This window comes from Triturus cristatus, chromosome 9, assembly GCF_964204655.1.
Source record: "Triturus cristatus chromosome 9, aTriCri1.1, whole genome shotgun sequence".
In the NCBI taxonomy this organism is placed as follows: domain Eukaryota; kingdom Metazoa; phylum Chordata; class Amphibia; order Caudata; family Salamandridae; genus Triturus; species Triturus cristatus.
Genome location: NC_140592.1, coordinates 1,049,615,935 through 1,050,769,367, shown reverse-complemented (window position 1 = coordinate 1,050,769,367; position 1,153,433 = coordinate 1,049,615,935). Strand labels below are relative to the sequence as shown.

At 45.2% G+C, this 1,153,433-nt stretch overlaps 4 protein-coding genes across 7 annotated transcripts; 2 read left to right on the top strand and 2 right to left on the bottom strand.

Moving 5' to 3' along the window:
• Positions 1-86,073: 86,073 nt before the first annotated feature.
• VPS18 (VPS18 core subunit of CORVET and HOPS complexes) lies at positions 86,074-175,248 on the bottom strand. Its single transcript, XM_085626918.1, has 5 exons — positions 174,999-175,248; positions 154,834-154,975; positions 144,132-144,223; positions 116,386-118,256; positions 86,074-88,285 (listed from the first exon to the last, which is right to left on the bottom strand). The coding sequence occupies exons 1-5, from the start codon at positions 175,087-175,089 to the stop codon at positions 87,557-87,559; spliced, it is 2,925 nt and encodes a 974-aa protein (XP_085483044.1). The 5' UTR covers positions 175,090-175,248; the 3' UTR covers positions 86,074-87,556.
• A 99,433-nt stretch (positions 175,249-274,681) lies between these two features.
• Positions 274,682-856,789, top strand: PLEKHG3 (pleckstrin homology and RhoGEF domain containing G3). Its single transcript, XM_085626917.1, has 19 exons — positions 274,682-274,840; positions 465,858-466,191; positions 683,462-683,943; positions 720,397-720,497; positions 729,437-729,506; positions 737,817-737,863; positions 745,655-745,805; positions 757,091-757,222; positions 765,505-765,687; positions 768,730-768,822; positions 776,108-776,194; positions 779,696-779,729; positions 783,570-783,665; positions 785,032-785,070; positions 796,027-796,037; positions 796,781-797,110; positions 802,714-802,824; positions 829,851-831,393; positions 855,732-856,789. The coding sequence occupies exons 1-19, from the start codon at positions 274,802-274,804 to the stop codon at positions 856,700-856,702; spliced, it is 4,854 nt and encodes a 1,617-aa protein (XP_085483043.1). The 5' UTR covers positions 274,682-274,801; the 3' UTR covers positions 856,703-856,789.
• Positions 856,790-933,357: 76,568 nt separating this feature from the next.
• Positions 933,358-1,039,851, top strand: LOC146799343 (neuroglobin-1-like). The gene is made up of 5 exons (XM_085628069.1): positions 933,358-933,591; positions 978,759-978,866; positions 980,763-980,883; positions 993,187-993,267; positions 1,038,598-1,039,851. The coding sequence occupies exons 1-5, from the start codon at positions 933,416-933,418 to the stop codon at positions 1,038,700-1,038,702; spliced, it is 591 nt and encodes a 196-aa protein (XP_085484195.1). The 5' UTR covers positions 933,358-933,415; the 3' UTR covers positions 1,038,703-1,039,851.
• Positions 1,039,852-1,048,267: 8,416 nt separating this feature from the next.
• Positions 1,048,268-1,073,735, bottom strand: SRP14 (signal recognition particle 14). 4 transcript variants are annotated; one of them, XM_085626913.1, is made up of 5 exons: positions 1,073,623-1,073,735; positions 1,052,274-1,052,346; positions 1,050,820-1,050,932; positions 1,049,805-1,049,837; positions 1,048,268-1,049,168 (listed from the first exon to the last, which is right to left on the bottom strand). In XM_085626913.1, the coding sequence occupies exons 1-5, from the start codon at positions 1,073,674-1,073,676 to the stop codon at positions 1,049,079-1,049,081; spliced, it is 363 nt and encodes a 120-aa protein (XP_085483039.1). In that variant the 5' UTR covers positions 1,073,677-1,073,735; the 3' UTR covers positions 1,048,268-1,049,078. The 4 variants fall into 4 exon arrangements, with proteins under 4 accessions (XP_085483039.1, XP_085483040.1, XP_085483041.1 ...); XM_085626914.1 differs by lacking the exon at positions 1,073,623-1,073,735 and adding an exon at positions 1,065,162-1,065,311; XM_085626915.1 differs by lacking the exon at positions 1,049,805-1,049,837 and having other exon boundaries at positions 1,073,623-1,073,691.
• Between the last annotated feature and the right edge of the window lie 79,698 nt (positions 1,073,736-1,153,433).

The window sequence follows — 1,153,433 nt, the reverse complement described above, 5'->3', positions numbered from 1 at the left end:
GCATTTGTAGTCTGCCAAAATATTTGCCACATTTGTGGGGAAAAAGAAAAATTAGGGATATTTAAAAAATCTGCAGAATCAAAGGGTGAAAAAATCCAGTTCTTTTAATAGGGAAAAAATTAAAACCGCTGCTTTCATTTTTACTCAATGGAACCGATTCAAAATATGTCAATGTGCATGACCTTATGAAGTGCATGAAGATAATATTGGCTAATTCAGCAGGCCAAAAGAACTAAAGGGCATATCAGCAAGGGCCGGCGATAATTATTGCTAAGCGCACTTAGCGCTAGGATAATTATCGCCGGCTATCGCTGCTTTCTATCGCGGAGATAGCGTGCTATCAGCAACGCTTATCTCCAAAGCGATAGAAATGCAAGCGTTAGCTGGAAAACAGTGTGATTATCGCTGGAAATCCAGCGATAATCGCACTGTGACCGGCGATACCTTGCTGATAGGGCAGGGTGGTCTTAGCCAGGTAATCCACCTCCCATTGGATTACATGGCTAAGCCAGAACTAAAGCAGGCGTAAGGAAAGTAGCGATAACCATGGTTAGCGCTACTTTTCTTATCGCTATGCTTGTTAGCGATTCCCTTGATAATTGGAGAAATGTCGGTTAGCGACATTTCTCCAGTTATTTCAGGAAGGAACGCCCACTTTGCATCTTATTAGAGATGCAAAGCTGGGCGTTCAGAAAACAAGCGCTTAGGCAAGGATTCACGCTATAGCGTGACCTTGCTGATATAGCGATAAAATTATCGCCGCTTTTTGTCCGAAAACGGCCGCAAAAGCAGAGATAATTTTTTATCGCCACCTTGTAGATATGCCCCTCAATGCGTCATCCACAGGCTGTTGACAGAAAGTTTTGGCCCTATCACATTAGCTCACACAGTCATAGGATTAATTGAGGTTCTTGGAGGCAGAATACCTTTTTCGAAATGATGCTCAGCATGTATGAGGAAGAGGCAGTCCTATGTCCGATGAAGGATGTCACAGTAAAACAGGAGTGTCTGGATGTTCACAAGAGTCTACAACAGATATGGAACGTCCTTTGGAGATGGGGACAAGTATCGGAAGCATACTTATAGATGATATATTTAGTGTCCTACATAGGGGCTGTCACTAATTCGCAGAAACAGCAATGCTCTTTCAAAGAAATACTATAATGCATAACAGGTTTGAGTTCTTGAAACCAGCAGCTGTGATGAACTGTATAAACTGTGTAATTTGCAACTTCAAGGTCCACAATGCAAGGGTGGCTTGTTGGTGTGCAAGCTCAGGTCAATTTTAGGAGCCTCATTTACAAGCCCATTGCACCGCCGGTGTGTCACTTTCTTTGACGCAGGGGCAGCGCAATGAGCTTGCCCATATTTACAAGCCCACATAAATTCACCCTGAGTGACTTTTGATGGCCTTGTAAATATGAGCCCCTTTTACTCATTACTCTGCGTGAACGAGGCTTTCTATGCGTGTTGCTGTGTGTGTTCCCACGCAACATTCATGGAACCTTACACATTCCCAGATTTACAACGTTTGGTAGAGCTGGGAATGCATCAGGAAAGGCACAACGAAGAGAAATACTTTTATTTCTCCTTGTTATTTCCTCTCTCTATGTGTGCTTCATTCTGCAACATAAAAAAAGGAAAATGACATCAATTATTATTTTTGTGCAGGAAGGTGTCCCTTCCTGCACAAAAACAATCATTCCTGCAACGCAGGCACCTTTGCAACATGACGCAAGGGTGTCTGCATTGGCACACAGCTGCCGTTTGTGCGCCGGCACAGGCGAGAAGCTCAGGAATGCGCCGTATCTTATAGATACGGCGCATTTCTGCCCTTTAATTTTGATGCACAGCAGCGTAGCTGGAAGGCTTGTTGCGCTGCTGTGCGTCAAAAGATAGTAAATTAGGCCCTTGGTGTTTAGGGGTAGAGATATTACCATGAGGTGCACATAGTTAACTCAACGAGTAATTTTGAAGGACTTTTGTGGTCCTGAAGAAGTGAGGATTTCCTGGTCATTTTCCTATGTGGTGACTGTCATTTACCATTCCCATGGAGATGCGTTATTTGTAAATCTCTTTCATATGGATCTAATCTCCATTTAGTGTTAGTAATTTGGTCATAGGTGTTGTAAGTGAAAGGGTGTCGGCAGTTTAAATGGGATCCCGAGACCCAGCCTCACAGGGTACCCATGTGATATCATGGCTAAGATGCTCGGGGTGGTTGATCAGGTTCTCTCACAGGGAACTATGGGAGTGTGTGTCTGGAGCTGAGGGAAGATTGATGACCGGACTGCATTTTTGTCATGTAGTCCCCTGAGATGTCTTTTAACTAGAGACCAAGAGACAGGGTACCTGTATAAATTGGAGCCCTTCTTGGGGATAGCCAGGGAGGGGTCCGAAGCTCCTGGAGTCAGTTCCATCCCAGGTAAACAACCCACTTGGGATAATGACTCACAACTGGTGAGAGGAGAAGTATTGTTGTCAATAAAAGTGCCAGGCACCACCAATTTAGATATTTATCTGTAGCACAGTCTTCTAGGAGCACCAGGAAACAACTGAACATGCAGTGCTCCGGGCACTCAAACATCAACATTCAACAACATTCTACAGAGCCTTTGACACTGAGTCTAAATGCATATGAGTAAAGCATGACATGACAATAATGTAACTGTAACATCTCGACTATTCTTAAACCCACAAAAATGATACCAAACTAATAAAGAGACAGGAGGTATACAATACAGACACATAAAATATAAGTAAAGCAAGCTCTAATGGTACCCGAAAATAGGCAAGAATTCAAATACAAAGACATATTGAACCCTATCCCAATTAGTTGCATTCCAGATTACTCATTAATAAAACTTCCGGGCTTCCTGTACACAATAGAAATCTTGTGTCTCTAAATGTCCAGGTTTACTGAACTTTTTCCTCTTCACAACTCTGGTTGGAGCATCCCATCCACCATTTTTTACTTTGACTTTTCTTTCCATTCTCCATCACTCCTTTCCCAGACTCTTAACAGCCTTGCCGCTCACTTCTTCCAGTCTTGCAGGGGCTTAAACTTGGTATTTCCCTTGGCACCAGCCACTAGTTTCTTTATGCAAACCAAATCTCCCTCTTTATGCTTTCCTGCATTCATTTAGGCATGGTGTTTAGTATCATAGCATTTTCTCGCCTATTTCTGGCATCTCTCAACTTTAGGGCAAATTTTGTTACCCTTCGTTTTTAGGTCTCGCCTAGCGTTAGCAGTGCGCATGTGCTGCACTCGCCATACGAGGGCCTTTTGGAATCAATACAGATTCCAAAGGGTGCACGCGGAGGGACAGAAGATGTGCATGCGCAAAGTTTCTGCGTGCTTGGGGATTACACGTGACATCAGATCATGTAAGTGACTGCGTGATTGGCTAGCTGGGGATTACACGTGACATCAGATCATGTAAGTTACTGCGCGATTGGCTAGAGCTCCTCTGTAGACATTTGTGGTGTTTTGTGGTGTTCTGTATCTTCAAGCACGAGCCTTGACAGTCACTCAAGGTCCATGCACTTCCTATTTCTCAATGGCAGAGCTACAGCTGGAGGCTGATTGCCGCTCATGTAAAGCGCTCCAATACCTTCGGGTCGAGTTTGCGCTATATAAAACGGAAGAAAAATAACTGCCTTGCATGCATTAACTACAACTCTCAATGAGTGCACGCAGTTTTGAGACGCTTTCTTGCCCTTTCGGTAACACTAGGACATACACGCCAACATTTTAAAACTAGGAAGAGGGACATTTTGGAAAAAAAATCGAGACCGATAAATAAATCATTTGTGTTCCTCTCTCCTGGACATCATCCGGGGACTACATTACATATCCCTGTATTGAAATCCACGTGATCTCTTCATGTCTCCAGTGCGGCTTCTGCTTATCCACAGGTGTGCTTTCCTTAGTTTGAACTTATTTGGAAGGTGACTACACCCGCCCATTTAATGAGCATTGAGCCTAAGAGGAAAGAAAATACCAAGCGCATGGCTGCTGACGCAAACCTCACCAGTCATGTATGGACTGAGCAATACCTCGCTGCCCTCGGTCCACTTCACCCCAGTATACAGATATTGCTCGGAATCTAAAATGGATTTCAAAACTTTGCCCTATGAAAAGTCACTTCCTAGGCAATCATCAACATCAAAGACAATTGCTGAATATGTGTCTCTAGTCAATATAACTCCAGTTGACAACAACAGGTAAGTTTCAAAATGTAAAAAATATTAATCTTTTATTTAGTTATTTGCTCATTACATGCGAAAAAATATTAATACACAGTATTATTCTATACATATATGCAATAAAATCATCACAATCAAAAAAGAAGTAGACAATTCTGTGGCAAGACTGTTTAGGACCTGCTAAACACATATGTGTTCAAAACTTTGCCACCATGGTCAATTGTGTGTTCGAAAATGGCAGTATGGTTGGCACTACGATAATTTATTAAATTGTTTCTAAGGCCATTTCTAATTATAGTAAATAACATGAGTTGTTGCTATTTTCGTTTTTAAAGGCACTCACAGTATCGACTTGCAAAGGATAAACGGCTATGTTACAGTGGTGCAATCTTTTCACTACAGGAGACTCAAGTCTCCCTCAACTAGACCCGTGTTTGTTGATTAACAATATCCCTCATTTTGACAGGAAGTCTCGCTGGCGCTAAATCGACCAATGCCGAAATTTCTCTCAATGCCAGAATCTTCCCCAAACCTCAATGAATTAATACTACTGAAACTTGGAGATTTCTCAGGAAAAGTGTTGATAAAAGTTACAACTGTTATTGCTGGCGTGACGTCACCCTGAAATTAGTGGTCTACGCAATGGTGGTAGTTGGCACGGTCACCACGATTGTGAATATTTTGTAACAATAGAACTGGGTTTGTGATCTTCACAAATCAACGCCATTAAACACCTTAAAACAGCGTGGGACAGCAGCAACAATGCGATTTCCAAAGAGTGATGCTCTCAGCCACATGCCCAGTTCTCCTCACTGCATAAAAGCGCGCCTGGGGCGGGATGGAGCAGTGCAGTCTCCCTCACCTAGTGGCCTTGAGAAGGCCGGCTGCACGGAAATAATTCATGGAGGGCGGTGAGGCCAATAACTTAGCTCCTGGGCTCCGGGGTGGGCGGCCTGGCAGGACAGGTCTGAAGTGTAGACCATAAGCTGTGGAGTGCATGCACCATATGCCTCGAATATTTCAAAATACATTCACTGCCAGTGCCGACTCCAAACGTTTCGCTGGGCCTGGTGCGTACTTGCAGCGCTGCTGTTATAAGTTGCAGAGACTCTCCGGCTCCAGATCCACGTGACCAGAGACTGAGGCCAGTCCTCCGGCCCTGGGCCCACAGCAGGAGCTAATGTCTATAAAGGAAAATAAGGGCAAGTGCATGCATGCTGAGCCAAGCCCCATGCCGTGGTTCCTCATAATTGCCAGAGTGATGTGCCAGCAGCACAGTAAATCACAGCAAGTCGGCGGGGTTGGGTCCATTGTAGGATCATACCACAGCCGCCCCCCCACCGTGCGAGTGGTGAGATGAGCTGCTATTTGCCTAGCTGCACTGTGCAAGTCTTTAAAAAAAAAACTCACGTTGCGGACCTTCACATAAACAAGCATTGGCATAGCCAATAGGTCTCGCTTTTGGGACCTTATAAGTATTTAGTTATGCAGCACAATTTTCTTGGTGCAACAACATCACTATTGCATGGTTAAACACTTATAAGGTCCCAAAGGCGAGACCTATTGGCTATGCCAATGCTTGTTGGATGTATAGTCCTTTGAAGCCACGTCCTCATCACGTAAGATATAAGAGTACATAAAAGTGCATTACAAAAGTACTGCTTTACATAATCCAAAATGTCTTTGGGAGAATTCCTGGGTGGCCAGATTCACTAAGATTCTGTGTCGAAGCTGTGTCACTTTTTTAGTGCAGCCCCGTCGCAAAATCCATTTGGCCACTTACTAAGCCATGTGAAGTAAATTGTGGGACTTTGCGTGGTTTAGTAAATCCAAACTAGTGTAACACAGTGCATAGCGCTGCCTTGAATGGGTAGGCGTTATATGGGTGGAGCATGGGTGTTCCCGTTCACCCACCCATGTATTTTGACGCAAACCCAGACTTACAAAGATTTGTAAACCTGGGTTTGTGCCAAAATGATGCACCTACCCGAAAGAGGTGTAACGAGGAGAAATATCTTTATTTCTCCCAGGGCACGAGTCGGGGGGTACACGCGTGTAGACGGCGTCCACCCACTATTTTCACAGGGTGAACGCTGTCATTCCACCCAAGAGTTTGGGCCCCGATGACTAAAGTGCTGAACTCGTCCCGGTGTAACTTCCAAACACAGGGACACTTTCAGCAGCGCCTGCACGTTGTCTGCTTTCCCTCTGCAACAATGTGCAGGCAGGTACAGGGCTTTCTTATTTCAGACACCTGCTGGGCCCATAACAAAGGCCAAATTTGAGGGGTCATCAGGACTTCTTTTGTTCTTGAGTCTCTTGGCTGGGAGCAGTCAGGAGCCTCACCCCTGATGCAAATGAAGCAGAGGGGAGACAAAGGCCCACACCTTGTTAGCACTTCACACACACTTAAGAGAGGCAGTTTTTCACTTGGTTTAGTCCCTGTTTAGGAGATATGCATGCACTGTAAGAATGTCAGATGTGTTGGTCTTTCCCAATATTTACACAAAGCAAATTGCATTTATATAGAGCTTACTTCCCCTGAGAAGGCATTGAAATAACTTTATTTTCTTGTATAGCCCTACTCATACCAATGCAAGGTGTCAGAGCGCTTTACATCAACAATGTTACAACCGGCCTCGTGGCATGGCCATCCCTAACCCCTAGCCACACACCCTGACCCGTGCACCACATTCAGCCCCCGAGTACACGGCCTAGCCGGCCCTTCCCGCCAGAACCCACACACACCCGATCCGGACTTCCCCGTCCGTGCCCTCCATCTTCCCAGCACCAAAGCGTGCCCACTTCATGCACCTACGATGGCCGCCCGGGTCCAGCGCGACCCAGGCCTAGAGGCGCCGCCCCGGCTGGAGGACATCGCACTCCCATGGAGTGAGAGAGGGAGGAGCAGTTTCCATCGCACCTCTGACCTCCCCTGGGGAGACGGGTTTCGATCGGCCCTCCGGCCTCCCTGAGGGCTGGCTCCACGCCTGCTGTGTGTCTGGGACTCCTCCCGACACGGCCCTGAAAGGATCAAAGGACGACATGGCAGGAAACCCCAACAAGCGACCCCCAGGTGCTAAGACCCCTGCCCAAGCAGACTCCGGACATCAAAGAGGAGTTGACCTATAACAAGGGGTGCTCTGGGACTATCTGGCAGATTCAATTCTGGAACGACGAGAGCCCTGCTGACGGGGTCGCGGCTCCCGTGCAACTTTGGAACACCTGAGCCCTGCTGAGTGACTCGCGGCTCCCCTGAAGATCGTAAGACCTCCGACCTTGTGCTTGAGCCCTGCTGAGTGACTCGCGGCTCCCCTGAAGATCGTAAGACCTCCGACCTTGTGCTTGAGCCCTGCTGAGTGACTCGCGGCTCCCCTGAAGATCGTAAGACCTCCGACCTTGTGCTTGAGCCCTGCTGAGTGACTCGCGGCTTCCCTGAAGAACGTAAGACCTCCGACCTTGTGCTTGAGCCCTGCTGAGTGACTCGCGGCTCCCCTGAAGATCGTAAGACCTCCGACCTGGTGCTTGAGCCCTGCTGAGTGACTCGCGGCTCCTAAAGACTCTCTCGGTCCGGCTGGACCCCAACGACCACAGCGTACCCCCCAGCTCGAGGATTGTGAGCTGTGCGCCGGGTACGTCCCTGCATTAATCCGGATCCCCAAAGACTGTCCCGCTACCCCCTATCCCTACCGAGACTCTTTGAGCCCGTGCTCTATTTGTACATATCCACCGTGTTGATCATAAAGATCCTACGAGGCTGATTATATAAAGATCTGTTCACGAGAACATACAGTGTGGCGTCCCTTTGTCGTGTGGGGCAGTGTGTACGATCCTAGATACGAGACTCTTCCCCTGAGGAGTCTCCCGCCAGTGCCCGGCTACGATACCCCGAGGGTAGGTCTCAGGGTGGTCAGGTACCCTCCCTGTCTCCCCTGAGGTCGCCTTCTAACATTGGTGGCAAGCGACGGGATTCGGGCCCATAATCTAGAGATCGTACCATAAACGGCTGACGCACTTCCAGGCAAAGACGGCAGAAGAAAACGCCATGAGTATCGCAGAAGCCGACGCGAGTACTGTGTTCCAGGCGGAACAACTGGAAGAGTACACGCACAAAGAACTGAAGCAATTCTGCAAAGAACTAAAAATCGCTACCACTGGTCTCAACACCAAAGAAGATATGCAGAAGGCACTGAAAGCTTGGGTGGAATCCGGAGCCCCCCGCCCAGAAGGAGCGGTGGAGCTCCACGACGAAGCTGGACTCTCCCAAAGAGAAAGCAGCAGCAACCAGGTACGAAGCTTTGTACCAGACGGGGGTCTATTCCCGGAAGAACTCGCAGACAGAGAGAGAAGTCGTAATCACGAACTCGAACTGGCCAAACTGAAAATCGAGGGCGAGTTGAAATTAGCTGAGAAGAAGCTAGCAGTGGAACAGATGCGAGTACAAGGAGAGCTAGAAGAGTAGAAGCTCCAACGGGAGCACGAAGGAAGAAGACTTCAACTAGAGCACGAACGCAGCTTGAAAGAAATCGAGCTCAAAGCAAGGAGCGAAGAAGCTCAACCCCCGGGGAACCGAGAGACGGCCCCCCCGGTGGAACAGAAGGTCCACATCCCCAAAGATGTGGTCAAAGAATATTACAAAAACGATGACATCCAACAATGGTTCAGGGCCTACGAGGTCGCCATGACCTCCCACCGAGTCCCGCAGAAGGATTGGGGGGCCGGGTTGTGGGGCTGATTTTTGAGCGAGGGGAGAGACACCCTACCCGACCTACCATCCTCCATGCAGACCTCCTACAGCCACATGAAGGAGGCCCTCCTCACAAGGTACGGCCTCACCCCGGAGATGTACCGCCAGCAGTTCCGGGACTGCACGAAGATCCCTGGCACCACGTGGGTGGAGTATGTAAACTTTTTCAGCCGTGCATTCGACGGGTGGATTAAGGGCAGCAAAGTAACTACCCTGGACGAACTAACCGACCTCATGCTATGGGAACACCTGGCCGCGAACTGCTTTGTGGAACTACGCCAGCATCTGCTCGACAGCAAGCTCACGGATCCGAGGAAGCTGGCTGTCGAGGCGGATCGCTGGACCAACACCCGGGTCTCCCGGGGCCCTGTAGGAGAATACCCCCGAGCCAGTCAGGGACCACCCCGCCAGAGAGGGGGGGGGGAACCAGGGAGGGCAGAAAGAGTCCCAGTCCGGCCCTCCGAAAAGCCAACCTCAGCACTTCCCGGCACCCCCACCAGCTGTATCCGGTCCACCCGTGAGACGGGGGCACCGGGTGACCATCACTTGTTTCCATTGCCAGAAGCTGGGGCATTACGCCAATGACCCCGAATGCCCCATGGCCCTGCGCATCCCCACTACAGCCCCCCCAGCCAGACAGATAGCCAATGTAGCCCTAGGGGAGGAGATTGAGGAGACCGTAGAGTGGGAACCCGCCGCCATGGCCTTAGTATCCTTAGGAGACAGAGAAATGGTCCCTGGGAGCCTCCTGCCCTCCAACACGAAGAAATACGGGCAGCTAGTGACGATCAATGGCCAACAGGTAGAGGCCCTTCATGACACCGGGGCGAGCATCACCGGTGTCCTCAGCCACTTAGTCCACGAAGACCAGGTCCTCCCCAATATATTTTGCCCTGTAATTGCAGCTGACAACACTGAGAGCCTCTGTAAGGTAGCCCTGGTGCCTTTTGAATGGGGAGGAGTGGTCGGTAAATTGAAAGCAGCCGTAAGAACCTCCCAGCCGGTCGACTGTCTCCTGGGGAACGACCTGGAAAGTTCCCCCTGGAAGCAAGTCGAGCGCAAGACCCACTTAGGGATGATGGGTCTCCCCGAGTGGGTGTGCGCCACCACCCGATCTATGGCGGCCCGACTGCCCCCCCTTGGGGAAGTCGAGGACGCACCTGCCCACGAGGACAGGAGTGTCCCAGCCGAGGTCCCCCACATCTCCCCACGAGGAGAATCTGTCGCCAGCGACGAACCCCCACCTTCTGACCCCGCGCAGATCGCAGAGTTAGGCGATCTGCCCGAGTTGGCCCAGTGGCGCCACGAGGGGGGCCCCTCCCGAGAGGAGTTCTGCCTGGAGCAAGCTACCTGTCCTTCCCTGGTCGGACCCCGGCAGCAAGCAGAGGCCCAAGCCGCGGGCGACCAATCCGGAACACACCGGTTATATTGGGAAAATTACCTGTTGTACAGCGAGCAGAAGTCGGTGGAGCTAGGATCAGCCCGGGTGCTGGTGGTGCCCCTACGCTTCCGAGACTTCCTCCTGGGCTTGGCCCACGATGTCCCCCTCGCAGGCCACTTGGGCCAAGACAAAACCTACAGTCGCCTAGTGACTCACTTTTACTGGCCTAAAATGAAAGCAGATGTAGAAGCCCACTGCAAGTCCTGTTCCACGTGCCAGGCTAGTGGGAAAAGTGGAGGTAGGCGCAAGGCTCCCCTCCAACCCTTCCCTGTCGTCAGTACCCCTTTTGAACGGGTCGGGATCGACATCGTGGGGCCCCTGGACCCCCCCACCTCACAAGGTCACCGCTTTATCCTCGTCCTAGTGGACCATGCCACCCGATACCCTGAGGCCATTCCCCTACGCACCGTCACAGCCCCCGTGGTGGGCCGGGCGTTGATGGGGATCTTTTCCCGTGTGGGTTTTCCCCGCGAGGTCGTGAGCGATCGCGGAACGAACTTTATCTCCAAATACATGACGTCCCTGTGGCAACAATGTGGAGTGTCCTATAAGTTCACCACCCCGTACCATCCCCAAGGAAATGGCCTGGTAGAGCGGTTTAACTGGACTCTGAAGGGGATGATCGCGGGCCTGGAAGAGCCCCTCCGGCGTAAGTGGGACGTCCTGCTCCCCTGCCTTCTGTTCACCTACCGGGAAGTTCCCCAGAAATCCTTGGGGTTCAGCCCGTTTGAGTTACTCTACAGGCATCCCGTCCGGGGGCCCCTCAGCCTGGTCAAGGAAGGGTGGCAGGCGGCACCCCGAGACCCCCCCCCCGAGATGTGTTTCGATACGTTCTGACCCTCCGAAACCAAACTAGGAAGTTTCGAGAACTGGCCAAGGCCAACCTGGAGGCGAGCCAGGAAGAAATGAGGCGCTGGTACGACCAGAATGCCACTCCGGTCGAGTGCCAGCCGGGCCAGCAGGTATGGGTCATGGCCCCAGTGAAACCTTGCGCCCTCCAGGATAAATGGACCGGGCCCTTCAAAATCATTGAGCGGAAGAGCCAGGTCACGTACTTAGTGGACGTCCAGTCACCTCGGGACCCCCTTCGGGTCCTTCACGTGAACCGCCTCAAGCCTCACTTCGTGCGGACGGAGCTGAGTCTACTGCTGGCCACCGATGACGGGGCAGAAGAGGCGTCCGATCCCCTCCCTGACCTCCTGTGTACCCAGGAGAAGGATGGCTCCGTGGAAGGAGTGAACCTTTCTCCATCCCTCACTTCCCAGCAACGCGAGGACTGCCGCCAGCTCTTAGGGCAGTTCCCCGACCTATTCTCTCTTGTCCCCCAAGTCAACGACTGGTGTGTCCATGACGTGGACACCAGAGACAGCCCACCGGTAAAGCACCGAGCCTACCGAGTCCCTGATCGAGTCCGGTCCTGCATTCAGGCCGAGGTCTCGAAGATGTTGACCTTGGGGGTGATCGAACCCTCAGACAGCCCCTGGGCCAGCCCCATGGTACTGGTCCCGAAAGCAGCCACCCCCGGTGTCGCCCCAGAACTCCGATTCTGCGTGGACTACCGGGGACTCAATGAAGTCACCCGAGCCGACGCTCACCCCATTCCCCGAGCAGACGAGCTCATCGACCGCCTCGGGTCTGCTCATTTCCTCAGCACATTCGATCTAACCTGCGGATACTGGCAAATTGCGCTCACAGAAGGAGCCAAGGAGCGGTCCGCCTTCTCCACCCCGGATGGGCACTATCGCTTCCGCGTGATGCCCTTCGGGATGAAAAATGCCCCGGCCACCTTCCAGCGACTGGTAAATAGAGTCCTGGCCGGGCTGGAAAAGTTCAGCGCCGCATATCTAGACGATATCGCGGTTTTCAGTTCCGAATGGAGTGAACACCTCCAGCACCTCCGGAGGGTGCTAACGGCCCTGCGCCAGGCAGGCCTCACAGTAAAAGCCAGCAAGTGTCAGATTGGGCAAGGGTCGGTGGCCTACCTGGGGCACCGGGTCGGAAGCGGGCAGGTCGCCCCTCTGCAGCCTAAGATCGACGCCATCCTAGCCTGGGAACCACCCACTACCCAAGCGGAGGTCCGAGCCTTTCTGGGCCTCAACGGCTACTACCGGAGGTTCATCCGGGGGTACGGCAGCCTTGTCGGTCCCCTCACGGAACTCACGTCCAAGAAACAGCCCAAGAAAGTGCAGTGGACCTCTGCCCACCAGGAGGCGTTCGATGCCCTGAAAGCGGCCATGTTGTACTGCCCCCGTGCTCCAGGCCCCCGAGTACTCCAAGGAGTTTGTGGTACAAACTGATGCCTCCGAGCATGGCATTGGGGCAGTCCTGTCACAGGTGAATGACCAAGGCCTAGACCAGCCCGTAGCCTTCCTCAGCCGAAGGCTGTTACCCAGAGAACAGAGATGGAGCACCATTGAGCGCGAGGCGTTCGCCGCAGTCTGGGCCCTCAAGAAATTACGACCCTATCTGTTCGGCACCCATTTCAAAGTCCAAACCGACCATCGCCCCTTGCGATGGCTCATGCAGATGCGAGGAGAAAACCCCAAACTACTGCGGTGGTCAATGTCCCTCCAGGGGATGGATTTCACCGTAGAGCATCGCCCTGGTACGGACAACGCCAAAGCTGACGGCCTCTCCCGGTTCTTCCGCCTCAGCGGAGAGAACCCCCAAGAGGATGGGTAGTTCTCTCCGGCTTTCAGCTGGGGGGGGACGCGAGTTAGAACCGGCCTCGTGGCATGGCCATCCCTAACCCCTAGCCACACACCCTGACCCGTGCACCTCATTCAGCCCCCGAGTACACGGCCTAGCCGGCCCTTCCCGCCAGAACCCACACACACCCGATCCGGACTTCCCCGTCCGTGCCCTCCATCTTCCCAGCACCACAGGGCCACGTGCCCACTTCATGCACCTACGATGGCCGCCCGGCTCCAGCGCAACCCAGCCCTAGAGGCGCCGCCCCGGCTGGAGGACATCGCACTCCCAAGGAGTGAGAGAGGGAGGAGCAGTTCCCATCGCACCTCTGACCTCCCCTGGGGAGACGGGTTTCGATCGGCCCTCCGGCCTCCCTGAGGGCTGGCTCCACGCCTGCTGTGTGTCTGGGACTCCTCCCGACCCGGCCCTGAAAGGATCAAAGGACGACATGGCAGGAAAGCCCAACAAGCGACCCCCAGGTGCTAAGACCCCTGCCCACGCAGACTCCGGACATCAAAGAGGAGTTGACCTATAACAAGGGGTGCTCTGGGACTATCTGGCAGATTCGATTCTGGAACGATGAGAGCCCTGCTGACGGGGTCGCGGCTCCCGTGCAACTTTGGAAAACCTGAGCCCTGCTGAGTGACTCGCGGCTCCCCTGAAGATCGTAAGACCTCCGACCTTGTGCTTGAGCCCTGCTGAGTGACTTGCGGCTCCCCTGAAGATCGTAAGACCTCCGACCTTGTGCTTGAGCCCTGCTGAGTGACTCGCTGCTCCCCTGAAGATCGTAAGACCTCCGACCTTGTGCTTGAGCCCTGCTGAGTGACTCGCGGCTCCCCTGAAGATCGTAAGACCTCCGACCTTGTGCATGAGCCCTGCTGAGTGACTTGCGACTCCCCTGAAGATCGTAAGACCTCCGACCTGGTGCTTGAGCCCTGCTGAGTGACTCGCGGCTCCTAAAGACTCTCTCGGTCCGGCTGGACCCCAACGACCACAGCGTACCCCCCAGCTCGAGGATTGTGAGCTGTGCGCCGGGTACGTCCATGCATTAATCCGGATCCCCAAAGACTGTCCCGCTACCCCCTATCCCTACCGAGACTCTTTGAGCCCGTGCACTATTTGTACATATCCACCGTGTTGATCATAAAGATCCTACGAAGCTGATTATATAAAGATCTGTTCACAAGAACATACAGTGTGGCGTCCCTTTGTCGTGTGGTGCAGTGTGTACGATCCTAGATACGAGACTCTTCCCCTGAGGAGTCTCCCGCCAGTGCCCGGCTATGATACCCCGAGGGTAGGTCTCAGGGTGGTCAGGTACCCTCCCTGTCTCCCCTGAGGTCGCCTTCTAACAAACAACACGTGCATATTACATGTACAATAAATGATATATGTTTGTAAATTAATGTACAGGATGTGTTACATTAAACTGGGGGATTGCAAGGTGTAGAAGTCTTATATCATCTTCCGAAGCTCACTGTGCTATTATCCTCGCAATGCGCTCAAACGTATACATGATAGGACCTGCTAAACACATATGTGTGGGCTATAGGTCTGATGTCAATTCTTGTGATGCCATTTCCTGTAAAGTCATGGCTTGTGATCCCACTTTATATGATGTCAATTCCCGTGATGCCATGTGTAATGTCATGCGCTGTGATGTCGTGCGCCATGATGTCGCGTGCCGTGATGTCGCACGACGTGATGTCAGTTACATACTGCCTAACTAGGTTAGTCACCCCACTTCTTTTTTAGGACTTGTGCCCCGATTTTTCCTCAATACTTCCTCTTTCTATGCATGATGCATTCTGCAGGACACATAGAAAGAGGTAAGTATCTCTTGGGATTGTTTTTGTGCAGGAAGGGATGACTTCCTGCTCAAAAACAATCCTGCCAGTAACGCAGGCAGCCTTACAGTATGGCACAAGGGTGAGTGCGTTGGCACTAGGCAGCACACAGTGCATCAGCACTAGGACAGAGCATAAGTGCGCCCTTTCCTAGTAGATATGGTGCATTTCTACTCTCTTTCTTTCACACAACGCACCGCAGCAAGTTGCCTTGTGTGAAATACGATGTTTGATGGACTCCTTGAATAGTGTTTGCCACAATTTGTATAACTCCTCATTGCTGATCGAGGGCCTGGCATTTGAGACCACAACAGGTAGGTATTTCTTCCCCGGGAGGACGCTTCCCAACAGCAAATGGTTTCTAATGAATGGACACGTCCTAGGATGTCCGCTTGGCACGTGAGCGCGGGAAGCAGGAGCGCTCTGGTTTCACCGGGCCCAGAGACGCCCATTTGTCGGCACCGGCGCTGACACACAATCCGAAGCGCCGCTGCCACGCCGCCAGGAAACTAACATACCTCCACTGCTGTCCACTAAAACATTCACGAGGACCGTGTTTCAGTCCCAAGTTCAGTTTCTGGGAGTTGCGCCCCTCCCCCTCGCTCCGCGCTTCCCATATGAAACATTAATGCCCTGGTGGAACCCGATCCGGACACCGTGCTCTCTCTGGGGCTGTCGGGAGGGGGAGGATATTCATCGTTTAGCAGAAACACGCGACTGGCTGTCAGTGAGTGAGGGAAAACCTCTTGCGGCATGTAGTCAGCAAGACCGTTCACAAAATCTGATTTTACGCTTCTAAAACGATTTACTCACCTGTCCATTTCCGCCTGAGTAAATCACCTCAGAAGTGCGGAGTGGGCGTTGCAGGGCAAGAATTCTCCATAGCTTTGAGAACACCAACAGACTTGTTTGTGGGAATTCACAACACTTTTCTCAGCTCTTCCCACCCTATAAATGGTGGATTTTTTTAGTCCTGTAAAAGGCAGGAGTAAATCGATTTTAAGTATGGGAATGGAAGTCCCCAAACCGTTGGTAGTTTTTCTCGTAAAGCATATATAGTTACAAATTTCAAGTGCACTTATGTGAGACATTTTGAGTGAGAGTAAGTGGAAAGTCACTGGCGTTTTCTAGGACTGTTCATAAAAATGTGTGACTCGAGCACCTGGACACGTTTGTGAATTGCAAAACATTGTAAATAAACCGCAAACATACAAGTACATTTGCGATTTTTAAAAAAGAATTGGGTCTCAATTCTCAGATTTTCAGACTAAGTCTGTGCCATTGTTAAGGCTGATTGAAGACATTCTCAAGTCACTATCAAGGGCGTGCCAGGAAGGGTTATTCTAAATTAGATGACTTTCCACATCGTTGCAAAATTTTGTTTTCACAAACCTTTGCAATACTTTTCCCACACTCGCCTAAACTTACATGTAGATGACCACGTATAAGGGATGCGCTTAGCGTGGAAAAGTGGAGGGAAGGAAAAACCTTTCATGGAAAACTGTTTCTACAAAAATGAAACAGGACGAAACCAAAGTTTTAAAAAAAACATTTCTATAATTACCTAATTGCAGATTCTCCCCATGTGGTTTCTGTGACAAAGGTGTAAGTTTCAAAACCGATAGGTAACTTAAACTTGTGCGAACGGGTGCTGTCAATAAGGTACACAGTGAGCCTTAATGCCCAAGCGTGACCTACACAGCTGGAAATGTGTGATTTTTCTTTGAATCAGACCCCAAACAACCACGAGGTTTAGCACCATTGGCTGACACTTTTCAGGTCTTGCTTCAAACAGCTTTTGTTTTCTAGTGGTCAGGCCTATTGTTTCCTATACACAGAATGAGTTTGGGTCAGCCCCTTATGACTGGATGTCTTTGGTATCTATTCAAATTGCCTCCTCTTGATTGGATGGCTATCCTCCCTAGTGAGAGTTTGTTGGTCTGGGAGCATTCCCGTCTCACTGTTTTCTGATTGGTTGGCTTGTATCCTTAAACTGCTGATTTTTCTTGCATTCAGGGAATTACCTCTTTCTTTTAAGCTCTATGGAAATGCATGTGTTATTTTTATCTCTCCCCAAGTTCTGAATCCAACCCTTCTCTTTGCTCTTGCCCCCCCTCACTTTTGTAATGCTTCTCCACTCATCCTTGATAGCGATCTTTGTGTGCATTGGTAATGTTTTAAAAATGCATTTAAAGATGGTGTGAGAAGTTGGCCTGATATGTGATGTCACTAGTTCTAGTGTACACCTTGTATCAGTCCAAACAACCCTTATGGTGATTGGTTGTAAAGTCAACCTTATAGACCAGCTATCCTAGTGGTAGCATGGACAAGAGCAGTCTTAGGCTAAACTCTGTATGGCACGTGAAGCCAGCTGTTATACCATTTGCAACCCCTTGAATACCAAATGAAAGGACACCACAACAGATATATTATAAAAATAGAATGTATTTATTCTAGTCAAAACACCCTCAGCACTCTTTATGAGATTCGAGGTAAGTACAACACAGTCTTGTTTAAGCATACATAAGTCACACAGGTAAGTAATACAGTTAGGCCCTAGGGGCCACGCAAACCATATACTAAGTAAGTGGTATAAGAACCACTGTCACGAACACAGGATAGGCCTAGGCCTAGGGAATCGCTGGGGCTACACTATCCTATCAGTTGCTAGGCAGTGGGAGGCCCACGGGATTCATGTGCAGAGTGGAAACACTCACGCGTAATGCGTTAAAGTCGATAGAACTAGTAGTATTTAGAAATTAAGAGTTTTAGGACACTTCGGAAGGAACTAGGAGTTAGAGACTTGGAAACTAGACACTTGGATAGTCAATACCCTTGTGAGCACCAGAGTACTCAAGTTACCTAGTCCACGGGCTGCGGGTGCATAGGTGTGAACTTGCGTCGGGTTTCGTCGTCGACTCCTATGGATGCCTGAAGAAAGTTGCTGACAGGCAGTCAGTGTAGAGTGTCCGGTGGATTCCAAGGATGGAATCAGGAAGGAAGATACCTGCAAGCAGAGGGGACAGAGTCTAGGTCACCAGCCAGGAGCCGCGAAGGAACCAGGAAGGAACCAGGCGATGTCGTGAAGATGCAGGTGAAGAGGTGAAGCTTGTCGCAGCAGCCACGGGTACCAGGAGGCGTCGAGAATGACCAGAACCAGGAGGCGAGCTGTCCCACGAAGGCTCTTGCTGTCGGCGGCATCGATGTCGAGTTAGGACCCAAAAAGCCTTGGCAAGCGTAACCCACGCAGGATGGAGGACTTGCTTCTGTCGCAGACCAGGAAGGTCTGGGGTGCTTCCCTTTCACAGGGGAGCGGGTGCCAGTCTGGAGGAGCCGGACCAGCAAGGCAAAATTGAAGGTTCGTCGTCACAGAGGTCACTAGCCAACGGGCTAGCAACCGGACAACACGTCGAGCAACTCAGGTGCAGAAGGGCCCCACACAGAACACGTGAAGTGTAGGGAGCTGATCTTCTTTGCAGATGGTGCTCGGGATTGGGGCTTCTCAATTCCCCAAGCACAGCCTCAAGGAAGCCTCAGAAGTTGCGCTAGTCAGTTACTAGCCACTTTTCCCAAGTCGCCAGTCCCACCTCCCTCGTTGCCTCCACGGGTCTCAGCTTTGTTGTAGATGTGGATCTGGTTCAGCGGTGTCTGGAAGTCACGGCGCTGGTCAGTCTCTGCAGTCGTCCCTCGTAGGATCAGTCGCAAAGCAAGCAGCGGTTGCTGGATGGTGCCTGGTTGCCCAGGGTGGTCACTCCTTGGCCACAAGGGAGATTCTTCAGTCTTCTTCCGTAGTAGAATGTCGAAGGTCCAGAGTTTCTGTTCAAGATGCAGGTTCAGGATAATCTAAAGTCCTAGGGACTCAGCTCTCACTCTTATACTAATCTGGGGGGCTGGATTACCTGCTAGGTCCCTCCTATGGGTGGGACCGGGGAGGGGGGTGGTTACACCCCCTTCCCTTTGTCCAGTTTCGTGCCAGGACTGGGGCTGGAGTGCCCCAGCACCGGTTTGAACTGGACTATGCATGGGACACCTTGTGTGCCCCAGGCAGTGTCTCGTTTCATTCATCCCTCCCTGCCCCAATACACTAAGGCCTGTCTAGGGTGGTGCTAGCACCTCCCAAGGCAGGAAACCTATTGTCCAAGCCTCCCTCGCTGGAAGGTCTCCCAGCAGCAGGAGGTCAGACTCGTGTCTGTGGCAGCAGCGTCCATTTTGTGACGCTGGGGCTCTGGTTAACTTTAACCGGGTAGTAGGTCTTCAACATGTCTTCTCCCTCTAGAAGGGAGGAAACTATCCTCACCGCCAGAAATGGTGTGGGGGTAGTATTCCAAAGTGTGAGACACCTTACACGACATGTTTTGATAAAGCCAAACCATAGTTACCATAACCGCGAGGATTATAAGGCACTTTAAGAGTATATGGTAGGCGATATCATAGAACAGCTATAAGGACATGGTTCCAAAAGCTGCAGACAGGCTCAGCTCATGCTAGAGCACCATCTCACATGTTACCAAGCACTCTGCCTTCAGGATTGTTAAGGCCTGCCATAGGAGTGACTGGTGGGTTACCCATGTGTCTATATATAAGGTAGGTATAGGAATACTACACCTAAGCAAGGGGTGATTACACAACCTTGCCCCAGCTGAGTGATCAGCCAGTTGTGTCATAATGGAAGGCCAGCCAGGGGTGGCATAATACATGCTGCAGCCCCTGGTAGGCCTAGGGTAAACCTATGCCCTGGGTACCTAAGGTACACTGTACAGGGTCCAAAAAGGTGATCCTTACCAATTGGGTTATGCATCTAAAGTGCATAGTGAATTTAGAGAGAGAACAGCTGGGCTGTGGGTCTGATTAGCAGGCCCACAGCCACATCTAAGTCGAAAACCAGTGAAGCAAAAGCAAAAAGTGGGGGTGAACATAGAAAGCAGACCCTACTCTCCTACAGATGGCTACTGCAGATGTGTGTGCATCTACGGTGGCAAAGTAACACGAATAATTGGAAAAGCCCACAGGTTTCACTGACAAGACCTATTGGCTTTACCAATGTGTTTTATATTTTATGCATTGAATAGTTTTGTATGTTGTGTGCCATTTTGTCTATAAAACTCCTCACTAGTTCACATTTGCCCAAAAATTAGATGTTTTTTTTTTTTGGTGCATATTTTATATAGCGCGAACTTGACCTGAAGGTATTGGAGCGCTTTACATGAGCACCGGTTACGTTACACATTCAGGCACGGGGAGATTAAGTGATTTGCCCAGAATCACAGGATGTGGACGCGGCCCCGAGGCTTGAAACCTGGTTTCCAGCACCAAAGTTGTCAATCTAGCCGACGGACCATATCATCTCCCCAGATTACTTCCCTACAAGCCGGTCTGCCTCCGTACCTACATACCTGATGCTCGGTCGCCCCACACTGCTCACCTGCTTACACTGAGGCATATCTCCCTTAGATTCCGGTCGCTTCAGTGCTCCTGCACCACCTACTCCCGAGTCAAGAGCCTCCTGTAGTAGGCTAGCACCATGATGGTCGTGCAGGCTTCCTCTCTGAAGTGGTATTGTTGGCAGTGCATTAGGTGGTCAGCAGGGCCATCCCACCCGCAATTGGCTTGTCTGCCTGCACCCTGCGTATCCTTGACTGGTGTCAACATCCCTTACTTTGCTGGAGATGACCCATGTTTGGTTGCTCCAAAGGTAGAACACAAGTGCTTCCGTGGTGTATACTTACCCAAAAATATGTGTGTGGATATAGAACACTTAAGGGACGTCTGACAACACTTGTCATCTGATAAAGAAAGTAAATCCAGTGGCCTTGTTAGCTGTTCCCCTGTGGGGGCGCATACTAACCATTCATCTCCCCATAACTGAGGTCCTTCATGTTGCCATGTACTGTATTGTTCCATCGCAACCAGGTTCCTTCACAGTCCTATTTGTTGCATGTGGTTCCCCAGCGCTGGCATTCTTCTCGTTACCATCTGGTTTGTGCTGTTTACTTATCACTGGGATCCTTCACATGCCCATTAGGTGGGTGCTGTCCCCCATCATCAGAGTCCTTCACATTTGCACCCGGTTTGTGCTGTTCCCTAATTACTGGGGTTCTTAGAGCTGCCATTCGGTGTGTGCTACTTTCCCATCACTGGTGTTATTCACATTTACATTCTGTGTGTGCTGTTCCCCATCACCAGGGTCCTCCACATTCTGCCCAGTGTGTACTGTTCCCTCACCACTGGGGTTCTTAAAGCTCCCCTTCAGTGTATGCTATTTTCCCCTAATTGGGGTCCTTCTCATTCCCATTTGGTGTGTTCTTTTTCCCCCGCCACTGGGGTCTTTCAAGTTCACATTTGGCGTGTGCTGTTTCCGCATCCGCAGAGGCCTTCACCACAGTCCTATTCTCTGCTGTTCCACCCTCATCGGGGCTCTTCACAGTCCCATTCGGTGTGTGCTGCTCCCCCATCACTGGGGCCCTTCACCTTCCCATTCGGTGTGTGCTGTTCCCCCATCACCGGGGCCCTTCACCTTCCCATTCTGTGTGTGCTGCATGCTTTCCCATCACTGGGGCCCTCCGCCTTCCCATTCGGTGTGTGCTGTTCCCCCATCACCAGGGCCTCCACCTTCCCATTCGGTGTGTGCTGTTCCCCCTTCACCGGGGCCTCCACCTTCCTATTTGGTGGGTGCTGTTTCCGCAGAGGCCTTCACCACAGTCCTATTCTCTGCTGCTCCCCATTCACCGGGGCCTCCACCTTCCCATTCGGTGTGTGCTGTTCCCCATCACCGGGGCCTCAACCTTCCCATTTGGTGTGTGCAGTGCCCGTATCACTGGGCCCCTTCACCAGCCCATTCGGTGTGTGCTGTGCATCCATCACCGGGGCCCTTCCCCTTCGGTGTGTGCTGTTCCCCCATCACCGGGGCCCTTCACCTTCCCATTCTGTGTGTGCTGCATGCTTCCCCATCACTGGGGCCCTCAGCCTTCCCATTCTGTGTGTGCTGTTCCCCCACCACCGGGGCCTCCACCTTCCCATTCGGTGTGTGCTGTTCCCCCTTCACTGGGGCCTCCACCTTCCCATTTGGTGTGTGCTGTTACCCCATCACTGGGGCCTCCACCTTCCCATTTGGTGTGTGCTGTTCCCCCATCACCAGGGCCTCCACCTTCCCATTCGGTGTGTGCTGTTCCCCCTTCACCGGGGCCTCCACCTTCCCATTTGGTGAGTGCTGTTTCCGCAGAGGCCTTCACCACAGTCCTATTCTCTGCTGCTCCCCATTCACCGGGGCCTCCACCTTCCCATTCGGTGTGTGCTGTTCCCCATCACCGGGGCCTCAACCTTCCCATTCGGTGTGTGCAGTGCCCGTATCACTGGGCCTCTTCACCAGCCCATTCGGTGTGTGCTGTGCCTCCATCACCGGTGCCCTTCCCCTTCGGTGTGTGCTGTTCCCCCATCACCGGGGCACTTCACCTTCCCATTCTGGGTGTGCTGCGTGCTTCCCCATCACTGGGGCCCTCCGCCTTCCCATTCTGTGTGTGCTGTTCCCCCATCACCGGGGCCTCCACCTTCCCATTCGGTGTGTGCTGTTCCCCCTTCACTGGGGCCTCCACCTTCCCATTTGGTGTGTGCTGTTACCTCATCACTGGGGCCTCCACCTTCCCATTTGGTGTGTGCTGTTTCCGCATCCGCAGAGGCCTTCACCACAGTCCTATTCTCTGCTGCTCCCCATTCACCGGGACCTCCACCTTCCCATTCGGTGTGTGCTGTTCCCCCTTCACTGGGGCCTCCACCTTCCCATTTGGTGTGTTCTGTTACCCCATCACTGGGGCCTCCACCTTCCCATTTGGTGTGTGCTGTTTCCGCATCCGCAGAGGCCTTCACCACAGTCCTATTCTCTGCTGCTCCCCATTCACCGGGGCCTCCACCTTCCCATTCGGTGTGTGCTGTTCCCCCTTCACTGGGGCCTCCACCTTCCCCTTTGGTGTGTGCTGTTTCCGCATCCGCAGAGGCCTTCACCACAGTCCTATTCTCTGCTGCTCCCCATTCACCGGGGCCTCCACCTTCCCATTCGGTGTGTGCTGTTCCCCCTTCACTGGGGCCTCCACCTTCCCATTTGGTGTGTGCTGTTTCCGCATCCACAGAGGCCTTCACCACAGTCCTATTCTCTGCTGCTCCCCATTCACCGGGGCCTCCACCTTCCCATTCGGTGTGTGATGTTCCCCCTTCACTGGGGCCTCCACCTTCCCATTTGGTGTGTGCTGTTTCCGCATCCGCAGAGGCCTTCACCACAGTCCTATTCTCTGCTGCTCCCCATTCACCGGGGCCTCCACCTTCCCATTCGGTGTGTGTTGTTCCCCCATCACCGGGGCCTATTCTGTGTGTGCTGTTCCCCCATCACCAGGGCCCTTCACCTTCCCATTCGGTGTGGGCTCTGCCCTCATCACCGGGGCCCTTCACGGTCCCATTCACTATGTGCTGTTGCATAACATGTGCAATACATTGTGACCGAGTGCAAGGGAGACATCATCCCATCGGAGATCCCAGCGCGCTCTGAAAGGCGGAGGAAACTGCATCCAGGTTAAGGGCATCGCTGCTTCCCTGTCCCTAGTGCAGGCCCCGCAGGCTCCAGTAATTCAGCCTGGAGACGAGAACACCACTGGGCATTTCTGACTTTTGACTTCACAATATACAACCCAGCGAACACTTACAGCCCCCCTCCCCCACCCAAGAAGAACCTTGAAAAATATTTATTGCCCCATATTTCAGCCATCTTTGCACCTGACATTTTCAGCTGATTTTCTTTTCCGTGTCTTATTTAAAATGATATTCCTCCTGTACTACAACTGTAAAAAAAAATCTGTTTTGTTAAGAAGGGATATCTCTGAAAGGACACTGGGCTTTACCGTGCCTGATGTCTGTGCCTCTCTGTCGCAGACTTCAACCTTCTAAAAAGAAACAAGAAATAAAACGGGACTGCTCATTCAGAGCACTGCCGAGGAGGTACAAAGGGAAGCCTTGGCCAATCCGGGTGAGGTGCACGTGCACCCAAGGCCCTGTGGAACCCGCCGGGGACATTGCCCATCATGCACTGCGTGCATCAGAGCACTGAGGAAAGGCCTCACGGTAGCTGAAACCGCGCATGGTGCCAAACACCGGTAACAGCAGGTCTGAGTGTTCGTTGTCAGGACAAGTCATGAGCCCCTTGCTAGCAGAAGAAGGAGGATCCTTGTACAGGGGGGTGGAGGTGGGAGTTTGAAGGGGGGGGGGCGCATTACGTTGCTCAAGGGTTGCTGCTAAGAAACAGCTTCTGCTGTACTCTGCTGAGGTTAAAACTGCGGTAAATGAGGGAGGAGTAACGCCAAGCAGGCCTCACGTGTCTGGATTAATACAATAACCTGGTTGACAGGCATGCGCTGAGATTGTGAAGAAGGGGGGGGGGGGGGGTTGTATTTCTTGATTTCCTGGAAAAGCCCTCCTCCCGGCCCTCCCTGCTGCTGTTTTCCAACTATTGACGACCACTCAGTGTCACTGCATTTGTTTCAGTCTGTGCCACAAAGAAGGCAACTCCTGAATACAGCCCTTTCTGCTGTGTTGAAAAAGATATTTTCCAAGAGGGCCCTGCAGAGTGTTATATTATATTTTATATTTATTCCAGTTTTTATGCAGCGCCCAGAGGAAGTCTGAGCCTGAATACATAGTTACTGAATACATAGTTACTAGCCAGCTCTGCAAATTCAGCCACTAGGCTAGCGATTTTGTAGTGCCTTTGACACCAACAAATTTAACTCTCAGGCTTCCTACCAGTTCACATAATCTGGGCAGGATGCAGTACTTCCAGTCCCGAGGCACAGTGAATCCTACTACCAAGTCCCAGGACAGCCATAGGAGCTGCCTGAAGCAGAAGAAGACCTGCAGCCAATCACAGAAGTGCATATCTGTACGTTTTTATAAGCATCTACCAGGTTTAAAACAAGCACTGGCAAAGCCAATAGGCCTTGCATTGGAAATGGTGGTGCAATGGCTCATTTATGCTCTATTGCCACAAAGTTAAAAAGGAAAAAAAGAAAATATGCCATCATTTAAATTTAGCTTCTGTGTGCTTGCCACAAAAATTTTACATTTAGAAGACTTGATCACATAAACTTTAAAAAGGAGTGTAGGCAGTGTTTAATTTGAAAATATATATAAATATATATAAATAAAATACGTGCTGGGGCCTAAAGTTTTGCTAAAAAGACCTCAGCTTGCACATTTCAAGGCCAGCATACCAAGGCTGTGTAGCCTTGATTCCATCTCATGCACTTTAATCCACCACCAGACACTCTCTGCCTCCTTATCTCACTCCTGTAGGGTCTTATTCATCCCTGCTTTCTTCCTTTGCCACAGTTTATCCATCTTTCTGCTCCACCTTCTTTTCCCCTTTTGTGCTTTTCTCCCTCTTAATCTGGATCAAAGTTTGTTGAGGAAAACTCAGGGGCATTTAACAAGGGGTTACCGCTTTTTTGGACATTCTGATGGCAATAACCCCTTCACCTTACTTACAAAGCGGCGTTAAGCCACTTAACGTGGCTTAACGCCGCCTTGTAAATAATGCTTCTATTCGTGCACCAATTAGAGTGAAAGGGTCAGGTAATGGGTGTTGCAGTTGGCATTTCCCCGCAACACCCATTGCTTTTTTACGCTGCCCCCTATTTAATAGGCTGACGTAAATATGAGGCAGTAGCAAATTTAAGACCAGGGAAAACCTGGTCTTAAATTGGCACAATGAGGAGAAATGATTAAAGAGCAAATCGCCAATAGTGTTTGTTCATGTGCAGGAAGGTGTCCCTTTATGCACACAGTGACGTGTTGCAACTTCTATATGTGCTGCATTTTGATGCACACATAGAAGCTACAAATCGCCATTAGTGATTGTTTATGTGCAGGAGGGGACACCTTCCTGCACATGAAGAATCATTCCCTACAACGCAGGCACCCTTGCACTATGGTGCAAGGGTGCCTACGTTGGCGCTAGGTAGCTAGATTTAGGGCCAGTGCTAGGGAAATCGTAGGGGTGTGCCGTATTATTCTAAATACGGCACATCCCTGTGTTTTCAGAATGTGGGAGCGCAGTGTTAGCCAAATGTGGTGTAACACTGCGCTTCACCATTCTGTTGTAAATATGCCCCTGGGTGGCAATCGCCAAAAATTAATGCTGGTGGAACCCACCTGCAGCCACTGTTTCAAATTATGCACCAATTGCAGGTAAAATCGCTAGCTACTATTTAAAGCTAACATAAAAATGTATAAAAATATAAAGCACGCTTTGGACTGGCTTTACAACTGAAGACAAAGGAACTATTTTGGCAAATGTGAACAACGTGCACAGATTTGTGCAGTCCATCAAGGTGAGGGTAGCCAGTGGGTAAAGTGAGGGGACCCACTGCCCCATACAGTGGGCCTACTGTGAGTGACACTTTAATAGACTAATGAAGTCTGCTGAGTAAAAGTCCTTCCATGTATGTATATTATGTATGAATTCTTTAGGGAAAACAATAGTCTGGGAGACAGATAGGACCAAAGGATACGGTTGCAACAGTATTCAGAGTTTGTGATTTACCATGTGTGTTCCAGGGATGGAGAGGCATGGAGGAGCCATGTGTAGAGTGGAGGACAGGTGGACCATCACTGGTAAGTTGGTGTGCAGCCATCACTAGGGTAACACTAATCCACATAGCCAGATATTGGTTGACTCTGTAGTGTAAGTACATTCAGGTGTTTGAGAAGTGGTCACATCTTTGGCAATGGCTTGTTGGGAAGAAGACCACTTTAATGAGGGGAGACATGCTTCAAATGAGGATGAAAAAATCTTGGTCTCTTGGTCATTTTCTCAGTGAAGTCACGCTCTCAGTGCACCTCCTGCGAAGCCCGGCCCTAGCGCTTTGTCAGAGTTGGAGTAGGCTAGGCCATGAATCTCTTTACTGCCCATTCACCTGCCCTCACAGATGCTTTAGATCATTTTAATAAATATTTATAAACCTGTTGTTTTTAGGGGGCATTTTGCCCAAGGAGAACCACGGAGACACCCGTAGCAAGGCATGCTCGGTTGTTCAGTTTAAGAATCCCAGTGCTGCAGGCTGCAGTACTGGTCACCAGTACTATAAGAAGGTAGCAGGAGCACAAACTGCTATTTTTGTTTTAGATTTGAGGTTCAGTTAATGGTCCCTGGGATCAAATTAGCAAGGCAGGGGCAGCGGTCTGTAATGGAAGCAGACAGGATAATGAAGTGGGGGAATGTGAGACAGGAGGCAAAAAGGAGCAGCGGGGAAGAGATGATGGGCACAATGGAGAGAAACAAGAGGATGCGGACAGAGTCATAGGGGAGGCGGACAATGGAGAATGCAGAGGAAGACATGGGTAAAAGGAGATTGCATGAAGATGAGGGTCACAATGGATTTAGAGGAAGAGAAGATTGGGGATAAGAGTCCAGATAGATGATGGTGAGACGAGTGGAGGATGGAGACAAAGTATAGGTCATAGTGGAGAGAGCAGAGGGAAGGAGAGAATTGAAGAATGCGCAAGAGAGACAAAGTTAGGTGTTGGGTGAGGGTCATTATGGAGGGAAGGGGGGATGAGTAGGGTTACAATGGATGGACAGAGAAGGAGGATGAGGGAAAGGAGTATCAGGATGGGGCGAAAGTAACAAGGGGAGAGTGTGGGAGCGGGCACGAGGATGGGGAGAGGTGATTGATAACAGAGGGGAGGATGAGGAAGGGGATGAGGATGGAGGTTGGAGAGAGAAGGAACAAACATGTAATTCTTTGTAAGTGTTTGCAGCCCGTTGTAAATGTTGAACTGGTCTAGTATCAGGACCATTATCCTATCCAGTGGCAGACACAAAGGACCAACTTATCAGTCACAACTCTTTTTAGGTCTGTTGTTTAAAAAACTAGTGGGGCTTACCAAAAACCTACAGTAGGCTTAGATCCTGCCCACTGATTATCATTGGTTGGCTTTATTGTAACTCTCATTTGCTTGCTTTTTATTTGATTGCTTGTCTTCCTTTTTGTGTGTTTGTCCCTCCCCTTGAACAATGCCTCTTAACCATCTTTTTGATTGGTTGACTTGTATAATTCCAGTGTTGACTTTTAGGGAACTACTTTTTTATTTTTTGTTAAGTTTTCCATGAGAGTGCATGTGGTTTCCAGCTGTCTCCCTAGTGAGTTTCTCCCCTGCCAAATCCTTACCCCATGTTCCACAGTGCTCTCTCCCTGCTCTTTGCCTTGTGTGCTTATCTCATCACCAAATGTCACCCGCATTCCATGGCTCTCTCCCTTGTGTGATGTTTTTCCTCTTTTCACCACCCACATTTATTATTCATTTGACCCATGCGATTCCCCATTTCTTCAACCCCTCCCAAACACTCACTGTTGCTTCTCACACCTTCTCCTCCATTGCGCCAAACATTTTTATAATTTGTTTGGAAGAACCCAGCAGCCATTTGCCGAGGGCCTGCTCCACAATACAGGAAGGGTTTTCACACTGAAAAAAAATTATGTTTATACTTACCAACTCAAGTGGTGTCTGCCATTTTAGAAACGTAAACAACAAAAAAACGGGGAAAATGACGCATGCGCCATCATGCTCGAATTGGCATGGGATTTTGAAAGAAATGTCATACTCTTTCTTTTTTTATTTCCTGATTTTTTTGTTTTTCTAGCACCGGCCAGAGTAATTGTTGTCAGAAATGTGTCACTTATCAGACACTTTATCCTACAGTATGGTCGCACTTCTTCAGGAGGGTCAGCCCCCTCCTGAGTGATATGTACTTGGCTTCCTGTAATGATATCACAAGGCTGGGAGTTATGTCATGTAATTTCCTGTGTCCTCGTGATTAAACTAACTTCCTATTTAGAATACTACCTCTTTTGGGTCACAGAGCACCTGTCCTCCCGCCACCTTCCCTCCAACTCTCGCTCATTTCAAATGGAGACTCTGGCTCCTGTTCAAAACCCAGACATGTTCTGGTTATTATGCACGAGGCAAGGGGCTTTAAATAGCGGATCATTCAGATTCATTTCAATAGAGCGATAGGAATCTGCCTTTTGATCACCTCGTCGTTAATAAAAGCAGGAGCATCCGCCGCGTTCACTGGAGGAGCTCTCGCGCCCCCTGCCGACCCCCAGGCACTTGGCACCACTACAGACCGCCATTACAGGAGGCAGGGAAGCAGGGAAGCGGCATCCAAATTCGAAGAATGTTTGAAAGGTACCCAGATACCGAACACCTGCCATGAATATTGTATCTCTCTTTTGAGCAGGGGAAACATGATCCTGCTGAGATCAGCTTTGGAAAAGTGGAGGGGGAGAGAGAGGCAGCGCGAGCGCGGGCTTCTATTCGCCGTGACTCAGCCAACAAATAAGATTGTTTTCGTATGCTCTGCTGCCACCTGCTGGCTGTTTGTAGACACGATTGTTCGTTTTCTGTAGGGTTCAGATGTTTTTTGACAGGCTTGTTGTTTTAAGTACTTTGGGGCAGATTTACAAGCCCCTTGCGCCACTTTTGCGTCACTTTTAACATGAAAAAGGTGACACAAAAGTGGCGCAAGGGTCTTGTAAATCTGCCTTTGCATCCACAGATACGCATCGGTGAGCCTTCAGTAACTCCCATAATAGCACACGGATAAGGTTCCCTGCTGCTTAATTGGCACCTCCATTACCAGATACGGATTGATATAGAATAGTTTGAAGGCGCCCGAAAGAAATGTAGAATGCATTTCTAAAATTGAATACTGCATTTCACTAATGATGTTTCCAAATTATTGGTTTTTGTGTCATAACGGTGCATTTCCCTGTCTATCGTCATCATGCATAGCTCCCTAGTTTTCTGTTTGCTTATGTGTGACATTTGCATTTTGTCAGTGTGTTTATGTGTGACATTTCTGTGCACTGTATTTGACACTTTACTACGAATAGAATAAAGGATGAGGCCCTTGTAATGGTATACATTTCATAGAGGACTCCCTTTTTCTGCGATTTAGTGGTCTGAATAATCCTAAAAGCAGCTGTGAGTAGCGTGTATCTGTGTAAAAGAGAGGAAAGGACCTGAGGTCACTGATCTGTGTACCCTCTGGGTAGCATGATGAGAATACCTGGGGCCTCATTTATGAGAAGTGACGCATCGCTGCGTGAAAGCTGCAATGCGTCACTTCTCAGTGCACCCTCCTTGCAACATGATGGATGCGTCATATTTACAGTATGACGCATCATGTCGCAAGGAGCTACAGATACGTCAGTATTTCTGACGTATCTGTAGGCGCAAAAGTGACGCATTGCTGGAGTGTGTCACACAAGTGACGCAACTCCAGCAATGTGTCCTTTCACATGGGGCAAGCCTCATGTGAAAGGGCCTGCGTCAGTCTTATGCCTGCTGTGAGGAAGGCATAAGATATTGACGCATTTGCACCCTAGAAGTGGCGCAGTGAAATCTCGTAGATTTCACTGCATCACTTCTACGATGCTTACTTCCGTGGGAACGCCCACCCTGCATACATTATACCTGATGCAGGTATAATATAGCGCAGGGGTTTACAAAGTGACGCATCTACCTAGATGCGTCACTTTGTAAATATGGTGCAACATGGCGCCACCGGCGGCGCAAAAGTGACGCAAGGACTCATAAATGAGCCACCTAATTTGGAAGATGTCAACCTCACCTTCGTCATTCCCCAAAAATTGCCATGTGCATTGATTTGAAGGGGAATACATTTCAAACCAATTCCACTTTACCCTCCCTCAAGACAACGAAGGTTGAGAGGCGTGTAACTTGGACTATTCTACCAATGAAACTTTAAGGTTTAGAAATCGTCCTTCCTGTTGTTCTTGTGGAGCCAAATTGGTTTCATTGATTGATGTTAGCTCCTCCAATACACTTCCAGTCGATAACCACGACCAGTGGCGTAAATTGGTTGACTACAGCACCAGAGCAAACAAGTATCGAAGAGTGTGTCAGATCCACTGATAGCGATGCGGATGGTTAATTTCTAAAATGTAGGGAGCTAGAAATTACCCCAGTAACAATTAGAATTTTCCCCAGTCCAGCCCATGCCCCTGAAGTTCATGGTCCAGTGTGAAGTATCGGCAGTGTCCTGGCATTTCTGAAAGTTGCGGTGCTCTGGGAGTAAGTATAAGCAGTGCTATGTGTCTTTGTGTGTTGTAAAGCTTAACTGTGTCTGTGTTGATGACGCTTTGTTTCCTGCATTGTGGTGTTCACTTTGAGCACAAAAAAGCTGCGAAGCTGGATAGCAGAATTAATGTGCCTCTTTATGTATATCAATTGATTGTGTAAATGCACATGCGCTTGATGCTAAGAAGTTGCAGATGTTATCAGACTTGTCACAGTCCAAGATCCCGGGATAGATAAGTATATTGTGGTTTAACTTGTCTGTTAAGGTTTGCGGGGTTGGTCCGTAAGGTACCATCAGCCACACAATTAAGATAGGTAACTATTCAACTACTGTTGTGAGAGCATACTAATACCAATCGGTGTTGGTTTTGTGTAGAGGGGGAACTACATTAGTCGGCGTGACTTCCCCCTGGTTGATATTACACTTGTGGTGGCTGGTCTGGGTGGGTATGAGAAACTGGGGTGCTTTCGGTGCAGAAGTGGGTAGAGAGAGCAGGAGAACCTGCAGGGAATGCAAGAAAACTCCCCCTCAATGTTGTGGTGAGGTGCAGCGCGGCAAGCGGTGACCAGGGTTGAGAGTGCTTAAAGTGGTAGCGGTGGGTAGGGGAGGACCAGAGTTTCTGGTGCAGACAGCAGTCTAGGTGCAGACAGGAACAGATAGGCTTGCCTTCGGTGTATCAGCGGTGCAGCTGCCAAGAAGTGGGTCCTGGGAGGGGAAGGAGAGCAAAGGGCCGGTCTGGTAGTAGCGGGCGAGGGGGAAAGAGGGAGTGCGGGAAGAGCAAGGGACCAGTAAGGTGTCCGCGTGGAAGCTGGGGGATAAAAGGCAGAAAAAGAGCAGCAATAGGCCCTAGTTGGGGAAGAGGCACAGAGGGAGCAAAAAGAGCCAAAAAGCAGTGGGAAAGAGAGTGGGAGAGAGACAGAGAGAGAGAGAGAGAGAGAGAGAGAGAGAGAGAGAAAACCAAGGAGGAGGAGCGAGGTGTGAGCCTCTACAAATAGGAGCATGGTACAAAAGGGTCTTGCTTGGTCAGAGGATCAGGCACAAGTAAGTCCTGGGGGGATAGGAAAAATAGCTGCTTAATTGGGTCCAGATGGTCCCCTACATTTTTCCAGTCCACTCTTGAACCACTAATCCCACACATACACAACATACGTCCTTCATTAATGTCTGAGGCATGAAGAAGGGAATCACAGTTATTGGGACTATGCAAACCAATAGCAGTAGGCTCAGTGGGCAGTTTTCCCATAAGGATACAGGCAAAAAGGATTGCACCCCACAATAATAATGTTTCTGCAGCCACCCCTGATCACTGCATAGTCTGAGTTGAAACGGCAACACCCAATCTCTCTCAACAAGGTAGTAGTTAATATTTGGAAATCCACCTTACATTGGAGCAGAGCCCTGCTATCAACAAAACCCAAAAATAATGTCATGGAGCTCCTCCAGTGGGCTTTTATGATTGTCAAGTCAACTAGATGCAAACTACAGACAAAAACATATTTCCAAACAAGGCAGACATCTTTTGGACCAATGCAGGGTCTGCCTGGGCCCTTTAAGAGAAGAGCTACTCTTAGGCCCAGCGTTGCCAGCACAATGCCAGTGCCCAGGGCAGTCACAGGGTTTTGGACCTTTGGTCAAAACGGACTCCTCCACATTATCGGATACGCAGGACGCTGGACTGTTGACACCGCCCCCGGAGAACTCTGCCTCCGTCGTGTACGCAGGGGCCTCTGCCTGAGCCCACCCCGGCTGGACCTTCATTCACGCTGGGACGGCTACGCAATTTTTCGTGTCCCTCAAAGACAGCAGATCTGGTCTTTTGGCTGAATACTGATATGACCACAGAAAAGTCTCCGCTACTATGAACCCTCCCCTACTCGGATTCTCTACTGCAAGACTAAGTGCCTCAGATCTGTATTGATCTTGATCCTTTGGCTCTGGACTTTTCTCATTTTGAAGCCATCTTTATCGATATCTGACTGGTAGTCTGCTCTACCTCCGGCGTGCAGAGTATTATTCTAGTGCTCTATTTTGCAGGATTCTTATTGTTATCGGAGCTGCCACTCATTGGAAGTGTATACCGTATACCCAGGCTACATCTATAAATATTCCCTTTTCTGCCTGGGTCTCCCCACTCCAGTGCTCTTTTTTTAGATATTTTAGCCTTCAGTGCCCTGAGGAAGGTGATGGCTACCTGCTAGCCCAGCGACGAAACGCGCGTCGGCACCGTGCAAGCCAGAAACCATTGGGTGATAAACCACAGATTGCACCAATTTGATGCACCATCGCCCTCTATCTTCCATCTTCTTTGGGTTTCTGTCTTTTAGATTATTGGCTTGTTTTTGTACATGTTGTGCTTTAGTTGATTTTGTTGTGAGAATGCTTGAGTATGAATGATAAGATTGGTTGAAGTTAATGTATATGTTTTTGCCTTTTAGGTTTTGTGACTGTGTAGAGCCCATCTGTGGGGGCAGACACTTCTATCTAATTATTCATTTATGTATGTTAACTGTATATATCACTATGTATTTTGTCTTCTCATGTGCTACCCATTATATTATTGAATTAAAATATTTTCATGTAATATTCTGTTTGTGTTTATAATTTTTGCCATGCATTTGTTTCTCCCCGGAATTTAGTCTATCCTCCTGTTTGTATCTATTGGAGACGTTAATCCGCTCCATTATTATACTGAGGCAGGTGACACCTTCCTCCCTTGTCTTAGAGGGTGGACTTTTTCTAAAAATAGGGTGGTAACAGGAGAGTGCCAATGACTGGCAGTGATAGAAAGCACTGCCTGTCCTGCACATGTCTCCTCCTCCCACCCTTATTTTTACAAGTTGGGAATCTGAACTAGTGAGGAAATGTGCTGTGAACTGCTTCAGGAAGGGCCCCTGAACCAGCAATTGGCACAAGGGATCCATTGGTCACGCTTTGCTCTAATGACCTACGCCTGGCACCTCCACCGAAGGACCAATTTATGGAGACAAATGACAATCTGCTGTGGTCATGGCTTCCAATCGACCATCCTTGAGTAGCTGATCCACGCGGTGACTGTGGCACGAAAAGGGCGATTAACCCGCGCATTACACAGCGCTTCTAAGGCAAAGGGGGCTCATTGTAAACTTTTTTTGTTTGTTGCTGCTCTTAGCTCTCAATGTCCCATGCCCCACACGGAAGATCTTTTTTAAACTTTTAACTTCACTCACCAACTTGGGGGATGCTAACCCTAGCACAATGCCCTTTACCTATTTTATTATTGGGCTCTCATCTTCTCGCTTATGTCAACTAGACATGAGTACGCATGTAACGATGACCCTTTTATCTTCGTAATTCTTCTATTTGGAAAGCAGTCGATATTTATTCATTGTTTATTTTTCGTACATTAATTGTTATGGTTTTTAGTAACTAATACAATAAAATATAAATATATATAAACAGTGCTGTGAATCTGGGGCTAAGCTTTCCCTGGACCACAAGCTATTTCATTCATAGTCCCTCCCCTTCTCCAACAAACTGATGCCCATTTAAAGGAGGGGCTTTGTGTGCCTTCCATTCACTCACATGCAGTCTGTGTGTAAGCAGCGGCATCATGCTTGAACTGGGGTCAGTCCAGCAGCGTTGTTACTGTCCCAGTGGCAGCTGTATGTGGGGCTCCGCCTGCCATTGATGGGCATACCTCACTGACGATCAGGGTTGGCAGTGAGTAACACCTAGAAGGAGCCAGGGCACTGCCAGTGAGTAATCAAACTTCTCCAGTCATGCTGCCACTCATGTGAGGTCCAGTATGAGCACTGGGGACAAGCGCACGTTCATTTCACTTTCTGGTGAGCCACCCTAGCAATGAGTCATCCAGGGCCACTTATTTCTTCAGGGATATGGGGCACAGCTGTAACCAACGTCTGTGCCACCTTCATTGCCATCACAACAAAATCACCTGCTGGCCCGGCTGCACATACTGTCTCTCTTTTTTGTTCACTTACTACCAGCATGTTCACCAGACAGCCTGAGTGGGCAAACCCCCTCCTTGGTAGGATCACCCTAGTGCAAAACCTTGGCGCGACTGAGGAGGCATTTGAGAACTCTTACACTGATCACGTGCATATTTGCAGCAGGTGTGGTTACATGTTTTTATCGTGATTGTTCAAAGCAATAGTAAGATTTAGTGACCGAGAAATTATTCACACCCCGTCAGACAGCAAATATTTCACACAAGTACTGGTTTGCCTGAGGAAGAGCGCTACATGTTAACATGAACTCATACATTCTCACTCGCACGTGCCATTTTCGCTTTGATGAAACGCCCGTCCCTGCAGCGGTGAAGAATTTTTTTTGGAGCATCATTTAAGCACTTAGCTGTAACCTTAGAGCCCTCGTGCAGCTTCCTGGTTTCTAGGCAACCGCGGTCTAGTTCAAACAGTCCTCATTGTCGACAGTTAAAAGGACAGCACACACCCTGCCCGCCGCCCCTTCTGCTTCGCGAGACACGCGCACGCAGCTTGTTTACATTTTGAAACCCCTGGCCAAGCGCGAGACCTTTGTCTTGTTTGTAGATTTACAGCTGGGCTGATGGGCATTTTATGCAAAGAATATTGAAGGCTTTGGGAAGCAACAAATACACAAGAGAGGAAAATGCAAGTGGCATGCAGCGCTCAGGTGTTGGCTTTCCACAGCACTCCTGTCTGGAATGAATGATGCGGGAACCAAGGAAAGCATGTCAGGGGCAGGTTTCTGCAAGCATGGGCAGACGAAAGAATAGTGTAGCAAACAAAGGCCCTGTAGATATTGTAGTATCCGGCTGGATACAGTCTAGTGTTCCATTGTGCCTGTAACCCACACTGAACACCCACCCACCACAGGCGTCACCAGTCAGGTGACCCTGACAATAAAAGGGGCCGAGCGCACGTGCTCGTGGCCAGTTTACCGCACCAGTAATCCTGTGTCCTGTGTCGCTCCTTTTCCTTCATGCGGGCCTGAGGGCCCAATCACCACATTGGCGACGAGGGGGCTGTGCCCTGGCGAGCAGCAGCCCAGCGAATATGAAGGGGGGGGAGAGAGCTGCCTGCGTGGAGACCCCCCCCCAGCAGGCGAGAACAGCGCCCGATAGCCCGCCGGGCGTGTGAAGAGCCCCGGGCGTGAGCGGTGACCGGGAGCCTACCCCGCACCGCCGCGAAGACCTGCGGGCGTGCAAGCCACCCCAGAGTGAAGAGAGGACGTCGGGTGCCCACCCCGACCCCGTCGCGCTGGCCGTTGTGACCCCCGGCGTGGAAGTACCGTGGGAGAAAGGCGGACCAACCGGAGCCCACCCGTGTTGGCCGCGACATAGTGACCCCGATGGAAGGAAGCCGAGCGGGAGCCTACCCCGCGCCGGAAGAGCCTGGTCCGGCGAACCTGGGGATGCAAGGCCCGGGGAGGGCGAAGGTAACGGCATGGAAGGCAGGACGGCCAAGATGTCGACGCCGCTGTAGAAGAGGCCCGAGTCGTCATCGGGCAGACGGTGAGCCCAGAGTGAGGCCAGCAGGCGCAGCTAAGTGGACTTACGAGGGAGGCTGGAGAGTGGAGCAACTACGCACTCCCCCACTACTGAGCAAGAGGCCTCCGGCGCCAGCTACAACCCCTACCCCCCCCCCCGCCCCCCCCCCAGAGAAGTGAACTGCGTGCGGATTCTGCGGTAGGGGTGAATCCGTGAGAGAACAAAGGCGAAAGCGGCGGATTGGAGGCGGCAAACGGGAAGTGCCTCATGGAGTCCTTCGGCGAGATCCGGCAGCCTGTGTGTGTGCCCTCAGAAGCGGCCGTGTGAGGGGCTGCGTGGGAACATGAGAAGGTCCTCCAGCGAGATACGGGCAAGGAGGCAGCCTCTGTGTCAGTGCCCGCCCGCCGGACGAATATGCGCGCGACTGGCAGGCCCGTGAGACCCGACCGCGCCCGCCTGCGAAGTCCCGATGCAGCCCGGAGATAACAGAGACACCACACCGGTAGCAGTTTCAGTCCCCGCGCAGCCCGTGAGCTTGATGCGAGGGGCGGAGCACTAAAGGTAACTGCACAGCAAGGACACTCAGCCCCCCCCACCCCCATGAGTAAAGTAAAGGCAGCATAGCCCACCATCCCCGCCCCGACAGCGGATGAACTGAGGAGCTGCTGCGGGCGGGCGGGAGGGAAAAGGGAGTCAGCGGGTGTCCAGCGCGCATTGAAGCGCAAATTTAAAATTAGCGGGAAGGTCGCAAGAGACCCGTGCAGCAGCAAAGGAGAGAGAGCTGCCAGGCCCATGCGCACAGTGCCCCATGTATGATGCCAAAGGCTCTGCAAGTCTAGTAAACAAAACCACCTACCGTGGTTTCAGTGCCTGGCAACAGGAGAGCGTCCACAGCAGAGGCACGCAGTGAATGGGCACCAAGAAAGGAGGTAGTGGAAGCTCTGGGTGAGGCCGGCAGCGTGGAGCAGTAGAGCTGCAGGACCCAAGTCGGAAAAAAAAGAAACTGCAGCGCCATCTAGTGGCCATTCAAGGTACTGCGCCCCCTGGAACAATCAAGGTGCGAATGCATGGAGCAGTGAGTGCAACAGCACCGGGACACAAGGAAGAGCACTGAGGCATACTACTTGATCGGCATTGAGGAGCAGGATCAGGCTGCGCAAGTGGAGCACAGCGAAAGGAAGGAAAGGTGCCACGGGGAATGCACAGCAGCGAGGGGAAAAGCTGCAACACAGGAGAGCAGAGTGGAGTAGGCACGACCGCCCACACCCGAGTGGAAAACGCTGACAAGTGCGCACACCAGAGGCCCTCCAGGAAAAGAACCTGCTGACAAGGTTGCGTGGAGTGCGGTGACGCCTACTGGCCAGGGGTAGTCGCCGCAAGAGTGAAGACACCAGAGTGCACCAGCCTTGGGTGGCAAGGTTGAAGAGACTCGTCAAAGCAGCAAGTCCCAAGAGGATCAGAAGGAAGTGCGCTGCAAGTGCGTCCACGGAAGCAACTGACGAGCGCAGTCAGAAGTGCGCTGAAGCACTGACACAGCGAGAGAATGAAAGGAGTGGGTGCACGACCACCAGAAGCCGACCGGCCGATGGTCGCAAGTAGGAAGAAGCCGACCAGCAAGATGGTCGCAAGGAGGAAGAAGCCGACCAGCAAGATGGTCGCAAGGAGGAGGAAGCCGACCACCCAGAGGGTGGCACGGAAGATGCCGACGACCCAGATGGTCGCACGGAAGAAGCCGACCACCCAGATGGTCGCAAGGAGGAAGCCGACCACCCAGATGGTCGCACAGAAGAAGCCGACCACCCAGATGGTCGCAAGGAGGACGACGCTGACCACCAGTTGGTCGCAAGGAGGATACAGGCCTACAAGAGGTCGGAGAGCACACTGACCTGCCAAGGGTCAGAGCCGGAGAGAAGAGAGGGGACATCAATGAAGAGGACCCCATGAAAGGTCCGCAAAGAGGACCAGGAGGAGAAGGACAAGAGGTCCAGCAACATCAACATCACTCGAAATCAGAAGCAACTACGAGACAGAAGGTCGCGACGACCGGTCCAGTCACAGAGTGAAAGGAAGACAGTGTCCTAGTGGCGGGACAAGACCAGAGGGAAACGCGTAGAGTGCACGCTACACGAAGAAGCCTGGTAAGGACGAGCAAGGAGGCAGGAAGACTGGATCACGCCGCAAAGAAAGGAAAAGGAAGACAGATCCTGAGTGGCATGACGCCACGACAGAGGAAGAGAAGAGGAAAGGAGAAGCGCAAAGAGGTGTGCGTGACAGATCAACACAACACACACCGAAAAGGGAGTACCCGAGGAGGGAAGTGAGAAGGTGCATGGACAGCCGGACTCAGTACCTGGGAACAACATCAGCACCACTGGGAGTATATGTCGATGCGCAAACCCGAAGGTCACCCGGGGACGACAGAGGCGAGCAGGCCGGTCCGTTGGTAACAACCACCTCTGGGACGTCACGGAAACAGGACCGTGGACATCCAAGGGGCAGAGGCCTCAGGGACACCGGTGGCAGCGGATCCCCAAGACGAGAGATGGACTGTTGAAGCTGGCTCTGGGGATCCTGGGAGAACAAAGGCAGAGCGCGAAGGACCAAGTGCCAACAGCACCCTTTCAGGCGGAACTTCGGACACGGAAAGAGGACCCGTAGTGACTCCCCCAACGCGAGGGGAGCGACAAGGCGGCGGTCCACCGGTCCAGTGGAAACCTGGCAACAAAGGGCCTCCGGGTCATCTAGTGAGAGGGGACACCCACGAGAGAGGGATATCCGTGAGAGGGATATCCTGCAACGGTGAGTCCGGGAAGAAGACAACTACTCAACTACTAGTCGGAGGAAACACCTCTACCAGGGCGCACAGCGGAAAATTGAATAACAATGGTCCACCATCATTCCACCCCCCACTTCCACCGACGGCGGTACAAGAAAGAGACTGTGAGGCGCACTTCCACGATGTAAGTCCAAAAGAACACATCTGTAGAGCACTCAGACATCGCGCCAAGGAAGCAGAGTGGTCCCGGCTGTCAGAACACCCTCGCCGGCAGTTGACCATCAGCAAAAAGACTACGTGGAAGTCCTGATCACCAATTTATGGTTTATTTGTAACTTGTGTTTACTCCCACAGGTTCGGACTTTTCATTTGGTTGAACTTTCATTAAAGTTTGGGAGGGATGTAGTATCCGGCTGGATACAGTCTAGTGTTCCATTGTGCCTGTAACCCACACTGAACACCCACCCACCACAGGCGTCACCAGTCAGGTGACCCTGACAATAAAAGGGGCCGAGCGCACGTGCTCGTGGCCAGTTTACCGCACCAGTAATCCTGTGTCCTGTGTCGCTCCTTTACCTGCATGCGGGCCTGAGGGCCCAATCACCACAGATATATTCATGCATTGTCCTGTGCATTTGCCCAGCCATGTTGGACGAGCGCAAACCAAGTCTCCGGACTGAGTGGAATAGGCTGGGAGTTCGAACCTGTCTGCAGAGCATGATAGCTGCACTTAACCCAGAAAACACGGACCTACACATCCGATTGACGAAATGTATCCACCTCACATATAAAAGGTTTAGGCCCTTAGGTGGCCCCCCTGCTGGTCTGCTCAAATGAACTATTACCTGCTACTTGTAATCTCCAGCACTTTTTTACAGCAGTTAGAAGTAATTAGATTCAGGGCCGGCTTAACACTCGTGACGCCGTTTTGCGACAATGTTTGTTGGTGCCCCCCTAATGACCACCTCTGCCATGGATTCCCTCACCACCGCCCTTTAACAGTGTCCCTCAAGAACAGTGCCCCTCAAGAACAGTGCCCCTCAAGAACAGTGCCCCTCAAGAACAGTGCTCCTCAAGAACAGTGCCCCTCAAGAACAGTGCCCCTCAAGAACAGTGCCCCTCAAGTCTCCAGACCCACTGTCTCTCGGATTCATTGAGTTTTATAGCATCACCCATACCAGTGCAAGGTGTCAGAGCACTTTACATCACACACACATGAAGTAAACACTCGAGTAACTTCAGTAGTTAAAAGGGTTTATTGATAACAACGACATAGTAATCAGTCCGTCTTAACCGGAGCCCAGAGATAAGTGCCTGTCCTGGAATCCCAAAGGTACTGGGGTTCCATGACAGAGCAGCATTCCAGATGCACATCACCACACTTCTCCCTTTTTCCAAATAATAAACAAATTAGATAAAGAACCAATAAAGAACATAAAACTAGAAAACATTTAGAGATAAAGCAAAGCAATACAATGATAAACATCAACAGTGCAAACTTGAAGTACAATATACTTTCCTTCCCCCTTAAAGGAGAGAGAAAAACTAATCACAAATACAATCTTGCCACTTGCTCAGTATAAACTTAGTGCGAACACTCCTTCTTAAAGTTCTATGTGAATCTCCCTCATCAACCTGTTTGAATGGTTGATTGTAAGTATTTGAAGTGTTTTGCTCTTTGACATCCTTAAAAGCACTGGGATCAAGTGCCAGGCGAGAAATATTCCACCAATTGCCATCAGAAAGTTTAGCAGCATTTTTCCTGAGTTCTGAAATTTGTAAGGGATCCTTGAATTTTGAAAAGCCTCTCCCAACAAGACGTAGATTTTTTACACAAACCCAGTCACCTATTTTCAATCTGTTAATTTTTCTGTTGTCAATATTTACTCTTTGTGCACTAGAAAAATCTTGAGTTAGATTTTGCTATACTCCATGATTCATTCACATTCAGATATTTGTTAAAACTTTTGGTCATCCAAAAAGGGCATAAGTCAGTTGTTGCTTTTCTGCCTCGCATAAGTTCAAATGGAGTTTTAGTTGTAACACTGTGAGGAGTTGTTCTATAGCTCCAAATCAATCCCTTTAATGCCATTTCAACATTCATGTTACATCTCAATGTAGATTGAATACATTCAACTAAAATTCTGTTGAAACGTTCTATTTTACCATTACTTTGGGGATTGCATAATGGTATTTTAATATGTTTGATGTTACACTTTTCTAAAAAAACAACTTAATTTCGAGAGAAGTAAATTGAACACCATTATCAGTTAATATTTCACCTGGAATACCTTCTCTTGCAAACACATCTTGAAAGAAGTTAATTACATTTTTTGTGGTAGGTTCCATTACACCTCTAACCTCTACCCATCTAGACATCGCCCTGTGTGCTTGTGTGTGTTTGCAGTTGTATGGCTGTGCCTTCCTGATTAATGCTAGCTGCCTGTCGTCCGGTGGTTTAATGCCACACCTCCTCCCTCGTGTAATAAAATATTTGTACGGTTCCTCATAATGTCATGTTTTCACAATTATGCATAAGATTGTCAACTCTAATAATATTAACAATGTAAACATTGCAGTAATGCATCAAACACATCATTGATAGCATGCTACGGGCAGCCTTGGCTCCCTGAAGTCCACAGTATCCACAGGGAGATTCTGTATCAGAAATGAGGCACGGACTTCGGGGTTACTTGGATCATCCCCCCCCAACATACATTACAGAACAGCAGTGGACAATGCTTACCTCACGTTTTACCATCAAAATTACATCCACACACTAAATACAAAAAATGTTTTTGCTCAGTCAATGACTTCTGCAGTCCACAGCACTGGCTGTTTGCCCTTCCACATCCCCGTCAGTGAAAAACTTAGGCAGACTCACGGACTCTGTCCTGTCACACTACAACCCCATGTTCGCAAGGTAGAGGGAACTGCTTTTGTCAACCACACGCTAATGAGTTGGCAGAAATGCTTCTCTGTCCTTGCATAGGACATAAGGAACAGTCACTCTCTGTACATCAGCTCTATCCTAATTCACTAGCCCTTCTAGTTGTTTCTTAAAATAAAAATTAGTGTTCAAACCAACTACCATCTCAGTATTCTGTATGTATGCGGACTGGAGCTGACATTTTACAACTACCGGTATGATTTGTTCAGGCATCTCCAAAACAAGGCTTTGCATCCAACAGACTCGATCCACTGAAACCCCCACACGGCCCACACATTAGCCTCTGCTTAGTACAATTGACTCTTTTTGTTAGGCTAAACATCAAACTGCATACAGGAGACACATTTACTTACAACCGCAATGGAGCGCACACCGCTAGCTCCTCCTCCGGGTCGCCCCATGAGAAGCTGGTGCATGAAGTTCTTAAGTGGCTCACCCCAGTGGGTGCACGTAAGTACTTGTTGATAATCTCTAGACCCGATACATGTCCCGGGTTTTAAAATATCGCCCGAGACATGGCTCGGGTTTCGGGATAACTTCCCTCCTCAGTAGAGAAATAGTTAGGGGTGGAAGAGAGGGCCGCCAAGCAACCGTCAAGGGCCTCAGTGCCCACACAGGCACGCAGGTGCATCGTCCAGGAGCTCGTCAGCTCAAAGCTCGAGGGAGCCATTTTTATAAACAACCGCAATGGAGCGCACACCGCTAGCTCCTCCTCCGGGTCGGCCCACACATTAGCCTCTGCTTAGTACAATTCACTCTTTTTGTTAGGCTAAACATCAAACTGCATACAGGAGACACATTTACTCTCTAAATACATTAAACAGTGTAAAGTAACTATAAAGACCACACGGATATTACAGAACTGTCATATATAATGGTTAAAAGCAAACTTCAGTAGGAGAATTACTCCCATTCCCCAACTACAACAAGCATTGGCATAGCCAATAGGTCTCACCTTTGGGACCTTATAAGTGTTTAGTTATCCAGCACAATATCCTTGGTGCAACAACATCAAGTGTTGCATGGCTAAACACTTATAAGGTCCCAAAGGTGAGACCTATTGGCTATGCCAATGCTTGTTTCCAAAGTTTCTAAAACATCATTTAGAACAAGATCATGCTCACTTACACTAACAGCAAATATTAAAATGTCATCTTGAAAAATTGCAACATGTTCTTTACCAATGAACATGTCCGTCATAAGTCTTTGAAAAACTGCTGCAGCAGAAGCAATGCCAAATGGCATACGACAAAATTGAAAAACTCCATCAGGAGTTACAAACGCAGTCAAATGACGAGAGCTTTCATCCAGTTCGACTTGATGATAAGCCGCTCTTAAATCTAATTTACTAAACCAACTGGCTTGACCAACTTTAGTTATATGGTCTTCAATCCTAGGTAGGGGGTAGTTGTCTACACACATGCGCAGCTCTCCATTCCTTTTCTTCGCTAAAACTATGGGAGATTACCACAAAGTCCCATCTGTTTTCTCAATAATACCTTGTGAACACATATCATTAAGCATTGCAGAAAGATCTCCTCTTACACTAAATGGAATGTTCCGCAATTTATGTTTGACTGGAGGGACATCATGTTTGACTTTGATACGATAAATGAAATCTGAAATCTTGTCCAATTGGTCTTGAAAAACTTTACTGAATTTTTCAACCCAGATGTTTTTATTGTTGCTCACTGATCCTAATCTTTTCTTTTCAAAAGAGATGGGTTGTTCTAAACCTGGTCTGATTGTGATACCAAATTCAGCCTGATGGATTAGAACTAAAACATGAATTCCTTTTTTTGCAACGTAAACTTTCCCATGAATTGATTCATCTAAGATCTTAATGTCAGCCCAAAAGAAACCAATGAGGTCTACTCTGCTCCCTTCAAATGCTACTGTAAGAATTTCTGGAGGAAGTAAAGCTTTGTCATACCAGTACTTCACAAAAACATCATAAGAGATGATGGTTATGCGTGCACCAGTGTCAACTAAGAGTTGAATAGCATGACCTTCAATAGAAACATTAAGATTTGGATCAACTACTAAGTCTTCATCATTTGAGTTAACACACCTTACGCCTAGAAGTAATTCTTTACTTTCTTCAAAATTTTCTTCATCAAAATTACTACCAAAATCATTTAGAACACAGCGGACATTTGTAGGTTTGCCCGCTGTGCAAATTTTCAAAAAATGGCCTATTTTCCCACATTTTTTACATTGTTGACCCAATGCTGGACAATATCTGAATGAGGAAACATGTGAAGGTGATCCACAGCTATAACAATATACTTTATGGAATTGTTGAGGAGAAAAATTGGATCTATTGAATGTTTTTGGTTTAACATTGCCTCCAAAATTTTTAGTTTGTTAATTACCGCACCAGAAATTGTGGACTTAGCTAAATATTCTTCAAGTAATTTTGCGCCAATAGAGGAACCTTCAGTACTTTTAGCTATATCTATAGCTTTATCTAACGTCGGGTTTTTACATGCAAGTAACCTTTCTTGTATTTTCTTAGAAAAGCATCTAGCTACCAATTGGTCACATATTAATTCTGCAGTGAAGTTATCAAATTCACACTTTGAGGCTAACATTTTTAACGCAGCAACATAAGTGTCTATACTTTCTTTAGGTTGTAGTGTTCTCGTAAAAAATTTGTATCTATGTACAACCATATTCTTAGTTTTCGAGAAATATTTATCTAGTTGAGCAATCGCAGTCTCAAATTCATCAAGATCTTCATCTTCTGCAGGAACATGTTCAGGTAGATGATCATAAACGTTCTGTCCTTCTACGCCCAAATGATAGTAAATGAGACTTTTACGTCTTTCAGGTCTGACTTTTTGTGCGTCAATTGCTCCTAGATACGCTCGAAAAGATCTTAACCATAAATTCCACTCTAAATGTGGTTCTCCAGGATCTTGTAGAAATGGTGCTGGTGCTTGGACATTCTGCATGTTGGTTTAGATGTAAAAACAAAACAAAAGCAAAAACAAAAAAATAAGCGTGCAAATCGCTGTAACTTGCACTTTTCCGAGTAGGCTTCTTGATAAAGCGTGCAAATCGCTGTGATGTGCACTTTGTAATGAAAATATTACTTTGTTAAGTATAAAGAAAGCTTTTAAAACATAAGACACTGGAAACTGCTTTCTTTTGTTGTGTAAATAGTGACTTGAAAAGCGTGCAAATTGCTGTTGTAAAACAACTTTTATAATTCTTCTTTTTTTAAAAAAACCTTCTTTTGTTGCCACTCTCTATTTTTTTTTTTTTTAAATAATGACTCGCAAAGCGTGCAAGTCGCTGTTGTAAAATATCCTTTGAATCCTTGTTTTTTTTATAGGAAAAATCTAGAAAGTCTACTTTCAATGGTAAAATAGGGTGTTGTTGTGAAGTTTAACATAGAAGTCCTCTTTCTATGTTATTGACTTGAGGATCTCCCAGAATGCAGTGCGTTACAAGAGGGGATCGTCAACTAAAACGGAAGCATTGCAGACCACCAGCTGATCAGGTGAAATCAAACAGAGCGCTATTTCAATTCAGCTACAGCGCAGCGAGCCAAAGTGTGTTACACGTCTTCCTCATGAAACGACATGACGCGTTTCACCGGCTTCTGCATTAGTTTCTGTCTCGCGTAGTGTCGCTTCACTGGCCTCTGCCTCGCGCAGCCTCGCCTCATCAGCTTCTGCCTCGCGCAGCAGGACTCATCTCGAACAATCTTATCTCGCGCCACAGAACTTGTGTCTGCAATTTGGCGCAAACCAGGCCTTTTTGTAAATAAGTTTGTTCAGATCGGCAACAGCAACAAATAAATAAAATAAGATTTCACCTCAAGGCGTACTTCTAGACTACTTGACAACAGCAGCACGGATTTAAAACATCACCGATTCTTTGGCCCCTGTTTTCACGCCTCCGTCACTTCCTGGATGGTCAATTTTAATTTTCTTTTCTTTCTTGTCCTCAGATAATGAGAAAATGCTTCTTAGGGTTCTCTTCTCGTCACCAAATTACTGAAGTAAACACTCGAGTAACTTCAGTAGTTAAAAGGGTTTATTGATAACAACAACATAGTAATCAGTCCGTCTTAACAGGGGCCCAGAGATAACTGCCTGTCCTGGAATCCCAAAGGTACTGGGGTTCCATGACAGAGCAGCATTCCAGATACACATCACCACAACACATTGCACAGAGACAATCATAGGTGTGTAAATCAGTGTATAGGAAATGTTACATCAGGCAGGACTACAAGGTGTAGTGTAGGATTAACATGTCATCGATACTGGTAGGCAATATAGTTGAAGAGTCCTTATTCTGGAAAAGCACAAATTCAGAATTTAAAATGTAACACCATTGTTAGGGGTTCTCTTCAATAACAAGAATTGTTTTCTACCCAAATGAACCCTTTTGGCAAGATTATGATAATGAAAGACTGGGCAAAAACACATATAGCTCTAACATATGCCTTGCAGTTTACACACAGCTCTTTGATGACAGTTAATAGCTCAATGTTATATATTAGGATTTTGACTTATAAACAACAAGTAACAAAAGGAGCTCTCTTACAGAAGCAGTAACCCACTGACCTATTTACATTACAGGAACTTTGTTATCTGCATGGTACACGTTCTTAGTAGCAGGCATTTTAACCCTCTGCGCTACCTTTGGATGAGTCAAAACTTCCACTAGACAAACCTCTTTCTCTTTCCAGGAAGATGATTAATCACAGCAGTTATCTTGACATTTTAATTGATGCCTGAAAATTGATGGAGGCCAGGACACAGCAGCAGGTGCTTTGTAAATGATAATATACTTGCAAAAATTATGCCCCTATCCCAAGTCAGTGCCCAGTGCGATGGTACTGATCGCACCGCCCTAGAGCCGGCCCTGAATAGATTGCTGCTAGTACTGGAAATCTGATAAATAATATTGTATCCATGTATTTATATACTTTTAAGTGGGCTTTATACCATTTAAGACATCTGCTTTTATAAAAACAGATTGTTTTTTTTTATTGCATTGCATATTGTAAAGGTTTTAACTAACCATACACAATAAAGATTATTATCATATTCATTTAGAGACCTACAACTTTTCTACCTTACTAAATATTCTTTGACAAATTACAATGTTATTGTGAAAAGAACGATACTAGAACTGTTGTTACCTTTATGTCAGTGAGAAATTGAAGGAGATAATGTGCCTTTTTGGATGCTTGTTTCAAACCATTTAACCTGAAATATGTATATTTTTTTAATGAATTTTTATCTTATTAAATGTGTAGGATGTGCAATCATTACAACAGTTGCAAGTGCTGAGAAGGAAAATTACTCACCAACATTAGCAGTAATGTATAGAATTATAAATGGGTGATAGTAATTAATGGGGTAGTTTTTCACTGGGAGTTCTCTATGACGTCACTCAGAACCCAGAAGTGAAAAATAGCCCTTAATTCGCAGCTTCCCATCTGTGATTGGATGCTATGTATGTGTCCCACCCCGTACACTATCATTAGCTGGTTTTAATAATCATGGCATATTAGGGTTGCCCTTGTTATGTAATGGTTTTAAACATACAAGCGATCTTGAGTAAATAAAAATCTTATTTAGAACTATGTACGTGGTTTCTGAGAGGTGCTTTACCTTTTTCAGTCGGTTGTTACTTTGAACTAAAAACAGTCTTTGATTTTGCTTTCTTTTGGTTTCCTGTTTGCTACACAGCATTGAACTCTGCTGCCAGACCCATCACGGGATCCAGAAAATGTGACTGTATTACTCCAGTGCTTAAACAGTTTAATTGGCTCCAGGTGGAAGCAAAAATCCAGACGAAGATAGCCTGCATGACACACAAGACCCTGCACCATAATACTCAAGTCTACCTGGTGAAGAAATACAAACATTCAGGTGGTAGTCGCTCCTTAAGAAGCGCCAACTCCCTACTGTTGAAACCTCAGAAGATCAACAAAAAGAAAGCATGCAACCGCTCATTCTCAGGTCTAGCCCCAAGAATTTGGAATGCACTGCCTCCTGTAATCAGGTCTAACCCCTCGACTTTCTCCATTAAAAAACAAGTAAAAATGCATCTGCTGCAAACATTCCTTTAAGAGTAGCCCTGAAGCCACTCAGCTTTATTACTTAAACAAGCTGACTGAGATTTTATATTGTATATATTTTGATGATTGCCTTTCCCTTTTGCATTTCCCGCTTGTATGTATAATTTACCTGTTGTTTGTACAGTGCTCTGATGCACTGACGGGTCATGTTCGCGCTATATAAAACTCCAAAATAAACTTTGTTACGTTACTACAGTGAACAATAAGTTTTGAAAAGTCTGTTTCTTGATAGTGGACAGCTATGGGATCCATACATAACATATCGTTTTACAGATCCCTTGCTACAACAGATGTGCTGTTGTACAACTGCAGGGCTGTGTCCCCCTGTGTTGTGAGAAGCATCCATTAGGAGATTGCAACAAGGGCGGTGTTTCTGCCGACCTTGAGCCAGCCACTGTTAGTGTGCCCAGTCGAAAGCCTGAGTATTGTTTTTCTGTGTTCAAGAAAGGACGAGGTCTCTCTCTGTGAGTAGGCCCAGTGCTTAAATAGGTGTCAGGGCTTTCGTCAGGAGGCTACTGAAGCTTGCACCACACATTGCCAGTGCTACCAAGAATAATAACACAACTATGAACCTACTATTCCAGGCCTCCAAAGCTATAAGAATCAGCTGGGCAGCAGGTAATAGTAATTTTGAGTGAAAAGTGAATTAATAATTAACTGTTGTTGTGCTCATCTCTAAATTAGACAGACACAGCCACCTTGTGGCAGACTGTCACAAGCGACGCTGTTGACAAATAAGTGCCGGTGGCGAGCACTGGAAACCACGGGCTCAAATAAAGCACTGGGTAGGCCAATGCTGAGCTCTGCCTTTGAGGAGATGATTGGAGGAGTTCTGAGTGCTCTAGAGATGTTCAGAGATCCGGTCAGTTAGTGAAGAAAAGTGATGTGCTCGTAAGCGACTAAAGGACAGATTTCCCGGGGCCATTCCAGCAATGTTAAACTTAACAAGGTTGAAATCCCGATTTGGGCAGGAACAGGATTACAAGCTTTGCAGGAAACTCAACGGTTCACTATGGAAAGCTTGGTGAAAGTGACTATCAAAATGCAGGAGTTCATGGCGGAGCCCATAACGGTGGCTGAGGTTCGAGGGGCGATCAAGGTGCTTCGTGGCTCCTCCGCCCCAGGCCTCGATGGCTTCTCCGGGGATTTTTACAAGGCCTTCGCTGATTTACTGGCGCCGCAGCTTATCGAAGTATATGCGGAGGCACTGGAGCGTGGATCCCTTCCGTCGACCCTTAGCGAAGCGGTAATAGTTCTGCTCCCAAAACCAAACAAGGACCCGACGTTGTGTGGGTCATATAGGCCTCTCTCCCTCTTGAACTTCGATTACAAGATCCTGGCCAAAATAGTGGCCAACAGACTTTCCCAATTGATGGAATTCATTATATCACCCGCACAATCGGGCTTCGTCCCGGGTCGCTCTACGTCTTTGAATCTGCGGACGCTGTTCACGGTTCTACAAAGAATTAATCCGGCCACACCTGCCGCGGCGATCCTCCTAGACACGGAGAAGGCCTTTGACTCCCTAGAATGGCCTGTCTTTCTTTCTGTCATGCAACGCATGGGCATGCCGGAGAACTTCCTCGCCCCCGCGCGGCTTTTGTATAGCCGCCCCACGGCCCGCCTGCGTATCAATGGTACGCTGTCCCGCCCTTTCTCTTTAACGCGAGGTACGCGACAGGGCTGTCCGCTTTCACCGCTACTGTTCATTCTGGCCATGGACCCCTTAATCCGGCATTTCCAGGAGCGGCATCTCCACAGGGGTCTCCAGTTTCGGACGGGTCCCTTATTGGCTTCCCTCTACGCGGACGACACTATACTGTATGTCAGGGAGCCACAGGTCAACCTTGCTCCCCTGATACGGGAGATCCTTCGCTTCGGTGCCCACTCGGGATTGGGCATCAACTGGCACAAGTCCATCATTTTCCCATTTACTAGCGGCACCTCCCCATGGCAGTGTGAATTCCCGTTGGAGTGGTGCTCCGACTCGGTACGTTACCTGGGCATACAGATACATCTGAGCACGGACGAAATCATCCGCCTCAATTATGGCCGCGCGATTGCCGGGCTGGAGACACAGGTGGAGGGGTGGCTGCGGCTCCCGCTCTCCATGTCGGCCAGAATTGCCATCATAAAAATGATCGTACTCCCCAAATTTTTGTATCTTTTTAATAATATCCCTGTTCCTCTCACTCGGGCATTTTTCTCCACCCTACGGTCCCACTTGATTAGGCTGGTTTGGGGCGGGAAGCACCCCCGGATCCGCTGGAGGACTCTTACGCTCCCCCATGACAGAGGCGGCTTCGGCGTGCCGGATATGTATTTATACTACCTGGTCGCTCAGTGTGCGCACGCCTACGCCTGGTACCATCCTGACGCACGGATCCCGTTTCTTCGACCGGAGGCGGATTTCGTTTTCCCGGGTCGCTTATCGGCGGTGTTACCTAAGGGGGTTCCCCGGAGCCCAGTGGATATCCAAACGGTGTCCACCACCAGCTGGGCCTGGAGTCGCCTTTCTCGCTATTTAGCCCGGCCTCTCCTGTATTCCTCTTCTCTCCCACTTCCTAACCCAGGATTGTTGCCAGGCACGGAAGAGCTGCTTGTGCAGCGTACTTTAACTAAGTTTAACCTTACTAATATCGGAGATTTATACCCTGGAGGACACATATTCTCGTTGTCGGAGGAGGCGCGCTTCAGCGAGGCCACTTTCATGGACAAGTTTCTCCTACGCCGGCTTTATTGCGCGGCGCGGTCGGAAATGGCGGGATTCCCACTCGAACCTGAGTCCTTTGAACCCCTCACCCTCCTCATTGATAAAGATTCAGGAGCGCATATGGTTTCTAAACTTTATAAGTCATGCGCAGCTCTGGTTCCATGTGCGGATGACCGATTGCGTGCGGCTTGGGGGACAGACTTGGGTAGGCCTATTACGGACGAACAATGGACCGCTTGTTGCAAAGTCACTAACACTATATCACTCAATAGTCGACACAAGCTCCTCCATTACAAATTCCTTCGCCGCTGTTACATGACCCCTGATAGACTCCATGCCATCGATCCCTTGCGGCCCCACACATGCTGGAAATGCTCTGCAACACACGCTGATTTTGCACACATGTCATGGACATGCCCCAGACTGCAATCATACTGGACGCAGGTACACGAGATCCTGGGCGCTATGTTGGGGCTTACGTTGGTCCCCACACCTGAGGTTGCATTGGTGGGCTACACGGTGAAATTCCCTAAGACGGTTCGGAGACTTGCCTCTCTAGGCCTACTACTCGCCAAACGGGAGGTTGCAAAGCGCTGGGGAGATAGGACGGCCCCCACAGCTGGGATGTGGCTCACTTCCATGGCTTTCTGCAGCACAAATAGCGAGATCTACTCCAGCCTCCTCCCCACAGTTGCGCGACCCAAGGATATCTGGGGACCGTATAAGATGTATATCGCTACCCTGCAGAACGCTTCCCCACCGCACTCCAGTTCCGGTATAGTGCCTACGGGAGTGGGGTAGTCGGTATGGCACCAGAGTTATGCTTATGGGGTGATTGTGACATGGATATGATGTTGTGGTCCTACTTATTGTCAGTCCTGAGCTGCGGTTCCCTACGAGCGTGGCCTCGCTGGGGGGTGTGGGTCGATAATAAGGGTGCCCATGCTGACTGAATGATGGGTCCTTGGCGTGAGATTATCATTTTTGAGTTCGGGCGGATGGGAGCGTTGGGTTGGTGGCTGGGGGTTTACGATCTGATGTCTTGCTTATGAGCTGTTACTTATATATGGGGCGAGAGTGTTGTAGTGTATCTCTTCAATGGTTATTTATTGAGCACACAGCCGATGTCTTTGTAGTGTTTTGTTTTTCAAAACTAAATAAAGCTTTAAAAAAAAAAAAAAAAAGTGACTATCAAAAAATGTCAAAATGAAGGACAAAATCATTGGACAAACACCTATTCCCACAGTTATGACTCGTTCCTGTGCACACTTGATGTTAGTAATCACTAGATGAGTAACCGGTATCTGTACTACCTGTTCAGAGGTTTCACGGATTGTTGTGGTTCCACATCCCCAGGAAACATTGATGAAAGCACTGGTCCTACCATGCCTCAGAAGACACACAGTCAGGGCCACTGGGAATTTTGGAATTGTGTGGCAGTGGCGATTTTTGCATAGTTATACATTTTCCCCATTTGCCACATAATCTATTATCTGCTGCAGAATCTGCAGATTTTAACAAAAAATGAGTTTCTAGCTCGAATGGTTCAAAAGCTACTAAGAACGTAGCAACGCAAATTGCTGTGCAGGGCAAGGCCCTTTGCAAAGGTTGACAGGTCACCTTTCTGAAGCTTATTTCTGTGTTTAGGTGTTAAACTGGTACTAGTGAGTTGCTACCAATGCCCATACAGTGTTAAAAAGTTTTAAAATGGCAAAATAATGAAGAAATAGGATCCCAAAATGTGCAGCATAATGGCGCATAATTTTGCCAACCCTGCCACATAATTTAGGCCTCCCCTGCCGCATAATTCCAGTGGCTCTCCTCGCAGTTGTGGTAAGAGGCTATGTCTCTGTGGGCCGTCCACCCAAATAACAGTTGTGACCTGGAATCATCTTCAAATGGAAGTGATTAGCTGACAGCTGTTCTTCTCTATTATCTGATCAGCACTCTTCCACCAAGCCCTCACCATTTTTGGCTGGCAAATATTGACACAAAAAGGCATATTTATCAAGGTTTTGCATCACCCGTGCGCCACACAAGAGGGTGCAAGGGCGATGCAAAACCTGAGTGAGATTGATCAAGCCATACAAGACCACTTTGCATGACACTGCATGGCTTGATAAATCGAGAGTACCTCAAGCAGCGCAAATTCCTGCCTTGAATGACTCTGTGTCAGGGAAGCGTTCCATGGGTGGATCATTAATGTTCCCACACATCTTACAATTGATTTGGTGCATTCCCACATTCACTATCAGTGGTAGACCTGGGATTGCATCAAAATGCAACACCTCCCCAGGTGAGGCATAACGAGGAGAAATATGTTTATTTCTCCTCTTTTTTCCTCTTTCTACATGTGCCACATTCTGCAGCACACATAGAAAATGGAAAATGCCTCTCAGGTTTGTTTTTGTGCAGGAAGGTTTCCTTTCCTGCACAAAAATAATCCTGCCTGCAATACAGGCACCCTTGCAACATAATGCCAGGGTGCCGGCATTGCTACTAAGCAGCCAAAAGTGCGCCAGCGCTAGGAAAGGACAGGAATGCACTGTATAATGTTAAATATGCCAAATTCCTGCCTGTCATACAGCGCAGTGCAGCAAGGTGACTTGCTGTGTTGTGCTGCATGAAATATTGATAAATATGCCCCAAGGCCTTTAGTAGACTGTACAGCTCCCGCCGGTGCTGCTGCTCATCAGACTGCTGCAGCCCCATCATGAATTTCCGAGCCTGTCTAACAAAGGGCTCTCTGTACACCCAAAAGAATTCATAGTAAGTACCCATACATTGACATTTCATGGAAACTTATGGTGTCAGTGCGCTTTATAAATGTTGCTTAAGATAAGATAAGATGGAGAATCCATTTTGATTGGTGCGCCTGGGTACCTACACGAGTACCAAATTAGAAGCTTCTTGAAAATAAGCTCTTCGTCTGGAGCCAGTGAGAAGCTGAATGAAATCACGAAAAAGGCTTCCCTCTACACTGGAATGTCATGCTTGCAGGTGGCAGTGGGACCAGCTGTGTGCACTGCAGGTTTCATTTTTATTTGATCCCAAAATCTCCATCAGTGTCTGGATTCATTCAGCCCAGGCTGACAGACGGTCTCCTTGAGAACAGGCTCCTCGCATATAAGGAGAGTGGACAACAGATAGCAGGGCAGAAACACAGAGGCATTGATGGGGAGGGTACAGAGACATGCCGCAGGTCAGTGAAGTAGAAAAAGCGCACATCCCCCTCAACCGAGGCACACAATGTAACAGGGGTATAAGTACTTAGCACAAAGTGCTGCGAAAATAATAACTTGCTAAACAAAAACTTGTAGGCAGAACTGGAAAGCTACAATTACATCAAACAGTCAGTAAACCTAGTTGGATTTTTTTTTTCTCGGTTAGAGCAGCAGTGTGATTTCCCTCTTGATCGTGGCTCAGACAAAGGCACATAAAGTACATCCCAGATGGACAAGCAGTTCATCCGATCCATGCTCCATATTTGCTCATTTTCTACACTTACCACATTCTTGGTAGAACCAGAACATTTTATGCATTTACACACAAACATACATTTTTTTTGTAATAATGATCCCTTATAGTCGGGGATGAGGGCACAACAAACCCGCGCCCTGGCAAAACACTTCAGATGAATGGATTTATGGGGCCAGACCGCGACATAGAACCAGGTGGATAAGAAGCTCCGAGAGACAGGAAAGAACATCAATATTGATGGGAGGAGGATATCAAGTTTTGAAGGACTTAAGGATTATCACATAAATGAAATTGGAGCCCTGATGACGTCCGCGTGGGGACGAAACGCGCAGGCTGATGTTTTGATTTTGTATTAATTGTTGGATTGAAAGTGGTTTTGAACAAATAACTAATGTGAAAAGAAAAAGAAGAAAATTAACAAGAATAAATATAGAACGTTTCCACAACACAAGCTTGCCTTAGGATTTGGTTCTTCACGAATACAATAATTGATTTATTATTATATTTGGTACTTTGATGCTCCTTTCCAAATGTTGGAATATATATATTTTTAAATACACAATGTCATCAACTTTCCAACCCATTTCAATCACGCTCTGGAACCTTTCACATCTTGAGCACCAAACCTAACCATGCCTGCGACATTTTGGTACTGGCATTCTTCCCCTGAAGAGAAACAAATTTCAAAGTTTTAAGTAAAAATAGTGACTAAATGCACAAAGCACCACTCATGGTCATCTGGTTGTGCTAGACTGGGGGAAAGTCACAATTTAAGGCTGACCGCGATGGTGCAGAGCCATATACAGGGACCATATTAGCTCCACTGCAAAGTTCTTAAGTCCAGCACAAAGAGTTCCAGCCGCGTTGGAGATGGCCACAAGAGGCTTTCAGTGCGAAGGGCAGGCTGATCGTCGTGGATGGTCGTTGCTGTAGAGTCAAGATCAGGTTGTCGCTGGAGCTTTGGTCGCCGTGGGCTATCGTTGCTGTAGCGCGCAGAGTAGGTTTCACTGAAGCTTCGCGTTCGTGGACATCGCAGGCAGCAATGTCCGTGTGAATGGGCCTGATTACAGTTGCAGCAACATCAAACTTTAGGATTTTCAGCTTTTCGTCTTGGAGGAACTTCAACTGATGGCATCACTCTTGTGGTCCTAAGTTCAAGGGAGCAGGTCCAGTTTTCCTTCCTCAGTAGGCAGTAGCAGCAAAGCAGTCCTTCTAACAGCAGGGCAAAAATTCTTCTGAACCTTCCATTGGTCCAGGAGTGATCTGATTTGGGGTCTGAGAGTGCCGCATTTCATCCCCTGTGCCAGCCTGCCAGTGGGGGATGCCCCCTTTGCCTCCAAACTGTCTAGGGGGAAAATAGCAAGGGCAGGCCTGGTGTCAGGATCCTTTGTGTGAGCTGGAGGAAAAGCCCTTTGAAGTGTAATTGGGGCTGGGTACAGCCCTGCCCCCAGCCATCCTGCCACCCTGTCCACTCCTAAGGCACTTTGTCCCCATGTTTGGAAGGCATCAACAACCCACCTCAGGAGAGACATCCACAGTCATGTGACCCTGAATTCTGGCATAAAGGTACTGTTGGCGCGGGGACAACAATGTCAACTTTCTAAAAGTGGCATTTTTAAAATCCAACTTGACCATTAAAGAGGATTTACAATTCATTTGAGTGCAAACAACATATCTCTATCTACTCCCTATCTGAAGTTGGCACATATTAAATGTAATAAGGTAACGTAGTTTCCTTACAACAGTGAAAAACGACTTTAAGAGTTTTTTCACTGCCAGGAAACATAAAACTTAAGTACATATGGCCTACTCTTTAAATGCAATGCACCATGCTTTATGAGCTTTTAGGGTCCACCTTAAGGGTGACTTATAGGTATTAAAAAGGAATTATTAGACCTCGCAAAAGGGTTATTTTGCCAGGTCAAATGGCAGTTTGAAACTCCCATTACACAGGCTAAAGTGGCAGGCCTGAAACATGTTTTACAGTACTTCGTTTGTAGTTTGCATTGTACGTGCTGCTGACCACTAGTAGCATTTAATTTATAGGCCCTGAGCAATGATAGTGCCATTTACTAGGGATTTACAAGAAAATTAAAAGAGGCAAATGCATGTAATCCAATTTTATTAAGTTTGAAGAAGAGCGAGCACAAGCACTCTCCCATTGGTTGGCAGGCATGACGTGCACAGAGTCCTAATGTAACATAAACTGGTCCAGCAACAGAAAGCAAAAAAAAATGTAGATTGACCCAGCAAAAAAGGGCCAATGCTCTCGAAACCTTCATGTACATCTGCACTCTTGTTCAGGACTCTCATCCTGACTTCTGCACTTGCACCGCCAGGTGGTGCATCAGTTCTAACAATCAATTTATTTGCACCCGCATGAAACACCTATACACATTAAAGGTTCATGCTTCCATGCAGGCTCCTTACACATGTGCTGCTTTATGGTTCGGCTGGCACATTCTGGAATTCCCGACACTAGTTGCAAGTGATACATGTTTTATTGCAGTTAGTAGTGGTGTTACGGATGTAATTCTTTGTCCCAAATGGAATTGAAAAGCCACCATACAATCATGGCTGTCAGTCCATTTTCCCTATGGGACCAGGAATCCATCATGACTGGTTCACAGCATCTCCCTTACTGTTAGGTGTTTCCTGCTTTGGCCTATAGAAACTATAGTTGCGTTTTTGCTCCATGTGTTACAAATCCTACAACCTTCTTTCCAGTATCCGCTCCTGCATTTTAGTTTTGCAGTCCATTCTCCAACTAGCGTCATCATGGCTACTGCCAGCTTGCTGTCTCCTGCTCCACTTCTCGTCTTGTACCTGCAAGCACTCTGGCATTTCAGGTAAGCCAACACAGGCATATTGTCTGACATGCATAAGCTGATTTTGGGTCCCTCTAGAAACAGTGGAAACCTGATGGGATTACCCTTTCCTAAAGATAGTAAATTATTGACCCTTATGTCTAAACCTTGACAAGAATACATCCCAACATACCAGTCAGGACCGTTCCACGGGAAAGCGCATTGACTGGAAGGAAAAACCATGCGGTTTATGGCCCAGATGCCCTCGAAGTCTAGGAGACTCTAATAAATAAATAAATGGAGAGGTGAGGAGGGCACAGGGGAGGTAGGGGCGTTCACTAGTGCCCAGTCACTAAGCTTAAGAGAGAATAGCTCCCCACTGAGTAGGTGTGACCCTAAAATACCATAATGGAAGAACTCTATTGACTGGCAAACACCAGCCAGTAAAAATCTCTGAGCTGGCCAGAAGTAAAAAAAAAAATAAGGAAATTTAAAGAATTCAAAAGAAGTGCTTCAGTCATTATCAGTTGTCGCCATATAGTAATGCACACCAGAAATCAGGGGACATCCACAAAGAAATAGAGGCAACTCAGAAGAAGACTTGGTCAAAGTTGCAACACAATGTGTACTAAAGTAAGTGCAATCCACTGCCTCATTATTTTACTCCTTTGACTCCCCAGTCTTTTACAAGTACCCTCCTGAAACTCAGTCTCCATTTTGGAGGTCATCACTTCTGGGAGTGCCACGTGTATGGAATGAAGCAAGTACTTGTCTGTAATCATGGAAAATGTCTGCGGGATTCCAGTACTGACTGCTCTGCAATAGTTTATTCGGTGACCTTCTGCAGGAGTACCCCTGGCTGCCTTGGTGGATAATTACAAGAAATAAGTATTCAACGCGGAGACGTGCTTAGCTCCTTCCCGGGGCAAACAGGGGAATGAAAAGAGCCAGCAAATAGGAAATTGAGACAATAAAGGCACTCCAATTCTTATAGCAGAAGGGAACTCCAAATTACCTGTAACTCCATAACATTCTATAAATCCCATCAGACACACCCCTTAGACCAGAAAGGACGAAAAGCATAAAGGGTTCCTTGCTGGTTACTTACAGCAACAATGTCAAAGATGAGCCATCATCTTTGGCATTGTTGCATTATATATATATTTATATCCATCTTTTCACAATATTTGTAAATTCTCGGTGAAAATTGGAAGTCAACAAAATAGCATCAGATGCAATTCAAGGCCAATATACCTATCATGGTCAAAAACTGCTGGCAGTAAGGTCGCTCAAGGAAATCATTTTTGACTACTGTGAAACGAATGTCACATTGGTTTGATGGAACAGAAGTGTTTATGGCCCGCGTTAGACTCACCTGTGTATCTGCAGAGCAGGGAAATGGACACTACCTCGCATAGGCCTACTTCTCACCCCTTACACTAGCTGTCCCCCTCCTTCTGTCCCGTCTCCTCCCCGTGCCCACATATGTCCCTGCTGGGGTTTGCCCAATGTCTAGCGCTTCATTGCTAACCAGGTAGAGTCACACTTTAGAAATACCAAAACATATAGACATACAGATCCAGTTTAACAAAGGTTCCTCATTTCCAAACAAAGGATGCTTTCAAATGATGAAAAATGAGTCAAGTATTCTGACAGGAATCAATCTTTACCATCTCTGCCTGATTCGGCACCCTGGTGGCACTCCATTATTTCATCTGCTACCCTATCAGAGGTCCATTCGAGGGTCAGGCAGGGTGATTTGTTAATGCATTTGCCTCTGAGTTTTATTTTTAGCCGCATTACTGTCATACTACATTTACACAGCCTTGCCACTCCTTATTTGGTAATGTTGTTAACCAGCACCACCTGCCCTAATTGTGTGCTGGGTCTCATTTTTGAGCTTATGGTTTGTTTTCTGTTTTTTCCTCTACAAGCACCAAGTTGGCATGTACAAGCTTATTTGCTGTAATACTAGCTTATTTGGTGTAATAGTAGCTTCTTTGGTGTAATACTAGCTTCTTTGCTGTAATACTAGCTTATTTGGTGGAATACTAGCTTCTTTGCTGTAATACTAGCTTATTTGGTGTAACACTAGCTTCTTTGGTGTAATACTAGCCTATTTGCTGTAATGCTAGCTTATTTGGTGTAATACTAGCTTCTTTGCTGTAATACTAGCTTCTTTGGTGTAATACTAGCTTCTTTGGTGTAATACTAGCTTCTTTGCTGTAATACTAGCTTCTTTGGTGTAATACTAGCTTCTTTGCTGTAATACTAGCTTATTTGGTGGAATACTAGCTTCTTTGGTGTAATACTAGCTTCTTTGGTGTACTACTAGCTTCTTTGCTGTAATACTAGCTTATTTGGTGTAATACTAGCTTCTTTGCTGTAATACTAGCATCTTTGCTGTAATACTAGCATCTTTGCTGTAATACTAGCTTCTTTGGTGTAATACCAGCTTATTTACTGTAATACTAGCTTCTTTGCTGTAATACTAGCTTATTTGGTGTAATACCAGCTTCTTTGGTGTAATACCTTCCTGTGGATCCATTACTCTGGTGTCTGTGGTATTCCTTGGGTTCCTGCCATAGTGCCTGGGTGGACCCATGGACTGACCACTCGTGTGTCTATGGTATGACTCGGGGCCTCTTTGTCACTGCTCCAAAGAGGACTCCATATACCCAGTATGGTGATGCACCCTGGTGTCTGTGGTGTTCTTTTGGTTCCAGCCCTGTGCCGCAAGCAGTCCCACATCCCCAGATTCAAGTGGTGACTTGGACTTCTAGGGCTCACCACTGCCTGCCTTGAACAACCCAAGGCCTGCTCTCAAGAAGATATGCTTAGTAAAGTATCTATGGAAAGCTTGTCTGTCGGTCCAGATATGGTCTTCTTGACCTTGCTCCTTTCTTTATTCCCCTTTGCCCGTGCCAAGCCCTTTGGTTTGATTGGGTGGTTCAAACCCCGCCAACCAATCGTCTGCCCTCTTCTTCCTGGACGCCAGGCTCTTTTTGTGGGCATTTTGTGTTGCTCCGTGGGGGCCTGCCCTCAGAAGCCGTTCTTCCTGGGCCTCAAATGGATCAGACTCCGCCTTCCTGGCCCATGCCAGCCACCACGCAAAAACGCTCTCTAAAGGAACCACGCACATTAAAATAAGTAGTCTCTTTTTCACTCACCCGAAAGCACTTTCAGCCTTTTCTAGTGTTAGAACAGGGAGAGCCGAGCCAAGGGTCTGCCCGGCTCTTAGAGTCAGCGCACGAGCCGAGCCCTTACAATTTTTGCTATGTAAATCACACAGCAAAATATCACATAAAATATGACAAAGTTTCTTCAAAAGTCAAAAAGTGTATTCCTTTAACATTTGGAAGTTTTGACATTAATACGTCACATTATTGCACTATACTGAGAAACACTTATTAAAACCATGAGTGAACTAAGAGGCAAGAGAGTTGGGCATGTGGCCCAGATTATCACAGACCAACATCATATTCTATTAAAGCAAACACAATAGGTTTTTGTTCACCTGGTATTCTAAACTCACATATTTGAAAGTGCTTTCATGCGAAATAATGAAGAATAAGGGATTTTGGTGAAATAAAATATTTGTCTAATATCATACAATTTTGTAAAAATCAGCCACAGTTGCCAAAGATTAGTGCTAAACTGTAGCTCATTATTCACGCGCTAATTTACTAATGCAACGCTCTGGAGTCAATCGTGTTCTCCTGCTCACGCTCACAGTAGTGCAGTCATGTCATTGTATCATAAAAGCACACAGTATTCACCACTGCTAAGCAAATCTATCCAAGTTAGAAGCCTGATCAGGTGGCGCACCGTGCTCCCCTTAGCATTAGGCGAATGTTTTGTCATTTACCTGACTCTATTCTGATATTAGATCGAGGCATCTTTTCCTTCTATAGCAAATCTGACTTGAAGGCATAATTGGCGTTTTGTGGAATAAAAGCAGTGACTCTTAATTTTATTTTTATTTTGAAGGTTTTATATAGCGCGGACCAGAACCTTGCGGGTATCAGAGCGCTTTACACCATATACAGGAAAAAGGGGAAATAGACAGATGCGACATAGGCACATACATACGCAAATAATATTGCTTAGAATAGGTCAAACAAACGGTAACTGTTCCAACATAGCACATTTCTACCATCCTCCATCAAAAACATCAGGTGAATTTTGAAAGGTGAATCGATTTGACTTCCTTTTTAAAGGATTCCGCGTGAGGGTTCTGTCTTGCAGTTCAACAGACTTCTCCCCAGTAGTTTAGCCTTTCAGAGCCACTGGCATGTTTCTTTACAGGCCATTCTATGCCCGCATATGTGTGTCAAACATTTGTATATCCTTTTTAGGTCGCGACTGCATGGAGCGGGCATGCGCTGTTTCTATGGCCACGATCTTTTGCATTGAAAATAAATCTCTCTAAAAAGGGGCTTATTACCCGCCCATTACTTACAGTTCGTTGACATTATTATCACTCTTCTTTGCTCCATCTTCTCATTCGGCAGCGCTGTGATGCCATCACTTCCTGATCTTTGTGTGGAGCATCAACCAAGTGCAGATTTACTTAACAAGTGCAGATTTATTTAACTTAATCAGTGTCCGTCGGTTGTGATTAAGGTATTATTTATTCTTTTCTTGGCATTTTTAAATAGAGCAAACTTGACCCCCACCGGAAGGTTGGGGCACTTTACATGAGCACCAATTACTTAAGGCATGTTCACATTCATGTTTTTAAATCCGGGGTAAAAAGTGAATTGAACAGAATCGCAGGATGTTGAGGAGACGCTGAGACTTTTCAAAAAGTACGTTTGAATTTAAATTATTTCTTTTGATTAACCACTCCAAGATTAGCCTCCACTACATTGGCAAAGTCAATTGGTCTTGGCTATGCAAGTGCTATTGGCTTTGAGGAAATGTTTTCGCCATGCTGTACACCAGCATGGCTGCTGTTGAGCATGGCTAAAAGTTAGTGGGGTACAGGAGAGTTGCATGGAGTGGACCGTCGTAAAGTGGAGAAGAGTAAAGTGGAGAAGAGTGGAGTGTTACAGAGTGGCGTGTAGTGGTGTAGTGTGTTGGGAAGTGTTGTGGAGGGAGTAGAGTGTCGAAGAGTGGAAGGGTGTAGAGTGGAGTAGAGTTCAGTGGCTTAGAGTGGAATAAAGTGTCAGAGTGGAGTAGAGTGTCGCGGAGAGGAATAGTGTGTCGTGGAGTGGCGTAGAGCAGAATGGAGTGGCATAGAGGGAGTTGCGTAGAGTGGAGTAGAACAGAGTAGATTGTCATAGAGTGGACTGGCGGGAAGTGGAGTAGTGTAGGATAGTGGAATGGCATAGAGTGGAGTAGAGTGTTGTAGAGTCGAGTGACGTAGAGAAGAGTGGCGTGGCGTAGAGTGGCAGAGTGACGTAAAGTGAAGTAGTGTGTCATAGAACAGTGGAGCAAAGTAGCATGCAGTGGCATAGAGGAAGTTGCGTAGAGCATTGTATAATGGAGCAGTGTTGTAGAGTGGCACAGAGTGGAGTAGAGTGTGGTGGTAGAGGGTGTCATAGACTGGAGTCGGTTTATTGGAGTAGAGCGTCATAGAGTCGAGTGTCATAGAGTTTCCTACTGTGAAGACACTTAAAGTACAGTGGTGCAGAGTAGATTGGCGTAGAGTGCATTGGTGTTGAATAAAGTGGTGTAAAGTGCATTGGCATAGAGTGCAGTGACGTAGAGGGATGCAGAGTAGAGTGCAATGGTGTAGGGTGCATGGGCATAGAGTAGATTGTGTCAGAGTAGAGTGAAGTGGCATAGAGTAGAGTGGTGTAAAGTGCAGTGGTGCAGAACAGATTAGAGTGGCGTGGACTGTTGCAGGGTGTAGTGGCATAGAGTATATTGACGTAGAGTGCAGTTGAGTGGCATAAAGTTGAGTGGTGCAGAGTAGAGTGCAGTGGGATTGAGTGCAGTGGTGTAGAACGTTGCAGAGGAGAGTGGTGTAGAGAATAGTGTTGTGGAGTAAAGTGGTGCAGAGTAAAGTGGTGCAGAGTAGAGTGCTGCAGAGAGCAGTGGCATAGAGCACAGTGATGCAGAGTAGAATAGAATGGCGTAGATTGGAGTGACATAGCATGCAGTGGTAAGGAGTAGAGTGGCATTGAATTCAGTCGTGAGAATGCAGAGTAGAGGGTCGTAGAGTAGAGTGCAGAGGTGTAGCGTAGAGTGGTGCAGAGTTGAGTGGTGCAGAGTGAAGTGGTGCAAAGTGCAGCAGCATAGAGTAGAATACAGTGGCATAGAGTGCAGTGCAGTGATGTAGATCACAATGGTGATCTCAGGGAACTTAAGTGGCTTTCTGTCGAAATGCGGATTAGCTTCAGAACAGCCTGCCTCACACATAAAGCAGTACACACCGGCAAACCCGAATATCTGGCAAAAAAACTCAAAAAAGCCGGTCAGGCTAGGAATCTCAGAAGCTCAAACTCCCTTCTACTCATCCCACCAAAAACTCGAAAACAAAAAACTTCAGATCGGTCCTTCGCCGGTAGCACTCCAAACATTTGTAACTCTATTCCCCCCCACATCAGAACCATTCCCTCCTTTGTAAAATTCAAAAGCCAACTCAAAATCTTGTTCCTCAACCGTTCCCTAGGGAGTGAATAGGATCAATCGGAGCAGCTAGCTGACACCGCGCACTGCTCCAACGCCAAGGCTCCGAAGGACTCCAAAGACTAAGTCTGTCCTGCACTGTTATTGTGTCACTCTTCTGTTTTGTGTTGTTGTGAATCTATGCAATGTTTCCTGCTGTAAAGCGCTCCGATACCCTAGGGTCAGGCCAGCGCTATATAAAACTTCTTAAATAAAATAAAATAAATAAATGGTGTAGAGTGGCGTAGCATGCAGTGACGTAATGTGTATCTGTGTAGAGTGCAGTGGTGCACATTCCAGAGTAGAGTATAGTGTGTAGAGTGCAGTTGTGCAGAGTAGTTGGCGTATAGTGCATTGGTTTGGAGAAAAGTGGTGTTGAGTGCATTGGTGTAGAGTGTAATGGTATAAAGTAGAGTGACATAGAGCACAGTGACGTAGACTAGAGTGGTACATAGTAGAGTGGCGTAGAGTGGTGCAGCGTAAAGTACAGTGGCCAAGAGTAGAGTGGGATAGAGAGCACTGACAGAGTAGAGTGGAGTGGAAAGGCATAGAATTAAGTGGCATAGAGTGCAGTGTCAGAGAGCAGTGATACACAGTATATTAGAGTGGCGCAGAGTGCTGAGGCATGGAGTGCATTGGCATAGTGTAGTTGAGCGGTGTAGAGCACAGTGATGCAGAGTAGAGTGCAGTGGCAGAATGCAGTGGTGTAGAGTGGTGCAGAGTAGAACGGCATAGAGTTCAGTGGTTGAGAACACAGTGTTGCAGAGTAAAATGTTTTAAAGTGTACTTTTGCAGAGTACAGTGGCGTACAGAGGTACAGAGTAAACAGAAGTAGAATGCAATGGTGTGGAGTAGAGTGGCGTAGAGTGCAGTTGAAAAGAGTGTTGCAGAGTAGAGTATAACAGCTTAGAGTGCAGTGGAGCAGAGTAGATTGGCATAGAGTGCACTGCTGTTGAGTGTATTGGCATTGAGTAAAGTGGTGTAGAGTGCATTGGCGCTGAGTGCTAGTGGCATAAAGTGCAGAGGCACAGAGTAGCTTGCAGTGGCGTAGAATGGAGTGGTGTAGAGTGGAATGGCACATAGTGAAAAAGATTGTTTCAGAATAGAGTGCAGTGGCATAGAGTGCAGAGGTGCAGAGTAGATTAGAGTGCTTAGAGTGGATTGGGGTAGAGTGCAGTAGCGTACAGTGGAGTGAAGCAGAGTAAAGTGGCATAGAGTATAGTGGCGTACAGTGCATTGGTGTAGAGTGCAGTACTGGGGCGTAGAGTAGAGTGGTACATAGAGTGCAGTGGCATAGAGTTCAGTTGTGGAGAGTGCAGTGTTGCAGAGTAGAGTGGCATAGAGGGAAGTAGAGTGGAGTGATGCAGAGTGTAGTGGCTTAGAGTGGTTCAGAGTAGAGTGCAGTGGAATAGAATTCAGTGGCATGGAGTTCAGTGACAGAGTGTAATGTTTCAGAGTAGAGTGGCATGCAGTTCAGTGACAGGGTGCAGTGTGACGAGTAGACTGTCATAGATTGCAGTGGTGTACAGTAGATTGGCATAGAGTGCATTAGAGTGGAGTGCAGTTGTGTATAGTGGTGCAGATTAGAGTGGCATAGAGAGCAGAGGCAGTGCACAGTGGCACAAAGTAGAATACAGTGGCATAGAGTGCAGTGACAGAGTACAATGGCATAAAGTGCAGTGGCATATAGTGCAGTGGCGTAAAGTTTTGCAGAGTATAGTGGCGTGGAGTTGTGCAGAGTGGAGTAGTGCAGAGTGGAGTGGCGCAGATTGGAGTGGCGCGGAGTGCAGCAGAGCTGAGTAGATTGTTTCAGAGTAGAGTGGAGAGGTGCACGGTAAAGTATAGTGGCACAGAGTTGAGAGGCACAGAGTGCAGAGTAGATTAGAGCGGTGTATAGTGTATTGTCAGAGTGCAGTGGCGTAGAGTGAAGTGGTACAGAGTAGAGTGCATTGGTGTAGAGTGCAGTGACGTAGTGTTGCAGAGTAGAGTGGCATAGAGTGGAGTGGAATGGCGTAGAGTGGAGTGGTGTAGAGTGGAGTGGCCCAGAGTGCAGTGGTGCATAGTAAAGTAGTATGGAGTAAAGTGCATTGGCATAGAGTGGTGTAGAGAAGGGAGGCGTAGAGTGAAATGGAGTAGTGCAGACTATACTGCAGTGATGCAGTGTGGAGTGGCGAAGAGTGGAGTGGTGTAGTGTGGAGTAGTGCAGAGTAGACTTCAGTGAGGTTGAGTAGTGCAGAGTAAAGTGGAGTTTGGAAAGGTGAACTATGCATGGTGTGGTAACCTACTGCCATTACAGACAACCCATCTTCAATTGAAATGACCATTACATTTGCACTAACGTACAGTTTTACTGATAAAAGTATACAGCGCATAACGATAACGTGTGAAAATGTCATCACCTAGTGTATTGATTTGTTTTGATCGTATACAAATATTTGTTTCCACCACACTTCAGAATAACCATAAAAATACTTAATTTGTGCTTTTCTAATTCTGAAATATATGCACAGTTCACTTACAAACATTTAAATGTTGTTGTGCCATAGAATTTTTTTTTTACAGCCTTTTTCTAGTACACCCCAGTAGCCAGCGTTATTGTCACTCAGTTAGAGAAATTAAAGTAAACACCAAGCTACCTGGAAACAGAGCCTGATATTTGACCTTTGTCTTTGAATGTGCAGCAAACGTGACAAGATAAGAACAAGATTTAAAGGCCTGTTTGCAGAATTCCAGTACTGGTGGAAAAATACAGTAAATAGGATTTGTGATAGAGTGGCGCGACCGCCACTCTATCACAAGGATGATGTCATCAGTGATGTCATGAGTGATGCCACTGACCATGTCATGAGTGATGTAATATGTGACGTCATGAGCAGTGGATTGCGGGCGCGCGAGTTCTAGTTATCTGAACTAACTATAACGGGGGAATTTCATTGTTTTTTTACGAGTGAAATGTCCAGCTAACTATAACATGTGTGAAACCTATGGTGTTTTAAGTGAATTTGCAAGGTTTTTTAAAAGCTAATTCCTAACTATAACGTGTGTGAAACCTATGGTTTTTTAAGTGAATATATATATAAATATAAATAAAGGGATTTCCTGTGTTTCCCCTCGATTTTTCTCACCAGGATTCCCGAGGGGCACAGAAAGGCAGCACAGCACTCACAACAACAGCAAGTCGTAGTCACAAAACGTTCTTTATTTCATTTTTCTGTTATTTCTCCATTATTTATCTTTTCCAAAAGTGCAGAGTGCATTACAGACAAACAAACGACCTATATAGCTATATATACACTCACGCACACATACTGGAATGAACCCAGCACCAAGTCACACATGTGTCTTCATGGGGTCAGATAAACCTAGCACCGGCCTTAACCAGTCTACGAAACCAATGCTGGTGGCATGCCAGCGCTGTAGTTAACAATTAAAAGCATACTCTCTTCGGCATTAGAAGAGATGATTCTAGCATCCATAATGTCTTGTTTCATAATATTTTAATATATAAGTAGGGTGACCAGGCATCCAGGATATGCCCGGACAGTCCCGGCAGATTTCTGTAAAAGTGGCTCATGTCCCGTTTTTTTGAGAGGGTAAACTGAAAACAGTGGGAGGCACTTTTACAGGTGTTCCAAAGGAGGGTTAGTAAGCAGCTGTTATGAGTAAGCAATTTAATTTACAGGTATGATGCTGGTTTAAAAATTACATTTTATTAATTTTCTTAGTGCCGCTCCTGTGTTTCTATGGTGATGAAGGCTGTCATTCTTTGACACTTTATTGATGTCAATGTGTAGTCCTTCCTCTATTTTTGTGAAATGTCCCGATTTTTGATTCACACGATTTGGTCACCCTATACATAAGACGTGTCCCTATAGTTTACAATATATCTTTGAGTGTTTAAAAAGGATGCACCTTTAACCATGAAGCTCATCTTTTACAATGCAGTTTTCAAAATACCTGCTTAGTGGATAAAATTAACTCTTCCAATCTTTGCCCCATTGGTTGTCAGTCAGTCGAGGATGATGAGCACCTACTGCTTTTCTGTAGTGTATACACTAAACAGTGTATCCGCTGGATTACCCCTCTGTGCCTCCTCCTTGGGCTCGACGACAGGCATCGTGCCTTGAGAATATGTAGGGCAGATACTAGGCGTTGTGTTGTTTATTCGGCCACCATTTACCAAAACTTCATATGCTATCTCAGGATAAGCGGTATCACTTCCCCAACGCACCACGCACTTTAAGTAAAATTTGGATTATGTCTCCTTTCATGTGATTTGAAGTAATTATTTTAGCACCTGAACAGTTGCTAGATTATAGGGTTTGACAAAGAGGCCATACTAAATTTATTCCTAGTTGGAAGCAGAAAATTCCTTTTAATGAATTGAAATGTTACAATCTACTATGTTTTTAAACCTATGCTACAATGTGTACCGAAATAAGGTTTAATGGCGAGGATGATAGTGTACTTTCTTTCATTAAAATACATTTGTATTTAAGGAGGAGCAGTGCCCTCCAGTGGTTTTCCACTGAAGTGCAGTCACAGCAGATCTGGTAGTTTTGTGGAAAGATATTAATTAACGGGGACTGAAGAATTCTCTTCACCATTTTCCGACAGTAGTTTATATAGATTGTGCAACGTGTCCAGGGATGGCTAATGCGACACTTACTTTTTTCTAACACTGTGGCACAGGCGTACTCGCCGTCGCCACTACATGGACCATAGTTCCTTGGGGCAACTTGCTGGTAGACGAGCAGAGTGCGGCCAATTGGATTTGTAGTAGTTTATATAGACTCGTGAGTAGGAGTGCTGTTAGCTAAACACCTCCCACCTCCCCCTAAAAAAACAAGAATTTGGTGCAGGTAACCAGGGTTCGAACCTCGAGGTCGCGTCCACATCCTGTGATTCTGGGCAAATCACTTAATCTTCCCGTGCCTGAATATGTAATGTAAATAAGGTGCTCATGTACAGCGCTCCAACCTTCGGGTCGAGTTCGCACTATATAAAAGATGAAAAAAAAATGAATATTTTAATTCATAGCAGAATTTCTTTTATGGGTCCCGCTTTTTAGTTCGAGCCTAGACACCGCATGCGCTGTCGCAAGACCTGTAGTAAACAAAATATGGAGGGTCATTTCTCCTGCCGCTTGCCATTGGTTAATTCTGGTATTGCTCTTCTTATGTGGCTGATTGTTGGCTGGCGATCTGTCATGTCATTTCCGTTTTCTGCCGAGGCAGCACCGATTAAGTACAGTGCCCGCATTCATAATTACAACTTGCACCCTGCGCTTTAAGTTTAGCTCGGTATTATTTCTTTCGGAGCAGTTTTAACGAGCACTGCTCATGCTACATTATGCCGCCTCCCAGACCGCAATGCTACCCCCTGCCCCCCCCCCGCCCCCGGTTTTTAATTGTTGCAGCTGCAACACGCGATACTCTCCTTCGTTAAGTATGGCTGCCGTGCGCTTCATTTGTTGTGCACCACACGGCTGCCAACCTCCATATTTTAATTAGTGGACTTGTTGTTATTTCTTTAGGTTATTTTTTAGGACCAGTTTTTACGAGCACTGCTCATGCTGGGTTATGTTATGCCGCCTCACAGACTGCATTTCACCCACTGCCATCTGTGCCGCGCCATGTTGGAGGCTCTCGCACTTTGCCGCTGACCCCACAGGGGACCACTAGAGCGGTCGGCGCCCTAGTGTCGCCTGGGCACCGGTCACCCCTCCCCGATCCCCCTTCCTGGGGGCAGGGACTCCGGCCGGTGTCCCCCTCCTCTTTCCTGCCCGGAAGTGACACGAGGGGCGTCACTTCCGGGGCTCCTTGTGCGTGGGGGGAGACTATATAGCCATCCCCCACCATGCTGGCGACCTCTTGTTCGCCTCGCACGCCACATGACTGCTGCGTGCCTCACGGTCGTCCTCCGGCAGCCGCTGCGGACCACTCCTCCGAACCTTGGAGGTCGTGCGGACGGCGAGTGGAGTTAATGGAGGTGAGCTCAACACCCCTAATCATCACTCCCCCCGTTTCACCATACAGCCATGGGCAGAGGGGGGCCCGCCATTTTTGCGCGTCCCAGGACGTGGTCCCGCTGGGGGCGGCTTCAGTCGGCACTTGGGACGGGGGGGGGGGGGGTTTCAACTCCCAGACGCATTCCGCGGCGGCATTCCCTGCGGCCTTGTTCGGTCTCCCGTCCCTGCGGGCTGCGCCACCATGCTGGCCTCGGCCCAGGTAGATCTCTGTCCATCGAGGCTTCCAGATAGCACCATGGTACAGCACTCGACACCAATGCAGTCCAAAGACAAACAGTTATGTTTGCGCTTGTCTTCGATTGACAGAGTTCTCCTTGAAGGTCTGCTGGGGTGATTCTTTCAAAATACAGAGGCCCGCCGGGTGTGCCCGCGGTCTGGGCCGCGTTGGGGGATGGTGAAAGCAGCAGGGGGGGGTTCTAGATCCGCAGTCGCCAGCTCCTTGTGAGGGGATGGAGCGGTGGTTGACCGCATGCCACGCATGTAGCAGGCCCTTCAACGGGCCTACCACTGGGCACCGAACCCCCCCCCCCCTTCCCCCACTGGTACTGGACTTGCTCGCATGTGCTTCCGATCGCCTTTCCCTCGCTCCTGGCTCTTCCCTGGTGGCTGGGAGGTCATCGCCTTGCTGTGGCACTGAAGCGGTGCACGCGTTGTGCGGCAGTGTTGCACCCTCCCACTGCGCGGACTTCAGGACACATGGGGGCGCGGTGTCCGCTTGGCCCCGTCCCCATCACCTCGGGTGAAGTCCTGTGAGGGTTGTGTTTGGGTGCCCTTGGCCGCGCTGACCCGGTGCCCGATTGTGCATTGTAATGTGCTCATGCACGTAGCGCGCCAATACCGTTGGTGGCTCGGCAAATCAATTATCTCCCGTGCATGGTGCTAAGTAATGCAGTGGGCCGGATAAGTGTGCAGGTTCAGTACCTGCAATCATTGTGTTAGATAAATGTGCAGTTAATGCCAAGCTTTTAGGGCTGTTTCAGGCCCTGCGCCTAGGACGTGCATTGCAGTGACTGCCAACACTGGGGATCCGAGGCGTGTGTGGCCAAAACAGTTGAGTGCGATCGATCGAATCGAAAGCTGTTTTTAAATCCACGAACACAACGTACAGATGACCTCTGCCCACAGTCACTTCCTTCCATATGAGCATAAGAAATATGAAGTCTTAATCAATTGTGTTGGTGGATGCCCTAAAGCCTGCCTGTAGATCTGACAGGACATTGTTGTCCTCTATCCAATTTTGGATCCTATTCAGGACGATTTTACAGAAAAGCTTTTGGGAGACATTAATAAGGCTGATTGGCCTGTAGTTTTCAGGAGAACATTTGTCCCCTTTTTTGTAAATGGGGATGATTTTGGCGCCTCGCCAGGACGCCGGTATCTCTCCTCCACTCAAAATGGTATTAAAAATCACTTGTAGTAGGGGTCCCCATATTTCCGGCTCAGCCCTATACAGGTCTCCCAGAAGCTTGTCCAGTCCCGGGGCTTTCCCTTGCTGTAGTGACTTAATTGCTGTTATCGTTTCCTCTAGAGTAATGGCAGTCTCCTCCATTGATGACGGGTTTACCAATCTATGTTGTAAACCTAGATCAGAGGCCTCACCCTGTCCTGCATATAAGTGTTCGAAGTACTCTTCCCACACGTGGGCCTGTATGTGGAAATCGTTTGCTGCTTCTAATCTAGGTGACCCCTTTGACAGAAGATGCCAGAACAGTTGGCTACTCTTTTGTCTTGATGCCTCCACAAGCATTCTCCAATTTTCAGATTCCCATTCTCTTTTGGCCTTGTTTTGGGCAACTTTATAGAGCTTTCTACAATCACTAATGTCTGAATGGAGTCTTAACTTCACTGCTGTGAAAAGATCATCCCTTGCTGATTTACAAGCCTCGTTGAACCATGGTGCGGTTCTATGAGCTGGTTGGGCTTTACTACACTGTCTATAAAAGAAGGGTCTAAGTGTGGCATTTAGTTGTAAGAATATCGCCAGAATGTCATCTTTACTATTATCACTGTTGGATTATCACTGTTGGTCAAGCTAGGAAAGACCTGCTCTACTTCTGAGTATATTTTTGTCAGAGCGGTTTGATCGGCGAGTATCATTGGCCATTTGACCCTTTTATCATTATTACTGGTAATAACTGAGGTGCTCTTGTACTGTGACTGGCCTTGGAGTAGTGATAAGCCAGACAGTGTAAGTGCCAAAGCGCTATGGTCACTGTCTTCCCGGTTTAAAATGACCATGTCATTGACGTTTGCCCATAGTTGGAGATCAACAAGGATATAATCGATTCTACTTTTTCTGTCACCCCTCTTAAAGGTGTGACATGCTTCTTTATCAGAGCGTGTCCTGCCATTGCAGGCACGTACCCCATAGCCAATAGTAAATGAAAGAATCTGTTCTCCAACCCTGGTACGCTTCTTGACTGGCGAAATCTGGAGCTTAGCAATCCCTCCAACTTCATCTCCTTCTGCTAGTAAGTCATGTATATAGTCAACAGGTTCGTATGTTGTATTAAAATCACCTGTCCCTATCAGTCGATGGTTCCCCTTGAGGGTGTCAAGGTAATTAGTGAGTGTGGTTATAGTCCCGGAAAGCTTATGTGCACTACTAAAGCGGTTATATATATTAAATAACCTGATTTGAGTGTTCCCTTTCAGCGAGCACAGTTCGAGCCCAAGTATTTCGTCTGAACAGATGTTTAACATCTTAATTTTACACGCCAGTGTTTTTTACCCATATCAGAAGGCCGCCAGCAGGGCGACCAACTGTTGACTGCTTAGCTTGGATACTATATGTGGTAAACCCTACCCTGTGCACTTGCACTACAGCCCATGTCTCCTGCAGTAGGCATATGTGGAAATCATCTACTAGATTAATTAACTTAGTTTTTATACCTGCCACATTCCATGATAGGATTTTCATGTCTTTGGGATTAAAAGAGAGTGCCTGTACGTGAACCCTGTTAATTTGTTCCATGGAATCAGTTTGTTGCTGATGAGGTCGATTCTTTCTATTTGGGTCCCTTAGTGGAACAGCATTATTACAAGAATAGACTGGGATTGCCTCTAACTCTGTGGCATGTGGCTCCTCAGGAGTTATTGGTGATGTAAGCAATGCTACTAATGGTCAATCTTGGGAATCTATATCCGACAATGCTTGATATTTATTGATAAGTTCCAAAAAGGGGGCCTCCATATGTGTGGCAGTCATCTGTGTGGTGGGCCTGCTAACTGGGATACCCACTCCTCTATAATCAAGATGTAATCTGTAAAAGAACCCAAGAGGTAGAATTTTAATTCCCAGGCCCAGCTTCTGGCTTGCTGATTGTGTCCCCCTACCACCCAGATGTGCTGCCATAGATGGGGATCTGGAGTTTAAGTAAGACTTGTAAGAATTTCGACGTTGTTGGTGTATGTTAGTGCAAATAATCTCTGTGCCTCCCCCCTCCCATTTCTCATATATGAGGTCCTGTTTTGATCGATAAGATTTTTTTTTGTTGAATGTTGTATGAAACATAAAAACATTTGTCTGCAAAATGTCTAATGTATTCTCACAAATCACACACATTAAAAATCAATGTAAGGAAAACGGTATTTAAAACCATCTGTTTAAACTTTATTCAAGGCATCAGGGAAAGACTCTCTGCAGAACAGAGCTGGCTCAATCAGGGGCCGCCTGAAAGGCTGAGGCCCTGGGCCAGAGCCTACTTTGCCCATGCCTTAAACGCTTGGCTACAATATGCCGACGTGCATTTTGGCGTTGCGTTTTTATAGCGCACAGCACTGCTATGAACTGGGTGGTGTCGATGCACATTGAAGCCCCATCACCACTATATTTCATTGTTATAGTTTAGAGTTTGCATCATACTCCTTAAAGCATTACAGCCAATCGTATTTCAGTTATTACCAGTACCATGGGTGTTGCAGGTTGGCTGTTTGCTAATACCCCAACACAAAGTAATCACTGGTTGCTTCAAGGTGTTCCCAATATAGTTCTAGAATAGGAAGAAACAAATGTACAATTAATTTTGATAAAATATTCATCAGAGGGTGTTTTAGGTATCTCTGCATGACGCTTAAGGTAGCTCTGAAACGCCCTTCTTAGACCGAAGGGGTCACGAGCTGGAAGTGTTATACCAATTCTACAATAAAATAAAATGCAAACAATGAATACTAATTGTAGGACCCGCACACACCGGACGGTTATGGTGTTCTCCATCACTCGCGGGGTACTGGGGCCCCGGAAGCCCTTTGTTCTTGCTACGGTGTAGCTATCAATAGCGCAGCAGGTGCAAGAGCACTGAGGCACAGGGGACTTGGGGGACATCTGCATCCCACTCATAACTGTCTTGTTTTTACCAAACCAGATGACAGGGGGACGTGTTCCTTGCTTGAATTAGGGCCCTTGGCACCATTGCGGGAAATAGAGCTTTCTAATTGAATCGCACGTTTTATAGCGCATTTGGCTCCCCGTTTCACTCCGAGGTGCGTAATCGACTGCCTGGAAAAAGCTTGAGAGAGTGAAGCTTTGTGGGAATATATACACTGTGCAAAGTACTCTCAGCCCAGGACCGTTTTCCGAGTACATGCAAGAAACTCTCTAGAGGGAGGCAGTGCTCTAAACTTCTATTGGCAGCACTGTGACCTGTATGTACACATGTGTCAGTTGAGCACGACGCCCAAAGTGGCCCAAACTCTCACAAAATGCTTTCTGTCATATATTCTGGGTTTGAGAAATGTAACACTATCAGAATTAGCAGAGAAAATTATTTTGTACGTACCTCGCGACTTTATGCTTGCAGTAGCCTCAAAGCCATCCATCGACTTCTGGGGAGGCAGTCCAAGACGGGAGACAGAAGAAGCATTTGCAATGCAAAAGGTCGCGCATGTACGAGAGTTTAAGCTATTAAACTAAAACAAAAATAAAAGGCACTGTTATTTGCAATGTCAGTAGCTCAAACTCGCGTACATGCGAGACCTATTGCATTGCAAATGCTTGTTTTTATAAACATTCTTGCATCGCCGCTTACTAGTCGATAATTTGAAATGACATCATGACAGCTTCCCACATCCCAATACATAAATAAAAGTGGTTCGAGTCAATGACTAATTCATAGACTGCAATTTAATAATTCTCAGGGTATGCTAGCAGGCATGGCTAGCAGGACGTGTCTTGCAGTAGTACTCCCTGATTGGCGGGTGGCAGTGCGGCTTCCAGGTGCACGTTTCCTAGATCTGCGGGTCATTCTTGCTCCAAGGTGACTTTATTCAGTCCTTCAGAATGAAGCTCTAGTCTAAGACCCCAACACTCCCTCTACATCAGAGATAGGTATAGGGCGAGCCATGGTCTCTCTCTGCTGCCAGAGACACTTCTCTGTACGTAATGGATAGAGGCTTCAGATGCTTACTTATTTTTTATACTGATTCCAAACAGAGAAGGTTTGATTTTTAAGTCGGATGCAGCCAAAGACCTCATGTCTTGAACAAAAGCGGGTCTTTGGGTGAGACCGCTTCAGCTATTGGTTGCAATGGGCCAGCATTATACAACCACTTCATCAATGAAGTGTCCTTCACATTTTCATCAGTGCACAGCAGCAGTAGACGGGTTTACAGAAATTATGTTATTTCCAAAGTTTATCGGTCCTCTTTTAAGCTCCGATTTGGTATTTTAAATGAATTGCTTGACATCCTTTTTCATAGATAGTGCATTGGCTTCGTTGTTATATGCCCTTGTGGCCCTAATTTTGTCTTCCATTTGAACCCGGCACTGTTTCTCAATTCCTTTGGTTGTAAAAACTATGAATGTGTCCTCCCCCTTCTCGCCCCCCCCCCCCCAATTCAAACAGGAATTAACAAGGAGAAATATAGTTCTCCAGCTCAGGGATACACACTGTTTTGGCACAAACCCATGTTTAGAATTCTTTTTAAATATAGGTTTGCGTCCCAATCCATGGATGGGTGCACTGGACTGCACATGAACCACCTATTGATTGCCTCCCTGACGCAACGCAACGCAAGGATGTGCAACTTTTTATTTCCAAACTCACGCAGTTCAACTTTGTGTGCCTTTGAAAATCCCTAAATGGATTTTGTAACAGGGCCGAGCCAATAAAGTAACACAACCCAATACAAAACCTTAGTTAAATCTGGGCCTAAATGATTGGGATGCTGGAGCTTGAAGATGCATGGCAAAATATGCATCCACTTGAAGCTGGATTTACGTTTGTTCTGCATTGCACCATTGGTAACTTTGTACTGATTTTTCTTTGTTTACAAAGCAATTTATAACCAAGGGAAATAAAATATTGCTAGCCCCGCAGATTATACCGTTTTCTTATTGTTTTCTTTGATGGCTTTTGTGTTTAGAAACATATCTGGGGTAGAGGAGATTAAGTGCTAAATCTGTGCTTGTAAATTACTCAATAACCAATATTTCATGTTGGGGTTTTCATTAAGGATTGCCTTATTTTTCTTGGACAATGTAGGGTCAGCTGTATCTAACACAGAGATTAATCTCCCGGTTTGGATTGTGAAACGATACAGTTCAGAAAACTTGGATGCAAAGGGTGATGGAGTTGATAGTTAAGCTAGAAAGGGAACACTAGACATTAAATTCTGCAGATGCAAAGAAAGGTTTAAACAACAAAAAACATGCCTGTGAAATGAAACAGACAATAGGAATCCTCGGTCTTTTGAGGTGGAACATAGGCTAAATTCTTCTAAACTTTGTAGGGGTGTGGCGTGTATGAAAACCAATGCAAATATTTGTGAGGCAATATGATTTTCCTATGAGGGAACTATGATTACTTATTCAGGTGTAACTGCATAAGAATGCATTGAGGTCAGGGCAACCCGTTTGGTGCTACCTGTTGTGAAACCTTTTGCACTGCCCTGATAATTTACGGACAGGTAGTGTAGATGGATGCTTCCTTTACTAGGATACCTATGAATATTGGTGAGCCAAAATAATCTTCAGAAAGAACAAGTTACTTACCTTTGGTAACGCTTTTTCTGGTGGATACAGTATCTGCCTGTGGATTCCTCACCTTGTGAATATCCCGTGCCAGCATTCCACGGAATTGTTTTACCAGCTCTCTACGCTGATGTGGACGTCATAATACTTCGGCTCCGCTCGCGACTCCGTATGACGTCACTGGAGCCATAAGAGAGCCACGTCGGCGTGATGACGTCAGTTCCACCCATTTTTTCCGTGCCTCTGAGGCGAACAGGTGTACCGGCAACAGATTCAAAGTATACACAGTATACAAAATTCGAACAAATATACATAGTACATACAAAAGGAAAGCTAAAGAACATAAGCATTTCCTATAAGTGTACCAGATAGAAAGACGTTACAATGTATAACAACCAAGACATCCTTCAAGGTATACAAAGGTGGACAACGGGGAGGCGGGTGGGCCAGTGAGGAATCCACAGGCAGATACTGTATCCACCAGAAAAAGCGTTACCGAAGGTAAGTAACTTGGTCTTCTGATGGATACATCTGCCAGTGGATTCCTCACCTTGTGAATAGATTCCAACAGCAGTCCCACTCTTGGAGGAGGGTGTCCACCTTCCTATACCAAAAAGTCCTGCAAGACAGAGCGCGCAAAGTAGCCCTCCCTCATCTCAGAGTCTAAGCAATAATGCTTTGCGAAAGTATGGAGGGAGGCCCAAGTCGCGGCTTTACAAATGTCTGCCACCGGAACACCCCTGGCTAAAGCAGAGGTAGACGATTTGGCCCTAGTTGAATGAGCCCTAATACCCTCAGGAGGAACCTTACCAGCAAGGGCATAGCAGATCTTGATGGCTAGGATGATCCATCTGGACACAGTGCGCTTGTGCACAGCTTTGCCTTTAGATTGTCCAATATAGCCCACAAAGAGCAGATCGTCCAAACGAAAGTCCTCCGTCCTGTCCAATAAAAGTTCACAGCTCTTTTAGGGTCCAATCGGTGCAATCTTTCCTCCTCCTTGGAAGGATGAGGAGGTGGATAAAACACAGGGAGAGTAACGGACTGCCCCAGATGAAAGGGAGTAACTACCTTAGGTAGGAAAGCAGCCCTGGTCCTAAGAACCATCCTTTCCGCATGCAAGGATAAAAACTGGGGTTTTGAACTAAGAGCCTGAAGCTCACTCACCCTCCTTGCCGAGGTTATGGCTACAAGAAAGACAGTTTTAAAAGACAACAGCCTCAAAGGACAGCTATGAAGGGGCTCAAAAGGGGACCCCATCAAAAAAGTTAAGACAAGATTAAGGTCCCACTGTGGCATTACAAAGGGAGTAGGTGGAAATCTGTTAGTAAGACATTTGATAAATCTTAACACAATCTGAGACTTAAATAAAGATGGCTGATCTGGAAGACACAGAAAAGCCGATAAAGCTGATAAATAGCCCTTGACCGTGGCCACAGCACAGCCCTGCTAAGCCCAGGAAAGAGCAAACTGAAGCAAATTGGAAAGATGGGCTTTTAAAGGGTCAATGGATCTCTCTCCACACCATTTTACAAACTTAGACCATCTGTAGGAGTATATGGACTTGGTGGAGTGTCTCCTGGCCGATAAAATAACATCCACCACATCAGGCGGGAGAGAGAAGGAACTCAGGTTGCCCCGTTCAATCTCCAGGCATGAAGGTGCAGGCTCTGGAGGTGGGGTGTAGAACCTGCCCCTCAGACTGCGAGAGGAGGTCTGCCCTGAGAGGGAGAGGGAGCGGAGGGTGCGACGAAAGGTTAAGTAGATCTGTGTACCACACCCTTCTTGGCCAATTCGGGGCGACAAATATAACTTGGGCCCGGTCTTGGCGAATCTTCCTCAGAACCCGAGGAATCAAGGGTATGGGAGGAAACGCGTAAAGGAGATGTGAGCTCCAACTCAACTGAAACGCGTCCCCCAACGCCCCCTGCAACGGAAACTGGAGACTGCAGAATGAAGGGCAATGCGCGTTCTCGCGAGTGGCAAACAGGTCTATCCGAGGAGTCCCCCACATCTGGAAGACGTGACGAACCATCTCCGGATGAAGCCTCCACTTGTGGTCGGCGGAGAACTGTCGACAGACTGTCCACACGTACGTTCAACACCCCAGCCAGATGATTCTCCATCAAGCAAATCCGATGATCCTGAGCCCAGGACCAAAGCCGTAACGCCTCTCTGCAGAGACAGTACGATCCTACTCCTCCCTGCTTGTTGACATACCACATCGCGGTAGTGTTGTCTGTGAGGACTTGAACCGACTGACCGCGAAGGGAAGGGAGAAAGGCCTTGAGTGCCAAACGTATCACCCGTAATTCCAGAAGATTGATATTAGACAATCTTTCCTCTGGAGACCAAAGACCTTTGATCTCCAGATCCCCCAGATGAGCACCCCACCCTAGGGTGGAGGCATCCGTTATCACTGTGGCCACCAATGGAGGAAGATGACACAGCTTTCCTTGAGACAGATTGCCCTCCACGCTCCACCAAGACAGATCCGCAACAGCTTCTCTGGAGATCCTGATCGACTCCCTGAGATCTCCGTTGTGCTGATACCACTGCCTGCAGAGGCACCACTAGAGTGCCCTCATGTGCCAGCGTGCATGGTTGACCAACAGAATGCAGGAGGCGAACAGACCGAGCAGGCGAAGGACCTTCAGAACTGGAACCACTCCATTGTGGAATAAAGGAATCATCTCCTGAATGTCGAGATTTCTTTGAGGAGGAGGAAATGCTCGACACACAGTAGTGTCCAGTACCGCCCCTATGAACAGGTTGCGTTGAGAGGGCACCAGGTGAGATTTGGGCACATTGATCGAAAAACCCAAGTCGAATAACAGTTGAGATGTTACATGCAGATGATGTTGCACCATCTCTGGGGACTCTGCTTTCAGAAGCCAGTCGTCCAGGTAGGGGAAAGACCGGAATCCCCGACAACCTGAGATGAGCAGCCACCACTGCCATCACCTTTGTGAAGACTCGAGGTGCAGTAGTAAGACCAAACGGGAGGACCGCAAACTGGTAGTGTTGCGACCCAACCGTAAAACGGAGATACTTCCTGTGCGACTTCAGGATTGGGATGTGGAAATATGCATCCTGCAAGTCGATCGACACCATCCAGTCTCCTTGGTGCAACGCCTGAAGAACCTGTGCAAGGGTCAGCATCTTGAATTTCTCCTGTTTCAGGTAGAAATGTAAGACTCTGAGGTCCAGGATAGGACGCAATCTGCCGTCTTTTTTGGGAATCAGGAAATACCAGGAGTAGCATCCCTGACCCCTTTCCTGCTCCGGAACCACCTTTATCGCACCTTTTTGAAGCAATACAAGAACCTCCTTCTGCAGAAGCAGATGGTCCTCTGAGCAAAAACCTTGGCAAGGAGGGTAAGGGGGAGGAAACTCCAGAAAGGGAAGGGCGTACCCATTCTCTACGAGGTTTAAAATCCAAAAGGTCCGTCGTGACCGATTTCCAACCTTGCAGAATGTGCGACACCCGACCCCCCACAGGTCTCACATGATCTAGGATGGGGAATCTAGGGCTGTTTCCCTGGAGCTTCATTGGGAGCAGAGGAGGCAGAAGAGGAGGATGGATTGCGACCAGAACCTCTCCGGCACCTTTGTCTTCCTCTATATGACCTGTAGAGAGGATTCTGCTGCTGCTGTTGTTGAGGCTGACGGAAGGAACGAAATGAAGACCTCCCAAATCCTCTATACTTTCTGAAGCCAAATCCCTTAGCCGGCGTTTGCAAACCCAAAGACTTCGCAGTAACCCTGCTATCGTTAAATCTCTGTAAGGCGGAATCGGCTTTTCCCCCATCAAAAGGCAAGTCAACTAACGTGGCATGAACATCAGCAGAAAAGCCGCACGAACGAAGCCAAGCTTGCCTTCTAGTGGCTATCGAAGACCCCATAATTCTAGCCACAGAATCAGCCGTGTCTAGGCCCGACTGAATAACCTGCCTGGTGGCAGCTTGAGTGTCCGTAACAACCTCCATAAAAGAGGCCTTCTCCTCTTCAGGCATCTTAGGGGCTAACAGCTTCACCGAGTCCATCAGAGCATGAACGTAGCGCCCCAATAAACAAGTGGCATTAGTCGACTTAAGATCCATGCTTCCCGATGAAAAGACCTTTTTGGCTGATTGTTAGATCTTTTTAGAATCCCTATCAGCTGGTGCTTGAGGAAATGCGCCTGAAGATTGATTCGAGCAGGAAGTTTGCACTACAAGGCTCTCTGGTGAATGGTGAGAAGAAAGGAAGCTCGGGTCCCCCGGAGCCACCCTATACCTCCTTGCCACTTGTCTGGAGATTGCAGGTGAAGAAAGTGGCTTGTGCCAAACGACCATAACAGGCTCTAAAATAGCCTCATTTAAGTGCAACAAGGGCTCAACAATTGAAGATGGTGAATGAAGGACTTCAGTTAAAAGGTTTGGCTTATACTCTGCAGAGGGCAACTATAAGTCCAACAACTCTGCAGCCTTTCTGATAACTGAATGATAAGGAGCCAACTCTTGTGGAGGAGAAGATCTAGCAGAAGAATGCTCCCATTCTGGTGTAGTATCAAGTCCACTAGCATCCTGAATGCCTTCAAACTCATCAGTTGAATCACCAACCTCACCTTCCTCCACTTCCTCCCTATAACGTTCCTCCTCCATAATCCTTTGGGCCTCTCCGAGAACGAATCAGAGGACTCGGTGGCGCCGTACGCGGAGTCAGCGGCACTGAACGTGGAGTCGGCGGCGCCGGAGGAGTCAGCGGCGCCAGGCGCGTTGCAGATGGAGTCGGCGTCGAGGGAGGCTCCGAAGAAGGCAAACGATCCAGTCGAGGCCGGGAGGATGGATCTCCAGACGGCGCCGGGAACTGCCATGAAGGAGCGATTGGCAAGAAGGGCAAAAAAGGTGCTTGAGCATAATGCTGCGGCACTCCCAAAGTATACGCCATTGGACCCACGGGACCAGAAGGTGCGCCGGATGGGAAGGCAGCCCTTTGGAAAACCCCATACATAGCATTGAGGAAATGCGTTCGATCCGCACCCGGAGTCGGGAATTGCGGGTATGGGTTCGACCCTGGATCCGGTCGAGGAGTTGCAGGAGCCGGAGCCAAAGTATCCTGCACTGGAGTCGCAGGTTTAGCAGGCACTGGAGAAAGATCTTCCACCTGATCCGGCTCGGCGTCGGAAGCTGGAGACTCCACTGGCGCCGGTGACTGCGCCAGTCGACCTTGGCGAAGGTGTCTTCTCTGGAGACACACGAGGAGAAGAAGAAATAACTTCCTTGTTTCGACGCCGAGGCAACGGCGACCTCGAAGCCTTACTCTTCGACGATCGGCGCCCAGAGCTATGCTTCCTCTTCTTTCTATGTGACTTCGAAGAGTGCAAAGTCGACGACTCCGGCCTCGACTTCTCCTTCTTCCTACCTCTTCTTTCTCGCCTTGGCCATGAAGAGTTTCGCTTCCCTCTCCTTCAGGGCCTTGATCTTTCTGCAGCAGGAGCAGTCATTCACATCATGGTCTGAAGAAAGGCACCACAAACAATCTTCGTGGGGGTCAGTAATGGACATGTGGCCCCCACATTCCCTACAAGGTTTAAAACCTGACTTTCTCGTTGAAGACATAGTAAATCCAGAAACAGTAACCCACTGCAAGACAACAAAGTAGCAGGAGAGTGCTGGAAAACCGTTGCGCGTCGACGGCGCGGAAAAAAGGGAACTGACGTCATCACTCCGACGTGGCTCTCTTATGGCTCTGGTGACGTCATATGGAGTCGCGAGCGGAGCCGATGTATTATGACATCCACGTCGGCGTAGAGAGCTGGGGAAAAAATTCTGTGGAATGCTGGCGCAGGGGATATTCACAAGGTGAGGAATCAACTGGCAGATGTATCCATCAGAAATATGTGTGGTGTCAATGTGGATTTCCTATAAGAAAAGAGTGATTACTTACTTAGAAATAAATGCTTACGGCTCTATTGAAGTCAGGGCGATCCATATGGTGCCATAAATTATGATTGGCTCAGACAATTTACATACAGGTATTGTAAAGTGGTACTCCACTTCTTAAGATGAATAGGAATTTTGAGGGTGGCAAAGTTGCCCCATGTTTTGGTGGAAAGGTTGCATTTGTCAGCCTAAATCCTAATAGACCGAATAGTGGTGTGTGTGTGAAAAACAACATTTATAGTATGGCATGGGGTCAGCTGAATTATTTAAGGTTGTATTTTATATAAAATGTTGCCTGTAAATAAAATGCTGGCCGAATAAGATTCTAACTTCCTACAGCAAATAAGATGCTGGCAGAATAAGAGGCTAACTTCAGCCTACAAATAAGATGCTGGCCGAATAAGAAGCTAACTTCAGCCTCATCACTGACAAGTTCTCTTTATTTTCCGACAGTAGTTTATGCTGGCTTATGAGTGAGTGGGAGTGCTGTGAGATAAATCCACCCACCCCCCCAAAAACCCAGCAATATTCTTAGATTTTTTTGCAGGGTCACAATTAATATTTGAATTCATAGCAGGATTCCTTTTCTGGGTCCTGTTTTTGTAGAAACATTCTTGCATCGCCATATATTAGTTGATAATTTGAAATAACATCATGACAGTTTCCGACATCCCAATAAACAAAGAAAAGTGGTTTGAGTCATTGACAAAATCAAAATAAATTGTCATTTAATAATCCTCAGGGTGTGCTAGCGTGCAATCTGCCATTAGTACGTGTCTTGCAGTACTCCCCGATTGGCGGCGGTGTGACTTCCAGATGCACGTTTCTCACATCTGCTAGTCAAACTTGCTGTACTGCTCAAAGGTGACTTTATTCAGTCCATAAAAATTAATCTCTAGTCTAAGACCCCCCCACGTTACCTCTACATCAGAGATAGGTGTTGGGCGAGCCACGGTCCTTCTGTGCTGCCAGAGACCCTTCTCTATATGTAATCGATAGATGCTTCAGATGCTTACTTATGTTTTTTATACTGTTTCCAAACAGACTAGGTTTCATTTTTAGGTCGGATGCAGCCAAATACATCATGTCTTGAACAAAAGAGGGTCTTTGGGTGAGACCACTTTGGCCACTGGTTGCAATGGGTCAGCATTATACGACCATTGCACCAACGCAGTGTCCTTCACATTTACATCAGTGCACAGCAGTAGTGGACGGGTTTACAGAAATGTATGTTATAACTGAAGGTCATCGTTCCTCTTTTAAGCTCTGATTTGGTATTTTAAATTAATTGCTTGATGTCCTCTTTCAATAGATCATGCATTGGCTACTTTGTCATAGAGGTGAGTATCCTCCACCTCTGTGATGTTTTACATATCTCTTATTTTCCAATCATATCCTGCCCTGGTGGCCATGTTCTTGTCTTACATTTGACCCCTACACGGTTTGTCAATTTCCTTTGTCCAAAGTAATCTCTGCTGTAGGTGAGTATGTGTTTTGGATATTTGTTTCTGTTGTTGAAAGACAATACCTGGAGAGCTGGATGCAAATATACAGCCTTCAAAAGAATCGCAAATAATCCTTTCCCTTAAGTTATAAAGTGTAGAATATTTTTCTCTGCAAGAAACGTAGTCAAAATCCAGAATATGTGCTCCTCCTTTAGCACCGATTCCCTTAGACTGTTTGGTGGCTTACAGGAACTACAGGACTACCGTGAGATGGGACGGCCTTCACTTGTTTCATCAGAGTTGACCAAGAACTCCCAGAATGACTATGGATTGCGTCACCTTGCACCACTTTGGCCAGTCCTATTGTTAGTGAAGCAGGTGGGGGATGCTGAATGAAGATGGGGTTCACTGTCCTATCTGCCTAGGGATTGCACATCCTGCTATCCGGATTTTGTGTCCACCAACTTCATGGATCCCCTTTGAACAGGATAATTGACTTCTAAGTTTTGTCTCACAAGTGGCCTAATGAAAAAGGAGTGAAAATATTAATGTAATTAATCTTTTTGTAGGTTTGATGGGATTTTACAATCAGAGATCGGTGATACTTAAAACAGCTTGCCAGTCAGTATGGATGCCCATTCTACCCCAAAAATGCATATTTGTGGGGATTACCCACTCATGTGTGGAGCTAGAGTTCATCTTTGCATGCTCCCACGTCGTTCTACTGGTTGTGCATTTGTGACTTTAGGCACTTTCTGTCTCATCACCACTGCAAACACTTCTTCATCAAAACACAGAGATTAGTGATTTTTCAGGGTGTACCCCCTGAGTATTGAAACGATACAGATGGGACACAATAAAGAGGACAGAGTTCCAGAAATAAAATAGACAAGGCTTGATTTTCTCTACCTAACTCTACTTATATGTACCTCTGTGGTACATATATCTTCAAGGTACATAGATATGGAGTTAGGAATAGTAAATAAATATTTCCCTATATGCACTTATCTTTCAATATTTTGTTCTTCGAAATTCTGTCCTTCAGATTTTTGTACCACGATATTGTAGTGACGATATTCAGTTGTTTCGAGGGCCCGTTTGCAACTCATGCTTTGAAGCAATCAGATCTGTCGATAATGTCCTATTCAATCCATGCTTTCGCCATTCCCAGGGTGGGTGCACTCAAAGCAAATGAACTATACCAAGGGCTGGAAATTATCAATATCGTACAGGACTTGTTTTGGATAAATTGCAAGACCAATGCTTGCGTCGAAAATAATTCCCCAAATTTGCTGCACATCCTCAATTGGGAAATATTCTAAAAGAGATTTGCACACCAGTTAGGCGAATACTGAGGGAAATGAGGCTTTCTAGACAGCTGTCCAAGCTCTGCCACCCTGACTGCCTCAGCCCCAAAGACCCAATATTAGCACCAGTGAGGCAGCAAACTCGAGGTCATAAGGTACTGATTTAGAGGAGGTTGGACAGGATTGAAGATTACTCCAGGTCAAGAAAAATATGTTCTTACATTTCAATGTGTTACGGTTATGCCAATTAAAAAGTGCTGCCTTCCCACGTGACAGGATGATTTCCATCTGCCTGGATTCATACAACCAATCAATGCAGAAGCCTGTAGGGATTTCACACATATCTACCTACACATGTTTGTGACATCTTCAAAAGAACAATTCACACAATATATTTTATAGCACTAATGATATTAATATTCGTTTTTATTTAAAAAGAAAGTTGAGGAATATTTTCCAGTTTCCTTTTTCTTCTCAAAATCCCTCCTACAACATGACCTTTTCATGGCCGGATGTTTAGGAATGCCAACTTGCCTAGTTAATCAGTGCGAGGGTTCAAAATGCAGCAGCCCATCTTGTTTCACATACCAGTTGTTATGATTACGTCACCTAAAAGCTACCCGCTTGTATTGACATCCCCAGGCATTCCACATAATGTTTAAAGCTTTGTGTATTTTCCACAAATGAATTCACAACAAATGGCATACTTCTGTCTCACAAGACGTCAATACCAGGTCTCTTCTCGTTGAACTCTTTTCAGGGAGCTTCCGCTTATCCCTCAGTTTACTAGTCAAGAAGGCAATGAGAGATTCTTCAGTGCTCAGGTCAATCCTAAATCTCCCCGCAACTGTTACTTTGCAAGAATAAGAACCCTTCTACTTCTTTGGAAACCATTTTAGAATGAGATGTCCCTCTTGAGATGTCAGTTGGAGCAGTCCATTGCATCCTTTCACAGCAAGGTTTTTATTAGTAAAGCCCAACAAAAGGAGGCTAAGTGTTATGCCTAGTTAATATACAGAGCACGTCCTTTTTCACACTGATGTTTCTTTTTACAAAATCACAGCAAAAGTATGTGAAGTACTGGTGCAAGTACAGATGTACACAGATTATGTGGCATGTACCATATTAGAATCACATAAGCATAATAAAGTGGATGGAAAAAAAGAATATGTCAAAGAGTAATGTTCTCATTGCAGTGGCCTCTTAATGCACACCATCGCTCGTGATGAATATTTAGCTTCTCCTGTATTTTCAGGAGTGATGCAATAGTGGCTTTTCCTAGGCACTTTTAAGATTTTGATGTTTTTTTACAATAATGGGGATTCCACTCACCTGAAGCATATTTTGTGAATGCATGCATGCTTGCTGCTGTTTCTTTTACTAAATCTGAATTTTCTTTCTATTCGCCAATATAACATTTAAGAAAATGAGAATTATAAGAGCATGGTATCGTCAATCAGAAAATGTTATCTGTGTTGACGTTCAGGTTTAGTCTACTTCATCCATTGCTGCATTGCGGCAAACTACTTTTTGGCAAGAGTACCCAGTGTGGCCTCATTTATAAGGCTTAGAACTAAGAAAAATACACCTCAGTTCACGGTTGGTGAATTAAAGATCACACACTTTATCGTAATTTAGGATGTGCTCTCATTTATTTGACCTTGAGGAACTTGATGCAGAAAAGCAGATACTGAGAGACTTTATAGGACGGTTTTAAATATTTTAAACTGCATTGTAAGTGAGGGATCATTATGAATCCCAGTGCTGTATACTGCCACCCATCTTATCTGAATAAGAGTGGATACCTAGGACATTTTAATAATCCAGGGAAGCCATCAGTTTTCTAGTGTGATGGTCCATGACCTAGCTGGGCAAGCCTAAAACCAGCTTTGCATCTCTTCATCATATTTCTGTGGATCAATAAAAGGTTTGTCAATAGTCCGAATCATTAACTCTCCACAGTAGACGCATTCAGCTGCCACAATGTCATCCATATCTGCCTTAATTTGTTCACGAGTTTGCTGACCCTTTCCAAGACTGATAGTATCTTCCTCCTTGGGTTGGTGGCGACTTTTGACAGGCGGATTAGAGGTTAACAGCTTCTTTTGAAGATCTTCCAGTTTGACCTGCTTGTACGTGGGCAAGTTGGGAAGGACAGACTGCAGTAAGCAGTCATAATGGAACATATGACCACAGAGAAACAGATAGAAGGTGCGGTTGAGCAGGGGGAAATCACAAGCAGAGCACTTCTCTTGGGGCTCCACTGAGCCATATTTGTTTCTCATCTCCTGAATGTCCTCCCGGATCCTTTTTGCACTAAGAGTGGCTTCTTCCATTTCAGTTTTAAGCTCTTCAATATGCTTGTTGTAGGCATCCAATGAACTACATATGGCTTCCTTGAAGTGATCAATGGTGACAAAGTCTGGAAAAAAAGGCAGGATATCTTCAATCTTTAAGAGACTGCAACTGGACAGGCAGACCATGGCTTTCTTCACATCCTTCTCTTCCTGAACCACATGCCGCGCAATTTTCAACCAGAGCTTCTTCTTTAACTCTTCGTCTTCTTCAGGCAAATCTGCACAGGACTTTGCCAGATCAACGTCGACCTAAAATATAAGAGGAGTATGGAGAGTTTTCAATGACAATCAGAAAAAGGTACATATGCATGCACTCTCAAAGTCATTCAACACTGTAGACTATAATATACTACTCCAGAGATTCTAATCCATGGCCAACACATCACGCAAAGTCACTAGATAGTTTAACTAATTCCTTTAGGAGTGCTTTTAATGAATAAGGATGAAAGACCTCACCTTTACACTACACACAGGGCTCCCCGCCATTTCCACCCAATAAAACCTCTAATGGACTTGCTCCATATGCAGCATCTCCAATCCAGTGCTATGATATGCAATTATATGTCAGTCATGGGCCTTCCCAACTAATCAGAAGCCATAAGCAAAGGACCTTAAAGCAATGAGATATAGATGGGGGGGAAACAGGTTTAAACCAAGCAGCTTGAAACAGAAATCCTGGTCCTAGACAAAGCCCACCACCTTGTCACCACCATGTGCAAATCCCTTACCTTCTGAGACATTTCCAACAAAACCAAAGTATGATTTGGTAAAAATACAGAATGCCTTTAGGTGGACTCTAGGGAAGGAGCAAGTGCTTCAAACCAAAATTACACACATTTAGGTGTGACCATAGGTTAAGCACATAAAAGGTTGAGCACCATAATAGAACAATAAAAACACACATAGTTACTAAGAGACTATGTAGATTTAACTATCTATCTGGTGGTCATTGTTTAGACCATATTATAAAAGGTTAACCAACAAAAGATATTTCCAATTGTATTATATGGGGCCGGAGAATTCTTTTGGGAATAAAACTTACATTGTGAAAGAATTAGAAGTAACTTTTTTAAACAGTTTTAACTATGCTCATCTTGGTCTCAGTCTAAGCAATTTGAGTTGAACTTGGAATATGGTCTTTAAATCTAGAAGCGGAAATATTGAAGATGAAAGTTATTTTGAAGATGGCTAACCTAGATGTCAGTTACTACAATGTGCTGTAGAGGCTTGTGGCGTTATGGAAAAGATAGTATAAGGCTATCTACGCTCAGTTGATAGATTTATTTGCCAAAATTCGAGAATAAAATTAAATGTAACATTTATGTATGTATGTATATAATAGGGGCAGTCCCTGTATCAAGACGGAGAGGCAACAGAGAGAAAAGCCTATGCCAACTAGAATCACACTTCATTTTGGCCTTAGATACTAAGATGCCTAACGGCTTGAACACAAGTGAGGACCTACACAATTTCCACTAGGGCCTTTTGTTCAGTAGTCTGGACATGCATTCCCTGTTAACATTGGTCTGAGTCCCTTACTGTCGTCATCTTTATATCTGTCATGATGAATGTAGTTTTTTTGCCACATGTAGTATGGCCTTGTTTCCATTCCGTCACAGTAAAGTATAGATATTGTCCCGATTTGCACTAGTTGTTTGAGTACTTAGTCGTATTGGCACTGGCCGATGATTTGTAGATATCTATATATCAGCACTCAATATTAATTGATCTATGTCCTATGTTTGCTCAAGCACTTGCACTTTATAAGCACTCATTTCCAGGTTTCAAATTACGCTTCCGGCAGCCTCATTAGTTATACAATTTTACTATCATGGTGACTAGTTTTTAGAACTCTCTTTGCACATTATTATTATTTGTACTATTTTATATTTTAGCACTGCACTTTATTGACAAAGACTGTTTATAAACAAGGTATAAGACTATCAGCGGCTGTGATGTTGCAGTCAGGTCTAGGCATCTGTTACCTTAGGGTGACAGCAGTACAACAGAACTATTCACATAATACCAATTTCAATGAGGCCTCATTTTCTATGTATTATAAGTGGCATTAGCACCTTTATAAGCAATGATATTGCATTGAGAATTAGTCTAAAGAAAATGTCGTGATGGTATTAAGGTTAACAATTAATGTACTATGCCTATTTTAGACCTGAATTGTTAATATGTAAATAACTATTATTTATTTTATGTAGAAGCAGCAGCTTGCCAACTTTCTATTACCTTTGTATATATCATATCTCCGTAAAATGCATGATGCAGAGAATTCCAGTTACGTTGTAGCCAGATCTGTTCACAGTCTGTCGTTTATATTTATTAACAATGCCTCAAGTTTCTAACACCTATAGGGCATGTTCACTATTTATCAGTCAAATGTCAGCAGCATGTCATGTGATCAAGGCCACGTTCCAGCGGTCGAAATGCGTCATGGCAGGCATTAGCCTGATGAAAACTGAGGTTTATGGAATAGATGAAAGCACTTTGAAAGAGCAATTTTGAATCTCTGCGTGTTACGGTCTTTACCTGGATGGTCCCATCGAGAAAGGAGGTGGGCCAGGATTGTAACATAAATATATATATATTTTGTTGGTGATCAAGCCTGCAGGTCAGGAGATACGCGTTCAACCGGCTGACTGACAATAAATGAAATTTAGCCAGCACACGGCGTCGTCATCCCTGGTTTCTCAAGGCATTTGTAAATATATATACATACACACATACATATATATACATACACATACATATATATACATACACGTATATACATACACGTATATACATGCACATATATACATATACATACACGTATATACATACACATATATACATACATGTATATACATACACACATATACATACACATATATACATACACATACATGTATATACATACACATATATACATACATGTATATACATACCTGTATATACATACACATATATACATACATGTATATACATACACATACATGTATATACATACACGTATATACATACACATATATACATACACATACATATACATACACATACATATATATACATACACATACATATATATACACATACACATACACATACACATATAACCTACTGGCAGTCGCCAGTAGGAAGTTATAGTTAGGACCTATTTTCCATAGGAAATCCGCAACATTCTATTTGGAATAACGTTGGCGTCGATTGATGAATCTTCGCGAAATTTTCCAAACTTTTGGCCAGGTCCAGTCCGCTCCTATCCTGAAAATTTCACGGTGATTCGTCAAGCGGGAGCCGAGAAAAAAGGGGGGTCCCAAAACATGTTTTCCCCATGCATTTTCCCATAGGACCTGTTGACGCAGCTACAGCCGGAAGTGCTGAACGGAATTGCACCAAATTTGGCAAAGAGGTAGTCCTCAGTTCAGACTCGTGCCTTTTGCTTAAATGGTGTAAATCCGTTCAGTAGTTCCTGAGAAAATCAAAAGTAAAATCACATATATCTGGGCGGAGCCTAACCACACATCTCATCGTGAGATCCGATAGGCTGTCAGCACTTCATCCAAGAAGTGTTGGCAGCCATCTTGGGACCAATATACATGATAGCACCTCATTAAAAAGCATTGCAGTTAATAGAAGGTTTTAAGACTTTAGTTACATTATAAATCATTTGTTGATGGTACTATACTCATTTTAGGAATTGTGGTGTGTTCTAAGGTGATTTTACCATGTGAAAAAGCCTTCTGCTGTGATATCATGAATCATGTTTGAGAGAAAACTATTTTCTCATGCTTTTCCCACAGAGGTTTGGAAGGTGATCTATAAGCTAAACTGAGAGCATATTTTCTGTAAATTCACATTAACTTTCTCAGTCATGTGAGAATGAAGTCTGACATTCTCAGTAAAACATGTACATCCAACAAGGGCAGAGACTGTCAGTTGATTCCTTTGTGTTCTATTGCAGCTTCCCAGAGTGTTCTAAAGAACAACTAGAGCGCTAACAGACCTACTTATGACAAACGTATAGCACACCTGAAGCCATCTTGGTTGGAATAAAGTGGTAACTCTTAAAACATTTAATTTAAAAAGGAACAAAATTAGGGGGTTCATTTTGCCATAGAAAGTATGATTAGTGCTGCAGAAAGAAAAATTAGGGCACATTTTGAGTGACTTCTCAAATCCTCTTCTATTTCATTAAAAAACTCTGACATGCAGACTGAAACATGCACTTTCAATACCAGCAGCAGACTTCCCTGGTGAGCAGTAGCTTTACTACAGTGATCTAATAAGCAACTAGAGTGCTAACATTCTGAATTCATGGCAAATTTCTGACACATCTGAATGCCTTCTTGATGGAATCAAAGTAAAAAACTGAAAGTATTTCCTACTGAGGAGACTGTAGTAAATGAGGAAATTAGGAAACTTCATAACAAATAAGTCTCCCAAAATGGCCACCAGAGACAAAAGAGCCCAAATATCACCCAGATGTAGCCCAAGTATAGCCCAATGACTAAATGTCCCAGAGTGTTCTTAAGAACAACTAGAGCGCTTACTGTCTTACTTATGACAAAAGTATGGCACACCTGAAGCCATCTTGATTGGAATAAACTGGTAACACTTAAAACATTTAATTTAAAAAGGAACACAATGAGGGGGTTCATTTTGCCATAGAAATTATGATTAGTGCTGAAGAAAGAAAAATTAGGGCACATTTTGAGTGACTTCTCAAATCCTCTTCTATTTCATAAAAAAATTCTGATATGCAGACTGAAACATGCACTTTTAATACCAGCAGCAGACTTCCGTGGTGAGCAGTAGCTTTACTACAGTGATCTAATGAGCAACTAGAGTGCTAACATTCAGAATTTATGGCAAATGTGTGACATATCTGAATACCTTCTTGATGGAATCAAAGTAAAAAACTGAAAGCATTTCCTACTGAGGAGACTGCAGTAAATGAGGAAATTAGGAAACTTCATAACAAATACATCTCCCAAGATGGCCACCAGAGACAACCCAAATGCAGCACAAATATCACCCAGATGTAGCCCACATGTAGCCCAATGACAGAAGTGTGCAAAACACTTATTTTTTGTATATTTGCAGTCTTATATAGTGCAGACTTGTCAGGTATTGGAGTGCTTTACATGAGCATTGGTTACATCACACAAGATCAAATTCATTTTGGTTGTAGACATGGGGAGATTAAGTGATTTGACCAGAATCACAGAATGTTGAGCTGAAGCCGAAACTCCAACCTGGTTCCCCAGTTGCAAAGTCTGCAGCTCTGGAAGTAACACCACATCCTCTCCCCTAGGTGCAACATTTAATCAAGTGGTCTACTGGATAAAAAAACAAAGATTACAAATAATTTAAAAGTTCTTTGTCGCTATTTGAAAACTCAGAAAATATGTCCTCATTTTAGTTTTTTAGAGCACTAACCATAATTTTGATGCAAATAAGACCCTCTCATATATGTAATTTCTGAAGGAAATACTCTAGGTATTACAGTTTTGATTACATCAAGATGATGTCAGGCGTTCCACACTTTTGTAATAAATATAGAATGTTAGCAATCTAGTTGTTCATTGGGATACTGTTGAGAGGTAGAGGCCAGGGGCACGGACTCTGAAAATTGAAGGCAGGTAGGAGAGTGCAGACGCAACAATTTGACCACACTGGGCAGGCAGGAAGGGCAGTGGCAGCACAACAGACTATGGAGGGCAGTGGAAAGGGGGGCAGGGGCAACATACCAACAATACAGGACTGGCAAGAGAGGCTGTGGCAATATAATAGACCATTGTGGGCAGAAGGAAGAGGCAGTGGTAGTACAACCATACATGCCAACAGACCCGTTTCAGCAAGGAAACGTCCAATGTTTTTAAGCTCAAATGGGCTTTATTTGATCTGTCTCCTGTCTACAATCTCCTCTTTTTCAATGTAACTCAAAGGGGGAAATCAATACCCCAGTTTTTTTTCAAAATCTCCCTCTTACCAAGTTCAAAATGTTCGCAAGTATGGTACATTGGATCATGGTAGGCAGGAGGAATTGGGGTAGGGACATGGACTCGGATAACAGAGGACAGGAGGGACATGGAGAGGTGCACCAAACTGACCCTACAGGGCAGGCATCAGGGTTTGCAGCAGCACAATACACCACACAGCATGCGGGACGGGAGTGCAGCACAACAATCCATAGAAAGCAATAGGGAGGGGACAGGGGCATGCACATGGACAACAGAGAACAGAGGGGAAAGAGGCAATGGTAGCTAGCTGACCATAATGGACAGACAGGAGAGAAAGCTGCAGCGTAACAGACCATAAAGGGCAGGAGGGATGGATCAGGGGCATTAAAATGGAATAGACAAGCCAGGAGGGAGGGAATAGGGGTCTGCACATGGAAACAGAGGGCTGGGGGCAAGGGGGCAGGGCAGGAGCAGCAAGATGACCATGGAGGTCAGGCAGGATGGGCACTAGAAACAAAACACACCATGGAGAGCAACAATGAGACTATGGTGGCATACACACAGACCATGGAGGGAAGGTGGGAGGGGGTCAGGGGCAGCTAGCTGACCACACAAGGAAGGTGGGAGGGGCCATGGCAGCACAGAAGACCATTCATGGCAAGCGGGAGGGTTAGTGGCAGCACAATGGCTATGATGGGCAAGAAGGAGGGTGCAGGGGCATGCACAAAGGACCATGGAGGATAGAAGGGAGGGTCAGGACCTGGGCACAGACAAGAGAGTTCAGGGGAAGGGGCCTCACAACAGACCGCGCGGGGCAGGCAGGAAGAGCAGTTGCAGCACAACAGACCAGGGAGGGCAGAAGGGTGTGGCAGTAAAATGGACCATGGAGGACAGGCGGAAGGGTATAAGGGCATGGCATGTGGACAGGCAGGGTGGAAGTGGCAGGGACAGGTTACAGTCATCTGACAATGCTAGGCAGGTGGGAGGGGAGTGGCAGCTCAACAGAACCCTCAGAGTAGATAGGAGTGGCAGGTCCATGGAACATGGTGGGCAAAAAGGATGGAGCAGGGGCATGCACAAAGACATCGGAGGGCAGGGGGAAGGAGAATAGGGGCAGCAAGCTAAGCACAGAGGCTAAGCAGGAGGTCAATGATGGGCCATAGAATTGGGCAATGGAGGGCAGGAGGAGTGGACTGGTACATCATGCTAACTGGAGGGCAGTGGCAGCACATCAGACCATGCATGGCAGGAGGGAGGAGGCTAGTCCATGGATTCAGACAACAGAGGATAGGGAGGAGGTGGATGGGGCAGCAAGCTAACTGTTCAGAGAAGGTGGGTATTAGGAACTTTATTGTTTTTAAAATGTGTGTCTGTGCGAACTACTTAAAATATGAACAAGTATGCAACATAATCTCACTTTTATTCAGGAAGAAGAGGACGTTTCTGACTGTGACTCCGGGCTCACTTGGCAGAAACACCCCCTGACCCTCCACACCCCATCGCAAAATTTAATGCCAGTAAAAAGGGTAGGTGGACGCAGTGTTATATAGACCATAGTCCTGAGAGCACGATTGAAAATGAAAACTAGACATAGTACATGGTATAAACTATGCACCAAAAAGTGTGATATAAGATGAACCGGGGCGTGAAATATAATATGCAATACATTGTGCGCAATGACAGATTCATTGGAGAGCGCGAGATAGCACAGGCACTAGCACGTGCTATGCGATATGCGCCTTGGAGTGTAATATGTACAGGGCAGTGTTGTGTAACCGAACTAGTCTCTAAAGTTGTAATATAAAATATGTGCTGGGGAGTGTAACGTTGCATATGCACTGTGACAAAGATATGGATCCCAGATTGTAATATGTATGGCATAGCGCTGTGCGTTATAACATAGGCATCGAGGAAGGCACGTTAGATGGGGCAATATAACTCGTGCGAAGGCAAGTGTGGCATGACATATTCACGGGGTGGTGTTACAGTGCACATGGGCTAGAGAGTGTCATAGCATACGCACTAGCTGGTGGAATACAACACAGAGGTGTGAGGTTTGAGGCACTCGGCGGGCACTGGTGGGTGTAACACAGCATTGGGCTCAGCCAGGAGCACGCTGTGACTCTCAAGTGAGGGTAGTCTCCTTTCCAGAGAGTAAAATAAAAAGTATTACACATCCGGCGGTGGATGTGTGTTTTATTAACCGTGAGGGGGGTTTCTTGCATAGTTTGGTCGAATTTTTGTCGAATCCCCTTTGAATGGCTTGATGTGCGTGTATATTAAATGTGCCCGTCAATAGCTACCCATGTTTGTATAAATAAACGACAAGGGTGTCTACTTGGAGAGTACCCACCGGCGGGGGCGCCGGGATTAGGCACGGTAGGGCGTCAGACGCGTCAGAGATTCACTAGTGGTGTAAATACAATCCATGTGAATTCATTCTATGCATAGTCGCCTTTTAATGAATATCACACAAATCGCCATGGTGATAGGTACATACGGTTTGTCCAGCATGTCCTAGGTGTTTCTATAAATATATTTTTTAAACAAATAATAAAAAACAAAGGCCGGTCCCGGGGGATGGGGTCCCCGGGGCCATAAGTGGCCTGAGGAGGGGGGCAACGCAGCCCCCTCCTAAAGAATAAAAAAAAAAAAAAAAAAAAGGCCATGACCCGGGGGGTTGGGGTCCCCGGGGCCGAATAAGGCCTTGGGAGAGCCAAATTAATTTTTTTCAACAAAAAAAATTAGGGTGCAGGCCCTGGGGGATGGGGTCACCAGGGCCAGTAAATTAGAAAAAGGGGGGCCACACAGCCCTCCTTCTTAAAAAAATAAAATAAATAAAAGACAGGCATCGCGCTGGAGGCCACGCCCCCTCCTTGCAGCACTCTGCAAACGCGCCCCCTGGCCAGTTGTAAGTTGGGGAATTAATTCCCCATCAATACTGAGGGTTCCTGAGGGCCAACAGGTATCTCCAGTATGCGCCAGGGAGCTGCGTTGCAGACAGGCGTTCTGAGGCCACGCCCCTTTTTACACCTCTATGCAACGCAGCTCTGTGGTGCTTACTGGAGGTACCTAGTGGGCTACTTTGACCCTAGGACCCTTAGGATTCGAGGGGACTTAATCTCTCAACTTAGAACGGCCTCAGGGCGCGTTTACACAGTGGTGAAGGGAGGGGACGGGGCCTGAGGTGACGTGTGCAAACACGCCCTGTGGCGCGTTTTAAGTTGGGGAAATAATTCCCTTTCAATCCTGAGGGACCCTGGGGGCCAACTAGCCCACCAGGTGCTTCCAGTAAGCGCCACTGCTCTGCGTTGCAGAGAGGTGGTGGAGGCCGTGCCCCTTTTTACACCTCTCTGCAATGGCGCTTACTGGACGTACCTAGTGGGCTTTTTTGCCCCTAGGGATCCTCAGGATTCAAGGGGACTTAATCTCCCAACTTAAAAAACAGCCACAGGGAGTGTTTACACAGTGGTGAAGGGAGGGGACAGGGCCTGAGTTAACGTGTGCAAACAAGCCCTGTGGCGCGTTTTAAGTTGGGGAAATAATTCCCCTTCAATCCTGAGGGACCCTGAGGGCCAATTAGCCCACCAGGTGATTCCAGTAAGCGCCACTGCGCTGCGTTGCAGAGAGGTGGTCTAGGCCATGCCCCTTTTTACATCTCTCTGCAACGCAGCTCTGTGGCGCTTACTGGAGGTACCTAGTGGTCTAGTTGGACCCTAGGGACCCTCAGGATTCAAGGGGACTTATCTCCCAACTTAAAACGGCCACAGGGCGTGTTTACACAGTGGGGAAGTGAGGGGACGGGGCCTGAGGTGACGTGTGCAAACACGCCCTGTGGCACGTTTTAAGAGGTAGTTTTAATCCCCTGCCCTATTATATACTAGGGGCTTACAGAGGAGGTCATGCTGATCACAGGGGGACCCCAACGCATAGTGTTCCCTAGTGTATGTAAGTGTTTTCACTGTATTCTGAGTGTCTTTTAACATAGCACTGGCTCTAGGACTGGTTAGTCAGACTCAGTTACCACCAGTATCCGTCTGAAAAAGTTGAGGGTACAGGATGATTTTGCAACAAGGCTTCTTTCTGTTCTTCTGTTTGTTCTTTCTGCACGTTATCCTTCTTCCTGCACTTTTCTTCGTCTTTGAGGACTTCTGTTGATTCTTTCTGCATTTCTTTTTTTTTTCTTTCTGTCCGTTTTTTCTTCTTTCTTCACATGTCCTATCTCTGTAGGCATAGTTAGAAATTAGCATTTAAAAAACCTTAGAAATTCACTGAAAAAACCATAGGTTTCAGGGGCGTTATAGTTAGCTGGTCTTTTCACTCGTACAAAACCATTGAAATTCCCCCGTTATAGTTAGTTCAGCTAACTATAACTCGCGCGCCCGCAATGCACTGCTGATGACATCTCAAATAACATCACTGATGACATCACTGATGACATCCATTGAATGTGTGTTTTTTTTTTTAAATTACATATGTTTTATATATGTATATCTCAAGGTCGATGGAAGAATAAATGGGTATATAAGTGTCTAAATGGATGATTTGAACCAAAGCTGTTATGGCACCAAGCAAGAGAAAGAATTCATTGCAACCCTCCCCAGAAGAGCTCGCTTGTCTCTTCCATCTAAGCATCTAACCACTTTCATTCTTCCATCCCACCACTGATATCCACAATTAAAATCATTCTTTCATCCATCGGTCAATCTTTCCCCATTCTGTCGGTCCATCCATATCCAAACCTATTCAACCACCTCCAAACCTATTCATCAAATCCATTCATCCATCTAGACATCCATCCATCCTATCCTCCCTTTCACTCATCTATCCATCCTTTCACCCAGCCACCCACTCTTCCACCTGCCCATCTATCCATCTACCCTTGAACTCGTCTATCTATGCTTTCACTCATCCACCTCTCCATTCATCCATCCGCTCATCCTTTCACTCCATTTATCCACCCTTACATCCAACCTTTCACTCAGCCATTCATCCATCCACTCAACCCTCCATCCACCTATCCATCAATCCACTCATCCATCCATCCTCCTTACATCCATCCTTTTACTCATTAATCTTGCCATCTCTCCATCCACCCTTTCAGTCACCTATCCATCCACCTTTTCCTTCACAAACCCATCCTTTCACTAACCCACCACCCCTTTCACATAAATGATGAGTCTTTTTCTGCTAAACTGCAGACACAAGAGGCTCACCAAGAACGCCACTCCTGCTGTAGCTGCTAAAGTGGAGGGGTCACAACGCCCCTGTGATATGAAGAATGTATGTGGTAATAATCACTTGTGCGCTTGTCAAATTTGAAAAAGAAAAACAGCTGGCATGTTTCAGATTATCGTTGAACCTATCCACCAGCTATTCATTAAAGTATTTCCTTAATGTGGGTAGGTTAGTTAATCCTGGAGGTAAATTCTAAAACTGACTAGGCCAACGGTTCTTAATCCTAGAGGTAAATTCTAAAACTGACTAGGCCAGCAGTTCTTAACCTGGGGTCCGGGGACCCTTTGGAGTCCGCATAACTACTTGAGGTTCCGCAACTGCTTAGAAAATAACATTCTTAACAGATTAATTAAGTGTTTATAAATGAAGCAAAATGTAAAAGCTGATGGGACATCAACCTGAATTCACCAGTGCGAGCAGTAGTCACAGCAACCTTCAATAAAATCAAATTAATTACAAAAACCCTCTGTTTCAGCACCCTCCACACCACCCCAAAGTAGGGGGCTATGGTGAAATCTGAAGGTACAGAAGCCCTTAAAAAAAGCCTGGAATATTAAGGAATGAAGTGGGAGCAGCCTACCTTAGAAACCAAGTAAAAGACTGAACGCTTAATAATTAAAATGTTCTGCCTCACATACAAACAAATCAAAGGCATACCACACAATTACCTGCAAGAACAAAACTGTGCTACACACCTACTGAAGAGTGACTTCTGGTCTCCCCAAATAGAAGCAGAGGGGAGTCGATGCTGCTCAATGAAAGCACTTAGGGCCATATGTAGATAGCTAAATACCGGTCGGTAACGGCCGAAAATCGGTAATTTTCCCGTTACTGACCGGTATTTAGCCCTTTCCAATGTAGGAGGCAGGTTTTAAGGATTCGGTAATTTACCGATTCGGTATTTTAAGAAATCGGTAAAATACAGATTCGGTAAATTACCGAATCCTCAAATCCTATGTAGGGAGCACTCAAGTGAGTGCTTTTTTGTTTCAAGGATTTGTTATTTACCACCAACTACAGGTTGGTGGTAAATACTGAATACCTGTTAAAAAGCACTTTTGTGCTTTTCTAGAAATGCCATGTGGCAGACATACATGCCCTTAGGGCATGTATGTGCGCCACATGTGCACACATGCACGATTCAGGGGTGCAACAGGGTGTCAATGTGACACCCTGCCACCCTTGAATCTGCTCCCCTATTACCGAATCGGTATTTACCGAATCGGTATTTACCGAATCGGTAATAGTCAATGGCTTCCCATTCATTCCTATGGGCCTCCAGGCCCATAGGAATGAATAGGAAGGTATTCCTTATTACCGATTCGGTTAATACCGAATCAGTAATACCGAATATTACCGAATCAGTAAAATTTACCGATTTTTTACCTACATTATAATTTCCGATTCATATATACCAAATCGGTAAAATTCGGTATTTAAGAATAGGTAAATATAAATTACCTACATATGGCCCTTAGTCACAAGAACAAACTACCTGGTCTAACTCAGTGAATGCAGACGCCCTTGCACCCTCTCCCCTCTTCCTCCTCAAATCCATCCATTTCCTTCTACCTTCCTGTTCAGCCAACAACTTTGGGACACAATCAGCTTATCCAAGATCATTCCCACGAAAAACAAAGAACAGGAATCATGGAACCCATCCACCTACACTGCATAATTATGCTTTGCATTTTATGTTGTCTGACTTGCCTCACAAACGCCTCATGGAATTAGTCCACTTAATGATGACCGCCCAGCCAGGGCACCATAAGGACAGGATCCTGATCAGTATAACAAGCCTGGCTGATCCAGATGCTGGTCTTGGATCTTTCACTGGATAATTTAAGTGCAACTAAAACCAACCAGTTCCGCACTATTCAAATGTAACCTCTCTCGCTATGTATACGGTTTTCATGAACGTGGAAAAGCTCATCAGGTTTGCTGTGTGAACAATACAAACAAAATAAATAAATATGGCTGGTGCACAATTAGCTTGTAAAGTGTTACCTTTCAACAATCTTTTGAATGACATGAATAGAATGCACAAAGTGTTTTGAAAAAACCTAAGAATGACAACAAATTATTCACAGCAGTTCCGCAGTGGTAGGAGCTAAACTGAGAGAACAACGGCATAAAATATTTTGTGAATACACAATACTGAGAGCGCTATATCATTTTGAGAGTGCATTGGATTCTGGCCTGTCTGGCCCACAGCAGATGTCAACTATGCAGATTGCCAAATCAGAAAGCTTTCTTACACTTGAGTAGAAAGTAAAGATTCACTATACTGTTGTGTTTCATTGAAACAAAGTGAAAAGTTATTTTAAGGACAGCACTTGAATTTTGCTAAGACTTCCAGCAAATGTGAATAAAGTTAGGAAGGCCACCTTCCACATCAAGAATTCGTGATCGCTGTATTTATTACATAAGCTCAAAGGCTGACTGCATTAGCTTTGATAAAACAACATTAAGCAGGAAAAAGAAATCTGGAATTTTTGATGGGGGAAAATTCCCCTTTCAAGCCTTCTAGAGAATTCTGAATCACCAGTGCTTTTCAAAATGGGATCTTAGTTAGATTTCTGTAGCCCGTCACTGCTGACAAGTGAACTCCAACGGAAGACTATAGGAGGAATGCCCTAGCCAAATGAAGCAAATAGGGATGTCCGTGGCACGATTATAGATCATATCTATGCGCAGCACAACAGAGGGTCTACTCTACTTGAGTAAAGCATCCTGGTGGAAAGCTGCGGTCTCATTTAATAAATTAGAATATGGTGCACATGTAAGTATGAAGGGGGTAGAATCCCACCTCTGCTCCACAATATTAGATCAATTACATTCGTCAATGGCATCTCCAATCAGACTTCAGGCTTAGCAAGGCATACATGGGTATGTTTCTGGCCCAGATTTGGAGTTAAGAGGATCCCTGTCAAATCTATCCCCATGAACTTCCTCAGTCACCTAAATTAAAACTATGGGTTGAAAAGCATGCAATAATGTACCAGATGATCAACAGTTCAGAGCAAAAGTAGACTTGGATTCGTAGATACATACAATCACATTTTGAATTTTCTTCAATGGCAAACAGATCATTGTCTTACATTCATGTTCAAATTATCTTGAATCCTACCTAGGTGCAATTTCAATCCTTATTCTCCTGAAAGTTGACCTATTACAGCATCGCCCCACTGATTGTGAGCTACAGAAGTGAGACACATCTACAGGTGGATTCGGAGATGAATAATGTATGTCCACAGCTGCTGGATGCCTCTGGAGAGAATCAAGCCTCGTCCTTCCTTAACTGATGACACAAAATATGGTAGTCACGATGTCCTACCAACACTGACTTTCCCGAAACACTGACAGTGGCAACTGTTGGACTAACCGGATCACCATCAGAATACTATTCCTCAATGCAATGAGTGGTAGAGTCGTTCTGGGGGAGCTTCTCATCTTGTCATAGAAGCATCTACCCCTAGCGTGGTAGAAGCTGCAAACAATATCCAGGTATTACAATCAACTTTTTGGTCCACAAAGCAGGAAACTGGGCTGCCTGATGTGAGATTAAGATTCTGTGCCCCCAGTTGCACAAATGTTAGATTAAGATTCTGTCCCCCCAGTTGCACAAGGTCAGTGCCCAGTGCATTTGCTATGGGAGAATCACGTGGATGGGCTTTTTTTGAATCAAGCAGAGTTATTATCAGAGAGGCTGTATTCAGGAAATTATCTAACTTTTTCCATAGATTGAAACAATTGCATCTGAAGTATGTCCACGATTACTCCCACAAACATGACTTTGTTCTGAGGTACCACTGGAGACTTTTTCCAGTTCAGATTGTGAAGCATATATGTTGCCATCCGAAGGAATGCCCACAGAAGAGGACTTTTCTAGTACCATGTCTGGGTAGAAAATAATGTGAAGACCTTGGCATCTTAAACAGGCTCTTTCTGCCAGTCTGTCTCAATTAATCCTCCCTCGCTCCCAAGCACACAAGCTTCAATTTGGTCCTCAATTCCAGCTAGTTACAAACTCGCACTTCTCAGATTTATTGGTTTCTATTTCTCCCTCCTCTCCTTTGGATGTCTGTCCCATTTCCCAACTTAAACAGTCATCACTACAGTTTCTCCCTTCGTGACAGAGGTCTGTAACTCATCACTGTCTACAGGTGTGGTTCGTTAGTTATGGAATTCTTTCTTGGTCACAACCCTTTTAAAAAAGCCCACCGTCATGGATTGAGCGGCTTTGGCCAACTTTAGTCCAATCACGATACTTTCCCTCTATGCCAAGCTCGCAGAGACTCTAGTTAACAAGCAAACTATTTGCTCACTTGGAACGTAATCATGCCTTACAAAGAATCCAATCAGGGCTTCGGAACAAATAATCTATGGAAACAGTGCTTGCAAAAGCAGTGCAAGGTTTCAGGGACAGCCTGGGTATGGTGGGAGTGGGTGCAGTGATTTCGATACATCTATCAGCAGCTTTTGAAACCATTTCTGACTCCACCCAACCATTTCTGAATCCACCCAATTCAGACTCAATGCAAGAGCCCTAGGGAGAACAGTACTTACCTGGTTTTGCTCTTTCCTTTCAGAAATAATTCAAACTGCTGCTCTAGGCAAATTCAGATCCACCGCTAACTGGAGTCCCTCAGGTATCAGTTCTCAGCCCTGCAAGTTTTAATCTTTGTTTTGCTGAATCGTTCAGCATTACATTTTAGTTGTATGCCGACGATACATAAATGATCATCAGGCTAGATTCCGACCCAGAGAAAACAACTACCAACTTTAAGAATTGCTGGCAGGAGGTGGCAGCCCCCAGGGTGGTAACCTCCCTAGTCTCAACATGGAGAACAGTGAAATTGTAGACTTTGCATCCCGCACTGAATTGTTTCACATTCGGCGGCATACATCTTTAGGCACTTTGCCTACCCACTCACTTCAGGTTCTTAAGCTTGGCACGAGTGGCTCAGAGTTGTCATTAAGGGATTATATAGACATCACAAGAAGGATAGGCTTCAACCTTTTAAGGATTATCAGGAAGATTCTTCCCTTCACTCCGGCATCCTCCAGTAAACACGCTGCCCAATCCCTCATCCTTTATAGGATTGACTAATGCAATTTATGTGGGTCTTACCAAATACCTAGTGCACAAACTTCAACTGTTGCAGAATGCTGCAGCCACATTGGTCCTAGGCCACAAAAAGTTAATGCCCCCAATGACATGGCCAGGTTTCAGTCTAAATAAGATGCAAATGCAAGGCTTTATGTATCTGCCATAAAACTCTTTATATTGAGACTCATTCCTCCTACATGACAATGATGTTCATATGGTATCAACCTGCAAGAGACCTTCGTTCCCATTACGCTTGGAAGGCCATTGTACCGAATTTTAGGAAGGTCACAATGGGCAGATGTTACTTGTCTGTGATTACTAAGAAGCTGTGAAATGCACTTCCTTTAGCATTACGCAAAAAGAATGCTTTCATTAACTTCAGAAAGAAACATAAGATCTACCTTTTTGTAAATAACATTTATTTTTCTCACTTCCCAGGTGAGGATTGGCAGGTGCCTCCTATTTTCCATAGTCTATTCAGTCCACTCCTGCGCCAGGACACTTCATCCCTCGAAATAGCTGGTAACGCTCAGCCCTTATAAGTACTTTACAAATTCTAAATCACATCAAATCAGGTTTCTACCCATCCTAAGCAATGTGTGAAAACTCATGGACATGATCCTGAACTGAAATCTTGGCTGGTAATTATGTTGGGTGGAGACTCGGCTTAGGTTTTAAATGTGCCGGCAGATATGCAGGTAATTGTAAGTTAACCAACATCTGTTCGACTTGTCATTATTGCGGGCACTAGTTGCACATTTCTAAATGTGTTTATCAGAAGTGTACAGCTGCTCGATTTTTCATTAATTGGGGGATATTCTACACAGTTTTTAAACATGCAGGCAGTTGTGCGGGTCATTGTCAGCTGGTTCATACGGGAGGAGAACCAGTACTGATTGTGTGAGACGATTGGCTAATTGTAATAGCTACATGTGCACTGCCCTATTTGACTTAAATTTGCGAGATCTTGTATGCACGTCTGGGTGTGGAGCAGCTGGAATGACATCTCTGTTTTTTATTGAGACACACGGTGACGGTGTGGAAACTGGGGGTCAATCCTCGTCATTATTATACTCTTTTCACAGATGCAGGCACTAGCAACGGTTGTGCTTCTTTGAACAGGGAGGCGAAAGCAAACAGGTTATACGCCCCTGTGACTGGTTGGGAGCTGGTATGTGGGCCCAAGGCCCCGACTAGGTAATACACCTGAGGTTAGAGTCATGGAATGTTTCCATGATGATTTGTGAATATACATAGGAGGTTTTAACTGTGGACATCCCGCTGAACTAACCAAGCTTTATGTTGTCTTTTTGTGTCCGTCAGTCCTTTTTATTGTTGTGTGTCCAGGGAGGTGATTTTTGACCTCTATAGCCCTAATGAATTTGCCACAAATTAATTGGCAATGAAACATGTTGGCCGTCATCAATAAGGTATACAACATGCTGTGATTTTAGGCCGTCATCAATAAGGTATACAACATGCTGTGTTTTTAAACAGTGGGATAGACTCCTAATTAAAATAAAAGTACAATTGTGAGTCTAACCCCTTCTTTGTCTTTGTTGGTACATCCTTTGTTCTTGTTTGCACAGTACACATCCTTTTTGTTGTGTTTGTCTCTCTTTGCACTGTACACATCACTCTTTTTCTTATGAGAAAGTCATCGCTGATGAAATAATCGTGGGCAAGCTGGTGAGAACCAACCAATAGCTCCTCTGGTGGTGCGCACTTTCTCTTTATTTACACATTTTTTCACCTACCTTTTCTAATAATGAGGGTGTGTGTAGAGTGAGTAAAGTTGTTAAACTAATCTATGGACTGACCTTTCACTTTCTTGTTTCCATCTTTTCTGTTGCTTTGAAATTTTAAGTATTGGTAGCACACTGGATGGGGTTATACCATATGATTTAATGGGTACTGGAGGTTTTTGATAAAATATTCTTTCCTCCACTCAGTCCAGACTACATGAAAATTATGCTACGCGGTGCCAGTTCTTGCTTGTTGAAATGGTAATTATCGAACCCAGCATAAAAGAAGTAAGAATGTTAGCATTTTGCCCAACAGTAGGTCGTGACCATGGAATCGCCTTAAATGACAAAGGGAGAATTCACCTAAAAGAACTATCTCCAAATTATTATTTTCAATTAAATGAGTTTAAACACATTGGATCTAAATTGGGTCATCGTATATTTTTGTCTATTCTGTATTAACAAGAGTAAAGTCTTTCTCTTGCTCTAATAAACTTACATGCTTCATAAAAACGTATACGTTGTACCCTCTGTTATGATCAACCTTATGGGTCTGACTACACCAGTGCACTAGAGTGCAGCAAGAGTCCACACGTGCTGTTTGAACCATGGGACACTTCCATATTACAGCAAGGGCTGCAGATTCTAGCACAGTCTCCTCTATAATAACAATTATGTGGGAGCAAAATGTCATGGGGACGTCCCCATGCAAATGGGGGAGCTCCATTGTCCTTGCGTCCATGATATATTATTTTATCCATAGAGCATACGAATATCACTGTAGTTTCTTGGTACTAAAAGAACAAAAGGAAACTACAGAGAGTCAACAGGCAAGAGAATTAACAAAATAAGAAACTCTCAATGCTTAGAGGAAAACTAAATGGGATTCGAATGGTCAGATTCGCAGAGAAAAGGTGTTCCAGAATATGGGCATGAGGCAATGAAAGAAATGGCTGCCAAGAAGTGCTCTTTTCACATGGGGCAGGAGATGTGATGAGCGTAAGGAGTGGTCAGGGTATAAGACACAAGATTTCACCAGAGTGTTACAATAAATCTCATGAGGAAGACAGATGAGACAAATGAAGGGGACACCGAGATATGGTTGATTTTAAGCAGCTTGCAGGTAGTCCACATGGTCAAGTTCAGGACAGGCTGTAGCTTATTAAGCAAACAGGGAGAAAGACCCAAGGATCGACTGGTGCTGTAATTCAGCCAGGAAAGAATCAAGGCTGACACTACGATGGGGTGTTTGTCAACTGACACAACAGAGAGGATCATCCGGGGATTGTGCAGGGTGAAATAGAAGAATACAACAGCTTTATTATGTACTTTTAAAGAGTACTCTTCATCAGTGGTGAGCACTAGCACCCTGGTATTTTGCCTGTAGAAGGAGACCACAGTTCAGAAGGCCATAAATAGGACATTGGGGCAAAGACGTTTTTAGGAGTCTCTGTACGAGTGTGCCACTTCAGAGGTGGCCCACAGCCAGAGCGCTCCGCTCAAAGGTGCCTTTTGGGAGGAGGCACCCAGGATTCAAGGGACCCTTCCCAAACCTGTGGGCCCACCTACACTGAAAGACCACCACTCCATCTCTTATTGCTGTGCACTCTCCAGTGCAGGCAAACAGTAATAACTGCGATGCAGAGGGCACTTGTTTGGTTGGCTCACAACCCTGCTCTGTCCTGAAACCATTCGATGTAGATGCTCTCTGAAGCAGACTGTGTGCCTCAAATGACACCAGACACTGCATGCTCCTTTGATAAGATGCTCCAATCAAGGCAGCTTTACTGATGTCTGACACATTTGAGGCAGTATCAAAAAGTCCGTTATTAGCACTTGTTTTTCTGAAATTATTTCTTTGAGTCTGGAAAGTAAAAGTTGTACTCTGCCTCTCACTGGTGTGATATGCGTGCGTGGGGAATAGAAGGATCAGCGGAGGAGGTCACTGATTTGGATGAAGAGTTTAGCAAAATTAGGGCTTGCCACATAATTGTCTAATCTCTTTGCTAAACGTTTCGTGTATAGAACTGTTTTCTACCACCTGATTCATGAATCATATGGAGTGTCAAGGTTTCAACATCCCAAAAGCATGGTTTGCACGTTTAAAATCTGAAATTCCCTAACTGGGTTTTGTTATAAAAAGTAATTCAATGGCATTATCTTATAAGATGCAGAGTCCTTTGTAGGGTACTCCACTTTCCCAATGAGGATTCACAATCATTCCTGCATACAAGTAAAGGATTCCATATAACCTTGCAGGGAAGGTTACAGTCAATATGAAAGTATATATATTTCTTGGGGGGTGTGGCCAAGCCGGCAACTAAAATAGCCACCTGGCTCTGAAGCTCCGGGAGCGATCCGGCTTCACTGCGTATTCCCGAGACAAACGCCGACATGAAGCCCTGAAACGCGATGCATCGGGAGGCTGAAAGTGTCCCGATCCTGCCGACTGCACAGCGGTATTGAGAGAGGCCCCAGAACTTTGATAATGCGCCTTGAATGACCCAGGGTGCGGCCCAGCGTAAGGTGAGCTGCGCGGCTGGAGGGCTGCAGGCGACTGTGACCCGTGGCGTAAAGGACCGGAAGTAGCAGCTGGAACCCGAACAAGCTAACATCAGAGATGGGGTGCGACTGCGACCCCCTTCCTTCTGACCCGGTGGTCCGCTGCTCGCAGCTGCATCCTGAAGCCGGCTCGCTCCTATCCTGCAGCGGGACCGGGCGAGGACGGAGGCCACTAGCAGGGCGCGTCTCTGCCCGCGGCGCTGCCAGCGATACGAGACGGAGAGTGAGGAGCCCTCTGACAGTAGCGTCATCTGCTTGATCCAGGCGCCGGCGTTGGGGACAGAGTTTACCCCCCGCGGCCACTAAAGCGGAAGGTACATTACAGCACCCCCCCGTTCCCCTCCTCTAAATCCAGACCTTCAACAGACAACATAAGCGGCCATTGCCTACACTTGGGGACCGCTCTGTGGACAGAGTACGTTTCCAATAGGGCCAGCCATTGAAGAAGGAGCCTAGCTGACGCTCGCTCCATACTAATGGGGAAGATGATGGGATCGATCCCACTGCCGCCGCACCAGACCGACCGGACGCGCGCTCTGATACAACCGGGCCTCTGCCCTTCCACGTAGCCTGTTACTCAGCAAGGGCCGGGGAGTGTGGTTAAGATCAAGGCCGCAATTGACTCTGCAAGATCAGCTGAAGCTACACATTCGGTGTCTGCGCTACTCTGCTGCGGCATGGGCCGCAAAGACCCAAAGCAGAAAACACTTACCTTCGAACGACTGGCAGACACAACTCCATAACAAGGCCCCACCATGGCGGACTCTGCGCCGGGTGCGGAGCGTGCAGATGGCCCTGCAGAGGCATCGGCCCCTTTACTCCAGGAGATGAGAGCTGGCTTCAAAGCATTGGACAGTCGGTTTGACCTCCTTGATAAAATATTTCCAGCCTGGAGTCAAAGATACAGGTACATGATAGGAGGCTTGATGTGGCGGAGGCCCGTATAGCGTACATTGAGGATGGAACTGCGCAATCTGTTAAACGTCTGGAGCATGTCGAGCGCATTCTTAAAGAAGTGGCCATCAAAAATGAAGATCTCGAAGCGCGGAGTCGACGCAACAACCTGCAAATTTTCTGTGTTTCGGAGACGACCGCCACAGGCCGCATGGACATTTTTGTTGAGACTTTGTTAACTGATCTGTTTTTAAAAGGAATCGTTCACTCCTGGCTTTGTGGTCAAGAGAGCACACAGGTCCCTGGGACCCCGGCCGAATCCTGGTCCCCCCCCCCCCATACCCATAGTGGCGCACATTATGAACTTCCGGGACCGTGATGCCGCACTAAGAATGGCTAGGGAGCGGGGTGACAGAATGGCAAGGCTCGAAGCTGTCATTTTACCCAGACTTCACGGCAATGGTGCAGGATGCACAACGCAAATTTAATGAAGTCGAGGCTACTCTGAGAAACCTGGGACTGAGGTATGGCATACTATATCCTACCAGACTGAAGGTCGATGTGGATGGCAGAGCTCGCATCTTCGACAATACAACTGAGGCGCAGGAGTTATGCCGTGCCTATAAATAGAATAACAATCAACACACTAGGACAGGTATAGGGCCTTCTCCTCCACACAGCGGCTCCGACGCCAATGCCGACCTTTTTTCCAGTTCGGGCACTGGATGACTTGCCTTCATGTCACACGTTAAGTTGTATAAATGCAATATTGGGAATACGTTTTATATTTTGTATTGCTGTTACAGATAGCTGGTTGCTTGCCTGGGCGTTGCCGCCCCCCCCATGGTGTATCTATTGAGCTTGGTTTAGTTCACTTTGGGGTACTGCTTTTTGGGTTTGACATGCCAGCGCAAAGTTACTTGGTACTTCACGTTCAGTATTTCTTGTGGGATGGGCTTACCCCAAGTGGGGTTTGGCTCGGTGGGGGGAGGGGATGACTATATCTGCACAATATGTTTATTGCTATATGCGAAGATGTTCGCTGCCGATATCTCCTGTTTATTGTCGCCATATCATTGTGATGTAAATGTTGCATTGATCAGATGGCCAGGTTTGGTAATGTAGAAGGTCCTTCAGACCTCTCGCTACTGTCCTGGAATGTGCGGGGTCTTAACGACACGCGCAAGCGGAGGCAGGCAAGCCATTATCCAACGCGGCACAATGTGAACATTGCTTACTTGCAATAAACGCATCTTCCCAAAACACTCAGCGCGCTTCGGAGCCAGTTGGGGTGCACATCGATATTTTTCCAATTATAATAATTATGCTAGGGGAACAGCCCTTTTGATTCATAAAAGGGTCCCATTTAGTTTTGGTTCCATCCTCCGGGACGGAGAGGGTAGGTACCTCATTGTATCGGGGTCCTTGATGGGCAGAAATGTTGCACTGGTATGTATCTATGCCCCGAACACTGACACTCTGGACTTCTTTCACGCTCTACATACTCAAATTGACAGGTTAGAACCGCAGGTTTTGCTTCTGGGTGGGGATTTTAATTTACTACTCAATCCCGTGGTAGTTAGCACCTCCATGGCTCCAGACACTAAGCCACGTGCTCGCCACGCCCTTACTGAGCTCTGCGACCAGTTCTCGTTGCTAGACGTCTAGTGGAAACGCAACCCTACTCTCACAGAATACACACATTACTCAGGCCAACACAACACCTGGACTAGGATAGATTACTGGCTACTCTCCCCTGAGGCTTCAGGTTGGTGCACCTCAATTGAGACGCTCCCCAGGACTTACTCGGATCATTCTCGGGTCGTGTTACACCTAAAAGTTCCCCGCCCGAGGGCTTTGAACGACAATGGTGCTTTCCTGGTCACGCCCTCCATGACAAAGTGTTCAAGGCTGAGATACGCGAGGCCATCAAGGACTACTTTTCCATTAATACTGGCTCCGTTAACCCAAGGGCAGTCCTGTGGGAAGGTTTTAAAGCAGTGATCAGGGGCGCATGCATTGCTAAACATGCTGGAGTCTTCAAGGACCTCCGCAACACACTATCGCTCCTGGAGCGCGAAATTGCGGCGCTAGACGGTACTTCTACACATTCCATCTCTCCCACATCCGAGGTCCAACGCTTGGCCCTTTTGACAGAATACAGGGAAACAGTTGACAGGGAAATATTATATTTGGGCAAATACCAGACTGCTAGAAGATATGGCGAGGGCGAAAGACCTAGCAGAGTACTGGCCCAGATGCTGAGGCTGTCTTATCACAAGGCATACATCATTGAATTACGCACATCCGACAACCGCACGCACACCGCCACAACAGACATTTGAGTTTCTGGACTATTTCTCGACTCTGTACGCTACTAAGTTAGGAAGCTCTCATGAGGAACGGGAAGAATATCTAGACGAGATAGCACTTGTCTTTCTCGAAAAATATATGCAAGACTTCCTTGCAGAGCCCATTTCTGTTGCTGACGTGATTGGTGCTATAGATTCTCTTCGTGCTGCCTCGGCCACTGGGTTAGATGGGTTCACGGGAGATTTCTACAAGGAATACAAGGACCTGCTTGCACCGCAACTCATTGAGGTTTATGCTGAGGCCTTAGAATCACAAGTACTTCCCCCCCACACTCAGGGAGGCTGTTATCATTCTACTCCCGAAACCTGGTAAAGACCCCACACAATGCGGATCATATAGGCCTCTTTCCCTCCTAAATTTAGATTATAAAATATTAGCCAAAGTCATCTCTACCCGTCTGTCTCACCTAATGGAATTTATTATATCCCCTACCTGATTTAATCTCAGAACACTCTTCGCAGTAATACATAGGATCAACCCGGCAGTCCCCGCAGCGGCAATCCTCTTGGACACAGAGAAAGCCAGCGATTCATTAGAATGGCCCTTCTTCCTTTCTGTCATGCGCCGTATGGGCATGCCCATGAGATTCATTGCTACAACTGTCTTACTATATAACAAACCTATGGCGAGACTTCGCCTAGATGGGACACTTTCCCGGCCCTTTCAGCTCTCCTGTGGGACTCGCCAGGGTTGCCCCCTTTCAACTCTATTGTTTATCCTGGCCATGGATCCCTTGATACGCCATTTTCAGGAAAGACACCTGCAGAGAGGTCTGCAATTCAACACGGGCCCCCTCCTGGTTTCGCTTTATGCGGACGACACAATCCTTTACGTTAGACACCCCCAAGTTAATCTAGACCCATTGCTCAGGGAAATTCTTAGATTCGGTCGCTTCTCAGGCTTAGATATCAATTGGCATAAATCAGTTATTTTTCCTTTAACATCAAGCACGCAGCTGTGGGAGTGAGAGTTCCCACTGGAGTGGTGCACAGACTCTGTTAAATATTTAGGATTGCATATACACTTGGACATCGCCCAGGTAATACATCTAAACTACGGGCGAGCTTTAGACGCACTAGAAACACAAATAGACAAGTGGCTGAGATTGCCCTTATCGCTTGCTGGCCGAGTTTCAATACTGAAGATGGTAGTACTTCCCAAATTTCTATATCTTTTTAACAATATACCAATTCCCCTAACCAATAGTTTTTTTTAGGACACTTTGCACGCTTACGACCCACCTGGTATGGGGTGGAAAACAGGCACCAGTCCGGTGGTCAAGCCTCACATTGCCTTATGATAGAGGTGTCCCAGATCTGCAGTTGTATTATGTGGTGGCCCAATGTTGCTTCGCTCACTCCTGGTTTCATCTGGACGCCAGGATACCATATTTGCGGCCGGAAGCTGATTTTGTTCTCCCTGGGCGTCTCTCGACTGTCATCCCCATGGGCGTTCCCAGAGACCCCCGTGACACACAAACCGTTTCTACCACAAGCTGGGCATGGACCAAACTGTGCAGGCTTACAGGTATCACTACATTATATTCCGCTGCATTACCCCTCCCCAACCCTCGCTGGATCACAATCACAGGCGAGCGTTTGGTACAGTGCACCTGACTACATTTGAAATTAAACGGACGGGAGATTTATACCCTGGGGTTCACATCTTTACACTATTGGAGGACGCCCACTTTCATTCGGACAGCATCATGGACAGGTTTGTCCTTGGCCGCATTAGATCCACACTATGCTCTGCCTTGCCTACCTTCCCTAGTGAGCCGGACTCGTTCCCTCCTCTCACAACAGTAATAGAAAACACCAATTGCATCTATTTAATTTCCAAACTGTACAAAGCTTGTGCTGCTTTAAAACATGTAAAAGACGACAAAATCCGCAGTGACTGGGAGGCTGACTTGGGGCATCTCTGACGAGCAATGGGCCAAATGCTGTGCAGTCACACAAGAAGTTTCGTTAAATAGCAGACAATCTCCTACATTTTAAATTTTTACGCCGCATATATTTCACCCCTGTTATGGCACACAGAAGTGACCCGGCCAAACCACACAACTGTCGTAAATGCTCTGCACCTCATGCCGTCTTCCCACATCTTACCTGACCATGTCCTAAACTACAGCCCTACTGGGAACGCAAACACCACACGTTATGGCAAATGATCAACCTTCCCCTGATACCCACTCCGGAAGTGGCCCTATTGGGATACACAGTTAATTTCCCCAAGAAGATCAGATAGTTTGCATCCCTAGGACTGCTCCTAGCGAAAAGGGAGGAGGCTATCCTCTGGGGATCGGCACCTACTGTTCAGAATTGGCTAAACAGCCTGGCATATTGTAATGTGAACAGCGAGAACTATGCTAGTATAATGCCCAGCACATCTCGACCTAAGGACATATGGGGTCCATATCGCTCATATGTGGAGAGCCTACGCCAGACATCGAACTTTCAACTAGAGAGGGGCATTGTGCTGACGGGAGTGGGGTAATTCACACTTTCCAAACCCTCTGCAATAGTAGAATTATAAATTGATTAACATTACTTGAGTATGAGTAAATGCAAGTACCAGAAAGACAACATGATGGGATAGATGGGCGGATGGGTGGGAAACGGAGAGTACCTCACATATGGATAATGTTATATTGAAGCTCCTTCTGTCACCTAACCTGGGATATCAGAATCTGACGTACTCTATTTAACATGTAAATGTGAAATGCGACAGTATATGACACTCTATAAGCAAACAGATATGCATATATGTATCTTGTATGTTTCAAATGCTCTGAAAATAAAGTTTAAAAAAAAAAAAGTATATACATTTCTGGAAAGGGATACTTATCCTTTTTGTAAAACAGGCCGAGGACAAGAACCGTAATCATTTCTTTGTGCGTTTGATTGATAGTTTTATGGAGGAAAGTTCATAGCTTCCCAAGTCTCACTTAGGTATCGATATTAGTACTTAATTGTGTTACCCATTGCCCAGTATCCATTATTTATTTCTGGTAACACAAACTAACCTAGAAAAACAATATATTTAGTAAGTCATTCAATGAGAGTGTCCCAAGAAGTGTACTATTGTTTCTTTATGGTGGGTTCATAGTGATCCCAGTGTTCAATGTCTGTACCTGACCCCCAGCAGGGCATGACTGGTATACCTCATTACACACACAGGATCACCATTATGGCAGAGGCAGACCGGGGGTAGCTTCAGGTTCTACTTCAGACTGATGAACCTCTCAAGAGGCAGTTTCTGAGGAAACTGTTCCCTCGGGCCGAAACTATTCAGCAACAATGAAAACCCCTCAGAAAACAACTGCCAATGGTGCAAGTGAACTTCTAATCATAGAATCTCTAGACAAAAGATGGTGCCAATACTTGTTTCAGCACTAAAGTAACTCCTTTCTTTCCTTTTTAATAATAGACAATTCTTTTTAAAAACTTCAGTTTTAAGTGTGTCAATGATAATTGGTGAAAAGAAGCAGAGACCTTAGGAAAGTCCCTCAGTTTCTTTGTGGTGGCTTGATAGTCCTTCAAGTATTCAACATATGTTATCTTACCCCAAGCAGAGAATAACTGTAATTCCTTATAAATGTAGAGAGCCATCACCATGACACAAATTGGGCCCACCTTATGGTCTCACTCAAAGCATCAATCTAAATGGAGGCAGCATGCACAGTCTTTTCCTTCTGAGAAAAACCTTCTCTTGGGACACAAACCATTCAGCGTCAAAGAAACAGCCCCTATAAAAAAAAACAGCTGCCAATCGCACAAATTAACAACTTCTCAGTTCTGACACTGGTGGCTAAATATGGCACTAAAGCTTCTGTCAGTACTGATGTAAAGAAATACATTTTAAAAAAACAGCATTGGTTGAAAGAATGGGAAAACGTGGAGGCAATTACAGCATGTTTGCCAACAGGAGTGGAGACCACACTAAGAGTGAGGGATAAGCCCCATCTAAATTTCTTCTTTGGGAAAGAAACCTTTCTAGATGTAATTAAAGATCTAGATGAACAGTACTTAATTTGTAAAGAAATAAGTGCCAGGGCCCTTTTGAAGAGACCACAGAAGCTTGCACCACCAATTGCACTACTAATGACAATTCAGACTTTTTCTAAAGCTATTTTTGTAAATATGGATGGCAGGTATTAGTCATTTTTAAAGTATATAGAATAATTAAACAACTGTTGTTCCGTTCATCACAAATGTAGACAAACAGCACCACCATGTGGATGGCTGTCATAAGACCCGGTGTTGACAATTAAGTGCCGGTGACGAGCACCGGAAACCACCGGCTCAAATTAAGCACTGTAGATGAACTGGCTTGGGAGAGGGTTTTGGGCTAAAAGCTAGGGTTTTTACCGTTCTGAGCATATTTCTAACAGAAGACCGATGTAAATATCATTTAAATCATTACCAACTTGAACATGCTGCATTCATACACTTACAAACTTACTTGCAAGGCTAAATCCACTGCTTCCTCATACAGTTCCATCACCCTGTAAACATGGACACAGGCGTGGTGATGACCGTGTTCTGCACAAAGTCGAAGTGCATATTTTAAGTCATAGTGAATCCGGTTGGGGTTTGTTCCAGCATTTAGAAGATACGGCAGCAAAGAATCTGGCTGGTACTGAGCATAGAGAGACAGCAGATAGTTATGAATAGCTTGCTCAGTTTCTTCTAGTTTATATACACAAAACTCCATGTACCGGATAGCTTCTTTAATTTGTTGGGAGCTGCCACTCTGGCTATAGTTCACAAGGGCCGGAATGAGGTTCCTTGCATCCAGTTTCTTGCCCATACCAATCCAGGCATCTACCACTTTCTTGGGAATGTGTTGCATTAATACTGGAGAAAACTTGTAAAAAAGGGCTTTGTCCCTGTGTTTGGACAGAACATTAAGTGCTTCTTCATAGTTGTCATGTTGGCAGTGGTGGGACACAACTCTGTCATAGTCTTGCATGAGCACAGCAAAGTATACCATGTGCTCGGTGTCTCCATGACTGGCAAGGAGATCATGGATGGAGGCACGGTTGTTAAAGAGACATTCTTTATTTTTGGAACTGCTCAAGAAAAAACGGAATTCGTCTCGTGTTTCAAGGTACAATGGCCGTTTTATGGCATCACCTTCTAGTAAACCCAAGCGGTTCAAGTAAAGTTCAGTTAACCACGTCGTCAGTAGGGTGGCCTGTATCATCTCCGTCTGTTTCAAGCTTCCCAACTTTTTCCGCAAAAATTCCATTAGAGCCTCTTCTTGCTTGGCTTCAATGAACTTGAGGGCTATCTCTTCAAAGTAATTCTGAGTTAGTGCATAACATTTGGCACTCTCCAGATACCTCTTGCTCTGAAAGCAATGTTCAGCCTCTTTAGCAAGTACAATGTCAAGGCAGTCTGGCTTGTCCTTGCAGTATTCTTTCGCCAAATCAAACTTTCCCATGTCCATGTACATCTTCCACACATCCCTAGATTCACGCTGTACATGGTAGCGGAATACCGCCTTCTCAGTGTGGATCCAAATTTGTCCGATAGTGGGATCCTTTACCATGCGTTTCAGAGAGCCAAATTTCTCCAGGAAGAAATCCTGAAAGACAACCTGACCATTCAGAATACAAACTGCCTTCACTCTGTCCGGTAAAAGTAACAGGAAATGGAACTGGGTAAGCACAATGGAGATAGGCTTGTTAACATGCAAGTCAATGTCAGTAGGGTATTCCCATACCTGAAAATTGGTCAACACAGAGTCAGGCCGACCGTGGTCTACTTTACCGTACAACACTCCATTCCCCATCATCCACGCAAATGAGCTAGGAAATGACTGCATTTTTGATGTGTAAAAGGCTATTTCACTGTAGCCAAGATTTGCTGGAAACTCCTGAAAACCTGGCATAGGATCTTTTTGTGTACTGAACAAGGAGCTGAAACTTTGCTGCTCTGTTCCATCAGCTAATTTACCAACAAACTGGAAGAGTCGCTTACGAGTGGTGGCAATAATGAAGCACTTTCCTTCGCTACTACGTTCTATATCTATACAACAGACCGGAGCAGGCCCTCCTTCCTCAGTAAGTGTATAAACCAAACGGAAGTACTGGTCTGGATTTGTGCTGAAAAGGCCACCTTCACTGGTCGAAATTTCAGCTTCGTAGACCTGGCCCTGAATCGTGCCCACTAGAATGGGGCCAGTGTTGGTTTCGGTTCCAAGAAACTTGTTCCACCCCACGCTTTCTATCAAATGTCCTCTCCAGCGCGAGAGAGTTCGAACTTTCTGTCCATTTCGGTTCAGATATAGGCATTCACTGCTGTTTAATGAAATCAGTAGATGAGAACCTGTAGAAACAAACATTTAAAGGTGAAACCAATACCTGCGACACATGTATCTATCTCGCAAACATTTTTACTAGTCATCATCATCAGTAACATATCCATAAAATAGCAATAAATAAATGAGTAATGCAATCCAAAATTCTGATTTCATTCATTCAACTTCCAATGGATTAAGTCATATCAAAACTTAATTTCACAATTTAAAACAAACAAATACAATTCACAAATAATCAATTGTGGTTATTCCGCACACTTTATTACAAAAAAGCCACCAAAAGGGTCCCAGTATTGGAAAAGTCCAAGCCAAAAACAATCTATGAGCAATGGTTTCTAGTGACCCGACTCAACTGTCTAAGACAGGGCCACATATATTTTGGCTTAAATAACCCTAAAATACAGTGTTAGCAAGGAAATGACAGCACTACCCAAATAAATACATTAAAACAGAACAACGATTTTGCATCTTCCTTTAATGTATGCATTTATTCACAGTGTAACTAACTGAAAGCCAAAAGGAAAAGCTGGAGGCCTTATCCTTACGCAACGTAATCACTTTATACTTAACGTATGCAACAGGACAAAAGAAAAGTGCAAAAGTCTGAATTGTTCTGGGGTAATATTTTGCTGCCTAACTGGCTTCCACTTGTGGATGCTTGTCTATCAATAGTTTCTAAACAAGCCCTAACCCACATAATTTTCCATACCAACCACAGATAAGGTATCTCTTATGGGAACATATTCGTTTTTCACTCACACTAGTAATGGAGATTTCAAATTAGCCTAGACAAGCAGATACATTCTAATTCAAGCTAGTAAAAAATATCACCCCCAACCCACTTCCGATTCTAGCCATTTACTCCAGAAGCATTACGTGATTTCTCATATTTACCAAGATGAACCAGACGCGTAAACGATTTTGCGCAATGAAGACATGATAAAAATAATTTTCAAAAGCAAAATCGAATACCTTATTTACAGAGTCATGAAAGGTGGTATTTTTCATGCAAATTGTATTTGCTCACAGGAAAATTATGTATGGTGTTATTTATGTGCAAACACTAGGCAGTTTTCAATAATATGAAGTTAGGTTCTAAATATGGAAACAATTTTACAGAACACTTACACTGAAAAAGGTCACAGCATAAGTATCTTTGTGGTTGCAAGGAGGGAGGGAGGGAGGAACAGCTCCCAAAAACATCTGTCATGAGATAAAAATGTGTTCGCCTCTGGAAACAAGCATTGGCATAGCCAATAGGTCTCGCATTTGGGACATTGTAAGTGTTTAGCCATGCAACAGTTGATGTTGCACCAAGGATATTGTGCTGCATAACTAAATACTTATAAGGTCCCAAATGCGAGACCTATTGGCTATGCCAATGCTTGTTTTTTTTTACCAACCATAGAGCACTACGAAGAAAAACTAGGCGAGGGCCCAGCATCTCCCAAGCACTACTATGCGGTTGTATAAGTGTCATGTGTCTTCATACCAAAAAAAACAGATACAAAATAAGTATTGGCGAAACGAAAACGTCAACTTTTCGTTGCGGTTCATAGGATTGTAGTGAGGCCTAGGTGTGCTGTGGGGTTGGAGGCATTGTTTTGAAGTCATGATATATGTATTCTATGCACTGTCAATATGATGTGGGATTCAAAGCCTTCTTTTGAGTTCGCACTTTAGTGCGTGGTTCAAGGACTTGCTGAAAAAATTGGTTCAATGCGCTGGCAGTAACATCTATTTTTTTGTTTTCGAGTCCAGGAGTTAATGTGCGATTCATAGCATCATTTCAAAGCGTTGGTTTAATGTGAGGTTGTTTTGAGGTATTGTTTCAGAATGTTGCCTAGAAGGCGTCGCTTTGGAATTCTCATTTAAAATGGTTTACAAGTCATGATACGTGACAGTCTGGCCGCTTAACAAGATGGCTCTGTTTGCCATTTCTCATAGGTGTTCAACAATTACAGACGTTTTTCTCCCTTAATATATACACACTGCCATATTCAGCTTCTACTTCGAATGTGGCTTCAAAATCAATCGACAAAAGGTTGCATGGCTACTAGAAGTGATTACGTGTGGATTATATATTTTTTCCACGTTTTTGAGTAGGCAGTATTTTTCGTTTGGTTTTTGCCAAAATGATTTAACACCGTGACTTTGAGGATGTTTTCTGAATTCTGAGGAGCATGGAGCGCAGTGGGTTGTGCCATTAATTGAGCCGCTAAGTCTCACTCTTCAGCAATGACATTCAATGGTCTGAGGGTTCAAACCCTGAAACAAGGCGGGAGGACTTCAGACCCGGACACCGATGGAGTTTTTGTGTGTTTCATCCACGGTAACAGCAGGAAAATGAAGGTCGTGTACGTGAAACGTAGTAAAAGTGTCAGGCTTGTGAAAAGAGGGAGAGAAGCCCCCTCCATGCCCGCCTTGGCGGACAGGTGCCTGGAAACAGCGCAGCCAAAGCTGGAAACTGAGGGTGTGATGAATAGACCTAGGCTTGGCGCAGCTTATTTACAGGCAGTGCCGATATTAACATAATTTCTCACGTGAGCCTAAGGGAGAGGGAGGCCCATGACTGTCGAGACCCGCTTCACCCCTTTCTCGCGCCCTCGGCAGTGAACCAAGCGCTAATGACATTTCTACTCATTACTTAGGATCCCCATTAACTTCTTATGCCCGGTTTTGAGCAAACCACAAGTAAAATTAATTCCAGTGGGAGGTGGGGCACGAAATTGACATCCTCCATAATATGGGCTCGCGATAAGGACTTGAATGAGGCAGGAACTTGTGTTAAAGTTTAAGTGCAGGAGTCATCCCCTCCGGGCCCCCTCAGATGTCTTGCTGTCAACAAAGAAAAATGATTTTCTTCGAATTAGCACCACTTTCTAAATTAATATGCAAGAAGCAGATGCTCACAATTTGTTCCCCTCCGAGAGGAAGACGGGGAGAAGGTGATTAATGCTGACAGAGTCTGGGTTCGCTCGCCTTACAAGCAGCTCCGCGAGTGCACCTCTAGTCCGGCCTGCATCAGACAATGTCCCTCCCCTGCGTTTGCCTCACGTAGGGACACGATGAGGGGGGCGGGGCTGTAGGTGAGAGCAGGGGGTGTGTGGAGCTCCCCATGCTGCGCCACTGGCCTGCATATATGTCCCCTCGCCCCCGCACACATGTTTCATTTACCACGTTTCTCTCCGTCCGCCGCTCTCCGAGCCCCTAAGAGAGAATTTCTTTTTAGCATTCCGTACTTTGAGTTGAGATTTTGTGTAAAATCTATTAACGTCTCCGGGACCTTTCGGGATTAGAGACTCTCGGTTTACATGAAAGGCCAGTTAGCCTCAGCATCTCCGACGTCGGACATGAAAGTCGCACTAAATCTTCCCAAAAAACAGGGACGCACGTTTAAGAATCCAGTGGGTAATGTGGGTCGTGGGAGGAAACCAGAGAGGTTCGGAGCTTATCTCGGATGGGATCACAGCCTGGACACGAGCAGGCAGTTGGAGTCAGACCAGATACACTATTAGAAGAAACAAGGCGAGGAGGGAGAAGAGGGGGGCCATGCCCCCAACTGGAGCTTACATTTGTTGGCAGGGTCTCACACGTCAGTCAGGGAGGGGTAAACAACAGATGGCACACTGCAGGCAATTAAGTGCCAGGAAGCGGAGGAATACTGTAGTTAGGCGCCGCTGCCTCAGGACTACAAGGAAGTTACCATAGGAGCAACAGCCAACAGAAAGCAAGAAAACAACAGCAATGCCAGATTTAAACCAATCGCGAGGGGCAGGAAAAATTACACCAACTTGAAGCCAACATACACATTACTTTAAGTCTCGCTGAGACAGCGCATGCAGCGCATGCGCTGCCAAACGCGAGACCTAAAAAGGAAGCTAGCAGTGTGACCTTTTACAGGTGGTATACAGAGATGCTATAATACCAGACAGTCTAGATTCCGACATGAGCCTGATCCTGTAGAACTAGGTCATCTGCAAAGAAAAGGGCAGAGGTATTTGCACGTTGTCCAACTCCCCAGTAAAATAGGCCAGGGAAAGACTGGATACAAATGTATTGAAATGATCCTTTAACAAAGGCATAGAAAAAAAGAGATTTGTGGCAATGGTGACCTAAACATGCATGTAGAGTAAAGGTACATGAAAGTGGAACAAGTCAGGTTTTAAGAGCTGAGACGCACCATATACATGCAGCGGCCTACATGCCTTCTCATTTCATTCCACAAAGTAACTGTGCCTTTCATGGTATGGGGAGCGAATCCAAGCACAACAGTCTCAACTGTTACAGCATTCCAGGTGGCCTATAGTCTTGTAGAAACACCACCACATCCACAATACATCTATGAGATATTCTTTCAACACATCTTGTTTGGCGCAAACATACTCCTGCCACCCCTTACTCATCTATGTGATTTTTATGCAACTTTTGGCCATAGAGGAATCAACATTACAATTTTGTGCCATACTACACCATTTTGGGTTTCCGTACCAACCCCAGGCCTGAATAAAACGGGTGCAAGCACGTAGCTGTATTTTAATCTCCAAAGAGAATATAACCTTCCTTTCATCTTCTGCACGTCACACAAAGCAGATATTGATTTGATTCAGCTCACTGCAATCATCACCCTTTCTGCTCGCCAGAGCACTCTTCGGTTTGTCCAGCGTCAGCAAGTATGCTGCTCCCTTCATTTCCCCACCTTTTCAGACTCTCCCAATGTGCATAGGTAAACAGTGCATTCTGGGTAATATGAAACTGGGAGAAAAGATTCAATGGCAGATGCGGTTAGAAAGCGTTGTTCCTGACTGTTTCAGATGGTTGCCGAAGACATGCGTTTCCAGAATTGTCCTGAAGGAAAAGAAGGAGTGTTTAGTGGCATGGACAGGGAGTCCAAAAGATCAATTTCTTAACCAGTGAAGACGTTTTGGATAATGGAGTTTTCAATACAATGTATCTTTGCTCTTCAGGCCTTGTAGCCCCCCCAGAGATGGAAGATGTTTGGACAGGTATGTTCAGTGTCGTAGGTACAGGACTTTGTATACCAGACAACCAAGTTTGAACTTAATCCCAGCCTAGAAGGCAGTATAGGGCTTTCAATACTGCCAAAAATATGATAAAATTGTATTCGTCGAATAAGAGACAAGCAGTGGCATGGAGAAAGGGCCGGTTTGTGAAGAGCTATGACTTTCGGATACTGACCTGAATGGTATTACCTGGGTTGATCAGGAATCAAGAGGTACTAAATTTTCTTCACTGACTGGGGTGGAGTAGGGCTATTTTGCTAGTGTCACATGCTAATGATGTGTTATCAATGGTAAATTCCAACCAAGAACCTCAGTGAGGAAGATACCCAGGGGGTGAAGCCATCGAGATTAAGTTTAGTCGGAAGAGTAGGATCATTTTATTTTTTGATTTCAGAAGTTATTTACTTTAGTGATAATGGCTCTCCGCTCGACTTAGCACACTTTATCTTGAGTGTGAGAAGTAAGACGATTCTTTAGTAGGGTTGTACTGGGATAGAAAATAGGCCCAGGCACCAAAATAAAAGTGCCTCCCTTTATTGAATTACATAGCTAAAAAAAAGTGGCCCTTGTTTGTAAATTGGGGTCGTTTTGAACTTGTACAGAAACGCTGTACAAGTGTTTTGTGAGGTATGGAAGATATCATGGATTTGAGCATTCTCTGTAACATTTGTTTAATGTCAGGGAAACAACACTAAAAATCGGCCTAGCAGACCAAAAAACATGACCCACAAATAGCCCAAAAAACAAATAAATAAAATAAAAAAAGATCTGCCAACACAGTCAGACCGGCCCCTTAAGCACTACCTGATTGGCCGAAAGGCCAGTCCGACTCTGTTCTTTAGACATTTCTCAGCACTGATAAAGTTATGTATCAAAATAAAAACTTTGGACTTCCTTATATTGGCAATCAGGACATGGCTTTATATGCAGGAGAAATGTATTGCTCTGAGCAAAAATTAGGGACTCCCCTTACTGAGAGTGCTGTAATACTTAAAGTTTAGCTACGTGCCTCTTCCTTGTTCCTACAATTTCGTTCTAACTGCAATCCAAATTAGTGCAATCTTAAATCCCATTGCACTTTTTGTTTATTCCAGAATGGTCTGGCTCCAAATAACTTTTTTAGAAGGCATTTGGTAGAAGCAACTAGTGTAGCTGTTTTACTGGATATCAACGTCACAAGTAAAACACAAATGTTTTTACTGTGTTTTTGACCACAATGACCACGTTGCCCTACCGAAGGCTTTGCTACGAGTCATAAAGGTATTTCAGAATGTGATCAGTTCTAACCAATAAGACTTTTTGGGGGGGTCTTAGGCTTTGCCTATTATCACACATTCACTGCAGTACTTTACTAAGATTGTTATTAATTATATTAATCATTAATAACATTTTGGGAGGTGTGTGGTCTAGTCTTTTTGGGCCCACAACTATAAAGAGACACGCTGGCGTGGGTGCGCAGCGTGAAAGATAATATATGCTGCATTGTTAGATGTATGTTGCACGGGGAGCTGCTAACGAATTGCGTTTTTGCACTTATCATTTGAAAATCATTTTTAAAAATCAGAGGTTTTTAAAATTGTAATTCCTGTTTTATTAGTGTGCCACTTATCACCAGACTTCAAGTTTGCCCTGAATTTAGCTAGCGGTGTCCGTTCTGTTAGAGCGGACCCGCCATTTTGGGAAGTGTGCGGTCTAGTCTTTTTGGGCCCACAACTATAAAGGGACAGGCTGGCGTGGGCGCGCCGTAGCCGCGCCAAAGGCAAGCCCGTCTGCGCCCGTCCGCGCACCGAATGTGCACTGCGCCAGCCAGGCTGCCCGTTTGAGACCGCAGCTGGTAAATGATGGAGTCTGCGGTCTCAGCTACACAGGTATTGAACTGTGTAAGATAGGTGCATTGGGAAAGGGGAGGGGGAAATTTAAACTTGAGGAGATTGCGGGCCCCATCTCAGATTTCGTAAAACAAGATCACCTCTTATGTGGGCTACTAAATGTAAGATCTCTGCCTAAGCCTTGTGTGGAGATTCAGCTGATGCTGGAATCCCACAAACTGAATGTCCTATTCATGACAGAAACATGGACACATTTAGAAAGTGATTTAGAATTGGGATTGGCATGCCCGCCGGGGTATAAAGTTTGTCATAAACCCAGAACGAGTGGGAGGGGAGGAGGAGTAGGTGTGATCTTCAAAGAATTATGGAATTTGGTTACAATAGATATTGACGTGATAGAGGGACTTGAAATGCTTGGATTTACTATAAAAGATTCCAATGGTCATGTAATGACTGGGATTGTTTGTTATAGACCTCCAGGGGCTATTAGTGTGCAGCAACAGCAGTCACTGATTGAGACTATCAGCAATATAGCGTCTACACACGCCAGGTTGGTGATTGTGGGTGATTTCAATCTTTGGTTAAATGGATTACTAGAATCTGATTATTGTAATTTACTTCAGTCATGTGAAGGTTTCAACCTACATCAGTGGGTCTCTGAACCAACACATAAGGGAGGACATACCCTTGATTTAATTTTATCAGAGGAACACATATTAGGACTCTTGGATATTTCGCATGTGGTCTGGTCCGACCATTACTTGATTAAATTCCAGGCATACAACCTGAAGTGTAATAGTCAAGTAACCAGAGAAACAAAAAACTATGTCAGTAGGGATTGGAAGTCCCTTCTAAGAAAGGGTTGTATCCCTCCGGTGTTTGATCTGGATGGCTGATTTTTGACGGACAGACATGTGGAGGAGAACTATGCGCCTCTATGTGCACAGATCACATCCACATTGGACCGGGCTGCTCCACTACAAAAATCATAGGAGAGTGGGTAGACCTTCTGCCCCATGGTTTAACGATAGATTAAAAGATTTGAAACTTGAATGTAAGCAGGCAGAGAGGAAATGGAGAAGGATGTATGGAGATAAGGATAAGTTTGCATGGAAAACAGCAATTATTAGCTATAAAAAAAAGAAATAAATAGTGCAAAAGCTGAGTACTTCTCCAATTCTATTTTAAATGCTCCCAATAATACCAGAAGCATTTTTTACATAGTGAATAATTTGATCAGCCCTGACTGTGCCAAGAATCAGATAACTCCTACCCAAGACCTCTGCGATGACCTTGCGATGTTTTTCAATGATAAAATTAAAACTATCATTGACGGCCTCGGTAGGGATACTTTGCAAGAGGAGGGAGAAGGCCCAGAGTTAAATGATCAGATGAGTAGGGATTCTACCGGCATAAGGAAAGAACAAAAGGCTGGAGGAGAAGAGATAGAGAGCACGAACACCCTAGTGGATTTTGAGATGCCTACTGTGGAGGAATTTGGTAATGTGGCTTTAGGTATCTCCTCTGGATCACCGTTGGACCCTTTGCTACATAAAATTTGGAAGGAGTTGGGAGCAGACTTGTTCCCTATACTCCGCCTCATTTGCAATCAATCTCTTCGTAGTAGAGTAGTACCGACTAGCTGGAAACAGGCACTGGTGACACCTCTTTTAAAAAAGGTAACTCTGGACCCAGCCTGTCCTAAAAACTATAGGCCGATCTCCCTCCTGCCTTATCCAGCAAAAATCGTAGAAGGATAGTCAGTAGATCATTACCAAAATATTTGGAAACGGATAGGATCTTAGAAGATGTGCAATTTGGGTTTCGCCCCGCCCATGGCACAGAGACGCCCTGGTGACAGTAATGGATGAGCTTCGTATGCGGGCAGATAGAGATCAAGCGGTGGTTCTTATCCTGCTTGACCTCTCTGCCGCATTCGACACGGTCAACCATGCCATTCTTCTGACGAGATTGAGGGAGGTGGAAATAGGAGGCATCGCCTTGAAGTGGTTTCAATCTTTCCTCTCAGCTAGGAGTCTTATTTAACATATATATGAAACCTCTGATCGCTGTCATAAGGGCGCATAATATTAATGTCGTAAATTAGAAGGCCGACACTCAATTGATCCTCTCTTTAGAGGGAGAACTGTCTGCATCTCTTGAAGTGTTTCATGAGTGCATGCGAGATACAGCTCACTGACTAAAGGAAAATTTTTTGCAATTTAATGCCAATAAAACCGAGGTTCTCTACTGCCTAGCAGGGAAGGCACCACCCATGCTTCCCTCAAACTTTTGGCCATTAGCCACGGCACGCCCACCGATGCCTGTCGATAAGGTTCGGAATTTGGGGATCATGTTTAATAATAAGCTGACGCTCGAATCACAGGTTAATAAAACCGCGGGGAGCTGTTTTGCTATTATTAGAGTCCTTTGCAAAATTCTCCCGCTCTTGCCAATTCATGCTCGAGCATTGGTAGTTAGTTCAAAGCACCATCTTAAGTCATTTAGATTATTGTAATGCCTTGTTGTTGGACTCTCCGAGATATCTAATAGATAGGCTCCAGAGGATTCAAGCAATTGCAGCTAAACTGGCTTTGGGGAAGTCAAGACGGTTCTCTACCTCCTCGGCCTTGGAAGAACTGCATTGGCTCCCGATATTGCAGAGACTCCAGTTTAAATCCCTCTGCATAGTCTTTAAGGCCCTGCATGGGAAGTCTTCGCTCCTCGTCAGCCAGACTGGTTAAGGTGCCAAGATTAAAAAAAATAAAATCAGGAGGTAGAGCTTTTAGTATCTCTGCCGCCCGATTATGGAATAAGCTCCCGCTGGAAGTGAGACAACTGGTGGATCTCCTTCCATTTAGGAAGAGACTAAAAACCTGGCTCTTCCCTAGTGCATAATATGGCTATTCTGACATCTCTCCGGAACAATAGTCTCTCTGTGCACTGATATGTTAGCGCCAGGATGCCTTACAGGTGATAGTGCACTTTATAAATGCTAAAAAAATTAAAATTAAAAATTATTCTGATCAGTTTTAACATATTTTTTAAAACTGAAGATGAATAGCAAATTAGATTTATAAAATGCCAATGCTAAAAAGGAAAAAGTAGTAACTACGTGATTTGCCTAGTTAGATCAAAAACAAGCCTCACCACCCAGTTAACAGAATCATACAAGTACTTCATGAAATTCTTTTTTGTAAATATATTTTTTCAAGATCAACTACTGATTAGCAATACAGTACATCAGCAGTGGTCTTTACATAGCAGGTAAGGTTTTAATCTCTTACTTCGCAGGCAAGTGAATTTTTAAGAGTTTTTACTTAACAGTATAAATGTGTGTATGTATCGTTAACAAGGCAGCGTCTGGCAGTTGCAACGCGTTATTTCATTTTTAAAATAAAATATCATCTGTGGAATTCACAGGAGTGCCGACATCATTCTCGAGTGACAACTTGTGCATTCAGGATATACCTATAGATATATATAAACACACATTGCAAACACAGTCATTCAGGCCCATCGCGAGGAAATAAATTGAAATTTTACAGATGTCATCAGTGTTTGGATTGACTTTAACCCTAATGCTTTGCACAAAAAACCAAGGAATATACAACATCGACTACAGTTTAATAAAAGGATCTATACTGTGGCAACATGAATATTTATCATGTATTTGACCAACTAAAATGGTGTCAAATTTTATTTGCACCAGCACTTTATTCACTATTAACTGAGCACTATTAATTTCAATTCATACACATACTAGCAATACCCAGTGAACTTGCACATATTTTATGTACTGAGCCACGATTGGATTTTAGCAATTCCATGGGACACAGAATAAGTGGTCAGAACAACAGGCACAATACAAAATTTTGGGAAATCAGCCGATAAGTGAATACATTGATTTGTGCATACATGATTTTATTTTATTTATTTATTTATTTTTTTGAAACCGTTTATTACAAAGTTCAAAGAATATACAAAGATGGGCCTACAACCTTCAGGCCGGCCGCTAACAAACAAGAGGAGCATATGATACACACAGTAGAACGCAGGCAGCGGCAAAGGGAAACATACAGGAGTTAGCCGCGTTGATGGTCACACCATACGGACCCCACATGACGGTTTCTTTTAAACATAAATAACAACAAACAAAATCCAACCACAAGGCAACCCACGATCGAAAACAGCAGCATGTGCTCCCCTAGAAGGGGGACCCTACCAAACCATAGGAGTATCAAGGGGGGGGGGGGGGGGGGAGAAGGTCAGAACAGGGACTGGGTGGACTCAGTGCCCGGTACCGGAGAGCTAAACCGGCTAAGGGGACGGGGCAGGCGATGGATCGGGCAATAACGGCGGGGCGCAGATTCCACCACGGTAGGCGTTCCAGGGGCCCCACACTTTCACCCATGTCCCAGGCTTACCTCTCGCTACATACACCACCTTTTCCCGAAACATGCACCAGTCCATATTTTCCTTCCAGGCCGAAACAATCGGGGGCCTCTGGGAACCCCACAGTTGAGCAATATCGCACTTGGCCACCATATATCCCAGAGTCACCCACCACGTCTGTGGCGCCGAATAGTCGGTTGGTTCCCACACGTTCAACAGGCATCTCCTCGCTTCGGGCAGCAGCGGCACACGCGTAACCACCCGCAGGACCTCATGCACACCACGCCAGAATCGCTCCACCTCTGGGCATTCCCACAAAATATGAAGAAAGGTCCCCAAAGAACCACACCCACGCTTACACAGCCCGTCCACAGCATAGCCCATTCGCAATAGCCTTGGCCCCGTTATGTAGACCCTATGGAGTATCTTGAGCTGGACGAAGCGAAGGCGGGCCGGTATGGCCACCTCTTTCGGGGAGGCCACCGCAGAGACCCAGTCCTCGTCGTCCAGCTCCAATCCATCGGCAACCCAAGCCTCGCGAAGATCAAGCAGCAATCCCACGCGGTCATTGATCAGTTTTTTATAGATTAACGAGATCGTGCTTTCCGGAACATGTCCATCCAGCACTATCTTCTAGAGGGGAGTACTCCGGGATGGAGGCAACGTCCGGGAAGGCGGAGCATAGTGCGTGACGGATCTGCATATACCGAAAGTACTCCCTGTCTTGCAACTGGAATTCCGTCTGCAGCATCCCGAACGTTTTGAATCCCCCCCTCGTCCAGAGATCCCCCACCCTACTAATGCCTATCATGTCCCACTTCTCGAAGCCCTTCGAGGTCCACAGGGAGCCCAACTGCTCAGATACGTACAGTGGTGACGCCCGGGTCAAACGATCCTTCCACCCCATCGCTACATTAGCCGCGTGCCACACTCTTACCATGACACGCGTGGGGCCCGCAAGACGTGCGTCGAGCGAGCTGGAGTAGAGCGCTCGATTATAGTCACCACCCGGCAGTAGCATCTTATCCATTTCAAAGGCCGGGTTTAGGGCGGGCCCGTATAGGCCGCGATTAATCGCAGCCAGCTGGGAGGCCCAATAATACCGTTTAATATCCGGGAGGGCAATCCCCCCGTCATACCACGGGAGCGTCAGCTTCGCCAGGGCGATACGCGGTCTCCCGTCCCAGAACAGGCGGCGTTGCAAGCTCTCCACCTCGCGGAAGTAGCGCGCCGGGACGAGGTCCATTGTATTCTGCAGAGCGTACAGGAAACGCGGCAGCGACATCTTAAACAATGCCGCCCGGCCAAGCGGCGAGAGCGGCAAACGCCGCCAACGCATGACATCCTCCTTCAGGCGCTGGAGGGGGGGCAGCAGGTTTCGATCATACCGGGCCTCCGCGTCCAGGGTGATGAAGATACCCAGGTACCTAAACCCCTGCGGGGCGATCTGGATAGGACAGCCCCGCGGAAGGATAGGAGCCTCCCCAGAGAGAACATACACGCACGATTTAGCCCAGTTGATGACAAGGCCGGAGTTACGACCAAATGAGTGCAATACATCAACCAGTACTATCAGTGATTTACGTGGGGAAGCCAGGTACAGGAGAATATCGTCAGCATATAGAGACACGCGGTCCTCATACTCGGGGGTCCAGCGGAGACCACGAATAGAAGGTTCCCACCGCAGCCACTCCGCCAGGGGCTCCAAGGCAAGCGCAAAAAGAAGCGGCGATAACTGGCAGCCCTGCCGCGTGCCCCTGCCCAACTCAAACGGAGCCGACACTCTACCGTTCACAACCACCTGCGCCAGTGGGCCAGAGTACAACAATTTAACCCAGCTGATAAACCCTGGGCCAAACCCAAATTTCGCGAGCGTCGCCCAAATATATGGCCATTCAAGTGTGTCAAACGCCATAGTGGCGTCCAAGGATGCCAAGATGGCCAGCTCCCGTATGAACGGGACACGTGCGAGCACCCCATGCAAACGCCGCAGGTTAAGCGCTGTGTTACGATGGGGAATAAAGCCAGACTGGTCCTGGTGGACCAAGTCACACACCACGCCGACCAGCCGATTGGCCAGAACCTTGGCGAGAATTTTGGGCTCCGCATTCAATAACGAAATGGGTCGATAGGATGTGACCCGGTCCCGTGGCCTCCCCTCCTTGTGGATAACCACGATGGTAGCCAGACGCTGGTCTAGCGGGAGGGAACCCACCGAGTGGGCCGCAAGGAACATAGCACGGAGATGCGGCGCCAGCGTATCCGGTCGCAGCTTATACAACTCGATGGGAAGACCATTAGGACCCATGGCCTTGCCGGAAGCGACCGAGCGTATGGCGAGGGCAATTTCTTCGGAGGTTGGAGCGGCGTCCAACAACACTCTGTCCTCCTCAGAAAGGGAAGGCAGCGCGATATCTCTGAGCAGGGCATGGGAATCCTCTTCAGAGCGGGAAGACACTGGGGAATATACCCCACGGAAATAGTCCGCGAAGCAGGAGACAATTTCCTCCGGTTCAGTGACACACACACCATTCGTTTTCTCAATCAACGGGACAACACGACTCGCTCTCTCTTTTTTATCCAGCCACGCAATCAATTTACCAGCCTTATCACCCACATCATACAGTCTCCCCTGTTGCTCTCTACTGAGGCCCCTGGCCGCCTCCGTGACGAGGGCCTTATAGGCCGCTTGCTTGAGTTGGAGAACATGTAATTTATCCTCCGTCACACCACGTTCTAGATCCCCCTCCAGCTCGGTTATCTCAGCTTCAACACGGGTCACCTCCTCCCGCTCGCGCCTCCGGGAGTGGGAAATAAGGGACAGGGCTTCTCCTCGGAGTACTGTCTTGAATGCCTCCCACAGTGAGACCGCCAAAGACACAGACCCCACATTCTCGTCAAAATAGCGCTTAAGGGATTTAATCAGCTCTGCGCGAATGGTGGGGTCACGCAGGTACCAGGGATTGATCGGGGCCACTCTACCCTCTCCCCTCGGCAAAACATCAAAGTGCAACAAGAGCGGAGAATGGTCCGAAATACCCCGTGCCAAATGGCGCACTTCTCCCACCCTCCCTACATAAGCCGCTGGGACCAGGACATAATCTAGCCGTGAGAGACTACCATGGGCCCCTGAATGGAAGGTGTACTGTAGCTGCGTGGGATGTTTTAGACGCCAACAATCCACCAGCCCCAGGGTATACAAGAGGCCAGATAACCACTCTTGGGCCCGGGGGAGATCCCTAGGGGGGTGACGATCCACAGTTCCGGAAACTACAGCATTAAAATCCCCCCCACCACTAGAATCCCCTCCGGAAGGCCAAGGAGGAGGTGCCCCAGGTCCGCAAAGGTGGTCGTCTGCAGCCCCGGTGGGACATATACTGACACAAAAACGATCACTTTGCCCTCCAGTCTGCCCACCAAAACCGTGAAACGTCCCCTATCGTCATGGCGCACCTCATCAATCGCCAACGGGAGCGAGTTTTTAACCATAATGCCCACACCCCTTGAACCGGACGTGAAGCCCGCATGGGCCACAAGGCAGTAGCCCCGTCGATTCATAGCGCAAAAGGAGTTGCCAATGAGGTGCGTCTCCTGCAGAAAAACTATATCGGGCGAAGTTCGCTTCAAGAACTGCAGGACCACACCTCGTTTTATCCTGTCCCCCAGTCCATTAACATTCCAGGACAACAAACTCAGTCCCCTACCCCCCATCATAAACAGACGTCATCACTCGTCTCCCAGAGAGCACTGTAGAGATAACACAAAGATACGTTTGCCTTGTGGTGGAAACGAACAACACCCCACCCCAACCCACCCATTCCAACAAAACACCCCCCACCCTGCACCCCTGCATGAGCCCGGACAGCCCCCCCAACTTGCAGTGTGCCTGTCGCACCTATAAAAGAAACTAGCTAGACCCCCTAGAGGAGGAAAGAGTACCCCTTCTAGACCCCACACAACCTCCATGGGAGGGGAATGTACAAAGACAGACGCTTGATCGAAAGTAGCATCGTATTCGTCCAGAGTGAGGCCCAATATTGACCCCTCAGTCCCGATCCAGTGGGCCGCCTCCTCCCGCCGCCCCCCCCCCCCCCCCCGCCATCTCGATCCCCAGACAGAGTGTCCAGCCAGTCCCCGGCCGCTTCGGGACGATCAAAAAAGTGCGTGCGACCATCCACCTCCACTCGCAGCTTGGCCGGGAAGAGCATGGCGTACTTTAAGTTCAGGTCCCGGAGTCGGCGTTTAACGCCGAGGAAGCTCAGTCTTTGCTTCTGGACCGCCTGGGTGAAATCAGGGTAAAAGTTCACCTCCATATTGTCCAACTTAACCGGCCCATGTAGTCTGGAAGCTTGCAGGATAGCGTCTCTGTCCCGAAAGTTAAAAATCCGGGCAATGAGAGGTCGCGGAGGGGCTCCGACCTTCGGCCTTCCCCCGGGAACCCTGTGGGCCCTCTCCACAGCAAAAAATGTACTCAGGCCCCGAGGCTGAAGATGGGTAGCAATCAGGTCCTCCACAAATAGATCCGCCGCCGCTTCCTCCCGTCCCTCGGGCACTCCGATGATGCGGACGTTATTCCTCCGGGCCCGACTCTCGGAATCCTCGAGGCGCCGATCCATAAGTGCGCTCGCCTGACTTAGCTGGCGTACCTCCAGTTGTAGTGCCGCCACCTCAGTCGTAAGGCCCGATGCGGTGTGGGCCAAAGAGTCAACTCGATCGTTGGTCTTGGAAAGATCGGCCCTCACCAGGACAACGTCTACAAGGACCGCATCGATCTTCTGTGCCAGGGTGTCGAACCGCTGGCCCACCGAGGCCTTCATCTCGGAAATGGCGCCCATGACGTCGTGGAGAGTCAGATCCGTGGGCAAGTCCGGGGCATCAGAAGGACCCTCAGGGGACTTGTGCGGTCCGCCGGGACATCCCCTCTGGAGGGTATAGCGGTCCATGCTGTTGGCCGGATGGACGGTGCCACGTCGGGTCGACTTGGTCTTTGACCGATCCCCATCCTGTTTCGTGGCCATCGCCGCTGGTCCCACAATCGAACCAGCAACGTCGTAGAGGGCAGGCAATCAGGGCCACGAGCTCCGGGGGGGCCACCCCAGATCGGCGGGGTGGGCCACAGCAGGCAGGCAGGCCGGGTCCCCCAGCGAGGCCACACCAACACAAAAGGCTCCGCGATCTCACTTGCGGAAACGGCGAGAAAGCGAAAGCGAAAGTGCGGGGTACGCGACTCGCCAGGCCCGGCCCGGCCCGCCGTTGTTGTTCACTTTGCCACTGGGTCACCCCCCAACGCAAATCCGGGGTTCGGCGAGAAGAAGGCCGCAAACCTCAATCGGTGCTCACTCCGGCACCCGAGGTCCAATTCGAGAACGGAAAACGGGTTCCACCTTAGCTCAGGCTCACCAACACAGTCCCCTCAATCGAGGCAGGATGAATTCAGGATAAATGTAGGAGGTTGCGGAGGTCCTCGGGAGCCTCGCACCTACGCGGCCATCTTGGTTGCGCGCTAGGCTCCTCCTCCTGCATACATGATTTTATCTGTTTGTTCATGGCAATTCAACAATGCAATGTTGGACATTCCGCGTGAAATGACAATGATGCAAATTATTTAAGTAATTTTGCTATGTCTATTGCTGTATGTCACCACGTAATGTTTTGCACGGAGCACTGTCACTTTAAAAGTGAAAATATCACTGACTTCCGTGTCATGTGATCAAGGCTCAACCCGAGACTAAACGAGTCAGGACAGAGTTAGGCAATGGTGACCCGCCTGATAAAAGAAGATGATGTCATCAAGGAGAGGAAGAAATATAAGTTCCATCGCGATAAGATGGATTATGAACGGGGGCAGATTTTTACATTTGCCAAAAAATACGAGGCTATACGTACGTCCAAAAGTAAAACCGCAGTTCTCTCCAAGGCTGGCACAGCGCACGGACGTGCCACAGGGTCGAACTCAACGTTATCTGACCTCAGTTCCACGGTGGATAGTGGTTCTGAAAACGAAGTCAGTGTCACAGAAAAGGACAGTTCAGACAAAGATCCACACATTAGTGGATCTTTGTATGAACGGTCATCCGTGCCGTACTAGACACCTTGCGAGCCAATGCTGACAAAGGCATCCATCAGGCCCTCATTCTCTTGGATCTGTCGGCTGCGTTCGACACGGTGGACCATCATATCTTATTGTCCCGTGTCGAACAAGCAGGTATACAAGGCCCTGCTTATAACTGGATCAAATCATTCCTTGAAGATAGAACGCAGGCAGTTCGTCTCGGCTCTTTCACCGCTCCCAGGATGGTTTCCTCCTGCGGGGTCCCCCAGGGCTCGTCCCTCTCCCCTCTCTTATTTAATCTCTATCTCAGACCCCTCATTGGCTCCTTAAAACACATGAAGGTTACGACCTTCAATTACGCAGATGATCTTCAACTTATTTTCACACTGGACGGACCGAACTCAGCCTCTGATTTTCAAGCTATCATGCTCCACATTCAGCGCCGGATGAACTTTAACCATCTTAAACTCAATCCCGGTAAGACTGAATTAGTCTTACCGGGAACAAGCGCGATCATGTGGGGCCCCCATTTCTGGCCTACCGACCTCGGACCACCCCCCACTCCCTCCCCTTCAGTAAAAAGCCTTGGAGTTACACTGAATTCTGATCTTTCGCTTAGAGGACAGGTGGGGACCGTAGTCTCCTCATGCGTCTTCCAGCTGAGGAAAATTAGGAAAATTGCTCACTTACTCACTCCCTCGGCCCTTATTCAGGCAGTTATAGCCCTCGTATTGTCACGCCTCGACTTCTCCAACTCCATTTACCTTGGCCTGCCTATGTTCCTGCTCAAACGTCTTCAAATAGTACAGAACCAGGCAGCTAGACTAATATTTAAGCAACCTAAATGGCATTCTTCCAGCCCCCTACTGGCTAAACTACACTGGCTCCCAATCGCACAACGTGCAGCTTTTAAGACCGGCTGTCTACTCTTTAAAGCTCTGCACAGTAGGAGCCCCAAATTCCTCAGCAGTATGTTTGTGAAATACATCCCACGTCGCAATTTACGGTCTGGCAACCTCATGCTGCTTGCTACCCCGACCATCAAACTCAAACGCCAGGGGGGGGCGCTGGTTTTCGTACCTTACACCTGGCTTCTGGAACTCGCTGCCCCTGGACATCAGAGCGCAGGAAAATTTGATGGGTTTTAGAAAGACCCTCAAAACATTGCGGTTTGCGTTCTCATACAACTAGCCCGCTCGCCGCGTCACTTTGCAACAATTAGCGCCATGAAACCTTCTGGTGACCGTGCGCTCTATAAATTTCTTTTAACATAACCTAACATAACATAACATTAGATGAAGAATTATCTTTTTTATATTACGATCGACGCCAAACACTCCGCCCCAGAAAACCGAGACACAACGAAGAACATACGACAACTACAGGAGGCGACAAAGGAGGAAGGCAAACAGAAAACAATACAAGAGCAAAGAAACAAAGAGGAGGATGTTGGCAGAACAAGAGCACTGCCACAGATGAAACAGACAAAACCATCATGAATCTGGCAAATATCGACCTAAATATTGAAGAGAAATGCATTTTGAGCCTGGGACTATCGTTCTGCCCTAATGTCTGAACACTAGACTAGACATATACAATGCTGTGAGAAAACTCAAACTAAAGAAATTTCATAAACTTTCAAACAAAAACAAAACACGTGCAAGCATATCAGCGGAAAGCCCAATATTGAGAGAGACCATGGGCAATTTGACTCAATCAGATCTGCCACTCATGGACGTATTGCAAGAATTGTGGATGCAACCGCAAGATAAAATGGAGTCAACTAATTGCCCGGTGGATGATAACATAGTAAACATACCAACATCCTCAGGTACCACAAACAAACACACAGTAAAGTTCAGACCCAAATCTACGTTTAATCCAGTGACTATGAGGAACTCCATTGATGTCTTTCCCGAAGCTGTGACAGAACAGATTAAGCAGTTGAATTTTAAAGTACAAGGCAAGAACAACAAATATCGATGGCAGGATCGTAAATATGAGGAACTGATTAAGAAACTCAAAGATCATAACGCTATTGTGATACGTAATTCCGACAAAGGTGGCAATATCGTGGTTTGGAGTAAAACAGATTACACCAAGGAGGCATATGCACAGTTAAACGATAGGACTTGCTAAGTAAGAATGAGTAGTGTGAACCTCAAGACTGTTTACACACAATTTTACCATATGTTACATACTTGGAAAGGAAAGGGATTAATTACAAGACAGGAATTCAAATTTTTGAAAAATGACAATCCTGTCATACCAACTATTTACTTCATGCCAAAAACTCACAAAAATCCAATCAAGCCCCCTGGTCGACCAATCACCTCGGCCCGCAACAGCCTCCTTGAACATACTTCCCAGTATGTGGATTACTTTCTCCAAACACACGTAAAATCTTTACCATCATATGTACGGGACACAAGCGACCTCCTGAGAAAACTCAAAGAAATAGTATGGAAAAGCTCATATCAGATGGTGGCCCTAAACGTAACATCTTTGTACACTAGCATCAGGCATGAAGATGATGTCAAAGCCTTGGAACATTACCTGAACAAAGACCGCGAACATTCTGAGGATCATAAAAGAATGCTTATTGATATGGTGATGTTTTGCCTCCACAATAATGTGTTCATGTTCAATAACATTCTATACCAGCAAATCAGGGGAGTGGCTATGGGGGCCAGCTTCTCCCCAAATTACGCCTGCCTCCATATGGGGTGGTGGGAGGAGCTGGTCCGGAATACCACACACGCATTGGATGTTAACAACAGGATAGTATTGTGGCTACGATACATAGACGATGTATTTGTTGTGCGGGACGGTACAGCAGAATCAGTTTTGCAATTTGTGTAAGACATCAATGAAAATGAGATTAATTTGCATTTCACAGTAACCATACGCAGCAGTACTGTAACATTTCTAGACACACAGGTGTACATTGTAGATAACAGAATCGATACCAAGCTATACAGAAAACCAACGTCGGGGAACTCTACTTTTCACGCCAGCAGCGCACATCTGCGGCATCTCGTCAACAGTATTCCTTATGGCGAGATGTTGCGACTGAGGCGGCTGCATAGCAGACATGAGGATCTCCGGACAGCACAGGCTGAAAGCAGTAGCAGGTTCCAGGAAAGAGGCTATTCTCATAAGATCAATGAGTCAGCTATTACCAAGTTGATGGCTAAATCTAGGGAAGAGCTACTGCAGGACAGGGTTGATGACAGACAGACTGTTACAGGACAGGACAAGACAATGGAACCAATAGGGCCAACAGTGAGGATTTTAGGCTTATCTTGCAATATAGCAATCAGCATAACCAGCTACAGGCCATTATACAAAATAATTGCCCACTGGTCCTAAGCGATCCAACAATTGGACTGGATTTGCCACAAAGAGTGGCTTTTACATATAGCCGATGTCCGTCCATGAAGGACCAGCTTGTAGCAACAAGTACTGAAACCATAGAAACATCTAGCTGGATCCAAAAGCATAAAGGATTTTACCGGTGCAAAACATGCAAGGCATGTCAGCACGGAGTAAATACAACTACCTATAAAACACAGTTTAGTGATAGGGTTCATTCTATAAACAAACTTTTAACCTGTAAAACTGATCACGCAGTATATGTCCTTTCCTGTCCTTGCAACTTGCTATATGTTGGCAGTACCAAATTGGCTGTACATAAGCGTGTACTCCAACATCTCAGGGCGATAAGCAACCAATGTAACACCTATCCGGTAGCCCGCCACTTCAGGGACAGCCACCTCTCCAATAGCAAAGAATTAAAATACTTTGTAATTGATACAGTACCACCCAGTAGACGGGGCGGGAATAGAGAAGGTGCCCTAAGAAGATTAGAAACCCGTTACATTATAGAATTAGACACGAAGCAACCGAACTGGCTCAACATGTCGGAAGATCTGTACACCTGTCTGTAATATAGCACACACAACATCTCCAAGTACCAGTGAAGATAACTGCAGTATACACTGCTTAGGTCAAGAATCACAGAAAATCAATTCTTAAAATCAAATGGTTCACTCAATGGTGTCTTAACCCAGTGTTTTACTTATTTGTGGTTTTATTCTGCGTTCATAATAGAATGACCTGCACATTAATCTAGAGAATTTTATATGGAGAATACCTATGAATTAGCACAATGCAACATTTTTTGATGTGTTTATAAACAACAAATGTATTTTTATGGATTTTAATCATTTTAGAATCGATGCATTATGCGTATACCATCGAATGAATTATTTTAATCTTTGTATCATCCAAATGTAATTTTATAAATAGATATTTAATGACATTATGAATATATTTATATTTATTATTTATCAGTTGCTATATGGATGCAATTCATAGTGGAGCATTTACCTCATGAATAATTTTGATGCATGTCAGGTCACAATAAGATCGAACACAATCTGCAATCATTATAAAACAAAACCAGGGGTAAAAAACTGGCAACGCAGAAACGGACATGCCGTATTGGGTGAACTTTAGATAGCACATAGTATTTCTTTTCAGATATGAGGACCATTATGGGCTATTTCGAACGAGAGGTCAATAAGAGGCTCACATTTAGGTATTTTTCCGTGACCTACATCACAAACACAGTCATTCAGGCCCATCGCGAGGAAGTAACAAATTGAAATTTTACAGATGTTATCAGCGTTTGGATTGAATTTAACCCTAATGCTTTGCACAAAAAAATCAAGGAATACATAACATCGACTACAGTTTAATATTTATCAAGTATTTGACCAACTAAAATGGGGGAAAAAAATTTTTTGCACCAGCACTTTATTCACTATTAACTGAGCACTATTAATTTCAATTCATACACATACTAGCAATACCCAGTGAACTTGCACATATTTTATGTACTGAGCCACGATTGGATTTTAGCAATTCCATGGGACACAGAATAAGTGGTCAGAACAACATGCACAATACAAAATTTTGGGAAATCAGCCGATAAGTGAATACATTGATTTGTGCATACATGATTTTATCTGTTTGTTCATGGCAATTCAACAATGCAATGTTGGACATTCCGCGTGAAATGACAATGATGCTAATTATTTAAGTAATTTTGCTATGTCTATTGCTGTATATCACCACGTGATGTTTTGCACGGAGCACTGTTACTTTAAAAATGAAAAAAAAAATCACTTAATTCCGTGTCATGTGATCAAGGCTCACCCCGAGCAGAAACGCGTCAGAACCGAGTAAGGCAATACAAATATTGCAGCACGACACCGTGGTCCGTCTCCGTCTTTGCAAGCAAGCTGAGGAACGACGGAGTGTGTGGAGATATATATATATATATAAATATTTTAAAAATATTTAATATATGGCTTTCGTGTTTGTAAGGGGTTATAATAATTTTTCGGTTTCAGGCATGAGTAGTGTATTGGCTAGTAAGGAGGTTAAAGGATTCAGAGATGGGAATAGTGTAGTGGTAGTATGTTTTGTTAGGGTTCGGAGATGATAATGAGTAGGGGTGGTTGGAGATTTTTAGGGTTCAGTGATGATGAGTGTGGAAGATATTGGATTGTTGGTTAACTGGGGTGTGAGCCCTGGTCAAGCAGCAAACACAATCCTTGTCAGGGTAATGCACAAGCAAACCCCAAATTAACCTGTGCTCAACCCCCTGGTAGCTTGGCACAGAGCAGTCAGGTTTAACTTACAGGCAATGTGTAAAGTATTTCTGTAACACTTCAAACAGTGAAAACACACCACAAAAGGAGCTTACAACAGTATTAGAAACGTAGAGTGAAATTTAATGAATAAAACAAGATGAAAATGGCAATAATCCAACCAGTAGAATCGGAGTTATGAGTTTTTAAAGTTTTCAGAGAAAATAGCACCAAAAAGTACAAAACTGTGGATATCTGGTCATGCTACACAAATACAAAGTCACAAGTTCAGGCCGACCACGATGGAACACAGGCCAGCTACAAGCACCCAGTTAGGCACGCTGGACAAAGTACCTTTGTCCAGCGAGCGTTGCGAGGATCTGCGAAGATGCGTATCGCAGCCGAAGCGTGGGGTCGGCTATGAGATGCAGCATGGCTGCAATGCGTGGTCCTGCGGTGTCGTCAAGGATCCCGTCAATGACGTCTTGCTATGCAAAGTTCGGAGCCAAGGATGTGGCATGCAGTTGGGGTGATGTGTCAGTTCCAAAGAGCTGTGAGGCTTTGGAGTCCAGTAAGGTAGAAACAATTGTTCACAAGGAGCTAATTTTAAGGAAAAGTTTATCATTTATAGCAAATATATGAATTATTGCAACAAACTCTCTCATGAGCACAAGGAGGGAGCGATACCTCCTGGAAGGTTAAATTAATTTCAACTTATTTATTTTCTGTGACGTGTATTAATGAAGTAGCCCACGAATGTATCAGTTCGCTCTCACTTCAGTCGGAGTGAGTGACTTATTTTTTTTTTTTTTAAACTATTCGTTGTCGAGGATGCCATCAATGGGAGACGCGAGGGGCATAGTTTAAAATGCACAGTCGGGGTGATGCGTTGGTTCGGAGGACTGCAGCAGCGATGCAGGTCTTTGCGACGGGCACAAACCACATAGTGGTGGAGATGCGTCAATGGTGCTCGGGGAGGCAGCACGCAGCAGAGGAGATGTGTCTGTTCCGCTGAATCCAACTTCCAAGGGGCATGGTGGACTCACAGATGGCAGAATTCAGGTGCAAGATTGTTGGAAGCCCGTTATATCCCAGAGCCTCAGATCAGGAGGCTAGCCAACTAGCACTTGGTGTCACTCTGGGTTCAAGACATGAAGTTTCAGTCCTTCTCACCCAGACAAAAGGGCAACAGGTGAGCAGGCAACAGGTCAGCAAAGCAAAGAAGGAGTCCAGCAGAGTGGCAGTCCTTCAGCAGCACAGCAGTCCTTCCTGGCACAGTATCCACAGGTCCAAAAGTGTACTAAAGAACTGGTGCCTGTGGTCCTTCTTATATACCCTGGTGCCCTGGTTCTGGAAGGTGGGAGAAGCTTCTAGACAGTGCCTTTGAAGGGCATGGAATTCCCTACGGCCTTTGCCCTGGCTCCAAGCTGGCTGAGGTGACAATGCAGGGTTGTTAGGTCCTTGTGTGAAGGCAGAGCACAGCCTATTCAAGTGTAAGTGGGGCTGTGCCCAGCTCCTCCCTCACATCTTGCCAGTGATGGTCCACCTAAGCTCCCTATTATGTGGACTATTATGTGTATTACTAGGAGGAATAAACAAAGCGCCCAACTGTCACCCACACCCAGTCATGTGACACAGAGACAGGCTTTAGGCATCGAACAGCTAAGGCAAGAAAATGGCAACTTTCTATAAGTGCCATTTTAAGAACTGCTATTTAAAAATCAGATTTCAACATAAATTAGGATTTTAAATTAGGATTCCAGAGACACCAAACATGAAGTGGTGATCTCTTTCCATTTAGAAATGACACTTGTAAAATGTAATAACGCAACTCCAATGTTATTCTATGGGAGAGATAGGCCTTACAGTAGTGAAAAACGAATTTAAGAGTTTTTAACTACCAGGACATGTAAAGCTTAAAAGTATATGTCCAACTTTTTAAATACATAGCACTCTGCCCTCAGGGCTGTCCAGGACATACCCTAGGGGTGACTTGTATGTATTAAAAAAGAAGGCTTAGGCTTGGCAAAAGGTTTATTTTACCATGTTTTAGGGAGAAAGCACAAGCACTTTAGCAATGGCTAGCAGTGGTAAAGTTCTCAGAGTCCTGTGGCCAGCAAAAACAAATTCAGCAAAAAGTGGCGGGTAAAAGGTTTGGGTGTGATCCTGCAGAAAGGGCCAGGTCCAACAGAGTTTTAGGATCAGTAAGGGATTTCTAGGCTACAGGTATGGGTAGTAACAAGAAGTAACGAAGATTTTAGGGTTCAGGAATGGGAGATGGACAGGAATAGTAAGAAGTTTTTAGTGTTCAGGGATGGGCACCGTTTAGGGGTAGTAAGGACTTTGTAGGGTTCGGGATGGGTTGTGTATGCAGGTAGTAAGGAGAATTAGGGATCGGAATTGGAATGGGCAGTGTTTAATGGTAGTAAGGCGTTCAGGGCTGAGTAATCCACAGGGGTAGTAAGAGTTTTCTAGGATTCAGGGATGGGTAGTATTTTGGAGTAGTAAGTCGTTTTTAGTGCTTGTGGATGGGCAAACTAAATTATTTTACTTAATATAAATTAATTTGAATTGAATAGGAATTAAAATAAATGTAAATTCATTCAAATTACATTTAAGGAGAAATATTATTTTATTCTAAAAAGGTAACACTTAAATAATTGTAAACAAATCAATTACTTTAAAGAAATAAAACCTGCATAAGTATGTGTGCCTGCAGGGGCTAGAAATAATATTTACTAACTTATCTGCGGAGTAGCGGTACTACCCATGGAATGGAATGTAAAGTTACTTCTGATGTACTTAGTCTGATGTAACAAAATATAAAGTATCTACTGATATTCTTCAGTAAGCTACTTCACAATGAAAAATAAAGCAAATGCATGATTAATTTTTCTTCTGTACATTGCTTGCTAAATCATACCTGTAGGGTCTAGGAACATCTTGTAAACCTTTGCATCATCTTTACGTCCCAATTCCACATGATTGGGCTGATCTGCCTTCACCAAGTCAATCCTGCATGGAAAAAAAATGAGCTGCATCAGAGAACCAAAACCTTCAGGTATCTCCTTGTTATCGTACAGCATCCTTAATGTTTGTTAACACTTAGCTGAAAAGTCCTTTCATTTACTGAATTTATTTTTACAGTAGAACAGTATCATTGCCTAAGAGGCATACATATTTTGCAAAATTACAAACATTCACAAGAACACTGTTACAATAGAAAGAATAACCGCCTACTTACCTACTGTAGCACCACTATGTGATAAAAGCATATGAAACCATAATAACCCAGCCTAAGCCATCAGCTACCTTAGTCTCAGGCCGAATATTGTCTCCCATAAAGAGGAAAAAGGCATTAGTTCAATACTAAATGCAGGGTTGATAGTACCTTGGCACACCCTAAAGCATTTCTCATGGCACACAACCATCACCTGTGTCTTATGCTGAGTGTGCATTAGAGACCCAATGCATGCTTGCTGTTCTAAAAATGAAACATCTGACAAAAAGAGACAAAGGTTCAACCCAAAAGATTGATATATTTGTATTGCACCAAAATACCCAACACTGACAGATAAGGCAAATCATTCCAGTAACCTATAGGAAATGAAACATCATGGTACCCACCATACGAAAGATTAGTAAACTTAATTTAAAAAGCATAGAACGTATATTGGGCAAAGGATAAACAAGGTCACAAAGGTATCTTGTCCAAAGTGGAAGTAGCGAAAGACACACAATTGATGGACGGAATGCAGAACAATTCAAAACATTCACCCCCAGTCAATAGATCTGGGTTAAAGTGGAATTAGTGGGAAGTTACATTCTTAGCAAATGTAAAAAGCAAATGTTTTGCAAGTGAATCAAGGGGGTTTAAGACATGCAGTGATAAGCACCAACACTGCAAAAGGCCTGTTTGGGAGCCATGGCAGCTCATCAGATAATAGGCCTCTCAATTGTTACATGAAAAATGGCTAAATGGCTCCCACTCTGAATGTGTCAGGATCAGGCGTTCAGGCTGGGTGTTTAGAGCAGCAGATCAATGCCTGCCCCTGCCCCTTGTATCCTCTTGTGCCCCAAAGTACCTACTCAAAATTCATCCCTGCGCACTGCTTTATGACCCCATCCCTCCAAAGTATATGTGCTCCCCCTTTCAACATCATGAAATTGGCATACCCCTGATTGGCATATTTCACTTAACTGTAAGTCCCCAGTGTATGGCACCACCGTGTATCCAGGGTCTAGAAGTTAGATTTCACACAAGGACTGGAGCCCTCATTGTGCTATTAATCACAGTGGTATTGTAAACATGACACCAGGCCTGTCTGGTAGTTCAGATTTAAACTGCAAATCCGACCTGTCAAACTAAACCTTTTTTGACAGGCCTAAACCCTCCATTTAAATATTGAAAAGTTACTCCTAAGTTGGCCTTACGGTCCATTATGGCAGGACTCATGGTAAGTAGGACATGTAAAGGTCTAATGTTAAAAATGCCCTCACAGTGAAAAAGCCCTCAAAGGAATATCACTGTGGAAGGGTTAGCTATTCCATAGGACGCATTGGGATACAATATTAAATGTTATATTGCGATTTCCACTTAGGACAAACCGCACATTTGTTTGCCTTTTTGAAATATTAATTTCAGCCCAATTCACTGGATAAGTCCGTTTCGTAACAAATATTTTGGAAAGCTGACATTTAAAAAGTTACTTTTGCCCGGCCCGAAGTCCCTTGAGGTAAATATGCATTTTTGTTCTTTCTGCCTACCAGTAATTAGCATTTCAATCTGTGTGAATGAGGTGTGAAGTTGCTGCCAGGATTGAGACAAAACAAGCATTTGCAATGCAATCAGTCTTGCATTTGTGAAAGGGCTATTGGTGTTGTAAATGACAACGTTTTAGACTTAAGTCGTCCAATGTTACCTTTCTTTCTCAAATTAACACATTTAATATATGAAACAGTGCTCCACATAATGCAGTGTGAGTACAATTAACAGGTGAATGGAGACAGGTGTGTAGTCACGACGAGTTCCTGTAACGATTTCCAAAGAAGCAGGGATCCTTGGAGACAGAGCACCAGTGCTGTGACGGTGGCCTCTGGCCGCAAATTCAAAGAAGTCCTGCTGCCATTGACAACAAGCACCAGGTCGCCACCTGACAAGAACAACTCTTTCGGCGCCTGTCAGGGGCGCAGCCGCCCAGCCACCAGCCAAGTGCATGCAAACTACTGGCCAGGCACGGTCCGGCTACCAACAGGGCCGGACTGGCCGTAGCGGGCGCCGGGCAATCCCCCGGTGTGCCGCACGGGTGGGGGCCGGTTTTGGCCCCTGGGGGCCGTTTTTGTTACAGGGCCGTTTTTGCAGCATAGCTGCAAAATCGTCCCTGTAACAAAATCGGCCTTAAACCAGCCCTGGCAAAGAGCTCGGCGGCACCCCCAATCCCCGTGGGGGTCCGGCCGAGCACTTTGCCAGGGCCGGTTTTGGTTCCCAGTCCGGCCCTGGCTACCAACAACATAAAGCTTGGTAAAAGTATGCCACCGACAAAGATATTAAGCATTAAAGATAGCTCAGTGGGTGACTACATAAAGATATGCATGAAATATGTTAAGTCAGTTATTATGCCAGCTTGGCACGTGGAACAAAAACAAAAGATTAACTGTGTGAATGAAATGCATTCACAAGAGAGCGAAAAAAGGGTGCTAACGATGAAAGAGATGAGGTGAAAGATGTGCAAATGGATGAGATGCAGAGAGAAAAAAGTCATACATGTTTAACATAGAGTGAACATTTCCCCAGGTCTCTGTAGTGATTATTTCACAGTCTCACAATTGAAACAGTTTTAATATTAATTATTAAGAACCAAAATCATTGTTGTTACTCATTTAACTTAAATAGCGAACAACTATTGACAAAGAAATCACAGATATATAGTTTGTGTGTTTAAGGCATGTTCTTAATTACACAGGCCAAATCCCTTTTAGAAGCCCCCTCCACGTTTTTCATCTCACTTAAAGCGTTGCCAGTTGTCTTTCTCTTACTTACCGATGCATTTGGGTGCTAAACTCATTGCACATACAGAGTTAATGTGTACAAATGTGTGTGCCTTGTACATTTAAAAAAAAGAAGGTTTTCACACCCAAGCATCCCATTAACAGAATCCTGGATGTGTTTTATTTGACTGGATATATAAATTGCCTAGCTATTGCAGGGCCTTGTTTTAGGCCTCCTTCGGATGGAAGCAGTTGTGTGTGTGTGTGTTCGCATTTGTAACATACAAAGAGCGCCCTGTGCACTGCTTATCCAAAATGCCTCTTTTTCATTGCAGGATACATGAGGAGGAGGCACGTGACTCGTTTATCCTGGTTTTGGAAATCACGGTTTGACCCCGTGTTCCAGTTCCAGACGAGGGGGTCGAGATATTTGAACTGTTTTGTGAAGTTTGCCACAAGGCCTGCTCTGCAGTTGTGACATTTTAGCTCATAAATACGTTCCTCGGGCTGTAGAGAGGGTTTAGGATGCGAGGAGCCCTCCTTGATTATTGCTAACTTGTAAAGCGGCATGTGCACCTTTTTGCTACTTCACGGCGCTTTACAAAAAATCTGGACCTCTAGGTTTACACACACCACAAAATAATAGTACCCACACTTACAAAAAGCCTAGAAAAGGCTCGTAACAGAAATAAACCAAATTGCCCATGTTGTCCCCCCCTCGCCATTATTTAACGCCAGAGTAGCTATCTGTGGAGTGTTTCCAGTAAGGTGACCAACTAGCATAGGTGCAAATTCAGGACGGTGAGTGTAAAAAATTCAGGACAAAGGGTCACATTTCAGGACAAAAATTCAGAACAGGAGGTCAAAATTCAGGACAAAACTTCTGGACAAAAGGTAAGTTTTACAGACACATCAGAGGAAGTCGCTCAATAGTATACAAGTAAGAAAATAGACAACCACTTAAGTACAAAATCGTGCACGCATGTTTGGTGACAGAAATGGTCGGGAAGATCTGCTCAGATAGACATTGTGAGATGTAAGGTGGCACTCATAGGATGCAGCTAATTGGGACCTGCAGTGCTGAACAAGAGTACAGTCCTCCGAGTGACAAGCTTCAGGTTTCAGATCGCTTCAAGTATTCCATTTCTGTTCAGCTGGTAAGGGTTGGTATAGGGGCTGGTATAGTACTGAGTGATGGATAAGACCCATAGTGGAGAGGTCTTGTATGAGGGTAAGAGCATTAAGCAGGAAAAGGGAGTGATTAACCAGACTGCATGAGCTATAATTGGCTGCACACTGCCTAGTGTTATGGTATTATTGTGGGTCTGAGCGGTTAGATAGGAGTTGACATTACTATATCATGCCCGGCTAGCCACATATCCGCCCTCCTTATTTTAGCTATATATTGAAAATAGTATACTGATTGGACCGTTTCATTTCTGTGAGCTTTAAACTACAGATACTCATTGATGCACAGAAGTGTGCTACAGAGTCAGACTAGAAACTGTATACGCTGTTGAGGAATTATGTAGGGCAGAAGGAGGCACTGTCTTTTACATACAGAACATTTTCTATTGAAATGGAAGCAAAATGCAATCATGCAGTTTTACTGATAAATCTATATACCGCACAAATACTAATGTGTGGAAATGTGGTTTCAGCAAGTATGTATCATTTGAACATCACCATGTACAGTGTCTTGATTGTTTTGATCCTATTAAAACTCCGTTTCCAGCACACTTCTGAATTACAAACAAGTGGCCCATTTGTGGTTTCTTGACTGCTGGTATGTTTTGAAACATTTGCACAGTTTTTTTGCAGATATTTAAAAGTTGTATGTTACAAACAAATGGACAGCTTACAGCCTTTGTTTTCGTACGCCCAAGAAAATTTCGGAACATGGTGCATTCTACAACACATTTGTCATTATATATCTATTGTATTAGCTTCTACAGCATAGTAAATAATTACTTTACTGTGCACTAGGATACAACCGTCTTTGATGGGGTCTTCAATGATTCCCCCACTGTCACCAACAGTGCCTCTCATCTCTCCACAGCCCCTCTCTCATCTGTATTTCATTTGTTTTATAGCCCTTCTCGTACCAGTATAAGGAGGTCAGAGCACTTCACATCATATACAGAGACAATGAATCATACGTGTGTAAATCAACGTATATGAAATGTTACTTAAGATAATGGGGGCTACAAGGTGTAATCATTCTTTCATCCAGCATTCAGCCTTTCACCATTCATTCTGTCCTTCCCTCTGTGTGCCCATCCAGATCCAAACATATTCAACCATTTGCAAACCTTTCCATCATGTATCCATCCATCCATCCATCATTTCACTCATCCATCCACTGTCCATCCATCCATCCTTCGACCCGATCCATCTGTACACTCATCCATCCACTCTTCCATCCAGCCATTCACTCATCCATCCAGCCATTTACCCTTTTACCCATCCAGCCATCCTTTCACTTACTCATCCATCCACCCAGTCACTCATCCTACCACCCATTCACCATTTCAGTCATCCATCCATCCTCTCCTTCTCTCCATCCCCCTTTCATTCAGCCATCCATCCTTACATCCACCCACCCATCCATCTACTCATCCACTCATGAATCCATCCATTGACCCAATCACGCATCTATCCTTTCACTCATCCATACATCCATTCTCTCATCCATTCACTCTTTCACTCCTTCACTCATCTATCCATCCTTTTGTCCATCTCCCCTACCTTTCACTCATCCATCCTTATATCCACCCTTTCACTCATCCATCCATTCACCCAATCCATCCATCATTTCACTCATCCATCCACCCATTCACTCGCCGATCATCCACCCTTTCACTCATCCATCCACCCTTTTACCCATCCATCTACCCTTCCACCCCTACAGCCATCTATTAACCATTTCTTTGATTCATCCTTCTACTTACTCATCCATCCATCCTCATTGTCCATCCATTCACCCCTTCATTAATCCATTCATCCTTTCACTAATCCATCCAGCCATACACCCATCCCTTCACTTACTTATTCACCCACCTTTTCACATTAATTATGAGCTGAGCCTTTGTCTGCAGAGTTGCAGATAGAAGAGGCCCATCAAGAATTTCACCCTTGCTGTTGTTCCCAAAGCAAGGGGTGGGGCGGTGCTCCTGCACATAGGCAATCTGAAAACTTGGAAGTCATGAGTCATGCATGATGCACAGTGCCAGGGCGTGAGGTGACTGTGACATGGTGTTGTTTCCAGGGCTTTAAGTTGGATGAAAAAACTGTGAGGTCTCTCCAAAGGTGGTGTTCAATGTAATTAAGGGCGTGGCTTACAACCCATAAGCTAAACATCTGTGCTTAGCAGTGTGCCGCCCAACTGGTATTTTGCTTCTTCTTTCATTGCATACAGATATATAATACAAAAAGTAACGCTACACCTACAACAAGCCATGCGTTATCAATGGTTACTAGTTGCAGAAAATAAAAAAGCAGCAACCATGGCTTAGTTGAATATAATTTTGAAAATTAATCAGTTCTAAAATGATGAGACTGTGAAAGAACTATAACCCCTTCTTTTTAACTTGTTTCACCGCCTTCTTTTCATGAACTGGATTCTCACGTAGCAGCATGGACGTTTTTGTAAATTTCTTCCCTTTGACAGAATGCCCTGCCCTAGACAGAGGCAGGAGAAGGCCACCACATGCAGTAACAGCTGAGACTGGTCCATTGTCATTCTGTATGTGACAATCAGCCAGCAGACAGAATGACAATGGGCGGGTGTGGCTGCTCTTGTGCTCAGAGGATGAGTGCGAGGCGGCCCCAGGGGAACAGTGCTGCTCCTTTCAAACTGCTAAATTACGGACAAAAGGCATCCGTAAAAGGGATCATCACGGACAACGGACGTGAGATGCAACTCACGGACGGTCTGTGAAATTTACGGACGGTTCGTCACAATAGTTTCCAGAACGTGATAGTAAGGAGATGCTGTGTAGGAATTAATCATTAATTCAGACCCCGTAATATCGGTTTTACACTTGAACATGTTCTTGTGATCTGCCGTCTTTGAGGCACTCACAAACAGACCGAACACCTACATTAGGTGCATGCTATGCAGCCTGCTAGTGCCTAGAGACGGCTCCGTTTAAGATGGTGCACTATGGAAGTGTTCAAAAGTATGGGACTGAGGAAAGCCTTCACACTTTTTTTGATGAGCACTATTCAATCTTTACACCTTGCCCTTCTAAATTTCTCATAGGTTTACACAGCGTCCGTTTAATAACTGTGTCAGTGTGTGACGTCACCTCCCACCCCCAGCTGTGCACAGGTGTGCAGACACAGTTCAGGGCAAGAGGCCTGCGTTAAAATCTTTATTTAAATACACACCTTTTCAAAAAGCTACCTTTTGTTGTAGTTTAAAGCATTTAATGTTGTTATTCCTTCATGTTTAAAGTCTTCCATTTGATGTGCTGCTGCTTCTGTCTGATCGTGTCAAGTAAGGAGAGGCAACGTAGATGCCGGTGTCCTGGAGGAGGTGGGCTTTGGGTCATAGAAGACACACACATAGCCAGTCACGGAAGAAGGGGACAATACGTACTAACGGGGCTTTGCCACAAAGGGGTTTCTCGGGTGCTTGAGGAATTTCAGGGATCTACAACCTGAGAGCATCTCCTCTTACAACAGTTATTTTAATAAACAGAATTGGTATGCGTATATATTTCCGTACATTAATTAAAAAGAAACTAACTGAAACTGTCAGGGTTTGAACCTGGCACGTGTTGATTATATGCGTAGTTAACCAACCGTGTGAGCCATCCTAAGCTTAAATCTAAGGCAGCCGTAAAGAAGGACAGCACGCACACGTTTGGTTGGGGGGGGGGGGGGGGGTGTTGGGGGGGGGGGGGTGGGGGTGTTCAGGAAGGTGGACCAGCGTGAGGCCTGTGCCGCAAGTAAACGGGAGCCGAGAGAGCCTCCCGGAGGAAAGAAAGCTGCAACTGCCTCCTCAAGGGGCTGAGATGAAAAAGGATTCCAGTACACAACTAAAAGAGTGCCAGAACACAAAGCGAAAAAACTTTTTGTGAAAGGATACCAGTAATAGGTCAATACTTCAGGGGAGGAGCAAGACTCGAGAGGGTGGGACATAGAAGGCAACTACACCACTGAGAAGCAAACTTTTGCGAGTGATGCTCTCCTTAACCAATCAGCAGTGAGGGGCAGAATGAAAGCCCACATACTGAATACAGCAGGTCTTCCATACGAATGTATGACGGTATTCTGTATGCGTTCAGGACGCATGCATTCAGAACACCGTCCTTTGAGCGAACGCGTCTTTAGGGCGCATTTGTTCAGCACGTAAGTCATTTTAATAACTTGCCTTACGGGTGCGCTGGATGTTGGAATAGTTTAATTTACTAATCCAACTCCAGTCTGCGCAACAGTAGGGAAGGTGTTGGATTTTAAATCCAACAACATTTAAAACGATTTGCGTGCTGAACGAATGCGTGCTAATGCCTCATTGGTTCTATTGCCAGCGCTGTGCTGGCACAGCGTGATTCCGGCTTCATTCAAAAGGACATTTCCCCTTACAGATAGTGCATGTGCTGCCTAGGCTCGACCAAATGACTTGGGTGTAGAAAAGAGTTGTTGTGCCCTTGACAGGACGGCCTGTGGGCTGGGCCCAAGTACTTTATTAACTTCAAAGAGACCTACCCTATCACTAGTAGATGTCACTAACACCCAGGCCTGTACCCTTCTATTGTCCCCCTAGCTGTGGAAATGTGTAATATTTTACTTAGCATAAGCGACAGCCATTTTGGCTGTGGTGTCCATTTAGTTTCCTTCATAATTCTCCCGTCCTCTGCTGCTCGTCTTTTCACTCTGCTTGTGTTATCTATTTTAGTTGACTTTCTGACTCAGCTAAAGCAATGTACGTGCTGAGGGTTTGTAGCTGCCAGTGCATCTGGTCTCAGATGTTAACTGTCGACCATTTACTACTGCCATAAGCATTCCTGTTCCCCCTCCCACTTTGCTGACCACGTAGTAATTCATCTGCCCTTCTTTGCTGATAACCATTTCAAAAACTTGTTCTTCCGATTTCTGTTCACATGCTTACATTGCAGAAAAACGGTATAAAAGGGACATGTTTTGTGAATTCAGTGTACAACCTCCTGCAGCACTTGAGAGTGTTGTGTGGATGTGGTCCCACTCATGAGTGATTAATAAACTTGTTATTTATTCCAACTCCAGTGCCGATCTTTATTTTGTTGGTCTCTGGACCCAAGGACAAGAGGGTGACCCTGCACCAGTGTGCCCACTTTTAGGCACATTTCCACACAGCCAGACTGGATTCCATCATGGTGAGGTCCTTATTGACATCACGGCGTCAGATCCTGCTGGCGAATTAAGATCTGCTTCACAGGTCTTATGGGTTTTTTTCATATGACATTTGGGGAGTACTTAAATGGAGGGAAACAGAATGCCAAAACAAATTGTTTCCATCCACTGTCTGGCTGCTGAAAGCTCGCAGCTGTTCTACCAAACTTCTGTCTCAGTTTGTTGAGAGTACATGGGGTGCCTAAAACTGGATCTTAGTGTTAGATGTGGAAGGACACTAAGATTACCATAGTCAGTCAGTCAGTCTCTCTCTCTCTATCTCTCTATCTCTCTATCTCTCTCTCTCTCTCTCTCTCTCTTCTCCCCCCCCCCCCAGGCCTCAGAGCCCAGGTTTAGTGAGGCTTAAAACTTCGGCCACTCTTAAAATGTCCAAAGTGGGTAAGGTTAGCCCTGGAAACCTTACCCTCATTGGTCAGGGCTTCTCCAGGGGTCAATCCCACCTACAAGCTTAATGCCAAGCAAATAGGTGGCATTTTCAGGCACCCACTTCACAACACTCCTGGAAGATCTGAACCTGCTGTCTGAGGTCGGAAAAAAGCCTAGAAGACTGGATCTGCTCTCCCTCTTGTACCCAGGACAAACTCATAGCTACTAGTGGGATGAGCTCAGATTAATTTATTGACTTTGAGGATTCACCCTGACAAGGATTGAAGTTATTACCTGAGGTGGGTACCTAACACCCTCAACTAATACCCTAATTTCATACACCCACACATTGTGAATCTAAAACTGGGACAGAATCTGGTACGCCTCGAAAGAATCGGTCCATTCATTTGCAGCTATGCACTGTAAGATACACTTTAAAAAGATTCTAATGATAGAGTTGATTCTGGATTTGTGTGCATAAATGCAGGGTCAAAATTTGGCATCCTCCTTTGTACAAAGAACAGGCTGGTCGCAAAGCAAGGATATACTATAACTGGATTCTACTTTGACCGGACCTTGGTACATGTGCATCCCTATGCATGAAACAAGAGAATAATATCCATGCAATAGCTTTCAATCTTGTTAAGGACACACCCCTTATACCTTTAGTAACTCTGATGTGTTAGTGTGCCCCCCCACCAAATTACCTACATTTTCAAAATTACTAAATTTGCTATGGCTTAAACGCTCATTTATCTGGACCATATGGCAATCCTATCATAGTTTACTGCAGGCCCTACAAGGCTCTCGAATTGGATCAACTAGGATTTATGCCACGATGGAACTGGTGAATTGAAATGAGGATCAGTTACCTGAGAAGGGAATCTCTGCCAAGGCTCATACAAAGCTGGTTACTGCAGACAATAAGGCTGTTGATGCTCTCGGGTGGTGTAAAATCAATCCTCTGCTTATTAAAAATGGGAGTTTCCTTTTCTAATCGTGCATTCACAAAACCTGGTACAGATACAAGAAAATAAAAATTAGACTGTAATGGTCAATAACAAAACATAAGGTTTAAAACTGGAACAATGTGGTGCATACTACATAATAAATATTATACATATTGACATGGTTGTTGTCTCCACACTGTAATGATTTCCTTACCGGTGTAGCACTTCTATACCTGTGGTTCTTATGGCCCTTGCAAACACAGCATGTGTAATTAGTGTCATTTTAAGACCGACACTGTAAAATGTTCAAACCTATATGTATTAACAGCAGTCAAGTAGTATCATTGACAAATGATTGCCATCCACTAGCTTCACTGGTCTCTCAACAGAAGCCGCAATGTTCTTGGGCAGCCTAGCGTGGAGGACATTCCCAGTGTAGGATGCCTGGATTCCAGAAGTATCTAAATGTTTTGTTCCACAAAAAGATGTACTGTCCCTTTGATGGAAGATAGTTTCCTGAGGGAGGGAATGGCCTTGGTGGCTCCAAGTCCAAAATGGTGCAATATAATTGAATCCTTTTGGAGGAAATCAGAGAGAAATTTGGTAGTTTACAGAGAATGTAAAACTGTAAAAGATTTAAGACAGCATGCAAAAGTAATGGGAGACACTCCTACAAGACATTCATCTAGGTAGAGGTAGCTGCTAACCTTCAGCGGTCACAGAAAGATCATTACCACAGCCAGAATTTTGGTGCACGAGTTGAATGACTGCCTCCAAGGGAAATAGCAGCGTTTTGGTTCTCGTTTCCCTAGGTGAATATGAAGAACATTATGCAGGCCTGTTGGAAGGCGATACAGAAGGGCAGATCCTGCATTTCCACAGTTCATAGCAAGTCACAGGTTGGAATGGCTGTCAGAGTTAACAATCAGCTTGCAGTAAGGGGGTGTGGAATGCAGCCAGCTTTCAGCACATGGACCACAAGTCCCCTGTGACGGACGTCTCTCCTCTCCTCAGAACTGTAAGTCACACTGCAGGGTGCAAGTTTACAAAGGACAACTCCATCATACCCAGAGATGTGTAGCTCAGGCATTAATGAACGATACTGAAAGAAATGCTTGGGGCAAATATAAAACAACTGAAATGACACGGAGGACAGATTAAAGAGGAGGCTACTAGCACACCAGGTTCACCACACATACCCCAACTATGGCTCGGTACCAAGATCAGGAACCACCCAACTGAGCCAAGAGTGCAGCGCCTTAAGGGGTTCATAAGCAGCGCACATCTCAAACTCTGAGGGGGCTCATATAAGCAATTGTCAGGGGGTCTCATTCAAGGCAATACAACAAGAAAGACGGATTGCAAATTAAAATACTAGCAACTGCCCACAACATTATTATTAAACGCCACTAAATTGGGAGGGGTGAACCAGGCCCAGATGTGATGACATATGATTCTTTTAGGTTTCCGGTGGCAAATTGCGATGCCTCTGGAGCCGAAATTGATTCATCAGATTTTGCTCATTTTGTGACATTAGGTTGTTTTTATCTGAAACTAAAATTCAATAAACGTGTTTAATAAAAACCTGAATCCACTTTCTGTGCCTTGAAAAGGGCACACATATTGCCAGCAAAGCCACCGCCACCAGGGGCACCTACATGACCTATAGTGGCTGGTTTATAAAGACAAGACATTATCTGTAAAAAATAAAACAGAGAACAAGTCGCTATACAATGAACAATAGCAGCGCCATGCTTCTTCCAGACTACACGGCACTGGTGCAACAAACAGTTCATGGCATCAATTCTAGAAGCGAAGCGCTGACTCCAGGAAATGAACGTGAAATAAACACTACTCTTCAGCGCCAAACTGAATGAGATGATAAACAACAAAACAAACATTTTCACTGAGCCTCAAGAGGCATGGGACTGAGAAGAAATGTTTGAGCCTGGCAAGAGAAGCCAGCATTTGACCAATCAACAATGAAGATACCCTATTAGACTCAAACTGGAGACCACGACTCAGGAAAACATCACAGCGGGAAATGGAATGTGCAATGGCAGGTGCGACAACCGTAAGGTTGGAGCACCTCTCTATAGAGGACTCGAATAGAGACATAACAACAGAACGTGAAAGAGCACCCCCAAAGGGACCCCGAAGTTCGGCAGACGTTCTGATCTAAAACTGCCAACACGAGTAAGCTCTAATGCTACCCCCTTGTGGACAGCAAATGGGAACAATGCTATGCCACAGACCCTCACTGATGCTTGGGCGTGGCAGGCAGGGACAGTGAATCGAAGCATGAACTTGCCACTCCTGCAAAATACTTCACACCTGAATAGCTTATGTAAGTGCAAATTAACAGAATCCTTACAGTTTAAAAAGGATTGGAGACAGCTGTCGTCCGAACCTGCGGTGAGGATGTTGGGAAAATAAATGTACAGTTGAGAGGGCTCCTGAAGATTGGGGAAAGAGGGGCATTTTCATAGTTTAGAGAGCACAGTTAATTTGGAGGTCGAAGTAAAAGAGACCTTCCTGCTCTCATGAGGGAGGAGGAAATGGCAGGACAGCGTGGTCATACACCCAACAGCATTTAATGAACACCCTGGCTCAATATAGAGCAATGAACAATGCTACTAAAAAGTGTAAAATATTGCAGGAAGATACAAAATAGTTTTCCTCTAGGAGATGCACCTTACGTAGGAGGAAGTGAGAGCATTAGAGAAGCGTTGGAGAGGCCAATGCACAATGGGGCATTCTTTGCTTAGGTCAGGGGTGTCCTTATGTGGATAACAAGGGTTCCATTTCAGGTGACTAAATCTGTAGCTGAAACAGACATTCATTACGAGATACTAACTGGAAGATAAGACAGTCAAAATCTAGTTCAAGTTAATGTTTATGCCGCTACTTTTGAACCTCACAAAAGTGGTGCATTACCCCACCGTGACCGGAGGCGACTGTGTATTAGATAGAGCACACACTTCCTTCCTGAACTCTGCAATAGTGAGGAATATCTGGTGATAAAAGAAAGAGCGACACACTGGGGATGATAAATACATTGATAGCACCTAACCCCAATGTAAAAGACTATTCATATTACGGCCAATGAATGATTTACGTGTCCTATTAGATAAGATATTATGTGCCACCCAGACCCACACTGCAGTTATCCACATGGAGTGCTTATGTAAAACAATCTTGGACAATAATACCCTCTTGCTGATAAGTGGGGAAGTTGGAAGGCAGTGATATTCCCAACTGGCAACTAGAAACCGCAGCTTTAGAGGACCCAGCATTTTAAGAATTACTGAGAGAAACGGCAGAACAATACTGGAGAGTGAATGAGGGTACACAGTCAAATATATTTTTGAGTGGGAGGATTTTCAGTAGTAAGACGCATTGTATTTAAATCGTAAGCGGGGTGAGACGGGACTTAACTAGATAACTGGACACACAGGAAAGTAAACTGCTGAATCTTGACAGGATATCCACAGACCCCTTGATAAAAAGTTCATTAATTACAAGTATTCAGATGATAGATGAGGAAGTGGTACAGCCAGAGGAAGAGGTCACCAGGCATTCACTGACTCTGCTCTCTATAATTCACAAAGCATTACATTAATAAATAAGAAAATCCAAATTCGTAGCATTACCACGTGAGTAAAGGACATTAAAATGCCAGTCAAAGGGGCAGCAAAAGATAATACACATGACGCTAATGGCCTTCCTCTAGAATTTTACTCTATATACGTCAACTTATTAGGGCAACAATCAGTGGATATGTGTAATTCAAAAGCACAAGAGCAATGCCTCCCTCCTGTGACTCGTGAGGTTTTAGTAATATCCCTACTGAAACCAGTGCAAGAACCAACTGTAACGGCATCTTGATTAGCCATTATCGATGCTCAATACAGACTACAAAATCCTGAGTGAGGTCCTGACTAATAGATTGCTCCCTCAAGTGGCGCAACTGGTCCACGCCGATCAAGACGACACACATTCTTGTACATCAGGGGGGGTGATACAGACTTTAGATAAGTCCTATGAACTGTGACAACAGATACAGAAAAAGCACCTTGAGCTGCAGATACCTATTCATGATCTCCGAATTAAAGAGCTATTGATGAATCCTATGATTCAGTTATTGCTGCTGTTTTTTAAAAAGCAACGACGTTCCGCTGGGTGCTAGTCTGCTCTGCAACAAAGGTAAATAAACACTACTCAAAAGAGAATAACAAATACTTATAAAGATGAAGTAGTTAAAAAACAAACTAAATAGGTTTTGCCTAGCGGATCGAAATTTAGACAAAATACAAAATTATATACCAAAACTTAAAAAAGTAAAAGTTATATAAAAGACTTCTAAATTGTCAGAATTGGTAAATTACTATCATCCACTACAAACAACTTGACATATTATTGCAATATACATACTCAAAAGCCCTTTCACTGGCACAGATAAACCCCAAAAGTATAGTTCAGCATGACTTCCCAATCACAGAATAGGAAATTACCAACGCTATTAGCTATTTCCCCCAATCATAAAACTACGGGCCAATGGCTTTCTTGTCTCATTTTAGAATAAATATAGGAGGTTACACGTCTAGACAACAGAAAAAAGAAGATTTTTGGTTTACAGAACAAACTAACTAAAAGAATGCTAGAATCCACCCTCACTTAGATTTCTAAAGCTTGCGAGAATCTAAAGCATTCCACGTGATGCAAACCATTACACATTTGAATCGGAATGTGTATATTCTACTAAATCCTCAGCTAATGAAATGTTTTCCCTAGATACTGTGCAGGGATTTCGAATTATATAAAATATCTACTTGTCCAAGGAACAGGACGCTTCATAAATCTGCTTGTGCTGTAAAACAAAATCGACTTGTCCCATTTTGTGCAATGCAATGAGGTGACAAATTATGATAATGTTCTCCTCATAGCAGGGCCATGATGATTGCATAGCGGATTACGCCATCAATCACATATAATGCTAAAGTTGGATTCAAGCAAGGCTTTGAATTTGCCTACTTTCCTAAGATCAACATACATAGGCTGAAAGTGTTCAGGAAGACGTTGTTCGATGGTTGGAATTCCCTGTGAGTCAGTGCACATACACAAACTTACATTTTCACCAACTCCTTTCCTATCTGTCCCACACTGGAAAAGAAGTACAACTTGTTTTCAAGGAGGGGAGTAAGGAAAGTGTCTTTGCAATAATTCAGCAGATTATCACATGACTAAATATCGGGATGTATATTTGTTTATACCAGAATGAAATTCAAAAATGTTTCTAAGGAGTACGGTCTTATACTTACAATTACAGGGACTTTCACCCATCCCTCTTTATCCATTGTTCATTTGTTGGCTCATTCACATTTTTCCTCTTCTCTCACTACAGCATGGGGCAATAGGACAGCCCACTTCAGCCATCGGATAACTTTACTGTGAGTGACAGCATACTGCTCTTTCACAAGGAGCATATCCTCATTCAAAGTAATCACTTTCTTTTTTTTATTTGAACTCTTTTTATTGAAAAACATAAGCTTCGTACGTCATATGGTGAAGAGAGGTTTGACGGTCTTTGGAAATGCACATAGCTTTACCTCGCTCTACAACGGATTCAGTGATTTCCAGCATTTCAGAAGTGGCGCTTGTATGGCCCAAAAATGTGCAGCATGCACACACTTGTCGCTCAGAACCCCCACTCCCCAGTAACTCTCCCTCACCATCCATTCGCTCTCACCCCCTGTACTTACTCCATGCCCCCAACACTTTCTCCCACTTTTCAAGACAGCCTCTTGCTTTGTATAACACTTGTTCGGCTGTCTAGCACCAATCCAGGTCTGCCTCCCACTCCGCCATCCCTGGAGAGGGGGAGATGGTAGGGGGGGGGGGGGGGGGGGGGGGGGGGGGGGGTTTGCAGCACTCCACGCTGCCAACTTTAGCCAGACGTCCATGTGCCTTGGCCAAGTCTCTTCCCATTTAATCCCCAGGAGCAACCACTTAGCGTCAAGGGGAACCTCCAAAGCCGCGACCCGGGTCATTTTTGCTGTCACTTCAGCCCAATAGCTCCGTATGTGTGGGCACTCCCAGAGGACGTGGAAAAACATACCCTCACTCACACAACTCCTCCTGCATAGCGGAGTCTCTGCCTTGCCGATTTTGTGAAGTAGTGTTTGTGAGTAGTAGGACCTTTGCAGTATTTTGAGGTAGACCAATCTGAATCGTACTTGAATGGCTCTCTATCGCGGGCTCTGGAGGGCCTTTGCCCAATCCTCATCCTTAAGCTCTCCCAGGTCTCCCACCCACACTAACCTCACAGGGCCCAGCAGATCGGGGGAATGTTGGCTAGTTTCTTATATATCACTGACACCCCTTTCTCCTTCAATACCTCTGTGATTATTCGTTCTTCCAGAAGGAAAGACTCGGGTATCTGCTCACCCTCCCGCAGGTGACAGCGAAGGCCTGGCCCAAGGTGTAGGTATCAAAAGCGCTCGGAGTCTGCCAGGGCATATTCCCGGCAGAGCTCCTCGAATCCAAAGATGGCCTAGTCCTTCCAGACGTCTCCTAGATGTTCTATGCCTATGAACTCCCACTTTGAGAAACATTTTAGTCCACTCAACTCGGACAGTAAGTGACTATGCCAAAGTGGCGTCAGCCTGGTAAACTGCCAATTCCAGCCCAGAAACCCTGGGGCCTCCCTCCAGACTCTGATCACTGTCTAGGTGTGTTGCGGTATGACCTTGTCACTCACCACACCATACAGGAGGCCCTTGTATCCCACATGGCCCGTAGTCTCCCTGTCCACTCAGGTCCCCATGGCCCGTGAAGACCCATTCATTGATCACCAGGAGTTGTGAGTCCCAATAGTATTCAAGATATCCGGAATTGCCAGTCGCCCATCATAGACTCCCCCCTTTGGAGTTTGTTCAGTGCTATTCTCATGGCTCCCCCAGTCATAGTAACCAACGGACCTCTCAATCTAAAAACATCCGGAGGGATACTGTAAGCGGTATTCTGCATGACATAAAGGAATCGCGGCAGGCTCATCATTTTGTACAGGACCGCTCTTCCCATCAATGTCAGAGGCAGGCTATCCCAAAGTGTCACGCTCTCCTTGAGCCTCTCCAACTAGGAAGATAGATATCGCCCCCAATAATGAGTATATCACAGACTTGGAACAATTAATGGTGTAGCCCGAGTGGTCTCAAAAGATGGGAAACACCTGCATGATTCTGTCTATTGAGAAGTGGGGGCACGTGACGTAGAGGAGAACGTCATCAGCATAGAGGGAAATCCACTCCTCCCACCCCCTTGGGCACCCTGATGCCTCATATCAAGAGATCCTGGTGGATCCATTCCACCAATTGCTCAAGCGCCAGGGCAATCATGGGGGAAAGCGGGCAGCCCAGTCGAGTGCCACTCCGCAGCTCAAAGCTACAGGACGTTGCGACGTACACATGCACCCTGGCCATGGGCACTCAGTAAAGTAGTCTAATCCAGATGCAGAACTTCAGCCCGAAGTCCAGCCTCTCCAGCATCACAAACATATAGTTCCATTTAACTGAGTCAAACGCCATTCTGGCAACTAGGGCCAAAGTAATTACTTTCAGTATAAGGAACCATGTATGGTTTGAGACTAAGAAAATCTTAATAATCAATATTTATAGAGCCCGACAGCTACCTCAAACAGAGGTGCCTGGCGCTATTGCGGGCTTCTTTCTTCTTACTTTTCCAAATGTGTTTTTGGTTATATTGGGGAGGGTCTAGCATCTCCGGCTAAAATAAAGTTTTACAAACCCACGACAAAACAAATATTGCCAAACCTAAATAGAGAACAGCACACAGTAGTCCTATTTGCTACACCAATGTTTACTTTCATGTTGTACATAATTGTTTTACACTGATTCTCCATGGCTCATCTTTTTTTTTTTTAAATATTGCCATGAATAAAACAGGCTTATTAATGATTAAGCAATAGAAAAGGATTTGTGTTAATGAACAATATATAAAAGGAGAGAGAGAGAGAGAGAGAGAGAGAGAGAGAGAGAGAGAGAGAGAGAGAGAGAGAGAGAGAGAGAGAGAGAGAGAGAGAGAGAGAGAGAGAGAGAGAGAGAGAAGGATTTGTGTTAATGAACAATATATAAAAGGGAGAGAGAGAGAGAGAGAGAGAGAGAGAGAGAGAGAGAGAGAGAGAGAGAGAGAGAGAGAGAGAGAGAGAGAGAGAGAGAGAGAGAGAGATATATATATATATATATATATATACATACACACACACACACAGACAATGCTCTCATAAATCCATGTTCTACTATGAACAGGCAGCTAAAGAGGTTGGGCCTACTTATCCAGTAAGTAAAGTAAACATAAAAACTTGTTGTCCTTGACACTAAACAATATGCCCTGGGTGTTGAGATGTAGCAATTACATACACCTACTCTGCTTAAATGGAAAGCTTGAGGGTGATACATTCTTCTGCCACTCATTGTCGCCCTTTCTGTAGACGGTGGCTGAAATAATATATACAATATATTTTGTCTAGTCCCCTATGTCGTTTTGTGATAGAGATCATGTAGCATTGGTGTAAAAGTAAATAGCATTGTGTGATGACAAAATCAGAATTCCATCAGAGTTTGTTGGGTTCCTGGCAGAGAGCAGTATTTTACTTCCCCGTATCTATATTCAAGGAATACAATCTCTTGAACAATCACACAGGCATGGGGATTGTTACATTTTAATAAAAACTTAAAACAAAAAGACCCAAATCGTTATACTAGGGATCAGGAAAAAACAGCCTTATGTGTGAATGGCATAATCAGTGTGATGAAAAAATCAAAGAAAACATCACCATTTATTATAGGAGAAATTTGAGCTATTTGAGAATGAGACAGTCTTTAAAAGTTGTACATCAAATCAGGTTTCTTAGTTAACTCAAAGTAATATAGTTCCAAGTGCTTCAGTAAAATATGGAATATTATCAATTCACCAGTAGAATGTCACTGAGGGCCATATGTATGTAGCCCAATACCGGTCGGTAACGGCCGATTTTCGGTAAATATACCGTTACCGACCGGTATTTAGGCTTTTGATATGTAGGGGGATCATTTCTGTATTCGGTAATTTACCGAATCGGTAAATACCGAATACAGAAATGAGATGTAGGGGGAGTGTGTGGTGGGTGTGGGGATTAGTTATTTACCACCAACTGAAAGTTGGTGGTAAATGACGAATGACTCAGTTAATGCATTTTTTGGCCCTTAGATGTGTGCAATGTGGCAGACACACATGCCCTCAGGGCATGTATGTGTGCCACATGTGCACACATGCAGGAATCAGGGGTGCAACAGGGTGTCAATGTGACACCCTGCCACCCTTGATTGAGCTCCCCCCATTACCGATTCGGTATTTACCGATTCGGTAATGGTAACTGGCTTCCCATTGATTCCTATGGGCCTCCTGGCCCATAGGAATCAATGAGATACAGGTTACCATTACCGAATCGGTAAATACCGATTCTAAAATACCGACACTTACCGATTCGGTATTTTTTTACCTACATTACATTTACCGATTCATAAATACCGAATCGGTAAAATTCGGTATTTAAGAATCGGTAAATGTAATTTACCTACATAAGGCCCATAATGTCAAAGGTGCAAAATGTTGCTTGGCGGCCAACGTTGCATCTCTGGGCAAAGAAAATAGGCCCCATGTGATTTTCATTAAGGTTGGAATTGCAAGTAGGTAACTACTATAACAAATAACTGAGAGACAAATGAGTGCATGAAACCTAATCATCAAGACCAAAGAATGGAATAATAATGTAATCTACCACTATCAGATAAAATGAAGCATTGGCAAACCCAATCTACTCACAGATGGCCATTGCAGATGCTAGTGCGTCCACAGCAGCCATCTTTGAATGGATTTTCAAAGAGGAATAGAAAATGCATTTAAAGATGGCCACCACAGATGCAAACACTTTTGCTGTACAATATTTCATAGGTTCTTAAACAATAACAAAATCCAATAAAAGATGCAAGCTGTGCATGAATCCACAAGGGCAAATATGGACAGCCATCTTGTACTTGCAACATTTGAAAAGATAAATTAAAAAACGAGTAAACCTTAGAAGAAATAGGAAGCGATTGAACTTCAACTGTATCATTTGCTTATGCAATTTTGATTAATTTACTAGTGCAATTTTGTAACTGGACATTATTTTACTGTAGGAAAGTAACTGAAATGTATCAGCCGTTATCCTTTTTAGTAATGTTTTAAAGAACGTTTAAAGTGTTAGTAACTGTTGAAGCGGAGAGGACTGTAGTTTTATCTGTTCAGTGTGCTTTGACAAAGAGAGGAACTGTTAAAAGAACTGATAGGGTGCTAGCTTTATGAGCTAGTTTTGCATTATTGTAAAGTGCATTGTGAGTGTTTGCAAAGTGCCATTCTTGGCGCCTTTTAGTTTGTCATATGATGTGAGAATGTTAGTGTTGTAGTGCAATACATTAAGATAAAAGAAACGTAATAAGTATGCATAAGTTGTGTTAGTATACTCACAGGATTTAGTAATGTCAAGGCTACAGTTATTACCATTGTAAATTTACTGACTTTTTCAATTTCATCCAATTCAATATTAGCAAAACCTCCTAATCTTTTGTTTAAATCTGTCATCCCAGGGCACGCGTAAAATATGCACAGCGGAGGAGAACATACGTCTAGTAGATTGGTGTCTTAGGTAGAGTAAGATAAGTAGGGTAGTTTGGTATGGTAGGTAAGGATTGGTGGGTAAGACAGGTGTAATGTAGGACTTGCTTGAAGTAGTTAAAAAGCCATGGAATATTAATAATAATATTATTCACATATTAAAGTGTAAATCTGCTCGAACTAAAAAAATTACAGAACAAACTAAAACCTGTAGGTTTACACTGCTCCTTCATTACTGCAATGATGGACATGATAATAAAACACTGCATTTTTAATGAAAATGTAGTGAAAATAAACAATAGAAAGAACCTCTTTTGGTTTGTACTTTTGCAGTGCGATTCATTATTCAAAACTGCAGCATTCTTGAAATTAAGAAAGCATGTGTGTGCACACGTATTTACTTTGTTAACAAAAAAAGCTGCCAACTGAGTAACATCTTAACTTAAAGAAACACACAAGGTCATTTAGTGAATAGCACTGTGGTTTTATGATAGGCTAAGGCATCCAAACAGCATCATTTGCTTAGCAAACAAAACATAAATCAGTAATTAACATATGGTGTGCCATATATCAAAGAACACACACAAGTTCCAACTTACTTGCAATAATAAATCATGACATGACAGAAGTTAGAAGGGTGCTGAACCAATACCCACTCTTCTCTATATATTATTTCTTATTGCACTTTTATGAAGAAATTATAAATTGAGGTGTTCCACATGGCTTAAGTCATATGTACCCAAACCTCAAAACAAGACTAAATACATGTTTACAAAGATCTCAGAATCTTTCAAGGCATAGTGTAGGCTTACAAGACTGTAAGCAGACTAGTTCAGATAGCTCTTGTAAATAATTTTTCATGCTTGCAATGGACAGCAGGTACGGAAGCCAAACTTTGTTATGTTCCGAAAGAAGGGAAAAGCATACCCTTGTTTCTTTTTACATTATCCACAGAAATAAATTGTGGTAGATTATTACAGAGTGTCACTAAACGGAGTGACTACTTTTTAAGAGCACAGGGTATTATGGAAAAGTCAGGCAGGCCAGTGGCACGAAATTGAGCATTTTAAGAACTTTAAGACAATGCTCAAGATGGCTCCACCATGAGGAAAACACAAAAATCTGGCGGTAGCAGGCAAGTGGAGACAGGTGAGAGTATATGATGATAAAAGCATAAGGGCTTACAGGGGTTATTGTAGCTTAATTTACCGTGTCTGTATAGTACTTTGCTTTGGTTGATGCAATGAGCCATCTGTGTGATGCGTGGAGTGTCTCCAGTACCATGTCATTGGAAGTTTAATTTTCCTTTCATTTTCTGTTCTGTGACTGGAGCGTTTATGTTCAGAGAAGTCTTTAGAGTACCAGAGTACTAAAAGTTCTAACTTTCACTTAAGTTCTAAATGGCGTGTGAATATTCACATCGTTTTTCAAACAGTGTTGAAATAATTTAGTAGGGTGCTTGTGTTGCATTGGACGCAGTGTTAGAAGTGGGGGGGAACGGAAGGGCACGGCGTGCCCCTACTTTTAAAAATTATGCTAGTCCGTTCCCCTACTTCTTGATTTTAAAAAAGCGTCCCGGGACTGCCCTAATTCAGGCCCGGTTCTAGTAAGGGCTTGAAGGCAGGCGCAAAACGCCATGGGGCTCAAAGTGCTTCAAAACCCGGGCGCGCACACAGACAGTTTCAGAGATTATCGCAGCCGTACCAGAGTACTTCACAGGTCTTTAAAAGACCATTTACATGTTAACGAGGCTTTGTTTCTTTTTTCACCCCTTCATCTCCACCAGGGGCATGGCGAAAGGCGACAAATCCTTTCTTTGGCCGCGGTAACCTTTGCCTACTGTCCTGCTGCGTGGATATTCTTTTTCTCTGCAGCGCAGGAGAAAAGAAGTTTGTTTATTTTGATTCGCCTTTCCCAACCCCTGCAGCTGCTTATCACTTCAGGCTGCGACACTAAGATTGACTAATGGAGTAGGTAGGAGAATGTGTCACTATTTGTTTTTCTTTTTAAATTCTGCACAGGCGCAGCAGGACATGTACTTTGTGTGTGCTTCATTTAATCCGTTTTTATCATTACCATGGCTGATGCAGGACAACAATAGGACAATAAAAAAATGCCCAGATAACGCTGGGTATTAATGATCCTGCTGGAGAGCAATCATTTCTCTGTTAGTAGTTAAGTGCAGATGAACTGTATTTTATGTGGGTAGCTCAGTGGGTTACTGTCATTGTGACAGAGATCCTTGTGTTGCTTGCAGTTCAGAAGTTACAATCCTAACATAGGACAGTGACCAATGAACTGTCACCAAAGAGCTGTATGCAAACCTGAATGATATAGTTAGAACTTCGCGTTTTTTGTTTTGTGATATAGTTAGAACTTCCCCAGTCTTTCATTATTCTAATGTTGCTAAAATTAGTATCTTTGGGCAGATATACATTTTTATCAGTAAAGCCAACCCCTAACCACTGGAGTACTCTTTAAATCCTGAGTTTGTGCTTCTCCAGACCAAACCCTCTTAAATATACTGCCCACCAGTATGGATGACATGTGATTCATACACCTTGTAATCCTCATTGGCTTCTGTGACATTCCCTGTAGGCTGATTTACATACTTGTATGATTCGTTGTCTCTGTATAATGTGTGCGTGGTGTAAAGTACTGACACACACTACACTGATATGAGTAGCGCTACACAACAAATGAAATGCATATGAGAGAGGGGCTACATAAAGATGAGGGGCACTGTTGGAGGGTGGCAGTGAGGGAATCCGAGGAGGAGGTAGTGGGAGTGGCTATGGAGCGATGAGGGGCACTGTTGGAGGGTGGCAGTGAGGGAATCCGAGGAGGAGGTCATGAGGGGAAGGGGCTATGGGGGGATGAGGAGCACTTGTGGTGTATGGCAGTGATTATTGGTGTGGCGCCAAAAAAGACTTTCGCATCAGCGCTAAAGCCGGCCTTGTCATGGCCTTTCTGTTTTTGTTTATTTAATTAGCAGTCGGGTCATAAGGGCTACTGTGGAACATACTTTAAAGTGTGTGCTAATTATATTTACTGCTATATTCAATGTTTTAAGTTTGAAGGTGATTTTACTAATGTTTTTACCGGGATAAATGAAAGTGGAGCCCGATGGTGCCTGATATGGGGCTGGGGCCTAAGGTCAGCTGTGAGATAAGGTGCACTGGAGAGGAGTAGTGGATAATCAAGCCTGTAAGGGAGTGCGTTGCGGAGTCTGGGGTCAGGTGGAGGTAGCAATGAAGAGGGATCCTCCATGAAGGCTCGAACAGAGGGAACACAAGTAGTGTCACTTGCCTGATACTACCACCTCAGAAACCTCCTCTTCCCATCAAAGGAAAATTACATAGAAAAAACAGTTGTTGAGAGTGATAATATTTAGAAAGAGATTTGGAAAAGAGTGCGATTTACTGGGCCTTGTAAGACTAAGAAGAGATAAAGGAGGGCCCGGAGGATTTGCAGTCTGGGTGTTGCTACTCCCAAGATAATTTTGGAAAAAAAACTATAGGGTCAAATACTGCATTTTATTTTCAACACCCCATTTTTACACAAATTCTCTCCAAAGCCATTACTGTGCCAAGACAACATCCCCAGGAGTTGACCACATTTTTTTTCAAGATGCACAATCTGTTCCTCCCATAAGTAAATATTTACCTCCACTTTGCCAAGGCCTGTGTTTTGTCCTGCTTGCTCACATGTTATCTCACTCAGGCTCACTACCCCCATTATTCATTCTCATTCACTTTCCCTTTTACTCAAAATTGCTCACTTGCACTCACTCTTCAACATTCGGTATCACATTCTCACTCACTCAGTCTCACCACTTTTTCCTACTCTGATTACCTCATTCTAACTTACAGTTTCACTTACTCTACGTGACTCCTTCTCACTCACTTTCTCTCACTTTCATCGACATACACTCTTTCACTCATGCTCAGTTACATTCAGGCACTCAATCATTCACACCCACATTTACTTACTCACACTCATTCTTCTTTGCAGGACACTTTAATACATATGTGCTATACTATGTTTGAGCAGCTAGCTGGCTGACATGAATAAGAATTATTTATTTATCTCACTTGTAAAGCGCACTCTCACCTAGCAGGCATCCTGGCGCTGACAATCAAGAGTGCACAATTTGTGGACAAGAAGGAGCCCTTGTGGGTTTCCGTGAGTCAGATCAGATTCTCTTTAAGAGTTCCTTTGTCTCTGAGCCCTGCTTAACACATGTGTACAGGAGGAGCCCTATATTCATGTCCAAAGTGTTTGAGACAAAAAATACTCATTGATTTCTGAACGAGAGTAAAAGCGTTAAGGTAACATGTCGTTCCTGCTTATATTTTGCATGCTTTACATAATCCTGCATTCCCTATGAGTATCTGCTTTTCCCAGAATGTTGTTACTTTTTTTCAGGCACTGCATAATTTGAAATGAGTCACATCCAGGTGCTTATAATGGGGCAGAATTGGGTTGTAGGTGAAGACAGTGCGAGTTTCACTCAGTGGGGCAGAAGGGTGTTCGGTGGGGATAGGATGTGGCATTATGGCCAGAGCTACCAAATTTGGAACTGGGGAACCTGGTTCAGCCTTCATGCCTTGTCCATCAGACTACTCCTGAGGGAGCACCCATGATAGACTTTAGAAGGCCCCACTAGACCTTAGAAGCCCTGGTCTCTTAGCACCAGCAGGTGAACCCTACCGATGGCCAGTTGGGTAAACTTGAAGCCCTGTCCACCACAATTCATACCGAAGTTCACCAACAGTCTTGCGGGCAGGTCTACAAAGCAGCACACCCTAGAGCAGCAGTGGCTTTGTCACACAGTAGTTTTCCTGCAATAATAAAAGTCTCCCACACAACCCCCACGGTTTTTGACGCATTCATAGATTGACAAAGACTTGTAATCCTGGGAATGCGGCAAAATCTTGCGCTACCCCAGAGGAGGCATAACTAGGAGAAATATCTTTATTTCTCCTTGCTTTTTCCTCTTTCAAACTGTGCTTTATTCTGCAGCCCACATAGAAAGATGAAAAAGCCTCTCAGGATTGTTTTTGTACAGGAAGGTGCCCCTTCCTGCACAAAAACAATCCTGCATGCAAAGGAGGCACCCTTGCACCCTTGCACCATGGGGCAAGTGTGCCTGCGTTGAAGCTAGGCTGTCGAAATGGCGCCAGTGCAGGGGGAAAAGACCGGAATGCACCATATTGGATAAATACGGCACATTCCCGCCCTTTCCCTGTGACGCAGGGCAGCGCAGCAAAGTAACTTGCTGTGCTGCCCTGCGCCACCATTCCCATAAACATGTCCCTAAGCTCACAAATAGTAAATTGACCACACTAATTATCTGTGTAAGAGCATGTATTGATAAACACAATGAGCCACTGACCTTTTTCTTGGATCTTGTTGAGTTGCCAAGCACAGCAGCAGATCTAATCTTAGATGCCTTACTTGCATGCTTAGAGAGACACGGTTTTACTGATGAGTATTTAAAAAGTCATTTGGTTCAGCTTGTAACAGATGGTGCTTCCAATATGATAGGTAGGAAATCTGGTGTGGCAACTCTTCTGAAACTGAAATATCCACAGTTGAGTGTATGGCACTGTGCTAACCACAAGCTGGAGCTTGCTGTGGGTGATGTTTGTAAAGAAGTCGCAGGCATTAATCAGCTCAAATTTTTTTTTTATAAACTATATACCATCTACCATGCCTCTCCGAAAAATCAGAGAGAGCTTGGGGAATGTGCTCTGGAGGTAGAAGTAAGACTTCTGGCAATTGGAAAGGTGCTAGATGTACGTTGGGTGTCCTCAAGTGAAAGATCTGTGAGAGCTGTTTGGAATAACTACAAAGGACTTATTAAACATTTCATGGAATCTTCCGAAGACTCAACGAGGAGTGACATTGAGCAGAGGAAATATGCTGGTTTAAACCGTTTATTAACCTCCCTGGTGTTTGTTGAAAATATGGGCATTTTATATGATGCTCTCACAGAATTGGGTGACCTATCCAGAAGGCTTCAGCGGCGTGATATGACCATATATGAGGCCGATCGTTCAATACAGATGCAGATTTTAGTGTTTGAATCAATGGCTGATGCACCTGGGCCCTTTGTTTGCTACAACTGCATTAGATGCTGCTGAACGGATGCAGTTTGCTGGTGTAGGACTGCAACAGAACAAAGGCTGTGTTAGCATCAATAGGGCACAGTTCTCTAGGAGCTTAGCAAATAACCTACGAAAAAGGATGACAATGTCTAATGCATCAAATGTTTCTAGATGCACAACCACAAACAATGATGAAATCGAATACAAAGAGTTAGTACATAGAATGAAACTCCTACAACCAGTTTATTGGCCAGATCCAGTAGACATCTTATACGGTGAGGGAGAATTACAAAACCTTTGTAGCAGGTTGCATGTATTTGAGACCAGGCAGTACATCCTTGGTTTCAGAGAGTACAAACAAAATAAAAATTGCATCTCTGAAAGCCTGAAACCATTAATGCACATTATAAACACCTTTTGTACCTCAACTGCTGAATGTGAACGGGGCTTTAGTGTAATGAATGATGTGCTCACACCACTGCGGAACAGAATATCAATCAATCGTCTGTCTTCTACAATGTTTATAAATATCGTGGGGCCACCTGTCATAGAATTTAAACCTGAATTTTATGTTCAGAAATGGTTAGAAAAAGGGAGGAGAAGTACAGATGAATGAAACTGCATGGCTCGGAGACAAATGGCTTATGATTCCACTTATAAGCGTATTTGGAATATTCTGTGATTGGAAACATGTCCCACATTGTAAATGAATTAAATATAAACAACTTATATATTAAACCTCAAATAAACATGTTTATTGATTCTTTGAATTAAATAACGTTATAAGCTGTAACTGGTCAGTGAAATGCCAAACGTTCAAAAATTGGTATGTTTTGCTATTTCTAGCCACACCTCCGACTCCGCCCACTAATCCAAACCTTGGGTTAGTCCCGCCCCCTGAGTCTCCGCCCACAGTTCCCCTACTTTTTTTTCCCCACTTCGACCACTGATTGGACGTGGAGTTTGCAGGGCGAGAAAGGAGTTCCAGCATTAGATTATTTAAAGGATCCTAAGGTTAGGTCTGCTCTTTTGGGTTCACCTTGGACGCTCAGCGGGGAAACAGGAATGGTGAAGTGAGTGGTCTGTGAATGGGTATTGGTGGTTTACATTGGATTGTTGAGAAGACTAAGTTGAGGATTTAGCATTTGGAGCGTGTTGGTTGAGTGATGTGCTGGACCTGGTAAAGGCCGTTTCTTTTTTTTCGGGGGGGGGGGTAGCTTTTGTTGTGAGGGAGGATGAAGAGATCCAAGAGGGTGGTGCAGGGGTGTTCGATGGATGAAGGGGTGACAAGATCCAAGAATTCATCAATAAAGTCTTTGTTCTGCCAGGGAGGTCTGTATATTAAATGAAAGGTGGCAGTGTGAGTTGCAGAGAGAGGGAAGCGGCATTCCAGGAGCACCATCGATCAAATGTCACTGGTTTGCCTACGGTGCAGGACCAAGAGAACTTGTAGCTGACAACTAAGCCTCCTCCCTTCTTATGTGCACGGTTAACATGATGGAAGCTTTAGTGTGTGGAAAGAAACATTTTTAGGGTGTGCAAGGATATGGGACTAAGCCATGTTAATGTAAAGAAGAGGGTGTCAAGCTTGTAATAGGTGATGATGTATGCAATGTCTTGTGCATGGAATACTGCAGAGAAAGCGTTAATGAGCATGAATGGGAAAGAATTCTGTATTTTGAGGGTGTGTGGTAGTCAGTGGGATGTGCAGGAGGATGGGTCTATGTTTAACTAGAACAATATGAGAGTGCTTGTATTGTGTAGGGCGCAAGACTGATTTGCATATGGCTGGGTCCAAACTGGAATGGCATGGTGAGCAAAAAAACGATTGATTTAAGCCCAGATCTCTGTACTGAGGTGAACGTTGGTCCCGTGCTCTCCATGCCACTGGAATCAAGCTATCCTGGCTGAAGAGGGGTGAAACCCCGAAACTGGTCCTAGGATGCTTGTTTCCAGTCCAGGGAGGACCTGGCTTGGCAGTTCGGGCTGAACTGTTCCCATGAGGCACAGGGTCAAGACTGGTTTGCATATGGCTGGGTTCAAACTGGAATGGCATGGTGAGAAAAAATACGATGGATTTAGGCCCAGATCTCTGTACTGGGGTGAATGTATGACATTGTTCTGCATTCTGTCCATCAACTGTTGTTTTTGCATGTATTGTCTAGGGCTTCATGAGACTGTGGGGTTTAGCAGTATAGGATGCTGGGTCAAGCACATGATTATATTTTACCTTGCAGGTTTCAGTAGAACAAGGGCTCTGGTCCAAAGGTCTGTGTAGCGCCAACAAGTCCAAACAGGCAATGCCCTTGTTGGGTCCACCCATACCAGCACTGCCTTGTCTGTGTCTGCCCTTTGCTGGACGCATGACATTAACTATTAACGAAAGTCAACTCTAAAATACCATGATAATCCAGAAGTCATCCGTTTTTGAGCTCCTACATTTGGCCCAAAAAAAATTAAAATCTACTAGTGACATAGGTAGATTTTCCTTATCAAACATTGTTGCAAGCTGAGCGAAGTGGGACTAATACTAAGGCTAGATATCCAGATGCCACATACAAAGTAACTCACTAACCACAACACTACCTCGACACAGACTTTATCTCCGTGAATGCACATGCTGCAAACCTAGGTATCCAGAATGAATGCAGGTCTAGCACAAAGCACATATTCAAGCCTAGAACCCAACAATAATAAACCTACAGCTGAGAGAGGATACACAGCTGGGAAAGAGTATCGTTGTGGTGAAGTGCTGTCCAAGTAACCAGCCTCTACACAAATGTTTTCATCTAATGGAGTCCTCTTTGGAGGGTCACGTGACAATCACCTTTTGGTGAATGTCCGTTGCCTTAAGGAGTTTATGCTTCAGTAGTTGAACCGGGGGCATAAAAGTGCAATCCTCGCAGGCGTAGATCCTTTTAGATGCACTGTGATGCACACTTGCATGGAAAGAGGCAACTCATCCTACTTGAGGCATCTGCAGAGTGCAGACACGCCTACCCAAAGCATCGTCCGCGGCCCTGTCCCGGAGAAGAGATGTTCGTGACAGGACTGGAAGTGAGCGGTGTAATAAAACAGCAACTTTCTTAGGCCCAGTGGAGTAGTAAGCCTGCCATTGACTCTACAGGCAATGTCAAAAGGCCAGAATACCTTAGTAAAATAATGGCGGTGCAGTGGCCCCTCACGCATCTTGGTCCCGGTGACACTGCACCGGCTGCAGTACTGATAGCTACGTTACTACGCAACCCCACCTAAACTTACCAGACAGGGGGACCCCAATGCTTCCGCGGCCCTGGCTCTGAGTGAGCGGCCGGGACAGTGAATCCTCATATTCGTCTAGGATGGATGCCATGCTGAGTCCGCCACAGGGCACCACCGCTGTCCTGCCTCACTCTCCCCGCGCTGCAGCCTTAACCCTAGCCCGTTAACGCTCCAAAGCAATAGCCCAGCAGCAGCACAAGCTACACCGCACCCGGAAGAAGATCGTGGCTCAGCTGACAGCCACGTGACCGCCTGCACTGACACGCATGGACATAGACAGCGGACTAGATGTGGACTTTGATTGCCGCCCTAATATACTTCAAGTGCGCCAAGTGTGGTTTTGAAATTGACAGCATGCTCCTGTTAAGTTGTTTAAAATTTCTATTAAAACGATGTGTCTGCCTTTTTAAGCAATTTACGTTTTTTAGACAGCTTTTTGCGTCTTGACTCACGGTCGCACATGCAACAAAATTAACTTTTTGTACAGTGCCTCCTTCGAAAAGATTCGGAAGCCAATAATAACTGCAACTCTGTAGCATACATGACAAATTTGGTAAACAGGCAGAGGGATGTTTTGAAAAAAAGACACGGGCGAATGCAGAGAAACTACTTACTAGTAATCTTCATTACTTTTAGTCTTACTTATCCTCTATCCAGTCATTGGGGGTGTTGGTTGGATATGAATTTTCCTTAAATAAATGAAAGCATAAGAGGCCTTTGGCAAAACAGCAACAAGTAGGTTTAATCAAACGCTGCGTCCGGGAGAGCCTGGACAGAATGCGTCTGTTTAAAATCTCTCGATGTATAAAGTTTGGGACGTCAATTTATACAGTTCGTGAGGTACAATAAAACACTTTGCTATATTCCAAAAAAGCATTATAGTTGTAAATCAAAACACCCGGGCATCTGATAAGGACACAGATATCTCTCGATCTCGGAGAGAGCTAGTGTGGTCCAGTGTGTATGTGTCGTGAGGTACATGAATCCCTCTATGCCTAAATATTCAACTTTGTGCGATGTGTGTATGGCACTAAATTTGTTTCATTCTTGGTGTGAGAATGATGCTCTTTTTTTGGGGGGGGCAATCTTATTCGTTTTTTAAATCCACCAAGTAAAGAACAATTACAGCCCCATCTCACCTCCCAATTATAACCAACCATTTAACAAATCACATCCAAAAACCATATGCTCCCCACCTCCTCCATATCTTATCATGCTTGAGTGGACTGCCTGGTGCATATAAATAAGACTTTTTGAGTTGAGCGCACCAGTCCACTCCCGCCCTCCATTCCGCCAGGCACTAGGCGCTGGAGGAGTTCCAACTCCGGGCAATGTTTCTGTTAGCAACCAATGTGGCAACACCCACAAGTGTACGGTCAGCCAAGGAGCTGCCAACCTCATCAACCATGCCCAGCAGGACCACCCTGGGGGTTAGCCGATGACCCCCCTCCAAGACCTTCGAAAGTTTGCCTCGTATTCGCTACCAATATGCAGAGATAACTGCGCAGGCCCAGGCTAAGTGGTACAAATCAGCTGGAGCTGCTGAACAGCTGAAGTGCGGAGGTTGGGGATCCTGCCAGCATGGTGTAATCATATCAGGGTGAGGTATGTCATGTGCTGGTAATTTAATTGAATTAGCCGGAGGCATATGGAGCTAGCCAATGTGCGCGGAGCTAACCATGCCTCCCTCCAATCCGCCTCATCGAGCTCACCAACCCAGCACTCCCGATAGAGTCGGAGTCTATCAAAACCATGTGGGGCATAGTGATGCTCTTTTCTGTACATTACTGTCTGCTAAGCTGGTGGTGCTGTTATGCTTGGTGTCCTTTAAGAGGGTGTTAGGTATCAGGACTCTGGACATTTCTGAGATGTGTTTTTCTCCAATACGTGTTCATTTTTACATTACAAGGCGTACAAAGAAAGCTTCTACCTTTGTGAAGTTTCCAAGTTTCCCAGCTCAAAGTTAGATGTGGTTAGATGTTTTAAGCAATATATGAATGTCACTAAAGAGATGAGGACCACAGCCGTACAGTTGTTCTTATATTTGCATAGACCCTTTGCTCCAGTAACGTCAACTACATTCAGTAAATGGGTTAAAGAAGTAATGGCATTGTCAGAGGTGGACACAACTCATTTTGGTGCTCATTCATCTAGGGGAGCTAGGGCCTTTATAGCATTCTGGGCTGGGGATAGATTAGAGAACATCCTTAATTCTGTAGATTGGTCAAGGTGATCAACCTTTTGTGCAGTGGTTCCCAAACTTTTTGGAAGCAGGCGTGTCACTTTTTAGAACAACAAACTTTCGCGACCCACCTCACTTTAATGGACATGAGAAGGGGTGATTTTTTTAATGTAGCTAAAACATCTAGTCGTAGCACATTGTCATTTGCACACAGCATTTTTTCCATTGATATAGTCACTAACTTTGCACAGACACACAGTTTTAGTAATTATGCTATATAGCACACGGCACTCAAATGAAAATGTGTGGAAATGGGGTGTCTGTGAATATTTATCATTTTTGCATCACCAATTAACATGCCTTTATTTGTTATAATCTGTTTAAAATCTCTATCTGCACACTTTAGAATTACAAAAAAAAATGTGTTTTGCTTTTCTAACAGCTGAATGCACATAGTTCATTCACTGGTAGTTATATTTTGTGTGTTGCAAAAAACTACATCCTAAGAATGTCACATAATTCACTTTAAAAACTCATCTCACTTTGAAGTCAGAGAAAGAAAAGTTAACACCAATCCCATGTTAAAAGAAAAGGTAGCATCCTGTCAGAAGACATAGCCTGTCATTTGATCTCTGCAGTTGAAGCACTGAAAATGTGACAAGATAAACACAGAATTTAAAGATATCTTTATTTATCACTTGTACTTTACCGACCCACTAAAAATGGTCTATGGACCCACTAATAGGTTGCGACCCACAGTTTGAGAAAAACTGCTGTAGAGCATGCAGAAATGACAGCAGTTAATATGCTTTGAGCATACATAATATGAGTGTTGTTTTGTAATAAAATTCAAACTTGAATGGGCATCTGTTAGAAGGTGGTGCAGACACTATGGGCCGCCCGGATTTTTTGCTTTTTGAGCACCTAATTGTTGAGCTTTTACTGTGGGGTAGCCTCATAAGTTGGCACTCACCTACAGTGAACTCAGGATGTAAGAGACTGCATGGGGATTTTACTGGTGTGCCCCTGGCTTGACCAGGCCACTGCGCAGCAGCTGGAGTAAGGGACACCGGGCTGGTTACATGCAGACACATGTGTACATGCGTGTGCACACGTGTACGGGCTGCGCAGGGGAGATTCCTAGCGTGCGCAGTCCAGAAGCAGCTACAAAGTGAATGGTGTGGCAGGACTTATGCAGTATTGGGTGGTGACATGGAATAGGCTTTATACACTGGAAAGAAACATGCCAGGGAAAGTCAGTGTGTCTTACTGTTTTTTTACTTCATCATTCCCCTATGGGAATGTGGAGCCATGGGCTAGATTAACTTCCATTAGGCCTACAGATTCCAGACACGCGCTTAAGTCCACAGTAGAGGATGTGAAAATAAGTATTCTGCAGGGTCCAAAGTCATATTTGTACTGCTTTTGGGTCATCCAGAACTGTCATATTTCTCTGAGCCAGCCATGGTCAGACCCAGGCTGAGGGCTGACCTCAGCTGGAAGGATTGATAACCTTTCTTCCACAAACGAGGGCCTCCTCTCCATGGAGAGAAGATGGGTGGGGCTAAAGGCTCATCCATTAGCAGTTGTCACTGGGTGCCAGGCACCAGGCTGCACCAAGGAGGGAAGGCAGCGTGGGGGAAGTGGCTTTTTCAGAAACATGTGGCCAGAGACCCTGGACGACGCCATTTTGAACAAGCCCAGAGGCTGGACAAGAAGGAGGGAGCAGGGGCAGGGAAGTGATGTGTCGCTGTTTGATAAGACCAACAGAGACTTCCTGCCAGCCCCCTACTCAACTTTTAAAAAGTGCTTGCAGAGGAAGAGACTCTCTCTCTGGGGTGTGGTATGTTGAGGCTGAAGGTGCTGGAGCCTGGCGCAATGGGCAGTTGGAAGGAGAGACCCGCTGACTGCCCCCTGGACCCTAACAGCACCAGAAGAAGAGTCCAGGTCCGGGGCGCAGGAGCAGTAGCCTCTGCGCAGGGAGAAGAGAGGCCAAGGAGGAGAGCCAGGCGAAAGGCTGGCGCAGGGAGCCAGTGAAGCCAGCTCCCTGCTGAATCCACCCTCTCAGAGACCCTGAGGGCGGAGGAGGAGAGACCCCCTGACTGCCCCCAGGACCCTAACAGCACCAGAAGAAGAGCCCAGGTCCAGTGCGCAGGAGCAGTGGCCTCGCGCAGGGAGAAGAGAGGCCAAGGAGGAGAACCAGGCGAAAGGCTGGTGCAGGGAGCCAGTGAAGACAGCTCCCTGCTGAATTCACCCTCTCAGAGACCCAGAGGGTGGAGGAGAGACCCCCTGACTGCCCCCAGGACACTAACAGCACCAGAAGAAGAGCCCAGGACCGGTGCGCAGGAGCAATAGCCTCTGCGCAGGGAGAAGAGAGGCCAAGGAGGAGAGCCAGGCGAAAGGCTGGTGCAGGGAGCCAGTGAAGACAGCTCCCTGCTGAATCCACCCCCTCAGAGACCCCGAGGGTGGAGGAGAGTGTTCCCAGTGGCTGGGGCTGGTAAAGAGGAGCATGAAGCGCCCCATAATGCCTTGCCAGGCATTTGGAAATCTGCCGTTTTGGTGCTTTGTGGGCCCCAGAGGAGGGGGGTCACCCTCACTTGTGAAAAGGTGCTGGGGGGAGCTGCTGGAGAAGCGCAGTCTTCCCCCCCCCAGCACGAAGAAAAGTCCCACCCACAGTGTCATGGGGACCTAAAGGAACCTACCCATCAAGGGCTCAGCTAGCATTTAAATACCTTCTAGGCTGGAACTTTTGTTCTACAGCTGAGGGTGTGTGGAGAAGTGCATCATGGAGTGAAGGGCTGAGTTGGGGATGTGTGGAGAAGTGCATCCCCTGGAGATGAAGTGGTGTAATTGCACCGAAATGCATTTACCAATGGTTATTTCTTTTTAGTTGGACTGAAAGTCATATGTGTAAAGTGAAGTACACGTGTAAGGTGATGTTAAGCTAAATGGACTTATGTTGCTGGACCTTCCTGCTAGGGGGTCTGGCTGTATTTACGTAATCCCATGCTTTTACCTGTGATTCCTTTTAAAGTGAAGAGGCGCACTGCAGGAGAAGTGTAGTTGCCAGGAGTACTTCTTTTGAAGGGACTGTAAGTCACATGTGTAAGGAGATATCATAAGCCAAGTGGGGTTATGTTGCCAGACAGTCCTGCTAGGGTGTCTGGCTGTATATGCGTACCCCTGTGATTTCATCTGTGATGCCTTTAGGGGCTGTAATTGCAATGCATTCAAATGATCAACCAAGGTGATGAGTACTGTCATTCTAAAGTGTGCGTAAACATGGATTCTTGCTGCTGCGCTTAGGTGAAGACCCCAGACTGCTAGCCCTTAAGATACAGAGGTGCATACTTTATGGTCAGTAGGAGATGCTCAGTCAGGGTCATGTGTCACCAAGGCAGGTTTACCTCTTTTTTATGCTTGTTGAGGTAATGGGGTGGGTCGCCACTGGGATGGTGCCAGTGCGCAGGGCCCTCGCTCCAGGTTATGTTCAACTATCTGCATTCGGGGCAAGTTGATGTGCATACATGGGAGTGGTGGTACTAGACCCCACCCCCCCTGCGGGAGGGGTGGAGATGTTATGCAATGTCACAAAGTAATTCCAACAGCTTATATATATTTGTAAATTGGTGCATAGTATTGAGTAGTGTGGGTGTTTAATAAATGTACTCTTACATTTATAAAGCATAGTACAGACTGGACAATCAATTATTGAGTGTTATTTTTGTGCACCTGCAAATGGCGATTACTAGCCCACACCACCTCCCTTGAGTAAGCCTCAGACTGCTCTGCAACGCTACCCTCTGAGAGTCAGGCGCTACAATTGGGTGTTTGGTTCCCAGTGCAGCACAAATATAGTCATGTTATTTGTGCAGGCCTCACAGATGCTGCCTCGTTTTCCAACAGCATCTCAGATGAAGACTAGACAAAGACAGGAGGACCTGTTATAGCTACCTCTGGGATTTTTTCTGTTGTTTCTGATGTTGCAGTTTATATACAGATTTGAATTGTATGTGTGCGTCAAGAAAATAGTTGATATTCATAGAGCCTGCCATTTTTATACTGTGGACTTAATTGTTGCATTATTGTCATAAGGATGGGTCTCTTAACTTAGTGGACTAATGTGGCTACTGTAGGGGCCTGTGTTTTACCACATGGTCACAGATTCAAATCCCAGTGGGTCAACTCAGGCTTTCATCTTCGGAGATTGATAGAATGAGTTGCATAACAATAAATATCTGTTATTCAGCACCAAGATACCCTCCTGGGTGGGCATGCACTTTACAAATGCACATGTTATGTTATTTCCTGTTTAGGGAAACAGGATTATAGGAATTGTAGTTCTTTAAACTGCTCTGTAAATAAAGAATCAAAAAGGATACTGCTTAATACTCTTCTCCTTGTCGTAAGAAAATAAGCGGTGGGCGGAGAACTCCGCTCAGCCAGCGGAGTGTGCAGAGGTTTGCCTACTCCGCACTCTGCTGAGAATGCGGAGTAAAGGGCAAAACTCTGACTCCGCAGCGGAACGGAGTTAGCCAGCCCCCGCTGAATTAGCTCCCCGTCTCCATCCCCTGTAATAAATAATACTTGCAAGGTTATTTAAAAGAAATAAATTCACTCACCTGTATTACGGCGTCCCCGGGCTGCCCTCGGCGTGCATCTTGTGAGAACTGCACATGCGCGTGCGCGCGGGCTCGCATGCGCATTTCTCACAAGACGTCTTGTGAGAACTGCACATGCTGGCGCACGCATGCGCAGTCCTCGCAAAATGTACGCCGAGGAGGAGGTGGGCAGCCCGGGGATGTCGCAATACAGGTAAGTGAATTTATTTATTTTAAATAACCTTGTAAGTATTTTTTATTAGGGGAGGTGGAGGCTGGTGGCGGAGCGGAGTTCCACTGAGTTTTTCCCAACTCCATGGACCTCCGCGTAGTTGCACCCCGCCAGCTCCACCCTGGGTTAAATAAAATCAGGACTCTCCTTCGCAACTGGCTAGGAGAATCTGCAAATACATGCAAGACTCATGGAGAAATGTACAGTTAAAAAAGGTGAGACATGCCATAAAAGTTCTTTTTATTCTTCCACTTTATCACTTAGCGAACAATTTCCTAAGCTTATGTTTGTCAATTGAGGTGAAGAGAGCATGCCCTAAGTGACTTTTTGTCACTGGTGCCACTTATAGCCGGTCACAAAGAAAGAGGTGGATGGTGGTAAAAGAGGATTATTCTTAAAACAATTTGAGATTTAATGTTGATGGCGGACAAAGGCGGCGCAATTGTCGTCATGAATAAAGTCGTGTATCATGAAGAATGCATCCGACTGCTATCAGATGCTAACAGCTATGAAGACTACCGCACCGATCCTACCCCAAGTCTTGTGAACAGAATCAAGAGCATGGAGGATGAGGGCCTGATGAAAGATTGGATAACTAAACATGAGGCTGAGTTTCTGGTGGGTGACAATCCACGCACCCCCAGATGTTATACTTTGCCCAAGATTCATAAAAATAGGATGCCCCCACCAGGAAGACCAATTGTGTCGGGCATTGGCTCAGTTCTCGAACCTTTATCGCAATTTTGCGTTTAGTTCCTCAGACCAATTGTACAGATATATGCCTCTTAACTGAGAGACACAAAAGATGTCCTTTGTCTCGTCAGAGAGCTCGATATCAACCCAGCTGAAGATCTTTTCATTATCATGGACATAGAGGCATTATACACCAGCTTACCGCAGAGACGCACCCTAACCGTGGGGGAGCAAATTCTTCTAAAAAGAGACTGGAAGTTCATGGCACCAAGACATTTCATCATGGAGTGCGCAGAGTTGGCTCACACCGAAAAGTTCTTCGAATATGAAGATACACTATATCATCAGATCAGAGGCACTTCCATGGGGAGCACTTTTGCTCTCAGCATGGCGTGCCTCTATGTACACTAATTTGAAGTGGACTTCATCTTCCACCAAGATAATCCCTTAGCGGGACAATTGAAAATCTGGCGGCGATACATAGAGGATGTCATTATCGTCTGGCATGGAAACCAAGAGGGAGCAGAGGACTTAGTGAGATGGGTCAATACAAGAGATGAACACCTGAAATTCACACACTTGATCAACAAAGAACAGGCAATTTTTCCGGACCTTGTAATAAACATGACAACAGACGGGATCCAAACTAAAGTTCACAGCAAGAGCACAGACAAAAACAGCTTACTGCTTGAGAGTTTTCACCCCAGGTCGTTACGACAAAATTTATAGGTAGGTCAATTCCTCATGATCCGGAGGAATCGCTCCAGTACGGAAACCTATGAGGAACAGGCTGAAACATTGGAGAAAAAAACTGCTTAAACGACACTACCCCAAAAAGATGATCCGGAAAGCAGGAAAAAGAGCCAGAAATAATAACCCGGAGGCTCTACTTGAGGACCAGGAAAAGAAAGCGAACGAGAGAGTAGTATGTGTCACCACGTACACTCCAATATCGAACAAAGTACAAAATATTGTATAACAACACTGGCATATCCTGAATGGGGCAAAAAAAGGAGGTGCCCCCTCTTTTAGCTTTCAAACGAAACAGAAGCATACTTGATGCACTGGTCCACACAAAAGCACCTCTTCCAAAGACTCTGGACCAAATCACACTGTGGAGCCATCAAAGACCAGTTGGACACTACCCATGTGGAGGTTGTGTGGCATGTTCCCTCACCAGTATGACGAAAGAGGTTGTCATAAAAACCAACAAACCATGGATACTTAAAGACTTCAACAGCGAAAATGTTTTTTTATTTATTGACGTGCCCCTGTAATTTAACCCCTCCCCTGCTCATGACGGAACCACTCCGTCATGAGCCACGGTCGCCGTGTGCTCATGACGGAGTGGTTCCGTCATGCCGCGGCCGTTGGCGGTCGATCCTCCCACGCTGCGCTGATTCCCCGCCTGTGCGGGCGATTAGCACAGTGGGCGGAGTCATGACGGAACCACTCCGTCATGAGCACAGCTTAACCGTGGCTCATGACGGAGTGGCTCCGTCATGAGCACAGCGCCACCGCGCTGCCCCCAAACCCCCCCCAGCGCTGCGGCGGAATTCCCGTCGCAGCGAAGGGGTTAATGTACGTGGGCATGACAACAAGAAAGATCAAGGCCGGCATCAACGAACACAGAAGCACGATCAGATGCAAGAAGACAAACACGAAGTTGACTAGGCACTACTTGGTAGTAATCAAAGGGAATGGATCACTTGTAGCTGGCACCAGGGTTCGGGTAGTTGTTTCCGATATTTGGTAAAAAACCCTCATTCACGTAAAGCAGTTTGTGGGCGGTATATCTTGGTTCTCCGCCTTGATATTAGATACGTGACAGCATCATCATAGGGTTTTTCCCATGCTTCCTCCGTCCTGGAGGGAACCACTGGGTGTTCCAGTAGTGATCAGGGAAAAAAATACAAAAAAGTGAGAAGTGCTCAAGTGTGGTGACTAATTATGTTAAAAAATTCCTCAAGCTACCTATAATCAATTTTTATTCCGTTAGGTGCAGGGAAAAAATAAAAGAACAGCTAGTTGCAGGAAGGACGTATAATGAATCCGCTGCAGTTGTGGTCTGAGTGGTCGGTCCCTGGTGCCAGCTACAAGTGATCCATTCCCTTTGATTACTACTGATTAGCTGGAAGCCGAATGGATCGCAGCTTCTTCTATTTCCCCATTTTTGATTGAAATATAGGCACTACTTGGAACACAACCACAAAGACACAGATTTGAAGTGGGTAGTGATAGAGATAATCAAAAAACAGGCCCAGATATCCAGAAGTTCCTCCACATCAGAGAACAACGTTGGGTATATCGCCTACGCACATGGGACACGGGACTGAATGACGAGATACCTTGGCTCCAGATGGGGAGGTCATTCCACCAGTGAAAAATGATAATAATTTGTTTCCCCCCCCCCCCCCCCCCCCGTTGCCCTGATCACTTCCACCGCAGGAATGGGGTCAACTGGAAATCTGACACAATGGAGTCATAAGAGTGCGTAGAAAAACCTGCACAATCCTTGAGTTTCATTCGATTTATATATTTTTTTTTACTTTTAAGCGGAGTGATATCTCTGCACCCACGCACTCCCTTAATTGTAATCTTACAAAAATACCTAGGTATCATTACGATAGACCCCCGATTTTCCAATCAAATGACCAAAACCATACAAAAACTCCCACATGTCAATATTGTACACGTGAGTAAGATGACATGGGCGGTACACGCACATGTAAACACAATGCTAGCATGCCCCATACTGTATGCAAGTGCACCGCCCAGGCAGAGTTATTCGAGGCCCGGTGTCACATTATTATAATTTTTTTGAGCAACTTCAATTAAGTTTATTTTGCAGCATCGCGGTGGACCAGCAAGCATGCTCCACACTAGACGCGGCCGCAACTCCCGGTGTGTACTGTCTATGAGCCATGCGTGCATTCACTGCTTTTCTTTGAACCCTGCGTGTAACTTTATTAAACAGCATCACCGGGGACAAACCAAGTACGCCCCACGTTATACGCGGCGTCTTTGCTTTGTTTTCAACTTCATTCATCCGCATCAACTTAGGGCATTCACAAGCGCTTAGTCTATTTCCCATTTAGAAACAGCTGACACGGAAGTCAGGCGTATTGCTATTTTTAACTGAGGCATCCACACTGCGCCAGAAGCACCCGGAACATCACGGCCCTAATTAAGATCCTTCCATTATAGAATTGGCTGACGCGGGGGTCAGGCACATGGCTTAGGTTTGTAACAAGGGCATCCTGCGGACAACGGATAACTCGCAACCACAGGTGTTCAGTCTCAGCACATACCGTCACGTTCCCTGACTCAGCTGACACGTAAGTCAGGCGAGTTGCCAGTAATTATTAGGGCATTCTCACGACACCAGAACCCTTTTTCAATTACGAGCACACGTGAAGTGCATTTCACCACTTCTACCATTTCAGGCACTATATAAGCTGGACCTCTGTGCTGTTCATTTAACTCAAGGGAGGAAGAGCAGACACACCTAGGTGCAAGGCGAGAGACACACCATGATATAGAAAGAGAGTGAATGGTTGTCTGAATGTGCATTCCCGTCTCCATCAACAAGAAGGAGTTTCTTTGAAGGACGCTGACTTATTTTTTGCTTATATTTCTTCTCCAGCGTTTGACTACAGGGGTCTCTCCTCCACTCTCCTTCCATGGGGCGTGTAGCAAACAACCATAGGGTAAGAATGTGGGTTTGTTCTCACATTGTTTTTTAAAAAAATTTGTGTGTTCACAGTTGCAGTGACACGTGTTACACACAAATAGCTACTATGTATTACAATTTTGAATGTGGGGCAACTTCTCGCTCATGACCAAATATGTTGATGGCAATCCTTTTCTTTCTCTTTCACATTCGTTTACAGGTTTATTGAAAATCTTCTTCGGTAGAGTGTGACACAGGTCAACCTACCAAGTGGTAACTTCTCACCGAAATTTTGGTAAGAACGGAGCCCTACTATTTTTCTTTGTCCTGATGAATACTGGGGACCCTTTGGGCCAAGTAGGCAGAAACATATTGACAAAATTAGCCACTATGGTAAGGGGGTAATAATCCACCCCCATTTTCACCGTTCTTGTACTTTTAATACCATATAGTTGCCTTTCTGAATAAATGTAATTCGGCAATTATACTGGTTTTTAAAACTTCACTCACTTTCACGAGCCCAGACTTAGTTTTAGAAGTGCCTCCCTGTCTCCAGATGAAAGCCCAGTCTCTATCAAACCAAGTTTTTAGAGAGTGAGGACTGCCGATGATGAAGCATGACACCTGGTGGTGTGTGAGGACAGTCCTTAACTTTTTGTGAAATGCCAGCAGCTTTACTTAGGATTCAGTAAAGCTTTGGTCAGAAAACTCGGGAGCAGCTTCTTTTGTGTGTTCATTATCACACAGTTCCCTGAGCACTGCCCCATCAGGAGATTATGCCCAAGACCTAGCTGATGTGTGTATATTTAAGGTTAACAGATGACTTCAAGTTAATTGGGAAACTTCATTTCCAGTTCTGGATTTTCATCCAGCAAATCAATATATTCTAGAACTTATAGTTGTGTTTCGCTTTAATTAGTCTAACACACCCGAAAACAGCCAATTGTAAAGGACTGGTAAAAGTTTCGCACTAGTCCCTATGGGAAACATCCATTACATCGCGGTCTTCACACCGCAATACCTTTACAACGTGGGCATTACAACGCAAGTCATTACAATGACTTGCGCTGGATGGCGCTGTAAGCTAAGGAATAGTGTGATTTACTATTCCAACACTTCCAACACCTTCTCTACTGTAACGTAGGCTGGAGTTGGAATAGTAAATCATACTATTCCTAAGTGCAGCGCCCTCCAGCGCAAGTCGTTGTAACGACTTGCGTTGGAATGCCTGCATTGTAAAGGTATTTCAGTGTGAAGACTGTGATGTAACATCACATATTCGTCCCTATATATGCTTAGACTGTAAAATAGATTGTGATTGAGCAAGCTGAGTAAATTATTGAATTGCCCATATTTCAGAAATTATATTGTCATGATCCTGCACCGCAGAAAAGAAAGCATCCTTCTTATCATATTAACATCATATGGTACTAAAATACAAACTTACAAATTTCTAGATATAAAGCATGTGACGTTTTTCTCTACTCATTTGGGAGTGGAAGCAAATGTGGCAAATCTAGAGGCCACATGGATCTTCTAATGTTTAATTTTTGAAACCAGACAAGGGCCATCCAGGTGTTAAATGCTGACTCCTTAAAATGTGCATGCAATTGTGTGTCTGCGTGTGTGGGAGAGAGCGTAGCCTCATGCTTTTGCTGTCATTCCTTTTCAGTGCAGTATTTAGGAGGCAGTCTTTGGGAGTGCTTCTCTCAAGATAAAGGAAAGTGGGGCTTCAGAGTGGGTATCATGTGTATAGAGCACAGGTCTGCTGCAGAGGATGCATGATGAGGACATGGCGAGGAATGATGGTAAAAGACACATGGGTCCCGTGCTCTCCATGTCACTGGAGTCAAGCTATCCTGGCGATGGATTTAGGCCCAGATCTCTGTACTGGGGTGAATGTATGACATTGTTCTGCATTCTGTCCATCAATTGTTCTATTTGCATTTTTCACCCCGAGTGGGACCGGTATGCCCAGACGTGGGTCCCGTGCTCTCCATGTCACTGGAGTCAAGCTATCCTGGCTGATGAGGGCTGAAAGCCCGAAACCGGTCCTAGGATGATTGTTTCCAGTCCAGGGTGGACCTGGCCTGGCAGTTCGGGCTGGACTGTTCCCATTGGGCACAGGGTCAAGACTGATTTGCATATGGCTGGGTCCAAACTGGAATGGCATGGTGAGCAAAAAAACAATGGATTTAGGCCCAGATCTCTGTACTGGGGTGAATGTATGACATTGTTCTGCATTCTGTCCATCAACTGTTCTTTTTGCATTTGTCCCCCTGAGTGGGACGGTTATGCCCAGACGTGGGTCCCGTGCTCTCCATATCACTGGAGTCAAGCTATCCTGGCTGATGAGGGCTGAAAGCCCGAAACCGGTCCTAGGATGCTTGTTTCCAGTCCAGGGTGGACCTGGCCTGGCAGTTCGGGCTGGACTGTTCCCATTGGGCACAGGGTCAAGACTGATTTGTATATGGCTGGGTCCAAACTGGAATGGCATGGTGAGCAAAAAAACGATGGATTTAGGCCCAGATCTCTGTACTGGGGTGAATGTATGACATTGTTCTGTATTCTGTCAATCAATTGTTCTTTTTGCAGAGGAATGATGGTGGCAAGGAGCATAATGAGATGGGAGGTGAGGAGGCATTTTCTTGTGGCACAACCCAGACTCTCTTCCAGCCGGTCATCAGAAGGGGATGGCACCATAAGGAAGTGGGTATATGGAGAAAAGAAAAGGTGTAGAGAGGACAGGTGGCAGAGCAAAATATATACAGAGTAATATGCCATGATGTGTTGATGGGGGCACAGTGCCTCCTCAAGAAGCAAGCAAACTGCAGTTGCTATAGCAAGACATGCCAATGAAAGAGTTTGTGGTAGCAGAGTCCAGGAGCTTGTAGAGGGTAGAGCACACCTCGCACAAGGCAAAGTAGCAGAGTTTGCTGCAGCCCAAGATGTATTTATTTATGCGATTTTATATAGGGCATACATTACCCAGAGGTGTCTGAGTGCTTTACAATAGTACAAAGTACATTAGATCAGACATTACAGGTAACATGGTAGAGGTGACAAGACTTATAACTACAAAATATAGATTCACTAAAAATTACACATTGCAAACTAACGTTGGAGACATATTACTTGTGCAACGCCATATAACTACTACAGTTACGCAGAGTGATGATTATATATTTAAAAGATATAGATTCACTAAATATTAGACATTGAAAACTAAAGTTGAAGCGATTAGGGTTTAGAAAAAAACTTTTTCCACCTTTGAAGCCCTTGGAAAGAACGAACTAGTTCTCCAGTGAGAAACATGAAATAGTCAGAGAATTATTGGTAGCAGTGACTTTGGAAGAGAAGGGTTTTAGGGTCCTTTTTGCTGATGCGGAAAGATCCACAAAGTGGCATCAAAATGTAACTCTACTTAGAAGCAGCTGCAGCGATTCATGAAACGTGTATCTCAAAACAGTCAGAGCAGGAGGTGAGAACCCTTAAAAGACAGCATGTGTTAAACAAGGGGAAAGGGAAGCAGAAGTCGAAGGACTAAAGTAGTGGGATTTTGAAATCAAGCTGAAGGAAAGGAGGCACTATTTCTGGCAGAAAGGGGGTTGGAGGCTCAGACAGAGGAGAATGTCTAGTACTTAAAGGCCCAAGCATTACTTAGTGAGGTCAAACAATAGGATGTGGGAGTTTGGTGTTTCCATGGCACATCATCACACCTAGAGACTATAGATTGATTTGGTGCAAACCAAAAATGTCTGGCGAAGGTAGGCAAAGAGCAGAGAGAAAAGGGAATGCTAAGAAACATAAGCGAACATGAGTGATATCATGGGTATGAAGGTTCTCCTTCCTAGGACACCTTGATCATTGAGATAGCCCCCACTCCCTCACCATAGAGAGCGTGATAAAAAGTGAGATTGGGCTGGTGGAGTGCCAGGACAGTGCTTAGGAAAGGAATCAGAGCCTTGTGAACGAGAGCAGACGAGTGGGGTAGAGGGATGAGCACATTGTGACAGCAGGAGAAGGAAGTACAGGATGGAACCATGGTAACAGAGAGTGAGAGGAAAGAGTAGAAGGATGAGCACTTTTTATTAGAACGGATGGGGGTACCATGGACGTCATTTTGGGGGTCACCAGGGGTTGCAGTTGTGACCCCCTAGCTTGCCGCTTGCAAGCCCTGGCACTGCATTTGCGACCCCGGGACCCAGAGGGGGCAAACTCAGTGCCAGAAACACAGGAGCACCTCCTCCATTCCTTATAGACATCAGTTGGGGCTCCAATCTCTATGGTTTTTGCCATTTTTTTTTTACTACACTAACAGTAAATAACAGTATATTATTCACTATTAGTGTAATAAAAAAATGGAATACAATTAGCTAGAATATACCCCTCCCTGGCAGCTGCGGTACATAAAAAATGCTTTTAAATGTATGTGTGCAGGTGAGAGTGTGTTTAAATGGAAGAGGGTGTATGAATGTGTGATTGTGTGTTAGTGTCTAAGCATCTGTGTGAATGTGTAGGTCGAATGGGCTGGGATTTTACTTCCGCTACCCCTGGCCTTTTGGTGAATTGACATTCATGGGGAGTACAGGGATGGATGCATTTTGACAGAGCGCGGCAGCAACAAGCAGAGGTGTGAGCACCACACCAGAGCAACATAGGGGAGTAGAGGTGTGACTGCATAGCATGGAGAAAGAAGAAGGGAGGAGAAGGATGGGGTGAAGGTGAAGCAGCTGAAGGGATTGCAGGTATGGGTGAGGGTAAAAGAGAGCAGAAGAAGTACGGTGAGGAACACAGGGTGACAGCAGCTGAAGGGATAGGAGGGATGGGCACTCGGTGAAAGCAGAAGGGAGAAAAGGGATGGGTGCACAGTGGGGTGGGCGGAATTTGCAAAATCCACTTTCGCAAATTATCGCGAAAATGTTTAAAATTATCGCAAACAAGCGGAAATATCGCGAAGATGCGGAAGTTTTTTTCCAGCATGTTCGCGAGATTTTCTGCATGGTTGCGGGTCGCCAACTTACCCATGTGGTTGCTCGCGGGCGCGGCCATCTTGTTTTGAGTTGTCTCGCGGTGCATGATCGCGAGAAGAAAGACGTGATCGCGCGACGCATGACGTCACTGCGGGCGCGAACTGTCGCGAGACAGCGCAAATGGCTAAAAACAATACAACATCTCATGGAGAACGCGACCGGATCAAGAAAACTTGTGGCGAACGCAGGGATTCAGGTAAGGCGATCGCGCGCGCGCGTGCGAGAATGTATTATTTTACAGCGCGAGCAAGAAACAAATTATCGCCAAGCTGCGGAAAGCGGAAATTTTGACATTTTCGCGCTCTCCGCGGAACGCGGAAATGTCAAATTATCGCAATTTCCGCGAACGGAACGAAATTTTCGCCCAGGCCTAGTGCACAGTGAGAGGATAGCGGAAGGAGGCACAGCAATGAGCATGTGCAGCATGAGGAGCAGCAGGAGGGAGTACAAGGATGAGCACATGGTGAGAGCAGCCGAAAAAGGAAGACGAGGAATGAGCATATGGTGACAGTCACAGCGAAAGGAGGGTGACAACCCTCACAACAATGTCAATGGCGCGGTTTGGTGAATGATGACATGCCTACAAGCAAGCTACTGCCTGTGCAGTGGAGTGCTTGCTGCAAGCCCGGCAGGGATCTTCTGCAGACTGACTAGCCCTCACACTCTCACTGCCTGAGTGTGGCCCACACTGATTCAGGAAGATCATAGCTGGCCCACAGACATAAATTGGAATGCAACAGGTACTGGAGCACCAGGCAGGCCACTGACTGGTCAAAGGTCACACAACTTCACTTCCTGTGACATCATCCTTTATCATATGAGATGTGATGTAATTTCTGCTACCCGTAGCATTATGGTGAATTGACTTCCATGGTTCCTCACTGGCTTCAGCTTTAGTTGGACCTTGCCTTGCTGCAGAATTTTTGCTTTCAGAAAAAAGTTATAAGGTAAAAACTTTGGCCGGGCAAGCTGCCTCGTGTCTCCGGCTTTGACACCATAGTGGACAGCCTAATATCACACCTCGGTCCAGGTCAACAACAAACTGGTACTTCTGTTTGGGGCTTTTTCTCTTTCTAAGCTCTTTTGACCTCAAAACTTTAGAAAGTCAAAATGTTTGTTCCCTTTATCCAGTTTTAATGATCTTGTTGCCTTTATGCCTATTACATTTTTCGTCTGAATTGTTTTGGGAATTTTATGTGGTTGTGTTCTTTACTGTGAAATTATTGATACTGCTTTAATTTAGCATGCAGTTTTCTGGTGATAGCCAGCTGCTTGTGCCAAGACTACTAGCAATTGAGCAGAGATTTTTTAGTAACGGTGCTCTAACCTAACCAGAGGGTGTTTACTAAGTTGGTACTAGTCAACCTCTCCCAAATTTATAAACCAGTTTATGATAGTGGCCATAGTGCAAATTCAGGATAAACGATAAATGAGCAGCTTTTTAGCTAAGGACTGGTAATCAAGATCAAGATGTGGTAATCAATTTAACTTTAATTCATCATCATAACAAAAGTAGTTCAGATTTTGTCAATGTAAGTGTGGAATACATTCTGAAATTATTTGCATACTTTTTTTCATTTCTTTAAAAACTAAATATTTGCTCAGTTTTATGTTTTTGGGGAGGAAAATGTCTAAAGGGAATCACAAGTTGACCCACATAAGGTTTTCCACCATCCTCTGTTTTGTAGATTTATTCCCCATTTATAAATGCAAGACTACAAGTACCAGAGGGCAAAGAAGTAAAATCAGAGCTAAATGATGAATACTAACATGACACAACAACTAAAGGTAGGCGGGTCACTTAAACCTCTAGTTAAGTTCGGGGTCAGCTCAATGTCCTCTTGGAACCACAAGCACAAATCAAGCCAACCTTTCATGTGGCATCTGCTTGCCAGCCTCGCTCTACACTTGTGCACAAAGTGAAAAACAAGCATTAACATTTGAGGTAAAAAGTGGAGACAAATATATACCCATTTAGTGGCTGATTTGTACAAAGTGAAACCAGAAAAATTGGGATTAATCCTGGCTTCGTTGCTTAACCAAACTCTGTGATTTTACGCAAATATTTTGTTTCACCTATCCCCTTTATAGATTGAGCCTAGGTAGCGCATGAGCTGTCTCTTCGAGACATGCTGTATTCACCCTGTAAGCTTACAGCCTGCCCATTGGCTTTTTATTCCTTACTTGGACTGTCCGTCAAAAAGGCGTGCTTGCTAGTGTTTAATCTTTCTTCTTTGTCCCTCCTTGTGCTCATGTGTTTCCTTTCTTGGAGCAGGGACTAACTATTGGTATTGTTCCACTGTAGTCCTTATCTGTATATTTAGTGCACTATTTTTTGGGTTAGTTCCCTGCTCCTGTTCCAAACACCGCTTGTTTTGGATTCTTTCTTGTTCGTGTTCTGAACTCTGCTTTTACTGTATCTGCCTGTCGACTGAATTATTTCCTTACAGATGCTATTGTTTAGTTTTATTACCTTCCTGCTTGTTTTCTGAGTTGTGCTCCGTATTTTGTACTAAGGTCGTCACGATTCCTCTTTAAGCCTGGCGGCCGCGTGCCCTTCTTTTCTTCTGCATGGCACCCTCTTGTTTTAGAACTCCTACCAGTGCTTTGCAACGCTCCTGCCAACCTCTGTGGTCTTGCTGCCTCTTCCCAGGTCCACCTACTTGCTTGTATTTAAATGCAACACTAGCGAACGTTGTGCTCCTGGCATAGCATGCATCTGCTTTGTGTCCTCATTTTATTTTATTTTAATTCTGAGAGAGCATTCGATCAGCGCAGTTCACACTTTATGGACGCTGCACTTTATCTTTCAGCATGGCAGCAGTGTGCCTTTCTTTTCTTCTACATGGTGTCTACTTGTTTGAGAACTCCTACCAGTGCTGGAAATGAGAGTGTGGTTAATGGTAGACCAAGTCCTTCTGAAAGGTGGTTTAGCAGCTTTTAGGAGATAACATTTGGCGACGTTAGCTTGCATGTTTTTCACTGCAGTCTGTTTCCTTGGTTTCCCGCCAAGGATTGTTGTGTGCTTCTGTGAAAACCCTACCCTATTGCTCTCTCGTAACCCCTCCCACTTCATATTCCTCCTCTTTTTTCGTATTTCTCCTTTTTTTCCCCTCCTGTTTTTCCCCTCTCCGCATTCGCCCTTTTTCTCTCTACCATTTTTTTAAATGTACATTGGTAAAGCATAAAGTAGGTATCGGAGCTCTTTACATGAACACCAGTTGCATTACACAAGGTCATTAATTTTGTACACACAGGGAGATGAAGTACTTATTTATGTTTGGTTAGGTGGGCGACTGTGCTTTAATTTCTTACTCTGCATACGCATCTTCTAAAAAAATGATATTAGTCCAGCTGAGTTTATCATTGATGCTGCCGTCGCCATGCTGGCTGTGTTACAGGGAAGGGCATTGATTGTTCATTACACATGTTCAAAGTTTTTGATATTTGCTTGTTCTCCTCTTTGTGTTGCTGCACATTAGCGTGCCACCCGTTCAATATTAGGGAAACCCATCTATTTTAGGTAATCTGCCCCAATCCCTGTGCGCTGGCATATCTCCTTTCATTCCAGGATGCCTGACGAACGACCTTTTGCTTAATTAAGGTCATAGTACTTGGCCCAAATAGCCTTCCAGTCGAACTATAATTGCCTCACATCCAAAAATAACAACACCATTACAAAACGTGTTAGCAGAGGCGGTAGAAGAGGGCCGATTGCCTGTGGATCAGCGAGCGGCCACCATTACAGTCATACACAAGGCGGGTAAGCCACCGGACAAATGCAATTCATGCAGACCAATCTCGTTGCTCAATGTGGAGGCAAAAGTTCTGGCCAAAGTTTTGGCCGAGTGATATGTGCCCATCATAACAACTATCGTCCACGTAGATCAATCCAGATTTATGCCACTTAGAAGCACTCGTCCCAACCTACAAAGGTTGTATGGTGTGCTCAATTTGACCAAAGACCCAGCCTCGCACCAGACAGCGCTGATAGTGCTGGACGCCTCAATGGCCTTTGACTGCATAGAGTGGCTATACTTGTTTGCGGTACTCACTAAATTGGGTTTCGGTCTCAACTTCTGCAGCTGGGTGAAGCTGCTATACCGCGGCCCATTGGCTCGAATTCGAGTTAACGGAGTGTTGTCTAGACAGTTGACATGGATTGGGTGGAAAACACCCTGTTATGTGTCAAGCAAAAGTACTACATAGGAAGGAACAAAGTAGGACCTCTTTTAGCCCGCTGCCTCCGCTCGCAGGCTGTCTACCAGAGAGTAGAAGAGTTGGGAAGGTCCAACGACACCCTGATCCATCAAAAAGAGCTGGGTGCTTGGGAGTTAGAATTGTTCTATAGTGATTTGTACTCTGCAGAGACTTGATGCTGGTTGCATTGTGATGTACCTGGAGTCGAACCTTTGGCCCGGTTCCACACCACAGATGGCAATAGTTGGGATATGGACCTAACCCCCAATGAGGCCCTTATGGCAATACAGCACACCCAGACAGGTAAAGTGCCCGGTCATGAAGGGTTTCACTGCAGATGTTTATAAGGCTTTTGGGACCCTCTTGGGCTCCCATCTTAGCAAGGCATTATAATGCCTTTAGTTCCACATGCTCCCTAACACCTACAATGCAACTGGCCACGATTACAGTTATCCCCAAGCTGGGGAAAGATCCAAGGCGCTGCTCCTCGTACCACTCTATATATTTGCTGAATATAGACGCCAAGATATTTACAGGCATCTTGGCAAATAGATTAGCTCCTGTATGCAAGGCATGGTGGACTCGGATCAGACAGGGTCTATACCTGAAAGAAATTACGGAGATAACACTAAGGGACTCTATCACCTCCTAGATAAGACACAGTGCTCCCGCAATCCGGCTCTTCTCCTTACTATAGACACAGAGAAGGCATTCGATCGAGTCCATTGGCCATACCTTCAAGCGGTACTGGCATGTTTTGGTCTTGACCCACGATTTTGCTAGTGGATCCAGATTAGCTATGCCTCCCCCAAGGCAATGGTGACAGTTTATGGAATCCTATCCCAACCCTTTCCTATCGCAAGGGGTACTCGTCAGGGCTTAACCCTGTCACCTCTTTTGTTTACCCTATTTATGGAGCCTTTCGCTGACTGGATCCGTGGTAACCCATGGATCTCCGGTGTTATCATGGGGGGCAGGTACCATAAAATAGCGCTTTACGTGGCTGACTTTTGTTTACCTTAACAAAACTGTACGGAGGTATGACGTTACAACGCATACATTTACAACGCATGCAGTTACAACGCAATTTTTACATCGCAACATCCACTACAACGCATTACATTACATCGCATGATACTACAACGCATTTTAAAAAACTACCTTTACAACGCATTCCATTACATCGCATACTACCTTTACAACGCATACCATTACAACGCATACTGTTACATTGCATTTACGGTAAGTATTGGATAGTATAGGGGTAAAAATTACTATTCTTACTCCAGGGGGTGCAACAGTAGGGTAAGTGTTGGATAGTATAGGGGTAAAAATTACTATTCTAACTCCAGGGGTTGCAACAGTAGGGTAAGTGTTGGATAAAATAGGGGTAAAAATTACTATTCTAACACCAGGGGGTGCAAAAGTAGGGTAAGTGTTGGATAGTATAGGGGTAAAAATTACTATTCTAACTCCAGGGGGTGCAACAGTAGGGTAAGTGTTGGATAGTATAGGGGTAAAAATTACTATTCTAACTCCAGGAGGTGCAACAGTAGGGTAAGTGTTGGATAGTATAGGGGTAAAAATTACTATTCTAACTCCAGGGGGTGCAACAGTATGGTAAGTGTTGGATAGTGTAGGGGTTAAAAATTACTATTCTAACTCCAATGGTATGCATTGTAATGGTATGCGTTGGGATGTATGACGTTACAACGCATACCATTACAACACATGCCTTTACAATGCATTTTTTGCAACGCAAATACATTTACAACGCATGTTGTTACAACGAATACTGTTACAACGCGAAATAGAGTTAATAAATGAGAAGTACTTTTACAACGAACACAATTATAACGCATACCTTTACAACGCTGAAAAATATATATATATTTTTTTTTTTGTAAAATAAAACCTGGCACGGGATGCAGGGAAATTAGGGGGTTTTGGGTGGGGAAGTGTTTTAAAAAGTAGAGAAAAACTGTACGTTAATGTAATGAAATACATATCATTGTAAATAATTAATACTCGAGTATTAAAATTAATACACGAGTATTAAAATTAATACTCGGGTATTTTAAAAATGGTCAATTATTTCACATTTGTAAAATTTTTACACAAACAATGAATTAATAAATATAATTAACTTTCAATATATAATTAATTCACCAAATAATTATTCGGATATCCAAACATTTTACATACACATAGCCGCAATTTTAAACATTGTAGCTCCAACAATTGTCCTACAACACTTTCCATGAAAATAATACCACAATACTACTTTCAAAATGGATGCCAAAACGGAACTAAAAAGTGAAAACTACACATCTTAAGATGCTTTTTTAAATTATAAGTTTCCACACTAATTAAAACAATTTTTTTAAATATACCAACGCTGTGTTTCTAAAAATTAACAATGACAATGACTAAAACTTATAAATACGAGCAAGACACCATTTTAAATTCAGTTGATTATCAACTCCGAGAAAGACCAGACGCCTGAAGCTGACCCTCTGACCTCTTCACCCAGAGAAGACCGGAATCCTTTTCTGAACCATTATTTGTCGACATACAAGTAAGTTTCTAAAACAAATAACATTACTATTTCTTTTTTACATTTATCATGTTAAACATTGCATACGCTGCACCTAATAAGTTTCTGTTTGCATTTTTGTTTAACAAAAATCATATCAATCTATTACTATAGTAATTGATTTATATCTCAATAAACATATACAGTCAATATTTTTTACTGACTAAGATCTAAAGAAAATTATTTATTTAATAAAATAATTAATAAATAAATAATGAGATTAATTATTTTTCAACAATCCTACAATTATTTTTTTCTTGAACAGAACTTTTGTCACATGTGACGAAAAAGATTCATGTATAAAAAAAATCGTTTTTCAAAATAAACTACACTCATCATCGAGAATAATTAACAGGTATTTTAATTAAAAAACTTATACCCCATTTTAAATTTGCAGGTTGCAAAAACTTGTTTGAACACATATATATTTATTGTTTCCACACAGAAATTCAATAAGGGAAAAAATAAATAATACCATCTTTGAAAATTGAAACGTCGAGTTATAAATAAGGTAAATATTTTTAACGTAAAAGAATAGCATTATTTTGTTTCTTCATTAATTCTAAAAACTGTGTGAAAGTGTAAGATAGTGTAGTACTTAAGCAAAATGAGGTCATTCCTTGAAAGTGCATCATTGGCGAAAATGTAGGATGGTATTGGGGAAAAAATTATTTTTTATAATCCAGAATGGTACAGGATTTCGAAACTGTGGAATAGTGTGGGGGTAACAATTAATAATCTAAATCAAGGTAGGTGCAGCAGTAGTGAAAGTGTTGGATAGTGTAGGGATAAAAATTACTAAATTAACTCCAGAAAGGTGTAGCACTAGGGAAATAAGTGCGAAGTATAGGAGTAATAATTACTTTTTTAACTCCACAATGGGTCAGCTGTGGTTAAATTGTGGGTTGGTGTACAGATAACATTTACTATTGTAAATCCAGGAACCTGCAACAGTAGGGAAAGTGTGTGATAGTATAAGGGTTAAAAATTACTATTCTAACTCCGTGTAGGTGCAGCAGTAGGGAAAGTGTTGGATAGTGTAGGGGTAACAATTACTATTCTAACTCCAGGAAGGTGCAGCAGTAGGGAAAGTGTGGGATGGTGTATGGGTAATAATTACTATTTTAACTCATGATAGGTGCAGTGGCAGTGAAAGTGTAGTATAGTATGTAGATAGACAAAAATAATATGTCACTTATACACAGTATTTTTAACATTTTTCTATTTTCTAAAACAGTATTATAATTTGTCATTACCAATTTTTTTTTTTCTCCAGATACTGACATAAATCAGATCTAGATCTCAGAAAAACTCGAATCCAACAACACCGGACAACCAAAAAATCAAGCTATAAAACTAGAAACCAGACCAGAAGCAAGGCCAAGAAAAAAGCACCAAAAGCAAAAGGTATTTTAAATCAACAATCCTTATTTAAAAATAAATTAATAAGCAAAACTTGTTAGCAAATATTCATGTAATATGCAACAATACAGAAAGTGTGGGATAGTGTAGAGGTAACAATTACAATTCTAACTCCAGGTAGGTGCAGCAGCAGGGAAAGTGTTGGATAGTGTAGAGGTAACAATTACTATTCTAAGTCCAGGTAGGTGCAGCAGTAGGGAAAGTGTTGGATAGTGTAGGGGTAACAATTACCATTCTAACTCCAGGAAGGTGCAGCAGTAGGGAAAGTGTTGCATAGTGTAGGGGTAACAATTACTATTCTAACTCCAGGTAGGTGCAGCAGTAGGGAAAGTATGTGATAGTGTAGGGGTAACAATTACTATTCTAACTCCGTGTAGGTGCAGCAGTAGGGAAAGTGTTGGATAGTGTAGGGGTAACAATTACTATTCTAACTCCAGGTAGGTGCATCAGTGGGGAAAGTGTGGGATGGTGTATGGCTAACAATTACTATTATAACTCATGGTAGATGTAGTGGCAGTGAAAGTGTAGTAGAGTATATAGATAGACAAACATAAAATGTCACTTATACACAGTATTGTTTACATTTTTCTATTTTCTAAAACGGTATTAAAATTTTTCATTATCTACAAAAAAAAATTTCCAGATACTGACATAAATCAGATCAACATCTCCGAAAAACTCGAAACCAACAAGACCAGACAACCAAAAAAACAAGCTAGAATACTAGAAACCGGGCCAGAAGCAAGGCCAAGAAAAAAGCACCAAAAGCAAAAGGTATTTTAAATCAACAATCCTTATTTATAAATAAATTAATAAGCAAAACTTGTTAGATAATATTCATGTAATATGCAAAAATACAGAAAGTGTAGGATGGTGTAGGGGTAACAATTACTATTCTAACTCCATGTAGGTGCAGTAGTAGGGAAAGTGTGGGATAGTGTACAGGTAACAATTACTATTCTAACTCCAGGTAGGTGCAGCAGTAGGGAAAGTGTTGGATAGTGTAGGGGTAAAAATTACTATTCTAAATCTAGGAAGGTGCAGCAGTAGGGAAAGTGTTGGATAGTGTAGGGGTAACAATTACCATTCTAACTCCAGGAAGGTGCAGCAGTAGGGAAAGTGTTGCATAGTGTAGGGGTAACAATTACTATTCTAACTCCAGGTAGGTGCAGCAGTAGGGAAAGTATGTGATAGTGTAGGGGTAACAATTACTATTCTAACTCCGTGTAGGTGCAGCAGTAGGGAAAGTGTTGGATAGTGTAGGGGTAACAATTACTATTCTAACTCCAGGTAGGTGCATCAGTAGGGAAAGTGTGGGATGGTGTATGGCTAACAATTACTATTATAACTCATGGTAGATGTAGTGGCAGTGAAAGTGTAGTAGAGTATATAGATAGACAAACATAAAATGTCACTTATACACAGTATTGTTTACATTTTTCTATTTTCTAAAACGGTATTAAAATTTTTCATTATCTACAATTTTTTTTTTCCAGATACTGACATAAATCAGATCAACATCTCCGAAAAACTCGAAACCAACAAGACCAGACAACCAAAAAAACAAGCTAGAATACTAGAAACCAGGCCAGAAGCAAGGCCAAGAAAAAAGCACCAAAAGCAAAAGGTATTTTAAATCAACAATCCTTATTTATAATTAAATTAATAAGCAAAACTTGTTAGATAATATTCATGTAATATGCAAAAATACAGAAAGTGTAGGATGGTGTAGGGGTAACAATTACTATTCTAACTCCATGTAGGTGCAGTAGTAGGGAAAGTGTGGGATAGTGTACAGGTAACAATTACTATTCTAACTCCAGGTAGGTGCAGCAGTAGGGAAAGTGTTGGATAGTGTAGGGGTAAAAATTACTATTCTAACTCCAGGAAGGTGCAGCAGTAGGGAAAGTGTTGGATAGTGTAGGGGTAACAATTACTATTCTAACTCCAGGTAGGTGTAGCTGTAGTGAAAGTGTTGGCTAGTGTAGGGGTAACAATTACTATTCTAACTCCAGGTAGGTGCATCAGTAGGGAAAGTGTGTGATAGTGTAGGGGTAAAAATTACTATTCTAACTCCAGGAAGGTGCAGCAGTAGGGAAAGTGTTGGATTGTGTAGGGGTAACATTTACTATTCTAACTCCATGAAGGTGCAGCAGTAGGGAAAGTGTAGGATGGTGTAGGGGTAACAATTACTATTCTAACTCCAGGAAGGTGCAGCAGTAGGGAAAGTGTGGGATGGTGTATGGGTAACAATTACTATTATAACTCATGGTAGATGTAGTGGCAGTGAAAGTGTAGTAGAGTATATAGATACACAATCATAAAATGTCACTTCTACACAGTATTGTTTACATTTTTCTATTTTCTAAAACGGTATTAAAATTTTTCTTTATCTACAATATTTTTTTTTCCAGTTACTGACATAAATCAGATCAACATCTCCGAAAAACTCGAAACCAACAAGACCAGACAACCCAAAAAACAAGCTATAATACTAGAAACCAGACCAGAAGCAAGGCCAAGAAAAAAGCACCAATAGCAAAAGATATTTTAAATCAACAATCTATATTTAAAAAAATAATAATAAGCAAAACTTGTTAGCAAATATTCATGTAATATGCAACAATACAGAAAGTGTGGGATAGTGTAGAGGTAACAATTACTATTCTAACTCCAGGTAGGTGCAGCAGTAGGGAAAGTGTTGGATAGTGTAGGGGTAACAATTACTATTCTAAATCCAGGTAGGTGCATCAGTAGGGAAAGTGTGTGATAGTGTAGGGGTAACAATTAATATTCTAACTCCAGGTAGGTGCAGCAGCAGGAAAAGTGTAGGATGGTGTAGGGGTAACAATTACTATTCTAACTCCAGGAAGGTGTAGCAGTGGGGAAAGTGTTGGATAGTGTAGGGGTAACAATTACTATTCTAACTCCAGGTAGGTGCAGCAGCAGGAAAAGTGTAGGATTGTGTAGGGGTAACAATTACTATTCTAACTCCAGGAAGGTGTAGCAGTAGGGAAAGTGTAGGATAGTGTAGGGGTAACAATTACTATTCTAACTCCAGGTAGGTGCAGCAGTAGGGAAAGTGTTGGATAGTGTAGGGGTAACAATTACTATTCTAACTCTAGGTAGGTGCGGCAGCAAGGAAAGTGTAGGATGGTGTAGGGGTAACAATTACTATTCTAACTCCAGGAAGGTGTAGCAGTAGGGAAAGTGTTGGATAGTGTAGGGGTAACAATTACTATTCTAACTCCAGGAAGGTGCAGCAGTAGGGAAAGTGTTGGATAGTGTAGGGGTAACAATTACTATTCTAACTCCGTGTAGGTGCAGCAGTAGGGAAAGTGTAGGATGGTGTAGGGGTAACAATTACTATTCTAACTCCAGGTAGGTGCATTAGTATAGAAAGTGTTGGTTAGTGTAGAGATAAAAATGACTAATCTAAATCCAGAAAGGTTCTGCAGTAGGGAAAGTGTGGGATGGTGTAGGGTTAACAATTACTATTCTAACTCCTGCTAGGTGCAGTAGTAGAGAAAATGTGGCATAGTGTTAAGAATGACAATTACTAATGTTACTCCTGCAAGATAAATCAATTGCAAAAGTGGGGAATAGTGTAGGTGTATGAATTATTAATCTTGCTCTAAGCTAGTTGAACAGTAGAGAAAGTGGAGGATAGTGTAAAGGCAGGACTTTCTATTCTAACTCCAGGAAAGTGTGTTAGTAATTAAATAGTATAATATCTTTATTTATTTGATTTCATGTAAATCCACATAGTAATAAAAAAACATTTTTTCTTCACAGATAATGTCTACTCAAGAAACTGCATGCTACATTAAATCCAGAAAAGGAAACAAATTACTGAAACATGCTGGATACATATATTGTAAAGAAAGGATAAGTTTTCCTAGAAATCATTGGAGGTGTGTGCAATACTACTCAATCCATTGCAGCGGCAGAGCGGTTACACATGATAATATCATTATTAAAACAACAGAACATAACCACTCTGCCTCTGCAATGGAGATTGATGTTAGAGAAACATTAAACGAAATGAAAGAAATTGCAAGCACCTCCAATGATTCTACTGGATCCATTTTAAGAGAGGTTGCACAGCATGTCCCCAGTCATGTTGCTAGTAATATGCCTATAATTCCTAATTTGAGACGAATTATTCAAAGACAAAAGCAGGCAAGTAACACACAAACCACAACACCTCATACCTTTTCTGACATAGTTATACCACATGAACTAACAATCTCTTTTGCACATGAACACTTCCTTCTCCATGATAACGAAAACCCTCAAAAACGTATTCTTATTTTTAGCACACCACGTAACCTTGTTAAATTAGAAAATAGTGAAATTTGGATGATGGATGGGACGTTACTACCTTTACAACGCATACCATTACAACGCATACTGTTACATTGCATTTACGGTAAGTATTGGATAGTATAGGGGTAAAAATTACTATTCTTACTCCAGGGGGTGCAACAGTAGGGTAAGTGTTGGATAGTATAGGGGTAAAAATTACTATTCTAACTCCAGGGGTTGCAACAGTAGGGTAAGTGTTGGATAAAATAGGGGTAAAAATTACTATTCTAACACCAGGGGGTGCAAAAGTAGGGTAAGTGTTGGATAGTATAGGGGTAAAAATTACTATTCTAACTCCATGGGGTGCAACAGTAGGGTAAGTGTTGGATAGTATAGGGGTAAAAATTACTATTCTAACTCCAGGAGGTGCAACAGTAGGGTAAGTGTTGGATAGTATAGGGGTAAAAATTACTATTCTAACTCCAGGGGGTGCAACAGTAGGGTAAGTGTTGGATAGTGTAGGGGTTAAAAATTACTATTCTAACTCCAATGGTATGCATTGTAATGGTATGCGTTGGGATGTATGACGTTACAACGCATACCATTACAACGCATGCCTTTACAATGCATTTTTTGCAACGCAAATACATTTACAACGCATGTTGTTACAACGAATACTGTCACAACGCGAAATAGAGTTAATAAATGAGAAGTACTTTTACAACGAACACAATTATAACGCATACCTTTACAACGCTGAAAAATATATATATATATATTTTTTTTGTAAAATAAAACCTGGCACGGGATGCAGGGAAATTAGGGGGTTTTGGGTGGGGAAGTGTTTTAAAAAGTAGAGAAAAACTGTACGTTAATGTAATGAAATACATATCATTGTAAATAATTAATACTCGAGTATTAAAATTAATACTCGGGTATTAAAATTAATACTCGGGTATTTTAAAAATGGTCAATTATTTCACATTTGTAAAATTTTTACACAAACAATGAATTAATAAATATAATTCACTTTCAATATATAACTAATTCACCAAATAATTATTCGGATATCCAAACATTTTACATACACATAGCTGCAATTTTAAACATTGTAGCTCCAACAATTGTCCTACAACACTTTCCATGAAAATAATACCACAATACTACTTTCAAAATGGATGCCAAAACGGAACTAAAAAGTGAAAACTACACATCTTAAGATGCTTTTTTAAATTATAAGTTTCCACACTAATTAAAACAATTTTTTTAAATATAACCAACGCTGTGTTTCTAAAAATTAACAATGACAATGACTAAAACTTATAAATACGAGCAAGACACCATTTTAAATTCAGTTGATTATCAACTCCGAGAAAGACCAGACGCCTGAAGCTGACCCTCTGACCTCTTCACCCAGAGAAGACCGGAATCCTTTTCTGAACCATTATTTGTCGACATACAAGTAAGTTTCTAAAACAAATAACATTACTATTTCTTTTTTACATTTATCATGTTAAACATTGCATACGCTGCACCTAATAAGTTTCTGTTTGCATTTTTGTTTAACAAAAATCATATCAATCTATTACTATAGTAATTGATTTATATCTCAATAAACATATACAGTCAATATTTTTTACTGACTAAGATCTAAAGAAAATTATTTATTTAATAAAATAATTAATAAATAAATAATGAGATTAATTATTTTTCAACAATCCTACAATTTTTTTTTTCTCGAACAGAACTTTTGTCACATGTGACGAAAAAGATTCATGTATAAAAAAAATCGTTTTTCAAAATAAGCTACACTCATCATCGAGAATAATTAACAGGTATTTTAATTAAAAAACTTATACCCCATTTTAAATTTGCAGGTTGCAAAAACTTGTTTGAACACATATATATTTATTGTTTCCACACAGAAATTCAATAAGGGAAAAAATAAATAATACCATCTTTGAAAATTGAAACGTCGAGTTATAAATAAGGTAAATATTTTTAACGTAAAAGAATAGCATTATTTTGTTTCTTCATTAATTCTAAAAACTGTGTGAAAGTGTAAGATAGTGTAGTACTTAAGCAAAATGAGGTCATTCCTTGAAAGTGCATCATTGGCGAAAATGTAGGATGGTATTGGGGAAAAAATAATTTTTTATAATCCAGAATGGTACAGGATTTCGAAACTGTGGAATAGTGTAGGGGTAACAATGAATAATATAAATCAAGGTAGGTGCAGCAGTAGTGAAAGTGTTGGATAGTGTAGGGATAAAAATTACTAAATTAACTCCAGAAAGGTGTAGCACTAGGGAAATAAGTGGGAAGTATAGGAGTAATAATTACTTTTTTAACTCCACAATGGGTCAGCTGTGGTTAAATTGTGGGTTGGTGTACAGATAACATTTACTATTGTAAATCCAGGAACCTGCAACAGTAGGAAAAGTGTGTGATAGTATAAGGGTTAAAAATTACTATTCTAACTCCGTGTAGGTGCAGCAGTAGGGAAAGTGTTGGATAGTGTAGGGGTAACAATTACTATTCTAACTCCAGGAAGGTGCAGCAGTAGGGAAAGTGTGGGATGGTGTATGGGTAATAATTACTATTTTAACTCATGATAGGTGCAGTGGTAGTGAAAGTGTAGTATAGTATGTAGATAGACAAAAATAATATGTCACTTATACACAGTATTTTTAACATTTTTCTATTTTCTAAAACAGTATTATAATTTGTCATTACCAATTTTTTTTTTTCTCCAGATACTGACATAAATCAGATCTAGATCTCAGAAAAACTCGAATCCAACAACACCGGACAACCAAAAAATCAAGCTATAAAACTAGAAACCAGACCAGAAGCAAGGCCAAGAAAAAAGCACCAAAAGCAAAAGGTATTTTAAATCAACAATCCTTATTTAAAAATAAATTAATAAGCAAAACTTGTTAGCAAATATTCATGTAATATGCAACAATACAGAAAGTGTGGGATAGTGTAGAGGTAACAATTACAATTCTAACTCCAGGTAGGTGCAGCAGCAGGGAAAGTGTTGGATAGTGTAGAGGTAACAATTACTATTCTAAATCCAGGTAGGTGCATCAGTAGGGAAAGTGTGTGATAGTGTAGGGGTAACAATTAATATTCTAACTCCAGGAAGGTGCAGCAGTGGGGAAAGTGTTGGATAGTGTAGGGGTAACAATTACTATTCTAACTCCAGGTAGGTGCAGCAGCAGGAAAAGTGTAGGATGGTGTAGGGGTAACAATTACTATTCTAACTCCAGGAAGGTGTAGCAGTAGGGAAAGTGTTGGATAGTGTAGGGGTAACAATTACTATTCTAACTCCAGGTAGGTGCGTCAGTAGGGAAAGTGTGGGATGGTGTATGGCTAACAATTACTATTATAACTCATGGTAGATGTAGTGGCAGTGAAAGTGTAGTAGAGTATATAGATAGACAAACATAAAATGTCACTTATACACAGTATTGTTTACATTTTTCTATTTTCTAAAACGGTATTAAGATTTTTCATTATCTACAATTTTTTTTTTCCAGATACTGACATAAATCAGATCAACATCTCCGAAAAACTCGAAACCAACAAGACCAGACAACCAAAAAAACAAGCTAGAATACTAGAAACCAGGCCAGAATCAAGGCCAAGAAAAAAGCACCAAAAGCAAAAGGTATTTTAAATCAACAATCCTTATTTATAAATAAATTAATAAGCAAAACTTGTTAGATAATATTCATGTAATATGCAAAAATACAGAAAGAGTAGGATGGTGTAGGGGTAACAATTACTATTCTAACTCCATGTAGGTGCAGTAGTAGGGAAAGTGTGGGATAGTGTACAGGTAACAATTACTATTCTAACTCCAGGTAGGTGCAGCAGTAGGGAAAGTGTTGGATAGTGTAGGGGTAAAAATTACTATTCTAAATCCAGGTAGGTGCATCAGTAGGGAAAGTGTGTGATAGTGTAGGGGTAACAATTACTATTCTAACTCCAGGTAGGTGTAGCTGTAGTGAAAGTGTTGGCTAGTGTAGGGGTAACAATTACTATTCTAACTCCAGGTAGGTGCATCAGTAGGGAAAGTGTGTGATAGTGTAGGGGTAAAAATTACTATTCTAACTCCAGGAAGGTGCAGCAGTAGGGAAAGTGTTGGATAGTGTAGGGGTAACATTTACTATTCTAACTCCATGAAGGTGCAGCAGTAGGGAAAGTGTAGGATGGTGTAGGGGTAACAATTACTATTCTAACTCCAGGAAGGTGCAGCAGTAGGGAAAGTGTGGGATGGTGTATGGGTAACAATTACTATTATAACTCATGGTAGATGTAGTGGCAGTGAAAGTGTAGTAGAGTATATAAATACACAATCATAAAATGTCACTTCTACACAGTATTGTTTACATTTTTCTATTTTCTAAAACGGTATTAAAATTATTCTTTATCTACAATATTTTTTTTTCCAGATACTGACATAAATCAGATCAACATCTCCGAAAAACTCGAAACCAACAAGACCAGACAACCCAAAAAACAAGCTATAATACTAGAAACCAGACCAGAAGCAAGGCCAAGAAAAAAGCACCAATAGCAAAAGGTATTTTAAATCAACAATCTATATTTAAAAAAATAATAATAAGCAAAACTTGTTAGCAAATATTCATGTAATATGCAACAATACAGAAAGTGTGGGATAGTGTAGAGGTAACAATTACTATTCTAACTCCAGGTAGGTGCAGCAGCAGGGAAAGTGTTGGATAGTGTAGAGGTAACAATTACTATTCTAAGTCCAGGTAGGTGGAGCAGTAGGGAAAGTGTTGGATAGTGTAGGGGTAACAATTACCATCCTAACTCCAGGAAGGTGCAGCAGTAGGGAAAGTGTTGCATAGTGTAGGGGTAACAATTACTATTCTAACTCCAGGTAGGTGCAGCAGTAGGGAAAGTATGTGATAGTGTAGGGGTAACAATTACTATTCTAACTCCGTGTAGGTGCAGCAGTAGGGAAAGTGTTGGATAGTGTAGGGGTAACAATTACTATTCTAACTCCAGGTAGGTGCATCAGTAGGGAAAGTGTGGGATGGTGTATGGCTAACAATTACTATTATAACTCATGGTAGATGTAGTGGCAGTGAAAGTGTAGTAGAGTATATAGATAGACAAACATAAAATGTCACTTATACACAGTATTGTTTACATTTTTCTATTTTCTAAAACGGTATTAAAAATTTTCATTATCTACAATTTTTGTTTTCCAGATACTGACATAAATCAGATCAACATCTCCGAAAAACTCGAAACCAACAAGACCAGACAACCAAAACAACAAGCTAGAATACTAGAAACCAGGCCAGAAGCAAGGCCAAGAAAAAAGCACCAAAAGCAAAAGGTATTTTAAATCAACAATCCTTATTTATAAATAAATTAATAAGCAAAACTTGTTAGATAATATTCATGTAATATGCAAAAATACAGAAAGTGTAGGATGGTGTAGGGGTAACAATTACTATTCTAACTCCATGTAGGTGCAGTAGTAGGGAAAGTGTGGGATAGTGTACAGGTAACAATTACTATTCTAACTCCAGGTAGGTGCAGCAGTAGGGAAAGTGTTGGATAGTGTAGGGGTAAAAATTACTATTCTAACTCCAGGAAGGTGCAGCAGTAGGGAAAGTGTTGGATAGTGTAGGGGTAACAATTACTATTCTAACTCCAGGTAGGTGTAGCTGTAGTGAAAGTGTTGGCTAGTGTAGGGGTAACAATTACTATTCTAACTCCAGGTAGGTGCATCAGTAGGGAAAGTGTGTGATAGTGTAGGGGTAAAAATTACTATTCTAACTCCAGGAAGGTGCAGCAGTAGGGAAAGTGTTGGATAGTGTAGGGGTAACATTTACTATTCTAACTCCATGAAGGTGCAGCAGTAGGGAAAGTGTAGGATGGTGTAGGGGTAACAATTACTATTCTAACTCCAGGAAGGTGCAGCAGTAGGGAAAGTGTGGGATGGTGTATGGGTAACAATTACTATTATAACTCATGGTAGATGTAGTGGCAGTGAAAGTGTAGTAGAGTATATAGATACACAATCATAAAATGTCACTTCTACACAGTATTGTTTACATTTTTCTATTTTCTAAAACGGTATTAAAATTTTTCTTTATCTACAATATTTTTTTTTCCAGATACTGACATAAATCAGATCAACATCTCCGAAAAACTCGAAACCAACAAGACCAGACAACCCAAAAAACAAGCTATAATACTAGAAACCAGACCAGAAGCAAGGCCAAGAAAAAAGCACCAATAGCAAAAGGTATTTTAAATCAACAATCTATATTTAAAAAAAAAATAATAAGCAAAACTTGTTAGCAAATATTCATGTAATATGCAACAATACAGAAAGTGTGGGATAGTGTAGGGGTAACAATTAATATTCTAACTCCAGGAAGGTGCAGCAGTGGGGAAAGTGTTGGATAGTGTAGGGGTAACAATTACTATTCTAACTCCAGGTAGGTGCAGCAGCAGGAAAAGTGTAGGATGGTGTAGGGGTAACAATTACTATTCTAACTCCACGAAGGTGTAGCAGTAGGGAAAGTGTAGGATAGTGTAGGGGTAACAATTACTATTCTAACTCCAGGTAGGTGCAGCAGTAGGGAAAGTGTTGGATAGTGTAGGGGTAACAATTACTATTCTAACTCTAGGTAGGTGCAGCAGCAAGGAAAGTGTAGGATGGTGTAGGGGTAACAATTACTATTCTAACTCCAGGAAGGTGTAGCAGTAGGGAAAGTGTTGGATAGTGTAGGGGTAACAATTACTATTCTAACTCCAGGAAGTTGCAGCAGTAGGGAAAGTGTTGGATAGTGTAGGGGTAACAATTACTATTCTAACTCCGTGTAGGTGCAGCAGTAGGGAAAGTGTAGGATGGTGTAGGGGTAACAATTACTATTCTAACTCCAGGTAGGTGCATTAGTATAGAAAGTGTTGGTTAGTGTAGAGATAAAAATGACTAATCTAAATCCAGAAAGGTTCTGCAGTAGGGAAAGTGTAGGATGGTGTAGGGTTAACAATTACTATTCTAACTCCTGCTAGGTGCAGTAGTAGAGAAAATGTGGCATAGTGTTAAGAATGACAATTACTAATGTTACTCCTGCAAGATAAATCAATTGCAAAAGTGGGGAATAGTGTAGGTGTATGAATTATTAATCTTGCTCTAAGCTAGTTGAACAGTAGAGAAAGTGGAGGATAGTGCAAAGGCAGGACTTTCTATTCTAACTCCAGGAAAGTGTGTTAGTAATTAAATAGCATAATATCTTTATTTATTTGATTTCATGTAAATCCACATAGTAATAAAAAAACATTTTTTCTTCACAGATAATGTCTACTCAAGAAACTGCATGCTACATTAAATCCAGAAAAGGAAACAAATTACTGAAACATGCTGGATACATATATTGTAAAGAAAGGATAAGTTTTCCTAGAAATCATTGGAGGTGTGTGCAATACTACTCAACCCATTGCAGCGGCAGAGCGGTTACACATGATAATATCATTATTAAAACAACAGAACATAACCACTCTGCCTCTGCAATGGAGATTGATGTTAGAGAAACATTAAACGAAATGAAAGAAATTGCAAGCACCTCCAATGATTCTACTGGATCCATTTTAAGAGAGGTTGCACAGCATGTCCCCAGTCATGTTGCTAGTAATATGCCTATAATTCCTAATTTGAGACGAATTATTCAAAGACAAAAGCAGGCAAGTAACACACAAACCACAACACCTCATACCTTTTCTGACATAGTTATACCACATGAACTAACAATCTCTTTTGCACATGAACACTTCCTTCTCCATGATAACGAAAACCCTCAAAAACGTATTCTTATTTTTAGCACACCACGTAACCTTGTTAAATTAGAAAATAGTGAAATTTGGATGATGGATGGGACGTTACTACCTTTACAACGCATAGCATTACAACGCATACTGTTACATTGCATTTGCGGTAAGTATTGGATAGTATAGGGGTAAAAATTACTATTCTTACTCCAGGGGGTGCAACAGTAGGGTAAGTGTTGGATAGTATAGGGGTAAAAATTACTATTCTAACTCCAGGGGTTGCAACAGTAGGGTAAGTGTTGGATAAAATAGGGGTAAAAATTACTATTCTAACACCAGGGGGTGCAAAAGTAGGGTAAGTGTTGGATAGTATAGGGGTAAAAATTACTATTCTAACTCCAGGGGGTGCAACAGTAGGGTAAGTGTTGGATAGTATAGGGGTAAAAATTACTATTCTAACTCCAGGAGGTGCAACAGTAGGGTAAGTGTTGGATAGTATAGGGGTAAAAATTACTATTCTAACTCCAGGGGGTGCAACAGTAGGGTAAGTGTTGGATAGTGTAGGGGTTAAAAATTACTATTCTAACTCCAATGGTATGCATTGTAATGGTATGCGTTGGGATGTATGACGTTACAACGCATACCATTACAACGCATGCCTTTACAATGCATTTTTTGCAACGCAAATACATTTACAACGCATGTTGTTACAACGAATACTGTTACAACGCGAAATAGAGTTAATAAATGAGAAGTACTTTTACAACGAACACAATTATAACGCATACCTTTACAACGCTGAAAAATATATATATATTTGTTTTTTTTTGTAAAATAAAACCTGGCACGGGATGCAGGGAAATTAGGGGGTTTTGGGTGGGGAAGTGTTTTAAAAAGTAGAGAAAAACTGTACGTTAATGTAATGAAATACATATCATTGTAAATAATTAATACTCGAGTATTAAAATTAATATTTGGGTATTTTAAAAATGGTCAATTATTTCACATTTGTAAAATTTTTACACAAACAATGAATTAATAAATATAATTAACTTTCAATATATAACTAATTCACCAAATAATTATTCGGATATCCAAACATTTTACATACACATAGCCGCAATTTTAAACATTGTAGCTCCAACAATTGTCCTACAACACTTTCCATGAAAATAATACCACAATACTACTTTCAAAATGGATGCCAAAACGGAACTAAAAAGTGAAAACTACACATCTTAAGATGCTTTTTTAAATTATAAGTTTCCACACTAATTGAAACAATTTTTTAAAATATAACCAACGCTGTGTTTCTAAAAATTAACAATGACAATGACTAAAACTTATAAATACGAGCAAGACACCATTTTAAATTCAGTTGATTATCAACTCCGAGAAAGACCAGACGCCTGAAGCTGACCCTCTGACCTCTTCACCCAGAGAAGACCGGAATCCTTTTCTGAACCATTATTTGTCGACATACAAGTAAGTTTCTAAAACAAATAACATTACTATTTCTTTTTTACATTTATCATGTTAAACATTGCATACGCTGCACCTAATAAGTTTCTGTTTGCATTTTTGTTTAACAAAAATCATATCAATCTATTACTATAGTAATTGATTTATATCTCAATAAACATATACAGTCAAAATGTTTTACTGACTAAGATCTAAAGAAAATTATTTATTTAATAAAATAATTAATAAATAAATAATGAGATTAATTATTTTTCAACAATCCTACAAATTTTTTTGTCTCGAACAGAACTTTTGTCACATGTGACGAAAAAGATTCATGTATAAAAAAAATCGTTTTTCAAAATAAGCTACACTCATCATCGAGAATAATTAACAGGTATTTTAATTAAAAAACTTATACCCCATTTTAAATTTGCAGGTTGCAAAAACTTGTTTGAACACATATATATTTATTGTTTCCACACAGAAATTCAATAAGGGAAAAAATAAATAATACCATCTTTGAAAATTGAAACGTCGAGTTATAAATAAGGTAAATATTTTTAACGTAAAAGAATAGCATTATTTTGTTTCTTCATTAATTCTAAAAACTGTGTGAAAGTGTAAGATAGTGTAGTACTTAAGCAAAATGAGGTCATTCCTTGAAAGTGCATCATTGGCGAAAATGTAGGATGGTATTGGGGAAAAAATAATTTTTTATAATCCAGAATGGTACAGGATTTCGAAACTGTGGAATAGTGTAGGGGTAACAATTAATAATCTAAATCAAGGTAGGTGCAGCAGTAGTGAAAGTGTTGGATAGTGTAGGGATAAAAATTACTAAATTAACTCCAGAAAGGTGTAGCACTAGGGAAATAAGTGGGAAGTATAGGAGTAATAATTACTTTTTTAACTCCACAATGGGTCAGCTGTGGTTAAATTGTGGGTTGGTGTACAGATAACATTTACTATTGTAAATCCAGGAACCTGCAACAGTAGGGAAAGTGTGTGATAGTATAAGGGTTAAAAATTACTATTCTAACTCCGTGTAGGTGCAGCAGTAGGGAAAGTGTTGGATAGTGTAGGGGTAACAATTACTATTCTAACTCCAGGAAGGTGCAGCAGTAGGGAAAGTGTGGGATGGTGTATGGGTAATAATTACTATTTTAACTCATGATAGGTGCAGTGGCAGTGAAAGTGTAGTATAGTATGTAGATAGACAAAAATAATATGTCACTTATACACAGTATTTTTAACATTTTTCTATTTTCTAAAACAGTATTATAATTTGTCATTACCAATTTTTTTTTTTCTCCAGATACTGACATAAATCAGATCTAGATCTCAGAAAAACTCGAATCCAACAACACCGGACAACCAAAAAATCAAGCTATAAAACTAGAATCCAGACCAAAAGCAAGGCCAAGAAAAAAGCACCAAAAGCAAAAGGTATTTTAAATCAACAATCCTTATTTAAAAATAAATTATTAAGCAAAACTTGTTAGCAAATATTCATGTAATATGCAACAATACAGAAAGTGTGGGATAGTGTAGAGGTAACAATTACAATTCTAACTCCAGGTAGGTGCAGCAGCAGGGAAAGTGTTGGATAGTGTAGAGGTAACAATTACTATTCTAAATCCAGGTAGGTGCATCAGTAGGGAAAGTGTGTGATAGTGTAGGGGTAACAATTAATATTCTAACTCCAGGAAGGTGCAGCAGTGGGGAAAGTGTTGGATAGTGTAGGGGTAACAATTACTATTCTAACTCCAGGTAGGTGCAGCAGCAGGAAAAGTGTAGGATGGTGTAGGGGTAACAATTACTATTCTAACTCCAGAAAGGTGTAGCAGTAGGGAAAGTGTTGGATAGTGTTGGGGTAACAATTACTATTCTAACTCCAGGTAGGTGCATCAGTAGGGAAAGTGTGGGATGGTGTATGGCTAACAATTACTATTATAACTCATGGTAGATGTAGTGGCAGTGAAAGTGTAGTAGAGTATATAGATAGACAAACATAAAATGTCACTTATACACAGTATTGTTTACATTTTTCTATTTTCTAAAACGGTATTAAAATTTTTCATTATCTACTATTTTTTTTTTCCAGATACTGACATAAATCAGATCAACATCTCCGAAAAACTCGAAACCAACAAGACCAGACAACCAAAAAAACAAGCTAGAATACTAGAAACCAGGCCAGAAGCAAGGCCAAGAAAAAAGCACCAAAAGCAAAAGGTATTTTAAATCAACAATCCTTATTTATAAATAAATTAATAAGCAAAACTTGTTAGATAATATTCATGTAATATGCAAAAATACAGAAAGTGTAGGATGGTGTAGGGGTAACAATTACTATTCTAACTCCATGTAGGTGCAGTAGTAGGGAAAGTGTGGGATAGTGTACAGGTAACAATTACTATTCTAACTCCAGGTAGGTGCAGCAGTAGGGAAAGTGTTGGATAGTGTAGGGGTAAAAATTACTATTCTAACTCCAGGAAGGTGCAGCAGTAGGGAAAGTGTTGGATAGTGTAGGGGTAACAATTACTATTCTAACTCCAGGTAGGTGTAGCTGTAGTGAAAGTGTTGGCTAGTGTAGGGGTAACAATTACTATTCTAACTCCAGGTAGGTGCATCAGTAGGGAAAGTGTGTGATAGTGTAGGGGTAAAAATTACTATTCTAACTCCAGGAAGGTGCAGCAGTAGGGAAAGTGTTGGATAGTGTAGGGGTAACATTTACTATTCTAACTCCATGAAGGTGCAGCAGTAGGGAAAGTGTAGGATGGTGTAGGGGTAATAATTGCTATTCTAACTCCAGGAAGGTGCAGCAGTAGGGAAAGTGTGGGATGGTGTATGGGTAACAATTACTATTATAACTCATGGTAGATGTAGTGGCAGTGAAAGTGTAGTAGAGTATATAGATACACAATCATAAAATGTCACTTCTACACAGTATTGTTTACATTTTTCTATTTTCTAAAACGGTATTAAAATTTTTCTTTATCTACAATATTTTTTTTTCCAGATACTGACATAAATCAGATCAACATCTCCGAAAAACTCGAAACCAACAAGACCAGACAACCCAAAAAACAAGCTATAATACTAGAAACCAGACCAGAAGCAAGGCCAAGAAAAAAGCACCAATAGCAAAAGGTATTTTAAATCAACAATCTATATTTAAAAAAATAATAATAAGCAAAACTTGTTAGCAAATATTCATGTAATATGCAACAATACAGAAAGTGTGGGATAGTGTAGAGGTAACAATTACTATTCTAACTCCAGGTAGGTGCAGCAGTAGGGAAAGTGTTGGATAGTGTAGGGGTAACAATTACTATTCTAAATCCAGGTAGGTGCATCAGTAGGGAAAGTGTGTGATAGTGTAGGGGTAACAATTAATATTCTAACTCCAGGAAGGTGCAGCAGTGGGGAAAGTGTTGGATAGTGTAGGGGTAACAATTACTATTCTAACTCCAGGTAGGTGCAGCAGCAGGAAAAGTGTAGGATGGTGTAGGGGTAACAATTACTATTCTAACTCCAGGAAGGTGTAGCAGTAGGGAAAGTGTAGGATAGTGTAGGGGTAACAATTACTATTCTAACTCCAGGTAGGTGCAGCAGTAGGGAAAGTGTTGGATAGTGTAGGGGTAACAATTACTATTCTAACTCTAGGTAGGTGCGGCAGCAAGGAAAGTGTAGGATGGTGTAGGGGTAACAATTACTATTCTAACTCCAGGAAGGTGTAGCAGTAGGGAAAGTGTTGGATAGTGTAGGGGTAACAATTACTATTCTAACTCCAGGAAGGTGCAGCAGTCGGGAAAGTGTTGGATAGTGTAGGGGTAACAATTACTATTCTAACTCCGTGTAGGTGCAGCAGTTGGGAAAGTGTAGGATGGTGTAGGGGTAACAATTACTATTCTAACTCCAGGTAGGTGCATTAGTATAGAAAGTGTTGGTTAGTGTAGAGATAAAAATGACTAATCTAAATCCAGAAAGGTTCTGCAGTAGGGAAAGTGTAGGATGGTGTAGGGTTAACAATTACTATTCTAACTCCTGCTAGGTGCAGTAGTAGAGAAAATGTGGCATAGTGTTAAGAATGACAATTACTAATGTTACTCCTGCAAGATAAATCAATTGCAAAAGTGGGGAATAGTGTAGGTGTATGAATTATTAATCTTGCTCTAAGCTAGTTGAACAGTAGAGAAAGTGGAGGATAGTGTAAAGGCAGGACTTTCTATTCTAACTCCAGGAAAGTGTGTTAGTAATTAAATAGTATAATATCTTTATTTATTTGATTTCATGTAAATCCACATAGTAATAAAAAAACATTTTTTCTTCACAGATAATGTCTACTCAAGAAACTGCATGCTACATTAAATCCAGAAAAGGAAACAAATTACTGAAACATGCTGGATACATATATTGTAAAGAAAGGATAAGTTTTCCTAGAAATCATTGGAGGTGTGTGCAATACTACTCAACCCATTGCAGCGGCAGAGCGGTTACACATGATAATATCATTATTAAAACAACAGAACATAACCACTCTGCCTCTGCAATGGAGATTGATGTTAGAGAAACATTAAACGAAATGAAAGAAATTGCAAGCACCTCCAATGATTCTACTGGATCCATTTTAAGAGAGGTTGCACAGCATGTCCCCAGTCATGTTGCTAGTAATATGCCTATAATTCCTAATTTGAGACGAATTATTCAAAGACAAAAGCAGGCAAGTAACACACAAACCACAACACCTCATACCTTTTCTGACATAGTTATACCACATGAACTAACAATCTCTTTTGCACATGAACACTTCCTTCTCCATGATAACGAAAACCCTCAAAAACGTATTCTTATTTTTAGCACACCACGTAACCTTGTTAAATTAGAAAATAGTGAAATTTGGATGATGGATGGGACGTTTAAAAGTACACCCCATCCTTTCACTCAAATTTACACTATACACGCAAAAATTAACCATAATGTGATCCCCTTAGTATATAGTTTGCTACCTGATAAGACTTCTGCAACTTACTCTGAACTTTTATCAGTTAATAAAAATTCTACATCCAAAAGTCCTAGGAAAATAATTGTGGATTTTGAATTGAGCATGATCAATGTGATCAGTAAAACGTACAGGGATACCCTAATTCAGGGGTGTTTTTTCCATTTTTCCCAGGCATTCTGGCGTAAGTTACAAAAAACATCCCTAGTTGCAGAATACTCAAGAGATAGCAAACTTCAATTTGAATTAAAAAAATTAACAGCTCTTTGTTTTGTTCCTCCCGAAAGTGTAGATGAGTACTACACTGCCATTACAGAATCAGAATATTACAATGTAAATGAAGAGAAATTGGCACCCATCCTAAATTATTTTGAAGACACATGGATTGGGCACCTAAGCAGATCGGGTCGCAGGAGGAAGCCACGTTTCCATGTGGAGTGCTGGAACTGTTACACGAGCTGTTTAGAGGGAGAAGCTAAAACAAATAATGCCATTGAGGGATGGCATAACTCCTTCAACCAAACAATTGGCAAACCACATCCTAATTTCTACTCTTTCTTGGAAACTTTGAAGAAGGAGCAAAGTTTCCAAGAAATGAGACTTTCACAAACATTAACTGGTAGTCTAAACCCACGAGTTTCTCAAAAAACAAAGGAAATGTCTGAAAGACTATTGGGTATTATACAACAGTTTTCGTTGTGTGTGGCTCTAGACTACCTTGAAAATGTTTCTAACATTCTAAACTTCTAATTAACTTTTCTACCTTACTTTCCTGCTTTGCATTAAATTTATTCAAACACTAATTACAATTGGCAATACAATTTTTGTTAAACATTTTTCCAAATTATTAGTCGGGTCAAGCTACCTTTTGTTATTTATTTTTTTCTTCTTCTTTCTCCTCAACAATAAATGCACTTTTTCCAAAAACCCAATATCAAAATTAAATCATACTCAAAATTCGAAAAAACCTATTCACTTTTTTCAAAATGTGACAATCCATTCCAAAGTTGCATTTAGTACCACCTTCCAAATCATAGTGTCACTATATCCACCTTTTTTGAAATTGTAAAGCAACGCAATGAATAATTTTTTTTTTCTTTCAAAAAAACTTTCGAAAATATACTAAACAAATTATCTTTACCTTTTTCCTTTTTTTTCTTTCCTTATTATTTTTTTTCTCCGTCCCAAAAGACAAAATTTCCTTTTTAATTAATCTTTGATTTTTTTTTTAACAAAATATCCAAAAACTTTCTATTAAACATGATTTTTCAAAAATTATTTAATGTTTACAACTAATAATTGTAAACAAAACATTTGACTTTCACTTTCAGAGACCCGACATAGGCATACGCTAATAACATGATCGGCGACATGCTTTTTTTACATGTTTAACAAAACATTCAAACACAGCAACCTCTCCTTATCCTTTCTTTACAATATGGTGCCGATTCCGATCCTGGAGAAACCGGGTACGAACCGTCGGACGGAGCATATTCTCCGTCCGACGCGTACCCGGTTGTAACAAAATACAAACATGGAAGTACGATTCGCACGGAAATACAATTTCCGTACGATTCGTACAAAACACCCACCGACGAAAATATACATACAAATGTGATTCGTGAAAGCGCCAACGTGACGTCGGGACGCATGCAGCCTGCGTTTCACGAACCAGGAAGTACGATTCATACCGATGTCATCCCGCACGGAGAATATTTTCCGGCACCCAAAAGCTGCCGGGAAATCAGGACGACGCGAACAAGGAGTACCTGCACGCGACGGACAGACATGGACCCGAACCTACGTGTCATCCCGGCCCTCATAGCAGTCAACCTCCTCTACAGGTTCCGACGCAGACGCTGCAGAAGGTCAGAACAACAAAGGGGGGGGGGGGCAGGAGCAGGGGCAGGCCACTAAACCCCCACCCAAGTCACACAGCACACATGCCCTGGACATACCTGACCCCCAGGCCCTGGTCACTACGAGGGGGTGGGGGCGTGTCCAGCAAAGCCAGCGTCCGCCACAACGACGCGAACCGGCAACACAACAATACAGGTACGTCCCGTACACACGCCTTAAGAGCGTGGGTACGAGTCGTACCACGCCCACACCTACGTCACCCCAACAATGGCGGGACGGCTCATACCCACGTGGCAAAGGCCTGGGTACGGGCCGCACAAGCATTCCACAGCGTGGGTACAGATATGTACGGACCGTACCACACCCCCATGTATGGAGCGTACCCCCCACCCCAACAGTGCACGTACGGACCGTACCCCCACCCGCGTATGTATGGAGCGTACCCCCACCCCAACAGTGTATGTACGGACCGTACCCCCACCTGCGTATGCATGGAGCGTACCCCCACCCCAACAGTGTACGTATGGACCGTAACACCACCCCCCGTATGTATGGAGCGTACCCCCCACCCCAACAGTGTACGTACGGACCGTAACACCACCCCCGTATGTATGGAGCATACCCCCCACCCCAACAGTGTACGTACGGACCGTAACACCACCCCCGTATGTATGGAGCATACCCCCCACCCCAACAGTGTACGTACGGACCGTAACACCACCCCCGTATGTATGGAGCGTACCCCCCACCCCAACAGTGCACGTACGGACCGTAACACCACCCCCGTATGGATGAAGCGTACCCCCCACCCCAACAGTGTACGTACGGACCGTACCCCCACCCGCGTATGCATGGAGCGTAGCCCCCACCCCAACAGTGTACGTACGGACCGTAACACCACCCCCGTATGGATGAAGCGTACCCCCCACCCCAACAGTGTACGTACGGACCGTACCCCCACCCGCGTATGCATGGAGCGTACCCCCACCCCAACAGTGTACGTACGGAACGTAACACCACCCCCGTATGTATGGAGCGAACCCACACCCGTGTATGTTCGAAGCGTACATATCCTGATATAGGAGGGTTGGGTGCAGAGTCCTCCCAGTAGTGCCCAGGCACAGGAGGGTTGGGTGCAGAGTCCTCCCAGCAGTGCCCAGACACAGGAGGGGTGGGTGCCTAACACTCCCAGCAGTGCCCAGACGCAGGAGGTGTGGGTGCAGAGTCCTCCCAGCAGTGCCCAGACACAGGAGGGTTGGGTGCCTAACACTCCCAGCAGTGCCCAGACACAGGAGGGGTGGGTGCAGAGTCCTCCCAGCAGTGCCCAGACACAGGAGGGTTGGGTGCAGAGTCCTCCCAGCAGTGCCCAGACACAGGAGGGGGGGTGCCTAACACTCCCAGCAGTGCCCAGACGCAGGAGGGGTGGGTGCAGAGTCCTCCCAGCAGTGCCCAGACACAGGAGGGTTGGGTGCCTAACACTCCCAGCAGTGCCCAGACACAGGAGGGGTGGGTGCAGAGTCCTCCCAGCAGTGCACAGACACAGGAGGGGTGGGTGCAGAGTCCTCCCAGCAGTGCCCAGACACTGGAGGGTTGGGTGCAGAGTCCTCCCAGCAGTGCACAGGCACAGGAGGGGTGGGTGCAGAGTCCTCCCAGCAGTGCCCAGACGCAGGAGGGGTGGGTGCAGAGTCCTCCCAGCAGTGCCCAGACATAGGAGGGGTGGGTGCCTATCACTCCCAGCAGTGATCAGACACAGGAGTGGTGGGTGCAGAGTCCTCCCAGCAGTGCCCAGACACAGAAGGGGTGGGTGCAGAGTCCTCCCAGCAGTGCCCAGACACAGGAGGGGTGGGTGCAGAGTCCTCCCAGCAGTGCCCAGACACAGGAGGGTTGGGTGCAGTGTCCTCCCAGCAGTGCCCAGACACAGGAGGGGTGGGTGCCTAACACTCCCAGCAGTGCCCAGAGGCAGGAGGGGTGGGTGCAGAGTCCTCCCAGCAGTGCCCAGACACAGGAAGGGTGGGTGCCTAACACTCCCAGCAGTGCCCAGACGCAGGAGGGGTGGGTGCAGAGTCCTCCCAGCAGTGCCCAGACACAGGAGGGGTGGCTGCCTATCACTCCCAGCAGTGCCCAGATGCAGGAGGGGTGGATGCAGAGTCCTCCCAGCAGTGCCCAGACACAGGAGGGGTGGGTGCAGAGTCCTCCCAGCAGTGCCCAGACACAGGAGGGGTGGGTGCCTATCACTCCGAGCAGTGCCCAGACACAGGAGGGGTGGGTGCAGAGTCCTCCCAGCAGTGCACAGACACAGGAGGGTTGGGTGCAGAGTCCTCCCAGCAGTGCCCAGACACAGGAGGGTTGGGTGCAGAGTCCTCCCAGCAGTGCCCAGACACAGGAGGGGTGGGTGCCTAACACTCCCAGCAGTGCCCAGACGCAGGAGGGGTGGGTGCAGAGTCCTCCCAGCAGTGCCCAGACACAGGAGGGTTGGGTGCAGAGTCCTCCCAGCAGTGCACAGACACAGGAGGGGTGGGTGCAGAGTCCTCCCAGCAGTGCCCAGACGCAGGAGGGGTGGGTGCAGAGTCCTCCCAGCAGTGCCCAGACACAGGAGGGGTGGGTGCCTAACACTCCCAGCAGTGCCCCTGGAAAGAAAAGGGTGGAGTACCCACAGACCCAATGCCCACAAATGTCAGTCAGGTGCACAAAGACCCTGCAGTACATGTACCACATGTGTGCGAGGCTGGGAGTACACACATGCATAGCGCCTAAAAGAAAACATGTCCACATGAAGTCATGTCAACAGTCTACATACAGAAGTACAGTGACCACCAAGGATGCCACGAATGACGCAGGTGGAGACATCGCTCAGCATGCATGGCCAAAGTTTAACGAGTCCGTCACACACCCAGCCAATGTAGACACAGCTCAGCACCACATATTGGAATGACCCTGCAGGGAAGATGTCAGGTCACACAGAGGAAGGAACACACCTTGGGACGATGTCACCATGCAGTAACTGCTTACATGAACAAAGTTATGTAGCCAACAGCTTGTGATGGCACACAGATACCAGGGTCCACCCTATGACCAGCACAAGACAACATTTCCCACACACCCAACACATTATCACCACCCAAAATCATGGAGCAGGTCCACCAACAGCAATACCAGATAAACAGTAGTGTACTATTTACAAAAAATAAATTGCTTTATTCAGCAGGATGTAAGTGATAATACTTGTAAATGTCAATATATACAAGGCCCATAGGGCAGTCCATGACTCCAATCCGGATGGGGGACACAGTGGGACACGTGTCCCCTAGCTTGCCTGCGCAGTCAGACTCCTTAGTCTTCCACTGGGGGGGGGGCATCATGTGGTGGGGAAGGACCAGGCACCGCAGGGACAGGAGGGCCAAGGGTAGGCGTAGTGGGTGCAGGGATGGAGGACTCCACCACAGGGGGTGGGGCAGCGCCAAAGGTGGAGGTCAGGATGGCGCTGCACACCTTAGCAAGGTCCCCCAGCATCTCCCCTGCACCCGAAGGAACCACAGGCCCCAAGGAGGGGGGGGGGTCTGAGGGATGGGTCGCAGCGCCACTGGGGGAGGGTGTGGACAGGGAGGGGGACTCAACTCCCCTGCCGGTGTCCTGCCTCCACCGCTTGTGGGGTGGTGCCACACTGGGGCTGATGGACAGACTGGGCAGGACTGACCCTGTATCCGACTCTTGGCCAGGAGAGCTGAGGGGAGGGGATTTGGAGGGAGTGGATTTTGTGGAATGCGGACTCCCACTCTAGCTGCGTGTCTTACGTTTGCCCCCCGACCCAGTGGGTGTGCCTACTTCACCCTGTGTGTGCGTGCCAGGAGGTGTGCGTTTGACCTTCCCTGCTGGTGTGGTGCCTGTGTCTGTTGTGGTGGGTGCATGCTGACGTCTGGGTGTACGTGGGACAGGCATGGGAGTGGGAAGTGTGGATGGGGCAGGGGTAGGGGTTTGGACGAAGCGCTGCAGGAGACCCACTGCTGCAGTCAGTGTCGAGTCAATGGACCTCAGCAAGTTGCGTTGGTCAGCCTGCGATGATAAAATGCCCTCCAAGTATGCCTCCATGTTGTTTAGCACTCGGCTGTGGCCATGGAGGACATTAAGCATCACAGCCTGACCAACCTGCAACTGCCGCTGGATGTCCACAGACTCGGCATTGGCGGCAGCAGTGGAGACAGGGGCAGGGGGTGCGGTGCCTGGCAGGAAGGGGACATGTGGTGACCGAGCACGCTGGGAAGGGACACGAGCAAGTGGGAGGCGGGTGATGGCACTGGAGGGGGCGGGGAGAGATGTTGTGCCGCTGTCAGCTGGTGGAGCAGCCTCCGCCCACTCGGAGAGCTCAGCCTCGGACCCGTCAGCTTCATATTCTGTGGTGGCACCGGACAGGTCCTCCGCCTCACTCCCCTCCGCCTCAGTTCCACTCGATGTGCCAGCCAAGATGTCACTGCTGGCACTGGTGCTCGGTCCCTCCGCACGGTCTGTGCTGATGTCTCCATCCGTGTCCCCCGACGATGCTGTGGACAAGGTGAAGAGACAGGAATTAATCATACACCTGTATACATATGTCACATGAGTCCAATCTACATAGGTTACAGTGCATAGCCTGAAAAGAAAGATGAGTAACATCTACAATACAAGGTACATATGTAGGCCCTGCAACACACAGTTGGTCCACCCACCATGCCACTGAGAAACTATGGAGAGCATGACACAATTGCAAATTACATGAAATGGATTTTGACAGAGGAGCCAGGCTCTGGGGACAATCCAGCCCTGCATCTGCACCACACAGCATTGCCGAAAATAGGGATGAGCAGGGACCTTCTCCATGAACTTGAGGCACATGCTGCATAGGTAATACTGAAAAACATGCCCACCATGACTGGGTCACTGCACCTTGAGTGTATGTCCAGACAAACATCACACACTGGCTAGACCTAGCAAGGAGATTTCATGTTTTGACATGTAGGCCTTGCCCGCACCAACCACCCCCTACATGAGACAAGTTGTTGAGACACAGGAAGCACTTACATCCCTTAGTCTGGGTGAAATACACAGGGGCTGCAAAAAATCAAGATTGGACACAAGATACCCCAGGTGCGCATGTCCAAATATATCATGTACACATGGGCATCATCAGATGATTGTAACAAGACACACAGGCACTGGCCACCGTGAGTATGAACAAGGAAAATCAGGTCAGGCTGTACAGTGGACACTTGTAGTACATGTTATGACAATATACATGGTGCCAGGGGACAATGCCACAGAGCACAACCTATGCTGTAGACACTGAGAGTGTCCACATTTTGTGATGACACACATGACACCTAGGAAAAAATGCCCCAGGGGACAGTAGTGGCCACACAACTCCATGGTCCTGAATGGGAATGACTGCAACACACGCCACCATCCCTGCACTATGCGTATCGCACACTCATGCACATCATGTCACAGGCCACAACATAGGACATGCGTGCTGTAAGGCATTACACTTGAGAGACATACTCCCATGTCTGGACTCAGCATCAGTGCCAACTGACATGGAACCCACAAGTACTGAACTGGACAGGGCACAGGAAAGGTCCCAAAACCTGTTACACACCACCCCCACACATGATGCTACAGGCATTGGTCACGTGGATGAACTGCCAGCCTAGATAACCTTGTGAAAGAGTTACTACACACAGACCAGGGAACACATGGCAAGGAGGGGAAGGGAGGCAGGAGAGCACCGCTATACTGTGGGTAACAGGATCTGCACAGCAAATTTAAACCCTGGCAGTGTATCCATGCAACTGCGCACTTACAAATGCTGGTGACACACAACAAACACACATGTACCTACCCCTTCCTGCTGCTGCTTCTCCCGTAAGCGCCTGTCCAGGTCTGGAAAGACCACCGCCAGCACACGCTTGTGGATGTGGGTCAGAGGGCAGCGCCCACGGTTCTTATGGGTCTCAGGTGAGTCCCCCAGCAGGACCCGTGCGATCCTCCGCGTCCAGCACCGGATATCATGCCAGCGTTTTCTCACCTGGGCCAGGCGCCGCTTGCGACCCTCCGTCCTCCTCACGGCACTGACGGCGTTCATCCAGATCTGCTTCTTGGCAGAGGCGCCTACCTGTGAGGATGAACAAGTGACACTACATCAATACACCTGGCACATGTCACAGAGACACATATTAGAACATTTTTGCTGGTTACAACAAGGCATAGTATGCAGCCAAATCATAGCACCTTTGTCATAGGGACATTATCCTCTAGGGAAGGGCAAAAGCACTACGTGCCATTGTAAGTACACAGGTGGAATGAGGGCAACGACACAATCAATGATCCAGGCTCACACTGTGCATTAGAAGCTACACCAGGATTATGTGCAGCACCTCAAAGCAGTCACATGCCACAGGCCACTGACGCTACCTCAGCAGAGTACACAGACACACACAGGCACAGGACATTCACCTGCCATTGGCAACTGCAGCTACGCACCTCACTCTGCACATGTGCCACTAGACTGGGTGGGGTAACAGGTGTGGGGATGGCTCATCACGGCAGACATACATCACTGTTCCCTGCTCACAGCAGATGGCCAGGGTATACCCATCCCTCATGCAGCTGGGGTGCTACACTCCACATATCCACCCACCCACATGACAGGGGACTTACACACACACCGATGTCCAGGGTACAAACACATCATGTGGCACAGCTGCACGACACAAACACACATCTGTGGGTACAGTCACCTGTCACACTGGGGTGACCACAGAATCACATGAGGACTGTAGAAACAACATTCCCAGGAGGATTAGAGAGGCAGATTGTGGCATTCACCATGCAGTGATTGTCACTGTGAACACAATGCAAGTGAGGACAGCAGACATGCACCACAGCATGTTCTGGCTGGGAGACATCAGGCATTCCCCCCCCTGGGACCCACTCTACAGTACAATGCATGTGTGTCACACCTGGACACAATGCCAGGAGTGACAGTCACAAAAAAGGGACACAGTCTGTGCTAGTGCACTCAGCACTCACCTGATACCCTGGCCGGCCATACAGCATGGGGTACTGTGGGAGGATGACATCCAGCAATGCCAGATTCTCCTCCAGGGTGAAAGGCTGGGCCCTCTCCACAGACCTTGACATGGTTCCAGGGAATCACGAGCAGCAGCAGTGTAGTTGAATCCAAAGATGTGCAGGCAAGTGCTCTCTCATGGGACCTGGCTGCCTTATATCTGCCTAGCTGGCCTGTTTCATGGACAGGAGTACAGAGTGATTGGTCACTCACATTTGCATCCTATGTTTCCTCCAATCCCTTTAAACCTACTCCAGTGAGGGTGTTAGAATTTTTTTTACAATTCAGCATGATGTCATTACAACAACAACTTTGCAACAAAGTAGATTCTTCCAAACCGATTTTTGCAGCCCACCTGATTAAAAAAATTCAAACTTTAAACTCGGTCTCCATGGCAACCAGCATGCATCTCTGGCTTTATACTTGTCCCTCATGTGTCCCCTATGTAATTTGGATATTCACACACAGGTACGGTGCGTTCCGGGGCCCTAGGGCACCCCAAATGCATAGCAACGGGCCGTACACGCGTGTGTACGGCCCGTATCACTATGGGTACGCATACGCGAGCAAACCCATAGTGATACGGGCCGTACACACGCGTGTACGCTCACTATCACTATGGGTGTGCTCGCGTCTGCGTACCCATAGTGATACGGGTCGTACACAGGCGTGTACGCTCACTATCACTATGGGTGTGCTCGCGTCTGCGTACCCATAGTGATACGGGCCGTACACACGCGTGTACGCTCACTATCACTATGGGTGTGCTCACGTCTGCGTACCCATAGTGATACGGGCCGTACACACACGTGTACGCTCACTATCACTATGGGTAGGCCTACTGCAGCACCCCCATAGTGATAGTGAACGTACACACGCCCTCAGAGCGAATGTACGGTGTCTTTCACAAATAACAGTGGTGACAGGCAGCACACAGACAGGAATGGAGCTGACATACTTGTCCATGGATGGACATCAAGGCATTGTCTCTGCAGTACTACATGTGTGGGGCACAGGTGTGAAAGGCTGTGATGTGGCACATTACTCCTGAGTTGTGAAGGCAATAGATGTATGATGAGATGTGTACTGATGTAATGTGTGAAGGTGCACTATGTGCCAGACATGCCCTTCACTCCTTTGACATGTGTGCATGTCGTACAGAACACTTGAGATAAGCGTCACTGGCATGGCACAGTCAACAACACACGCAAGTGTCCCCTGATGCCCGCTACAGGGGTTACCACACCTGACATGTGTCTACCCACGTTGCACGATGTGACTATGTCATGTATGTGTGGTGTGTTCCCATTAGCTTGCTGTTGGTGTTCCCTCAAATGCATCAGCAGTTGCTGCAACCAACATGTGTCTGTGTGTAGATGGCCATGGCACACTGTTACGCACACCAGGGCACATGTGGTATCGGATGTAAGGTGTGTATGTATGCATGGGACACGGAGTAGCGTAACAAGGACCTGTCTGCATACTCTCTATGTATGTGTGATCAATCATGACATGTACACCTTCATGGCAAGGTGTGTGGGCTGTCCTAGTGTTATGTCATGTGACCTGTGGCTCTAGTGTCCCGCTACCTGTCTCTGCAATCAACATCCTACATCAGCTGATAAGTTGATGTATGTCACTCCTGTATTGCGTCTGGCTGTTCACTTACACTGGGACACAGCTAGTCCCATGCCATGGGATGTGGAGCTTCACAATCCCCGTGTGTGGCTGGGTCTTGGTAGGAGTGTCACCTGGCAGCCATACGTGTCCAGGGCATGTCGCACATACCTGACTCCATATGTAGCATATGTGTATTGACAGATTAACATGTGCTCAGTACATAGAAATTGTTGTTGTGGTGCACTCACTCTTCCTTGTCACTTCCAAATTACTGCAGAGCGCCGCCTCTTCCCCGACCAATTCCGGACTTGGCTGACATGCGGGAGAATGACTGTATATGCTGCTACCGCTTCCCCCAAACGTTGATTGAGGAGTTGACGGCAAGGCTGGCACCACACCTGCAACCGCTACACAGGTATCCTACGGCACTGACACCCAAGCAGAAGGTAATGGCAGCCCTACATTTTTTTGCCACGGGTACCTTTCAAAATACCATAGCTCATGTTGGTGGCATGTCCAAGACCATGTTCAGCCGTGTGATGCATGATTTCTTGGAGGCCATGTTGCTTCACCTGGATGAGTTCATTAACTTCCCAACTCCTGAACAGTTGACAGGTGTCAAGCGTGGATTCTATGCCCTGGGAGGGATGCCCCATGTCATTGGGTCCATAGATGGGACACATGTGGCTTTGGTACCACCACATGCACAGGAGGTAGCCTTCCGTAATCGCAAGCACTACCACTCCATCAATGCCCTTGTGGTGTGTCTGTCCAACATGGTGATTTCACATGTCTGTGCTCGTTTTCCAGGATCAGCACATGATGCCTACATCATGAGGCGTAGCAGGGTGCCTGAAATGATGACGCAGCTGCGCAACGAACGAGCATGTGTTGTTGGTGGGTACACTCTGTCTGACCTGTATTTTGCGTAGACTTCCTGCCCAACTGCTTCTCCTGTCCTACTTTTGTCCATGTGTTTTCCATGTAGGGGACGCTGGCTATCCCAACATGCCATGGCTGATCACACCTCTCCGCAACCTCAGCACGCCGGCCCAGCTCCGCTACAACACCGCCCATGGCCGGACAAGGCGAGTGATAGAGAGGACATTTGGCCTCCTGAAGAGCCGATTCAGGTGCCTACACAAGACCGGCGGCGCCCTCCCATATGCCCCGGTGAAGGTCTGCAAAATCTTCATGGTCTGATGCATGCTGCACAACATGGCAGTTGAGAAAGCTGTGCCACTCATCCTGGATCAAGATGATCAGGACCATCCACCCGTGGAGGACGAAGGGCTTGGCAATGGGGCTAGTGATGTGGAGGATGTGGAGCCGCAAGAGGACATCCGGAGTCGGCTCATATGCGACTTCTTTGCCTAGTGGTGAGTACCAGTGTCTGAGTGTGCACGCATTGGTCCCTGTGTGGCATGTGTTGCTATGTGTGTGTCCATCTGCATGTATGCCACGTGAGTCAGAGGTGTGTGTGGATGTGTCTCTCGAGTGATGGTGCCAGTGATGGGTGTCTTTCCACAGTCATAAATGTGACCTAGCATGTTGTCATCCTTATATGTGTCGAGTACATGCACATGCAAGTGGATGGGCTTTTTGTGGCTGACTTCTTGTGTGTCTCTCATCCCCAGGTACTTGCGCATGCCGTCTGCTGGTTGCATTGTTGTGGCACTGCTATTCCTCATGGACACGTCATCGTGTGCTGACTCAGCGTTACACGCACGGACAAGTTTGGAAGTCTACTTAGGGTAAGGGATGCATCAGGGGTGTATTGGGTGTGGCAGTTGTTTACGATGTGTGCACACTGCCCCTGTCGATGTTTGGTTCCTCTGCAGACATGTCGCATCACCATGGGACACATGACATGTAGGTGGATTCACCTGAATAGATGGTCAGACTTGTTGACAGTCATCTGTAATGGGATAGTGAATTGTGATGAAGGCATCAATGTGTGGACACTGCCCTCGGACACATACGGTTTGCATTGGCTTGACATGGTGTGGGACTTCCACATCAGAGGATCAATGGTGTATGGCAGCCTCTCCGTGAGCAGCAGGGGGTATTTAGCTGTTACCCAACACTTGTGTGCCAGTTCCATGGATATCAAGCATTTGTGTTGCAGAAGGGGGGTGCCATGTTGGACCCACATGTTACTCCACATGACCTGTGTATGTGTACTCCGAGTTGCCTCTGCATTCCGTAATACATGACTAATAAAGGTGTCCCTATGCCTCCAAGGTGCCTCTTCTCAGTCAATGCTGGTGTGTTGCCACGGTGCATACGGCATGTCTGGCATGGTTCTCAGTGATAGTGGCTATGTGTCTATGTGTAGAGTAGCAAGATGCAAGCTGTTTGTCTGGGATTAGACTCGGTATTGTGCATGATGTCCATGACTGTGTGGGTATTGTGACATGTGCCATCCCCATGCATCCAACGTTGGCCAGGCCACCATTCTCAGCATCCACCTGACTCAAGCTTGCAGGACATGGTTCTGCCACCTGTCTACACATGCCTGGGTGCCCCCCAGGACACTCCACATGATCCCTGACCTCTGACCATGACTGTTGCTGTCCTCAATATGTCTGTCGGCACGGTTGTGCGGCCACCCCCTGAGCTGGTCGGGACCATCACGGGTGTGTATGGTGCTCCATGTCTGTCTTGGCTAATACATTGTGACCCATGTGTGTCCTGTGCCAGACTCAGGCCCCAGGGTATGGATGGTTGAAGGGTTCCATGATGGAATATCGTTAACATAAATATCGTCAGAAATAAATATCGTCACTAAAATATCGCTTACATTAATATCGTCATCCTATACTTAAACAAGGATTCACACAAATATCGATTTTTTTTTATCGACAACCCTAATATCGTTCACACTAATATCGACAACATAAATATCGACTACTACATGATCGACTTTATTTTAAATAACATGACCTTAGACATATATATCGACTACACTAACATCGACGACCTATCTGCTTATAGAAATATACAAAAAATATCGTCTTTTTATTACCAACTCGATATGCACTATTCTTTTATTTTACACACTTTTTTAAACTATTTTACTTTACAAAACTATTCACACATATAATTATTTAACGGTTTTCTAATTCAAAATAACGTCCTCGACCAATGATTTTGAAATTTCACTAATTGAACCAATCAAAAGCTACCATTAATTAACTCACTAATATAAAAACAATTATACACTTAACGTAATTTACCATTTTTGGGCCAAACTTGGAGAAAAATGGTTACCTTGCTGAGAGAAGAAAATACAAACCTACGACTACAACTACAAAACGTCATACTACACTTGAAGTAAGTAAAATCCCATTGCTTTTTTCATTCGAACTTAGCATAAAGTAGATAAACTCCCTAAATTAAAAAGTGTTCTTCTTTAGAGTGAAAAAAGAACATGTTGAACTTATCAACAACGACCAGAAACTTACATGTAAAAACATTTATTAACTACCTTATCCATGTCTACTTAGATAGCTGACTAAAATTATTTAAACTTGCTAAGTAAATGTACAATTTACTTCATATATTAACAACTACTATCATCCAAATACTATAAGTAACACAATGATTAGAAAAAAAAAATGAATGCTGCGCTAGGTTGCTGTCCAGTAGCACAGGCGCAAAGGAGGATAGTTCAGTTAATCCATGAATGTATAGGCAGCATACGTGGCAACTGCTTCCAACAAAAAATCGTTTGCAGGGCCACTAAAAGTCTCAGCCATCCAATTAATTAAAGAAAAGGAACATACGTGTTCTTCAACCATCGGAGCCTCTAGCACAATCAGAGGGCAACCGGAATGTTCCTCTAAATAGCTCATAGCCAAGAAGTCGTAGGCAGCCGTTGATATGTCCCAATTACCCAGGATACCATGCGCCGCACCACAAGCCATAATCCGGACACCAGAACAGGCCAACTCGTGAGACACTAAGGGCCTCATCAGTCGATCGAAATCCGGCACCGGAGACACCGTGTTGGTCAAGCACAAATCCAGAGGCCATTCAAAGGGACAATCCAGGCAGTGAAATACAGGTTGCACGCAGGTGAAGTAGGAATACCTGAAGGATAATCCATATGCCAGGCTTAAAGTCGCCAATGGCAGAGTACCATAAAAGTCAAGCATCCTATCACGAAGAAGATGCAGACGGGACAGGTGCTCGTGTGGCACAGAAACAGCAGCCATTCCGTAGTATGAAAAGTAAAAGCAGCACACCTGCCACCAGCGCCAGAAGCAGCGGAACACCTCCAAAGATGCTCGAGAAAATCGAATGAAAAAATGCCGGAATCACACCAAAAATAGTTTGGAAAGAGGTCACGAGGCCTGAGCCTACAAGTTTAAAAAAATGAGCCAGGCCGGTCGTGGACGAGGCATTGAAAATAGTTAGGATCAAAGCTCTGAAATGTAGGGGGAGGTCAGTATTCAAAACCGCCTGTACCTCAGTGCGCGTATTAGCAACGTGAAGGACAAATGTTTCACGAGAGGAAGTCAATGACACCTCTTTTTGGGACAATACAGCTCTTATTCTGCTCAACTTGTTGAACTCTGCTTTCAAGGTTGGAATCGAAGGCCAGATGGAAACATCCACCCGCCCGTGCGGGGGTGATAAGAGAACATTATTGCAGCAGACAACCCTCTCCGATACAGTTACTATATATGGAATTCCCACTAACATCCCGCAGCAAGCTTCATTATTCAAAATTAAATAACTACTGTTTGCAAGCAGCGTCAAAGAAGGCGTAATCACAGGCACTGGGACACCTCGTAGGACGCAGGCCAAAATCGGGGCTTGTACATTGCATGCACCATGTAATTGAATGTGCCTACATACCAAGGAATGATCTGGTGTCGTGGTACATTCCTCACCCTTCAGATAAACCTCAGTTCCGTCCCTAGTACATCTATACGTAAAGGGGAGGGACCAAACCTCATGTATGAAAGCGGTGCCCAGCTGTTCATATCTACCCAGAGCATAATGTTTCATACAAGACGTAAACTTAAGAAGTGCGAAAGGTAGAGTTATCAACCCGTATATAAGCCACGTGACTGAATTGATTTCCGCCACAGAGAAAGGTAACGGTTCTAATTTTTCTTTTTTTTTTTTTTTTTTTTTTAAAAACCTTTATTGACATTTCAACCAAAGACAAGTATGGGCCTACAACCCCCGGGGCCGGCCGCTAAGCAGTCAGAGTAACAGAAAGCAAATTTTAGTCACAGGCCGCACCTCGGGGAGCAGATTCTCCATGCTAGTATACTCTTGGCCACTGAACAGCCCAAGTAGGAGACCAGGATACAAAAGGTTTTCATTTTATAATGAGGAGTGGAAGGATCAGGTGCCAAACAATTTCCCAGCAACGAAAAATGGCAGGCAGAATAGTAAACGTCAACAATAAACAGCAATCTATCAGGTCAATGGCGCTGAAACAGGAAGTTCAGGATGTGGAGGAATATCACGGCCATTTGCGCCTGCAGTCCCCTGCCCTAAGACCCAGAAAATACCACGGAAATTGAGGCACTCATGAAAAAGCAGTGATTGACAGCGAAGGAGACCCACCGTGCTGATCCCAGAAAAGAAAGACAAAGAAGAATAAGAGAAGAAAAAGGAGGCCATGGAAAAATTAAAAGACTAAAGAATCCCCTCCCCCAACCCCCCACCCTGCACCTCTGCAGATGAGTACGGCCCCCCCCCCCAGCAGTGTGCCTGTCGCCCCGGAACCAGACCCGAAATATAGAAGAAACAGAGAAAAAGGAGTAAGAAAGGAAACCCCACCAGACGGGGGGGTAGAGAGAGTATTAATAAACTGGAGGAGGGCCTTCAAAACATGCCCCCGGCTTCTCCCTCCCGCACAATATGTTTTCCCCCAAAGCAAACAGTAAATACACAAAATCGACTATGTCAAAGAAAAATGGGGAGCATTATGCACCTATTACACTATTAGTTATGCCGTGAGAGCACGCAACCCCTGTGCCCGCCCGCCTATTAGATGACAACCTCTGAAGGATCAACCTTATCCTTGGCCACTCTTTGCGAATCTACCCATGCATACCCATCGACCCAGCGCCATGTCCAATGTTACAAGGAAGAGGAGCGTCCAAAAACGACCAGGAAGCGACACACACATGTAGGGCGGACGTCTCTGAGTACCAACACAGTCAGCATTTTGGAGGATCATCTTTCCCAGTACTGCCCCAGGATCTGCACTGCACACAAGGTCCAGGAAGGCGGAATCAGCCAGAGCAGGCGACCGTTGCTTGAGTATTGCCTGGGTCGCCGGAAGCTGCGCGTGGGACAAAGCCTCCACCCCCCGCTCAAATCCAAAACCTCCGGAACAGACCAGACCCACAGCCAGCCGATCACACGTTGGCACATTGTCCGGAGTTTCCAGCTTTTCCCTATTCACAGGGGCGGCCACGACACTGTCCTCCTGTGTGAAGTGTAATAAGTCCCTGTGTACCTGGGGACAGGCAGATCGCAACTGTTCCGACGCTGACGCCATACCATCAAGCTTTCTCCCCAATACCCAGGCGCCGTGAACCAAGGTGGAATGAAGGGCACCGAGAGCTTCGAGAAGGTCACCGTACCCCAGCACAGCTCCCGGCGCTCGCTCCGCCACGCTCCTCGTAGTCACACACTCCCAATCTTGCTGAGACCCAGCGTACAGGATGATAGACTCCATCCTATCAAGATGGCCGCCGGGTAGGTCCACCCCAGATTGGGACCGGGACTCAGGCACAAGCGCCTCAAGTTCCATGTCACTGGAAACAGGGTTCCGGGGGCAGGCAAAAATATGTATCCTGTGTGTGGTCACGGGTAACAGTCATCCCCACCACGGACCAGCGCCCGCGAAAATCCGGGCGCAGCCCGCGAAAGTCGGGACGAGTTACGAGCAGCGTCCGGGCAGCTCACCGGCGAAGGCTCAGGCAATTGCCGGAGAATCCCGGAATTGCCACCTCGGGCATGCACTCGTTCCGCTACGCTTAGTGGTAGGAATGACCACGGCGAAATTCAGGCCAATATTCGCACCGCTCCGGTACTCCGACTCCACCCAGTCACCAAAGGCCGCTGCTGGTGAACTGCCGCCCGGCCATGTTGTCCACCCGAGGTCCCGGTTCCAGGGTTGCACAGGCCGCAAACTTCAAATGAAAATTTCTCCGGCGGTACCACCGCCAGAAACTTCAGAATCACACGATCGGTTGCCGCTCTCAGTCACCAACACGGGCATATAGCGCAGGCTAAGGATCTCATGCAGGATATCTGTGCGGGATGTGGAGGTTCACGGAGCCGGGAGCCTACGCTGCCGTCCCGATCGCCATCTTGGCTCCTCCCCCCGGTTCTAATTTTTCAATATGTAATAATGAATATGTAGCATCTTTCATGGACATAAATAGCTGCTTATCAGTAATGTTAAAAGGAATGAATAACGATGTAGTGCTCAAATAGTCCCAAGGGACCCTCCCTGCCTTTAACGTCTGCAATGTCCATGCAAACTGCATAACAGAACGCAACTGGTTTTGACCATTATATAACACAGACATATCATCATGCACAATATCAACAACTGACGAAACAATATTATCTAATGTATAAATTCTGGAAGAGAGAGTGCTAATGCTGTTATCTATAACGGCTAAAACCTTTTCCATGTTTGCTTGGTCAATATCTCTCAATCTTGAAGCCGCCTCAATTTGCGAAAATTTCCACACTTCGTTGTAAATAGCATACGCCCACCTTTTGGTTCTGCCACCCACAGGACCTTTAACAAAATAATTCAAATCTATTTTGTCATGTACCTTCGATAAATGAACTTTGACAGACGCTAAGGTGGAATGTCGCAGCCAGGATTGACATAACTTTCCCACAGAATATGTAGTTACAGTATGTGACGACTCAAACCGAGGGTCTACGCGTTCCAGAGGACTAAATACCCTTTTGATCAAAAATAAATTGTAAACTCAGGGAAAGTTCTGGATAGTAAACCATAATAAATTACTATTCTAACTCCAATCCAACATAAGTCAGGGAAAGTGCTGGATAGTAAACCATAATAAATTACTATTCTAACTCCAAACATAACATAACTCAGGGAAAGTGCTGGATAGTAAACCATAATAAATTACTAATCTAACTCCAATCCAACATAAGTCAGGGAAAGTTCTGGATAGTAAACCATAATAAATTACTATTCTAACTCCAATCCAACATAAGTCAGGGAAAGTGCTGGATAGTAAACCATAATAAATTACTATTCTAACTCCAAACATAACATAAGTCAGGGAAAGTGCTGGATAGTAAACCATAATAAATTACTATTCTAACTCCAATCCAACATAAGTCAGGGAAAGTGCTGGATAGTAAACCATAATAAATTACTATTCTAACTCCAATCCAACATAAGTCAGGGAAAGTGCTGGATAGTAAACCATAATAAATTACTATTCTATCTCCAAACATAACATAACTCAGGGAAAGTGCTGGATAGTAAACCATAACAAATTACTATTCTAACTCCAATCCAACATAAGTCAGGGAAAGTGCTGGATAGTAAACCATAATAAATTACTATTCTAACTCCAAACATAACATAAGTCAGGGAAAGTGCTGGATAGTAAACCATAACATAAGTCAGGGAAAGTGCTGGATAGTAAACCATAACAAATTACTATTCTAACTCCAATCCAACATAAGTCAGGGAAAGTGCTGGATAGTAAACCATAATAAATTACTATTCTAACTCCAATCCAACATAAGTCAGGGAAAGTGCTGGATAGTAAACCATAATAAATTACTATTCTAACTCAAATCCAACAGAAGTCAGGGAAAGTGCTGGATAGTAAACCATAATAAATTACTATTCTAACTCCAATCCAACATAAGTCAGGGAAAGTGCTGGATAGTAAACCATAATAAATTACTATTCTAACTCCAAACATAACATAACTCAGGGAAAGTGCTGGATAGGAAACTATAATAAATTACTATTCTAACTCCAATCCAACATAAGTCAGGAAATGTGCAGGTTAGTAAACAAAATAAATTTTTCTATCTAAATTATTTTTTAGACCCTATTCCCCTATAATACCAAAATAACGCTTCTTCAATATTAATTTAATATTTTTTATTAATATTAAAAAATAAATTTCGTGTAAAAATTTTAATTTCGATGTTAAATTTTGATTTCATGATACATTTCTAATTTATTAATATTTTATACAATTTTTAAAGACTACATTTTTAAATTACTACCCACCCTAATCCCCTATAATACCAAAAAACCCGCTCCTAAATTTTTTATTTGAAATTTTTAAATTTAATTACAAATTTAAATTCGTAAACAATTAGAAATTTAAAATTAAATTTTAAATTTCTTAATTATTTTCTAATTTGTTTATATTTTATAATAATTTACTATTCTAACTCCAATCCAACATAAGTCAGGAAATGTGCAGGTTAGTAAACAATATAAATTTTTCTATCTAAATTATTTTTTAGACCCTATTCCCCTATAATACCAAAATAACGCTTCTTCAATATTAATGTAATAATTTTTATTAATATTAAAAAATAAATTTCGTGTAAAATTTACATTTTGAGGTTAAAATTTGATTTCATTATAAATTTCTAATTTATTAATATTTTATACAATTTTTAACTACATTTTTAAATTACTACCCACCCTAATCCCCTATAATACCAAAAACCCGCTCCTAAAATTTTTATTTGAAATTATAAAATTTAATTACAAATTTAATTTCGTGAAGAATTCGAAATTTCAAATTAAAATTTGGATTTCTTAAATATTTTCTAATTTGTTTATATTTTATAAATTTTTTAAAAACCAAATTTTAAATTGCTACCCACCCTTATCCCCTATAATACCAATAACCCGCTACTAAAATTTTAACAATTCTTTTGTAGAAAATATTTTTTAACACATATTATTACTAGTAGGAGTTTTGTAAGTTTTTTAAAAACATAATACATATTTTTTTATAAATTTTATAACAACTTATATTTTTCTGTCGATATTATATGAAATGACATTTTGTTCAACTATATTCTGTTCATCGATATTTTTTTATGACAATATTTTTGTCATTCTCACAAAACGATATTTGTTAAAAAGATATTTTCTATTACGATATTTTTCACAGTCGATATTCTTACCACGATATTAATGCTAGTCGATATTTTCCCGTCGATATTCTATCTTTATACCGGTTGAAGTCATATGAGAACTCGGGCATGGTTAGACTTTACAAGACACATGTAATGTAATAATGCAAAATGTAGGCATCATCTCTTGATTGTGACAGTTTTTATTTGTGTAGGGGTACGTGTTGTGGGGGGGGGAATGACAAGAGGGGCTTTCCGGGTGTGTGGAATCCAAAGTTCACTGGGGGAGTTGGTATCCTTGCCATTGGAAATCATCAGAGTCCATGCCACAGTCTTTGTCAACATTGGTCAGACAGTGACCAGCAAGTCCATGTGGCAGAGAATGTCATTTGCTGATGTGCTGCTGTTGGGCCAGTAGGCCAGGTGCCAGGCCAGGTGTCCTGGGAGATGGTGCTGTTGCGCTGACCCTCACGGTCTTTTCCGTGGACGACCCACCCTCCTGCGGGAACCCTCAGAAGCAGGCCGTGACGATGTTTGGGATGCTCCATCGGATGTATCCTCCTCCTCCTGATCCCTCCCTGTGGGTGGTGATGTTCTTCGCCTGGTGGCACAGGGAGGGTTGCCCATGTTGTCGGCTATCCGACGGAGTGAACGGTTTATTCCCGTGAACAACGTCACGAGCTCAGCCTGTCTGTCCTCCATCCGTCCTTGGTGTCGCTGTAGACAGGCATGTTGCTCCGCATGTTGCTGGGCCTGCTGGGTCTTGATCTCCTCGAGGGTCCCCTTCATCTCGTTGAGGGTGGACACAACCTGGCTCATGCCCGTGGTGTCCTGCCGGTATGTGTTCAGGATGTTTCTCACATGGGAATATACCGGCTCCGCAGCCAACTGGTCAGGCTCGCGCCTCCGCCGTCCTCCACTCCCACCACCCCTGCCCACTTGCGCCTGGCCTGCCCTTGTGGGCACATCGGGTCTCCGGGACCCCTGAGGGGTGGCATTTGCGTTGTCGCCCGCCTCCTCCTGGGTGCCCGGTACACCGTGTCCCTCCTGGTCGGCCTGGCTGCGTTGTGGTGGTGGGGCAGGGATCCTGGGTGTCTCCTGGGATGTGGCAGGAGTGGGGGTGGTGGTTGGCCCAGTTGTACCTGACGCAGGTGCTGCAGGTGGTAGGACACCAGAGGGGCCAGATTGGTCGGGGTCGTCCACAGAGTGGTGAGAGTCGTCGCTGCCGGTGGGATCGTCATCCCGCAGAGCCAGATCCTGTGAGTCTTCCCCCCCAGTGTTGGGGGGTGATCCACGACGTTGACCTGTGTGTGAGAGAGACACAATGTTATTTTTGTTCCATGCAACATCCATGTTTCATTCCTTTCAAAGTCTGGGTATTTGGATATGTCTTGCATTCCACTCACAGTGCACTTGTGCATGGGTATGTCCCTTGGCCACAGCTTTTGAGACTTTACCTATGTGTGACACAGTCTTACTTGCTGCATCAATTGTGACTGCAGTCAGCAGTGGAGTGAGCAGGTCTGGCGAGCCATGCATTGGCGCCTTCCGTGTTGCACTGTACGTGGGCAAATGGAGTTGTTCCACACACTTATATGAAGCAGGTAGCTGGCGTTGTGCTTGTGCACAGGTTGACACATGGCCCAGTGTTTTGCCATGGAGGAGAGAGGGGGATTCAGGCACTGGCCACCCTTGTCTACATGCACGCAGTCCACCTGCTGACGGGCAGACATTCCCACGCCACCCAGGGGTGAATTGGTCTCCCTGTGTCTCCCTTTCTCCCTCCCTCTCTGTCCCCCTCTCCCTCCCTCCCTGTGTCAGCCTCCTCCCTCTGTCCGTCTCCCTGTGTCTCCCTCCCTCTCTGTCCCCCTCTCCCTCCCTCCCTGTGTCAGCCTCCTCCCTCTGTCCGTTTCCCTGTGTCTAACTCCCTCTCTGTCCCCCTCTCCCTCCCTCCCTGTGTCAGCCTCCTCCCTCTGTCCGTCTCCCTGTGTCTCCCTCCCTCTCTGTCCCCCTCTCCCTCCCTCCCTGTGTCACCCTCCTCCCTCTGTCCGTCTCGCTGTGTCTCCCTCCCTCTCTTTCTCCCTCTCCCTCCCTCTGTCTGTCACCCTCTGTCACCTCAGCCCAGCTTCCTAGGCACACAGAGTTTGCAGATCTTTGAATGGCCCTTGGCTTGTTCATGTGAGTTTGTTTCTGATCTCCAGGCACCCATTGGGTGTAGTGTCTGTGTCTGCGCTGCTGCTGTGGTGGTGTGTGCTGCCACTCTTTCACAGTGTTGGCTGTTCATTAGCTGCTGTCATGTGCAAAAAGTGCCTTCACCCCCATGTCTTCATGCAGGCGTCCGCCATTTGCAGGCAAGTCTTTCCTGTGTGGGGACACACTGTTTGTCTGGCTGTGACCTAGGCCCTATGGGCTGAGGGCATAGTTGTCTGCTTCTGAGTTGCACTATGTGATTTTGAGGCCCACACTCCCGCCATCCGGGTTAACGTGTCTTGTGTTGGTGTTTCCTGTGGCCTGTGACTTGGCATTGTCTAGCTGGGTGATGGGGCATGGTGGCGCTAGTGGCATGTGCGTGTTTATGGAGTGTGGTTGAGTCATGCGATGGCTTTGGGGTGGTTGCGTGCATGATTGTGAGTTTGGTTGTGGATGACGTTCCCCCCATGTGATGTGAGTTGTTTGTGTACTCACCATGCTCTCGGAGTCCTTCTACTCCCTCCACTCCCACCACCGGCAGCGTGGCCATCACCTTCTCCTCCCAGGGATGGTATTGTACGCGTCTGCGGGGCGGCCCTCCTCCAGTGGTGTTGGCCTGGGTGTGTTCCTCGCTTATTTTGGCTCGGACCCTCCTCCGCAGATCGTACCACCTGGCTTGGCATTCATGCCTGGTCCTTCTGGTGGACCCAACAGCATTCACAGCATCGACTATCGTCTGCCACATGGCTGATTTTTCGGAAATGCTGGTCTGTCTGACCAATGTTCCAAAGAAGTGTGGCTCGACTCTGATGATTTCGTCGACAAGGACCTCCAACTCTCGGCTAGTGAACTTTGGATTCTTGTTAGTGGGCATGGTGAGGGGTGTGGGTGTGGATGGTTGTGGGGGGTGTGGGTGTGGATGGTTGTGGGTGTGTGGGTGTGGTTGTGCAGGTGTGTGTGTGAATGTGATGAGGGGGTGTTTGTGAAGGTGGTTGTGTGAAGGTGTGCAGGTGTAAGGTGTAGTGGAGGTTGTAGTATGGTGCAGTTGTTTCTCTGTGTGGTCTGGCAGCAGTGGGTCTGTTGCAAAGGATCATGGTTTGTGTGTGTTGGGCCTTTTTATTGGTCCATTGGTGGGTGTGGCTGTGTTTGAACTTTGGGTGGGTGTGTTATAAGGAGTGGTTATGTTTTGGGCCTCTGTTTGGGAGTTTGGCAGTAGCAGGTCAGTGAATCGGTTGTATTTGTGCTTGTTGGACATGTTTTGTGGCTTTGTGCGACTCAAATGTAGTCTTCTTGTGTTGTTTTGCTTTGTCCTGGTTGTGTACGTGTGTTTTTAGCGTCTGTACGGTACGTACATCGGCCATTTTGTTGTACAGTGCTGTCCTTGTCTCTGGCTTGGTACAACTCGTACATGCGCCATGTTGGGTGAGGGTGCTGGTGTTGGGGCCTGGGGTGCGTTCCGAACTTAGACTGGTGGGGTGGAGGTACGCTCCATACATACGCAGGTGAGGGTACGGTGCGTACATCCACTGTTGGGGTGGGGGTACGCTCCATACATACACGGGTGGGGGTACGGTGCGTACATCCACTGTTGGGGTGGGGGTACGCTCCATACATACGCGGGTGGGGGTACGGTGTGTACATCCACTGTTGGGGTGGGGGTACGCTCCATACATATGCGGGTGGGAGTACGGTGCGTCCATACACTGTTGGGGTGGGGGTAATCACCATACATTCGCGGGTGAGGGTACGGTGCGTACATCCACTGTTGGGGTGGGGGTACGCTCCATACATACGCGGGTGAGGGTACGGTGCGTCCATACACTGTTGGGGTGGGGGTACGCTCCATACATTCGCGGGTGAGGGTACGGTGCGTACATCCACTGTTGGGGTGGGGGTACGCTCCATACATACGCGGGTGGGGGTACGGTGCGTCCATACACTGTTGGGGTGGGGGTACGCTCCATACATAGGCGGGTGAGGGTACGGTGCGTACATCCACTGTTGGGGTGGGGGTACGCTCCATACATACGTGGGTGGGGGTACGGTGCGTCCATACACTGTTGGGGTGGGGGTACGCTCCATACATAGGCGGGTGAGAGTACGGTGCGTACATCCACTGTTGGGGTGGGGGTACGCTCCATACATACGCGGGTGGGGGTTCGGCGCATACATTCGAGGGCTGGGGGGGTTTGGCGCGTACATACGGGGGCTGGGGGGGGTGGTTCGGCGCGTACATACGGGGGCTGGGGGGGGTGGTTCGGCGCGTACATACGGGGGCTGGGGGGGTGGTTCGGCGCGTACATACGGGGGCTGGGGGGGTGGTTCGGCGCACACATACGGGGGTTGGGGGGGTGTTCGGCGCGTATGTGGGCACATGTCTCCATGGTTGCTATGGGAGTTCGGTGCGGACGCAATTTTCCATACGGTTGTAACTTCGGACGCACGGGGCGGATCGTACTTGCGCGGTCGGACTTCACTTTTCACAGATGTACGGTAAATCGTCCGGGGACGTGTCGGACACATTTTCCGACCCGAGGACGTGTGGGGAAATAATCCCAATGCGATTCGTATGGACTTTTTCCCATGCGAATCGTACTTGGCAGTTTGTACGGCACTTGTACGATTCGTATGGTAATAAGACCGGATACGAGTCGTACGGGGATAATTTTTACCGGATCAGAATCGGCACCTATATGTTTCCTTTTTTAATCTAAGATGTATAAATAAAGTTAAAATTGTTTCCTACCTGGACGTAGATCAGCTTCCAGCTGCTTCCTCCATCGATGCTCTTCAAAATGGCGGCTTCGGTTTACGTTTACGTCCTTACGTCATTGAAAGCTGCAAAGATGAATAACGGACTATTTTTTCATATTATTTAGACAAATATTTACTAACTTTAAATTAATAAAATGTTACTTTTTAAATATATGTAAAATATTCGTAAATTTCTAAAATAATAATGTATATATATATTTTTTTTAAATAAACAATCGAAACCAGAAACAATGTCTTCTTTATTTCTATTATTGTATTTATTTTACATATACTTATTTCTTATATCTTTTTACTTCTAAAATACCGTAATTTCATCCTTACCTCTACACTAATTTAATTTGCTTTCCAAACTTCCCCTTTTTTCTTTTTTCACACCTTGCTTTCCAGTTCCGCGGGACATCCAGCTTGAGCTATTGAAATAAATGATGGACAATTTTACCCATACAAATCAATACAAAACCGTGGGAATTTTTTTTTTAGTATTAGTTTTAATTTAATTTCCTACTAATTAAATCTTGTAAAAATAAATATATATTTTTTACATTTTAAAGAACATTTTAAAATGATATTTAGAATTTTTTTATTTTTTTTATTTTTTTAAAAAAGGAAAGTATTTTAAAGATATCTTAACACTATGGTGCGGATCACAATCCGGTAAAAAATTCCCCCGTGCGACTCGTATCGGGTCTTTTTACCGTACGAATCGTACAAGTGCCGTACGAACTGGCAATCACGATTCGCATGGTAAAAAGTCCATACGAACCGCACTGGGAATCATTCCCCACACGTCCTCGGGTCGGAAAATGTGTCCGACACGTCCTCGGACGATTTACCTTACAAACGTGAAAAGCCAAGTCCGACCGAGGAATCACGATCCATCCCGTGCGTCCGAGCGTACAACCGTATGGAAAAAACACCGTCCGCACCGAACACCCATAGCAACCATGGAGACATGTGCCCGCATACGCGCCCAACACTCCCCCCAGCCCCCGTACGTCCGACAAGTACCCCCCGTGTATGTATACCCCCACCCGTCTAGGTACACCCCAGTACGTTCCAGTCGAACCCCCACCCCAGTACGTGTCATACCCCGTCAATGTACACCCCCCCACCCCTGTACGTGTCGTACCCCCGTGTACCCCCACCCCAGTACGTTCCAGTCGTACCCCCATCCCTGGACGTGTCGTACCCCCCGTGTACCTACACCCAAGTACGTTCCAGTCGTACCCCCACCCCAGGACGTGTCGTACCACCGTCAATGTACACCCCCCCACCCCCGTACGTGTCGTACCACCGTCTATGTACACCCCAGTACATTCCAGTCGTACCCCCACCCCAGTACGTGTCATACCCCCCGTGTACCTACACCCCAGTACGTTCCAGTCGTACCCCCACCCCAGTACGTGTCGTACCACCGTCAATGTACACCCCCCACCCCTGTACGTGTCGTACCCCCCGTGTACCTACACCCCAGTACGTTCCAGTCGTACCCCCACCCCAGTACGTGTCGTACCACCGTCAATGTACACCCCCCCACCCCTGTACGTGTCGTACCCCCGTGTACCCCCACCCCAGTACGTTCCAGTCGTACCCCCACCCCAGGACGTGTCATACCCCCGTCAATGTACACCCCCCCACCCCTGTACGTGTCGTACCCCCGTGTACCCCCACCCCAGTACGTTCCAGTCGTACCCCCACCCCTGGACGTGTCGTACCCCCCGTGTACCTACACCCAAGTACGTTCCAGTCGTACCCCCACCCCAGGACGTGTCGTACCACCGTCAATGTACACCCCCCCACCCCTGTACGTGTCGTACCACCGTCTATGTACACCCCAGTACATTCCAGTCGTACCCCCACCCCAGTACGTGTCATACCCCCCGTGTACCTACACCCCAGTACGTTCCAGTCGTACCCCCACCCCAGTACGTGTCGTACCCCCCGTGTACCTACACCCCAGTACGTTCCAGTCGTACCCCCACCCCAGTACGTGTCGTACCACCGTCAATGTACACCCCCCCACCCCAGTACGTGTCGTACCACCGTCAATGTACACCCCCCCACCCCAGTACGTGTCGTACCCCCCGTGTACCTACACCCAAGTACGTTCGAGTCGTACCCCCACCCCAGGACGTGTCGTACCCCCCCGTGTACCTACACCCAAGTACGTTCCAGTCGTACCCCCACCCCTGGACGTGTCGTACCCCCCGTGTACCTACACCCAAGTACGTTCGAGTCGTACCCCCACCCCAGGACGTGTCGTACCCCCCGTGTACCTACACCCCAGTACGTTCCAGTCGTACCCCCACCCCAGTACGTGTCGTACCACCGTCAATGTACACCCCCCACCCCTGTACGTGTCGTACCCCCCGTGTACCTACACCCCAGTACGTTCCAGTCGTACCCCCACCCCAGTACGTGTCGTACCACCGTCAATGTACACCCCCCACCCCTGTACGTGTCGTACCCCCCGTGTACCTACACCCCAGTACGTTCCAGTCGTACCCCCACCCCTGGACGTGTCGTACCCCCCGTGTACCGACACCCCAGTACGTTCCAGTCGTACCCCCACCCCAGTACGTGTCGTACCACCGTCAATGTACACCCCCCACCCCTGTACGTGTCATACCCCCCGTGTACCTACACCCCAGTACGTTCCAGTCGTACCCCCACCCCAGTACGTGTCGTACCACCGTCAATGTACACCCCCCACCCCTGCACGTGTCGTACCCCCCGTGTACCTACACCCCAGTATGTTCCAGTCGTACCCCCACCCCAGTACGTGTCGTACCACCGTCAATGTACACCCCCCACCCCTGTACGTGTCGTACCCCCCGTGTACCTACACCCAAGTACGTTCCAGTCGTACCCCCACCCCAGTACGTTCCTGGCGCACCCCCAACACAACCTCCTAAGTACGGAGCGCACCCCATGCCCCAACATCACAACCGCATGTACGAGTCTTACAAAGCCACACACAAGGACAAAATCGTACAACCAAATGGCCCATGTACACACCGTACACACGCTCAAAACGCACGTACACAACCAGGACAAAATAAAACAACACAAGAATACACCAGTCGAAAGGCACACAGCCACTAAACATGGCCAACGACCACTTAAATAACACAATCACTGACCTGCAACTGCCAAAAACAAACAGAGGCCCAATACACCACCACTCCTTATAACACACCCACCCAAAATTCAAAAACTGCCACACCCACCCATGGACCAATAAAAAGGGCCCACACACACAAACCATGAGCCTTTCCAACAGACTCACTGCTGCCAGACACCACAGAACCAGACTACAAGCTACACCACACCTTACACTTGCACACCTTCAAACGACCACCCTCACAAACACCCTCTCATCACATTCACACACACACACAACCATCCACACCCCCCCCCAACATCCACACCCCCCCCCACACCCACACCATCCCCACCCACACCCCTCACCATGCCCACTACCAAGAATCCAAAGTTCAGTCACCGAGAGTTGGAGGTCCTTGTTGATCAAATCCTCAGAGTCGAGCCACAGATCTTTGGAACATTGGTCAGAAGCACCAGCCAGGCAGCCAAAACAGCCATGTGGCAGACCATCGTCGATGCTGTGAATGCTGTTGCGGACACCAGGAGGACCAAGCAGGATTGCCAGAACAGGTGGTACGATCTGCGGAGGAGGGTCAGAGCCAAGAGGCAGGAGGAACACGACCAGGCCAACGCCACCGGAGGAGGGCCCTCCCGCAGAGCCGTACAGTACCATCCCTGGGAGGAGAGGGTGATGGCCATACTGCCGGTGGAGGCAGTTGAAGGAGTAGAAGGACTCCGAGACCCGGGTGAGTACACAAACAACGCACCTCACATGGGGGGAACTGCAACCACAACCAAAATCAATAACAGGCACGCAACCACCACAAGCCATCGCATTACTCAACCACACTCCATGAGCAGGCACATGCCACTGCTGCCACCATGCCCCATGCACCCAGCTGGACAATGTCAAGTCACAGGCCACAGAAGACAACAACACATGACACGGTAACCCGGATGGCGGGAGGCTGGGCACCAAGAATCACATAGTGCGACTCCAAAGCAGACAACAATGCCCTCTGCCCATATGGCCTAGGTCACAGCCAGACAAACACTGTGTCCCAACACAGGAATGACTTGCCAGCAAATGGCGGACGCCTTGCATCAACAGATGGGGGTGAAGGCACTGTTTTGCACATGCCAGCAGCTAATGAACAGCCAACAGTGTGAAAGAGTGGCAGCACACACCACCACAGCAGCAGCGCACAGACACACAGCAGACAAAATGGGTGCCTCAAGATCAGAAACAAACTCACATCAACAGGCCAAGGGCCACTCAAAGATCTGCTAACAGTGTGTGCCCAGGAAGCTGGGCCAAGGTGACAGAGGGTGACACACGGAGGGAGGGAGAGGGGGACACAGAGGGAGGGAGAGGGGGACAGAGAGGGAGGGAGACGGACAGAGGGAGGAGGCTGACACACGGAGGGAGGGAGAGGGGGACACAGAGGGTGGGAGAGGGGGACAGGGAGGGAGGGAGAGGGGGACTGAGAGGGAGTGAGACGGACAGAGGGAGGAGGCTGACACACGGAGGGAGGGAGAGGGGGACACAGAGGGTGGGAGAGGGGGACAGAGAGGGAGGGAGAGGGGGACTGAGAGGGAGGGAGACGGACAGAGGGAGGAGGCTGACACACGGAGGGAGGGAGAGGGGGACACAGAGGGAGGGAGAGGGGGACAGAGAGGGAGGGAGAGGGGGACAGAGAGGGAGGGAGAGGGGGACAGAGAGGGAGGGAGACGGACAGAGGGAGGAGGCTGACACACGGAGGGAGGGAGAGGGGGACAGAGAGGGAGGGAGAGGGGGACAGAGAAGGAGGGAGACACAGGGAGAGCAAATCAGTCCTTTGGTGTGTGGGAATGTCTGCTCGTCAGCAGGTGGACTGCGTGCATGTAGACAAGGGTGCCCAGTGCCAGAACCCCCCCTCTTCATCATGGCAAAACGCAGGGCCATGTTACAACCTGTACACGAGCACAAGGACAGCCACCTGCATCATATGAGTGTGTGGATCCACTCCATGTGCACATGTACAGTGCTACAAGGAAGGCGCAAACGCATAGCTCGGCACACATGCACACTCCACTGCTGACTGCAGTCACACTTGACGCAGCAAGTAAGACTGTGCCACACATAGTTAAAGGGGCCAAATTGGTGCCCAAGGGACACACACATGCACAAGTGCACTGTGAGTGGAATGCAAGACAGATCCTAATTCCAAGAGGAAATGTGCCAACTTTGTAACGGATGAAACATGGATGTTGCATGGATCAAAATTAACATTGTCTCTCTCACACACAGGTCAACGTCGTGCTGCACCCCCCAACACTGGGGGGGAACACTCACAGGACCCGGATCTGCAGGAGACCGATCCCACCGGCAGCGACCACTCTCACCACTCTGCGGACGACCCCGACCGACCTGGCCCCTCTGGTGTCCAACCACCTGCAGCACCTGCGTCAGGTACAACCGTGCCAACCACCACCCCCACTCCTGCCACATCCCAGGAGACACCCAGGATCCCTGCCCCAACACCACAATGCAGCCAGGCTCGCCAGGAGGGACACGGTGTCCCGGGCACCCAGGAGGAGGCAGGCGACAATGCCAATGCCACCCCTCAGGGGTCCCGGAGACCCCATGTGCCCACAAGTGCAGGCCAGACGCAAGTGGGCAGGGGTGGTGGGAGTGGAGAGCGGCGGAGGCGCGAGCCTGACCAGTTGGCTGGGGATCCGGTATTTTCCCATGTCCGTAACATCCTGGACTCATACCGGCAGGACACCACGGGCATGGCCCAGGTTGTGTCCGTCCTCGAGGGGATCAAGGTCCAGCAGGCCCAGCAACATGCGGAGCTAATAGCCTGTCTACAGCTACACCAACGGAGGATGGAGGACAGACAGGCTCAGCAAGTGACGGCGTCCCAGGGGATTCACGCTGAACTCCGTCGGATGGCCGACACCATGGCCGACCCTCCCTGTGCCAGAAGGCGGAGAACATCACCACCCACAGGGAGGGATCATGAGGAGGAGGAGGAAACATCCGACGGAGCATCCCAGACGTCGTCACGGCCTGCTGCTGAGGTTCCCCGCAGGAAGCCGGGTCGTCCACGGAAAGGACCGTGAGGGTGGCTGCTACATCACCATCTCCCAGGACACCTGGCCTGGCACCTGGCCCACTGGAGCAACAGCATCACAGCATCAAGAGACATTCTCTGCCACATGGCCCTGCTGGTCACTGGCTGACCAATGTTGACAAAGACTGTGGCATGGACTCTGAGGATTTCCAATGGCAAGGACACCAACTCCCCTACTGAACTTTGGATTCCCTAATCCCGGAAAGGCCCTCACTTGGCCCCCCCCCCCCCAATAATAAATCACACTATTAAGAGTAGATGCCTGCTGGTAGCATTATTACCTAACATGTGTCTTGTACAGTTTAAACATGCCTGAGTCATCTGTTCACTTCAACCATCCACACCCTGGGGCCTGAGTCTGGCACAGGACACATGGGTCACAGTTTTCTAGGCAAGACAGACATGGAGCACCATACACACCCGTGATGGTCAGAACCAGCTGAGGGGGTGGCCGAACAACCGTGCTGACAGACACATTGAGTACAGCAACAGTCATGCGCAGAGGTCAGGGATCCTGGCCCGTGTCCTGGGGGGCACCCAGGTACGTGTAGACAGGTGGCAGAACCATGTCCTGCAAGCTTGAGTCCGGTGGATGCAGAGAATGGGGTCATGGACAACGTTGGATGCATGGGGATGGCACATGTCACAATACCCACACAGTCATGGACATCATGCCCATTACACAGTCTCAGCACACACACACAGCTTGCATCTTGCCACTCGACACATTGACACATAGCCACAATCAGGGAATACCATGCCAGACATGCAGGATGCACCGTGCCAACACACCAGCATTGACTGAGAAGAGGCACCTTGGAGGCATAGGGACACCTTTAATAGTCATGTGTTTGGGATTGCAGAGGCAACTTGAAGTACACATGAACACATCATGTGGAGTAACATGTGGCTCCAACACTGGCACCCCCCTTCTGCAGCACAAATGCGTGATAGCCATGGAACTGGCACACAAGTGTCGGATAATAGCTAAATACCCACAGCTGCTCACGGAGAGCCTGCCATACACCATACATCCGCTGATGTGGAAGTCCCACGCCATGTCAAGACAATGTTAACCGTATGTGTCCGAGGGCAGTGTCACACACATTGATGCCTTCATCACAATCCACCATCCCATCACTGATGACTGACAACCAGGCAGCCCATCTATTCAGGTGTACCCAGCTGCATGTCGTGTCCCATGGGGATGCCACATGTCTGCAGAGGACCCAAACCCCGACCGGGGCAGTGTGCACACATCGTGAACAACTGCCACACCCAATACACCCCAGATGCATCCCTTACCCCATGGAGACTTCCAAACGTGTCCGTGCCTGTAACGCTGAGTCAGCCCACGATGCCATGTCCATGAGGAATAGCAGTGCCACAACAATGCAACCAGCAAACGGCATGCGCAGGTACCTGGGGAAGAGAGACACACAAGAAGTCAGCCACAAGAAGCACAGCCACTTGCATGTGCATTTACTCGACACATGTATGTATGACAACATGCTAGGTCACAATTATGCCTGGGGAAATACTACCATCACTGCCACCATCACTCCAGTGACACACCCACACACACCTCTGACCCACGTGCCATACATGCAGGTGGAGACACACATCACAACGCATGCCACACGGGGACCAATGCGTGCACACTCAGACCCTGGTACTCACCACTAAGCAAAGAAGTCGCGTATGAGCCGAGTCCGGATGTCCTCTTGCGGCTCCACATCCTCCACATCACTAGCCCCATTGCCAAGCCCTTCGTCCTCCACGGGTGGATGGTCCTCGTCATCTTGATCCAGGATGAGGGGCACAGCTCTTTCAACTGCCATGTTGTGCAGCATGCAGCAGACCATGAAGATCTTGCAGACCTTCGCCGGGGCATATGGGAGTGCGCCGCCGGTCTTGTGGAGGCACCGGAATCGGCTCTTCAGCATGCCAAACGTCCTCTCTATCACTCGCCTTGTCCGGCCATGGGCGGTGTTGTAGCGGAGCTGGGCCGGCGTGATGGGGTTGCGGAGAGGTGTCAGCAGCCAAGGCATGTTGGGATAGCCAGCGTCCCCTAAATGGAAAGCACATGGATATCGTTAGAACTGGCGAAGCGGTAGTGCTGCTCGGCCAAACAGAATACAGGACAGACAGACTGTACCCACCAACAACACATGCACGTTCGTTGCGCAGCTGCATCATCATATCAGGCATCCCGCTACGCCTCATGATGTAGGCATCGTGTGCTGATCCTGGAAAACGAGCACAGACATGTGAAATCACCATGTTGGACAGACACACCACAAGGGCATTGATGGAGTGGTAGTGCTTCCGATTGCGGTACGCCACCTCCCGTGCGTGTGGTGGTACCAAACCTACATGTGTCCCATCTATGGACCCAATGACATGGGGCATCCCTCCCAGGGCATAGAAACCACGCTTGACCTCAGTCATCTGTTCAGGGGTTGGGAACTTGATGAAGTCATCCAGGTGAATCAACATGGCCTCCAAGAAATCATGCAGCACACCGCTGAACATGCTCTGGGACATGCCACCAACATGAGCTATGGTATATTGGAAGGTACCCGTGGCAAGGAAATGTAGGGCAGCCATTACCTTCAGCTGGGGTGTCAGTGCCGTAGGATACCTGTGCTGCGGTTGCAGGTGTGGTGCCAGTCTCGCCGTCAGCTCCAGAATCAACGGTTGGGTGAAGCGGTAGAGCCGGATCCTGTCATTCTCCTGCATGGTGGCCAAGTCTGGAATTCTTCGGGCAACAGGAGGCGCTCTGCAGTAATTTGGAAGTGACAAGGAAGAGTGAGTGCACTACGAGAACAACTCATGTCTACTGAGCACATGTAAATCTGCCAATACACACATGCCACATAGGGAGTCAGGCATGTGCCACATGCCCAGGACACGTATGGATGCAAGGTGACACTCCTTCCAAGACCCAGCTACACACGGTGATTGAGAACCTCCCCATGCCACGCCATGGGAATAGCTGTGTCCCAGTGCAAGTGCACTGCCCGACGCAAGACAGGAGTGACATACACCCACACATCAGCAGAAGTGTGATGCTGATTGCAGAGACTGGCAGCGGAACACTTGAGCCACAGGTCACATGACATTACACTAGTCCAGCCCACACACCTTGCCATGAAGGTGCACATGTCATGACTCCCCACACATTCCTTGTGAGTTTGCTGACATGGCCTTGTCACGCTACTCCGTGTCCCTTGCATACATGTGCACCTCACATCCGGTAACACATGTGGCATGGTGTTGGGAACAGTGTGCAATGACAATCTACACACAGCCACATGTTGGTTGCTGCAACGGCTGCAGCTTTTGAGGGTGCAACAACATCAACCCGATGTAAATCCCGGACACATATATGGCATAGTCACATTGTGCACTGTGGGTAGTGATGAGTCATGTGTCATGACCCCTGTACCGGGCATCATGGGACACTTCCGTGTGTTGGTGTCCGTGCCATGCCAGTGACGCTCACCCCAAGTGCGCAGTCCCACATGCACACATGTCAAAGGAGTCAAGGGCATGCCTGGCACACATTGCACCCTCACACAGTACACATGTACACATCTCATCATACATCTGGTGCCTTCTCCACTCAGGAGGCATGTTCCACATCACAGCCTGTGACACCTGTGCCCAACACATGTGGTAATGCACAGACGATGCCTTGGTGTCCATTCATGGACAAGTATGTCCATCCATGGACAAGTATGTCCGCCCTATTCCGACATGTGTGTCGCCTATCACCACAGTGATGTGTAAAATCCGCCGTACTGCTGCTGAGAGGGCCTGTGCATGTTCCCAAATCACTGTGGGAGTGCTGCCGTATGTGTACCCATCGTGATGGCGAGCGTAGATGCGAGTGTACGGTCCGTACCACTACGGGTACGCATACGCGTGCAGACCCATAGTGATAGTGAGCGTAGATGCGAGTGTACGGTCCGTACCACTATGGGTCTGCACGCGTATGCGTACCCGTAGTGGTACGGACCGTACACTCGCATCTACGCTCACTATCACTATGGGTCTGCACGCGTATGCGTACCCGTAGTGGTACGGACCGTACACTCGCATCTACGCTCACTATCACTATGGGTCTGCACGCGTATGCGTACCCGTAGTGGTACGGACCGTACACTCGCATCTACGCTCACTATCACTATGGGTCTGCACGCGTATGCGTACCCGTAGTGATAGTGAGCGTAGATGCGAGTGTTCGGTCCGTACCACTACGAGTACGCATACGCGTGCAGACCAAAAGTGATGGAGAGCGTAGGCATGCATGTACGGGCCGTTGCCATGCATTTGGGGTGCCCTAGGGCCCCCACACGCACCGTACCTGTGTGTGATGCTCCAAATTACATGGGGGACAAGTATTAAGGCCTACATGCATGCTGGTTGTCATGGAGACCAAGTTCAAAATTGGAAATTGTTCTGGAAGGTGCACAGCAGAAGTCAGTTGGGATTTGTCTACTTTGTTGCAATGTGTTTGTGGGGCTGACATCATGCAGGAGAATGAAACCGATAGAGAACCCACAGACTGCTAGGTTTGAAGGGATTGGTGGAAACATAGGATGCAAATGTGAGTGACCAATCTCTCTGTACTCCTGTGCATGAGACTGGGCAGAAGGGCACATATAAGGCAGCCAGGTCCCATGAGGGAGCACTTGCCTGCACATCTTTGCATTCGTCGACCCAGCTGCTGCTACTGATTCCCTGGAACCATGTCAAGGGCTGTGGAGAGGACACAGCCATTCACCCTGGAGGAGAACATGGCTCTGCTGGATGTGATCCTCCCACAGTACTCCATGCTGTATGGGCGACCAGGTTATCAGGTGAGTGCATAGGCCACTGCCACAGACTGTCCCTATGTGGTGACTGTGACTTCTGCCATTGCGTCCAGGTGTAACACACATGCCATGTACTGTCGGGGGGGTCCCAGGGGGGGGGGTGCCTGATGTCTCCCAGCAGTGCCCTGAGACAGGAGGGGTGGGGGCCTATCACTCACAGCAGTGCCCTGAGACAGGAGGGGTGTGTGCAGAGTCCTCCCAGCAGTGCCCTGAGACAGGAGGGGTGGGTGCAGAGTCCTCCCAGCAGTGCCCTGAGACAGGAGGGGTGGGTGCAGAGTCCTCCCAGCAGTGCCCTGAGACAGGAGGGGTGGGTGCAGAGTCCTCCCAGCAGTGCCCTGAGACAGGAGGGGTGGGTGTGGAGTCCTCACAGCAGTGCCCTGAGCCAGGAGGGGTGGGTGTGATGCACAGTGTGAGCCTAGATCATTGATTGTGACATTGCCATCATTCCACCTGTGTACCCACTGTGGCACGTACTGCTTTTTCCCTCACCAGGGGATGATGTCCCTATGACAAAGGTGCAATGCGTTGGCTGCATGACATGCCTTGTTGTTACCAGCTAATTTGTACCCATATGTCTCTCTGTGACATGTGGCTGGTGTATTGATGTGGTGTCACTTGTTCCTCCTCACAGGTAGGCGCCACTGCCAAGGAGCAGATCTGGCTGACCGCCGTCAGTGCCGTGAGGGGTGTGGATGGTCGGAGGCGGCGCCTGGCCCAGGTGAGGAAACGCTGGCAGGATATCCGGTGCTGGACGCGGAGGATTGCACGGCTCCTGCTGGGGGACTCACCTGAGAGCCACAAGAACCGCGGCCGCCGCCGTCTGAGCCACCTCCACAGGCGTGTGCTGCCGGTGGTCTTTCCAGACCTGGAGAGGCGCTTACAGGCGATGCAGCAGCCGGAAGGGGGTAGGTACATGTGTGTTTGTTGTGTGTCACCGGCATTTGTAAGGGCACAGTAGCATGAATCCACTGGCAGGGTTTAAAGGTGCTGTGCAGATCCTGTTTGGCCCAGTATAGCGCTGTGCCCCTGCCACTCTTCCCCTCCTTGCAATGTGTTCCCTGGTCTGTGTGTAGTCACTCCTTCCCAGGGTAATGTAGGCTGGCGCTTTGTCCACGGGAACAATGTCTGTAGCATCATGTGTGGGGGTGGTGTGTAACAGGTTGTGGGACCTTGCCTGTGCACTGTCAAGTTCACTGCATGTGGGTTCCATGTCAGTTGGCACTGATGCTGACTCCAGACATGGGAGTTGGTCTCTCATGTGTCATGCCTTACAGCGCGCATGTCCTATGTAGTGGCCTGTGACATGATGTGCATGACTGTGCGATACACATAGTGCAGGGATGGTGACGTGTGTTGCTGTCATTACCATTCAGTAGCATGTAGTTGCGTGCCCACTACTGTCCCCTGGGGCACCTTTTCCTCAGTGGTGTATGTGTCATCATGAACGTGGCCACTGTCAGTGTCTACAGCGTAAGTTGTGCTCTGTGCCATTGTCCCCTGTCACCATGTATATAGACGTGCTAATTTGTACAGGTGTCCACTGTGCAGCCTGACCTGATTGTCCTTCTTCATACTCACAGTTGCCAGTGCCTGTGTGTCTTGTTATACTCATCTGAGGATGGGCACTGGTACCTCATTATTTGTACAGGCGCACCTTGGCTGTTTGGCGTCCAATCTTGCTTTTTGCCTGCACCTGTGTGTATCACCCAGACCATGAGATGTTGGTGCCACCTGTGTCTCCACAATTTGCCTCGTGTAGGGTCTTGTTGGGGCGGGCAATGCCTATGTGTTAAATCATGATTACCACTTGCTGGGTCTGGGCAGTGTGTGATGTGCCTGGACACACACGCAATGTGCAGTGACCGAGTCATGTTGTGCATGTTTTCAGCATTACCTATGCAGCATGTGTCTCAAGTTCATGGATATGGTCCCTGGTCATCGGTATTTTCGCAAACGCTGTGTGGTGCAGATGCAGTGCTGGATTGTCCCCAGGACCTGGGTGCTATGTCAGACTCCTTTTCCTGTGTTTAGCTATTGTCTCATGCTCTCCATGGTATTTCAGTGGCATGGTGGCTCAACCAACTGTGTGTTGCATGCCCTACATCGGTACCCTGTTCAGTAGATGTTAGGGATCTTCCTTTTCAGGCCATGCAATGTTACCTATGTAGATTGGACTCATGTGACAGATGTGTACAGGTGTCTGAATAATTTCTGTCTCTCCACCCTGCCCACAGCATCGTCGGGGGACACAGAGGGAGACATGGACACAGACCAGGCGGAGGGACCGAGCACCAGTGCCAGCCGTGACATCGGGGCTGGCACATCGAGTGGGACAGAGGCGGAGGAGAGTGTGGCCGAGGACCTGTCGACTGGCACATCAGACTACGAAGCTGACAGGTCCGGGGACGATGTCTCCGAGTGGGCGGAGGCTGCACCAGCAGCTGACAGCGGAACAACACCTCGCACCGCCCCCTCAGTTTCCACCAGCCGCCTCCCACTTGCTCGTGTCCCTTCCCAGCGTGCCCGGTCACAGCATGTCTCCTTCCTGCCAGGCACCGCGCCCCCTGCCCCTGTCTCCACTGCTGCCGCCAATGCAGAGTCTGTGGACATCCAGCGGCAACTGCAGGTTGGTCAGGCTGCGATCCTTAATGTCCTCCATGCCCACGGCAAAACCCTCACCAACATCGAGGCTTTCTTGGAGGGCATTCATTCATCGCAGGCTGACCAACGCAACTTGCTGAGGTCCATCGACTCCACACTGACTGCAGCAGTGGGTCTCCTGCAGCGCGACCTCCCCCCACCTACCCCTGCCCCATCCACACTTCCCACTCCCATGCCTGTCACACGTACACCCAGACGTCGGCATGCACCCACATCAACGGACACGGGCACCACACCAGCAGGGAAGGTCCACCGCACTCCTCCTGACACGCACACACAGGGTAAGGTAGGCACACCCACTGGGTCGGGGGGCAAACATGTGACACGCAGCCATAGTGGGAGTCCGCATTCCACCCAGTCCACTCCCTCCAAATCCCCTCCCCTCAGCTCTCCTGGCCACATCTCCCCCAAGGACTCCTTCATGGCCGCTCTGTCCCTGAGCCCCACAGTTACACCACCACGCAAGCGGTCACGGAGGTCCCCGGTCAGGGTGGTTGAGTCTCCCCCCCTGTCTCCACCCTCCCCCGGTGGCGCTGCGACCCATCCCTCTGACCCCCCCCCCTCCTTGGGGCCTGAGGTCCCTTCGGGTGCAGGGGACTCCCTGGATGACCTTGCAAAGGTGTGTAGTGCCATCCTGGCCTCCGCCTTTGGCACTGACCCACCCCCTGTGGTGGACTCCTCCATCCCTGCACCCACAACGCCGCCCCTTTGCCCTGATGTCCCTGCGGTGCCTATTGCTCCCCCCCCCCCTGATGCCCTCACCAGTGTGGAAGACGATGCCATTTGACTGTGCAGGCAAGGTAGGGGACACGCATCCCACTGTGTCCCCCATCCAGCTGAGAATCATTGACTGCCCTATGGGCTTTGTGAAGATTGAACTGCCTGCGATCCACGGACATTGTGCTCCTGCAGAATAAAGCTTAATTTTGTTTTCATTATCACACTACTGCTATGCTGGTATTGGTGTTGGTGGGGCTGCTACATGGTTTTGGGTGGTGTGTAAGGGTTTGGGTGTGTGGGATATGTAGTAGTGTACTGCTCATTGGTGGGACCCTGTGATCTGTGTGCCATCACAAGGTGTTGGCTAACTTTCTTTGTTCATGTAGGCAGTTACTGCATGGTGCACTTGTCCCAGGGTGTATTCCTTCCTCTGTGTACCCAGCTTTCTTCCCTGCAGGGTGTTCCCAATGTTTAGCGCAGAGCTGTGTCTACATGAGCTGTGTGTGTGACGGAGCCCTTCTACTTTGGCCATGCATGCAGGGCCATGTCTCCACCTGCGACAATCGTGGCATCCTTGGTGATCACTGTACTTGTGTGTGGAGTCTGTTGACATGAGTTCATGGGGACATGTTCCCTTGTAGCCAGTATGCATGTGGATAATTCTGGCCTCACACACATGTGTTACACCCCTCCAGTCTCAGGGCACTGCTGGGAGGACTCTGCACCCACCCCTCCTGTCTCAGGGCACTGCTGGGAGGACTCCACACCCACCCCTCCTGTGTCTGGGCACTGCTGGGAGGACTCTGCACCCACCCCTCCTGTGTCAGGGCACTGCTGGGAGGACTCTGCACCCACCCCTCCTGTGTCAGGGCACTGCTGGGAGGACTCTGCACCCACCCCTCCTGTGTCAGGGCACTGCTGGGAGGACTCTGCACCCACCCCTCCTGTGTCAGGGCACTGCTGGGAGGACTCTGCACCCACCCCTCCTGTGTCAGGGCACTGCTGGGAGGACTCCACACCCACCCCTCCTGTCTCAGGGCACTGCTGGGAGGACTCCACACCCACCCCTCCTGTGTCTGGGCACTGCTGGGAGGACTCTGCACCCACCCCTCCTGTGTCAGGGCACTGCTGGGAGGACTCTGCACCCACCCCTCCTGTCTCAGGGCACTGCTGGGAGGACTCCACACCCACCCCTCCTGTGTCTGGGCACTGCTGGGAGGACTCTGCACCCACCCCTCCTGTGTCAGGGCACTGCTGGGAGGACTCTGCACCCACCCCTCCTGTCTCAGGGCACTGCTGGGAGGACTCCACACCCACCCCTCCTGTGTCTGGGCACTGCTGGGAGGACTCTGCACCCACCCCTCCTGTGTCAGGGCACTGCTGGGAGGACTCTGCACCCACCCCTCCTGTGTCAGGGCACTGCTGGGAGGACTCTGCACCCACCCCTCCTGTGTCAGGGCACTGCTGGGAGGACTCTGCACCCACCCCTCCTGTGTCAGGGCACTGCTGGGAGGACTCCACACCCACCCCTCCTGTCTCAGGGCACTGCTGGGAGGACTCCACACCCACCCCTCCTGTGTCAGGGCACTGCTGGGAGGACTCTGCACACACCCCTCCTGTCTCTGGGCACTGCTGGGAGGACTCTGCACACACCCCTCCTGTCTCTGGGCACTGCTGGGAGTGATGGGCACCCACCCCTCCTGTCTCAGGGCACTGCTGGGAGGACTCTGCACCCACCCCTCCTGTCTCAGGGCACTGCTGGGAGGACTCTGCACACACCCCTCCTGTCTCTGGGCACTGCTGGGAGTGATGGGCACCCACCCCTCCTGTCTCAGGGCACTGCTGGGAGGACTCCACACCCACCACTCCTGTCTCAGGGCACTGCTGGGTGGACTCTGCACACACACCTCCGATTTCTGGATATGTGCGCTTGGCACATACACGGTGGGGTTACGCACACTGCATTAGAGGTGAGGGTACGAGTCTACTGACACTGGTGTGGTGGGGGTACGCTCCGTACGTCCGCGGGTGTGGGTACGGGTCGTACTTACACTGTTGGGCAGGGGGGTACGCTCCTTGCATTCGTGGGTGGGGGTTCGAGTCGTACTTACACTGTTGGCATGGGGGGTACGCTCCATGCATACGCGGGTGGGGGTACGGGTCGTACTTACACTGTTGGGCAGGGGGGTACGCTCCTTGCATTCGCGGGTGGGGGTACGGGTCGTACTTACACTGTTGGGCTGGGGGTACGCTCCGTACGTCCGCGGGTGGGGGTACGGGTCGTACTTACACTGTTGGGCTGGGGGTACGCTCCGTACGTCCGCGGGTGGGGGTACGGATCGTACTTACACTGTTGGGCTGGGGGTACGCTCCGTACGTCCGCGGGTGGGGGTACGGGTCGTACTTACTCTGTTGGGCTGGGGGTACGCTCCGTACGTCCGCGGGTGGGGGTACGGGTCGTACTTACACTGTTGGGCTGGGGGTACGCTCCGTACGTCCGCGGGTGGGGGTACGGGTCATACTTACACTGTTGGGCTGGGGGTACGCTCCGTACGTCCGCGGGTGGGGGTACGGGTCGTACTTACACTGTTGGGCTGGGGGTACACTCCGTACGTCCGCGGGTGGGGGTACGGGTCGTACTTACACTGTTGGGCTGGGGGTACGCTCCGTACGTCCGCGGGTGGGGGTACGGGTCGTACTTACACTGTTGGGCTGGGGGTACGCTCCGTACGTCCGCGGGTGTGGGTACGGGTCGTACTTACACTGTTGGGCAGGGGGGTACGCTCCTTGCATTCGCGGGTGGGGGTACGGGTCGTACTTACACTGTTGGGGTGGGGGGTACGCTCCTTGCATTCGTGGGTGGGGGTACGGGTCGTACTTACACTGTTGGGCTGGGGGTACGCTCCTTGCATTCGTGGGTGGGGGTTCGAGTCGTACTTACACTGTTGGCATGGGGGTACGCTCCATGCATTCGTGGGTGGGGGTACGGGTCGTACTTACACTGTTGGGCAGGGGGGTACGCTCCTTGCATACGCGGGTGGGGGTACGGGTCGTACTTTCACTGTTGGGGTGGGGGGTACGCTCCTTGCATACGGGGTGGGGGTAGGGTCCGTACATATCCGTCCCCACGCTATGTGATGTTTGTGCGGCCCGTACCCAGGCCTTTGCCACGTGGGTGCGATCCGTCCCGCCATTGTTGGGGTGACGTGTGTGGGCGTGGTCCGACTCGTACCCACGCTCTTCAGGCGTGGGTACGGGACGTACCTGTCTGGTTGTGTTGCCGGTTCGCGTGGTGACGGACTTCCGTTGTGGCGGTCGCTGGATTATCAGGACACGCCCCCACCCCCTCGTGGTGACCAGGGCATGGGAGTCAGGTATGTCCAGGCCATGTGTAGTGTGTCACTCATGTGGTTGTTTTGTGGCCTGCCCTGGTAGTGCCACCCCCACCCCACCCCACTTTCCCCCCTCCCTTAGTTATTCTGACCTTCTGCGGCATCTGCGTCGTAACCTGTAGAGGAGGTGGACTGCTATGAGGGCAGGGATGACTCGTAGGTTCGGGTCCATGTCTGTCCGTCACGTACTGGTCCTCCTTGTTCGCGTCGTCGTCTGTCCGTCGCGTACTGGTGGTCCTTGTTCGCGTCGTCCTGATTTCCCGGCAGTTTTTGGCTGCCGCAAAATATTCACCGTGCGGGGTGACGTCGGTGCGAATCGTGATTCCTGGGTCGTGAATGGCTGGCTGCGTGCGTCCCGACGTCAGGTCGGCGCTTTCCCGGATCGCATTGGTAGGTGTTTTTTGTTCGGTCGGTCTTTTTTACGATTCGTACGGTAATGGTGTACCCGTGCGAATCGTAATTCCATGTTTGTATATTTTGACGACCGGGTACGCGTCGGACGGAGAATATGCTCCGTCCGACGGTTCGTACCCGGTTTTTTCCGGATTGTGATCGGCACCTATATCTTTTTATTGCAAATTTGAAAATTAATCTTAATTAGATATTTCAACATGTAAAATATTGAGTATGCAAATTAATTTAATTATTAAAAGTTAAGTCTTCTTTATCAATACTAGAGTATTTTTTGAACTAAACAATGTTTTAAATAATTAAATACATTGAACACAGTATATTTTAAAATATATATACTATAGTGTTACTAGAGTATTAATTTGCAAATTGAGTAATTTTTATAGTAATCAATGTTATAAATAATTAAATAAATTGTACACAGTATATTTTAAAGTATATATACTATTATATTACTAGAGTATTAATATGCAAATTTTTAAATAAAGCAAAATAATTTATTTAAAAATACTAAAGTATTCTTTATCAATACTAAAGTATTTTTTGTTGTTAACTATTTTTTAAATAATTAAATACATTGTACACAATATATTTTAAAGTATATATACTAGAGTATTACTAGGGTATTAATTTGCAAATTGAGTAAATTATTAAATACATTGTACACTGTATATTTTAAAGTATATATACTAGAGTATTACTCGAGTATTAATTTGCAAATTTTTTGTATTTTAGATTCAGCAAATTCATTTAATTATTAATTTTACATTTCACTAATATTTTATAATAAATAATATTAATTGAAAATTAAATAAAAAATAATTAAAAACATAATACTTTCGTTGTAAAGGTATTTGCGTTATAAAGGTACTTACGTTGTAAAAGGATGCGTTGTAAAAGCATGCGTTGTAAAAGAACATGCGTTGTAAAAGTTTCGTTGTAAAGTTAGTGCGTTGTAAAAGTTGTGTTGTAAAGGTTGTTTACCTATGCGTTGTAATGCCTGCATTGTAGTGACATGCGATGTAGTGTCTGCGTTGTAATGGTATGCGTTGTAATGGTATGCGTTGTAATGTCATGCGTTGTAAAGGATGTTCCGTTGTAATGCCTGCGTTGTAAGTGTAGTGCGATGTAATAGTTGCGCTGTAAAGGTTGTTTCCCAACCGTACACATCTCTGACTGCAGTCATGGGGTAACTTGAGATTTTTGAAGGAGTTTCCGGATTTAAAACAAACCTTCAATAATCATCGCTACTCAATCTCAACATCCCTGAGGTGGAGAGGGCGTCTCTGAAAACTGGCTTTCATTTCACTTGGGCCAAGCAGGGGGTGGAATACTTAGGGCCAAGCTACAATGGCGGAATGTAACTGCCGCATTGGTGAGGAAGGCACATTCGGGCTTGTCTAAATGGAAGGGATATGGTTTCTCGTGGTTGGGTTGCTTGGCAGCGGTAAAGATGACACTCTTATCAAAGGTACTGTATGTCATGCAGACACTGCCGCTCCAGCCCCCTACGCAGACATTGGATGAATTGCAGAATCTTATTTGGGAGTTCCTTTGGGACGGGAGAAAGGCAAGGATGGCAAAGTCACAGGCATCTTTGCCCCAAGTGGCAGGGGTCTGGGAGTCTAGCCTAGTGAGCTATAACCAAGCTGTACAACAGCAGTACATGGTGGAGGGGCCTTGGCCCCAAACTGAAAAACATTGTTACTTTATTTATCAAACAGTGGCGGACGTGCATATTTGGAAGGTCTAGTGGTTGACAAGGGTACATCGACCCCCAGGGCTATATATTTCTTTGATACTCCATGCCACTATGGGACAAAGTACACCATTGGGGAATCCGTATTTTCCCCCGCACTGCAGGGTTCCTCATACAATGAGTGGCAGGAGGCCAACTGCAAAAGAGTGGGAGATCTTTTTGACGTTGAGGGTCTTATGGACTTTTCTCAGCTACAGGCGGCTTATGGCCTCTCATCCTTGTTTTTTTTAAAATACATAACATTGTACCACTGGGTATTCCAACCCTTTATTCACCCACATGCCAGTAGACCCCTCACACCATTCAAGAAGTGGCTCATTACACGACCCTTTGACAAACGCTTGCTGTCGGATATATACGCTTTCCTTGTCACACTACAGAAGTTACCTAAACACCAGCACAACACAGATGAGAGGAGGTGTGCAAACTCCCTTTTTACAGATAGAGAATGGCGGGACATACTACATCGGGCTTGCGCCTCCGCGTGCAGCACTTCTAGTAAGGCAATGTTCCTTAAGATTGCACATTGCTAGTATTACATCCTGGCAAGAGTCTCACGCTGGAAAGTGGGTGGGGACGGCGCATGCTGGCGGCAATAAGGACAGACAGGCATACTAACTAATATTCTATGGGAGTGTCCTAAAATCAACTCCTTTTGGACGGAAGTACTGGATGCTGCAGATGCGATATATGAGGCAGCAATTTCCCGTTTCCTCGCTATATCCTACGTGGGCTCCTAATCCCATTGACAAATTCCTTTATGTTCTCTAGGAGTCTAGCTATAACCTTAGTGCTGGGGGCTGCTAAACAGCTTTTACTGGTGCAATATGGATCAGAAACAATCTACTTCTGTCTGTTGTCTTCTGTGCTACATTTCTATTTTATTGTACATATCTATGAAATGTATCAGTATATGTTTTTATATGCCAATCTTTGCTACATAGGGTTAATGTATTGAATGTTTGTTTTGTTTTAAAACATGAATTTTGTCTTTGTTGTTAATGCAATTGTCCTGTTTCGGTCTCATGTTCAATTTTGATTCTGATGTTACTAAACCAATACATAACTATTAGTACTTGAAAATGTATGCCGTCTAAGATAAAATCACAAATATAAAAAAAAGTATGTATATTTTGATTAATAAAACTGTGAATTACAAATCTATTTCTGTGGTACATGGTGGTTGTTTTGCATTTATTGTGGAGATATTCCCCATATTATAATTAAGGTTTGAGAAGAGGTCTATGTTCATTTTTTATTTTTTTCAGAAACAATCTCGAACTTCAAGTTGTGGCTCCGGAAACTGTGGGATCTACTGGGACTGAAAAGCTGACGGCAATGGCGACACAAATACTGCCAACCTTCGACAAGATGTGGACACCTCTTATTCATTACTTCTTAGACGAATTCTGAGAACTGACGCGCCCCACATATCTTCAGATCTTATGCTTTGATCGAGATCCTGCTTCGTAGGGTGTTGAAGACTATACGAGATCTAGCTCGGTTCCCTCAAGCACACTATTGGGATCGTACTCATCTCAACAGTCGCCACCACTCCTCCTTTTCCTTTTTCTCTCCTTCCTCTTATCTTCTATTGTCACCCTCTATCTTCTTTACTCTCCCAGTTATTCTGTGCTACCCCGCCAGTCAACAGACGTGGGTGGGATGTGTTGTATTTGTTGATTATATTCAAATAAAGGAGATCTTAAACCTCAAAGTATTTTCCATTTATAAGTGCTGTATGAAGTATGCACAGATAAGGGCTAAAAATACCGACTTTTGGCGCTTTTTGTAGAGGCCGGGACATCAAAATACCAGGGGTGCCAGTAGAAATACGGTCAGCTGGCGACCCTAATCTCGAGATTTTGTTTGTTGCCGGATTAGAAAATTATGTATTTCTTCCACCCTCCATCCCTGATTGATGCCATAATAGCAGTAGTTTAACTTATATCTGAAACCCTACTCGCAAACATCAATAACATGCTAAGTTACTCCAAGTGTCTGGGCATACATGCTGCATTTAGAAAAACTCACACCGCTCATGCTCACTCTGCACTCTGCACTCTGCACTCACAGTGATCACTGTGCACTCACACTGCTCACCATGCACTCATGCTGTCACACTACACTCACACTGTTCATCCTCCTCTTACCCTGCGCTCACATGAGCACACTGGTCACCCGCTACTCACGCCACTCGCCATTAACTCATGCCGTTCTCCCTCCATTTAGCCTGCGGTCACATGAGCACAATGCTCACCCTGCACTCTCAACGATCACACTGCACTCACACCACTCACCATGTACTCACACTGTTCACCCTGCAGTCACATGAGCACACTGCTCACCCTGAACGTATGTGACACTTCACTCACTCACTCTCACTGCTCACCCTGCAATGTCGCTCAAACAAGCACATCACTCACCATGCATTCATTCCTCCCACTCTTCACTTTCTTCCAAACCCAAACTCATATGGTCACATCACTCACCCTGCAGTCACTTCTCTCACCCTATTCTCACAGTGGCACATCGCTTACTGTGCACTCACATAAGCACTCCCAAAGCTAACCCTTCACTCTCATGGCCCACAACTCACCCTGCATTCACACTACGCAAACAAGCACATCACTCACCCTGGAGTCACACCACTAACCATACACTCCCCCCTCTCAACCTGCACTCACACGGATACTCCTCTCAGCCTGCACTCATACAGGCACTTTGCTCACCCTGCCTGCACACAGGCACAATAGTCTGCCGGAACTCATTGGAACACACTGCTCACCCTGAACTAACTCCTCTCACCATGCACTTACCAGTCACTCTAACAGCTCATCCTGCACTGTTGCCGCTCACCTGCAACTCACACACAGGCACACCACTTACCCTGCTACTACAATGCTCACAACACCCTGCACCCACTCCTCTCACTCTGCACACACTCCTCTCACCTGACACTCACATGGGCCCTCCTCTCATATTGCATTCATGCACCTCACTCAACACTCTCATCGGCACAGTTTTCAGCCTACACTCGCAACACTCACAATGCACTCTCTAACACTATTTACCATCACCCAGCAGAAGACAAGAGATACCAGGGTGCAGCAGGTGGAGCGGCACCAGGGTCCAGAGGTCTGAGGGGGCTACTAAAACTTGATTATCGCTGTAATTCACAGTTTAAACAGGGGACCCATTTTGTTTCTTGCACTGGGACTCATGACACACTGGCCACTGACAGGAGCCACAGATGAAGTCTCTTGGAGGTGAAGCTTTTTACGTTTGTGTTTTGAGTTTAGTATTATAACCGAACACTGTAACTTGCCCATATCTCACAGATATTCATTGCCTTGGGATGACTGGGGCCCTCTGAAGGGTTGAGGTGCCCCCTAGATGGTTGGGCCCCCCACTGCACCGAAAGTCTTCAGAGGCCTGGGTACACCCCTGAGCATTCTATTCTAAACTAAAGCCATTGTAGAAATATTCAGAATTAAGGTGATCTGGGATACAGCTTTCAAATGTAAATTATAAAAAGGAAAATTGGAGTTATGCAGATCATTTATGCATTTTCAATGGTCACCATTTGTACATAATTGTATATTTGGGGTGGTTGCTTGAATCTAGAAGAAGGGGCCTGCTCCTGCTTAGGGGCAAAGGGTTTGATCTCCTTCATTAAGTGGCAACCAACTCTTGTGAAAGAGGCAAACACCTTAAAGTTGATGTAGGCTGACATGCGAGCCAGTTGCAAGCCTGTTGCTTGTGTTGATGAGTTGCTTCGGTTCTGCTCCACAATATCAGACTACAGGAGGTAGCCCATAAACCCTATAGAGACCAGTTTAAACATATGTAACATACATACAACAATGTTTCTGAGGGTAATAGTTAGTGGTCAATTTTTTGTAGCACAATAAATTGCTAGGATAGTAGCACAATAAATTGCTAGGAGCAGAAGGGGAAAACGGAGACAAATATTTCAATGTGACAACATAAATTGTGTTTTTGATAACTACATATATTTGTTATAAATAACTTCATATATTTGAACACTTATGAGAACAGCACTGTGTTACATTAAATGGCATGTCACCTGTGAGATACTGTGCACAAGTGCTAGTGAAATAGTGAACGACGCAAGTGACACATGATTAAGTATGTACAGCGACAAGAAGGGGAGCAATAAAAAAGCAGCTGGTGATGAAATTTACATTGTAGAGATACCCAAACAGTGAATGTTAATATATACAAGGGAATTCAAGATGGGTATCCTCGAAGAAATAGCGCCATAATTTTCGCGGTAAAAATCAACGGCGTTTTGGCCTGTTGATATGTTTAGGCCATCATCAGGACCAGGTTACTCTTATTTTTATGACAGTGGCATGGGTCGAGACAAGAAGTCCCACACGTAGACATGCTTGGTCCCTTAATGGGTCTGGCCAAGTCCGGATGCATCCATATGTCTGGTGGAGTCAGACGAGGCTACGTTGGGAGGTCTCTGGAAGGGAGTCCAGAGAAGGTCCAAGAGGTACTGCGAGGATAAGCAGTAAGGAAGATGCTGCTGGGAACAGTCATTTGAATCAGTCACGCAGTCAGGGGAGGTAAATCCGCAATGTGTCAAGCCGGCATAAGTCTGGCACGAACCAAACTTATGGATGTGTCCTGACTCGGCCAAAATTAACTGTAACACAGTGCAGTTCTACTCCACAGTCAGCATCTCTGCAAAGTGTTTTTTGTAGCTGCACTAATACACTAAATAAGAGATTAACCCAGAGAGAGCTACCATGAATCAGATGGCTGTGCGCTACTCTGCCCGCAACCAGCTTTCATTCTCTCTGGGATGACAGATGGCATCTTGTTGAAGGGCCTCATCTTGAAATTATGATTAAATCTCATGGTATAGGAGCGCCTTGGAGGTAGACAGCTGTTACTCTGGGTTGACTCACTTCTTTTGGACTCACAGTGTTTGATCTTGAGGATTTTCTTCTGCATATCTTCACTTTTGAGTCTCTGCTTTGTAGATTTCTGTTATATTAACCTACACTTGCTTATCTTCCTTAGTCCTCTTTCTTACTCAGTTGTCAGAGATGGTGGAACTGTGGTTTTAACAGTTCCACGTGATATGACATCCACAAACTCCTGTGCAAAGGACATGAGGATTGCAGCCTGAAGAGATGGTGATTTCAATCCCGATTCCAGCAGTTCTGTATAGGCGGCATTCCATTTAGGAAGCTTTATGGAGGTAAGAGAAGCATTCACCTGTGTGTGTAGGATGACAACTTCCCTCCATGCTAACACGGACATTGTTTCCAGTCATACACTTCAGACTCACAAATCATTCGTATTCCGTGTTTGTCTAATTAATTTGATAGAAACAAAGACTACAATACAGAACATGCTTACATCCCTTTATCACTACCCAATCCTTAATCCTAAAAGGTACCTTTGCTCGATTTACCAAAACTCAACCCTCTACATACTCTGTATATACACAGAATCTACCATTTGTATGGGGGTGCCTGTTTAGAAGTAGATATGTTGTAATCTAAGGCCTGTAGGCTACCTCCAGAAGGACCAGAAATTGGGCCCGCGGTGGCTCAGCCAAAGGCAACCCTTGCCCCATCCAGATGAAAGTTCCTGGAGCTGGGAATGGACATTTGTAAACAAATGAATGGCTGAATGATTAATTAATTAAATAAGGTAATTTTTTAAGTGTTTTTACATTGTGGAAAAATTGGTCTCTCTTATTTAGTTTATCGTTTATAAAAACGAACTATGATAGGGTGGCCAGACAGCCCAGATTTCCCTGGACTGTCCCGGTTTAAAGAAGTCTGTCCCGGTTTAAAGAAGTCTGTCCCGGTTTCCCGACACTTTTAACAATTTTAAATACATGTCCCAGTTTTTAGAACAAAGTGGAGTGAGTATTGGAATTCCCTCACATCTCACACTTCCACATGCCACCACTGTAGTGTGAAATAGAGTTAAAAAACCCTGTCGCAGCTCTGCATCAGCCTCCTTCAAGCAGCACAGCAAGAGCTCAGCTGGACTCTCAGTTCTTGCTCCCAGAAGAGGGGAGGAGGGTATTGGGGGCTGGTGTTTTAAAATCAGTGGCACACACTGTTTGTGTGTGTTTATATATTATATATCTAAAACATATAAAACGTATAGATAGGAGTAAAGGACTAAAAGTGCATATGTGTGTGTAAATATATATATATATATACACAGAAAATCCTGCGATTACTGCAGAAAGGACGAGCCACTCCAGTTTGGATTTGTGAATATTGCGGGTTTCTTTGGCAGACAAACAACGCGTTTCGATCTCAGCCGAGATCTTGGTCACATGACCTGAGGTGAGTTCCACATATATTTAAAGGTACAATGCGAAGGAACGAAGCAGCGTGCACGGTTAACATAAAAGAAATACTTTTACATATCATTGAGTGTTGTTCAGATGAAAGTGTCAATAAAGTTCACGACACATATTATTATTTATACAATTGTTGTACTTAATTTCTAAATGTATTATACAAATTAAGAAGATGATTTGGGGATGATTAACCTGCACAAGAAGGGAATCAATGTGTAGTACATTATCCCAGTTCAGTGAGTGCAGTAAAGGTGTAAGTGTCTATAGGTTGCTGGGTGCCATATGACTGAAGGAATGATGGTGAAATAAGGGGTATAGTACCCTGTGATCAGTCTAATTCAGATGTTTTTCTATTTTGATTAAGGATCTGATATATAATTGAAGTGATGTCACTTATGATATTGATCAGGTGAAGAGATTGTAACGCTCATAATAAAAAAAGGGGGTGATGCTGTAGAGACGACAGTTCATGTGAACTTGCTGAATCTCATGTGCTCTTAACCATAAATCAGTGGCTATTCTTCTCTTGTATTGCATTACCAATCTGTCAAAATAAAAATTTCACATCATTAGAATTTGGTCAGTTTATAGTATATTACCTATATATATATCAATTCCATCAATGTAAGTCACAAGGCAGTTCAATATGTAACACTTAGACATTCATGTATGTTTCCTGTGTTATATCCTAACATTGTACTTTTGTAACATATATCACATCCAATGTAATAAGTATCCATAAAAAGAAGGGAACTAAACAACACACACCTTAACAAAATTGGTGAGAGAGGTGAAATAAAATGTATTATTCAACCTTGAATAATAAAATCTGGGAACTCATTAATTGGTGGCAGGAAGCGTTTAAAAGTTTATAAATGTACATATGTGTGTTTGTGTGTATATATTATCTACTGGCGGTCGCCAGTAGATAGTTATAGTTAGGACCCTGTTTCCATAGGAAATCCGCAACATTCTATTTGGAATAACTTTGGCGCCGGTCGACGAATCCTCGCGAAATTTTCAAAATAGGTGGGGCGCTACGCTCCGCTCCTACCCTGAAAGTCTCGGGGGGATTCGTCAAGCGGGGGCTGAGAAAAAAGGGGGGTCCCAAAACGCGTTTTTCCCATGCATTTTTCCATAGGACCTTTAGACACAGCTACAGCCCGAACGGCTGAACAGAGTTACTTGAAATTTGGCAGAGAGGTAGTCCTCAGGTCAAGGAAGTGCCTTTTGTAGGTTTGGTGTAAATCTGTTCAGTAGATCCTGAGAAAATAGCATTTAAATCAATATATATATCTGAGCCAGCTTACGGTGCGCTTACCGTGCGCTTACGGTAAGCTTACCGTACGCGTACGGTGCCGTGCGCGAGCGCGATTCTGATTGGCTGTTAGATCTAAGTAAACATTCGAATCGGTCGAAACCAGGAAGCGGCGGCCGCCATTTTCTCTCTCGCACTCTGAGTGAGGCAGCAAAAACAAAGGCAAAAAACATCTAAAGGGGCAATGTATTCAGTTCCTAACCACCTAGCATTGATGATGGTGTCCCCAAAGAACCCCCAAGGCCAAAAATTCAATTTTTATTTTTTTTTTAAATCGCCGATTACGCTTACCGTACGCGTACGGTAAAAATTAATAAAAAAAAAAAAACTATCCACACTATCCCCACCCCACAAATGAAAATATAAATGATTACCTTTCACAACGAAGCGCATAATATGTCCTCCATGTGCGCACGGTGCGCGAAGCGCATCGTGCGTACATGGCCCATCCCGCGTAACGTGGGCACGCGGTGCGCGCAGCGCACCGCGTGACCACCGTGCGTGCACGGCACTAACTGCGTAAAGTGGGCGCGCGGTGCGCAAAGCGCACCGCGTGCTCACTGTGTGCGCACGGTGCGCGAAGCGCACCATGCGCGCACGGAACGAACTGCGTTAACTGGGCGCGCACGCCACGAATGGCGTAAAGTAACTTAGCATTTAAAAAAACGTACAAATTCACTGAAAAAACCATAGGTTTCACACACGTTATAGTTAGGAATTAGCATTTAAAAAACCTTGCAAATTCACTGAAAAAACCATAGGTTTCACACATGTTATAGTTAGCGGAAATTTTAATCATAAAAAACCATTGAAATTCCCCCGTTATAGTTAGTGCAGGCAACTATAACTCACGCAACCGCAATCCTCTGCTGATGCTAATACTGTATTTAGACACTTATTTGCCCATGTCTTCTTTCATTAAATTTTAGCTATACATATATTACAAATATTTTTTTTTCATAAAGACACATATGTCATCAGCAGAGGATTGCGGTTGCGTGAGTTATAGTTGCCTGCAGTAACTATAACGGGGGAATTTCAATGGTTTTTTATGATTAAAATTTCCGCTAACTATAACATGTGTGAAACCTATGGTTTTTTCAGTGAATATATATATATATATATATATATATATACATATATATATATATATATATATATATATATATATATATATATATATATATATATAATCTACTGGCGGTCGCCAGTAGATAGTTATAGTTAGGACTGTGTTTCCATAGGAAATCTCAAAATTCTATTTTGAATAACTTTGGCGCCGGTTGACAAATCCTCGCGAAATTTTCAAAACTAATGGGGCGCTCTGTTCCGCTCCTACCCTGAAAGTCTCGGGGTGATACGTCAAGCGGGGGCTGAGAAAAAGGGGGGTCCCAAAACACGTTTTCCCCATGCATTTTTCCATAGGACCTTTAGTCCGAGCTACAGCCCGAACGGCTGAACAGAATTACTTGTTATTTGGCAGAGAGGTAGTCCGCAGGTCAAGGATGTGCCTTTTGTAGGTCTGGTGCAAATCTGTTCAGTAGTTCCTGTGAAAATAGCATTTAAAGCAATATATATATCTGTAAGCGCGCTCCGTGCGCTTACGGTAAGCTTACCGTACGCGTACGGTGCCGTGTGCGAGCTCAAATCTGATTGGTTGTCACATGACTGTAAACATTCAAATCGGACGAAATCAGGAAGTGTCGGCCGCCATTTTGTGTGTTTCACACAGAAAAAAAAAGGGAGATAACGTGAAAAGGGGGCAAGGAAGAGAGTTACAGACCCCCTAACATTTGAAAGGGGGTCAAAGAAGGACAAAAAAGTACGAAAAATACATTTATTAATATTTTAAAAAAATCGCGGAGTGCGCGTACGGTAAGCTTACCGTACGCGTACGGCAGAAAAAAAAAATAAAAAAAGAAATAAAATTCAGATTTAAGTGTTTAGATATTAGGGGGCTCTAAAAAGAGCCGTTGTGTTTATGAAGTGATTTTTTAGTGGTACCTACAAGTAAGTACCGATGCAGAGTCTAAGGTTCAAGAGGAAGACTCTGTGAAAACCAAAAAAAAAAAAATAACTCGCGCGACCGCCACTCTATCACAAGGATGATGTAATCAGTGATGTCATGAGTGATGCCACTGACCATGTCATGAGTGATGTAATATGTGACGTCATGTGCAGTGGATTGTGGGCGCGCGAGTTATAGTTATCTGAACTAACTATAACGGGGGAATTTCATTGTTTTTTTACGAGTGAAATATCCACCTAACTATAACATGTGTGAAACCTATGCTTTTTTAAGTGAATATATATATATATATATATAATGTGTGTATATATATTTTTTTTCTTGGGACCCCCCTTTTTTCTCGGCCCCTGCTTGACGAATCACCCCAAAACTTTCAAGATAGGAGCGGACCGGCGCGCCTCACGAGTTTTGAAAAATTCGCTAAGATTCGTCAATCGGCGCCAAAGTTATTGGGAATAGAATGTTGCGAATTTCCTATGGAAAATAGGTCCTAACTATAACTATCTACTGGCGACCGCCAGTAGATAATATATATATATGTGTGTGTATATATATGTATATGCACTGCTTTAAATGGGCCGGTACTGTCCGGTACGGAGTACCGGCACTTTTTTATTTTGAGGGGGAGAGTACCGGCACTTCTCAAGAGAAATGGTATACTTTTAATTGGAGAGTACCGGCACTTCGCAGAAACAAGCAGGTACTCTGGTACAGAGTACCTGCACTTCTATTTTCCCATTTCAAGCACTGTGTATATGCACACTTTTAGTCCTACTTCTATGTTTGGGCTCCTAAATGCTGTTTTGAAAAAATAAGTATAATACTTAAATAGCACAAAAATAAATATTCTGTTGGGAGAGGAGCAGTCACAAGTCCTGTCCTGTGTAGTGATGTGTATGTCGTGCAGTTTGCCTGAGTCAGAGACTGCCTATCTTAGAGTCTGAGCTCGAGATTGGCCAGGGACCGCCTTATCTTCCCCCGGTCTGTGTTTGAAACGAGGGCGGTCCGTGCGCGCTGGAAGAAGACCTCGGGCGTGGTTTACTGTTATCTGCAGAGGGGACGCTGGGATCCTGTGTGTGGCATTTACCAGGCAAGAGGACCCCCTAAATGCTGGAGCCAGCGGGGGCCAGAAAGCTTTACCGACCGGTGAGTGCCCTGCTCTGCGGTTACTTCTTCATTTCGGACAGAATGCAATGTGAACGCGCAACGGCAACGTCAGTTAGAGCCTAGAGGCAGTACCAGCCGCTTCAGCTGCTACATCATCAAGGGCAGGCATGCAGCCTGGAGGTGAAAGAATGCACACGAGGGACTCCTTGCACTGCTGTCTGTTAACTTTCTTAACACTACACCCCTGGTCTGTCGCTCTTTGTCAGCAGTAACTCTGCGATGGTGGTTAGTGGATTCTCCCAGGTTAACCAGGACCACAAATCCCAGAATGCACTGTCAGAAAAACTGGGCTGGGCGAGCTTTTTGCGTAAGAAACTGGCAAACTTGAGAGCTCTGCTTCATCGTGTACTCCTATTGAAATTACTTCATCTAAATGGTTATGATAGAAGGTGAACAAGGAGGTAATTTTATTTTAATTAAAGTGAGGATCGATCTCGGGGGGAGGGGGGGGGGGGTTGGAAGGGAGTTCTCCAGTCCTGGATGCCCACCACTTGCACCCGATCTCTCTGACGTGTGATAACCTCATACATCTAGTTAACCTATCACTCCAGTTTAGCGTGTCCCCATGCATCCAGTGGTGGGCGTGCGATCCTCAGCCCTGTTAGTGCAATTGCTTTAAAGGAAGCACAACTGGCACTACAAGTCCCAGAATAACCCGATTTGTTAAATAAACCCCAGGACTAAGGGCGAGAAGGACTGGCGCTCCTGCTGGCATGTACTGCCTTTAACGACGGGCATGTGTGTCTTGCATCTGGTGCTCAGCCCTGTGCCACTGAAAAAGCGCTTCGACGCCTTATCAGGGATAGTAACCGGCACCGCTATATACATACATTTGCAGTGCTGTTTTCCCGGTAGTCATTGTTATTCAGGGTACTTTCATTGTGTATTGCGGTTAGGGTCCTGCTTGTCTAGCCACCTTCGGTTTCACCCTCTGCCCCTTGTTTCCACCAGTGTTATTGCATCTGTATGTCAGACACTTGCAGTCAGACACCCAGGAGGGCTGATCTGTTGCCCTAATGCACCTTGTTTCACCCGGTGTCATTTCACCTTTATGCCAGACACTTTCAGGCAGACACCTACGAGATTTAATCTGTTGCACCAATGACACTTTTTTTTCATCCAGGATCATTTAATCTGTGTGGCAGACACTTGCAGGCAGACACCCAGGTGAGCTGATCAGTTGCTCTAGTGCCCCTTGTGTCATTGCATCTGTATGTCAGACACTTGCAGTCAGACACCCAGGAGAGCTGATCTATTGCCCCTTGTTTAATCCAGTGTAATTGCACAGGTAGGTCAGACACTTGCAGTCAGACACCCAAGACTGCTGATCTGTTGCTCTAGTGCTCCTTGTTTTCTCCAGTATCATTGCACCTGTAGGTGAGACACTGGCATTCAGACATTGAGGAGAGCTTCTCTGTTGCCCTAATGCCCCTTGTTTCATCCGGTGTCATTGCACCTGGATGTCAGATACCCAGGAGAGCTGATCTGTTGCTCTAATGCCCCTTGTGTCATTGCATCTGTATGTCAGACACTTGCAGTCAGACACCCAGGAGAGCTGATCTGTTGCTCTAGTGCCCCTTGTTTCATCCGCTGTTATTGCACCTGTATGTCGGACGCTTGCAGTCAGACACCGTCGAGAGCTGATCTGTTGCTCTAATGCCCCTTGTGTCAGTGCATCTGTATGTCAGACACTTGCAGTCAGACACCCAGGAGAGCTGATCTATTGCCCCTTGTTTCATCCAGTGTAATTGCACAGGTAGGTGAGACACTTGCTGTCAGACACCCAGGACTGCTGATCTGTTGCTCTAGTGCTCCTTGCTTTCTCCAGTATCATTGCACCTGTAGGTGAGACACTGGCATTCAGACATTGAGGAGAGCTGATCTGTTGCCCTAATGCCCCTTGTTTCATCCGGTGTCATTGCACCTGAATGTCAGACACCCAGGAGAGCTGATCTGTTGCTCTAGTGCCCCTTGTTTCATCCGCTGTTATTGCACCTGTATGTCAGACACTTGCAGTCAGACACCCTCGATAGATGATCTGTTGCCATAATGCCCCTTGTTTCATCCAGGATCATTGCATCTGCATGTCAGACACTTGCAGTCAGACACCCAGGAGAGCAGTTCTGTTTCTCTAGTGCCCCTTGCTTCATCCCGTGTCGTTGCATCTGTATGCAGACGCCTGGAGAGAGACACCCCCTCCCCCCCCCCCCCCCACACGAGCTGATCCGTTCATTCCCTCCGGTTTGCACATCTTTTGCATTGGTATGGTACTGCTTGCCCCTTGTGACTCTACTGCGTGTCTGTCATTTGCATTCAGAGAGCTTCCGATGTGCCCAATGTCCCTTGAGTTTCCATTGCATGCATCCGGTGTCTCCTATTGTATCCATGTCCGTACAATGTGCCCCAGTGTCCATAACGCATGCCCTCCATGTTCATCGGGTACCCTCTACCTTTTTACCACTTTTATTCCGTGTTCTTCATGCGCACCCATGCATTTTATCCACTGCCATCACTTGCATCCATTACCCCAAGTGTCCATCACGTGCACCCAATATCTTTTCCAGGCCCCTTGTTTCAAGGGGTCCAGGCAAGGTTACATCTTTACATTCAGTGTCCTTAATTTGTAACTCGAGTTCCCACGCCTTGCAGCCACTGCCCATCACTTGCACCAGCCCCCCCTGTGACTTGTTTAGTTGCATTCAGGGCCTGAAGAAATATGACCACATCACTCCTATCCTAATGGAACTTCATTGGTCACCTTGTTGGCCGGCACCATCTTAAAAACAAGCTGCATCATTTACAAAGCCGTGAGGACCAGATGAAACACGGCAGCAGGACTTCTTCACCAATTCACCCAGGATCTGGAACAAATTTCCCGTGTCCATCAGGACGGCCCCAATGCTGTACCAATTTAGGAAAGAGTTGAAGACGCACCTCTTTAAAGAAAATTACATCCAGGGGCGGCTCCTCCATTAGGGCGGAGGAGCGTCGCCTCACTGCTTTCTCGCAGTGCGAGAAGCAGAAACATAAAATGGTAAAACTATCATTTTATGTTTTTGCTTCTCGCACTGCGAGAAAGCAGAAGGGTTTGGCTGGGGGCGAGCGGGTCTGATCTAGGGCAGGGGAGGAGTGGCTTGCCCACTGCTGAGGGCGCTGACTGTTTGGTCGGCCCTCTGGGGCCGACCAAACCAGTCATGCCTTTTCTCCATGTAGGCGCCTAGATGGAGAAACTGGCGTCCCCATAGGCAACTGGCTGGTAAGCGTCCCAGCCAATCACAATGCTACCAATGCAGCATTGTGATTGGCTTTGGGGAGGCAGGCTGCCTGCTTATTGTTCATGCTGGAGTCAGGAGAGCAGGAAAACGCGGGACCCAGCGAAAGGCAGGTTTTAAAAATGTATTAACCCCCCCAGCCCTACCCGCGATTAATGCTGCCCGCAACTGATTACATCATAATGCACTAACCATCCACAAGCCATGTATTCCTCCCATTGTTTTCTAACTTTATGCTAGTCTTTGACACTGTACAGCACTCTGCTGCCTTCTTACTATGATCACACTTCACAAAATAATATAAAAACATATGTAAATTTGATCATCCACATAGGAAGGTTTGGTTACTACCTGTTTTAAAGCGATGGGAATTAAGACAATGTCGCCCGGCGATGCTACGTCTACAAATGTTAGACTCTGAATTGATCTGTTATCATGTCCTCAACTTTCTAAGATGTATTGTGAAACATAGGAATAACGTGTAAACTGGAGTTTGATCTGAGTCTATGTTGACGAAACGAAACTATGTAATTCCATGGTTTAAAGCTATATGACATGATATTCGATTAGTTTTAACCAACACTTTTTAAGATTAGTGTGGTTTTTTTTTCTCTTTTTCTTTTTCTTTTATTTTGTATTGTATTGTCGAAACAATTGTTCTTTTATGGTTTTTAAAATTGCAAAAAACCGAATAAAGAAGATATTATTATTATATGTATATGTTTGAAACGAGGGCAGTCTATTCGCGCTGGAAGATATATATACACACCACTGTAATCATGCCTGCTATTTTGGGTGTGTGTCTCAAAAGACTATTCAAAAATCGTTTGATATAAATATAGCGCCATCGACCACTTGGTTTTAACTGTGTATTAATTATATTTACATATACATTGATTATTTACATATACATTGATTATTGGTGTATCATCAAATATTTTTTTGATATGAGAAACAACCAGTAGATAACATGATTGTTCCAGTTATTTGTTGAAACTCTTTGGATTACCAACTCAATTCTTTACTGTTGAAGGTATCCTTGTATTTGCACAATGTGTTTTCTATGTCTATTGTGAGAGGCAAGCAATGTAATTAACTTCACCCTATCACTATTTAAGTTTGAAGTTGACCCTGGCGTGTCATGTGAAACGCGTAATGCTGGGCACTTGCCACATTATTACTTTTTGATGCTACAATTTTGAATAAAGCACTTTATTGAATTGCATGCTGTGGTCCGTACCTGATTGCTGTCGCAGAGGAGTTGGTATGGTCAGGATCGTGATATATATATTTTGACTAAGCCTGCTGCGCAGGCGAAACGCGTCTCTCTTTTTATGCGGGGTCGTGGGAGACCTGAATAACAATAAAGAAGCCTTATCCATGCATACCTCGAGGACGTGCCTCTTCTTCGTTGGAGCAGGATTGTTTTCTTTGCTATATATATTCCACAGCAGGATCCCAGGGGTACCACCATCCAAAGAAAGGTGCAACACCAGGAAACAGACTCCAAAGGCAAAGTTGAGAGTTAAATGATTCAAACTCTCAAATTATTCAAGCATCAAGTGTCCAAATGACGCGTTTCGGCCGCCAGACATGCGACCTTGATCACATAGCGCTGTACTGGTGATATATATTTATTCTCTATCCAGTGTCTCACGAGGGCCTCCTGCTTGGATGTATTGCCCCACTCTGTGTCTTGTACTTGCATCAAGTGCTGTGCCATGTTCAATCACATCCTTTGCATTCAGTGACCTTCATGTGTGCCTCTCACTTGAACTTGATGCCCTTTCTGAGTTCCCATCACTATGCATCCTGGGCCAAGTGCTTCTCACATGCATCAAGTATGCCCCTGGGGCGGTATTATACATACAACGTATTTTCCTTGATTGCACTGGGGACATCTTTTAAAAGGTGCGCCCAGCGCAATCAAGGGAATTGCGCCGTATTGGAGCAAAGGTGCTGTTCCCAGGGCAGGGACAGCGCATTCATGTGAAAAACGGAGTGGCTGCTTTGAAGCCGCTTCGTGTTTCCACTTTTAAAGGGGATTAGAAATCCTCTTGCAGGCTGGTGCAGTTAGTGATCGCACCTGCTGGCAAGGGGATTTCTGGGGGGTCAATGGGTCCTCCTTTCCCCCGCTGGAGGGCTATAATCAGGGGGCGCACTTGCAGTGTGCCACCTTCTAGGTGACGCACTGTCAGCACACCTCCTGAGAACTTCTTTGCCTCTGTGCTCGCGTCTTTAATACGGCACGGGCACAGAGGCAAAGGGATTCCCTCAATTGCATGGGGCCACACCCCAATGCAAATGAGGGAACACCCTCTTGAGGAAGCACTGGCGCATTATGTGTGCCAGAGCTTTCAGTATTAAAGGTTGGGACGCATAAGCATCTGCGGCCCCTTCTCAAATACCAAAGTGTCCCAGGGGCGCGCAAAGCAGGCCCAAACGCCCATTGCGCCCCCACGGCACTTCTATAATACGGCCCCTGGTTGGTATGTTTGGGCCACTGGTAGGACTGGCTATGGTGAAAGAGGGCATGATGAGTCTGCCTGTGAGTGGTTGGTTTTACCTATCCGGTCCCTGGTTAGTGTGTTGGGTGCACACTGGTTGTGTCTATGGTTACTGGGCTGGGTTCATGTTGCTAAGAAGCAATTGTAATAGTATTTATATATCACTTGCTACCCTGACGAGACACTGAATCGCTTTTCGGCGAGTAGCACACTACTTCGGAACCCAAAGTGTATTAGTACAGGGAAATATAAGTTTTTAAATGGAGCAGTGAACATGTGAGTCTGTTAGTTGGATTGAATAGGATAATGGTGGGATAGAGGAGGGAAAAGTCTAAAAGGTGTTATTTGGGAGATCATAGTAGTAAAATGATTGATTGATAGGGAATTTATAATGCGCTACTTTGCCCGAAGGCTTCAAGGCGCAACTGATGGAAAGCAAACAGCCAGATCCAAGATAAGGAGAGGAAGAAGCATTAAGGGTAAGCTTCAGACAAAAGCAAAGTTTTAAGGCCTCTGCGAAACAGAGTAAGAGATTCCTGATTCCTGAGATCAAGGAGAAGCTCGTTCCAGAGTCTGGGGGCAAGAGCGAAGAAGGCCCTGCCTTCCCACCTTGCTTTCGCAACGCGTGGGACGGTTAGCAACTTCTGACTGGCGGATCGCAGGGCCCTACCTGGGGTGTAGTACGACAGCAGAGACCTAATGCCCTCGGCCCCTGCGTCATGAAGAGCCCGGTGGATGATAATCGGGGTTTTAAATTTTATTTTGGCATGCACCGGGAGCCAATGAAGATGTTTCCTGATCGCAGTTCCTGAGGAGCGTCTAGGGGCATTAACGACAAACCTTGCTGCCGCGTTCTGGACCACTTGCAGCCGATGAACCAGTTCATTGCTCATCCCAAGATAAAGGGCGTTGCAGTAGTCCAAGCGCGAAGATAGGAGGGCAACCGAGACTTGTTTCCGGGCGTCAGGGGTGAGGTAATGGGTGAGCTTTCTCAGCACCCTTAGGACCCCACAGCAGGTGGAAACGGTCCTATTCACTTGCTTATCAAAGGCAAGTGAGATGTCAAATAGGACTCCCAGATTTCGGGCAACAGGGGATGGCTGGGGGCATACTCACAGAGTCGATGGCCACCAATTGGCTGACCAAACCTCCTTGTTTCCCCCGAAAACAAGGATCTCATTCAACTTTAGGAAGTTTGACGTCATCCAACGTGCCACGGCCCCCATACAGTTCCTAAAGTTTAGGGCCGTGGACCCAACAGATTGTGACAGGAAGACCATGATTTGGGTGTCATCGGCGTACGAGAGTACTTTCAGTCCAAAGGACCTGACAAGCCTAGCGAGTGGGGCCACATAAACGTTGAAAAGTGTAGGGCTCAAAGAAGAGCCCTGAGGGACCCCGCACTGCAAAGGCTTGGCGGTGGAGAGGAAGTCACCCAATTTAACCCTTTGCTCCCTGTTGTTAAGAAAGGAGGTAAGGAGACTAAGAGCCAGACCCTCCACCCCCATCTCACTGAGACAGGAGGCCAAGATAGTGGGGGACAGGGTGTCAAACGCGGCTGTAAGGTCGAGCAGGATCAGAAGGGTGGTCTGACCCCTGTCGACCTTAGCGCGGATAGTATTGACCACCACTGTAAGAGCTGACTCAGTACTATGCGCCTTTCTGAAACCGTGCTGAGATGGATCAAGCAGGCAGGTTTTATCAAGAAAGGCGCTGAGATGGAAATTCAGATGAGCCTCCAACATCTTGGCCGGGGCAGGGAGAAGGGAGATGGGACGGAAGTTCTTTAAAGTCCCAGGGTCCAAAGTGGCCTTTTTTGAGAGGGGCTTTACAATAGCTGTTTTCCAGGAGGCTGGAAAAGCACCACTGGATATAGCCCTGTTCATAACTGCCAACAGGGGGGGGATTAGAGTTGCCCTACAGTTTTTTAAGACTTTGAGCGGACAGGGGTCAAGAGGAGAGCCTGACCTAAGAGAATCCAAGAGTTTATCGAGGTCCTTGGCCGTGAGAAGGGGGAAACTGGGGTAGGTTTCGATAGGGAGAGTATTATTCCCCGAATCAGGAGAGAAGGCCCGAGTCAGATTGTCCGTCTGGAGGGCTGTGTAAATGTCTAAAATTTTGGTGTGGAAAAAGAAAGAAATCTGATCACAGAGATTTGTGAGGGGACTATGGGGTCTGGGTGATGGACAAGGGATAAGGTGTCTACAATTTTAAACAGGTCTCCAGGGGAAGTAAGAGAGGAAGTGAGGTTAGAGAAATTAGATTGCTTTTCAACCAGCACCGCCGCTTTATAGCTCTTAAGGAGATTTCTATGCTTAGTCCGACCTTCCGCATCGGGCTGTGCTCTCCAGAGCCTTTCTTGCCTCCTACATGCCTGCCTCTGAACTCTGAGAGAGTCGGAGTACCAGGGCGCTGAGGGGCGTTTCCTGGCATTATATAGAGATTTGAGGGGGGCAAGGGTGTCCACTGCCTTTGCGATAGTGCTCGCAAGCTCCCGTGCCGAAGAGTCGATATCCTGAGAGGGAAGAGACTTGAAATTGGCAATGAGGGGACCCAGGCTTGGGATGGGTCAGAGAGTGGAGGTAGAGGATTAATTTAAAGCTGTTTAGGAAGAGACATAGAGTTGTGCTTTGGAGAGAGTTGAAGGCTTTTAAAAAAAAAATCTAAAGTATAAGTAAAGTAATGTATAGATACATAAAAAGGTGTATATGGAAAATAATAAAGAGATACAAAATTGTGTTTTTATAAAGCCCCATATGTACATGTATGGATAAATATTTAAAAACTCAAGACATTCAAGTGTTGATGCACATCATAAAACTAATTTTATTTTGTTGTTATGTTTTATGCTTGATTTTCTATTTTAAAAAAAAAATCTGTTTATTTGTATTTTATACTTTTCCACATTTCAAAAGTGAAGCACTTATAGATACATTTGTTATGATCATATTTGCACATTGTGATAACATAAGAGACCCATATGCATATAATCAAAAAACATATATATGTATGTGTGTGTGTGTGTGTGTGTGTATATATATATATATATATATATATGTGTGTTATCTACTGGCGGTCGCCAGTAGGTAGTTATAGTTACAACCTAGTTTCCATAGGAAAAACATTTTTGATTTGCTAATAACTTTGCCGTCGTATGATGAATCTTTGCAAAATTCTCAAAAAAAAGTCTATCCAGGTCAGCTCCTATCCTGAAAGTTTGGGGGTGATTTGTCAAACGGAGGCTGAGAAAAAAGGGGGGTCCCAAAATGCATTTTCCCCACGTTAATTTCCATAGGAAATTTTGCGACGAGCTACAGCCCGAACTGCTGAACGGAATTACCCCAAATTTGACAGAAAGGTAGAGCTTGGTTCAGAAAGCAACCTTTTTTTGAATGGTGTAAATCCGTTCAGTAGTTTTTGAGAAATTCAAAAGATAAGAGTCAAAAAATAAATTTCCCATAGGAAACTTTGTGCAAGACTACAGCCGAAACTATTGAACGGAATTACCCAACTTTGGCTAAAAGGTAGTCCTTGGATCAGAAAGCAACCTTTTTTTTAAATGGGGTGAATCCATTCAGTAGTTGCTGAGAAATTCGAAAAATAAAAGTTTTGATATCTGGGTGGAGCCTAAGTACTGTGCACGAGCTTCACTGTGATTGGCTGTCAACACTCCAAACCAGGAAGTGTTGGCAGTCATCTGGTGGCTCGGTAGAAGTGAGTCACCAGAAAACAGAGAAACAAAGGTAAAAAAAAACAAGAGAAGGGGGCAGGGTAGAAACAAACTGACCCCCTAGACCTGCTCAGGGGGTCCCAGAAGGACCCCCAGGGCCAAAAAAAAGATTTATTTTTTATTTTATTTCGGTGCGTTTGCACAGTGCTGCAGGGAGGGGGCGGGGCCTCACATAGCAAGTGTGCAAATGCATCCCCTGGCACATTGTAAATTGGGGGATTAAGTCCCCTTGAGTCCTGAGGGTCCCTGGAGGCCAACTAGCCCACCAGATACCTCCAGGGAGCTGCGTTGCAGAGAGGTGGTCCAAGGCCACGCCCCCTTTTTACACCACTCTGCAACACAGCTCTGTGGCGCTTACTGAAGGTAACTGGTGGGCTAGTTGGCCCCCAGGGACCCTCAGGACTCAAGGGGACTTAATCCCCCAATTTACAACGTACCAGGTGGTGCATTTGCACAGTGGTGCAGGAAGGGGCGTGGCCTGATGTGACAAGTGTGCAAATGCGCCCTGTGGCGCGTTTTAAGTTGGGGGATTAAGTCCCCTTCAATCCTGAGGGTCCCTGGTGGTGAACTAGGCCTCCAGGTACTTCCAGTATGCGCCAGGGAGCTGCGTTGCAGAGACGTATTGAGAGGCCACGTCCCTTTTTACACCTTTTCTGCAACGCAGCTCTGTGGTGCTTACTGGAGGTACCTGGTGGGCTAGTTGGCCCCCAGGGACCATCAGGACTCAAGGGGATTTAATCCCCTAACTTAAAACGCGCCAGGCCAGCCAGCACCATGTACTTATCCAATCACTCCACCAAAACCCAAGAACTTATAAATTCACCATGCACTCTCCTTGCACTACTCTAATCTTCCAGTTAGTACCCATGTACTCATGGAATGACCCAGGCACTAACGCATGCACTGCTACAATCCCCTGTGCACTACCCATGCAGACCTCTAACCACCTACACAGTAGTGAGTCACTCCTCCAATTATCCAGGTTGTACCCATGCACTCCAGAAATCCCTCTGTCACTACCCATGCACTCCTCAAATCAGCCATCCAGCATCATTAGCATTTAAAAAATCATTAGCATTTAAAAAACCGTTATAGTTAGTTGGATATTTCACTCGTACAAAACCATAGAAATTCCTCCGTTATAGTTAGTTCAGCTAACTATAACTCGCGCCCCCGCAATGCACTGCTGATGACGTCACATATTACATCATTCATGACCTGGTCCGTGACATCACTGATGACATCATCCAGTGACTGTGTGTTTCTATAAAGTTTAAATATGTATTATATATACAGGCTTTTGGCCTGCTTGAGGTGCAGAGTGGTCTTTTCCTTCTAGCTCTACCCAGGAGTTGCCCGGATTGTGTTCCCTTTCTTTGATGGGGGCTGGGAATTGACCTGATCACGGGTGGCTTTCGCTGGTTATTTTTGTATCAAGTGTTTTTAGTTTCAAGATATGCCACAGCCAAAATAATTAATATCCTAATCTGCATGCTGTTTCTCATTGGTCAATGATGTTGGTAGCTAATATCAATCTATACAAGATGTTCTACAATAGACATTGACACAAGATGCAAGGGGTGTCTAATATGTCCCATGTCAAATGTATGCACTCCGGTTACACCTTCAAATTGAAGTTGTAAAAATGATGCTGACATTTTTCAGGCACATTACTGATATAATGAAACCTGCTTCTGCCACTTGATGGCAAACTGTGATTTTGTCTTCCTATGTATGTAAATCGTACCAGAGTGTGACCACCTATGAGAAAGTATACTGGCCTTGGCTTCTCAGAGGAAGATCTGACCAGTGGCTCTTTGGTTGTATGGTGAAGCAGTGATGCTGGCTGTCTCTTTCGACGACTGCCTCTTCCTCTCCGCCTCAGACTATTAGGGAGTCTGTGCCTCATCTGAGGCAGTTGAAGAACATGGGCATGGATGTTTAACAAATAGAACAGTAAGCACTATCCGACAGCGCCTCGAGACCCTCACAGGTGAAGCAGCCGCACTCTACAAATGCTGATTGATTGATTGAAGAACCCAGTGAAAACTGCAAAACAGATTGGATATGATACTGTGGCTTTCCGGGTGTTTGAGATGTGCATGATCGGTTTGTTGAAAGGGCCCTGCTTAGATATTTCAGAAGCCATTCGTGTACAGAGTGAGTACTAAACTAAGACACCTATGCTCATCTAGCAACAATAGCGTAGTAGGGTTTTTAGACTGGACTGCACACTTTCATATCCTGTCCATCAATAACTTGATATAAAACCAAGTTTGCATTAACAGTTCCTTAGTTGCAAGTCTGTTTCTGCAACACTTGTCTGCTCTCTCAAGACTCTCCCTGGATGTAGGCATCCCCTCTGAATATCACAGAGAACACATTGAAGGGCCTCGCTTGGAGGATGCGTGGCATGCTGAAGAGAAAAATGGTGACTTTTGGGGGAGACCACTCACATTCAAGGAACATGTTTCCATCGCTGAAAGGCATACATTTTTAGCACCAGTACATTTTCTTCAGCCATTCCCCTGGACCTTTAATTCCAACAGCCAGTGAGTGTTACCAACCGAAAGACAAACCGTCAAGCGCACTTTTGGGTATTAAAAGTGACTTGGATGACACCATGTCAGCGCACAACACACCCATGCAACACCCCTAACATACAGGAAGGGGGTGTGGTTGAGGCCTCCTCAGTCATTGGCTGGTTTGGGGGAGTCTTATTCAGACTTTGGCTTAAGGGTCTGTCTGTCATATTTTCGATCCGCCCAGTGACGATAACATCTTTCCTGTGCAGATGTTGTATGATCGGTCACAAGGACATGATAGGGTAGTGCAGGGCACAGGTACAGTGTGGCAGCATTCATTGTTCGTCTTTGATAAGCACTGCTGGAAGATTCCCTTAGAGTGGCTGTCATCTTCCTGTCCTGTTAATTGCTGTAGCCTCCAGCCCAGCACCACCACTTCCTGAGTGTTCAGAGCATGGTGGTTTAGCTCCTCTGCTTTAATTTACAAAAGCTTCTGTGCTGCTTTGCAAGAAAAGGAGACAGCAGGACAGCGCCATATTTACAAAGGCAGGCTGCTGGTTTTCGGTCTCGCTGCCCTCGCTTACTTTAGGCTGTCTTGTGCAAAAAGGGCAAGGGTGTCTGTGTAATGTCTATCTTCGTGTTTTGGTGGGTTTTTTTGGGGGGTTTTTTTTTGTTTTTTTTTACAATTCCAGTACAAAATATTCTGCTTAGACAGCCTAAAGCTTTTATAACTTTGCACGTGCGCTATATATTACGGCGCACGTGCAAAGTTTGAGATAAGAGAACTTTTCTCAAACATTACACCCGCCATGAGGCAGGTGTCCTTCTTTTTGCACAATGCCCGGTATACCTTTCTTTAGTGGATAGGGCTTTGCGACAAGTACCATGGGTATTTGCAAAGGACTGCCTATGAACCACCCATGGGATGCTCCTTGATGCCAAGTAGCATAAAGTGCTACTTTGCATAACTTTAGTGCTACTTTTCAGTGCAAATCAAGATGTGTACTGAGAAGTAAATCCCATTTCAAGACTGTGTGACGCTTTGGGTCACTATTTTGTGACCGTGCACTGCTGCAAACTCTTAATAAATCTGCCATGGAGGGTTTTTGGAAGGCGCGCTGCTCTAATCCTTGAAATATGCATGGACTGTTTTGCCTTCGGGTTTTAACAATTCCTTTGCACAGTATATGTTGTTACCTTAAAGTGCTGGTGATTTGAAGCCTGGAGACCCGTCCACTGCCTCGTTGAACACTAGCAAGACCATAGAACCTTTGTTAAGTTACATTGCAGTTATAGCAGAAATTATCTTCTATCTTTTTTCTGACCTGCTTTTGTTGGTTTTAGGACTCTGGGCACTTTACCATTGCTAACCAGTGCTAAAGTGCATATTCTCGCTGTCTAAATTTTAGTGGTGATCGGTTTATCCATGATTAGCATATTTGATTTACTAGCAAGTCCCTAGTAAAGTGCACCATGTGTGCCCAGGACCTGTAAATCCAATGCTACTAGTGGGCCTGAAGGACTGAGTGTGCCACCCACATTAGTAGCCCTGCAAACATGTCTCAGGCCTGTCACTGCAGTGTCTGTGTGAGCTGTTTTAAACTGCCATTTCGACCTGGCAAGTGCAACCACTTGCAAGGCCCAAACCTTCCCTTCTGCTACATGTAAGTCACCCCTAAGGTAGGCCCTAGGCAGCCCCAAGGGCAGGGGGCAGTGTATTTAAAAGGTAGGATATATACTGGTATATTTTACAGTCCTATTAGTGAAATACTGTTAATGTATGTTTCACTATTGTAGGGACTATTTATCCCCTAGGGTAACGTGGAGATTGACTTGAAATATCTTTTAAGTGTAATTTCCCATTGGGAAATGATAGAGATTTGGAGTTTGGGGTCTCTGAAATCACAATTTAAAAGTGCATCTTTTGGTGAAGTTTTTTAAATTGTGTGTTTCAAAAGGCCATTTTTAGAAGGTGGGCATTTTCTTCCTTAAACATTTTGTGCTTCTGCCTGTTTGTACTGTAGAATCCACATATGCGTCAGGATTACAGTTGTGCATTCACTCCAGACAGTCACACAAAGGGAGCTGAGGTGTGCCTTGCATATCCTGATGGGCCATCACCAGGCTGATGTGCCTTCCTGAGCTACAGTGTTGGGAGGAGTTATCACTGATACCTGAATAGGGCTGTGCCTTTCCTCACACAAAGCTTTCTACACCCTTCCCCCCCCCCCCCCCCCGTAGTGTGTCTGGAGCCAGGATAGGGAAAGGCAGGGTCTTGTCGACTACCAAGACTTTTAAGTTTGCCTACTTCAGAGGAAGAAAGGGGTATAAGTATTGGACCTCTGACTCTCTCTCAAATCAGAACACTTCTGGACTGATGACGTTCTACCATGAAAAAAAGCTGAATGCTGTTGGAGATACTGTCACTCTGCCTGTTGCTTTGTTATGCTGGCCTGCTGCTTGCTGCTTCTGTTCTGGAAGTGAAAGGACTGGACTTAGCTTTCTGTATCCTGTTTCCAAGGTTGTCCAAGGGCTTGTGTGTGCTTGCCTCCTGTTAAAAAGTTTCAGGGCCATCAAAGACTTCACCTACCAGTGCCTGGGCTCTTCTGCTGAGAGTTCTGACTTGTCAAGTGGTGCCAAATCCAGTTTCTAGGCCCTTGGAAGAAGAATCTGGTGAACTGAAGGAGATTCCTAGCGTCTGTTTTTATTGACGCATCGCTACAAACTTCGACACATCACCGCTGCCTGCCTATAGATTTCTATGGACTGATGAATTTACATTTGAAAAGTGATACCTTTACTTGTGTATGGTGGATTTTTGTCATTTTGGTGTTGTTTTATTCAGATAAATATTGGCTATTTTTCTAAACTTGCGTGGTTTCATTTGGTAGTATTTTCACTGTTACTGTGTGTGTATGCACAAATGCTTTTCACATTGCCTCTGAGATAAGCCTGACTGATCATGTCAAGATACCAAGGAGGTGAGCAGGGGTTATTTTAGGTGTGTAGTTCTCTTACCCTGACTAGAGTGGTGGGTTCTGCCTGGCTTGGGTGCATACCCTAGCCAACCAGAAACCCCATTTCTAACGGGTTAGTATTAACTCACGGAGTCGTTTTGACTCAAAGAGCTATAATACAGCAAAATACAACGTATTAATACTTAAGCACATAAACAACAAACCAGTAATTCATCATAAGTTTGTCAGAATGTCTTGAGGAGCAGGTATGAGCATAGAAACTATCGTCCTTGCGATAGGGTGTGATTAGTGGTCCCATAGAGGTTTTTTCTTTGTTCGGTATACAGCACCTTAGTGTAAAGGAGCTGGGCAATTGTTGGTAGATGGAGGAACGTGCTTAGATTAGGAAGAGGTCTTCATATATGGCTCGGTTTCTACTTAACTCAGTTATTCCAGAAGTAGCTCTTGAATTCGGAACCGTTGAGTTGTTTGGCTGGGATGCATTCTTCTGCACATTTGTATCTCACTTCAGCCCTCAAAATGCCCTTCCTATCCTCAAATAATATTTTACGATTCTACTTTACATACAGATTACTACTGCAGCTGGGCAGATGTAAAGCACTGTACTTAACAGTTCTTACAATTGAATTGTACTTGATGTACCATTCTTGGAAGGATAAAATGTTGAAATGGAAGGATAAAATGTTGAAATGGCCCTGTCAGGATTCCAGTGTGTGGCCTGCCAAGTTGAGAAGATGTGTGCAGTGCTGCTGTTGTGCTGTGCCTGTTTTGAGGGAAGCTTTTACTTCTTCTGCCTGCTGGGTACACAATTATCTTTACCAGCACTTTATTTATTTTATAATGCAAGGGAAACTTTCACTCCCACTACCGAGTAGTGTGCTACTTGCCAAAAAAAGTACTTCTGTGCCTCGTCAGGGGTCATAAGCATTAAAAAAATACATTTACATTACAATTGCTACCCTAGCAGAAACTGTTCTTTGTGCGAACAAGCAACTTTGCTGATGCCTCAGTGTGCAGGGTCTCTCAAGGGACATCTAGCCAGGGGTGGAGTAGAAGCCTGGGGTTCTTGAGGCTTTTCAGCCCGTCCCCTACCTGGTTACCAATTTTTAGGGCTGGCTTGGAGACCACTTCAGCTGTTTGGCCAGACTATTGTCTTTCCAAAAAAAATCATACATAATGTACTTGGAGATGGATTTTTGGTCAGCGTTGAAGTTGTGTTTTACGTTTTGCTTCCACGCACCACAGCAAACCTCATGGGGCAAAGGGTCCTCCCACTTTACCTATTGGCTCCTTCACTTTGAGAGACTGCACTAAGTATCTGCACAATTGTTGTCTTCCCGTAAAAATAGTTCCTTTCTCTTCAGTGGGGAAACATCTGGTTCAAAGTGTGTTTTATTTAATTTATGTTTTATATTAACTTTAAATACCGGATGTTTATCTTGCCTGCACATTGGGTGCCCAGTTAAACGACTACGTATTTCCCATCGCCTTTTTAAAGTTAATTAAGTGACTTTTGACCCCCTGCAATTTGAGGGCTTGGTTAGGTGATATTTTCTTCTTGTCTCTTTCAAAAATTATAATCATACACAGCATGGCACAACTGAAAGGACTGTTCCATAAAATAACACTAGTAAAACTGCCACACCCATGATTTAAGAAAACAAAAAACAAGTTGTTTATTGCAAACTCTTGGCATAAAGATCCTCCGTTGCTCACTCCCCCTTTGCCCATGCTTCGTTGCTCCCCCACCCCGTGCAGTCCTTAGAATTCTTTTTTTCAAACCTATTTTGACTGGACTGGCAGCTCCTATTTGTTGCAAAGATGTTTTGCGCAAGCGAAATAAAATAAAATCGGTGACTAAAATGACCTACTGAGTGGGGTGGCTGCATGACGCATACACGTTATTCTATTTTAATTTATTTTGCCAATGCTGTGCAGCAGCCACAAAAAAGCATTGACAAAGCCAATTGGTCACAAAGGCGAGACCTATTGACTTTGCCAATGCTTATTTAGTATTGCTGAGAGTTCCTGGATTGTGCCCCTTGATCTCCATATTGATCCCCCTTTATTTCCTACTCCCCGTGGTGCAGTGTTGGATTTTATGGTGAAAGGCATGTGCAGGCCCGAGGGCTTGGAGGGAGTTTACAAGACCTGAATGCAACATGCTTCCTCTGTCCTCTATGCCTAGGAGCATTTCTAACCAATGAGTACCTGGGTGACTTCCCATAGTGAACATGTCCTACCTTTACTGCTGAGCCGGGTCCAGATAGTTTTTTTTATTGAGAAGTTTTGTATAGAGCTATGTGTCTCCTTCCAGCCACTTGGAGCACTACATGAGATTGAGAAAGAGGGTGGGGGGGGGGGAGTTAGAATGCAAGCAGTGGACGGGGGGTCCCCGGACCAGTATTCCTCAGCCCCTACCCCCACACGTGAGGAAGTAGCAGTTCAGTGTTCAAGCCTTTTCTGGAAAGGTTTAGGGTGTGCTCCCCTTTCTAGACCGAGCAGGGTGAGGGCAATCTTTTGTTTGCCTTTGGAGGTGGATGGGGGTGTCTCTACAGCCTCTCACAATAAAGAGATTGTTTGTGGTTAGAGACCCCCCCAGCAGGTTAGAGACTCGATAGCACATCACCATGGTAAGGTCTGCAATAACTGGCTTGTTTTTTTAGCACAGGGTTTGTTTTTCAATTTGAAAGGCGGAATTGCAGACACAAACACCGATACCACTAGCAAACTTTACATCAACTCATGAACTATTTTCAAACGATCTACTCTCCAAAATTATTTTAAAAAGGTCAATCCCGCCCACATAACCTAACTAGTACTCCTGCAGGGTGTATTTGTTCTTCACCCTTTTAAAGAGTTGCGTTGTGTGCGAGGTATCTCTTCCCACGACAAACGCACAAATAAGCAAACTCACAGACCAACAACTTGTTGACTGCTCCCTAGTCCATCATTGTATGTACTGGCAGTGGCATTGCAGGAGATTTTCAGTGGCCAACTGGCCCAGCATGTAGTCACAGCCAACGCGAGAAGTCAGACCCCAGAATCCGGGCGGTTGACATTGGATCCAGGCTGGGTTGGTGTTAGTTTGGGAGGAGGGGAGGGGGTCATTCATGCCCCCCCCCCACCTTTGTTATTTTTTGGGTGCAGTCGTTGAGGAATTAACCACCCACCCAGCATGCACCGATGAACCACCCACCCAGCATGCACCGATGAACGAAGCAAGACCAACTGGCTGCTCTACAGCGTGGCAAGCGGAGTTACTGGGCGAGCCTAACGCAAAAAAGCTAATAATGCTGCAAAAAGTTGTGGATGGGGCCACAAAGTAGGATATCATCAGGCCATAGGGGGCCATTAGAAGAACGTGATGGCGACCATGTCATCCGCAAGGGCCACTTCGTATCCTGACCGCTGGGGGTTAATCTTAATTTGCGGCGTGGTGGCACGAGTGCAGCAACTCAAAAATGTATGGGCACAGCCGAAATACAAAGGCACCAGATGGCACATGCTACTATACTGCAATACCCTGTGGTGCTATATTGGTTCCAGGATGGACGTCCGCCGTTCCTCCTAAACAGTGCTGAACACTTGGATCACATGGAAGTTAACCCTCTGTGTACTACATGAAGTAAAGTGTGAATCAACTTGCAACAGTTTTTCCCAACAAATAGCGTATGGTCTGTTTTGTGAGATGCAAACGTTGTTTGTCATATAAGTAAGAATGACAAATGACGGTGGTGGGCGAGGATCCAATGGACTTTACGGACAGCTGCGAGCTCAGAGGCCCATGCCAAGGGTTGAGATACTTGGGAGTGTATATTACCACCAAAGAAGCCTGGGCATAGGTGCTGGATATACCGCCCCAAATAGATATGCTGGCAGTAGATTTTAATTTCTGGGAGACTCTCCACCTTTCTCTCTTGGGTAGGTCAGCGATTTTCAAAATGATGACGCTACTGCGTTTAATATACCAGCTTCAGGACTTCCCTTTTCCCCTTCTAGAGTCTGTATTCTCACGCATAGATTCATTACTGTGGGGCCATGGGGGGCCCCGATTGCCCTAGCCTAGTGCTGTAAATCGACCCATGATGGTGGCATACCCACTCTGGACATGCGAGCATATTACAGGGTGGCTCAGCTGACTGTTCTAAGTGACTGCTGGTTCCAAGGATTGGTGTTGGGGGGGGGGGGGGGGGGGGTGCAGATGTGCCTCCATTTACTGTATGGCGGTGTGGTCACTCGGGGGGGGGCGGCTTCCCCCAGCTACTAGAGTGGTCCTTGCAGCCTGGAAGGATGCTGAGGTGACCATGGGATGGAGGGGATGGATTATCCGGGGAACTCCGCTTTGGGCCAGCACTGCCCTCCACCAGTTAGTTGGACTGCAGGGGTTTCGACGTTGGGAACTTAGCAGTATTTCCCACCTACGGGATGTTCTCACAGGGAACTCATTGAAAACATTTGCCGACCTGCAGGAAGAGTTTACATTCCATAAGACTCAGTTTTACAGATCCCTTCAGCTCCGCCATGCTCTCATACCATACTTGCCCCCCCAGGTGGAGATTCCAGAGTTTACTCCTCTGAAGGGTAAAATACTACTGACCCACATTCCTGATCACAAGATCTCCGCCATGCATCGATCCCTAAACAATGATACCCCAGACACCTTTGGGTCCCTTCAGAAGACATGGGCCTGTGGCCCATGGAATATGGCGACTGCAGGGAGGCGCCAGCCTCTTCCAGACTGGGAGCCAATGCTTCCCAGTACCTCCTCATTCAGGTTTGGTACCCACATAGAGTGCACTGTACAAGGGAGAAGCTCTGGAAGAAGCAGCTGATTGCGTCCGCGGCATGCCTGCACTGCCGGGTGGACCAGGGGGACTTTTTACACACACTCTGGAGTTGCCCTATGCTGATGCACTTTTGGGGGGTCTTTTTTGACTGCTTATATGGGGGTATTGGAGCGGGCTTTGCCACAGGCTCCATGGTGTGCCTTGCTCCACATATCCGAGGACATTGATGGGAGCAGATCTCTACGGGCCTGGCTGTGGCTGGGCCTGGTAATGGCTAAGCGGGATATCGCGCAGGGCTGGAGAGATGCTGCTGCTCCTTCGCTGGAGTGGTGGAAGGGGGAATTGGACCACTGACTAGGGTTCGAACACCCTATTTATATAGCATGGGGTTGTCCTCTGAAGTCTTATAAAACCTCGTTGGCTTATCATGGAGCCATTCCCCGAGCCACTGGCGATCAGAACCCACAGCATGGATGCACTTTTTGGGGGAGGAGAGGGGAGGCTCGTACGGATGGGGGTCACTATCTACGGTGGTTCACTCATGATGTGGAGTTCTTAGTGGATGTTCTTCTAGTATTTTTGGTTCGGCCATCCAACGTTACTGATGTAAAGGTTGTATGGCCTGGTACTCCCCCCCCCCCCCCCCCCCCCAAGTCCCCGCTTTAACTTTTGGTACCCACAGCCAGCCCTTGTCCAGATGAGGTCTCCCTCCCTCCCTTATGGCAAGTATTGAGACCACAACAATTTTTGAATTTTTGGATTAGGGGGGAGTAACCACCCCCGGCCGTATTTATTGCAAAAATAAAAAACATTATTTATTAACCTTGTGTACAATTACGCAGAAAGGCCAAATACATTGTTAGACAGATTATGTCACATGGCTATCCTTAACTCTAATACACACGACACTCCTACCGTAAATCTAACAATGCATATATTCACTTTCTGCATGTCCCCTCTAGAGCCTACGGCAAAGTCAATGACTGGCAGCCTCCAGATACAGGCAAATTACGCAAAATTATTTCGCCGGAGTTGGCTTGCGCAGGGGGTACAGCTTATCGGACGGATACTTTCCCCCGGGCCCCCCCTGCGCCCTGTGCCTTAAACTCCATGACGGGGGCTGCAGAAATTCCCGGGTGCTGCGCCTGTGGGGAGAGCAGAACAAGAGACTGTTCTGCTCCCCACACCCCCTTTTAAAAAGGGGGGGGGGGCGCTGTATGCCCGCGTGAACCGGAAGCATTAAAGTGCTTCCGGTTCACGCCCTACCGAAATGCCCCCTATTGGACGCCTAATGGGGGAGGTGGGAGTGCTCCCACCTACCCCTTTTCCGCGGGGACCGGTCCGACCGCCATAAGGGCGGCGTGCGCTAGTTAGCGCTCGGCCTTGCTCATCCTCATTGGTAGCAGGGCTCTGCCTGTCGACTTCTATGGGCCGCATGTGTATCTATGTCATTTCTGTTGTTGGTAGCCGGATACTGATGTACGGTTTTGTTTGTTTACAAAAAAATCTAATAAAGTCGGGGGTGTGGAGGGGCTGGAGGAAGAATGACAAAGGGGCTAGGGGTGCAAACACTGCGTGAATTGACTTGGATTACATTAACAGGGCATCTAGGGGCCTTCAGACCGCCCACGGATCACTCCCGGTGGCCTGCAGTGATTGATCGCTCCTCACCTTTCACGCACCCTGTATTCTTGGACGCATTCCTTCGACTAGCAGCACAAAAGCCGGATCCCTCCACTGTGTTGTGACAACCAGGCACAAGCTGCTTGTGTAGTGTGGTCGTCGTTCCACAGAGGAGGACGTTTGTTTCTTGTTTGAAGGATCCGTATGCCTCCACATTCCATACATGGCCGACCCTCTTCTGCATGCCAACAAAATAACACCAGCCCGACACGCGCAGGGTAAATACTGTGCAGGGCTTCTTATTTAAACAGATGAGACCAAAACCAACCCCCAATCCCTACCCCTGCGCTGTAGGATAGTGGGCTGGGCAGTGGCGTAGCGAAAGTTTAAGCCCCCCCCCCCCCCCTGCAATGTACACGGAGGGGCCCCCACTCCGGATTTATTCTGGAGCGCTCAGGACTGAGTACTTTGCTGAGGGGGCCCCTTGCAGCGTGCCCCCCCCGCACTGCGGGGTATGCGGGGGCCTGTGTTACGCCCCTGGGGCTGGGGGCTCCTTCATTGCATCTGTAGCTTGTATTGCCATGATTGTGTCTCAAAGCCTGCCTGTACTTACTGTAGTGCGAAACATAAAGCCCAAGGCACCCATCTGCTTGTGATGCAGACTGCCAGCCAGCATTAATTTAGCCAAACATAGAGCACTATCCCATTGGCTCACGGGAGTAGTGAGGGAAACCAGCTGTACTTGGACAATAACGCCCATTTTCGATGGTCATGTAATGTAACCGTGCTGCGGCAGCCTCCGGTGGCTTCCAGAACTTTCCCAGGGCACACAAGGTAACAACCCGGGCATTATTCTTTAAGATCAACATTGCATCAAACCCCAGGTTGAGCATAATGTGTCCAAGAACATTAATCTTTTACCAGTGGGAAGGTTATCCACTTCATTCCTTCATGTGGTAGCGGGTTCGAGTGTCCCCTTTAGAATGGACTAATCCAACTCTGTGATTGTGGGCCAGAAAACAGCTGATTCGTAAGCTACAAGTAGCACCGAGTGATGAATATGGAGTGGTTTTCACTCTAAGGAAGTGGCATCAAATTGACGCAAAACGAAGATATCACTGACACAGACTGTAAGTCTCTCTTTAATGTGAAAACCCGTTTCTCATCCTGCCTAGTTTCATCCGATAGAAACCTGATGTATCCATGGCAGCAGGTTAGGCAACTGACGTCATAGCTAGCAGGCTACTTTGCATCCCAACTTCTCAATTAGCTGGAATAGGGTTAAAAGTGTTTTTGAAATAAGTGTTTTTCCTGTAGTATTTTTAGTTGCGTAATGCCCCCGAGCCTTATCTTTGTAAATGCATTTCTGCTTTGATGGCGTATCGCTTTAATTGACTATTCAGCCCTGTTGTAGGCAAGAGGTTGTTCAGTATTGAAAAGGTTGTGCATTCACTCTGCACAGAGCCATCATTTTGTTTTTTCTTGATTGTCTTCAGCTCAGTTGCTGGCTGTGGCCCATCAATGCTGCGCTCTCTGCCCTAATGCTGCTATATCATGAACACTGTCACTCTTCAGGCCTTCTTAAAGCCCTTTGTTTTCTCTTTAGTAGTATTTTGCTAAGTGCATGGCTTGAGGTATTCAGCAAGGGAACATGCTTCCTTCAGACGCTGGGGTACAGGACTGGACTGACCCTAGAGCTTAAACCTGAAGTACCTCCCTGATCACCGCCCACATCTGAGGATACTAGCCTTATAGCCGCTGTGACACCCGGTGCAGCTCTCGTCAAGCGTTGTTTACTGACCTAGTTGTGTCCCATCCTTGAAATGGAGTTGTGTTAAAGGCTGTACCAAACGCTGAAATCCTCACCAGTCCAGGGCAGTGCTTTTTAGGTCTCGCCTGACCCAGCGCATGTGCTGGTCTAGCGAGACTTATTGAGAGGGCTCCAAAAAGTGCTACCAGGCCAGCCTAGAGCTACAGTGCATGTGCGCGGCCGGGCGTGCCATGCTTTACCGGGATTTCTTTCCCTTTCGCGGACGCTTTTGATGTTTGATCGCGATCACTTTCGTGGCCACACGGCCGCTTGGCATAGCCAATAGGTCTTGCTTTTGGGACCTTATAAGTATTTAGTTATGCAACTGTTGCGTGGCTAAACACTTATAAGGTCACAAAGGCGAGACCTATTGGCTATGCCAATGCTTGTTATGTTTAGCAGACCATGAAATGCAAATTGTGCGAGAAAACTCCATTCATCAGTCTTCCACAACCATGAAAAAACGCACCAGATTTTGATGGTTAATGTGGTGGGGTGTGAAGGGCGGAAATTCAACAAACAATGCAAAATCCCACCCAAATAGAACGTATTTGCAAAAAAAGGTGCAATTTGTTCTAAGACCAAATGTTTAAATATGTATTTGTTTAGCTGACGAATTTTGTCTTTTGGCAACGTGTTTCCAATACCAATAGTTAAGGCCTTAACAGTTTAACTAGACTTGCAATAAGGAAAAAATATCTTTTGTGGCTTGGCATTAGGTCACATAACCATGGATTTAAAACTCCACATTCCTGTCTTAGGCTGACTTCAGTACAAAGAAAATGGACAGGATTTCACCTACTTGCTTACATCTGCCATCCATCGTCTCGTTGTTTCTAGTGGGCAGTATTCCCCTCCTTGAGGGGGGTGGACCTTACCTTACGTGCTCCTCTTGCAGAAGACATACGTTTCTCTTTTCAAAGCTCAGGAGAACTTCTTTCAGGACCCTTTGTCCCACCATGAACATTATACAACAATAATTTTAGACTAAAACCCAAGTCTCTGAATTGACACTCAAAAGCTCTTAAACGCGCTCTCCAACTGAGCATCGAACTGTGGGTGCTGCTTCTCATGTGATTTGGGCCCTCTGAGGGAAGGACCACCACAGCAGATATCATTATTGATTCTGTAAATCTATCAGTCCTCTGCCCCGCTACATAAATGTGTAGTTTAGGAGCCAAAACACAAGCAAAATCCCTACAGTTCCCTTCACCAGCTGCCTGTTCCAGATCCCATTCCTATCTAGTGCTTTGATTGCCCTGGACCATCTGTAGGCTGCAATTCAATGTGGACTTCAGAACTCTCCTACAGATCTGGATTTTGGATCAATATACCCAAGAACTTGTTGCATTTGACTAGTGCACTATTTGTGCCAATGCGGGGTAGCCATTTGTAAAGGACTGTCACATTTCTGGTTCTGGCAGTGAGTAAGTCTAGATTGTTTCCCTTTGACTAGATGGAGGGCCAATGATTGGGCCTATATAGAGAAGAAGGGGACGAAGGTGAAGATCACCAAGGGTGAAGAAAGATTGACAGTCCATCGGAAAAGCATGTGAAAATAGTGAAAGAAAAGTATATTTGACAAATACCTAGCTTAAGAGACTGCCCAAAAAGGCTGAAAATTTGGGTGCCTCATAATTGCTGTATTATCTGCAAAATGTCGTTTTTGAGTTACTGCAAAAAGGCCAAGAGAGAAGTTTGGGAACGAAGATATAGTGGGATTTTGTTGCTGGTCATTGTCGCAATGCACGAGAACGATGGCCTCTGTACTTTCAAGACTGGACAATTGAATTAACTATGGCCATCTTTGAAAAGATTTCCTCCTCCTGGACTCAACCACTTTCAGCCTCTCTCCATTGAGGGCTTCACCTTCAGTTTCAATTTATTAACTCTGGATCACCTCTGGACCTGTTCTGTCCAACCCACCTGGAAAAGTTGCATTTATAGTTGTACAGACATTCTGTAAAAACCTTAATGTATTCCTGGCCGTAGCAGCTGTACCTATGTTTTTTTTTAAAGATTAAACTTCATGCTTTATTAGGAAAAGTGACTATTGTGAATCCTACAGGGTTGTGTATGCCATGTTTTTTTGTCTCTAGAGTCAATGAGGTTTTGGGGTGCAGCATCTACTTTTAGGGGAAGACTTTATGATTGGCATTATACAGATTGGCATCTCAATCGCTGCTACTCACTAACCAGCACTGGCAAAGCCAATTGGTCTCACCTATGCAAGAGCTATTGGCTTTGACAATATGTTTTAGCAATGTTGTACACCAGAGTGACTGCTGTTCAGCATGGCTTAAAGTTAGTGAGGTAAAGGAGAGTGGGATGGAGTGGAGTGTCGTAAAGTGGAGTGGAGTGGAGTGTTATGGAGTGGCATAATGTGGTGTGGAGTATAGTATAGTAGAGTTGAGTGGTGAGGAGTGAAGTGGGGTGTCATGAAGTAACGTACAGTGTTGTGGAGTTTTGTGGAGGCAGAAGAGTGTAATAGAATGGAAGGGCCATAGAGTTGAGTGGCGCAGAGTGGAGTACAGTGTCAGAGTTGAGTAGAGTGTCATAGGGTGAAGTGGCATAGGCTGTCGTGGAGCTCTGTAGGGTGGAGTGGCATAGAGGGTTTTGAGTGGAGTGCAGTTTTGCAGAGTACAGTGGCGTAGAGCGGAATAGATTGTCATAGAATGGAGTAGAGTGTTGTATAGTTGAGTGGCATAGAGTGTCAGAGTGGAGTGGCATAGATTGGAGTGGAGTAGTGTGTCATAGAGTAAAGGGGCATAGAGTGACAGAGGGAGTAGTGTTGTAGTCATAGAGTGGAGTAGTGTTGTAGTCATAGAGTGGAGTAGTGTTGTAGTCATAGAGTGGAGTAGAGTGCTGTGCTGTGGAGTGGCGTGGAGTGGAGTAGAGTGTCAGTGGAGCAGAGTTTAATGGAGGCGAGCATCATAGAGTGAAGTATCTTGGAGTGGAGTTTTGTAGAGTGGAGTATAGTAGGGTGGAGTTGAGTGGCCTATAGTGAAGTGATGTAAAGTACAGCGGTGCAGAGTAGATTTGGAGTAGAGTGTAGTTACAGAGTGCACTGGCATAGAGTAGAGAGGTGCAGAGTAGATTGCAGTGGTGTATAGTGCAACGGCATAGAGTAGAGTGGGGTAGAGTGGCCAAGAGTGAAGTGGAATGGTGGAGGTAGAGTGTAGTAGTGACATAGAGCGCAATAGAGTAGAGAGGCGCAGCGTTGATTGCAGTGGCATAGAGTGCAGTGGCTTACAGTAGATTGCTTCAGAGCAGAGTGGAGTTGCACAGAGTGGTGTATTGCAGGGCAGAGTGAAGTGTTGCAGTGGCAAAGAGTGCAATGGTGCATAGTATAGTGGGGTTGAGTGGCGTAGAGTTTAGTGGCAGAGTGCAGTGCTGCAGAGTACAGTGGCGTAGAGTGCATTGGTGTCTAGTGGCATAGAGAGGTGCAGCGTAAAGTAGACTCCAATGGTATGGTGTAGAGTGCAGTGGTACAGAGTAGATTGGCATAGAGTACAGTGACAAAGTGTATTGGTTTTGAGTAAAGTGGCGTAGTGAGCATTAGCTTAGAGAGCATTGGCGTAGAGAGCAGTGGCATAGTGTGGAGTGGCGTAGAGTGGAATAAAGTAACATAAACTGCAGTGGCATAGAGTACATTGTTTCAGAGTAGAGTGTCGTAGAGCGCGGTGATGCAGAGAACATTAGAGTGGATTGGATAAAGTACAGAGGCGTAGAGTGGAGCAATGCAGAGTAGAGTGGCATAGAGTTCTGTGGCGGAGATACCCGAGTTGCAGAGTAGAGTAACGTAGAGTGAACTGGCATAGAGTTGAACAGTGCAGAGTAGAGTGGAGTGTTGCTGGGTAGAGATCAGTGGCATAGAGTGCAGTGCTGCAGAGTACAGTGGCGTAGAGTGCATTGGTGTCTAGTGGCATAGAGAGGTGCAGCGTAAAGTAGACTCCAATGGTATGGTGTAGAGTGCAGTGGTACAGAGTAGATTGGCATAGAGTACAGTGACAAAGTGTATTGGTTTTGAGTAAAGTGGCGTAGTGAGCATTAGCTTAGAGAGCATTGGCGTAGAGAGCAGTGGCATAGTGTGGAGTGGCGTAGAGTGGAATAAAGTAACATAAACTGCAGTGGCATAGAGTACATTGTTTCAGAGTAGAGTGTCTTAGAGCGCGGTGATGCAGAGAACATTAGAGTGGATTGGATAAAGTACAGAGGCGTAGAGTGGAGCAATGCAGAGTAGAGTGGCATAGAGTTCTGTGGCGGAGAGACCCGAGTTGCAGAGTAGAGTAACGTAGAGTGAACTGGCATAGAGTTGAACAGTGCAGAGTAGAGTGGAGTGTTGCTGGGTAGAGATCAGTGGCATAGAGTGCAGTGATGCAGAGTAGACTGGCGTAGAGTGCATTGGTGTAGAGTAGAGTTGTGCAATGGCATACAGTGTAATAGCATAGAGTGCAGTAGAGTGACGTTGAGTGGTGCAGTGTAGAGTGCAGTGGCATAGAGTGCAGTTTTGAATAGTAGATTGCAGTGGCATAGTTTGCAGTGTCATAAAGTGCACTGACGTAGAGTGCTTTGGTGTAGAGTGGTGCAGAGAACAGTGATGTACAGTGGTGTAGAGTGGCATAGAGTGCAGTGATGTAGAGCACAATGGTGTAGTGACATAGAATGTTGTAGAGTATAGTGGCATAAAGTGTAGTGGTGCAAAGTAGTTGTCGTAGGTGCAGTGGTGTAGGGTACATTGGTTTTGAGTAAATTGGTAGAGGGAATTGGCATAGAGTGCAGTGGTTTAGAGTAGAGTGGCGCAACATATATGGCAATGGCTTAGAGTGAAGTGGCGCAGAGTGGCGTAGAGTACATTGGCATAAGATGCAGTGTTGTGGAGTGGCATAGACTGGAGAAGTGTAGCGAAGAGTGAAGTGGTGCATAGAAGAGTGGGGTAGAATGTACAGAGTAGAGTGGTGCAGAGTAAAATGGAGGTGTAGTGTGTACTGTCAGAGTGCAGTGGTGCACAGCAGGGTAGAGTGGCGCAGGGTAGGGTGGCCCAGGGTAGAGTGTCGCAGGGTTCATTGGCAGAGAGTGGCTTGCGGCAGGGTAGAGTGCCATAGAGTGCAATGGTGTAGAGTGGTATACAGTGCAGTGGTGCAGCGTAGATTTGCATAGAGTGCAGTGGCACAGAGTGTATTTGTTTTCTGTAAATTGGTGTAGCGCACATCCAGACATTTTCTACAGCGCAAAAAAGACACATCAGAACCAGCAGAAGCCACATCTCACATTAATACACACTTAACCATTGATTAGACTGACGCCTCATGCCGTTGTTGATGTGTCATTTTCTTTATACCACGTTTACCCCTGAGGAAGGGCTAAAGGCCTGAAATGCATTGGGCTTACAACATCGTGTTATTTGACGATCTGTGAATTTTGACATGCTGTAGAAAACGCCTGCATGGGCACTTTACATGCATCTGAATATCGGAATCACAATGTTTGGATAAGAATTGGAGAAGAATGAAGACCAACTAATGAATAAAATTGATTCAAATGGATAAAGTTTGGTGAATTTATTGGTTTACATTGATGATTATTTCATCTTGGTTCTGACGCATCCTGGCACTGGTGCATGTATATGTATCCGCTTTGTAATAGAGTATAGTGGCACAAGGGGCGCAGATTGGATTGGCGTAGAGTGCACTGGTTTTGAGTAAAGAGGCGTAGAGTGCATTGGCATAGAGTGGAATGGCGCTGACTGCAGAGGGGTAGAGTCGATTGTTTCAGAGTAGAGTGCAGTGGTGTAGAGGAGGTTAGAGTGGCGGAAAAGGGATTGGCATACAGTGCACTGGCGTGGAGTGGTGCAGCATAGAGCACTGGCATAGAGTGCAGTGTTGCAAAGTAGGGTGGCATAGAGTGGAGTGGTGTATTGTACAGTGGTGCATAGTAGAGTAGTGTGGGGTAGAGTGCATTGACATAGAGTGCATTGACATGGAGTGGTGTAGAGTAGAATAGAGAGGCCTAGGGTGCAGTGATGCAGTGTGAAGTGGCATATTGGGAAGTGGTGCAGAATAGTGTGCAGTGGCGTGGAGTGGTGCAGAGTAGAGTGGGGTAGCGTAGAATATGCATTGTGTGGTAGCGCACTGACATTACAGACACATCTTTAATTGAAATGACCATTACATTTGCACTCGCATACAGTTTTACTGTTAAAAATATGTAGCGCACAAACAAGACTTTGTGGAAATATAATCATCCAATGTATTGATTTGATCGTCAGCACAGTTCATTTACAGACCTTTAAATTTCGTTGTGTGCTAGAAAAAAATAACCTTGTACAGCCTTCCTCAAGCAGAACCCCAGTAGCCAGCATGATTGTCACATTAATCCTCTCACTTTGAAGTCAGAGAAAGAAAAATAAACACCAAGCTCCTTGGAAGACACAGCCTGACATTTGACCTCAATCTTTGAGTGCACAGCAAATGTGACAAAGATGAGAAACATTTTTAAGGCCTCTTTACAGAAAGCAAGTTCATGGAAGAATACAGTAAACCAGGTTTGGGCACGGGAGGGGCAAACTCGAACCGGACAGCCTAAAGCAAATAAAGCCAGGAAATAGAAAGCCAGAAAATGTTATGTGCAAACCACCAAGCCAATGGTAAGCAGCAGGCAGAATGCATTCCTAGGTCACCTTTCTGAATGTCCCCAAGATGTGTTTAGCAAACCAGACAGCTGTACTGCCTGGTAGGCTGTGACTGAAAAGAGGTTGTGGTACTTTTCTGACTGTAACTTGGTATGGTTGATGGTTGCTGTGCCACATTGCTTCTCCTGGGCATCTGTCAGAACTCACAGCAGAGCTGGTAAGGTGTGGTACAAAGGTGGGTTAGCAGTTGGTTTCAGCATCTTCCTGGGAGTGGTTTGTACTATCCTGAAGTGTGTCTAACCTCCTAACAGTGTAAGGAGGAGCTGAAGCACAAATATAGACAAGGCAGAAAAAACTGAAACACATGCGTAGTGTGCATAACAACTCCTAGTGGCAAAGTATAGATTCTAAAGGCTACAAATGAATTGCTGTGGTGCACCGAGAGGCAGGCACTGTCCCACGTCCCAAGAGGGAGTTTTCTTTCGTGTCTTAATAAAGGCACAGCAATGACGCGCTCTTTCCCTTCCGTTTTCTCACACTTTGAACCCATGGAAAATGTGTGTCCGCTTTGGTCCATTCACATGGTTTCTAGGACATAAAGCCCCGGGCTCCTGCCTCACTGCCAAGTGACATAATTAGGTATACCTCAGGGTACAGAGTAGATATAGATGGATATATTTTTATATAGAGAGAGTTATGTAGCGAGAGAAAGATGTTTTGTTTCGGTGGTAACAAAACACTACTGTATTATCTCTTCTCTGATAATAGCACTTAAGCAACAGATCTCACCTTTCTTTTATGTTAAGCTCCGATTTGCTACCTCGCTCCATGTCTTCAGGTTTTTTTATTTTTTTATTTAGCAGAGTTTTATATAGCGCCAACTTGACCCAAATCCAATCGGGTATCAGAGCGCTTTACATATCACCAGTTAAGTTATAAGATGAAAACGCATACTTTTTTTTTGTTGTTGTTAGGCACGGGGAGATTAAGTGATTTGCCCAGAATCACAGGATGTTTAGCGTCGTTACCAAGACTGGAACCCAGTTCCCCCAGGTCCGCGGTCGAGCGCCCTAACCATTAAGCCAACTCCTCTCCAGGTTACCAGTCCAGAGCTTTCATTTGGCAGCCGTGGGTGTTCCAGGTAGTGATCATGGCTTGCTTCCATTGAATTAATTGGGCCAACCACCTGACGACAATGTTTTGGAACAGAAAAGCCCAGCACTGGAACAATGATGCACTGACGCCTTGGAGGGAGGTGGCAAGCGGCAACCCCAGCTCACGTGTGACCTACCTAACCTAAAATGGAGATAATTTACCACATTGTGGATCAGTCGTCGGTAAATTGATTTTCACCTTTAACCTTTCAAAAATGGTTATAATTTTATTGTATCTAAAAACTTAATGTAATTGTGGTGTCTCCCCAAATTTACCAACATCCCCATAAAGCTTCCAAAAAATTGAAGAAAATGGAATGAGAAGAACACGGATATTGGATGTCGCTGGTAAATCAATTTAAAACGACTGAAAAGTATACTCTGTGCAGAAGATGGTCTATTATAGTGTGTCTAGCATTACTTGTTCTGCAGGTCCGACATGATTGGCTATGGTAATCGGCGATAAAATCATTAGAATATAAAAGTCAGGAATTTACCACTGGAGCAGTAACATTTGATTAACCTTTTTTAAAGTGCCACCTCACCCTGAAATAATTCCACTCGCTGGCGCCCTGCTACAACTTCGCTTTTCTAACCTGCCTTCTCAAAGGATATGCACGAGACCCTAACACAAGAATAGTCCTTCATCAGAGGAACTCTTGCACTTAAAGGGCTAAAAGTTCACCTTCTGGCCATTCCCTAAAACAGCCTTGTATGTGTATAGAATGCATATAGTAAACACCTAGACGAGAGGCGGAAGAGCTCTGTTCCGGATCGAGGGAAGATCCAGAGTAAATGTGCAACTAGTTTCTTAGAGTGAACGTGTTCTGTTCTTTAAAGAGGTGTGTCTTAAGCTCTTTCCTGAAATGGAGCAGTATTGGGGCGGTCCTGATCATGGTTGGGGGCATGTATACTGGGTGTATAGATGGCCTTCACTTTGAAACCTAGTCTTACTTCTCTGTTTTATGCATATGATATTCTAATTTATTTTCAATGTGAAGGTAAGCTGGCATAATTAAACTGAGTAATATTTTTTAAATATAGGAATCCGGTTCGGATGAGCAAGTTTTATTCTTGGCCAAGATGGCGGCCCTGGTGTTTGTTAACCTAGGAGTTATCTTGTCTCTCCAGCTCTTTTGTATTTATGTGGCCCATCGACGACAAGTGGAATCAGAAAGTCAGTGGTTCCCGTTGATGCCAGCATGTCGTGTCCTTCAGATACTTCCGTTACTGTTTGTGACTAATACAAAACATCTTATATTTCCTGACTGATTCCAGACGTTCTAGCCTCATTTGGTCTGTGCAGCTCTCAAGAATCAATGATAGCGGGAATGGAGGCAGACTTGGAAATGCTACACATGTCTATGAATTGAAAAGTACCACAGCAGGAGCTTATCGAAGCTACTATCTCTTTTATTGACAGTGGTTGGGCATGTGTTATATACATCACCCACAAAGATGGTGTACCTGAGAGTGGGGTGCTCCTAATCCTCTATATGATGCACCTAAGCGAACGCTTTATGCAAAAACTCCTTCTTTGGACTGGGGTTCTAACTCCTTCGAAGATATGACTCTCGCCTTTCTGGTTTTGGACTGTGTTACACCTATTGACTGACTCCTGGCGCTATTAGGATTCACGGCTGATGCTTAGTCACTGCAAGTCCTGGCACCTTACCCAAGTTACCGTAAAGAAACCTACATGTCTTCATCGGAGAACACTCCATCTCTGCCTCAAGCACACATGAGTACATCTATATGTACTCCGGATGGGTTCTGAGGTGTGGAACTTGTGGTTAGGCGGATGAACATAATGGAATGACCGCCTACCCCACCATCTTCTCAAGTTTTTCTCAATCTTAGTAATACATAAACTTTTTAAGGCATGGGTGTTAAGTGACTGTGCTCTTAAACCTTCGTCGCCTTGTAAAGATGGGGAGTAGAGGAGGAAAGAGGAGAAAGGGTCCAAAAGCAAGCTGTAGGACTCTAGTCGGAAAACCGTGAATATAAAGTTGAAAGGCCATTGTCAAACTCACCTGATAGATCAAAGGGGAGAGGAGTTGGCCTAATGGCTAGAGCGGTCGACCTCGAATCTGGGGAACTGGGTTCGAGTCTCGGCAATGACGCTCAACATCCTGTGATTCTGGGCAAATCACTTAATCTCCCCGTGCCTATCAAAAAAGTGTCCTCATGTAACGTAACTGGTGCTATGTAAAGCGCTCTGATACCTGATTGGATTCGGGTCAAGTTCGCGCCTAATAAAACTCTGCAAAAAAAAAAGCTCCCCTTACTTGACTCTACTGTATTAAGTGCCAAAGAGCCCCTCTTCTCAAAATAACTCTAGAGAGGCGGGAACTGCCTCAGAGCTCTGACTGGTGCCTGAGCCCTTAAGGAACAGGCCCTGAGCTTTAAACAAGAATCTGGTGAACATACTCGTAGGAACACTGATTCCCACTGCTGCATTCCTATAATTTTCCCTGAATCTTTTTGGTCAACCCCAGTCCTGCAAAATGGCTCCTCCTAAAGATCTTTGTCTAAGGATCGATGCACTGCAGAAACAAATTTCACAGTAGTTCAGAAAGCTGAGCTGTCCACTCTTTAAATAATTCAAGATCAGTTTTGCTAGGCACCCCACTCTTCCACAGGGACCCATTGAACCTTCATAGAATATATCCCTTGCTTTAAATTCAATCAGCCTAGTAAAATGACACATGAGCAGAAGCACCTTCGTTGCCCTCCCAGCCCTACTAACCCTGCTGTTGCCTCCACTGGAATCACCAGACGGATGTGTTCAGCTCTCTGAAGAGTGACTGCTGTTGATCTGGGCAAGCTTGCTTTTCAGTAAATGACTTTTAGCTGCCATCATGTAACCTACTGACTTGTGATGGTGGGAGCCTGAACTCCAGTTCTACGGAGTTCAATTCAATGCCACACGGAGGTGATTATCAGGAAGAACCCTCATGCACTTGGGACTTGGAGCAATGTCTGACTTGCATTGCCACCATGTGAATCAGATAGATGGCTGCATTGCCATTGTGTGGATTGGGAGGCTGCATTGCCACTGTGTGGGTCGGAAGGCTGCGTTGTCACCGTTTGGATCAGATAGATGGCTGCATTGCCACCATGTGAATCAGATAGATGGCTGCATTGCCACCATGTGAATCAGATAGATGGCTGCATTGCCACCATGTGAATCAGATAGATGGCTGCATTGCCACCATGTGAATCAGATAGATGGCTGCATTGCCACCGTGTGGATCGGGAGGCTGCATTGCCACCGTGTGGATCGGGAGGCTGCATTGCCACCGTGTGGATCGGGAGGCTGCATTGCCACCGTGTGGATCGGGAGGCTGCATTGCCACCGTGTGGATCGGGAGGGCTGCATTGCCACCGTGTGGATCGGGATGGCTGCATTGCCACCGTGTGGATCGGGATGGCTGCATTGCCACCGTGTGGATCGGGAGGCTGCATTGCCACCGTGTGGATCGGGAGGCTGCATTGCCACCGTGTGGATCGGGATGGCTGCATTGCCACCGTGTGGATCGGGATGGCTGCATTGCCACCGTGTGGATCGAATGGCTGCATTGCCACCATGTGAATCAGATAGATGGCTGCATTGCCGCCGTGTGGATCGGATGGCTGCATTGCCGCCGTGTGGATCGGATGGCTGCATTGCCGCCGTGAGGATCGGGAGGCTGCATTGCCACCGTGTGGATCGGGATGGCTGCATTGCCACCGTGTGGATCGGGATGGCTGCATTGCCACCGTGTGGATCGAATGGCTGCATTGCCACCATGTGAATCAGATAGATGGCTGCATTGCCGCCGTGTGGATCGGATGGCTGCATTGCCGCCGTGTGGATCGGATGGCTGCATTGCCGCCGTGTGGATCGGATGGCTGCATTGCCACCGTGTGGATCGCATGGCTGCATTGCCACCATGTGAATCAGATAGATGGCTGCATTGCCGCCGTGTGGATCGGATGGCTGCATTGCCGCCGTGTGGATCGGATGGCTGCATTGCCGCCGTGTGGATCGGATGGCTGCATTGCCGCCGTGTGGATCGGATGGCTGCATTGCCGCCGTGTGGATCGGATGGCTGCATTGCCGCCGTGTGGATCGGATGGCTGCATTGCCGCCGTGTGGATCGGATGGCTGCATTGCCGCCGTGTGGATCGGATGGCTGCATTGCCGCCGTGTGGATCGGATGGCTGCATTGCCGCCGTGTGGATCGGATGGCTGCATTGCCACCGTGTGGATCGCATGGCTGCATTGTCACCATGTGGATCGGATGGCTGCATTGTCACCCTGTGGATCGGATGGCTACATTGCCACCGTGTGGATCTGATGGCTGCATTTCCACCATGTGAATCAGATAGATGGCTGCATTGCCACCATGTGGATCGGATGGCTGCATTGCCACTGTGTGGATCAGACGGCTGCATTGCCACTGTGTTGATCGGATGGCTGCATTTCCCAATACCAGCAGAACTGGAACAAGATGCCATGCTGGTATTGAACAAATGTTTCCATTTTGCATATTCTACTAAAGTCCCATTCAGGTTATCTGAGTTTCATGCCAAATAATCCCCCTCCATAAATTAAACCTAATATCTCTAGAAACAACAAGCTGTTCATTTAAGAATGTGAGGAGCAAATAACCACCTAAAAGATCATCTCCAATTCCACGTTATTTGCAGACTATTTTAACCCCATGGCTGAGACACCAAAGCCCAAAACGGTGCCAGTGTGAAGAACGTATTAAATAACAACAAACATGTCCTAAAGTGCTTCTAACTCAGTAATACAGCGGGAAGACCATATCTCCAAAGCCCACTGCTTGATTCATTTTGCCTTTAAACATTAAAATAGGACCACTGGCCATGCAAGCAGAAAAGGATCAGAACAGGGGTTGTTATTTATATCAACGTAGTCATATTTGGCAAACTAAACAATTTGCATGGTGAAAACAGACGAAGAGTCTGACAATCCACCTGTTGCCGCTGATTGTGGTCCACAGCATGCAAAATGGAGCTGGGAGGTCAGTTCCATGATGTTGGTGCACTTCATGATAGCAGGTGCTCCGTCTGTCTGGAGTGTGCAGTGAGTGTCTGTGCGCCCAGCTCTGACTGCACTGAAGAAATTGTACAGAGCCCATCCAGCCGATGAAGAGGCTGTAGTAATGTGCTGGCTCGGTGAAGACCTGGCCTCCTCACATGAAGGCAGAAGGACGCCGGCTCCTGAATGGCAGTGAAGGTGCAGAAGGGGTCAAAGTAAGGTTTTTTTCGACCTTTAAAGCAGTGGTTCAGGAGACTGTAACTTGACTGATGTAATGGCAGTGAAGGATCTGGTCAGAGAGCTGGTGGGAGGTCTGGCTCCATAATGAAAACATTGGAGACAGCGTAGAAGTCCACGCCGTCAGTGGAATCTACACTAGAGGAAATGGAGTCCAGAATGAAGGGGGTTGAAACTATAGTGACACCTTTGGAATCAAAGGTGGTCTGTCTCTAGGCTTAATCCGGGACAGTAGATATACAACTACAAGACTGTGAGAGCTTTAAAGACATGGTGGCCGGTGCATTGTGTATTTTGGAGGTTAAGATGGAGGTCTTAAACTATGTGATGGGTGTGGGCACTGTTCGTGTTCTGGGTTTCATCCAGTGTCAGATCAGAGACCGCTGCTTGAGGTGATGCACACTTTTTCAGTGACCATTTGTCTCTTCTGGATGCCATGGGTGAGATAATGTTGATGCTGGGTGTAGCGGCTCCAACAAAGGGGGAAAAAGACAGCAAAGATGGCGGGGCGGGACCATTCTTACTCTGTGGGATCCCGCCCTAATGGATAGAGTAGTATGGAAGATGGCATAACTACAGGAGTCCCTCCAGATCAAGGGTAAACACATTCTCTTTTTCCTAGACTGCTGTGTGCTCACTTTACAGAAGATCCTACAGTTGGCGATGATACAAGGGAGCTCCTTAACAGAGTCCTTTAGTCAACAGTTCCAAATCCTGCATGACTTTCATTTTATCATAAGAACAAGGTGTTCGTTTTTTTTGAGTGGCACTAGCCCCTTTATGCCCCCCACAAGGATCAGCACCACTGGCCCTGGAGAGACCCATCTGGTTTTGAGATGTCTGCAGACAGTCCTTGGTCCATATTGCAGGGCATCAGTTGTCTTTCATGATTCTGCTGTTCTTCCCTTCCAGCTCCAAATTCTTGTTCACTGTCTCTCCCATGGACAGGAGTTTGAGTGTGGGTGAAACGCTCTAGATTACAGGCATCCCTGGCCTAACATGCCACACGATTCCTCCATCCCTGTCCTTACCCACCTGTATAGAATTCTGGGACAATTCAAAATGGGGTTGTCCAGTTTTCTCAGTGAAGAGCTCCTTTTAGCGCCTTCACTCCACCCTTGTTGGCAACTGTTAAAAATTGGGTTTTGGACTGTCAGAGGTATGCACACTGTCCAAGCAGGAACCACAATCCTAGTCGGGGTAAGTCAGGTGCACACTATAGATTAACCTGTGCTCACACTCTGGTAGCTTGGCACAAAGCAGGCAGGCTTAGCTTAAGAGGCTATGTGTAAAGTATTTGTGCAAAACTTCAAATGGTAATACAGTGACCAACACCACAAAAGACTCCACACAAGTTAAGAAAAGTAGCTTACATTTTCATGAACAAAACAAGATCAATATGACAAGAATCCAATAAGTTTAAATGGAGTTATGAATTTTTAAAGAATAAATTAAAATGTATTATTTCAAGCGCCAGCCAGGGACATCTGGTCACGCTTGACAAAGGTAAATCCAAATGTTCAGGCAGTCTGAGATGGAGCATGGGTCAGATACGGGGACCAGCCTTGGCCCACTGAAACCGTACTTTGGATGCATCAATGTTGAAGAGGATGCGAAGCGCAGGGGGTCAATGAGTTGTCGTTGATCCTTTCGATGAAGGCGATGCGTAGGTTCCATCTGTTCAACGTCGAAAATGCATCAAGAGTCGAGATGGGAGGAGCACTGAAACAATATGTCATCGAACTGCTGGGTTGTAGGTGATACGAGCTGCACAAAAGCTATGTGCCAGTGCCAAGCTGCCCAAAGTCCAGGATGAGTCGGTACCTGGAGTCAATGCGTCACGCAGTCGGCGATGCAAGGTCCACGGTCCGTGCAGCAGCGTCAATGCATCGAGGGAGATGCGCCCGTTCCGATCCGTGCAATGTCATTGATGTGTGGATTTCAGCAGTGCAGCACTTTATACCCACTTCCAAGGGCCCAGGACAGGATTGGCACCACTTGGCAGGGCAAGGCTTGCAGCTAGCAAAGTCCAGGTGCTGTTGCAGGGTGATAAAGTCTTTGATGTACCTGACAATTAGAACAGGCAGCAAGCCAGCGTGCCCTTACAGTCACTCTGGGTTCAAGTGAGATGGGTTCAGTCCTTCCTCAGCAGGGCAGACTGGAGAAGGCAGCAGGAGAGCACAGCAGAAAAACTGTTCTTTCGGAGCAGCAGTCCAGCAGAGTGGCAGTCATTGTAGCAGCAAAGGAACCCTTTCTCTTGGCAGAGTTTCTTCACAGGTTGAGTAGGATCTATTTTGGTGAGGTCAAAGACCTAGTACTTACACCCAGTTGTGCCTTTTGAAGTGGAGGTGACTTCAAAGAGGGGCTTTGAAGTGCACAGAGGTCCTTCTTCCAGCTCTAGCTCCAGACTCCCTTTGTGTGGGGACAGGATGCAGCCTAGTCAGGTGCAAGCGTAAGCTCCTCGACCCATCCTGCTCAGGATGGGCCATCAGGATGTGGATGGCCACTCGGTCACATCTAAGCTCCCTTTGTGTTTGGCTGTCAAGAGGGAATGCGCAAAGTCCAGCTGTCACCCCCACCCCAGATGTGTATTGCAGACAGGCTGCAGGCTCACAGGATAAGAGCAGAAAAATGCCATCTTTCTAGAAGTGCTGCACAAACAAATGATGGACGGAATGCTGTACAAATAAGACATTCACCCCCAGTCAAGAGATCTGAGTTTAATCCATTGTTCTTTTGCTCACCATGCCACCCCAGTTTGAAACCAGCGACATGCAAATCAGTCTTCACCCTGCTCCTCATGGGAACCGTTCACCCCGAACTGCCAAGTTAAGTCCTCCCTTGACCAGAAACAAGCATCCTGGGACCGGTTTAAGGGTATCGCCCTATATTAGCTGGGCTTGCTTGAATCCAGTAGCACAGCGAGCAAGGGAGCCAGGGTCAATACTGATTTGCATTTTGGCATAATTGGTTCTTTTTGCATCTTTCAAAAGGTTACATTTTTAAAAGGGTAGTGATAAATTCATCTTTACCAGTAAAGAGGATTTATCATTACCATTCCAATGAAACATGCCTCTATCAGGAAATACAGCTAATGAGTGTAATAAGAAATTCCCAATGTTAACCTATGAGAAAGGTAGAACTCACATGAGTGAAAAATGAATTTGGGAGTTTTTCACTTCCAGAACATGTAAAACTTAAAAGTACATGTCCTACCTTTTAATGACATAGCCTGCCCTATGCCCTACCTAGGGCCTACCTTAAGGATGAAATAAAAGGGGAGTTTAAGGCTTGGTAATGGATTTTAAATGCCAAATCGACATGGCAGTAAAACTGCACATACAGGCTCTTCAGTAACCGGCCTGAGACATGTTAAAAGTGCTCCTTGTGTGGGTGGCACAATGAGTGCTGCAGGCCCACTAGCAGCATTTAATTTACAGATCCTGGGCACCCAGATTGTATTCTACTAGGGTTTTATAGATGAATATTCTATTTGTGTATATGCCAATCAAACTATGTTTAGGTGAGAAGGACAAGCACGTTATCACTGGTTGGCAGTGGAAACGTGCTCGGAGTTCTAAGGCCAACAAAAAGAAATCCGCGAATAGGTGAGTCAAACATGCAAAAGGTGTGGGGAAGACCACCCCAAGGCTTTCAGTTCTAACAGCAACACTGCCAGATACCGTCCCACCAAAGCTTCAAAGGGGAGCCCCCACAGTGTTGGCTACTGACCTTTGTGCTTGCTCCTTTGTTCAGTGGGCCTGGCTGACCCAGGCCAGGTGCAGTGAGATGGCTAATTATCAGATGCAGATTTTCCCCTCACCGTTGCCTCTCCCAGGAACTGAGTAAATCACTGATAACTGCTCCTTTTTTTGTGGTGAGCCATTTGTTCCATTTGTCTGGGAGCAGAGTAATTAACTTGGCCAGCAGGTGAAACAAAGGCCTGGAATCGGATTATCGGCCAAGCCAAAGAAATATAACCATTCTTGATGAACCACAAGATGGATATGTATGTTATTGGAACCTACACAATCAAACCCAGTGTTCCTGTTTTACCCCGTTTGACCCTTCGCTGGACTGTGTAGGCCTAAGTGAAGCGAAACAGCACTCTAAGGGAGATTTCACTTCTATGTATAGCACAGTAAAAGCACTAACAGTAGTTTATTAGTTAATTAAAACCCTAAACAAAGCGTACATCTAGCATGTTTACAAGATGAAAAATATGTGTAAAAATAGCATTACATTTCCAGTTACAAAAATATCCGGTTATAAAAGCCAACTATGCATTTTATGCTATAACCACATTCTACCTAACGGAGGCTAGAGGAGGCCCATGTAGGTAATACCCATTGAGTGCATTGTACTTGGTTGTGGCCTTATGGAATATAGCCCCCAAGATCTTAATCAAGCTGTGAGACGTTGTCAAGCTTAGCATGTCCACCTTAAACATCCAACCATGGCCAATTTAAAGCAATGTCACCACTATACATAAAGTGTCAGGTGTATTTATACAACAAAAAATCGAAGGGGGGACCAGGAGCTGGTTCAAGGTCCAGTGCCCGTGCTCCAGGGGTTGAGTCTACAAACAAAAACAGTGGGGCACTGTACCTAGGGAGGGGTGCAGAGTGTCACTCACTCACTTGAAAGGAAGAAACAAAAATAGAAAAAGAAGAAAGAGAAAGAATTAGGTACCCTAGGTCTATGGTGACAAAGAAGAACCAATCTTGTTCCTTGTTGCGCTGACACACCCCGAAGGATGTCCTGCTTCATCATTGGGCAGTTGCTCCTCGTCGGGCTGGCGCTGCAATGCCCTACGGGTCCCCCAAAGGGTCACTTTGTCGGAGATCTTCTGCGAACTGCCGATTGGTGCATGCGAGTGTGCGGGGGGGGGTCCTAAGTGAATGTGTGCGTGCAGTGGTCTAAAATTGACTAGGGGGTACCAGAAAAATATGTTTTAATGTGGCAGTACCCTTACCAAACTAGAAGAACCCTTAGGTTATGCGTTACCTTGCGAGGCGTAATTTGCCTGGGTAACTTAGACGGTCAACATGTTTCGCGCCTCCTTGGTCCCATAGGATCCGCGGCGCTTCTTCAGGACCAGTGAACGTTGTGTAGTGCACGTGAAAACAAATTTTAAATAAATCAAGAGGATCAGTCCCCCTCTGAATGATCAGTGCAGGGCCCAACCTGTGAGTCCTACAGGTGGGCTACAACTTAATAGTTGAAACTGCTGTCTGAGCGTCTGCCTAGGAGTAAGAGAATGAACACAAAGAGAGAACATATATCAGGCAAAGAATGCAGTTTTGTAGCATGCCAAAGATATACGTCATGTTACAGAATGTAGGATGCATTCTGTAGGGACATAAAAGATAGGGCTGATAGATATTACCAAAATGACACATGTACAGGAGCGGCCCTAACACGGGGCGGGTAGCGGGCACCACGCACAGCTCAGACACGGGCAGTGTCTGGTGTGGTGCAATATACCGCCGCCCACCCCCGAGCATGCCGTAGCCAGGACAGTGCTAAATTGTCGGGCAGCCCGTGCTCGTTCAGCAAGACGAGCTGGTCATGTCAAGCGCCTGTCACACACAAGTTAATTACATCCAAAAGAGCGTGGTCAGCGAGTGCTGCTCCTGGTATAATATTCACGAGTGCGCAGTGCAAGTATGTCCAATTACAATCCGTTGCACTGAGCAAGAATGCTGCCATCCCTTCTAGTATGTAACAAATAGTTATGAATGCATTGCGGTAGTCCTACCTAAAAGCAGTCGGAGAAGTACTCCATGGGCTAAGACCGTGGGGGTGCCCGCACCTTATCGGGCTAGAGGGTGAGGAAACGCATAAGGCAAAAGAGGAGAGCACATCAGATTTTTAGAAGTTAACCTGACCATGCTGACCGGCATACAGCGGACTTACTGTTTCAAGTAGCAGAGATTTTCCTCCCCCACTGACTCGGGTGCCGGCTCGTAACGCACCTACCCCGTCCTCACGTCTGCCCGAATGCTGAGAGGGACAGGCGGGGATCATTCTCTTATAGTTGTCTTGATTGGAAAGGGGGGCGGTCCCTCCATCCGGTATGCGTTGTCATGCCGGATCGTGGTGTCTACGTGCGGGATGGTGCGCATGCGCATTAATGGTCCAGCGGCGTGTGAGGGATTGCGCATGTGTGCCAAAGTAGTGTTTTCAAATTGGTGTAATCGATCAAAACTGGATCACGCTAATTGAGCGAAAGAGGGAATGCTCGGTATTTGGTGTCCGTTGAGATAGCCCACTAGCCCGGTAAGGTGCGGGCACCCAACGGTCTTAGCCCATGGAGTACTTCTCCGACGGCTTTTAGGTAAGGGTACCGCAATGCATTCATAACAATTTGTTAGATACTAGAAGAGGTGGCAACATTCTTGCTCAGTGCAACGGATTGTAATTGGACATACTTGCACTGCGCACTCGTGAATATTACACCAGGAGCAGCACTCGCTCACCACGCTCTTTTGGATGTAATTAACTTGTGTGTGACAGGAGCTTGCCATGACCAGCTCGTCTTGCGGAACAAGCACAGGCTGCCCGACAATTTAGCACTGTCCTGGCTACGGCATGCTCCAGGGTGGGCGGCGGTATTATTGCACCACACCAGACACTGCCCGTGTCTGAGGTGTGCGCGGTACCCGCTACCCGCCCCCATGTTGGAGCGCTCCTGTACATGTGTCATTTTGGTAATATCTATCAGTCCTATCTTTCATGTCCCTACAGAATGCATCCTACATTCTGTAACATGACTTGTATATTTGGCATGCTAAAAAACTGCGTTCTTTGCCTGATATATGTTCAGTTTCAACTATTAAGTTGTAGCCCACCTGTAGGACTCACAGGTTGGGCCCTGCACTGATCATTCAGAGGGTGACTGATCCTCTTGATTTATTTAAAATTTGTTTTCACGTGCACTACACACTACACAATGTTCACTGGTCCTGAAGAAGTGCCACGGATCCTATGTAACCATGGAGGCGCGAAACATGTTGACCGTCTTAAGTTACCCAGGCACATTATGCCTCACAAGGTAACGCATAACCTAAGGTTTTTTTTAGTTTGGCAAGGGTACTGCCACATTAAAACATATTTTTCTGGTACCCCTTAGTCCATTTTAGATCACTGCACGCACACATTCACTATTCACTTAGGACCCCACCTGTACACTCGCATTCACCAAACGGCAGTTCGCAGAAGATCTCTGACAAAGTGACCCTTAGGGGGCTCCTTAGGGCATGGCAGCGCTGGCCCAATGAGGAGCAACTGCCCAATGATGAAGCATGACATCCTTCGGGTTTGTGAGGGCAACAAGGAACACGATTTGTTCTTCCTTGTCACCATAGAGTCCTAGACCTAGGGTACCTCATTCTTTCTCTTTCTACTTTTTCTTTTTTTGTTTCTTCCTTTCAAGGGAGTGAGCGGCACTCTGCTCCCCTCCCTAGGAACAGTGCTCCACTGTTTTTGTTTGTATTTATACAACCACCAATACATTTCATGGTAAAAGCACCATTCATCCTAAGGGCTAGAGGGAGCCTGTGTAGGTAATACCCATAAAGGGCGTGGTGTTTGGCTATGGTCCTTCAGCAATGTAAACCCCAAGATCTTAATCGAACTCTGGGGCATTGTCGATCTTGGCGTGCCCACCAAAAGCACACATCCATATCCTATTTGAAATAAGGTGACAGTGTTTGATACATTTGTACAACAACCTCAACAAGACTGGGTAAGGTAAGAGCATGATCCTAGCAGCCCACAAAGGCCTTAATATATCACAGGTGGGATAGCGGATTGCCATGCCCCAAGCAACCCACCATAGTCCTAAGTGTATGACACAGCTACGCTAAACGGCGTACTGCTGATCCTGCTGAGGCCAAAGCCTCATCTAAGCAGTGTAGGGAATTAAACCCTCTTTGGTCTTGACACATGAATCTAGACATAACCTCGGTATGGCGGGAACAACCCACCATTGGCTAGAATATGTAACGCATCTACATAGGGGAGTATGCTAATAAGTCTGTGATGAGCAAACAAAACCGTCATCTAAATGGAGTGAAGGGGTGAGGCCTTCTGCTCTTGCTGCCCCAGAGCAGCCTCGTACTGGCACTTTAAACACGAAGTCTCCTTTTTGGATTTTACAAGAGTCTTGAAAATATCCATAAAATGAACCGTCCGAATATTGAACGTCATGTTCCTAGGGTTTAGTGACTATTGCTGCTGATCTGCAAGTCCTGGTTCCTAAACTCCTGAATTCATTACACAGTTGAGCCCTCCGCTGCAGACCTAAGTAGGGGCAGGTACAGAGGATGTGCAGCCGCGTCTCCTTTGCCTGGTGACATAGACGATATGTCATACCCCCAATTTCCCATCATCTGCCATTTATGTTTAAAGGAGAGGGTAAGTAGGACACCGAGTCTCATGGTCAGTAACTTCTTTTTGATTTTGAGAGAGTAAGCGGCTTCAAAGAGGGGCTGGTCTTTTAAATCTCCAAGTATTTAGCACCAGCCACTCATGCTCTCATTTGGCTACTGCTCCTTTATCTTCTTTACTGCTCTGTAGTCTGATGGTTTTACTCACTATTCATTTGAACACTTGTTCGCTGGTATCAAACTGCCAGAGCTCCCTCCGGCCAAGTTTCTCAATGCTTTTCTCCAGGTATGTGTTAAAGCTGCCCTTGCCTCTTTCAAGATGGGTTTCAGACCAGACATAATAAGCAAATGTCTCTTTGGCTGCCTTTTTCAGTTTGGAGCAGCATTTTATAAATACCCCAGGCCTGGCGAGTGTTTGCTTTACCAGCAAGAACTCAAGCCTCACTTGCTCTGGCGATACCGATCTAGGTAGAGGGAAGACTTGTTTAAATGTCTGTATTTAGATTTTGCCCAACTGGCTAGCATTTGATCCCACCATTATTTTCCCTCCATAGAAGAGGGGTGGTAATAACTTTGCCTTAATTACTGTAGCCAGGGGTTTCAGATTGACCATGCGGGGATTTCGCAAGGGTTAAAAAATCTAAATTTAAGGACCACGCTTTCCTTTTGATGGCTTTTTTTGTGGGTTAAATGAGGTCCTCAAGTTTATCTTGACCCCCAAGGTAAACCTAGTTGGATGTCTCCTCTATTGATATTGCGTTGAGAAGCTGTCTGCTCTTCTTGAAAATGCACTCCTTTAGTAAAATAAGCTTGGTTTTCTTCGATGATTTCAAGCTGCGTATACCGCTAAGCAGGTTATCAGCCTTTGTAATCCTACTCTGCTGTTACGAAGTAGCATTACGTCAAGTTTTTGATAAATCTTATGATTACTTTTAAACTGATTTGAAGTGTGCTCTAACCTTTGTTTCATTTTGTAGTTGGAGGGTTGTCATCGGTCTATGTACTGGTAAGAATACACCCCTTGTCGGGTTTGGTATTTGAGATAGATTGTTCATTGTTGACGATGGTACTACAAAGAGTTGATCCCCCAGAATAGCAGAGCAAATGACTCTGCTCCACATTTTCAGCCAAATGGCGATGCAGCGTGTGCAATGTAATTTGTTTCATTTATTTATTTATTTATGTACTTACCTTGGTTCGGCCGTATGCCGGAGTTTACTACCGCCTGCCCCTCCCCTCCCCGCCGCCCCGCAGCACTCCCTCCATTATCCGCTACTGTTGACATGCCTTTACTTGGACTGAAGCCAGATTAACGCTTTTGAAGTGTGTTGTGTGCTTCCACAAAGCATACTGTATGGATAGCTTTGATGCCAGGATCCCAGTCCTCTCCCTAGAACCTCTTAGTGTTTCCCCCACCCCAACCTCCTGACGCGCCCCATGCACTTCAAGTGCACTGGGAGCAACGTGTTCTCTCCAGCACTTTGTCCTCCTCGTTTCCCTCTCCCCTGCACTGCATTCACTTTTATGGGATTTAGGAGTCAAACCTGAGGCGCGTCCTCCCTGGTGCAGCCACTTCTCTTTACTAGATGTCCAGTTTTATTCAGCACTCCACTGATAATTGTCCTGAAATTGCACAAAACAGTTATATTCATATCAATGATGCAATTCAAGGATATCTCTTGCACCTTTCTTCCAAGATACATGAATTGGACGGGAATATGCAAATCATCCGTGGGAAACCTGCAGCGCACTGAAGGAAAATATTTTTTTTTATTATTCGAATTGTGACCATCGTGATATAATAGGAAGGGCGTGGGTGAGGGTAAACGAACCAACGTTTACTGAGATTAAAATCGTGAAGCTGTATTTTGGTCCCCAGAAGGCTATTTTCAGACAGTTACTTCATGACTAAACCTTAATGGAGATTTCTGTGCCCTGCTTACTCCGGGTTACGGTAGCTTCAGATGTACGACACAGAAACTTTAAGTGTTGCTATAAAGAGACATAATTTCTCTTTATAGTCTACCGGCTTCTAACTATATAATAGTCCAATTCCACGAGATAAAAACAGGTCTGAGAAAATGCTGTGTGAAAAGAAAAATGGTTATTTTAAGATGCGGCCTGTGGGCAATGCTATCTTTGGGAAGGAAAATTGAAAGACGCGTGCAGGCGAAAAAAAGACATTCGGTATTCTCCTAAAATACCAGCAATACAAGTAAGGTCTGGAGCGTGTGGTCTGTGTGTCTGCCAGTCTGGTCTGGCTGGGAATGTTAATCCAGAAGCTAGCTGTACATTTCTCGACATTGATAGGGGCTCAGCATAGGTAGAGCCGTTCCCAATCTTTATTGAAAACATAATGTGTGCACCAGTCTCACGATTGAGCCATAAAAGCCGCTGTGCCTCCTGCAGGCACAGCAGGGGCCGAACATCCGAGCCCCTTTGAAGGATAGCTTTTGGTTCCAGGAGGGGAAAGGAAGCGCCCTGTGAATGTGATACGTTGCAAGAGCTCGTCTTCATGCACATGCATGTACAAGGTGACACCTGAGCAGTGGTGGAGTGTAATGCAGTGAGCTCCAGGGTGCTGTGAGGCAGGGCCCTGGGACATCGGTGAATGCAGTGAGGTTCTCGTGGTGCGGTGGGGCCTACAAAAACAAGACACGGAAGCAGAGATCTGATTTGTGTGGCTTTTTCTGACCACGCCCTGCCACTCCCAATATTTATAGGCCTGGGAGAGCATCTCTGTTTGCGGAGTGGGCAGAGTTTTCCGCACTCCCTGCTCCGCGGAGCACGTCAAGTTCCGAAAAACTCGGATCCGCGGAGTGGAGTTTTTTCCTCGCTCGCGCTTGTCATCGTTAAGTTGACTAGCTTGAATGAGGAAAACCGAACACTAGACCACCTCCCAGCAAGATTTCTCAACGCTGGTGGTCGTGGATGGTCGCCATCGTTGAGAAAGCTGCCGCTCAAGTAGAAGTTCCACTCGAGGGGAAGAAAGCCACAGAATTGAATCCTGGTTGGTGCAGCTGAGCATAGTGACTTGTGTATGTTTACCGGTATAATGAAGCACTGTGACTATGTAAGTCATTATTTTAAACTTGCCTTGCACATATTGTAATGTAGGCTGCTACTGAGTACACACAAAGGTTTAAGATAAAAAGTGTTTTTCTAAAATATAGATTTTGTTTTGCAAACCATGTAGTACAGTATTTTTGTTTTTTTTATAACTGTCTTTTAAAAGCACACACTTCAAGAGCTTATCTGGTAACTACCTTGCCATACATCTCAAAAACAAATGTGTACCATCAGGAAGCTTCAAGTGATTCCATGAATTAAAGCCAATACCTGCTTCCAGGCACTCTTTACATTTGCATTTTAACCAGTTGGTACATTTACATTTCTTTCAGGCAGCAGACACCTGGCAAGAAGGCTTGTTTAGCTTTCTGCCCCTCTCTCGCTTTCACAGCACAGGAGTCTTCCTACCTTACACTTCAGCTGAAGCATTTCAACTCTCAGAATTAACCGTCCAGAAACAGTTGTCTTTTGACAAAGCAAGGGAACAGTTTTTCTAAAATTAAGAGTGTGGGCACGTCGTGTCCCTCTGACCACCTTCCCCCCCACCCCCACTTCGACCACTGCGTCCGAGGGAGACTGTAGCAAAAGGTCCACTGTATATCGCCACAGAAGAGAAAATGGAAGAACCTTGGAGAGAAAGAAGGAATTAGAGTCTACCTCTGCAGCAGCAAACTAAGCAGCCGGCCCAATACAGTTTGGGGTGGACAGCCCCGGTCAATTCCAGGGGGCACGGAGTTCATGCCAGCAGCACCTCATACTTGCTGCAGCCCAGGCGCCAGTGATCAGGAGTGTGAGGAGAGGAACAGAGGTGAAGATGGCATGGGCGTGCGAGTGGGTACCAAGTTTTCCAATGACACTTGAACTGCAATGGGGCTTTAGAGAGCGGGGTAATATGTTCTGGGATGGTGTTCTTCACACGTATTTGCAGTAGATTCTGAAAATGAAAGTGGTGTTTAAGTTATACCTGGGCAGTATGAGTTATGGCATGATTGGCAATGTTATGTTCAAAACAGGGCAGAGTGGGTTTTTGCCTTATAGCACCATACAAATTACAATGACTGATTTGTAACGTGTAACAAAAACATTGCTGTGCATATGTACATGCATGGTGTCTAACATGTTAAGGTTTTTCATAAAGCATGAGAAATGCCATCACAAGAAAGCTACCATGCACATTTGTGCCCGCTCAGTAACTATCTTGACTTTTTTTTTTTTTTTTTTTTAAGGCAGTATGGAAAAATATTACAAGATGGAGGCTGCAACTGTGCATGCATGCACTGTGTCCATTTTGTAAAACGTTTTCATAAATCATAAGAAATACTATTACAAGGTGGCAGCGGCGTGCACTCGCAGGTATGTGTATGTAAAGGCGCCCATTGTGAAATGGTTTGAAGACCATTCCAATATGGTCATCCACCTTTGTATTAGTGGCATGTTGCTGATAGAGCACAGGGGAACGAGAGAGGTCAAGTAAGTGGGGGGGTTTAAATAGAGAGGGGAACGGGTATTGGAGGCTGGCAGTACAAGGAAAAAGAGAAAGAGAGAGAAAATAGTCCCTTAAGAAACTGCAATGCAAGGGCCCAACGTCATATGTGAAAGGAAGCCAGTCCATTCTAGCTAAATGGCACTCTCATCTAAATGCTCCTTGGGTGGGAACACATAAGAATGGCGAGGAAATCAATGAGAAGGATTTGAAATACAAATCAAGCCACCCAATCATGATCAAGGTGTGGACACAAAAACAACTACCAGTCTATGTTGGATGTAATGGACCTCTCAACAACAGACTGTCTCTAAGCAAGACTTGATTTGAAAGTGTCTCTTAGGAAACTGCACATCCTATGTAACAACAAAAGAAAAATGCTGTGCGTGGCAGTGTCCCGTTTTGAAAGTATTGGCGTGTACACCCAGCACGATGCAATATGGGAGCATGATAAGTGCTTCCACAGAGCCCCAGAGAGCCAGCCACCACCAGGTTCTCATTAAGACTCCTACGCTACAGAATGATGTGTCTTTTGGCTTTGTGTTTTAACCTCATGGTCCCAGCCCTGTGCAGGATATAATTGTCTTTTTTTTTTTTTTGTTCTACCTGAGGAAGTCGAAGAATGGCTTTTTTTTGTTGTCTTATTTTGTGAATTATTCTCACTCACAAATAACCGATTTTTCACAAACGTATGCACATTTTATTTTTATCTTCTTAGACTAGTCCCATTTTTAGGTATCGCCTAAGCCAGCGCATGCGCTACTCTGGCGAGACATTTAGTTAGTGGGCTTTAAAAAGCCTACCACAGCTTTTTGTGTGGCATACTGCGTGCGGTTACGCGCACAGGCACGAGCGGAGGTGCCATCTGGCTTTCCTCTCGCTCTCCCAAGCGCACGCTCCTTGTCCGCCTCTCTGTCTTGCTCGCCCCTCCCCCACCACAGAGAGAGCCCACCACAGAGCGTGTCTCGCGGCCGCGCGTCTTACAGAGCCAAGAGGCTGCAGACCAAATAGGGGGCAGGCAGCATGTCCCGAACTCCAGAGGCAAATAAGGGCCGGCTTCCGAGGCTGCCCTGATCACAGAGTTAAAGGTTGGTGACAGCAAGTCTGCCTCTGCTCCTAAGGCATTGTTATCATTCAGGGTTATTTACAAGTCTGGCCAGCCTTTGGATGCACTAAATAAAACAAGAAAACAACTTCCTCCGTGCAGAATAGATTGGAGGGCTCTGGGAAAACATGTTGTTTTGGGTGTCTTTGAGCCAAATGGGTCTGTTTTTGGACTGTCCTCCTGAAGCCTTTTATAGTGACATTTACTGCACTCTGTGTGGAGTAAATCTAGCTCACTAAAAGCTCCTGGAACTGAGAGCATGGCAGTGGATAAAATGGAAGCATCATAAAAATTAAAAAGAATAGCGGCTTGTTTTGTCTTTTAGAACAGGGACAAGTAATTTGGAAAATAATGTCCCTTCTTAGAAATTCATTGGTATTCCATAGAGTTTTTCTGAACACACTGCGGTTGTGTTTAGTCCGAAGCATTGTGGTTGTTTTACGAACCCATGATCATTGTCTAAAGTGGAGGCAGGCGCACTGTCATAATGCTATGTAGATTAATATTGTGATCGTGTGTCTATATCTACATTTTAATTGTGCTTTGTAGTCATACGGTGACCATGTTCTGCAGGATCACATATTATTCTTGTAGCAGCACATTGTGATCACCTATCCGCCGGGTGGCAAAGTGATTGTGCTCCATGAGACGATATTGTGATTGTGTTATGGAAGAAAGGGCACTTTTTGGGCCTTTTGAGAACATTTGGCACAGCCACCCCGTGTTGTACAAAAGCAGCGTTCCTGCCTCTCTGCGCCCCTTCTTGTGAGTGTTCCTTACGTTTTTACACCCTCAAATCTGCTCTTGAGTCTACTCTTGTTTACTCGACCTCGTAGCTTTAATTGTTATCTGGGTCAATTTTTCTTAACAGTTTTTGTGTATTTCATTTGCAATTGTAGGGATTTTTGTTGAAAGTCTTTTGAATAAAATAAATAAAAAGATAACTCAATAAATGTAGCTATGGAATACCTCCGAGATGCTGCCTTACTTTATCAGGTTTAACTGGTTTAACTTATCAGGTATCCCTTCGCTCAAGGGTATAAAGAATTGAAAAGGGAAGCTGGAGCGTTAACCTGAATTGAGTCGTTTATCCAGGAGTGGTTCCAGGTTCTCTCTCTCTTTATTTCTGTGGAGCCATCCAAAAGAGGTATCCCAGGAAGTGGTGGCATAGGTTTCATTACATCCGCATAGTCCGACGAAATCAAGAAACTTCGGCAATCTTGAATGAGTTGAAGGTTCCTGATTTCAGGGAATGCAGGGCATAGTGAACAAGCATTTGCAATGCAACAGGTCTCGCATTTACATGAGTTTGAGCTATTGGCATTGTAAATGACAATGCCTTTTATTTATGTTTTGGTTTTTGAAATATAAATAAAACGCATTGCCATTTACAACGTCCATAGCTTAAACTCGCGTAAATGCGAGACCTATTACATTGCAAATGCTTGTTGTGTTTGGGGCTTCTCATCAAAGACTTTTTCTTAATGGCTGTGCTTATTTAATTTTCTGAGTGACTGTAAATATTATAAACTACACAGTGAATGAAGTCACTCTCTACATGGAACAGGCTTGTGAATCAACTGAAATATTTATACATTTATGCAATACAGGGCACAGACTACACTTGTGGGGGCTCATTCAGAGTTTTGCAGAGTTGACACTATTTAAATCCGCTGACCTCCCAACCACCAAACTTGTGGTTCACCTGTCCCATAAAGATGTTAGGGAAACTGTGCTGTTTTGAACTAGTGGGGCCTGTACCAGTATCAATGGTGTACAGTTCTCTTCGGGTGAGATGGCGCATAATAACCAGAACAAATTTGAGAGTAAAAGGCCGCTTTAATAGGACCGGCATGCATTTGAACCTATCTTCATTTAAATATGTTTTAACTTACCCCACCTCACTAATACGATGTTCAAACTAACTCCCCCCATCCTTAATCCTCCCCCCAACATGAACAAAAATCCAACAATCCAAACCTTTCACTCCATTCCCCTCTCATTTCATTCTCCATGCATTCAAATGTGTCCCAACCATCACTCCCCCGTTAGACCCTCTGCCAAGGTCTGCCCTGCCATGCCCCAACCCTTGCGTCACATATGCTGATTCCTCTGCTTTTCTGCCACCCAGAAAAAAAACCTGAACGGGCATATTTTCCATGTTCTAACCCCCTCAGCCCCCATTTTAATACCAGCTTCTTGTAAACAAGGACTTGGCTGTTGCCTCAAGAGCCTCTTTCTGAACAAACCACTAGGTCATCACTTTACCGGCCTGCTAAGCTCCAATAGTCCCATTGTGAAACTGACAGCTTAAACTGCCGACTTTGGTGCAGGAAACCAGGGTTCGAGTCTCGAGGTTGTGTCCACATCCTGTGATTCTGGGCAAATCACTTAATCTCCCCGTGCCTGAATATGTAAAGTAAATACGGTGCTCATGTACAGCGCTCCAATACCTTCGGGTCGAGTTCGCGCTACATAAAAATGCAAAAAAAAAGAAAAAATCTCTTATTTCAGGTAAATAGAGCTAGTTCCCTATGAATGATAACTGAACCCCATCTTGTCTGTGAAAAAAAACAATTTTTTTAAATGTTTCCATGTTCAACTATACCTAATCTCCTGCTTCGACAAAATGTATGCATCTCTCTGTTAACTTTCTGTATTGCTCTGTCAAACAGATGATTTTTTACCGCGCCACTCCAAACGCTACTTGCCACCAGCACTGTCCAGAAAAGAAATGTCCCAGACCACATATGACTAATCCTATCCAGATTCTTTTTCATTTCTTTTAAGAACCCCAAACCAGATAATTGCAACAAGGCATTTTCCCCAAGGTGTATCAAGAGAATGTCCAGACAGGTCTTGCATGCGCAATGCCAGAGAAACTGGACAATAAGTGGCCCAATTTCACACCACACCATTCAATTTGAATCTGTTGATCTGAAACCCAAATTCTTCCCAAATAGATGATCTACTGCCTGCATCGCTGCTCATTTAACAAACGACTGCCCAATAATCCAATCGTAGAAAACCCCCATCCATGGTCCCGCTACATATCCTGTCATCGGAAAGGAATTACGCAATTACGACTCTCCTCACAGATCTTCAATATCCCAGATATAACGTAACCAACAGTCAGGTGACCATCTCCCCAACCTCATGACTTCCTCCACTGAGAAACCCAGTCTGGCAGCCGTAGATTCCGCACCAATCCTAAATGAATGGTTACCAAAATCCACAGGTCCGCCCCCCCACAGCCCTCCCAGGTCCAATAGCACTTTCCTCTTCACAGCTAACAATTGAGAGTGTAGTAACCTACTCCCATTTTCATGACAAAAAACAAATCGAAACCTAGCACTCCCTACCTCCCTAAACATATGCCACACTTGGACTGGACACGCACTACTTTGTATCCCATGTAAAACAACTTTTGATCCTTTACCCCTTTGATCTATCTTAGATTTCCTTAAAACCAACCTCTCCTTAGTCTTTTTAACTTCAACATCCTCAACTGTCAATCGCTCATCCAAGCCTTTACCCAACAACTTAAACTAATAGCTCTGAAAAAAAAACACAACATGCATAACTGAAACAACCTCACTTCAAAAAACCGATCAACAGAACACCTGCAGACCATGCACCATGCAAACCAATCTCAACATTGTCAGAGTCTCCTTTTTGAGGCCCCCCTCCTCCTCTTTTCTTTTGCCCAGTTTTGAAATATTCTCCTCCCAAATCCCCCTGCATTAGGTTCATATCTCTAATGGAATTTGCCATGAAAACCGATACCTGCCAATTTTCCTGCAATTGTGGTGGCTGATATGCCTCTAGCAATGTTACTCATGATACATCTCAACAGGTCTTATTTTCTGGCTGCCATGCTGCTAACACCCTGACGTCTCCTACCTGCACCGCTGAGCACAAACGCTTCCCTAGCTTGCCTGTATGCTATTCTGGTACTGTTGGCAATGGAGTTCTCTATCAAATACAGTATCCTCAGTCTCCCAGTTGCCAGATTTCCGATGGTGCCTCAATCTTCTACAGATCTGCTCTGGGCGCAAAACCACAGTCTCTGCCACTGTGAACAAGACCATGCATCTGCGATGTTATTGCTCACCCCTGGCTCGTCTTTGGCTCTAAAAATAATATTGAATATTAAACACCTGAGAATGAAGCATTGCAACAACTTCAGCAATCTCTTATCCATTGCTTGTTGACCATTCGCCAAATCCCCAAAGTGCTGGGTTCAACATTAAAGGTAACCGTCTTATTTGCCAGATACGCACCCCACAAAGTCAGTGCTACAAGGAGTGATTTTTTTAAAAAAAAAATAGTTTTTTTTAAATAAATCAATGCTTTGACCCTCAGTCTTCCATGTGTCTGGCCAACACTTTGAACACCATGTCCCTTCCCAAAAAAGGCAAAATCCTGCGGCATCCAAAAAGATTTCAATCTGCCAGTAAAAGTCCTCCTCCATCTACCACAAAGTAACCCCATTAAATGCCCTCAGAACCTCTTCCACACTTCAGATCTGATCTGATTACTGCTCTGATCCTATGATGAGGAATCTGTACCGCTCATCACTGTGTGGGTCAGACTGATCAGTCCCTTGGATGTGTACCGCTGCCATGGTGAAACTAAATCACCTGCAAAATCATCTGCCTGCTTTCACAACTCGACAGCCAAAGTTAAGGTGACCCAACAATCTCTGCATCTGCCTGAGCTGCAGTTTGGTTGCACCAATAGCTTCATCTTGCTCAAAGGTAATCTAGATTCCATGTGGATAGTGTCAAGTTCAATGCCTAGAAAGACCAAAACCATGCTCGGGTCCTCTGTTTTTTCTGGTGCTAAAGGGATCCCAAGTTCATCAGCCAAGTTCCGAAATTCCTGTAAGGCTGAACCACAAGCTCCTGCCCGCCCTCTCCCACAAACCAGAAATCATCCAAGAAGTGTGTGATAAACTCATGACCCAACTGTTCTTTCAAACACTTCCATTCAAGAAACCTACTGAATATTTTAAACTGTTTACAAGACCCTGCACATCCCATTGGTAACACCTTGCCAACATAGAGGCTCACGTGAAACAATGACGAATAAAGAGAAATCCAAGGGATGCATTGGTAACAGCCGAAAGATTGATTTAATGTCACATTTAGCTACTTTAGTCCCTGGACCACATTACCTCACCAATTTCATAGCCACATCCATAGATGCGAATTTTACCGCTGTGTCATCTTTTGCCATAAAGTAATTCACTGAAGAGCCTTCAGGCCATGACAAATAATGAATCAGCCTAAAGTTTCCAAATTGATTTTGGTCACTGTGGGACTTGGCCCTTTTTGGCTAAAGTTCCCTAAACTTTTTGCTTTACGCCTAGACCTTTTTTCTAACGTGTGTTCCCAACTTGGATGCTTTGGACACTTTGCCACTGCTAAACGGTGTCAAAGTGCAAGTGCTCCCTGTGTAGAGTGTAATGGAGATTGGCTGTCCATTATTGGTATGTTTGCTTTACTAGTAAAGTCCCTAGTAAGGTGCACTATGTGTGCCAGGGCTAGTAATGCAAATGCTACAGGTGGGCCTGCAGCACTTATTGTGCCACCCACTCAAGTAGCCTCGAGAAGGGAACTCCGGCCTGCCATTGCAGGGCCTGCGCGCAGTTTCCTAAATTGCCATGTTGTTCTGGTAAGTGCATGCACTTACCAGACCCTGCCTCTCCCTTTCTTTACACATAGGGCACCCCTAGGTAGGTCTAGGGTACCCCCTGGACAGGGTGCAGTGCATGAGAAAAACGTGGGACATGCACCAAGGTGTGTACCTTGTTCTGGCAGTGGAATAATCTCTATTTCGTTTTCACTGCTGAAAGGCCATGTTGCCCATTAGAATAGAATGGAAAGGCTGTGTAATGTGTTTTCCAGCCTATCTTCCCAAAGGCTTAATATGGAAAGGTGAAGATTGGTATGCCTGAACTCACTCTGCAATAACACATCTTTTTATAAAGATGGTTTTTGCATTATGTGTTTGTAAGCCACTCTTTCAGAAGTGGCTGGGTTTTTGTGCTCTCACATTTCTGTGGGTCTCTGCCTGTTTGTGGATTGACAGGCTGGATTTGAAAGCGATAGGATCTGGGGAATGTCTTGACCCAGGGGAGGAGGTCAGACAACACAAGCTGACCTGCATCTGGAGAGTAAAGGGGGAGGAGTAGGCCTAGAGGTGAAGAGGCCTGGGCTGGTACTATAAAACAAGTGTCCCATCTCCTGCTGAGTGATTGAGAATCCAGACCCCACTAATCAAAGGAAGAAGGTGTCACTGGTAGGGAGGCACCCAGAACTGGTTGAGCAGGGGTCAGTGCCCCCGTAACACAAAGATTTCAAAGCCATTGAGGGGTATAACTATGCGAGCTGATGCCCCTGAACTTTGGAGAATGGCTTGATCAAGTGTGAACAAGACAGGAGCTACTTCGTGGATCAAGAGGAACCTTTGCCAAGGAAGAAGCAACTGAAGAGACTGATGGATAGGACTGCTCTTGCTCTGTGATCTGGGGCTGGCCTGCAGTTTGCTGTTTCAACTAAGGAAAGGCTGTAGGGACTTTGCTGTGTGCTGTGTCCCCCTGCTTGAAGGACTTTGCTGTGTCCTGAAGTAACTATCCCCATGGGCCCGAGGTGAGCTGGCTCCCTGTTTGGAAACACAGGAACACAAAAGTTTCCAGAGAAGACTCTCAGATACGCTGTGGGTGCGTGTGCTCTATCTAGCCTGAGACCTTCGCAAGTTGTGCCCTGTGATCTTGGGCACTGGGAGTTCCAAACAAGACTCAGTGCGTGTGCTCTATCTAGCCGGAGTCCTTCGAGAGGATCGTCCTGTGAACGTGTGTACCGAGGAGCCAAGTAAGTCTCAGCGACGCACTGTGCGTGTGCATGGGGGCAGCCTGACACTTTCATGTGGATTGGCCCTTGATCGTGTACACCAGAAGAGCAAGTGTGTCTTAGCCACGCTGTGTGTGTGTGTGTGTGTGTGCTGTTTACAGCCCGAGACCCTCGCTGGAGGTGCCCTGTGATTGGGAGCACCGGAAGATAGTGTCTCAGCGACGCTGTGTGCGTGTACTTTCTACTGCCTGAGACCTGCGCAAGAAGTGCCCTGTGATCGGGGGCACCGGAAGATAGTGTGTGTCATCGACGCTGCGTGCATGTGCCGTGCGCAGCCTGAGACCCTCGTGAGGAGTTGTCTGGTTATCGTGCACCCGGAGTTCCCTTGACTCTCATTGACTGAGTACGGGTGTAGTGTGTAGCCTGGGATCTTCCCATTGCCCGGAAATTCAGAGAAATTGCATTGGAGGCCCAAATCGCTGGACGAGGAGAGGAGAGTGGGTTCGCGCCCCCAGGTAACGTGTGTCGACTCCTGTGGTGCGGACTCAGAGGGAGACGCTCTCTGCCTCTCTCTCTGTCCTGCAGCGCAAGCCTCTGCTTCAGCTTGGCTTGAGGCCCGTGTGCCAAGGGAGTGGCAGCACCGGGGCCTGAGTGCGAAGCTGCATTTAGTGTGTTCTATCTTACCTGTGGGGGGGGCAACTGTGGCCAGAGACTAACCGCACGCCAGCACGAGTCCGCCGGAGGCACCGTGAACGGTGCCAGAGTAACTTACGTATTGCATTACTTCTGCATAACGGACTATCTGATGATTGTATAACGCATTGCTTTATTTCTGCACGACAGACTGCCTGTTTTGTCGTAATGCCCATTGCATTAGTTTGCCTAACGAACTGCCTGATAGGTGTGTTACGCCTTGTCTTAGTCCTGCATCACGATCTGCCGGATTGTCGTATTACACATTGCATTAGTGTTGCATACCGAACTGCTGGATATATGTGTTCCGAATTGCATTAGTTTCGCATAACGAACTGCCTGACACCTGTATTACACGTTGCATTGCTTTTTCCTAACAGAGTACCTGAAAGGGGATCGTACGCATTGCATTATGGGGACATAGCAGTTTACCACGTTGTTGCTTTACGCATTGCATTGCAGTGACAGTACAAATCGCCAGATAGCTGTATTACGATCTGCATTATTCTTATGTTGTGAAGTACCTGATTCTTGCATAACGAACTGCATATTACAACATTAGGATTATGTAGTATTGTTTAGTTTAGCTCAATAATAATAGGCCAGGGGGAGCATTACCCCGGCGCATATGTTGGTTTAGTATTGCGTGGTCGCATTGTATATCTTTTTATAAACATATACTTTGTTTTTTTATGAAACTCGTGTGGAGTCAATTTGTGGTGTCCTCATTGGATTGCTGTGGGCGTAATTGCAAATACTTTACACATTGGCCTTGAAGATAAGCCTGGCTGCTCATGCCAAGCTACCAAGGGGGTGGAGCGGGGGCTATCTCTAGAAGCGACCTGTAGTTTCCCTAACGTTGGGGCTCGCAGGTCCCTGTTTGGCCTACGGTACCTACCTCAGCCAACTAGGGATCCTGGGAATTCTAACAGTCACCACTCCCAACGGTGAAACCATTAGCTCTGGCAGAGGCCAATAAGCAAATGTGTCGGCAATGCGTCCTTCAGCAACCTCCTTTTGTTTGTAACGCGCCACCTTTGGCGTGCCACTGGCAGATCTCAAACTGTCATCAAATCTTCCACGTGTTCATTGAATGCCACAGTAGTCTTCTTCCCTTTTTTTGAATGTTGCATGTGCTTTACTACAAGACATCTGAAAAACATAACTTCTTCGGGGCACGTTATTTGCCCCCCTTTTTACTTGGTCCCCATCTCACTCTCAAACTGAACTTCTTGCCAATGAGGAATATCACCCTCCAGTTCCTTTTAATCCCCTTCATAATTCAATTCCAACACATCACCCACATCCCACACACTTGCATCCTTTCTCCCACTGGTTGTCCACCTATCTCCCACACCACCTTATACATTCTCCAATATGTTTTAGACATATGACTGCATCCGCTGCTTCCTCTTTCCTCCCACAATGTCAGCATGGTTGCGCCCGAGCTCTTTATCTCTTCTGCCTGGTGTTCACAGGCCATAAGCAACCCGACCTGGTACTGCAAACCGCACCTAGACTCTGTTTCAGGCATTTTCCAAGCGTTGCCCATCAGATTGCCCCAACCTGATGGGCCTGTGGTCATGTCGACATCTGGTAACTGAGTACCCAGTCTCTGTTGTACTTTATCTTCCCCAGTGACCCTAACCCATTTCATAAACTCTGGCTGGCTTGCCACATCCCTATCCTGTTCCTGCTCATGTGCTCCAAATAATAAAGCCTCTGTCTGACGCTCACCATCCATCTCATACAAATGCTCCTCTTGTTTGCTCTTAACCGGCATCTAATAAAATATACCATCATCATGGTCACCCTGTGTTGCTCCTAAATTTCTTTTATTGCCCAAAATAATCTTCTCTGGTGTAAAAAAACACAAAAAAACCCACTCAGGAGTTTTGTCCTGTCAATTTGATCTTTAACCCCTTGCATGCTCATGACGGAACCACTCCGTCATGAGCCACGGGCGCCGTGTGCTCATGACGGAGTGGTTACGTCATGCTGCGGCCATTGGCGGCCGCTCCACCCACGCGGCGCTGTTTCCCCGCCTGTGCGGGCGAACAGCTCAAGTGGGTGGAGTCATGACGGAACCACGCCGTCATGAGCACAGCTCGCCCGTGACTCATGACGGCGTGGTTCCGTCATGAGCATGGTGGCGCCGCGCTCACCCCAAACCCCCCCAGCGCTGCGGCGGAATTCGCGCCACAGCGAAGGGGTTAAGCTCACTGTCACGTGAGCACTCCTGCTGGCCTGAAACAACACTGTCGCCATTGGAATCTGGCGCTCGCTCTTGCCTGTTTGCTATGTGCACCACAGGCGTGCCTGGCAGGGCCTACTCTGCCCAGAGGCGTGCCTTCCTTAGAACTGTTCCCTTTCCAATGCCGCCAGTGCTGGACGGCCGCGTCCCTTTACTGCAGGGAGTGTGAGCCTGTTCTTTCGATGCCTGGACTTCCTCCCTGAGGTAATGACTCCACATGTTGCTGAACTGATTGCCCCGGCTCCTCACCAAACCAACAGCACTGCTTTTACTTTTCTGTTTGGGGGATGGGGGGGAGGGTTCTGTGAGCAGACCAAAACCACGGCCGTGACCCCCCCCACCCCCCCCCCCCCCTCCTAGGTCTTGTGAGACCCAACCAGGCCTGGGACAAAATACCCGGGCGGAGAAGGTCTTCCCTGCACACCTGCATCAACACCATATGTGCCCCCCTTACCGCTGCCCCTTCTGCATTCTTTGAAAGTACAGAAGAAAAAAAAATATAGATTTTTTACTTTCTACCCCCAGCGAAATGACCCCACTACTGACCAGTCTACCAGGACCACAGCACACTTAAATGCTAATTTCCAACCACCCTCTGCACTCCTAACTGCCACCTAAGCGCCTCCTCTGGCACCCATTAGCCAACCAACTGCCAGCAGGGCCTGGACTGTGCCACCCACCTGAGGAAATCTGGGAGCGGACCATATGCTTGCCGCCCCCATGAACCCACATTCAGAAAAAAAAACTTTTGGGTTTGGGCAGACTGGACTGCACTTAGCATTCAGATTTTAATGAAATTACTTCCGCCTCAAGGCAGAAGACTTTTGACAAAATCATTCCCTCGAAGTAGACAGGGGTCTGCCAATGTGGTGAGCACCCAACTGGGCTAAAGGAACCTCTTAATTGTCTCGGGGGCAAATCAAGCTATGTGATACAGTAGTGGTTTCCTGCAAGTGAGGAGGACTGGTCTGAAGCTGGTGAAATCTAAAGGATTTTCCACAGCTTATGGACTTTCACTGTAACCTGTTGCTTTGTTTTTTAACTGTGTGTATGGGGTTATTGGAGTGTGATGACTTTTTTGGGGTGTTATGGCAGTTACAATAGCCTCATAGCCCGCTGCCAAGGGCTATACGATTGTTAAAGACCCTGAGCCCGAGTTATAGGCCCAAGCCGCGGGCTAAAGCCTATAACTTGGGTGAGTGCCTTTACCAACGGGTATAGTTTAAGGCAGAAGTGCTAACAGGCTTTTGGAACATTCCACCAACTAAGTAAGGGTAGAATGTTCTAAATTAAAAAGGGAGAAAACTGAAGACACACATCGGAATGTTGCAGCACCAGGCTTATACCAGCCATTATAAGCCCAGAACGTCTCCATTGTCTTCATTGGAGCTCTCAACATTCCAATGTCCTAATATAGCCTTATAGCCCGTCGTAGCGGGCTATACCGGCTATTAAAGGCCCGCTCCAGCGTTAAAGGCTCGAGTCGAAGGTGAGGGCCTTTAACAAGGGAGCAGGACTTTAATAGCCGGTATAGCCCAGCTATGAAGGGCTATAAGGCTATTAGAACATTCTACCACTAGAGGGCAGAATGTTATAACAAATTAAACAAAGGCCTCTCTGAGCTCTAAGAGGCCTTTGTGTAAACAACATAGGAATGTTGCTCTGAGGGCCTTTACCAGCCCGTAGAAGCACGGAGCACTCCATTGTCTGCAATGGAGTGCTTCACATTCCAATGTTCTAATATATGGTATCCTTTGTCAGTGTTGTTTACTACTGGTGTCCCAGGGCCACGGTACTATTGAGCTCCAAGTAGATAAGCAAGTAACTCTTTTTGGGTCCTTGACTCGCTCTAAGTAGCAAGAGAGTACTCTAGGTTTACTCTAGGTTATGAAGGGGGTTACAAACTAAAATACTGTGTGACCTTGTAAATAATTCTCAATAACTTCACTGTCCAGTAAGGCTAATTGTTAAGAAAAATAACAGACTTAATTTAACAGATGAGAAGATCACTTAAAAAGTGATATACACAGAAAAGGAGAATGTGCTAGCACCTTTATATCCTAAGATATTCCCCCAAAAGTGTTGTCCTACAAAGCACTAGATTTTCTTCAATGCTGGCCCTATGACTCATGGACTGTGTCGTGGGCCTGCACACGGGCCAACTACGAGTACTGTATAGGGCTTTTGTCTTTGGAGAGAGATTTGTGTGCTGTTTGACACAGATTTGTGCAAGGTATACAAATTTCTTGTATCCTAAAACCCACCACCCAATTACCATCAGTCCACCCCAAAGAAGTCAGTCAACATTCTCTGAAGAACAGGTGAAAAGGTCTTTGGCGACCCCAGGGTTATTTTCACCAGTATGTGGTTAGGTCACAATCCATGCCAGTGGAGACCTAGAAATTGCTAAAGGCCCATGTGGTTTTAGCTTAATTCAGTGACACAAATGCATTCGTGAACCAGTTCTCACTCAAAAAGGGGCCTTGTTTCACCTAGACTGAAATTCTTATTCTGGAACAAATGCTATCTTTTCATAGATGTTTACTATAGTTTGAGCTCCTTATTGTCTCCCTTTACTTCAGCCGTTGTTGATCTCAGTCCTGCGATGCTCATATAAAATGCTCCACTGCCTGGGGTGTCTTGTTTGCACTACGGGAACACGCATAAATGAAACAAAAAATCTGTGGAGTCCCAAGGTGTCTAATTTTAGCTGACAGAATCATTGGATCTAGCAGTCATAGCCCATGTTTTGCAGAGGCAGTCATGGAAGCACCCATCAGACTTCACAAGTTCTTACTGGAAATGTGACCTTAGAGTTAGAACTTTAAAAATCTATCTCTTGAACTGTATGAACTAGGAAGATGGGTCAAACTGTTCTGGAATCATGGAAACCTCCTCAAGCTAACAAGACTTGACAATCATTTTTACTTTGTGTATTGTAATGGATCCCTAACAATCATTTTCTCTATAGGGTCTGAAATATGTACTTGATTTGAAATGTAGTGTACTGTTCTTAGGGCGTAGTGCGCTGCTTAAACTGCACAGCCTCGTCTAGTAGGGCCTTCGCCTGGTTCCTCCTATGCTACCTATTGTACTTTTACTGTCTCCTCACGGCAACACTAATTGTCCTCTTTGTACAGCGCTCTGTTACCCGTTCTGGGTCTTGTTCGCGCTTTTATAAAACTTTTAAAATAAATAAGACTGGAATACGCACAATGTACACAAAAGCAGATGCAGAGAAAACCACACAACAGGTGGGACGGTGCAGGTTCTACAAAGCACTCTACAAATCTGCATCACCTAATCGGTTCACAAGCACTTCTGATAATGGGCAACAAATCATTACTGTCAGAAAGCCCTGATCCTGTAGTCCGGATCCCATGGGACAATGCATTTTCCACACTTCTATGAACCTAATGCCAACAGAACACTGAATGACACGTTGATTAGAAGTAAGACCAGGGAGATGGCATAGAGAAATTGTATAAGAGCGAAAACTGAGACCCTAGATAGATCTGCTCTGGTTGGACACACAGCTGAGCAGTGCCTTCAGCTGGAAAAGCATTCTTACTTTCAGATAATAAGTCTTTAGTGTTTTATCGATCTTGATCTTTTTTATATTGAATATGATATACCTTTGCTACCTCAGTGTCACCAACTCTCTAAAGTTTGAAACTGTATACTGCTAGAGCTGGAACACAATTGGCACCTAAGAAATAAAAATAAATGGCTTTCAGAGTGATTTTTCTAGTCTAAGAGATACATTTTGTGATGTATGAATACGTGCTGTGATTTGAATTATGTTCAGTTAGAGATTCATTATCTGTAACATAATTGTTAGAAATGGGGATTTCTGGTTGGCTAAGGCTTGCGCCAAAGTCAGGCAGAAACCACCACCCTAGTCAGGGCAAGGAAGTTACACGCCAAAGATAACCCCTGCTCACCCCCTTGGTAGCTTGGCACGAGCAGTCAGGCTTATCTCTGAGGCAAGGTGTAAAGCGTTTGCGCGCGCACCCAGCAACAACACCCAAGGCCCACCACAAAGGAAACTCCACACAAGGTATTCTATAAAAATAACCTTTGTATTATACACAACACATTAGATAAAAACACACACTTTACAACGTGGCAACAGACACGGGCAGAATTTACAAGGGATTATATGTACAGGGGACAGGGCCACATGGACCACTGTCCGGAATTAGCACTTTTAGATATTTAGCACTTAGCACCAAATATAAAATTACTGTAGCACGAAAATAACATATATATAGCACACAACCAGTACTTACTGGTAACCAGAAAGTACCACCTATGCAACCCTAACCACTTTAGGAGACTATCACGCAGGGATTCAGAACCTCCCTAGTACCACCGGTACCAGGGGAACACAACCACCTAAGTATCACAATACCTGTAGGGGAAAACACACATTACACATGATGCATAAAACATTCAGAGGTGCAGATCATGGCACATGACGCATAAACTCATTCAGAGGTGCCGGGCAGGTAAACACATGATGCATAAAACATTCAGCGGTGTTCTGAAAGAAAACACATGATGCAGAAACCACATTCAGCGGTGTCATAAAAGGAAACACATGATGCATCAACAATACATTCAGAGGTGCAGGTAGGAACATTAGCGTGAAACTCACATGAGCCACCACCTGTGGCAGTCCCTAGGCCAACTGGCCTTGTCAGGGCTAGGACGCTCTGTCCCAGTCAGGCTGCGCCAGCTGCGCAGAGCAAAACGTAATTATCCCCAACCTAAACGTTGCAGCTGCCCACTAAGTGCTGGGCAGCTGGGAAACGGACCTCAGGCACTCTGCGTGCCTCTGGAGCCCTCTCTGGGCTCTGTCCATTCAAAATGCCCCCTAGAGCCTTCGTGGCCCTAAACAAACAATGCCCCGTCGTTGGAGTCCCTCTGGACTCTGAGCAATACTGCCCCCAACGTTGGAGCCACGGGGATCTAGAAACAATGCGCCCCCTTCGTTGGAGCGTACTCGTGCTCTGGACCAAGAACGTCCCCCACGCTGCCGCTGCCCACTGTCAGGCGGGGCAGCGGAAAAATGAGCCTCGGTCCCGGGAGCGGCCCGCTGTTATCTGGGGCCGCTCTCGTGCAAAGAATGCCCCCCGGACGTTGGAGAGCTGAGCGAGGCTCTCTGTAAGGTAGGGGCCGCTTGAAGACTCAGCCGGTCTGGGACTGGCACCCGCAGGGCACGCACGGAGTCCCCCCCAGCCTTTCTCACTTACCGGGCTGCTTCTCGGGGGACTCCCGCGTTATCTCCGCTTCCCGCCGTCTGCTCCACGGGTCCGGCCGCACTCTTCTCGCGGCGGCTGGGGCAGTCACGGCGCTGCTTCTCTCCTCCTCTCCTCTCTGGGGAAGCACGGGGTAGGCTCCTGTCCGCTTCCTGGCTGTCACGCCCACGTCTCAGTCAGCGCTGCCTGACTTCCGGGTTTCGGCCCGGGCTGCAGCGGTGATTCCTCCGGAGATAAGAGGGGTGGGCTCCCTCGATGGATGCGACATACGGCGGGGTGGGCACCCGCTGTAAGGATACTCAAATAAGCGGGGTGGGCACCCGCCAACGACCATGGCCATGCGGGGTGGGCACCCGCTTCAGATCGGCACCACGAGGGGGGGAATCCCTACGCCGGGGATTCCCTCGTTTCAGGCATCAGCTCGGTGCGGCAGGGGCAACACTGACGCGCTCTCTCAGCGCTGGAGTCCCACAACAACGCACTCCTAGCGCTATACAGCAAATCCAAGCGCTCCTAGGCGCTACCAGTCAAAGTCCAGCAGCCTAAAGTCTTCCAGGAGCAGGGGGGGCAAAGACTGGGCCCAGAGCCAGCTCACAGGGCCCTCCAGCAGGGAGGCAGTCCCCAGTGGCGGTCTCTCCTGGTGCCCAGCAGCAGCAGGCCCCCCTCAAGTTGATCCTGCAAGAGAACACATTGCAAGGGGACACAGCCCCTTTTTATACAGTAAAAGTCTTTGTCTGAAGGTGCAGGGAAGGGGCGAACCAGTTCCAACAGGTTCCTGAGCACTTTGTTTTGCTCAGCCCCTCTCCCTATTCACTGGCAGGCCAGGGTCATCAGACGCACCACAGGGGCCGGCGCCAGCTTTGTGTGGGGAAAGCCCTGTCCTATTCAGAACCCAGGTATACTCCTCCCCTGCCATCAATATGCTAACTCCCTATTCACCACTGGGTGACTCCTCCTGACCCTGGGGATTTCCCTAACCCGTCACGTGACCTCCACCAGCCAATCACCAGACAAGCCACACATTTCATACTGCACACTGAAGTGCCCACTTCTAGAAGTGGCACTTCCACACTAGGTACATGCACGCCGCACACATCATCGCGCAGCATTCACTCACACGAGTCCGCACATACCAAACACGGGCCTGCACACCCCACGCATCAGGAACTACCGGGACACATACATTCCCCCATGCATTCCTATGGGAGGGCAGGCCAACCTCACAACACGCACGCACTTTACCCTGGGACACAGCGGTAAAGTGCGCAGAAACCCAAAAATCACTAACCCAAGTCACCAATAAAAAGCAAAAAGTCTCGGGGGTGAACCTGCCAGAAGGGCCGGGTCCAACACAATAAATGCATGTTAATAATAAAAAGTTAACTCGATAATCATTCACATCCTCAACCTATGTCAATACTGTAATACCCTAGGAGTATCGAAAGAAAGCCTATCAAAGGCTGTAAAGAGATTAGGGCTGTTTGCTCCCCACCAGGAAAGAATTGGATGCACAAAATAGGAGTTCAAAATCTTCAAAGGATGACTCCGGAATTCTGTATCTTCTTCAATCTTGAATTGAAACCAAGGATAGCAGCAGTCTCCAAAGTTTCTCCTAATTCTGGCAACAAGGTTCCATCTGCAGCAAGTATTTACTTTGACTGCCTAGCAAGGGCGCTCTGGACCATGAGTAAATTATACTCTGTGACTTCAGAATGGTCATGGCTATACACAAACCTCATGGGAGTCCACGTGGAGTGCACACTGCCATCCTTTCCTGTTTCCGAAAGCATGCGCCATCAGGCGGTTGGGAGTACTATGCTTCTGCGGTAGTTGAGTGCGAAGAGGTGAGTGCAGGCCACAGATCTGCATTAAGACACTTGTCATGATGTTCATTCTCTCTGCACCTGTATTGCAAGGATTCAGTCTGTCCTGTGAGACCTCAGTCTACTCCGATGCCTTTCATGTGGATTCTCCATTCATCCTGTATTTGTGCAGGTCCGCATTGAATCAGTTCTGCTTCTCATGCCAGACTCCGCCCACCATCGTCTGTTGGTAAGTTCAGCTGCCCTCCACAGATCACACATCAAAGTGTCATGCAGGCTTTCCAGACTTGTCTGAAGGCAGAATAGTAATTAATGCGATATTTCACTCTTGGTAAGATCCCTTCTTCCCACGCTGGTGTGCCGTTTTCCTCAATGTCCAAAAGATTTCCCTAGCACTAGGTGATGGGGGCGGGGGCTCAGTACTTATCATCCTTTGGTTGCCTGAGTACGAGCCAGAGCAAACCAGGGGGGGTGGCTGCACTCAGGGTGATTTGTGGTTTGAGACTCAGGCAGACCTGCCACATAACAGTATCTACTACTGCTGCCTGAGGAACTAGCAGCAACCCAGCGACCAGCGATTGAAGGGCTTCACTGAGTCAGGAGGAATCCTACCCTGAAGAAAGATATGGGCTGTTGACATCTGCAGCGCTTCTGGCAGGACAGGTTTTGGGAGAGGGGCCTTGGAAAGGAATAAGGTTACTTGCTGTCCAGCATGGATATGGTCAGCCATCCCAAAGGAAAGCCGCCATCTTGTCACATTCAAAATCACTGAAGCATTGCCCAGCTCGAGGCATGTGTACAAGGTAACTGAAAGTATGGTGTCTGGTTACGCTCCACAATGGTAATTTAAATCAGTCTAGGGCTGGGGTTTTAAGTGGTTGTTGTGGGTGTTGGTTTAGTGTATACATGTGGAGTACAGTTACAAGCTTACTGAGGGGCAACTATATGTTAGCTCTGCGTTAGCGGCATGAGCGGCTCTGCCTAATGCGTTATAGTGGAGGGTGTAATGGTTTACTAGCATAACTAGTGCTGTTGTACACTTGAAGATAACCACTTACATGCCTTGGACCACGCAACCCATGTCTTCAGTTTTTTGTGTAAGTAGTTCTTTTGAATGTTGCCTTTTATACAGTGGAACTGCTGTGTGCACAGAGGTATCTCTTGCACCTACATGGTGAACCAGCCCAAGTGCAGCATTGGACATTGTGCATGGTTGTGCTGTTCATTATTGTGTTTGCTACTGTGAGATCTTTGATAGTCTACCGTATGTAATATCTGATGGGCTGGTTGGATGTGCAAGGTAGAGTCTGAGTTCTGCTGAGTGTTGGCTGTAGCCACCAATATGATGTATCTGCACTTTGTTGTGTTCGTGATGGGTGTTCTGTCTGAACTTTTGGTTTGGTTGATGGAAATGCTTGGAACTGTCTCGTGGAATTTCCCGTTCGGATTTGCTGAGTAACAATCCTTCTTTCTGTTTAGCCAAGTGGTGACTCTTTCGTCCTCTCAGTGGCGAGGCCAGCTTTGCTTTGCTGGCTCCAAGCTGTATCCTGACTTGGTGACCTCACCTTTGAAATGTAGGAGAATTGAGTTTTATGGAAGAAGAGCTTTATCTCGCCAAGTGAAAACCTCTACCACCTGCAAAATTAAGAAGCAGCTGCTGGGAGATCTGCTCTCCCAGAAATCAACTCTCTCAAAATTTTGTGATGTTACATTGTAAGGAAACTGCTGTAAATTCACCAAGGGAAATCCTATGAATAGTTCACCGGGCCCACGCGAGTTCACGTTCCGTACCATGCTTAGCTGCATTGTTTAAGAACCCTAGTGCCGCCTTAAGAGCTGTACAGCTCTTTAAATGAAGGTGCTAAAGGCCTGCATGTGGATTGATGTAAAAAAGGGGATACCCTCAGATGTGAATTCAAACTGGCTTTGAAGATATGGAACTGTAAATGCCCCCTCTTCATTGCCTAGAGGCTGTACCTGCAAAGGACGAATTAGCTGATCTCCATCCCAAACGTTTCTTAATACTAAATGTAATGTACCACTACTACTGCTATTGCCGCCCAAGCAGTGCTGATCCACCAGGGAAAGAGCACAGTGTCACCTGCCTATAATAAATGTGAGTGCACATCCTCTCTAAATATTCTGGGATGGACCTCTCAGCTGGGGGAAAACAATATAACACGACATGTAACATGGCCAATGAAACATTTTAGTGCATACAGACAAGAACGGTTAAACAGTGGACAGAAAACAAAACTTTATTAGGGCCAAGAAATCTTTTTTTATATGTAGGGTCCAATGTCAAAAAGATAGGACTCTGTTTTCTTTTGAATATAAAGTACAAATGAACGGTACCTAAAGACATTTATACATAATCAAACCAAAGCAATGATCAAAAAGTGTACACAAATATACAATTACAATGAATAAACACATCTTCCCCCGTCGGAAAAAATAAATCGTAACTTTTAAAATGACTTTCATCCAAGCATAATCTAAATCATCAGGCGCACCAAAAGTCCATTCAAGCTACTAACTCACTATCACAATCATACAATTAAAAAAGTCGCAGAACAAGATTCACGTAACTCGGTGTAACATATGGGAGAGTTGAAGGATAGCTAGTAATCCAAAATCTCTATATAGCTGCACGGATCATATACATATATGTTTTAAATTGGGGGGACACATTTCAAAGTGCCGTTTCATTTATAACACAATGTAGTTTCCGTCAAGCTCAAGGCCGACGCGTGTTTTGGTGAAAGGCTAGATCCCTAGCCGGCACCTTCATCAGGGCACAAAATGGATGCAGTCCAACAAGGAATGTTTGACACAATGGGAGACAAGAAACACCAGAGCTGTATAGTCACTGAAAATCGGGTACAGGGGTCCGCTATATGACAGCTCTCAGATGGGGGTAAATGGGTCGGCTATGGTGTACAGATATAGGTAGCTGAAAATCCGTCCAACAAAGGCAGGGCTCAAAAAGGGACAAGAGAAGTCTCAGCCGGAGACCAACGTATGGATAAGAAGCTGGGCTACTAAATGCAGGGTCACGAAAATGTAGGATCCCATGAGGAAGAATAGATAGGAATCGTAGAGGTCGTTCAGACAGAACCTCTCCGGGAGAATGACTGAGATGAAAGGACTAAGGCCGCCCGGGGCAAATCCCCCAACAGCGCGTGGCGTGGCCTTCGTGGTAACCTACGTCGAACGTGGCTTGTGGGATAAACTTGGTGGCGGGATGCTCGAAAGAGATAAGGAAGCTCTTTAAGAACGGATAAATCTTGTAGGCGTCAGCAGTGAGTTCCAAAGGCCCAAGCCCTTCAGACTGAATATTCTTTCTGTCCTGCTCAGAGAAAGCCTAGGTCAAATACAGCCTTTGGGCTTGAGCTTTCGCAGCAGCAGTCCTAAGACTTTTGAGCCCTGTCTGGCTTCCCCTCGTCTTTTGCATTCCTTGAAGCATTGGCAAAACCATTCGGCTTTGCTAATTCATTTTATTTCTTTCCATCGTTTACGGCAAAAATCATTAATGTGCCTGCCTTGGCATATGCATGCGTGCACATGCATGAAAGCCATCTTTCAATGATTTTTGCTGCACTTTATCACAAACATCGCGCCAAGATGACCACCCTGTGTGCTCATGCATGCACATGCAGATCTTCCATGCTTGAAGGTTTTCTTTTTTTTACTTTTAAATAAATATTTCAATATAACAGGCTGTGCATGAGCATGCATGTAAACGCACAGGCTACCATCTTGGAATGTTTTTTGTTATATGTTAGTATGCATGTATGGAAATGATATTTATATAGTGCGAGCATAGCCATAAGGCTGCGGAGCATTGTACATGGTAAAAGACTAGCATAAAGTCAACAAGTAATAGGAGAGGTAGCCAGTTTGGATGGTTTTTATATGCTTCTCAAAAGAGAGGTGAGTCTTCAACCTTTTCCTGATTTGGAGTAGCCTTGGGGCTGTCCTAATGGATACAGGGGTGTTGTTCTCGATGCATGGTGCACACATGATAAAAGCCTGCTACGTTGTTTTTTTCTTTTTTGCACAGCTTAGTCTGCAGTCTGATTTGCTTCCTGGTTGTGGGTGCGCCGAGTACCACCAGAGATTGTGAGATGTGGGGATGCTGGTCATGATGGCTCAGAAATGGTGCAGGCATGCACGGAATGCCCAAAGTACTTCCATCAAGATGGAGGTGATGTGCTTATAATTCTTCAGGCACTGATAGTTTGGCATGTAGGATGCCCTTAATGGGTGCCAGTGTGGAGTCTGGGAGGCCAGGAAGCAGGGTGCTACCACCAACCAGATGTATGAGGGTTTGAACAGCAGCTATAAATTAGCTTGCTAGAAGCAATGGTTTAATTTTTATTAAAAGAGAGACTTGGTACCAGGCAGTCTTAGATTTCTTTTGGCAATGTGTTCCTTGAGGGTGAAGTTGCTGTCCAGGGTGAATCCAAGTGACTTGGTATTAGGTGAAAGTTGGTGTTCAAAGCCATCAAGGTTCATGTCATTGAGCCAGGTTTTGTACTGTTTCTTGTTTGGTGTTCTTGGCAAATAACAGTAATTCTGTCTTGATTGGGTTGAGCATCATCATTTATCCACATATTTTATTACTATTTACCATTTTAAAATGACCATCGGCAATCCTGGACTGTTAAAATAATAATGAGGTATGTGAGGGAGTAAGTGGGAAGAGCGAGAACTGGAATCATGTCGGAATAAGGGAGTGAAGGAAACTGGAGCAGAGCAAGAGGCTGGATACTAAATAGTCCTTTATACACTGAAATGCTAGGGGTCCATAAGAGACGAAAGGACACTGAAACTGCCCCTAGGTGAGAGAGCCAATCACCTGTGGTATGATCCAAGATGTGATTAATAAAGTTTTGAGCCAATGGCTAGAGGTGGATGAACACAAAAAGTCAATGGTTTGAATTAGGCCGACTGAAATTCTGCTCGAAGTATATGTTAATGTATTAGATTCAGTAGATCTGTCAGTGATAGACCATTAAAGATGGAACCTCAGCTGAAAAGACTTCCAGAATGCTAAACTGTGATTCAGGGATTTCTTCAAGCATTAGCCACAATTAACACCTGCTCCCAGATGAGGCTATTGTCTTAAAGTATTTCTCCTTCAGCTTCCACTGCTTGTACCACAAGCATCTGAAACTCTGTAAACCTGTCTGGACATTTTCTCTTGCCTTGCACACTCAAACAAACTTTTTCTCATGTAAAAGACTAAGTCTGATGGTAACCTTTCTCACAGCCATTGGATGCCAGTTGAGGCCATCCACACTATTGTTGGTAACCTTTCTCACAGCCATTGGATGCCAGTTGAGGCCATCCACACTATTGTTGGTAACCTTTCTCACAGCCATTGGATGCCAGTTGAGGCCATCCACACTATTGTTGAACTCGAAATCTGTTTTCGTCTTTGTCTCTTTTTCAGTATTCTAATTCTTGTGGTATCTAATTTGTATGTTTGCCTATTTTTTTTTTTAAACCTTTTTTTGAACATTAAAGTACTTTGTCATAACCCTCTGGTCCTGTGGTGTAGATGCGTATGCCCTCCAGTCTCACTTGTGCTACCAAAAAGTGAGCCAAGGGTAAACACTTGACTTTGGAAGACATTTGGCTGTATGTTTTTTTGGGGTCTCACTGCCCAGATTGTTATAAGAGCTGTGCAAAGCATGTATGAAAGAATTTGAGGAATGCTGTCTAACCTGTAAGATTATATTTTTTTTACATTCTTGAAAGACAGAAATGCTGCACAAAAGGACAAAACTGTGAATGTTGACACTAGAACCAGGGACAGTTGGCAGAGACTTAGCGCTTCATTCATATAGCAAATATAAAGTATTATAAACTTCTACTCAAAGGGAGAATGTGGAAGCCACAAATTACCATACATCCATCAAGTGGAGAGAGAGAGAGCTTTATTCACCCTATGCCCCTGGCAGCATCAGAAACCAGCTGCCTAGAACGTCACCAGCCAAACATTTCATAGCACTCTACATTTACAGAATGTACAAAGTGAGGCATGTCAATGTCAAAGAAGCATTTCTTGAAGATACATCACTACAACATTTCTGAAACAGAAAAATGTTTTAAAAAATGAAATAATAAAACATAAACATCTGTCGAACAAACATAAATAGGGTAACATATAATACACTATAAAATCTAGAAAAAAAACGAATATTGTAATTTCAACAAATATTCACATTTGATATGAATAAACAACTCCTACAAAACATGCTAAGATATTCATGAACATCCATTAACAATATTACTCTCAAAACCTACTCTTTTACTCCTGACCGTCAACGGTACACTCTGCTCTTTGATGGATCTTGAAACTTAACCTCTGTATCAGATGGATCATGTGATTAATTTTGTACTTGGAATGGTATTTTACCTTCTTTAATGTCAAGAAATTAAAGCTTATTGTTTGCCTCAACCAGCGTTCTAAATCTTGGCATTCCTTTACTCACATGTACAGGTTCTTTAATGCACATCTAGTCTCAACCATCACCTTATCGCTGCAGTCTCTGACACCTTGCTTCTTGTAAAATTTCTATTCCATCCTGAATTGATAACTCAACTTTGGGTTACATACACTCGTCCGTTGTCTGTTCATTTAGTATATGGTGCTGCCATTAATTTTACCCAGGCTTGACATATTCTGAATGTAGGGATACAAACTCTTGTAACCTCAAACGGAGATTTACCAACAACCCTGTTGGAACTAGTGAGTTGAGACCTCAACATTCACTCAACTGCATGGAGTACATCAACCTTGTTTTTTATTGCCCATTGTTCACTGCATCAAAGTAGGATTTAGTTTCTCCAGCAAGCTAATGGCTTGAAAGTGATATAGTGCAACCATTTTGTGAGTAATACTGAATTTGGTCAAATCTTGCATCTCCTTGGACACGAACTGAACAGCATTGCAAATACCAACTTCCCTGGAAAACTTTCTCTAAGAAAAGTTAATGGCTGATTTGGTGTTGTGTTCTTCAATAAACTCTACCTCTCACCACGTGCTGTAGTAATCAGCTACTACTATAGCATACGTGAGTTTATCTGGGAGAGTACTGAAAGGGCCAATAAAATCAACAGCTAATTTCGACCATGGTCCATCGGGTGATTAGATAGGCTGAAACGGAGTTCTTTTGGTCTTGAGACTTCTCCCTGGTGGAACATATTACAATGGCCCTAACAGCTTAAACAATGTCTGCATCCATACCAGACCACCAATAGCTAGAATGTATTTTCCTTTCATAATGGTTTGGCCCAGTTGTCCTTCATGCCCCAGTCCTTGGTTGATTTTGTCTTTCAATAAAGTGGGAGGTATACATTTGTCACCCCTTAACAACATAGTGTTTTTTTTCAAGAGAGTTCCTTATCAACCTTAAACTAAGGTTGTGAGTTCACATGTAAAGATCTTTCTTTCCGCCACCCCTCTAACAAATTTCAGAACCGAATCTTTATCCACAGACAAAAAAATCAAACATTTTTTTAGTGGATCTATTCTCACAGCAAACATCAACAGCAGCAATCAAACATTATTCATCATATTCTTGACCACAAGATAGACTTGACATCGTAGGTGACCTTAGTAAATTACCGGCTCTTATGTTCCTACCACCAAGAATGTGTTGTATATCAAAATTATACTGTTGAGCAACACAAATTTACAAAGACAATTTCTGAAACCACGGGGGTCATGGAAAAATCTTTAAATGCTTCATGGAGTGATGATTAGAAAATAAAAGGTTAACCTGAGAGGGATAAGGGTGCTTTTCAAATCATAAGCCCTATGTTTAGACAAGACAGAGGATGCTGCCATTTACTGATGGTACACTGGGATGGATTTCTTCACTGTGCAACATCAAGCCTGGCACATCTCTGATGTGAAGTTCAGGTCCATTTCTGACCTATAGATCCATGGCATTTTCTGTTGCATCTTAGGAAGGGTTTTGATGTTCAAATGTCTTTGTGTGAGTTTTCATCAACTCAAGGACAAAATTGCTCATTAGTTTTCCATGGATAAGAAACCCAGCAATTCTGGAGCAACATTAACAACAATCTCCCTGTGCAGCTTCACCTATACTGCACCCCTCTATTTTCTCTAAATACAATTGTGTGCTGCCAAGGTAGTATTAAGATTGACAAGGTTAAGAAAGCAGGGACTAGCGGCATTGTGATTTGTGAGGCATTGTGATTTGGAGTGTTATAACGCCAAAGAGCAGCACAAGGTATGTAAACCTATAAAGGGCTCAACATACATAATTTCCAGTAACCTAAAACCTTTCCTATGATGAAGCACTGCAACTGCTAACAGCATTCCACTTCTTCCATCCAGTTCCTCTGTGCACCCTGTCAACTTCTACCTGCTGTCTAAAGGTGTCTGCAGAGTCTTGGGCATAATCCAAATCCAAGCACCTCTGCCCTAGGACAAGCCTTACTGTTGGTGTTTGTCCAGAAGCCAGCACCCTTGTAGTTTCAGGCGCAACCCTCTTCCTGTTAGGCTCAGTGGGGGTCGCATGACTCGTGGGTGGGGGGTGTGGCGGATTTGTGCAGGAGTTTAAAACTTCACTTACCGGGTCCTGCGCCGCCTCCGTTCCTGGCCAGGTCCCCCATCAGGAAGCGTGCATCCTCCCGGCCCTAAGCCAATCGCAACACTGCAAGGGCAGCGTTGTGATGGGTGCGGACGGCGCCCAGCCAGGCATCTGTAGAGAGGCCATTTTCTCTGCATGCAGCCTACATAGAGAAAATTCAGAGTGCACATTACTGGTTTGGTTGGCCCCAGAGGACCGACCAAACAGTCAAGGCCCACAGCACTGGGCAAGCCACTCCAACCTGACCCGCCTGCCCCCAACCAGGAATACCCTTCTGCTTTCTCACAGCGTGAGAAGCAGAAACATAAAAAGGTATTTTAAATACCATTTTATGTTTCTGCTTCTCGCGCTGCGAGAAAGCAGTGGGATGAAGCTCCTCCGCCCTAATGGAGGAGCCGCCCCTGGTCAGGCTGTCAGCAGGCAGGCTCCCTCTTCCATGAGAGGGGAGATGTAAGCTGCCGAGATCAGACGTAGATCTCCCCTGCTCCAATCAAGTCCACATCTCTCCCTCTGGGCACAAAACTATTTTGCCTCCCTCCCAGTATCGGGATCCTGAGGCTGGCTGACATGTCCCACCACTACCCCGGCCTGCCCAGTACAAACTCCTGTCACAGGAAGAATGCAAAGTCCAGAACACAGCAGGCAGACAAAACGAAGAGACACACAACCCAGGCTGCTCCAGCAGCCACATGCACTTTCCCTCCACGCTCTCTCTCCTCTCCCTCCTTGAATTCCAAGGGAGCCCCCTTAATGTCTCCCTTATCGGTTCAAAAATGCATGATGGGTTTTCTTTTGTTTTCATAAAGGGTGTTTTTTTTTTTAAGACTTTAGTATGACTCTAACACTACAAAAAGCCTTGAATACATTTCTTTACACTTTCTAATTTTGGAGCAGTTTTTCTTTTGGTGTGTTGATGGTTGGGATAAGTGCGGTCTTTCGGTCTGTGTTCTTAATTACCACAAAAATGGCTTGCATTAGAATCAATACGGACATTATACTCCCTTTGAGATTGCTTAACAAGCTTGGTTGTCCTAGAATCAGCCCGAGTGCTTAAAAGTAAAAATAAAAATCTATTCTACCTAGCACATGTTTAATCAACATGGGTGATCGGGGAACGGTCCTGGGTTGGTTTGCAATCCTTTCTTGAATGCGGATCCCAGTTCATTCCAATCGCATCATTGGTCCCTTTGACCTCCCACTGACCTGTGATGCACAGCACGGATCTGTCTCCTCGTCAACCAACTTTGCCCACTATGTAGAGCCAGAGGGACTTTAACAGACAATTTCAGCATAGCGGTAAGTCAGCATGTGATTGACCGCCAACTCTAGCTAGCGTCTAAGGTCTCTCCTTTGTACCTTGGACGTCTGGATGGAAGCCGCACTGAAGCTCAAAGCATTCTGCTGATACTAGCAATAAAGAAAACCATCACATTCAACATTGGCCTAATCTATGCAAACCACTGGGAATCTCAACTAAATGTGTCTCCTCTTCAGAATGATTATCAAAGCTATTGATTAGATCTAACATTTTGTGTTTCAAAAATCTAAACTGAGTTGTATCGGCTTCACCGGCTGAGAAAAGCTGAAAACTAACACACTGAGGCGTTGCACGATTCAATTCCTGCTTTGGTCTTCCAACACATCTGTGAAGGGAATGAGAGTCTGGCAGGATTCCCTCGACCTGTACCAGCTGCACTTCAAGGTAGTGAGGCTGGTCATTGGCGCCGGAAAGTTGGATCAAGTGACACTCATTCAGACCAACGCTCACTGGCTTCCCTCTTAGTGAGCATACAATTCACAATTTTGTTTGACTCAAAGCATTATAGCTAGCACAGCCTTCTTGTCTACATGATAACCTAATAACACCTGTTCTTTTCTGGCTTAGGTGTTGGTGGAACAAATTTTGCTCCTCTTTAAATCTTACCTACAGAAAACTTTAAACTGTGGTGAAAGATTTATGATGGACAACAACAATACTTAGTCACTGCTTAATTTGAGCGGGTGGTTACAGGTGGGAGCCACTGGCATTCTTGTTTTTGGGGACTGGTGCGACAGCCTTTGATCTAGAGCAAAAGAGAGTGGAAAAACGCAAAAGGGGAAAAGAAAAAGCAATATTAAGACAGAAAACAGTGACCAAGGGAACAAGCATTTGCAATGCAATAGGTCTCGCATTTACGCGAGTTTGAGCTATTGACAATGGCAAATTACAATGCCTTTTATTTTTGTTTTAGTTTTAAAACATAAATATAAGGCATTGTCACTTGCAATGTCGATAGCACAAACTTGCGTAAATGCGAGACCTATTGCATTGCAAATGCTTGTCTGCTTCAGCAACTAACCCTCCCCTCTCCCCCACCCCCCAAAAAAGAAAGTTTCAAATAAGGTAAGTAGATTGTATTAAAACAGCCTTTGAAGTATTGTGGTTAACAGCCTGTTTGGTTTCTGCTTGTGAGGGGGTATTGCCTTACATTCTAGGCCCCATCAATCACAGAGCAGATTAGGACATCAGGCACCGCCAGACCTCGGTTAATGCAGAGTAAATACTCGGGGAGCAGGTTGCGTTGGCGGAAGGGCCGTCCATGTGGGGCTTCTACAAGCAGGCGAGTCACAGGTAGTCTGCCCACCAGAGCATGAAGTGACACTAGGAGTGACTCGGGAATGCCCCCCCCCCGCCCACACACACATACTATTCCTTTTTGCAGTAAATAATAATCTCAAAGACGTGGCTATCAGTGATGCAGAGAGTGCAGGGGCACCTGTTCACCCGAGTGTGAGCGGCCTTCTGCACCTAATTATGGTTTGAATTGTACTACGCAGCTGGGGGCAGGGTGGCCCACGTTACTTGAGGTGCCGCGACACCCTTGCTATGCGCACAGGCACACTATGTCCAGATTTGTTAAAAGTTGTTTCATGAAAATACTGCTGCAACCTCTGTTGCGAAGATGCGAATTCCGATGTAAGCGAAAGCACCAAAATGAACAGGATTGCAGAGACATGAGTACATGTCAAACTAAACATGCACCTATGCGACCTGTAAGGTCTGCATTTAAAGTGTGAGCCTGCACCCTTCAGCAACACACCACAAACACCCCGTTCTCTGGCAGTGCTTTGCCTACAAACACTGCGAATACCTTTAAAAGAGTTTTTTTTGGGGGGGTGGGGTGTAGATGATGGGTAGTTCAAAACTCCTGGGCACCCTGTAAATATGGCCGGCGGGAGCTGGGGGGTAGTAGGTGCTCTGGAGTGGTGAAAAACGGCCAGTAGGAAGAGGGGGCAGGGTGCTAAGAAACAGATTATGGACGGAATCATAGGGAACTAGAGAAAGATGAGAGAAAGTTAGGGAGAGAACGGGAGGCAGACAAAGAGAGAAAGCAAAACAAAGACAGAGCCAGGCAGGGAGAGGCAGACTAAGAGCTAAGAAGAGAGCGCTACAGAGAGAACCAAAGAAAATACTGAGAAAGAAAAAAAACATTGTGAAACAAGCAGGAAGTGGGATAAGGGAGGGGGTGGCAAATGTTTGCACTTTCGCGGGCGCTTTGATGTTCTCAGTGGCCGCGCGGCTCACTGAGAACATCAAAGCGCCCGCGAAATGTACACGCAGGCTGCCAAATGGTGCACACGCCCGGGGCACATGCACTGTAGTTGGGGGCCTGGAAAGCACTTGTTTGCACTTCCAAATCCCCGTTTTCAATAGCTCTCGCCAGAGCAGCGCTAAAGCGCTGGCTCAGACGAGACCTAAAAAGCACGAATGGAAAGGAACTTCAAGAGTGGGATAAAGTGACCGGGAGTGTCTGCCGGTGCATTAAAGAGGCATGAGGTGGAACACGACTATGCACTCTTTGTATTCGCCACCCTGATCTTCATTAGCACTGCCCGTGGGCACCACCACTTATTGATTTACAAATTAAGCATTGCTTTGTGTCAGCGCACTACTAACCACTGGTTGGTAAATTGATCTCATCTGCTTGTTTCTTATCCAATGGCTTTCCTTACACTTCTTGTATTTGCCCCTTACCTGAAGCATAGCTTTTAATTTGATGAATTGTGTTCTTCCATTGCTTACCTTGTTGAAACTGCTGTGTTTTTTTCAGCACTCCATGTGATGAAATGTCTTTTCTTCCTTTCTACATCATGAGCTGCTTCCTCATGTGCTGCTCCCTTCTCCCACCACCAGTTTATCCAATGCGTCCCTGCCACTCCCACTTTTGTCTTTTTTTTCTTTTTTTAATGTTTACTACTCCAACTAGCTTCTCTGCTGCCTACTCCCGCAGATCGTCTGCTCTTGCAAACAACGGCCGCCACTTGTCTACTCCAACATTTCCCTTCATAGCTCATTCTTTAAGAAAATATAGTTTGGAGAGACTGCTCCTTCTTTACAAAAAAGAAAGAAAATGCAGTTTGGCACACTTTTTGGAATTTTTAATATACCACTCCAAGATGGGCATCTGACATCTTGAAACTGTAAGTTTAAAAAAAAAAAAAAAGAAGACTTCTGCGTCATGACACAAGTATGCGCATGCGGGTTGATAATGTGGCGGCTGTAGTATCACTGTATGTTCACATGTATGCCTCCTCACGCTGTTTTCTTTTTTCTGATGCTGTTTCGCATTAGCAAACAAGGATTTCTTTTGTTTGTTTTGCTGATGTGGAGCAGCATTGGCAAAAAGCATCAGCAAGGTCAACATTTCAGGTAACTCTATTGAAAGGTGTGTCCTGTTGGCCTTGCCAGTGGTTGTTCAGAAGTGCCATGTGCGAGATTCTGAACTAATGAAACTCCTTGATTGCCCATGTTAAAGATCACGTGCGAGACTGGGGCTGTAGGGGTGGGACATTCTTTGAAGTGGACAACCCACGGTGTTAAAGCCTAGCTAATATTAGACCGAAATCACAATCTGGCTTCAAGAAGGTTTGCAATCCCCAGGTCTTATGGCTGAAGTTTTAATTCGCCTTCATCTATGGGCCTGCTCTCAGGCTCTCTGTTAGCAACCCCCCACTACCCCCCCCCCCCAAACCCCACACACAGTCCAATCCTAGCAGAAACTGTGTAGGGCTTTTCTGGCAATGCTGAGGCCCTCATACATTTGGTTCTTTTTTGTCTCCTGGTAATCAGTCAATCATTCGGGGTTGTTGTAGAGCACGAATACTCACCCATAAGGGTTTCAAGGTATTGGAGGGGAGGGAGGTACAGTTCAGTCGAAGAGGCAGGTCTTTAGGTCCTTCCTGAACTGAGGCTGCGATAGTGATTGACTGAGGTGCAGAGAAAGGGAGTTCCAGGCCTTCTCAGTGAGGTAGGAGAAGGATCTTCCTCCAGCTGATGTCTTGTGTATCCGTGGGATAGTGGTCGGGGCCAGAAAGGTGGACCAGAGGTGTCTGGTCAGTGTGTAAAAGGAAAAGTGGTGGTTGAAGTATTTGGGTCCAGTGTTGTGCAAGGCTTTGTAGGCATGTGTGAGAAGCTTTAAGGTGATTCTTTTGTTGATTGGGAGCCAGTGGAGGTCTCTTAGGTGAGCGGAGATGTGGTTTCTGTGGGGGATGTCCAGGATAAGTCTGGCTGAGGCATTCTGGATATGCTGTAATTTCTTTTGGAGTTTTTGGATCGTGCCGGCGTAGAGTGCATTGCCATATTCGAGCTTGCTGCTAATGAGCGTCTGGGTGACAGTTCTCCTGTACTCTGTGGGGATCCATTTGAAGATCTTTTGGAGTCGGTGTAGCGTGTGAAAGCAGGAGGACGATGCAGCGTTGATTTGGCGGTTCATAGAGATTGGGGAGTTGAGGATTATGCCATGGTTGTGTGTATGGTTGGTGGGTGTGAGGGGGTTCCGAGTGTTGCTGGCCACCAGGAGCAGTCTCAAGTGGAGTGAGTGGAGCCCAGGATGAGGACTTCGGTTTTGTTGGAGTTGAGTTTTAAGCAGCTCTCCTTCATCCAGGTGGCTACTGCCTTCATACCATCATCGAAGTTGCTCTTAGCGGCTGTAGGTTTGTCGGTGAGGGAGAGGATCAACTGTGTGTCATCGGTGAGGGAGAGGATCAGTTGTGTGTCATCGGCATAGGAAACGATGTTGAGCCTGTGGTTTCTGATGGCTGCGAGCGGGGCCATGTAGATGTTGAAGAGGGTGGGGCTCAGGGAGGAGTCCTGGGGCACTCTGCAGCTGATCTCTGTAGGACTTGAGGAGAATGGTGGGGGCATGGCTCTATGGGTTTAGCTGGTGAGGAAGGAGTGGATCCATTCTAGTGCTTTGCCGTGGATACTGGCGTTGCAGAGTTTTGTGCAGAAGGTGTGGTGGGAGACTGTGTCGAAGGAGGCAGAGAGGTCAAGGAGGATGAGGGTTGAGGTTTTGCCTCGGTCTAGGAGTGTGTGGATGTCGTCATTTGCAGTGAGGAGTCCAGTCTCGGTGCTGTGGTTGCTCCTGAAGCCAGATTGGGAGGGGTCCAGGGTGTAGTTTGTTTTGATGAATTCTGTGAGTTGGGCGTTGATGGCCTTCTTAATGACTTTGGCTGGGAAGGGAAGCAGAGAGATGGGTTTGTAAGTAAGTAATAATAGCTTTATTCGATTTATCAAAAAATCATAAAAGCATACAAATACAATTTATGCAGACAATTAAGAACATTTTTCATGTAAACAAAGTTACCAAAATGGATAAAAACATTTCTCCAAAAGTTAAAAATCTACAACAGTCATTTGGATGAGGGGCCTCATTTTAGACTAATCAGTCAATATTGACATGTGTTAGTTAACTCATTGAGTTTCTAAATTTCATCACTGACATTAAAAAGCGAGAAACAACCAAGATAACATCCACATCTTCTAAAAGCAAAACTTTTAGGTATGCAGATTTACATGTTCTTATCCCCCAGCGTTTAAGTAGGGGTAAAAGAAATAATTTCCTCGGGCTGGTATACAGATTACAAAAGAACATGATGTGAATGTTACTTTGTGTTGAATGATCGTCGCATGGACATATAAATTTCAATGAGGCCCAGTCATTCTGTTTCGGCAAAGTAACCAAACGGAAGAAAGTCCCTAGGCGCAGCCTAGTTAAAAGCATGCGAGCATAGGGTGCCTTTTCAATCCCAAGGTAAAATTGTAGGCCTTCAGTAGGGATGATTTGCTGATAGCTCAGAGTTGTGCCTTTAAGTTTCTCAGTGTCCCATCTAGCACTCTCTAAGTGTATAGATAATAGTTTTTTAAGGGCCGGTCTAGTCAAGGTTTGTAGGGTCTCTGGTTCGTCGTAGAATTCAGAGTGTCCAATGTTAATAAACATCGCTTGTACGTATCGCAGCCACTTGACTTTTGCTACACCGTCCAAAGCCATGCAGTCTTTTATGAGATTTCTATTCAGATTGCACTCCTCTGTGGTCCAAATCTTATGCCAAAGCAAACAAGGTGATATTTTTATGATGTCGCTAAGGTATTTGACGCCGGTCTCAATGTGAGTCATAAAAGTCGACGTGGTTTTGGACACACCTTGTAAGTAACAAATTAAGATATTCTCACAAGTTTGTAATGAGGACACATTCTCGAAACCCCAGAGACCTGCGCCATATGTGGCCGTAGCTATACACTTTGCCCGGTAGATCTGTAACATTTCTTGAATGGGTTTACCCCCAATTTTAGCTGCAAAGGTTCTTAAAGCACCTATGGCACGGCTAAAGGCGAGTTTCCTAGCTGACACTGCGTATTTCCACCTTCCCCACCTGTCAAACACAATGCCCAAATAGCAAAAGGTGTCGGTAATGGCAATCTTTTGCTGGTCTAAATATATTGAGCATGATGGTCTGTTGTTCTTTTGAGAGCAGGGCATGGAGAAAGTTTTGGAAATATTCACCTTTAAATTTCTTTTACCCATGTAGGATGAAAATTCATTTACTGCTCTCTGCAAACCTATTTTTGTCCTCGACATGATTGCCGCGTCGTCAGCATATAAAAGAATGGGTACAGGCCTACCATTAACAGCCGGATAATCGCTTGGCAGAGTTATTAAACTTTCAGCGATAGAGCAAGTATGCAGCCTTGCCTCACCCCTCTGTTTATGGCAAATTTTTGTGAACATTGCCCCTGGGTCCCAAATCTTACTCTGGCCCCCGCTTCTCTATATAATTCTTTGATAAATATAAGGATAACTGAGTCCACCCCGATGTCTTCCAGTGTCGACCAGAGCATCGCATGATCCACGCAATCGAATGCGGAGCTGAGGTCGACAAAGGTAACAAATGGGTCCCCTTTTTTGGCCTGTGTATATTTGGAGACTAATAGGGACAAGTTTAGGGATTGCTCCAATGTCCCTAGTCCCTTTCGAAACCCATATTGGAACTCCGAGATAACCTTCTTCTCTTTTTCCCAGTATTGTATCCTCTTGAGGACAATCCTGCCAGCAATTTTCATGAGTCCGTCCAATAGCGATATAGGACGGTAACGAGCAGGGTCGTCCCTATTTCCTTTTTTAAAAATGGGGACTACGATTGCGTCCGACCAGGTGGTAATCAAACCGCATTTATTTCCCATATTTAATACATTGGTTAACAAGGGAACCCAGAAGTCCGGTTCTGATTTATAGAGATCCACTGGGGTGTGGTCAGGGCTGGGGGCTTTACCTAAGGGACTTTCTCTAAGGGCATCTTCCACTTCTAGTGTGGTAAATACCAGTTCAATAGGGTAGGAAGGTGCTGGGGAGACAGTTAGGTGGTTATCCTGCGTGATGCTATCTGGGGGTAAATTCACATTACATGGGTTCGAGGCATTACCCTGTGTGTTGTTGGAATAAAGGTTACCATAATGTTCTACCCAGAGTTCAGCCATTATAGCCACTTCTACGGAGTTATCTCTGTCTTTTAAGTTATAAACAGATCTTATGACTTTCCAGAAGGCATTACTGTCCTTATTCCTAGCAGCTTCCCCCAAGGCTTCCCAGGCCTCTTGCTTCAGTTTCGCCCTCCGCTGTTTAATTGCCAGCTTATAATCATATCTCGCTTGACGAATTTGAACTCTATCTTTTGGGTCGGCAGACAAAGCTTTCTTTAAGATTTTCAGTGTAGATGTACATCTAGAGTCAAACCACCCACGAGTATGCCTCCCCTTGTATTTGCAGTTCCTAGTCAGTGCATTTTTTATGTGGCACTGAATGTTAGAAAAAGCAACCATGATGCTCGTTGGGTCAGTATCTTCCTCTAAGCAGGCAAGTATATCCGTGGAGCAGGAGGATAGGAAGTTTTGGAAAAAAGATGTTGGGTTCATTTTCTCCCATTTAATTACATACCCATTGGTCTTAGATAGGGTAACCTCAAATGGATATAGAACCCTACTAGGTTCCTTTACTTTGCCCTCCATGAGATTTACCCCGAAGGTGATAGGATAATGATCGCTCATGGGGTCATCCCCCGTTTCCCAGAAGGTTATAAAGTCAGGATAGGTGGGTGATATCAAGGCAAAATCGATTGTAGATTTACAACCTCTTCCATGGTACGTTGGGGCAAAGGGAACCGGGGGGGAGCATGCCTGGTTAATAAAGGTGAGGTCGAAGGTAAATATGACATTGTTAAGAAGAGACCCCATGTTGGTGTGGGAGAAGTGCAGAGGACCGTCCTCCCCGAGATCTGAAAGGCAGCACAAACCTAACTCAGAAGACGGACAGACGGGGCAATTGAAGTCACCCACCCACAACATTATGTGATCCCCCGAAGCTTGATCTCTCAGTTTGTGAATATGATGGATCATAATATTCAAAATTGGTTCCACCTCACCAATTAGCAAATTATTATAAAAATTCACAAGAATCACCTTTTGCGAAATGCCCCATTTAAATAGTATGATTTGGAAGTACTGATTAGATTGAAAATCGCAAACTTTTACGTCCCCTACATTAGATATGTATGTGCACAAGCCCCCCTTGTTGCGACCCTGGGCTGATGGCACAGCTGGGGAATGGAAGGTTCGGTAGCCCAACATGTGCACTTCCTCTATAAGCCAGGTTTCTTGTAGGCATAGGATGCCATACTTCTGCACAATCTCCAGCCAAGGTTTGTGGGTGAGATGGGTTTGTAGTTCTTGAGGTCCATCCGGTCGGCAGAGGGTTTCTTCAGCAGGGGGTTGATCTCTGCATGTTTTCAGTCTTCAGGGAAGGTGGCAGATTCAATGGAGCAGCTGATGGTGTGGCAGAGTTAGAGGGTGAAGGCAGCACCTGCTCAGTTGAAAATGTGGTGCGGACAGGGGTTCGAGGGGGCCCTAGAGTGGATGGTTTTCATCATCTTTAGGGTGTCATCAGCGGTGAGGGTGGTCCAGTTGAGCAGTGTCAGCTGGGATCTGGAGCCTTCGGGTGTGGTTGTTGCAGTTGGGGTGGGTGGGACTTGGATTGCGAAGCTGTCGTAGATGTCTAAAATCTTGCAGTGGAACAAGGTGGTGAGGTTGTTGCAGAGCTCTTGGGAGTGGGGATGTCTGTGGTGTCCGTGCAGTGTTTGGTGAACTCTTTGATCATGGTGAAGAGTTCTTTGCTGTTGTGTGCGTTGACATTGATGCGTTCCTGTATGGCAGTTTTCTTGGTGGTTCTGATGAGGTGGTGGTGTGCGGTGATGGCGGTCTTGAGGGCTTGTTCTAAGCACCTGTCCCTGAGTAGTCTGACAGGTATGTTATGCAGCTCCTTGAAATGACAACCAGACCTTGATCTCTGCTTTATGTACCGTTCTCTATCTTTGGTGAATAGCTTCTGCATTTTCATCTATCGTTATATTCAGCTTTCCTTCATTCATATGGTGAGGAAAAAACATTTTAAGCCTTTACAACCTGAATGGGTTCCTCTACTTGGCTCCATCATACTGTGTCTACAATTCTCCTATACTGTCTGCATTTTCATTCGACTATTCCTTTTGTGGAAGCATATCTCATACGAAGCCATGCTTCTAATTTCCTTGCGCCTCTCACCAGAGCTGGAAGGGTGATTATATTTCTAAATGGAAGATTTTGTTTATTTCAATATCAGTAGTCCAAATTTGTTAAGGCAGTACCATATATGCATGAACTTATAGAAACTGTATTTAGAAAGTAGGAATTCCTTCTGCAAACCAGACAAGCAGTGGCAATGCGATAGCTCTGGTTTATGAATGCTGTGTAAAGCCAGATCTAAGAACCCATGTAGGTTAATGGCTGCCCTCCTCCCATCTGTGCTGCTCCCAGAGAAAACAATTTAAATTATGTATTTATTTAAGACATTTTATTGGCATTATAACGCGATGTGTGTACCCCTGAAAGTTCAAGCACCGGCACCTCGCTGAATAAATAAAACAATCACAGCTGTGTAAAGAGCAAGCACTTTTTTGTGGAAGCACACAACTTCTTCCCAATCAAATGTCCTCCTGGCTCCCAATATGTGGGCAGAGCCAAAGTCCCTCTCCTGGTGATTCATGTCTCGCATAGTCTGTCGACAACTGCGCTGTCAAGCCAGACCATAGTAATAAACGGAGTAAATCATCATCAAAAAGATTCCTCATGCTATTTAGACCCTGCTGAGCCCAAATATGACACATGAAGTCATTAAATACATGTAGAGAAGGACGAATGCCCCCATAATAGAGTGCACCTATTGATATGTGAGCTGTTAAAGAGATGAAACCAGGCATTCCACCCCTACGGGGCCTCTCCGCTGAGTTTAACCTGAACACTTTTGAAACGGGTGGATATGAAATATTGGAGAAGGAAGCTGCCAGCACAAGACCCCTGGAACATCTTAAGATATCGACCATTGGAGTCGTGAAAAATTAGACAATACATTTTTTCTATCACGCCTGGCCAGTAAAAGGGCTTAAAATCTAGTACCGCTCAGAGCCTCTTCTGCACTTTAAGTTTGAGAAATCGAAGTTCCTTAAATGCTCTTTGATAACTCCATAAAAATTCCCTATGCTGAATCAAGTCATTTTAAAAAAAAAAAAACTAAAAAAAAAGCATTTGGAATGAAGAAATGGATTGAGATGCCAACATTTTGAAAATAAGTTTTTTAATTTGTTGTTTCAGCCGACCAAAGGTACGGGCAAATGATGCCTGTTTCGAAATGGCCCAAAGGCTTTTTTAAGAGAGGTTGATGATTAACTGGTATTACTTAATTAACGTGGCTGCTAAACTTGATAGCCACATTGATCACCTCCTGAACAATATGCTTGTGCTCTTCCCACTTCTCCGTGCACCTTACTTACTTGTAGGCCGTCATGATCTTCAACATTAGAAAAACAGTTGGAAAGTCTCGCCTAGAGCCTGAAGATGTTCTAGAGATTAATTTTATCCTTCGTTCTAAACCACTCCTACCACTTGGTTAGACTGAGCTATAAAAATACCTTCACATGAGCAGCACCAGGTTACATCACACAATGTCAGATTTTAGTTTTTTTAAGGCACAGGGAGATGAAGTGATTTGCCCGGAATTGCAGGATGTGAAGCCAACACCAGGACTCAAACCTTGTTACCCTGTTACAAATTTGGCAACTCTGGCCATTTGGCCTCATCTAGCCCTGTGGTGACTCTCATTACGTGACTGTCAGCAGGCAGAAGGTCCCTTGAGAAAGGGACCCTCCACCCTTCTTTCTATTCTCGTTTGCAAAGATGGCATGAGTAAAACTGAGGAACACAAAATTAAGATGCTAGTAAGCGTATTGGTGAGTTATCACACCCACTTTTGCCATATCTGTGCCATTTGATAGTTCCAGGTCTGTGTGTAACCTGTATTGGGTAAAATTCCCAGCATCTAACCCCAGCCATTAGGTCTCAAGTCAATAATGAGTACCTTAAATTATGTAATAGGAACACTCTATTTACATCACCATGGACCTGTTGGACTGTGGCAGGACATGTGGCATAAAATCTTCATATTTAAAAGTGCTCTATCGAAAGTGCACGCTGAAAAGAACTATTTGGTGTGATTTTTTTATTTTATTTTTTTACATTTTTTATTAACCACATTATTATTGATATCAACATTAATACACCGCTGCATCCACTTAAGCGTATAGATTTGAAATCATTTATTTATTTTATTTTATTTTGAGTTTTATATAGCGCTGACCTGACCCGGGGTGTATCGGAGCGCTTTACAACACTGTTTCATAATAGTTACATAGTAGAGCAGTCTTAAACATAAAGTTCAACAGTCCAAGAGTGTTGAGGCTTCTTGAGGTAGTGGTTGAGTCCTGAGGTAGCCTCGTTGAATGCTTTATTGAGGTAGTCCGAGAATCTTGAGGCAGTCTTATTTTATGCACACTTGTCTGGAAGCGGGCTGAGGTGGATCTGTGTGATGTAAAGTCAGAGAGCAACTGAGTCAGGGTTAGCGTGAAGGCGTCGGCTATCCATTCGGGGGGGAGCGGTTGAGGAGGAGGGCTTTTAGGTGTTGTTTAATTTTGTGAAGGACGGGATAGTTCTGATATCTGCTGGGATGGAGTTCCAGATTTATGGCGTGTTTCCAGCGAATGACCTCGCAGCGGTTTTTTGTTTGCATGTTCTCATGGGGATGAGAAGGAGGGAGTTCGTGCTCCTGAGGTTTGTTGCCTGACTGGCCCTCTTGAGTTTGGCGGCCAGATAGTCCGGTTTTCCAGTGTGTAGGACTTTGTGTGTGAGGCAGGCCGTTCTGAAATTAGCTCGCTGTTCAACTGGGAGCCATTTTAGTTCTCTTAGTGCTGGTGAAATGTGGTCATATTTCCTGATTCCGGTGATCATTCTGGCTGCTGCGTTGAGGGTTGTTTTGAGGGTAGCCAGGTGGGATTTTGTGGTGCCGGTTAAGGTTGAGTTGCCATAGTCGAGTCTGGATAACACCAGTGATTGGGTGGCTTGTTTGAGATCTTTAGTAGGGATGAATGGTTTAATTTTGTAGAGAAGCTTTAGGTTGAGGAAGGCAGTCTTTGCAGAGTTTTTGATGTGGTTGGTCATGTCCAGTTTAGGGTCTAGGGTGATTCCTAGTGATTTTACGGAGTTAGCTAGGGTGAGATTACCATTTAGAGCACCCATAGCTTTAAGCCATTCTGCGATTTGTGGGTTCTTTTCTTTGTTGGAGATGAGGAGGATCTCCGTTTTGTCCTGATTGAGTTTAAGGTGATTTTGGTACTACCAGCATTGAATTTCTTTTAGTGTTATTTAGTCTGAGGATGTTGTTTGGGGAGGAGGTTTCTAGATAGATCTGGGTGTCATCGGCGTATAGGTGGAAGGGGATATTTGCATTTTTAAGTATGGTGGTGAAGGGTTCCATGTATATGTTGAACAGTTGTGGTGAGCGCACTGAGCCTTGGGGCACACCCCTGCTGACGGGGTGAAGGTCGGAGGTAAAGTTTTTGATTTTTATCCTTTGCGACCGGTTCTGAAGGAAGGAGGTGAACCAGCAGAGGACCATCTCATCGGCACCTACCCTTTCTTGTAGGGCCTTGATGAGAAGTTGGTGATCTACTGTGTCAAAGGCTGCTGGTGGGTCGAGGAGAATGAGAAGGCAGTGATCGGAGTCCAGTGACTTATGGATATCATCTGTGATATTGAGGATCACCGTCTCAGTGCTGTAACCTTTTCTGAATCCTGATTGGTGGGGGTCAAGAAGGTTGATGTGGTCCATGTGCTGAGTCAGTTGTGAAGGACTCATTTCTCGAGGATTTTGGATAGGAGGGGGAGATTGGAGACAGGTCTGAAATTGTTCAAGTCCATGCAGTCAAGGCCTTGTTTTTTTAGTAGTGGCGTTACTTGGCCGACTTTAAGGCACTCTGGTATGATGCCGGATCTCAGGGAGCTGTTGATGATTCTGCACCAGAACGGGGCTATGGAGAGTTTGAGTTTTTGGTCAATTGAGTGGGTATAGGGTCCAGGACGTGAGAAGCGGGTTTGGAGGTGGAGATTAGCTTGATAATCTCGGCTTCCGTGATGGGATTGAAGGACTTCCATGTATTTGTGTGGTGCAGGCATGTGCTTTCTATTGGAACTGGGGGCAGGCTTTCGCACGCGGGATTGGTGCTGGTGTCTAGTGAGAGCTCAATCTTGGAGATTTTTTCGTCGAAGAGGATGGCGAAGTTTTTGCACAGTTCCTTGGAGGCCTGGGTGGAGGGTACAGGGGGCTTGGTGGTTTGTTGCTTGATGATTTTAATCAGTTCATTGGGCCTGTTCTTTTGCATTGTCCAGGGCGGAGCAGAAAAAGTTGTTTTTTTCATTATGGATGTGTTTTTTTGCATTTTCTCCGAGCTGCTTTGAGTTGTTCGAGTAGGCTTGATGAGGGGTTGTTTCTCCAGAGTCTTTCTATGGCTCTAAGTTGTCTCCTTTCATTGTTGATGTCCGTATTGAACCAAGATCTGGATGGGATGTTCCTGGGTTTTTTTTGTTTCAAAGGGGCTTTCTGGTCTAGAATGGATGTCAGGGAGGTGTTGTAGTGATCAGTGAGTTCTGTCGTGGATAGATCATCTGAAGAGGTAGTGAGGAGGGAGTTGACTTTTTCCTCCAGGTCAATCCTGTTGATCTGAGTGAGATTTCTGGTCCATTTGGGCTGTTCTTGGGTGGTGGGTTGTATAGTGGCTGGCTGAGTGACGTGGAAGAGAATTAAGGGGTGGTCGGACCAATCTACGGGCATGGTGTGGTTTATCGTCACTGTGTCACGTTTGCCGATGATGGCATCTAGGGTTGCTCCTTTGTTGTGAGTTTCTTCTGTACAGTGTTGCGTAAGGTTGTTATTGTATAGCAACTCACTCAGGTTTTGGATTAGCAGGTTGTTATCTTCATTCCAGTGTAGGTTGAGGTCGCCCAGAATAAGGTTATTCGCATCTCGTAGTGAGCAGTGGGCAGTGGGCAATCAGGTCAGACAGGTGTTCAGTGAAAGTGGTGGAGTTGCCTGGGGGGTGGTAGATAAGGTAGCAGGTTAGTGTTTTTTTGTTGCAAGTGCTGATGTTGACAGTTAGGCACTCAAAGGTGTTGTAGTTGAAGGAGTCTGTTTCGGTCACGGAAATATTGTCTTTGTGGATGATTTCTAAGCCTCCTCCTCTTTGCTCTTTTCGGTCTTTGTTATTATAAAGCCTGGGGTTACGAGAGTGTCCAGGAGTGGTAGGGAGGAATCATTAAGCCAGGTTTCGGTGTTGAATGCTATGTCTATGTCGTGAGTGAGGATGGATTCTGCTAGTTCTGTGGCATGTTTGGTGGCTGATCTGCAGTTTATGAGCATGCAGTTTGTGGGGGTCGTCTGTTTTTGGGTTTCTTCGTTAGGGGGGCCGTGGGGATGTTAGTGCGGGTGGTCAGTGATCTGGGTGATTTTGGAGGGGCTTGGTCTCTTCCTAGTCCAGTGATCACCTGGATTTTGGATTGGAGGGTGACAGCAATAGGATTGTCGTACGAGGAGGCGAGATCCGCCGCATCGCTCTCAGACATAGCGTCTCTAGTTCTTTTCGGTCTCTGTGTCAGATTGGGGAGGGGGTTAGCTACCCATCTCTGGGAGCGGACAATGGACGGTCCTTGTTGTGTGTCGGTGGTGGAGGAGTGGGTGTGATGCGGTTGATGGGGAGCTGCGAGGTTGGCTAGGATTTTACTAAAGCCCCAGATTATGTTTTTATCTGAGTTTCCAGCAGAGCGAGTCGCTGCTCAGTCTCTAATTCGTTGAGGTATCGGGACTGGTCCTGTGCGGGTGTGTTGGGCCTGGGGGGGAGAGTCTCAGGGTGTTCGGTAGCTAAGTGGTGGCTGTGTTGTCCGTGTCGGGTCTGGGAGGAAAGGGTTTTAAGGAGGTTGGTCATCCTGGTTTTGGTTGTGTTATCTGTGTGGGGTCTGGGCGGGGCCGTGAGTGCATGGTGGAAGGGGTCTTGTTGGGGTGTAGGTGCTATATTGCCTGTGGGTTCGGGGGGTGGGTGTTCAGGTTGTTCAGAGTGAGTTGGAGTGAGTGGAGGGCAGGTGGCGGGTGGGGGTGAGAGCCGGCAGGTGACGGATGGGGATGAGAGCTGACGGGCATTAGGGGGGGGTCCTGTTCTCTATGGGGGTGGTGAGGGGGATGTCGTGTGGTGAGGGGTCTTGTTGGGGTGTTGGTGCTTTATAGCCTGTGGGTATGGGGAGGTGGGTGCTCAGGTTGTTTAGAGTGGATTGTGGTGGGTGGAGGGCAGGTGGTGGGTGGGGGAGAGAGCCGGCAAGTGGTGGGTGGGAGTGACAGCCGAGGGTGGGAAGTAGGGGGGTCCTGTTCTTTATGGGGGTGGTGAGAGGGATGTGGTGTGGCAGAGGGGCATGTGAGGTTGCTAGGTAGTATCGGAGCGGTAGGTGGCGGTGGAAGACGACGGGGGGGATTAGAGGGGTCCTGTTCTCCCTGGGGGAGGAGCCGGGGTGAGGGGTTGCTAGGGAGTACCGGAAAGGTGGGTGTCAGGTGGGGGTGAGAGCCGGACATGGGTAGTGGAGGGGACATGCTTTCCCTGAGGGTTGTGGGGGGATGCCGCCTAGTGAGGGGCGTGTGCTGTTAGTGAGGGCCGAAGCGGTGGGTGAGTTCAGATGGCGGGTCCGGCTCTTCTGGGGGGGGGGGGATTAGGGGCGGGAGAGGAAGGGGGAGCGTTAGAGGGTGCATTCCGGAGAGAGGAGAAGAGGGCGTCAAAGGACTCTAGATTGTCATTGTTGGTTTGTATCCGGACTGTGCCTTTGGAGTAGATGGTCACCGTCGTATTTCCAGTACGCCTTGAGCGGTAAGGGAGTGATATTGTTAGTTTGCAGCTATGTGAGGTGTTGGTGGTTTTTGAAATGTTGAGCTGCAATCTGAAGATGGATTTGCATGCTTCGTGTATCTCAGTGTGAAAAATAAGGTCAATTTTTACCTTTCCTTTGGAGGAGCTGTGTTAGATGTCTGCGAAAAGTGACTCGGGATGCTGTCTGATCAGTTTCTGTTTAAAGTTCTTCTTCGCTTTGGGTGAGAGGTCAGGTGGGAAACTGATCGCGAAGGAGTTCGGGCCATGCGGAATTACGTGGTTTGTAGAAGAGGGGGCGGTGTGGGCTGTCGTGTTGGGGGGTATTGTATGTGGATGGGACGGGAGGCAGGCTCCGTACTGGAGGACAGAAAATTGTTTCCAGAGAGTCCTCGGAAGGTAGTAGGAGAGTGATGGAGAGATTCGAGTTTGGGGAGATTTGGGTAGTTATTACGTGGGCTAGTTGAAGAGGTAGACTCAGGAGTGCGGTGGATTGGGGTGCCGGCGGTGTGGATTGCGGGGTCGCCTCAGTCGAGAGTTACGGTCCTGGGCGTCCCTCTAAAAGTTAGGCGTAAATTGATGGTGGTCACAGGTGTGTTCGCTCTCTCTACCTTCTTCCAGTTGGGGGTGGGTTCGGAGTAGCATAGAGCTCAGTCCGTGGTGTTTTCCACTCAAAGGTGGTCATAATTGACCAGATGAGATCAGGGATGTATCAGACCAGATACAAACGGGATCAAACAGTGAGCAGCGTGGAGCTCCTGTCCGTGGTGGAAGTGTGCCATTCAGTGGTGGTGGTGGTGGTTTAGTGGTTGTCAGGTCGGGATAAGAATAACATCCCACTTAGTCTGATCACATGGCACCGACTACCTCCCAACCACACCATACATTTATGAAGGTAGTCCATAGTAAGCACACCACTTTCCATGATTTTGAGGGCAACCCCTAGGCTTCCTATACAGTTCGTTCCTGGTGCACACACCAGTCAACACCCTTCCACCACACCTCTAGGGAGGGGGGCCTCCGGGCACCTCTAGCAGCAGGCAATGTCCGGTTTGGCCACAAGGGTTACCACCCCAATAAAACATATCTCAGAACGAAATTCCGCACCACCATCTAATAGCCCCAATAACACCTCCTGAGGGCCCAGCGTAATGGTGTGTTGCAGGACCGCTGAAATTTCGTGTGGCACTCCCTTCCAGAAGGGCACTAGGCATGGACAGGACCATGTCATGTGAAGAAAGTCCGCATTGGGGGGCGGGACAGCGTGCACACCACATTCAACACTCCCCCCGCCCCCCCCCCCCATGCGCTGGAAGCGGTGCAGAGTGAGATAAGTAGCATGTAGATAATTGATTTGCACCATCCATAGTCTAGAAGAAATAGCCAGCCCCTGCAGGGTAAGACCAGCATCTCTCCAGTCCCCATCATCAAGTTCCTGATATTTAACACTCTGTAAACCTAGTAGGATAGGGGAGTGGGTTATACAACCTGTTATAGCATGGGTACTCCCAAACATTTTCCCAGGGGCCACAAAGTTTGGTCTGTGATGTGACCGAGGGCCACATTGATGCCAGCAGGGTGGCGGTCTTGAAGTTAGGCGGTGATAAGGAGGTTATAGGGGAAGCAAAGCAGGTGCATCTAGTGGCTGAATTGCACAATGTGAAACCAGAAAACCTGGGATTAATCCCAGCTTCCCCACATTACCAAACTGTGTGATCCTAGGCATTTGTTTTATTTCACTTTCCCTCCTTTAAGTTCAGCCCACACTGAGTGACGTGTGACCTGCCGCCTGATCTGCTTGTGGCAAAGCGTCGGCTGCAGGACAGAGCCAGGACTTTGTTTGTATTACGTTTACGAGAACGATGGAAATGCAATAAAACCAGTTTCTCGTGAATATTGGCACAATCGGCTTCCTTTAGAATCCTGGCGATCACTTTTTATTTAAACATTAACAATGTGATGTGAGCGGCTGGGGAAACATCCGTGGGGGCGGGGAGCAGTGGAGAGCAGTCGGCTCCAGAGTAGTCACCAGGCAGGGTGGGGGGGGGGGGGCAGTAAAGGATTTTGGAGAGCATGGGTTAAAACAAAGATAAGACTAGACGAAGGGGTGGGAGAAGCAAACGTGCAGAAAGTAAATCTGAAAAACAAGCGGAACACCAGGAAAATAAGCATCAATCTCTTCCCCAGTGCTTTTTGAACCACTTAACAGCACGTTTGTGGAAGCAATGTGTGTGTGCTTTCATCACGAATTTCATTTTTGTCACAGCAGGCAAAGTGCAGCCCCGGAGCGAGTTGAAAAGAAGAAAAAAAAACAGCAAAAGGCAATGATGTGATTTACCTGCACACAGCGGGGGCAAGCTTCAAAGACGGTCGTGAGCCCAGGGGCTCTCTTCTTGCATATCTGGCGAGGGGTGGCCAGGGCCAGACTGGGACAGAAAATAGGCCCGGGCACCAAAATAAGTGGCCCCATTTGTGAATTTGATCGCTAAAAAGTGGACCATGTTTGCAAATTGGTGCAGTTTTGAACTTGTAAAGACATGCTTTGTATGTGTTTTTTCTATGTATGGTAGATTGCATGGATTCGAGCTTGCTGCAGGCAATGTTTGTTTTAATAACAGGTAAACCAACAGCAAACACTGGCCCAGCAGACCACAAAACAGGCCCTCAAACGGCTAAAAAAGCGGGCCACACACTGATCTGTCCGAGCAGCCCATGGGGCATTGCCTGGTTGCCCTACAGGCCAGACCGGCCCTGGGTGAGGCGAAGCAGCGCTCTTACCATCTGCTTCCGCAGGCTGTGATGCAACCGTGAGGGGCGCTCACTCTTAATCCGCGCAGGAAATGACCATCATGTGTAACATGCAAGAGCCCTGTCTATGGGTTTGACATCCGTTCACAGTTCGATGCTTGGGCGAAAGTCCCAACTAACCAGTTCCTCTAAATGACACTCCTAGGTGTGCATTCCTTGGAGGGGAAATCCAGTCCCTACTTACACAACCTCATTGGTGCAAATTAATAACTTTATTTAAGGGTTACTGGGGCATGCTAAGGTCTAAAATCACACTATAAGGTGCATTGGAGCTCAGTCTACACCCACAGTTACCAACTGTTGAGTTGCGGGCATGTCTCTTCCATTTCCAGTGATAAAAAAGAGATGGGATGAATGGCATGTTGACCTCATTTTCCATATATGGGACGGCGGATTCCGGCCCTCAATAAAACATTTTCAAAATGCACTTTTAAAAGTCACAGTAACTTAAAAATAGAATTCATGAACCCGGTGTGGCAACTGAAGTACACTTTGTTTTTCTAAATATTTCATCTTTAATTCCTCTCCAACTTCCCTGATTACCGAGCCTAATTTAGAAATAGTCAAAGAAGAAAAAAGGTCTATAAATATTCCTCTTTACCCTGAAAATCCATGAAAAGTATTTTCCATCTTATACTTGGCACGTGAGTAAAGTTCCTGAGAAACAGGAGTCTGGCTTTGAAGGACGATTATCTTCTGGACTCATGGCAGAGCCACGTTTATCACTGGGATTATTTTGACTCTTATTTCAGTCCTTTCTAAATATTCTCCTGAAACCTTAAAGTGAATTTTATTTTAATTCTTAATTGCTGCTTGATGTTTCTTCTGACAGCAAAAGTATTTACATGAAGATGTGTGTTTTTTATTTTATTTTTTATATGTAGATTGTTGTTCCGCCTGAGGCAGTGCGGCTGCGCTTTCACTCCTTCGTGAACCTTTCGCAGTGTTGAGTTCTAGCAAGAGGCTGAAGGTTCTGGCCACAAAGTCCAAAGAGATCTCCCCTGCAGTCTTCCAAACTTCTGCCAATGAAGCGTTTGCTGTTTGGTCTTTCGTCCGACTGTGAGCCCTGATTACTTTGCAACTTAGACATGCGAGCTAAAGTACAACCACCATGGAAAAGGAAAAGCACGTCTAAAGGACGTCGAGTGAGTGTGCATCACGGATTGTTGAATGCACTACTTTGAATCTATGGTTGTTTTTTATTAATGCTTTTATCGGTTGAAAATAATTCGTAAACTACCAATAGAGAGTAAAAAGATGTGAGCTTAAGTAAAACTTTCCTAAAGAAAAGTGATGTGAGAGCCTTGGTCCAGGGGATGGAGCTCTTCCCTAGAGTGTAGTCCAGTGGTCCATACTCCCAGACATGTCCTTGACTTGCTCAGTGGTGATTCAGAATGGGGCTTGCAGATGGATAGGTGGGCTTCTAGGCCCTCTAGTGGAGTGCATATATTGGATCTTGTATTTTGTGGTGCTTATTTCCCTGTAGTGTCTAGACCCACTGCTCTTTTAGCCACATTTTATAACCTGTTTGCCATAGTTCATTATCTAACAATATGATAATGCACTTAAGCTTGCTGATGTCTGTATTTGGTGCAAGGATGTGAAATCTATTTAGGCAAATGTATTTATTTAGGTTTTATTGAATAGCAGCATGTCGGCTAGCAGTTATTTTGGAGTGCTGTGGCCAGGGTCTGTTGAATGCATGTTCAACGTTACATGGGGTAGTTTAGGTGAAAGATGTACCTATAGGATGTTGCAGTGCATTCTGTGCTGTGTCGCAATGTTCGCACTGGACTAATGTGCAGTAATGCCTTTTAGTAAGCAGGAAAAGTTGAAGGGTGGGTATGTTGGGGTGATGGGGCGGAAGGGGGCAAACTAAGTTTTGCCAGCACCGTGTCTCATTCTGCTTAGACCAGGGATTGCATTTGAGGTTTTTGGCCTAGCTCCAGCTTCACTATCATTTGCTGAATTATGAATCCTAATTTGAGCAATTCTCGGGTTTTTCTAAAATGTGAGTTTGTTGAGACCTCCCCTGCCAGATGAAGTGTATTCCAGATGTGTGGGCCTTGTAGCCTGAACCACATACAGCTGTTCTTGTTAGGTCTCAACTTGGCTTGACAGATTTTAAGAGTGGGGTTACCCAAAGATGCTGTGGGATGGGGCCGGGAGACTGTCATGTTCCCTCAGCCCTGGACCCTAAATGACTTCTGCAAAGTGCACAATTATTTCAATTTGTACATTTCTTTTGTGGGTACACCAGTGTGTACCATGTTTCGGTAGTGTTAATGTACAATGTTTGATCATCTTAGTTCAGTAGTTTGTTGAGCTTTTACAAACGAAGCATCCTTCTGAGCATTTTGAAATGTATTCCCTTGACCATGAACGCTCATCTGCGAGGAGAGAGAAAGTGCTGAGCAAAAGTATCCCGAGTTTGTTTATATTTATTTATTATATTTTGTACTTTTGTACCAGGGACTTTGTCCATCTGAAGATCGTGTTGTTTCTTTGTGCCACCCGAGTGGGACCCATAGCTCTCCTTCAGGCACACACAGCTGTCCTCTTGACAGAAGTAGGCGTGGTCTGCTCCTGCTGAACCCTTGCCAGCCCATGAGGCATGAATCTGCTTCCAGCAGAGATGCTCGAGACGAGACTCGTCTCCTGGAAATGAATGCACGCCGTGGAAGTCCCACACACACAGCAGGAAGAGGCACCAGTTGCTCTGTTGTAGGGCCTCGCGCAGGAAGGCCAGCTGAGAAGGTCCTGTTCTCCCTTCTGGCAGATGCAGGTGCTCGTAGGAGTCATTTCCGGTCTATGATGTATTGTTTCTCTGGAACCTGTCCATAAAGAAGTGACCCACTGACAGGTGCCGGAGCATGTTCAGGAATAAAGGGGACCATATTCCAAAATATTAAAGGTGGGGTTTTGAAAACGGAAACGCCTCTTATGAAAGGATGATAATGGGAAAGATACCATAACTCAAAGGCCATACATAGCTTAGTCCATGAGATGAGGGGAGTGCGGGGAGTTGAATCTCAAAGCAGTGGGCCTCGGGGTGAATAGATGAGAACAAAGGATTGGGTTGGACTGTTCTGGTGAGGAGCAGGGTCAGTGCTGATTTACATTAGGTGGGCCTTTGTCTAGTTTGGTACAGTGGGTTAGAAGCGGTGGGTTGGAATGCTACCACGAGTGAATGCCACTGGTTGGACTATTTCATCCCATCACCTTTTGGGTGTTTGATTGCCAGAAGTATGCCTGGAAACCTGAGGCTGGCGCAGCTTTCCAAGTCTGCTACGGCCAATGTTTGTGAATTCCAAAAAGTAGTACACTTACACGTATTCAAGGAGGACTTCTCTGGGTACAGATTTACTGTTTTCTTTCTAAACCTGTCACTATGTGGACCTGTTTCACAAAGGAAACTTAAACTTTTAAGTAATGTACACTTTTGAGCATGCTTACCACTTTAAGATTACTCAAAAAATCCCAGTGTAAATTTACTCAAAAGTGTAACTCGCGTGACTCCACCAAATTGAAGGGCCTAGGTCAGTGTGTCCCAAACAGGGGTCCGCGGTCCCCCAGGGTTCCGTGACACATTCCTAGGGGGTCCTCATGCAGCAGTTTCAAAAGCACTGCAAAGTTCCTTGTATAATCAGCAATTTTTGGGCAGCAATAAAAGTGTCAAGATAACTCCAGTGATTAATGTACATGCTGTAGAGAGATGGAGATTTTGTCCAGTGGCAGCTTAGACTCATCTTCAGAAGCGCTGGTGGTTAATATATCTGCTGCAAAGAATGTCTATCACGCATTTTTTTTTTAAACGGTATTTTGTTTTGTGCATAGCTCAGTGGGTTCTGCTTTTGCCACATGGATTCTTTTGATATTGTGCAGTTCACAAGTTCCAATCATAGTCTAGCACAGTGAGCTATGAACTGCCATCAAAGAGCTGCATGTAACCTGCATGGTACAAGTTAGTTATTCTTTTTCCCTGTCTTTCATTATCCAGATGCTGCTAAAAATGTTTGTTTGGGTAGAAATACATCCTTATTAGTAAAGTCAATGCTAACCCCTGTGTTATGTTCTGAATCCTGATTTTGTGCTTCTCCAAACCAATCACTCTTCCAAAAATTGCCTACCAGTATGGATGACATGTGAATCCTACACCTTGTAGTCCCCTTTGCCATATGTAACATTTTCTATTCACTGATTTACACACATATGATTCATTGTCTCTTTGTGTGTGATGTAAAGTGCTCTTACACCCTACAGTGGTATGAGAGGTGCTATAAAACAAATACATTAAATACAAGAGATGAGGCACTGTTGGAAGGTAGTAGTGAGGGAATCATTGAAGACTGACAAACATTGAAGATTGCCAAAAAGATTGTTGTATCCTGGTGCATAGTAAGGTAATTGTTTACTATGCTTTAAAAGCTAATCCAATTTTATATATAATGACAAAAGTGTTGTAAAATGCACCATTTCCCCCCCAAATTTTCTTGGGGGAAGAGTTCCCCAAAGCCCCCTTTGTAGTGGTCAGGCTCACTCTCTGCACTTGGTGTGCACTGTACGGGGACTGGTCTGACAACATTTGCCCGGGCTGCTTTGGGTTTCCAGTCCAGCCTTGGCAGGAGCAGGAGCCTCGGGCTGCGAAATAAAACCAAACCATGAAAAGCTAGTCACGAGGTACAGCACCAACCTTCCCATTAGGATTTTTCAATTTTTTAAATATAAAATGGTAAAATCTTTAGTAATTCAAGTCTAGTCTTTGGTTGATGTGCACACGTGTGTGTTTTTCTTTCTTCGAATTACAGTTTTAATGTTTGAGATTTAAATCCTACAAATTGCTTGGGGGTCCCCGGATTCCAGTAGTGACTCAATGGGGGTCCTCAGGAGTGAAAAGTTTGGGAACCACTGGCCTAGGTGGTATTCATAAAATGCGTTTTGTAGTACATTTGTAGTACTACAATAGCACTACAAACATACTATGAAATGCTTCCCACAAACTGCGCTTTGAAAGTACTACTGAAAAAAAAACTTGTACTTTGGAAGTAGAGTTTAATAGCATTTTGTAGTATGTTTGTACTGCTATTGTAGTACTACCAACACTACTACAAAATGCAGTTTGTGAATAGCCCACCAGCCCTTCTCATAAACCCATAACGTAGCCATGCAAACCTTTAACATGGCCTAGATTATTATCGAAGATGGAGCAAAGGTATAGTTTATTAAATCAATGATAACAAGTCTGCATCCTGAACCCAGGGATTCAAAAGTGCTCTTGTGTGATGATAAAGTAAAAGGAGGTTCTGAAATAGAATGTTTGCCCAGGATCACACAATTTACACAAGCAGGGAACCTGGTATTGATTGCATGTTATCTGGTTTCTCGATCCCTCTCTTTCCTGTTTTACTGCAAAGGTCACTGTTCTGTCTTTTATTCTTACTCAGAATGATGAAAATCTGATGCCGACATAGCAGACCCAACTCTGCCCCCCTTGACCCAACTACCAGGGCAAGAATGCATTTATTTGGGGGGTCTCCCCCCCCCCCCCCCCTGTAGTTACACCGCTGCTTGACTCCATAATTTGAATAAAAGGTCAGTGTTCTGGAAACAAGCGTTATTGCTCCCTCTGCTAAAAAAAGCCAACAGCAGATCCTTTGGTTCTCAGCAAACTTTAGGCTTATTTCTCTTCTCCCTATGGTTGCTAAATTTCTAGAGAAAAGGGTCAACAATCAGGTGTCACATTTGTAGAAACCAATTTCCTTTTGCATGACTCCAAGTCAGGTTTCCACTCAGGCAATAGTACCAAGTCTACCCTACTTGAGGTATCTGAATTTATCAAGGAAAAACTTGATCAGAGGTCTCCTATCGTGCTTAAGCTTCTGGATTTGTCTTCCGCCTTTGACGCAGTCTCTCATGTCATTTTATTTGACAGAGTCAATAGTATTGGTGTGGCTTTGCACTTGCTGAAATATTTCTTGTCTGATAACTCCAAAGCAGTTTTCCTTCCTCTTCTAAACCTCTGTTTCGCGGTGTCCCACCGGGTTCGAAACTTAGCCCCACTCCTTTTTAATATCTATCTTGAGCCATTGGCTAATCTGGGGGAGCCCTGGGAGGTGTGTGTGGTATCCTATGCGGAAGACACCCAGCTTTTATTTTTTTAGCTTTTCATGAAAACACGCCTGCAACTTTGAGTTCCTTTAAGCTATCCCTGAAGGCTGTGGTGGATTGAATGGAGGCAAGCTGTCTTAAGTAGAACTCAGAAAAAACTGAGATCCTTTATTTTGGCACGAAATCCTTTCCCAATGCCAGTCGCTGGTGGCCTCCTAAACTGGGATCTGCCCTGACTCTGATGGCTAGAAATCTTGGGGTATAATTTGATTCTCTTTTTACTTTGAACCATGACTTAGGACCCTTTCTGCTACTTTCCACTGAGTTCCTGGGATTTTATATAGCGCAAATGTGGCCCTGAAGCTATTAGAGCACTTTACATGAGCACCAGTTGTATTATAGACTGACACATTCATTTTTTGTTAGGCACTGGGAGATTAAGTGATTTGCCCAGAATCGCAGGATATTGACCGTCCCTGCTGGGACTCAACCTGGTTCCCCAGTGTCTAGTTAGACCGATCTAGCTGTAAAACCATACCCTATGCTTTCTTTGACACCCTCAAATATCTCAGAAGAATGCTTCACCTCATTTAAGTGGACACCCGAAAAACTGTGGCCCGTGCTCTGGTTACTGCTAAACTTAACTATGCTAATAGTCTGTCCCTGGGCCTTCGGAACTTCTCACATAAAGGCCCTATCTATCTTAGGAGAAGACTTTAGCCCTGTTCCCAGTTCAGAGCTCTGAGGTCCAACAACCTTAAGTTACTGCATGTTCCCTGCATATATAAAGCCAGATGAGGTGGGCGCTCCTTCTCATATCTTGCCTCCAAATTGTGGAACGCTCTGATGTTCAGTCTGCATTGCAGCCCCTCGGAATCTGTCTTCAGACCTAATCTTCAAACCTTTCTGTTTGATAATTCTCTTGTGGCTTTGTAATAATTAGTTCCTACCTTACTCTTTGCGCTTTCTGCTAGCGCTGGGACCCCTCCGCGGAGGTAGCTGTGCGCTCTATAAATGCAATGAATTGAATTGAATGTATTCCACATGCATGAAAGGGTTAGGAAGGAAGGAAATGATTAAGAGAGAGTGGAAAGACCTTTGTTGTCGTTAGATGCAGAATCTTTATGCAAGAGTCTGGAAGTCCCGTTCGAGTTCCATACTCCCTCCAGCTGTCCTTATTGGCTAGCTTCCACTGCAGACCACACACCAAAATTCTATTACATCATCCACCTCACCAATCCAGACATACAGGGAATGGGAACACACAGAATACTACAACCTTGCAGCCTTAAACATACCACCAAACCTCCCTAGATATCAGTGTCAATGGGGGATCAGAAGAGCCATTGTCAGTGTTGGACCAGGAGAACCGAGTGGCCTGGAAGGGGACAGAAGGGGCAATATTAGGTAAAAATGAAACAATAAGACAAATTAAAGAATGTGCCCTTACCTTCTAATATGACATTTATTGGCATCCTTATTAGGTTTTGCCAGGAATGCCGGAGCATGGTCCACTGTGGAATCTTTTTTTCCATATGTAGAGCACATTTGGCCAGCTGACACACTGTCCCCCATATCTTTACTTCCTGTAACATGTTTGAAGAGTTAATTTGTTTTGCTGTGTGTGTATATATATATATATATATATTGTGGCTTGTGTATTGCCTCCAGAGAAGAGCCTTTATCGCCCTTGCTGGCTTCATCGGCATATCTCTCTTCCACAGCTTTCCTGGTTACATCCTAGAGTGGAGGAACCTAGCCTACAGTGTCCAGCTTGACCCCTGGCCCGGAGACAGGTTGGAGGCAGGGGGGAGCATAAAGCTGTGCCTGCCACCATGTTTACACATCCTTTAGCCCTCATATAAAAATGCCTGATTGGTTCCTGATGTCAGGTGGTCTGCGTTGTAGGGGCATTTGGAAAATAATATAGTTTATAATAATGTGCAGAATTAACATGTAAGCTTTAGTGAAAATAATGCGTTTAAAAAAACATATAAATGTAGTAGGCAACCATATTTACTCGTACTAGGCCTCAAATGGTTAGAGCAACACTGCCTGACAAGCTGAAATGTACATAAAATGACCACGACCAAACCAACGCCCCCCACCACCACCCTCAACGCCTGGACACCGATCAACCTCGAAGACACCATCAGCACGATGAACTCCATCCACTCCGGATCCCCAACCGACCCCTGCCCTCACCACATCTTCAACAAGGCCGACGCTGTCATCGCACCCCACCTACGGGACATCATCAACACCTCCCTCGACACCGCCACCTTCCCTGAGAGCTGGAAGCACGCCGAACTCAGCGCTCTACTAAAGAAACCAACGGCGGACCCCACCGAACTCAAGAACTACCGCCCCATCCCGCTCCTCCCGTTTCCAGCCAAAGTCATCGAGAAGACCGTCAACAAGCAACTGGCAGCCTTCCTCGAGACGACTGGTTCCCTCGACCCATCCCAGTCAGGCTTCCGGGCCAACCACAGCACCGAGACCGCCCTCATCGCTGCCACCGACGACATCCGAACCCTGCTGGACAACGGAGAAACAGCGGCCCTCATCCTCCTAGACCTCTCCGCGGCATTCGACACTGTCTGCCACCGCACCCTAGTGCAGCGCCTCAGCAACGTCGGAATTGAGGAGAAGGCACTGGAATGGATCATCTCCTTCCTCACCGGAAGGACACAGAGAGTCCGCCTGCCCCCGTTCAGATCAGAAGCCACGGAAGTCATCTGCGGCGTCCCTCAGGGCTCCTCGCTCAGCCCCACCCTCTTCAATGTCTACATGAGCCCCCTTGCGGCCATCGCACGCCAACACAACCTGAACATCATCTCCTACGCCGATGACACCCAGCTGATCCTCTCCCTGACCAACGACCCCGCCACCGCCAGAGCCAACCTACACGAAGGGATGAAAAACGTGGCCGAGTGGATGACGACCAGCCGCCTGAAACTGAACACAGACAAGATGGAAGTCCTCATCCTGGGCTCCTCACCCTCCGCCTGGGACGACTCCTGGTGGCCCCCCGCCCTGGGCAACGCACCCAAACCGACAGACCACGCACGCAACCTGGGCTTCATCCTGGACTCCTCCCTCTCCATGACCAGACAAGTCAACGCCGTCTCCTCGTCCTGTTTCAACATCCTGCGCATGCTACGTAAGATCTTCCGGTGGATCCCCACCGAGACCAGGAAGACGGTCACCCAGGCCCTCGTCACCAGTCGACTGGACTACAGCAACACCCTCTACGCCGGTACCACCGCCAAGCTCCAGAAGAGACTCCAGCGGATCCAGAACGCCTCGGCGAGACTCATCCTCGACGTCCCCAGACGAAGCCACATCTCCAGACACCTGAGAGACCTGCACTGGCTCCCGATCAACAAAAGAATCACCTTCCGGCTCCTCACCCACGCGCACAAAGCCCTATACAACCAAGGCCCGACCTACCTCAACAGCCGCCTCAACTTCTACGCTCCCAAACGCCACCTCCGCTCGACCAGTCACGCCCTCGCCGCCGTCCCCCGCATCCACAGAGCAACAAAAGGAGGAAGATCCTTCTCCCACCTGGCCGCCAAGACTTGGAACGCCCTCCCGACCGACCTACGCCTGACCCAAGACCACCTCTCCTTCAGGAAGAAGCTCAAGACCTGGTTGTTCGAGCAGTAGCGGACCCCCCCCACCCCCCCCCAAGCGCCTTGAGAGCCTCCGGGTGAGTAGTGCGCGTTATAAATGCCTATGATTGATTGATTTCCAGGAACATGTTTTTCATAATAAACAATAGTTGCATAAATGCCTTCTTATATTTCCACAGACTGTTTCAATTTACACAAAGAACACTGATAGGGAATGATTAGACATTATTTAATGGGGTAATGAAGAGTTCATATATGAACGATGCAGCATTTTAAAAGAATATGGTTGCTGTGCTAAATGTTTTCTTTTTGTTATATTGATGTTTCAACTTGTACATAGACCATTGTTAAGAAACTTGATATATTAGGCAAGAAACGTAGTTTATACGTAGGAAAGTAGACCTAAATAGAAAAACGATCCACATGAACTTAGAATTGATACAACTTCGTTACATACCTAACATTGCTGACTGTGTACTATTTTATTCCTGTGAGAATATGAGGAGTGATCCTGTTTCCATGTAAGCATTGAACGCTGATTGGAGACGGAACAAGCAAAATGTTGCAAAGCTTCACGAAACGTGCAGTCTATATTATTGCATGTTCCTAGAACAGACACAGACATGTTTTACCACTTGTTATTACGACTTCTCAATTTTACCCAGACCAAGACCTTATCCTACTTGTTTTGAGACTCTACTGAGTTTCTTGAACCTCTCTGTATGGGAAGTTCTGCTTTGATATATTTCTCATCCATTTGAGCTGACGTTAATGCTAAGCTTTATATTGTTCTCTCACTCTCTCAAACTAGAACTCTTAATGGCTCCTGACTGACTCCATCTTCACCAGATTCTTAGAATAAGGATTCCTTCCTTTATGGAGCATGCTTTAATGAATTTATCATATGGTCTGATTAATATTGATTTTTTCTTTTCAGTTCATATATTGATGATTGAGATTATTACAAATTAATTTGTGATCTAATGAAGATGATTTACTAAAATATTAAATTAATACAACCCTTTAACTCATATCAAACTCTAAGTATTGACTATAAATATATTAGTGATTGTGGTTCTAATTTATGTGATGCATAGCTCCTTATCTTCTCTAAAACAACAGCAAAGATCCATCGCAAATTACAAACAAACGAGTGGTGGAGGTTAGCTCTGATACTGGTAAACTCTGGCTTTTAATTCCTGTTGTTCCAGAAGTTTAATCACCGGAGTCATTCGGAATGCTCGGCTGGGAGGGTGGAGCTCTCTGATATGGATACAACTTCATCACACAAGGAAACTCCCCTTCTATGGGGGCTGGTTGTGACTCATGACGGTCCGCATAGGCAGAGAAAAACATATAGAGCCATGCATGCCTCTTTTCTGTGCTTTGGAAGCAGGAGGCTATGATGGTGGTTTTCCTGTAGCCCTGTAGTCTTACCTCATCGTGCAGACTCAGAAGCTTGAAGGATTCTTGGGGAGAATCCCATCTTCTGGGGATGCATTGAGACCACCACTATTGAGATGATTACCTCTGCACCCCGTTCAGCCGGGGAAACTGGAATGTTTGTTCCCTGATGCAGTGAGCACCGCTGAGCATGCCGCCCTGAAAAACAGCCTGCATCTGATGCAGAGCATCAGAAACTGTAAAACAAAGTTCAAATTTCTTTTGTTTTCCAGTACTGGTTCCTTCCCCAGCTTACCAATGGGTAAAACTATCTTTGATCCAAGAGATTTACAGACCCCCAAATATAGATCAGTAGTTACCCCGTCCTCAGTGTTTACAGGAGAGGCATGATCATTTCTGTTTAATTTTCAGATTTGCTTACCCCACATATTTTTATCAATTCTTTCATCTCCAACCACTATGGGCCCAGAATGTCTCCCCTTTCTATTCATCCAGGTAGTTGTTACAGTTGGTCTTCCAGAGTCGCGGCACTGTGCATCACGATGAGCCATGTTTCCTCAACTGATGGAAGCACGACAGGCACAGTATAGACTACGAAGCACAGATTTTAAAAGGTTTCGCCACATATATTATTGCTGCTTTGACTGAAAGCGGTGTGGCGCAGCGGCCAGGGCAACTGACTCCGGAACCCGGGGCTCACGGTTCGATCCCCGGTGCCGGCGGCAGATTAGCCCAGCACCATGTGACTCTGGGCAATAGCTCGCTTAATCTTCCTGACGGCCCCCAGTGCTTTGACTCCTTCGGGTAATTGTTCGCGCTTTACAAATACTGGACATTTATATTTACAAAGCAAATAAAATGTGATGTAAAGTTGTGAACTGCAACAGAATGCAGTAGGGTGGCCTATTTTTATTTTGTGTTGAATTTTCAATGTGACTCTCATATGATTAAGCCTAGGAGAGTCTTAACCAGGAAGGCATAATACACATTACAGGTAAAATGTAAATTTTTGCCTTTTTCTGGTCCGTCCCCAGGCTCATCTGATATTCCTTTCCATCTGCTTAGCGAGGCTAGAGGGTAGTAAAAACTCATTCTGTTGGCTAGGCCAGCATCCTCTTTTCAAGGTTGGGGGTAGCCTACGCGACAGGCTTACATATGTTACACCCTTAGTTTATATTCTTATTTTCTACCCTGATAGTTCTTACCTACGTAATTTGCATTCATTCTATCCATTTTGGTGTGTGTAGTTTACATTCTCGCCAGTTGGTTGGAGAGCAGCTGATCCATGTTTGCAAGAGCTGGCTGGCCATGATCTCTCTGTGTTGAGCAAGGGCTGGCCTCTTAGGTGCCATGACTGTAAAAGACTTGCCAACTCACACAATGCCACCATGTGTCACATGATTTCCGCTCCCTTCACATGTCGTGTGGTGAGGAGCCGATGTCACATGCTGTGAGACTAAAGGAGCTGGAAACACCTACTGAAAGTGGGTTTCTAAGGGTTTCGAGTTCATTGGATGAGTAGGCTCTGTGCAGTCAATCTAATTTAACTTTAGCTGCCGCGCTACAGAACCTTTTGATTATTTATTTTTTATTTTTGGGTGAAAGCGCCCCATACAGCGCTTTCACTTTAATGATGGTGCCCCCTTTCTTTAGACATTGCTCACTGTAACCTGAATACGGCAAGCAGCGTCTAATGGGGCGTGGCCACCATTAAAGTGGTCTCACTTTTGCGAGAGTTTGAGCTCTCTGCATTATAAATAACAAAGCCTTTTATATGTGTGTTGGTTTTTAAAAACACATAAATAAAAGGCATTGTCATTTACAATGCCAATAGCTTAAACTCTCGCACATGTGAGACTATATTGCATTGAAAATGCTTGTTACTGTTTAGCTTGTGTATGTAAAATGTGAAAGATGTAGGGATTAATTTGACGGCTGCAGTGTGCTCTCTGTCAGTGGGATTAAGAGATGTCCTCAGCTGTGTTTGTTTTTCGTGCCTTTTCCCACAGAGCAGGCTGGGGAGTGACTCACCGGAAGCAGTGCGCGGCCCCACGAGGGCAGCTCGAGGTGAGGGCGCAGGCGTTGATAGGTCAGCCGGAGTTCCAAGGGTTATGATGTACCATGTCCAGGTGCTGGATATCTTGTACACTTCCAAACAGCTGGTTTCTGGGAGCAGTTTCATTATCGCAGTTCTGGGTGGGGTGGGATTTTCCAGTCATTGGAAACAGAAACAAACAGCTATGCAAGGTTGTGCCAATGTTCTTGTTTTATGAGCCTTCCCTGTCAGATGACTTGAAAAGTGCTGGATTAACCCTCCTGTGAATGGCAAAATGAGGCGGGGCCACTGTTGATGATACTGCTGGACGCGCAGAAGATCCGGGGTTTATTTTTGTTTTATTGTATTTATCTTACGTGAAAATCCAATAAAGATCATTATTAAACAAAGGAAGGAAAAGCACAGTATTAGAAGGGATATGTGCTTTGTTTGAAAAAATACAGTGTGACCTGCCTTCAAAGTGAGAAGCAGCTATTGATCAGGGGGTTAAAGGAAGTGCAGGATTAAGATCTATTACAACTTGAAAGATGCCCACCCCAACACAGGTTAAATGTTGGGGTGAACTGCTGAAGTGACACCCAATACTATGTGTTGAGTCTCTACCTCTCAGGCTTATCATGACTATAACCATTGGGCTCCTTGTGGTTTCCCTCTGTCGCTTCCACCAGTACAGCCTGGAATCCATGGCATCCCTATAGGTCGCTGTGATGACTGTTCATATCATTTGCTGTGGTTGCCGATAGCCGTTACCGGCCTTGGGAATTCACTCTGTCCCTTGTAGGTGGAATCTAAAGAACATTCCTATGGAGGTCTATTAACTTCCGCTACCCTCGGATCATTTACCATGATTGACTCCACACCAGTGCATGCCTATGGGTTGCTACTCTGTCCCCCTGGATTGGATTCCTTAGATCCTCTACCGTGGATGCCCATTACGGCGCATCTTTGGGGGTTGCCCCCTATTGCTTCTGGGTGGACTCTAAAAAGCATGCACCCTGTCTGCCTGTAATTCAGTGCATTCCTGTAGGTGGCTCCTCTGTCATTCCTGGGTGGACTCTGTAGGTCACTTGAAGTTGAACACCTTGCTGTTTTTAATGAGGGAATTCCTGTGGCTTGCCTCACTGCTACTCATACCCCTCCCTCTTAAACACTACCCCCACCTCCTCTGATCACTTCTTTTAAAATAACTTCTTCTCCTGCACAGCAGCCTATATGATTTTATTGATGCGCTAAAACAAATCACAAGTACCACTGTTTGCAAAACCTTACTCTCTGCTTGCCACATTTCTGCAGCTATGTGCGTCTTGAAGGAACGCCAGTTCTGAAAGGCCAGAATAAACGTTTGCAGTAGTTTGGTTCTGTGTAAGGGCTTTTTCCTCTAATTACCCAGATCCAGTGCTTAATTTGAGCCAGTAGTTGCAGGTAGGGCCCATCGGCACACTTTTTTTGGGGCCCAGCACTTACTTTTCTTCATCAGTAGTTTACCCAGAGCAAGGGAGAGAAAAATACGAAAGCAGGAGGATGAGAAAGACAGAAAAGAAGTAACCGAGAGAGAAAACGGGGGTGAAAAAGAAAATGCAGGAGTGGGAGAAAGATGCAGGGATTTATGGTGGTGGAAGAAGGAGGCATGAAGTGGAATAAAGACTACGCAGACGGGATTTCAGGAGCCTCCATAGCACATGAATCCCAAGAAGTACCGCCACTCTACACGTTGGAAACTTTTAGTTCAATGATACAGGATCAAACTCCAGCCCGATAAAATTCTATAAAATCGGTGTCCCCGGCAGACCCAGCACCTCCCCATGTGATTACCACTTTAGCCCCTATTCTGTGCACTCCCATTACAGATCTATGTAACCTCTCCCTACAGCAGTCTACTATATCTCGCAAATGGAAGGCAGTGTATATTAAGCCCCTTCTTAGAAAAGCTACAGCCGACCCACAGAATTTGGCAAACTATAGACCCATCTCCCTTCCTTTTGTCTCCAAAATTCTAGAATCCGCAGTGAAAGCCCAACTAGCATCATACTTAGAATCCAACCCTCTGCTAGACCCCTCGCAGTCAGGTTTTTGTGCCTCACACAGCACTAGAGGAAGTCCTAGACACGATCAAACTGGCACTAGACCAGGGATCTGTAGCCATGTTGGTACTTCTAGACCTTTCAGCCACATTCAATACCATCTCCCATCAGATCTTAGCACATAGACTCTGGGAGCTTGGTATCTGAGGTGAAGCCCTCGAATGGCTGATCAACTTCTTGTCAGAATGTACGAACTTGGTCCAGTTGGGCGAGCACACATCGGCTTCCTCATCTCTAGATGATGGGGTACGACAGGGCTCAATCTTGAGCCCCACCCTATTTAAAGTATATATGTCCCCCCTGGCATGACTCATAAGGTCCTATGGTTTTGGAACCATTTCCTATGCAGACGATACACAATTGATCATCACTATGGGCCATGACACCACCCTGACCAAAGCGAGATTTAAATAATGCTACATGGAAGTCTAATAACTGCCTCCAACTGAATATGACCAAAACGTAGAGCCTTCTGTTCGGGAAGGCACATACAGCTTGGTCAGAAGCTTGGTGGCCTTCGGAGCTGGGCCCCCCACATACCCCCAACAAATATACAAGGAACCTAGGAATAACGATAGACTATAAGCTCACTATGAATGAGCATGTCAAAACAGTGACCAGAACCTGTCTTGGCCTCCTGCAAACCCCCAAAAAGGTATTTCAATGGACTCCTTTGCATGCCTGGAAGAATTTGGTACAAGCACTGATAATGAGCCGCTTGGACTACGGCAATGCCCTTCTGGTGGGTAGTAACGAAGGCCTGCTGGCCAGGCTCCAGGTGGTGCAGAACTCAGCTGCTTAACTAATCTTGAATCTTCTCCGTCGCTCCCCTTCTGAGCCCTCTCTCCACTCCCTTCACTGACTCCCATTTAAAAAGTGTGCCCTATTCAAACTTCTCTGCCTGGTGTGTAAGACCCTGCTGGGGAAGGGACCTCTCTACCTTAGGCAGAAACTGCGACCATATATCCCAGCACGGCAGCTTAGATTGAGCGATCTATTGCTTCTATGCCCAAAACGTAGTAGAATGACTAGGTTCGGAAGCCACTCCCTCTCATTCCTGGCCCCCCATCACTGGAATAGGCTACCTTTATCTATCCGAGCATGCTCGGACTTCACCACATTAAAAAAACTCTTGGAAACATGGCTATTCACTCAGTTAGCTCTAACTTACAGTATGCTCCCACACTGCAATGGACCTAGAGATCCCTTTGGGGATGATTCGTGCACCTTCTAAGTGAAATAAATTAAAAAAATTAAAATGTGGCTTTTCATTGGTCTATAGGCTTAGTAGTACCTCCTTAGTACTGCCTTGTCTCATCTTGTAACTTTCCATAAGGACTGGCCCTCTTACGTGTGTTGGTACTCGGTAGCCTTTAATCACAGCCTCCGAGCACTATTTCTTTAAATTGTTTTCACCTGCTTGCTGTTGCAGGCAAGACACGCTCTCTCCTAACGCTTTATTATTTTTTATTTAATAGCTTGACACACCACAGTGTTGGCCATGTCTTTGTTGTATTTGTGGCGCTGAACACAGGCGCACGTTTTTATTTTTTCCTATTTATTCACTTTTTTTGTTTCAAAACGCCCCAATGCCGCCCTTTCCTGTTAATGGAAAACTTGACAAACAAATGCTTTTTTTTGTAGAAGCGCCCTATACCGCACTTTTACTTTAATGGCAGCCCAGACCTTTCTTTAGATGTGGCTCTTCTAAAAATACGAGTCCTATTACATTGCAAATGCTTGTTCTAAATTGAAGCAAGGTTGCAGCATTTCTGATGAGTACATTGATGTCATTCAAGACCCTTGATACATAGCTGGAGAAGGAAGGTCTCGCCTAGCGTTGCAGCGCACATGTGTTGCTCGGGTAGCGAGACATATTGGGGTAGAGGGATTTTAAGAGAAGGACTTTTGCTCCCGCCGATGCTTTGTATTGGGCAATATCAATATTTATTTAAAACCCTGGCTTCTGATTGCTCTTCAGGGTTTTTGGTTACCACCCTGTGGCTTTTCTGTGCACGCCCTTGGGACACCGAGTCTACAGCTTCCTTCAGTTTTCTTGTTTTTTCTCTTATCTGATGGGGCGTGTCAAGGGAAGGTTCAGGGAGAGTTCAGCACGGCATCTGCTTTCCAGGCTGTCATACGCGTCTTCTGTTTCCTCCCTCCCCTCGCTACTCTACCCCCACTCCACTCTCTCTGCTGTTCCTCCCCCTCCCTCCAGTGCTGTGTGGGGCGCAACGGCGATAACTTGTTGTTTATTGACACGGGTTGGAACTTAAGCTTCTTATGTTCAGCTGAGCGAACACCGATGGAGGGCGTGTGCAGAGCCGAGAAGCCTAGCCGGCAGCACATAACCAGGACACAGGGCCCTGTTTGCAAATTGTTTGCACTGTAAATTCAACCGCAAACTTCGTTTGCGACAGCATAGTACCAAGTCACGAAACAAGGTTAAAATGCGTAAACGGAGGGGATAGGCATATGTGTGACACTATTCCACATACAAACATTAAATAATGTTTTTTTCCAAGTTCGACCGCGCAGTACTGTAAACAGTCTGTGCACGGAGTACGGGGCACTCCTGTTTCTGACTTTCTGGACATGAAGGAGCGCGGCGGTCCTGCAGGCGGCTTGGCTCCATCCTATGCGTGGCGGGCTCGGCTGGGCGTGCCCTGGGCTGGGGTGGCGGGCCCAGCCTGATCTCTCATCGCTCCCATCAGCCTCCTGCGCACAGGCTGAGGCTCCCGACGAGGTGTATTGGAGCAGGTCGGACTTGGGAGCTTCCCGCAGGTAGTGAGAGCTTCTGTGCCTGGGGAAGAGGGTAGGGGGTCACAGGAGGAGGCTCCAAGGAGCAGCAGAAACCTCCAGATGCCCGCAGCACTTATTCCTATTCTTGCTCGTTTTATTTATCACTATAGCGCCTGAAAGTGTGAGTGTTGTGGCTAGCACTGTCTCAGTGCTTGGACTCCAGCAGCCGACCACCTCCATCTTTCTGACTGGATATTTCCTCGTGGTGCACATGTCTTGCACTGTACATCTGTGTATTGTATTGCAATATTTATATATGTGGGGTTCCGAAGCACCTGCCAACATGGGTAGCACGCTACACCATCTATGGTTGGAAAGGCCGAGTCTTTGTTGTGATCCTGTGTGGGAAGTGTTTCCTTCTCGTGCGTGGGTGAAGGCCACCGAGGTGCGGTTGTCATGTTGTGGGACACATCGTTTAGCAGAGTGCGAGATGAAAAAGTGTGAGACTGGTGCACCGGTTTCATAAACCTGGCAGCCTTGGGCAGCTCTGCAGCTCCCTTTATGGCAAAACTCTTTAAACTGTGCTTTCAAAGAATGCCTTTTAGTAATGGGTAATCAGACTGTACCTAGTGCAAACAATTGAATAAGTCCAGTAAAAGGATACGTTCCCATTAGTGAAGCAAACAAAAGTGTGAATGGCCGACTTGATCACAATTATGACTCTTGTTTTACAAAATATGGATGGGTCTCGTTTTTGTTGCTCGCATTAGGTCTGATGGCACCCGTATTTCAGAGATGCTGCAGCGTGTGGCAGGTCCTTTCTTTAGGTCGAGCCTGAGGCATGCAGTACTGGAGTACGGAATAGAAGCCCTGCCCAATCTCTGCCCATATTTGTAATTGACTTGCGTCATTGTCCTTCGGAAAAGCTGGCTTCCGATTAATTATTAGGCTTATTAGTCCTTCCTTGGTACCTCCTTGTCTGTATTTGTAACCTCCTTAACGACTGGACCTTTTACTGGTGTTACATGCTCTGCTTTATAAGTTGGTGAGCACTATTTTATTTAATGCTCTTCCCCTATTTCACCCACTACCTCGCAGCATGCCGCCCGCTTTTATTTTAATGTGTACTAAAGGCGGACCACTTTAACTATAGCGGCCGCGTTTCTTTCCTTCTTTCTTTTAGCAGCACAGTCCGCATTTATCTGGCACACTTATTTATTTAAGCAGTGCAGTCTGCATTTAGCGACCGCGCTTATTTATTTATTTTAGCAGCGCGGTCCGCATTTAGCGTCTGCACTTATTTATTTAATTTGTTTACTGACACCCATGCAGCGCTTACACATTCATAGAGGCTGTGCCCCTTTCTTTACACAAACTGCTTCTAAAGAAAGGTACGTAGCCGACATTAAAGGGAAAGTGCGGCTTGTGCGCTTTTACCCTGCAAGAAAATATGTTTATCAACTTGAAAAACATGCTTTTTTTGTGAAAGCCCCCATTCTGCGGTTTTACTTCACTGTAGGATACGCCCTTCATGAACGTGAAAGCAATGCATGGGTGCTAGTAAAAAAAAAAAAGTAAAATATTTGCAATGCAGTGGGTCTCGCATTTTCGAGAGTTTAAGCTATTGCATTGCCAATAGCTTAAACTCCTGTTAATGCGAGACCTATTGCATTGCAAATGCTTGTTTTTTTCTTGTTGCGCTTCTTCATCTTCAATGTGACCTGGTAGCAGCTGTGCAGATAGATACTGGAGATGTTGAGCTTGCCAGCCATATAGGCAGGGATGCCACTCCTGATGGCTCTGAAGGTGATGTAGCTGGTTTTGAAGATGGTGCAGGCTGGCAAGGTGAACCAGTGGGGTTCCCTCAGGGTGGTGGTCATATGGCTATATTAATGCAGGCCCTTAGTGAGGCGTTCTACAGCATTTGTAGGATGCCTTTAAGGTGGGGAATGGAGAATGGGATGCCTTGGAGCAAGACATCCCACCCTCCAGCATAGACACTAATTCAAAAAAATGCTAGAGATTGCTGAAGTAACATCAGGTGCCCTTTGACCTACCATGATATCAAGGGAAGTGACTCCACACTACATCAGACCTGCTACATTATGGAAGCGAGGCCATACGACCTTTAAATACAATGAAATCAGATAAAGTGACCCAACGAAAAAGCAAAATAAGTGCAAAATTAAGCAATCTGTTGAAAATTAACTAGAATCTAATTATTATTTAAAAGTTGCTAAAATGCATATTCCTTTTTCAGTCAACACGTGTACTAATCAGGCTGCTACCATATGTCTGAGATGTAGAATCAAATGGCCAGGGTCATCCGACCAACGCCAGTCATGCTCACCTTTATATGCCTAATAAAAGCCTCATATGTCGGGCAGCCCCAAATGCCAAAGCATAAATACAATTGAAAGGTTAGAAGTTTAATAAGCAAAAACTAAACAAGTCCTGTGTATTTCTGTCTGCTTGCTTGGCCTTTGAAATGTACTTGCATTGGACTGATATGAGCATGCCACGCTACCAGGATGAGGCAACAGTGTTTGTTAACTCCACAAATACAATTTTGGGCAGTCAAGTTAAATCCAAGCTTCCAAGAGCGTAGAATATGAAATAATATTTTGAAAGAAATACACATTTAAAAACATATGTAAATCTGAGCAACCCACCTTTAGGGACAGCCCAAATAGCTGCATGTTTTGATCACCAGGCTCACCCCTTTCCAATTTACCACTTGCTTCTTTGGACATTGGACTAGACTTGAAGAGGAATGTGAATTCAGCTAGGCCAGGGTGCCATCTACTGACACTGTCCAACTCATTCCTAGCTAATAATACATCCGTGGAATGGCGCAAGCGTCTGAAGTGCCTCTCAAACATTGTGTCCATCACTTGAACCGTGTTCAGATTTGTTGGTGACTATATACCTTTTAGTCTATTGCCATGCCACTCGTGGAGCTTGGAAGAAACCCTGCCTCATTAATATTCATAATTCGCTATTTCTTCTATGCCTTCTTATGAATGCAAACGTGAACAACTGCGTGGGACAACAGACCTCCATCCCTGCATTCACATGTACAATTGTGCGTTGCCAAGAAATGATACCTTGTGAAAGTGACATTGGGAAGGCATCAGTCCAAAGGCCCCGCCTGCTCCTGGGATCCTGGCAGCTGCCCTTCGCCAATGGAAGCTGTTCACCATGGATCTCGCTATAATATATGTATCTACTTATGAAGTGATGTAAACCACACATTCCTCTTGTCCTCCACCCCAGCCATAGCTCGCTAGATGCCTAAAGTTGTGAGACACCCCAAGTGACCGCTGCAGTTTTCACTGTTAAAGCTGTTCAAGCACACCCCACCACCTCGCCCCCGCTTTCTTACCTCTCTCTGGCAAGCCTGCGATGCTCAGTCCATCAAGGCTTCCCACCCTCTGGGAGCATATACCTTGTACTTCAATTAATTAAGGCACATCGGGCCTCCTACCCTTCTCCACCACCCTCCTGGTCAAACGTCTTAGGTTGGCAGAAGAGCTCCAGCACCTTTTCTCATTCCACTGAGACTCTATTTCACTCCTTCTAGAGAGTACTTCTGAGGTAGGCCCAGAAGGTCTAGATCCACTCCAGATCTTTAGGGTAGTCATGTAAGACACATTAAAATTCAAATGATCTAAATTGAATCTTCGATAGATGTGGCCTCCCTGCGATGGACACCCATGCTGGATTAAAGCATTGCATAAAATCCAACAACGAGGTGTTCAGAATTTACCCATTGTGATAATCACTGCCTATCTTGAGTTTTGCCTGAAAATGGGCCACAACTCGGATCTGGGTCTTTAACTCTTTAACATTCTGGCAGGTTTGGCCTGCTGAAATTTAACTAGAGGTGCAGACTTCATCGGACATCCATGCTAGAGTCCACGCAGAGGGTCACCCACACAGCTAGATTGGTATATATGCCGTGTCCTCCTCTTCCCTTTCCTGTGCTTTGTAGCGGCTTCCTAGTCCAAAAAATAAAGATAAGTGTTTGTACATTTTCTGACCCTTAGATACTTGTTTCCTGTATCTCATGGTTGTTACTTGACGAATTACAGTACTGCCAAACACTCTTTTTTCTTTGTTTGTTATTGAGGTGCAGTGGTAGTATCCAAAAATATCTCTGGTCCCTCATCCATAATGTGCCTTTCTCCCCTCTTTTTCTTTTCCCATTCCTCTCCTCCCACACTCACTTTGAGGACCAGTGCCATCAAACCGCTTTCTTATACTGACATGAGTAGATTAGATCTTTCAGCTGAGGCAAAGTCATTTGTTACCACTTTGTGCTCATTTTTAGTTTCATTTAGTTTTGTTTTGATAAAGCATTAGGGGGCAGGGCTATATATGTAAAATATGTACGCAGATCAAACAGTTTAAAGAATGAAATCGTGAGATTTTTTTCGGCGGTAGTAAATATTGTTAACCTTATCCTGTTAACTTCTACATTTTATTTACTAAGCCACCTTTGTTTCACTGATTAGCTGTTCCTGGTGCTGAAACACTAATCCATCAGCAAGCTGAAGCCCCACTTTGCCCTATCGGAGAAGGGTTTTAAACTCCTGAATGCACTTTGTAAACTTGCCAAACAAGCTCGTTGTTGCAAAAAAAATCAAAACAAGTAGTATTTTATCTACAACCTAAATTGACTACAATGTGTAAGCATCGACTATTCCATATATTTGGCAATTATAATAAGACAACAGTAGGTCCATCAGACAGAGTGCCAGATAAATACCCAGTGCCCACCTTACATTCACAGATCCTCAGAGGGTGCTGTTCTCAAATGTTTTGGGGAACAAAAGCTAAACGGCACAGACTCTTGTTACCACCAGATTCATATTGACAAAATATGAAGCGCTGGTCAGATGTGTGCCTGTCAGAACTGTGCCAACAAGAACGATGCTACCAGGTGGCTGTTTGTATAAGCATCTTGGGGATCTCACACCTACACACCTGCCCAAGCACCCTGATACCCTCTTGGGTGATTAGTGCACTGTACAAATGAATATAACATAACAGGTGTGTACCCACTTGAGTTTTTTTACAATCTAGGCCTGTGCCTTTCGGCTGTGGCCGTGCCTGTAATGGGTGACAACACATGTAGGGTGTTGATCTGCTAGCCTGGTGTACTGTATTTTGTAATGGGTGGTTGCACAGGTTGTATTTAACTCTGCAGCCATGTTTTGCAGTGCCTCGCTTATGTGGCTATCCACATTACATATGTTTTCTCTTCTGCAATGTGGTGGTTATTTTGTGTCTGTCCGGCAACTGTGCAAAAACCAAAGGAAATGATGGACGGAGTGTTGAACATTGCAAGCACTCACCCCCAGTCAACTGATCTGGGTTTAATCCATCACTGTTCTTTAGCCCACTCTGCCACCCCAGTTCAGACATGGCCATATGCAAATCAGTCTGACCCTGTGCCTCATGGGAACAGTCCAGCCCGAACTGCCAAGCCATGTCATCCCTGGACCAGAAGCAAGCTTCCTAGGACTGGTTTCTGGCATTTCAGCCGTCTTCAGCCAGGCTTGCTTGAATCCAGTGGCAAAGTGAGCAAGGGACTCACGTCTGAGCATACCCTGCCAACTTATGGCAAACAAAGCAGAAACCAAAGGAAATGATGGACGGAGTGTTGAACATTGCAAGCACTCACCCCCAGTCAACTGATCTGGGTTTAATCCATCACCGTTCTTTAGCCCACTCTGCCACCCCAGTTCAGACATGGCCATATGCAAATCAGTCTGACCCTGTGCCTCATGGGAACAGTCCAGCCCAAACTGCCAAGCCATGGGGGTGAGTGCTTGCAATGTTCAACACTCCGTCCATCATTTCCTTTGGTTTTTGCTTTGTCCGGCAACTGTGGCCATCAAGTGCACAAACCGTCGGACACTGAGTTAAAGAAGTCGCCTCGCCAGGGCCGCCAAGGTGTGTTGCTTGGATTGCGGCACATACTTGAGAGTACTCAGTTCCTGGTCCAGCCCAGGCAGGATGTGAATGTGAGTGGAGGTTGCGTTACTGGGAGCTTCCATGATGCCAGTGTGTAGCTTCTGTGGTTCTAGTGTAGGCCAGAAGAAGAGTTTAGGAGGCGGCAGCTATAGCAGCTGCTTTGTGGAGCTATTTTATGTCCCCGGATCGCTTGGCAGCTTGGACCAGCTGTCCATCTTTGCCCCTCCAACATGCTCTCCAAGTGACACAGTTGTTTGAGGCAAACCCTGCGGCTGTAGTAGGTTTGCCTGAAATTGTGACTGCTCTTCCTTATGGAAAAATAATAGCTGTGGTTTGCCAGAAACCAAAGACTAATCTAAAGCTGCTATCCATTTTACCTAGACTAAATAACACTAAGGCCAGATTATGAGTAGGGCTCCTGGTTTTATGGGATTTATTTGTTTTACATTCCCATCTGTATTTATCCATATTTATTTTTGGGCCATTTTATTGCCATTTATCCATATTTATTGTGTGTCTTGAGGATAAATGAAGTCGTAAAATGGTATATTTCCACATGTATTTAACTCCTAAACATGCATTCATACTTTGATACTATTAGCATTATATACAAATGTTTTTTAATCCCCATGGTGTCCATCTGCTTAGCAGTTGGTCTGGAATTCATAAAGGATAACGAGGAGAATCACTCACAAGAATCATAATTTTCTGTATTTTTTTCGCTTTTAAATATAGACAGGAAATTGATTTTTCTGTTTGTACTTACATATAAAAATCTGTAAAAATTAACAACTGGAAGCCTTAATTATTAGTAATCCATTAAATTGTGATCCACGTTATAAAAAAACTGTTTTCACAAGTATCATAATTGTAAATGGTGCAGTGTTTATTGCACCGAGCAGTTACTGGATTCAAGGACATCTGCACCCCTAGTTAAATTTCAGGAGCCCAAACCTGATGGAATTTTAAAGCGCGAAAAAGACCCAGAAAATACCAGGATATGCGGTATTTGGTGTAGTAAGCACCAAGATCTGTGTTGTGGCCCATTTTCAGGCAAATCTCAAGATGGGCAATAATTAATATATTGTATTGTAATTGTAATTTATATAGCGCTTACTACCCCTGACGAGGCGTCTAAGCGCTTTTTCGGCGAGTCCGAGACCCATAGAGGATTAGTGTTGAATTAGTATAGTGAAACATGCAAGTAAATTTTAAGTGGTGGATAGGTTAGTCAGTTATTTGGATTCAGAAGGATAGCAGAACGATAGAAGAGGGGAAAAAAAGGTTTGTATTTATATAGCGCTTGTTACCTCTGATGGGGTGTTGAAGCACGCTACTCCGGTACCCCATAAAGGATTTGTGCTTAATTAGAAAAGTAATTTAAGCGGTGGATGTTAGTCAGTTATTTGGAGTGAGAAGGATAGCGGAGGGATAAAAGGGGAAGAGAGGTTTGCATTCATGTAGCACCTGTTACCCCTGATGGGTGTTGAAGCGCTTTTCTGGTGAGTAGGACGCTACTCCGGAACCCATAAAGGATTAGGATTGAAAATTAGTATAGTGAAATATGAAGTAATTTGAGTGGTGGATATGTTATTCAGTTATTTGGGTTGGGGAGGGGTAGAAAAGGGTAAAAGGTTTGCGTTTATAGAGCGCTGGTAACCCTGATGGGGTGTTGAAACGCTTTATTGGCGAGTAGCACGCGACTCTGGAACCCATAAAGGATTAGCGATGAATTAGTATAGTGGAATATAGAATTTGAGAAGTGAACATGTTAGTCTGTTATTTTGATTGAAAAGGATAGTGGAGGGATAGAAGAGTGAAGGATTTTTTTTTTAGGTCATAGCAGTAGGAGGAGGCTTTTGGATGAGTTAAAAGGGGTTTTTGAGGGGAAGAGTCAGAGGGAAGAGTTTAGAAAGGTTTGTTTTGGGGGATCGGTATAGTAAAAGAGGTGTCAGATGATGCAAGGAGGGGTGGAGTAGGAGAGAGTCTAGAAAGGGTTCTTTTAGGGATCATAGTAGTGGTTTGGGATAAATTATCACACCCAATGACATCTGAACATCTTGGTGTCGGGTTTTATGCAGTGCGATAACTATCCATCCAACCCCGGGTCTGGGTCACTCATAATCGGGCCCTGAAACACTGAGCCGTGATGCAGTAACTAGTACTGTTATTCACTGTTGTGTTGCATAAGGATAAAATGTGTGTTGTCTATGTAAAAAAAAGAAGATACACATCACTAAGGAGTTCCTTCATACTACTAGTGATCTCATTTATTGACCTTGTCCTTGCAATATCATACGATGTAGGGCTGCGAGCACTTTATGCCATTTATGATAACCGGTTGATAGATGCAGCTTTTGTGAAGGAAGATGAGAGTGGGAACAAATTAAATAAATAGAAAAAAAAGAGATCAAGAGAGTGGGAGGGTGTTAGTAAGTGTCCTAAGTTTGTTGCAGACTGTGGTACTTTCCATTTATTTACTCTCTAGAGAATGCATGTCTTTCAATGGCAAAACAAGCATTGGCAAAGGCAATAGGTTTCACCTATACAAGCAGTGTGTTTTTGGCTGTTCAGCATGGCTAAAAGTTAGTGGCGTGGAGTGTCCTAGAATGGAGTGAGGGAGAGTAGAATGTCATACATTGGATTTGTTGGAGAAGAGTGTCGTAAAGTTGAATAGAGTGGAGTAGAGTGCAGTGGTTCGGTGGCAGAGAGTGTCATAGAGTGCAGTGTCGTAGAGTTCAGTATCTTGGAGTGGAGTGGGGTGGAATAGCATGGAGTGAGTTGGAGTGGATTGAGGTAGTGGGGTGGATTGGAGTAGATTAGGATGGATTGATTGGAGTAGAATGGGTTGGATTGAGTGGAGTGGGGTGGATTGGAGTAGATGAACTTAACAGGGAGGATTGAAATGGGGTGAGGTGAGGTGGGTTGGATTGGGATGGATTGGATTGGAGTGGGGTGGATTACATTAGTTTGGGTTGGATTTGTTTAGGGTGTGGTAGATTGAATTAAAGTAGGTTGGTTTGGGGTGAGGTGGATTGAACTGGAGTGTGGTGATTGGTTTGAGTGGGGTGGATTAGAGTGTGGGGGCTGGATGGATTGGATTGAGTAGGGTAGACTGAACTGGAGTGGGGTGGATTGGATTGGGGTAGAGTAGATTGGATTGGGTTGGGTTGGATTTGAGTGGGTGGATTAGATTGGAGTTGGATTGAAATGGTGGAGGATTGGATTGGATTGGAGTGGGGTGGGTTGGATTGGAGTGGGGTGGATTGGGTTGGAGTGGGGTGGTTTCTGGGTGGAGTGGGTTGGAGTGGGGTGGATTGGATTGGGTTGGACCGGATCAGAGTGGGGCAGATTGGAGTTGGATGGATTGGAGTGGGGCAGACTGTTTTGGATTGGAGTGCGGTAGAGTGGATTGGATTGGACTGGAGTGGGGTGGATTAGATTGGAGTTGGTTTGAATTGGTGGAGGAGTGGGGTGGGGTGGATTGGATTGGGGTGGGGTGGATTGGAGTGGGGTGGGGTGGATTGGATTGGATTGGAGTGGAGTGGAGTGGGGTGGAGTGGAGTGGGGTGGAGTGGAGTGGGGTGGATTGGAGTGGGGTGGATTGGAGTGGGGTGGATTGGAGTGGGGTGGATTGGAGTGGGGTGGATTGGAGTGGGGTGGATTGGATTGGATTGGAGTGGAGTGGAGTGGGGTGGATTGGAGTGGAGTGGGGTGGATTGGAGTGGATTGGAGTGGATTGGAGTGGGGTAGTTTGGAGTGGGGTGGGGTAGTTTGGGGTGGGGTGGGGTGGAGTGGACTGGGGTTGGGTGGATTGGGGTGGATTGGATTGGGGACGGATGGATTGGGGTGGATTGGATTGGGGTCGGGTAGATTGGATTGGAGCGGGGTAGATTGAATGGGAGTGGGGTAGGGTGGATTGGATTGGAGCAGGGTGGGGTGAATTGGATTGGAGCAGGGTGGATTGGATTTGAGTGGGGTGGATTGGATTTGAGTGGGGTGGATTGGATTGGAGTGGGGTGGATTGGGGTGGGGTGGATTGGATTGGAGCGGGTGGATTGGAGTGGGGTGGATTGGATTGGAGCGGGGTCGGGTGGATTGGATTGGAGCGGGGTCGGGTGGATTGGATTGGAGCGGGGTCGGGTGGATTGGATTGGAGCGGGGTCGGGTGGATTGGAGCGGGGTCGGGTGGATTGGAGCAGGGTGGGGTGGATTGGATTGGAGCGGGGTAGATTGAATGGGATTGGGGTCGGGTGGATTGGATTGGATTGGAGCGGGGTGGGGTGGATTGAATGGGATCGGGTGGATTGGATTGGATTGGAGTGGGGTGGATTGGATTGGAGTGGGGTCGGGTGGATTGAATGGGAGCGGGGTCGGGTGGATTGGAGCAGGTCGGTGAATTGGAGTGGGGTGGGGTCGGGTGGATTGGAGTGGGGTGGGGTCGGGTGGATTGGAGTGGGGTGGGGTCGGGTGGATTGTAGTGGGGTGGGGTCGGGTGGATTGGATTGGAGTGGGGTTGGGTGGATTGGATTGGAATGGGGTTGGGTTGGGTGGATTGAATTGGAGTGGGGTGGGATGGACTAGATTGGAGTGGGATGGGGTGGACTAGTTTGGAGTGGGGAGATTGGAGTTGGATGGATCAGAGTGGGGCAGATTGGAGTTGGATGGATCAGAGTGGGGCAGATTGGAGTTGGATGATCAGAGTGGGGCAGATTGGAGTTGGATAGATCGGGGCAGACTGTGTTGGATCAGGGCAGATTGAAGTCTGGAAGATTGGAATGGAGCAGATTGTTTTAGATTTGGGGCAACTTGGGGTGGGCGGATTGAAGTGGGGTGAATTGGAGTGGGGCAGCTTGGGGTGGGTTGGGAGGATTGGAGTCTGGTGGATTGGAGTAGATTGGATTGGGGTGAGTCATTTGGATTGGAGTGGGGTGGAATGAATGGAGTGGGGTGGATTGGTGTGGGGTGGATTGGGGTCCACTGCATGATTAGGTCTGAAAACATTCAGAAATTGCACATAAGAAAGAAACAATGTTACTTTGCAATAAAATGATCCTCATCTTTTGAGAACAGCCCACACAAGCAAAAATAAAAAACCATGAGTGCAAAGAGAGAAAAGAAGACTTGGCAAAATAAAAGAAAGTTAAGTATAGAAAATAAATGATTGCAATTGTGTTTGTCCTGCTGGACGCGTTTTTGCCAGTCTCACACCTTCTGTTTGCTGGGCACTAAAAGGTACAGAACCAAATAGTACCTCAATCACGTTGGGAGCGGCAGAGGTGCACTGAATAGGTTGAATCTCAGTGGTTGGTCCCTGCTCCACAGAGCGGAAAGGAAATGAGGTTAGGCCTGCCTTGACGAATAATAAGGATGTAAAGAAGAGTGCCACGCAAGCCAACAAATGGTAGGCAACAGGCGCTCTCCAAGCCCTTCCTGTTAACAAAATTGTCTCACAAGCGAGACGCATGCATTAGCGCATGCTCTCCCCTAAAAAGGACCTATTCGCAAAGGCAGTTTGGAGAATGAATAACAGTCCCCCTCTTATACTGTTTTACTTAGTCTCGCATACCTTCATGGATTGGCTTCTAAACATCTAAAATAGCAATAAAATGGTGTTATTCAGGGATATTCATGTGCAAACAGAAAGGATCGTGCCCTCTTTTCACTTTTGCTAGTAGGGTATTGGATATTTCTAGGACGATTCACAAAAGCATGTAGGAGTACATAGGATACTTACCGTGCTTACAAATGCTATGGTGAATCAGCGGCAAAGCGTAGTCGCAAACATTCTGGCGGGATTTGATTATGAAGAGGAGGTTGGACCCATCCCTTGATTATGCTGCACTGGCGTTATGCTGCCCAGAATGTGCACGTGCTCTCAGTGGGCTCGAAGGAGGGCATCACTGGGGCAGCATTCGCACAGCACCGGGATTTCGAAGACTGGGTCTGAGACAATCCTTTCATTTGTTGCTCTGAGACGAGTTGGTTTTCTCAACACTGCGTGTGTTTGCAGAACAATGTTTTCTGTATTCAGCGGTCCGAATGGCTGCATTATATCCACAGTCATGTGGACTGGGCCCCGCCTGGTGAATGTTGTTCTATAACAGTGCATAGCTAGAGCCCTTAACCTCTCCGTGCTTTTGTATATGAAGAATATTCGTGGAAAGTAGAACAAAAATGATGAATATGAGTTATTCTCCCTCCCCTCGCCCTGGTAATTTATACACCATTCAAGCATATGTTGTGTTGTGTTTTTTAGAAACGCACAGAAAGCGATTAGGGTGGCTCTCCCTTGGATTTTCCCGCTCCTCCTCTGTTTTCTTTAAATTTGTGGCCGGAAATTATACCAATGTTTTAGAACAAATCCCTACTGTTTGATGTCAACAGTGGATTCCCAGCCCAAGGCTTGAACGTGGAACTCTCCTCAGTGCACAACACTGACCCCGCCATGGGAAGTAAGGAGGTCAACATTCTAATTTAAGAAATGCTGCTGTCAACCGCCAGAGGGCGGGCTTCCAAAGCGCCGGGAAGGGGGTGAGAAATACAGTAGAAGCAGTGCTTTAAATGGGCCGGTACTGTCCGGTACTGAGTACCGGCACTTTTTTTTTTTTAAAGGCAGAGTACAGGCACTTCTCAAGAGAAATGTAATACTTTTAATTGGAGAGTACCAGCACTTCTCAGAAACAAGCAGGTACTCGGGCACAGGGTACCTGCACTTTTATTTTTCCATTTCAAGCACTGCGTAGAAGGTGTATAAAATGAACATTAGATGTATTTGGCAAAAATGCCACTCGTCCTCTTCAGAAATCAAGCGCTGAAGGGTGGAAAACAAGGTATAATCAGGGGACCGTGTTCTTTTGAAAGTTTTATGTTCACACTGTTTTTCGAAGAATACAACCGGAGAGGGAATGGTTTTAGTGGAAGCCACTAGCTAGCATCTGCAAAGCCAATATGTTTAGCCTAGGCAAGCTTGCAGGGTTTTTATTTATGTTTTGCAAACTTATCCAATAGGCATTAAAAAAAAAGTTGAAAAGTTATAAAAAATTACAATTCTGCCGTTTAAAAGTAGATCATAAAGTGAAGGAAACTAGAGAGAGAGGTACCGAAGGTGCTGGAAAACACTTCTCCCCCCAGAGAGACAGCCTTTTTCCAAGTAGTTCTCTTCTTGTAAAACATCTCCCCAGAGCTGTTCTTAAATTGGAGCATTTATCCACCAGGGGACAACATTCATGCCTCTGAAGCTGTCCGTGCTCTTCAGGACATTTTGGAGGCCTATTTAAAAAAAATGATTTTTAAAAAAGCCCTGTATTCAAGGTTTCCTATTTGAGCATCACAAACATGAACACAATAAAAATGTGGGAGTACCCTGGATGCCTTCCCTTCCCAGTCCCACAACAAGACGCTGGCCAGCCAGATCAAAAGGGAAAGTTGCTCATTTCCAAAGTGTCTTGCTCAGTCTCCTGTGGAGTCTGTGGACCCCCTCCAAGCCTGGGTGACGAGTGTTCTCCTTGGCATCCAGACGTTACCGCACTAACTGCAGCCCCCTGTCCCTGCGATACAAGACAGTTCCAAAGTTCCAGGGGCAGATCCTTCAACCCATGCCCTACCTAGTTAAATTTACTTGTGCATGAGCTGGCCGTGTAGATTTGTCGCTCAGCTCTCATGCACCAATCCATGCCTAGCCACCATTAATGTGAAGTTGCAGAATAGGAGTGCGTATCTGTCCCATGTTTGCTCTCCACAGATTCCCAGACACACCAATTTAAGATTGAGTTCCAGTGGCTGTTCAAGGGCCTGTGCTATTCTTTTATGGATCCCCTCCAAAATAGGATCGACTTCGGGCAGACCCTCAAAGTGTGCCTCAAAATTCCCCACTGCTCACACCCCCTCAGGCACCTATCCGAAGAGGCCTTTCATTGCAATAGCCGCATGCTAAAGAAGTCTTTTTAGATTTTTGGAAAAAAACTAAGAATTCAGATCTTGTGCTGGAATTGCTATCTACTATTCTTATGGCCATCACTAATGTTTTTAAAGCGGGTCAATTTAAGGGGTTCCTTTCTAACTCTTAAGCTTCTAGGAGCCCCTCACATTAGCCTTTGATGTATATGGGGAAAAGGGAGAAAATGTAGCATTTCAATCCGTGGTATCCCTGTGGAGAAAATGTGCGAAAAGAAGAAACTGCACGAGAATGACTGTGTTTAGTCTCTTTGAAATCTATTCTCTCCTCAAACTTCTGCTCCGGCTGTTCAGACAGATGTGCAAGAATCAGCTTCCAGCTCTTCTTTACCCAAAACCCAAATTCCTCTTTTTCCAATATTTGTGGCTAATCAAAGAGGGCTCCTAAATTCTGCATTGTTTCCTAATAAGGCCACTAAGGAACAGAATTTAGTCCATGAACATTCCATAGCACATCAATCCAATCCTCCCAGAAATAAAAATAAAAAAGAATAAGAGAAAGTAAAAAAAAAATAAAAAAATGACAGATCGTGAGAGAATAGCAAAGGGGTCAAGTTTCCTTCTTAAGAACCAGGTATTTCTGTGAAAATCGTAATAAAAAGTCTTTCTGAGGTTCCAGGCACTGAAGGATCGAATACATCTTCAGTGACAGAAGGGCCTGTGGGGACATCAGTTTCTGCAAGAACCAATTCCACAGAGGGTCACTCCGGTGCTAATTTGAATCTCTTCGCCAAACCTTTCAAATCCGCTGGGAGATCTGAGGATTTGTCTGCTCTGATTTTTCAAGGTCACATTGCTCCATCATCTGGGCCCTGCATGGAGTTTTTCCTTCCTATAAATGTAACAGATTCATTTTCTTTTACTATCGATTTTCATTCTCTGTTCCAGGAGAAATGGGACCCATGAGCAGAGCCAATATTTTGAAATTGTTACATCTATTTCCCCCGCTGAAATCCCTTCCTCACAAGCAATTCATAGAGAGCTCTTCCCTGATAAAAAATGATTCTTCTTATAGGAGTGATCTTTTGGTCCAGCCTCGTATTATTATGGGGAATGTAGATTTCTCCAGAAAACAATGGGTCTGATATATTTCCAGCGAAAGGCTTTTCTGAAACTTTCGTACAAAGGAAAGAGTTAATGGAAATTGGTGATTTGGTTGTTGGCCAATCTGAAACGGGAAACGAGCACTCTTTTGCAATCAGCGGGATCTTCCAAATCTAGCTCGCACATTAGTGGTGGAAGTCTCTGCGTCTAACAGAAGGATAAACTCTCTTGGTAGAAATACAGTTCCTTAGCAACTGAAGTCTGACTCTCCATGGTCATGGCTCCCTGGGACATTGAATGGTAATACATGTTAAGAATCAGGAGCGGTATTCTATTTAACAATGAATTAACTCTGATATCCTAGATTATAGCTGGACTGGATAATATCAAAATACATTTCTCGAGTTATCAAAAGGCTTGTGATCTGTCTTCAGGATCCCTTGGCTGTTGCTGACTTTGACGTGGCCTGCTGTTACGTATTCCACTGCCCGGCATCTCAGGCCAACTGTGGGATTGCCACCCTCTTGTCGAAAGAGTTTGATTAGATTATCATTTTACCCCCTGTCATAACCATTATCTTTTATGCTTAAGGAATGATTTTATTTTAAGTAGGGAAACTAATGATTATTTACTACTTTTGTTTAATACTTATATTCCACCAGGTCCACAATGTAAACAATATAATGATATCTTTGTGACTACATTTGAGTTTATAAACAATGCATCTGCAATAAATATAGAAAAGACCTCTTGGGTCATAATAACCAGAGGTTGAAATGCTCTCTATGAACCATAGTCTTCTGGGAGTTCTCCCCTCCTGAGTTCAGATGGTACTACTCTATTTACAGAGAATACACAGATTCCCCAGAGAGGGACTGAACATTTTGAAGCAGTTCTCAACCACCCCTCCGTCAGCAAAGATGAGGCCTTCGACCGATTGCTGTCAATAACTCCATGGATGCTCCACCAGAAGAAGACAATGTGAGAAAAGCCATCAATCAGCTGTCAAGTGGCAAAGCCTAGGGTCCGATGCCATACCAGTAGACATTTACAAAGTCGGTGGTCCCGTGCTGCTACAGAAACTCATTGAGCTGTTTCAATCCTTCTGGAAACAAGAATCTATTCCACAGAAACTGAGAGACATGTCCATTGTACACCTCTGTAAGAGGAAGGGGAATCGCCAGGTATGCAACCATCATCGTGCAATCTCGCTGCTCTTGACAGCGAGGAAAGATCTTGTATAAGTTCTGCTAAACCTTTTGATCACTCACCTGGAGCAGGGATTACTGCCAGAAATGTAGTGTGTCTTCCGCAAGGGACATGGAACCATTGTACTGATCTTCAGGAGAGGTGTCAAGAGCAGAATTGTGAACTCTACACAATTTTTGTGAACCTCACAAAACCTTTTCACTCGTTCTTTCGTCAGGGACTGTGGAAGATCATGTCGAAATTCTGCTGTCCTGACGGATTCAAACAAATGGTATGGCAACTTGATGCCATGTGTCCTGTATGAATGTGAAACATCTTCTCAGTCACCAACGGCGTCAAGCAAGGGTGTGTTCTACACCCACACTGTTCAGCATGATATTTTCTGCCACTCTTACCGATGTCTTCCAGCACTGCTCTGAAGGAGTACGCCTAAAGTGCTGGGCTGACTGAAAACTCATCAATTTGAGGCGACTGTGTGGCATCACCAAGGTGAAGGAAACTGCGCTGCAAGACCTTCTTTGCCGACGATTGTGCTCTGAATGCTAGTACCAGAGCCAGGAACGCAAACCAGTATGGATAACGTTTTCATCTGCATGAAGCAACTCGCCATCAACATCAAGAAGACTGAGGTCATGCGTCAGCCAGCTCCCCACGCTCCGTACACAGAACCACCCATCACTGTAAATGGACAGAGACTGCAGACAGTGGAGCACTTCACGAACCTGGGAAGTACCCTTTCTCAAGCAGCGTCAATCGATGCTGAGCCAGCTCTGCCTTCGGCAGATTGCTCTCCATCGTTTGGGATCAGCCTACCAATGAAGCGTAAGGTCTACCAACCAGTGGTGCTTCCAACTCTGTTGTACGCCTGCGAGACGTGGACTGTGTACCGGAATCATGCACAACAGCTCAATCATTTCCACATGTCTGGTCTGCGCCAGCTTCTGAGAATCAGGGGCCGGACAAAGTGCTGTACACTGAAGTCCTATCCATTGCCAATCTGCCATCAGTTCATACCTTGTTCATGAAAGCCCATACCAGATGGGCTAGGCATGTTGTAAGTCAGATCATGTGCATCCCCTAACAGCTGGACAAGAGAAAAACCCCATTTAAAATCCCAACAGGAAGTTGAATTCCAACTGTCAAAGGAAATAAATACATTGATTAGTAAACAATTCCTTGCATTCTCATCACTTTGTAGACAAACAATTACATCCTTAAGGAGGAAATGAAATAGGATGGGAGCAGCCAGAAGGAAAAGACACTGGGAAATAAATTGGTACCAGGCAACCATCTATATTACATATTCATAAACCCCCCATTCTTTCATATGCATCAGAATATATCCCAGTTTAGTTTTAGTTCTTTATGAAGGGAGGATTTTAGGATTCAAACTTGGGACTGCCGAGAAATTGTCTTTTTATGGTTATTTTAAATTTGCACTGGAGAAATGTAAGTGTAGTAGGGATCTTTTTAAAACATGGTCTTCAGGGCTGCTTCCTCAAAGTTCAAATTGAGAAATCAAGCCTACCCGTGACATGTATTACGCTGAGAACTTGAAATTATGTAGAGGTTTTACTAATATGAATAGTTTTGGGCATGTGCAAACTTCTCTTTTCCCAAATTTCCCATAAGGTGAAACGTGTACTTTTGCTTTTATGAACTGGCAATCTTCCCCTCATTACTTTAGCAACGAGATGGAGAGGCCAGTCCTTGGATTCTGAGAGATGTAACATCTGTAAACTGCTTTGACTGATATCAGAAAAAAATAAAAATCCCCCATCTGCACAGGTTTAATAAGATATATACATTTGTTAGGGATTTTCTACAGATCGATGAAAACAAACTTTTAAATAAAAAAAAAATTCTGATGAATTATAGCTTTCATACCTTTTTTAACTATTAGATGGGGGTTATATGTTTTGTTGGTGTTTCTTTGTTAGTATTGTATTATATTGGTGACCTTCGCAGAGTTCTAAATCAATTTTGTGAGTAGAAGCGAAATCTTAACAGATCAATGGATTAAGAGTTCTGATTGAAAGCCTCTGTATAAATATATATATTTTATTCGGTTTAAAAAAAAAAAAAAAATTAACTTCTGTAATAGCGACCTGGTCTATAGGCCAGACCTGAAAAGGCGCTAAATGTTTCACTAATTACTCAGGGCCCGATTCATAGAACTAACTTAAGACAAAATCCTAAACTTACTACCATTTTGGTATTCACAGAAGGCACTTACTCATTTTGGTATTCACAGAAGGCACGTACTCATTTCGGTATTCACAGAAGTTAGGAGTCCTAACTTTAGGACTCCTAAATGCCTTCTGTAAATACCGAAAGTCTTAAAGTTAGGATTTTTCTCAGTTTAGGAGTAGTAAAGTTAGGAGTCACTTTACTACTCCTAAACTGAGAAAAATCCTAACTTTAAGACTTTCGGTATTCACAGAAGGCATTTAGGAGTCCTAAAGTTAGGACTCCTAACTTCTGTGAATACCAAAATGGTAGTAAGTTTAGGATTTTGTCTTAAGTTAGTTCTGTGAATCAGGCCCACAGTGTTTAAAATTTGATACTGTTTGACAGTAAAGCATTATATATTATATGCATTATCTTCTTTATTGTGCAGTTCCTTGAGGTACTTTCCGGGACAAGTGCTTCCTGAAATGTAGTAGAAATTGTGCGCATCGACATTGCTCTGCCACGGTGATGGCAGGGTACAGTCCTACAACAAATTATGTAAACAGAACCTAGACATACGCAACCAAACTTTCTCCTCAAGAAATGTTGGCCACCATAGCTAAGGAATCCCCTTCTTCCTCTAGCCCCCAGAAATAACCCTCTTCAACATTTTTTACCATTCACACATTTCTAAATTTCATATACAATGTACATAATGTGTACAGTGGTCCATTACATATCTAGGATTGTGCTTTATAAGTTGCAGACAGTGCATACATAGATCAGTTCCACTACATCGGCAATGCTTTGTTAAATGCTGTGCTATGTTTTGCCAAAAACTAGCTAATATTTTCCAGAAATCTGTACTCTCTTACAGAAGTAAACACTTTACCCTGCAGATGTTAATGTGTTTGACAGCCACAAGACAGCTGGCCTTTCCAGTTGTTTAGTAATGCAGCTAGCATGTATAATGTTTGTGTTCACAGATAAAAACTAGGTAGGCAGCATGTCAAAAAATAAGATGAACCACTTTGAATGTATTTATTATATCCATACTGTTCTTTTGCATGCTTTGTGGATGAGCAGCACTTGATAACAGAGCATCCTTCGAAGATATTGTTAAAAATAAAATACATTTCGGGAAGCCAATAGACTAACTTGCGTTTAATGCAAAATAGCAGGCAGCACAGCAAAATAATTAAATGACAGATGTCATTTAGCTTACCAGAGCTCTCGTTAAACAAGCATTTGCAATGCAATAGGTCTCGCATTACGCGAGTGTCCGCTATTGACATTGCAAAAAACAATGCCTTTTATTTTTGTTTTCGTTTTTGTTTTTAAAACAAATAAAAGGCATTGTCATTTAAAATGCCAATAGCTTAAACTCGTGTAAATGCGAGACCTATTGCATTGCAAATGCTTGTTTGTTATTCAGAGCAAGAGGAAGTTCGGTCAGCTTGCCACTGTGTCACAACTCGCCTTTACACCTCGAGAAAAAGCAAGGCAGGAAGCGGCCTGCGTTGCACCCTGGGAGAGGCCAGGTTCACTGACCATCATGTCTGTTGTGACATCTTACTTTGTTCTTGTGTCCAAGAGAAAACTAGATGCAGACATTTAGGGAACAAAGGTAAATTTACTAGTCCTACGAGCCTGAAATGTTTGAACTGGAGACATGTAAAGTTGTGTAGCCTGGAGTTGTTTTGTCAAGTTATGTTGCTGAGTGAGAAATGTCGGGATGCACACGGCCATTCGAGATGACCAATAAAAAAGCTGTTCTCCATGACACGAGGAGACTTAATTACTGAATCAGTGGAGCTTTTGTTGCGTCACATGCAAGCAAGCGGGCGCCTTGTGGCCTGGTGATGACGCAATCATGCTTGTATCTGGATAATCGCGCAACCTGTACAGAAGGTCTGGTCTTCAAAATACGTGGACCAGACTCCAAATCGCAGTGCACTTTACATCTCATTGTTAACAAGCCCGGACAGACGGACATCGTCCGCCTGACCTGGGGCTGACGCCGGTTGTACACCGTGACCTCTATTGGCCCTTGGGATGGGAGGAGGCGGGAAGAGTCCTTTCTCTTTCCGGATGTATGACAAGGAATATCCCGGATATGGCAGAGTAAATAACCATGGCTTAGTAAACTGTGAAGGCCCTCTAAGGTGCGCACACGCTTATGTGCCAGTGACGCGCCAGCAAATGCACGGGGGCAGACACGCAAACTTCATCTCCTGAGTGTGTGTGTGGGGGGGAATGCAGCTGGCTGATAAAAGCACAATGCGGGGGGGAGTGTGTGCACGCTCCCGCCCCTCTCACGCTGATAGCAAGTAGTATAATTGAGTGTGACAATGCTCTGGGCCACTTATTAATTAAGGAGCCCTCCCTCTGCATGGGAAGGGCGCGCCTGCTTTGGGGGAGGTGCGCGAGTCCCGACAAGACACGCGAACTCTTGAATTGTTTTTCAGGGGAAGAAGGAGCCACAAGCATTGGCATAGCCAATAGGTCTCGCTTTTGGGACCTTATAAGTATTTAGTTATGCAACTGTTGCATAGTTCAACACTTATAAGGTCCCAAAAGCGAGACCTATTGGCTATGCCAATGCTTGTTTTAATCAGGACCTGTGAGATCGATGTTGAACAGGGTACTAGATGTTATTATGCTTGCCAGCAAGCAGGCGTCGGTTTCTATCTCGCTTCTCGAGTGCCTTAACCATGTGATCTGGCTAGTGATGAAACGAAACTGAAACTTTGATACCCATTCAAATACGGCTGCAGGGAAAGCATTTGTTGGAGATCGGTCTCGAGGCGGATGGCTTGAAGAGGACTGTAAAGTACGTGTTCTTTATATTATATGTGTATTTTTTTTTTTTTACGAAACGCTTCAATACTGCACTTCATGCGCTGACAACCGGGAAACGCCGGTTCACCCACATTCCCATTCTAAGGATGAGGGAAATGCCTCTCATAATGTTTCCCAGCGTCCAACTCACTTTCATTCCAACACGGATGTGGCATAACCGCTTTAGTTGCCGGTTTTGTAGCTGGGGAACCCGGTTCGAATCTCCGTGTCAACTATTTTGTGATTCTGCGTAAATCTCTTAATCTCCCCGTGCCTACAAAAACATGAATCCGTCCTCGTGTAATGTAACTGGTGGTCATGTAAAGCGCTCGAATACCTTCGGGTCGAGTTGGCGCTGTAGAAAACTGAATTGCTGTAATTGCTGGTGAGGAAATGGAAGGTTCTCAAAATGGTTATGCAATTGAGAGGAGCGTGAAAAGGCGACGTTTGATAACATTAGAACGCAATTAAAGAACGGAGTTTGTCATGCAGAGTTGAAAGTACAGGGGCGCGAGCGCTGTAGTTAAAGTGATCGGAGACGCGATCAAGCAAGCAGAAAGGAAACTGATTAGAAGGGAGGGGGTAGTGTGAAAACAGCAGGGAGAGAAGGGAGGGTGTAATAAAAAACAAAGGAGCCAAAGCTATAGAGAAGGGAGGGGGGAGTGGGAGCAGCTGTGCACGTGCATGTGATCGTGCACTCAAGGTTTAGGCCAGCCAAAACTGTGGGTAGCACTTTGAAAATCCCACATACAAAATGTCTCTTCGAGCCTTTGGCTCGCGAGACCTAAAAAGGGTCACTTGGCGCATAAGGCTAAAATACCCAAAAGTTAGGAAAGTTTATGTAGGTTTTTTCTCAGTGCAAGTCAATGGAACCCAATTATCTGTCAGAAACGTGTTTCTTTGATTAAAAACTAATGGGCAGGTGGCAAGATCTTCTCCAAGAGGAAGTGCAAGACATCCTTAAGGGGAAGATATCATTCATGAATACAACACAGAGCTCATCATTCTTCTAAAATCCTGCTTCCAGTTGCCAGAACTGAAAGCGACGTTATGCTTTGCAGAAATGTGTATATGTACAACCTTGAATGCCATGGTTTCCAGAGCCATGAAATCTAACGTGCATATTTGAGACTAATATATGCTTCAAACCAATAAGAAACTACATCCATATTTGGGTCTAAACTATTGATATACATGCTGGTATGTGTATATATATATATATATATAACAATAATACAGAATATATATGAATATATGATTGTTTTCACAATGCCCAATACAAAGACTCCAATCTCACCACTGAGGTAATGCTGGGAATCAACGGAAACATCAAGCATTTCTCAAACCAGCATGGCATGAATGTGGACTATTTGTTATTCAGTATTAATTGCTGATGCTCCAGCTACTAACATTTGAATATTTCTGCTTGCACCTTTGTCTATTTCACAGAATGATCGTTAACATACGACTAATTTCTGAACTTGGCCAATACGCCATACCTACTTCATAAGCCTGATGCCCCCTTTCCCACCTCTGTCTTGAGTATGTCTAATTTCTCCTTGCTCTCTCCTTGCTCGCTCCATCCGACTCCTTCCACCTTTTTGGAACATCTTCTCCATCGCTTCCTGTCTAACTTTGCTGGCTCCAGGCCTCACCCCCCCACCTGCTCTTCAGATAGAAGTGCATTGGCAGCTATGTGCTGTACCAACTCCCTGCTTGGGTATCTACTCCTGGCCCTCCAGGCGATGTGTGACTCCTGGCTGGGTGTGTGGCAGAGCCATGTAGCCCTGTGTTGGCATTGATGTAACAAAAGAGGAGACCTACCGAAAAGGGTTATTTTTCATGATTCTGTTACCTCCACTCTTATTGCCTCACATTTCTCTGCTCTCCATCCTCATTGCCCTCAACTGCCCCTGAAACTTTTTTCCCCGCAGGCCCTGTCGTGCAACCTTCCCCCCACTTTTCCTGCAGTTGTACTACCTTTTTCAAGTTCTTCCCTTTCTTCATTTACCCTCTACTCCCAACACTGCTATGCCAAAATTGTGTCTGGAACTTCAGTGAAATCCCCAGTCTCACTGGATACTCCTACATCTCTGATCTACATGATGGATCCCATTCCCTTTTTAGGTCTCGCCTGACCCAGCGCTTGCACTGGTCTGGCGAGACTTTAAGTAAGGGCTTCAAAAAATGCTACCGCCGGCCACAGCTTGCAGTGCATGTGCGCGGGCGCACGCTTGAGCAGAGGCACCATATGGTGTGATTACTGCTGCGCGCGCACCACTTTCGCACATGCACTGCAAGCTGTGGCTGGCGGCAGCATTTTTTGCCACCTGGCTTGCTGTAATGGCTCATTAAAGCCTTACAGCGTGTGCATGAATCCCCTCCCCTAGCCCCTCCCTTCTCCCACGTGGCCAAAGCTTGTTACACTTGCACTATTGCTGCCTTGTCATCTTGTTGTGCCTCGTGAAGAAATCTTCAGTGTCTCCTCCTGCCTCTGGTTTTCTCCTGCTTAAAGCATTGGCACTGTTCCTTGTCTAACCGCTGCTGTCCCTCTGCTACTGCTGTCACCGGACTTCACACTGAAGCTTCCCTGCTTGCAAACATTTTGCCCCTTACCGTGTGTCTCGACGTCGGGCTTCTCCTACTCACCTATGCTCGTGGGTGGGGGGCGCAACCCACGGGTCTCGCAGAACACCCGCTGGACACAGAGCACGACTCCGTAGAAGAGCAGCCTTCGAGCTCCCAGAATTGTGCCACTTCGGACAGCTTTCAGGGAGGGTCAGCAACCGCTCTTCTACAACGGCGGTGGTTGAATGAGGCTGAGTGACAAATGCCGCTGCAAGTGTCTTTACGCAGTGCAAGCGAGAGTGATGAGGAAGTAGGCTGGAGTGGAGGGTGGCGGCTTTGCTTTGGTAGGGATGGGGCGGAGCGAGCTGCGGAGTAGCTGAGAGCGGAGTGGCTACTTGAACTCGGAAGTAAAAGGCAGACACGGAATGTTACAAATTGTCCTTTTATTTATATAGCGCTTACTAACCCCTAACGAGGCGTCGTCATCCTGCTTCCAATTCGTGTCTATTTTCAACTGGTCTCGCATTCTGTGTTCGTACGTCTCTTCTTGCTGTGTGTGACATTCAAACGACTACGAGTGACACTTTCTCACAAGTAAAATCAAGCAATGAAGACTGGGGAAACATACAAGTTACAGCCAGCCAGGGCACTCATGGCTGCTCTCAAACCTGTTAATACTGGTCGAATGCTGAATCAACAGTGAGGTCACAAGACAGAAAGTAATTCAATTGTATGACTTTGGCCTTTGCAGAAGGGCACTCCGCTTGTTGTCAGCTGTACGTATATTATTATATCTAGGGCCAGCTTGTTTGTTTATTGACGCCCCCAAATGACCACCTTTGCTACTGATTCCCTCAGTACCACGCTTTAACAGTGCCCCTCAAGACTCCATAACCACTCTCTTGCTCGCTCAGATCCATTTAATTAGGTGTATAGCGCCACTCATACCAGTGTAGGGTGTCAGAGCACATTACAGAGACAATCAAAATGTGTAAATCAGTATAAAGGGATGTTACATAAGACAGAGGACTACAAGGTGTAAGAGTCACATGTCATCCATACTGATAAACAGTATAGTTTGAGTGTTTGGTCTAGAGAAGTACAAGTTACACCGTGGTTGAGGGTTCTCTTTAATTACAAGAACTTTTTTTTTTAACCAAAATGCAACATTCTAATAATGAAAGACTGGGGGAAAGATTCATAGCGCTCTAATCTACACCTTGCAGGTTGCATGCAGCTCTTTTATGACCGTTATTAGCTCACTGGTCTATATTAGGACTTTAACTTGTACAGTGCAAGTAAAACAAGCATTGGCATAGCCAATAGGTCTCGCTTTTGGGACCTTATAAGTGTTTAGCCATGCAACAGTTGATGTTGTTGCACCAAGAATATTGTGCTGCATAACTAAATACTTATAAGGTCCCAAAAGCGAGACCTATTGGCTATGCCAATGCTCGTTAGGTCATGCCTACTAGACACTGCATAAGCTGTCTGCTGTGAGGCATATTGTGGTTAAACAAGAACATAGAGGGGTTTGGAGCCCGCTTATTACTTGCCATTGGTTGGCTTTCCTTGTCACACTTATTTGCCTGCTTCTTATTCTTGTCTACTCTTGTCAATCTTGTGTTTGTCCCGACCATGGATCATTTCTTCTTTGCTATCTTTCTGATTGGCTAGCAGCACATGCTTTAACTGCACTACTTTTTTGTGTGTGAAGGGCTCAATTAGAGTGCATTCTTTTTTAGGTCGGGCTTTTGAGACCTCTTGTATACACTTTTAATATATATGTCTTTGTGGGCTTACTGCTTTTCCTTGGTTTGTTTCAGTGTCCTTTAAAAATCCTTGCTTGCTAGTGGTCAATCTTTCCTATTTGTCCCTCCTTTTCAAGCCATGAGAGCCTCTCCCCAGTACTTGTACCCTTCAACTTGTCTCACTGTAGCATCTGTTTAGGGACTACTTTTACTTTCTCTAAGAGCATTTGACTAGAGCACTGGGTGTTTTCGGTGCCGAGGTCAGTTTCTGTAAGGAGGGCTGCAAATCATGTTTTTATCTCGTTACATTTGCTGTGTATTCAAAGTTCAAGGTCAAATGTTAACCCGTTCGGTGCACGCGTCGGCCAACAGCACTACCTGGCTAGTGCTGCGCACGTCCGTTGGCTGACACGGCCCCGCGCACTCATTAAAACTCCAGCACCGCGCAGATTTTGTGCCGCGGTTAACGGGTTAAAGGGTGTTTTCCAGGGCACTTGTTTTGCCTTCCCCTCTGCCACTTTCAACACCCTAAGCTGTCCCTGCTTAAGTGTTGTGTGCACTGCTTGCTGGGACATGTTGTTCTTCATGCGTTTTCAACACCCTCTTTTGTGGCACCAGTACTGTAGTGACTACAAACCCCATCGTGTCCAGCACAGACTCGCTTCCTTGTCTGTGCCGCAGGACCCAATCCACACCTCACTGCTGAGACCCAATATTGCTGAAATCATTTGGGGCTCCTTGTGTCCCCATTCGCAGGCGACCTCGCTTGCCATTTTGTGGTGGACTGTTCCTGCTGGAGCAGTAACACCCCTGACTTTCCTATGCAAGCCCCCTTTTTGTACTGCCATTCTTTTTCTTTAAAAAAGTGATGGAATGTACTGCTGCACAGGTGATTGGTAGGGATCAAGACTTTTGGAACGTCAATTTCCTCATTGGTTGAGGGACACTTGCAGTTGTCTGTAAGGATGTACTATTGTTGTGTCTTTGGGCAAATCAGGATGTGGTTTTACCGAAATATATATATATTTTTTTTTACTTTACTATGAACTAGTTTGGTTGCATCACCCACCAGTGCTCCTACATCCTCTGACTATATCACTGGGGGTTTAATGGATGGAAGGAGTCTGTAGAAGACTGGGGAAGTGTCCATTCGAGGAAATGCCACAGACCACACAGTTTCACACCACACAAATCCACAACTAACAATTCCACTCTACACCACATACATCCACTCCAAACCAAAACACATGGGTAAAAGACATTGTCATTCACAACGCCAATAGCTCTAACTCTCACAAATGCAAGACCTATTGGCATTGCCAATGCTTTCTTTTGGAGCCATCTCCCTCGTGTACATATCTTCTCCTGCTCTCCTTGTCATCTCTGTTGTCTTACTGTTTCTCCAGACCTCTTGCCCCTGCCTGTGTGCTTCTCTCCATTCTCTCTGGTAGGGTCTGGTGTCCCTTATGGAGAAGTTTCCTGTGAACCACACTGCTTGCCACCACTTGGCTGGCCCTTTCATGCCTGCTACAGCGGACGAGGAGGAGTAGGCGAGCCCTCCCTGCTTTGGGGACCCCTTTGGTCCATGATGTAGGGCGGGTCTTATAGCTACCACCATAAGTCACAGGAATGAACCCCCCATAAAGCTCCTCTAGTAGCAAATACAATCTGAATTGGTTCAGTTGTTTCTAATCTGCACAAAGCGCTTTGTATGGATTTGGAGTGAAGGTCCCACTTCGCTTGCCGTACACAATAAACTGTTTGAGAAAGTCGTTCTGATGCAGAAGCATAAACGAAGATGAAAGAAGCAAAAACAGTTGGTAAGAGGCCAACATTCCACAAAAAGTGTTCACAGCCATCCCAGTTTTCCTTTAATTACAGATGCCTGTGACATTCCAGCTGCCATGGTGGGGCAAACCACGGTTGACTACAAAGGAAGTTGTTGTCTGCAACCATTAATTATTCAGCATTAAGGTTAGCACGCCAAGGCTCAACTGAACTGACACCTGCACCTTTGGTGTTTAAAGCACCCGTTCCCTTGGTCTGACTTCACCATAAGTTATGATTTTAAATCATAACATCTGTTTTGCCGAAGCACGATCTTCCTTTGCACCTCAGGTTAGCTCAAGATACTTTTAATGTTTATCTCTGGAAGGTATTTATTCGTTTTTCTGAGACCTCTATATAACCTTTATTCTGGCTCGATTTATTTCCTTTGTACTTACTGATTTTTAAAATATAGGTCACACCCACTTTTCACAAAAAAAAGACCCAACATTAGCACCTCGTGTGGCTTACCACATCACAAACTGGTTCCTTGCACAATGTATACGTGTTTCCTTAACCCTTTGTTTATTGTCGAGCATCTGTGCACTCTGTAAAGCAATGCCGTTATTCAGACATGGGTAGCTCCTATGACACATTATTTCTCGAGAGGAAGCCCAAAGTTTTAGCATAACTGGGTATTTTATGGATGCTGCACGAGCTTAGATTACTGCCTGTTTGTCTGATCAAGGTACAATGGGGTACGTGAAGTTTTTTTTCCATTTTTAATTAAATTGGTCAACTTTTGCTTCTGGTTCTCAAACAAACATAAATCATCTGAAGGCATCCAGGAATGTATAGTTCAGGGCATTATACATCTGGCCGTACCAAATATGGATGGTGTAGGACCTGGTCCTCTCTGCACGGTCACCCCCAAACGTCTTGCCTTTTACCCACCACTTTTTGCTGAATTTGTTTTTGCTGACCGTAGGACTCTGAGCACTTTACCACTGCTAAACAATGCTAAAGTGCTGGGGCTCACTCACCTAAACATGGTTTAATTGGCATATACCTAATTGGCATATTAATATACTCGTACGTCTCTAGTAAAGTGCACTACATGTGCCCAGGACATGTAAAATAAATGCTACTAGAGGGCCTGCAGCACTGTTTGTGCCACCCACATAAATAGCCAATTAAACATGTCTCCAGCCTGCCATTGGAGAGCCTGTGTGTGCAGTTTTAAACTACCACTTGGACCTGGCAAATAAACTTTTTACTAGGCCCAAACCTTCCTTTTTAATACACATAAATCAACCCTAAGGTAGGCCCTGAACAGTCCCAAGGGCAGGGTGCAGTGTATTTAAAACGTTGTACATGTGTCTTTGTTTTACATGTCCTGATGGTGAAAAACTCTTAAATTTGTTTTTCACTACCGCAAGGCCCATCTCTCCCATAGGATAACATTGGTGTTACCTTATTACATCTTAGAAGTATAATTTCCAAACAAGAAGAAATGACCCCTTCGAGTTTGGTGTATCTGGGATCACGATTTAAAATCATAACTTATGGTGAAGTCAGATTTTAAATTGCAATTCTGAAAATGGCACTTTTAGAAAGTTGGCATTCTCTTGCCTTAGCCATTTGGTGTTTGCAGCCTGTCGCTGATCACATGGCTGGGTGTAGTTGTCAGTTAGGCTTTTAGGCAGCTAGGCGAAGAAAGCCACACACAGTAGGGAGCTTAGGTGTGACTGAATTGGCCATCACTGGCAGAATGGGACGGAGGAGCTTGGCTCAGCCCCACTTACACTTGAACAGGCTGTGTCCTGCCTCCGCACAAAGGGCCTAACGCCTTTGCATTGTCACTTCTGCCAACTTGGCTCCAGGGCAGGAAAATCAGGGAATTTCATGCACTTCAAAGACACTGGCTAGAAGTTTCTCCCATCTTCTAGAACCCTGGCACCAGTAAATAAAAGAAGGGCCTCAGGCACCAACTTGTCAGTACGCTTCTGAACTTGTGGATACGATGCCAGGAAGAACTGCTATGCTGCTGAAAGGACTGCCACTGCTCCCCAACAGCTCCTGGACCTGTCTTCAGTGAGTTCCTGACCCTCAAGAGGTACTGCTCAGGCCCAAGACTCTTGTGGTGGCGCTCGAGCTGTTAAATTCAAGCTTTTGGGGTCTTCGCAAACAGGCTTGTTTGCAGAAGAACCACGCCACACGCACCAAAATTCAGCATGAGCCACCACCAGCCCATCTCTTCACATAACAAGCCTAGATCACCACGGAGGACGGCCAACATGAGGCTCCAGCCTGCCCGTCCGCGATGCCAGGCCTACTTCTTGCGCCACTCCAACCACTGCCAGCGATGCTCTCCTTGCTCCCTTCTGCCTTCTTCAATGCAAACGGGACTCTTGGCGCAAAACTTGAGAAGGTACGCCTTCAGCAAGACTATTCTGGGATTGTATTCGACCCACGCTCCATCCCGGTCGGCCTGAATTTTTGACTTTGACCTGGTCCTGCGCGACTTGATAGCCACGGTTGGTGCTTTATGCTTTTAGGCCCTATATTGCAGTTTATTTTTTTAATTCATTACTCCTGTTCTACTGATTGGATGTGTGTCATTTTGGTCTTGTTTTATTTATTACATTTTGCTCTATTTGTCTAACCTGGTGTGGAATATTTTTGTCTGATGTTTTCACAGTTTTACCGTTTGAAGTGTTGCATAAATACTTTACACATTGCCTCTTAGTTAAGCCTGACTGCTCTGTGCCAAGCTACCCAGGGTTGAGCAGAGGTTAATTCGGTGTTTGTTTGTGCCTTACCAGGATTGTGGTTGCTGCTTGACCAGGGCTACACCCAATCAACCAGTAACCCAGTTTCTAACAGGTGGGCTGTCCTAGAAATAGCTGTCCGCATGTAACAGTCCAAATGTTGGAATGATACGGCACAATTTCTGGTTATAATGCATGTTTCTCTTTGTAACAGACTAACCTATCTGGGTAATCATCAAACATACTAATAGCACATATGTTTCAGTTTCCACACTACAAAATCTCTCTGTAGACGACAAACTCTGTAAACAAAGGGAGGGTATTAGTGGTTTCTTTATTTGCACTTCTTAAATACAGACATATGTAAACAATTTGTATATTATAGCAAGACATTTTCTAGTACTGTGGGTTGGTGCTATCAGGTTATATACACCTTACTATCCAAGGTGTAATTTGCATTCTGGATCTAAAGAAACAGAATGTAAACAACTATTTAACAAAGAAAACCCATGCATCAGACAGTGTAAGAAATTATTGAAAAATTCAAAATTTGAGGATTCAGTAATCCAAGACAGAGTGGGATTTATTGTAAAGTCTTCAGTACATTCAAAAGTTTACAGTTTCTTTCTTCATAGACAGCCAATATGTGTTTCGTCACACTGTGACTTTTTCAAGACTCGGATCAATCAATATGAAGGGTGATAATCCTAGTTGTAGAATCCAATTTCCATTGGCGAGTATCTGATGTAGCCTCCTACAATAGACCAGGACAGAACTACGTGAAGATTGGAGCTTACCATGGACCCCTTTTGATGATATATACTTTGAGAAACTTCTATTTTTGATATTTCTCTATTTAGTGAATCTATTCTACGACCACTTGAAACTGGGGAATACTTTCTCCCACCGTGTAAACAGACTTGCGATTATCCCTTACTTTATTCACATATTCGAGCAGACCGCAACTGTCAACTTGATTGCTGCGTATTGCGACATTTCCACATGTGAAATATTGTTGGTTAGGGGCGCTACATCAGATACTCGCCAATGGAAATTGGATTCTACAACTTGGATTAATACCCTACATTTTGATTCATCCGAGCTTTGAAAAAGTCACTGTGTGACGAAACCCGTATTGGTCGACTGTGAAGAAAGAAACTGTGAACCTTCTAATGCACTGAAGTCTTTACAATAAATCACACTCTCTGTCTTTGATTACTGAATCCTTAAAGTTTGGATTTTTTACTAATATGTTACAATGTCTGAGTGTTGGGTTTTCTTTAATGACAAACTCTGTGTCCTCAGAACGACTGTCCAAAATGCTAGGTAGAAAATGCATGACATAAACATGAGCGTTCATAAACCACATGACCGGACTTCTTTGGAGCTCAACCGCTCCAGTATATTGCACATTTATCATATTCCACTGGAAGGCGGTTCAATGACTCTCATCATGCAATTGGTATAACAATGTGGTAAATGTATAACCTGCATAACAAATAAATTCAAAAGGACATCAAATGATCCAGTGTTGTCCCTCCCCCAGCCCCTGGCATTATCTTTTACCAAGATACCCTTTTCATGGTTTCTAGGCCTCCACTCGTTACAGCCAGTCCACCATGTAGGCTTCCAGCCATGCCACTAGACTTCGATTCATCAAAGTACCATGGGTAGCAAAAGTGACATCACACTCCCTTTGAGCTTAATGATGTTACAGGAAGTGACATCATATGACCTTTGATCATGAATCATCCCAGGAAGTGATGTCATATGACCCTAATCTTGATATCATACTAGTTAATCTTCGTGTGGGTGGGCTGTGCTGCGGCACTCGGAGTGACGCAAGTATGCAGTATGCAGTGTGTCCCTATAAGAGAGCTAGTTTCCTGATTCGTTATTGCCGACTTTGCACCCTTTTGCCCGATCTTTGGGGACATTCATCTCTATGGTGTACTTCCCATGCCTGCCCAGCACCAACATAGCCTCTCTGAGCTGCTACCGCCCTAGACAGGATTAGCACTCAGTCCTGAGAGGCCCCCTGCGTTGGTGTTGCAGTGTTATAACTTACTTTCGCACCAGATTGTCTTCATTGAGAGCAATAGTTGGCACTTACGATGTATTTATCCTCTTTCAGGGATTACTGCCAGAAGCAGGCCACAAACAGATGCATGTGATCCAGCATTCTGAAAGGCTTCTTCTGTCCTGATAGCAGGAATTACTATTGACATCTGGGATTGCCAACCTACTCCTAGATGTTTACGCAGTCCTGCTCCTCTCCAGTGACTTGGTCTGGTCATTCACTGCATGAACAAAACAAACCAAAGCGACTTGATGGTTACCACAACTAAAACTTTGATGACCCAGTAGACCTGTTATATTTGGTGAGCATTACCACGGTAAGACTAGTTGGGTGTAACCCTTAAGTGTTCTGCCAGATAATGGCTCTTCGGCTGCTTAAGAATCTCACTTTTCACATATGTGCTTCTTTCTTTGTTTTTTCTTTTCTTTTTTTTTTTTTTAACTGCAGCGCTCGTATTTGCTGAATCCATTGGTTGTTTTCACCCCATATATACTAAGGGGTTGACATCTGTATCCACGAGCCCCACTGTTTTAAACTATCCTAAACGATTAGAGTGTTGGATGCTGCACACACTGACCTACAAATTGCATACTTATGTCCCCTATAGAACTCGACCAACTGTCCGCATTAACCGGCGCCCTCTTAGGCCCAACCAAAATAGAAGATTTGAAGTCTTCCTAAAATCAGGGGCGATGGATTTGGATTTTGACCAATGGATCCTCGCGCTAGTCTCCGCACTGAATGGGGGAGGCAAAAGGACATGCATGTGGGTCTTTGATCAGCTCTACCTAACACTACCAGACCATTGAAAGGTACACCCTGAACTGGAATGATAGTGGATCGAGCACATCTGATATTTCCTTAGACCACGAAATGGCCCCCAGACTCCTTTCTGCATTCTATTGCTGCTTTCATGCCCACGCCATCCACGGAGAGGTTCAGTCCACTGTCCAGAATAGCCTGTGCCCAGGTGCCATAACCTCTTTATACTTGCTGAAGGGAATTGTTTTTTTACTCTTCAATATCTCTAGAAACCAACTGGGATGTTAGTGGCAAGATTACCCTTTTCATGTTACTACGTCTCCCACTTCTGCCCTAAAAGACACTTCTGGGTTGCTGATAAAGTGATAAAGTAGGGGTTATTTTTCAGCAGTGCCACCGAGGAGAACAGCAGAGGTCGCATTAGCATGGTGCAGCAGCTAAACTTCACACATCATGCAAGGTACACGCATTATGGCCTTATTGCAGCACTGGCAAAACCCACAATTCCCTATACCAGATGGCAGTATTTTGTTCTTCATACATAGTTATAGTAAATTTCATTAAGTTAAAACTATTAAAAAAGAAAGCTGGTATGGGGTGGGTCTGGGTGGGGATGTAGTATTAGGGCGGCTTCTACAAGAGAAATATTAGGCTCTATAATTTAGGGCGTTGTTAAAAATCTACTTTCTTTTTTGTTCCCTCCACAGTAGGGATAGCTGCTTTTGGTTGCTCAGAGCTGCCCCCCTGCTTCCAGAAATTCCCTTTTCGCCTTTGATTTTGTGAGCCCTCTTGAAGACAGTCTGCCTACCAGGTTACCTACTGTAATCCGTCCTCTGATTCATCCATATTACACGGGCCTCTGTAGCGCCGTCGCCACCAGGCAGATACAATGCCATTATTTATAGTCATGCATGCCTCGCATTCCTGCTAGATCCCGGCGCAGCCCATGACCTGCAGGCTGCTCTTGAAAAGTTTTCTGCTTTGCTCTTTAGTACTTTTTAGTCTTCCCTTAAGTGGATGAAACCTGCAAAATAGTATTTCATCACGAGGTATAAAGATCCAACTCTGGTGTTGTGTAATGTGTAAAAGGCATCGGGAAGAGGCTGCCTTTGGGCCTCCGTCTAGAGCCTGGCTTTTCTCTTCTTTTCTTGTTGGTATGCAGAAGGTTCTATGTGGCTAGCACCAAGGCACTCGAAGGGTATTCGAGCTCATAATAAATCTATAAAGGGAGGGTGCCCTAAGGAAGCATAATTCAAATGAATGATATGCACAGTATTTATTTTCTGGAGTAAGCACATACTCTCTAATAGATGCATATATAGGAGATTTAATCAAAGCCAATAGGAATGAGAAGATGTATTTCCCTGTTCAAGGTGTTTGGCTGGGTGATGTGTGAAAATGTGCCAAGGACTGTGATTCCACGAGAGCTGTAAGATGGGGTCTTTGCTGTGATATAAAATGTTTACTTTGAGAATTGCTCGACTATTTAACATTCCCACTATCTGCTGTACAGCTACAATCACTCGGACGCGTTTGGTGTAGCGAGTAGATTTAGATCTGGACAGTATCGAAAAGCTGCATTTTGCTGCCACTGATTCCTGGCAGTGGGGTCTATTTTCAGCTTCTGGGGTGAATAGGGCATCAGCTAGCTTATGGCTTTCTTACCACTTGGTTTACACCATTCCTGGCTCTGGATCATCAATTCACTCTCCACAAGCTTACTATTTAATACATCAAGTGAGGGGACTTAAAGTTCATGTATCTTTGTAACACATACTTATCCTCATATGTAAACCTTAGTTTGTGTGGTACTGGTAAGGGATACATTGTTGTGTGCTAACTTAAGTATTATTCAGTGAATACATTTAGCTGAGCTAAGGAGGGTGCTTGGTGATTGAAATAAGGGCAGACAAAGATAAAACCGAGGCAGAACGGGAGTGTGTTAAGGTTTTACTGAGTCTTTCAGATGTCAAGTCAAGGTGTCTTATGGTTGTATGAATACATGTGGTGTTTCTTTTGTGCATACCTAACTGAAAGGCAGCTGAGCACGATCCAGGATCAAAGGCCAGCACAAAGTCAACGAGTGATAGCAGAGGTAACTGGTTTGTGGATGGTTAATACAAGGGAGTAGCCAGAAAAATTTAAATACCCCCCACTTTGTACCAATCCTTTTATGCCACCAAGCAAGCAAAGAAAGTCATCGCGACCCTCCCTTGAAGATGTTGCTTGTCTCTTCCATCCAAGAATCTATTGATTCATCCTTCAATCCACCCGCTGATATCCTCCCTTTATATTCTGTCATCTATTCAGTCTTTCATTAAACATTCAGTATGTCACAATTCCATCCATATACCCACCCATTCATATCCAAACCTATACATCATCTTGAAACCTATCCACAAACATATCCATCCATTCACTTATCCATCCCTCTTTAATCCATCCATTCTATCAATCATCCATCTACCCTTTCAATCATCCATCTACCCTTTCATCCATCCATCAGCCCTTCTCTCCATCGATCAATCCCCTTTCACTCATCCATCCTTTCACTCATCCATCCTTTCACTCATCTATCCTTTCACTCATCTATCCTTTCACTCATCCATCCTTTCACTCATCTATCCTTTCACTCATCCATCCTTTCACTCAACCATCGTTTTACTCATCCATCCACACTTCAACCCGTCCATCCACTCCTCCATCCTTACAATCACTTATCCAGCCATGCTTTCACTCATCTGCCCATCCATTCAACCTTTCACTCATCTGTTCACCCATTCAACCTTTCACTCATCTGTTCACCCATTTATCCAGCCACCCATCTACCCTCCCTTTCACTCATTTATCCTTACAATCATCCTTTCATGCATCCATTTTGTTTTGTTTAAAGCTTTTTATTGACTTTTACAATTTTAACAATTTAGTACGGCACATCCTTTCACGCATCCATACATCCTTTCACTCTATCCATCCAACCTTTTACTCCATCCATTCATTTACCCTTTCACTCATCCATCCTTTCACTCCCTCATCTATTCATCCTTTCTCTCATCCTCCATCCGTCAACCCTTTCATTCATCCATCCATTCATGCTAACATTCAGCCGTTCACTCATTCATTCATCCTTTCACACACTCATCCATCCATTCACCTTTTCACTCATTCATCTGTCCACCTTTCAAGCAGCTGCCCTTTATCCTCCCTTTCACTCATCCATCCATCCTTTCACTCACCCATACATCCATCCTTTCACTTTGTCCATTCATCCATTCTTTCATTCCATCGATACATACATTTACCCTTTCAATCCATCTATCCATCCTATCTCTCATTCTCCATCTATCCACCCTTTCACTCATCTATTCACTCATCCTTCCTCCCTTTCACCCATCTACTCATCCTTCCATCCTTTCACTCCATCCATACATCTACCCTTTCACTCCATCCACCTATTTACCGTTTCACTCATCCATCCATCCTTTCTCTCATCCTCAATTCATACACCATTCACACATCCATCTATTCACCCTTTCACTCATCCATCCATCCTTTCACCCTTGTTTACATCCAACCACTCACTTATTCATCCATGCATCTATCCATCCACCCTTTTACTTACCCATCCATCCACTATTTCACTCACACACCCATCTATCCTTTCACTCATCCATCCTTTCACTCACTTCATCCATCCACCTTTTCAATCATCCATCAGTCCACCCTTTGATCCAGCCATCCCTCTACACTGCCTTTCACTATTCATCTTTGTATATATCCTATTACTCATCCATTCTTTCACTCATCCATCCTTTCAACCTATCCCTCCACCCAGCCTTTCACCCCATCTATCCATTCTCTCACCCAGCCATACATTTACCCTTTCATCATCCATCATTTCACTCTTATCCATCTATCCTCTCATCATCCTTTCACTCATTCATGCGTTTACCCTTTCACTCATCCTTTTATCCATCCTTCCTCCCTTGCACTCATCCGTCCTTACATCCATCCTTACATCCATTCTTTCACTCATTCAAGCATCTGTCTATCTACCCTGTCACTCACTCATCCATCCATTCACAATTCCAAATCCATTAATTCATCCATCCACTTACCCTCCCACCCTTTCACCTTAATAATGAGCCCTTGTCTGCCGAGTTGCAGACAGAATAGGCCCATCAAGAACCCTGCCCCCGCTGTAGCTGCTAAAGTGGTGGGTGTTGACAGCACCCCTGGGTTAAAGCACAGTGATCTTGTGTTCTTTGAAGAGGTACATCTTTGATTCTTTTCTAAATCGAAGCAGCAATGAGGATGTCCTGATGGATAGGAGAGATTGTTCCAGACCCTCCGTGTAAGATGGAAAAGGCCTGCTGCCTTGTTTTTTTTTTTTTTCCGCTTCTTATTCTGCAGTCTAATGGTATAATGGATGTGTGTGTGCTGCGAACCACCAGAGATGGTGAGCTTGTCTTCAAGATAAGTGGGATTGCAGGTTATGCAGGCTTTGTAAATGATGCCGCTAGTTTCAAGATGGTACCAGACAGCAAGGGGAACCAATGAAGTGCCATCAAAATGGAGGGGATTGCATTTTTGAAGCCCTGGATGAGACATGCTGCAGCATGTAGGATGCCCTTAAGGGATGCCAGTGTGCAGTCTGGGATGCCTTAGAGCACGGGTACTCATAGTACGGCCCGCGGGCCGCCAGCGGCCCGGCAAGCCTTCCTTGGCGGCCCGCGGACCTTGCAGATATCATACCTGTGTTTTTTTTATATCGCCGGTTGCAGCAGCGCGGAGCTATGGGGGCCGGGTGATTCTTTTAAAGACCATTCACTTGTTAATGAGGCTTTGTTGTATTTCACCTCTTCTTAGTGCCCCTGCATCTCCACTCTGAGTGGAGATGCAGGGGCGCTAAGAAGAGGTGAAATACAACGAAGCCTCATTAACAAGTGAATGGTCTTTAAAAGACCTGTGAAGTACTTGGGTGTGGCGGCTGTGTGTGTTCCCGGGAAGCTGTCTCAGCGCGGGGTGAGGTGACAGAGGGTGACGAGGACAGTAGGGTGAGGTGACGGAGGGCAGCAGGGAGTGAGAGCAATGGGTGAGGTGACAGCTGGAAGAATACAGAGTGCAGGAGAGGGAGGAAGACAGAGAGAGGGAGAGAGAGGGGGAAGACAGAGAGAGGAAGAGAGAGAGAGAGGGAGACAGACAGGGAGAACGAGAGAGGGAGACTGAGGGAAGGAGAGGGAGGGAGACGGAGGGAGAGTGAGAACAGAGGTAGACGGAGGGAGGTAGACGGAGGGAGGTAGACGGAGGGAGGGAGACAAAGAGGGAGGGAGACACAGAGGGAGGGAGACACGGAGGGAGGGAGGGAGACGGAGGGAGGGAGGGAGACGGAGGGAGGGAGGGAGACGGAGGGAGGGAGACGGAGGGAGGGAGACAGGGAGGGAGGGAAACGGAGAGGGGGAGGGAGACGGAGAGGGGGAGGGAGACGGAGAGAGGGAGGGAGACGGAGGGAGGGAGAGAGGTAGACAGAGAGGGAGAGAGACGGAGAGAGGGAGGGAGACGGAGAGAGGGAGGGAGACGGAGGGAGGGAGACGGAGGGAGGGAGACGGAGGGAGGGAGACGGAGGGAGGGAGACGGAGAGACGGAGACGGAGGGAGGGAGACGGCGAGAGGGAGGGAGACGGCGGGAGGGAGGGAGACGGAGAGAGGGAGGGAGACGGAGAGAGGGAGGGAGACGGAGAGAGGGAGGGAGACGGAGAGAGGGAGGGAGACGGAGAGAGGGAGGGAGACGGCGAGAGGGAGGGAGACGGCGAGAGGGAGGGAGACGGAGATGGAGAGAGGGAGGGTGACGGAGAGAGGGAGGGTGATGGAGAGAGGGAGGGAGACGGAGAGAGGGAGGGAGAGGGAGACGGAGGGAGGGAGACGGAGGGAGACGGCGGGAGGGAGGGAGACGGAGAGAGGGAGGGAGACGGAGAGAGGGAGGGAGACGGAGAGAGGGAGGGAGACGGCGAGAGGGAGGGAGACGGCGAGAGGGAGGGAGACGGCGAGAGGGAGGGAGACGGCGAGAGGGAGGGAGACGGAGATGGAGAGAGGGAGGGTGATGGAGAGAGGGAGGGTGACGGAGAGAGGGAGGGAGACGGCGAGAGGGAGGGAGACGGCGAGAGGGAGGGAGACGGAGATGGAGAGAGGGAGGGTGATGGAGAGAGGGAGGGTGATGGAGAGAGGGAGGGTGACGGAGAGAGGGAGGGTGACGGAGAGAGGGAGGGTGACGGAGAGAGGGAGGGTGACGGAGAGAGGGAGGGTGACGGAGAGAGGGAGGGTGACGGAGAGAAGGAGGGAGAGACGGAGAGAGGGAGGGAGACGGAGATGGAGAGAGGGAGGGTGACGGAGAGAGGGAGGGTGACGGAGAGAGGGAGGGTGACGGAGAGAGGGAGGGAGACGGAGAGAGGGAGGGAGACGGAGAGAGGGAGGGAGACGGAGAGAGGGAGGGAGACGGAGAGAGAGAGGGAGACGGAGAGAGAGAGAGGGAGACGGGAAGGGAGGGAAACAGAGAGGGGGAGGGAGACGGAGAGGGGGAGGGAGAGGGAGGGAGACGGAGAGAGGGAGGGAGACGGAGAGAGGGAGGGAGACGGAGAGAGGGAGGGAGACGGAGAGAGGGAGGGAGACGGAGAGAGGGAGGGAGACGGGGAGGGAGACGGGGAGGGAGACGGGGAGGGAGACGGGGAGGGAGACGGGGAGGGAGACGGGGAGGGAGACAGGGAGGGAGGTAGACGGAGAGGGAGAGAGGTAGACGGAGAGGGAGAGAGGTAGACGGAGAGGGAGAGAGGTAGACGGAGAGGGAGAGAGGTAGACGGAGAGGGAGAGAGGTAGACAGAGAGGGAGAGAGGTAGACAGAGAGGGAGACGGAGAGATGGAGGGAGACGGAGAGATGGAGGGAGACCGAGAGAGGGAGGGAGACGGAGGAAGGGAGGGAGCGGAGAGAGGGAGGGAGACGGAGAGAGGGAGGGAGACGGAGAGAGGGAGGGAGACGGAGAGAGGGAGGGAGACGGAGAGAGGGAGGGAGACGGAGGGAGGGAGGGAGCGGAGAGAGGGAGGGAGACTGAGAGACGGAGAGAGGGAGACGGCGAGAGGGAGGGAGACGGCGAGAGGGAGGGAGCGGAGGGAGGGAGACGGAGAGAGGGAGGGAGACGGAGAGAGGGAGGGAGACGGAGAGAGGGAGGGAGACGGAGGGAGGGAGACGGAGAGAGGGAGGGAGACGGAGGGAGGGAGACAGGGAGGGAGGTAGACAGAGAGGGAGAGAGGTAGACAGAGAGAGAGAGATGTAGACAGAGAGGGAGGGAGACGGAGAGAGGGAGGGAGACGGAGAGAGGGAGGGAGACGGAGAGAGGGAGGGAGACGGCGAGAGGGAGGGAGACGGCGAGAGGGAGGGAGACGGCGAGAGGGAGGGAGACGGCGAGAGGGAGGGAGAGAGGGAGACATGGAGGGAGACACAGAGGGAGGGAGACACGGAGGGAGGGAGACAGGGAGGGAAACGGAGAGAGGGAGACACGGAGGGAGACACAGAGGGAGACACAGAGGGAGACACAGAGGGAGACACAGAGGGAGACACAGAGGGAGAGAGACAGACACGGAGGGAGGGAGACATGGAGGGAGGGAGACATGGAGGGAGGGAGACAGGGAGGGAGGGAGACAGGGAGGGAGGGAGACAGGGAGGGAGACAGGGAGGGAGACAGGGAGGGAGACACTGAGAGGGAGGGAGGGAGACACTGAGAGGGAGGGAGGGAGACACTGAGAGGGAGGGAGGGAGACACTGAGAGGGAGGGAGACACAGAGAGGGAGGGAGACGGAGAGAGGGCGGGAGACGGAGAGAGGGAGGGAGGGAGACAGACAGAGGGAGGGAGGGTGAGAGAGAGAGAGAGAGGGAGGGAAGGAAGGAGACAGAGAGAGAGGGAGGGAGACAGACAGACAGACAGATGTGTGAACGCTGGGTCTGGTGGCTCAGCGGACGAAGGCGTCCGCTGCAGCGGCCTGTGTTCAACCTCATGGTCATAGTTTTTTTTGCTCTAGCCCCGCCCCCTCCCCCACTGCCCCCGCCCCCACCGGTGCGGCCCTCAGCCTCAAACCACACTGTAAATTTGGCCCACGAAGAAAGTTTGTGAGTACCCATGCCTTAGAGCATGGCTTTACTGCATCCAGAAACAAGAACATGAGGGCTTGAGCAGCAGTCCTGAAGTCACTTCCTGGGCGAAACGGTTTCACTTTCTGTAGAAGAGAGAGCTGGTAGTAGAGCGTCTTTGTTTTTCGTCAATGGGTTTCTTGAGGATGAGGAAGGTGTCGAGAGTGAATGATTACATTGGTAGATATACTAGCTAGTGCATGCTTATATGGCTGGGGTTTAAAATTGCTTCGAAATCTGTCAAGTAGCTGATTTTCATTAGTGTGTGAACCACTGAAATGATCATTAATGTGTATGGTCATTATGTTGATTATACACCTTGGCATACGTCCCTCCCTATTATGAAATGCGATTGTTCGAAGTCCTTCTTCCTCTCACGTCAGTGTTTTCATGTAATAACTCATGCTTACCTTTCCTAGTAGAAGGGTGGATCTAATCCAAATACCTGTGTATTACTAGGAGTGGCTGTTAGTGACTATTCATACAGCAATCTCCTCTAATAGATGTGCTTCTAGATGATGCTTCTAGCAAAATGTTGCTTTAACATGGTATCATGGCATAACAAATGAATGTTCTTGACCTTTTTTACAAACTTTCCTAAAATTAGATCACATAATAATTGGCATATAATTGACTGTAAAGAACAATACCCTAGAACCCTGCATCTCAGTATCAGCAAAGTTTGGCATTTCTTTGGTCTGTGACAAATGTTATAAAATTACACCTTTGGAGTATTGGTGCCAGAGACAAGAAAATGCTTTTTTCTACCGTGGCACGAACTTGGAGGCCACAGAGTGTGTTTCATGTTGAATGTTTTGTATTGTTTTGTCTGTCATCACGGACCTGATTATGGGTAGCACATATAGTCTATGATAAAGCTAAAATTGTCAAGCACGGCAGCAGAAAAATATATCGGGTGTTTTTCACATATGGTGGTGTTTTTTTTAATTCCTTTTATTAAATTTAATATATTAATCTTTCTGTCCTATCTTTCCAAATCTAAAGAACAACTACCGATTTGATATTGTACTGTATGTATATCTTACCTTAACATTTAATAAGGAGACCTATTTGGTGTCACTACCAGGAGTGATACTAGGGATCATTGTTATGGTCCAGGCGAAAAGCCTTGATGTAACGGCTTGAAACATGTTGATACACACACATAAACGTGTGCCTCTCACTTTCCCGTTTTTAACTATACCAGCAAGAGGATTGAATAAAACATTTGTTCCTACTTGGCCAGGTATTTTTTAACCATCGATTAGACCCTCCCACTCTTGTACCACCCATTTCTTTATAGTATTTAACCAAAAGTGCTCCCATGTCTTCGTCGGTCGCAGCGTGCCCCGTCCCGCAGCAGGATTTGCATAACCCTATGATGAAGCATGCCACCATGGGAAATCTTGGTGGGTGAGGGTTATTTTAAGAAAACTTTCTGGTTCTAAACTATAAAGAACAGTGGAAAGATAGTCAATTTAGCGTAGAGGGTCTCTTCTTGGCTGTTACATTAAGCACGGGAGGCTGAGTCCTCTGTATCCTGGCCTCTATCTCCTTTTTTGATTAACGCTGCTTTAACTTGGTAAACCTATTTATGTTTGTAAAGTTAGACCTTTTACCCTCTATATAAATGTAATTCTTTGAAATTATGACTTTCCTCCTTAGTTTCTATTTTTGATTTCCTCTTTTGTGCCTATATAGTTCACTAACTAATGAAGCTTCTTGTATAGCAGAAAAAAGGATACTTGCTATTTTACGTGTTCTTCGCTTCCCACCTGTAGTCAATCCCAGTCCCATTCTAGAAAACATCTCGCCACCTACTGCTTGTCTTCTTTCACAATCTGTATATGCCAGTCCGTATAGCTTACTAGACTATATCTCGTATTAATCTTATGTGGTTTCTGATTTCCACATTAACCAGTCTGTTTCTCTTCCTGTATTTTGCTAACTATAAACAGCGTAATTACCCTAATGTAACTTTAAACACCCTGTCAGTATATGCAAATTCACTGAACTTTTTATTTTTTGGCACCTAAAAGTGTTTAGTGCTACTCACAAAGACCCATTTTGTTGCCGTAGGAGAATAACGAAAGGTTGGGTAAAAACCTGCAAACGTATGCCTGGCAGATTACTTGGAGCTATTTGAAACATGTGCATTGCTCATTCATTCATTGGATCAAGCTTGTAACTTGTGACTTACAGGTACAACAAGGATCTTTGCAACAACACCACTAACTCATTGAGTTAACTTGCATGAAATACAAGCCTATGACCACAGGTAACACACTGTGCTCTGAATCAGGCACATTGACCCTCTTAGCAACATTATGATACTTCAAACCTGTGACCTGGATCTCTCTAGGAAGTGCATTAACCCCCAGAGTTTAACTTACTCTGTCATATCCTGGAATTGCTGGATGCATATAAATCCATGCAACAGATGCCTTAGCCCTAGTAGTTGTAGTGGACAGGTCCCGCTGGTGTTAAGCACTGGCAACGAAAAAAGAGGGTGTTGAGATGCATCCCTCTGAGTCTTCTATTTTCTATACTCAACAGCTCCTGCCCCACCATTAAAATCTGGAAACTGCTAAACCAAGAAAAGTGATAACCAGAGCTATAGGAAAGTTACATACAAGACAATAGAGAGGCGTGACAGAGAAAAAGACATGGTAGATAAGGGGAGACCTAGACCAATGAGATTGCCAGAGACACAGGAGAAGGAAATCCGACTGAATAGAGACACTAATGAAATGGGAGCGAAAAAGACGTGTACCGGAGAGACAAAATAAATGCTGGTGTGCAGAAACTACACAGTGAAGAGAAAAGATTGATAGTTGATAGACAATGGCAAGGGAGAGGAGGAAAGGAAAAGGGGAAGCAGGCAACAACTAGAGAGGAGCCAGCACCATGGGAAGTATAGAAGCAACTGTTAAGTTTTACAGATTTATGAAGCGTACAATGATTTATAAGGTATCCTGGTGCTGAGGTAAGTGCTAGTTGTAACACAGGAAAGAGAGTCAGAAACTAAGTCATTGTTGTACATAAAGCCAGGTCCTTAAGGCTTTCCTGAATGGAAGTAGATCATGCGCCCTGTGCAAGGAAAGGGGCAGCGAATTCTTAACAACAGCAACTCTGACAGAAAATGACATACCCCAAGTCTCACCCAATTTCCTTGGGTATAACAACTTGAAAAGTATCAGAAGAGTGCTCCCTGTAGAGCGGATAAACCTCTGCTAATGATAGTGGGGTCCCATTTCATAAAATGTCCTATGTAAGCTGCACAAGGACTTGAAACTAATCTTTTTCGCAATAGGTTGTCAATGTAGGGCTTTAAGAGCAGTTGAGTCAGAAGTTCAACATCCAGGGACTGCATTCTGAATTCAATGTAGTTTTTTTTAGGAACCCTGCCTGTGATCTAAGGAACAGAGAATTACAGTGATCCAGGCGACTAACAATGGTCGACTGAGTCGCCAACTGATATTCGGATAAAGGTAAAAGAGACAAGATTTTTCATAACAGCCTTAAAAAAGAGAAACAGGTTGTGGATATATGGTTGGTCTGGCTAGTGAGGGTCAGCTTGTTGTACAGATAGAAGCGTAAATTGCATTCCACCTCAGTAGGAGGGAGGCCTAATGCGTCAAGCCCAAAAGTTCCTAGGGATGGCTGAGAAGTGGGGAGCCATTAGATCAGAACAGGACTTCTGTTTCCATTAAATTTCAAGGAGTTATGAAACAGCCAAGAGGCTGCAGCCAGCATACAGTCATGGAAGACCCTCCAGGGGTTCAGCAATAGAAATTAGCAATTGGATGTCATCAGTGTAGTTTTAAATTTAACTGAGTTTGATTATGTGATCAGGGCCAGAGGGTGGATACATAAGTTACAAAGAGTAAGGCTCAATGAAGAGCCCTGCAGAACGCCCTGCCACAAAGCCTTAAACTCCGAATGTAAAGGGGGAGGTGCAAAGCCTGACATCTACTCTCCAAATAGGACCTAACCCATTGAAGGACTGAGTCCCGAATGTCTGCCTCAAACAGCTTCGAAAGCAGTCTTTCATGTGACTCCATATCAAAAGGGGTAGACAGATCTTGGACGATATTGTGAGATAATCTGTGAAAACAGGCAGGTAATGTTGATCAGAAGAGATGGCTCATTGAAAACGAGCATTGGCAAAGTAATTGGTCTTGCGTGGTTAGTGTTTAGAGAGCGAGGTGATTGGCTTTGGCCATTCATGGCAAAAGTATAGAAAGCGACCATACTTTCAAGATGGCTGCTGCATTGCATCACTCTACACAGTGGCCATATGGCCAGACACCGCTATTAGCTTTGTCAGTGCAGGTGGAGTTTAAATGCTTCATTCAGGCACTGGCAAGACCAATAGTAGCTACCACCATGAAGAGGGGAAGCACTGGATAGTGCTGCTGGACAACATCCAAAGCTTCACCAAGGCTGCCAGTGGGAACCTGGCTTGCCACGTAGGAGTGCTGGTAGGGAGGAGAAAGATGGGATGAGACGGGGGAATCAAAGAAAAGACTGAGCGTGCTTTCAAGACCAAGAGATACACTTCAATGGAGTGCTCAACAATTAATGAAATTCTTTTAAAAAAGTAATTCCATGAGGTCAGCAGTGGAAGGCTGGACTCAAGCCAGTCAAAAGCTAGAGTAAAAGGGCTTTGACCCAGAGAAGGGACAAACTCAAAATAGGGAGGAAAGCTAACAATAACAACCATTGGCATAGCCAATAGGTCTCGCTTTTGGGACCTTATAAGTATTTAGTTATGCAGCACAATATCCTTAGTGCAACAACAACTGTTGCATGGTTAAACACTTATAAGGTCCCAAAGGCGAGACCTATTGGCTATGCCAATGCTTGTTACATTGTGAGGGGAATAAAAACAAAGTCCATATGAAGTTAAAATATGAACTCCATTAGGTATTATTACTATTTAGCAGGTGATCAATCCTCTCCAGAAAGAAGGCTGCACATATTACATTACATTACGAGGAATTTAATAAGGCCACCAAAGCATTTTATGCTGACTTAAGTACCAAAACCGATTTCTCAAATGACATGGTGGTCTTGTAGGATTCTTTCAGATTATCTATCATAATCTCACTATATCCCTTCTGGGCTCTCTTTTCAGGTTCAATGTCGGCAGTTGATTTACATAATGCCTCTGTATAGCTGGGTGATGGGAGATGAATTATGAACATGTGACGCCCCCTCTTCCTTTTGTGGTTTACACTGTCTGTGCACTGTTTTGTTCTTTTGAGTAGCTTCTGTTAGCCAAGATGCTAACAAATAGTATCTACCAATAACAATAAAAAGTATTTGTAAAGCAAATTTGTCTCGCCCTATCGGCTTTGTCGATGTTTTTTCCTGATGGTGTGCAGCATTGGAAACATGAAATGCTTCTTGCAGATACTGTACAGTATCGACAAAATGAAATGCTTTGTACATCATCGGCTAAATAATAAAATGATTATGAAAACAAGCCGTCATGCTGTCCAGCCTGATGTAGGCATAGGCATGAGGCATCTGTTTCTAGATGGCAGACCCCGTTTGAATACTAAACCGAAATAAAAAATGCATCCAAAAGCTTTTTGTGAAAATGAGAGCAAGAAATCAAAGGGAAAAAAGTAGGATGAGCAGTGGAAGGATACATGTCATCCAATAAAAAGGAATGTAAAGAAGTTATGATATTTGAGAAGAACAAACGCAAGACAGGCATTGGCAAAGCCAATAGGTCTGGTTACATTTAGGTAAATCGTTATTATGGCTTTGAAAAGCTGCTGCACATAGTTATACAGTGGAGTATGATGTGTACATGTGGGCCTGCGGGAGCTGATGTGTGCAGGTGCTGGGAAGCCGGGGAGAGCAGTAATGCGAATGAGCGATGGAACATCTGGAATACATTTTGGCCTTTGTTATTGATAGGGGCAAAGGTGTGAACTGTCAGTTCCAAGACAGGTATGAGGTTTGTGCCACACTTGCAGCTGGTGTCTATTGTGAATCGTGCTTCAAATATTTGTTAATAATACATTCACAAAACTTTTAAAATGACATCCCATTAAAAAACATTGTAAATGTACACTCAAGATTATGAAGTAACCGAAATATAATGTGCATCTGTAGCGTGCTGTGTTCACCTCCAAGGTGTTGACAGGCAGGAGTTGTTTATTGTTACCCAACTTAATGCTTCTCCTTTTATCATTATTCGAAGAATGGGAAGCGAAGTAAAACCACCTGTAGCCATGTGGTGGAATACAGAATCCTGAAGTGGATGATTTTTCCACTGAGCCACCAAACTCCACCTGTTGTTTGAACTGAAGCTCATTGTAGAGGATTACTGTTGCCACAGCGCTGTGGTCATTGTTCAACAACATAAAAACTTTATATAACAGGATGCAATGGTTTCAACAGTTGATTTTCTGTTTCAAAGCCTTGTGAATAATAAATTCATATACAGTTTGTTAGAATGTTAGTTTTAGCCATTGTTTTAAAAATAAGTTCTTTATGGTTCAGTGCAATCCTAGCAAAATAATTTTAAATACTGACATAATGCCTAGGAAGATTTAGCCTGTACCACCTTGCCTAGTTGTGTCTGCAATTTAACAGCATCAAAAAGAAAAGAAAAGTACATAACTGTAAGAAGCACCAGAGCGCACACCGCACTAGCAGTGGCACACAAATTTTTTTTGACACATCACTTACAAATAAAAGTGGTGGGCGGCATAATGCCTTGTGCACCCTGCGAACAGTTCTACAAACAAAAAAGCCATCAGCTGAAACAATGCACAGTAACCCCAGCAGCAAATACGAGGAAAACAAGAGGCCACATTTAAAGCCTGAAACCGCTTGAATACAAATTATTGTGCAGCCTCAATATCACAGTATAGCCACCAGATAATAACAAACTGCATACCCCGAAGACTGGAACTTATAAGACAAAAAAACGCCTGCACCCACATGGTCCAGGACCATGAAAGGACTCTCAAAGGTTCTGTCACGGTGTGCAAACGAATGTAAAAAAAACAAAAATAGAAATATACACACCATGTCCAAAAGTGAACCTACATTAAAATAACATTACAGTGCACATCCACTTTAAGGCTCTACTCCTTTGAAACATAAATAATCCGAAAATAAGAAAGAACATATGGACATCCGCACTTAACGAGTTATCCAAGTGAAAGACCAGGGCACTGGGGTGGCAGGACATGGAGGAAGAGAAAGATGGGTTTGAAGTGACGGGGAGATGGTTGGAGTTCTTAGAAGGGAGAAAAAGAAGTATGAGGGACAGAGTGAAACAAGCGCGCGAGAAAAGCATTGGGCGCCGAAAGTGAAAGTGATCAAGATCGCGATGCACTTAATTATCCGGGACAAAGAAGACAGATGGCGGCTGCGCGCGCATGCACACAAGCTTGAGGCCAGCTGCTGGCAGCACTTTGAAAAACCCCTTACTAAAAGTCCAGCAACAGCGCATGCGCTGTTCGAGGCTCGACATAAAAAGTGGGGAACTAAGATTGACAAGAAAACTAATCCTGTGCAAGGGATGGCCCAGTGTATTATTATATAAAAATGCTGTTGCCTAGAGTGGGACCGCAAAACGAAGCAACATTGCAGACAACCTCAGGAGCATTGAAGAGAGAGATCATTAGAAGTAACATTGAAGAAGAGAAGGAGCGCCTGAAAGGGACAGCACTGAATACAAAAACAGGAGCACGGATGAGACTCCACGGTATTTTATTTTGTTTAAAGAGAGAATAAGCACTGAAAAATAATTGAAAAATAATACCGAGGACATATAGAGCAGGAAGATAGGAGCTAGAAAGATTAGGGTGAGAAGAGGACAGGTTGGAATGACAGGACAACACTGAGGATTACCGAGTGACCTAAGGAGAAAATAGTTATCACTGAGGGTGTAGTCGCAGCACAAATGTGAGACGTGAGACAGAACAAGTGGGGAAAGGTAGACATTGAGTTCAGGATCATAGAAGCGAAAAAATGTAATTAAAATAAAATGAAACTGCTCAGTGTCATTAAGAGAGGGAGCGCAGGACAAAAGAGAGAGAATGTGACCTTCATGGTAATCTACGGAGACCAGAATCGTATGAGGCAAAAAAGTAATTGTGGTGTAGACATTTCCCTAGAAAAAACATTTTAGTAAGCTAGTGGACCAACATAGATGAATGGAGAGCAGAACAATGTAATGTAAAGTTATTCAAATTGTACATGTTGATTAAATGTGCCTCTGTGCATATGGACCAGGAGCTTGAGCTTGTGCTTGTGAGAAGGGAAGTTTTGATCACAAGCCGAAACTATTGAACTTATTGTGCTTGAAGTGACCAGTGCCTATGTGAATCATTGATAGTTGACCTGGCTGTATGTGCTGGGCACAATATTAAAGGACTTTTAGATTGTACATAGGTTTATAGCCGTTCTAGGCACTGACATTGCAGAAACTGGTGTAGTTACTAAACTGAACAATACTACATGTTCATAATCATTTGACTCTGCTTTTTTAAGGTGTTATTCAGAGGGTGACGCAGAGTACCGCCGAGCGTCACATAGACACTGCAACTATGGCAATGCTACACATAGGAAAACTGACAACTTGGAAGCTCTGCCATCATTAATACACCAGTGCACAGTCTAGTGGGGAAGGAGGGGGGTTCTATCTGAAAGCCACTATGGACATTAGTTCTTGAACTATGCACAGTTTCTTCTGAAAGAGCTTCAGAACTATTTCACCCGATTCATCCTTCCAATTGATAATGCAATCCGCGTCTTCAGTTTGTTGCATAAACTCAGTCTCTGGTTCAGCTTTACAAGGTTTACTTTCCCACCCACGGGTGGCACGAGTGAATTTAGTTCAATGCACCCACGCATGAATGTGAAAGACAGGTTTTTGTACCCCGCACAGAACTCCACCCAAAACTTTATTGAAGTGGCATCAATGATTTTGGGTTACTAACCGTGCCTAAACAGGGATCCAGGGACACTGTAGTGATCAGAAAAGAACTTTCTTTATTCTCTTCAATCGCACGCACACACAAGATGTGCCAAGAGAAAGACACTTTAACTAAAACTCGTGTTTATTTCAACAAGTACACCCTGTTCAAAAAATCTAAATTAACCACACAGAATAGGATGAAAACAGCATGAATGCAATTTGTGAACAACAAGAATGAAATGAACATTTCTACCATGGTTAAAATGTCATTTAAAAAGAACCTAACACCCTAAAATCTACTTCTATGCACTATGCTAGGAGAGCATGGAGAGTAGAATAACTTCCTGCTAGATTTCCTTAGGGAGGATGAGTGCACTGCTTACCTTGTTTATAGCTGAACACTATTATTATCAAGAGTCTGTGTTCCCTGCGAAAGGCAAACTCGTGTTGAGCTTCAGCTCCTCTCGGGCTCGGTAGAGCTTTCAGTAGAAATTGCGATATGGCAGCAGCATTTCTGGTAGGCAGGATAGTCTTCTGGTCTGGCAGCATCTTGCTCGTGATAATCTAGGACAAAGGACCTCTCCTGACCGTTGGTCAAGTGGCTCTCCTGTTGTATTGTATTTTATCTGAGATGGAATTTCTAACATTACCTTAGGAATGTTTGATGTAACCAAGGAGTGTCAAGATGCTAGTCTAAGACGCATTCCTGTAAACATAGAAGGTAAAAGTATGACAATTCAGGCTACATTGTTTTGGTTATTGTTCTTTGTTTGAACTTGCAAGTGAGATCACCATGCACCTTCCCAGACTGATGTTGCATCAGGTGTTTTGTTGATGTCTATAGCTAAAAACCTTTACGTTTTCGCAGAGTCGTGGCCTACTTGAAATGTAGCTGGGCCTTATGTGGGTACATCACCTACGGCTTGCACATCTGAATTGCGACTGCCTACGGGCCGCGAGAGATATGGGGGTTTGGCTAATTAATAGGTAAAAAACATGTTTTCAGAGCATTGAGATATAAAATGTTATACTTCGCTAATCTCATACTGTGTTATAATATATATTTATATAGCATAAAATGAGTAACCCCATAAAAGCATGATTGCATAAATATATATATATATATATACATATATATTTTAGATGCAGTAAGCTGTGCATGAATTTGTTTCTCTTGAGCAATACATTTTTAGACCAATAGAGTATCAAAAGTTTCTAACATATGCATTATCGTAAAAGCGTTTGTTGGCTAAGAGGGAATCCATGTTGATGATTAAACAGATCATGTTGGTCTGTTAAAATAATTTTTATTTCTATGATACAGTCTCTGTGGTAAGTTAGAGTTCTGCTTTTAATCCTTGTCTGAGGATATATCAACATTATTCAGTGCACACGCAGCATATGTTTGGTTGGTGTGAAAGCCAGTTAATGCATGTTTGTTATTGTTAGTTTGCACATGCGCTAGACTAGCAATTCCAAAGTACTCACAGTGATGGTGAGAGTCCTGGATTTGGAGGCTCGCACATTAACAGCGAGTCAAGCTAGTCATCAAACAACTCGTCAAAGACTGTCCCTTGTTCTGCTCATCCATCATAGTTTCATTTTGTATTAGTGACAAACACATTGCTCCCAATGTCTCAGATGTGATTGCAACAATTGTAGCAATATTTCCACATCTAGGAAGGCAACTGGCGGTTGCTCTTAATGTAAATCTAAAATGATTTCAGCTGGTAGGTTTATACACCAGAACACAGGTTTCACTTATACATTGTCTATTTTGCGAAATGTTAACATCACACACTCACTAAGTTTGGAAACCAAGCATTTCCCATAGAACGTGCTAGGGTCTCTCTGCATCTTCGCTCAGCTAGATGGGTGTACTTCATGTAGTTGATTGAGTTGTTAGAACAGGAGAAATATGAATATACCACAGTCGATGAGCAGTAGAATAGTCGGAAAGCCTCCTAACAGACTGGAGAACAAAGAACGGAAAAATGATGGAACGAGTCAATTACTGCTTTAAATCCAGCCACCAGACCAGAACCAATGTTCTTAAACAGATGCACAATACAAGTTGTTGAAGGCTTACTAGAAATTGAAGGCTGTGAGTTGGGTATTGCGTCTGTAACTGCCTCTGAATACGTGCTGGCTATTTACAGGTTGTACGTTTCTGCCACAGAAGTCAAAGGGATTTCTTTTAGTAGTAACACAGAGACCAATTTGCTAATTTTGTCAAAATGCATCCCGTATTAATACTAGGACAAGGGTCATTTTAGATTACATATTGTGCTGGTGGATACAAATTCCTTCCATAGCACTGTAATGTTTTAGAACATGTTATCAGGTATAATTGACCTGGTTTCAAGCCAGGGCAGGTATCATTAAATAGGACCTATTGTACAGTAGTTCATGGTGTGTGGAGATGGATGTAGTAGGAGTGACTGATAAAACACTACTTAATCCTGGCATCACAGCACCACACATTCCATGCAAAGAAATGGCATCACACAGAAGGGAGTGTCCTAACTGGTTGCTACAGCTGGATGCACTAATAAACACAGGGTCATCTTCATTCAAGCACAGCTTAAGACAAATGAAACTTCTACAAATCGTACAGATGTGAATTGTGCATTGTTTCCTACCAGCCTAATGATTTGTATTTCTGGCAGTCATGAACATGAAAAGTTGTGATTGGTAGGGAAATAATGCTGTATAGCAGCACGATAATAGGTGTATGGTCACTAACCGAAAATGGTGCTCCTTCAATTTGTTCTGTACTTTAGCTAAGTATTTTTGGGTTCTTTTTTCACTGTTGTTTTCTGTGTTAAGGTCAGATTATAAAGTTTGTTTAAAAGTTGCCAAAGCACAAAACCTGATCCGAGTGTTTGCAATACCCAATTTAGTTGTATAATAGCTTTTAACTGAGCAGCCAGGCCAGGACGGAATGTGATTTAATGAGTATACTCTCTTAGACAGCTTGTGCATGCCATTATCAATAACTTTTTAAAATTTTGCAGGTTTTCTGATCTATTTGCCAAATTCTTTCTGCAGCTTCTTCTTCTGAATATTTGTTCCACTCATTATAAATGGCATATATTCTTTTTGCCAAGAATAATTTATTTCTAGTGGAATATTGACACAGAAGGAAGCTGGAGAAAGCTACGTTTTCTTGAATTGAGGAAAAATGTTCTTTTGGAGCCAGAAGGCTGTATGTGGTGCCTACTACAGGTGTTTGTGTGCTGTATCATGGATCAGTTCAAATAGCTTTATGACCAGGGGTGTTGGAAAGAAACTTTTACATGCAGGTCTTGGAATCGTAGGGCCATAAGGCTAAACCTTCAGGAGGGAACCGAGTGAAATTATATGTTCCATTCTGGATCATTAAATTGTTATCTGAATTCTAAATGTTCATTTGTGATTGCTAATTTCTAAACAGAGTAGAAGTAATATTTGGTATGGGAGTATTCTTTAAGTATTTCATAGTATAAATTCCCAGAACTGTAGTATGTTCATGAAAATCATTTCTTTAGGTATAATGCATGCCCAAGAAAAGGGCTCTGTGCCTTGAATTTTCCAAAATTGTGTTGCCCAAATACTTTTCTCATCAATATTTTCTTTCCAATACTCATAGCCTTGGAAGACTAGGTTCTGACTGAGGGCCTGATTTAGAGTTCGGAGGACGGGTTCTCCATCACAAACTTGACGGATATCCCGTCCGCCGTATTACAGGGGCACTATATCTAATGGCACTTGGAATATGGCGGACAGGAAATCTGTCCGTTTATGATGGAGTAACCTGTCCACCAAACTCTAAATCAGGCCCTTAATTCATTTGAGTAAATCACCTTGTTGGTTGGGATCAGATTATATTGAAGTTGTTGAGGACTTTGTGAAAAATAGAAGGCTGAGGTATATAAACTGTCGTACTTTTGGAAGTAAGGGTATTGTTTCAAGAAATGTGGGTGCTATTAGGAGGTGGAGCTTCACAATGTTTCCATTGTGTATAATTGTGCATCACCCTAGGATAGCTAGTTCTATGTATGTAATAGTATGCATAGTGATGATAACAAAACATGTCTTTATAATTCCCTAAATTCAAATAAGGATCTTCATTATCATTAAGAAGCATATGCCTGTAAATCAGACATCCTTCGTTGTATAGTCTCGGTATCCCAGTCCTCTGAAACAGAACCAGGAATGGCAATATTAATGGAAACCTTTAAAAGATAAGGCATTGCAATGTCTCTGTTTTGATATGGAACTTTTTCTCAAGCTATGCCCTTGAGCAAAGGCTAAGCTGTGGTATTTGCAGCAAAGAGTTTTCTTCAAGCTCTGTGAGATGAAAGATGCGGCTGTAGTACATGAACCACAGGTTGTTCATGTTCTTTCTGGAATGTAATGTCCATTAGTAGTAGTAGAACAGTAATCATTAATACGAGCCATAGAATGAATATAAACACTCTTAGAGTACTCCAGATATAGGACCAAGGTGGAATCGGTACCTGTCACAAAACCAATGATGGGCACAAAGTAATCTTTGAAGTGTGGTGAAAAATCCTCTTTGCAAAATTCAGAGTTATTCTCATGTTCAATTATTTCTAAAAAAGGAATTGGTTCAGTTGATGTGGGCTTAGGTAGTACTTCATACTAGATCATGCAGTTGTGTGAAACATTTGCGGCTGTAGTAATGACCACATCAGTTTCATGGATGGAACTCCTTGCTCTGTGTAGAATTGGAGATGCACTATCCTAAATATCGCCGGCTGGGAGCTAAAGCTAGTGATGTTACAGCATTCTTTAAGGGATATTTCATGAGGAGTAGGGAGAAGCTGAGAGGTATCTGCAATGGTCTGCTGTAGAGAATCAGGCCACATATGCCTTTTCATGTGGTAAATGGACACCTGTCTGTTTTTTCCTTGAATCAGACAAAGGAGGAAGACTGACAGTTCTTTTGCCTTTTACCCCAAAGACTGTATCGGGTGGCCTGTAAGCCTGCTTGTCATTGATTTGTTCACAAACTAGATCTCATACTTTAGGGATCCACCCATCAGCAATGGTTTCAACCTTCTCTCCGCTGGTGGAAGTTTCAGAACGGTTCACATTAGACAGATTGTCTCTGACCTCTTGGTTACTCTGTCTGACATTCAATCTTTTTTCTATGTCCACCTTTTCTTCATCCATCACCTTCCTCAGATTATCTAGGCCAGTCACATACACAGGAACACTGAAGAGAATCTCATATGGAGTGCATCCCAATACTTGTCTAGGCAAGTTATTTAACTAAGACCTGAACTTGGTACCCTAACTTGCGAGGCTTGTTTAGACATGCTGTTAGCACACTCAACTAGCAATTCTTCTTTCTTAGGACCTACTTCTAACGTGGGGATACACATCTCCACCCGTTCTCTGGCACCTTGTCCAATGTACTGTAGTCCTAGAGCTCTCAAATCAGACCTTTTTAGACAGAAAACTGAAAACAGACAATCTGCAGCAATGTAAGTCCTCCCCCGCAACATGTGAGTAAAGGACACTTAGAAAATAAGTGAAAGAGTGAGAGGGCACCTCACGTATGCAACACCAGGGAGGCTACCAGCCGGTTCTCGCCAGTATGCCCACGTATATCATAATAGGTTGCCCAATCACAGAAACAAAGAAAATGGTGTCCAGTGAAGAGAAGAAAGACCAGAAAAAGGGGAAAGAATTAGCTGTGGCTTGGCAATGGCTTAAGGAACATCTGTGTCAATTTTTACAACTTTTTAAAAAATTGCCTTGTGGGGACCTATGTTTCATTAAGTGTGTTTATATTTTTGTGCAGCTCTGCCCCTGTAGACAGGTTGCAGTACTGCAGCCTTAAACACACTTTGCATTTAAACACACTTTGCTCACCAGAAACACAAACTAGCAGCAGACATTCCAATATAAAACTTGCATAAGCCTTTGTTTTTTCCAAATATTTTCTTTCAAATTACCCTTTTCTCCATTTATTAAAATAAAACTTTATTGACATGAAGGTATTGAATTTAGACTTTCTGGATCTAAAAATATTTCGTGGCTTTATAAACATTGTTAAAAGCAATTTGGGTCAGCTTCGAATCTCAGAATTCTTCACTATTGCCATTTGATCCTTATCTGCAATTAAAGAATGATGGTGCAATACAATGTGATACAATTTAAAATAATGTGATCATTTTTGGCAAGTAAACTCGAGGCATCAATGTCTATTGTTACGTTTTAATGCTTGTATCAGAAATTCAGGGTCTTTACATTTCTTTGCCCTTGTTTGAATGTTAATATGCACCATGGAATATATTCTTTTAGATGATGGCTAGATGAATGAGAGACTAGCGTTGTATTGCGGTAAGGCAGGGGTACTCACAAACTTTCTCTCGGGGGCCAAATTTACAGTGTGGTTTGTGGCCGAGGGCCGCACCTGTGGGGGCGGGGTCAGTGGTGGAGGGGGCGGGGCTAGAGCAACTAAAAAAAACTGACCATGAGGTTGAACACAGACCCCTGCAGCGGACGCAATCGTCCACTGAGCCACCAGACCCAGCATACACACACACACATATGTATACAGTTCATTGGGGATTTGTCCATCAGAAGAACCGCACTTGAACACAAGCTGCTTTTCCCCACAAGCTTTTATTAGGTATGGTTCGTCGCGCTTGCCTGTAATTATTCACACCTGACTGAGCCCGACGCCTTTCGATGACTCTCTTCCTCAGAGGCTCACACAGTCAGTAGTATGCGAATGAAAGTTCCCCGAGTCCTTGTTTGGCAGTATATCGTACGCAACGTGCTGTCTCATATAGAGCAGCCCATTTGGTCATACGACATACTGCCAAACAGGGACTCTCTCTCTCCTGGTCTCACTCTCTCTCTCCCGGTCTCTCTCTCTCTGTCTCCCTCTGTCTGTGTCCCTTTGTCTCCCTCCCTCTCTGTCTCCCTCCCTCCCTGTCTCACTCCCTCACTCTCTGTCTCCCTCTCTGTCTCCCCCTCTCTCTGTCTCCCCCTCCCTCTGTCTCCCCCTCCCTCTGTCTCCCTCCCTTTGTCTCCCTCTGTCTCCCTCCATCTCCCTCCCTTTGTCTCCCTCTCTCTCTCCCTGTTTCCCTCTCTCTCTCCCTGTCTCCCTCTCTGTCTCCCTCTTTCTGTCACCCTGTGTCCCTCTGTGTCCCTCTGTCTCCCTCCCCCTCTCTCTCCCTCCCTCTCTCCCTCCCTCTGTCTCCCTCCCTCTCGGTCTCGCTCTCTCTCTGTCTCCCTCCCTCTCGCTGTCTCCCTCCCTCTCGCTGTCTCCCTCCCTCTCGCTGTCTCCCTCCCTCTTTCTGTGTGTGGCAGCTCGGGATGAGACAGCTTCCCGGGCTTGGGTGGGTTTGGGGAGGCCGCATTGTGAGGCCGCAGGTAGGGCAGCACCAGCGATGCTAGCCTGTTCGCCACAGAGGGGTAGGAGCAAATCGAGGCTCATGGGCCCTGGTGAGAGGCATAAGAGATGCCTACGGTGGTGTGCGGCCCGCAGAGGAGAGACTGCTGAAAAAGCAGGTCCTTGCGCTGCTGTTCACTCGTCTTATCTCCCATACAGGCCATCAGGCGCGCAACACCCATTGGACTCAAAGGGCTTCAGCCCCCGCCCCCCCCCCCCCTCCCCGTCGCGTGTGGCAGCCGGATGAGACAGCCTCGCTGCGCACACACAGCCGCACCCGAGCACTTCACAGGTCTTTAAAAGACCATTTGCATGTTTATGAGGCCTCGCTGTTTCACCCCTTCTAAGAGGCCCTGCAGCGCCACTCTGCCTATTGCTTAAAGATTCAAGCCCCCCCCCTCCCCCCGCCGCCGAAATTTAGCTCTAGTTGCGCCTCTGCTTGCAAGGCACTGGTTTTGCGGATGCTTCTTTACCCAGTGAATGCGGCCCCCGAGGAATAACAGGCGGAATTGCAGTTGATTGCCAACGAGGGCCGCATGGAAAGGGCTGGCGGGCCGCAACTGGCCCGCGGGCCGTACTTTGAGTACCGCTGCGGTAAGGGCTAGATTCTCACAAGCAGTGAACTGAAGCAATGTTATGCCCACAGCATGGGGAAGTTTATTTTTAACAGAAAGGGCAAGTTCTTATAATAACAGTGAACTTCTTGGAAGATATATGCAAATATCCCCATGATGTGTAAGTGTATTTAAAACTTTTGAACTGCTTAATTTAAAAACGGTTCCTAAAGCTTTCCAAATTAAAACTGTTTGTTTGCAGTCCCATGGTTGGGTGAAGAACATTCATAATAAGCACTGGCAAAGTCAATTGATCTCGCCTATGCAAGTGCTATTGGCTTTGTCAGTGTGTTTTAGACATGTTGTACATCAGCGTGACTGCTGTTCAGCATGGTTAAAAGTTTGTGGTGTGGAGTGTCATAGAGTGGAGTACAGTGAAGTAATGTGTGGTAGTGGAGTGGTGTGGTGTGGAGTGGTGTGGTGTGGAGTAGAGTGGAGATCTGTGGAGTGGTGTAGAGTAGAGTGGTGTAGAGTGGAGTGGTATAGACTGGAGTAGAGTGGAGGAATGTAGAGTGGAGTGGCTGAGGGTGGAGGGGTGCAGAGTGGAGGGTTGTGCAATGGTGTAGAGTGGAGAGGTGTTGTGGAGTGTCATGTTGTGGAGTGTTGTGGAGTAAAGGGGAGTGGAGTGAAGTAGAGAGGAGTAGAGTAGAATGTTGTGGAGTGGCACAGAGTGTCATAAAGTGGGGTGGCATAGAGTGAGGTAGAGTGAAGTGGTATAAAGTGGAGTAGTGTGTTGTAGAATAGTGGAGTGGCATAGAGTAAAGTGGCATAGAGGGAGCTAAGTAGAGTAGAGAAGAGTGTTGTAGAGTGTGGGATGAAGAGTGCAGTGTCATAGAGTGGAGAGGCGTAGAGTCGAGTGATATAAAGTCAGTATTGTAGAGTGGAGGGGTATAGAGTAGAGGGGTGTGGAGTGTTGTGGTGTAGAGTCATAAAGTGGAGTGGGATAGTGTGGAGTGTCGTGGAGTGTCATGGAGTGGTAGTGTTAAGTGGATTAAAGCGTCCTAGTGGCATAAAGTGGCATGGAGTGGCGTGTCATAAAGCAGAGGGGCATACAGTGGAGTGACATAGAGTAGAGTAGAGAGGCATAGAGTGGAGTGACATAGAGTAGAGTAGAGAGGCATAGAGTGGAGTGACATAGAGTAGAGTATCATGAAGGTTCCTGGCACAGAGGGTCGCAGAGTACAGGGTCATAAAGTGAAGGGTCATAGAGTGAAAGGGTGCAGAGTAGAGGGGCATAGGGTGGAGGGGCATAACATGAAATGGAATAGTGTTGTAAAGTGGAGTGTTATAGAGTGGAGGCTCATAGAATGTCAAAGAGCGGTATGGAGTGACATAGAGTGGAGTGATGTAGAGTGGCAAAGAGTGGAGGGACATAGTGTTGTGGAGTAGAGTGTCATAAAGTGGAGTGGTGTAGTGTGGAGGTGAGTGGAATCGCATTGTGTGGAGTGGCATAGCATTAAGTAGATTAAAGTGTTGTAGAGTGGAGTAGAGTGAGTAGAGTGGATGTAAAGTATAGTGGAGTGACAGAGTGGTGAAGAGTGGCATATAGTAGAGTTTTATAGTGTGGAGGGGCGTAGAGTGGAGGGGTGTGGATTGGAGGGGCATGGAGAAGAGCAGCATAGAGTGGAGTACAGTTGAGTAGCCTAGAGAGGCATAGATGAGCATGGAGTGGCGAAGGGGAGTCTGGTGTGTTGCAGAGTGTTGTAGAGTGGAGTGCCATGGAATGGTGTAGAGTGGCATAGAGTGGAGTGGCGTACAGTGTGGTGAAGTGTTATAGAGTAGCGTGGAGGGCTGTAGAGTGGGAGGGCGTAGAGTGGAAGGGTGTAGAGTGAAGGGGCATAGAGTGTGTAAGGATGGAATAGTGTTGTAGGGTGGAGGGGCATAGAGTGCTGGAGAGTGATGTAGAGTGGAATGGAGTGGCATAGAGTGGAGTGTCATAGACCAGAGGGTCCTAGAAAGGAAGGTCTTTTAGTGGACGGCATTGAGGGGAGTAAAGTGTCATTGAGTGAAGTGGTGTAGAGTGTCGTTAAGTTGTAGAGTGGCTTAGACTGGAGTGGAGTAGAGTGGCCTAGAGTTAATTGATATAGAGTGGTGTGGAATGGTATAACATAGAATGAAGTTGCATGGAGTGAAGTAGAGTGTCACAGAGTGGGGTGATAAAGAGTGGCATAGTGTAGATAGGAGGAAAGTGTTGTAGAATGGAGTAAAATGTTGTAGAGTGGAGTAGTTTGCAGTGGCATAGAGTGGAGTAGAGTGGAGTGGCATAGAGTAGAGTGAATTAAATTGTCATAGATAGGAGTGGTGGAGTGTGGTAAATCTGAGTGAAGTGGCATGAAGCGTAGTTGAGTGGCGTGGCATAGTGTCACAGAGTGGCGTGGAGTGGAATGGTGTAGCATTGCAGGGTAGAGTAGAGTGGATTTTCATAGAGTGGAGAGGTGTAAAGTAGAGTGGTGTAGAGTGGAGTGGCATAAAATTGCATAAAGTATTGTAGATTGGAGTTCCATCGAGTGGCATGGAGTGGTGTAGAGTGGAGTGTCATTGAGTGTGGTACAATGGAGTAGAGTAGCCTAGAGTGAAGTGATGCAGAGTGTTGTAGAGCGAAGTGGCATAGAGTGGCCTAGTGTGTCATAGAGCAGAGTGGCATAAAATGGTGCAGAGTGGAGTGGAGTGGTGTGGTGTGAAGTAGAGTGTCATAGAGTGTCGTGGATTGTCATAGTGTGGAGTGGAGTGGAGTAGTGTAGAGTAGAGTGACGCAGAGTGGAGTGGCCTAGAGTGTCGTAGAGTAAAGTAACGTAGAATGGAGTAGAGCATCCAGGACACCATCAGACTGCAGACTAAAAATTTGTAATCCTTATTAGCTCAAGGTGGACACCAACTAGTATACCCTCACAGACATAACAGGGAACTGAGAAGGAGGCTGAATGTGTGATTTTAAATTGTTCATAGAGCAAAATTAGCACACAGTAATTCTTCTAGGATCAGAATGTGGACCGAAAACAAATGAAGAGGACTGGTAAAATACTGATAACGAATCCAGACATTAATATGATCTGAGAAGCTGTCACATTCAAAGGTAAATCACAATTGCTCTGCGCATGTTGGCAGTGAGAGAATTTGGAACATTGCAATTTAGCTAGCATTAATACCTCATTGTAAGCAGAGGGTGCAAAAACACCCAGCACAAATAACATTTATATTGGGTACTTAGTGTGTCTTTACACCAGATTTACAAGTTAGTATGCATATAATCAGTTTTTGCACTTCACCATTTATGTGCCATGTTACAATCTGCAAAAACAGGTGGTATAATCGAGCACAAAATGCAAGTGAGCCCAGTTTGCACTTGAATGCTAATCAGGGGAGGGCAAATACGAGCATAAATTCTTTTTATACCAGTTTTGTAATCAGGTCAAAATGATGCTGCATAGCTAATGTGTGTCTTTTATCCAAAAATTGACAGTGAAAGAAGTAACATAATAATAAGTACTCTTTCCGGAGCACAAATCTGCCTTTTTTAAGATCTGTAAAATAAGAGATTTAATTGCCCACCTTAATGGCGGTCAGTTTAAAAACCGTAGGAGAATGGAAGGTTGAGTATGTTTTATTGGAATTCCAATATATGACCTAGACACAGATTGGCAGACTTTTCAGCATCTAGCGTTTGACTCACTGAGCAATTTTGACAAAGGGAATAGAGGTATTTTGTCAAAAGAAGCGGTTGATTCATTGTTCTACTAAAATGTCTAGCAATCCAAATGTAATTCAATCAAATAGGCTCACTTCAGAAATACTTAATGCCATGGCCCTCGTTCTTATTTATGTGGGAAAACCATATTGGTAATCGCCAATACCATATGCTACAGTAATTTTAGATACAGAGCTACCTTAGTGTTACTAAGTCTAACATGAGAAATGGGGAATAAAATACAGCTTACTGCTTTTAGAAAAAAATCAAAAACACCGTACTTGTTCAGTTAGATTATCAGTTTATACAATAGAAAGAATTAGATGTCCATATTCAGGTTAAGGATAAGTCAAATTAATTCAATTGTTCTTGTTAGCAGTTCAGTGGGTTTCCATAAACCCATAGGACTGCAAAGGGGTCCAGTACGCACTATTTTTAACCGGTAAAAATTAGATCACTTTTTTAATGATCTGTAGTTTTTAAATGAAATGTGATAAAATTATGCTACCTCCCTTCCTCAGGGTACTCCCCACTTTATAACGGCAGGATTTGTTGCGTGTGAAAAGCTAAAATATAAAGTCCTACAAGTATAATGGAATGCCTTCTTGAGGGGCCGTTAAACATTCTGTAAATCAGTTTTACCAATATTTTGTAAATAAATCGGAAATATTTCAATATTTTGCTGTTGATGTTCTAATCCCTTAAGGAAAATACACTGCTGAAAGAAATATATTTAATTTCGTTTACACATCCCAGGTACGTTCCTGCAGGGGCCTGGGCTTCCTTGGAGGTTGCGACGTTTAAAATGCTAGGATTCCTTGAAATTTAATTGGTTTGAATGTGACCCCAGATTTTAAGGCAGCGTATTGGAATATGGTTAAGACCAACCAGCTTTCATCTACTCTGGGGCATACTTTGTCCGGGGCATTCTTGGAGTTTAAACAAGATACTGAGTTTGAATGTTATTGGGATTTTATCACTAAACCAAGTGATAGGAAGTTGTTCCATCAATTTAGGGTGGGTTCCCTCCCAATAAAATCATTTACAAGTAGATGGCATTCCTTGACTGATGATAAATGCAATACATGTCCCGCTAATATTGAAACGTTAGCACATATTTTATTTGTATGTCCAGCTTACAAGTTACCAAGAAATAAATTGTTGAAACCAATATGCTTGAATCTGGGCACAAGGTCCGGCACCAAGGCGCTACGGATCTTGAAGACTAACACGCATGAGCCTATAGTAATTGATGTAGCAAAATTTTGAGCTGGATGTGGGGCATCCGAGCCACTACGATGAGGGTACTCTAATTCTTGTCAGTCCCAACCTATGACTCTATCCTCAGTGGATTGGCATTGTAATTTCACTCCCAGTATGGGTAATTGTCATTGATACCCAAACCAGGTGTATGTTTTGTTTTTTTGCATCAAAGAGGGGGTAGAAAGCATTTGCCAATAGTTGTGTAAATATTTGTATATTGTGTACTATTGCCTTTGCATTTTACTTACACCTTTTTATCAACTTTTAACTATGTTTTTAATAGGGTGTATTTTTATACATTATGAATTTCCTCAGTCACTTTTTGTATTGTGTCTTTAATGATTATGATAATCGAAATAAAGTCTATATTGATTGATTAATTGACCCCATGATGATGAGCGCCCAAGCCACAGCGTGAGGCAGCTACACTTAACAATGTGGTAATTAGCGCATCTCTTCAGGATTTCATTAACATATCTATAGTTGCCGAGCAACTGCTCCCATTCTGAGCAATGGCTGAAGGCCATTGCTCAGACGTGAGTCCCTTGCTCACTTTGCCACTGGATTCAAGCAAGCCTGGCTGAAGACGGCTGAAATGCCAGAAACCGGTCCTAGGAAGCTTGTTTCCGGTCCAGGGAAGGCATGGCTTGGCAGTTTGGGCTGGACTGTTCCCATGAGGCACAGGGTCAGACTGATTTGCATATGGCCATGTCTGAACTGGGATGGCAGAGTGGGCTAAAGAACGGTGATGGATCAAACCCAGATCTGTTGACTGGGTGTGAGTGTTTGATTGGTTCTGATGCTCCGTCCATCACCACCCCCTTTTGTACCGGGTATGTCTGGAGTATCAGAGAGTAGTGATGGGCCTGAACAGAGTTGCTTGATGTAATCATCCGTGTACAGCGGTGCAAAGGCTGACATGCTGTGGTAAGAAAATGGGGACAAAGGAAAAAAGTGGAGAAATACGGGATAAAGAACACTCAATACTAGGTTGGCCCAACCAGGACTTGGTTGGGAGGGGTAAAGAGCCCTTGCAATCCAGCGATTGCGCTAAGTCACAGTATAATTAACAAGGGAACCCGATCAGGTAGCTTAAGGACCTCGGGTGATTACTTATTTTGAAGAACAAAGGTCCTTACCATAAGGATAGATAATGAAAAACATTTCGACATAGACTACAATGAGCGCTATGGAAAGTCTTCCAATGTCCAGCCGGACAGAGGAACATTTATTCAGAACAATGCACAGGGATTAAACAGAGTAAAGGAAGCAACAAAGGGTTAAACATGGGCACAATCCTGTACCGAGCTTAAAAGGAAAGGAATTGAAAAGGAATTTGAAAAAATGAAAAGAAGACAAAATAGTAGGCAAGAACTTTGGGAGCAAATGGTGGCTTACAGTACAAAACAATCTTAAGTAAGCTCAAACCAACAGTGACCACAATATAATTTACACAATGGATAAATTGTGGTGCTGTTAGAAAAGTCAAAGTTTTTTATATTGTTTATTACATGGTTGTTACGCTGTTTGTAACAATTTAGCATGCATTTTTTCTGTGTCACTGATTAAATGTATGAATATTACAAACTGTTGTGCAAACTTCACAAAAAGGATGTTTTCAATATTAGAAACTTTGTTGTCTATAGTAAATTACAATTGTTACACTGTTGTCAAGAAGTCTCCAAAACTTTAAATTAGAGACTAGTTGCCAGATGTACAAAGCTGTATGGCTGTCTCAAACTTTGCAATTCATATAGGGCCAGATGAACTAACCTACTTTGTGATGTCAAATTCACAAATTATCTGGATTTGCAACAGCAAACTGGGATTTCCTAATCAGGTTTTAGGTGTCTGTAAACTTTTACCAACTCCTAAATTGGGATTTAGAAGGGCTACCAATTGGACTGAGACACAATTTGTAATCTATGTCATTATTATTCATGAGGTAGGTTGGAATTTGAGCCACTTTAAATGGGAATTTTGCAAATTGACCTATTGGTGCATAGGTCAGTTTGCAAAATTAGACTGGATTTACAAAAAGTTTATGCAAATCATGTTTGTGAATCCAATCTTAGTAGATCTGTCTCCTAATCAGAGGGTTTGCAAACTCAAGAGGGCATTTGCAATTCTTTCTGCAATGCAAATAGGTAGGATAATGAAAGAGATGTGATGAATTACCAAACCCTTAGTTGGGGTGGTAAGTGATTCGAAAAGGGTACACTCTCACTTTTGTGAATCGTGCCAGAGGCATTGAGGGCAGTAGAAATTGGTCCATAGGAAACATATTTTTTTAATACACAGCACCTGTACTTTAAATTTACATCAACTAACTGCTTCTTAAAACAATGTTTTTCCTTATTGGAAAACAAATTGAGGGATGAAGATCTGATATGCTTTATGCAAAGCGTTTCGCAAACTGGATTACCCTTCAGCCCATCCCTGGTTTGTGAATGGGAATGATATATCTAACAAAAGGAAATAAAAATGGTCATGATGTTCTTGCAAAGAGGTTACTGACTGTCAAGATCTTTATCCCATGATTGTCATGCTAGGTGTGACAATCTGCATGCAGTTTTGTTGTCTCATTTGTTTTATAGATATGGACACAGATTGCTCTGCACATTTATATAAAGTTATCCTCACTATATTAATAACTTTGTCACACATAAGGAAGTTGGTTTGTCATGCTGTTGTCACAAACAATGCCATTTAGTTGGGTATTTATGGTTTTTGTAAGCAGCTGTGCATTATGTACTTTCTTACTAAAGAGGGTAAAGACCGGTCATTCATACAGTACCTACAGTAGTAGAACTACTACCCAGTTAGGAAAGTGTAGCTACTACTGTAGCCATATTCATAGATGCCTACAAAGCCTCCAGTAGTAGGTCTGAGAGGCCCACTTGGTAAGGAGTAGCTACCCTTGTGATAGCTATAAAAGCCCAAAGAGTCTGAAGCCCTAGGTGGATAAGACCCATTCAGGACTGCAAATGTTGCTATATTATGAAGACCATGCTGTAACCCAAGCCCACATGTGTAAGACTGAAACCTTTGGACCAAGGATGTCATGGAACTGTGAATTGGGTTTCCTTCCTGTTGGGCAAAGATTTTTAAGGAAGCAGGGATTGCGAAATTGATTACTCTGAAGTAGTGTGCCTGTATCGGAAAGAGATAACGTTGTAGGTTTGTGGTCTCCGGCTCTATCGACACCCTAAAAAGATCAAGCAGGGGTGATGCCACAGGAAGAAGCAATTCACTTGGGGATTGCATTGGAATGTTACATAGCCCCAAACATTCACCTGTTCCAGGAAACATACATCATTCTTTCCAGGTTGTCTTCCCACAGATTAATCTGAAACCTGTCATCATTATCATTTATACTTTTTCAGACTTGCCATTCAACCTGGAGCCGTATTACGAATATGATACATTTTCTTTGTTTGCACCAGGGTACACCTTTCAAAAGGTGCTCCCTGCGCAAACAAGCAGAATGCCCCATATTAGGATGAATGCGCTGCCTCCAGGGCAGCTATCCCCAGGGCAGCGCATTCCAGTGAAATACGGAGTGGCTTTGAAGCAGCCGCACCATGTTTCACTGTGCATGTGGCAACCCGCCTGTACTTTTAGGAGTTCTGTTGGGAATTTGCTTAGTTTAAACAGCACTACATGCATATGATAACTGTTCCAATATTTCTTAAGTACAGTTATATGGACACACACATATATATCAATTTAAGAGACACAAGTTAATTTTTTTTTTTGCTGTATTTAAATCCAAACAAATATTGCTACTGTACAGGACTGACCAACAGTAACTCAAATATAACATAAGACACTTAGTGACTGATCGTGCTAGGTGACATAACATTTAAACATAAATTGACATGAAGAACATATATATACAATGACAAAAAATGTTCCTTAAACATAGGTGGTCCAAAATCAATTGCATATAACACCACAGCATATATCATTCAGTATTCAAATGGTGGAATTGCATGAACCAATTAGACAGGTAACGTCGACGTTTCGACCCTAAGAAGAAGTGCAGCTTTATACGCATCTAATGCGGGTCTTCATCAGGACAAAAAGCAACCCGTACGGCTGCCTGGGATCTAGGAAAAGAACGAATTATCCTAGGGTCACATACGGAGATGTCAGCCGACCTCTCACTCAATCAGATCAATATGTTCTTGAGATATGTTAATTCCCGGAAGTTAAAGCAGTGCCGTCGTAACGATAACCCAGATTTGGAGCACAATCAATGAACGTCCGATGTCTTCAAAGGCTAGGCAAACAATGGCTTTAACTTCCGGGAATTAACATATCTCAAGAACATATTGATCTGATTGAGTGAGAGGTCTGCTGACATCTCCGTATGTGACCCTAGGATAATTCGTTCTTTTCCTAGATCCCAGGCAGCCGTACGTGTTTCTTTTTGTCCTAATGAAGACCCGCTTTAGATGCGTATAAAGCTGCACTTCTTCTTAGGGTCGAAACGTCGACGTTACCTGTCTAATTGGTTCATGCAGTTCCACCATTTGAATACTGAGTGATATATGCTGTGGTGTTATATGCAATTGATTTTGCACCACCTATGTTTAAGGAACATTTTTTGTCATTGTATATATATGTTCTTCATGTCAATTTATGTTTAAATGTTATGTCACCTAGCACGATCAGTCACTAAGTGTCTTATGTTATATTTGACTTACTGTTGGTCAGTCCTGTACAGTAGAAATATTTGTTTGGATTTAAATACAGCAAAGAGAAAATTATCTTGTGTCTCTTAAATTGATATATATGTGTGTCCATATAACTGTACTTAAGAAATATTGGAACAGTTATCATATGCATGTAGTGCTGTTTAAACTAAGCATATTCCCAACAGAACCACTGTTTCTGTTTTATGTACTTACCCAGGTTCTGAGGGTCACTGGGTTACCCCATTATTTTCAATGATGTACTTTTAGGAGGGGAGAGCTATCCCCTTGCAGGCAGGTGTAGTGAGTGACTGCACCGGCCTGCAAGGTGATGTCTGGGGTCCATAGGACCCTCTTGACCCCCTCCAGAAGGCTGCCATCAGGGGACGCACTGACTGTGCACTACCTTTTTGTGCAGCACTCTGTCTGCCTCTTGAGTGCTTCTTTGTCTTTGCGCCCGCGATTCTAGTATGGCGCGACACAGAGGCAAAGAGATTCCCTCATTTGCATGGGGCCAGATCCCTATGCAAATGAGGGAACATCCTGTGATGATAGCACTGGCACTGTAAAGGCACCAGCGCTATCTGCTTTACCGAAGGGGCAGACAAGAATTTGCAGCTCTTTCTGTAATACCAAAGATCCTCGGGGCACGCAAAGCAGGCGCAAATGCCTGTTGTGACCCCGGGGCACTTTGTGTAATACGGCCTCAGGTGTGCTCTTGCCACCTTGTATGGTTTTTTCCTACTATTACTTGTAACACAAGATGCAATGTTGCATCCATGCAATACATGATAACCCATATTCTAGAGTAGTGTGCAGTACAAATCCCTTGTACTAACTAGCTCTTAGGATATGACTATTATGAAGAATGATGTATATTTTGGTTGAGTGTATATTGCTACATATTATATTGTATCTAATAGAAATTGCTCAAACAGCCTGTTTTTGCTTAAGCTATACACTATGGCTTATACAATCTCTATCTATCATACTGGCTGCCATGCCATTCTGCCCAGCAATGGGTTATTAAATGATCTACTCATCAATAGGTGTTACATATCCTTGCACAGCAAATGCTAACCAAGACCTTCATCTTGTAGTGGGTTGTCATCCTGACTAGGCACCATGATATCTTGGAAGAAAATCTATATTAATATTTTTTTAGCTAGTGAGAGGGGAGGAGGACTCTTTCTACACACCTGCAAGCTTTGCCAGTCCAAGTATATTTTGCACTAATTATCCAGAAACCCAATGAGTTTGTTGTAGGACAACAGGAGGGGTCTGAGATACCTGGCTTTATCTCTTTTTCTGTAGAGTCATGGCTATTCCCACCCTCTGGGAGCTGTGGATGTTTATTTGGGTGCGCTCCCACACAAAGGGGCGACATGCAGCACAGCTGAACAGCAAGCTGGAAATAATTTCATTGGTACCTCCAGAAAGTCCACTTCAGCCTCATATTTATTTAACAAACAATGGTAAAGGGAGGGCTGCTTAAATTTTTGTGAGATGTGCTTTTTATCACAACATTTGCCATGATGGTCAGCATGGGATTAAGGCTGCCCTAGACTTCAAAAAGTTGATTTGTGGGCTGCTGGTGTTTCTTTAATTTACACCCAGTTACAATTTCCACTATCTTGGAGATCCCAACTCATTGGCTTTGTAGTTGACTATCCCCCTACTGCATTGTGATTTCATAGTTGTCTTCCACCACACGGGTGTCATAATATTTGTGAAACCTGATATGTTGCAAGCAGCGTTATACACTTAATTAGGATATGGATTTTAATGTGTCTTCCAGTCTGCTACTGCCAGGAGTATTTTGCTCAGATACTTGTAATAATTTGGGTTTTGGTGAATTTGCATAACTTATTTTTAATCAAACGTTATGGAAAAGTTATGGAAAAAAGTTGCTCAATTACACAATGTGCATCTTACATGACTTTTTCAGGTGATAGGTGATGGCTGTGGGCATACCCAGAACTGAAAAGTTAACAAATGTGCAGACAAAGAGATTGGCCCAAGCAGAAACTGGATTGTTCATCTATAAAATGGCTCCCAGCTAGACAATTTCTCTTCAAACCAGCTTCCAGCAGGCAAAAACATTAAAAAAAAAAGTCATTATGTGAAATGGTGAGCATTGTGCACATTTTACATTATGTCAAATTTATAAAAATTACTTCGGATTTCACCCAACTAATGAAGATTATGCACCGGCCTAAATGTTGCCTGACACTTCAATAGCTCAGAGCCACTACTAGGCCAAGTAGCACTTGAGCTGAACCACTGTACTGACCTATGATGAGTTATACACCTTGGAATGGGGAATAACTGGGCAGATACCAAATAACTATGTGGAATTCTGCACAGTAGTCCCTGTTTCCAGCTGGTTTTAGCAGATTGTAAGTAGAAATGGTGGCTTTTGAGTGGGTGGAGGTGGATGGAGGGATTGGGAAGGGTGGGGAGTCAAAGGGAAGAAACGTTCTGGCGGGGGGAAAGTGAATGCTTCCCTGTTGCCAGAGAAAATGCTTGCTTGCCAAAGATTGGGGATAAAGATTGTCTGCTGTTGCAGCCAAAGCTCCATGCAATTTTTCCAGCCTGAAATTCCATCCAGGAAAATCAGATCTAGTATTCCTGCACACAGGAAAGCTGCGTGTGCAAAACCTGTTCCAGTTGTGACAGGGCAGAACTGATTTCCAAATGAGAATTCTGCTCTACCAAACACATAATCAGTACTTTACAGGTTCTCTTCATCACACACTGTCGTATTCTCTCATCACAGGCCTTGCTAATCAGGTTGATTCCACCTCAGAGAAAAGAACTTGCATTTATAAACACTAACAATGTGTATGAGAGAGTTTCCTTGCTCACCAAATAAATGTGCTAAAAGAGAAGCAGGCCAATTATAGAAGCCTTCCAGGCAAAGCAAAGCTACAGGTGGAAAGATGTTTGGTAGGGTGTAAAGATTATGACAAAGACTTGTACTAGAACAGCTGGAGATTACCATTAAGCAACCTAGGCGTTACATCAATGCTGCTATTTCCCTGTTATGTTCTTACTAATCGGGTATTGAGTAAGAACTGCTCTGGCCTCAGACTATCCCAATACATGAACTAAGAGGTTTGAACCTGGGTCCCCAGTTCCAACGTCAGCAGCCGTAACACCAAAACGTCTCTCCTGTAGCACTCTGAACACCCATTGTGGTTCAAGGTTTATTACTTGACTTTGGTCTAAGTAGCCTGTGAGCATTGTATTTGTGAAACAGGGCCAGTAAATATGTTACATTTCAAGATCGCAATTGAAGATAAAAAATGTAAATTGATACTTGTATAGCGCACTACTCACCCGCAAGGGTCTCAAGGCGCTTGTACGAATACCGCTGTGGAACCCATCCTGGCTTTCCCTGTGAGGCGTCCACTCCTGGGCACCCCCAAGGTGGAGGCCAGGCATCCTTAGCGTTGTGGGGGCCGTTGTGGAGATTAAGCAAGCTATTGCCCAGAGTTGCAGAGTGGGACTCCATGATTGGAATGGCACCGAGGCGAGAATTATCAGGTCCGTGGAATTTTTGAGCCCAAGACCCGCCGAGGCGGGGAATTGAACCCTGGTCCCGGGCTAGACCTCTGCATCAGGGTCTGCAGCTCTAATCATTGAGCCACACTTCTCCACTAAGACCTCCCACTTCCTTCAAACACCAAAATATTCACATACCATCCATATTAAGGGAAGTGTTGCTACTAACAAATGCCAAATACTATAAATAAATTATAGTGGTCTGACATAGCAAGAAGTAAGTTAATGTAAAGAGGACCCTGAGTTGAGGGTGACACTTAGACTTTTTCTTGCTCCCAAAATTATGTGAATCTGAAAGGCAGTGGTATATCTCCTCCAACTCCCAACTCCTTACTTACCATCTGCTTCGTGGGTCAGGCTGAAGTATTCATCCATGAAGGTGTATTCATCCATGAAGGTGTATGCAGGTATCCTCCAAGGTGCAGGAAGGCTACTACCTCAGGCAGAAACATCATAAACACCTGGAGAGAGGGAGGGAGGGTTGACTCGAAGCTGACTAGTTGGACCAGATACTGCTAATGATGACCATGAGTAGCAAACAACGTGGATCATTTAAGCGGAAATATTTTCAACACAGCAAAGAATCCCCTAGAATCAACTGAGCAATTATCCTGTCAGATTTCTCTTTTATGGGTCTGGGGCTCTTGATGGATCATATCAGATAGTCTAGTTCAGCCACTAGTCTTCAATGTGCTGAGACTTTGTCAGCAGAACGTTTTTACTTTTATGTTATATTGGTATTGGAAGAAGAGACAATTTCTACAGTAAGCCTACAAAGCTCTTCAAGATGCTAACTTCGACTTAAGGCTACAGAGATTCAATCACTCCTAATTCCATGGAATGGTAGAAAAAAGGTGAAATTAACACACATACTAGAATAGAAAGATGAATGTGGTTAAAGTCGCGAAATAGAGGAGTATTGCACTTGAGGTTTCATTTCCTCTAACATCTGCGCTGCGGCCGTTCGGGCTGTAGCTGTGTCTAAAGGTCCTATGGAAAAATGCATGGGAAAAACGCGTTTTGGGACTCCCCTTTTTTCTCAGCCCCCGCTTGACGAATCCCCCTGAGACTTTCAGGGTAGGAGCGGAGCGTAGCGCCCCACCTATTTTGAAAAGTTCGCGAGGATTCGTCGACCGGCGCCAAAGTTATTCCAAATAGAATGTTGCGGATTTCCTATGGAAACAGGGTCCTAACTATAACTACCTACTGGCGACCGCCAGTAGGTAATATATATATATATATATATATATATATATATATATATATATATATATATATATATATATATATATATATATATATTCGAGTCTTAGCCTGGTTAGCTAGAAAGAGCCCCAAGAGCAGGTAAAAGTAATACTTTGAGAGAAAGAAGAGGTTTGTGAGGAGAGTACCATTTCATTCTTGAAATATAGAGACAACAATTATAAAGATGTGCCAGTTCTTAAATCTATTTCTCTATTTTAATAATCCTTAAGTGTCAGAATGAATCAGTATGGGGAGTTTGTTGCAATCAGAAATACAGTTTTATCTTCTTTATGGAGACTAGAGTTGATAAGATGGCGGCTAGAAAAGAAAATGAGAACTCAGATACTTGGATTTTTAAGGAAGTGTGAACCTTCCTGGATGAACACAGTTTAAAGCAGTTAATGTTGCATTTGAAGTGGGATTCATAGATATGGGATAATTACAGTCCATCTCTAGTGGTGGCTTGAGTACCACTATTATCACATCACATCATATTATCTCATGTGCATGTATAAAGTGCACATTCACACCTGAGGGTATCTTGTTGCTGAATACCATATGTTTTTTGTTATCCAAGTAAATCGTACTTATTGTATATACCTTGGAAGGAATAAAGGCTGAGTGGAAGCACCAGGATTAAAACATATGAGAGAGTGGTCAAATACATATGCCTCAAGTGGATTCATTAGTTTAATAAGCCACCAGACTAATACGATCTGTATGGGTTCTTCAACATACCTATCATTACACACATCACTGTGGAGACCTGAATAGGACTGTAATCGCTCAATATCTCTGTGGGGACTTGAACATGACTATATTCATACACTATCTCTATGCACTACCCCTGTGCATCCCAATAATCACACACTATCTCTGTGGGGACTGTCTATAATCACACACTATCTCTGTGGGGACCAGAGCATGTCTATAATCACACACTATCTCTGTGGGGACCTCAAGATATCGCACACTATCTCTGTGGGGACCATGGCATGTCTATAATCACACACATTCTCTTTGGCGGCCGTGGTAATACTATAGTCACACACCATCTCTGTGGGGGCTTGAGCTTTCCTGTAATTACACGCAAGCTCTGTTTTGGCTTGAACATCATCAGCTTTGCATTTTCTGTATGGGGCTTTATGAATACTGAAAAGGAGTAAAGTTAGACTTTTTGTCTAAGTTTACCTTTCTGAATTGGGCCCTTTTTTAATGAGGACTTAAACACAATCATCTTCATGCACTATCTCTGTGGGGACTTAAACATCGCTATAATAACACACTATCTTTGGGGGGACTTGAACTACACTATAAGAAAACACTATTTTTGTGGGGACTTGAACATCACTATAGTAACATACCATCTCTGTGGGGACTTGCGGAATAGGACACATTACAACGCAAACATTTAGAACATGGTTTTTACATCGCAACATCCATTTCAATGCATGATTTTACAAAGCATGCCATCTCAACGCATTTTTAGAAACTACATTTACAATGCATTTCATTACAACATCTACCATTACAACGCATACGATTACACCGCACAATACTTTTAGGGCAACAGTAGGGTAAGTGTAGGGGTAAAAATTACTATTCCCACTCCAGGGAGTGCAACAGTAGGGAAAGTGTTGGATAGTGTAGGGGTAAAAATTACTATTCCCCGTTACTTACCTTATAATGCGTTGTAATGGCATGCGTTGTAATGGCATGCGATGTAAAGGCATGCGATGTACAGGCAGTTGCATTGTAATGACTGCGTTGTAATGGTTGTTTCCCGACTTGAACATTCCTGTAATTAAACACAAGATCTGTTTCGAACATCATCAGCCTCACATTCTCTCTATGGGGCTTTGTTAATATTGAAAAGTAGTAAAGTTAGACTTTTGGTCGAAGGTTACCTTTTATGAATTGGGCCCTATTATAATGAGGACTTAAACACAATCATCTTCATGCACTATCTCTGTGGTGACTTAACATCACTATAATACCACACTATCTTTGTGGGGACTTGAACAATACTGTAATAAGAAACTATCTTTGTGGGGACTTGAACATAACCATAATAACGCACCATCTCTGTGGGGACTTGAACATCTCTATGATAACACACTATCTCTGTGGGGACTTGATTTGTAGACGCCGACCTCAAACATATGTTCTGGACCTGTCCATCCATAAAACGTTACTGGGATGGGGTACATCAGACCGTTCGATCTACAACCGATCTCCCGACCGCCTCCACTTGGGAGGAATGTGCACTGAGGATATCCCCGAGAAAGAAAACCGCAAGAGTGCAATGGAAGTTCATGTCATTGGCCATTCTCCTCGCGAAGCGGAACATTGCGATGCATTGGAGGGCTCCAGCGGGACCCTCGGGACCGGCTTGGGCGCGTGCAATGCTCAAATGGGGAGCGGCAGAGGAAGAGCTGCTGCGAGAGGAAGAGGCGAAGGGCGCCCGCAAACATCCGATATCAATGGAATGGGCACAACTCCTTAAGAGACACACAGGACACAACACAGCCCACCCCCTGCGCTTCTCCTGCTCCCCCCAATCACCCGGGACAGATAGTAGGCACAGACGGCTCGATGGACAGGTAGAACACCCAGTCACGAGGGGCGAGTGCGGACCCCGTCTCCTACAGCATGGCCGCCGGTAGACCCGCCCCCTCCCTCCCTAGCTCACCTCAGAACACGTCAAACGCACTTACCTTCAGTCCATGCACAATACACCACGGACTCTTTCTCTTCGCCAGCCCCGCACCCTTTCCCCCCCTTCATGATTCGCCCATTACCTCCCCTCCTTTCGAGTTTCAGGTTTCCCCCCCTCCCGATGATCTCCCCAAGCCACCCCGCAGTCGGCAGTTGATCCCGTCGGCAGTTCAAACGCCGTTGTACTAGCTGCATGACCCAGACGAATATATTGGGAGAGAAGGGAACGATACACAGACAAAATAGGGGAGACAGAGTTGACCCTGGACGAAATGGGACACGTAGGCACTACTGCAATGATACACATGTGGGTCTACCAGAACACACCTGTGGGAGATATGCTCCTCTGGGCGTATCAGGAGGATCTAATAGCCACTTGACTGAGGTACCCACCCACTGCAGGCTGAACTAAGGTTCATGACGATGTGCTAAAATGTTTAACCTGTATACCTGTGGAAGTTCAATGTGGTAAGATACATGCAAAAACCCTAATAAAAATTTTTTAACAAATAAAAAAAAATCTCTGTGGGGACTTGAGCATTCCCATAATTACACACAACCTCTATGTGGACTTGAACATCATTAGCTTCACACTCTTTATAATGGGATTTAAGCTTTGAATGTACACACTATTTCTATGGAGACAAACACAGTGATCTTCACCCACTATCTCTGTGGGGACTTGAACATCTATTTTGGCAAAAATGGAAGCAGCTAATCAAGCTCTGTTTTCCACTTGACCATGTACCTTGGTTCCATATGTTAATTTCTTTGTGTGTTCGTTCCCTTATCTCCTAACATTTAAGCACTAATAAATAGGTTAAATACAGCTTTAAGTGTCTTTCTGTAAGCATGATATGATATTTTCTGATACATTAACATAATCTGTCTTTAATGTATACCCCTAGTATATATGCAGCAATTCATATATGAATAGGTTATAATGTTGTTTGTGTATATTGTGGATAAAATAAACATTTAGCCATGTGCCTTCGACTGTATAAAATCACAAATAGTGTTACGGACTAGGTCCCCACAAGGATGGTAGCACGTGTTCAAGTCCCCACAAGGAAGGTGCTGTGCGCGTGATTAAATTACAATATAATTGCATATTTGAAGCAGGATCCTGTATCATTAAGTTTTTTCTTAAATTTTTCTGTTAATAGTGTATTCCAAAAATATTGGGAAAGGTTAGTCCCCACAAGGCAGGTATCCACACATAGTCCCCACAAGGGAGGGGGGGGGGGGTATAAAGTGAGATACAAAGGCTCAGCTCAGAAAGATGAACTAATGGTGGTTGAGTGTCAGACCACGAGAAGAGATCAAAGAGAGAAATGTCCTGATTTGGTTGATGTTGCGCTGCTTATTTAACATTTTATTATTCTGCCTTTTCCTGCAATACAGATGGGAAGCGTAGAATGCCTGGATGATTTCCTTCTGTGGGTACATCATACGAAGAGGAATCGTGAAAGTTTCAAGGATTTGCTGCGGTTGTCACAAGAATCCAGGATGGATCACATGCACAAAGGATCTGCTTCTAATGAGTCCACCCAAGGGCGGTCTGTCACTTCACGTCTCAGTGGATGCATGTATGAAGATAGCCTGTTTGAGCCTCATGTAGTGGATCCGGGGCCCACATCCAAGGGAGGCACGTCTTCTGAGACTTCATCATTGAAGACCGGATCCCAAGGGTTTGAAGAATTGGTTAGTTCATCATCTCTGGCACCCTTTTCGGAAGGTCAGTGCACACAGGTTGTAACAACTGAATAGACGAATACTCAATATCTGTACATGATTAGATACACTCTGTGTTTGGTGGCTGTGTTAGTTCTGCTCTGGTGTGGAACAGGGTTTAACACAATGTTGTCATGTACATTAACAATTCCTTAATGAATTGTAAAAGGCTTAGAAAATTGATGGTCTTGTGTGATGCTTCTCATACGAAGGTGTAAAGGCAATATGCCATTGGTATGCAATGGAACTTGTGTGTCATTTGTTGGATTCAAAGTGATTAAAGTTCCCATTTGAACTCTTATAAATACTAATTCTATTTAATGATTAAAGGGCTTTTTGAAAAGAAAATGGAATTGATCTGTCTCTTTGGTGAAGGCCCATCAGTGTATAAACGGAAGGGGCGAGGCGATTTCCTTCTTCTGTATTTCGTCCATGAAGGTTTCTGTCACTTGCTCACATTTCACTGCACAAGCTAGAGTTAATGATCAGATCACTATTCTCTTTGTCACTTGTGCATTACTATTGTAAATAAATATTAAGAGAAAACTGATCTTTCTTTTTATCATCTCTAACAATATAGATTGTACGAGGCTAAATGAGAATTAAAAGCTGCACTATGCGATACTTTTTATCCTCCAGATATTATGTATTTCAAACTGTAAAAAAATTGCAAATACAGTATAATGTACGCTCCACTCCAATAGTGGGATGCAATCCGAGTATGTTAACCATGAAGGAAACTTGAGTTTGGGAATGGGTGGTTGGGCTGCACTGGGGGTCGTTAGGTTTATGTGCACTATAGCACTGGGTTTGGGCAGTTGCTCTTTGTTAGGTCAACTCTTTTGGTATTAAATATTAAAAATTGTGATTTTTTTCAGTTAAGAATAGTTTAATTGGGTGACTTCGCGCTGGGCTGCGACTGCCTCCGGAAGATACATTCTCATGACAAACCTCATGACAAACACCCTGTCCAGATTACAATTTTGAATACATTTAAAACATCACAGCACAACGCATCATCACACGGAATGTGCAGGGCCTGCGTACTCCCGCCCAGAGATATGCTGGATATGCTTATCTTAAATGACATAACGTGCAACTAGCACTTCTACAGGAGTCTCACTTAAAACACGTAGAGTCCACCAGGCTGCAGCGCAGATGGCGGGGGCACATCTATGCAACAAATTACTCTGCATTCGCTCGAGGAGTGTTGATATGGGTTCGCCCGGGCACCCCTCTTCAAGTGGAAGAACTAAGAACGGATACTGAGGGGAGATACATTTTCCCTAAAGCTAAGCTAGATGGCAGATATCTTTTATTGGGCAATATTTATGCTCCAAACACAGATCCGGGCCCCTTCTATAGTAAATTATCTACATTACTCTTCAAATGGTGTGACTTGGCCTGGATAATTGGAGGGGACTTCAATAACGTATGGGATGCATCACTGGACTGGTCATTGCCACCACTCTGGGGTTCAGCAGCATATACAGGAGCTTTGCTGTTTCGCAGGTGGTCACATGGGTGGGGGCAAGTGGATGTTTGGAGGCATCGCAATCCTGTCTCTCGAGAATATTCTTTCTGTCTGCCTAGATAGTGTTGTGTACAACTACCATGCTACCATACATGACTCAGGCAAACTACTTCCGACGCACGCATTCTGATCACAACCTGCATTATGTAACAATAACAGGGGACACACAGCCCTCCCCAATCCCAACATGGCAACTACAGCCCCCTCTACTTGAAGACCAGCCCTTACGGGAATGCCTCCACACTGCCATAACAGACTACTTTGAAACATAACACTAACACGGCATCATTTGTACTGTTGGAATGGGATGCATTTAAGGTAGTGGTCAGGGGTAAATGCTTGGGAAAGGGGAGTGGAATGCGGGAACAGATGGAGAACGAGCTCCAAGAATTGGAGCGTCAATGTCCTTGGAAAAGCATACGATCTCTGGCTCCTTCTGGCTCTGCACAACTCATGGCCACGAGGACCACACATGCAGCGTTAATAGAAAGATTGAGGTGCCTCAATTATGAGGCGCACACTGCCAGGACACATACAATCACGGATGGCTCGGGCCTCTACTGGCATGGTTGATACGACAGGAGCAACCACGTAACCCTATCACGCCCTTATGCTCACCGGATGGCTGGATCAAATACACCCAACATGAAATAAACAGGGAGCTGGTAAATCATTTCTCTGTTATACCAGTCATCCCTAGAGGCAACAACCCCAGAAATAAACGAGTTCCTGGATGGCCTCTCTTTCCCAAGGCTTCACCCTGCCCAGCGTGCGGAGCTGGACGACCCAATAACTTTAACTGAAATACAGGCGGCGATCCGCTCCCTGGCATCTGGCAAGGTGCCGGGTCCGGATGGCTTCCCTGCGGATCTGTACATGACCTACTAAGATCTCCTAGCACCAAGGTTACAAAAACTCTGACGAGGCACTGCGGCTACAACACTTGCCGCCCTCTGTATGTGAGGCCACACTAGTTACACTGCCAAAACCGGAAAGAGACCCTACACAACTTGGCTTCTACTGGCCGTTGGCATCTTTGAACAGAGACTACAAGGTCCTGGCTAGTATAGTGGCAGGACGACTAGAACCATTAATACCCTGCTGATACATGATGATCAAAACGGATTTGTCCCAGATTGCTCCACAGCTTTTAACTTACAACAACTGTTCTGAGTTATGCGCTATGCCCACAGATCTGGCACAACTCTGGCTGTATGGTTGAAGGCGTTAAACACTGTTGAATGGCCCTTTATCTTCAACATTCTGGTCCGATATGGACTGGGCTCCTACTTTATCAATCTGGTAAAGCTTCTTTATGACGTCCCGGTTGTGAGGGTCAAGACGGGATGCATGGTATCCCAACCTATAATGGTGAGAAGCGGCACCAGACAAGGTTGCCCCTTCTCTTTTTATTGGCCATAGAGCCGTTGGCATTGCCGATGTGGGCATGTGCCGCCCCCTGGGGGATCCCTCTGGGTAACGAAACGCATGTGATCTCCTTATATGCAGACAACCTACTCTTATATATAAGGAATGTAAGGATGGTGCCATATGCTATCACACATATATTCAATAGCTTTGCATGCATATCGGGACTGCACGTTTACTGGGACAAGACTTGTCTGTTTCCATTTGATCCCACTACACCAAATCCAGAGTTCACTATTAATGAGACCCCGGTCACTTGGCAAGTAACCATGTTTAGGTACCTGGGTATTAGACTATATCATGCTGACCAGGACCTATAAGATGGTAATCTCACAAGGGCGATTTTTTCCGCACCAGCGCAGATGATTTTTGGAAAACGCTGGCCCTTTCGGTAGTGGGAAAGATGTCACTTATTAAAATGGTGGTACTTTCTCGGGTTCGTTACTTTTTCACAAACTTGCCGCTGTATTTATCGCCATCATTTTTTTGACCGATTTGAACGCATATTTCGAGAGCTCATCTGGAACACTTCCAGATGTAGAGTGGCACTCACAAAATTGTATCTGCCATCGGATCGGGAGGCCTTTCAGTGCCTAACCCAGAGCACTACTACCTGGTGTCCCAACTTCAATGGGGGGCGAGTCGGCATCAAAATGACATGGCAGGCACTGATATAGCATATAATGTACATAAGATTTTAGCGTTGTTTCGCCCATGCAACACAACTAATACTCCTCACCCTTTTTTTGCTACAAGTCGCTTATAAGTGCTAACGATGCCTTACTAGAAATGTTAACTCTTATGCACTGGCAATACCCCTTCTGGGGATGCTAAGGGGTAGTAGATTGACCACACTGGTGAATCTTGCTGCTTGGCATGCGGCGGGCCTACATACACTGAGTGACTTGTATATCGATGGCACACTCCTACCATACGCGGATATTGCGGTAGAGACTGGAAAATCCCCAGGACACTTTCTCATGCATGCCTCATGGTTGAGCTTACTGCAGCATAGCTGGGGAATATTACGCAGGAACTACCAACTAACTTAGTGCTCCAATATATACATGTCATGGGCGACGGCAAGCATCTCACTCGCTCATTTGCAGACGCATTCCGCATACACACAGCAATAGACCTAGGCCGTCGATGTACAGACGCAGCGTGGAAGGTAATTCTGGAAAGTCCCACCTTGGTTCCTCGCAATGCCAGATTTAAATGAATCCAATATTACATAGTGCATCGTGCATATTGATCTCCGGAGAAAATCAACTGCTATTTTAATAGAAATGATGCGCAATGTCCCAGATGCTCTTGTCGCGCTGTAGATATTGTCCATATGCTGTGGTCTTGTGTCGGGCTAGGGCAGTATTGGGAGGGCGTAACACAACACCTAGCTGGATGCACAGACAGACACCTTGCGAACACATGGGAAACATGTATACTAGGATTGCTCTCACCAGGCAAGCAACACAGAGCAACTAGCCATTTTCTTAGACCTGGGGCTTGGTAGTAGCTAAGAGACTCTTAACAAAAAGGTGGAAATCCAAAGACCTGCTGCAACTCATAGCTTGGACCTGCTCTGTCCATAACTGGGCGAGGGCAAAGGCAGTATCTCTCCAGAGGGAGGACAGCTTGGGGCTATGCAAATGTCCCATTGCAGATACTTGGAACTCTATTATGGTGACTCTGCAAATTAATGTATCTCCTGACCCGGTAGATGACTAGGAGATTAGCTGAGAGGATAGGGCAAAGGCCGAACTGGCTACACGAACACAGGGATGCAATGCTTAGTGGGGGTGTAGAAATAGGGGTGGGTGGCGCGAAGCATGGGGTTGCCTAAAGGTTGAGAATGTTCCTTAGGATGGTATGTTATAATCTAAGTGTTTTTTCATAATAAGTTTGATATTGGTGATAACCTCTGCAATTGTTTATACTGTACAAATTCCACATTGAGGGGTATAAGCACGGGGCTCAGTTCAACACTCTTTGAGTACGCATCTGTATAATGACTGTGTGATTGACCTTATCGTGGCAATCATAGGTGTGGTACTTACTCGACGAAATCGAATTACGCAGATGGACTTTTACGTACGAATAGCTACAAATGCATACCTGTGGCTAATGTCATAGTTGTTTGGGACTGCTGTGGGAGCCCCTGGAGTGATATGGAGAATCAAGTATTACGCAAAGTTTGTGAACTGTTTTGACACTACAACTGAGGCCCAAAGATTGTTGTTAAGGAAGGGGTGTTCCTTTGCCTGGGGTGAAGCTCAACAGAGTGCTTTTGACCTTATTAGGAAGGACATTTGTGAAGCTGGTGTCCTGGCACCCTTTGACACCCACCTTTGTAGACGCCAGTGCTTGTGAACTGGGAGGTGTCTTGTCCCAAGTCCATGTTGGGCGTGAGAGAATGGTGGCGTTTGCCTCGCGCTCCTTGTCCGAGTGTGAGTGTAACTACTCGGTCACCGAGCGTGAGGCGCTGGCAGCTGCTTGGTCTGTCGAACATTTCAGGACCTTCTTGTGGGGCCTTGAATTCTGCATTCGCACAGACCACAAACCCTTAGTTAAGGTGTTAAGTCCAGGTGGCACAGGTAAGGGCTCAGCCAGACTAGCGAGACTTGCCTCTCGGCTCCAAGAATACAGGCACCGCGTGTCCCACATTCCAGGCTCGAAAAATGCACAAGCTGACTGCTTGTCTTGGTTGCCTCTGAGGAGCAAGTGTGGTCAGAGTTAAAGTTCAAGTGGAGGACAGGACGGAGCTGTAGCATCCTTGTGTGATGTAGAGGAGTGTGTGGGTGGGGCCTTTTCGGCAGATGAGTGGTACAGGAGTATGGATCAAGACTACACCCTTAAGGATGTTTAACGCATGTTGGTCTCGGGTGGTAGACGAGAAAGCACTGTGAGCCCCTCTGTAAGACCTTTCATCAAGATTTTGGATGAATTGAGTGTTAGTGAGTCAAAGGTTTTGATGAGAAATTATAAATTCATACCTCCATGTGGTTTAAGGCCAAAGATTATTGGGCTTGCCCATGAGGGACATCTCGGGCAAACTATGACCAAGAAGAAAGTGCAGGAGAATTTCTGGTGGCCATGCATGGATGAGCAGATTACCTCTTGGATTGCAAATTGTGAGGTGTGCTTGGAGGGTGAGAAAAGGCTCAAGACCGGCGAACAGGCAGATTTTGGGCACATTGAGGATCCTGGTCTGCCCTGGAGTACCGTTTCTTTAGACTTCATTGGGCCCATGCATGGTGTGGAAGAGAGGTTGAGAAATGCATTAGTTATGGTTGATGTTCACTCCAAATGGCTGATTGTACGCTTTATGTCTGATGTCACGACACACAAAACCATTGAGCAACTTAAAGTTGTGTTTCTAGAGGAGGGTCTTCCCTGCATCCTCATCACTGATAATGGCACTCAACTCGTTTCGCACGAAATGAGGGATTTTCTTGAAAAGTGCGGCATCATTCATCACCGCATAGCCCTTTACAACCCACAGGCCAATGGCATGGTGGAACGTGCTAATCACTTGGTTAAGGGCACCATCTCCATGGCCATCCAGAGCAGGAAGAGTGTAAGAGAAATGGTTGATGAGAGGGTATGGGCGCATCGCACCACCGCCCATAGTGGGACTGGTATTTCTCCTTTTGAGAAAATGAGCGGAGGAAGCCTGGCACCAAACTTTTACCCACCTGGCTTGTTACCCCAAAGTTCACACCTGCCAAGGGTTTGAGGGGCAGTCCCGACAACAAGGGTGTATGCACTGGTGACTGTGTCAAAATCAAACACGGAAGACCTAGTAAGGGGCTGTCTAAGTTTTGGGGGCCATTTAGAGTAAAACAAGCTTACAGTAACTATGTCTTGCTTGACAATGGCAACAAGTGGAACAAGTGCAAGGTTGCTTTGTATCGCAAGGTGATGACTGGGGAGCCAAAGCAGCTGGTACCATCGGCAGTAGTTCTAACAATAGTGCAAGTGACTTCTGGCTTATGAGCGATATTGACCTCAGGGGCAACAACTTGGCTGGGAGTTGCGAGGATGGCTCTGGAGGCAGCTCTATGGTTGCGCCCAGTTCGCTTCACTGTAGTTCTTCCCCCTCCTTTGGGGTCTGAGGCTCCCCGCCCTTGCCGGTCGCACAGACCGCCTTGCTATTTGGCTCATTATGTACTTTCATGATATTGTCACTTTCTCATAATATGCATCTCTACATAATGCAATTTTATTCCTTGCTTTCATTAACTGTTTGTACTATTGTTTTGCTCTTGGGTAGAAGGTAGGGGGTGTGTTGTAATGAGCTCTGTTCTTTCATTTGGCTCAGCTGCGTCTGGCCCCATTGGTCAAACCGTTTGGAATATTGAGGCTGTGTCGTTCCGCCAGCGACCGTTGGAGTTTGGTTGGCGATGGTGGATGACGCTCCTTTGCTGCCGCTGCGGTGCCGACAGGAATAAAGTCTGTCAACGCTAAGTATCTGTGTCGCTGTCATTACTACAGTCTGCTGAACAGCCACTGCAGGTGGATTTGTTGCTAGGCATGCTGGGTTATTAGAGGAGGTCAAACATACCTTCATTTGATGACTTCCAGGGCTTGCTGGTTTATAGCCCAATCACTAGTAGTCTCCAATGTGCATTGTTTAGCCAGTACATCAGTCAAATAATCATGTGCGAAGAAATGGAAAACCAGTGAAGCAGCAAAAGTATTTGAAGGTGGCTTTAAATAGTCTTGTGCTTCTTGTTAGATAATCTAGAATCAAAATATTCGACTTAAAAACGTTATTTATAATTGTATTTTTGCAGAGCTTCACCAAAATGTGAACAATTCTCTCCCAAGCTTTACTGTTCAAATCCTATCTATATCACACTATTTACCTAAAGCGGTCTCTTTTCTTGCTTCAGCCATCAACATTCTGTATTTTGGTAAAATTTAACCCAGCAAACTCCAAACCACAAGTGGACATTTCCAGACATTAACCCGAGCTCTTGAGCTCAGGAAGGAATGTTATTGTATCATGTATTGTCCTTCTTTTAAACAGATAAGCACTATCAAATGACCAGCAGCACAGTTTTCAAATCAATGCAATTCACAGATTTAGCAATAAGGCTGGTGGGTTAGAAGTGGTACTTCTGTTCCAATGCAATGTTAGTCCGGTATGTTTAGATTAGTAGATATCTGTTGTAGTATGGTTAGGTATAGTAGATTATATATGGTTGGTTCGGTATGGCAGGTTCAGTAATGGCATGATAACCCAGCAAATGTAACATACCATACATACGTATGTATGGTATGTGTAAGCGGGTTCGAAGGAGGACGCTAGAGCGTGGGCTGCTGTATAGAATGTGTTTTATTGTCTTATACAGGGTAGGAATGTAGGAGGGAAGCAAGTCCGGTTTCCTGGCGGGGCGATCGTCTGATCTCCAAGGTCCGAGTCTTGCTCGTGGGTGGGGCGTGGATTACAGCTGACTGGAGGAGCTCCGGTGCCGGTGCCAAAAGGAAAAGAGAAGACTATCGTTAGTCTCAGGCCTCGTTCGGGCACTATCGTGAAGGAGGGGAAGTGAGGGAATACACACACCAGTGCAACGGTGACCCAGTCCACGTCTCGTGTGGGGGGGTGTTTTGTGAGGAGGGGGTTTACACACTATGTACAAGGCGGCGAGTGGTGGCGTCTAGAGCCGCCCTCCCTTCTCCCGCCTCCTGACCCAGCCCGAGAAACGATCCCGTACCTGGGATAGCCACACTCTCCCTTGAGCGTGGCTCGGCGGAGCGTAGTTGCGGAGACCTCCTTGCTCCGGCTTTCCTTCCTCTGAATCGCTTCTGCTCCTCGCTGGTTCCTCCGTTCTCCCGTCGTCTGGCCGTCGCTCTCTTCCACCTTGGCTCTCGCTCTCTCGACTTCCTCCGGTGTCGTCACACACCCGGTTCCTTGTCTCCAGGTTATTTATTGGCTGCGGGCTGCCTAGGTCTGCACAGAGGGCGGTAATAGCTGGGAGGGTTTCCCAGTTAAAGCAACAGGCGTCCTCCTGGGAAGGTCCGGTGTCGGATGCAGTCCACGGATCGTCCTGGGGAGTACAAATCACAGGCTTTGTCATGTCGTGGTGTGCCCACCAGTCTCCCTCAACGCGGGGTTGTTCCCCGTGTTCCCCGTGACACTCCTCCACCACTGGATTCTCCCGCTCGGGGAGAAGACATGTCCGAGACAGGTAGTCTGCACTGCCGTTCTCCGACCCTTTACGGTGTTTCAATGAGAAGGAAAAGGGCTGTAGGGCAAGGAACCACCTGAGGACACTAGGGTTGTTAGAGATGTTATGGCTCATCCACTGTAGGGGTGCGTGGTCAGTATATAATGTAAAGTGTCGCCCCTCTAGGTAGTACCGTAACTTGTCGACTGCCCATCGAATTGCGAGGCACTCCCGTTCTATCGTGGGGTATTTGGTCTCCCGAGGAAAGAGCTTCCTACTAATGAACAGTATGGGGTGCTCTACGTCATCATCAAGCACTTGGGACAGCACCGCCCCCAACCCGTGATTGGAGGCATCCGTATGTAATATGAATGGCTTGGAGAAGTCCGGGGATGACAACACGGGGCTGGATGTTATGATGGTTTTTAGGTCCTGAAAGGCGTTCGTCATTTCCTCCGTAGGTTCTTTGAAGATTCGGGGACTCACGTTTTTCTGAAGGGTGTTTGTCAGTGGGGAGGCCAGATCGGAGAAGTTCGGTATGAATCGTCTATAATACCCGATTAGGCCCAAGAATGCTCTCATGTCTCGTTTTGTAGATGGGAATGGTGTGTCGGTAATGGCTTTTATCTTCTCCGTCTGAGGAGCAATGAGACCGTGCCCCAAGACATAACCCAAATAGTTCACTTTCTGGAAGGCAACCCTCGATTTCTTTGCATTCACGTGGAGACCTGCGTTATGTAGAGCCAGAAGAAGAGTATGCAGGTGTTGGAGGTGCGTGGGCCAATCCGGGCTGAAGACGACGATATCGTCTAAATAGGCTGACGAGAAATCCTGGTGGTCCTTCAACACCTCATTCATCAGGCGTTGAAAGGTGGCCGGGGCACCATGTAGTCCGAAGGGTAGGACCGTAAACTCGAAGAGGCCGTCCGGTGTTGAGAACGCCGTCTTTTTCTGGTCTGCTTCCCTCAACGGCACCTGCCAGTAGCCCTTTGTTAGATCTAGCGTGGTGATATATTGGGCTTCTCCCAGCTTCTCTATCAGTTCGTCGATGCGAGGCATAGGGTAGGCATCAAAGGAGGAGATGTCGTTGAGAGCACGAAAGTCCATACAAAACCGTATACTTCCATCGGGCTTAGGCACCATCACTATTGGTGAGGACCATTCGCTTCTGGACGGGCATATCACTCCTAGCCTTAACATATCCTGTACCTCTTGCTGTATCGCTTCTCTTCTGGCTGCTGGTATGCGATACGGTCTTTGTTTGATGATTCTCCCGGGAGGGGTGTCTATTCGATGTTCTGCCAAGTGCGTTCTCCCCGGGGCATTGGAAAACAGCGAGGCGTGAGTATGTAACGTCTTCAGCAGTTCCTCGATCTTTTCCGGGCCTATGTCTGGGTTGATCACCAGGTGCTGCAACGTGTTGGGTTCCTTCGGCAGAGTGGGTACCGTGAGGTTCGTATTCTTGGGTGGGGGTCCGATCTATTATTTTAATAAGTTGATGTGAAACACCTGTGATCGTTTTGGGGTGATCTGTAGCCTATAAGTAGTCTTTCCAATGGTTGCTACTACTCGGTATGGTCCCTTCCATTCCTTCAGGAACTTTTGTGAGGACGTAGGTAGCATCACCAAGGCCCAGTCGTTTATTGCAAGGGTCCTACATCTTTTCCCTCGATTGTAATATCTAGCCTGTTGTTCTTGTCGTTTCTCCAGATTTGAGTAGGCTAGGTCGCGGAGTTTCCCTAGCTTAGAGTGTAACTCCCGGGTGTACTCTAACATCTCTCGTGTGCTTTCTATATCTTCTTTCTCCCATGCGTCCTTCGTCATCTCCATGAGACTCCTGGGTCTTCGTCCGTACAATAACTCAAAGGATGAGCAGCCTAGACTGCTCTGTACCTGGCTCCTTATAACGAATAGGGCTAGCGGTAATATCTGGTCCCATTCTTTGCCCTCTACGTGTAACATCTTTTTGAGGGTAGCTTTCAAGGTTCCATTATAGCGTTCCACCAACCCGTCAGTTTGCGGGTGGTACACGGAGGTTTTGATCTGGCGAACATCAAGGATTTTGCAAACTTCCTTCATCAGGCGAGAGACAAACGGCGTGCCCTGGTCAGTCAATATTTCTTTCGGAAAGCCGACTCTTGAGAAGAGCTCCACGAACCGGTCGGCTATGTTCCGGGTGGTGGGGGCTCCTAAGGGGAATGCCTCCGGAAAGCGTGTAGCATAGTCGACCACTACTAGCACATAGGTATGGCCTCGTTTTGTATGAGGTAGAGGACCTATGAGGTCCATCCCCACTCTTTCGAACGGGGAGCCTATCACGGGAAGGGGTTGAAGTGGCACAGCTGGGTGTCTCTGTGTGTTCCTCGTCTGGCATACTGTGCAGGATTGACAGTGTTCTTTGGTGTCCTTGTAGATGCCAGGCCAATAGAAGTGTCGGAGTATGTTTTGTGTGGTCTTCTCCGTCCCTGTATGTCCTGCCGTGAGGTGGGAATGTGCGAAAAAGAGGATTTGTTCTCTAAAGGATTGGGGCACTATGAGCTGGTGTGGGTCGGTGGGAGCACCCTGTCTGTAGAGTAGGTCGTTTTTAATGAGAAACCGGGGATATACTACAGGGTCTACTCCTATGGATCTGTGTGCCTGTTCCCATGCGTTTAGGAGTGTAGCATCGTTGGCCTGAGCGAATCGAAAGCTACGATTCAGGAGCCAGGGTTCTGCCGTTATCAGGGCTGGGGCTGGGATGTTCTCCCTCCAGATAGGGTGTTCTTCCCCCCCTTCCGTCTGAGACAGGGCCATGCGGAACATATCTTGGAATTGGGGATTATCGGTCCCTATGATTAGCTCTTCGGGAAGATTGTCAAGGACTCCTACTCGTATTTTGCTCCTAACCCCAGAGGGTTGTACCACGGGAACATCAGCCACTGGATAAGGCTTAACGTCCCCATGGACACACCGAATGTGTACAAAAGCGTCCGGTATCACCTGTTCAGGAGCTACCCACAACCCCTGAATAACGGACTGCCTACATCCCGAGTCCAGCAGTGCGTGTAAGGATGAGCCATTTACCTGCATCTGAACGTGAAAAGCGGACCCCATTTCCGCGGTGTAGAGGATAGACTTGGGTATATACCCCACCTCCATGGGTTCGTCTACGGGTCGTTTCTTTGGACAGGCCCGGGCGATGTGACCCCACTCCCCACAGTCAAAGCATTGGGGTCCCCTCGGAACGGGAATCTCATATCTCGTGGCACGACCTTTTGGGGGTTCAGGGATCTTTGGTTTCTTCTCGATCCGTGTGGGGGTGTTGCGCATTTTCTCCAGGTCCCCGACGTATCCCTTTGGCTGTGCCCTGGAGAAGGTAGTGGCCATTTCTACGGCTTGTTCCGCCGTCAGGTGGGTATGTTGTTTAAGCCACCTCTGTGTGTGATAGGGCAGGGCCTCGAAGTACTGCTCAAGGTATATCTTTTCCATTATTTCCTCTTTGGTACTTGTACCGGGACTAAGCCATTTGTCTGCTGCCATTTTCAGTCGGAAATAAAGGGTTTTTGGATTGTACCCAGGTGCTCCTTTCTCCTTGCGGAAGCGAACCCGATAGGCTTCCGCGTCAAGGCCCAGGTGATCTAGAATGAGGGCTTTAATAGAGCCGTACGGGGCATCACCGGTGGCATTGGCCACCTGATATGCGGCTTGAGCCTCTCCTGTCAGCAGGGGGGCCAGGAAGAACGGCCACTTCTCCACCGGCCAGCTACAGGCTCTAGCGACCCTTTCGAAGTTCGTAAAAAACGCATCCGGATCATCTCCCTGGACATATTTTTGTAAGGATATTCCGGCAGGGGTGTTGTGGCGTCCGTCACTCCCGGCGCCCACCACGGGGTTGGTTACGGCTCTCTGTAACCCCTCCAACTGGGACGCTATCGTGTTCTTGAAGACCTCCCTGTCTGCACTCGCAGAAGTCATCTGGCGTTCTACTGCCCATTCCAGCTTCTCCTGTCCCTTGATCATATGCTGTATCAGCGCATCCATCTTGACGTACAGATGGGTCCTCTATGCCCGCATTCTCCACCAGTGTAAGCGGGTTCGAACGAGGACGCTAGAGCGTGGGCTGCTGTATAGAATGTGTTTTATTGTCTTATACAGGGTAGGAATGTAGGAGGGAAGCAAGTCCGGTTTCCTGGCGGGGCGGTCGTCTGATCTCCGAGGTCCGAGTCATGCTCGTGGGTGGGGCGTGGATTACAGCTGACTGGAGGAGCTCCGGTGCCGGTGCCAAAAGGAAAAGAGAAGACTATCGTTAGTCTCAGGCCTCGTTCGGGCACTATCGTGAAGGAGGGGAAGTGAGGGAATACACACACCAGTGCAACGGTGACCCAGTCCGCGTCTCGTGTGGGGGGGGTGTTTTGTGAGGAGGGGGGTTTACACACTATGTACACGGCGGCGAGTGGTGGCGTCTAGAGCCGCCCTCCCTTCTCCCGCCTCCCGACCCAGCCCGAGAAACGATCCCGTACCTGGGATAGCCACACTCTCCCTTGAGCGTGGCTCGGCGGAGCGTAGTTGCGGAGACCTCCTTGCTCCGGCTTTCCTTCCTCTGAATCGCTTCTGCTCCTCGCTGGTTCCTCCGTTCTCCCGTCGTCTGGCCGTCACTCTCTTCCACCTTGGCTCTCGCTCTCTCGACTTCCTCCGGTGTCGTCACACACCCGGCTCCTTGTCTCCAGGTTATTTATTGCCTGCGGGCTGCCTAGGTCTGCACAGAGGGCGGTAGTAACTGGGAGGGTTTCCCAGTTAAAGCAACAGGCGTCCTCCTGGGAAGGTCCGGTGTCGGATGCAGTCCACGGATCGTCCTGGGGAGTACAAATCACAGGCTTTGTCATGTCGTGGTGTGCCCACCAGTCTCCCTCAACGCGGGGTTGTTCCCCGTGTTCCCCGTGACAGTATGCTAGGTTAGGATGGTATGTTAGGTTGGTATACGGTGTATATAAGCATGGTAGCAGTGCTTTAAATGGACATGTACTGTCCGGTACCGAGTACCTGTACTTCTTTAATTTGAAAGGTAGAGGACCTGCACTTCTCAGCACTGCATTACATTTAACGAGAGAGTGCTGGCACTTCTCAGGAGCAAAAAGGTACTATAACTAGTAAGTACCTGCACTTCGATATTTTCATTTAAGCACTGCATGGTAGGTTAGATATGGCATGTTGGTTATATTAGGGTAGGTTAGGTTGGTACGGTACTTAGGCATAGTAGGTAAGATATGGCATGTTTAGGGTAGGTTAAGTTGGTTTGGTGCATAGTAGGTTAGATATGGCATGGGTAGGGTACTGTTAAGTTGGAACGGTACATAGGCATGGTAGGTTGGATATGGCAGGTTAGGTATGGTGTTATGGTAGAGCAGGGTAGGTTAGGTTGGTATGGTACATAGACATGGTAGGTTAAAAATGGCATGTTGGTTATGGTAGGGTAAGTTAGGTTGGTAGAGTACATGGTCATAGAGTAGGTTAGGTTGGTACAGTACATAGGCATGGTGGGTTAGATATTGTAGGTTGGTTATGGTAGGGTAGGTTAGGTTGGTTCGGTACATAGGCATGGTAGGTTAGGTATGGCATGTTGGTAATGGTAGGTTAGATATGGCATGTTGGTTATGGTTAGGTAGGTTGGTACGATACATAAGCATGGTAGGTTAGATATGCTAGGTTGGTTATGGTAGAGTAGGTTAGGTTGGTACAGTACATAGGCATGGTGGGTTAGATATTGTAGGTTGGTTATGGTAGGGTAGGTTAGGTTGGTACGGTACATAGGCATGGTAGGTTAGATATGGCATGTTAGTTATGTTGTTATGTTATTGGAAATTTCTAGATCGCACGTTCCCCAACAGGGCACTTGGCGCCGAGTTTTAGCTGGAGTCACCGGTTTAGAAAGTCCATGTCTAACTGTAAGCTTGGGTAAAAAGCCAGGTCTTCAGCTTTTTTCTAAATCGCATATTGTCTGTTTATAGTCTCAAAGATGTAGCCAGAGAATGCCAGAATTGTGGACCCTGTAGTGAGAAATGCGACCCTCCTGTCCGTTTGCGTCTGAATCTAAAAACCACCAATAGATTCATAAGCATAGATCTTAGAGTGCGCTGTGGGGAGTATCTGTGAATTCTAGAGGATATGTATTTGGGACCTGTGCCATGTATAGCTTTGAACAGGATGCATCCTGTTTTGAACATGGAACGCTGCTCCGCTGGAAGGCAGTGGAGCTCCTTCATCAGTTGCCTAGCGTGGCATCTTCTGCTTTTGTTGATAAACTATTCTGGCGGCTTGATTTTGTATCAGCTGCAGAAGGTATTTCTGGTTGCTCGGCAGGCCTAGATAAATAACATTTGCATAATCAATTTTTGATAAAAATCAAAGCAATAATGATTTGAATGCTGGCCTCTCTGCTGAAAAACCTTCAGATTTTTTGCAATTTCCATAATTGGAAGAAGCAAGCAGAGGTGACCGAGCCGATCTGCGAGCTCATGGAAAGGTCTGAGTCGATTTGTATTCCCAGGCTCTTGGTCAGGTTCTTTGGAATAGGTGCACGGCCTTGCTCCGAGGGCCAGTGGGCATGGGTCTAATGCGATAATTTGTTGATAGGGATGATGATTTCAGTTTTTCCAGAGTTTAGCTTTAATTGATTTTTTCATTCCGTTCCTGATGAAAAACATGGTGTTCCTGAGGAACTCCTTGCAGTTTGTTGAATCATCAATGATAAAGATCAACCTAACCTACCAGTTATGGTATGGTAGGTTAGGTTGGGATGGGATGGTACATAGGCATGGTAGGTTAGATAGGGCATGTTGGTTATGGAAGGTTAGGTATGGTAGGTTAGAAATGGCATGTTGATTATGGTAGGTTAGATTATGGCATGTAGGTTATGGTAGGGTAGGTTAGGTTGGTATGATACATAGGCATGGTAAGGTAGGTTAGATATGGCATTTTGGTTATGGTAAGGTTGGTTAGTATGGTACATAGGCATGGTAGGTTAGATATGACATGTTGGTTATGGTAGGGTAGGTTAGGTTAGGTTGGTACGATGCGTAGGCTTGGTAGTTAAGTGTGGTAGTTTAGATATGGCATGTGGGTTATGGTATGGTAGGTTGGTATGGTACATAGACAATGTGGTTATATATAGTAGGTGATGTATGGCATGTTGGTCATGGTAGGATAAGTTAGGTTGGTGCGGTGCATGGTAGGTTAGATATGGTAGGTTAGAGATAGCATGTTGGTTAGTGTAGGTTTGGTTGGTATGGTACATAGACATGGTAGGTTAGAAATGTTATGTTATTTATGGTAGGGTAGGTTGGGTGGGTGAGGTCAAGCAAGATGACTGATAGAACGTGCTAGAGGTGAGCTCCTTGGCACCCGGTCCTACTCCTGCATCATCCTTCGACCTGAGCAGCTAGTGAGTCCTCTTGTGCTCCTCTGCAGGCCGCCATCCTGGGGGCAAACACGAAGAGTCCCTTGCGGAGCCACTGAGTGCTGCTGGCCTAGTGTGATGGCTCCTGAGCATGGCCGCCGGAGGAGGGATTCAGCGTTGGGAGTGAGGCCTACAGGACGGAGGCCCGCTGTGAAGACCGCTGCTGCAGCTGTGCCTGACCTGCAGGCTTGAATCCCTGAGCTGCGGGGATCGGTACAGGCCTGGCTGGGTGTATCGACCCTACTGGCCGCCGCGGGCGGTGCCAGGTAGCCCAGTGTGATGGCTCCTGAGCCTGCCAGCCGGAGAAGCAACACAACAGTGAAAGGTGCGGCCTAGGGGACCACGACCTGCTGCAGAGACCACTCCTGCGGCTGTGCCTTGCCCGGAATTACAGCTGTGGAGACCTGCAATATAGAGAAGAGCTGTGCTGTGCCTCGTTGGCAGGGATTGAGCGTGCGGGCTGCCGCTGGTGGTGCCGGGTGGCTCGCATGTAGGTGATTTGCAGCCTGAGGCAAGGCCCTCTGGGTACATAGCCAGTGGCCGCGACTCTCCTCTCTCGGTTGCTGAGTGTGAGGAAAGCCACTGAGCGGCACAACGATGAGAAAGACCCTGCAGTTGCCAGGCAGGGAGGATCGCTGCGGACAGTGAGGCTCTGGGGAGCCCTTCAGCTGAGGCCTGTGTTTGGGGCCCGCTATGGCTAACAGCGAGGCGTCACACACCACTGGAGCCATAAAACGTGGCCCCCTTGCATTTCCCCATTGTGAACTGGATGCTCACTGGCTCCCACTGGGGGCAGGAAGGAGTGGATAGCCCGGAGATGAACGACTGCCTTGCTGAAGAACCAGAGGGGACGCATGTACTTCGCCGAATGTTCCCAGGTAACTGGGATTTACCCGAATGAGGACTGAAACTTTGAAAGAAGCCTCACAGCACAGACTGAGAGCACATTTGGATGACTGGGGGCTGAGTTTACCTGGTCCTGCAATCTGGGGACCACAGGGTTCAGGAGAACACAGGTGACTCTGGAGCTGGAGGTCTCCCCCTTGCTTCACATGAAGTAGGGGTGGCCACAGAGTCAACCTTGGGGATGACGGAGGCCATAAAACCAGCTGCAACTATGACAATTGTTGCATTCCCCCTTCTGGGTCTGCCATGAAAAGGTAGTTGCTGTATCTCCAGAGGGATTGGCTAGCCAGAAACTGTGAGGGCCAACATCTACTGACTTTGGGTGTGGGTCCGGACCGCATGACCGGTCTTTCAATGGTGCGCCTTCCCCGGGGAAATTTCCTAAGATCACAGAGATGGGAAAACCCAGGCGAGAGATGCTGGCGTGGCCGCGGCTTCGCTGGGACCGCCGCTAACACTCTGGAAGCAGCATGGATTAGGTGTCCCCTGCCCTGCAGTTGACTCTCGATGGGATACTGGCTGCCATTGTGGACTAAAAAACACCCTGCAGTTACAAATCAACAGTGTACGAGAGGAATTGGGCCTACTGTGGTCAGACCACGGCAACCTAACAGACAGGGTCAGGGAGACGGAGGTGGTTGTTGGAGAGCTGGGGCCAGCTCAACAGTCACTGTGGCCATCTCAACAGTCACTGTGGCTGCAGGTGCTGGACCTTACCGAATGAGTGAAAATTCTGGATGGCAGGACAGAAGATGCAGAAGGCTGCAACCAATGCAACAACGTGCGGATACTGGGGTAGGAAGGTACCGAAGGGTCCGATATGATTGCGTATTTGGAAGATTGCTGAAGACCCATGTGGCTCCCACAGAGCATACTTCCTTCTTTGCCCTTGATAGTGTGCATCAGGTCCCTGCTAGGCCCCCTGCATCGGGACGGCCCCTGCATCCGTTGGTGGCCAGGCTACTATGTTATCGGGATCCCGCTTTCCTACTTCAGAAGGCTTGCACTGATGGCCCTTTTCGAGTGGACAACAGTGGTAACCCTGTTCCCAGACTTCACTGTGGCTGTGCAAGCAAGAAGAGCTTCCTTTTTTTTTTAAGAGGTTAAATATGAGCTGCAGTTAGGAGGACTCTGTTATTCCCTCCTGCACCCTGTTAGGTTGTGGATCATGCTGGATGGGGCTACGCATTGCTTCCTGACCCCTGCTGATTCCTGGGAGTGCCTGGACAAATATTGAGCGGAGGGTGGGACCAACGGTGTGCAGGACAAACATCGACCCCATGAACATGCCAGAGGAGGAGGTGCCGAGATCGACCTACTGCGAGCTAAGTACGGGGCTCCATGAGAGCCTAAGCAGAGCAGAATGGGGAATCTGCCCTGCTGGCAGCCACAGGGCTTGCCCACAAGTCTAGTCCAGACTCTGACATTGGACCCCACTCTGATAAACACTCCATAGAATCTACCTCAGATGAAGCTTCGTTCTACATGCAGAGTATGCCCCCTGAGAGTCAAAACTTTGAGGAACTTTTGAGTGATTGGTGGGGAGGACACAGAGTTGTGGGCTGCGCCCACCTAATCCTCCTGTACTATTACTATTATAATTGCTCTTTTGGAGGGGCAGGGGCTAGGGACCCCTGAGCTGCCTAGGGGGAAAACCCGTGAAGGGATATGGGGGAAGCTTTGCTCGCTTCCCCGTTCTATGATGGCGCAATGAGCAGTAAAGGTGCCTAGCGGTGGTTGTGCTGAATTGGAGCAGTGGCTAACGTATGGTGCACTCCCACATGCACACCCATACCCACTGAATAGTGGGTAATGCTCTCATGCGGTATGTTTTTCTTTTCATTGTGCCTCTGTTTGGGTAGCTGGCTGACAGCTCTGGGATGGCGAGATGGGAGTTGTGCTTGTATTGCGAGTTCTGGAGTTGATAGATATGCCTGGTCAGCACTGTGGAGTGGTGGGGAGGCACGGGGGGCTGAACTGATCTATGCTTTTTGCCTTGGCCCATGACATGTGCAGGGATAAAATTACTGACATGGACTATTAGGGGTATGGAAACGGCGGCCCAATGACAAAATATACACGTTCCTTAAATGTAGGGCTGTACACATAGCTCTTTTGCAGGAGACACATCTTACTATTGTGGAAGTACAGCGTTTCCAGAGACATTGGAGGGGCAGGTGTACGCCAAAGGGTATTCAGCGTATTCCTGGGCCACTTTGATTTTGTTGCCAGCGGGCGCTCTCTTTAAGACCATACAAGTCTGAGTAGATAAAGAAGGTAGATATGTCCAAGTGGACGGGAGATTAGATGGTATGCCCCTAGTACTAGGATGTGCATATGCCCCTAACCAGGACCAGATTTTGTTTGTTTGTCGGCGCTGCTGGGCTTTTTTCATGGTAGGAACATGATTCTGGGAGGGTATTTTAACAGTGTTGCTGACCTCGCCCTAGATCGCTCTACTCCACCGCTCCCAAGAGCACCTGCCAATATGGTTGCAAATGGGTTCTGAGAATGGGCTGCCAGTTAGGGAATTGGGGACAGGTGGAGAATTCAACATGATGGGAAAAGAGATTAGTCCTTTATTCCAGCCTTTACATCCTTCATGTTCGACTGGACATGGTCCTATATTCAACCCCCTTTGCCTATATATCTATCATGCTGAATATCGTCACCGCACCATCTCGGACCATAGTCCGCTGTTGTTGGGTATTCAGTAGCACACAGGGTCGGCTCTAGGGCAGTGTGACCGGTGCGACCTCAGCAGGCGCTAACTCCAGGTGGGTGCATCATGTTTGAAGTATATTATAGTTTTAAAAGCACCTGCTGCTGCGTTCCTGGCCTCCAGCAATTTTCAGGCAACAATAAAAATGTCACACTAACTCCGGTGATTAATGTTCTTCCTAGAGAGAGATAGGAGGTTTGTCAAGTTGAAGTTTTGACTCATGGTAAGGTAGCGCAAAGGGTTAATATGCCTGTGGCAAAGAATGTGTACAATTCAGATCACAAAGTGCATATAATGTAAATGGGTCAGTCGGTTACTGCTTTTGTCTGAAAGATTCTTTGTTATTTGCAGTTTATAAGTTATAATCCTAACATAGAACAGTGAGCTATTAACAGTCATCAAAGAGCTGCATGAAAATTGCAAGGTAAAGATTAGAGCGTTATATTTTTCCCCAGTCTTTCGTTATCCTACTGTTAGAAAAAGGGTTCATTTGGATAGAAATCAATTTTGATTATTAAAGAGAACCCCCAACCATGGTGTTACATTTTAAATTCTTAGTTTGTGCTTCTCCAGACCAAGCACTCTTAAACTATTCTGCCTACCAGTATGAATGACATACTACTCCTACACCTTCCAGTCCTCCGCCTTATGTAACATTTCCTATACACTGATATACACACCCATGATTGATTGTCTCTGTGTAGTGTGTTCGATGTAAAGAGCTCTGACACCCTCCACTGGTATCATGGTATCAGTGGCCGTGGCGGTTTAAAACTAAATTAAATGCATTTGAGAGAGAGTGGTTATGGAGACTTGAGAGGCATTATTAAAGGGTGGTAGTGAAGAAATCCATGGTGAAAGTGGTCATTGGAGGGTGCGATGCTTTTTTCCTGTTCGCGAACGCTGTTTGCGTGCTCTGGGGGGAATGTCTGGCGAACACGCATTTTGAAAGCGCAAAACCAGCAAAAAATTCTGCGAAGCTGCGGATCGTGGAATTTTTGGCAATTCCGCGTTCTCCGCAGAACGCAAAATTACCCAAATTCTGCAAATTCCGCAAGCAGAACGGAATTTACTGCCTAGGCTTAGACATTATAGCACGGGCTCACAAGGGTGAAAGTAAGGTAGACAGGCTACTGGCCTGGTTGGTACGCCCCAAGACACGCGGGAGCCCAATAACTAGCTTGACACAGACCGATGGGCAAAGGGTATGCTCCCAGGTGGAGATAGTTGATGCTTTTCGAGAGCACTATTTGGGGTTGTTTGGAAAACGGCCTGAGGGGCCGAGGGAAAATATGGAGGCCTTTTTGGCTTGGGGCGGCTCCATAACGCCCCAAGTACTCAAGAGAACCATTAGAGACATGGCATGGAGGAAGAGGCCAGGTCCAGATGGTCTACCGGCGGAATTTTATTCTGAATTTGCTGGGTCACTGGCTCTGCGATTGGTCAACATGTATAATAAGGCACTAGCTAAGAAGGAGCTACCAGCCACTACCTGGGACACAACGGTCGTCCCAATTACGAAGACGCCCATACAAGGGGTACCCCATTGTCCATGTTAAACACGGACTTTGCGATCTTAAGTAGGATACTGGCCAAGCACCTCTCACCCCACATGCAGGCATTGGTCTATCCTGATCAGTTCAAATCAATCTGGATATAGTCGTGCACTGAATGCAGTCGGGGGTACTCTTGGGCGGCATCAATCCATATCTTGTGTACCAATCCTACTGCTCGGGTCCAGACAGGCCATATTGTGTCGGACTCCTATGACGTATACCGGGGTACCAGGCTAGGGTACTCACTGTCTCTGCTCTTGTTTGCCCTTGCCATCGAGCCACTAGTGGAATTGTGTAGATAGGGGAGGAGGGTGTAGGGGTATTCAGAGTAGGATTATCCAGGTAGATAGCGCAGAACTTCTGATATTATTGTATGCCAATGACCTACTGCTGTACTTTATAGATGCAGCAGCAGAAGTCCTACTCTGCTTCAGCTTCTGGATGAGTTTGGTGAGGTCTCCGGATTACTGGTAAACCTCGTAAAGTCTTGCATCTTCCTGCTTTGGCCAGGGTCGGACAGTCTGCAGGTCTTCCCGTCAGATCTTTGCTGGGCCTCCTTCACATTCCTGTATCTGGGTATCCAAATTTATCATGCATTAGAGGACATGCATGAGGGTAACGTGGGTGTGGGCCTCTGTTCTTTGAAAGGGAGTGTGACCTCTTGGCGACCGCAACGCGTCCCTATAATGGCGCAAAAAGCTCTAGCCAAGATGATTAAACTGTCCCTACAGCTGTAGTATTCTAATAATATGCCGACTTGTCTCCTTGTCTCCTAGTTCAAACATCTTGACTCGCTAGTGCAAGAGCTTATCTGGGACGGTGGTCGTCACAGGGTGTCTGTAGACACTCTCATGAGACCTATCTTGGAAGGGGGACTGGGGATACCAGATTTCTGAACTTTATTATCTGGCTGCCCAGCTGCAGTTGATCATGCTCTGGTTGGATAGCGCAAATCTGGCCAAGCTGTGACCTCTAGGGACGGTGCCCAATCAGGGAGTGCTTCTGGCCCGACTCCTCAAGCGTACAACTGGTGGGAGGGGGGGGAGGAAGGATTGCTTTTGGTGATGGCACTAAGGAGCTGGAAACAACTATGATGATTGTCTGTTGTATGCCCCCTCATGGGAACCCCTCAACCTTCACAGCGCCACAGCTGTCAGTTTGGACTGATGTGGGACTGTTGACGGTTGGCAAATGTTACAAGGCATCCACGTTGATGTCCCTGGTGTTTCTCGTTGACAATCACACCTTGCCTTCTGGACAATTCCTCACCTATGAAGCACTGGCCTGGACGTTTGTGACTCTCTGGGGAGCTGGATGGGAAGAACCCCAGACACATAGTGTCTTACATTTGCTGCTGGCCCTCTGGAATGGGAGATGTTTGGTTAAATTGATTTATGGGGCCCTTAATGGGATGGTACAATGGGACCGGAGCCTCGTGCTGCAAAAATTAAACACCTTGCTGGACAAGGAGGTAAAAGATCGAGGAGGAAACTGATCAGGAATGGACGACAATGCTGGCTTACCCACAAAGAGTGTCCTGGAATAACAAAACACAGCACCAAATGCACCACTCAATTCATATAATACAAATAGGTCCAAGTCTTCAAAGTAGTACGTATTCCAAAGGGTTCTTCTTTATTGTTCAATTTAAAATGTGAATTTTTTGACAACAGCAAAAGCAGCCGACGCGTTTCGTCCAACTTTGGACTTCTTCAGGGCTGCAACAAATTTATGTACACAAAAACACGAAAAATAAGTGACATACATAAAGACAAAAGCACAAGTAGCACATACAGTACATCTATAGATATTAAAAAACATGTTGAACTGGAGCATATTAATATCAACTAGTAACAGGCTCATATGAGCACATCTTAAAGCGGCTAAAAAGGCTACAACGGTAAACTACAATATTACAGTGAACAACTGTATACATTGAAATATCAAATCAATGTTGCAGTGAGACATAGGGGCACTCCTCAACATATGTGTGCAGCGTATGAGTGAGATGCAGGGTCGCATTGTGCCATGTACCTTAGAGATGTGCCTGTAGGGATTATTCTCCTGTCTATATCCAAAAAAGTAGGAAACCATTTCCTAGATTTGGTCTTCACATTAGCTAAACTGCAAATTGCCAGAACATGGAAATCGGCAGTTGGCCCAGTGCTGGCTAGATGGGAAGAGACTGTCAAGGAATGGGCTCGAGCGGAAGATGTGGCGTTCCGCAGGGAGGAGGCGCGGGAGGTATGGAGACGCCCAATAGGCCCACTATGGACGGATGTACTGGATGCATTTGAAAACCCTGGGGACCATGCAACTCATCTTCGGAGGGGTCAGGATCCGGGAATGGGAGCAGAACGATTGACTAGGATCACGCTTGAAGATGGGGCTGTGGACGTGAGAGTGATGGTGAATGGGGCCCTTTGACTCTTGAGAGCCTGTACCAGGGTTGACAGGTTGAGGTTGCACACATCTTGTATGCTGCGTTCATGGACTGGAAGGACAGGGACACCTCCCCCCGGCCACCTCTTCCCCGCACATATTCTTCTGTTTAGGTAAATGGCCGCTATCTCACCTGGAACCCACTGTTTGCATTTACAGTTCTGTTAAAGGTTCAATTGTTTTTGTTTTTTCTGCATACACTGCACATTTGAAGGCACCCGCTTGTAGGCACTTGAGAACTGGTGGTGGTTTGGGATAAAGGGGAAGCAAAGCTTCCTTGTATCATGGATTGAGAACCAGTTCCATGTAAATAAATAATCGGGGTTTTGTTTTCGGAAATCCACTTCCTGGAAACGCATGATTGTACAGATTACATTTATAAACTGTCCTGATTTGTGATGGAGCAGTGTTATGAAAAATGTTAATGAAAATATATATTTTTTTAAAGGGGTAGGTTGGGTTGGTTATGGTAGGGTATGTTGGGTTGGTACAGGCTAGGCTGTAGATAAGACATGGTAGGGTAGATAAAGCATGTTGACTAGGGAAGGTTATGTTGGTAAAGTACATAGGCATGCTAGGTTAGATTTGGCATGTTGGTTATGGTAGGGTAGGTTGGTGCGGTACATAGGCATGCTAGGTTAGATTTGGCATGTTGGTTATGGTAGGGTAGGTTGGTACGGTACATAGGCATGGTAGGTTAGATTTGGCATGTTGGTTATGGTAGGGTAGGTTAGGTTGGTACGGTACATAGGCATGGTAGGTTGGATATGGTGTGTTGGTTATGTCAGAAGGTCGTTGTGTTGGGGATTTATGGTAGAGTAGGCATTGTATGTTAGGATGGTTTGGTAGTTAAGCTGTAAGATAGGGCAGGCATGATAGGGAGGTTAGGTAAGGAATGGTAGGTGTGTATTTCTGTAGTCCGTCCTAAGAGTGCATGCATATACGTAGTAATTGTGTTGCCTCTTTAAACATTCTGTGACTAAAATCACGATTTTGCGACAAAGGTGTAAACCATATGAACACCCTTTAAAATAAATGAATGTAGACGTTCACACTCCAGCCTTTAAAGTTCCAGGAATGTGCCTGCCTGCGGTCATAGTTGAGGCGCCGAGGCAGTTTTCTTCTATAGCTAATGGGCGCTCAGCGGTGCATGGGTTTAAAGGGCTTTGGGGGTCAGCAGAGGTCGATATGGAACAGAGGTCGCCCTTCCTTTGATAAACATGAATGTTCCCCACGCAATGCTGAGCGTGTAAGAATCGGCTGCTGGAGGGAAGAGCCAGATTTCACCTGAACCACTTTACTAGTTTCGGTTTCGCTTAAAATATTGACCAGAAGATAGCGCTGTTTTCAGTCACCATATTTACTAATAAGATATCTCGGTGAGTTAATCACTCACGCGGAGTTGTAAATGAAAGGGGCAGCTTCTAGCCTACACTCAGAGCTCTCAACCTTCCGAGCTCGAAAAGTTGTGCGTTACGAAGTTTGTTTTTTGGTAATATATCTGGGTTATATTTAAAGCAACACTAAATAGCAGCGCAAACGCTATTCGAAAATATTTTAGAATGCAGTTTAAAAACATAACCGATAACTTCAGACTGCAGCAGTGCTTGCATACTGTCCTGTGGTGGTTTTATTTTGCAGCAATACATTGGCAGGTGTTTATGGCACGGCGTCAACATGCAAAATATGTCCGTTACCGCCGTGCTTTGAAAGTGTGGCTCAACGCGAGCTTTATGTTGAAATTCACACCATCGCCACATTGTGTTGTAAAAAGGTTAATGGGGCTAGTAGCCGGGAGTTTCCCCTGCCCGCTGGGGCTTGGAGGGGCTGCGCCAGGGGTGGCTCCTAGAAGCTGTGAATCATTATCTCGGGGTTACCGCAGACAGCCTGCAAATGTTTACTTTTATTTCTCTCAGCGCTGCGGGCCATTTTGTTTCCTCTGTAAGCACTATCTCCGGGAGGCATTTCAGGCAGGCTGAGCTAAATCCCGGCAGCCCCGTCTCCCCGCCTGCTGAGCTTGTGCGTCCCCGCCCAGTCCTCGTCCTCCTCCCCGGAGAGGCGCTGCCTGGCTCAGGGCTGAGCTTCCACTCTAGCTGCCGCTGCCGCCTCCTGCACCTTTCAGTGTTTTCGTGGGAGAGTCGTGCAAGGCCGCCTGGACTTTGGGAGCAGTGGAGCCGCGCGCTCGCAGAGCGTGAGGGGTTTGTTAACTTTCTCCGGAACTCCAGCTTCCTCTGCCCGGCCCCACAGTGCGGGGGAGGCCGCCCCACCTTCAGAGCTCTGCACGGAACATGCAAACCCGCCGCTGATCACGAATCCGTGCCACCCTCGCGAGGGCACGCACAGCTGCCAGCATGTTTGAAGGTACGAGATAATACACTGGTTTACATTTTCTGGTTTCTACCGCATAATCTTGTAAATAGTTTTGTACAATGCAAAGCACAGTTTAGTTTAATAACTTTTTACGACGTTCTTGATCCTCTCGTGCACAGACTTGGTATTTTTTTTTTTATTTCATTGATACGCTCTTAAAAGTTATGTTGAAAGTCAAAGGTCACCTAGTTATGCTTTTCCTCCTTATTATGGTATCTGTATTTTATGTTCCTAATTAAAGTCTTCATGTACCAGAATGTAGTGTGAAAGAAGCAGGGCTAAATGAGCGTCTGGCATCTAACGTGATGAGACCGCGCAAAGCCCGCTTTCTCACTTTGGTGTCGATTTAAGTACTGTTTGTGTAGTGAGCACCTCTCCGCCCGGCCAGCATGGTTTGGTTTACCCAGCTGCTCCAGCAAACAGATGTTTCTTCATCCAAAGCAAGTGACCCCAGCCCTGAGAGCCGGAAGCCCTGCCTGGGCCGGCTATCCCCTCCCCCTTGAACCCGTTAGTGTGGTCCATGTTTGTGAAGGGCAGCGGTGGCAGGTGTATTGGTTCAAACCATTTTTCACACAGTGAGGGGCGGGCAGTCCCCCCCCACCACCACATAGCGCCCAGCACCGTGACGCAGGTGCTCTGTTTATTAATTTGAATTATTTATGACCTGGACGTGCCTGGGTACAAATGAAAGTCAAACTTGCATGTCAGAACAGGTTATGTGCCCGCATTACTTTGGTTCCAACTTGTAAGTTGTGTGCAGTAAGCACTGTTAATTCCGCTCGAGCCGAGCCTTCTGTGGCCAGTCGTAAACATTGAACGTCGCATTACTGGTGGTAAAGCTATGATTTTTAAACTAGCGAAGTCGCTGTAACGCAGTACATATAACCTGTGCTAATCTGTAACATTTTATTTGACAGTATTTCTATAGCAGATGATTTTTTTTTTTTTGGTGTGGTTTGAAGATGATCATGAAAGAGGCGACCTGGAACAATTCACAAAAATATATATTTTTAAATTGGAAAGTGACTAGTTTGTAAGTTTATGTGCATAGAAATATATGTGCATCAATGAATAGAAACACGTGTGTATGTTACATATCAATTTGTATAGCACAGTTTTGCCAGTTTATTTCCGATTTATCGACCAGCTTGTACTTTGAAATGAAAATTAGATTTGTAAAGCACTACCCTGAAGTGTCTAGGCGCTGAGTTCAATACAGGTAGTTGATAAGAGGAAACAGGAGGGACCTTAATGATGAAACAACCAGGTTTTTGGAGTTTTCCTGAATTGAAGTAGGTCAGTAGTTTATTTAATTTCAATCGGAAGAGCGCTCCAAAGACCCGAGGTGCTGGTTATGAAACTCCTGCCACCCCACTGAGATTTTTAAGTCTGGGAACCACCAGATTAAAGGCTGAAGCAGAGCGGAATGTGCTGGATGGAGTACACCAGCTAAAGCTTTTCCTGAAGAATTCCGGGCCATGACCATGCAGTGCCCTAAAGGCAATGCTGAGAGCCTTAAAATCTATCCATTTCTTGGCTGGAAGCCAGTGTAAATGCCTCAGACCCAAGGATACTGACTCACGTTTTTGAATGCCCAAAAGAAGTCGAGCTGCCGCATTTTGTAAGATCTGAATTTTGCTCAAATATTTTTTCTGAAGCTTAACGAAAGGGCCATTACAATAATCTATTCTAGAGAGAACAAGGGAGGTAACTACTGTTTACTGTAGATCTCTAGAGATGAAAGGGAAGACTTTCCTGAGAAGTGTGATGGTGAAAAATGAAGCCGAGGTGATGGAGTTTACATGACCTTCAAATTGAAGTTTGCGATCAAAGATCACTCCTAGGTTCTTGACTTCAGGGGAAGGTATCGGAAGTGTGCCAGGAGGAGTTTCAGCCGAAGAGTAAAACCTCTTTCCCTGACTTGAGTTTAAACAGTTGTGGGTCATCCATTTTCCGACCTGAAACATGCAATTGTGGAAACGTGAAGCCGTTTGTAACGTGTCACTCGCCACAGGCATCACTATTTGGATGTCGTCTGCATATGATACTGTTGTGAACCCAAAGGATCTAATCCGATTGGCCAGAGGCGCCCCATAAATGTTAAAAAGGGTAGGGCTCAGGGTAACAGGATGCATTGCAACGCGCGTTTATACAACGCATGCCATTACAACACGGTCATTACAATGACCGCGTTGTTACGATGCATACCATAACAACGCAAGTCATTACAATGACTTGCTGTAGGGGGGGGCACTTGAGTTTGGAATAGTATAATTTACTAATCCATCTCCAGTCTGTGCAATAGTAGGGAAGGTGTTGGATTTTAACTCCTTCTGCCCCCTACAGCAAGTCGTTGTAACGACTTGCGTAGTAATGGTATACGTTGTAACAACGCGGTCGTTGTAATGAGCGTGTTGTAATGGCATGCGTTGTATCGACTTCGTTGTAAACAATATTTACCGGCTCAGGGATGAGCCCTGTGGAACACCACAAGGCAAGGAGAAAGGTGGGGAATTCAACTCTTCAAGTGGTACAAATTGTTGTTTTCTGTCTGTTTTCTGTCGGCAAGAAAAGATTTCAAAAGGGCAAGAGCTTGATCCTTGTTACCAATAGAGGCGAGACGTGCGAGGCGGATGCAATGATTAATGGTATCAAACGCCGCCGAAAGATCTAGTAAGATCAAGGCGGCATTGCCTTCTGGATTGATGGTCTGACGTAATTGCTCTGATGCAGTGATTAGTGCTAGTTCTGTGCTATGGTGGCTTCTAAAGCCGAACTGGAATGAATCCAAATGGTCATGTTCCTCTATGAAGGTTGTCAATTGAGAGTTATTAGCCTTTTCTATATTATTGCTTGGAACGGGAGGCGGGAGATAGGAGGGTAGTTGTTTAGGTATGAAACATTCAGATTTGGCTTCTTAAGGAGGGGGAGTATGGATGCGAATATCCATTTTAGTGGAAAGTAGCTGGTACTAAGTACCTGATTAAAGATTTTCGTAAGGTGCTCTGAAATGATTTCAGGTGCTAGACAAATGATTTTTGGAGGACATGGCTCCAGGGGAAACCTGATTTTATTTGAGTCATAATGCTCAATACTTGAGTTGGCGAGAGAGAGCAATGAGAAAGAGGACAGAATCCCAGGATCCTTGCCTCGTTACGAGTGAATACACGTAGAGATGATAGCTTCCGTTGAACAGCACGGGCTACACAGCCTGTTTCAGGTGGCGGCATTCCTTCTGTGGAATCTGACCTGAGTTCACGATCGACTGAAAAAAGATAACAAGCATTAACAATGCAATGGTCTCGGCATTGTTAAAGTTAGAGCTCTTGGCATTGCTCATGACATTACTTTTTGTTTGTTTTTGTTTTTAAAACATTTAAAGAAACGGCATTGTTACACACTACACACTCTACTCCTACACACTCTACTCCTACACACTTTACTAGTACGTACTCACTCTCTAGTACTCACTCTCTAGTCTCTACTACTCACTCTCTACCTCTCTCTACCTCTTACGCTACCTCTCGCTCTACCTCTCTACGCGCACACATATGCACATATATATGCATTTATATATATGTGTATATATATATACATATATGAACATGTATACACACATCTGCATATCTATATAAAAACAAAATATAAATGCATGCATACATATACATGTTATGTACATGAAAGTTTGAAAGACACTAATAAAAGCAAAGCAAAAAAGCCACCTAATTACAAACAGAATTGCTTTACTTAAACGAGGGCAAGACCTATTGCATTTTCAATGCTGGTTCTGAAAGCCACCAACTGATCAATGTATGGATTAGGGTAATTTGTTTACTTCCATTCCCACCACTGTGTAAATTACACAAATCTAATAGATAATCTAGTTTTACACCTATGTATGTTCATTCCAAATCTATATTTCACTATTAGAATCCTATGAAAGTGAATAGCAATACGCATTCAAGTGGCACCTGCTCACGGGAGAGACACGGTTTGGGCTGTATACAAATAGTGATGTAACAAATACAGTGGGGCAACCTAAACGTAAGAAACATACGTAGATAAGGACTGGAGGTATATCGGATTGAAAAATCTGGACAGACTTCGAAACACGAACTCTAAATCACGCAAAGGCAGTGCATAAACTCAAAAAGTCTGACAATATAAACTTACTAGCATCATCTGTAAGCTTCTCCTGGGAAATGTTGGTAACCTAATGCATAGATACTCCAAAGGCGCATGCAATTTGTCCGAATTATTAGCACTTCCGGGTCGTAGAAAAACCAATCGTCTGCCTGAACAACATTCTTGGAGTCCTCTGTGATTGGGAGGACTGCAAACGTGTAAGGGGGGCTGTGATTTGTTCCACCTCAGCCAATTCTAGTGTGCCGCTCAGAATTCCGAGGCTCTGATTGGCTGCGGTTTATTTACATGCCTCTGTCCGTGCAGTCGTCCGAAAGCGGGTCCTTTGCCGCTCAGATTAAAATGACCTGGCAGCCTGAGTTGGCTGTGTCCATGTCTATCCCTTGAGTGTTAATTACGCACATGCTAGGCTTGGTAGCTGCCGCATGTTCTTTAAGGGTACAGAGGAACAGGAAGGGGAGCGGGAAGTAGGGCTTCCCATGGTCACAGTGAGCGTTGACTTGACTTGACTCCGTCTGGGAAATCATTTCGGTGGCTCCTGCTCACGGTCTTGGGACTCTAGTCCGGTTGGGCACGGGGCGTAGTTGGCGTCTGATTAGATGCGGAGTGGTACTTCTTATATGTTGCGTTTTTAGTATTTACTGAAAATTGATAGTTCTTTTGTTTCGTGACACTAGTCAGATATGCGCTCCTACGTTGATTGCTGCTTGGCGTGCCTCGCGTCCTTTGTAGCGCACAGATGTCTTTAGTCTGTGCGTATTGATCTTAACCAGAGTCTTTCAAAGGGGAAGTAGGTAGGAGACACCACCGCCTTTCTCCGAGGCGAAGCAGAAATGCCTCGGAGAAATGCAGCGGCGGTTTCGGATTCGGGAGCGTGTTTTTCTTTTCTCTCCTCTTGCCATTGGCTGGAGGAGAGAAAAACACGCCTAAAAAAGGGCGTGGCTAAAAAGTGGAAAGAACAGCACGGAACACGCCCCCAAATCTGAAAAAGACGATGCCTATTTGGAGGGACGGCTCTCTCCTCCAATGGCTGGCCTCCGTTTAGGAAGCCAGCCAATGGAGGAGAGGCGAAAAGAGAGGCGGGCTAAATAGCCACTCTAAGAATTATAAGATCTCCGGACTTCCGGTTCTGCCTACGGCAGACCGGACGGTCCCTCGACCTAAAAAACGACATCTATCCTTTCTAGCAAGAAGGACGCTAAGGCATTGCAGACATTTTGACTCTTATTTTTAATTTCAAGGGGCGTAGCTAGTTTTTTAATTCAAGAGCTCTTTAGAAAAGTTCTTTGCGGATTCAATCTTTTTAGTGAAATAACTAATTTTCTCTATTCAAATCAGATTTTTGTAAATTACTAAAGACTCCTTATTAAGTTCTTTAATTTATCATAGTTAACCCTCCATTTAATTTCAAGTCTGCGACAGGCCTGCTTCTGGAGTCTCAGGTTTTCAGAAAAAACACAGGGTTCTGAAGGGGATGATCTTGAGCTTTTTTGGGCCTTGGGAGGAGCTAGTTGATCTAAGGCTGAGTCTATCCAGTGATTGTATGAGCTGGCCATGTTGTCAATAGCATAGGAGGCTACTGGTGGGGAAGAAGCTAAAGTCCTTTCCAGGAGATTAGAATTGATTGTGCCAAGGGCCTGGGTGGCCGATGCTGCGCAGTAACTAGAGTATTTGAGGTGAGTATAAGATTGAACATAACTGTCAAGTTATCTGACCAAGTCAGAGGCATGGTTGGGAAGGATTCGTAGGTACGGATTGTCTGAGAAAATTCCGTCAAGACAGTGGCTTGCTAAATGTGTGGTCCCTGCACCAATTGTTCTAACCCCAGACTGTTCATAACGTCAGTAAAATAGCCTGAGTCGCTATTGGAGAGGTCATCAAAGTGACGGTAAAAATCCCCAAGCACTGTAAAATCAGAGGAGTCCGCTTTAGTATGTAATAGCTGGCAGAGATTAGGAATAGCGGCTGCACATGGGGGAATGTCAATAGACCAGAAACCATTAAAAGTCTAACACTTTGCGGATTCAATTTGAGGGCTTCAGGTTCACGAAAACCTTCATAACGTACAAATGAGTTTTTGAAAGAGCTATGATGCATGATAGCTAATCCACCGACTCTTTTTTTTTTTTTCTATCCAAACCAGTCTGAAAGCAGAGTAACTAACTGGAACTGCCATTGCAAATTCAGGCCCAGAGCCGGCATCGACCCAGGTCTCTGTTAAATAAACTATATCTATTGATTGAGGTCCAAAAAGTCTGAGCATTCTAGCGAGTATTTGATTAAGGACCACACATTGATGAGGATACAGTGATAGATGGGATTAAACCTGGGGGTTTTGTGTATGGATATTGTAATAGATCTGAGGTCTTTTATCATAAGATTGGTTAGCGAGGGCTGACAATTGTGACAGGCTGTACCATCTGTTGAGTCCAGCGGGTTTACGGAAGGGCCCGGACAGCGCTGACCTGTCTCGTTAAGCATCAGGAGCTGCTCTCTGGTATAGGTCAAAGAATTTTTGGATGGGGAGGTTGATCACGCATAATGGCTGGTGCTGAGCGCGGACAGGATTGTCTTTGGCGCGCCCGCTACGTGACACGCTCTCACCTGATTAAAATAGCCCTTCATGAGAGAGGTTATGTCCTGTCACCAGCGCTGGAGTGTGGCGTTAGTAGAAGTGGAGAAATTAAAAGGGCCTTGAGAATCTGGGTCCAGCAACTCCTGCAGCTCTTGTAGGCTCCCCTGTGAGCAGATGCATATTGACAAAAGCAAACTTAAGCAGAAATAAAAAGTTAGGAAAATGAACACAAAAACTATTTTGCTTTGCATTCTGCAGCTAGTTTGCTACTTGCCACACCCACAATGAAACAATTTCTCGAAGTGTTGACAGACCTTTCTATGTCTGACTCCTTCGTTATGAAGCAACTAGCCTTTGTCGCTTCTCAGTATCCAAAATCATCTTTACGGAAAGTCCCCAGAAACTTTCCTATATTGCTAATCCCTACAGCACCTGTTTGGCTATCCCATTTTTAGGTCTCGCCTAGGCAGCTCTTGCGCTGTCTCTTCGAGACTGTATTCAGGATATGAAGGCAAAAGACACACAAATGATGGACGGAATGCTGAACAAATCAAAACATTCACCCCCAGTCAAGAGATCTGGGTAAAATCCATCATTCGTTTGCTCACCATGCCACCCCAGTTTAGATCTGGCCATATGCAAATCGGTCTTGACCCTGTGCCTCATTGGAACAGTCCAGCCCGAACTGCCAAACCAGGTCCTCCCTGGACCGGAAACAAGCATCCTAGGACCGGTTTCGGGGTTTCACCCCTCTTCAGCCAGGATAGCTTGATTCCAGTGGCACAGTCTAAACTGGGGTGGCGTAGTGTGCAAAATAACAATGGATTTAACCCAGATCGTTTGACTGGGGGAGAATGTTTGCATTGTCAGCATTACCCCATCATTTGTTTGCTGTAACACTTTTCGCCCTAAGTGGGATGGGTATGCCCAGACGTGGGTCCCTTGCTCACTGTGCCACTGGATTCAAGCTAACCTGGCTGAAGAAGGGTGACATACCCTGAAACCGGTCCCAGGATGCTTGTTTCCGGTCCAGGGAGGACCTGGCCTGGCAGTTCGGTCTGGACTGTTCCCATGGGGCACAGGGTCAAGACTGATTTGCATATAGCTGGGTCCAAACTGAGGTGGCGTAGTGGGCAAAAGAACTATGGATATAAGCCCAGATCTTGCGACTAGGGGAGAATGTTTGCATTGTCAGCATTCCGTCCATCATTTGTTTGCTGTAACAGTATTCCGTATATGGACACAAAGCTCCGTCCACTTTCTGCCCATATTTTTAATTGGCTCCTGTCCCTGTCCTTTGTAAATGGTGACTTTTCATTGGTCAATAGGCTTAGTAGTCCTTCCTTAGTACCTCCTTGTCTCTTCGTGTAACCTCCCATGAGGACGCCCCCTGTTAAATGTGTTGTTACTCCCTAGGTTTTAATTACAGCCTCAAGGCACTATATTATTGAAAGGCTTCAGGCAGGACACCCACTTGGTCCTAAGTTAGGCTGGCTGTGGGTACTTCACTCACTAGAACATCTCACATTTATATGAGACCCTCAATACATTTCCCTTCTTCAGCTCCACACAGAGTACAACCTAATCCGAAATTAATGTAATAATTATTTTGACCTATTTCAAAGCTTCTAATTGTATATATATGGCCATAGCTATTTGAATGTACTCGTAGTACTGTCTTGCATGCAATGCATTATGGATAGGGTGGATTTATCATATCTTTTGCAGGTTACAGTACCATATGTGACCAAAAGAGGTCCCCTTCTGGCCACGCATGGTACTGAAACCTGCAACATGGCTAGGTAAAAAAACATTGCCATTTAAAATGCCAATAACTCCAACTTTGTAGACATGCAGTGCTGGTGCCTTGCTCACTAGGGACCTCTAGGAGCAGCTTGCGGTACTGCACCGAGACATGCAGTGCTGGGGCCTTGCTCACTAGGGACCTTTAAGAGCAGCTTGCGGTACTGCACCAAGACATGCAGTTCTGGTACGTTGCTCACTAGGGACCTCCAGCAGCAGCTTGTGGTACTGCACTGAGACATACAGTGCTGGTTCCTGGCTCCCTACGCACGCATTTGCAATGCGCTAGGTCTCGCATTGCTGAAAGAATGAGCTACTGGCGTTGCATTATTATTTGCAACGCCAATACTTCAAACTATCGGTAATGCGAGACCTATTACATTGCAAATGCTTGTTTGGTCGAGCCTACCAGATAATGCTGCTGTCTGGTTGCAACAGACATATTATCGACTTACCAAAAACATACAGGCGCTTTGGGCTCATCCATTGCCTCTACTAGTTGACTTTTTGTCACTCTCCGTTACCTGCTTCTTATTCATGTTGTTCTTGTATTTGTCCCTCCCATGGAGTTTAGTCTGTTTACTATGTCTTTTGATAGGCTAGCTCCTATACTTCCATGCTTCCTTTTCAAGCACAATTTGTTTTGTTTTTTGGTTAAGAACCTTCACATGAGTGTGTTTTTGTTTTCCAACGGTCTCCCTTGTGTACTTCTCTTTCCCCTTCATCCCTGTAGTCCTCACTGTCGTCAGTGTGCTTCGCCACTCCACGTTGCACACCATTTTCATGTCCTCTCCCTGTTGCTTTCTCGCCTTTGTGCTTTCCCCTGCCTGCTCCACATTGGTCCCTCGCCTTTTGAGTCTCTTCCTCACACCTGCCCTCCGTTTTGCTTCTGTCCATCTCTCCTTCATGTTGCTTCCCTCCCACCTGCGCCTCCTCAGCACGTTCCACAGGAAAGGACGCTCGTGAGGGGAGAGCAAGCGGCTCCATGGAAAGGGAAGCCTCAACTGGCTGGCAGCACGAGGAGAGCACCACCTGCAGGCGTGGCGTTGGCTCCTCCGCCGAGGGCAGAAGCGGTACCCTCGTCAACGGACACGGGCCCGCCTTCTGCCCACGGCCTGCACTCCTGGCAGTTCACTTTTCCCCTCGGGTGCTTTTTTCTGTACCCTTGTCCCCCTATGCCTGGTTCTTTACTCCTGTATCATATCCAGTACCTGTTTCAGCCAGGCTCTCGACAGACGCTTTAGCACCAGCGCCAGTGCTTTAAAAGGACAAGCAAGCACTGTCCGGTACGTACCTGCAGTTCTTTAATTTGAAAGAAAGTGCACCTGCACTTCTAGGCATTGCTGCAATAGGTTCAGTGGGAGAGCACCGGATCTACTCAGGAGCAAAAAGGTACTTTGGATAGTGAGTATCAGCACTTTTATATTTCCATTAAAAGTACTAGCCAACAGCCGGACATAACAGGAGCGCCTTCATTGCTGCCAGCACCATATACAGCGGCTTTTGCCTAGGGACTGTAATTAAATCAAGTGTTGAGAAAGGGGATTCACCCGGTTCTCACTACCAGTGAAGTCCGGGCACTCTCGCCTCTTCTCAGCCTGTGGGCGTATGCTGAGGGCATTGCTGCACAGGGCTATGGGCCCCCAGTGTCCACTGCGTGTGCCACATCTTCTAACATTTTACTGGTTCACCGTATCTGGGCCAGATGCCAGCCTGTCTGGATCACACGCGTTTTATCCAAACATATTTTAGCGCGGTTGTCTGGGCACATGCTGCAGGGACTGCCATGCTGTGGCTATACCTCTTTTCATTGGCTTTCTCCACAGGGCTGTGTCTTCTTTACACAGGCTCTTCTAACAATGCTGTGACTGTATAAAAGCTTTTCTGACAGGCTTGCATCTCCTTACACATGCTCTCTTGAAAGGGCTGCACTTTTATGCACATACAGTTTCTTGACAAAACTGCGCCTCTCTGCTCAAAGGCTCTTCTGCCAGCACGCTGTTCACACGCTGTTCTGCCAATGCCAAAAGACCCAGTATGGTAATCCTGTTTTAGGGGCTCCTAAAGGAGAGGTTGGCTGTGTAGCTGATGCCCCTGGGTATTGAACTGTATCGCCCAGAAATCATGCCACTTTGGAACGCTCATGAAAACGTGATTGTTGCACTCAGCTGCCCTCGTTGGATTTCAGGACATTAACAGTTTTCTTAAGCTACATAGACCAATATGGAATGTCGGCCATCCTCTTAAGCTGTCCTGTTTAGTGACTATGCACACGCCCACCCCCTGCCTAGGAGACAAGTTTCTCAAAGCTGCTGTACCCTGCCCAACCAATGGGGAAGCACATGAGTCACAACAGCTCAGCTGTTTTATACAAGTGCCATACAACTTTACTGAATTTACAGCTGCGCTGTATTCAGTGTCTTTTTACTGTGGACATGTCGAAACGTACTATGGCAAGATCTCATGGCTGTTGTTTTTAGGTCTCGCCTAGTGAACGCAGCGCAGCTGCTTCGCTTGGCGAGACTCTATTGTTGTGGCTTTTCCTAGCAAAGAGAGACAAACCATGTGCGCGCACGGACATCCGATGTGCACGCGCATGGTGTCTCCTCTGCTTCACACGCTCCCACCGGCGCGTCCGCATGGCGTCTTGTCTCTGGCTCCCACTGGGCGCTCTCAAGCGCATCACATGCTTTCACTTTCCGTCCCGTCCCCCATCGGCTCCACGGAGACAGCTTGTTACAAACCGCTGCAGCTTGTAGACTAGTAAAATAGTGTTTACATGTTAAATAATGTTAAAATGTTAAGGTGCGAAACTACAATGCTTTTGAAATAGTCGTTGAAGTCTGTAACTGCACACAACAGAGAAAGAAAAAAACTGAAAATTCTAGTATGCTGCGGGTAAAAGCTGTTGGTGAAGTTCGTACCTGTCCTGCCTGCGACAGTAGCTACATATTATAACTGTGCGAATGCAGGGAAGCCAGAAGCTATTGAGTGGGCGGCAACAGCTAAAAGTCAGAAGCTTTTATGCCTAATGGTGCATTCAGAGCCGAAAACAGATACAAGCTGAAACCTTGCGACCTGTATGTTACAGAGGGGGCATGTGCCCTGCACCTCAGAGACAGTTTGCATTTTAGTGAGACAGCAAGTCTTACATGTGATACAGGGAGCCTGGAACCAGAACATTATATAGGACTTTACACCTTACAAAATCTGTATGTTTATGGCAGGTTATAGAGTGAGCTTTTATTTTGTGCCTGAAACTAGTGGACTGCGCCCTGCAAGTTATACAGTGGGTTCCCGAGGATTAGAGACATGTATCAACTTAGAGAGGAAAGAAGTGATGTTTACGTTTGAGACTGAGAGACCGGGCTGTAAACTCGGGAGAGTAAGGAACGCTGCCACAAAAGTACAGTTAAAAACACCACGTTGGTTTGAATAGGATTTGCGTACACCATTAGTTCAGTACATCATTGTAATCCAATCCTATTTATTATTAACAATTGAAGAAAGCAAACAAGTTGAATACAGGTTTTTTCTATATTTTTTGCAGATTTGTATGGGGCAAACTCGACCCGAAGGTATTGGAGCGCTGAGCACCAGTTACTTTATACAAAAACACATTCATTTTTTGTCAGGCACGGGGAGATTAAGTGGTTTGCTCAGAATCATAGGAGGTTGAGCCGACGCCGAGGCTCCAACCTGGTTCCCCAGCTCCAAAGTCAGCAGCTCCGGCCGTAAGGCCACAACCTCTCACCAAATAATACATTTTATAAAAATGTCAAATTAATATTTGCCATTTTATTAAAATCATAAACGATGCTAAACAGGGACACGTTTCCAGTTAGCGTGGTGTTTATTAGGTATGAGACAATAATAGGGACACAAGTGTTACAAAAAGCAATGGCAACTTTCCCATAATTTGTTAACATTATGCAGAGGCTTAACTGAAGCATACTGCCACTGAGAAATGTGCAGGCTATATTATGTGCACAGCTCTGAACCAAGACGAAAAGACAGGGAAAAAATGTCATTATTCTTGTGTACATGCAGTTGGTAAAGTCCATTGCTGTCCTACCTGCAACAGTAATTACGCATTTAATTGTGTTGATACAAGGTAGTCCATAGCTGTTGTACCTGGAAAAAATTTAACCATTATGCAAAGAAAAGCAAAAACACAATCCCATTATCGTTGGCAAAATGGGGTCGGTTAAAGTCTGTAGCTGTCCTTCCAAAACAAAATAAAATGCCAAATGCCATTATAGTTAAAACAAGCATTCGCAATGCAATAGGTCTCGCATTTGCGAGTATTTGTGCCACATGGCATAGTAAAATAACAAACCTTTTTATCTATGTGTTGGTTTGGAAAACAGATAAACAAAAAGGCATTGTCATTTCCAATGCCAATAGCTTAAAATGCGAGACCTATTGCATTGCAAATGCTTGTTTATTCAGAAGTATGTTTGTATAGAACTGACCCGCATGCTAGCACAAGCAGCGAAAGTGTAAAACCGAATCTCCATTCTGCCTCCAGTGGTCAGTGAAAATAGGCATCTTTGCAGTGCCAGTATCGGCAGGCAGAGGTTTCACTCAGAAGCTACCAGTGTATGTGGCTGCAACACTTGTGTGGCCCCCTTGTAACTTTTTTGCATATCTTATATTTGTTTCTGAGATATCTTTAGTTTACATTTTTTTGCATCCCACATCCTGTAATTTTATCATAATGAAATAATATGTGAAGTTACTTCTTGTGACGTAATTGGGCAATAAAATCGCGTGATGTCACTTCCTATGATGTTATCAGAGGCGTGGGGAGTCAAAGGCCATGTGATCATGTGATGTCAGCTCTGCTAGCATAATGAATTTTCTGAAATGATGTAAATTGCCTAAGATTATCAATGCTTACTGCCAAGGCAAAGCAGAAGGCACATTTGTTGCCACGAGTGCTGAGCCTTGTTTTATGTGTGTCTACTAACAAAGGGTGGTGTATTTATCATTGGTAATCTTTGCAAACCTTTGCTGAAATCCGTAACTGGGAAATCTTTTACTGTCGCAATGCATTCAGAACCTAACAACGTCCAATTTCAGTATCCTTGTGTAGGCAACTTGTAGTTCAGACATAATTCACGTTACCATTAACAATGGCAGGTCCAACAGATTATTACATAAGTATGCTAAACCCGTCAGGCGAGCCCAGGCCCAGTGTTTATATGTATGTGGTATTTGTACTGCGCAAATCTACCCAGAAGCAGTGGAACACCGTTAAATGCGTAATAGGAGAAGTATCTGGATTCTGGGAGTAAAAGTTTACTGTTACCTGATTGTGATGTAGTGTTGTTTAAAGAGTTGCGTCTTAAACTCTTTCCTAAGTTGGAGCAGCGCTGGGGCAGTCCTGATAGATGTGAACATGTTGCTCCAGATCCTATTTGCATAGATGGAAAAGCCCTGCTGCTTTTCTTTTTTCTTTATTTAAACTTCTTAATCTGCAATCTGATGGTGTCTTGGATGGGTATGAGCCAAGAGCCACCAGAGACGGTAAGCTGGTCTGCAAGATAAAACGAGCATTAAAAATGCAATAGGTCTCGCCTTTCATTAAGTTAAAGCCATTTGCTTTGCTATACAATACCATTAGCAAAGCATATGGCTTTACCTTAATCAAAGGCGAGACCTATTGCATTTTCAATGCTTGTTTTATTTTTATTTTCCGATTGGCAAATGTTAAGAGAAAAAAAGAAGCCATGTCGTTTTGTAGGTGCGCATGTGTGGTGCATGTGCCTAAACATGACAACGCTGACTGCATAATAGACTTTTTTCCACCGTGCTGCACACCATCGGGAATGCTGTACAGCAGGCTGAAGACCATTGACCGAGCCAATGGGTCTCAAGAGCGTGGCCTTTTGGCTTTGCCAAGACTTGTCGGGTAATGTTTCCTCCCTGACCAGGATCTCATCTCCACTCCAAGAGGCTCTTTGGTGCATACTCACTTATAAATACACACATGTGAAATAGAACATTTTATATTTGTGTGTTCCTGTGGCACTTTTTGAAGTATGGGCACCCATTATGTTATGTTTGTGTGTGGGTGTGGTATATGAACTTATTCTGGACGGTTAATGCATAGATTCAGGAGAGGTTATGATGAGTATTGAGGTGGCAAATGGTTTACTGACTGTATGACTTGGAGTCATGTAGAACACATGACATTGCTAGGCGTTGTCTATTGTGTATTATAAATATAAGACAAAGTATGAAAATAACTTCCTACGGATGTGCTATTGATGTGGGAATCTCTAAGCTAGCTATATGTCCTGGGACTGTGTTGCCCAAAAGCTGGTACCAGGGGTTTTGCCTGATGGGTACATTTGGTATTGGGTATTAAGTGTTTTCATGGTGTTGTCATCTGCTACGGTCATGCTGGATTGGTGGTGTCGTGTAATTTTATGTATAAATGGGTGTTGAGTTGTCCCAAGGGAGAAAAGCATGTACATCAGGCAGTGAAACGTTACAGTTTCAGATGCATAGACATATAACAGTTATCGGATTAGGATCATGGTATTATAAGTGAATGGTACATTACCCCACGATTCACAGGTATAAAGGGTTGTTGGAGGTTGTTGCGTTGCATGTTAGTCATTGTCAGTGTCGCTTGTAAGTACGAGTGTGTATTTTATCCTTTGTCTTTGGTTCTCTGTGCCATGGTGGTCCTTCTGTTGCTGGCTTTATGTGAAATTCCGGTCTTTCATCCATGTTGCCGGCTGTATGGGCCACAGCGGTTCATTTACGTCGCTGGTTGTATGTGCCGTTCTGTCCTTCAGTATTGCTAGTTGTATGTGCTGCTGTTCTCATTCATTGTCAGTGATTCTGTGTGGCATTGTGGTCCTTCTCGGTCACTGGTTGTATGTATTATTGTAGTCCTTTATTATAATATTTGTTGTATGTGCCACTGCAGTCATCCTTACGCCATTGGTTGTGTGTTCCTTCATGGTACTTCTTACATATAATATTTATATTAGACCATAAATGGACCGGTATCGCCGTCTTCCTCTCCTCGGCCCGTGGTGCAAGGCCAAGGAACCTTCTCCACTGAAAACGAGAAAGAGCATCAGCGACTTCCTTGTGCATCTCCCCAATGTGTTGGGCTTTATAAGTCACATTCGCTCGCAGGCATTCCAGCGCAAAAACTCGCGATTGCTTGTTGACAGTGCTCACCACAGCCAAATTGCCCACATTGAACTGAACAGTTTTGTTCAGGAGAAGAAGGTGGTGAAGTCTGAGGCGGGTCGAAATAATTATTATCCATAACCAAATTGATAACGTAGAAAATGGTGGTAGCACCTAATGAGACCCTTTTAAACTTGGGTTCCTTGGTTTACTGAAAGAAAAGAAATATGGTAAGATCAATGAAAAGTTTGAAAAACACTAAAATGTGCTTTTGGTTTGTGAATTGCACTGTTAGATTCAATCTCTTCACAATTTTTGAAGTTGTGTGGATCAGTTTTTGGGAGACATTAATCTGTCTGATGTCGACTGGTTGGTACTTGTGGCATCTGCAGCTAGAGAAAAAAGCTGAGCCGTAACTGGATTCCTTGCATTGCACCTCAGGAAGGTAGTTAGTGGTAAAGGGGATGGTGATGGATATCAGCCTGGCTGGACACCTAGCGGCATACGTGGGAGCTACTGGTCATCATGTACAATCATTACAATGTAGGCTTTTCTTAGGTCCTGGCTGCTAGCCCTTGCGTGGCCTTCTGGAATGATGAGCACATCCGAAAGTTGCTAGCAAGGAAAGGGGAAGCTGCATAGGATGGAAGCGCATCCAAACCCTCGTTCAGTACTAGTCCTATAAAAAAAAAATCAGATCACTTTCGTTACAAAAATAATGTGGAAGTCATAGCTGCCAACTGTCCCGTTTTTGCTGGGATAGTCCCGGCAAGTTGGAGACTGTCTGGGGTAATTCACTATCCCGGGCCAGTCCCGGCAATTGCACTTCTCCAATCCTGAAGCGCAAGTGTGCTCCATGCACGGTTGGGAGGGAGGAGAGGCCCAACGTGCTGACGTGGTAGCCGCGGGGCTCCCTCTACATCGGTTGCGTTGGGCGCAGGAGAGGCACTTTTTCTCCGTGCCCGAAAGGAAGCTTGAGTAGGTAAGACGGTGGAGGAGTTTTACCAGAAAGAGTTTGCAATACCATGCACACCATGAGCAGCAAGTCTCTCTCTCTCTCCTTCCAAGCACAACCCCACTGACTGGCTGGAGAATGGATGCTGGAACTAAAGCAGAGGGAGGCAGGCACGCTTAACCTCTTGGCATGATTGGCCAGTAAATCCAGTCATGCTAAAGGGTCATTTTGCGGTGCAAGGGCAGCTGTGGGATGCTATCTCACAGTGCAACAGAGTCTCCAGATCCTGTAAAAGCAGGTGGTCAGGTATGATGGCCATGGTTGTGTAAGCAGACGATTTCACCATCCCCGCAGTTACTTGTACACCTACCTAGGGCAGTGAGGGAGCCAGCTGCACAAGAGGACGGAGACACACCTAGACGGAGCAACTTGCTGCCTTAAAGATAGGATGGCTGGCTTCTAAGCACTTAAACAAGCCTCTTGACTCTTCTTTATAATTAAATCAAACCTCTCCAGCTGGATAGGGGTGGCCTTAGTGCCCATGAAGCCAGGTGATGACAGAAAGACATCAGATCACTGGTAGCTCAGTGGGTACAGGTGTACTGGGTGACTGGACACACAGACCTCATGCAATCAGCTGCTGTAAATAGCTGGTGACACGAACTTAGCTCAAAACAGGAGTTGCAGTACGAATCTGCAGATTTTAGTAAACTGGAGACAGTTCAATCCACTCAAACTCTTTATTCAGCTCAGAGGCCATAGAAAATGCACTTAACTGTCACATGTAACATATTAATCAGATACAGCCATTAACAAATACAATGTTAATAAAATAAAATATAGCCATATTGGAAAAATCCACATACCGTACCTAAAATCACACATCAAATATCAATAATAAGGGGAAATAAAAAGAACAGGAATTTGTGAGCCTCGCAGCTGCTTGTAAAAAATGTATTCATGTTTGACAGACCAGCGCCGAGGAAAGCAAATGTTTAAATATAAAAGGGACATCTGCTATGTCGAAGGTTTGACCGTTTCAGAAAAGGGCCAAGACCTAAAATCTCTTTTTCCGTGCCTCTCTGACTCCGCAGACTGCAGCGGAGTTACCGCGACCAGGAGGAGGTATTTTCCCAGCACTGTCAGCGACTCCCTTCGTAACTCCGAGAGAGCGTGTTTAATGTTCTTGCTGGGGAGAGATCGGAGTTTTGTCTAGTGCGAGTTTTAACTCACCAGTAGCTCAGAGGGTTAATTGTGCCTGCTGATAAGAATGTGTATCATGCATAGCAAAGAAACTAATGTAAGTAATTATGCTAATTATGTGGGTTGGGCGGAGCTTTGGGGCAGTAGGTGTGGTACATTTTCAAGTAAGTAATTGGTAGGTGTGCTGCAAAGTGTCCCTGGATTTGTTTTCAAATGTTGGCAACTATGGAATACGGGTGAAGAGATAATCTTTTAAGAAGTTCAAAGATTCAAAGAATGTTAACAGGAAGACGTCTGCATACGTGCCAACATTTTAGACCAGGAAAGTGGTAGACTTGGGGGCGGGGAAGGCGAGAAATGCATATTCACACTTGACTTCCATTGAAGCAGTGGCAATTTCAGACGCGAGACAGCTAAAATAAAGCAGTTTTTGGCTTCAAAAATCGCCTACATCTGGTCTGTTGGTACCTATGCGTCTGTCTGTAGTATGTTCAAGTGAATGTTTTTTTTTGTCAAGCACTAAATATCTCACTTATGCTAGTAAGCAAGGTGTGTTTCCCAGTGTATTGTTTCTTAGTTTACTGACCTTGGTAGGATGTAAGGCTGATTAAGTCATGCTGGAATTAGAACTTGTAATCTTTAATAGTTACTCTCACTTGTAAACATATGGAGAGGACAACACTAGTCGTGTCTAGGGTTGTGTGGAGTTTGCTAAGAGTAATAGATTCCTTGTAGAACATCTGCTCTATTGTGTTTGCAAATCCACTTTATAGAACTTAGTTGCATGTCCTGCAAGAAGGAGGCACCAAACATTCAACCAAACATTCAATCTGGTAAGTCAGCATGTCATTACACCAGTTGATATTTTCACCGTAGAAAGCTTTGTTTTAGCATTCTTTTTGTATGAAGGACTCCAAAGGGCATATTTACAATAAAGTGGCGAAGCGTGGCGTTAAGCCAAGAAGGCTAATGATCCGCTTTGTCACTTTAGAATCGCAGGGCTGCACTATATTTACTAAAATATGGTGCAGCCCTGCGTGTCCCCTCGCGCTGGCGCTAACGTAAGCTGCCTAGCGCCAACAAAGGCACCCTTGCCCCATAGTGCAAGGGTGCCTGTGTTGAGAGGAAGATTGTTTATGTGCAGAAAGGTTCCCACTTCCTGCACATAAACCATCTTTAAATGCCGTTTTGTCACTTCTATGTGTGCTGCTTAATGCAGCGCACATAGATGTTGCAAAACGGCTTTTTAAAAAAATGATTGTTTGTGTGCAGGAAGGGGAACCTTCCTGCACATAAACAATCACAGGCAATTTGCTGTTTCTATGTATGCTGCACGAGGCAGCAGACATGGAAACAGCAAAAACAAGGTGAAATAAAGAATTTCTCCTCGTTTCGCCTGTTTAAGACCATGTTTTCTCTGGTCATAATTTTGGTGCTGCCTCCTATTTATTACGCTGCCTCCTATTTACGCTGCCCTTGTAAATAGGGAGTAGAGTCAAAATCAATGGGTGTTGCGGTTGAACACCAACCGCAACACCCATTGCCCTCCCCTCTCATGCCAAATACAGCGCGAAAGGGTGCCTTATTTACAAGGCCGCGTTAAGCCACGTTAAGTGGCTTAATGCTGCCTTGTAAATAAGGCGAAGCCCCTATCGCCATCACAACGTCACTGAAAGTGACATTGTGGTGGCGATAGGGGCTTCTAAATAAGCCCCCAAAAGTCTTTGGTGTTGTAAATTGATGCATAATAATTACAAAATCTAGAAAACCTAGACCCACACAGTTTACCCATGCTTCTTCCTGTTACCCAGCAGATCTTGCATGTGCTTTACTCCTTTGTACCTGCACAAGCTTTTTAAATCTTGGTTTTTCAGCGATGCTCCTGCTACACAGCTGTGCTTTGTTTATTGTCCTCCTGACAATAAGACTTCTGGAGCCATAAACAAACCCCTTAGTAAATCCAACAAGTGATGCGTAAGATATTTGAATCTATGTCAGTCACTGGTTTTTACATGGGGCCACATTCCAATCTGTCGTCTCTTGCCCACCATGCCCACCCCATTAGGGGACCAGACATTTGAATATCAGAAGATATCATACTCCAATGGGAACAGATTAGCTCAAACTACCAGGCCTGGCCTGCTCTAGACACAAGCAACCCGCCTGATTTTCACCTTGTTGAACCTAATTATTGAGGAGTAACTTGAGTCCAAATGCACTCAAGCAAGGGGCATATGTCATGGGCTTACCTGTTGCTCTTTAGGTATCTATTTAGAAACACAAAAAAGTAATGGATGGAATTCTTCAATTAATCTCGGGAAAAATGCGGGCCTGTATTCCAGGACATCATTTTTTTGCTCACAATGCCACACCATATGGAGACCAACCACATACAAATCAGACTTGGCCCAGCTCCAACAGGTAAAGTCAAACTCCAGCAGTCAGGCCATGCCCCCTCTCGGTCTCTCCTGCAAAGGATGGAGAGAACCCACAGCTCTCACAGCATCGTCACCTGCTGCCCCTAGTAGTCCATAGAGAGACCATATGGCTCTAAATGGAGCCATCACCGGTGGTCCAGAGCCCCCCATGAAGGGGGTTGGACAGCGAGGGAATGGGCTACATTATCTTTATGCCAAGCTGATACAGCACTCAGTGAGCACTGATGGGGCTTGATAAAAGGAAGAGCATTGGTTTCTGCAGAGCGCTGAGGACAGATTTCTGCTTTTTCGCATTACCTCCAAAGTGCTTAATTTGAGCCGGTGGTTTTCGGTGCTCGGCACCAGCACTTAATTTTCAGCACTGGCGCTTCTGACAGCCTGCCACAAGTTGGCACTGACTGGCTAATTTAGAGACGACCACAACAACAGATAATTATTTATACTCTATGCTTTAACAAGCATTTGCAATGCAATAGGTCTTGCATTTACGCAAGTTTGAGCTATTGGCATTGTAAATGATAATGCCTTTTATTTATGTTTTGGTTTTTAAAACATAAATAAAAGACATTGTCATTTACAATGCCAATAGCTTCAACTCGCGTAAATGAGAGACATAGTGCATTGCAAATGCTCGTTTCATCCCAGCTAGTTGGCGCTGCCCTGCATGGGAATTTCGACCTGGAGATTTCTATTGGATGCGCTTGCGGCATATTCTGTAAGTCTGTGTATCGGGCCATGGGTGAAGGTGCAAAACCGCGAGAATTCTTTTGATTAAATAAAAATACAACTGACACTAAAATTGACCAAGAAGACACAAGTAATTTGTAAGCCTTTTGCCTTACACACGAGAACCAAACATTTTCAGACTAAAAGAATATTACATAACCACCAATCCGAAACCGACCAGAATGTAATAGCTTGCTACTCGCTGTAAAGCGCTACAACGCCTCGCCAAGTGTAGTAAGCGCTAAATAAATACAATTACAATGCTAATAAAACATTATCTGAAAACAAATAAGACTTCATTCTGCATTGTAGAACGACAACCCGGACCACCTCAATAACTAGTCTCAAAAGAAACTGCGAGCATCTGGGTTTGCTCCTAATTAGGCGGAAGCCCAAAAATACTAACTCTTGTGTCAATCAGAAAACATTTACAACTGGAATTTGGGCCCCTCAATATTACGCTTGCCTACCCGTGGATACAGTAAGGCACAGATGGGCGGGCACGCAACAGGTAGTCTGCAAGGTTTCATTTCTGAAAAGCCGGCTCCTGTTTCTATAGAACAAGGTGAGGCTTCAGTAGTGCATGCGACAGGGAAAACTTGATTACTTAAATATACACGCCGGGTCCTTGCTAATCATGGCTTCTCCTATTTCCCACAGTGTGACTGTAAGCGTATCTGCTCCTCACAATCTAAACTAACAAGGCGCTCACAAAAATACAATGTTTCAAAGTTTAATGGGCAAAGAAGTAGAAAATATACATTGCTCTGCTTATCCTCACTCCCAGAAGCATGTTTCCGGTTGAATTACTCACACGTTTGACAAATGACTTGCATGCCTCTCCCACTTTACAGTTGGGTGCTGGGGTGAGGGACATGGCCACGGTCTGATTATTCGTCAGTGGAGCACCCGTCACTCGGAAAGCGAGTACCTCTCAGCCACTTTCTTTAAATGAATCCTCTTCCAGTGACGTGACACAGGCGCCTGTGGTAGTGCGACGTCCCAACCGGGGTAATGCCTGCACGCCCGTTCGTAAAGGCCACATTAAGAGACACTGGCTGCCATAGTGTGGGAACTGAGCAAAAGATAAATCGAAAAGAGCCGCGCGGCGCTCAGGTCCATTCAAACACCAACATGTTTTTAGGTCGAGCCTAGTGTTAGGAGTTGGGTGAAACGCGTGCAACGAGGTGCGCAGCCACCATTTTTTAGCACATAAATAAACAAGTAAAAAAGCATACGAGTACGTACTAAATAAACAAGCATTTGCTGTACGTTCTAAATTAATAAAGTGAGCGCGGAGTCCCTAGCGGGTGCCACGCTCATTAAAGTAATCAAAAACATACAATTGAGCGCGCATAGCGCTGCAGCCGCCATTGTCCCCATCAGTGTCAATTTCCCAAATAGTGTGTGCTTATCTAATTGAAGGGGACGTGTCACGCCGCAAGTAAAAGATAGAGTCTGGATGGGCCATTGCAGAAGGAGACAGGGCGATAACAAAGAAGCCTCATTTACAATCAAAAGCCAGCATTTAGCATAAATGATGACGCCAGCCAATGAAAATCATGGGGGGGGGGGCTTCAAGTCCCCTTCAGAAATCTTATCGATTACAAGTGCCTTGCAGAGCACGCATCGCATGCGCGCTGTAACGCTAGGCGAGACTTAAAAATTACTATTACCTTCCTCCCAAGCTACTCTTATAGTTTTGGGGTCCTGGAATTGTTACACTTGTAGGAGTGTGATGGTTAGTAGTTTTGTTGTTACTTTCATTGCAGCATGGCAGGGGCATTGTGTGGTGCAAGCTGCAGTGGCCTCCTGACGAGAGCCTTGGCACTTTTTTTTTATTTTTACAAACTACGCATGGACCCCCGCTCTGCTTCTACAAAAAGAAAACATATCAGTTTGTGTCTGTGCTAGTGTGAGGAATAGTTTCTAGTATGAACACAAACTTTTTGGTATGAGTCACTAGTGTAAAGTAGTGGTAGTAAATTTAAACATCTGTGGACTGGTCCCAAAGCCTGACTATTAACCTATAGAGCTAGTACCTGAAGGCGACATGCCTAAATAAGCTATTGGCTGATGGAGACTGACCCAAGACCCCTCTCTGTATGTTATGTTGTATGATATACGTGTACTGACAGGGGAAATTGCAGGTAGCTAAATATGTGTTGCCCGACCTAGAAATGAGATATGGGAGTCACCACTCAGTTCACTTGGGAGCCTGAGAAGTAAAACTTTGGCTGTGCACCTGCCTGTAGATTGTCCATAAAGTAGGAATCCTACATTTGAACTAAAATTGACCTAGACAAATCAGTGTTATGTAGGCTTTTGAGAAAGACAGCATAGTTACACAGATTGGACAAGATGAGTGCAGGAGGAAACGGCCTTTACAATGCAACATTTACCACACATTCTTCACCAAGCAATACCTTTACCATGCAAGTCTTTACCACGCAGACACTTGCAACGAAATTGTAAGTATACATCGGGTAAGTGAAATAAATATATATATATATATATATAGATAGATAGATAATATTTCACGTTCCTGAAAGTGTCTGGCTTGCCACAATCATTAATGTCTGGATGAGCGAAGAGGTTAACATATGGGACATGAGTTGATCCATTCAAAGAAATTCAACAGCAAGTCAGATGATCAGCTGAAAAAGGATTAAATGGAGAAGAGGACGTTGCACTTAAGTTAGATTTCGGGAGAATTGTAGGTGACAAAATTGTTGTGATATCATCTCAGATGGTAATAGTCTTCGAATCAAAGAGCTTAGATCATTTTTCTCAAAGTTTCTGACCGAGTACAGTCTTGACCATGAGACATAAACCAAATGCTGGCCTCCGTTCTTGTACCTTTGACCACTTCAGCAAGTCAGATGATCAGCTGAAAAAGGATTAAATGGAGAAGAGGACGTTGCACTTAAGTTAGATTTCGGGAGAATTGTAGGTGACAAAATTGTTGTGATATCATCTCAGATGGTAATAGTCTTCGAATCAAAGAGCTTAGATCATTTTTCTCAAAGTTTCTGACCGAGTACAGTCTTGACCATGAGACATAAACCAAATGCTTGCCTCCGTTCTTGTACCTTTGACCACTTTATTGAACCATCCATTAAAGGTTGTTTAGGGCCTGTGTTTAACCAGGGGAAGCTTATATCTTTAAATTGATAAATAGGGATTTAAGGTAAGCAAGCATGTAAGTTTACACTACTGTCAAAGGGGTCATCGGCGGTAGATCCAGTCTATAAGGAACGATTATTAGGGACTTATAAGCATTTCAGAAACTGTTGATAGCCCCAAGAGACTAATTATTATTACCCTTTACAGGATAACAAAGGAAGGGTCTGAGCAGGGAACAGGACGTGTACAAGCAGACCGCATATAAACTTAGGCCATGGTGACAGAGACTGTCCTCGTTTAAAGAACTCCTTATTTAAAAATAGTTCCGTCTCTATAAGATTAGAGTGGGTTGGTACCATACACCACCTATATTATATCTGTTACATCTGGCACTGCCTGACCAGGGAAATTGGGACAGAGCTGTCTCCATGTTTGGTGAACTACCCCAAGCTCTAGGTTTACTGCATTGAGGTACTGAGTGCAGTGAAGAAGACAGGATCTTATATTATGGAGCGCCCTAGGATTTACGATGTTGAATTTGGGTATTTTGCTTCATGATGGACTTTCTCGAGATGACCGAGTGCTTCTGGCACACTTCTTAACTGCAGCTAGATTAGACCTAGTTGGGAAGCGAAGGAGGCCAGACCTATACAACTACCTTGCGTGGATCGTGGGATGTGAGAAATCTTTGTGGTAGAAGAACCTAATTCACTCAGTGAACAATCACATCTACAGCAGAATATTTCATCCTTTAGTGGATTATCTAAGGGGCACTTTTAAAGCATGGGCCTGTCCTCAAAGTCTGAGTCCTGAAATAACTACAAGGAGATGGGACTCAAGCTCCTCCCCATGTTGCTTGCCTCTGCTTTTTTAGACATATTGCACAGCAGCCCGCGCTTAAAGAAAAATAAAGCGCTAAGACACAGTCAACCCTAGCCATGTCATAACTTTCTTTTCATTAAGCCTTGTTTTACAGCAGCCCGCATTGCTGTGCAACATGTCTAAAAAACATTGACAAAACCAAGGCACGACTTTTTGGTTTTGCCAATGCTTGCTTACGCTGTGGTGGTTCTTGGCACACATGCGGCCAGTATACTATCAGACTGCAGAGTAAGAAGTGCAAAAAAAAAAAAAGACAGCAGGACTTTTCCATTTATGCATCCAGGGTCTGGAACAACATCCTCCTCGTATCCATCAGGACTGCCCTAATACTGCTCCAGTTTAGTGTGTAGTTTTATTAATACTGAGTTCTTCCCCTATTTGCTATTCCATTTATGTTGGTACAAAAATAGTAGCCGTGTATCCCTCTTCTCAAAGGTCTGCAGCCTAAACTTGAAGATTATAATTGAGGCATGGGCAAAATAGTTGACTTTCTGTAGGCGGTCTGGTTACCGATGTGAAATTCACCCCATTGAACATCCATGGGATTCGGCTTCCTAATTTCTGAAGTTACTTCTCAGTACTTTTTAATTGTTTTTTCAGTGATGCTACTCAGCATGTCATTTAAAAATCTTTAAAATGTTGTCTTGAAAGCAGGATAACGGAAGCATTATTATTAAAGCTGGCGAACTAAAATGGACAATTGTGGCATCGGCGAGTCATATTTGTCTCAGCTGATATCTAATTGCATTTTGGTTATCCTATAAAGAGTTAATATTGTTTTCCAATTATTTTATTGACATTTGTAAACACAATCCTAATGGCAAATAGAAGTACAAAACCAGAAATAAACCGGAACAAGTTTGCTTTCATATAAAAACAGTTATAAATAGTAAAGATTTTTTGAATACTTGATCCAAAACTCTAGTTCATTCTGATCTCGGATGCACCCACTTGTCAGAATTTGTTGCGCATATGTTGCTTGACTTTCAATCAAATCCTTCAAAGAAGTCTTAATCCACTCAAACCTTTTATTTCCACCCTTTTCAGAAATATGCTTTTCGCCTTCAGCATTAACTCTACATGTTTAGCCATGCTCACCCGCCACCACTGTGGTATCCTCACTCTTGCACCACCTCATTGTCAAATTTCTTTAAAGAAAAAGAACATACACAAATCTTATTAGGTTAGAGATCAAAATCATCCATAGCCTACGGTGTCCAAAGTAAAATTGGTAGCACTAGAATTTGGAAAATGTCCCTAAAACTGGTAACTAGTGTTTACCTTCCATTCACTGTTGGCAAATATATGTTCACGGGTACCATGTGATTGGTATGGAGAAAATCTAAAACACAAACATAATAAGTATGATTATTTATTATAAAGACGCATGGAAACAAAATTATTACTTTAGGGAACGTGGTAACCTGTTGGCAAATATCCTGCTTCATTGCACGAGCTTGACGTGCTACTCTTTTTCTAGGGCGCCTTGCCGTAATATTGCTCCCCAAAAACTTTGATTTCACTTAAATTCTTTACTAAAACCCCTGCCCACTCGTCTATGCCACAACTTCTCAGTACGGTTGCCATAGAGGCAACACTGTAATGGATGCTGAAATTGTGATTAAAATCGTGCAGAAGCAGGTGAAAAATGCGGAGTACAGCTTTTTGCAATCTGCATGCATGCCATCGCCGCAGATATGGTGGGATGATTACACTTGGCCTTCATTGCAAATTCCACAAGATGTGGGTGCGGAAACCGCCTTTAAATGCATTTCCCATCTGTGGTGTACAGTTCTCTGCTTCACCCTCCCATCCACCAGTGCCCAGACTCCCTGCTTCTGTGCATTATTTCTGGTGAGATTCTTTTCTGAATACCTTACCACAGGCAGTATAGTATGGGCTGGCGCTCGGCAGAGAGAGGGGATATTTGGAATAACTTCGAGCAGCGCGATTTTGAATCCGAGAAGAGTGAGTTTGCTGGTTCCAGAGGGGCATATTTCATCTCCACTGCTGCCCTCTGCTTAATGCTCTAATCCATTTTCATCCCGGAAATGGTAGGGATTTACTCCTTAGAAGGGTTGGAGTAAATGGCTTTCCAGGGTGGAAAAAGTAAGTACAACGGCAAGTTCAACAGAATTGGCGGAGCTTTAGGGAAAGGTGCTTATTCTGGGGCGAAACACGTTATTCTTGGAGAAAAAGTGCCATTGCACACATGCGTTGGCATTTGTCCACGTGTAATTTGTACACTATATACTGCTAGGCATTTGAGAGCGCCTCTGTTTTGTGAATGTTTTCCGGGAACACTTTGTAAATTCCCAGAAGTCCTTAGTCAGCAGCTTAGTTTAGAGTTTTTTGGGTATAGATTTACAACTATCTTTTTTGAATCGGGCCCCAAGATCAACATCTATTTTTTTTAAATGCATGATTTTATTGTAAACTTATAGCAATGCAAATATATTTTTTGATTATCTGACAGTGGTTGAAATGTATAGAGTACTTGTATGCATTTGAGGTCCTTGTGTGGGTAAGCAGTGTTATACACCCAGGCCAGTTTTTTCTATGCGTTGTGTTCTCTCCAGAGCAGACAAGTGATTATAAATGTTAAAAACATAGACACCGCGGAATGTTAGATGTGTCTGTACACAAGGCTAGTAGTACAGCGAATGGCTTGCAATAGGAGATCTTGTTGATTACCCGCCTCATTGACCAAATTAACCTGTCGTGCCTGGTGGATTGATGGCTCAGTAGCACTATTTTTGAACAAAAGATAATGGTAGAACTCAATTTTTGCTAGAAAAAGTCTGTCTTCTTTCAAGTTTTTAAATTCCAGTTTGAACTGGTCATATACAGTAGCATGAGCCTTGTCTGCCATTTTTGCAAAATCACCAGTGACCCACAGTAGTTACGCTTTAGCATGTATTACTATAAAAGATCGATTTCACAGCAATATGGCTTCATGTTAGACCTTCAAGAGGGATTAGGTGCCCCAGCTCAACCACATTGCTAACATTCCATTGGTTGTTTAAACAGCAACATTCCTGCCTTTATAGTCACTTCTTGAAGTTATTTTTCCATAGCTGAGTTCATAAGTTCTGCTGTTTCATAATTCATCTTGGTATCTGTGGCTGTTGTTAAAAAATGCAAGCAGGTAAGGAATCCTGTCCCTGGTTCTTATGCAATAACTACAAAAGGCTGAATTTTTACATCCTCATTTGACCTTCTGCCTCCTAAAAATATGGGATGCAGACCTAGCAGTTATCCTCCTGTAAAGATGGATGGATGGATGGGGGATTGGCAAATGAGTCACTATCTGGTAAATCAAATTCTGGTTTATTTATAGTGACGAGTCACAGTCGAGTGTGGATATCTAATGTAAATCCCCACTAAAGCTGTGATGCTCACTGTAGCTCGCCCCATGTCTCTGTTCTTCTCACCACTAGCAGCATCCAGGCTGGCCCTGAGATCTGATTTTCCACATGAGCAATAGCCAGGGAGACCCTCAAGATACGGGTATGGAATAGTACATGACACAGCAGGATGCAACACCTCCCGCCTTGCAACATTCCAGCAAGACCACTCACAGTATGTTGTGATGGAAACCAGTGTGACCCTTCCTACAAATGAACACTATTCTTTTCTTCAGGACAAGGCAGTGCAAGCTACAAAGATGAACCAACACCCAGAATATTACAAAATGACTCCTAACGTCACAGCACACTTGCAGACACCATGGGGTAAACCACACAAAAACAAACCAGCACATGTAGCCAATTGAATAAAAGCAAGAACAAACGCCTTGAACACCACACCAAATTACAACAGCTAACCTTTACAACTGCAGCCACACCCGACACATCCTGAGCCAGAATAACTAGCCTACGAAAGCTTCAGAATATAACAAGCAATGGCAAAGCCAATAGGTATCGTGATTGCAAGAGCTGTTGGCCTTGCCAATATGTTTCAGCCATGTTGTACACCAGTTTGGCAACTGTTCAGCATGGCAAAAAGTTTGTTGCCTAAAGGAAAGTGGCATGAAGTTTTGTTAAGTAGAATATCATGGAGTAGAGTGGAGTGTTATGGAGTGGCGTAGACTCGTAGAGTTGAGTAGCTTGGAGTGGAGCTTCTGGATTCCTGTGGCGGGAGTAGAGTATCGTAGAGTGGAAGAGTTTAGAAGTGTGAAAGAGTTTTTTTTTTTTGTTTGTCTTTAAAAACCTTTGTCACTTCAAAATGTACACCGCTATTTAGCCAACAACCCGGAGGCAGGCAGCATAGTGACGTGGCGGCGCGCCGCCAAAGCTTATCCACATCGTACATCTGAGCAAAATATCCAAAATAAGAATATACACGATTTATAGCAACAAACAACCAAAAAGCGACAGTCGAGGAACAGTAGCACACGCTAATCATCAGTACTCCTGCAGTCTCCAACACATTACCCACGCGGTGCCGCAGCCGCGGAAACACCAGGCAGCCCATCCAGTCATATCGCAGCCCAGCCACCAGAGCATCAGCGGTCAGGGTAGCGCATCCCCATCGCCAGTTAGCCTCCACATGCAGACCCAAAGCGCGCCCGTATCAAACCACCAGTCCAATCGCTCATGGCCTCAGTCCTCGCCAGTCGCATCCCTCCTCGCCAGCCAGTCCACTAATGGCTGCCATATATCCACCGGTCGTGAGCGCTGCGGCAACTGATCCCAATAGGCAGCGAGTTGGTCCTTGCAGTATATCGCGGACCTAACCCATCCCGCAACGGCCGGCGGGGCCTGCTTCTTCCAGTGTACTGCCAGTTGACGCTTGGCGAGCAGTAAGAGAAGGGCCACCAGACGACGCGACACCGGGGGTATATTCTTAACAAAGCCCAGCAGGGCCACCAGTGGGTCCGAAACAATTAGCATGCCCACAATTTCACCGACCGCTTTGAAAATGGCATCCCAGAACCAGTCAATGGGTCCACATGTCCATACAAGATGGAAGAACGTAGCGTCCCCCGCGCCACATCTCCAACACTTCGCATCAGCCTGCAGGCCCATCTTAAAAAGTTGTATAGGTGTACGGTACGTCCTGTGTAAGTAGTTGAAATGTACCAGCCGCAGCCTATAATTAGGCGACAATTGCTCAAGCTGGGCGCAGCAGAATTCCCACTGTTGTTCCGTGATACGCACGCCCGTTTCCCCCTCCCACAGTGTCCTGGAGTCCATATGCGCAACAGGCGTCGCGCGTTGTGTAGACCTGTATATGCGTGTTATTAATTTCCGCGAGGAGGAGTTGGACAGCACGTCCTCTAAGGCCGCCAGCGACGGCGGGGCCTCCGGGAACGTAGGGTACCTCTGTTTACAGGCCGACCGTAATTGATAGTAGAGCAGCAGCTCCGATGCCGTCGGTTCAGAGGCCGCGGCCATGTCATGCAGTGTAATGAAAGTATCGTCCGGATACAGGTCACCTGCCACCGTCAGCCCACACGCACGGGCCCGGCGCGCCACCGCCACGTCCGTCAGCGGACCCAACAGGGGATTGCCCTCCAAAGGCATGCTCGGGGCATAGAGATCGGAGATGCCCGCGCGTCCGGCAATGCCCGTCCAGGCCCATCGCACCATTTCCACGGTGTCAATGTCTTCCCTAGGTCGTTTATATTTCTGGTACACCGCTGTCCGTAGCGGACAGGGCGCCGCCACGTCCATCTCTAGCGCCACGTGTGGCTGGTAAGGAATCGGGTGATGCCAATAGTGCAGGTATTGTGCCTGCGCGCTGTACGCATACAGCTCAAAGTCCGGGGCTGCTAGGCCCCCTTGACGGAAGGGAAGTGTAAGGAGGTTCCAAGCCACTCGAGGCTGCCTGCCCGCCCAGACCAGTTCGATCATGGCTGAACGGAGGCGACGGAAGAATGCCTTTGTTAGCGGTAAAGGGATGTTTACAAATAGATAAAGGAACTTGGGCACAACGACCATTTTCGCGATAGCAATGCGGCCCAACATGGAAAGCGGCAGCGCCTTCCATCTCTTCACCTTAGTCTCCAGCCACTCCATGGCCACCCCGAAGTTAGACAGCCACACTTCCTGAATTGAGCGACTGATCCGAATGCCTAGGTACTTGACCTCGTCAGTGGCCCATTCAATCGGGAATTCCGTGTGACATGCAGACGTGCCGTCCGTCAGCGGCAACATCACTGACTTCGACCAGTTTATATCTATGCCGGTTAGGCCACTATAGCGTATCACCTCTCTCATCAACGGATCAAAGTTCTCTGACGGGTTCAACATATATATGGTAAGATCATCAGCATACATCGATATCAACAGGCCACGTGACGTGAAGCCTATGCTGCGCTGGGTGTGGTGTTGCCTCAACCGAGCCGCCAGTGGCTCCGTGGCGATAGCAAAGAGTAACGGCGAAAGCGGGCAACCCTGTCGAGTCCCTCTGGTTATGCGTATGGGCGCAGACGTTTGACCATTCACCCGTCGGGCCATTATACAGTACGCCGATACGCCTAGCAAAGGGCAGACTAAAGCCCATTCGGGTAAACTGTGTCCTCAAAAATTTCCACTCCAGGGAGTCAAACGCTTTGGTCGCGTCCAGCAACGCCGCCGTCGCCTGCACCCTAGGGTCCAGGTAGTGTAGAAGCCCAAAAAGCACCCTCAGGTTCTGGGAGGTGGATCTCCCCATGACAAAGCCCGACTGATCAGACAGCGCTATCTGTGGCAGCATGAATTTTAGGCGGTCAGAGAGCAATTTCGCATATATTTTAGCGTCAAGGTTTATCAGTGAAAGCGGGCGGTAGGAGTCCGGGCTAGTGGGGTCCTTTCCTGGTTTCAGCAGCGTGATGATCAATGCTTCACGCATTGACTGGGGAAGGATACCCGTTTCCACCGCCTCCTCGAACACTTTGTGCAAGCGCGGAACCAGGATGTCAGCATATTCCTTGTAGAAGGCCGCCGTCAGCCCATCAGGGCCTGGTGCCTTGCATGGGGGTAAACTAGCGATCACTGCCCTTATGTCGTCCGGCGCAAACGGGAGGTCCATGTACTGTCTGGCTCTATCATTGAACCACGCCAACGCTATAGTATCTAAGTACTCTCGGAGAACAGTGTCGTCCGGATCCACCCTGGAAGTATATAATTCTCTATAAAAGTCTGTCATAGTGGCGAGTATATCCGGCGGCTCCCGCACCACCCCACCGTCTTCCCTCTGTAATTCCAGGATATGATCCGCCCCACGCGGTGCCCGCAACAAGTTCGCCAGCGTGCGGCCCGCGCGGTCCCCCTCTCCATACCGTCTGGCCTGACAGTCCTTAGACAAATACGCGACCTCACGGTCAGCTTCCTTCTGGTATCTAGTCAGCGTCGATCGAAATGCAGCCCGCACGCCATCAGAAGGCGCCGCAAGCAACGTGGACTCCAGCCGCGCAAGTTCCGCCTCCAAGGAGCGAAGCGTGCGCCGTATGGATCTTAGAACTCCCGACTTCAGGGACATGCAGTACCCTCTTGCGACCACTTTGCAGGCCTCCCACAGTATGCCCGGGGACTCCACAGATCCCTCATTAAGCTCAAAGTACTCCTCAAGCTTTTCGCGGAGACCTTGCTGGAATACCTGGTCGCGCAGTGCCCGGGAGGGGAACCGCCAGCTAAAGGGCGTAGCATATTTGGAGGGGGTAGCCAATGACAACAATACCGGAGCATGATCAGAGAGTGACCGCGGCAGGTGCTCTACCTCCAGTACCGAGGTGTGCAGATCCCTGGACAACAGCCAGTAGTCCAGCCTGGACCAAGCAGCCCTATGCGCAGTTATGCACGTACCCGCGCGATCCCCGGGGTGCAGTACCCTCCAGGAATCCACCAGCCCCGCATCTTGTATAATATCTCCGAGCGTCTCCGCCGCTCTAGGATGATGGTCCCTGGCCGCGCCCTGCCTATCCATCGTGTCAGAGAGCACCACGTTGTAGTCACCCCCCCACAGCACTGCCGCCGGCCCCCGGGTCTGTACCTTATGCCATAACTCTCCATAAAAGTCGGGATTGTCGTCATTAGGGCCATAGACATTCACCAGCACCACTCTCATGCCATGCAGCGCCCCCACCAGTATGATATATCTGCCATCCGCATCCCTAATCGTCTCATGTGTGGTCCATGGAAGCCCTCTCCTGATTAAGATCGCCACCCCTCTGGAGTAATTGGAGTATGCCGCATGTACTAGCTCTGCCCATCGGTGTCGCCGGAGCAGCTGTGTCGCAGTAGCAGTTAGATGGGTTTCCTGCAGGAGGCAGATGTCTATGTCTTTCCTAAGTAGGTAGGCCTGCACCAGCCTGGCCTTGCGGCCGTCATTCATACCCCGCACATTCCAAGTTAGGCACCTCACTCTCTGCACGGCAACAAGTACCTCAAAAAACCATAATCTAGCAGCAGGCCATATCCGCTCAGCTCGCCACTCTCGCCCCACCCGCAAACACAAGGGTCAAACTCCTGCAGCACGGCTAGCAACCAGGCACAGGAGTGAACGCAGCACCCCGTGCACATTGATGGAAAACATTGCAGTGTGTATTGTATAGTAAACGATAAATCACAGCGATGTGCTTCTTCTCGGTCGTCGCTACAAACCCCACAACTAACCATAACATCCTCCCAACTCCCAAAGCCAGAAACCCCACCCGCGCCAACCCCCCAATCAGGTTGTGCAACATCCCCCCCAATTACCCACCCCACCCCACAGTCAGTTACTAAGGCCATCGATAGTAGCCCGTAAATGGGAATCATCCCCTGAGGCGCGCAGGTTGGCCACCTACTAACCCCGTACTCTTGACAGGGCGATCGAGCGCCAGTTGGTTGTGCCAGCTCGAGGACCCCCACCCCCAAGATCAAGAGGTCATATTAATAGCAGCCCAGCCATCTGGAGGAACTCCCCAATGTCCCCAGCAGACACCAGTCTCCAGTCTAGCCCATACAGGCAGGTCACAGTGAAACATCAAAAAACCCCATCGGATACAATCATTCCACATCACTTAGCCTGTCCTGGAGATCTGGTCCCTCCGCAGGCGGGTGGTTCTTCTGGTCTCTGGCCAATTGCTTCGCGTACTGCAGGGCTGCCTTCGCATCCACGAAGAAAGAAGGTTTCCCCGGGCCATGCACCCGGAGCTTGGCAGGGTAGATCAATGAGTATTTCGTGCCCGTTTGTTGAAAGATTTTCTTCGCCGGCATGAATTCCCTGCGGGCCGTCTGAACCTGTAGAGTGAAATCCGGGTACAGCGCGATGTGGTTGCCCTTGTATTGTACGTCCTTCATGTCGCGTGCCATGCGCAATATCGTGTCCCGGTCCCTGTAATTCAAGATGCGCGCGATGATGGGTCTGGACGGTGCTCCCGGCTTAGGCCTAGGTCCCAGTGTCCTATGTGCCCTTTCAACTAGGAACATCGGCGAGAGACCTGACCCGAACAAGTCTTTCAACATCTGCTCGACATACTGCTCCATGTTGGTGATGTCTGTCGATTCTGCCACCCTCGTGACGCGGATGTTGTTGCGCCTTGAGCGAGCCTCCAAATCCTCGTTCTTTTGCTGTATGAGTGCCAGGACTTTTTCCATACCCCTCACTTGCGTGGCCAGCGCCGACTGGTTCTCCTCCGTCTCCGCGACACGGGTTTCCAGCCCTTCCACTCTGCCCTCCTGCTTGTCCATTCGCGTCGTAATACCATCCATGCGCGCCGCTAGCGCGTCCATCTTGCCATCTATTCCCTGCAGGCTCGTCTTTAGTTCCTGAAACATTGATTTAATGTCCACGTCTTGAGAGCCGCCCTGGGCATCCTTCGCAGCTTCGGAGTCTCGAGCGTCCGGATCCGGCGTTTTTTGTTTAGATTTGTCGAATGTCAGGCGCGGTTGACGGGTATCAGGCTTGCCCATTGCTGTCTCGCAGCGCTAACTATGGAACGGAGCCGCCGCTGTCCCCAAACCGCAACCCGAATGGTTGTCGCCAGCAGCCGCAGTCCCGCGCAGCAGAGTATGCCCTTCCACGGATCAGTACGCTTCGCCGGTCCAGCTGCGGCACAGGTCACCAGCCGCAGGCCGCCCTCAGCGCGACCACTGCACTGTTAAGATCCCAGGTCAGGGCTTCGCAGCAGCACCGCACGGCGTCAGCAGCGCTCCGGCCCGGCAGAATGGCGTCTCACTCAGTGCCTCCAAGGCGCAAACGCCGCCCGTCACAACAGGCACATGCACCGGACCTCGAGGGGTTGCGGCCCACTGACGCTCAGTCTCAGGGTCCAGGCAGCAGGCACTTCTCCCCCATCCGCAGCTGCAGGCAGACCGCAGTCACAGGGAGCTCCCTCGTAGGCAGCCGTATCTTCGCTGGTCCTGGCGCGATGGTCGTCCTCCGTCTCCGGTCCCAAGGTACAGCGCAGATCCCAGCGCTCAAAGGAGAGCAGAAGCGCCCCACGAGCACAGCACGGGTTACTTTGCCGGGTGGATCGGCAATTCGCGCCCAGCTCACGGTGTCCCACAGGGCCCCTCTCCGGGCGACGGCTCAGGCCCACGCGCCACGACCTCCGTAATGGCCTCCAGGCTCCCCCAAGCGCGGGGACACAGAGCGCCCTCCTGGCGCTGAATTGCAGCTCCGCCAGCAGCGAACCTCAGCCCAGGTCGCACCGCCACCGGATCCCAGCGTCCCCCGAGGGGGAAAAGTCAGTGAGGCAGCGCGCAATCAGGCCCGGGGAGATTAGCCTCACACCTTCGAGCAGCACCGCGCCGCTCTGGGCACCAGCCCCACGCCAGTCCCCGGCTTCCAGGAGGGTCGCAGGCCCCGCCTCCGGTGTTCGCTCGGCAGGCCGATAGTCGCTGCAGCTGCACTCGCCGCGGCAGGGATCCCCTCCGGCCGGGCCCCCACACCAGGTGTTCAGGCGGGGGCGAGAGGACCGAGACCAGGCACAATTTAGTCGGATAATCGCCGGATTAATTTACTCGATCGGCGGAGCTGCGGTTTCAGGCAGCCATTCCGCCTCGCAGCCAAGCCACGCCCCGTGAAAGAGTTGAGTGTAGTGGCATAGAGTGTTGTGGAGTGGTGTAGAGCAGAGTGGAGTGGAGTGGCATAGAGTGGAGTAGTGTGTCGTAGAATAGAGTGGAGTAAATTGGCATGGAATGGAATAGAGGGGGTTGCTTAGAGTGCAGTACAGTGTTATAGAGTAGAGTAAAGTTTAATGGAGTAAAGCGTCAGAGTGAAGCGTTGTAGAGTGGCCTAAGAGTAAAGTGATGTAAAGTACAGTGGTGCAGAGTAGATTGGCGTAGAGTGCAGTGGCGGCGAGTGGTGCAGTGTAGAGTAGTGTGGCGCAGTGTAGAGTGCAATGGCGTAGAGTGGAGTGGCATAGAGTGCAGGGTCCTAAAGTAGATTGAGTAGAGTGAAGCAGTGCAGAGTGAAGTGGGGTGATGCAGCTATGATAGCAAAGGTGTGGCGTAGAGCTCAGAGTTGCATAGAGTGCAATGGTGTGGAGTACAGTGCAGATTAGAGTGATGTACACTGTAGTGTGCATTGGCGTAGAGATGAGTGGTGTAGAGTACAGTGCTGTAGAGAGCAGTACAGTAGTGAAGAGTAGAATAGAGTACAGTAGTGCAGAGTAGCGGAGAGTGCAGTCTTGCAGAGAAGAGTGTCTTAAAGTGCAGTGCATACCGTGCATTGGCGTAGAGTGTTGCAGAGTAGAGTGCTTTAGAGATAAGTGGCATACAGTACAGTGGTATAGAATAGAGTGGCGTAGAGTGATGTAGCGGGCAGTGGCGTAGAGTCTTGTAGTGTATATTGGCATAGAGTGCAGTGGTGCAGAGTGCATTGGTTTTGAGTAAATTTGTGTGGAGTACATTGGGTAAAGTGCAGTGGTTTAGAGTAGAGTGGCATAGAGTGCAGTGGAGTAGAGTGGTGTAGAGTGGCATAGAGTTCAGTGGTGTAGAGTAGATTGTTTGAGTAGAGTGAAGTGGCTTGGAGTAGAGTGGTGCAGGGTAGAGTTGAGTGGCATAGAGTAGTGGCGTGGAGTGGTTCACAGTAGATTAGAGTGGTGTAGAGTGCAGTGGCAAAGAGTGCAGTAGTGCATGGTAAAGTAAAGTGATTTGGCGTAGAGTGGTGTAGAATGCAGATGCGTAGGGTGAAGTGACGTAGAATGCAGTGGTGTAGAGTGGAGTGGCCTAGACTCTCGTGGTGTAGAGTTCAGTGCTGGATATTGGAATGGTGTAGAGTAGAGTGACTTAGAGTGTAGTAGCATAGAGAGTATACAGTAGTGTATAGCGGCACAGTGTGGAGCGTTGCAGAGTTGAGTGCTGCAGAGATCAGTGGCATACAGTACAGTGGTGTAGAATAGAGTGGCGTGCAGTGACATAGAGCGCAATGGTGTAGAGTAGAGTGAAGTGGCATAGAGTGGAGTGGTGCAGGGTAGAGTGGAGTGGCATAGAGTAGTGGCGTAGAGTGGAGTGGTGCAGAGTAGATTGGAGTGGTGTAGAGTGCAGTGGCAAAGAGTGCAGTGGTGTAGAGTAAAGGAGAGCGATTTGGCTACAGTAGGGTGGTGTAGAGTGGAGTGTCCTAGACTGGAGTGGTGTAGAGTTCAGTGGCGGTGAGTGGAATAATGTAGAGTAGAGTGGCTTGGAGAGCAGTGGTATAGAGAGTAGTGGCGTAGCATGCAGTGGTGCAGAGTAGAATAGAGGGGCATAGAGTGCAGTGGCATGAAGTAGAGTGTTGCAAAGTAGTATATAGGGGCGTGGAGTGGCATAGAGTGGATTGGCGAAGAGTGGAATACAGTGGCCTGGAGTGCCATGGCATAGACTATAGTGCTGTAGAGTGCAGTGGCGCAGAGTAGATTGACGTAGATTGGAGCGGTGCAGAAGGAAGTGGTGCAGGATCGAGTGCAGTGGCGTAGGTTGAGTGATGCAGAGTAGAGTGGCATAGAGTGCTAGGCACAGAGTGACACGGAAATGAGTTTTGCAGAGTAGACTGCAGTGGCATAGAGTGGCGTAGAGTTCAGTGGCAGAGAGTGCAGTATTGCGGTGTAGACTGTGATAGAGTACAGTAGTGTATAGTAGAGTGGCGTAGAGTGCATTGGTGTAGAGTGCAGTGGCGTAGAGTGTTGCAAAGTAGAGTTTAGTAGCGTAGAGTGCGGGGTAGAGTAGATTGCCATTGAGCGCAGGGTCGTAGAGTACATTGTTTTTGAGTAAAGTGGTGGAGTGCATTGAAATACAGTGCAATGGTTAGAGTAGAGTTGAAGGGCTCAGAGTGGAGAGGTGCAGTGTAGGTTGCAGTGACGTAGTGTGGAGAGGTGCGGAGCAGATTGTTTCGGAGTAGAGTTAAGTGGCGTAGAGTGGAATGGTGCAGTGGCATAGAGTGAAGTGGTGCATAGTAGAGTGCATTGGCGTAGAGTGATTCAGAGTAGAGAGGCATAGACTGAGTGGCATAGTGGGGAACGGTGCAAAGTAGAGTGGTGTAGAGTGGATGGTATAACGTGCACTGGTGTACAGTGGAGTGGTAGAATAGAGTGCAGGGTTGCATAGTGGAGTGGTGCATAGTAGAGTGGAGTTGGGTAGAGTGCATTAGCATAGAGTGAAGCGGGGTAGAGAGGCATAGACTGAAGTGGTGTTGTGTGGAATGGTGCAGGGTGGAGTGGCGTAGGGTGGAGTGGCCTAGTGTGAGTGGTGCAGAGTGCAGTGGCGTGGAGTGGGGTAAAGTGAGGTATGCATGATGTGGTAGCACCCTGCCATTACAGACAACACATATTCAATTGAATTGACCATTACATTTTTATAGACATGCAGTTTTCCGAAGAAATGTCATCACCTACCGTATTGATTTGTTTTCATGGTGTTAAAAGATTTTTTTCCACCACACTTCAGAATTAACCCCCTTCACCTGTAGCCAGCATGATTGTCATGTAAATCCTCTCACTTTGAAGTCAGGGAAAGAAAAGTAAACATCAAGCTCCCTGGGAAGACGGAGCCTGACATTTGACCTCTTTCTTTGAATGCACTGCAAATGTGACAAGATAAGTGTTGCATACGCTCAAGCATGTTTCTTATAGGCTCATGTGCCAGTGTTTGTGTTTTGAGCTATGTTATGTTATGAAATAGACACAAGCGTGACACGGTTGTGTGCTGCTCGTTCCTATTTCATATATCGCCTTGTTGGAACGAGCTTGCTCGTGGAGGGGTTGTGTATTTTCGAGGGAGTGGGGAATGCATATCGGCTGTTGCCTTTGGCAGGTGTACGGATTTGTTACCTGAACCTTGATGAGTAGACATGCTGTCGCTTCTCATTAAATTCGGATTACCACCATAAATAATCATTTGTGCTGGGGTTCTTCATTTATAAGATACACCTTATCTTATTACGCTGGCGACGAGCAGGTATGGAGCTTCGCTGTTACGCTGAGGATTATCAATGGAGTGGTGAATTTGCACTTGCTGTAATTGAGAGTGGTCGTTTCTTAAAGAGACTGTGTATTGTATTGGCTTCCGCTGTAACCTCTTGCACTGGCTACGGCTCCATTGGATATTTGGTTGGTTTCTGTTGCCAATTTATTGCGCCATTTCTACCAATCACCATGCAGCTCTGCAGTATCCCAGTAAGCTGATTGAATTACCAGACGTTCACACGTTTACCTGGTCTAGGCGTTTGCTGGTTTTCTAACTGAGGTTAGGATGTGTCGGATGCAGCGGTAATGTTCTCAGTTGACGCATGAACTTAGATCGTGTCCCACAGGGTTTGCCGAGTGCAGCTGTTATATTCACATTCGAGGCTTGAATGGGAATTGGGTTTTTGGGAAGTCTACTCTGGATTGGTGTGATTTTCTGCATTTTGGAATTAAATGGTGCTATACCTTGAGGGATTTCTAGGACATTGGTCACGATGATGTGCACACCCTGAACTTATTATTATTTTGTTTTTTTGTATTATCTTTGTTGTGTAATAGTAATTTGACTTTGCAATATGTCTGGGACTTTACCTCCTCCTTCTGTTCTCACTGCTCCTGTGGAACCACCTATGAATTGGGAAATATGGGAACCTGTTTTTGTGGCCTGTAGAAGTGTTAGAAGGGGAGGAATTCAGAGGAAAGTTGCTCTTCTGAAACATTGCCTAGGCGGAATGGGTTTGAAATAATTTAAGAATGTACCTGCATTAGTTACTCCTGGCAATATAAATGCTTATCAGTATGCTTCTAAACAATTGCACTTAAGGTATGGCAAGAAAAAGAATATTGTGATGGAGAGATTAATTTTCTATTCCAGTAAACAACGTCCTGATAAATCTATTGATGAATATGTATCGGTACTTAGGTCTCTTGCTGTTACCTGTGATTTTGAGCATATTTCCTGTGAGCAAATTCGTAAGGACCAGATTTTGATGAGGACTAATAACAAAAAAATACAAAAAAGATTATGGACTTCCTCTGACATCCTTGAATGCCATTTGGACAAGGGAAGAACTCCAGTTTTACAGCTTAAAACAAATATAGCCAGCAAATAGGAAGCAAGAAAAAGCTGCGAATGGAATGCATTCCCAGGGAAGCTTTCCGAATGTCCCCAAGATGTTGTTAGCAAACAGGCAAGGCTTCGACCAAAACCCCTAAACAAGGTGATGTACTCCATAAATTAAACCACCACTCATTAACACCCAATGAAGAATCTTCGAACTCACAACACCAAGACTGATACTCACTCTCTTCCATTTAACTAGCAAAAGCTGCAAGTTCAGCCGACGTGCAGCCTACCCAGTGGCTCTGTCCTGCTTGCAACTATGAGTGAGTGCAGACTCTGTGGTCTAACATCCTGACCGCCTGCTTACAAGCTCTTCTTAACCCTGAGCTATGCAACATAACTATGTATAGTTCTACAAACTTGGATTATTGTTCATTGCATGGCCCTAACTTCATTTGGTATTATTAACACCCCAAAGCAATTAGGAATAAACCTTTTAGAATTTGTGATGCACTTCTTTCATCTGTTGGTTAAACGTGACTCTTGAGCTCATGTTGCATGCAGAAGCAAATGCTCACTTTGAGCCATAGTTAATATTTTGGGAAATCCAAGACGAGGGAAGTGTAGCTGAAGCTACTAATGTTGCCTTCTAAAGACCAGTTCCAGATCATTAATCCGTATTTCATGGGGGAACGTTTTATCATGCACTACAGATTCAATGCCCTTAGTTGAAAGCAAGCCAGTTATCTGCTCCCAACTTGTGGCCTTTTTTCCTTCCAACCGACTGCATGAATAAATCTTCCCAGAATTCCTCGTCTTATGTCCAGTTTTGGAGCCAGGGTGATACAAAACATTTACCTGTCAATTTCTGATGAATTCAAGCAAGAACAACTCCTCTCATGTTTCCAACTGGGCCTCAGCTTTACTTGCGGCCTTCGTCCCGGTTATAGTTGTAGCACACCCTATTCATTGATGATTAGACAACCACCCATTACAAATTACATATTCCCTCTCTTTCCCACCCACGTCTGTCTGAAGTCCAGAGCAACACAATATCATACAGTCATAAGTTCGAACGGGCATTCTTCCATGGCTTCTTCACAAAGAATTCGAAAAGGTGTTTTATTGAAATCTGACTGGAAATTTTACTTAATTTGCCTGGGATTTGCTCCCCTAAAGTGCATGCTCCACAGTTCTAAGAAGGAGCCATTTTCTATGTTGAAAAGCAGTTTCTCTTTAAGATATGTTTTGTGACAAAGCAAAAAAGAGGCTGATGAAGTTCCTAGGACTGGTCAAAACTGAGCTTGTATTGTGGTGATGAGGGGACATCTGGGACACCATAACCAACCAGGCCTTCTAGCTTGCCATTAATGTCACCCTCTATCATCTTTGGTCCATGTGAGAGCCAATAGTGCTTCTAGTGTACGAGTGCATCCAGGAGCAACTGTACTACATTTTATAGGCATTTCAATGGAGTCTTCGCCTAAAACTAGTCACATAAATTTTTTGGTGGTAGTTTTATTTTTCATTGTTTTTTTAATATACTTTTCATGTATACTACTTAATGCTATGCCAAGAAGCGTCCATCTGTTTTCTCACTCAACTTGTGTTGAGATTTCTATTACTTTTTGTCTTAAGTTCATCTTAAACACTGTGATGTCCTGGAGATTTGGCTTGTGAGATCCTTCAGGAATTCAAAGTCGGCGATTGAAGTATTTTGAGTTTCTCTTTGAGGTTCGCTTTGGGAGCTCTGTGTTTTTCCATTTGGTCTGAGGTCACCCACAAGAACATTCAGCAGAGTATTGGCAAGTATTAGAAAAGAGGAGAAGGCTTGAAGAGGGCGCAGTCGTGAATGCCGAAACCTCTGAGCACTCTCACACTACCGGAATTCTTTTTATGCTGTTATCGCATGTAGTTTTTCATTGTCTCCCATTGACCCACAATGCTGCTACTTTTGTGGCTTGGGGTCTAAAACTATGAGCATGTCTGAATCCTGGAAATCTCGTCATTAATTGCTGGTGGTGTTTGTCTTCAAGTTGCTTGCGACATCTTCAAGTCCTCCATCTTTTGAGCCCAGGCTGTGTCTAAATGTGAACCTTTTGGTATGCTCCCTAGAGCAGCTGATATTTGAGCATATCAAGACCTGGCAACAGTTTTTACCTCGAGACAGGCCTGTGATATCATTTTTCGGGCCACACATCACATCTTCGAATTTGCTTCTTTCTCAATACCCTCCTCTCCTTTTTGGGTGTAAAGTGTAATTGTGCTTCGACCATTCACAGCAAAAGTATTGTGTTCTATATTTACTTTAAGGGGCTTTGGTTCAGCCTGTGTTAGTCCTTGCCTTCTTTGGCTCAGGAACCTTCATCCATTTGCTTGAGACATTGTCCATCAGCTCACAGGAGTAATTTAGTTTCACCTTCTTTCTATTGGCTGTTTTGCTCTTCCTCTCTTGAATCAGGGGTGTGGAATTTAATAAAAATATCTACTTGTCGATGGAACAGGATGCTTTATAAATGTACTTGTCCTGTAAAAATATCTACTTGTCCCTTTGGTGCCTTGTAGTGCGGCCACAAATTATGGTAGCAATCTAATTATAGAAGAGCTCTGATAATAGCCTCCCTGATTATTCCAGGGCTAATACTTTAGTAGGGCTTGAGTACTAGGAATGTCTTTATTTTGACGCCTTTTTGCAGATCTACATACTGGGGCTGGGGGTAGCAGTAAGCAATAGTTCCAGGGTTTGAATGCCCTTTTGAGTCTGCAAACGTACTAACTTACATGTTTTAGGAGTTTTCGCTAGTTCTTTTCTATTCTTTTTCCATACTAAGAAAGGTTGGAAATTTACTCCGGACAAGGGTCAGCAGTAAAACCTCTTTCAGGGTTGGGAAGAAAGTGGTTTGAGGTCAAGTGAACTTGTAAACACTCTACAGATTTTCGCATGCTCAAATCGACACATGGATATTTGCTTGTGCCAAAATGCAGTTCACAAATATTTTCTAGGAGTACGATTTACTGCTCTACTTCTGTAAATTTTCGTGAATTCATGAAATATGTACTAATGCAAAGACACATACCTTGGGTGCACTTTTGTGATTTTCTTTAAGAATTGGGCCCCTAATTAGGTCTGATGTTAACCAAGATCTTTTGTTTTTTATTAAAATTCAATCTCCCCCTCTATATATGAAGGCTGGCTTCATTGTGAATGATTACAAGCTGCGCTTTCACAAGGAGTATATCAGCACACAAAGTAATTTTGTACAGTGCCATGAACTACTATGGCAATGTGCGCTTATTGAGACCAAAAAATATTTTTGCTATTTGTCAATGCTTGTTACAATAATGAGGGCCCAGCAGCTCCTACAACAATAAAGTTTTACAAATGCCATGTCAAAACAAGACATGCATTGAAAAAACCAAAAGACTGATCACCAATTTCAACTTATTGGCTTTGCCAATGCTCGTTTATTTTCATGTGTCCCGTAATCTTGTTGAAGCTGGTTGCACTGACTTTTCATTTTTGGAAATACTGGCATACATCCACGCATTTGATTAAATTATGCTTCAAAGTAATGGTACCTAAAATGTCACTGTTGTGTAGCAAAACGTTTTTTTCCCTAGTTGCATTTTTTTGTGGGCATTTTATTTTGAAAGCAAAGACTCATCAATCTTGCTTTCAAGCTTCTGCAAATATTTGCATCTAATCGGAGAGCATTCTGGGAACATTATACATAGCCTCATATAGTTAAACTTTGCAAATGTGTGTACACTTTTGTTTTTTAATGGAAACACTGTCAGTAGTGCTGTCCAAGCTTACAACATTTATTTGGAACCTTCACCCTAATAATATAGGTTTTGCATTAATGAACCATAAGTTCAAGTTTGAACAGCATTAATACATGGACACAAATATTACTTAATGTTTAGACAATTCCCTTCTCTGCTCCATAATGTGTTACTGTAAATTGGCAGCCAAAGGGTTTCGCTGGAGGGGGTTGGGCCTACTTGTTCCAAGGACAAAATAGACTTGAAAAGGTGTTGTCCATGACCCCAAACAATATGTCCTGGGCGTCGGGTATAGGAATTCCACAACCCTGCTTGAACGTATGATTATATATTTTACACCTGAAAAGTACATTGTCATTACACATTTAACACTTTTTTTATCCATGCATTCTATACATAAAGCAATCCCTTTTATTGTTTAACGCTGCAGCAGTTTTTTTGTTGCTTTTGACAGATCTTGAGCACGAGTGTCCAATCTGTTGACTTTGCCAATGTTTGTTTATCCTTGCAAGCCGCTCAAAACTCACCCTCCCTGTACTAGTGATTCTTGACTTGGCAGTTGTAAGTGACTAGCGTGTTTATAAATAGTAGCTAGTCTCAGGGCGGTATATAAACAGCCTTAGTCATCCAGTTATGGACTTGGATTTCATGCCTTTTCCCCTGAGGATGGGCTCTCGTTTGCTGTTTCACATCCTTACAAATGGCCCAAATGGGGCCTTGGTCACTTCCTTTCACATGTGGTTGTAATTACAATGGAGACCTTGGAAACTGAGCTCTTGCTTTCACTCAGGCCCCCACGTGTGAGTGTACATAGGATGGTTGGAGGGAGAACTTGAGTCCCTCCCGTCTGGAATTATTTTTCTTTATCTAACTTAGTCTTGGTATGTAAATGAGATAATGTGTGTGTATAGGAAGCTTGTCAAAAGAGATAAATGTCTCCTCCTGTAAGTACAGATTGACCTTGTGATTAAAGAAAGGACAAGTTTGCTGTGGGGGTGAGTGGTGGGGGGTGGGGTGGGAGTGGTGTGTATGTCTGTCTCTCAGGCTGATACCCTGGCAGGCTCAGTTAAGGCTTTCATCTTTGTGAGAATGGCAGTATCCATTGTTTCCATTTGTATAGGTAATAACGTTACGTATTCATAACTTGCTTTGAAACATTAAACAGGCGACCAAAGGCTTTATACGGCTTAATTTTGAAGAAAGCCACCGTCATTTGTGCACGACTTCCGCGCTGTGCCCTCCTCTACAGTGTTCCACACCTTTCTCCCTTTTGCAAAAAGTGAAAAGGGTGACATTTGGAAAAGAAGTAAAAAAGATTTTTAAAAAATATATCATTTGCTGAAATCAGAGTTGTTAGCTGCATTTTTTTTTCAAGATACCCTGTGTTTCAGGAAACCAGTATGTAACAAGCAGTGGCTAAGCGACTGGTCTTGCCTTTTGGCTTAACCAGTGTAGACCTGTTTTCTTTGCCAATGCTTTGGGCTGATGCTGTTGAGCATCGTCTAAAAGAACAAAATAGTTATTGCCAAAACTGAACCTGCATCTGCAAAAAAGACCATAAACTATGCACATCCATACATGAAAAGCGTATACATATGATTGTGTCACCATATAGGCAGCATAATATGTGCACGCTTCCTCACACATGCACATATATGCATCATATGAGTAGAATAGCACAGTGTGATGATGCATGCACGTACATGCGTCCACCACACACAATCCCTCATGACTCTGCCACCATTTTTAGGTCTCGCCTACGTAGCGCGCATGCGCTGCATTTTTAGGTCTCGCCTACGTAGCGCGCATGCGCTGCATAGGAGGGCCTTTAGCCGTCGCTCTGGTCATTTCAAGCACACACCTGTGCTTGTGGCGGCATTTACCCTGCGGGAGCGCGCAGCGGCGTGCCACAAGCACGAGTGCAGTGCTTGAAAACGAGCAGACTGCGCACGCACCACTCCCGGGCTCTCTTTTGCTCTCTCTGTCTCTCTCCATCTCCTCTCGCTTTCTCTCTCTCTGTCTCTCCCGCTCTTTCTCTCTCGCTCTCTCTCTCTCCCCCTCTCTCGCTCTCTCTCTCCCCCACTCTCTTCTTTCTCACTCTCTCCCTCTCTCCCTCTCCCTCTCTCCCTCTCCCTCTCCCCCTCTCCCCCTCTCCCCCTCTCCCCCTCTGCCCCTCTCCCCCTCTCCCCCTCTCCCCCTCTCCCCCTCTCCCTCTCTCCCTCTCTCCCTCTCTCCCTCTCTCCCTCTCTCCCTCTCTCCCTCTCTCCCTCTCTCCCTCTCTCCCTCCCGCCCCACCATGTCTGTGGGGCGCTCAGTTTCGTACTCTTTTAAAACGCCTCCCATTGAGCCGCCCTGTCTCTTTTGAAGATCTTCATGTTTATGTAAGGCTCGCGCAGCGTTAAGGCCAAACTACTTTAATAGCCGCCTTTGGGCGTGCTGCCCTTTCTCTTCCCACCCCGGAGTTCGAAGGAAAGCACTTTGTGTTCTTTTCTCTCACCTACTTTTTTTTCGTTCTTAATCATCCCTCTATTCCATTATTTTCCCTTTTTCGTGTTCTTTCTTTATTGTTGCTTTATTATCCCATCTTTTAAATTGTATTCTCCTCCTCTTTACTAGGTTAGCTTATTTGTTTCTCTTTGCCTTAATTGTACTCTTTCTTTCTTCTTTGGTTCTTCTTTCTTGGTTTGTTTTTCTCTTAGATTTTCTCCATTCATTGATTTGCGTCCATCGTTCGATTGAAGTTCTTGGTATTTTGGTTATTCCGTTTCATTATCTTACATCTTACGTTTACCTTTCTTCCTTTGAGTCTTTTATATTCCTTTTTCATAATCTTTAGCTACATGCCTTTTGCTATTTCTCTCATCTTTTCTGAATCTTTTTTTTGAGTCTGCCCCTTCCTTCCTTCTTCCTTTTCTGCTTTCTTTCATTCCTCATTTGCCTTCCCCCTTTCTTTTCTCTCTGTACTCTTTTCCACCTCCAGACCATTTCTCTTTCCCGACCACCTTCCGTTAATTAATTTCACTCCAGTGCTTCATTTCTTTCTACCGCCTTTCCTTTCTTTATTTCCCCTCCAATCACCACATCCATCCATTTTCTTCCAGTATGCTATTCTTCCCATGATTTCCATTCTCCCATCTGCAATTCATTTCTTGTTTTCTTCTCTACATTATGTTGTTCAGATTTTTACAGCCGGACGTCTTTTCTCTATTGATTTTAACCCAGCCTTTTTAATTTGTTTCCTTTCCTTTTTCTTTGCACAATGCCTCCACTTTTGTTTACATGCTTTCCTACTCCTTTAATTGATATATTTTCTTGTGCGTTTTACTGTTTCTTTCGCCTGCAATCGTCTGGGCTATCTTTAGTCTTTTAGCGCCTTCCTTGTCCTGGTTTTGTCGGTTAATCCTAACGAGGCCCATGTTCAAGTGTGTTTTATCCGTTCACTGACACGTTAACAGACTACAGAGAACGGGTACTGATGTGTGTCTGCAGTGACTGACTTCCTGCCTATGTAAATTCGACCAGTGCGGGCCTGTTTTTGTTGTCTCTAGTGCGGAGATAACCAGTTACCCAGACCTGTTAAAGAGACCGGATTGCCCCGTGTGCGGCAGCACTGTGCCCTGAGCTGTAAGTTCCAAGACATGTGACGCTGCACCCCTCAGCAGCCCCTGGAGGGAACGTAAGGATCTTTCTATACACGTATCTGTCAATCTGTCCATCACTTCTGCTTCCTGTCTACCCGTTTTATCTGTTACGTCTCACTGATGTGTGTTTTTCTGACTGACGTTTGCCTATTTCGTTTTTCTGTCTGTCTGCTCCTTTTGTGTATATCCCTTTATCTACTTGTTGTTTATCCAGCCTGCCGGTTTGTTCAGTCCTTTAACCACCGGTCATTTCATGTACCTGTCTGTTGTTTGTTTGTTGTTTTTCTTTCTCCTCTCAAGTGTCTGTTTATCTGCCGGGTATCTCACCGTTTGCATGCTTATCTTTATGGGTGTTTACTTGTCTGACTGTTTACTATATTATCCTTCTAATTGTTTGCTTGCCCGTCTATCCAACTGTCTGTGGGTCTATCCGTTCCTCTACCCAGTTATGTTTGTCTACTTGTCCGTCTTTCCAGTGAATTGTTTGACTGTCTACACGTGTATCTGCTTTTCTAACATCCATTGATCTGCGTGACAGTCCGTTTATCTGCATTATAGTGTAACCCAATATTTCTGCATACGAGTCCGATATCTCTTCATCTGCCTGTTCGCTGTCCACGCACCTGTCCCATTTCTCTTGTGTAATATTTTATTGTGCCGCTATAGCTCTACGCTACGGTGTCACCATCTATCTATTTGCAAACATTCAAAATAATAGATAGATAAAATGATAGAGACAAAAAGAAAGCTGTGTTTTATGTATTGACCCTGTACTTATATGTGCATTTGTTTGTGTAGTCCATTTCTTCTTTGACTGTGTTGCTGGTATCGGAGTGAATCAGAAACCACCACACACCGAGTGATGTACCCACCACTTTTTTTTTACTATTTCACTTCGACAAGTTAAAGCTCTTGCGTCCTGTGACCTGACCATTAATTAGTTGATCTTTGGCAGCTCCGTGACAGGGGGCGTCACAACTCCACCGCGTATCTCGTCCTTCCCCAGTTGAAAAAAGACTAAATTTGTTGCGTTTTCGTAAAAAAAAACAAGCATTGGCATAGCCAATAGGTCTCGCCTTTGGGACCTTATAAGTGTTTAGTTATCCAGCACAATATCTTTGGTGCAACAACATCAACTTTTGCGTAGCTAAACACTTATAAGGTCCCAAAGGCAAGACCGATTGGCTATGCCAATACTTGTTTTATATACTGTCCAAGATGGCATACACCCATCTTATGTGAAAGCACATTTTATCAACGGAGCAGTCCGATAGTAAATTGCACTTACTACACCTTCTAAGACACTAAAAAACAAGCATTGCCAAAGTCAATAGGTCTCTCCTATGCAAGGTCTATTGGCTTTTTGAATTTGTTTTACATGTTGCACAGCAGCACAAGCTGCTATGCAACATGGCTTGAGGTCAAGAAGTTAAAGCGCTGTGACATGGCTTGAGGTCAAAAAGATAAAGCGCTATGACATGGCCAGCGTTGACTGCGCCATAGGGCATCATTTTTCAGCCATGTTGCATGGCAGCCCGCAATGCTGTGCAATATGTTAAAGTGATGGGGAGGAAGCAACATAAGGGAGGCACGGGGAGGAGGGTGGGAGCAGCAGCGTCTGGAAAGAAAAAAAGAAACCTGAGAGAGGTGCGGGGGAGGAGTGAGAGAGCACCAGATGGGGCAGCAACACAGAGAAGGTATGGGTGGGAGGGTAAAGAAGAAATAGTACCTTAGTCACAGCATGATCAGCGGATTAGCACTGAAGTTCAAACAATTTGTGCTTGGCCCGTGCGCCACAGAAAGGAATGGAAGTGATGCTTGGCCTGTTTGCCAATTTGGAGGCAGCGAAGAAGAGTGCCCTTGAAGCCAGGATATGGTAAGCAATGGGCGGGCTCCAAGCCCTTTATTGTAAACGCCAACCTCTCGCAAGCAAGAGGGCATGGACTGCTGCAGGCTAGTCCTAAAAAGCGGGGAGGAGGAGCTATGGACTTGGGGGCTGTGGAAATATAATGCAAAGGCTGCCGGTGAGCAGCGGCCGTGAGCAGGGGGGGGGAAGAGTTTTTTAAAATAAATGTCATAGGATGCGGCGTTCATGTTTCTGTTGTCACTTAGAAAGGGAAGGGAAGTGAGGGTTAGTAAAAATAAGTCTTAATTTCAAATTAGAGCAGTTTGTCTTCAGTTTTTTAGTCGGCATGGAAATTTCAGTGAAGACTGCACACCTTTACATGTGAGGACGCAACGTGTGAGCTTAATCAAACTAAGTGTACGTATGAAAACAACAGTGCCATCTTTGATCTCCGTTCTGTAACTGGCATGTTGGTTGGTTTCGTTTCAAACGAAAGCTAGATTTCGGTTCTCCCATCAGCGCCACCTTCTTTACCAGACCCTGCCTTTCAAGCTGCATTAGATTCTCTGCAGCCGTGTGCAAGTCAGGGGCCCATATGTGGCTTTGCACTCCAGCATGCTGCCTCGAGAGCTTTGTCTACCTTCTCCAGTGGCAAATCTGAATTTCGGATCCTAGATCGCCTCAGCAAAAATCTTCTCTTCTGCCTTCACATTAAAAGAACATTTATGAGTATGAAGTAATATGAATACCTAACTGTATTTCGCCCAAAGTAAGACTCCCTCCTCTCCTTTCACAGAATTTAGGATCAGTCTCTTTTACAAATATTGTTTTATGTTAGAGACCTTGGTATTAAGAGGTCTATTTTTTATGCTTCTGTATGTATTTATCCACGTTTTTCCTCATTTTATTAATATCCACATTTTTGGTCACTCTTGTTTATTTAAACCCCATCTTGTCAGTATTCCTACTGTTAGGCTGACAGTCCTGATTAACACCGTGGAGTGACACTAAAAAGAGCTTCCAGATTTCAGCATTTTCCATATTTAAAATTAAAAATTGACATTATGACAGATTTTTTCCCGTCTGTATTTATGTGTAAAAATGTAAATTGGTAGGCCTTTTTGTAATCTCTGAAATCATCTGCAGAAATTACTATGTGGTTGTCTCGTTTGAAATGCCCCTTTATTTTACCGCATGACACTGGGTGATAACTTGTACAATGGGCACCTTGGCACTACTTATTAAATGTGTTGCGATAATGGAGAATAAAATGCTGTTCGAGGCATGTGTGGCTGTACATGTACATGCTTTGCCTATTCCTGTCATCTAGTGTTGGGTCTGGATGTGTTCATGTTCTCTTTCTTCGAAGAAGTCATTCAAGTGACGAGGTAAGGTGACTCCTCCTCTTGGTAGTAGTGCGCATGGGCATCCATTCCATTGTAAGTTTCTTTTCTTTTGCCATCGGATTCGGATGTTATATTACAGCTCTCCTGTTCGAGACCGTTTCCAGGATCCTGTCAGTGCGTAATCCACTCTACCATCGTCGGTATTGTTTTCAAATGCGTTTCCATCCCTCGAAATTTGGAACACTCTCACTCGTCTGGTCGGAACACTGTGATGGCAGCCTTTGAGCCTCACCCGTCCAGGTTACCTTACACTCATTTGACCCCATTGATGATGCTCTGCTGATGGGACGGACTCCATTTCTATTCTGCCCCCAGTGTCCGTGGACCGACCCTCATGAGGTCTGCAATCTGTGCTTATCCCCTGAGCACAAAGAGAAAGATTGTGAGGCCTGTTTGTCTTTTCGATCCAAAAAGACCCTATAGGACCATCTAGCACAACGCAGAGAAATGCAGAGATGTGACAACGAACATATGCCCGATATCTTCGGTCAACGAGATATCGAACTAGAAGAGAAAGATCTTGAAGCTTCTGCTGCCAAGGAGGAAGGGGCCTCTTTGGTTTATGATTCGGACTCAGATTTGGAGTCATATGATCTTCTGCCGGGTCAAGGTTCCGTGAGTACTCAAATCCCTTACCTGCCCATACCAAAACCTTTGGTTCCTACAAAATAAAGGCTTCTGGGCCGCCACTGCCATCTGGCCATGGTCCGCTTCAGCACCCCCACCCTCCAGCTTGCCACCGAAAGCACATACGAAACCTTCTGGCTCTGCGCCGAGCTGAGATCACACCTCTTCAACTCCCACCTCTCCGGTTCCAATAGTGAAAACCAGTTTGGTTCAGAGACCTTCGGCCCCGAAACAGAAATTGGCTCCCACTACCCTCCCAGAGCCAATTTTAAAGACCATGCCAGAAAAACTCGATCCGAAACAAAAACGGATCTATGTACACCCAGAGACTGGCTGCATTTTCACAAAAACTGTGTTGGTGCCTTCTACCAAAATGCAAACCTCTTTCCAACAGGACATTGATCTTCCCAATACCCATGAAAAAGAAGAACAAGCATTGGCATAGCCAATAGATCTCGCTTTTGAGACCTTATAAGTAGGTTTACTTTTGCTATAATCGTGGCACGTAAAGCGCGGGTGCAGCGATTATAACAAAAGTAAAGAAATAGATGTCTTTTTCTATTTCTTTACTTTTGCACCCGCGCTTCACTTTTAATGTTAAAAGTAAAGCGCGGGTGCCGCGATTATAGCACAAGCATTGGCCGCGCGGAATGCATAGATGGGGCCTGCAGTGGGAGAGAGAGGCGGAGGGAGATGTGTGCGCGCGCTGCGCGCGAAAGCACTTAATGAGCCATGACGGCTTGAAGGCTTAATGAGATAAGAAAGGCAGATGGCGGCTGCGCGCGTTCACACGCCCATGCACGCAAGCTTTAGGCCATGGAAAGCTTGTGGGTAGCACTTTTTACCCCATACTAAAAGTCGAGCAAGCAGCGCATGTGCTGCTCTAGGCTCGACCTAAAAAGGACATAGCTACCACTCCTAAGCACCCTGTTTTTTCTTCTTCTCCATCTCATATACCATCACCTGTACCTCACTCACCAGTCACCACACAATCCCTTAAACATTACACCTCTGGGATCACCACACACAGTCCCAGATGTAGATGCAGGAAGTTATGACCGTTATGGAGAGCCACCACCAGACCCCTGGCAGGATTATTACATTGGCCCTCCAGGGGATACAGATCCAAAACAATATCCTACCAATCCCTTGCCTCCTGATGACACTTCATCATATCAGGAACTTATAGCTAGGGCAGCAGCATACCATGGGGCTGCACTACACAAATAATCCATGGAAGACATTTTTTTTTTTTGGACATTGTGCGCCAAACATAGGACTTCTTAATCTCTTCCAATGTTGAAAGGCATGATGCGCCATGCAGAGTATCTTTTTAAGGACCCTGCACATGCTTGCACCATGACCACTAGGGTAGATAAAAAATATAAGGCTGCACCATCTGACTCAATTTGTATTAAAGGTCAGCTTCCACCAGATGCCCTAGTTGTTTCAAATGCCCGTAAAAGAGCAAATTCACAAACTACAGCAGATGCACCACGTCCTGATAAGGAATCAAAACTTAATGATGTGTCAGACAAATGGGTTGCTGCACAATCTGCCAATCATTGGTGAATTGCGAATACACATGGACTGTTGGCCAGGTATGACAGAGCTCACTGGGATGAGATGGAGGAACTCCTCCAATATCTCCCAGAGGAGCATAAAAAGAAGGGGCAAGAACTAGTCCAAATAGGAAAACTAATTTCCCACTCCTCCATCATATGCACACTGGACTCGGCTGACACCTAAAACCTGCTAAAAGGGCAGCTGTTCATCGACCCCCGTTCCAAAGGTCGTGCTAACAGCAGATGCATCTTTCACAGGTTGAAGTTCTTACCTGCAAGATCTGACAGTTCAGGGTCTATGGGACACAAAACACTACAGTCTCCACATCAATTACACAGAGCTTCAAGAAGTTTACCTAGCATTGAAAGCATTTCTACTCACCTAATAGGCAAAGTTTTCATAGTCTGGATTAACAAAATGATAGCCATGTACTATGTACAAAAACAAGGGGACACAAACTCTCTACAGCTGTTAGCACTCTTGCAGACCATTTGGCGTTGGTCAATACATAGCAAAATCCATCTGTTAGAGGAACATCATCTGGGCACGGACAACAACTTATCCGACCTCCCCAGCGGGATACGGTAGCAAGTCCACAAGTGGGAACTCCACCCCCAAATCCTCCACCCAAAATTCCACAGTTGGGGGTTTCCACTCATAGACCTGTCTGCAACAGCAAAGAACGTAAAATACCCCTTCTTTGTGTCCAGTTTCCCACACCCTCTATCCAAGGGCAATATCCTATGGTTGAACTGGTCAGGAATATTTGCTTACGCTTTTCTGCCTCTCCCTCTTCTTCCGTTTCTGGTTCAGAAGCTCAGGCAAATGTCTCTCGCCCTCATTCTGGTAGCTCCCACATGGGGTTGTCAACCATGGTTCACCACACTACTCGAACTTTCAGTAGATCCGCCTGAGAAGCTTCACCTCAACCCAAATCTTCTCACTCAGAACCATGGCGAAATCAGACATCCAAACCCAAAGGCACTAAACCTTGTGATTTGACTCCTGAAATCACAGAATTCGAGTACCTAAACCTGCCCCCCGGATGCATGACCATTCTTAAAGAAGCACGTAAACCTATTGCTAGTGCTTGTTATGCTGCTAAATGGAAAAGATGTTCTTTTGGAACAATCAAATTGATCGACTCAATGCATCTGTACAAAACATTATTTTTTATTGCTTGCATTTACAGCGCTTAGGCCTTACTTATACTTCCATAAGTCTACATCTTGGGGCAGTGGCTGCCAATCTTCAAAACCAGCAACACTTATCCTTATTCAAAGGGCCAGTCATTAAGACTTTCATTGAAGGCTTTAAAAGTGTAATACCACCCAGGGTTCCACTCTCACCTGCGTGGAATCTCAATATTGTTCTAACAAGACATATGGGTCCACCCTTTGGACCATTAAACAATTGCCTCCTCCAATTTCTTTCTTGGAAGATTGATTTCTTAATTGCCATCACCTTACTAAGGCGGGTCAGTGAGCTGCAGGCCCTAACCTTGGACGAACCATTCTTCCAACTTCTATGGATCGGGTGGTTCTGCGTACCAACCCAAAATTCCTTCCAAAGGTAGTGTCCCTTTCCACATTAACCAATCGGTTGAACTACCTGTTTTCTTTCCTCAACACGATTCTGTGGCAGAAAGAGCTCTTCATACACTAGATGTCAAAAGAGCATTGTTGTATTATATTGACCGAACAAAAGATTTCTGCAAAACAGCTCTTTGTTGCATTTTCTCCCCCTCATAAAGAGAAACCCATTATAAAATCTGGCATTTCCTGATAGATTGTTTAAAAGCATCCAGACCTGCTATCTCAAAGTCAAAAGAACTTTGTCTATACCCCCATAGAGCATACTCTACTCGTAAAATAGGGGCATCTATGGCTTTCCTAGGCAACATTCCCATAGATGAAATTTGTAAAGCAGCTACATGGTCTACACCACACACATTTACAAGCGCTATTGTGTGGATGTTCTAGCACACCAATAAGCTAATGAAGGACAAGCTGTGCTACGTACACTTTTTAAAACAACTGCAACATCCACTGGTTAGCCACCGCTTTTGGAAAATACTGCTTTACAATCTATGCGAAGCATGTGGATCTACAGCACACATGCCTCGAACGAATTGTTACTTACCCTGTTAGCATCTGTTCTTGGCATGTAGTGCTGTAGATTCACATGCGCCCACCCTCCTCCCCGGACACCTATGGACGTTGCAGTTCTGATCTATAATTTCATATGCATGGACTTTTCTACTTACACCTAATTGTACTCCATTCTCATCCTCTTGCGGTAAAACATTCTAACAATGGAGTTGATGCCCATGCACACTATTACCAAGAGGAGGATTTACCTCACCTCATGACTCAAGCAACCCTGGGCGGAGTTGGCGGAGTGCCACTATGCGGAATTCCACCTAGTTGCCTAAAAACTCTGTAGAATTCCACTCCGCCCTACAAGCAGGAGGCAGACCTGGATGGTTGCTGACCCCCAGACTGCCACCTGCTTTGCAGCACTTACCTGGGTCTGGCGTTCTCCGCCGTGCCCGGGCTGTCCTCCTCTGTCCTGGTCTCCTTGGTGGAAAAGCAATCCCCGTACGCTGTACTTCTTGGTAGGACAGCGCATGCGCAGTCCTCCAGAATCGTACAGCGTAGGGGGTTTGCTTTTCCACCGAGGAGACCAGGCCTTAGGAGGACAGCCCGGGCACGGATGAGAATCCCAGACCCAGGTAAGTGCTGATCCTCCTCTCCCCTTAACGCTCTCCACGGGGCAGGCGGCAGGGGCAAACTCTGCCACGGAGTCAGTGTTTTTGCCGAACTCTGCGTTCACAGTGGAGCCCGGAGTTGGCAAAACTTTGCAAACTCCGCTGGCGGAGCGTAGTTCCCCACCCACCTCTGAGACTTCTTCGAAGAAAAACAACTTGCACACATCCAGACCCAACACTAGATGGCAGGAGTATGCAAAGCACGTGAATCCACAGCCCTACATGGCAATAACAAATGCTTACAGGGTAAGTAAAATAATTATTTTTGGGTGACTTGCTCTTGTGAACTTTGGTGGACTCAATGCAGAGATAAACCACATAGCTCTGGAACTTGATTATTAATGCAGCCACTGTGGCCCTTGTAGTTGTTTATTGCCCTGTGCCCTGGCTCCTGTTTGAAAGACCAGATCCTCTTCTTGATGCTCTGATTAAGATAGGCAGGACAGGTGTGAACGCATAGGATTAAATGCATAGCGCAAAGAAAATCGCTTTTTGAGAATATGCAAGCACTTTTTAACAAGCTTCCTGATGTGATGACGGATAATGCATCTATTAAATTAAATGGGAAATTTCTAGTTCAGGTGAAAATTACTTCTTATAGAATAATTACGTTTTAAATCTGTTTTTTCCCAAATGGCCTGATTGTGGGGTCAGGCCGTGGAAATCCTCTGACTTTGTTGTCAGCTCTTGCTTGGGCGTGTCGGAGGAGGAGCCAGGCGCTTACTCGTAAGAGGATAATGACTTACTCTAAGTCGGCTCCGGTCCACAAGGGGTCGGAATGGACGCACGTGGCGTTGGTGTTTTTAGCACAAAGAGCGGGACGGTGTGAGCTTTGATTCTCCGAGCGCCTGGGGGAAGAAATGCACCTCTCCGTGAGTATTTGTTTCAACTGAACACCTCTCGAGTCTGGGCAAAGACTGTTTGCGAGGCCTGTTGGCAGTGTATGTCGCGTCTAATTAGGTGGGATTAGCGGACTGCAATCCGGTGTCTGTCGGTATTGATAATCTCCCAGGTACGTAACTCGTCGCCACGACACTGAGTCTGAATTCTGCAGCAGTTGCTGGTATCTGGGGAGAATTTATGAAATTGTGAGGGGTTTCTGAGGGCGATAGAGCTCTCGTTTGTTTCCAATTAGCCGCTGGCTCGATTTCGGCGCATTTTTGTAAATCTCGCTCCAGCCTTGCAGCGATGCTCAGCCTGGGTGGCCCGGATGAAACTATGAATCCTATTGGAAGGAATTGAGGTCATATGGAGACCCGCGCTTGACTAGTAATAGCCGAACATTTAGTTTGAGTCAAACCAATAGTTAGGGGTTAAAGGATGTTCTATATTCTATATGCAGGGCTACTTTATGTCCCATTTCTGTTTCTGGGTTTCTGTACACAAGGTCTCACACCGCATAGAAGTGACTGACATAGCGTTTTAAGAGCAGATGGTGAAGAAATGACTCCTAACTAAACTATGGTTGGATTTGAAGAAAATGCGTTCCTCCTGATTGCGGGCTCCTTAATGGCTGTGGTGGTTACGGGTGGTGCGTTGGGGCTGGTTGGTGCCGCTGGTCAATGTGTTGTGCTGGCCCGTCACCTGTTCTCCAGTCGTAAATTCCATCTCCGGTTCAAAGTGTAGATTCCCTCTGGTGTTGGTGAGTAGGCGACCTTGAGTGTCTGCCTGCTGCGCCAGGCTCCGGAGTTGCCTTGTTTTGTTTCCTGCTGTGTTTACTGCAAAGTCCAGGCTTGGCACGAGTGTACACGTGACTGAATGTGCTTCATGCGCTCAGTGCCAGCTGTCAGTAGGTGCTCGGTAGCAGCCACAGAGCTCACTGCCTGGTTGTTAGCTTTGTGCAAAATTACGTAATTTGTTTGTGAAAGTCTGCAAAATTCCATAAGAAGTGCACATTTAGAACAAACGTGAATGCTGGTGTCTCACCTGACTGAAGTCTTGCTAGATACAAGTAGGAGGTTGGGTTGAGCAGAAAATGTCTCCACGCAAGACAGTTTTTTTTTATGCAGACGAGTCTCACGTTGCAAAAGTTGCCCAAAACTACCTATTGCGAAATTAAATATTGTGTACAGAGAAATTCGAAAATTCCCCTAAACGTCTAGATCATAAAATGTCATTATTGAAACTCGAGTCAGGCAAATAGCAAGTTCAGTTTAATTGACCAAGAAAATGAAAACGTGGTTGAGTGCATTCACTATAATAAATTAGTCCTTTGTTAACGATTGTTAAAAAGTCACTTTTTGCCTGATCAGAAAAATAAACTTTTGCCTAAATAGGGATGTTGCTAATTGAAAAGTTTAGTCGAGAGGAGGAGCCTAGCGCGCAACCAAGATGGCCGCGTAGGTGCGAGGCTCCCGAGGACCTCCGCGACCTCCTGAATTAATCCTGGCGATATCCTGTCCTTGTTGAGGGGACTGTGTCGGGGAACCCGAGCTGAGGCGCCACCCGTTTTTCGGGCTCGAATTGGACCCCGGACACCGGTGGGAGCACCGATCGAAGGTTGCGGCCTTCTCCTCGCCGGCCCCCCGGATTGGAGTAGTGGGGCGATCCGAGGACAAAGTGAACAACAGCGGCGGGCAAGGCTGGGCGACTCGCGTACCCCGCACTTTCACTTTCGCTTTTGCGCCCTCCTTGCCCTCAAGCGAGGTAGGGTTGCGGAGCGGGGTGCGGTGGTGTGGTCTTGTCTAAGTGCCCGGCTGACCCGCCGGCTGTGGGTTGACCTGCGGTTCGGTGGTCGCCCCCGCCTCCCCCCGGCGCCCGTGAATTGGTATAGCGGCCCGTTCGAGGAGATTGGCACGACGGTGGGAGAGCAAGCATGTCCACCAAACAAGATGGCGACCGGGCGAAGGTGAAGACGACCCGCCGTGGCACGGCGCACCAAGCTAACAGTATGGACCGCTACACTCTCCAGAAGGGTTCTCCGGAGACATCGCGCACATCCCCGGCGGGCCCGACGGAGGCATCTGCTCAGCCTGTGGATCTGACCCTCCGGGACGTCATGGGCGCCATCGCAGAGATGAAGGCCTCGGTGGACCAGCGTTTCGACACCCTAGCGCAAAAAATAGACTCGGTCCTGGTGGATGTGAGCCTTGTGAGGGCAGACTTGTCCAAAACGAACGACCGGGTTGATTCCCTGGCCCACACCGCAACGAGCCTCACGACGGATGTGGTGGCCCTCCAAAAGGAGGTGCGCCGGCTTGGCCAGGCGAGCGCCCTGATGGACCGGCGACTGGAGGATTCCGAGGGTCGGGCCCGGAGGAATAATGTCCGTATTGTGGGGGTGCCGGAGGGACGAGAGGCGGAGGCGGCGGATCTTTTTGTGGAAGAATTGATCCTTACCCATCTCCAGCCCCGGGGGCTGGGTAAGCTTTTTGCGGTGGAGCGTGCTCACCGGGTCCCTGGGGGCAGACCTAAGACCGGTGCCCCGCCGCGGCCTCTCATTGCCCGGATTTTTAACTTTCGGGACAGAGATGCTATCCTCCAGACCTCCAGGCAACAGGGACCGGTCAAGCTTGACAACATGGATGTGCATTTCTACCCAGACTTTACTCCGGCGGTTCAGAAGCAGAGACAGAGCTTTCTTGGTGTTAAACGTCGCCTACGGGACCTGAACCTTAAGTACTCAATGCTTTTTCCAGCTAAGCTGAGGGTGGAGGTGGATGGTCGCACGCACTTCTTTGACCGGCCCGAGGCGGCTGGGGACTGGTTGGACACTCTGCCTGGAGATCGGGGCCGGGGGGGCGGGGGGGGCGCGGCTGGCGAGGAGGGCCCGCCGGATCAGAATTGAGGGGTGACTGAATAGGCCTTGCTCTGGACGATGTTCCTTCCCCATTTATTGATTGCATATGTTCCCCTCTTATGGAGGTCGTGCGGGGTCTGTTGGGGGCTTCCCTCCTCCTCTGGGGGACTAGTTAGTTTTTAGCTATGGGGCGACAGGCACACTGCACTTTGGTGGGGCTGTCTGGGCTCATGCAGGGGTGCAGGGAGGGGGGAGTTCTGTTGGGATGGGGGGGTGGGGGGGGTGTGTTGTTTGTTTGCACCGCAAGGCAAACCCGCTACTATATTGTTGTTTTTAAGATGCTCTGTGGGGGACGACCGATTGTTTCGATGTATGATGGGGGGTAGGGATTTGACTGTGTTGTCATGGAATGTTAACGGCCTGGGGGATAGGATTAAGCGTGGTGTGGTCCTGCAGTACTTGAAACGTATTTCACCAGATGTTGTCTTCCTGCAGGAGACACACCTTATAGGTAACTCCTTTCAGGCAATGAATCGGCGGGGCTATCGTTTGGCGGCCCATTCTGGCTTCACTTCGGGCTCGCGGGGGGTGGGTATTATGATCAAGAACTCGCTCCCGTTGGAGATCGATGAGGTGCGCCATGATGAGAGGGGACGCTACACTGTCCTGGTGGGAAGAATGGAGGGTAGAGTGTTTATTTTGATATCAGTGTACGTCCCGCCTGGGTTACAAGCCACCACATTTGCGGACCTGGGGCACCTCCTCCTGGACCTTCCGACTGGCCTGCTGGTGGTTGGAGGGGACTTTAATGCGGTAGCTTCTGGGTCTATGGATCGCCATCCCCCCAGGGACCTCCCCCGGGCACAGGCGTGGCTGCCCGGCCTTTTAGACACGTTGGGCCTGGTGGATTGCTAGCGACTAAAGCATCCCGCACAGCGGCAATACACCTTCCACTCGGGTGCCCATGGTAGCCTCTCGCGGCTTGATTACATCCTTGTCCCGGCGGCCCATGCAGGGAGGGTGGGGGAGGTGCGCCATCTGGCGCGGGGTATCTCAGACCACTCCCCATTGCTGTTACATTTCGATGTCTTCCCGAGGGGGGATGGCAGGGTGGCTCCAATCAATGCATGGTATTTGCGCGACCCCACCATTCGTGCCGATTTGATCAAATCCTTACAGCGTTATTTCGACGAGAATGTGGGGTCGGTCCCTTCGGCCATCTCCCTGTGGGAGGCTTTTAAGGTAGTTCTTAGAGGGGAGGCCCTCTCCTTTATCTCCCATGCCCGGCGGCGCGAGCGGGAGGAGGTGACCCGGGTAGAGGCCGAGATTGCAGAACTGGAGGGTGACCTGGGGAGCGGGGTAACAGATGCCAAGCTGCATGTTCTACACCTAAAGCAGGCGGCCTATCGGGCCCTCGTCACGGAGGCGGCCAGGGGCCTCAGTCGAGAGCAGCAGGGGCGATTGTATGATGTGGGTGATAAGGCTGGCAAATTGATTGCGTGGTTGGACAAGAGGGAGAGAGCGAGTCGCGTGGTTCCTTTGATTGAGAGTGAGGATGGTGCGTGTGTCACCGAGCCGGAAGCCATTGTCTCCTGCTTTGCGGATTATTTCCGCGAAGTCTACTCCCCGGTTTCCCCCTGCTCGGAGGAAGATTCCCATGCCCTGCTTCGGGACATCGCACTGCCCTCCCTTACGGTGGAGGACAGGGATTCGCTGGACGCTCCTCCCACCTCGGACGAAATCGCCTTGGCTATTCGCTCGGTTGCATCCGGCAAGGCCATGGGCCCCAATGGTATCCCCATCGAACTATACAAGCTACGCCCGGATGTGTTGGCGCCCCACCTGCGTGCGATGTTCCTGGCGGCACACTCGCAGGGTTCCCTCCCGCCGGACCAGCGTCTGGCTACAATCGTGGTGATCCACAAGGAGGGGAAGCCCCGTGAACGGGTTGCATCCTATAGGCCGATCTCGCTCTTGAACGCGGAGCCCAAAATCCTCGCCAAGGTGTTGGCCAACCGGTTGGTTGGCGTGGTGGGCGACTTGGTCCACCAAGACCAATCTGGCTTTATACCACACCGCAACACGGCGCTCAATCTACGGCGCTTGCACGGTGTGCTCGCGCGTGTCCCATTTGTGCGGGAGCCGGCCATCTTGGCGTCCTTGGACGCCACCATGGCGTTTGACACGCTTGAGTGGCCATACATCTGGGCGATGCTGGCGAAATTTGGATTTGGACCGGGCTTTATTAGCTGGGTCAAACTGTTGTACTCGGGCCCCTTGGCGCAGGTGGTGGTGAATGGGCGAGTCTCGGCCCCGTTCGCGCTGGGGCGGGGCACGCGACAGGGTTGCCCCTTGTCACCTCTCCTGTTTGCACTGGCCCTGGAGCCCCTGGCGGAGTGGCTGCGGTGGCACCCTTCCATCCGTGGTCTCCGCTGGACCCCCGAGCATGAGGACCGTGTGTCCCTCTATGCTGATGATATCCTCCTCTATCTCGCCTCCCCGCGTAAATCACTGATCGTCCTGGTTGATGTTTTGCGCTCATTCGGTCGCAACTCAGGCCTTGTCATCAACTGGGCGAAATCCTGTGTATATGTGCTTTCCGGGGAGGCTCCGGTCCTACCACGGGACTGTCCGATCCAGATTGCCTCCCAGGGGTTTCGGTACCTGGGGATATATATCACTCTTGACCCGGAGGCCCGTTACGAGCGGAATTTGCTGCCCCCCCTCCAGCGCTTGAAGGAGGACGTGGTGCGCTGGCGGCGTCTGCCGCTTTCGCCGCTCGGCCGAGCGGCCTTGTTTAAAATGATGTCCTTGCCGCGCTTCCTCTACGCCCTCCAGAATACTATGGACTTGGTTCCGGCACGCTACTTCCGTGAGGTGGAGGGCCTCCAGCGGCGCCTGTTCTGGGACGGGAGGCCGCGCATTGCTCTGGCTAAATTGACGCTCCCGTGGTACGATGGGGGGGTCGCCCTCCCGGACATTAAACGGTATTACTGGGCCACCCAACTGGCTGCAATTAATCATGGCCTTTACGGGCCCGCCTTGAACCCGGCGTTTGAGATGGACAAGATGCTCCTGCCCGGTGGCGACTACAATCGAGCGCTTTACTCTGCCGCGCCCAGCCCCCGTCTGACGGGACCGACGCGTGTCATGGTGCGTGTCTGGCACGCGGCTAATGCAGCTATGGGGTGGAAGGACCGTTTGACCCGGGCGTCACCGCTATATGCGTCAGAGAGGTTGGGCTCCCTGTGGACATCGAAGGGCTTTGAGAAGTGGGACACGATCGGAATCAGCACTGTGGGAGATCTCTGGACGAGGGGGGGATTCAAGACTTTTGCGACGCTGCAGACGGAGTTTCAGCTGCAGGGCAGTGAGTACTTTCGGTACCTACAAGTCCGCCATGCGCTGGGCTCCGTCTTCCCGGATGTCGCGTCCATTCCGGAGTCTTCCCCCCTGGAGGACAGAGTGCTGGATGGCCATGTCCCAGACAGCACGATCTCCCTCATATATAAAAAACTGATCAACGACAGATCGTGCCTGCTGACTAGTCTCCGCGAGGCCTGGGTTGCCGAAGGGCTAGAGCTGGACGACGAGGATTGGATTTCCGCGGTGGCCTCTCCAAAAGAGGTGGCCATCCCGGCTCGCCTTCGTTTCGTCCAGCTTAAGATCCTTCACCGGGTTTACGTGACGGGGCCAAGGCTTCTACGTATGGGCTTTGCTGGTGACGGAATGTGTAAGCGTGGCTGTGGCGCGTTGGCAACTTTCATGCATATACTGTGGGAGTGCCCAAAGGTGGAGCGATTCTGGCGTGGTGTGCATGAGGTCCTGCGTGTGGTTACGCGTGTCGCGCTGTTGCCTGAAGCGAGGAGATGCTTGCTGAATGTGTGGGAACCAAATGACTATTCGGTCCCGCAGACGCGGTGGGTGACTCTGGGATACATGATAGCTAAGCGTGACATTGCTCAATTGTGGGGATCCCAGAGGCCCCCTGCGGTGTTGGCCTGGAAAGAACATATGGATTGGTGTATGTTTCGTGAAAAGGTGGTGTATGTGGCGAGGGGTAAGCCTGGGGCGTGGGTGAAAATCTGGGGCCCCTGGAACGCCTACCGCGGGGGTATTTGTGAGCCGCCACAGCTACCGGCTGCCTCGCCTGCTCCGTCTCCCTAGATGGCCCCCCTCTCTTGGCCTTGGGCACGCGGTCCCCCAGTCCCTGATCTATTCCCATTCCCCTCTCCAGAGTTCTGCTGCTGGTTGGGATCCCCCACTTATGGAGCACGTGCTGTCACTTTGGATCGCGGGTTGCCTTGCGGGTGTGGTTTTCTGTGTTGTTTTGTTTTGATAAAAGGGAACCGTACTGTGGGCATGGAGCTATGCGGCCTGCAACATTGATTTCTCCTGTTTTGCTAATCTGCACTGCCAAGAGACTCTTACTGTATGTATGCAATATGCTTTTGTCACTCTAGCGGCCGGCCGAGTGGTTGTAGGCCCATACCTGTAACTTTTTCAAACTGCAATAAACGGTTTCAAAAAAAAAAAAAAAAAAAAAAGAAAAGTTTAGTCGAAAGCTTTTTAGAATGTTTACTTTTTATCACATTAAATGTGACCACAGACGGATTTAAAAGTTCATTCATATCCATTGAAAACATGCCACTGTTTTCAAAGAGAGATCGTCTCTTCAGTATGTCAGAGAGAAGTGCCCATGGAGGGCTTTCATCTGATGCACATTGATTTAAAGAACAAAGGTCACTTTTTGAAATTGCTTAGTGGCACTTTTCCGCAGCTCGGGGTGCATTCCACTGACAAAGTGCAGTAGGTGGTATGGAATGTGAAGAGGAAAGTTCCGACCACACTCAATGTAAAGAGCTCATGAACACATTCTGCCCTTTCAGCAGCACACAGCCCGCGAGTTTATTTTGTTTAATCAAATGTCTTTCCATTTTAGTACAGCTCACGCAAAAGTCAATAAGGCATATTTGCAGTCAGCAGTCACTGATTACAAGTATCCGTGTTGCAAAGTGTATGGTAATGTCCCTCAAACACTGTTCTGGTATCACTTTGGACCCTGCATCGCCCCTAAACTGTACTGCCCCCAGGGCATGGACTGTGCACTTCTACTGTCTCCATGGGCGCTACTACCGCATACTCCAAGGCCATCACAAGAGGGTGGCATAGAGGGCATTATGCCCCTTGCCTTGTGCTTTTGCAGCCCTACATACTTCTGCTTCAAAATAAATTTATAGATTTAAAAATCAAGCCTCATTTTTTTTCTTCTTTGAAACAGTTATTAGGATTTTTCAATATTACACCAAAACCATATCCACCGCGGATCGTGGTTGTACAAGATTGCAGTGCCAAGTACAAGGTTCATTTGCAGTGTAACTGGCAAACATGTAATCTAGCTCCAAACTAGACCTAATCCTTGCCATGATCACCTGTATTATGCTAGAGCATGGGGTTGGGATAGAGGCAGGAAGGGGAGCAATATGGGCCTTTGTCTTCTGTAGGTCTACTTGAAGAAGGAGTAGGGTCAGTACGCTTAGGGGGAGATGGGGTGGGACACAGTGGCTGGGTTTCTGATGCAGGCTACTCCCGGTCTATCTCTGCCAAGGAGAACGTGCCTTTCCCTTGCTACCAGTGGTGCAAGGGGGCATCGGTGTCCCTAGGGCAAAACCTGTCATTGGGATGGGTGGGATCTGAGGACAGAGTTTCAGGGGAGTAAGCAATTTAAGGTGATGGTGCTGACTCTAGTTTTATGGAGAAAACAAAGTCATCTGGCTTCCAGTAAAGCTGCCCATTATACACCGGCAGCATGCCCTGTAACGTGTAGATGAGACACTCATTAGAGGCTAGGCCAAAAAATTATGTCAGCCCATTTTCGAAATGCACTTGCCAGTGACAAGGCAGCTGAGATGGAAGTTCCACGAGGTGGTGCACAGTGAAGACCGAAAAAAGCGAGGACTGGGTTCTCTTTCGGAGGAGGATTTCTTTCTGTGCATAAACTCGGGTGTTCGGCCCACCCGTCGTAAATTAAAGAAGGTGCTACAAGCTTGAGGATTTTGAAACTCTGGTCTGCCAACATTTTCTGAGAAGCCTGGCCTACTTAGACCCTGTGGGGCTCCCCCAGGGCTTTTCACGACCTCTTTTGACCCTACGTCCCCCTTCTCATACACCCTGCACTTCACTCGGTCTGCTTTTGCGCCTATGCAACACGCCTGGGGCACCACTGCTCTCGGGCCCCTAGAAACCTAGTTGCCCGGTAGATCAGGATCAGCTATTTTTAGAACCTACTTGCCCCTTCTTGCAAACTGAGTCAGAGTGAATGAGCAATAAATATGCCTTTAAATCTTGTTTTTATCTTGTCAGATTTGCTCTGTGTTCAGAGACAGATGTCAAACGTCAGCTTGTGTCTTCTTAAAGTTTGCTGTTTATTTTGTATCGTGGAGATTGATGTTTACTTTTCTTTCTAACTGCAAAGTTGGAGGCTTTTGTAAAGTGAAATGTCAACCCTGCTGTACAAAGAGTGTGAAATGAAAGGCTGAAGGGTGTCCGGTTTATTTTCCAATGCACAACATTTAAAAAGCTTGTAAATGAACTGTACAAACATTTCAAATATATTTCCGTAGTTATAATAGCACATTTCTTCCAAACCTGTGTGATGCAAATACATATTTTAATAGGATGAAAACAAATCAGAACACTTTACTTGGTGATGTGCAAATGATAAATATTTATGTTGAAACCCAATTTCCACAGACTGTCTATATGCTATATAGTTTGTGGGAACGTTTGTGGCCATTTCAATGGAAAATGTGCTGTTTTTAAACGACCGTGTGCTATCACATCATGCTTTAATAATATATTTATTACAAGTGAGCTTTTTAAACATGAACTGAGAAACATTGTGCTCTATATATAGGCTAGATTCTTATTTTACATGGAGCAAATGTTCAGTCAGCAGAAGTCCTGTACTCCCATATTTGAAGGTGCCCTCGTTATCATGAAGAAAAAGGCTGCTGGGTAAAAATAATGTATTTGCCCAGGATCACACAATTTGAGACCGGTTTACAGGTCAAGTACTAAACAGTTAGTTTGAGTACATTATTCAAGACACTAGACCTGAAGGTCCCCTAGCATTTTTATGATTTTTCTAGGACTGACTGTGGCCCTATACCTTCTTTAACCATTGGGTTGCTCCTTGGACCCTGCACTGCTTTTACCCCAATAGTACCAGTTATTTTGGTTTTTGTACAGTAAAAAGGTATACACACACAATATTGATATAAAATGAATAGCACTTGTGAAAAGTCCATGTATGTGGGGGCTGGGGCGAAGCAACTGCTACGTACATGGCACTTTCTGTATAACACTCCAGCTTGCAGGCTCGTTTTCAATACTATAAAAGTTAAAGCGATAAAAATTGCCTATTCTCATTTTTTTTTAATGTTGCTGGCTTCTTCTGTTTGTTCCTGAGCTGGAAGATTAGTGCTGGCATGAATGTAACATATTTACAGCTTAGACGGTCCAAAGCAGGTTAGCAGCCTGCTGACAGCTTCAGTCACAGAGCTGAGGAGAGACGCAGAGTTTCCGAAGTACCACTCCAAGCTCAGGAGTCTTTGCTGAATATTTTTTCCATTTTTGGAAATGCATTCTAATTATTTCAGTCACGAAATAGAGGACTGCATACTTTGGGCCAGTTTTTTTCAGTGTACCATGCCCTCTTTCCCTATTTGTACAGTTTCTTGAATTACACTGGCTGGCTTTGTGTTGGAGGCAAACTGACATTAACTCTCAGGTGAAAATTTCTCACGTCACCACCAGGGTACTACTCTGAGCTCTTATGTATGCGTCACTTCCAGCCCCTCACTTCCGTTCATTTCTCACCTCTCTTGTCCCCAAATGTATTTAGAGCTCCATTGTTGCCCTCCCGCACTAACTCCGATGTTTATATCGAGGACTTTAAGTGCAGATCACAAAATAAGTCTCCTTGGAATGTTCCATAGAGAACACCATCCACCCCTCCCAATAACTCTGCGACACCTTCTCAGACTTCAGACTACTTCCACAGCAAGATCATCAACATTTACAACAATTTCAACCCCCGGCCCACCACCCTCCACCCCAATGACCTCAACAAACCAGCAAACATCAGCCAAACCACCTGGTCTCCACTCACCACCCTGACCACCTCAGCCATCATGTCTTCGATCCACTCCGGGGCACATACCAACCTCTGCCCCACCACCTCTACAACCTTGCAACAAACCCTATCAGCACACAACTCACCAGCATCCTCAACTCTTCCATCTCTACTGCAACCTTCCCAGACAGATGAAAACACGCAGAAGTCAGACCCCTTGTTAAGAAAGCCTCAGCTGAACCCCGCGATCTCAAAAATGATTGTCTGATCTCCCTGCTCCCATACTCTGCCAAAGTACTCGAGAAAACCATTGACCAGCAGCTCACTGAATTTCTGGAACAAAACCACCTACTGGACGCCTTATAATCTGGATTCCTGCCAACCAGAGCACTGAGATCGTGCTGATTGCAGCTACAGACTACATCAGAACACTCCTCGATTTCGGAGAACCTGTGGCCCTGATCTTCCTCGACCTCTCTGCGGCATTCAACACTGTCTCCCACAACACCCTCAACAACAGGCTCTACAACATAGGCATACAGCAAGATGCCCTCAAGTGGAACGCCTCCTTCCTGACAGGACGCACACAGAACATCTGACTGACTCCCTTCTCCTCCGCACTCAAATACATCATATGCGGCGTACCACAAGGATAATCCCTCGGCCCCATCCTCTTCAACATCTACATGGCTCCCATCGCAGATGTCAGATTCCACAGACTCAACATAGTCTCCTAAGCAGACGACACTCAAATGATCCTCTCACTCATCGAGGACCCCTCCAACCCCAAAACCAACTCCTGGAACGCCATGACTGACATAGCCAACTTGATGAGAGACAACTGCCTCCAACTCAATTCCGACAAAACTGAAGTACTGATCTCTGGGAAAGACACCTCCACATGGGACCACAGCTGGTGGCCTGCAGCACTCAGACTCACACTGACCGACCATGTATGCAACCTTGGCATCATCCTTGACAGCCAACTGACCATGAAACGACCAGTCAACGCAGTCGCCTCCTCCTGCTTCAGCATACTTCGCATGCTCTGCAGAATCTTCGGATGGATCCCAATCAACACTAGAAAGACCGTCACTCAGGCCCTCTTCACCAGCCACTTCCACGATGGCAGCGCCCTCTACGCCGGCGTCTCTACCCAGCTCCTCTGGAGATTCCAGACCATACAGTACGCTGCAACTAGATACATCCTGTGTGAGAAGTTGGCCTGATGTATGATGTCACTAGTTATAGTGTACACCTTATATCAGTCCAAATACCCTTATGGTGATTGGTTGTAAAGTCAACCTTATAGACCAGCTATCCTAGTGGTAGCATGGACAAGAGCAGTCTTAGGCTAAACTCTGAATGGCATGTGAAGCCAGCTGTGATACCATATATAATCCCTTAAATACCAAATGAAAGGACACCACAACAGATATATATATAAAATAAAGTGTATTTATTCTAAGCAAACCCTCAGCACTCTTTATGAGATTAGAGGTAAGTACAACACAGTCTTATTAATCCATACAGTAAGTCACACAGGTAACTAATACAGTTAGGCCCTAGGGGCCACGCAAACCATATACTAAGTAAGTGGTATAAGAACCACTGTCACGGAAATAGAATAGGCCTAGGCCTAGGGAATCGCTGGGGCTACACTATACTAGCGTTAGTTAGGAAGTGGGAGGCCCACGGGATTCGTGTGCAGAGTGGAAACACTCACGCGTAATGCGTAAAAGTCAATAGCAATAGTACAGTTTAGAAAACGGTAGATTTAGGACACTTCCGGGCTAGCTAGGAAGTTGAGACTTGAAAACTAGACACTAGGATAGTCACTATCCTGATGAGCACCGGAGTACCCAAGTTACCTAGCCCACAGGCTGCGGGTGCATAGGGGTGAAGATGCGTCGTTTTCGTCGTCGACTCCTATGGATGCCTGAAGAAAGATGCTGACAGGCAGTCAGGGGAGAGTGTCCGGTGGATCCCAAGGCTGGGATCAAGAAGAGAGGAAACCTGCAAGCAGAAGGGACAGAGTCAAGGTCACTAGCCAGTGACCACGTGGAACCAGGAAGGAACCAGGCGATGTCGTGAAGAGTTGCAGGTGAAGGTGAAGCTTGTCGCTGCAGCCAGGAGGACCAGGAAGCGTCGAGGACGACCAGGACCAGGAGGCGAGCTGTCCCACGAAGGCTCTTGCTGTCGGCGGCGTCGAAGTTGGACTAGGACTCACCAAGCCTTGGCAAGCGGAACCCACGAAGAACAAAGGACTTGCTTCTGGTGCAGACCAGAAAGGTCTGGGGTGCTTCTTCTTTGCAGAGAAGCGGGAGCCAGTCTGGAGGAGCCAAACCAGCGCAGAAGATTTCAGGGTGCGTCGTCACAGAGGCCACTAGCCAGCGGGCAAGCAACCGGACAGACGCGGCAAGTAGGAAAATGCTGAAGGGCCCCACGCAGGACTCGTGGAGTGTGGGGGGCTGATCTTCGGTGCAGATGGTGCTTGGGGTTGGGGCTTCTCAATCCCCGGTGCACAACTTCGAGGGTACCTCAGAAGCTGCGCTGTAAGTTACTAGCCACTTTTCCCAGGTAGCCGGTCCCACGTCGCTCTTCGCCTCCACGGATCTCAGCTCTGCTGCAGATGTGGATGAGGGTCGGAGAAGTCTGGAAGTCAAGGCTCTGGTCGGGCTCTGCAGTCGGTTCCTCGTAGAACGGTCGCAAAGCAAAGGGTAGTCTCTTGATGGTGCCTGTTTGCACAGGGTAGCCACTCCTTGGCCACAAGGGAGATTCTTCAGTCTTCTTCTTTCGTCGAATGTCGAAGGTCCAGAGTTTCTGTTCAGTTTTGCAGGTTCAGGATAATCTAAAGTCTTGAGGCCCAACTCCCACTCTTATACTAATCTGGGGGGCTGGGATACCTGCTAGGTCACGCCTTATGGGTGGGACCTGGGAGGGGGTGGTTACACCCACTTCCCTTTGTCCAGTTTCGCGCCAGAGCTGGGGCTGGAGTGCCCCAGCGCCGGTTTGAACTGGACTATGCAAGGAACACCTTGTGTGCCCCAGGCATGTCTCATTCCTTTCAGCCCACCCTGCCCCAATACACTAAAGGCTGTCTGGGGAGGTGCTAGCACCTCCCCAAGCAGGAAACCTATTGTCCAGGCCTCCCTGGCTGGGATCACTCCCAGCTGCAGGAGGTCAGACTTGTGTCGTGGCAGCAGCATCCATTTTGTGATGCTGAGGCTTTGGTCAGAGGCTAACAGTTGAAGTATGATTTTAACATGTCTTTCCCTCTAGAAGGGGGGAATAATATTCTCATGTCCAGAAATGGCATGGGGGTATTATTCCCTAGTGTTAGACACCTTACACGACATGTTTTGATAAAGCCAAACCATAGTTACCATAACCGTCTAAGATTATAAGGCACTTTAAGAGTATATGGTAGGCTATATCATAGAACAGCTATAAGGACAAGGTTCCGAAAGCTGCAGACAGGCTCAGCTCATGCTAGAGCACCATCTCACATGTTACCAAGCACTCTGCCTCCAGGATTGTCAAGGCCTGCCATAGGAGTGACTGATAGGTACACATGTGTCTATATGTAAGTTAGGTATAGGAATACTACACCTAAGCAAGGGGTGATTACACGACCTTGCCCCAGCTGAGTGATCAGCCAGTTGTGTCAAAATGGAAGGCCAGGCCAGGGGTGGCATAATACATGCTGCAGCCCCTGGTAGGCCTAGGGTACACCTATGCCCTGGGTACCTAGGGTACACTGTACAGGGGCCAATAAGGTGATCCTATTCAAATGGGTTATGCACCTAAAGTACATAGTATTAATTTAGAGAGAGAACAGCAGGGCTGTGGGTCTGATTAGCAGGCCCACAGCCACATCTAAGTCAAAAACCAGTAAAGCAAAAGCAAAACGTGGGGGTGAACATAGAAAGCAGACCCTACTCTCCTACACAACCCCCCCCCCCCAAACTTAGGGACATTAAACTAACCTTGACCAGTTGAGTCTTCATGTTCTAAGTGGAAATATCTGGAGAGTCCATCTGCATTGGCATGGTCAGTCCCAGGTCTATGTTCCACTGTGAAGTCCATCCCCTGTAGGGAAATGGACCACCTAAGAAGTTTGGGATTTTCACCCTTCATCTGATTTAGCCACAAGAGGGGCTTATGGTCTGTCTGAATCTTGAAGTGAGTGCCAAACAAGTATGGCCTCAGCTTCTTCAGGGCCCAAACCACAGCAAAGGCCTCCCTCTCAATAGCTGACCAACGTTTCTCTCTAGGGGTCAGCCTTCTACTTATAAAAGCAATGGGCTGGTCTTGACCATCTACATTCAGTTGTGAAAGAACAGCTCCCACACCTAACTCAGAAGCATCTGTCTGGACAATGAACTCTTTGGAGTAGTCTGGACTTTTCAGAATAGGTGCACTGCACATGGCCTGCTTCAGGTCATCAAATGCTTTTTGACAGCTTACTGTCCACTGAACTTTCTTTGGCATCTTCTTGGAGGTCAAGTCATTAAGTGGTGTCACTATGGACCCATAGTTCTTAACAAACTTTCTGTAGTACCCAGTCAGGCCCAAGAAAGCTCTGACCTGAGTCTGGGTAGTTGGAGGAGCCCAGTCCTTTATGGTCTGGATCTTGCTCTCCAGTGGTTGAACCTGACCCCCACCAACTAGGTGGCCCAGGTATACAACCTTGCTCTGCCCTATCTGGCACTTAGTGGCCTTGATAGTGAGGCCTGCCTTTTGCAGGGCCTCTAAAACATTCCTCAGGTGGACCAGGTGATCCTCCCAGGTGGAGCTAAAGACAGCAATATCATCAAGATAAGCTGCACAATAATCATCCAACCCAGTAAGGACTTGATTCACCAGCCTTTGGAAAGTGGCAGGTGCATTCTTCAAACCAAAGGGCATTACCACAAATTGATAATGTCCTCCTGGGGTCGAGAAAGCAGTTTTGGCCTTTGCACTCTCAGCTAGTCTGATTTGCCAGTAGCCTGCTGTTAGGTCAAATGTGCTCAAAAACTTAGCAGCTGCCAGTCTGTCAATGAGCTCATCTGCCCTAGGTATTGGGTGGGCATCTGTCCTAGTGACAGCATTGAGACCTCTGTAATCCACGCAAAACCTCATCTCTCTCTTACCATCTTGGGTGTGAGGTTTTGGCACAAGAACTACAGGACTAGCCCAAGGGCTCTCTGAAGGTTCAATGACTCCCAGCTCCAACATCTTTTGTACCTCAACTTTTATGCAGTCCCTGACATGGTCAGGTTGCCTGTAGATTTTACTCTTCACAGGCAGACTGTCACCAGTGTCCACCTCATGGGTGCACCAGTTTGTCTGACTTGGGGTCAGAGAGAACATATGTCTGTAGGATTGCAGAACTTGTCTGCAGTCCTGTTGCTGATGGACAGTGAGGCTGTCAGAAAAGACCACACCATCAACTGAGCCATCATCAGGGTTCTGAGTCAACAGGTCTGGGAGAGGGTCACTCTCTTCCTCCCGCCCCTCATCTGTAGCCATGAGTAGCCCCATGTCTGCCCTGTCAACATATGCCTTCAATCTGTTGACATGAAGCACCCTGTGGGGGCTTCTGGGAGTCCCAAGGTCCACCAAGCAGGTGACTTCTCCCTTTTTCTCAACAATAGTGTGGGGTCCAGACCATTTGTCTTGGAGTGCTGCTGGGGCCACTGGCTCCAACACCCACACTTTCTGTCCTGGCTGGTAAACAGTCAGTACAGCCTTTTGGTCATGCCAAGCTTTTTGGAGTTCTTGGCTTGCCTCAAGGTTTTTAGAAGCCTTCTTCATATACTCTGCCATCCTGGAGCGGAGACCAAGTACATAATCCACTATGTCTAGTTTGGGTTGTCTGAGAGGTCTCTCCCATCCTTCCTTCACCAAACACAGGGGTCCTCTTACAGGATGCCCAAACAAAAGCTCAAAAGGGCTGTAGCCAACCCCCTTTTGTGGGACCTCTCTGTAAGTAAACAGAAGGCAGGGTAAAAGGATGTCCCATCTTCGCCTAAGCTTGTCTGGTAATCCTTTTATCATTCCCTTTAGGGTCTTGTTGAATCTCTCAACAAGCCCATTGCACTGTGGGTGATAGGGTGTGGTGAACTTATAGTTAACACCACACTCCTTCCACATTGCAGTCAAGTATCCTGACATAAAGTTGGCACCTCTGTCAGAAATGACCTCCTTTGGAAAGCCCACTCTGGAGAATACTCCAAGCAGGGCCCTTGCCACAACAGGAGCTGTTGTGGTCCTCAGGGGAATTGCTTCTGGGTACCTGGTGGCATGGTCCACTATCGCCAGTATGAATCTGTGCCCAGATGCTGTTTGTGGGTCCATTGGTCCTACAATATCTATGCCCACTCTTTCAAAGGGGACCCCCACCACAGGTAGTGGTATGAGGGGGGCCTTTGTGGTGCCACCTGATTTGCCACTGGCTTGGCAGGTGACACAGGAGCGACAAAACTCCTTAGTATCTTCTGACACATGGGGCCAGTGAAAGTGAGGGACAAGCCTGTCCCAAGTCTTGTTCTGGCCTAAATGTCCTGCAAGGGGAATATCATGGGCCAAGGTTAGAAGGAAGCCTCTGAACTTCAGTGGTATGACCAACCTCCTGGATGCACCAGGCTTGGGGTCTCTAGCCTCTGAGTACAGTAGCCCTTCATCCCAATACACTCTATGGGTACCTTGAGCATTCCCTGCAGCCTCAGCAGCAGCCAGCTGTCTGAGGGGTTCAAGAGAGGGGCAGTCTAATTGAGCCTGCCTCAGATCTGCCCTGGAAGGTCCCCCTGTCCCAAGAAACTCAACCTGATCAGGTTCAAGTTCTTCTAGGACAGTTCCTTCAGGGCTCTCAGAATCATCCTCCTGGGAGGGCTGATCCACCACCTGAGGCAGGGGGGAAGGCACAGCCTTAACCCTACTGCTCTTTCTCTTGGATTGTGACTGGTCCATAGTTTCAGGATCCAGCACTTGTTCAGTGTTGCACTTTTTGGCCTGTGACTTGGTCACAGCAAGGACATGTGCATCTATCCCCAGCATTTCTGCATGGGTCCTATACTCCACTTCAGACCAGACTGAAGTTTCAAGATCATTGCCCAGTAAACACTCTACAGGAAGGTCTGAACTAACAACAACTTTCTTGAGGCCAGTTACCCCTCCCCAGGAGAAGTTAACAATAGCCACACTATGGGAGGTAGTGGCATTGCTAGCGTTGGTCACTAGGTAATTCTCACCTAGTATGATCTGTCCAGGGTCCACAAAAGCAGGTGTCACCATTGTGACACTAGCTCCAGTGTCCCTGTAGGCCTGAGCCATTCTTTGGTTGATAAAAGGTGTCTGTCTGTACTTGCCCAGGTTACTGGGGCCTACAGTAGAGGACAAAGCTAAGTCCCCATCACAGATCAGAACAGCCTGAGTAGGTACTCTGACTAGGCCAGAATCCTCCTCAGTTCCCAGGGTTAACCCTACTACACCCTTTTGCTGGGAACCACCACTTACAGCTGAACTAGGGGGTACAGTTGCCTTAGGGGCAATGGTGGCTGGGGGCTTATCCTTTTTGGTGCACTCACTAAACCAATGTGAGTTGGACTTACAATAGTTGCACCATGGTTTCTTTTGGCCATCTTTCTTCTTATCCTTTTTGGAACCACCCTCCCCCTGAGCCTTTTGGGGGCCTGGTGAAGACTTCTGGTCTTTTTGTTTCTGCTCATTACCCTTCTGGTCTGCCTTTTTCTGATCACCGCCCTGGTTCTGGTTTTTCTGCTTAACTCTAGTCCTGACCCATCTATCTGCCTTCTTTCCCAATTCTTGGGGAGAAGTCAGATCAGAATCAATCAGGTGTTGATGCAATAGCTGGTTTTGACAGTTGTTAAGTATTTGCTCTCTCATGATCAAATTATACAATCCTGTATAGTCCTTAACCTTACTTCCCATTAGCCAGCCTTCCAGAGCCTTAGTGGCACAATCTACAAAGTCAGTCCAGTCCGGAGTCTGTGTCTTCTGGGTATCCCTGAACAACAACCTGTATTGTTCAGTGGTTAGGCCAAACCCATCAATCAGAGCACTCTTCAGGACAGTGTAATTATCTGCATCCTCATCACTAACTGTGAGGAGCTTGTCTCTTCCTTTCTCAGAGAAGGAGAGCCACAAGATAGCTGCCCACTGACTTTGGGGTACCTGCTGTACTTTGCAAGCTCTCTCCAAAGCAGTTATCCATTTGTGGATGTCATCCCCACACTTGTAGGGAGGGACAATCTTGCTCAGGTTTCTATTATCATAGTGCCTGTCTCTATCTCTAGGAATGTTGCTGCCACCAGTGGGTTCTAACCCACTTAACTTTTGCTCTCTAGCCAGAGCAAGCTTCTCTTTGGCAAGGGCAAGTTCTTCCCTCTGAATCCTCAGATTAGCCTCCCTCATTCTGGCTGCATGCTCCTTTCTCTCAGGTGAAGTCATTCCCCTGTGAGAGGAAGCATTAGAGATGCTAGAGACATGGGAGTGGATGGATTCCCTTGAAGGGGATCTGTCCCTCCTGCTTCTCTGTGAATGCCTACTTGTGGGTCTGTATGGGGGGACCCCATGCAAACTCCCATGTAAACTTAAGTTAGCCTGGCTAAGTCTCCTTACTTGGCTCTGGCTGTCTACCTCCCCATCTGAAGCCCCATCTGACTCCTCTGTGGTGGGTAGACCCTCCTCTGTGCCTAGGGCACCTGCCTGAGATGCCCTATGAGCATCATACTCCTCTAGGAGTTGTCTTAACTGAAGGAGGGTAGGGTTTGCACCCTGTTTTATTCCTCTGGAGGTACACAAGTGTCTCATCTCCTGGAATGTTAAGGTATCATATCTAGAGAGGATCTTTTGCAGACCTGATCCTCCTGAGGGAGCATCTACTTGATCTACTCTCAGAGACATGATCTAGTGAGGGTGTGGTGTGTGCACCTACCTACACTAGTTGTATCTACTAAACCTTTCTAGTAGTTGTAGTCAGGGTGTGTTACTCCCTTCAACCTAAACCTACAAAGTCCAGTAGGACTTAAGTATAATAATCTATGTTATATGTACCTAGACAATATCTGTGTGATCTTTCAATTTAGTATCTCAAGATTACAATGGTATTACAACAGCAAGCTCAGATCCCAACCGCTGCTCACCAATGTGAGAAGTTGGCCTGATGTATGATGTCACTAGTTATAGTGTACACCTTATATCAGTCCAAATACCCTTATGTTGATTGGTTGTAAAGTCAACCTTATAGACCAGCTATCCTAGTGGTAGCATGGACAAGAGCAGTCTTAGGCTAAACTCTGAATGGCATGTGAAGCCAGCTGTGATACCATATATAATCCCTTGAATACCAAATGAAAGGACACCACAACAGATATATATATAAAATAAAGTGTATTTATTCTAAGCAAACCCTCAGCACTCTTTATGAGATTAGAGGTAAGTACAACACAGTCTTATTAATGCATACAGTAAGTCACACAGGTAAGTAATACAGTTAGGCCCTAGGGGCCACGCAAACCATATACTAAGTAAGTGGTATAAGAACCACTGTCACGGAAATAGAATAGGCCTAGGCCTAGGGAATCGCTGGGGCTACACTATACTAGCGTTAGTTAGGAAGTGGGAGGCCCACGGGATTCGTGTGCAGAGTGGAAACACTCACGCGTAATGCGTAAAAGTCAATAGCAATAGTACAGTTTAGAAAACGGTAGATTTAGGACACTTCCGGGGTAGCGAGGAAGTTGAGACTTGAAAACTAGACACTAGGATAGTCACTATCCTGATGAGCACCGGAGTACCCAAGTTACCTAGCCCACAGGCTGCGGGTGCATAGGGGTGAAGATGCGTCGTTTTCGTCGTCGACTCCTATGGATGCCTGAAGAAAGATGCTGACAGGCAGTCAGGGGAGAGTGTCCGGTGGATCCCAAGGCTGGGATCAAGAAGAGAGGAAACCTGCAAGCAGAAGGGACAGAGTCAAGGTCACTAGCCAGTGACCACGTGGAACCAGGAAGGAACCAGGCGATGTCGTGAAGAGTTGCAGGTGAAGGTGAAGCTTGTCGCTGCAGCCAGGAGGACCAGGAAGCGTCGAGGACGACCAGGACCAGGAGGCGAGCTGTCCCACGAAGGCTCTTGCTGTCGGCGGCGTCGAAGTTGGACTAGGACTCACCAAGCCTTGGCAAGCGGAACCCACGAAGAACAAAGGACTTGCTTCTGGTGCAGACCAGAAAGGTCTGGGGTGCTTCTTCTTTGCAGAGAAGCGGGAGCCAGTCTGGAGGAGCCAAACCAGCGCAGAAGATTTCAGGGTGCGTCGTCACAGAGGCCACTAGCCAGCGGGCAAGCAACCGGACAGACGCGGCAAGCAGGAAAATGCTGAAGGGCCCCACGCAGGACTCGTGGAGTGTGGGGGGCTGATCTTCGGTGCAGATGGTGCTTGGGGTTGGGGCTTCTCAATCCCCGGTGCACAACTTCGAGGGTACCTCAGAAGCTGCGCTGTAAGTTACTAGCCACTTTTCCCAGGTAGCCGGTCCCACGTCGCTCGTCGCCTCCACGGATCTCAGCTCTGCTGCAGATGTGGATGAGGGTCGGAGAAGTCTGGAAGTCAAGGCTCTGGTCGGGCTCTGCAGTCGGTTCCTCGTAGAACGGTCGCAAAGCAAAGGGTAGTCTCTTGATGGTGCCTGTTTGCACAGGGTAGCCACTCCTTGGCCACAAGGGAGATTCTTCAGTCTTCTTCTTTCGTCGAATGTCGAAGGTCCAGAGTTTCTGTTCAGTTTTGCAGGTTCAGGATAATCTAAAGTCTTGAGGCCCAACTCCCACTCTTATACTAATCTGGGGGGCTGGGATACCTGCTAGGTCACGCCTTATGGGTGGGACCTGGGAGGGGGTGGTTACACCCACTTCCCTTTGTCCAGTTTCGCGCCAGAGCTGGGGCTGGAGTGCCCCAGCGCCGGTTTGAACTGGACTATGCAAGGAACACCTTGTGTGCCCCAGGCATGTCTCATTCCTTTCAGCCCACCCTGCCCCAATACACTAAAGGCTGTCTGGGGAGGTGCTAGCACCTCCCCAAGCAGGAAACCTATTGTCCAGGCCTCCCTGGCTGGGATCACTCCCAGCTGCAGGAGGTCAGACTTGTGTCGTGGCAGCAGCATCCATTTTGTGATGCTGAGGCTTTGGTCAGAGGCTAACAGTTGAAGTATGATTTTAACATGTCTTTCCCTCTAGAAGGGGGGAATAATATTCTCATGTCCAGAAATGGCATGGGGGTATTATTCCCTAGTGTTAGACACCTTACACGACATGTTTTGATAAAGCCAAACCATAGTTACCATAACAGTCTAAGATTATAAGGCACTTTAAGAGTATATGGTAGGCTATATCATAGAACAGCTATAAGGACAAGGTTCCGAAAGCTGCAGACAGGCTCAGCTCATGCTAGAGCACCATCTCACATGTTACCAAGCACTCTGCCTCCAGGATTGTCAAGGCCTGCCATAGGAGTGACTGATAGGTACACATGTGTCTATATGTAAGTTAGGTATAGGAATACTACACCTAAGCAAGGGGTGATTACACGACCTTGCCCCAGCTGAGTGATCAGCCAGTTGTGTCAAAATGGAAGGCCAGGCCAGGGGTGGCATAATACATGCTGCAGCCCCTGGTAGGCCTAGGGTACACCTATGCCCTGGGTACCTAGGGTACACTGTACAGGGGCCAATAAGGTGATCCTATTCAAATGGGTTATGCACCTAAAGTACATAGTATTCATTTAGAGAGAGAACAGCAGGGCTGTGGGTCTGATTAGCAGGCCCACAGCCACATCTAAGTCGAAAACCAGTAAAGCAAAAGCAAAAAGTGGGGGTGAACATAGAAAGCAGACCCTACTCTCCTACACACTGGACCTCTCCAAACTAACCCAAATAGCCCCCCACTTGAGAGACCTCCCCTGGATCCCCATTCAGAAGAGATGCCAGTTCAAGATCTTCTTGCACGCCTACAAAGCTCTCCACAAGCTCGGACCTGCCTACATCGACTGAACTTCCACCAGACACCTTAGCTCCATTTCACTCGCCCACACACCCTGCATCTGTTGCTTCAGTTACAGCTTCAGCTGTGGACGCTCCTTCTCCTACATCGCTGCCAAGACCTGGAACGACCTTCCCCTCCAACTGTGTACAGCCTCCTTGGTGGCAGACTTCAGGTGGAGACTCAAGACCTGGCTTTTCGACAGAAAAAAAGCACCCAGATACCCCTAGGGAGATAGTGCTGCACTTTATAAATGATTGATTGATTCCTCTTCCTAAAGCATGTATAATTTCGTAACTATGACGTTGAAAACGACAATAACAGCTGTTTTTTTTTCTGGTGCCATCTGTGTTGGTGATGTTGGCTGAGACCGAAGTTCTGAATATTAAAATTACTTTTTCTGCATACAGCCTGCCTCATAATGTTTTTGAAACGAAACAAAGAATGACAGAGTAGATAAGACCATTTGCCTGCTAACAGCTTATTTGGCACAAAACGTAGCACTACAGGGCCCATAAATAAATACAATCTAATATTATTCAACATGGTCGCTATAGAATTGTGGCCCCAGCATTATTTTTAGAACATGACAGGTAGACATAACTTAGCAGGTGCTTCGAGGGCGAGAGCTCTTTCACCCAGATGATGTCCCTGAAAGTGACATCACATGACCAATAACCTGATGACATCCCAGGAAGAGGCATGCATTTTTACCCAATTACATAACATAACACAAGATTACATGCTAAAAAAAGAATTCTACAGTAAGACATAACAAGGTATTTTGGACAGAACCAATAAGAAACAAGCATTGGCAAAGTCGATAGGTCTCGCTTATGAAAGAGCTATTGGTTTTGCCAATGTGACCTAGCCATATGATACACCAGTATGGCGACTGTTGAGCATGGCTAAAAGTTATTGACATAGAGGTGGGTGGCGTAGAGTGGCGAAGAGTGTCTTGGAGTGTCAATCAATCAAGTGATTTGTAAAGCGTGACTACTCACCCATAAGGGTCTCAAGGCGCTGGGGTGGAGGGGGGGGCTGCTGATCCATCAAAGGCACTGTGGTTCAGTCAAAGATTCAGGTCTTGAGGTCCTTCCTGAATTGAGGCAGTGACTGTGATTGCTTGAGGTGGAGAGGCAGGGTGTTCCAGGTCTATGCTGCGATGTAGGAGAAAGCTTTTCTCCCATAGTGGTTTTCGGATACGTGGGGCGGTGGCCAGGGCCAGTTGGGCGAAGCGTAGGTCTCTGGTGGGTGTGTGGAATGCGAGGCGGTGGTTGAGGTACGCAGGTCCAGCGTTGTGTAGGGCTTTGTAGGTGTGTGAGATGAGCTTGAAGTGGATTCTTTTGCTGAATGGGAGCCATTGGAGGTCTCTCAGGTGGCTGGTGATGTATCTGCAGTGGGGTATGTTAAGGATGAGTCTGGCGGAGGTGTTCTGAATGTTCTGCAGTTTCTTGGGGATTTTCTGGGTGATTCCGGCGTAGAGCGCGTTGCCGTAGTTGAGTCTGCTGCTGATGAGAGCCTGGGTGACCGTCTTTCTGGACTCAACGGGGATCCACTTGAAGGTCTTTTGGTGCAGGCATGGCGTGTGGAAGCAGGATGATGAGACCACGTTAATCTGGCGGTTTATGGTGAGCGAGAAGTCCAGGATGATTTTTTTTTTTTAAACATTTGTTTATTCATTTTAACAAAGGAATCGTTCACCATACACAGGATATCATGTTCCCACATCATCAATCTGGTCTCCAGAGAGGTCCCCATTCCTATCCTAACATATAGTTCCAGTCTGCTGCAATAAAGTTCAATGCAAGTCGATAATCCAGAAGAACACAAAGCAGCTCCGACATTAGTGCAGGATCAACATATTCGGGCCAATGCAATAAAGTTCCAGTCAGCCGCTTACAAATGACAAATACTTAATAAAACCAACCCAAACCCCCCCCCCCCCTCTCCACCCCCAGACTCCCCCCCCCCCCCCGCCCTTCCTCTCCCCCCCTCCCCACCAGACGTGGCATTTTGTATGAAAATCAAATGGAAGTAGTAACTAGATACAGCAAGACAATCAGTTACAACATGCTTATACATTTCTATGGATATCAGTAGGGTCTTTAGTAAGTCCAAGATCAATTACAGGTATCACCCTGGCTTCCTCACATCTATGACACCCCAGCAGACATCAAGCAGGGATACTCGGCTCATTCAGTTCATTCACTGCAGAGTCCCCATCCGAGTCCGATTCTGATGTTTTCAACAATAATGTGAGCGCTCCCAAGCCCTTGCAGTCTCTAGTGCCTTTTCACCGAGAAGTCCCGGATGATGCCAAGGTTTCATGAGTGGTCTGTGGGTGTGGGGGGAGCCCAGGATTAAGACTTCGGTCTTCTCTGAGTTGAGCTTGAGGCAGATGTCCTTCATCCAGGTAGTGACAACCTTCATCCTGTCCTGGAAGTTATTCTTGGCAACTGTGGGTTTATTGGTGAGGGAGAGGGTCAGCTGGGTGTCGTTGGCGTAGGAGACGATGTTGAGTCCGTGGTTCCTGACGATGGCTGCAAGTGGGGCCATTTCAATCAATCAATCAATCAATCAATCATTCAAGCCAGTTCTTGAGGCTCTTCATGAATGCTTGCATTGTGGGGGTTTGTCTGATGCAGAGGGGGAGTTTGTTCCAGGTCTTGGCTGCGATGTTGGAGAAGGCTCTTCCTCCCGTTCTGGCATTTAGATGTTGAATGGGGTGGGTTCAGAGGGGAACGGAGGTAGTCTGACTCTGTGTTTGGCCAGTGAGGAAGAAGTGGATTCATTCCATGGCTTTTTCGCCGATGCCAGCATCGTGGGATTTTGTGCATAGGGTATGGTGGGAGACGGTGTAGAAGGCAGCCAAGAGGTCCAGGAGGATGAGGCCTGCAATTTCGCCACAGTCGAGGAGGATGCAGATCTATTCTGTGGCGGCGATGAGGGAAGACCCGGTGCTGTGGTTGCTTCGGAAGCTGAATTGGGATAGGTTCAGGATGTGGTTTGCTTCGATGAACTCGGAAAGTTGGGCATTCTTCAGCAAGAAATTGATTTTTACATGCCTCCAGTCTTCCAGGAAGGTGGCAGAGTTGATGGAGCAGTTGATGGTGCAGAAGAGTTTGGGGGCAATGGAGGTGCAGACTCTGTTGAAGAAGTGGTGTGTGCAGGGGTCCGAGGGTGCTCTGGCGTGAATGCTCTTCATGGTCCTGAGGGTGTAGTCAGCAGTGAGGGGGGAGCAGCTGAGCAGGGTCGGCTTGGGTCTGGTGTCAGAGCGCAGTGGTTGTGGGTGAGATGAGAGGGTCTTGGTTATCGAGGCTGTTGAAGCTGTCGTAGGTCTCCTTAATCGTGCGGTGGAAGACGGTGCAGAGGTTGTTGCATAGGTCTTGAGAGGGTAGGATGTCTGCTGGCTCTGTGCTGGGTTTGGCGAATTATTTGACCTCAGCGAAAAGTTCTTTGCTGTTGAGTGCTTTGGTGTTGATGAGGTGGTGGTGTGCGGTGCCAGCGGTATTGAAGGCTGAGTGATCCTCTGGGCTCTTGCTGCTCCTCAATCTCTTCTCGAACAGTTGGCAGGTGCGTCTGGACTCATGAAGGGTGAGAGAGAACCAGCTGGCTTTTTTAGAGTGTCGCTTGCCTGGGGCTTTCTTGTGGAGAGCCAGTGTGTTGGCGCAGTTGGCGATCCATGATGGAGGTTGTGTGCTAAGGTATTGGTGTCCGCAGAGGTCGGTGGTGGGGTTTGCTGAGGGCAGTGGTGAGCTGTTCAGTTACCTTGTTCCAACTTCTGTGAGGATAGCAGTGGGTGTGGTGGTGTACGGTCTGTTTGGTGAAAAAGTGGACGCAGCAATGAGGTAGAGTGTGGAGTGGCATAAAGAGGAGTAAAGTAGTGTGTCTTAGAGTGGAGGGGTTGGAGTGCCATAGAGTTGTAGTGTTGTGGAGTGGTGTAGAGTTGAATAAATTGCCATTGAGTGGTATGACGTGGAGTGTCGTGGAGTGTCGTGGAGTGTCGTGGAGTGTCGTGGAGTGTCGTGGAGTGTCGTGGAGTGTCGTGGAGTGTCGTGGAGTGTCGTGGAGTGTCGTGGAGTGGAGTGGAGTGGAGTGTCGTGGAGTGTCGTGGAGTGTCGTGGAGTGTCGTGTCGTGGAGTGTCGTGTCGTGGAGTGTCGTGTCGTGGAGTGTCGTGTCGTGGAGTGTCGTGTCGTGTCGTGTCGTGTCGTGTCGTGTCGTGTCGTGTCGTGTCGTGTCGTGTCGTGTCGTGTCGTGTCGTGTCGTGTCGGAGTGTCGTGTCGTGTTGGAGTGTCGTGGAGTGTCGTGGAGTGTCGTGTCGTGTCGTGTCGTGTCGTGTCGTGTCGTGGAGTGTCGTGGAGTGTCGTGTCGTGGAGTGTCGTGTCGTGGAGTGTCGTGGAGTGTCGTGTCGTGGAGTGTCGTGGAGTGTCGTGGAGTGTCGTGTCGTGGAGTGTCGTGGAGTGTCGTGTCGTGGAGTGTCGTGTCGTGGAGTGTCGTGTCGTGGAGTGTCGTGTCGTGGAGTGTCGTGGAGTGGAGTGTCGTGTCGTGGAGTGTCGTGTCGTGGAGTGTCGTGGAGTGGAGTGTCGTGTCGTGGAGTGTCGTGTCGTGGAGTGTCGTGGAGTGGAGTGTCGTGGAGTGGAGTGTCGTGGAGTGGAGTGTCGTGGAGTGGAGTGGAGTGTCGTGGAGTGGAGTGTCGTGGAGTGGAGTGTCGTGGAGTGGAGTGTCGTGGAGTGGAGTGTCGTGGAGTGTCGTGTCGTGGAGTGTCGTGTCGTGGAGTGTCGTGTCGTGTCGTGGAGTGTCGTGTCGTGGAGTGTCGTGTCGTGTCGTGTCGTGTCGTGTCGTGTCGTGTCGTGTCGTGTCGTGTCGTGTCGTGTCGTGTCGTGTCGGAGTGTCGTGTCGTGTTGGAGTGTCGTGTCGTGTCGTGTCGTGTCGTGTCGTGTCGTGTCGTGTCGTGGAGTGTCGTGGAGTGTCGTGTCGTGGAGTGTCGTGTCGTGGAGTGTCGTGTCGTGGAGTGTCGTGGAGTGGAGTGTCGTGTCGTGGAGTGTCGTGTCGTGGAGTGTCGTGGAGTGTCGTGTCGTGGAGTGGAGTGTCGTGGAGTGGAGTGTCGTGGAGTGGAGTGGAGTGTCGTGGAGTGGAGTGTCGTGGAGTGGAGTGGAGTGTCGTGGAGTGGAGTGTCGTGGAGTGGAGTGTCGTGGAGTGGAGTGTCGTGGAGTGTCGTGTCGTGGAGTGTCGTGTCGTGTCGTGTCGTGTCGTGTCGTGTCGTGTCGTGTCGTGTCGTGTCGTGTCGTGTCGTGTCGGAGTGTCGTGTCGTGTTGGAGTGTCGTGTCGTGTCGTGTCGTGTCGTGTCGTGTCGTGTCGTGTCGTGGAGTGTCGTGGAGTGTCGTGTCGTGGAGTGTCGTGTCGTGGAGTGTCGTGGAGTGTCGTGTCGTGGAGTGGAGTGGAGTGTCGTGTCGTGGAGTGTCGTGGAGTGTCGTGGAGTGTCGTGTCGTGGAGTGTCGTGGAGTGGAGTGTCGTGTCGTGGAGTGTCGTGGAGTGGAGTGTCGTGGAGTGGAGTGTCGTGGAGTGGAGTGTCGTGGAGTGGAGTGTCGTGGAGTGGAGTGTCGTGGAGTGTCGTGGAGTGTCGTGTCGTGGAGTGTCGTGTCGTGGAGTGTCGTGGAGTGGAGTGTCGTGGAGTGTCGTGGAGTGGAGTGTCGTGGAGTGTCGTGGAGTGGAGTGTCGTGGAGTGGAGTGTCGTGGAGTGGAGTGTCGTGTCGTGGAGTGTCGTGTCGTGGAGTGTCGTGGAGTGTCGTGTCGTGGAGTGTCGTGTCGTGGAGTGTCGTGTCGTGGAGTGTCGTGGAGTGTCGTGGAGTGTCGTGGAGTGGAGTGTCGTGGAGTGGAGTGTCGTGGAGTGGAGTGTCGTGGAGTGGAGTGTCGTGGAGTGTCGTGGAGTGTCGTGTCGTGGAGTGGAGTGGAGTGTCGTGGAGTGTCGTGTCGTGGAGTGGAGTGTCGTGTCGTGGAGTGTCGTGTCGTGGAGTGTCGTGGAGTGTCGTGTCGTGGAGTGTCGTGTCGTGGAGTGTCGTGGAGTGGAGTGTCGTGTCGTGGAGTGTCGTGTCGTGGAGTGTCGTGGAGTGGAGTGTCGTGTCGTGTCGTGGAGTGTCGTGGAGTGGAGTGTCGTGGAGTGGAGTGGAGTGTCGTGGAGTGGAGTGTCGTGGAGTGTCGTGTCGTGGAGTGGAGTGGAGTGTCGTGTCGTGGAGTGTCGTGGAGTGTCGTGGAGTGGAGTGTCGTGTCGTGGAGTGTCGTGGAGTGGAGTGTCGTGGAGTGGAGTGTCGTGGAGTGGAGTGTCGTGGAGTGTCGTGGAGTGTCGTGGAGTGTCGTGTCGTGGAGTGTCGTGGAGTGGAGTGTCGTGGAGTGTCGTGGAGTGGAGTGTCGTGGAGTGTCGTGGAGTGGAGTGTCGTGGAGTGGAGTGTCGTGGAGTGGAGTGTCGTGTCGTGGAGTGTCGTGTCGTGGAGTGTCGTGGAGTGTCGTGTCGTGGAGTGTCGTGTCGTGGAGTGTCGTGTCGTGGAGTGTCGTGGAGTGTCGTGGAGTGTCGTGGAGTGGAGTGTCGTGGAGTGGAGTGTCGTGGAGTGGAGTGTCGTGGAGTGTCGTGGAGTGTCGTGTCGTGGAGTGGAGTGGAGTGTCGTGGAGTGTCGTGTCGTGGAGTGGAGTGTCGTGTCGTGGAGTGTCGTGTCGTGGAGTGTCGTGGAGTGTCGTGTCGTGGAGTGTCGTGTCGTGGAGTGTCGTGGAGTGGAGTGTCGTGTCGTGGAGTGTCGTGTCGTGGAGTGTCGTGGAGTGGAGTGTCGTGTCGTGTCGTGGAGTGTCGTGGAGTGGAGTGTCGTGGAGTGGAGTGGAGTGTCGTGGAGTGGAGTGTCGTGGAGTGGAGTGTCGTGGAGTGGAGTGTCGTGGAGTGTCGTGTCGTGGAGTGTCGTGTCGTGGAGTGTCGTGGAGTGGAGTGTCGTGGAGTGGAGTGTCGTGTCGTGGAGTGGAGTGTCGTGGAGTGTCGTGTCGTGTCGTGGAGTGTCGTGTCGTGGAGTGTCGTGTCGTGGAGTGTCGTGGAGTGGAGTGTCGTGGAGTGGAGTGTCGTGGAGTGTCGTGGAGTGGAGTGTCGTGTCGTGGAGTGTCGTGTCGTGGAGTGTCGTGGAGTGGAGTGTCGTGTCGTGGAGTGTCGTGGAGTGGAGTGTCGTGGAGTGGAGTGTCGTGGAGTGGAGTGTCGTGGAGTGGAGTGTCGTGGAGTGTCGTGGAGTGTCGTGTCGTGGAGTGGAGTGGAGTGTCGTGGAGTGTCGTGTCGTGGAGTGTCGTGTCGTGGAGTGTCGTGTCGTGTCGTGGAGTGGAGTGTCGTGTCGTGTCGTGGAGTGGAGTGTCGTGTCGTGGAGTGTCGTGTCGTGGAGTGTCGTGGAGTGGAGTGGAGTGTCGTGTCGTGGAGTGGAGTGTCGTGGAGTGTCGTGTCGTGGAGTGTCGTGTCGTGGAGTGGAGTGTCGTGGAGTGGAGTGGAGTGTCGTGGAGTGTCGTGTCGTGGAGTGTCGTGTCGTGGAGTGTCGTGGAGTGGAGTGTCGTGGAGTGGAGTGTCGTGGAGTGGAGTGTCGTGGAGTGGAGTGTCGTGGAGTGGAGTGTCGTGGAGTGTCGTGGAGTGTCGTGTCGTGGAGTGGAGTGGAGTGTCGTGGAGTGTCGTGGAGTGTCGTGGAGTGTCGTGGAGTGGAGTGTCGTGTCGTGGAGTGTCGTGGAGTGGAGTGTCGTGTCGTGGAGTGTCGTGTCGTGGAGTGTCGTGGAGTGGAGTGTCGTGTCGTGGAGTGTCGTGGAGTGTCGTGTCGTGGAGTGTCGTGGAGTGTCGTGGAGTGGAGTGTCGTGGAGTGGAGTGTCGTGGAGTGGAGTGTCGTGGAGTGTCGTGGAGTGGAGTGTCGTGGAGTGGAGTGTCGTGGAGTGGAGTGTCGTGGAGTGGAGTGTCGTGGAGTGGAGTGTCGTGGAGTGGAGTGTCGTGGAGTGGAGTGTCGTGGAGTGGAGTGTCGTGGAGTGGAGTGTCGTGGAGTGTCGTGGAGTGGAGTGTCGTGGAGTGGAGTGTCGTGGAGTGGAGTGTCGTGGAGTGGAGTGTCGTGGAGTGGAGTGTCGTGGAGTGGAGTGTCGTGGAGTGGAGTGTCGTGGAGTGTCGTGGAGTGGAGTGTCGTGTCGTGGAGTGTCGTGTCGTGGAGTGTCGTGTCGTGGAGTGTCGTGTCGTGGAGTGTCGTGTCGTGGAGTGTCGTGTCGTGGAGTGTCGTGTCGTGGAGTGTCGTGGAGTGTCGTGGAGTGTCGTGGAGTGTCGTGGAGTGTCGTGGAGTGTCGTGGAGTGTCGTGGAGTGTCGTGGAGTGTCGTGGAGTGTCGTGGAGTGTCGTGGAGTGTCGTGGAGTGTCGTGGAGTGGAGTGTCGTGGAGTGGAGTGTCGTGTCGTGGAGTGTCGTGTCGTGTCGTGTCGTGGAGTGGAGTGGAGTGTCGTGGAGTGGAGTGTCGTGGAGTGGAGTGTCGTGGAGTGGAGTGTCGTGGAGTGTCGTGTCGTGGAGTGTCGTGGAGTGGAGTGTCGTGGAGTGGAGTGTCGTGTCGTGGAGTGGAGTGTCGTGGAGTGTCGTGGAGTGGAGTGTCGTGGAGTGGAGTGTCGTGGAGTGTCGTGGAGTGTCGTGTCGTGGAGTGTCGTGTCGTGGAGTGTCGTGGAGTGTCGTGTCGTGGAGTGGAGTGTCGTGGAGTGGAGTGTCGTGGAGTGGAGTGTCGTGGAGTGTCGTGGAGTGTCGTGTCGTGGAGTGGAGTGGAGTGTCGTGGAGTGTCGTGTCGTGGAGTGTCGTGGAGTGGAGTGTCGTGTCGTGGAGTGTCGTGGAGTGTCGTGGAGTGGAGTGTCGTGGAGTGGAGTGTCGTGGAGTGGAGTGTCGTGGAGTGTCGTGGAGTGGAGTGTCGTGGAGTGGAGTGTCGTGGAGTGGAGTGTCGTGGAGTGGAGTGTCGTGGAGTGGAGTGTCGTGGAGTGGAGTGTCGTGGAGTGGAGTGTCGTGGAGTGGAGTGTCGTGGAGTGGAGTGTCGTGGAGTGGAGTGTCGTGGAGTGTCGTGGAGTGGAGTGTCGTGGAGTGGAGTGTCGTGGAGTGGAGTGTCGTGGAGTGGAGTGTCGTGGAGTGGAGTGTCGTGGAGTGGAGTGTCGTGGAGTGTCGTGGAGTGGAGTGGAGTGGAGTGGAGTGTCGTGTCGTGGAGTGTCGTGTCGTGGAGTGTCGTGTCGTGGAGTGTCGTGTCGTGGAGTGTCGTGTCGTGGAGTGTCGTGTCGTGGAGTGTCGTGTCGTGGAGTGTCGTGTCGTGGAGTGTCGTGGAGTGTCGTGGAGTGTCGTGTCGTGGAGTGTCGTGGAGTGTCGTGGAGTGTCGTGGAGTGTCGTGGAGTGTCGTGGAGTGGAGTGTCGTGGAGTGGAGTGTCGTGTCGTGGAGTGTCGTGTCGTGTCGTGTCGTGGAGTGGAGTGGAGTGTCGTGGAGTGGAGTGTCGTGGAGTGGAGTGTCGTGGAGTGGAGTGTCGTGGAGTGGAGTGTCGTGGAGTGGAGTGTCGTGGAGTGTCGTGTCGTGGAGTGTCGTGGAGTGGAGTGTCGTGGAGTGGAGTGTCGTGTCGTGGAGTGGAGTGTCGTGGAGTGTCGTGGAGTGGAGTGTCGTGGAGTGGAGTGTCGTGGAGTGTCGTGGAGTGTCGTGTCGTGGAGTGTCGTGTCGTGGAGTGTCGTGGAGTGGAGTGTCGTGGAGTGGAGTGTCGTGGAGTGGAGTGTCGTGGAGTGGAGTGTCGTGGAGTGTCGTGGAGTGTCGTGTCGTGGAGTGGAGTGGAGTGTCGTGGAGTGTCGTGTCGTGTCGTGGAGTGTCGTGGAGTGGAGTGTCGTGTCGTGGAGTGGAGTGTCGTGGAGTGGAGTGTCGTGGAGTGGAGTGTCGTGGAGTGTCGTGTCGTGGAGTGGAGTGGAGTGGAGTGTCGTGGAGTGTCGTGGAGTGTCGTGTCGTGGAGTGTCGTGTCGTGGAGTGTCGTGGAGTGGAGTGTCGTGGAGTGGAGTGTCGTGGAGTGGAGTGTCGTGGAGTGGAGTGTCGTGGAGTGGAGTGTCGTGGAGTGGAGTGTCGTGGAGTGGAGTGTCGTGGAGTGTCGTGGAGTGTCGTGTCGTGGAGTGGAGTGGAGTGTCGTGGAGTGTCGTGGAGTGTCGTGTCGTGGAGTGTCGTGGAGTGGAGTGTCGTGTCGTGGAGTGTCGTGTCGTGGAGTGTCGTGGAGTGTCGTGGAGTGGAGTGTCGTGGAGTGGAGTGTCGTGGAGTGGAGTGTCGTGGAGTGGAGTGTCGTGGAGTGGAGTGTCGTGGAGTGGAGTGTCGTGGAGTGGAGTGTCGTGGAGTGTCGTGGAGTGTCGTGTCGTGGAGTGGAGTGGAGTGTCGTGGAGTGTCGTGTCGTGGAGTGTCGTGGAGTGTCGTGGAGTGGAGTGTCGTGTCGTGGAGTGTCGTGGAGTGGAGTGTCGTGTCGTGGAGTGTCGTGTCGTGGAGTGTCGTGGAGTGGAGTGTCGTGTCGTGGAGTGTCGTGGAGTGTCGTGGAGTGGAGTGTCGTGGAGTGGAGTGTCGTGGAGTGGAGTGTCGTGGAGTGGAGTGTCGTGGAGTGGAGTGTCGTGGAGTGGAGTGTCGTGGAGTGTCGTGGAGTGGAGTGTCGTGGAGTGGAGTGTCGTGGAGTGGAGTGTCGTGGAGTGGAGTGTCGTGGAGTGGAGTGTCGTGGAGTGGAGTGTCGTGGAGTGGAGTGTCGTGGAGTGGAGTGTCGTGGAGTGGAGTGTCGTGGAGTGGAGTGTCGTGGAGTGGAGTGTCGTGGAGTGGAGTGTCGTGGAGTGGAGTGTCGTGGAGTGGAGTGTCGTGGAGTGGAGTGTCGTGGAGTGGAGTGTCGTGGAGTGTCGTGGAGTGGAGTGTCGTGGAGTGGAGTGTCGTGGAGTGGAGTGTCGTGGAGTGGAGTGTCGTGGAGTGGAGTGTCGTGTCGTGGAGTGGAGTGTCGTGTCGTGGAGTGTCGTGTCGTGTCGTGGAGTGTCGTGTCGTGGAGTGTCGTGTCGTGGAGTGTCGTGGAGTGTCGTGTCGTGTCGTGTCGTGGAGTGGAGTGTCGTGGAGTGGAGTGTCGTGGAGTGGAGTGTCGTGGAGTGGAGTGTCGTGGAGTGGAGTGTCGTGGAGTGGAGTGTCGTGGAGTGTCGTGGAGTGTCGTGGAGTGTCGTGGAGTGTCGTGGAGTGTCGTGGAGTGTCGTGGAGTGTCGTGGAGTGTCGTGGAGTGTCGTGGAGTGTCGTGGAGTGTCGTGGAGTGTCGTGGAGTGTCGTGGAGTGTCGTGGAGTGTCGTGGAGTGTCGTGGAGTGTCGTATGGTGCGTCAGTGCTCTACCATTTCAGGCAATACACTTTCAATTGAAATGACCATTACATTTGTACTTGTAGTTTTACTGATAAAAAGATACTGCGCACAAAAGATAATTTGTGTAACTGGCAATAGTGTACTGATTTTCTTTGATCATATTAAAATATTTGTTTCTACTACACTTCAGAATTACAAAAAAGTGCTGTTTGTGCCTTCCTAATTCTAATACATTCTGAGATATTTGCACAGTTCATGTACAGATATTTTAATTTTGTTGTGTGCATTTTTCTTTCCCAGTACCCAGCAACATTGTCAGATAAATCCTTTCACTTTGAAGTCAGAGAAAGAAAAGTAAGCACCAAGCTCCCTCAGAAGACAGAGCCTGAAATTTGACCTCTGTGTTTGAATGCATAGCTGATGTGACAAGATAAGAACAAAATTCTGCTGGCAGCAGTAGTGGTAGACACAGTGGAGGCGCAATCCATTGTAGGAGTCTAGGCCTCCTATTGCATGACTGGGTGCTGTCTCTGTTGTAATCTCCAGTCACAGGAGTTATCCAGCCAATAGTCTTGCTCCCTGCCCCACACCGTATGTTCTGAGGCTATGGCAGTGATTATCTGTGTTACAGGTTAGATTCAATCTTTTTCTTTGTGCCCAGCTTTATGCATGGCCCCATGCTCAGGGCTTCCCCTTTGGCTGTTCAGACACCAAGCAGTGCTATTGGTATATTGCAGAGGGTCCAGTTTCAGTTGAAATTAATAAGCTTCGAAAAGTGAGATTCTCTTCTCCCCTCTCCATGATTCATGGGTTCTTGTCCACCTTGAGATGGCATCTTTCTCAACCTTGTGCAAATAACCAATACAAGTATGCTGTATAGGTCATACGGCACCAGATACCCAAGTGTGGAGGAGATTAGTTGTATTATGGGACACTGGATATTAGAAAGGCAATCTCAAGAATGTGTCTTTACATCCGTGTTCTTGGATTAAACTAATCCAGTCTTCACGTAAAGTAGTTTCATTCTAGGCATTTTAATGTCTTGTTTTCTCCCTTCTTTTTAAGAAAGGATGACACAACGATTAATAATAATTACATTCTAAGTTACTTTCCAGAAGGCCGTACTTTTTTGAAGGGTCAGCTGCTGGTTTGGAGTTTGAGTAAATCTTTAATTGCAAGAAGCTTCTTTGAATTCTGTTTGTTTGATCTTAGAATCCAAAGCAAATTTAATCACTTGTTTATCTTCCTAAATCATTTCAGTTCTAACGATATTCTAGGGTGCTTTGAATACCTTACTGCTGGGAACATGATGCACACACCATTTCGCACAGTTGCATTCTCTGAATGGCTTGGCAAAGTGCTGTACAGTTTCGTAAATCAGTACAAGTAACCAGCTGGACCGGCTTACGGGTAGATTGAAAGAACGTATGATGGAGGAGTTTGGAGTGCTGAGTGTGTTAGGTATGTTTGATGTCAGCATGTTTTTTCAGGTTTTACACTTTTTCCTGCCTACCTTTAGGAGGCATAGGGCACTCCATTGTTTGTTGGTGATTTTTGTGAAACTGAATGTAATTTTTTGAAATATATTCTGAGTAGGTCAAGATTTACGTTGGAAACCCTTAATGGTCAGGTATTTAATCCTTTGACCTGTTACGTATTTGTGACTGGATGCATCAAACTGTGAGCAAGGTGCCCAGTGCATGGCATCCTCAATGTTGTGGGTTTCTGCCTGTCCAAGGAGCCAGGTAGCCAGGGCATGGAATCCTCATTGTGGTGGGTCTCTGTCTCTCCAAGGAGCTAGGTACTCAGAGCCTGGATTCCTCATTGTGGTGGATCTCTGTCTCTCCAAGGAACTAGGTACCCAGAGCGTGGAATCCTCATTGTGGTGCGTCCTTGTCTTTCCAAGGAACTAGGTACCCAGAGCATAGCATACTCGATATTGTGGGTCCTGCCTCTCCAAGGAGCTAGGTACCCAGTGCATGAAATCCTCTGTGGTGGGCCTCTGACTCTTCAAGGAACTAGGTACCCAGAGCTAAGAATCCTCATTGTGGTGCGTCCTGGTCTCTTCAAGGAACCAGGTACCCAGAGCAAAGAATCCTCATTGTGGTGGGTCCTCATCTCTTCAAGGAACTAGGTACCCAGAGCATAGAAATCCGCATTGTGGTGTGTCCCGGTCTCTCCAAGGAACTAGGTACCCAGAGCTAAGTATCCTCATTGTGGTGGGTTCTTGTCTCTTCAAGGAACTAGGTACCCAGAGCTTGGAATCCTCAATATGTTGGGTCCCCCCCCTCTCCAACACATAAGCAGTTACTGCTATTGCAGTGTGTGTGCAATCATTGTGTATGGTTTGCATAGATCTACTGATTTTCTTTTACCTGTTTGATCTTGTATGTTTTTCTGATACAGCTACGTATTGAATACAGTATGCTTAAAACACTGACAATTTTTTATTTTTGGGATATATATTAACCGTGTGTTATCAAGCTTTGGGTTCAACATTTGCTATCGCCACGGGAGAAAATTCTTCTATATTTTTGTCTAGTACCAGATGTAGTTATCTGTTTGCATCCAGTGAGAAAATATCAGCTTTTGCATGGTCATCTCCATTTTTTGCTGCTAGGTTCCTTCCAAACACTGCACACTGGGAACCTGCTGTACAGTACCTAGTGTATGTGATCTGACCCCTAAAACATGTAGATAATGGCTAATCCCTAATTGAATAATTTATCTTTCCTGTAAGGATATTGTATAGCGTGCAGAAAGTACACCTGTGGCATAGAAAGCTAAATGTCCTCTGTGGACTGCAGCACTTATTATGCCATCAATAGTATGACATAGGAAGTATGGCTTTAGACCTGCCATTGTAGCCGGACTTCTGCAGTTTAAAGCTGCAACCGTACCTGTCAAAATAACCCTTTTGACCGGGGAAAACCCTTCTTTTTAAATATTAATTAGTAACCCATATGTAAGCCTTGTAGCCCACAAGGCCGGTTGGTTGGTATGCAAAATTACTAATTGTAGAAATATAATGCTACCATTACTCTTCAGTGGCAACCTCCTAAAAGCTATTTTGATTGTGGAATGATCTCACTATCCTATTAGGAAAACTAAAGTACAGATTAAAATATGAATTCTGTATCTCCGGTTTGTGACCAGACAGGAAAAGTATCTGACCAGCAGTTCCACAGCGTTGTCTTGAATTTCAGCTACGTTTGCCCAAAGGTTCCTGCACCTCAAAAAAAAAAACTACCATAAGGGATATTCTGTGGGGTAGGAGGGGGTCGTTTTTTGAGGGAGGGGAAGAGGGGAGGTTTTGGGAGGGATGGAGGTGGTGGTGGGTACAAGGGGTAGCAAGGGTAAAGAGGGGAAAAACCATGGTAATCTCTGATGGCAATTGTCAAAAGGAAATATATAGTGGCTGGAACACTAGTTTACGTAGAATAAAGAATTCATTACTTACTATGAGTTGTTATGATTTGAGAACTTTGAAATCAACACTATATGGCGTGAAATACTAAAATATGCTCATTTAATGTATCTGGGCTTAATCAATTCAACAAAAGAAGGAGAATTGCAGCCGAAATTCGTTTTATCCAACCCGATATCCTTTGCTTGCAAGAAACCCATCTGGCATGGGATAAAAGGAAACTCATAGCTGACTTAGGTTATGCTTTAATTTCGGCCACTCAACAAACCAATAACACTAGAGGGGTAATGATTTTGTCAAAACCTGGCTATTGTGAGGCAGTTCACAGTCTAACAGATAAATGGGGTAGATGGGCGATTTCAGAATTAAAAGTGGGAAATTGATTTTTTACTTTATGTTCAGTTTATGGATCTTATATTGATGAAGCTGAGGTTCTGGAAAACTTGAATACAGAGCTTGCTAAATGGAGATCTCCCTTAATTATTTGTGGTGACCTTAATATTAATTTAAATAATGTGGAACTTGCTGCTGGTTCAGAAAATTATACAGGTCGTAAACCACGAGTTTTCAAAGCTTTACATGACTTGGTCACCGATCATGGTCTGGTGGATGTATGGAGCAAAAATTACCCGATGTCCCCAGGGTATACCTACTATTCTGCTCCACATAAGAAATTTGTCCGTTTGGACTATTTTTTTATGTCTACATCTATCCATAGCGGGACTAAGATTCAGATACTCCCTAGAGTTACGTCTGATCATTCCCCCATATTAATCGAGATTTTAACTTCAAAAGAGATATACAGAGTAAGAAATTTTTCATATGATAGAAAATTGTGTCTTGATGAACAATACAGAAATTATATGAGTAAGTGGATATTAGATTTTTTTAATATTAATATCGGGTCGGCTAATATTCTAAGTGTATGGGATACTTTTAAGGCCTGCTTCAGAGGAGAGACGATAAGCTATGGTTTGTATAATCAAAACAAACTACGATCTCACATGCGAGAATTATATAACAATTTAAGGATCGCGGAGGTAGAACTGATTAATGAAATTGAGAAGGAGAATAATTTACCCATTATACATGAGGCAGAAGCCAAAATAGCACGATGTCGTACGAGTATAACCGGAATTTGGACCCAAGAGATTGCACAGAAATATTTAGTTCATAAACGTCACATTTATGAATATGGAGAAACTATAGGCCGGTCTTTGGCTTTACGCCTAAAAATGAACTCCACTTCTCGCTCAATTCCTAAATTACAGGATCAGAATGGGGTGACTCAGGAGGAACCGGGGGAAATATTAAAAATATTTCAACAGTTTTATACCGAGTTATATACTCATCAACCCAACCTGGTTGAAGATCAAGATTGGGAAGAGGGGATGTTTAACAAGTTAAATAATACTGATTCGCAATTTTTGGATACCCCCTTCTCTATGGAAGAATTAGAGGAAGCAGTCAAGAGTATACCTTCCGGAAAAGCGGCAGGCCCTGATTTTATTCCAGGAGAAGTGTATAAATGTTTTTTTAAATCATTAAAGAAGGTTATGTTAGATATCTTTAGAATGGCGCAAAAAGAAACCGCTCCAAATACATGGAATGACGCCTCAATTGTGGTATTCAGTAAAAAAGGGAAACCACTGGAACTACCTGGGTCGTATCGGCCAATATCACTACTTAATTGTGATAGTAAGATCTACTCAAAGATGATTGCAAATCGCCTATCTAAGATTATAACTCCGCTGGTATCGATAAACCAACATGGCTTTATTCCGAAAAGAGGTACAGTTACTCATATAAATAGGATCATTACTTTATTTGACATTGCAGAGGGGGAAAACAGGGATTTAGCGTTCGTATTACTTGACGCTGAGAAAGCTTTTGACCGGGTGGAGTAGTCATATTTATGGGAAATTATGTTAAGGATGGGTTTTGGGAAAGCTATCTTAACTTCAATTCAAGTTTTATATAAAACACCCAATGCTAGAATAACCGTAATGGGTTTAAAATCTGAAAAGATTATTATAACTAGAGGGACACGGCAAGGATGTCCGTGCTCTCCTCTGCTTTTTGCTTTATTTATTAATCCTTTTATTATTAGTCTCCAGAAATCGTCCCATATTAAACCATTTATAGTAAAGGAGATAGCTTATTCAGTTTTTGCATATGCGGATGACATCGCAGTAGTAACGACTCACCCAGGAGAGGCAATTACTGAGATTGAACATTTAGCTAGAGATTTTTGTGGAAGGTCTGGGTATAAATTAAATTCCGCAAAAACTCAAATATTATGTACACAAAATATTCAGTTTAAGGATCCACGGGTTACTAATGTAGTTACATACTTAGGTATAAAAATCACATCCCATATGCAAGAGATAGTAGATATTAATTGGCAAGAGACAATATTACAAATCAAGCAATCATTGGTTAGATGGAGACGACTGCAAATATCAATAATTGGTAAAGGCAACATTATTAAGATGAAGGTTCTTGCCAAAATATTATATTTATTTCTGAGTATCCCACTGCAGTTTTCTCCTAAATATATATCGCAACTTCAGATTGTTTTTGGGGAATTTCTGTGGGCTCCAGGAAAAGTACGTCGAGCTATGAAATGGTTGACGCTACCTGAAGAAAGGGGTGGACGTGGGTTACCGGATTTCTTACTTTACTATTATGTATGCTTTTTACAAAGAATGAGATATATGTTGACTGGCGAACCTATGGAGGATGAAGCGGAAGCACCTTCGATATTTTTTTTGTTACTGGGTGAGCAAGCAAAAGGATGTTTATTAAAAGAACTTGAGGGTAATTATTATAAGCATACTCGTTTTAAGGTGTTGATTTCAGCTTTTCAAGTTTGGAGAATTGTCAGGAAATTAATAAATCTGGGCAGAATTACCTTTTTATACTCCCTTCAGTGCGGATAAAATTCTCCCTTCCGTATTTTGGGACAACGTTGCTAAGAAAGGGTTTATTCAGAATTGGAGATCTATATAATGGAAATGGTACATTTGCCACATTTACAGAATTATCAGTTAAATATCAACTGCCTCAACACTCCTTTTTTAAGTATCTCCAAGTTAGAAACTTCTGTTTAAAAAAAAAAAAAACTTGTGCCCCTGTCTAATAATTTAGTGGAGGGGATTCGCAGTAAACTAAGGATTGGATCACTTTATTTGATTTTGATGGAGTCCCGAGAGGATGATATGAAAAAATATAATATTTATTGGCAAAATCAGCTTGGATTGCCGGAACTGGATATTCAGGATACTTTATTCATCGCTAAAGAGATATGTTTAGCTGCAAACCTGAAAGCTCAAGTTTATAAAACAGTTTTTCGTTTATATTATACTCCCAAACGGATGGCAAGTTGGGGTAGTAAATATGATGGGAAATGTTTTAGATGCGGGGATTCCGATGCTGATATGTTGCACATATTTTTCCAATGTAATAAATTATCGCCTTTTTTGATTAATATTGAAAAATTATGTCAGCGGTATTACATCATCCGTTTAAGATATCTTCGGTATTGTTGTTATTGGGAGTGGAACCAAATTTAAATGATCTTCCCGCCCTAAGTGAGCATAAATATTTTATTTTTTTAGCTATGACTGTGGTCCGGTTATGTATTGCAACTGATTGGCTTTCCCCTGATACCCCGAAATTTGAACTGCGGAGAAACAAATTTTACAGTATCTATGAATTAGAATGGAGTTTATATGCATTGAAGGGGGCCAGAAAAAAACGTATTGGATTATTAACTTGGGGTGTTTTGTCAGATTACCTTGCGTTATGAAGCACTATATGGTATTCGTTATTAATGTATTAATATGTTTCAAATCTAAATTGCCTGAGGCTGATCACAATATCTTTGTATAATACGTAGTGATGTCATATAATTTGTATTGCTGCCAGAATTACTGTGGAAATAAAGAAACATAAACAAAAAAAGGGGATATTCAGTGACAAATTTCCAGATCTCCAGCGAGACCAACCTGCTCTAGGTAGGCTTTGATTTCATGGCGACGGCTACACTTTCACCAGTGGCCTGCTTGAGGAGGATTTTTCTTCTCCAAAATTGACGAAGTCCCATTCTGCATTAGGAATTATACAAAATTTCTAAGCTAACAAAAAAAATGGACAAAGCCCCGTTCTAAAGTGGGACTTAGACACTTTTTTTTGGGTGCTTTTTTTTCACTTACATTTTTAAAAATGTATCGCTCTGGTTCTCCTTGTTGGGTTTTTGTTTTGTTGTCATTTTGCTTAGTGTTGGACCGGGCCCTTTTGGCAGGTTCACCCATAAACTTTTTGCATTTATCCTGGCCTTTTTCCCTATGTAGTGTCAGTAGTTTTAGGCCTCTAGGCACTTTAGCACTGTATCCCAGTGTAAAGTGTGTGCGCTCTGTGTTACATTTAGTGAGACTGGCCTGCCCTCCCATAGGAATGCATGGGAGATATGTGTGTCCATGGTACTTCCTGATGTGAGAGGAGTGCAGGGGCGAGTTTGGTATGTGCGAACTCGTGAGAATAATTGCTGCGCAATGGTGTGCGCAGATTTAGTGTGACTGGTGGAGAAGTGCCACTTCTAGAAGTTGGCATTTCTGTGTGCTCTGTGATGTGAATTACCTGTCTGGCTTGTGATTGACAGGAGCTGAGAGGGCTGGGAAATTCCAGGGGCCAGGGTGAGTCTGCCCGGTGGTGAATGGAGAGATGTGCATGTAGATGGGAGGGAGGAGTTGCACCTGGGACCTGAATGGGGCTGGGCCTTCCCTCCACAATGCTGGCTCCACCTCCTGTGGTGCGTCTGATGTCCCTGGCCTGTCCTGTGAATAGAGAGGGGAGCTGAGCAAAACAAAGTGCTCCTGAGCCAGTTGTATCTGGTTCTCCCCTTGCCCTACTGTGGCAGAACAAAGGAAAATGCTGTAAAAAAGAAGGGGCTGTAACCCCATGAAAATGTTCTTGTTCTGGGCTTGAATCTACCAGGGGCGTGCTGCTCCTGGGGCTCAGGGGAAGGCTTGCCTCCCTGGGCCCTGCCCTGCCCCTGGATGCCTGGAGGGCTACCTCTTGGGATCCTTCTGCCTTGCTGGGACTCCAGGACTTCTGGGACTTGGTGCTTTTACCCCAGCGCCCTGTGAGCGCTTTGCTTTAATTCCTGAAAGGACCTGGACTTTCCCTGAATGAGAGGGAGAGCTTGGGGGCTGCGCAGCACCACGCTGCAGCCCTTGCTGGAGGAATCCCCAGCCCAGGGATTACCCTGTTGTGCTTTTATTGCGGGTGCCCACCCCGCGTTTTTCTAATTCTGGGGGTGCCCACCCCGCTTATTTGTGCCCTAGCGGGTGCCCACCCCGCCTATGTACTTATTTGTAACTTACGAGGGAGCCTACCCCTCTTACTGCCGAAGTAAAAGAATCACCGCCGGCCCAGGAATGGCGGGACACCCCCGCGACGTCACAGGCAGCGCCGCGCTGTGATTGGAGACGGCGCCGCGCTGTGATTGGAGGAAGTCGCGGCCGCCGAGAGAGATGCCCGGACAGGGGCGGGGCTTCGCCGTAGCAGGAAGTTGCCTCGCGTCCCAGCGGGGCTCCCTTGAGCAGCTGGGAGCCTCGGGAGCCCCGGGGGAAGAACGAGACGTGCAGCGTTGGCAAAAAGCCCTGGCCCCAGAAAAGGGACCGGGTGAAGAGGAGCCCCGCAGGCGCCAGCAGCCAGAGAACAGAGGTTCTCCCCGCCACCTGCATCGCCACGAAGGAGAGAGTCCCCGACGGAACCCGGTGAGTGGGGGCTCTAGTGTGCATGCCGCCTCAGTGTTGGGGGGGCCCTTCAAGGCGCGTGGTTGGTGCTTTGGTCTTCTGAGTGGCCCCGTCTAGCAGCGGGCCGCTCCAACGAGGCAGGCATGATTTTGTTTTAGGAGCCAGCCTGCTCCACCATGGCCCCATTTGTTTAAGAGTCCCGGCTAGCAGGGATTCCACGGCGCAGAGAGTGCCAGTGCTCCTCTCTCTTTGGGGGCATTATTTAAAAAAGGGCCCCAGTGGGGGTCCCCAGACACCATGGTGCCAGTTCTTCATTTGCTTCACAGCGGCGCCGCAGTTGCGGACCGCTGCAACAAGGGGGCACCTAATTGTTTACAGGGCCAGAGTGGCCCGTGTCCTTTCCCCAGTGCTTGGGGACATGCTACTTTCCAGAGCCAGATGGCACCAACGTTGGGCACAGTTATTTCAAGGGCCAGTGAGAGCCAATGCTGCATTTTAACTTTTTACAGCTGCCCAGCAAGTAGTGGGCAGCTGCACCGTTTAGGTTATTCTTTTTTTGGGGGACATGTGTTTTGAGTTAAGAATGAGACGCACTCCTTTGCCCCATCTCTTCCTACACAGCTGCGCAGCACTTAGTGCCAGCTGCTACGTTTAGGTCTGCGCAAAGTGTGCACCCTTGACTTTTGGACAGAGGGCAGGAGAGCCCCCCTTTGGGATGGCCAGTTGGCCAGGGGGATTGTTAGGTTTATAGGGCGCCAGGCCCTACTGTGATTTTAGGTGCTAGGAAATTCATGTAGAATGATTTACGCACCTGTGTTGAAACCTCTCAATGTGTTTTATGATTGAGGTTGGTTCGCATATTATGGTTTATGCTAGTGAGATTTATTTCCTATTGTAGTTATACTTAGGAGGTCAGGGTCTAATGCGTTTAGACTTGTGAGATGATGGCCTCATGTGTTTATGCTGGTGAGTTTGGCGCATAATGTAATTTGCACCTGATGTGATGCTGTGCATAATGTAGTTTATGTTACAGGCCGATGCTAAGCACAGTGATTACCAGTAGTTACTTGTTGTGTTCTATGTTTATGATAAATTCTACATGTACTAAGTTCACTTTGTGATGGTACTGACAGTGGTCCAGTTGGCCCTGTCAGGTGTAAATAATCCCTTGTAAATATGACCTAGTGCCAGGTGGCCCCATGTGTAATATGTGCTTACTATTCTAATGTGTTATGATAATGCAAAGGCTATTTTTATATATAACCCTGTGTGAAGTTCCTGTTTTTGGTGCGCCTGGGATGTTGTTGCTGTGTGCGTGTGCAAATGCTTTACACATTGCCTCCGGGATAAGCCCGACTGCTCGTGCCAAGCTACCAAGGGGGTGAGCAGGGGTTATCTTTGGCGTGTAACTTCCTTGCCCTGACTAGAGTGGAGGTTTCTGCCTGGCTTTGGCACATGCCTCAGCCAACCAGAAATCCCATTTCTAACACTTATTAAAAATCTCTCTATTTTTATAAATTGGAGTTATTCTCAATTGTGTTGTGCCATTGACTACTTAACTGTTTTAGTACTGCTAAATGCTTTATACATTTTCTCTACCTTAAGCAAGTCTGTTCTGTGCCATAGCTACGAGGGATTGAACTCCAGGTTAAATGAGTGAAATCCTAGATTAGTTAGTGACTATTACTTGTGGTGGACTACCATTCACCCAAAGTAGTACATTTTCTTACACATACAATATGCCGTGTGAACTGCCAAATGTAAAACCGGTTAATTTTATTTCTTTGATAAAAGCGGAACGAATTTTAAAGCTAATTGTGAAAATGGGGAATTGGGTCTTTCCTAACCGATTTTTTGTGTGTTTTTTTATTTTAATGAGAAAGTACTATTTCATAGTACCCCAGGCTTCAACAATGTGATCATGAAAATTACAAGTGAAGTGAAGTTTAGTGGTGTATAGGCTAGTTTTTATGGTGAATTTAAGTGCTGTATGTTTTTTTTTTTTTTTTTTTAAAGAGGTACTTTCCTTCTGACCACTCAAATTGGGGCAACATGTTGTTATAGCCTACTCTTATTACTTGTGCAAGGATTCCATATGCAAATGAATTATCCCACAACTGTACTACATTACCTACGTAAATTACAGTGAAGAGTACACCATGGTCACTCTAATTCTGTACCAAAATGGTGTAAGTACTCATTTCATTGTCTGCTTGTGAACCTTGAAAGTGGTGGGGCACAAAACCAAATCCCAAAGTGACTGTGCACCGCAAACAAACATGACTCACAGAAGAGGGATTTGTGGGCTATCTATCCCTAGGAAAATTATTTTAAAATGGAGTACAATAGTATCTTTTGTGGCCAATGCCCCTCTCACAGCTATACTTCGCGGCAGCTAGCACTGAGGTATGGATACAGGGGAACCCAGGGTGTACAAAAAGTTAGGAATTAGGGGATTAATACTGGTGTAGTTGTAAATGGTTTGGGAGGCAATGCCACCTTTCTTTTTCCTCTGGGCAGCCTATGCCCTTCTCTTTCATTTCTTCTCTTCCCTATTAAGGTCTTTCGCTGTGTCCTCTGCATTTCCCCACTAGTTTAATCTATTCCTTATCCCCTTCCTGCACATCCCTCACCATCTTCTGTTTTTTTTCACCTTTGTTTTTCTTCGATCAATCAGTATTTGTAAAGCACGGCTCATCACCCTGGGGGGTATCCAGGTGCTGTGGACTTTGTGAGCCTTAGTCGAAGAGCGAAGTCTGGAGTCCCCTCCTGAAGTTGGCGAGTGAAGGAGAGGTTCGGATGTGGAGTGGGAGGTCATTCCATGACTTGGTGATGGGGGTAGGAGAAGGAACGACCTCCACTGCGGCTCCACCGGATGCGGGGGATGTGTGCGAGGATTAGGTAGGCGGATAGGAGTTGTCTGGTCGGGTGGTGGAAGGTCAGCTGGTGGTTGATGTAGGCAGGTCCAGAGTTGTGGAGGACTTTGTAGGCGTGGGTCAGCAGCTTGATTGGACTCCTCTTCTGGATGGGGAGCCAGTGGAGGCTTCTGAAGGTGGGGGGTGATGCTGGTCCATTTGGGAAGTTCGAGGATAAGTCTGGCTGCTACGTTCTGTATGGTCTGGCATCATTTGAGGAGGTGGGTGGTCGTTCTGATGTAGAGTGCATTACCGTAGTCTAGCCGGCTGGTAACAAGGGCTTGAGTCACTGTTTTCCTGGTGCTGGCTGGGATTCATCTGAAGATCTTGCAAAGCATGTGGAGGGTGTGGAAGCAGGTGGGGGCTACTGCATTGACTTGATCCTTCATGGAGAGCTCGCTGTCAAGAATGATGCAGAGGTTGGGGCGTTTTTGATGGGGGCGAGTGAGGGTCTGAGTTCAGTGGGCCACCATGTGTCGTCCCTTGGGGAGGAATTCCTTCTGAAGATGAGCACTTCTGTGTTCAGCTTCAAGCAGTTGTATTTCATCCAGTCGGCGATGGTGGCCATGGCGTTATGGAAGTTGGATCTGGTGGGGGCGGCGTCTTCTGTTAGGGAGAGGATGAGTTGGGTGTCATCAGCATATGAGATGATGATGAGTCTGTGGAAGTGGACGCTGTTGGTCAAAGAAGTCATGTAGGCGTTGCAGAGGGTGAGGCTGAGGGAGGATCCTTAGAGGGACACCGTAGATAATGCTCTTGGGTTCGTAGGTGAAGGGTGATAGGTGGATTCTCTGTGTGTGTCCTGTGAAGAAGAAGGTGATCCACTTGAGTGTGTTTCCACTGATGTCGATTTGGTGGAGGCTGGTGATGAGTGTGTGGTGGGATACGGTGTCAAAGGCCACTGAGACGTCAAGGAAGATGAGGACTGCTGTCTCGTCCCGGTCAATAATGCATCTGATGTCGTCGGTTGCGGCTGTTGGGACAGACACAGGTTGTGGTTGGAGTGGAAGCCACACTGGGAGGCATCGAGTAGATTGTTTCCTTCCGGATGATCTGTGAGCTGGCGGGTGATAGCTTTCTCCAGGACCTTGGACGCAAAGGGAAGCAGCGAGATGGGGGCGGTAGTTCTTCAGCTCGCTGGGGTCGACGTAGGGCTTCTTCAGGAGGGGTTTAGCCTCTGCGTGTTTCCATGCATTGGGAACTGTGGCGATGGAGGTGTTGAGAATGTTGGTTAGTGTGCTGCTGATCTCCTTCTGTCCCAAGTTGAAGGTGTGGTGGGGGCAGGGGTCTGTCTGTGCTCCAGAGTGGATAGAGGTCATGATGGGGACGGGTATTTGGCATGGTGAGCATTGTCCAATTGGTGAGCAGGTGGCTGTGGGAGTAGTCGGTTTGTCAGGCTGTGGTCAGTGTTGTATGGATGTGAGGTGAAGTTGCTGTAGATGTCTGCTATCTTGTTGTGGAAGTAGTCTGCCAGGGAGTCGCAGAGGGCTTGGGAAGGATGGATTGTGGTCTTGGTGGCAGACAGACAGGAGAATTCTCTGGCAATGCTTAAGAGTTCTTTTGTGTGATTGATGTTCGCCTTGATGAAAGCAGATAGGGTGACTTTTTGGCTTTTTTGAGGCGTTGGTGGTATTTGCTGAGGGCGAATTTGAAGGTGGTGAGGTCTGACAGGTTACTGTTGGAGTGTCTTCATCTTTCCAGTTGTTTACATTCACGTTTGCAGGCTCAGAGTTTTGGGGTGAACCACCTGGTGTGTGTTTTGATCTGGTAGTGCTGGCCGGTTTGATGGGGGCGACAATGTCGGCACAGTTTGAAATCCAGTCGGAGAAGTTTTGGACGGCTAGCTCAAGGTTGTTGGTGGTGTCAGTTCTGGTGGTGTTGAGGGTGGCAGTCCATTGGGTCTTGGTGATTTTGTTCCATTTATGTTGAGCCAGGGTGGTGAGTGTGGTGATAGGTTGTTGTGGTCTTTCGATGGTGAAATGGACAATGCTGTGGTCTGTCCAGGTGAGCTCGGTGGCGTGGCAAAATTTGATTCTGCGGCTGGCTGTGAAGATTGAGTCCAGAGTGCCTCCTGTCCAGGCTTCTCCCCCTCTAATATAGGCCCTCAGATTTTCCATTTTCTGGTGCTCTCTCCCATCCATTCTATCCCAGCAGAGTATTAAAGCTAGCAGAATGTCCCACTACAGTAGACTTGAATTATATTGCTCTACAAATGTGCACTTACATGTCAAAAATAGAAACTATCAAACTACAATCGCAAATCTGAGTGGGACGCGTGGAAGACCTCTAGCTAATGAGCAATTTACACCTTTTCTTCCTTACTTTTCACAACTCATTGAAAAACGGCAATCTAGTTTAACCCGTCTTCTCTTCAGCATCTAACATAACGTGTAAGCGCACGTTCACCCGTAGGAATCTTGGCGCTGAATAACAGATGTTTATTGTTACCCAACTCAATGGTACTCATTTTATCGACCTCAGATGGATGAAAGGCTGAGTGGACCCGCCGGGATTTGAACCTGTGACCATGAGTTTGAACACAGGCCCCTGTAGTGGACGCCTTAGTCCACTGAGCCACCAGACCCGACTACAACCTTATAGAACAGAAATGGTGATTTACGCTTTAAGCAAAACGAAATATAGAATTTCCCACGTGAATTTCTTATTAGTGATCTGATTTTACTTGACATTAAGTGTGCACAAAAGGTACATTTGGAGAGACTGTGAACCTGTTAGTGCAAGGTATGTGGTGCTAGAAACTATTTATGTCAGAAAATGCATATTTGCAAGCACAGACTCAATCATCTGGCCTGAAAAGAGCTTGGCGTTCTGTTCGTATTGCCTTTTGCTCAGGGATAGATGTTCGCTTCTGATATCTAGTGACCAATTCGGGTCGTGAGTTTGTGTTCTGCCAGGGCCACCTCTGGCTTCTATTCTTCTAGGGTATGAAAACTAGCGCTAGTTCTTTATAGCGCTCAGAAAGTGGCAGAAGTGAAGTGCCAAAAGCTATATGAAAAAGTGATTCTCGTCATTTTGAGTCCACAGATCTGAACCTCTCGCTATCGACTAACTCACTCGATTCCCCCTAAGTCCCGGGCAGCCTTGAGGAAGAGTCTGAGCACAAGCGAGTATTTGCAGGACTTCTCGGTTTAATATGTGATATTTGTACAGGACTACGCAGCGGCAGTGGATGGCTCATTTATTCTATTTATGTTCAACATCGATGAATGAATGCCACTCCAAGTACAGACAACTGAGGGCATCAGCACTTATTGGTGCAGACCAGCAGGTTAGAGAGAAAACCCTGTGCGCCCCTAAGATGGAGGCCGACATTGACAGTAGAACCTCCAATGCCCTGCCCTGGGGCCTCGTGCCAGCCCCAGAGATTCGGAGTACGATGGCCAAAATCCTCCAGATATTTTTAACTGCGATTATGCCATGCCCTGACTCGCCCAAGGAACGCCCGATACCGGAACACCTATTCTGGGCCACTTGAGCTCACTCAATGACATGCCATCTGTATGAGGAGACAGAAGCTGAGGATCAAGCAATGTGCAAACTTCGCGCATGCGCAGCGACTCTGTTTAGAAGCATGCTCCTGTGACATACACACTGGCCCGTCTTCCTGCCTCATCTCCACTCCTTTCTCAACTGTCACACGGCGAGGTGGGGCTAGAGTTGCTGACCCCGCCCACCCAGTGGCGAGTTCGGAAAGTCCTTCTTTGCCGATTAAGGTGCAGACATGGGCTGAAGCCTAAAGCCCCCAGTCCGCATTCAGTCAGCGAGGGTGGACCACTCCATGGGAGAGGGATTAAGCCTGTCCGACTAGAGATGCCAGGGCTGGAAGCAGGCGAGCACTTCCAAATCTGCGACATGGCACGCATGCGCACAAGGGCATGTGCCTGTCATACAGTGCCTTGACGCTGCCTGACCCTTCTGTAGAGAGAGGCTCAGAGTGCCCGTGCTAGAGCAGCATAGTAGGATTCAATTTATGTATTTAATTAAAAAAAAATAAAAGTTCAAAATCGGGGAGGGGCGGTGTCCAGACGCTTGTATTAAGGGCTACCTTTGAACCCTTCAGCAGCGTCTGCTGTGTTGATGAGGCATTCAGCTCATTAAGTTAAACCCACCTCCACAAGGTGCTGACAGACAGACAGACAGACAGCCGTTCGACTCCTCAGATATTTTTCAAGTTTTCTGCTCACATCATCCATTCTCAGCTGCAGAAGAGGGGGGACGTGGGCAAGCGATGGGGAACGCCGCTGGAACGTCCTGCCAGTCCGCCTCAGTTACCGCCAAGCTTTCCTTTAAGCTCCACAGATTATTAAAACACATTTTCCATAAAGTTACTGACTAGCCTCCCCTCCTGCCATCAGCAGCCTCTTTTAAGAATGTTGCACGGCCTGCTCGCCGCCTAGCAGGCCTGCGCCGCGAACAAGTGCCACGTTGGCACATAATACATTATCTAAATCCCAAAACGCGGTTTCCTCTGACTAGCACAAATGGTGTGAGGTTTACTGGTCTGTAGTCGTCTGCATCCACTGCCAAGTACCTTGTAAGGCCATCTTACTGCCTCCATCTTTAGACCAACCTTCTATCTAGTGGTTGTTACGGCCATCCCTCACAGTTGCAAAGTTACTATTGCATTAAAACGCCCATTTAAGTAAAACATGCAATTCTTGAAATGGTCTCACGAGAAAAGGTTTCTCCCCCAGATCTGTGCCTGCGACACTTCCCCCGTCTTTCTTTGTCCAAGCGCTATGGTTAGCCAGTTACCTTCCGCCAACATTCTAGTGCATCAGCCTTTGGCCAATAGAATCTTACGAATTATTGTAAGTTCTGCAGGAATCCCCAGTTCTAATTAAATAAACTTTTTGTTGTTTATTAAGAATGTAATACTAACCCTGGGCACTCCATCTTAATTGTGACCTCTGAGTGTCCCGTCCAAATTGGAGGTTTTCAAGGCTTAGTTCATTGGATTTTTTTTCATTAACTCGGATGTACCAGGTGTTGCAGAACATTACCACTGCTTTGTAGTCCATGTAACCTCTGTTCCGTTACTTAAACCAAACGTACTTCAGCTTGACCCAGTTTGTGATAATTTGTGTCACAATCCAAGAAACTCCTTGCCAGCCTCAATAAAATATTCCATTTTAATTATAGACCTGGTTAAATGTTTTCTTTCTGATACTAGCCCAGTGCCTTTATTCAGATTCTATCACCCGAGGGTGTTTGGTGCAACTCTGCGCCACCTCGAGCGTAGCGACTCTCCCTTTCACACGATTTATACGACTCCATCCATGTTCCTGAGAGTTTGAAATCACTTCCTGGAAGCGATTATTAGTGGGCTGCCTTTGCCTCATTGAACTTTCCACTCTCTCCAAGTTACTGAACTATCCATCCTTTGCCTCACTGACCTGTCCACTCCCTTTGCCTCACTGACCTACCCAGTCCCTTAGCCTCACTGACCTGTACACTCCCTTTGCCTCACTGACCTACCCAGTCCCTTAGCCTCACTGACCTGTCCACTCCTGTTGCCTCACTGACCTACCCAGTCCCTTTGCCTCACTGATCTGTCCACTCCCTTTGCCTCACTGATCTATCCACTGCCTTTGTCTCACAGACCTGTCCACTCACGTTGCCTCACTGACCTGTCCACTCACGTTGCCTCACTGGCCTGTCCACTCCCTTTGCCTCACTGACCTGCCCACTCCCTTTGCCTCACTGACCTGTCCACTCCCTTTGCCTCACTGGCCTGTCCACTCCCTTTGCCTCACTGACCTGTCCACTCCCCTTGCCTCGCTGACCTGTCCACTCCCCTTGCCTCGCTGGCCTGTCCACTCCCTTTGCCTCGCTGGCCTGTCCACTCCCTTTGCCTCGCTGGCCTGTCCACTCCCTTTGCCTCGCTGGCCTGTCCACTCCCCTTGCCTCACTGGCCTGTCCACTCCCCTTGCCTCACTGGCCTGTCCACTCCCCTTGCCTCACTGGCCTGTCCACTCCCCTTGCCTCACTGGCCTGTCCACTCCCCTTGCCTCGCTGGCCTGTCCACTTCCCTTGCCTCGCTGGCCTGTCCACTCCCTTTGCCTCGCTGGCCTGTCCACTCCCTTTGCCTCGCTGGCCTGTCCACTCCCCTTGCCTCGCTGGCCTGTCCACTCCCCTTGCCTCGCTGGCCTGTCCACTCCCCTTGCCTCGCTGGCCTGTCCACTCCCCTTGCCTCACTGGCCTGTCCACTCCCCTTGCCTCGCTGGCCTGTCCACTCCCCTTGCCTCACTGGCCTGTCCACTCCCCTTGCCTCACTGGCCTGTCCACTCCGATTGCCTCACTGGCCTGTCCACTTCCCTTGCCTCGCTGGCCTGTCCACTTCCCTTGCCTCGCTGGCCTGTCCACTCCCCTTGCCTCGCTGGCCTGTCCACTCCCCTTGCCTCGCTGGCCTGTCTACTCCCTTTGCCTCACTGGTCTGTTCTCTCCCCTATCCTCACTGGCCTGTCCACTCCCCTTGCCTCACTGGTCTGTCCTCTCCCCTATCCTCACTGGCCTGTCCACTCCCCTTGCCTCGCTGGCCTGTCTACTCCCTTTGCCTCGCTGGCCTGTCTACTCCCTTTGCCTCGCTGGCCTGTCTACTCCCTTTGCCTCGCTGGCCTGTCTACTCCCTTTGCCTCGCTGGCCTGTCTACTCCCTTTGCCTCGCTGGCCTGTCTACTCCCTTTGCCTCGCTGGCCTGTCCACTCCCCTTGCCTCGCTGGCCTGTCTACTCCCTTTGCCTCGCTGGTCTGTCCACTCCCCTTTCCTCACTGGCCTGTCCACTCCCCTTGCCTCGCTGACCTATCCAGTCCCCTTGCCTTGTTGAGCTATTCAGTCCCTTTGCCTCACGGATCCATCCTGTCCTTGTTCCTTGCTGATCTACCCCCTCCTGTGCCTTCTTGATCTACTTCTAACATTTGATTGAGGGGTTTGAAAGGTGCTAATGTCTTACCTGGTCTTTTTCAGACTCCCTTGGATGTAGTTTCCAGATCTTCTGACAGTTAGCTTCTCTTTTCTTCTCAGCTTTAGTTCTCAAAGCTCCGACGGCTGAACGCCCTCGTGGATTGCCTCAGTCTCCTCTTCACTTTGTTTGTTTGGTTTAGTCCTCGTTAAGCACTTTCAGCCTGCCCTTAGCCCATGGCTGCCCTTAGCCCATGGCTGCCCTTAGCCCATGGCTGCCCTTAGCCCATGGCTGCCCTTAGCTGCCTCTAGCCCATGGCTGCCCTTAGCCCATGGCTGGCTTCACACCGCTGCCACTGCGCTCCGCGGGACACTGTGACCAACACACACCTCTGAGCCTGTCCACGCTGGCTCAGGAGGGCCGGGTCCAGGTCGGAATTCCAAGATACTCCCTGAGCACCTAAATATATTCTTTTGCGATTAATTATATGTAAAGGTGCTTTATGTGGAAATCTGTCATGGGTCCGGCGCCTCTGGCCTCATACTGCCCTAAGCTCTTGCCTGCACGCCGTCACCCATTCAATAGCAGATCCAGTCACTGATTCCAAGTCTCACATGAACAATAAAGGGTTCTCATCCCTGGCCCTCCGATTCTTCTGTAAAAACTAAATCATTTTACTTCCTTGCTCAATGTTTTTCAATGCACTCTTTCAAGTCTACTTCACAATATTCTGTGTCTCTTTGGACCTGGTTACTCATCGGGTTAGTGCCCTTTCCAGTTACATTCCTGCTGCACAGTCTCCTGCCCATGCCCTGGCAGTGCCCATCCAGGAGGCCTTAATGAGGTCCCACCAGCCCCTGCTGCTGCAAGAATCCCCTTTGAACGTCCCTGCTGGCGCCGCGCATTCTTTATTCATGCGCCTCGACTGACCTTCACGAGTGAAATACATGTGACGTTCACTCCCCACGGAAGACTTTGCTCTGCTAGTGAAAAATATGCTTACAGGGCCCTAATTCCTGAAAACGCAGTCGGCGGCAGCAGATTTTACGCAGAGGTGCCTTCTGATCACAGTTAATTGCCTGCCAAGCCCGAGCGCGGTGCCTCTCTTGTCGGGTTCTGAGAAAAAATTACAACCCCTCTCACTGTGAACCAATCACTCCAGTTTCAGCGGCGTAAGTGATGCAGGGCGAGGATTAGCCGTAAGCGCCGAACACCCCCGAGTCTTGGCGCTGTATCCGATGGGTGTGAAAGTAGTTTAGATGGGGATGCACTTTTATTCTAACTGACTGGCTGCTTAAACTGTTGCCGTTTGTAAAATTGTAGCGATTGACTGTATTTCCTTTCCCTGTGTCTCCATCTTCCTTTGGCGGTCCCTGCTTTGAGCAAGATCATTTTCTCATTTAAACATTCATGCCTGGGTAGCGGGGGGGACCACCTGCGGGCATTCACTGGCCCATTGTAGGATGCGTTTCTTACAAACCAAACTGTTTTACTTTTTACTATAACTATACAACAGAAGTAAAGTGGCTATAGGTTTACTATTTTACGTCCGTAAATTGTGACCCCTGACTGTTATTTTGGGCACCACTCACAAATGAATACCCATTGTGTTTGTAGCTGTACGTGGCACAGCTCCACACCATGGCATTCCTCACACACAGCGAACATTCTCCTCCCTGCTGTACTCACATACCTATGTGCCTCCAGGCGAGTGTCTTTCAAGCTTCCTAGACGTCTCCTTTGGAGCGCTCCCTCCGTCTTACTCCAGCCTAGACCCACCATGAACCTCCCAGCTCAAGAATGAGCAAACACGAGGAACCTGGAATGCCCCTCTCCCGGAGATGCCTATGTAATGCAAGTACATATTGTAACTAGGAATCTGTGGCTGCCCAGGTGTGTCCCTTGTAATGTGTGCATGCTTGTTTCACCCTTTAAGCCCCATCTGCCATCACATCCTCTTTCCTTGCTACTTTACTGGCTTTCTCCTTGGTCTCACTGTGCCTCTTTAAAAACAAAAGTACCCCCCCTTTTATAAATAATAAATGGTATTATTTTTCCAGGTGGAGAGGGTTCTCTGCATCATGCCATAGTATTTATTTTGCTTGTTCCGCATCGAATCCTATTTCCGAATCGCTATCCTGCATCATCCACAAACGCCTGTATGACATGGACACCCTCTGACTCAAAGTATGGTTGCACTGCCTCAGAATTCTCTGGTGGGGTTGTACTGCCTCGGAGCTGTCTGGCAGTCCCTCACACCCCAGCATGCCTTCACTTACCCTAGACCCATCGGTGCCGTTGTTTCCGCTCTCATTGGAGGCTTCGGTTGATTGTTTGGGTCGACGGAGGTTTGAGAGCTCGCAGCTTTCAAAACTACATTTCTGTGTAAATATCCATCTTTGTAATCGCTACTTTGCATATCTCCATTTTATGCCACTGTGCTAAAGATTTCCAAAAGACCATTTGATCAGCACATTGCTGTATTATAAGACTGTATCTGTTCACTCAGCATTGTCCTTCCAGGTCAAAGACCAACGTTGCATAATTGCTTCATCTTCCTGCTTCGGTCTGGGGAATCCACACCCATGGGCCCCAAGGCAAGTAAGGAAGATGGGCTCCCTACCCTGTGTTTGGTAGTAAAATAGAAGTGCAATGGGGTCCCTCACTTTCCTGCACCCGGTGCTGTTGCACCAGATGCACTATTAATAGCTACGCTCCTGACCACACCTCCAGCTATGCACGAAGACCAGTCTATGAATCTTGTTTTCGTCCCTCTCTGCAATAATGAAAGTTGCTTCTTTATTCAGCCGCAACGTATTACTGTGTCCGACACTTCCAAACCGACCCAAAATGTCTGCCAAACCATACCTTCGATGAGTTGGGTGTAGCAGTATTTTTACATCTGCCATGAACCCAGGCCCTTAGAAGGGGCGCGATCAGGACCCCACAGGCCCAGTCTTTGGAGAATCTGTGGTCCTGCCTCTGTACTAACCACCCCTTGAGATGACCTGTCCCCAACTGTTCAGGTCTTGTTGTCCAAGGCTGTCTTTGCAGCAGTAAACCGAGGCATTAAGACCCCTCAGTAACTTACTGTTCCGGCTGTTTGTTTTGTAAACTGATAATCTCTGTTTTAAGTCGTTTCGGTGAACTGAGGTCAGCTCAGAGTTTGTGCTTTTACTGTGTGTGATCTAATCACCTGTTGCATAACCCCGAAGCAGCTCGAGTGCGCATAACCCCGAATGCTGCACGAAGTGTACAATTTCTCTTATTATTATTAAACTTTAATGTTTAAAAGACTATTGCTGAATGCTGCAGCCTTGGGCTCCTTCTGTAAGCGAGAAGCAGATTTTGACCCTTCTGACAGCGGGTTGCACAAATCATGCTCAATACTGCAGATCTGTTGTTACATTTTTCTGGTTTGCCTCCAAATGTAGGCAAGCCCTTCTGAAGGTGGGCTGCTGAATCTGAGCACTGCCGCAGATCCCTCAATGCTGGCATTTTCTGATGTGGTCGCGGATGTAAGGAAGCCATGCTGTTTTTTTATTTTTTTTTTATTTGTTGGTTTGTATAGCGCTGGAATCGACTCCAAATGGAGTATCTCTGCGCTTTTCAGGAGCCGGTAAAGCAAAGATAAGAGGAAAGAGGAGCTAGATCTCATTCCCAAACAGCACAGTTTTCAGGAGTTTCCTGAAGGTGAGGTGTTCTTTACACTGTCTTAGAGATAAAGGGAGTTTATTCCACAGTGTGGGGCCTGTGATTGATAATGCTTTGTTCCCATGTCTGGCTTTTTTAGCACGGGGGATCACTAAGAAAAGATTGTTGCTAGATCTCAATGATCGAAGTGGGGTGTAGGGAATAAATTTGTTTTGAAGATAAACAGGTCCTTGTCCATTTATACATTTGTGGATCCGGCAGCATATCTTAAATTTTATTCTCTGACGGATCGAAAGCCAGTGTAATTGCTCCAAAAGGGGTTTTGAAGCGGTTCTTGGGGGAACATTAAGAACAAGGCGAGCTGCCGTGTTCTGAATGACCTGAAGCTTAGCCAATACGCCTTCGTTGGCAGAGAGCAACAGGCCATTACAGTAATCGATCCTACTTAAAACCAAGGTCTGAACCAGGGTTCTCCTAAAGGAATCCGGTAGGAGAGGAAAAACTTTCCGTAATAGACTGATGGTGTGGAAGCAGATTCCTGAGGTATAGTTAACATGCTGTTTGAAAAGCAGATCTTGATCCAAACGGATCCCTAGATTCTTCACGACCTGTTTGGGTTTGGGAACTATTCCCAGATCGAGTGGCCACCAATCCGGAGTCCATAAAATTTTTGCCTCACCAAACAGCATTACCTCCGTTTTACTGACGTTACACGGGAGAAAGTTGGAGGACATCCAGTGTGCCACCGCCTTCATACCAGCAGAAAAAGAGCTTTTTACTTAAGCGGAGAGAGTCTTGAAAGGGAAGAGGAGCTGGGTATCATCAGCATACGATACTGGAATAAAACCATATCTCCGCATCACTCTAGCCAGGGGCGCCACATATATGTTAAAAAGGGTTGGGCTTAAACAAGAGCCCTGAGGCACCCCTTTCGAGATCTCAATCTCCGCTGAGCGATAGGTGTCCATGATGATTCTCTGGGAGCGATCGAAAAGAAAGCTTTTTAGCCAGTCAATGGCTTTATCCTTGATACCAGCGTTCGACAACCGGTCAATAAGGATGGCATGTGACACGGTGTCGAACGCTGCTGATGGATCTAAAAGAACCAGGATTACTGAAAAGCCCCTATCCTGGTACATCTGTAAATCATCCGTAACAGACAGAAGGGTAGACTCCGTACTGTGTTTAGGCCTGAACCCTGACTGAGAATAGTCCAGGGCGCCAGCAAGTTCGATGTAGTTAGACAGATGGTGGTTGACATGCTTTTCAATCAGTTTCCCTAGGAATGGTAATAGGGATATCGGCCTAAGATTGGCTAAATCGGTCCATGGAATGGAGGTGTTTTTCCTGATGGGTCTAACCAGGGCTCGTGTTAGAGGGCTGGATGCTGACATGTTCGGTAATGCTTCACCTGTAGATACACCCTGCTAACCGTGGGTTGCTGAATCTGAGCACTGCCGCAGATCCCTCAATGTTGCCATTTTCTGATGTGGTCGCGGCTGTAAGGAAGCCATGCTGTTAGAGGGCTGGATGCTGACATGTTCGGTAATGCATGCACCTGTAGACACACCCTGCTAACCGTGGGTTGCTGAATCTAAGCACTGCCGCAGATCCCTCAATGGTGCCATTTTCTGATGTGGTCGCGGCTGTAAGGAAGCCATGCTGTTAGAGGGCTGGATGCTGACATGTTCGGTAGTGTTGCACCTGTAGACACACCCTGCTAACCGTGGGTTGCTGAATCTGAGCACTGCCGCAGATCCCTCAATGCTGCCATTTTCTGATGTGGTCGCGGCTGTAAGGAAGCCATGCTGTTAGAGGGCTGGATGCTGACATGTTCGGTAATGCATGCACCTGTAGACACACCCTGCTAACCGTGGGTTGCTGAATCTGAGCTCTGTCGCAGATCCACTAGCAGTGACGTGTTGGGTCATGCATGCACTTCTGCTTGGAGCCGGTTGCTGAATCTGCTGAGTGCTTCAGGGCTCCCTTCTGACATTTTGTGCCATTCATGAAGGTAAGGCATGTTATGGAGGAGCAGCTGAATATTGCTGCAGATCTGTTGATGCTGATTCTGGCCCCTGCAGGCCCCTGCTCACTGTGGATTGCTCACTTGAAGAATGGCTTCTGATCTCTTGACACTAGCAGTTTCTGATTTGCAGTAGATCTAAGCAAGCCATGCTGTTACAGGATTATTGATGCTGACTTTTTCTGTAATGCATGCACTAGAAACCTATTTGCAGTGGAAGGATAGGTGCTGACCTCTTGATGCTGATGTTTATGATTTGCATACTGCTATAAGTAAGTCGTGCTATTAGAGGTTTTTTATGCGGATATTCTCTGGTACTCACTGTCCCACTGGATCCAAGCTATATCTGGCTGATCAGCCCTAGTAAGTGCAATACCTATCTTGCGTTGCTTATGTTAGGGTTCAAGGAGGACCCTTGGGAGTTTGGGCTGGACGGTTCCCATTGGAGCTGGGTCAAGACTGATTCGCATATGGCTGGGTCCAAACTGAGGTGGCACAGTGGGTGAAGACCAATGGATTGGGATGCGTTTCCTATCACTCACCAGTGACTAGGATTAATTCAAGCATTCCAGCCATCACCTTGTTTTTTGATATCCTGATATTTTTGATAGGCATGCGCCTAGGGGTCCTGCTCATAGTGGGTTACTGAATGTATTGAATTCTGCTGATCTCTCAATGCTCACACTTTCTGATTGGCTATTGGAGGTTTCTGTAATCCATGTAGCTGTAGACAACCCTGCTAATAGCGAGTTACTGAATCTGATGCCCGCTGCAGATCGCCGCTGCAGATCTTACTGCTGACGCCTTCTGCCATGCAAGCAGGTGTTGGCAATGCATGCTAATCCGAGGGTTGTTGACTGGTGCTGTGCATCTGTCAAATTTTCCATGTTCTAATATACATGCATCAGTGGACAAGCCCTTGTAATAGTGGGTTGCAGATCTGCCTGGTTACATTTTCTGGTAAGCATGCACCTGTAGGCTAGTCATTCTAATAGCGTTGCTGATCGGTGCCGCACCTCTGTGGATGTTTAGATGTTGTAGTATGCATGAAGCCATGGGCAAGCCCTGGAAGAAGAGGGTTGCAGACTCCTCGATGCTTTCATTTTCTGATATGCATGCAACTGTAAGCAAGGCATGCCAATCAAAGGGTTGCTTACCAGTGCTGCACACCTTTCGATGGTGGCATGTTTTGATATGCATGCAGCAATGGGCAAGCCCTCCTATTCTGGTGTGCGTGCATCTGTAGGCAAGGCATGCAAATAGGTTTGCTGACCTGTGCAACACCTCTGTTGATGCATAGGTGTTGTAGTATGCATGCAGCAATGGGCAAGCCCTCGTAAATGTGGGTTGAGATCTCTTGATGGCGACATTTTCTGGTATGCGCGCATCTGTAGGCAACCATGCTCATAAGTTTGCTGACCATTGCAGTACCTCTGTCGATGACTAAATGTTGTAGTATGCGTGCAGCAATGGACAAGCCCTCGTAAGTCCGGGCTGCAGATCTCTCGTTGGTGACATTTCCTGATGCACTTGCAGCTGTAGGCAGGCATACTAAACATGACCGGTTTTGCTGCCGCGAATGATAGTGCATCCATTTATAACTCAAATGTTTGCTGCTTGCTAACGGGGGTGGAGAAGGAACAGAGCTCCTTTATGTCTCGACTGTAACAATGCCATCTCAAACACTTGGAAACACGCCTTGTAAGCGTTGCGTCAAAGTAAACCGAAATCCGCGCAGGAATTTCAACTCTTGTTGTTCTAAATATATCCAGACTTGATCTGTAAACCATAGATTAAGTTTTTATTAGACATTTCCTCAACAACGGTGCTGCCACTTGAGACTATACCTTAAAGCTAAAGGCGCATTGATGGCTAAGACACTGAGTTAGTGCTTGGAAGGCTCTACTGCTGTTGCTAAGATGCTAACTCATCAATACAAAAATGGAATTTTATGTTCTGGTAGACATTGTGTATATTGTGCACACATGCATCCCGTCGGACTACTTCAGTGTGGACATTCTCAAGAGAGGATTTGTAGGAAGCCATCTTTTTATGTATTATGCAAAAAGAACAATTGAGGGACGGAATGCTGAGCAATGTAAAACATTCACCCCCAGGACGGAAAGCTGGGCCTAAATCCATTGTTTTTTTCCTCACCATGCCATTCCAGTTTGGACCCAGCCATGTGGCGCCCTAAGTGAGAAGGGTATGCCCAGACATATGTCCTGTGCTCACTGCGCCACTGGATCCAAGCTAGCCTGGCTGATGAGGGGTGAAACCCCGAAACCGGTCCCAGGATGCTTGTTTCTGGTCAATGGAAGACCTGGATTGGCAGTCGATGATGAGCAAGGTCAAGACTGAATTGAATATGGCTGGTTCCAAACTGGGGTGGCGTGGTGAGCAAAACAAACAAGGTATTAAACCCAGATATTTGTGATTGGGGGTGAATGTTTGGATTGTTCAGCATTCCGTCCATCATTTGTTCTTTTTGCTCTTTATGTAGTATATCAAAGTGACATTTACTGTACAAAGAGTCCGGGTATTCGCTCACAAGTGGACAGGGCTTGCCCTGGCAATACAAAGGTGCTCCACGACGGGGTAGTGTGGTTGAGCAGCCTTAGGCTTTTCAGAGAGGAGCGTGAAATATCCACAAGTACACACAATAGTCAATCAATGATGCACACAACTTAATAAGGAGAGCCACACCAATTTATAAAAAATAACACATCTTTATGTATGTTTCGGTACCAGAATCAATGCATTCAGGTAAGTAAGTATTTCAAGAGAAATACATTGGCATTTAAACAGTCGAAACTTTGTGCATTGTTCAGAGGTTGCACAGTTATCCTATGTAAGGAAAAACAAATACGTCTTATGAGTTCTTTGCAGCAACTTACGAGACCAAACCTCCTGGACTTTAGGCGAGTATCAGGCAAAGTCTAAGGCAGCACCTGCAGGTCACCTCCAGCGGCACAAGGGCGGCCGGGTACAATGGGGGAAAACAGCGTTGTCTGCCCCTCGTAAGTCTAGGGGGATTGGTCTTCATGAGCAGCTGCAGTGTCCAGCAGGGAGACCAGTAGGCAAGAGGTGGACTCCGACCTCACAATGCTCGGGAATGTGGGGGGACACCGTTGGTCCTCTTCTCGACAGGTATGGGGCAGAGGTGTCCTTGGGCATAGAGTTTCGTCAACAGGTGCAGTTGTGGTAGATGGGGCCTGCAAACAGATGTTGCAGGCCGTGTCTAAGTCCACAGCAGGGCAACCCCAGGTGGGCTTCGCGTCTGGAGAGTCGGGTGACCATGTTGGCACTGTTGGCCAATTTCAGCTCGGGCTAGACAGCTCGAGTGCAGTGGTGCCTTCCGGTGTCGGGTTTTCAAAGTCTTGAAGCCTTACAGCTCAGGCGTTGGTACCTGCGAGATGCAGGGAAACAGCTCCGCTGTTCCACTTGAGTTCCTTTCTTTGGAGAACTGCTGGCAGTCCTCCCAGGCTTTGAAGGATCAGCAACTTACAGGGCTAGACGACTTTGGCATAGTTGTCGAGAAATAGGCGAACAGGCTTGCAGGGCCGGTGCCAAGTCAGTTGCTTCTTCTGCAGTTCTTGCTTTTGTGGCTTTTTGTCCCTTCTTCTTGGCAAGATCTGCTTCTCTGGTGCCAGGGGCTCACCTAAATACTGAATTTAGGGGCATTAGGGGATTGTAGGATAGTAGCCAATGCCTACCTACCCTTGGGGTCACTACGCCTCCTATCTGACAACTTCCTGTGGGAGGTGGTCATAACCCTGTCCCAGAATTCCTGATTTTGCCATCACCAAGATGGCTAACTTTGATAAGTCGCCTCCACTTCAATTAGCCCACCATAGGGGTTTCAATCGACTGAGGGTGGACAAGCCTGTCTGACCAGCTAATTTTCCCACCTTTCCAAATGGCTCTGGACAAAGGGTGATCAGCTTCTTCTCTGGGGAGAGAGACCAGGTTTGCATACCAAAGGCAGTAGGCCCTTTGAAGTTCCTCTGCCTTGGAATGCTCATCTGCAGGTCATCCTGTGGGAGCAGGTGTACCATACCCCCTGAGCAGGCTTGGTGTATGGCCCCCAGAGAGCAAATGCCCTCATCCTTGGGGGTCAGAACCGTCAGACTGGGAGGCAGGCTGGTTAAACCCAGTCAGTCACCACACCAGTGGCTGGTAGGTTTTCAGGGGACACCTCTAAGGTGCCCTCGGTGTGCATATATTACTTAATCCAACACTGGGATCAGCAAGGGTTTATGAATATGAAATGTTTGATACCAAAGATCCCTATTTTCAGTGAAGCCGTCCTGTAGCCGGGGAACTCGTTTCAACCAGTGTCCAGCACATGCTTGTAAAATGGCTTCCCTGTTCACTTGTACTGGCAGCAATGGAACTGACCAGCACAGGGGCATACCTTCTCATGCGGTGATGCCCTCACACGTAGTGTAGTGCACCCTGCTTCTGGGCTGCAAGGTCTGCTGTAGGGGTGACTTCCCTATAAAACATGAAGTGTCAGTAGGCATGCCACACAGGCTGTGTGTGTTCCATATCGTGTTTTCACTATATATACACATAAAAGTGGACAAGCCTCAGTCTGTGCTACCGTTTGCAAGCTTTCTCCTGTATTTAGGTCTGGTGTTAGCAAAGGCTTTTTGATTTTACTAAATTATATGTATAATATACTTGTAGGAGCTTTCAGCTATCCCTCGGCCATTGGTCTGTTATAGTGTAATTGGCTGTGTTCTTCCACTCACTACAGCATATAGCATGGGACAGTGGGTAAGCTCACCTCCGCTATTGGCTTCCTTCACTGCAAGTGACAGTATTCTATTCTTTCTCAAGGAGCTCATCCAAACACAAGTAGTTTTCTTTACTGCTAGCAACTACTAAGGCAATGTGTGCTTTTCGAGGCCAAACAAATATTTTTGGTTTCAGACAATATTCAGTTTGCTTTCAGTCATTGTGTTTTGTTTTAATTGACGAGGGCCCAGCAGCTTCCTCCCAACAGTAAAGTTTAGCAAAAAAAAAGTGACACACTGAACGCTGTCGTCCATTACCTATTTGCTTTACAAATGCTTGATGTTAAGAGCATTGATTCTGTGGTTTAAGACTGCTTTGGCTGGAAATATCTAACTGGGTGGGGGCTTCTTCACTGCAGGGTCCTCAGACCAGGGATCTTTGGGGGGGCAGTTGGGGACAGTACACCACAGATGCTCTGAGGTGCTTGTTGTTCTCAGATTCTTTGCTGATGGAGGAGATGGACATTAATGCATGACCTTGAAGATGTCATGCCTTGCTTGTGCTGTAGGCCTCAGCCATGGCTTTTGCTTTAGCCTGCAAGAGATTAAGGGCCTGATTACAAAAGTGATGGATATCCTGTCCGCCGTATTAAGAGTTCCATTATATCCAATGGAACATAATGGAACTCGTAATAGGGTGGACGAGATATCCGTCATGTATGTGATGGAGTACCAAACTCATAATCAGGCCCTTAAAGGGAGTAAAAGCTCCTATGCTATGCTGCTTTCTGACTCCTCACCAAAAATATCAGGGTCTTTAATGGCTACATAGGGACAAGGGCTGGTTCAAAGATTGGGAACGATCGATGGGCCAGTAGTGTAGCTGCTTCCGTTTGGAGCTGTTCATGGGTGCTCCTGGTGCCCTTGGCTCATAAAGTTGTTTTGCTGCTTCACTTTGGATTGACTCCATATTACAGCCGACAGAGAGTGATTTCTTAACCTGCATTGACATAGCTAGAGAGTACACAGACCAACAATCCTGAAGCAGGAGCAAAGGGGAATGTGAATCTACTGAGCCCTGAATGATGTCTTTGTGGTGGAGACGAGGGCGATTCACACCAGGGCAGAGGAGGGTGATATGCACCAGCGGCATTCATGCACCCCGCTCTCCAAGGGAGCTTGAGTGATGCGCACCTGGGGCGCACGGGTTGATGCGCTGCAGAGCGCACTCATGATGCACCTCAGTGGTGCACAGGGTCATGTGCCTCCAGAGAGCACCAGTTGCTGTGTTTTAGAGGAGGGCTAGGTGTTGTGAATGTGCACTGAGTGAAGAACAGTTTCAGGGGCATCGGGTTGGGTGCATTATGGCAATACAGGGCTATATCGCACACACTCCAATGTGTAGTGGAAGTGCACAGCTTGAACCCTGGTGTTTCTCTTTGTGTACCGTGACTTGTAGTATTTTCAAAGTATCACAGGGCAAAATAAAAACTCGGAATTGTATCAGCTACAGAAAGCAAATATTTTGAAAAGCAAAAAATAGCCTTTTCAGTATTTTCTCTTCAGACATGAATAAGAAAGCTATTTGCTATAGATATTATTTTTAGAAAGCCTGTTTTAAGGAACCTAATATATGCATACCACCCAGCTACCCATATGCAGACACGTATAACTCACAAGAACGCATGCATAGCTGCAAAAGGTCTCATGACACGTGTGACACCTTTAGCCTGTCATCAGTGTTCGACCAGCAGCTTTTGGCATGAAGGGGGTTTTAGGCTCATATTTATAATGTTAAGCACAATTCTTAAAGCCCCAGAGTGCAACGTTGTGTGGGTAAAAGTGTTACAGATAACATAGAGCACTTGGCAGCTACAATCATGTACATGCTGGATTTCTTATGATTTCTTTTGTGCCAAAGACTCCATTGGTGAAGCATGGTGCCAGCAGCTCAAACCAGCAATTGAACTGCTCCCATCACAGACGCTATCACCTCCATTAGGCCCTTCCATCTGTAAAGGAAGCAGCAGTCGTCCTTGAAATGTGGGAGATGCAGAGAGCAGCAGGAGCTGGTTAGAGACTTGCCAGTTTTGCCATACAAGGGCCAAGAAAGGTGGAGAGAAAAGGTAATAGGTCAGAGTGTATTGCTGTAAATGACCCTCATTTGAATTGTCTTCGAAGCTGCGACCAACCTCGCTATTCGAGTCCAGTGCATTTCAGTGGATAGCTCCAGATAAAAAGACTCGACGTTGGAGCACTGGAGCTATAAGGAGGTTTTGAGGACGCACATTGGGTCAATGAATAGGTTTGTTGGGTGGACACAGACTGAGCCGAGAGAGAAAATGAGGATTCATAGCAGGTAAAGGGCTAAGATTGAGTGCATTGATGCAGAGTAGGTGAGATGCCACAGGTGGCTGAAATCATGAGGGCGTAATAGTGAGGCGGGTCATAGAGGATGAAGGGAACCAAGGCATGGAGGTTTCGGGGGAGCAGCATTAACTACAAGCTTGTGGAGTGCGTAGAGTGCAGATGGAACATGCTGCCTTAGAGCAAGGTAGTGTACAGCACTCACAACAGCATTTTGTTTTGTGCTCCTTGCAGGTACTTAAGAAGAAACCTGTGAAGACCAAAACGGAGGGCGTTGCAACAGTTTAACCAAGCGTTTATAGCATCATCTACCACCAAGGAACGATGTCTTGGAGAGAGCAAAGTTAGGCTAGACTTCAATTTCCTCATATGATAGAAGCAGTTTTGGGTACAGAGTTAATTTGAGAAACCGGGGAAGCATCTGTGTTCCAGATAACATCTGAGGTCTTAAATTTGTCAGCCGAGTGAAAATAAATTTGAGATCTTTGGAGGTTCATGGGCAGGAAGAGTTTTTTTTTATAGCTTCAAAACTGATAACCTACATCGTGGTGTTGTAAAGTTGTAAATGGAAAACAAATTGCCATCCAGAATTGGTCGCTAGCCAGAACTTGTTCGGGGTCTCGGGAAGGAGACAATCTAGATAAGTGTTTAACATCAAAGCAAATTAAAATAAGTTTAAAAGGGATTTATTAACAAAGTAGTTCAAACCAGACCATAAGTTCATTAAGTATTCAAGATATAATTATCGTTACCTCAAATTTAAATAAATCTAGAAGTTGACATTTCAAAATAAGTTATAATAGTATTACAGTATAGTATATGGTAAGAATTACAAATAGAATGCAGAATATGCAGCAAGTGTGTTCCATAAAAGAAAATCCGTAAACTAAGCTAAAGAAGGTTAGAACAAAAAATGGCATTAGATCAAGGAAATAGGGTAATTTCTCAGCTTCAGAAAACCAAATGAAGAAGTCTGATGAGAATAAGAATGCATAGGCATGAAGCCTTAGCATTCAGCCAGTGGAGATTAGCAGAGGCTAGAAGGGTCTTCTCAGCTCGAAGGCAGCACGCATCTCCAGTAAGAAGTCTGCATGAGCCCGGTTCTGCCTCGTTCTCCTAACTAGTAACACAAACTATTATAATTCAACAAAACATTAGTTGCAACATTTTAGCTTGTTCCCACTCTCCTGAACCAATCATGTTCTACCAAACTCTTGGCGAAGGTAAACTCCCTTATTTAACAGACTATGACAATGCTGCAAACATGACTACGTCCTTGAGTTGTTACACTGAACAGAATCTTGTGATTCATACAGCTCTTCCCATGAGTCGCACTTTTGGCATCTTCCTCTCCTCCCTGTGAGAACCTCACTATCAGTTGTCTAATACATCACAAATGCCTTTTCACTAGCTAATAGCCGGCTTCTGAAGAATACAGCAATCTGCAGTGGGAAGAAAATCATTTTTTGCAAAGCAACTGTGTAAATATGTGAGTAGTCCTCTTAACCTTAAACTTATTAAGTTGTGGTTCAAAATGCCATTAACATTAGGCTAAGTTCATTCATTACAACGTATTAACTCAAGTGTTTGTTTTAAAATAGCTTAAGTTTGGTTGCTTACTACAAATTATATAGTAAAAGGGCACGTTATTTAGCTTTGTAAATTGCACTTTGTTAATGAAAAGTTTTTAATTTGCAAATGGAAAAATTACACACTTTCAATGTCATCCACTTAGGATTGGACAGACACTTGGCACCCATGAAAAATATCAAAACAAGATTACAGGCAAATATTAAACTAGGCCAGTGAGAGTAATGAGCTCAGATATACCCAATAATTAATGTTACTAGCCTTGTGGGGCAAAGGCCCCAACTTCACCTGCAGACTGCAGTCTGCCACAAAGCACTGGAAACCTTCCATAGTGCGATCTGAGGTTCTTATAACTTGAAGCTGTAAACATCTACTGTGATATTATTGTTTGCTGTGCCTAAGCTGGAAGAGAGTGCTCCTCTTTATTGGAAGCACATCTGAAGGTTTAATGTTTGTCCACCTTTTTATTTTAAAGTGCTTCTCTGAGATTGATGCTTGCCTCTTGCCCCGCGCTGCTGGTTGGCATGCGTGCAAGTTACCAAAAGAAGTCTAGCAAGTTCTGGTTCTGATATTTTGGGTACCTGTAAAGAGAAGGTTGCTGCAGGCACAGTTTGGTAATGGCCATTGTAGACAGTTTGCTAGTTAGCCTTTATTTGAGAGTTCAGCTGTCTTCCCTCTGGCAGCACCACCCCTGTTAGTCAACCAGAACATGGTGTACCTTCTCTTGCCACCTTGCCTAAGGCGGTTTCCTTAGTAAGGCAGGTTGCATACGATAGAGCGTCTAAAGCCAAACTGAAGAGGAAATCCGTATGTTAATATTTTTATTATCCAAGAAGTCTTTCAGTTGCTGACTGATAGCCTCATGCAGGATGGTAATATGTCGAACGTTGGACAGCTCACCGGTGGAAAGCTAGGCTTTCCTTTATCTACCTGTTGGGTCATTTAACAGGGCACCTTCCTCTGCCGCTTCTGAATTTCAGGATATTCACCTCCTTCATACTGTTCACCTGGCTTTCCTTTAAATAGGGAGATAATCTTAAACTAAATCATATAGTATTGTGGAAAAAAGTAAATACCAAAGGTTCACAGTTAAAACTAAAATTACTTTTGCTATGTATGTATGTATTGACAGACTACTCAAACCTAGCGGGAAGACAAAGGAGCAATGGGCTTTGCTAGATGGTACAAGACCCTGTACATTAGTTGGTGATTGACATCTTTGAGTTATTCAGTTGCTTCACATTTTGTATATTGGCAATTGCACTTCACATACTTAACAGGGAGATTGTGATTTGCAAAGAATCAACATTTGCAGCCAGGTGCCAAAGCTGAATTTTAAACCCTTGTCTCCAGATTCCAAAGTCGGCAGCTCCGCGTCTAAACCACAATTTCTCATGTGCATTCACAATATCCCCATGTGTAGAGAACTCTCTAAGTTTCTCAAACTTTCAATAGCCACTGCTTTATCCATGGAATTATGCATAGTCTAATGAGCAATAATGTTTTATTGTATAAAGTTTTAGAAAGAAAACAATTGAAAGAAAATAGAATACATGCATTCCGAACGTGTTGGCAGCTATTTACATTTATAGTGCAAAGTTCTTTATTCAAAACGTTACAATATATTATTTAGCTCTGCATAAAGTTCACAGAACAATTTTTACAAGTGTATCACTGCCACCATTTCACATTTACCATAACATTTGAGTTCATACTCCACCTTTTCAATTGTTGTCCCAACTCTCAGCGGCTTGGCATGTGAGGCCTCAAGTCATACAAGAAAGGACATTCTCAGATAATATATTCTTATGTTTCCATGGCATTAAGGGTACACATGCCATGTTTGAGTCCAATAGTGCAGCCCTAATTAAGTTCCACAAATTTCAAGATCAATGAGCCAGCCTGATTTAAGTACAGTCTTAATCCATCGACTTCAGCGGACAGCCAACAGTTCCAATAGTTGTCACAAGGGACCGTGCAGGAATCGGCCACTTTTCTTGACCTGTCCATAAGGTAACTTGTTGAACCATGCCAATCCTTCTGTTAGATTTTAAATACAGAATATTTTATCAGAAATTTAATTGAGCACTACAAAATCAGTGCCACAAGACAACAAACAAGCATTTTAAGTCCATACAACAATCTAATATTTTGCATGAGAGTTGTTCAATGCTTGGTTACAAACAGACTGACTCAACTCGCATGATATGGCTCCATCGATTCCTTCCACATTATCTGAATTATTTGCAACTGGTTGTCTGAAGGAGCAAGTGCCCTTATGATGATTGCTACAGGTTGCTGTATGGTAACCATGAATGTTCTGCTATTTGTTATTGTGTATCTGTACTGCGCAGCATTGACTGGCGTCTTGGTGCTTTGTGCTAACTTCACTCCATGATAGTGGTTTTTCCCAGGCTCTCCACTTGGGAATTCTTTGCCAAGCTAAATTCCATGTAAGTGAGAAATTTGAAGAATGTAGCTGATAGCTAAAGGGATGTTCCATTCAGCCTCTCAACAAATTTGCATAGATGCTGAAAGTGTTGTGGAATGTCTGTGTGATGGTTCTCAGTTGGGTACTGGGTGTGAACCCTTCCTCCTGACCCACATTAGCTACTGTATGCCTCACTCAGGTTTGGTCTTGATGGTCTTCTTGCAGGGGGTACAGGTGTTTCTCCACTGTAATGCGAAGGTGTGACTTAAACGAGAGCTTATACTGTGATGGTTTTAATAGGAATTCTGTTACGGAATGTTCAGTTCCCTATTTGTGAGTTGAAATTTTGCAGGTCATTGTTGTCATGAGTTCCTGCGCGGTCCTAGTGCAGGAGTCCCCACAGCGTGCGTACAAGGCTTTGAACTGAGATCTAGAATGCTTGGAAGGTGTTACCCATAAACGGTTGGCTACTAATCCTCTGTTACCATGTTTCTCTGTTGTTGTTGCCTTGCCTTGAAAAAAGGTTTCTAGAAGGCATGATGTGAGAATGGTTACATGGAGTTGGCCAAACTGTTTACAGGTGAAGCCCACATGAGTGGATGCTTTTAGGTGCCAATCATGAGCGCACATTTTGGTTGGATGAATTAGACACACCTGGTAGACCATTCTAGAGAGGGCACATTACACTGTATCGCCTGGGTATGGGACACTTAATCAAATATATAATTAATGGGGCCTCTACAATTCCACCATTGCATCTTTTTCCTTGCTCGCTAAGATAATACCCAAGACTCCTCATGGCACAACCCGCAACAGAGTCCTCTGAACCGGCATACACCACCGCAGAAAAACCTAAGAGCTTGTAACATAGGAGTGTAGCTTTTGTCCACATAAAGCAACAGCGTCTGGCCACTTTTGAGGGGAACCAACCTATATTCTCACCTGTGTCCTAAGTGGAGGCCTCTGGAATTATGCTATGCTGCAGCGTTTTCTCCAAAATTATGAATTTGCTGCATTTCCCACATAATCCAGCATCAGGTGCATAATCTGCAGATTTTAATATAAAAAAAACAAACTAATTCTAACAGATCAAAAGCTACTAAAATAGTGGTCACCCGTGTTCAACACAGTGGAAGGCCCTTCGTAAAGGATGCATGGTCATCTTTAAATTACTTATTGTTGCCTTTGGGTGTTAATAAAATGAATTTGTTGCCTAGGTAGTGTTACCACCTGTAAAAATGACCATATTACGAAGTAATACTACTATAATATGTGTTGTAGTACACAGCTTAATTTGGCTTTTCTTGCAAATAATTTAGTCAGTCTTACTGCATAATTTGGTCCTCTCCTCCCGCATAATTCCACCGCCCCTAGGAGTGACTCTCCTATGTCACTGGCTTACAACCCTGGCTCTTGCCCGTAGCCCACCCTGCTCCTGACTTATTGCTGGCTACTCTCTCCATTAATTAAAGCATTCCATTCATAATTTTTTTTCCACTTCACTGTGTATCTTTAAGCTGACCACAGTCATTTGTTACTCAAGAGAGACTCTATCGGACCCAGAGGGACTACCAAGGGATGGGTGGCAGATCTCAGCATCCCACGGAATACGAGGCAAAGGGTGCCAAATCTGCTCACTCCTTTAGACGTACTTAATGATTAGTGGAAAGACTGTGTGCCACGAGCCATAGGTGATGAGGGACATATGGCATCCAGTATGTCCTGAGGATTACTGAGTGATGGGTTGCTGATTTTAGCGCTCCCTGACGATTGCTCAGTGAAAAGTCATCCATCAGAAAGGATCATCAGTTGTACATTGGGGAAGAGAAGGGAAGGCTGCATTCTTATTGGAAGAAGTCTACTCTACACAGTATGGTAGAGTAGGGGAAGGTTTGAGCAACACTGAAGTGGAAAGAGTAGCAAATGCGTATCAGAGACTCGCAAAGGTAGAAAAGAGTCGTATTTATAATTTCAAAACGTGCCTTAGTAAAGTTGCATGGAAAAAGTATTCCTAGTAAACTCAATACCACGGAAGGCCTGCCTGTCCTGAACTTGAAGGAAACGGGCACACCAGTTAAGAACACCAATGTTTAAAATGAATTTATTTTTAAAAGTTCTCATATAAAGAGACATGGAAACCAGAGCTAACGGCCATATCTGCCGACTTTGGAGCTGGGGAGCCAGGTTCGAGTCTCGGTGTGGGCTCAACATCCTGTGATCCTGGGAAAAATCACTTAACCTCCCTTTGCCTACCAAAAATGAATGTGCCCTTGTGTAACGTAACTGATGCTCATGTAAAGTGCTCCAATGCCTTCGGGTCGAGTTTGCGCCGTATAAAATCGCAAACAAAAAAGTTTTAGTGATTGTAAGTCATGAGCATGCTGGAAATGGGCAAACTAGTTCGGAAGGGCATCTACAAAGACTACAGCACCAAACTGCACTGGTATGTTAACGAAAACTCAGGAGTAGAAATATGAGGTTTGTTCTCTATGGATATACCAGGCAAACCTAGGGGATGTATGACGATACATCGCAAACTAAAACAACGCATGCCTTTCCATCGCAGTTTTTAGTTTGCATGTACCGTCACAACGCAAGGTTTTAGAACGCAAACCATTACTTCGCATTTCCTTTCGAATGTGGTGTATACGGTATACTGCAGCCCTGAGGCAAGATGCGTACATACCTCTCTCACTCAGTAAATAGTATTACAGTGACAACACTTGGCCCACTAACAAGTTTCCTTTCATTAAGTCTTGGCAATTTAGGGCTACATGAAACCGCATACCTTTAATTTTTTTTTTTAAAGCCTAAGAAGTGACAGATAGAAACACAATAGAGTGAGTGACCTAGAAAACTCTTGATATACTCTTAGTCAGACGTTCACGGGAAAGCTGGTTTATGTAACATTTGAGAGCCTTGCAAAATGCATTGTATTTGGTAAAAATAATAAACAATTGTGTTTTGGGCCTTGCCTACTAGACAGCGCATGCACGGTCTGTTGCTAGATGTAATGTGAACTGACAGTCTGCTTAGAGCCCGCCCATTGCTTACTATTCATTGTCATTTGCTTGCTTCTTATTCGTTAGCATGTTTGCGTTCTCTCTCTCTCCTCTCTCTCCTCTCTCTCCTCTCTCTCCTCTCTCTCTCCTCTCTCTCCTCTCTCTCTCCTCTCTCTCCTCTCTCTCTCCTCTCTCTCCTCTCTCTCCTCTCTCTCCCCTCTCCCATGTTCCCTTCTCCCCCCACCCTGCTGTTGCTTCCACAGCCCTCTGTTTCGGCACACCACTCCTTTGTGTTGCTTTCGCCCCCTGCGCTACTTTGGTTTTTAGGTCTCGCCTGACCCAGCGCATGCGCTGGTCTGGCGAGACTTATTGAGAGGGCTCCAAAAAGTGCTACCAGGCCAGCCTAGAGCTACAGTGCATGCGCGCCCCGCTTTACAGCGTTTACTTTCACTTTCGCGGCCGCTTTGATGTTTGATCGTGATCGCGATCACTTTCGCGGCCGCCTTGCATAGCCAATAGGTCTCGCTTTTGGGACCTTATAAGTATTTAGTTATGCAACTGTTGCATGACTAAGCACTTATAATGTCCCAAAGGCGAGACTTATTGGCTATGCCAATGCTTGTTCTTTTTGTTTCCGATCTAACTGATCGAGGGGAAAAAAAGCACCTACAAAAATGAGTCTTTTTTTCTGTTTTTAAAAGCTGTCGCACAGCGTCGGGATGCTGCTCAGCATGGCTAAAACTACTAGCAATGCCAGTAAGTTACAAATACGAGAGTTGTTGGCTTTGTCAGTGCTTGTTTACATAATTGTTGACCTAAAATATGCCATTTTGTGTTGCAGGCAAAGCCGATGTTAATACAAGCCAAAGTAGTGCTACTTAGTTCATTCGACTGGAAAGGATGAATTACTGAGGTGGCCCTGCTAGGGCCTGAACTTGTGAGCTGTGGTTCAAACTTTGAGCTCAGCAGCACATGCTCGAAACACTGGGCCATCGCCCCTGCAGACCAGAGTCCATATTGTCAGGAAGTGTTCTGTAAATGGGTTCACAGTGCTCGGCGGCAGTTTCACCATAACGTTTCTGTCTTGGCACCAATCTGCAGTTTTTATTTAACTTCTGAGAGCGATGAGGTTATGCAACCCGAGACTGAAAGGCCGGCCCTTTCTGTGCAAGGGAGATACCATCCCGTGTGAAGGGTGAAGAGTACACAGGGCAGAGCAGCGGGTAATTTCCGAACTTCCCTTGAAGGTCAGCCCTTCCCCTGCCCACCATAATCTGTGGGGAGTATCGCGTGGGGCTGTGTTTACCTGTCACATGATAGGAATGTAGCTGGTGTAACACCTGGGTTTAGTAGATTGTTTATTGATGTTGAAATGTGAGCAAAGGGAATACCGTCTAAATTCAATTTGAGGTAGTTCCCAGAGCTTTCCGAGTACAGGCAATTACGGTTCCAGGCAGGAAGTGGTGGGTGTAGAGAATAAATATGTTAAGAGAGGCGCCCAATTAGAACATTACATGCATTACTTGGTGATATTCTGTGGGGGTCTCCCTTTTCCACACCTGAACTCCAGCCAGCAACAATAGTCCGCTCTATCCTCGGGGGCTGGTTAGTGTGTCCTGGGGTGATGTTGAGGGGGTTGAAGGACCTTGGTCCTGCCAGGCAATCGCAAGAGTCTTGAAATGGAAATAAGCTGTGCGTCTTGTAAATTGGCGACTATTTCCTTTCCCAGAAAGTCTCCCGGTAGCTATGATGTCTATTTTAAAGCAGGACATGCAGAAAAAAGGGAATATGCTATTTATTCCTTTCAATGTTATGATTTTCGTGGGATTTCTCCAGAGTAAGTGTTTTAGTGAACATTTTTCAAATTACAGGTACAGGTGAGCTCAAGGGCATCAGGAAGACACAGGAGGCCTCCAGGAAGAAAAACAAACTCCCCTGAGCCAGCGGGGAGGACAGATGCTGGTGCAAAACAAAAGCTTCGGGCCACAAAGAAGGACTGCCCCCAGCAGATTCTAGAAGTGTGTCCCTGGACAGGGAGTCAAGCGGGGCATTCTGAGGGATGAACCCAGGCCTATAAACGAGCTGCCAGACTTCACAGTTCTCACTGTCCTGAAAGATGAAGGGAAGTGAACAAGTAAACTGTCCAAGTATAGATAGACCCCGGCACCATTAAGGACTGCCACCAGGGAACGCACCAGCTTGGCTAACACCCTCACCAAGACCAATGGCAATGCCCCAACCTGCCAATGTCACTCCATCACACAAAACTACAGAAACCTTTGACGGGCTTGATGAATAGGAGTGTGTAGGTAGGCATTCTATCTATCAGTAGTAAACGACCACTCCTCTGCGGAGACCAGTAGTGTCCCCTACTTCAAATGCCCTGTCCTGATGTTGCAATTCAGATTTTTGATAATCCCCCGCTGCTCACCAGAAGACCAATTAATACAGCCAAGTCTAACTCTGGGACCACTTGGAGGAGATCCAGGTCCTTGGAAAGTTCTCTTGGGCAACAGTCCAGAATCTGGTGGTATCTAAATGAAGTCTAAGGAGTAGCTATTCCTGACCACACCCAGGACCCAAGCATCTGTGTTAAAGTCTTCCCAGATGTGACGGAAGAGCAAGAGATGATCCCCTAATGTCCCCATCATGGGTGAGAGGATGGCTTAGTAAAGATTGCTACTTCGGCATGGTGGATGAAGTGGCTCAGTGCAAACTCTCTGGGTCGAAAGGTAGAAGGCTGGAATGATTTCTGACCAGCAATAGGTGGAAATAGCTCCAGGTAATTCTGGGAGAAGGCTGGGGAAGTGACTCCTTAAGTGCATGCTTCTGATTCTTGGAGACATGTCAAAGAAGTTCTCCAGCTGACCCCACAAAGTACTGAGTCCCTAAAAAGGCATCTTCAGAAGACATGACTTCATTTCCACATCTACCTTTAAATTACAGAGCTAGAGCGGTCTCCTTGTGGCAACATTCAACATCAGGGTATATTCAGAGGCCTTGAGAACCTTGCAGATGACAGCAGAAATATACTTGACCTGAAGTACGTTGCCTGCCAGAAGGCCAGCCACATTTCTTCAAAGATAGGACAGAAGTAGCCAATGCCTGAAACTTTTATCAGATACTGGAGGAATAAAACACATAAAAACATTCAGCAAGTTTAACCCTTCACATCTCTTCTGGAGTGCTGCCTCCACTCTTCTGTCCACTAGACCAGCGACTGCGATCTCATCTACTAGCAAGGTGAATATCGACTTGGCTAAAATGGGGCCTGGACTCAAAGTCCGACAGAGGTTCAGTTCACCCCTAGCCGTGAGTACAGTTTAGTGAGGAGTCTATGTAGAGCTGCCTTCTCAGAATCTTCCAGCTCATGCAAAAGAAAGTCCTTAACATGCAAGTTTACAAGCAACCGGTGATTATAAAGCAAGTGTAAGTAGTGGAACATGCCAGTGCAAGCACTGGGAAATTCATCATCCACTTGAATATGGAGGGAGGCGATGTGCTGCTAGCGTTGGAACTGTGGAACCAAGTTAAAGTCCCTGCCTCGGCTGAAAATCCTGAGCAAATTTGACTCTCCTGATGCCTTAAAAAAATATGGAGCACCTGGTTCTCATGTATGACGTCTGTTTTCATGTAAACTGCTATGATGCTCTTGGTTCAAGTTTGGTTCAAGTTTGCAGTATATAAAACTGTCCACCATATTCTGAAAGATCTAAATCCAGTTGGACCATTGAACAAACATGGTCCAGGGAGCACTTTCAAAGTCCTTGCAGCCAACTGCTCCACCTACGCAGACGTTCTTGACTTCTGAAGGACCTAGAGTAGCCTTTCAAGATTTTTTACCCCTGCTGGGTGCTCCAAAATGTACAAATACGCTGTGAGATTATCTGTTCTGTGGAGACAGACCTTAAGAGCTCTTACTACATCTAAAAGGTGACTGACTGAATTTGTGTCCCTTGAGGAATAGTCCTTCAAGGACGTCAGAAATTTTTCCTGACCCTGACAAAAGGCTGAATTTATTTCTGATAAGAAATTTGGTCTCAAAGATGAAACAATACCCTCTTCAAAAATACTCCGCGATCGATGACATTAAAGAAGAGAACCCAGTTCACCAAACTTTCTTGCTGTGGTAATGGCCTCTACAATTAAAATCTTGAAAGCTGGACATGTATCTGAGGTTTTTTTAGAGACTCAAATTGAGGCTTCCGTGAAAAAATAAAAGGCAGAATCATTGTTAGATCTCAGAAGGATGTATCACCTTGATTTTTAGTCGTGACCATTAAACAACCCTGACACAAGGCCTTCAACTTCAGATTATTCACCTTGAAAGAATCCTGAACACTTTAACACTTTATTTGCAGGCCCACTCCAGTCTTCAGGTAGAGCCTGGCTTATCCTTGTCAGTCAGATTTACTTGTTTTGGCTAAATTAGCCATAAAAGTACATCAGCAATTAAAATAAATTCAAATTGCTTAAAGTTTTTTTTATCATACCGTACAATAGAAGAGTAACAAATCCCCGAATCTAGCTTAAAACGATACATATAATGTGCAATCAAAGGTTCTCTCCCACAATAGCCTGACAAAAAAAACCTCAAGCATGGGTCCGCCATGCTGACGGGGGTTCTGAGTCACCTGTAAAATACATAATTTGCCTCAGTTGCGCTATTAGGAGCTCGAAAAGGTCTAAGAAAAGATGACCTAGCACTAAGATGATAAAACACTCTAAAATTATAAATTAAAAACATTAGGTTCCTCATCGTCAATTTTGATCGGCTAACATCCAGCCCTAAAAACACAGTCTTCTAAAACAGGATAAACACAAGTTCTTACACAAATAGCTTACAAAAGAAATATAAATATGACCTATAAAGGAAAATACAAAACAGAGACAAGGAAGGAAACTAATGTCCTCATTCAGGCACGGAGATTGCTCATATTTACATTGTTGTTTTACAGACCGGTTTCTGTGTTCTACGTCTTTCTGGTGGCTAAAGAACTTCTAATAAATTAATCCCTGCATAACAAGAATGTGGTGCATCCAGTTTTTGCAAGAATGTAAGAGCTGTCTTGTGAGGTCTAACATTTGCAGCGCGCAGTACCGGAACCAAAAAAGACTTCCTATACAAGGAGTACAAAGTGCGGAACAACATAAAGGGCAGAAGGCTTTCCTTTGAAACACGATCAAATAGACAATTAGGGAGATTGATAAAGCTAGTGCCTTGCACCGGATAGTATTAAAATGCAGCCTGGTAAGGTAAAATCTGTATCGTCAGTTTGGATAAAAAAATTATAAAAATCCAGGCCGGCTGTGGATTTAATAGATTCATAATATGGGGCTATTTGTAAAAAATAAAGCAGAATCATTGTTAGATCTCAGGAAGGATGCTTCACCTTGATGTTTGGTCTTAACCATTAAACAACCCTGACGCAAGGCCTTCAACTGAAGATAATTCATCCGAAGGCATCCTGAACCCCTTAATTGATGCCCACTTAAGCCTTCAGGTAAAGCTTGACATATTTGTGTCACAAGCATCCTACAAAAATTGCACAGTATTTCAGGAGTACATTTTGCAGGTGAAAAATGATTTACCCGCACCACTTGTCAGAGGATGCCCAGTGATTGTTATATGACCTCCTCGTAGAGCCTCTTCTAGAAGCCCGTGTTGACAGGGAAACATGAAGATAAGTCCCTTTTTGGCCTTTTTTAGGAGCGCTGGTAATTAGGTGGCCGAAGAGCTGGTCGTAGCAAGGGAGAAGGGGATAGAGTAAGGATCCATTGACTCCCTACTGAAATGAGCCGAAAGAGATGAAACTCCTTGGCAAAAATGGGGGAAACCGCCATTACAACGTGGTTATAACCACGCGATGCTCTTACTACGAAGCTAATACCACACATATTCCTCTAGCTCACCTGCCTTTACCCCAAATATGCCTTTACCACGCATGCCTTTACAATTAATTTTGCTCTATAAGCATGAATGATAAAGGCATATGCATGGTAAAGGTTTAGGCATATGCGTAGTAACGTATTGCAGGTAACGGTAATATCCAAACACTAAAAAATCAAATACAGACTCCCCACCCCCACTTAAGGGTTGTTCACTTACAGTGTAAGTCCAAAGCTACTCTCCTGTCATGGTCTGTCTTCGGTCATGCTGCTCTCTGGTTTTTAGGTCTCGGGGGTTGTCCCTGGGGTCTGTTTTAGGGTTTGGTGGCACGAGAGTCTGGCTTAGAGCTCAGATGGGACGTTTGTTATTGCAGCAGACTCAGAGGGTCGGGGGTGGGGGGGGTTGTCACGGGGTGGGTATTAGGGCTCAGAGACGGGGCAGGGCTGTTTTTAGTGCTCTGGGTATTGGGTGCTACAGAGCTGGTGCGCACCAGCAGCACAGCCAAGGAGGGCGTGTCCCGGGCCCTTTTGTTGGATCATGTGATGACCGGCTGACAGGGCTCCTATGACAGGCAGAGTGACTGGCCAGCATTTAATACCAGCCTGGTATGGCATTTCTTTGTACCGGACTATTTGTTCGGGCGAGCCTGGGAGGACCCACAACGGGCCTCCATGGTCCCGACTGTACTGCTTTTCACGGTCCCGACTGTGCTGCTTTTCCCTCACCAGAATCCTCTGCTCTCTGGCCCAGACTTGCAATGCAGCGCACTGGGGGGGTGGTGTTTATGGAAGCCCCAGTACGTGCACCACCCTGCAGCTGACAACATGCAACTGTAAAACTCGGCTCACAGGGGCCCTTCTTGCGGTGCTCTTTACTTCTTACTGATAATATCCCACCCCTCCCCCGACATCTTTAGATGACCTGCAAAGCGCAGAAAAATAATTCCAAATTCACTCTGAAGCCCAACCCGGCCATTACCACGCATACCGTATTTGGAGCACGTATATGCCTTTAAACAAACCATGGCTTTACAATGAAAATGTTGTGGTAAAGGCATGCGTGGTAAAGAGATATACGTTGTAAAGAAATTGTAGTAAATGCCTGCATGGTAAAGATGCACGTGTTATATTGACAGCATAGAAAAGGTATGCGTGGTAATTGAATGCATGGTTCCATCATGCAACCCAAAAATGGTACAATCATGAATACTTCTGCACATTCTCCCTGGCTTTTTGCTAGAACTATATGATGATGGGGATCGGAGGAAAGGCATACAGGAGAATCTTTGGCTATGGGTTCAGGAGAGCATCAATTCCAATTTCCAGAGGATCCTGAAACCAGGAAAAGAACAGTGGAGGAGTTCAACTGTTCTACAAAAAAAAAAGAAAATTCTGAACTCCATCCTGAGACATCTCTCATTGAACACCAGGATGTTGAGATCCAGATCTTACGAACAAGAAAATATTTGACTGAGGCAGTCTGCCTGTATATTGTGTATCCCCTGGAGTTTTCTCTGTCCATGAGCAAATCTCATGGGTTAACTGATTGCAAAGCCTGACACCCTGTGCCAAATTATTGATTTAAATATACCTTTGTAACCATATTTCTTGTGTGCACTACCAGAGCTGCCCCATCAGATCTAATTAGGAAAAAACATGATGGGCCCTCCAGACTAAAATAAACTTTTTCCTGTTGGAGGACTGAATCCCCTTTTATTTTGATGAATGACCTTGAACTGATTGAGTTCCCAGATCTGCTGGGTAACCCATGCCTCTGTCATCTGTCGTTTAGTCATTGAGTCTAGAATGGAAAACAAAGTCTCTTGATTCGAAGTTGCCGGGTTCAGCCACCATGCTCGATGATGCTAACATGATAGTCTTCTGTAATTGGCCACTAGTGGTGAAGGGTATTGAGCCTGTCCTAGATGTACATGTACCCCATGGATGATGAATAATGTTGAAGTCTAAGGCTAATAAACGTAAAATACATTCTATGCCCTCCTGGACATGGAGCCACCCTCTTGCTGGAGCGGCCTATTTTGCCATCAGGCGCTCCCGATGATTTTCCAACATCTCTCTCCGAGGCAATGGAAGATGAACCTTTCCCCAGTCTTTCCTGACCAAGCCCAATGCACTCCAAGTTGGAAATAAGAGTAACATTTCTAGAATGATTGATAATCTCAACTGTAGGAGATCCTCAATTACTATTCTGGTATCTGACAATTTTTTGTGTTGGCAGGGGAATAAATCAACATGCCATACAGGTAGTGATGAACCTTAATCTCCTGATTGTGGATGAAGGCAATCGCTGGGGCTTGGTGAAGACTCTCTGAGCAGCCTTCAGTCCCAGGGGGAGGACTCAAAAATATCAATGTTGATCCTCCACAGCAAGTCTGGGGTACTATGGATGAGATTCTGCAATCAGAATGTGCAGGTCTGAATCCTTTAAAGGGATTCTGCCCGACATAATCACCCACTGATACCAACAAAATCACCCATTGAAGTGATTTCATCCTGAAATGGATTGTTGGAATCAACTTGTTAAGAGAGTTTGTCTGTACAGGGCCGGCTCAAGGGCGGTGCGATTGGTGCCACCGCAACGAGCGTTGACTTGGGGCGGGGCGTCATTTTTGAAAATGTATTTTATCATTTTAAAAGCAGTTGCGTTCATGGCCTCCAGCAATTTTCCTGTGTCAGGACATCTCCATAGATTAATAGTCTTTCTGGAAAGAGACCTTAGGTTTTTCTATTGGAAGTTTTGACTCATCCTACGGTAGTGCAGAAGGTTAAAATGCTGCTGCTAAGAACGTGTAGCTTGCAGATAACGAAGTGCATATAATGTTAATAAGTCAGTGGGTTAGTGCTTCTGTAAGGGAGCTCCTTTTGTCACTTGTCGTTTGTAAGACAAAATCCTAATATTGAACACTGAGAAATTAACTGTCGTCAAAGAGCTGCAAGCAAACTGCAAGGTGTATATTAAACCTACATGTTTTATTTGCCCAGTCTTTTATCATGCTAATCTTGCGAAAAGGGTTCATTTGGGTAGAAAACAATTCTTATTATTAAAGAGAACCCCCAACAATGTTACATTTTAAATTCTGAATTTGTGCTTTTACAGAATAAGGACTCAAACTATATTGCCTACCAGTATCGGTGACATGTCACTCCTACACTACAACTTGTAGTCCTGTCTGATGTAACATTTCATATACACTGGTTTATACACATATGATTGTCTCTGTGCAATGTGTATGTGATATAAAGTGCTCTGACACCTTACACTGGTATGAGTGGTGATATAGAACTAAATGAATCTGAGAGACAGTGGATATAGAGACTTGAGGGGCACAGTTAAAGGGTGCTAGTGGGGGAATCCGTGGCAAAGGTAGTCATGGGGGGGCGCCAACAAGCATTGTCGCACAGGGCGCCACCAGCGCTAAAGCCGGCCCTGTGTCTGTACTCTTTGACTTCTGAACTAGAAGAACAGTTGAATACCATCCTGAACCCGGCCTCTGTGGAAGGGCAGAAGGTATGTCTCTTTTCTTGGTAAGGGAAGAGATACTGTTCTACAAAGCATGTCTCTTGTTTAAGTTCCAGGGCAGAGGAGTCATAATGAAACTGAAATGTGGAAGGTCAGGAGAGAAACCCATCCTAAACTCCTTGATTAATAATCTCGAGTATCCAGGATCTGGATCTGCAACCTTCCATTTTTAGGTCTCGCATAACCCAGCGCATGCGCTGGTCTGGCGAGACATTTAATAGGTGGGTTTTGAAAGTGCTACCCACATTTTTGTGCTGGCTACAAGCGTCGGTGCACGATGGCGTGCACGCGCACAGCTGCTCCCCGCATTCCCCCCTCCCTTCTCGCCCAGCCATCTGCCTTTCCTGCGCCAGCCTTCAGCACCATGTCTCTCCCCCGCTGCTTTAGCGCCCCCGCTGCTTTAGCGCGTCATCGCTTTCACTTTCAGAGTGATCGCGATCGCAATGACTTTCGCCTGGCCTCTCCCCTCTGCAGCGTCGGTGTGTATATTATTGGCTTCTTGTGATTGCACATACAAAATCAATGTTTGTCGTAAAAATCCGGGTGCGTTTTTAACACAATTCTGGACAGCATCTTCTGAAATACTCGGCAAAGCACGGCAAGAGAAATTGCATGAGCCGTTATGAGATGTTGGTTTGCTTTCACGGTGTGTTTTCGTGTTTTAGCTTATTTGTGAAGCAACACTTTTACATGTGGACTTCTCATCAAAAGTAAAAACACCGAGATGTGTAGTGGACTATAGAGCAAGCCCAGCGCCTGTTTATGTGCTTCTGTGTGCGCTCTCGCTGTTTCTTTCTCTGTCTTTCTCTCTCCCCCACCCTCCTCTCAATCTCACTGGATTTCTTTCTTGCTCTCTCCCTCTCTGTTTCTCTCTCGTCCTAACCTTTTTCTGTGTCCCTCATTCTGAGTCTCTCTATCTCATTCTCTCTCCTTTCCTAACCCTCTTTGTCCCTGCAGTTCCCCTGTCTCTCTCACTCCATCACCCTCTCTGTCTTTCTCTCCAACCATCTGTCTTCCGTGCTTCCGTTTTTCTCTGGGGCCCTTTATTTCCCTGAGCCTGTGTCCCTCCCCGATAACAAATCTGAAATAACACCCAAGGCCGATTACCAAAGTAGGATTGAATCCATTTGGTAAATTGCTTTTAGAACATGAGTGACCAATAACATTTTTTAACTATAATTAAAACTACATTTGTATGGATTCCATTGAAACATATCCATAAAAGGCATCCTCATAGCCTGTTCAAGGGTCTGTAATGTAACTACATTTAAAAAGACAAGCATTGGCATAGCCAATAGGTCTCGCCTTTGGGACGTTATAAGTGTTTAGCCGTGCAACAGTTGATGTTGATGCACCAAGGATATTGTGCTGCATAACTAAATACTTATAAGGTCCCAAAGCGAGACCTATTGGCTATACCAATGCTTGTTTTTTCTTGGAACAATGTCCGCTTTCCCCTCTCTCTCTCCCTACGCAGTCTGAATCTTACATCATCTCAGCATAGTCTGGAGTACTGCTTCGGGTTTCCCATAACCCCAGAAGCTTCAAGAGAGACATCATTGTCTTTTTTTTTAAATTGTTTTTATTGATTATACCATTGCACATAATACGGTACAACGGGGAGGAACAAAGACACGCAATGGCAATAGACCTGAGACGCACATCATTACATTTTACAGGGGTACAGATGCAATACCCAGCGTATTTCTCCTCCGTCTACAGGGCATTAACAACATGGTGCCACACAGCTGGTTCTAAGGTGGTGTGGGGCATTACAGGGCCATCTCATGCCAAAGGTCCACATTGGTCTCACATATGATGGACGGGCCCTTGTTGGGCACGAGTGCGGTTGTTGAGGGTCCGTCTTAAGTGGTTTTTGAAAAAAGAGAGGCATTATTGCCTTAATTTGTTTTCGACTGGAAAAAGGCTCTGTTAAATGAAAAATCATCCCTCCTCTGTGTTCCTTTTTCAAAGCGTCTCCTATTTCTCTGAACAGGTTAGGACGTATGATGTAAAGGTTATGTATGTGTCTGGTTCTGGGCAGATTTTTGTACAACCTCCTCAAACTCTTCACCAAAACCTTTAATGCCAGAAAAAGGCACGCTTAGCAAACTGTTCTTTTGGGATTCCTTCACCTTCCAGCCCCTCAAATGTAAGTGATGTTGAGCAGCCCCCCACTCCCCCTGCAGCCAAGGCTGATGCTCTTAAATTAACACAAATCGCATCTGAGATAAGTTTGCGTGAACTTCTATGTAACGCAGAAGCCGCGAACAGTCCATTTTCACTCCCCTCTAAACACTTGTAGCTAGGATTTGAAATTCTTTAACAAGAGAATGAGAGGCGTAAACCGCATCCACTCCAGACTAAATAGATAAGCTTAGCCCAGCATAAGCGTTTTTTTTATTCAAGTGTATTTTTCCTTTTATGTACCAGTACACATCAGAAATTCTAGCATAGTGAGTGATATACAGAGCCAGGAAAAAAGTAAAATAAAAATATAATCCTAAATAGACGTTGTAAATAATCGAGTGGAGGCACATTATTTCTAAGTGGAAACATTTCCCATCTAAACCAGACCAGTGAGGGGGGAGAGCCTTCTTCTGTGTAGCTACAAGGTTATTTATTGGGTGTGATATCCAACAAAGGTTATGAAATCCCTACAGAAAACCTGGTTAAGGTGAATTGTCACCTGTCCACTTATTGGGGCAGAAGTGGCTATATCAGGATTACAAAGGGGGAGGGGGATGGAAAGGACAGTGATTAATCCAAGAGGGGCTGTGATAATTAGAAAAGAGGAACTTAAGTTACTGCACAAGTATATCCCAAAGGGCACCTCTAAGGCCCGCTTCTCTTCCCTGCGCAAGCATAAACTCTCTTAAGTGCGCCTTCTGCCTTTAGGTCACCGGATCTAAAATAACCTTGCCCTCTGTTAGCAGTATTGGCTGGTCTGCCAGGTTTGCCAAAAGAGAATCTATCTTAAGGGATCGGGGCTGTCCAAATCACTTCTGGTGATGGAGGTAACCTACTGCTGAATCTTTGAACTAATACTTTCTCAGGGTCTTTTGAACCGTCCCTGGATAGCAGGAGTGACTGGAACCTTTGAAATTGGTGACACAGTTCCCCACTGGTACCAGGTTGCTATTCTTCAGCTATGGTTGGAAACTCGAGGAAATTTATAAAATCGCAAGCTGAAGCTCCTCCACCTGTATACATTTTCCTCTAGGCGTAGCAAGATCACCAGGGAAGCCCTGTTCCTGATCGAAGTTAGGAGATACCTAGAAGGAACACAAAGAAGGCAAGAAGACTGAAAACTGAGATCCATCAGCTGTATCAGGAGAAAGATGAGACAAAATACATACATCCCTCTGTCTTTCAAGGTCATTAGGCAGGGGTTTTAACATTTCCTGAAGTTTCTTCTCAAACATATAGGGGAAGTGCAAGATTTGTCCTTTGCATGCGTCCTCACACTGAAGATGTAACTCTTCCTGGAGAAGGTGAACAGTGATGCTTCTTATGAGCCCGCCTTGAGATCATGCAGAGGAAAACACGTTCTGGAGGTAGAATTGGGTAGCCCTTAAGTAAGAGAATTTGGTCTTTCCGGCAGCTGGCCCAAAAATGCCCGCCTATTATGTTTATATTCTCCCGTAAAAGCTGCAGATGGGGGGGAAAAAATATTTCTCAAAAACCATGACGGACCCATTCGTTGTTTTAAATAGAAAAAGGTAAACAGTATACCCAAAAAGTGCGAAGAAAACTGGAAGGATTGTGCAGAATTCATAAAGGTGGAAAACATTTTTGGGATGGTAGAGACAATTAGAGAGAACAAGATACGACTGATAGCCAGTCCACTGTTTTACAAGAGGCATATGCTATAATGCACTTATAACATGGTGGACAGGACATCCCCCATATTTGCCAGAGTGTCCCCTCTTCCAAACTGTAAATATAAGGCTCTAGTCTCAGCTAGTATGGAAGGGGACGAGGAAGGAGATGAGGAGGTAATGCAATTGTTTTGATTGGTTGTGCACATACTCTTACTAATGGTGAGAACCCTGTCAGTGGGTAGACATCCACTACAAAGCGGGCATTGCATCGCAATGCCTTTAGATCACGGTCATTACAGCGCAAGTCATTACAATGACTTGCGCTGGATGGCGCTCTAACCTAAGGAATAGTATCCTTCCATACTGTACGTAGACTGGAGTTGGAATAGTAAATCATACTATTCCTAAGTCCAGCGCCCTCCAGCGCAAGTCGATGTAACGACTTGCATTGTAAAAACCGCGATGTGACATACTGCATTGTAAAGGACTGCGTTGTATCGTCATATATTCCTGTCAATGTCGTCACCAGTTTGTGGCTCCTTGGAGTCGCATCATCCCGTGGAAAGGCAGTGTAGACCACCTTCCATTAGGGTTGAATAATGGCATGAGGTCTATAAGTAAATTCTTGGGCCACATCCTTTTAGTGAAAAGGAATAGCTGAAAGTTTCTTTATTGGCATCAGAAATATTTGATAATCTATAATTCTCTCCGGACCGCATCACCAGTATGGATCCAGAAGGGCTTCATGAATCTAGCAAAACTCCTCTTAAACAGCTGTTGTGAATGTTCTGTTCTTCTCTATTTTCTGTGCAATCTTTTCAAGTTCTGATTTTTAACCACTTACACCTCAGCTTCCACCTCGCATGCAGGGCCTTCTTGTTCCAGCTGGTTGGCCGGTTCCTTCCTAGTGTCCTTTTATTGATGCGGTTTTGCAGAGTGGCTGCTGCACCGCCTTATACCGCAGTATAATCGGCTAAATGTTGATTTCCCCTAATTATTTAGAGAGCGTATGCACAGTACGGCAGAATGGGCTGATGATCTGCAGCCTTTACAGCATGGTCCAGTGGTCCTTGGTAGCCAGGTGATGTCTCTTATGTTTTACATACATTCCTTCATGACGATCATCTCTTTTTAAGTGTAAATTAATGCATGGCGTATCTTAGTGCACTCTAGGCACAATATAATTGCAGATGTGTTGGAATCCGCTGCAGTGTGTGGTGCTGTTTATTGTTTTAACAAATGACTTGTTTATCAAGAGAGCTTCTGGCATTAGTAAAGAAGGCCTGGCTGTTGCCAAGTTGGACGAAGCCTTACAGGGACAGGTTTCAAGGTCCAGTATCCCTCGCCGTGCATTTGGCGTAGATCCACATGGGGCTGTTTGAGGTTTCACAACTTTACTCTGCGGTGGGAAACCCCAGGAGTGCTCCACCCACGGTGTCGTGTGATGGTTAAATGTTAAGACTTCTAGAGCAGCTGCACTGTTAGAGGAATAGGAAGAGCTCATCAAGGTAGGAGGACCAGGGGAACTGCTGTTGTTACCTCCTTCTGGAGGTGTGCTTATAGGTTTAGTATACTAGGGCCCAAAGCCTTAGGATGGCTGGAGTTCTCTGACCACTGCCTTAGAAGACTGATACAGGTTTCTTTTGCGGAAATGCAAAGGTATGACCGCAACCACAGCCTAATGCTTGACCAAGTTGACAAATCCATTCCAGTACAAATCTATGTACACAAATTATGCACTTAAGGAAAGATTTGATTTTCATGGTGACATTGTTTATTATGGTGGACACGGTCACTTGGTGGTTTAATGTCTTACTAGATGCGACCAAAGTCTAGCTCAACAAACTGGTACAAATTAGGTTAGCTCAGAAACAAAATTCATGCAATAAATCCCACCAAACTGGGAATAGCAAAGTTAGTGAGGCAACTGGAACTTTTTTGTGGGGTGCACAGCCAGCAGTGTTTTCTCACTCTGCAGAAAAGCCTCTCTTGCTCCACAAAAGGAAGGAACACTGTCTGAAATGCTGCGGCTGAGTCTTTTGGGTGGACCGTCCCAGCTCCTAATGTTGGAATAGGCTTGTCGCAGTCAAAGTATTTTTGTTTCCCAGGAACCTAGGAGCCCCAGTACTGGATAGTGTTGATGGGGAGACTGTCAAGGAAATGGTAAAGCTCAATATCTTGTGACCCCGATGCATAGATAAAATTCACAAAAAATGTGTGTACCATATTGTGAAAATCCAGATAAACTGGCAGTGTCTTAGTGTTCTGCATTGGTGACAGGCCCTGATAGCAATAATGTGTCACATGCACGGATAAGCATACAGCATAGCAGGAATGAGCCTAAACGGTCACCGTGTAAAGTGCATCGTGAATGCACTTTTCTTCCAGTGATATTTGGCAAGACGTATGCCTGCAGTTTTCGATTCCTGGGACGCGTGGGGCACAGAAACTGTGCAGAATGCTGTGCTTTCCTACTTTTTCACTTTCTTATCTAACCCTGTGCTTTCCCCCAGAGGACTCTACATCTGCCAGTTCACTGGAGTTGCTTCATGGCAGATAATAAGTCACAAGAAAGTACCACTCCCTGGGGGACAGTTGCAACTGACCCCTCGCCATGCTATGAGGAGATTTTAGGATGTTGGCAGGCAATGGCTTAAGCAGGCACCAAAGCCTGTAGTTCTTGTACCACCGAGGAAGGTTTACCAGCCCCTTCAAGTAAAATCCACTTGGTGCCCATAGCTGGGGTACTGCCCTTCCCCCGCATGTGTGCTCTATGACTGCTTGTGTGTGGCACGCCTAAAGTATATGTGCTTTTCAAGGACACATTGCATGTTACATTAGATGGTGACTCCCTGCATCAGTCAAGGTCATTCCATCTCCTGTGTCCTTGTAACAGCACAACTCCACAGTAATGTGACTGTTTGATTTCTGGGTTGCAGTCCGTACCCCAGAGATGAGCCCCTCAAGAATGCCATTTTTAATATCCATTTGGTTGCCTGACACTCCAGTAATGTGATCTGTCGAACCACATCCAGCACCAAAGTGCTGTAAATGTGGAGGAGTTTGAAATAAGAGGCTAATTTGAGACTGAAAATTAAGTGAATATCCTTAGCTTGGTTCGTGGGAGAAGCACAATCACAGCAAACGGAATAGAGTTTTTTTATTTGTAAATTAAATAAAGGTTCATAATTGTGTGCTTCTTTGATATGTACTTAATGTGTACTGCTTTCAGTATTTTTGTGTATTCTTTTGATCTAATGATAGGAATTGCTTAGGCTGGGGCTCCCCAGCTTCCAATGGTGATTCAGTGGAGGTCCACAGAAATCAAATGTTAAGAACCAGTGCTCTAACTACTGCTCTATTTCATAAGAAAATGGCACCTCACTCATCTAAAGTGATGCAGAAACAAAATTGACGTTTCGGTCTTTGCAGTAATAGATACATGAGCCAGCCTCAGGATGAGAAATGTATAATGCGTATTGCACGATGCCTGTCCCAAAAGAAAATAGAATGCCATCTTGTGAATAAGTCCGCCATGGGTAGAGATTATTCCGCACCTGAATCCTCTGAGTGAGCAAATGTCTACTTCCAGGCAAAATGCACACATATGGTTGAAGCATAATTCAGTCCAACCTGATGATGGGGAAGCAAGCACCCGGCGCTCGGTTACAGAGTGGAATAACTCACAGTTTCCAAACCATGTGTCATACAACAAACGGTTTCGATGATACTGTATGCCTGTTACAGAGAGGAGTTATGAAAGATTACTCGAATTCCCCTTATTGTAATATTTCAAGTGGTTTTACAAACTAGGGGCAGTCATGTGTCACAGAATTTGATAGAGCAATGCTTCGGGCATGGCAACCTTCCCATGGGGTGGTGATTTCCATTCACTTTCTCTAAAGTTACATAATTCTTGGCCTTAAAGCTATTGAAAGGCACCTTCAATTTTGATAAATAGCAATCAGGAAATCTAGACTGTAAACTATTGGCTATGAAGATTATCTTTCCCATAAAACAGCATAATACAGCAAAAACCTGCAAGTGTTTTAAGCAGACAGTTTGCTCTTTACTAAAGCCTTACTGGCCTTGCAGAAGCAGGCAGTACATGTTTCAGAACAAAGTGTCCTTTTGTCATGATCTACCTGGGTAGTTCCAATTCAGCTCCTACCGCATGGTGCTAGCCTGAGTCTGGGAGCAATGGAGGATCCGAGCATATGAATTTGAAAATGTCATCAGTTCTTTTAGAGATTTGCGATGTGTATGCATGCATTTGTGTGTGGAGGTTTCTCTCCAGGTATACGTATTGTTCTGGGTTATTTGGTATCCCTATGCCTGGCACAGTCCCTCCTAGTGAACACACGTCCCTGAGCATAGCATTGGTATAGTCTGGTCATCTTTGGCGAGTAGGGTGTCGACCCTTGGCAGTGTGGTGCACATGTTGGACATCATTGTGGCTATCCCTAGCATTGTGGAAATCCATGGCTTACAATGGGCACCCCTGTCTTATAACGGGGATACATGGGCATGTGAGGCAGAATCTATTTGGGCAATAGTATGTGTGAATACTCAATGAGAATTAAGGAATGATGTTCGGGAACTAAATTACATTTAAAGGAAATGAAAAACGGGCATTTCGGGACAAAAATTGTGTACTTTCATGAAAATGCAAGATTGTCTTTGGCTCTATAACATTTATCTTATTTATCAGTATTAAAAGCTTGTATTCATAGCAAAGCATGTATTTTTACAAACCGATAAGCTAATATTTGTTGAACAAGTGTTGGCAAAGCCAATAGGTCTCGGCAATGGCAGAGCTCCGAGCTATTGGTGTTGTCAATGGTATAAGTCACAAAAGAGCTCCAACAAATATTACACGTTCCTGAGCCTTTCACTGTAGAAAAGTACATATTTGATCACCCCAACCCCACCTTTTCGGGCAAGCATGCTGTTAACAGCAGAATAATCGCCAGGTCACGCTGTTTTTGTTGTGACTGCAGTGACGGCTCTAAGGCGGTGCGACCGGTGCCATTGCACCAGGTGCTGACTTCTGGGGGCGCTGTGTTTACAATAATGTTATAATTTTAAAAGCACCTGCTGCCAAGATTATCTCTGTGTAATGTGCAATGGAGAGGGTAGTGGGTGCTGATGGTGGGCGTTGTTGGAAGTAGCTGCAATGTACAAGCGTCTCTACTATTTTTGCCAAGTACGGCTGGAGTGTTAGACTTTACTTGATCAGGTCTCCAAGGTCCATGTGTGAAGGTCTCATCTAGTCCATATATTATTTTTGTGTGTTCTTAGTCTTGTTTTTTTAACTATATCGTTATAAAAACTGTACTACAAGTTCCAGAATGCAAAGCAAAAATATGGACGTGTGAGCGACTGTGTGACTCGCGCTTCACTGTGGTAAATCCTTATGAAAAGTGGCGAACACTATTAAAGCTCACTTCAGCCATGCTCCTCCCCAAATCAGCAATACCTATATCGACCTCAGAAGGGTGAAAAGATTTATCTGAGACCGGCTGAATTTTTCAGCGGACCTTACAAGCAGACTACTGAGGGGAAAGCTTCGGTTCACATCGGTTTTATCGAATGGGCGCATTATAAAATGTAACATGGTTTATGTCAACTTGTAGCCATGATCCTTGCAGGCATGAGCCAACATCATGTGCTTAGGCAACACAGAACAGCCACAGTGCCCTAACAAGACACTGAGACATTCACAGCAATCAAGTGTATAGGTTACTGACTGATATGCTAGAACTGTGTCCACTATTGTATAGGTTACGGACTATAAGTTTAGAACTGTGTCCACTGTATCGGTCATAGAATTTAATTAACACATACCTTTACCAGAAAAAGAGTACAATTATAAAGACCGATGTTGTGGAAACTTCCCAAAAAATTTTAAGAAACCACTCTTTGGCAGGAAGCAGCGAAAGACCAGCACCTTTCTAGCAGAACAAAGTTTTGGCAAAACTTTTAAAGCAGATCTTTTTCTGAAAAAAAATCCATCAGTGAAATTGCCCAGATAGATACCACACCTGGGGGAGAATCCGGGAGAACAGGGGCCCGCAGTCTCTGCATCGCCTGTTTTTCCCAGGTGCAGGGACGGTTTGCGTAACACATGGATAAGTGTTACCCACTTTAGCGACGCTGAACTGAACCAGTGAGTAAGGGGCTAATGGTGATGAAGTGCAAAAGAGCAAGTTTTAGTAATCTCCGATTATTAGCCATCAACAGGTAGCAAAACCGTTCAATACCCCCCGTCTAAATGGGAACGTCCATACCTTTTAGAAGTTTAATGACTAAACTTAACAGCTTCGAGTTCTTGTACAATTTTTTAACTTGCCACGACCCCAAAGTAGCTTGTGTTTAGGCCAGGCTGATTTTATACCGTGCAAGAGAGAAAGGCGTAAACCTTTAACCACAACCCACGGGCAATTCAGCACTTTGCATATGTGTAGTCACAGTTTTCCCGTTGTCACCAGGCAGCCTGCAAGTACCATAGTGCAAAATGATATCCTGAGAAGCTGGGCCTGTTTCTATGCGTCATTACATTCAATAGTACTAATCACTGGTTAAGAGCAGACACGTAAAAAGCAAAGCTGTAGTGCTGCTCCAATTGAAGAGATGCACAATGACAGGCACACAGTCTTATAACCATTATTGGTATCTCTGCACTCAATAAGGATGGCGTCAAGAGTTTGCTGTAACTTCTTTCTGTTTGTCCATGCATACGATAAAGAACACATACACCACACATACCTAACTCTTGCATGTGCCTTGATTCGGGGGTAAGCGCAGCTGCCAAGGGCTTTCATGATAAGTGTGATGCCTTTACTCAGTACTGGAGTTTAAGCTAACAGCTTGCATTCTGGGACTTTGAGTTTCTATTTTAATATTGCAAGCAGAAACCCAAAAATGTCAGCATATGTAGTGGTGTTGAGTGAAAGACCAGAACTGCCTGAAGGTAAAAGCACAAGTCGAGGTAGAGAGAAGCTCTTTATAGGTCTGTGAGGGAACATGGGAGCCTGGTGGAAGGGGGTGGGGGACGCGCCTTTTCCCTTTTGCGTTCAGGCTGGAGATTTCTTCCTTGTCAATCTGTTTGCAGAGAAGGAGACCGCTCTCAAAGAAATTTTAAAAAAGTAGTCCCGAAACAATGGTTGCTACGTATGTTTAAAAGTAGGTGGGCGGTGCTCTCGGGTAGGGCCAAACACCGGAAGAGGCATGACGTTCTCCCCTTGATAAATGGGGAGAATGAAAAATGGAGCAAGGATGGTACCAGCAAATAGGAAGCCTATGGGCGGGCTGTAAGCCCACAAAGCAGATACAGCATGTCTCAGTTCGAGACAGCGTATACATGCCGTCTAGAGCCAAGACCTAAGAATTATCGCAATAGTGGTGCATAATTTGTCTCCATGCCCCTCTCAGGCCACAGACTTACCCACCTAGGGCCAAGAAAATGTCTCTCTAAGAAGTGGTTGTTTCACCACAAATGTCTCAACAATGTTGCTACATGCTGGTCCAGGTAATGCTTCGAAAGAAGCAGACTCAATTCTTAAAAAATTATGTTTGCCGGTGACCCAACCTGTGCACATGCGAAGATGATGCATTTCCAATAATGAAACAACCAACAAAGATTGATAGGAAAGCTCCCTACTTATAATCCTCCATGGTAATATGAAACATACACTAGTGGTACGTATGTATTTAGGGGACATGAGATACGGTCTCCTAACCTATCACAGGTCTATAGAGCTATAGGAAGAGGACACCACACCTAACATTTGTGCCATGCTTCATCATCGGTGTCCTTTCCAAACTTAGGTAGGTGAATGCCACCTAGATGGACTCCACTGATTTTGGGAACTCAAAGCTGTAGTAAACTTGATAAATAGAGGGATGCAGATAAATTTAAATGTCTAGTGCCGTACCCAAAAGATTTATCTTTTATTGTTGGGTACCTTTGGCATGATGGAAATTTACCAGTACTGGATTACTATTGAAATTAATGTTTTATGCATCCATTTACACTTGCCAAGAGTTCCATAGATTGCAGACTCCTCACATAGGGAGAGAATGTGCCCCATTAATTATTGGGCCACTGATCATCGGTGTACTTTAAATCATGATGCAAGAATTGCATTCCCGGTCGTTCTAGGGTCTTATTTCAGGCAGCTGTGCCTTATTCAGATCACCCCTTCAGAAAACGACTCTGATGGGTCCAAGACGGTCACCCAGATTCTGGCATGAAAAATACATCGATTTGATTGTCATCCGCTCACTGAAGGACACCATCCAGATCAGGGGTCTTCAACCTCTTCTGTTATGAGAGCTACTTAGGATCAATAAAAATCATCTTGAGCTACTAATATCATTAGTTCTGTAATAATGATCATATTATATAAGATTACGTTAGTGGCCCCCCGTGTAAAATTATCCACAGTGATCACCTCAGTGCATCAGGCAGGATTGTGAGTAGTCTTGTAAAAAAAAAAAAGGCTTTGCTAATTTGGTATCCCTTTAATTGAGTTATACGTAACAGCCATAGCTTAATTGCGCCTGGCACCAAGGTAATAATATTAGTAATAAACCTCCCTAACACCACATGATTTATCGCTCAAATATCAGCTTTAAATATATTTTGGAAAATCAACTATCGGCTTATCATTTATGAAAATGCTCCCATTTTTGTTTAGAATACACATTTTTCAATTGTGCTATAATTATAATTGTTCAATCTAGCACAAGCTTCTAATTTAGTAGGCTGGACTGGGCACAGGAGAGCTACTTCAGGTAGCGCGAGACCTACCTGTAGCTCCTGAGCTACTCATTGGAGAAGCATTATCCAGATACCGTTGACCAGAGGCCTTGACATAGTAGTCACTCGTTAGCCCTGTTTCGCAAAAAGGAGCAAATAGAGTTCAGCGGACTTCCTCCGTTCTCGTGCGATGCGGCAAGCGGTGCACTCATACCTCAGCGTCCTAACTACTCTTACCCATTGTTAAATCCAACATAAGAAGACCGCATGCTGCCTACCTAGTGGCTGTTGCTGTTGAGTGTGAAATTATTAGTGTGTAATAGTCTTTCCAGCACTTTTACAAAACAAAATGCAGATTGGAGTTCAAAGGCTAGTTGCCAAGCGGGTAACATCCAGCCACAGGTCCTTCAGAAGGGAGCGCACCCAAATCCTTGACTGGGATGGGAGAAACTTTTGAACAGGAATGAGCTCTACCTGCCGCTGTCGAGATCACTGGGTCAAAACCTTCCTCCAGAAGCTGAGCCAACCAAAGATCAAGATGCTCTCTTGGATTGATTCTGCTGGTGATTGCTGAATATTTAAGGCCTGCCTTTGGGCTGGTGCTATTGCGTATCGAGTATAATGGATCTGGTCACAAGAAATTTGCACATCCGCGTGGAGCTGCACAGAAGGGGTAACTGCAACATAAGAGCACCCATGTTCTAAAAATGTTTATCGCCCTTACCAGAGGGAACAGTTGGCCTTTCCGCCTATCCCAACCTTTGTGAAACCATAAGATTTATTTTGCGTTCAGGTCCTTCTTGTATAGCTGGAGATCTTGTAGGCCTGCCCAAAGATTTGCAAGTCTGACCTCCCCAGCGTGGCTCTTCCTAATGCAGTTGTCTCCTAAATCCATAGAGGTCCACGGAGCACCCAGCAGTGGGCTAGGAAGTTACATGACGAGGAGAGGTGATACTGTCAATAGCTGTGCTTCATCTAATTGTACTGGTCACATATATTGCACTTACCTGTGTCAGTCGATGCCGGTGTGGTGTTGCACTATATTGGATTGGTAATGACCTATAAGATGTGAAACTCGGTGCAAAACTTGTTTATACTTTGCCAGCCAATCGTTTGGAAAATCAGTTTATCACAATTATTATTAGAATGCTTTGAGCTACGATTTGATTTTGAATCCTAAAAGAAGAAAAGTAGTATTTTTCATGCAGGGGGTTTGTTTCTTAAGAAAAATAAAATATACAAATGGGTGTAACCGTTGCATGGACGTGCAAGTGTGAAACAAGTGCAGTTGTGTCTATAGAAAAAGTGAAAAAACACAAGAGGTAATATTTTGGCAATTGAATTCGTGATCTCCTTGAATTCAGCAGTTATGTAGTTGTCTAAATAGGCACTGATTCTCATATTAATCCCACAGATGACTCGGAGAGTGAACTGACCATCATGTTTGTGTGGCTGTAGTCTAAAAGGTTCGAATCCTGACCAGGCCAATTCAGCCTTTCATTTTTTTCCAGGTTGATAAATTGAGTACTTTGAAGATAGTTAATGATACAATATGTTACTTAAGGTTAATTTAAGGTGACTTTTATAATAGTTTGCATGAGAGTTTGGATAAATTAGCTTTTTTCCGTGCAGAGTGCAATCTGCTTTCACCATAAACACGTATCTGTTAGAGGAAGCAAAATAATCCCCTGTCTGCATCTGTGGACTCCTACCACAGGCTACTATGGTGCTGTTTTGTTAATCTTGACAGTATTGCCAAAGCCTTTTTATTTATTTATTTTGCATTCACAGAATACGCCTCCCATGAACTCCTCCTTTTTCAGTTTTAATCCCTTTGTCCTGTGCCTTCTGACTTTGGTTTGCATTGTTTTAGGTCTATCCAGAGACAGCGCATACCCTGTTTCTTGCAAAACATTTTGTTTACTTACAGAGGCTTAGACCCTGCCCATTGCTTACCATTGGTTGGCTTCATCACTCTCATTTGCTTGCTTCTCATTAGTCAGTGCGTGTCAGCTTCATTTCTTCTCATCCGCTTTGACCCTCCCCTGGAGCATGGCCAAAATATTTGTGTCTTGCCTGTATCCTTCCACTGTTTGTTGTGAGCTACTTTTATGTATCTCATACAGGAAGCTGAGATGTGTATTATGAACTGAAACTCTTGTATTCAGTATAACACTCCATATGGCTGCATGATTTTCACTTGCTCCCTTCATAAATCCCTCCTTCACATGCACATGCAATCCACAAATAATACTTGTAATATGTTTTTCTGACGTCCAGCGGGCGTCCAACTTTGGTCCACAAGGGACAGCACCATGTTTTTTACGCTAACCATGTTACAAAACCAAATTTTCACAGGCATTGATTATTAGCAAAACATATTGCACTAATTGAACCCAAGCACTTCACGAAACATTTACTTTGAAATGAAACACTCTTGTGAAGTTTCACACTCTGTGCGGCTACGCTTGGTCCCTTTCTGTCCGCTTCTTTCCTCTTGTTCTTATACCCACGTGCATACAATCCACAAATAATACTTATAAATTGCATTTTTAAAGTCCAACCGCGTTATTTCTCACAAACAGCAATTGACATAATTAAAAAATAAATTAACTACTCCTTATAGAAATTAAACAATTTAAACACTCAACCATTATAAATAACACCAAAACAACCTCCAAACAAACACACATTCAATCACATCACACATCAGTGCTTACTTTGGGACAGATATTTCCGGTGCTCGCACTTACGACAGTCTGCCACATGGTGGCGCTGTTTGTCTCATTTTTTGATGAGAACCAACACAGTCGTTTAATAATTCAATATACATTCAAAATGACTAATACCTGCCACCCAAAGCTTAAGAATAGCTTGGGCGTCGGGTATTAGTCATTTTTAATGTATATTAAAGGTCTGAATTGTCACGCTTGTAGGAGTGGGATGGTTAGTAGTTGTGTTGGTGCTGTCATTCATTGGCAGTCTGACCGGGACAGTGTGTGGTGCAAGCTGCAGTGGCCTTCTGACAGGGGCCCTGGCACTCATTATTTGACAAATTTGAACGCTGTTACACATAAATACGTAGTTAATACATAATTTTAAAAACTTTCAAAAAAGATCAATATTTTAACACATCATTTCATTTACTTGATTAAATAAATGCAGTGCGTCTTCTGCTGAACGAACGATATATTTCAGATATGGCCCCGCACACAGCATAAATAATCACTACAACATTAGCACCAATTGAAGCTTTGCCAATGCTTGTACTTCCTGTGGCGCAATCTGACCCCTGTCAGTTCCGCCCCCCTCTTGACGTTTCCCTCTGTTGCCTGATAGGCTTACTGCTCAGCACGTCAGTACCAACCCATCGTTCAGCATGGCGTCCCCACTTGCCGGCATGTGGCCCTATCGAATATGACTCCGGAAAGTGAGAGCACCTTACTTTCTTTGACTTTCATGTAGAAATGTCTACAACAAAACATGTAACCATCATAAAGAAGCCAAAAGGAGGGAGTCGTATAAATGGTATTTTTCTATCTCGTCACCTTCCAGGTAAAATGTTTCTCTCAATTAAAGATCTGTGCTCTGGGTTACGGCTAAGAGTGAAGTGGCCCAGCGTCTGATGAGGAAGAAGAAGCACAGACACTGCTTCCTTTTAATCCCACTCAGGTCAAGGTCCCATCCTCTTCCTGGCCTCTCTGCTCCCTCATCATCATCCCTCTTTTGAACATAATTGAGGCTATTGTGTGTTACCTAATTATAGCCTGCTCCAGACTCCAGGCTCTAGTAACACTTTTAAACCTGACTCATCCCTACAGGCGTTTAAAAAAAAAGTGTGTCTGTGTGTTTTTTTTGGATGTGGGCTGTTTGGGTACGTCACTCAGCTCCTGTGGTCAAGTGAGGAATTCAACAGTAAATGCAAGATACCTGGACCATACAGGAAGGTAATATTCTCAGAAAAGTGGCTAGGTTACGCCTTGCGCAGAACCAATATTTCGTAATATAAGCAAATTCTTTCAAAAAGTGCTCTAGGGAACGAAAAGGAACGGCCACCCACGTCCCAAAAGAGCCTCTGTGGCCAGAAGGACACAGCAGGCATGCAGTAAACAGTATCGTTCCCTAGCAAAACACCATTAAACATTCACAGATAAGCCATATCGGGTCAATACAATAAAATGTCCATATCCAGGGTGTACTCAGGTGAATTTTCTTATTTTTGTTTTCTTGTTTTCTTTATCTTTATCAGAAGTGTACAAGGAATTTCACAACAATTAAGTTGGTATAAAGATGTAGCCAATAGCTGACACGTGTTTCGTCTTGGGAAGATTCACCCACTGACTTCCTCAGGGCAAACACTAAATCTCTGGAGACATTTTCACCACATTCCAGGTAAAACCTGTGTGTGGTCCCATATAGTATGGGTCTCAATCAGTCAGTCAAAATTCCTTTATTCGATAAATTAATATCATAAAAGACACATACAATCCTAACAGACACAATTAAAAAACTTTGAATAAAACACACAATTCATGCCATGAATCCCGATCATAATATGACCTATTTCATATTCAAATATAAATAGTGTAAAAACTACAGTTATAAAATTTGTACGTAAAATGTTAAAAATGATCTAATTTAAAACCTGCAATGGGAAAACAATTTTTTTCCTAATGCGCATAGCAGCGACCAAGAAGCTTGCGACGTGAAACATAATTCGTGGAGTACTTAGTTGCAATAAATATACAAGTGCTGGCCTAACCTGTCTGAAACCCAGCTCCCTCAATATCGGCAGCAAAAACTTCCTCCTGCAATCCTTGTAAAGACTACAGAACATTAAAAAATGTAGAGTGTCCTGTCTCGAACTATTATCACATTTGCAGGGTTCTGCACGATCCACAGTGCACCAGGATTTAAAAAAGCCCAGAGAGAAGTGCACCAAGTTAAACCTAAATCTGATTAGGAGGAACCGATGGTATGAGGCGTTCACAACAATCAGATATGGTTCAGGACCAGGGGAACTGATCAGGGCATAATTGGCTCTAACTGTTGGCTTTGTCATTTCTAGCTCCTCACGTTCTAAGGAAAATAAGGTCTCAAGGGCAGTTTTGGTCATTGCAAGATCCTTCTTCGTGATAGGTCGCGAGGCCCTCTTCCGATCGCCAGAAACTATCTTTTGGAACCCAGATTTTATGTATGCTAACCATGATATTTTATTTACATTATCCAATTTTAAACAGTTATTTAATATTACATGGTTTAAAGTAATTTCTTTGTTCAGCCAAATCTTGAGCCAATAAAGGAGAGGAGCCATTCTAATCAGGTCTGTCACAAAACCAATCCCCACTTCCGTGTGTGTAGAAAAAGTCGAAGTGGACTGTGGGACAGAAAGGGTGTCTCGTAAGAACTTATTTTCAATAAGCTGTATTTTATTATGGTTGGTGTAGCCCCATATCTGGCAACCATACGTTGCGACAGCTAACCATTTTGCCTCGTAAACTTTTAGTAGGGCTACAACTGGTCTGGCCCCTAGTCTTTTAACGAAGCCTCTAACTCCCGAAACTGTCCTAGCAAATGCCACACTCCGGCTATTGATTTGAGGGTTCCAAGTGCCCTTTTCATCAAAAACAACCCCTAAATAGGGGAATGTTGACACCCTGTTTACCACATCCCCGCAACAAAAGAAAGTTTTAGCCCTGGATTTCTGCCTTCCCTTCCCCGCAATCAGGACCTGAGATTTTTTCGCATTTATTTTAAGATCCAGTTTTTGCATAAAATCTCCGAAGGCATCCAGCAACTTTTGCAACCCTACTCCAGTGCGAGCCAGAAGCACTGCGTCATCCGCATATAGGAGAACCGGGACAACCTGGTCTCCTATACGCGGGATGTCTAAAGATACCTCTCCCAATTGGGAATCGAGAGCGTTTATATATAGGGTAAACAGCAAGGGTGCCAGGATACATCCCTGTCTGACACCTCTGTCTGACCTAAAGTGCCTCGTGCATCGCCCATTTGAGTTGACTCTGATTTTGGCTGATAAATCCGAGTGAAGATCGGCCAAAAAATATACAAGGGAAGGTTGGAGGCCCATGGTCAATAGGATATTCCAGAGTTTGGATCTATTGACAAGATCGAACGCAGAGGAAAGATCCATAAAACCCATGTATAAAAACCCCTCCTTGGCCACGGTGTATTTGTTTATTAAAAGGTGCAAGTTTAAGCACTGGTCAATGGTGCTCCGTTTGGGTCTAAAACCGTATTGTACATCCGACAGGATCCCACTCCCCTTCAACCATTCACTTAATCTGTTCAAGACCACTCTACCCAGTATTTTGACAGATGAATCTATCAAGGAGATTGGTCTGTAACAGGAGGGGTCCTGTCGGTCTCCTTTTTTAAAAATTGGAATAATGATTGAGGTTGCCCAGGTAGCGGGAAAACTATTATTATTATTTAGCCCAGTCCTGTTGAATACATTGGTTAAAATGTTTGCCCAGATTGTGGATCAGCTCTAAACAGATCCGCAGGGACCCCATCAGGTCCCGGGGCCTTGTTTTGCGACATTTCTTCTATGGCCCTTTCTACTTCAAGAACCTGAAAATCCAGGGAAAAAGAATTGCTTGATGAAGCATGTTTACCATCTACAGGCAGGCTGTATATTTTTTCGAAATGGGTTAGCCATGCCTCGTCAGGAATATTACAATCAAATTCGTGATTTTTATCATCATTAGAGAACAAGGGCTGGTTTATAGTTGCCCAAAATATCCCACTATCTTTCAGGGTGTCAGTAGACAGGAGATTTGTCCAAGCTTCCTCCCTTAGTTCCTGTTTTCTTTGGGCTAAGGCCTGTTTGTATACTAGCCTTTTAGAAACTACGAGATCCCTATCTCTAGGGATTTTTTTCAAGGCTTTGAGAAGGTCAGCGTGGGATTGAGAACAATTTTTGTTAAACCATCTTTTTTCCAGCTGAGGTTTTTGCTTCCCTTTAAACAAAAGATTCTGATTTATTTGTTTACAAATAATGTTAAAGGCATTTATAACCTCTGGGCCTTGAGACTGAGGATCTAGGCAAATATTAAACTCCGTTTCGGTTTGAGACCGAACTTCGGACAAAAAAGTAGTTGGAACCACTTTAGTCCACCGGAGTTTCCTACCCTGATCAGTTAGGACAACTTCTTTCACCAAGTTTTGTGACGGATGCCTAAACGCTAATGTTCGGCCACCCGGGATTATCTCCAGAATCACCGGGTTGTGATCACTAAAAATAGAAACCTCTGTAAAATAACGTACAACTTGGACTAACATTAAAGAACTCAAGAAAATATAATCGATGATTGTACCTTTGTCTTTCCCTTTAAAGGTTGGGATCCTATTTTCTCCCTCCCCACAAGCTGATTCATAAAGGTTCCATTCTGCGAGGAGATATTCTAATCTTTCCCCCTGTTTAGAATGTTCAAAATGTGGGGCGGCCGAGAATTGCGGATCCTCATGATCATCACCTCGACACAATTTATCGCAAGGGTGGATATTTAGATCCCCCATCAGAAAGATCTCAAAGGAATTCGACCTTGAACTATAAGATAAAAGAAACTGCTCTAAAAGGTCCAGATTATTGTCGGCATCCATTGAGTTATATAGATTAATAAATAAAACTTTATTTACATCGGGAGCCGAAAGTTCCACAATTAAACAGTTTGGACAACCTGCATCAAGCTGCCTAAGTGAGCCCTTTATCTCAAGGGAGAACAACGTGATCAAGCCACCCTTTGCTCTCCCTGCTACACTTTGTTTGGCTGGAATGTGGAAATGGCAATAGCCATCCATAGAAAAACTATTTTGTGTGTCCCAAGTCTCTTGTAGGGATATTATGTGGAATGAGCATAGGAATTCCTGCCAATTAGAGTCATTCATTTTAGCCCTAATACCCGCCACGTTCCAACTCATAATCTTACAAGGAGGGACTAAAGGGCTTTCCGGGTGTCTCAATCAGACTCGTAGTATGATTTCAGAGAAGTATAGGTAAAGTCAAATCAGGAAAGGAGAGTACTCCCGTTATCGTCTTGGGTTCCGGCATCCATAGAATCCTATGAAATGCTGCTGTTCTAGACTTGCGGTCGGTCCTGTGAGCCTACAGGGTAAATATAAGCTCGGTACTTTTCTGCCACGGGTGAGTTTTAGCACCAAAGACAAAATATGATGCAGCAGTCTCTTTATATGTATGTGTTTTGTGTTTGACAATGTTTGGTTGATTTGTTCATATGCACTGTGAGGAATATTCTCCTGGTCCTGGAGCAGTCAACAGGCAGCACCCAGGGTCAATTCCGCAGTGTGTCGCTGGCGTCCAAGGTCTTCAAATACTTTCCATCTCCTGATGGATAACCAAATTACTTCCTTTTTACACACTACTTTCCAAGAGTAGCTAAGTGAAGCACTCAAGGTCTTCTCGAGGATGCAAAGAGAAACAATCGCACCCCAAAACATGCACACACGTCTGGCTTGCATGCCTGCAATAACGACAGTGGACACATGGTGGCAGCAGAATGCCAGCACGTGAAATTCTGAAGCGGAAATTTACACAACTATATCACTGCCGACATAATGCCATGTGAATGCGGGGTATCCTTCCGCGATATGCCGGGCTCTGTGCTGTCTCATTAACATCCGTAGATTATCTTTATTTACAAGTAAGTAGGTAGGTTTTAACGGGTAAAATGAGAATTTAAAAAAACACGAACATTTCTACGCTTCTTGGGGTGAAATGTAACCTCCCCGCTGCCCCCCCAGTAGTTCATTAGCACATGCATGGTATAACACTATAACCTCAATACATTTTAGTTCCATGTACAATGTTATGCATTGGGGTACGAGTTCGATGTACTGTACTGCTAAATGCATTTAACGACAACTATCAACGTGATTCAAGTGGTTGTTCTTGTTTGAAAAATACAATCAATATAAATATATATATTTTAATGTTATCCATTGGGCCCGATTTTGTGAGTTCTCTGCAGTCTTTACCAATCTTCTACTTTAAGCCCTTTTTACTGCGTTCTCTGTCCCTCGGGGAATGTAGGTGCCAGAAGTAATATTACGAGACAGCCAGTGTGCTTTGGTATAGCTGCCCTTTAGCCCGCTTTTCAGTGGTATATTTTTTCAACATGATTAATTCATTCTATGTGCCATGGCCGCTGCAATCCTACCCAAAACACTCCATCCAAAATGGAACGGGGATTCCTAATCTACATAATGGGTGATCTAATGAAAGGTTCCAGTGTCCATGTCAAAGAGCCCCCATACACGATGCAGTGGTTGGTGGCCGGGAATCACTGTACATAGCCATGGGGACCCATAATTTGTCCAAACTTTACTGTCCAGCCATCAACAATGCATACACTAGCCCGGGCACCAGGGTGACCTCCATTTGGGTACCTCCGCTTTAAAGGCCCATATCTATAAATGACTGCTCATGGTTGACTATTACCAGTAGCAAGGTCCCACATGCTACCTGGGACACGCACTGGCGCCCTCCCACCAGTTTAGCGTTAAGATTTCCGCACCCTTCTACTGCAATATTTCTGGAACCACAGGTCATCGGTGGTTCACGCAGTTTAAGAATTGGGGCGACCAGTCTCAGCCAGAAGGACATCCTCTAAGGACTCGAGGTGAATGGTAATGAAGCTTTATCCTTCTTGGGCCGAGGGGGTAGGAGATGCGGGCTCCCACAAGGTGATCATGCAGCAGCAAATGCCAGCCTTCTTGAAGACAAATTAAGTGTGTTTGTGGCAAAAAATTGTTCTACAATAAATATTGTCTTTTAATAGTCAACTATTTGTAAAATATAAAGAAGCAGATTTAATTAACTCAATACGGTCCTCTGGTGCTTTTATGTTTTCTGTCATTCGTTGGATATAGCTTAGAAATAATAACTTTTTCCTTATCTAAGGCTTACGAGATGTTAATGATGTTTTCACTATAGCCGCGTAAGCGGCAAATCGTCTAGCTATGTATGATGTAAGAGACTGTGAATCTTTCCCCAGGTGAGGTTACCTGCATTAGACATTAGATTTGGAGCTGTGGTGTCCCCTGTTGCAGCCCTCCCCAACTCATAAGGTCCGCGACATCTTGAAGAGGGAAGCACGTTGTAAAACACATATTGGTTGGGCTGATAGGAATTCCAAAACACATCTTGGTGGTGATACTGCTTGCGGCGTACTGGCATTGGCGGCGGTGGTGGTGTGGTACAGATGTGCCACCAGCAAAGAACCAGGCAATAGCAGAAGTGCACTATCTAGCGAATAGATGCAAATATTTAAACTTCGCGTTTTAGGCTTGTGTGACAGTGTGGATATAAGCTGCAGCCTTGAGCAGTAGTCAGTCATTCTCTTTTCTTTTGGTGAATGACTTTCACAAAGCAAAAACAGCTGACCTGGGGTAGGCATATGGCTCTGGTCTGAAGGACATCAAGTTTCTCGTCCTATCCCTTAATGCTAGAGCGTTCTGGAGCCTGTAATCTTGGTTTAAAGTTGTGTCTTTGGACTAATAAACCTGGAAAGACTTAATTGTAAAAAGAGAGTCTAGTACAGGAAAAGTAAGTTATGTCCTTATGAACTGGAATCAAATGGCAAACCTAGCCCTGCTAAGGGTTAGTTACTAAGATGGTTTGTTCTTCCATTGAAGGATCAAGAGAGGTTGTGTCAGGTAACTTAAATAAAATGCTGTAGTTTGATGTGGGGGCTTGCACGGATAGGGGGTGGCAGGGTGGGAAGGATAAGGGGGTAAATAAAAAATACCATTTTGTTTGCCTCCTCGCCGCCTCTTCCTCGCTGGGTCCTCCTCGTCGCGCCAGCTGGAACGGGAAGCACCCAGGTTGAGGCTTCCCTGAGCCAATCACAACACTGCTTTAATCCAGCGTTGTGATTTAGCCAGGGAATGGGGGCCTGGGCATGTTCTCTACGCAGGCTAAAATGCAGCCTGCGTGGAGAATAGGGAAAGTGCGCATGAATGTTTGGCTGGCCCGAAAGGGCCGGTCAAACATTCATGCGCACTTTGGGAGTAAAAACCACTCCTCCCCTCCCCTGCTCTGTCAGCAGAGCGGCCCCGCACTGCCTGGCAAAGCCGCCATCTCCACAAACAGGAAAAAATAAAATGATAATAACTGTCAAGTTTTATCATTTTTTTTTCCTTATACTGCTGAAAAGCAGTGGGGCGATGCTCCTCCGCCTTAGCGGAGGAGATGTCTCTGGTAGTTTTTATGTTGGCTTTTGCAGTTCACTTCGGTTTTTCGGGTGTGCAAAAGATGACAGCTACAGGTTTCCAACAACTTGGTTGTAGGGACTATGTTTCTCGCACCCTTACTTTCTCTGGTGGCTTCTAGTATGCCAGTGACTTAATTCAGAATGGACTACAGGACTAAATTGCCCAACTAAAAAAAAAAAATTTCACTCTGAGTAGTGGGCGGGGCCTTGTGCCGAGAAGTTCCTAAGAGACACTTATGCCCTCACCAAACCCCTCCACTTAAAAAAAATTAAAATTTGCTTTTCACACCCCTTAATGGGCATTAACTGTTCAGAAGCTTTGAAAGAGCTGGCAAAATTGCTCTGTTCAGTGGTGTTTTCTCTGCCGTCCTGTGATATCGGCTCCCAGTGCTTTAAGTGGGATGAGAAAGATGGCGGTGGGGGGGGGGCTCAAAAGGGCTGTGACCTATATAACAAAGGGTGTGTCCTAATCGAGGAGATGAGAACGATTCACTGCACACATTCATAAACAAACAGCTCTTTCATAAAACCATAACCTTGAAACCGCAAGCAACAATACATTTCAGTTTAGGCAGAAAACATTTTCTGTGCCATTAGAAATCGTAAGTCTGAAAATGAAATTATCTGGAAAAACACTGGTCTTTTTAAACAGCTGACTCATTTTCTGGACTAGTTTCTACAGACTTTCCATTTTCATACTGCACACAAACGCCTAATGGAGATTGCTGGATTACCTTTATTCATCAGCGCATGGAGAAGAAAAGTTCACTTTGCGTTTGAAAAAATTATACAGAAGGTTTTGTTTTATCCTGATAGTCTTGGCAGACATGGAAAAGTGAGAAAACGGTAATTCTGGATGAAGTGCTAGAAAACTCCACGAGGGACAAGCAGCAATGAGAATAAGTTCCCAGGTTCAGGGTTCAGTCGAAGGAGCAGAGGGTGAGGACCGAAGAATGTTTATGCATGTGTGCTGACAGACACGCAGGAGGTTAGAGTAAAGAGTTTATCACAGTGAGCGTGCCATGAACGAGAAATAAAACAAAAATCCACTCAATAAAACTTTGCATCAGTTGCAGTGAACGCGGTATCCCAGCACCGCGATCAACGCAGTCTCCTCCTCCTGCTTCCACACTCTCCGCATGCTCAGAAGAATCTTCAAATGGCTCCCCATTAGCACGAGGAAAACGGGACTAGTCACCAGCCGGCTGGACTACAGCAACCTACTGTACGCAGGAACCCTCACCGAACTCATGAGACTATAGACGATACAGAACTTAGTGGCCAGACTCATCCTCAACCTGCCCAAACAGACCCACATCCCCCCACACCTCAGGAACCGTCACTGGCTCTCTGGCCAGAAAAGATGCCAATTCAGGATACTGCAAAAGAACAATTAATGGACAGAATGCAGAACAATGTCATACATTCACCCCAGTACAGAGATCTGGGCCTAAATCCATCGTTTTTTTGCTCACCATGCCATTCCAGTTTGGACCCAGCCATATGCAAATCAGTCTTGACCCTGTGCCCCATGGGAACAGTCCAGCCCGAACTGCCAGGCCAGGTCCTCCCTGGACTAGAAACAAGCATCCTAGGACCAGTTTCGGGCTTTCAGCCCTCATCAGCCAGGATAGCTTGACTCCAGTGGCAGGATGTATGACGTAACAACGCGAGTCATTACAACGCGTGCAGTTACATTGCAATCGTTACAACGACTGCGATGTTACTACGCTATGCCATTACAACGCAAGTCTTTACATCGACTTGCGCTAGATGGCGTGCTAACATTAGAAAAGCGTAATTTACTATTCCAACTCCAGTCCACTTAACAGTAGGGAAGGTGTTGGGATAGTAAACTACACTATTTGTACTGTTAGCACGCCATCTGGCGCAAGTCGATGTAAAGACTTGCGTTGTAATGGCATCGTGTGGTTACATCGCGTTCGTTGTAACGACCGCGATGTAACAGCATCGCGGTGTACTGACTGCGATGTTAACGATGTTTCCCCCAGTGGCATGGAGAGCACAGGACCCATGTCTGGGCATACCCGTCCCACTCGGGGTGACAAATGCAAAAGAACAGTTGATGCACAGAATGCAGAACAATGTCATACATTCACCCCAGTACAGAGATCTGGGCCTAAATCCATCGTTTTTTTGCTCACCATGCCATTCCAGTTTGGACCCAGCCATATGCAAATCAGTCTTGACCCTGTGCCCCATGGGAACAGTCCAGCCCGAACTGCCAAGCCAAGTCCTCCCTGGACTGGAAACAAGCATCCTAGGACCGGTTTCGGGCTTTCAGCCCTCATCAGCCAGGATAGCTCGACTCCAGTAGCATGGAGAGCACGGGACCCACGTCTGGGCATACCCATCCCACCCGGGGTGACAAATGCAAAAGAACAATCGATGGACCGTATGCAGGATACTGACACATGCTTACAAAGCCCTTCACGACCTAGGATCAGCATACCACCGCCTGAACTTCCAGCCATCCAGAGACCTTCGCTCTGTATCCCTCACACCGACACGACAAATCCTACCTCACCTCAAAGTCCTGGAACGGTCCTCCCCTTCACCTCCGGACACCACCTTCGCTGGTGGATTTCAGGAAGAGACTCAAGATCGGACTGTTCGACTAAATCCTATAACCTAGCGCCTGGAGACCCTCATAGGTGATTAGTAATGCTATTCAAATACTGATTGATTCAGTGCAGAGGAGGAAGGGTTTTGAAAGAGTGGTTTATTCTCTGTTTTAAGACCTCTCCTTTAGTCTCATCAGCTGAAAATGCACTGATATTCAGCACATCCTTTGTCTTCCTCTTTCTGGACAAGGCTGCTACGTATAATAATGCTCCATTAGGAACTATAAAATAAACCGTTGGAATATATTTACTTTTTTATTTATTTTCAGCTTGAAAAATATCCAGAAGCTGCTAATACTGGGAAGCAGAAGCCCACGCAGCAACTTTAGCACCCGAGGTCTGCCAACCGCGCCCACTCTTCTTGCCCCCTGTGGATTCTGTGGGGCGTGTTCAGATCACTATCATATGAGCACACCTTCCAGTTAGCTGCTGATTGTGCCAGCAGACATAACAAAGCAATCTCTTTGAGTTTACATCCAACACCGGGAATGGGTGATACGGCCCCCAAGGCCAGATTTTTTCCATGCTGAGGATGAGGGCAAAAATAGGCCTGATACGAACCTGTCTAAGCACCTGGTTTTTTTTTGTTTGTTTTTTTAACTGCCAATGCCGAGCACTGGCCGGACCCGCCCACTTAAAGCCCTGTGGGGTCCTCAACAGGTGACTTTGTGAAGCGAGACGATATATTGTGTGACACACTGTGGCACCCTGTAAGTTGGCAGATCTGAGATTGTGACAGTTAAAAACCGGGTCATTCCCTCAACATAGTTTGCCTCGACCGAGGTGCACAGAATGACTTAATCAACAACGCTGAAAAATACAGAAAGCAGACAGTGAGGCACTGAGGGCAATTAGTTAGGAGTTTTACTTACAGTATCGTTTGTGTACTAAATTGCTTTCTGCTAGGGGCTACTAATTTTGTACTGGAATGAACGAAAACCAGGGGCGATTTCTCCATTAGGGATGTGGGGCTGCGCCCCCCTGAAACTTTTACACATATACATAACAACATATTAAATAGATCGATTTATTTAGAGATAGGATCGTATCTCTAAGTAAATCGATATTTTTAAGTCTGGGCTGGGCTGTCTGTATCAGGCTGCCTGCCCCGCCTCGCTCTGAAGCAGGAGACGGAAGCCAAGCAGTAAATCAACTTTTAGAACTGTGAGGCAGGACGCAGAGCTTTCTGTTTAAAAGCCCTTTATTGCCATTGGGTCTATGGTAGCATGCACTCTGTGGGCCAGTGACGCAATTTGTGTCATGGTTTCGGGCATCTGAGAGTTTATCCCTGCGTGACTGCAGACGTCTGTCATTCAAAGGCATCGATCCCCCCTTTCGTCATATGTGGGAGTGGATGCGAGCACGTCTGATCTGGTGCCTTGTTCTCAGTAATGGTAAGTGTTTGCAAGCTAATGCTGTGTAATGTGCTTACAGTGGACAGTTCTCTTATGTGTGACATTAAAACTGCCCGTGGCTTCGTGCCTCTAAGTTAACACTGATGCCAAAACCATGGATTGACTTGCAAACAATGAATGTTAAAAACGGTGAAGCAATGCATTTCAGCGATTTAGTTCCTCTCTTCCTTCTCATACTTTACTTAATCTTGCGTTCCTCGAGAGTTAGCTGTTTTATAGTGTTGTTTATCTGTATTTTTTCTGTGCATACTTTGAGGCTTGAGCCCTGCCAGGTGTTTATGAGGGGCTTTGATTGAGCGTGCAGGCGCTAAGGCTGAAGCCGAAAAAAGTGTGTGTCAGTGGGTTGGCCTCTCCTCAGAGCACACAGAACATTGTTCATGTATTCCATTTGCAACTGAAATTCTGTGGATGTGTTTGTGAAGGGGGTACACAGATGTCAAAATACTCGCAAGGCAAAAGTAAGAGAAAATAAAGTGTTTACATTTGAGGTAGTGCAGGGGGCAGTGAAGTGACAGATACAAGGAAGTGCATTCAGGGAAGAGTAAAAAGAGGATGTTGAAGAGGAAAGAGGAAGATGTACAGATGGACTAGATATGCAGAGAAAAAGGGGATACATATCTAACACAAAGCACACATAACTGAAGGCCAAAACTCCCTCCAGAGGCCTCAAGGCAATTTAATTCAGGACTCACTATTTCAGAATTGGAACTTTTCCAATGTTAACAATGATTTGTTATAAATAATTGATACTCATTTATTTTGAACAGCTAACACCCGTTGACAAAGCCAATCATTGTGAAAGGTTTTAGGTGTAGACCAGTTGTTATGTCATCTATCTGGATAAAATTCCATCTCAGAGAAACCAGTAAACTAAAATGCTGGTCAGTTGGCACACTATGGGAATCACAGAAATGTATTTGACCTGTTCCTTTATAGAGAGCCCCTACTTTTTTCATCCCACTTGAAGACCTGCCTGCACATATTTCTTTGACTGGTTGCACCCGCAGCTGCGGGTGCTTCCTGAAGCCTGGTAGTAAAAGCATTTTTTCCAAAGTTAATGCTGCATGCAGTGCAAGACAGTGGGCAAGCATACATTTTAAAGTGCAAAAGTTGTCATGCTGTACAATTTACACCTAACATTAACTGCTCAACATATTCATGCAGTAAGATATGTGGCAGTTTTTAATGTTTTAACATTTCAACACTATACTTTCCCACTGTGTTACAAGACTTGCTTTATCACTACATTCATTTGCTTTGAAATGTAAAATTTGGCAATCTGTTTTTTCATTACTTTCTCGCGAGAGGGGCCCACCCTGGATCCCAGGTTTGTCCATTAAACCTGTTCACGTCGTTCGCTGTATAAAACTCATGCCAGACGTTTACGCCTCACCACTTTCAAGTGTCACTAGCCGCCACTGAAAAAACTTACCTCCATCTGTGCTCAATGGACTCTCCCCGAAAACCGACATTACTTACTAGGACTAATGGCGAAAATGTGTGGCCTTCCCGACACATTCGGGACACCTGGACTGGCTGCGCACGTCATGCACATATTCGCAGCATTAGCAATCACATTCTTCACTTCAGAAACGTCAAGGTGTCCTCCCCAGGCCGGCCTCTCCCTTTACTTCCGAGGAGGCCACGCTGCTCTGTATTTCCTAATTCAAAGGCGGTGATGGGCTGTTTCAGTGCTGCGGCGTAAACGCAGGTCTTCGCTGCGCACTGTCAGCCGCTGCCTTCAATCCTCTGCCTTCAGTTAGCAGACGGCTGCTGACTTTGAGCACCTTGTGATCAGTTAGCGAGTTTTCGGTTTTGAGTTGCTGCATTTGGCCCTCTTGGTTCTCCAAAAACGGCAGCACTGATCGGTGGGTCTTTGAAGCGAAGGTCAGATGCTGTGAGCTCGTCTGTACCACCGTGAGATGAGTCACACTCAGACTCGGTTTCTGCCCTACCTGCAATGGAAATATTTTACAGACGTGTTCTATAATGTATGCTATTATGAGTGAAAGGTCACATTCTGCAGGTATTTTCTCCTTTACTGGGTGCCTGACTTGTGTGAAGGCGCAGTTAGTTCAAGGAAGCGCTAGTTGTTGACACGGGTGGCAGGATCCATGCTGGCCTGTATTTTGCGCCCCCCCCTAGTTTCCGGTCCAGATACATGTATATACATCCTCTTATAGTTCCACTGGAGCGTGCGGGCTCTTCCTCGCGCCCCCGTGGGTGCGCCACTTCCTGTCAGTGGGGCAGGGCGAGGCCCCAGGTGAGAGCGATGACATCACGGCGCTGCACACCTCTGGCTCCAAGCAGGGGGAGTTGCCAAGCCAGGGAGGGAGGCCGCCGTCTCGTGGGAGGGAGTATCCGATGGAAAGCAGGAGGAAGGGTTCTGTCTCTGGAGGGACCTGCCAGGTGAAGAGGAGAGGGGCGGCGGCGATGGGCTCCCTGGAGGAGAAAGGCCGCTTCGAGGGGCTCAACAGGCGCATCTCAAAGCTGTTCGGTAAGAGGAAAGTTCTGACGGGAGTTGGGTGTTTGGGAATAGTCTGTCTGTGATTGTCGGAGATACGGGCGAGGAAGAAGATGCGCGCCTCACCCAGCGGTCAGTCGGGGTTTCTAGGAAGCAATAGGTATTATTTAGCAGAAGGCCCTGCTACTCTAGGACTAGCAACATATACGGACAGGTGAGAGGCTCCTGGGCGCTGCTCCCGCCAGTGACTGCAGGGAGAGGCGGCAGCGGCTGCTGTGCGGAGGCCTGCCGGCACCCGTCCGGGGGATGCTGCTGTATGCAGCGCGAGCCTCCGGTCTCGGGGTTATATTTTCCTGGTGTGTGCCAGGTCCCGGGGGAGGGCAAGGGCGGCACCCACAAGTTCACAGGACACCTCAACTCGCAGATGTGGCCGGGGTGTGTAGAGCCTGCTTGTGGTGTGAAAGGTTCTCGCTTTGTAGCACACTTTAGTGTGAACACGATGCATGCTTAGTGTCCGGGTAGAGATGTGGGCTGCACGGTCTGGGCCGGGGACAAGAAGGGATGCCTTAGGCCCTAAAGCAACTCCTGGGTCGTAATTGGTGTGCAGTAGGCGTTCACATACATGGGCCCCGGTGCCACTGCACCTGCCTACCGTGTCATTAATAGCTACACGCCGCAGTAACCGAGATGGGGGCTGAAGTGTATTTGTCTGCGGTTTTCAACTGCAAGCGCATCTGGAATAATGATTTTATGGTGAATGGCATTTCGTAGTATTCACTGTCCTACTAGGGCGGTTCCATTGAATACGCTTAACTGTTTACAAGTTTAGACAATTCATATATATGTATAACTGACTCCTGCCCTAAAGTAACTATAACTCGAACTCACGCCATGGACTGCTTATTACCTCACATATGACATCACTCGTGACATGTTCTAAGACTCCATTGATAACATCACTACGACCTCTGAAATGACGTTATTGTTAACATAACGAGACGTTATTCAATCAAATTTTGTATTACAAATGGCTCATTTTAAATTATGTATTTTATGTTCACTTTGTGCTTTTATGATTCTCTGTATGAATCGAATAAAGATATATTGATTGATTGAGACGTTATTGTTAACATAACTGTGCATGCTGGAGGCAAGACTTATAGTTACTTTAGGGCATGAGTTATAGTTTCTTGAGAAAACTGTAAATGGGAAATGTCAGTGGTTTTTTAGTTTAAAGCGGCATGTTATACCTGGCATTATCACTTCAACTATAATGTCCCTTTAAGATTTGTATTTCTTCAGTGAATGGATCTTACCTGAACTGGTAAATAGTTAATAAATATCTATATGTATCTCTACCAGGGGCTTGTATTTCTGCAAGATCAGTTCTTCTGCTAGTGAATTGGTTCCCGGCACACATTCCATCTCGAAGTCAGACTACACACAGGCTCCTCTCACACCGCAAATACCTCACACCAAGGTACCACATATTTAAAGAGGAGATTACCGGAGAGTCGAAGCTTGTGCAGTTGGGAAGCTAGGCTGCATGCTACATGCATATTTTTCCTGGTAAAGCAAAGTTCACCTGGTTGAACCTGGTTTGTCGAGCTTTCTTTGACTGTCATTCGTTGACGGTAGGGAGCCTGGTGGTGTGAGGCTGTTTACTTGGCTCTGCTGGTCATGGATGTGCTTGCCGGTCTGAAGCTACAAAAAGTTAAACATTCCAGGACACCCAAGGTGCTTCAAATGGGAGGGTTGTGGGAACCATTGTGGGAATCTCGCCTAAGCTTGAAAATCCCAGTGTTATAACTTAGTGTTTGGAATTAGTGTCACAATACGAATTGTGCACAGACTTCCTCTGTCTGAAACTAACTTCCATATATAAAACAAGGTATATCTTGTTTAAGTAAACATGCTAGTTGTACTATTAAATACTACTCCGGTTATTGGCCGTGTAGTGCTGAGGATGTGTCCTGGAAGTGGGGCCAGTGAGTTCAGGTTGAGTTCAGGTTGCACACATCGCTGCTTTACGCACTTTTATTCACAGAGCTGTAATTGTGCCCCACATGGTGTAAATATTGCTCAGTTTAGATATATTTTTAACACGATGAGAAAGAAAAGTCAGATAAGTATATTGCCACTGGAAATGCTGCTTTTCATGTCTGTTTTTTGGTTCTGGGATGCCCAATCTATAAACTTGACCTATCCGCTTTGCGAACAATCGCAAAGAATTTGTGTGGAAGTAACTTAACACAGTGGGAACGTTCCTTCACAAGTGTCAAGGTTGCACTATACCATATGGTACTAAACATCAATGCAGTGCCTTGAAGAACAGGAAGCCGCCCTTCATGGAACAAATGACGCAAACAAAAGGCACTGAAGTTAGACATCCCACCGCAGCGAGATATGCATACATTTACAGCTGCATTTCGAGTTCCTGTATAGATGGTCAGTGTATTGACCCTGATCAGGATAGCCTGGCATTTACTTTCAAATACGTACAATTTAAGACTCTTAGAAAGGCCCATTCCCGCTCCGCATTGAGAACATAAATTACCCCATTTGTAATTTTACAGAGGGGGTTTCTGGCTGATATACTCTCCGTTATTTCAGGCCCTGTGATTGGGTTTAGGAAAACACTTTTTCATGCAATAAGTTTTTGTACCCTGGTGCTGACACTTTTAGAGAATTAAAACTAAATACATTGTCTCACTTACGTTTCCACAAAAGCAATACAATAATTGTGTAAACCTTTTTTGCTCAAGCAAAAGCTGGCAGTAACGTGTAACCCTTCCCTGATTTCTTAATACAATATTACAACTAAGGCTCCCTGTTTTCCGTTTTTACTGATTTTTACAGAAACATGCAGACAGAAAACCATTTATTTTCTAGTCTGTATTTATTGTTAAATGTGGATAAAAACGGAAATTGGGTGCTATTTCAGTGATTCCAATTAAACTTTGCTATGACTGCCAGGCCAATAACTGTGTGGATTGATAGGTAAGGGGGTTAAAAAAAGTAATTTTAGTAAAGAGGCGTAAACAGCAGTAGATATGCACAAGGCTGATACTGAAAGGTGCATATTTTCATATAAATGCATTGATTTATCTGCTACGGATGTTTATATCACTGATGCCTAGCAGGCATTCAAGCATGACTGCATATTTATTGGTTAAATAAATGTAGAAATATACCAGTTTCAGCTTTATTTTTTTCACAAAACCAATAATAAACATGGATAAATACAGACGGAAATGTCCCAAAAATAAATACCATAAAACCGGGAGCCCAAATTACAGCCCAGAGAATTGCTTGAAGTGCTCAAACAGTTTAGTTCATACTTTCAAAAGCAAACACCCCAAGAATCCCGTAATTTAAATATGATTTTCTAGAAACGTCAATACAAAGAGCGATAAAACATGTGAAATACCAGTCCTGTCTTTCTGAAAGCAGTTGAAATCTCCAGGTACCTCTTAAAAGGCTCCCATTCGTCTCCGAATCCTTCCAAATGGCATCAGATTCCTACAAAAATTACCTGCCTAGCTTTGTTTATGTCAAAACCTCGCAGCTGCGTGGGCTATACCAGTTATTAAAGGCCCTGAACCCGCGTTATAGTCCCGAGCTGCAGATGAGGGCTTATAACGGGGGGGGGAGGTTTAGGAACGAAAATGTAAAGTTTCCCAATCTGAACTCTCTCTTGTAGGGATGCAGGTGAGAGGAATGCAACAGCCCGGTTGGTTTCTTGACCCACTCATTTATTTATTTGAGAAACCCAGGTGTAAATCATGCATGATGTTCATTTACAGATTCCATGTCACAATAGTAGTGGGTAATGAAGAGACCTCGTATTAGTCTGCAGGTCATGAGTTTAAATATGATTTAGTGTTCCAGCCTTCCAAAGTCCGTATATAGAGAACCATTACATTGGAAAATAATAACATTCTATTTACACTGTTCACAATGGCAGAAGTGGTGTTTATTTTAAAAAGAAAAGTTAAGATAAGTAGTTCCCAAGTAGTTGAAATAACATGGGGAGGAACATTTCAGCAGAATCTGCAAGACACGTACAACTGATGCCTGGATACGTCTTTTAATGGGATTGAAAAACTTCTATTCGAAACTGCACCCCTGTTTGAGGACCATCCTCTTGGACCAGTTTTTGTTAACATTCCTCAGCCAGCTTTTGAGGTTGTATTTGTAATTTGATAGATGTCAATGTGACACCCACTTCCTCATGCCAGGAATACTTCTTGCTCAGGCCGTATTATAGAAAGCGCCCGGGGCACTTTGGTATTACAGACAGTGCTGCAGATGTTTGTGCGACCCCCTTCTGTAACATGGATCGCACCAGTGCAAAAGATGCTCAGGCGTGATAATAAAATGTCATTCCCTCGGTTGCCTGGTACCCATGCAAATGAGGAAACCCTTTGCCTTTACAGATGTGGGTACAGAAACAAGACACCCGCTGTGTCTGTGTCCACAACACCGTTTTCATGTTTATTTTGTCCTTGGGACAAGTAGGCCCAACCACCTGCAGCACAAACCCTTTGGATGCCAGATTATAGTACCACATTATGGATCAGAGAAGGCTATTGTCTGCAGTTAAGGTAATATTTATGTCCATATGTTAATGCTATTTGAACTTATGGTTCATTTATGCAAAGCCTTTATTATTAGGGTGAGCACGCTAAGGAAATATTGTAAGCTCGGATTGCACTGCCGACAGTGGTCCCAGTATAAAAATGTATACACACATTTGCAAAGCTTAACAATATGAGCCTATGTATAATTGTATAATGCTCCCACAAATGCTCTTTGATTAGATGCAAATATTTGCAGGCGCTCTAAAGCATGATTGGCGAGTCTTTACTGTCAAAAAAAAATGTTCACAAAAAATATGCAACTAGGAAATAAAACATTTTGCTAAATTACTGTGAAATTTTAGGTACAATTTCTTTGTAGCGTCATCTAGTAAAATATGTTGATGCATGCTAGTATTCCTAAAAATATTCATAATTGGAAAATCAGTGCAACCAATTTGTTGAAGATTATGGGAAACCTGAAAATAACAATCCTTGGTAAAGCCAATTGGTCTGACATTGGTGGTCAGCCTTTTGGTTTGTCAATGCATGTCTTGTTTTGACATAGTTTTGTAAAACTTTTTTGTTGGGGGAGCTGCCAGGCCCTCAACATATAACAAACATTGGCAAAAAAGCAGTAATATTTTTTGGTCTCAAAAATCACGCATTGCCACAGTAGTCCCTGGCACTTAACATAACTACTTTGTGTGCTTGTCTAATCCTTGTGAAAGAACCAAATGCTGTCGCTCACAGTGAAGCCAGCCTATAGATAGAGAGAGGCAGAATTTTAATAAAAACAAAATGTCTTGTGTCTTGGTTAACTCAAGACCTAATTAGAGGCCCAATTCTTAAATTAAGTCACAAAAGTGCACCCCTGATATATGTCCTTACAGTTGTGCAGATTTACTGCTTTAATGAATTTACAATAATTTACAGAAGTAGGCCGGGAAATCGTACTCCTAGAAAATATTTCCAAACTGCAATTTAGCACGAGCAAATACGCATGTGTAGACTAGCTCATGTGAAAATCTTTTGAGCGTTTACAAGTTCACTTTCCCTCCAATCACTTTGTTTCCCAACCTTGGAAGAAGTTTTACTTCTGCCCTTGCCAGGAGTAAATTTCCAAACTTTCTCAGCATGGGGAAAGTTTAGAAAAGAGCTGGTGAAAACCCCTAAAACATGCAAGTTAGTTGGTATGCACAGACTCAAAAGTGCATTCCATCCATGGAACTATTGCTTAACACTACCTCTAGCCGCAGTATGTAGATCTATGGAAAGGTGGCAAAATAAGGGAATTGCTCAAATTCAAACTCTACTATATATTAGCCCTGGCATAATCAGAGAAGCTAATATGAGATGGCTGCCATAATTTGTCGCCGCACTACTTGGCACCAAAGTGTGACATGTGGATTTCTTTACAGGACAGGTAGATTTATGACGCAGCTTGTCCCGTGGAAAAGTAGATGTTTTATTAAACTCCACACCCTTCCCTCCGCCCAAGAATACCCTCTAAGTGTGGGTAAAAGGGGTCCCTGGCATGCCCTTGCAGGCGGGTGCAGTCACATACTGCACCCGCCATGCTGCAACGGGGAGCGAGAGAGCAGGAGGGGGAAGCAATGGGGAGCGGGTGGGAGGAGAAAGAAGCACTCGCACAATAAATCACCAACCACCACTTACTTGTTAGCAAAAAAGGCCACTTTATTAAGACAGGTGCCAAATCATAACTTTTTGCAATGCAATAACTTTCCACAGTTTGTCCTCAAATCACCCCAAACCTAACCCCCAATGTAAAAGCCCTACCCCTAAACAGAATCCCGACCCCTGTGTGCATTTTCCCCTACTTCTCATTTCCTGATCACGTGACTGCTCCCCCCCTCCCCCGTTGGAGGATAGGCTAACCCGCTCAAGGCTGCCCACCCCCCCAGCAAAAACCCCGCCTACCCAGGGCACTGTACAGCCTGAAAAACAAAACACAAGAAAAAACCTGTCTTACCGTGGCAAAAGGAAAAAGAAAATCGGTGTCATGCCAACACCAGGAAAAATTGATGAAGAAAACCATGCTAATAAACCAGAGGGTGGGTGGGTGGGACAAAAGAGAGTAAACCAGCCCCTCCTCCCCGCTCCCGAGGGCCCAGTGATTTTCCCGCCGCTGTCTTCCCCTACTTATCAACTTCGGCGCGCCTCGCGCCCCTAATTAACCCTCTACCCTGGCACCTGGGTGGCCGCTCCATTGTGCGAAGCCACCCAGGGGGAGACCTGGCTCGCGCCCTGCACCCCCTGGGTCCCCCCTCGCACAATAAATCACCAACCACCACTTACTTGTTAGCAAAAAAGGCCACTTTATTAAGACAGGTGCCAAATCATAACTTTTTGCAATGCAATAACTTTCCACAGTTTGTCCTCAAATCACCCCAAACCTAACCCCCAATGTAAAAGCCCTACCCCTAAACAGAATCCCGACCCCTGTGTGCATTTTCCCCTACTTCTCATTTCCTGATCACGTGACTGCTCCCCCCCTCCCCCGTTGGAGGATAGGCTAACCCGCTCAAGGCTGCCCACCCCCCCAGCAAAAACCCCGCCACCCAGGAAAACCCACAGAGTTTTCCTGCCCCACCCCGCAACTTAGTGGTCGTGCGCAAACCCATTTCAAGCGCACCATATTTGTTCCTTCCAGATTTTTGCAATCAAATCCCGCAACTCCAGCAGGTAATATGCTTGCCCCATTGTAGATAAATGTACCCCATCCTCTCGAAACATATACCCTTCCGTGCATTTAATGTTGGGGTGAGCTAGGACATGCACCCCATGACCCTCACAAAAATGTCTCATAGTGCGATTAACCTTTCGTCTCGCTTTTTCCATTGCTGCATGATGCCGTGCTCCTCTCCAGTGCAACCTTGTAATGAACTCCGTCCAGATCAACTGGGTGCTCTCCCAGGTAGCCCGGAGGACTTCCAAATCCTGTTTCATCAACTTTATTAATGACAGGCCTGACAAATCAACGAGGTCATTTTCACCCAAATGAAGAATGAGCAAATGTGGCGGTCCCCTTCCAGAGCACATCGTGGCCAGCAGCGGAAACAAACCCCCCCAACGCATTCCCCCTTTTCCTTTCCATACCACCTCGTGGTTGGCACTGCACAGTCCAAGGGAACGCCCACACATCTGCTGTTCGGCATAGATTGCAGCCCATTTAACGAAGGAGTGTCCTACTATCCATGTCGATTTTTTCAAACTTACGGGCCCCGGAGCCAGACCTAGACAGAAAAACAATGATTAACCAAAGAAAAACTAGAACCTATGCAGAGACTTTCCGCACATATTTCTCACAACATTTGGACTTCCACCTCCCAATACGGCGTATGTCTGCCCAGGACCACCCCAACCTGGCCGCCTCTGTAGCCGCCCCGATCCGGAAAGAGTGTGTCCCAAAACATAAAGGGTTTTCCCCTAAAAGAAGAAGTACTTTTCTCATGACCGCTAGCAACTGAGCCACTAAAAGAGGCTGCCCCGAGGCGTGGCAAAACACAAGCCCCATGGCCAAACCACTAGAAATCTTGAAACTTTCCCATTCCCCTACCGGGCAGCACAAACCATCCTCACTACGGTTTAAGAAAACCCATTTACCCCTGCCCAGCTGATCCGTCTTTGACATTCTCAACCACAGGCTCAACCTGTGCCCCTCAAGAAATACCTCATCCCTGCGGATACCTGTCCTATTACGCAGCCCAAGCAGTTCAGAGGCTCTGAAAGCCCCAAAAAACAACCATAAGAAACATAATCTAAACAGCCTGCACTCAGACTCATCGTAGCATACCAAAGGTAACTGCCCCAGCATTCCCTGCAGCAAATCAAAAGTTATCGCCCTTCGTAACTGTTTTGTCCCCGCCTGCACCCTGCTTAAACCTTTGAGAACCCTTTTCACCAACACCCCCTGAACCAAATCCCTCCCCCACCACAATTGCCCGTAAAAAGAAACCCCCGCCAACTTGCCAGAGATGGTAGTATGCGAGAGGCCTTTGTCAATCAAGTGTAACACAAAACCTAGCACCAACTGAGCATCGGTCCAACTCCCCCTCTTCTCAGCACACATGTTACCATAGCTCAAGAACTCTCTCCACGCCTGCTGATAACTCCGTCGTGTAGAAGCCGCTATGGAATTTTCCACAAAAGCGGCAAGTCTCAATCCCCCCACTCCCAGACACACTGCGGGATTGGCGTCTTGTTGTGTTCCGCCCCAGGAGCCAGCCTGCGAAACCTCTCCCACTGTAAACGAGACAGAGAGTCTGCTATACTGTTATGCACCCCCGGGATATGACGCGCCTTAAACACAACATTGAGCTGTAAACATTTGAGCATAAAAGCGCGCAGCAAGCGTAAAACTCTCAAATCCCTGGCTTTCTGCTGGTTAATCAACTGAACCACCGTTAAATTGTCAACGTGGAAAAGCACGGAACGATTCTGAAACTCATCGCCCCAGACATATAGAGCAACCAAAAGTGGAAAAAACTCAAGAAAAGCAATACTGCGCCCTTGTGACAACCAATGCCGTGGCCAACTCTCAGCGCACCAGCGGCCCTCCCAGAATACACCAAATCCATGCGCGCCAGATGCATCCGAGTAGATCTGCACTTGCCAAATCATGTCTTCGTCCGCAAAAAACAAAGACACCCCATTAAACTCTGCTAGAAATGTCAACCATATAGCCAGATCAGCCCTCGTAGCCGCTGAAATACGCACTCTGTGGTGAGGAAGAAAAGCCCCAGACATAGCCATGCCCAACCTCCTGCAAAATGTCCTCCCAGCCCGGACCACCCTGCATGCAAAGTTTAGATAACCCAACAGCTTCTGCACCTTCCTGAGCTCCAACTTGCGCTCGTCAATCACAGATGACAAAAATGCAGTGATTTCTTGAACTTTCTCCGCTGGTAACCTTGCTACCATTGCAATGGTGTCTATTTCAATACCCAGAAAAACCATCGTCGTGTTGGGACCCTCTGTCTTATCCGGGGCCAATGGCACACCCAGCTCCTGCGCCAGCGTCTGAAAAGCCCGCAGAGCTCCCTGGCACTGACCTGTACCTTGAACTCCAATGAAAAGAAAATCATCTAAATAATGACAAATGAGGGCATGTCCAGTAACCTGGGTGAAGCGCCACTGCAGAAATGAGCTGAAAAGCTCAAAGAGGGCACAAGAGATAGAGCAGCCCATAGGAAGCATTCGATCTACATAAAAGGCTCCCTGCATCTGCATCCCCAAAAGTTCAAAATCAGAAGGATGAATGGGTAACAGCCTAAAAGCAGATTGGATATCACTCTTGGCCAATTGCGCCTCCCTCCCTGCCGATCTAACCAAACGCAAGGCATCATCCACCGAAGCGTATGACACACAGGCATCGTCGGGCGAGATGAAATCATTAATGGATGCGCCCTCAGGCCATGACAGGTGGTGTATCATACGGAATTCCCCAGCTTTCTTTTTAGGGACCACCCCCAGTGGAGATACAATCAAATTGGGCATTGGACAGTTGGAAAAAGGACCAACAACTCTTCCGGCTTCTACTTCACCCTGCAACTTCAGCTGAACCACATGTGGCAACTCCTTAGCTGACTTCAAATTATCAGACCACCTACCCAGTCTAGGCCCCTGGTAACCTATCTTGAACCCTTCCTTGAAACCCCAAAAAAGCCTACTGGCGGCCTCAACATCAGGGTACTCCTGCAACCATTGCCCCAGAACCTCCACTTTAACCGGAGTAGGACCCCTTTCCTGTAAACTGGACAGCATTGCCCCTTCCCTTCTGTCCCCTCCCCATGTCACTGAACTTCTGGCCAGCGAAGCATTGCGTGAGGGGATGCCGTCCACCACACTGGGAACACTCATGTTTATATCGGCAAAACTGCCTATTGCAGAAACCCCTGTTGAAATTCCAACAGGCTCCAAAAATAGGGGTCTGACCTCTGCCACCAAACCCCGCCCCAGGCTGGGCGGGACGAGCGGGAAAGGGCCGATAGGATATAGGTAAACCACTAGCCGTGTGCGTAGTAGCAGGCGGCTGAGAAGACGCCATCCATTGAAGCCACAGCTCGGAATCCACATCACCCCAAGGTCTGTCCTGAGACACACTTAAACGGGCTCTAAACTCCTCATCATAAGACAGCCACGCAAAACCCCCAAAGTAACTCTGAGCCTTCCGAATAATATCCATGTATTTGAAAATCGCTACCGCCCTATCTGGGTATTTTTCACAATATACACTGGCATATATCAGGAAAGCAGACGACCAGTTCTCAATATTCTTAGGCACCCTGGGACGCCTCGCCAGTTCCCACTCCTCCTCCTTGGAGCCCTCCTTTGCCTGAATGTCACGGTGCAACAGTTTAAAAACATCCACAAACTCATGTCTCCAAATCCTGTTTTTAGTCTTGTCAGATAGATGTGAGCCCAATGGCATGGCAATCCCCATATACGGCAATTTCTTGTGGATATTTTTATCTTCCTCCACCACCTCCGGGACCCCTTTACCTTTCTCCAGAAGAGGCTGAGACCCAGGGACGGGGGCAACCCCCCCCTTCCCCACACCCAAGGAGGAACCTTGCTGCTCAGACACTGTCTTGCCCCCCAAAGCATCTCCCCCAGTCCCAATAGACCTGGTCGCTTTTGGTGGTTGACCCCCTTGTTGCCAAACCGACCACCACCCCGTAGTACCTGAAGGCAAAGGAGCTGGTCGAAGCGTGTTGACGGGCCATGCTGCTTGCGTGCGACTGGTATCCTCCAGAGCCTGGTCCGTTGCATTGTCCGCACTAGACGTCTGCAAAAAACTAAGCACATTTGGTTGCCCCACAAAACCCCTCTTCCCCCTCACAGGCTGCGCCTGGTGTGCCCCACAAGCCCCATCCCCGTCCCGCAATTCCCCTTCCTCCAATTCATCACTGTCCAAATTCAAAGGACCCAAGACACCAAAATCACCAGCAGGTGCCCCATTGTCCCCCGTCCCCTCCAGAAAACCCCCTCTGCCAAACCCCAAACGTTGCTGAACAGTCCCTCTAGTGGAGGGGTGCCCTCGCTGGGAAGGGCAATCCGCTCCAGATCGCCCCCCCTCAGTAGGCCCCCCAGACAGAGCCACAGCGTGCTCCATCCGCCTCGTGCGCTTGCCGGCCGCAAACCGTGAGGCTAAAACCGGCATATCTTCCTGTAAGCCGCTCAAACCAAGACGTTCCTTTCCAATCGACTGAACCCCCTGACCCTCCAAACTGCCACCCCTCCCAACCCCCGAAGCCGCAGCCCCTTGCACCCAGATCCACTGACCATCACGTGGCGCCGGTAACCCTCTAGCGGGAAACCCCTCTAAGTTGGAAAACTGTGCTGCGCGCCCTAACGTGGAGCTCGGGCCCTGAAAAGCTGCCTGGCCAGAAGAGTCACCAGTACTAACAAGGGGGGAAGCGCCAATTAGCGCAGGAGAACTGGCAGACGATGACGCAAAAACCGGCCCCTCCGGCGCACTCTGCCGCCCCAACGCGCTGTCACTCACTTGAACTGGACCCGTCACCCCTGTGCCCATGGCCCCAGACACCCTCCTGGGTGTCACCACCACTGTACTCCTCCTTAAGGGGCAGTCGGTAGGCACCTCCGGGGGAAAAACAACAGGCAGGGATGTCGCAGGGCTCAACAGAAATGTCTGCCCATTCAATTGCACCAACTGTGAGCTGTTATGCCACGATAAATCAACTGACCCTATAACTGGGGTGGTGGCGTGCCTCTGAACCGGCCCGGGGACCTGTAAAACCTCCATACACTTCCCCCGCCCCTCACTCCTGGCACGTCCAGCTGGACCACCGGCCCTGCAACCGGCTCTCCTCCCACGCAGCCCGGCCTTCGAGAGGGACCGCCCCCTCCTTCCTCCCACTGCTGTCCGCCTGGGGCCCACAACCAGCCGTGCAGGAGCACATACCTGCGCCTCTTCCGCCGCCTCCTCCGACGGGCCTGCCTGCGCCTCCAGGTCCCCGCACTGGGCCGATTCCGGCGCCCCCACCGGATACATCGCGACCTCCTCCATCGCGTCGGGCCCCGGGGATAGACAGGCCGCCACCGCTCGAGCGACGCCCCTCCTGGCCTTACGGGGTGCGAGGTCCAAACCCACCCATGCCTGGCCAGCCACGCCAGGCTTCAAGAGGTCACTCCTGCCGGCTTCGTGTAGCACCCGTAACGCCTCCCGCACCGCCTCCTGTGACGCCATGACGCCTACGCAAAGCTACGGGAATCGCGAGGCAACAAAAGAGAGTAAACCAGCCCCTCCTCCCCGCTCCCGAGGGCCCAGTGATTTTCCCGCCGCTGTCTTCCCCTACTTATCAACTTCGGCGCGCCTCGCGCCCCTAATTAACCCTCTACCCTGGCACCTGGGTGGCCGCTCCATTGTGCGAAGCCACCCAGGGGGAGACCTGGCTCGCGCCCTGCACCCCCTGGGTCCCCCCATGAACGGGAAAGCAACATGGAAAGGAGAAGCATACGAGGACGAGTGCAACACTGAGGGGGTGGGGAGAAGCATACGGGATAGAGGTAGCAACTGGGAGCGCAACAGAGGAGAGGAAGAGAAGTACACGAGGGAGACCGCTCGAAAGCTCAAGCACTGCTGAACCAAAAAGAAAAATATAGTTCCTGAAAAGTAAGCAGTGAAAGGACATAACTCATGAGACTACACTTCAGGAGAAGGACAGACACAAAGGGGAAGACAAGCCCACTCGAGGAAATTGATCAAAAAAAGCAAGCTATTGAGAGTGACAATAAAGCCAACCAATGGTAAGCGATGGGTGGGCTCGAATTCCATCTCTAAGACCTCGAATGGCTGTCTGTCCGGCAGGAGGGATCTTAAGAAGCATAGCAGCTGCAAGAGGATGGTAAAGAAGCCAGGCTCCTGGGGGTGAACAAACAAAAGAAGAAGTAGGAAAACCATTAGTTAAAAATCAAACAAATGAGTGGCCAAAAAAGTCCAACCAGTGGTAAGCAATAGGCTGTCTCTAAGCCCGTTGTAAGTTTTTGGTACGGTTCACAAGCAGCATTTGAACAGCAGAGAGGTAAAAGCTGTCTGTGGACAAGAAGGAACAATGTGGCATGGCTCCAGCCTTCTTCGGCCAACATTGGACATGTCCTAAGCTAATTGCTTCCTGTTCTTTACCGTGCCACGATGTAGGTTGGCATTTTGCTCCGTTTCTTTACTGATAAAGGTGTGATGGTCATTGTACAACTGATTCTATTGCCATTGATGTGTACCTGAGGTCTCTACCCACCCGAGTCACCTCGCATGAGTGCAGCCAGAAACCGGTCAGTGTAGAAGGCCGTAACTGTTTTAGTGTGTAAGCTTTCTGACAGGTTTTTATTTAATAAGATAATTATTACCCATGGTGGGGGCTGATGAGAAGATCTGCAATTGTATATTAAAAAAACACAAGTGCTTTAAACCTCGCCTTTGCCATCGCTTTCTATAACATAATAGGTGTTGTTGCCCAATAGAATGGTACTAACTTTATCGAGCTCTTAAGGATAGACGGCTGACTCTTCCTTGGTAAGATGTAAACTTGTGACTAGCAGTTCACCGCATTTGTCAGCGGCGAGCGTTTCACGCTGAGCCGTCATGCTGGTTTAAATGAAACACAACAGTCTAAGTGGAGCCTCGTCTCCGCGTCGGTGGAGCGCAGGAGCATACTCTCTTCTACCTGCTACTTTGAGGTACACCAGATGAGCGGGGCGAGAACCCCCGGCCACAGAGACCGACATTGGTCTCGGTACGGTCGGGCCCCTCTGGTCCCTCAGGTTGGGGTCACCTGACGTAGACGTGCAGGGTCACGCACACCCGTGTCACGTGTCCTTACGTGTGGTTGGTTATTGACAAGTGTGCTCTAGAGTTTAGGGACGAACTTCCACCGTGGAGGAACCTGATCCTATACAAGAGGGAACGAGCCAAGAAATGACACACACACGGCATTGTTGGAACCAGGGCCTCTTTGTTCCTATCTGTGTGCATCTTTGTGTATTTACCTTTGGAATACGGAAGCTGCGTGTCCTTCCTTTTTTCGTTTCACTGCGCTCCCAGTTTGCAAAAGATGAAACCGAGGGGCAGGTGTGTGGGTTTATGTGAATGCTGTTATGTTCCTCGTGGACCGCAGCCCATGTTTGTTGTGCAAAATGTGGTGCGTCTGATATCAGCACCTGCAATGAGGTCACAGGAATAGTGTTTGGTGTGTACTTGTAGCATTGATAACTTATGCTAGGAAAAGCTGCCTCGTACTTAAGCCACCGCCTGCGCAGCAGTGGGCACCCGTGCACCCCCAGCAGTGGGCACCCGTGCACCCCAACATAAGAAACAAACAACAGAGTCCTTCGGCACAAACACCCATGCACACATTGATCCACACAGACCCATAACGGGATCTAGTTGGCCACTTACCAAGATAAATGGGGACACCGCAATTATGCGGCAGTGGAGGACCAAATTATGCGGCATGGTTTGACAAAATTATACTGCAAGAAAAGTCAAATCATGCAGGATAACGCGGGATAATATGTAGCAGAATTTTTTCATATATATAATAAAATAGACCAAAATGATTCCAACTTACAGCGCGCACAAAAACCGGTGCAGGCAGAGCAGGTGGTATCAGATCCGTAAATTCCTTCAACCATTAAAAAGAAATGCCTCACTCCAGAGAACCTTAAACGTTCCGTACAGTCCTAAGAATGGTCATTTAGCAACTAAAGTCACTTGGACATATTACGTGAGGATAACTCTGGGCTGCCTAACCCTATTTAATCACTAGACCCAACTAAATCCATTTAGCAACAACACTGAATAATCGACTGTTCATTATCTTGTAAATTATCACATGTTGTATTTATATCACACTTAGTCTTTTACTTACAAATCATTTATTTGTTATTTAATGTTCCCATTAATGGAGCTACTAAATGATGACTGTATGGAACGATTAAGGTGTATATATTGTATATATGGTGTTTTGTACTATAAATCCCACAATGCTTCATAATGGGCTAATCGAGATATTAGCATATAATCAAAATGATAACAGCACTTAACCAACTGTGAACAAGCCTTAGTGGCGAAACGCGTTGGTGGTAGTGGTTGTGAAATAAAAACCTCTGAAATATGGACCTTTGGAGTGCGGCATTCCTTTTTTGATGACTGAATATATATATATATAATTTTTTTTAGCACATATTAATACTGTCTACGCAAAGTTACACTACATTAGACTATGGTCCAGTAGAAGGCTAATGGTAGCCGAAACGCGTAGGCTGTCCTAATTCTTGCACAATGGTGTTTAAATAAATGAAATTCGAAACCTACCCTGCTGTGGTGCCATGACTTTCGCCGAAAAAACGAAGGAGGCGAGGGACCCAAGAATATATATATATATATATATATATATATATATATATATATATATATATATATATGTGTGTGTGTGTGTGTGTTCCCACAAGATTAATATCATGCGCTCTCAGTCACCAAGAAAATCCAAAGATGTCAACAGGGGTGTTTATTTCTCACAACACGTTTCAGCTCGTTGCAAAGCCTTGATCACGTGAGGAGGGTGCAATACACAAAGAATAGATAAAGTTTTTCAGAGGTGAACAGAGAAAAGGGACGACATCGTGAGTCTCCCGTACAGTTAGAACAAACATAGCGGACATCTTGGAATGGTAACCTGTGCATACGGAATCAGGACATAAGGTATTAATTGTCGGCAGTCAAAGAGAAACTGTTCGCAGTACTGCTGAAATGCATCATATGACTGTGGTGATATGAAAACAGAACCCTTCGTGGTCACATACAAGTTAACTCTTCATATGTGTACAGTGCGTTCTAGCGGGATAAATGTGAGTATATTATCTCTTAAGTTTGGATCGTCCCTTTAGTCGGCGATTGGTTAATACAGTTATGGCACTGGCTACCAATCTTGTTACGTTTAAGAGATAATTGACTGCCGACAATACGAAATTTAAGTTTTATATTTTATATCTGTCTCAGTACTACCATATTACTTTATTTAGGACATTTATATCACATGTCTAATTTTGAGTATATGCCTTGATACTAGTATGCACTCAGCTTCTATTCAGATGTATTTACGTTCTCCTATATCAATTAATACCTTGTGTCCTGATTCCGTATGCACAGGTTACCATTCCAAGATGTCCGCTATGTTTGTTCTAACTGTACGGGAGAATCACGATGTCGTCCCTTTTCTCTGTTCACCTCTGAAAAACTTTATCTATTCTTTGTGTATTGCACCCTCCTCACCTGATCAAGGCTTTGCAACGAGCTGAAACGCGTTGTGAGAAATAAACACCCCTGTTGACATCTTTGGATTTGGAGTTTCTTGGTGACTGAGAGCGCATGATATTAATCTTGTGGGAACATTTGAATTTGCCGGCGTATGCGCCACCTCTCTTGGGTCCAGCTGTCCGGAAGGAGCGAAAGTTGGCATATATATATATATAATTTTTTTTAACACTTATTAATACTGTCTACGCAAAGTTACACCACATTAGAACCAGTTTAGCACCCGAGTACTGCAATCTGTTACTGAAAGGTGGCCCTTTAACCTGTGAAAAGGATCTGACATTGTACAGAGCCACATTTGACTCTGTGTAGAGTACCTTTGGTCCGCTGGAGCTAGAAACAGATGTTTTTGTGTGAAATCTGCAAAGTATGCCCTGGTGGTTTATTGAGTGGCAAATGCAGCAGATTCGTATTTATGTGGAAAATGCCAAAGCTGCAGAATTTAATTCCACTGGCTTGAATATATTTAGTTACTAAAAAATACATTAGTGTAGTCCAACCACCTCGATCGCTTTCTAATAATAATGCATGACTATACAATATATTAGTATGCGGCAATCCTACCAATAACCATCCAATACTTCTTGCCCCTAAATGTTACAAAAGACACCCAAATAAAACATACAAAGATCACTTTGACTCCAGTCAATGAAAATTCCAGAACCGTAAAGTTCTCCCAGGCTCCAGAAGCATTGTGGGTCTTACACATGGTGAAAATGCGTCACAGAATGTGCATGGCATGTCGAGTGTGAGGATTCAAGATGGCTCTAGCATGGATCTGGCGCCTTACAGAACATGCCTTGGAATGGAATGCATGGTCAGTCTCAACATGTGTTGACCATCAGGCTTAACATAACTTTACAATGAAATAACATTCCTGGAGTTGAAATAATCTAAAAGTTGGAAAGGAAATCAGATGCCGAGGCCTCCTTTTTAGGCGATAGTCACTTTCAATCAGTGTGTGGGCTGAGAAATTTGGAGTGTGGTATCATATAAATGTAGACACTTCCACCTGTAAGGATAGTGCCGAACACCTTGCTTCAGTTGACCCTTTTACCAGGTGGAGGTACCATGCCTGAGAGAGCGCGGGTGAGTGGAGGAGATCTAGGCCTCAGCGACGTGGTGGGATGTACAGGGCTGATGCTACGCTGAGAGTTGTGCAAAGGGATGCAGACCTCATGAAGTGAAATGAAGGACAAGGTCCTAATAGAGGCCACATGCAGAAGTGACGGGCACCGTATGACCAGAAAGTGATGCTCTTCCACATAGGTGGAGTTGGGTTCAGGATGGTGGTTAAAGTCTGCAGTGCAGTGGAAGGACAGCACGGGTGGAGATATTCTCAAATCAATGGAAGTTTGGGCATGAAGAGGACTGGATGTATAGAAAAATGCATGGGCGTCTGTGATGGAGTTCTGGGCAGTGACACAATGAGGGATCCCATTGCAGACATGCCAGGGTGACGGTAGATCTTTGCAGGGTGGGAGTAGAGCATGAAGGATACACTCTTGAAGTCATTTTATCGCCTTTTGGAACAGCCCAAGATCACTCATTCTCATCATTCTGAGGAATGCGTCGCTATGAGATCTTCTGTCACTAAGGGGCAGATTATCCCTTCGTGAAGAAGTTGAAGTAAAATAATTTAATCCGGCCCGTAAGGTGGCACAGACCCATGCTGAAAACATTTCTCTGCTGACCACACCCACATGAGGCTTCTTGAGGTAGCAGCAGGTGTTGGGGAGCAGGAGTTACTGAAGAAAGTCCCAGGGGCTGCATGTGGGTTCTGAGGAACCCCTCTCTGTGTCTAGAATTCCCTGGTCTTGCATGTTTGAGGAATGTGGATTGGTCTGCAGCTGACCACGAACAGGTGCATGTGTGAAATTAGCGTGTAGATTTCATAGCTGTGGATGATGTGCTGTTGGGCAAACTGCACAATAAAGGTGAACACTCTTAACAGTGCAAGCTTCCTCACCTTTCTTTGAGCTTGCATCAGGGCTGCCGCGCTTGGCCAGTGGGTGAGCTCTGATAGTCCACTTCATTCACACAACTAGGTGTTTGTAGGGATATCGGTTTAGTTTCTTTGGCAAAGTACTTTGTTAGGATCACTGGCACCCTTTACTTGGGACACTCTATACACGCAGAGTGATTTGTTAGTTTTGTTACTTCCAGGTTCTTTGCACCAACAGGATCTGACGTTATTGAACTCTACCCTAAGTCTGCATCACTCCAATGAACATGAACAGCTACTTAGTCTTTCAGCATACAATTTGCACTTTAAGATTGTCATTTGTTTTTTACTCTTTGGATATAGCTTTATTGACAATTACATCTAATTGTGCAGCATTTTACCTACCCTTTAATTTGCAGTTTAACAATCACCGGCATGAGCTATAATGTATTCTGTTCCACATAAAGCCCGCCTCTGTTCTTTACTCACAGTGAAAGAGTGTCTCCTCAACCAGTGCCTGTCTCTCCGATGTTAATTAAATGGTGCCTTCCTCCATCAGGGGTACCTACAGATCTCCCATTGTTTCCATCAAACGAGGTCATCAAACCTCACAATTATGAACCCGTTATTGAAATGTGTGTAGCCTTCCTACTCAGGAATACTCTTTAACTGGGAGTGCTGAGTCCGCCTCATTCTAGTTTGAGGATGGGTCGCGACACACTGGCTGCAACTCTGCCTCAGCATCACTTTAGCATGCTGGACGGAGGTTGTGAGATGCTCCCAAACATCTCAAGCAAGTGCATCCTGCGTCCTAGGACACGACAAGCGTGCGTCATGCCTCCCAAAGAGAAAAAAAATGATTTTTTTGCTCTTTATGTTCATAAAAAAATAAATGCTACTACCCACTTTGTAAAGTAATGATTTTATCTTTCTATTTGTTTTATTTTTTTTTGCATGAATTACATTATCAAGGTGTTCTTATGCCCTTTTAGAAGTATAGTTCATGCATAAAATCGTGCTTGCTACAAGGGAAATACAACTTACTTTGCTTTGTAAACCCTGACCCGGTTTGGATTTGATTCGATGGCTCAACCAGGAAGGGCATTGAAGGGATGGTGATGTTCTTTGCGGGGGGGCTACAGCTGGGTGTTTGGTTGTGTAGACCGGGTGACCACCCTTGGGTTAATGGCACGTGCAAGTTCTTTTCCACTCACCCTAACCTTGTCAGCTCTTTTCAGCTCCCCCTTCCCACTCGGCTCTTTTGTTATCCTCATCCATGGACTATGCTTTTTGATTTCATCCATTGACACCTCGCCTCCTTTAGTCTTAGTTATCTGACCACCAGATGATGGAACAAACGCATTTCAGACTTTAGATTGATCAGTCCGCAATGAAATAATTGTAATAAATGATGAACACATTAAGTTACGTATGGAGGCAAGAACAGCAGAGCTGCGGAGCCAGTAAGCGGGTGTGTCTCTGCACTTGCAGAAAAGTCATACCTCTGGTCTAGATAGTGGAGAAACACATTTGCTCTCAGGATCTCATGCTACCGTTATGGGTCAACTGCAGTGTTCGCGTGCTGAGCTTGAAATCTGTGAGTTTGCCACAATCATTTCACGGTCTGGTGATGTAGTATGGCCCAGGAATAAATAAGACGCATTGGATGAGGTCACCTGTATTGTTCTTTTGGTGAGAATTGTAGCTGTGGATGTGTAGTTCAGTATAATGTAGAGTCCATACACCTGTAAATGCAATTCAGTGCTTAGAAGAGAATGCATGCTGACGTCAGTGCTAAAATTAGTGTCCAATGCAAGTTTTATTTTTGCTTTTGTAGCTGCCCTTTGATAATCACACTTGTTTTTATCACACTCTTCCCTTTCCAGACTCGTCCAGGCTTTCTGCTGTTTCATCCTCCAGCAGCAATGACCGGATGTCCATCGCGACCTCTCTCAGCACTGATCTCTCGGACTCTGACCGCCCAGTGAGCCTGGTGTCCACAGCCTCCTCTGACTCCCTGCCCAACAGCCACTGCCTCCTCGAGGGCAACCATGTTGGGTCCAGCATGACCCGTGTGCGTCCAAGCACCCTGCAGGACCCAAGGGCAGACCTGGATCCGGACGCCATGGAAACTCATGAACACGACAACCACATGGTGGATATTGTGGCCTTCTCCAAGGTCCACCAAACACACAACAATAACAACAATGCAGCAAACCACAGAGGACTGAGGGGGTCTGGCTCACTCTCCCCGTTTGCATCCAAAGTTGGGGTGATCACTCATAAGCTCAGCTACGTGGAGCGTGTGGTGTTGGAGATTGTGGAGACGGAGAGGACCTATGTACGAGACTTGCGGAGCATCGTGGAGGTATGTGCTTCCAGCTATGTTTCACCCGCTTTCTGGCTGTTCGTGTATTGCTTTATTGTATTTCACACGGATTGTGTTTCCTCAGCACAAACATTTCGATGCATTTTGGAATGCGGTAGTTTCTTTGCAGAGATGTTCTTCCGAGTAGGATGGTTTTGCCCAGCCATGAGAGAGAGTTCACAGCCCTTGGCTTACAAAACAAACCTAATCCATAGCTATCAAATGGGTAGTGATGATTTTTTTGACATATGTCTGAAGGGACTAATGAAGCCATGCTTCTAACAGGTAGGCTAAAACTACAAATCCAAGCAAGCTTTTGCTAGTGGCATGAATGTCAAAATTGGCTGAAAGACCGTCTCATGCCATGCATTCAGCTGACAGATGGGTATTTTGGTGATCTGTAGGTGCTGAGGAATATTGAGATGCAGCGTTAAAATATGGCTCTCCCACAAAGCCTTCTTCTCACAAATTTGCACACAAGGATTCATGGCGCACTTTTTAACTAGCCTTTTTGTATAAATCATATACCAAAGTCTAAGAAATATCTCCGCCCGAAATTAATCAGTTCAGCCAAGTTGATATATATATATATATATATATATATATATATATATATATATATATATATATATATATATATACACACACACACACGTCATTTATTTATATTGTACTCAAAAAAAACGGACAAACGTGCCACTTTCTGTGCAAGAGAATTCTGTATAGAGGATAATGGGATAGTACATTATTTTAACAGCTGGTCAAATGATAATGAATTGGGGATCCTTGGATGTCCACAACCACTGACATAGCTGATGTGATGTGTCCTAATGTCTCCTGTGGGTGCTATCGGAGAGTGATGAAATGTATTGTGTGTCCCAGTGATGTCTCTGCGCAGCTTTGCACTTCCGCTTATGACATTGTTCTGTTTCTGGAGGTGGTCGAGCACTATATACCTCATTCTCTGGTGATTATTACACATTCACTTTGGTTTATTTCAGGATGCTTTTCTGCTTATGTGCAAGTGACTTGCTAGGGTATTTGAGAGTATACAGTTTGATTACTTGGATTTAGCAGATTACTAGATGCTACGTACAGGGGCGTGGGCAGAGAAGATATTATGTCAAAGTCCTTGCACATGTCCGGCCCTCCTCCCCAGGAAAATGTATTTATAGATTTTTATTGTTATTGAAGTTTGTTGTCTTCATTAATAATTAGGCCTTTTACGTGATCAGACAGTTAGATGGCGCCAGGTGCAAAGTATTCTCCTAACATGGAGTAAAAGCTTTTTAGGTCAAGCTTCGACCTGTTGTATCTCTTCTGTGGGGTTTGGCAAACCCACTGATTGCCATTGGTTGTTATCTGTGGCATTTAACCCCTTCGACGCGCATGACTGAACGGTTCCGTCATGCACGTCGGTTGCGCTGTGCGCATGACGGAACCGTTCCGTCATGGCCCCGCCCGCGCACGGAATCTTCAGCATGGCGCGGAAATCCGCGCCGCGCTGAAGAGGTTAAAAACACCTGCTTGTTATTGGTGCATTTGTTTAAATGCCCCTCCTTTGTTTCCATAGCTCCCTCCAGTGGCGATTTCACTAAGAGAATATTTTGTTTGGCCATCGGCCTCTTCACCCCCCCCCACCCTCCAGACTACTGAAGACATGTCAATATATAAACAAGGCTGTTTTTATGAGCTTGGCACAGATCACGTCACACGTGTTCTTGAATGTACATTCAGAACTCAGACTCGTGCCATGTTCACTTATCACTTCCCAGCGCCCCCAACACCTCGTCAGCTAATGCGAAGGAAAGTGCGCCAGGAGCGCGCACCGCGTGGTGCAGGGCGATAGCCCGCCATGTGCTCGTGTGTGTTACCACACGGACACATACATTTGTGTATGTATCACTCGTAGCTGTATATCATTGTAATCTATGCAGAAAGTACAAGGCCGCGTTTCGGCACACTTCTCTTGATTTTATGGTTACATGAATGCGGCTTACTGGATCAAAAGGGCATTCCAGAAGAGTTGACCCGGTGCCAGGGCACAAGGCACGCCTGTTTTATGGCTCCTACTGCAGATTATTAAACGGTAACCTGTCCGGGGCAGAGGTTGGGAGCAATTAATGCCCTGAAAGTCAGGAGGGGCAGCGTGCCCCTTCATGTTTGTTGCTGGAATATGTTTCCCATTAGGAAAGCATAATTTAAAGCCACATGATAGACACAAATAAACAAGCAAGTGAAAATCCATACAAGGAGTCGAAGGTACGGTTTTTGGAAGATACATTGTATCCTCCCCGCTTCGAGGGGTGACCTCAAATCGGTAATTACAGGAGTACACCTTCAGACTTTTAATGGGGTTAGAGAATCCTTTTCTTGATTCTTTTTTTTTTTTTTTGGAGCATGTTATCTTCATATGAGGACTATAAAAAAAAAACAAAAAAAAAAAGCCACATGATAGACAAAAATAAACAAGCAAGCAGTGGCGTTCTGAGGCAGATAGAAAGGAGATGGCGGGTTCCTTCTCCTCTGCAGCTCTGACCCCAAACAAACTGGCACACGAGACAAAGGCACAGGTCTTCACCCACATGTGACACTTCAAGAAGAGATCCCCAGAAGCATTGGTCACAAATGGGGGGAAAAGTACAGAGAAAAAACACCTCTGCTTGCATCTTCCAAAAGAAAATATTTTAAGGGGAAAGTGCGTTAATTACACCATAAAAAGCTCCAACAAATAAACGCCTGCAGGAATCTGTGTCTGGTACTGTTCAAGGCCTCGCATATTTTTCATCTTTTGATGATAGATTTATTGTAACCATTCCATTTAATCCCCTCGGCATTTCGACGAGTGTGACGCTCTTTCTTGCTTCACACATTATTTTACGAAGAGTTCCGCGTGATCTTTAGGCGCCACCGTAGGTGGGATCTACAGTTGTAGAGTGTTTGTAGACGTGTCCCCCTCTCTTTTGGGGCAGTGGCCAAGCGACCGTTTCCCTTTCTTAGATGCTGAGGCCGAGACCATTAGATGTTTGCACCATCACAAATTGCTCTGCTCCTCCCCCGCCCCCACCCACCCCCGATTCCAGTCCACGGTGCTACTTACCTCTACTTCCAGTCCACGGTGCTACTTACCTCTACTTCCAGTCCACGGTGCTGCTCACCCGTTTCCAGTCCCCTACATACCTCTCTCCTCTCGGGAACACTGTGGTACTGACCCCGGTGAAGGGGGTTGATGACTCTCCGTCTGGCTGGTATCCCTACTGCCTGCCCCTCTTTGAGGATGCAGTTGACCCTGTAGTTGGCAAGCTCACAACATGGCTGACCTCTTCCTGACACTCTTGTGCCTCCGGGATCTGGAGCTCACCTCGGACAGTGCCCCCCAATCGAGAGCAGCTCACCCGGTCTCCCTAGGAGAGGGTCCTTCCCAGTCAGCCCTTGGTTCTGAATGATTTTGCTGCCAATGCTCTGCTTCGACATAAGCGCTGTAGGTCCTGCAAGTGGTATGAAAAGCGCTATATAATTACCAATACAATACCATTTGGTGAGGGTGCTCCCAGTGCCAGCCTGTCTGTAATTTAGGGTACCAAAGACCACTGCTTCGAGTTGAACAGACAATGCTCTCTAGTGCCTCTAGGTGAAGTTGTTGTTGAACCCCCAGCTCTAAACAAAAGAGAGTGCTGCTGATCCTCAGCCTCTAAACAAGAGTGCTGCTATCCCTAGCCTCTAAACAAGAGTGCTGCTATCCCTAGCCTCTAAACAAGAGTGCTGCTATCCCCAGCCTTTAAACAAGAGTGCTGCTATCCCCAGCCTCTAAACAAGAGTGCTGCTATCCCCAGCCTCTAAACAAGAGTGCTGCTATCCCCAGCCTCTAAACAAGAGTGCTGCTATCCCCAGCCTCTACACAAATGAGGTTCCTGCCTATCCCCAGCCTCTAAACAAGAGTGCTGCTTTCCCCAGCCTCTACACAAATGAGGTTCCTGCCTATCCCCAGCCTCTACACAAATGAGGTTCCTGCCTATCCCCAGCATCCACACAGATGGGAGGGCTGTTAATCCCCATACTATTCGCAGATGAGTGCCGCTGATCACCAGCCTCTACACGGGTGAGAGTGCCGCTGATCACCAGCCTCTACACGGGTGAGAGTGCTGCTGATCCTACGGCCTCTCACTCGATATTTGGATCCGAGGTTGCAGCTGCTGTCCCGTACCTCTGGCTAGGACTCCTCCCCTTTATATGGGATTATCCCCACCATGCACCTACGAGAGACTGCTGCTCATCCATACCTCTAGCTGACACTACTCCTCACCCCCACCTCTCTGGCTGATACTTCTGCTCATCCAAGCCTCCCTGACTGATGCTCACCCAAACATATTTATGGGTTTCGGAGTATGGTGCTACTCGTCGAAAAAAGCCATTAAACACCCCATCAGTGGTAGCAAGCGCTATATAAATCCAAACCCTTTTTCCTTCTCTATCCCTCCACTATCCTTCTCAATACAAATAACTGAGTAACATATCCACCACTCAAAATTACTTTCATATTTCACTATACTAAGTCATCACTAATCCTTTATGGGTTCTGGAGTAGCGAACTAGTTGCCGAAATAGCGCTACAACAGCCCATCACGGGTAGCAAGCACTATATAATTGTAAACATTTTTCTCTCTACTATCCCTCCACTATCCTTCTCAGTCCAAATAACTGACTAACATATCCACCACTCGTATTACTTTCATATCTCACTATACTCATTCACCACAAATTCTTTATGGATTCCGGAGTAGCATGCTACTCTCCGAAAAGGGCTTCAACGCCTCGTCAGGGGTAGTCAGCGCTATATAAATGCAATTACAATAAAATTGTTGTGCCGGTTCCCGATGCTTTCTGGTAACATGCTGTTTACTACGTTAATTGCGCCTTACTTTCGATTATTTCCTCTAAATTGTATGATGTTTTGAAGCTGAGGAAACAGACATTTTTTAGGTCGAGTCTGGGCAGCGCATGCGCTGCGGTGTGAGGCATGATGTATTCGAGTATGATATTGAAGCCCCACCCACTCTCTGCCCATATTTGTCATTGGCTTGTCATTGTGCTTCGTAAATTCTGGCTTCTATTTGTTAATAGGGTTGTTAGTCCCTCCTTAGTACCGCCTTGTCTTCATTTGTAACCTTCCATGAGGACTGGCCCTTTTACTTCTGTTGTTACACCCTATGTCCTATTTAGTCTGTAAGCACTATTTTCTTTAACGAGTTTCTCCTACTGCAGGCAGACATGCTTTCCTGCAACATTCAGTTTCACTTTCCCTTTCCAAGTAGTCCAGTACAATGGCGGCAGCCTCTTTGAAATGAAATAGGTCTCGCATTTACAAGAGTTTAAGCTATAGGCATTGTAAATGACAATTCCTTTTACGTGTTAATTGTCAAAACCGATAAATAAAAGGCATTGTCGTTTACCATGCCAATATCTTAAACTCTTGCAAATGCGAGACCTATTGCATTGCAAATGCTTGTTTTTAATACTAAGAAACAATGTGCTTATATTGCCTGGCAGAAACGGATGAAGCATCCAGTGGGTCCCGTTTTAAGTTTTGGCCCTAGACTCACTAACTTCTGACAATCCAGGTTTTGTTCTCTCCCCTATCACCACATAATTGGCAATAATTTCCAAGTTTGTCTTTGTTTAACTTTATTGGAAAAGGGGTGTGTAATTGAACCATCATATTTTTAGAATGGCTTACAAATGTCAAATATCCACTGATGTTACTATATGATTTTTTTTCATAGATTCTCCTTGCAGATATTTTGAAAATGTGTCTCGATTATATCATTTAGTGGTCAAAAAACCCACAGTAATCTGTAAAGCTTTTCATGTGGCCTTGGAGTGCTGTTGTCTGATTGGTGGACTAATGCATCCACTGCAAGAAATAGTACATGACCCCATAACTGCAGCTAGAAATCCCAGCAGGGCTTCCTCAGTGGCCTCTAAGCCTTTCCTCTTCCATAGGTGTATGCAATGATTATCTTTGAGATAAGTAAGGCTAATTGTGTTGCACAGGATCAAGAGACTCCTGGGGGTAAGGAGCCGTGTACACTTGTACATGCTATGTCAGTTGGTTAGTATTCGATCTGGATATTTAGGTAATCGTAGCTGGACATGTTGCGGTCATCATAGCTGAACATAGCAGAGCCTTCACCAGGAGGCACTCCAAGGATCCTACATCCCACTGATAGCTCTTGGCCAATAGAGAATATCCAGTTCCAAGTTTGTACATGTTTTCCAGGCAGTATTTATACAGGAGACAGAATAGCAGCATATAAACAACTGTCAACAGATACCAGCATGGGCTTTGTAGAGTGTTTAATGTTTCTGGGGAAAGTGTGTTTTTTGTTTAAAAGAGGGGGCATCATACAGCCTGACTTGGCATATGTTCCTGCAACTGTATCCGAGTGCCAGGTTGTCCTGACCTATTGTTTTTCAGTCTCGAGTGTTGGAGTATTTTGTTGTAAACTATCACCCGGCGAAACGTTGACCTAATTATTGGAGAGTGCAGGCTGCCACCGGCCCTAATGCGAAGAATAACAAGCATTGGCACAGCTAATACATCTTGTGTAGTCTGCAGCCATTTGGCAATTGTTTTGTTTTGATTTTTACAAACGTTTTTGTTCCGGAAGCTGCCAGGCCCTCATCGAATCTGAAAGCAAAAAAGACATTGGGCAAAGACAAAAAAAAAAATTATAAAAAAAGTTTTGGTCTCAAAAAGTACACATTGTTATATTAGTCCCTGCCACTGAACTGAACTACTTTGTGTGTGGATGTGCTTCTTGTGAAAGGGCAGCATGCCGTATCTCATACTGAAGTCAGCCAATTGCCTCTTGATGCATGCTGGAGTGAGTGGAAGAAAAATGTGAATGACAACAATCCCAGACTAATGGATGATGTTTGGCTGAAACCACAATAAGTAACTGTTATACATACTTATAGTAAAATCAAAAGGTTTTTGGCTAAGAAGACCTAAAAAAAAATCAATCTGATATGTATTGGCTTCCAGCCTCTTGCCTTTGAGAAAGAAGGCAAGAGAGAAAAAACTAACGCTAAAGAAAAGATATTCTAAACACAAAAAACACTGGCACTAAAGGAAGCAACCTTGTGTGTGGATGTGCTCTTTGTGAAACAGCAAAATGCAGTCACTCAAAGCGAAGTGAACCAATCGATGAAGTAGGCTGACCCAGTGCCCCATGCTGTACTGAACAAAATGTGACTGACACCACAACAGACCAATGGATGAGGAGAAGTGGCTTAGAAAGCCCCTTCAAGTATGTATATTTTACAGATTATTCAAGTAAAATCAAAAGATTTTGGCTAACTCCAGACCCAAAGATGGGTCTCCATTCCCAAGTTTCAGTATTAAACAAGCATGGGCAAAGCAAACAGGTTGCAGATTGAGAACCTGGTGGCTTTGCCAGTGCCTGTTGGGGATGCTGTACAGCATCAGAAAACAGGGGGTGGGGGGCACGATGACCGGGCCATGTCATTTTGTAGGGACGCACATGCATGCGATGCTACGCATGCATGTCTAAAAAATGACACGAGCCCCATTTTATTTACTTACCAATCAGCGATAGCTCAGTACATCAAATTAAGTAAAATGAAGTAGTGTTGCTAAAGCATTTTTTGTAAGGCAGCGGGGCTGGCAGCTATTTCCTGGCTAGTCCCCACTCCCCCCTCCCCCCCAAAAAAAATTGTTTCAAAGAATAGAAGGTAAATGTGGGAGCAACAGAGGAGCACGTGGAGCTAGGTGGAGCTAGAACACAATAGGGATTGGGCGAGGAGGGGAAGACCATATACGAGGGAGCGCTACACTGTGGCGGAGAGAAGTACAAAAGCAAGAAAGAGGTAATTTGGCAGTGTGGATGAAGCACACGAGACAGAGCTTTCGACACAAGAGAGATAGCAACAGGAGGTACAGGGGCAGATATTTAGCAGGGAGTTGTACACGAAGGCGTGAGCTGGAAAACCATTGCATCTCATGGAGTCTTAAGCAGAAAGAAAAAGTAATTCCCTAAAAGTGAGAAGTGGAAGGATAGAATCCAGACAGTCCAAGAGATGGTAAAAAGGCCATCCTCCAGGGGTGGGACAAACACAGGTTTGATATGCAGGGACACAAAGACATAAAATTAAAAGCAAGCAAATGAGAGTAAACAAGTGAATCAGTACTAAGTAATTAACACGCTGTAAGACCCTGTAAGTGGTTGGTAAGCCCACAGTAGCTCTTTTCAAACAGACAGCTTTCACTGTCTGGTAGACTCAACCTAAAAACAGTGATAATTGGGGTGCAACAGACCTCTCACACTGTTGGGCCACGGTGCCAATGTACCTGCTGCTTATTGATAGCTGCACCCCAGGATGCACACACATATGGGCACGCTCACTTTCCAAGCAAACCGTATATTAAATTTGCTTTTAGGAGCGTGGTGTTTATGGCAGAGGACTCTTTATCATAGAAAAAAGTGATGGCGGGAATGTTTGTAATAATCTCCGCCACTGGTAATTGCCCGAGCCACATCCCTGTCCATCGTAATCTTGCATACCATGTGACCTCACTTTGGATCCAGGCAAATGCAAATCGGTCTCAACTCTGCTCCAGTGGGAACGGTGCAGCCCGAACTGCCAAGTCAGTCCCTCCCTGAACAGGAACACAATCAACCCAGGACCGGTTTCACCCTAGTTATGGCTCATCAGGCAGGTATAGCTTGGCTCCAGTGACAGTGTGCACGGGACCCACGTATGGGCACACCCGTCTCACTTAGGGCGACACACGAAAGCATATAAAAAAAGTAATGATGTAATGCTTCAGTTAATCTCAGCCACTGGTAATTACTCAGGCTGCATCTCAATGGGTCCTGGGTTGCTTTCTGAATTAAACGTATGCGCTTTAAGAAAGAGCTTTCTCATGAAAACGGGCACATAGCTGTGCCTGTTGTGAGCACAGGTTCAAGATGCACCCCTTGGTAGTTGCCTGGATCGGACTGGGACAGAAAATAGGCCCACGCACTAAAATAATAGTGGCCCCCAATAAGTGAATCAGATAGCTAAAAAAAGTGGCCCACATTTTAAAATCGTGGCAGTTTTTATAATTGTAAAGACAAGATGAAAAGGTGTTTTGTAAAGTATGGGAGACTGCATACATTTGTCCTTGCTCCTGTCAATGTTTGTGGTAATATCAGAGACAGTAAAAACAAGACCGTAAAACAGGCTGCAAACAACCAAACAAGCATTTGCAATGCAATAGGTCTCACATTTGCGAGAGTTTAAGCTATTGGCATTGTTAAGGACAATGCCTTTTATTTTATTTATCTGTTTTGCTAAATAACACATAAATAAAAGGCATTGTCATTTACAATGGCAATAGCTCAAACTTGTAAATGTGAGACCTATTCTAAGAAGCGCCCGCCATTGTCCTGCGCTGCTCGGAATGTAAAAGTGCGCATGGTGCGCTGAATGTTGCAGGAAAGCATTTCCTGCCTGCAGTAGGAGCAACTCAATAAAGAAAATAGTGCTTACAGACTAACAGAGACATACCGTGTAACAACAGAAGTAAAAGGGCCAGTCCTCATATGAGGTTACAAATGAAGACAAGGCAGTACTAAGGAGGGACCCCTACCGCCACCTCCGCTCAGCCGACCTCGCCCTCGCCACAGTCCCCCGCATCCGAAGACCGACCTCCAGCTGCAAATCGTTCTCCCACCTCACCGCCAAGGCCTGGAACACCCTCCCCATCCCCCTACAGCAGACCCAGGACCTGCTAACCTTCAGAAGACTCCTCAAGACCTGGCTATTCGAGCAGTAGCAGCACCCTCTCCTCCCCCGTGCCTTGAGACCCTCACAGGTAAGTAGTGCGCTCTACAAATGTTGTGATTGATTGACTAACAAGCCTATAAACGTATCAGAAGCCAGCATTTACAAAGGGCAATAACACAAGCTAATGACAAATCTGGACAGAGAGTGGGTGGGGCTTCTATGCCATACTCCAATACAGCATGACGCAGACCAGCGCATGCGCTGCCCAGGCTCGACCTAAAAAGACCCACATGCTGATTTATCAATCCAGCCCATCAAGCGCTGCCAGATTGCCATATAAACCAGGCCATCCGTGATAATGGTGCTCCTGAAGAAACTAAATAAAAGCATGACCAGCCTCTATAGAAACAACTAACTGCACAGTTAACAGTAAAATGCAGTGTAGTCCTACAACTCATTGCTAACATTTGGTGTAGATGCATGCCTTTGATTTGTCCGGTTAGCCTGTTGTGGAATAGGAGGCCCCTGAAATTAACTAGTGTAGAGCAATGCAGGCTGTGCAACGTGCGACATAAAACAAGAGACCATATTCTCCGGTCTCGTCCTGTGCTAAACAACTAAAAGGAATAACCTTCGAATCAACTATGGTTAATGGCTGCAGCGCTGTTCTTTTTCTTGTACTGCTTATTGTGTACAGCTGTAAGATACTAAGGCTGGCACATCTAATGCTGCTAGGAATGAGGGGTTGTGATGGAAGGTGCTCTATAGAAGATGTGCTTAACAGCGGTCAGTCTATTGCCATCAAAGTAACAAAGCATGACTTGGTTTTCTTGGAGTTTTCACTCAACATCTGCAGCTCACACCAGATTTAATCAAGCACTGACAATGACAACAGGCTTGTCCTTGGTCACAGAGCTATTGGCTTTGCAGAGCCATTTTCTTTTTCATTACCATAAAGTAATACAAAAAGCATTGTAAGATGGCTGCCTGTGGGTCCACAATAATTTGGCTGCATATTTATGCAATTGTAGCCATCGTGGAAATGCTTTTTGAATGTTATTATTAGTGTACGATGCCAAGACGGCTAAAGTGAGACTTTATGGAATGCTAAATAATAATAAACCATAGCAAAGATTTTTGGTAAATTCAATAGTTCTGTGGCCATGGCCCGGCCTGTTGGCTTTACCAATGCTTGTTTGTAAAAGTAGTGTAAAGATAAATCTGCATTAGAGGATATCTGCAGTTACAGACCCCTTGTTTTATGAAAATTTTAAACATGTAGGTTCATAATGATTTAAATCTTTTGTTTTCGAATCCTGGTCCACATTTGCACCTTTTACCTTTCAGTGCACTTGGTGCAGTACAAGAGCAGTTTATTTTATGTCTCTAAAAAGAGCTAGAACTGCTCCTAGAATACGATACTCTCTGCTGGCATCTTATACCCACCACACTTTAAGTATCTTTACACTGAGACCTCAGTCTGATATTCAGGATTGAATTTGGAGGTTTGAATCTCAACATGCAGCCATGAAACATCTTCCCTTTGTATTTAACAAAGATCTGCGATGTGCTGCAGAGTCCTCAGTTACCACTGCTAAGTATCCATACCTAAAGGGACAACGTGATTGACTTACCCCTGGTAAGAAATCTCAATAAGAATATTCTAAAAAAGCGTGGGAATCTGGTTACAGAAAGGAGATGACATCACTTTCACGGTTTTATGGAGAACATCTCATTGTGGACAGAAGTTGAGTCACAGCCCTTTTTCTATAACTGTCCCTCTGCTTTCACCACAGTTTACCATGTAAGTCCTAGATCGCCTAAAGAGCCTTGGTGTCAAGGGAAGCATCCTTGACTGAATGTCCACCTACCTCACCAATTAATCAAGCATCCTTTTGCTGCTGCTGTTGACACCATTGCCTTTCAGCATCGAGCCAGCTGCCCCTCATGGCTCTAAGATTTCTCCACTCCTATTTCAGTGTCTTCCTCAGTCTGTGGAAGGCCTACTTTGGATCCACCCAAACCTCAAAGTGTGTGCAGAGAAGACAGCACTCCATTCTAGAACTGGCACTTAAGATCGCTATCCCTCTCTACAAGAAGAACTGCTTCAGTTGTCTTTGTTCTCCATGCATTTTCCAAAAATCTTAAACTCTCACCAGACAAACATAAGAAACATATATATAGTCATTTGGAATGTTGGTGAAGACGTGGCTGTTCAGTAGAGGACCTCGGAACAACAGCCCTATCAAATTCCCACAACTGCAAATACGAGGGACAACTAGTGCGTTGAGCTCCTACGAGTGCATACTAGGGTTAGTTAAGTGGTCTGCTCAGTCAGTGCAGCGCAGAAATGAAGAGAAGGCTATAGAGGCGAAAAGCTCTGGATTTATTCCCCAACCATTTGAAATTCCAGCCACAGGTATATGTATCCTTCCAACTCCCTGAGTTCACTCTTCACCATTTGAACTATAACATTCAGACATAGAACAAACAGAAAGGGAAGAGACCAAACAGAAAGGGAAGAGACCAAACATCTCAGAAAAGGGGAGACCAGGGGAACCACAGCCTCAGGCAAAACTGGCAAAATGTAATACAGAATATACCACAGCTAGATATATAATAACTATTCCTACTCGCTGCGCTGTGCCCTCTTGAGCGAACTGTTCAGACATTCCAGATGGTTGATTTTATATTGGTCACACTAAACATTAATCCCTGCATCTGCAAGATGGAATGTTCAGGCATATAGTGAAGATTGTTAATGCCTTTTGTGTGTAGACTCCTGAGAGACCTTGGCCGGATGCCACTCTGATGTGGATTACGTATAGTGTGCACCATGGCCGTGCTGTACTACTGTGGACATCGCATAGAATTTACAATGGCTGGTATCATAATGCACATTCCCATGGGTTGCTTGTGATGCCCGTGTGGACTAGTCAAACAATGGATAACCAAAAGGAGAGGGAGAAGCGTGAACCTGTTTGCCTTCCCAGCCAATCAGTACATTAAAAAAATTCAGAACGAGTCTCCTACCTATTTTACCTATTTATTTATATAGAACCTATCTTCCAAAAGACTACTTTTACAACATCTTCAGTGTCAGTGACTTGGAACCCACAGGGTGTTTTAAAAGAACCCTCACTCACCTACCTGGTAGGTAACATGCTTAATCATTGGGTTCCCACCCTGGTTGCCGAATGCACCCAGGGTGTTCTGCGACGCCTGATTACAGCAGAACTGTATTTTTTGGAGGAGTTATCTTGTGTCTGTGTATGTGTCAGTGTGAAGTGATGATTTAAAATTAGCTCGCTATTCCCTCTCACAATTCGTGAATTTATTTGTGGGATTCTTGGTCAATTAAAAAAAAAATGTCAGATTAGTGTGGGTTAATTAGTTGCTCCCACTTTTCCTAGGTGTGGTTTAAATGTTTCAGTCAAACCTTCAAGTGCCTCTTGGGATCAATGTGGCTTTCTTCAGGACCAAACACAAATCACAAAGGAGTGGACTTCCTGAGCAGCCACAGGTAAGAGTGCTGGAAGAAGCTACCTGCAACATCCACAAGGATAACTCAAGCTGACCAGCTTCACCTGGATTTTACTTTGACCAGGTGCATTGTGGGAGTTGGAGTCCCAGACCCTAAGGCGGCAAACCAGAGCTTCTGAACCCTTGGCGGGTGCTGTGGACCTTTGCTGACTCTCCAGGAATGTTTCAGAAGAAGATCTGAAAGTTTGGGTATTTTTTGCCAACTTTTGTGAAAAAGCTCTATGAGAAGACTAACATTGAAGGGAGTCGAGCCGGCGACGTCGAACTACGACTCGGCCTAAACGTGCAGGTTTGCTCCACTGAAAACCCTGGAGCTCCTCGCTGTCGACCACAAAGACCTCCAGGACTGAGGTATCATGCTGCAGCAGGCCTGCGTCGTCAAACCGAAATCCAAACCGAAGGACCCGATAGCTCGACGTCGAGAGAAAACGCTCCAAAAAAGTGACTAAGTCAGAAGGTAAAAAGTTGACCTACTGCTCATTGTTGCTGTCCCGCGCTCCTTCGCGCTTGGCCTGAAACTTTGACTTTGTCCCGGCCTAGTGCGGCCAGACAGTTGCGGTTGGCGCTTTTCACTTTTAGGCCCTAGAAATCCAATTTTTTGTTTAAACTTCAAAAACTCATATCTTTGGTTCCCTGAATTAGATCTTTGTTATTTTGATGGCATTTTGAAGGTAAAAATATTCCCCACTTATATAAATTGGTGTTGACTTTTTATAGTGTTGTGTGTTTGTCTCCTAAGTTAAGCCTGACTGCTTGTCATCCAAGCTACCAAGGATTGAGCAAGGATTAATTTGGTGAAGTGATTTAAAGAGGTTAGGTACCGGCTAGTGAGATTGGGCCTGAATGCTATGTGGGAAGACCCTAAATCCGTGACGAAAGATGCATTTCACCTTTTTAAAGCTAAGGACTGGGCTTACATCCTGGACTCCTGTTACGCTGCTGTAGCACAGGACACTCTCACGGATGGATTTTTAGAGTTTAAATGTACTTTTTTATTTGAGGATATTATGGATGAAATTGAACTACCACATGCATGTGCACTTTATTTACAATTCAGATATGGAACCTTACCACTGAATTACTTTAGAAGTAGAAGGACCCAGGCTACTGTAACCTTGGCGTGCCCCGCATGCTCCCTCAGTCTGGAATCATTAGACCACGACATGTTTTTTGTCCATGTTATGCACAGAATAGGATAAAGTGGCTAATACTGTATGTAGGCTCCTATCGTTTAAACAACCATTAGAGGCGCTTCGAGTACTTAGATCAGATTCCACAAAGTGTATTTGCCTTATCATGGTACTTTCTATACACCTGGCACATTCGCTCTAAGTTGCTACCGGCTAGGTAAAGCCTGGTACACCACAGGTTAAGGAATAATATGCAAACATCATTACAAAGCTGTTGACAATACTTGTTTTAATGTTAATGGTCACATGTTCTTAATCTCTTTTTGATTATTTTACGTTTCTTAATCTTTTTATGCCAGGGTCTTTTATACATTACTGTTTAATTTATTAGGAAGATTGTTGTTGAGAAATTATATGAATGATCTCCGTTTGATCGAAAAAAGAATGAAAAAAAATGCGGCTGGACCTAATTTGTTATTGTGGTGTTATTAGTAGCTGTAGGCACCTGCATGCACCCACTAATAAACCACCTTCCAACTACTGTGAACAGACCAGCAGAGCTCCTGGGCTGAGCCCTTGCTGGGGATGCATTTTGAGTAGCAAGAAGCTTTCAGAATGACCCTCTTGATCAGAGATTTGGTGATGTTTCTTTTATTACTTGATGTTTAAACAAGCGACACTTGCTCGTTCAGGGCAGCACCGCCTCGAGGCACAGAGTTCTTGTTTTGTCTGGTGTATCAGTGTAGAGGCTGTAGGTGTCTCCAAAGTGCCATGCTTTACATTATTATCGGTTCCATGTTGGAGGACCACTGCTAGCCTGATACACTGTCCAAGTTTCATGCAGTACAGTAAACCATTAAAATGTAGCTGTAAGACTGCAAACAATCAAAGGCCAGCAGTAAAACTGTAAAGCAATTTAAAGGGTAGCAGTACATCTCCTATTTACCATTTTCAATTAGACTTGTAGCCTTTGTGCACTCGGATTTTCTACTACACAATGTTTTTGCTTATTACACCTGTAGAAATTGCACCTTTATCACTCTATAATGTAGTTAATTACACTCGCGGTCAAGTGATCTTAGTGTTTGGCAAGATTCGAGCCGCCCTCAGGGCAGCGCAACTGGTGCATCCTCACCTGGCATTGACCGCGAGGGTCGCCGTGTTTGGAAATAATATAAATAACTTACAGTTTCAGTACACCTGCTGCAGAGCTCCTTGGCAATCCAGCAGTTTTCAGGCAACAATAAAAATGCCAAGATTACTTTGGTGATTAATGTTATTGACAGAGTTTTGTCTAGTGGCAGTTTAGACTCAAAAGCAGTGCAGAGGATTAATGTGCCTGCTGAAAAGAACGTGTCCCGTGCAGATCTGTATTTTATGTGAATAACTCAGTGGGTTACTGCTTTTGTCACAGAGATCCTTTTGTTAATTGCAGTTCATATGTTACAATCCCAATATAGAATTGCGATTTATGAACTGTCATCAAAGAGCTGCATGCAAGTTATAGGTAAGGACATTGCCCCCCCCCCGCCCCCCGCCCCCCTCCCCTTTCCATTATCCTAATGTTGCTGAAAAGTTTAGTTTGAGTAGAAATACATTCTTATTAGTAAAGTCAACCCAATCGCTGTGGTATGTTTTTAAATAGTGGGTTCGTGCTTCTCTAGACCAAGCAGTCTTAAAATATACTGGCTGTTAGTATGGATGACACATTATTCCTCCACCTTGTAATCCTTATTGTGTTATGTAACATTTCCTATAGACTGGTTTACACAAGCATAATCCGTTGCCTCTTTATAATGTGTGTGATGTAAAGGGCTCTGACGCACTGCACTGGTATGAGTAGCGCTACAAAACAAATGAAATGCATGTGAGAGGGGGGCTAGGGAGAGATAAGGGGCATTGCTGGAGGGTGGTAGTGAGGGAATCCTTGAAGGTGGTGGTCATGGGGGGGGGTGGAGCAACAATTGTTGTATTTGGTGCCACCAGTACTAAAGTTAGGGCTCGCAAGATTATATTCAGAGAGGCTGATAATATGGCCCAGAAGGTTATCTGCAGCAAAGACCTCTGCTTACAGAGGTTTAAATGCAGAGTGCAATTGAGCAGTGCAATTTTAACATTTGTTACTTGCACCTTAAAATCGTGTGGTGGTAGACAAACAACCTCTTACACGTAGTTGCTGGAAATCCTTTTAATGGTAAAGTAACTCCATAATACGGACCCACAGAGAAGCGGTTCACGCTTGATGACCAAGTCGGGTACAATACAATCCAGCATTAACATTCTAGAACCAAGAGGGAAGGGACAGTCAATAGAAGGAGAAGAAATACTTACGGGGATGTTACAAATCGTTTCATAAGTGTTCCCTGCATGCATACTTTGTATTATCATAGTTACATATTTTAGACTGGTAGTGGTATTGTATGCCTTTTATTTTCTGTTCAAGTTTTATCGGCTGTTTATATCAAGTACCATTCTCAGCTGGTGTTGATAAAAGCAAGAAAGGTGCCTGCGGTTTAGAGCTGGCCTCTGTCTGCAACTCCTCATTTTTACCTATTCACTAATGTTCTGTTCCAGCAGCCATTGTGCGCTCATGCATTCCAAAAGATGAGTCAAGTAGCCAGTAGGCATGACATTGGTGGACAGCTTTTTGGCTTTGTCAGTACTTGTTTTGTTTAGTCATGGTTTGATTTTTTGCACAACCTTATTGCCTGGGGAAGCTGCCGGGCACTAGTCAGTCAAAAAACAAAAACGGAACCATCTGCTGCAAGCTACAATTTTGATTTCAAACAGCACACATTACTTTTTGGTTCCCGGCACTGAAGGGGAACTACTTTGCGTATGGAGTTTGCTTTTGGCAAAAGGGCAGAATGTGTCACTCACAGTGAAGTTGGCCAGTGGTTGAAGTTGGCTGACTCATCGGCCCCATGCTGTATGCTCCAGTGGACAGAAGAATCATGTGACTGACACACTAACAGACCAATGGGGGAAGAGGGCTGGCAGTAAGCCCCTACAGGTATATTGTACATACAGTTAAATCAAGATTTAAGAGTCAAGAAAAATTACGCTATGGAATAAAAAAAAGTATAGTACTTTGGCAGAGTTGGTCTGTGGCCAAGCATGAATCCAGTCACGGCAGGATCGCTGTTTTTTCCGTCGATTTGGGTGGGTTATGACACTAATAGTGGTATTCTGTCGTAGTTGGAGCAAGTGTGAAATGCTAGAGCTGCTCACCACACAATTATTATAGAGTTGCAACGTATTTATTTCAGAGACGTGTTCACCTTTATAACTACAGGCATGTAAATCAAGCATTGGCAAAGCCAATAGGTCTGACACTGGCAAGCATCCAATTTTTTAAAAATGTGTTTTTCTTTTCAAATAAGTTCAATATTAGAAAAAAATGGTGAACCAAAATATAACCAGCATTGGTAAATGCATTTGGTTTTGTCTATGTGATTAATAACATTTAGACGTAAAGGCGCATGACGGATTTAAAATTGTGTTTTTGTTGCACCTGTGCAAAGTGGTCATGGACATAAAATGCACACTTGTTTAATTTAACACTAGTGTGATGTCAGTGCAACACAAATCTTTGCACTGATGCAAAGCACCAAAAGGCATTGTAATTGTAGGCAACTGTAATCTAAAGGACCCGGTTGCAACCTAAGGGGTTTAGAAAATTTGAAAGCACATGAGCGTATAAAAGAAGAAAGGCAAACAGTTGTACAGTTTGTACAAAAAATAACAAGGCAAACAATTACTGAGTTTATAAAACAATAGTAGAAACGTACACGAAGTCAAAGACGTAGGTGTATTCCTGTGGCTTTCAGTAGGATCTCGAAAAAACATTTACAACTGGTCGACAGGATTTTCTCACAGGGCACTGCTATGCAACTGGAAACACAGAACTCCAACAAGTGCTTTGTATCCCAGCTCTGGAGGTTAGATAGCACCTGACCCGACCTGGAGTTAACAAGTTGAAACTGAAGTCTTCTTGCAGAACTTTTCCTTGTTTTATGCTCAGTTGGTGTTTTTTGGTAGTCGCGGTCCCTGTAGAATTTTGAGAGGAGCATTTGCCGCTGGGCTGCGCTGTAAACGCGAAACCGAAAAAGGCCTTTAAATCAGACAAAGTTGGTGGAGGGGGGGTCTGTGAAAGGGGCATGGTCTTGGAAGCAGAACTGTGAATCCTTTGCAAGAAACTGTATGTGTGTACATGTATAGGATTTCTATAACGTAAACCTGTTTAATAAAGAAAGTGGCTTAGACCATGCAGACTAAGACCATGTACTTACTGTAGCGAGCCAAATCTTTCTGAAATCGATGTGCACGTCTCACGCCTGATCTCCTTCCTCTTCAGCACCCTCTTTTCACTCTTCTGCGTCTTCATCCTTTAATAACCCCACTTCCCCGCAGCCCCCCACACACACTCTGCACCAACTCACCTGTAAACACTGCATTGCCTTTTAATTCCTCAAGTAGGTATTCAGCATATGTTTATCTCTGTCACGCTTTCACAAAGAATCACAAGTACAAGCGGCACATGTCACCACTTTGCTGTGGGCACTGCAGAGACCCCAAGGATTGGATCAGCATGACCCAGTGACTGGGGCTGTGAGAAACTCACAAGGCCTCAGCTCCAGGGTTCTCAACTACAAACACCACCCAAGTCATGCAAACTCCTGGTGGCAACTCAGTTCACAGTATGCTCGCATGCCAACATTATAGAACTGGAAAGTGTGAGATTTAAAAAAATAATCGGGATAATGTATTTCTTCCATTCAACAGCTTCCCAAGACTAAAATGAACGTGTCCTTGTGTAAAGTAACTTGTGCTTTTGTAAAGTGCTCCAGTATATTTGGGTCTAATTTGCGATATATAAAAAAAGGAAGGAAACAACCCTTAATCCTCTTCTCCCTTCATTCTGCACATACGTACCAGTGGCGCGTTACTTCCTCAACAGAGAGATCACACGGAGCATGTGCAGAAGTAGTAACGTATCAATCACACTCAGCATGCGTACAGTTGCAGCGCAAGCCAAGAATGGGCGAACAGCAGTGAAACATGCGTATTAACGGTGAGCAGGCAGGTCGCATTGATCATGCCCACAAGCCATGACACTGGGTCACGGTCCGCAGGCTTAGAATAGTATCTGATTTCTGCCCAGTGGATCTTTGTGTGTCTGTGCAGTGCAGCCAACAAGCCTAAAAAAAAGTTCCTCACAAAGGCGTATAAACCCAGTACTTGGGCAACGGGAACTGATAGGAGCCCCTTTTAAAATATATGAACACAATTTATTTCACAATAGATTTTACAAGCACAGCGCAAGTGCTGTGCAGACGAAACCTAAAAATAAAGGAGTGACCCAACAGTTCAGCACTGAAGTGCACTCCTTTTCAAGCAACTGTGTGCATGTAAGCAGGAAGAATACCTCACTCACAGTGCAACACAGCCAATGGAGGAAATAGGCTGGCTTATTGCCATGTGCTGTATCTGTGGTGAGCGAAGTTACATTTTAATGACACTTGAACAAACTAATGCATGTAGAGGTCTGACCCAAAGTCTCTCTGTATGTGTGTATACATTTTTTATATTTCTAAAATGAAAGCCACAGTGTTCCCACAAAGTGATGGGTGAAAATCCTCTCGATTTGCATTCCATCACCTGCCCATCCTTGCAAACAGCAGCGTAACACTGCGTGACTCATGTTTAATGCTCTTGCACAGGGACGCCTTGAACGGCTTCCAGTGGATGTACCTTGGGTGTGTTCTTCTGGGAGTGCTGCAGTACCATGAACTTCCCAGAAGCCTCTGTTTCTCTGTGATTAAGATGTGGTAGGAGGAGAACCTGAGTTCCCACATGTCACAAATAGGGCAAGTTTGAGTTAGTGTTGTTACGCCCTTTGGGCTCTTGCACCAGAGGACAAAAGTCCACAAACATCACGTGGAGCGAGGTGGAGACGTGGCAGAGTTCCATAACATGTGAAAGGAAAAGTAGTGTTGGTTGGTGAGCCACTCTGGCAGCCTAATACCACTATGTGTTTGACTGCAGACACTCAGTTTTCTTTGGGGGGGGGAAGCTATCGCGTATCCGAAAAGAGCAATTATTATGCTTGATTCAGTCAGGGAGCTGTAGAGCTCAGTGAAACTGCTTGTGACCTACTGTTACCACTTCTTTTAAATATACATTGAGTGTGTTTTGTCTCTATCTAGAGTAGTATTGCTCTCTTACTTCATGCTGTGAGCTATTTTGTGTATAATTCTGCCTTCCAGGAAGTGCTTCCTCTTGAATGTAAGAGGGACTATTTTACATCTGAAAAGTACACCCCACTATCACTCATTCTTTATCCTCAGTATGCATTCAATACCAAAGCTATCCTTTTTTTGCTACAGTTTTCCAGCATTCGAAAAGCCAACAGGGCTCTTTTTAATGTGATGAACAGCATTTGTGCATGCAAAACATGTGAGCCACATTTGTACTTGGCTGTGTTTACTTGCATTGCACATTAAAGCCATACCTATTGGCTTTGCCAATGCTTGTTTCATTATGAAAGTGTATTGAACTTTAGGGGACAGCAGGTTAGGCTAAGTGGCGTGAAGGAAACTTATAAACTCCACAATAGTCTCTGCTCTTCACATAGGGAATCCCACAACAATTTCCAGCCTGCCTTGATCTCTTCTTAGCTTCTTCTCTTCGTGTCTCCCATTGTCACTTCCCACCCATCGCATCTCTTAAGGGCAGGTACCATGATGATGCTGATATCTGGACTCTTCAGTCCTCTTCCTCCATGAGACCTATTGTTAGCTTACAGTGGGATTATAGCCGCCCATTGCTTTACAAAGAATGCCTTTTAGTAGTATGGGTTTTGGACTGTTTAGCTTTCTTCCATCTGTATTTGCTCATTCTCGAAGCAGATTGCACATCCTGTAATGCAGTATTGTATGTGTGACATGTTTTCATTAGTAACACCGTATGGTGGTGTGAGTTGAGTTTAACTTATTATTATCAAGGTTTGAGAATCCATGAAGGTGAATAATAATTTACAAAGTTTAGATTTGGTGCTGTGACCACAAATCACACCCTTCTCAACCTTGACTCTGCCTCCGCTTTCTGTTCTTGTACAGTGAATTTCTAGGGTTTTGCTTTTAAAGTGTGTGTCTCAATTGGACATCACACTTGATGCGGCTGTCTTGGTTGCCTAAGTGGCTGTAACTTTAACCCCGTCAATTGTGGCTGTTCTGTTCATCAGTGAAAATTGTGTTATTGCTGCCTGTGACATACCAGTTTTTAGGTTGAGTCTACAAGACACTACAACCTGTCTGATTACGAAAGACATATTGTGGCTTACCAAGAACATACCGGGTTGCCGCTCGACCATTACTTGCCATTGGTTGGCTTTGCTGACACTCTTATTTGCTTGCTTTCTCTTGGGTGGCTTCCTTGTTTCATTCTGTGTTGCTCCTGCCCATGGAGCAGAGCCTCTGTCCCATTTCTTTAATTAGCTGGCTTCTATGCATTAAGGAAATTACTTTTTTACTTTTTGCTTAAGCGCTACATTAACGTTTCATCCCCTTTGTGTGCTTTTCTCCACCACTCCCACGTTGCTCTCTCTCCCCCATGCACTTCTCTCCCCTCGCGCATTATATTGCTCTCTCGCCTGTGTGCCTTTCCCCCTGTGCTCCACATTGCTCTTGCTCCTGGGCAACCTCACCTGCTATAGGCTACAAAGGGAGGGCGGACAGAAGGGGTCACAGATGGCCTATGGGAACTCAGCAGCTATGTGCATTGTATGTATTTTAGGGAAGATGGTGCTGCTCCTGCTGCAACCAGTGCAGAATAGGTGCGATGCCCGGTAATGTAACTCTAGAAAAGCCAAAACGTTTTCTTTCTCTTCTGCTTTCAATATATCTGTTCCTCTCCTCCACCCTCCTGTTGCCTTTTTCACGTTGTTGCTTTATTTTTTTATTCCTCACTCTCTTCTATTATTTCTGTCATTCTCTCCCCCCCACCTATATTTCGCCCACTTTAAAATATCCCCTTTCCTTCTGGCTCCAATACTTTCATTTGACATGTCACGGTCTGTAACCTCTCCTTGCCCTGAACTGGAACTCAGCAACAAGCCAGCATATCACAAGTCTGCCATAAGGCTTGACACGGATGCAGTGAAAGCAGATGGGCACTATAATCAAAAGTGAAAATATTGTATTGCAGCATTCATTTAGTGCTTACTACCCAATGCGGGCAGTGAGGCGCTTGCCTACATGGGTAGCATGGTACACCTTCTGGATGTGTTTTAAGTGCCTTTATTTGGCTTTGAATCTGCTTAGGAGGTGTTTTCATGTTGTCCGGGATGACCACCAAGATGCAGCTATCGCGTTATGGAGAGCAGCGCTTGACGGATGTGCGATGGATGAAAAGGTGTGAGAGGAGCACTGTTTATGGTTTTCAGTACGCTGGCAGGTGTGAACGGCTATGCCGGTCCCGTTGCGGTATTTTCTATGATAATAGTCCACTTGGGTGGCTAGTGCACTGGATGTCCATTCGAAGATATTTTATTCACAGTTTATGGTCCTGAGCAGGTATGGGTTGGAGGAACACACAGAGGAGGGATCTGCTGGGATGTCATCCCATATCCGATTGTCCTTGTGAGATGTCAAGAAGCGATGGGAGTACGTTGCTTGTTGGGAGTGAGTTCACGTCCCCCATTGGCCAGCAACATGGGACTGATCTCTTCGGTTATTCCATGCCTGTTCAGTAGGTGATTGGGATGGGGGGGGGGGGGGGGTTATTGCTGTGGACTTGAACAGCACTCGGTGATGGACATGGCCTCTAGCAGTTTTGTCTTATGCGTGAGAAAGTGTCAAGCAGTATAGGGACATTATTAGGCAGTCTGTATGCAGTCTACAATCGTCTGCTTGACCACGGTTATGAAATTAGTATTAATGAGGGCCAGGAGGGTTCAATATTATTGTAATCGTATTTATAACGTGCTTACTACCACTGATAAGGCATTTAAGTGCTTTATGCCAGGCAGCACGCTGCTCTGAAGCCCAGGTTTAATGTTTTTATCAGGGGTTATTGGGTTAATCTTGGGCTCTTTGGAACCCATTCCATGATTTTACTCCCGTTTCTATGTGGTAGATTCCATTAAAAGGAGTTAGATGTGCTCTTTAGTGGGCAGGGGGCATGCGAATTGTTGGGCTGTAAGCAGATAACTTTAAAAGGAGAGGATGTGATCTTTGAGATAATAATAGGGATTAAGAGGAACATGCATTTGACTTGGAGCAGGCTGTGCCCAGAAAGAGCAGGCACAAAGAGGATGGAAAGTAAAGGGAGGTTCATTTGAAAGAAAGAAGAAGCGGCAGCAATTTTAAGTTTTAATTCCAGGTTCATTTTTATGGGAACACAGAGGAGGCTTTTTTAGGACTGCAAGCAATTTTAGGACACAGAGCTGTAGTAAGAAGAAATAGTATTTGCATGTGAGATAGGGCTCTGTTGGATTCTTTTGATGAACACTAAAATCAGGCGACAGCTTAATCCTTAAAAGGCTACTGCTAGACCACCGCTGTAGCAAGAACAGCTGACCAGTTCAAGAGCTGGGCGCGTAAAGTAATTGCTGGGCGCGTAAAGTAGTTGCTGGGCGCGTAAAGTTGTGGACGGGCACGTAAAGTAGTGGCCGGGCACGTAAAGTAGTGGCTGGATGCATAAAGTCGTGGCTGGACGCATAAAGTCGTGGCTGGACGCATGTACAGGGAAAATCAGAGGTTTAGGCTTCTCTCACAGGCAGCAGTAACCTCATGATTATAGCAATGTGAGAATGTGTTGGTGAGTCTGCCTGTTGACCATTTCATGACCTCAGCACCTTCAAGAAAGAAGATTTCCCCCCCCCCCCCTCCCCATCCAGATAAATAAGAAGTGAGAGGATTAAGCCTCACTGTGAACTTGGTTACATTGTTTGGATATCATGAAACCAGAGACACACATACCCAACTCACTGCACAGCAATTGCATTAAATGTTTTAAATCCAATCTCCGGCAGTGCTGACAAATTAGATCCTGACAGGACATCATCCCAGAAACCGAAAATATAAAGGTAGTTTAATTTGCATGTCCTTCACCGAAGTCTATTCAAAATGCTAGTCGTCCATGTGAGGAAATATGAATTTTTATGATCAATTGTGTCCCCTATCTTAGACCCCAACGGCTCCATGTACATGCTACAAGTACATGTATGTTCCCTCCACTTCCAGCTATGAAGACGCAAATACATATGCGTCCAACGTTAACATGTCCTCTTTCAGATCCACCATGAATGGGTCGAATATTCCGTTCCTAAGTATGCCTTGCCACCGTCTTTATATGGTGTACCTTTCACGTTTTTCAGCTCTGGCAAGTTAGGCCCTGAATTCTGCCATCGAGCTTTTCCTGCTTTCTGCCTCTGAATGCTCCAGCCTGGACCTGCATCTGTATCCATGACCTTTGTCTTACTTCCTGCGCGGCTAACGGTGCCTGGCCCGGCCTGTTGCCTGCCAAGACTGTATTCCGCCTTCAAGTTATCTGCTCCGCTCCCTCGAGAAATGCATTCCTGTCTAGTAGTTTGGGTAAACATCCTTCCAGCTACAGAGCAAAGGGCCCGGCCTTACTGTCTCCGTGCAAGTAACTCATAGCTCCTGTTACCATGGTAGGCCCATGCCCCCTCGCATCTCATGTAGACACGTAGACACTTATACACGTACTAGAAGTCAGTATAGGATAGCCTCTGCCTGAGAGACCTTTCCTTCCAGATAATACCGTTCCTTAAACACAAGATATTAGATACGATTTGGGATTAGGTTGTTCTGACATCCCAGACTTCTGTCTCCTCATGTAGGGCTAAATGTCAAGTCCCCTTCACCCTCCAGTTACACGTCAATCACACGTCATGCTGCCGTGCGCGCACCTCTGCCATGTATTTCTGCTGACTTTGCAGGATTCTCTTATGGATCCACCCACCTGTGACATCCTCAGAATGACGTTTCTAGTACACGCCTATTGTAACGCCTTTTTTCATTACGTATGTGTATTCTGATCTCTCTTCTCAGCTGTTACGCCTTCTGCATATGTCTTTACTGTAATGCATTGACTATATATATGACAACCTGTCAATAAAGTATTGCTCTATCCCTTCCCGAACCTTCGTGGTGACGGAATCCGATTGCCTGGTTCGAACCAATTCCTTTGTAAGGAATAAATCCCCTTTTAAAACCTCCAATACCACGGATTCTGCCTCTTATTTTTACTGAGTTATTCTTATTGAACTTTACCGCATAAATTAAGTCTAGGTAATTTAAATTTACCACATAATTGGCGCCCGAATAGGGACACCTCCCCCACCCCACGCGCCGGAGGTGCATTGCAGACCCGGTCTCCTGCCACAGCCGGACGGACAACTACGCGTACCTGCAGGATTTCCTGTACCTCCCTCAGGCCAACGGAGGTAACTGAGGCTGCGATCAACACCCAGACGAGGCGGTGAGGAGTGCGGAGGATCCCGACCAGAGCCTAGCTGAGAGAGCAAGATCCGAGGTATACAGAGGCCCACCAGGTTCCGAAGTTCCGAAGTATCCACGTCACGAGTCGAGTCCAGTCTGGTCTAGTCCAGACCAGAGTTTCCGAGGCCTTCTGTTCCGTTCCGTGCTTCCCGGTGAGTACCGTTGCTGGGGACGCATCTAGACGTGCGCATTGGTTTGTGCTGGTCAAGACGGGTTTGGGTACACAGATCCGGTCTGCACTGTTTTAGCAGTGTATCTGTACTGTTTAGCAGTACATCTAGTATTATGCAGTTAGCTAGTTTTATTCTAATTATTATTGTTCGTTTTTAAAATGTTTTAATATGTTTTAAATGTCGTGGTATGAGTGATTGTTCGATCTTCATTACTGTGTTTATTGTATTAATTGTGTTCAAGTCCGAGAAAGAGTCAAGTAGCAAGGTTTAAGATGCCTTTATTCTCAAAATTAAGACAGATTAGAACTAGAAAAGGGATACTCGAGGAAGCTGTTCCCATTCCACCTAGGGACACTCCAGGGTACTTTATGTACCATAAACATGGCCTAGATGCCGTATTATATCTCGATTTGTGGGTGGACTACACCAAGGATTTAGCAGAGAATCAGAGATGGCCCGCCGCTGGTACATGGGATGCAGATTGCATCATGAGAGTAGAAGAAGCATTATGGAAAAAGAAAGCCAGACAGTCACAGAAAGATGCCATTGAATTATGGCGTAAAGAATCGCATAGACGCACAGAGAAAGCACTCAGAAAAGAAGAGAAAAGTAGGGAGGATTCAGACAAAGCCCGAGAAAACGTATTAATTGAGGAAGGTATCCGAGCAAAAGCAGAACAAGTAGACAGACAACGAAACACTCTTATGAATGGTATGTATCCTCTTCTGGCCGAGGGTTTACCTAAGGCCACCCTGGAAGTACCGAAAGATCTGCCACCTCCATTGCTTCCGACTAAATTGCTCCCCAAGACCGCAAAGGACATTTTCCTTTCTTCCTATTTAGACGATGTAGCCCCCGAATATGTTAATGCTCCGCCGCCACGCACACCACCTGCTAACGGCGCTCGATCCCGAGATAATCTGCCCCCACTTCCGCAGCAACATACTCCTCCTTCCGTTCCAAACCTAGAACAACTAGAAATGACAACAGGACAATTACAATTACCAGCTAGAGAAATGATAGCTTATGTAGGTAAGGGAAGATCCTTTAATAATTCAATACGTCCGATACGTCCAGAAAGTAAGAGAATTTTTCAAGCAGCCATGTCAAATCCAAAGACCCCTGAACACTTATTTCAGGCTACTGATAAAATACTTCAAGAACGAATGGGGTACCATGTACTCGATTCTATGGATGAACAAGAATTAGCTAGGTCAGCAGTACAATGGGCTGACAGTTCTGATAAATATAGTGATGACGCGCTAGTACATACGTTCTTGAATCTTTCACCAGACGAACAGCGTTTAGCTGGTATGTACATGATACAACACCTCCTTATATTGTATAAAGGTCAACATTCCGATCCTGGTCCCCTACCTGATATACTGATAGAACTACTCATGAATAAATGAAGAGGTCTAGGTACCGATCTAATTAAAGTACTTCTAGAATATCGGCACAGATATAGTGCCTTTTTGTGTCCAGAGTTTGATCCAGCTCCCTCCATGGAAAGAAAAATGTATTACATAGACAGACAGAATCCCTTACGCGAAGTGCACCCAGTTAGAAATGATGATAACACTTTTAGGCGCGTGTTTGTGTACACGCCTATAACTAAAATAGAACTATTGGAAATGAAAAAATTAGTGCCCAGCCATGACAGAGATCCAGCAGGTTTTCACCGTGAAATAAAAGACATGTTACTCATGGGTGATTATACCTATCCTGACATTATGAAAATATTGAAAGTATTATTGCCTGCCCGTATTTACGAGAAACTCAAAGAAAAAGAATGGGAGGTGGGAGAACAAAAGATTGATTGGACAGCATTAGAAAACGAAGAAAATGCCCGAACTGCAGGCCTAGGGCTTGGGGACAAAACTAAAGCATTACCAGGATTATTAGTACAAGTATTGCCACGTTTATTAACTACGAAAAAGGAAGACTGGGGAGCAATCTCAGCTTGCAAACAGAAACCCGATGAAGACACTAGTGATTTTTATTCCTGATTTGAAAAATGTTTTGGTATTAATAGCGGTCTGAAAGCAAGTAGCGATTCATATCCACATCTTTTTGTAACAAAATTAGTCGAGAATTCCCTGCCCCAGGTTAAGAACAGAGTATTGAAAGTAGAGAGCTCTTGGCAAGCTAACACCCCGTCACAAATGTTACAAATGTTACAGTACCATCAGAATAGAATTAGAGAAGAACAAGAACACGAACAAAGACGTATGAAAGACACGAAAATGAAAATGCTCGTCGCCCAGTCAGTTCCAGCTGACAGTCATAAAAAGGGTGCGACACAGTCCAGTAATTCAGCGGTTCCTGTTAAAGGGACATGTAACTATTGTAAACAGCCAGGTCATTATATAAACGATTGTGCAGTTCTGAAACATAATATCTCTACGGGTAAAACCAAGGAGAGACCGCGTCCACCTAGACAGGATCAGATCCAACCACAAGTACCTCAGAATGTACAGCCTATGCCAGCTTCACAACAGACCGTAGCGGTACCACAACCACAGCCTAGTGTCGCAACACAAAACACGACACAACAGATGTACCAGTATGCACAAAATGACTATCCCGATTATCAGCGATACACATGAAACAGCCTAGAGAGGGAGATTGGCTTACCCCTTATTGAGGTTCCTGTAGATCAAGAGGGTCCTTATGTACATAGTCAAGTATTAGGGAAAGACAGAAAGTTTTTAATTGATACAGGGGCAAGCAGAACAACTATAAGTCACGACGAGGTTCCAGGGGCACCCCTCTCAGGCTCACAGAATGTTTCCCTTGGTTTTTCAGGAAAGCCTATTGTTAATGAAGTATCGCAACCTCTTCCTCTTGCAGTTGGTCCATTGACACGGACTACAGATTTATTGCTTACAAAATCATGCCCAGAAAACTTGTTAGGTATAAAGACATTGAAAGCTCTAGGAGCTGTAATATGTTGTTCCCCGGAAGGGGTACGACTATTTTTGCGTGACTTTAAAGGTCACTATGTATTTAGAGACATGGATCACCGGTTACAGAATGTTCCTGCACATTTATGGGCACAAGACCCCACTGATGTAGGTTGTATGCACATTACACCATATCGAGTTACACTCAAAGCAGGAGTGGTATTACCACGAATTCGACAATACAAGTTACCTCCAGATGCTGTAGTGGCTTTGCTGCAAATCATTGACGAGCTCATTGCACAAGGAGTGGTTGTGGAAACCGACTCCAATGTATGTAATTCTCCTATTATTCCAATTCTTAAACGAACTGATCCAAATGCACCCCCCGTTTATCGATTAATTATTGATCTGCGCGAATTGAATAAATGCATTGTACCACAGTATCCCGTGGTTCCAGATATCTCTTCATTATTAACAGCTATTGATTCAGAAGCAACGTTCTTTACTGTGATTGACCTCAAGAACGCCTTCTTTAGCGTCCCAATCGATCCGGAAAGCCAATATTTGTTCGGATTCTGTTTAAATGGACGAAGCTTCAAATTTGCACGCGCACCTCAAGGATTCACAGAAAGCCCCAGCATCTACAGCCAAGCACTGAAAAGACAACTTGACAGTATCCACATGCCTGTTAACACTACCCTGCTTCAGTATGTCGATGATCTGCTGATCACCGCCCGAAGCGAGCCCGAATGTGAAAAAGCATCACTGACGGTTTTACATTTTGTGGCCGACAAGGGGCACAAGGTGTCCCCTTCGAAGCTGCAATTCTGTGTTCAGCAAGTTGTGTACCTTGGGCACTTGCTGTCCAAAGGGGGGAGACAGCTCACACCTGACCGCATCCAGTTAATTGTAAACATGCCACCACCCAAGACACAAAAGGAGGTGCGGGCCTTCATAGGTCTCACTTCATACTGTAGACAATGGATTCCCCAATATGCATTTCTAGTAAAGCCACTCATTCAGTTGACAACCCAGGAGGCAGCGACTTCGACTGTCCTCCCTTGGACTCAGGAACATACACAAGCTTTTGAAGACTTAAAGAAAGCCTTATGTCAAGCACCTGTTTTAGCGACACCATGTTACAGTAAGCCTTTTACACTTTTTGTTTCGGAACGCGAAGGTACTGCCTTGTCAGTACTCACTCAGGAACAAGCAGGTTCACACAAACCGTTTGCTTATTTTTCTAGCACATTAGATCCAGTAGCCCAGGCTCTGCCTACGTGCCTGAAATCAGTCGCAGCGACAGCTTTAGCGATCAGACAAAGCGATTCCATAGTATTAGGACATTAATTGACAGTGCAAGTTCCACATTCCGTGGAAGTTCTTTTAAACCGAACTCAGACTCAGCACTTGACTATAGCACGACTGACAGGTTATGAATTAACATTGTTCCAGCCACACATAGAAATCAGACGCTGTAGTACATTAAATCCTGCCACACTTTTGCCATTAAGTGGAACAGACCCATTGGCACATGATTGTATTGAAGTCATTACTATTACGACGAAACCCAGACAAGACTTGACAGACGTTCCGTTACCAGATCCAGACCTGACACTTTATGTGGATGGTTCATGCATGAGAACAAGTACAGGAAAATTAGTGGCCGCTTACGCAGTCACGACAGACACCGAAGTTATTGAAACGAATTGTATTGACACATTGTCAGCTCAAGCAGCAGAGCTCATCGCTCTGACACAAGCCTGTATTCAAGCCAAAAATAAAAGAGTCAACATATACACAGATTCACGTTATGCATTCGGAGTTGTACACGACTTCGAAGTCCTCTGGCGAGAGAGAGGCTATTTAACTTCTCACGGTGCCAACATTCAACACGGTCCCCTCATTCAAGCTCTGTTAGATGCAATACATCTGCCTACTTCAATATCTATCATGAAGTGCAAGGCCCATACAAAAGTTACCGATATCATTTCCCAGGGTAACGACCTAGCAGACCGAACAGCTAAGCAAACAGCACAGAATCGGACTCATGCAACTGACTTGACAAAGACAATAGTTCCGACATCGACACATTGCATGACAGTTGGGGATCCCGCCCTTGATGTAATCGACATACAGACACATGCTACACCAGAGGAAATCAAGAAATGGACTGAACTAGGAGGGATCCGAACAGATCAGGGATGGATGACGAAGGGAAAATCTACATGGTTTCTTCCCGACTCCATGGTTCAAGTTATCATTAACACAATACATAGTCCAGCACATCTAGGAGAGAAAGCTATGTTAGACAGTATTCAAAACATTTGGTTTAATAAACACTTACGAGCTGCAGCCAAACAGAAAGTGCGTACCTGCATGATTTGTTGTCAGTTCAACCCAGGTAAAGGCGTCCCTGTAGAACAAGGTGGATTTCAACCTCCCGATCACCCTTTTGAAGTCCTCCAGATGGATTATATCCAGATGGAACGTTGTCGAGGATTCAAATATGTCCTCGTAGTTGTATGTGCACTTTCTCGTTGGACAGAAGCATATCCAGTCTCAGATTACACTGCCCCGACCACTGCCAAGCAGCTGGTTCGTGAATTCTTCCCACGGTATGGTTTGCCCCGTATCGTGTACTCAGATAATGGTCAACCATTCTCATCCGAGCTAATGAAACACATTTCACTCCTGTTAGGCTATCAATGGAAATTCCACTGTGTCCGGCATCCCGAGGCAGCAGGTCTCGTGGAACGTCATAATCAGACTCTGAAAATTCGACTTTCTAAAATCTGCAGAGAGAAAGGCGTCGACTGGATAGTAGCTTTACCAGTTGCACTCTTTTACATGAGAATGATAGCACATTCTCGAACAGGGCTATCCCCGTACGAGGTGGTCTTCGGTAGGCCACCAAATATGTGGGGGACGCCTATACCTCGTAAAATCACTGATGTTGATTGTAATATGCTGACAGATTACCTTGCTTCCTTGATGTCTGCACTACAATCTTGCCGTTCACAGGTAGCTGCAGCCTTTCCCGACAACACCGAGGTGAAGCCCCATGAAGTGGTTCCCGGAGACTACGTATTCATAAGAAATTTCGACAGGAGGAGCCCGCTGGAGCCCCGCTGGCAAACGCCGAAATTAGTACTCCTGACCACGAGGACAGCAGTGAAGATTGAGGGTCGCAAGAGTTGGCTACATTCGAGCCATATCAAGAAATTTCATGGACTGCCTTCTGATTTGAACTCTCAGCCCTACCCTCCTCCACAGACTGACTCAAAACTCCCCCTGGTCGAGAAAACTGCTTCCCAGGAATATAAACTGAAACTAAGGTCTAGCAAGTCAGACAATTTGATTGTTTAAGTCCTCTCCTAGGTGAATCGGTTAAATTAGTCTCGGACATGTATCCTCTAGACCGAAACAGAGAGAAAGATAGACAGAAACCGCTCAAGAAACGTGCATATTGTAAATTACTTCGTAGTCACTGTATAGTGACATTATTGATTATGTTTTTCCTAAATCTTCTGATTATTGCTGCAAGTATACTGTTGCACATATACTACCCTATTTTCAAGCGTGCACATTCTGCTTCCGATGTTACTGCCGAACACTCTTTTAGTGAATTACCTCCACATGAGTTGCCCTACAGACTTGCGCTGCGCAACAACACATTCATTAGTATGTTACATCACTTCCATCAGGCCAACAACGCTACAAATTGTTGGATATGTGGCCGACTCCCTCCCTACCAGAAATACAAGGGAGTTCTGCCCCTCTTTCCGTATCCATTCACACACAATGGTTCCTGTGGTGCATGGTTTAGTTTGATTAATTCCTTAGATTCAAATACCGTAGTTTACCAGAGCAACTGGGTATGGGGAAACCTGAACTTAGTTTTGCTTAAAGCCTGCTACCCTAACAAGGAGGGACTTCCCAAAAGGACAGGAACTGATCTAGAAAATGAAGTATATGGATTAGGTAATTTTACACTTAACCTCATGATTCTGAATGTTGAATCCGAAGCCGTACCAGTCTTGCCTGCTATGTCAGTATTACCAGTCAAAGGTGAATTATGTGTAAGAAAGAATGGTTCAGTACACTTGGGTCATAGTAAATGTACTACTGTGATCGAATTCAGTGATCAAGGCAAGTCTACATTTAGAGCTTCCCGTCATTCCTACTTCATTTGTGGTCATACCGCATATATACGTTTACCTCTAGATTGGGATGGTATCTGTTACATTGCATTCCTTCTGCCACCTGTTTTCCTAGCCCCTCCTGATTATCATAGAAACACCCATCTAGTACACAATAGACCCCAGAGAGATCTCCCGATTGTCGACTACACTGAAACGGCATGGGAACAATATACAGACTTCAATAAAGGTCTCTTCCCCTACATAGGTGTTGTCTCTAATAGTAAACTGATACGCAGATTAACCAGAACCCTTGAAGCAGTAGTGAATGAAACTACCTCTGCCCTAGGCAACTTAACAGAGGAGCAGTCTGCGATGCGGACTGTTGTTCTCCAAAATCGTCTTGTCCTTGACGTCATCCTGGCCGATAGGGGCGGAGCATGTAGAGTGATCGGATCAAGTTGCTGTGTTTTCATTCCAGAAAACGCGCCATCAGTATATAAAGCCATAACACGTCTTCATAAGATTGCAAGTCAGATACACCAGAATCCAGGCACCTGGACGTGGTCCGGTTGGTTCTGGAGCGTGTTGTCAGCCTGGGGATGGAAAGTCCTATCCTTCCTAGGTATTGCCCTTCTCATAGTATTCAGTTGCTGCCTGTGTCTACAATGTGGACCAGCGATTTGCGGCCTGTGTGCCACATCATGTATTCCACACTCAAGTTCTCATTCAAAATCCCGGAAGAAGGAAGAAGAACAAATGATGTTACATGAACAGATTGATGGATTCCTGAGGATCGATATCTCATGAAGGGTCCGTAGGGGACAAGGAGGGAATGAGGAAATATGAATTTTTATGATCAATTGTGTCCCCTATCTTAGACCCCAACGGCTCCATGTACATGCTACAAGTACATGTATGTTCCCTCCACTTCCAGCTATGAAGACGCAAATACATATGCGTCCAACGTTAACATGTCCTCTTTCAGATCCACCATGAATGGGTCGAATATTCCGTTCCTAAGTATGCCTTGCCACCGTCTTTATATGGTGTACCTTTCACGTTTTTCAGCTCTGGCAAGTTAGGCCCTGAATTCTGCCATCGAGCTTTTCCTGCTTTCTGCCTCTGAATGCTCCAGCCTGGACCTGCATCTGTATCCATGACCTTTGTCTTACTTCCTGCGCGGCTAACGGTGCCTGGCCCGGCCTGTTGCCTGCCAAGACTGTATTCAGCCTTCAAGTTATCTGCTCCGCTCCCTCGAGAAATGCATTCCTGTCTAGTAGTTTGGGTAAACATCCTTCCAGCTACAGAGCAAAGGGCCCGGCCTTACTGTCTCCGTGCAAGTAACTCATAGCTCCTGTTACCATGGTAGGCCCATGCCCCCTCGCATCTCATGTAGACACGTAGACACTTATACACGTACTAGAAGTCAGTATAGGATAGCCTCTGCCTGAGAGACCTTTCCTTCCAGATAATACCGTTCCTTAAACACAAGATATTAGATACGATTTGGGATTAGGTTGTTCTGACATCCCAGACTTCTGTCTCCTCATGTAGGGCTAAATGTCAAGTCCCCTTCACCCTCCAGTTACACGTCAATAACACGTCATGCTGCCGTGCACGCACCTCTGCCATGTATTTCTGCTGACTTTGCAGGATTCTCTTATGGATCCACCCACCTGTGACATCCTCAGAATGACGTTTCTAGTACACGCCTATTGTAACGCCTTTTTTCATTACGTATGTGTATTCTTATCTCTCTTCTCAGCTGTTACGCCTTCTGCATATGTCTTTACTGTAATGCATTGACTATATATATGACAACCTGTCAATAAAGTATTGCTCTATCCCTTCCCGAACCTTCGTGGTGACGGAATCCGATTGCCTGGTTCGAACCAATTCCTTTGTAAGGAATAAATCCCCTTTTAAAACCTCCAATACCACGGATTCTGCCTCTTATTTTTACTGAGTTATTCTTATTGAACTTTACCGCATAAATTAAGTCTAGGTAATTTAAATTTACCACACATGAAATCCCAGTTGACCAGCTACAGCTGGCTTCCCCTGGATCTCATGAGACATGTTTGTTATGGGACATTAGTCAGGTGGAAAAAACACCGAAACCAACTGGCTAAATAAAAATGCCAGCTGTAGAGAGATTACACCATTAGACCCCATTATTCAGTTTCAAGGCGTAGCCGGGATCTCCTGGCAGGCTATCATCTACAGCTCTTACCTTCTAAGGAGGACTTCAATGTTTCCTTTCCGCAAAGGTGAGCGTGGTAGAGCCATGTCAAGGCAGACCTGTACAGGGTGTTCCAGAAGTACCCTTGTTCAATGTCCCAAACAAAGAAGCGACAGCGGTGTACTGACCGGGCGACCGGGACGGTGAAATGCACCGATGAGGTTGCACAGGGTTCATTGCAAATCAAAGAGCATTTTAGGAGCATAGAAAAGATAACCTTACATTTTGTATATAAATATTTGGCTTCCAAAAGTTTTGAATTCACTGTTTTAGCAATGGAATATGTTTCCTTATTACTTTATCCCTGCACCACTCTCCCTAAGTATTGTCTTCTTGAGACATATGCACATAATCGAATTGTTTGATTTTGTTTTGGTGTGTGAGCCCAATCTTGCTGTGACGTCTGAGTAGAGTTAGGGATATCTTGTGGGCACTTTGACCTTGGTGAGCATCGCTTATTTTTCATAGCAGTCAGAATGACATTTTGGCTTATATCGCCAAAACTGCTGGAGTAAAATTCACCTAAGTAAAAAAAGAAGTGCCCAGTAACAGAAAGGTCACCATGTGAATATTAATATGGGATGGACTTTAGTCCAGCGCAACAGACTTGTATACGGTGGAAGTTTGCCATGAAAAAACCCTTGCTAAATTGGAATGTGACGAGTTTTTGTGCTCCTAAACTTCAAACCGTTTGAGGTGTTTATCCAATTTCCACCAAACCTGGCAATAAAGGCTAAAAAATATTTAGCACATTCATATATACACAAACAAGGCTAAATGTTTTAGGAAACAACGCGCAATTTCAAATTGTAGCTCAACGTTTATACTCTCCGAAAGATCATATGCCCTCTGCTAGAAATTTTAGAAGAAAGAAAAACATAAACCCATTCAGGCAATGGAATGTGCTTATGGAATTACGCCGCTAATTAAATTTAGGTAAAAGCCAGACCCACACACTAATAAATTCACCGCCATTATTTTTATTTCACAGGATTACCTTGGAGAAATTATCGACACTCCTGAGCTACCTATTAAGCCAGAACAGGTCAGCGATCTTTTTGGCAACATTGAGGATATTTATGCATTAAACAGGTGAGTTTTTAAGACCTGCAGATATTTTGCCAGCTTTGTTTTTTTTAACTCTATTTTAGTGTCTTAGACTGAGTTTGGTGCTTCTTTGTTTAGTTATTGTTTGATTTCTGCCAACAGTAACGTTTAGTTTGCTCCGTGACCTCTGCTTCATGTCTATAATGATATTATATGATATATATAGATTTTAAATAATTTCTTAGAGATGTATCTTTTTATCAATTTGATCCTAAACTATGAGAAACATTTGTATTTCTCTAGTATAAATCCTCAAGTCAAATGGAGTTTTGAAGCGTATGTGGTTAGTATAATTCTCCCAAACCGCGCTGCTTTGTTCTTCGCAGGTGGATAGTGCAGCCTTGATGGGCAGCACCCACTAGAAACCCAAACACACCCATTGCCTCCTCACAAAACCATTGAAAATGTGTCTAAGGTCCAGAAGAGATGGACACACATTGTCCTGATCCATGCTGGCCACCCCTACTTTGTCAGAAAAGAGATGCCTTTCGACTGGACTGTTTACTGTATTTGTTGGAACAGCGTTTAGTCACAAGGGGCGTGCTGGGCCTAGAAGCCAATGGCAGGCACCAGTTAGAGCATCTCAAAGCTCAAACTTCTTGACAGGACCCCATGAAGATGTTTAAGGTGATGAGATTGAAATGTCTGACTGTACATTTGGAAGTGTCCACGTAGAAGGTTACTGGTGTGCGTTTCAGGAAACTGACCATTTTAAATCCTCCATGGCTTTCAAACGCTGTTCTTTCATGACCTCTGGTTTCGCCACTTTATTGGCCCAGCTCCCTCTGATAATCTGTATGAGCTTGCTTTTCATTCTGAATGTTGTTCTAGCGTTGTTAAAATTGTAGACTGTTGAATTATCACCAACACCATCACTATCTATCCAGCTGTATCGAGCATCAGTGTGTCATTAGACAAGGCACAGACTTGCTGGTGCAACCCCTGGAGAATATTCATGACACTTCTATATCACTGCACATGTCGACAGTGTCTCGCCGTGTGACCATGCATCCTGGATCTTTGTACCAAGATCCATCCTGGCAGTGGTGCGTCTTCTAGGCTCTCACCCTTTGATATCTCCGATCGAAGGGTGTCTGAAATGCATCCAAGTGTCTGCATACAAAGTACAATAGTGGTGAAAAATGCCAATTTTAATCTCATGCTCTGAGAAGGAGCCTCCCATTGCGCCAGATACCACATAGCACTGAATGTTACAAAGTGTTTGTATTATCAGGACTTGTTTACTGCACCATTGTCTAAATCTGAGCTCGTAAGTAAGTGATTGCAAAGCTACATGGGAGACAAAATCTAGCAGCAAGACCATCTCTATTTAAAGCGATTACACCACATTTCTTCCACTCACAAAGACCCTAGGGCAGGGGTCTCCAACTTTTTCTGTAGCAGAGCTACTTCTGATCAGTGAAAATCATTGTGAGCTACTGAAGGCTAAGCAGTTTGTGCATTTTTACAAGACACCTCCACGCCCAATTTAATTGATTTAAGCCTAATGTCCATAGAGCCAGATACTATAGTTTGAACAAAATACTTTGCCTAGGGACACTATGACAAGCCTGTCGTGTATGAGATTGTGGTCTTTCGGGATGTGTGAACATGTGTATGCATGAATGGGGTATATATCTATAGTTGGCTGAGAGCCTGTGTCCTCTACTTGTGGCACCGAACATAACTTTCTTCATAATCGGCTCTGTTTTCATGTATAACACAAACATAAATCATTGTTTTTAAATGAGAGAAATGTAAAGTGCAGAAAAATGTTCTGCAAATATGCTCATAATATGGAACATTGTTTTTTTCATTTTAAATTTCTCCCACTTAAAATAATGGCTGTATTTTTCAGTTATGAATATGGCAGTACGATGCCTGCTGTGTGTAAAGGTGACACCTTAAAATGGGGGAAAATTCAACTGAAGAGTTAACTTTGTTTAAATGTTGAGTTTTATGGAATCCATGTTAAACTTTTCTCCCATTTCGAAGTGTCACATTTACAAACACCAGGCATCTTTCTCCCAGTGGCCTGTAAACAAGGTGCCATATTTATCCCAGAAAGATAGCTATTTGTTTAAATCCTAGGAATTCAAAGTGAAGAAACATGCTTCATAAAATATTATGATGCAATTGGCTTAATTGAATGTGGATAAATACATTAAGACCTAATGTTTCATAAAAATATCGGTCTTTACTTAAAGGATTTCCCATTTAAAAAAATAAAATGACTTTATTTTTCAGTTTTAAATATAGAACGGTGTCTACTAGCCCCAGGGAGCAAGAGGACTGCTGTTTGTAAATACGACACTTTGAAATGGGAGAACATTAAAATGAAGAGTTCACTTAATCAGTAAGCTAATGTTTCATTTTCATTTTCTCCCATTTAAAAGCAATCCAAATCATAATTTGGTTCTCACACTCGAATATTAAGTTGACAAGGACTTTTATATAAGAGTTAAATACCTCAGTGCTTCAGTTTTTCACCTCCGTTCCCTCAGCCTGGTTCATAAATCTGACCGCGTAGTGCTCGTTATCAGGCATTGATATCTTCAGCCAGATGATGATAATGTAAAATAAACACAGCCTTCCCTTAACTTTAAAAGGAAAATGTGACCCTGAGCTTATTTAAAAATGACCTCAAGGCTGCAAGATACTCTGAAAGTGTCTGCAAACTAGTAGTAGCTCGTGATTGACTGGCTGGAGACACGTGCCTTAGTACCTATGAGTGGAGCAGAGAATACAATTGAACATTTTCTGACAATCTTCAACGTTTGGTAGTGTCTGGGCCCCATATAACTAAATGAACTAGTTACATGTTACTTACCCTAATGGAATTGAAAATCTGTCAAGGCAAATCTAGTATTACAAATCATGTTCAATTGTAGTGAAAAAAAGAATGCAAAAATCGATCAAGTTGGAGTTTAGGCTCTCAACCATCCTTTGGAACGTCCTGTGCTTAGACCTCATAAAAATCCCTAGCCTGGAAGTGTTCTCTGTTTGACCAGACTAGTTTTCACTTTTTGGTTTAAAGAATGTCTTCCTTACTTTAGGCATTAGTTGCGGACAAACTCCCTACTGTAGGGACAGTGACCCTAAAGGGCTCAATACAAACCATTGTTGAAGCACTTAACCAAATCATTAACCACCAGGGGACTTTTTATCCACCAGGCATGAACCCCCTCGGCTAGGAAAGATAACAGGGCTGGCCAAGGTCTTCATGGAACAATAGTGCTATGATGTGGCTCCCATCAAAACATAGCATTTCAGATTTATTTTTTTTAAACACCATAACAAAGAATGACCCATCATTGGATGAGGATTCTGAATATCCGCTAACCAAATTTAATGGAAAACTTACTACACATTTACTAATAGCTGCCTGTTTGACAATAGCCCAGCAGTGGCGATTTCAGACCTCTCCTGGACACAACTTTGAGGGATATCTTTAGATGTCATAAATATCTTTATTTTTAACACATTAGCAATCTAGACTGCTCACCTGTTTAGCCCTGGAGCTTCCTATTATGTAATGCATTGATAAAGTGGGGTGAAAATTGATTGTCATTTTTCACTTTATGCATAAATGCGAGCACTTCATCAAACTAGAGGGCTTTGTTGTATAACATTTGTTTTGTATGTTTCTTTAAAACTCAATAATTTTTTTTTTAAATGGCCCATTATTTGGCCTGATAGCTTCTGGACAAATCTGTCCAGTGTCTATCTACAATCAGATTTACTTTCACAAAGATTCTATTCATTATTGGTAGATGTTATGCATCCACATAAGAACATTGTGATGGTCAAAAATGACAGGAGCATAGCTGGGGCATCTACGGCAGCAAAATCTCCACTAGACTGTTTGAGCCTGGTCAAAGGCCTTTGATAACAATTTGTATCTTTAGATCTTTAACTCTGACTCTCTACATCTTTATGTAACTAAGTGAGAAACTTTATAGTGCTCTTTGGTGCCCCCTCTGTGTCCTCTTCAACATGTCCAGACGTTCACGTTTGAGTGCAGTGTGCTCTTTGGAAGTATGAAGTTAACCTAATACCAATTACACAAATCTGGCAAACGCCTCTATTTAGTATAGTCTTTTAGAATTACTTCTGAAGCACATCATCTGTGCTGAAGAGGTCTATTAGCGCTAAAAAATGTTTTCACCAATAGGAAAATATTAACAGCGTATAGCTACTATCGGGGCAAATACAAATTTCACACCTGGCAAAGTCCTGAGAATTTTCATGCCTTCGTCTGGTCAAGATTTCTACTTTGTACATAGTTGTTGTTTTTTGGTTTTTTTGGGCGTTTTTTTGGAGCTCAATATCCTCCTGCAGTATAAGGTTGCATCATCCTTGAGGTTGTGCTTTAGTCAGATACTTTTGCTGGTATGTCCCTTTGAAGTTCTGGGGGTCTTAGAAGTCCCAAGGTTGTTCTACATCCCACTTTTTTCAACATTCTTGATCAGTTCCTCTTGATAACTTCTAAGACTCCCAGGCCATCAGGGATATAATTTCTGGGCTAGGACTCACTTCAGCAGAGGTCACCAGCAGTGTTCGGTCCAGTTCTAGTTGTATTTGGTCAGCTGGTCACTCCAGCAAGAGTGCCACTTGCAGCTCGTTTTGTCCCTGTAGCCACACAGGCGGGCAGCAAACTGACCCTCCAAGTCCACTTAGTCCTTAGTGCTATTGGGAGCAGGTCCAGCCCTTCAGGTCTCCGCACAGGTCACCGACAGCAGTTCAGTCCTCTTCTGTTTTTTCACAGGTCCAGATGTGTTCCTAGGACCAAACAGTGAGGTACCATTTTTCAATAGGCATTGGGTAGGGATGACTCCTAGACACTCCTTGACAAGTGAGTAAATAGTTCCCAAGTGCAAACTTTTCCGCTTTTGTAGCACATCTAGTTTGCCATACGGTTAACTTTTAATGGTGCACTATTCTTAGTGAAATGTGAGGGCGGATGGAATTTGCTGTCAAAGTGTGCATGATAAGCCCTCATGGGGCAGAATATTCTAACAGCCCTCTGCAGTGGGCAGTTCTAGCCACTAAAGACCCATTTCCAAGTTAAAGGCCTTCGACTCGGTTCTAGAACACTGGGGGAGAGGGCTTTATGGCTGGTATTTGGAATAGGTCTAGGTGCTGTGTCTGTATTGTATTGTAGATTTATATACCCCATATTACTCATGATGAAGCATTGAAGCGCTTACCGACAGGTAACATTCTACGCACTGGAGCCCAAAGTTTGTAGAGTTGGCTGTAAGTGTTGCAAATATTCATATTTTATGCAGCATTTTTAGAGTTGGTATACAAATTATTTGGATGGACTTTCTAATGTAAAGAATAGTTGTTGTTGATGCAGATGCTGTAGTTCTGTATCTATTAGCATTCCTAATTTTGTCTGTTTGATAAACGAGAACGGAGGAAAAGCTTATTAGCCTATTATTTGGTTGTCCTCTTACACGGTTATGAGATGGAAGTAGTGCTGTTAGAGAATACAGTTATACATATTTTGGGTCAAACCTTGACAGGCTGGGTCTGTGAGTCTGGTGGGATGAGCTCAGTAGGATTTAGTTAGGAAGGTCAAGCAGCATAGGACACGAAGGGATGTGGGCTGATATGGATTCAGTTAATAGCAAGTCTTGGTTATGGAGGGAACTCTGTCATCACTCCTAGATTCTTTCCATTATCGTTTTTTGTCCAAAAAGTGAATGTTTCAGTTTTTTTTGTTGTTTTTTCCTCAGTCTCCCAAAAGGATTCAAGACCAAGAGGAGGTCTGGAAGACTTCCAATCTCCCCTTATTTCTTTGCTAAATTGATTCAACATCCTTCCATTTGGGTGATTGGCATTTTACAGTGATGTATAGGAAGATAAATTCTGGAAAGGGTTACACCACATAGTGCTGCATTAGCCTCTGCCCATGCCAGTCTCCCTCTTGAAACTTATCTTCCAGTGCCAGTCGAATTACACTCTGCCCCGATCTGTCATCCTTTTGCCCCTGTATTCTTTATATGTCCTATTTGTGCCAGATATACCACTCGTGTCCAGGCCTGCTTCTGTTCTAGTCCACTGCTTTCCTCACTATGGTATTTCTTTCTTTCAGGATTTGTTTTCAAGTCAGTATTTTTTATAACTAATTTTCTAAAGCCTTAACCGGTACTTCAGTCTGTAATAAAAAATTAATGAACAAGACTTATTCCCGTTTCTATATCAAGGAGATAATAATTCCTGTCACCGAGACCTCTCTTTCATCCAAGGGCAGTTAAATTCTAGATTGAGAAGTGAAGACTTTTTCGACTGCACAGTACCTCTATCCACTGCTCTTGCCCTTACCCGGGTATCTGCCATTTTTATTCCCAGAAATGGATAAAAGCAGATTTAACTGTTTAAAGAAAAAAGCTTTAATCACGCGTGTTCATAGGGAGAAGACGAGAAAAGAAAACACTTGCCATTTTCATCTGATACGTAGGCCCTGATTCCTGGTGGGTTAGAAATGGGTGTAGTATTTACCACAGTCTGTAAATACTGTGGGGGCCAGTGTTTGAAGGGTGTGGTATTTTCCCTAATTCTAAATTCCCCTCTCGAAAATGAGAAATTTTATGTTGAATTTATTTTGTGCACCACATTCCACATATACTGAAATTTGCCACATTGTCCCTTAGTAAGTTACACAGGTTTAACTTTACAAAATGTACAAGAGAAAATTGCGGGTGTGCGGATTTTACCATAAATCTTAGAAATTGTGATTTCTCAACAAACCTGATTTTCGACTGGGATCGAAATTAACCACCCTGCTCAGAATCTAGCCCTTAAAAGTGCCCAGAGGTTCAAGGCCTCATTGCATGGGTCTTGCACATTAAAAACAGCACAAGTCGTTGAATTTCTGTCTGTAGGTGGAACCTATTCCCCTTTGGGATTGGAAGTTAACTGCCAAGGACCTCTGTGTGCCTGGACTGCATGGCCTCAGATGAAAATATTGAATGTGCCTGGACTGCATGGCCTCAGATGAGAGCATAAGATGTGCCTGGACTGCATGGCTGGCGATGAGGGTGTAAATAGGGCCTGGACTGTGTCGCCTAATATTAGGACACATCTGTCCCTTTGGGATCTAAAGGAGATTTAGGATGGAAAATTGATCCTTTGGCTGTAGGTGGATGGCAGCTACACAATGCACCACTGTGTGCTCACCCTCAAAATGTTTTTTTCCTGAACTTCCTGGACATTCTTCCTAAAACCCTTTACCTTCTGGAATCCTCTCTCCAAGAGTTTGGATCAGTACTCTGTCATGTTTGGACTTTTCTTTTCAGCAAACACATCAAACGCAGTGAAACAGGTTCTGGGGATGGGCCACAGGAACAACCCGATGAGCCGCTCATTTGTGCACATCACCCGGAGGCTGTTTAATAAACATCTTGTCAGAGCAAATTAAGGCATGCTCCAAGCCTCTGGGGCTCGTACTAACCAGACCACATTCACAAGATCTACCCAGCAGTAAATCAAGGAATCATTGGAGCGTCCTGGAGACGCACAGTAGCACATCTGTGCAAATGTCACCTGTAATGTGAACATTTCAATGATGCTCCTGGCATCTCTAATCTTGCTCAGTACGAACACTTTCTGGCTATGCTTAAAACTGGCTGGTGAAAATCCAAGATGCTCTGGGCATCACATATGTTCAATCTGGGTAGTTCTTTGTGGATTGGCCTTTAGTTTTCAATGAAAGCCCTCGCCAGTGTGGCCAGGTCGTTTTTCACTAAGAATCAGTAGTATCTGTGGTTGGGTATGCTAAGCACCTGATTTGGGCAAGTAAAGCAGGAAAGCATCTCTCTTCAATAAAGCACTATCGCAACAGAGGTTAATGCGAAGTAGGTGGCGCAGAAACCATCTTCATACATTTCTGATAGGAACCTATAAAGCGAGCAGTTTTGTTAAAGCTCACACAAATAGCCATGAAAATCTTGGTTGCACATATAACAATCTTCTTCAGTAAATGTGTGATATCAAGAAAGGACCTTTCAGTACTGCTTACCAGGTCAGAAGCTAGAACCATCCTCGCTAAATCTGTTCGAGGATCAGGTTGTGGATCTGAAGTACTTCTCCACCAGAAAGTTGGTAGCTGAGGTGTGAGAGGATGGAGAGCATTATACTAGGGCAGAAATAGGCTCATGCAGAGTCACATATCAATCTATAGTTTTTCTAAAAAGAATCTGGGGTCCTCCCAATGGAGGAAGGCTTCAAGCTTGTTAATTAGTGGAATAATTGTAATCCGGGTCACCAGACCAATCATCACACTGACCACGATTCTCATTCCTCGGAGGCTGGTGAAGTAAGTAGAAATTTGAATTGGGTAATGAGGCTGTGTAAATATGTGCACATACAGTGTACGTGGGTAAGCCGTGTATTTAACAACTGGTACACTTCTGAGACTATTTTTTACTTTCCTTTTTTATGTTTTAAAAACCTGACCCAAGAAGTGGGCCTGCATTTCTCTGTCGAGGTAAGCAGCTGCTTGAGATGATTCCAGAAAAGTGTGCCTTTTGTTTTGTTGGGATGTCGTGCTTGTGTGCCTCTTCACCGAGGATTGCGTGATGTCCTAGTCACTCAGAGCACTTTTAAACGCATTCTTTGACTTGGCGGAAGCATGTGTTGTTATTTCATCTAATGCAAGTTTGTTTTGCTGTGATTCGAAGAGTTATGCCAAAACATACCTCTAACCTTGTTGTAAAAAAGTCCTCCTGACTTTGCAGTAGGTTGAGCCCCTCAACCAAAGATTCCTTTTTGGGATTTCAGAATCATTGGATTGGATCATCTTGCCATAGCAGGTTGAGAAGTATGTTTAAAAAACACTTCCTGTATAAAACACATTTAGTGCACATTGAAAGGAAGAGCTGTGTTGTAAAGTGGTTTTTTTTCTCTTCTCCAAGTGAACTTTTGCAGGACCTTGACAGCTGCGACAATGATCCCGTTGCTGTGGCCAGCTGCTTTGTTGAAAAGGTAAGTGCTCCGAAATCTTTCACGTTATTGACCGAGCGGCGCTTGTGGAACCAAGTCAGTACCATGGAACTGGTATGACCGAGCAGGGCCATAGGATGCCACAACCCAGTCCTGCTGTGCTTAAAGGATTTTCAGACAATTATGGTTAAAATCACAGTTGCACGGCGTTTTTAGGTCTTGCCTCCAATCACTTTCTCTTGCTTGCCAGCCTAATATAATAAAAAATAAAAGACGCTGTTAGAAATTGCCCTTTTTGCAGGGTATCCCCAAACTTTTTGTTACTTCCTCCTATTTTTTCCTGACCTGTTTTTGGCTATAGGACTCTGGGTACTTTACCACTGCTGATTAGCGCTTAAGTGCATATGCTCCCTGTGTAAATTGACATTGTAAATGGTTCTCTCTGATTGGCATATTTGTTTTACCAGTAGGTCCCCAGTAAAGTGCACTGAGTGTGCCAGGGCCTGTAAATCAAATGCTACTAGTGGGTCTGCAGCACTGATTGTGCCACCCACGTGAGTAGCCCGGAAAAGAGGTCTCAGGCCAGCCACAACGGTGCCTGTGTGCAGTTTAACTGCCATGTCGACTTGGCAAGTGCTCGCACTTGCCAGGCCCTACCCTTCCCTTTTCTTACATATAGGACACCCCTATGGTAGGCCCAAGGTACCTCCCACGGGCAGGGTGCAGTGTATGTGAAAGGCAGGACATGTACTGGTGTGTGTAACATGTCCTGATAGTGAAATACTGCCAATTTCGTGTTTCACTATTGAAAGGCTATCTGGCCCCATAGGACAGAATGGGGAATGCTTTGTAACGTTTTTCAAGCATATCATAGATAAGATAGAAAAATTGAGTATAGTATCCCTGAACTCAGGATTGAATAACACATCTTTTAGTAAAGATGGTTCTTAAATTGTGTGTTTTAAAATACCACTTTTTAGAAAGTGGCTATTTTCTTGTTCAACCATCCTGTGTGCCTCTGCCTGGTTGTGGATTGACTGTCTGGCTTTTGAGTGACCGGGCCTGGGGAGGTGCAGTGGCTCCAAGAGCACTAGGCTGAATAGACCTGATCTGCATTTGGAGTGGAGGGAGGAGTAGCACCTGTATTTGAATAGGGCTGTGGTAGTAAAGTGTACGAGACCGTAGTCTGTAGCAATATTATCCAAGGAGGTGATCACTCCCAGGTTGTTGGTGACTGGGGTGGAATAGGGTCTTTGGCTTCGCCCCAGGCCATCTTACTGGTTCAGAGCTTTTAACAACCTGTTTCGCCCGCAGCAGTGTGCTAAAAGGCAGTTTTAGAAGATTGAAATATTGAGTGCTCCTTTGAAGACGGTGGAGTGGCTCGGGCCAATAATGGTTGGTATAGGCCTTCTGTTCCAACATTCCAGTTTTTGTCTTTCTGTTTCTAAATTTTTTTAAAATAACATTCTACTCCCAGTGGTTGGGAGGCTGTATTAGCCTTCTAGCTCTCATGCATCGGGCTCTGACAATTCGTAAACCCTCTCAGTTGATGAAGACCCCCCCTCTATAATTCGGATCCAGGTCCTTTAACGGCCAGTGTAGCTTCAAGCAGTGGGCTATAATGTTATAATGCTTACCAAATGGGCAGTGTAATGCATAAATACATAAAATAGGCGCCTATGCATAAATAATAGTCTAACAAAAGGGGCCACATGAAAAAGATTGACAATATTGGAAATCCAGGCACGAAACCTGTCCTGTTCGAAAATGTCATATGTGTTTTACTGTGACCCCAGGAGCCATCTGTCAAACTTGAGCTCTTGTCTCCATTAATTAAGATCATCCTGGACCTGTATAAAGCGAATGCGTCTGCCAGGTGGATGAGAAACTTCAGCAGGGAAAATGGAAAATCCAAGTAACGTCCCTTAGAAATCTACAAAGGCAGATTTCAGGACTGGTACTGCTTCGTCTTCTCATCTCAGACTGCCATGCCACTTATAAGCAGTTACCAACTTCAACATCTGCCAAGCTGAGGTTGCCAAATGAGGCCAGTAGGCTACTCACAGCAGTGACCTTGTTATTTGGCCGGCCTGCCAAGTAGCCAGTTTAGCTGGTACTATGTTCTATTAACATTGAGTTGATATCATGTTCTGTTAACACAGAACTGAAGCTACGTTCTGTTGTTTTCTGCTGGAACCTTTTGATAAAGCGATTGTTTAAAGATCTGCTGTTGGTATTGCTTTCTGTTCCACTAACGTGTGATGGCGGTGGTTAGGGTAAATAAGTATATTTTGCATTTTATATTGTTTGTACCGCACAGCGACACCTCATGGGCACATTTATTCTTTAAAAAATTGTTTCAAATAAATAGAAATAACTACCTCCTAATATCATGATTCCCAAAGGGGAAACTGCTCCACAGTTGTAGCTCCCCCTTTGTAAATCTGTTAACTCCCCCTTTAAGGAGTCGATAATGTTCTAATAGTTTTTGACCGTTGTTGCAGTCACAAACCATTAATACAGGTCATTGCAAATTGCAATTAGTTAGACTTCCCTTTCGCGCCCCTTCTGTTTGCAATCAGAATGATTTGCAAAACCCCCATGGCAAGTTGGAAAGGTGTTTCCGACTTGCAAAAGGGGTTTAGTACATGGCTAAACACCATTTTGCGGTTTGCAAAACCCTGTGATTTTGCAAATCACAGGATTTGCGACTGCAAAATGGTTTAGCTCATCTGGGCCATAACACCTTAACCATAACCTTAATTTGATGAACCAGGGGGTATCCCAGGAATGAGTGTTAGTTGTTTGTATAATTTATTGCGCGTGACTGGATTATTCAAAGAGCTGAGAAGGTTTCAGCACCCTTTTCATTCACTTTGTGAATATTTCAGACTCGTCTAAGTTGGGAGTGTTGAACCAGCATGGTAATTGTGTGATACAGTCAGTCACGCATGTGATGGACGCCTTCAAGGAATTCAATCAAAATGAGCGGCTTATCCTACCTTATAAGTCTCCTGGAGGGTGGTTAAATGTGGCACCCTAGGAATCGTTTTGATTATTTATAAGGATCCTTATCCACAGGTTCCACCCGTGGCATGCTTAATCATCTGATCCTCACCTGAGAGTGAGTGGGCTCAGCGCACTTTGGAAGCAGAGCACTTGTTCTAAAGGGATCTACAGTTAAAATTGCCTGCAGATTCCTCTAATCTATTCTTTTATTGTGAGCACCTTTGGCAAGATTAAAAACAGGTTTAAAAATGTGACGTTGTTCGGGTAGATTATGACCCAAACGTAACAGGACTACATGTTTCAGCCTTACTCACTGCCCATCTGGGTCATAGGGCTTTCTTCAGGACCCTTATTTTCTATAATCCCTTGTTATCAATGGTAATTCATCAATTTACCATGCAACATAATGGTGCAAAAACATCACATGTCAGAAACATGCATTTATGTGCAAACCATAAATAGGAATTTCCCTGTTTGTACTGCCCACTTATCTTTTATGGCTCCATAAGATCTCGGGAGGAGGGCGGACCCTGACGTTAGATAGAATTTGTATGGATTGGGAATCTGAGGGCAGCCTTAATCTCTTGCTTGCCACTCATACTTAATCTCTTGCTTCTCATTCCCCCTAGTGTCATGCCTTCATGGAATGGCCATTGTAATGAGGTCTAAATATATATATATATATATATGTATATATATGTATATGTATATATATGTATATATATATTACCTACTGGCGGTCGCCAGTAGGTAGTTATAGTTAGGACCACGTTTCCATAGGAAATCCGCAACATTCTATTTTGAATAACTTTGGCGCCGGTCGACGAATCCTCGCGAATTTTTCAAAATAGGTGGGGCGCTACGCTCCGCTCCTACCCTGAAAGTCTCGGGGGGATTCGTCAAGCGGGGGCTGCGTTAAGTGGGCGCGCACGCCACGAATGGCGTAAAGTAACTTAGCATTTAAAAAACCGTACAAATTCACTGAAAAAACCATAGGTTTCACACACGTTATAGTTAGGAATTAGCATTTAAAAAACCTTGCAAATTCACTGAAAAAACCATAGGTTTCACACATGTTATAGTTAGCGGAAATTTTACTGATAAAAAACCAATGAAATTCCCCCGTTATAGTTAGTGCAGGCAACTATAACTCACGCGACCGCAATCTTCTGCTGATGACATATGTGTCTTTATGAAAAAAAAATATTTGTAATATATGTATAGCTAAAAATGTATGGAAGAAGACATGGGCAAATAAGTGTCTAAATACAGTATTAGCATCAGCAGAGGATTGCGGTCGCGTGAGTTATAGTTGCCTGCACTAACTATAACGGGGGAATTTCATTGGTTTTTTATCAGTAAAATTTCCGCTAACTATAACATGTGTGAAACCTATGGTTTTTTCAGTGAATATATATATATATATATATATATATATATATATATATATATATATATAGGCTTTGCACTGAGAAACAAAGGAACAGCCTTCTCGTCTCCGTACTGGGGAGGGTTTCATCGGTGCTTTGCACTATGCACATCCACCGACTCCCAAATCCATAAGTAAATGTTTAGGGAACAACAGTCGCCCTACTAAGAAATACTCTTGGCGTTCTCCACATCACCAAACCTTACTAGAAGATCAAAGGCTCCCTGCTCGACTGGCCAAGTTCATTGTGGAGCATGTGAATCAGTGGCGGTGCGTCCATTGGGGCGCAGGGGCGGAGCCCCACTTACCGCGAACGCACGCAGAGTCGCAGACTGAGACCAGCAATGCAATAATATATTATTATTGCAAGGCAATGAATGCGAGCGTCGGACAATGAAGGGGGTGGGGCCGGGGGGCGAGGCGAGCACTGACAGTGACACAGTGAGTTGATTGACAGCGGCAGCGGGCGGCTCGCAATTTATCTGCGCATGCTCGAGTTTGTCTCACGACAAGCACGAGCATGCGCATTCGCCGCACTGTAGCCATGTGTACTACTAAGTGAGAGGAGGGGGCCGAGAGGCTGAGGGTTGCCTCTGCAGCAGCCCCTCCGGGCGAGCCCTATCCGTGCTCTTTCGCCAATCCAGGGCAGGCGCTGCTAATGCAGCGTCTCTGGATTGGCTGAGAGAGCCTGAGACTGTCTCGGCAGCCTAGGAGTAACTGGATTGGGTGCCGCGCAACTATGGCCAATCACTGTGGCTTAGTCTGAACACAGTGACAGTGATTGGCCATGAGGTACGCTGCGCACTCAATGCAATCTGTCACGTCATCACGCACGCGGTGGTGCCACTGCCTCTGCGTACACACCTCGTGGGTTGACTCCGACCGACCGACTCGTGGTGGTGGTGGTGGTGACAATTTTTTCTGTTGTGTAGTACTACACTGCAGTGCTGAGTCTCTACTGTTGTCCCCCTGGGCCCTGACTTGGTGAGTACTGTCGTTTTCGATGTGGTTTCCCCAGCATTTGTAATGCGATGGTGTTTTACTTTACTTCAGCTACCAATGGGACTTTTCTGGTCAATGTAAGGCCCCAGGGGCGCTGCACAGGGACCCTGTCTTTTGGGGGAGGCTGTGATCGGTGTCCAAGGAGTCTGTGGAGTGCCTACACTGTCTGCATCCTCTCCGGATCATACTAGTACTAGTAGTACTAGTGTCTCTACTGTTCCCCCAGAAGCAGAGGTGTAAACTGTAACCAGACCTCAGCCAGCGGCTCGCGCCTTCCACGTACTGAATAATTAATGCGCGGTTAATTGAGGCTTTTAGCGGCTGTGAAACCGGATGAGAGCCGGCCGCATGCCTGGATGTGACGATCCTGGGTCGACAAGCGAGCCGTGCCTCTTCTACGGGAAAGGAGGGTGGGGGCAGCGGTAGACGTAGGATAAGGTCAGAGCGTGTACTTGGGGCGGGGAAGGCTGCGGTCAGGAGTGGGTGACTGACTGCAGGACTGCCACAGAGGGAGGGAGTCCTAGGGGATGTATTCAGAGTGCGCTGGAATCTGCCGCCACCTGGGATATGCAGTACCTACTGACACCCTCAAATACAGAATACTATTACCAAGAAATATTGTCACACTTTGTAAATGTTCTTCGCCATCATCCCTTGTGTTCTGGGCTGCGCGAGCCCACCTCCACGAGCCCCCGTCTCACCAGCCCTCTACACTCCTGCTGCTCACGCGTGGTTCACCCCACGCTCCCCAAAAGTCAGTTACAACAACTGTGATTGAGAGTCTCTTGATTTTCAAATATTGCCTCGCGTAGGACCACCAGCCCTGGCTGACTTTCAAGTCATGTCTTGAAATATTAACGGCCTCTTTGACCACATCAAACTCATGGCAGTCCCTAGCTTTGCCAAATGATTCACACCAGAAGTACTGCTAATGTAGGGCACCCACCTACTAGTCTCCAACTGCCACTTCCTACATAGATTTGGCTATGACCAGGTCTTTCACACTGGTTTCACTAGGGGATCTAGGGGGGTTGTACATACCCCTTCACAAACATGTCCGGCTCGTGGGGATGTGAACCTTCCAGGAGTCACATGGTGACTATGTGGGAATTGAGGGATCGGTAGAGGGGAAACATGATAATATCCTATGCATCTACATACCACCCCAACTGGACACAGAAGCACTCACTGTATTACCACCACGATCCTAGGGTGTTATGTTTTCCTGTGCAGGACTTAAAAGGTGGCACTTTCTTCAGTTGGGAGAGGATGTGGTCCGTCAACTAGACTGCCGACTTTGGTGCTGGAAACCTCGGGGTCGCGTCCTGTGATTCTGGGCAAATCACTTAATCTCCCCATGCCTGAATGTGCAATGTAAATAGGTGCTAATTATGTAAAGCGCTCCAATACCTTCGGGTCGAGTTCGCGCTATATAAATATGCAAAAAATAAAATTAACGTGAGCCTTTAGAACTGCAGAAAATGATGCATTAAGTGTTTGAGAGTGTGTCAAGTCTGTTAAAAGCGACAGAGTCGCATCATTTCTGTGGTCCAATCTAGAAATAACTTTAGCCAAGGCCCAGTGTTAAGCGCCCAAGTAAGTATCAGCAGCGCAGGCTTCAGTGCTCAATGGATGGGGGTGGCTCGGCTGTGGTGTTGGATGTGGTGGAGTTTTATTCTGTATTGTGCTTTGCTGAGTTTATGAAACTTTTTTGTCCTTTTCTGCTGACTGTAAGATTTTTACTCTGCTGTTTGTCATAAAACCTGCTGCAGGATCGGACATTTGATTGAAACGTACATGCCAACATTTCAGAAGAGCAAAGTGGGAGATTGTAAAAAAAAAAAAATCGGGAGAATGGGGCCTTGAATCGGGTTACTGTCATGTGTGGGCTTTGTAAGTGTGCTGCAGCAGGATCGGACATTTGAAATGCAAATTCACGTGTTTTTTTATCACCTTTCAGTGCCTTGTCTTTGCTGGCTTTAATTCATAAACTTAATATGGAAAAGTCACTTGGAGAGACAGTGGCTTTACTTAAAATTGTCATAACCACTCCTATGACAACAGTCGAGGCAGAACGATGTTTTTCAGCCTTAAAGAGGATTAAGACATTCCTGAGAAACACCATGCTTGAGGAAAGACTCAATGCTTTGGCAATGCTCTCTGTAGAGAGCAAGCTAGTTCAGAAAATCTCGGACTTTAACACAAAAGTTATTGAAAAGTTTGCTGCTCTTAGAGAGAGACGTGCTGATTTCATTTACTAAAAGTAAACAATTTTGAATGCTGCTACTTTGCAACCAGTTTATTTGTTAAATAAAAAACATCTGTGAGTGAGGTACTCAGAAATGCATTGTATCTCGAAGTCTGTTATGAAGCTCTGTGGTTGTACACTGAATAAGCAGCTACCTATGTTATATGACATCTCTTTATTAATGTTATACCTGCACTTTCACAATTGCTTTATTAACCTTCCTGCTTTCTCAAATTTGCTTGAAAATGCACCATTTCTCTTCTCTTTTTTCAAAATTTTCTCGGGGGGAGAACCCGCCCGAACCCTCCTTATAGGGGTTCGGGCACGCTCGCTGCGCTCGCTCGCAACGGTGAAGTATACCAATCATCTTACGCCCTACCACTTTAAAATGTCACCAGCCGCCCCTGATGTGAATGGCATAAAGATCTGATTCTTGATTAAACTCCAGAGTTAAGAGATGACCACTGCTGCACCTAGAACCAAAGGGGATTTTTTAAGAGTGTTCACAGCAATTGTAGTGGTTCCACGTGACTATAGGATGTGTACAAAAAAGGTTTTGTGTCATGCAGGTTATTTCGCTTCGCAGCTAGAGCCCCAGGTTCTTTAATACAGACTGCATTTTCAGACCGTGTTATTAAAATCTTTTTTTTCTCTTTGCTTGCAGAGCCAATACTTCGATATTTACACCCAGTACTGCACCAACTATCCAAAGTAAGTAAGACATTAAAGTGACTAATAAATGCTATTGCAAAGAAGTTAAAGAAAATACTCCACACCAAAAACAAACGAGAGGAAGGGTGTGGATGATACTAACCTGTTTCAACAGGAGTGAAGGAGGCGCAGGCAGGCACACGGGAAAGCCCTAATGTACTGGACATGTTTATGATTTTTATTAACTGTTTAAATGTTGTGTGCACGTTCTGGCATGTATTTTCGTAGGGAAATGTTAGTCTTCAATTTGTCACATTTTTATTAGACTTTCATCGGATTTGTATCTGTGATATAGATCCGTATGTTCATAAACCTTAGTGTCAAGAACATTTCCATGACGCCTTTTAAGGATTCAAACTTTTTGATTCTGTCTGGCAGATTGCATTATTAAGGTTTATGCAAAGAATGAAGGAATGTAAAACGACAGCAGGAGTGCACTCTGTAATCATGGCCCTCATGCAGATGTTTGTTCTGCTCGGTGAATGGTCCTCTTTTCCAGTGCAGATTCTTTCATCATGTGCTTGTCTCTGGACACCGTTTCAGATTTTAGCACGAGATTATGAGAATGTAATGTTCGTTCCTGTTTAAATGTTCTAATTTGTGTCTGATGTGGTCCACCAATTTCCACTTGCATTTCCTTGCCTACAGAGGAGTATTCATTCCATGTATCGTTTTAGGAAAGACAAGCTGAGCGGGCAGTGACCGAGTCTCAGCGGTGCACAACCCTGTCCCATCTGACACATGCTCAGGTGTATTTGTCACACAGATAATCCTTGGGGCCCGGCTGTGAAGCCCTTCCAACGTTTTCTGCAGTTGACCTGGGTTGTTCATATATGCTGCCATACACTTGTCAACGTTTCCCATCATCCCTACCCCCACCCAAAAAGGGAATGGCAGACGGATGAGAGCAGCCCAAAGGCAAACTTTTAAGTTTGTCAGAATTTAGTAACAAGTAGTTGTCACACACCTATTCTGTACCTCACACAACCAACTTGCCACTGTTGCTGAATCTTAAGGGCGGTCCGTCAGGATCTCTGCGCACAGTTGAAATTGCAGACCAAGGTTAGAGATCATCGGAGCGAAGGAGAGCAAATAACAGATCGAAAGGAGAGGGCAGAGCTGAAGCTTGTGAAACCCAAAAATTCAACGGCACAACTGCAGAACCCTAGACGTCAAAGGCACAACTGAGGACAGAAAACTCCCAAGCTTGACTTGCTGGGTTGTTCATACCAGAAAGGATCTAAGCCACCCCAGAGCCTTAATACTAGACATAACATACACTCCAGCCATTGCATGGCCCACAGTGTCCCCTGGCGCAGCCAGTGTTACTGCCGCAAAGCCTCACTCCACAAGTGTATTTGCAATGAATTCCTTCTATTTTATTTCTAGAATGGGGCAGAACAGTGCTTGATATTCTAATGAAAACTATTACCTCGGCCTTTCCATTGCAAACTAACTTGCAGCTACAGATCACACAGTGAATAGATTAGACCAGCTCTACATGCAGAAGCCTCTTTTTCGTTTACACAAAGTTGTGATGCTATAAGAGCATATTCTGTACATGATTTCAACAAATAAAACCTCATGGTCCAGCCCAGTCACAGCACTAACGTGCCTGCTCACTGGCAGCCTCTTCCAATTAGTGTCAAAGCACTTTCAAGCCGCTGCTTGCGGCAGCCTGGCTGGGGGTGGGGCTGATTTATTTTCGTTTGAGCTCCTCCTTTGTTTACTTGTTAGCAAAGGAGCTGTGGAAAAGCCCTCCCACCGGAAGTTTAAATACAAGGGCGTTCTGTTTTCCACAGAGAACTAAAGAACAATGCATTACAGATGGAGGGGGTGTGTGGGAGGGAAGGAGACTATATGCATTATTCATGTCTGTAAAATTGAAAGTTATCAAAACCATCACTTTTTTAAGAGAAAATAAAAATGACGCTTCTCCATATTTTATCAACATCACACTTCTGTAGTATTTTACAGATTGAAATATATTCTTTCATGCTTTATCCTAATCTGATGACCTGACCTTACACCCTCACCCAACCAGAGTACCACCCCATCCACTAAGTCTGTATTCTGATTGAGCTAATAAAAGATCCCTGTGTGCTAGTTTCCCCTTCACTAACACACTGTGGTACATCTTGTTGGGTCCACCAGTGATTGCAATATAAACTCCTATTATATACTGCCAGTAAAAAACTGCATACTCAACTATGTATTCTAGATTTTATATAAAGCGAGCATTAGCCAAGGAGGATTATTTATTTTATAAGCCGATGTGTGCCCATACCTGCTGCCTGTCCATCTCCTTTACCTGACTTTCATTTATTATATATTTGCACGTTTTCAGTCTGTCCCTCCTTACACTTCTGTTCGTCTAAAAGAGCCTTTAAGCCTGTGCCTCCTGAGGGGAATCTCGAGTCGATTCAGCTGTTTTCATTGTGTTAAACTCTTAAAATGTTCTCAATTGCAACACACTTCATCTGAATGATAATTATTCTATGCAACATTTATGAACATAATTGTATCAGCAACATATTCATTACACCGTCTATAATTATAATAATAAAGTAGATTTCTTATTGTGACTTCTAGCTGCAGGTTCCTCACCTTTTGAATATTCCCCAGGCGTCAGACTGGATCTTGAAACATTTCAGAAGTACCTCTGTGCGCTAGTAGGTTACACACTGATGCTGTACCATCCGGAAATGACACGCAGAGCCTATATAGCCACCACTCCTGTGCGCTGAAGTCAGTTCTTTTCTTTCTGCACCACCAGACAAGGATCCGAAGATCATGCTCCGACTCTTTGGATCCTTGCTGACATCCTCTGGCGCACTACTGGTCCCACGAAACCAAGAGGTTCTAAACCTGTGTTACTTGCTGGCAGGTTTACGCTTGGCACCAGCTGGACCCTCTGAGCCCACTGACTCCACTTCCGGCTCCTTGGAACACACCGGTTCCCAGCAAATCAACGCAGATGCAGACTAAGTCTTCTCTGGAAGACAAGACCCCAATTGTTCTCTCAGACTTCTAGTGAGTGTCCGTTCGACCTTAATCGAAGACATGCCTGGCTGCTGTTGAGGCTTATTTCCTCTGTTTTACTTGTCTCCACAACGACAACAGCACACCATGCATTCCTTGTTCTACATGGATTCAAATCACAATTATGATAGGGGTGATGAGAACGGCCAACCTTACCGCGAGGAGAATTGGTAGGGTGACCTGCAGAACGTTGCTTGCCTTGATACTTCCCTTGAGTCCACACTGCCGCTCACCCCCTGGCCCAGTCCATAAGGAGAGTGCTTTGTACCCCATGGTTATGTGTAGGTTGACTGAAGTCCTTGAGCTCCAGCTCCTCACATTGGAGGTCAAACCATAGTACTTACGGAGGTTCTTCAGCCGGGGCAGACATGTACTGAGCCCCTTTTGCCATTTAGTGAGGCCCTTATGGACACCTTTTTGAGGGCTTAGGCCAAACCTTGCTCTGGCCCCCTTGGCAACTGCCAGATTGCATGACACCCCTGCCCTGCTCTGGGCGAGCCAGTATTTATCTCAACACCCCTCATCTGAAAGCTTGATGGTGTAGTTATGTGCAAGCAAAGCCAATCCCAACACCTTTTGTACTTTCCCCCCTCTCCCCCCCCCCCGATAGGGAGTCGAAATAGGTAGAGCCGTTCGGTAAGAGAGTCTTCATCAACCGGTTTGCTGCTCAGGTCTGTTAATGTCAGCTGCCTGCTGGTGCGCTATTCTCACGCTCTTTGAGACTCAGTGGCTCAAGACCTCCCAGGTGTCCCTCATGATCTCTGATCTTGTCCTCACCCACGCCATACAGGAGGGCAATGATGCAGCCAGGTTCACAATTCGGTGTGGCTTGGCCACCACTGATTCCAGTGGGTGGGCCATTGGCACCAATGTTGCCATTTGCCTCCACACTTGGCTGCAGTCCACTGGTTTGTCAGGCAATGTCCAGTCGTTCCTTGTGGACATGCTGTTTGATGGGACTTGGCTATTGAGAACGAGACCGACTCTGCTCTCGAGCGGTTCAAGGTGAGCAGGGCTACGGCACTCTCCATGGACCTTTCTGCCCCCACCCATCAGCCACATCAGCCCTATCGTTCCTTTCATTGCTTCAGCACAGGTACCTTATACTGTCAGCCAAGCCAACCCCAGCATTGTGCTCAGCAGTTTCACGGTCATGGTGCCCACTGCTGCCTCAGTCAAACTCACCAAGCCAACCAGTCCACTACCACCCTTACCTGCCAGGCTCCTTTAGCGTACCCTTAGTGCTGCAGAGACAACTGGTAGGAGGCAGGAGTTAACAGTTCTTGGCGGTTTAGTAGGGCATAACTTCCAACAGGCAGGTCCTGCTAATTTTTCAGAAGGGTTGGGCCTTACCATTCCTTTTCGCACCTCAGCAGATTCCACCATTCCCTCCAATGACTGACGGGGGACCATTTTTCTACTTTGCGACAGGAAGTGCAAACCCTTTTGGCCAAAGGGGTATCGAGAGGGTGCCAGTGGCAGAAGTAGGACGAGGTTGGTATTCCCACTACTTTCTGGTCCTCTCAGAATGATAAAACTATTTCTCATAATTTTCAAATTATTACACAGGATAATCCAAGTGCAAATGTATAAAGCCATTGCCATGAAGGCTCCTAGTAATAGGATATTACAGAGTAAATGGCAAAAAATCAAGAATATTTCAAGTCCCAATGAGCAGCACGATCGGTATGTGCTAGTATTGGAAAACTGCATTTTCATCGTGGTGTGAGCAAAAGAATGCAATGCCAGGAAATCATATCACAGAGTTCTTGAACGTCATACAGTGGTAATGGCTGAAAGCACTAACCCACTACTGAATATTAGTTCAGCCCCCTCTGACCTAATGTCATCCGAAGATGTCAGAACAATCTAGTTGCAAAAACAGTGAACCGCTATGAATGAATGCATGCAATCCCACGTGCACGCTGAAGAACCTTGAAGAAAGATGCAATACTGCACCCACTTCGAGAACAGTGTCGATTGCAAAGTAACAAACATGACTTTGCTTGACTGTGTGCAGCAGAAGTGATAAACAGTGAATGTGAGCTCCATTTCGAACGGTGACATTGAGGCCTGGTTGAGGCCTAGAGAGCATAAGCCAAAGAAAATGCACTTTACAGGTCACATCAAAACAAAATTAAAGGCAGAGGCATCATGTCAGTGTATATTTGAGAATTTGCGTGTAGATCCATAATATTCACATGGTTAATAATGCACAAGTAAAAGTAAATAATCTAAACTGTGAAAATATGTATACACCAATATACAAAACGATGTTAGAACGGAGAATTTCTCTTACAGTGGGGGGCTGGGGGGATTGAGTAGGTTTCGTTGTCTCAGAAAAAAAAGTTTTGGAAGCGAACCGAACAAAATGTCCCATAAGTCACGCTCATCTGATGTAGTGCCATATGTGGAGTAAAAGAGTATATTTCCATTCCCTACTCAATAACATGTGTTAATAGAATCACCTTCCAAACAGGAAATGAACTATAAATAAGTGTTCCCTAAATTCATTCTATTGTACACAATGAAGAGTACATAATTAGTTAACTACTTCAGGTCACGACTAAGCTGGCTCGCTTCATCCGCATGCAATTACGTCATACCCAACACAATACACTGACCCCTTTCTGTCAGATTAGGTAAAGAGTCCTGGTCCCAATGTGACCTCATAATTGTCAGTAAGGGTTATGGTTTTATGATATGCATTTGTATGAAATTTTTTTGTCTTATACCCTTATTTGTTGTTGTTCCCTTCATTATATTGCTTAAGAATCGCATTTATATTTATTAGTCATTGGAAAAATAAAGTTTAATCTATAATATTTTCACATTTACTTAACTGATTGATGTACAGGCACTTAAATGTCTGTAGGATTTTAGTCTTCTAAATAGTGCGTAAAATGTAATAGTACTGAAAACGCTAGCATTAGGATACTAGCGTATGCACGTCTGTCTGGCCTTCATTGGGAATTCTCCTCCCTTCTTCTTCACATGCTGCCAATATGTGCAGCAATGACCTGGCAGCCATGACCCACAGCATTAAAAAACACTAAAAAATAACTACATTTCATTTTATTCCATTTTTTTAAAATAAATACAGATAAAGTGTTAAAATCAGTAAAAAAGAAGCCATATGAGCCTTAAATGAGAAGCTATCCATCAGTCAGCATTGTCTATAAACACACATGCCACCAGCCCCTGCTCTTCAAATGTTCTCAGCTTTTCAAATGTTCTCAGCCTTCTCTCAGCCTGGCATTGACACCTTTAATATGCCAAAGTCCTCGCCTCCCTCCTCCTTGTTTCTTTCAATCTTGTTTGTCTTCTTCTCCAGAGCCACTCCTTATTTATCTATTTTTCTCCAGCCTGCTTGTTTTTGTGACTTCATTCCGCTTATATACCTGTAAGCGATGTCCCTTCTAGTACCACAAACATTGCTTTTCTGTACATTTCTGAGAGCACTGTTTTTTATATACATTTTAGGCAGCCCCTTTGGCTGTCTGATGTCCATTGGTGGCATTTTATCAGCAATGGTTGACATTTATTTACAATGGATGTCCAGAAACTGCGTAAAGTTTTGTTGTTCCCATGTCACTTTCCTCTGGTATGTAGGTTTAAAATTCACATGGGTCTTAAGTGTGATTCATTGCTCTGTCCCTTTAATGATTTTGCTGTGGAAGTAGCTTGGTTACATCGCTGGGTTTGGAGCACCTTTCTTTCCCTTTCAGTGATCCATACCCAAGTGCCCTCACTTCTCCTACTTCAGTTATGTGGTCATCATGAGGGACAGATCTTATCCAGTCAAGTGCTCTGTTGAGTCTGATTATCTCTCATTATCAGGGGTCTCCTTTCATCATTAGGAGAGGTCTATGGCAATCAGGAGTTAGTCCTTTAAGATGAGCTTTAGTACTGAATTATATTGTTTTAATGTCTTGGACTGTATGGGGGTCCGTGTTGCTGTCTTGATGCAGATGTCACAATGGTATTTTGACTTGATTTGCCTCTACCTCCCACTCTGCATACTCTGCACAGTTCTACTCAAACCCCTCCTCAAATTCACCTTCCTCTGTCACATTTATTCAGGCTGTACATGGTGCCTTCACTCGTTCTCCTGTATACAGTATCTACATAAAGGGGGTCCGTCCGCCATCGTCTCGGGGATAGGGACCACCCGCCTATATGGCGGCGGTCCCACACTACTAATTACAATGCGGCTGCAAAATGCAGTTTTAACATTGCTGGGGTGCTGCTGGCCGCAGCACCTTCCCCAGTGTTAAAGGTGCATGTTCTGTTTTTCCCTGTATTACGTGGCAGGCACCACCCGGTGCTTGCCACCTGGTGCAGGGAAATGTATTGGGGCACCATAGGTGCCTCCCAAGCACAAAACGAAAGTGCCCCTGCACAAGGGGGCCTGCAACGGGCCCCCAAAGTCAATCTCCGCCAACTTTGAATGGCGGAGAAACTGTCATTCAAAGGCTTGCAGATTGCCGCATCCTAATCTGGCGGGCGGTGCCTGCTAGGCACCACCACCAGTTATGGATGCAGGCTGGGTGGGTCCGCCAGGCAATCGGCTGGCTGGGTCCGCCAGCACACCGCCCGCCATCATTATATGGCGGGCGGAGAAGTGATTGGCGATGGCAGTGAAACCGGCAGCCTGCTGGTGGCAGTTTCACTGCCATCGTAATGACCCCCAAAGCTATTAGTCGTTCTTAACTGAGTTTCTTCTCATCTGACCTTGTTCCTTTCCAGTTCTGTTGCAGCTCTAACGGAATGTATGAGGAGCATCCGGTTGGCCAAGTTCTTCCGTGACAGACAAGAGATGTTGACGCATTCCCTTCCGCTGGGTTCCTACCTTCTGAAGCCAGTGCAAAGGATCCTCAAGTATCATCTTCTTCTCCAGGTAAATATCTACCTCCCGTTTAAGACCTATATAGATGTCTCTCACTGTATATTTCTGTTTTCCATGTAGACCTACTTCATCAGTGTTTGAATGCCCTTTCTGTGAAATGGAGGATCTTAGAAAACATAATATAAATGTACTTTATATTTACTACTCACTGTATGAAATAAGGCCCAGTCAGCTTCATTGAATAAGCAACCATTGGCAACCCCGATAGGTCTCACCTTTGTCATGCGAGTGCCGAGGTGTTGGCTTTGCTAATGTTTGTCTGTAAAGTAGTATTTAAAAAAGTAATCGATAGAGATTTCAAAATACTGGAGGAAAAGAAAACTTCTATCTTATGGTATTTCAAAACTGCACAATAAAGTAAAGTTTTTCAATCTTTATAAATGTTGGGTTTATTTATCAAATACTTTTTGCTCAGAAAACTCTAAACACAATTTAAAAACAATAAGGATGTGTCTGCTAGGCTTGACCTAAAAAGAACTCTGTCCTCTTTACTTTGATTTTCGTTCCTCTGGCGCTTGCATCTTCAGGATATTTCTGCCTGAAAGGCCCAGTTCAGGTTGATTTATTTTTTAGCTAACTTCACGCTTTCATGAAACAAAATAAGGTAACACAATACGGTACCCATTAAAAAAAAAATATATGTGTAGAGTAAAACCAAATTTAAAAAAAGATAATGTTGAATATAATGCACATGTAGATTAATAGTATATACTAAAACAAAAAAATACTTAATATGCATTCCATTTTTTTAATTCTAATATACATACACCCCATAGCTCAGAACAAAAAAACACAGAAGTGTGCACTTTACACACCATGTTAATTTTGCTTGTATCAAAGGGGAAACAAATTTCTCAAAATAATTCATCTGGTGTACATGCTTGTCGATGCAAGTCTTGTTATGTCATTTGAACACGTATGCACATTAGGTTTCTATCTAGTTTTCCAAAGCTGTGGAATATTTTTTTGCCACACAAGCACCTGAAGATAAATTTACAAAATAATAACAACCATCGAGGAGAGGAGTGGATCATTGTGAAGTAAAATTAGAGGTGCTGAAAATGTTGTATTTAAATTTGTTTGTTAATTCTTAAACTAATTCCTTCTCCTCCCCAACAAAAACTGTGGCCCCTTCACATGTGAAAAAAAATATTTGGTTTCAGATTTTGTAATAGCCGTGGCGTTTATAAAAACTGCACTAGTTTCCCTTGTCGGAAGGCTATCTGAAACCACCATAAGTCTTTGTTTTACCAGTACCCTTTTGTGCAGGCTAGGCCCATTTCTTGGGTGCAAACTCCCATTGTCATTGAAATGGTATATGCCTTGGAGAAAATTTGGGTGTGTTTCTGACCTACCATGTGATGCTGTTATTTTCCAAAATTAACAAATAGAGGCTCTCTCATTTCCTCGTTTAAGCTGTAAAGGATAGAGAAATTCCTTTCCCTTCCTTTTCACAATGACTGTGAATAGGAAGGGATAGCTACACAAAGTCTAGGTGGAACGCAATTTGGGTGGAATGAGACCTGACTGACAGGTAGATTTTCGGAACATTACATTATACCACAATCGGCCACTCTCCTCACCATGCAGTTGTTTTGCAGAAATGTCAAAACAGTCACGGACAGAAAATGACAGAAATGTTTCAGGTGATGTGGCATTTGGCCTTAACTGAGTGCTGGCCAGTCAGGCAACACAGAACATCCAGCATCTGCACTGTGCCACAAAGTGGCATACATTATACACTGAAACTGAAGTCTCAAAGGGTGCCTCGAATTCTGCCTTTGGGTGAAAGGTTTCACCCATCTGTACTGCTACCCCGAAGTGACAAATATTTGATCAGTGATAAATTGCCGGTTTGACCCAGTAAGCATTAAGCCTTTTTTCTCCGCCCAGATTCAAAATAAATTAATGTGCTTCTGGGGCATGTTGCAAAACAGAAACCACAAGATGGTCTTGCTGGTGTTTCAGTATCCTAGCTATTTGAAAACCACGGTCATAGTCTGTGTCTTCAATCATCATCTTTGGAGATGAGATCTACGCATGCCTCTCTATATCTGAAAGAAACACGTTAGTTAGATTCCTCACCTTGGAATATCCCCAGGCGTCAGACTGGATCCGGAAGATTTTTCGTCAGCAATACCCCTTGCGCGTCGCTAGGCGTCGTCTGCGGCTCCGCGTCCGTCGTCGGCGGCGTGCGCCGGAATGACGTCGTCGGAGTACTTAGACGCCGCCCTCGCGCGCTGACGTCAGTTCTTCTTTTTTCCGCGCCAGTAAGCGCAGATCCGGGAGAGCTACCCCTTTTAGTCTTTTTTGACTACGTTTTTTGATCCTTTTTGATCTTGTCTCGACTCCGGTGCCGGTAGGATGCCTGGTTTTAAAGCCTGTGCTGACTGCAACCGCTTGATGTCGGTTACGGATCATCACCACCGGTGCCTTTACTGTTTGGGCCTCAACCACGACGCGGAGTCGTGTTCGGACTGCAAGGCCCTGACCTCGAAGGCTAGACGGGAGCGGTCCCGTAAGCTTCTCGAGCTTCGCCACTCGGCTCCGCGCCCCTCTCGATCCCTGTCCAGGAGGAGGTCCAAGGATCGGTCGCGGAGCCGCAGCCGACGTCATCATCGATTGTCTGGCTCCAAGTCTTCGGGTAAGTCGCACTCCAAGAAGTCCAAGAGGCGACACCGCTCTTCGGACTCCCCTCGCCGGTCGCGCGGCTCGGCCGAGGGTCCGGGTGGTTCCACCCCTGCGGCTTCAGCGGAGCCGCAGGCGCCGCGCAAGTCCCCATACCCGCCGGTCCCTGGGACTGACGCGACGCCGGCGGAAGTCAGTGCCTTCCTCTCGGCCATGAGGAACCTGGCTCCGCCGTCGACGCCCGCTGGCGCGCCTTCGGGCCCCGCGGACCCGACTGGGCAACCTTGCATGCCGGCGGCTCCGGCCCCGTCGCCGCAAGTGCCCGAGGGCCTTGTCCCCGGCGACGCCGGTTGACCTCGTCACGCCTCCTCCGCCGGCGTCTACACCGGTTCCACCTCCGACGCCGGCTCCGCTCGGCGTCGTGCCCCAGTTCAGCCCCGCTCCGGACCCGGCGCCGTTACGACGTCTATGGACGCCGCGTATGGCGCCGCTGGAGACACATTATGTCTATCGTCCGGCTCCGATCCTTCCTCCTGTTTACCAGGAATCGGATGACGGGGGCGAATGGGAGGGGTCCGAGGATCCTATGGCCGTTCAGGCTCAGCTGTCACAGGACTGGGCAGATGAACTGGGGGAGGCCAGTGGTCTGGATACCTCACCAGACACTGGATTCATCTCTCCTCCGACTGTGGCTTCAGAGGAGGGTGCTGCTTTCTCTGTGGTGCTGGGCAAGGCGGCCGCAGCCCTTGGGCTCGAGCTACCTGCCGTGGCTGTGAGAACTAACGTCCTCACTGAGGTGCTTCAGTCTGCAGCAAGCTCCACTGAGCCTCTGCTGCAATTCAATAAGGCCCTCATTGACGTTCTGCAGGGCACCTGGTCCAAGCCCTCCACAGTCCCTACTGTGGACAGGAACGTCGCCAGGCGCCACCGCCCTGCTCCGGGCGTACCCAGTTTTCTGTCCCAACACCCTACCCCCGAGAGCCTGGTTATCCAGGCTTCTGCCTCCCAATCCTCCTTCCCGACCGCTCCGCCGGACCGGGATTCCAAGAGACTGGAACAGTTTGGCAAAAAGCTGTTCTCCTCCCTTAGTTTGGGCCTGCGGTCCTTGAACACCGCCTGTCTTTTGGACCGTTATTCCCACTCTCTGTGGGATACGGTGGAGGACGTGCTGCCCCTGTGTCCGGAGGAGGTCCAGACACGACTTACCTAGGCTCTGGCCGATGGAAGGGATGCAGCGAGACATGCTATCCGATGTGGGCTTGACACTACGGGCTCGCTGGGTAGGGCGATTTCTACCACGGTGGCGCTTAGACGTCACGCCTGGCTGCGGTCCACGTCCTTTTCGGGCGATGTCCAGAGCACTCTCATGGACATGCCCTTTGATGGCACTCGCATTTGTGGTGAGAAAGCGGACAGTGCGCTGAATCGCTTTAAGGACTCCCGGGCTACGGCCAAGTCCTTGGGCCTCTCGGCCCCGCGGTCGCAATCTTCCGCCTTTCGTGGCGAAGGAAGGGGTGCCTCCTCACGTCCGCCTAGCCACCAGCCGCAGAACCAACCTGCGCGCAGACGTGGTTTCCGCCGAGGCGGTTCTGGAGGACGACGCGGTCAGCCCACATCTACCCCGGCAGCATCCGCCTCAAAGCCTTCCTAGTCCGAGCTTTCAGGCCCATTCCACGCCAGTGGGCGGCAGAGTTCGCCATCACCTGCTCCACTGGCGGTCCATCACATCGGACAGGTGGGTGCTGCAAATTGTCCGAAGGGGCTACTCCCTCCCCTTCGAGACGACCCCTCCAGCCATGCCACCGCAGCACCACCGTATCTCGGGGGATCATTTGAATCTTCTCCACGAGGAAGTTTCGGCCCTCTTGGCCAAGGGGGCCGTCGAGCGCGTTCCGAGCCCAGAAGTAGGTCGTGGTTGTTATTCCCACTACTTTCTGGTTCCCAAGAAGGGCTAAGGGGGCCTACGCCCTATCTTGGACCTCAGGAACGTCAATGCCTTCCTCCGGAAGGAAAGGTTCAAGATGTTAACTTTGGCTCAGGTTCTAGCTGCCCTAGACCCTGGAGACTGGATGGTAGCGTTGGACTTGCAGGACGCATATTTCCACATCCCCGTCCTGCCGGCCCACCGGCGTTACCTGTGGTTCACGGTGGGTCAGGAGCACTTTCAGTTTACCGTGCTCCCCTTCGGCCTTACCAGTGCCCCTCGGGTGTTCACGAAAGTGATGGCGGTGGTCGCAGCTCATCTGCGCAGATCAGGGGTTCCAGTCTTTCCCTATCTCGATGACTGGTTGTTGAAGGCGGGCTCGCCCCAGGCAGTCGTCTCCCACCTCCAGACTACGGCGGATCTCCTGCATTTGCTGGGGTTTTCCATCAACGTGCCGAAGTCACACCTGAGTGCCTCTCAGAAGCTCCTCTTCATCGGAGCGGTTCTCGATTCGGCGCAGTTCCGGGTCTATCTGCCGGAACAGCGGGTCCGGGATATTCAGGCCCTGATTCCCATCTTTCGGCCTCTATCCTGGGTTTCGGTCAGGCTAGTGTTGCGGCTTCTGGGGCTGATGGCCTCCTGCATCCTACTAGTGCATCACGCCTGGCGGCGCATGCGGGCTCTGCAGTGGTACCTGAAGTTTCAGTGGGCCCAGCATCACGGCAACCTGTGCGACCATGTCTTAATCTCGGAGGGCACTGCACAGCAGTTGCAGTGGTGGCTCACGGACCGCGATTGGGTCACGGGCAAGAGCCTCTCCCTTCCCCAACCGGAGCATGTCGTAGTGACGGATGCGTCCCTCCTAGGATGGGGTGGCCATATGGGAGAGGCGGAGATCAGAGGCCTCTGGTCTCCGGCGGAGTCTCGTCTCCACATCAACCTGTTGGAGTTGAGAGCGATCCGACTTGCACTGAAAGCCTTCCTTCCCTCTGTCAGGGGAAGTGTCGTGCAGGTGTTCACGGACAACACCACCGCCATGTGGTATTGCAACAAACAGGGCGGGGTGGGGTCGTGGACCCTTTGTCAGGAGGCTCTGCGCCTCTGGACGTGGCTGGAACACCAGGGTGTCACCCTAGTGGTTCAACATCTAGCGGGCTCTCTGAACGCCAGAGCAGACGAACTCAGCCGCCGGTGCCTGATGGATCACGAATGGCGTCTGAACTCCGAAGTGGCGCAAGGTCTCTTTCAGCAGTGGGGAGAGCCTTGGTTAGATCTATTCGCCACCGAAGAGAACGCGCAATGTCAGCAGTTCTGCGCGTTGGAATTTCCAAGGCGGCACTCGCTCGGCGACGCTTTTCGTCACGAGTGGAGTTGCGGTCTGTTGTACGCCTTTCCGCCTATACCACTTCTGCCCAGAGTGCTGAAGAAGATCAGGCACGACCGGGCCCAAGTCATCTTGGTGGCTCCGGATTGGGCACGAAGGTACTGGTATCCCGAGCTACTCAGTATGTTGACCGATCCTCCGATACGTCTGCCCCTTCGGGAGGATCTTCTGTCGCAGCAGCAGGGGACGGTCCTCCACCCAAACCTGTCCAGCCTCCACCTCCATGCGTGGAGATTGAGCGGCGGCAGTTGATGCCATTTGACTTGCCTCCTGAAGTCTGTGATATCATTCTGGCAGCCAGGCGTCCCTCCACAAAGACGGTATACGCCTGCCGGTGGAACAAATTTGTGGCATGGTGCACAGCAAAGGCTGTGGATCCCCTTTCCGCCCCTCTTTCTGAGGTTCTCCTCTTTCTTCTTTTTTTGGCCCGGCAGGGCTCTGCCCTGGGCACCTTGAAAGGTTATCTTGCTGCCATCTCTGCCTTCTTGCGGCTTCCTGATCAGCCTTCTCTTTTCAAGTCCCCTGTTGTTACACGCTTTCTAAAAGGCATTACTCACACGTTCCCTCCTGTCCCTTTTGTAATGCCTCAGTGGGACTTGAATCTTGTTCTCACATTTCTCATGTGTGCTCCCTTTGAGCCTCTTCATAATTGTCCTCTTAGTCTGCTGACGCTTAAGACTGCTTTTCTGGTAGCCATCACCTTGGCTAGACGGGTGAGTGAGCTCCAGGCTTTATCATCAAAGCCTCCTTTTCTCTCTGTTCATCTGGACAAGGTTGTCCTTCGGCCTCGTCCCTCCTTTCTTCCGAAAGTGGTGACCCCCTTTCATCTTGGGCAGTCTGTCACCTTGCCCACCTTCTTTCCTTCCAAAGAGGAAGAGAGGCTCCACCGTCTGGACCCAAAACGTGCGCTCTCCTTTTATCTGGACCGCACAAAGCAGTTCCGGGTGGACGACCAACTTTTCGTTGGATACGTGGGTGCTAAGAAGGGGAAAGCTGTGCACAAACGGACCATCTCTCGGTGGGTCGTTTTGTGCATCAAAATTTGTTATTCCTTGGCAAAAAAGGACCCTCCTGTTGGGCTGCGCGCCCATTCTACTCGGGCCGCGGCGGCTACTACTGCTTTGGGACGGGGTGTCCCTTTGCAGGACATCTGTCAGGCGGCAACGTGGGCTTCGCTACACACGTTTGCCAGGCATTATTGCCTTGACAGCCAAGTCCGGAGGGATGGCTTCTTTGGCCGTCTGTCCTCCAGGACTTTCTGGTGTGATCTTGGTTCGCAGACCCACCACCGGGGATGGTATTGCTTGGGTATCTATTCTAAGGTGAGGAATCTAACTAACGTGTTTCTTTCAGATGAACAAGTTACTTACCTTCGGTAACGATGTATCTGTAAGAAACATTAGTTAGTTAGATTCCTCACCGACCCACCCATCCTCCCCGTTCTGCGAACTGACATCTAGGGTTAAGGCTATCCCTTTCAGGGCCCTAGAATTTTTTGGCACCAGTGTCGGTATCTTGCATGGCTCTGCGTTCCTGGCGCGGAAGGCTATGTACAAGAACTGACGTCAGCGCGCGAGGGCGGCGTCTAAGTACTCCGACGTCATTCCGGCGCACGACGCTGACGACAGACGCGGAGCCGCAGACGACGCCTAGCGACGCGCAAGGGGTATTGCTGACGAAAAATCTTCCGGATCCAGTCTGACGCCTGGGGATATTCTAAGGTGAGGAATCTAACTAACTAATGTTTCTTACAGATACATCGTTACCGAAGGTAAGTAACTTGTTCTTCTGTGCCAGAGATTTCAGCTCAGAAAGACTTGCCAGTGAGGGATATCATGTCCCATTTTCTTCTCTTCTGTGACTCTTGCACAAAAGGAAGAGCGTGCGGCCAAACATTCTGCTTTGTAGCTTCAAGAAGTATCTCATCAATGGATACAAAGTATCAGCCCGCATCTTACCAAATCTAGCCAGTTGGACTGTATCAGGATCTGCCTCCCTGGCTTTGATGACATAGATACAAATAGAAAACACCCCACAAGCCCATACTCGGGTGAAAGACATACTGAGATTTGTGGTAAACTGTATGACAGCCAACTCTCTCAAAATCAATCCTGATAAAACGGAGGTATTGGCCGTCACTACGTACTGTAACCCATGGACCACCCAGTACTGGCCACATGAGCTGGGAGACACCCCGTCTCCAGCTCTGGTGGTAAAAAGCCTGTGAATTAAAATAGACGCTAAACTTTCCCTGGCCAATCCAGTATCTACAGTGTTCGGGACCTGTGTGGGTCTGCTTAGACAGCTGGGGAAATTATCTCCCATCCTCTCTTTCTCAACCATGCGGACGGTGGTGGCCGCCCTGATACTGTCACGTCTTGACTATGGGAACTCACTTTACATCAGAATGCCAGACAAGCTGCTGGGCAAACTCCAGGTGGTGATGAATGATGCGGCAAGGCTAATTTTTAAGCTGCCTAGACGCAGCCGGGCCTCACCCCTACTGCAACAATTGCACTGGCTTCCCATTAAACAGGGCTAGATTCAAAGGCCTCTGCATCACCCACAAGGCCCTGTATGGTCAGGCACCAAAATATATTTAAAACGGCTGGTGAAATACGTCCCCGGCCGCACCCTAAGGTCTGCCACGGAGAGCCTACTGAAATGTCCACAGTTTAACTAAACCACCAAAGGTGGCCGAGCCTTCTCGGTCCTCATCCCACAACTATGGAACAGGCTGCCTGGCCAGCTTTGCTCCGAAAGTGCCCTCTTTCCGTTCAGGAAGAAATTGAAGAGACTACTATTCACAGAAGCCTGAGCATAACACTCTCCACTAAGAGACAGCATTCACTCTGGGACTATAGATGATCTTCTCGCAGCACTTGGAGACCTGTAGGTATTAAGTGCTCTATAAGTCACAATTAACAAAAACAACTGTGCTCCAGATGGCAGAATAGGTTTCTACCTTCTGTTCAGTTTCTTCAGAGTCCGGGCTGTCTAGCTGAGCAGCCCCTATGGGATGTGGTTGCCCATTGCAAAGTTCACAGCATGGCATCTGTTATGAGCTGGCTTATTTCCCTGTTGGTGCTGGCTGCCTGAATTTCTGTTGGCTCTTGGGCTCTTGTGTCGTCTAGTGTCAGCTTCGAATGGTTCCGAACATATGTACTTAGTTGTGGAGATTGGCATCCATATACCTATGATCTGAAATCTGATTTAAAGTTGGTCAAGGAAAGTGCAAGTCAAGCAAAGGTATTGCACCTGTGTGTGAAACTGGTCCATGCTGTCTAGGGTTGCTTGTGGTTGGAGATAGGGAGTGAGTACCTTTAAGAGACAAGGCAGGTCTGTATCTTCGTGACCTCAGTCCCACACAGTGCAGGACCAATTTCATTTACTTCATCAGTTGTGATACATCTGCAGCTTCTAAACTCTTCTTCATCAGGCAGTTCCGGGTGGGCCAGCGTTGACCCACCATCGATCTATCAATGTAAGGATTTGCACAAGAGCTGCTGCATTGAACAGGGCTGTTGGTTTCTCCCCCTGGAGTGGGGCTGCTTGTGGAGTATTTCAGCCCACTGGTGTGGTCAAGGCACAGGGGGTCCTGGGAGGGATGTGCCTTAATATCCTTCTGATATGTTGTAAGCTTAGAAGTGACTCATGGCATCTGGTAGACTTGGAACTCATGTCTGTGACCTTGGCCGTAGGGGTCGTCACATTGAACGAATGTGAAAAGGGGCCAGTTCACCCGCAGTATTCTTGATGCACCTCATCCCGAGGACAGCAATGAGAAAATTGCTGCTTGGTGTCACGAGTGACAACTGTATTGACCAAATATGTATTGACCAAGAAATGCTCTTGTGGACTGTGTACATAGGTGGGCAGAAGGACTCATGGTGCAGTCGATCAGTGGAGCCTGCAACGGCAGCGCTTGGCCTTGTGCTCATAGGGGACACTATTTGTGTATAGGGTTGCAACTGGGAGCTCACATTTCGGTTGCACGTATAAAATGTCTCTTTTTCTTTTGCTTTTGGTATTTGTAAATCTTTGTGACTCATGGGTGTCACACCCATGAGTCACAAAGATTTACAAATGGGAGATAAGCCGGGGGCAAGGCTGGTAGGAGGCTGCTAGATCGTGGCTGGAATTGGGCTGCCGAAATACATCACACACACACCGGAGCACACGTAAAAAGGCAGTTTATGGGCCATATGTAGGTATTCCATAACATCCACGCAAGCGGATGTCGTAGATGGCACTGACAGGCGAGGGCTGGAAGAATTGTCTTCTATTCTTGGGTTGAAGGAGCAGATTTGACGCGGTGCACATGAGTTGTGATAAGCAACTTGCGTTTGGCTGAATTGCAGCTGAGTTTGTGGTGGTCGGCAGGGCGGAAAGTTGAACGACTATAGGTTGTATTGTTGATAGGCTGTGCTTCTGGGATTCACTGGGCCCCAGCTGCATCGTGGGCAGAGGTTAGAGAATGAAGCACATCAGACTCAATTTCACGAGTGACCTAAAAACGGTGGTCCCCTTGGTCTTTATTTAAACATGTGCATGCGTATTATGGGGCGCGTGCACTACATTGCAGTTCCATACCTCTCAAGGCTGGAATTTTATGTTGTATATCTTTCTGGCTGCGAAGACGGGCATAAACGGCGATAAATCGACTTCTAGTTTTCTGTCTGCGGTTTGAGGTCGCAGCAACTTTTAACAATTAACTTCATGCTGCCAAACAAATCCTTTTAGAGAGAAGTCTTGTAAATGTAATCTTCCTATGTTTGTTAATTTGTGCATGTCATCGAGACCTTGCATGTATATATAGTAAGTAGTATTCTAAATGCAACAACAACAAAACGCAGCATTTCATTAATGAGCAGAAATCATGGACTCTGCCTTTAGTCCCTATTAGTTCTCATGAAATATCACTGACATTCAATCAAGATAAAACTACTTACTCATTTAAGCAGAATTGAAATGCACATAGTTCTGTTTTCCTTCTTTACTGTAAACTGGAATGCATCGTTCCTGTGTTATGTTTTTTATCTGCTTGTTTTGTAAGGCACTTTGATGCAGTTAGCCATCTTCCCCAACAGCATTTAGGATATCTGATTGCAGATTGTTCAGGTATCTGTCAATCGTGACTGATTGGATATTGGTGCTTTTTGGTTTTCTAATGTGTTTATGCTTTTGAGTGTTCATGGGTCTGTATAAATGGGATTTGACTGAATGCCCCTGTCTTACATCCAAGTGGGAGTGAATATTCTATATGCATATATGATCCATCTCCTCAAATGATTTTCGTAGCATTGGGTCTGAGTGGTAAATGTTTGTGTTTGCTTTCAGGAGATAGCTAAACATTTTGATATGGAAGAGGAAGGCTATGAGGTGGTGGAAGAGGCCATTGGCACCATGACGGGTGTAGCCTGGTACATCAATGATATGAAGCGCAAACACGAGCATGCGGTTCGCCTTCAGGTAAGCAACCGGAAAGTCCTCAATAAAAAGTGAACCAAATGTAATGCTTGGTTGTCTGCTTTGTATTTGTAAGGGCCATTCATGCTTCATGTTCTGCATCTCACTTAACCCTCACCATTGTTGCAGTCTTTATTCATTGGGAGTAGAGCCACTTATAAGAAATAAGTGAATCCATCTTCATCTTAATATTCTAAACCTACTGGTAACTCTGTATGTACTTTATTTTAGATGTGTCTTCTGTGGACTAGACATCAGTCAAGCTGGTGTAGTTCATGTTTGTATTCTTTCCGTTCCTAATCTTCTTTCAGGTCGTCGCCAGCAAACAATTGTTTTTCACCGTTTATCCTTCTGGTCAGGAACAAACACTGGTTCTTTCTCTATGCCAGTAATACAACATTGGCTCCCAGATCAGCTGGTTTATATCACTCTAAGGAACTATTTTTTTGTTGTTGTTCTGGGAATAATTTTTCTTGATCCATAAACACAGCAGTCAAGTGAAGCCTGCTTCGCATGCAGTGGTTTGTGTGCTGTGCCCTGTTGGCTGTTCAAGGGTCTGTAATGTAACTACATTTAAAAAGACAAGCATTGGCATAGCCAATAGGTCTCGCCTTTGGGACCTTCTAAGTGTTTAGCCATGTAACAGTTGATGTTGTTGCACCAAGGATATTGTGCTGCATAAATAAATACTTGTAAGGTCCCAAAGGCGAGACCTATTGGCTATGCCAATGCTGGTTTTTTGTTGTTCTGGGAATAATCTTTCTTGATCCATAAACACAGCAGTCAAGTGAAGCCTGCTTCGCATGCAGTGGTTTGTGTGCTGTGCCCTGTTAGCTGTTCAGAGGTCTGGCGGATGCTCTTGGAAAACCCTCAACTGGTTTGTCTCGTTACCTTGGTACACTGTGCATGTCTGAACTGGGACGACCAAAATGATTCAGTTGCATCCATCTGCAATGCTGATTCTGGAATTCAAACCTTCAGCCTCCTGGTATTGAGCATACCTCCCACTACCGCTTTATCTTTAAAAGAATAAGTACCAGGATCCAACATTCTTTCCAAAGTCCTTCATCACCGCTGTCAAATGCCTGATTACCTAATACCAAGGCTATTTAGGCTTGATTTCCTCTCATGCCGCTTTCACACCCCAACCTATTCTCCCAGGCAGGGATATTGCTCGCTCTTGCAGGTCTTTTTAATCCTTGCTTTTTCCCCTTGGTCACTGTGTTTCCATCTCACTCTTCCTCCTTTCCTCTCTTCTTCTTGTTCAAAGTCTCCTTGTTCAATCTTTAGTAAATCAAAAGAGGGGGGACTAGGAGCTAGTCAAGGTCCAGCACCCAGGCTCCCATGTAATGATAGTCATACATGAAGGGGAGGAGGCTGTTTCTATAGAGAAAATGCTAAGAGATACAGGTTGGAATGCTGCAGAAGGAAGGGGGCTCCTAATTATCAGAAGATAAAGCCTCACACACCCTTTTTATAGGGATTTTAAAAAAAGGTGACGGGGCAAAGGGACGCCTTTATTAAAATTGCATAGGTTCCCCTTAGGCAGTTTTAGTTCACACAGCACATAATTTAGAATGCTGTCCTTCACTCATTATACCCTCACTCATCATTACAGCAAAAAAATAGAAGATCTCTAACATAGAGCCCCCTGTGGTGCCCGTCTGGCATTGCAGCACCAGCCCGACGAGGAGCAGCCCAATGATGAAGCATGGCTCCCATTTGGCTGCATGAGTGCTCTATCATCTGATCCTTAGGATCCCCCTCCCTTCTGCAGGATTCCAACCTGTATTGCTTAGCTTTTTCTCTATAGGAACAGCCCCCCGCCTTCATTTATTAGCATGAGATCAGCAGTAAATGAATCTAAAGAAGGTCTGACATGCAGTATAAATAGATATGTATGGATAACGTTTGAGCAGTACAAATCGTTATAGGTTTAACTCTTAAGTCGAACTTTAATTGTAAAACATTCATTGGATTGCCTCAGCTTTCATAGTGTCAACACCAGGTGTATGTCAGTATTTTTACACACTGTAGTAAAAGTATTGGAAGAGATGTCCAGCATCAGACTACAATTGAGTACAAAGCTAATAGCAGCTTCTTTGCTATCACCCAACCTGGCATTAATTGGTAAACAATTTGAATTTAGAACTACTCCTCTCCTCCTACCAGGCGCCATGTCTGTCATTAATGTATTACTTTTCAACTGTTGCTAATGACAGGGTGTGGCGGCTGCACCTACAGGTGTCACAGAAGAGGGAACTTCTTTTGTAATTTGTTATTTCTTAACTAGTATCTGTCATAGCCTGTTATTAAAGTTCTCTCTGTGAGAGGCAGAAGCTGGCATGGATGTACCCGTGCCCCCATAATTGATACCTTTTATGGAATTCCTTCTGTCTCCAAATTCCCATCTTTTATGTTCAATGTATCTGCAAAACGTCTTGATGATATCAAAACAAGAGACACAGGAGTGTTATCAATATGAGTTCACTTTTACCGGAATGCTATGTGCCACTGAAATGTGGACAAAGTAAAGAAACGAACTAATAACACAAAAATGAAGAAATAAGAAGCGTAGAGGAGTCAAAAACCTGAATAAGTGAAAACCCGCTGAAGTCTACCAAGAGCAGGAGATTCTAAGGGGTAATAATGTAATACAAAACAAAGGTAAAGATAAGGAAGCAGATGGAGTTAAGGGAATAGGCAGCAGCTGAATGGGTGTAATGGAAAAGGTGACCTAATGTGTTTAACTGGCCCTCTCCATTTGCTATAAGTAGTCGACTGAACCATGGTGAGTACAACCTCAAGAAGCAGGTGTTGGTTTCAACACTTGTAAGCAAGTGGGGGCTTTGTCACCAAAGACCTGGAATGTGTGTAGAACACAGCTCCTTGATTTAGTATCTTGCTGACAGTAAATATAAAGCATCCTTTCTTTTTTTTCCCACTATTTTCGCTGGAATCCACCAAGATGTTTGGATCCAGTTTTACCAGTTTCAGTGGTTCAGGGTTTGGGTATTTGATAAACCAATTTCCGCCCCTGCTTTGGGCCATACGTGTCGTTTAATTTATGCATCTGGGTTTCAATACTGACTGGATGAGCTTCTATAAACCTTTAGAACCTTTCATCGAAGCTTGTTATGTTGGATCATGTGTGATGTGTTATAGGTGTATTACCCTTCTTATCCTACTTTAAGTCTTTCTTCTCCAATGCTCCTGTGGTGGTTGGTATTCAAAGTGGGAAATGTAGTAATAATCAGTGCTTTTAATCTGTATTTAACAAGTTTATTACTATTTTGCAAAAGTGGAATTTGATTTCACTACTTTGACTACCCGGGCAGTCTTTCATAAAGTAAACTAAGAAATGCTGTTGCAAGTTATGCATCAATTAAGAGTGGGCCATGCTCTTATTTCTCGATTCTCAGAGGTGTCACACATATTCTGAAAGCTTCATGCATGTTTGTTTTGGAAATGGAGTCCAGTTGACTTAACCCTTTCTCATGAAAACTAACAAAAAACAATACTTTAAATCATCCCCTTGCACCAGTAAAGAAGGTGCTCAACATCAGTGTAATATTTAGCAGCAAACTATTTCTCTCCTCTAAGCTGCACTACCACAGTAAAAATGTATTTCCATCCAAGTAATTTAAGTGGGAAATGTTCCCTGCTACAGTCTCCTTGGAGCATTGCATTGATATTAACATTGTCTTCTCTAGGCTTGAATTCTGCAACGCTATACGTACTGGTCCACCTTGCAAGGATCAATAGAAGCGTCAAAGAATCTGATTGTCCAGCACATCTTTGGCTTGGGTTACCTTGACCATATCTCTTCGCCTCTAAAAAACCTCCTTTAGCTCAATATCACAGTAGCCCTCCAGCAAAATATGTTACAAATTTGAAGGTTTCTCTCTATGGAAGGCCCTCCCGTTGCATTGGACACTTGAGGGGTATGTTCCAAGTGCTACAAATGGACTATGACTCAACTTTGCAGACTGTCCTGCATGTTAGCACCACTCCTTAACTAGTCAAGTGCTAAAAAAAAAAAGATTGCTTAAATCCAGTCTCCATTATCCATTTAAAATGGGCATATATCTTGGAGCATGTGATGTACTATTTTGAGCCTCTATTAAGGCTTTACCATCATAAGCTAGCTTGAATCGAGTTTAGTTTGGATTCTTCCCCATCCTCGATTCTAACTGACTATAAGCTTAACAGTCCTAGACTTCACCATCGTAAGGTGCTGTGATAGCTGTGTCCTTTGTTACCCACATCCCCAATTAATATGAGACTGTCATTGAAAGTTTGTAGAATTTAAACAGAATTACAAATAATATCCATGTAAAAAAGTCTGCATAATCTGCTTTAAATGCATGTGTTGATATGCCACCATCTTTGTGCTTCCTGTATATCCAGTGGAATATGCACAGTTCTTATTTCCAGAACTGAGAATGCAAAGATCACTGAGCTAGAAAAGTTGCAAACTTTGCAAAGGTACCTAGTTGTGAACTGTGCAAAATTTAAAGTTATGAGAGCCCCGGACTTTTCACTTGACAGTTCTTTTCATCGCATGTGAGAAACTGGAAAAGGACAGTGGGTTCCGGTTCAATGTTTGAGCATTTTTTTGATCATTGGAGTTAAAAGATCAAATCATGTAAATTATGTTAAGAACAGGAGGGGACAGACATTGAAGGACAATTGTAATTAAGAAGGGTTTCTGTGGTAACTGCTAAAAGTTTATCAGGCCAGCCTGGGGAATTTGGCAGCCAATGGGGCACAAATGAGGGGTAATTTTATGAAAACTTTACTCTCTTCAGATAGTTGACATTTATTTAGAATTCAGTTATGCCTCGCCAATGGGAAAGCTTCATCTGAGAAGAGAACAGGTTTATGCATAAAATGAGTCACTCACTTAACAGTGCTCTGTTGTTTTACTTGCCTAGGATAAAGCCTTGTGCTGAGAATTCCCTCTAGCAACAAGCTTTGAAAGCAGTAAATTACTTAGAAAAGTCATGCTACTTGGTAAGGCTTTGCTTTATTGAACAGGCCTTTGTAGACTTGAGATTGGGGCCTTTGGTTGAGTAAGCCCGTGGCTTACTCACAGGACTGGAGCATGTACGAACAAAGATTGTTGTAGCCTTTGTTAAAAAAGGAACAGCATTCTATAATTGGCTTCCTCTGTAGGAGGTGCCCTACACATTGCCCATGTTGATGGGCCATCCAGGCCTCTTTGGGTGCATTAGTCTCATAGCAAGCTTAAACTTTTTAAGGTGAGAGAAATAGCGGAGTGAATAGCAAAGCTCTTGTTCTGTGGGGGTACCTTTGCATTGGTTAGTAAGTTGAATCAATATTTTATCTGTTGATGTGATACTTTTTCTGTCACCAGATGCGAGAAAGGTGTCTATTTGTTTGGCTGTTGCATGGACAGGTACACCCACCCAGGTCCTAAGATGGTCAAAATCTGTAGGAGTTCCTGATCAGGCATCTGTTCATGCACCAGTTTGCCTGTTGTGATATAAAGGCAACTGCAAGACTGAGGTGATCTCAAGCGTTTCTCACAGCCTCAAAGCTGAGATTATATGGTGATATACTTTCCCTTCCTGGCCTACCTATAGAGTTGTGCAGTATACAGGCTTTTCTGAGTCAATAATGATGGTTCCAGGGTATCCACTTTGCACCACAGTGAGAGTCTGGTCCCAGGTCTGAAAGCGGTGAATACCCTTATCTGCCGGATTGTATCATTGAGAGCACATCGCCTATCTGTGAGACTGTGATATACTATTCCTAAGGCTGTAACTGAGACAACCTGGGAGATGTAAGTTTGCAGTGTTCCCCCTTGGCTCTTGGACCAGGCCCTCCTGAGTGCATGAGAGCGTCATATCTGGAGATGCTGGCCCATTTCCTTTCCCGCAGTCTCAGAGTTGTTGACTGAAAGTAGGCATCTTTGAGCACTACCTGCCATTTGGGAAGCTTCGCAATAAGCAAGCCATCATTACCTGGATGAAAAGGAATAAAGAGGACTTTTTCATGTTACGTAGCGCTTGATCAGGGAGCACACTAAAAGGCCCATTAGATGATCATCATTCAGTGGAGGACTTAAAGATGACTGGAAAATGAGAGATTTGCAGACTGATCTGCAGAAGAATACTGGTACTGTCAAATCTGTGATGAAGTGTGAAGGAGAAATTGGAGGACTTTTCCAGCATGGTTCTTGTGGCAGAATAGAAGTTACTGAGGCCCATAGTTAAAGTGAGTGAATTGGGAGAGGTGCACATGGTGGATGCAGAAGTTGACTGGATAATCTGTGAAGAGGCACCCATCATTGGATGCTGGGAGTTCCTGCTGAGATTTAAACTGACACTCTGAGATGATCAGTTTTTCTGAAGGACTTGCCAGAGCTGTTGTGAGGGCATTCAAGCCCTTTTTTAACATAAGACTTCCAGAGAGGGGATGGGAAACAGCACAGTTATGGTGGTGCTCCATGCTCTGGATCAAAGAGGGTAAATTCAGCATGCAGAGGAAAATGGTAAACTTTGGGGAGAACTGACTGGTGTGGTTTTTCAGACCTTTGCCCGAACAGGCAAGCCAAGAAGTGGTCTCTGACGGACATCAGGCAAGTACTTGTTTCGCAGTGTGTCTCAGCATCTGTGGGTTTCCATGTGCAACGATGAGTGAAACATGATGGAAAAAGTGTGTGTTGCACACGTGGAATGTGCAGAAGCCTTTCTGTATGGTTTGATGGTGTGCAGGGTGGTGTTGACTCAGAGGATACTCCTGGAATTAGAATTGAATAGTTATGTCTCTTGGATGAGCTGGATGAAGAGACACTTCTCTGACATTGAGGGTGGCTGTTCAGTGCAATATTTAGATTTTGTTTTGCCTTATTATCACTCCACTATACTTTTTGTCTCCTATTTTCTTCTAGAGTTGCTTTGTCAATTACTTCATTAGATGAACTTTTCTGGGAATACGAAAATAAAGTATATAATGTGTCTAGCATCAGTTTTCGATTCCAGGCTTTGAGGTGGTTCACTTTGTGGTGTAGTGGGAATTGTATACTGTGAGGGTTAGCCGGAGGGGATCAACTGTGTTAAGATCTGGCTTGATGCTTTTCTACTTTAAAAAAAGCATATTTTAACTTGGGTTTCGTATGGATGTAACCAACACCTTTTACCTATTGGCACATGCGTTTGCAATTTAAAAAGCCAAGAGATTAATTATTTCCTATGTGAATCATTTATATTCTATCTCTATTGAAAGCTACTAATCTTATCTTCTGTTTTACCTGTCTTGATGGGGTTTTAATGTTTTCCTTTGAGGATAAATCCAGTAAACCAATTGATGTATGTGATTGTTAACTTTCATGGGCCATTGTCAATACAGAAAATAGAGTTGGTAGTTCCAAGGCAAACATTTGTTTCTGTGTTTGTCGCGCCTACCTTTTGAAGGGTCCAGTGTATAGAAACACTTTGGGTATGATCCAAGTTGTGTGAAAGACTTCATGAAGCCCTTACCCCTGGAAGCAAGTGGCGCCCCACTAACCTGGTATGGTAACTCTACCATAGTGGCTAGCGATGTGACTTGAGTTTCTTCAGCTCCTGACCATCTAGAGACTTAAACAGCATGCTTCAGAGGGAGCCGAAATACCAGGGTTGCCTAGGGAAACGGCATACTCTCGGCAGCGGTTCGAGTCAGCCTTATGCTGGCGTGTCCAGTACTTTGGCCCTGGCTTGTCCTGTCTTCAAAGAGTCGCCTTCCCTATCTAGGGCCCTTTTGAATGGCAAAGCATTCCAGTACACCTCTCAGTTCTGTATGGGCTTGAGGCCTGCACTGCAGTCCGTGCATGGTTGCGGCATTTCATAACAACTCCCCTATTAACAGAAAAGTCTTGTTCCGATCACAGGCATTCACTCATTAGCAGTAGCTCAATCATTCAGACTTCGGGCAGAGGCGTCCGTTATACATTGGTACAATGGTTCACCCTCTCCTCAGTAGACGCATGGACTGTCACATCACTGGTACCCTCTGAAGGTTTGTCATATACCTTATGTGCACTTATCTTGCAGTGGCAACATCCACTCACCTCTCCAAAGTTACAAGAAAGGGGGTTCCCACAGGCATATTGAGTGAGAGTTTGTATTTCATACTTGACAATTAATAATCAATTGGTTAACGTGCCCCAGGACTTTACTGTGCAACTCCTTAGTGTTCAGCTTCTTACCTTCATGTATTGGCTCATACCCATCAATTTGTTTGATGATAATGGTTTGTTACTTTTTTTGTTCATGCAGGAGATTCAATCATTGCTGCTCAACTGGAAAGGCCAAGATCTGACAACTTATGGCGAGTTAGTTCTCGAAGGGACATTTCGAGTACAGAGGGCCCGTAATGAGCGTACTCTTTTCCTCTTCTACAGAGCTTTGTTCATAACCAGAAAACGAGGCGATCACTTTGTCTACAAAACATATATTCCGGTAAGTAGCTCGCTGCTTCAATTTAGGAAAAATATGCTAGATCAAAGCTTTACGTCTGTCAGTGTCCAGTGTATTTTGGCTATTTATAAATGCTTTGAGGCAATTTAATGATCACAAGTGATCCTGAAATGAAGGCTTGCAACCCACCACTGGACTTTGCCTATTTATGTATGGCATTTTACCACTTCATTTTATGAGCTGCGTCTCTTTGAAATGTTTTTATGATATGTGTGTTTGAAATTTTCCCAGCAGCAAAAAGTATTACCGCGCAACTAAACATTCTCTACCTGAATTGGCCCAATTGACTGCAGATAAATTTCACCTAGAAAATGTAAACAAAATCGAAATACAAATAGGACAAAATAGACATTTGTGATAAATAAAAATTACATTTTCAAAGATGCAATACTTTTTGAATGCTTAAAAAATAAATAGATTACCAAGAATAACGATTTGCTATTCTAAAAGCTACTTCTAAGCACTGTGCCATTATTCAAAATTAAGAACTTGCACATTTGTCTCCTGATTATTCATTTCTGGACAAAAAAATAAATATTTACCCAGCTATCTTCAGAAGTGCTTATTTGAAAGTGAGAGCATTGGAAACATAAACCAGTTTTAGTTGCAGGTAACATACATGGCTGTCAATTGAAATGTTTTTTTCCATTGTCCAAACACAAACTTATCTATATATTAATTTAACTTATTCCAGAATAGTTATACTAAGACAAGCCTCTTCAATTTTAACAGATGTTCTGTTTCTCAGTTAGATGGTTATTTACATTTATTTTATCCACCATAGTATCTAACCCGATGATTCCATAAAGGCCGACTTTTTTCGGTAAGGTTAACTTGACCTGAGCAACAATGCAATCCTCGAGGGGAAAAAACCCATGACATTTTGTTTCTAATCAACCAAACAACACTACGTTTAAAAAATAAAAAAATTTAAAGTCCACAGAAAGGTTAACTAAAAGAGGAAAATGCAATAAGAAATCTGAAATCAAAATAAAGGCCGATTGGCTTCAAGGGTTAAGCAAAAATTAAAAATGTTACAATAAAAACAAAAGGCCTCTGTTCAAAGTCAATGGAAAATAAAAAATCAGCTAAAACTGAGTGTCTCCTCAAGGACCGACTAGAATGTTACACGAGTGTGCACAGTTAGAGTGAAGTTTATAGTAAACTAGAGTCGACCTTTCGATGTATTTTGATCAATAACGCTGAGCAGGATCCACTATATTTGGGTAAGGCTCTGTCAATTTGGGATATGTACTATTGGGATTCCTTGGTGATTGTTGTTTGTCCAGGATAAAAATATTAGCTCATGGCCAGGGGACCAAGTGAAGGAATTCAGCTAGCACATGTCACCCACAGAAGTCCAGCTGGTCAAAGGCTCAGCGTGTATTCCACAGCCCTCGGAGGTAGTTATCATGTGAGGCTCTGGCGATTACTTTTGTGAATAAAAGTAAAGTTTTTCACTTGACGAGAGACTGTGGCTGTCATTTGAGGTCACAACTTTGCAGCATTAAAAGTTTGTTTCTTCGGGGGTGGCTATGAGAGTCCTTGTCTTCTTGATATAATTTGCTTCACATAACTGGTGAGGTTCTCCCAGTCTCCCCGTAGTAACCAAGTTAACTGCGTCCCTGTGAATAAACTGGTTTAATGCCTCCTTTATTTTTGGTCCTTTCCAATATTTGAACTTAAAACTCTACACTGACACAATCTCTCATAAGGATGGCATCTGTTCCTGGCAGGGTAGATGAAAATCTTTGTGGACTAAGACAGGGGCCTGGTTCACTCTGTTCTTGGAATTGGACATTTGCAGGCAAAAGTTTGAGGAAAATGCAGGAACATCTCTTTAAGTATTCCTCAGTTAAGCAGACAGGGTATCGTACAACGCAGCATGGAAGGAAGTCTTTGTCCTTCCAGACTGGTTCCCAAGACAACTAGCATCCCATCAGCCAGTGATGTCAATCAAACCCCTTAAATGTACCCACATTTCTACGCACTGCATTTTGACATTGTTATGGTATGGGATAACGGGTAGGAACACTAAAATGCTCATAGAACTCTTTACAGGTATATTTCCAACATGGCTGACCACAGACCTCTTGCTAAGGAGTGCTCTTCTAATGCTACCCACCATTAACTAGTTCAGTCCCATCCCTCTTCAAAGGTCTTCTAACATTGAATTCTGGCACTTTCTCATGATGATGCCATGGGAAGAAGGGTCCGTGCCTGCAGTTGAGCCCTTGAAAAAAGCTAGGGGTTGCAGAGATAATCACTGAGTGGTTGGCCATGGACAGCAATCCCAGGTCATTCCCATAATCCCCTAATCTGGGGCTGTTGTATTTTATCTCCTTGAAGCTCTACGCAGGCAGCTGACCAAGGCAGGTTCCTTAAGAGGTGTAACATCGATCCATTAATTCACTTAACCTGACTCATATACACAGTTTCCGTATGTCACACGTACCACGAATAAAACGGACAACCAAATATTATTGCAGATTTGATCATTGTAGGCAAATTCACCTAAAGGATTTACATTTGATAATGGGCACCACCACTATTCATAAGATCTAGATCCAAATTAATAATGATTTTCTATTTATCCTTTTGAGGCTTAAATCCTGCTGTAGGGGTGCAGTGGTTAGTGTGGTGTTCTATGTGACCGGCATTCATTTTAATGGGCAGCCTATCCGTTTAACATTGCCTTACAATGCGCTAATTAGTAATAGTTTATTAGTCTCCATTGTGAAGAAAGTGTACTGCCAGGCAGACGTGTTCCTTAGTAGCATAGCTCAATTGAGAAATCGCACACCATTTTAGTAGAGCGTAGGCTGTGAACATTTTGTTAGGACTCCATGTAAAGCTGAGGTCACAAATTAAATTAGTGCTCTAAAACCCAAATTGAAACCAGGCAGTAACACACTAGGCATATGGATTATCTACACCCATTTTCTTCTCGTCTATGGTTCAGATTGTAAATTCTATGCTCTGTGTAAAACAGAATCTCCATCGTTTTTTATTTTCCCCATACAGTGTTCCAGCTTGATGTTGATCGAAAGCACCCGAGAATCTCTCTGCTTCACCATCACCCATTACAAGAATAACAAACATCAGTACAACATTCAGGTACAGTACTAGAAGGAGAGTGCCAGATGTGGGAATGTTGTTTTATGCTAAGAGCATACAGAGAATCAGTTTATTTTTCACTTTTATTTCCTTACCGTACATACCATTGCAATCGAGCCGTACACCGGGATTCTGTATTTCATGACTCTGAACTAAATGGAAACCGGAAGTGTTCATATTTTTATTTCTTGCTCCATTCAGTTTTATTATTGGTCTCTGTGTGTACTAATAACAAATGTATTATAATTCTAATTTTATGTAGAGCATAACTTCCTAGAAACCTAGGTTTGCACTATTAACCTGTATGGCAGCGTGGATGCTCATAGTTTCACATTCCCTGGTGCTTACAGAGAAAAGGTCGAAACATGTACTCTGCCTGCAAGTCAGATTTCAATACCTATTTATGTGCAAAGCTTTTTTAACCCACAGTGTGTAGCCCATTTTCTGATGCAAATGCAATTCATACATCTATTCACTTTTAGATGTGTTTGACTTAAGAAGGCAGAGGAAGACATGGTAATCTTTAAGGGGCAATGGCAGAAGATAAGTTGTTTGGGGTTTAGAGTAAAGTGAGTATTTTTCCTGAAGAGAGAGTTGTGCCTCATTGGACAAGCTCTTGTAAGTGAAGCAGAGTACTTTTAGCGTTCTTCTAGAAGTCATTGAAAGTGACTATTCCTCAGAACAGTAGATAGTGTATCTTGTTTGTTGAATGTAGTAATGCACCACCTGGACCAACACAGTTGTCCTAGGAATCTGCATAGATTTGACCAGAGCAAAATCCCAGTGGATTGAAGATTATAAAGCTTGCATATTGAGGACTTTCTGAGCTGAAAGGGAGAACGAGGTGTTTGGGATTAAGGAGCAGTATTTCAAAATAATGTATGAAAGTGACACATGCAGGAGTCTCACACTGTTTCAGTTTGAAACAAGATGAAATGTTTTTTACCCTATTCCTCATCAGCAAGTGTACAAGTAGTCCTGGTGAGCTGCAGATTTGGTGTGAGGGTAAGTGAAGTAAAACGATTGAAGTTGTTGTAAAGAGCCAACAGACAACTGCTTACGACCTGCCAGGGGAGTAGATTCCTAATCGTTGAATATTCCCCAGGCGTCGGATGGGATCCGTAAACTTTTCTGCAGTACCTCTGTGCTCCGTAAGCTACACCGCGTGACTCCCAACTGATGCTGTTCTGCTCTGGAAATGATGCACTGGGCCTATATAGGTACCACTCCCGTGCGCCAACATCGGTTCTTTTTTTTCTGCGCCACCAGAGATACTTACCTCAATATTTTTCTAATTTTCTTGAGTGTGTAAGGGATGTCATCCCCTAAAATTATAAGTTTCAAGCCCTGTAGTGACTGTTGCAAGCAAATGTCTGTGACTTTGATTTATCTCCAACTAGTAGGCCTGTGGTGCCTGGCCTCAAGACACGTCTCCAAGACCTGTGGCGACTCCATGTCCATGAACCCGAAGGCCATTGGGCACCCCAAGGCAAAACTTTACCTCGCCAAGCATAAGAAGACTGCCCACCGAGACCGTTCCAAGTCACTCTCCACATTCAAGGTGCGATCTAAGTCCCGTCCCCGAAGTTGATAGTCGTCGTCGTGCTTCAAGTCCTCAGGTAAGCGTAAGAAACGCAAGAAATCGAACGCCACTCGCATTGTCTGAGCAAGTGCGGGGTTGCTGCCACCCTTCCCGACCTCGCTCCTGAAGTCAGCCGATTACAGAGCCGAGCCCGCAGCTGGTTACGGCACAACCAGAGTTTCTGCGGCATTCAGTCATGTTGTGGCAGATTGAAGAGTTCTGCGCAGCCATGCTCCAGGTCTTTCGACCCCTGCTTAACTCCCTCTGTTGACCCGAAGAAACTTTTCACCTGGGATACCACTGGCAGGTTTGCCCTCAGTGCCAGCTGTACCATCTGAGCCTATTGCCTCCAGCACTTGTTCCGACTTCACTTTCAGCACCACGATCCACACCGGCCCCAGGCACATCTGCACCAATGCCGACTTCACCACCTGAAAAGGCAACTCTGATTGTTCTCTTTGAAGCCTGGCCCCCCCTTGCCCGAATCTGCCCGATGCGCTTCATCCCTCACATGCATTGCCACAAGTTTGACAACACTCTGCATTCCCTTTTTGGGACTGGGTCAGATAATGGCTGAGACCCCAGTAATGAGTTTGCTCAGCCCTAACAGGATGACAATTGGTACGAGTACTTACAGAAGGCTATTGGTCTCAATACTCCCCATAAAACCAGGCCACAGAGGAATCCTCTTCATAAGCCATGTCGCTGCTATGCTCGGGTTGTTCTTTACGGTCAAACTGTCCAGCTGCAACAGGGAACCCATCAGTTTAATGGTAGAGGCTGTGGTACCCAACGCCTCCGTGGCCAAGGTCAGCCTGCCTCCCAGCCCACCAACATCCACCCTTGCACCATTGCAGCTCCACCTGCCAAACCTCTTTAGCGTGCTCTTGCATGGATAAAACAACCACCCAGTCAGAAGCAGAATACACTGAATCATGCCGGGCTGGCAAGCGATCACATTGGACAGGTGGGTTCTACAGAAGGTTCACAGGGGCTATGCTTTACCCTTTATCCCTTTTCAACTGCACTTTCCACCATCTCCTCAATGATTGATGGAGGACCAGCTCTCCATTTTGCCGCAGGAAGTGCAAGCAGTTTTAGCTAAAGGGGCTCTTGAGAGGGTGGTGGTGCCAGAAGTAGTACTTAGTTGTTTTTCCTGCTACTTTCTGGTGCCCAAGAAGGATGGAGGTCTTTGGATTATCGTAGAACCTGGGCCCTTTCAAGACCTCCTTAGGGAAGAAGAAATACAAGATGCTCACCCTGCACCTCTGGAACTGATTGGGCCACCAAGGCATTTTTCTAGCGATGAACCACCTGACAGGATTGTTTAATGCCAGGACGGACAGGATCAGCCGTTAGTGCCTGGCGGACCGTGAATAGCAGTTTCACCCAGAGTTGGCACAAGGTTTCTATAGTGAATGAGGAGAACCTTGGCTCGATCTCTTCAGCACTGCAGAGAACGTGCGGTGCCAGCACTTCTGCACATTGGAATTTCCAAGACTTCTCTCGTTCGCAGATGCATTGCACCTCAAGTGAAACTGGACTCCTGGATGCATTTCCACCGATACCACTCCTGCCCAATGTTCTCAAAAACATCGAAACCAATTGCCTATGGATTGGGCACAGAGAGTATGGTATCCAGGATTCTTGGACTTGAGCACGTGTCTTCTGATCATGCTGGTCTTCAGGAGGACCTGATGTTGCAGCAACAGGCCAGGTTCCTGCACCTGGGCCTGCACAATCTCCACCTTCATGCTTGGAGATTGAGTGGCTACAGCTGGACTCCATAGACCCTGCTCTGAAAGTGGTTGATGTCATCTTGGCCTCCAGGCATCCCCCGACTAAAACTGTATACGCCTGTTGTTGGGAAGAATTTGTGGCTTGGTTCGGTACAAGCCAGAATGACCCCACCTGGCCAAGTTATCTAACGTTTTGTTATTCGCTTGATCTCTTGCCCACAAAGGTTTTGCTTTGGGCACAGTCAGGAGTTATCTTTCAGCCTACAACATATGTTACTCCCTTCTCTCTTTGTCATGCCCAGTGGGTCCATAATCTGATCCTGACTTCCCTAATGTGCTCTCCATTTGAACCGCTTCACAGCTGTCTTTTACAGCTCCTTACTATCAAGATTGTGTTCCTCATCACCTCATCTTGGCTTGTGAGTGAGCTTTAGCCTCTGTCTCCATCCACCATACAATACCTTCTATCCAGACTAACTGGTTCTGGGGAGTCGGGCATCCTTCCTTTCGAAAGTTGTGATCTGTTCCACGTCGATCAAATCATCAAGAGAGCACTCAATTTCTACATAGTTCCCATCAAAGATCATCGGTTGGACTATCAGCTCTTTAAGAGGTTCTCTCAAGCTAAAAAAGGCAAGGCAGTGCAGAAAAGAGCCATCTCATACTGCATTAAGATCTGCTGCGCACTGGCCAAAAAGCAGCCTCCAGAATGACTGCATGCTCATTCTACATGGGCCAAAGCTGCTACCACTGCATTGCTACTCTGAGTCCCTGTCCTGGACATCTGCCAGACGGCTACATGGGTATCTCTTGATACTTTCACGAAGCACCTAGTGCCTGGCAGTCAGGGTCACCAAGAGGGGCATTTTGCCTGCTTAGTCCTGCAGTACTCTCTGGTTTTAATCCATTTCCAGACCTCCAATCCCCCCCACTGAATGGGTATTGCTTTGGTATCGATTCAGAAGGGGCGGAATCTGTGGCTAGAAGTCGCTATCTGAAGAACCAAGTTACTTACATTTGGTAAGGCTCCATATAGCATCCGATTTCTCACCCACCCTCCCTCTCCTTCCCGTTCTGTGATTGGATTCTGTTTATTAAAAGATCCCAAGTCTAGGAATCTGCACACTGTCTAACAATTTGCTCTTCGGACTCTACGTCTGTGGGCTTGGACAGTCTTGTAAGTCACTGACGCCTCGTGCTGAAGTGGCACCTGTTAAGGTCCTGCATGTCATTTACAGAGCGGAACTCTGGTACTGTCTGGCCACACTGGCATTGGTAAAGCAGATTCCGCTCTTAACTTTGTAAAGAAAGGAAAGTAGATCTACTTGAAAATACTAGTGTGGGAAAAGGGCTGTAAAGCAGATGAAGAGAATGTTTAACAGTTTCCAGCCCGCACTTCATAGAGCATGTCTCCTGCAGAAACAAAAAAATCACAAAAAACCCACATCCTAAAAAAAAGATTAGGCGTTCACTTCATTCAAAGCTACTGCAGAACTTGGCTGAATGGGTTCAAATATTTGAAAATCAACAATATTGTTTGATATGTGGTTGCTTAGATCAATGTTGCATGTTCTGGTATATTTTAAATGCATCAAAAGCAGGAGTGATTAGTAAAAAGTAAGAAATATGTTTTCCAGACCCTAGCGGGTGCCTCAAAAAGTTGGGGATGCAAAAGTTAGACTATAGCTCAGTTACTGTTTTTCAGAGTATTTTCAAACTTGGGTGTACCCCTTAAGAAAAGGAGAGGAGAGAATGTTAGCAGGGGTCAATATGCAGAACAATAACCTATTTTCTCTAGAAAGATTTCTTTAAGTTAGAGGGCCTGCCCAATATAACTTGTTTATATTGAAGGAGTGGTGCACAGTTCATAAATTTAGTGACAAAAAATCATATTTCTTAAATGTGAGAAGGGCCACAAGTTGAAACCAACCTAGATACTTAAAAGCAGCATGACTGTACCCTATCATACCTCCACCAATAACGAATGTTGAACTTAATTCAGATCAAGAGATTGCCCCAATTAGCAAACACTTTCATTATATAACAGGCATCCTGTCTGTTAATGTCCACAACTGCAGGTTTTTGTCACTTTTTTGTTATATCAATTCTGAGATCACCAACATATTTGTTACAGTGAATCATTTTCAGATTATCTTTAAAACATGATTTGAAAATATATCTCCTAACAAGTTCTCAGAAATGTTTTTGCACTGGTTAAAAATACCCCATTTTTAATAACAAGGAGATTGATTTAAAGAGATTCAGAGCTCTTAACCACTGGTATCATTGCAATTGCCATATAACATATCTATGTGCATTACAGCAACTCCCACAACTTCTTTTCATAAGTGTTCAATGGCGTGAACATCTTGTGGATTGATGACGAAAAGGTTGTATATGTTTTGCTTCTTTTTCTTAAGATGTAACCTACAGTGTATTTGCAGAGCACACGTTCACTCATTGTTACTAATGTTATCGACGTCAGAAGGACGAAAGGCTGAGTGGACCCACAGGGATTTGAACCTGTGAGCATGAGGTCAAACACAAGCCCTTACAGTGGACGCAGTAGCCCAGTGCCACCAGACCCTGTGCCAGTGTGGATGCCTGGTTTAAGTGATTCAGGGTTAACCTCGGAATGAACCTTCATTTGCCTCAAGGGAATGGGTGGATGGCAGTTTTAGGCATTGTGAGTCCTCTAGGTCATTGTAGGTTTCCCTCTCTGTGGCTATCCTAATTTTTGGTGGGAGGTGTTGAAGGGTGGTCACTTGCTTGCAAGACCTAATGCAGATGTGGTTGCGCAAGTCGGCTCTGGAAACCAAAACCAGCCAAAATATAATATAACACGTATATCTTTTTCTCAATGAAACCTAGTTAATAGTCTAACCATTTGTTTTAGAGCAGTTCAGGTGGCTTCAGACCATTCAGTATAGTAGGCTCAAATAAATGCCTAACTATGCCCTCTTTATGCCACTACCAGCAATTATCATGATTCTGTCACAGATTGACACGGTAATTAATTCAGATGATTTTTACAAATCCAGCTTCCTTGGGAATGTGCTGCATTTCAACCTCACAGAACAGAAAGCTGTGATGGCCGGATTATTGATTCGCACCAGGCTATCGTTACTCAAATGTTGTTTCTACCATGCATTCAAATTCTCAATCTTCAAAGAGCAAGGAATAAAACTGGCATCCTAACCTAGAGAAAAATAAATAGTCCATTTCGTTCCCTGCTTTTCTTTCACTGCTACCTGTTAGATTTGTTTTAAACTAATCTGGATTTACCTGGGAAAAAACAGAAACAAATACACAGTCACCTCTTAGTTGACCCTATTGTGTTCCGTAGTCCTGAGGTTCAGCACTGCCACACGCGGACGCAAAAAGTTTGCATTTCGGTGCTTAGCATGAAAATCTCTTCCCCTTGGATCTTCATCTTCCAGAGACCCATCTTCTCCTATGAGTCCATTTGAAAGTATTCTTGTTGGAAAGTGCCTAGCCTTACCTTGCTCACAGCTCACAGTTTTGATTCAAGTCATGGCACACTTCAGGGCGGACTCACTCCCTCATCACTCTCGGCCCCTGCAGTGTGATTTGTATTATGTTAATACTATCGCTATACTTCTTAATGTACAACATCATGCAGCTTGTGAATTGGCCCATTGATTTTATCTGGCAAAAAAATTGCAGTTAGAAATCAAATTAAAAGTAGGAAGGCACTCAACAAAGAAAATATGTTTATGTTGGAATATAACTCGACAAAAGATAGTAGAAAACAGAAATATGTCGCAGTGACTAACTGGGATTCAGAAAATGAATTAACATGCGGTAAGATTGTTTAAAATGAGCTTACCATTGATTAAACGTTTCATAATCTTCGTCTGTATGGGGAATAGTTTCGGTATTCCTTTGACACAGTCTTCCTTTTGTAATCATCATATCCTGGTTCTTACTTTCTGTTTTCTAGGTCCGAACAGTTGAAGAAAAACGTTTATGGACTCATCATATCAAGGAACTGATCCTTGAAAATCATCATGCTATTATTCCCCAGAAGGTAATTCATTACATGGTTAATTCATTACATGGTTCATGACAGCAGGCAAATTACAACTTACACCAGTTACCTAAAAGGGCAATGATAAGCTACTTAGGCGATGTGTAGATTCATACCATTGTAACATTGCCATTGGAACAATAGACAGCAAGTACGTGGCATGCACACAGTCCATTTTCCGTGAGTGACCACTGGGCTCAGCCAGCAGCAGATCCTGGGCACACCCTACACATCATCCCCGCCTATGTATTGCTTGCATGCAATTCAGCGGCTGATAGACTCATTTGCTCTAGAACTGGGGCTGTATTATACAGAGTACCCCAGGGGCACAACAGGCATTTGCACCCACTTTGTGTGCTCCCCCCCCCCCCAGGGGCAATCTGCAATTACGGGAGGGGTCACAGATGCTTGTGCGTCTCCTTCTGTAACACCGATAGCGCTGGCACACATAAAGCACCAGAGCTATCTGCAGGGGCCGTTCCCTCATCTGCATGGGGGCGTGCCCCATGCAAATTATGGAATCCCTTCTCCTCTGCGCCCGTGCCGTATTACCAACGTGGGCACAGAGGCAAAGAAGCACTGAGGAGGCGCACTGTCAGTGCGCCCCCTAATGGCAGCCCTCTGGTGAGGAGAAATGGGGTCCCATGCATCCCTTAGACATCCCCTTGCAGGCGGGTGCAGTCACTGCACCCGCCTGAAAGGGGATCTCTAATCAAAGTGCCGGCTGATGCCGCCTGCAGAGTGAAAACACGAAGCGGCTGTAAAGCAGCCGCTTCATATTTCATGTGAATGCGCTGCCCCCAGGGCAGAATGAGTTCACAACTGTTCCCCATAATGTGGCACACTTTCCTGCATTGCGCTGGGCGCACCTTTTGAAAGGTGTGCCTGGGCCTCCTTTTGAAAGGTGCAACTGGCGTAATGAAGGAAAGTGCGCAGCATGTGCAATGCGGCTCCTGATGTTCTGGTCTTGTTTCCACATGGCCACAGCCAGACATTTTCCCCACAGTGATTTTAGGGTGTGGGAGGGCCTTTTAATGAATCTCTGGTTAACAAACTGGTCAAGGTGCTTCAAATACTGTTCATATTAATTTGACCTTTTTGAACGTGGAACTGTTATTTTTCACCACTCAGGAGTGTAACAATATACCCACTGGGGTTGGAGCATCATCATCAACCTTCTTCTTTTTTTCTTTTTTTTTTTTATAACAATTTTTATTTTGCATTAAAATCAACCAAAATCATCATGGCAGCAATTTTTATCTTGCAGGATACTACATCGATCTTCAAAGTAATATCCTGAATAGACCCTTCCAACCCTCACAACTTCCTCCCATACACAAGGCATCTATAAGTCACAGATTTTGTCTCAAGCAGGATATTATTCTTTTCCTGATGGGCTCTCCAGAAGGCCCCGGAATGTAAGCCACATAGTCCATATTTTCTCACACTTGCGGGGACACCCTGTACTTTCATAGACTTAGTGTTTCGCAGCCCCGCACCAGTCCATGTCCGATTTCCACTTCTCAACACTGCGGCTCGGCTGGTCTCCACGAACAAACAACATTTCTATTAGCCTCCGCAAATCCCAGAGTGGATAAGAATCTAGTATACTTTTCTGGATGCTCCTCCCCCTCTGTGATTCAAACGCATCATTTTTGTGAAACCTCAGATGCTTGGCCAGCTCCCTCCTGTAGACCGTCCCGAACTCCCCTCCAGAACCATCTAATCCTGTTCAATCAAATAGTGTATTTGGTCAGTGTGCGTGACCAAAGGCTGTGAGCAGTGGGAGTTTGGTTCCTGCAATGAGTTGGGCATTGTCTGGTTGCAGGCTGGGTATAGGTTTTTGTTGCAAGCCAGGCCCAGTGCCCAACCCTCTCTTCGCATGAGCAAAGGCTGTGTTCAGTTGTGATTGGCTTGCACAGTGAGTTGTATTCAGGGTCTTGCCACAGATCAGGCCCTACTCCTAAACCATCACTGTGCATGCTGGAATGCCATGTGCAGTGGAGGTGAGCGCCCACAGAGAGAGAAAAGGCCAGTTATCTACTGCGTTATTATTTAGTGTGATGTGATTGAATTAATGTCTTTGCCCCAAATTAAAATCTATTCACATTCTGTTGCAGTAGTTTGACACTGAAACGTGTTATTTACTGCACCAGACAGTCACATCTAATGCAAGACGTGGGGCTCATATAGCACACACCATCAAGCTTCCATGCAACTGCTTTGAACAGTGAAAAGGGACAGGGTACTCAAGAGCATCAGTCTGCAGTGATCTGTACAAGTCTTTGTGTCCTGACGAATGCAAATCACCAGGGCCTGCATACATGCACCAAAGAGGTTTGCCGGCTCTATAGCCAAAACATAACAAAGTGCCAGTATTGTAACCAATGTCCATGATTGTTCTAGTTGAGGGTCCATTTTCTTTTTACATCTCATGCCACGTGGTTGTGGACAAAATTGAACTTGCAGAGAAGAGTTCAAGTCAGTTCTAGCTCCACCTATTAATGGTCTAATCTAAAGGATAAATGCTACAGTTACATAAAAAATACAAATCCGAAATTGTCCTTTCAGAATTATGAAGCTGTTAGTGCACAAGGAAGAGTAGAAGGTCAGCATGTCCAGGGAGTCATGAATGAATAATGGCATGGCTTACTTTAGTGTTTCAAGAAGAATTTGTTAAATATTTTTATTTGTCAATTGAGTAATTTTCCATTTATACCCTCTAAGTTCAACTTCTAAAAACTGTTTGTCAATGGCTGAGAGAATTAGAGATGCAAAGTAGATATTTTTTCAAAACTAACCAACCACCTTTCAGTGTGCCTTCTTAGTAATATAAATAAAATACTTCTTTTCAGATTTTAGCTTTCAGATAGCAATACTTTTCTTAACCCAGTTGCAGCTAGGTAACTGTGATGTAAGGATTGTTGATACTATATGCAAAGTTATTTTTGGCCATCCTGACTCCCTTGACAATGGGTCCATATTTTGTGTGTGTTGTGGCCCTTGAACCAGACCTGTAAATTGGCATTCATTAAGCACTGTGTACTATGGCGTGCAGTACATTAACTTTTGTACTGCTAAGGACATTGATGTCATGTCCTGATCAATGGAATTCTTCAATCGCTATCACTTTAATAGATTTGTAAAATATGATTGCTGTGTTCATCAGACCTGCTTTCACATCATGCACAGGCAGATCTTTCTCATTGCTATTTAAAAAAAAAAAAAGACATTATCAAGAGAACAATTACCTAAACTCAGTTTATAACAAAGAGTTTGTCACTTTTTTATTATGTTTCTCACTATTGCTCCTTTTATTTCCCTGAGGAGTTTGTGGTTATGATTTTCTTAGTAATTTCTTTCAATATAATGTCCTTGGTTGAGGGGTAGTGATTTTTGCATAGCACAGTCTTCCTCTGTTGTGAACGCCTCTCACATTAGAAAAGTATGACTTGACTTAAAGATTGTATAAGTAAGATTCTTCAATGTTTTTCATTGTAGGCGAAAGAAGCAATTTTGGAAATGGATGCCTTATGTAAGTATCACTGTTTTATGTTTCTATTATGTGTTCATTAAATTTCTTCTGCTGGCCATTCAAAGATAATTGTGCTGCATCCTGTTTCCTTGAGTCATTCTCATCTACCACTTGTGTGAAGCTTTCAAATCCAAATTTCAGTTTTGAAAAGTCTCACCTGCAGCTACTCTTGTGGACTGTTTGTAAATATAACACAGAAAATAGGCTTATCTAGGTTTGTAGTCTGTCTCTAGTCGTCACAGTGTCTGAAAATTTACAGAATAGGTCAACACGTTCTTCACGATGTACCCTCATTGTGGAATTTTGATTACATGAAATATACACACAGCAGCTACAAAATGCTCCATGCATGCAATGCTAGTTAAAAATATAGGGGTGACACCATCCCTGGTAAACTAATTTCTATCTACTGACATTATTATTGAAAACAAGAATAGAGTAGGGGGAAACCTAGGATGATCCAAAGTAGCAAGATTAGCAGTGACTGGATTGCAAAGCTTTCTAGAGGAGTTCAATCAAATTTGGCGAGTTTTAAGTGTCCTCTTGAGTTATGGATGCCTTTCTTCTTGTTGCAGGGTCTTATAGATATTCCATAAAGAAGTAGGTATTCACTCGAAGAAAAGCATACCTAAACCTAAGGTGATTTAATTTTAACGTAGGGGCTATATGCAGGCAACTTTAAAGTACTGACTCCAGTCTGTGGTCTGTTCTTGCTTGTGAAGCAATATACACTTCCCCATTATAGGTGAAGCTGCACTGTAGACTTTGATGAGTAAACATAGTGCTTTTTAGTTAAACCAGATATAACTTCTGGACTCATTGACTTATTAATTCTGTCCAGGGACCATTAGCCTGAAAGGTCATGTTGGAAGATAGAAAAATATGTTGGAAATCATGCAACTTCGGTTTTGCAGAACCATAGCATAATCGCTCTTATTAGAAACAAAAGGTCTTCAGTTTGCTTTCTTTTGAACTGTAATTGTATAAAGCTATAGTAGCTGTTTTTTATTTTCTCCAAATCCGTTACTGATTTGGGTTTAAGACCTCAAACTGTTTGAATAGAAGACCCTCAGTACCCTGTTTATTTTCTTTGTATCTGGCAGATGAAATTAGAGTGATATCTAAATGTTCTAAAAGGGAAACCAAAATAACGTAGACATAAATGGATCAGGCAATAGTGAGGAGTGCCCTGCTGAGTCGATGATCTACACAGATCAAAAAATGCTTACATGGTCATAACCTCTAACATTCTACTAGAACCCGAGACACATTTGATGACCAGAAAATCCAGTTGACTTGTTCATGCCCACCTACCCCAAATGACCTTCAAAAAGTGTTTTTGTTTCTTTAAACAAATCACATGGGCTCACCAAATCATCATAGGAAGTATTCAGTTGTTCGACCACTGCAAATTAAATTAGTCCTTCAAGAAAGCGGGAGATAGTACCACACCAAATTCGAAAGTAGTTGATGTCCAGTTTAATCAAGAAAGCTATCATGATAGCCTTAATACCCCTTGAAAGGTTTCTAACTTGTTCCACTAACTCCAGAGTTGGGTCATAAGAGCTAGCTGTTGGGATAAGGATGATTATAGGCAGAGGGGAGGGTTGGATTTGTAGGGTGAAGCAAAGGATTTGTGTTGCTGGGCCCAAAGGTTTGCCAAGAAAGGTGACATGGAGGGGGAGGGGATTCGCAGTGAGAGGACTAGAGATTCATACTTCTTGGCTACTGGGGAAGTCAGGGGAAGCATGTAAGCTTATGGTTGTTTGTTGTGCATGCTGGTGCGGAGATATGGAAAAATGCAAGGTGGGACCAGTGAGAAGAGAGCGATCTCTTCAGTAGGTACTAGAAACCATGTGATTACATGGAGATGGGATTTAGTTCAGGAGCGCAGCTTATTGAGTGAGTTGGTGGCTTGTTAGACCTTCTGACTGTCATCAGGATTGAATGTCTTCTCACATCCATAACCTGAATACTTCCAAATCTGGCATTGTTCTAATCTCTACTGGCATCGTCCTAAAGTCAGTGTTCCTCTCTGCAGCCCCTTTCATTACCGGAGCATGGAAACAAGACCATGTCACTCATTTTTTATACTCTGTTCATTGGTTACCCATTTCTTTTTAGATAATTTTCAGATTCTTCTGCATCGCTTGCTAGGTGCTTACCTTAGGCTAACCCTCTTACCAACCAGAACTAGTGGTTTCTTGGTTACATGAACAGGGGTTGTCTGCATCGAGGTAAGACAGACTGCCCAGGCCTTCTCTCTTAAACATTTCCCTGGTTCTGAACGCCTGTGCCCACATTTATTTTATAATTATTTTTTTAACTTTTCTATTCATTTAATTGTTTACTTTCCATAACATTTATTCACCTGTGGTATGGTTATGTGTTTGTACTGTGCCCAGCACTTGGGCCTGGGTGTTGTTCCCTATACACTTTAAAAATAAACAAACGCAACGTATGTTGAGAGAGCTGTAACAAAATTGTCAGCATTTTATTCACCCAAATGAAAAAAACATATTGTTACTATCCTGATTATAAATAGTATTCAAGATAAGAATGAAACCGATCCACAATCAGTCCAACTGATTAGGAGTTTGCATACCAACAAATTGTCAAGAAAAATCAGCTGAAGCCACAAACGTGTAATCCCAGTACTTCAAGCTAATCAACCCCTTTTGTCTGCACTTAGGGTTGCCACTTGGCTGATTTTCTGCCGGCAGCACCGAATCTTTAATGTCCTGGCTGGTACAAAAATAAACAAAATCGCTTAAAGCTGTATTTTTAGACTTTCTTTGTGAGCACTTCAAACAGCAGATAAATATAAATAAAAAACACTTATAAATGTGTGAACAAAGGCAGAAAAGTCATGTTACAAGTGAATTCATACGATTTACAGTCCTATTTATTATCACATCCAGGTCTTTGCAGACTCTTGAAACCAGAAAAAATGGCCGGTATTTTTCTATTGGAAGTTTGGCAAACCTATCTGTACATTTAGTCCTACAATATCCAGGCGGTTGATTTTTGCACCACCAACCTTGCTTTGTATGAAAGTGCTAAAAAGGTTGTTATATGTATTCCAATACCTTCAGGTGATTTGCTGCTTGCTTTCTTCAGGTCTCTGTGTGGTTTAGGCTATTGGGGTGCGGCATGAATTCAATTGATTATCGTTATTTAATTCTCCCTGAATTTGAAGAAATGGCGTGTAATGGAAATGGTATAGAAATAATCACCTGTTCTTATGGTCTGTTGATAAATCTACAGTATTAGAAGGAAGGTTGAGGGAATCCTGCTTTTAGATGTATGCATTAAACCTTGTTTTGGACTGCTAAGTGTTAACTGTTAGTTGCCCGCAAGTATGGACCCTAGGAGATGGCAAGGGAGCATAAGGAGGAAAAACGAAATTAACACTTTTAAAGCTTAACACCTTGTGGCCAATACGTTTATTAGCACACTTCTGCCTACGTTTGACCCACCACATGCAGACAAGCAGGCCACCAGCCCCTGTCTACTGTGTCCTGTTTCACACACTCACTGAACTTAGAATTTAGGCAAACAGTAGTTGGAGCCATCATTTTAAGCGTTCTGATTGGCAGAAGAAACCTTAGCATTCCATACAAGATGCAGATTGGTTCTTTGAGCACTAAAAGCTGCATTATGTAATCTTGATTATGCACTATGTCTTGTTTATTAACTTTACCATGTGTTTAAATTTGCCTCCAGAATGTTTAAATATTGTGAGTTGTGAGTGAGTTCTTAAACCTCCAACAGTTCCTGGTGTATTTCTAAGTTGTACTAAGAAAACAATTTGTTCGGTCTTCTACATTCCGACATTAGATCCAGCTCGATACAAGTACAGCCCTGAGAGGGTAAAGAAGGTAATCACACCTGAAGACACAGCAGTGCAGGCTCGACAAGGCCGCCGTCAGTCTGGTAAGTGGTGAACCTTTTAAGGACGCTTCATAAAGTCTCTACGTGCTTACTGAAATGAATTTCCTCGCCAGTTATTTACAGTAGGCAGAATCAGGATATGCCTATGTCTGTTGTTTACAAGTGATGCATACTGTAACGTTTGTACGTTCAACTGGTAGCAGAAGTCCTTTTGCAAGGTTTATATATGAATAGTAGTAAGAGCTTGAGTTACAACTCTAGATTATCCATTTATTGTGCCTGTGCAGATGTATAATGCATATCTTTACAGTTCATATCTGTGTATAAAGCATTTATAATAGGGTTATAATGGTAGAGACAAGTCTTTAAGTTAAGGTTACTGAATAAGTAAATGAACAGTTTGTTCACAATTGCCAAGTTATCTGTATAGAGTGTACTGTTGATTATACATAGTGTGGAAGATGCACATGGAGAAACGTTCATTTGAATGCCAAGAGGAGTATATGAGGCAAGTTGCTGGAATGTGAATGTTAAAAGCACTGTGGTTATTGCTGCTTCATTGTTGTGCATGAAGGTAAGTGGTAGTGCCACAGTTTGCGAAGCTCAGTGGTATAATCTGTCTGCCACAAAGGACAGGGTTCAACCAGCAGGCTCCTGGTTGGAATTTTTACAGGGATGCATAACTTAGCCATTCACCCTTCTGTAGTCAATACAATAACTTCAGTATTGGTAACAGTTGTCCTCAGTGTTTTACTATTGAACTGACTTGTAACTATATAACTATATAAAAGTATCTTGATTTTTAATCTATATATTTATTACCACCTTCACTTGTAAATGCAATTTTAGCTGTAAGAGGAAACGGGTGCATTAAATGTACCTGTAAAATATTTTAACCTAATAGGTTTGCTATGCCCTGCCTCAGACCCCATCCGTTACAGGTTTTGTCATGAGGGTGCGAACCCCTCACAGCACTTACTGCTCATAACCAATGAGACATCACATCAAGGACGAAGACAATATAGTGTGAGATCCACTCATTATCACACAAATATAATCACTGATGCAGAATGCGATCCTACTTGGGACCAGGGGTCCTGAACAAAGTGGGCAAGTTGTGATTGATAATTGTGCTTCTCAAGTTGTGGAGTAGCAGAGAGTAATCATTTGGCTTGTTTTGGGGATGTGCTAAATTGCAACAGAGTAAAATACTAATCTTATCTAGTGGAGGAAGTACTCATAATATGTGCTTCCTGATGCCTTATTTATGTTGTGTTTTTCTTTTTACTTTACATGTGTTTGGAATAGTGACACAGGGCATTTTTTCAAAGGGATTGGTGTTGCTGCAGCTTAATTTGTATGTTTTTATCAGAAAATAAAGTAACTATTTTGTTTTACCTTTTTTTAGAGCCTTCGAAACTTGTCTTGAAACATTTTAATGAAAAAGGTGCGTAAATAATTTAACTGTTCATCCGATCACTTTTCAGTTTTCTCTTGTGGAGACCAGATGCAACTCAAAACAAACTTTCCACAAATATCGTGAGGCTTCAGTTAGACTAGATGCTAATCCTGCCCTAGGTTATTTAGGAAAACATTTTGGAGCACCCCAGGCAACAATCCAATCCTGTCCTCCAGAGTGATGGTCGAGAGAATACTTATGTGAAATTACTACCACTTTATGGTCGTCAAAGCGAGGTTACCACAACCATTGGCCAGCATTATTTTCTTTTTATCTATAATTAGTAAATTTAGGTTAAGTTAACACACAAAAATTTAGATTTTTTAAGTGCAAACACTAGGAGTTATGTAGCAACACAGTATATAATATTTACATATCTGGAGTAGTCTAGTCACAGCCCTGGCTATAGGTTAATTTCAGTATAGTTGACCCTTTCACTTTCTACCCCCTAGTTCACGATTTGCTTATTTCCAAGAAGCCCCATCCTCAATGACTCATGTTGTGTCCGCTTGTTTGGCAGTCCAAGTAGTCTTTCAGTGGACCCACTCAGCATTTTCTTGGATTTGGTACGTGCCTTTCAGTGGAATAGTGTGTTTCTTCTTTGTGCATTTGTCAACATAATGATGCTTGCAGGGCGAGGTGTCCAGCCAAAAGAGACCAGGAACCAACTAGCAACCTCATAGACAACGTCTACATTTTTTTCTCCTACTGTCATAAGATACTCAGTCTTGAGAGTTCAAATTGTTGCAAAACACATCTTTAGTTGTCCTCTTATTTAATTCAGCTTGGTTGTATATTTCTTGCCATAGTAGTGGCAAAGTGTGGGACTAATCATGAAATTAATGTTGAACTTCCACCCCCAACTTTTATTTATTTTGTCGTGAAGTCTTAAGGAAGTAGTGAATCATGGTTTGGCAAGTGTTTTTCCGCACAGTAGCATCTTATACAAAACATATGTGGTGCTACAGCTTAGTTTGTTTGGTACTTTTGTTCCTGAGTATTTGCATAGACTCAAACAAGGCCAGTTGTTTACCCATAGCCATAATTATAATTTTGGGACCTTACTAGGATTATGAATCACCTCGTTCATAGATCACCCTTTTTAGTTTGATCTGTCATGTAAAATTCCCATTTTGTCTTTGCTCTCCCTGACAGAGAGTCCTGTTAAGGGAGACGAGCACTATATCCAATAGACATGTACTGCTGAGACTGTTTCATGGTTCAGACAGTCGCATTAGACCGGGAGAGTGAAATAGGGCAGATTGGGTTTTGTCTGTCACAGTATTTAACATGGACAACAAGTAAACTACTGTAAGGTTCAGTAACAGCAGGGAAGCCCATACGTTATGTCATTGTTAAACAGATGAGGATGTCACAACACATGCATCCACTTTTTTCCCCTCAGTGGAAGACTTGTAATCCTGCCCCTGGAGCGCTTACACTATATAATTCTTCTATTTTTCATCAGTTGCTTATTTTTAGGAAATGGAAGATAGAGCCCCTGAAACTGAGCCTCTAGATATATTAAGAGGTTTCATTCGAAGCTTTAGCTCATTCCTGAATTGATCATTTCTGGAACATTTGGAGCACTTTAGAGTTTAATGCTGACTGGCCTCTTGCATCAAAAGGTATTGCGTGTGTCCTTATAGTTACTGAGCTGGAGTTATCCTATGAAACTGCTACAAAAATGTCAAGTTACTGATTATTATATATAATAAACATAAACCCTGTCTTGCTTTGATAGATGCATACACTTTGTTTCTTCCTTTCCCTTGTGGAATTCCCCTAGGGTAAATATATTCAACCTTTACTTTTGGTCAGTAGTAGCATACAAGAATGCCCTTATTGACCAAATGTGCAGACGATGCCAAGCTTTACCTTCAGGTCCTCTTATCCTTAACAACATACAGAGGCTGAACTGAAGTTTCATCTTGTTAGCATGAGAAACTGCATGGCCACCACTGACTTAACATCACCACTTCAGAAGATGAGACTTTTGCCAGGATTCCTTAGCCCTCCATCCCTATACTTAAGTTTTCCCGTTAACTGCAGTATATTAGCTCAGCCTCTGTACAGAAGGTATGAGATAAGTAGTCTGAGCTCTAGTCTTGTCACACTTTGTGGATCCATACATAGGGAAATATCAGTCAATGACCCCACAACTGGTTTTAGTTTAAATGAGCGCCCAAAACGTCTGAGGCCAAAAAGTGTACCAAGTATGGCACAATTAAATACCTTGTGACATCCCAGCCTTTTAGCAGTGAAACCGAAAATTTTACTTCTTCGATTATAGGTATGGGTTTCCACGTTCTAGTATGCAAAGTGCTTTGATTAAAATAATCCGGACAGGCTCAGGATAAGCTGAAGGTGTGGTGCATGGCATGGAGTCATTTTGCAGCTGTGCAGTAGTATTATGCAACAATCCATATATTATCACACAGTATTGATTTAAATGCACATGACTCCTTTCAATACACCAAAGTCAATGACTAGTCAGTTTAATCTACCTATTTAATTTCCTTTCTCATATTTTTACTGGCAGAAATACTTGGAAATCAGAAGTGTACAAAGGACCAGTAAAATATTTGTACCTGGTACTCTGCAACATCTTCTTCCTTTGCTTGAGTCGCTGTAAATCTAGGGAAGGTAGTAGTAGGCGGTACTGAAGTATCTACATCTCCTATCCTTCCCTCCGGACTCACATGACCCAGGGAATGTGCTTGAAAGGTGATGTTTTGCAAGGGTGAATTATACACAGAAGAATGCATCCCAGGAATAGAAACGAGAGGGGGGGGGGGCATGTTGAATTGTGCAGCGCCATGTGAGTTAGACAAACCACTGGGGCTCATTCAGTATATTTCAACTACTTGGAAGATGGAATTTCATCTTGGTACAATTAATGTGAATTTGTATCTAGTCAAAGATGTAGATGTTTTAAAATAATATTTAGAGTAAAATGCTCAAATTGATCACGAGTGAAAAGTAGTAAACATGTGTGCATCTAAACAAATGGCAATGGAACCAAGGATAATGGTGTAAAATCACAACTTAAGGTAGTATTTGTCACTTGTCTAATGACCTAGTCAATGTTTCAATGCAGGAGTTAAATGTAGGGTTATAATCAAGACAAATAGAATTAGTGAAGCACTCAGCATTTACATTAAAACAGGCTTATGAAGGTCCTAAGGAAAAAGTAAAAGAAAAGTGGAAATCTGGGTTATCACTGATGATCATTAAGTAGTAAAGACCAGGCAGCATAACCGTCACTGTTCACCGCAGTTTGAAACTTTACCTCTTGGATCAGAACAAAAATTGATTTACAAATGGCTATTCTCTGCCTGGACAAGCAAAGTGTGCAAACAAGGATGCAGTGGAATGCTGGTGTGACTAAGTACCAGTGGTTGCAATGAATTTAAGCATTCCACCGTCCATCGTTTTATTTTTCTCAGTAGGGGACCAGATCATATGCTGAGGGCTGATCTCTTTAATGATAGTAGACTTCTCTGACCCTCTGCTACTAGAGGAAATTAGAGGGAGTGTGACAGTGTTGGACTGAAAGGAATGTTTGAAATCTCGTTTTTACATACTTTGAAGTATTATCTAAAAATTTGTTTTCACCATTGTCTAATAATTTTTCTTTTTTTTTTCTTTTATATTCTGATGACATAGTTCATCTGAAGGTAAGATCCAGTTTTGTTTATAAACAGTTTCATATGTGAAACAAAGTACTTTAGTCGAAAAAGTAAATGTGCCAGTTGTAGTGATTAGATACAAAAAGACCCATTCTCCATGGCAGTACTTTGTAAACATTTTCTTTGACTGAAATGTTTCTGTGCAGTTTTTTTGTTATGCTTAAAACAACTGACTTCACAATGCCTTTAAGAGGTGAGTTGGGATGTGGCCCGCTTACTGACTGTATCCATCAATTTAACCTCATCATTTTGAATATCATGTTTCACTTCACAGGTAGTTGTATACAAGTGTCACCCCATGTATTAATTTACAGGTGGTCCCCCATCTGCAAATTAAGCCATTTATCTAAAGTGTAAACAACCAATTCAAGTTGTACTTATAGTTATTGCTTATCTCTTCCTTAGATAGATAATATATAGCACACATATTTCTGGTAGTTGCCAATTGCTTTGACCTCACAAAGGTGTCTGCTGCTTTCTAACACGACCCTGGGTCAGACCCTAAGGAATTCTTTAAGGTTCCTGCTTCAAACATACCCTCTTCTACAACCAGGGCTTCTACAACCCTAAGGGAATCAAAGGACAAACAAGCTCTACCCTAGCCCCTTTCCTTCTTGGTGCCTACAGACCGCAGTGATAACTTGTAAGTGACCAGTTATGTAGCAAAACAACACCTCTTGCTTTGTATTTTTTCATTCATTCAGCGCAGTTTGTGCCCCGTTCTGTAGTGTCCCTTGGGTAATGTGACACTAAAGGGAATGGCAGAAAATGGTATGTAGGGTCTCCACCTTCTGATTTTGCCTTCACCAGTTCTTTAGTGACTCACCCAGCTGGAACATGTCTGCCCTCAGCAGAAACCCCTGATTAATTAATGTTCCCAGGCTTGATTGCTTCTGCTGTCTTGCACAGCAGAAGCAGCCAGTCACGGGGATGGTTTGAGACTAGCTTTCATGGTATTGATTATGAGGAGGTGTGGTAGTGCTCATACATGGATGTTGTGTGATGGTGTGTGGGATGAAGTGGGCTACAGAATGCCAGTTAGGATTATGTATATTTGAATGGTGGGACACAGAGATGGAAGTGTGTTGGAAGAAGCCAGGTATTGTATTAGTGTCGGGCGCATCAGAATGGGGCTGTAGTCATGTTTAAGACTTCAAGATACCTCCCTCACCTCTTACTTTGCTTGTATCGTAGGACTGTGATTGTCCTTTAGGGCAGGTCAGTGGTGCACAAGAGGACATTACTTTGCCATACTCAAAACAAATGTGTGGTGTCCACCTTGAGGTTCTAAAGTCCCATCATCGACAGCTTGAGCTTCAGTGTCATTATTTATTATGTTATGTAAAAAGCACCTGGTGGAAAACCTTCATTTTGTTAACACTGAACCATTCACAATATAAAGGAATTCATCTGCTTCATAGCAGGGCCACACTAGTGTTTTAGTTCTGCCACTTGATTCCCAGACTTTCCTTTTGAATTATATTCTCCTCATACCCTAAATCTTAATCGATGTGCCTTCATTAAGATTACCCACAATGCAATTCCTTCTAGGACGCGTGGAAGCACCCGCTCATTAAGAACTGAATTTTACTCATTGTGACGTTTAAAATCCCAGAACCTCATGGTTGGGAGACCAGTATCCTACTTAGTGAGATTCTTCTGTCCTGCAGAATATATATAGATATAGATATAGATATAGAGATATGATAGATAGATAGATAGATAGATAGATAGATAGATAAATAGATAGATAGATAGATATAGATATATATATTAAACAGGAATTTTCTCGCGCAGTTTCCAGGCGCGTGGAAAAAATAGTCGCACACAAGTTTTTCTTAGAGAAGTTTTAGTAATTCGTGACTTAGACGCGTTTCGACACCACGGTCTTTGTCAGTAAGTCATTACAATGAACCAGGAAGTAGTTTTGTTTTTTAAGCAGTTCCTGTTGCCAACCAATAGACATAGAAGACATATTTGTATTAATACTTGATACTGCTGTTACTTTTAGTTTTTAGAAAACAGACTTCAACAACTTTACTCATAACAAAAAGAAATACATTTTTTGTTAACATCAAGTAAACAGTTAATATAATCACTGTATTCCCTGAGTTAGCTTTTGGAACTGTTCTTAAATAATGTTCATTTTATAATTCATTAATAAAATTTCCAAAATATGTAATTCGAGTTAATCATTTTTAACGTCATAATACACCACACGTAAAGGATAAATGGCCAGTGCCATTCACTATTATCCATCTTCTTCGTGGTCTTAATGAGGAAAGTAATGAATTAATTCAATTCCTGATTCTTTTTAACAGACACTTGGTAAAAATCAGTAGCTGAAGCGGCTATAGCGGGACTACCAGAAATCCCCAGACACCGAAAGAGCGTCTAACAGAGGTGGAAGGACAGAGACAGGGTGATTTAGAGTCACATTTTGTCAACCCAGATGAACATAAAGATCTTCCTCATGATTCAGGCCTCTTGGGGTCTTACTCTGAAGCTTGACAATGTATTCAGATTCCAGGCGTCGCAATTGACTGGCTGAAACTTGCACCCTGTCAATGCCAAAATATGAAATTTTAGAGCTGATGTCGGACATATTGGGATATATCAGATCGCAATATTTAGCAATGGCATAGGACAGATCTTTGTTATTAATAGCACGCAAGTGCTCGAGTATGCGTTTCTTCACTGGGAAGATCGTACTTCCCACATAACATAGACCACAAATGCAGACTAACACATATACAACAAAATCAGTGTTACAATTGATAAAAACATTGATTTTACCAATTTTTTCGTTAGGTAATTGGAATTTTTTTACATTTGTACTGTTGTTACATGCTTTGCAACGCCCGCATTTGTGAAAACCTGGTACCTCTCGCAGCCATGTCCCTTTCGCCTTTGTTTTCATGTCCAGATGGCTATGGACTAGTATGTCCTGTAGTGATTGACATTTCCTATATGTAATGTGTGGTGATGGACTGACCAGTTTTCCAATTATTAAATCCTTCTGAACTATGTGCCAATGCTTAGGTATGATCCTATGTATCTCATTTGAGGCATGATTGTAGGTAGTAATTAATCTTACCTCTTGTTTTTCATCTCCTCTTACTTTTGGGATAAGTAGGCTATTCCTGTTTCTGCTGTCTGCTTTGTCTGAGGCTATTTTGATAGTTTTAAAAGTATAGCCCCTGTTTTTAAAACGATCTTTCATGTTTTTAGCTTCCTTCTCATAAGAGGAAACTGAGCTGCAATTTCGTTTAGCTCTTAACAGTTCCCCATATGGGATACTGTTTATAGATATATATATATAGATATAAATATATATAGATATATATATATAGATATATATATATATATTGCTCCTCCTCACTCGAGTAACTGCCGCCGCACGCCAAACCAGAGGGTGCGTCGTCTTACGCGAACTACTCCAGCAAAGTTCGCCAATTATCCACCAAACCTCTGCCCGCAGCCAAAGGATGACGGCGCCGTGTCTGGGCTCGATAAAGTTTTATTCAATCAGCCGATTTGTACGCGTTTCGCCTGCCAAGCAGGCGAAACGCGTACAAATCGGCTGATTGAATAAAACTTTATCGAGCCCAGACACGGCGTCGTCATCCTTTGGCTGCGGGCAGAGGTTTGGTGGATATATATATATATATATAGTTTGACCACATAATAGACTATGAACATAAATGTAATGATCCCTATATAAATTTTGACATGAACTGATTTGCTGCGATTAACTGTTTAATAAGTTTTGAGTAATTAGTTGATGTAATCAGTTCGTTATAAATGACGTACATCATCAAATCCCAAGTTTACGTTTTTACAGCACCTTCTGCTGCTTCCCATTTATCTAAAAAACTAGTGTTGTTGGTTCTCTTGATCAACATAAATATATTTTAGTTCACAAATAAAACTTTGTGTGTTGCAGTTGATGCTGTAATCGGACAGTGTCTCTTAAGTTTCAGTACATGTTTATTCAGTTTTACAACTGTACGATGGGCATTACCATTTTGCTTATTATGTAGGAAAAAGAGAGTATTAAAGGCAGAAATAGAGGAAAACCCAAAAACAAACCCTCCCAAACGTAGGTTGTCCAAGCTACCCTGCTCCTTTTTCAGATTAATGTGGGAATCTCCGGGGTGTTGTTGACTCGGAGGCAGATCGGGCATCAAAGCTGCCAGCAGTGTCTAGCCATGTAATATGTTCTCCATTGATTGTAGAAATGCCACTCCTTTCCCTACATTGTTTTATAAATGTTCTCCATACCTAAGATTTACCATAATTTGTGCAGCCATACTTCCTCTGAGGGATGAGTTCACCATCCCTATTTCGTTAAAATGTGTTGCTTCACTGTCTAAAGAAAGGGAAATCATATTTTACACTCTCTCTTATATGATGGGCAAACTGTCTTGAAGGGATTCCCCAGCAACACTACCTTTTGGGAATCCGCCTTGCATGACCCTCTCTGTAGTCTAAAACCTCCTAAATTTGCTTCCAGTCTGGAAGTGCCGCCCTGGTGATGGGTGAGTTATAGAAGCTGGGGGACCACTGTGTTCTGGGCAGCCAGGATACCTCCCACTGAAGTCTACCAAAGAGCCTGTGGTTGTTTAGACACCATTGATTGTGTGTCACTTTGTATCTAAGCCCTCACCCCTTTGAAACTGTCACATTTTGGCATTACACCTAGGCACAATTTGTGAAATACGGCTGGAGAACCTGTAACAGCTAAGAGCAGGTAATCTTTCATGTGGGATAGCAGGTTTTCAATGATCATCATTAGATATGGCCAGAGGCACAGTGTGATACGTGATGCACTGAAGATCTAATGCAGAACAGTCCATCAGAGGTCTCTTCGGCGCCAAGTTCTAGACCCATCTTCTGTGCAAACAGTTCGGTAATGATTGTCAATCCAAAATTGTTGGAACCTTACAGGAGGTTTTTGTTGAAATAAAGAGGATAACATTTAATGATGGGGTGAAGAAATTGAATTATTAAAGGTGCATAAAAAGCTTGGTCTTGAACGGGCTTGGTGCTTTCCCCAACCTCATCTGACATGGAGGATTTGAATTGTGTCTCATGGTGGTATAACGATCAGGCACAGCTATTGTGTTTTCTCTCATACCTCACAAATGTTTCCTTCATTTCTGTGACATTCATGGGCACAGGTGGGAGTAAACTCTATTGCGATGGCTTAGAGCTACAGCACTTTAATGCCAGCCCTTTTTAACGCAGTGGTCTGTGAAACACTAGTCTGTTTTACTGGATTCAGCAAGGTATTGATAGGCTCAGGTTCACTTGCATGCTACATCTGTTCATGAAAATTCAAATTACTCGCAGCAGTCTTCATTCTTCGCTGGGCTTAGCATTCACATTAGATGATCTAAGCGAACTGCTGCTGAAGATGATGAGCAGCAGGTAAGTCGGAAAACTCATGTCTGTAAATCCACCTTTGCAAATTAATCTTTACTGGGCCACCTTGCTTGTGAAATTTTTCAAGCCTTTTCCTGGTAACCTAAGGTAGTGAAGTGTTTTTTTTTTTTTTTTTTTTTTTTTGTAGTTACAAATCCTATGAAACAGGGTTCGTGACCACATAACACCTTTTTATTATTCTGGACAGCCAACCTTTCAGAATTACAAGCAGGGGGGAGAGAGACCTTCCCTTACACTTTGCAATTCACACAGGAATATGACAATTGCTTGTGAACCCCAATCTCAGTCACAAACCCTGGAAAAGTTACCACTTTTCAAGTTGGGGTGGCAACTGCTTCCGCAGAGAGAATCTTGTTGGATGGTCTCTGGTGGGGTAAGTGAATGCACTGGTCCATGCTGCCTCTTAACCCCAATGTGCTCGCAAACTGGAAACTTCGTTTTCCATGGGCTGCTTATTAAAAAGATTTTTCTGATTTGGTAAAGCAAATTCACATTTACAGCCATTCACTGGGGAAGACAAAATACAAATATTTATTGAGCAGGTCGTTTTGAGGCATTCCAAGCTAAAGTCAAGCAATTAGGAAGCTCTGGTGAAAAGCTGAAGTTGGGGAAGAATGTTTCTAGTTCATCAATTATAAGATGGTATTGCGGTATGACAGTAAATGTCCTAAAATCACTAAAAAATTTCCCAGTTCAATTGGAAATGCTAGATGAATGCGAAGGTGCTTCTAGAGTGCTAGGATAAGCAGAAAAAGCTAGAATTTTTATTTTGTTTTTTTGCACGTGAAGGTAACTCTATGGAGGTAATGACCAGTTAGAGTCTGTTTATAATAGCACATCGCAAGTAGTTGTGTATTAAAGGGGCATGGATACAGCTGATGTCGCATAGTGGCTTTGCATATATACAGACCAAGAACAATGGCAGAATTAAAATTCGGATCACCCCACATTCATCTGGCCCAATAAGAGCCAAACTATATGATAGGAAAGACACAATGAGAAAAGACATTGGATAAGATATAAGACCTAGTGGCCACCATTTATAGAAAATAACAAAATGGTGTTGTGCGGCTGCAAAGCCTGCTTCATAGTCTACACAAATATTAAATATCACATCTAAATGTCTGAAGTGAACAAGGGAGGTGACAAAGTTATTGAACAAATGGGTCCGTTATTTAATTTTTGAGAAGGCTATTACAGGGTATGAATTGACAAACCTCTAAATTGGGTTTATATAAGAAAAAAGACCTATCCCAGAAAGGTTTGGAAAAGCAGGGAACTGAATTACCAAACATTGCTAATAGGTCTCGTCCATTTTTCTGTCGATGGCCACCACAGATGTTTGCACATCGGCATCACCATCTTTGATTGAATTCTCTTTTGTTTTTAGAAAATCTATTTAAAGATGCAGCACATCTGCTAGGCAAGTTTTGAACAGATTTTCATAAAGCATAATAATGAATTCAAAGACGGATGCATGCACAGCGGTGATGGGGATCTTTGAATTGATTTTCTTAAAGACTAAGAAAATTAATTGAAAGACGCCTGCTGCGCATGGACAGGTGTCATTTTGAAATTTTAAACATTTTAAGATGGCCATCCGTCCAAACGGTGGCAGGTGCCACTGGAGCTTAGGTGGTATAAAGGCAAAGGGAGGTGAGTGTGTGCTAATGCTGAGAGAAGGGGTGGGAGGAAAAGGTGGAGGAGCAGGGAGAGAGGATGGAAAATAGCCCCTCATATGCACTGCAGGGCAAGATTTAATGTCAGTAGTGGGAAGGAACATGCCACTGAATCAAAAGAAGAGCAGGGAGGAAAGTAATTGAGTAAGGAACAGAGGTTTATGCCGGACAAGCCATCCAATCAAGAGTAATGGCCTGACCCAAAGCCCTCTCCAAGTACTGTATTGTTCACAATAGGTCTTCGCAACAAACTGTTAAAGCTTGCCTTAGGCAGGCCTACCAATGACAAGCAATACACCTCGGTCTGATACTACTTGGCGAAGATATCAGACTAAAGCTGAAATCAAGCTCATTGTGTTCCTGTAACAACGGAGATTGACAAGCCGCACGTGCTGTGATGTTTCACACCTTCTTACAGATTCTAATATTGTGTTCCCAATTTCTGGATGCTGAGAAATTACTATTTGTACTATGAGAATATATTATGATTCGTACTGTGAGCCATTGGCTGCCAGACTTCTGTCACTTGCCACACATGTTCAGTAGCTAACTGTCACTGAATAAGCTGGAAGCATTGCATCTGATTGTCAGAACGTGTTGTTGATGATGAGAATGATAAAAAATAAATAATGAAGAACCCCAGAGATGTAACGGAGATAAAAGGTGTCACGTTAGCACCTGCATAATCATTCTGAATTGTATTATTACTAATGTATTAATTTCCAGATAGGTGGAAACAGGCAGACCTCTTCTGCATTTATCAGTTTATTAAATGGACTGATATGCCCTTTTGTGCTGGTGTTATGAAACAAGTGTCAGTCTTAAAATGATCTGTAAAAGTCTGACTAAATGGAAATCTTGGCTCCTAATCTCAAACAGCACGCAGACAGTGAAGGCACGCTCATGGACATTGGAGATCTCCTGCAACCCAGTGCCATCTCTCTGGCGTCCAGGCATGGGCAGCCAGACTCTCCACAGGAGGATGAGGTGAATGGGTTCTCCCTTAAGAAAGACTCCCCTGAACATTTAAATCTGAGCGACACCAGTGGAAAAGACATGGGTGCAGAATTCACTGCTTCTGATGATGAGGACGAGAAAGAAATTCTAATGGGAGATGACCAGGTAGCAGATTTTGCCAGCTCACTTCTGACTGCCATACATTGCTGGCACTATAGGGCCAAGGCTTTGCTTTTCACTCGGGTCGCTACGGTGAGGGTTTGTCTCTCAATCATTTTGATTTACATTCATGCAGAGCATGGCTTGCATCTGATTTACCCAGATCCACTTCTCATTTTCTAATCCTAATGCACTAACTTGTTCCTAGTTGCTCAGGTTCCAGAGCAAAAGCTGCAATTAATCTGAGTTTATTTAACATCTGCTGCACTTGCATGGCTTAATTGAGAGATGAATTACTAAACATTACTTAACTTGCATTAAAAAAGATGATTTATTTTTGCCATTTGATAAATCAATTGTAACAAGAAAAGAGATTGATATCTGGGGTTAGGGTAAGACAAATTGTGCAGTGCCTGTCCTCTACATACCTTTCTATAGATGGCATTATCAATAGTGGTAATTGCTCATGGTAGTAGCCACAAATTAAAAATACTTCGACTTAAGCCGTAACTTTTATCACACTGAGCAGGCAAAGTAAGCAAACCTGACCCTCTGTAGAGGAGTTCACTTCCTCTTTTCATCATATTTCCATCCACCTCTCCATCCACCCTTTCATCCTTATATCTATTCATCCATTCTCCTGGCCATTTCCTGCCATCTATTCATATATACATTGATCCTTTTAATCACCTACCCATCAGTTGATCCATCTGTCCATACTTTTACCCTTCCATCCTTTCACTCTTCCCATCTGTTCATCCTTCTAGCCAATCACCCTTTCACCTATGAAGAATTTCACTATTCCATCCATCCTTTCACCCTTCCTTTCATTCAGTATTTCACCCTTCCATACCTCTGTGTGGTCTCTATCTTCAGATTCTGTTTTTTCAGCTGCTGGGTCTGGAAGCATAACAGGAATGCAGAAAATATTCATTTTGTTTCCAGCAAAGGATCATTGCCCAAATTGGTAATTGGATGATACAGCACTGACATCAAGGAAAGAGAGTTTCCACCATGAAAAAATAATGTTAATTTAGAAGCTCATCATCAGAAGTACATTGGTGACAAGCCTCAAGAGAATGAACATAAGGGATGAAGCACACCCCTCTATTCTGCTTAAGTGCCACCACAATTTCGCAAGGACGGACAGCCACATGATATGTCACCTTTGTCTGCCGAAGGACCACAGCTCAGATTCTGTGACGAGTGTGCTGAGTTCCAGTCCAAGACCTTGAAGATGAGGGAGTAACGGAGATGGACTCACTGCACTGTGGCTCAGTCTCAGAAAACATCTCTGAAAAATCATGGACCGTCAACTGAAGAGGAGTACTCTTAGGAAGCGAAAGTGGCACAAGCAGAGCACTCTGACTCAGAAGAGGTTGCCCAAACAGAGGAAGAGCAGCATTGAGAAAGACAGTGAGGCAACGACGCACTTGGTAACAACACTGGGGCACTGTGGCGCCACGATAACATTCTCTCTAAGCCCTCGAATGCTAACTCGACCCCAAAGAACAACGATGGTTAAGCGCAAGCACAAGTCTAAAGAACTCCATGGGTCAAAGTTGAATGACACCAAGAGCTGTGAGAAAAGGAGGTATTGGAGCCAAAGTGGAAGACCTCTGCACCCACCAGAACAGAGATCTCTTGACATCAAGAGGAAAAAACTTAGATTCGAAGCTGGAGGAGGCCCTCATGTGGAAGGAGTTTGACGTCTTTCTTAAGAAATATCACATCCCACTGAAGCCGCAGAGAAAGAAGGAACAGCAGTTGGAGCAGGTGGAACTGGAGCCTCCAACAATGCCGGAGCTGCAGTAGAAAGTAGAAGAGGGAATAGATGGAGAAGGAGACCCTGAAGAAATTGTTTGATCAAGGGTCCTCCAAGATCAAGAATCAATAGACCAGGGGTTGTATGGAATAGAGACTGTCTCACCTGAGGAAGAGGTGGATACCTACCTCGCCACACCTTCACCCCGACGATATTTCAGTTTACAATGCTCTGGTTAAAAGCAGGCACATAGAGGGTGCAGCTAGAAGAGAAATAGGCAGAGCCATGTTTCCTCCTAGAGACCCTGCTGCCAGCACAGAATTATCAGATCCTCCTAATGCTACCCAGTGTCCTGGACCAAGGTCTGAAGGTCTTTAGAGCACCAGCTACAGCCACAGCTGTGACACCCAAGGTGCAGAAGACGTACAAGCACTCCTTCAAATGCCCTTCCTATGTCAGAGGCAACATGGCAGCAGACTCAATCATTATTGCCACTGCATGCAAAGGGCCAATAACATCGCTGTCACAGAGCCCCCCCCTCCCCCCCCCCCCCCCCCCCCCCCACCCTCCTCACACACACTGGACAGGGAGAGCAAAATGATGGCAATGGTGGGGGCAAGAAAAATGGACCACTCAGGAGATAAGCAAAGACAATGGGTAGAGGAACTAATGCAACACCTCCCACAACAGTGCGAAAAGAGGACAAAAATTATCATACAGGAGGGCAGGACCATCTAGAACACCTGCCAGTAATCAGCGGGTATAACCAGCAGATGGCTGTGCTAAGATAACGTCCTACAGAGATATACATGGCTGAGAGTCTCCGGATTCAAACAGGAAATGCCAGTGATGGTTCTCAATATGCCCTTAATGGTCGAAAACTTTTTTGGCCCTGCACTGAATGACTCAATGCAGAAACTGAAAAAGGACAGTGACACAGCAAAGGCCATGGAAGCTCTACAGTTCAGAGGGTCCTTTTGAGGAGGAATGGCACCAAGTCGCAGTCTACCTACTAGACTGGGATCAAATCCCCATGGCTTTCCTACATGACAACCAAGCTTTCAGAGTGCTCCATCACAGTGATTATACCTGAGCACACCAAGGCATCCCTTCCATGGAAGAGCTAGGGGGAGAGGTACTGCTCTGGGAGGATCAGGGTATTCAACCAAGTTACTTGTCATCACCCCCCTCATCCCGCCCCCTTAAATTAAACACCGCTAGGGGTAAGATCTAAAGTTTTGTCTAAGAAATGAAGACAATTGCCTCTGACAAATGGACTCATTCAACTTGGCTGTTGTATAGAGCTGTTAAGGAGCCCCGCATACATGAGGCCAAAAGCAATGATTTGCAACAAGGAGGACATACGGATGCAGCAAGGAGTAAAGACCTTCTAAGCAAACACACAAAAGAAAAGGGCCCAAAAGAACAGATAAATCAAGGCGTCTACATTGTCTCCTTTCTGCTACTAAAACCAGACACTTAGACCCTTTGTTCACCTACGTGCTTCAAGTAGATTCATAAATATGTAATCATTCAAAATGGGCATGCTGCAGGAGGTTATTTCTCACCAGCAGAAGGGAGAATATAAAGCAACCATGGACCTTCTGATGCTGATGAACATCAGACACAAGAAGTTCCAGAGTTTCATGGTGGACAAGGTACACTACCAGTCCAGGCTTCTACTCTTTGGGATTAAATCTGTCTCTCAGGAGTTGGAGCACACTTTGGAAAACAGACTAGCCATGCCTATCATTCTCTGGATGACTTGATGTTAAAGATGAGATTGTTCAGACAGTGCCTCTGGAGCATAAACAGTCCTACACACTGTGTGTTTTTTCTCTAAACATGAAGACAAAATCACCAGAGAGACCAAAAGACTTTTATTTTAGAAACAAATGAAATTCTATTGACGCACCAAAAGAATCCTGGCACTGACCACAAGCTTGCCCTTATTTGCAACAGAGTAGAATGCCAAATTGCAAAACTTTGAGTCTAGTTAGCCGGAATAGTGGAGACTGGGGAGTGCCCTGTTGATGCACTGTTTAGGGAGACTTTCATACACTTGTTGCCCTATCCCACTGATACCACTGGTGTTAAACAGATGCAAACAAGTGTCAAGGACCTTAATCCTCATTGTTCTGCAAAGATCTAAACAAACCTTGTTCTCCGAACTGGTGGAGATGGCACAAGATTGAGTAATAATACTGCCACCTCATCAGGACTTGTTAACAATGAAAGGGACTCCGGTGTACAGCCTGTAATAAGCAACCCATGGGTGCTGAAGACAGTTTTGTCACCTGGGGTCTCCCATAGACCGCCAAGGAGCTCCTAAAAGAGGCCAGAAGTGCTACACTACAAAATGGAAGAGGTTCCTACACTGGTGTGACAGAGTAGATCTTAAGGATAGTTGAACACAAGACATTACAGTGATTAAGTACTTAACTCACTTGTTCAATGAGGGCCTAACATATGGCTCACTTAAGGTTCCCTTCTGCCAAACTAACATACACTAGATGTTTCTTCAGTACTCGTGCCACCAAGGTCAGTGCCCACACCAATATGGAATTTAAACCTAGTGTTAAAGCAACTTACAAAGTCTCCATTCCAGCCGATGCATAAGGAGGAGCTCAAGCGTCTCACACTCAAATCAGCCGTTTTGATTACCATCACATCCCTGCAGAGAGTTAGTGAGTTGCAAGCACTCTCAGTGCAAAAACCTTACAGATAAATAAAGAATACCCCACATTTTCTGCCAAACTTTGTCACATTTTCTTGCCAACCAAGCTATACAACTGTTAGATGGTTTCCAAGATTCAAAAACGCTAGCAGTAGGGCCCTGCACATGTTGGATGTCAGAAGAGTATTCATGTGTTACTTGCAAGAAACGAGCAGCATCAGGAAAAGAAGCTAGTCACTTCTTTTTTTTTGCTTCTCACCATCAAGCAAAGGCTCACTTGTCACCAAGTGGACCATTGCAGGATGTATAGTCCAAACCATCAAGACATGTTACAAGACAGCAGGTGTTTTGCTTGATCAAAGACCAGGAGTGCACTGAACAAAGAAGGTGGCAATGGAGTCATTCATTGTGAAGGTTTCCATGAATTTCATCTGTATGGTAGCCAAATAGTCTAATGTACGTACTTTTACAATCCACTATTATGTGAATAGGAAACAAAGGTGCCCAGCTGGGACAGAGAGTACTAAACCACTTGTTCAAAAACGCATTTCAATCCAGCCCTCCAGGAGAGGAGAATATCGCTAGATAAAGTGCACAGCAAGTGAACACAGAAAATATTTGCGCTGCCAAATGAAATGGGTACTTGCCTGTAGCAGTAGTTTTGCAAATTGAAGAATTTTCTGGATTCGCACGCGACCATTCCACCAGCCCAGAAATACAGAGATTGCTGAATATAAGAAATGTCCAACGGAGATTTAGGCAGCCATCACCAAAACGAGAGTTGAATTAAGAGGAAAAAAATGAATATGGCGACTACGCAGAGGGGCTCCTTGGGTGGGCATCTGATGTCACAGAGGGGTGGACAGGACACCAAGTGGTCAACCTTGTCAAAGTAAAAAAAAAAAAAAAAATTAAGAACTTTAAAGAGATGAACACTACCCAACACTAGATGACCTATCGTTGCAGGGGATGTGAATACAGAAAAGTCTCCAAATTTCAAACTGCTCCTTCTGGAAAGTTGCAGTTTCCATCCATTCTCTTGCATTTCAAGAAGTATTTTCCTCCTAAGCAGAAAAAGTTTGACTATAGGTATGTGATCAGACAATATAACACCAATAATCAATAAAAAATGTGTTTTGCTCATTTATAATCCATGTCTTTCTATTGTTTTTAATATATGGCTGCTAGAGATTTGTCAAATGGTAACATTTGCATCCCCAACGTTAACAGGTCAGGCTTTTGTTTTGTTTACAGAGCAAGGAAATAAGAGAACTGGAGCTCAGAAAGGGGTCGAAGAGACCGAGACGTCAATCTTCTGAGGAAACGGAAACGCATCAAAGTCTGACTATCCCACCTCCTGGTGAGGTAAGAAATAGTTTTCACTGACCGTGCAGACAGAAGTCTGAAAAACAACTTTCATTTGTAAACGATAGAGAGCATAATAGTCTGAGAGCTTTTTTACAAAATAATTATTTATGAAGTATTGTATAGTGCTTTAGAAGGACCAAGCCCTTAACATATGCAAAGTATAATACAGGCATAAAGTGGAAGCACAAAAATATCAAACCCTGACCCATCTAAATAAGTGAATAACACACTGTTTGAGTCAAATTCAAGCAGTAAATAAATGTTAGATTTACATTAAATAAACTGTTTGAAAAATATCTAAAGCGATGTGATGCAAAACACAACTGAAGTCGGTAGAAGGAAACTAATGATGAGGTTATAGAAAGGTGTAACAAAAAATAACAATTTTCATCTTAAAGGAGGGTGAGGGGGAAACGCATGTAAGGGGAAATAGGAAGTTGAGGAGAAAAATAGAATTGAAGTAAGGGGGTTGACGTAAAATCTGTGGTGCACAAGTATTGCACCATGCTGGCAATGAAACGTGTTCAAGACGTGCATTTTTTAGAAAAACATAATTCTGAACATGGATTACAAGGTGAAGTGATGTATAGTTGTGCCGCTTCGGTTTTCATAGCAGTACCCTGCACTGTTTTATAGCATTCCTTGGGAGGCCCATTTCTAATGATGGATGTCTTCCATTTAGATAAGAGACATGATGGTTCATAACAAATCTTAAGTGATGTATTGATAGTAGGAAAAACTGCAGTATTCAACGTTTCATCCAATAACTTTAGCGCAACCTGTTAATGCCATGTATATTTTTGGCAATATTGAATATTCCACACATCAGAGGGTATATTTGATCTTTGCCATCTTGAAAATGGCCATAACCATGCTCCCAGAGAATGAGCATGTCTTCTTACACTGAAGTGGGAGATGATGGGCATATGTGCTTGCACGAATGCTTGTGCAGCCACTGGACGTCCACCTCCCTTGAGAATCGAGTTAATCACTGTGATCACATTATTTACAATGCAGTCTGCGATGTTACATTATTTATAATTCCTCCCTGCCTTTACTCACAATACAGTATCATTTATAAAGAACAAACTACTGAAGTTCTAGCTAATTGTGCTGCTATGTTGTTTCCAAAAAAACATTGTACAGATTTGTTTTTTGTCTCAAAGGGCCATGTAAATATCCTTTCAATGTTCACTGCATGAGCTTGTGAAGTGTATCATTTTTATAATTTATTTATTGGTGGCAATTAACATGCCTAGACAGTCTTAGTTTTGGTTCCATCTACTCTTCTGTGATCCTCAAGCTTGTTTCCCCTTCTTCTGACACATTTTGCACCCTTCTGAGCTGTGAGACCTATGTAGCACACAGTCCTTGTGTGCTTCTGTCCAAAAAGACCAACTCTTCCTTCATGTGCCAGACACACTAGTAACATGAGCGAAGGAAAGCAAATTAAGTGTTAGATGCATATGACCCACCTATAATAATCTCTTTTAAAATTAGTCAATAATTTATAATTTTGATTTGGGACAGCTGTAAATATCCAGGGTACTAATTTGCCTAGAAAATAAATTAATCTGATTTTGATCTTCTCTTCCCAAATCTTAGTTTAGATATGAACTATGCAAACCCAAGGAGATGGACGGAGCGCTGAAAGTTTTCAGACACTCACCGATCTGGGTTGAATCCATCATCGTTCTTTATCTCTCTTCGCCACCCCAGTTCAAACTCAGCTATATGCTAATCAGTCTTGACCCTGTGCCTCATGAGAACAGTCCAGCCCGAACTGCCAAGCCAGGTCTTCCCTGGACCGGAAACAAGCATCCTGGGACCGGTTTCGGGGTAACACCCCTCATCATCCAGGCTAGCTTGAATCCAGTGGCAAAGTGAGCATGGGACCCACGTCTGGGCATTCCTTGCCAACTTAGGGTGAACAAAGCAAACACAAGGTGATGATGGAAGGGGTGCTGAAACTTTTCCGACACTCACCCCCAGTCACAGATCTGGATTGAATCCATCATTGTTCTTGAGCTCACTTCGCCACCCCAGTTTAGACCCAGGTATATCCAAATCAGTCTTGACCCTGTGCTTCATGGGAACAGTTCAGCCCGAACGGCCAATACAGGTCTAGATATGAACTATAACATTTGGTTGAAATTCAGACAGTCCTAATACAATAAAGAAACAGATATATAGAATTCACCATTAATGGTGTTTTGTTGGGACTCTTCTATCCTTTTTAGGTCGAACCTGGGCAGCGCATGCGCTGCTCTTCGAGGCATGCTGTATTCAGGTATTGATTTGAAGCTCCAGCCCTTCTCAGCCCATATTTTACTTTGGCTTGTGTCATTGTTCTTTGAAAACTGTGGCTTTTCATTGGTCAATAGGTTTAGTCCCTCCTTGGTGCCGCCTTGTCTAATTTTGTAACCACTCATGAGGACATCCCATGTTACATGTGTTGTTACTCAGTAGGCTTTAATTACAGCCTCTCAGCACTATTTGCTTAAATGGTTTTCTCCTGTCTGCTATGGTAGGCAGGACATGCTCTTCTGCAACACTTACATTGTTTTTTATTAGCACGGCACGGCACGCTCATGCAGTAGTACTGAACGCGGCTGCATGTTTTTATTAAAACTGTCCCGGGCCGCACTTTGTCGGCTGCACCCCTTTCCTTAGACGAGCCGTGTCTAAGGAAAGGGGCGCGGCCGCCATTAAAGTGAAACCACGACATGGGGCACTTTTACAAGGAAAACATTTGTTTGTCAACTTGTCAAACAAATGCCTTTTTTTGTAAAAGCTCGCCATACCGCGCTTTCACTTTAATGGCTGCCACGCCCCTTTCTTTAGACGCGGCTAGTCTAAGGAAAGGGGTGCAGCCGACATTAAAGTGAAAGAGCCGCATGTGTGCTTTTGCAAACAAGCATTTGCAATGCAATAGGTCTCGCATTTATGAGAGTTTCATAAACACGAGACCTATTGCATTGCAAATGCATGTTTCAGTTCTGGAACTAGAGATGTATTGGTCTCCCAAAGGAAAGACATACCTGTGTCTTATCCCAAAGTTTCTTTGGAATAAGCCTGGATAACCTGAACTGGACCAGCACTTCCCCAGTTTGCTCCAGGCATCCTTGGGTGGTAGCCTTGTCTGCTGCTTTTATACATTTGTCTTTTGGTTTACTCTAGCACCCTGTAATTGTGAACGTGACATGCCAGCAGCTAGACCAAAGACAACATATGTAGCTGAGCTTCACTCCGGTCTAGACTTCACTCAAAATCCTGAGGCTTATTAAGTTTTAGACATGCTATCCATGGTACTTCCAAACCCTAATCACCTTACTTTGATCTGATGCCCAATGACCTCATCAGTTTACTCTGTCTGTATATCTTTCACACAGTCATCGTTCTTGGTGAATCTCTTTGCACCATATTTCTGCTCTGAATTCACCACCATCTGAGCTATTCTTGCAACATTACTCTACATCCTCCTCCACACGTCTGCTACTCACTCGCTCTGCTTTTAAACTTCTTCACTTCACCAGCAGAGCTTACCCTATTGATCAAATCTGCTAACCGTTCATGTACTCATTCTGATCAGTTTAGGCCTCTCCATCTAACTACTATGTTGTATATATGCTTCCTTTCTTCTAAAAATAATGAAACCTTGTATTTAACTGCCTTACCCTTATCTCTCCTCCTATAGTTCCTTAAATGCCATCCAGTCTAGCTTCTTTTTTTAGGACAATATTTTATTAAGTTTTGCACAGTTAATACACCAGACATACCATAGAGGATCGCATGTAACAAAAGAAAAGCGACTAATAGATTCTACCATTGTGCATTACAAATCAGTCAAAATAAGCATAGAAACTAAATAAAATCCACCTCTCCCGAGTCCAGCCAGTGAATGATACCGAACACTCCTTGACTGCCTCTCTGACCCCCGTGACCCCACTTCAGCCTCAGCCATTATAGGACCTCCTTCAGGGAGTGGCCAAGATACTCTGGTCATTACAGAGCAATGCCCTGGTATTGGTCCCTTGCAGCCTATATTTTGTGATGTTTAAGAGGGAAACGTCTGGCCTTGTATCTAGGAATTTCCATGCTCATACAATGGTCCAGCTCCTGTTTCCACCGTTCCAATGATGGGGGATCACGGTCTTTCCAGGCCCAGACTATGTCCCTTCTTACTATCCCCAAACCCAGCCACAGCATGGCGGTGCGATATCTGTCCGCCGCTATCTCTTCTGTAGTGTGAAGGAGGACCAACTTAGGATCGCGATGCAAGGCCCTGCCCAACATTCGCTCAAGGCAAGCCAGCTATCCCTCTCAAACCAGGGCCAATTGAGCTCATGCCCACGATGTGCGGAGGAAGTCTACCGTTCCCGACAGACATCAAAAGTACATTGGTGCCTCCATGGCCCTCATTTTGCTCGATCTCTCCCGAGTGTAGTAAACCCTATGTAAGTATTTCCACTATCTTAGGGGGAAATGCAAAGTAATTGCGGTCTCATGGGGGGTGGAGATTGCTGGCCTCCATCCAATCCATCCAATCATTGTCCGTAAGGTCCCCAAGTCTCCCATCCAGGTGTCGCTAAGCCGATTGAAGAAGTCTGGTATGTTGATCACTAGTGTTCAATATAGATGCAAGATTTTGTGATCACAAGTGATGTAAGTCATACTCTTCCTGCAACTAATAATAATAATAAAGGAGCTTGTAAAGCGCATGGTGACGCCATCCCGGCGTGTCCCCGCGCTGTGGAGAAAAGTCAGAGCCAAGAGAGGGTAATTAAGAAGAAAACAGATAGGTTTTTAAAAGTTTTCTAAACAAGGGCTCTGAATCCGCTAGCCTGATATTCATGGGGAGAGAATTCCATTCTTTGGCAGCCATAACACGAAAAGAACATCCGCCCATTCTGGCTTTCTTGACGCGGGGAATTTTAAGCAAACCAGTTCCCCCAGAGCGGAGAATTCTATTAGGCTCGTATGGGATAGCCAGATCTGTCATATAAAGGGGAGCTTTGTGTGAGATAATCCTATAGCACATTAAAAGAGCTTTAAATAGGACTCTCTTTTTTATGGGGAGCCAATGCAGAGTGGCTAGGGCTGGCATAGAGGCTGATCTTTTCGGAAGTCTAAGGACTAGGCGAGCTGCTGTGTTTTGGAGTACTTGAAGTCTCCTGAAGTTTTTTTGTGTGATTCCGAGCAAAAGCACATTGCCATAGTCTATCCTCGAGGTCACTAGAGCATGGGTCATAGTGCGCCTGGCTTCCAGAGGGAGAAGGTCAAGGGTACGGTTCAAGGTCTTCATTACCCCGAAACATTTCCCAACCACTTTGTGTACATGGTTATCATAAGAGAGTCTGGGATCAACCCAGATCCCCAGATTCTTAGCTGCTTTACAGGGAGTGGGTAGCGGTCCCAAACATGATGGCCACCACTCCTTGGTCCAGCTAGCATCCCTTCCTCCAATTACCAGAACCTCCGTTTTAGAGCCATTTAGCTTCAGGCAGTGCTGGGTCATCCAGCCTGCCAGAGCCTGCATGCAAGTTTTAAAATTGTTAGCATCAGTGTAGGGTACTTGAGACAGCGAAAGGAGGAGTTGGGTATCGTCGGCATATGAGACTAATTCAATGCCGTACGATTCAACCACTTCCGCCAAGGGGGCCATGTAGAGATTGAACAGGGTGGGGCTCAGGGCGGAGCCCTGAGGTACCCCCTGTTCTAAAGCTATGCTATTAGAGCGATGCATGCCTCTCTGAACCTGGAAGCAGCGGTTGGTGAGAAAGGCTTTAAGCCAGCCCAGTGCTTCCTGGGTGACCCCGGCTTTGTTCAGACACTGCAGCAAGATGGAATGTGCCACAGTGTCGAACGCGGCACTAAGGTCAAGCATAATCAAAGCCATAGTCTGGCCCTTATCCGCACCAGCACGTAGGGTTTCGGTCGCTCTCAGAAGGGCGGTTTCAGTGGAATACCCTGCCCTGAACCCAGATTGAGAGCTGTGGAAAGCTTTATTAGACTCTAGATGGGCCATGAGTTGACTGTTAGCTATTTTTTCGGCCACCTTCGCCAGATAAGGTAGCAGCGAGATAGGCCGTAAATTTTCAAGGATATCCCGACTTATGTTAGGTTTTTTCTTTATTGGAAGTACAATGGCTTGCTTCCACTCCACAGGGAGGATGGCCGTAGAAAAGGAGAGTTGGAGAATATGTCTGAAGTGTTGTTCTAAGACTTTAAGGCTAGCTGCTAAAATCTTGGGAGGGGCAGGATCTCGAGGGGAGCCCGATTTAATGCTTTTACAGATATTATTTAGAGTAGTAGTACCAGGAACAGTAAAGCAGTATAGGCATGCCTTATCATGAGTGATCTCCAAATTTTCAGTGAAAGCAGAGCCCGAGGGCAGATCCTTGGAGAAATTTGCATAGATGTTAGTAATTTTGCTAGCAAAATATCTAGCAATATTATTGCATGATTCAACAGAGTCATTCTGGGCATTGCTCTCATTAGATACTACCGAGATTTCTTTAAAAATTTTAAAGAGCTCCTTTGAGGAGTTCTCAGCCTCTCCAATGCGGGTCTTGTAATACAGTGCTTTAGAGGAACGAATAAGTTTATAATATCCTGCTTGCGCTATTTTATATTGAATTTTGGCTTTGGGGCAAAATTCAATGCGCCATTCTCGTTCCAGTTTTTTACAAGCAGATTTTGCCACCTGAAGTTCAGAAGTAAACCACGGGGAGGGTTTTCGCGTTTTCTTGGTAATTACTGATCTACGGATAGGAGCAGTATTATCTAGGGCAGTTAGGACACAGTTCTTCAGGCATGAATAGGCAGCCTCACAATCTGACCCTCCAGGAGGTCCAGCCGCTTCAAGATAGTCGATAAAGGTATCTAAGTTGAAGTTTTTCCACTTTCGACATTGGTAAATCTGCGTACTATCACTCCAAGTTTCAGGCTTGGACACCCAGATTCGTAAGGGAATGACAAAATGGTCAGACCAAGGAACGGGTATTGGGGGAAGCGTTTCTACTCCATTCCAATTACCAAATATGGGGTCGATCAGATGACCTTGTCTGTGAGTAGGCTCTTGGTTCTTAAGAGTAAGTTGCAGGGAGAGTAATTCATCTTTTATACAGGAGGCATCCTTGTCTTGGACATCATCAAAATGAATGTTCATGTCGCCAAGTACCAGGAGTTTGGATTTCCTCAAGGCGAGGTGAGCTGTCGCCTCTACTAGACTAGCTGTAAAATCAAATAGTCTACCTGGGGGTCTATATATAAGAATACCTGATAGGGAGTGTTGAGGTCCCAGTGAGATACTAAACGAAGCAGCTTCGCAGTGGTCAATTGTCAGGGGGAGTAAGGAGCATTCCAATGGGGCTCTAACAGCAATAGCTATTCCACCACCCCTACCATCCTGCCTGTCAAGCCTGGCGAGAGAATATCCTGGAGGCAGCGCCTCTATGATGTCTGGGTCAGAGTGTTCGCCAAGCCAGGTCTCAGTTAACAGCAGTATATCCAGTGCTTCATCCTCAAGTAGGTTGTAGACCTGAATGCAGTGCTTACTGAGAGATCTACAGTTAAGCAGAGCGGCTTTTATCAATTTTTTTGGGGGGACTGTTATGGAGCCCATTTCAGGAGTAAAAGGGCACATGGAACAGTTATGTAGTGATAAGGCCTGCATAGAATGTAAACATGGTAGTGTTATAGCAGGGCGGAGATGCAGCAACGTTTGTTTATCGTACCGTAAGTGGAGGGGGTTAGGTGGGCCAGGGTGTATGGCCCCGCGCCCCGTCCGGCCGCGGACGGGCGCAGACGGGCTTGACTTTGGCTCGACTTCGGCGCGCTTCCGGCGCGCCCGCTGCACGCGTCCGCTGCGCGGTCGCTGGCCAACACACATTTATAGGCAGTAGGGGCCACTAGAGCGCTAACCTGGCCGCTCGAGCCCGGAAGTGCTGGCTCCTCCTCACCCTCCGCATCAATCGCCCAGAATGGACGCGGCGGACCGGGGCGGGAGTTTACAAGGAAGTGGGTGTCAAGAACACAGGTAAACACACAATGCTTTTAAAAAAGTAGCCTACTCGCAACAGTTTAAAATATCACGCTGTGAAGCAGCGTTAACATTGTGACATTCATAAAATAAAATAGAATGCAACACAGCGCGAGCGGATAGAGCCTGCCACTGCCACCGGCAAGACTCTTCTCCACAACGCGACTGCGTGAGGCAGCGAGTTAAGTACACTTCCCCTACAATGCCACTAGAGCGCTAACCTGGCCGCTCGAGCCCGGAAGTGCTGGCTCCTCCTCACCCTCCGCATCAATCGCCCAGAATGGACGCGGCGGACCGGGGCGGGAGTTTACAAGGAAGTGGGTGTCAAGAACACAGGTAAACACACAATGCTTTTAAAAAAGTAGCCTACTCGCAACAGTTTAAAATATCACGCTGTGAAGCAGCGTTAACATTGTGACATTCATAAAATAAAATAGAATGCAACACAGCGCGAGCGGATAGAGCCTGCCACTGCCACCGGCAAGACTCTTCTCCACAACGCGACTGCGTGAGGCAGCGAGTTAAGTACACTTCCCCTACAATGCCACTAGAGCGCTAACCTGGCCGCTCGAGCCCGGAAGTGCTGGCTCCGCCTCACCCTCCGCATCAATCGCCCAGAATGGACGCGGCGGACCGGGGCGGGAGTTTACAAGGAAGTGGGTGTCAAGAACACAGGTAAACACACAATGCTTTTAAAAAAGTAGCCTACTCGCAACAGTTTAAAATATCACGCTGTGAAGCAGCGTTAACATTGTGACATTCATAAAATAAAATAGAATGCAACACAGCGCGAGCGGATAGAGCCTGCCACTGCCACCGGCAAGACTCTTCTCCACCAACTCAAGAAAGGATTTCATTGTGGCCCCAGTCGGACTTCCACCAACTTAGATATGGCAATGACATACCAGGATTTTCTTTTTTTTAAAATAATTTTATTATTAATTGAACATTTGTCACTTGCATAGTCACAGTTATATACATTTCTGTACAGAATTGAAAATAAACAAGGCCATGTACAATATTGCGGTCAACCATTACGGTTCCGTAGTTCCCCTTTTTGACATTTCCAGTTCTACTGTTGGTGAGTTGCACAGTTTACACCAATATGCGTTCCAGGTGCCCCTTTTTTTGTCCCACTATTTAGGACGGCGTCTAGATTTGTAAACCTCCTTTTCGGCTACCATGCATTTGCCCTTTTCCGCCACCCATCCTATTATCAATGGGAAATCTACTGCCCCCCCTTTCAGTGCAATGGCTCTTTTCACTAATGTGTATCCCTGTGTGGTGAATTGTTGCTCTGTGTCCGTGAGATCGGTTGCGTCCCATATGTTCAGAATCCCCAGTGATGATGTTAAAGTGAGTTGCATCCCTAGTGCGTCCTGCATCTTTTCCGTGGCCCTTTCCCATAAGTGTCGAATCAGAGGGCAATCCCATAGTATATGATAAAATGTGGCAGTTTGATTGCATCCACGGAGGCATAGTGCGTCTTGCCTAGTCCCTATCTTTGCTAAGGTCACACCTGTGAGGTAAGTCCTATGTAAGACTTTTAGTTGGATCAATCGAAAATGGAAGTTTATGGCCGCCTCTCTTGGGGACAACAGGGCGGTATGCCAGTCTGCATCCTCTAGCTGTCCCAAGTCTGCGTGCCATCTGTCCTTGAGGGTGTGAAAGGGGTCTGGTGTGTTATTGCGTAACTTACGGTATGTAAGGGAAATGGCTTTGGTCAGGAGAGGTTCTGATAAGAGTCGATCCTCCAAGGGGGACAAGTCTGGTATGGTTGTCAGATCTGTGAGAGCTGTGTTAAGCGCATGGCAAATTTGTAGGTATTGAAACATTTCCCCTGGCGCCAATTCATACTTAGTCTGTAAGTCCTTAAAGGTAAGCATCTTACCCTTCTGTAGGAGATCGCCAATAGTAGAGATTCCTATGGTGTCCCACCTATCAAACCCCGCGTGATAGCAGAGCAGCCCCAGTTGTTAAGAGGACCGTAGGGGTGTCGCCTCAGTCAGCTTTCCCTTCCAACCCAGGCGTTTTATATCCTTATGCCAGATGGAGGTCGTGTGAGCCATCGGTCCCAGATATCTCCCTTTGCGGGGTCTGGTATATAGGGCTCCCAGATACCCCTCTCGTCCGGTCTGATATTGCTCTAACCTGTATGCCGGGTTCGTCGGAAGACTGTACAGCCAGTGGTTAGTCGCTACCAATTGTGATGCCCAATAATAAAGCTGTATGTCTGGGAGTGCAATGCCTCCGTCATACCACCCCTTCGTCAGTTTCTCTAAGGCAATCCGCGGCGTCCTACCATCCCGTAATAATGTCCGGTCTTCCGCATTGATACTATTAAAATATGAGTCCGGGACATTGTGTGGGCAGTTCTGGAGCAGGTAGAGGCATCGCGGCAGTGCTAGCATTTTAAATAGGGCCGCTCGACCGAGTAAAGATCATGGTAGTGACCTCCAATGTTTGACATCATCCCTAAGTCTATGTAGGGGGACTACGAGATTCTTGTTGTAAAAGGTTTTTGAGTCTGGAGTAATATATTTCCCCATGTATCAGAAACCTTTGCTGGTCACTTCAACATTACAACCTCTGGATAGCCTAGGTGTTGAGCCATGGAGAACAAAAATCTCTGACTTTGCCCAATTAATGGCATAGCCCGAGTACTTGCCGAAGGTTGTAAAGATGTTTAATAACCTATGTATCGAAGTGTAAGGGGAGGCTAGGTAAATCAGGATATCATCTGCGTATAGCGATATTCTGTCCTCAATTCCATCTGAGGCCTCTGAGAGCCACATCTCATCTTATCCATGACACCAGGGGTTCCAGAACGAGGGCAAAGAGATGGGGGGACAGGGGGCAACCCTGTCTGGTCCCCCTATGCAACTTAAACACCTGTGACGTGCGATTGTTCACCCTCACCTGACCGCGGTGTTCAGTGTAGAGCAGCCTAAACCATGCCATAAATCTCAGGCCGAACCCAAAGCGGGCAAGTACTTCGAAGAGATAGGGCCATTCTATGGAATCGAACAGCATAGAGTCATCCAGTGACACAATCACCGCATCCTCCTCTACATATTGCTGCCGTGCCAACACGTTATGTACCCGACAAATGTTCAGTGCTGTATTCCGTCCCGGCACAAAACCGGATTGGTCTGGGTCGGAGGGACGGTCGGAAACCGAAGCGAGGAGGCCGTGTAGGATCAATACTGTAGTATTTATTGGTGTTGTAAAGGACAGCTCAGTAATGATAAGGGTTTTAATTGTCAGGAATTGCCCTGATGAACGAAAATAGTTCTGAGGTAAGCCTGTTCCAGCACAGGGTTGTGGAGTAAGGTCCTCTCTTAGGCGTCCGGGTCAGGGGTCGGCGTTCCTGGACATTCAAAGGCTCTGGTGCTTCTGTGGAATACAGGTGGGGTCCTGGAGTATAATCCGGAAAAAAAATAAGCAAGAAAGTAGCGGTCAGTTATGGTGCCCCACGTGGTTTTGTGAACCATCACCATACCACTTGCAAAAAAAAGGATGAGGTCTAGGGCGAAATAAGGAGGTTTAGGCGTGGATCATTAAGTTTCTGATCCCTAAGGTAGTATTTTGTAGTGCTCGCTTACTCTTGACTGAAGTGGGGAAGTGGTATGAGCAAGGGATGTGAGGTAGGGGAAAAGCTAGAAAGATCGGAGGCCAGCAAAAAGAGCAACCACCACCGCAACGTCACTCCGTGTATCCCACCCTCCTTATACCCCGCTCCCCGTGATGTCCCCCACCCCATCACATACCGTTAGATGCCACAACTCTCCTGAGTTGTGGCGGCTTGTGCGTGTCGTCCGGGATCCACCAGTCCTCCGTCCAGGTATCACGAATCTCCGAATCCTCCTCTTCGGCGTCCTCTGGTCTGGTGGTAACAGCAGTCTCCGGCAGCTTCTCGGCGTCTCTCGTCTTTCTCGTCTTCCTGTTCCGGATGCCTCCTACCAGCTGACACACTGGATGTGTTGTCTCCTCGTTTTTTCTGCCCGGCTTGACCTTTGTTGGGTGTCGCTGATTGGCTGGAATGGGTAGTCGGTCCGCCTCCCTCGGGACGTTTCGTTTCCGGGTCACACGCTTCGTTCTGCGGGATGAGGGAGATGTCTTGCATTATTTCCAGACTTGTGGATGCCTCTTCATCTTCAATGTGGTAAGGTACCCAGGCAGGGTTCGTTGGGGTTCGGGTGGTGGTCGTGGGTCTGTACCCTGGGACTTCCTCACAGTCTGCATGTACAAGAGAGGGGAGGACAGCATTAAGACGCAAGGCTAAAAATTTCGCCAGGTCCTTGGCCTCCGTGTTTATCAGGGAGATTGGTCTGTACGAGCTACAACAATCCGCCGGTTTCCCGGGCTTACAAATTACCACTATGGAAGCCAGTCTTTGATCTGCCTGCAGTATTCCTTTCTCAAGGCATTCCGAATACATGTGATTAAGGTGGGGTGCTACCTTCAAGGACATTGCTTTGAGGAGTTCTATCGGGATTCCGTTAGGTTCCATTGCTTTCCCTGATTTGACACTAAATATGGCTTTGCAGATTTCATCATCAGTGATATCAGCTTCCAGATCGGCTCTATCTGTCTCAGACTGTGAGGGCAGGATAATATCTGCCAACAGTTGTCAGTAGTCCTCCGACGTGTGGGTAGTGGAAGGTGTATACACATCCTCCAGATAGTTTGCAAATGCGTCCGCTATTTCTTGAGGGTCAGACACCTGTGTGTCCTCGCTAGTGGATAGTTCAGGCACCCACCTCTCTCCTTGCTCCCATTTTTCCAGCCAGGCCAGCATTCTCCCCGCCCTTTCTCCCATTTCATACACCCTGTGTCATGTGGAAAGTAACCTTGCCCTTGCTTTTTCACGCGTTAGGGCTTTATACTAGAGGCGTTTGATGGTCAAATGGTGTGCTGTGGCCTCACTGGGTGAGGAGTTATGTTGCGTCTCTAACTGTTGAAGTTCACTCTCTCCCTCCAGTATTTGTTCATTATGGTGACGAAGATAACCTATTTTTAAAGCCAGGGCACGGCCTTTTAATACCACTTTGTAAGCTTCCCAAATAGTCTGTGCCGAGTCCACTGATCCCAGATTTTTAGTAAAATAATAGTCAGTCTGTTCAAGTAGCTCTTCTTTTATGTCAGGGATCTTTGAAAGCCACGGATTTATAATTATGGAGTTGCGCTGCTTTTGTTGCTGAAAAGTGAGTTCGACCCACACTGGGAGTGATCCGAGATCCCCCGCGGGAGCCCATGAGGGTTCTGGAAGTGGCCAACATCTGCCAGGTGCAAAAGGAAATAATCTATGCGGGACATACTGTTGTGTGCATTGGAGTAGTGGGTGTAATACGATGTGTGGCTGCAACGAGCGCCATATGTCCGATAGTCCCATGGCTTGAGTAAATTCCGCCATTTGAGTGTTGTGTCTAGCGGTAGGTCGCCGGGGAAACTTGTCTAGTGCATCATCCATGGTCAAGTTAAAGTCGCCTCCCAGTATTAGGATACCATCTGGGAGATCGATCAGTATTTTACCTAGGTCACTGAGGGCCTCCTTCTCTAGCACTGGTGGGAGATGCACTGATACCACAATTATCGGCTTCCCTCCCCAGGTGACCCCCAGCACTACAAACCTACCCTACGGATCTGCCCACGTATGAGTGGGTGTGAGAACGAGGCCTTTTCGCACTAAGATACCAGTCCCCCTAGAGCCAGATGTGAATCCTGCATGAACTAATAGTTTATATCCCCACCATACTAAGTCCGGCGCCTGTCTCTTTAGGTAATGCGATACCACACCTCTCTTTATTTTGTCTACCAGCCCGTTTACATTCCACGTCAAGGCGGACAATTTTGTAACCATTGTATTATCCATAATGGGTTATCAGTGAGAGCAAGGAGTGTACCATGCTGCCACTACAGGAATGAGTGTTTCTGTCATGACATGGGCAGCCGTACACTCCAGTCGGGTCTGGCCACACATTGTAGGGTACCGCGCATCTGTCCATTGTGTACATGGCGTCAATGGAGATAGGTCCTCGTGTATCGAATCTACTGTACAGTCCTTTGCATTATGATTAGTGACATTAACATCAACAATAACCCCCCAACGATCCTCTCCTACCCCCCTCCGCCCCGCAAATAACATAGTTAGGGATGTTGCATGTGGTTAGCAAAAATAGTTCAAACCTTGTGACTGAATTGCATTAATAAAACATATCCCCCCCTAACTCCCACTCCCTGCCCCCCTGCCTGTGGATTCAAAACTACCCACCCCCAAACTAGGCAGAGTGCCTGTCGCCCCTCCCTCCTGGTAAAGCTGCTTGGTCTACAGCCCCTAGCCCCCACCCCCACCCAAATCTATCTATTTCTATCTAAAACATGCATTGCGTGGGGAGATCCCCTTCCCTTCCTTTGGCTGCTGTCCAGCGGACAAACCTTGGCAGTCCTTTGAAACGTTAGGGGTATATACTTTGACCAATTAAGCCCAACCCTAGCCGTAAGCAGGCCCCTACTGAGTCTACCGAGGATATCCAACTCCCCAGAGTCCCTTATCTGTGGAGTGCACTGTTTGGACCAGAACCTGTCCGCTTTCAGCTGCGAGTTGTCTAATCTGTTCCCTTGTTGAGAGAGTTACTTTGTGGCCCCCGAAGGTGTTCCGGTATGTTATTCCGTGGTCCTCCTTGTCGCTCCCTATGAGGTCTCCAGCCGTCTATCCAGTCCCATGCTTCCTCCGGTGTGGAGAAGAACCAGGCCTTTCCATCAGCTTCAACGCGGAGCTTCACCGGAAACATCATAGCATATTTCACCTTTTTGTCCCGTAACTCTTTTTTAACCGCTAAGAAACTGCGGCGTTGAGCTTGGACTTTCGTCGTAAAGTCAGGAAAAAAGGAAACCACACTGTCTTCCAGCTTGAGCGGCAGGTTGGCTCGCGCCGCTTGAAGTATAACATCTCGATCTCTGAAGTTGAAGATCCTGGATATTATTGGACGGGAGGAGGGCCTGGCTTCGGTCTACCCCCTGGGATATGATGAGCCCGTTCCACAGAGAAATAGTTTGAAAGTTTCTTTCGCTGTAGGTGTTTCAAGATTAACTCCTCTACGAACAGATCCATGGCCGGGCCTTCCGCGCATTCTGGCTGTCCTAAGATACGCACATTGTTTCTTCGCGCCCTCCCTTCGTAGTCGGCGAGCTTCAGTTCCATTTTTGCTTGCTTGTCTTGCAATTGGAGGACTTGTCGTTTGAGCTCAGAGGAGTCTTTATGGAGTACTGCGGTGGCATCCTCTACTTCTGTAACTCTGGCGTCCATCTTCCGGAGATTCTCTCTGATAAGAGAGACCTCTATGTTCACTGTATCCAGACAGGACTCGAGGGAGGTACGTATTCCTGTTATTGCTGCCATGATGTCTTGAAGCTTCAGGTCCTGTTGTGCTTGGGGGAACTTCGACTCTTCCGGAGCTGCTTGGTAAGTATCCTCATGGCCCTCATCTGTCTTATCCCATGCAAACTTCGCCTTTCTGCTCTGCACTGTCGCCTTAGTTCCTTTCCCTCCTGCCATTGCTGTCAGGAACTGGTGTAATACCGCTGGGTGCCCAGTGGTCAGACCTGCTACTCACCGATGCCTGCCCAGGGGATTAAATCCTCCCGCGGCCTGTCGGGTTTCACAGTGTCGCCACCTCTAAGTCCAGCTGCTCAGCTGTCAGTGTCTTGGATGCAGGGGGAGGTGCCCACTTCACCGTGCCTTTTATGTTGAGGGCGTATTCAGCTAAGGCAGGGCTGAGCCTATCACCACTGTGACGCTCTATGACTGGCAGGGCGGACCGCCCCCTCGATCCATTAGGCCCGGAATGCCCTGTTGTAATTGGCAAGCTCAGATGGTGAGAGTACCTTGTTGTTGCCCAGGGAGTGCGCTGCAGTTCTGGGAATTCACAGGCCCAGCCAGTTATGGCCAATCCTCTCCACCTACAGGTCTTAGGGTTTGCCACACCCTGGAGGCCCTCAGCTGCTTCAGTCGGCCGCTACACCTCTGCGTGCTGGCTTCCCTCCAGTGTCAGTGTTCTACCCCGCAGGGTGTGGTGCCCCAGTCCGCCTAGAGCTGCGTGGGCTAGGCGCGCTGCTAGTCTTCACAGGTGACACACATTACTACCTCCTAGAAAGGTGGGTGGTAGGGCCCGCAATCTCTCCGGATCAGCTCCTCAAGCGTGCCACAACTCTTGGATCTCAAAGGACTCTTGGGCCCCACTCAGCAGGACAAGCCAGCCTCGGCCTCTCTCTGGGTCCTGAATCGCTGCGACCGCCGTTTCCTCTTCTGCACTGCCAGCACACAGGTCTTTCAGAGTTATGTCCCGCTGGTCTTTGTCAGCCGCACAGGCCCGATATCACACGGCCGCGCCCGGGCGCCACACACAACACGCTGTCTCAGGCAGTCAGGGAGCAAGACACCTCGGGCCGCCAGGGTCTGGGCGCTGAATCAGTTCTTGCCACTGTGCTCCGCACCGGGGTTTCTTCTGCAGTGGTTGGGATAGACTCTCGACGGGAAGCCTCTTCGCGCTTGCCGCCATCTACTCTCCGGCTCCACTTCCCCGCGTCCGCGATATCACGGGCTTCGATTGGGCTCTGGTTCGTGGTGTTAGCGCATTAAACACCTCTAAGCATGGGGGTCGGAGTCTCACTCACCCGATCGCCATCTCACAGGGCAGCACTGTGGATTCCCCCTACTCACTGTGCACCAATGCACGCCGGTGCTTCACGGCAGCGCCTGGGTGTCACGGACTTCCCGCTTTACAAGGCATACAGGGATCAGGATATGTCGGGTCGTAGAGGTCCGTGCGTTTATTCCTGTCTTCCCGTTGGACCCTGTACCAGGAGTCTCAGGCGGTGACCGGGATTTGCAGTCGTCGGGGAGCTACATATCTCCCGCCGCCATTTTACCTCTGTCCCTGCTCCTCAGCCTCAGTCGCTCCTGGGCTCCGATTGAGCTCCGGACTGGATTTTCAGTGCTTCACACTCCTACTCATGTGGGTCTCCGTCTCTCAGGACCGAAATTGCACTATTTACATCAGGATAGTGTCTCGGATACTGGGTGAGGGCTACGGAGCCGCGCTAGTGTGCGGCCATTTCGGCTGCAGGCCACGCGCCCCCCTCGACATACCAAGATTTGAAGCACTCCAAGACTGTAACCTGTAACAGGCGGGTCCCATGCAGTATCGAGGTTTCGTATGTCAAGCTTCCCTTCCAGTCAATGGCTCTGAGAGTCACACCAGATCTGAAGAGCGTCTTTGTGTTATACTGGGAGCTGCTCCAGAGGAGCTCCTCTGTAGAGTAGGTGCTGGAGGTGAATCTCTCTAATCGCCCTATGCTCTGCGGCGAAGGCAGGAACCCTTGTGGTAGAGACACTACCACTTGTTTATGACAATAGGGAGGGACGCCATGTAATATGAACATATATCTGGAGTCGCAATATCACAGTTGTATGAGGTTTTATAACTCTTGGATAGGGCAATCCTCAGAATACAGTGCTACCACAGAAAGTTTCTCCGGAAGGAATTTAGCTTCCTAAAAGCCAAGAAGGAAAGCAGGAAAGGGTAATGTTGGAGTCGACACAGCAGGTGAGGCAAGACAACCATCTTATAGATAACGAACGCCCAAGAATGGACAGCGGTAGCGTAGTTCAAGATGAGGCTGTTCCTAGGCCTGAGTGGGGTTGTTGGTCACAGACACACCCAGATATATTTGAAGCGCTCCTGGAGGACCCGTACGTCGGTGGCCCATTCAAGTGCTGACGAGGGGCATGCCAGTGGGTATACTGATTATTTAGATTTATTAATAATGAAAAAGCCCTGAAGATTCCAAGGATCTGGAGAACTGAAGGCCCAGAATTAGAGGGGTCTTCCGAGAAAATAAGGACTTCATCGGCATATAGCGTGATCCTGCCGGAAATCTTCCGAGCCCATTCCAGGCCCTTCACTAGGACGTCCACCCTCAGCCACCCTGCCAGGGTTCAATTATGGTTGCAAACAGCAGGGGAGACCGGGGACAACCCTGCCTCATCTTCCTGTGCAGCAGAAATTGACCACACAATGAACCGCCTACTCTCAATCTTGATTCTGGAGAATGACAACCAGTTTTAAATAATATGCCAGGAATTGGACCGCCTCATTTTAGTTCTTTATAGTAAACTGAAATTTCTCTCCTAGAAAGCAAAAATACAATCCGATTACATGAAGAACCCTAGAGGGTAGGTATCTGTTGCATCATAAAGTATGCCCGGTTTTTGCCATCAAATGCTAGTGAGCTGAAAGGTTATGTAGGAGAACTGCTAAATAAGTCAGCTGTTCAGCCAGTAAATCCAGGGTGCTTCTCAACATTGCTTGGTGATGCCAGTAAGTTCATAGGATCTGGAATTGTGAATCCTAAATGATTCCCTGCCATCTAGTTAATTACTGGTTCTTATAGAATAAAGAATTTGATTTGATAAACTATTTTCTCTGCCCTTATAATTGAGATTAGGAAATGTCCCATCTGAAAACTCAAGTCTCTCATGGGTCACTCATTAGAGAATGCACTCATAGTTGTGATGCCTGTTTATTTCTTGTGGTGCCCTTGTACAGAAGGGTTAGATTTTCTTTGACATTTATCGGCCCTTTGTCCACTCACCCAGACTGTTTTGCTCCTCAGTCTTTGTCCTGTCTACATTACATCACCTCACCCAGTCTTAGTTCTACCACTCTGACCTCTCCCTACTCTGAGGAAGTAAAAGAGACCTTTAACAATTTCTTACTGAGCTCAGTGTAGTTGATTTTGTTATCATTTGATTGGGTAGAGCTGCTAATTTTAATAAAGTTCAGACATTTTATTGTACATTTTTGGGGGTCAGACCTTAATTTCGACAGGATTACAAAGCTCCAGTGTGATCTGGCTCACATCTGCCCTGTTTACACCTGATATACATCTGAGGTCAATGTGTTACGTTACACACAAACATGTACTAATGCAATAGCCTTTATCTTGCTTGACCATTACTCACAACCTGTGCATGCGTGAAGATGTATTTTCGCTCTGTTTTGGAGAGAGGTTGGCTCAGCACGTACACTGTTTCACATCATATATGCTCACTTTCACTGGTCCTTCTCTTCTTTGAGACTGCTTGCACTTAAATGTAGTCAAAAATATTCATATTGGTACCACCATACACTATTGACCACAGTTTGTTAGAAGTTACCACCATTTTCCCAGGGCCAGCATACACACTAATGTCATGAATTACCACTATAATGCAGCGGCCAGCATTATAGCAGGTTTGGGCACCATCGTGACATGGATGGTCACAGTATGTCAGCTGTTAGCACCATAACCATCGTGCAATGGATGCCCACATTATCGCAAAATGACCACCTTACTGCCAGTACGACTACTGTGTCATTGATGCCCGCAATGTGGCCACAATTATGAAGTGGATGTCCACGGTAGGCCAAGAATTGCCACCAAACTGCCAGAACCATTAATATGCCTGAGTGGGTAACAGTGTGTAATGGATGCATACAGTGTGTCAAGAAAGAACCCCCTTTCTTTGGGATTCAGCATTATGTCCAAGATGGGCAGCATCAATCCATGGATGCTCGCAGAATGGTATGAGTGGTAACATACTACTAAGACAAGTATGGAGGCCCACAGGTTGTCGTGAAATACCACCATTATGCAAAGGCCAGCATTCTACCAAGGGTAGGCATCAAGCTATGGATGCCCACAGATTGCCAGACTCAGCTAAGACTTTAACCAAAGGATGCTCAAACAGTATAGTGAAAGAGCACCATTATTCAAGGGCCAGTGTTTTACTGGGCATCACGACATGGATTGCCACTGTTTGCCCGGAACTGCCATTATTGTGCTGGGCCAGCATTGTACCAGGGAGGAAATCTTACTGTGTAAGCTTACATGTTGCCAGGCCTGCAATCATTATGTGAGTGCCATCATTCTACCACGTGTGGGCAATGGGTGTCATGCCAGGTATTACCACAAGTTGTCAAAAAATACCACCATTATGCGATGGCCTGTGTAGGGTCGTGCAATATTTTAGAACTGAACCCTTTTGGCACTTAACTGACTCCATAGAGCTGTGACGTAGGTGACATAGTGCAATGCCATGAAAGCGTGTTTTAGAATGTTGAGTTTAAACTTACATGCAGCACATTTGAGATGTGTTTAATACTAAGCTCTGTGTGTGGTGTGGTTATTGGCGGTTACCCCGGCTGGGAAGATGTTACAAAGGCGACCAGATGGGGGATAAGTAACCTGAAGAATGACCGTGCTCGGCCGAAGAGTTTGCTGTAGTCCAAACAAACTGTGCATGCCACGTGAGTCGCTGTCGAAGATTGGATTCAACGCTTCATGCACGTAGAGTTGAAGCGCAACTCCAGCTGCTGTAAACCACATATAGACAACGGAAACATTGCATAGAATTTACACATTGATGGTCAAGACCGGATGCTCAAGCCATACATAAAGGTATTGTACTGCCATGAAAGATAATGTTGTACATTATATGGAGTGTTAACGCTGAAAGCGGATTCAGTCTGGTTTATGAAGTACAGCAGCTGATAATCATAACCTAGAAAATAACGCTGTGAATAGAAGTGCTGCAAGGTAGAGATCAACCCGGAGGCATAAGTACAAAGTGACATTTAGACAAGAAGAAAAAATGGCCAACTGAATTCCCTGAAGAGAGTCCTCGTACTACTGCACTCTGTGAAGGTGGCTTAAGGAGAAGTTTTGGGGGGTTGTGCTTATGGAGCTGTCCAACCCAAAGCTGCTCACTCACAAATTTGCCAACTTCACAGGTCTTTAGAAAATAAGGAGAGCAACGTTTGCAATAGTGACATTTTTCAGATGGCTGCGAAGAAAGTCATGTTTCCAACTCTCATTAAAGAGGAGTCTGAGGCACATCGCAAAGTCTCACAGACGAATTGGAAACACCAAGTTACAAGGAACCACCTGTGGTTTCAGTATGTTCACACTGGTCCACAACGCTTCTGTGTTCCTGAAACCACCACCACCACCACCTTACAATACCGGCAAAAAGCAAAATATTGACCAACATATAGATGGTCTGCGTGGATAGAGACATGATTTCATTGATGCACTTGAAGAGACTGGAAACAAGATTATTAAGGATCTCAAAAATCTTGCTGGTGATGGTGCAAAATAAGTCTTAAAGAAAATGCTGCTAACTGACAAAGAGATTACATGTTGTCAGATTGAAGAAACGCTGAATCTAAAATTCAATCCAGTACCAAACATTGATTACAAAAGATATATTTTCAGTTAAGAACGCCAAAAAGTTGGTGAAACCATTGATGAATTTGTGGAGAGACTTGATACACTCATCAAACACTGCAAGTTCAATTAATTTAATGATGAGGAGGCTATGAGACTTGGAGTTATTGATGAATGCCTGTCAGATTCATTCAGACGATGAATGCTAAAAGAATCTCTTAGTCTGGAGTGAGTGTTGATGGCTGCCTGAGCTGAGGAGTGTGCTAAAAGACAAGCCACTGACATGGAGGCCAGAGGTACCCCAAAGTGAATCAGTCCAGAGTATAAAAAGTAAGCCAAAGCAAAAGACTGAAGGACAAAAAGTGCTGTCTACAAGTAAAAATAAGTTGTTTTAGAGGTGGATTTTCGTTTTCACATGTAGGTAAATGTTCGGCCATGGGACAGCTATGTAAAGGCTGTGGGAAAGAGAACCATTTTGTGACAGTTTGTAAAGCAAAGAATAAAGCAAGTGTGTCACATCCCGAAGACAAAATGCCCGCCAGAACCTTCCAGAGGCAAAGTTCGACGCAACCCCACAAAGACCAGCCGCAATATCAATTGAGGCAAATTGACACTGAACAAAGTCGACTATCTTCTAAATCATCATCAAACATCTCGTCCGCCTCCGTATCCAGTGAAAGTGAGGAAGACAGCCGCACTATGTCAATGTTTACCTCCGAGAAAAGGAAGCGTGTCAGACTAGCCGCCTACGAGGAAAAATGTCAGTCAAAGAAAAGTCTACATGCCAAAACACCAAAGTCATACAAGCATTGTGCGAAAATGACATTAAAAATAATGGCTGCTCAATACCAGTGGCGTATTGATAAATATAATACCTGAAAAAAATTATTACCTCGACTTACGCCAAGTGTACACTTGGGCTGCATTGATGCCTATAAAAAGTCCAGGTTCGTTTGAGGCGACATTGAAACACAAGAAAACTTAAGGCTTAAGCACTCATCCTTTTGTGCTCCAAGGTAAAGCAGCAAGATCCTGTCTGCTCAGTACTGCTGCTGATATGGACTGATTTCTGTGATTGTCAACCTGAATGCTCACTACAAAATAGTAAGCCAATTTCCTTCATTGTTTCATGGTTTGGGGAAGCTAAAGACAATGAAAGTAAAGTTGCACACTATTGCTCAGACACCTAGACAAGTTGCTTTTCATTTACAAGAAGCTGTTGAAAAAGAACTTGAATTATTACTTAAACATGACAATATTGAGGGTTCAAGTGGTCCCATAGTGGTAGTTCCCAAAAAGGACACTGAAGGAGCTGTACGCATATGCGTTGATATGCACCAAGCAAACAAGGCAAATGAACGAGAACGGTATTCAGGTCCACATATTGCTGACACAATAACGCAACTAAAAGGTGCAAAGGTTTTCGCTCGCCTTTATTTAAATAAAGGTTATAAGTTGGAACTTGAAGAAGATTGCAGGTATATTACAACCTTTTATACACACGTAGGTCTGTTTTGATATAAAAGACTCCGTTTTGGTGTATCATCGGCTGCAGAACTTTTCCAAGACGTCATTCAACATATCATACAGTTGGTTGTGAATGCATTCAACTATAGTGATGGCATATTGATTGTAGGTGCTACACAAAAGGAGTATGATAAAGCTCTCGCTCAAGTATGTCGCTTACTGACTGATGCAGGCCTGACTTTGAATGCAGGCAAGTGTGAGTTTCATAGGAATAATTTAAATTATTTTGCCATATCTTATCTGATGTGGGTATGACACCCTATCCTACTAAAGTACAAGTGCTGTCTAATGATGATTCCCCCTAGAAGATGTTTCCATAATACGGTCATTTCTCGGCATGGCCAGTTACTGCTTAAGATACGTACGAGTCTTTGTGACCATAAGCACTCCCTTACAAGAGTTAACAAAGGAAGATATTTCATTCAAGCCACAGGCCACAGGACTGTGAAGTTTCAAGACAATCAAAAAATCTATTAAAACTGCTACTGACATGGCTTTTTTTAAAATCCAAAGCTTCATACAGAGATTGTTGTTCATGCTAACCCCGTTGAGTTAAGCACTATCCTAGCACAGCACAGCGGACACCCTCCTGCTCGAAGACATATTGTGGCATATGCCAGTCAACATTTATCCCAAACAGAATGTGCTTACTCTCAACCCAAGAAATGTTTAACTGTAGTATGGACTGGTGAATTATTCCATGTCTTCCTGTATGGTAAGCATTTTACGCTGGTAACTGATCATCAAGCTTTATTGACTATCTTTGGCAATCCAAAAGCCAAGATGCGTCTTCACATTGAACGGTGGGGACTCCGATTATAAGAGTATGATTACACCATTGTACATTGTCCAGGAATAGATCAAACCCCTGCTGACTACTTTTCCAGAGTCCCTACACAAGGTCAAGGTAATACAATCAAGACAGCTGAAGCCTACATTAATTTCATTGTAAAGTCAGATACACCAGCTGCCATACCGTTAACCCAGATCATCACCGTGACAAGCCATGATAGTGACATGCTGAAGTTGAAGACTAGAATTACACATCAGTCATGGAACCGAAATGCTTGATCTCTCACCAGTGATGGTGAATACCAAAAGTACAAAGGTGTTAAAGATGAACTCTCTATAACTCAGGAAGGAGTTATACTGCAAGGGTCAAGAATCCTAATTCCGGAGAGTTTAACACAGAATATAATTGAAGTGGCTCATGAAGGACATTGTTGTATAGTTGCCACCAAGAGAGCTCTCCAAGATAGTCTGGTTTCCATATTTAGATGGCAGGGTTGACCAGGAACTCAAGGCCTGTCATCTATGTGCCTGCCTCTCTACGAACATTACTCAGCATACTCTTACCATGTCAAACAACCTAAGCATGCATTGGAGAAAATAGACATTGATTTCTGTGGTCCACTTGACAATGGACATCCTTTGATGGTAATTGTGGATGAGTACTCTCAATATCCATTGATAGAGGATCTCTCATCCACAGCTCATGAGCAAGCCATTGAGAGACCGGACTGCATTTTTTTAAACCTGGGGCGTTTCAGCCATTTGAAGTCTGATAAAATTCAAGGACTTTCTGGAGCATCTGAACGTATAGCATCGGAGGCGTACACCTTTGTGGCCGCAGGCCAATGGTCTCGCTGAGTGTTTTATGAGTACACTAAAGAGGGCAGCACAGCGTATAACTCTTGTGAGGGTCAATTGCAAACTGTGTTGAATTTCACCCTACAAACCTATCTTTTAACACTTCACTCTACCACAGGCGAAAGTCCTGCGATTTTGACGTTCAGGAGAGCAATGATAACCAAGTTACCTCAATGGAACCACAAAAGAGAAGGAGGGGGATAATACAACTCAAATGAAGGACTTGGTTCAACACAAAAAGATGAAAGCCTATGCAGAAAAGAGGCGACATGCAATGAACCTTGAATTTAAGACAGGAGATCTAGTGATCGTCCGTCAACTTATGAAGCAGAAAATATGATGCTACATATGATGCTGCCTTCTTCCACGTTGTGTTCACCAAGGGACATATGGTGACTGCCCAGTGTCCTGCGAATTTTGTGAGAAGAGACTCTTCTCACTTTCGGCATTTGATTCATCGGTCTTCTGATCCAGATGGGTAAAGAAAGCCTGAACATGAGAACTCAGCAGTTGATGTTACTTCTTCACAATCTTCGAAGATCTGTGATGGTGAAGATGACCGCTTCCAGTAACCAGATCAGGCCGAGTACTTGGAGCACCCGGAAGGTTGATTAAAGAAATGAAAAAAAATATATATATATCACAACTCTATAGGCTCCAAACGGACTCCGTAGAGCTGTGACATAGGTGTCAGAACGTCATGCCATGAAAGCTTGTTTTCGAATGTTGAGTTCACAGTTACACACAGAACAATAAAGACGTGTAATACTAAGCTCTGTGTGTGGCATGGTTATTGGCGGATACCTCAGCTAGGAAGACGCTACAGCTTGCATTTTCTCATGGGTGGGCAATGAGCATAACATCCATTGTATTGTTTTGGCATAGTATATATGAAAAAAAGTATGTTCGGGAACTCCTACCTATCCGGATTTCTAACTTGAAGCACCATTACATAAGACTTTAGGCTAGTACGAGAGATCCGCTATTTGCTGTCGCATGATTGACGTTGCATCCACTACACCCATGGTCACAATTGTCAAAAAAGAATGAGACACGGCTGAGGGTACATGCATGAGTGATGGGTCCCTAACATGGGGACCATTTGTTTGTTCATAATCACATTATGTCTCTTGTTTTCTCTTGCAGTAATCACAAAATTCGATGGCGAAACTTGTAAGTTACGCACCTTACACATCTATGCACACCTTAGAGTGTGTGCATAGCTCATGTGAGTTCAGGGTTTACCCTGAGACGCAGGTCCTGAAGAAAACTAATCAATTGGAAGTTCATTGGCTGAAACATGTAGACCACTTCACTTGGATCACCAATTTTTCACATCTTTGAAGAGATGTGGGAGATAATTTTTTCTCATTCACATCCAAATATCTCATTTTTAATCTTACCCCAGGGACCACATAATAAAGGTTTTTAGTACCATGGACGTGTTTTTAACTTCTCACTTTCACGGCATTCACTACTTACAACAACAACAAAAACAGCTCCACTGTAATCAGGTGTCGAAGCACACCTAGCAAGCACTCTGCTTCCAACTAGGTTGGTGGGTGAGGGTTCTTCTATAAACCTAATGGGTTTCCTGCAAGGGAAATTGTGTTGTTGATAGCCCGGCTGATTGGGCTGTCTAAAGCTTAGCTTTGTGCTCCTTCTCTTTTCTTGTTGATTGTATAAACTGGGTTAGAAGCTGTCAACCTCAGGTTTTTACAAACAGAAGGCGTACTCTGACTGCAAATAGGCTAAATTACCAAAAAGTGCCCCACGGCTTATATTTAGATTGGCAAAAAAAAAATATGTGCAAGTGTAATATCCTTAAAATAGAAGTGTATTTTGCCTGGAACTGATATGTTTTTTTGACAGCTAACCTTACCACAAGCCAAATGCTGGGAATGAGAACTAAATAAGCCATTCATTTTACTTATATAAAATAACAAAGGTCAGCTTCTGTAGATGTGGGCTGATTTTATTTTTTAATCTGTCCAATTTATTAAATGACTAGTACGAATTACAGGTAAGCAAATTTCTTCCAGGTCTACAGTTTGTAATGATTTTTTCGGGGGTCTCTAAAGTTTATTTTCCCGTGGGCTGGATCTGTGGCTACTTCCCCTCATGATTAGCCTCAGCTGGCACTGTTGTCACAAGTTGATGATCATTGCACCTTCCATGCGTCTTGTGCTTAAATAAATTAAATTGTATTGAATTAACCACATGACTACTTTCACAAGTTACCTTTCTGTAAATTGCAAGCTATATCAGCACAGTATTGTGTTTTATAGATTCCCTTTGTGGTACACTCATTCTATTCAGTTAAGTATTTGGTGAGCCCAAGCAATGCAGATAGTAATGGCTTTTTTCCGGTGGAGTAATTGTGTAAAAGTAGCACCATGCCCTGAAATACCAGTAACCTAGATGTTTTGCATGTTGGAATCTTTGTCTAGGCACATTCACCTTTTAGAGGTTAGACAATCTATTAGTAGCAGAACTTAATTTGCAATAACTATCCCTCTTTGTTTTTCAGGCTGCTCCTGCAATCGAGACTGTTACTTTAATGGAAGATGAATCTCTCCCTGAAAGTGAACACTCGCATGAGGTGCCTGGTGATTTAAAGTCAAATAATTTGCAGAAGAAAACCCTATTGACTCAACCTGAAGGATTTGAAAGCAACAACGCTGTAGACATTCATGACCCAGTCGAGCAAGGAGAGACTGAGAACGCAGAGGATATAAAGACCCTCAGTAGTGAAGACGAAGAGGAAGTAAACGCCCAGGAGCCGCGCAGCATGCTTCCGCCATCTGTCTTGGACCATGCCAGCATCATTGCAGAAAGGTTCATGAATAGCCTGTCTAGAAGGAGCAGCGTAGCGTTGGATGATGGGAAATACATTGGCTCTCTAACTCCAAGAATGTCCAGTAGAAGTGGTAGCACAAAGAGTCTGGATTGCATTGATAGGGGACACTGTAGCAGTTCTTCTGATGTTCACAGTTGCTCCTCTCCACGAGAGACCCTAGGAGACTCAGGAACCGTTTTTTCTCCATGCTTTTCTCCATTAAAAACTACAGGATCTCCAGGCCTAGGAAGCCCGAATGAGACCGATCGGCCTGTGTTCAAGAGGAAGGACTCCACACTATCCAAACAGGACCGATTGCTCCTTGACAAAATCAAAGGTTACTATGATCATGCTGAGAGCAACGATGCAGCTTTCAGTATCAAAAGAAGGGAGAGTCTGTCCTACATTCCTGCAGGGGTAGTGAGAAACTCTGTATTTAAGTTTAACAGTCTACCAAGGGCTGAAACTAAATTGGAGGTAGCTGTAAGGAGAAGGAAAGGCAGTTCAACCAGTGAATCTAATGGCACTGGTGGTAGCAGGCCAGCATCTTGGGCTTATTCAGAAGTACCAGTTTCAAACAGTGATCAGGTTCACCCCTTGGTTTCGTATCCAAAGGAGAATGCAGATCAGGCCAAACGAAGTAATATCGTAGATCAGCTGCCAATTACAGATGCTGAATTCAAACCACCCTCCGAGATGTTTAAAGTATGGGAGGAGATGGAGAGGGCACACACTGACCCTCTGGCTGTACTTTGCGGGTCACTCAGTGAAGGTGAAAGAGGAAAAACGAACACAAATCCTGACCACAAGCAGAAAGGAGACAATTTTTCTAGAAACCATGAGAATGGTTTTGACTTACATGAACCTCTGCTTATTATTGAGGACAGTGACCTCAGTACAATAAACGAGGAATCCGCAACTCCTTCTCCAGAAAGTAATTCCCCATATCAAACATTTCCTCCCAAACTATCACACGTTGTTACTGACAATGGCCAAGACTCCAACATGTGCCAGCCTATAAAACTTCACCCAAAGATCCTGCAATATACAAAAATTCTAGAAGGAGATATGAACGACAAACTGAAGAACAAGGTTTATCAGTTAGCACGGAAATATAGCCAAAGGATAAAAAGCAACAAACCTGTTGTGCAGAGGCATGTGAAGGAGTTGGAGGAGGATCTCAGGAAGAACATACTCGCTTCTGTACAGGAAGAGAAGCAAATCGATGATAAGGGTAAATATGACATCTTTTGGAATTAGACTACTGAACTGTTTACATAACATCCCAAAATAGTTAAAGAAAGCATATTTTTGACCTTCTAATGATCACTTTAATTCTTTCTCTACCAAGGTGTACCCTTGCAATATCAATGTTATAAATTCTGTGATACCTATAATTCAGTGGCATAACCCTCAAAAACTGGAAAATTAGAGACTTTAAGAGCAGTAATGCACACGCCCTTCCAATAGGATAATTCGTATTAGAGGTGTGTATATCAGCTTCACATTAGATATTCTTTTCCCATTGTCAATGTAGATCATTAAATCACTGTTTACGGTGGGGCTCTTAAGGACTTTTTGAGAAGTGCAGTTCAGATATCAACATCTTTAATATGATGCAGGATATGCTCTGTATTCTTCTGTTTGACAGACCCAACAAGAGAGAAGCAATGCTAGTTTGGGAATCCATGACCCATTTCCAAGAAGCCCAATGCGTAGTCGTTCAGAGAGCACTCTAGGTTGCCTGGCCCTACTGCGCTTCTTCACACTTTCTGAAAGATATGAGCTGCATTGCCAATTCTTTGACAATTGTACCTATAGTAGTAAAATTGCCTATCATTGAATATGGATTTTGTTTTGTTGAAATGACCAGGACATGGCAGTAATACATGTACCTATGTTTCACGTGTATAGAAAGAAAGCCTAGACGTTCTGCTCAAAAGTTGCACATAACTTTATTGCCCCCATTATGCCTAGAAACCACCTGAAACGTGGTTTGATGTATTTTTCTTCTAGTGCTTCTCACAAATAGTGTTAAAGAAGCAAGCTAGCTACAGAACTGATAACCAGTTTATTATGATTAATAAACACTACTTTCCTTATGCAAGGGTCTTTCCAATTAATGCACCATATATAGTCATAAAGCATTTTACTCAGAGTGCCCACTAATTAATGATTTTTTAGGTTGAAGTTCTCTAAACAGGATTTCCTTAAAGAGCCTTTCTAGACTGCAGAGCTGTTAATTTTATTCTTAGACAGTGCTGTAGGTAGTTTTGATCAGCCATCCTTATAGCTGCTGTTTTCCTCATGTCAGTTTCAAATAAGGGTTTATTTAATTGTAATTTTAATAAAGTTTAAAATACTTTTATGAATTAAAGAAACACAACCTTAACAGTATGTATAAAAGTGTTTGTTCAAACACACATACATATATTCACTGAAAAACAGGGTTAAATTCATGTTCTAGTTCGATATGGTAGTAAGAGCTTTGCTCGTTTAAAAAATCCTAGAAATTCACTGAAAAAACCCCAAAGATTAAAGTGACGGTCTAGTTAGGTGTTGCAATAAGATAAAAACTAATGTTTAAAAAACACTGACATTCACCTGTTATACACCTAATTGCAACATGCACTGCTTATGACCTCACATATTACATCACTGTTGACATCTCAAATGACATAATTGATGACATTGGTGGTAACACCACAGTTATGCACTGCATAGAGTTACTGAATGCATACGTGTGGGTCCATAACATGTAGATTGTCTTAACCTTTGAGGCAAGTGTGATTGTACTTATTGAAAGTTATATGAAGCACAATTTACAAAAGGAGTAAGTTGGAGGTGCAAGTATTACTCCATGTTAAACAAGTTAAAGGCTGAGCGCACTTGATTTGAGTTAGAGAGGTAGGTTTGAAAGTAGGTTGTGACTTAAAGCCAAAGATTATACAAAAAAACCTTTGAGAAAGGCCAAAACATATGTTGACAATAGATTATCTACCAGTGGATATCTGGGCTCTTGCCCATGTTAAATAGTTGTAGTAAAATGCTATAGACAAATTCTGTGTAGCGAGGATGTTTATTTCCAGAACTTCACTTAAGATTTTGAGGTCTTGCAAATTGTTGAATAACGTAGAATGTATAGGTGTCCCACTTAAAGGTTTTATAACTCACAATGGCGTTGTGAGCATGGCTCTAAGGTGGTATGCCTTTGTGCTAATCTCAGGAATGTGTGTAGTGTATTTTACTTATCTATGGACTTTTTCTATAGGGCTCTGCAGAAGGTGCCATTTTAAGTTGGTAATACTGAGCACCCTCTTTAAAGGCGAATTGCGCAAAGAGCTTCACACCAAATCACAAAAAGCACATTATGAGTTAAATTCTAACTTTTTGCCAAACCCAGTATAATTCTGTTCTATTGTTTTTCTGTCTCGGGTAGCAAATTTTCGTATTGGAATTAACATCTGAAATCAATGTTTTGTTTCACTCCTTCCAATCAAACTACCGCCCCACCCCTTTTGGTCTTGCCCTGCTTGACAGATCAACGTGAAACTTTTCATGAAGGAGCCAAGGTGTATTCACGTTTTTAAAGAAAGTTTTGTGCAGATTCATCAAATGTCACCAAAGTTAATTGCAAAACAAAAACATTTTTCCTATGGAAACTTGGACCTAATTGTAAAATAAATAAAGATAAATATTACCCAGTGGCAGTTGCCGCTGGATAATAAGTTAGAACCATGTTTACATTGGAAATGCCTTTTTTGTGTTGCTAATAACTTTGGCGCAGTTTGACCAATCTCCACAAAACATTCCAAGAAAGTGCTACATTTTGCCTAGTTTGTATACGGAAATTTTTGAGGTGATCGGTCAAGCGGGGGCCGAGATAAGGGGGAGAGGGCAGGAGGGGTCCCAAAACATGTTTCCCTATTCATTTTTACATGCAAAATTTAGACACAGCTGTACCCAAAAGGCTGAACGGGTTTACACCAAATTTGGCAGCTAGCTAGATCTTGGTCTATAAAGAGTGCTTTTTGTGATTTGATGCAAGTCCGATCAGTAGTTTTTGGGCAATGAACGCTCCAAATAATTGTTTATTTCATGCCATGTAGGATCTGCAACAGATTTGCTGATCCACGGATCTGCGAGCTGCACCACGCATTGAGTGGCTCACCACAGCCTGAAGGCAAAGTTGCAGCTGCCATCTTAGTGCTTGGGGACTCTGCCCCCAAGTCCTAAAAAATGAATAAAAGAAAATAAGAAATAAGGGAGTAAATGAAATCTTTATTGGGGGGGGGGGAGGGTTCATGAGCTCTCCGAATCCACACAACACCCACATTGACAGCTCTGGGGATTCATTTCCGATCCACGGTGTCAGAGGTGTCACATGGATCCACAAATTTGCAAAACCCTTGCTTTGCGCCCGGAGACGTGATGAAGTAGGGGCAAGGACTTCAGCACCCAGACTCCTCCACGTAGTCCGCCTGCCTGCTTCATTTGCTTTGCGCCCGGAGGCACATAAAACAGCATGTGAGTCCCGCTGCGCAGGACGTGTATGGGATGCGTCGCCCAGGCCAAGGGCAGCCCGACATCAGCCTGAAGAGGATGGGATGGGTCTGCTCTCTTGTCTCCTTGACCCTTTTCAGCCAGGTCATTGTAGCCAAACGCTGCAGAGGCTTGCCACATACTAGAGGTTCACGCAGTAAATAGCTGCTGTATTGTTTCCCTCCCAGCTACTGCGCACTGCGACGTTTGCGCCTCTTTTTTTGGCCTAACTATGTACTCGCTACGACTATCGTGGGCCCAAGCAGTGCTACCATTGACTCCTTTTTGGCAAAAGCTGTTGGGGGTATCTCCAAAGAAATTAAACTGGGCTGAAAGGTGACTCTCAGTAGGCCCTGGGGGACTACCTATGAAGATGCTCCCTGAGGCCTCGCAGATACCTCTCTCAATTGTGCAGGGGACTAAGCATTCGGTTTCCTTACCAGACCCAGTTGCTCCCATGCTTATCCGTACCCCTGAGATCTGTTTCTTGTGCAATTCCTCCACAGGACCGCCCCAGTTTCTCCCTCTAATAATGATTTGATGATTCCTCTAGCGGAAGCGCAAGGCCAATAAGTCTGTTGAACTGCCCACCACACAGAAGGGTCTCTTGGGTGAATACATGATTCATTGCCCGGGGAATATGGAGGAGATATGGGCACCTGTAATTCGAAAACTTACAGACACCCTCTCACCGGCTTATTGTCCCCACTGGGATAAACTTGAAACATTGGTGGCAGAATCTAGGGAAGTGCTAACTAGAGTAGAGAACATTTTATCCCCCCTAATAACTTAGTCCACTCCTTATCCGCGAAGCCCCAGGTTGTTATTGCTGACTTGCCCCTTACCGACTTTTCAAGGAGCAAACAGTTACATAACAGTAGCTCTAGGCCCTCTGCCGAAATAATTCAGAGCGTTCCTCTTCGGAGCCACGACCTACTCCGACCTATTAATGAATTGGCTGCTGTGAGCCAGAGCCGTCCAGTGCATACTTAAGTCATCGTTGTTCATCCTTCTGGTCCTGTTAGTGGTCTCTCATTACCGATGATCAATCTCACCCAGGCCTGTTGCCCTTGTACTGTAGTTTTAGCTGGGGTTTCAGGCCAGGTCACGCATAACCAGGAAATCACAGGCCAATTGATTAATAATGTATCTCACTGGCTAGATAAATATACTAGTTTCAATGTTGCAGATCACAAGAATATACTGATGGCCTGCAGGGTGTCTTGGATAGGACCGCCCCGGAAATCCTTCACAGGAGATTGCATGGTAGTCCGTGTTAGATACCCTGAAATCATGCAAAATGTCTTAAGAGGTCCCCTCCAGCCCCATGCATTTAAACCACTCCCACTGGGCTTCTTTTATAGACCACCCTCCCCCGATTGTCCCAATATTAGCTCAGCACATAGGTTGCAGTGGTGCTATGAGTTCTTCTGGTGGGCATATGGTACACTCAAATCGATACACATCCCTGGTGCACATTAATGACCTAGATTGACTCCTCGTTTGTGGCACTCCAGTCCCACCTCAGGATTCCCATCTAGGATTGGCCACACAGGGTTTGGTAGATCTTTGGGCCCTGTCCCCTTCAAAGTTGTTTCACCATACTACATCTCTGCCAAGCCCAGAGCTGTGGTAAATATTTCATTACCGGTACTATTTTTTATGCGGTAAAGTCTAGTAAGAATAACTCAGTAAATATAAGAGGCAGAATCCGTGGTATTAGAGGTTCTAAAAGGCTTTATTCCTTTACAAAGGAAATACAATTCGAATTGCAGGCTTCAAATTCCATCACCACGAAAGTTCAGGAAGGAAGGGCAATACATTATTGACAGGTAATGGTATTTATATGGAAAAGCATTACATTAAGACAGATGCAAGAGGCGTAACAGCTGATAATACAGATAAAATATGCATACGTAACTAAAAAAGGCGGACATATAGGCGTAACTTAGTAAACGTCATTATACATGATGTCACAAGTGGGTGGATCCATAAGAGAATCCTGCAATGTCAGCAGAAACATTTGGCAGAGATGCGCGCGCAGCCGCATGACGTGTGATTGACGTGCAACTAGAGGGTGAAGGGGACTTGACATTTAGCTCTACATGTGGAGACAGAAGTCTGGGGGGTCATGTCAACCTAATCCCAAATCATATCTAATATCCTATGTTTAAAGAACTGTGTTATCCAAAAGGAAAGGTCTCTAGGATAGAATCTATTCTATACTGGCTGTTAGTGCGTGTACAAGCGTCTAAGTGTCTACATGAGATGCGAGGGGGCAGGAATCTTCCATGGTAACAGGGGCTATGAATTACTTGCAAGTGGACAGCGAGGCCTGGCCCTTTGCACGGTAGCTGGAGGAATGTTTACCTAAACTACTAGACAGGAATGCATCGGATGAGGAGCGGAGCAGATAATCTTGAAGGTGAAATACAGTTTTTGGCAGGCAACAGGCTGGATCAGGCACCGTTAGCCGCGCAGGGAGTAGGACAAAGTTCATGGATACAGATGCAGGCTCGGACTGGAGCTTTCAGAGGCAGAAGGCAGGAAAAGGCTTGATGACAGAATTCAGGGCCTACTCGCCTGAATCTGTAAAATGTGGAAAGTGAACCACATAAAGTCGGTGGCCTTTCATACTTAGGAATGGAATATCTGACCCATTCATGGCGGATCTGAAAGAGGACATGTTGACGGTGGACGCACATGTATTTGCGTCTTCAAAACTGGAACTGGAGGGAACATACATGTACTTATAGCATGCACATGGAGCCGTTGGGGTCTACGTTAGGGGACATAACTGATCACAAAATTCATATTTCCTCATTCCCTCCTTGTCACCTACGGACCCTCAGGAGATATCGATCTTCATCAATCCATCGATCTGTTCATATAGCATCATTTGTTCTTCTTTCTTCTTCCGAGATCTTGAACGAAAACTTGGATGTGGGATACACGATGTGGCACACAGACCACAAATCGCTGGCCCACATTGTAGACATAAGCAGCAACTGAATAGTATGAGAAAGCCAATACCTAGGAAGGATAGGATTCTCCATCCCCAGGCTGACAACACGCTCCAAAACCAACCGGACCAAGTATCTGGCTCACAATCTTATGGAGACGAGTTATGGCTTTATATACTGACGGCGAATTTTCTGGTATGAAAACACAGCAACTTGATCCGATGACCCTACAAGCTCCGCCCCTATCGGCCAGGATGACGTCAAGGACAAGACGATTTTGAAGCACAACAATCCGCATAGCAGACTGCTCTTCTGTTAAATTGCCTAAGGCGGAAGTAGTCTCGTTCACTACTGCTTCAAGGGTTCTAGTTAATCTACGTATCAGCTTACTATTAGTGACTGTACCTATATAGGGAAAGAAACCTTTATTGAAATCTGTGTATTGCTCCCATGCTGTTTCAGTGTAATCGACAACTGGGAGATCTCTCTGCTGTCTATTGTGTACTAAATGGGTATTTCTGTGATAATCAGGAGGGGCTAGGAAAACAGGTGGTAGAAGGAATGCTATGTAACAGGTACCATCCCAATCTAGAGGTAGACGTATATATGCGGTCTGGCCACATATGAAGTAGGAATGACGGGAAGCTCTAAATGTAGACTTGCCTTGATCACTGAATTTTATTACAGTGGTGCATTTACTATGGCCCATGTGTATGGAACCATTCTTTCTTACACATAATTCCCCTTTTACTGGGAATACTGACATGGCGGGCAAGATTGGTGTAGCTTCAGATTCAACGTTCAGGATCATGAGGTTAAGTGTAAAATTACCTAATCCATATACTTCATTTTCTAGATCAGTTCCTGTTCTTTTGGGAAGTCCCTCCTTGTTAGGGTAGCAGACTTTAAGCAAAACTAGGTTCAGGTTTCCCCATACCCAGTTGTCTTGATAAACTGCGGAATTTGAATCTAGGGAATTAATCAAACTAAACCATGCTCCACAGGAGCCATTGTGTGTGAACGGATATGGAAAGAGGGGCAAAACTCCCTTATAGTTCTGATAGGGAGGGAGTCGGCCACATATCCACCAATTTGTAGCATTGCTGGTCTGATGGGAATGATGTAACATACTAATGAATGTGTTGTTGCGCAGCGCAAATCTATAGGACAACTCATGCGGAGGTAATTCGCTAAAAGAATGTTCTGCAGTAACATTGTAAGCACGCTTAGAAATAGGGTAATACATATGCAGTAGTATACTAGAAATGATGATCAGAAGACTTAGAAAAAACAAAATTAATAATGTTACTGTGCAGTGACTACGAAGTGATTTACAATACGCATGCTTTTTAAGCTGCATCTTTTGATTTCTTTCTCTATTCCGGTCTAGAGGATACATGTCAGAGACAAATTCAACCGATTCACCTTGGAGAGGACTTAAACAATCAAATTGTCTGACTTACTAGACCTTAATTTCAGTTTATAAAGTTCCGTTTTTGACTGTTCAACCAAGGGAAGCTTTGAGTCTGTCTGTGAGGGAATGCAGGGCTGAGAGTTCACACTGGACGGTAGTCCATAAAATTTCTTGATATGACTCGAGTGCAACCACCCTTTACGTCCCTCGATCTTCACGGCTGTCCTTGTGGTTAGTAGAACAAGTTTTGGCGATTTCCACCTAGGCTCCAGTTGGGTCTTCCGGTCGAAATTCCGGACCAGAACCAGGTCGCCTGGAACCACGTCATGGGGCTTCACCTCAGTATTATCGGGAAAAGCTGCAGCTACCTGTGAACGACAAGATTGTAGTGCAGACATCAAGGAAGCCAGGTAATCTGTCAGCATATTACAGTCAACATCAGTGATTTTGCGAGGTATAGGCGTCCCCCACATATTTGGTGGTCTACCGAAGATCACCTCGTATGGGGATAGCCCTGTTCGAGAATGTGCTACCATTCTCATGTAAAAGAGCGCAACTGGTAAGGCTACTATCCAATCGACACCTTTTTCTCTACATATTTTGGACAATCTAATTTTCAGAGTTTGATTATGGCGTTCCACGAGACCTGCTGCCTCGGGATGTCGGACACAGTGGAATTTCCATTGGTAGCCTAACAAAAGGGAAACGTGTTTCATTAGTTCGGATGAGAATGGCTGGCCGTTATCTGAGTAGACAACACGTGGTAAACCGTACCGTGGGAAGAATTCTCGAACTAACTGTTTGGCAGTAGTCGGGGCAGTGTAATCTGAAACCGGGTAGGCTTCTGTCCAACGGGAAAGAGCACAGACAACTACGAGAACATATTTGAATCCTCGACATCGTTCCATCTGGATATAATCCATCTGGAGGACTTCAAAAGCATGATCGGGAGATTGAAATCCACCCTGTTCTACGGGGATGCCTTTACCTGGATTAAACTGACAACATATCATACAGGTACAAACTTTTTGTTTAGCTGCGGCTCGTAAATGTTTGTTGAACCAGATGTGTTGAATGCTGTCTAGCATAGCTTTTTCTCCTAGGTGCGCTGGACTATGTATTGTGTTAATGATGACTTGAACCATGGAGTCGGGAAGAAACCATATAGATTTTTCCTTCGTCATCCATCCTTGATCCGTTTGGATCCCTCCTAATTCAGTCCATTTCTTTATTTCTTCTGGTGTAGCATGTGTCTGTATGTCAATTACATCAAGGGCGGGATCCTTAACTGTCATGCAATGTGTTGGTGTCGGAACTATTGTCTTTTTCGTGTCAGTTGTGTGAGTCTGAGCAGTCTGTTTAGCTGTTCTGTCAGCTAGGTCATTACCCTGAGAAATGATATCAGTAACTTTTGTATGGGCTTTGCATTTCATAATCGATATTGCAGTAGGTAGATGAATCGCGTCTAATAGGGCTTGAATGAGGGGTCCATGTTGGATGTGGGTACCGTGAGAAGTTAAATAACCTCTCTCTCGCCACAGTACGCCGAAGTCATGGACGACTCCGAATGCATAACGTGAATCTGTGTATATGTTGACTTTCTTATCTTTGGCTTGAATACAGGCTTGTGTCAGAGCGATGAGCTCTGCTGCTTGAGCTGACAAAGTGTTAATACAATTTGTTTCAATGACTTCAGTGTCTGTTGTGACTGCATAAGCGGCCACTAACTCTCCTGTACTTGTTCTCATACATGAACCATCTACATACAATGTCAGGTCTGGATCTGATAAAGGGATATCTGTCAAGTCTTGTCTGGGTTTCGTCGTGATAGTAATGACTTCAACACAATCATGTGCCAATGGATCTGTTCCGCTTACTGGTAACAGTGTGGCAGGATTTAACGTATTACAACGTCTTATTTCTATGTGTGGCTGAAACAATGTCAATTCGTAACCAGTGAGTCTCGCTATAGTCAAGTGTTGTGTTTGTGTGCGGTTCAAGAGAACCTCTACTGCGTGTGGTACTTGTACTGTTAATTGATGTCCTAACACTATGGCATCGCTTTGTCTGATTGCTAAAGCTGTTGCTGCCACCGATTTCAGGCACGCAGGAAGAGCCTGAGCTACTGGATCTAATGTACTAGAGAAATAAGCACATGGTTTGTGTGATCCTGCTTGTTCCTGAGTGAGTACTGACAAGGCAGTACCGTTGCGTTCTGTAACAAAGAGTGTAAACTGTTTACTGTAACATGGTGTTGCTAAAACAGGTGCTTGGCATAAAGCTTTCTTTAAGCTTTCAAAAGCATGTGTATGTTCTTGAGTCCAAGGGAGGACAGTCGATGTGGCTGCCTCCTGTGTTGTCAACTGGATGAGTGGTTTTGCTAGAAATGCATATTGAGGGATCCACTGCCTACAGTATGAAGTAAGACCTATAAAAGCCCGCACCTCCTTTTGTGTCTTGGGTGGTGGCATGTTAGCGATTAACTGGATGCGATCAGGTGTAAGCTGTCTTCCCTCCTTGGACAGCGAGTGCCCAAGGTAAACAACTCGCTGGACACAGAATTGCAGCTTAGAAAGGGGACACCTTGTGCCCCTTGTCGGCCAGAAATTTTAAAACCGTCAGTGACGCTTTTTCACATTCAGGTTCGCTTCGGGCGGTGATCAGCAGATCGACATATTGAAGCAAGGCAGTGTTAACTGGCATGTGGATACTGTCAAGTTCTCGTTTCAGTGCTTGGCTATAGATGCTGGGGCTTTCTGTAAATCCTTGAGGTGCGCGTGTGAATTTAAAACTTCGTCCATTTAAACTGAATCCGAACAGATATTGACTTTCCGGATCTATTGGGACGCTAAAGAAAGCATTCTTGAGATCAATTACAGTGAAGAACGTTGCTTCTGAGTCAATAGCTGTTAGTAATGAAGAGATATCTGGGACCACAGGGTATTGTGGTACAATACATTTATTTAATTCGCGCAGATCAATAACTAATCGATATACTGGTGGTGCTTTTGGATCCGTTCTTTTAAGAATCGGAATTATCGGGGAATTACATACATTGGAGTCGGTTTCGACAACCACTCCTTGTGTAATGAGCTCGTCAATGATTTGCAGCAAAGCCACAACAGCATCTGGTGGTAACTTGTATTGTCGCATTCGTGGTAGTACTACTCCTGTTTTTAGTGTGACACGATATGGTGTAATGTTCATGCAACCAACATCAGTGGGGCCTTGTGCCCATAAATGTGTAGGTAAATTCTGCAGCCGGTGATCCATGTCTCTGGACACGTAGTGACCTTTAAAGTCACGTAAAAATAGTCGTACTCCTTCCGGAGAACAACATATTATGGCTCCTAGAGCTTTCAATGTTTTTATACCTAACAAGTTTTCTGGACATGATTTAGTAAGTAATAGATCTGTAGTACGTGTCAATGGGCCAACCGTAAGTGGAAGAGGTTGTGTTACGTCATTGATTATAGGTTTTCCTGAGAATCCAAGGGAAATATTCTGTGAGCCTGAGAGGGGTGCCCCTGGAACTTCACTGCGTCGTATAGTTGTTCTGCTTGCCCCTGTATCAAGTAAAAACTTTCTGTCTTCCCCTAATAGTTCGCTATGTACATAAGGTCCCTCTTGATCTACAGGAACCTCAATAAGGGGTAAGCCAACTTCCCTCTCTAGGCTATTTCATGTGTATCGCTGATAATCGGGATAATCTGCTTGTGCATACTGATACATCTGTTGTGTCGTTGCTTGTGTTGCAGCAATAGGCTGCGCTTGTGGTGGTGCTACGGTCTGTTGTGGAGCTGCCTGTTGCGGAGCTAGTTGTTGCGGAGCTGACCTAGGTTGTGCATGCTGAGGGATTTGTTGTTGATTCTGATCCTGTCTAGGTGGACGTGGTCTTTCCTGGGTTCTACCTGTGGCAATATTATGTTTCAGGACTGGACAATCGTGTATATAATGACCTTGTTGTTTACAATAGTTGCATGTCCCTTTCGTTGGACCTGCGGAATCACCCTTTTGATGACCATCAGCTGGAACTGACTGAGCAACAAGCATTTTCATTTTTGTATCTTTCATACGTCTTTGCTCGTGTTCTTGTTCTTCTCTTATTCTATTGTGGTGATATTTTAACATCTGTAACATCTGTGACGGGGTATTACCTTGCCAGGTACTTTCGAATTTCAATACTCTATTCTTGACTTGTGGTAGGGAATTTTCAACTAATTTTGTCACAAACAGATGTGGATATGACTCGCTACTTGCTTTTATGCCACTATTTATACCAAAACATTTTTCAAATCGGGAATAGAAATCACTAGTGTCTTCATCTTGCTTTTGTTTACAGGCTGAGATTGCACCCCAGTCTTCCTTTTTCGTAGTTAATAAACGTGGCAGTACCTGCACTAGTAATCCTGGTAATGCTGTAGTCTTTTCCCCAAGCCCTGCTCCTGCAGCTCGGGCCCTTTCTTCGTTTTCTAATGCTGTCCAATCTATCTTTTGGTCTCCCACCTCCCATTCCTTTTCTTTGAGTTTCTCGTAAACACCGGCGGGTAATAGGACTTTTAATATTTTCATAATGTCGGGGTAGGTATACTCTCCCATGAGTAACATGTCTTTTATCTCACGGTGGAAACCTGCTGGATCCTTGTCATGGCTGGGTACTACTTTCTTCATTTCTAATAATTCAATTTTAGTTATAGGCGTGTACACAAACACGCATGTAAAGTTATTACCTTCACCTCTGATTGGGTGTACTTCGCGTAACGGATTCTGTCTATCTATGTGATACATTTTTCTTCCCATAATGGGAACTGGAACGTGTTCTGGGCATACGAAAGTTATATACTGGTTTCGAAATTCTAGAATTTCTTTAATTAAATCAGTACCTGACCCTCTCCATTTATTCGTGAGTAGTTCTGTCAATATGTCAGGTAAGGGTCCTGGATCGGAGTGTTGGCTTTTATATAATATAAGGAGGTGTTGAATCATGTATATACTAGCTAAACGCTGTTCGTATGGGGCAAGATTCAGAAACGTGTGTGCTAGTACATCATCATTGTATTCGCTGGGACTGTCAGCCCATTGTACTGCTGACCTGGCTAATTCTTGTTCGTCCATGGAATCGAGCATATGGTACCCCCTTCGATCTCGGAGTAATTTATCAGCGGCTTGGAATAGGTGTTCAGGAGATCTTGTATTTAACATAGGGGTTTGAAAATGGCTATTATATTCTGGACGTATCGGACGTATCGGGTCATTAAAGCCTCTAGTATTATTATGGGGTCTTCCTCTACCTACATAAGCTATCGTTTCTAATTGTTCTGATTCTTGCTCCTCCTCTTCCTCTGATTCAATTCTGTCTGCTTCTCGTCTTTCTTTATGTATTCGTTCTACTTCCTTGCGGATCTTTCGATACATGGCGATTATACACGCCTGTTTATCATGTTTCTCTTCTGATATGTTCTGACCCCATTTGGCAAGTTTTTGCATGGTATCATGATCTGCCCCAGGCCTGTCTTGGTTCCTAATCACGCAATTTATGAAAAAGCGTAGTAGTTGTCTTTGTACATCCACTTTCTGGTATTCCATAGCTTCGTTAATACTTTCTGGACCTCGCCCTGTTTGGACAAAGCGATATATATTGTCTAGGTGTTCAACCATTCCTGGTATCGTCATTAAATACAATGTAGCTCGTCGTATACGTAGTGATGATATGAGCAATCTGTCCTGTTTACCTGGCACTGGGTCGTATCTACAATCTACAAGCTGTTCTTTAAACATGTCGGATGTCGCTAGTTGGGGTGTACGTTGGAGTGCTAAATCTCTAAGGGTCTGTTTATTTCGCGGCGGTGTGGCAAACATGTCTGTCGTACCTCCTGTAGCACCATCTGAGGTGCTGGACAAGAAAGGATTTGTTGGACGTAGGATAGAAATTGTGGATGCGGGAAAAACTGTAGAAACGGACGGACCTGTGGGAATGGGCGTAGGAGTCTGTTGTTGCGGGGATACAGACGGATGCTCTTGATGTTGAACACCATCGGCAAGCGGTGTGTGTGGTATGGTATTAGCATACTCGGGAGCTACGTCATCTTAATAGGAGGAAAGGAAAACGTCCTTTGCTGTTTTGGGATGTGTTTTGGGATGTGCTTTTATCGGGAGTAATGGAGGAGTCAAGTCTTTTGGTATTTCCGGGGTAGCCTTAGGTAACCCTTCGGCCAGAAGAGGATACATACCATTCATAAGAGTGTTTTTTTGTCTATCTACTTGTTCTGATTTTACTCGGGTACCTTCCTCAATTAATAGATTTTCTCGGGTTTTATTTGAATTCTCTCTACCTTTCTCTTCCTGTCTGAGCGCTTTTTCTGTACGTCTATATGATTCTTTACGCCATAATTCAATGGCATCTTTCTGTGACTGTCTGGCTTTCCTTTTCCATAATTCTTCTTCTACTCTCATGATGCTATCTGCATCCCAGGTCCCCGCTGCGGGCCATCTCTGACTCTCTGGTAAATCCTTGGTGTAGTCCACCCATAAATCAAGAAATAATACGGCATCTAGGCCATGCTTATGATACATAAAGTATCCTGGAGTGTCCCTAGGTGGAATGGGAACAGCTTCTTCGAGTACACCTTTTCTAGTTTTGAATTGATCTGTCTTAGTTTCGAAAAGAGCGGCATTTTTAGATGGTTACTAGAACACACTTTATACAATAAACACAATAATGAACAACCATTCACACCACAATATGTAGGACGTATTAAAACATTTAACACTTAACAGTTTTACGAACGATAATAACTAATAGAAAACTAGTTACTGACATAATACTGATACTAGATAATACTTATTTATATGCAAGACATACTAGATATACTGCTAAACAGTACAGATACACTGCTGAAACAGTGCAGACCGGATTTGTGTACCCAAACCCGTCTTGACCGGCACAGACTATGTGCACGTTAAATGCCTCCCCGGCAATGGTACTCACCGGGTAGCTCGGAACGGAAGGCCTCGGAACGGAACTGAAACTGGACCGGACTGGACTGGACTCGACTGGACTCGGAACTTCGGAACCTGGTGGGCCTCTGTATACCTCGGATCTTGCTCTCTCAGCTAGGCTCTGGTCGGGATACTTCGCACTTCTCACCGCCTCGTCTGGGTGTTGATCGCAGCCTCAGTCGCCCCCGCTTGCCCGGAGGGAGATACAGGAAATCCTGCAGGTACGCGTTTTTGTCCGTTCAGCTGTGGCAGGAGACCGGGCCTGCAACGCACCTCCGGCGCGTGAGATGAGAAAGTGTCCCTGTTCGGGCGCCAATTTATGTGGTAAATATTTCATTACCGGTACTATTTTTTATGCGGTAAAGTCTAGTAAGAATAACTCAGTAAATATAAGAGGCAGAATCCGTGGTATTAGAGGTTCTAAAAGGCTTTATTCCTTTACAAAGGAAATACAATTCGAATTGCAGGCTTCAAATTCCATCACCACGAAAGTTCAGGAAGGAAGGGCAATACATTATTGACAGGTAATGGTATTTATATGGAAAAGCATTACATTAAGACAGATGCAAGAGGCGTAACAGCTGATAATACAGATAAAATATGCATACGTAACTAAAAAAGGCGGACATATAGGCGTAACTTAGTAAACGTCATTATACATGATGTCACAAGTGGGTGGATCCATAAGAGAATCCTGCAATGTCAGCAGAAACATTTGGCAGAGATGCGCGCGCAGCCGCATGACGTGTGATTGACGTGCAACTAGAGGGTGAAGGGGACTTGACATTTAGCTCTACATGTGGAGACAGAAGTCTGGGGGGTCATGTCAACCTAATCCCAAATCATATCTAATATCCTATGTTTAAAGAACTGTGTTATCCAAAAGGAAAGGTCTCTAGGATAGAATCTATTCTATACTGGCTGTTAGTGCGTGTACAAGCGTCTAAGTGTCTACATGAGATGCGAGGGGGCAGGAATCTTCCATGGTAACAGGGGCTATGAATTACTTGCAAGTGGACAGCGAGGCCTGGCCCTTTGCACGGTAGCTGGAGGAATGTTTACCTAAACTACTAGACAGGAATGCATCGGATGAGGAGCGGAGCAGATAATCTTGAAGGTGAAATACAGTTTTTGGCAGGCAACAGGCTGGATCAGGCACCGTTAGCCGCGCAGGGAGTAGGACAAAGTTCATGGATACAGATGCAGGCTCGGACTGGAGCTTTCAGAGGCAGAAGGCAGGAAAAGGCTTGATGACAGAATTCAGGGCCTACTCGCCTGAATCTGTAAAATGTGGAAAGTGAACCACATAAAGTCGGTGGCCTTTCATACTTAGGAATGGAATATCTGACCCATTCATGGCGGATCTGAAAGAGGACATGTTGACGGTGGACGCACATGTATTTGCGTCTTCAAAACTGGAACTGGAGGGAACATACATGTACTTATAGCATGCACATGGAGCCGTTGGGGTCTACGTTAGGGGACATAACTGATCACAAAATTCATATTTCCTCAGAGCTCTCTCTTGTTAGGGCAGTGTCCCTTGCTGTCTCTAATCGCCCAGCCAGGCTAATAACTTCTCAAGTAGACCCTATACATGGCTCTAAGCAGGACTTAAAACTTGTATCATGGAACGAGGCAGGCTTCTCTGCAAAGTTCCAAGACCTGAGTTTGCTCGCATTTGTTAAGACCTTCAATATTATCTGCCTTCTAGAAACGTGGGAAGTAAAGAATCATTTTTTTCTGGAGGGGTATAAAACCTTTTCCTGTCCTGATGTGTGCTCTAGTGCTGGTAGAGCGAATGGGGGACTAATTACCTTTGTTGCAATTGAGTTTTGTGGCTCTGTGAGGACTTGAAGTGGGCCTCCCCTCTTTTCCAGGGTCTGAAATTATTTGTCACAAGGGCGTTTCCTCTGGTGTTGATCAATTTTTATAATGCCAAAAAGGGGCCTCGCGGGCCCTCAAACTTTCTAGCCTTAAGTGGTGCTATTGACTGTTTAACGGGGGAGGGCCTTGCCCAAAATAATTTAATCTTGGTAGGGAATTTTAATTGTCACCCATGCCCAAATTCCTTAAATTCACCTAATAGTAAATTTACTTGCACGTTACTCAAGGACATGCATATGGAACATACCTCAGAAGGCATGGAGTTCAATTTCTACATATTCATGACGATTTTTACTTTGGGTAAGATGATTAGCTCAATCAAGCCCCAAATCCCCCCTACATATAAAGGGAGGGGGCGCTCCTTGATTATTGATTTTATTTTTATCTCTGCTTGCTCAGGATGGTCCTCTTTTACTTTTAACATTTTAGACAGCCCCTTTAGTGATGACAACCCATTGTTTCTGGCATTGGAAGAAGTGGGGCCTTTTACGGAGCGCTCTCGCATGCTTCAATGATCATTATCCCTACCCAATCAGGGGAGGCACCTACACTGGTCGCAGTAGATGCTAAGGCCTTTAATTATTCATTATTTGAAGCCTGTCAGCTGGAGATAGTAACTTGTCTGGACCTCCTAGTGTCGGGCAAAGAGACCTTATGCGCTTTCGCCTCAATCGCTCAGACGGTCTCTGACCTTTTAATGGTTTCTGTGAGTGGCCCCAAATCGGATCACCCAGGATGGTTTGATACTGAGTGTTCCAGGGCCTGCACAATTTTAAGAAAGCTTTGAAACAATCCCCTTTGACAGTGCGTGGGTCTCAAACTGTCGCCTCGCCTACGAGGAAGCCTTGAAAAAACGAAAACCGCTACAGAAGCAGGCATGGGATGAGCTGATTAAAGCCACTGAGCAGAGAGACAGCACACTTTTTTGGCAGGTTATAAATAGGCCTGGCTTCTTCGAGCCACTAAGGCCAGCATTATGTAATGAAATTACTGCTGAGCAGTGGGTTGACCATTTTAAGGGGTTTACAATTTTGGTAATTCTGTAGAAACCCCAAATTAGGAGGACTCCTGCGGGGGTGATATTGTAGATACCTTTTCTCTGGAGGAAGTGCACATGGTCATTAAAGCATTATCCCAGAACAAGGCCCCAGGACCTGTTGGGATCCCTTTGGATCTTTTTCAGGACAATATTGATGTGTGGGCCCCACGCTTTCACCCAGGCAAATCGACCACCAAGCAATGCCTCAAACTGTATTTACTAGTTAATAAATACGCGGTGGCTCAACCCGGTGCAATGTTTCTAGCATTCATGGACCTTACATCCGCCCTTAATAGGGTAAATCGTAAAAAACGTTGGGACCTACTTATCTCTTTGGGCGTAGACCCTGCCATTTTATCTTTATTAATGAATCTCTATGCCTATACCACTGCAGCGGTTAGATATTCCAGGGCGGGGGCTTTCAGAACAGTTTAATCGCATTAGGGGGGGTCCACCAATGATGCATATTAGCTTTTATTTTATTTCATTTACCATTTATATCAACGGCCTAGAAGCTGCCCTCTCTTAATTACAGTCCGACTGTCCTAGAGTTGGTGGGAAAGTATTACCAGTTCTTCTATATGCCGATGATGCGGTACTTTTGGCATGCACGGCATTGGGCCTGCAGGTTTTAATTGATGTGTTTGTTTCTTTTATGGACAGCCTGGACCTAATGGTCAACTTCACAAAATCTTACATTCTGGAAGTTGGCCCTCTGTCGACAGGGTCCAAAACCTTTAAGGCAGGGAATCATACCCTTGCAAATGTCCCAGCTTTTTCCTACCTGGGCACTTTATTTGACACAAATTGAAACAGGAAACCACTGCTGGAGGGAAAGATGAGCCATATGGATAAATCAACAGGGGCTATTGCCAGTTATGCCCATAGGTTAGGATCATGGTCGAGAGGTGTGCGTTTATAGTTATACCAGTCCAAATGCATATCTAAGATTTTGTATGGTAGCTAAGTATGGGGGTATACCTGGGTGCATAAGCTAGACCAAAATACATTTTTTAGATGAATCTTGAAGGTCCCCCAGAGCACCCTCTAATTTTCCATACATTAAGAACTTGGAGTTAATTTTATAAGCGATCTGGTGGCAGTAAAGTCCCTGTTGTGTTGAGTAAAGATTTGGTCCAGGGAGGACACCGAGTTAAACCGCTTAATCATTATAGATTGCCTGTCATTAGATCGCCCTTTTAAAAGCCTGTGGTTACCATACGTAAAAGAGTCTCTCACAGCCTTAGGCAGGACGGACATTTTCTGCAAATACGACTCCGTGAGGCTGCAAGAGCTCAACATAGTAAAGGTTTTGTTTTTTAAGCATGCTTCTGCCCATCTTGGATGTATTGAGCTCTTGAAGTCTTGAGGGGACACGTTTTGTTGAAATCTGTGCAGGGAATTCAGAGTATCTTTTTACTCTCTGTTGATCGGGGGAGACTTTAATGACGTAGTGGATGGGGCCTTGGACCGGCACCCTGTGAGGGAGCGGGCGGCGGGGGTGTCGCGTCTCGGGGGCCTTCTGGAGGCACTGGGGCTCGTAGATGTCTGGCAACATCGACATCCCACGGCGCACCAATTTACTTTTCAATCCACGGTGCAGAATAGCTTGTCGAGGACAGACTACTTTATAGCCTCTTCGGAGAGCCTCAAGCATGTAGACACAGTTGACATTCGGCCTAGAGGTATTTCAGACCACTCGCCAGTTGTCTTGACGAACACGTATCACCAGGGAGGGCGGCGGCGAATATTCCCCATATTCCCTGGACACTTGCGAGTTCCCAAGATCATGAAATCTATACGCACCTCGACACAACAATACTTCCGGGGAAATGCCGGATCGGTCCAGTCTCAGTCCACCCTCTGGGAGGCCTATAAGACCGTACTCAGAGGACAAGCCATCTCTTCTATAGCAGGCTATAAGCCAGAACAGCAGCAGGAACTCACTGCTTTAGAATCGGAGCTCCAGAAGGATGACAATCAACACTCACAAAACCCGACTCCCTACACGGCCCGCAGCCTGCACCTCCAACAACAACTACATAGGGAACATTAGAGAGGGGTGACCGCACTTAGACTTTCGTCAGCGATAAAGCTGGAAAGCTTCTGGCGTGGCTCGATAAAAGGGAGCGAGACAGAAAGTGGATAGCGCAGCTGCGAATGACAGATAACTCCATGGAAACTGACCCACGGGCCATAGTACACAGGCTAGCGCAGCACTTCCAGCAGGTGTACACGTCGTTGTCGGCGATGTCAATGGAAGAGGCACTGACCTATATGAAGGATATCGCAATGCCCAAGCTCGCGCCAGAGACAGCCCTCACGCTAGTGGCGGATCTGATGACCAATGTGTTGCAGGTGGCGATTGGCTCCCTGCAATCTGGGAAGGCAGTAGGTCCTAATGGAATCCCCGTAGAACTTTACAAAAGGTTGGCGGCGACAGTGGCCCCGCACCTGCTCAATATGTACTGTGACAGTCTGACGATAGGAGAACTCCCACAGGATCAGCGCGTAGCCGCAGTAGTGGCGATCCCGATACCTGGAAAGCCCCCGGAAGACTGTACTTCCTACCGCCCCATTTCCTTAATCAATGCTGAAGCTAAAATATTAGCGACGGTCCTTGCGATACGGCTTACCCCACATCTCAGAACTCTGGTTCACCCGAACCAGTCGGGGTTTATGCCTAGTAGAAACACAGGATTAAATCTAAGGCGACTGCACGGAGTGATGGCCCGTATACCTTATCTTCAGGAGCCAGCAGTTATCCTGTCCCTGGACGCCCGTATGGCGTTCGATATGGTGGAGTGGCCCTTCTTGTTCGTGGTCCTGACACATTTGGGGTTCGGCCCAAAATTATGTGCCTGGGTACGCCTCCTCTACACAAAGCCGCTGGCCCACGTGATGGCTAATGGACATATATCAAATGACTTCCCACTGTCCCGGGGCTCGCGTCCGGGCTGCCCGCTGTCACCTTTATTGTTTGCGCTGGTGCTGGAACCTTTGGCGCCATGGATCAGGTGGGAACCTCTGATCCGCGGCCTGCGCTGGGCAGCAGACTGGGAAGATCGTATATCGCTATATGCGGATGACGTTCTGCTTTATTTGTCCTCACCCAAGCGATCCATCCTGGCACTCCTCAGTATATGTGACCAGTTTGGTCGTGCGTCGGGCTACACTATCAATTGGTCCAAATCGGTCCTTTTTCTGCTCCGGGGCCCACCGCCGCTGCTTCCAAAGGACTGTCCACTGCGGATCTCGGTGGATGCGTTCCGCTATCTGGGTATCTACGTCACGGCGTACCCGGACAAATTCTTTCAAAAAAATCTTATGCCTCCCCTGGAACGTCTAAAAAGAGATGCCGCCCATTGGAGGACACTCCCCCTAACACTATTGGGGAAGGCAGCGCTTTTTAAGATGATGGCACTGCCTCGGTTCCTGTATGCCCTCGAAAATACGCCATACTCTGTGCCACCCACCTACTTTAAACACATCGCGGCTCAGGTCTCTGGGCTACTGTGGGGGAACAAACCTGCGCGCATTGCACAGCGCAAGCTCACCAAAGGGTGGTACAATGGGGGCATCGCACTGCCGGACATACAGTTCTATTACTGGGCGGCGCACTTGAAAGTCATCAATCAATGGGTTCATGCTTCACAGACGAATCCCGCTTATATGGCAGATAGACATGAGCTCGAGGAGGAAGGCATGATGTCCGCGCTTTATAACAAGAAACACACGCCAGTGCTACTCTGACCCACAGGGCAGACGGTCAGCATATGGCACGAAGCGCATGCTAAAATGGGATGGACAGGAAAGATAACCCAGCTTACCCCTCTGTGGGTAACGCAGCGGCTAGGTGGCTTGCGATACTGCAAGGGCTTTGACAAGTGGGATGCAATTGAATATTGGCGGTGGGCGATATATGGCATGAGGGAGGAATCGCCACGTTTGAGCACCTTTGGGCGCAATACGACCTGGCGCCCTCTAAAAACTTTAGATACCTGCAGATCAGACATGCGCTGCAGGCGGCCTTGCCACCCGGCACCAAGGTCCCTGAGGTCACCCCCTTAGAGTATAGGTTGTTGACAGAATGCATGTATAAGCGGGCTACTTCTTTCACATACCGAAAGTTAATGAACAATTTACCAGACGCCCACGTGGCACTCGGGGGGAAATGGTCCCGAGATGTAGGCGATTTCGACGCCTCTGAATGGCGGGAGGCACTGGCCTCACCGCGGGAGGTGGGGATACCGTCCAGACTTAAACTAGTGCAACTCAAAATTTTGCATAGAACTTACTGCACTAGATATCTCCTCCACACAATAGGGTCGGCACCACACCCGTACTGCCTGAGGCGCTGTGGGGAGGAAGGTACATTCTTTCATACTTTGTGAGAATGTCCCAAGATAACGGAATACTGGGTGCAAGTGATGAGGACCATATCACAGACGGTGGAGGTATCGCTGGCTCCCGAACCCAGGAGATGTATATTAAATGTGTGGGAGCCGAATGATCTTACACACCCAGCACAGGAATGGGCAACAATCGGGATAATGGTGGCGAAGCGCAACATTGCGCAAAAATGGGGTGCGAGAGAGACACCATCGCTTGCCGCCTAGTGTGGGGATCTTGATGTTGCCATGGCGGCCGAAAAAGCAGTGTTTATCAATCGTGGCTGCCCGAGGAAATAGAGCAGGATATGGGGGGGCCTTGAATAAGTACAGGGGATACATTTGTGAACCTCCAGACATAAGAGCGGAGGGGGACTCGGACACTGAAAACGAGGAGGAGCTGGAAGTGTAATGGGGGAGGGTTATCTTTTGCCGGGGCATCTGTGAGGCTCGAGCACCAAGTGCCACAACGTCGAACATGCAAAATGTAACATTTGGAAGTATTTGGATAAAGTACCTAATTTGTTTGTGCCTTGAATGCAAATATAATAAGTTTTCCACAAAAAAAAACATACTGTTTAACACTAGCAAAACCACAAAGACTCATCAGTTATTGTTATCTCAAGTAATTATAACTCGTACCCTAAGGTAACTACAACTCGCGCCCCTTACCATGCACTGCTTCCACCCTCGCATATTGCATCATGCATGATGTGTTTGATGACTGCATTGATAATACAAGGGTTGTTGGCTTCTTGTTCCTTTGCTGTTCCTGAAATTGGAATTTAGTTTATATTGTGGCTGCTCGGGCATTAGAACCATAGCCAAAACTGTCAATTCAAGTGATAAAAAGTGATCCTGTTTGTTATTTCAGTTTATTTTGTTTGACCCAGCATCCCATGTCACGCTTTGTTTCTGATCCTAGCACCTCAGCCCTCCAGAGTAGATTTATTAGTCTATATAAGGGAGTGTTCCAAGAGACCTATAGAGTTCATTTGTTTCGGGTCTCTTGTGTTCTGGTTTCTCTAAAGTCCCGTCCGGAAGATGTAGGCTATATCTCTGGCATAGATTCTTCAGGACTGGTTTTAAGACTGGCATGGTTTTATCTAAAACAGGAATTTTTCCCACTTTCTCTGGCACATAACGCTGAATGTCGGTTACTGCTCCCTGAACCTCAGTTAGTCCTATTTTTTTTCTATCCATTTGGCTGAGTCTGGTACAAGACACCAACAGGCACAGCTGATTCAGGAGTCTGAACTCATCTACCTTGAATGCTGTGTCACACGAATTCGCCCTGGATATTTTGATGCCCGGATTCATATTTAAATTGGTAAAAAGGTTGATCAGTAGGTCAGGTTGTTTATTAAAGTTGCAAGAGCTGACATAACATGACAATGTGCTGCTATTTCCAACAGAGAGTTCATGGTGGCATGAACATTTGTAAAATATAAACCTGGAATAGTCATTATTATAGAAGGGAAAAACGCCAGTGCCATGTTAGTATATTTTGTCATAATGCTATTGGATTGGCTCACAGAATGCTCACTAATTGCTGTTGAATAAAGAGAGAAACAAGCCAATGATAAAGAAAGTCACTCTTTTTCATGAAATAAGTTAGCACTTCTCTGTGGTATAGAGATGACGTTTGACAATGTGAGTGGTGCTCCAGAATGTATTTACACAGTAAACCTTTTCCAGATTGACTGCCAAACTTCTCAATAGTGCCAGACCTTGTGTGGCTTAATTTGCTACAAACGTACAACCAAAGCGAGAAACAAGTCATGTACTTGTTGTGAATGTTTTTCCTTGTGTTCACTCTCTTCAGCCTAGCGTACATACCCCCCACGAGCCCGAGTCATCTGCTTCCTTGTTCATGCTCCAAGGAAGTTGCATGTTAAAAACTGAATTGTGGCCAGCACTAGTGATGGAAGTAACAGTCTGTGCTTACGTGGCTGTAAGGGTGTGCAGTACAGTTACCTTTGAGCTTTTCACCTGCAGTCCACGAGTTTGTGTAGACCTTCTGTCTAGGAAGCTTGGGAACAATTGAATTGTTATTCTTCTGAAAGCTGCAATATGCAATCTGTATGTGGCTGGAAGATTGTGTAGTTACTGAAAGGATTGAAAATGTCCAACCCCATGGGACCCACGTAGTAGGGGAATACATACCAGGGCACCATATAGAAGATCAAACTCCATATCGTTCTGAACTGGGAACTTTGTCTTTTTTTTATGCTTGTGAGTTAAGATGTAAATGATATTGTGAAACAAAGCTGATGACTTCACATTATTCTGGTAAAGACTGTTTATTAAATCACATGTTTGTGCATTTTCTTTCAGGTAAACGGAAGCCATCAGCATTATCTCTTCCCACTTATGACCATGTGATAATTCAGGAGCACAGTTCCTGGACTCCTCTGTCTGGGTGTTCTTCCACAGATAAGCCATTCAAGCAGTTTTCCTTCAGTCCTTCTCCTAGTCCAGCAATTACTTCTCCAGGCAAATCCGGCTGCAGGAGTCCACTAAGTCCACTTGAAATTGAGAAATTCCACTGGCCTGATGTGCGAGAGTTGAGATCCAAGTATACTTCGAAGCGAGGCCCGAGCAGGGTGAAATCACCTCCGGTTAACAGGAGTCACTCTGTGCCAGATAGCATTGCAGCTCATTATCAGAGTGATTCTGCCAGCATCCCGCATCTGGTACCGAAGGACCGTGTTGGGCGTTCAGGCAGTATGAGCGTTAGTGAGATGTCAAACTTGCCACTGCAGTCACCTAAGGAAGGGATTCGACATTGTAACATTAAAACTGAACCACACAAAAAATTATCTGGTGTCCATTCTCTAAACCCCACGCTAGCCAAAGGCCCCTCAGAAGCCCTGTGTAAAAATAGTCAACACAACCAGGGGACAGATGGGTCTTATTATGTAAGCGCAGAAGCTCCATTGGAGAATGACAAAAAGGTGATTGTTATGGAGAAGGCGTGTAATAGAGACCTTCTGGAAAACCCTGTAAGTGATGGTCCTGGCATGGAACAGGACGACAGCTATGTGCATATCAGGTCACCAACATCCAGAGAAAAGATATCGCTCAAGGCAGTCATCGAGCGATGCAAGGCCTACCAGGAGTCTGAAGAGTACATCCAAAGGGAAGCAACACAGGAGGAGGAGGCCAAGTCCCAGAACTCAGTGAACACACACTCTAACCAAAAAGAAGCTTCTGTACAATTGCTGTGGGAGCAATCAGATCAGGATAATCAGAGCCTCGTGAAAAACCTGCGGAAGAAATTTCAGACACTAAGTTCTAGCAGTTGATACGATTTTGTGGAAAGAGTTATTTGATACAACTATCAGTTTAGCTTAATTCCGTCTGCTTTTGCAATAAAATTCTGTATATATTTTCTTCTCTGTCAAGATGTGAATTGATCTTTGATTTGATCTTGAAAACTGTTTTGGTTTGCTGGTTGATTGGTTGGTTGCAAAGCACCAATCATCAGAACAAAACCTATTTTCTTATGAGTTTCAGGAAGCACTGATGTAATCTTAACTATAACTCCTGAAAAGTACATGCTGTTGTAAATGTGCCTATTTAAGCTAAAATGGACATTATGTATATAAGTATATATATATATGTATATATGTCGCAATAGTCATATGAGAAATACGGTTGTAAAGTACATATTGTAAATTATCACAGATTTCAATGCCATATACTGTCAGTGGGATGGATGGAAATAGTGTTTCGATCTTAGACTGCTTAAAAGATGATTTTTTTTAATGCTATATGTGAATGTGTTACCTCTGTGTAAGCTTCCCCTTGCCTGAGCTCAAGAAGAATGTCTACCCTGAAGATTAGTCAAGAGGGCAGCATCCAGGAACTGATGCTCAAGGCCACATTAGAAAATACAGTTATCCCTTTCCTTGTGTCACGTGCATGCACTGCACGCTTTAAATGTTGCCCATCTTTCTTTGTCAGAAAATAATGTATTGAGCATTTGTACATTGTAATGTTTTAATAATGTTATTTTCATCATAAAATTACGGTCTATCAAGATTTATTCTTGCCTGTTAATATTATTTGGGCTAAAATAAATAGATGTCGCTCAATGAGGGATTTTGCAATAACTTGCCTCTGAGCATCACTTGGCCAGATTTACAGTGAATGTTTTCTGGAAGATTCCTTCGGACTTATTTTCTTTATTAGTGTCCGCAGTATCTGCTGGGGCTCTTTTCCCTGTACAATAATTGTTTTCTTTGATTTTTAAAATCTTTTTCTAAGCAGTTCCTTGTGTTTTTTTACTTCTACCATCAGGGTAGATTGATTTCTGCTCAAGCCAGATTGATAGCCCCTCAAGAGCTGAGGCTCCTCCCATCCCCAACTTCAAACCCCCTCCACTGCTGAGTCTGTTTTTTGATGTTTGGGGCACCTCAATATTTAGCTTTCATAACTTAATTACACAGAAGTATCTGGGGCAGATTTACATTCTTTTTTTCACATGTGGGGTTTTTAAAGGTACTTTGGTTTTGCGAAACCCAGAATATAGCCGAAACAAAGCAGTATTTTAGTTTTCAAGCAAAATGTCCTGTGCAAAAAAGTATGTTTTTTTCAGAGAATAACATTCACAAAAGGATTGCTCTGTAAAGATTGCCCTACTCCTTGTTTTCGGCAACAGGCAGTGTGTTGTTTTTTTTGTATCATATTTCTTGCAGTTTTGTGAGTGATTTCAATCTAGTTTATGTTGGAAACAGATGTGAAACCCTTCAGTGAGCTACACATTTCTAAAAAGGAAACAGAACTCTGAATTCAGCAAGGGGTAATTTGTGTAGATTTCTCATGGTTTTCCCAACGAGGCTAGTTTGTGAAATCAAAAATTAAGCAAAATACATAGGGCAAAATAGAAATAGGAGACACTTTTTATCTGTTATTTTTTGCCATGATGGCTCATCTGTAGAAATAATAAGCTGTTGCCCTCGTCAGTCTCTTCTTGTCACAGGAGCTATATAGTGTTTATTGGTTGTCCAAGGACACGCATTACCAGAACTGGTAATGATTTTTCATTGTGTACCAACTAGGGATTAATTAATATAGTAAATTCTAAAACCATGAAAATGGGTGTAAAGGAAATCTACACATGTTTTTAAATGTGTGCATGTTAGTGTATTTAGGATAAGTGGCTATTTGTCCAACTCAGAAAATTGTCATGTGATTCAGAGGGATTTTTATTATTCTTTCTTGTACACCTGCTTACATTTGGTAGCCCAAAAAGTTCAATTCTGTGTTACCACACTATTCACTATAAAATGGTACCCCACTTGTGTGCGTGAGCCAATCGCCTGCAACCGGAAAGGCCCCAAAGCGCAGCTAAGATGCATCAAGATTTTCCCTCTCAAATACACTCATTCTGGCAAGGTGGGTAGCTGTGATTTTTGGGCCCGGGCTCCGCGGACATCCAAGGAAACCTATCAACCCTCTACATTCCTTAAAAAATAGATGCCCAGGGGAGTCCAGGGTGGTGTGACCTGCAAAGATCCCACTAGGTTTTTTGTTTTTTCTTACTTAAAATCCACAGTAAACATCCAGCTTTGGCTACAACCACAGCATTTGCTGCTTTCTGTGAGGGGAAAGTTCTGAAATCTGTAGGAATCCACAAACTTTCTTTCAGCTAGCTTAACCACCCTTCTCTTGATTAATACAGTACTTTTCTTGTGTGAGTGGGCCTTTCGCTCGCACCAGGAACTGGTCACTGCTTGAAGTCGATGTGGTGTCAATGAAGTCTTCATATGGTTACAGTCCTGGTCTGGTCCTATGATATAATGCGTTGAATCCAACCACAGATTTGTGGTCGCTTTTCAGTCAGGAGAAGTGTGGGAACGCATGGTGGAAGATATTGGCCATTCACAGGAAGTGGCGGAGTCACATTGATACTTTGATATTTGCAGGGAATTCTGAGTAAGAAAATGCGCTGGTATCTATGCACGTCACACCATCATTGATTCTTCTGGGTCTCTAGGTTTCAGAAATGCTCTGGGTCATTAGAGTCCCCTGGCAGCTGGCTGACCCAGAGCCCGAATAATGCAGCCATTCGCTGAGAGGAATCTTTGGGTGTGGTTTTGACCTAAGGGCTGGCATAGAGGTGGTAACCCCCCATTCTGCCCCCCACCTCCCTGGGGCAGAAATATTCTCTGGTGCCTGCAGTGAGACCCAATGCAACATTAGCTCAGCACCCCATCTAATTTCCTTTCTCGTTTTTCCCCATGGGAGACTGGTTGGCTTCAGCCACCTTGTAGGACAGATTTGGAGTGTTTACCATTTATCTCTCCATCCAGAGGAGTGAAAACGGGGCACAGGTCAGACAATCGGGAGGAACAATTGAGAAGCATTTCTGTCCTCAGTCTGGTGAATGAGACATTCCTGTCCTCTGCACTGGTTGGGTACTGCAGAGTAAGTCTCATCAAACACACTTTAAGGGTAAAAGATATTTTCACTTCTAAGTGAAACTTTGGCGTGCAAATACCTTAGTTTGAAAATGTGTTTTTCTGAGTGACGTAGTTCACTCATAAATAGATTTCCTGTTAAGGACAATTCAGCAATAATTTCCCAATTCAGAAAATCTCCTCAATGAGGTGGACTATGGGAGGTTTAGGCGGGGGCACAAATCTTTCCAGGTAGTTTCCCGCTCTGAAAGAGATTTACCCCGGTTAGGCTGCTGGGGTATATCCTTTTCAGGATGGTACTGGAAAGGGATCCCCCCTACAATTAGTGGAGGTCTAAGGGGGAAGGCTTTATATATATATATTATATATTACCTACTGGCAGTCGCCAGTAGCTAGTTATAGTTAGGACCACGTTTCCATAGGAAATCCGCAACATTCTATTTTGAATAACTTTGGCGCCGGTCGACGAATCCTCGCGAATTTTTCAAAATAGGTGGGGCGCTCCGCTCCTACCCTGAAAGTCTCGGGGGGATTCGTCAAGCGGGGGCTGAGATAAAAGGTGGGTCCCAAAACGCGTTTTTCCCATGCATTTTTCCATAGGACCTTTAGACACAGCTACAGCCCGAACGGCTGAACAGAATTACTAGAAATTTGGCAGAGAGGTAGTCCTCAGGTCAAGGAAGTGCCTTTTGTAGGTTTGGTGTAAATCTGTTCAGTAGATTCTGAGAAAATAGCCTTTAAATCAATATATATATCTGAGCCAGCTTACGGTGCGCTTACGGTACGCTTACCGTACGCGTACGGTGGCGTGCGCGAGCGCGATTCTGATTGGCTCTTAGATCTTAGTAAACATTCGAATCGGCCGAAACCAGGAAGCGGCGGCCGCCATTTTCTCTCTCGCACTGAGAGTGTGGATTAAAATACAAAGCACAAAAACATGTAAAGGGGCTGTTTGGACAGCTCCAAAACACCTAGCCATGTTGAGGGAGTCCCCAAAGATCCCCCAAGGCCAAAAACGGAATTTTTATTTTTTCGCTAACTTCGCCGATTACGCTTACCGTACGCGTACGGTAAAAAATTTTTAAAAAATAAAAATTATCCACACTCTCCCCACCCCGTGTTTCGGGCACCATTTGTGCATGGCTTATCAGCGGTGTGAAAAATTTAAATATTACCTTTTAAAACGAAGTGCATCATATGTCCTCCATGTGCGCACGGTGCGCGAAGCGCATCGTGCGTACATGGCCCATCTAGCGTAACGGCGCACCGCGTGCTCACTGTGCGCGCGCGAAGCGCACGGTGCGCGCACGGAACGAACTGCGTTAAGTGGGCGCGCACGCCACGAATGGCGTAAAGTAACTTAGCATTTAAAAAACCGTACAAATTCACTGAAAAAACCATAGGTTTCACACACGTTATAGTTAGGAATTAGCATTTAAAAAACCTTGCAAATTCACTGAAAAAACCATAGGTTTCACACATGTTATAGTTAGCGGAAATTTTACTGATAAAAAACCAATGAAATTCCCCCGTTATAGTTAGTGCAGGCAACTATAACTCACGCGACCGCAATCTTCTGCTGATGACATATGTGTCTTTATGAAAAAAAAATATTTGTAATATATGTATAGCTAAAAATTTATGGAAGAAGACATGGGCAAATAAGTGTCTAAATACAGTATTAGCATCAGCAGAGGATTGCGGTCGCGTGAGTTATAGTTGCCTGCACTAACTATAACGGGGGAATTTCATTGGTTTTTTATCAGTAAAATTTCCGCTAACTATAACCTGTGTGAAACCTATGGTTTTTTCAGTGAATATATATATATATATATATATTATCTACTGGCGGTCGCCAGTAGATAGTTATAGTTAGGACCCTGTTTCCATAGGAAATCCGCAACATTCTATTTGGAATAACTTTGGCGCCGGTCGATGAATCCTCGCGAAATTTTCAAAATAGGTGGGGCGCTACGCTCCGCTCCTACCCTGAAAGTCTCGGGGGGATTCGTCAAGCGGGGGCTGAGAAAAAAGGGGGGTCCCAAAACGCGTTTTTCCCATGCATTTTTCCATAGGACCTTTAGACACAGCTACAGCCCGAACGGCTGAACAGAGTTACTTGAAATTTGGCAGAGAGGTAGTCCTCAGGTCAAGGAAGTGCCTTTTGTAGGTCTGGTGTAAATCTGTTCAGTAGTTCCTGAGAAAATAGCATTTAAATCAATATATATATGTGGGCGGAGCCTAACCACACATCTCATCCTGAGATCTGATTGGCTGTCAGCACTTCATCCAAGAAGTGTTGGCAGCCATCTTGGGACCAATATACATGATGGCACCTCATTAAAAAGCATTGCAGTTAATAGAAGGTTTTAAGACTTTAGTTACATTATAAATCATTTGTTGATGGTACCATACTCATTTTAGGAATTGTGGTATGTTCTAAGGTGATTTCACCATGTGAAAAAGCCTTCTGCTGGGATATCATGATTGAGAGAAAAATATTTTCTCATGCTTTTACCACAGAGGTTTGGAAGGTGATCTATAAGCTAAACTGAGAGCTTATTTTCTGTAAATTCACATTATCTTTCTCAGTCATGTGAGAATGAAGTCTGACATTCTCAGTAAAACATGTACATCCAACAAGGGCAGAGACTGTCAGTTGATTCCTTTGTGTTCTACTGCAGCTTTCCAGAGTGTTCCAAAGAACTACTAGAGCGCTAACCGTCCTACTTATGATAAATGTATGGCACACCTGAAGCCATCTTGCTTGGATTAAAGTGGTAACTCTTAAAACATTTAATTTAAAAAGGAACAAAATGAGGGGGTTCATTTTTTCATAAAAAGTATGATTAGTGCTGCAGAAAGAAAAATTAGGGCACATTTTGAGTGACTTCTCAAATCCTCTTCTATTTCATTAAAAAATTCTGACATGCAGACTGAAACATGCACTTTCAATACCAGCAGCAGTTTTCCCTGGTGAGCAGTAGCTTTACTACAGTGATCTAATGAGCAAAAAGAGTGCTAACATTCTGATTTTATGGCAAATGTGTGACACATTTGAATGCCTTCTTGATGGAATCAAAGTAAAAAACTGAAAGCATTTCCGACTGAGGAGACTGCAGTACATGAGGAAATTAGGAAACTTCATAACAAATAAATCTCCCAAGATGGCCACCGGAGACAAAAGAGCCCAAATGTAGCCCAAAATCACCCAGATATAGCCCAAATATAGCCCAATGACAGAAGTGTGCAAAACACTTATTATTTTGTGTTTTTGCAGTGTTATATAGTGCAGACTTGTCAGGTATTGGAGTGCTTTACATGAGCATTGGTTACATCACACAAGAACAAATTCATTTTGGTTGTAGACATGGGGAGACTAAGTGATTTGACCAGAATCACAGAATGTCGAGCTGAAGCAGAAACTTCAACCTGGTTCCCCAGTTGCAAAGTCTGCAGTTCTGGAAGTAACACCACATCCTCTCCCCTAAGTGCAACATTTAATCAAGTTGTCAACTAGATAAAAAAACATAAAGATAACAAATAATTTAAAAGTGCTTTGTCGCTATTTGAAAACTCAGAAAATATGTCCTTATTTTAGACTTTTAGAGCACTAACCATAATTTTGAAGCCAATAAGACCCTCTCATATATGTAATTTCTAAAGGAATGCTCTAGGTATTACAGTTTTGATTACATTAAGATGATGTCAGGCGTTCCACACTTTTGTAATAAATATAGAATGTTAGCAATCTAGTTGTTCATTAGGATACTGTTGAGAGGCAGAGGCCAGGGGCACGGACTCTGAAAATTGAAGGCAGGTAGGAGGGTGCAAAGGCAACAATTTAACCACACTGAGCAGGCAGGAAGGGCCGTGGAAGCACAACAGACTATGGAGGGCAGTGGAAAGGGGGGCAGGGGCAACAAACCAACAATACAGGACTTGCAAGAGAGGCTGTTGGAGGGAAGATCTATTACGGGTCAAGGAAGCTAGGGGCGGTCCCCAGAGCCCCGGGAGCCACCACAGAACTGAGCAGGAGAGTGAGTCAGGGACAAAAGGGGCACCTTAATTTGAGGCGGGGTGCCTAGGAACGCTTGCTCCAAAAATGAAGAAAACAGACATATGAGACATGGAATTGGAGGCAGAATACAATGGCAGTTTAATGAGAAGATGCAACTTCAAAGAAACCGCAGAATAGAGACATAAAGTACAAAATACAGAATCCAGATAATCATACAGCTGTCATGATATTCTCTGTATCTCAATTAATGGACTGACAGAGAGAGAGAGAAAACACATCTATAAATGCATCATGAGAAACAAGTTACACCAAGGAAAATGTTACCTAGGGACACTCACATTTACTCTTAGAGCAAGCATTCCTGCAATTACAATACAACATCTTTTAAATGCAAAAGTAAAGAGAACAATGGTTAAACATAACATGACATTTCATATAGGTAAAATAGAATAAGATACTTCAAGCAAAGCAGAGCAAGACATTTTAAGCAAAGGAAGACAAGAGCTCCCAGTTCTTGGGGAAAACCTGCACAGCCTGTTAACCTACATACAGACGGCGAGGTTGTCCGTCGATATCTGTGGGTGCTCCCTTTTTATATCATTTTGTGGGCTCCTTTGCACGCTACATCTACCTACGTATGCTACCCAAAAGCTTCGTCTGCAGATTTTAACAGACATTTCGTCATTTACCCACTTAATGCTGACAATGGACTGGGTGAAAAGGTCAGTCTCTCAGGCCAATCGCTTATCGTAAGTTCCATAGAGCAAGCAGAAAATAATGGGTGTTGTACAGGAATTCAATATATTCATGTATAAAATCTCCTCAGTTCTCCTAACTTGACGCTCTGCGGTTGCCACTTCCTTAAAAGCGGGAAACCTGCCCAGGAAGCAAGTACCAGTCCAGGATGCAGCCTACTGTATGTCGACAGCTTCAGGGGGATGTTGAACTTTGATACCGAGCACGGAGCACTCGGGTAGGGTGGGGGCTACTAGTTTGGAGCAGAAGGCCTCGCAGACCTGCCTTCAGACTGCTATACACTAAAATTGCAGAGCTATGGTCAATTTAACAAAGAGGCCTACATATTGAACAGAAGGGCCTACACAGGGGTTTTATGCTGGCTGAGTGGTAAGGATGTCTCAGGATAATTATATAGCAACACAGGACCCGCTGGTCAATTTAATACGGCCTACAAATGCGGCTGGCAGGGCAAGGACAAGGGTCTCATACTTCAGGTGTGGACAGAACGGGCCAGGGGCCCCCTGTGATACAAAATCTACCCTCCTTCAAGGCTGTGGCAATGTAATAGACCATTGTGGGCAGAAGGAAGAGGCAATGGTAGTACAACCATACATGCCAACAGACCCGATACAGCCAGGAAACGTCCAATGTTTTTAAGCTCAAATGGGCTTTATTTGATCTGTCTCCTGTCTACAATATCCTCTTTTTCAATGTAACTCAAAGGGGAAAATCAATACCCCAGTTTTTTTTCAAAATCTCCCTCTTACCAAGTTCAAAATGTTCGCAAGTATGGTACATTGGATCATGGAAGGAAATGGGATAGGGACATGGACTTGGATAACAGAGGACAGGAGAGACATGGAGAGGTGCACCAAACTGACCCTGCAGGGCAGGCATCGGGGTTTGCAGCAGCACAATACACCACACAGGGCATGCAGGACGGGAGTGCAGCACAACAATCCATAGAAAGCAAGAGGGAGGGGACAGGACCATGCACATGGACAACAGAGAACAGAGGGGCAAGAGGCAATGGTAGCTAGCTGACCATAATGGACAGACAGGAGAGAAGGCTGCAGCATAACAGACCATAAAGGGCAGGAGGGACGGATCAGGGGCATTACAATGGAACAGACAAGCCAGGAGGGAGGGAGTAGGGGTCTGCACATGTAAACAGGGGGCTGGGGGCAAGGGGGCAGGGCAGGAGCAGCAAGATAGCCATGGAGGTCAGGCAGGATGAGCACTAGAAGCAAGACACAACATGAAGAGCAACAGTGAGACTGTGATGGCATACACACAGACCATGGAGGGAAGGTGGGAGGGGGTCAGGGGCAGCTAACTGACCACACAGGGAAGGTGGGAGGGGCCATGGCAGCACAGAAGACCATGCATGGCAAGTGGGAGGGTTAGTGGCAGCACAATGGCTATGATGGGCAAGAAGGAGGGTGCAGGGGCATGTACAAAGGACGATGGAGGATAGAAGGGAGGGTCAGGACCTGTGCACAGACAAGAAAGTTCAGGGGAAGGGGCCTCACAACAGACCACACGGGGCAGGCAGGAGGATCAGTTGCAGCACAACAGACCAGGGAGGGCAGAAGGGTGTGGCAGTACAATGGACCATGTAGGACAGGAGGAAGAGGATAGAGGCATGGCATGTGGACAGGCAGGGTGGAGGTGGCAGGGACAGGTTACAGTCATCTGACAATGCTAGGCAGGTGGGAGGGGAGTGGCAGCTCAACAGAACACTCAGAGTAGATAGGAGTGGCAGGTCCATGGGACATGGTGGGCAAAAAGGATGGAGCAGGGGCATGCACAAAGACATCGGAGGGCAGGGGGAAGGAGAATAGGGGCAGCAAGCTAAGCACAGAGTTTAAGCAGGAGGTCAATGATGGGGCATAGAATTGGGCAATGGAGGGCAGGAGGAGTGGACTGGTACATCATACTAAATTGAGGGCAGTGGCAGCACATCAGACCATGCATGGCAGGAGGGAGGAGGCTAGTCCATGGATTCACACAACAGAGGATAGGGAGGAGGGGGATGGGGCAGCAAGCTAACTGTTCAGAGAAGGCGGGTATTAGAAACTTTATTGTTTTTAAAACATTTTGTCTGTGCAAACTACTTAAAATATGAACAAGTATGCAGCATAATCTCACTTTTATTCAGGAAGAAGAAGACGTTAGTGACTGTGACTCCGGGCTCACTTGGCAAAAACACCCGCTGACCCTCCACCCCCTATCGCAAAATGTAATGCCCGTGAAAAGGGTAGGTGAACACAGTGTTATATAGAACATAGTCCTGAGAGCACGATTGAAAATGAAAACTAGATATAGTGTATGGTATAAACTATGCACCAAAAAGTGTGATATAAGATGAACCAGGCGTGAAATATAATATGCAATACATTGTGCGCAATGACAGATTCATTGGAGAGCGCGAGATAGCACAGGCACTAGCGCGTGCTATGCGATATGCGCCTTGGAGTGTAATATGCACAGGGCAGTGTTGTGTAACCTAACTAGTCTCTAAAGTTGTAATATAAAATATGTGCTGGGGAGTGTAACGTTGCATATGCACTGTGACAAAGATATGGATCCCAAATTGTAATATGTATGGCATAGCACTGTGCGTTATAACATAGGCATCGAGGAAGGCACGTTAGATGGGGCAATATAACCCGTGCGAAGACAAGTGTGGCATGACATTTTCACGGGGTGGTGTTACAGTGCACATGGGCTAGAGAGTGTCATAGCATATGCACTAGCTAGTGGAATACAATACAGAGGTGTGTGGCACTCGGCAGGCAATGGTGGGTGTAACACAGCATTGGGCTCTGTCAGGAGCGCGCTGTGACTCGCAAGTGATGTTCGTCCCCTTTCCAGAGAGTAAAATAAAAAGTATTACACATCCGGCAGTGGATGTGTGTTTTATTAACTGTGAGGGGGGTTTCTTGCATAGTTTTGGTCGAATTTTTGTCGAATCCCCTTTGAATGGCTTGGTGTGCATGTGTATTAAATGTGCCCGTCAATAGCTACCCATGTTTGTATAAATAAACGACAAGGGTGTTTACCGGGATTAGGCACGGTAGAGCATCAGACATGTCAGAGCTTCACTAGTGGTGTAAATACATTCCACGTGGATTAATTGCATGCATAGTCGCCTTTTAATGAATATCACGCAAATCGTCATGGTGATAGGTACGTACGGTTTGTCCAGCATGTCCTAGGTGTGTCTATAAATATATATTTTTTAAAAATAATAAAAAACAGTGGCCGGCCCTGGGGATTGGGGTCAAAAAAATATAATTAGGAGACAGGCCCTGGGGGATGGGGTCATCAGGGCCAATAAATTAGAATAAGAAGGGGAACCACACAGCCCCCCTTCTTAAAAAAATAAAATAAATAAGACTGGCATCGTGCCGGAGGCCATGCCCCCTCCATGCAGCACTCTGCAAACGCGCCCCCAACAGGCATCTCCAGTATGCGCCAGGGAGCTGCGCTGCAGACAGGTGTTCTGAGGCCAAGCCCCTTTTTACACCTCTCTGCAACGCAGCTCTGTGGCGCTTACTGGAGGTACCTAGTGGTCTAGTGTGACCCTAGGGACCCTTAGGATTCAAGGGGACTTAATCTCTCAACTTAGAACAGCCACAGGGCGCGTTTACACAGTGGTGAAGGGAGGGGACGGGGCCTGAGGTGACGTGTGCAAACACGCACCATGGCACGTTTTAAATTGGGGATATCATTTCCCTTCAATACTGAGGGCCCCTGGGGGCTAACTAGCCCACCAAGTGCTTCCAGTAAGCGCCACTGAGCTGCATTGCAGAGAGGTGGTCCAGGCCGTGCCACTTTTTACACCTCTCTGCAACGCAGCTCTGTGGCACTTACTGGAGGTACCTAGTGGGCTAGTTGGACCCTAGGGACCCTCAGGACTCAAATGAACTTAATCTCCCAACTAAAAACGGACACAGGGCGTGTTTACACAATGGTGAAAGGAGGGGACGGGGCCTGAGTTAACGTGTGCAAAAACGCCCTGTGGCCTGTTTTAAGAGGTAGTTTTAATCCCCATGCCCTATTTTATACTAGGGGCTTATAGAGGAGGTAAGGCTAATCACAGGGGGACCCCAACGCATAATGTTCCCTAGTGTATGTAGGTGTTTTCACTGTATTCTAAGTGTCTTTTAACATAGCACTGGCTCTAGGACTGGTTAGTCAGACTCAGTTACCACCAGTATCCGTCTGAAAAAGTTGAGGGTACAGGATGATTTTGCAACAAGGCTTCTTTCTGCTCTTCTTTTTGTTCTTTCTGCACGTTATCCTTCTTCCTGCACTTATCTTCGTATTTGAGGACTTCTGTTGCTTCTTTCTGCACTTCTTTTGTTTCTTTCTGTGCATTTTTTCTTCTTTCTTCACATGTCCTATCTCTGTAGGCATAGTTAGAAATTAGCATTTAAAAAACCTTTGAAATTAACAGAAAAAACCATAGGTTTCAGGCACGTTATAGTTAGGAATTAGCATTTAAAAAACCTCAGAAATTCACTGAAAAAACCATAGGTTTCAGGGGTGTTATAGTTAGCTGGACTTTTCACTTGTACAAAACCATTGAAATTCCCCCGTTATAGTTAGTTCAGCTAACTATAACTCGCGCGCCCGCAATGCACTGCTGATGACGTCACATATTACATCACTCATGACATGGTCAGTGACATCACTCATGACATCACTGATGACATCTCAAATGACATCACTGATGACATCACTGATGACATCATCCTTGTGATAGAGTGGCAGACCTCCTCTCACCCTAATATAACCTTTGATACACACATTCAAAAATAGAGACTAAAATTTTCAAAACAATGGACATACCAATACCAGTTACAACAACCTCTTCAGTAATTCTAAGATCCACATACACATCCACTCATTCACCAACAGTCCAATACAGTCACTCATACATGTACTCACTCATCATATGTACTCATACACCTATACATCCTGTTACACAATGCCACTCATCCATAGAGTTACTCACACACATAGTCACTCATGCTAATAAAGAATCAAACATACATTTACTTGCATATACAGTTATACACACACCACCACACTTACTTCTACGGAAACTTACACATACTTAGTCTTTTAAACAATCACTTATAGAAACACATACTTATTCATACAGGAACTCTTTCAATCTCTCACTCTCACATATACTCACATATATACACCAATAGTCACATATACTAGTTTAAAACATATGTAGTTACTCATAAAGACACTATTGAGACAGTCATTCACTCACTAACACACCCATACACACACTCATCCACCCATACAGTCCTGCACACATACTGTGTTCAACACATACAAACAGTGAGTCACTCATTCATGCACCTATGCACTACGTAATACCCCCACCGAACCATGCAGACACTCAGACTGATACTCAAAAAACCAACTAATAACCTATATAGACACCCATGTAGCTACTCACCAACCCATGCAGCCACTTATACACAAAGTGAGAGACTGATACAGATATTTACATATTTAAACATTACTCACTAAGCCATGTATTCACTATGATACACTTAATCAGTCAGTTACACAATCAATTTTTCAAAAACAAATCATCCATTTAGACACTTATATACCCATTTATTCTTCCATCGACCTTGAGATATACATATATAAAACATATTTAATTTTCAGAATAACACACATTCACTGGATGATGTCATCAGTGATGTCATCAGTGATGTCATTTGAGATGTCATCAGTGATGTCATGAGTGATGTCACTGACCATGTCATGAGTGATGTAATATGTGACGTCATCAGCAGTGCATTGCGGGCGCGCGAGTTATAGTTAGCTGAACTAACTATAACGGGGGAATTTCAATGGTTTTGTACAAGTGAAAAGTCCAGCTAACTATAACACCCCTGAAACCTATGGTTTTTTCAGTGAATTTCTGAGGTTTTTTAAATGCTAATTCCTAACTATAACGTGCCTGAAACCTATGGTTTTTTCTGTTATATATATATATATATATATATATATATATATATATATATATATATATATATATATATAGTCATTTCTTTGATTACTTACTGTTGGACTTGGCCCTTTTTGCAGGGTCATCCCTGAACTTTTTGCCTTCCTCCTATATTTTTTCTGACCTGTTGTTGGCTGTTTTATGCCTCTGGGCACTTTACCACTGCTGTTCAGTGCTAAAGTGCATATGCTCTCTCTATTGTAAATTGATGTATAAATTTGTGATTCCATGATTGGTTGGATTGGTTTACCTGTCAGACCCTAGTACAGTGCACCAGGAGTGCCCAGGGCTGGTAATCCAAATGCTGCTGGTGGGCTTGCAGCACTGGTTGTGCCACCCACAGAAGCGGCCTGTAAAAGTGTGTCTAAGGTCTGCCATTGCAGAGCCTGCGTGCCGTCTGGTACTGTCATGCTGACTGGGCAAGTGCACCCACTTGCCAGTCCCTAAACCTTCCCTTTCCTTCATATCAGACACCCCTATGGTAGGCCAACAGGCAGGGTGCATTGTAAGGATAAGGTAGGACATGCCCTGGTGTGTGTGGCATGTTCTAATAGTGAATTACAGCCATTTTCGTTTTTCACTATTGCAAGGCTACCTGTTCTCCATAGGCCAGAATGGGCAGTTTGATTATTACATTTTATAATCCTAACTGACTCAGGGAACATGGATAAATTCGAATTTAGTATGCCTGAACTCAGAATGATAAAATACATCTTTTAGTGAAGTTAGTTTTAACATTCTGTGTTTGAAAATACCACTTTTAGAAAGTAGGTATTTTCTTGTCTAACAATTCAAACCTGTCTCTGTTAGGCTGTGTATTCCTTGTCTGGAGTTTGAGTGACAAGGGCTGGGGAATTCCAGGGGGGCTGGGGAATTCCCGGAGACCGGGTGAGTCAGCACAGGGCTGAATAGCGAGATCTCCATGTAGATGGGTGGGAGGAGTTGCACATGGGACCTGAATAGGGCTGTGCTTTCCCTCCATAATGCTGGCTCCACCTCCTGTGGTGCGTCTGATATCTCTGCCCTGCACTCTGAAAGGAAAGGAGTCGGGTAAACAAAGTGCTCCAGGACTGACCAGAACTGGTTTGAACAAGGCAAAGGCCCCTCTGCCCTCAGAGGACAAATAATTTTGGGGTATAAGTATTGGGATCCTGATCCCAAGAATTTAGATCAGTTTGGGAAACAAGAAGAAACTCTGCTGAGGAGAGAAAGCAAGAAGAAACTGAGGAGAGACTATCCCTGAAACTGGGGGATTGGCCTGCAGGGGTTGCCTACTGCCAAAGAGAGGAGAAAGGAACTTTGTGTGTACTTTTGCTCAACTTGTGAAGGATCTCGAAGGGCTTTGAAAAGAGCTTGCCTCCTGCTGAAGTCTCAGGAACATCGACAATAACTTCCAACAGGAAAAAGGGTCTAGGGGAACAGTTTAACGACCAAAACAACAGTTCAAATCCCCTGTATCTTTACATTTGAAAAAACAACTATGAACTGGTGGTCATGCAAATAGAAGCTAAAATGAGAAAACTAGAACAGAAAAAGAGCAGCCAATAGTGTTTCTGAGATCTACAGACCAAGGTAAATATATAGAGAACAGAACACAGAAACAATACATTATGACCTCCCACAAACTCAGGAGGGACTGAGGCACCGACGGAGAGGGCGGGGTCTCCATTACATGAGTTGGTTACCGGGTGAGGTGAGGTCAGACACTCACACAAGTAAGAAGTGAAATACACCCTACTTGTCGAGAGGTCGATTTGTATCAGGTTGTATTGTTGGACAACTTGTCACATTTTCTTTTCTTTTTATCACTTGCAGTAGCTATTATGTATTGGTCCTGAAGAAAGCCGGGAACACAATCCCTTCTGGCTGAAACTAGTTGACCCTTCTGTAATGCAACCTATTGGTTAAAAGTTGCCGCTACACGCCTTTTTAACCGGATTGGCATAGAGATATATATTAAACATAATTTCTCTTCTCCAACTCCCGTTTTAACTTTAACTTGCACTGCAACTTTGTACACTGTTTTCCATCGTTTGAAATACATATGGCCGCTCTTGGTTGATTTCTCTCTCCAACTTGCATTCTACTCTAATCTTGGCTACTACATCTGCCTCTTGGATTGGAGGAGTAGTAACAAGACTCAAGGATGACCAAGTGATGACACTGGCCTCTCTTGGCAGTTGATGGAAATCCTAATGTATTGTTTCTGTGTTCTGTTCTCTATATATTTACCTTGGTCTGTAGATCTTAGAAGTCTCAGGAACAACAGACTTCAACCCCCAGCTCCCCAGAGTTCTTTGGAAGTGCATGCTGCTGTGGTTGGGCCTTCTGAGGGACTGCGTGTCGCAAGGAGCTGGAAGCACAACTCAAGAAGAAGCGTGCCGCCGTCGGACCTGCTGTCGTCGCATCGCGTAAAGTGTCGCCGCTGCAGCTGTCACATCGAGCGGAAGCATCTCGCATCATCCAGGAAGTGTCTCGCATCGAGGAAGAAGCGTGTCGCCATCACAGCCATCATAGTTGTCGCATTGCACCGCATCAAGAAAAGCGCCTCCCATCCACAGAGAAGCATGCCGCCGTTGGAGCTGTTGTCGCCGCATCGCGTAAAGTGTGTCACCGCTGCAGCTGACGCATCGAATAGAGTCTTCTCGCAACATCGGAGAAGCGTGCCGCATCTGGAAGATCTTCACGTCTTTATTTCTTTGCACCAAACTCTTCATCGCATCAACATCGTTGCAACACTTTCGTTGTCCTGCGTGTCACAGCTAAAAGGTACATTGACTTAAAGTGTCGCATTTAAGAACTAAAGAGAACTAAGCAAAATTCTACCATCTAAAGTAACAGTATTGTGTATTTTTGTCGTTTAATATTCTTGTGGTAAATCTATATAAAGAAGACTTATTTTTTATATAAAACCTGTGTGGTGTCCATCTGTAGTGTTGTCACTTGATTACTGCATGTGTTCACAAATGCTTTACACACTGCCTCTGAGATAAGCCTGTCTGCTCGTGCCAAGCTACCAAGGGGGTGAGCAGGGGTTATTTTAGGAGTGTACCCCCTTACCCTGACTAGAGGTGAGGGTCCCTATTTGTCACAAGTGCATACCTGTGCCAACTAGAGACCCCCCCCAAGTCTAACACTTACAGGTAATCTTCATAAATCTGAGGCCTAGTCTTCTTTGTCACAGTCCTTACGAAAAGGTGTTGCCTCGTTTTACAGGCAAAATGTACCTTGCTGTGTAGGCAAAGGCCCTCCTCTACCTATCTGTTTTAAGAAGTCAGGAGCAGCCCACTTACTATTGTACCCAAGAGCAACCCCCTCTGAGCTCCGTTAACCCATTTAGGACTGGAAGAAAGAAGTTAGGACTACGACGAGGAAGGCCAGGACTGTAGTAATAAATATTGCCAGCCTTTACGACCCAGTCCTTTCAAAATGTGGATGGATCAAAGCAGACACCACTCAACCACAGTAAAGCCGAGCAGAAACCAGAGAGCTCCAAGTGCAGCTGAGACAGCTGGAGGTCATAGAGGCCATCACAAGAACACCAAGAGTGCACTAAACCACAAACAAGAAAAATGTCCACACTCAAAAATGGATACATACATATTTCAGTTTGTAAAAAGAGTTAAACGTGTGTACTCCTTAGAATCCGCAATGCTCACAACTTCCAGAGAATACTGATGTATTTCTTTCATAATGCTAAAATTATTCAAAAGCTACTCAAAACTAAGATGCAAGTCTGTGCGGATCCATTCCTGGTTTCTGTTTTTGAGAGTCCGTGCCCCAGGGATTAAGTAGCCTTCTCCAAAAGAAGGCTCTGCGGAGTCCTTGGCACCACAAATCCATTGATTACCAATAGATGAATTGCACAACCGTTGTGTTAGATGGTATGTGCAAAATATGTCCCGGGACGCCCCTGGGGCAGCTGTGCGCTCTACAAATCCGGATAACATAACATAACATTTAGGGCCAGGCAAGAACCACTCTGGAGCTGTAGCATGATTGTGCCTGTATGTGTGTCAGCTTGTGTTGCACAAACCATGTAGCAGTGAAGATTGTGTACCAGTGCATGCAGAATGGCGAGTCTAGGAAGGATGAAACTCTGGTGCACTCAGGGATGGATTTCTGATCCAGTCATTGCCTTAGTGGTGGTTTGCAAAGACATCTCTATGATGTCCATTGGGCAATACACTGGGAAATAAGGATGTGTTACAGACCACCGCTACAGAAGCCTGAAGACCAAGTCTCCATTAGGGTCCTGCAAACAGCAGCGACCCCTCACTTGACGTCAATGATTCAGTTCAAACTGCTTTTAAGCAGATTTTGACCGACCGATTAACTATCTTCCACTCCCATCTCCCTTTCTCTCATTGCTGCCACATACCAGCACCAGTCTTAAATAATCTGTGCGTCATCCGGTGAGGTGGGGGGATGAGCGTATGTCCGTGTTCGGAGACCAGTCACTGCTCTGATGTAATGTACCAGAGGCTGACCTGTGAACACAAAAAAGGTACCCTGTTACCTCCGTTTATTCACTGGCAGAAACAAAGGGAGCACATTCCCTTCCTTGCAGGGGGCAAGCAGAGCAAAGGCCAGCTTTGCTTAGGCCTCACAGCCTGCTCTGAACTTTCACGTAATCGGATCAAAGGTTTCGCCTTGTGCCCTCTATGCTTTCTTTTAACCCTTAGACCTTTTTTCGGTACTCCTGGCACAAACTGGTTTTCTGCTGCCTCGTTGTCTGATAGATATGATATGTAGGCTGCCCTGTTCCAGTTTATTGTTTGTGGTTGGCAGTTATGTTTTCTCCGCGTTTTTCCAACATTTTGAAATCTGTGTTTAATCACCTGCCTAACCCCCAAAATAGACAACCAGTGTATTTTTCCAGTGTTTACAACATTGTTGTTCTCTGCAGACTGACATTCCGTTATGTTGATTCTCAGAATCTCGATCACTCGTCATTTCTGCCCGCAGATGGGATTTACTCCTGGCAGTTGTGTGGATTGCATAGTCCAGTAATTCTTCACCCAGAGGCATGAATATGAGCATTCCTGGACAGCCAAACGTCTTTACACACCCACAGGTGCATACACCTGTAGCTGTGGGGATTCTCAAACATTGTGCGGGTCATTTTCCATCCAGGAAAGATGCAACTGCAAAAACAATGTGTAGGTTTTCTATTAAATTTGGAAAGGAATGAGTGCTCAGATGAGGTGTAGTAGAAAAGAATTCTCCGCAGATAATGTTTTCCAGGTAGAGTTAGAAACCGTAAAATGTGCACTGCAGCTGAGGGCATGTAGTGTGTGCAATCCACAAGATTCTTCATAGTGCACCATGATTACTACATCTATGATGTCTAACTGGACACATTTTAATGAACCTAGCGGAATGTTTTTTATGCGTAAACCTGTAACGTTTGCGGTCTGTTAGCGTTGTTCACAATTCACTTGGTCTCCGCGCGATAACCCATCTAGCACAAGCTGCGCTTCATTGTTCCTCTTGTTTTCCCTGCTCAGTAATTCGACCCTTGCAACCGGTCTCTGCTCATCAAGGTTATATTTGGTTACTGGATCTCAAAACGTAATTGCTGCTCCCTTTGTCAATTTTCGTATACCTTGTATCTCTGTTGAGCCTCTTCTTGGTTCTCGAATTCAGCTCAGTTGTGCCTGATGCATGTTATCCGCTACATTGTACTCTTCTTTGTCGAGTGAACTCTTTCGCTTAAATATTTTTTGTCAGTCCTATATATGCTTTGCATGGTAATCCCCCAACCATTGGATATTGTCTCAGAACGTGGAGAAACCATTTTCTTCTGCTAACAAGATGGATATTCTGTTCGCTGACAGAGACTGAATCATTTGAGTTGTGCATCCTGTGACTCGAGCCACCTCGTGGTACATAGCATCACAACACCTTTGCATGGGTCACTTGTTCAAACCATCGGTTCTCATACAAAGTGCTGTAATGTACATGATTATCATTAAGGTTCAGGATCGAGAAAATCCCCAAGGCGGGCTTATCACATCTTACCACAGTACATTTGTAGTGCTCTGGGTCTTCGTAAGATGCTTTGCAATCCAGACCTTAGAGCGGGATTGAACATCAGTATGCCATACACCGCTCATCTGATCTTTCCTCATGATATGGGCAGGTAGCGGGCCAGCTAATTTAAAATGAATAGCCTTCAGCACTCTAGCGCATGACTTGCATGGAATGTAAAACAACCAAATAACATTCTAATTTAAAGCAAATTTAATGGTCATACATGCTGTACAATATACTGCAAATCATAATGTATAATAATTATAACAATAACTTCATATAATAGGTAACACTTCAGCCAATTAAACATTGTGTGTAAACAGCCTGAATAAGCACACAACATCATTAGAGCAAGTCAGACTGTCACTCACCGCCAAGCACAACACAGCACCAAAGTATTATGATGGATAAAGAGCTGTCCCTCACAGTACGACAGATTCCACTGCCTAAAATAGCAACCGTTTGCCATCTGACATGGGCCTAACCTGAAAACTAAATAATGTCCCCCTTTTACTATTGAAAACAATTCCACTGTCCTGAGATCATTTGGCTAGGGCAGCACTTGCTTGTTGACTCACAGCATACAGTTTGTTTCCCGCTTTTGTAATCACTCCGGGTATGGGCACCTTGTAACAGGAGTGACTGAACCTTTGTATCATTATTGTTTACCCACACTCGGTTGACCTTTTATATTTTTCGTTTTGATGATGACCTGTCAAGTCATGCCACAGGTCGAAACATAGACCACACCAAACGGAAATGAATGTTTAGAACACTGAATGATAATGATAGAAATTAGTGTTTAGAGCACTGGATGATGATGATAGAAATGAGTGTTTAGAACACTGAATGATGATAGAAATGAGTGTTTAGAACACTGAATAATAATGATAGAAATGAGTGTTGGTTAGAACACTGAATGATGATGATAGAAACGAGTGTTTAGAACACTGAATGATAATGATAGAAATGGGTGTTGAGAACACTGAATTTTGATGATAGAAATGGGTGTTTAGAACACTGAATGATAATGATGGAAATGAGTGTTGGTTAGAACACTGAATGATGATAGAAATGAGTGTTTAGAACACTGAATGATAATGATAGAAATGGGTGTTTAGATCACTGAATGATGATGATAGAAATGGGTGTTTAGAACACTGAATGATAATGATAGAAATGAGTGTTTAGAACACTGAAAGATGATGATAGAAATGAGGGTTTAGAACACTGAATGATAATGATAGAAATGGGTCTTTAGAACACTGAAAGATGATGATAGAAATGGGTGTTTAGAACACTGAATGATAATGATAGAAATGGGTGTTTAGAACACTGAATGATGATGATAGAAATGGGTGTTTAGAACACTGAATGATAATGATAGAAATGAGTGTTTAGAACACTGAAAGATGATGATAGAAATGGGTGTTTAGAACACTGAATGATAATGATAGAAATGAGTGTTTAGAACACTGAATGATAATTATAGAAATGGGTCTTTAGAACACTGAATGATAATGATAGAAATGAGTGTTTAGAACACTGAATGAAAATGATTGAAATGGGTGTTTAGAACACTGAATGATAATGATAGAAATGAGTGTTGGTTAGAACACTGAATGATGATGATAGAAATGGGTGTTTAGAACACTGAATGATAATGATAGAAATGAGTGTTTAGAACACTGAATGAAAATGATAGAAATGGGTGTTTAGAACACTGAATGATAATGATAGAAATGAGTGTTTAGAACACTGAATGATAATGATAGAAATGGGTGCTTAGAACACTGAATGATGAAGATAGAAATGGGTGTTTAGAACACTGAACACTGAATGATGATGATAGAAATGGGTGTTTAGAACACTGAATGATAATGATAGAAATGGGTCTTTAGAACACTGAAAGATGGAATGTAAAACAACCAAATAACATTCTAATTTAAAGCAAATTTAATGGTCATACATGCTGTACAATATACTGCAAATCATAATGTATAATAATTATAACAATAACTTCATATAATAGGTAACACTTCAGCCAATTAAACTTTGTGTGTAAACAGCCTGAATAAGCACACAACATCATTAGAGCAAGTCAGACTGTCACTGACACTCAAAGATGATGATAGAAATGGGTGTTTAGAACACTGAATGATAATGATAGAAATGGGTGTTTAGAACACTGAATGATGATGATAGAAATGGGTGTTTAGAACACTGAATGATAATGATAGAAATGAGTGTTTAGAACACTGAAAGATGATGATAGAAATGGGTGTTTAGATCACTGAATGATGATGATAGAAATGGGTGTTTAGAACACTGAATGATAATGATAGAAATGAGTGTTTAGAACACTGAAAGATGATGATAGAAATGGGTGTTTAGAACACTGAATGATAATGATAGAAATGAGTGTTTAGAACACTGAAAGATGATGATAGAAATGGGTGTTTAGAACACTGAATGATAATGATAGAAATGAGTGTTTAGAACACTGAATGATGATGATAGAAATGGGTGTTTAGAACACTGAATGATAATGATAGAAATGGGTGTTTAGAACACTGAATGATGATGATAGAAATGAGGGTTTAGAACACTGAATGATAATGATAGAAATGAGTGTTTAGAACACTGAATGATAATTATAGAAATGGGTCTTTAGAACACTGAATGATAATGATAGAAATGAGTGTTTAGAACACTGAATGAAAATGATTGAAATGGGTGTTTAGAACACTGAATGATAATGATAGAAATGAGTGTTGGTTAGAACACTGAATGATGATGATAGAAATGGGTGTTTAGAACACTGAATGATAATGATAGAAATGAGTGTTTAGAACACTGAATGAAAATGATAGAAATGGGTGTTTAGAACACTGAATGATAATGATAGAAATGAGTGTTTAGAACACTGAATGATAATGATAGAAATGGGTGCTTAGAACACTGAATGATGAAGATAGAAATGGGTGTTTAGAACACTGAACACTGAATGATGATGATAGAAATGGGTGTTTAGAACACTGAATGATAATGATAGAAATGGGTCTTTAGAACACTGAAAGATGGAATGTAAAACAACCAAATAACATTCTAATTTAAAGCAAATTTAATGGTCATACATGCTGTACAATATACTGCAAATCATAATGTATAATAATTAGAACAATAACTTCATATAATAGGTAACACTTCAGCCAATTAAACTTTGTGTGTAAACAGCCTGAATAAGCACACAACATCATTAGAGCAAGTCAGACTGTCACTGACACTCAAAGATGATGATAGAAATGGGTGTTTAGAACACTGAATGATAATGATAGAAATGGGTCTTTAGAACACTGAAAGATGATGATAGAAATGGGTGTTTAGAACACTGAATGATAATGATAGAAATGAGTGTTGGTTAGAACACTGAATGATGATAGAAATGAGTGTTTAGAACACTGAAAGATGATGATAGAGATGGGTGCTTAGAACACTGAATGATGATGATAGAAATGGGTGTTTAGAACACTGAATGATGATGATAGAAATGGGTGTTTAGAACACTGAATGATAATGATAGAAATGGGTCTTTAGAACACTGAAAGATGGAATGTAAAACAACCAAATAACATTCTAATTTAAAGCAAATTTAATGGTCATACATGCTGTACAATATACTGCAAATCATAATGTATAATAATTATAACAATAACTTCATATAATAGGTAACACTTCAGCCAATTAAACTTTGTGTGTAAACAGCCTGAATAAGCACACAACATCATTAGAGCAAGTCAGACTGTCACTGACACTCAAAGATGATGATAGAAATGGGTGTTTAGAACACTGAATGATAATGATAGAAATGGGTGTTTAGAACACTGAATGATAATGATAGAAATGGGTGTTTAGAACACTGAATGATGATGATAGAAATGGGTGTTTAGAACACTGAATGATAATGATAGAAATGAGTGTTTAGAACACTGATTTGCCACTTCCCACGGACTTGCACTATTCATACAAATCCGTGTGAGGGTTTCTTTAAACTGCACAGCTGAAGTTTGTTGAACTGTCACTTTGCACATTTTCACTGAATCATCTGCACATAAACACATTTGATGTTAATGCTGTTTTGCTCCCCCTATGTGATCAGTATTAATTTCATACATTTGTGTATATTTCAGGATATAGGACTCTGTTTATTCATCATACTGCTTGTAGAAGGGTCGTTGGACAAAATGTTCTTCACCATCCTAAAGGTATTGAAGACTCCTTAGTAGCTAATGTTTCTTATGTTTACAACAATAACGGAACAGCATCAAACCCATTTTCACAGAGCAATGCCAACTAGCACATCACACTGCTTGTTGTGGCTAACCCAGGCAAATCTAGCGAACAGCCTGCTTTCATTTGGGATACTAACTCTTCTGATTCTGGTCTGTGTCAATCCCGCCTGCCTCCAATGTCTGCTAATCAAGGTTTGGCACATGAAGCTAGTGTGATTCACCCAGCATGCAGTCTCTCAACATGCATACTCCCTGTGGTTAACCATACCCTTTTGTGGTTTTGGAAATCTGCACCAACAAATACGTTTTGAAGTTTCAGTATAAGGTTCAAAGGTCTCTTCCTGGATGTTAATGCCTTAAATCAGTTATTGGGGAGGCTCTTCTCGAGGTTTTGAACCTTTTGTACCTCACTTTTCATGCATTACTTTGGTGTGAGATTTCCTCCTCCTCCAATTTGCAATGCTCCTTTATGTAGATAATATTTTTAAAACCAGACGGTAATTTCCAGTATGTTCTTTTATTCATGCATTTAAAAAATGTATCCATCAGTCCATTCCTCTTAGTAAAATCATGTGCATAAGATCCTGAACAGCTGACACGTGTTTCACCCTTTAGTGTCAATCAGACCAGGGCTTTTTCAAGGCTTTAGAGATTCTAGCTTCATAATGTTCATGTCACACTTGTAGGCACACAATGTATTCTGCATTTATAATTTTACTGCGGTCTGTGTATAAGCAAAATAGGCAGGTCCGTCCACAAGCAACCAACAAATACCTTATCTGTTATTTTGATGTTTCTATATCACCATGATACATTTGATCTTTGTTTCAAAAGTGCTATTTAAAAGGGGAGGCTTTGTTGCAGAATTGGTTCTCAGACCTCTGTAGAGGAAGGGCTAGATAGTTGGACTTTCTCCAAAACCCTCCCGTTGTGGATCACATTGAAATCTCGGACATACTCTGTAAGGTCACCTCCAAACCGGTGAATGGTTCTTGGGGAAGAGTAGCACATGCAACACCATTGTGCATGTCACAGGAAGCCTCTTCCAAGTTCAACATAAACGGCATTACTCATATGCCTTACACTTTTTCGTTTCAGATTATTGCTAGTAATCTCACTTTAAAGAAGAAGTCTAAAGCAAAATTAATAGTTGAACTCAACAAATTTTGCTAGTCTAACGCACAAATAGGCTGAAATATCCCAGAATGTTGATGCCACTCACGGTCTCCTTTCTTTGCTAAAAGGACACCAGGGGAGGAGTGAGGAGACCTCTTAAAAATCTAAGCGCTTGGATGCTTGCATTCTTGTCCAGGAGATGCGCAGGACCTTCTAACCCTGTCCACGGTCAATACTTTCAAGAGTTCTAGAACATCAAACATGCACGATACAGAAGCCAAATGGGCTAGTTTAGCTAAATTAACACACATTCTTGTACAATTTGGTGTAACCTTCCTAAACACTGTATGAAGTGGGGAATCACCTGGAGTTTTAGGAGGCTGAGGACATGGCATGTAAGGTGGATCCATCTAAGTGTTATACTGCTACCGGATTTCCAAATAAACCCAGTGGACGCTGGGGTGACCTGGAATTTATTAAAGACTGGAATAACCTACGCTGACACATCAGGACTGGTAATGTGGTGCCCTCTAGCGGAGAGAGAAGTTGAAAAGAGTTGCAGAGTGTGGGGAGATGGATTCGTATCATATGGGAATGATGGAGGGTAGTATAAAGTGAATAGGGAATTAATTATTTGTGGAGTCCGAGACAGTGAAATTGCATATTAGGTGCAGCATAACTTGTTTTTTCTGTATTTCAAATAACTTCAGCCAAGACAGTGGTAATCAATTTGACTTGTTTATTGCTGTTGTAGTACAGATGCCATGTGGACAGAATCACTGCAAGCACTTAAACATAACGCTCGCACAGATTGAACTTCATAAATCAATTTTACAGAACATCATCACAAACTAAGCATGTACCATAGGTAATGATCTGTGCAGCGTCACTTCTGCTATTTAATGCCAACCAAGAGAAGACCATGGCAGTCAACAGGATTAACAGTCAATCAGAGGAGACATCCAGAGCCCCTGAAAATTTCCCTTAAAAGATAGCAGGTAGATCTCGATTGTCTGTTGTATTGACTGCATTGTTATTATCAAGTTGCAGTATAATTTAAATGGACCTCCGTAAAATGTCAGATGTATTGTAATTTAAAAACCAGAAAACAATCAAAACAAATTTAAACAGAAAAAAGAAAGCAGGTAGATCTCGGCCAGCCACATCATGTAGGTTCGGCTTTGTCTATTTGACACTTATGTCACTGGAGAAGCAAACATACAAAGGACGTGTTGGCTGGTAAATTGTTTTGCGATCGTAGCCTATGCACAAGGACACCATTTGTAATTGGCAATACCCACCACAAAAAATTAGCAGCAACTCTAATCTCCACAGGACTTTGCGGAAACAGTGGACACTTCACCCCATGTGTTATGGTCTTTGGTGGGAAGTCAGGCAAATGAAGATTGTGATTGGACAAGATACTAAAAACCCCATTTGCTTTGCCATCGCCTTTGTTTGGAATGGATGGACACAGTCATGAATTGGCCAATACGTAATAATATGCGTTAGCTATGCTGTTTCACTATTGGTTGCAGAGCACACGTGGCCATGTTTGTTGGTCCTTTCTAGTTAAGGTAAGCACTAGCCACGCACAGCGCACGTCTAGTTTTGTTGGATCAGTCATGTAAAACTGAACTGTGTAGAGATGTTTCATGTGGTCAAACGTGGGTTGATTCGGCTTGTTTCTGTGCCCTGCATTGTATGAACAGAAGTAATAAATAACCACCACGAATTCCACTAAGATAGCAAACTATTGTACGCTACCTCTCCTTCAATCAATCAATCATTTGTAAAGCGCACTACATACCCGCGAGAGTCTCAAGGCGCTGGGGGGGGAGCTACTTATCGAACAGCCAGGTCTTGAGTATCCTCCTGAAGGTCAGCAGGTCTTGGGTCTGTCATAAGCTCAGTGGGAGGGTGTTCCATGTCTTGGCGGCGAGGTGGGAGAAGGATCTCCCGCTGGTGGTTGTTCTTCAGATGCGCAGGACGGTGGCAAGTGAGAGGGCGGTGGAGCGTAGCTGGCGGTTGGGGATGTAGAAGGAGAGCTGTCTGTTGAGGTAGGCTGGGCCGGTCTTGTGGAGTGCTTTGTGTGAGTGGATGAGGAGATTGAAAGATATCCTCTTGTTGACGGGGAGCCAGTGCAGGTTTCTCAAGTGGGGGGTGATGTGGCCGTGTCGTGGTACGTCGAGGATCAGCCGCGCCGAGGTGTTTCGGATGCGTTGTAGTAATTTGATGAGCTTGGTCGGGGCTCCCGCGTAGTGGGCGTTTCTGTAGTCGAGTCTGCTGCTGACGAGGGCCTGGGTGACAGTGTTTCTTGTATCTGTCGGGATCCATCTGTAGATCTTGCGGAGCATGCAGAGGGTGTTGGAGGAGGAGATGGTGTTGACTTGCTTGGTCATTGAGAGCGTTGAGTCGAGGATGATTCCCAGGTTGCGTGCGTGGTCGGTTGGTGTCGGGGCTGCCCCCAGTGCCGTCGGCCACCAGGAGTCATCCCAGGCTGAGGGGTTGGAGCCGAGGATGAGGACCTCCGTCTTGGCCGAGTCCAGCTTCAGGCGGCTGATCTTCATCCAGTCTGCGACGGCCTTCATTCCTTCATGGAGCTTGGCTTTGGCGGTGATGGGGTCCTTGGTGAGGAAGAGGATCAGTTGAGTGTTGTCTGCGTAGGAGATTATGTTGAGGTCGTGCTGTCGGGTGACGTGTGTGAGCGGGGCCATGTAAATGTTGAACAGTGTCGGGCTGAGGGAGGATCCCTGGGGTACGCCGCAGATGATCTCGAAGGCTTTGGAATGGAATGGGGGGAGGCGGATGCTCTGGGTTCTGCCAGAGAGGAAGGAGGTGGCCCATTCCAGAGCCTTGTCTCGGATCCCTTTGGCGTGGAGGCGTGCGCGTAGTGTGCGGTGGCAGACTGTGTCGAAGGCGGCGGAGAGGTCTAGGAGAATGAGTGCTGCTGTCTCACCGTTGTCCAGCAGGGTCCTGATGTCGGTGTCGGCGATGAGGGCAGTCTCGGTGCTGTGATTGCTGTGGAACCCTGACTGGGAAGGGTCCAGGATTCTGTTTTCTTCGAGGGATCGGGTTAGCTGTCTGTTGACGATTTTCTCGATGACCTTGGCCGGGAAGGGGAGCAGAGAGATCGGCCGGAAGTTCTTGAGGTCTCTTGGGTCTGCCTTAGGGGTTTTGAGTAGGGCGTTTATCTCGGCGTGTTTCCAGCTCTCTGGGAAGGTCGCGGTCTTGAGGGAGAGGTTGATGATCTTGCGCAGGTGGGGTGCGATGGAGCTGCTTGCTTTGTTGAAGACGTGGTGTGGGAATGGATCTGACGGAGAGCCGGAGTGGATTGTGCTCATGGTCTTGATGGTGTCATCGACGCTCACGCTGGCCCAGGCTAGCAGGGGATCGTGGTTGATGGTGTGCGGAGGGTCTGTTGTGTTGCTGTCTGTTAGGGCTGTCTGGGTGTTGAAGCTGTCGTGGATGTCTGCTATCTTGCGGTGGAAGAAGGTGGCGAGGGAGTCGCATAGGGCTTGCGACGGCGGAATGTCGTTGGTGTTGGAGCTGGGGTTGGAGAGTTCTTTCACGATGTTGAAGAGCTCCTTGTTATTGTGTGCATTGTTGTCGAGGCGGTCTTTGCAGGAGGTCCTCTTGGCCGCCCTGATGAGGTGGTGGTGGTTGCGGATGGCGTCCTTGTGTGCTGCGTGGCTGTCCGGAATTTGTTCACTGTGCCATTCCTTCTCTAGTTTCCGGCAGGCTTGCTTGGAGGCAAGGAGTTCTGGGGTGAACCAGCCGGCCCTTTTGCTGGTGTCTCTGTGGGGGGTTTCTTTAGCGGGGCGAGGGTGTTGGCGCAGTCCTCGATCCAGTGTCTGAGGCTGTGGGCAGTGTTGTCGGCGTTGGAGGGTTCGGTGGGTGGGCTGAGAGCGAGGTTTGCATGTAGTTGGTCTTCGGTGATTTTGCTCCAGCAGCGACGGGGGATCTGTTGGGTGCGGTGGTGTGTGGTGGGTTTCTGGAAGGCGAAGTGGATGCAGCGGTGGTCGGTCCAGAGGAGTTCGGTGGTGTGGCTGACGGAGACGTGCAGGCTTGAGGAGAAGACCGGGTCGAGCGTGTGGCCAGCGGAGTGGGTGGGCGTTGTGACAAGTTGCTTCAGACCGAGGTTGGCGAGGTTATCAATCAGGGTTGTGGAGTTGTTGTTGTTCTCAAGATGAAAGTTCAGGTCTCCGAGGAGGATGTAGTCGGTGGAGGTCAGGGCGTGCGTGCGTGCCGATTAAGTCGGCGATGGAGTCACTGAACTGGGGACGGGGTCCGGGTGGTCGGTAGACGAGGGTGCCTCTGAGGGTGGAGTTAGGGTCTGTGTGGATCTGGAAGTGCATGTGTTCGGCGGTGCCGAGCGCCTCAGCGGTGCTAGTCGAGACCCTGATGCTGTTCTCGTGGACGATGGTGATACCTCCTCCGACTCCGTTGGTGCGGTCTCTGCGGCTGATCTTGTAGCCGTCTGGGATGGCTATGGCAATGTCTGGTGCGGAGGAGTCGTTCAGCCAGGTCTCTGTCAGGAAGACGACGTCCGGGGATGTTGTGTTGAGCAGGTCCCAGAGCTCGACGGCGTCTTTGCGTGCGGAGCGGGTGTTCAGTAGTATGCATCGGAGGTGGTTGGGGGTCTTTCTTGGCGGGTGGTTCGTCGGCTCTGAGGCTGGTGTAGCTGCAGTTCCGGCAGGTAAATGGACTGTGTGTGTGTTTCGGGGCGGCCTTGAAGAAGGTGTGGGTCATCCGGAGTTGAGAGCGTGCAGAGTGCTGGTGTCATAGTGGCGGCGGTCGTCGTGGCGGGTGCGGGGGCTAGGAGTTCTGTCGCTGGGAGCGGTCCAGGCGCGGATGGGCGCAGACGGGCTTGCCTTAGGCGTGCCAGCGGCCGACATATATGGAGAGGTGGGAGGGAGGAGCAGCTGGGAGGCAGGAGGTGGGGCGGGAACACAGCGGCAGGGGCGGTGAGAGGATCAGAAGGCAAAAGGGCAGAAAATACTAGGGAAAACGAGTGTCACAGAGGGCAAGAGGGCACAAATACAGGGAAAAAATGAGTGGCACAGAAGGCAAAAAGGGCAGGGAAAAACAAGTGGCACAGAAGGCAAAAAGGGCAGCGAAATACAGGAAAATCGAGTGGCACAGACGGCAAAAAGGGCAGAGAAACAGGAAAAACGAGTGGCACAGAAGGCAAAAAGGGCAGAGAAATACAAGAAAAAAACGAGTGGCACAGAAGGCAAGAGGGCACTGAAATACAGGGGCAGCTGAGAAACCGAAGGCAAAAACGGGCGGAGAGGCATGGGGGCAGCGAGGGGTACAGAAGGAAAAATCGGGCAGAGACACGGGGACAGCGAGGGGAACAGAGGGAGGAAAACGGGCACGGACCATGAACGGGCAGCGGGGGAAGACAGAACAGCAGCAGTCACAGACACAACAATGAAATACAGGCAATACAATAAAACAATAGAGCGGAAGATGAACAAACTTACCAGTGGCCACCAGGGATGAGGCGTAGGTGGTAGCCTGCAGGTGGTGGAGGACCCCGAACTTCCTCAGCAGCAGCTGGGGAAGGGACACGCAGGCGGTGCTGTGCAGAGGGGGAGCGATCTACCAGGAAAGCTCCTTGGGTTTACCAACCTTGACCATTTAAAACTATTACTAACTAACCTAAAAAGATTGCCCTGCAGGTCAGTGAACCTGAGCAGGTAATTTGAGGCCGCTTTTTTCTTTACAATCTATAAAGCACGATTTTCCCTTTCTGCCCCTTTCAGGTAGGTAATTAGCCATGTAATCCACCTCTGTTTGGAAAGGTGAGGATGGGAGATGAAAGGTTTCACCAGTCTCCCAGTGCAGGCTTTAGTCAGCATTGCTGCTACCCAGGCTTTCTAGATCTTGCAGGTTGAAATAGTAGACACAATCTATTAGCCTATAACCCCTTATTTTGTAGACTCAGCCTTAGTGTTGTGGACCATGTTATTAGGTCATAAAATGCCATCAATATAAATCACAAAATTAGTTCACAGTAGTCATGAAAAGACTAATAGCAACATGAAACTGTCGTCTAGCTCTTAAATATCACTTGTATGTACTTTGTAATGCTCTGCCTTCGCCCTAAATTGTCAGCATCCTATTTTCAGTAAAGGGTTCATTTGGCCACAAATGCCGGGTTTCACTTTCAATAATTGAACTCATTTTGGCTTCATAGTATGTACCTGCCACTTTACTAAAATAAACTCTGTATGTGGCAAAATACGAGCTTTATAGTTTATAAAACAAAGTAACTTGTTATACAATCATCTGTTCTAGCCTTTTGTTTTCAATAGATGGACTAACCTCGAGCTCATATCTCAATACATATAATCTGATTCGTGTTTTCAGTTAATGTTTTACTTGGGTCTCCTGAAACATTAGCTTGGCATTTACTGAGAATACGAATTTTGTTTCAAAATAAAAAAAATGTAATCCTGAAGAAATACTTGTTTCTTCCCAACATCAGCCAGTTCTTTTCTACCAAAACATTTACCTTCAAATATCAACATGGGAAATTCTTCAATGTTGTCGATGAAAATCAGTTTGTTGTTAATATTGAGTACTTTATTCTGTATGCAAATACCAGAGTTTTCATGGTTCGTATATAAACCAGTTTTGGCAGCTAATAACAATGTAACATTTTATGCATATCAATACTCTAATTGTATCCACAAATACCACTTTATTTCCTTATCAGTGCATCAGCTGTTTTTAAACTAAAACCCTTTTGTATTTTTTTTAAAAACAAATCACTAACCTTGTACCAAACACCAAATTGTCATTGTTATCAAATATACACTAATGCTGTCCCCAATTATAAGCTTTTCATTTTTCCTAAATACTTTAATTATTGCCACACATAGGCATATACTGTATAGCATTTCCAATTTTCACAAAAACAAGAGCGACCCAAATGTCCTTGCAAACTGGCTATTGCTAGTGCAGCAGAAACAATGTTCACAGGGAAATCATTTATCAGTCAGATGCTAGTTTAAGCAGCAATACGTGTATCCTGCTAGATTCAAACAGAAGAGGTATGCAATAATGGGATGAGACCCTAGTTAATTAAAGGAACAACGTTAGGCAATTTCAATGTCAAATATGCAAATGGATATAATGTAGATACACTTTCAGGCAGTATTTTTCCCTTATGCTTTTTTTGAATGTACAAATGTATTTAAATTAAATAAACAACGCTCACTTTGGTTAAAGTGAGTAAAAAATAAGTGTCAACTGTGGGTAGTAACATTGGAATTGCCTAATATTGTTGTGCCTTTAATTAACTAGGGTCTTATCCCATTATTGCATACCTCTCCTGATAGAATCTAGCAGGATACATTTATTGCTGCTTAAAATAGTATCTGAATGATAAATCAGTTCCTTGTGAACACAGGTATAGCATTTCCAGGCACACTCATCTGCCTAGGTTCAACAATCTGATACTGCTTGTACGCCCTGAAACGCTGGTTACGTTCGAGGAACAGGTTCATGTTACATGGTTTAGGGTAGGAAGAGTAATGCACGGGCCCATAGGCCCATTCACTGCCTTTACATGACCGGGACAGTGTTCTGTTCCAATGCTGAGTCACCTAGAACCTTATAAGACCCTGCACCACCATCATGCGCCAGGTGTCACCTTCCTCTGACTCGTATTACCATGATATACCAAATATGGCATTCCTATGCCTGGGGTTGCATGAAGGCTTTTAGTATCATAGGTCATGGATTGTCATCACACACTTAAAATGGATTTTTGTATAATGCCTTTGTCAGCTCCTGACCACTTCTGAAAACTGTGCTGGACACATGATATTGTTATGGACGTGAATTACAAGGTCTTAGTCGTCTTTTATTCCGTACACTAATTTGTTTTTGTCTGATATTGTCACTGGTTACCATTGCAATTGATCTTTCTTGTGGGTACCATCAGAAAGAGGATTTCAGAAATCATTGAAGCCGCTGATAGGTGGGACTTGGCTTGTAACATGCAAAGGTCCAGGCCAGGGCTTGTTCTGAATGTTTCCTTGAATGAGAAATCTTTTAGATTTCCCTACATTTCCTCTAAACGAGGCGCAACTTCTCCAGACTTTAGTGTGATGGTTCAGCTGATGTGCGTTTTCATCTGGTTTCCTCCTGCCAAAATAATTACTTGTATCATCTTTTGTTCCTGGATGGAATGCAATATGATCCCATTTTTGGGGGCACTGTATATCCACACGTTGTGTATTAGACAAAGGAACTGAAACTGAATCCTTTTTTGAACTAAGAGACAATGGAGTGACTCCAAAACAGAAAATCTAGCTAACCTTACGATTCAGGCACACCATGGCCATTTAGTTCTGCATCACATGTAGGTTAGGATTTGTGTCCTACGTAGATTGACACGAATCCTGCTGTACCAGCAGAGCCTTCAGAGAATAAGGAGTCTAGTAAGTCCACGAAGTGATGTTTGCACAAATTAGGAGGTCGTTCATCAGTATCTTGAACTGTAAGTTTGTCCCTTTGATAATCACATTTGCCAGGGGTTCAAAGGACAGTTATGTAGTAGGTCAAATTCGAAAGCATGTGGCACTGGCTTCTGTATTTACAGGGCTTCTGTCCACAGAAAATGGGGTGATGCTCATCGCCCTCCCGATGAAGTGGATGTTGGCTGCTCTTAGTTAGGGTGCAGGAAAAATAACATTTGGTCGGGATAATAAGTTAGATGCATCCGGTCTCGAAGCAAGAATCCAGTCGGGGCTGGATCTGAGTGGCACTTGAATGCATTTAAAGTTTTCGAGCTTTCAAATTTGAATTGGTAACATAGCCATAGAGTTGAATGTGGAAACAGAGAGGATAATAGTGGGAACCTACCTGAGTTTTATAGGTATGGTGTCTGAATGGGCTCTCCCTGTGCAGATTTGTTTGCTTTTGTTTACATCTAAGAGCCTGATTGGTCCAGGACTGTGGCTGACATCACTAGCTATTCTTAAACCCAATTATCTGAAAATCACCTCTGTTGTAGGCTGCTAGCGGGTTTAAGGGTACAATTGTTTCAGAATGGTCCTGGACTATGAGTGTCTCCTGTCTAATGATTGTTGGTATGGTTTCAGTATGGTGTCTAGCTTGTCACAGGTGTCCCTTAATTTCCCATGATCCTACTTCGAAAAGGCAAGTTGGGATTTGTCCAAACAAATCAGTACCTTTGACACCAGCTGAAGCATGGTTAAGAGGGTGCAGGGCGGTCACTACACTTATGTTGATACGGAACATATGCATGAGGAGCATTAAAAGTCGAGACAAATTATATAGGCTAATGTGCAGGACAATGGTATGCTAAAATGTTATTGGATTTACACTGAAGGAAATTGAAGTATTATTTGAGGGGGTTAAGAACCGTCCTCAAATATTAATCACAGTCCTTGGCACGGTGAACCATAAACGTCACTAAATAAACCTGTGCTTAACCCTGTGGTGGCTTATCACAAAAGCCGTCAGGAGTAACTTAGAAGCAATGTGTAAAGTATTTAAAGGTAAAACCCAATGCAAGAAATATCCTAAACCAATTTAGAAAAATAAAGTACATTTTAATAAGTAAAATTACACCAAAACGACAAAACTCCAATAAGTAGGACTGGAGAAATGAATTTTTAATGTCTGAAATAAAACAATTATAGCGCCAAAAAAGCCACACAGTGCCGACCGCAGCTATCTGGTTGTGCTAGGCTGGGTCAAAGTCAAAAGTTAAGACACAACGCGATGGATCGCCAATTGGATACAGGGACCAGGTCCACCCCTGTGGTAATTTCACCTTCAGATTTAGACATTTTTATGGAGAAAAAGTGGCCTTTAACCCCTTCAGTGCCCGCCCCTTTCCCCGCCCTGTGCCGGCCGTTGAATTAGCGGGCGGGGTCTATGACGAGCTGGACTCGTCATGGGCACAGCGCCACCGCAGCCCATGACGAGTCCAGCTCGTCATGGGCACTGAAGGGGTTAATGAATTGTCAGCGGGGCAAACAGGAGCTGAAGCATGGCTTAATGACTGTGGGTTGCTGAAGACTGGGCTGCCGGAGTGGTTGTCAACAAAGGTGGGAAAGCTCTGAGTGATCAAAGTCTACAGTCTGTACCCAGGATGGCCTCAACTTTGATGGGTTGCTGTTTGCTGGTGTAGTTCATGAAGCCCTCTATGTTCAGACTTGGAAACTTCTCTGGAAGTCCGATCTCCTTCAGCAGAGTGAACCAGCAAGCTGAGGTCCACTGGGGATTCGATGGTTATTGCTTCAACAGCGATCCCGGTCAGTTCTCTAGGCAGAAAGTTGGCTAAAGTCTCAGCTTTTGCTGTGTGGATGGGAGAAGTACACATTAACACTAGCCAAGGTTCCAGAACCAGGGAGCACCACTTTGGGGTTAGGATTCTCTCACAAACTGAATCCAAGCACTGTACATTGTTATAATCTAACTCTGTGTTCTCCTGTGGGTGAGCCAGCCTTGCCACAGTTAAAACACGACTTTGAAGGTTTTTCATTTCCAGGATATATAAAACAAATATACATTTTTGGGGTAACACATTTTATTAAGGGTTTGGTGCAATGCGCATTTGTACAACAGGAGTAGTAACATACTACATCTGGTCTCATAGGAAAAGCATTGCCAGTAATAGCAGAAAAGTTGGCAATGCAAAACAAAGGTTACCCATTATGCAAACATTCAATATTTGTATCTGAACCAGGACTGCTGTTATAAGGTGGTTTGAACACAGTGGTCCCCAGACAAGTATGAATGGAGAGGGCTAATGAATATAGACTCAGAATCAGTGCTATATTAAGTGATGTCCATCCGAACAAAATGGTTTAATTTAAATAAGATTAAATGATTAATAAGAACATAATAAGGTAGGACACAAGCCTGCGTCCTACCAGACAAAATGATAAACAGTACACATTAACAATAACAGTAAGGAAAAGGAAAGGGAAAAGCGGGGGGTTCAGGCAGTCTCATTTGTTTGCATGTAACATTGAAATAGAGCAAACTAGAATATTTAGTAGACACCAATACACATAAAAGGTGTTCAGTATGCAAGTGTATAGGGTGTTACTTATAGGTCGACGATGTTTCGATCCATTTACAATATATATGGGATCATCATCAGGACATTTTAATATTTACATGCCTGATTATATGGCACGGTGAGAAGTACACATAGTGGCCGCTCAAGAGGTATTACATTCCGTGACGCTGAGAGTAAAGAGCTAGCCAGGTGGTGGAGACGCCAGAGGGAAGCAACAAGTGGTATAAGGTCCGGGAAGGATCCCGGGAACCTTCTAGAATAGTGAGCAGTCGAGCGGAGATCCGCTGGTGAGACGTCAATGCAGGGGCCGCGAGAGAGCCGGTGTGGGGCTAGAAAATTGTTCCTTTTTCCGTGCGGGCCCTGGTCAATGCCTGGGACGCATGGGAATTAGCCGCCGATGGGATAGGGAGAGATATCCTTCAGGGATGCAACATGTGAGTACGCTGTAGAAGGGAGAGCCATGCATGCATCAATCCAATGGTTCAGTCTTCTTTGGAGGATTCGCCACTTGTAGGGGAGAACACCTGTCCATCGTTTGCTATGAGCGGGCAGTCCTGAAGTAATAGGTACCAGGCCTGTGCGTAGTCTGGGCTGAGCTGGCCTCTTGTCGCCTCAAGCTTCAGCACGGCTCCTTCACTGTCAGTCCATTTGTTCAATTCGCATCTCCAACCCTGGGGAGTTTGGCTAGTGGGAGATTACCAAAACTGGGACAGTTGTCCAAGAGAAAAGACTAGAGCAAGGTCAGCAAATTTAGTGGTTATTGCTTAAGTGTTTGGTTTAGTGAATAGGCTGAGGAGACAGACAGTCAGGGTCCCCTGTAACAGTGGTATAACGTAACCCCCGCAGTGCGGGGGCCCCCTCAACAAAAGTGGTAGGTGGTGGACCAGGGAGAGGGTAACCCCCTCCATGTACTATGCATGCCCCCCCCCCCCTCTCAAGTTTTGTTACACCACTGCCTTGTAAAGTAAGACCAGAAGCAATATTGATGTGGAGGGCAACTGTTTCTCAACTCGAGCTGAGAGCTGGACAGGCCCACACCATGTTGTAGAAGTCTGCTCCCGCTAATCAATAAAACATTTAACATGCATGTCCTACTTTTTATATGTCATGTACTCTGACCTGTGGACATTTAGGGCCTACCTTATGGGTGACATACATATTAAAAAGGAAGGTTTATGCCTAGCAAATGGTCTATTTTGGCAGGTCAACATTCCAGTTTAAACTGCACACCTACGCTGCAGGGCAAGCCCAAAGATATGTTTTAACATTTAACATTCGTTGGTTGCTCAATGAGTGCTGGTGCCCACTAGCAGTATTTAATTTACAGGTCCTGGGTGCATGTAGTATCATATACTAGGGACTTACAAGTAAATTAAATGTGCCAATAAGGCGTATACCAATTTTAACATGTTTAGAGATAAAAGCACAATCACTTTACCACTGGTTAGCAGATGTATGATGCACAAAATCCAATGGCCAACAAAAAAAGGTTCAGCAAAGGTAAGGCAAAAATCTGGGATGGCCCAGCAGAAGGGGTACATTTCCAACCTACTCCCTTTTTGTTTACAAAGTAAAGACATGTATGCTCACAAGCTTTCTCACAAATGCCGCAAAAATAGTGGCTTTGTCACCCCAGATCATAACATGCATCTTAGACCTATTTTAAACAATTAAAATGATTATTGACCTCTGAACTCTTGCAGTCCAGTATGGTTTCATGAATCCCAGGGTTAACCCGTGCCAAAATAATTAACAGAAGGGGAATCCATTTTTTCAACATTCAAGTATCTATCCCAGTCCCTCATAGCATAAAATGAGGAGTACCTGGAACAGGCCCAATAAATGCCTGCAGAATCTATTTTCTTCCTTTTGTAGATATGTGATGTTAAAAAAAACGTACACCGACACCATGGTTTGCTGCTGTTACACACTTACTATTTATTTTATAAATCGTATTATTATTTTTATGGAAAGAAACAACTGAACAAAACAATGGCAGCAGATGGAGACCAATAGTACATTACAGACCAACACAGATATGTGATTCACGAGTACAGCCATGTCAATACCACACAGTAGGACCAATGCAGCTTCACCTACCAGCTGTCCATGGACCACAGACCTTAGCATGTTTCGCTATGTACCCTCTCCATTTATACACCATTTTGTCTGCTGCTGCACAATAGTCCATGCCATGATACCATTCTATCAGCTATGGGGGAGGCTGACTGCCAATTATGGGCAATGTCTCTCCTGGCCAGCAGGAACACCATGCCTGCCAATAGCATTTGGTACCTCCGGTCAATCCACCTTACCATTATTCCCAACAGTACCACCTTGGCATCTATCTTCATGGGGGTACCCAACACAGCTCCTAAAGCATTGTGGATCTCTTGCCAGTAGTTGTGGATAAGGTGGCAATCCCACACCAGGTGATAAAAGGTACCCTCAGCTTCCCTGCATCTCATACAAGCAGGACTGCTGGCTCAGCCCATCGTCCTCAGTCTATGAGGACTGTAATAAAGCCTGTCAATGTAGTCAAACTGAATAAGCCTAAGACTGAATGGGATGGTCAGCATCCGCACTGTCATTTTTGCCTTCTGTCCGTCATCATCTATTTTGCCTAGATCAGTGCACCAGGTAGCACTAAGGGCTGCAGTGGGTTAAAGAGCTGTACAGTCGAGAGCCCCCCTACAGCCCAGTGGTTTCACCATCAGCTTCACCTCATTAGGGTTATACTCTGGCACTGTCCACAGATCTCGGGTACCAGAGTATTATGTAGCTGGAAGTCATCCATCAACTGCTGGTGTTTTTTAAAGTTATCAGTAGCCCTGAAATCTCCTAGGGAGGGAATGTCAATAAGATCCCAGGCAGTGAACCCGGGTAACTCTACCATGTGTTTAAGTCTAGTGCCATGCCACAGATGTGTGTGTTTGGTGATTTAATTCAATAAGTTAATATGCCTCCGAGCATCCCCCCAGGACAGCAGTGGTATTTGTATAACCTGGGGCATAGTGTGGGAGGGAGCATTACCATATAGCAATGTCAGGAATCCCCACTTGTCAAGAGTCTCTAGCTCCAGTCGGAAAACCGAGTCATGGAGTTCTCCAAACAGTCAGTCTCCAATGGAAACCATATGGGTGGCCAAGTAGTACACTCCAAGATTCGGGACCCTAAGGCCACCTTCAAACATGGGCTGCACACACTTATTTTCGGCCCATAGGAAATGCGTGAGTGAGGCCTGCACCTCAGCCAATGATGGTGGGAATACAAAAGGAGAAGTTGTACACGGTGTAATCTGTGGAGAATGATTATCTTATAGAGGGAGGCCCTACCCATACTAGAAAGTGGGAGGGAGGACCAGGCCTCTAGATCTCTCGAAATACTCTGCAGCAGTGGAGAAATGTTTAAATCCCACACCTCCTGTTGGTCCAGTGTGACGTGGAGTTATAGGTATCCGAAATGGGTCTTGGTTTAATACAGGTGGAAACCAGAGACCACTTGTGACCGAGAACCAGATAGAGCCATATATGTGGATTTGGGCGAGTTGACCATCAACCCAGAGGCATCTCAATATATCTGTAGCATCTCCATCAACCAGTGGAAGGAGGCCTGAGGCACTGTAGAAATGCAGGGAGATTGTCAGTATGCAATGCTAATCTAGCTTCCCGCCACGAATGCCAGCAGAACCCCATCAGTTGGGCATTATGGCAAATCCATTCTGCTAAGGGTTCTATAGTTAAGGCAAAGAGAAGTGGGGAGAGCCGACATCCCTGACAGGTGCCTCATGCTATAGGGAATGGGGAGGACACTATCCCATTCACCTGGCCCTGTGCTTCTGGGCCACTGTGCAAGGCCATCACCCAGGTAAGTGTGGGCCTGTGTTCTTTCACTCCAAAATCTGTAAAAGGAAGGACCAGTGCACCGTGTTAAATGCTTTTTCATAGTCAATGGATATCAGGGTTGCCATACGGGAAAGTTACATACATACTTTTGTAGATAGACAACACTACTTTTAGGTATTTATTACATAGGTAACTTGCAAAATTGAGCACTTCCTTCAGGAATTGGAAAAATCTGAATCTCCTGGAGTGTAGCAGATGGGTCCACCTACTAGAATTATTAGTAGTTGGCCCCAAGTGTGAAAAACTTTGAACTTTCTCCTAAACATAGTTCTTAATAAAAAAAAAAAGATTTCAGATCTAGTAGAATTAGGGCTCCTTTTAAGGATGAAGGTTTTAGAGAGATTAGTTTAAGATCATCTAGAAACCTTCACACAAGTATTTATCAGCTTCATGAGTACATTAGTTGTCCATGACAAAAAGCAGCATCAACGGCAAATAACAAAACAGGAGTAGACTTAGTGTGTTCTGTCCCCTCAAAAAAACCTTTAAATTGTTTTTGTATATGGTAAAAAGAAGTGCTAGCTCACAGCTCTTATGAACACCTCTGCCCAACTTATAACTCTCTCAACACTTTCATCCTTTGTCTTACATTGCATCAAGGCACTGGTACCATTCCCAATGCCACATTGTATATCTTGGCCTGATAATCTCTAGTTGGCGAAGGTGTCTTTAGTCCTACATTCCCTCAAGTGTCCACTCGCTCGTGGCTTCAGACTACCGATATAGTCATCCTCCTCGTTGATGCCCAGCAATTCCTTGGTCAATGCCAGTGAAGTAACTGCAGAATTTCTGCCCTTCCACCAAATTGCATGCCTTCCTAGAAGACCCATTCGTATCTTATTTATTGGTCAGCAAGTGCAGCCACCACTAGCCTCTTTACTTGGTACTCGTCACTGGTAAATCTTGATACAACTATATTTGATTTCCTCTAAAGTCGATCTGATATTGAGATACGACTGGTCTCAAAATTAGCTCCAGGATGGATTATCTAAATCATGTGGTAAGTTGGTAGCTTTATTAGAGTGTTTGCTTACTCTGTGTGCTCATTCCAGGTTTCTCTCAAATGAGTCCTCTTTTCCCAGTATTTTCCAGAAGAGGGATTGAATTTAGTCAGTAATATCATCCTCTTCTGCTTCATCCTTCAAATTCTTGATACTAATGTTGTGTCATCGGGATCTGTTTGCTAGATCTTCAGACTTTTTCATAGGCCATATTGTTACTACTTGACTGTTATATGACTTGTATCATTTGTTCTGCCACATTTGTCCTGGGCCCCTACCCTGCTGGTCAGGATCCGGAGCACTAATATTGCTATCCAGGTCTTCGGTTTTCCACGGTGGTGCCTCTGCTGCATTCTGACACACATTCCTTTCACTCGAGGAGTCACAAAGGTTCTTCCTGTTGGGCTAAATGAGGGCCAGCCTCTCTTCGGGAGTCCCAGCATTGTTTATTGTCCTGGAACTCCTACCTGGCCACCATCTTGGCTCCTCTCTTTTATCATTACTTGTTTAAAGCAATGCAATTGGCTGATTAACAAAGTTTGTTTCTAATGTATCTGTGATTCTTGACTGGAAAAAATGTAATGTATGCCTGTTTACATAGCAAGTAATTCAGATAGTGTGAAACACGTGCAATGCATGTGCAAAATCAGGCTCTGTGTGTGTAAAGTTTACACAACTCGTATGCACTATTCATAAGTAATTCTGAACTTAGGATAAACCATGCATCTTCAATTTATGGCCCATGGGCTACTCCCTGCGGTTCAGCTCTTTTCATGTGGATGTAGTAGCACTCTGTTGCTGTGTACCTGGGTGACAATGTGCCAAATTGGCGACCTATAAAACCTTACCTTTACAAATGTTAATAAAAAATGCAAATGCCTACAGTGAAGAAGTCCTGAACCAGCAGGGGACTGCCTTCTATTTTTACAGTAGTCTCATTATTTAATAGGACATCCAGGGAACCTTGATAAAGCCTAAGATTAACGAGTTGTATGTGCAAAAGAGAAAATACAACTTTGTGACTTCAATAATCCGATGTCAGCCACAAAGGGTTGTATTGAAAGTTTGATCATTCTATACAGCACTATTGTGATGATAACCTAAAACTAAATTTTAGATTAAATAGATATAATAATAATTATTTTATATAACACCCCCTAAACTGCTGGGGCTTTTTCACCCCAGTGCTGAGCCCCTTTTTGGCTATTTGGGGTACTTTGTGCGTACATCTCTATAACCTTTTTTTCCACATAAGTTATCAATGACTTGCACCCTTTTTTCCCAACATCCTGGGGATTCTAAAGGTACCCAGGGTTTGTAGATTCTCGTGGAGGGGACTGATAAATTAGCCAAAATATAGCAAAAGTTGTTTTTTGGGGAAACATAAGACAAAAGTGTTCTGCAAAAAAATGTCGGTCTCTTTTTGTTCCTAAGAATGGCGTTAACGGGAAGGCTTGTTGTGCTAAAGTCACCATCATCCCAGCTTTCAGGAACATGCAAAGCTGAATCAAAAAGCCTATTTGGTTTTTTTTACCACAGTTTGGCATTTGTCAAAGAGAGAGCCCATTTTTCCTAATTTTTGGGCTTTCAACCTACTTCCAATTTGTGGTGGAAACTGGTGTGAAACCCCTGGCTGATCCAGGAAAGCTATACATTTCTGAAAAGTAGACCAACTTCTGAAATGGGTTAATTTCTGCAAATCATCCAAGGTTTTCCGAAAGAAACTAGCTATTGAAGTAAATAAAAATATATAACATGAGTAGGAAAAAGCTGACATTTGTGACAACATTTTCATCTGTGACTTCCTCTCATAGTGGCTAACTTACAAATGCAATATACCATCGTTTGTTAGGCTCTTTAGTTGCAGGGATATATAGGGTTTCTAGGTTGGCCAAGAACCTGTGGTACCCAAAGCCAATAACTGAGCTGCCCCATACAATAGTTTTGTATTGAGTATAGCGCAATGCATTTGGTAAGATATAAAGAGTGCAAAATGGGTATGAAGGAGAACTTTGACAAAAAAAAAAATTTCCCCATATTTCGGTGAGGAAAACGTCTGGTGTGTGCAGGGAGACATAAATGTCCTGCCACCCAGCATTTCCCCAAATCTCCTGATGCAAATGGTGCCTCACTTGTGTGGCTAGACCTAGTGTCCGTGACAGGAAAGGACCCCAAACGCAACATGGACACATCACATTTTTCCACTAAAAACTGACCATTTTTTGCAGTGTGTAACTTTGGATTTTGGGCACTATCTCAGCGAGCGCCCAGGGAAACCTAGCAAACCTGCACATTTGTGAAAATTAGACACCCAGGGTAATCCAAGGTGGAGTAACTGGTGTTGCTCTGACCAGGTTTTCCTGCCAGAAGCTCTTGCAAACACACATTTTCCTCACATTTCTGTGAGGAGAAATTCTGTACTTTAAGTGGAGCCCCAAATTTCCTACCACCCAGCATTTCCTCAAGTCTCCAGATAAAAATAGTACCTCACTGGTTTGGGTAGGCCTATGCCCGTGCCAGGAAACACCCCCGGAAATGCAACATGGACACATCACATTTTTCCACTGAAAAGGAACCCTTTTTTGCAAATTGGGCTGCTGAGGATTTGAGCCCTGGTTCAGCCAGCACCTACGTAAAACCGAGCAAACTTAGAAATTTTGGAAATTAGACACCGAGTCTCAACCATGGTGGGGATGACTTGTGTGCCGCTCTCACCGGATCCCATCGCCTCACAAGATTTGAAAGAATAAGAAATTAGTTTGTCATAGTAGACTTTTCAATTAATGATACTGCAGCTTTTCATGCCATGAAGAAGAGGATACAAGTCCGTGAAACTTGTGTTGGCAACTTCAGTGTCTGTATGATTTTAAGGCTTATGTTTGGCAATCTCAGTGTTCGTATGATTTCAAGGCCTTTGTTTATATTATGTTCCTTGTGGCGACTTTATTGTTTATATATTGATATCACTTCATATTACTTGAATCTATACGATAGACCTGATATGTTACGAGAACTATTGGTTTACCTTTTCAAATACAACTTTGTATCATAAAAGCTAACTTTGTTGTACTGTTGCTTTGTGCGTAAGGTCTCATTCCCCACAACCCCATGCTCTTTATATTTGAAAAGTAGACATCAGACGGAATCACTGAGGAAGGGGGAAAAAGACTGGTTGGGTGTCATTTTTTGGTGTGGGCTGTGGCTATTGTCAAGGTGCACCAACTGAACCCCTTTATTTTTTCCCAAATACCAAATCGGTGGGCAAGATTTATGGAATAGTGGCGCAGAACAGCACAGCAAGTCACTTTGCTGTGCTGCGCCACTGGGAAAGGGTGGAAATGTGCTGTATTTAGGGCATACGGAGCATTCCAGACTTTTCCCCCTGCGCTGGTGCCCTTTTGGCAGCCTTGCTCCAATGTAGGCACCCTTGTATCATGGCTTTGTTGCATGCAAGATTATTTTTTTGCAGGAGGGTACACAAAAAAAATCCTGAGAGGCATTGTCCTCATTCTATGTGAGACACTCAAAACCAAGCAAAGTGATTTTGTGTGTCTTCACAAATCTGACTTCAGGTTTGTTTCGTTCTAGCACCACATTGTTTTTGTGAAAGAGCGACCCAAACCAGATCATAAATATGGCCCCGGGTGTCTAGTGGGCTGTCAGATTTGGGGTAACCTCCCCAATTCGGATAAAACGCCTACCTGCCTCCACGATGGCAGAAAGACACTATTGCCCCTTCTGGGGCGGGGCTATCACTCAATGTCTCTTCCATTTGTTTGTTTGGGAGCCATTTTGTATTCCCCCGGTGTCTAGTGGACTTTGTGGCTGCCCCCCGTCCTGGGGAAGGCCAATTGAAGAGAACTCCCATCTGCCCCTGAAATGGCAGAAAGTCTGTTTCACCCCTTTCTGGGATAGGGGAATGACCACGCTCACGGTGGGCAGTCCCCACCCCTATGTTTTTTTTTAAAAATACTTGATGTTTTTTCTCCTATTTCTCCTGGTGTCTAGTGAGCTTTATGAACCCTTGTAGGGCAGATTGAGGGTAATCGCCCAAGGGAGAGCAGAAAGACTTGCACTTTTGAGAGGTGGGGTAGCACAAGCCCTTGCCTAAGGGGCCGCCCCCCCCCCCCATATCTCTTGTGTCTAGTGGGTAGATCTCTACTTGGCAGTCGCTCACCTGTGGCAAAGCACAAGAGGATCTTTAATACCCCTCCCCAGCATTGCATTGGGGAGGGAGTGCAGGCGCCGGCCGCCCTTGAAGGGTTAATGCCATTTCAAGGCACTGTAATTAATGTTTCTCACCATTAACTAATTTATGACCATTATTGAGCTCAGAAGGGGTAGTATGACTTACTCAAACTCATGACCACTTTATCACAACTTTCGTCAGCAGAGAATAGTCAAGTCCCTTAGCCATTTCGCTGCTAAATTGTGTGCTATGGAGATTAACTAATCTCGGGCTGTGGTGACCCTAACTGACCAAATAAGCTCTATTTGACCATAAAACTATGCACTCACTTTTGATGTTTCCCCTCAATTGTATATTCCTACGTGTTTACTTTTCCTGATGTACAGTGCTTTGAGTCCCGAAAAGGTCCCTTGTATGTGCTTATCTCTTTGTGTTTTCAGGTATGGAATAACAAGCTTTTGCAATGCAATAGGTCTCGCATTTGCAAGAGTTTAAGCTATTGGCATTGTAAATGACAGACCCTTTTATTTATCTGTTTTGATAATTAACCCATAAACAAAAGGCATTATCATTTACAATGCAAATAGCTCAAACTCTTATAAATGCGAGACCTATTTCACTTGAAAGAAGCGGCCACCATTGTCCCAGCTGCTTAGAAAGTGAAAGCGTGCATGGCGCACTGAATGTTGCAGGAAAGCATGTTGTGCCTGCAGTAGGGGAAACTCATTAAAGAAAATAGTGCTTACAGACTAAATAAGACATACCATGTAACAACCGAAGTAAAGGGGCCAGTCATCATGGGAAGTTACAAATGAAGACAAGGCAGTACTAAGGAGGTACTAATATGTCTATTAACAAATCAGAAGCCAGCAATTACAAAGGGCAATGACACAGGCCAATGAAAAATATGGGTGGAGAGTGGCGGAGCTACAAGTCCATACTCTAATACAGCATGCCTTGCAGAGCAGCGCATGTGCTGCTCAGGTTCAACCTAAAAATGGAGTACAGTTATCTGTGATCTGACCCTGTCTAGCAGCTGAGGTATGTAAACATGTCTTTAAATGTATGTGGTGAGCATGCATGTGGGTGAGAGTGTGCTTATGTAAGAGAGAGAGTGTGAATGTGTTTGTAAGTATGTGTGAGTGAAAGTAAAGGTAAAATGGCGTGTGATGTCACTTCTGTTACCCTTGACATTTTGGTGTATTGCCGTCCATGAGGAATTGGTAACTCTAGATCAGATTCCCTCGGTAATTTCTCATGTTGGGCCAGGCTTATGATCCAGCACGAGACTGGAGGAAAAGGAGGAATTCATATATACACAACTATCCTCCCTGCGTCGCAGACCCAACTTCACATTAGCTCATTCACACATGCAGTCATTGGTGGGGCCCATAACACCAACACTCTCACGTCTCCACTCACGAGTCTGCTCATAGGAGGGATGAAGATATCGCGCTGGACATGTGGGGGGGTACCTTATAACCTATAGGGTAGAAAAAGTTATTTTATAGAATATACATAACGTTCGCCACCTATAGATTCCTAATCCCAAACACCAAGGCACTCCACCCACTTGGTCGACAGACCAATTAGTTGGATTGGTTGATGGTGATTTAGAACCAGCTAAAACACATTTTAAGACTCAGAATCCTTTGTTCTCTTTAACAAAAAAACACAAACTCATAATTTCTGTTAATCAATATTTGTTTATCTAAATCTTTCTTGCAATTAATATTAGCATTTGTTTAATCAAAAGTTTTTAGAATTTCTAGATCAATTAATTCAAATCGCAGGACATTATATTTACCTATTCTTGCTATCTGGATTTTCTCTAATTCATTGGCTCTGCATAACCAAATTAGCCGTTAAATTGCCCAAATAAAGCAGGCCAAAGCTCAAATTCCGAAAGTTCTTTGCTCAGCACATTACAGTCCCAAAGATCTCCATAGGACCAGAAATCGTGCAAGCGTCTGTCATCGCCAGCATTGATGTCAGGAAATCGGAACAATCCGGAACAACACCAACCAACTCCTCCCTATTCTACTACTCTTTTTATAATACATTTCGGGATAACATGAAACATTTTTAGGCGGAGAAAGTCTATGATTGGCTGATCGAAAACGTCAGATTTTACTTATTTAAGTTCTCATGGATTTTGCTGGTTCACTTCCGTCTATGACATAGTCCTTATGTTACAATGTTTTTAGGTTTGCTTGTATGATCCAATTGTTCATTTTAACCAGTTTTTACCGACTGGGTGTTGGCAGTCCACCAAGATCCTATCCTTGACCGAGGACATTGGGTGCTCGGGTCTTTAGGAAGTTCACGGAGCCATTCGAGGCTGCACAGTAGACATCGCGCTCACGAGACTGTGGCCACTTCTGAACTCGATTTTCGGACGCCATGTTTTGGTAGGCCCAAATGCTAAGCAAAACAAACACAAAAGAATAACTAATACAAAGAAATGATAATTCTAATGTTATACCCTCACTAATCCCTTTATGTATTAATATTTTCCTAGCATATAGCGACATTTAAAGCGATAATATTCATCTTTAGGATCCAATCAGGAATGCAAACATCACGTAAGCAACATAAATCATGCGATATCTAATTACCACATATACTGCTATTAATATGCATATATAATTTAGTTATTTGAGTTATTCAGCCATGCAAATAGCAATTTCCCACGTGTAATTTGTGTATGCAAAAGGTTATATTAGAATAACACACCACACCGTTAGTAAAATTAAAATCAGTAAGTTATATAGTTAGTCTTATCATGCAAAATAGAGGAGGTATACAAAATTTCGTTCTACCTGCTCCATCAATCCCCCCTTTGGTGATTTTTAACATCACCACATTACCTTCAAATTTGGAAAAATTTAGTAAATGGAAATTAATTCAGTTCTCTTAACATTTTGTTAGATCACATTACTGTTTCACCTGTCTCTTCTTCTCTTGTTTTTCTATACATGTTCTCTTTCCATTCTTCTAATTCTACTTCTTCAAACTCTATCTTTCCTGTCTTTCTCTCTTTTCTTTACAGTTTCCCTTTGTATGTTATTTCGTAATTTTCTTCTTTTGCTACATAGACATCCTAATCTTAGAATTAATAATAAAATAATCACACATGTTACAGGAAATAATATCTTACCAATAAAGGTTCTACCTAGTTTTAGTAAAAAGTCCTTTATAATAGAAAACCTTTTCCCAATCTTCTCCCAAATACCTTCAGCCTCCAGTGGAACAATCTCCTCATGCAAATCAGTTATATTCTTAATATACGTCTTCAAATCTTGACTTTCGTAAGGAATGTAAGTACAACAATGTTGAACTTTTAGCATTCCACCGACTCCACCCTCTTTTTCCAAAATTATATCAAGGGCAAGTCGAATTTGCATAACCATGGCACGCATGACAACCATTTCAGTATTTAACAATAAAAATCCTCCAGCAGTGCTTGTTGACAAGCGATCCACTACTGTTGATAATTTTCTAATTTTGTGTGCATTCAGAGATATTCCCACTGCTGGTATCAACGCTCCAAAAATGTCTCCTACTATTTCTGACCAAGATTCTCTTCTCCTACGTGTTAGTTGTCTACCTATCTCATGTGCACCATCTTTCCTCTTCCCACATGAAATACCTTTTGGAAAACCAGGCCTAGATAACATGTGCCATACTAGTGATCTGGCAATCGATAATGTGCTTTGTTCCCGCAGATAAAATATAATCCAGGAAAAACCGGATCATTTCCTCCTTTAAAACCCCATCCACCCATGATTCTATAAGTATCATGGCAATCACTTGTGCCTATAAGGTAATTATCATATGCATTTTGATTCCTTCTGATACACAACTTCCCTTTCTGAGGCCAATCTAAAGCCATTGTTGGACTAGCTTCTCCTTTCAAATGTTTTTCTCTTTCAACATCCCAGACTGTCTTTTCTTCTTTTCCCTCAGGTACCTTCTTTTGCATTTTTAATCTCCTTTCTTCTACCATATCTAAGAAAGTCTTCTCTTCCTTCTTTAAACTACAAGTTAGATTGTTTCTATATATTGACTCTAATGTTAATTCTTTAGTTTCTAAGAAAAATTCATCTAATACTTTAGCAGGTTTTACTTTATTCAGCTTGTTGACTATAGGTACTTGTGAAAATATGTTATCTACATCTGAAAAATAATATTCTAATTTCCCTATTTTGTAAAACAAACTTGCTAATACACTACATGTTATTTCATATGTTACTGGGAGGTGATGGTAAGTCACTCCCTCAGATACAGATGCAGGTAACTGCATGCAGACGTAGCAATCCCTCACGTCCATCGTCTTGAAAAATTCGTATAGTAATTTTGAAAAAACATTGTTAGAAAAATCAGTTATGGACCTATCTTTATGTAAATAATTTCTATCTATTTTAGTCGGATAAATCTTTTGAATCTTTTCTACATTAGTCTTATTTTCGCTATGTCCATCTATTGTTTCTAATGTAACCTTAAATGAAACCATTAAAGCTAACGCACTCCACAGAAGCATTAGTAATCCTGTACAACAACAACACATTTTGAACCATCTTCTAAGAAATACACATTTAGATTTTCTACTCTTTGTGTTTGCCATTTCGAAAAATGATCAGTGTCTTTTGACTTAGCCTCTTCTACTTCACAACTAGTTTTGTCTAACCCAAGGCTCTAAGCACCTACTTGGTTCTTTCAGTTTTATGTCTTTTCTGGTAAATTATTGTTTCTTCCTTTAGAGCACTTTTGGTCTCTTCAGTTTGGCATTTGATCGTCTTTCACTTTTCTTTCACAATCTTGATGCAGAATTTCCTGAACATCCGTTTCTTCTCCGATGTCGGACAAGATAACTCTCAGGATTTCCGATTCTTCGTCTTCCTCAACCACTTCTGGTACAGTCACCTCTAGATCCCCTTGGCTTTCTCCTTCTTCTTTTACTTCAGGCAGTGCCACATATGACCATTCCAGTGACTTATACTTCTGGTTAGGTTTTCTCGTTCTCTTACTTTCTTCTGCTGGTGTTTGTTCCACGTCTTTTGATTTCTCTTGACTAGGCACTTCATTCACCTGTTCAGCTCTAGATGAATTTACTCGTGTCAATCAGTATCTTAATCTCTTTATCTTGTTTGGCCAAATTTCATCTCTTGCTGGCCTCATTTCCCTCAGTTCTCCATGCTCTTTTTCTCAGGACTCGACCTTCTGGTACTTCTTTATCATTGTCCTCCGATTCAGTTCCAACTTGACCTTTACTTCCAGTAGTCTTTCTTTCCACCACTTCCTTTTTCTTACCTACGTCTGTCCCTCCTCGTGGTTCTTCCACACAATCTTCCTGCTGGCTAACTGTCCCTTCATCTACCTGGATGTATGGTTTCCCTACAACTCCTCGGGGGTCTTCCGCAAAAACCTTTCCCTCACTCTCTATATTTGGTACCTTACCATCTATTCCTGTTATTTCAGGTGGAATTTCTATTGAATTTTCATTCGGAACTTCTTTATCAAGAATTTCTTTGACAATCTCTTCACTGTTTTTATTTTCACTCTTATGTGCTTGTGCTGGTTAAGTGTCTGATTCTGAACTGGTGTCAGAAATCTGCAATTTTCTTCTTAAAGGAAGATTCTCTGGTGCAATAACTGGACTTGGTTCAGGAGTTTGTCTTGTTCTTATTTCTTCAGTATCTGATTCGGAACTTGTATCTGATTCTTCAAAGTATTCTCCTTCCTTGTTATCCACTGGATTTGGAATTTGCAAGGTGTGACTAGCATGAATCCAGTTCTTTACTCCTGCACATTTTACAGCTGTTGTCATGGTCAGAATCACCTGACGTGGTTTTCCCCAACGTGGGACCAAACAGTTTCGTCCTCTGTGCACTTTTATTCTCACCCAGTCTCCTGGGCTCAAATCATGAGCTGGCTTCTTTTCAAGAGTGGTGGCATACGATCCAACCTGATGGAACACAGAATGAACAGAATTAGCCAACCCCTTGCAATAATTCAACCCCAAGTCATCAAATATAGGCAATAGCTTGTTGATGGGTATGAAAACATGTCGCATTGCTCTTCCCATGACAATTTCATGGGGACTCAAACCTGTATTCCTATCTGGAATAGATCTAATAGTCATGAGTACCAGAGGCAAGACATCAGGCTATTTCAAACCTGTGGCTAAACACATTTTTCCCAGTCTGTTTTTAATGGTGCCCTTTACTTGTTCCACCACACCAGAAGCCTCTGGGCGATAGGCACAATGTAGTTTCTGTTGTACATTCAATGCTTCACAAATTAATTTCATGATTTCATTATGGAAATGTTTTCCTCTATCTGACTCAATCGTAACTGGAAAACCAAACCTAGGAATGAACTCTCTCAATAATAGCTTGGCTACTGTAATTCCATCACTTCTTCTTGTTGGGTATGCTTCCACCCATCGGGAGAACAGACAAACCATCACTAGAACATACCTCAACCTGTTGCAGGGGGGCATTTCAATGAAGTCAATCTGCATTCTGTTAAAAGGCCCTCCTTCTCGTCCTATCGTTCCCAGACTTATCACTGTTTTTCTTCCAGGATTGAATTGCTGACATACAAGACATCTTTGACAAAGGCTTTCAGCTACAAGTCTACATTTTGCATTATACCATGTCTGTTTGAAAAGTCTGACCGTAGCATTTCTTCCTACATGTGCTTGTCCATGATACATCCGTGCCATGGCAGAAACCATGCTATCAGGCATAACTGGTCTTCCATTCCGATAAACCCACACATGATCTGTTTACCGTGGTGCACATCCTGATTTTACCCACTGTCTCATTTCCTCATCTCCTGCTTCTTCCTGCTACTGCCTCACTTCTTCCCATGTATTCACAGTGTTAGTAAACAACAAGGGACATGAATTCATTTCTCTTTCTCTTCCCCGATTCGCAGAGTTCTGATTACTTGCGCAATATTGAGCCATATCGTTGGCAAACTGGTTGCCAGCTGAAATGTAGTCATTTGACTTCGAGTGGGCCTCACATTTCACAACAGCTAACTGCTTAGGCAGCTGTATCGCCTCAAGCAATTTTCCAACCACTTCAGCATTTCTTATAGGAGTTCCACTCAATGTCAAAAACCCTCTTTGGGACCAGATTTGCCCAAAGTCATGCACTACACCGAAGCCGTATTGACTATCGGTTATCACAGTCACTCTCACATTCTTTCCCAACTTACATGCTCTCGTTAATGCAAAAAGTTCAGCAACCTGGGCTGATTTTACTCCTTTCAGGCAAGATGCTTCCAATACAGCTGCTACCGTACATACTGCATACGCTGCACTCAGAATTCCCTCATCCGTCCTCAAGCATGATCCATCCACGAACATCACATAGTCTCTTTCTGTCAAAGGTACATCTTGTATATCAGGACGTGGTTTGGTACAGAAATCAAGCACTTCCAAACAGTCATGATCCACGTCATCTATGACTGCCACATTCTCAGCATCAGGCAGTAACGTTGAAGGATTCACATTCAGACATCTCACAAGGCTCACATTCGTTGCACCTAGGATGACTTTCTCATATTTAGTCAGACGACTATGCGTCCTTGTTAAAAGGATTGCCACATCATGAGGTAAACACTCGCACAGGATATCCCATCACAATTCCTTCACTCTGTTCCAGACTTTTACACGTGGCTGCTACCGCTTTCAAACAACCAGGCACTGCTACAGCTACAGGGTCTAATATAGCTGAAAAATAGGTAATTGGTTTCCTCAATTTTCCATGTTTTTGTATTAAAACAAAGTGCACATCCATTTCTTTCGCTGCAATAGAGTTCAAATTCGTTCTCATAGTCAGGCATGCCAAGTGCTGGTGCTTCACACAAGCTATCTCTCAATTGTTTAAAAGCCGTCAACTCTTCTTTATTGAATTCAATGGGATCTTTTACATCACTTCTTGTCAAGCGTACCAAAGGTTTTGCAATCAGGGAAAATTTACTTATCCACTGACGACAATATCCAACCATTCCAAGAAACATTCTCACTTCTCTTTGCGTCATTGGGGCTCTCATTCCTTTTATTATCTTGATTCTATCTGCAGTTACTTTTCTCAGTCCTTTTTCAATTTTGTGACCTAAATATTGTACTTCTTTCTGACAGAATTGCAATTTTGATGGGGATACTTTAAGTCCTCCATCTGCCAAATGATTCAACAATGCAATGGTATCCACTACACAAGCTTCTCGAGTTCTTGATGCCACAAGCAGGTCGTCTATATATTGGACCAGAACCAAACTTTCGGGCATTTTTAAATCTTCTAGAGACTTTTTCATTATCTGATTGAATATTGAGGGACTCTCTGTATACGCCTGTGGGATTCGGCACCATGCCAAAATACGTTCGCCAAACCGGAACGCAAAGATTTATTTGCTGTCAGGGTGCAATGGAATGGAAAAGAAAGCATGACATAGATCAATTACTGTGTACCATTCTGCATCATGAGGAATCTGATACAAAATCACTGATGGATTCGGTACAATGGGACAACAAGATACAACGATTTTATTTATTTTTCTCAGGTCTTGCACTATTCTAAATGTTCCATTAGGCTTTTTCAGGCCCATAATTGGTGAATTACATGGACTGCTCATTATTTCCTTCAAAATACCTTGTTCAATCATTCTGCCTATTATAGGAGTGACTCCTGCAATTATCTCGGGTGTCAATTTTTACTGCGGAATATTTGGGTAACTTACTCCTTCCTTTACAGCAACTTTTACGGGATCTACGTTTTTCATTAATCCCACATCTTCTCCTGTGAAATCCCATACCTCTGTTTTTACTGTCTTTTTCAATTCTTGAGGCAACTCCTCGGGGTCAAATACAGCAAATGCCTTGGTAATTTCAGGTTCCATATTAGCCATAGTCATTTTATACAGTACATCCTCATCAGGAGTCTCAAATGCTATACCATCTGGAGTACAAAATATGGTGCAATTCATTTTGCACAGCAAATCTCTTCCTAACAAATTTACAGGGCTTGAATTACACACGACAAAACAGTGCATTTCAGAAAATTTCCCTATTTTAACTTTAACTGGTTCAGTGAGATACGTTTTTATTTGTCTGTTGGATACTCCAACTACTTGGATTGTTTCATCCGAGAGAGGAAGATTTTTAACATCAGCTAACCTAACAGTTGAACGAGTAGCACCAGTATCTACTAGGAAAGTAATGTTTTCGTCATTTACCTTTCCATCCACAAATGGTCCTGTCTGGTCTACTACTAGAGTTGCGCCAAGTACGCACTCCTCTTCCTCTTCCTCCCCTCGGCACCGTCAATAACTTTCTTCTGCCTCACTCTCATCACGTTGTAGCCAATACTGCGAAACAGCACTAGGGTGCGGCAGTTTAGTTACCTGTTCTTCGTTGTAGAATCCTGTCTCATTACTGTATTTCTGAGGATTTACGCTCTGTGGAAAAGGCGGTTTTGGCACCTGATTCTGTTGGGCAACAACCTGCTGCTGTCTCTGCGGTTGACAACTCACCTCATTCTGCACCTGTGAATTCAATGATGCATTATCACCATTAGCACTTGGGGGAAATTTACACTCGGTTTTCCAATGCCCTATTCTTCCGCAATTATGACATGGCCATTTCTTTTTGGCTTCATCTATATTAATTAGTCCTTTCCCTTTTCCAATATTAAGTTTTTGTCTCATACCTGTACCATTTGACTGATCAATCAATTGAGCTTCCTGTCTCTCTGCCACTTTTACTTGAGCCCACATGGCTTTTTCTTTTAATTTACGCTGCTTTGCTTCAATTTCATCACTAAAATATTTTGCATGTCTCAGTACTTCATCTATCTTTTTATTTTGCCAATCTACTGTATGCTGTTAAATCATTTCACTACTTCAGGTTGCAACCCATACACAAATCGATACACAAAATAACTCAAATCTTTCTCACTCAAATTTTCATCATCACTATACTGTTTAAAGGCAAGAATCAACCTTTCGTAATAAGCATGTACAGATTCCTTCGCTGCTTGATGAGTTCTATCAATCTTTACCCAATCAGTTTCTTTAGGAGGTACTTTATTTCTCAGAAAGGTAATTACTTGTTCATATTTTCTCATTACTTCTGGATCTGGGGCACCAGTTTTTGGTTCTCTAGGGTATTCTTGTGTAGGCCAACTTATTGTAATTTTACATTCTGTCCATAAATCTGCAGGTACAATTATGTCAAAAAGGCTATTCAAATCAATCCATAATACTTTTGATAATTTTACAAACCTGTCTACCTGCCTATACCACTCCACTGGCTTCTCGCGCAGTCGTGGAAAATCATTGGTAAATGACAAAATATCTTGTCTGGTCCAGGGGACATGTACATAGCCTCCACCTGGAATCTCTCTCATGGGACATTCAGTTACTACCTTTTCTTTTTCTCTTACTGGGTAAGCTGCAAACGTTTTATCTGTTGTATCATCACTTTTTCGAAACCATCTACTTTTCCATTTGTCTACATCGCCCCATTTTCTCAGTAAAATAATTAAGTCTTTAATCTGAGTCGTTCGTCCTGTAGTATTCAAATTTTCAATGTCCTTTTCGGAAAAATCTACTCTGTATGGTTTTTGTAATGACCTTACCTTTTCGAAGTCAATACCCATTTCATTTGCTACTTCTTCTAATCTTTCATGTAAATTTCTCGCTCTCCACATTATACTTTTGCATAGAAACATTAATTCCTCATCCTGATAGGTTTTAATTTTTCCATAGGCATAGTCCCTACTATTAATTCTTCTAACACTATTTTTAATTTGGATACATCTAGAGGTTTAGACTCCGCATCTTTTTGCTGTAAACTTCTTAGTCATTCACTTAATTCATCAGAAGTAGGACCTTCAGGAATCATTTCATTTTGTGTCTGTTCTAAAATATTTGGTGATCCTGGTACTGACTCTGTTGTCATTATTGCTCTATTTGCTAGACTCTGATTTACTGTCAAATTTTAAGGAGTACTTTGTTCAGAAATTCCTACCGTTTGTCCCCATGAATTTTCTCTTGTATCTCTTCTTTGTATTTCATTTTCTCTGTTACTGTTATAAGGAATCGTCAGACAATGCTCACTATCCTTTTGTTTATCAAAAATTGGCATTACAGGTCCTATTGTTAGAGGAACAGTTACAGCTTCCATATTTTTAGTTAATTCCCGATTCTTCTCAGTTAACTCTAAAGTAGTTCTGGCTAATTCAGCTGAATTTTCATTTGCCATTTTACTAGGTTCAGTATTTTCTGTTTCTCTGAAAGGATTATTTCTTCCTACCTCATGTGGTACTGTTTCACATTTTATATTCTGTGGTGATTCTTTTACTGGGGCACTTGGTGTCAATAATGTGGAATTTGGTTGATACAGGGGTGGATTTTTATAAAACATGTCCTCAAGAACATCATCCCCTGACTCATGCACACCATACTTATAACCTTCTGATCCTGTATTATTTCTCTTTTCTGTACATTTTCTACTAATAGTCTCTTCAACATTTCTCACAGGGAACAACCCATCAGTCATATTTGCACTTCGCCATCTCTTCATTCTATCATCATGATTCTCTTGTCCATATGATCTACCAAACATATATCTGTACCTTCTGCCACTCCGTTGCCTTTCTCTGTCATACATCTCATCTTCCCATTCTATCAATGCTTCAAACTGTGTAGGTCTAGGTCTCGGTTCTGGTTTCATCATTCTTTCTCTCAAATTTCTCATAACCGCTAAATTGAATGAACCATGTTCCGGAAATGCTAAAACTCCATCATCTTTTGTATACTTTGCCCAATTGTCTAACCATATACATGTATGATATCCATATTTCGCAACCATAAAGGATGCAGGTGATTTCGCTGGAGGAAGCAACTGTCTCTCTAGTCACAATCGGTTTGTCTTTTTTAAATAAGTTCTTAATTTTACCGAACCCAGACTTTCTCTTTTTCTGGTAGATCGTAATACATAATTTTCTCTTTTCTGTATCGCTAGATTTCTTCTACAACTATTTTGTTTGTTTTATCCAATCGTAGCGTGACTCACACGAACGCACCAATCCGGAGCGTCTATGTCACTTTTACAACTCTCCAATCCCAGCGCGACTCACACTAATGCACCAATCCGGGGCGTCTACGTCTCCCTGTAATTCTCCACTCCTAGCGCGGCACACACCAACGCACCAATCGGGAGCGTCTACGTCCCTTACTGACTAACCAATCCCAGCGCGGTCTTTCTGACGTCCGCTTTTCTCGCTACTCCTGCTGACCCCTCCTTTACAAAATTTATCGGCAAACCTTTTTACAGTCACTTTTTAACCAAAATTCTGTTAGTAACAACATAAAAACGCCACCATTATCTGTTTCGCTACCAAAAGGATAGTCTTGACCTTTTTCACAAGAATTCCGTCTTTCCAGAGAGCAGCGAACAATCTGCCCTACTACGGAATCATTACATCTGTTGATAAAGTAGCACTTCCCTCTACTTTACCCTTCTAGCGAGCATTAGCTAACAGTTTCTCTAGAAATAAAACACCTGTTGGAGACCCAATGCTCCTGAGAATTAAAACCAGAGTTTCACAATTAACCTGAATGTTATTTCATTCACACACATTCATACGTAAAATGTAGTTCATTCACACAGAATCCTGTCTTTCCCGAGAGCAGCGAACAATCTGCCCTACTACAGGATTATTACACTTGTTAATAAAGTAGCACTTCCCTCTACTTTATCCTTCTAACAAGCTTAGGGAACACCTATTACCTTTCCAGTGATAAGCGTAATCAGAGTGCCTTTTGGACTCCTGGTATTTAAGACCAAAATTTCACAGGTGGCCTTCGCTACCCATACACTTCTTTCATACAGAAAATATCCCTAATGGCAACACACGACGATGTTACCAAATTCGAACCCAGACAATGCGTCGTGCAACTTCAATCGTCAAACGTTTTCCCTGTGTACCTACAGGGCACAATAATTCCGTCTTTCCCGAGAGCAGCAAACAATCTGCCCTACTACGGAATCATTACAAACTTCCGACTTCCTACATCCCAGAAGTCGTCAAACAACATAGAATGCAAGGCGACTCACCATAGAGTGTTAATACATAAATCAATACTTATCCAACATCCACAATCAATAATCAATAGGAAAAACAATAAGCAATAATCAAATCTATAAGCAATAATCACCAAACGAATGCAATAAAACCATCATTCTGCTACCAGAAAACTGATCCAGCATGAGACCGGAGGAAAAGGAGGAATTCATATATACACAACTATCCTCCCTGCGTCGCAGACCCAACTTCACACTAGCTCATTCACACATGCAGTCATTGGTGGGGCCCATAACACCAACACTCACACGTCTCCACTCACGAGTCTGCTCACAGGAGGGATGATGATATCGCGCTGGACATGTGGGGGGGTGCCTTATAACCTATAGAGAAGAAAAAGTTCTTTTACAGAATATACATTAACGTTCGCCACCTATAGATTCCTAATCCCAAACATCAAGGCACACCACCCACTTGGTCGACGGACCAATTAGTTGGATTGGTTGATGGTGATTTAGAACCAGCTAAAACACATTTTAAGACTCAGAATCCTTTGTTCTCTTTAACAAAAAACCACAAACTCATAATATCTGTTAATCAATATGTGTTTATCTAAATCTTTCTTGCAATTAATATTAGCATTTGTTTCATCAAACGTTTTTAGAAATTCTAGATCAATTAATTCAAATCGCAGGACATTATATTTACCTATTCTTCCTATCTGGATTTTCTCTAATTCATTGGCTCTGCATAACCGAATTAGCCGTTAAATTGTCCAAATAAAGCAGGCCAAAGCTCAAAGTCCAAAAGTTCTTTGCTCAGCATGTTACAGTCCCAAAGATCACCACAGGACCAGAAATCATGCAAGCGTCTGTCATCACCAGCATAGACGTCAGGAAATCGGAACAATCCGAAACAACACCAACCAATTCTACTACTCTTTTTATAATACATTTCGGGATAACATGAAACATTTTTAGGCGGAGAAAGTCTATCATTGGCTGATCGAAAACGTCCGATTTTATTTATTTATGTTCTCATGGATTTTGCTCGTTCACTTCTGTCGATGACATAGTCCTTATGTTACAATGTTGTTAGGTTTGCTTGTATGATCCAATTGTTCATTTTCACCAGTTTTTACCGACTGGGTTTTGGCAGTCCACCAAGATCCTATCCTTGACCGAGGACATTGGGTGTTCGGGTCTTTAGGAAGTTCACAAAGCCATTCGAGTCTGCGCAGTAGACATCGCGCTCACGAGACGGTGGCCACTTCTGAACTCGATTTTCGGACGCCATGTTTTGGTAGGCCCAAATGCTAACTTAAGCAAAACAAACACAAAAGAATAATTAATACAAAGAAATGATAATTTTAATGTTATACCCTCACTAATCCCTTTATGCATTAGTATTTTCCTAGCATATAGCGACATTTAAAGCGATAATATTCACCTTTAGGATCCAATCAGGAATGCAAACATCACGTAAGCAACATAAATCATGAGATATCGAATTACCACATATACTACTATTAATATGCGTACGTATTTTAGTTATTTGAGTTATTCAGCCATGCAAATAGCAATTTCCCACGTGTAATTTGTGTATGCAAAACGTTATATTAGAATAACACACCACACGTAAGTAAAATTAAAATCAGTAAGTTATATAGTTAGTCTTTTCATGCAAAATAGAGGAGGTATACAAAATTTCTTTCTACCTGCTCCATCACTTACCCTGGGAGATTTTGGCTGCTCTCACATTCTGAAATCTGGTGATAGTTAAGAGATCTGCGCTGTTTCTGCAGATCACATAACCCCGATGGGTCTGGTAACTGCTGCTACCAGCCCTGTTTGAATTAGGTGGCTACTTATAATGAGGGCCTTGTGCGGTTCTTTTTCTCACATCAACCAGTCTCACCCCAGCTCACTAGCCTGGACTCCAGACACCACCGAAGCCAGGCCAGGAATGTCAAGGAGCAGAGAACGGAGTGCAGTGAGTAGTGGGCAGTGAGTTGTGTGCAGTGTGAGGTGGGCAGTGTGAGGTGGGCAGTGACTGGGGGCAGTGAGTAGTGGGCAGTAAGTAGTGGCCAGAGGAGTTTGGGTAGTGAGTGTGGGCAGTCAGCAGTCAGCAGTGGGCAAAGCAGAAAGGATGGAAAGCAGGGGATTTAGGACAGTACCATTGAATGATCTGCCTTCATTGTTCCCACACCAAGGGAACTCCTCATACATGTCTAGTGAGAGTATAATTCTTGTTCATGAAGGGACAGTGCGAGACAATGGGTCGAAATGCCATCTTGTCTTTAGCTACGTCACAAAGTAACACCTCCATTCTTCCAACTGAGAAGTAAAGTAATGTTTCCTGGTTTTTAAGCTTGAGTATGCCATCGGCATGGCGTGAGCAGAGACAGTTCAAGAAGTATGGGTGAATCCCCAGTAACCAGGGCAGGACTGGATGCCAATACCAGCCCTGCACTGCAGGAGGCTGAGACTTGAATGGCGCCATGGTGGCACAGCTGGTCCTGGCACCCCCCTTCATCCCTCCGGCCTGTAGTCTATCCTATCGGGGAAGAGGGAAACGGCCCACCAGAACGGCCAGCGTGGCCCTGAACCCAATACACAATATCCCCTGTCCTGAGTGAAAACTCTGAAAAAGTGCACAGCCAGGCAAAACCTTTCGAGGTGATCTTATTCCACTGGATCCTTTTTCTATATTTTACTGTACACTCACATTTCCAACAAGTAAAAACAAGCGCGCCGGTGGGAGCGTGTGAAACAGCGAGGAGACGCCATGCTCGTGCACATCGCCTGTCCGTGCGCGCACATGGTTTGTCTCCCTTCGCTAGCAAAACCCACAACAACAGTCTCGTCAAGGCGAAAGCAGCGCATGCACTGCGTTCACTAGGCGAGACCTAAAAAGGCAGGAGGAGATTACAAGGCCTGTATTGTTGGGCAGTAGGTGCATATTGGGCATCACTCGTGGAGGATACTGTTGTCTAGTATTAGTGGATAAATATACTTTAAGTTCCAATTGGATAACTAAGGCACTTACTTTGTACACTTGACTCAGGAAGGTTAGTGATTATCACCCCTCAAGATTACCTCCGGGGTTGGTAAAGGGACCAAAATGAAGATATAGTATAACATCCTTATCGCACCCAAGAAACTCAATGTTGTCAGAAACCTGTCTCTTAAGGTGAACAGTGACCTACTTTAGATTACGGCAGTTTGTAATAAAAAGTCATACATTTGGTCTGTAACTCGTGGCCCTCCACCCACACAATTGGTTATTGTACTTATTGCACCCACCCCCCCTCTTGCAGGCATAAACGTGGCCCTCAATCACACGCCAGGCCGTACCTTTCGGCACTTCAGAATTTGTGAATAGCAATGGAATAGACAATTGGTTCCTAACCTGTTGTCCGGGGACCCGTCTGGTCTGGAAAGTCTACACAGGGGTCTGTGACTGCTTGGAAAATGTTATAACATCAACAGATAAATAAAGAAGCGAAATGTGAAGTTGGAATTTTAAAACATTCTGCTAACGTAAAGGAATTAAAATTGGGGACTAAAAATGAAGCTGGTATCATATTGATTCGTGGAAGCAGTCAGTGCACATGCATCAGACTGAACATAAACAATGGGTGCCCTCAACTGAATTTAGAAAAGCCCCAAACTTCCAATTAAAATTAATATTGTGATTTTTTAATTTTTTTTATTATATAAACATTTTCGATTTTTATTTGTTTCATGAATGATTGTTTCTCTATTTTTTTTGTCTTGTTTTGCTTTTCAAATCTTTGAAAATGCTTAGGCCAGAGTAGTTAGCTGCAAGTAATGACTCAGTGGTGGTTCCCGGATTCCAAAATGATTCAGTGGTGGTTCCCAAGGTTCCAGTAATGATTGAGTGGGAGTGCACAGAAATCAAAAGGTTAAGAGCCCCTGGGATGGACTATCGAGACCTTCAAAGGGAGAGTCAGAAAATATCTGAAAAATAAAGTGAAAATTAAGAAAAACAAATACAAAAAAGATCACGTAAACAATACCTAGGGCATGCAAATATATGGTTAGGAATATAGCAAAACACAGCATTGTGTAAGAGTATTACATACACCCTCACATACACTTTGACACTTGTACTTTATGCAAACGTAGTACAGAACCTACATAACAACATAGAACGCTTGCAAACAGCAATCATTGCAGTAAATCGTTGCGGTTCATAGTATTGTGCTGTGCTGCTCTTCTCAACGTTTTAAGTCGGGCCTCGGGTTTTTTGCAATGGCAGCCAGACAACGATTTAATATATTAATTTGGGAGAAATATCTCTTTAAATTCATGCCAACATTCAGTTTTAAAGTTTGAATATTTAGTACATGGATTTATTTATTCTGATTGGGAGAAAAACAAGTCTTTGAGTAATGAGATTATGAGCAGTCTTACTGCTGACCTTTTCGATTAAACAAAAACCACATTCCCATCAATTAGCAGGAAGAGGCAGCCGCAGCCGGGGCGCACTCCGGGGAGCAGCTGGTTTCTCAGTGACTCTTCCCACTTCAATCTGTGCAGGGAGCTTGGATCCTTTGCCTTTGGTGGCCGCCATCTTTGTGTGGTGGCGCTGCAGGGCTCCTTCCTTCAGGCTATAGGACTTCAGTGTGATTGTACTCTGCCCATGCTGCGATAATGAAGCATTGGTATTCAGAAGGTACATTTGGAAAGGGTGACATTCTCAGAAATGGTGCTGCTGCATTTTATAGTGTTACTTCTCATTAAGGCCTAGGAAATAAAACCCATTTGAGCAAGAGAGAAATGTTTGTACAAGGGCAGGGGGAATGTAGTTCATTCTCTTTTGTAATAAGCAATGCTTTTTTAAGTATCACGTTTACCTTATCGCTCTCACTTTACAATACATAATGCAACACACTACCTTGCAAGACAGTTTGATGTTATGGTTTATTTGGCAAAGTAAATGTATGTATCTTAGACAAATGTAATCCACATAAAAGGTTGAGATATATTATAACCCCCTACAACTGCAGTGTGGCAGGCAAGGGGTATGTATGGTACATTAATAGTACCCCGATAGACAGCGTGTATAATGTGCTGTTCTGCCAGTTTTGTTAGGTCTTCGTTGTCTTTCATTGTTAGTTCCACTGTTATGTTACACATTGCATTTGAACAACACATCATAGATAATTTTCTAGTCTTGTGTGATTTTTCTTGCTCCCACTGTGACCCCTTCATGTGTGTCCTCCATATGTTCCCACTGACTGCCAATTTCTGATTGTGGGTTAACATCACAGAGGTTTCCACAAGAGGCTAGTCTTTTGACTGTCTAGCAACATGCACAAGTGTACATAGATGAGGCGCCGGGTTGCATGTTATAGCCTTCTCTTGCATGTGATTGAAATTCTTGCATGTGATCGTCACTCCTGGCATGTCAAGACTGGCATACAAGGGTTTTGCATGGGCAGACGAGGATGGACCTGGGGATATGAAACAGTCTCCGTTCTTGTGGGGGCAGTAGCATATGAAAGGGCTTTTGAAAATGATAGTCTGTTATTTGGGGCCAAAATGAATGTATTCATTAAAAAGGAATAATACATTATGAGATGCAAAATGAGCGTATTATAGTAGTTTATTTTTCATAATAAAATTGACAAGATTTACTTTTGGAAAAATGACTGTCATCAGAAGTAGGTATTTTATTAACAAAATGGTGGTGTACTTTCAATAAGTGCTACGTTTTGTTTGTGGAAAAATATTTGTTAGACCTGTAAGCCTTAGGGTGGTCTTCCCCCAAACCTTTTGCCTTCATCCTCCTACTTTACTAAATGTGTTTTTGTTGGCCTTAGGACCGTGCACTTTACTTCTTCTAACCAGTGCTAAGGTGCTTGTGCTCACACCCCCCTTTCTCACCCCCCCCCCCAAAACATGGTAAAATTGGCCTTGCACTTGATTGGCATATTTAATTTACTTATAAGTCTCTAGCAAAGTGGTATACCATATACCCAGGCCCTGTAAATTAAATGCTACTAGTGGGCTTGCAGTACAAATTGTCCCACCCACTTACGTAGCCCTTTAAAACATCTCAGGCCTGCCATTGCAGCCTGTCAGCAGTTTTAAAGTGCCAATTTGACTTGATAATATAATTCCCTTGCCTAGTCTTAAACTCCTTATTTTATTACATATGTCATTTCTAAGGTAGGCCCTAAACAGCCCATTGGGCAGAATGCATTGTAATTAAAAAGTGGGACATGTACTTTTAAATTTTACATGTCCTGGTAGAGAAAAACTCACAAGTTAATTTTACACTACTGTGAGGTCATCCTCTCAAAGTCAAAATACTTTATTTGACAATTAAGTCATAAAAGTGGCATATAACGACCATTTACATCAAAACAAATTAAAACAAAACATACTTATCAATACACAATTATACTTATGTGCATAGAACAGCATGATACCTCGTTTTGGTGAGAATATGCTAATGCCTATGCAACCAGAAAAAATGGGGACGTTTCACAAATATACAGCAATAAACTATTCACCCCTAAATCGATCTAAACAATAAATTTTCCTAATCTAAAAGTTTTCATATATAGGAGGGTGCCTATTCGCAAGACGCTTTAATGTTAATCTGTCTGGATCGAATTGCCCAGGCCCACTTTATATATTTTGCCATTGCTATTGCAATTGTCGGGCTTGGGTCTGAGGACAAAATTCTCATGGCCTCCTCATACCTTCGGATTCCAATTAGCCGACAAACGGGTAATACCCATTTTTTACATGGGATAATATAAAGGGCACAAAAAAGCACAAAGTGACTCAAAGATTCATTCTTGTCGCAACACATTTGTCTTGAGACCCAACGACCCACTTAGATGTAAATGATCGGATCGGGAGAGTACCTATCCTAAACTGGAAATAGAGCTTGCGATCACACGGTACTTCAATCAAGCCCCAATACAGTTCCTGTCTGGGATAGGCCTTAAATTCCAGAAATCTACCTGATAAATGGGATGAACACCCCCTAGTAAATAGTTCCAGACCAATAATTTCCCAATACTTAGCTTTCACAATTTCTTTTGAAGGGAAGACCGCATTTTGGGGATCATCCCAGAGGTCTCTCAGTCCCAACCGATAAAGTAGCAATTTTATGGACCTCAACCAGTCTATCTTATGAAAGGAATCTTTTTCAATAATTTCCTTTAGACCCAAAGCATAGTGATTAAGCTCCTCGGTTGACCATACCCTACACCAATACAGCAATGGGCGCAGATAGGCTGTATCTTGTAGAGATTTCAAACCGAGGTCCCAGAAAAGGGGTAACAAGGGAGTGCTTTGCGGGACACCAACGACTTTCCGAATAAACTCGTTCTCCATGGCATTCAGGCGTTGTGGGTTTTTGCCATACGCCCATAGCTCAGACCCATATAGAGACGAGCTACGGATCTTCATCGAGTAAATCTCGAGGAGTGGCCCAATTGGTTGGGTCTGCGAGGTTTTGAATCGTTTCGAAAAGGAAGCCTGTCTGGTGTTGGAACTTCAATGATGACAAATCAATTTGACTTTTCCAACGCATGTTTTTCTGTAGCGTTACTCCCAAATATGTAAATGCGTCGACCTGTTCTAAAGGAGAACCATTCATAAGGATTACACCTTTAAAAGATCTATAAGACTTGCTAGGTTTATGGCCATTAAGCACCATAAACTTAGTCTTGGCAACGTTTATTTCCAGTCCACGCAATAGGCAAAACTCTTCAAAGCGCCACAGGGTAAGCTGGAGGCCACTCGGGGTTTTTGAAATCAGCAGAGTGTCGTCCGCGAACATGAGGACTGGGACACGAGTACCAGCCATGGCCGGGGCATCCGAAGGGACCCGGGAGAGGAACTCGGCCACCCCGTTTACGAAGAGCGAGAACGGGGTCGGTGCCAAAACGCAACCTTGCCGCACTCCCTGCTCCACGGGGAAAGTATCCGTAACCTCTCCCTGCCGTCCCCACCGAACCCGGGCAAAGTTGCCCTCATGCAAGCGAACAACCAATGCCAACAACTCCGGTGCCATCCCCAGCCCCTGCAGCACTCGCCACAGCCTGCCACGCGGAACTAGATCGAAAGCCGCCCGCAAGTCGACAAACACTGCATACAAAACCCCTTTTTCTAAGACCACTGTCCTCCAATAGAGGACCAAAAACCTAAAAACCTGGTCTATAGTACTGGTTTTAGGGCGAAACCCAGCCTGGAGAGGACTCCAGATATTACCGGCCTCCATCCAGGACTGAATTTTGCCCAAGACCAGCCGGCCCATAATTTTTTGCATAGCATCAATCAAGATAATGGGCCTATAATTGCTAGCCAATGATTTATCCCCTTTTTTATATATCGGGACAATTTCTGCGCCTTTCCAAGATTGGGGAATGGCCATGCCTTGGGCAATAGCATTAGCTAAGTGGGTGATATATAAGCGCCATCTTTGTCTGTCATACACAAATACATCGGCAGGGACGCAATCCATTCCAGGTGCACGACCCTGAGTTACCATATTGAGCGCCCTGTCGACCTCCTCAGCGCTAAAGGCAGGTTTGTTATAAGAAACCCGTTCCTGATGAGACAGGCTAATGTCTTCAGCATCTTTTGCATATTGAGACTTAAAAAACTCTATCCAGGAGTTCTGGGGAACATAATTGTGCGGACTATCAGTTATTTCTCCCCTTTTCCATTTAAAAATATCCCAAAACTTTTTCTGATTTTTGTCAGTACATGCTGCCTTGAGATCTTGCCACTCACTCTCTTCCCATTCCTTTTTGGCTTTCCATTGGGCCTTCCTGTAAGTATTACGGGCTATCTTGGTCTTGTTCAAGTCTTTGGATTTAAGTGCAAATCCTAGCTCTTCCCGAGCTTGCTTGCAGGAGGCGTTAAACCAACTCTCCTGTTTTCTTCTAGAAACTTGTTTTGCTAAAAGTGGTCTACAAAAGTAAGTTTTAAGTTTAGCAAAAAGTTTGTCATGTATATTCTCGACTACTGTATGAGACTGACTTTCGGTGCAACCTACTATCATTAGTGTCAGCGCCTCTTCGAGATTAGATTTTATGCTATCTATAAGGTCAGGATGCTCTACTACTTTATTCCACTTAAGGTGGCGTTCATCATTTGATAGAACAGCAGTCGGGCCTTTCATAACAAATGCCCCACCCATTCTATCTCCCAAACCCAGTTTAAAAAGAGCTACTAATGGATTGTGATCGCTTTCTATCCGAGGTTTTATCACCATATCCACAAGAGTATGCCACATCCTTAAGTGGACCAGAAGGTAATCTATAGTACTAGCCCTGATACCGTTATCATATGTTTTACTCCGCGTCCTGTCTGACAAGGTTCTGCCATTAGCTGCCCTCAGTTGGTTGCCCAAGCAAAACCCTTTCAAGTACAGGGCCGCCTCTGTCCATTTGTTGACTGGCGTTATCTCGAGCTGTGGGACACCCCATCTAAGGTCCTCCTCCTCCGTAAAGAACGAGTCATGGTACCCTAATGGCTCAAAAGTCGTGTTGAAATCACCCGCTATCAACGGGAGCACATCAGTGGGTCTGGATTCAACAAGGGAGTTTAATGTTGATACCACCTCCGATTTTTTCCCACCTGGTAAACCCCTAGCATAAACATTATATATATCAATATGTAAGTTTGATGGGAAATGTAATCCAAATCCCAAAATGTCAATGTTCTGAGTTGGGATAAATTGGATGTTACACTTTAAGCACTGTTTAATCCAGATGACCAGGCCTCCTACTGGCCGACCCTTAGGCCTTTTCTCTGCTGGGACAAAGAAATTCAGATAACCTAACCTGAATACAGGCTCTATTGACCATGTCTCCTGAAAAAGACAGATGTCCTGCTCGACAATAAAATCTGACCATAGGGATGATGCTAGTTTGGATCCCACACCCGCCACGTTCCAAGATAAAAACGTTGTGTGACCTGCAGTATTAAACACCCCTTCGACACTCCCTGTATTTAATGTAGGAGGAGTAACAATACCATGCGGGGAAAGTGAATTTCCATCATTGCTTAGTATTTTTTGTCCGAACTCGGGAAAAAGGCCCTGCTCCACAACCCTAATAATGTTTGTTAGGGCAAGCAGCGCATTACCATCACTGTTGCTAACTGTTACGGGCAGATCTCCCTGCTTTTTATCCTCCACTAACTCAAGAGCTACGTGTGCCTTTTCGGGACTGGGATAACCGCTTCTGTCTTTCTGTCAATCGCAGTCCATTAACCCAGATAACACATCGAATCGATTGATAGACCTTATGTCCCCAATGGGGCGACCCTTAATCAGAAATCCCCCACGTGTTATCCCACACAGAGGCAAGGGTACAGGAGCATAAAAATAAGACAATGGCATAGTACAAATAAAAGATGAGGGATCATCATCATGGGGCCAACCGCAGATATGTTCCACACAGCGTCTGTCCCTAAAATTAATTATAATACAGTCCCCCTTTATTGTCTTAGGTTTTCTGCCCACCCAATTTACTCTCCTGGCGTACAAGATTTCAGCACACATATTGGCCGGCAAGGGACGCTTAGCATTGAGCCAAAATATACACTTGTTCTTAAGATCCTAATACGTTTCCCTAGTCCCAATCGCCAAGGGTGGGACCCCAGTTAGGACCACCACGTAGGGGGCAGCCTCTGGGGGGAGATGTATATCAATAAGACCTAACGAAGCCTGCGCTAAAGACTGTACAGATATAGGCTGCTTGTCACTTCTAACTGTACCAGTCCCAGCACTATGGGATCCGTCACGAACTGGGTGATGTTCTTCTCTTGACTGATTGTCAATCGCCGGGGTAACCTGTGGCTCCTGGGAAACTGGCAGGTTAATATTTGCAGCAGCACTAACTTGGTCATTAGTAGTGGATTTGGTCTTACTACATTGGCCTATCTCACTAGAGCGTTCCCTGTGTGAGCCGGATCCCCGTCTACCACCCCGTGGCTGGGCCGAGGCGAGTGAAAGTTCCATACACACAAGCCTGCTTTCTATAGAACCCAGCCTTTCATAGATAGGATCACATACATTTTTTAAGATACACTCCAATTTTTTCCAAAACGCTGGGTCTGTATCTTTCATATAGCCGTTCCCCGCAGATGGTGATGGATTTACCCTCTCTTCGGTTGTTACGAATTGGGGACGTGAAACTATATCCTTCCTTGGGGCGGGAGCAGGACCAGACTTAGCATTTTTCCCTACCACAGTCTGTTGATTTCCCCTGCGTTTTTTTTTCGAAGTTAGACCGGAATGCTGTTGAGCAGGACCCGCTTTGATGTTGCTAGCAGAACGGGTCTTAATGCTTGATAAAGGCTTAGGTTTTGGGACCGAATTACTAGCAATCGAGATATCGGCAATTGCACCCGGCATTTCAGACAGAGATGAAATACATGTTATTGTTTCACCGTTACACTCCTCTACCAAGGAAGATACTGAGCCTGAAGAATCCAGCATAACAATCTGTTGACACGGTGGTGATCTTACATTAGCCATATTTCCCAGGGAAGACCTCTTTTCACAAAGAATGTCTAGTGATAATCTTTTTTCGGTTAGTTCTATATCCTTGGCTAGTACTGATTGGACTCGCACAAGGAAATTATCTAAAGTTCCCATTAGGGCACCCCCAGAAGATTGCATAGTTGTCCCATCCCTTTTTGCAGGCTTATCCATTGATGAGTGTATACTTGCAAGCTCAAGGAACAAATGACCCTATTTCTTACAACTTAAGACCACGCCTTAACCTTAATTATCCATAAACTGACCTCAATAGTCAAATGTTAGGAGAAAGTCCCGTTCCGTTCTCTGGCGTTCTCGGACGGGCTCAGACGGGCCCGGACTTCGCCCGGTGCGCGCCCGCGCGCGTCCCGCGAAGCGGGGGCGGTGAAGAGCTTTATAGCGTCTGGGCGGGAGTACGGGAAGAGGACACAGCTGATTGCAGTTGCGGGGCTGCTGGTCCTCGCAGTCCCGTGCTTGGTTCCTTCCCACCGGCAACTTGCAAAGTTCTCCCGTGGCAAATAGATCAGCAACTCCAATGGCAGGACTCAGGATAATTCAAAGATTAAAATGTTAAAAGCGCTCTGGCTCTCCCTTCACGAACGGCTCCCGCGAAGCGGGGGCCGTGAGGAGCTTTATAGCGTCTGGGCGGGAGTACGGGAAGAGGACACAGCTGATTGCAGTTGCGGGGCTGCTGGTCCTCGCAGTCCCGTGCTTGGTTCCTTCCCACCGGCAACTTGCAAAGTTCTCCCGTGGCAAATAGATCAGCAACTCCAATGGCAGGACTCAGGATAATTCAAAGATTAAAATTTTAAAAGCGCTCTGGCTCTCCCTTCACGAACGGCACCCTCTCACATACAATAACATTTGGTTACCTTATTACATTTAACATTTGATTGAGAGTGGGTAGGAAAGTCATGTTTGGTGACTGAGGAATTGTAATTTAAAATTATTTTTAATGGTAACATCAAATTGTAGAAATTTCTGGAAATTACTTTTTTTTTTTTAAGTTGGAATTTTCTTGTCCCAACCATTGGTGTATTTTCCTGGGTCACGTGACTAGGTGGGAGTGGCAGTTGGCCTTTATATATACACCTCCCAGACAGACACACAATAGAGGGACTAGGGCTGCCTAAATGGGCCATCACTGGCAGAATGGTGGGGGGTGGATCTGTGTACAGCCCCACTAACAAACAAGCCAGGCCCTGCTCACACACAAATAACTTCACACTAGCCTTTTGTGCCTATAGCCGGGATGGAGACATTGCAGGGAGGCAGGAAATTTCAGTCATGTCTGTGGGGGAAAGCCTCCAGAGGTTTTTACCACTTCAGAGAAGGCACCAGGGATAAAAGGGGACCCTGTGACCCATTCTTCAGATCACATCTGGGCCTGTGAGAGACTCAGAACAAGGACTGCTCTGCATGTCCTGCTGCTCTTCTGCAAGAAAGACTGCCCAACCTGAGGTAGAAGGACTGACCTGCACCTTGAACCCTGGACCACCAGAGGGACTCCAAGGGCTAGTTAACTTGCCTCCTGATCAAAGCCTCAGGGACAGAAAAGGCTCCAACCATCTTGAATCTGCACCTGGACTCTGCCAGCTGTTAGTCCTAACCCCCAAGTGGTGCTTCCCCAGTCCCGGACTCTTGGAAGTGGGGATAATGGTGCTCTGGCAGCCCAGCTGTGGTCTCCATCAGAACAGACGTAGCATGATGCAACTCAATGCAGCCCTCACAGCTCCTCAGTTGTACCGACACAGCATGACGCAAGTCAAAGCGGACCTTGCATCGCAGCGGCTCATCGGAACTGACAAAACTCTACACAGGGCCCGCACCGCCCCTCAGAACTGCCACTGCGCAGTGCACTGCCCCGGATCGAGGACTTAAGTTGCAATTCCCAGCGAGCCTCACCTAGTCCCAGTAATGGCCCGGGCTCCATTGCAGTCAACCTGACCATGTGACTTGTCCAGGTCTGGCACATTCAGGTAGCCAAAGTTGCCACTTTGTCATTTTAGAAACTATTTTTACCTAAACCTTTAAAATTGCATATCTCTGGTTCTACCACTTGGATTTTTGTCGCTTTGGTGTCAAATAATGTATTACATTTTGCACTCTATCAAAATTGGTGTGGGATTATTCTTTTTCTGGATTTTCACTTCATTACTGTTTGTGTTCTGCATAAATACTTTACACATTGCCCCTAAGTCAAGCCTGACTGCTTTTGTGCAAACACACCAGAGGTTTAAGCACAGGTAGTTCAGTGATTTTTAGTGTTTCACCTTAACAGGCATTGTGGCTGTACCTTGAGATGGGCTCACATGCTCATCAACCAACAACCCAATTTCTCACAATAGTTAATAAAAAACGCTTAGTGTATTTGGAGGAAAATTAACATATTTACAGTGAACGAAAAGCTGGTGTTTGACGCTGAAATTATAGCATTTCCAAAATATATTCAAAGGTAACCTTTCAATAAATTATAATGAGTGGGATGGCCATTTCTGATGTCACAACCTAATGTCTTTGGTTCTTGCTGCAATTATATTTCATGATAGATATAATGACAAATATTATGAACTTATGACTACAATCATCTGCCTGAAGCTCGAGCCTATATGATCAGTTCAACTAGATTATATGTAGGCTGTCTCTACCATTAACCTAAGTGATGGTGTCTAAGATTACATAGTATGAACTCTGTGACTTTTTATACTATTCCACCATTACCTTTTCAAATACATTATAAAACATATATTATTAAAATATCTATTGGTTACATGCATATGGGATGTAGCTACCTCTCTCTCTTAATAGACATAGGAAGCGTTGGCCCTTTTCAGTCACGATTACATTTATCAATATACCCACTCCTAAATGGTAGCAATTTAGCCATTGAAAGTATCTGATACCTGAACTTGTTTTCCTACACTCAGAACACTAACAGATACTGGAAGCAATATATCCTTGAACTAAATGTTAAGTTGACTAGCATTCTTTCCTAGCATCCTATTAGTTATAATTGAGGAAGTATGTGTTTGACTGTGCTGCACATTCATTGCACTTTTTCCTTGGCAGTTAATCCAAATACAAAAAAATCTTAGTATTTTGGAAATGTGCAGATTATGCTCTGCTTTACCTTTGTTTCAGGCGAGACTGAGATTTAGAGCACATCTATGGTTCACATTTATGTTAAGCAAATGACTGATTTTTCAAAAACCCAAATATCATCATAAATAAAATATTTGTCTCTGATATGCAATATAAAGTGATCACTGCAAAGCTGCCATTTCATGTCCCAACTGAATTTAGTTAAATTGCTGTCATCAATACATGTCAAAATTAGAAATTGAATCAACATAAAATCCATTAACCCAATGTAGGAATTTACGTTCCTGGTAGTTTGTATTTCTGAAAAAAATCTCACTGTAATTAGAAACCACTCATTAAGGCAACCTCCTGAACGTTTGAGTATAAATATATAACTAAAGGAGTAAAAGATAAAGGGAAATAAGATTATAATTTCTTCTGTTGGAGAGTAATCCTAATTTGATTCTTCCTTTTACAAATAGTTTGAACCTCATTCACTCATTCATGCTTAGCAACAATTCTGACGTACATTTAATCGCAACATGGTCAGTTTGTTCAACCACCATGGAGAAAACAAACTCTGTTGAGGCTTTCGGAAGGGTTTTTACTATCTGTGTATCAACATCAACCTCTTAGTAATTTTAGCTCTATTGTAGATTGGCATCTGCCCCAATAGTAGTTCTGTATTCATGGGCAACTGAATACCAAGAAAGAGACTCCGAAGGAAGGGGTGTAGTTTGTGAGTTTGCCCTGAGGTTGCGACCTATTTCTCAAATCTGATACAACCCTCCCTCTAATCATCCTGACTCTCTAAGTGCCTGCCTCCAGATCTTCCTCCCAAATTACTCTGACATCAACGTCTGCTCATTTCAAGCAGGAGATCAACACACTAGGGCTTTAGGCTAGGCACATATTAGCGCTGAGACTTTTTGGGCATAAAAAAACAATGGGAAAATACAGAGTCCGCCAGACCAGCTAACATGGAAGTAGGCCTATACTTCTATAACAATGGAGCCTAAATTGAATAGCCATAAACACTTATGTCTCAGCCACCGCAACTTTATTTTCATATTTTCCCCAAACCATGCATAGATTCTAACCTAAGGATGTTGATTGTCGCATAGCCTGCAGAGGGAACGGCGGGGGTGCTGGGGGTTGTTCAGTGTTGTTTGTTCCCTACTTCAGAATGTTTGGTCAGTACACCTTGTCAGCATGGATGTCATGCCACAGGTAGCAGAACTGACGTCATGTACCCTTTGACCCCGGTTACGTCTATCATTGATCAATTGTCACACATTTAGACCCTCAACAACTTCATATTTATTGGGGAGAGGGTAGCGAATGTGGGGAGTGGAAACTGCAGATAGCAGACACATCTCATGGGGAGTATTGGGAATACCAAAGGGCAAGCTGCAACTCATGGCCTGCTGCCCCCATTGGCACCTGTGCTTGTTAGTTTCACAATGATCCATTTGCTCTTTAAGAGAAACAATACAGGTGTGGAAAATCCTACAGGAGCTGAAATGCTGACGCATAAGTGTGAGAAGTGACCCAATGTTTTGTTGTGGTTCCCGAATTTTTGTGTGGATGTGCTGGCTGTAATATTCTGTGCACCATACCACTGCTGAACAGTGGTAAGGTGCCATTGGAACTCCCCCCTTGGGCTAATTAACTTCCTAATGAGTACCTTTTAAATAGTACCTTTCATGCACCTATGACATGTAACGTTAAATGCCATAAGTGGCTGCAGTGTGTTTTTACACCACCCACATGTATGACAAAAAGGTTCCTTCAGGAGCTCTCCTGTGCTCTGGCTAGGCTGCAGTTTAAACACACTGCAGTAACACATGGGTGGTAAATATGCCTTTGCCATGTAGGAAAAGCCTGTTTTCTATATTAATAAGTGTGCCTTGTAAGCTCACAGGGCAAGGTACTAATAATAATAAAAATAGAGAACTATATATATTGAAGTTGGTGTGCCCTCACAGAGAAATAAAACCCTTAAGCTATTTCTCTATATACGCCAGGCATAGATTAACATCTTTATTTTTAACCTCTACTTAGGAGAGGGATAGAAAAATTCTTCAAAGTTATTTCCTGCTTAGTTTTCTAAATCAGACAATGCTGAAATCAAATTTTTGATAACTTAAGCAGAAAAATAAATTTGTAGAAATATATTTTAGGCTGCCGGACCCGGAAATGACTTAAAAGTTTGGCAACTCAGCACACCTCTAGATCTGGGATATACATCCTTAGCTGGGAAAGCCGACGACTGCTCCGAGGACAATGGTTTGCGTCTGGGCCCAGGAAAGACCATGGGTGCGAACTGCTGACCACTCAGCGGGGATTAGCTGTCCGGGAGTGGATGGAAACAGTTGGCAGAACTAAATGGCAGCTTTAGCACTATCGCGTTTGAATTGGAGATTCCAAGGAGGGATTCTATTTATACCCAAGACCTTTATAGACAGTCTCCAGCCACTGTAGAATAGGAAACCAGTTTGGCCCCCGTCAGGTAGGGGATTGACCCAGAAACTGAAGACAGGCCTGCCTGTTGGCAGCTGGGTCACACCATCTTGAAACAGGGGCTCCTGGGTAACCTTAGAGTAAGGCAAAGAGGATGTGAACTGTTGTTTTCCTATAGTGTCTGACTTTTTGTAGATGCCTTTTGCTTTCAAAGGTTCCTCTTAACCAATCTTGATGATCTTGGTGTCTATTTATTCATTTCATTTTTTCTGTATTATTCTAAATTGGCTGGGGAATTTTACTTTGTTCTTCTTCTTTACTTTGAAATTGTTGGTACTGCTTGAACGTAGCAGGCACTTCTCTGGGACTGCCTGCTAGGGTTGAGCAGGTATTCTCTCAGAACTGTTTTGACCGAACCAGAGTAGGTTTATTGAGTTGGAAGGGGGGCCTCCTTTCCTAAATTAATAACCCAATTTCTGACAGCACAGTGAGAAAGATGGAGATGGGACTGGGTTGGTGTGCTTGCTGGCACTTGAGGGTTAAATTTCAGTTCTACTCTCAACTTAATGGAAAGTATCACGGCCTCCACTGTGCTCTTGTAAATATCGTCTTTCCTTCAGCGCAGCTGGAGAGTCGGACGTAAGGGAGGGGCGTGGGCTGCTGCCTCGAACGGCTCGAGCCGTGCATCTTCCAGTGAGCCCCGGAGCAGGTGTGTGACATGCAGCGGGGCGATCCCTACCCCAGAAGAGATAAGTGACTCTGAGAGATAGAAACAAATTATAACGGAATGTCCATGTGAAGGAAGGCGTTGCCTCTGGCGATCGCACTTCTAAAGACGCCGCCGGCGAGCCAAGCATCTCTGTGCGCAGAGGAGTTTCTTGCAGCCCCAAGAGACGCCCAAAGAAGCTGCGCGCCAGAGCCGGGGGGACCCAGAGTCCGGGTCCGCTCTGTGTCTGTCGTGCTGTCCCGGAGGTAATGGGGTGCGTGCTTTCGGAGCTGGGCTTGGGATGGGGCGCGTCTTCAGCGCAGGAGGAGGCAGCGCCCCCAGACCCGGTGCTGGCCCTGTCTGAAGGGGAGCTGCGGCTTCTCCGGGAGTCCTGGAGGCTGATTCAGGACGACATCTCCAAAGTGGGCGTTATAATGTTTGTCAGGTGAGAGGCCTCAGATTTGTCCATTTATGACATATTTCGCAGCTCAGTTGGAACATGCTATAGGGGAAATAACGGAATGTGGTATCATAAAGGGTTTTTGGTTGCTTTTACCTTTCTTTGCAGAAAAGAGTTGTGTAGATGTAATACTCGTTGTAGCACCGAGTGTGATTTATGTTTTCGCTCCGGTTTATTAGTAAATATTTAGTTTTTTTGCACTGCTTTGTTCGGTGCGCCTTTCCAAAGCATCGGTTTTTTCACTATATCACTTGGGTCTTTACGTCTCTAAACAGCTCTAATTTAATCTTAGTGGTGTTTTGCAAAATTTATATTGCACTTACTACCGCCAAGTGGGGCTCCGGAGCGCTTGCCTACATGGGTAGGACACTCCAACAGGTAAGGTGTGTGGTTGGAAGTATCTAGTCTTTGTTGTGTGGTTGGAAGTATCTAGTACTTGCTGTGTGGTTGGAAGTATGTAGCCTTTGTTGTGATGCTGTGTGTGTGAGAAGTGTTTCCATGTTCTGCGTGATGACCACCAATGTGTGGTTATCCTGTTATGGAACACGGTGCTTAACAGTGTGATGGATGACGCAGTGTGAGAGAGGCTGCAGTTCATGGTTTTCAGTAAACTGGCAGCATTGAGCAGCTCTGCCGGTCCCTTATGGTACATCTTATGCTTATACTCCACTTAGCTGGGCACTGCACTGGGGTTGTCCATTGTGAAATATTCTGTTTACATTTTATGGTCTTGAACAGGTATAGGATAGAGGGGGAAATGGTGGAAAGATCTGCAGTAGTGGACTAAACTAAAGTCCTCTGTTGACCAGCAGTATGTGGAAGATCTCTTTAGTTATTCAACAGCTGTTCCATTGGTAATGGGTGATTTATTGCTGTGGACTGGCACAGTACTGGGTGATGGACATGACCCATAGCAATTATGTCTTATGTGAGTGATGCGAGTATAAAAGTGTCAAGTAGTTTAAGGGAATTATTATGCAGCTTGTGTGAAATACAATTGAGATCCACACGGCAGAATGTTATTGTATTACCGTGGGTCAGCAGGGGTTTATAGGTGATAAAGTACTCCCTTCCATATATTATAAGGATATTGCAAGTCACTGAGGAGATCAATGACCATACAGAGGAACAATGCCAAATGCTAAGTTCTCTAATACGGTTATGGAACTCTGTCTTGCAATATCCTTATCATGTGCAGCTGGGGGAACTTTATTTCTTATTATTAGGGTTTCCGGTTTTATTGTATTTCTTTTTTTAACATTTCCATCTGTATTTACCCATATTTATTTTTGGGACATTTTATCTCTATTTTTTCATATTTATTTTGTGTTTTGTGTATAAATTAAGTTGTTAAACTGTACATTTCCATATTTATTTAAGTGATAGACAAACACTCATACTTTGATGTCTGTCGTGATTTTGCTATTTAAGCTGCCAAATATTACGTAACAACACATCCACTAAATATTAGCATTATATCACAAATGTATGTTGACATATGCCATTATTTAAGGAAATTTCATCCTGGTTTTTAATTTCCCATGCTGTCCATCTGCTCGGCTGTTGGGCTACAATTCATGAAAGACAGCATGGAGAGCCTCCTGCAAGAAGCACATTTTTCTGTATTTATCCACTTTTAAAATAAATGCAGACACAAAACACATTGTTTTCTGTCTGTATTTATCTGTAAAAATGGAAAACAGGGAGCCTTACTTATAATACACAGTCACATCATTACCATTGCCACAAACACTTAAATCCTTGGTGAGAAGCTCTTTCATATAAAAGAGACAGCATGTTTGCAACCATGAAGAATAAAAATAGGCTCTCTAGTGGAAAATTAAACACATCAAAAAAGCTGCTCGATATTTGTCATAAAAAGATATTAGAATCAATTTAATACAAGTCTGCTTTTGGAGAAAAAGGTGTAGTAGCTCGGAATGTGCTGAAACATGCAGAAATATTCCACCTTTCCTATAATTACCTTAGAAGTTTGCCTCTATATAGCACTTTCTACTTCTGAAAAGGTGTTGTAGCACTACATGTCAAGCAGCATGCAGCTCCAGAATCCAGGGTCAGTGTTTTTTTTTTTTAGTTTTATGCTCTTACAGAAACTATTCCATGCATTTACTTCAGTTTCTATGTGGTACATTAAATTAGTGGGAGATGGAATATGTGAGTACGAGCTATGGGTGGCAGTATTAACAGATGAGCTACAGGAGATTAGGTATTAAGTTGCAAGGGTATGACTTGCAAAGGAGAGAATGTAATCTTTGCAATGAGATGAGGGCAATTCGCAAAGATAAAATAATAGAGATTAAGACAAACACAAATGTGATTTAGTATGCTGTGCTCATAGAGAACAGGCACGCAGAGAATGGAAAGGAAGGAGAGAGTCAGAAAGGAAACGTGCAATCGACAATCTGAGGTTTTAAGTCAAAGGCAGTTTTTCATGCTGGGTTTTTATAAAGATTGAGGAGGCTGTTTGAAGCATGCGAACAGCCTGTCTGCAGCTAAGTTGTTGCTAGGCCACCGCTTAAGCCAGGACAGGTGATCTGCTCAAAGGTTGGACGTGTAGAGTAATGGCTGGCTGCATTTGTAGGAAATATCAAAATCTTTAGGCTGCACTCAAATGAAGCTGTATCCACACCGGATTAGATACAGAGAAATTAATGCAACATCAAAAAGGAGATCCTGAAAATGTTATAGTGGGTATTTTTTGCTCACCTTTGTCATTTGGGCACAGTACCTGCAGGGTAGAGGTGAGAACAGACCTCCCCAGACAGTTGAAGTGTATTGCCTGCATAACTATAACTTGAGAATAGAGACCAGACACTGAAGCAAGAAAATATGGACACCCGGCTTCCCTTATAAATTCAGGGGAATATTTATAAAAAAAACTCACGCAGTGCAGCAAGCCACCTTGCTGTGCTGCGTGATAGGGAATGGGCAGGAATGCGCCGTATTTAACATTAAATGGTGCATTCCTGTCTTTTCCCTGAACTGGCTCACAATATGCTGCCTAGCACCAACGCAGGCACCCTGGTGCAACGGTGCCTGTGTTGCAGAATGCAGCACACATAGAAAGAGGAAAAGACTAGGTACAATAAATATATTTCACTTCGTTAAAACTCTGCTGGGGATGCGTAGCATTTTTATGAACTCCCTGGTCTACTAGTAATGGGAATGCACCAAATCCATGGGTGCATGCATGGGAACACCCGCGCTCCACCGATGTAATGCCTCCCTGGGGCAGAGTAACGCAACGCAGGGTTTTGCGCTGCTTTGCGTTACTCTAGATTTATCAAGCCACTCAGGGCCACACAAGGTGGCCTTGCATGCCTTGATTAATCTAGCTTAAGAGCTGTATGGCTCTTGCGCCCCACTGTGTGGCGCAAGGGCGACGCAACTCTTTGATAAATATGGCTCTCAATGAGGGCTTGTTTAGAAAGGGTATGCTGAGTACTTGTTTTTACTGAGTGGTGCAGGTTTGCTAGATGTTAATATTAAGGGATATACTTGCTGTTTCTATTGTTCAGTTGAGGCAGTTTCTATGCTGGTTCTTTCCTTTGTGTTCCTGATTTTTACAGGAAGGGTGAATGGCAGCCAGGTGCAAGATCTAGCACTATGTTATGGGTACTCCAGATTGGAGACCGCCCGGATCATTGTTTCATACAAATTTACTAATACAGACATTGTGCGCCTTCATCCCACCCTAATCATTTGAGAGAAAGGGGAGGAGTACCTCTGTCATGTAGTTACAATGTTGAAAAGTGACTATAAATATTGAGTGCATCCGATTAAAAGTGCACCATTATTTTTTACTCTCCTTCCGCCCAGATTTTCTCTCCCCAACGGTACCAGTGGCACAGGTTCCGGCAAAAAAACAACTCCTCTCAGCTTCAGGCACATTATCTAAAATATTTATTTGAGTATCAAAAATATTCACGGGCACATTAAAAGAAAAAACGTGGTCAACGTGGTTCGGTAAGACGCCTTCAATTTGGTCTATTCTTCATTGACAGGCGCTTATGTCTTATATAGGAATATTTCCCCTCTTTGCTTTCTATGGTCAAATAACAACTAGAATGATGACTACAAAACCATATTGGAGTTTTCTGGCATCCATTTACAGTCCAATATATTTAATGAATATGTCCATGAAGTCAAAATTCGACATAAACATGCTTAAAAAGTAACAAATCTGACAGGTTCATATACACATTAATTCTATGTATCCAGCACACCTCATCCTAACGTGTACAATGTCTTCAATATATATATAGGGGGCTCGTCCATCTTACTTTAATATATGATGTTTTAACAATAAAGTTAATGTGTAAAAGGTTCTTTCCTAATCACTCGCACTTTTATAATCCTAAAGTACTAACTATCTTCAATATATAAGTAGGTTCAACTTTTTTTTGTATTAGGAAACCTAGAACACTGTCCCAAACAAATTTTTAAGGCTGAAGGATGTTTCTCATCATCAGCCGAAATAAAATGCACTGGGTTAGAGTGCAAAATGCAAATAAAAGTGCCATCCTGTTAATCACCATCCTCATCTACCCACACATAATTACATCATCTTATAGCTTTTTCTGTAGGAACACGTATACAGTAATGGGCAACTTAATTAGGTCAACATATGTTTCTATGCATTTCTTCAGTCAACAAAGTCCTCATATGCAATATCTAGATCTGAAATTCATAAATGTACATGAAGTTCTGCATCAGTTTTGTGACCCCATGGTATTTCAATCCTCAAGGTAAGGATCAGTGTAGATTCCTGTTTCCTTAACTAGTTTTCTTTATCTCTCCCTCGGGGATGGACTTTTATGTATTTAATACCATAGTACTTCAATCCTGTCAGTGAACTTTGATGATGTTGCATGTAATGGCCTGCTATTGGGTATCTCCTATCACCATTCTTGATTTCTTTTATGTATTTAAGAATTCACACTTACATTATTTTAATTGTACTTACCACATATCATTTTCTGCAGTCACATTCCAGGACATTTATTACAAAGTCTGTTTCACATGTTATCCTGTCATATATGGTGATTGTTCGCCCCTTAAAGGTTTGATTTTGTCCATACTGGCAAGCTTTACACATATTGCATTTGATGGAAGTCTTTTCCACTTTCTGTTAACCAGTTATCTTTTCTGACAGGATCAAAGAAACTCTGTATTAGAATTTCACCTAGGGATGTTGTTTTCCGAAAAGTGATTCTTGGTTGGGGACCAATAATGCTTTTTAAGTGTTGATCATGTTCTAAATTGTGCCATTTTTTTTTTCAACATCCCACTGATATCCGATTGTGCTTGATCATATTCAAGGAATATTCTACAAATATTCTCCTTGTGAGTTGACTCAGTTTCTGTTCATTTTGGATCCTGGTCTTGCCCATACAATAAAAGTTCTGACTTCTTCCTGACTCTTTCAAACGCATTATTAAGCACACTTTTGGGATAATCACGTTGAGTGAATCTTGTTATTATTTTAGCTACTTCTAAGCTAAAGTCCTTTTCCGTGGAGCATATAATTTGCGCACTCAACATTTTTCTATATAGGATGCTCCACTTTATTGCCTTTGCATCGCCACTATTGGCATGTAGTAAGGAATTTCCAGCCGTTGCTTTCCTATGGCTAGTTTGTCTTTATATTGGTATCACTTTTATTCAATTCAATATCCAAAAATTCACTGTGTTCCTTTCTATATGCCTTAGTGAATTGGATGTTTAAAGTGTTTGTATTGAATCTGAAAATGAATTCCTCCAATTTCGATTCTTCACCATCCCACAGGAGGAAGAGGTAATCAATAAATCGAGTCAAAAGTACAACAGCTGTCATAAACATTTCATTCTCCCCAACCAGGTGACCTCCTTCTCCTACCACCTTATGAATACATTTGCATAGTTGGGGGCAAAGGAGGTCTCCGTCATCATTCCCTGTTGCTGTAGATATATTTCATTATCAAAGAGGAAGACATCATTATGGGTAAGAAAATAATGCATCATTTCCAAGTTCATTTGAATATGCTCAAAAAGCTTAATTGGCCTATCCCTCGAAAAGTAGCGGCATGCAGCTATTCCAACCTCATGTTTATTAATGGTTATAATGATACAACATCCAGTGATATAGCTTGGTTTCCATGATATGCCATCCACTTTTCTTTAAGGAAGTCAGTTGAATCTTTCAAGTATGAGGGCCAACTCGTTACATACGCTTGTAGAAAAAGATCCAGAAATCTCGAACCATTCTCCAGGAGCGATACTATGGAGCTCACGGTTGTCTGCCAGGTGGTCTCAGGGAATTTTAATGTATTTTCAGGAGAAAATAGATGGTAGCCATGTTTGCACCAATTGTATGGAGATATTGATATTCTTCTAATTCTAAGAGATCCACCTTCAACCCTTTAACCAATAATGTATGGTACTCGTTCTCTATTTGTTTCATAGGGTTTATTGTCAGACACTGGTAATGTACTCTATTGTCCAATTGTCAATGTGTTTCAGTCAGCTACATCGCTTTAGCCATTAAAATAATATTACCCCTTTTATCAGATGGTATTATAATTTGTGAATTATTCTTTTTTAAGGCAGTGATATCATTCCAGTCCTTTGGTGTGGTTTCCTCTTTTCCTCTCCTCAAATCATTTATATCCTCCACCATCATCTCATGGAAGAGGTCTATCTTATTAGTGGCTGGTAATTGTGGACAGAATTTGCTCTTTAACTTACATCCACTGGATATCACCATGTTTGTATAGAAACCCATCTTGGTTAAATGTTGAGTCAGTAATTCCGTCCCCTTCTGTAGACAAGGTCCCGCTTCATTAATCTCTATAAGTTCTGGAATATCTGCAATTGTGAAATTCGAAATTTCTCCTGACCTAATTGTTTTTCAGTCAACTTCCTTGATTTAATTTCAAAGTGCTTGTTCAAAATTCAATTTTCTGGTGAACTTATATATTTAAATTCTTGCATTGGAAAAGTCAGGGATAGACACATGGCAAAATGTTAATCAAAGTTTTAATATCCTTTCCTGATTTAAGGTCAACTTTGATGACGAGAAATACATTACCAAAGGTCTTTCTTGAACATTGGTCTCTTCTTCCACTATGGCTCTTATTTTCTCATTCTGCCACCCCACATCATTCTCCTCTACCGCTTCTCCCTTGTTGTTCTGCATTGCCTATTTCTCGATTTATTTGCTTGCCTCTTCTACTCTGTCATTTTATCATGCGTAGGAGGTGCAGTTTCTTGTAAATATCCACCCTCTTAGAGCGTCCTTCATCAGCCTGGATTCTGCCTCTGAACTGATTCCAGTTTTGCTTCCTGGAGTTAATGTTGTTTTTTTAGGTCTCGCTGAGTCAGCGCGCATGCGCTGCGAGACATTTAGTAGGTGAGTTTTCAAAGTGCTACTGGCTGGCCTAGTGCTTGCATTCACGCAAGCGTACACGCGCGCAGCTGGCCGCCATCTGTCTTTCACGGGTCATTAGCACCACTCGGCCGCACGTCTTGTGGCTCCTGCCATGTCTGCTTTTGACCCTGGCGATCACTTTTGCAAAAGTAAAGAAATAGAAAAAAACACATATTTCTTTACTTTTGCTATAATCGCGGCACCCGCGTTTTACTTTGAACATTAAAAGTAAAGCACGGGCGGGGGCGCTAGGTGGCGCGCTTACAAGATGGTCGCACGTAGGTGAAGCTCCCGCTGCCATCATCCTGGTAATTAACCTGTCAACTTGGCTTCTTTATAACGCCAGACACCGCCAGTCGTGAAACCCAGGTCTTCTGCCACCCCACAGCGAAATTCGACTGCCGCGACCGCCTGCTGCTCCAGCTCTGCAGCACGGAGGCTGGTGCCAGTGAGGGAGGTGGAGCAGGCGGTGAACCGCGATCGGCTACAGCGGGTACTCCAGCCCGCGGCTCGCCACGAGGTGACCAGGCCGCGCTGGTCGGGACCTCTGCAGTGGAAGCAGCGAGACGCCGCCAGGCCTCTCCGGTGTGGTAGCCTGTGTCAGCGGTAGCGATGTGAGGCAAGCCTGCCTGTCTGTGCCCTGCTGGGGCCGCTTCGACCTGCGGGACGTGCTCAACGGAGCGGTGAGTGCGAGGAGGGCACGGAAGCGGCCGCAACCTGCCGGCTGTGCTGCGGAGCACGAACTTTGGAGGCACTACAGTGCAGCGAACCTACTGTGGACTCTCCGGGGTGCTTCTTGAGATATCTGTAAAGACGCTTGGAGCACCTCAACATAGGACCTGCCAGATTGCCTGATGGGGCCGCCCGGAGGGGCTCCGTGGGCCCGTTGGGTGCAGTGAGGTGGCCTGGGAAGCGAGGCAGGCCTCTCTGTGTACTGCCGTGGAGTGGCGGACCCGGCGGCGGTCAGCGAGGCGGCCTTTGATGTAGCAGGCTGCCCTGAAGCCCACAGCAGCGACGTGGGAGCCTAGGACTTGGGGGGCCCACCGCCTGCGGACTGGTCAGCGGACAGTGGACGGACTGGATTCGGACAGTGGGGTGAGCGGCTGCGGAGGAGGGGGAGGCCGTCCTGGTGCTGGGACGAGGAGAGCACCTGGGCCTACTGTATATGCCGGAGGTGCTGGCGCGTGGCGGTGGTGCCTGAGGCCATTCGTATCCAGCCCACAGTTGAGAGGACGAGAGAGACGCGGACTGGGCTGCAGAGGCTGGCGGTGGCGGGCCAGAAGGGGCTCTTTGCGTAGGGAGCTTCCTTCATGGAGCAAACTGCATGGAGTGCCATGGCATAGTTGGAGCGGGAGTGCTGTCTGGGACGTGTTGCTGTCTGTGCCGCGCCTGCAGTGCCGAGGTGGCGCCCAACAGTGGACGATAGCCCAGGAGCGGCAGCCGTAGGCAGCGGCGGCGAATAATCGACAGAACTAATCAACGAGGGACGTCGGCGTCAAGGCGGGGGAGAGGTGCCCGGTGGGGGATCCTGGTGCATCGTGGGGGCGATGCGAGACGGTCCTGGAGGCCTATGGTGCCTGGAAGTAACAGAAAGTCGGTATCTCCTGGACGGTGGACGTAGCCATTATTGGGAGGGTCCCTGCTCCCCCTCTCCCCCCTCCCTCCTCCCCACACTAGCGGAGGGAACGTGGTGTCAACTCCCTCCTATTACGGTGGACCAGGGGTCTGGGCCTGGGTCGTCCGTCTGGTGCCGGGGTTGCCAGCGGATGCCTTCAGCACAGCAATTGGTCATGGGTCGGCTGCGAAACACATCGAAGAAGGGCCGGTCGCAGGCGGAGGGCCCAGGTCCCGTGCCGGGATGCCATGACAGAAATGTGGAGCCTCAGGCAGCAGCACTTGCGTCAAAACTGGACACAGTGCTAGCGGCAGTGGAACAAATTGGCTCTACCTTGGAACAGACGAAGGCCTCCTTAGAGTCCCGGAGTGATAAAGTTACGGTGGACTTCACCCTTCTCCATGCCGACCACCGCAAGCTGGCGGAAACAGTGACCCAACAACGCCAAACGCTCCAGGATATCCAGGTGGTGAGCAATCACACTATAGCCCTGCAAGCCCTGGGAGGATGCAGAAGGTCGCTCCCGGCGCAGCAATGTCCGAGTGGTGGGATTACCGGAGGGTGAGGAGGGACGGCACCCAGAACAATATGTTGAGGGGTGGCTCCGGGACATGCTTCCCCGGGGGTGCTCTCCCCACAGTTTGTGGTGGAGTGGGCGCACAGGGTCCTGGCGCTGAAACCCAGGCCGGGGGCCCGGCCCCGTCCCTTCCTTTTCAGACTCCTCAATTACCAAAACAGGGACGCGGTGCTTCGCGAGACCAGGAAGTTGGGCACCATCACAGTGGGAAGTGGGCAGGTGATATTCTTCCCGGACTACAAGGCGGCGGTGCAGAAGCGGAGGAGCAGCTACCTGGCAGTGAAGTGCCAGCTACGTGACCTGGAGATCCCATACTCCCTGCTGTACCCGTCGCGTCTCAGGGTGGTCACAAAGGAGGGGACTCGCTTCTTCGACGCCCCGTCGGATGTTTGGGACTGGCTGGAGGAGACTGGGCAGTGCGGGGGACAGAGGCCCCCAGACCAGGGAGTTGGTGTAATGGTTGCCAGGTTCGTTCCACAGGAGCGTCAGGAACTTGGAGAATAGTCCTCAGTCCTCCCCTACGGCCCTCCGACTCTATCAGACTCTAGAGTATCAGATGGCACGCCAGGGGAAAACAGGGAAACAAAACAAGGAAAGGCGGGGGGAAAAAACAGGTCTTGTCGATGGAACCACGTCAGGGACAGTTGAGGGAGTAACCAGCTGCAAGAAAGAAATGTGTTATACTCTGTATTCATCATACAACACCAGTGTATGAACAACACACTTCTATAGAACCTACCACGGCTATTAGTCACAGCTAGTAGTATAAGAGGGTGGCGGGTATGGATCAATCCCTGTATTCCTGTACAATAGAAGAATAAAGGTTGTGTAACTAACTCAACTCACTAGTAATGAATACGCTATGGATGTATAAGGCTCACCCCTCAGTTCTCCAGGAGGCCTATGAGGAACACATGATCGTAGTCCTCTTTATGTTCTCAGAGAGATGTGCGTGCTTGTTCTTCTAGTGGGTATGGTAATAATCTGCCAAGGAATTCAACCAGACTAATTACATCCAAACTTAACATAAACAGTAATATGTATAACAATGCAGCGCTATGCGTTGTTACCGTGATTCTGGTGAAATGAGCCTTCACATGTACACTGCACTGTGGTCCACGCAAGTACCCCAAATAAATAATAGAACAGGGTCTTCACTGGGAAGGCGAGAGAACAACTCCAGCCAGTAAGCAAGGATCGTAAGCAGTGCCCGGCCAAGCGGGAATAAGTCCGGCTGCGGGGCGGAGCACCCGGAGAGGGAATACAGGGAAAAACAGCAGTGGAACACGAATTAGATTCAAACGTGCTCAAACTACTGTAACTGTGGAACAGAGCTACTAGGAAGAAAGCAGCCGCTCTCAACAATAGCTGCAATAGCGGAGAAGATATGCCAGGAGGAAAACCTCAGCTATCAGCAACAGACGTCTACCGAACGGACGCCAACGGGAACAGGAAATCCTAAAGCGGAAGTCAGGCATAACAAACAAGGACGGAAACGGGGCTAGGAGCAAGAACGCTAAGCGGCGTTCGAGTGAAACCATGCTCCTTAAATACTGGAAACGTCTTGGGGCATGACCGCGGGGCATGACAGTTGGTGGCAGACAGGAGAGGAGACCACGGCGAAGGCGACGAAGGGGGTCCCGCAGAGATGCGGGGTTGGCCCCAGTTGTGGCGCCCAGCCAGGAGAGAATGCGGCTGGAGCATCAGGGAGCACTGGAGGCGGTGGCAACCCTTGGGTCTACGAGTAGCCAGGGCGAAGTGGAAGTTCACGGACATAGTGAACCCGAGACCAGCAGATCGTCTTCCCCGTCCACCATGCTTTTCCGAGGATCAACTAATGCCGCTGGTAACACCCCAGACTGCCGACCAGATCGTGTGAGCCAAGGGCAGCGAGGCGGCGGCGCCCGCTGGCTGTCAGTATGTGATGGACAATGTGTCATGGTGACTGATCACTTACAGGCTCCCATGTATGCTATGATACAGTGCTGTGTGCTGGCGCAGTTAAGTGTGCTTGGTCGCCCCGTGCGCGCGGGGTGCTGGGAAGACCTGCTCAAGGGGGGGTCAGGCGCCAAACGGAATCTGCGGCAGGTGGCGTAGATGGATGCAGTTAGGTCATTTGCCCACGCTTAGTTAAACCCGCAACACAGAAGACACCTATAGCGAATGTAGGGGTACTGCGGTAGGGGGGCAGCTTACAGTAGCTATAGCCACGCTGTGCACCCGTTAGCCATTACCTGTCTTAGTTTCACTCCATAAGCGTTTAGCTTGCAGTTTGGACGAATGCCAGTGCGGGGGTTTGCCCTGGTAGTTACACAGTTTTCGATTCCCAGTTCGTGTGCTCGGCAGCACACATACGTTCTTTTGTTCTGTTCTTTGTTGCAGCACACCGACCTGACACCTAGAGCCCATGTCCCCTCCACCGACGATCGCACCCCGGCCCCGTCACCTATACGGCCTTTCATTGCTTCAGATGGCCACCACTAACGTAATCACATGGAACATACGGGGTATGCACACGCCAGCGCGTCGCTATTCCATTTTTGCTTACCTGCAAAGACATAAGGCGGCCATAGCCCTCCTCCAAGAGACTCACATGACACAGGCAGAAATAGCCCGGTTGCGCGCCCGCTGGAGGGGTCAGCTATTTGGAACTACATATTCCGCACACGCCCTAGGCATATTAATCTGGGTGAGGGCGGGCACACCGTTTACATGCACGGACGTAGCAGTTGACCCGGCAGGGCGATACACATTAGTGCGCGGGAGGCTTAATGGTCAACACATATTATTAGGCTCCTTATACGCCCCAAACGTTGAACAATCATCATTTCTTGCCCACCTTTCAACGGTGTTGGCCCCATATGCGGGCCTCCCCTGGCTACTGGGCGGGGACTTTAACTCAGTCCTTGACATACACCTTGATCGGTCTTTTCCGCCCCTCCGCAACACACAGGTGGTTTCGAACACGCGGACCCTCACCGACTGGATGTCGCACTGGGCATTGTTCGATATGTGACCGCATCTACTCGTACTATTCGACGTGCACGACCTTCATGTGCGTCTCGACAGGGTGGTGGGATCCCATTCTCTGACTCCCCTGATAGACCAGGCAGAATATCTGGGTCGGACACACTCCGACCATAACCCTCTCAGATTGCGTCTCAGATGGAACCCCGGCCGTCCTCCAGTCCCCACGTGGTGCCTCCAACCAGCTGCCCTGGAGGATGTAGAATTTCGTGCATCCTTAGGCACGGCGATCGAGCAGTTATTTGAACTGAACGAGGGTACAACGAGTAGTGAACTGATAAAGTGGGACGCCCATAAGTCCACTATCAGGGGGCATTGTCTAGGCACGACGTGGAATATTCGGAAGCGGCTTGCACTGTCGCTCACTAGCCTGGAATCTCGCCTACTCTCGTGCGAACAACACGGGGAAGGTGGAGGTGGTGACTCGACCCGGCTGGCGCAGCTTCGAGCGCGCCACCCTGAGCTGCTGGAGCGCTTGCGTTGCCACAACTATGCGGCTCACTCGGCTCGAGTTCATGCCACGTCGGACAGGGCGGGGAGGTTGTTGGCCTGGCTGCTAAGACAGGAGACTGTTCACGCTCCGATAGATGCTATATGCGGGCCTGACGGGTCACTCGTATACACGCAGTGGGAGATTCATCAGGCAATCACGGAACACTACGCATCCCTGTATCGTTCGACGGGACGCCGGCAGGCGCAGGACCTGGATCGGTTTCTGGAGGCTGCCTGCCTGCCCACGTTCCCAGATGAGTATCAAGAGTCACTTGAGTGCCCCCTCACCGTGGATGAGATCGGAGAGGTGGTCGCAAGACCTATCGGGAGTCACTGGTACCCAAACTGCACGCTCTCTATATGGCCGCCCTCGAAGAATGTACCTTTCCTGCTTCCATGCGAGAGGCCTATTTGGTATCTCTGCTTAAGCCTGGGTGGGATCCCACCCAACTGGGGTCATACCGCCCCCTTGCTCTGCTTAATGCGGACTACAAAATCTTGGCTAAGGTGCTGGTGGAGCGTCTGGCGCCAACGGTGCCGGTGTTGGTGCATGCCGACCAAAATGGCTTCGTACCTAAGCGCAGCACCTCCCTTAATTTGCGGCGGTTCTTCCGGGTGGCTTCTGACAGTGCTCAGCGATGGCCTAGGGCGGGCTGCCTGGTTCTAGATCTTGAAAAAGCCTTCGACTGTCTGGAATGGGGATACCTGGTGGCGGCATTGTCACACTACGGGTTGGGCCTCGGATTCCTCCTGCTGGCAGCCCTCCTTTCCAGGGACCCCACGGTGAGAGTGAGAACCGGACCGTACATCTCCGACGCCATCCCAGTCTGCCGTGGCACCAGACAGGGCTGCCTGCTCTCGCCCCTCCTGTTTGCGCTAGCAATAGAGCCCCCCGCCGCCACGCTCCGTAGGGAGCTGACGGCTGGCATCCCCCTGGGTGATACGACACACCAGGTATCGCTTTATGCGCATGACCTGTTGGTCTTTGTCAGATATGTGGCTCACATCCTGGCTGAACTGGAGTGCATTCTACTCGACTTCGCTGCTCTCTCAGGCCTCTGGGTAAACGCCGCTAAGACCTGTCTCTATGCGTTTCGAGCCGACACTCAAGACCCGAACTATCATCTTGGGGGTGTGCAGGTCCAATGGCGGCCGGATACCTTCCGTTATCTGGGTATCCAGATATATCGTCAGCCAGCGGATCTTGTGGAAAGCAATCTGGACAGGGCCGTGGCAGCAGTCAAGACTCAGATGCGGTTCTGGGGTACACTTCCCCTCGCGGTCACGGGCCGAGTCGCTTTAGTCAAAATGGTGATTTTACCCCGACTCCTGTACTACTTTGCCAACCTGCCCATTTATATTCCGGCATCCTTTTTCGCAGCCTTTGCGCGGTCACTTCGAGACTTTCTATGGGGTAATGCACGCCATAGAGTTGCGTTATCCAAGCTGTACCTCCCCACTGATCAGGGGGGACTTGCAATGCCGTGCTTTGAGCATTATTACCTGGCTGCGCAGCTGCAGTGGATAGCCCGGTGGTTGGAAGACAGAGGACGTGATGATACTGCGACTGCTGCACCCCCCCTCCCTTTAGTTGACATCATTAAGCTTTTCCACCCGGCTGCGAAAGTGTCGAGGCCTGTGCCTCTCCTCGTGGTGGTGAAAAAAGAAATATAGTAGGGAAACCTCTATACTGGCCTATACATTTAGATGAGATCTAGCTAGATTCAACATTGCCAAAAAATAACTGCCAAATATCATATCATGTCATATTGTTATTCACTGTAAGCAAATTACAAATCCTTTATAATTTTTAAACCAAGTTTATTTTCGCTTTTTATCATTTAAGCTTTATATCACATGTAGTTAAGACAAACAAACCATTTTTTTTTTTTTTTAAACAGAATGATTTTTGTACCCACTATAATTTTAGTACAAATATATAACGTGCTTCATATTATGAAGAGACATCCTAGACATAAGAGACATAAAATTCACCTACTACTCCTTCACACTACTATTCGTACAAATAGGTAAACACTATCTAAAAAGAGAAAAATTAGGGAGGGGGAATGAAGGACCCTCGAATTGGTCTCAATTTCGTCGTGTGCTGAGATAGATTGAAAAAAGCGTGAATTCTTTGTGTATACAAATTGTCAGGATGTCTGAAAGTCAGGGGACAATTTTCAAGCAACATACTCAGGAGGCCATCTGTACGTGATCTACAGAGGTGCCAATTTCTGAGGCAGGTGAGATTGAAGAGAGTTCAAAGAGGAAAGTTTATTTTATGTCCATATCATTTTCTAAGTTCACAAGGAACAAATGCTTGTCAAGGCATAAGGTTGCTCGCATGGGCAACACGAAGCAGGTATTTGAATTTCCAAATGCTTCTACGTTCTTTTCTTTTTGTATATATTATTCTTTGTTTGAGATAATATCCAATCCGATGTTGTCTGTAAGTCCTGCCGTCAGACGTGAAGTCAATCTGGCCTACAAATGCTATCGCCGTAGCCTCTACCTTACCCGGGCCCGGACTCCTTATGCTCCGGCCATACCGCTCGAAGGTTCTCCTAGCGGGCAGGGGGTGCTTAGTGCTTCGGAGCTCGCGGACTGGAGTGCGGTAGACATACAAACGCTGGGGGATCTTTATCGGGAGGGTGCCCTCCTCTCGTTTGCCGCCCTAGCGGAGGAGACTGGGCTGGCTCCCGGCCACTTTCTTCGTCATCGGGCCTTGATGGCGACGCTCACGAGCTGTAGGGGTGATCTCAGGGAGGAGCCGGAACAGCATCTCACAATGCAATATCTCCATGTAATGGGGCGGGGGAGACACCTGGTTCGGTGGTTTGCGGCATCTTTGCGCACACATGCGGCGATCAGTCTGGCTCCGCAGCGTCGTAAGTGGGAGGCGGACCTGACCCGGCCCATGGCCGACAAGGAATGGGACAGGGCGCTGCAGGGCCCGACGAAGATCCCTAGGAACATGCGCTTCCGCCATATCCAATTCTTCATCTTACATAGAGCGTACCTCACGCCCGCATCCATCAATAGATACTTCCACTGTACGGATGCGGGCTGCCCCCGCTGTGCGGAGCTAGACGCCGGCCTCATCCATATGTTGTGGAGCTGTCCCGTATTGCGCTCGTACTGGCAGGCAGTGCAAGAGGCGCTCACCGAGTGCACAGTTCGCAATATCCCGTTCGAATGGCCAGCCTACCTGTTACACCTCTTTCACAGAACTCCGTCCATGAAAGTTACCTCTCGGTTTATCGACCTGGGGTTAGTGGTGGCAAAGCGGCTGCTCACTAAACGCTGGAAAGCGGCTGATTCGCAACACATGCGGGCATGGCGAGGTTGATTCCTGGTGTGGGCTAAGGCGGAGAGCACGGCCCTCCTGAGGGAGGAAACGCTAGGCCTCAGGAAGATGCCCATAGCAGCTCAGTGGGAGGTGCTTTTGCAGACCATGATGCAATCAGATGGGGATCCCGCAGAGGCCTGTCAGGTGCGAGACAGGGGCGCCCTCCTGGGGGGGCCTGACACCAGTCAATCCAGATGAGTGACATGGCATACGGTAGCAAAGGCATAGATCGCCAGGTGGGGCGCACAAGCAAATGTGACATTGTCTGTGAAACAGATTGTATATGGGACATCGGGATGGGGGGACAACCTAGGGGACATGGACAGGCGATGCTAGAACAAAGGTCAGACTTTGCTGCTGTTGCTGTTTTGGTTGGGCATTTGAAGTCCGGCCCCTGTTATTTCATGGTTTGCTAACAGTTTATGGAGACATACTGGGGGAGAGTGGGTGGAGTGCTAGTACTCTTCAATTGGGGTCGTCTTTTTCTGTGGTATGATGCCAAAAGTTACTTTATAGTAGCCGCCTTAGTGGAGAGGCCTCCAATGCCGACATGAGATTAGGAGGTGTATTCACTCCTCACCAATCAATGTGCACTCGCCTGGGTAAATAACAACGGTACAAATGTCAATGTAAGTTGTTCTGGCTTCATAGTGTATTGTACGCTTCTTTAAACTTCAATAAACAGATTTATAAATGAAATTAAAAGTAAAGCGCGGGTGCCGCGATTATAGCAAAAGTAAAGAAATAGAAAAAAAATCTATTTCTTTACTATTACTATAATCGTGGCACCCGCGCTTTACTTTTAATGTTAATAGTAAAGCGCCGGTGCCGCGATGCTTGTTGTAGCTTTATATCCCCTACCTGGTCTACTATTTCTCCCCCGCTTCACTTTTTTGCGTGTGTCACGCGCAGTAGTTTGCTGCCAATGCTTGTTGCAGATTACAAGCATGTTGGCTTCCAATTTTAGTGCTTTGAATTTAACGTAATGTTGTATTGTAACTAAACTGTCATTGGTTAATAAAAAAATTACATTTAAATAATCTCTGGTAAGAAACTTATATGTTTTTTATGGGAAGTATTTGGTTCCCCCGTTCTATTTGTATCAGCCCGGCGACAGAGGTGGAGGAGAGTTCACCAGCGGGATCGGGATGGAAGGAGGTATTGCTTTCCCATCTGGATCCATCACAGTGGGCAGGGCACCCTGCAAAGGGTGAAGGAACATCTTGTGCACATTCATCCGTTTGGGAATATTCTATGTTAGCACTGAGATGCACCAGGTTCATGAGTTAGTGCAGCCAGCAGGAGTGTAGATACTGTGCTCTTTTGAAATTAGCGCTTTGTGTCCCCTCCAGATTACTGCTATGCCGGCGTAGCATAACATTCAGCCCCTGCCATTGCAACGATTTATTGTTGCTCACTAGTGCTGCCCTCTGTTGTAAGTGGAGCTTGGTCTACTCATTTTTTTTTTTTTGTAAACATATTTTTATTGCAGAGTTATAAACAAGGCAACCAGTAAGTCAACCTGTACACACTCGGCTTCACAAAGCTCAGCTGCCAGAAGAACAATGCACACAGCCATTCAGCCCACATCCCGGGGGCCGGGCGGCGTACCAACACAGTGACTCAGAGTATCTAGCCGAGCCGCTCGCAGAGGCAACAGGTCAACCTCGCACTGTAGTATCTGCTTTTACACCCAACCAACTCCCTCCCCACAATCGCCGCCAAATACGGTCAGCCACTCAGAGTCGGCTGTACCGGAGGCTTGGTCTACTCATGTAGTTGACAGATTTCTCTTTTTCAAGACACACCTGCATGGTATTTGGTAGGTGTCCGTGACAATTTTCGCAGAAGCAGAGTGTGCAACCAGATGTTTTTTTCTGTTTATTTATTTCTCATCTTCAAGTTTCATCAAAAATATCACACTACAGCCAGATCTGTTCGGCGTTTGATTCTTTGTTTTGTGCAATGATGTGGCGTTTCTCTTTTTTGCTGACTGTTTATCAGGGGTACAGTTCAAGTGTTAAGCAATGTTGCTCTGTGAGGTGCAGTGAACGGATCTGTGAGGAGTTAAAAGCTCTCGGACTGTACTTACCATATTTGTCTCAGATCTGAAAACTTGAAGGTAGTTAGGAAAGATTTTGGGCCAGTGATCATTTTACCCGCGAGCCTGATCGAGGGGCCTACCTTGAGATCACTAATTCTACCCAATTTCCGCATGTGTAATTGCACCAAAGGCCCGTTCTGCCATCCTGTCTGCCCTTACCACTTCAGACATCCACATTATCTCCTGTTTCAGCATTGTCATCATAAGTCGGCAGTTGTTTCTCAGTTTTCCTGCACTCACTAGTCTCGTACTGCAAGTCTCTAATTCTTTAACTGAGACGGGTCCCTAACGCGCTCTCCATTTTTGCCCTCACCCTTGAGGTAAAAAATCTTAACTCTACAGCAGTTCTACTCTTCACTGCCTTTGATATGACTTCAAAGAGACTCGTTGTAGGTCTTTCACAGTCTCTTAATTTCAGAACTGAAGCATTTTCAATATTATATACAACAAAGCAATAGTTGTTGCTTATTTATCTTACACAACTAACAACCATTGGCAAAGCCAATAGCCCTGACTTGTTGTAGGTGTAATGTTAATTGTTGTATTATATATCTGGATGTAATGACAGAAGCAGCAATATGCCCGCCGGATGGGGCACTATGCTAAGCTTATGTGTTTCAAGCCACGCCATTAATTACCTAGGCCCTTTGAAAGACCTCCCTCCCCTAGTTTTTTCGTCCCACTTAAACCCCTGATGGGTGCCATATTCTTTCATTTGATCAAAAATGATAACAATAGTAAATAAACTAAAAAATACTTTATCCCAAACAAATGAAGAAAAAAATGTTCTGCAGTGCATATTTGTTCTTTCATGTGGTTTCCTGAATAGTGGTATTAAGCAGGCCTAGTTGAATTTAAATTGAATCCCCTAAAGTTCACAACATTTCACAACATTTTGCATTATGGAATGTTTGCACCAAAGAGATTGGTTCACGCAGAAAATGTCTCACCGAGAAATACTCTTGCTCGGACTAATCTTCTGCTGCTATTGCACTGAAGTTTTTCTTGCTTGCCATGCACACTCATAAACAAAGAACGTAATGTTAAAGTACCAGCAAATCACATTTAGCATTACAAATATATTTTTGTAATAATTTCTGAACATTTTCATGAAGTTGAGTGAATTGTTTAAAACAAAACGCATTTTCGCACACCTCTACAATGAAAAATTACATTCATGTTAAAACAAGCATTTGCATAGCCAATAGGTCTCGCTTTTGGGACCTTATAAGTATTTAGTTATGCAGCACAATATCCTTGGTGCAACAACAACTGTTGCATGGCTAAACACTTATAAGGTCCCAAAAGCTAGACCTATTGGCTATGCCAATGCTTGTCTACTTTATCCTTCATTCTTATGCTATCAAATCTTTTTGCAAAAGTGTAGATTTTCCCATGTTGGTAATCCAACCTATTCCTGGTAAATTCTCTGGATTTCCTCAGTTTGTTTGTAGGGCCTTTTCAATTTTCGGTGGAAATTCTTTAAGCTTCTAATTTTCCTCCAATTCTTTCATTAAAGATTTCATTTTTTTAGTTTGTCTTTCGATTTTATGTTTGACATATTTTATAAGTGTTTGATTAAATCTTCATCTATGTCCTCATAAGTGGGCAATAACATGATGTGAAAACCTCTCAGGGTCTGCCACATTCCAGATTTTTTAAAGTGATGTAATTTCCAACCATTGCTTTGATTCTACTCTCCTTGCTTTTGCCAACTCCTTTTTTTATTTGAGTAAATGTCCCTGTGGTTTGCTCTTGGACATAATTCTACTATCAGCACCCACCTTGTCACAAACAGTACATTGAGCCGCCAATCTCCATTTATTCTGTTTGTCCTCTATTCACTTTGTGTCTAACACTCCTGTTTTAGTTGCTGGTCTTCGTTACCATTATTTGTTCATCTACACAATGTTCAAACAGATCAAACATAGAATTCTAGATGAGAAGCAGTGAATTATAGGGATGTTTTTAACAAAGGGTTGTGAGTGACACCAAATAGACAATAAGAGTGAAGCACGGGTTGTCAATGATGTCACTCAGAACCCCGATGTGAAAAACATCCCCGTAATTCACTTTTTACCCATCTATAATTTTATTTTATATGTGGCCCCAAAATTATCTTCCCCTGCTTTCAACTGCTACACAGGAGCAGAGGAGTAATGGGGGGGGGGGGGGGGGGGGGGGCATGCATAGCACAGTCTCTCTTCCCTGTCCTAAATTTTTTTAAAACCTTGCCTGCAATCCCTAACCAACCACAGCCATCTTCCCTTGCGTCCTTCCCACTCCTGCAGCTCTGCATGCTGCTTTCATTCAAACCAGACAAGCCGCGCTGCCCTATAGGCTGTCCGAGAGCCCTAGCAGCCTGGCCTGGAAGGCCTTTATGACATCACAACAGTGGGTAACCAGTTTTGGTCTTATGTCATAGCAGTGAGCTATTACATTAAGAAAATGAAATAAACAATAGAGGCTTTTTAAGAGACCTTTACATAAGAAATAATTACAACCACTTTCAAACAGACATTTAAGCTTTAAATGCATACTTCTTAAAATGTAGTATTCTTTTAAAAACATTAGTCACTTATTACCCGCCACTTCTTTCCAGAGCAGGCCACGTGTTTTGAGAAACATTTTAATGGGAAAAGGTAATTAAATTGCAGTAGGATTGCCTTTCCGTGCCATCAATTCAGATGATGCACATCTATTGCGGGTGCCAGCATGTAAGCTTATCTGTTGTGTGGGATGGTAGCTGTGCACTGTGCTGTGCACTGTTTAACGCAAACATGCCAAGGTGTGTTACATGCTCGATGTATCAACTTAGGGAATATAAAAGGCTGAGTTGGTCCTGCTACTGGTATTAAAACTTGCTCACAATAGGAAAAGACCAAGGGACAGACCAAAGTTAGCAGCTAGTGCTCAGCTCACTAAGCTATCTTACCAGGACAGAAGCGATGGCTGACCACTGTGTGTAACCTGCAGTCTACAGATTAAGGGGTATATTTATGAAATAGTGCCACAGTGCAGCGCAGCAAGTCACCTTGCTTCACTGCACCACTGGAAAAGGGCAGAAATTAACCGTATTTAGGGCATATAGCGCATTCCTGACTCTTCCCCCTGCTCTGGCACATAATGGGCTACCTAGTGCCAATGCAGGCACCCTTGCACCATGGTGTCTGCATTGCATGCAGGATTAATTTTGTAAAGGCAGGGTGACCTTCCTGCACAAAAGCAATCCAGACAGACATTTACCTCTTTCTATGTGAGCTGCAGAATGGAGGAGAAATAAAGATACTTCTCCTCATTATGCCTCTCCTAAAGAGGCGTAACTATTTGATGCATTTCCAGGTTTAAAAGGTCTTGTAAATCTGGGAATGTGTTAAAAGCCATGGGAGTTGTATGGGAACACCCATGGACTGCCTACCCATCATTGACAACAAGCTCACCATAAAATCCCAAATCAATGCTGTCTCCTCCGCCTGATTCTTCACTCTGCACATGCTATATAAGATCTTCAAGTGGCTACCACTACACATGAAACACACCGTGACACAGGTCCTCATCACCAGCCGATTGGACTACTCTATTATGGAATCGCCGCACTCCCCCTACAGAGACTTCAGACCATACATAACACTGCAGCCAGATTCATACTCAGCCTTCCCCGACGTACCCACATCTCACACCACATCAGGCAACTCCACTGGCTCCCCGTACAGAAGAGATGCCAATTGAAGCTGCTGACCCTCGCACACAAGGCTCCACACAACCAAAGACCCGTATACATTAGCCACTGCCTGAACTTCCACCAACTGTCGAAGACTATGATCCACCTTCCTTTCACTTGCCCATGTTCTCCACTTCTACCAAAGCAGAAGTGGAGAACGCGCCTTCTCCCACATCGCAGCAAAGACCAGGTACAGCTTCCCCAATCACCTCCGGACCATCACCTCACTTCTAGAATTCTGAATGGCCCTCAAGACCTGGCTGTTTGAATAAGCCTTGAGGACCTGCAAGCGCCTGGAAACCCTATCGGGTAATTAGCTGCGCTTTATAAATCCTGATTGATTAATTGACCCAGGGCAGAGTAACACAACACAGTGTTTTGCGCTGCTTTGCGTTACTCCAAATTTTTGCAGCCACTCAAAGCCACGCAAAGTGGCTTTGTGTGGCTTCAAAAATCTGACATAAGGTTTGCATCAGTCCTAATGTGTGGTGCAAACCGGGTCATAAATATTGCCCCAAGTTCTAAGTAGTGCAGACGCAGCCTATTGGTGGCATTGCTCAGTTTATTAAACACTCGGGCCTAATTTATAACAAAATGATGCAGCGCGGCGCCGCAAGCCACTTTGCTGTGCCGTGCTGCGTTATTTTAAAAGCACAGGGATGTGTCATATTCACAACAATATGGCGCATTTCTGGGCTTTCCCCTGCGCTTGCGCACAATTGGCTTCCATTGCGCCAGCGTAGGCACTCTTGCACCATGGTGCAAGGGTGCCTGCGTTGCTGTGATGATGGATTTTGCACAGGAAGGGACACCTTCCTTCATGAAAACAATAATTGATAGTATTTTCCTCTTTCTATGTGTGCTGCAGAATGCAGCACGCATAGAAAAAGGAAAAAAAGAAAAGAAAGAAAAGTATTTCTCCTCGTTGCTCCTCCTTACGCCTCCCCTGGGGAGGCGTAGGATTCTGACCCATTCCCAGGTTTACGAAATGTTGTAAATCTGGGAATGCGGCAGAATACATGGATGTTGTGTTGGAACACCCACAGCAACACCCATAGCACGCCCCTTTCACGAAAGTGATGCATAAAAAGGGTCCGTATTTACAAGGCCATGAAAAACCATGCAGGGTGCCTTTGCATGGCAACAACTCAATTTCTCATAGACTGCAAGGGTGTTCCTCTCATGAGTCACTGAGAGTGATGGTACAGAAGAGGTTTTAGTACACCATGACAATCCTATATTATTGTGTGAATGTGCCAGGGTAATCTTTCTCATCCACCTTGTTCCTCTTCCCTTCACTCATCTACCTTTTGGCTCAGTCCCCTCTCATTCAAATTGTATTTAGCACTTTTCTCTCATCTGTATTTTGGATCACACCTGCCTTGTTTGCTTCTGTCATTCATCAGGGGATGCAGATTCTTCTGTCATCCAAATTGTTGCTTGTTCCCCTTTCATATCTGGCCTTGCTATCCTTTCGTATTGGCTTGTGTGTAGCTTCACTTTGTCATCCTTTTTGTGACTAGTTCCTATCACTTACCTGTCTGTTGACTGCTTCACTTTCAGTTGGTTAATGCCTCTGCCCCATCTGTTGTGTGGTTCCTCTCTTTCATTAAATGTATAGCATGGGCCTCAAACTCAGTCATCCTGTGGCGTACCTTTTTCCACTATCATTATCCCTGTCTTTGTTCCTCCCTGTATTGTGCTTTAATCTTCTCTCATTCATTTTGTGCATTGCTCTCCTCTCTCATCCATTGTGAACCTTCATTCCCATTCACATTCACGTTTTGCTTTAGGCAACCTGGTCTATCAGTGTGCTGTTCCCCACCCATCCACCTTTTGCACTTTTACCCTTACTAGTCCAGTTTGTCCCTTGCTTTCTTGCACCTCGACCACCTCTCTTATTCATGGTGTACCTCTTTACCTTCCCTCATCCAGCATGCACCTTGGTTTTTCATCTTCATTTGTCTTATGTCCAGCTTGCTCTCCTTCCCACCTTCTGCTACGTCCCCTCATTCATTTGTCTTGGGAGTTGGTATCTTTCATTCATCCTGTGCCACGTCCCCTTTCTTATCCACCTTGATTCTTTTTCCAATCGCTTATTAGGTTTCTGCTTCTGTCCTCTCACTCACCCATCTTGGCCTCAACCCACTCCCACACCTTCTACTTTGCACTTACCATCCCTCTTGTGTTTCTGTTCATACCCCTTGACCCATTTGTATCTTGACCTGTAAACCTCTTGTTTGATGGTACCACCATGATAAAAGATTTTGTGCCTCAGTCCCCCAGCTCTCTGTGTCTTGTGTTTTCGTGCTTAGGCCTCACCCGTCTTGTGCCTCAGCACCACCATTCTTTAGTTTGCCTCACTGGTTAAATTTCCCTGGCTCCGTGTTCCACCTCAACCCCAAACATTGACAACAGGGTGGTGGTGGCCACAGCACAAAAAAGATGTGCTCTGTTGTCTGCCATTCTGTTGTTAGTTACACTCCTGGGTTTGAGGAGAGGTGTGAAGGAGTCTGACAAAGCTTGCCCATCGACCCTCAGACTTGGAGTAGGAACCAACAGTGAAGTTGACAATAGGATGATAGGGCCACATCCTAAGAAACATGTGTGGTGTTCCTCTGTCACCCTGATTTGAATTTCCTGGATGGGGTTTAGAGAGGGGTAAGAGGGAAGTTGGGATGTGCTCTGAGTCCTTCTCAAACCCCCTCATGCCCTCACCTGGCCATGTCGAAGATACTTGTGTTTCTAGCCTCTCCATTTTTGACCTCCGCCTCTTTAAATGCCAGTTTCCTAGAGGTGGGACCAGGTATATGTAACAAAGGGTGTAATTCTATCCAGCCCCTCCCAGATTGCTTTCCATCGAGACAGACTGACCCTGCATCTAGGGCTAGAATTGAAAGCCCTAGCCCTTTCAACCCCCCACTTCTGCTTCATGGTTTTTGGTTGGTGGATTTGGAGAGTTGTGGTGCAAAAGGGTTATGAGTTGGGGTAGCTCTTAGCATCCGTCCTCCTACTCAACAAACACAGAAACAGGGTTTGGCTGGTTGGTGTCACTGGGGATGAGCAGGGGGCAGCAATAACTGCCACCAGTAAACCCAGCCCAATGTCCCAATCCCGGGGAGAGAGGCTAAACATCCCTACCCTGTCCTTCAGCTATATGGATGATGTGGAGTGACTTCACACTGAGGCAGAAGAACATAAGTGTGCACCAGACTATTTCATTCAAGGTTTGGCTGGTACCCGGAATCAAGAAGGTGCTGGCAAACGTAACACCCGCCTTCCTGCCATATAGTGGACGTTTTCACCGATCAGGCTCAGGGTGACCTAACTTTGTGGCGCTTTTAAATGTCACAGGGGTTACTGGGTATATCCTTCCATGATGTGTATATACATCGTGAGGGCAGCCAATTAAAGAATGGCCCGCTCAGTTGTGTCGAAAGAAGTCGTTAGATAGGCTGAGCAGAATAAGTAGGACAGATAACCAAATGCTACCAGATGGGAAACATGGACTTTCTGATCCTTGATGACATCCTGTGTTGACGACTTGTGCCGGCCATTCAAGAGATCATATCAAAAAACGAAGCGTGGGATAGAAACCTCCATCATTTGAACTACCTTTTCTTTTAAATCTTCCTCTTCAACCAGTATAGAGGAACAGACACGCCCTGATATTTATATGATAGGACGCATCCAAGGTGTACGGAGGTATTAACTCCTCAAGCAGTGTTTAGGACAGCAGTATTTCTACAAAAAAATCTCGACAGAAGTTTTTCTCTTCCTCCAACAAGCATCTACAAGTTTCTACGAAAAAATAATTTAACTAAGAGAGTCACAGATACGATCTTGAAAAAGATGGTAATAATCTTTTCCATCGAAACCTGTCGCCGCTTCACGACACAATACGTCATAAGGCTGGAAACCCCAGATCACTAATCAATTCTGTAGTATTGGGTTCTAGTGCTTTCCATTGTTTTTACCACGGATGTGTGTTCTGTATTCAGATTGTAATGTTTGTTCATTCTATTGTGTTATAGCTTTATGAATTGATGATAGACTTCATGCTGGTCATGCTACAGATGAACACTAACAACAACGTGTGTGAAAATTATTTTTTTCCACTATGTGTTACGACAAAGTCTTTTTATGCCTCTCAGTAAACTTTCATTTGTTGCTGATGGTCAAGGTTAAGAAGCGCAAAATACCTAAAGTAGACGGGAAACTGTATGCTTTCTGGTAGTGCTGTAGATTCACTGACTGGGAGCACTCCTTTACTTGACGTCCATGGTCATGTCACAGGTTAACATATTTACTAGAGATATTCCCAATATGCCACGCATTTTTGTTTATCTGGGCTCTGTAAAAAGGCCACCAAGTGATAAAATTAAAGGAAGATTAAAAAGTGGACAGAACCCTCATGCTTGTGAAGTGAAAAACAAATATTCCGAGTAGGAATATGACAGGGCACTAACCCTGGGCTTAAAAGCCAGAGCAAAGCGCAAGCGAACCCCATCCCAGCCACTCCCACCTGCTATTGGGTAGGCCATTTCTGCTCCTCCAACACCGAGGGAATCTCCAGATTCCAAGATCACTGCTGTTGCACATTACAAAGGAAGATGGTTGTCCCACAAAGGCAATGATCTTTTAAAAACGTATTCGATATGAAACACCCAGTTTGCTACGAGTTTCTCGTCTCAGTGAGTCCCACTTTCTAGGAAACAAAACATCATTATTGCTGGAGGGAAAATAACTTTCTGTGCAAGCTCTATTCAACATAAACCATTTGGAGGAGTATCTTTAATTACAATATGGCAATTATAACTATGTAAAAACTCCAAAGACCACCTCAAAAACCATCTTTGATTCTCCTAGAACAGCAATGGCAGGCATGCACAGGCTAGAGAAGGCATAAAACAAAAACTTGTGCTAATGTTTGAGCAGAGACTCTACAGTTACCCAAACTTCGGCTTATTTGTATATGGAGGACCCATGGGCTAAGGGTGCGTGCCATATAGTTCTGAAATGTAGGTAGTTTGTGAGATCCAAGAATGGTTTCTTTCTTTCACCTACAAAAGATTTCCTGTACCCTGGGCTAATGAACTAGATAAGTTTGCGAGCAAATGCAATTTGATAATAAGGAAATACATGTGTAAAGCTTAGTGGAGGAAACATTTCTATACTAATTAAATAAACTATAAATAATAAAAACTCATTGAATTACTCACATTGTGTCATATTAGGAAATGTATAGCACTGCCCGATGATTTTCAACCTTGTCCTAAACACTGCTTGAGGAGTTAATACCTCCGTCCACCTTGGATGCTTCCTATCATATAAATATCAGGGTGTGTCTGGTTGAAGAGGAAGATTTAAAAGATGGAGGTTTCTATCCCACCCTTCGTTGTTTGATATGATCTCTTGGGCGGAGCCTGCCGCACTCCTTCCAAATTCCTGGCCCTGCTAGTTATATCCCGGCAACACCCTTCATCAATTTGGTCCGTCGGCTTGGCAAAGCGTCACGTAATTTCACCAGTTTGTGCAGTATACAGCCCAAGAGATCATATAAAAAACGAAGCGTGGGACAGAGACCTCCATCATTTGAACTACATGGTCTTTTAAATCATCCTCTTCAAACAGTATAGAGGAACAGACACACATTGATATTTATATGATAGGACGCATCCGAGGAGGACGGAGGTATTAACTTCTCAAGCAGTATTTAGGACAGCAGTATTTCTACAAAAAAAATCTCGACAGGTGAAGTTTTTCTCTTCCTCCAACAAGCAACTAAGAGTCACAGATAGGTCTTGAAAAAGATGGTGTAATAATCTTTTCCATCGAAACGTGTCGACGCTTCACGAAACAATCCGTCATAAGGCTGGAACCACAGATCACTAATCAATTCTGTAGTATCGGGTTCTAGTGCTTTCTATTGTTTTACCACAGATGTGTGTTTTGTTCATGACAAAGTGTATTGTCTTTTGTGTGTACTCTCTCTGTCAGATTGTAATGTTTGTTCATTTTATTGTGTTATAGCTTTATGAATTGATGATAGACTTCATGCTGTTCATGCTACAGATGAACACTAACAACAACGTGTGTGAATTTTTTTTTTCCACTATGTGTTATGGCAAAGTCTTTTAAATAATAGTTTTTAGGTTGTTTTTAACTTTAGAAGTAATTTGTATCTTCTTTTGTATACCTTTTTGATATAATTATCAATAAATAGATCTATTTTTACAATTTAGTATTGTGACCTTGGGCTTACTATTATATCTCCCTTGAGCGTATGGTGAATGATAAGTGGTTTAGAGATTGTGTGGCTATGGTTAGTATCAGTTGATGTGGTCCGTAGTATAAGTTATTCTTAGAGTGTAGTGCAAAGGAAACCCTCTTTCTGATATTGTCTTATTGCACCCTATTCCTTTGGTTTTAAGGGGTCCTTCTCACTTTCATTACAAATCTGGGAATGCGTCAAAATCCATGGGAGGTGCATGGGAACACCCACGTAACGCCCATGGAACCCCTTCCCAGGGAAGAATAACGCAACCCAGTAATTTGCACTGCATTGCGTTACTCTGGCTTTATGAAGCCTCTCGGGGCCACGCAAGGTGGCCTTGTGTGGCTTCATAAATCGCATTTCTGGCTTAAGTCGCACATGTACCACATTGCGTGGTGCAGGAGTGACGCAACCCCATTCGTAAATATGCCCCTGCATTCTTAAGTAACAGCATATGTAGATCATATTGAAACAGTATCAAACAATAAGTAGAGCATTAACTGTTCATTATGCATAGAAAGCATATGCAAAAATGACTTGCCTTGTTGACCACTGTTTATAGGGTTCTTGTTTAGTTGTAGCCCCAAATGTATTTATTTATTAATAGAGTTTTATATAGTGCGAACATGAGCCAATAGGGTATCGGAGCGCTTTACAAGGGTCAAGGAGTAACAGGTAAGGCAAACAGAAATAACATCAATCACCAGAGCGGTACAGAATGTGGCATTTTCCAGGGAGGGTGTGGAGAACCACCTCGAGTCCAAACAGCAAGGCCATAAAGTCGAGAGAAAAACGCGGGTGAAGTCATTGTGCCTTATCAGGGTCCAGATAGAAGAGATCATGATAGGGTTGAAATTTGTTCATCAACAGTACTTTCACTTCTTTATTTGAATGATGCAATAAAAGGGTTCACTTGGAATTCGGGAGGTAGGGAATTCGAAATTCTCGGGTAATGCCCGAGAAGGCTCGATTGTAAGTTTTCTTTTTATTAAATTTCTGCGGTTTCAACTATAAGGAAGTGGTGCTTCTTGAGGATCTATCGTCACCCGACAGCTCCCGTTTATGTGCAATGTACCTCAGGGTGTTGAGGTGTATGGCTTTGTGGGACATGCAAGCAATTTTTAATTGAATCACAGTTTAGACATTTCAGATCAAGTGTGATGTGGTTATCTCTTTTAGATCCTGTGATGAGCCTTGCAGCAGAGTTAAGGGAGGCCCTTAGTGGGGCCAACTAAGATCTAGGTAGGCTGCAAAGGGCTACACTTCCAAAGTCCAGCCTTGACATCACTAGGGCTTGGACAGCTGACTTGAAGACATCAAGGGGGATGAAGGGTTTAATTTTTCCTAAAATGCTCATTTGGATGTTCACTCCTTTGACCCTGCCATCAGGTAGGTCGCCCCCCCAGCCGCCACACGGTCCCCCTGTGTCGCTGCCCCCGCTGTTAGCTGTCACCTGCTCCTGCCTGCTGTAACGTGAGTCCTTCGCCGTCCCTTTTTGCCTCCTCTGGTCTTTGTCTCCCATTTCTCCTTTTGCCTTGTGCCTTTACATTTTGTTGCCTGTTGCCATCTGCTTTGTACCACCTTTCTTTCCACTGTAGTGCCCCTTGTGCCCGCTCTACCCCGATTTGCCTTCTGTATCCTCTTCCCCGTTTTCCGCTCTGTGTCACCTTTTCCGCCGCTGCGCCCCTGCGGCCCCGCACCCGCTGTTCCCATTGGCCGCCCCGCTCCCGCCTCCCAGCTGCTCCTCCCTCCCGCAGCCCCTCATATGGAGGCCACGCAGCGGCCGCGCGCAGCGGGCGTGCCGCTGGCGCGCCTCCGGCGCGCCTAAGGCAAGCCCATCCGCGCCTGTTCGCGCCTGGACCACGCCCAGTGCCAGAACCCCTGGCCCCCGCCGAAGCTAAGCTACTCAACTGAGATACGACTCTGCCGCCCTCAACGCACTCAACACCGGACAACCACCCGCCTGCTATCGAGCCACCCCGAAGCGAACCCACGGACCCTTCACCTGTCAAGCCTGCAAATTCACCTGCCTCCGAACCTGCAGACCTCCCACCGGACCTAACATCGACAACAACTTCCTCAAGTGCATCCTCCTCAACACCCGCTCCGTCCACTAGCACGCCGTCGAACTCTGGGACCTCCTCGACACAACAGCACCAGACGTCGCCTTCCTCACGGAAACCTGGATGAACGCCTCCTCGGCCCCCGACATCGCCATAGCCATCCCGGACAGCTACAAGATCACCCGGAAGGACTGCGTCAACCAAACCGGAGGAGGAATCGCCATCATCTACAGGAACACCATCAACATCACGACCAACGACGAAGACACACTCTCCGCCGCCGAACACCTACACTTCCAGATTCACACCGACCCCAAGACCACCCTTAGAGCAGTGGTTCCCAAACTTTTGACTCCTGCGGACCCCCATTGAGTCACCACTGGAAGCCAGGGACCCCCAAGCAATTTGTAGGATTTAAAATTCAAACATTAAAACAGTAATTCGAAAAAAATAAACACACATGTGCACACAAAACAAATAACTGAATTAGTAAGTATTTTAGGGGCATATTTACAAGCCCCTATCACCATGAGAGCGTCACTTTTTGTGACACTCCTGTGGCGATAGGGGCTTCGCTCTATTTACAAGGCAATGTTAACCCACTTAACATAGCTTAACGTTGGCTTGTAAATAACACCTCCTTTCACCCAATACTTAGCGTGAAAGGGGTGGGCAGTGGGTGTTGCGGTGGGCGTTCCACTGCAACACCCATTGATTTTGAAAATGGGAGGCAGCGCCAAAATTAAGACCAGGGAAAACCTGGTCTTAACTTGGCGAAACAAGGACAAATGCTTTAATTCTCCTTGTTTTTGCGAAACGCCTTCAATTGTTTATGTTCAGGAAAGTGACCCTTCCTGCACATAAACAATCTTTAAAAAAAAATACATTTGGTAACTTTCATGTGTGCTGCATTAAGCAGCACATATAGAAGTGACAAAACGGCATTTCCAAATTGTTTATGTGCAGGAAGGGGAACCTTACTGAACATAAACAATCTTCCCCTGCACGCAGACACCCTTGCACCATGGAGCAAGGGTGCCTGCATCGGCGCCACAAAGTTAAGTGTAGCGCGAGCACAGGGGAAACGCAGGGCTGCATCATATTTTTGTAAATATAGATGCAGTCCTATGGTTTCTGAAGTGGCAGAGTGTGTCGTTAAGCCAAGGAGGCTAATGACACTCTCTGCCACTTCTGTTGTATTTCATATTGAAAGAATTTGCAAAAAATGAAGAAAATTAATGGGAAGGTTGGTGCTGCATCTCCATGGCTAACTTTTAAATGGTTGGTTTTATTTCGCAGTACGAGGCTTCTGCTTCTGCCAGGGCCAGACTGGAAACCCAAAGCAGCCCTGGCAAATGTTTTCAGACCAGTCCCCATACGGTGCACACCAAGTGCAGTGAGTGAGCCTGACCACTACAAAGGGGGATTTGGGATGCTCCCGCCCCAAAACATTTAGGAAACAATGGTGCAGTCTACAACTCAGTTATCATTACATATTGAATTGTGTTAGCTTTTAAAGAATAGTCATTTAAGTCCTTACAATGCACCAGAATACGACAATCTTTTTTGGGGTTCTTCAATGATTCCCCCACTATGACCCTCCAGCAGTGCCTCTCATCTCTCCATAGCCCCTCTGTCACATGTATTAATTTTTTTATGGCATGCCTCATACCATTGTAGGATGTCAGAGCACTTTACATCACACACATATAGAGACAGTGAATCATACATGTAAATCAGTGTATAGAAAATGTCACATAAGGCAAAGGGGACTACAAGGTGTAGAATTCAAGTCATTCATACTAGAAGGCATTTTTAAATAGTGCTTGGTCAGGAAAAGCACAAACTCAGGATTCAGAACATAACACAGTGGTTAGCATTGACTTTAACAATAAAAATGTATTGCAACCCAAATAAACCTTTTTAGCAGCATCAGGATAATGAAAGACTGGTAAAAACATGTCACTAACTTGTACCTTGCAGTTTGCAAGCAGCTCTTTGATGACAGTTTATAGGCCACTGTGCTAGATTACTATTGTCACTTATGACCGCACAGTAACAAAATAATCTCTTGTTTTTTAAAATGCATTATACATGTTCTTTGCAGTAGGCATATTAACCCTCTGTGCTACATTAGATAATTCGAAGCTGCCACTGGACAAAACGCTCATCTCTCTGCAGCAGGTACATTAATCACTGGTGTTATCTTGACACTTTTATTGTTGTTTGAAAACTGACTATTATACAAGATACTTTGCAGTGCTTTTAAAACTGCTGCCTGCGGACCCCCTGGGAATGTGTCACCGACCCCTGGGGGTCCGCGGACCACAGTTTGGGAAACACTGCCTTAGAGGAACGCTCATCTACAGACCCCTGGGTCCGCGCACACAATTCAGCGAAACCATCGCCGACTTCATCAGCCCGCACGCCCTAGCCTCACCAGAATGCATCCTCCTAGGGGACCTGAACTTCCACCTGGAGAAAAACAACAACAACACCACCACCCTGCTCGACAACCTCGCCAACCTCGGACTCAAGCAACTGGTGAACACCCCCACCCACCTAGCTGGCCACACGCTCGACCCCATATTCTCCGCCAGCAACCACGTCTCCTTCAGCCACTCCACGGGGCTACACTGGACCGACCACAGATGCATCCACTTCACCTTCAAAAAGACTACACGCAACAAATCCCCCGCAGATGCTGGAGCAAAATCACCACAGACCAGCTCCTCTCATCATTGAGCCAGAACCCGCCAGCCGACACCGCGGACACCAACAACGCAGCCCACAACCTTGCACAGTGGATCACCAATTGCGCCGACGACCTCGCTCCACTGAAGAACCCCCCAGGCGAGTCCCGCAACAGGAAACCCTCATGGTTCACCGACGCCCTCAAAAACTCAAAGAAATCCTGCCGAACCCTCGAAAAAACCTGGTGCCTCGATCGGACTACCGAAAACATGACTGCCCTCAAGAACGCCACTCGCGAACACCACCAGCTGATCCGTACCACCAAAAGGGCATCGTTCAAAGAGCGGCTAGACAGCAACACCCACAACAGCAAGGAACTCTTCAGCATCGTCAAAGAGCTCTCCAACCCCAGCGCCAACAACAACGACATCACACCATCACAAGACCTCTGCAACTCCCTCGCCACGTTCTTCCACTGCAAAATCACAGACATACACGACAGCTTCGGACCCCAGACTCCGCCTCCAGTCACCGAACCAACGACCCCCACCACCATCCTCAGCACCTGGACCCCCATCAGCACTGAAGACACACACCACCCACATCATGAACACCATCCACTCTGGCTCCCCCTCGGACCCTTGCCCCCATCACATCTTCAACAAAGCCGACATCATCATCGCACCCCACCTCCGGACCATCATAAACAACTCCTTCATGTCAGCCACCTTCCCTGAGAGCTGGAAGCACGCAGAAATCAACGCCCTTCTGAAGAAACCTGCAGCGGACCCCAAGGACCTCAAGAACTTCCGCCCCATCTCTCTTCTTCCCTTCCCGGCTAAAGTCATCGAGAAGACCGTCAATAAACAGCTGACTGCTTTCCTCGAGGCAAACAACTCGCTCGACCCGTCCCAGTACGGATTTTGAGCCAACCACAGCACCGAGACCGCCCTCATCGCAGCCACCGATGACATCAGGACCCTGATGGACAACAGAGAAACAACCGCTCTCATCCTCCTAGACCTCTCGGCTGCCTTCGACACCGTATGCCACCGCACCCTAATAACCCACCTCTTCAACACTGGGAACCAAGGAAAGGCCCTGGACTGGATCACTTCGTTCCTCTCCGACAGAACCCAGAGAGTCCGCCTACCTCCTTTCCGCTCAGCGGCCACCGAGATCATCTGCGGCGTACCTCAAGGCTCCTCGCTCAGCCCAACCCTCTTTAATATCTACATGAGCCCCTTCGCCGCCATCGCACGCAAACACAACATCAACATCATCTCCTACGCCGACGACACCCAACTGATACTCTCCCTCACCAAAGACCCAGCCACCGCCAAAACCAACCTCCAGGAAGGAATGAAAGACGTCGCAGAATGGATGAAACTCAGTCGCCTGAAGTTGAACTCAGACAAGACGGAGGTCCTCATCCTCGGACAATCCCCTTCCGCCTGGGACGACTCCTAGTGGCCCACAGCGCTGGGCTCCGTACCAAAACCCACGGACCACACACGCAACCTGGGATTCATCCTGGACTCCTCCCTCACAATGACCAAGCAAGTCAACGCCGTCTCGTCATCTTGCTTCAACACCCTGCGCATGCTCTGTAAGATCTTTCGGTGGATCCCCACCGAAACCAGAAAGACCGTCACCCAGGCCCTCGTCACCAGCCGACTGGACTACAGAAACACCCTATACGCAGGAACCACAGCCAAACTTCAGAAACTACTCCAGCGCATACAGAACGCCTCCGCACGACTCATCCTCGACATCCCCCGCCACAGCCACATATCCGCCCACCTGAGAAACCTGCACTGGCTCCCCGTCAGCAAGAGGATCACGTTCAGGCTCCTCACCCACGTGCACAAAGCACTCCACAACAATGGCCCGAATACCTCAACAACCGCCTCTCGTTCTACACCCCCGCCCGCCAGCTATGCTCTGGCAGCCTCGCCCTCGCCACCGTCCCACGGATCCGCAGAACCACCACCGGAGGAAGATCGTTCTCCTACCTGGCAGCCAAAACATGGATCTCCCTCCCCGCACACCTACGACTGACCAAGGACCATCTCACCTTCAGGAAACACCTCAAGACCTGACTTTTCGAGCAGTAGCGACTCCCCCCCTCCCCCCTCCCTCCAGCACCTTGAGACCCTCACAGGTGAGTAGCGCGCTCTATAAATGTATTGATTGATTGATTGATTGGTAGCTGTACTGATGTGCTCCTGCATGTTCAGGTTCTTGTCTAGTGTTATTCCCAGTGCTCTCATGAAGTCTATAACGTGAGGTAAGCAATTAAGAGCTGTTAAAGGTTTCATCCATTCAGCGATATCAGGTGACTGTTTGGGTGGGGCGATTAAAAGGAATTCTGTTTTGAGATCATTTAGTTTGAGGTGGTTGTAGGTCAGCCAGTTTGGGGGTTTTCATGGAGTTATGTTGAGTGACCCAAAATCTTCAGAGGAGGAGATTTTCAGGTACAAATGACTGAATGTCAGTACCTCCAAGTGCCTTTTGGGACCATCTAGGGTCACCATTACCACCATGGATTCCCGTAGTTGTCTACGTTTCAGAAATGATGTTGCTCGATTCATAATGGTTCTAGGCTCGCCAAAATTAGATTATGGTCTTTCACATTACCCCAATTCTAGCCTTATTCTATCATGTGACTTACACAAATGTGCACATTTGCATTCTGCAGCACACGTAGAAAGAGGAAAATGCCTTTCATGATTGTTTTTGTGCAAAAAAACTATTCTGCCAACAGCACAGGCACCCTCCTGTCTTTTCCCTTTCACGCAGCAAGGCAGCCCGATTTATCATATTTTCACGCAGCTTCGTTGCGCTGCGTGAAAACATGATAAATTAGGCCTTATATATTTAGAGAGTTGTTAGCTTTACCACCTTAAGTAACTAAATAGACACAATTGATACTCTACTATAACTATTATATATTAATCCATAGATATTTCAACTCCTGTGCATCTCTTAGTGTTTATAAAGAACAAACTAATAGGTTGTGCTGGGGGGCAGAATGGAGTTAGATTGGTCAAGAAAAGAATAAGGAAGGAATAAAGAGTGATAGTTTGTTGAGTCAAGCTTCTTTAGCATAATTAGAGGAAGAACACGACCCACAGTAGTGGCAGGACAAGCATAATTGGCTGCTGTTTAATAATATCACCCTATCAGTGATTTAGTTTTCCAGAAGAGGGTAGAAAGTAACCATGAGACAGTAATTATTACCCTATACATGGTGGTTAAGCGACATGAAGACACCAGAAAAGAGTTGGACCTTGAGGGACATATAAATATCAGTGATGATAAGCAGAGCAACGAGAAGTCAATGATGAGTAAGAAGGTTCTAATGAAATGGCAAAAATAGGAACAATTCAGTTGTGTGAATTTGACGTCCTCAAAGACAAATCTGAGCTCCTCGGGGTAATATGAAGCTATTGATCTTAAAATGCAACCCTTATTAGCAACTACTAAAACTGTGGGAGCAGTAAGTATAAATTGACGGTGATGGTGCCAGAGGGTAATGATTGTGAAGCTAACACTGAAGGGCTACATAGACACAAGAGAGTTTCAAAGACAGTGATGAAAAGACAGAAACCGTGATACCATAAACAACATGGGAAGATTTATTTGAGGCAGCATGGCCAAGTGATATAAACGATATGCGGAAGGATGTTGCAGAAAATATTATTTGGCCACCACACAGGAAATATGTATTGCTAGGGATCATTGGGTTAGCCTCTTTTGTGTCATTTATAACAAAATAGTGAGTGATTTGGGATAGGTAACGAGTAGATGAGCAGGTGGTAGATGCCATCCCACACCATTATAGTTTACAGGAGATGAAAAGGCACTACAGGTGCATAATCACTTTAAAGCATCCAGTCACAAATATATAGTGATCGATTTCTTTTTGCATGAACCAATGGTCTGGGTACCCATTTTGTGGAAAAATCATGGATAAGTACTATTTTCTAGCCACTACGTAAAAAGTGGGAAGGCATTACCCTTCCAAGCACAGACTGGATTCAGCTGGTAATATATTTGATAAGCCGCACAAAAGAGTGGTTGACAACAGTAGACGCCACTCGTACTGCAAAGTGGTGGGCGGGCGGTGTTGGGGGTGGGGGTGTTGGTTTGTTAAAAAAAAAAGTATAAATAAAAGAAATAAAACCTACCTGCTCCGTCGGCCGCCGCCTTGCTCCCGATCCTCGGGTCCTTCTCAGGAGCCTGCTGCACACTGCACAGGCTACCAGCTCCCAATCCCAGTGCTGCTCACATGCTGGGAATGCTATTCCCACAATGTGAGCACCGCTGGGATTGGTCTGAGGGCCTCCAGGGGCGTAACACAGGACCCCGCAGCCACTGCGCTGCGGGGGGACCGCACGCTCCAGGGGGCCCCCACAGCACAGCACTCTTGCCGGAGAGCTCTTGCTTGAGCCCAGAGGGGGCCCCTTCACGTTCCTTGCAGGGCGGCCCCCTCAATTTTCGTTACACCAGTGAGGGCCTCAGTTCGGTGCTCAGACATTTACTGGGTGCCTGTTTTGGTTTCTCCACCCAGCTGTACAGCACAGCTCGGTGGAGAAAGGTCAAGTGTGCATGATGGTTCGGCTTGCCACAGAGGGCTGACCAAACTGTCATGAGCACTTGGCAGTGCCCACCACTCCCCCCTCCACCCTAGCGCTGCCGCATCAGGATGGGAGACCACACCCCTCCCTAAGGTCGCAGCCTACAGGGCTAAAAATAAAATGATAATAACATGCTTTATCAATTTACCTTTGTCCTTTCAGCAGAGTGGGCGACACTCCTCCGCCATAACGGAGGAGCTGTCCCTGGTTGACAGCGAGTGTATCCTATTGGAATCCCAAATCTTCGATTTGATAAAGTGCTGGGACTGGGGTGACAAATGCAAAAACAACAGTTGATGGACAGAATGCAGAATAATGTCATACATTCACCCCAGGACAGAGATCTGGGCCTAAATCCATCGGACTGGGGATCACGTTTTGCAAAAACAATTGTCAAAATGTGCAACGTTTAGTAGGTTCTGGTACATCCTTAATTAAAAAGCATTTCTCTCCTTTAGTAGGTATCCGGAGTGAATGTTGACCCATTTCGCCACATCTCCTGTACTGCTTGACGGGCGTTAGGCACAGTTCCTGCCCCGCAGCCTCGCATTTCAATTTGCGCGATGGTGCAGCCTTCCACGGTCAGGACGGCCGTGTTGTCAATTTTTATCCAAAGGCCCAAAGCTTTTCAAAGGCGCACTCGACAGGTGAATTAATTGCACAAGGCGGTCAGCATTCATTCCAGTGTAATTACTTTATTTAATGTCCTTCGCCGACGCGTTTTGAGGCAACAAGCCTCTTCGTCTTGGGCAGCTTAGAATGTACACAGAGAATTCCCCTTTCACTTTTTCTAACCATGCATTACCCCAATTGGGTTCACGTGTAGTACGGACGTTGTTTCAAGCTTGATGGGACATGTAGTCCATTTGTGGAGCATTATTATTCCCTTAGTAGGTTCTGGTACATCCTTAATTAAAAAGCATTTCTCTCCTTTAGTAGGTATCCGGAGTGAATGTTGACCCATTTCGCCACATCTCCTGTACTGCTTGACGGGCGTTAGGCACAGTTCCTGCCCCGCAGCCTCGCATTTCAATTTGCGCGATGGTGCAGCCTTCCACGGTCAGGACGGCCGTGTTGTCAATTTTTCTCCAAAGGCCCAAAGTTTTTCAAAGGCGCACTCGACAGGTGAATTAATTGCACAAGGCGGCCAGCATTCATTCCAGTGTAATTACTTTATTTAATGTCCTTCGCCGACGCGTTTCGAGGCAACAAGCCTCGAAAGCAGCCTCGAAAGCAGCCGCGGCCCGTGGAGGGAGTTCCGTGGGGTGGGGGAGGGGCAGGGTGGGGGGGTTCTAAAAACCGGTATATGGATAATTTCAGGTAAGTAAACAATTAAATAAATAAAAAGAATTTCGTAGCGCACGCTGCATCGCAGAAAGTGTCTATCTGCACTATCTATTGATATTACAAACAGTGCTAAGATGGCCGCCATACTCCCCTTGTTGCTTACATTGGATAGTGGAAGTCTCAAAGTCTCGCGAGGCGCGAGTACGGAGTGTTTGAAAGAGGATGCGGCGAGGCGGTAACTCGATGCTGGGTTGAGTTACTGCCCGTGTGTAAAGGTATACGGTAAGCGTAGGGGCTGCAGAGGCTCTGTGAAGATCTTGCTTGATGATCGAACGCTGTACAGCTGCTCTATTCTTGAAACTCTTGGGGCATCATGTGCGTGGCTTGAGTTTCAAATATTGGGTTGAGACTTGGCTTAGGTTCTAAATGTGCCGGCAGATATGCAGGTCACTGTAGGTTAACTTACATTTGCGGGCACTAGTTAAATTTTTTATATGTGCTTATTTGAAGTGTATAGCAGCCCGACTTTTCAATGACTGGAGAATATCCTAAACAGTTTTCAAACGTGTAGGAAGTTATGCGGGCTATTGCCAGCTGGTTTATACGGGAGGAGAACCAGTATTGATTGTGTGAGACGAGTGGCTAATTAGAATAGCTACATGTGCGCTGACTTACATTTGCGCGATTTTGTATGCACATTTTGGTGTGGAGCAGTTGGAATAACATCGTTTTTATTAAGATAAATGGTGACGGTGTGGAAACTGGGGATCAATCCCCGTCATTATTATACTCTTTTCACAGATGCAGGCACTAGCAACGGTTGTGCTTTTTTGAACAGGGAGGCGAAAGCAAACAGGTTATACGCCCCTGTGACTGGTTGGGAGCTGGTATGTGGGCCCAAGGCTCCAACTAGGTAAAACACCTGAGTTTTGAGTCATGGAATTTTCCGTGATGAATTGTAAATATACATGAGAGTTTTTTATTGTGGACATCCCGCTGAACTAACCAAGCTTTATGTTGTCTCTTTGTGTTCGTCAGTCCTTTTTATTGTTGTGTGTCCAGGGAGGTGATTTTTGACCTCTTTTGCCCTGATGAATTTGCCACAAATTAATTGGCAATGAAACATGTTGGCCGTCATTAATAAGGTATTCAACATGCTGTGTTTTTAAACAGTGGGATAGACTCCTAATAAAAATAAAAACAACAATTGTGAGTCTAACCCCTTCTTTGTTGGTACATCCTTTTGTTCCTTTTTTTCACAATACACATTCTTTTTTTGTGTTTGTCTTTCCTTACACTGGACACATCACTTTTTTTCTTATGAGAAAGCTATCAATGATGAAATAAACGTGGGCAAGCTGGTGAGAACCAACCAGTAGCTCCTCTGGTGGTGCGCACGTGAGATACTTTCTCTTTCTTTACACATTTCTTTCACCTACCTTTTCTGATAATGAGGGTGTGTGTAGAGTGAGTAAAGTTGTTGAACTAATCTGTGGACTGACCTTACACTTTCTTGTTTCCATCTTTTCTGTTGCTTTGAAATTTTAAATATTGGTAGCACACTGGATGGGGTTATGCCATATGATTTAATGGGTACTGGAGGTTTTTGATAAAATATTCTATCCTCCACCCAGTCCAGACCACATAAACATTATGCTACATGGTGCCAGTTCTTGCTTGTTGAAAATACATTCTAAGCTGCCCAAGACGAAGAGGCTTGTTGCCTCGAAACGCGGCAGCGAAGGACATTAAATAAAGTAATTACACTGGAATGAATGCTGGCCGCCTTGTGCAATTAATTCACCTGTCGAGTGCGCCTTTGAAAAGCTTTGGGCCTTTGGAGAAAAATTGACAACACGGCCGTCCTGACCGTGGAAGACTGCACCATCGCGCAAATTGAAATGCGAGGCTGCGGGGCAGGAACTGTGCCAAATGCCCGTCAAGCAGCACAGGAGATGTGGCAAAATGGGTCAACATTCACTCCGGATACCTACTAAAGGAGAGAAATGCTTTTTAATTAAGGATGTACAAGAACCTACTAAGGGAATAATAATGCTCCACAAATGGACTACATGTCCCATCATGCTTGAAACAACATCCGTACTACACGTGAACCCAATTAGGGTAATGCATGATTACAAAAAGTGAAAGGGGAGCTCTCTGTGTACATTCTAAGCTGCCCAAGACGAAGAGGCTTGTTGCCTCGAAACGCGTCGGCGAAGGACATTAAATAAAGTAATTACACTGGAATGAATGCTGGCCGCCTTGTGCAATTAATTCACCTGTTGAGTGCGCCTTTGAAAAGCTTTGGGCCTTTGGAGAAAAATTTACAACACGGCCGTCCTGACCGTGGAAGACTGCACCATCGCGCAAATTGAAATGCGAGGCTGCGGGGCAGGAACTGTGCCTAATGCCCGTCAAGCAGCACAGGAGATGTGGCGAAATGGGTCAACATTCACTCCGGATACCTACTAAAGGAGAGAAATGCTTTTTAATTAAGGATGTACCAGAACCTACTAAGGGAATAATAATGCTCCACAATTGGACTACATGTCCCATCATGCTTGAAAAAACGTCCGTACTACACGTGAACCCAATTAGGGTAATGCATGGTTACAAAAAGTGAAAGGGGAGCTCTCTGTGTACATTCTAAGGTGCCCAAGACGAAGAGGCTTGTTGCCTCAAAACGCGTCGGCGAAGGACATTAAATAAAGTAATTACACTGGAATGAATGCTGGCCGCCTTGTGCAATTAATTCACCTGTCGAGTGCGCCTTTGAAAAGCTTTGGGCCTTTGGAGAAAAATTGACAACACGGCCGTCCTGACCGTGGAAGGCTGCACCATCGCGCAAATTGAAATGCGAGGCTGCGGGGCAGGAACTGTGCCAAATGCCCGTCAAGCAGCACAGGAGATGTGGCAAAATGGGTCAACATTCACTCCGGATACCTACTAAAGGAGAGAAATGCTTTTTAATTAAGGATGTACAAGAACCTACTAAGGGAATGATAATGCTCCACAAATGGACTACATGTCCCATCATGCTTGAAACAACATCCGTACTACACGTGAACCCAATTAGGGTAATGCATGGTTACAAAAAGTGAAAGGGGAGCTCTCTGTGTACATTCTAAGCTGCCCAAGACGAAGAGGCTTGTTGCCTCGAAACGCGTCGGCGAAGGACATTAAATAAAGTAATTACACTGGAATGAATGCTGGCCGCCTTGTGCAATTAATTCACCTGTCGAGTGCGCCTTTGAAAAGCTTTGGGCCTTTGGAGAAAAATTGACAACACGGCCGTCCTGACCGTGGAAGGCTGCACCATCGCGCAAATTGAAATGCGAGGCTGCTGGGCAGGAACTGTGCCTAATGCCCGTCAAGCAGCACAGGAGATCTGGCGAAATGGGTCAACATTCACTCCGGATACCTACTAAAGGAGAGAAATGCTTTTTAATTAAGGATGTACCAGAACCTACTAAGGGAATAATAATGCTCCACAAATGGACTACATGTCCCATCATGCTTGAAAAAACGTCCGTACTACACGTGAACCCAATTAGGGTAATGCATGGTTACAAAAAGTGAAAGGGGAGCTCTCTGTGTACATTCTAAGCTGCCCAAGACGAAGAGGCTTGTTGCCTCGAAACGCGTCGGCGAAGGACATTAAATAAAGTAATTACACTGGAATGAATGCTGGCCGCCTTGTGCAATTAATTCACCTGTCGAGTGCGCCTTTGAACAGCTTTGGGCCTTTGGAGAAAAATTGACAACACGGCCGTCCTGACCGTGGAAGGCTGCACCATCGCGCAAATTGAAATGCGAGGCTGCGGGGCAGGAACTGTGCCAAATGCCCGTCAAGCAGTACAGGAGATGTGGCAAAATGGGTCAACATTCACTCCGGATACCTACTAAAGGAGAGAAATGCTTTTTAATGAAGGATGTACCAGAACCTACTAAGGGAATAATAATGCTCCACAAATGGACTACATGTCCCATCATGCTTGAAACAACGTCCGTACTACACGTGAACCCAATTAGGGTAATGCATGGTTACAAAAAGTGAAAGGGGAGCTCTCTGTGTACATTCTAAGCTGCCTAAGACAAAGAGGCTTGTTGCCTCAAAACGCGTCGGCGAAGGACATTAAATAAAGTAATTACACTGGAATGAATGCTGGCCGCCTTGTGCAATTAATTCGCCTGTCGAGTGCGCCTTTGAAAAGCTTTGGGCCTTTGGAGAAAAATATATATATAAATATATATATATTATAGTTAAGTGTTGCATCACCCTTTTATATAAGTGAGTTGTAGAGAGATGGTAGTGTCAGAAAGATACAGATTGTAGACAACAAGGTACAAATTTGACTGATGAATTTAATAACTATCAGTGGGTTAGTTAAAATACCCCAGTTGCACCGCATTAAGATAATGTATCGCTGTTTATCCAAATGCCTAATGGTTTGACACAAGGTCCATAAAAAAGAGAGAATTTAGGTGCACCAAGAAAAATATTGATACTCAAGATTGTGGGGGGGGGGGGGGGGCACCAGGGCTGCTCTTCCGCAATGGGGGAGGAGTGTCACCCCACTGGCTCAGAGCCAGCAGATGAAAAATAAAGAAATATTCTATGATCATTTTATTTTACACCTGCTGGCTGAGCCAGCATGTGTAGGGAGGGGTGGTGCTGTGGTCATGGGAGGAGGATGACTGGCTTGTGCACATCTAAGTGCACATGTGTGTTTGGCCAGCTGTCTTAGGCCGGCCAAACACACATGTGCACTTAGGTTTCCCCAACTCAGTGTGTTAATCAGCCAGGTTGGAGAAACAGCACAGACTCCCTCTGCTTGAGCTGAGTGTCAAACCAGCCCACTCAGCCCAATCTCCCCGCGCTGCCCTCATAGAATGAGAGCAGCACCAGGATTGTACAGGGAGTGTGTCATGCTGTCCCAGTGTCTGCTAGGACCAGGAAGAACGCCGACGCGGGAGGCGGCCGGCAGCTTCAGGTAAGTCTTCCTTTTTATTTTTAATTATTATTAAACTCCCCTCCAGGCTCCCCCACCCGTGCTCCCTCCACCCACAGATGTGGCAGATGTGCTTCATGAAAACCTCTTAATATGCCTTTGAAAACCAGAATTCCTTGTTTCACATAGTCCAGCCCTATAAGAGGCCAGACAATGTAGGTATCTCATTGGTAATTATTACGTTAATTAGACGGGTCAACCCCTGACAGTGCTCTTCAAAGCAACTTCCCCAGCATCGGAGCTTGTGTGTAAGGTCTTCCCGGTAGAGCGCCATGTGGACCCTGAAGCCAGACGCTGGACTCAGTCATTCCAGCTGGGGAAGTGGCTTTGAAGAGCACTGCCAGGGATCCGGGCAAGGCACTTACTTCATGTATCCCACATTAAGGTAAGCACATTTCTCAGCCTCTAATAGTACTTCTAAAAGCAACTGTGCTTTTAGCCCTGCACTTTTTTCCAACCCTTTTTTTTCCACCCAAAGAGCAGCAGATCAGCACCAGTTCCATTGAGCAGACAGAAAAAAGTGGATGAATTTGGAGAATTTGGAAATTCACCCGAATCTTTCCCGCCCCTATTTTTGACAACTTGAAACTCGCTTCTGTTGATTCCGGTTTGTTATTTTGCTTTTATACAAAAAATGTGAAAGGTATTGTGTAATAGCGGTGATTTCCTACATTTTGTTCCGTATGTTGTTAAGTATCTGACGCGTGGCAATGTTCTCTCTTTTCATTACATCTCATGGAATCAGAGCAATTGTAATAATATCCTGGCAAAGACTGTAAATATTTTTACAAATGCATCGTATTTGTGTCGCTCTTTTGAGCTGTACTGAATATGCTTTTTCTTTTCTTCTTTTAAGGTTGTTTGAGACTCACCCAGAGTGCAAGGATGTTTTCTTTTTATTTCGAGATGTTGACGACCTGCAGAGGCTGAGGGCCAGCAAAGAGCTTCGAACTCACGGTCTCAGGTACAGAGGCAAATATTTTACAACATGACATTTTTGTGCAGCTGTTTAGTGTTGCTGGTGTGGTGGAGCATGGGAAAGATATACAATGCTTATGTTCATGAACGCCCTTATTGTCAATGTTGAACCCAAGCACCTTACTTTTGTAATTTCATGTGGCTGTTCATGGAGTATCTTGTTCCTTAGTTGAGTGTCCTCTATGATGTGTAAATGTTCACTTTTGCTTTGATCCTAACATTGATTGCTGGTGGTGGAGATTAATTCAGTCATTCACTTCCATTCTATTCTTCACCTTGTTACTTTGCAGTAGTCGCCCTAAGTGCGACCGGTATTCTTAGATGTGGGTTCATGTACACTGTGCTACAGAATTCAAGCAAACCTCACTGACGAGACCTAAGTAGGTTGACATTACTGTAGGGTGGCAGGTGTTTGCCTGGCAGATCAGGCTGGACAGTTCCCACTGGAGAAGGACGAAGACTGATGTGCATTTGAATGGATGTTGTATATAGAGTCATCATGGGTGAAAAGCTATGGACTGGGATGTGGCCCTCAAACATTTGTCAGTGGCTGTGATTCATTCAAGCATTCCATCCATTACTTTGTTCTGGTTCACCCTAACATCAGTCCAGAATGAAATCATCACACCTGAAATGTTTGTTATTTTTCTATCTTGTTTACTCCACGAGCAATGAGAGTAAATGCACAAAGTATGAGTCCTGCACTGTTTTTTCTGAAGCATGTACTGTTTTAAACTGGCTTCATGGCCATGTTATGAGATATGCACTAGGGTTCTATAATGCAATGTTCTTCACAGTTTGTCTTCCTTTGCTTCTCCTCCACATAGCAGCCTAACTATCGACAGGCCTAACTTAACATAACATATATATGTAATATGGCTCAGGTATGGTGAATACTTGGATATCACTAGGAAGCAAACATCACCCACCCAAACCCGAAATACACCAACAATTGCCAAACCAGTACGCGGTAGACATACTTTACCACATGCACCCAACTACCTTCCAATATACATTAAGCAGCTATGAACCGGCATACAACAGTATTTCCTTCGCAACAGTGCCCACAACACCTTTCTAAATGCATATATAAATTGTGTTTTCCAAACAGAAAATGACAGACAGAACCATGACAGCCCCATTCAAACAAACAGATAACTTGCAAAGTGTTGACAAATCAGTAGCACTTTTCTGCACCAAGAGCAACATACAAATTCCTGATAAACCTAATTCAAATATACCACTCCTCGCTAGCACAACATCAAATTATGGTTGCATACGACTAGAGATGCTGGGTTAGTAAACAATCTATGGGACACCCAATAATACACATCTCACAACTCAAAATATTACATTTAAAACCCATTCACTTTGCCTCCACAGCCACAAATGTAAACCATTAGTAACTAAACATTTTATAAGTCTCCACTAGCCAAACACAATAAAACAAATGTACACAACCACTGGAAATCCCAGAACCATTTGAAAAGGACACCGAGATTAAAAAAATGCTAATATGCCAAAGTAGTGATAGTACGGGCTATGCAAATGCTCATAAATAATGTAACATAACACAGCACAATGCATCATAATTAGGAAGTGAAACACAAGTTAACTACTGTGTTTTTTAAATTTCCAATTGACATTTAAATAATACAAGGACAGACATATGACACCTTTTATATCAAGTATGACATATATCCAAGTGAAGAATCCTGTGTAACCATCTATTTTGTAAGTATATGTTTTGATGTTTGGAAAGCTATCCAACAAAGTAGGCACACCAGCACTTTAGAATGCAAATTGTATTGGTTTAGTGCATAATCCCTGTTCATGCCGGCTGTTGTTTAAGTGGAAATAATTTTTTGATTATCTCACTTAGAGTCATGTCATTTGTGGAGAAAAGTGTTGCCAGAGTAGATCACCCAGAACATCTGGAACAGCTTGCACTGGAGTTGGGCAAAAGTCACTACAGATACAACGCACCACCAAAATACTACCAGGTGCGTACTTGCCAATTTCACAGCTCTAGTTGCTGAATATTACCAAAATGACTTGCAAGCAAGTAAAACATGATATTAGAAACAACAATTATTTAAGCATAGCTTTTAAAATTTGCATGAAAAGGTCTTAGTTTCATATCTTCAATTGCCTTTCCCCAAGCTGATGTCATTTGGTAAAGAAATATGTGGATGGAGAATCACCTGTTTCTACTAATCTTACAATGATGTTGATTTCTACTGCCTCTTCGGAGTTAGCTTTTTGAGGTCATACTGCCTCTCTATCAAATCCAGAAGTTGAAGTTGTATGTTGCTTGGTTTGTATATAGTGCAGCATTCGCCAATTATTTGGGCCCATAGAGCATTGTGCAGATTTTTGAGTGGGTTATGATTTTATGGAGCAGATCTTTTCCATAAGTGGATGTCATTCCAGAACCACGCTTTGCCCGGGTGGATTGTTTGGAAGATGTGTGTTGTCTTCATGGAGTTATTTCATGTGAGGGAGTACACGTGGCTCTTCTGACTTTCCACCTACCGTGTGTGAATCTGGAGTGCAGTGGGTTGTCTCTGCATGATGGCTCACAGTGGACATTCGAGCCTGAAGGCCTTGCACACAACCCATCTACGACACCATTCCTACCAGCTCTCGACATAAACAAGTTGTTGGACCAGTTCTCTTAGACCTGGAGAAATCCAGTATACTGATTAGCCCTTCTGGCAAGAATATCCTGGGATTTCTAGGCTCCAGGGATCAAGGTACTACCCATATCTCTGAGAAAGACCACAACCCTTCTTTCTGGGCGTCAGCTCTCAGAGGGTCAAGGTTGAGGAATCAAAGTGTGTTCTTGGAGGGTGATGTGGCTTTAGGAATCTGGATACAGACAACACTTAAGTAATCCACAATAACTACGATATGCAATGAGTGATATAAAAGCCCTACGCACTTTCTGAACTTTCCACCTAGTTAATATTTAACTTTTTTCTTAGGCATAAGTACAGTCTTTTTCCTCACAGCAACTTTCAGATTGTGCTAAATCTCTAAACATGCAAACTACTCTGTGCTTCAAGCCTTGAACTTTCAACATCAGGCTGGCCTACCATCTGAATATCACGATCAGTTTTATCTGTGCTGTCTTACTTGCACTAATTTGATCCTTATTGTCTTGCTATAGGATTTTAATAAAATGCATTCTACTTTTTAGTTTGAACGATACGTGACCCTATCCACTAATTTAATTTTATTACAGTCTACCTTGAGATGTCCATTTTATGTGTGAACTATGCTTTTATCGCGCTGCAAACTTCATGCAATTAACTGCATTTTAATTGTTTTTGTTATCAATCAAAGGTATGGTTTTAATTAACTGAAATAACTTCAATTTCAATATCCCGTGAGTGATATTTTCCCAAATGATATAACTTTACTAATATACAGGTAAAATGATAAAGTAAAATATAATATTGTTTAGGTGAAGTCGTCTCCACCCTCTTCAGGGATCGGAATGTGTTTTTTAAAGTTCTTCTGTCCATATGTGCTCACAATCACCAATTGAACACTACCTGTCCTGCATTCAGGTCTGTGAAATGGAAGTGTGAGGTTAATGAATGTTTTATGAGGACCTGCTCCTGCCAAGCGTTAGAGCTCCAGAGCAGTGGTTCTTAACTTGGGGCCACAGACCTGGGGATCTGTGATGCCAACTCAGAGGGTCCGTGGCTGATCGAATAATCTTAACAGAGTGATAGAGCATATAGAGGCAACATGTAAAACTGAAAAACTCCTTTTTATATATATTTGACAGTTAACTAAAATATTTTATCATTTTGTATTTGTTTGACGAATGCTCATTGCTGCATGTTAGTGCATCGTTTTAAGGTTCAAATCATTGAAATTGCTTATGCTTCAAGTTACGTTTTGTAAGGGGGTTCTTGGATTCCAATAATGGTTCAGTGGGGGTCCACAGATTCCGGTAATGATTAAGTGAGGTTCACAGAAACCAAAAGGTTAAGAACCACTACTTTGATAAAATGGTATTCCATAGACCAGACGGGTTTACTCCAGAGAACATGGGGGAGGGGACGTAGCATTGCCTTGCATTACTTTGCGTCAGGTAGGCGTTACATGGGTGGAGCATGGGCGTTCCCATTTATCTGAGGCAGCACACAGTACGCCAACGCAGAGAGAGCAGAAATGCTCCATAGCTTTGTAAATATGGAGCATTTCTGCCCTCTCTTTTTCATGCAACATAGTGCAGCAAGTTGCCTTGTTGTATTGCATGAAAGAATTATAAATTTGCCCCCAGGTATCAAGAGTTGAAACCACCCCTAAAGGTAGCACAGTGCCTCCATTATTACCACAATTCCAACCTAAGTCCAATATGGAAATCCTTTACAAAAGAGGACTGTAAATGACAAAAGCCAGAAAGAAGGGATTGGTGAGAGCCAACAGGGAAAAGTACTGTGGTGCAGGTCTGACCGGAAAATCAGATAGGCCTTGCCTTTAAACACTTGCTGTCTAATGCAGGTTTTCAGGTTCTCAAAGAGTAAGGACCTCATTTAGGATTTGGTGGGTTGGGAGCCTTGCCATAAAGGAGTGAGGCACCCATCCTACCACATTTGCAGTTGCCCCACCTCATTTAGAAATGGAGGTACCACCAGGTTTATGATGGCAGAGCCTCGGCTAGCTCTGCCATTGCAAACCTTTGACTGGCAGCCCATCATCACAGGGTTATCGGAAGATTTGCCTCTCTTTCGGCAGGCCTTTCAATATTCACTTATCCTGTATGCCGTGAGAGGCATGGCGGATCTAGGCAGGATAGAGCATCAGTAGTTTCCACATGCAGTGAAAAAACTCCCTTGCCGTCACGGTCATTGATTTTGTGTTCTGCAGAAAAATATACATTTTGGGGGTTTATTTCGGTAGAACAAAAATGCTGAGTGGGTTTCCATAACATGGTGGCTCTATGGTATTACATTTTTGTCTTCTTGCTGTGTTGATGGAAGCACTCTCATCAAAAATTGGCAGGGGACTGTAAATACGATGGGCCGTATGCTAGAGGCAGGGCCTTTTCCATCAGAGCGGTTTGGAGGCTTTACTGCCGTTGTTTCAATGATCCCGTAAGAATTGAAAAGGTGAAACTAATCTTCTATTTCCTAAATCTGCAGATGCCATGGCCCAAATACCAACACTGTCTGGCATACCCAAAGGAGAAAATGCAAAATACACATATGATTTTGGCTACTTTGTTCTCAGTAAATCAAAGATCTTGCAGCAGTTTCAGATGCATACTCTCTGGAGACTAGTGCAAGCAGGGTGACACATTGTAAAACTCACAACTTCCTCATTCTCAGAGCCCATCTTTAAGTAAAAGCAAAGCTAAGAGGTATGTAAATATGTGCCTTCCCAATAATGATGGATCATGTTATGTTACAGCTAACTTCTCACAGGAAATGTAGAGCAAATGCTCTCAGCGGGCTCTCGACCAAGCCTGAATTGATCCTTAGTGCTTGCGGATGTTGCCGTAGGTCCCAGTGCTGTCCATGTGCCTCCTGATTGTAATTTGCAGCGAGGATTTGCTGTTAGAGAGTGTTTGTGGAGACTCTGAAAATCCAGTCCACTCAGACCCTTGGATGTGACCGGCAGGTCTGCTGCAAGCCAGATGCACAGGCAAGGCAGCCTTCAGTAGATCAGGTCCAGCTACGCCCTGATGCGGATTGCAGTTCTCGATCTGTTAATATCATGTAAACAGCCGTGGCCGCTGCAGGAAAGAGTGGTGGGCCAGGTGAGGTGGATTTCGAGAGACGACCATGAAGGAAAATTAATTATTTATTAAATTTTCCCTTGTGGTCGTCTCTCGAAATCCCCCCTCACCTAGCCCCACCGACCCACCACTCTTACCTGCAGCAATCGCGGCTGCATGTAAAGTCACAGCTCAACATGCCTAAGGCTTCCCTGCATAGACAGAATAAATGTTCACAAAGAGAATTGTGTTAATCGGCATAACAATGTAATTGAAGATTCAACAACTGATTAATATCTCATTTAGATATGTAAAAGCAGGTATTGCCACCAAGCTGTACCAGGGATATGCATTGTGCCGACAGGTATAACTTTACAGTCACAGTGCTATATTCCGGATCCACGCCTAAGCAGTGAACAAACAGATGCCGAAGACACTACTCATACGCTTGGCAGTTTCCCAATGCCTGATGGTTTCACAGCAGGCTTCTGCTTTGGTGCTGTTTGACTTACTACCAATGCTGTTATAGTAACGCTCAAATATCTTGCCCCAGCCTGTTGAGGCTGCCTCTCTCACAGGGCGGGTGTCTATAAAGGCGTTCTCTCAACAATAAAGAGTATTTGAATCTTCACAAATAAGTTTTGGACTGTCGAATTTAAGAAGGATAAAAGTAGAAAGAATAGCTTTGTTGCCATGTGGCCATTAGATCCCCACATGCGCCCTAGTTTTGTTAATTTTGATGGGCATTATGAAGTAAGGGTTCCTTGGTGATGGATTTTACACATGAGGTGCTGGGCCTCCAAAGGGGTCTGAATGCGGCTACACTGTTATTAATGTGCGTACATCACAAGCAATGCCTGTTGAAATTGTAATACTTGTTTTTGCATTGGATATGTTATTCTATTATTGCACTATCCTACTTTTTAGCTTCATTCAGTTTATATGAAATGTGTACATTGATGTTGAAATAGTAAAATTATAGAACATATTTTATTTGGGAGGACCAACTTATTGTATTAGAGGTCTGGAGGTCCTACCCATGCCTTAGCTTTAATACAAAGTGTAGAAGAATGTCCTTTGTAGAAGCTCCAAGGCCCTCCTTATTGAGGACTGAGGTGACCTAATGTTGTTAAATATACAAGAAACCGACAAAAACAATTAAAATCAGGACACACTCCTTTCGTGGTAACTTAAACACGGCGTGCAGGACGTCAGAGGGCCTTTGTGATACTGGTATTGGCAAGCAGATGCATGCTTGATGCTTTCATATGGTTGCAAACATATAAATGTTTAAAGATGATGCCAACTGCAGGCTTAGTACAAGTTTTACATGAGGTCACCTCTATTAAAGAAATACTGCCCTAGGCTATGTGTCTATATCCACTGCTGCAAAACTAAAACACCATGCCAGCTGTGGGCTATTAATATCAACATATGTTTTTATGGGGTCTGCTCTGTTAAAGTAATAATGTTCAATTCTATGTTTCAAATTCCTCTGCTGCTATGCTTCCTCTCTGCATAATGTACCTAAAGATCAAACCAGAGTAGCAGAGGGTGATAGGCCATCGCTATTTGACCCTCCCTCACTGACTAAGGGTGTTAGTGTAATGTTCAATGAGGGGTATTTGTGTAATGTTCAATGAGCGGTATTGGTGTAATGTTCAATGAGCGGTCTTGGTGTAATGTTCAATGAAGGGTGTTGTGAAACATGAAATTGTTCAATCTAATATCGTTCTAAACGAAGGGTTTAGATTTGCCTGCACATATCCCAAACGGTTGTCGGCTGTAGGAATTTGTTGTTGCTGAAGTGGTTGGGGTAGATTTACATTGTGAAATATATACTTGCCCAGTCCAACAGCATTCCGAAATTGCATCAAGGATTGACTGATGAGTCAGTGACCAAAATATGCGTTTATCTAAGTTATGTGGAATGAGAGTATGTTATATGGACAGTGGCTAAGACATGCCTGAACAATGTTCAGGGAAGAGCTTTTGTGTAATATCCAGGGAGTGCCTTGACTCACTGCAGGAGGCTGACAAAACGCATTGAAATTTGGGCTGAGAACCACCCGATTCTGAAAGGAATTTAGGCTACCGACAGGAGATGGCCTAGAAGGGGATGGTCTGGGGATGTGGACAGTGGTGGCTTCCTGCGAGGGAGAGTGGTTGGTAAACTAGATTACCTTCATGTTGACATGCATTTCATTATCGTTTTGAAGTTGAAAAGTTTAACTTTAAAACGTTAATATAATGCATGTGCAATGGCAGCTGGTAGGGAATGGTGGTGGGGGACGTAAAAAATAATAAAAGAAAGAAAACTTACCTGCTGGTAGCGTCGTCAGCTGCCGCCTCTCCGCCGCAGGAAGCATTCGGGCTCCCTAATCCAATCAAAACACTGCAATGCAGCTTTGTGATTGGTTCCTCAAAGCCATTCACAACACTGCAGCGTTGTGATTGGTCTGACCTCCGTGGTTCTGCGCTCAGACAAGGTCAGGGAGCCTCTGTATGTTCCCCACCAGGCTGAGTAATGCAGCCTGGTGGCCAACATGCAAAGTGCGCATGACTGTTTGGCTGTCCCAAGACGGCCGGCCAAACAGTCATGCGCACTTTGAGTGTGCTCACCATTCCTTCCCCTGCCCCTACTCTGGCCAGCCCTGCCCCTCCCTGCACCTAGGAACGGAAAAATAAAATGATAATAACGTCCTGTTATCATCATTTTATTTTTCCTTTGAAATGCTTTTAAAGTAGTGGGGCGGAACTCCTCCGCCTTGGCGTAAATCCATCGTTTTTTTGCTCACCATGCCATTCCAGTTTGAACCCAGCCATATGCAAATCAGACTTGACCCTGTGCCTCTTTGGAACAGTACAGCCCGAACCGCCAAGCCAGGTCCTCCCTGGACTGGAAACAAGCATCCTAGGACCGGTTTCGGGGTTTCACCCCTCTTCAGCCAGGATAGCTTGATTCCAGTGGCATGGAGAGCACGGGACCCATGTCTGGGCATACCCGTCTCACTCGGAGTGACAAATGCAAAAACAACAATTGATGGACAGAATGCACAACAATGTCATATATTCACCCCAGTACAGAGATCTGGGCCTAAATCCATCGTTTTTTTGCTCACCGTGCCATTCCAGTTTGAACCCACCCATATGCAAATCAGTCTTGATCCTGTACCTCTTGGGAACAGTCCAGCCCGAACTGCCAAACCAGGTCCTCCCTGGACTGGAAACAAGCATCCTAGGACCGGTTTCAGGGTTTCACCCCTCTTCAGCCAGGATAGCTTGATTCCAGTGGCATGGAGAGCACGGGACTCACGTCTGCGCATACCCGTCCCACTCAGGGTGACAAATGCAAAAAGAACTATTGATGGACAGAATGCAGAACAATGTCATACATTCACCCCAGTACAGAGATCTGGGCCTAAATCCATCGTTTTTTTGCTCACCATGCCATTCCAGTTTGAACCCATCCAGTTTCCAGTCCAGGGAGGACCTGGCCTGGCAGTTCGGTCTGGACTGTTCCCATGAGGCACAGGGTCAAGACTGATTTGCATATGGCTGGGTCCAAACTGGGGTGGCATAGTGGGCAAAAGAACAATGGATTTACCCCAGATCTTTTGACTGGGGAAGAATGTTTGCATTTTCAGCATTCCGTCCATCATTTGTTTGCTGTAACACTTTTCGCCCTAAGTGGGATGGGTATGCCCAGACGTGGGTCCCTTGCTCACTGTGCCACTGGATTCAAGCTAGCCTGGCTGAAGAAGGTTGACATACCCTGAAACCGGTCCCAGGATGCTAGTTTCCGGTCCAGGGAGGGCCTGGCCTGGCAGTTCGGTCTGGACTGTTCCCATGAGGCACAGGGTCAAGACTGATTTTTATATGGCTGGGTCCAAACTGGGGTGGTGTAGTGGGCAAAAGAACGATGGATTTACCCCAGATCATTTGACTGGGGGAGAATGTTCGCATTGTCAGCATTCCGTCCATCATTTGCTGTAAGAAAGAGATATGCACACTTCAAAGTGCCCAGCCCATCACTCCTCTCTGCTGCTTCCAGTCAGCAGTGGCCCTATCCTGAGACTTGACTCGGGACAGTGGCATAGCAAGGGGGGAGTGGGGTGGGGGGGCAGTCTGCCCTGGGCTGCACAAGCTTTGGGGGCGGTGGCCTCCTCATTCTCTTACATTGACTTGGGATGGGGGTTTGCTGATTCAATGAAAAATAAAATGGTAATTACCATTTTAGTTTTTTATTGGGGGCATTTTAACCAGTGTGGCGATGTGGCAGTGCTGCTCCGTCTTAGTGGAGGCACCGCCTGTTAGAGTGGTCTTAGATCAGATGGGCCTTGACCATTGCCACTGAGTGAGTTTGATAGTAGTTCCCACAAGTCCCAAAATTAATTTCTACCTTTCATCATCACAAGAGCAACTGAATGTCTTGAAGTTATATATTTATTTTATTGTATTGTACTCTTTGTATATTGCTTAGTACTCCTATGTGGGGAGCTGAAGAGTTTACCCTCACAGATCGCCAACTAACAGTGTAGGGTGTGCGATGAGGGTGTTTTTTGTAGTCTATAGGAAGGGTTTCCGTGATGACCACTGAAGCACGGGCATTGTGTTTGGGACACAGCACTTGAATGTGTAATAGGTGAGGTTATGTAAGAGATAGACATGTAAATTATAATTGTAACAGGTAGATCGCGAGCTACCAGTAGCTCACAGGCTGCCACTGAGTAGCTCACATATGATCATTGTCTGATAAGGCGATTATTTTAAACACTGTGCCCTGAGCATCGATTCATCTAATATCGGGGTGGTGGTGGAAGTTTGTCTCACTTCACGACAATCATGGAAGCAGGACGGTTATTTCCGGTTTCATACCTACTCCCGCCGCCCTTGGCTTCTTTCTCCTAAATGGCTCTGCACACAATTTTGAAATACTGGTGTTTGAGGGTAGCTGGACAAACCTGTGGCGGAGTTGGGCTGGTTGTGCTTCGCTGTGTACCTCAAATGGCACTCAAGTTAGCCGATGGAGGCCAGCCTTGTTACCTGGGCAACAACAGAAGAGTTCAATAAGGGTGAAAACTGAGCCCATGTCTGTGATTGGCTGCAGTGACCCTGCACCAAGTGTCACTGACTCTGGCTAGAGCTTAGCTGAAGAGAAAAGAATCTGCATCGCTCCTACCGTTGAGGGAAATACACCGCCCCGCTGATTTGCTCGACTAATTGTGGGCCAATCTCCAATCTGAGCTGGGATGCAGAAGCTAAATACCTAACTCTAACACCCAGATATGTGACACTTGGCAGAGTGGCTGTAGTATCCCATATTTACTACTCACTCAATACATACTCATGAAACTTGTTCTGCAACCCCACCCCCGTCAAGTCATGCTGATCTGTGAAAACTCACTTTCTCTCTCATGGAAACTGAAAGAGAATGCCGGAAATGGGATGCTTTAAAAACAGTGCTGCAGTAAAAACTAATCATGTGCTGGTGTGCATATAAAATGTAAATAAAAGCATTTATTGTGACTCAAAAATGCTGCCTGCAAGAACAGCAAAGGTGCCTGAATTTAGACACAGCGTCTTCTTCTGCGCAGTTCAATCTGGGACAGCACAGGAATACTGGAAGCCTCCAGGCATGCTAGGGGCTGTCTGAGGCCTGGGACGAGTGTTTCTCAGTTACATTTGAGCTGATCAGGTCGAATTATAACAGTTTACACTTGCAACTGTTAAAATATCTGAAGGTATGCTGCTACAGAGCCTCTCTCTGCCTGGAGCATTTTTTACTGCCAAATGATCATGTTTCTCTTTTCCTTATGTTGTCTTTGTCCCCTTTTAACCCAGGGGTCGCAAGGACAGTGCCATGGGTCTCAGTTGCAACACATGACGAACCCCAAATGACGTCCATGCACCGTGCTCTTCTTTGAGGGCGCGACAGCTTACAATGAAGCATGATGCAGCTTGAGCTCTTTCCGAAAACATTCTTTCTTCTTTCTCTCCTTTATTTCAGCCTCTTTTCTTTCTTTTTTCCCTTTGCCTTCTGTATTTCTCCATTTCTGTTATCCCCTATTTTTCCTTCCCCTCTTTTTTCTCTGGCTTTTGTTTCTTTCTATCTTTGTACACTACTTCTCTTTTCTTGGTTGTGCATTCTTTTTCATTTTCTTTTCGTTTTTCTTCTTCTCTTTATTTCACTATCTTTTCTCTACTTTTCTTTTTTTCATTTCTACCTCTTTTCTCCTTTTACATTGTTTCCTCTTCTTTGTTCCTTTCATTTTTATTTCTTCTCCTCTTTCGTTCTCTTTATTTATCCTCCCTTTTCTCTCTTCCTCCCTTTTCTCCCTAATTCTCCTTCTGTCTCTCAATAATTATTTCATTTGTGCTTTAATTCTTTCTTTATTTTTTCCTCCCCATTTGTCTTTCTCAGTTTCTTTTTCTTTCTTTCACTTTCTCTTGATTTATCTCCTTCTTCTCTACTTTTTTTCTTTTGTCCTAGCTCTTTCTGTTTCTACTACTTTCTTTCTCTGCTTTTTCTCACCTCTTCTTTCCTTTTCCCCCTCCTTTCTTTCAGTCTTCTTTTTCTGTCCATATTTCTACTCTTTGTTATTCTTTCTCTGTCTCTCTTCTTCTTATTGTATTTATTTATTGTACTTTTCCATTCTTTTTCTCCTTTTTCCTTCCACTACTGCCTTCTTCTACATGACACTCCTTTTCTTTCTGTTTCTTTCTTAACTTCTCTTTTCATGTACTCTTTCTTTTGCATTCATTGTCTCATTTTATTCCTCTTCTTACGTTCCATCTTTTTCTCCTTCTCTTTTTGCTATTGTTTTTTCCTCTGTCTCTGTTGTGATCTTCCTTCTTTCTTTTTCCTACTTCTGCCTTTGGCATTGTTTCTTCCTGTTCTTTCATTCCTTTAACTGTTTCTTTCTTTTTTATTCATATTTCATTTACATTTTCCTCATTCTGGCTCTTTTGTGTTCTTTCTTTCCCTGCCTCTCTGCTTCTTTCTTTTTTCGTTTATTTCATGCCTGCCTTTTTTCTTCCATCCTGTCATTCTTTCATTTCTGTCTTGCTCTCTCTTCCTGTACTCTCTTACTCCCCTTTTTTCTCTCACATTCTCTGTCTCTCTCTTTCTCTTTATTCCTTTAGGTGGGTAAAGAACAAAGGGGCAAACTGATCCTTAGGGAGGACCCCAATGTAAACATTTTGCATTGGCAGCTCTAGACCCATTAATGCTATATGCTTCCTGTAGGAAGACTAACGTACTTTAGAGACAGTAATTACGTTTTCTGACTTCCACGGCTGCTCATTTGCCATGGATTACTGTTTTCTAAAGATGTAGGAAAATTTAATAAACATATATTTAAGTTATCTGACCTCTGTGTACGTTTATCCAATCCCTTTATTAGGTAGTAGCTCACAAAGGTTTCCTATGATCAGAAGTGGCTCTCACTATAGAACAAGTTGGAGAACCCTGGGTTAAAGCATATAGGCAGCAATACAGCATCAGCCTAGCCATAGAGGCAGCGGGATGCCATGTGCTTGGACATTAAAAAGAAGTAATCAGACAAGGCTCAGTAATCCAAATGGCAACATATGCCAGACAGAGATGTCGCTGAATGAATTAACAGATGCCAAAGGGGCAAGAATGGGAATTGGTGACATGAGCAGTAGCCATGCACCTTTTTGAAGGCTAGGAAGCAGTCTACTGCTGCACAAATACACCCCATGAATAAGGAAGAAAGGGAAGAGAAATCAAGGCTGGCAAACTGAGCAGAAAATACACAATCTTTAAACGGTCCAGATTCCACCTACTCCAGCTAGGCTGTGTAAGCCAAATCTTGAGAAGGGGTTCATGCCCCAAGTACCTCTCAAGCTTCTGAAGGCTCCAATAGGTGGGCAAGCCCTAGTCAACTCATGGCACAGATCATAGCCACACTGCCACTGTACATCAGCCAGGGTGAGACACAAAGTGCTTGGTGGGTTGGCACACAGAGCAGTGGCGAAACGAAACATGAGCCCCCACATGCAAAGTACACAGAGGGCCCACCCCAGACCCAGTCAGGAGCCCTCAGGCCAGGGGCCTGTTGCCTAAGCGCAGTGCTGGAGGGGACCACCTAGAGCTCGGGGCCTCCCCCGCACTGCGGGTCTGTGGGGGCTAAAGTTACGACATTGCCTGACAGCACAAGAGTGAATAGGCCTGCCTCCTGCTACCCTTCTTTCTCACCCATCCATTAAAGCCCAACACATAAAAAGACCTCCTCATAACCTTCTAAACTTTCCTGCCAGGCATCTTCCTCTTTCATTATTAGCAGTGAACATATTTCAAGGTTAGAAAGCGACAATGTGTTGAGAGGAGAATTACCATCCCATTTTTTTGGTAGGGAGAGTCGTAGGCATTGATCTGCTAGTTCTCGTGTTGTTCAGGTTTAGCCCATTTTGTTTACCCTTTTCAGAAAAAGTTTCTTATTTTAGTTATTTCAACTGGTTGTTTTTGCAAGATGGAATGTGAATTGAAAATATAGGTTTTGATATTGCTGCTCGCTTTTAATAAAGCTCTTTTTCTTCGCAGTACATTGGAACAGAATTTATGTTAGCAGTGCAACCAATTCTGAAGGAAAAATGGACCCCAGAAGTGGAGAACATTTGGCAAGTATGTTCTGCAAAAATACCAAAGCAGTTCTGAAAAGGCTTTTCTTGAACCTTTAGAACAAATAAATTACAGATTTTTTAAAAAGATTTTACGATGAGTTGCTACAGCCGTGTGGTTTAATTTGTTAAGTCCTTTTTTTTTTATCCCATGAAGCTATTTATTCAGTTACTCTGAAACACCCGACGTTTACGCACCTCAGTTTTTAGGAGGAGGTACAGGATAGATTGCATATTCATCAGCAAAAAAGTAAAATTACTTTGAGCCCGTTGTAAGTTCCTTAAACTTTTCACTGTTGAGTACCTGCTTAGAATTGTAGTTTCTTTGTAAATCATAGAATACATGTGTTGGTGACTACACTATTATTTCACCAGATCATAATCCTGCCAAGTTTGTTCACAAAAGAGGCTTCCTTAATGTAGATTGATGTATGCTGCTATGTACACTGTAGAGAATGTTTCTTATTAACTAGAAAATACGACAATATTGTAATATCTTATAATACTAACGAGTTTACCAAGAACAAACCAAGAGGCAAAGTGGTGGACGAGAGGGGTCTACATGGTGAGAGCAGCTAGGAAGTCATGTAGCTGCCACTGAGTTGCCAAGCTCAAGTGTCAGTGTTCCACACCGCCACATGGATCCATGGAAGTTCTTATAAAAGGATGCAAGCAATGTCACAGTGCAGCTGACCAGCACTGGTCCATGCAGTCCAAGGCCACCACCCTTTTCCATAAGTAACATTTTAATTAAATAAACTTTTTTGGTAAACCATTTTATGAAAACCCTTATAACAATTACTCCCACTTACACAAATAGTGAAAAAGTTGACAGTGTGAAACTTTGCTAGCATGATTTTACAGTTTCCTTGCATGTGATGCTGTGTTTAAGGGAACACACTATTCCAAAATACCTACTGATTTAACTGTAATAAACGACGCAAGACCAAGCCAAGAGCAGGCCTGTCTGTGCCTGTCCATGACCGGAAGAGACTGTGCGACCCCTCTTTTGCCTTTTATTTGAAGAGGAAAATGGGCAAACGAAGTTACCCAGAAGATGATCTACTGAGGTAAGGAAACAACAACAATTGAGTGGTGTTTCAACTGTACAGTAGGGGTTGCCAAGAAAGAAATCGAAATTGCTTAAAGACGATTGGCTCTGTCCCATGAAGCACTCACTTCCTCTCAAGTCACAATGCCTGACCAATACCCCCAGAACACAATTGCAGTGGAAGCCCAAGTTGATTGCATGCCAAGAGTGTTTCTTTACCAATCAGGGCCGGCTTTAGTGCTGGTGGCGCCCTGTGCGACAATGTTTGTTGCCCCCCCCCCCCCCCAATGACCACCTCCACCACGGATTCTCTCACTAGCACCCTTTAACAGTGACCAAGTCTCCATAACCACACTCTCTCAGATGCATTGAATTCGTTTTATAGCGCCACTCATACCAGTGTAGGGTGTCCGAGCACTTTGCATCACACACACATTACACAGACACAATCAATCATACGTGTGTAAATCCGTGTATAGGAAATGTTACATAAGCCAAAGGACTGAAAGTGTAGGAGTCACATGTCATCCATACTGGTAGGCAGTATAGTTTAAGAGTGCTTGGTGTGGAGAGGCACAAACGCTATCCAAATTAATCCTTTTTGCAATATTAATCAATGTTCTAATAATGTATATTTTGCAGTGTGTATGCAGTTCTAGGATGAAAGTTAATAGTTCACTATTCTATATTCGGACTTTAAGTTATAAATTGCAAGTAACAAAAGGATGTCTCTTTTGAAAGCAGTAACCTGCTGATCTGTTTACATCATACGCACTCTGTAAGCTACTTGCTACACGTTATTTGCAGCAAGCATATTAACCCTCTGCACTAACTTCACCCAAGTCAAAACCTAAACTATACAAAACGCTGATCCCTCTCCAGGAAGATAATTAATCACACGAGTTTTCTTTACATTTATTTGAGGCCTGGTAATTGCCGGCGGAAAGAAACTAAACTTTCAAACACGGCGCCCCCAGGAAGCCAGCACCCGGTGCGGTGGCACCGCCCTAAAGCCGGCCCTGTTACCAATACCTGGGTCCCTTAATGCCCGTTTGCTATTTTCTAATTATGCCTTTAGAGGCAGGATTTTGTGGCCTATACACGCTGTGATATTTTCACAGGACGCGTGTTTTCAAGAATGCGCCCACAAACACAACAATCAGTGTTGGTTTACCTCTATTTTTCGGTGTTATTCGGTCCTCTCCACTCAGGACCATATCAAGGTCACAATAATTTTTTTCAATCCACACAATCGATCTACTTTTGTAGACTATTATGATATCAATCAACTGCTCACACTGTGTGTTATTTTCAAGTCAGCACCACATGGGCTTCGAAGTTAATTGCCACCTGTTTCTTAGAACAGGATTTGGATGCCACCTTGAGCATCTGTGCAGAGGTAAAGGTGTCACCTGGCCACCCAAAGGAACGAGTAAGCCATTTTGCAGCTTATCTAATTAAGCAATACAGAGCTTTTTATATTAAAGGGCAGTAAAGGGTGCACTAACGTATTTGTCAATACACTTTGGTGATATTTATAAGTGCAGAGTGCTTCTCTAATAATGTGTTACAACTTGATACATTTGTCTCCTTACAGGCAATACAACGGCCAGGGTCACGCTAGAGTGATTATCACTCCAACCACTGGTTTTGTATATCCGTCATTCATTTTTGCTTTTGGGTATTACCCCATAATCATTTTTTCACGTTGGTCCTGATGAAAGCTGCCACACCTCTGCAGAGGGTTTTAGGCTGAAACATGTCGACCCTTATTGATCTCTGACAGGTTGAATAAAACCCCTGTCACAGTTTTCTTTTAATACTAACCTCAGGATGGCCCAATAAAACTTGTTTGGCATACCTGAGAGTTAGTTTTAGCTCATACACTTCTTTTTCTTTCTGCCCCTCACCATACCCTGCTCACCCATAGGTTTTACTATATCTCTATTGCTTGCGAAAACAAAACATCCCTGAGCTCCACCCTCGTAGAGAGGGGGTTGTAGCCCGCACTGCAACCAGGTACGCAGTGCGAGGAGGTTACCCCATGATGAATCATGCCACCTTCAGGAGGGTTATGGAGACCATCCTGTAAAAGGGATACCGCAGCACTCTCATTCTTAGTTTTTCAATATTGAGACCCAGGGGACCCTTTTGTGTATTTCTAGTTTTCATTTAAAAATACCCCAAGCAAGCATAGGAACAAGGTATTTACCCAAAACTTGAGGGAGACACCTCATGGGAGCTACAGAGTGGAACACAAAGCTGAATATGCTGTCTCGCAGGCTTCTCATCATGTGTCAACTCCCGGGTAATGGCAGACCAAACCAGATGTAGGACTAACCAACATTTGTTTAGCACCTACACTGCCCTGAACTGTGGGAAATTGGAGAGAGGTCTGCAGATATCTAGACCTGCACTTCTTCTAATGTCACAATAAGGAGATATCACACCTTTTTCTAATGTGCCCTTCTGTCCTTAAGAAATTGCCCCAAAGCACTATGAAATGCAGCCTAAGGCCCTTCATTTACTAAATGCTCTCAACATATCTTGAACGTTTTAAGATGTACTGAAAACTGAAAATGTAACTCATGCACCTATCTGATACATTTGAATCTTCTCTGTGACGATTGTTCTATGGTGAGGGGACATGCATTTTCTTCGTAAACTAGATGACCCATACATGCCAACATTTTAGAAATTGGGAGAATTTGGGAAAAAATCCGAAGAATTTATTTTCACCATTGATTTATATTGTAGCAGAGGTAAGAAACCGCAAAATACAGCTAATTTGAGGTTCTAAAATCGGGAGTCTCCCGCCTGAATTGGGTCTGTTTGCATGTATTGTATTGTATTGTATTGTAATTGCATTTGTATAGCGCTTACTACTCCAGACGAGGCGACGAAGCGCTTTTTCGGCGAATAGCACGCTACTCCGGGACCCATAGAGGATTAGTGTTGAATTAGTATAGTGAAACATGCAAAGTGCATTTTGAGTGGTGGATAGGTTAGTCAGTTATTTGGATTCAGAAGGATAGAAGAGGAAAAAAGGTTTGTATTTATATAGTGCTTGTTACTCCTCATGGGTGTTGAAGCTCGCTACTCCGGAAACCCCTAAAGGATTAGTGGTGAATTAGTATGGTGAAATATGACAGTGATTTGAGTGGTGGATATTAGTCAGTTATTTGGAGTGAGAAGGATAGCGGAGGGATAGAAGGGTAAGAAAGGTTTGCATTCATATAGCACCTGTTACCCCTGATGGGTGTTGAAGCGCTTTTCCAGCGAGTAGCACGCTACTCCGGAACACATAAAGGATTAGTGTTGAAAATTAGTATAGTGAAATATGAAGTAATTTGAGTGGTGGATATGTTAGTCTGTTATTTTGAAGAGTGAAGGTTTTTCTTTTTTTTTTATTTCTTTTTTTAGGTCATAGCAGTTATTTGGATTGAGAAGGGTTGGGGAGGGGTAGAAAAGGGAAAAAGGTTTGCATTTATATAGCGCTTGTAACCCTGATGGGGTGTTGAAACGCTTTGTTGGCGAATAGCACGCTACTCTGGAACCCATAAAGGATTAGTGGTGAATTAGTTTAGTGGAATATGGAATTTGAGAAGTGAACATGTTAGTCTGTTATTTTGATTGAAAAGGATAGTGGAGGGATAGAAGAGTGAGGGATTTTCTTTTTTTTCTTCTTTTTTTGGTCATAGCAGTAGGAGGAGGCTTTTGGATGAGTAAAAGGGGTTTTTGGAGGGGAAGAGTTAGAAAGGTTTGTTTTGGGGGATCGGTATAGTAAAAGAGGCATCAGATGTTGCAAGGAGGGGTAGAATAGGAGAGAGTCTAGAAAGGGTTATTTTGGGGCTCATAGTAGTGGTATGGGGTTTGGGATAAATGAGAGAGTGGATGTAGAGGATCTATTGATAGATGTATAGATGTATTTCGGTACCTGCTCTTTGTTGCCACGGCCGTAGCACGGCTGTGTTTAGCGTCTTCGTGGCTCCAACCTGAAGCACCATCTTTTGAATAGTGGAGAGCCCGGTTCAATAGAATATATAACTTAGAACATAGCCTCTATGCTGTCAAAGGGTCAAGGAAATTCAAATTAGGCATTTATGTATGGGGGCAATGATAGATTACATGAACTGTTGAAGGTCAACATGAATGTAATCATTGTAATGATTTTAGGTAATGATTTTTGGTATCATCAAATTAAATGAATTGCTTTTATGCCTAGTTATCAGAATTGTTTGTATATGTAATTTTTTGATGTTTTGATACTGTGGATAATTAAAAGAATTTTTTTTTTAAAGATATATAGGGGAGAGAGATAGGGTAGTGCATTGGAAACAGTAGTAGAAAGAAGTTTGAGATCAGTCAGAAAGTTGGGCTAGAAGATATATTGAGAGAAGTATAGGCTGAGAAATAGGGTAGTGCATTGGAAATGCCAAGCACATGGAGGTACATAGATGTACAATGGAAACATGTACATGTAGACCAAAGAATGTTTTTATTTTTTTAACAACATTTATTCTACATGTTTATACAAAACAATACACAAAGATATGTACATATCTATAGTGAAAATAAATGCTTATATACAGAGGGATATGCTGTATATTTCAGTTTGCGTAAGGTTCTTATGTGGGGAAGAGCCAATTCTTGAGTAGTTTTCAGAAGATAAGGTGGTTGTCGGTGGATCTTATGTTGGGGGGTAAAGAGTTCCATAGTTTGGCTGCTTGAATAGAGAAGGATATGCCACCCATGGTCTTTTTCTTGTAACTTGGGATTTTGAGGCGAGATGCTCCTTTAGAGCGGCGGTTCCTTTGTTGAATGTGTTTGGTGATTTTATTCCTGATGAAGAGTGGTCCCATTCCATGCATTGCTTTGTGGATGATACAAAGTAGCTTGAACGTGGATCTTCTGGCAACCGGTAAACAATGCAGGGCTTTCAAGGCAGGAGAGATGTGGTCTCACGGTTTGAAATGAAAGAGTAGTCTGGCAGCCGAGTTCTGAATCCGTTGTAGTCTTTTCATGGTCGTTAAAGGTGATCCGTGGTAGAGGCTATTGGTGTAATAGAGTTTGAAGGGAGATGGTAGCTTGGACTTTGTGTGGAAATCCCAAATGAGGGAAAATTCATCCCAGCGTTTTTATAGTGACAAAGCTTGATCTTGCTAGTTTGTCCACTTGGGCATTCATCGACAGCTTGGAATCCATGGTCATTCCGAGGTTTCTTACTTCCTTCGATACTTTAGACGGTGATCCCAGTTCATCAGGCCAGGCGGCAAGCGGGTCATAATGTTTCCAATCATCACACATGAGTATTTCCATTTTGGAAGCATTCAATTTGAGATGGCTCCAAGTCATCCACGGCTCTGAGACAACTGAAAATTGGGGATTTTCCAATGTTTTTGGGGCATTCCAGTTGAAGGAGTATTTGTGTGTCATTGCACGTGAGGTGAAATTGATTGATCAGTTCCGGTAATGACTTCATATAGATGTTGAAAAGCATGGGCGAGATGATAGAGCCTGAGGGACCCCTGCTTTTGTGGAGTATGGTTTGGACGAGAAAGGTGGGGTATGGATGACATTAGTTCTGTTTCAAAGGTAGGATGTGATCCAGTCTAGAGCAGTTCCCTCTATGCTGGCTTCATAGAGTCTTTGTTTCAGAGTGTCATGGTCAACCGTGTCAAAGGCAGCCGAGAGGTCCAAGAGGAGTAGCGCAGCAACCCCGTTGCGGTCTACTGTATTCTTCAGGTCATCCCAGATGGCAAGGAGGGCAGGTTGTTTGGAAGTCTGAAAGTATGTCATTCTCTTCAATGAATTGTGACATCTGGGCTAACGCTGCTCTTTCTATCAGTTTGCCCAGGAAAGGTCCATTTGTAATGGGTCTGTAATTGTCAGGGTTCAGTGGGTCCAAGTTTGTTTTCTTAAGTAAAGGGCGTATGTGTGACTTTTTGAGTTCTTCTGGAAATATTCCAGTCGTTAAGGAGCCATTGATGATTCTTCTTACTGGAGTGGCAGCAGAGCTTGTTAAAAGAATTGTCTTGAAAGTTTGTGGTGGACAGAGGTCAGAAGGGCTGCCGGCAGGCCTGCTTGCTTTGACCAGGTCCATAAATTCATTGAGTGAGATGTGTTGGAAGGAATGGAGAGGCTGGGTTAGAGTATTCTTGGATTGTTGTTTTGCATTATACCTGGTCGCCAATAAGAGTATGCAGTATAAACTCCAGGTGCTACAGAACGCACTGGCAAAACTCATTCTGGACATTCCCAGGAAACAATCCCCCAGGAAGGGACTAGAATCCCTGCACTGGCTCCCTATTGAAAAACGCATTAGTTTCAAATAACTTTGTATATTACTCAGATGCTGGACCTTCACGCGTCTCCACAGTGGTGGTGATGCAAGGGTCAGGAGGTGCCTCCTCTTGGCTGCGGCGCGTGCAAGCAGTTGTCATTCGTTTTGGGAGAGCAACACTGGTAATGTCAGGGATCGGAGGGGGAAGAAGATCGCTCAATGATTCACTTTCAGGCGGTGGTGCAGCGGCATTTTAGGAGGAGGCAAAGTTCAATGACAGTTGGAGGACGGTCCAGATCCCACGGAGACACTAGAGTGAGGTGGATTGTAGGGCTACTGAGTAATAAACGTGGGGCGTAGTATCCTAATGAACAGCCCCCTCAAGACCCCCCCCCCCCCACCAGTTGAACCCTCCCCACACCTTGATGCTGACACGGACGAGAGGGGAAATGGAAAGTCAGCCAGCGCTAAAGAAGAGCGGTGTGCGAGGTCTCTGGACAGCGTGTAGGGCAATGTGGACAATGCAGTCGGTGGGTAGGCAGCAAGGGAAGCTGCCAAGCACCGGCGGACTCCGTGTCACATACGAGCCCTCACTTGGTGGTGCAGTGTAGCGTGAGGTACTGCCTGGGCTGCTGTGGGCTAACCATTATGGCACTGATCTAAGAAAGGCACAGGGGGAGCAGGCCACCAAGCGCTTCCACTCACCACCGCCGCCCCTCCCCTGGCTACTCAGCAGGGCAAGTGCTTACCCCATTCCCGTTGCCTGGAACGTCATCCACAAATCGCCTAGAGTGTGGCACCAATCAGAGGATAGGGCTGTAGGGATCGTATCATCAAGCACCATCACTCACTGCCGCCGCCCCTCACATGGCTCCCCAGTGGGGGTAGTGCTCTCCCCTGTCTCAAAGAAGGTCGGGCAGCCTCTCCACCTCAGTGGGGTCAGAGCCTATTGGTTCGCCTGTCCCCTCTGCTCTGCAGGCATCGGGCAGTGAGTGGGCCCCGATGCTGAGGTAGCAACCCGGGGCCACTGATCAACACTGGTTCTCCTCCGTCTCTCCTGCCCGGTTCAGCAGCTCGCAGCGTCACCCATGTGGTTATCCGTCATGCAGCTCGGGTGCGTCACCATGCAGCAGGCGCCTTCGGGATCGGCTCCAGAACCCTGGGAAATGAAGGATGAGTCCCAGAGAGCCAGCCCTCTAAATGTATGGCTCACCCACCTAGCCACCGGCAGGGATGGAGGGAGATGATCGGGCTGGCTTAGCCACACCACTGATTATGATGTCATTGATGATGTAGATTATTTTTAAGGAATACATGGCCGCAAATTCGTAGTGTGGAGGTTAGCTCTGGATTCTCCCATTGAAACCTCTCCTTTACCAAAGGTGTGTAAGTTCAAGACACTTGTAGAGGGCCTTTTGGTGGAAGTCACTTAAGTCGCAGTCTAAGTGTATGCAACAGAATCTTTGGTGCGGATCTTCACCAATTGGGGCTTCCTTGACTTTGCAGAGATCTTCTCAGATGATTTTTCTGGAGATTCAGCAATTACATATTGCAGCAACTGACCTGCTTTGCCCTTTCGTTTTAGTGCTGAATGTACAACAGATCACAGAATTGCAATGTATCTGCTCAAGACTTCGAAAAGTGGTCTTAAATGGGACACTTCAGAATGCATCTCAGCACCCCCGTACAGAGCGGACTATCACTTCGCATGAGATGCACATACTTTATGTGCATTGCAGCTCCGCGATTGGGTTTCATAGTATTTGACCTATAATAATTTCCTATTGAACCCAGGGCCGGTTCTAGGATTTTTGCGGCCCTGGGCCGAAAGGGAATGTACGAGTCCCCTCTAATTTGCATATGTGACATATTAAGGTCCACGGTAGCTGCTTTGTTCAGACTCTCCTGGGCCACAGCTTCTGCTCTCAGCCACCTACAAGCACCTCTTTTACAGCACATTTCGGGCTGAAGGTATGAGAATTGCTTGGGGGCTGAGTGTTAAACCTGTAGGGCGCTAAAGTGCTGACAATGGGCGTCCTGCAGTGTATCTGAACGGGCAGCTTGGCAGGATGCCTAATTGCCAGTGCTTAATTTGTGCCGGTGCTTTCCGGTGCTTAGCACCGGCACTTATTTCATAGGGCCGGGTCTACACGCAATATGGATTTAGGCCTAAAATATTTACATTTGGAGACGCGGCCTCCCGCCTTAAACTGCCTGTGTGAGGCCCCAACAATTGAAAAATGAATTATTAGCCCGGCCCCTTCCGTGCCGCCTTAGCATTGAATCGTCTTTCCTCTCGGAGTCGGACAAACGCAAATCAGACCAATCTCTCCACTTTTCGCCCGCCAAAGCGTACTGCGCAGCTGCAGCAGTGCTAGTCAGTCGCGTCAACTCAGGAAGCAAGCAGTGTGTGTCGCGATGACTCGAGCAAGCAGCAGGCCTCTAATTTAAACCAAAAGGGAAAGTAAGTACTCATTTCATTTTAACATGCGCTAGTAATGTAGTATGAAGCAGCGTGCAAGGAAAAGGGCACCTTTCGTTTGTTGCGCGCTCTTGTATTCATATAAATGAACTGCCCTACAATCCCGATTGCTGGGCTACTCGAGTAATAACTATTTGTATGCGACGCCAGTAGCCTAGGCAAGAGTTTATTGTGGACGTATCTCCTCTGCACGTCACATTAGCAAACACAGAGAGCGTATGCTGCACTGGGTATATGTAAAAAACATTTTTTCACCAGAATGCCAATGTACGCTTTGAGTGTTATTTCCGCATCCTTCATATGCTAAGTTGTATTTTATTTTATAAACTAAGTTTCCCCAAAATGATATGGATATCCCCACATTCAGATTGCGGTTTTGGTCCATCTGCGGCCTTCACACGCGTGGAGAATTGCTCCAGAGCTGGTCTGTGGCCGCCTGTGATCAGGGGCCCTGCTCTTCTGCCGCGCGGCTCCTATAAACAGGCGGCCAGACGCCCTGCTGTCTATTCTCCCTGTGCTGGCTCGTCTATTCTTTTCACCACCGATTCCGAAATAAGGACTTGAGGAGACCCGAATCCGCCCTAAGAGAAGGTGAGTGGCGGGTTCATGATAGTCCACGGGCTGTATTTACGACTGAGTAACACTCGTCTGAGGGCGGGTAGGGAGGAAGGGACCGACCTTTCCACTTCCGTCAGACTCCAGGTGCTGGATGGGCGCACGGTAAATCCGAATTGTTTGGCTGATTTATAATATAATTTATCAGTCTTGGCAGCGCTCTAAGCACAGTTTACACATTCTGGAGCACTGTCTTACAACAGACGACACCATAATTTACATACAGTAGACTTTCTGCATACATGCCAACATTTCAGAAGAGCAAAGTGGGAGACTTTTTAGGAAAAAATCGGGAGAATGGGGCCTTGAATCGGGTTACTGTTATGTATGGGCTTTGGAAGTGTGCCGCTGCAGGGTCGGACATTTGAAACGCAAATCAACGTTTGTTTCTTCATGGAGCGCAATGGCAGGCAGAGAGAGAGGGCGAGGCAAGTGTTGTGCACTGGCATGGCAGATTTCTGGCAGTGCATACACCAACCCCCTCCCCCCCCCTGTGTGGCACCCGGGCTGAAACAGCTTCCCGGACACTCACACAGCGCCCCGGGTACTTCACAGGTCTTTTAAAGACCATTCACTTGTTAACGAGGCTTTGTTGGTTTTTCACCCCTTCTAGAGCCCCCGCATCACCACTCTGACTATTGCTGGAAGAATTAGCACGTTACACAATACCAAGCCCTGTCACCTGAAACCCCGAGGAATCGGGTTTCCGGATGCTTGAATCGGGAGGCGGGAGACTAGCCTTGAAATCGGTAGTCTCCCGCCTGAATCGGGAGGGTTGGCATGTCTGTTTCTGTACAAAATGCGAAGTGGGTCGCACACCGCTCGTCATACTAGCAAATAGCCCCATAGGATTCTGGAGGATGTAGTGACAGCGGCGGGTACACCTATGCCACGAGTAAAAAGTTTAAAATGCCATCCCTGGACACGTGTTTCGAGGTAATTGCCTCTCGTCAGCAGGGAGCAGGTACGTATGCGGGGTGCTGTAGACTGCCAAAAATTGTCAGGTATAGTACCTCTCACGGCGCGCGGGTGCGGGATCCGGGCTCGTCAACCCATAGCTCAGGGAGCTTTAAATACAAAATGCGAAGTGGGTCGCACACCGCTCGTCATACTAGCAAATAGCCCCATAGGATTCTGGCGGATGTAGTGACAGCGGCGGGTACACCTATGCCACGAGTAAAAAGTTTAAAATGCCATCCCTGGACACGTGTTTCGAGGTAATTGCCTCTCGTCAGCAGGGAGCAGGTACGTATGCGGGGTGCTGTAGACTGCCAAAAATTGTCAGGTATAGTACCTCTCACGGCGCGCGGGTGCGGGATCCGGGCTCGTCAACCCATAGCTCAGGGAGCTTTAAATACAAAATGCGAAGTGGGTCGCACACCGCTCGTCATACTAGCAAATAGCCCCATAGGATTCTGGAGGATGTAGTGACAGCGGCGGGTACACCTATGCCACGAGTAAAAAGTTTAAAATGCCATCCCTGGACACGTGTTTCGAGGTAATTGCCTCTCGTCAGCAGGGAGCAGGTACGTATGCGGGGTGCTGTAGACTGCCAAAAATTGTCAGGTATAGTACCTCTCACGGCGCGCGGGTGCGGGATCCGGGCTCGTCAACCCATAGCTCAGGGAGCTTTAAATACAAAATGCGAAGTGGGTCGCACACCGCTCGTCATACTAGCAAATAGCCCCATAGGATTCTGGAGGATGTAGTGACAGCGGCGGGTACACCTATGCCACGAGTAAAAAGTTTAAAATGCCATCCCTGGACAAGTGTTTCGAGGTAAATGCCTCTCGTCAGCAGGGAGCAGGTACGTATGCGGGGTGCTGTAGACTGCCAAAAATTGTCAGGTATAGTACCTCTCACGGCGCGCGGGTGCGGGATCCGGGCTCGTCAACCCATAGCTCAGGGAGCTTTAAATACAAAATGCGAAGTGGGTCGCACACCGCTCGTCATACTAGCAAATAGCCCCATAGGATTCTGGAGGATGTAGTGACAGCGGCAGGTACACCTATGCCACGAGTAAAAAGTTTAAAATGCCATCCCTGGACACGTGTTTCGAGGTAATTGCCTCTCGTCAGCAGGGAGCAGGTACGTATGCGGGGTGCTGTAGACTGCCAAAAATTGTCAGGTATAGTACCTCTCACGGCGCGCGGGTGCGGGATCCGGGCTCGTCAACCCATAGCTCAGGGAGCTTTAAATACAAAATGCGAAGTGGGTCGCACACCGCTCGTCATACTAGCAAATAGCCCCATAGGATTCTGGAGGATGTAGTGACAGCGGCGGGTACACCTATGCCACGAGTAAAAAGTTTAAAATGCCATCCCTGGACACGTGTTTCGAGGTAATTGCCTCTCGTCAGCAGGGAGCAGGTACGTATGCGGGGTGCTGTAGACTGCCAAAAATTGTCAGGTATAGTACCTCTCACGGCGCGCGGGTGCGGGATCCGGGCTCGTCAACCCATAGCTCAGGGAGCTTTAAATACAAAATGCGAAGTGGGTCGCACACCGCTCGTCATACTAGCAAATAGCCCCATAGGATTCTGGAGGATGTAGTGACAGCGGCGGGTACACCTATGCCACGAGTAAAAAGTTTAAAATGCCATCCCTGGACACGTGTTTCGAGGTAATTGCCTCTCGTCAGCAGGGAGCAGGTACGTATGCGGGGTGCTGTAGACTGCCAAAAATTGTCAGGTATAGTACCTCTCACGGCGCGCGGGTGCGGGATCCGGGCTCGTCAACCCATATCTCAGGGAGCTTTAAATACAAAATGCGAAGTGGGTCGCACACCGCTCGTCATACTAGCAAATAGCCCCATAGGATTCTGGAGGATGTAGTGACAGCGGCGGGTACACCTATGCCACGAGTAAAAAGTTTAAAATGCCATCCCTGGACACGTGTTTCGAGGTAATTGCCTCTCGTCAGCAGGGAGCAGGTACGTATGCGGGGTGCTGTAGACTGCCAAAAATTGTCAGGTATAGTACCTCTCACGGCGCGCGGGTGCGGGATCCGGGCTCGTCAACCCATAGCTCAGGGAGCTTTAAATACAAAATGCGAAGTGGGTCGCACACCGCTCGTCATACTAGCAAATAGCCCCATAGGATTCTGGCGGATGTAGTGACAGCGGCGGGTACACCTATGCCACGAGTAAAAAGTTTAAAATGCCATCCCTGGACACGTGTTTCGAGGTAATTGCCTCTCGTCAGCAGGGAGCAGGTACGTATGCGGGGTGCTGTAGACTGCCAAAAATTGTCAGGTATAGTACCTCTCACGGCGCGCGGGTGCGGGATCCGGGCTCGTCAACCCATAGCTCAGGGAGCTTTAAATACAAAATGCGAAGTGGGTCGCACACCGCTCGTCATACTAGCAAATAGCCCCATAGGATTCTGGAGGATGTAGTGACAGCGGCGGGTACACCTATGCCACGAGTAAAAAGTTTAAAATGCCATCCCTGGACACGTGTTTCGAGGTAATTGCCTCTCGTCAGCAGGGAGCAGTTACGTATGCGGGGTGCTGTAGACTGCCAAAAATTGTCAGGTATAGTACCTCTCACGGCGCACGGGTGCGGGATCCGGGCTCGTCAACCCATAGCTCAGGGAGCTTTACATACAAAATGTGAAGTGGGTCGCACACCGCTCGTCATACTAGCAAATAGCCTCATAGGATTCTGGAGGATGTAGTGACAGCGGCGGGTACACCTATGCCACGAGTAAAAAGTTTAAAATGCCATCCAGGGATGGCTAACGCTATTCACACTTGCACTCACGACACGAGCATAGGTGTATCCGCCGACGCTGACTACAGGGACCACAGTTCTTTGGGGTAACACGCAGGTAGGTCAGCAGTGTGCGACCATTTGGATTTAATTATTTAGTGGCTCTCTGAGCCGGGGAGTCGACGGACTCAGGTTACGCACCTGCGTTGCTACGAGAGGTACTTTACCTGATAATGATTTTAGCAGCTTACATTGCAACCCTACACTCTTTCCTACTCCCTGCTGACGAGAGGCAACTACCTCGAAACACGTGTCCAGGGATGGCTAACGCTATTCACACTTGCACTAACGACACGAGCATAGGTGTATCCGCCGACGCTGACTACAGCGACCACAGTTCTTTGGGGTAACACGCAGGTAGGTCAGCAGTGTGTGACCATTTGGATTTAAATGTCTGTTTCTGTACTCGTATCTCACACTGCTTTTAACAGGGTACACATTACACAGTACTGTCTTCCCTCATACCGCACAGCGCTTTTCAATCATGTTACACAGATAGCACCTACCATGAGACCGCACAGCACTTTACGTGCACGGAACACATTATACTGCACCTTCCAGCCCTCCAAATACGCCTCAGATACAGGAAGGTCACACATTAACAGTAGTTTACAAATTATAAAGCTCCGTTTGTCTTATGACATCGCCGGGATTCCTGCAGGGACTCTCCCGGACTGTGTCCTGGTGCACTGTGCTGACCCTTGTAACATGCAGAGGCATTCGGGTTTTATGTCACGCTGGACTCTTTCGACTCCCATCCAGCCCAGCTGGAAAGGTGGTCAGCAGAATCACCGCGCAGAACGCTAGTCAGTATGAGTATGTCAGTACCTTGGCTACGCAGGCCTAATTTAGCCATGATCTAGTAGGCAGTTCATGGCGAAGGTTTTGGCGCCTCACAAAAGTATAAATCGATGTTGTCCGATTATTAGTAGAGGGGAAATGATTTGTAAATAGGGCCCAAGCCTCCACAAATTGTCAATTTGCCGTAATAATTTGGCTGAAATCTTTTACATATTCTGATTTTCAGGTCGCATGTTTTTCTTTATGTCAACAGGCTTTTTGTTTCGGATACAAGCCAAAATATATTTGTCACAAAACCGAGTGAGTCAGGGAGCAAAGCGTCTTTTTTGCCACTAAATGATGCATTCTTGCTACAAATCTGTGTTTTGCTCATAATTTATTTATTTTTTGTCATGTCTTTTTTGTTGATCATTGCAAATTATTTGGGCGTTATTGCAATTTGATTTTCATTACAGTGTTTAGATTTGTTTTTCCACACAGATTTATTTTGTCACAAAAGGATTCGGTTTTGTAACCAATTGGTTAGCATTTATCGAAAATAATGTTTCTGATGTGTTAAATAAATTTGCATCAACAGGTGTGTGGGCTAGAATAGATAAAGGCAAATAACATAACAATTTATATATGACAATAATTTTGGGGCAGTTTTGGGATGGGCTCTTAGCTATGTCTCATTCGAGTTAAGAAAGCTTAGAGATATTATTCATCTCTTATAAACCTTATGTATGCCACAGGTCTTGCTTGCAAAATAGCAACAAATGGCCAGTTAGCGCAGAAAATGCAAGTATTGTCAACTTTTAAGCAAAAAAGGAAAGCGACAACTGCCTGACTAGCCTTGGCATAGGTAAGCCAAAGATAAGCTTGGGGTTGACGAAGGTAGCCTGCCAGAGCGAGGCGAGAGGCTCAGGTCACCAGGATTTAAAAATCTATTTCCAGGGATTAACACAAAATTGGAATCTGCCTCTTTGGTGCCACCCTACCCGAGGGAGATTAGCAGCTCCTCTGGTAGGGAATGAGAGCACGCAACGCTGTCCGTTCCTCATTGGTGTTGAATCATCTTTCCTCTTGAGGAGTTGGACCAATGCAGATCAGATCAATTTCCCCACTTTTCACCTGCTTAAGCGTACTGCGCAACTGCAGCAGCGCTAGTCAGTCGTGTCAACTCAGGAAGCAAGCAGCGTGTGTCGCCCTGACTCGCGCAGGTGCAGGCCTCTAATTAAAACCAAAAGGCAAAGTATGTAATGATTTAATTGTAATACACGCTAGTACTGTTGTGCGAAGAGAAGTATGTTGTTTAATGGTTGAGGTACATCCCTGGAAAAGTGCACCCCTCATTTGTTGTCCACATTTTTTTTTGTAAATGACCTGTAGTACAATCCCGATTGATGTGCTACCCGAGTAATATTAATGTGTCTGCGACAAATAGAGTAAGAGGGTGGAGCCCGTCGAGGATGTGGGTGAAGGCGGGAGAGTGGGTGTGGCATCCTACAAAAATGTGAGCACCTGGACTTAATATTTTACAAATTAAGCACTGCTAATTGCAGGACAAACATGCACAATGCGTCTCCTTGCAACTTGGATACCATCTCTAAGAGACCTAGGGAGGACCCCCTCCCCTCCTTCGCATAGGTCCAATTGCAAAGAGACTCATTTCTTTCAATTGAATGAGCAGGAGTACAAGAGGGCTGGTGGTGTGCTGCACTGGTGCGGGGCCCCATGCTGGTGGGATGAGTGAGAGGCCCTGGGCAGCTGCCCACACTGCCCATGCCTAACCCCGGCCCTGATTGAACCAATCGGGCATACATCCTTGTTTATTTGAAATGCCCCAATAACAATTTCATGCGTACTATACTCAAGCATAAACGTTCCCACGAGGTAAATACATTTCTGCCCAAACATAAGGTTGTAGAGAAGATAAGCAGGTGGGCAGAGCCGATGCCCCTTAATCAGTACAGCTTCTAAAACTCTTTTTCTAATAGCCACATAGGAACCTTGAGACAGCTCAAAAAGGGAAGAGAAGAAACACTTTGCTCGAATGATGTGAAGAAAAAAAACATAAGTAACAGTCATATTTTCACTTAGGATATACTTTTCTAATTGTCCCTTCTTTTCATGCATCATTCACTTAGACAATCTAAAAATTATGACACACTGAAATGTATTATGTTTATATTTTACCAGTGCTTTAAATGGGCCGGTACTCACAGGCACTGAGTACCGGCACCTCCGATTATTTTGGCAGTCAGTACCGGCACTTCTCTGTAGCTAGGGAGAGTACCGGTACCATGATCAGCAGGGCAGGCGCAGATTAGGTTTCTCTTCCAGTGCAGGGCAGATGCAGCTCTGCTTTCGAGGAGCTTGTAATGAGTTAATCTGTTTTAGTGACATAAACGCATTTGTCGTGTGCTTTGATATGTGCTGCAACTGGTACAGAAGTCATTATGTATGATCATATCTTGCCCTTAGACCCGCCCCTAGCCCCGCCCACTTGCCACACCTCTATTTTAGTGAGTACCTGCACTTATTTTTCCCCAGTTAAAGCACTGTATTTTACTAGAAAGTTCTTACAGATGCGTGCTAGCATGTCCTAATTTGCCAACACGTGCCGACGGTTAAAACTCTCATCGATTGACTCCTGAAGAACGGCGTGCGTTATATGATGATATTTTGCCATCTAGTGGACACACTTGGTAAATAACGGAATGACAATGACCCTGACTGTTGAGCTCAAAAGGTAATTCCTACTTGGTTACTGAAGTAACATTGCAAATACCAAGAGGCGACCATGAAAAGGACTGTCTTATGCACGATCTGAGAGTGGTTTTTCGTTTTACTTCTTTTAGTTTTAGCAAAAATAACTAGGAACTGTCATTCAGGAAACTAATGGCATTTCCTAACAAAATTATTATAATGTGGCGACAATAATAATAATAAGAAGAATTATTATTATTACTATTTATAAACTTAAATTAAGCAGAAATATATGGGCAGTTCTACTGGAAAGCAGTGACAGTTTTTCTGTTTTGATAAATTGTTATGGTATTGTGTTGTACATCTCTATTCCAGTGTGTTGTTGAGGGCTCTTATAACTGGTAAAATAGGTTAGTAAACAATAGTGCTTGTTGCTGATATGTGGTCAAAAGATTACGGTCAAAAGATAGAATCTCTGCAGGGCAAACTCATCAATCATCCTTTGAAGGTGAATATATTGAGAACCATTAATTTACAGTCAGTGACACTTGCTATTTACAGTGCTTAAAACAAATAAAACGGCAGCATTTAGGCGCAATGTGAAAATGGGCTAATGCTGTTATTCTAATACACCTTAGAACAGGGTTGCACCAACACAGGTATAACAAGCATTTGCAATGCAACAGGTCTCGCATTTACATGAGTTTGAGCAATTGGCATTGTAAATGACAAGGCCCTTTATTTATGTTTTGGTTTTTAAAACATAAATAAAAGGCATTGTGATTTGCAATGCCAATAGCTTAAACTCGTGTAAATGCGAGACCTTTTGAATTGCAAATGCTTGTTGAATTGGTCGTGGATCAAAATAGAGGAAACGTTTATATCCACAAATTACGCAACCTTCTGTGAAACTGTCCTTCAAATAAAGGAGACTTTCAGCAGTTCTGAGTCATTTGTTTAAAGAGGAGCGGGGTTTCCGACAACCTTACCTGGGATAATTGAAACTTAATTTTCAAATGTTTATAGTCACCAAAGGCAAGACTCCGCTCCATCTGACTTCGCTGATGGGCTGTGTGCGCACGCCACAGAGCGTAAAGCGCCTGCAATACGTATTGTGACCATCCTAGATTCATGCCATACCAGTGTTATTTCCGTCTTGGGAGAAATTTTTAAATAACCGTCGAGCCCCCGCCGTCATTAACTAGTCAGATCATGGGTGAGCGGCCGGATTGTGGAAACGCAATGGATAAAATTAAACTGAGAAGCAATCAGCAGGATGGCGTGATGGGAGAAGGGGGTTCTCCGATGAGATACAAATCCATTAATTAGGCACAGGAACACGCTGCCACCCCCCAGAAAGGCCTTTATGAATTGTTACCAGAGGCTGAAATTTCGTGGACGTGCTGGGTCAGACAGCTCCTACTGGGACAGACGCCGCTCTGTGCTCACCGATGACCTCCCTATTCGCAACTTATTTTAATTTCTCCTTCCACCACACCTGGGCGTAACCATTTTAAGCCCACTCCAGGACAAACAGCGAAGAGAAAGATTTACAAGCACATCCCGGTCTGCAGAGGCAAACAAAGAAAAGCACGCACGTGAGCCGCGCGCTGGGGCATCTGAGGTGCGCTGGGGCATCTGAGGCGTGACAAGCCAAGGCGCCCCAGTGCCACCTCTGCCCCATCCCTCCATTGAGGGCTGCTGCGCCCTCCCCAATGTATCGCCACCTGACGTCTGGCGAGTAGCATCATGACGGTTGGGTGCGGGTGCCGGCGAGGATGTCTCTGACATAGCGCCGTAACGCCACGAGCTGCAATCTGGGCACAGAGCCCACGCTTGCTTCGTCGTCTATGCAGTGGAAAATTGCGATTCAATACTCCGATTTCTTGGGTCATACCCAGGCAAGATGCATGGAGTAGGCGCCGTGCCCCGTGCCTCCGGGTCTAAACCCATCTTTTGCAGGCCGACGGGTGTGTGGTACAATAGAGGGAGTTAACATGCATGATCCAGATCCTCGATCTGTAGTTGGGCAACAGCATACACATGGGCACAGCAATACCTCCCTTTCTCTGCTGTTATGTCAGTCCCCAAGTCCGCCTGCCACTTCGCCAGTGCCTTGGATTTAATGACTGGAGCCTTGTCCTGCATGGTGGAGTATTGTGGTGGAGGGGTAATTGGCCTCCTAGGTGCGAGTGCGTAAAGGACACCGTCCGGGGCATGCCAAGTGATGTGAGGAAAAGAACTGTGCGCTTCCTGCGTGCGCTGCGCAATCGGTAAGAGCGGTGTGCTGCGAACCGGCCTTGCAGGTCTCTCAAGTTTATGAATTCGCCTCCCGGGTACAAGAGCCCCATATTTACCAGGCCCATCCGACGTAGCCGTCTTTGTGTAAGCTTGTCTCCAGCAGGGGGCAGCAGAGAGGTATTAGCAGCTGCAATGCCAGCTGAGTAGATGCAGTCGTCTCGCCCTGCGGCGGAGGCGTTGTCCGGCCCATACAGTTCAGTGGCAGGTGTCGACCGCGGGCACGGAGCAGATCGCCATGACGCCATGACGTACTTGCTCGGCTTTTTCTGCCGAGCCATTTGGACGGCCTCGCCTCGCCTGTTAAAGAGTTTCTTGTCTTTATGGGGCCATGTGTCTGTCCCCATAAAGATAAGAAACCTTTTGCGACAAACGCAAAGCAGGCCAGGCCGTCCAGATGGGACGGTTCAGAAAGCCAGGCAAATACGTCACCAACACCTCTTTTCCAATGGCAGGCCACTGTTTAGCATACATGGTGACGCCAGCCAATGGAAAAGAGGGGCGGGGCTTAATGCCCCTTACAGAAAATACCCACATCTCATTAAATCTCGCCAGCGAGACTGCACATGCGCGCAGCCTATGCCAGGCGAGACCTAAAAACCAGGCTCTAGTGGATATGGGCCCAGGATCCCAAGGCCATCATTCTACCCTCCAAACGCTGAATGAACCAAAACCAGCCCCATTTCAGTGGCTCCAGTGAAAGTAGCTAATTTCATCCGGCAGCTAATGTGCTGTTCCCATGATGAATATTTTCTCACCAAACTGATTCACTAAATTGTGTGACTAGTAACCCCTTCTCTCATTTAAACTTATGGGTCTTCTTACGCATTTCTATTTCAGCGAACCCGACCCGAAGGTGTTGGAGGGCTTTACATGAGCAGCAGCTACATTACACAAGGAAACATACATTTTTTTGTAGACACAGGGAGATTATGGGCCTGATTACGAGTTCAGCGGTCCATAGGACCGCCAAACCCGTGATGGTGGTCTAACCACCGCCACACTGCAGGACCGCCCGCAATATTATGACTGCAGCGATCGAATTGCCACAGGACCGCCAGGGATCCAGGATCCCGTGGCATTCGTACAGCGGTCAGAGGCAGAAATATGCCTGGCGGTGCTGCAGCGGCACCGCAGAGCATATTTCGATTCTCTAAGATTTTGCTGTGAGTAGGCATGACTTACTCTTGTAATACAACTGGCTTCCTCTTGGAATTCAAGATTATCCCAATAATACTGCAAGTGTAATTCACTGAAACTTGTTTCGGCCCAGAGTAGCCATCTTTGGTCCAAAGAGATAGGTTCCTTTTTTATAAAAACTGATGTCTGAAGCCTGTCCACTTGCTCGTCAAGCAGTCCAGAGTACACAGAGACGGTATCTAGCTTTGTATAGATTATGTGTAGATAGACCTAGATTCCTTTCTTGGGAAAGCAGACAATTTTGATGGCAAGTAGTTGCTTGGTACTGACCTGTACAAGAGCATGTTTATGTCTTGATCTGGAGTTTATATTAGTGTGTGCACAGAACTAACATGCCTCCTCCCTCATCTTATCACCAGGTGTACAAACAAACCTGCCTTCACCCGGTCCTTTGAGTTCAGCATCCCTACTGATACACTATACAGTCCTCAATTAAAGACTCACACTCAGCTGAACAGGTGTTATATTGTATGTATGTACTTGTATAGCTTGAGCCTAGTCAAAGGCAAAGGAGCACTGTATGTGGTCAAACAATCACTGATTTGATAGGTTGTTACTGCACTATGGTGTGTGGACTGTTCCTGTGTATTGGTGAAGTGTTAATTTAAGAGATGTGTCTTCAGCTGTTTCCTATATTGAGGCTGGGGGAGGGAGATAGGTCCTGACAGGTTTGGCCCTTAGGTGTTCACTCACATATGGGCATTCCTCAATATTGAAGGTGCCAATCCTCCAAGGTGGCAGAGATCTCCACACATTTAGGTATATATGTTGGTAATAAATGTTGGAGGTGTAGTGATCTATGGGACATGTTCTAGTCTTCCAGCATATGCCCTATGTAACCAGTCACTTCCCGAGGTCTGGCCTCTACACTCACCCCACACCGATCCATCAAAGGTGTCACCGGTCAGGTGACCCTGCCATTTAAGGTCCAGTTCCAGTTACCCCAACTATGTGACTGCGTTATCATTTGCATGGCTGCATGGAGGCCTAGGGCCCTAGAACATACAATGGCGAAGAGTGGGTCAGCCACACATGTAGGTGTGCAGCAGCTCAAATGTTCCGCATGGGGGAGAGTGTAACCTGATCATTAGGCACCACTGCCAGCACTTTGCACCTGGCGAGCGAGAATGATAATGCCGCCAGTGAATGACCCTCCAGTAGCGGCTTGCCATAAGCCAGCGTCAGCACACTGACTGGTGGTGTCCCCTTAAGCTGGGTGGGGAGAGCTGGCCTAGTGTCTTACTGCCACGACCCCAGTGAGGCAGTCACAGAGCAGGAGAAGTGCTCATGTGCCATTGGGCATGAGGTGAGCACCAGAGATAGCAGTGTGAGGCCGCGAGTGAAGGCAATTGAAAAGGAGTGATGTATTGCAACTGGCAGCGTGTCTGAGGCACCTCTACGTGGCAGACCAGGATCACAAGTACCGGACCCCATCCCGCACCTGGGAGGGGTGAAAAGACTGTGCTGAAGTGCCAGCAGTGAAAGGGTGTAACAGCCTTGATGTACCACGGGAATGAAGCGATGCTAAACAAGTCCACCTCTTGATCGTCTCAATTCCGAATTGCTAATATAGCACAGAATGTTGATCAGATTAAGCGAGGAAAGGAAAGGAAGGGAACAGAGGAGAAGGAGACCTAAGGAACAAGACATAAAACCATGAATACATAATCACTTATTCTCCTAGTTATTACCAAGGCTTTGATTATTGAGAGTCTCTTATGAAACACAATACCTGTAACAAAAATAATAGGTAGATTCTATCCTTTAGTAATTCCTGGGAAGGAAGAACATTGTTTCTGTTCCACCGCTTAATTCTGACACTGTAGTAATAAGAAATAATACAAACCCAAGACATTAACCTTCACAGCAATGACTAGATAATCAGGAGACTTTGCTTTTCATAATACAATCATATGTGACATCAAAATACCCACCATGCCATTCACAAGCCAATACATCACGGGGTTTTGAAGAATCACGAGAATTCTTCATACATTCTCTTTCTCCCAAAAATGCGAGCACCCCTGTTAATGGCCACTCATAGGAGGTTCCTTGAATGTTTGCCTTTTGTTGATATTGCCCTTTAGATATGACTAATTAGAACTTCTTTATAGAAACGTAATATATCAAGTACGAGAGCTATATCCCTATAGCCTTCCAAGAGAACAATCCAAGCAAAATTAGAAACAATGTCACATGATACAGAACTCAATTTTAGAAGCAACCAGACCCCAACCTGCCTCGGAGAAGTTTCTGACAAATATCTGTAAATTCCAAACTGCTCCTGTATTAGTTGAAAGTTTTTAGAAGATAAGCGCAAAATCATAGAGCAAAGAACACAACCCAGTATCAGTCATCCAATCTATAATTATCATACTCCCAGAGCCAAAAAGTCTCGCGTCACCAGGGTGTATGCTGCCTTTCTAAAAACAATGAACGCACATATATATCAAGAACTGCCATTCTTGATTCTTATCCACAACACCTCATCATGTGAATCCTCACGCGACTCCAAACAGAATTCTTTACCGCTTGCTGCACCACTGCAGGAAGGCTCAAGTCAGTCTACATGCTGCACTCCTCAGAATAATCTGTGCGGCTTCACGTGCGATTCCGCAGGATATTGCCTGGCTCAAAGTAGCAGCCAATGGGAGCGTGCTCTCCCGGATGTTGATGCAAGGCATCTGGAAGTCTCTGCACGAATCCTGGGAAACGCAATCTTTCAACCACCTCTGATGTTACACCCAGCAGTTCGCAAGGTCGCGTGAGAGGGAGGCATAGAGATACAAATTATGAAACTCATTTTGCGGCATTTGAGCAGATGCAAGGGCAGCGTTAACCTATTTCAATCGGTGGTTTGTAACAAAGGGGAAATAGGTGCCGCCGTCAAAGCTTTGCAGCACCAGCATCAATTACCTCCTCAGGGGAAAGGAGTCTGCAGGCTCGGGGAAGTGCTGCCAGCCATCAGGAGACGTCCCTTCGCATGAGCCTGAGAACGGCAGCTGAGTGCGCACCCCGCCAGCATGAGAGAGAGAGCAAGCCTGCACTGACCCGTAGCAATGTGGCCAGTAGCTGGAAGTAAGTTGCCGGGGCCTCTTAAAGTGCCTGAAGCGCCACCTAGCAGCAGTGTGGTGGCACTGCAACTGGCAGTTTTGATGAAGAAATGAAGGCATGGTGGCAAATGGCAAGCGGTCCTGCTTTATTGAGAGCCCCGCTAAGTCTCTCTCACGTACCTCTGTTGTCCAGAGGATAGCCTCCCCTCTCAGCGAGTGAGTGCTGAATGACCCGTGGTTGAGAAAAACAGCTGGGGCCTCTATAGTGCTGCAGTGCCACCTAGTAGCCAAAGGTGGGTACTGCACCAGTTAAAGTAAACATTTTTTTCCAGAGAAACGGCCCGCAGCGCTAAGAAGTCTGCTGTGGCCCACAGTGGAAATGTGGCAGCACCAACTGGCATGAACTGCTAAGAAAAGAGACTGTACTGCAGAAAGAGATGGCCAAGAGCACCCCCGAGTGGGCGACACAGTATTTTGAATGAAAGAGACTGCAAAGCCCTGTAGAGAGTACCACAAGTAGCCCAAAGAGGCCCCCATCAAGAAAGCTGCCAGTGACAGTCAAGATGAGTGAAACCAAAGGCAGGGCCCTGAAAGAGGAAAGGAGCGCAAGGAGACAAGAGGCGCTGCTATCTCAAGGCGCACAGAGACATTGCAAGACTGCATGCAAGAGGCCTGAGAGAACGAAAGAGGCCAGGGAGGAGAGCTGCATGGACCACCGAACGACCAGCTCCCAGAGATGGCTCAAGATGCATTGGCCTGAGTGAAAGTGGGCATCTGCAGTGACAGGCTGTTTGACATCCCCTTTAATAAAAGAGCTCTCAGAGAAGGAAAAGAAGGGGAAAGGAAGAGGCCACACCAGCCGGCCACCCCAGCACAGAATGGCCACCGTTGGCTCACCAATCATGTCACACGGAGTGACCGACCTTGCCGAGCATACCCGCATTTGGGCAGGACCAAGTGCCGCAATGGCGTAGCCTCGAGGTGCAAGTAGTGTATCCTCGAGTGAAGAAGAGGCGCAGGAAGAAGGGTGATTCTCCGACCAATGAGCTAAGCACCAAGAAGATCCCAGGGGTAAGGGACAGGACCTGTGAGAGGTCCACGAGGGAAAGACCTGTGAGAGGTCCACGAGGAGAAGAGTCATGTCTTACCACCAGGACAAAAGACCGATCAAACAGGACGTGACTAGGGAGGTCCCTGTGAAGAGAAGGTCACAGCGAGATGCCTGGTCAGAACACAGAGGAGAAGAGAATCAGTCCTAGGAACAGGACCTGACCAGTGAGGTCCATGTGAAGTGCACGTCACAGCGAGAGGCCTGGTCAAAAGGAAGAAGAGTGTGGCACGATGCAATGTCGCGGAAGAGCCAAGGAGAAGAGAGTGGCAAGATGTTACAATGCCACATCGTGAAGAAAAAGAGAAGAAGAGTGGCACGATGCCATGCCACAAGACATAGTGATGAGCAAAAGAGGGTGTCCCAGGACCACAAGGACCCTGCTGAGGGTTAAAATATTTTTTTTTAATAAACTTTGCAGTGAAATTGCAGGTGAATCAGCGGGTTCACAGCAAAATTGGAAAAAAACAGAAGAGCGGGCTCCCGCACTTATTTTTACTGAAGCCCCCGGGTAGGCCAAATCCCAGGGGCACTATTTTTTAATTAGGCGGGGTGCCCACGCGGCACCCTCCCCCTCCACGTCCCGGAGACCACCACCTTCAGGGCAACTGTTTAATAAATAATGCGGGTACCGCCACCTCCCTGGGGCCCAATGCAATATAGATATTCCCCTGCTCATGCCCTTGGGACCACCAACTCCCCATGGCAAAGAATGGTGAATTAATACGGGGGCCCACACGGAACCACTGCAGCCCCGGGGACTGCCACCTACCCGGGGCTTTGTAACATTGAATGCTGGGCCCCCGCAGCCACATCCCGCTTCCCCTGGGCACAATGAAATATAGATATGGGTGGGCGAAATGGGCCCACCCGCGCCCCAGGGACCACCACCTCACCTGGGAAAAAAAGGAAAATTAATGCGGGAGCCTGCACGGACACCCCGGAGCCCCGGGGACTGCCACCTTCCAGAGGCACTTTAAAATATGGATGCGGGGAGTCCCGCTTGGCCTGCCTGCGTCCTGGGGACCACCACCTCCCCAGGGCAAAATCCAAGAACCGAGAGGCTCCAGGCCCAGGGGGTGGGGTCCCCGGGGCTGAATTTGGCCTAGGGAGGTAGGCAGCGCAGCCTCCTTCCCCCATCTCTAAATGGCAGCACCCCTGGGAAGTGGGGACCGTCTCCCCTAGTACTAGTTTAGTTTTTTATAACAAGACTGGGCCCTGGGGGATGTGGTCCCCGGGGCCGAAATTGGTCCAGGAAGGGGGCCGCGCAGCACCCCTACACTATTATAAGTATGCTGGGCCAGGACGGGGTGGGTGGCACATAGCCCGCCTCCCCATTCCAAAAAGGCTGTCCCCAGGGCCAAAATAGTCTCCTCTTCCCTAATAAAACAAAACATTTTAAAGTAGTTTGAGATGTCAATGACTATGTCATGAGTGATGTAATATGTGAGTTCATAAGTAGTGTATTGCGGGCGTAAATTATAGGTAGCTAAGGTAACCTTAACTGCTGAATTTCTATGATTTTGTACAAGTGAAATCGGAGCCTAACTATAATGTCCTTTGTTTTGTTTTTTCAGTGAACATATACACACACACATACATACATATTACACATTAGTGGTCGTTACTGGGTAGGTATGGTTAGGTCAGCTGTTCCATAGAAAAAACTTTTTGTGTTGCTAATAACTTTGTAACCGTTTGGCGAATTTCCATGAAACTTTCCAAAAAGTTGCTACTTTTTGACTAGTTTGTGGATGGAAATTTTGGGGTGAACTGTCAAGCAAGGGCCGAAAAAAAAAGGGAATCCCAAAATACAAAACCCCTTTGCATTTTCCATGGATTTCTTTAGATGAGGCTACAGAAAAAACTTCTGAATGGAGTAACACCAAATTTGGCAGGAAGCTAGATCTTGGTCCGCAGATAGTATTTTTTGTGATTTGGTGCAAATCCGTTCAGTAGTTTTTAATAAATTAATGGTAAACCATAATTGTTTATTTGAACGGTTGGGCTCGGGAGCCTTGAGAGACTCTTATAGGGGCAACAGTTTAAAAATAGTGTTCTGATTGGCCCAGGGAGCTTTAGTTTCCTTCGGCCATCTCACTATTGGCAGGGATACCCTGACGCCCTAGGCCACATGGGGAGGGGGTGGGGGGGCAGCGGGATCCACCCCACTCCAGAGCCAAAAACAAACAAAAAATTGAAAAATTGCCACTATCCTGCATGACTCCCCAGAATCGTAAAAAAAAAAAGAAATGGCAGACGATTGGTTTTAATAATGGGAGGGGGGGGGCATGTGTCCCCGCTACTCTAACCTTTGCAGGTTCTGGGGAGCCCACCCCTTTGGCTGTAATTCATATATATGGGAAATGGGGACATGCATTCCCCCTCATTGAGCCATCAGAGGCCCCGGAAAGCTCAAATCCCGGGGATGAAAACATTGTCTACGGGGAGAAGGGATGCACTGCCCCCCTCCCCCAAGCCATCAGAGGCCTCGGGGAGGCCAAAAAAATTGAATAAAGGCCCCCTCCCTGAACCATGACAGGACCTGGGGCCAAAATGGCCCGAGCCTCTAAACACCCCAGGGAGCCCACCATGAAGTCAAAATTACTGTACATGGGGTGGGGCGCAGCACAGCCTCACCCTCCATGACCTATCAATGGTCCCGGAGAACCCATGCCCTGGGCTGGCTCACATGCTATGTCACAGAGAGCTCACCTCTAGGACATGCAGTGGCACGGGCAGGGAAACCTGTGTTTGCTACCGCTTCTGGGAGCATTTGAACACTGCAAATGCTCCTGCTGGCTGGGAGCAGACTTTTGTTCTGTTCTGTGGGCACGGAAACAGATCAAAATGTTGCTCCTGCCCGGAAGGAGCAGCATTAGTAGCTCTTTCCTCCATGCAGGAGCATTGCCGGCTCTCGCTGCATGCAAGGAGCCGGCTGGGGCCACGGGGTTAATGGGGCTCCCCCCGCTGCCTCCAACTGGTGGGCGCTCTGGGTAGCTCCGAGGCACCCACTTTTGACAGTGTGGGCCCCGGGGATGGGGTCCCAGAGGCTGGAAAATGCCATTTTGAATAATTTTGGCCCCGGGGTGGGCTCCTTGGGCCCTTTAGCGGCTTGGAGAGAAGGCTGTGCACCCACTCCCCATTTTGAAAAATGTTGGCCCTGGGGGAAGGGGTCCCCAGGGCCTAACAAGGCTCGGGAACAGGGCCACACAGCCCAATAAGGCTTGGGAAAGAGGGCCGAATGACCCCCACCCCTTTTATTAACAGAAGGCTCTGGGGAATGGGTTCCCAGGGCCTAACAAGGCTTGGGAGGAGGGCCACGTAGCCCCCTCCCCTTTAATTTAAAAAAAGGACCCTGGGGGATAGGGTCCCCATACCTAACACAGCCTTCTCCCCTATATTTTAAGTAGAGGCCTCAGGCTATAGTGTTCCACGAGTGGGGGTGGGATCCCCTGGGCCTAACCACGTGGCTACCTTCCCTGTCAGTGGCCCTAGGGGATGGGGTCTTCAGGGTGGGGATTGGGTCCCTAAGGCCCTAACTATGTGGCTACCTCCCCAAAAAAAGGCCCTGGGGGATTGGGTATCCGAGGTCTAAGAAGGCTCAGGGAGGGGGGCTGGGGGTCGCCCCACCCCTTTAATTGTAGTAGTGCCCTCGGGGAGGGGGGTACATGCTGCCCCCTCCCCTTTAATAAAAAAAACAGCCAGGGGTATGGCCTCCCCATGGCCTAAAAAGGCTTATAGAGAGGTGCCATGCGGCCACCTCTAAAAAAAGAAAAGGCACTAAGGAATAGGGTCCCCAGTGCCTAATAAGGCTTGGGGAGGGTGGCCACTTCGCTAACCCCCCTTTAAAAAAAAAAAGGACCTGGGGGATGGGGTCCTAATAGGGCACAGGAAGGGGGGCAAATGGACCCTTCCCGTTAGACGTGTCATCGTTAGGGTGGTCTTCCCCCAAACCTTTTGCCTGCTTACCTCCTTTTTTGCTGATTCTTTTTGTTGGCCTTAGGACTCTGCAGGGCCTGTATGTGCAGATTACTGCCACTTCGACTTTACATTCAAAACCCTTTGCCAAGACTTAAACTTCTCTTTTATTATACACGTGTCATCCCTAAGATAGGCCCTAGGTAGCCTACAGTGTAGGGTGCTCTGTAAGTAAAAGGTAGAACATGTACAGTTAAGTTTTGCGTGTTCTGGTAATGACAAACACCCAAATTAGTTTTTCACTACTGTGAAGCCTACTCCTCTCATAGGTTAACATTGGAAATTTCTTTAAACATTTTAAAGCTGTAATTCTTGATTTGAAAGGAGTAGCTGCACCATGGTTCCTATTTTTGTAATGGCAATAATAAATCCTCTTTACTGGTTAAGTTGGATTTAGCATTACTGTTTTAGAAATGCCACTTTTAGAAAGTGGACATTTCTCTGCTCTTAGTGCTCTGTATGCCTGCAGTCTGTCTCCAATACACGTCTGGGGTGGGTTACAGCTACACTTTGGGCATTCCCTCTAAAAAGCTACAAACACAGGAAGGTTACGTGTGTCTGAATACTGCATACTGGGCAGGAAGGGAGCGGGAGCTGACACACCTGAATAGGCAGTGTCCTGTTACCACACAAAGGGATGATTACCACCTACTGATACTCTGGAGACAGGGCTGAGAAGAAAGGACCTCTGTGCACTTCAAAGATCCTTCTTTGAAGTCACGCCCACTTCATATTTCTTTTTTTTTTTTTTAAACTTTTTTTTCATTTTTGAAAAGAACAAGGCAAGTCGTGGTTTTCATCTTTCAAAAGATATACACAATCAGACAACAGAGACAAAATACATAAGGATGAAGCGAAGAATATACAAAACAATTAATCAAATGTACAATCGATTATAAGTCCTAGAAGAAAAAACAAAAGAAAGAAAGGCTCTACAAAGACATAAGTCTTGGATGACATGGATAACATAAAAGACATAAGAAGCTTCACTATAAGTGGAATCATCGCTTAAACCATTCCTCTAGAGGGGCCCAGATCTTAGAGGCCAGCTCCCTCCTCCTTCTCCCCCTTAGTAAGAACACTGAAGATTCCAGTTATACAACGCAAGCATCCTAGCTCTCCAGTTCACAAAGGTAGGGGCTTCTAAACTTAGCTGGATCATAGCCATCGCTATAAACAAAAAAGCTGCAACATGACTAGGTCTTAGAGCCCTCCCCGTAACCTCACACCCCATTATGACCATCTCTGGGGAAATTATTACCGATATATTAAGCACCGTATTTATAAAAAACTCCACTTCCAGAAGAAAGTCAGCCAGAATTGGGCATGAATAAAACATATGTATGGCGTCAGCAGCTTGAAGCCCGCACCTAGCGCAGCAATTGCCCTTCCGACCACCCCATTTTGCAATCTTTGCTGGTGTATAATACAAATCGAACATCGCCATATAGCTTTGAGTCCGCAGGCTGCCGGAGACTAGGACATGGCTTGCTAATTCCAAAGCGGGCATTATATCAACCCCAGTCTTACCCAGCTTCCGCTCCCACTTAATATTCTGTACATCAAAATCGTCTGGAAAGCCAGATAATAAATGTTGATATATAGTACCGATTCTAGCCCTCCTTTGGATTAATTCAATAACAGCAATCTTATCAAACATTGTGGGGATATCACAATGGTTTTTATCGATAAAACTCCTAATTTGAAGGTATTTAAAGAAGTCTTGGGTGTTTATATGGAATTCTTCCCTTAAAAGAGAAAAATAAGCTATTTGCCCACCCGAGCATGAATCAACCCCAGTAACTGCCATCTAAAAATGACCTGATCCTGAAATATAGGGGGCAAAACACCCACAGCATTAAAGGGCGTATAGATATTAACCTTCGGGATAGCCCATTTGTGGCGATTTTTCCGCCACACCGAAAACAAAGCTCCAATAACTTTAAATCTTGTTTTTTTAAAGTAACTGGGTTCCAATATCCTCATTAAGATACAATTAGCCGCCTCACCCAAGCCTATCTCATATATAGATGGTCTACTGGACAATGGGATACCTGCCCTATCTCCAACCAACATTGACCCAAAATGTTGAAGCATAGCTGACCAGTAATATAATAAAAAATTGGGGATCGCCCAGCCCCCTCTATCCTTAGGGAGGCACATCCACTTAGCCGCCCTGCATGAACGGCGGTACCCCCAAAGAAACCTGTGGCAAGTCCTCTCAATACTGGCCAAGCTCGCCTGTGAGAGCTCCAAAGGAATAGTTCTAAAGAGGTACAAGAGCTTTGGAAGGACCAGCATTTTAAGTACATTACAGCGACCCTGTAATGACAAATGCAAATGATCTAATCTTTCCAATTTAGAATTAATGTCCTGAACCACAAAAAGAATATTCAAATTAGGAATATTAGTTCATGCGGCAGTAATTTTAACACCCAAATAAACTGCTTCCATGACAACAGGGACATCAGAGGGAGACATCATAGCTGATTGAATAACCTGCGTTTTAGAGACATTTAACTTATACCCTGATAGTGAGCCAAATTGTTCAACAAGGATCTTTAAAGCTGTAAGAGCAGATCCAACTTCGCTAGTCAGAATGACAATATCATCGTCATGAGCCAGCGTCTTGTACTCTGTACCACAGACCCTAACTGGCAAGATATTTAAATTCCCTTCAATTTTACTGAGAAATGGTTCAATGTACAGGGCAAAGAGCAAGGGCGAGCAGGGGCACCCTTGTCTGGTGCCCCTGCTGATGTTAAATGGCCCTGACTCCTGCCCTGAGATGCGGATTGTTGCGGCTGGAGAAATATATAATGACTGAATAGCCTGAATAAACTCTGTGTTAAACCCCTTCCAGCGGAGCACCGCCCATAAGAACCCCCCGGAGACCCTGTCGAACGCCTTCTCGGCGTCCAACAGGATCACACCGAGGGGAGAACCCGTGACCTCAGCCCAGTCCAGTAGGGCAATGACCCGCTGGACATGGTCAGCCGTATCCCTGCCCAGGATAAAACCATGCTGACGCAAAGAAACTAGCGGGATGATGACCTCTGCAAGTCTAGAGGATAACATTTTAGAATAGATTTTGCTATCAGTATTAATGAGTGAGATCGGTCTATAAGATGACGGATTTAGCTCAGATTTGTCTTTTTTCTTAAACAACACGATCGTAGTTTGTCGCCAGGAATCCGGAATAACACCCCAGTGTGCTGCCCTAAAGACTGATAGCATATCCTGGCGAACCTCTGAAGAGAATGCCTTATAGAATTCTAGGGGAATGGCATCTGGGCCAGCAGCCTTCCCATTGGCAAGAGCTTTTATTGCCAACTCGACCTCCTCCCAAGTAATTGGAGCAGCGAGAACCTCATTCTGCTCCAATGTGACTTTAGGGGTATCGATATTCTGGAGATAGCCATCGGCCAGATGCTCCCTCTGAAGTCGAACACTCTCCCTCATAGAGCGTAGAATAAAATTTCTTAAAGACGTCCATGACCCCATCCTGTGTATCCTGAATAAGACCCTGTTGATGGGGGCTGAGCCGGTCATTACAGGATCTGTGAAGAACTCTGCCAGGAAGGACTGCTGTGCTGCTACAAAGACTATCACTCTGCTGGACTGCTACTCTGGAAGAACTGCTTTTCTGCTCTGATGTGCTGGTTTTTGCCAGCTGCTTTCTACCCTCAGCCCTGCTGAGGAACGGACTGGATCCATCTCATTTGAACCCAGAGAGACTCCACAGACTTGCTGGCTTACCCCCTGCTCAGTCTCAGGGACATCAAAGACTTCCTACAACCCTGCGACAGCACCTGGACTCTGTCATCTGAGTCCTACCTTGCCAAGTGGTGCCAGTCATGGGCCCTTTGAAGCGATTTTTCTGTGCTGACCCAGCAGAATCCACGATCGGAACCAACGCATCTCCTTTGATGCAGACGCAGCTGCTGCTCAATGACAAAGCTTTGATGCACTGCGCGGCTCAACAGCATCGGACTACGCAGCTCAACAATGAGGCATCACCTCTACAATAAGGGGTTTGTTGATGAAGCCTCACCAAATGCGCAGATGGAAACTGACGCATCACCTAAATCCAAGAAATAGACAATGACGTATCGCCTGCTCAACTCCTCGCATCAGGTCTTTGACATCGATGCTTCCTCCATTCAAGGTACTTTTTCAGCGGGACCTGTGTGATTCCTGTAACCAGAGTCCATTGTGGTCGGGCTGAACACTGGATTTACCCTGGTCTAGTGCAACCAGATATCCCAGGTTGGGGGTTTGAGACTCTAAGCGCTATATTTTCATTTAATCTTTAAGAATTCATAACTTCGGTTCTACTTATTGGATTTTTGTAATTTTGGTCTTGTTTTACTCATAACATTATTATCTATTTTTCTAACCCTGTGTGGAGTATTTTGTGGTGTTTTCATTGTGTTACTGTGTGTGTGGGTGGGTGTGTGTTGCACAAATACTTTACACATTGCCTTTTTAGATAAGCCCATCTGCTCTGTTCTACGCTACCAGAGGGTGAGCACAGGTTATCTTTTAGTGTGTATCTAAATTACACTAACTGGAGTGGTGGTCCCTACTAGGACAAGGTGCATACAGCTGCCAACTAAAGACCCCATTTCTAACACCTCCCTCTTAAAAATCATAAGGTCCTGAGGTCAACCCCCCCCCCCCCCTGTGAGTGGCAAAGGGTTGGCTTTATATATGGTAATAAAATATTAATTTATGTTAAAAAAAACTAGAAATTCACTGAAAGAAACAAAGGTTTAAGTAACATTATAGTTAGGAATGATAAAAAGATCTGTTTATTTTTAATTTTGAAATTCACTGAAAAGAAAGTAATGTTATAGTTAGGTGAATATGTCAGTGACAACATTAAAACGTTTGGCACTAAAATAAACAAAAATTCACCAGCTAAAGTTTCAGAGCTAAATATGCGCCCCTGCCATGCTCTGCTTAGGACCTCACATTTTACATCATTCATGACATGTTTTATGACATCACTGTACACAATCATTCCCTCAACGCAGGCACTCATGCAGTATGGTGCAAGGGTGCCTGCGTTGGCACTAGGTAGCTGAATTTAGCACCAGCTCAGGGAGAAATGCAGGGGTTCGCCATATTATTGTAAATACAGCTCATCCCTGCATTTCTAAAGTGACGGAGTGCAGCGTTAGCAATTTTGGAGCTAACCCACGCTCCACCACTTTCTTAATCATATGCCCCAAGTTTCTCCAGATACTGAAGCACAGTTACGTAACTAATGCCCTACTACAGACAGTATTTATTTATATCAAATCACTGACAGTCAATGAACCTATATTGATAAAAGAAGTGGATATAAATACAAAAGTGTGCAGTGTAAACAGTGTTTAGTCTATGGAGTTTACTCTGCACCACACTATTTGCAAACAGTGAAACTCGCAGGAGGAATACACAGAGTATTAAAAAAAAGTATCTACTAAGAACAGTATACACTCTATTCAAAGCTTGTCCATAGAGTGTCTGTTCACTTGAAATAACCAAGGTCTGACGGTGATAAAGGTCATACTACCTGCAATCTTCATATTGTAATGAAAACTTTACTGATAGCCCATCTTTTGTACTAACAGAAGCACATGTACATAGTTTAGTATCTGGTGCACTATGTTAAGTAGAAATAGTCATTCCGAGACAATTTTGGCTAATAACTCAAGGCTGCTTTCTATATTTAGTATGTAGAATCTTTGACCTGTTGGAAAGAATTTCTGCAGTAGTAAAACATGTGTGTGGAATATTGTTGTCAACTGTCACCTGCACACCGAGTTACTCTTCAATACAAAGATTTATAATATGTTCAGTACCTCTACACACATATGGTGCATTAGGAGCACATGCGCTTTGTTAACACTCATACCGATTCGCTGGACACCGGCTGTACAAAATTAGGTAGAAAAGTAATATGGTAGTTACCCACCACTGTGTAAACTATAAAACAAACTAACACACTCATTGGATGATATCGTCAATGATGTCATAAAACATGTCATGAGGGATGTAAAATGTGAGGTCATAAGCAGTGCAAGGTGGGTGCGCAAGTTATATTTAGCTCTGCTAACTTTAACTGGTGAATTTATGTGTTTTATTTAGTTCGAAACGTTAATGTTATCACTGACATATTCACCTAATTATAACATTACTTTAACCTTTGTTTTTTTCAGTGAAATTCTATGTGTTTTTTGTCTGTTTTGGTTTCCGACACTTCTCTCAGACTATATATTCAGCAGAGATAAAAATTGTGCACTCAAGGCAGTTTTCAACAAAGGATAATTATTTAATGACCTTAATTTAATAGAAATGATTTGTATATACATATATGATTAATGCATACTATACAAATTCATGATATACATACTTTGAGATAAATCTCACCTATAGGTATATGGTTATCCTATAGCCAAGTTGTATAACTTAGTCTTTCTAAAAAATCCCTTGAAGGCACTCCCTACCAGCACATATTATTTGCCCAAGCCCTCAAGGGTGTATTGGGTTGTCCACTACATAGATCACGAAATAAAAATTAGGGCACATTTTGAGTGACTTCTCAAATCCTCTTCTATTTCATGACAAAAATTCTGACATGCAGACTGAAACATGCACTTTCAACACCAGCAGCAGACTTCCCTGGTGAGCAGTAGCTTTACTACAGTGATCTAATGAGCAACTAGAGTGCTAACATTCTGAATTTATGGCAAATGTGTGACACAGCTGAATGCCTTCTTGATGGAACCAAAGTAAAAAACTGAAAGTATTTCCTACTGAGGAGACTGCAGTAAATGAGGAAATTAGGAAACTTCATAACAAATAAATCTCCCAAGATGGCCACCAGAGACAAAAGAGTCCAAATGTAGCCAAAATATCACCCAGATGTAGCCCAATGACAGAATGTCCCAGAGTGTTCTAACGAACAACTAGAGCGCTAACAGTCTTACTTATGACAAAAGTATGGCACACCTCAAGCCATCTTGATTGGAATAAAGTGGTAACACTTAAAACATTTAATTTACAAAGGACAAAATGAGGGGGTTCATTTTGCTGTAGAAATTATGATTAGTGCTGCAGAAAGAAAAATTAGGGCACATTTTGACTTGTCAAATCCTCTTCTATTTCATGAAAAAAATCTGACATGCAGACTGAAACATGCACTTTGAATACCAGCAGCAGACTTCCCTGGTGAGCAGTAGCTTTACTACAGTGATCTAATGAGCAACTAGAGTGCTTACATTCAGAATTTATGGCAAATGTGTGACACATCTGAATGCCTTCTTGATGGAACCAAAGTAAAAAACTGCAAGTATTTCCTGCTGAGGAGACTGCAGTAAATTAGGAAATTAGGAAACTTCATAACAAATAAATCTCCCAAGATGGCCACCAGAGACAAAAGAGCCCAAATGTAGCCCAAATATGACCCAGATGTAGCCCAAGTATAGCCCAATGACAGAATGTCCCAGAGTGTTCTTAAGAACAACTAGAGCACTTACTGTGTTACTTATGACAAAAGTATGGCACACCTGAAGCCATCTTGATTGGAATAAACTGGTAACACTTAAAACATTTAATTTAAAAAGGAACACAATGAGGGGGTTCATTTTGCCATAGAAATTATGAATAGTGCTGAAGAAAGAAAAATTAGGGCACATTTTGAGTGACTTCTCAAATCCTCTTCTATTTCATTAAAAAATTCTGATATGCAGACTGAAACATGCACTTTTAATACCAGCAGCAGACTTCCGTGGTGAGCAGTAGCTTTACTACAGTGATCTAATGAGCAACTAGAGTGCTAACATTCAGAATTTATGGCAAATGTGTGACATATCTGAATACCTTCTTGATGGAATCAAAGTAAAAAACTGAAAGCATTTCCTACTGAGGAGACTGCAGTAAATGAGGAAATTAGGAAACTTCATAACAAATAAATCTCTCAAGATAGCCACCAGAGACAAAAGAGCCAAAATGCAGCCCAAATATCTCCGAGATGTAGCCCACATGTAGCCCAATGACAGAAGTGTGCAAAACACTTATTTTTTGTCTATTTGCAGTTTTATATAGTGCAGACTTATCAGGTATTGGAGTGCTTTACATGAGCATTGGTTACATCACACAAGATCAAATTCATTGTGGTTGTAGACATGAGGAGATTAAGTGATTTGACCAGAATCACCACATCCTCTCCCCTAAGTGCAACATTTAATCAAGTGGTCCACTGGATAAAAAAACATAAGGATTACAAATAATTTAAAAGTTCTTTGTCGCTATTTGAAAACTCAGAAAATATGTCCTCATTTTAGTTTTTTAGAGCACCAACCATAATTTTGATGCAAATAAGACCCTCTCATATATGTAATTTCTAAAGGAAATGCTCTAGGTATTACAGTTTTTATTACATCAAGATGACGTCAGGCGTTCCACACTTTTGTAATAAATATAGAATGTTAGCAATCTAGTTGTTCATTGGGATACTGTTGAGAGGCAGAGGTCAGGGGCACGGACTCTGAAAATTGAAGGCAGGTAGGAGAGTGCAGAGGCAACAATTTGACCACACTGGACAGGCAGGAAGGGCAGTGGCAGCACAACAGACTATGGAGGGCAGTGGAAAGGGGGGCAGGGGCAACAAACCAACAATACAGGACTGGCAAGAGAGGGTGTGGCAATATAATAGACCATTGTGGGCAGAAGGAAGAGGCAGTGGTAGTACAACCATACATGCCAACAGAACCGTTTCAGCCAGGAAACATCCAATGTTTTTAAGCTCAAATGGGCTTTATTTGATCTGTCTCCTGTCTACAATCTCCTCTTTTTCAATGTAACTCAAAGGGGAAAATCAATACCCCAGTTTTATTTTAAAATCTCCCTCTTACCAAGTTCAAAATGTTCGCAAGAATGGTACATTGGATCATGGTAGGCAGTAGGAATTGGGGTAGGGACATGGACTCGGATAACAGAGGACAGGAGGCACCAAACTGACCCTACAGGGCATGCATCAGGGTTTGCAGCAGCACAATACACCACACAGGGCATGCGGGACGAGAGTGCAGCACAACAATCCATAGAAAGCAATAGGGAGGGGAAAGGACCATGCACATGGACAACAGAGAACAGAGGGGAAAGAGGCAATGGTTGTTACCTGACCATAATGGACAGACAGGAGAGAAAGCTGCAGCATAACAGACCATAAAGGGCAGGAGGGACGGATCAGGGGCATTACAATGGAACAGACAGGCCAGGAGGGAGGGAATAGGGGTCTGCACATGGAAACAGGGGGCTGGGGGCAAGGGGGCAGGGCAGGAGCAGCAAGATGACCATGGAGGTCAGACAAGATGGGCACTAGAAACAAGACACACCATGGAGAGCAACAGTGAGACTATGATGGCATACACACAGACCATGGAGGGAAGGTGGGAGGGGGCCAGGGGCAGCTAGCTGACCACACAGGGAAGGTGGAAGGGGCCATGGCAGCACAGAAGCGAAGCATGGCAAGCGGGGGGGTTAGTGGCAGCACAATGGCTATGATGGGCAAGAAGGAGGGTGCAGGGGCATGCACAAAGGACCATGGAGGATAGAAGGGAGGGTCAGGACCTAGGCACAGACAAGAGAGTTCAGTGGAAGGGGCCTCACAACAGACCGCGTGGGGCAGGCAGGAGGAGCAGTTGCAGCACAACAGACCAGGGAGGGCAGAAGGGTGTGGCAGTAAAATGGACCATGGAGGACAGGAGGAAGGGGATAGGGGCATGGCATGTGGACAGGCAGGGTGGAGGTAGCAGGGACAGGTTACAGTCATCTGACAATGCTAGGCAGGTGGGAGGGGAGTGGCAGCTCAACAGAACCCTCAGAGTAGATAGGAGTGGCAGGTCCATGGAACATGGTGGGCAAAAAGGATGGAGCAGGGGCATGCACAAAGACATCGGAGGGCAGGGGGAAGGAGAATAGGGGCAGCAAGCTAAGCACAGAGGCTAAGCAGGAGGTCAATGATGGGCCATAAAATTGTGCAATTGGGGGCAGGAGGAGTGGACTGGTACATCATGCTAAATGGAGGGCAGTGGCAGCACATCAGACCATGCATGGCAGGAGGAAGGAGGCTAGTCCATGGATTCAGACAACAGAGGATAGGGAGGATGTGGATGGGGCGACAAGCTAACTGTTCAGAGAAGGTGGGTATTAGGAACTTTATTGTTTTTAAAATGTGTGTCTGTGCAAACTACTTAAAATGTGAACAAGTATGCAGCATAATCTCACTTTTATTCAGGAAGAAGAGGACGTTTGTGACTGTGACTCCGGGCTCACTTGGCAGAAACACCCCCTGACCCTCCACCCCCCATCGCAAAATGTAATGCCTGTGAAAAGGGTAGGTGGACGCAGTGTTATATAGAACATAGTCCTGAGAGCACGATTGAAAATGAAAACTAGATATAGTATATGGTATAAACTATGCACCAAAAAGTATGATATAAGATGAACCGGGGCGTGAAATATAATATGCAATACATTGTGCGCAATGACAGATTCATTGGAGAGCACGAGATAGCACAGGCACTAGCGCGTGCTATGCGATATGCACCTTGGAGTGTAATATGCACAGGGCAGTGTTGTGTAACCTAACTAGTCTCTAAAGATGTAATATAAAAGATGTGCTGGGGAGTGTAACGTTGCATATGCACTGTGACAAAGATATGGATCCCAGATTGTAATATGTATGGCATAGCGCTGTGTGTTATAACATAGGCATCGAGGAAGGCACATTAGATGGGGCAATATAACCCGTGCGAAGGCAAGTGTGGCATGACATATTCACGGGGTGGAGTTACAGTGCACATGGGCTAGTGAGTGCCATAGCATACGCACTAGCTGGTGGAATACAACACAGAGGTGTGTGGCACTCGGCGGGCACTTGTCGGTGTAACACAGCACTGGACTCAGCCAGGAGCACGCTGTGACTCTCAAGTGAGGTTCGTCTCCTTTCCAGAGAGTAAAATAAAAAGTATTACACATCCGGCGGTGGATGTGTGTTTTATTAACCGTGAGGGGGGTTTCTTGCATAGTTTGGTTGAATTTTTGTTGAATCCCCTTTGAATGGCTTGGTGTGCGTGTGTATTAAATGTGCCCGTCAATAGCTACCCACGTTTGTATAAATAAACGACAAGGGTGTCTACTTGGAGAGTACCCACCGGCGGGGGCATCGGGATTAGGCACGGTAGGGCGTCAGACACGTCAGAGCTTCACTATCTGTGTAAATACATTCCACGTGGATTCATTGTATGCATAGTCGCCTTTTAATGAATATCACGCAAATCGTCATGGTGATAGGTACATACGGTTTGTCCAGCATGTCCTAGGTGTTTCTATAAATATATATATTTTTTTAAATAATTTAAAACAAAGGCCGGCCCCGGGGGATGGGGTCCCTGGGCCATAAGTGGCCTGAGGAGGGGGGCAACGCAGCCCCCTCCTAAAGAATTATAAAAAAAAAAGGCCATGACCCGGGGGTTGGGGTCCCCGGGGCCGATTAAGGCCTTGGGAGGGGGGCCCCCCTTCCAAATTTATTTTTTTCAACAAACAAATTAGAGTGCTGGCCCCAGGAGATGGGGTCCCCAGGGCCAATAAATTAGAAAAATAAGGGGGGCCTGAAAGCCCTCCTTCTAAAAAAAATAAAATAAAAGACAGGCATCGTGCCGGAGGCCACACCCCCTCCTTGCAGCACTCTGCAAACACGCCCCCTGGCCAGTTGTAAGTTGGGGAATTAATTCCCATTCAATACTGAGGGTCCCTGAGGGCCAACTAGCCCAACAGGTATCTCCAGTGTGCGCCAGGGAGCTGCGTTGCAGACAGGTGTTCTGAGGCCACGCCCCTTTTTACACCTCTATGCAACGCAGCTCTGTGGCGCTTACTGGAGGTACCTAGTGGGCTAGTTTGACCCTAGGGACCCTTAGGATTCAAGGGGACTTAATCTCTCAACTTAGAACGGCCACAGGGCGCGTTTACACAGCGGTGAAGGGAGGGGACAGGGCCTGAGGTGACGTGTGCAAACACGCCCTGTGGCACGTTTTCAGTTGGGGAAGTAATTCCCTTTCAATCCTGAGGGACCCTGGGGGCCAACTAGCCCACCAGGTGCTTCCAGTAAGCGCCACTGCTCTGCGTTGCAGAGAGGTGGTGCAGGCCGTGCCCCTTTTTACACCTCTCTGCAATGGCGCTTACTGGACGTACCTAGTGGGCTATTTTGCCTCTAGGGACCCTCAGGATTTAAAGGGGACTTAATCTCCCAACTTAAAACAGCCACAGGGCGTATTTACACAGTGGGGAAGGGAGGGGACGGGGCCTTAGGTGACGTGTGCAAACACGCCCTATGGCGCGTTTTAAGTTGGAGAAATAATTCCCCTTCAATCCTGAGGGCCCCTGGGGGCTAACTAGCCCACCAGGTGCTTCCAGTAAGCCCCACTGAGCTGCGCTGCAGAGAGGTGGTCCAGGCCGTGCCACTTTTTACACCCTTTGCAACGCAGCTCTATGGCGCTTACTGGAGGTACCTAGTGGTCTAGTTGGACCCTAGGGACCCTCAGGATTCAAGGGGACTTAATCACCCAACTTAAAACGGCCACAGGGCGTGTTTACACAGTGGGGAAGGGAGGCGACGGGGCGTGAGGTGACGTGTGCAAACACGCCCTGTGGTGCGTTTTAAGAGGTAGTTTTAATCCCCTGCCCTATTATATATTAGGGGCTTACAGAGGCGGTGATGCTAATCACAGGGGGACCCCAACGCATAGTGTTCCCTAGTGTATGTAGGTGTTTTCACTGTATTCTGAGTGTCTTTTAACATAGCACTGGCTCTAGGACTGGTTAGTCAGACTCAGTTACCACCAGTATCCGTCTGAAAAAGTTGAGGTTACAGGATGATTTTGCAACAAGGCTTCTTTCTGCTCTTCTGTTTGTTCTTTCTGCACGTTATCCTTCTTCCTGCACTTTTCTTCGTCTTTGAGAACTTCTGTTGCTTCTTTCTGCATTTCTTTTTTTTCTTACTGTGCGTTTTTTCTTCTTTCTTCACATGTCCTATCTCTGTAGGCATAGTTAGAAATTAGCATTTAAAAAACCTTTGAAATTCACTGAAAAAACCTTAGGTTTCAGGCACGTTATAGTTAGGAATTAGCATTTAAAAAACCTTAGAAATTCACTGAAAAAACCATAGGTTTCAGGGGCGTTATAGTTAGCTGGACTTTTCACTCGTACAAAACCATTGAAATTCCCCCGTTATAGTTAGTTCAGCTAACTATAACTTGCACGCCTGCAATGCACGTCTGATGACATCACATATTACATCACTCATGACATGGTCAGTGACATCACTCATGACATCTCAAATGACATCACTGATGACATCATCCAGTGAATGTGTGTTTTTTCTGAAAATTACATATGTTTTATATATGTATATCTCAAGGTCGATGGAAGAATAAATGGGTATATAAGTGTCAAAATGGATGATTTGTTTTTGAAAAATTGATTGTATAACTGACTAAGTGTATCTTAGTGAATACATGGCTTAGTGAGTAATGTTTCAATATGTAAATATCTGTATCAGTCTCTCACTTTGTGTAGAAGTGGCTGCATGGGTTGGTGAGTAGCTACAGGAGTGTCTATATAGGCTATTAGTTGTTTTTTTGAGTATCAGTATGAGTGTCTGAGCGTCTGTATGGTTCAGTGGGGGGTATTACGTAGTGCATAGGTGCATGAATGAGTGACTCACTGTTTGTATGTGTTGAAGACAACATGTGTACAGGACTGTATGGGTGGATGAGTGTGTGCATGAGTGTGTTCGTGAGTGAATGGCTATCTCAATAGTGTCATTATGAGTAACTACATATGTTTTGAACTAGTATATGTGACTATTGGTGTATATAAGTGAGTATATGTGAGAGTGAGAGATTGGAAGAGTTCCTGTATGAATAAGCATTTGTGTTTCTATAAGTGATTGTTTAAAAGACTAAGTATGTGTAAGTTTCTGTAGAAGTGTGGTGGTGTGTGTATAACTGTATATGCAAGTAAATGGATGTTTGATTCTTGTGACTGTGTGTAACTCTATGGATGAGTGGTGTTGTGTAACAGGATGTATAGGTGTATGAGTACATATGATGAGTGAGTACATGTATGAGTGACTGTATAGGACTGTTGGTGAATGAGTGGATGTGTATGTGGATCTTAGAATTACTGAATAGGTTGTTGTAACTGGTATTGGTATGTCCATTGTTTTGAAAATGTTAGTTTCTATTTTTGAATGTGTGTATCAAATGTGATATTATATTCTTTAAACACTCTGACCTGGAGTTGTATGCTATGATTTTCAGCTGGAGTGTAGGGACCCCTTGTGGGGGGTTCTAGGGTTGCAATTTGTGGCCTGATTTTTTTGTCTTTTTTTAACCTAAAGACATTTGTAATGGGGTCCTCTACACTTTCCCATCGGGAGATCTCTGCCATGGTGGCGAATATCTAAATCTAACCATGTAGAGTTACTGGTAGTGACTTTATATTTTTAAATCCTGTTTTAGGAGGCTCCACCCACTGGTTTGAGGTGGTGGTGGTGGCATGAAAGACTACATAGGAAAATCTGTACTCAGAAATGGTGGACACCAAAAAAAAGCAGATAGTTACACATAGGAGTAGTAGTAAATATATAGATGAGTACATACAGACATGTATAATTACCTTTGTGAATAGGGCCAAATTTACCTAGGACATTTGTCCCAAATTACAATATCAACAAAAAACGTTGATCTTATTGTATAGTAGTCAACTGCCTATACAGGTGTACACTTCATGGAAATTATATCCAAATACCACAACAGGAATAATTACTATTGGGGAGGATCCGTACATTCATAGCTCTTGGATGCCAAGAAGATTAACTGAGAAATTGTTTTGGAACGCTTTACAACAGGTACATTTCAAAAAGTTGTGAAGTACTTTGACAGTATCAATAGGATTTTGACACTTAAGGATCCATCCCAACCTTGCCTAAACATCCTGTTGCAATAGCATCACGCTATAGAAATGTTCATTGAGCTTGGGAGATGCTTCTACCTGAATTTCTGTACACCACTTTTCAAATGCTGCTTATCAGTTCAACTATGTTACTGGCCAGAACATGGTAGCTCATTAGCTGTATGGCATTCAAACAGTTGAACAATTTACGTAGTGGAAAAAAATACATTATTATACGATACTTTACTTCAAAGTCAAGTGCAAAGTATTATCATCTGAGGACAAAAATACTTGGGTCGGTCACTTCCTTACATCCACTGACAGCATAGATTGCTTTTATATTCTGAAAAACAGGGAATGGGAAATTTACAGAGTGTTCTAAAAACACTTGATAAGTATTAACCAAAATAATGTTGGTAAGTGCATGCTTGTGGGGGTTGTTTGGATAATCAGACAAAAATGTGTCTTTTACTTATTGACCTGGATTTGAAGATTTTCATGAGAAAATACTTTTTGGGGATCACATCTGTAATCTCAGAATATTTGGATGCAAAGTAAAACGAATGATATGCATGTCGGTAGATTTAAGTACTTAGGGGCAGATTTACAAGCCCCTTGCTCCACTTTTGCGTCACTTTCCAATGTTAAAAGTGATGCAAATGTGGCGCAAGGAGCTTGTAAATCTGCCCCTTAGTGCCTTCCTTAACGTACTGTGGACTGACTGCCTTACAGGTAGTGTTGGAAGCTCTGCCTCAGTCGCTCCAACCCTAGGCATGCTGCTGAATTTAGAGTTCGCCTTGGACTTGTGCCTTTCCTTGAATAGGGATCATGATGGTAGGCATGTATCTAGGAGTCCCTTGTAAACAAGAACTTAAAAAATTTGTCTATTTGGCAAATTATTCCTCCAAGACAAAGGCCAGCAATTAAATGTTTTTTTTCCTTTGTCAATTTTTCTCCAAGAACTGAAATGTTTTCTTTAATTAACTTGCAGCGTCTGTTTACCTACATTTCAAACGTGATGCAGAGGGGATATCAGGAGGAAGAAAGGAGAAAAATAGAAGAGAAGAACAGACATAGGAGCCAAAATACGGTCTAAAAGATTGGACCTCCATTTACAATAGTAGTGGATGGATACATCGGCAACTCAATGGAAAATGACAAACTTGGCCACAAACATGGCTGCATCTTAGACACCAAAGAACAGCATACCAAAGGCCAGTTACATACAGTACTGACATCTGCAGTCTTCGAAGTGTAATCAACTGCATTCTCAAGAGAAAATAAGTGAGGCCTAGAGTAGTAAACAGAAATCCCAAGGTTATTGATTGACGTGTTGTTGTGCAGTAAATGAGCTATCAAGCCGGAATACTAGGAGATTCACAGCAAATAAGTATTGTACAGAATGGTATATAATATTGTGATCATGTTCAGATGCTGAGGGTTGATTGCTGTGTAAATAATCTAATGAAAGAGAAGCAACTATGTTGATTCAAATGGGCCAAGGGAAGGTGCTCTAAAATAATGGGAAGATTACACACCTAAGCTTTTTCAGCCTGAAAATTGGAAATCCCTAAAGGTTTTTCAAATGTAATTTTCAAATGTGCCTGTGAACTAAACAGTAACTTATCCAGGAAGGGCACAGAGAAGGAGCACGCAATCACCTGCAGCCTCTTCTATAATACCAAAGTGACTCGAAGGTGCAAAAAACAAGTACACATGCTTGCAGCTGTTTTGTAACATTGCCCCAGGTGTCTACAACTGTTCTCTTAAACACACAAATGACTCAAATGTTTCCTTATGTCTGTTCCACTTGTAATTCAGCAATGTATAAGTATTCTCTGTGTCTTTAGTTCTGCAAGACAGAGTTTAGTACTTTGTAATTTATTTACTTAGCAAGAATTGTCCTTTTTCACTACCCAAACAGTCTCAGGGCCTGATCCACAAATGGCCTCAGCACTTTGCGGCAGAGACTGGGCAGTTGTGGTGGAATCTCTGGAATGAGAATTCTCACTGTGGAGATTCCGCCCCAATTGCGGGCTTCTTGCCATGACTGCGGGGTTCCGCAACGAGTGCGGAGTCCCTTGGTGAATCGGGCTCTCGGTGAGGAAAGATCTCTTTTTGCCCAGATAGTCTTTGGGCTGCTGCAAATCTTGCTGGAGGTCATCTGCATCATTTTCTCTGCTTTCTAGCATCCACCTACCTGTACGTGCTGCTTCTCAAGAGGTGCCTAGCTACCGTCACCTGCTCTTGCTAAATTGACTCACCTGAGTCCCTTTCAGGCAGTATCCTAGTGTTCTTCACTGACCCCTGACAGCCATCCGTCAAATCCTCACCTCATCAGTGTCTCTTACCACCTTCCCTTTGGTTCCATGTAGCTGTGATCCACTTAGCTTGTTTAGGCAGGATGAAGAGGAGGTAAGAGACTTCTTCAGAATGGGGCTCAGAGCAGGGAACAGAAATGTTTCGGACCAAAGATCAGAAGAGGAACTAGAAATGTTCATGAACATGAATTAGAGGCAGCAATACAAATATTTATTAGCATGGATCAGAGGAAGGAACAACATTTTTTATGAGCAGCGATCAGAGACTGGACTGGAACTGTCTGAAACAAGCATTGACAAAGCCAAATCGGTCTCACCTAGGCAAGATCTATTGGCTTGGTCACTGTTTTTTTAGCCATGTTGCACAGCAGTGTAGCATGGCTGAAAGTTAAAAAATAAAAGCTCGGACACATTTTTTTCTTTACTTTCAGCCTTGTTATACAGCAGCCGCCATGCTGCACAACATCACAAAAAAATTGACAAAGCCAATAGATCACATGTAGGTGTGACCTATTGGCTTTGCCAATGCTAGTTTGTTCAGTCGCCCTGGGAACGTTAACGTACATCTCTTTTAAATAGAGCTGAGGGGGAGATTGAATGCGTTTAGAATGTCATCAGAGCCCCTAGCTGATTCCGTGCTCTGGGGCTGGACGGAAAACCAGATTTTCCACTCATTTTGCCAATGTTGTCAGGCAACGCGCCCACAGCTTGTTCTGTGGTTTCAGTGCAGTATACCGAAAAGAGATAGTAATTTAATAGCCGTCTATCTGTGATTACGGAGTATGAATTAGACAGACTAAAAGACCCAGGTATAGTTCTCAGCATGTCTTCTCCACAAAATGCTACGTGTAGGAAACTTGACCTTTTGACCACTCGATGACATTCCAAGAAGTGACACTGCACAACCTTTCATCCTGATGACATCGCGGATTGCACTTTCTTGTAAATGAAACTTTAATACTAACCGAGAAAGCAGCACAAAACACAGATACTAGACATAACGAGCCACCAAAAGCTAGCAAGTTAAGGAATACTAACACTCAAAACATATAGGCAAATCGCCGCATGTACAGATCTCTATAAGTAACTTACACTTTCCTCCCAACAAAATTACACAGTTTGGGCCTATGATGTTTACATACCCCATGCTGGGATGCTGTGGAAAGAAAGGAACGTTTCTTGACCCATACGCCACCCTTTATCGTTGTAGTTCATTATTCATTCAATTGGGCCTTCTCAATGATTGCTACAGTGCGCCATATGTACTGTAATTATTATTTTTATTTTCTTTCCTATCTTGTACAGGCAAACAAAAAACACAATCAGTGGCCATGTACACAGTCCAGAGACCACATGGAGCACAACCATACAAATAGTACAGAACATAGATAATTGCACAGCAATCAGTCAGGGGATCTGATGGCAAAATCCCCCAGTGGATCACAGCTTTATATCACAGCGTAATACCCTTGAATTTCCACAACTAATATCCTCTCACACATACATCACCTAGTGCCGAAGTACAGTCCTCCATCACCCCCACTGCCCACAGGTGGCGTGTCGTCCCTAGACCATGGTGGGTCATCCCAAGGTAAGCCACCCTCCTAAGCATCCATCTCTTGTCTAGCAAGGTAAACCCCAAGTGGTCCCCATATATCGTTTGGTCATGAGGTCACTGGTAACATCAGGGCGTACGTCGAAATTCGATCATGCATATCACTAAATCCCTAGGGCAACCATTAACCAGGGGTACTTTTGCTGCCGCAGTTCGTAGCCACCCTGCCCTTGCCCAGTAACAATGCCACTGCTGTCAAGCACTGGATCCTAGAAGGAGAGTCTTTCACATACCACAAAGCGGTGTAGCCTCCATGTCCTAGTCCATCATCTCATCAAAAGCAGTCAGGACAGCCTGCCAGTGGTTCTGTCTGGGGGGGGGGGGGGGTCACTCCCAAGTTAGGATCAAGAACCCAGCACGTCCCCACCTGCAGCACAAGCAATGGTGGTGGTGTGTCAGGTCAATTTGATGTTGCAGGGCTGGGGTGCTATATGACCTATGCAAGAATTTAAAGTAAAGCAGTTTATGCCAGTAATTCATGACTATACATACCTTCTGCATGCAACAGTATTGCACACCTATTAAGGATTTATCCAAGTTTATATCACAAGCTCGAATGGACAGCTCTGCCCTACTCGTACGAATCTGTGACACAAGAGGCATACAGCTGAGAACACAACGCGTCACATCCCAAGATCTAATCAATTGTGTAAGTAGTGAGAAATCAGTGGATTCCTCCGGGTATCCTGGAAGCTTATTTCTAAGTACGTTGGTGCATTGGCTATATCAAAATAGCTAGGGTAGTAGGGTTCCCCCGTGATTTAAATTGCTGTAGTGTGAGAAAGTGCCCGTCGCTATACAGATGACCACATTTTGACATAGCTATTTTTGTTAATGTCCTCTGCGCCATACGTTCCATGGTGAGGGGCAGTGAGCCGGTGAATATGTTTTATTCCCTGCCCTTAGCCACAACATGGGCCACGCCCAACTTGTAGTGCCATACTCTTGTTCTGCAGTCTGGGCAAACCCAGAGACAGTATAGACATCATGGAGTCCCCCTTAGTTTAATCCAGTTCAGGAATGAAACAAGGGAGACAAGCATCCAGGTGATACTAATAAGTTGCAAAATGGCATTACGCTACATAGTAGTAAAGTTCAACGTTGGGACCTCAAAGCCACCAAGTTCGTAGGGAAGAGTCATCGTGTTCTAGCTGATCCTGGCCGTAGTATCAGTCCAGAGCAGCTTGATCAGTAAGGTTTTGAGAGTGAGAAAGAAATGTCTATTGAGGAAGTGGGAATGTTCATAGAGAAATTTAGGAAGGCCCACCATTTTAAGCTGTGCCAGTCTACCTGCCAGAGACAGTGGGCGTTTGATCTAGGTATCAGCTGGTCACTGTAACTGGTCTATAGCGGGCCATAGTTGAGCCAGATACACGTTTTATAGTACATTACAGTTATCCAAGACTACTGACCAAATCTGATGGTTTCCCTGGAGGGGTGTGGGAAGACATGTATCTCTGGGTTTCTCACAAAAAGCCCCCAATGTATCATTTTTGAAGGTCGTGTGCCAATGAGTCCAAATGCCAAGATAAATAGCAGGAGTAATAAGGGGCATCCCTGATTGGTACCCCTGGCCACTTGAAAGGGGTCTGATATTAACCAATTGATGGAGACTCACACCATAGGTTGTACCTATAGTAAACTAATCAATGCCATAAATCCTTTTGGTATTCCATACCGCTGAAGTACACCCGTTAGAAAAGGCCATTCCAAAGAATCAAAACACTTCTTCCTCACCCCCTTACCCTTCTACTCTCCACTTTGCTCATCTTCTATGCTCTTTAAATGTTTCTAGCAACAGATGTAACATGTAACATTGTGGAAACTCATGTAAAGCGCTCTGATACCTCCGGGTCTAGCCAGCGCTATTTAAAACTCAAATAAATAAAATAACACCTTTTCAGCGTCGAGTTGGATCACCGCTGCACTCATTTTAGGGTTTAGTTGGTGCAGGACACAAACACTGTACATAGATTGATTGTTGTTGATCTGTGGCACAAAGTTGGATTGTACCAAGGATCCAATTTTTTGGTACAGTAAGTGTGACAATCTTCTTGCAATGACTTTAGCAGGGATTTTATTGTCGCAATTAAGTAGCAATAGTGGACGAAGAGGCACAACTATTGGGGTCTGGGGAATACAGAACGGATTGCTTTGGGTAATGTTGCAGGAAATATCCCATGGTCGGCACCTCTGCGAATAACTCCAAGAGGTGGGGGACTAGAATGGATCTGTAGGCTTTGTAGCAGGCGCTGTAATTAAAGTGTTTACACACCACTGTGATTGAATGGGAGGACTGACTGGAAGACAAGATGGACAAAAGGTAAACAAGGCCGCACACAGTATAAAGAGCATGCTACTGGAACAAAGGCATTTTCGTGAGTATAACTGCAACTTGTCAGCAAGTATTAGAGATGTAAAGCACATGCAGCAGATTCCCTGCAGTGCTCTGGTGTGTCGAATCTAAAGATGTGAAACACAAATACCCCATAGCCGTCTGGAGCAAGGATGGCAAATTGACATCAACAGCCGCTGACCAATGAAAATAAAATAAATGTGAGCGACGGTGAAGCCAAACACTGGGAAATAATGGGTAGGCTAAAAGCTTCTTTTTAGATTAAAAAAAAAAATTCTTTAAACAATAGATCATCACAAGCTACAAAGCATGGCGAGAGAGATGTCAGAGAAGGGAATGGACCATTTCAAAGCAGGGCTGAAAGGAGGAAGTGGATGATTGCACAAAAACAAGAGTAAATGGCTGAGGGATTGAAAAAGCAAACTAATCCCGGGTTTCAGAATTATAGAGATGAGATCACATTGGGTATATGCCGGCAATACTGGGCAGTCCTGCAAGAAATAGAGCAGTTTTGAGGGCTTCGGTTGGGGGGGTGGGGGGGAGGTGTTCACTGATGTTAGATTGCCCCTAAAAGGAGATAAAAGTGCTCCTATGCTTGTTTGGGTGCACAAAATGTCACAGCCGCTGAAAGCCACCATCCTTGTTGAAACCACAGATCTTCCCAATTTGAGATGTCAAACGACCATGGAAGACTAAACTAAACAATAGCGTCATTGTCATGTTCTTTGATCAATTGTGCAATATTATATCTGCTGCTGAGGTCTTCTCCAGCTGCTCTACAGTGCAAGGATTTTGAGGATAGATGACTCCAATGTTACTCGTCTCTGGCATAGACATCTGGTGAGAAAGTGAGATTAATGTGAAGTATATTTTTCCGCTGTCTGAGCAGCTGACGCAGATTTGGAATTAGGGGCTTTGCTGTATGATCTACCAGAGACTCTGTGTTCTACTGCTCTGGGGAACACAGCATTGGCAGAGTAGCTGTCTTTAGGTAAAATAACATTTTCTTCCGCCAGCATGCAAGGGAACATTACCAGGACCAACACAACTTTAGAGTTCCTTAGCCACCCTTCATTCAGCAATTCCTGGTCAGTTTAATGCCATCTCTGTGTTGTTCTGCTAGCAATCGTTTTTTTAGGCCTGAGAAAGCATAAAATTGAGGCATGCAGCCCTTTTCCGAGATGGGTCGCCTAAGGTTATTTCTCTCAGGTACAAAGGACCAGGCACAACCAATACTGTTAAGAAACGTTGATAGTGTTTTGGTAAAAGACATGTCGGTTTTGTAAGCACTTCATAAGAAATTGTGACACAGCCAAACATTGCCTTCCTACTCGGAGTGCTTTTCCCATGGGGACTCGGTTGACAAGGACTTCCTTATTGCAGAGAAATATGTTAAGAGGAAGCCCGGGGAGAAAACTGGGGTTTCTTGTAAACCTAAGTGGTTGATTTCCAAGACCTTTTCAGTCAAGACGATCAAATTCAGGGCCATAAACATCCTCTACATGCTAGGCTTACGGTGACAATTAGAGGGACTTGATCGAACTCCATATATTAAGATTCAAGGCCCAAAAGTATTCCCTGGAGGATGCTTAAGTGGAATTCTCAGACTTCTTTCAGATGGTTTGCCCGTAGGTGCCACGTAAGTGACTGCAAGAAATGAGCTTGTAGATGATGGCCAATGTATGCATTACCAATGAAGCAGTTGCTTCAAGGAATTGAAGTATGCCTGAAGTGCCTTAGGATGGAGTAAACTGTAGTGTGCTAAAACTTGCCATGATGTTATAGTATGTTTCATAAGGAACGCCTATTTGTCAAAATGTTCGCTTGGGTACCTTTCAATCAGAAGCCACAGTAGTGAGAAGACCTATGTGGGTACAAGATTGGACACATGCTACAGGAAGAAGGTTTTTTAGTTCACACAGAAAAAATTACTATATAAGGCAAAACATATGTGCTTCTCTCTGTCACCATAAATAGCAGGGTCATTGGTCAATAATGTTTGCTCTAATATGCCTGCTGACTGTCTTGGAAGCCAGGTACGCCAAAGAAGAGGGAATTGTGTGCAATGTAGTCCTCAGTAATGAACAGTGGCCGAGATTCATTTAATTGTTTCCCCCTTTACTGGTTTTCTTTCTCAGTGACAAGCGTATGCTCAGACATGGGACTTGTAGATGGAGCAAAGCTCAAGCTGCATCTCACTGTTGAGGCAAACATGGGTTTGCTTTTGTCTTTGTTCAGAAGGGACATGGCAAACCAGTTCAGATTGGACTTTCCCTCCTGGTGTGGGACCAGGACTCATTAGCACATGGTTGACTCTTACCTGCAGTAGGACACGGAGTTTGTCGTTTACTGGAATGTGACAAGTAGAATTATTAATGGCAAAAATATATTTAGGCATTCCATTAATCAGTTATGGTATGCAAACCCATACTTTTGATGTGTTACTTCAAAATGCTTCCAGTGAAAATCATGGTGCAATTCAGTGAATAAAATAACACTCTCTGTAAAACTAACCAACAGTGGTCTGGTTGGATTCACAAGTTGTATAGTTGAAAACTTAATATTGTAAATATCTGTTGTTAACCATCCATGGCTAATCAATGCACACTTGTTTATGCTTTTAGTCACATTTGAACGGTTCACCTGTAGCTCTGGCGTTATAACTACATACCTACTTCTCAATATTCGATTATCATATGCACATTTACGGGAACTCTGTAGTTCTTGCATTAAGTGGTGATCAACGTTGACAAGAATATCAAACCATTTATTTTTTCCAATTTGTATGTCTGCAAACAAATGATTTTTAATATAAGACTAAGATGGAGTTGCTTGTTGTCTTGCCAAGAATTTTACTGTATTAATCCTACGATAAATCCGTACCCTTAACACAATAAATCAAATAAAATATATACTGTATTGCCTATTTAACTCTGGACCAAGGATCATACATAAGATTGTGCAAGACGTTTCAATCACCAGCCTAGAAATCACTACGGCAACCCTTTTGCTCCTTGGGAAAATTGGTGTATATATACATACAAAACGACATGTGGTAATTTTTAAAACATAATATATAATTTTGAATGTTTACATTTTATTGGATCTCTTCGATGGGACACACATAAATGCAAACATTAAAAATACAAACTAAGCTGTACACTGACATTTGGGAAATCATCAAAAAAATAACAAATGTTGAGTATTCCTGAAATATATACATGTGATGCAGAAAAAATACACGCAAAACATGGAGGAATATTTGTGTCCAATGTCAGTAGTGATAAAACACGAATATGGACACGCAAACTGTTGCCAGCATTCAAACCAACAGTCCATTTTATAATCAAAGAGAAGGGTGGTATAAGCAGCCAATTAAAAAAATAATCTAGGGACTCAACCATCAGTGAAGAGGCTATCTTTTAGTTCCCCTTAGAATGAACTGTGTGGGACAAAGCACCATAATTCAACAGTCAAAAGTCTAAATCTCTACATCAATTAAGTCCAGTTATAAAAGTTATTGCTCCTGGGACCCTTTACTATAAGCATGTAATTAAACGACAAAGGCTAATCAAGGCTGTTCCAGTATGCAAAAAAAACATAAGATGGCAGCCTCTTGTAGTACCAACACCTTTTCGATGTTGTGCGCCCACTAAACAAGACTTCAAAGGGAAGCAGTGCAACCCTAGCACAAAACAGACAACCACTCACCTTATGGCTGTTTCCAAGGCGGTTACAGAACATGGCTTTCTATAAATCTCGTATTGCCTAGAAAGAGAAGTATCCACTGCTGAAGAACCTGGGTAAGTTAAAGAAAGCATATACAATAAAGGGGCAGGACCAGCAGGAAGCAGCTTCCAACTAACATTGCAACCGAAAATGTCGAAATAGGCAGATGCCAGAGGCCACTTGAGAAAGCAAGAACAAGCTCCAGGCACGCAGTGCAGTCTGCGTGCTGTTTCTGCTCATATTTTGCTGTTTTGATACACTAAGCATTTGTGAAGTAGTTCAATATGCCACCCACAGATGAAACGTTTGAGTTTAGTATAGGAGAGTAACGCATGCAAATGTAAAGCAAATCATATCAAACTATTTCCCTATGAAGATGTTTAGTACAATACCATTAAAAGCTTGCAGAAACGACTTTACCGGAGATGCCAAGCAAAGAAAAAAAAAACAATAAACACTAAACAGCACTCAGCTTTCACAATGTGACAAATCAGATTGTAATGGCTATGTGTAATACAATTCACAATGTGCAGGATTTGTTTTGCTGCTGCAATTGGCAGTACCTTAAATGTTCCAGACATCAACACAAAACTATTCGCATATACAAATGTGTGGTAAGAATTTCAATATCAGAAAATGCTTAATTTGCTCAAATATTTATTAATTTTGTATGGTTTTTTCTTTAAAAATGGACAAACCAATCCGGAAAAAGCACAATCCCGCTCTGTAACCTAGTAAATTAATTCAGATACAGGTGTAATCAATACTTTAAGTCTTTGCCACACATGAAACTGGGTAAAATGAATACGTGCTTCAAAACTATTAAAATAATGTATGCGATAAGTCACAGCAATATGCTACTGTAATGTCTTTTTTTTTTTAAATACCCGTGTGGCAACAAATCCCTGCAACTATTTAGATCCAAACATTAAAAGGAAAACAAAACATTTGTGCTCGCATGCGAACACTTGAAAAAAATGTGTTTGCTATATATCATTTTGGGAAATAACTTTATATCAATTTTCATCAATCAAGACGATTTGTGGGTACAACGGGAAGACCGCCTTGCAGGTTACTTTTACTTCTTTATCTTCACACCGCTTCCATTGCTCTGGTGGCCAAAACAAAGAATTCTCTGCTCCTCCAGCAAAGGTGTTCTTTATTTTATTTGTCCAACAGCAAAAACAAGTTTTAAAAACTCCAGCAACAGTAGAACTCTGAGTGGCTTAAGTAACAAACAATGTTTTTGGAGTCTTTAATCAGTAAGTGGCCTCAGCTAGCAATGAATTTTTTTTTAATACAAATTAAAGTTTAATAATTTTAAAAAATGGCCATGGTCTGTGAAGTAAAAGGTTGATACTATATAGCGTTGAAAGAAAAAAAAAAAAAAGGTGGGGGTTGAGGGCTTGGAATCTGGTCCATCTCCAAAATGCCAACATCAGTCCAGTTCATTATTGAGTTGCTTTGCTTTTCTTGCTTTTACTCTTTTTGTCTTTTTTCTTTAAGCCGTCCATGTTTGCTCGTAGTAGATTTGAATAAGCCTGCAACAAAATTAAATGTTTACCCACTATTCTATTGAACCATCTAATGAAAAGGCGAAAATATACAGTTACACAGTAAACAGGATATGAGAACCCATAGTGAAAGTGGAATGCGTTTAGCATTAAAATTCCTGAGGCCATCATTCAATTCAAGCAATTACATTGTACTTAACTTCACAGGTAAGATCGGATTTAGAAACAAAAGTACCACATTTTGCTGTGGCATAGCATCACCCACAACAAGAAACATCATCAAAGGCTAATTAAAAAAACATTCACTTTTCCCCAAATATGTCATTGGCAAATTCATATTTTCTGAAAACCTAATATGATAGAAGAGGTAAATCTAGGCAACAATATTGTAACCGTTCCAATTCACATACTATCAGAGAGCATCTTAAACTCAGCAGTCACCAACAGTACAAGACAAATTTATGATAAAAAGGCATTTGTAAGCCAATCGCCTGGTGTGACATTTTTTAATGCACCACAGTTTTCTGAGCCAAGTGTAAGCCAAGAAATCAATGACCTTCATACTCTGTTAGTCTTTGGCTACAGGCTAGTCAACTGCAAATACATTTTTAATGACTAGCACAACAACTATAGAACGAGCCATTAAATGGCATTGCAACTCACCATTTGGAATTTATTTACTTCTTTGGAACTTACCTGTAGAAAAAAAATAAGAATATTACATACTAATCACTTACAATCAATTTTAGCATTCATAATTACAGTCTGAAATCACCATGGCCTGGAATATGTAAACATTAACCTTAAAATTGCATTATACCTATACGGTGCAGTTTCACGACATCTATAGCACACACCAAACAGTTTTGTGACATTGTTTGCCTGTCCGGTTGTGAGTAATATGCTTTTTTTTTAGCTCCCTTCACAAAAAACAAATCAATATATCATGTACTTGCAAGGCAAACAAATGCGCTCTACTGGCCAGCTAAAGACTGCAGAACACATTAGCTGCCAGCACCAATCCAACCTTTCAAAGACCATTTCATTCTCCACACTATCCTCGGTTTTTTAATGCTCAACAGCAAGATATGAACCCCATTTGATACACCCTTATTTGAAATTCTTAGAACTGCCTTTGCAAATGATCTTACTTCGTTCCCAATCTTATCTTTTATGAAACACTAACTGCAGCGAGGATTCAAGTTTATTCTGGTCGCTGGGTTTTGGGGGATGGGAGGGGAAAAGCTCAGTCATAGATTGAATTCCAAGACTTTCAACCGGAACGTGATGTATTCAGTACATTACACACATTTTTAAAATACACCATACCATCCTGTTGGTCTTGTCTCCCAATGCACCAAATACTAATTGAGGAGTACTGTGATTGGTCAATTGGAGTCACAAGTGATGCCTCCCCCGCTAGTCCGGCTGCCATGGAAGACCGTATCAGCTAGCATGCACCTGGCAGAACAGCCAGCTAATATATTACTATTTGATTTTCAGTTTTTCACAACCACTTGACTAAGCAAAAACATAGGGTAAAAAAGTTTCATTTTCAATGGTTACATAGTTTTACCTTTTATAGGTTATAAAGTTTAATTCAGCCACATGCAAACATATAACACACAGTAACATTCAGGCAGATAAAAACTAAATTCTCACATCTATTTTTACTTACCACTGTGCTAATCTTCTTCTTGCCATCAGTAGCTCTCAAAAGACATTTATTATCAGCGGGCTCAAAGTTTTCTACATGACCTTTTCGTGGAATGGGTCTTGTACGTCCATCATCTTTATTAAAGAGAAAAAGGAGAACAAAAAATGACCGCCATAGAAATGCCTCCAATACTACTATATTTGTTTCATTTAGGTATTTGTATGGTTTTTATGTAGAGCTATTTAATTTGCGAGTGTTCACAATGTTCTGCAGTAACCTGTAAGGATAAAAACTAAAGTGTGGGCAGGGGAGAAATTATGGGAGATTTGGTACAGTTGAGGGTGGATCACGAGATGGGATGGCTAAGAATAGGAGATAACAATAGACCAAATATAGAAATCGCATCAACATCAGAGAGTATTCCAAACTGTGTGCATTCAGAAAACAGAAATAGGTAAATCTTGGATGGAGACCAGGGCCCAGAAAAGGTATGGATTTGTCAATCGAAGCTTAAATTTCAGAATTAAGGAATTACCCTTTGGTGGCCTAGCATCAACGTGACATCATGTGACCCGTTGATGGCCCAGCAGGCCTTTAAACTCCTCTGCTCAAATCACCAAAATAAAGAATGCGAGTATTATTTTCAACGCTAATTTTACTGCTCCCATGTTAACACTGTGACAAAGGGTGAAAGCACGTGGCTCTCGGCTTCAAAAAATCCTTCCACTTTTGTATATTGACTATCGAGTTCAGCTGGAGAGAACGCTCATTCTGGCTGGCTTGAATTAGAGCAAAATGTCCTCTGGTATCATCAAATAATTCATTTCCATGCTCCAAAAGCTTGAGAATCAGGCATAAAGGATGTACTTCTACCACCCTATGTGAAATCACATAAAACCCACCCCCTGGTAATTAGATTTAAGGTTTTGTGCACCAACCGTGAAGCAATGATGATTGTGAAGATGTACAGCAAAGGACACATTTGAACACTAATGATCATCAGGGTCTTAACTGAATAACAGCTGAGGTCGGGATGAATTGTAACAGAGGTGAGCGTGTGGTAATGGCAGAACTCAATGTTGAAATTAACTGCAATTTGTACCTGGGAATTCAACTGAGTTACCATTTCACAACAGTGGGAAGCGTGTATACCAAGCAGATAGGATGGCTCACATTTTATAGACAAAATACTTCATCACAGTATGAAGCTGACCTGACTATGGTATGTGGACCGTGTATTTTGAAAAGCCAGTTTGCAAATAAAAAAAGATTATTTGTGTGTAACCCTTTTTATTGTTTGGTGGCAACTGTACACATTACATTACATTTTCTTTTGCTTCAAGGTAATGTATTGCACCAGTTCAAATATTCAAACAGAAGACGATTGTTTTTATTAGTTAGAGTAAGGTAAACTTTCTGTACACATTTCTAAATGCAAAGATCCGAAAAGAATAGATCAGGAAATTTCTACTTACATTTCTTCAGGGTGATGTAAACGCTACCTGAGGTCCGACATTTCTGGAACAGTCTTGTCAGCTCAGTCAGAAACTGCAAGCAAATACACAGCCTTAGTAAGATTGGTGTTAAACCAATCCCTTCATATAGGAGTCAGCGTCTAAAGTATAAAATACCTTAGACTGAAAAATGACTAAACTACTTAACTCAAGTTCTCCAACATTTATCAGGACAGATCCTGAACAAGTTTGGATGTTGCACCTTCAAAGTATGCTCACCATTCGCCGTCCTATTTTTGTTATTTTTTTCCCCTGAAAATAGAAAAAGACTGGACCAAGTTCTACTTAGCTCCACACTAGAGGAACTATAATGACCATTTGAGGTTCCCCTTTGAAACCATGGTATGTCCCTCCCTCACCACCTTTTCAGCGTAACTCCTTTTATTACGGATTAATGCATTGTTTTTTATGGTAGTACGTGTGGACTGGGGGGCACATACAGCAGCAGAGTGTTGGGAGCTGCTGTATTTCATTATCTTGGTCCCTTCCCATCGAATACTTCAGCCAGACTAAAATTAGCACGTGGCAACTGGAGAGGAGAGAAGCACTTCTCTTATCTACAGAGAAGACCAATGTAGCAGCAGGAGATGTCATCCAACATTTTCCTAAACTACGAAACAGCTGGTTTCCTTTTTAGCAAAGGGTAAGAATTCAGCTGGTTTCCTTTTTAGCAAAGGGTAAGAATTCAAGGAGTAAATGTGGGGGTAAGACTGACTGCAAAGATACAAGTCTTACAGTCCTGTCAGACAACTTGTGTGCCTCGTGCCAGAAAAGCGTTACTAAACATACGTACGGATTGTCACAGTTTATACACAAATAAAATTTACAACTCAAACTTGTATACAATTAATCAACTCATGCAAGGACACTTATGCAGATTAAAAACATTAAGACGGCTAATGTGAACTCAATTGTGCCTCTTAAAAGGCAATTTCATGATCGTAGGGGTTAAGGTTAAAAACTTACAGGGCTAATCATAAAGTGGCAGCCCACCCATCCTTGAAGCCGGGCCAACTCTTTGCGTCAAGCCAGCAGCCTCCAGCGACACTTATTGCTCCTCACAGCCCCCTCCAATGCGAACAGGACTCTTGGCACAAAACTTGAAATGGTAAAAATTCAGCGGGACTAATCTGGGACTGCATTTGACCTACACTCCACTGCAGTCTGCCTGAACTTTTAACTTTGGCCCATCCAGATTGGCACTTTGTTTTTTTTTTAAATACTATTTTTATTGATTTTCAATATAAGTTGCACAACTCTGAAGACAATGAGAGTTACACTTATTTCACTGCAACAGTGTAATACTACTGTATGACAAAAACAGCAATTTAGTGTTAATGATGTTGTAGTCCCTTGCAGTTTCATTAATCAACGTAACAAAGAAACACAATAACGTCTGTTGTATACCGATGGAAGTACCCTGGGCAACTAATAGTGAACATGATATATGGTGTGCGCTATTTTAACTACTATCATGTGGACGGTAAGATACAGTCTAGCCACTGCCACGTTCGGGGGGGCTGGTTTGGTGTCATTGCACCAATACATTAATCTATTCGCCTGAGGATAGCACAAAAATGATAGAAGAGATTGGATAAGGGGGGGGGGACACTTATGAAGGTACAGTCACCGCAGATCGTTGTCGCACGCTACATAGGTGCAAGCACAGGATATCCCTGTTAAATTCTCTATGAGGGCGAACACAGTGCACTTTCTATTCAATTAATGGTAGATATTCCCTCCAGGAGGGGGAGGGGAGGAAGAGATTGGGTTTGAGGGGGGCTGGGCATCTCACGATTTTGCATCGTGACAATTCACATTCGGCCACTAACGCCATGCGAAGGTCAGCAAGCCACAGTTAAATGTGTGGCGCAGACCTCCATTTCCAGATCATAGCTAACCTCCGTCTGGCTACACCCAATGCTAAATCTATGAATTTATTTTGAGTCTTGCACTGTGCGTTTGCACTTTGTAATGCCCAGCCGAAGGTGTGAGCATTGTGCTGTGATTACTGTGCCTGTGGCCTCAGATAGCATGTCGGCCACTTCATACCAATACGCTGGCAGTTGAGGGCAAAGCCACACCATATGCAAGAACGTGCCATCTGTATCGCAACACAGTGACGTAACGAAACTTGAGGGGGCCCCCCTGCAAAGTAGATGGAGGGGGCCCCCTCCACGACACCTACCACTTTTACTGAGGGGGCCCCCTGGAGCTCTGCACCCCCGCAATGCGGGAACTTATGCTACATCACTGCTGGAGAAAAATAGTCACTGAAATATTGCCTAATATACAAATGTTGCAGAAAAAAGAAATAGGGGCATGCACAATTTACTCTGAATGTGTGTATGCGAAGCACGATTGGGTATTTTCAGCACAATGAAAAATTAACAATGCCATATTAACAGAACACTGCTCCTCCACAGGAAGCATGGGATTGAAGACATTTGGGTCTTGCCGTTTGTCCACTTTCATAGTTCCCAGCAGGCTGTAATGGTGAATGGCTGTTGAAAAAGCCATTTGTCAAGTTTTTCATGTGCTGCACCCCATCCAGAGACACCGGACCCTCCAATAAAGAAGCATCAATAAATCAAATACCCTTGCAGGGCCGCAGGCTGACATCTGCAAAATTTCACAAAAGTAAGGCTTATTTTATGATAGGTGTACAGCTCGTGGTGGCTAGAGTCTTGCAAATGGCATGCAAGCAAATCCGGGGCCCAGGTCCCTGAATAAAAGCAGCCCCCACTGTCGAGAATTGAAGAGAGAACATAACTGAACTCAACCAGTGGTCGAAGTGGGGGGAAAAAACATAGGGGAACTCTGGGCGGAAAATCAGAGGATTGGATCAGTGGGCAGAGGCAGAGGTGTGGCCAGAAAGAGAAGGACATCACAATTTCTAGTATTTGTTTAGCATTTCACTGACCAGTTACAGCTTATTACATAATTCAATTCAACCAATGGATGCACATGTTTTTTAAAGGTTTAATATGAGTTATTCACATTAAAATACATTCACAAAGTGGGATACATTTCCAATCACAGAATGTCCCACATATGCTCAAAAGTGGAATCACAAACTATCTGTCTCCGAGCCATGCAGTTTCTGTCATCAGAACTTCCCTTGCCCTTTTCCACAAGAGCAGTTGAAACATGAATGGCGAAATATCATAGTTTGCAAATGTATTCCACATAATTATGGCTCTGCCATATTTGTCACATAATATGCTGCATAATGTGACGATTATACCTAATAAATTGTTTGTAGCTCAAACGGATCACAGGTTACTAAAACATGTGACATGTGCTGCTGTGAAGTAGAGGGCCCTTTGCAAAGGTTGATTGGTCACCTTTCTCACTGCTTCATTTGTATGTTACACTGGTACTAATGAGGCAAAATCTTTGCAAAGACAGTTAATATGTGTAAAAAGTCAAAATAATAAAGTATCAGAAAATAAACCGCATTACGCTGCAGCCATTTCTTTGCTGCATAATTTAGTAAACACTGCAGCATAATTTTGTCCCCCATAGCTGTATAATTCCAGTGGCCCCAAAGCAGGCAGCACAAGTTAAAAGTGCTCGTGCATGAAGCAGAGAGACAGTGAATTTTGCAAACTTAGTTTGGTGTGAGTGCAGATCCTGCATTGCCGGTCCCTGGTGAGTTGCACTACTACTGCTGTAACAAGGCCAATGGAGGTACCAATGGGTGAGGCGGACTGGTTACAAGGGTCCTGTGACCTCAGTGACAGAGTCACTGTTGCTCTAGGGTGTGCTGCTTCGTAGGCCTACCCGCAAGACTGAAGGTACACTTCAGTATGAATTGTGTTGGACAGGCCATCAAAGTTAACGCACACTTGTCAGCACAAGGGTCGACCTGCTGCTTCTAAGGTCTTGCGGTGCCTTCTTAGGTCTAGCATGGGAATGTCCTCCTTCAGGAGAGAAATCCGGTGGACTGGTCATGAAGGCTGAACCTGGTTCCCCAGTTCCAAAATCGGCAGCTGTGGCTATAGTGCCACATCCCCTCCCCCACTGAACACCAGACTGCTCTACTGAGAGAAACTCGCACTGCCTTCATCTACAACCAAATCCTGTTGTGCTATGAACACCTGGGTGCGACTTAATGCACTAGACAAGAGTAATATCCTGCCTGAAAAAAAAAAAAAAAAAACAACATCCTGGAAAAAGCAAACATTCATAGGAAATGCAAGATTAAGTAAAGCATGTGAAATTTAAGCAGGAACAACGTGGTAACCTTAATGCTTTTACACTCATTATTCAGAAATCAATGAGTGTTTTTGCTTGAAAAGTTAAGGAAATGACTACAGGGCCTAGAAGTGAACCGTTTCAATGTCCATTGCTTATATCCTTACAAAACGTAAGCTGTTTGGTTTATAAAGACCACATCCCTGGACGCAAATCAACTAAAATAAGGAAAACAGTTTATAATGAACACATTAAACATTTTCCACTCTACACATTAACTAGGTATTGCAGTCCCTTCAGGAATGATGTGCTTCCCCAACTAAGGGGAACAATGCTGTTCAAAGAAAGACGAGAAAACGAAAATAGCGCTTTACTGGTAAACGTTGTAAAGTGGCGCTAAAGTGTGTGAATAAAACCAATCTGGCCACTTTGCGACCACTATGTCTTGCTTTATTTAGCCCTTTATTTGTTGTATTTTTTTTTTTAAAAAATCTCTCCATCCCGAGGCTGCACTTTGGAATAGAAAAATGTCAGAAAAAGACGACATTTCCAGACAGCGTTTTTCTTTTTTTGATCCATTTTACAGGGGAACAAATAAAGGAAAGGAGAGAAAAGAGAGGGTAAAAGCTATTTTGCTGAATTCATGATTTTCAGCAAGTAAGGAGGAGCGAGACAGAAAGGGAAGAAGTGGACACTGCCCTGGTCTTCTCTGGGCAAGAAAGAAAGAAAAAAGAGCCAGTTTTCCTTTCCTGTCCGCCCCGCCTGTCCCCAACAGCCATGAACGCCGAGCCTTATATGTGGGCCTTGGCTATTTATGGTGTATTGGGATGGATTTTTTGAATAAAAAGTGGGGGAATCATGGATCGCATTAAAGAGGTAGAGGCACGCCATGCCCTGCGGAATCCACCCACTTTGAACACTGAACTCAACACAATATATAGTGGGTGACTGGACTAGTAGTACTACTACCAGTTGTCTCGTCATCTCACTCTCTCTTACCAACTCACCTGAGACTTGTCCCTCCTCTCTCTTGGTCACCCTGTCCCTCCCTCGCGCTCTTCAGCAGTTACCATCTCATCATGCCAGTGCAGAGAAGCAGGGTGATTGGCTGACTTTAGCAGCTGGCATCTCATCATGCCAGTGCAGAGAAGCAGGGTGACTGGTCGGCTTCAGCAGCTGGCATCTCATCATGCCAATGCAGAGAAGCAGGGTGACTGGCTGCCTTCAGCAGCTGGCATCTTATCGTGCCAGTGCAGGGAAACAGGGTGATTGGCTGCCTTCAGCAGCTGGCATCTCATGCCAATGCAGAGAAGCAGGGTGACTGGCTGCCTTCAGCAGCAGGCATCTCATAGTGCCAGTGCAGAGAAACAGAGTCACTGGCTGCCCTCAGCAGCTGGCATCTCATGCCAATGCAGAGAAGCAGGGTGACTGGCTGCCTTCAGCAGCTGGCATCTTTCCTTTGCATTTTCTCCTGTCACAAGAACATCTCTGAAGTCCACATTCTCTCGTGCGCGCTCTTTCTTTCCCGCTTCATGTTTTTTTTTTTGCTCTTCCACTTTTTCAGGCATGCGTTCTCTCTGTGCCTACCTTACCTCATCTTTCCCCGATCGGCATCTTTCTATGTCTCTCTGCCTCTTTCTCGCTGTACTCTGTTTTCACCTCGGGCTCTTTATACATGTCTCTACCTCTTTCTTCCCCCTTCCGCAATTTGTTTCCTGTTTCTATAGTTTTTCTCCAGTCTCTGTGTGCAGTGTGTTCTTTCACTCTTTCTGCCTTTCGCATTCCATCTCTTTCTGTCTCTCCCCCTCACTCTTTCGCACTAGCACGCTCTCTCACTCCTTATTCTCTCTTCTCAAGCATTGTGTCTCACTGCCCCTATGTGCTCACTGCCTCTCCACCCGTCACTCTTTTCACATAGGTCTCTTTCTGTCTCTCTCAGACTCTTAGCCAGAATACCTGCTGCTATCCAGTCCTCTCCGGGACCTTTACTCCAAGAGAGAAAAGACAGGCAAGAGACCCCAGTGAGGGAGGTCACCAGGTGTGGAAGAGAGGACTCGGAGAGAGGAGGAATAGGAAAGAGGCATTTAACTACCCGAGGGGTAGAAGTAAGCTTAGCTGTATGCGCCAGTGGAAGTGTGACTCTAGCCAAGGCATCACGGGAAACCACTTGGCAGAGAGGCTGAGGTGCAAATAAAGGAACCGCGGGGGCCTTTGTTACGCCCCTGTCGCAACAACGTGGACAGACGCCGGGTGAGTTGGGGTACATGAGCGCCAATCTGTGGGGAGGGGCGGTAAAGGTATGTGTGATAAAGATAATTAAAGTGTGTGTACTTCAGTCTGGAATTTGAGGAAATCATCTTCGGGTACCCTAGGCTCTGTGTCACTGTTTGACAGTGAGTGTTATTGAAAGTGCAGTGTCCCAATATTCCTTAAGAGTCGTTAAGGGGGATGCTGTGTCCATCCTTAAAGAATTGTACAACATAGCCAGCCAGCTCATTGGCTATGCAGTTGTGCAGCCACATAAAAATGTTGGTAATTGGGGGCTTCCAGTCCCCCTTCCGAGAGTGGGGCATAAAGTTTGGAGAGCAAAACCCGAATTCTGGACTTACCCCAAATAAGAGATGTAGAAGTGACTTAAAGTCTCTGAACAATTTGCAGGACAACAGAAGGGCAAGAGCCGCAAAAAACAAAAACAATAGTTTGGGAAGCAACATCCTTTTAGATACGGCTACGCCCCATAGGGGAGAGCGGTAGTTCCGTCGAAAAAACGTTAAAGAGGAACGTGCATTGGTAATCACCCTGCCCAGGTTGCCATCTATGTTCAATTGTGAGTGATAAACGTGTACCCCCAGATATTTAATGGAGTCACAGGACCAAGTGAGCGGAGCGTGTGGCAGGTTGTGCCTTTGTTCTGAGGACATGGGTGTCATGGTGAATAAAAGGGATTTACCCCCAATTTACGATCCAACAACTTCATCAGGCCATGCAGTACAGTCTCATTACCGTGTAGATGAATCAACGCATCGTCTGCATAGAGCGAGATTATGTACCATTGGTTGTGTGCACTGATGCTCCAGTCTAATGTCTGGTGACGGAGTGCACAGGCCAGAGGTTCTATTGCTAGAGCGAAAATAATTGTCGGCAGGGGGCATCCCGGTCTGGTGCCCTGCTCGATAATAAGCATTTACAATGCAGTAGGTCTCGCATTTGCCAGACTTCGACCTATTCCTATCAGCGTTGTAAATTGCAATGTCTTTTACCTAGGAATGAAACATCACGAAATACATTTAAAAAGTAAAATGTTGCATAGCTTTCCAGTGCAAACTGTAGGTGGATTTACAGTGGTGTAAACAGTAGCCTTAACGTGTGTTATAAAGAAAGAACGGAGACGGGGAGAGTTAAAGTATGCTTGGGATATACGAGCTTAGACTTATTTGATGCTCTATTAGTCAGATATACTTTTTTAGGTCGAGGGACCGTCCGGTCTGCCGAAGGCAGAACCGGAAGTCCGGAGATCTTATGATTCTTAGAGTGGCTATTTAGCCCGCCTCTCTTTTTGCCTCTCCTCCATTGGCTGGCTTCCTAAACGGAGGCCAGCCATTGGAGAAGAGAGCCGTCCCTCCAAATAGGCTCCGTCTTTTTCAGATTCGGGGGCGTGTTCCGTGCTCTTCTTTCCACTTTTTAGCCACGCCCTTTTTTAGGCGTGTTTTTCTCTCCTCTAGCCAATGGCAAGAGGAGAGAAAAAGAAACACACCCCCGAATCCGAAAACGCCACTGCGTTTCTCCGAGGCATTTCTGCTTTGCCTCGGAGAAAGGCAGCGGTGTGTGTTTTCTTTCCATAGATGCTCGCTTATCTCCCTGCCTTTCTGTCCTTCGCCCCCCTACTCTCGTCTCTTGTTCCAAGAGTCCGCCGATTAGGCATATAGCACTCAAATACGGGATACGGAACAAGGAGCCTCGAAGAAGCGCAGACACCGCACTCCGCCGCCATTACAGAGGTTTGCCCGCAGTGCTCGAGCAGTGCCAGGCGGTCCGTTTCCCTCTCCGCTCTCCTTCAGAAGCAGCTCGACTCCAGTCTATAGCTGTGCCAAGGCCAGGCGCACCCCCAGGGGCTCCGTGGAGTGCTTATCTTAGGAGCGATCCCTTCCCCCCCCCCCCCCCCCCCCCCCCCAACTGGCCTCAGGCCGCAGCGTGTAAGCTGCCCGAGCGCAGAGTGTCCATGGCCGCCCTGGCACGGCATTGGTAAGGGGGGGGCTTATTAGACACCCTTGAGATACGGCACCCGCGTCATTCCACAACGGCGCTGCTGCACTTCTGTGAAAACCTTTGGGCACTATTCGCATTCCTGTGCAAATTAAGCACCGGTGAAAAATGCACCTATTGCAGATTATTAATTTGGTGGCATGTTGTATATAAAGGGTCATGGTTAGTGCTGCTACTTGCAAATGAGGGCGTCTGTCTGCTTTGGAAGAAGCGCCTTGAGCGGAAAGTTTGGCACTATGAAAAGGTAAGCTGCTTGTTAACGTCTGTTCATGTCATGTTTCGTGTGGTGCTTCACACATGGCGCGTTGCAGCATGCATCCTGCCCTCTAGAACGACCCCCCCCCGGTCATTTAATGAGCCGGCCGTGCTGAGGCGCTGTATGCTAATGAGCTAGTGCCGACGGAGGCCAGGCGGGAGCAGCTCCCATGGGCGCTGCCAGCGCTGGCGCTACTCTGGTAGAAATGTCGGGAAGAGGCACAGAGTCGGGAAGAAGGCGCTAATCAGCCGAAACACACCGGTGTGAGTCTGAGCGCTGCCCTTCAGTGACCTGCCGATAACAAGCTCGGGGAACCCCTGCAGGTCGAGCGGGGGTGGGAACGGAACCCCGGTACGGCGGCCTGGAGGGGTCAGCGAGGGCAGGCTGGTGGGTGGGAGTGAAGACTGGGGCAGGAGGCAGGGAATTGGGTGCAGACGGGGCCAAAGGGCAGTGTGGAGCCACCCACCGCAGTGCTAATGAGATGTGGAGGCGGGCCAAGATCCCTCTATATAAAATTGCCAATATGAAACTTTTAAACAGGAGAAATTATGGGTACAAATAAAGGAGAAACTGACCCCCACCCCATTGACCTGGCAAGGGCTAAGCAGGGCACTAAAAGGAGGCGACCGTGGAACAAGACAGAGCACTGAGTGTGACACATTTGGCGATGACATCCGGTGAAAAAAGCGCGGCTGCTCCTGCTCCCAAATACACTCAGCTTGTGATGACAACAGAGGGGGAGATGACCCCCCCTCCTCACCACTACAGGCTTCCCATCAGGGAGCTTCTAAGAGCCATGTGGTAAGCCCCGCCCTTCATTTGTATTTAGATAGCGACAACCAATGAGGAAGCCGGCTTGGATTTATAGTGCCATTAGGTCCTTTCATTCACAAACAAACCCCTACAGTGCGCGCTCCGGAGCTCAATAGGGGAGGGAAAGGGGAGTGTCCCGTCCCCTCCAGGCTGCCTGCCAGCTCAGAGGAGGGCTCGCAGAAACTTGAAGGTGAATTTGGGTGTTGTATGGGGTCTTCTGCAGCCATTGCGTCCCCCGGACTATGGAATAAGCACAACATGAAGGTCAATGTGAGTACATGGTGTAGCATTTTTTCTTACCATTTACTTCTGTTGATGTTAATATATATATAGCGCCCGTCACGCTTTCCAATCGCACCCTAGCGCTACACCTTCGATTTTATTAATATAGTGTGGAATTTACAGTTACGTATGCTGTGCCAGCTGTTAAGTACCAAGAAGCAGTTCATTGTTCACTGTTCTACAACAATGTGCAAGTCAGTGTATATGTTTCTCAGTTGAGTTGCACAAAGGGGAACGCTCTTGCAGTCATCCATTGACGATGTGTGTATTTTTATTTTTAAGTATTATTATTTTATGTTTTCAGTTTAATCAGACTGAATTAGTTTTCCATTTAGGAAGATTCTTCCTACTCTGGCTGAAGAGCACAGTTTCATTCTACCAGGGTTATTTCTGCTTCGACGCAACTTCGTGCATTAATTAAAACGTCACCTTTAAAATGCAGGCGAAATGTTCATGGGGAATTTGATGGAACACATTGCGCTTTGAAAGATTAAGTGCGTCTCGCAATACAGTGGGTTCGCAAAGTGCTAATTTCTCAGACTAACGTTATCAGCACGGACTGATTCAGAGGGATGTGAATTGAACAGGTCTGTTGGCGGTGTCTAGGAGTAGGTATGCCAACTAATTGGTATTCACCTATTCAAGCTCAGGAGGAACGGAAGATGCACTAGCCTTTGTAGCCACACATCCCGAAATCAGCTACATTCACCCAGTAAACTCAATATTGTCAGACAAGTACGTGTGCAGCCTCAGACAAACACTAAAGTAAGGGACAAGCTTTGATTATATGCTATGAAAATGTGTATAGCGCTTCCTTCACTTGGCGAGGCGCTGCAGCACTTTGCAGAAGGGGCAGTACGTTACTCTGCGTTGTCAGAGCTCCTTCCTCATTTACACTCACAAATGGGGGCTTTGTTTTGTGTTGCCAAGGCTGATATTAAGTTGTGTTGTTTCCCTGCTTTGAAATACAGGATGTTACTACCTCCTGTCAGTTTCAGATTTAATGTCTTTCTTTTCTGGAGTGCTGTAAGAATTCTTAGAAAACATGCTTTTATTTGTATTTCTTTACATCAGCAAATAGATGAAGAGACGGTACTGAAACTAACAAGACAGGAATCGGATGCAAAAAAAAGTGCAGTTTAGAACTTCTGTGAAGTTTATGGTGCAGGGATAGCTTAGTGAGTTTAGTGGCACTGCCGAGAGCGTACATGCTATTTTTTATGTAATCTGCTTGAAAAAAATTCCAATATTACATTCGGGACGGTTAAGGCTCCCCATTAATCTCGTAGTGATGTTGGTGCAATATGGTACCTGCAAAGCCATTTGAATTATGCAACAGGAAAGGAGCCAATTATGTTGCAGGATTGACTAAATTATGGGGCAATACAAGGCACATTATGCATCATAATGCGGTGCATTTAGTGATGGTATTGCTTAATTAGTTTGTAATTTTTACATATTAAAACTGCATGGACAAAGGTTTTTACACCATTGGTACCAGTTTCACATGCAAGTACAGCCACAAGCAACAAAGAGACCAGTTAACATTTAAACAGGAGGTGAAGTGGGTGCCACTTCTGCTTTGGCTCCCAAGATGAATGTGTATGTGTGTGGCTCTGTGTGTGTGTGTGTGTGTGGCTCTCTATGTGGTTCTGTATGTGGGTGTGTGGTTCAGTGTGTGTGTGTGTGTATGTGGCTCTGTGTATGTATGTGTGGCTCTGTGTGTGTGTATGGGTGGCTCTGTGTGTGTGTATGGGTGGCTCTGTGTGTATGGGTGGCTCTGTGTGTGTGTATGGGTGGCTCTGTGTGTGTATGGGTGGCTCTGTGTGTGTATGGGTGGCTCTGTGTGTGTATGGGTGGCTCTGTGTGTGTGTGGGTGGCTCTGTGTGTGTGGCTTTTTTTTGTAGGTGGCTCTATGCGTGGTGGCTCTGTGTGTGGATAACTGTGTAGGTGGCTCTATTTGTGTGTGGGTTGCTCTATGTGAGTGGCTCTGTGTGTGTGGCTCTGTGTGTGGGCGCAAATGCAATAGGTCTCGCATTTGAGAGTGATTAAGCTTATCGACATTGTAAATAACAATGCCGTTTCTTTAAATGTTTTAAAAACAAAAACATAAACCACAACCTCACAACTTCACTCTCTCTCACTACCTCACTCTTTCTATCTCACTACATCACATCACTCTATGCTTATATATCACTACCTCACAACATCCCACTACCTCACTCTCTATCTCACTACCTCACTCTCTATCTCACTACCTCACTCTCTATCTCACTACCTCACTCTCTGCTAATGCAATAGGTATCACATATGCAAAAAAAAAGCTAATGCCAATAGAAATGACAATGCCATTTATTAGGGATACAAAAATGATTAAAAAAATAATTAGCAATACCAATAGCTCTACCTATAATATTGCCGAGACCATTGCATTGTAAATGCTTGTTCTATATACAGATCAACAATAATTACTGTGCTTGGGGAAGCTACGTTACTTGTCGCGTACCATGGAATTGACTGGGTGTGCACTTAATACAGACTCTCTTGCAACCAATGCCTCGGAGTACATATCGCGGCAACACTTATGTCGGTGCCCTGTGTTGTTGCCGCCTTTCCGCGACAAAAGACGCTGCCATGTCTGTGGCATATCCTGGTTTTCCGTCTTAAAAATCTGGTCACGTTGCCTAAACTCCACATCCCCTCCACTATTTTATGGCATCCCGCTAGCCTGTTAAGTTTTCTCCTCTCCTAAAGTGCCCCCTTCAATTAGGTTTGTGTGGATTTAGAGTCCAGCTTATAAATAATCTCCTAGCTGTGGCACCCATTGCCCCCTCAAAAAATCTTAATCCGATCTCCCCGCTGCTTAATATATCACTCATCCTTCCCATACGGAGGCACTTCATTTCCCTTTGCCGTCCCATAACATTTAACTGAATCCTATTTTCTTATAATGTAACTCATGATTCCAGTGCGTCTCCACACCATACCTCCTTGGTGCCCTCTTTTGTTTTCGTCTCCTTCGCCTAATCTCTTACCTGCTCACTCTCCAACAGAACCATCCTCACAAGTGCACGCTCACCCGGTACAGTACTACAACCGATGAGCCAGTCATTCAAAGTCACCGGAAGCAAAAGAGGCGGAAATGGAAGAAGTACAGAGTCGCGGTTTACTGTCCGCCATCTTATGGTGGGCAGAGCTGTTCGTTGAAATAGGAGACCGGGCAGCTTTACCCTGATATTTAATACGTTTAAGAGATACTATTCATTTCTGACGTATACAAACAGTGCCAAGTTTTTATATTATGAAAAAAATAAAGCTTTTTAAAGTGCACTCTTGAGGGTCCGGGCTTTCGTTTTTTATGCCCATTTATGCAAACGTATTCGTGTTTACCATTAGTCCTGCTGGAACAATTTTCTGACTGGGTTGCGGGCCACGGGTATCGGGCAGTTAGAATGAAAGGGGTTCTAAAATCCTGGCGTTACTGAAAGAGCACGGTTAGAAAATGCTATAAAGCAGCGGCCGTGAGAGGGAAGGAGCTGGATCGGATGGTGGTCTAAGATTTCCGGTGAAAATGTTGTGCAATACGATGCAAGATTCCTAAATACATGTATATTTTGGTTAATTTTTACCCAAAAGAAGATATTAAAAATAGACCATTCATAATCAAAGTGGTATAGCCTTGCGCGCACACAAGGATAAAAGAAAATTGTTATTGTTTTTTTTTTTTTTAAACATTCTATGAAACTTGCCTGCCTCAAGTTCCACAGTTAAACGGTCTTGATGAAAATTAGCCTCATTTTAATTCATATTTCATACTTCTAAAATAAGCTATCGTGGTAGCAGACACAGGAGACCGAAAACATCGTTTTGCCTCAATGAAGAGTTTATTTCAAGATTATAAGTTCCAAGTGAAAGGACCCACAGCCATCGCCAGTTGCTCAGGAGAAAGCCCAGAGGATCTGATCTTTCTCCTAGCAATTAGAAATGAATTCTAGAATAAATCATGGAATGATACAAACACAGAGAAAATACTAAAGTACACGTAATGTAAATAGTAAAGGTAATATACAACTAATACAGAACACTACAACTATTTTTCACATTGATGCATTTTATGTGCCTCATCAAATGTCATCTCATTGAAGCCACATAACGTAAACTTAGCTATACAAGACAAGCAAATGCGTAGTGGTTCGTTCAAAATGATTTAAAAAAAGGAAAGGCTTTTTGCTGATACCCAGTCTCCGACCATTCCCACTTCTTAGAAAATATGTTCTGTGGCTGGAGGGATGCACCTACCTAGATTAAAGCCCTTACATCTAGATACATTTGTAGCCATGTTTAAAAGACAGAAAACCCGTCTGAACATGATTAAGATGTATCATTAGTATGAGGAATTATGAGCAAGAAATTAGATACATTTCGGTGAACCCAAGCACAGAGAGACTCTATGTTTGCTTTCCATATGCAGAGTTTATTTGAACAGAATATCATTATTATATATTTTCTGTTTCTATGCTTTGCTGCTGTACATGCATGTGTGAAATTACTGTGGCTATGATATGGTTACTGAGGAGGAGAATGAGGTTTGGGGTATAGCTTCCCTTAATGCCAATTTTTATATTCCTTGTACAGTGGCAGCGTCGTAGGTTGCCTTGTTGCAGTTTCTAATGGATTGCAGGCTTGTAATGGCAGATGTAACTCTGACAAGCTAGGTTTGTCTACCTTTAAGAGAGGTCTATCCAGATCAAAAATTGATTATTTTCTGATGGTGTTCACTATGTGGGATAACATGGCTGACTGTAGAATGGATGAAAGGGAAGATAGTGATCATTATCCATTACAGTTAATGCTGTCAGGGTCACTGATTAGAGATATGTGTCCCCTAAGGTCCAACTATAGTACCAGTGGAGGGAAATGACCGTAGTTCAATCAAATGGCCTTTGACATTGGGAAAGCAGAGACCCAAACTGATATTGACAATGCATACTCTATGGTTTTTGCTTCTTTCATTAATCTCCCTGTTACTGATATCCCCTTATTTGACATACATGTGGCTGGAGTTTTAAAAATGCTTTTAACCAAAGCGCCTGCATGGAACCCAATAGCACCTTGAACGAAAAGCAATCAGAGTAACCTGTGGTACAAGAAATACTGTCGTAGAGCGAAAAAAGTCCTAGTAAAAGCATTAAAGTCCAAATCTCAAGTTGAGGTACGTTCAGCCAGAGCCCAGTACTAGAAAGCACTGACAGCAGTCCCGCATAACTAGGATGATTTAAATTGGAACAAGGTAATTGAGGCAGCAGCAAGCTCAGGAGATAAAAGGACCTTTTGGAAAATGGGGAGTAAGGACTCAGAATCACATTTTGAATGTTACCTGAATTCGAATGATTGGGTAGAACATTTAGTTTAGCTGTATTCAAATATCACTGATGATGACTACTCACTTTCTGTAGCCCCTTCTTACTGGGGAAGTAACTCCCTAAAAAGAGATTGTCTTATTAGAATCCTATTCTCTTTAGAGGAACCAAAGTTAGCCATAGAGATGTCTGGGTCTGATAAAATTTCAAGAGAGTTATTGCGCCATGATTAACAATTTGGGGCCCATACATTGATCAATTATGTAACTCGATAGCCTCAGGAGCACCGAACCGCGACACCTGGAAAGGTGCAGAGATAATTCCCACCTAGAGAAAGGGGACCAACATAATCCAGGAAACTATAGACCAATCAGCCTCCTGGACACTCTACAGAAGGTCCATGCAAGGCAGATTTTAAATAAACTCACAGAATGGCTATAGGCCATGGGGATTCTGTCACCTTGCCAGGCGTGATTTAGATCAAGAGTAAGCACTGTAGATCAGGTTTTGAGGCTTATTGTTATTGCCTGGAAGCATACAAAACTGAGAGATGGCCACTTAATTTTGCCTTTGTAAACTCGTACACAACACAATGGGCAACCTTGGCATTCATGATAGCGAAAAGGAACATAGCACAGCAGTGGTGGGCACTTCCACCACCCACGCTAGGAAAGTGGGAGGAAGACCTAGACTGGTGTATGTTCAGGGAGAGATTGGTCTATGTGGCAAGCGGGTGCCCTGGTAAATGGAGTAAGGTGTGGGGGCGCTGGAATCGGTACAGAGACGATATCTGTATTCCACCTTCTCCCAGGACTGACTCTGACACTCTTGAAACCCCTTGAACTGTCTTATATTGTAAATGTGACTTGATATATTCAGTACTTGATTGGAAATGTGGAATTTGTAATGTCGCTAGCTCATGATTTTTAATGGTGAGTTCTGTCGAATATGTTTAATAAAAAGAATTATAAAAAAATATAAAAAAATGTTTGCCTTTGTAGATCTTAGGGCAACTTTCGATCGAGTCCTAAAGGGATTACTGTGGGCTTCGGTTAAAGAGATGAGAGTTCCAGATGGCCTTATTCAATTAATAAGACTACATCATGAAAATTATGCTCAAGTCCTTTGGGGTTCACTGGAACAATTTACCCATTGTATCCCTATATGCAGAGGGGTGAGACTGGTGTGTGTTGTTAGCCCCCACACTCTTCTCCCTCTACGTAAATTATGTTATCAGGGCCCTACTTGAATGTAATAATGATTCACCAAAGCTCAAAGGGTCTGTGTCCCTGCACTTCTAGTTGCAGACAACACTCTCTTAATATCAGTGGCCTGTAACAATTATTGACTAACTTTGATGCCTACTGTAAAAACAAGCATTGGCTAAGTCAATTGATCTCAACCATGGGCAAGCTTTGGCAGTTGGGGGGGGGAGGGGGGCTAATGGAGGAGGGGCAGTTGGGGGTGGAAACCGGGATGATTTTAAAAAGCGCTATAAAGCAGCCAGTGCTGGGTGCTTAATAGCTCTTTTCGATCGAAATTGCAGGGACGTGGTTGGTGGGAGAGGGAGGAGCTGACTTCTTTTGCTGTCAGACCATTGCTTTTCATTCATCCGGCATGCATCCCTCTAAATTTGCTTCACAACAGATTGTCTCCTTGTAAATCACCAAAAACATAAATAGCACTAAAGCATTCCAATACAACATTAGTATTTGCTTATCAGGAACAGGATAAATATTAAACAAAGAACTACATTTCTTTATAAGGGGCTGCAAGATAAATAATCCATCAGCCCAGGAAACATGGGACCCAGCGTATATGCAGATGTGTGTTATTTCATTGGCGCTGGGTGGCATTTGTTAGATAAGGTTTACATTTGAAAGGCTTGGGGGTGGATAGTTGCCTGTTTAAAGCCAGGCTGGGGCTCCCTGGGGGATGTGCTGATTGGACAGCCTGAGGAAAACTTGGGAAACATCACAAAGTGAACCAAATGACACTGGGAGTGGTAGGTGAGAACCAAATTAAAGCATTTACTTCTTTTGTAACTCCCACTAAGGACAGATTGCCAACCTGCTTTGCTGCAAATCAGACCCTTTCTCCTATGCTGATTTCATTAGAATGGCCAGCATGGTGCAACCAAGAAAAAAAGAGGATAGACACATTAATTTTACATGCAGCCGGGTTTTAAAAAAATCTGCATAATTAAGCAGTCAAGGCTGTTAATTGGGGAGTTTATATGCTCTGGGACCAAGCATGTCTCTCGGTTAAAATATGGTGCTTACGAAGATATTCAAAGGCTGATTCCCTCTATTTCAGTAAGAAAAACCAAAGAGGTTTCGGCGCTTCGTTTAAAACCCCACGCTCACGTTTAAGAAAAAGCCGCTATTGAAAAGGTATGGCAGTACCACACCTCCTTGGTTCTCTTAAAAGCAATGTCTAAGTGACAGATCACCCATGTTTCTTTCTTCTCTTTTTCCAAAACCTACGAAACACAGCGCGCCCTCCAAAAACCGTCAAAGATAATTCAACCAGATACTGCTTTAATCCTGGATTGATTTCAAAGTAAGTGCCATATGCACCCCTACAACACTTCTCCCTTCATCCATGTGATTAACAAACAGACACAGTTTTTCCCTGTTCTTCTTATTCCCTTTCCGCAGTTTTTAAGTAAAGAGCCACACATACTGTTTTTCTAGAGATTGGACAATTTCACACAAGGTAAATTAGAGTTTCATTAGATAGGGCAGGTGTGCCTTGTATGATTGATGCTGTAAGTGATAACACAAGCACTTATTTCTCGTCTCTTTTTTCAGCTCTTTTGTGTTCCAGGTCCTGAGGAGAACCCCGCTTAAAGTTGTTTAGGGGTTTGAAATGCATTGATCTAAACCCTGACCAAACAAGTGAACTTGAGCTTATGATCAGGTTAACCGTTTTCTTTTTTGCATGATTGAGACTAACCCTTTGAATCACTATGGAGATAATTGCCTTGGTTACCTGAACAATACACTGTTTGACTAGGGCCCTCATTGGGGCTGTGTTCTTATGTCAAAAAGAAATATTGCAAAAAAATCTTACAACCCTTTTTGGGCTTCTTTCTTTTCTTTCTTGTCTTTTATTTGTGCCGCTTTTTATGTTTTTGTGAAATTTGGAACCTGAGCTTGTTCAGATATCATTGTATGATTTTTTTCTGTTAAAAGTTATGTCAGGTGTTGTCTAATATATGTAACAATTTCATGTTATATGTGTTATATATGTGATGGAATTAGTGTGGCCTATGCAAAAATGGATTAATGGACTACTGTATGTACTAGATAATGTTTTTTGACGAAATTGAATTTCAAAATCCCTAAAGAATTAAAAATCTATTTTTTCGGTCACTATGAGTGTCCTGTGTGATTTGATGAAGTAATTTGTTCAGTGAGTATCAGTACTGGCATGCGTGTTGTTGTTAGCTTATGTAAATGGCCTAGCCTTACTGATTAAGGGCCAGAACCCTCTATTGTTGATAATTGGTACCAAGCAAGGGCAGCACATTTGGATATAACACTAGATATTAAATCGATAGCGTGCAGACCTACTTCAGGGCCCTTGGAGGAATAGTCTAATTATAGATGGAGAAATAATTTTACAGGTCTATTTTGGGGGCAAAGATGGTGAAAAATTGCAAGCAAGTTTTGTCGATAAAGCTGAACATGCTGTTAACAGAGAGGCCACAAGCTGGATAGATCTTTATCTCTCAAAAACAGGAAATCAGAGCTCCTAAATCTGCACCAAACCCCACCTCCTTTTCATGTGTGTATGTTGCTTATGTGTAAGAGAGAGAAGCAGAGAAAAGCGTGTGTGTGCGTATGTGTACGCGGCTATTAGTTTACATTTGTGTGAGAGGGACAGAGAGAGGTTTCTTGATGAGAAAGTAATATGTAGTGGGGAAGAAATGAGCCGCCGACTTTGAAACTGGGGGAACCAGTTTCAAGTCCCCTCTTCGACTTAACATCTTTAGATTCTGGGTAGACCACTCAATCTCCCATTGCCACATAAAACACAATAAAAATATTAGTAACTACTGAAGAACCAGGCTCATTAAGCCTGGCGGCGCAGGGTACGCCTGAAATCTTCTGAGTTTGCCTTCCAAATTACAGAGACACGGAACACTCTGTCTGGCATAGGAACTTCAATTTATTAGCTGCAGCTAGGTACAGTTGTCCTAGAAGTACATCAGTGGTAGGTTATCAGGAGACTGCCACTTCAATTTGTGGCTCACAGTCTTTTGTAGCGCTTGAATCCCCTAAAGCAACTACCCCCACAAGGTGCAATAAAAATACAAATCATCCACAAGAAAACATTCTTTGTACAAGATACAGGATAATGGGTAATAGAAATTCCTTCCCTAAGGTCGTGCTCTCTCCCCGACCCTATAGGTCAGGTGGCATAGCCATTCCTAGGTTGGATTAATTTACGACAGGACGTGTTTGCGTGTTGAAGATGGTGATTCGTAAAACAACTGCAGAGGCCAAGAACGGTCACCAAGGGTCAATAGATGGTTATCTGGGGAATTAGTTGCTTCGAGCCGGGTCTCAGAATGGACTTAGCTCGGGGAAAAAGAAAGGTCGTGTAATATGTGCAACAGTATAGAACGTGAAAGAAACGCTATGAATGTTGAAGGGGCCTGAGTGAGGGCAACAGCGTAGTGGTGTTTATGAGCAAAGCTGGGGCCGTATTTTAAATTTCCTCACTACAGGATGCAGATGTCACGCAAGGCAAAGGGTAATCTAGCAGCTATTTACCGCATTTTAAGGGACTCAAAGTGCCTATAGGAGTCTCTACTACGTTTTATACATTTTATATCATTTCAAAACTTGCAGGCCAGTGTGTCTTAATAGTTATTGGTGGTTCACCTATTAGAACACAGCTTATGTTGCACAAGGTTTATCTTTTTTTTGTTTCCTACCATGGTCTCCCATTTTAATTAACCATATTTTCCCATACAGACAGGTGGAAAACATGCATGCAAAGACAGAAATGTAAAAACAAAACACTGGCAGGATTCATGGACTCGCTATGAGACGTCCACAGGAGAGAAACCAGAAATCAAAGAAATCAAAACAAAGAAACTAAAAGGGGATGCTGCCATACAGAAATTCATAAAATAGTAATCCTCATGGAGAACAGGAATATTCTAAAAATTAATCTGCTATTAATGATCATAAATAATTTTTTAACAGGCACAGGAAGAAAAAGTGAATGGAAATACAGTCTGAATATTGATCTGGGTTCGACTGCTGAGCTCTGTGGAAAATGCACTAAAGTGGGCAAGTAAATGGCCCTTTGCTTTAGAGGCTCTGGCGGAGGACATGGATTTGCCACATGAATATACATTTCAGAAGAAGGGTCTCTGCTGCAGTCAGGCACCTGGAGATCTGATCTACCACGGGCAGTCTTCTGGCTGAACAGGGAGCAGAGAAAGCTGAGTAGGGAAAGGGGTAGACTCCTCCGTCGGGCAGCCAACCGCTTCCAACCCTGTGGCAGCGCACAGAGGTGTCCTCGAAGAGCCTGCCTTCCCCATCTGCCCAGCGATACCCCCTTGCACCCCATCACCAGCTCTCACCTTGCCTTTGTGGTTTTCACCTTTCCTCCAGTTCCGGACATGATATTTAGGAGCTAATGGCGGGGGGAGCAACTGTAAACTCACAGTGCTTGGGAACCAAAAGGCTTTACTCCGTCTCCTGTGAAGAGGGAATGGCTTCCTCCTGTCTGAGCCATGTGCTAGATCACAGGTTTAACCCTTGCTTTGTCGATGTGAGCAGGGATGTCCAGAGAGAACAATTTACAAGAGAAGAACTGAAGGGGAAAAAGTCATAACACCCACTGTCCAAGTACAGGGTGGTGGCTGTAGAGGGAGAGGTGGCGAGTGGGCGTTTAAACGTACAGATGCTAATTTTCAAAGGTGTGATATACGAGGAACAATTATGTAATGTTGACACACTCACAGAAACACATAACAGAAAAAAACAAGCAACACCCCCTGACAGTGGGACCGGTGGGAGAGGTACGGGGCAAGCGACAGCGGGAGGAGAGTAATTGGTTTCCGAAGCACAGTGCCAGAATGGAAATGGGTGGGGGGTAGAAGTAATCGTACCTGGATCGTAGCAGATGGGCACTTATCAAGTGAACTTAATCCGTACTTGGTCATTGCTCCTCAGATAGGGACAGAAGTGACATATCGGCCGCGCTAACCAATTGAGAAGAAGCAAAGTAGAACAGCACTGGAGTCAACCTGTGGAAATCAGCAGGCAGGATCAAAGTCCTTTATTTAAATCAATACTCTCGCAAGTGAGAGCATGTGCAGCTTGCTCATACTGGCCCGACCTATCAATGGTCTAGAGATTAATGCTATCATGACCAAATTCATGGTGAGCAGTCCCAAAGTTCATTCCAAAGGGCTTTATGTCTGCAACAGAGGAAATTAGAATGTGTATTGATCTTTAAAAGTTAAAAGCTCAATCCGCAGCGGATATGGTGTGGAAATCTGGGGATCTGCTAACATTTAATCTCTTACACAGAGCAAGAATAACTCAGTATGTTCGCTTCTACATCTCCCAAAAAGTACCCCCCTTGTTTCCATGTTCTTTGATGTAGCACTGAACAGAGTAGAACATATAACATTGCTAAGGGCTCTCCTTTACTAGGTAGGGATTTGGACTGTAGAGGAGCTTATGCCATATATATAGGAAGGCTGTGATTGAATTCTTGGATTTGGCAAGGACATCATTTTCCATGGTTCAGGCATATTCAATCGTGGTTCTTCAAATTAGGTCTTGAAAGTTTTTGGTCTGATTCTCGCTCTTTACCTCAACTTCGGAAAAGCAATTGAAATCCGTTTTCTGGGATTCCATCATTGCTAGTCTCCACCGAAGATCTACTCTGTGGATACTGTCAGCCCAATTTTTGGTCTGTATCACCCCCTACATTATGATTACTATGAGTAGTTAGCTATTCGCTGTAGGGCTGATGAGGAAGTAAAACAGTCTAAAATTCTAATGCGTAACTGGTTCTATAAGATTTGTTGCTATGTTACACGTGAGAGTATAAATTGAGTGCAATTTTCAGCTGGAGGCCCTTACAAGTGTATTAGACACATGATACAAAGCATAATGAAGTGCCATTGTTAAACGGTAGATGATTATATTACCTGCAGCCCCTCTTCTCTGTTTAGTGTATTGAGTGCTATTCGACTCATGATTTTATAGAATATATTTCAATTGTTTTAAAAGCATTTGCACCTTAAACCTGCATCCTCTTGATTGCAAGGGTGTTATAGCTACTTTTTCTTCTTTATCGATTTTAAGATAATAATATGAATTAATGTTCTTTGTAAGCAATAGCACACTATGATTGTTGCTTTTATCTCATTTTTTATCATGACTTATTATATTGTGTCGATCAGAGAAAATGTGTTCAACTGTATGTTTTTAAGGAATGTTATATTCCGAAATAAACAATTTGACTACTGTGTATATTTTGTACTGAAAGGTTAAGTCTTTGTTGCCTGCTATTAGCAGCTTTGCTATTGTACATCTATGTGAGAAACTATTTGTATATTTTATAATTACTAGACTGAGGTGTGTAAATCAGTCTTTGGTGAATTTATCATGAAGTGGCTGGAAGTATAAACTCGACTTATCTAAAGCGACTTAAATGGACAAACAACACTCTCCAGGATCTACATAACACAGTGAAAGAACTAACAATGTTCAGCTGCAAAGAGAAAACCAACACAATAAATTCCTGGACAGAATTCACATCAAAATTGACATCATTAATGTCGAGCGTTCAAAGACATGAGCCAAACCAAAAAAAACACGCAATACAACATCATGTCAAACGCAAACTATGAAACGAGAATTAAAGGAAGCAGTCAGTCAAATAAGAGCAATTGCCCCCGATCAAACCACATGGGACAATGTACGTCGCATGAGGAAAGAATACAAAAAAGAGTTATAGGAAGAAAAAAGAAATAGGAATGTGACTATCTGGACAAAATGATTGATAAGTGCAAGGCAAACCAACTCGAGCACCTTCTGGGAAACAATAAATAACCTAAAAAGGCCATTGAACGTCATAAACTCAAATGTCCAAGATCAAGATTGGGCAGAATTCCTAGTCAGGAGGTTTAAAGGCAATACAGCTCCAGAATCACTGGCCTCCATGCAATCAGACAGTACCAACCCTCAAGACCAGGTGACGACGACTAAAACAACAATAAAGCCCAGCAACAGGCAATGAAAGAAATAGTGCCCCCCAGGCAAACCAAACAAAACCACTGTTTTACTCAGCAGAAGAAATAACCAACATAATACACAAAGGCAGAAGGGATGGAGCACCAAGGCCTAACGGCATTCCCCAGGCAATATTTAAACACGATCCAACCTTTTGGAGTAACTGCTTATCTACTCTATTTAAAGAAGTAGAACTATTCAGCTATGTGCCACCCAGTTGGTAAAGCTCAATTATCATACCAATCTACAAAGGCGGAGACAGAACGACCACAGCAAACTACAAACTCATAGTGCTACAGGATGTTGAAGCAAAGTGCTATGCGTCTCTGATCCTAGCAGACCTCATTAACTGGTGCGACAAGTACAACTTGATCCCGATCAATCAGACTGGCTTCAGAAAAGGGACCGAAATAATTGCAAACATATTAGCACTCTAACTAATAGCACAAAAGTGCAAGGGAAAAAAAGCAAAAATGACATCTCTGCTTTATAGACCTAAAAGCGGCCTTCAATAGCGTAGGCCGTCACAACCTCTGGCGAAAATTAAGAACCTGGAATATCCCCAAAAGAATACTACAAGGAATAATGTTATTTTACTCCCATACATGGATAAGAGAGAAGTTGGGTGATGGCTTCAGGATTTCAAGAAAGTTGATTGCAAATTTGGGTCTGAAACAGGGATGTGTACTGGCGCCACATATTTTCAACCTGTTTATGTCTGAGCTACCAACACGGCTTAATCAGATCAACTGCCACCTGCCACACCTTGGAAAACTGTCTTTATCTTATCTTTCATATGAAGAAGACGCGGTAGTAATGAGTTTAACTAAAGTTGGTCTCCGGAGGTCACTTATTGAAGTGCATGAGTATGTTACTGCTAACAAACTAGAAATGAACACATCCAAAACCCAAACCATGGTGATCAGCAACTGCTGGAATAAGTAATCAGCTACAAACACGTGGAAGCTTACATTGAAAACAGATTTAACCATCAGAAACAGAAAAACTACATGTCACAAAGAAGCAGCGCCCACTCACTTTGGCTTTTAGAACACTGGGCAAAAAATGGAAGGGTCCATCTTACAAACCACTGCTATCCGTAATTGCGGCAAATCTGTTACCAATGACAACTTACGCCGGCACCATTTTACACGGAAAGGACTGCACTATTAGATAAGTTGCAAGACACGGCCTATAAACGGGTCGCTCAACTACATCAGACAGCATCACTGTCACAGGTCCGTTTGGAATAGGGGCTAATAAATGAAACAATAGAGAGTATGTACACCACAATAGAATGTTGGTACAAAATAAAACTAAACTCAGTACACTCCCCACTCAAGAAGGCTCTGTGATCAAAAGTTGAAAATGATAAAAGAATCTACATACAACCAATATCTTTTCAAAGCTCTAACTACCACAATCACAGCTGAGCTATGGAACAAGAATCTATCTTTTACAATCTTCAAATACGTTATAAACAAAGCTGCAAAATTCCACTCAATGCTGCTCGATAAAAACAGCTTTAGCCACAGATCACACGCCTGGATGGTGATTAAAAACGATAAGATCTTAATACCAGCAACTTACTTAAACCTTATATTTCTGGTACACCTAAAAAACAACTGATGGCACTTCGCTTTGGTCAGCTAGCGCCAACAGCGGACCAACCAAGCTGGAAGCAAAACAGGCCTACAGCATGCAGACTTTGTGGCAGCAAAAAAGAGGATTTTATTCACCTAGGGGCATATGTATGAAGCAAATTTTTAATCGCAAACGCTGCGATTCGCAAAATACAGCGTTTGCGATTAAAAATTCGCAAAACGGGATGTATTAGGCAAAATCCCATCGCAAAATTAAGGAATTGCTAATTTAGCGATTTCTTAATTTTGCGTAAGCATTTAAGAAATCGCAAACTGCGATTTCTTAAATGAAATGTAAAAAGCACCCAAGTTGTGCGAATTATCCTTAAGAAATCGCAAATTACCACCAACTTCCAGTTGGTGGTAATTTGCGATTTCCTTTCAAAATGCACTATTTTTAATTTTGCAAAGTGCCACGTGACGCTCATACATGCCCTTAGGGCATGTATGTGCGCCATATGCACACACATGCTCATTTCAGGGGTGCATCAGGGTGTCATCATGACACCCTTGCACCTTTGAAATTATTCTCAAATAGCGATTAGCAAATTGCGAATTCGCTATTTGAGAATTACTTCCCATTCATTCCTATGGGTCTCCTGGCCCATAGAAATGAATGGGCAGGTATTCCTTAATTGCGATTTCGCAATTTGCTAATCGCAATTAAGGAATTTTAAGAAATCGCAAAAAGTTTGCAATTTTTTAAATACATCCCGTTTTGCAATTCTCAAATAGCGATTCTTTAAAAATCGCTATTTGAGAATCGCAAATGGTGATGTTGATACATATGCCCCCTAGTCTGTATATGCCCCTATCTATGTACAGCACGTGTCACCTTATTAAGAAAAGCCTTCATTGCTAGAGGAACAAGGACATGTAGAGCAGTTATCATACAAGGGCTAGACCTGTCAGATGCCCAAATGAGCTGCACATTTGTAAAATACCTCAAACTTCATGCTTTGGCTTTGAAAGCCATAGCCCAGCAGGAACATTGATTTTATTTATTAACACCTTAGCGTTAAATTAGAGCAGGCAAAAAGCTACATGTAAAGTACAGATTTAATGAATGTACAAATAACATGAATGAAGTCCACGCTTAACTTGCTCTTTTCACAAATTAAGAATGAAGTCTGAGGGACAGCTTAGCTAGCACAACGCACTTCATGCTCTTACAGTAGGAAGAGTTATTGGCCTTTTTTGGACATTTAACCTAATTTTAGAACTAGAATTTATTATGTCTCTATCTTTGATCTTTTTGCTCATCAGAACTGTTTTTGGATAAAATCTTTATATGTCTCGAAGTAAGAATGAAGCTTTAGTTTTCCAGCTCTGGCCACCCTATGCTCTTTATGCTTTTAAACTACAAATATCACTTGATCCCTTCTGTTACGACTAATGTTAGACAAAGTGTTTATCGGGAATATTTTGCACATTCAACCAATCTATTCAACCAATCTATGTGTGATATGTAACCATGTCTCAACCTAAGAATAAAACCTGTTTTTTTAGTACCTACTACTTAAGCACTTTAAAAAAATAAAAAATTAAATTTGTTTATTAAGGTTTACAGTACCATACAGCATATTGGTGTCAGAATCATTATACTCTAAAACCATTAAAAAACAATAATGCAAAAAACAAAAAATATATCCAAAAGAAAACATTGTGAAAGAAAAGGGCACAATAGCGATCAGAAACCACAATAAACATGGTGATGCAGTCACGCATCAGTGGCGCAATACCAGTACATTTGGCACAGGCGATGACACAACAGCATGGATCGGCTGCCAACATTACTCATTGTCAGCAGGAGTCTGGCTTAGCAAATAGTCTCTGAGAGGGGTCCAAATGTCCTTTGGCCTAGATGTGCTCGGCAGTTCCTCTGCATATAAGTCTAATTGCTCCCGGCAATAGATCAAGTCTTTCATCCAGTCGGCAAGCTTCGGGCCAAACCTACTGTCCCAGGTAAACATGATCCGCCTCTTGGCAAGCAGAAGTGCCTGCCTACACTGGCCTTGGCCTGAGGAACAAAGCCGAGGAGACATTTCAGGGGCGTACCCCCCAAGCAATACCAGTCATAGCAAGTAGGCGTGCGACAACACCCTCCCAAAAGTAAAAAATCAGGGGCACACTGCCAAGCGAGGTGGATAAAATCAGCATTCCCTGAGCCACAGCGCTTACATTTATCAGAATCTCTTAGGCCCATTTTATACAATTTGACAGGGGAATGATACATTTGGTGGATACAGTTAAAATGGATTATACGTAAGTTACCATTTGGTGTGAGGCGGCCCATTAATTTGCAAATTTGTTCCCATTCTTTCATAGTGATCTGAGGGGCTATGAATGTGTTCCAGCGCTCTAGACTGCGATCCGGCCCAGAAATCATCTCAGCGTGCACCCCCCTGTATAACTTGGTAATTAGCTTCTTGGAGGGGGCTACCAGCAGGAGTTGGAGTGATAGAAGTGCAGCAGGTTCGGCAGGAAAGTCAGGGTAATGATCCCTCAACGCACGCTTCAGGCGGTGACAGGTGTATTGGAATAAAAATGTAGGGTTCTGGATGTATGCTAAGTCCTCTTCGGTAACATATCTGCCCCCCTGAAATAGATCACCCATGTGTGTGATGCCAACCTTCTTTAAAGCCGTTAGAGACCCTTTTTCCCATGCGACAGACAAGGCCGCGTGGCCAGCCAGGGGCAGCGCAGGAGCATACAGAGGGAGTTTATGTGCGCGCTTGCCTATCGCCTGCCAGGCCGCGATAGTGGTATCAATGGTGTTGATTTCAGATCGAGGCGTATTGCGACGAGTGTGCGTCAGGATGCCCCCCAGCGGCACGGGGTGCGCATCACCGTCCTCTACCGCCAAGTGCGGAATATAATCATGTGTTCGGAACCAATAGTAGACATATTGTGCCTGTGCACACAAATAGTAGATAAAAAAGTCAGGAGCAGCAAACCCCCCCTTTTCATATCCGAGCGACAAGATATGCCAACTTATTCTGGGCTGTTTACCCCTCTACACCAATCGCAATAGCTGTGTTTGAACTGTTTTAAAAAAGTGCTTAGTAAGTTTAATTGGAATGTTGCAGAACAAGTATAAAAAACGCAGGAGGATAATCATTTTAATGACTGCAATCCGGTCTGCAAAGGACAACGGGAGTTGGGACCACCTGTCCACCTGCTGCACCAGAGTGCTATAGGCTGGACCGTAGTTTTCCTTTATCACCGCGACAGGGTCGCGATGTACCCAGATCCCAAGATATTTAACCGGGTCCGCGGACCACATTAACGGATATTCAAGCTGAGGCTGAGTTGTAATCGGTGTCAATGGAATAATAACCGATTTATCCCAATTAATGAGGAGTCCAGAGAAGAGGCCAAATTTGATATATTCTCGTATGATCGGAGACAGATGTATTTGAGGATCCTGGATGAAAAGAACCATATCGTCCGCGTACATAGAAATGCCGACTGGACGATGATTGAAATTAAGAGCAGCCGCTCTGTGGCATTGCCGTATTTTGCACGCTAACGGTTCCAGCTTGCCGAGCGCCAGGCCACGCCCCCCTACTTAAGCACTTTACGCTTTTAAATTACGAATATTACTTGGCCACCTCTGTAATGACTAAGATTGGAGAATGTGATAACTAAGTCTTGCTTTAATTTATGAAGCCATGTTTATCTTGTTTCTTTTATGCCAAAATTGTTAAGGTTTTAATTAACTAAACAATAAAATGTACTTACTTGTCATGAAATAAATGTCACTAATTCTGCATGTTGTTGCAGTATACATTTACTGATAAGAACATATTGTTTGGACTAATAAAGAAATAAGGGAAACATGTTTCATTTGTACTTCTGTACATACTTGAAGCAGACAAAAGACTACCTAATGCCCAGAGATATACACAATATCTTGCTGATAATTCATCATGCTAATGTTATATCTTAGTAAGAATAGATTATTCTGTATGTCATTGTAGTATACAATTTCTGAATAAAACATTTTTGGATTGACAAAAAATCAGGAAAACATGTTTCATTCGTAAATCTGTACATAGTAAGAGCAAACAAGCAAGTTGGGTACATTAGTTTTCACATTATCTTACTGGCAACTCATCAAGACAGACTGTTTAGCACTGAATCTAAGTGCAACTTATTGTGTCTATAGTTTTTAATAGTGCATGTGAGGGTAACTCAGAAAGCATGTCGTGAACCATAATACTTTTATGCTTCGTTATATATTGGAACTAAGCAGGGTAGGAAGGCATGTGGGTTGATTTTATGGTTACAATCATAAAATATTTAGTAGGATGTCTTGATCCCAAGGCTTTCCAATTAGTATTATGATAAACACTACCATGTCAATGCAATTAACCAATGTAACATGAAGGCATAGAGGTTTCTGTATAATGACTTAAATTAGCTTCTGTTCTAAAGAAGCCAGTAATGCATTTCTGCATCTTGGTTTAAGCCTCTATTGACCAATTCTGTTCGCAGGATCTGTGAGAAGATGGTCTGGTATATGATGCCCACTAATTAAAGTGGGCACCTTGCACCGGTCCAAACGACCCTTATGATGTATGAGGTCAAAGATAACCTTTAGAAAGCTATCCTAGCTGTAGCTGTGGAGAGCAGCCTGCAGGCTTAATCTTGAAGGATATAAAGCAGCGTGTTTTACCAGAATATCTCCTCCTGTATTAATTAAATGAAGGAGAACCACACAGTAGTTATATAAAAATATGTATTTATTACTATAAAACTCTCTACTATCCTCTACATGAGGATAGAACACAAAGCACACAATACGAGATCAATAGAACAGTAGTAAGTAGCACAATACACAGTGGGCTCCAGGGGGGAGACCAAACCATATACTAAAAGAGAGGTATAACAATCACGACTTGAGTCAAGACAAGGTCTGAAGCATGTAGAATCGATGGGACCCCACGGAACCACCCAAGGTTAGTAGATAGGGACCCCACGGAGGTAACACAACCTATACCTATACAATTCATTGGGGAAGTCGCAGTTGCAATTTTAAAGTTTGAGGACCCTTCTAGGAGGACTTTGAACAAACCCTTTGGAACTTAAGAGGTTGGAGAGCCACCCCACCTGTGGATACCGTAGTACCCGAGTTACCTATCCCAGAGGAGCCGGGTGCATAGGTCTGGAATGGTGTCGGAAACCGCCGTCGTTCTCGATGGAGGGCTGTGAAAAGGTACTGCTGCAGTGAAGGTGAAAAGGGTCTGGTGAAATCCAAGCCTCGATTCTGAGACTCCAATGCATACAGAACACCACAGCTACATCATCGCCCACCTAAGAAATCTACACTGGCTCCTGGTCAACAAGAGGATCACCTTCAAACTCCTCACCCACGCTCACAAAACACTCCACAACGCCGGACCTGCATACCTCAACGAACGAATGTCCTTCTACACCCCGAACCGCCAGATTCGCTCCGCCGACCTCGCCCTCGTCACCGTCCCACGCATCTGCCGAACGACCACCGGTGGCAGATCATTCTCCCACCTCGCCGCAAAGACATGGAACATCCTCCCCGCCCACCTTCGTCAGACCCAAGACCTGCTGACCTTCAGGAGACACCTCAAGACCTGGCTGTTTGACCAGTAGCTGCCTCCCCCCCTCCTCAGCGCCTTGAGACCCTCAAGGGTGAGTAGTGCGCTCTACAAATTATTGATTGATTGATTAATTGATTGGAAGGAAGGAACCTGAAAGCAGAGGGGACAGAGTCTGGGTCACTTCAGAGTGACCAGGGGCTCGGGAGACGAATGCCCACGATGTCGGGATCTTCAGGTGCGAAGAAGGAATGCTTGACTCTGCAGCCACCAGGACCAGGAGAGGTCGACAATGACCTGGAGCCAGATGCAAGCTGTCCCAAGAAGGATGTCGAGTGCTGAGGGGTTGTTGTCCGGCTGGAGCACTAACAAGCCTTGGCAAAAGCAACCTACGAAGGAAGGTAAAGCAGGTTACGGTGTAGACCAGCAAGGTCCAGGGGACTCACCAAGCAATGGGGAGTCAGGGAACATCTGGAGCAACCAGGGAAGCCCAACAGAAATCAAGATGACCCTTTGTGAGGACCCACAGGCCGAATGACCAGGAGTCGTGAGGGGACCTCCAGCAATATTGCAAAGTACCAGCCCACGGAGCAATCGGTGCAAGGAGGCCGGAGTTCTGTGGTGCAAATACTGCTCAGGGTCAGGACTACATGGAGTCCAATGCACAAGCTCGGGAACCGCCAACAAGCATATGCAACTGCAAATGGACGCGATGCACAAGGGTTCGGGTTATGCAGTCCCCAGGAGTGATACTGGCCTCAAACTTGCTGAGAGGGCAGATCAACCTCAGGCACCTTTGTAACCCACCTTCTGTGTTGCTGAAATTGTTGGAGTCCGCTGGAGCAGCAAACCAGTCAATTGCATTGAGGTGCCTGCGAATACAGGGGAGTGACTCCTTCAACCCAACGGAGATTCTTCAGTTGTCCTTAGTGCACCACAGGTCCTGCATGGAGCCTCTATGGAGCAAGGGCACAGACAAAGCTTTGGACGGAAAGGGGGACAAAGTCAAGCCCAGTCGAAGTCCAGCAAAGTCCAGAGTGTCCAGACGGTCGAAGGTCAGTGGTTTCTTCTTTTAGAATCTTGTCCACGTAAAATCTGAAGTCTTACAGCCAGGTTAGCCCTTTTGTACCCACTGGAGAGGGTTGGACAGATTCAGAGGCCCTCCTAGGGAAGGGGCAGGAGAGAGGGGAGGTTACTCCCATGTTCTTTGTCCAGTTTCGCACCAGAGCAGGAGCCAATGGCTCCCAGAACTGGTTTGAACTCGACTATGCACAGGGACACCAAATGTGCCCCAGGTGCAGAGTCTCAGGCACTCTCAGCGTTCACCCACCCAGCCCCAACACACTAAATCCTGTCTGGGAGGTGGTCACACCTCCCTGTGACAGGATATCTATTGTGCTGCCTTCCTCTGCTCGAGCTTGGCTTAGCAGCAGGAGGGCAGGAATGTGTCTCTGTTCGGCAGCATCCATTTTGTGCTGTCCGGGTCAAGAAGGCTGGCACCGGATAGACCAGTGACCCCACGAAGCTCACTTCAGAAGGGTGAAATCATACGGTTACCGATGTGGTGGTATGATTCCAAGGTGTTTGATACCAAACACAATATGTTTCTATGCAACCGTTTTCGAGATAGCATTTACCGCGAGGTTATAATGCACCTCCACCTATATGTCCGGCTGAGTCACAGACAACCTGGGAGAATGGTCTCCGAAGTCTGCAGAGAGGCTCTGCTCATGCAGGGGCACCCTCTCACCTAAAACCCAGCACCCTGCCTTCAGGATTGATAAGGCCTGCTATAGGGGAGACCTATAAGTTTTAAGTGTAGTGACCATTAGATATAGTGAACCTATATCTAAATTAAGTGGTGCAAGCACCAGCTTACACAGGTTGCAGTAGCAGACCTGTAGTTCCATTTTGCAGGGCCTCTCATGGGTGGCATAATGCATGCTTCAGCCCATGGGAGGCCTCTGTGGTACCTATGCCCTGGGTACATGGGTACCATATACTAGGGACTTATAAGGGTACCCTAGTATCCAATATGGAGTGTACCAAAGTACATACATCAATTTTAGGGAGAAAGCAGATAGACTGGGGTCCTGATTAGCAGGATCCTAGTCAGACTATTCAAAAATCAGCAAAACACCAGGCAAAAAGTGGGGGTGGCCATGCCATGCAGTCAGATCCTACCTTCCTACAGGATCCATTAACTTTCCTTCTGCCTTAGTTTCAATATTATGTTGCCTCCCCTCAAGTGGGGTGTGGGGTATAGTCAACTCCTAGGAACTCAAAATTCCTGTTATGTTCATGTTCCTTATGAATATTCCGATATTGCACCTGTATATGGCTCTTCAGTGCACTTACAGTGCTACCTATATAATTTAATTGCATATATAACAAAGGTACTATTGCAATAGGTAGTTGCTTGATTGAGGAATAGTAGCCATTGCTGAGAGTGATCTCTTTTGTCATGTTCAGGCCTCGAGGAATCTACTCACCCACTCGCTATGGTGAGTCAGATTTGATAGAGCAGCTATTTTTAGGGCCTACTTGCCTGTTCTGGAGATAGAGCTCCTGACTAAGAACAGGTGTTTTGGAAGTGAATCAGCAATAAAGATTCCCTTAAATCTTGTTTTCATCTTGTCACATTTGGTGTGCGTTGAAAGACAGAGGTCAAATGTCAGCTTATATCTTCTTACAAATTGCTGCTTATTTGATGTTTACAAAATCTTCTAACTTTGCAGCCTGAGACAGAACAGTATAGTGAACTGGCTGACAAGTGTGCTGGGGTACTGAGAGTGTAAAATAAAAGGCTGTAGGATGTAATTTGTTTCTAATGTACAATTAAACAGCTTGTAAATGAACTGTACAAATATTTCAAAATATATTTCAGTAGTTAGGAAAACACTTTTGAAATTTTTGGAATTGTTGATGGAAACAAAGATTTGAATAGGATCAAAACTAGCAAACACACTTTACTTGGTGATGTGCAAATGATACATATTTGCTGAAACCTGATTTCTACACCTTATTGGTTGTACGCTATAGAGTCTAATCGGTAAAACTGCATGTCATGGAGGAAGTTTGTGGCTATTTCAATGGAAATGTGCTGTCTTTAAAGGACAGTTCTTGTACCACATAGTGTTTCAGTAATATATATGTTAAAAGTGAGAGTTTTTAAACATGAACTGAGAAATATTCCTGCCTCCTCCCTGAAGACAATCCTATTAGTGAACTAGGAGGCACGTCAGAGGTCATATGTACCCTTAAGTGGGCTATATTTTAATTACAGTAACAATAAGGTATACTGTTATGATATCTAAGTTCAAGGTCTTATATTAGAAACCCAGAACGTCTTTGGACACTAGGAGTGTCTGGTCTTAGAAGTGTTATGAACCCCAATGTACACCAAACTAGGCCTAGGTAGCTACACAACCTTTCACCTACATTTGTCCTACCTTGCATCACAGTTGTAAGCACTGACCTTTTACCCAAGCATGTACTTAATAGATGTCGATTGGTTTTCTTGAAAGTAGCCTCATTTATTATGCATTTGGATTCTTAGAAATGTCCCTGCATATGACACACCGAACAGCATGAACATACTCTGTTTAAAAGTTATGGTCATCTTCATCCTAGGGCGAAAGAACTTCTTAGCATAATCATAGGTATTGTTCTAGGCTCATTTGCATAATCACACTCACAACATATTGATTATGTAAGGAACCCTGAGGTTATCTTTATGGTATAAAAGACCATACCAACACTAGATAGAAGAGGAGAAGCTTCCACCTTGACACAAGACGCTGGGGTACCAGCCTGTATAAGCTCCAGTACGCAGTGGTCTGACATCCCTTGTGGGGTGTTCAACTCGAGACCAATATGTGGTCCTTCGTTCTCTCCCATCAGGTAGTGGGGTTGGCTCTTTCCTAGGGGATTCTTGGCTTTACACCCACATACATGTTAGGTACACTTATGTACACTTAGGTAGGGTTTGCATCGTATGAGTACATTTGATTACTGTAATGTATCTCTATGCCTGCATATATATGACTGTTTTAGCCCCATGGTAGAATTCTACCTTTTATTTATTCTGTTGGTGCTTGTAATCCGATACATCGGCTCATGTCTAATGACTGTCGCAGCAAACATGTTTTTACTAGAATGACACTGGTTCAATAAATGCTTATTTTAAACGTCCCCATCGTTTATTCTGTGTATCTCTCTAAAACCAAGTGAGCACGTTTTAACTGAGCGAAAAGTTCTGTACTGTTTCCATGATCCCTGAAGGATCAAGGGTTCTCATGTACGATAGTTTCCAGAAAACATTCGCTCCTTGGTAAGGTTAGAGGGCTTATGGTGGCACTGTGAGCTAGCTGGTCTAAAGGCTAACATATCCTTTGGGGGTGTCTGGAACCAGTCTGGACACCGATCCCGTAGTTTATGTTGTCTAAACGCGCAGATCGTATATAGATTTGTAGAAACTACATGACATGGCGCAGCCAATGTTGGTTTGGTTCTTATTTAACGGTCAGTTCCACCGTGCTTTGTCAGAGGGGGGAAGGGAAAATCCACCACAGCTGAGTAGCTATAGCCTATGTATTGGCTGTAGGTTTGTTCAAGTTTGAAGGATTATTGTTCCCCGCATTGTGCAAAATATTATCTCTTTTTCTTAGATATTTCCTCCCATAATGTCTCAGACTGGAGACGCTGGTACGAGTGGTGCTAGTGCGGAGGAAGCTGGGCAGGAAAGTGCTCTTAACATTTCAGAAAATTGGAGACATGCCTTTACTATGAAATTAGTAGATTATGGCGTCCCATCATTGGGTGGGACTATTACCTTCGTTATTGAGGCACACGAGGCATTCAGGACAGAAGTATTCTATTCTTGGGTTAAACTTCCACCTGCAGATGCACGCACACATTTGTTTCATACTTACATTCCAGATGAGACACCTGAAGAATACTCTCCATACGAGGACATAGAAGTCCCGTTAATTTACCACGAGCATATGAATTGGTTTAAAGGCGCCTTCCTTCCGCTCAGCAGAGAAGGAGCGACCTGGGCGGTCTTAGCTGCTTACACACCGCATCCAAGATTGATACATTGCAAGCAGCAGACTTATATACACTTTACAGAGAGATAGTAAAAGTATACAGAAATCTTACACAGTTCGTAATGCAAACACTTACAATTCAATCTACAAGGGTCACTCAAGCTGGTCAACTGCAAAGGACTGCAACGAAAATCACCCCACAAACGCTGAACACGATTATGGGAAGAATGCCCACTAGACGGGAGCAAATGCCTTTCTGGATAGCACAAAAAATAACACAGCTGAAGGTATTGTTTCCCCACACAAGCCCACACGAAAACGAAGTATGCAATGGTCTCTGCCGGGTCTGGGGAATGATTTGAGGATTCTACCCACACTTTGGCCTCTGGGGTCTTGGTAGTGTAGCCAAACCCTCCTCCCCCTCGCACAGTAAGAAGGGCTGGAGCCGTCCCCTTCCTGATATGCTTGATCATTTGGCCATATCTGTGGGTAACTTTTCCTCTCTCCAACTGGTCCCTCACCACCTCTGGGACTGGTCTGTGTTGTGAATGCTGACAGATAGGAATTACAGTTCTAATCAGGTCTAGGGGAATATGCATCACTTTATTCTCTGCCCAGCTGTTAGTGGCTTTGTCTCCCGGGTGTCTATATTTTTGGTGTGCCCACTTAGCCATTCCCACCAAATCAGAATCCTGCGTTGTCACCTCTGCCTCCAAGATTTTGGCTTTTTTGTCTGCAACGAATTAAACCAGCATTATATTCAAGTTATGGGACAGTGAGCGCCTACATGATACACAGTGACTGCACTTTGTGGTAACATTTCCCAGGAGTCTTGCCACAACTCCTTACCCCACTTTACAGGGGATTCCTGAATCTCAGACACATCCTGTAACATTTCTATATTTTCCACTGGGACCTGCACCGCCTACGCATGAACACCGCAGTTTCTGCTTGTATGTACCACTTTCATTTGATCACATTTGCTTTTTGTGCATGCCCTGTTCTGTGCGACTTAGGCTAATCAATCACCCATTGCATTAGAGGAATTTCAAGTCTCAAAATCACACTGTGCCATATTGTCATCTGCCCAGTGTCTATCAGAGCAAAATAGCACAAATGCAGCTATATCTGACAAGTGTCTGTCAATAACTCACTAGCAACAGTTTTTCAAAGGAAGTAAATGACTCCAGCATCTGGCAATGTTTTAGTCCAAAATCCCGGGAGCACCCTCTTCTTTCCTTTTTTCCCCACATACTCCAATTAGCATACTGCCCCTTAACTGTCACATGTAACTCAATGTCTCCTTTCTGTAATGGCTACACATCTAAAGCATACTGTATAGCCTCTTTTGCTGATTCAAAAGCATATTGCAACTGCTCTCCCCACTCAGAATCATGTTTAAAAATAGCATATTTCATCATTTCTTCCTTAAGACTCTGCACAGTATCCCTCAATGTAAACCAAAGTTCAACATTCACTGGCCAGCCTGACTTGTAACTGCACCTAGCAGCCGCTAATTGTAACAGGCTGATTTGATTATCTTCTCTGTAATTTCTAAACTGTTCCTGTACAATGTAGTCAACGCTAAGTGCACAAAACATTGCGGCATTTCCTTAGTTTAACATCACTTCAGACAGAGGCGTCCGCAGGGAGGGGCAAGGAGGGGCGCTTGCCCCCCCCTGGATCACCCGGCCCACGCTGTAAAGAACCGCGCATAAGGTCAATGACAGCCCCCCACAGTGTTGCCTGTCTGCAGAAGGCCCTGTTTGATGAGCAGGAAAACGGCTGCTGTTCGGCCTGATCAACAGAGAAGGTCCGGGCCTGCCTGCACCCCCAGCTCAAAGTAAGTCATAACCTCTCCTGTTTTCTGTCTCTGTCTAGCTCCTCACTTGCTAAAAACTGTGACTCGTCTGCAAGAACTGCCTCTTACCCTCTCTTTCCTCTCATTTGCTTCATTCGCTCCCCTGTGAAATCGATCTAAAAAGGAAGCAATGTTTTTTTTTTTGGGACTGTCTTTTTCTGACATTTTCTAATCCAAAGTGCAGCATCGGAATGGACGTTAGCACGATCTATGTGCACCCACTACAGCAGACTCTTCTTATTTATAAAAATACCTGCCCGTTGGACACCTATATAGGGATTCCGCTTTGAGAAGGTACTCTCAGAGCAGAGGTGTGCTATGTATGTGGCAGTCACATCTGCTTCACTCTCTACAGCACTCTCTCCCGTACACCATACGATATGTAAATATTTTGCTTTAATGGCACTTAGGTGAATCTTTTTGATCTATGTGGGTGTTTTAACCGGAGTCCTTGGAACAAGCAGCGCTTGCATTGTAAAAGGACGGAGTCCGGCTCTGAATGTGCCTCGGTCCCACACAGAGCAGCACCACAGTGGCCAGGTGCACTTGGGGACGTGAAGGCTTCGGAGCCAATACACCTAGACATCCCCATGGTCACGGGCGGCTGGAGACCTAGCACCCTGGCTTTCACCCTTACCCCCTGGTGGTCGGGGCTACAGTAATGCGTATTTTAAGCCGTGGCACGGACGGGCCTTCGAGGCTGGGGCGTGGTGCACTGAGGGGGTGGGCACCTGACCTCGGCTCTCGTCCGTTGGGGCTGTGTGTGAGGGCCAGATCCGAGAGAGGGAAGGAGCGCCCAGGAAGGGGCCTACTCAGAGCTCCAGCCAGCTAATGCCCTGGTACTGAGAGGGGACAGACACCTGTGTGAGGAACGCTTCCACCTCAGGGGGTAGGAGGCCTGGAAAGTGTGTGCTCTGAGCTCCTACCACAGTCCTGAACCAGAGGGTCTGGAGGGGGTGGGGGTTGAGTAAGGGGAGACACAAGCCCGTGGCACCCCCTGTAGATGGTGCAGTGTGTGTGACAGGCATTCCAACCTCAGAAGACAGGAGGCCAGGATGAGGCCTGCTCAGAGCAGCTTCAGCAACAAACAGACCTGGACATGAGGGGGTGACGGGGATAGGGGGCACCTGCCCCTAGCACCCTTAGGAGATGATGCGTGTGAGACCTGGACCAACTTGAGAACAGGAAAAGCAAGGAAAGGGCCAACCAAAAGTACTAACTATAGCGCTGTGCACAAACAGGGCCTTGCAACCAAAGGTGTGTGGGAGAAAAGTTCACCCCGCAGTATGGAGCAGTCGCCGGCCACTTAAGGGCACAGGGCCAGCCCCTGCTCCACCTGACTCCAACAGTGCCCTGTGGAGGGAAAAAAAATATACCACACTGTCTGGGGAAGTTTGAACGCATTTGAGTATGTCAGGACATTATACTTGATAGGCAGCCACCACTATCACGTCCTGGTAGGATCCATCCATGCCAACTGCCTGCCTCCCTCTAAGCTCCCATTCACCTGTCTGCCTCTACCCTCCCATCCACCTGCCTCCTCTAAGCTCCCATCCACCTGCCTCTGTAACCTACTATCCACCTGCCTTTCTCCCATCCACCTGCCTGCGTCTAAGCTCCCATCCTGCTGCCTCCTCTAAGCTCCCACCACCTACCTCTAACCTGCTATCCACCTGCCTGTCTCCCATTCACCTGCCTCTTCTAACCTCCCACCCACTTGCCTGCCTTTAACCTACTATCCACCTGCCTGCAAACTCCCATCCACCTGCCTTTCTCCCATCCACCCTTTTACTATTTCCACACCACTCTCGACTCTAATGACCAACCCGCTGTTATTTTGTTTTTATTTATTTTATTTATTTAAATGTGCGCTGCATACACACGACTGTGCATGGACTGTTTGTTAGGTGCAATGCTCTATTGCCTCAGCCTCTTTGTATAAGTTTATTGTTATTTTAAAGGGAATTTATTGAGCGCACGTACACCCAAGGTCTCTTGGCGCCGAATTGGAAACTACCCAGAAGCAGTCTCTGTGGCTCTTTGCACACACCCGGATAGACATGAGTGCACATGGTGTACATATTACACAGAATATCTATAGATGAAGAATACTTGTGGAGCTCAGCACTGCCATCGAGGTCGCCTGTCTGTCACGTGGACAGGAATGACCTAGGAAGTGCCGCGAGCTTGGAAAATAGCAAGGGGGCATTCAGAGCTACATGGCTCCTCCTGCGCCCCAGTGTTTCTTGTGCCCCACCTGGCACACATCATGTCGGAGGATGGTGATGACTTAAACATTTTGCCCCCCCCTGGAAAAATTTCTGCGGACGCCCATGACTTCAGAGGCTCCTAAATCAAACAAACACACTATCCATGTTAGCAAAGCCTTCCCCGGTGACTGTGGAAATCAATCCAAAATGCCATTAATCTCTTGCTGAGTAAAGTCCTCCAGAGAATTCAGTAAAACCTCCTTTGAGCATTTGCGTAGTAACCTGCAGCTTTTATTGAACAACATTCCTTTCTCCAGACTCACTCTCGCTATCTGAAAGTCTGGTAATTTACACTGCATCACACACACAGCATCTGTCTGATATATTTGCAGTTTATCTTTTAACGATTTGTTTTCACACATCAACATATTAGAACTCTTTTTGGCTTCAACCAACTGCTGCTGTATTTGATTACGTTCTTTTTCTAACTGCGCTCAAGTTTCATACATGCTACGAAAAGTGCTCAAAATAATCCAACATTTTCTCCCTGAAGTGCTAAGCTCTTTTTTCTCTTTAAAGGAAACTTTCTGCAAACATTTAAATACCTGTACTTGCCCATTGTCTGTTAAGCATGCATAAGAGGCATCTTCCCACCCCAATAGCTCAGTTGTCCTCTGGGAATCTTCAAGTGGAAACATTGTCTTTCTAGAAAACATTTTTCTCCTTTCCCCTTTTAAAATTGTACCCCACTTTTGGTACCAAAATGTCTTTCTTTACACTCCCAAATAAAAGAAATTCAGCACTCCAAAGGAGAGGCACTCAGTAAAACAAGAAAAAACACCAGGAAAGGAATCCCCTCACTCACCAAATGAGGCAAATCAAAAGGCAGTTTCAAAATAAAGCGTGGGGTTTTATTAATGCAACACTCTCTAACAGAAAGACTTTCCCAGATGTCAAATGAATCAGGTAAAACAACATGCAAATGTACATATATATGTGAAATTTATGCCTGAGTTACTGGTTTCCAGACCAGAGATAAACAGGTACGGACCACCAATTTCTTCAAAATTGCAAAGAAATGTCCAAGAGATAGGGGTTACTTCTTCATTGCCAATTTATTAGCATCACCGAAGTATGTGCAGACAAGTGTCCACCCCGGACGCGTTTCGATCGCATAAGCAATCTTGATCACCTGACGCGCCGGTGATGGATTCCCATTTTTAAATGAGATACAACCAATGAATTTGTGAGAACAATTAAACCAACGTACATTTGAAAAAGCAGACTGGAGCAAATGTTATGAAAACAGACTTATACAATTGTTATTCTCATTTATAAAAATAAAAATAAATCATGTTTTGGCTGCCTAGTACTTCTTAGACATCTTATTACAAATAAATCGTATTTTTAAAGACAAACATGTCATTCATTAAAAGCTTAATAGGAAACAAATTCATTTTTTAGGAGAATGCCCTTGCTAGCACATCCTGGAAACAGGGACCGTTATTTAGTTATAATCATGCTCATCTTTCTTAGTCACAATGTACAGTTTGAGAGCCATAGTAATGAGGTTATACACTGAATTACAATCATCTAGCTTTCAACAATGAAATTGTGGCAACAGAAGAATAATACGGCTAGTGCCCATTAATTCATGTCCCAAGTAGCGCATATCTCAGCTAGCACTTTCATTTTTTTTTTTTTGTTGAAAATTTTTATTAAGCAACTTCAATACGTACAAAAATATGGAAGACAATTAAAACAATATTTCAGTAATATAGCTGCATACCTAAATCCATTAAGAGATAAATAATGGAACAGTAAAATGCTAAGACATGTAGAAGCTATACATTCTGCGACAGGGATATCTCACACATACATATTTCAATTACATTAAATTACATTTATTCACAGGAGTACGACCTATTACAAGTACTATATAGAGACAGAAACTAAAACCTATCTTTCCAGGAGGTAATAGGCAACCAAATTTGAATACCACGCTGTCTAGCCTTTTTATCCTTGGCTGAATAGATTGCCGTTTCTTGATTGGATATCCCCAAGAACCGGGTTATCCAAACTTGAAAGTTAGGAGAATCGATATCTTTCCATCGTGTAGCCAATATTAACCTATATACAGCCATACCCCAAAACAAGCATATTTCTTCTTCTTTACTATGCCCTAGGGTATTATCGTAGCCTAACAGAAAAAGGGTCGGGGACATATGAACTTTATGCCCAAATACCTCTTCCCAGAAGTCTGATACTTTTAATTTGAGGGTAGTTAATTTGCTACATTCAGCGAGCATATGTATTAAATGGGCTGGGCCTGTACCACACCTGGGACATTTATCGTCTATTCTTTTCCCCCATGCAGGGGCGGCTCTAGGCTCATGGTGGCCCTGTGCAGGGAGCGCAGGTAGGGGGCCCCGGAAGAGGGGGTCTGGGTGGGGCGGAGCTCAGGAAGGTGTTTTAATAAAACGTCCAGAAAAGGCGTTAGATGACCAGTAACATGGTAACAGAAAAACGACGTTTACTTTTTGAGTGCTCATCACTTGGATACTTTGTTTTAGAATCTGGGTCTCTGGAGGGACCCCTTTCAACAAGAAAAACACGTTGCGCGTCCGTAAGAGAGTTCGACCACAAAGTAGGATCCCTCCAATCACATAAATCATATTCAGAACACGGGTCTGTAACATGGTCTTGCTCTTTGGCTTCCTTTTCAATACCAGCATCATCCGTCTGTAAACTCTGAACCTCCTTCAGAATGCCAGATGTTGATGGACCGATGAATGATGTTTCAGTTTGTCTGAGGGTCTTTTGTAATAATCCTCATCCTGAGTTGGTAATTGCTGCATTTTTGTATCAATTTCAGAGTCACCTTGTTCATTTTCATTGGTCTGCTCATGAGTATCATTCTGCTCATGGATATCATCATTTTTTTGTTCTTCTTTAGAAGAAGTCAGCGCCTGTTTTACCTAGTGCATCAGCAGTACTCTGTCCAGAGGATTCTCCATCTTTAGGTTTCCCTTGGGTGATAAAGTTCAGGATTGCTCCTTCCTGTGACACTACGAAAGCCTGCTGAGCCACCTTTCTCTTTCGTTTCGAATAACCAGATTTGTGTACTCAAATTCTCTTCAGTTTGCTTGCAATGCAGCGGGCGAGGCTAGCAGTGGGTAGGGAAAAATAGAAGACAATCAGCAGTGGCGGCTGCTGAAAGATTTTGATGTGTCATTTTTATTTTCTTGCAAAAACAATAGTTGATGGACAGAATGCAGAACAATGTCATACATTCACCCCAGTACAGAGATTTGGGCCTAAATCCATCGTTTGTTTGCTCACCACACCACCCCAGTTCAGACATGGCCATATGCAAATCAGCCTTGACCCTGTGCCTCATGTGAACAGTCCAGCCCAAACTGCCAAGCCATGTCTTCCCTGGACTACACAATGAAGGGCCAGCATACCTTAATGAACGAGTGAATTTCCACCAACCTACCAGGAAAATATGTTCCAGAACCATCTCCCTAGCAGCCACCCAATGCAGCCGCTGATAAAACAGTGGAGGCCGCTACTTCTCCCACCTGGCAGTGAAACCTGAAAACCCTCCCCCTGCACCTCAGAGCCTCACCATCGCTCCAGCAGTTCAGGAAGGACCACAAGACCTCGCTGTTCAACCAACAAGCAGCATGATCCAGCAGCATGAATCCCACACCGCCTCGAGACCCTTATGTGTGAAGCAGCTGAGCTTTACAAACCCTGACTGATTGATAGTAATTACCCTTCCCACTACATGTATGACACATTATGAGGACTAGCCACATATGGAAGGTTTATTTGAAGAGTGTTATAAAACTATAGGGTAGATCATGTGACTTGGTATACAAGGTCTGTTTTCTCAGTCCACTGAGAACAGTAGAGCCTGGAGAATAGTTCATGATCTATTTGGGAAGCGACCTTAGCAGGAAGAGAGTAAGCTACCTTGAAATCATGGCACACAGAGACCTGCCTCAGTACGTCACTAACTGATCCTGAAGACAGCCTACAGGTAACCAAAGACTCGTCCACTTTACCACATTGTCAAAAGACAAAATACAATATATTTAATTAAGGTTTCTTGTATAGTGCCATATTCCAGCAACCAGTTCTGCTCGCTTTCAGAGCACCTATTAAACAAGGATTAATTACAGTGAGTCCTAAGGCTATGAAAAGGCACTAGAGGTTCACTGAAGCAAAATTAATGTGCAAGGAACATCCAGTCAGGAGACAACTTTCAAGCAGACGTACGAATCACTAGCACAGCGTACCAACGACCCCATGGACCGTGGCATAAGCAAGGAAAATGGCCCCTTTGGCTGCTGCTCAGGAAGTAAAATATAGCAATTATCAGGGTTCAATGGGCCCCTGAGGGTTTTGGGTCTCAGTATCACTGTACTTGCTGAACCAATGGTAACTATGCCCCTAGTATGGACAGAGAAGGCTGCTTCACCAATTGCAAACTGAGGACTAGTTAAACTAGTTATCTCTGCTAGTCACATGACAAGCACTGGAATGTAATTAAAGAAATGATCAAGAAGCCAGTCTCCTACCAAGGTCTCTGCAAAAGGGCATTAGATTGAGTTAACATGGGTAGGCACTGCCATCCTATTCCAGGCGTCCATCCATAGGTGCTTGCATTTCATGTCTGCCTCAACACCATATAAACAGACATAACCAAATGCCAAGTACATTCGAACACTCGATGTTTTAAAAGATTTGTGCAGGCAGATCCACTCATTAGATCACAAGTATCAGCTTCATACTCTGTTTTCATGATTGTTGATAAGTAATTGTAATCATTTTAATGAATCCTTAACATTACGTCTAACACCTCGTACCCTGCTCTCCTCTTCCCCCCAATACGACCGTGCCTCCCAAGTTACACCTCCAAAAGTCACCATGCCTCCCCTCAGCCACAAGTAAACACCGCCCCTGCACTCCGGACTCACTCTTCCCTCAACATACAGCGCCGATCTGTACCACTCCCTACCCCTGGCGCACGGTGACCACCTCTCCGACCCGCGCCCTCTCAGAGATGAATCGTGAGAGAGAGGCTCTCTCTCACGATTCATCATGCCCTCCCTTCCCATGACCACCAGAATACCTCCAGCTCGCCACCTCACATGGCTTACCTCCACCCAGACCCAAAGCACACACCATCTACAATAACATTCTCACCCAACCTTCCCCACGCCCCCGGCTCCTCACCCCCACGGGCTGGGATACATTCCTATGCCTGATCTGCCCTCCACCCCAGGCCTCCCCACACCCTCGTCCAATGGCTCACCTTCCCTCGGGTTCACTCTGCAGTGGCACACGCTGACCTCCTCACTCACCCTCCCCATGCCCTGACCCTCGGGCTGCTCACCTCGCAGCTGACACCAAAGGTTGCACACTGGCATGCTATCCTCTGCAAGGCGGCCTTTCTTGCCCAGGGTCTCTAGGCGCGCCGGTGCATGGCCTCGGCCGGTCTCGGTGCTGCACGCCGGGCACAGGTGCTGCCACCCCTCCTGCCGCCAGTGATGCATGGTGCTTCTGTAACCCCTTCGCCGCAGGACTCGCGGGCACTGTGCATGCGCGCGCATGCGAGCCTCCGGAGGTGCCAGATCTGGACTATTAAAACAAGCTCGATTCTCCTGGAAAAAAAGTTCTAAACAAGCACAAGACCTACCAGAAGAGCCCAAAACAAGGCCGACCCCACACAAAGACGAGACTGGGTTAGAAAGGAAAAGAGTATAAGAACAATCATTCAGCGTGCATCACATTGGATTTAGCACGCCTCAGTCGTTCATGCGCCAAATCCCTGCCAGGGGCCGCCACGAATATGTATTGTATCCGATTCCTCGTGGTGGCCCCTGGGGTTTGGTGGCCCTGTGCAGGTGCACAGCTTGCACATGCCTAAGGCCGCCCCTGCCCCATGTGTGCAATTTTGCCGGTGTAAAATATAAGTTGTATATAGTCTTATAAAGTTGGGCCTTGAGGGTTGATGTTAGAAAAACCTTAGCAGTAAGGGAGAGGACCTTATCAATGTCAACATTTGGATTGTTCAACTTAGATGCCCAGAGTGATTCTGTTCTCTCCAAATTGTCATGTTGTTGTTCCAGCAACAGCTCGTAGAGTATGCTTATACTAGAAATTTTCTTCCCCCCAATATGATCAAGAATCGAAATATTCAACATTGAAATGTTTGAGAGTTATGAGGAAAGAATGGTATTTATTTGAATATACTTAAAGAGGTCTGAGGTCGGAATGTTGAATTTTATTTGGAGATTGGAGAACCTCACACCGGGCTCAGTGTCTAGAAAATCCCCCACTGATACCAGTCCGAGGCTCTCCCACCTCTTAGCGATATCGTCATTGACTTGCCTAGAGAGCAGGAAGGAGTGCCATAATGGTGTATATTTATTGATTTTTGAGATATCCAAATGTTTGGAAACTTTCTTCCATACCTTCCAAGCGCTGTCAATAATTTTAAACTTAACCTTCTTGTAGTACGATGGTTCTATGTGTCTCAACAAAATGCCTTTTGCTTTCTCCCCTACAGCTAGCTCATATATTGAGGGGATCCCAGCTATGTTATTACATATTGGGTTTGTGTTAAATAGTGGAAACATCCCTTGGAGGAGACTGGCCCAAAAATATAGAGTTATATTTGGAAGCCCCAAGCCCCCTCTCTCCTGCGGTAGAGAGAGGAATTTTGAGGATCTCCTAATTTTACCGTATCCCCAGATACATTTAGATATTTGTGATTCTAGGGCTATAATCATCTTATCCTCAACAATTATAGGGATTGCTCGAAAAAAGTACAGTATCCTCGGAAAAATGTTCATTTTAACAAAGTTGACCCTACCAGTGATTGAGAGATATAAACTATTGACCCTCAAAAGGTCCTTTTTTATGTTTTCAAGCAGGGGGTCATAATTAAGTTTATTAATATTTTCGATCTGCGGGGATATAGAGACGCCTAAATAAACAGCGTTGGTTGCCTTTCTGGGATCATTAAATAGAATATTATTTGTACAGATAACAACAGTTTTTTCGCGGTTCAAAGGATATCCGGACATGACCCCGAAGGACTGAGTTATATTCTCAATTTCTGAGCTAGCACTTTCCAAAGAAATACAAGGCAAGTGCCTGCTGATTCATGTTGCCTATTGGTCATTGTTTACTAACAGACTGCAAATATGTTATTGTTAATGCAAATACATCCGATCTAATGATTGGCAATCATGGTATAGATCTAAAGCATGCCCCAAAATTATTTTATTACTTTTTAAATGAATGAAAAATGTATCATTATTACAGTCTTATATGTCCCATGTCTTTATAAAACCATGTGCAACAAATTGTGCAAAGTGCTAAAGTTGTGCAAAAATATATCCCATAACGATATAAAGCAATTAAAAAAATGGTAGTGCAGCAGAGGGCATCAACTACAAATATTGCTCATATCTTGTATGGGCTTTCAGAGTGATATGGCTAACGGATATCAAATCTATTCCCTAAGTTGCTCAAAATGCAGATCAAGCATATATAGAACCAAGAAAGAAAAGGCGATAATGCCTCAAACAAAGCAGATGTCAACACTTTACTACTAACAGCTCAATCGCTATATGCAAAAAGCTCTTTGATAAATTCATTAAATTGTATTCCTATAGAGATAAATATGGCTAGATACATTAGTTTTGACGGTATGTACTATGCATGAGATAGAATCTATTATTTTCAAATTTGATGTAAGTCTTCACTGGTGTTTAACCCATGCGGTATACGTGTATCTAACATGAGTATGAAGGAAGACTCCATCTGTCTTAACTTTTTCTCCCTGTTGCCGCCCCGAAAATGGGAGGGGACAGCCGCAATTACAGAGTATGTCAAGTCATTCAATCTGTTATTGTGAACTGCTTTGAAATGTCGCGCTACTGGATAGTTCTCATCTGAAGTCACAATAGCGCGCAAATGCTGGAGAATCCGATTAAAAACCGGAAGCTTCGCGCTGCCAATATATTTCAACTGGCATGTGCACTGTAATTGATAGCAAAACACACAAGATGATGGACGGAATGTTGCACATTGGCAAAACATTCACCCCCAGTCACAGATCTGGGTTTAATCCATCGTTATTTTGCTCACCACGCCACCCCAGTTCAGACATGGCCATATACAAATCAGTATTGACCCTGTGCCTCATGGGAACAGTCCAACCCGAACTGCCAAGCCATGTCTTCCCTGGACCGGAATCAAGCATCCTAGGACTGGTTTCGGGGTTTCACCCCTCTTCAGCCAGGATAGCTTGATTCCAGTGACATGGAGAGCACAGGACTCACGTCTGAGCATACCTGTCCCAGATCTCACCCCAGTACAGAGATCTGGGCCTAAATCCATCGTTTTTTTGCTCACCATGCCATTCCAGTTTGAACCCAGCCATATGCAAATCAGTCTTGACCCTGTGCCTCATGGGAACAGTCCAGACCGAACTGCCAAGCCAGGTCCTCCCTGGACTGGAACCAAGCATCCTAGGACAGGTTTCTGGGTTTCACCCCTCTGCAGCCAGGATAGCTTGATTCCAGTGGCATGGAGAGCACGGGACTCACGTCTGAGCATACCCGTCCCACTCGGGGTGACAAATGCAAAAACAACAGTTGATGGACAGAATGCAGAACAATGTCATAAATTCACCCCAGTACAGAGATCTGGGTTAGAGTGGTATTAGTAAGATTAATGATAGTGTTGTCTTGCTGTGTTAACGATTGCGCTTCCACCATCCTCTGCCCCTGTTGACGGTGGTAGAGCCACTGCTTGCGCCTCTCCCTCCGGGATTGACTGGGGCTGCTGGCACGGTGTTTTGTTTGTTCCTTAGGCGCAGAGTGGCTCGCCTGTCCATCGTTAAAAAACTCAGTTGTTCCCCCAACGTGTGTTTAATGGATTCCTCTGTATTTCCTTGCACGGGTACGCTGCTAGCACCATCTTCTGAATCATAACTGGTCAGAGAATCAGAGTCCCCTTGAACAGAGTTATTCCCGCTCTCACCAGGTGCTGGTTGTGCTTTTGTTTGTATGTATATATATGTATTTATATATATGTGCAAGCAAATATTAATCAAGTTCAAATGCATGAGATAAAACACAAGAAGATAATAATGGTGAAACACACGCAAATAATAATACAAATAATAATGAAACACTCACAAGTCAAATAATAATGGAACGTTCACCAGTAAAATGCAAGGAAGTAGAACACAAGCAAATAATAATAATAATGGGCGTCCAATGTAAGAAACAAGCACATTGAAATGTCAGAAATAAGCAGTGTCAAAAGAGAATCAATTATAAAGGGCATAACATGAAAACATCACAGAGCAATGAAACTCATATCTCATACATCACCATTTAAGCACATCATTCTGGCCAGTTCGACTGGGAAGCCCTTTCAGTTGTCCAGAAGTCTCAATGGGACAGCAAAACTTTTTTTGTGACAATGCGTCCACCTCAGGAATGAGCTTCAATATAACCGCCAAAACTTCCCTTCTTTAATACATTTTACTATCACGGTGAGAGACTTCTAGAAACTCCCTCTCCCGTCATCTATTGCAAAACCAAAGCTGACCATACCGGTCTGTTCCAGGGTCAGGAGACAGAGAAGTACCCTCCTCTCATTCTTTCAAATGCACATCACAAACATTCTGTTCCAGCAGGGCTGTTTTGCTCTGTGCTGAAAAGAAATGAAACCATCATACTCTGAAACTGCAAGTATGCACGAAACGAGAGCACATGATGATGTACATTCAAGATGGAGTAAGTTAAAACACAGAGTTAATTAAAACACCTGTAGTCAAAGATCATCACATGATCCCACAATGCACACAAAAGCATAGAGCACTACAGAGGGCAGGGGACTACCTGAAACTGCAAGAGACAAACCATCATCTCTCCATCTATACTGGCATATCTGTTGGAATCCTAGAGCTAATACATGGCAATACCACCATCTTCATCAAAGTAAGGTAAAATAGGTTTGGCTGATCTTGATACATTTCGTAGAACATTCCTGATGCACAGCAGTGTTACACATAGGACATCACACCATGTAAAATTGTAATTTCATATGAGAGAAGTCACGTGCCCGAAATATCTGCAAATTCTGCGTCTTATACCTTTAGAACTGCCTGGGGCATCCACAAACTGAATCACTGGTTAATTGCCCGATGATTGGTGACAAGAATGAATGATTTTACCAGATTGAACTGATGCGGAGGGAGGGTGGGGGTGAGGGGAGGGAGGGGGGTTTGCTTTCTTATGTTCATGTTTTTTAAAAGTGGCACTTTTGCTTGGCACATTCTTGACTTACTACGGCTTGAACTTATCGCGAGGTCGTCCTCAGGGATGTAGACCTAAACGCTGTGTCCTTTCAGTAGTGTCGCTCTGCCGGCAATATGATGTAGGCAGCTATGTTGTGTATTTGTTTTCTTGCAGCCACGTAATAAAAATGATTGATTCTAAAATTGTAATTTCAAGACCTCATATTACTCTAATAAACATATGCTTGCGTGTTCAGCAATCGTAAATCTCAATCAAGAAGGTCAATCAATCAATCAATCAATCAATCATAGATTTGTTAAGCGCAACTACTTACCCAAAATGGTCTCAAGGTGCTGGGAGGGGGAGGGAGGAGGAAACGCAGATCCTGGAAGTTCATGGCATTTCGTCGAAGAGCCAGGTCTTGAGGTCCTTAGTGAACTTGGAGAGTGTTGGCGTCTGTCTGAGATGGAGTTGGAGGGTGGTCCATGCCTTGGCCGGGAGGAAGGTGAAGAAGCGACCTCCTGTTCTGGCCTTCTTGATGCGTGGTACCATAGCGAGGGAGGGCTGGGCTGATCAGAGGGATCTTTGGGGTGTGTGGAACGAGAGGCGGTGGTTCAAGTAGGCAGGTCAGGTGTTGTGGAGGGCTTTGTGGGTGTGGGTGAGAAGCTTGAAGGTGATGGGGAGCCAATGAAGTGTCCGCAGGTGTTGGGTGATGTGGCAGTGACGTGGTAGGTTGAGGACTAGTCTGGCGTAGGCGTTCTGGATGTTCTGGAGTTTACAGGTGAGGTTTTTGTTGATTCCGACGAAGAGAGCGTTGCCGTAGTCGAGTCTGCTGCTTATGAGGGCATGGGTGATGGCTTTCCTGTGTTCGAGGGGGATCCAATTGAAAATCTTTCGTAGGAGTCGGAGGGTGTGAAAACAGGAGGATGAGAGAGCAGTGATTTGGCGGTCTATTTTGAGTTCGGAGTCCAGGATGATTCCAAGGTTGCATGTGGGGGAGGGCGACTTCCAGAGGGCAGGGGGCCACCAGGTGTCATTCCAGGCGTCGGGGTGTGGGCCCATGATGAGTACTTCAGTTTTGTCCGTGTTGAGTTGAAAGCAGCTGTTCTTCATCCACCTGGCGACAGCTTCCATTCCTTTTTTTAAGTTGTGTTATTTGGATAGGGAGAGGAATAGTTGGGTGTCGCCTGCATAGGATACAATGTTGAGTCCTTGGGATCTGACGATGGGTGCGAGTAAGGCCATGTAGAAGTTGAACAGGGTGGGGCTGATGGAGAATCCTTGGGGAACTCTGCAGGTGGTCAATATGGGGTCCAAGAGGAAGGGTGGGAGTCTGACCCTCTGCGTTCTGCCAGAGACGAAAGAGCGGATCCAGTCGAGGGCGTCGTGGAGTCTGTGGGCAAGGGTGCGGTGAAAGACTGTGTTGAAGGCTGCAGAGAGATCCAGGAGGATGAGGTCCATGGTCTCCCCTCTTTCGAGGAGGGAGCAGATGTTGTCTGTGGCGGCGAGGAGGGCGGTTTCAGAGCTGTGGTTTTTCCTGAAGCTGGATTGGGAGGTGTTGAGTATGTTGTTTCCTTCAATGAAGGCAGTGAGCTGGCTGTTGATGACTTTTTCGATGACTTTAGCCTGATACGGGAGTAAGGAGGTGGGTCTGATGTTTTTGAGGTTGGTGGGGTCCGCCAAGGGTTTTTTCAGGAGCGGGTTGATCTCAGCGTGTTTCCAGCCGTCAGGGAAGGAGGCGGTCTTGAAGGAGCGGTTGATGATTTGTTGAAGCTCGGGGCGCTGATGTCGGCGGCTCTGTGGTACATGTGGTGGGGGCAGGGGTCCGTGGGGACCTTGGAGTGGGTTGACTTCATGGTCTTCAGGGTGTCTTTGATGGTGAGGGTGCTCCAGCTGTAAAGGGTAGGCTGCGAGGTGTCAGGAGTTGGGGGACTAGGTTTGGCGTGTTGGTTGTCATCATCGAAGTTGCTGCGGTGGAAGAAGGAGCTGAGTTTGTCGCAGAGGTCTTGGGAGGGGGGATGTCGGTTGTCTCACTGTTGGGTTGGGCGAACTCTTTGATGATGCTGAAGATTTCCTTGTTGTTGTGCACGTGGGTGGAAATTCTGACCTGGAGAGCTTTCTTCCTTGTGTTTCTGATGAGCTTGTGGTGGGCGGTGGTGGCTGCTTTGAAGTTGTCGAGGTTAGCTGTAGTTTTGGAGATCCTTCATATCTTTTCAAGGCGTCTGCGGGTTCGTCTGGATTCTCGGAGTTCGTGGAGAACCAGCTGGCTCTCTTGGCGTGTGTATTGGTAGTTTTCTTGAGGGGGGCGATGGTGTTGGTGCAGTCAGTGATCCAATTGTACAGGGTACGGGCTGCGGTGGTTGGGTCATCGTTCATGGCGGCTGTTGTGGTGCTGCTGAGGGAGGTGATGAGCTGGTCGTCAGAGATCATGTTCCAGTTCCTGTGAGGGGGCTGGAGTGGAGGTTTGTGGGTGGCGGTAGTTTTGAAGGTAAGGTGGATGCAGTAGTGGTCCGTCCATGGGAGTTCGGAGGTGTGGCCGAAGGTGATGGAGTTACCTGCTGTGAAGATGGGGTCGAGGATGTGTCCTGCTGAGTGCGTGGGTTCTGGTATAATCTGTTTGAGTCCAATGTTGAGGAGGTTGTCCAGGAGGGAGGTAGACTTGGGGTCTTGGAGGTTGTCGAGGTGGAAGTTGAGGTCCCCAAGCAAGGTGTAGTCGGTGGTGGTGATGGCTTGCGGGGTGATGTCGGTGATGGCATCAGAAAAAGGTGTGCAGGGTCTGGGGGGTCTGTAGAGGAGGGTGCCTCGGAGTGTGGTGGTCGGGTTGGTCTGTATCTTGAAGTGAAGGTGTTCCATCAGGTCTGTGGGTCCGTCGGTGTGTGTGCTCAAGCAGAGCTTGGATTTGTGTGCAATGGCGATGCCTCTCCCAGGCCGGTTGGGGCGGTCCTCCCGGGAGCTTTTGTAACCTTCAGGAATGGCGATCGCGATGTCTGGTCCCGAGGCTGCGTTCGTCCAGGTTTCTGTGAAGAAGGCGACATCGGGGGAGGTGCTGTCGAAGAGGGCCCAGATTTCAGCGGTGTGTCTGTGGAGGGAGCAGATGTTGAGTAGGATGCATTGCAGGGTTTGGGGTGCGGTGGAGTTGTGGCGGGAGGGTTGTGGTGGTTCCTGGGTCTCGTTGAAGTCGAAGGTGTGGCAGTAGTGATGGCAGGCGAACAGTCCGCGGGTGTTGCTGGGTGAAGAACGCTTGCATTTGTTGTGCTGGCCTGTGTTGATAGCATGGAGGGCTGAAGAACGGTAGTGCTGGCAAGTCGGTGGACCAGGGTCCCTGATGATGGTCGCGATCGGGGGGGCAGACATGTGCAGACGGGCTTGCCTATGGCGCGCCAGTGGTACGGGCGTGCAGCAACCGCCATTAAGTTGGGGTAGGGCGGGACAGCTGGGAGGCGAGAGCGGGAACACACAGGAGGGACGGCAGGGGCAGCAGCAGCAGAAAACTGAAAAAGCAGGGAAAAAAGAAGAAAGGGAAAGGGCAAAAAGAGAAATAACAAGGAAAAAGGCAAAAAAAGAGGAAAAGGCAAGTAAATGGAAAATGGAAAAAGGCAAGAATAAGGAGAATAGAATCAGGCACAGAAGCAGAGACAAGCAGAAGGAGACACAGAAGCCTCAAGCACCAACCTTGTGGTGCTGGGGTCAGGCACTCTACAGTGGAGCTGCGCAAGGGGAAGAGCAGTATTCTGACCAGGAGGTCAGAGGTCTTGCTCACCCTGTCTTGCAGCGGCCGCCATTAAGTAGGGGTTGGGGAGGGCGGGACAGCTGGGAGGCAGGAGCGGGAACAAGTGGGAGGGGCTGCGGGGGCAGCAGCGGCGGAAAACAGAAAAAGCGGGGAAAAATAAGAAGGGGAAAAGGCAAGAAGAGAAGAAACAAGAAAAAAGGCAAAAAAAGAGGAATAGGCAAGAAAATGAAAAATGGAAAAAGGCAAGAATAAGGAGAATAGAATCGGGCACAGAAGCCTCAAAAAAGGCTGTAAGTAAACATGGCTGGCAAAGGGACAATGTGAATGGTTATCCCCTTTCATCTGTAGACACGAAGTAAGTCCAGTATCCATATTAAGCCATTTACCTGTAAGTAGACAAGGCTAGTAAGAGGAAACTGTGAATGACTCATTGCGTCAGTCAAAGGTTTGCAACTTGTAGTTTGCAAGAAAGTGAAGTACTGTATTTGCTATATTTTTTGTATTGGCCTGTGTTAATTCCATCAAGCCAAGGTAGCCGCTTACTAGCGTGTCATGTTTTTGGCTCTAGTACTTTAGGCAGATGCACAGGAGTATTGTCACTCCCACATCTGCTGAGCCATCAATCAATAAAGAGTATTCAGATGTCTTCAAAATATGGGTTTCATTCTCTACATCTATTACTAGCATAACTGTGGTTATTCGAGAGTTAATACACGACAGTGGCACAGGATCCATTACAGAAACCTTATGAAAACAATGGCTGCAGAATCGGTGTAGTTATAAACTTCCATTCAGAAGAATACCAGGTTTGATGTCTCAGCAAATGAGCATGAAGACTTTCAACTCAAACCTTAGAAATGTTTTAAGCATGCTCAGTGAATCTGGAAGACAAGATAGATATTCACAGGCCAATACTTCCAGGAACTCCAGCTACGTTTTCACAATGTCATCCTTAGAGACAAAGGTGTATTTTTTTTTCTTCCAGCTTCTCAATGAAACTTAGTCCATGATCCACACATGATGTGAAAGATGAATCACTTAAATTTATAAATCTAGGCTCAGCAACTTCTCTTGATTACAGGTGAAAACATTTGGTTGAAGTATACTTTTCAGTTGGACAAGAACACAGTATTTAGGTCGCGGAAGAAGTGGAGTGCATCTCCGATTCTAGCTGAGAGATTTTGTTAACTACCTTTTTTTTTTAAGAACAGGCTTTAAGAAAGTAAAATAAAGCAGGTTTGTCCCATCATTATACATTTCTTGAAGCATTCTTGCTGCATAGTGTTCCACAAGGAATGCTGTGATAAAGTGTAATTGTAAGGCATCATATAGTTTCTTGTAAATGCTAAAAAGAAATCTGCCATCACTAGCCACTGTTATGCAAGGTGAAATTAATTTTAGGGGCATGACTGTCCAGTGAGAGATAGAAATCTCTATAGTTAGCCTGGCATTTGCACCTGTACGTAAACATGGCTGGTAAAGTGGAACTGTGAATGGTTCATTCAATCACTTATGGTTTGTTTCTTATATGCTTGACAGCTTTCGCTGATAGTCTCTTTGATCCCGTGCACAGCAGTTCTTGCACACATCTTTTCACTTTAGTGTCTTTTGTAGGATCCAGTTGACATTATTTTACTTGCAGACAGAAAGCACGTCCAATATCCACATTCTATGCCTTGATATACTTGTTTCAACGATTGAGGCACGCACCTGTACAGTAGGTACGGCTGGTAAAGTGAAACTCTGAATTATTCATGCAATCACTTACACTCAGTTTGCTGCAGGTTCCTTCTCTTTTTCTAATGGGCATGCAGTTCTATATGGCAGTACTTGCATGCTGCCTTGATATCATCTCATTTTATAGGGCAATCCATCCTTTTAATTCAGAAACCACTACCACTCTTTTTTGTATATTTTAGTATTTAGCTCACTTGTCCATGTTGTAATAATGAAACTGCAACTACTTGGAAGCTGGAATAAGCTGCTCAATGATGAACTGTGTCTTGATGAGAGAGCAGGGGACTACCTGAAACTGCAAGAGCAAACGATCATCCCTCCATCTGTACTGGTATAACTGTGGTAATCCTAGAGCGAATACATGCCAATGGCACCACCTTCATCAAATTAGGGGAAAAACAGGTTTGGCTGATCTTGATAAATTTCGTAGAGCGTTCTTGATGCATAGCAGTGTTACACATGGGACGTCACACCGTGCAAAAGTGTAATTTCAAGACATCTTACTGCTCTAATAAACATATACATGGCTGGTGGTAAAGGGAAACTACAAATGGCTCTTGAAAACACTTGGTAGAAATATCCTTTTCAATGTAGACAAGTGCAGAGTATATAGGTTGCTGAATATGTGAAGCGCATCTCTAGATTCTTGCTGAAATATTTTAATAACTACTTTTATTTCTTGAAGAATTGCCTGTTTGATGTGTGAGAAAAACTGTTTATCATGAGTTCTATATTGTGTACAATGCTCCTTATTGCTTTCTTAGTAATGATGTCAAGGGGGTGGAAAATGCAGTGCACACTTTGCAAGGAAGGTTGCTTATCTCGCAAGAAAGTGTATGTTGAGTGTTGCTATCTGCACAAGATGCATGTCCCAACTGTGCCTATGCCAGTTAAATTACCAATCTCAAGATTACAGGTTTCAAGCAAGTGCCAGACTGCATTGGCTGTATTTTCTGCACAGGCCTGCTGCGATTCCATCATGACTAGGTATCTGCTTTCATGTTTGTTATGATATTGCTAAGGTACTTTGCACAGATGTGCTGAAGGTTTTTATTTCAATGTGGGGTGCTTAAAGTAGGAAACTGTGGAGAATGGTGCTGTTCTGGGCTTGGCACAGGCAGGAGTGACATGCAGTGCTCTGGGGTTCACAGTGACAAGAGCAGGTCTGAGAAAGTGTACTTCTGGGCCTGTCAATAGCATTGTTCTTCTGGTCCTGTCAATAGAAGTGTTTTTCTGGTCTTGTCAGTAGCAGGCGGGTGGTGTATCTCCTTTACACTTGACAGTGGCAAGAGCGGGTCTAAGAAAGTGTTCTTTTGCCCCTGGCATGAGCTGCATGCAACCCTGGGGTGGTGGAACTGACTATTTAATCGTAAATACTGCTGTTAAATTTTGCAAGCAATTGCGGGGTGGCACACATTATTAAGATCTGATTCTAATGTATTTCAGTCCAAACTTTATATAGAGAATATTTGATAGTAGTTTTAGGCCTGTTCTGTTACGTTTATCCTTTTTCAGCAGTGTCATTTGAGGAAATATCCTTTCCCCATGAGCATCGGATATCGGGAGATTAAACATTTTTATAGCACCCGTTGCAAGCATGTGAAAACAATGGTTGCCAGCAGCATCGGTGTAGTTATACATTTCTATCCAGAAGGATTCTTTGTTTGAAGTCTCAGGAAATGAACAAACACTTCTCCACTGTTGCTCCAGTGTGTATGTGAGAAAGGTATCTGGCGAGTCAGTTACAGGAGGTTTAGGATCTGCAAGTACTTTTTGGAAACTCAAAACATATCATTTTTTAAGAATGCTGAAAGACTCAGGAAGGCGAGCCTGATATTCACAGACCAATACTTTCATGAACTCCAGGCACCTTGTCACAATGCCATCCTTCGAGACAGAGGTGAGTTTACTGTTTTCCAGCTTCTTACAAAAAGTGAGTCTAAGGTTTGCATCATCCTGTGAAAGATAAATGGGAGAACTTTGTAAATCTAGGCTCTGCAAGTGCTCTTTATGATTACAGGTGAAATCACTTGGTTTAAGTATCCTTTTCAGTGTGGACAAGTCCAGAGTATGTCGGTCACTGGAGATGTGGAGTGCATCTCCAGATTCTACCTGAAAGATTTTGTTAACTACCTTTATTTCTTGAAGAACAGGCTGTGAGAAATCGATGAAAAGTTGGTTTGTCTCATTGTGCTACATTTCTTGGAGCATCCTTGCAGCATCGGTGTATATGTTTGCAGTCTCAGGAAATGAGCATGAAGTTACACTTCTCCACTGTGTCTTCAGTACTTCCAATGGGTATGTGAAAAAGGTATCTTATAAGTCAGTTACAGGAGGTTTGGGATCTGCAAGTACTTTTTAGGGACTCAAAACCTGTAATTTGTTAAGCATGCCGAGAGACTCAGGAAGGCGAGCCTGATATTCACAGACTAATACTGTCATGAACTCCAGGCACCTTGTCACAATGCCATCCTTCAAGACAGAGGGGAGTTGACTTTCTTCCAGCTTCTTACAGAAAGTGAGTCCAAGATCTGCATCATCCTGTGAAAGATAAATGGCACAAGCTTGTAAATCTAGGTTCAGCAAATGCTTTTGGTAATTACAGGTGAAAACATTGGTTTAAGTATCCTTTTCAGTGTGTATATAGGTCACGGAAGATGTGGAGTGCATTCCCAGATTCTAGCTGAAAGGTTTTAACTACCTTTATTTCTTGAAGAACAGGCTTTAAGAAAGTGAGGTAAAGTGGGGTGTCTCGTTGTGATACATCTCTGGGAGCATCATTGCTGCATAGCAGTGTTCCACATAGGATGCTGTGCAAAAGTGTCATTTTAAGGCATCATATTGTTCTAGTAAATGCTCTATACAATTTGCCATCACCAGCCACTGTGTCTCTCAAGGCAAAAATAATTTCAGGGGCATGCCTCCGTCAAATCTGAGATACAAATCCTTATAGTCAGCCTGGCATTTTGGTTAGTGGGAAATCCAGCTATACGTTTCTATGATCATGAATTCTATATTGCTTGGAATGCTCCTTATTGCTTTCTTATCAATGATGTCAAGGGAGTGGCAAATGCAGCTCACAAGTTGCAAGAAAGGTTGCTTATCTCGCAACAAGGTGGATGCTGAGTGGTGCGTCCCGCACATGATGCTCGCCCCATCTGTGCCTATGCCAAACACATTTCCAATTTCAAGGTTTCAAGTTTCAAGCAAGTTTAGGACTGCATTTGCTATATAGTGGGAACAGGTCTGATCTAATTCTACCATGCAAGGATGGTGCTTACTAATTTATTAACTTTCTGCTGAAATACTTTACTACAATGCATAGCAGTTTTTTAACTTCAGTGTCAGTTGACTCATCAATCTACAAAGAGTATGGTGAGGTTCCAATATCTTTCAGTAATTCCTCTTTGAAAAATGAGCCCAGCGCTTAATTAATTAGTACTGTACACTTGGTGCGGTGCATTTAGAAGGCAGGGAATTCATCTTTCAACATTTCACCATACCCATCTACATAATTAATGGATGTAAAACAAGCAGCTGGTATGGCAAACCTGATTCCTCTTCTTTTCTGGTCATTAGATATCAAAAGAATGGGTTGTACAAAGGATGCCATAGATGTGCTCACCGAATTACAGCGTGAGCGGCATTTTGTGGTGCTGCATGTTGCTTCAAATTATTATAATGGGCACGAAGGTCTATATGGCTGTATTTGCATGCTGCTTTGCTATTATCTGTTTTTACAGGGCCAATCTATCTTTTTAGTTCAGGATCAAACTCCCACTCTTTTCTGTATATTTGTTTATATTGTACCCAATTGCCCATCTTTAAATAATTAATCTGCCAAGTCAGCTGGGAGCAGATCAATGCTGAACTATGTCAGGATGTGGCAGGAGAACTACCTGAAATTGCAAGAGACAAAGTGCAATCATTGTCCCTAGTTCACTGCCAATCATGAGCTAAGCAATAACAACATACTATTTCAAACTGTCAACTGCCAATGGATACTGTAGCATACCTCTACTTTTTGCTTGTCCAAGGGTGTCATTTACTTATTTTGGGGCACAACACCAGTGAAATCAATGGAGATGAAAAGGTTGACTCTGAGCTGGGGCAAGACAATATTTAGTCTGAGTGGGATTTGTCATGTTTGGAAATCGAGGGCGAGCCAAAGGGTTGCAGCTCCCTAGTATTCAGGGAATGTGAAGAGGTATGCTCTAGCTTTCAATCTGCTTTTATTATAAAACAAGAACAGCTTATTGATAACAGCAAAAAGTAATACATCTTAATAAACTACCCCTCATACTTACTCAACTTTTCATGTCAGGCTCAAATTTGTGGGAAGCAGACACAATCCTGCTTTTCCCATTGCATTTTACACTACAAGTCATGTTAATCCCAATAAAATGTCAGTCCCACCATGCAAAGATAATATTTGCTGTATCATGAACCTACTATAATCAAGAGCCCTACCTAATAAATTCTAAACACAACCTGCTCTTTTTACTGCCTTTCATATGTACACTGATAAAGGTGAAAAGCAAATGGTCAACCACCATTCCCAGAGTATATCTATAGTCTGTTCTACTTTCAAAACTTTTCAGTAAAAGGCCAACAGACAATTGTCAGTCTGAATGTCCTGCCTTCTCTATACGTACTGAGGCACTACCCCTACACCCGCAGTAGTGGTTAACCTCTGTCCTAGACTTTGGGGGTCAACAGGGCACTGCAGAAAAGTACATCCTTGTACTTTTCTCCTTTTTTAAAGCACCTGACCTGTTTATCCTCCTTCCTTCCCCCTCAATGCACTTTTTATTGATCCGATGCAGACTACAAAATGAATCCTAGCCTAAGCATGGACAATACAACCAAAAAAGGCATAATAAAGTTTTTTTTACTAGAAAATGCAATTATTCAAAAAAAAGTTTACACCATCTTGTTGCACAATTCCTCTTTAGTGAGAGGACACCATTTTGCTTGAATATTTAGCAAGCTGCGAACATGAACCCCACAGAACAGAGTTCTGAGCTTCACCCCTCTAGAATGTTATTCGTCTCATAGATTATTACATTTTATGCATCATCATGCATTCATTCAAAATGCATGATATTACATTTTTGCCACTGGATTTTCAACACCCTACGCCTTTGTCAGACATTTCCCCCACCTTCTTTGTATGTACTGCTCACCACGCTTAGTCTCTTCAGTAAACATGGTGCCTCAAAAGCACATCAGAATTAAAGGAGTTATAAAGTAGTGGCCTCATATGGAATCTTGTGTGGAACAACATATCTTACCAGTAAGAAAAATCTCATTTAATCTTCCAGAATGCCTAAAGGCATGAATGCCTGCTTTACAATTGCAAATGTTACATTCCAAATTAAAATATGGCTCCATTAATCACTGCTCCTCAAGCACAACTTTCCACAATTTCGAAATCCATGCACTTTATCCATGATAATCTCTCAGATGCACTTTAAACAGTGACATTTCCCATTAATGGATTCCAAGACTTACATTGGAAGAGAATCTTTTCTGCAGCACATCTCTTAAGTACACATTTCAAGATGCTCTCATGTATCTCATGTATGAATGGCCTCACTAGCACATGACAGCGCCTTAAATTAATTAAGTACAGCATGTGCGCTGTTAAATAGAGATGGGAAAATCAACAAACTATCAGGGGGATCCAAGCCAAGGGTGGGCACTGGTTTGAGGACCTTGTACTCAAGCCCTGCAAATAATCACCAAATAAATTATGCCACAAACATGTTAGAATATGATGAGGTGTTCTAAATTTAAAAAATTGAACGTCCTTAACACACCAGTGGACCATGGAAGGCAGGACAGAGGGGATAAGGGCCCGTGCCTGAAAAATGGCGGGCAGGAAGTAGTGCAGGAGCAGCAAGCTGACCATGCGGGCCAGGCGGGATAGGCACTGGAAATACACCATGGAGGGCTACAGGGAGACTATCATGGCATACACACAGACAACTGAGGGAAGGTGGGACGGGATCAGGGTCCGCAAGCTGATTACAGTGGGAATGTGGGAGGGGTTGTGGCAGCACAGAAGACCATGCATGAGGGTTAGTGGTAGCATAACAGCCATGGTGGGCGACAGGGAGGGGGCAGGGCTTTGCACAAAGGACCATGGAGGGCAGACAACACTACAAAGTCACTGAAACAAGTTAAAGAGATGTTATAGTTAGGTGACAATGTCATGTAAAACATAGCATTTGAAACAAACAAAACCACTGAAATTCACCCTAAAGTAACTATTACTTGCGCCCTCGCCATGCACTGCTTTTTCCCTTACATAATAGATCACATGACATTCATTGACTACATTTATAACATCCCTAATCACATCTGAAATGCTCCTATATATGAACTAAGTATCTCACCAAATATTAGCTATGAATCTCTTCGCCATCTTACTCCTACATATTAACTAAACTCTCTACTGCTTCCCTTGACAGCCCTCTCATTTGATGTAGTTCATAGAGCAGTTTTTTTTTTTAGACAACCCAAATGCTTCCGAACCCCTGCCTGTGGGGCTTGCACTCCTGTTTCTACATATAATTCAGTTATTCCCCGAATGGGATAGGTTTGTGCAATATAAACACCTAAAATAAACTTAGCGCATTGTGTTACCACCGAACAAATAACCCGGAAGGCCCTTAACTTTTATTTTTTTAAACTGGCAAAAAGAAATTGCCAACAAGGAGAAATGTGGCAGTAAATTTGTTAGACTTAATTGGTTGAAAATCTTGCATTTTAAAATATCTTATGGGGTTAAGGTACCTGCTGCCCATTAAGGGGAATATGTAAAAGGGGATTGCACCACCTGAACGTCACTTTTTGTGACGTTCCAGCGGCACAATGCCCTGCGCTATATTTACAAAGCGGCGTTAAGCCACTTTGCATGGATTAAGGCCACTTTGTAAATATGTACCCTTTCACACAGGTATCTGCATGAAAGGGGCGTGCAATGGGTGTTGCTGTGGGCGTTCCACCATAACACCCATTGCTTTTTGAAGCTGCCCCAGATTTACAAGCATGTGTAAATCTGAGGCAGCGCCAAAAACTAATGCCATGCAAAAGCAGGCATTAGATTGGCGCAACAAGGAGAAATACTTTTATTTCTCCTCATTTTTAGGTCTCGCCTGACCCAGTGCATGTGCTGGTCTGGCGAGACTTATTGAGAGGGCTCCAAAAAGTGCTACCAGGCCAGCCTAGAGCTACAGTGCATGTGCGCGGGCACGCGCGCCGCGCTTTACCGCGATTACTTTCACTTTCGCGGCCGCAGGACCGCTTTGATGTTTGATCGTGATCGCGATCCCGATCACTTTCACTTTCGCGGCCCCACGACCGCTTGGCATAGCCAATAGGTCTCGCTTTTGGGACCTTATAAGTATTTAGTTATGCAACTGTTGCATGGCTAAACACTTTTAAGGTCCCAAAGGCGAGACCTATTGGCTATGCCAATGCTTGTTGCTCTTTCTATGTGTGCTGCATTATTGATTGTTTATGTGCAGGAAGGGACATGTGTTTTGTCTAGTCACAGTTTTTAATCCAAGTAGCATAGAGGGTCAATATGTCTCCTGCAAAGCATATTATGTAACATGCAGATGACATATTTGTAGTCAATGTAGATGGGTAAGTGGGATTCTGATTTTAACACAAAGATCCTTTTGTTACTTGCAATTCATACATTGTAGTCCTTTTAATAGAACACAGTGAGTGAGCTATGAAGGGCATGCATCCCCTACACCTTGTAACCCTCACTGTCTTATCTAACACATCCTGTACATTGATAAACACACATAATGTATTGTCAATGTATACGAGTGATGTAAGGCGCTCTGACACCCTGCATTGGGCGAGCAGCGCTATGAAACAAATACCCCACACAACAAGGCAGGGAAGACTGTGCGGTTGTCGTATACATTTACTTTCATAAAACTCAGACGGGCAACATAATACAGTTGGGATGAGGCGTGCGCGGTGTGAGGAATGGGTGTGTGACATGCGGTTGGTCTGTGTACGGTGCACATGTGAGAGAAGTTCAGTTGTTCCTGTTTATCAAGCTATTAGAAATGGAATATATAAATAAAGCGAAAACAACAGCAGTAGCTGAAAGTTTATTTAAATAAAAGATGTTCCTGCATCTGGGGTGCAGTTGGGTGGGGGCCGGGCGGTGTAGCCATGGAGGAGCGAGAGTGGGAGGAAGGGATGCTCAGCATGGACAGACACAGGGCCTCCCCCGGAGCATGTGCCGGAGAGGGCGGGCAGCAGCACTGTGTGAGGGAGTTACCCTGGGGGAAGCGAGAGGCAGGATCAATGAAGTTTCTAGCAGGTGCAGCAGGCATTTCCTTCCCGGTGGTGTGTTGACTCCCTACATGTTAACACTTACTGAATTTGTGCTTGCTTGTACATGTGGTTTGCGCAGCCAGGCCCACACTTGTCACAAGTCAACGTCGACAACCACAGCACAGGGAAGGGCCGCACTATCACACACAAGGGTCGGTCTGTCAGTCCGAGACTCCGAGTGACACATTGAAGTCAGAGCCCGGTCGGGAGTCTCGGGAGTCGAACTCTCAAAGTCTCTTGCCGCAGACACCGCGTTGATAGTCACACTTAGTCAATCACTGTATCTCTCTAGTATCAGTAAAAACACACAAGTGACGATCAGTGACACTGTAGTGGCGATGACAAATCCTGATTCCCGAGTCTGTCCGAGCCGAGAGACCCGTGTGGCGCGTCATTGCTGCTTTTAAAGAGCGCCGCGGGGATGGCTGAAAATTATCGACAGGGCTGTCAGATTGAGGACCTTGTGATACAACCAGACTGTACCCCCACTGCACCAACATGCTTGGATGGCAGCAGCGTTAGGTGAACAGCAGTATGTGCGCTTGCAGTTACACACACATGCTGCTGGCTTCAGCAGCACATGTGTATGGTAACTAATAGTCACTAATATGTGTCCAATCCTATCCAATCATGCCCCAGCCATGCAGCGCACTTCGCGCTCCTTCGCCGCTGACCTTGCATCGCGTGCCATGACAGTGAAGTGTGATAGATATGCGTCAATGCGTCATCATCTCCATGGCTACCTGACTTGCTGCGCTGCCTGGTTGGCTGCCATCCATGCCTGCCAGTGCATGATGAGTGTCGGCGCCGCCCCAGCTACAAATTTGCGCACAACAGGCTAATACAGACGCAAGTCAAGTCAAGAAAAGCTTTATTCGATTGCTTTTTTAATAATCATAAAAGCACATAAGAAAAACATACAAAGCTTTCTGCTTACGAAAAGATAAAAATAGAGTAGACATTTAAAAACATCTTAAAAAGTGATATACAATTCAACATAGTTAAAAACAAAGGGTGATAAAGTGACAGCGCGCCCAAACAATCTCGCTCCTTATATCACAATGCTCTTCCTTTGGCAGAGCACTTTCTTCAGATACATGCATATCCTCCAGGCTATATGCTCATTCTCTAAAAACTGCAGGTTGATTAGTGCCGGGCGGGATTGCCTCACCCCCAAAGCTTTTAAAAGAGGAACCGGCCACACCTTTCTTAACTCCATGTAAAATTGCAAAATAAAACTCAATGGATAGTTGATTGGACCGAGAGATTGTCACAGGGGCATAGTTGTAATTCATGAGCCCAATCGTTCATTTTTGGGAAAGAGACACATCTATGGACAATCCCCAATCTGAACCTCGTTAATAGCAGTCTGTCATATCCACCAGGGACAAATGCTAAATATGGCTGAATACTAAAAGTGGTTAAAACCATCTGATGCTGCTGAACACTGGGCTTCAAAGTCTCCCCAGACAATCTTAACATATCCAACATCTGGAGACCCTCCTTTCTTAAATTCTTTCTAGTAATCGACTGGATGGAGCTTGGGTTAGTACTGTATTCCGGATGACCTAAATCTCTCATAAACTCTTGCACAAACTTGACCCATGGGATCTTTAAGGCCCCTTCCAGGTTCAGGCTGTCCCGTAAGATCTCCCTGTTTAGCTTGGGCTGTTCTTTTGACCCGATCCCATGCCAGAGGAGAATGGGTTCCAGTCTTACAAGGTCAGACCCAAAAAGTAGCCACCCGCCAGGTGTGATTTTTCCCCACACAAATGGGGTAAATGTCATCATTTTGTGTGAGAATTAGTTCAAACTGGCAACACGGCTGCCCAGCAGGGATAATTATTCCAGGTGCTGGGCCCTGATTGGTGTATTATACATGATCTGGACAGCTGGTCTTCATAGTGTTTGTGTTTTTCACCCTTAGTGGGTTATGCATTTTCTTTGCTGCTAGTTTTTTGAAGTAAAGAAGACAAGTCATAATCGAGCCTCCAATCTTGTCATAGAATCCTCTCTAAATACCTACATTTACAGATTTTTTGTCATTTCTCTATGTAAACGTAATTCTTGCAGTTGTATTCTTTTATTGTGTTCCATTACATTATGCTTTTCTCTTGCACTAGGTGATGCAGGCGCTTGTGGGAACAGTCACAGGTGCCTTTCACATTAAAGTAAACAAGCATTGTCAAAGCAAATAGGTTTCGCCTAGGTGAGACCTATTGGCCCTGGCAATGTGTTTTTTTGATATGCTGCACACTAGCTTGGGCAGCTGTGCAACTTGGCTTAAAGTAATTAAAAAACAACGCTATGGCATTGACCACGTCATAGCGCTTTGTTTTTATTTACTTTAAGCCATGTAGCGCTGCTGTACAACATGTCTAAAAAAATATTAACAACGGCAATAGGTATCACATAGGCAAAATTTATTGTCTTTGCCAATGCTTGTTTTAATTATTAGTGAGAATGAAACCACCTAAGACATCATTCAAACAGGTGGAACTCAGTATCGCGCAGCAAAACAGCTGGGTGTAATCCTGCAGTGAGCCGTGATGATATTTCCTCTGGTTTCCTCCACCTCAGAATGAGGAGCTAAATCTGAGAACCGACATGATTTCCAGAATGATACAATTATGCATGAAGAACTGATATGTCTCTATATTTTGCAACCCCATTACATGTCTCGCCATAAGCTTTTTGATCTTTGTGGTCATGGAAACCCTTGATTGTTTTTAAATAAACATAGCAGAATGCTCACTTTATTAATAGTTCTAACATAACATAACCGAGCATATAACTTCCGGGTAGCTGACAGATTTAATTTCCAGTGAATTTCGAGTTTTCACAAAGTTAGTCAGCAGAGGGCGATCAAACTCCACAAAGAAACTATCACCAGTCTGAAAAATCAAAACTAAGGTAGATGAAAACATTAAGCGGCGAACTCTGCTTAGAGGTTCTGGAAAAGGGCTATTCAGAAATACAGCAATTTTATTACGTTGTTTCCTTCATGTGCTTTGCATATTCAAGAAAGAGTCTATTTAAAAAAAAAAAAAAAAGGTAATGGGAGTAATATGTGCAAACAGTCTACACCATTGGCAATTGCTGTGTGTAGCATTTCAACTTATTATTTTTCGCACTCTGGATAGGCCCACCTTATACAAATGAGTGCTGAGCCTGCCTCTCTTGAGAACAGTCCATCCCAACCTGCCTGGTAGGGCCGTCACCACAAGTGAATTCAAGTAACCACAGACTAGTTTTGGCCTTACTAGACCTCATCAGTGAGCTATAGCTTGGATCCCAGGTGTGGACATACCATTGGCCACTTAGGTTGTTATATAAAAAACACAAAAAATGATAGGAGGAATGCTTCAAAGAGTCTTATCCAATGAGAAAAATGGGCGCAGCAATCCAAAACATCATTTTTCACCTGGACCGACCACTTTCTCATCCAATTCGGCCCACACCTGCCCAACCAACATTGAACCATACTCACCAAGACCTCCTGGCACAACTGGAACAAGATTACAGATGAAATCTGGAACACAGAGCTCCAGACTCAATGCCCAACATACCAAGTCGACCTTACTCACTCCGTCACGAACTTCCACACTTGGATAACCTCCTGCACAGAGTCCCTGGCCCGCTCAGAAATATCGCTACATCTCAGACAATGCCACAGGCAAGCTGGTACATGGAAGACCACAGACTCTCTATGTGCCACTGCAAACAGCTGGATTGCTGATGGTAATTTACCATTACAGCAATGACAGAGATGCCTACAGATCATCCCTCTAGATCTACCAACAGCGACTCAAAACTACCAAGTGTTTAGCACTCACTGAACGAACTCAAAACTGCTCCAACAACTCTAAAAAATCATCATCATAGTGAAGGAATTCACATTCCCCACCGCCTGCCCCACGACCCCCTTACAGGAACTCTGCATCCAGTGCTTCCAATTCTTCAGCAACAAAATCAACACCATCTAAAACAACTTCACACCCCAACCGGACCTCGCCACCCTAGCCATTCTCCAATCTATTCAAAAGAATACCCCAGGATCTGCCTTGACCTGCTGCCCATAATCACCCCTCTGTAAACTGCCACCACCATGTGCTCCATCCACCCTGGAGCCCCCTCTGATCCCCGCTGGCACTTCATTTTCACCAGTGGACTCAACGTCATCTGCACAGTTCTCGCTCCAATCCTCAACAACTCTCTTACTACAACCATCTTTCCGGAATCTGGAAACATGCCACCATTACCACTCCTGACAAAACCTTCAGCAAACCCAAAAACATTAGCGAAATACAGACCCACCAACTCCCTCCTGACCTATCCGGCCAACGTTTTGGAGAACCTCATCAACAGGCGACTGGATGATCACCTTGAAGCCAACCAGCTCCTGGAACCCTCCCAATCTAGATTCAGAAATAACTCCTGCACTGATATCTGTATCTGTGTAATATTGCAAAAAGGTGGTCACAGCAGCACTCATCCCACTTAACCTCTTGACTGCTGTAAACACCATGTCCCACTCCTTCTTCATCCAGTGCTCCCAAGAGACTGGAATACTTAGACCAGCACTCCGATGGATCAGCTCTTGCCCCACAGGCATACCCAAACAGTCAGCCGTGCCCATGCTCTTCTGCTGCCTCCAACTTGATCTTCAACATTCTTTAGGGCTCCTTGCTCAGCCCTACGCTATTCAGCGTCTACATGGCCCCGCCTGCCAGCATCGTCGGTGCCTACTGACTCAGCTTCATATCTTATGCCAACCACATCCAGCTCATTCCACCCCTCTCCAATGAAACCTCAAACTCCCAGATAAAGTTAATCAACTGCATGTTATGAGTCGCAAATTTGCTCTTGTTTTGAACAAGATCCCTGGGTGGGCTAGGTCATGGGGCCATTTTATCAAAAAAGGAGGGGGGCGCTTGGGGACCCCCTCCTGAGGCACTAGGAGCCCTGGGGACCACCACCTCCCTCCTGAGGCACTAGAAATCTTATGTTGGGTGTCTAAGGAATTATGATTTAAAATCCTCTTTAATGGTAAAGTTTGATTTAAAGTCACAGTTCTGTAAATGCCACTTATAGAAAGTTTCCATTTCCTTGACCTAATCATCAGGTGCCTCTTATCAAGGTCACATGATTAGGTGCAGTTGACAGATGGCCTTTGTGCATTCCTTCCACACAGCCACACAATAAAGGAACTGGGTGTTGGCAGGATGGGTCAAGCAGGATGTGGGAAGCTGTGCATAGCCCCACTTGTACTTCAAAGTCACTGCCTCAGCACACATACAAAGAATTCACACTATCCTATTGTGCCCCCACACATCCTGGGACCAGGGCAGGGAGGAAGAAAATTCCAGACATGTCGGATGGGGGAAAACTCCAGTAACTTCTTCCACTTCAAAGCTGGCACCAGGAATAAAACGAGGGCCTTCAGATCCACTCATCGGTACATTCCTGGACCTGTGGACCATACAGCAGAAGGACTGCCCTGCTGCCAGAGGACTGCCCTGCAGCTTGAGACCTGCCTTGCTGTCTGAGAAGGAAGACTGGACCTGCTTCCGTCACCCCAGTCTGCCTGAGTCCAAGGCTTAGTTAGCTGGCCTCCTGTTCTGAGCACAACAAGTTCGAGAGCCCTCTCTGCAAATGCCCGGCTGACCTGCTGCACTGGAACTGCAACTGGACCTGCCTGAGCACTGCTGGCCTCTTCTGGAGTGAGTTGCTGATCCCCAAGAGGTGCGTACCAGGTCCTGGACGCTTGGTATGACATCAGTTGAACATTTCCAAGAAGAAAAGGAGAAATCCTGACGTTTTTGGCTCTTTATGATTGCAAACGGGTCCATTCGCGCCAAGATCCTGCAGCCCGCGCCCACCGTCAATGTAAAGCTCTGGTGAACCTGACTCTTCTAGCTAAAGCAACCGCTAGAGACAACAGGCGACGCTGTGACCACCAGTAAGAAGCTCCAGCAATGACCGTCTGAGACGCCCTACAGAATGTTCATGCTACAGCAACGACCATCTGCGGTGCCGGGCTGCTCTTCATGCTACAGCGACGACCATCTGTGACACGCTCCCTACTCGTCGTGGCAGTGAACTGTACTCTTCACAACAGGCTTAGACAAGGTAACTTTTTCATCAGTAATAACATGGTCCATGTTTCTGGCCTGCCTCCATCGCGGTCAGCATGAACTTATGATTTTCTTCCAGCTTGCACAAGCTGATTACCGAAGAAGGCGCTTTGTCCTTTTAGGCACTATACCTACCTCAAATCTTTGAAATTACATATCTCCAGCTCTACTGATTGAATTGTAATCGTTTTGGTGACAAATAATTTATTACATTTTACTTTATTTTTCGAAATTGATGTGGGATTTTTTTCGTGTCATGTTTTCACTTTATTACTGTGTAGTAAGTGCTGCAAAAATACTTTACACATTGCCTATAAGTTAAACGTTACTGTTTCTAGACCAAGCTACCAAAGGATTAAGCATTTAGTGACTTTTTGTGTGTCACCTTGAGAAGGATTGTTGCTTATCTTGAGTAGAGTTTTGCCCCTCTCAACCAACTACCCAATATCTCAAAGTAGTTTTTCAAGATCAGTATAAATATATTACTTTTTTATGCTCACTTGCTTTGGGCATTTTTGTATATCTGTACCAGTTTCTTCAAGTATTAATTTATGAACTAGTTGGTAAAAAGGGCCCTTCAATCTTTCAGCCGTGGCAGAAATCATAACATCCTTTTGAAAAATAACTGAGCTTGTGAAACATCAAGTTCTGTACCTACTTTCAAATGTTATTCTCTTGACGCATGAGCAATGAATCGTAACGCACTATTGACTTGTTAAAAACAGCCTCTTTAATTTCACTGCACAGTCTAAAATTCCTAGAGTGCTATTAAAACAGTTAAAAGGCCTTTTATAAATCATTCAGAGAGATACATCAGCACTGTACCTTCATTCGCCTGTGAATCATGCTTAGTCTGCGTTCATGGCTCAAGGCTCCCAACCCCTCTTCAGCCCATACTGATAACTCAATAAATCCTGCTGCTTCCAAGCCATATTGAATTTCAAGCTCAGTTTTACTTTTCTTAGAGCATGTCTTTCTGACATGAAACTGAAAATATTCTATCTGATTGAAGGTAAACAAACTCTGCAATGAACACATTGGGCCTGATTCACAAAGGTAAACTTACACTTTTGAGTAAGTTTACAATTGTTTGCTACTCACAAAGGTATTTTAAGAGTAGTATATTTGGGATGGCAGAGTTTCCACACATAAAAAGATAGGATAGTCCGATGTAAGTGAGTATGTAAGTGAGTGTAAGTTTACCTTTGTGAGTCAGGTCCAGTTTCTGTAAAAGCACCTGACTATCCTCTACAGAGTTCCCTGACTGTTCATACTGGCCAGGTCTCTGTACCAGGCTATGTCCTTCAGTGCTTGCATCAGCTCTACTCATTGCTCTGCTTGACATCCAACGGGATCCTGGATCCATGCTCGAGGTGCAAATGGTTGAGGGATTGGATCAGCAAATGAAGGAATGGATCAATTACTGGATAACATCAAATATTGCATGTGCCATGTAAAGGACCTGATATATGAGAAGTAAGGGAATGAGGACATAGGTGCCAAGAGTAGTACACGTTGGACAGTTTGTGGCTTGTGTTTCAGGCCTGGAGGTATGTATTCTCGTGTACCTAATGAAGTCATCGATGATATGACAAATCAAAAGGTTATGTCATCTGTCTTTTGGGGGCTGGTGTACGTATGAGCACAGACACAGATGCCCTCAACATAGCATTTGATATCCTCACTTCTACAGGGCTGGGAGTTAAAGGGGCCTGTAGACTGGCTGAGACTCTCAGTTCCAGTTGCAATCTGTGATGTAAATGTCTAACAGCAGATGGTGGGGGTGTTGATAGTGGACTGCTGCATCTTCTCCATTTGCCCACAGTGTGAAATGCAGAGTGCAGGACAAGTGGTACCCAGTATTAGCACCTAGTAATGAGATTAACAAGAGATCACTATTAGCTGGGAATTCGAAAGCATGAAGATGCTCACAAGAGATGGAAGTGACTGAGTCATATTGACATCTCCAGCCCCAGTAGCAAGGGGGCACACGTTAATACTGTGCTGGGGTGTCAGCAAATGTATTGTGAGCCATTGTTGTTAATAGAAAGATCTTTGTCATTTATCTTGTAGCTAGGGGGGGGGGTTCTCCTACTACACTATCTAAGGCATTGATTGACACTACCCTCAGGCAAATGAGCGACACAGACCAAGATGCAAATGATAGGTAGGGAAATTTAAATAGATATGACATTATAAAGCAATAATATATACTTACCCATACCACCCACAAGATACACCTTTCACCAACATGTCAAAACACTCTAAACCTAGCCACAAAACTGAACACTTTCCCCAAACTATCCCCCATCCCACCCATAACAAAACACCCACTCTTTTTCTGTTTTGTTAAAAACATTTTAGGCCATAAACCTTTTTGTTTGCACATGGATAAAAACAACAAATCAGCCATATATAAAAAAACAAAGAAGAAAATTGCATATAAAAAAGTTCAAATTAAATCCAGACAGGAAAATCTGCTTGTACAGAGCGCCATGCTGTAAAACATGATGTGCCAAAACCTATCCATGCGCGCTCTTCGCTATAAATATGACGTATTTAGAAAAAAAGGACATTTCACTTCTTGTTTCGTATCATCCATGTCCCGCAGTTGTAGGAGGCCACCTGTGCACTTATTATTGGACTTTTGCCCCTTAAAAGAAAAAGATATAATTTTGTCCACCCAGCATATGGCACTATCTATTGTGACGCGCTTTAAGCCTCTCTTGTGCCACATTTCGCGGACAGACTAAGATGAAATGCTCAAGTGTTTCCCTTGCTTTGCTGCACTTCTCGTTTGCTGATGCACACTAACCTCTGACTACCGTTTTCACAGGTTGGTTGTTTATTCCTGGTTGCCATGAAGAGTTGCCTTTCTTCTATACAGTTTATACATTGTTGCTGGCGTCTGTCAAGGGAAGGACAGCCTTCGAAAGCTCCTCACTGGTACGTGCAAGAAGGGGAGCTTAGTCAGTGAGATTTCAGGGGTGTTAATCTCAAATTTCCCAGCTAAAAAGCAGTGGGCCAGAGGGTGAATGGGTGAAATGACCAAGGTTTGGTATGGGCTGTTCCCTTGAGGAGTAGGGTCTATACTGATTTGCATTAGGTGGGCCTCTGGGGCTGATTTAGGTGTGCCAGACTGATACTCTATTGCAGTAGCAACAAGGTACCCTTTTCACCAAACTCAAGGTCCGCCCACCCGATTTTGAGTTGAACAGACCACAAATTTTCCTGCCATGGCCCAACGGAATAGGTGACATCAGATGTAAGTCTTCTGACCTTCCATATTTAGAGTGTATGGTCAGACTGCTTTTATTTTGCGTATATCTGCGTATATCCCGCCAATGAGAAACAGTAAAAAAAATAAAATTAACCCCACACCAGGGGAGAAGACTCTCATGGTGTGGGGGTTATTCGTTTTATTTTATTTTTCCAAAACAAACTCCCTCCTTGGCAGTTTGTATTTGAAAAATAAAAAACTTTGGAAAGTTTGATGACCATTCATCATGTTTAACAGAGCTGTACTTCAAATATTTCCTACATTGTCAGGAACCCAGGGGCGGCTGGTGACATTTTAAAGTGGTGAGGCGTAAAATGATTGGTATACTTCACCGTTGCGAGCGAGCGTAGCTTGCGAGCCCGAACCCCTATAAGGAGGGTTCGGTGGTGTTCTCCCCCCGAGAAAATTTTGAAAAAAGAGAAGAGAAATGGTGCATTTTCAAGCAAATTTGAGAAAGCAGGAAGGTTAATAAAGCAATTGTGAAAGTGCAGTTATAACATTAATAAAGAGATGTCATATAACATAGGTAGCTGCTTATTCAGTGTATAACCACAGAGCTTCATAACAGACTTCGAGATACAATGCATTTCTGAGTACCTCACTCACAGATGTTTTTTATTTAACAAACTAAACTGGTTGCAAAGTAGCAGCATTCAACCTTGTTTACTTTTTGTAAATGAAATCAGCACGTCTCTCTCTAAGAGCAGCAAACTTTTCAATAACTTTAGTGTTAAAGTCCGGGATTTTCTGAACTAGCTTGCTCTCTACAGAGAGCATTGCCAAAGCATTGAGTCTTTCCTCAAGCATGGTGTTTCTCAGGAATGTCTTAATCCTCTTTAAGGCTGAAAAACATCGTTCTGCCTCGACTGTTGTCATAGGAGTGGTTATGACAATTTTAAGTAAAGCCACTGTCTCTCCAAGTGACTTTTCCATATTAAGTTTATGGATTAAAGCCAGCAAATGTACGTTTCAATCAAATGTCCGATCCTGCAGCAGGTTTTATGACAAACAGCAGAGTAAAAATCTTACAGTCAGCAGAAAAGGACAAAAAAGTTTCATAAACTCAGCAAAGCACAATACAGAATAAAACTCCACCACATCCAACACCACAGCCGAGCCACCCCCATCCATTGAGCACTGAAGTCTGCGCTGCTGATACTTACTTGGGCTTCACACTGGGCCTTGGCTAAAGTTATTTCGAGATTGGACCACAGAAATGATGCGACTCTGTCGCTTTTAACAGACTTGACACACTCTCAAACACTTAATGCCTCATTTTCTGCAGTTCTAAAGGCTCACGTTAATTTTATTTTTTGCATATTTATATGGCGCGAACACGACCCGAAGGTATTGGAGCGCTTTACATAATTAGCACCTATTTACATTGCACATTCAGGCAGCCTGCAGCATGGGGTGATTAAGTGATTTGCCCAGAATCACAGGATGTGGACGCCACCCCGAGGTTTCCAGCACCAAAGTCGGCAGTCTAGTTGACGGACCACATCCTCTCCCAACTGAAGAAAGTGCCACCTTTTACAGGGGATGACTGTGGGGATTGGATTCAGGCAATATTTGCTTGGATGAAGTCTGTGAATGACTGCAAGAAATAAATGCGCGTGGTGAAAGCAGACACCGAGTCCAAGGAATAACAGCGATATGACTGTAGGGAATGAATTCATTGATGACTGCAAAGAGGGAACACAGGAAGTGATTGCGTCGAATGGATGCTTAGAGGTAATTCAGGCGACAGCTGCAGGGAACGAAGGGTGGGAATGAGTGCAAGGAATAAATACAGATGGTGACTAAAAGGGGCGAATTCGGCGGATGGCTGCAGGGAACGACTGCAAAGAATAAATATAGTGAGTGACAGCAAAGGCAGAGTTCGAGGAATGACTAGAGGGAATGAATGCATGTGATAGCTGTAGGGAAGGTAGAGGGGTGACTGCAGGGAATGAATGAAGTGACTGCAAGGAATCATTGCCAGAAGCGGCCTTTCACGGAATACATTCGTAACTAACCCCATGGGGCTGAACGCCGTGCGGTGTTTACAGCGTGTGTGGTTGTGAGCGGCCCCGGGGCACGCGAGTCTCTTGGGAAGCAGGCCTGTTCATGCTCTGTCAGCCTTGGTACTATGGAGCGCCCCGCCTCACTTTTGTGTGTTAATTTCACATACACCTGTAACGCTGTGAGTGTAACTCTGAATGCCCCTTTTGCTATCTTTGAAGCTCTCTGCACTTCCTGGGTCATTCCTGTCCATGTGACAAACAGGCTACTTCGAAGGCAGTGCTGTGCTCCACGAGCACTCTTCATCTATAGATAGTCTGTGTATTACGTACACCAGGTGGAGTCATGTCTATCTGGGTGTGTGCAACGGGCCTCAGCCTCCGCTTGGTACAACAAACAAATAATCTTATACAAAGAGGCTGAGGCAATAAAGCTTCGCACCCAACCAACAGTTCATGCACAGTCCCGTGTATGCAGCGCACATTTAAATACATAAAATAAATAAATATAAAATAACAGCGGGTTGGTCAGCAAAGACAAGAGTGGTGTAGAAACAGTAAAAGCGTGGATGGGAGAAAGGCAGGTGGATCGGAGCTTAGACGCAGGCAGGTGGATGGGAGAGTAGAGGCAGGCAGGTGGATGAGATGTTAGAGGCAGCCAGGTTGATGGGAGGTTAGACACAGGCAGGTGGATGGGAGGTTTGACGCAGGCAGGTGGACAGGGAGGTTAGACGCAGGCAGGTGGATGGGAGCCTATAGGCAGGCAGGTTGGAGGGAGGTTAGACGCAGGCAGGTTGGAGGCAGGTTGGAGGGAGGCAGGCAGGTGCTGGTCATTGGCAGGTGTGTGGATCTGAGCAGGGCCTGATGGTGGTGGCTGCCTATTAAGTATAATGTCCTGACATACTCGAATCCGTTCAAACTTCCCAGACAGTGTGGTATATTGTTTTTCCTCCACGGTGCACTTTTGGAATTAGGTGGAGCAGGGAGGGGCTGGTTCGGTGCCCTGAAGCGGCCGGTGACTGCTCCATAATACGGGGTGAAATTTTCTCCCACACACCTTTGACTGTAAGGCCCTGCTTTGTGCACAGCGCTATAGTTAGAGCTGTTGGCAGGCCCTTCTATGAAGCGGGTGTGTGGCTGCCACGTTCATAGCATATCTCTGCGAGTACCTTCTAAGAAAGCGGAATCCCTATATAGGTGTTCAGCGGGCAGGTATTGTCAAAAAAAAAGTGTCTGGTGTTGTGGGTGCACATAGATCGTGCTAACGTTAGTTCCCTCTGTATGTATAATGGCGCACTGCTCGAGGCCTGCTAAGTGCGTAGCACGGTAGCAGGAAATGAAGCTTAGCTTAAAAAGTAAGTAAAACACCCTCGCATTAGAACGACAGTACTCACGAGTCAGTCGGAGTCAACAATCAACTTGAATCAACACACACCGTCCGTCACCGACACTGTCACACGACGGGGCTCCTGACTAGGGGTGGGCGACAATTTCCGTTCCGCTCCCGGAAATTGCGACAATTCGACATTTCCGCGTTCCGACCGGAACGCGGAAATGCCGAATTGTCGCAATTTCCGGGAGGGAACGGAAATTGTTGCCTGGCCAACCACAACAGGAAGCACTTACAGATATAAATAAAGCAGGGGCCCGAGTGGAAGCTCAAATTCAGTAACGCTTTATCAGCACAAAACATTAGGGAGCTAGGTCGAGGCTGGGCAGGTGTGCTTTTCCCCCAGGTCGTCGTCACTTACCCGATCCGTGATTCCGACTCGAGCGCAATCCCCACGTAGTCTCCAGGAGGTTCAGTCTCCTCATCTGCTGCTCTGCTCGGTCTCTGGCCCATAAACAGAAGGCATGTGAACTGCATGGAAGCCCCGCCCCACACACCAGCGGTGGGCAACGTCTTCCGCCCTTTCCCCCACTGATGGACAGCTGACTCGAGGGACCCCAGGAACGTCGGCGCCGTGTCAACGTTACAGACACACATGGTCACTGTAACGGCAGCGGCAGGCCGGAAGCACCAATTTCCGCGATCACGGAAATATCGCGTGATCGCGGAAATTGCGGGCATTCTCGCGAGAATTGGCGGAAGTGCCTTCCGCCAATTCCGCCCACCCCTACTCCTGACCTGTACGCACCGCCGCCACGAGGTGTGTACGCAGAGACAGACAGTGTGGCAGTGGCACCAACGCGTGCGTGATGACGCGACAGAATTGCATAGAGTGCGCAGCGCACCTCATGGCCAATCACTGTCACTGTGTTCAGACTAAGCCACAGTGATTGGCCATAGTTGCGCGGCACCCAATGCAGTTACTCCTAGGCTGTCTCAGGCTCTCTCAGCCAATCCAGAGACGCTGCATTAGCAGCGCCTGCCCTGGATTGGCGAAAGAGCACGGATAGGGCTCACCCGGATACCGAGAGACGGGGCTGCTGCAGAGGCAACCCTCAGCCTCTCGGCCCCCTCCTCTCACTACTAGTACACATGGCTACAGTGCGGTGAATGCGCATGCTTGTGCTTGTCGTGAGACAAACTCGAGCATGCGCAGATAAAATGCAAGCCGCTGCCGTTACTGTGCACTGTCTGTCACTCACTGTCAGTGCTCGCCCCCCGGCCCCACCCCCTTCATTGTCCGACGCTCGCGGCTCGCATTGCCTCGCAATATATTATTCAATTTCATCATCATGATGATTGCACTGCTGGTCCGTCTCAGCTGCGACGCGTGCGTGCGTTCGCGGTAAGTGGGGCTCCGCCCCTGCGCCCCAATGGATGCACCGCCACTGCAGGAACCGCCTTGATGATGGTCCCTGCTAATGTATAGAGAAATTCACTGGACTGGCGAGCATTTCTAAATTTGGCCGCAGAGTAATGGCAGGTTGGCGGATGTAAAGTCCTTTACCACCCTGTCAGCCCTCATGCCTTCTGTCAAATCCTAAATTAGGTCTTCTGTCTGGAGTGGCACAGTAGGTGAAAAACAACTGTTTTGAGTGCTATCCTAAGGGGTTGCTAGTAGTTAAAGTATTTCTAAGCATTTGTCCCCTCACCTTTTGGGTGTTTGATTGCCAGTAGAATGCCTGGAAACCGGAGACTGGTGCAGTTTGCCAAGCCTATTACTGGCAATATTTGTGAATTCTAAAAAGTACTAAATTTGCATCCATTCAAAGAGTAATTCTGTGGGTGCTAATGGCTACTTTTGTGCTAAAGCGACCTCTAGATATATGCTTAAGTTCCTGATTCAAAAAATGAACAAGTTAAAACTGCATAGTGAAATCAGGAAGTTGAAAAAAAACAACGCAGGCATAGCAGACCCGACTCGGACCCCTAGAAACAACTATCAAGCCAAGAATGCATTTTTTTTGCTAGGGGGCTCACAACTAAACCCCACCCCGAAACTATCGCCCAGTGTGCAAGTGATGTCCTGAATCTCCAGTTTGTTCACATCCTGTTGAGCTCTCTCCTCCATGGAGACGCTAGGGCAGGGCTATATCACCTGTCTACCAGGCTATTCTCTGTGCACTGTGCCTTTTTAGGGTATAAAGGACTGGTCTTAAAAAACTCCTTCCTTTATGGAAGTGCAGGCTAAAATGGCTGCTGTACGGGCGCTTTGGGAGACCAATACAAACACGCCCTACGGCTTACTTTCAATGACACCCACACACCCCTCTTTGGTTCATGAGGCAACACTTGGCACACCTGTGTCCATGGTTTGGCATATCATTGACTCCACAGGCACAGGTGGCAGAGGGGTAAGATGGTCCACCACGCAGCAGAGTGTGCCAGACTACACCACGAGACTCCTGAAAAGGAACATTTCAATTGGAAAGTAGTGTGACAGAAAGTTTTGTATTGTGTGTTTTCTTTTTCATTCACATACATTTGGAAATTTTTATGTGAATGTAGCATAATGTGGCAATCATAGTCATTAGAAAATGTGGGTTCGCACCGTTCTCGTATGCTGATGACACACAAATAGTGGTGTCAGTATCTGGCAACATAGAGGAAACAGCAGATCGCTTCAGGGACTGCATGATGCAAGTAAACCAATGGATGCAGTGTAACTGCCTAAAGCTGAACAGCGAAAGAACCGAGGTCATGCTTCTGGGCACGAAGGCTGATTTCTGGTCCCCCAAATGGTGGCCTGACAATCTGGGCGACTGCCCAACCCCAGTAGGAAAAGTCAAAAATCTCGGAGTTATATTCGATGATAAACTGACCTTTAATGCCCAGACTAATAATCTGTCATCCTCCATCTGGCACATATTAAAAATGATCAGAAGAATATGCCCATTTATCCCCTTTGATTCACGGAAAACAGTGGTCACGGCGCTTGCCATGTCTAAACTGGACAATGGCAATGCTTTATACACAGGGATTCAAACCCAATATCTAACCAGACTGCAACGCCTCCAGAACGCAGCAGCAAGACTAGTGCTAAACATTCCTAGATCCGAATCAGTCTCTCATAGATTGAAGGACCTACACTGGCTGCCCGTGGACAAAAGGATACAATTTAAGTCCTTGTGTCTGGCATATGAGGCACTTCATGGCTCAGGACCACAATTTCTGAGAATTCAATTCAAATGGTATGTCCCAGCTAGAAATCTCAGATCCATTAACGCAAAACTCGTCCAAGTACCCAAGTTCAAACAGACTAGATGGGGAGGAAGAAGCTTCCTGCTGAGGACAACCAAGCTATGGAACCTTCTACCCATCAATATAAAAAGCTGCCCGTCGCTTCTGGCCTTCAGAAAGGCAGTTAAAACATGGCTATACCCCTGTTAAGCATTTCTGCAGTAAACTGATTTGTATCCAACAGTAGCGCCCAGACGCCTTTGGGCATTCGTGCGCTTTACAAGTTCAAAAAATCAATCAATCAATCAATCAATAGTGTGGCTGCATGCTAGCACATGAAAACATGTGTGACTATTACTCATGGACTTTCAAGTGAAATAATTGACATCAATGTCCTGCCTCCTCTTGTGTCCAGCTTGTGTCCATGTGAATGCTGGGGTCTGGATTGACGCTGACCTCTAGAGCTGTCACCCTGGTGTCTGGATATTGACCAGGTGTCATTCCACCTCGAACAGCTAAGTGGTGCAATGTTCAACACAACGATCATGGTACAGATGATTTTGGGGCAGTATACAACAGCTGCGGTCTGTGCAGGTAACAGCGGTGTGGCTGGGTGGGGGGGTATTTCGAGGGACGATGCTGAGGGAAAATTATTTATTTATTTTATTTTCCCTCAGCATCTTGGCTGGTATACAAGGCTTCCCCAAAGACAAGTCTAGGCAGCAGAACCTTATCTTGAGTTAAGCAAAACTACAGTTCGATGATACCGTGTGTGTGCTGTGCGTAAGGCTCCTTCTGCAAGGGTTTTTGGATTTTCCGTGGGGTCAAGGCATAGAGCTGGTCACCTGTGGTAGGGGATGATATCCAGGTTTATCATGATGCTTTTCCTGAATCATGTAAATTTTAGTTGAAGTGACATGTGTCCTACTTGTCTGCCAGTAGTGCTTCTCAGTACATGGCACTTTCAAAGCGTTGAATGACAGTAGATTGCCTGACATTGAAAGGTGACTTGTACTTCCTGGGTATTTGGCAAAGTCAGTGGTGAAGTAGTATTTGGCATCAGTACTTACTGAGTGTGTATGTTTGCGTTTTTTGTATAAGTGTGCCATGTCAACAGGTGGTGTCTATGTGATGTGTGTGCAGTCAATGGCACTTAAGATGTTCGGGAAGTTGAAACTGAATAGAACTTCTTGCTAATTAAGTCCTGCTCTGGAAACTAAAGGTTATGGGGCATGATGGCAAAGATTGCCTTCAAGACACGGAGTAGAGAGCCCAGATAGAGCACTTTGTGACACTTCACCCACTTCGACACCTGTGCTCTGGAAGTAGCCCAATGCCGGCTTATTCAAAGCTGCAAATGATGCTACATGAGACCTGCCAGGGGTAGGTTCAGGTGAATGTGCAAATGTTTGAGAAAGTTCAGGAGTATGTTACTGCTTATCCTATGCCATTGTTTGATTTACTCCTGCCAAACTGTCACTTTGTAGTTTGTGTCCCTGCGTGGCCTTCTGGTGGGGTCACTGTGAGTCAATTGCAGTCGGCGTTGACTGTGTCTGAGTGCAACTATCTCCTGGCTTTCCAAGGAGTGGGGAGTTGTTTTCTGCTGATTTTCTGGTATTGGTTGCATTGCCCAAAGCCTTTGCTCCTGCTTTGACTTTGCGTTCTGACTTTCACTCAGTTTGTGAGATCAGCAATAGGTGTGATTCTCTGTCATTGAGTAGGTTGAGGTTTGCCTTGGTTTCAATGGTGGTTTCTGCTCCACTCTGCTTACACTAAACCTGTTTCAGGGCTGCCTGCAGCAAAGCACTTTCAGTGCAAGGACCAATTGCATCTAAGCACCCGCTTTGCAATACACCCCATAACTACTTAGTAAAGATAGACCTGTATGTCAGTTGCTCACATAAAGGTTAAACACCTTTTTGAAAGAAAAATGGGTGGAAAACGGTTCTCAGCACAATTTCTGTTAAGAATTGGCTAAAAAGTAAGTATTACAGGCATCTGAACAAATCTGAGTATGCTTTGTCATGTGGTCTGTTGTTCCTTAAAATGTATTTATCATCTTTCGCACTTCTGTATTTCACTTCCTTTAATTTTCCATACTGCCTCATAGATTCTCATTCCTATGACGCAAGTGAGAATCCGCTTGGAAGGAGCATGGTGGAACAATTAAGAGTTAAACAGAGCTCAAAATCCCAGGTTATAGAGACAGTGCTGGACAGGATTGCACAGCACTTATAACACTCATCTTAAGTGAACAAATCAACGGGCAACTCTCAAAAGATCCTGGTGCTGATAACACATAATTCAGCCTCTATCATCAAACTGCTTAAAATAATGATAAGAACAGATTTCATATCACCATTCCGAAGAAAGTCTGCCTTAAATAGATCAAGAATATTCTATTATCTAACACATTCATGCACCTGCTGCTCAATCTTGCTACTAGAATCGAAATTCATGGGGTCACCAGCGTCTAGGTATGATTTTTAGGTTGAGCCTGTGCAGCGCATGTGTGGCTCTGTGAGGCATGCTGTATTTAGGTAGGGAATTGAAGCTCCGCCCATATTTTTCATTGGCTTCTGTCATTGTTCTTTGTAAATTGTAGCTTTTCATTGGGCAATAGGCTTAGTAGTGTGTTGTTACTAGGTAGGCTTTAATTACAGTTTCCGAGCCCTATTTCCTTAAATTGTTTTCACCTGCCTGCTGTTTCAGGCCAGACACGCTCTCTCCTAACACTTTTTTTTTAAAAGCACGGCACGCCACAGTGGCGGCCGCACCATTGGTTTATTTGCTTTCAGCCACATTTCTTTTTTTTTTACTATTTACTCATTTTCTTTTGTTGTTTAGAAGCACCCCATGCCCCGCTTTCACATTAATAGAGGCCGCAACCCTTTCTTTAGATGAGCCACGTCTAAAGAAAGGTGTGCAGCCGCCATTAAGATAAACCGCAGCATGGGGAGCTTTTACAAGACAAAGCATTTGTTTGTCAACTTGACAAACAAATGCTTTTTTTGTGTAAAAGCGGCCCATACCGCGCTTTCACTTTAATGGTGGCCGTGCCCCTTTCTTTACTCTTCTAAAGAAGGGGGCGTGGCCCCTACTAATGTGAAAGCGCGGCATGGGGCGCTTGCAAACAACAAAAAATACTTGCAATGCAATAGGTCTTGCATTTGCAAGAATTTAAGCTATTGACATTGACAATGCCAATAGCTCAAACTCTCATAAACGCAAAACCTATTGCATTGCAAATGCTTGTTTAATATAATAGTCGCCAAGACATGTTTTAAACGTAGCAGATATGTACCACAAATTCCCCTGTTTATTCCCTAGAATAATTTCCTACTCACTAAAGTAAAACTAGTGATAAGCAGAATGCAATAAAGAAATAACGAGGTTTACGTTTCAGCACAGGGTGACTAGCAGTCTTGGCAGCATTGTAGGGAGTTCTGATTTAGAATTGAGTAGCAAGGAACATCATTGGATTTCTGGAAGAAGTGCCAAATCTGGAGACATTTCTGGCAGCACAGGAAGCTTTCTCAGTTGCTGCTGCCATATGTTGGAATACCATTCCTTTCACTCTAGTAAGTATGTACGTACATTTATTTATTGATTACTAAAAATCATTACAATATATACTAATAAAACAGTTTTTAAAAAAATCATTAAAATATATGGGGATAAAACAGTTGCCACACTCATCATATTACATCAGTTACAAGCAGGCCAAAAAAATAAAATAAAATTTGCGCATCCATTAATTGCTTATCATTTACTGGCTGTTCCTAAAACCAGCAATACTAACTTAGGCAGCTGTAATCAAAAACAGCAATGCATACCTTCAACCGAGTTAATTCAATAACGTAGTATGAGCTGTGATTTCAGAAACTATAACAGATTGACATTAAAATTCTTATAGTAACAATGCAGGCTAGTCATTATTAAACAAGATAATCATAAGGCAATACCAGGCTGGATATAATTTCAGGCAGATTTTATACTACATTTGAGTTTGTCAATACAATTTTAACATTGCAGTTAAAACTACCATTCTAAGAACATTTCAGGGTGCCATCAATACTAATAATAAAATATATAATATTCAAAAGAAAAAAATGTAAGTGATATTGGTATTGATAAAAACAATTCTTCAGGATTCCGCAGCATTACACTGCCCATCCAGATATGGCCACAATTTAAACGGAATTCAGCATGTTCTCAGCCAGGGTCAGAAACTTCACCAGGCGGCAGATTACCGAAATTGACCTGCCTCATAGGCACAATAAATTTGTGGCCGGTTCTCACCTCTGCAGCTAGAAAGATAGGATCTCCAAACATTTGTGTGATGAGAATTATTAAGTTCCTGCTAACACAACTTTGCTAGAGTATCAGGGTCAGATAACACATAAAGACTTTTTAGAAAGACAGCTTATCTCACATTAATTTCGACTTTGTATTCAAAACTCAAGACAGATTTCAGTATGAACTATATTCTTTTGTATATTAAAAATGGATTTAAAAGCCTTTATTTACTTATCCAATAGTGAAACATCTCTTCCACGAAAGATGATAGATCCGCAGGCCAGCGCAGGGACCAATTGCGCCTCCATAAATTTCACCAAATGATCATAGCTTGGACACATTTGCTTGTCTCGCAAAAATCTTAAAAGCAAAGATCAAAGTGGCACTTTTAGTTTTTAAATGATTAAAATGGCCTTTGAAGGACACGCTATCATTAAACATAATGCCAAGTTATTTATAGGACCTAACAGTTTCTATAGTCTTCCACCTGACATGAGTATTCACTTTGGAGAGCCCTATTGTGATAATTTTGGTTCAAGCCATTGAGTGATACATATTCATCGAAGGGCCCTACTAACCGCTTAGGGGCCTTTTTATGATGGTATAGCTTTGATGAGTAGGAACTATTGTTTATGGTGACAATGGGATTACCTCTACAGTTGTTTCTTCCTGGAAAGGTCTCAATTAGTACAAGCAGGCACGCGTGTAAGGGGTAGGTGTCAGAGCGGAGTGCACCCAACGACAACCCCCGTTACGGTGGGGGCAAATACGAGATAGCCTATGGAGCCATCAAAAATTTTGCAATTAGGTCGCAACAAGAGCGGTCCCTATTCGTGCTTAGGCCACCTTGTAGTTTTCACAAGGGGGACCGCTTATCTTTCACTTTTTTACACTTTTATATTAATCCACTTTATTGGTCCTGGGGAAGCGCCAGGGATCGTCACGACCCTTGAAGGGCCAAAACATGCCAACTGGAGAGTTACTGAGGCACATTATCGGCAAGCCAGTAACATACAACCTATGGGTTTTCTAACCTGTCAGGGGAACCAACACATTAAACTAGCATGTTTAGGTATCTCCAAGCCAGTTTTAATCATTTACTCACTCACACTCTCTCACGAACCCTCAATCTCACACCCTCACTCATCATACAGCATTACCAAAAGATCTACACAAAAGCGACCCTTCCGGGGACCCATAGGGCATTGCAGCGCCGGCCCGACGGGGAGTAACGCCAAATGATGAAGCATGACATCCCTTGGAATGTGTGAGGGCAATAAGAGACAAGATCTGTGCTTGTCTCCACTCTGTGAAGTTTAGACCTAGTTTCCCCTCTTTCCCTTTCTCTGTGGACAACAACAGTGTCCATACAGGAACAGTTACCCACCATTTGGTTCTACTCAATTATTAATCTACATACTTGATTCCAAATCTCCATCATTGTTGCTTCTGATTGAGCAGTAGAACAGGCGGCTATAATTTCTTGTTCTGAAAAACGCATTTCTTCCTGTTGTTTTGATGAATTCCAAACCAACCTTTCAAGTTATAAGAGGTTGAAACCTGATGGAGAATATTCAATTTTGGCTGCCAATGAGCAACTAGCTCTAACACTATTACTTGGGATTGTGGTCACTTTCAACACAGGGTTTAACAATACCCACTGATGCTAGATTCTAAGGTCTTAGAAATGATGGTATAATCAATCATTGAATGAGTCTTACAATTTTTTAAGTTGGCACGGATGATTGATCTTTGCTGATTTATCGTTCAGTATTATTAGGCCAAGTTCATGCAATTGATCCCGACAAGAGCGAACAATAACACTACTTGGATTCATGAATGCTGTTGTAGAGGTTAAGCGAGTATTAAAATCTCCCCACACAATTAAGCTTGCAGCTGGATATTGGTAGGAAAGAATTTTGATAATTTTTCAAAGGCTCACAAACTGTGCCAATTTAGTGGATTTACTTATGCTCAGTATATATTCAATAGAATGAATGTGTCATCAAAATGTATTTTCACACATTATAACCAAAGCAGTTGAAAATCAATCTCTTGGGCCTCCAGGATCGGTTCTGAAGCTATATATATCGAACGAGTAGCTGAGTTGATAAATTCCTAGTACCCAATTATTGGGATGGACACCCCCATCCAGGATTCTTGGAACATAAAAATTTCAAAATTCTGTATAAAAGAGATTGTGTCTTAGTCTTCTAATAGCCTTCCAAGCCAATGTACATTCCAGGAGCATATATTAATTGGCATCTGTGATTGTTCGGTAGTAGACAACCATCAGTCACTACCTTCTGACTTTGCATTTGTTGAAATCGATGGAAGCCGTGCCCAATCCTCCATTTGGACCTGTCTCTTTGAGATCTGTTCACCAGTGCGTAGTCCAGAAATAGAATTTGTTATTTTATACGCCAAAGCCATTGCAGGATTGAAAAGAGGGCCAATGGCACCTCTCACCAATGTTCTATTTTGTTTGGAGCACTTGGCAATATCTAGGCCATACTGCACTGTTTTCTTTGTTGGCTCAATGGGCTTTAGTAATGTTGGAAAGTTTGAGTTCATACATCTCCTGACTTTAATGCTCCATTCGTCAAACTGCATTCAGCAATTTTATATCTTATTTGTTATGTTATGTTATGAGGGAATTTATAAAATCGCACGTACACCAAAAGATCTCTTGCCGCTAAGTTAAGAGCCACCACAGATGTTGTGTCTAGTATTAGGCCTGAGTGAAAAGCCAGATTTTCAATTTGTTTCTAAAACACATATAATCAGCTAACTGTCTGATCTCGATCGACATGGAGTTCCAAAGTTGGGGGCCCAACTTTGAGAATCGTGAACCGCCCCGTTCTTTTGCGCTTAAATCTTGGGACTGTCAACAAGTTTGTTTGTGCCAATCTGAGATTCCATTTTGGGAGGCAAGGATGGATCTTTGTAGAGAGAAATTTGGGGCCCCTGTCGTTGATTGCCTTGATGATAATACAACCAGTCTTAAACATGGACCGTTGTACTCAGGGAAGCTGTTGTACATTTGTAATAGCATTATTTAACCATGTGGTGAAGTGGTCCCCCATAGAGGATACAAAGTATCATATTTAAATTGTACGGATACAAGCTCGTCAGAGGTTAAGTTTGAAAGAGCTGGTATTTTGGCTGTTACTTTAGTATATTATCATGTTTAAGAATATCATGAGGACCTCTGGATTCATACAGAGTGTAGAAGAGAATCTTTGTAGGGTATGACGAACTGTCTATCTGACTTATGATTGGATCCACCTGGCCAGAATGCTCAAAACCTGAATTAGAAGCCCGCACTGCTGATCTCATCGGAGGTCTTTTATAGAAAAGGGACGGTTGACTATTATCAAGATTTCTTCATGTAGAACTAGCAATTGTTTGGGGGAATTCTATGATGTTTAATGGAGCAGAGGTGCTAATATCAATTGTTTGAGGGAGCTCTAAGGTGTTTAATTGTACAGAAGTAGTAGTTGTTAGTTTTTTGTTATCATTTAATCTATTTTTAGTGTTGTTTGCTGTATTTTGGTTGGATGCCATAGATATTGTGGTTTGCTTGAATGCCTTCTTTATCGATACAGATGAGCTCATACCTTTCTCTGAAAGTAGCACCACTTCCTCTGTACTATGTCCAAAGTGTTTATTAGGCAGATTTCCTAGATCTTGATTTTCTGTAACATCGCCTATTTCCTCTAATAAAGATTTAGACTGTCATTTATCATTAATAATGGGGTTGAAAATTGGGTAGTTACCATTTAGCCTATTGGTTGACATTGCACAATTTACTGGTCTCCCATAATTTATTTTGCGCCTTACGTATTTTTATCCTTCTCAGCTTCTTTAGTTGTAGCGGGGCCCCGCGAGAGCACCAAGACCTCAGTATTGACTGCAATGGTAATGTTGGTCCTTTTACTTACTTGGATGTACTTTTACTTCACTTTGCTAATTGCTGGTGCTGAACGCTGGTTTTGGTTGACCACTAACGCCAAATGCTTACTTTGGTTATTTTGTTTTACTTTGCTTAAAAAGTCCTTGTAGCCAAAGCATGAAGAATGGTTTGATCCCGCTTCCCGGTGCCACCTCACCCCCTCAGCAAGATTCCTTATTGCTTATGTCTAAGGAAGAGGGGGGCCACGAGCACGCTGGTAGTTATACGGAACAGTTGTACGGTTGGTTAGCTGGAGAGGGAGTCCTGTTGGGTCCATTTCTGCTGCGGCTGGTGGTAGAAGGACTATCTGGAGAGGGGCGGGGGAGCGAGCACCCCCTGTCGCAAGTCGCTAGGATGGAGCAAATAGATGCGAAAATCGAAGCCTGACTTCAGAAAGGAATAGAAAGCAGCTGGGGCAACTTGGAGCCGTTCAGGCGAGTAGCGCGTCAGCCACGCCTCACCTTGTTATTCTGAAGAGATCCAAACACAGGGCCACTGTGGTCACTAATAGTGTCCACCACAAAACCTCACTGCCACTGGCTCAACAACTAGGCAGCCAGTCACAGCATCCTGCTCACCCTGGGACTCCGGCTTCGCTTGCACCTGCTCCTGTTCCTGGTCCGTGGAGCAGGGGCACAGGAGCACATGCACAAGGCTGTGGCAAGTAGCAGCAACTAGGGGCAGGCAAAGGGGGAGGCAAAGGTAGTGAGGGAAGTGGTGACAGTGACTGAGCACCTGCAACAGGCATGGGCCACAAGCAGGCTCACAGGCTCACAGGCTCTCGGGGGCAAAGAGCCAGCCTGCACCGAGAGCGACAGTCCTACTCCTCCATTGAGCACTTAGGGCCCTTGGCCAAGGCCCAACGCCGAGATGCCAAGCTCCTCTCTTCTCACTGGGCTCAGCGCCAGCAGGTTCCTCCTACTCAGCATGCGTCGCATGCATCTGAGCAGTGTCAGAACATCCTTTCACTCTAAACACTGAATCAAACCTCACTCCTTCATAAAAGGACTTTAAACTTAGGGCCTTATTAGAGTTCAGCAGATCCGACACAAACGTGGCAGATACCCGCGCCCTTGTGTCACAAGGGCACATTGGCCTATTTTAGGTGCGATGCAGCCGGCAGGGTATGGCCACTGACAACTCTCAAGCAAAAAGAGCGTTTCCTTGTGAGCGCAGCCTAGCCTCCTTTAAGGAAAACAGGATGCAGTAAAACAAAGTTGTTTTATTTAAAAGCAATTACAGACATCGCTCTCGGCTGACCCTAGCTGGCCCCATCCTTCTGATTGCCTCCAAATGTACTGAGTCGCAATTTGTGACCTACCTCATTAATATTAATGAGATGGGGCGGCTTGCAGCCCACTACGATTAGCAATTTTTACGACCGCTCTATTAGCACACAGGTCGGTTTGTAAAATTATTTACTGGTTTCAGTTTGCGACCTGTTATTCATGCATCTGGACCCAAGTTTGTTGCACAAACATATATTATATCTGAATACTTAGATATAAATTCTTCAAATGAATAGTTGTAAAAGATGAGGACAGCTGCCAGCAGACACCCACTGCAAGGCCCTCATCTTCCTGGAGACTGGAGAGGGCACTGCCTGTCTCAGGACAGCGTTTGGAGTGATTGAGCTGTAAGAGGTCAGAGGGAGCTGCTTCCTGTTTTTCAATTAACCAAACACAATGGTAGGAAACAAACCTTCAGTTTCAAACACCAATGTCTAGACATTGGGAACTTGTTTCCCCTATTGCACGTGTACTGCAGGACCCCTTCCTGCAAAGACAAAGAGCGGCTTTTGCAGCAGAGAAATAATCTGAAAAGCCACTTTTTAAATTGAGCTAATTGGTAAGAATTCCACTTAAGTTTGGGTGCATGTATTTGGTGTTTGCACTTGGGTTTGTGGAGCATAAAATGCACCTCATGGGTGATTTGAGTTTTGTCGTGTGGGTTTGGCTTTGAAGGTGTCTGCTCAGCTGCCCATGGGCCCCATGTCAGGGGGGGAAGTTTCAACAAGTTGTGTCCCTTTAGCCAACAGCACTTATCATGCTGGCAGCGCCTTACTTACAAGACCAGCATACTTTGGCACTCCTTAATGTAGGCCTGTAATTCGCTGGGTGCGTTCCCTGGAGTCATCCACCCCGCCGGGGTATAACTCCCATTGGAACACTGAGAATCCACTGTTTTACACCAAAGGGAGAAGGGTCCAAATGGGACACCTGGTAAACACATGCAGAAAGTATTGCAGTAACACTAATTCCAGCAAGTTATACACCTAAAACATGTGATGAGGAGAAATTCAGAGATACTGATGCCTGAGTATGGATCATTCACTAGGAGGGGGAATCACTGGGGTCATGGTCCAGCCTGCTCACAATGGGCCCCTTGGTGCTCCGGCTGGGCGAGGGGAGAGCAGGAAGTGAAAGGTGCGGTTTATGTTTACATCAGGCCTGGCACAGAGAGTCAATCCAGGAGTCAAGTCCTGGAAAGGATTGGCAGAAAAAAACGGTCTATTTCTTTAACATTTGCCCTGACGGTGAGGCAGCGAGTGAGCCAAGAGAAAATTCAGCGTGCGATGTAGACAGCATTAATGGTAAATGCTGTTATTATCCGCGAAGGCCTTCTGAAATATACACGAGCTAGAATTTACTCCTAGGTGGTCCCACATTTGGAAGTCAGGTAAAATGAGTCACAGTAAAGCAAAATAATTTGGGTAGGTTGACCAAAAATTGGTCAAGAGGGGAAGCCAGGACTCCAGCCAGACTTCCCTCTCACGCTGTCTTCAGTTCACTCACTGGCCAATGTCGCCTCTCTCCAGTTTCACTGCAAAATGATTGCTGCCTCGGGTATCTTACAAGAGCTAAATTAGAACACAGCATTCAATGAAGTTGACTTGCAAAATGCATGCGTTACATGCGAATTTAATCTGACTGTATATGAGAAGTCTACATAAAAAGGGGCCAGCCAACTATAAATCAAGATGAAAGGCATGGGGGCAAGAGCACAAAGAGAAAGGCTTGGGGGAAAAAAGCACAAAGAGAAAGTCATAGAGGAAAAGGGCACAAAGAGAAAGGCATAGAGGAAAAGGGCACAAAGAGAAAGGCATAGAGGAAAAGAGCACAAAGACAAAGGCATGGGGAAAAGAGCACAAAGAGAAAGGCATGGGGGCAAGAGCACAAAGAGAAAGGCATGGGTGACAGGAGCACAGAGAGAAAGGCATAGGGTAAAAGAGCACAAAGAGAAAGGCGTGCGGGGACAAAAGCACAATGAGAAAGGTATAGGGTAAAAGAGCACAAAGAGAAAGGCATGGGGACAAGAGCACAAAGAGAAAGGCGTGGGGGGACACGAGCACAAAGAGAAAGGCATGGGGCAAGAGCACAAAGAGAAAGGCATGGGAACAAGAGCACAAAGAGAAAAGCATGGGGGGACAAGAGCACAAAGAGAAAGGCATGAGGAAAAGAGCACAATGATAAAGGCATGAGTGACAGGAGCACAAAGAGAAAGGCATAGGGTAAAATAGCACAAAGAGAAAGGCGTGGGTGGACAAAAGCACAAAGGGAAAGGCATGGGGAAAAGAGCACAAAGAGAAAGGCACGGGGACAAGAGCACAAAGAGAAAGACGTGGGGGAAAAGAGCACAAAGAGGAAGGCATTGGGACAAGTGCACAAAGAGAAAGGCATAGGGTAAAAGAGCACAAAGAGAAAGGCATGAGGGAAAAGAGCACAAAGAGAAAGGCATAGGGTAAAAGAGCACAAAGAGGAAGGCATTGGGGACAAGAGCACAAAGAGAAAGGCATAGGGTAAAAGAGCACAGAGAGAAAGGCATGGGGACAAGAGCACAAAGAGGAAGGCATAGGGTAAAAGAGCACATAGAGAAAGGCATGGGGGAAAAGAGCACAAAGAGAAAGGCGTGGGGGGCAAGAGCACAAAGAGGCGTGGTGGGACAAGAGCACAAAGGGAAAGGCATGGGGAAAAGAGCACAAAGGGAAAGGCATGGGGAAAAGAGCACAATGAGAAAGGCATGGGTGACAGGAGCACAAAGAGAAAGGCGTGGGGGGGACAAAAGCACAAAGGGAAAGGCATGGGGAAAGAGCACAAAGAGAAAAGCATGGGGAACAAGAGCACAAGGAGAAAGGCATAGGGTAAAAGAGCACAAAGCGAAAGGCATGGGGACAAGAGCACAAAGAAATGTATAGGGTAAAAGAGCACAAAGGGAAAGGCATGGGGACAAGAGCACAAAGAGAAAGGCATAGGGTGAAAGAGCACAAGGAGAAAGGCATAGGGTAAAAGAGCACAAAGAGAAAGGCATGGGGGACAAGAGCACAAAGAGAAAGGCATGGGGAAAAGAGCACAAAGGGAAAGGCATGGGGACAAGAGCACAAAGAGAAAGGCATGGGGAAAGAGCACAAAGAGAAAGGCATGGGGACAAGAGCTCAAAGAGAAAGGCGTGGGGGGACAAGAGCACATAGAGAAAGACATGAGGAAAAGAGCACAATGAGAAAGGCATGGGTGACAGGAGCACAAAGAGAAAGGCGTGGGGTGGACAAAAGCACAAAGGGAAAGGCATGGGGAAAGAGCACAAAGAGAAAAGCATGGGGGACAAGAGCACAGGGAGAAAGGCATAGGGTAAAAGAGCACAAAGCGAAAGGCATGGGGACAAGAGCACAAAGAGATTTATAGGGTAAAAGAGCACAAAGAGAAAGGCATGGGGGACAAGAGCACAACGAGAAAGGCATAGGGTAAAAGAGCACAAAGAGAAAGGCATGGGGGACAAGAGCACAAAGAGAAAGGCATAGGGTGAAAGAACACAAGGAGAAAGGCATGGGGACAAGATCACAAAGAGAAAGGCATGGGGACAAGAGCACAAAGAGAAAGGCACAGGGTAAAAGAGCACAAAGAGAAAGGCATGGAGGAAAAGAGCACAAAGAGAAAGGCATAGGGTAAAAGTGCACAAAGTGAAAGACGTGGGGGGACAAGAGCACAAAGAGAAAGGCATGGGGACAAGAGCACAAAGAGAAAGGTATAGAGTAAAAGCGCACAAAGAGAAAGGTGTGGGGGGACAAGAGCACAAAGACAAAGGCATGGGGAAAAGAGCACAAAGAGAAAGGCATAGGGTAAAAGAGCACAAAGAGAAAGGCATGGGGACAAGAGCACAAAGAGAAAGGAATAGGGTAAAAGAGCACAAAGAGAAAGGCGTGGGGGGACAAGAGCACAAGGAGAAAGGCATGGGGACAAGAGCACAAAGAGAAAGGCATGGGGGAAAAGAGCACAAAGAGAAAGACATGGGGGACAAGAGCACAAAGAGAAAGGCAATGGGTAAAAGAGCACTAAGAGAAAGGCATGGGGGAAAAGAGCACAAAGAGAAAGGCATGGGGACAAGAGCATAAAGAGAAAGGCATGGGGGAAAAGAGCACAAAGAGAAAGGCATAGGGTAAAAGAGCACAAAGAGAAAGGCATGGGGACAAGAGCACAAAGAGAAAGGCGTGGGGACAAGAGCACAAAGAGAAAGGCATTGGGCAAAAGAGCACTAAGAGAAAGGCATGGGGGAAAAGAGCACAACGAGAAGAGCATGGGGACAAGAGCGCAAAGAGAAAGGCATGGGGGAAAAGAGCACAAAGAGAAAGGCATGGGGGACAAGAGCACAAAGTGAAAACATATTTTAACATATAAAGTAACCCAGCAGATTACACAAATTAAAAAAATCATTTGTGTTCTGTAATATAAGAGACACCTTCAATGTACGTTAATATTGTCTCCCTGAATAAAAAAAAACTCCTAAAAAAAACTCAGACTTCAATTGAAATCAAATAAGTAATGAACAAAACATGATAGAGATCCTATTGATCTTGCTTCCAGGTTACAACCTTTCAATAGGAAATATATGTAGTTAAGCCTTCACTGACATGTTAGGCAGTTAAACCCCAGAAGTCACACTTCATGCCTAGGTGCACACTGATGTAAGCCTTTGTTTAACATACTTGGCAGCTGTGCTTCGTTGAATTTCTTTCCTTTTCATAACTGCTTTAGGAAGGAGAGAGAGGGTGCACTGTGCCCCTTATTCTGGTCTCACCTCTGGGCATAGCCAGTCTATCACAGGGGGCAAGGGCTGAGCTGGAGCCAGGTCTTTAAATGGAGCCTTCATTGGCTCATTAGCTTGCCCACTTCAAGTTGAAACATCATTCACCACCGCAAGCTTAGTACAAGAGATGCCCCATGAATAGTTTTAAATGGGGATGCGTTGATGGTCTTTCCTTGGCAAGGCAACAATGCTGCCTAAGAGTAATGCCTGCAGCAATTGAACTGTAGGCACGTGTTTATCTTTGTGAGAATGAAAATAGAACTGACTGGATGCGCAATGGATTGTGGGTAAGCAAATGTTCCATTTTATTTCACTGCTTGTACAGTCTAGCTCTTCTTTTCCCTTCTTAACTTGGGGCCAGATGTATTGAACTATTTAGTAGTCACAAACCTTGCGCTTTGCTAAATTTGTGGGTTTAAGACTGCCAAGAATGTTTATACTGGCTACTAAACCCATTTTAGGAGTTTAAAAGTTTTATAATCTCAAAAAAAAAACGGTTTGAAAATTCATTACGAATCGCAATTTGGAAGGGAATTTTTGTGGCTGTCCTTTCCAAATTTTGATTCCTATCGATAAGTGTCAATGTTTGTGAGCATAATAGCTTTTGTAAATTAAAGACAAATTACCACCTCTCAAGCTGGGGTTTTAACTGATTCGCAATAAGGAGGGGGTCCCCTTTGGACCTCTTCCTCTTTTTGAATTGTGGTAAAGGTTTCAAGGGCAGCTCCGTTAAAAAAGTGTTGTTTCTTTTAAGGAAAGGAAATGTTACTGCTTTAAAAAAAAATCTTTACCTAATACAATCACAGGTATATTATTGTTTTGAAAGCACCTGCTTTGGCGTTCCTTGCCTCCAGCAATTTTCAGGCATCAATAAAAATGTCAAGATAGCTCGGGTGATTCGGCTCAGAGGGGCGGACATCGCGCGGCGGAGATCCACGCCTCCATGCGCACCTGAGGATTCCCGGTTCCTGACTCCTCCCTTCCTCTTCGAGGCCGTGCAGTTTCAGCAGAGATTGATGGCGGCTGACGGACAGCGTCTTCCTCTTCGGGTGGATTGTTTGGTCTCTGCAGCCTGAGGCCTCAGTGCGGCAGGAGCACAGCGGCTCTTTCAGTCGGAATGGATCAGCTCTTTCATCTTTAAACGTACTGGTGTTTTTTCGGCATCCCTAGTTCTCAGCTCCGAGCCTCACGCTGTGTTGGCTTCATGCCTGGGACTTTGTGGCTGAGGCAGGAGTGGAAGGCGTGGAAGGCGGAAAGCGGTTGGTGGCCGGTGGCGGCGTACTGAAAAGTTTGAATTCTTAGTAAAAGCGCCCTTTCCTATCGCAGCAGATTAGCTCCTCTCACTTTAGCCTCGCTTGTAGCGCGGTGTGGCGCTGGAGAGGCTGCAGCAGCTGCCAGTGTATCTGAGACTCTGAGACTCTGTGATTCTGCCTATACGGATGAACATACCTGACGACCAGGATTGGGGGTTTGAAGTCTTATCTGACGCTCAGGTATCGGAAAACCAAAAAGTATTTTTCTGCAACTGTTGCTGCTCTGCCTTTTTTTTTTTTTTTTTTCTTTCGATCTAAGAGACTTAGAGGTACCGGGATTTAATTGGCTCTAAAAGCGTAAGGGAGTCACTATTACTACTGGTTTCTTCTAAATATGGGGAAATTAATGAATACTTGTAAAGCAAAGGCTCTACGCATTCAGGCTAAAGAAGCGAGGAATGCAGCCAAATTATTAAATAAAGACGCTACTGGTGATAAAGGCAATGCGAAGGAAAAAAGTGATAGTGCGGGAAGTTCGGAAGAGCTGGAGGAATCTTTTGGGGAGACTCTCTCTCCGGATTTAGAGGCTTCTCATTGTGTAGAAGCGGTACGCTCCTCACTTACTCAGGATTTCTCCTCCACGCAGGACAACTTAATGGAGGTGCTTAAGGGCGCTAAACCATTTCCTCTTTTTGATAAGAAAAGTGCTGTACCCTGTCAAACCACCTCCGCACAAGTCTGTCCTTCTACCTCTTCCTCAATTATTCAACCTCCTAATTTCCTGCATAAGTCTAACATTGCGGCACCCTCTACGCCTTCTACGCCTCTACTTAAAGACAACTCTTCGGTACACTCTCTGAAAATTATGGATGATACTCAGAAAGATGTATTGACTTTGGGAAGTACAGTTATAGCCGAATCACCCATTGGCAAGTCTTCAATTACCCCAGGGAATGTTGATCACCTCAGTCCTTTGTTGGATTTAGATACCGAGACCGCTGGAGAGATTAAGATGTCAGTTAAAGATATGTTAAATCTAATTCTCGACGAGGTCCGAGAGTTGAAGAGGTTTCAGAAATCCGAGCTTGCTTTGATCCACCAGCGCCTGGACAAAATGGAGGATCTCTTTTCTACATTCCCTGCTCGACTCCAAGAAGCCGAAACTCGTATCTCTATTCTGGAGGATCAAATGATTGAGGTAAAAAAAGACGCTAATCAGCTTTCCCTCACTTCACGCTCTCTCGAATCTAAATTGGATGACTTAGAGAACTATAATCGTCGATCCAACCTTCGCATAGTGGGGGTTCCTGAGGGTCTTGAAGGCTCTAGCACGTTGCAGTGGGCTACCTCCTTTTTAAAATCCAAAGTGATTCCCAATTACGAGGGAGACCTAACCATTACGCGAGCACATCGCGTTGCCGCTCAACCTTTTCCGAATTCCTGCCTCCCTCGAACAATTCTATTAAATTTTTCCGATACACGGATTAAAGAGACTATTCTCTCAACGGCAATTCAGAAAAGACAATTCTTTGTTAATGAAACTGTGAAATGCCGTATTTTTTCAGACATGTCCGCTTCTGCAGCTCGGAGAAGAAAGGAGTTTGTCCAAATGCTACAATTATTTAAAGCTAAAGGGGCCCAAGCCACAATAGCGCAACAAACCAAGCTTAAAGTTTTAGTGAAAGGAAAATTCTTTATGTTATCCGACATTGCAGCAGCACAGGACTTGCTCAGGGAAATCTCGAACTCTTCATCAGGTTAAAAATTTGGAGGAATTATATATAGAGCTTTTTTTTTCCCCTGTGTATATAGATGTGTTAAGTTTGAAGTTTGAAGTTTTTTGGGGCGTCGACTGTTGGTGGGGCTGTGGGGGGGGGGTCAGTTGAACAAGGTGGAGTGTGGAATCCAAGGGGTCCAGGGGGTGCGACAGGTCACCCTAATGGTGGGGGATAGGTTCCGATGGTCAGCGTGGGAAGGGGAAGTTTGGCCATTGGTGGGGAGGGTCAGGGGGCTGAGGTTGGTGAGGGTGGTCACGGTGGGAGGGTGTTCTGAGGGAGGGCTGTGGGGTTATAACAAAAAATGAAGTTGATGATGTCAGGTTTCTTTGTTATTACGTATGGCCTGATGACGACTCCTTACAATCAGATAATTTAAGACGTTAATGCCAAATAAGGAAAGTCTGAATTTATTTTCTTTGAATGTTAATGGTTTAAATAATATTAAGAAAAGACGAGCGGTTGAAATTTGGATTAAGGCAAAAAATCCCTCTGTAGTTTTATTACAGGAGACTCATATTTCCTCTCTTAAGATAGATCAGTTTTCAATGTTTAAATCATGGGCTTCATATCGGTGTTTCGCAGCATGCAACAAATCCAAACGAGGGGTGGCGATATTCTTAAACAAGAACATACACGCGGAAATTATTCACTCAGAAGCTGGGGGCTTAGGGCGCTGGTGCTGGGTCTCTTGCAGAGTTAAAAATAGACCGAGACCTTTTATTTTTCTTAGTTGTTATGGCCCATTAAACGATGATTCTAATATTTTTGAAGAGATATTCCAATCCCTATTGACCGTGTCAGTGGATATTGTGATTGCTGGCGACTTTAATGTCTTAATGGATCCAAAATTGGATTCATCGTCCCAACCAAAAAAAAAACTCAAACCCAAAGTCTTCCAGACCATCTCTAAATATAAAAGATTACTGGATCTCTCCGATCATTGGCGTCTAGATAATCCCTCCAAAAAAGAATATACTTGCTGGTCGAGTAGATTTAAGTCCTCATCCCGTATTGATTTTTTTCTTGCCTCACGCAATCTCAGGTTAGGTTATTCTAATACGGTGCATAATGTATTCTCTGACCATGCTATGCTCATCAGGGAATTTATTTTAGGGGATACTAGAAGGTCTTCCAAAAGATGGGTCTTTAATAAATCTTATCTCAACAATGAAACATGGGTCTCCGAACTCAAAGATATGATTAGAGAATTTATAATTCGTAATACTGGCACCGCCCCTCTCAGTATTATCTGGGACGCCCTAAAGGCTTTTATTCGTGGAATTACAATTGCGAAAGATGCTGCCACGTCCATCGCCACCAGGGCTATAAAAAACTCCTTCGAACATCGTATTCAGGTTCTCAGTGATCTAAGACAACAAAATTCCTCTAGAAATATCCAAGGTCAACTAGATGAAGTTAAACGTGAATTTAGTACATATTTATTTGAGCAAGGAGAGGCGTTTTTTCGTAGTCAATATCAGAAAGTCTACGAAGAAAGTAATTTTACAGGTAGATTTCTAGCCTGGCAGGCCAAAGAACAAGCTGCCTCCAATTTTATCCCTGGTTTAATTTGTCCTGTCACTGATCAATATGTGACTGATTTAGATGGGATAGGTAAGATAATGCACTCTCATTACCAAAAAATATATAGCCATAAGCATGAAATAGATCAGCTAAAACTAAACGCTTTTCTGAGAAGGGAGGTGATCCCTTCCCTCTCCGAATCTGAGCAGTTAAATATGGTCAGTGAATTCTCCCTACTAGAGTTACAATCGGTAGTGAAAGAACTTCCATCAGGGAAAACTTCCGGACCCGACGGATAACCTGCCAAATTTTTTTAAGTTTTTTTTCCTGCCTTCTCTGATCTTTTTCTACAACTCATTAATTCTATGCTCGCTGGAGCTTCCATCCCAGATTCGTTTCGCGAGGGCACGGTCGTCAGCTTTCTGAAGAAGGGGAAGGATGCCAAGGATCCTAATTCATATCTCCCCATTACCTTGTTAAACTCGGACTATAAGATTGTTACTAAATTACTCGCTACTCGTTTTAACCACATTGCCCCGGGTTTGATTCATGAATTGATGACTAATACCCACTATCTTTCGGAAGCCCTGGATTATTTTCAAACATTGAGGATCCCAGCTTTAATTATGTTATTTGATGCGGAAAAAGCTTTTGATTTGGTGGTCTGGGAAACTCTTTTTATTATTTTGCAATATTTTCACATCCCATTAATTATTATTAATTTTATTCGCAATCTTTACACGGGTGCCAGAGCAAATATTATCATTAATTCATTGACAGTGGGATCTGTGTCAGTTAATCGGGGTACACGCCAGGGCTGCCCTCTATCACCAATTCTTTTTGCTTTTTTTATTGAACCCCTTGCAATCGCAATTCGGCAGTGTGCAGAAATGTTGCCTCCGATTCCATTAATGTCAAAAATAAAACTTTACGCTGATGATATTATGCTTCTCATTAAATCCGATTTGCAGTCTCAAGTTAGTGTATTTCAGCTCTTTGAGGAATTTGAGACTCTCGGAGGTTATCGTATTAATAAAAAAAAGACAGAAATATTGATCTGTGGTAATCATAAACCTGAATTATATCCGGACCTAAGGGGCTGCATTAATAATAAACCCAAACGATATCTGGGTTTTTTTTTCACAGCCTCAGTTACAGATCTCTTTAGTCTTAATTTTGAACCCCTCCTTCTGAAAGTTGACTCAATGCTTACTCGTTGGAATAAATTACCACTATCAATCTTGGGCCTTGTCGCCTTGATTAAAATGTCAATTTTACCGTTGTTTAATTTTTTGTTCTCAACGATTCCCTGCTTTCTTCCGGGTCGTTTTTTCACCAAAATCGAATCTATATTTATGCGCTTTTTGTGGGCACACAAAACGCCTCGCATTGCGCTGAATACTCTATATGAGGATTTGGATAACGGCGGTCTCGCATTACCTAATATTAGAGATTATTATAATGCTTACTTTGCTCAGTACTTGACTCGTTGACTCGATTTAAATCTTCAATATCAAACTCTAACGTATTTATTAGTTTTTTCTTTGATTTAATTTTTTCGGAAAGTCAGATTTCTCCCCCCCTTCAAGTTCCTAAATCTCCTAAATTGGTTAGGTACAAAGTAATTGCCTGGTTTTTCAGGAAACATATGGCCATGTTAAAAAGATATTCTCTATCACTGATTCATTCCTCATCTCCGTTGATTAATCTACTTGCATTTTATGGACAGGTGATTGGTTCTGATTTAATGGGTCAGTGGACAAAAGCCGGATTTAGTAAAGTGGGTGATTTTTTACAATATACAAGGTGGATAATGCCGACGGAGATGCGATTACCAATTCCAAGAAATTTTTTGTTGACCGGTTCCTATACTTCTATTTATCAATTTCTTCAGCAATATGTTGCCTCATCATTTACTCAGATCTCTTCCTTAAACAATGACCTCTTTTTTAATGATAATTTGATAAGGAAACCTGGAGAGTGGAAATGCTGTCTCGCTCAATCAAGACAAAGGGATTTGTGCGCTAAAGCTGTAAAAAAATGGTGGGAACAAGAAAATCATGTTTTGACATTGTCTACATGGCGAACTATTAATAAGCTTAATTTTTCTACATTAAGGGGAGCCAACTGGCGTAGAATGTTATTTTTTGGAAAATGGCTTTTGTATCGTACCCCGGCGGTAATAGCCAAAATGTACAGTAATTATCTTCCAAATTGCTTTCGATGCTTAAATTTCGCCTCTGCAAATTGGACTCATGTAATCGCTGACTGTTCCT

What these genes read in the sequence shown, in the direction of transcription:
- VPS18 (XM_085626918.1), bottom strand. Translation starts at nt 175,089, where the DNA reads ATGGCATCCATCCTAGACGAATATGAGGATTCACTGTCCCGGCCGCTC. An exon ending in CATTGGGGTCCCCCTGTCTG is followed by an intron (nt 154,976 to 174,998) that starts GTAAGTTTAGGT and finishes TATCTGTACCAG; the next exon opens with GTTTTGTGAATGCACGATTA. An exon ending in GGCAGAGATTCCCTTCTCAG is followed by an intron (nt 144,224 to 154,833) that starts GTAACTGATCCT and finishes TTTTCCATGCAG; the next exon opens with GATTGACTTGGTGAAGGCAG.
- PLEKHG3 (XM_085626917.1), top strand. Translation starts at nt 274,802, where the DNA reads ATGCTGGAGCCAGCGGGGGCCAGAAAGCTTTACCGACCG. An exon ending in TCTGGCACCCTTTTCGGAAG is followed by an intron (nt 466,192 to 683,461) that starts GTCAGTGCACAC and finishes TTCCCTTTCCAG; the next exon opens with ACTCGTCCAGGCTTTCTGCT. An exon ending in ACAAGGCCGCCGTCAGTCTG is followed by an intron (nt 783,666 to 785,031) that starts GTAAGTGGTGAA and finishes ACCTTTTTTTAG; the next exon opens with AGCCTTCGAAACTTGTCTTG.
- LOC146799343 (XM_085628069.1), top strand. Translation starts at nt 933,416, where the DNA reads ATGGGGTGCGTGCTTTCGGAGCTGGGCTTGGGATGGGGCGCGTCTTCA. An exon ending in CTTCGAACTCACGGTCTCAG is followed by an intron (nt 978,867 to 980,762) that starts GTACAGAGGCAA and finishes TATCTCACTTAG; the next exon opens with AGTCATGTCATTTGTGGAGA. An exon ending in AAGTGGAGAACATTTGGCAA is followed by an intron (nt 993,268 to 1,038,597) that starts GTATGTTCTGCA and finishes ATTAACTTGCAG; the next exon opens with CGTCTGTTTACCTACATTTC.
- SRP14 (XM_085626913.1), bottom strand. Translation starts at nt 1,073,676, where the DNA reads ATGACCAAGTACGGATTAAGTTCACTTGATAAGTGCCCATCTGCTACG. An exon ending in TTACATCACCCTGAAGAAAT is followed by an intron (nt 1,050,933 to 1,052,273) that starts GTAAGTAGAAAT and finishes TCTTTAATAAAG; the next exon opens with ATGATGGACGTACAAGACCC. An exon ending in AGAAGAAGATTAGCACAGTG is followed by an intron (nt 1,049,838 to 1,050,819) that starts GTAAGTAAAAAT and finishes TTTTTTCTACAG; the next exon opens with GTAAGTTCCAAAGAAGTAAA.